Here is a 1,153,433-nt window from a genome sequence, read left to right as displayed (position 1 = left end):
GTCCCATGTATCGGGAACGCTACGCTCCCATGTTTCTCTGTCAGTTTGTGCCATTGCTTTAGCCAAAGACACGGAGCTACCCCCTTCTCTTCCATTACAATGTAAGCTGGTGTACCTTCGGGCGGCGTCTCCTCTCCTACGCTCGCTTTAATGTAAGACTCCCCCTTCATCGCACTCCTGAATGCTTTAAAAAATTTCATTTTCTCGTCTTTTATTTCACAAAGTTTGTAATCAATAGGTGACTTTAATTCCCGGAATACTCTTCGCTTGCCTTTCCCCTTCCAATCGAGCCCCACGGACTGCGTCCAATCCGTGCGCGACCCTTCCCTGCAACCAACCTATCCCAGCGCGGCTCCTAGTGACGTCACACTCACACACACTGCGGCTGACAAAGCCTCGCGGCTAGTCCTCCTTCATTCACCTCCTCTCGTAACAACTTCTTGCATGTATCGCGAGCTACCAAAAAATAAAACAGATCTGTCGGTTTACTACAGGAAGGGTAACACAGTCGCTTCAGGACCTTAGGGACTTTTCACTAGCCTCGGCAGTTATTCCATCTTTCTCGGTCCCCACGTTCGCAAGCAAATCTGACCCGCAGATCTACTCTCAACTTGTCAATGATCTGTTCTAGTGCACTTAGAATCTTGTCAAAGCCCGAAGTCGAAGTTTCTTTCACTCCCTTACACACGTACCGACTCGTTGACCACGCCCGATCAACCTACTAAACCGCCCAGACCACAACATAGATCAACATACTCCGGAGTCTCTTGACCTCGCAGGGCCCGTCTCAACAACAACAACCACGTGGACCTTTTTATGCACAAAGCGCCACACGCACATGAAGTTCGACGACTTCCCTACTCTCACACTCGGAGTCGCACCTCCGCTATTTCTATGAAGTTCGACGACTTCTCTACTTCTACACTCGGAGTCGCACCTCCGCTATCCTTTAAAAGAAAAATCCTCGCAACCTTTTCACACACCCTGCGGCAATAAGCTGTGCAAGCGCAAAACCCTAACTTCACTCATACCATCACTAGTACCGCCAACGCCGATTTCACACCTCCATTCTCTCCATTCGCAAGCTCCGAGATCCCGGGAAAGTCGCGGTGGACCTAGCCCATCATCATTCTGTCAATCTGTTTTACCCAAGAAAAATCTAATTCAACTTCTCGAGTGGGGTCTCAAAATGCGTAACCGTTAATTCAACACCATGTACTCTAAGAGTACAGGGTCCCAAAAGACGAAACCGTCCTCTGCTACCATCTACTGATAGAGCGGTCCGTACTAATAATTTTAGCTGTGTTTTGGACGCTCTTTAGGCCGATGAATCTTTTGACTAAGTGGAACTCTCTGTACTCTATATCGATCAATTTCCTTAAATCAATAATTAATAACGAACATAAGCAATACCTTGATCAACATAACACTTGACAATTAATCCAGAATACATTTCGGCGAACCCTGACCTTTCAGTCAGGAATAACCACATCAGTTTATTCAAAGTTAGTGAATTTTATTTCCCTATATTAACAAAGATAGCACAATATAAATGTGTCTCAACACCAAATGATAAACGTAAATGAACATTAATAGCTGTCCATAGCGGCGAAACAGGTGCAATCTATGTAGCATTTGAATCACAAGGCATTCGATAATAGCAATGCAAATCACTAATACGATAATCTGTAATGAACTAATCGCATACATTTAGTCAGCATAACAAGATCTCAAATTGCATCATGCGACATATGGAATCCTCGTCTAACCTCAAATTAGCATCGGCATGTGGGACTTCATGCAAAAACAATTTAGCAACATGAATTTAGAAAAACTCCTAACTAGGGATCTTGTCAAAAATCAGCAGTTGGTTACCTAAAGGAAACACAATGCAATTTTACAATTTCCTTTCATATTTACCAATTACGATCAGCAATCAAGGAAGTCTTCGTCTCACAGGTACCGTTTCTCGATCAGCATGGGACGGGGCAAAGGGGCAGGGGTGGACGGGGCAATCGCCTCACGGCGGCAAGGTAAAACTACTACTTCATGCAAGGGATCAAAGTTAAAGTCTCTAGGGCAAGAATCATTAAGGTCTCTTTCCCTCGATTAGAGAAGGCATCAAAGTCTCTTTCAAAATGGCGTCGCAGCAAAGTGGGCCATAATAGCTACGAAGTCTGCAAAAATGGCGGGATGTCCAATAATGGCCGATGATAGCGCAATGGCTGGTAATGGCTGATAATAGCTACTTTCCTCTCGTGCACCTGGGTTTTTATAGGCAACAGTTCAAATCCAGTAGGGTCTTCCATTGGAGGGTTCATAGGTTAGCTTCAAATTGTCCAATCAAAAACGACAGTTCTCAAGCTTTTACTTAAGCATACATTATCCTTGGAGATGGGTACGCAAGTTGCAACATTGTATATCAATTAGCTCACTTTCAGAGCCTCCATTGTCCGCACCTGCAAATCGACCTTGGAGTAAAGAGAAAATATGCCAGGCTGGCACGAAACTTTAAGATAAGCATGTGAACGATCTCAGTGGAAAAGTACAGCTTCAAGCAAAAATACACGTTTAATAGCACATTGGAAAAATACGAGCATCTAAACCGTGAGACCAGGCCACTAGGCCAAAGCCTCCGCTAAAGTAATGCTAAGCTAAAACATTTCAAGCAAGCAAATCATAGCACACGTTTACGATTATGTCGGATTAGTGCAATTCTAATACACCACGTTATATAAAGCACGCTTATAAATGTTGGCAAACTACTCTGAGGGCACATTTTGTCCCCGTACATTCTTTATTAGTTCGGTTAAAGTCACACATGATTATTTCACACTACGTTTACGTTAATAAATGTAAAACCTTCATTTTCTGCTTCATCACCACCACCCAGATTTTGCCTGCATGTCTGCAGACGAAGCGTATGTAACACTATTCTTTAGTGTGTCCATCTGTGTATGTGAGAGAGAAAAAGGGAAAGTGTTAGTGAGCAACAGGAGCCAATAAAGAGGGATAATATCAATAGAAGGCACAATGTACAGGTGATTAAATTTGGAAGAAGGAGAAATAATTGGGATTTGGGAGAGGAAAGGAGAAATTAAAGAGGCAATGTCAGGTGCGCTTGTGCATTTAAGCGAGAGTACATGTGAGTGAGAGGAGTGTGTGGGACTGAAAAGATCTTTGAGAAAGTGGTATGAGAAGGTGAGCCTAGAAGCTATGTGAAAGGAAGATATGTTAATTGAATGTGTGGATTATGATAGTGAGATTGTTGTGAGGACCCTTTAGTACCTGGGTTGACTGCCCCTATCGTAGCTTAGTTTCATGGCTTGTGCCTTTTACATTCACACACATTTTCGTTCTTGTTTTTATCAGCTGCTTCTTCCAGGAGGCAGGGTTCATGATGCACATTTAATCAGCCATTGTACAAAATGTTATCTGAAACTTTGTCCAAGGCTTCCATATACGGTACATGATATGCTAACTTGTATTGCCAGCCCTGGAGGCGATTTCTGTCTCCAAGATACAGTATTACATTAGAACTGTTCTCCAAGCAATGCATGGGTCATTATATAAACAACTCATAGGCCGAAGGAGGATAGAAGACATACTGGTCATGACCGCCCTGGAACACATACCACACAACAGACAGATTTGCTGATCCTGGTGCAGACTCTTCAGCTTCCTGAGAGCATTGCCATCCAGATACCAGGTAGACTCCTACTATTGTATTCAGATATGGGGCTTGGGCTAATCCCTTAGGTCAGGCCAGCAGTGGGTTACAACTACTATGCTCTCAGATCTAGACATAGGGTTTTGGTAGGAATCTCTAGACTTTCTAGAATCACACAAAATGGTGGGACTGTTTATCTTCTTAACTTTGGCTGTAATGTTGGTTACCATACTCTGCTTCATCTGCCTTAATATCACAGCGCATGCTTTTTACACTAGAATGCGATTGCTTCTATAAAATGCATTTAAATCCAGTTCGCATTTTGTGTCTTGCTTTGGCATGCGTGAGTAACTGAGTGAAAATGAATGATCTGTTTCCATGACTTCCCTGAGGAGTCAGTGTCAGGTTCAGGTTGTCACAAATAATCTTTCACCAACAGGTTTGGGTGTGGCAATGCGAGCTAGCCTGGAGTTAGGCTGACAGCTACGAAGCAATGTGGGCAGTCTCCCGTGATCAATGGTGCTGCAATCCTAAAAATGCAGTCCTATTACCAAAATAGGAAGTGCATTACATTTCTCTGAATTCTACCTTACCGATATGGCACAACTATTAGCAATTCTTGTAAATTGTAGACAAGTTTTACCCAACATTTACTTGCTAATGGGCTTCCTAATGGGATGGAGATGTTACATTTGCAGTAGAGGCCCACAATGCATAAAAAACAGAAATATTTTATCCATGGGTCAATTGTCTTGTAGTCAATGTCAATACAAACACTTTTCACACACACACTGTAGAAAAAGCACCTGCACAACAGAGAGCTTATAATTATTTAGAAATTCCTCTATCATATAAAAAACACTAAAATTGGTTTCAAGGCGCCCTTCCACATATTATTGAGAACGTTAGATTGGGACCCCTCTATAATGACTGTGCCTTCCTGGCCTGTTCTAGCTACCTAAACACCATTTTGAAATATACAAAATTTACAGGCAGCAGATCTGCGCCCAATATACAATAATCTAGTTGCATCAGTGGTTCCCAACCTGTGGTCCGGGACCCCTGGGGGTCCGCGAAGCCTTCTCAGGGGGTCCGCGACTGCTTAGAAAATAAAAAAATATGAACAGATTAGGTTCCCTTCTTTCAGTAATGACTCAGTGGGGGGTGGGGTCCCTGGATTCCAATAATGATTCTGTGGGGGTCCCCGGGTTCCAGCAGTGATAAAGTGGGGGTCCACAGAAGTCAAAAGGTTGGGAACCACTGAGTTAGATTATATAGACGCTTAATAGAATTTGTAATGCGAACATTAAATACTTCCTCAGCGAGGGCTGCTCCAGCTGTCCAGCAGTTGGCTATACCAAGGATTAATCTGGTAACTATCAACTCAAATATGGGTAACATTTCCACCAGATGTGAAGAAATTCCATTCTGGATTGCACTAAATACAAATCAGATTGAAGCAGAATTTTACCCATAGGGGCCCCCATAATGAATATAGAATTCGCAAAATATGTGTGCCATTTGTGATGGTTCGATTGGTCGATGACTGTGCTACTTGGGGCACAGTATTTGCTGCAGTATATATCATAATGCACTGAACACCATCTCTGTTTAATCCTGTGGAGGTGCTAAAACATATTAAAAAAACAGCATCCTCAATAATTTTAGGAAATATTAAAGGGGAGGCAGCAGCGTTGGCAGTACGCCAGAGGCTCAAAGATGTTCTTCAAATAGATCAGAAAAATCAGCTACCAAAAATTATCTCCAAGACTTATACTAGTATTGGTAGGGATAACTTGGGGCCCAGACCAAACAAGCCACAATTGAAAGGTAATTCCAAAAATGATAGTACCAGGCAAGCAAGATAAGGAGGGTCCTAAAAAACACAGGGACAAACAATAATAGAGAGAGTCTCTGCAGTCTGAGACCTTGGAGAAATGTTATGACCTAAGAAATTGGGATAATTTGAAAACACCTGACAGGTATCAGTACACTAACACACACCCTTCACGTTCCTTTCAGGACTCAGCGGGAAAATGGACCGACAGAGGTGGGCAGTCAGAATGTAGAAAAGATGAGTACGTGAAACCAAAGAAGGACTCACAACGCTCATCTGACATCACAATGAAAATGGAAGATAAACATCCACAACAAAAACCTGAATTTAATATGAAAAAGATTAAGGGGATTTTGGTTAGGTATGCCACATGTATTGAGGATATTACTGAGGAACAGAATGTGGGCAGTGACTCTGCTACAGAGCACGGCAGAGGTTACAATAGTTCGCCAGAGGTTTCCAAAGTTTCTGGATGTGAGAGAAACCAATTACTACATTGAAGTCAAAACACCAGACAGCGCGTCGCCCCTCCCGATCGAGTTTACAAATGAAACATTCAAATTGAGGTGGACATTGTGCGTACAATTAAAGTAACTTCCTGGGAAAGATTAACACTCAGCTATGACATTTTTCTGGCAGAAAAAGATTGGCCGCCAGAGTTTGTTAGAACACTCCCACAAGGGGAAGGTGTCATTTTGCCATCTTTATCAGTCCTAGTTCCAGATCTAGTAAAATACGCTTATGCTGCAGATTGGGCTCTAGCACAGGCACCAGTGCTGTACCAAAACCCCATAGGTTGGGATAGAGGTGCTCCTTATCACGTTATACCTATACAGTGCAGCCCACAAGTACAACCTCAATACCCAATAAAACATTATACAAAAGCCCCTGTGATGAAAATTCTCTCACAATTAGAGTACCAGGAGAAATCGAGCCCTGTGTATCACCAATGAACAACCCTTTGTTTCCTGTAGTTAAGCCAGATCATTCATTAAAAAAATGGTCTTAGATTACAGACATTTAAATAGTCACACACTCACATTTGACCTACAAAACTCACATAGCACAGCTTCTATGAACAACATTGCCTGTAAAAAATACAAAAAAACCCTAGACATTTCCAACAGATTTTCCTGCCAAAATCTAGAACCTGAAATCAGAGATTTAGGCAGATTTTCTACATTAGGCTCTCAGTCTCACTTTTTAAACCCCCACAATGGTATAAGAACAGTCCAGGTGTGTGCTCAGACCATGTGACATCAGTATTCCATGATATTAATCCTGAGGCGTTGTCCTATGTAGACGTAACTTATCTGGCAGGCGACAACCTCAACACACATGTGGCTAGGTTAGTTTGCATTGTATTGGGATTTGCCAATCAGGGTATAAATTCAATTTTAGGAAAGCAAAAATTACTTTCCTCATTGTCCTGTTTTTAGAATATGGTCTTTCAAATGAGGGGAAGAGTCTGGCACCACACGTCCCAGAGAAGTGTGCACAATTACAACCACCAAATATCATAACAAAACTGCAGTTCTTGTTAGGATTCTTTAAATTTGGCAAAACATATATACCAGATTATGCATAATGTATAAAAACACTTTATAATTTAATAGGTCCAGATTTCTCAGACAAACATTGAACTTTTCAACATACACAAACTCTCAGATCATTACAAACTGACATGCTTGAAGCAAAACATTTACACACATGTGAAAACAAAACAAATGTGGTCATCCGGATAATTCCTGGTGCCACCGGATTCACATATGTCAGATTGAATGAAGGTGACACAGTACCAATTGCATACCAATCACTCTCATATTCAAATGCAGAAATGCGTTTTGCACCAACTGAAAAAATACTGACTGCAGTTCAGGTGGTTGTCATCAAGGAGAGACCTCTGGCCCAGAGCAAGCGCAATATTGACATTTTCCCAGTCCCAGTCGTGTTGCTGTGGCTAAAGCCAGTGTTCCAAATGCAAAAGCATTACATCCATGATGGATGCAATGGGCTACCTCCTTGACTGCCGCTGTTGTTGACTATGTTTTTCATCCAAAACTACAGACCTAAAAATGTCTCCAATATGAACTTGAGTACCCCCATGCCCACGAATGTCATGCCTCTAGACCACTTTAAATACACCATCTATACTGATGGTTCAACTCAACCTGCTGTAGATACCCAACACCAGTACTTTGCAGCTTGCACAGCTGTTTACTGAGTCATAAGGGATGGTGAGTTCAACCCTCAACAAACCTACTCACAGTCCCTAGGGGGCTGCACAGCACAACTCACTGAGCTCAAAGCATTGTTCTTGACACTGGAGCACACGAATACAGAGTTCTCCACACTTATTGTGTGTGATTTGTTTTGTTGTGTTCAGTCCAGCAATGAAAATTTACAGTACTCGTGTCTTAATGGGTTCATAAATTCAAAAGGAAACACCATAAAACATTATTGTGGGGGTAAGTGGCAGAGTGTGAAGAGAAACTGCCATAGGCTCATGTAATACATACACTAGCCCACCAACTCATTGGAATACACGTTGTAGGGAATTCATTGGCTGAAAAAGCTGCCAAATCTGCAGTTGTTATGGCAACTGTTGCTGCAATAACTCGTGGTCATACGAGGGTGGATGATTAATTTTTGGCTGCTGTAAACGCTTCAACTGATGGCAAGCCCTTAACAAAAGCATACCAAACAAAAGATTCCTACCACGTGAGTGCCCAAAACATTCCCTGTTGGACCTGGAAGCCCTTTTGGCGTGTCTCCTCTGTCTTTTTGCCTTCTGATCTACTCTTTTTATGTGGCGTACTGGCCTCTGTTTTTGCTGGTTTATTGTCTCTGCGCACTTTAACACTGCTAATCAGTGCTAAAATGCAAGTGCTCTCTATATAAATGGTACTGTTGGTTGCTTTATCCATGATTGGCACATTTGATGTACTAGTAAGTCCCTAGTAGAGTGCACTGTAAATCATATGCTACAGGTAGGCCCGCAGCACTGATTATGCCACCTACATGAGTAGCCCTATAAACATGGCTCAGACTTGCCACTGCAGCATCTGTGTGTTCTGTTTTAAACTGCCAATTAGATCTGGCAAGTGTACCCACTTGCCAGGCCTAAACCTTCCCTTTTCCTACATGTAAGACACCCCTAAGGTAGCCCCTAGGTAGTTCCATGGGCAGCGTGCAGTGTATTTAGAAGGTAGGACATGTACTGGTGTGTTTTACATGTCCTAACAGTGAAATTCTGCCAAATTCATTTTTCATTTTTGCAAGGCCTATCTCTCTCGTAGGTTAACATGGGGCTGCCTTTAAATAAACCCTGAAGTTTAGTTTCCCTTTGAGAGCAGATAGGAATTTGGAGTTTGGGGTCTCTAAACTCACAATTTAAAAAGACATCTTTTAGTGATGTTGGTTTTTAGATTGTTAGTTTGAAAATGCCACTTTTAGAAAGTGGGCATTTTCTTGCTTAAACCATTCTGTGCTTCTGGCCGTTTGTGTATTCCACATCTGGGTCAGACTGACAGTTGGGCTGTTGTGAATTCCCTATAGACAGTAACACAAAGGGAGCTGGGGTGTAGCCTGCATATCCTGATGGGCCATCTGGGCTAGAGTGGAGGGAGGAGTGGTCACTTACTCCTGAAAGGGCAGTGCCTGCCTTCACACAATGCAGTCTCCGACCGCCCCTGGAGTGTGTCTGCGGCCAGGTCTGGGCATGGCAAGATCTTGTGAACAACAGAGACTTTCCTTTGAAGCATGCCTACTTCAAAGGCAGAAAGGGGTATGAGTAGTGGACCCAAAACCCCAGACTTTGAGAATCTTTCTGGAATCAAGAGGAACCTCCGCCAAGGAGAAGAGCTGGAGGAGTACTGCCCCTTTGCTGTGTTGCTCTGCTGGGTTGGCCTGCAGTTGCTGTTTCTTCCTTAAAAGAGAGCAAAGGGTGAACTTTGCTATGTATCCTGCTTGAGAAAGATTGCCAAGGACCTGGAGTAGAGCTTGCCTCCTGTTGAAAGTCTCAGGGATATCAAAGACTTCAGTTTCATCTGCCTACAGAACTGGGCACTGTGTGATTTGTGCTGTTCAGGGAGAAAAACCACTGCGACGCCGCCAACGACGCCCCAGGCCTGTACCGTGACCTGTTGACGCTGCACGGAGTCGCACTGCCCGGTTTGCACCGCAACCCTGGTCTCACGGACGCCACCATCTGACGCCACCACCAAGCTGCTGCTTGCACTGTGACCTGTGGGCCTGCACTCCAGCATCGCCTTCCTTACACCGCAGCCTGGACATCCCCGATACCGTTGCTCCTGCTGCCGCTGCCGCTACTGCCTGCACCGTGGTCTATGAACACACTTGTGAGGAACACGAAGCATCGTCCCATCCCGCACCGCAGCCCTGGTCCACCAACGCCAGTACCGTTGACTCCAGCGTCATCAACAGAAGTCCCTGCCTTCACCCTAACCTGTGGACGCTGTACGGAGCCCATCCTGCACCGCCAATTTGGGCCTACCGATGACAGTGACTCAGCAATGACAACAGTGCTACCTGCTCAATGACTTGGTGATACTGCACGTCGCACTGCCCGCTTCACACCGCAGCCCTGGTCTCACAGACGCCACTGGACGCTATCACCGAGCTGCTGCCTGCACCGTGACCTGTGGGCACCGCACGTCGCATAATCCCGCTTCGCACCGGAGCCCCAGCACCATCCACACCAGCGCTCCTGACTTCATCAGCCTGGAGTTCGATCCGCAACGTGTGTGACTTCAAGGGCCCGACGACCCCGGCACAGACTCTGGAGCCGATGTCACGATGCCAGCGACGCCGCTCTCCGGACCTCATTATGAGGATCAGGATGTTCTGCAATTCCAACTTACTGTTTGCAGGTCTTCCCGATACAATAGCTGGCCCGTGATGCAGCGGCTGGCCTTATCTGTTGGTTTTGTTGATCACGACGCCGTGATAGCCCCACGTCCAGCTATTGACTTTAAAGAACTGTATTTTTAAGTTAATTCTTGCAAAATTCATATCTTTATTACTGTATGTTGGATTTTTCTCATTATGGTCTTGTTTTACACAGACACATATTGACAATTTTTCTGAAACTGGTGTGGTGTCCTTTTGTAGTGTGTTCACTGTATTACAGTTTGTTATGTGCAAATGCATTACACATTGCTTCTGAGGTAAGCCTGACAGCTCATGCCAAGCTACCAAGGGGGTGAGCAGGGGTTATCTGAGCGGGTATCTCCCTTATTCTGACTAAAGAGAGGGTCTCTATTTGGACAGGGTGTAAACCGACTGCCAACTAAAGACCCCATTTCTAACATCTAAACCATTCCTTTTGTAACAATACCAGGGGTGGGTCATTGTGTGATCCGAAGCAAACATCGTAAGCTATAACTGATCAAAGCAGCTCATGAGGGTGTTGCTTCTGCCCATGATGGTGTGGTGGCTACTGTAGGAAGTTGGCTCTTTATATACTATCTCAAAGTGAGAGATAGTGTGCACAGAGATCAAGGGTTCCCCTTAGAGGTAAGATAGTGGCAAAATTTGATAATTCTAAATGCTCTATTTTGTGGTAGTGTGGTCGAGCAGTAGGCTTATCAGAGGGTAGTGTTAAGCATTTGTTGTACACACACAGGCAATAAATAAGGAACACACACTCAAAGACTTACTCCAGGCCAATAGTTTTTATATAGAAAAATATATTTTCTTAATTTATTTATAGAACCACAAGTTCAAGATTTGAAGTAAATACATAAAATGTAAGGTACTTCACACAGGTAAGTTAGGAACTTTGAATTAGACCAATAGCATACATAGTTTTAGTAAAAATGGCAATATGATATTTTAAAAGTGGACACACTGCAAAAATCAACATTTCCTGGGAGAGGTAAGTAATGGTTAGTTTTTCAGGTAAGTAAGGCACTTACAAGTCTAAGTTCCTGGGCATAGGCAGCCCACCGCTGGGGTTTCAAGGCAACCCCAAAGTTACCACACCAGCAGCTCAGGGCCGGTCAGGTGCAGAGGTCAAAGAGGTGCCCAAAACACATAGGTGCCTATGAAGAATAGGGGTGCTCCGGTTCCAGTCTGCCAGCAGGTAAGTACCCGCGTCCTCGGAGGGCAGACCAAGGGTTTTTTTTAGAGCACTATGGGGGGACACAAGTAGGCACACAAAACACACCCTGAGCGGCACAGGGGCGGCCTGGTGCAGTGTGCAAAGCAGGCGTCGGGTCACTCTAGCAGTGCAGGCAGGGCACAGGGGGGATTCTCGGGCCAGCCACCAACTGGGCTAGGCAGAGGGTCGCCTGAGGGTCACTCCTGGACTGAGGTTCGGTTCCTTCTGGTCCTGGGGGCTGCTGGTGCAGTGCTTGGTCCAGGTGTCAGGTTCCTTGTTACAGGCAGTTGCGGTCAGGGGGAGCCTCTGGATTCTCTCTGCATGCGTCACTGTGGGGGTCCAGTGGGTTCATCTCGGGCTACTAACAAGGTCGCAGTCGCCTGGGAGTCCTCCCTGTGGTGTTGGTTCTCTGGAGCTCGAGCCGGGGCGTCGGATGCAGAGGGTGAAGTCTCACGCTGCCGGCGGGAAGAGTAAAGTCTTTAGAACTTGCAAGAAAGTTGCAAAAGTTGTTTCTGTTGTTGAGCAGAGCCGTTACTCATGCGAGTTTCTTGGTCCTTTGGTTCAGGGCAGTCCTCTGAGGCTTCAAAGGTCGCTGGTCTCTGTAGGATGCGTCGCTGTTGCAGTTTTCTTCGAGTCAGAAGACAGGCCGGTAGGGCTGGGGCCAAAGCAGTTGTCGTCTCCGTCGTCTCTGCAGGACTTTCAGGTCAGCAGTCCTTCTTCTTGGTTCTTCTTGGTTCAGGTTGCAGGAGTCTGATTTCCTGGGTTCTGGGGTGCCCCTAAATACTAAATACAAAATGTAGGGGTGTATTTAGGTCTGGGAGGCAGTAGCCAATGGCTACTGTCCTGGAGGGTGGCTGGGCACATCCCTAATCCTATTGGGGGAAGCCTCCAATCTCAAGATGGAGGATTTCTAAAGGCAGGGGTCACCTCAGCTCAGGACACCTTTGGGGATGTCCTGACTGGTGGGTGACTCCTCCTTGTTTTTCTAATTATCTCCTTCAGCTTTGCCGCCAAAAGTGGGGGCAGTGGCCGGAGGGGTGGGAATCTCCACTAGCTGGGATGGCCTGGGGCGCTGTAACAAAAGGGGTGAGCCTTTGAGGCTCACCGCCAGGTATTACAGTTCCTGCAGAGGGAGGTGAGAAGCACCTCCACCCAGTACAGGCTTTGTTACTGGCCACAGAGTGACAAAGGCACTCTCCCCATGTGGCCAGCAACTCGTCTGGTTGTGGCAGGCTGGCAGAAACTGGTCAGCCTAACACTAAAAGTCGGACTGGTATTCAGGGGGCATCTCTAAGATGCCCTCTGGGTGCATTTTACAATAAATTCCACACTGGCATCAGTGTGCATTTATTGTGCTGAGAAGTTTGATACCAAACTTCCCAGATTTCAGTATAGCCATTATGGCACTGTGGAGTTCATGTTTGACAAACTCCCAGACAATATACTCCTTATGGCTACCCTGCACTTACAATATCTAAGGTTTTGCTTAGACACTGTAGGGGTATAGTGCTCATGCACATATGCCCTCACCTGTGGTATAGTGCACCCTGCCTTAGGGCTGTAAGGCCTGCTAGAGGGGTGACTTACCTATGCCACAGGCAGTGTGAGGTTGGCATGGCACTCTGAGGGGAAGCTGTGAGGCAGTGTGCATGTGCCGAGTGAGGGTTCCCCAGGGTGCCATAAGACATGCTGCAGCCCTTAGAGACCTTCCCTGGCATCAGGGCCCTTGGTACCAGGGGTACCATTTACAAAGGACTTATCGGAGTGCCATGGCTGTGCCAATTGTGGAAGCAAAGGTACAATTTAGGGAAAGAACACTGGTGCTGGGGCCTGGTTAGCAGGGTCCCAGCACACTTTCAATCATAACTGTCATCAGAAAAAGGCAAAAGGTCAGGGGGTAACCATGCCAAGGAGGCATTACCTTACACCCACCCCAAACGAAAGAGGATGAGACTAACCTTTCCCAAGAGAGTCTTCATTGTATAAGTGGAAGAACCTGGAAAGGCCTTCAGCATTGGCATGGGCAGTCCCAGGTCTGTGTTCCACTACAGCCTCCATTCCCTGTAGGGATATGGACCACTTCAACAGTTTAGGGTTTTCTCCTTTCATTTGCATTAGCCATCTGAGAGGTCTGTGGTCAGTTTGAACTATGAAGTGAGTACCAAAAAGGTATGGTCTCAACTTCTTCAGGGACCAGACCACAGCAAAGGCCTCCCTCTCAATGGCACTCCAACGCTGCTCCCTGGGGAGTAACCTCCTGCTAATAAAAGCAACAGGCTGGTCAAGGCCATCATCATTTGTTTGGGACAGGACTGCTCCTATCCCATGCTCAGAGGCATCTGTCTGCACAATGAACTGCTTAGAGAAATCCGGAGCTTTAAAAACTGGTGCTGTACACATAGCTTGCTTCAGGGTGTAAAAGGCCTTTTGACTGTCCATGTTCCAGTTCACTTTCTTGGGCATTTTCTTGGAGGTCAGTTCCGTGAGGGGTGTCACTATTGATCCATATCCCTTCAAAAACCTCCTATAGTACCCAATCAAGCCAAGGAATGCCCTGACGTGAGTCTGGGTTTTTGGAGCTACCCAGTCCAGAATAGTCTGGATCTTGGGTTGGAGTGGCTGAACTTGGCCTCCACCTACAAGGTGACCCAAGTAAACCACAGTACCCTGTCCTATCTGACATTTAGATGCCTTGATAAAGAGGCCTGCTGTTTGCAGGCCCTGCAAAACCTTATTCAGGTATACCAGGTGATCCTGCCAGTTGGAGCTAAAGACAGCAATATCATCAAGATAAGCTGCACTAAAGGACTCCAAACCAGCAAGGACTTGATTCACGAACCTTTGGAAGGTGGCAGGGACATTCTTTAAGCCAAAGGGCATCATAATAAACTGGTAGTGCCCACCTTTGGAAGGTGGCAAGGGCATTCTTTAAGCCAAAGGGCATCATAATAAACTGGTAGTGCCCATCAGGTGTAGAGAATGCTGTTTTCTCTTTTGCTTCAGGTGCCATTCTTATTCGCCAGTACCCTGCTGTTAAGTCAAAGGTACTTAAGTATTTGGCAGCACCTACTTTGTCTATAAGCTCATCTGCCCTTGGAATGGGATGAGCATCTGTCTTGGTGACAGAGTTGAGCCCTCTGTAGTCCACACAAAACCTCATCTCTCTCTTGACATCTTTTGTGTGAGGTTTGGGGACCTAGACCACTGGGCTAGCCCAGGGACTGCCAGAGTGCTAAATCACTCCCAACTCCAGCATCTTGTGGACTTCCACTTTGATGCTTTCCTTAACTTGGTAAGAATGTCTAAATATTTTGATTTTTGACAGGCATACTGTCTCCTGTGTCCACATCATGGGTACACAAGTGTGTCTGACCAGGGGTAAAAGAAAAGAGCTCAGCAAACTGCTGTAGGACTTGCCTGCAGTCAGCCTGCTGTTGACCAGAGAGGGTGTCTGAACAGATCACTCCATCTACTGAGCCATCTTTAGGGTCAGTGGAGAGGAGATCAGGAAGAGGCTCACTTTCAGCTTCCTGATCCTCATCTGTAACCATTAACATGTTTATATCTGCCCTATCATGAAAGAGTTTGAGGCGGTTCATATGGATCACCCTCTTGGGGGTCCCGCTAGTGGCTAGGTCCACCAGGTAGGTGACCTGACTCTTTTTCTCAAGAACTGGGTAAGGGCCACTCCATATGTCCTGAAGTGCCGTTGGAGACACAGGCTCCAGAACCCAGACTTTCTGCCCTGGCTGAAACTCAACCATAGCAGCCTTTTGGTCATACCACATCTTCTGGAGCTGTTGTCTGGCCTCAAGGTTTTTGCTTGCCTTTTCCATGTACTCTGCTATCCCTGAACGTAGGCCTAGTACATAGTCCACAACATCTTGTTTAGGCTCATGAAGAGGTCTCTCCCAGCCTTCCTTTACAAGTGCTAGTGGTCCCCTAACAGGATGGCCAAACAGAAGTTCAAAGGGGGAAACCCTACTCCATTCTGAGGCACCTCTCTGTAGGCGAAAAGCAGGCATGGTAAGAGGACATCCCATCTCCTTTTGAGTTTTTCAGGGAGCCCCATGATCTTGCCCTTCAATGTCTTGTTGAATCTCTCAACAAGGCCATTGGTTTGTGGATGGTATGGTGTGGTGAATTTGTAAGTCACCCCACACTCATTCCACATATGTTTCAGGTAAGCTGACATGAAGTTGGTACCTCTGCCAGAAACCACCTCCTTAGGAAATCCCACTGTGGTAAAAATACCTATGAGTGCTTTGGCTACTGCAGGGGGAGTAGTGGACCTAAGGGGAATTGCTTTAGGGTACCTAGTAGCATGATCCACTACTACTAGGATATACTGGTTCCCTGATGCTGTGGGAGGTTCCAGTGGACCCACTATGGGCCTCATTCTCACCCTGGCGGTAATTACCGCCAGGGCGGAGGTCGGCGGTAGCACCGCCAACAGGCTGGCGGTGCTCCGCCGGGCATTCTGACCGCGGCGGTACAGCCGCGGCCAGAAGCGGAAAGCCGGCGGGCTACCGCCGACTTTCCGCTGCCCGTCTGAATCCTCCATGGCGGCGGAGCGCGCTCCGCCGCCATGGGGATTCAGACACCCCCTACCGCCATCCTGTTCATGGCGGCTCTCCCTCGTGCCAATGGCATGGGCACGGCAGGGGCCCCCGTAAGAGGGCCCCAAAAAGTATTTCAGTGTCTGCCCAGCAGACACTGAAATACGCGACGGGTGCAACTGCACCCGTCGCACCTTCCCACTCCGCCGGCTCAATTCTGAGCCGGCATCCTAGTGGAAAGGTTGATTTGCCCTGGGCTGGCGGGCGGCCTTTTGGCGGCCGCCCGCCAGCCCAGGGCAAATGTCAGAATCACCGCCGCGGTCTTTCGACCGCGGTGCGGTGTTCCGACGGCGGTACCTTGGCGGACGGCGGAGACCGCCTATGTCTACTCCCAATCTCTCAAAGGGGACCCCACCACTGGAAGTGGAATGAGGGGGGCCTTTGGATGGCCACTCGTCTTACCACTGGCTTGACAGGTGGCACAGGAGGCACAAAACTCCTTGACTTTTTGGGACATGTTGGGCCAATAGAAATGGTTGACTAACCTCTCCCATGTCTTGGTTTGTCCCAAATGTCCAGCAAGGGGAATGTCATGGGATAAGGTGAGAATGAACTCCCTAAACTCCTGAGGCACTACCACTCTCCTAGTGGCCCCAGGTTTGGTATCGCTTGCCTCAGTGTAAAGGAGTCCATCTTCCCAATAGACCCTGTGAGTTCCACTGAAATTTCCTTTTTCTTGCTTAGCTGCTTGCTGTTTTAGGCCTTCAAGAGAGGGACAAGTAGCTTGCCCCTTCCACAGCTGGTCCCTTGAGGGTCCCCCTGGGCCCCAAGGCTCAACCTCGTAAGGTCCCAGCTCCATGGGCTCAGTTCCCTCAGGGAATAGAACTTCTTCCTGGAAAGAGAGGTTCTGCTTCTTTTGCTGTGTTGAAGCTGGTTCCCAAGTCTTCTTTCCTTTTCTCTTGGAAGGTTGGGCCATTATTCCAGACTCCAACACTTCTTTTTCACCCTGAGCCCTGCACTGTGCCCTTGTCTTGACACACACCAGTTCAGGAATACCCAGCATGACTGCATGGGTTTTGAGGTCTACCTCAGCCCATGCTGAGGACTCCAGATCATTTCCAAGCAAACACTCTACTGGGATTGCAAAAGAGACTACCACCTGTTTCAGGCAAGTGACCCCTCCCCATTCTAAAGTTACCATTGGACTTTAGTCTGATTGTCAGCGTTTGTGACTGGATATGTCTGTCCAGCCAGGTATTGTCATGGGGAAACCAGTTTGTCTGTCACCATTGTGACACTGGCACCTGTATCCCTCAGGGCTTCTACTCTAGTCCCATTGATTAAGAGCTGCTGCCTGTATTTTTGCATGTTCGGTGGCCAGGCATCAAGTGTGGCTGGACCCACCCTTCTGAGCAGGTTTTTGGGGCCCTATAGAAGAGACTTTACTTTTTCCCTTGGATGTCTCAACACTCCTCCCCTGGGGAGGCTTTATGACCCCTTTCTTTTGGTCACCCCCTGTGAAAGTCTTGGTCACCCTAGTCTTGACCCAACGGTCTGCCTTCTTTCCCAATTCTTGGGGGGAAGTTGGACCTAGGTCTACCAGATGCTGATGCAGTTTGTCATTGAAATAATTACTTAATAGATGTTCTTTAATAAACAAGTTATACAGCCCATCATAATCATTTACACCACTGTGTATGGTAGTTTACTTATTATGTGTGGGGGTAGTTGTGGGCGTCATGGTGGGTAGGGTGTTTGGATACTTTTTTAGGTTAAGAGAGGTGGTTGTATGACACAACCACGCATGCCGTTTCCACTTATGCCTTTGCTAAGCCTGCTTTTACAGCAAAATTCGCTATTAAGGCATGCATGGAAAGACATGGTTGGAACCACGTAGGTCCGGCATGTGTGGTTGTGTCATACAACCCACAAAACCACTCACCCAGCAGCTGAAACATAGCACTAAACACACACATGCAAAGTGAATGAAAAGTGAGTAACAGGCGTAATCGGAGAACCCACACAGCAATGGCATCCAAACGGAGGTGAGTGACAGAGCAACCAGGGGCATTATACTATGCTGCTTGCAGGTCTACACACCACACACACATTTTACAACATCTGCTGTGTGCAGCTTGTTTCCCGTTGCTTATGGTGCCCTTTCAAGAATGTAATGGAAGCATGTCTTGTTCTGCAACAAGTATTTTCTATGGACATGAATCTAATGGTGTTCCTGATGAGGGTTCATTCCCAGAGTTGTCCTGCAAGATTGTGGTTGCTCTGTGATGCCGTCTATGAGTCATCCTTCATGGACCAGGTAGCTTTGGCTCCCAGTGCCCTAGCATCAGGCACAGCATGAAATGGTGCTCACCTCGGCTATGGCTGAGGCTACGGATTATGTGTGCTCCTTTGACCTTCTGGATGAGGTTCTGGTGGTTATATCCTCTGCCACAGTGGTTTCTCTCTTGAATTCCATCTCCATTGATGTGTTTGATGACCTCATGCAGGATTCCAATGCAATGGCTCTTTTTTTACCAAAACAAACTATTTTTTTATTTGGCAATGTCCTTTTGAATTGCTCTGCTTGTTGACTTGGACATTTTTAATTGTTTCTTTTGTATTTTTATATGGTTTTCTATTTTTTAGGGGATACTAGAATCTGCACTCCAAAACTGGCACGGGAAGGGTGTTATGAGGACCCTTTAGTACCCAGGTTGGGATCCCTTATCTTAGCTTAGTTTCATGGTTTGTGCCTTTTACATTCATACGTGTTTTTGGTATTGTTTTTAGTATTCTCTTTCAGGAATTGTTTTATATATTTTAACAGCTGCTTCTTCTATGAAGGCAGGTTTCACGCTGCACTTTTAATCAGCTGTTGCACAACATGTAATCAGTTACTTTGTCCAAGGTTACCATGTACGGTACATAATATGCTAACTTGTATTGCCAGCCTAGGAGCCAGTTTTTATCTCTGAGACACCATAATACATCAGAACTGTTCCCTGAACAATGCATGGGTCATTACATTACATAGGCCCAAGGAGGGTTGAAGGCATTCCGGTCATGACTGTTCTGGGATGCATACCACACGACAGACCCTGCTATTCTATTCAGGTGTGGGGCTGGGGCTAACACCTTAGTTCGGGCCGGAGAGAGGGTTACAACCACTATGCTCTCTGATCTAGACATAGGGTTTTGGTAGGAATCTCTAGACTCTCTATGATAACACAAAATGGTGGGACTGTTTATCTTCTTCACTTTGGCTGTAATGTTGTTTATCGCGCTCTGTTTCATCTGCCTTATTATTGCAGAAAATGCTTTTTACACTAGAATGCAATTGTTTCAATAAAATTCATTGAAATCCAGTTTGCATTTTGTGCCTTGGCTTGCATGAGTAACCAAGTGAAGGGGATATGATCTATTTCCATGACTTTCTTGAGGAGTAGAGTGTCAGGTTCAGGTTGTCACAAATCACTTTTCACCCCAACAGGTTTGGAGGTTTGTGTGAGGTACTGTGAGATAGCCAGAAGTTGTGATGCCGCGCTTACCCGCGGCGTCCCTGATCACTACCGCGGTCGAATAGCGCCTCCGATTATCGAAGCGCCATCCTCCGTGTTTTCGTCCTGCTTTTGCGATGCGTGGCAGGAAGCATTTTTTATGTCCCCGGTCGCGTCGTTCTTACCTGTCCTTGTAATATTTTTCTTTCCTGTCGGTGGTAGACTCCCTCCTTTGTTCTTTTTCTTCTTTTCTTCTCTCTTCTCTGTGCTCTTGTCTTTTTCTTCTTTTTGGTCTCCATGCTTTCTTCTTGCAGGGATCCATGTTGTCTTGATCTGTTCCTTTTTCCCAGCATGCCTTTTTCTCTTATACTTTTTTCCCCATTCTTTTCTATGGGCCTTTTCCCAATCCAAGATGGTGTTGTTTCCTTTTCCGGTGTTGTCACTTCCTGTCTTCCTGTATATAATCCACTTAGTCCTGATCTGCTTTGCGTTGCAAACACTTCCTCTTGGTGGTGATCTTAGTTCCTGTTCGTCGTTTGTTTTACAGTTCCTGCTCCCCTGATTGCGAATTTTTCCTGCAGTCCTTCCTGCTTTTTCCTTTGTTTCAGGAGTTCCTGTTTTAGAGGTTTTTCCCATTTTTGGGGTTCTCATCCTCTGGGACTCCTTCTGGAGGGTACGGTCTGCCTTGGCGTTTCTCTGTCAAGCAACATCGTGGCTACTAGAAAGGGTCGCCCCTATCTTGGTCTATCCAGAACCAGCAGAAGACCGGGTGCTCTTTCAAACCCTTCCATCAAAGGTGAGAAGCATCGTGCAGAGCGTGACAGATTGCAACACCCAAAGAATCCACTTTGCATGACCATAGAAGGACCACAGGGAGACATAGTGGAAAATGCACAAGCCATGCTGCAGACCGTCCAACAACAAACTCAAGAGTTACAATTACGGGCGGAAAACACTGCACTAAGACAAGTTCTGTTCTCCCAGTCAATGGATGTGCCACCCGTATCTGCTGCTACACTTCAATATACCGGGGATCCTGAGAAGATAAATGAGTTTCTGGATGCCCTAATGGTTTTCTTTGCCTTCCGTCTGTTACAATTTTCTTCCGATAAGGCTAAGGTGGGTTGTCTGATTAGTGCCTTGTCTGGCTCTGCATTAGCCTGTGCAACTCCCTTGGTTTCTGCGGAAGATCCCGTCCTGAATAATTATCCTGCTTTCTTGAAACTCTTCAAGCAGATGTTTGAAAGGCCTGGGTTGTAAGCTGCGGCAGAGGAGGCTTTATGTGATATACAGCAGGGCAACCAGGCCGTTTTGCAGTATACAGCCCGCCTTAAACAGTTGGCAGCCAAAACCACCTGGTTGGAACGCACCTTTGTAACTTTGTTCCGCCGAGGACTGCGTGAAGAAATCAAGGATGAGTTAGTACATTCTACTCCAACCCGTTCCTTGAAGGAATTAATGGACCAAGGCATGAACATTAAATATAGATTACGATAGCGTAAGATGGAAAGAAGAAGAATGCGAGTACCATATCAGCCTGGAGTGAACTGTACCATCAGTCGGCGAACTGATGAAGTCCATTCTGAAGCTTCTCCATCCTCAACCGAAAAACCCATGCAGATTGATCTAGTTCGTGGTCCGTTATCCGAGGCAGAAAAGGAGGATAGAAGATGAGAGGGTCTTTGCCTTTACTTTGGCAAGGCTGGCCATCAGATTCGATGTTGCCCTGTTCATCCTTCCAGACCTTTGGGAAACGCCAACTCCTGTCCCCTGTAAGGAGGAAAGAGACGGGAGGAGCTGAGTTACCATCAATATGTTCCTCCAGAGAAACTATGTCTACCTTGTTCATCCTTTCAGTCACATTACAATGTTCACAAGGTCAGGAAGAACAACTCTTTGCTCTTGTAGACTGTGAAGCTAGCAGTATCTATTTAGACAAGACCTGGGAAAGAATTCCACGTGTTCCTAAGGAAACCCCGGAGCAAGTACACACGGTATATGGTTCTCCTTTAACCTCTGGGCCTGTGGTTGCGTCTACTCCTACACTGTTTGAATTTTAGAAGGCACCAAGAACATGTTGCTTTTGATCTTTTATCCTCGCCTAATCACATGATGATTTTAGGAATATCTTGGTTAACCCGGCACAACCCCTATATCAATTGGGAAACAAGAACAATATCTTTAACATCTCAATTTTGTCAGCAAAATTGCTATTCTACCAACTCATATTGGTCTCCCAAAAGAAACTATCAGTCCTCTCAGAATTCTAATAACGCTATAAATATGATTTAAGAGGTACCAGATTGTTACCAGGAATATTTCAACATCTTTCAGAAACCTAGTCATCCCATCTTACCTCCTCATCGAATCTATGATTGTACTATTCCTCTGATTCCAAATGAGATAGTTCCATTTGGTCAAATGTACTCTCTGACAGATCAAGAAAAGAAGGTACTCAAAGAATACCTGGATGACAACTTAAAGAATGGGCTAATTACTTCTTCTTCATCTCCTGCTGGGGCTCCTCTTTTCTTCGTTCTCAAGAAGACAAAAGATCCAAGTCCATGTGTTGACTTTCATGTACTCAATTAAATAACAATCAAGGACTGTTACCCTTTACCTTTAATTCAGGATATACTGGACTCCATACAAGGAGCCAAGATATTCACTAAATTGTATTTAAGAGGTGCCTATCATCTTGTGCGTATTAAGGAAGGAGATGAATGGAAAACAGCCTTCCGTACTCCATTTGGACACTATGAATATTGTGTTATGCCTTTTGGGTTAACCAATGCACCTTCTGTTTTCCAACGATTCATGGATTCTGTATTTTCTGACTTGTTAAACCATAATGTAGTAATCTATCTTGATGACATATTGATATATTCCTGTAATCCTGAGCAACATACTTAACATGTACTACAGGTTTTGGAAAGACTAAAAAAGAACCAATTATATTGCAAACCAGAGAAGTGTAAATTCCACAAGACCGAAGTCAAGTATTTGGGGTTCAGTGTTAATCAAACAGGAATATCTATGGACCCAGACAAAGTAAGAGTCATCCTTGACTGGCCTTCTCCCTCTTCTATAAAGGAAACTCAATGTTTTCTTGGGCTTTTGAACTTCTACCATCAGTGTATTCAGGATTTTGCCCATGAACAAAGCTTCATAACCCAGACTATTAAAAGAGAAAATCTGAAGAAGGGGTTTGTCTGGACCGAAGATGCTGAGAGGGCCTTTCAAGAGCTAAAGAAGTCCTTCACTCAAGGACCTATTTTGCGCCATCCTGATACTACAAAAAATTTTATAGTAGAGACTGATGCATCTGAAGGAGCCATAGGAGCGGTCCTACTTCAAAAACAAGTTGATGGATTAGAACACCATGGGGGTGATTCTCACCCTGGCGGGCGGCGGAGGCCGCCCGCCAGAGTTCCCCCCTCCAAAATACCGCTCCGCGGTCGAAAGACCGCTGAGGGTATTTTGGCTTTTGCACTGGGCTGGCGGGCGACCGCCAAAAGGCTGCCCGCCAGCCCAGTGCAAAAGACCCTTCCCACGAGGACGCCGGCTCAGAATTGAGCCGGCGGAGTGGGAAGGTGCGATGGGTGCAGTGGCACCCGTCGCGTATTTCAGTGTCTGCAAAGCAGACACTGAAATACAAAGTGGGGCCCTCTTACGGGGGCCCCTGCAGTGCCCATGCCATTGGCCCCACGACAACCCATACCGCCAGGAGCCGGGAGAACCGCCAGGAACAGGATGGCGGTATGGGCTGTCAGAATCCCCATGGCGGTGCAGCGAGCTGCGCCGCCATGGAGGATTCTAATGGGCAGCGGAAAACCGGCGGGAGACCGCCGGTTTTCCGCATCTGACCGCGGCCAAACCGCCGCGGTCAGAATGCCCTGCGGGGCACCGCCAGCCTGTTCGCGGTGCTCCCGCCAACCCTGGCCCCGGCGGTCCATGACCGCCGGGGTCAGAATGACCCCCCATATCTTCTAACTCTCTCACATTTTGTCAGAAGCTGAACACAATTACTCAGTACTGGAATTTCTTGCTCTCAAAGTAGCATGTAAAAAATGGAGACATTTTTTGATGGGCGCTAGAGAGCCTTTAGAAGCCAGGACTGACCGCCGCAATTTACAATGTCTTCGAAGCTTCCAGTGCCGTAATAGTCGGTAAACAAGATTGGCTTTCTTTTTTAGCCAATATGATTTTGTGATAACTTATATACCTGGACCCTAGAATCTCTTGGCAGATGCATTATCCCATCGATACCCTGACATCGCAAATGCCTCCTCTTCACACATCATTGCAGTAGAATCATTGGGGTTACTCAATCTTTTCTGGATCATGTTAAATCGGAGTACCAGCTCCTTCCACTTGAAGAGTGGAATAAAATGACACCTCTTTTAAAAAAGGAAAAGGACTATTTTTATCATCAACAAAACCTTTTCTTACCTACTAAAAAGGTACAAACCGAGGCATTGCAAATGTGTCATGAGTCTCCCGTGGCTGGGCATCTAGGAATCAAGAAGACCCAGGAACTGCTTCAATGATCTTTTTGGTGTCCTTCCCTTAAGAACGAAACCGAAACCTATGTCTCAGCATGCCCTGTATGCGCCCAGAACTAAACCAACAGGTTTATTGATGCCTCTACCCGTTCCCTCAGCTCCTTGGGTTACCCTTTCCACAGATTTCATTTGTTGCCTACCGACTTCTTCAGGTAACCATGTCATCATGGTAACTGTTCATTCTTTCACCAAGATGGCGCATTTTACAGCACTAGAGTAAATACCAACGGCCCTTGAAATGAGTCGCATATTCATGCAAAACATTTTTTATCTCATTGGTCTTCCGCAAGAAGTCATTTCTGATAGAGAGCCACAGTATGTGACCCGATTTTGGACAGCCTTTTGTGCCTTTTTAAACATTGACGTATCCTTGTCCTCTGGTTTTCATCCACAAACCAATGGTCAGACTGAAAGTGTGAATCAAGAACTCCAGAAATACCTGAGATGTTACTGTAATGCCTCTCCGAGCAATTGGTAAGATTTTCTTGCCCTTGCGGAATTCTCCTATAACAATACAGTTCATAGTGCAACCGTAGCAACACCTTTTTATTGCACCTATGGATTCCATCCTGGGGCCATGTCCGCTATTCCTAGTAAGACTTCACTGGTGCCTGCAGTCACTTCTTTTGCACGGCGAATCTGCCAAATCCAAGGCCTGATCACACCACTCTTTTGGCCTCTAAACAAGCAATGAAACGAAAGGCGGATTGCCAACGTCAGAGGGAACCCTCTTATCAAGTAGGACACAAGGTGTGACTTTCCTCCAGATTTTTGACCTCTCGGTTTTCCCTAAACAAATTCAAACCTCGTTTTTATGGACCCTTTCAGATCCTGCAAGTGTTGAATCCTGTTGCTGTCCGACTAAAGCTACCTCATACCTGGAGAGTTCATCCTGTTTTTCATGTGTCCCAGTTGAAACCCTTAATTCCTGATCCATACGACCAACATTTTCAACGACCTCCTCCTCTTTCTGTGGACAGCAATCCTGAATATGAAGTACAGGAAATCTGTGAATTCTCGATATTCTCGGAACAAACTGCAGTTTTTGATCCACTGGAAGGGTTATCTCCTCAGTGTCTGCTCTTGGGAGGATACCTCCTCCGTTTATGCCTCCCGATTGGTTCGCCTTTTTTATTCCTGTCAACCTGACAAGCCCGGGGCCTCGGGGACCTACTGTGATGCCGCAGTTAACCGCAGCATCCCTGTTCACTACCGCAGTCAGACAGCACCTCCGATTATCGGCACGTCGTCCTCCACGTTTTTGTCCTGCTTTTGCGATGCATGCCAGGAAGCATTTTTTATGCCCCGGGTCGCGTCGTTCTTATCTGTTCTTGTAATATTTTTCTCTCCTGTCGGTGTTGGACTCCTTCCTTTGTTCTTTTTCTTCTGTCTTTTCTGTGCTCTTGTCTTTTTATTCTTTTTGGTCTCTATGCTGTCTTCTTGCAGGGATCCATGTTGTCTTGTTCTGTTCCTTTTTCCCAGCATGCCTTTTTCTCTTATACTGCTACTTTTTCCCATTTTTTTCAATGGGCCTTTCCCCAATCCAAGATTATCTTGTTTCCTTTTCCTGTGTTGTCACTTCCTGTCTTCCTGTATATAAGCCACTCAGTCCTGATCTGCTTTGCGTTGCAAACACTTCCTCTTGGTGGTGATCTTTGCTCCTGTTTGTCGTTTGTTTTCCAGTTCCTGCTCCTCTGATTGTGAATTTTTCCTGCATTAATTTCTGCTTTTTCCTCTGTTTCAGGAGTTCCTGTATTAGAGGTTTTTCCCATTTTGGGTTTTTTTATCCTCTGGGACTCCTTCTGGAGGGTACGATCTGCCTTGGCGTTTCTCTGTCAAGCACCATCATGGATACTAGAAAGGGTCGCCCCTATCTTGGTCTGTCCAGAACCAGCAGAAGACCGGGTGCTCTTTCAAACCCTTCCATCAGAGGTGAGAAGCATCATGCAGAGTGTGACAGAAGTTAGGCCAACAGCTACCAAGTGACATGGGTTGTATCCAGTCTGCCCCGCCCGGTGGTGCTGCCGTCCTAAACACCCAGTCTTATTATCAAAATAGGAACTGCATAACAAGATGACTCAGGAAGCGTAGAGTCTGGGAGAGTGTAAGGGAAGTGAGAGGAATAGAAAGAGCTGGGCATCAGAAGACAGACAGAAATTATGTGTAAGGAAATGGCTCCCTGTTGCAGTTACCCCCCACTTTTTGCCTGATACTGATGCTGACTTGATTGAGAAGTGTGCTGGGACCCTGCTAACCAGGCCCCAGCACCAGTGTTCTTTCACCTAAAATGTACCATTGTTTCCACAATTGGCACACCCCTGGCACACAGATAAGTCCCTTGTAAAAGGTACCAGTGGTACCAAGGGCCTTGTGACCAGGGAAGGTCCCTAAGGGCTGCAGCATATGTTGTGCCACCCTAAGGGACCCCTCAACTAACACATGCACGCTGTCATTGCAGATTGTGTGTGTTGGTGGGGAGAAAAAGGCAAAGTCGACATGGCATCCCCCTCAGGATGCCATGCACACAAAATGCTGCCTGTGGCATAGGTAAGTCACCCCTCTAGCAGGCCTTACAGCCCTAAGGCAGGGTGCACTATACCACAGGTGAGGGCATAGCTGCATGAGCGATATGCCCCTACAGTGTCTAAGTCTATTCTTAGACATTGTAAGTATAGTTGTGGCCATATTAAGTATATGGTCTGGGAGGTTGTCAAAAACAAACTCCACAGCTCCATAATGGCTACACTGAATACTGGGAAGTTTGGTATCAAACTTCTCAGAATAATAAACCCACACTGATGCCAGTGATGGATTTATTAAAAAATGCACACAGAGGGCATCTTAGAGATGCCCCCTGGATTTTACCCAATTGTTCAGTGCAGGACTGACTGGTCTGTGCCAGCCTGCTGCTGAGAGACGAGTTTCTGATCCCATGTGGCGAGGGCCTTTGTGCTCTCTGAGGACAGAAACAAAAGCCTGCTCTGGGTGGAGGTGCTTCACACCTCCCCCCTGCAGGAACTGTAACACCTAGCAGTGAGCCTCAAAGGCTCAGGCTTCGTGTTACAATACCCCAGGGCACTCCAGCTAGTGGAGATGCCCGCCCCCTGGACAAAGCCCCCACTTTTGGCGGCAAGTCCAGGGGAGATAATGAGAAAAACAAGGAGGAGTCACCCACCAGTCAGGACAGCCCCTAAGGTGTCCTGAGCTGAGGTGACCCCTGTCTTTAGAAATCCTCCATCTTGATTTTGGAGGATTCCCCCAATAGGAATAGGGATGTGCCCCCTCCCCTCAGGAAGGAGGCACAAAGAGGGTGTAGCCACCCTCAAGGACAGTAGCCATTGGCTACTTCCCTCCCAGACCTAAACACACCCCTAAATTCAGTATTTAGGGGCTCCCCAGAACCTAGGAAACTAGATTCCTGCAACCTGAAGACGAAGAAGGACTGCTGACTTGAAGCCCTGCAGAGAAGACGGAGACACCAACTGCTTTGGCCCCAGCCCTACCGGCCTGTCTCCCCACTTCAAGAAAAACTGCAACAGCGACTCGTCCCCCAGGGTCCAGCGACTTCTGAATCCTCAGAGGACTACCCTGCATCTAAAAGGACCAAGAAACTCCAGAGGACAGCGTCCCTGTTCCACAAAGACTGCAACTTTGCAACAAAGAAGAAACTTTTAAAGACCACACGTTTCCCGCCGGAAGCGTGAGACTTTCCACTCTGCACCTGACGCCCCCGGCTCGACCTGCGGAAAACCAACACTACAAGGAGGACTCCCCGGCGGCTGCGAGCCCGTGAGTAGCCAGAGTTGACCCCCCTGATCCCCCACAGCGACGCCTGCAAAGGGAATCCAGAGGCTCCCCCTGACCGCGACTGCCTGCTTCAAAGAACCAGACGCCTGGGAAACCCACTGCACCCGCAGCCCCCCAGGACCTGAAGGATCCGAACACCAGTGCAGGAGCGACCCCCAGGCGGCCCTCTTCCTAGCCCAGGTGGAAGCTACCCCGAGGAGCCCCCCCCTTGCCTGCCTGCATCGCTGAAGAGACCCCTGGGTCTCCCATTGAATCCTATTGCAAACACGACACCTGTTTGCACTCTGCATCCGGCTGCCCCTGTGCCTCTGAGGGTGCACTTTCTATGCCTGCTTGTGTCCCCCCCCCAGTGCCCTACAAAACCCCCCTGGTCTGCCCTCCGAAGTCGCGGGTACTTACCTGCTGGGAGACTGGAACCGGGGCACCCCTATTTCCATTGAAGCCTGTGTGTTTTGGGCACCACTTTGACCTCTGCTCCTGACTGGCCCTGAGCTGCTGGTGTGGTAGCTTTGGGGTTGCCTTGAACCCCCAATGGTGGGCTACCTTGGACCCAACTTTGAAACCTGTAAGTGCTTTACTTACCTGTGAACCTAACAAATACTTACCTTCCCAGGAACTGTTGATTTTTGCACTGTGTCCATTTTTAAAATAGCTTATTGCCATTTTTACCAAAACTGTACATGCTATTGTGATGATTCAAAGTTCCTAAGATGCCTGAGTGAAATACCTTTCATTTAAAGTATTGTTTGTAAATCTTGAACCTGTGGTTCTTAAAATAAAATAAGAAAATATATTTTTCTATATAAAAACCTATTGGCCTGGAATTGTCTCTGAGTGTGTGTTCCTCATTTATTGCCTGTGTGTGTACAACAAATGCTTAACACTACCCTCTGATAAGCCTACTGCTCGACCACACTACCACAAAATAGAGCATTAGAATCATCTCTTTTTGCCACTATCTTACCTCTAAGGGGAACCCTTGGACTCTGTGCACACTATTTCTTACTTTGAAATAGTATATACAGAGCCAACTTCCTACATTATGTGTGAATAAAAAGTGTGGGGATTGATAGGACTCTATGTGAGACAAAGGGTGGAGGAGGGATGGGAAGAGAATGGGTAAACCTCATGCTTTTAAGAAAAGTAAGCAGGATGAATTATAAAAATAAGTTCAAAACAGTAGCTGAAGGAAGAGATGGCAGTGTGAGACACAGAAGAGAGCAGATGAATATTTTTGGAGAGGAGAACACGAGGTGAATGCCTAGGCTGAAATCAGGGTGTCATATTACCAGTACAAGCAGCAGAGGTCATAACATTGCTAGAAAGTGTGATATAGAAAATCGTACCTTGAACTAGGATGGCAAAAATGCTTGTGCTGGGCCTGGGTCGTGCAGTGGGAGATAGAAGCAGAGGAGAGGAGGAAGTAAGAGAGGTGATATGTGACTGAGGTGGTGAGAGTCAAAAAAGGCATATGAATGTGACAGAACATATTTATAGTAGATTATGTGGGCTAGAAGACAGCAAGAGCATGGTTAGAAGACAGTGAGAGAGAACAAGGTGTGAATAAAGAGTGTGAGCGAGTAGAGAGTAAGAGAAAACAGTGAAAATACACATGAATGTGAAACAAGAGTGTCACCCCGAACACCATATTGGAGAGGGAAGGGAAAATAAAGACTTACCTTAAGTCCAATTTGGCTCTCCGGCGGCTGCTGCAACTGTAACTGAAACAAAAGAAAGACTGTTAATCTTACGGGAAATGAAGAGGAACAAGAACAAAAGAAGGATTGGAGAAACTACAAAAGATGACAGAGAAGACAGACTAAAGAAAAACAGAGCGTGAGGAGGCTGACGGAAAAAGAGACAGAGAAGACATTCAAATGCCTTTAAGTAATTATTCAGCACAGGTGTAGCTCCAGAGGACAAAAGTCCCAGTACCCGAGACACTGATAATCGAAGCGTTGCAGAGTGTGGAATATCCCACCAGTTTCACTCTTTTACCTGCCATGCTCCGTTTGGAAGAGAAAGGGGAGGAAGGCTAGGGAGTCGGGAGAACATTACAGAGAAAACTAAGTAGGTAGTATTTTAAAGCCTTGCAAATGTGAGTATTAAAAGAGCCCATAAAGAAGCTTAGAAATAGTATTTAAAAAAAAAAAAACGTTTTATTGACTTTTCTTCGTCAAATACATCAGGGCTTTGCAGCCTTCCACTGGTATAGTAAGCAACAATATATATAGCAGCACAGGCAATCAACTTCAGTACATAGCTTATCTTAAAGACACACAGTAATACAAGCAGCACCTGCAGGGCCAAGGTCTTCTCCCATCCTCCCACTGAGTAGGAAGTACCCCTCGTCTCAGACACCATCCAGGGGAGGCCTACCAAAGGCATTAGTCATCCAAGGTCTATCTGGAATTGGCTCCAGGAGAATCCCCTGCGCCTCCGCCCATCCATTCCATATTTTTTTATACTTTTTGGGACATCCCCTCATTACATATATGGGCCCTTCCAGCCCCATGCAAAAATCCATACCTCGACCGAGGGAGCCTGTACATACTTACAGGCCTTTGTGATGTCCCTTTTGGCAAGTGCCAGGCCCAAAACACAAAAGCGTTTTTTGATATCTTGTACCCTCTAGTCCCTTGTGGATATGTAAAAGGATCACTTTGAGGTCCCTTGGAATACCCCTTCCCAAAACCTTCCCCAGCCTCCCCAGAACTCCCTCCCAGAAACCGGAGAGAACAGGGCAGTACCAAAACGTATGCGTCAGATTTCCTTCCATTCATCATCATCCAGGGCTCCCAAGTCTGCCTCCTAGGCCCTACGCACCTTCTCCAAAGGGTCAAGCACATTCCGGAGGTGCATTTTATATGTCAGTGATAGCTTATGTTCTGTCATGTTTGTCAACAGTAGCTTGGCCTCCAGAGGTGAAAACTCTGGTATCTCTGCAAGTGCAAGCGTGGGTGTCAATGCGTGGCGAAGCTGTAGGTACCTAAAGAACTGTGTGCAGTGAAGTGCAAATTCTGTTTGTAAGTCCTGGAAGGATTTCAGTATTCCGTTCTTAAGTACGCCCCTTAAGTTTGAGATCCCCACGAGATCCCAAGCATCAAAACCCGTACGGAGGTAAGTCCCTTGCCATATTAATGTTTCTAAGGTCAGTCTGTTTTTCCATCCTATAGCCTTTTTGCCTCCTCCCACGTTGCCAGCACAACCTTGGTCGCTGGCAGCAGTTCCTCCCTGGAGAATCCCCCATAAAGCATGTGCAAAATCCCTTTTCGGTCCTATAATCGATCCCTCAATAGCATATGCCGGGTCAGTACACCCCCCCAAACCACCAATCATTGATGATAAGAAGGTGAGCCGCCCAATAATACAATCTAATATCTGGTGTGGCCATACCTCCCTCAAACACCAATCTACAACAGTTATTCATAGAGATGCTTGGAACGTCGCTTCCCCAGAGCAGCACACGCATCTGGGTGTTCTCCCTCTGGAAGAAGGATTTAGCAGCAAGAAATGGGTAATTCTGTAAGTGATACAAAAGACGCAGTAGTGAAACCATTTTGAATATGGCCGAGCGCCCCAGTACGGACAACGGGAGAGCCCTCCAGAACGATGCATCCTTGAACAGCCTCTCTGATTAGGGAGCCAAATTTCTCTCAAAGGAGCATTTGCGCTTCCTGTAACATACACCCTCTAGATACTTAAATCCTTCAGGTTGAATTGATAGGCCCGATGCCCAAGGCATATCTGGCAGGCACAGATTTATCGGGTAAATCACTGATTTTCGCTGGTTAATACAGAGTCCTGAGTATTCACCAAAGATCTCCAGGATTTGCAATGCCCTTGGTCCAGACCTCTCGGAGTCTCCTAAATATAGAAGCACGTCATGGGCATAAAGCAATATTCTGTTGCTCAAAGTGTCCTCCCACTGGAATTCCCTATATAGTAGGTCCTCTCGCACCCAAGTGGCCAGCGGCTCTATTACGACTGCAAACATCAGAGGAGACAGGGGGCACCCCTGATGTTTGCCCCTTTCCACCGAGAACCAGTCTGAGATCTGACCCCCAGGTGCACTCCGGCATCATAGATCGATATACAGGAGTCTTACATAGTTAATGAACCAGGGGCCGCAGCCCATCTTCTTCGGAAGGGCGAACACGAACGCCCAGTCAACCGAATCAAAGGCCTTCTGAAAAATCAATAGATAATAGGGCCTTATGCTCATCCACCAATGCACTCAGGGGAATAGCATTATGCACATGCCTCAAGTTGTGTCTTGTAGCCCATGTTGGCATAAACCTGGACTAGTCTGGGTGGACCAGATGGCCAATAATTTTCCCCAGATGATCTGTGTTCAACAATAAAATAGGTTGAAAGTCCTCACAGCAATGGCCAGCAGTGCTCGGTTTGGGTAATACTACAATATCTGCCGTCCGGAGGTCCGAAGACAGCGTGCCCTTTAATAAGGCCTCTTGGAACACTTCCAGCATAGGCCAACCTGCATGCTGCCATACCAGTCGTGGGAAACCATTTGGCCCAGGTGCCTTCCCAGGTTTTAGCTGTCCTCTCACTTCTTCCACCGAAATGTCCAACTCTAAGGAGGCTATATCTGCTGCTGAGAGGCTTGGGACTGGAAGATCTTGTATAAACTGGAGGAGGACTGGACGTGGATCGTTTGGGTCTCCCTGATACAGATGCTGATAATAGATGACAAAAGCCTGAGCCATCAGCCCATGACCCATCGCCCTTAACAAATCCCCCATCTGTAAGTATAGGATGACGGCCGGCGCCGTCCTGGGAGTGCATAGCCAATGCAAGGTTTTACTGGCCTTGTCTTCCCATTGGTAGATTCTGCTACGAGTTCGCTTTCCAGGCTGCCCATGCCTCTTGTGTAAGTTCCTGCCACAACAGAGTCTGCGTATATATTAAGGCCCTCATTATGAACACGGCGGTCTGTTCCGCGGCGGTGGCGGTAAAAACCGCCAACAGAGGAGCGGGCCGGACCGCCAAATAATGAACCAAACAGGACAGGCATCCCGAAAACCACCCACCGCCAGCAGAGGAGTGCCGATAAGTACCGCAATCTACGAAACAAGGGAGGAAAGGGTACAGTCACATACCCACCTACTCCACCTACCGTGCAACACCCCCCCAACCCTTCACAGCAGTGCGTCATAATCCCCACAGCAAGAGGTATATACCCGACACAAGGCTAATCCAACTTGACTATAGTACATACAAATGCCCCACACCCATAAACAATGAAACGAAAGACCAGGGTTCAACAGTGTGCTGCAAAAACACAGGCCACACAGAAATCTTTAAAGAAAGCTCACAGAGCCAAATAGTCCAGACAGGGCCAATGGCCAGTCCGTATGGTTACAATTGCCATGGGCCACAATGGACCCAACGTGACTCCCACAAGCGCACGGTACTCCACCTAATGGGGCAACAAAGGGGCATTGAGGCACCTCACGGAATGGGGGCAGGAGGTGGTGGGGGTGGGGATTTGCGACAGGGGTGGGCCTTGGACTTTCGTTTGGAAGGTGGAGGGGGGTGGGCTTGTCCTTTGAAGGGGGGGTGTTTAGAGTGGGTGGAGCCAGATAGACTCAGCTCAGTCCGGGCCTTTTTTTTCTCTGGGGGAGGGGCACGGGAATGTGAAGGGCGGACAGGGGTGGGCTGTGAAGTGGAAGGAGTGGAAAGGGCAAGGAGGTTAGCACGCTTGGGGACAAGATGGGGTGGGCCAGTGGGTTGGAAGGGGTCAGCATGGGAGAGGAAAAGTTTTTTCGGAGCAATTGGGGTGGTCCTGGATGAGGGCATGGGAGTGGAGGCAGAGGCAGTGGATGTATGTGGTGTAGGGATGCGTGTAGTGGGTGCAGGTGACGGGACAGTATGCTGTGGTGTGGTGGATGTGTGATAGGTGGGTGTCTTGGTGCGTTTGTGTGTTTTTGGAGGTGGGGTGGACACAGTGGGAGAAGACTAGTGTAGATGTATGTTGTGTGGGTGTCTGCAAGTCTGGTGAGTGTGCTGCATGTGTCAACTACAGTAGTTGTGGTGAGTGCAGGTGTGGTGCATGGGGTGCATGTATGGATGTCTGCTATTGTGGTGAGTGCTGTAAGAGGAGCAGCAACACTGACTGAAGGAGCAGTGCATGAGGGTGTGGATGTAGATGGGACAGACAGGGAGGCGAAGAGGAGGGCACACTGTGGGAAGTGGATGTTGTTGTGTGTGCATGTGTCTGTTGGCTGTGTAAATGCTTGTGGTGGGAGGTGTGGTGCTTGTGTTTAGAAGTGTGCTTCTTGTGTGTTGATGTGCTTGACTACGTGTCCGAATGTGTGACTTGGACGGGTGAAGGGAGTGGGGTGCTGGAAGGGGTAGAGGAGGTTGGAGGGGGGACGGAATGGCCAGGGAAACTGGCTGCCATCCAAGAGGAGGCCAGAGCCTGAAAAGATCTCTGTAGGGCAGACACGGCACCGTGAATGCCATCCAGATAGGCATTTGTCTGCTGCACCTCTGATCCTAGCCCCTGAATGGCATTGACAGTGATTGTCTGCCCTACAGAGATGGTTCTCAGGAGGTCAATAGCCTCCTCTGTGAGGGCAGCAGGGCTGACTGGGGCAGGGGAGGAGGTGCCTGGGGCGAAGAAGACGCCCACCTTTCTGGGTGAGCTGGCACAGGCAACTCGGTGGGGAGCAGAAGGGAGGGCGGTGATGGAATGGGAGGTGGCGGAAGATGTCACTGTAGTGGTGTGGCCACTAGGTTCCACCACCGCTGGGGAGCCCCCATCGGGGGAGGTCTTGGAGTCACTAACTCCTGTGGTAGTTGCCTCCCCCGTGGAACTCACCTCACCCTCCCACCTACTGGTCCCCTGGGCGTCGGATGTCTCTGCCTCCGAGGATCCGTAGGGCCACTGCTTCCCCACTTGCCTGTGCCTCAGCTCCCTCGCCAGATATTGCTGCTGTACCAAACCAACACAAGAGAACAGGGATGGGGAGACAAAACAGGAGAGACAATTGTAAATAGCTGAATGGAGGTACATAATGGCCAGTCATACACCCACCCAGAAGACACACCCAACAGGCAGCACCGTTCACTATGCCCATGGCCATGCCCCTGACTACTGACCAGAATACTGCTCTACACCCATCCCATGGACTATCTAAGGAGGCGATGTGTGGGAGACCTGACAAAGGCACCCCTACACCCTTTGGGGACCATAAAGTAGATGGACACCAGTCGGAGTCCCTGCCTCTAAGCTGCATGAACCCTAATGCACACACAGACATCCTTCAAGACTGAAGTTTGTGAAATGAGTACTCACCCCCTTGTGACTGTTGTGCAGCCTTCAAGCGCCCATCCAGGTCTGGGTACGCCACTGCCAGGATACGTTGCATAGGGGAGGTTAGTGCCCGACGGGCACCCCTTCCACGTTGGGAGGACTTCCCCAGCAGGGCTTCACAGATCTTACGTGCCCAGCACCGCAGGTCCTCCCACCTCTTTCTGCAGTGGGTGCTCTGCCGGTTGTAGACCCCCACGGTCCGCACCTTCTTGGAAATGGCATGCCAAAGTGCCCTCTTCTGGTGGGCGCTGACCTAAAAGGGTGACACAGATATGGAACACAGAGGTCAGGCACTTGCAAGGTAGGTAGAGCTGGCTTATTGTTTACTATGGGACGGACAGTACTCTCAGACTCACAGGCCATACGCATGCAGCATGCCATGCACCACGGCCCATGCACGCTCAGAGGTGCACACATATGTCCATTCAACACCATCCATTACATCCAAACAGTGCCCTCCAAACCCAGACTCACCTGTACCTCTGGCTGTCCCTACAGTTTGGCGTCCAGGGGCAGGACCCCGTCCACTAGCCTTTCCAGTTCCTCCTGGGTGAAGGCTGGGGCCCTTTCCCCTGCAACGCGAGCCACATCCATTGCCAGAGGCAGGCCACAGCAGTACACACAGTGGAGTACCTATCCGCACGAGATCAGGGAGTCAAGTGAATAATCGATGACGAACTTGCGTACGTTCCGCGGCGGTGTGCACAGTCACCGCCGGCGCCAATCATGATACGCCAGGATTCCCCATTGCCATCCATGTTAACCAATGACGGTGCGAACGGCGGTAAACACGGCCTTACGCTGTGACGTCAACCGCTAGCGGTATGAGGTCACTTCCACAACGAAAGGCCTGGATTACAGTGGGCAGACATTTTGGCAGTAACTACACATCTATAAATAAAACTTTGCACAATGCAGGCCCTGCTAGCCACATGAAGCACCTAAGCATGTGTCCATTCCGGAATATACCACACATGAAATACTCTGTTTCCTCATTGTGATGTAGATGTAGATCTGTCAGGAAGCAGTTAATGTAGAGTCACTACAATGAACTATGCAGTGCACAAATGATGACATGTGTGCCTATGAATGTGTCTTCATCACACCTTTTTGAAACCCCTCATAGGTACTGATCCTTGTGGCGAGGAAGGGCACCATCGGTGTACAGACCACTTGTGGATATGAGGAACGTGCAACAATTCAGGAACTTTGTGCTTTACTGGATCCTGCACTAACTCTGGGAAATCGTAACAGCATGCCATCCCTACTGAAGTGCAGGTGCTCTCCACACTCCATTTCCTGGCCACAGGCTCATTTCAAGTGACAGTGGGCATGGGTGCTGGATTTTCACAGCCAATGTTGAGCATGGTACTGACAAGATTTCTGAATGCAGTTGTACGACACCTGCAGTCCTATGTGAGGTTTCCCCAAAGTACTGATCTCCTTGCCAGCAAGTCGGAATTCTATGCCTTTGCCAACATACCACATGTCATAGGTGCCATTGATGGCACCCACATACCGATTATCTCCCCAAGAGTGAGGGAACAGGTGTACAGGAACAGAAAGAACTTTCACTCCATGAACATCCAATAGGTATGTACTGCAGACCAGTACATCTCACATGTGAATGCCATGTTCCCAGGTTCAGTCCATGATTCCTTTGTGTTGAGGAACAGTAGTGTGCCACAGAGGATGGAACAACTCCAAGAGGACAGAGGGTGGATCATAGGTAAGTGTGCCTGTCAGGCTGTCTGACTAAGGGGCATAACAATGACGACTCTGTATTGCACCTTTTTCTAGGTGATTCTGGCTATCCAAACTTGCGTTGGCTCCTCACACCAGTGAGGAATTCCAGGACGGATGCAGAGAGGAATTACAGTGAGGCCCATGGACGTACTAGGAGGGTGATAGAGCAAACTATGGGTCTCCTGAAGGCTAGATTTTGTTGTCTACATATCTCTGGGGGTTCCCTGGCCTATGGGCCTGAAAAGGTGTGTAGAATAGTAGTGGCCTGCAGCATGCTGCACAACGTGGCAGTAAGAAATTCTATCCCCCTCTTGGAGGTGGAGGGTGCTGTATGTCCTGACCAGCTACCTCAGAGAGGTGAGGAGAGTGATGGTGATGATGAGGAAGGGGAAGATGTCAGTTCCAGGTCCCAACTGATACATCTCTACTTCCAGTAACTGCGTGGGACTTGGGCCTGACATTGGGTTTTGTGACACATACTGTCAGTGTGCTCAGTCATATAGGGAGGGTTAGTAATGATAGCTAAAACATGGTCCACTTCTGCATGGTACAGATTGAAATTTTCTGCATTTACTTATTGCCAACATTTAGGCACACAGGACTCCCTTCATGCACAGATTTGACAATAAAGTAGTTATCAGCCAGTTGCATCCATACTTCACTTTGTTCACAATTTAACACAGGGGACAGTGTTACAGGTGTGATATGTGTTTTATGGGTTGAGGTGAGGGAATAGTGCTATTTACAGTGATGGCAAGTCGTAAGGGGTGGGTGTCCTCAAGACCAACATGGTAGCAGCCTTGTTGGTACTAATGATGGGTCAATCTTTTCTTACATTAGTTCATATTGCCTCTTAGCAATGTGTGGGGGCTGATTGAGTGGGATGGTTGCTGTACAGATTGTTGCTGAGTTACGTCTTGAGGGGGGCCTTGTTCTTTGCTGGGGTTCCAGTGCCATATCTTGGCCCGAGGGTCCGTTTGGGCGCCTGCTGTTGATCTTTAGGGGATGACATGGTAGGCCCTTGAGTTTCATGCGAGGGTAGTTCCTGGGATGTTTCTGCTGATGGTGTAATCTCATGGTGGGTGTCCGGTGCTGTTGTGGGGGCCTCTTGTCCTGTGTGGGTGTCAGACTGGTTTTGGACCAGCTGCAGCAGTGCTCCTGCTATGGTGGCCATTGTGGTGTTGTGCTCTTTCCACTGCTCCATGGCCTGTTGGTGGTGTTCCTGCTGCATCCTCTGACTGTGCTCCAGGGTGGACACAATCTGTGCCAACCTGTCATGGGTATGCTGGTAGGGCCCCAATACCTCTGATATCACGCCCTGGGCTGCTGCATCCATCCTGTGGCCTCCCCCCTGGCCCACTGCCACCCTTGCACTTGCCCTAGCCCCCTGTGCCTGTGTCCCCTGCACAGGTCTGGCAGTACCACTTGTACTGGGGCCCTTGCCTTCCTGCATGTTGGGAGTGGGAGACTGTGGCCTCTGTACCTGTGTTCCATCAGTCTGTGGCCTGGATACACTGGTGTGGGGATGCTTGCCCTAGGCTGCTGGTCTTGACTGGGTGGTAGGGGTGACAGTGGTTTCCTGGGTGGGACTGCTGCATGGTGAGAGTCCAGGACTGTGTGAGGGACCTGCCTGCTCATCAGTGTCCAGGGATCCTTCACCAGTGTCCTGTGAGGTGCCTCTGTCTCCCTGGAGGGCTGTGGCACTCCTTTTCCCATCCGTTAGGGGTGCATGGGTGGTGGTGCCTGCTGGGGGACATAGACATGTCTGTTACAGCTGCATGAATGTTTGGGGTGAACAGGACTGGTCTATTTTGTGCTGGGGTTACTTTCCGTGGTCTTGCAGGGTCCCTTTGTGTGGTTGACACTGCATTTAGCGTTGAGGGTGGGGTTGCATTGTGGTGGGGGTGTTGTTCCATTGTAGGTACTTGCAGGGGTAGGTGACTGTGCACAAGGGGAGGGATGTGGGCCTGTTAGTGGGTTTGTGGTCATGCGGGGGTGGATTAAGTGGCTGATGCCTGGGTGGGGTGTTGGTCCTGGTGGGTGTGGGTGTGGGTGGGGAGGGGTGGTGCATCCATTACAGGTATGGTGTATATGGGGTATATGTTGATGACTTACCCAAGTCCATTCCTCCAGTGAGTCCAGTGAGTCCCTCAGGGTGTAGGAAGGTGTAAGGAAATGCCTCCTTGGCATGGTTACTCCCTGACTTTTTGCCTTTGCTGATGCTAAGTTATGATTTGAAAGTGTGCTGAGGCCTGCTAACCAGACCCCAGCACCAGTGTTCTTTCCCTAACCTGTACCTTTGTCTCCACAAGTGGCACACCCTGGCATCCAGGCAAGTCCCCTGTAACTGGTAACCCTGGTACCAAGGGCCCTGATGCCAGGGAAGGTCTCTAAGTGCTGCAGCATGTCTTATGCCACCCTGGGGACCCCTCACTCAGCACAGACACACTGCTTGCCAGCTTGTGTGTGCTGATGGGGAGAAAATGACTAAGTCGACATGGCACTACCCTCAGGGTGCCATGACAACCTCACACTGCCTATGGCATAGATAAGTCACCCATCTAGCAGGCCTTACAGCCCTAAGGCAGGGTGCACTGTACCATAGGTGAGGGCATAGGTGCATGAGCACTATGCCCCTACAGTGTCTAAGCAAAACCTTAGACATTGTAAGTGCAGGGTAGCCATAAGAGCTTATGGTCTGGGAGTCTGTCAAACACAAACTCCACAGCACCATAATGGCTACACTGAAAACTGGGAAGTTTGGTATCAAACTTCTCAGCACAATAAATGCACACTGATGCCAGTGTACATTTTATTGTGAAATACACCCAGAGGGCATCTTAGAGATGCCCCCTGAAAACATACCAGACTCCAGTGTGGGCTGACTAGTTTTACCAGCCTGCCACACACCAGACATGTTGCTGGCCACATGGGGAGAGTGCCTTTGCCACTCTGTGGCCAGGAACAAAGCCTGTACTGGGTGGAGATGCTTCTCACCTCCCCCTGCAGGAACTGTAACACCTGGTGGTGAGCCTCAAAGGCTCACCCCCTTTGTTACAGCGCCACAGGGCATCCCAGCTAGTGGAGATGCCCGCCCCTCTAGCCACAGCCCCCACTTTTGGCTGCAAGGCCGGAGGAGATAATGAGAAAAACAAGGAGGAGTCACTGGCCAGTCAGGACAACCCCTAAGGTGTCCTGAGCTGAGGTGACTCTGACTTTTAGAAATCCTCCATCTTGCAGATGGAGGATTCCCCCAATAGGATTAGGGATGTGACCCCCTCCCCACCGGGAGAAGGCGCAAAGAGGGTGTAGCCACCCTCAGGGCTAGTAGCCATTGGATACTAACCTCCCAGACCTAAACACACACCTAAATTTAGTATTTAGGGCCCCCCAGAACCTTGGAAGATAGATTCCTGCAACCTGAAGACGAAGAAGGACTGCTGACCTGAAGCCCTGCAGAGAAGACGGAGATACCAACTGCTTTGGCCCCAGCCCTACCAGCCTGTCTCCCCACTTCAAGAAAAACTGCAACAGCGACGTGTCCCCCAGGGTTCAGCGACCTCTGAAGCCTCAGAGGACTACCCTGCATCTAAAAGGACCAAGAACTCCCGAGGACAGCGGCCCTGTTCCAAAGAAACTGCAACTTTGCAACAAAGAAGCAACTTTTAAAGACCACACGTTTCCCACCGGAAGCGTGAGACTTTCCACTCTGCACCCAACGCCCCCGGCTCGACCTGCGGAAAACGAACTCTACAGGGAGGACTCCCCAGCGACTATGAGCCAGTGAGTAGCCCGAGTTGACCCCCACTGAGCCCCCACAGCGATGCCTGCAGAGGGAATCCAGAGGCTCCCCCTGACAGCGACTGCCTGCTTCAAAGAACCCGACGCCTGGTAAACACACTGCACCCGCAGCCCTCACTACCCCGAGGAGCCCCCCCCTTGCTTGCCTGCATCGCTGAAGAGACCCCTGGGTCTCCCATTGAAACCTATTGCAAACCCGACGCCTCTTTGCACTCTGTACCCGGCCGCCCCTGTGCCGTTGAGGGTGTACTTTCTGTGCCTGCCTGTGTCTCCCCCGGTGCCCTACAAAACCCCCCTGGTCTGCCCTCCGAAGTCCCGGGTACTTACCTGCTGGCACACTGGAACCGGGGTACCCCTATTTCCATTGAAGCCTATGTGTTTTGGGCACCACTTTGACCTCTGCACCTGACCGGCCCTGAGCTGCTGGTGTGGTAACTTTGGGGTTGCCATGAACCCCCAACGGTGGGCTACCTTGGACCCAACTTTGAACCCTGTAAGTGCTTTACTTACCTGTGAAACTAACAAATACTTACCTCCCCCAGGAACTGTTGAATTTTGCAGTGTCCAATTTTAAAATAGCTTATTGACATTTTTGTCAAAACTGTACATGCTATTGTGATGATTCAAAGATCCTAAGGGCCAGATGTAGGAAACTAAAATTTTGCGACTTGCAAATTGCGAGTCTGACCGACTCGCAATTTGCAACTCGCAAAACCATATGCAGAAAGGTGTCTCAGACACCTTCTGCGACTCGCTATGGGGTCGCAAAGACCCACCTCATTAATATTAATGAGGTGGGTCGCAGTTTGCGACCCCATAGAGAGTCCCTGCACTCACAGGGATGGTGGCCTGCTGTAGTCAGCAGACCTCCATGTCTGTGACTGCTTTTTCAATAAAGCAGTTTTTTTTTCATTTTGCAGCCTGTTTTCCTTAAAGGAAAACGAGCTGCAAAATGAAAACTAAACCGAAATCATTTGGTTTAATTTTTTTCATAGGACCACTGCCTGCTCTGAAAAAATATTTTTGTCGGCATTCACAAAGGGGAAGGGGTCCCATGGGACCCCTTCTCTTTTGCGAATGAGTTACCACCAGTGTGACACTGGTGGTAACTGCGAGTTGGTTTGCGACCGCATTCGCGGTCACAAAGCAACTCAGCATGGCGATGCGGTCGCAAATAGGAAGGGAACACCCCTTCCTATTTGCGAGTTGCATCCTCAAATTGCGAGTCGGTACTGACTCGCAATTTGAGGATGAGCATCGCGTTCGCCCTTTTGCATGCCGCAAACTGCGTTTTTCGCAGTTTGCGACATGCAAAATGCTTCCTACATCAGGCCCCAAGATACCTGAGTGAAATACCTTTCATTTGAAGTATTGTTTGTAAATCTTGAACCTGTGGTTCTTAAAATAAACTAAGAAAATATATTTTTCTATATAAAAACCTATTGTCCTGGAATTGTCTTTGAGTGTGTGTTCCTCATTTATTGCCTATCTGTGTACAACAAATGCTTAACACTACCCTCTGATAAGCTTACTGCTCGACCACACTACCACAAAATAGAGCATTAGAATTATCTCTTTTTGCCACTATCTTACCTCTAAGGGAAACCCTTGGACTCTGTGCATGCTGTTTCTTACTTTGAAATAGTACATACAGAGCCAACTTACTACAGATGGCCAGTACCTTTTCCCCCCAGTCTGTGTATTCTGGTGGTGTTGATGGCGGTCCTCCCTCAGTCTTCTGCACTGCGATGTGGTGCCTTGATGCCATGCCCCTGACCTTCCCCCGCAGGTCGTTCCATCTCTTCTGGATGTCATCCTTGGTGCATGGATGGTGTCCCACTGCATTGACCCTGTTCACAGTGGCCATAGGTCCATCTTCCTTGCGATGGATGTGTGCTGCACCTCGGCCCCGAATATTTGTGGCTCCACCTTCAGGATCTCGTCCACCATGGTCCTTAACTCCCTTTCAGTGAAGCATGGATGTTTGGGGGGGTGACATGGTGAGTGTGGTGAATGGTGTCGGGGCTGGGAATGCGGTGAGGGTGCTCTTCTGTGGGTCGGTGTGCGTCTCCTGTATGCTAACGTTCGATGTCTGCCTCTGGTGCTCTAGGTCTTCTTGGCCTGGTTTCGTTCCAAAGGATTGTGGGGTATGTCTGGGGGTGTTTTATGGGGTTATGGATGTGTGTCAGGTGTGTGGGTTACACGCTTATCCAATGTGTGCACTTCTTGCTGTTAAGTCCACCTGCCGCCCATGGAGGTCAGAGCCGCCAATGGTCGTTTGGCCTCCACGGTCCACCAAGGTGATTTGTGCATCATTATTTGGAGGGCAGGATGTGGGTGTGCTTGGCGGTGGCGGAGTGGGGAGGTCCAGGATTCCCGCTGACAGGGTCATGGCGAGGAGTGGTGATCTGGTGATTTTTGGCGGGGTTGGGATTTTCATTAATTGTATGGCGGGTTTCCATTCACTGGCAGCGGTGGCATTCTGTTCACCCCCACCACGGCGTTCGACGGTGTTTCCCGCTGTGTTAATAATGACCGCCTAAATCTCGCAGGAGGGCTTCCTGGACCTCCAAATCTAAAATTCACCCCTCTAGTTCCCGAATATTCTGCCTACTTTTCTCTCTTTGACCTTTCACATAGCTGATGATCTCACCCCCTAAATAGGCCTTCTGCATCTCACAGACCACCTCCTGCGAGGCCACTGAGCCCTGATTTTCAGGGAAGTATTGCTCACTTCTTTGGAAGTGCATGTCTCAGGAGTCATCCCATTGAAGGTGCCATCTGTCCAGTCTCCATCCCGCCCTCGTCACTTCTTCCCCCAGGTCAAGGTTGTCTCTATCGGAGAGTGGTCAGATAGCCCCTTTGCCAAGTGCCATACTTCCATCACTATATGGCACTCCTCTGCGGGCAAGAAGAAATAGTCCAGTCTTGAAAAGGTACGATGCGCCCCAAAATATCTCCTTGCTGATTCGGGTGGTGCACTCTCCAAGCATCTGCTAAATTCAGGTTCTGCATAAATGTTGCTACTGGTGTTGACCCACTCTCACTTGCCCCAACTGAGGATCGATCGAACTGTAGAGTGCACACCCATTCATGTCACCCCCTATTATCCATTGGGCCTCAGGTAATTCCTTAAGAATTCCTCCCAGCTGAGCCAAGAACACCATTGTGAGTGGGGGAGGAGCAGAGACTCTCAAGATTGATATGGGCCTACCCTAAAGAGTCTCGATGACAGATACATACGGTCCCAGGTCATCTGTCCATGGGTGCATGATGACTAGTGGAGTGCATTTTCTGATTACTATTGTCACCCCCCTGGAGCCCCCAGTAAAATACTGTATGATAAGCCTGTGAGAATCCCCTACGGCCAAGAAGAACAAGTTACTTATATTCGGTAATGCCTTTTCTGGTGGATACACTAGCTACCTGTGGATTCCTCACCTAAAGAATTTTCCCCCATGCACCAGCATCCGATGGAAGTTTTTCTTCCAGCTCTGCACATCGACGATGATGTCACAATTGCCCACCTCCCACGTGACGCCGTATGACGTCATCCAGGCAATAAGAGGTCCTCGTCGGCATGCAGACGTCCGTTATCACAATTTTTTACGTGCCTTTCAGGCAAACAGGTGAACATTGATACTACGCATTTGACATGAACACATCAATCAAAACTTATATTCCATCATTTAATTCAACCAATAGAAAATATAACAAGTAGAAATAAACATCCTACTGCATACAGTTCTACAAAATCAATACATCTAAATATCCACATATAAATATATATTACATGTATATAATAAACAATTATATACACATATATAAATAATTGCATCAGTATATACATATCAACAACATACAGATGCTCACCCAAGGAAATCTTGGTAAGACCAACCAGGCAACGGGGAGGTGGGTGGGACTGTGAGGAATCCACAGGTAGCTAGTGGATCCACCAGAAAAGGCATTACTGAAGGTAAGTAACTTGTTCTTCTGATGGATACAACTACCTGTGGATTCCTCAACTAAAGAATAGAGTCCCAAAGCAGTACCGCACTCGGTGGTGGGTGCCTGAATTGTCAAACCAAGAAATCCTGCAGCACTGACCGTGCAAAATGGCCATCCCTCCGGACTTCAGAATTCAAACAATAATGTTTAGCAAACGTGTGGAGGGATGCCCAAGTTGCAGCCTTGCAGATGTCAACCACAGGAACACCTCTAGCTAAGGCCGAGGAGGCCGCCTTACCCCTGGTGGAATGGGCTCTCAACCCAAAAGGAGGTTCCTTCTTTGCTAAAGAATAACACAATTTGATGCAAAGAATGACCCACCTGGAAAGCGTTCTCTTGTGGACAGCCTTGCCTTTCCTCTTCCGCACGTAACCGACGAAGAGCTGATCGTCCTGTCTGAACTCTCTCATCCTTTCGACGAAGAAGCTCAATGCTCTTCTTAGATCTAGTCGGTGTAGCCTCTCTTCCTCCTTTGATGGATGTGGTGGAGGATAGAAGGAGGAAAGTGTGATGGACTGTCCTAAATGAAAAGGTGTAACAACCTTCGGTAAGAAAGCCGCCTTGGCCCTTAACACCACCTTGTCCCTATAAAAGGAAGTATATAGGGATTCCACACTAAGAGCCTGGAGCTCACTCACCCTCCTAGCTGACGTAATGGCCACCAGGAAGAGAGTTTTTAAAACTAAAAACCTTAAGGAACAAGAATGCATCGGTTCAAACGGTGAACCCATCAGAAAAGCTAACACTAAGTTCAAATCCCACTGCGGCATAACGAATGGAGTGGACGGAAACTTGTTAGTGAGACCTTTGATGAACTTCAAAACTATTGGGGACTTAAACAAGGAGGGTTGGTCTGGAAGGCACAGAAAGGCTGACAGCACCGACAAATAACCCTTAACAGTTGCAACTGCACAACCCCTCTGCGCTAAGGAGAACGCAAATGACAAAATGTCAGATAAGTGGGCATGTAAGGGATCAATTTTATTCTCTCCACACCAAGTCACAAATTTAGCCCACCTGCTCGCATAGATAGATTTGGTGGAGTGCCGCCTGGCCGATAATATAACGTCCACCACTTCAGGTGGGAGAGAAAAAGTACTCAGATGGCCCCGTTCAATCTCCAGGCATGTAGGTGCAGGCTCTGGAGGTGGGGGTGTAGAAACTTCCCCTGTGACTGCGAGAGGAGGTCTGCCCTGTGAGGGAGACGGAGCGGAGGGCATAGAGAGAGTTGGAGAAGGTCTGAACACCACACCCTTCTTGGCCAATCCAGAGCTATTAAGATGACTTGGGCCCGGTCTTGGCGAATCTTCCTCAGAACCCGAGGAATCAAGGGTATGGGGGGGAAACACGTAAAGCAACTGACCGTTCCAGGACATCTGAAACGCGTCCCCCAATGCTCCTTGCACCGGATACTGGAGGCTGCAGAACGACGGGCAGTGTGCGTTCTCCCGAGTGGCAAACAGATCTACCTGAGGAACCCCCCACACCCGGAAGATGCAAAGGGCCAGGTCTGGATGAAGATGCCACTCGTGATCGGTCGAGATGTGCCGACTGAGACTGTCCGCACGTACGTTCAAAACTCCGGCCAAATGGTTTGCTACCAAGCAAATCCGATGGTCCTGTGCCCAGGACCAGAGTCGCAGAGCTTCTCTGCAGAGAAGGTACGACCCCACTCCTCCCTGTTTGTTTATATACCACATCGCGGATGTGTTGTCTGTCAGGACTTGAACCGACCAACCGCGAAGGGAAGGGAAGGAAGGCCTTGAGAGCCATACGTATCGCCCGCAATTCCAACAGATTGATGTGAAACCTCTGTTCCAGTGGAGACATATGACCTTTGACCTCCACGTCCCCCAGATGAGCTCCCCACCCTAGAGTGGAGGCATCCGTTATCACTGTGGCCACTTGAGGTGGCAGGAGAACGGCTTTCCTTGAGAAAGGTTGCCTACCGCAGCCCACCATCGAAGATCCGCTGCAGGGTCTCTGGAGATCCTTATCGATTCCTCAAGACCCCCTTTGTGTTGAAAACACTGCCTGCGGAGACACCACTGAAGAGCCCTCATGTCAGCGTGCATGAGTGACCAACAGAATGCAAGAAGCGAACAGACCGAGCAGACGTAGAACCTTGAGGACTGGAACGACCGCTCCATTCTGGAACATTGGAATCAGCACCTGAATGTCCTGAATCCGCTGCGGCGGAGGAAAGGCTTGATTCAATGTTGTGTCTAGTACTGCCCCTATAAACAGGAGGCGTTGAGAGGGCTCCAAGTGAGATTTGGGCACGTTCACGAAAAGCCCAGATCGAACAACAACAGGGTTGTCGACTGCAGGTGACGCCGCAGGAGCTCTGGAGACTTGGCTTTGATCAACCAATCATCCAGATAAGGGAATACTGCTATGCCCCTCCTTCTGAGCTCTGCTGCAACCACCGCCATCACCTTCGTGAAGACTCGAGGTGCTGAAGTAAGACCAAACAGAAGGACGCAAACTGATAGTGTTGCAACCCCACCACAAACCGGAGATACTTCCTGTGCGACTTGAGGATCGGGATATGAAAGTAAGCATCCTGCAAGTCGACAGACACCATCCAATCCCCTTCGTTCAACTCCAAAAGAACCTGTGCTAGGGTCAGCATTTTTAACTTTTCCTGCTTGAGGAACCAATTCAAAATCCTCAGGTCCAGGATTGTCCACAACCGACCATCCTTTTTGGGATCAGGAAATATCTTGAATAACAGCCCTGACCCCTCTCTTGCTCTGGAACCAACTCTACTGCACCTTTCGACAAAAAGACTAGCACTTCCTGTTGTAATAAAAGAAGATGGTCTTCCGAACAGAAGGATGGGCGGGGGGGGATGGGAGGAAGAAACTCCCAAAAGGGAAGAGTATAACCTTTCCCACAATATCGGTGACCCAGGAGTCCGATGTTATTGACTCCCACATGTGGAGAAACTGAGACAATCTACCCCCCTACTGGAGATGCATGCAAAGGGAGTGAGGGAGGACTAAGGCTGCTTTCCCAGCAGCACCCCTCCGGAGGAAGAGGAGGATGAGGCAGAGTGCTGCTGGGAGGCCCCTCTGGTACGAACCCTACCCCTTCCCGTATATGATCTATAGGGGTGAGAATGAGTAGGTTGCTGTCCTGCTGACTGGAATCTCCCCCGAAAGGAAGAGCCATGCCCAAACCCCCTGAACCTCCTAAATGATCTCAAAGGAGTAGAGGTGGAAGCTTGCAAGCCCAAGGATTTTGCCGTGGCCCTACTCTCCTTGAACCGCTCCAAGGCAGAGTCAGCTTTTGTCCCAAAAAGTTTATCTCCATCAAAGGGTAAATCAAGTAGGGTTGACTGCACATCGGGAGAGAATCCTGAAGATCGTAGCCAGGCATGCCGTCTTGTTGCTATTGACGTGCCCATACATCTGGCCACGGAGTCCGATGTGTCAAGTCCAGATTGGATAACCTGGGTCGCAGCTGCCTGAGCGTCCGCCAAAAGGTTCAGAACCTCCTGAGGCAATCCAGAGTGTGTCTTGACCTCGTCCATCAGGGCATAGATGTACCTGCCCAAGATACAGGTAGCATTTTTTTTTATATTTTTTTTTTTATAAGAGTTTTCTATAGCGCTAGCAAGACCGAGAGGGTAACAGAGCGCTTTACAGCAGAACAGGAAATAAACATAAGAATAAACATAAGAGACACACAAGTCAAGAGTCATTTTGTACAATGGGGGTGCAAGTGGGTTCTCAAGAATAGAAGGGTGGCAGTTCGGGGAAGGGGGGGTGGAGAGGGAGAGACCCTTATTAATGAGAGGGGTGGTTTAGGAGGAATTCTTTCAGTAGTTTCTTAAAGGTCAGGTGGGAGGTGTTAGATCTGATGTGGATGGGTAAGGAGTTCCATATTCTCGGAGCGTTGTTAGAGAAGGAGCATGATCAAGTTTTTTGCTTGTTGGGTTTCGGAAGGAGGAGGAGGAGAGAGCTTGTGCTTCTCAGAGATCTAGTTTGACCAGCTTTCACTAGCTTGTTAGCGAGGTATTCAGGTTTCCCAGTGTGAAGGGCTTTGTGTGTCAGGCAGGCAGTGCGGAACAGGCAGCGGGCCTCAATCGAGAGCCATTTCAGGTTCTTCAGGGCTGGGGAGATGTGGTCAAATTTATTAGTTCCTGTCACTAGTCTAGCTGCTGCATGAAGAGTGGACCTCATAGGGGCGAGTCGGGATTTGGCCGTGCCAGTGAGGATAGAGATCCCATAGTCTAGTCTTGAGAGTGCCAGTGCTTGAGTGGCCTGTTTGAGGTCATCGTGGGGTATGAAGGATTTGATTTTGTGAAGAAGTTTAAGGCTGCGGAAGGCATTATTAGTGTTTGACTTAATATGGTCCTGCAAGGTCAGGTTGGAGTCCAGAGAGATTCCCCGGGATTTGACCGTGGTAGATGGGGAGAGAGTACATTTGAGGGCATCAATAGATTTTAGCCATTCTTGCAGTTGAGGAAGCTGGTTAGATTTCGAGAGGAGGAGTATTTCCGTCTTGTCATGAGTGAGTTTGAGGTGGTTATGTGAGAGCCAGCAAAGGGCTTCTTTAAGGGTATTGTTCAGGTGGTGGATGTCATCTAAGGAAGATAGTTCAATATAGAGTTGCGTGTCATCAGCATAGAGGTGGAAGGGGATATGAGCTCGGGTGAGGATGGTGGTAAGAGGGTCCATGTAGATGTTGAAGAGGGTTGGAGAGAGGACAGAACCCTGGGGGCCTCCTCTGGTGATGGGGGAGGTGGGCGAGGTCGTGTTTAGAAGTTTTACTAGTTTTGTACGGTTTTGTAGGAAGGAGGAAAACCAGCGGAGGACTGTGCCTTCAATGCCTACTCTCTTTTGGAGGGAGTCGAGAAGGAGTTTATGGTCGACAGTGTCAAAGGCTGCTGTAAGGTCAAGGAGAATGAGTAGGCAGGGTCTGTCAGAGTCAAGAGAGATGAGGAGGTCATCTACAATGTTGAGGATGGCGGATTCAGTGCTGCAGCCTTTCCTGAATCCAGATTGAAGAGGGTTTAGGAGGATGTTGGAATCAATATGTTGGGTTAATTGTTAGAGAGCACATTTTTCAAGAATTTTGGCCAGGAAGGGAAGGTTGGAGACAGGTCTGTAGTTGTGGAGGTTGTTCGGGTCTGCTCCTGGTTTCTTCAAAATTGGCGTGATTTGGCCTAGTTTTAGGCAGTCAGGGAACACGCCAGTCGGAAGGGAGCTATTGATGATCATTGTCCAAGTAGGGGAGAGGTACTGGTGGAGTTTTTTTGCCAAGGAGGAAGGGAGGGGGTCAGCTAGGTGGGAGGAGGTTTTGGAGGAGGACATGAGTTTGGAGATGTCCGATACCAGGAGGGGTTGGAAAGAACTCCAGTTGGCAGGGGCCGGCCGAAGCATCTGGGTGGGGAGAGTGATTTCGGTTAGGGGGGAAGAGTTGACGGAGAGGTATAGAGTCGGGGTAAGATTGACAGTGGATGGGAGGGGGGGCACAATGTTGGGGGGAGAGTCCCTTGCTAAAGAACGTTCAATCTCAGTGATTTTATCGTTGAAGAAGTTGGCAAAGTTAACGCAGGTGGCCTCAGTGGTGGGTAAGGGGTTGGGAGTAGGTTTGGTCGTTTGTTGTTTAATGATGTTAAAGAGCTCTTTCGGGTGTTTTTTGGCTCTGTCAAGGGTATTCTGGAAGAAGGATCTTTTTTCATTATATATGTGTTTTTTGTACCTTCTCCGTGCACTTCTGAGCTGATCTAAGTGGGTGGAGGAGGGGTCAGATCTCCAAAGTCTTTCCATGGCTCTGAGTTGTCTTCTCTCAGAGTTGAGGTCATTGTTGAACCAAGCTCTAGATGGGATGTTTCGCAGTTTTTTCAGTTTTAAAGGGGCAAGCTGATCCAATATGGTAGTTATAGTTGAGTTGTAGTGGGTGGTTAAGTCCGTCGTGGAGAGGATGGTCGAGGGGGGGGGAAGAAGAGAGGTGATTTTTTCTTCAAAGGTAGATAAGGGGATTTGGCTGACATTTCTTTTCCAACTAAAGGATTTTTGGGGATGGGGAGTGGATTGGGGGATAAAGTTGAGATGGAAAAGGATGATATGATGATCTGACCAGTCGACAGGAAGGATGTCAACGACCTTGAGGAAATCTTTATGTGCTATGATCGCATCTAGTATAGCACCTTTGCTGTGGGTTTGGCCCTTGCAGTGTTGAGAAAGGTTGTTGCTGTGAAGGAGGTCATGAAGGGATTGAATGAGTGCATTGTTCCCATCATTCCAGCGAAGGTTGAGATCGCCCAAGATGATAAAGTTGGGGTCAGAGAGGGAGCAGTGAGTTATTAGGTCAGCTAGGTGATCCGCAAAAGGTTGGGTATTACCCGGGGGGTGGTAGAGAAGGTGGAAGGACACCTTAGAGTTGGTGCTGGTCTTCAAGGAGGCGTTCAAGTGTTCACAGGAATTGAAAATGAGAGCTTCTTTGAAATCAATTTCTATGGTATTTTTGTGGATGATGGCAATACCTCCCCCGTCGGTTCTTTCTCTCTTTGTTGTAGATAGAGTAGCCGGGAGGGACAAGGGTGTCCAAGATTGGTTGAGAGAGTTCGGTTAGCCAGGTCTCTGTGATGAAGGCAATGTCAATGTTATGACTGAGGATAGCGTCAGCGAGATCCGTAGCGTGTTTGACTGCTGATCTACAGTTTATGAGCATGCAGTTGGTGCGAGGATGGATCTTAGGCTCAGGATTGGAAGGGAGAGGGGGGATATTAACAAGTTGGGCAGGGGGTCTGGGAGAGGGAGGTTGTATACGTTGTCTCCTGAAACCGGTGATGACTGGTATGTTAGAGGGGGGGGGGGCAGGGTGGGGAGGGACGGGTTATAGGAGAGAGCAAGGATAGTGGCTTCCTTATGGGATAAAGGAGGGCTGGTTCTTCTAGGTCTCGGGGTGTTACGAGGAAGGGGTATAGAGGGCCAGTGGATGCTCTGGGAAGAGTTGTTGGCCGACAGAAGCGTGAGTGTCTGGGTCGGCACTGGGGGAAACAGTGAGTCGAGGCTTCTCGCTAGTTTGTTAATGCCTTGAATGATGAGTTTTAGTTGGGATTCAAGGTTGGAGAGCCATGAATTAATATTAGTGGAGGGAGAGAAATTAGGGGTGAAGGAGTGGGAGGAAAAATTCTTCTTAGGAAGGGGCTGGGGGGATTGATTGCGATGGGATATAGGATCATTGGGCAGAAGGTTAAGGGAGGCTGTCGAGGGGTGGGAGGGGTTAGAGTCAGAGTACGGGTTAGGGGAGAAAGGGGGGGCAGGCTTGGTAAGAAAGTCACTACAGGTCAACAAGTTGGGTCTAGAGGAGATCCGGGGGAGAGGGGGGGAATGAGGGGCGATGGAGGGGGGGGAGTCGAAGGGGGGTTCGGGGAGAGGAGAGGTGATGTGGGAGAGGATCAGGGGAGTAGAGGAGGAGGAGACAGAGAGGGCGTAGTGACTGGGAGTATTGAGGTTGCAGGAGTAAGAGGCATGATTAAGGTGAGAGGGGAAAATGGGGATGGATGGGACAGACAGGATGGGGTTGTCGGCACTGGGGGCAGGGGGGGATGGTAGGGGGAATAATGGGGGTGGGGAGGGGTGTCACTGGGCTGGGGGTGGATTGTGGGGGAGGGAGTGTGGACTTAAGGGCGGGGAATAAGGATTCAAAGGCACGGAGGTTGGAGTCATTAGCTTGAATCATGATGGTTCCATTTCTGAAGATGGAGATGATGACATTTCCCTGGAAAGCTGTAGAGCTGGAGATAGAGAGTTTGCAACCGTAAGGGATATTAGTAGTCTTAAAGGGGTGAAGGTGAGTAGTGAGGAGGGTGTTCCATTTAGCCGGGCGTCTAGTGAAGAAGATGAGATCAGTCTTTTTCGGGCCATTATGAGCAGTGAAATAGGTGTCCACAAGAAGAAGCTCCGGATGTTGCCTGGAAAGTTTGCGTTTGAAGTTTTTCAGCGCAGAGGGGGAGGGGTGATTAGGGGGAGAAATGGAGAAGGAGTTGGGGCCATGGGGTTTGAGGAAGGGGGAAAAGGGAGAGGAGGTGTATCCTGTGGGGGGCGACATCAGGAGGACGAGGACAACAGGAGGACTACCCCTGGTTAGGGGTCTTCAGCGTCTGCAAAGATGGTTGACGGGCAGCTCCTTATAGGTGAAAGCCGGAGATGGGGGCACCTCCAAGGCTGGGCCAGAGAAGGGGCTCTAGTAGACCAACCCAGGTTGGGGGCCTCAAGGGACGGTGTAGTCAGGCGGCTCCTCGCGGGTCAGAGTCAGGGGAGGAGATTCCTTAACCGTTGGAGCCAGAGATGAGACTCCGGGAGGAGGGAGTCCGGTCCTGTCTTAGACCCGGACTGATCAGGGCGGGCAGAACGCCTGTGGCCCGGCAGCGGGATCAGGGACGCAGGGCGAAAACAACTCCTCAGAGGTCGGGGCAAGAGCGGAGACTTAGACCAGTCTGACTCACCCGGCGGGACCAAAGACACTGAAGAAGATGCCCTCAGCTGCCTCAGTGCAAAGACAGCCCGACTGCGGGGGCAGGCAAGGCTCTGGGAGAGCGGAGACCAGGTCCAGCGTCAGTCTCATCCGGTGGGACCAAAGATGCTGAAAAATGCTCATGGCTGCATCAGTGCAAAGGCAGCCCAACTGCGGGGACGGGCGAGGCCCAGGGGGACCTGGACGTCAATCAATACTCAGTTCTCACGTGCAGGGCTCAAAGGTGTCAACAACCCCCAAAAGACCCTGACTGAGTCAGGAGGTTCAAGGGCGGTCAGTAGTAGGGGGGGGGCACCAAGAGGGAAGGAGGAGAATCAGGACTTACATAAAAAAATGATCCCAACCCTCAGGAGCTTCTCGCGGTGTATCCGTCACGGCGGCCATCTTGTTAAAGCTGCCAGGATCAGCGGTAAAAACCATACATCCAGGGGGGGCACCCCAGTGGGCAAGGGGCTGACAGAGGGCCGGAAGGAGAGGCAGCTCATAGTTGAAAGGAAGCAGCGCCAGGGCGGTATCGAGATCTCAAGCCCGAAGGAGCAGCCTTCCTCTATGGCTGCCAGGAGAAGATGCAGAGCAGTCCTCAAACCTTCCCCTGATCGGCGGCTCACGGAGACCCGCAGCGGGTCCTCCACTCCACCAGGACTCGGGGCCAGCAACAGCTCTAGTGCCCTGCTGGAACCAGGGACCTACGGCCCCAAGCAAAGGGGAGAAATCCCGGGCAGCCCTTGCTGCCACCCCAGGACTGAAAGGACTGGAGATCCGGAGAGGCTATCCCTGAAACCCAGCCCTCCCTCTGGCCGTATCAGGGACAAAGGACTGTACTTGATCGCTCTCCGATGCTCAGCTGCGTCTGGTGCCTTCCTTGGCCAGATGCATGGAGGCTGCGTGCGAATGTCGGATCCCGGCAGAATCCCGGATGTCCAACTGCTCCAGGAGAGGACGCTTCCGCACGCTTCCTCTGAAGCAATCCGAAGCTGCGGAATGGCGCACGAGGACCGGGCTCACCGTCGGGAGCGCTGCTCCCCTCGCTGCAGGAGACCGGGCTCTCTGTCGGGAGCGCTGCTCCCCTCGCCGTGGGGACCGGGCTCACCGTCGGGAGCGCTGTTCCCCTCGTCGCGGGAGACCGGGCTCTCTGTCGGGAGCGCTGCTCCACTCGCCGCGAGGGACTGGGCTCTACCGTCAGGAGCGCTAATTCCCTCGTCGCGGGAGACCAGGCTCACCTTCGGGAGCGCTGCTGGACTGGGCTCTACCGTCGGGAGCGCTGATTCCCTCGTCGCGGGAGACCAGGCTCCCCTTCGGGAGCGTTGCTGGACTGGGCTCTACCGTCGGGAGCGCTGATTCCCTCGTCGCGGGAGACCAGGCTCACCTTCGGGAGCGCTGCTCTCCTCGTGGTATGGGACCGGGATCTCCGTCGGGAGCACTGAGGTTGAGAACGGACGCCGGTCAAGGGGAAGATCGGGATTTACACAAAAGAGTGATCCTGTCCCTCAGGAGCTCCTCGAGGAGCGTCCGTCGCGGCGGCCATCTTGGAACACTCATTTGTTGACTTAAGGGCCATGCTGCATGAAGAGAACGCCTTTTTTGCAGATTGGTCCATTCTCTTGGATTCCCTATCTGAAGGAACCCCTGGAAAAGACCCTGGAGCAGTGCGGGACGAGCATGAGACCTGCACCACCAAGCTCTCTGGAGTCAGATGTCTTGACTAGAAAGCTGGATCTCCAGGAGCCACCCGATACCTCCTTGCAACAGACCTATTTACTGCTTTCGAAGACACAGGCTTCTTCCACACCTCCATTATCAGGTCTACGAGTGCCTCATTAAATGAAAGAAGCAGCTCCGCCACTGCCGAAGAAGAGTGCAACACTTCAGTAAGAATGTTAGTCTTTATGTCAGCAGCTTGAAGAGGAAGGTCAAGAAAATCCACCGCCTTCCTCGCCACCGAATGGAAAGAAGCAGCCTCTTCGGTGTAGTCCCCTGGGGATGCTAAGTCCCACTCCGGGGAAGTGTCCAACCCACTGGCATTGTCCAAGCCCTGCCGGTCTCCCAGGGGCTCTACAATCTCACCCTCTTCCAAGAGCTGTTTCTCATATTCCTGCACCTCAAGCAGCCTCAGAGCCAATCTCCTGGAGCGGAGCCTGGCCTCTATTCTCGGCATCGATAAGGCATCTGCCGACGCCGAAGACCTCGGACGGCGTCGACCCTCGGATTCATCCGATGCCGGATCCATCGGCACCGTAGGCTTCTTCAGCGTCGATGGAGGTTGTGGCGAACTCATCGGCGCCGGGGCAGCAGATGTCGTCGGTGTCACAGGCCTAGGTGACGCCATTGGTACCGGCGCTGAACCAGCACCTCCCGTAGGAAGGAAAGGCATGAAGGGCGTCGGCCTGTACGGAGCCGGAACACCCATGTCATACACCAAAGGACCTGAAGGTCCAGACTGGCCACCTCCCGGAGCCATGGTTGCGAAGATGTTAAACATCGCATTAAGAAATGCAGCAGGTTCTGTGCCTGGTGCTGGGAACACCGGATATCCCTGCGGAGTCGGCGCCTGAGGCGACGCTGGCGTCGGTTCGGGCATCTCCATCTGCGCCGGTGAAACCGACGGATCCTGATGAGGATTGACCTCAAAGACAGACAGCGGAGACGTCGGAGAAGTAGGAGTCGTCCGAGGAGGAGGTGTTACCGTCAGACTAACCTCCCATGTCTTTCGGCATCAAGCTGATGGCGACCTCGAGCAGGATTGGTCCTTACTCGAATGATGTTGTGATCCATGCCGGCACCGGGAGTCTCGGTGACGCCTGTGCGATTTAGAAGATTTAGAAGAAGACCTACGATGGTGATGTCTCTCCTTTTTCTTCGATTTCACCAAGAATAACTTGGCCTCCCGCTCCTTGAGTGCTTTCGGATTCATGCGCTGGCATGAACCGCACGCCTCGACTTCATGGTCAGATCTCAGACACCACAAACAATTTTCGTGTGGGTCTGTCACCGACATTCGGCCATCACACTCCCTACAAGGTTTAAAACCCGATTTTCGTGACTGAGACATTGTAACACTCAAAGTGAAACAGTAGCTCCCTGGTAGCCTTGAGGAAAAACACATTACTCAAAGGCACGGAAAAAAGGGAACTGATATCTGCATGCCGACAAGGACCTCTTATTGCCTGGATGCCGTCATATGGCGTCGTGTGGGAGTCGGGCAATTGTGACGTCATCGTCAATGTGCAGAGCTGGAAGAAAGATTTCCTTCGGATGCTGGCGCATGGAGGAAAATTCATTAGGTGAGGAATCCACAGGTAGTTGTATCCATCAGAAAGGGAACTTATTTCCCAGTAGATGTTGAAGAAGCACAATGTCCACCTCTATTCTCAATGCAGCTCTGATAATTGCCCCACGTTTGATTTTGTCTAGAATCCCATTCACATTCCACAACAACAGTTTGAGCATTCCTGCTCCAGAGGGTGCCAGGTCTCTACCTCCCATCCTGGTAAGGTGCAACTGGGCCCTGTGTTCGCCGTCCCTTGATAAATACTAAGTTGACGTACTGCTGTGATCCCAATAACCTGCAAGAATTTAACAAAACCCCCTGCTCCCTTCCACCCCACCTTCTCAACTCCCACCCCATACTTCCCAAACCAGAAGTACCTGTCGTGTTGTGTCGTCTAGGGACCTAGCCAAACTGGCAACTGTGACCTATAGCACTCCCTGCACCAACACCCCCCCTAACATAACACACCCGCTGGAAAAACATTAACCATTTGTTTATAGATCCCCGCTCATCCCTCCACTCTCCCTTGTTCATACATACTGAACATACAGGGAGTGCAGAATTATTAGGCAAATTAGTATTTTGACCACATCATCCTCTTTATGCATGTTGTCTTACTCCAAGCTGTATAGGCTCGAAAGCCTACTACCAATTAAGCATATTAGGTGATGTGCATCTCTGTAATGAGAAGGGATGTGGTCTAATGACATCAACACCCTATATCAGGTGTGCATAATTATTAGTCAACTTCCTTTCCTTTGGCAAAATGGGTCAAAAGAAGGACTTGACAGGCTCCGAAAAGTCAAAAATAGTGAGATATCTTGCAGAGGGATGCAGCACTCTTAAAATTGCAAAGCTTCTGAAGCGTGATCATCGAACAATCAAGCGTTTCATTCAAAATAGTCAACAGGGTCGCAAGAAGCGTGTGGAAAAACCAAGGCGCAAAATAACTGCCCATGAACTGAGAAAAGTCAAGCGTGCAGCTGCCACGATGCCACTTGCCACCAGTTTGGCCATATTTCAGAGCTGCAACATCACTGGAGTGCCCAAAAGCACAAGGTGTGCAATACTCAGAGACATGGCCAAGGTAAGAAAGGCTGAAAGACGACCACCACTGAACAAGACACACAAGCTGAAACGTCAAGACTGGGCCAATAAATATCTCAAGACTGATTTTTCTAAGGTTTTATGGACTGATGAAATGAGAGTGAGTCTTGATGGGCCAGATGGATGAGCCCGTGGCTGGATTGGTAAAGGGCAGAGAGCTCCAGTCCGACTCAGACGCCAGCAAGGTGGAGGTGGAGTACTGGTTTGGGCTGGTATCATCAAAGATGAGCTTGTGGGGCCTTTTCGGGTTGAGGATGGAGTCAAGCTCAACTCCCAGTCCTACTGCCAGTTCCTGGAAGACACCTTCTTCAAGCAGTGGTACAGGAAGAAGTCTGCATTCTTCAAGAAAAACATGATTTTCATGCAGGACAATGCTCCATCACACGCGTCCAAGTACTCCACAGCGTGGCTGGCAAGAAAGGGTATAAAAGAAGGAAATCTAATGACATGGCCTCCTTGTTCACCTGATCTGAACCCCATTGAGAACCTGTGGTCCATCATCAAATGTGAGATTTACAAGGAGGGAAAACAGTACACCTCTCTGAACAGTGTCTGGGAGGCTGTGGTTGCTGCTGCACGCAATGTTGATGGTGAACAGATCAAAACACTGACAGAATCCATGGATGGCAGGCTTTTGAGTGTCCTTGCAAAGAAAGGTGGCTATATTGGTCACTGATTTGTTTTTGTTTTGTTTTTGAATGTCAGAAATGTATATTTGTGAATGTTGAGATGTTATATTGGTTTCACTGGTAATAATAAATAATTGAAATGGGTATATATTTTTTTTTTGTTAAGTTGCCTAATAATTATGCACAGTAATAGTCACCTGCACACACAGATATCCCCCTAACATAGCTAAAACTAAAAACAAAATAAAAACTACTTCCAAAAATATTCAGCTTTGCTATTAATGAGTTTTTTGGGTTCATTGAGAACATGGTTGTTGTTCAATAATAAAATTAATCCTCAAAAATACAACTTGCCTAATAATTCTGCACTCCCTGTATACGACCATTCACTATAAATCAGTCTGTCTGTCACGCAGTAGACAGGGACCTCTGCGTCAACTCCCCATCGTCCGCCGATGTCCCGGGACTCACCGGCGAACTGGCTATGTCCTTTGTTTCTCGCGCTGCCCCATGCTCATGGGAGCGGGTCTACGTCCCCTCCTAAAAACCCTCTGCCGCAGCTCTGTATGCCACTCCTGTCCTGCCATCTTAACACCTGCACTCTGCAGACTGGGCTGGGAATTTAATGTCATAAGTGGTCGTTCCTCAATCTAGTTCCAGGCTGTCTCTGGTGTGTCGAAGAATAGAGATCTCCCTTGATACATCACCTTTAGGAGGGCTGGGAATAAGAGCATATACGTGAGCCCCATCGCTCTCAGTTTAGACTTGGCTTCCAGGAACGACTGCTTTTGCTGCTGCACCTTTAAGGTATAATCTGGAAAGATCATTACTGTAGCACATTGATATGTCAGGGGCTACACTCGTCTTGCTGCCCTGAGGACGGCATCTCTGTCTATACTGTTAAGTAGCCGCACTATAAATGGCTGCGGCGGGCCCCCTAGAAATAGTATTTATAATAAGTAAAGTTATTCTCTGCAGCAGGCAAAGAATAGTTATTGAGCCAACTGAGACTTAAGTCTCTCTTATTTAAGTCATTGTAATTTCTATTGTATTTTTTATAAACCTTTATTTTCTTCTAAGAGTGCATAAATATTCAAGTAGTGTGTCTCAAAAAGGGGGCAGGGATACTAAATGCTCAGGTCAAGGGAGGAAGCCTAAAAGGGAGAAAGTCTGTGAAAAAGACAGAAGAGACTTGTAAGGAAATGCCTCCTTGGCATGGTTACCCCCTGACTTTTTGCCTTTGCTGATGCCAAGTTATGATTTGAAAGTGTGCTGAGGTCTGCTAACCAGGCCCCAGTACCAGTGTTCTTTCCCTAACCTGTACCTTTGTTTCCACAATTGGCACACCCTGGCATTCAGGTAAGTCCCTTGTAACTGGTACCTCTGGTACCAAGGGCCCTGATGCAAGGGAAGGTCTCTAAGGGCTGCAGCATGTCTTATGCCACCCTAGGGACCCCTCACTCAGCACAGACACCCTGCTTGCCAGCTTGTGTGTGCTAGTGGGGATAAAACGACTAAGTCGACATGGCACTCCCCTCAGGGTGCCATGCCAACCTCACACTGCCTATAGGTATAGATAAGTCACCCCTCTAGCAGGCCTTACAGCCCTAAGGCAGGGTGCACTATACCATAGGTGAGGGCATAAGTGCATGAGCACTATGCCCCTACAGTGTCTAAGCAAAACCTTAGACATTGTAAGTGCAGGGTAGCCATAAGAGTATATGGTCTGGGAGTCTGTCATGCACGAACTCCACAGCACCATAATGGCTACACTGAAAACTGTGAAGTTTGGTATCAAACTTCTCAGCACAATAAATGCACACTGATGCCAGTGTACATTTTATTGTAACATACACCCCAGAGGGCACCTTAGAGTTGCCCCCTGAAATCTTAACCAACTATCCGTGTAGGCTGACTAGTTTTAGCAGTCTGCCACACACGAGACATGTTGCTGGCCACATGGGGAGAGTGCCTTTGTCACTCTGTGGCTAGTAACAAAGCCTGTACTGGGTGGAGGTGCCTCTCACCTCCCCCTGCAGGAACTGTAACACCTGGCGGTGAGCCTCAAAGGCTCACCCCCTTTGTTACAGCACCCCAGGGCACTCCAGCTAGTGGAGTTGCCCGCCCCCTCCGGCCACGGTCCCACTTTTGGCGGCAAGGCCGGAGGAGATAATGAGAAAAACAAGGAGGAGTCACTGGCCAGTCAGGACAGCCCCTAAGGTGTCCTGAGCTGAGGTGACTCTAACTTTTAGAAATCCTCCATCTTGCAGATGGAGGATTCCCCCAATAGGGATAGGGATGTGCCCCCCCCCCCTCAGGGAGGAGGCACAAAAGGGGTGTAGCCACCCTCAGGGCTAGTAGCCATTGGCTACTAACCCCCCAGACCTAAACACACCCCTAAATCGAGTATTTAGGGGTTCCCAGAATGCAGCAAGATAGATTCCTTCAACTTAAGAAGAAGAGGACTGCTGAACTGAAAAACCTGCAGAGAAGACAGAGACACCAACTGCTTTGGCCCCAGCTCTACCGGCCTGTCTCCCCACTTCTAAAGACACTGCTCCAGCGACGCGTTCCCAGGGTCCAGCAACCTCTGAAGCCTCAGAGGACTACCCTGCATCTAGAAGGACCAAGAACTCCCGAGGACAGTGGCTCTGTTCCCCAAAGACTGCAACTTTGCAATCGTAAAACGCCGGAAGCGTGAGACTTTGCACTCTGCACCCGACGCCACCGGCTCGACTTGTGGAAAACAAACACCACAGGGAGGACTCCCCGGCGACTACGAGACCGTGAGTAGCCAGAGTTGACCCCCCTGAGCCCCCACAGCGACGCCTGCAGAGGGAATCCCGCGGCTCCCCCTGACCGCGACTGCCTGCTTCAAAGACCCGACGCCTGGTAAAGACACTGCACCCGCATCCCCCAGGACCTGAAGGATCCGACCTCCAGTGAAGGAGCGACCCCCAGGTGGCCCTCTCCCTTTCCCAGGTGGTGGCTACCCCGAGGAGCCCCCCCCCCCCCTTGCCTGCCTGCATCGCTGAAGAAACCCCTTGGTCTCCCATTGAAACCTATTGCGAACCCGACGCCTGTTTGCACACTGCACCCGGCCGCCCCCGTGCTGCTGAGGGTGTACTTTTTGTGTGGACTTGTGTCCCCCCCATGTGCCCTACAAAACCCCCTGGTCTGCCCCCGAAGACGCGGGTACTTACCTGCTGTCAGACTGGAACCGGGGCACCCCCTTCTCCATTGAAGCCTATGTGTTTTGGGCACCACTTTGACCTCTGCACCTGACCGGCCCTGAGCTGCTGGTGTGGTAACTTTGGGGTTGCTCTGAACCCCCAACGGTGGGCTACTTTGGACCCAAACTTGAACCCCGTAGGTGGTTTACTTACCTGCAAAAACTAACAAACACTTACCTCCCCCAGGAACTGTTGAAAACTGCACTGTGTCTAGTTTTAAAATAGCTATATGTCATTTATGTGAAAACTGTATATGCTATTTTGCTAATTCAAAGTTCCTAAAGTTCCTACATGAAATACCTTTCATTTGAAGTATTACTTGTAAATCTTGAACCTGTGGTTCTTAAAATAGACTAAGAAAATATATTTTTCTATACAAAAACCTATTGGCCTGGAATTGTCTCTGAGTGTGTGTTCCTCATTTATTGCCTGTGTGTGTACAACAAATGCTTAACATTTCTCCTCTGATAAGCCTACTGCTCGACCACACTACCACAAAATAGAGCATTAGAATTATCTCTATTTGCCACTATCTTACCTCTAAGGGGAACCCTTGGACTCTGTACATGCTATTTCTTACTTTGAAATAGTACATACAGAGCCAACTTCCTACATTGGTGGATCAGCTGTGGGGTACAAGACTTTGCATTTGCTGGACTACTCAGCCAATACCTGATTACACAACTAAATTCCAAAAATTGTCATTAGAAACTGATTTTTGAAATTTGAGGTATTTTTCTAAATTTTTAAAAGTCCTGATAGGGCCTTGTGTTAGTCCCTGTTAGCATTTCTTTTAGAGTTTAAAAGTTTGTAAAAGTTTGAATTAAGTTCTAGAGATAGTTTTAGATTCTTAAAAAGTATTCCAACTTTTAGAAACATAGGGGGTCATTACAACCCTGGCGGACGGTGTTAAAGCAGCGGAAATACCGCAAACAGGCCAGCGGACAAAAAAAGGGAATTATGACCCTGGCGGAAACTGCCAACAAAGACAGCCACTTTAACACTTCGCCTGCCACAGCTGTACATAAAAGCAGCGCGGCAGTCACCGCCAACAGACAGGCGGAAGACAATGTACTGCCCACACTATTACAACCCGCCAATCCGCCACCTTTTCCGGGGCGGATTCACCGTGGATAAAAACACGGCGGAAACAGCTATTGCTATGGGAAAACGCTCACCTGAACATATCCCACGAGGAACGAGGAATCCATGGAGCCGGAACTACAAATACTCCCTGCCCTTGTGTTTCTGCTCTTCTACGACCAACAGCTACCTAGGCGCCGCAGACAACGGTGAGTACTGCACCTACGACATGGGGGAGGGGGGAGGCAAAAGTTAGGTTGGACACCCACCAAACCCCCCCACCCCCACCCTCGCATATAACAACATACACACCAATGCATTCACATAAATCACAGTAACAACCCACAATCCCCCCGGAAGAATGAATACACAAAGCGACAATCGGTCAAACAATGTAATGTGCCAATATACATGTCATACAAAAATATACAGATATATATTTGAAAATCAGTCATAATTATATACAATACGAGAAGTAGTGCAGATATGTACATAACAATGTCCATGCACCATCAGTCCAAAAATACATGGGCGAGGCCCACATACGATACCTGACCACAATCGGAGAGAACACTGCCGGAGCATCAGACAGAAATACTAAAGGTACCTCAGGGGGAAGGGAAGGGGGGGCACCTCAGCCGGATGACTGCAAAGCCAGATCCACGACGGGGCTCCATGCCCATTGATGTATCCTGGGGAGTGCAAAGCCACAGTCTCTCAAGTCTCTACAGTGGGTGGGTTGCCCACTGTTCCATCCTGGGGAGTGCAAAGCCACAGTCTCTCAAGTCTATACAGTGGGTGGCTTGCCCACTGTGCCATCCTGGGGAGTGCAAAGCCACAGTCTCTCAAGTTGATGCAGGTCTCTACTGGTACTGGGGCGGATTGGTGCCCAGACTGGATGAGTCTCCCCATGAAAGGTAGTGTCCTGTCACTGTCCCATCCTGGGGAGTGCAAAGCCACAGTCTCTCAAGTTGATGCAGGTCTCTACTGGTACTGGGGGGGACTGGTGCCCAGACTGGATGAGTCTCCCCATGAAAGGTAGTGTCCTGTCACTGTCCCAGCTGCACATGGGATAAGGATGCCTGATGTGGCGGGCCATTCATTCCTACCCGGTGCATTGCCCTGTTCAGCGGTGCTTTGCCATGGCGGTCTCTGGACTGTTCAGCGGTGCTTTGCCATGGCTGTCTCTGGACTGTTCAGCGGTGCTTTTACATGGCGGTCTTTGCCCTGTTCAGCAGTGCTTTGCCGTGGCAGTCTCTGGACTGTTCAGTGGTGCTTTGCCATGGCGGTTCAGGACTGTTCAGCGGTGCTTTGCCATGGCGGTTCAGGACTGTTCAGCGGTGCTTTGCCATGGCGGTCTTTGCCCTGTTCAGCGGTGCTTTGCCATGGCGGTCTTTGCCCTGTTCAGCGGTGCTTTGCCATGGTGGTTCAGGACTGTTCAGCGGTGCTTTGCCATGGCGGTCTTTGCCCTGTTCAGCGGTGCTTTGCCATGGCGGTCTCTGGACTGTTCAGCGGTGCTTTGCCATGGCGGTCTCTGGACTGTTCAGCGGTGCTTTGCCATGGCGGTTCAGGACTGTTCAGCGGTGCTTTGCCATGGCGTTCTTTGCCCTGTTCAGCGGTGCTTTGCCATGGCGGTCTTTGCCCTGTTCAGCGGTGCTTTGCCATGGCGGTTCAGGACTGTTCAGCGGTGCTTTGCCATGGCGGTCTTTGCCCTGTTCAGCGGTGCTTTGCCATGGCGGTCTCTGGACTGTTCAGCGGTGCTTTGCCATGGCGGTCTCTGGACTGTTCAGCGGTGCTTTGCCATGGCGGTCTCTGGACTGTTCAGCGGTGCTTTGACATGGCGGTCTTTGCCCTGTTCAGCGGTGCTTTGCCATGGCGGTCTCTGGACTGTTCAGTGGTGCTATGCCATGGCGGTTCAGGACTGTTCAGCGGTGCTTTGCCATTGCGGTCTTTGCCCTGTTCAGCGGTGCTTTGCCATGGCGGTCTTTGCCCTGTTCAGCGGTGCTTTGCCATGGCGGTTCAGGACTGTTCAGCTGTGCTTTGCCATGGCGGTCTTTGCCCTGTTCAGCGGTGCTTTGCCATGGCGGTCTCTGGACTGTTCAGCGGTGCTTTGCCATGGCGGTTCAGGACTGTTCAGCGGTGCTTTGCAATGGCGGTCTTTGCCCTGTTCAGCGGTGCTTTGCCATGGCGGTCGCTGGACTGTTCAGCAGTGCTTTGCCATGGCGGTTCAGGACTGTTCAGCGGTGCTTTGCCATGGCGGTCTTTGCCCTGTTCAGCGGTGCTTTGCCATGGCGGTCTTTGCCCTGTTCAGCGGTGCTTTGCCATGGCGGTCTCTGGTCTGTTCAGCGGTGCTTTGCCATGGCGGTCTCTGGACTGTTCAACGGTGCTTTGCCAATGCGGTCTCTGGACTGTTCAGCGGTGCTTTGCCATGGCGGTCTTTGCCCTGTTCAGCGGTGCTTTGCCATGGCGGTTCAGGACTGTTCAGCGGTGCTTTGCCATGGCGGTCTTTGCACTGTTCAGCGGTGCTTTGCCATGGCGGTCTCTGGACTGTTCAGAGGTGCTTTGCCATGGCGGTCTCTGGACTGTTCAGCGGTGCTTTGCCATGGCGGTCTTTGCCCTGTTCAGCGGTGCTTTGACATGGCGGTCTTTGCCCTGTCCAGCGGTGCTTTGCCATGGCGGTCTCTGCCCTGTTCAGCGGTGCTTTGCCATGGCGGTCTCTGGACTGTTCAGCGGTGCTTTGCCATGGCGGTCTCTGGACTGTTCAGCGGTGCTTTGCCATGGCGGTCTCTGGACTGTTCAGCGGTGCTTTGCCATGGCGGTCCCTGGACTGTTCAGCGGTGCTTTTACATGGCAGTTCTGATAAGGACATTGGTGTGTGGCATGACGTTCTATACACTGGACATTGGTGTGTGGCATGACGTCTTCTACACTGGACATTGGTGTGTGGCATGACGTTTCATCATTGCCCAGCGGGGCTGTGGCAGCCGGGGCCCTCCAGGGCACTGACTCCGGCGGTGGTCTCCTGACCAGTGACGATAGCGGGGCCCTCCTGGGCTGTGACTCTGGCGGTGGTCTCCTGACCAGTGACGATAGTGGGGCCCTCCTGGGCTGTGACTCTGGCGGTGGTTTCCTGACCAGTGACGATAGTGGGGCCCTCCTGGGCACTGACTCCGGCGGTGGTCTCCTGACCAGTGACGATACTCGGGCCCTCCTGGGCACTGACTCCGGCGGTGGTCTCCTGACCAGTGACGATACTTGGGCCCTCCTGGGCAATGACTCCGGCGGTGGTCTCCTGACCAGTGACGATAGTGGGGCCCTCCCAGGCTGTGACTATGGCGGTGGTCTCTGGACCAGTAACGACGGTGCTGGAGGTTGTGTCTCGACCGCCGGAAATGATGGCGCACTTCTCCGCCGTGACACTCATAACAGCCTGGGCAGACTTCCTCTGGCCCTTCCCCACCTTTGGTGGAGTCACAGCTGACTCTCCAATCCCCTTGGAACCCATGTCAGTTGTTTTCCCACCAGGAGTCTTCACACAGTCCCGTCGTCCACTCTCCAATTTTGGAGCCTTTACAGGGGATGGGCTGCCAGTGCCTTGGCTCCGGGTCCTACTGCCTGCCCTGGTGGCCGGTGCACTCTAAAAACCTTGAACAGGCACCACTGGTATTGGAGGCTTTTTGGCTGAGGCGCTACGACGGGACTGATGAATTGGATGGGGGGGTGGGGGCAAAAAGGTCAACTTTACAGAGGGACAGTGTAGACGGGTCTCATCGACCTCGTCTCCAGACTCTATGGACTGGCGCCTTCCGCGCGCCTCGTGCGAAACCCTTGTGCGTTGCCATGGGGACGCATGGACGCCACCCGGGACGTCGAGACCGGATTTCCGCGTATCAGCACAACAACAAAAGACGGACTTCAAAGGGAGAGAGGAGGAGCTCGCTGGAGGAGAGAAGCGTCGGACGAACGCAGAGAGAGACCTGTGAGAGGAAGACGCCGAATCCAAATCCGCAGAGAGGACAACACGCCAGAACAATGACGAAGCAAGAAACCAGGATATCGAAGGAAGCGAGCCCCGCCACCACACAGGAGGGTCGTGGCTTCACAAGGTACGGTCCTTGTTGCGGGGACGGTGGTATTCTGTATATAATAATAAGGATAACGAGGGGTTGGAACAAAAGGGGGTCACCGGGAACGGAGTCATAAAGAGTGACAGGTTGGGCTGAGCACTTAAAGCCATGTGAGACCACTACCCCTGAGAACTCCCCACCACGTCCTCACAAAGGTATATCCCTATACCTGTACACCCTAACACACACCCCCTCTTATTTTCTCCACCCCCCTTGCACGTTCCCTTACTAAACTAAACCCAAAAACCCCCACAACGCCACTTACCATTTGTCTGTTCCTGTCTTCTTGTTTTTCCGGGACCTCGAGAGGAAGAGACGTGACCCAGTAATCCACAAGGACCTAGGAGAGAAGGAATAAAAATAGAACAGAGACATTAAAGACAAGAAGACCCTACGGGAAGCTATTCCTAAAAGACATTTGTGTTATTGCACTATACGAACAGTTACCACAACCAATAAAAACCTTTTAATTTCCCCCCTATATACGGGCCCGAGTCCTTTGTGCCGCCAAGCCTTCCACAGTGGTGTCAGAAGTGGGATAAAGTTCCCTGGTGGTACAAAGGGACCGATACAATGGGGGCGAAACCCACATTAGCGGACATGATCAAACAATTGGCTGAGGGCCAGTGCCACCTCCAATTGGTATGGGAGGCACAGCAAAGAGAGGCAAAGGAAGATCGTGAGGCCCTTCAAACAGCTCTGAAAAGTCAAGCCACCATTATGGCTAGTAACCAGCTGGTACACGAGACTGCGCTTCAGAAACTGACGGACACCATTGCGCCCAGTAAAGTCCACCCTAACGTTCCCAGTTCGGTACTACGAAAGTTCCAAGAAGGAGAAGACCCTGACTCCTTCTTCACAAACTTTGAACGTGTGGCCTCTTCGGCTCAATGGCCTGAAGAACGGTGGGGTCAATATATCGCCCCCCTCCTGACAGCTATTCTACAAACAGCATACTAGGCTGCGAATCCCGGTGGCACTACCCCATATAAGGACATTAAGAAAAGTATACTAGAAAGAGTGGGTCATGATACCGAATATTATAGAATGAAGTTTCGAAAAGTGAAATGGGGACAGAACGAGGATCCCCGTACTTTCTATTTTAGGGTTAAGGATTTGGGTCTGAAATGGCTGGGGGCGTTAGGGACAGACCGCGAAGACATCATTAAAGCAATTATTCTGGAAAAATACCTAGACTCTCTTCCTGGTAGTACCAGAAATTGGATACGACAGCACCCTAAGATAGATACCGAACTGGCAGTCGATCTGGCCTGCGCTTACCACCGGTCTGTGGATGTTAGAACTCTAGGCCCCAGGAACCTAAGCAAACCACCCATAGGACCCCTCAAATATCCTCCTTGATGAACTTTCGAGGAACCTGGGAATTCTAGAAGCGGAGAATCCAGCCCCATGCAACAACCGCAATGCTTCAGTTGTGGCGAATGGGGCCACATTGCAAGGGGATGTCCCCAAAAAAATGAAGGGGTTGAACCCATGGAAATAGGAGTCACCCAGGGTAGGGTCTTGTGTATTGGAAAAGGGAATAATACTTTCAAACAAATCATAAGGATAAATGGAACCCCAATAGAGGCCTTGATTGATTGAGGTTGTAGCCAGTCCGTGATCCGCAGAGATTTAGTAAGGACCGTAAGCCTGGCCCCGAGTCAGTGGGTTACTATATGTTGTATTCATGGGGACAAGGCCAACTACCCCCTAGAACTGGTCAAAATAGAATGGGGGACATATCACGATTTCCTTCCCATAGGGATTATGTACCACTTAATAGAAGATTGCGTCATCGGCACAGATTATTCTCGATTCAGTGACCTCTTAGACAAAATCAGAAAACCCGAACCATCCCCTGATTGGTGGGTTGATGCCCCGTTTGCTACCTGTCACATTGAGGGTTCCTCAGATCGGAAGAAACTAACACGAAAGGAAAAAAGAGAAGAGAAACGAAAATATTCCACAGACAGACCCGAGAATTCCCCAGAGAGGCTGGTAGCCAGTGTTGATAATGTCTCAGTCTCTTTTAGAACTAGCCAGCGAGAGGACCCCACCCTCGTCCATGCATGGAAGAATGCCAAAACAGATTCTACCGGGGAGGTAGGTCCCTACTTCCTAGTGCATAAAAACCTGCTATATAGAGTCACTATGACCCCAAACGGAGAAAAGAAACAACTAGTGGTACCAGAGGTCTACCGGACTCAGGTCCTGTTCCTAGCCCATAACCAACCAGGGGGTGGACATTACGGCCGAGAAAAAACTGAAGAATACTTATTGAGACGCTTCTATTGGCCCGGAGTTTATGCCCACATCCGAAAATACTGCACACAATGTCCTAGGTGTCAGTTAGTAGAACCAGGATCCTTAAGGAAAGCCCCTTTGCAACCTCTACCCATTATAGACACTCCATTTAGACGCGTGGGTATGGATCTGGTCGGCCCTCTTCTACCGTCATCCAAAGGGCACACCTATATACTCGTCTTGGTGGACTACGCTACCAGATATCCTGAGGCGGTCCCTCTTACCAGCACAACCACGAAATCAGTCGCCCAAGCCATGATAACATTTTTTTCCCGTGTAGGTTTTCCTCAAGAGATCCTAACTGATCAGGGGACTCCTTTTGTATCAGCTCTTACAAAACAGATATGTAAAACATTAGGGATCTCTCAGATAAAAACCGCAGTATACCATCCTCAAACGGATGGTTTAGTGGAACGATATAACCACACCATTAAAACATTACTACGGAAAACAGTAGATGACTCCGGAAAAGACTGGGACCAGAAACTACCTCTGGTTCTTTATGCTATCTGGACTCATGAACAATCATCCACTGGACATAGTCCTTTCGAACTGGTATTTGGGAGACAACCCCGTAACTTACTTGACATGGCAGCCGAAATGTGGGAGGAAAAGGATAACGAAGAAAAACCTCTACTCGAATATATCCACAAGTTAAAATCACACTTGCAAACTGTTTGGGAGGATGTACGAAAGCATTTAGAAAAAGCACAAGAAAACCAAAAAACGTATTACGATCAGGGCACCAAACTCGGGGGTTTTCCAACCTAACGACCAGGTTCTAATAATGCGACCCACATCCGAACATAAACTACTGGCCAAATGGCAGGGACCCTACCTCGTAGTAAAAGCAGTTTCTCCCGTCACCTATCTTATTGAAATTAATAACCATCCAAAACGGACCCAAATCTATCATATTAATCTTCTAAAGAAATGGGAAACACCTGAAAACACTCCTAACCTCCCGGCTACTGGGTTCCTAATCACTCCAACCACTGGGTTAGGTCTGGACCTTTATCCCACCTCAAACGTAGAACAATGGATAAGTCCCTGTGTAAACAACTCTCTGTCCAAAATAGAAAAAAGCCAGTTATCCACATTGATACAACAATACTCCGATTTTTTTTCAGAGACTCCCGGACGGACTTCTCTGATTCAACACCATATTAGAACACCGGAGGGCCAAACCATTCGCCTACGGCCCTACCGGATTCCCGAAGCAAGGAAGCATATCATTGCAGAAGAAATAACAAAAATGTTATCCCTAAAGGTTATTGAACCCTCCACCAGGCCTTGGTGCTCCCCTGTTGTTCTTGTTCCAAAACCGGATGGGTCAATCCGGTTTCGCATTGACTTCCGGAGGTTGAACGACATATCTCTGTTTGACACATATCCTATCCCTCGGGTGGACGAGGTACTGGAAAGAATAGGAAAAGCCCGCTATATGTCTACTATAGACCTAACGAAAGGCTATTGGCAGATCCCACTGGCCCCTTCCGACAAAGAGAAGACAGCCTTTGCAACCCAATCTGGTCTTTACCATTTCACTGTCCTTCCCTTTGGTCTACATGGAGCACCTGCTACATTTCAGCGCTTGATGGACCGGCTCTTACGACTGTTCCAGGCGTTCACGGCAGCATACCTCGACGATATCGTCATTTTTTGCGATTCATGGTCAGAACACCTACATCACCTAGAAAAAGTATTCCACACGTTAGCGGGGCCGGCCTTAAGGCCAATCCAAAGAAATGCGTTCTAGGTCAAACTCAAATTGCTTATCTCGGTTACCTTATTGGTAACGGGGTCCTATGCCCTCAAAAAGATAAAGTTGAGGCCATTTTACAGGTACCTGTCCCCAAAACCAAGAAAGAACTTCGTTCTTTTTTAGGATTGGTAGGATACTACCGCAGATTCATTCCTCAATATTCCACAATTGCAGCCCCCCTCACCGACCTTCTGAAGAAACATTTCCCCACCAAACTTCCCCCTTTTACTGCCTCTCAAATTCAGGGGTTTCATGTGCTCAAAGACTCCCTTACGACAGAACCGGTCTTACAGTGTCTGGATTTTTCCAAGCCCTTCCACCTCTACACCAACGCTTCCAACGTCGGTCTCAGAGCCGTCTTATCCCAGCCCGACGAGATGGGTCATGACCAACCTATTGTGTACATTAGCCGTAAGCTACTTCCCAGGGAGTGTCACTATCCTGCTATCGAGAAGGAATGCCTAGCGATAAAGAGGGCCATAGAGTGTTTGCAGTATTATCTCTTGGGAAGGCCTTTTGTCCTCTACACCGATCATGCCGCGTTGACGTGGTTGGCCTCCCATAAGGACACTAATTCGAGAGTTTTGTGCTGGTTTCTTGAGCTCCAGCCTTTTACCTTTCAGGTCCGCCACATCTCCGGCTCCCGTCAAGGCCCTGACGATTTTCTGTCCCGACTCTGCGGTCCTCTACCAGTCCCGATCATGGGATGGGGAGTGTAGACGGGTCTCATCGACCTCGTCTCCAGACTCTACGGACTGGCTCCTTCCGCGCGCCTCATCCGAAACCCTTACGCGTTGCCATGGGGACGCATGGACGCCACCCGGGACGTCGAGACCGGATTTCTGCGTATCAGCACAACAAAAGACGGACTTCAAAGGGAGAGAGGAGGAGCTCGCTGGAGGAGAGAAGCGTCGGACGAACGAAGAGAGAGACCTGCGAGAGGAAGACGCGAATCCGCGGAGAGGACGACACGCCAGAACAACGACGAAGCAAGAAACCAGGATATCGAAGGGAGCAAGCCCCGCCACGACCCTGGAGGGTCGTGGCTTCACAAGGTACGGTCCTTGTTGGGGGACGGCGGTATTCTGTATATAATACTAAGGAAAAGGGGGGGTTGGAACAAAAGGGGGTCACTGGGAACGGAGTCATAAAGGGTGACAGGCTGGGCTGAGCACTTAAAGCTGTGTGAGACCACTGCCCCTGAGAACTCCCCACCACGTCCCCACAAAGGTATATCCCTATACCTGGACACCTTAACACACACACCCTCTTATTTTCTCCACCCCCCCTGCACGTTCCCTTACTAAACTAAACCCAAAAACCCCCACAACGCCACTTACCATTTGTCTGTTCCTGTCTTCTTGTTTTTCCGGGACCTTGAGAGGAAGAGACGTGACCCAGTAATCCGCAAGGACCTAGGAGAGAAGGAATGAAAATAGAACTGAGACATTAAAGACAAGAAGACCCAACGGGAAGCTATTCCTAAAAGACATTTGTGTTATTGCACTATACGAACAGTTACCACAACCAATAAAAACCTTTTAATTTCCCCCCCTATATACGGGCCCGAGTCCTTTGTGCTGCCAAGCCTTCCACAGTGGTGTCAGAAGTGGGATAAAGTTCCCTGGCGGTACAAAGGGACCGGTACAATGGGGGAGAAACCCACATTAGAGGACATGATCAAACAGTTGGCTGAGGGCCAGCGCCACCTCCAATTGGTATGGGAGGCACAGCAAAGAGAGGCAAAGGAAGATCGTGAGGCCCTTCAAACAGCTCTGAAAAGTCAAGCCACCATTATGGCTAGTAACCAGCTGGTACACGAGACTGCGCTTCAGAAACTGACGGACACCATTGCGGCCAGTAAAGTCCACCCTAATGTTCCCAGTTCGGTACTACAAAAGTTCCAAGAAGGAGAAGATCCTGACTCCTTCTTCACAAACTTTGAACGTGTGGCCTCTTCGGCTCAATGGCCTGAAGAACGGTGGGGCCAATATATCGCCCCCCTCCTGACATCTATTCTACAAACAGCATACCAGGCTGCGAATCCCGGTAGCACTACCCAATATAAGGACATTAAGAAAAGTATTCTAGAAAGAGTGGGTCATGATACTGAATATTATAGAATGAAGTTTCGAAAAGTGAAATGGGGACAGAACGAGGATCCCCGTACTTTCTATTTTAGGGTTAAGGATTTGGGTCTGAAATGGCTGGGGGCGTTAGGGACAGACCGCGAAGACGTCATTAAAGCAATTATTCTGGAACAATACCTAGACTCTCTTCCTGATAGTACCAGAAATTGGATACAACAGCACCCTAAGATAGATACCGAACTGGCAGTCGATCTGGCCTGCGCTTACCACCGGTCTGTGGATGTTAGAACTCTAGGCCCCAGGAACCTAAGCAAACCACCCTTAGGACCCCTCAAATATCCTCCTCGACGAACTTTCGAGGAACCTGGGCATTCTAGAAGCGGAAAATCCAGCCCCATGCAACAACCGCAATGCTTCAGTTGTGGCGAATGGGGCCACATTGCAAGGGGATGTCCCCCAAAAAATGAAGGGGTTGAACCCATGGAAATAGGAGTCACCCGGGGTAGGGTCTTGTGTATTGGAAAAGGGAATAATACTTTCAAACAAATCATAAGGATAAATGGAACCCCAATAGAGGCCTTGATTGATTCAGGTTGTAGCCAGTCCGTGATCCACAGAGATTTAGTAAGGACCGTAAGCCTGGCCCCGAGTCAGTGGGTTACTATATGTTGTATTCATGGGGACAAGGCCAACTACCCCCTAGAGCTGGTCAAAATAGAATGGGGGACATATCACGATTTCCTTCCCATAGGGATTATGGACCACTTAATAGAAGATTGCGTCATCGGCACAGATTATTCTCAATTCACTGACCTCTTAGACAAAACCAGAAAACCGGAACCATCCCCTGATTGGTGGGTTGATGCCCCATTTGCTAACTGTCACATTGAGGGTTCCTCAGATCGGAAGAAACTAACACGAAAGGAAAAAAGAGAAGAGAAACGAAAATATTCCACAGACAGACCCGAGAATTCCCCAGAGAGGCTGGTAGCCAGTGTTGATAATGTCTCAGCCTCTTTTAGAACTAGCCAGCGAGAGGACCCCACCCTCGTCCATGCATGGAAGAATGCCAAAACAGATTCTACCGGGGAGGTAGGTCCCTACTTCCTAGTGCATAAAAACCTGCTATATAGAGTCACTATGACCCCAAACGGAGAAAAGAAACAATTAGTGGTACCAGAGGTCTACTGGACTCAGGTCCTGTTCCTAGCCCATAACCAACCAGGGGGTGGACATTACGGCTGAGAAAAAAATGAAGAATACTTATTGAGACGCTTCTATTGGCCCGGAGTTTATGCCCACATCCGAAAATACTGCACACAATGTCCTAGGTGTCAGTTAGTAGAACCAGGAGCCTTGAGGAAAGCCCCTTTGCAACCTCTACCCATTATAGACACTCCATTTAGACGCGTGGATATGGATCTGGTCGTGCCTCTTCTACCGTCATCCAAAGGGCACACCTATATACTCATCTTGGTGGACTACGCTACCAGATATCCTGAGGCGGTCCCTCTTACCAGCACAACCACAAAATCAGTCCTCCAAGCCATGATAACATTTTTTTCCCGCGTAGGTTTTCCTCAAGAGATCCTAACTGATCAGGGGACTCCTTTTGTATCAGCTCTTATGAAACAGATATGTAAAACATTAGGGATCTCTCAGATTAAAAACCGCAGTATACCATCCTCAAACGGATGGTTTAGTGGAACAATATAACCACACCATTAAAACATTACTACGGAAAACAGTAGATGACTCCGGAAAAGACTGGGACCAGAAACTACCTCTGGTTCTTTATGCTATCCGGACTCATGAACAATCATCCACTGGACATAGTCCTTTTGAACTGGTATTTGGGAGACAACCCCGTAACTTACTTGACATGGCAGCTGAAATGTGGGAGCAAGAGGATAATGAAGAAAAACCTCTACTCGAATATATCCACAAGTTAAAATCACACTTGCAAACTGTTTGGGAGGATGTACGAAAGCATTTAGAAAAAGCACAAGAAAACCAAAAAACGTATTACGATCAGGGCACCAAACTCCGGGTTTTCCAACCTAACGACCAGGTTCTAATAATGCGACCCACATCCGAACATAAACTACTGGCCAAATGGCAGGGACTCTACCGCGTAGTAAAAGCAGTTTCTCCCGTCACCTATCTTATTGAAATGAATAACCATCCAAAACGGACCCAAATCTATCATATTAATCTTCTAAAGAAATGGGAAACACCTGAAAACACTCCTAACCTCCCGGCTACTGGGTTCCTAATCACTCCAACCACTGGGTTAGGTCTGGACCTTTATCCCACTTCAAACGTAGAACAATGGATAAGTCCCTGTGTAAACGACTCTCGGTCCAAAATAGAAAAAAGCCAGTTATCCACATTGATACAACAATACTCAGATTTTTTTTCAGAGACTCCCGGACGGACTTCTCTGATTCAACACCATATTAGAACACCGGAGGGCCAAACCATTTGCCTACGGCCCTACCGGATTCCCGAAGCAAGGAAGCATATCATTGAAGAAGAAATAACTAAAATGTTATCCCTAAAGGTTATTGAACCCTCCACCAGCCCTTGGTGCTCCCCGGTTGTTCTTGTTCCAAAACCGGATGGGTCTATCCGGTTTTGCATTGACTTCCGGAGGTTGAACGACATATCTCTGTTTGACACATATCCTATCCCTCGGGTGGACGAGGTACTGGAAAGAATAGGAAAAGCCTGCTATATGTCTACTATAGACCTAACGAAAGGCTATTGGCAGATCCCACTGGCCCCTTCCGACAAAGAGAAGACAGCCTTTGCAACCCAATCTGGTCTTTCCATTTCACTGTCCTTCCCTTTGGTCTACATGGAGCACCTTCTACATTTCAGCGCTTGATGGACCGGCTCTTACGACTGTTCCAGGCGTTCACGGCAGCATACCTCGACGATATCGTCATTTTTAGCGATTCATGGTCAGAACACCTACATCACCTAGAAAAAGTATTCCACACGTTAGCGGGGGCCCGCCTTAAGGCCAATCCAAAGAAATGCATTCTAGGTCAAACTCAAATTGCTTATCTCGGTTACCTTATTGGTAACGGGGTCCTACGCCCTCAAAAAGATAAAGTTGAGGCCATTTTACAGGTACCTGTCCCCAAAACCAAGAAAGAACTTCGTTCTTTTTTAGGATTGGTAGGATACTACCGCAGATTCATTCCTCAATATTCCACAATTGCAGCCCCCCTCACCGACCTTCTGAAGAAACATTTCCCCACCAAACTTCCCCCTTTTACTGCCTCTCAAATTCAGGGGTTTCATGTGCTCAAAGACTCCCTTACGACGGAACCGGTCTTACAGTGTCCGGATTTTTCCAAGCCCTTCTACCTCTACACCGACGCTTCCAACGTCGGTCTCGGAGCCGTCTTATCCCAGCCCGACGAGATGGGTCATGACCACCCTATTGTGTACATTAGCCGTAAGCTACTTCCCAGGGAGTGTCACTATCTTGCTATCGAGAAGGAATGCCTAGCGATAAAGTGGGCCATAGAGTGTTTGCAGTATTATCTCTTGGGCAGGCCTTTTGTCCTCCACACCGATCATGCCCCGTTGATGTGGTTGGCCTCCCATAAGGACACTAAATCGAGAGTTTTGCGTTGGTTTCTTGAGCTCCAGCCTTTTACCTTTCAGGTCCGCCACATCTCCGGCTCCCGTCAATGCCCTGCCGATTTTCTGTCCTGATGTCCCGACTCTGCGGTCCTCTTCCAGTCCCAATCATGGGATGGGGAGTGTAGACGGGTCTCATCGACCTCGTCTCCAGACTCTATGGACTGGCGCCTTCCGTGCGCCTCGTCCGAAACCCTTACGCGTTGCCATGGGGACGCATGGACGCCACCCGGGACGTCGAGACCGGATTTCCGCGTATCAGCACAACAACAAAAGACGAACTTCAAAGGGAGAGAGGAGGAGCTCGCTGGAGGAGAGAAGCGTCGGACGAACGAAGAGAGAGACCTGCAAGAGGAAGACGCCGAATCCGAATCCGCGGAGAGGACGACACGCCAGAACAACAACGAAGCAAGAAACCAGGATATCGAAGGAAGCAAGCCCCGCCACGACCCAGGAGGGTCGTGGCTTCACAAGGTACGGTCCTTGTTTCGGGGACGGCGGTATTCTGTATATAATAATAAGGATAAGGGGGGGTTGGAACAAAAGGGGGTCACCGGAAACGGAGTCATAAAGGGTGACAGGCTGGGCTGAGCACTTAAAGCCGTGTGAGACCACTACCCCTGAGAACTCCCCACCACGTCCTCACAAAGGTATATCCCTATACCTGTACACCCTAACACACAAACCCTCTTATTTTCTCCACCCCCCTTGCACGTTCCCTTACTAAACTAAACCCAAAAAACCCCACAACGCCACTTACCATTTGTCTGTTCCTGTCTTCTTGTTTTTCCGGGACCTCGAGAGGAAGAGACGTGACCCAGTAATCCGCAAGGACCTAGGAGAGAAGGAATAAAAACAGAACAGAGACATTAAAGACAAGAAGATCCTACGGGAAGCTATTCCTAAAAGACATTTGTGTTATTGCACTATACGAACAGTTACCACAACCAATAAAAACCTTTTAATTTCCCCCCCTATATACGGGCCTGAGTCCTTTGTGCCGCCAAGCCTTCCACAGACGGTTTCTGACGAACACTGGGATGGGTAGCTGGAGGGGGTCTGGGAGTGGAGGAAGAGGAGGTGGTTGTCGGAGGTGTAACTTTAGGTGTTTTGGGTGCAGGTGCAGGTACTGGAGGCTGTCGTGAGGTGGATGGATGTTGGGTGAGTGATTGCCGGCGTTTGTGTACTTTGGGAGGGGGCGTCACAGACACACTGGGAGAGGACACAGGGGACGTGTAAATGGCAGTGGAGGTGGTGAGTGCAGGTGAGCGGCTTGTGGTGCTGGGTGTCCTGGTGCGATTCATGGTGCCTGTAGATGTGGTGCATACAGGTGTGTGTGTGGACGAGACTGGGAGGGAGGAGGGAGAAGAGGAGGAGGGGGACACAGTGGAGGCAGTGGATGTTGTTGTGTCTGTATGTGGCTGAGGCTTGCGTGAGTGCTTGTGGTGTGTGTGGTGCCTATGTTTGCTTGAGCTACTTGTGTGTGTTGACTTGTGTGCATGCTGGTCTGTAGGTGTGCTTGGGATGGGCTGGGGTACAGGAGACTGGGTCTGGGTGGAGGAAGTTGGAGGGGGGAGGCTAGACACAGGGACAATGGCTGCCATCAGTGCTGAGGCCAGAGATTGCAGGGTTCGCTGAAGGACAGCCTGACCAGAATGAATGCCCTCCAGGAATGCATTACTGTGTTGCAACTCTAGTTCTACAGCCTGGATGGCATTCACAATGGTAGACTGCCCAACAGTGAGTGACCTGAGGAGGTCAATGGCCTCCTCACTGAGGGCAGCAGGGGTGACTGGGGCAGGGCCTGAGGTGCCTGGGGCGAAGGTGATGCCCACCCTCCTGGGTGAGCGGGCACAGGGCGAACGCTGAGGGGCTGCTGGGAGGGCGGTGCTGGTAGGGGAGGTGGCGGCTGTACCTGTAGAGGTGGGGGGCACAGATGGTGCCGCCACCACAAGGGAGCCCACATTGTCGAACGAGTCCGTGTCGCTGCTTGGTGATCCGGTGGCCGACGTGAAGCTCCCCTCGCCCTCCGTCCCACTGGTGCATTCAGAGTCCGTGGTGTGGCCCTCCATGGCCATGTGGGATGCAGCTCTCTCGTGCTACGGTGCCACTCTACCTCCGCCTGTTGATGCTGATGCACAAAAGGACAGGGAGAGCAGACAAAGGGGGGGAGACAGAAGAAAGAGGGTTTTAGTGCATGGCATACCGCTACCGTTGGCGGACAAGACAAACGCAGATGCCCCCTGCATTACGCCGTGCTCCTGCCCTCTGCACATGCAATTTCTGGGATATGGCCTATATGGCAATGGTGGACATCGGCGCACATGGATGCCACAGGGGCAACTATACCTCGACTTGGCACTCTGCTGAGGTGGGGTAGAGTGCCACATGGCCTACATTACGGAGGGGCCTTGCCTACCGAACTCGCCCTGGCCTAGGGACACCCACAGCCCACCTCCACCACCCAGACACCTCCACTGCACGCAAAGTCCACAGAATGAGGTTGTACTCACCCCCTTGTGTCTGCTGTGATGCCCTCAAGCGCCCATCCAACTCCGGGTAGGCCACCACCAGGATCCGGAACATCAGGGGGGTCATGGTGCGACGGGCACCCCTCCCACGTTGGGAGGCCATCACCAGCTGAGCCTCCGCCATCTTCTTGCTGCAGCAGCGAATGTCCTCCCATCTCTTACGGCAGTGGGTGCCCCGTCTCTGGTGGGCCCCCAGGGTCCGGACCTCCTTGGCGATGGCACACCAAATGTCCCTCTTCTGGTGGGCGCTGACCTACATGACATGCACAAGGAAAGAGGAACAGTCATTACCAACTGCACCGTCGTTGTGAGTGGCCCCCTCCCTACTCTGGCTATGTGGCCCATACATTCCCATGCATTAATGTTCTATGGACTCTGCCCCCTTCCCTCTTCCAACCAGCCCTCTCCACCCAGGCCTAGCCCATCCAACGTGCTCCCTGTGTACTAACCTGTTGGTCTGGAGGACCTTAGAGTAGCGTCTACTGGGGGAGGACCCCGTCTACCAGTTTCTCCAACTCCTGTGCAGTGAAGGCAGGGTCCCTTTCCCCAGACGCAGCAGCCATCGTCGCTTCCAGACCGAGGTCACATCAGCACTTGCAGTGTAGGTCCTCTCCTGTCGAAGGTCAGGTATCTAGTGATTGAACAGATATAAAATGGCGGTGACGTCCGCGGCGGTGCGCATCATCACCGCCAGTGCACCTGTTCATTGGCTCCTGGGACCCATAGGGTCCAATGTTAACCAATGCAGCATTGTGCCGTGGTCTACGACCGCCTACCGCGACGGTGTGTGACGCCAGCGCTGTTACCCCACAATTTAGAGGTCAGGCAGCCGCCATTTCAGGGGCCCACATGGGTCCATTTACTTCTGCGTCACACATAGCTAGGCCTACACTCAACACACATACAGGAAGGGTTTTGTGAGTGGTGTAGTCTTGTGTGTGACTGTGGGTACATACCTGGATGAATAATGACTGGTTCTTCGCTGTTGTCCTTCGTAGGCACCGTCTGCTGGGACATATGAGAAGATGGCGGAATCCTCCGGTGTACCGACCGCTGGTGGACCTGTTGACAATGGAAGAGCGACATGTCATCGTAACCTACCAGTTTGACCGTGCCACAATCCAGGAACTATGTACCCAGTTGGAGCCAGACCTGATGTCACCAATCCGCCATCCGACTGGAATCCCCCCTGACGTGCAGGTGCTGTCAGTGCTCCATTTCCTTGCAAGTGGGTCTTTTCAGACAACTGTGGCCATGGCATCAGGGTTTTCCAACGTGTTGTCCAGAGTGTTGTCTGCCCTGCTGAAACACGTAAGGAGATACATCATTTTCCCTGAGGTGGAGGATTTGCCTACAGTGAAAGGTGACTTCTATGCCCTTGGACATATCCCCAATGTCATAGGTGCTATTGATGGTACCCATGCAGCTCTGGTCCCCCCCCACAGGAGTGAACAGGTGTACAGGAACAGGAAGAGTTATCATTCCATGAATGTCCAGATGGTCTGTTTGGCAGACCAGTACATCTCGCAGGTAAATGCTATGTTCCCTGGCTCAGTGCATGACGCCTACATCCTGCGGAATAGCAGCATCCCTGATATGATGGGTCAACTCCAGAGGCACCGTGTATGGCTATTGGGGGACTCTGGTTACCCCAACCTTTCGTGGCTATTGACCCCAGTGAGGAATCCCAGGACCAGGGAAGAGGAACGGTACAATGAGGCCCATGGGCGGACTAGGAGGGTGATCGAACGCACCTTCGGCCTCCTGAAGGCCAGGTTCAGGTGCCTCCATATGACAGGTGGATCCCTATTCTACTCACCGAAGAAGGTGTGCGACTTCATCATCGCCTGCTCCATGCTCCATAATTTGGCTTTGCGACGCCAGGTGCCTTTTCTGCAGGAGGATGATCCAGATGCCGGTGTTGTAGCAGCCGTGGAGCCTGTGGACAGTGATGACGATGAAGCTGATGAAGAAGACAACGACAACAGGGAGTCAGTCATACAGCAATATTTCCAATGAGACATAGGTGAGAACATTTTCATTTTTAGCATTACATTAACTTTCACACGTCTACCTCTATCCTGTTTTTCGATTTGAGTGAACATTTGGTAACTGAGTTGTACCCTTCCATTACGGTTTCACAGGTGTGGTTACCTACGTGTCAACTGCTTGCATCCTTCAAGGGCTGGTGATGTGTGACATAGGTATGTTAGCTTTAGAATGGTACACCCATTATGACACTGTCATTGATAATACATTTTTACTGAATCACAGACTGACTCCAGATTGTTTTGTGTTTCAAGGGTGTTTATTGAAGTGCTCAGAAATGGGAGGGGGTTGGAAAATGAGGATGCGTGATGGTGGAGGAATGTCCATGGCAGAGTCCAGTCTATTAGTCTCACAGGTGCACTGCCCATCTGGGCATAGGAAGTGGAGCTGGGGCAGTTAAAGTATGGACAGGGTAACAAAGTGGGACGGTGGGGGGACAATCAGGGTGGTCTCATTTCCTGGCGGGGGTCTTGCCATCTTGCTCTGTCCTGTTCCTGGATCTCAGGGACCGCTTGCGTGGTGGTTGTCCGTCTGCAGGGGGTGGGGTGCTGGTGTGGTGGTCCTGTGGCGGGGCGTCCTGTCCATTAGCGCCAGCGGAGGTGGTGGGCATTTCATCGTCCGGGCTAGTGTCAGGGGCCCCTTGGAGTGCCACGGTGTCCCTCAAGGTCGTCTGTATGTCCTTCAGCACCCCTACGATGGTGCCCAGGGCGGAGCTGATGGTCCTGAGCTCCTCCCTGAACCCCAAATACAGTTCGGCCTGCAGGCGCAGGGTCTCCTGCAACTTGTCCAGAACCGTTGCCATCGTCTCCTGGGAGTAGTGGTATGCTCCCATGATGGAGGAGAGGGCCTCGTGGAGAGTGGGTTCCCTTGGCCTGATCGCCCCCTGTCGCACAGCAGCCCTCCCAGTTCCCCTGTGTTCCTGTGCCTCCGTCCCCTGGACCGTGTGCCCACTACCACTGCCCCCAGGTCCCTGTTGTTGTTGGGGTGGTGGGTTACCCTGGGTGCCCTGTAGTGGTGGACACACCGCTGATTGACCTGTCCTGGGTAGGGAGGTTTGGGCCCGCTGGGTGGGTGCTGTGCTGGTGTTACCAGAGGGTGGAAGGTCGGTGTTGGGCTGTGCCTGTGCAAGGGGAACCGACTGTCCCGAGGCCCACGATGGTCCGGGCTGGTCATCAGGATCCAGAAGGGCAGAGCTGCTCTCGTCACTGTGGGCCTCTTCTGGGGGTGGAATGGTGTTGTCTGGACCCTCTGGTGTGGTGACGGTCCTTCGGGTTCCTGCAGGGGCATAAGAGCATGATTATTGCATGTGTGTGTGTAATGGTGTGCAATGGGTGGGTGTTTGTGTACCCCAGTGCAAGCATTCCGGTGTGTGGGTTTGTGTGGTGATGGTTGGAGGGGTGTACTGGGGATGTGCAGTGGGCATGCTTTAGTGAGGGGTGTCCATGCTTAGTTGTGTCATGCAGGGCTTGGTGTTGGGATGGGTGGTTTGTGTCATGGGTGCATTAGTGAGGAGTTGTAGTGATAGGAGAGAGGGTGAGGGAGGGGGTGTGTGATAGCATGCAGGTAGGGTGGGGGATATGATAGTTACGAATTGACTTACCAGTGTCCCATTCTCCACCGACTCCTGCGAGGCCCTCAGGATGCAAGATGGTCAAGACTTGCTCCTCCCATGTTGTTAGTTGTGGGGGAGGAGGTGGGGGTCCGCCGCCAGTCCGCTGTACCGCGATGTTGTGCCTGGAGACCGTTGAACGCACCTTCCCCCGTAGGTCGTTCCACCTCTTCCTGATGTCCTCCCTATTTCTCGGGTGCTGTCCCACGGCGTTCACCCTGTCCACTATTCTTTGCCATAACTCCATCTTCCTGGCTATTGATGTGTGCTGTACCTGTGAGCCAAATAGCTGTGGCTCTACCCGGACGATTTCCTCCACCATGACCCTGAGCTCCTCCTCGGAGAAGCGGGGGTGTCTTTGGCGTGACATGGGGTGGTGTGTGTGATGTGTGGGGTGGTGTATGTGGTGATGGTTGTGGTGAGTGTAGTGGTGTGTGGTGTTTTGTGCGTGTATGTTGTGTGGGTGATGGTGTTGTGTGCCTCTGTGTAGTGGGGTTGTCTATTCTGTGCTCTCTCTCTCTGTTGTCTTCGTGTCTAATTTTTGGTCATAGGGGTTTGTGGGTGATGTGGGTGTGTGTTTTATATTGTATTGGGTGTGTGGGAGTGTTGTTTGTATGTGTATCAGGTGTGTGTATTTGTAATTGTCCAATGTGGCGGTGTTTTGTAGAAGTGTGTGTATTTTGAGCGCGGCGGTGTGTACCGCCAATGGAATACTGTGGATGAAAGACCGCCGCTAGGATTCGTGGGTCGTAATAGCATGGGCGTGTTTCTGTTGGCGTGGAGGTGGAGGTTTTGTTTCCGCCAGTTTATCACTGTCCTTTGGTGTGGCGGTGTTGTGTGGGTGTCTGAATTTCGGCGGATTCCAAGATGTGGGTCATAATAGCTGTGGCGGAATGCCACCGCCGTGGCGGTGTATTGGCGGTCTTCTGCACGGTGGTAAGCGCCTTTTACCGCCAATGTTGTAATGACCCCCATAATGTCTAATGCAGAAGAGAATGTGATGGAACTCGACGTTACCCCTTACCTGAGTCTTAGGATGTCAGTGTTAAGGTCTCTCTGCAAAACAAAAAAGATTAGAACTGGTTCCAACCCTACCAAAATACAGCTCCAGGAGCTTTTGGCAGAGTTTGCCAAGAACAACCCCTCTGAGGATGATCTCCCAGAGGGGGGAAGCTGGTGAATTGGAGGAATTCCCACCTCCAGTCCTAGTTAGGGAGTCCAGGGCTCCTCAAACCCTGACTCCAACTGTGATAGTCAGAGATGCTGCTTCTCTCACAGGAGAGTCCAGCACCTCTGGAATCACTGAGGACAGCCTCAGTGAAGATGACCTACTGTTAGCCAGGATGGTCAAAAGATTGGCTTTAGAGAGACAGCTCCTATCCATAGAAAGGGAACGACAATAGATAGGTTTTGGTCCTATCAATGGTGGCAGCAACATAAATAGGGTCAGAGATTCTCCTGACATGTTGAAAATCCCAAAAGGGATTGTAACTAAATATGAAGATGCTGATGACATCACCAAATGGTTCACAGCTTTTGAGAGGGCTTGTGCAACCAGAAAAGTAAACAGATCTCACTGGGGTGCTCTCCTTTGGGAAATGTTCACTGGAAAGTGTAGGGATAGACTCCTCACACTCTCTGGAAAAGATGAAGAATCCTATGACCTCATGAAGGCTACCCTGATTGAGGGCTTTGGATTCTCCACTGAGGAGTATAGAATTAGGTTCAGGGTGGCTCAAAAATCCTCGAGCCAGACCTGGGTTGATTTTGTTGACTACTCAGTGAAAACACTGGATGGTTGGATTCAAGGCAGTGGTGTAAATGATTATGATGGGCTGTACAATTTATTTGTGAAAGAACACCTGTTAAGTAATTGTTTCAATGATAAACTGCATCAGCATCTGGTAGACCTAGGACCAATTTCTCCCCAAGAATTGAGAAAGAAGGCGGACCATTGGGTCAAGACTAGGGTGACCAAGACTTCCACAGGGGGTGACCAAAAGAAAGGGGTCACAAAGACTCCCCAGGGGAAGAGTGTTGAGACATCCAAAGGGAAAAATAGTAAAGAGTCTTCTATAGGGCCCCAAAAACCTGCTCAGGAGGGAGGGCCCAGAGCCTCTTCACAATCCAATTTTGGGTACAAGGGTAAAAACTTTGATTCCAAAAAGGCCTGGTGTCGTAGCTGTAATCAGCCAGGACACCAAACTGGAGACAAGGCCTGTCCCAAGAAAGGTTCCACTTCTAACTCTACTCCAGCTAACACTGGAATGGCCAGTCTCCAAGTGGGATCAACAGTGTGCCCAGAGCAAATCAGGGTTCACACTGAAGCTACATTAGTCTCTGAGGGTGGGGTGGATTTAGCCACACTGGCTGCCTAGCCTCCTAGTATGCAAAAATACAGGCAGCAACTCCTAATTAATGGGACAAGTGTAGAAGGCCTGATGGATACAGGTGCCAGTGTCACCATGGTGACAGAGAAACTGGTTTCCCCTGGTCAATACCTGACTGGACAAACTTATCCAGTCACCAACGCTGGCAATCAGACTAAAGTACATCCCATGGCTATGGTAACTTTAGAGTGAGGAGGGGTCAATGGCCTGAAACAGGTGGTGGTCTCCTCAAATATCCCTGTAGACTGTTTGCTTGGATATGACCTGGAGTCTGCAGCATGGGCTGAGGTAGAACTCAAAACCCATGCAGCCATGCTGGGTATCCCTGAACTGGTGTGTGTCAAGACAAGGGCACAGTGCAAGGCTCGGGGTGAAAAAGAGGTGTTGGAGCCTGGAAAAGGGGCCCAACCCTCCAAGAGAAAAGGAAAGAAGACTGGGGAACCAGCTTCAACACAACAAGAAAAAGAGAGCCTCTCTTCCCAGGAAGAAGTTCTGCCCTCTGAGGGAACTGAGCCCATGGAGTTAGGACCTTATCAGGTTGAGCTCCTAGGCCCAGGGGGACCCTCAAGGGAACAGTTGTGTAAGGGGCAAGAAACCTGTCCCTCTCTTGAAGGCCTTAGGCAGCAAGCTGCTGAAGAGTCCAAAGGCAAAATAACAGGAACACATAGAGTCTATTGGGAAGATGGACTCATCTACACTGAGGCAAGAGATCCCAAACCTGGGGCCACTAGGAGAGTGGTAGTGCCTCAGGAGTTTAGGAAGTTCATTCTGACCTTAGCTCATGATATTCCTCTTGCTGGGCATTTGGGACAGACCAAGACGTGGGAGAGATTAGTCAACCACTTCTACTGGCCCAACATGTCCCAGAAGGTCAAGGAGTTTTTTGTCTCCTGTGCCACCTGTCAAGCCAGTGGTAAGACAGGTGGACACCCAAAGGCCCCCCTCATTCCACTTCCAGTGGTGGGGGTCCCCTTTGAAAGAGTGGGTGTGGACATAGTGGGTCCACTTGAACCTCCCACAGCCTCAGGGAACCAATACATACTAGTAGTAGTGGATCATGCTACTAGGTACCCTAAAGCAATTCCCCTTAGGTCGACTACTGCCCCTCCAGTAGCCAAAGCACTCATTGGTATTTTTACCAGAGTGGGATTCCCTAAGGAGGTGGTGTCTGACAGAGGTACCAACTTTATGTCAGCATGCCTGAAACATATGTGGAATGAGTGTGGGGTGACTTACAAATTCACCACACCATACCATCCACAAACCAATGGTCTTGTTGAAAGATTTAACAAGACATTGAAAGGCATGATCATGGGGCTCCCTGAAAAGCCAAAAGGAGATGGGATGTCCTCTTGCCATGTCTGCTTTTCGCCTACAGAGAGGTGCCTCAGAAGGGAGTAGGGTTTTCCCCCTTTGAACTTCTGTTTGGCCATCCTGCAAGAGGACCACTAGCTCTTGTAAAAGAAGGCTGGGAGAGACCTCTTCATGAGCCTAAACAAGATATAGTGGACAATGTACTAGGCCTACGTTCAAGGATGGCAGAGTATGTGGAAAAGGCAAGTAAAAACCTTGAGGCCAGCCAACAACTCCAGAAGTTTCAGTATGACCAAAAGGCTGCTATGGTCGAGTTTCAGCCACGGCAGAAAGTCTGGGTTCTGGAGCCTGTGGCTCCCATGACACTTCAGGACAGATGGAGTGGACCTTACCCAGTGCTAGAAAAGAAGAGTCAGGTCACCTACCTGGTAGACCTAGGCACTAGCAGGACCCCCAAAAGGGTGATCCATGTGAACCGTCTCAAACTCTTCCATGACAGGGCAGATGTGAATCTGTTGATGGTAACAGATGAGGACCAGGAAGCTGAGAGGGAACCTCTCCATGATCTCCTCTACACAGACCCTAAAGATGGCTCAGTAGATGGAGTGATCTACTCAGACACCCTCTCTGGCCAACAGCAATCTGACTGTAGGAAGGTCCTGCAACAGTTTGCTGAGCTCTTTTCCCTAACCCCTGGTCAGACACACCTGTGTACCAATGATATGGACACAGGAGACAGCATGCCTGTCAAAAACAAAATTTTCAGACAGTCTGACCAAGTTAAGGAAAGCATCAAAGTGGAAGTCCACAAGCTGCTGGAATTGGGAGTCATTGAGCACTCTGACAGCCCCTGTGCTAGCCCAGTGGTCTTAGTCCCCAAACCTCACACCAAAGATGGAAAGAGAGAGATGAGGTTTTGTGTGGACTACAGAGGACTTAATTCTGTCACCAAGACAGATGCCCATCCCATTCCAAGGGCAGATGAATTAATTGACAAACTAGGTGCTGCCAGATACTTAAGTACCTTTGACTTGACAGCAGGGTACTGGCAAATCAAAATGGCACCAGGAGCAAAAGAAAAGACAGCATTCTCCACACCTGATGGGCATTATCAGTTTACTGTTATGCCCTTTGGTTTAAAGAATGCCCCTGCCACCTTCCAAAGGTTGGTGAATCAAGTCCTTGCTGGCTTGGAGTCCTTTAGTGCAGCTTATCTTGACAATATTGCTGTCTTTAGCTCCAGCTGGCAGGATCACCTGGTCCACCTGAAGAAGGTTTTGAAGACCCTGCAAGCAGCAGGCCTCTCTATCCTCTATCAAGGCATCCAAATGTCAGATAGGGCAGGGAACTGTGGTTTACTTGGGACACCTTGTAGGCGGAGGCCAAGTTCAGCCACTCCAGCCCAAGATCCAGACTATTCTGGACTGGGTAGCTCCAAAACCCCAGACTCATGTCAGGGCATTCCTTGGCTTGACTGGGTACTACAGGAGGTTTGTGAAGGGACATGGATCTATAGTGACACCCTTCACAGAACGTACCTCCAAGAAAATGCTCAAGAAGGTAAACTGGACTGTAGAATGCCAACAGACCTTTGACACCCTGAAACAAGCAATGTGCACAGCACCAGTTCTCAAAGCTCCAGATTACTCCAAGCAGTTCATGTTGCTTTCATTAGCAGGAGGTTACTCCCCAGGGAGCAGCATTGGAGTGCCATTGAGAGGGAGGCCTTTGCTGTGGTTTGGTCCCTGAAGAAGCTGAGACCATACCTCTTTGGTACTCACTTTGTAGTTCAAACTGACCACAGACCTCTCAGATGGCTAATGCAAATGAAAGGTGAAAATCCAAAACTGTTGAGGTGGTCCATCTCCCTACAGGGAATGGACTTTATAGTGGAACACAGACTTGGGACTGCTCATGCCAATGCAGATGGCCTTTCCAGGTTCTTCCACTTAGAAAATGAAGACTCTCTTGGGAAAGGTTAGGCTCATCCTCTTTCGTTTGGGGGTGGGGGTTGTGTAAGGAAATGCCTCTGTGGCATGGTTACCCCCTGACTTTTTGCCTTTGCTGATGCCAAGTTATGATTTGAAAGTGTGCTGAGGTCTGCTAACCAGGCCCCAGCACCAGTGTTCTTTCCCTAACCTGTACCTTTGTTTCCACAATTGGCACACCCTGGCATCCAGGTAAGTCCCTTGTAACTGGTACCTCTGGTACCAAGGGCCCTGATGCCAGGGAAGGTCTCTAAGGGCTGCAGCATGTCTTATGCCACCCTAGGGACCCCTCACTCAGCACAGACACACTGCTTGCCAGCTTGTGTGTGCTAGTGGGGATAAAAATGACTAAGTCGACATGGTACTCCCCTCAGGGTGCCATGCCAACCTCACACTGCCCAGAGGTATAGATAAGTCACCCCTCTAGCAGGCCTTACAGCCCTAAGGCAGGGTGCACTATACCATAGGTGAGGGCATACGTGCATGAGCACTATGCCCCTACAGTGTCTAAGCAAAACCTTAGACATTGTAAGTGCAGGGTAGCCATAAGAGTATATGGTCTGGGAGTCTGTCATGCACGAACTCCACAGCACCATAATGGCTACACTGAAAACTGTAAAGTTTGGTATCAAACTTCTCAGCACAATAAATGCACACTGATGCCAGTGTACATTTTATTGTAACATACACCCCAGAGGGCACCTTAGAGGTGCCCCCTGAAACCTTAACCGACTATCCGTGTAGGCTGACTAGTTTTAGCAGCCTGCCACACACCAGACATGTTGCTGGCCACATGGGGAGAGTGCCTTTGTCAATCTGTGGCTAGTAACAAAGCCTGTACTGGGTGGAGGTGCCTCTCACCTCCCCCTGCAGGAACTGTAACACCTCGCGGTGAGCCTCAAAGGCTCACCCCCTTTGTTACAGCACCCCAGGGCACTCCAGCTAGTAGAAACAAGGAGGAGTCACTGGCCATTCAGGATAGCCCCTAAGGTGTCCTGAGCTGAGGTAACTCTAACTTTTAGAAATCCTCCATCTTGCAGATGGAGGATTCCCCCAATAGGGATAGGGATGTGCCCCCCTCCCCTCAGGGAGGAGGCACAAAGAGGGTGTAGCCACCCTCAGGGCTAGTATCCATTGGCTACTAACCCCCCAGACCTAAACACACCCCTAAATCGAGTATTTAGGGGTTCCCAGAACGCAGCAAGATAGATTCCTGCAACCTAAGAAGAAGAGGACTGCTGAACTGAAAAACCTGCAGAGAAGAAAGAGACACCAACTGCTTTGGCCCCAGCTCTACCGGCCTGTCTCCCCACTTCTAAAGACACTTCTCCAGCGATGCGTTCCCAGGATCCAGCAACATCTGAAGCCTCAGAGGACTACCCTGCATCTAGAAGGACCAAGAACTCCAGAGGACAGCGCCTCTGTTCCCCAAAGACTGCAACTTTGCAACAAAGAAGCAACTTTGAAAGAACACACGTTTCCCGCCGGAAGCGTAAGACTTTGCACTCTGCACCCGACGCCCCCGGCTCGACTTGTGGAGAACAAACACCACAGGGAGGACTCCCCGGCGACTACGAGACCGTAAGTAGCCAGAGTTGACCCCCCTGAACCCTCCCAGCGACGCCTGCAGAGGGAATCCAGAGGCTCTCCCTGACCGCGACTGCCTGCTTCTAAGAACCCGACGCCTGGTAAAGACACTGCACCCGCAGCCCCCAGGACCTGAAGGATCCGACCTCCAGTGCAGAAGCGACCCCCAGGTGGCCCTCTCCCTTGCCCAGGTGGTGGCTACCCCGAGGAGCCCCCCCCCTTGCCTGCCTGCTTCGCTGAAGAGACCCCTGTGTCTCCCATTGAACTCCATTGCAAACCCGACACCTGTTTGCACTCTGCACCCGGCCGCCCCTGTGCCGCTGAGGGTGTATTTTTTGTGTGGACTTGTGTCCCCCCCGGTGCCCTACAAAACCCCCCTGGTCTGCCCTCCGAAGACGCGGGTACTTACCTGCTGGCAGACTGGAACCCGAGCACCCCCCTCTCCATTGAAGCCTATGTGTTTTGGGCACCACTTTGACCTCTGCACCTGACCGGCCCTGAGCTGCTGGTGTGGTAACTTTGGGGTTGCCCTGAACACCCAACGGTGGGCTACCTTGGACCCAACTTTGAACCCTGTAGGTGGTTTACTTACCTGCAAAACTAACAAACACTTACCTCCCCCAGGAACTGTTGAAATTTGCACTGTCTAGTTTTAAAATCGCTTATTGCCATTTTTGCCAAAACTGTACATGCTATTTTGCTGATTCAAAGTTCCTATGATACCTAAGTGAAGTACCTTTCATTTGAAGTATTGATTGTAAATCTTGAACCTGTGGTTCTTAAAATAAACTAAGAAAATATATTTTTCTACATAAAAACCTATTGGCCTGGAATTGTCTTTGAGTGTGTGTTCCTCATTTATTGCCTGTGTGTGTACAACAAATGCTTAACACTACCCTCTCATAAGCCTACTGCTTGACCACACTACCACAAAATAGAGCATTAGAATTATCTCTTTTTGCCACTATCTTACCTCTAAGTGGAACCCTTGGACTCTGTGCATGCTATTTCTTACTTTGAAATAGTACATACAGAGCCAACTTCCTACACTGTACAATCAGTGAATAGTAGTACTCGTTCATGCTTGCCAGTGTTAGATGGGGAACCCATTGATGGAGAATACCACACAAGGTAAGTCAGGGGTATGTTAGGTGAGTAGTTGAATATATTGTAATTACATAAGAGCCTAGGCTCTATCTTCCAGCAGTGTGGCACATTAATGTTTTTGTATGGAGAGGATACAATGGTCCTTTATCTCTCATACCTCCCTAGAGTCACTCTTAAGTATATTAGCTACCTTTGTTATACCTGTTCTGTATATGTGAAAGAACTGTGTGATGTTCCTGCAACTGCTAAATGCCTGTTAAACATTGTTTGTGTTGGAGTGGACTGCACTGCAGCTGCCCCAGTTGTGCCTTTGTTCTGTTGTGAAGTCCGGTATAAAACTTTAAACTACACAAAAGAAAAAATTATTTATATTGCCTAAGCTTGTTTTAATGCATAGTGCAAACAAAAGAGTGATCCCTCAAAAAAAAATGTAGGCAGTTTACTTTTGGTTTTTATGCAGTAACCAAGCAGTTTTTGAAATGGACTAGACTACATTTTAAAATCTTAAACATATTTGACAAGGGACTCCATGTCATGTATAACATATTCAGCCAATTTCCAGGTACGGCTCCTCTGCTATGCCGGAGGGGCATCGCCTCCCTTGCCAGCAGCAGCTGCTGCAGAACTTTTACAAAATAACTAAAATAAACTACGTCTATTATAGTTTTATTGTAAAAGGGGCGGGCCACGGGCTATGATGAGCACAGAGGGGGAGTGCACAGCACTCCCCTCAGTGTGCATGCATGCTTGGCCGGACGTCTCGGGCCGGCCAAACACACATGCACACTGTGCTCTCTCCAACCCGGCACTGTGTTGCCGAGTTGGAGACAGCAGGCAGAGACTCCCACTCTGCTTCGGAGTGCCCTGGCTTGGCGCTCTGGCCAAGCCGAATGCTGCTGTCATGACAGCAGCATTTGGTTGGCACCAGGGCAGGCTAGGAGCCTGTGGATGCAGCGCGGTGGTGGCAGTAGGGAATCAGTTAAGTGTTTTTTTTTCATTCATTTTCTCCCCCCGCCACGTACCGCCCCGCCCCTTCAGCACGCCGCCCCTGTCAATTTCAGCATTTTAGTCAACAGCACTTCGCATGCTGAGTGGTTCTGCACATAATCACAGGGTTGAAAGCCCCACAGTGCAACTTGCTGTCAGCTGCAGAGCCAGGAATGGTTGATGGTCTCGTACGCCATAGTGCCACTTGTTCGACTTGTGAAATACAAAATAACATTTATTTCCTGACGTTGGACTTTTTTTCTTCTAGCAATCAAGGATTAAACAGCCAAGTGAGTGCTTCATGGTGCCACTTGACCAACTTGTGAAATGTAATAAATAATTTAGTTTTTGACTTTCTGCCTTTTTTCTTGTAGGAATTTAAGGATTAAACTGCCCAGTGGGGTGGAGGGCAGGGCAGCCTTTCAAATGCAGGTGTGGGCACATCGCTGCTAAAAATAATGCTCCTTGGAAAACCAAACCTGCATGCCAAAAAGATTACTTACCAGAACAATCCGAACAGCAACAACGGAACATGCCTACAGAGACAATGAAAACGAAAAACACAATATACTGGTGTGATTTAGGATGGGGCATGTTCAAATCCTCTGTGACCAGCGTTCCACGAACACCACTGTGAAGTTCTCTGCTTTGATCAGGTGCTGCACGGGCTGCAGGTGCTCCCACACAAGGGCCACCAGTGGTCGGTCTACACTACTGAATATATGAAGTTGTTTTGATGGTATACAAGGATTGGTGTTTTACAAGTCATTGTGTGTACTTCAATGCTTTCTTTACCCAGTATTTCGTACACCTCCACTTCCTGCTGCTGTCTTATAATGCCCGATATTGCTTTAATATCCTATAACTGCCAGGGCTAACACTGGCTTAAATGTGAATTAAAATTTTAGATAAAAGGCTCAATATTAAGGACAAAATATCGCACAAGGTGCCAGTTTTATAGAGGCAAGTCATAAATACAATGGACTATGTAAACCCAAGTAAAAAGCAGCTGGCACAAGTTGATGTTCATTTCATTACTCGTATTTTTTTAAACATGTAAAGGCATATTTTGTAACTTTAATGTTAGAGAACTCGCTCACTAAATTAGTGGTACAGTGAAGCCAGAGCATTCTTCAATGTCTTCAATCCATCTCCTACACTAAAAAAAAAATGCAACCTTGGGCAGGCAGCCAGGGGTTAGTTTCTAAAGGATTTAAGGCAGGTCTGTAATTGAAATGATAAATGTCTAACAAAGCTGATTTGTATCTTTGAAGGTTTTCGCTCTGATTTAATTTGCCTATCCCATTCTGGTAAGACATTGTGTAATAACAGTATGTCTGCCAACAAAACCAAATTACAAACTAGCATTGTCTGCCTGACCTTCGGCCTTTCCAATGCCTGTTTTACTTTGTCGTGTGTTTTTTACAATTTTAATATTGGGGTAGCTTCTGAGCCCACACCAACAAAAAAATGGCTGAAAGCGAAAATATATTTTTTATCTCAAAAAGCACATATTACCATAGTAGCCCATGGCATTGAAAGGAAATACTTTGTGTGCAGATTTGCTCTTGTGAAAGAGCAGACTTTTGTTGTTTACAATGAAGATAGCCAAAGGTTGCCACACGCTGTAGAGTGCGGAAGAGAAATGTGCATAACATAACAGCAAACCAATGAAAGTAGAGGGATGACTGAAATCACCCGTGGGTAAGGTATAGTAAAATCAAAGGTTCTGGGTGACCTCCAACCCCAAAAATTACTTTATACTATGAATGCGTGTGTGTCTATCAAAATCAAAATATTCTGTTTCACAATATTTTTGTAGTTTACACACAAATTATGTAAAATTAATATATTGGGCGCAATATATTTAATACAATGTTTCTTTAATCCAGTATAGTTGTTCTGTCATACAACCGTTTTGGAAGTGCTGCTAGAGTTAGCCAGCTCCAGAACGGACAACAATAATGCGTCAAACAGTTCAGTGGACAGATGCAGCTAACAAATATATTTTTTACCAACCTGAATTCTTCCATTACACTGAATATACTATTTATTAAAAAAATATCTAGAGCTGTGTTCAGACTGAATGGCCTTCCAGCAGTTCCAAATTCTAAGATGTGATACCCTGCAGTTTTACTTGTGCAAGTCGTCTTATGATGTAATTTGCAGTGATGTCATCATGAAGCTGATTGGTGGTTTGGTTACCTAAACAAAATCTAGTTTGTTATGGTCATAGAATATTTGCAAGTATGAAATTCTTACCGGTTGAAACCTGAGCACTACTCAAAGAAAGCAGAGCTCCCCAGTTGCATGGCTAATTTCATTTCAAGACCTGAGGCTACCATTATACATTAATCTTTTAATTGCCACTCCTGCAGGACCTTTAACGAATCTTCAAACAGAACAATTCCAATCTAGAATAAGACACAGAAAGTTCTTAAATAAGCCCTTCACAGAACATCCCTCCTCTTTTAAATGCTTTTAAATAACATTGTTATTTATTAATTTAAAGTTTTAAACTAGTGTATAGTTTAAGGATTATTACTGTGCTTTGGTATTGTTTTAGAGGCTTCTAATTTATAGAAGCATGGGTTTCTAGGTGAAGGATTTATTAACAGAGTTTATATATATATATATATATATATATATATATATATATATATATATATATATATATATATATGTTTTGACAGGTTTATTTGTAACAATGAGTTTGAGGGTTTATGTGTTGCCTTTGTGGTCGACATCGGGCCGTGCGAGCGCAAGTAGTTTTAATAGCGCGTGTAGCCTCCCTCCGATCGGCGTAGCATGTGTAGGCTCCTGTGCTGGCAGCAGAGGCCGGCATAAGTACTGGGTGTGCCTCAGCCTGTGTCCGCGAGCCCCAATGCTGCCAGTGGCTCAGTGGCCGCACGCACACTGGCCGGCCTGAGACAAACAGGGATTGGCTCCCTGTGATCTGGCTAGATTGCGGCGCTCACCTTGGAGTGGGTGAAATACAGTGAAATCCTATGTGCATGTGTAACCGAACTATAAAAATACCGTTGGAAGTAATGGTGGCTACTCTCCCATCCAGCTGAGATGAAGAGAGGAGCGTTTATTACAGAGAAGAAGGCGATAGTGTGTTTGATTAGGTTTATAAGAGGAGAGTTGTTGGTTTAGTATTTTAAAATTAGTATTTTGAAAGGTGTTCTAGAGTAAGTAAGTTTTGGGCATTAGGTTTATTGTTAAAGTGGTTATTATGGATGCTGAACAGGGAAGTAGTGTTGAGTTGTCTGGGACTAAAGTGAATAAGGAAATTATTAAAAAGCTCATTCAGCAAGAAATGAGGGCACAGGTGAAGGAGACGTTAGATGGTATTCTAAAAGAGAAGAAGAAAAAGGAGATGGAATTGTGCGAGGAATTTTTCTCCTTACTCGAGGACGAGGAAATGAGACAGAAATGTGGAAACAGGTTGAGGCAAACAAAGCATATGGATGAGAGTAGAGTCACTAAAAATAGGAAGAATGGATTTAACTCTATGAGAAAGAAAGGTGTCTTAAGCAACACTCAAGGGAAAGGTGTACATTGTGACACACAGAGAGTAAGGCCCTAATTATAACAAGGGCATTAAAAAACGCCTACCGCTGCGGTGACGGCCGCCAACATAACGTCACCGCAGCTACCGTCCGTCCGCCATCTTATGATCACTGCAGGACTTGCGCCACAAGATGGGCAGAGATCCGGCAGTGATCATACTTTCGGATGGTGGTAAGCCAGAGCTGCTACCACCAGCACCGCCACACCAGTTGAACCCCACCAGCCGTATCATGACCTGTGGTACGGCCTGGTTGTGTTCTGCTGGCGGGGCTCTGCTGGTGGTAGCAGTGCCCCTTCCCGTTCCCTGCCGGAAGACCTCCTCGACAAAGGTACGTCGGGCTTTCGACAGGGGAGGGGGCGGGGTGTGTTGTGTGTGTCTGGTTGTGTGCATGAATGTGTGAATGCGTCTGTGTGTTGTGTTGTTTGCATGGTTGTATACGCATGAGTGAATGCGTGTAAGAATGGCGAAGTGAGTGCGTGTCTGCATGTCAGTGTGATTGCGTGTAAGAATTTTTGCAAGCATGTCTGGAAGTATACGTGTATGCCATTGTGAGTGACTGGGTGTATGCGTGGTGTGTGTCTGCGGGTGTGTGCGTGTAAGGGGGGCGGGAGGGTGTGTGAGAATCGGAGGTGCTGGGGGGAATTTTGGATGGAGGGGGGCATCTGGTGAGTGTTGGGAGGGGTGGGGGAGCCGCCTACCGGTGACAGGATATTTCCGGTCACTGGTAGGGTCTACCCCCATGGTTTTTGTGGCGATGCTAATGCCACGAAAACCATGGTGGTAGGCAGGTACTATGCTGGCCGCCAGGCTGGAGATTGACATCTCCTGCCCGGTAGCTGATATTGCCATGGCGGTATGAGTGGAGATATGTACCGCCAGCCTGTTGGCGGTAGTACCGCCACATTTCCACTCACCGCCGGGGTCATAATGACCCCCTTAGAGTCCTTAGTGGCACACAGGATGATGAGTTCAATGACTTGTATATGGTGTCATTGTCAGATGACAATAAAGATTTGGATGGATATGTCTTGGACATAATCCAGGATGAAGAATTTGACATGGAGTATCAATTCCCAAGCATCGATCAGGCAAACTTTCTAGCTCAGCTCATGTCCAAAATGAATGGAAAACCAAAATAAGTCAGGACAAGCACTGTAAGCACCCTCCCTAATGCAGTTCTGTTTAAAAACTTTCAAAGAATGCCATCCAGTGCAGTATGTATATTTGAAGTCTACACGTTAAATAAACCTTTCTCTATTCTTAAAGATCCTTTATCGTTTTAACATGATGACTGGTGCAGTATTTGTATGGCAAACATATTAATTGCTCCCGTGTGCTTTTGCTCTTAGGACCAAGCTAGACTCCTGACTCGGTCACATCTAAGAATTTGCTGGTTTGCCTACATCTTTTACTTAGGACATACAGCTTACGGTTAGAAATTGTCTAAGTTACTAAATGCTCACCCTCTGACTAGCCAAATCTTAGTATAGTCAGTTCCGATGAGACACCAAGAAAAAGAGGAGAATAAAAAAGAGTGAATAAGAGAGAAAACTTGTTGAGATGACACACATGCAAGGATAATGCTTGAATCTGTTTATTTATATTACAATATCGGCAGCACTGTAAAACAGGTATCTCTATTTAGTTCCCTTGCAATTGCAGGCAGAAGAAGGAGTTCTGCTAGCGTTACAAGGTGTGCATTTGAACAGCTCTCCTGTTTGTTTTTCTTTAAACATAAAACTTGCTGAAAATATGAGTGAGGAAAAGTCTCAGGATAGGTGAAAAATATGGAAATGAGCATACAAACACAAATTATTGCTCTTTCTTCCATTATGCAGGGCAACACTTGTAATCGCTTGTGGATGTCACCTGGCAGAAATACCTATCCCAATGCTACCTGCACGAATTTACACCCACAAGAGCTGATTCCAGAGAATGCATCACTTGATGAGCGTATAATGACCAATCAGGTCAAAAGCAGCAATAAAGCTCTTGAACTAGATGGCTATAATTTTTTCATGGCAGTATTAGCTCCCTCCTCACCAAGTTCACCCAAATGAGTCGCGTATTTCATTATGTATATTTAAGGCATTATTCTTATTTATAAATTCGGAAGAGTGCTTTGCTCTCTTACCCTTTGGCCAAGATCAGTTAATATCAACTCCATTAAAATATGTGTTATAGTCGGATGTCTTTTGCAGATCATCGGAGTCAGTATCTGAGTCCAAACATTGTGTCACATTTATTCACCTCTTGAGGCTGGTCTTGAGGCAGAGAGAGTCTGACAGAAGGCAGAGACCATACATCTGCGTGCAGCATTCATCTGCTTGTCGAATGTATTGGAATGCCCTGCAGAAGGATTTGTGTAATCAAGAATCAGATTTTTCCTCTTATGGGAGTCTTTTTTGATTATATCAATGGTTTGTAGTTTTTTTTTAGCACAGCAGAATCCTCTATAGAAGAAACCGGGAACCTATTACCGCCCACAGCCAAGCTCTGTGATATCAAACCATTCCTAAAAGACTTTCCAATATCTTTTACAATAGGTGTCATAAAAGAGGTCCCACCTGTTTACACGGAGGCATTGACAAACGTACCACAGAAAGTATGCACCTCATGCTAGAAAAGCACCTTCTCTCACGCTGCTTGTGTACATTAATGTGCTATCCCAATATCTTCTGCCATAGCAGTGTTATAAATTCGCTATGCTGTAAGCACAATGGTGCAGGAGTGAAGACCTACAGTCTGTCTGGGGTTCTGTCAGAGCCTGTGCTTTGGAAATCCAGATGGCACTCAAGACTGGAGGTGGGATGTCAGAACGCTGCAGTGGGTGCAGTAGAGAGGCATAGGTAAGCAGTTAGAGGCATGGGTCAGCAGTAAGAGGAGGGGTGTAGTACAGCCCCGGGAACACCCAACAGTGTGACACACACACACGGATGCATGCACTAACCCCATGTTAGGGATCAAGGGCACGTTAGTCAAGAGGGGGAGAGCCCCTGGCACACACAGTTAGTGCGGCTCATGTTTCTGCAAGCCCATTCTGCCTCCTTCGTCACTTGTTATTGCTGCAGTTTGGCATAACCGCCGCACTTCACCCACTCCAGAATTGACGTATTTGTAAACAATATGTGCTCATTGCGGCATACACACAGAATAAATAACTTGGCACTGTTTTTTGCAGTGGATACAACATGGTCGCTTTATTGATTTTACAACTGGGCAACCGCCTGTGAAAATACTACGTTTTTCAATTTCTTTGATCCGGGGAGCATTCCATTTACTGCACTTTTAATTCGCACTTCAGACAATGCTATCATTGCGCTTAGTCATATATCGAGATCAATACATCTAAAGTGAGCTCAGTAATCAATCACAATTGCACAAATAGCATTGACGGATTGACCTTCTAGTCCTGGCCTCTGTTTGTCATGTCTTTTCTCGCCCTTTGGTTTGTAGGCAGTCCCACATATTGTTTCTTGGAGGGGGCTCCCTCCAAAGTGTTTGTTTTACCATGTTTCTTGAAGGGGGTAGGTTCAAGTTCTTTGGATTAGGCGCAACTCACTGCCTTTTGTGTTCCTGTGCCCTGTCAGTCGACCTGGAGGGTCTGGGCTGCGAGTGCCGTGTTCCGCTTACTCCCCTTGGTCGGCCTCCCTTCATCCTGCCGTAAGGCATCCCCAGGTAAGTGCCTGTTATTTGCACATACTGCCTGAGAGGCTTACGTCTCCGGGCATCTCCCCCCAAAACAATTATTTTTTTTCTTTATTCCATTACTGCAACCAGGTTGGACCAGAAGATGCCCAACCCGTCCTCTGATAAATGTACTTTGTCCGGTGCGTATAACTCTGGTCGCCTGGGGTGGATCAACCCGTGGCGTATGCTCTCCAGCCCGTTAACCTTGCAGTACTTAGCGACTGCGATATTCAGTTTTCATCTGGAGTTGTCGATTGCTTTGTTTAATGTGGCCCCCGCCACTGGATTCTGGGGATAATTTCCGACCAGATGATAGTGGTGCTCCCACACTGTCTTGTAATTAATAGTAAGGATTGCCTGATTTCGCTCAGGAGGACCTTACGCCCCACCGTGGTTAGGTCGTTACTGCCGAGATGTATAATTATCATTTCGGGTGGTCTTAGCGCCGCTTCTAAAAAGCTATGTATTGTCTGTTCGAGCTGTGCCCACTTCATACCCAGGAAACCCCACCATCTGATTGTTTTGGTTGGTCTTTGACTCTCACTGGTGTGGATGTTCTGCTTCCACCATGCTTGAAGCCTGGATACGAAAGAGTGCCCAATCACCCATATAGTCCAGTGTGGCACGCCTGTCAATATAATCACAAACAAATCTCTCTACATCAAATGCGGGCGTATATATCTTTTATAAGCGTTTGATCGCCACCTTCCTTCTGCTTTGATGGTGCCTACATTTAAGCCTGAAGCAGCCACCGTAATAGCTGCCCCTATGCGGAAGAGTGGGAAACAAAATCTCCTGGTGCTAGGCCCCTTTCTTCAATGTTTTGCTCATGACTGCCTTGCACTGGTATTTGCTCAGGTAGTCTCCATTGTTGTGTCTGAACAGGGGGCCCGGCGAACCGGGGCGTACGGCTAAATAATCCTTGAGAATGCAGACTGGGCAGTACTTTGCTTGGCTTATGCAATTGATTTCTATTCATGAGCCCTTGCCCTGCTGATCTGTTTTTGATCGCCTTAGTAAGAGGTGTGCTCTGTCGGGCTCTAACCTGCAGTCCTCTACCTGGAGGCAGTTGCCACCCCCTAGCGTTTTTGCTGAGGCAACCAACTAGCTTAGGCGAAAAGCCACAAAGAATGCTGTGGAAAAAGCTGCTTTGAGTAAAACCAGCTCATAGGGGTTGTCTGTCACCGCCTCCAAGGCGTCTACTAGCCGGGTCAACTTGCTGAAATCTATGGGGTGCCTGTTGTCTAGTTTGGGACCTTTGAACCGTTTCCAACCTTTCATTGCGGTTCTGATGTAGTGTGATGTTGTGGGGTCTGTGCCTGTCTGTAATTTGGAGTAGTGTACTACCGCTGCGAGGTGCGCCTGTGCCCAGGATTTTGTTTTGCCCTGCAGGTAGGCCCACATGATTAAATGTTCTACTGCTGCTCTGGTTGCGACTGGATCACCAAGGGATTCCAGACCCCCTATTCCCATGAGGGCTCTGGCATATTTGGTGTACCTTCTGTGTGTCTCTGGTTTGAGTGCGTTCTGCACTAGTACTGACAAGTCGGCTCCGCCAGCTCCCACAGGCTTTCTGGAAAGGGTGTCATCACTTGGCTGGCTTCTGGGGCTTGCTTCCTGAATCTGTCCATCTGGGAACAAGAGAGAGCGTCTGCTCGTGAGTTTTTTATCCTTTGGACGTGCCTTGCCCTAATGTACAGGTTACCTCTGAGCTGAAGGCTCACTAAACGTCTCAACAGTCTTAGCGTATCTGGGCAGGATGCAGACCCCTTGTTAATGGCCATGACAACGCCTAGGTTATCTGACCACAAAGTTATCTTTATGTTCTGCAGTTGTCCCTTCCAAACTGTCAAAGCTACCACTATGGGGAAGAGCTCTAGAAATGTGATGTTTTTGGTGATTTCCAAGTCGTACCACCTGTCAGGCCATTTACCGTTGCACCATTTGCTGCCTAGTATGGCCCCAAAACCACAAGCCCCGCGGCTTCAGTGTACAGTGCAATCTCCTTGGCTGATATGCAGCCCTCTTCGCCAGATGAGTCGGCTGTTGAATTCTTTCAGAAAGGCGTCCCACATGGTGAGGTCTCTTTTGACCGCTGACCCGAGTCTAACACGGTGGTGTTTCTTACGCAAACCTGATGTAAGTTTGCTTAATCGCCTGGCAAAAAACGCCCTGCTGGGATCACCCTAGTCGCAAAGTTGAGCTTACCAATCATGCTCTGTATATCCCTGAGGGTAGCTTTCTGCTTGCCCTGCAGGGCTTTGATCTCTTCCCTTAGTTCCCTTACTTTAGCCTCTGGTATCCTAGAAGTTCCAGTGGCTGAATCTAGCTCAATGCCCAGGAAAACTAGGGACGTTGTTGGGCCAACCGTCTTGTCAGCCGCTAGGGTGACCCCCATGTCTTTTGCCAGATCCTGGAAGGAGTTCAATAAGCTGGTGCATTCGCCTATGCCAGCTTTTCCCACAAATAAAAAGTCATCCAAATAATGCACCTTCCCTCCTGTTGTTTTCTTTTTATGTAGCGCCCATTCTAGGAACGCGCTAAATTGTTCAAAATATGCGCATGCGATGGAACATCCCATGGGCATGGCTTTATCGATATACACTTGTCCATTGTGCTGGAAACCCAGTAGGTAAAAACTGTTGGGTGTACCGGCAGTAGCCAAAAAGCTGACTCTATGTCTGCTTTTGCTAGCAATGCCCCTCTGCCTGCTGCCTTGATTATGTCAATGGCATCATCCACTGTGGCGTAACCTACTGAACAGGCCTCTTCTGGGATATTGTCGTTTACTGATGTCCCCTCTGGGAATGACAAGTGATGTAATAATCGGAACTGGCCAGCTTCCTTCTTGGGCACCACGCCCAGTGGGGAAATGATCAGGTCCTCCACAGGGATGGGGGCAGCTAGGGTCCCTTCAATGCGCCTGAGCCTCAATTCTTTATTGATTTTTTGGCTAATCACCTGGGGGTGTTCCGTGGCTGATTTCAGATTCCTTACAGTGCCCCCCACTATCTTTCCTTTCACAGGGATTTTGAAACCTTCCTCAAAACCCTTAACTAATGATCTGCGTCCCTTTTGTTGTAGTACTCATTGGCAAGTTTCCTCAAAAATTTGGTGTTGACTGGTGAACTGGCTAGGTTCCATGTCCTTAGTTTAGCCACTTGGGATGTTGTCGGTCTAGTACCATTGTTTCTTTCGCTTGTCTTTTTTATCTCCCCTGTGTCTGCCTTTCTTACATGCTGCTGCTGGGTGTTCACCCCCACATGATGAGCAGCTGTGTCTGAACTTGCAATTTTGCCCCCATGTGCACTCATCTGTGTCAAACTTCCAGAAGATTGCTTGTGCCCCTTTATCGCTTTGCCCTTTGCCGCTGTGCCAGTGTTTGTACTTATAGTATGTTTTGTGTCTCTCATGTTTCCCCTTGGGTTGTGTGTTCCGAAAGGGCTGGTCCCCCCCTCCCAGCCCAAGAGTTGACTTCCCTGGCCACCATCATCTTATGAATATAACTGGATACATCCTCCTCGTTCCATTCCATTTCTGGGTGCACCTGCATTTTCAGTCTAAAACTCTTGTCATACTCCAGCCAGGCATCCCCTGGGAATTGGCGGTGTGCCTCGTGTATCTTGGATTCATACAACCATAGGTCCACTGTGCAGCGCGGGAATTTCTCGACTATAACGCAAGCCATTATCATGAAAGCGCTCAGCCAGTTCTCAAAATTCCTCTCTTTCCTGGCCCTCTTTCTCTCTCTCTCCTGTCCTCCTCTTTCTTGGCGCATATGGTAAGGTCTAACCCTTCCACTTGGATTTCTAGCAGGAAGAAAATGTCTATGAATTATTTTCTCCATATTCTTTCTTTTACTGCTAGTGGGATGGCTGTTGCCAAGCCAGCCTCCCTTTTTGCCATAGCCGGGGGACCCAAGGATGGCCTTACTTATGACTCTGGGGGATTCCCTGCTGCTAGGGGGGGCTCTATTGCCCTGCCTGCTGCCCTCACCGTTGTGTCCCATGCTGCCGTGGGGTCCCCATTGGGAGTCTGATCTTTCGCGCTTGACTGAATGCCTGGCTGGCCACTTTTCCCTGCGTGCCCTGGGCTCTCCCCTTGCTCTGTGCTATCTACATTTAGCCTTGTGCCGCTCCCTTTCAGTATCAGTGGTGCAAATGATTCTAAACATTTTTTAATTATTGCGCTGATATGCTCACCCTCTGCTGGTGTGTGCGGCGCGCTGGACTCAGCTGGTTCCCCGGTGGATGGTGCCCAGGAGGGCCGGCCTGTCCCCCTCGCTTTCTTGGGAGTCTTTTTTGCCGCTTTGCCCTCTGTTCTTTGGCGATTGCTTGCCTTTTGAAGAGGCGGGGGTGACCCCCTGTTGTTCGTATCGGTCACCCGGGGGGGTCGCTTGGGTTGGGAATGTCTATATTTTGCCTCTCTTTCTCCATTGTCTTCCATTTTAGCGCGCAGCCATTCTTTCCCCAGCTTCAGAGCTTCTGCCCTCATATTGCATTCATCCTCTCAAGGTCGTCTTGTTGCTCCACCACTTGGTCTTCTTCCATACTGGAGCCTAGTACTTAGATTGGCCCTGGCTGGTGAAGTGTCTATTTTTCCTTTGTTTTTGTTTTTTAAAACGTGCCACTTGTTTACAAGTACTGTGTCTTTGTCTTTGGGGTGGTCGTGTTGCCCTAAACAGGCGGTCCCACGCCCAAAGTTTTCTTATTTGGTGCCTGAGCTCCTCGTTGCCCCGCAAGTCCAATCCTTGATGCTGCAGCCAGCTCGGCTTTGTGTGTGTCGGCCGCGCATGTCTACCGCGCCTGAGGGGTCGCGTCGCCGGTGTCAGGCGGTCCCCCTTTAAAATGCAGGCCCTTCACGCGTCTGCGTCCATTGTCATTAGCAACAGTGGCCTGTAGGCACGCTCGAAACTGTAAGCGTGCCGCTTGGGCTGGCTCCGACCCACACGGTGAGTCATTTGTTTTCTTGCAGCCTGTGGGATCGCATCACCCGAGTCGGATGGTCCCCGTACAGGTAAGAGCTCTGTGATACCTTTATTTACTGCAGCCTGTGGGGTCGCGTCACCTGTGTCGGGTGGTCCCCCGTGCAGGCGAGAGCTGAAATTAGACGCAGGGAGCTTTGGGATGTTGGTGGGTGGGGTCCGCCTGGCAGCATGGGAACAACATGGCTGATCCAAAGCAGCCATACCCCGCTGTTGCTCCGCAAATGTCCGCTTGCAGACGCATCTGCTGGATAGGAGCTTGGGGGTGGAGGGGTTGCCCCGCCTGGAGAATGCCCCTCGGATTGTGTTGACTGGGCGATCCCCGCTACGGCGGAGGTCGAAAAAAGCGCTCAGTCCGTGAACAACTTGGCTGGTTGCCGCCGGACAATTGTCCGCCCTGTCAGGGGTCGGACCTACAATGCGATGAGCAGATCTGTAATCCTGCGCGTCAAGGCTGCTGCCCAGCAGCAGGGTTGCGTCGCCCCGACGGGCGGTCCCCAGTTCCAGGCGACAAGGCAATAGGTGGATGAAAATTGCCCACAAGGAGTCTGCAGTGCTTGAGAAGGGCCGTGTCGCCCGGGCGGGCGGTCCCCTGTGCCGATGGTGGGTAAATGCCGCTACGCAACGATGGGATGCTTAGTGTTCGGGACTGACAAGGTCACGGCTGCTCCTGTCGTCGAGGTCATCGGGTGGTGTTGTTTCCTTTGTCCGTGGTAGCGCGTCGCCGTGGGTCATCTGCACTGCATGCCCACTTGGCTGACCTTGCGCCCTTTAAATGTCTCCCCTTTGCCCCTGCCACCTTGGGGGGGCCCTTTCTGGCAAGCTATTGGGGGGTTTGAAAGATTCAAACTCCCCCCATTAGCCTATTTTTCACGCCCTCTCCCCTGACTGCTTAGGTCCTGGAGGGGCAGAGGGGAAGTCAAAACCAGCTTAACCAGTTCGGGTCTTAGGTGGCCGTTATGGCGCCGGCCCTTCGAGCCCCTTGTGGGGGTGGCCTTTGCTCATAAGGGAGGCCAGGCACCTGCTGCACTACAGGGGCAATGAGGGAAGGCTGACCTCACGCCATCATCACACTTTCCTGCCTGCAGTCTCCTGCGCTTGTGCACGATCCATTTAACAAACTGCCAGGATACTTCCAAGGGCGAGTTCACGTCCTCTGATGCCTACAGCCCTGGGCATTAGTCTGCCTCAGAGCAGGCACCTGCGACTCCTCACCAGCAGCAGCAACCATGGCCCTGCCTCCTAGCCTGATCCAGACCAGTACCTGAAATGGAAAAATAGAAGCGCGGGTAGTCTGTACCAGAGTACCTGCTTGTTTCAGAGAAGTGCAGGTACTCTCTAATTAAAAGTATTACGTTTTTAATGAGAAGTAAAGGTACTCTCCCTCTCAAAATAAAAAAGTGCCGGAACTCAGTACTGGACAGTACCGGACCATTTAATGCACTGATCCAGACCCTCCACCATTCTGTCACTGGTGCCTACCCAGCAGTGTCTAGCAGCTGTGTGTACCGGGCAATCTGGGTTTTTCTACATCTGCCTGAACGCTGGCCCTGCCACGAGCTGCCAGTACCTTATCACCCTGCGCATGTCTTTCCCAGCCTGGTGCGCACCCCATCCTAGAATCCTGGCATCTCCAGCAAATCCAGCTGTGAACACGAATCAGCAGGCACACAACAGGCTGCTCCTGCGCTACGGCTCCTCATGCCAGCCTACGCCATTGGGAGTGTATCCAGTCTGCTGACCCCCTTCGGCGAGCACATTAATGCTGTGACAGCCGCTCCCAACCACGTGGGTGGTGCCACTGATCAATTACTTTAAGGCCACTAAACAGGCTGATGGCGAGGCCAAACTCTTGCTACTGCTCAATTATGCTTGGGAAGACATTTTCAATCTCTGGCGCACCTATCTGGTGACAGGTGTGGTCGATGATTACGATGGGGCCATCACAGCACTCAGCACGTACTTTGGCTTCCAGATGAACCATGGTTTTGAAAGATTCAAACTACAGCAAGCCTGTTAGTGAGAGAGTGAATCCAATGATGTATTTTATGCCGACTGTGAGTACTTGCCAGTACCTGTATGGAAGATGATCCACACAAGGAAGTGCGTACTCAGATCATACCTGACTGCTGCCTTGCTGTGCTTCGACTTGACAGCCTCCACAAGCCCAACGTGTTCGTCAGTGAGATTTGGACGATTGTCCGCTCCCAAGAACTGTCCAATGATCGAATGGATCAGATATATCTGGCCCTCCAGAAGCTCTCTGATACCCTGGAGCCAGCCTCACAACTGATAAAAACAGAGCTGAAGGTGACAGTCCCACCATACTGAACTCCGGCCCTGCAGGTACAACTGCAACTGACTCCTCTGGATACTGTGTATGCTCTCCACATCCCCTTTCTGAGTGCCCAGCTAGAGACAAAACCTGCTCCGTGTATCTCCCCCCAATCACTTTCCCAAGGTGTGTTGGACACCCTCATTCAGAAGCCGCAATGCACCTAAGTGCCAAGGAGTCAAAGAAATTGGACATGACCACACTCCGGACCCAGATGGTGCATCAGCCTGGCCCAGGGCCAAGTTCTCGGAGGAAGAGGAGGATTAAATCTTCTTGATCTCCTGTACCCTACATCCAGAACATACAGGGGGTTATTCCAACTTTGGAGGAAGTGGTAATCCGTCCCAAAAGTGACGGTAAAGTGACGGATATACCACCAGCCGTATTACGAGTCCATTATATCCTATGGAACTCGTAATACGGCTGGTGGTAAATCCGTCACATTTGGGACGGATTACCACCTCCTCCAAAGTTGGAATAACCCCCACAATGTGACATGCCTGCTCTACCTGTCATGTCAAAATCGACCACACTCTGGTCACCACACTTATTGACATTGGGACATGAGTTAACATCAGCAGCCTGGCACAGTTCAACACCCTTTTTCTGAGATTCCCACCGCAGCCAACAAAATCCTGCCTTTTTGCCTACAGAAGTTCCACGCCTATCCCTCTTGCCGGAGTCATGACCTGCTCAGTATCCTAGGACACGTAGTCCTCTCCAGCAAGGTTCTTTGTCATCTCTTCAAACTCTGAAACACTCCTCAGTTGTGACATAGTGGCGTAACACAAAATGATGGGGCTCCCCTGCAGGTTGCACAGATATTCATTAGTCATTGGCTCAATGGGGGCCATCTGAATGGTTGCCCTCCTCCCCCACTGCAGAGGCCCCTTAAGCAGAGTGGCTTTCCTGAGAGTTAAACTATTTCTTAGTCCATACCCTTCCACACATTTTGCAAGACATGCAATGGCATGGCTTAGAGGGTGAGGGGACCCCATCCAAACAAGGATCCCTGGTTGCCCCCCCACACCGCAGGGACTATAGGGCCTCTGTTACACCCCTGTTTTGGCACCTCTGAGTGTCTACACCTCATTCACTTTGCTGCAACAGTTGAAGACCCCATGAGTGAGGTTGGCCTTATCCTCTGAGAGATGCCTCACTTCTTCCCTGGCCTAGACTGCTTAAAAGGGCCTCTTATCTCCCTTGGCATTGACCCGATGGTCCACCCTGTCACCCTGAGGCACGGCAGAGTTCTGTTTCACCTCAATTCTACAGTGAAGCAGAACTTCAAAAGTTGGAGGATGCAGAAGTCATCAAGAAAGTCTCCGGCCCAACCCTGTGGGTGTCTCCCGTGGTGTTCATGAAGAAGCCCAAGCAGTCTGCGTGCATTTGAATCTGCATTGATATGCACCTTCCCAACCAAGCCATAAAAAAGAGAGCATCACATATCCCTCACCATTGATGACCTGATTGCTGACATCAATGGCTCTGCAGAGTTGACCTGAACTCCAGGTACCACCAGCTAAAATGCCACATAGGCAGCAGGTACTTCACAACATATTCCACACGTCAGACTCTGCTGCTTAAAAAGATTCAGTTTTTGTATGCCATTTGTGGCTGAGGTGTTCCAAAATGCAATATAGAAAGTTCTTGAAGGCCTAAAGGGTGTCATCAATGTCAGTGACCTCCTTATCCATGCCCCTACTTTTGACAGCCATTGCCGCCACCTGCAAGCAGCCCTTACTAAAATTTATACAGCCAGCCTCATGCTCAACTGAGCCAAATGCTAATTCTTTCCCCAGGCTATGGATGTCTTCGACACCTTTTTCTAATGCAGAAGTCAATGATCCCTCAAAATAAACAGACATAGTAGAGTCGTCCATGCCAGTCTCACAGCAGTGGTCAGGAGTTTCCTTTCCTTTTCAACATACTGCGGGAGGTTCATCCCCAAACTGGCAACACTGTCAGGCCAGTTGAAACACCACATAAAAGCCTTGACTCCCTGGGTGTGGGGGACGTCAGAGGAAGATGCCTTCCAAACCGTCAAAAATGCTTTCTTTAGCAACATTGTGATGGCCTACTTTGATTTGGTAAAGGATTCTGAGCTCATTGTTGATGACAGCCCTATCGGCCTCGGAGCCGTCCTCTTTCAGCACACAGGGAATGGAGGCTGGGCACAGTGGCATTTGCATGTAGAGCCCTAACAGACACCGAAAAACTCTATGCACACATCAAGAAGGCTCTTGCTATCAAATGAGGAGGCCACCACTTTCTATGGATGCCCCTTCTGAGTCATTACAGATCACAAACCATTGATGTCACTCTTTGCAGGCAGTGCTCCTCACCTGCCACTTCGCATTGAAAACAGGGCCCTGCAACTGCAAATGTATTGATGACAGTGGGGTACAAACAACGCTGTGACAATTGGGGCAACTATCTCTCCAGGCACCCCGCCCTCTGGTGGATGCCCTCTCTAGTCCCTCATCCAGTGGTGATGACTACATTCATTGGGTCATGGAACTCAGCTGCTCCAAGACCATCACTCTGGAAGACATTGCCAATGCCACCGCCTCAGACACCTGTGTCCAGAAGGCCGGGAAGGCTGTGTATTAGGTAAGTGGAAGGATTTTCTCTGTGACCTAGCAAAATATATTGACATCACCAAGTGAGACCTGTCTGTCCTCTGGAACATCCGTCAGGAACTTAGCACCATGTCTCCCGGCTTCCTCCTGTGCAGCCACCAGACTGTCATTCCTCGCTCGTTGAGGACACCCATATCGACCCTGGTACACACGGGTCACCAGGATGCCATCAACACAAAAGTCTGTGTGAGACTCTGGTGATCATTACAACCCTGGCGGTCGGTGTTAAAGCGGCGGTAAGACCGCCAACAGGCCGGCGGTAAAAAAAATGGAATTACGACCGTGGCAGAAACCACCAACATAGACAGCCACTTTAACACTCCGACCGCCACGGCAGTACAAACAAACACAGCGGCGGTCACCGCCAACAGACAGGCGGAGGACAATGTACCACCCACAGAATTACAACCCACCAATCTGCCATCTTTTCCGGGGCGGATTCACCGCGAACAAAAACACTGTGGAAACAGGACTTCGAAGGGAAAACGCTCACTTCTGCACACCCCACGAGGAACCAGGGCACCATGGAACCAGAGCTCCAGATTTTTCCATCCTTTGTCTTCCTGCTCCTCTACCAGGAGCACGAACGCCGGCGGCGAAGACAATGGTGGGTACTGCATCTACGATACAGGGGAGGGGAAAAACAGTGACACACACATGCAACACCCTCACCCCCAACCTCACCCACTACAACACGCAACCTAATACATCATGATACATCACAGTTACACCCCCCAACCCCCACCTGGCAAGGACAAAAGGAAATGAGTCAAAAAATTATGATATATTCAATTACATACATCCACAATATTTACAAATATATACATTTATACCATATACAATTAAATACACCAAGAACACAAGTCCAAGGGAGTCCACCATCATAGTCCGTGGATCACTGGGCCCAAAAGGCATGGGCGAGGCCCACACAAGATACCCGAACAAGACAGAGAGAACACTGCAGGGGCATCACATAGAAATAAAACAGGCACCTCAGGGGGAAGGGAAAGGGTGGGCATATATCCTGGGGAGTGCAAAGCCGCAGCCTCTCAAGTCTCTACAGTGGGTGGTTTGCCCACTGCTTTATCCTGGGGAGTGCAAAGCCACAGTCTCTCAAGTGGATGTCAATCTCCACTGGTTCTGGAGGGGGCCGTGTGCCCAGAGTGCTTCATCCTGCCAAGGACAGAGGTAATGGATAACAGTCTCCACTGGTTCTGGAGGGGGCTTTGTGCCCAGAGTGCTTCATCCTGCCAAGGACTGAGGTAGTGGATGTCAATCTCCATTGGTTCTGGAGGGGGCTTTGTGCCCAGAGTGCTTCATCCTGCCAAGCACTGAGGTAGTGGATGTCAATCTCCACTAGTTCTGGAGGGGGCTTTGTGCCCAGAGTGCTTCATCCTGCCAAGGACAGAGGTAGTGGATAACAGTCTCCACTGGTTCTGGAGGGGGCTTTGTGCCCAGAGTGCTTTATCCTGCTCGTGGCGGCCTCAGTAGCGTCAGAGCTTTTGGCGCTCATGGGCCTGCTGTGCTTGTGGCGGCGGTGTCCTTGGCAGCGGTGCTTGTGGCGGCGGTGTCTTTGGCAGCGGTGCTTGTGGCGGCGGTGCTTGTGGTGGCGGTGCTTGTGGTGGTGGTGGTGTCCTTGGCAGCGGTTTAGCTGCTGGCGGTCCTGTCTGTGGCAGTGGGGCTGCTGGCGGTCGCCTCCTGGGCAACTGGGCTGCTGCTGGCGGTCCTGTCTGGGGCAGTGTGGCTGCTGGCGGTCGCCTCCTGGGCAGCGGGGCTGATGGCGGTCTTCTCCGCCGTGCTGATCTTCCCAGACTTGCCGGTTTTCTTGTTCCCCTTCCCCACCTTGGAAGGTGTCGCAGCTGACTCCACAATCCCAACTGTATCCCTGGGAGCGGCTTTGGTGCCTGGTGTCTTCCCCCTCTCCTGCTGGGCACTGGCCAACTTTTGATGCTTGACAGGTGGGGGACTGTCCGTGCTGTGGCTCCTTGCCACACTGCCTGCCCTGCTGCCTGATTCACTCCATAATCCGGTGACTACTGGCACCACTGGTCCCGCCGATGTTGTGGCTGAGGTGCTAGGTTGGGACCTGGAGAGTCGGGCCCTAGGAGACTGACGGGGGGGGAGGTGAGGGAAAGAGGTCAAGGGTGGCCAGGAAAAGTTTCTTAGGAACACTGGGACGGGTAGATGGAGGGGGTTTGGGAGTGGAGGAAGAGGTAGTGGTCGTAGGAGGTGTACGTTTGCTGACTTTGGGTGAAGGTGCATAGGCTGGAGGCTGTCGTGAGGTGGATGGCTGTTGGGTGGGTGTGTGGCTGCGTTTGTGTACCTTGGGAGGTGGCCTCATAGACACACTGGGAGAGGACACAGGGGATCTGTGAATGTGAGTGGGGGTGGTGACTGCACATGAGCGGGGTGTGGTGGTGCGTGTGCTGGTGATGGATGTAGTGGCTGAAGATGTAGTGCATGCAGGTGTGAGTGGAGACGAAACAGGGAGGGATGAGGGTTTGTTTCAACTGCCTCTCTACACCCTGGATGGCATTCAAAATGGTAGACTGCCCAACAGTGAGGGACCTGAGGAGGTCAATGGCCTCCTCACTGAGGGCAGCAGGGGTGACAGGGGCAGGGGATGAGGTGCTTGGAGCGAAGGTGATGCCCACCCTCCTGGGTGAGCGGGCACGGGGCAAAGGCTGATGGGCTACTGGGAGGACAGTGCTGGAAAGGGTGTGGTGGCTGTACCTGTAGATGCGGGGGCACAGATGGGCCCGCCACAGCAAGGGAGCTCCCATCAGAGGAGGAGTCCGTATCGCTGGTGTCAGCTCCTGTCCCCGCCGTGGAGCTCCCCTCGCCCTCCGTCCCACTGGTGAATTCTGAGTCCGTAGTCTCGCCCTCCAGGGCCATATGGGATGCAGCTCCCTTCTGCTCCGGAGCCACTGCTCCTCCGCCTGATGATGCTAATGCACACAAGTACAGGGAGACCACAAAAAGGGGGTGGGGGGGGAGACAGAAGAAAGACATGTTGAGTGCATGCAATACCGCTACCGTTGGCGGACACAACAGACACAGAAGCCCCCTGCACTACGCTGCGCACTTGGGGTCCACTATTCAATCCCTGGGACATTGCTTACAAGGCTATGGCCGATTTCTGCACACATGGATGTCACAGGAGACTGGCTAGGTGTAGTTGGCACTGTACCCAGGTGGGGTGGGGTGCCACAGGGTCTGCCTGAAAAAGGGGACTTAACTAGCAAACTCGCCTTGGCCTAGGGGAACCCACAGCCCACCTCCCCCACCCAGACACCTTAAATGCTCGCTAAATCAGCTGAATGAGAGTGTACTCACCCCCTTGTTGCTGCTGTGATGCCCTAAGCGCCCATCCAACTCCGGGTACGCCACCGCCAGGATCCTGAATTTCAGAGGGGTCATCGTGCGACGGGCACCCCTCCCGCATTGGGAGGCCACCCCCAGCTGGGCCTCCGCCGTCTTCTTGCTCCAGCGGTGAATGTCCTCCCATCTTTTCCTGCTGTGGGTGCTCCGTCTGTGGTAGACCCCTAGGGTCCGGACGTCCTTGGCGATGGCACGCCAAATATCCTTCTTCTGGTGGGCACTGACCTACAGGAATTGTACAGGGGAAAAAGAGAAGTTATTACCAACTGCACCGTCACAGTCATTGGCCCGCATCCCTACACTTGTCATGTGGCACATGCACTCACCGTTGTTTCATGCACGCCTCATTCCCCCCCCCCCATCTTTCATCCACACCACTTCACACAGGCATTGCCCATACAGCATGCTCCCAGTGTACTTACCTGTTTGTCTGGAGGACCGTAGAGTAGCGTGTACTGGGGGAGGACCCCATCCACGAGTTTCTCCAACTCCTCCGTGCTGAAGGCAGGGGCCCTTTCCCCAGACGCACAAGCCATTGTCTTTTCCAGACTGAGGTCACAGCAGCACTTGCAGTGTAGGTCCTCTCCTGTCGAAGATCAGGTATCGAGTGATTGAACAGATAGAAAAGGGTGGTCACGTCCGCGGCGGTGCGTACCGTCACCGCCGGCGTACATAGTCATTGGCTCCTGGGACCCATAGAGTCCAATGTTAACCAATGAAGAATTGCGTCGCGGTCTTCGACCGCCTACCGCGACGGTGTACAATGCCAGCGCAGTTACCTCATATCCCATTGTCCCACTTTACAGGTCAGGCAGCCGCCATTTCAGGGGCCCACATGGCTTTATTTTTAACTGCGTCACACATACCTAGGCCTTGGCTCAAAACTCATACAGGCAAATTTCGGTTTATGAATAGTTTTCTGAGTAAGCTGTGTTTACGTACCTCAGAGTTGGTTGACTCTGTGCTCGCTATTCTCCTCCATAGGCACCGTCCGCTGGGGCATGTGAGGAGATGGTGGCATCCTCCGGTGTACAGACCGCTGGTGGACCTGTCGACAATGGAGGAAAGACATGTGATCATCACCTACAGGCTTGATCGTGCCACAATCCTGGAACTGTGTGCCCAGTTGGAGCCAGACCTTCTGTCAGCTATCCGCCATCCCACAGGAATCCCCCCTCAAGTGCAGGTGCTGTCAGTACTCCATTTCCTTGCAAGTGGGTCATTTCAAACAACAGTGGCCATAGCATCAGGGATGTCCCAGCCTATGTTTTCCAACGTGTTGTCCAGAGTGTTGTCTGCCCTGCTGAACACATGTGTAGCTACATCGTTTTCCCTCAGGTGGAGGATTTGCCTACAGTGAAAGGTGACTTCTATGCCCTGGGACATATCCCCAACATCATAGGTGCCATTGATGGGACACATGTGGCCTTGGTCCCCCCGCAGGAGTGAACAGGTGTACAGAAACCGGAAGAGTTACCATTCGATGAAGGTGCAGATGGTGTGTTTGGCAGACCAGTACATCTCCCATGTTAATGCCAAATTCCATGGCTCAGTGCATGACGCTTACATCCTGTGGAATAGCAGCATCCCTTATGTGATGGGGCAACTCCAGAGGCACCGTGTGTGGCTATTAGGTGAGCACCTGGAACCAAATCAGTGGGAATAGTTGTCTGGGTCTGGGGATATCCCTAAGAGTTAGTGTGTATCTAACAGTTGTCCCTCGCCATTCGCAGGTGACTCTGGTTACCCCAACCTGTCATGGCTATTGACCCCTGTGAGGAATCCCAGGACAAGGGCAGAGGAACACTACAATAAGGCCCATGGGCGAACTAGGAGGATTATAGAGCGGACCTTCGGCTTTCTGAAGGCCAGGTTCCGGTGCCTACATATGACAGGTGGTTCCCTATTCTACTCACCAAAGAAGGTGTGCCAGATCATCGTGGCCTGCTGTATGCTTCACAAGTTGGCTTTGCGACGACAGGTGCCTTTTCTGCAGGAGGATGGTCCAGATGGAGGTGTTGTGGCAGCTGTGGAGCCTGTTGACAGTGAAGACGAGGAAGCGTACATCGACAACAGGAACTTGGTGATCCTGCAATACTTCCAGTGAGACACAGGTAAGAAGACAAACCTGCCTGCTACATGTACTTTAACACTACTACCTCTCTACTGTCTGTCCTTTTCACCCAGTGTATGGTCATTGAGTTTTCACTTTCCCTTACGATTTCACAGATGTGGGTCCCACTGGGTGACATCTGCTTTGTTTCCTCATGGACTAGAGCTGTGTGACATAGGTATGTTGACATTACATTTGAAAGAGCATTTTGTCACTGTAATTGCTCATACACTAATTCGAAATCACAGACAGACTCCAGATTGTTTTGTGCTTTGAGGGTGTTTATTTAAGTGCTCAATATTGGAGGGGGTTGTAAAATGGTGAGGGGTGATGGTGGAGGAATGTCCATGGCAGAGTCCAAGCTATTAGTCTCACAGGTGCATTGTCCAAAGGGGCATAGGAAGTGGAGCCGGGGCAGTTTGTGGATGGACAGGGTTACAAGGTAGGACAAAAAGATGACAATCAGGGTGGTCTCATTTCTTGGCTGGGGTCTTGGCATCATTCTCTGTCTTTGTCCTGGATCTCAGGGACCGTTTGCGACGTGGTTCTCCATCTGCAGGGGGTGGGGTGCTGGTGTGGTGGTCCTGTAGCGGTGCCTCCTGTCCACTAGCGCTGGCGGAGGTGGTGGGCAGTTCATCGTCCAGGCTAGTGTCAGGGGCCCCTTGTTGTGCCACAGTGTCCCTCCTGGTGTTGAGGACTTCATTCAGCACCCCTACAATGGTGCCCAGGGTGGAATTGATGGATTTGAGTTCCTCCCTGAAGCCCAAATACAGTTCCTCCTGTAGCTGCTAGATCTCCTGAAACTTGGCCAGTACCGTTGCCAACGTCTCCTGGGAATGATGGTAGGCTCGCATGATGTTGGAGAGGGCCTCATGGAGAGTGGGTTCCCTGGGCCTGTCCTCCCCCTGTCGCACAGCAGCCCTCCCAGTTCCCCTGTTTCCCTGGGCTTCTGTCCCCTGAACCGTGTGCCCACTGCCCCCAGGTCCCTGTTGTTGTTGGGGTGGTGGGTTAGCCTGGGTTCCCTGTAGTGGGGGACACACTGCTGATTGACGTGTCCTGGGGACAGAGGTATGGGCCCGCTGGGTGGGTGCTATGCTGGTGTTTCCAGAGGGGGGAACCTCTGTGGTGGCCTAGACTGTGTCAGGGGAACCGACTGTCCAGAGGTCCCAGATGGGCCGGGCTGGTCATCTAGGTCCAGTTGGACAGAGCTCCTGTCATCACTGTGGGCCTCTTCTGTTGGTGGTGTGGAGATGTCTGGACCCTCCTGTCCGGTGACGTTGGGTAGGGATCCTGCAGGGGTGTAAAAGCATGATTATTTCACCTGTGTGTACCATGCTGTGCAATGGGTGGGTGACCGTGTACCCCAGTGCTTGCATTCCTGCGTGGGACCTTGTGTGATGATGGTTTAGGGGGTGTATGGGTATGTGCAGTGGCCATGCTTTGGTGATGGGTGTCCATGCTTTGTTGTTGCATGCAGGGCTTGGTGTTGGGATGGGTGGTTTGTGATATTGGGCCATTTGTGAGGAGTTGGAGTGATGGGAGTGAGGGCGAGGGTGGGGGTATGTGATGGCATGCAGGTAGGGTGGGGATATAGTATTAACCCCTTCGCTGCCAGGCCTTTTCCCCCTCCTGTGCCAGGCCTTTTTTTGCCTATTTGGGGCAGTTTGCGCTTAGGCCCTCATAACTTTTTGTCCACATAAGCTAACCAAGCCTAATTTGCGTCCTTTTTTTCCAACATCCTAGGGATTCTAGAGGTACCGAGACTTTGTGGGTTCCCCTGAAGGAGGCCAAGAAATTAGCCAAAATACAGTGAACATTTTTTATTTTTTTTTTAAAATGGAAAAAATGGCTGCAGAAGAAGGCTTGTGGTTTTTCCCCTGAAAATGGCATCAACAAAGGGCTTGTGGTGCTAAACTCAGCAGCTTCCCAGCTTTCAGGAACAGGCAGACTTGAATCAGAAAACCCAATTTTTCAACACAATTTTGGCATTTTACTGGGACATACCCCATTTTTGCAATTTTTTGTGCTTTCAGCCTCCTTCCAGTCAGTGACAGAAATGGGCATGAAACCAATGCTGGATCCCAGAAACCTAAACATTTCTGAAAAGTAGACAAAATTCTGAATTCAACAAGGGGTCATTTGTGTAGATCCTACAAGGGTTTCCTACAGAAAATAACAACTGAAAAAGAAAAATATTAAAATTGAGGTGAAAAAAACATCAATTTTTCTCTACGTTTTACTCTGTAACTTTTCCCTGCAATGTCAACTTATCAAAAGCAATACACCGTTACGTCTGCTGGACTCCTCTGGTTGCGGGGATATATAGGGCTTGTAGGTTCATCAAGAACCCGAGGAACCCAGAGCCAATAAATGAGCTGCACCCTGCAGTGCGTTTTCATTCTATACCGGGTATACAGCAATTCATTTGCTGAAATATAAAGAGTAAAAAATTGCTATCAAGAAAACCTTTGTATTTCCAAAAAGGGCACAAGATAAGGTGTTGAGGAGCAGTGGTTATTTGCACATCTCTGAATTCCGGGGTGACCATACTAGCATGTGAATTACAGGGCATTTCTCAAATAGATGTCTTTTTTACACACTCTCCTATATTTGGAAGGAAACAATGTAGAGAAAGACAAGGGGCAATAACACTTGTTTTGCTAATCTATGTTCCCCTAAGTCTCCCGATAAAAATGATACCTCACTTGTGTGGGTAGGCCTAGCGCCCGCAACAGGAAACGCCCTAAAGCGCAACGTGGACACATCCAATTTTTTTAAAGAAAACAGAGGTGATTTTTGCAAAGTGCCTACCTGTAGATTTTGGCCTCTAGCTCAGCCGGCACCTAGGGAAACCTACCAAACCTGTGCATTTCTGAAAACTAGAGACCTAGGGGAATCCAAGATGGGGTGACTTGTGGGGCTCGGACCAGGTTCTGTTACCCAGAATCCTTTGCAAACCTCAAAATGTGGCTAAAAAAACACATGTTCCTCACATTTCTGTGGCAGAAAGTTCTAGAATCTGAGAGGAGCCACAAATTTCCTTCCACCCAGCGTTCCCCCAAGTCTCCCGATAAAAATGATACCTCACTTGTGTGGGTAGGCCTAGCGCCCGTGACAGGAAATGCCCCAAAGCGCAAGGTGGACACATCCCATTTTTTGAAAGAAAACAGTGCCTACCTGTGGATTTTGGCCTGTAGCTCAGCCGGCACCTAGGGAAACCTACCAACCCTGTGCATTTTTGAAAACTAGAGACCTAGGGGAATCCAAGATGGGGTGACTTGTGGGGCTCGGACCAGGTTCTGTTACCCAGAATCCTTTGCAAACCTCAAAATTTGGCTGAAAAAACACCCTTTCCTCTCATTTCGGTGACAGAAAGTTCTGGAATCTGAAAGGAGCCACAAATTTCCTTCCACCAAGCGTTCCCCCAAGTCTCCCGATAAAAATGATACCTCACTTGTGTGGGTGGGCCAGGTGCCTGCAACACAATAAGGCCCAAAACTTGAAGAGATAGAAGGGATAGCACAGCGAGTTTATAAGGGCATATTCTTTTATATATCTTTAGACGGACTCTGCTTTGGGGACCCACATAAGTGAGGTGTCATTTTACTTGGGAGACTGAGGGGAAAACTGGGGAGTAGGAATTTTGTGCTATTTTATGCAAATTTTGAGGTTTACAGAGGAGTCTGGGTAAGAAAATGTTGGGGGAGCCACGCAAGCCACACCTCCCTGGACTCCTTGGGGTGTCTAGTTTTAAAAAATGTCTGGGTTTTGTAGGTTTCCCTAGATGAAGGCCGCACCCAGGACCGAAAACATAGGTGGGCCCTCCCCCCCAAACACAGGTATTTTTGTAATATATCATTTTGATGTGTGCACATACGTCCGTGATGTGCCAAACACTAAAATTGTGAAAAGAAACACAGGTTATGTGAAGAAGACCCCTCACCCACCAACCAAGTTGGTGGCATGCTTCATCATCGGGGTCCCACCCGAGGCACCTAGCGTGTCACAGGTGTGCTGCGACACCTGATTACAGCGGAGCAGGTTTTGTCATTTTTACCACACATACTGGTTGGATTTGGCACGAGGGTGAGTGATGGTTCAGTGGATCAAATTTTATTAACAAGAGATTTCACAAAAATGAAATGCACTGCTAATAACTGAAAGGCAAAAAACTGAACCAATGACTCACAGCTCGTGAGCTGTAAAGCCGCAACAAGGCACCAACCACTTTACAGTCCATTCACACACCTTTCATACATGACACGCACAAGACCATTCACACTGCCAGCCACGGGCCCAGCACATTACAACACACACATCGACAGACCGTGCCACTCAAGGGCCCATCACTTACATACGCCCACATGCCTGATACAAGAATCACACCAGCTGATGGGAGTGTGGACTGCCGTTTGGCACCGCCAGCCAAGCGCCACCCCACGCACACCGCCAGCCAAGCACCACCCCACGCACACCGCCATCCCTTTTTTTGTTTATAAACAACAAAGAAACCACTAATTATAAAATAAGCACAAAACTACAAACACAAAAGCTCTAACTAAATACATGACAGAGATGCAAACCGTGAAACATATGAAAATATAAAACAGACAGCTTACGCTCACGGTATTTCCCAGAATTATTTTTTGGTATGGTAACTTCTATAACAGCCGGGCACACACAGCCCAGGCTTTGAAGGGCATTCGGGGCAGTACATCCGGCTCTCCCTCCGGATGAATCTCTGGCACATACTCTACATTTCTTTGTGGGCAAGTCTTTTTTGGGAGTGGGAGGAATGTGATCTGGAAAGTGCTGATCTTTCAATCTAGCCACATCCTCCACCACTTCTACTCTAGGAACTCTTGCCGGTTCCACCACAATAAGGCTTTCTATCACCGACTCCTGAAATTTAACAAATGTCATCCTTGACTCAGGTGAAAAATCCTTGTATACAATAAAGGCATTAAAAGTTGCCAAATGAAATAAATGTAGGGCCAACTTTTTATACCACACATAAGACTTACGAAGAGCAGTGTAAGGTTCCAACCTCTGATCTACTCTATCAACACCACCCATGTGCCTATTGTAGTCCAAAATGCACGCAGGTTTGCGCACTTCCGCAACCTGACCCCAAACAGCCACAGGGGAAGTACTCTCATCATAGATGGTCGATAGCATGTACACATCCCTCCTGTCTGAAAATTTCAGAGCTAGCAGCTCATTATTCCGCAAGGCACTGCACTGTCCCCTCTCAAGTTTTTTATAGACAAGCTCCCTTGGATAGCCTTTTCGGTTAGAACGGATTGTGCCACAAGCAACAGTGTCCTCCCTAAACAACTCCTTGAACAACTGCACTCCAGTGTAGAAATTATCTACGTACAAATGGTGACCTTTGTTAAACAGCCGTCTAGCAAGTTCCCACACAATTTTTTCGCTAACTCCAAAAGTGGCCGGACAACCAGGAGGGTCAATACTGGAATCCCTACCAGTGTAGACCCGGAAATTATACACATATCCTGTACTGCTTTCTGACAGCAGATACAATTTAATCCCATACCGTGCCCTCTTACTAGGAATGTACTGCTTAAAAACTAAACGCCCCTTGAAAAGGACCAAAGACTCGTCCACACTTATCTCTTTGCCTGGAACATAGACCTCTGAAAACCGATCCACAAAATGATCAAGGACAGGCCTAATCTTAAAAAGACGGTCACAATCAGGGTGATCTCGTGGCAAGGCTAAACATTGTCTACAAAATGCAGCATACGAAGAAGAAGCAAATACCGATTACGTGTCATAGTTGCAGGAAATATAGCAGTTGCCATCAAGGGACTAGTAGACCAATAAGAAGCCAGTGATGGCTTCCTGATCAACCCCATCAAAAAAGACAAACCTAAAAACATTTTCATCTCTTCCAGATATGTGGGAACCCACTGAGTAGCTCTAGACTGAGGCTTAAGTCTGGCAGCGTTGTCCCGCAAATATTGCTCTGCAGACACATTTGTCTGCTCCACAATCTCTTCCAAAAATACATCGTCCATAAACAAGTGAAATAAATGGACAGGCAAAAAGTTTTCCGTATTAACTCTACACCCTGGGAGACCAGTAAATGCAGGTAACTGTGGCTGCTCCATGTTTGGGGCAATCCAGGTGTCAGGTCTTCTAATGGGAAACCCTTCAGCCCCAGGCTGCTGCACTCTTGGCACATCAATGTCCTCCTCTAACACAGGCCCCTCATCTGCACTGAGAGTAGCTTCCTCATCAGAAGAATACTCTCGGACAGAAAACTCACTTCCAGAATCTCCTGCTTCCTCCTCTGCCTCAGATGCAGAGCCAGTGTCGTAATCATGGTCTGAAGACGACTCAAAGAGCATGCGAACAACCTGCTGAGAGGTCACTTTGCGGCTAGCCATGATCCTCACTAACAACAAATGGATTGCCAACAACAACTAGCACTAAAATAAGTAATAAACAAAGTGTAGCTTTATCACAAAGAGTTATGTACTACAAAAAACTATACCACTCACTTGCCTGAAAAAGCTACTCACCAAGCAACTACTCTGCACAGACACAGCAATCACCAATGATATCCCACTAAAAAGAAAAAAGAAAAAAGCAAATTAGACATATGACAACACAAACATCACTGTGCTCACATCTAAGGACAATGTCAAACACACAATACTGCATTTAGTACACCACCTACAAACATGTCATTCATGCATGTCAACAATACTCCTTTGGAGTAAATTGCTTTCACTTACCTAAAACATGCAACTATGCAAACCGCAGGACAACTACTGCCAAAACCGCAAAGATCCACAGCAAAGGAAGCAAAAGCGTTGAACTAGAAGAAAAAGAAGAAATAAATTGTTATAATCACAAATACAAATACTTTGCCAGTTGACAAACACCCCACCACTAAGAACTTAGAAGTTGTCCCTGGTACCTAAGTGGATCCTGCCCCCCTCGGGGGTAGATGGGCGTAAAAAAATTGGGCAATCTGCCCCCAAGGGGGGCAGAAATGGGCAACACCTCTGCGCCCCCTTTAGGGGGCGACCCTTCCCAAAGGGGGCACCCCCAGCACAACACAAAACAAAAAAGAAAAATCCCTGCCTTATTGGTGGTTTCTGCCCTCCTTGGGGGCAGATGGGCCTACAAAAATAGGGGCAGAGATGGCCAATACGAACTTTCCCCACTTTAGGGGGGTGACCGTTGCCCAAGGGGTGCCCCCAAACACACACCACACACACACACCACACAATCCCTGGCGCCTAGTGTGCTTCCACCCCCCCGGGGGCCTGATCGTCCAAAAAATGGCTGGTCTGCCATCGGGGGTGCCGAAACAGAAAAAAAAAATAGCCCCCCAGGGGAGAGACCCTTGCCCAAGGGGTTGCCCCCAAAATAAACAATAAAAACAAAATCCCTGGTGTCTAGTGGATTTCGCCCCCCCCCCCCTTGGGGGCAGATCAGCCCAAAAATTGGAAATCTGCACCCAGGGGGGGCGAAATACTAAAAAAAATAGCCCCCCAGTGGGGGGCCCAGTGCCAAGGGGTCGCCCCCAAAAGAAACTTTACAATAAAAATAAATCCCTGGTGTCTAGTGGATTTCGCCCCCGGGGGCAGATCGGCCGAAAAAAAGGCGATCTGCATCGGGGTGGGAGGGGAGGGGCGAAACACTAAAAAAATTGACCCGGGGGGGGGCGACCCTTGCCCAAGGGGTCACCACCAAAAAACACAATAAAAACAAATTCCCTGGTGTCTAGTGGATTTCGCCCCCCCCGGGGGCAGATCCGCCGAAAAAAAGGCGATCTGCACCCAGGGGGGGGGGGGGGGGGGGCGAAACACTAAAAAAATTGACCCGGGGGGGGGGCGACCCTTGCCCAAGGGGTCACCACCAAAAAACACAATAAAAACAAATTCCCTGGTGTCTAGTGGATTTCGCCCCCCCCGGGGGCAGATCCGCCGAAAAAAAGGCGATCTGCCCCCAGGGGGGGAAGGGGGGGGGCGAAATACTAAAACAAATTGCCCCCTCGGGGGGGGGTGACCCTTGCCCAAGGGGTCGGCCCCAAAATACACACACAAAACAAAATCCCTGGTGTCTAGTGGTTTTCGCCCTCCCCCCGGGGGCAGATCCGCCGAAAAATCTGTGGATCTGCCCCCCGGGGGGGGGGGCGAAATACTAAAAAAAATTGCCCCCCAAGGGGTCGCCCCCAAAAGAAACCTAATAAAAAAAATCCCTGGTGTCTAGTGGAGATTCCTGCTCCACGATGAGCAGGAATCTTGTGAAAACAGGCACAGGGGGAAAGGAAAAACCCTTTGACGTCATCGGATTGCCGGGGGGAGTCGGGGGTGGAAGGGGAAGGTCTTGCCTTGGGGGAGAGGGGTTGCACGGGGGCGCGCTGGCGCTCCCCTAAGTTCCCCTGTGCCTTGGGGGAACTGCACAGGGGAACTGTAGCCTTGGACGAGGTCACCTCGTCCAAGGCACAGAAGCGGTTAAAGATTTGACTTACCAGAGTCCATTCCTCCGGCTACTCCTGCGAGGCCCTCAGGATGCAGAATAGCCAAGACTTGCTCCTCCCATGTTGTTAGTTGAGCGACCCTTGACCCTAGAGCGACCCTTGACCCTAGGGTAGGTCGCTTCCCCCGCCGCTGCAGCGCCATCTGCCCAGGCTCCTGATACCTCCCAGCAAGACCAGCAAAACCGTAAGTACTCCCCCCGCCCAGCCCCACGTTACTCACCTCTGTTTTTCTGAACTTCTGTCTTCTGTCTTCTGCTCTCTCCTCCAACCTTTCTTCGCACCTCTGCTGTCCTCTCTCTGTCCATTTCCCTTCGCTTTCTGCTTCTCCCTCTGGTAGCCATCTTACTCCGCTCTCTGCTCCTCTTCTGCAGCCCACTTGCTGCGTGTTCTGCTCTTCTCCGGTGTCCTTCACTTCCTCCTCACCGCACCTTCCTCATGTTCTGCTCTTCCTCTGTGTCCCGCTCCTCTTCCTCACCGCATTTTCTTCCTGCTCTGCTCTTCCTCTGTGTTCTTCTCTTCTTTTCTCTTCTTCCTCACCGCATTTTCTTCCTGCTCTGCTCTGTGTTCTTCTCCTCCTCTGCACCCCATCCTGCGTGTTCCTTTCTTCTTCTGTATTCTTCTCCTCCTCTGCACCCCGTCCTGCGTGTTCTTTCCTTCTTCTGTGTTCTTCTGTGCTCTTCTCCTCCTCTTCTTCTGTGGTCTTCTCCTCTTCCTCTGTACTCTTCTCTCCTCTTCTTCTGTGCTCTTCTCCTCCTCTGCACCCCGTCCTGCGTGTTCTTTTCTTCTTCTGTGTTCTTCTGTGCTCTTCTCTCCTCTTCTTCTGTGGTCTTCTCCTCTTCCTCTGTACTCTTCTCTCCTCTTCTTCTGTGCTCTTCTCTGAGTGTTCTTTTCTTCTTCTGTGTTCTTCTGTGCTCTTCTCTCCTCTTCTTCTGTGGTCTTCTCCTCTTCCTCTGTACTCTTCTCTCCTCTTCTTCTGTGCTCTTCTCCTCCTCTGCACCCCGTCCTGCGTGTTCTTTTCTTCTTCTGTACTCTTCTCTGCGTGTTCTTTTCTTCTTCTGTGCTCTTCTCCTCCTCTGCACCCCGTCCTGCGTGTTCTTTTCTTCTTCTGTGTTCTTCTGTGCTCTTCTCCTCCTCTGCACCCCATCCTGCGTGTCCTTTTCTTCTTCTGTGTTCTTCTGTGCTCTTCTCCTCCTCTGCACCCCGTCCTGCATGTTCTTTTCTTCTTCTGTGTTCTTCTGTGCTCTTCTCTCCTCTGCACCCCGTCCTGCGTGTTCTTTTCTTCTTCTGTACTCTTCTCTGCGTGTTCTTTTCTTCTTCTGTGTTCTTCTGTGCTCTTCTCTCCTCTTCTTCTGTGGTCTTCTCCTCTTCCTCTGTACTCTTCTCTCCTCTTCTTCTGTGCTCTTCTCCTCCTCTGCACCCCGCCCTGTGTGTTCTTTTCTTCTTCTGTACTCTTCTCTGCGGGTTCTTTTCTTCTTCTGTGCTCTTCTCCTCCTCTGCACCCCGTCCTGCGTGTTCTTTTCTTCTTCTGTGTTCTTCTGTGCTCTTCTCCTCCTCTGCACCCCGTCCTGCGTGTTCTTTTCTTCTTCTGTGTTCTTCTGTGCTCTTCTCCTCCTCTGCACCCCGTCCTGCGTGTTCTTTTCTTCTTCTGGGTTCTTCTGTGCTCTTCTCTCCTCTGCACCCCGTACTGCGTGTTCTTTTCTTCTTCTGTACTCTTCTCTGCGTGTTTTCTTCTTCTGTGCTCTTCTCCTCCTCTGCACCCCGTCCTGCGTGTTCTTTTCTTCTTCTGTGTTCTTCTGTGCTCTTCTCCTCCTCTGCACCCCGTCCTGCGTGTTCTTTTCTTCTTCTGTGTTCTTCTGTGCTCTTCTCCTCCTCTGCACCCCATCCTGCGTGTCCTTTTCTTCTTCTGTGTTCTTCTGTGCTCTTCTCCTCCTCTGCACCCCGTCCTGCATGTTCTTTTCTTCTTCTGTGTTCTTCTGTGCTCTTCTCTCCTCTGCACCCCGTCCTGCGTGTTCTTTTCTTCTTCTGTACTCTTCTCTGCGTGTTCTTTTCTTCTTCTGTGTTCTTCTGTGCTCTTCTCTCCTCTTCTTCTGTGGTCTTCTCCTCTTCCTCTGTACTCTTCTCTCCTCTTCTTCTGTGCTCTTCTCCTCCTCTGCACCCCACCCTGTGTGTTCTTTTCTTCTTCTGTACTCTTCTCTGCGGGTTCTTTTCTTCTTCTGTGCTCTTCTCCTCCTCTGCACCCCGTCCTGCGTGTTCTTTTCTTCTTCTGTGTTCTTCTGTGCTCTTCTCCTCCTCTGCACCCCGTCCTGCGTGTTCTTTTCTTCTTCTGTGTTCTTCTGTGCTCTTCTCCTCCTCTGCACCCCGTCCTGCGTGTTCTTTTCTTCTTCTGTGTTCTTCTGTGCTCTTCTCCTCCTCTGCACCCCGTCCTGCGTGTTCTTTTCTTCTTCTGTGTTCTTCTGTGCTCTTCTCCTCCTCTGCACCCCATCCTGCGTGTTCTTTCCTTCTTCTGTGTTCTTCTGTGCTCTTCTCCTCCTCTGCACCCCGTCCTGCGTGTTCTTTTCTTCTACTGTGTTCATCTCCTCCTCTGCACCCCGCCCTGCGTGTTCTTTTCTTCTTCTGTGCTCTTCTCTCCTCTGCACCCCGTCCTGCGTGTTCTTTTCTTCTTCTGTACTCTTCTCTGCGTGTTCTTTTCTTCTTCTGTGTTCTTCTGTGCTCTTCTCTCCTCTTCTTCTGTGGTCTTCTCCTCTTCCTCTGTACTCTTCTCTCCTCTTCTTCTGTGGTCTTCTCCTCTTCTTCTGTGGTCTTCTCTTCATCTTCTGTGGTCTTCTCTTCCTCTTCTGTGGGCTTCTCTTCTTCCTCTCTTCGTTTCTTCTGACTCCTCTCCTCCTCTGTAATCCTCCCTTCCCTATCTTCTTTCCCTTCCCCTCTATCTGACCCCCCCGCCCTCTGCTTTCCCGCCGCCACCTCCCGCTCGGCCCCGCCCCCGCTCCCATTCGTCTCCCGCCTCCCGCCCCCAGCTGACCCCTCCCCCCTCTTATGGCGGCCGCGCCGCTCGGCGCGCCAAAGGCAAGCCCGTCCGCGCCTGGACCGCGCCCAGCGCCACGACCCCTGCCCCCCCAGCACTCCCAAACCCCGCAGCACCGCTACGACCCCACCTCCCTCCAGGCACTCAACCCGGGACGCTCCAGAACCTGCTTCCAAGCCAACCCGAAACGCACTCATGGACCCTTCGCATGCCTTACCTGCAAACACACCTTCCACCGCGACTGTACCCCGCCCGCCAGCCCACGCGCAATTATCATCTCAAATGCATCCTCATCAACGCACGCTCCGTCCACAAGCACGCCATTGAACTATGGGACCTCCTGGACTCCACCGCACAGGACGTCACCTTCATCACTGAGACCTGGATGAACGCCTCCTCGGCCCCCGACATCGCCATAGCCATCCCCGACAGCTACAAGATCACCAGGAGAGACCGCACCAACCAAGTCGGAGGAGGAATCGCCATTGTATTCAAGGACTCAATCAACGTCACCACCTCCAGCGAAGACACCCCCCTCGCTGCCGAACACATGCACTTCCAGATCCACACCGACCCCGGGACCACCCTCAGAGGAACTCTCATCTACAGACCCCCTGGACCACGCGCCCTCTTCAGCGAATCCATCGCTGACTTCATCTCCCCGCACGCCCTAGCCTCGCCGGACTACATCCTCCTCGGAAACCTCAACTTCCACCTGGAGCAGAACAACGACACCAACACCACCACCCTGCTCAACAACCTCACCAACCTCAGTCTCAAGCAACTGGTGAACACCCCCACCCACATCGCCAGACACACGCTCAACCCCATCTTCTCCGCCAGCAACCACGTATCCTTCAGCCACTCCTCCGTAATACACTGGACCAACCACAGATGTGTCCACTTCACCTTCAGACGCAAGACTCTCCACCTCCGCACACAACCCATCCCACGCAGACATTGGAACAAAATCCCCACGGAACAGCTACTCTCCACTCTCAGCGACAACCAACCCACCTTCTCCACCGACCCCAACAACGCAGCCCTCAGCCTCCCTCATTGGATCACCAACTGCGCGGACAACCTCGCACCCCTCAGACGCCTCCCAAGACAGACCAGCACCAGGAAACCTCAATGGTTCACAAACACCCTCAAGGAATCCAAAAAAACCTGCTGTACCCTCGAGAAAGCCTGGCGCAAAGACCACACCGTAGACAACATGTCTGCCCTCAAAAACGCCACCCGCAAACACCATCAGCTGATCCGCGCCACCAAAAGAACTTCCTTCACAGACAGACTGGACAAGAACACTCACAACAGCAAAGAACTCTTCAACATCGTCAAAGAGCTCTCCCATCCTAACACCAACTCCAACTCCATCACGCCCTCGCAAGACCTTTGCAACTCCCTCGCTACCTTCTTCCTTCGTAAGATCACCGACCTACACGACAGCTTCGGACACCAGACCCAGCCAACCACCACAGAACCTACAACCCCAGCCATCACCCTCAACGCCTGGACACACATCAGCGCAGAGGAGACCAAAGCTACCATGAACACCGTCCACTCCGGTGCCCCCTCGGACCCCTGCCCCCACTTCATCTTCAACAAAGCCGACGACATCATCGCCCCTCATCTCCAGACCATCTTCAACAGCTCGTTTGCTTCTGCCACCTTCCCCGAGAGCTGGAAACACGCAGAAGTCAACGCCCTCCTGAAGAAACCTACGGCGGACCCCAGCGACCTGAAGAACTTCCACCCCATCTCGCTCCTCCCCTTCCCTGCCAAAGTCATCAAGAAGACCGTCAACAAGCAACTGACCAATTTCCTTGAAGACAACAACCTACTCGACTCCTCCCAGTTCGGATTCCGAGCCAACCACAGCACAGAAACCGCCCTCATCGCAGTCACAGACGACATCAGAACTCTGATGGACAACGGAGAAACAGTCGCCTTCATCCTCCTCGACCTCTCGGCTGCCTTCGACACCGTCTGCCACCGAACCCTAATATCCCACCTCCGCTCCACCGGTATCCAAGGACAGGCCCTGGACTGGATCACTTCTTTCCTCTCTTACCGCTCCCAAAGAGTCTACCTCCCTCCGTTCCGCTCAGACCCCACCGAGATCATCTGCGGCGTCCCACAAGGCTCCTCGCTCAGCCCGACTCTCTTCAACGTCTACATGAGCCCCCTCGCCGACATCGTACGCAAACACAACATCAACATCACCTCCTACGCCGACGACACCCAGCTGATACTTTCCCACACCAAGGACCCCATCAGCGGCAAGACCAACCTGCAAGATGGAATAAGAGGCGTCGCAGAATGGATGAAACTCAGCTGTCTGAAACTGAACTCAGACAAAACGGAAGTCCTCATCCTCGGTAACACCCCGTCTGCCTGGGACAGCTCTTGGTGGCCCACGGCCCTTGGCACCGCACCAACCCCCTCAGACCACGCACGCAACCTCGGATTCATCCTGGACCCACTTCTCACCATGACCAAACAAGTCAATGCCGTATCTTCTTACTGCTTCCTCACTCTCCGCATGCTCCGAAGGATCTTCCGCTGGATCCCCGCCGACACCAGAAAAACTGTGACCCACGCCCTCGTCACAAGCCACCTGAACTACGGAAACACCCTATACGCAGGAGCCACCGCAAAACTCCAGAAGCGTCTTCAGTGAATACAAAACGCCTCCGCCCGCCTCATCCTCGACATACCCCGCAACAGCCACATCTCCGCCCACCTGAGACACCTGCACTGGCTTCCCGTCAACAAAAGGATCACCTTCCGGCTCCTCACCCACGCACACAAAGCCCTCCACAACAAGGGACCCGAATATCCCAACCGTCGCCTCAGTTTCTACACACCCACTCGTCCACTTCGCTCCGCCAACCTCGCACTCGCCGCCGTCCCTCGCATCCACTGCACCACGGCAGGTGGGAAATCCTTCTCCTACCTGGCGGTCAAGACATGGAACTCCTCCCCGCCAACCTCAGGACCACCCAGGACCACCCTGCATTCTGGAGGCAGCTCAAAACCTGGCTCTTCGAGCAGCAGTAACCCTCCTCCCCTAGCGCCTTGAGACCCTCAGGGGTGAGTAGCGCACTTTATAAATGTTTTTTTATTTGATTTGATTAGTTGTGGGGGAGGAGGTGGGGGGCCGCAGCCAGTCCTCTGAACCGCAAGGTGGTGTCTTGAGACCATGGAAAGCACCTTCCCCCGTAGGTCGTTCCACCTCTTCCTGATGTCATCCCTATTTCTTGGGTGCTGTCCCACTGCTTTGACCCTGTCCACTATTCTTCGCCATAGCTCCATCTTCCTAGCTATGGAGGTGTGCTGCACCTGTGCTCCGAATAGCTGTGGCTGTACCCGGATGATTTCCTCCACCATGACCCTGAGCCCCTCCTCAGAAAACCTGGGGTGTCTTTGCCGTGCCATGGGGTGGTGTGGGTGATGTGTGGGTTGGTGTGTGTTGTGATGTGTGGGGTGATATTTAGTGGTGTGTTGTGTGAGGTGCGTGGATGTTATGTGGGTGATGGTGTTGAGTGCCTGTGGATGCTTGTTTGTAGATTGTGGTGTCTCTCTCTGGCCTTTCTGAATTTTTGGTAGTAGGGGTTTGTGGGTGTGTGTTTTATATTGTATTGGGTGTGTGGGAGTGGTGTGTGTATGTGTATCAGGTGTGTGTATTTTGAATTGTCCAATGTGGTAGTGTTTTGTAAATGTGTGTGTATTTTGAGCGCCGCGGTGTGTACTGCCAATGGAACACCGCGGTTGAAAGACCGCTGCGTGGATTCGTGGGTCGTGATAGTGTGGGCATAGTCCTGTTGGATTGACGGTGGAGGTTTTGTTTTTGCCAGTTTATCACTGACCTTTGGTGTAGCGGACTTGTGTGGGTGTCTAAATTTTGGCGGATTCTGACCTGTGGGTCATAATGACCGTGGCGGAATTCCGCAGCCACAGTGGTGCATTGGCGGTCTTCTGCATGGCGGTAAGCGGCTTTTACCGCCAATGTTGTAATGACCCCCTCAATGTCTGGTTACCCACACTTTTTTTTTCAAATATGTTTATTTATTTCTTATTTAGAAAAAAGGTGATTCAGAGGTACAATCATGGCATCATCAGGTTACATAAGTATTCAGCAGTCATATTTAGTAAGTAGTACCAAGAAACATGCTACAATCACAATCACTTGTGTGAAGTTGAAATGGACTCTGTTGGAGCCATAGCCATTGTACCTCCAAGTACCACTGATCACATAATGAACAGAGCAAGTAAAATATATCAAGAGCAAACTATGGCCCTCATTACAACTTTGGCGGGCGGCACAAGTTGTAACAGCCGCGCAGCCGCCAATGGCCTAAGGTATGGGCAGTGCAGGGGCCCCCGCAACTCCCCTTTCCGCCAGCCTTTATATGGCGGTCCCTACCACCATGAAAAGGCTGGCAGGAGGGGGACTCGTAATCCCCTCGGCAGCAGCGCTGCCCAGGAGGATTGAATCTGCCGGGACCAACATGGCGGAAAACCGCCGGTCCCGGCGGTGCGGCGAGTTTGCACCACCAGCCAATTGGCGGGGCAACCTCCAGAACAGCCAGGGTTGTAATGAGGCCCTATGTCCTGTCTCTCACGTTTCCCTACCCTGTATCGTACCCTCCTTTAAAAAAAAAAAAGATACATAAAGACACTGGTAATATTCAGGTTTTGGTCTAGAAACTCCTTACAGGTTAGCCAACTATTGCGTGGGGGACCGTAATTTCTCCAGAGTCGTCAAATACTCCAACCGTTGTGGCATAAGGTTACATCGACCATCTCTCTTTTGTCTGCTCAGACTGACAATACCACTGTGGTCCATCGGAATATATATCCATTTTCCACACAATGATCGAGAGAGCATGTGCCGCTTTCCAAAACATAGCAATACAGCTTTTCTCAAAAACTAATGCCAAGTCCTGAAACCCCCTAAGTTGTTTCGTGGATTTTGCCACCACCCCCGAATTAAGTAGACATATCATGGGATCACGGGGCATAATAGATGTTGTTATGGTAGAGATACAGGAGGTGACATCTTGCCAAAAAGCTGCTATAATAGAACAAGAGCATATCATATGAAAAAACTGTGCCTTTTCCTGGTGAGATGTGAGGCGAGTGGGATTAGTCTCTGGGTACATCTTGGCAATCCTATCTGGTGAGAGATATGTATAATGCACAGAATTAAACTGTACAAATCAAAATCGAGCATTCCGGAACACTGTGTTAATTGATCTCAAACATCTCTGCCATGTGTATTCTTTTATGGCCACCTCTAATTTGTTTAGCCACCATTCCTTGAGGACTAAGGGTATTGCTCCTGCCCTGTCTGTGTTGAGAGTGCCATATATGAGGGAGATTACGTGTGAATGCCCAGTCAGGGATAACATCATGTCCAATGGGATGAACGTAAGGTCCTTGTAGGAAGTTGGCTTTGTATATACTATTTCAAAGTAAGAAATAGTGTGCACAGAGTCCAAGGGTTCCCCTTAGAAGTAAGATAGTGGCAAAAAGAGATAGTTCTAATGCTCTATTTTGTGGTAGTGTGGTCGAGCAGTAGGCTTATCAGAGGGTAGTGTTAAGCATTTGTTGTACACACACAGGCAATAAATGAGGAACACACACTCAAAGACTTACTCCAGGCCAATAGGTTTTTATATAGAAAAATATATTTTCTTTGTTTATTTTAAGAACCACAGGTTCAAGATTTACAAGTAATACTTCAAATGAAAGGTATTTCACTGAGGTATTCTAGGAACTTTGAATAATCGCAATAGCATCTACAGTTTTGACAAAAATTTCAATAAGCTATTTTAAAAGTGGACACTGCAAAAATCAACAGTTCCTGGGGGTGGCAAGTATTTGTTAAGTTCATAGGTAAGTAAAACACTTACAGGGTTCAAAGTTGGGTCCAAGGTAGCCCACTGTTGGGTGTTCAAGGCAACCCCAAAGTTACCACACCAGCAGCTCAGGGCCGGTAAGGTGCACAGGTCAAAGTGGTGCCCAAAACACATAGGGGGTCATTACAACATTGGAGGTAAAAGGCGCTACCGCCGTGCAGAAGACCGCCAATACACCGCCGCGGTGGCGGTATTCCGCCACAGCTATTATGACACACATCTTGGAATCCGCCGAAATTCAGACACCCACACAACACCGCCACACCAAAGGTCAGTGATACACTGCCGGAAACAAATCCTCCACCTCCACGCCAACAGAAACACGCCCATGCTATTACGACCCACAAATCTATGCGGCGGTCTTTCAACCACGGTATTCCATTGGCGGTACACACCGCCACGCTCAAAATACACACATATATACAAACCACCGCCACATTGGACAATTCCAAATATACACACACCTGATACACATACAAACAACACTCCCACACACCCAATACAATATAAAACACACACCCACATCACCCACAAACCCCTACGACCAAAAAAACACGAACGAAGGACAGAGAGAGAGCACAGAATAGACAACCCCACTACACAGAGGCACACAACACCATCACCCACACAACATCCACGCACAAAACACCACACACCACTACACTCACCACAACCATCACAACATACACCACCCCACACATCACCACAGCACCCCATGTCACGCCAAAGACACCCCTGCTTCTCCGAGGAGGAGCTCAAGGTCAAGGGGGGGGGGCGAAATAGTAAAACAAATTGCCCCCTCGGGGGGGGTGACCCTTGCCCAAGGGGTCGGCCCCAAAATACACACACAAAACAAAATCCCTGGTGTCTAGTGGTTTTCGCCCTCCCCCCGGGGGCAGATCCGCCGAAAAATCTGTGGATCTGCCCCCCGGGGGGGGGGCGAAATACTAAAAAAAATTGCCCCCCAAGGGGTCGCCCCCAAAAGAAACCTAATAAAAAAAATCCCTGGTGTCTAGTGGAGATTCCTGCTCCACGATGAGCAGGAATCTTGTGAAAACAGGCACAGGGGGAAAGGAAAAACCCTTTGACGTCATCGGATTGCCGGGGGGAGTCGGGGGTGGAAGGGGAAGGTCTTGCCTTGGGGGAGAGGGGTTGCACGGGGGCGCGCTGGCGCTCCCCTAAGTTCCCCTGTGCCTTGGGGGAACTGCACAGGGGAACTGTAGCCTTGGACGAGGTCACCTCGTCCAAGGCACAGAAGCGGTTAAAGATTTGACTTACCAGAGTCCATTCCTCCGGCTACTCCTGCGAGGCCCTCAGGATGCAGAATAGCCAAGACTTGCTCCTCCCATGTTGTTAGTTGAGCGACCCTTGACCCTAGAGCGACCCTTGACCCTAGGGTAGGTCGCTTCCCCCGCCGCTGCAGCGCCATCTGCCCAGGCTCCTGATACCTCCCAGCAAGACCAGCAAAACCGTAAGTACTCCCCCCGCCCAGCCCCACGTTACTCACCTCTGTTTTTCTGAACTTCTGTCTTCTGTCTTCTGCTCTCTCCTCCAACCTTTCTTCGCACCTCTGCTGTCCTCTCTCTGTCCATTTCCCTTCGCTTTCTGCTTCTCCCTCTGGTAGCCATCTTACTCCGCTCTCTGCTCCTCTTCTGCAGCCCACTTGCTGCGTGTTCTGCTCTTCTCCGGTGTCCTTCACTTCCTCCTCACCGCACCTTCCTCATGTTCTGCTCTTCCTCTGTGTCCCGCTCCTCTTCCTCACCGCATTTTCTTCCTGCTCTGCTCTTCCTCTGTGTTCTTCTCTTCTTTTCTCTTCTTCCTCACCGCATTTTCTTCCTGCTCTGCTCTGTGTTCTTCTCCTCCTCTGCACCCCATCCTGCGTGTTCCTTTCTTCTTCTGTATTCTTCTCCTCCTCTGCACCCCGTCCTGCGTGTTCTTTCCTTCTTCTGTGTTCTTCTGTGCTCTTCTCCTCCTCTTCTTCTGTGGTCTTCTCCTCTTCCTCTGTACTCTTCTCTCCTCTTCTTCTGTGCTCTTCTCCTCCTCTGCACCCCGTCCTGCGTGTTCTTTTCTTCTTCTGTGTTCTTCTGTGCTCTTCTCTCCTCTTCTTCTGTGGTCTTCTCCTCTTCCTCTGTACTCTTCTCTCCTCTTCTTCTGTGCTCTTCTCTGAGTGTTCTTTTCTTCTTCTGTGTTCTTCTGTGCTCTTCTCTCCTCTTCTTCTGTGGTCTTCTCCTCTTCCTCTGTACTCTTCTCTCCTCTTCTTCTGTGCTCTTCTCCTCCTCTGCACCCCGTCCTGCGTGTTCTTTTCTTCTTCTGTACTCTTCTCTGCGTGTTCTTTTCTTCTTCTGTGCTCTTCTCCTCCTCTGCACCCCGTCCTGCGTGTTCTTTTCTTCTTCTGTGTTCTTCTGTGCTCTTCTCCTCCTCTGCACCCCATCCTGCGTGTCCTTTTCTTCTTCTGTGTTCTTCTGTGCTCTTCTCCTCCTCTGCACCCCGTCCTGCATGTTCTTTTCTTCTTCTGTGTTCTTCTGTGCTCTTCTCTCCTCTGCACCCCGTCCTGCGTGTTCTTTTCTTCTTCTGTACTCTTCTCTGCGTGTTCTTTTCTTCTTCTGTACTCTTCTCTGCGTGTTCTTTTCTTCTTCTGTGTTCTTCTGTGCTCTTCTCTCCTCTTCTTCTGTGGTCTTCTCCTCTTCCTCTGTACTCTTCTCTCCTCTTCTTCTGTGCTCTTCTCCTCCTCTGCACCCCGTCCTGCGTGTTCTTTTCTTCTTCTGTACTCTTCTCTGCGTGTTCTTTTCTTCTTCTGTGCTCTTCTCCTCCTCTGCACCCCGTCCTGCGTGTTCTTTTCTTCTTCTGTGTTCTTCTGTGCTCTTCTCCTCCTCTGCACCCCATCCTGCGTGTCCTTTTCTTCTTCTGTGTTCTTCTGTGCTCTTCTCCTCCTCTGCACCCCGTCCTGCATGTTCTTTTCTTCTTCTGTGTTCTTCTGTGCTCTTCTCTCCTCTGCACCCCGTCCTGCGTGTTCTTTTCTTCTTCTGTACTCTTCTCTGCGTGTTCTTTTCTTCTTCTGTGTTCTTCTGTGCTCTTCTCTCCTCTTCTTCTGTGGTCTTCTCCTCTTCCTCTGTACTCTTCTCTCCTCTTCTTCTGTGCTCTTCTCCTCCTCTGCACCCCGTCCTGCGTGTTCTTTTCTTCTTCTGTGTTCTTCTGTGCTCTTCTCCTCCTCTGCACCCCGTCCTGCGTGTTCTTTTCTTCTTCTGTGTTCTTCTGTGCTCTTCTCCTCCTCTGCACCCCGTCCTGCGTGTTCTTTTCTTCTTCTGGGTTCTTCTGTGCTCTTCTCTCCTCTGCACCCCGTACTGCATGTTCTTTTCTTCTTCTGTACTCTTCTCTGCGTGTTCTTTTCTTCTTCTGTGCTCTTCTCCTCCTCTGCACCCCGTCCTGCGTGTTCTTTTCTTCTTCTGTGTTCTTCTGTGCTCTTCTCCTCCTCTGCACCCCGTCCTGCGTGTTCTTTTCTTCTTCTGTGTTCTTCTGTGCTCTTCTCCTCCTCTGCACCCCATCCTGCGTGTCCTTTTCTTCTTCTGTGTTCTTCTGTGCTCTTCTCCTCCTCTGCACCCCGTCCTGCATGTTCTTTTCTTCTTCTGTGTTCTTCTGTGCTCTTCTCTCCTCTGCACCCCGTCCTGCGTGTTCTTTTCTTCTTCTGTACTCTTCTCTGCGTGTTCTTTTCTTCTTCTGTGTTCTTCTGTGCTCTTCTCTCCTCTTCTTCTGTGGTCTTCTCCTCTTCCTCTGTACTCTTCTCTCCTCTTCTTCTGTGCTCTTCTCCTCCTCTGCACCCCACCCTGTGTGTTCTTTTCTTCTTCTGTACTCTTCTCTGCGGGTTCTTTTCTTCTTCTGTGCTCTTCTCCTCCTCTGCACCCCGTCCTGCGTGTTCTTTTCTTCTTCTGTGTTCTTCTGTGCTCTTCTCCTCCTCTGCACCCCGTCCTGCGTGTTCTTTTCTTCTTCTGTGTTCTTCTGTGCTCTTCTCCTCCTCTGCACCCCGTCCTGCGTGTTCTTTTCTTCTTCTGTGTTCTTCTGTGCTCTTCTCCTCCTCTGCACCCCGTCCTGCGTGTTCTTTTCTTCTTCTGTGTTCTTCTGTGCTCTTCTCCTCCTCTGCACCCCATCCTGCGTGTTCTTTCCTTCTTCTGTGTTCTTCTGTGCTCTTCTCCTCCTCTGCACCCCGTCCTGCGTGTTCTTTTCTTCTACTGTGTTCATCTCCTCCTCTGCACCCCGCCCTGCGTGTTCTTTTCTTCTTCTGTGCTCTTCTCTCCTCTGCACCCCGTCCTGCGTGTTCTTTTCTTCTTCTGTACTCTTCTCTGCGTGTTCTTTTCTTCTTCTGTGTTCTTCTGTGCTCTTCTCTCCTCTTCTTCTGTGGTCTTCTCCTCTTCCTCTGTACTCTTCTCTCCTCTTCTTCTGTGGTCTTCTCCTCTTCTTCTGTGGTCTTCTCTTCATCTTCTGTGGTCTTCTCTTCCTCTTCTGTGGGCTTCTCTTCTTCCTCTCTTCGTTTCTTCTGACTCCTCTCCTCCTCTGTAATCCTCCCTTCCCTATCTTCTTTCCCTTCCCCTCTATCTGACCCCCCCGCCCTCTGCTTTCCCGCCGCCACCTCCCGCTCGGCCCCGCCCCCGCTCCCATTCGTCTCCCGCCTCCCGCCCCCAGCTGACCCCTCCCCCCTCTTATGGCGGCCGCGCCGCTCGGCGCGCCAAAGGCAAGCCCGTCCGCGCCTGGACCGCGCCCAGCGCCACGACCCCTGCCCCCCCAGCACTCCCAAACCCCGCAGCACCGCTACGACCCCACCTCCCTCCAGGCACTCAACCCGGGACGCTCCAGAACCTGCTTCCAAGCCAACCCGAAACGCACTCATGGACCCTTCGCATGCCTTACCTGCAAACACACCTTCCACCGCGACTGTACCCCGCCCGCCAGCCCACGCGCAATTATCATCTCAAATGCATCCTCATCAACGCACGCTCCGTCCACAAGCACGCCATTGAACTATGGGACCTCCTGGACTCCACCGCACAGGACGTCACCTTCATCACTGAGACCTGGATGAACGCCTCCTCGGCCCCCGACATCGCCATAGCCATCCCCGACAGCTACAAGATCACCAGGAGAGACCGCACCAACCAAGTCGGAGGAGGAATCGCCATTGTATTCAAGGACTCAATCAACGTCACCACCTCCAGCGAAGACACCCCCCTCGCTGCCGAACACATGCACTTCCAGATCCACACCGACCCCGGGACCACCCTCAGAGGAACTCTCATCTACAGACCCCCTGGACCACGCGCCCTCTTCAGCGAATCCATCGCTGACTTCATCTCCCCGCACGCCCTAGCCTCGCCGGACTACATCCTCCTCGGAAACCTCAACTTCCACCTGGAGCAGAACAACGACACCAACACCACCACCCTGCTCAACAACCTCACCAACCTCAGTCTCAAGCAACTGGTGAACACCCCCACCCACATCGCCAGACACACGCTCAACCCCATCTTCTCCGCCAGCAACCACGTATCCTTCAGCCACTCCTCCGTAATACACTGGACCAACCACAGATGTGTCCACTTCACCTTCAGACGCAAGACTCTCCACCTCCGCACACAACCCATCCCACGCAGACATTGGAACAAAATCCCCACGGAACAGCTACTCTCCACTCTCAGCGACAACCAACCCACCTTCTCCACCGACCCCAACAACGCAGCCCTCAGCCTCCCTCATTGGATCACCAACTGCGTGGACAACCTCGCACCCCTCAGACGCCTCCCAAGACAGACCAGCACCAGGAAACCTCAATGGTTCACAAACACCCTCAAGGAATCCAAAAAAACCTGCTGTACCCTCGAGAAAGCCTGGCGCAAAGACCACACCGTAGACAACATGTCTGCCCTCAAAAACGCCACCCGCAAACACCATCAGCTGATCCGCGCCACCAAAAGAACTTCCTTCACAGACAGACTGGACAAGAACACTCACAACAGCAAAGAACTCTTCAACATCGTCAAAGAGCTCTCCCATCCTAACACCAACTCCAACTCCATCACGCCCTCGCAAGACCTTTGCAACTCCCTCGCTACCTTCTTCCTTCGTAAGATCACCGACCTACACGACAGCTTCGGACACCAGACCCAGCCAACCACCACAGAACCTACAACCCCAGCCATCACCCTCAACGCCTGGACACACATCAGCGCAGAGGAGACCAAAGCTACCATGAACACCGTCCACTCCGGTGCCCCCTCGGACCCCTGCCCCCACTTCATCTTCAACAAAGCCGACGACATCATCGCCCCTCATCTCCAGACCATCTTCAACAGCTCGTTTGCTTCTGCCACCTTCCCCGAGAGCTGGAAACACGCAGAAGTCAACGCCCTCCTGAAGAAACCTACGGCGGACCCCAGCGACCTGAAGAACTTCCACCCCATCTCGCTCCTCCCCTTCCCTGCCAAAGTCATCAAGAAGACCGTCAACAAGCAACTGACCAATTTCCTTGAAGACAACAACCTACTCGACTCCTCCCAGTTCGGATTCCGAGCCAACCACAGCACAGAAACCGCCCTCATCGCAGTCACAGACGACATCAGAACTCTGATGGACAACGGAGAAACAGTCGCCTTCATCCTCCTCGACCTCTCGGCTGCCTTCGACACCGTCTGCCACCGAACCCTAATATCCCACCTCCGCTCCACCGGTATCCAAGGACAGGCCCTGGACTGGATCACTTCTTTCCTCTCTTACCGCTCCCAAAGAGTCTACCTCCCTCCGTTCCGCTCAGACCCCACCGAGATCATCTGCGGCGTCCCACAAGGCTCCTCGCTCAGCCCGACTCTCTTCAACGTCTACATGAGCCCCCTCGCCGACATCGTACGCAAACACAACATCAACATCACCTCCTACGCCGACGACACCCAGCTGATACTTTCCCTCACCAAGGACCCCATCAGCGGCAAGACCAACCTGCAAGATGGAATAAGAGGCGTCGCAGAATGGATGAAACTCAGCTGTCTGAAACTGAACTCAGACAAAACGGAAGTCCTCATCCTCGGTAACACCCCGTCTGCCTGGGACAACTCTTGGTGGCCCACGGCCCTTGGCACCGCACCAACCCCCTCAGACCACGCACGCAACCTCGGATTCATCCTGGACCCACTTCTCACCATGACCAAACAAGTCAATGCCGTATCTTCTTACTGCTTCCTCACTCTCCGCATGCTCCGAAGGATCTTCCGCTGGATCCCCGCCGACACCAGAAAAACTGTGACCCACGCCCTCGTCACAAGCCACCTGAACTACGGAAACACCCTATACGCAGGAGCCACCGCAAAACTCCAGAAGCGTCTTCAGTGAATACAAAACGCCTCCGCCCGCCTCATCCTCGACATACCCCGCAACAGCCACATCTCCGCCCACCTGAGACACCTGCACTGGCTTCCCGTCAACAAAAGGATCACCTTCCGGCTCCTCACCCACGCACACAAAGCCCTCCACAACAAGGGACCCGAATATCCCAACCGTCGCCTCAGTTTCTACACACCCACTCGTCCACTTCGCTCCGCCAACCTCGCACTCGCCGCCGTCCCTCGCATCCACTGCACCACGGCAGGTGGGAAATCCTTCTCCTACCTGGCGGTCAAGACATGGAACTCCTCCCCGCCAACCTCAGGACCACCCAGGACCACCCTGCATTCTGGAGGCAGCTCAAAACCTGGCTCTTCGAGCAGCAGTAACCCTCCTCCCCTAGCGCCTTGAGACCCTCAGGGGTGAGTAGCGCACTTTATAAATGTTTTTTTATTTGATTTGATTAGTTGTGGGGGAGGAGGTGGGGGGCCGCAGCCAGTCCTCTGAACCGCAAGGTGGTGTCTTGAGACCATGGAAAGCACCTTCCCCCGTAGGTCGTTCCACCTCTTCCTGATGTCATCCCTATTTCTTGGGTGCTGTCCCACTGCTTTGACCCTGTCCACTATTCTTCGCCATAGCTCCATCTTCCTAGCTATGGAGGTGTGCTGCACCTGTGCTCCGAATAGCTGTGGCTCTACCCGGATGATTTCCTCCACCATGACCCTGAGCCCCTCCTCAGAAAACCTGGGGTGTCTTTGCCGTGCCATGGGGTGGTGTGGGTGATGTGTGGGTTGGTGTGTGTTGTGATGTGTGGGGTGATATTTAGTGGTGTGTTGTGTGAGGTGCGTGGATGTTATGTGGGTGATGGTGTTGAGTGCCTGTGGATGCTTGTTTGTAGATTGTGGTGTCTCTCTCTGGCCTTTCTGAATTTTTGGTAGTAGGGGTTTGTGGGTGTGTGTTTTATATTGTATTGGGTGTGTGGGAGTGGTGTGTGTATGTGTATCAGGTGTGTGTATTTTGAATTGTCCAATGTGGTAGTGTTTTGTAAATGTGTGTGTATTTTGAGCGCCGCGGTGTGTACTGCCAATGGAACACCGCGGTTGAAAGACCGCTGCGTGGATTCGTGGGTCGTGATAGTGTGGGCATAGTCCTGTTGGATTGACGGTGGAGGTTTTGTTTTTGCCAGTTTATCACTGACCTTTGGTGTAGCGGACTTGTGTGGGTGTCTAAATTTTGGCGGATTCTGACCTGTGGGTCATAATGACCGTGGCGGAATTCCGCAGCCACAGTGGTGCATTGGCGGTCTTCTGCATGGCGGTAAGCGGCTTTTACCGCCAATGTTGTAATGACCCCCTCAATGTCTGGTTACCCACACTTTTTTTTTCAAATATGTTTATTTATTTCTTATTTAGAAAAAAGGTGATTCAGAGGTACAATCATGGCATCATCAGGTTACATAAGTATTCAGCAGTCATATTTAGTAAGTAGTACCAAGAAACATGCTACAATCACAATCACTTGTGTGAAGTTGAAATGGACTCTGTTGGAGCCATAGCCATTGTACCTCCAAGTACCACTGATCACATAATGAACAGAGCAAGTAAAATATATCAAGAGCAAACTATGGCCCTCATTACAACTTTGGCGGGCGGCACAAGTTGTAACAGCCGCGCAGCCGCCAATGGCCTAAGGTATGGGCAGTGCAGGGGCCCCCGCAACTCCCCTTTCCGCCAGCCTTTATATGGCGGTCCCTACCACCATGAAAAGGCTGGCAGGAGGGGGACTCGTAATCCCCTCGGCAGCAGCGCTGCCCAGGAGGATTGAATCTGCCGGGACCAACATGGCGGAAAACCGCCGGTCCCGGCGGTGCGGCGAGTTTGCACCACCAGCCAATTGGCGGGGCAACCTCCAGAACAGCCAGGGTTGTAATGAGGCCCTATGTCCTGTCTCTCACGTTTCCCTACCCTGTATCGTACCCTCCTTTAAAAAAAAAAAAGATACATAAAGACACTGGTAATATTCAGGTTTTGGTCTAGAAACTCCTTACAGGTTAGCCAACTATTGCGTGGGGGACCGTAATTTCTCCAGAGTCGTCAAATACTCCAACCGTTGTGGCATAAGGTTACATCGACCATCTCTCTTTTGTCTGCTCAGACTGACAATACCACTGTGGTCCATCGGAATATATATCCATTTTCCACACAATGATCGAGAGAGCATGTGCCGCTTTCCAAAACATAGCAATACAGCTTTTCTCAAAAACTAATGCCAAGTCCTGAAACCCCCTAAGTTGTTTCGTGGATTTTGCCACCACCCCCGAATTAAGTAGACATATCATGGGATCACGGGGCATAATAGATGTTGTTATGGTAGAGATACAGGAGGTGACATCTTGCCAAAAAGCTGCTATAATAGAACAAGAGCATATCATATGAAAAAACTGTGCCTTTTCCTGGTGAGATGTGAGGCGAGTGGGATTAGTCTCTGGGTACATCTTGGCAATCCTATCTGGTGAGAGATATGTATAATGCACAGAATTAAACTGTACAAATCAAAATCGAGCATTCCGGAACACTGTGTTAATTGATCTCAAACATCTCTGCCATGTGTATTCTTTTATGGCCACCTCTAATTTGTTTAGCCACCATTCCTTGAGGACTAAGGGTATTGCTCCTGCCCTGTCTGTGTTGAGAGTGCCATATATGAGGGAGATTACGTGTGAATGCCCAGTCAGGGATAACATCATGTCCAATGGGATGAACGTAAGGTCCTTGTAGGAAGTTGGCTTTGTATATACTATTTCAAAGTAAGAAATAGTGTGCACAGAGTCCAAGGGTTCCCCTTAGAAGTAAGATAGTGGCAAAAAGAGATAGTTCTAATGCTCTATTTTGTGGTAGTGTGGTCGAGCAGTAGGCTTATCAGAGGGTAGTGTTAAGCATTTGTTGTACACACACAGGCAATAAATGAGGAACACACACTCAAAGACTTACTCCAGGCCAATAGGTTTTTATATAGAAAAATATATTTTCTTTGTTTATTTTAAGAACCACAGGTTCAAGATTTACAAGTAATACTTCAAATGAAAGGTATTTCACTGAGGTATTCTAGGAACTTTGAATAATCGCAATAGCATCTACAGTTTTGACAAAAATTTCAATAAGCTATTTTAAAAGTGGACACTGCAAAAATCAACAGTTCCTGGGGGTGGCAAGTATTTGTTAAGTTCATAGGTAAGTAAAACACTTACAGGGTTCAAAGTTGGGTCCAAGGTAGCCCACTGTTGGGTGTTCAAGGCAACCCCAAAGTTACCACACCAGCAGCTCAGGGCCGGTAAGGTGCACAGGTCAAAGTGGTGCCCAAAACACATAGGGGGTCATTACAACATTGGAGGTAAAAGGCGCTACCGCCGTGCAGAAGACCGCCAATACACCGCCGCGGTGGCGGTATTCCGCCACAGCTATTATGACACACATCTTGGAATCCGCCGAAATTCAGACACCCACACAACACCGCCACACCAAAGGTCAGTGATACACTGCCGGAAACAAATCCTCCACCTCCACGCCAACAGAAACACGCCCATGCTATTACGACCCACAAATCTATGCGGCGGTCTTTCAACCACGGTATTCCATTGGCGGTACACACCGCCACGCTCAAAATACACACATATATACAAACCACCGCCACATTGGACAATTCCAAATATACACACACCTGATACACATACAAACAACACTCCCACACACCCAATACAATATAAAACACACACCCACATCACCCACAAACCCCTACGACCAAAAAAACACGAACGAAGGACAGAGAGAGAGCACAGAATAGACAACCCCACTACACAGAGGCACACAACACCATCACCCACACAACATCCACGCACAAAACACCACACACCACTACACTCACCACAACCATCACAACATACACCACCCCACACATCACCCACAGCACCCCATGTCACGCCAAAGACACCCCTGCTTCTCCGAGGAGGAGCTCAAGGTCATGGTGGAGGAAATCGTCCGGGTAGAGCCACAGCTATTTGGCTCACAGGTGCAGCACACATCAATAGCCAGGAAGATGGAGTTATGGCGCAGAATAGTGGACAGGGTGAATGCCGTGGGACAGCACCCAAGAAATAGGGAGGACATCAGGAAGATGGTGGAACGACCTACGGGGGAAGGTGCGTTCAACGGTCTCCAGGCACAACATCGCGGTACAGCGGACTGGCGGCGGACCCCCACCTCCTCCCCCACAGCTAACAACATGGGAGGAGCAAGTCTTGACCATCTTGCATCCTGAGGGCCTCGCAGGAGTCGGTGGAGGATGGGACACTGGTAAGTCAATTCTTAACTATCATATCCCCCACCCTACCTGCATGCTATCACACACCCCCTCCCTCATCCTCTCCCCTATCACTACAACTCCTCACTAATGTACCCATGACACAAACCACCCATCCCAACACCAAGCCCTGCATGACACAACTAAGCATGGACACCCCTCACTAAAGCATGCCCACTGCACATACCCAGTACACTCCCCCAACCATCACCACACAAACCCACACACAGGAATGCTTGCCCTGGGGTACACAAACACCCACCCATTGCACACCATTACACACACACATGCAATAATCTAGCTCTTATGCCCCTGCAGGAACCCGAAGGACCGTCACCACACCAGAGGGTCCAGACAAGACCACTCCACCCCCAGAAGAGGCCCACAGTGACAAGAGCAGCTCTGCCCTACTGGATCCTGATGACCAGCCCGGACCATCATCGGCCTCGGGACAGTCGGTTCCCCTTGCACAGGCACAGCCCAACACCGACCTTCCACCCTCTGGTAACACCAGTACAGCACCCACCCAGCAGGCCCAAACCTCCGTACCCAGGACAGGTCAATCAGCGGTGTGTCCACCACTACAGGGCACCCAAGGTAACCCACCACCCCAACAACAGGGACCTGGGGGCAGTGGTAGTGGGCACACGGTCCAGGGGACGGAGGCACAGGAACACAGGGGAACTGGGAGGGCTGCTGTGCGACAGGGGGCGGACAGGCCAAGGGAACCCACTCTCCACGAGGCCCTCTCCTCCATCATGGGAGCATACCACCACTCCCAGGAGACGATGGCGACGGTCCTGGACAAGTTGCAGGAGACCCTGCGTCTGCAGGACGAACTGTATTTGGGGTTCAGGGAGGAGCTCAGGACCATCAGCTCCGCCATGGGCACCATCGTAGGGGTGCAGAAGGACATACAGCAGACCTTGAGGGACACCGTAGCACTCCAAGGGGCCCCTGACACTAGCCAGGATGATGAACTGCCCTCCACCTCCGCCGGCGCTAGTGGACAGGACGCCCTGCCACAGGACCAACACACCAGCACCCCACCCCCTGCAGACGGACAACCACCATGCAAGTGGTCCCTGAGATCCAGGAACAGGACAGAGCAAGATGGCAAGACCCCCGCCAGGCAATGAGACCACCCTGATTGTCCTCCCACTGTTCCACTTTGTTACCCTGTCCATACTTAAACTGCACCAGCTCCACTTCCGATGCCCAGATGGGCAGTGCACCTGTGAGACTAATAGACTGGACTCTGCCAAGGACATTCCTCCACCATCACCCATCCTCATTTTACAACCCCCTCCCATTTCTGAGCACTTCAATAAACACCCTTGAAACACAAAACAATCTGGAGTCAGTCTGTGATTTAGTAAATATGTATTATCAATGACAGTGTCATAATGGGTTTACCATTGTAAGGCTAACATACCTATGTCACACATCACAAGCCCTTGAAGGATGCAAGCAGTTGACACATAGGTAACCACACCAGTGAAACCGTAATGGAAGGGTACAACTCAGTTACCAAATAGTGATTTAAATCGAGAAACAGGATAGAGGTAGACATGTGAAAGTTAATGTAATGCTAAAAATGAAAATGTTCTCGCCTGTGTCTCACTGGAAATATTGCTGTATGACTGACTCCCTGTTGTCGTTGTCTTCTTCCTCAGCTTCATCCTCATCACTGTCCACAGGCTCCACAGACTCCACAGCTGCTACAACACCGTCATCTGGATCATCCTCCTCCAGAAAAGGCACCTGGCGTCGCAAAGCCAAATTATGGAGCATGGAGCAGGCGATGATGATGTCGCACACCTTCTTCGGTGAGTAGAATAGGGATCCACCTGTCATATGGAGGCACCTGAACCTGGCCTTCAGGAGGCCGAAGGTGCGTTTGATCACCCTCCTAGTCCGCCCATGGACCTCATTGTACCGTTCCTCTGCCCTGGTCCTGGAATTCCTCACTGGGGTCAATAGCCAGGACAGGTTGGGGTAACCAGAGACCCCCAATAGCCATACACGGTGCCTCTGGAGTTGACCCATCGTATCAGGGATGCTGCTATTCCGCAGGATGTAGGCGTCATGCACTTAGCCAGGGAACATAGCATTTACCTGCGAGATGTACTGGTCTGCCAAACAAACCATCTGGACATTCATTGAATGATAACTCTTCCTGTTCCTGTACACCTGTTCACTCCTGTGGGGGGGGACCAGTGCTACATGGGTCCCATCAATAGCACCTATGATGTTGGGGATATGTCCAAGGGCATAGAAGTCACCTTTCACTGTAGGCAAATCCTCCACCTCAGGGAAAATTATGTATCTCCTTACGTGTTTCAGCAGGGCAGACAACACTCTGGACAACACGTTGGAAAACATAGGCTGGGACATCCCTGATGCCATGGCCACTGTTGTTTGAAAAGAGCCACTTGCAAGGAAATGGAGCACTGACAGCACCTGCACGTCAGGGGGGATTCCAGTCGGATGGCGGATTGGTGACATCAGGTCTGGCTCCAACTGGGTACATAGTTCCTGGATTGTGGCACGGTCAAACCGGTAGGTTACGATGACATGTTTCTCTTCCATTGTCAACAGGTCCACCAGCGGTCGGTACACCGGAGGATTCCGCCATCTTCTCATATGTCCCAGCTGACGGTGCCTACGAAGGACAACAGCGAAGAACCAGTCATTATTCCTCCAGGTATGTACCCACAGTTACACACAAGACTACACCACTCACAAAACCCTTCCTGTATGTGTGTTGAGCGTAGGCCTAGCTATGTGTGACGCAGTAGTAAATGAAGCCATCTGGGCCCCTGAAATGGTGGCTGGCTGACCTCTAAACTGGGACAATGGGATTGTGGGGTAACTGCGCTGGTGTTGCACACCGTCGCGGTAGGCGTCGTAGACTGCGGCGCAATGCTGCATTGGTTAACATTGGACCCTATGGGTCCCAGGAGCCAATGAACAGGTGCGCTGGCGGTGATGATGCGCACCACCACGGACGTCACCGCCGCGGACGTCACCGACATTTTCTATCTGTTCAATCACTAGATACCTGACCTTTGACAGGAGAGGACCTAGACTGCAAGTGCTGCTGTGACCTCGGTCTGGAAGCGACGATGGCTGCTGCGTCTGGGGAAAGGGCCCCTGCCTTCACTGCACAGGAGTTGGAGAAAGTGGTAGACGGGGTCCTCCCCCAGTACATGCTTCTCTACGGTCCTCCAGACCAACAGGTTAGTACACAGGGAGCACATTGTATGGGCTAGGCCTGGGTGGAGAGGGCTGGTTGGAAGAGGGAAGGGGACAGAGTTCATAGAACATTAATGCATGTAAATGAATGGGCCAACTGGCCAGAGTAGGGAGGGGGCCACTCACAACGACGGTGCAGTTCGTAATGACTGTTCCTCTTCCCTTGTGCATGTCATGTAGGTCAGCGCCCACCAGAAGAGGGACATCAGGCGTGCCATCGCCAAGGAGGTCCGGACCCTGGGGGCCCACCAGAGACGGGGCACCCACTGCCGGAAGAGATGGGATGACATTCGCCGCTGCAGCAAGAAGACGGCGGAGGCTCAGCTGGGGATGGCCTCCCAACGTGGGAGGGGTGCCCGTCGCACCATGACCCCCCTGATGTTCCGGATCCTGGCGGTGGCCTACCCGGAGTTGGATGGGCGCTTGAGGGCATCACAGCAGACACAAGGGGGTGAGTACAACCTCATTCTGTGGACTTTGCATGCAGTGGAGGTGTCTGGGTGGGGGAGGTGGGCTGTGGGTGTCCCTAGGCCAGGGCGAGTTAGGTAGGAAAGGCCCCTCCGTAATGTAGGCCATGTGGCACTCTACCCCACCTCAGCAGAGTGCCAAGTCGAGGTATAGTTGCACCTGTGGCATCCATGTGCGCAGATGTCCACCATTGCCATATAGGCCATATCCCAGAAATTGCATGTGCAGAGGGCAGGAGCACGGCATAATGCAGGGGGCTGCTGCGTTTGTCTTGTCCGCCAACGGTAGCGGTCATCCATGCACTAAAACTCTCTTTCTTCTGTCTCCCCCCCTTTTTCTGCTCTCCCTGTCCTTTTGTACATCAGCATCTACAGTGGCACTGGAGCACGAGGGAGCTGCATCCTACATGGCCATGGAGGGCCACACCACGGACTCTGAATGCACCAGTGGGACGGAGGGCGAGGGGAGCTTCACATCGGCCACTGGATCACCAAGCCTTGTGGTGGCGGCACCATCTGTGCCCCCCACCTCTACAGGCACAGCCGCCACCTCCCCTACCAGCCCCGCCCTCCCAGCAGCCCCTCAGCATTCGCCCCGTGCCCGCGCGCCCAGGAGGGTGGGCATCACCTTTGCCCCAGGCACCTCAGTCCCTGCCCCAGTCACCCCTGCTGCCCTCAGTGAGGAGCCCATTGACCTCCTCAGGTCACTCACTGTTGGGCAGTCTACCATTGTGAATGCCATCCAGGGTGTAGAACGAGAGTTGCAACACGGTAATGCATTCCTGGAGGGCATTCATTCTGGTCAGGCTGTCCTTCAGCGAACCCTGCAATCTCTGGCCTCAGCACTGACGGCAGCCATTGTCCCTGTGTCTAGCCTCCCCCCTCCAACTTCCTCCACCCAGACCCAATCTCCTGTACCCCAGCCCATCCCAAGCACACCTACAGACCAGCATGCACACAAGTCAACACACACAAGTAGCTCAAGCAAACATAGGCACCACACACACCACAGGCACTCACGCAAGCCTCACCCACATACAGACACAGCAACATCCACTGCCTCCACTGTGTCCCCCTCCTCCTCTTCTCCCTCCTCCCTCCCAGTCTCGTCCACACACACACCTGTATGCACCACATCTACAGGCACCATGAATCGCACCAGGACACCCAGCACCACAAGCCGCTCACCTGCACTCACCACCTCCACTGCCATTTACACGTCCCCGGTGTCCTCTCCCAGTGTGTCTGGGACGCCCCCTCCGAAAGTACACAAACGCCGGCAATCACTCTCCCAACATCCATCCACCTCACGACAGCCTCCAGTACCTGCACCTGCACCCAAAACACCTAAAGTGACACCTCCGACAACCACCTCCTCGTCCTCCACTCCCAGACCCCCTCCAGCTACCCATCCCAGTGTTCATCAGAAACTGTCCCTTTGTAAAGTTGACCTTTTTGCCCCCACACCCCCCCTCCAATTCATCAGTCCCGTCGTAGCACCTCAGCCAAAAAGCCTCCAATACCAGTGGTGCCTGTTCAAGGTTTGTGGAGTGTATCGGCCACCAGGGCAGGTAGTAGGACCCGGAGCCAAGGCACTGGCAGCCCACACCCTGTAAAGGCTCTAAAATTGGAGAGTGTACGACGGGACCGTGTTAAGACTCCTGGTGGGAAAACAACTGACATGGGTTCCAAGGGGATTGGAGAGTCAGCTGTGACTCCACGAAAGGTGGGGAAGGGCCAGAGGAAGTCTGCCCAGCCTGTTGTGAGTGTCACGGCAGAGAAGTGCCCCATCGTTTCCGGCAGTCGAGACACAACCGCCAGCACCGTCATCACTGGTCCAGAGACCACCGCCAGAGTCACAGCCCAGGAGGGCCCAAGTATTGTCACTGGTCAGGAGACCACCGCCACCGCCGGAGTCAGTGCCCAGGAGGGCACAAGTATCGTCACTGGTCAGGAGACCACTGCCACCGCCAGAGTCACAGCCCAGGAGGGCCCAAGTATCGTCACTGGTCAGGAGACCACAGCCAGAGTCACAGCCCAGGAGGGCCCAAGTATCGTCACTGGTCAGGAGACCACCGCCAGAGTCACAGCCCAGGAGGGCCCAAGTATCGTCACTGGTCCAGAGACCACCGCCAGAGTCACAGCCCAGGAGGGCCCAAGTATCGTCACTGGTCAGGAGACCACCGCCACCGCCGGAGTCAGTGCCCAGGAGGGCACAAGTATTGTCACTGGTCCAGAGACCACCGCCAGAGTCACAGCCCAGGACGGCACAAGTATTGTCACTGGTCCAGAGACCACGGCCAGAGTCACAGCCCAGGAGGGCCCAAGTATCGTCACTGATCAGGAGACCACCGCCAGAGTCACAGCCCAGGAGGGCACAAGTATTGTCACTGGTCCAGAGACCACCGCCAGAGTCACAGCCCAGGAGGGCCCAAGCATCGTCACTGGTCAGGAGACCACCGCCAGAGTCACAGCCCAGGAGGGCACAAGTATTGTCACTGGTCCAGAGACCACCGCCAGAGTCACAGCCCAGGAGGGCCCAAGTATCGTCACTGGTCAGGAGACCACCGCCAGAGTCACAGCCCAGGAGGGCACAAGTATCGTCACTGGTCCAGAGGCCACCGCCAGAGTCACAGCCCAGGAGGGCCCAAGTATCGTCACTGGTCAGGAGACCACCGCCACCGCCGAAGTCAGTGCCCTGGAGGGCCCCGGCTGCCACAGCCCCGCTGGGCAATGATGGAACGTCATGCCACACACCAATGTCCAGTGTAGAGAACGTCATGCCACACACCAATGTCCAGTGTAGAGAACGTCATGCCACACACCAATGTCCGTATCAGAACCGCCATGTCAAAGCACCGCTGAACAGGGCAAAGACCGCCATGGCAAAGCACCGCTTAACACTCCTGAACCGCCATGTCAAAGCACCGCTGAACAGGGTAAAGACCGCCATGGCAAAGCACTGCTGAACAGTCCTGAACCGCCATGTCAAAGCACCGCTGAACAGGGCAAAGACCGCCATGGCAAAGCACCGCTGAACAGTCCTGAACCGCCATGTCAAAGCACCGCTGAACAGGGCAAAGACCGCCATGGCAAAGCACCGCTGAACAGTCCTGAACCGCCATGTCGAAGCACCGCTGAACAGGGCAAGCACCGGGTAGGAATGAATGGACCGCCACATCAGGCAACCTTATCCCATGTGCAGCTGGGACAGTGACAGGACACGACCTTTCACGGGGAGACTCATCCAGTCTGGGCACCAGTCCCCCCCAGTACCAGTAGAGACCTGCATCAACTTGAGAGACTGTGGCTTTGCATTCCCCAGGATGGCACAGTGGGCAAACCACCAACTGTAGAGACTTGAGAGACTGTGGCTTTGCACTCCCCAGGATCGCACAGTGGGCAAACCACCCACTGTAGAGACTTGAGAGACTGTGGCTTTGCACTCCCCAGGATGGCACAGTGGGAAACCCACCCACTGTAGAGACTTGAGAGACTGTGGCTTTGCACTCGCCAGGATGGCACAGTGGGAAACCCACCCACTGTAGAGACTTGAGAGACTGTGGCTTTGCACTCCCCAGGAGGGCACAGTGGGAAACCCACCCACTGTAGAGACTTGAGAGACTGTGGCTTTGCACTCCCCAGGATGGCACAGTGGGCAAACCACCCACTGTAGAGACTTAAGAGACTGTGGATTTGCACTCCCCAGGATGGCATAAATGGCCATGGAGCCCCGTTGTGGATCTGGCTTTGCAGTCATCCGGCTGAGGTGCCCCCTCTTCCCTTCCCCCTGAGTCTTCGGAGGGCAGACCAGGGGGGTTTTGTAGGGCACCGGGGGGGAACACAATCAGGCACAGAAAGTACACCCTCAGCGGCACAGCGGCGGCCGGGTGCAGAGTGCAAACAGGTGTCGGGTTTCAGATAGGAATCAATGGGGAGACCCGGGGGTCTCTTCAACGATGCAGGCAGGCACAGGGGGGCTCCTCGGGATAGCCACCACCTGGGCTAGTCAGAGGGTTGCCTGGGGTCGCTCCGGCACTGGAGTTCGGTTCCTTCAGGTCCTGGGGGCTGCGGGTGCAGTGCTGGTTCCAGGCGTTGGGTTCCTTGTTACAGGCAGTCGCAGTCAGGGGGAGCCTCTGGATTTCCTCTGCAGGCGTTGCTGTGGGGGTACGGGGGGTCAACTCTGGCTACTCACAGGCTCGCAGTCGCCGGGGAGTCCTCCCTTTAGTGTTAGTTTTCCGCAGGTCGAGCCGGGGATGTCGGGTGCAGAGTGGAAATTCTCACGCTTCCGTCAGGAAACGTGTGGTCTTTAAATGTTGCTTCTTTGTTGCAGAAAGTTGCAATTTCTTGAACAGGGCCGCTGTTCAGAGGGTAGTCCTCTGAGGCTTCAGAGGTCGCTGGACCCTGTTGGATGCGTCGCTGTTGCAGTTTTCTTCGAAGTAGGGAGACAGGTCGGTGGGGCTGGGGCCAAATCAGTTGTCGTCTCCGTCTTCACTGCAGGGCTTCAGGTCAGCAGTCCTTCTTCTTTAGGTTGCAGGAATCTATCTTCCTCGGTTCTGGGGGGCCCTAAATACTGAATTTAGGGGTGTGTTTAGGTCTGGGAGGGCAGTAGTCAATGGCTACTGGCCCTGAGGGTGGCTACACCCTCATTGTGCCTCCTCCTTGTGGGGAGGGGTGCACATCTCTAATCCTATTGGGAGAATACTCCTTCTACAAAATGGAGGATTTCTAAAAGAGTCACCTCAGCTCAGGACACCTTAGGGGCTGTCCTGACTAGGGGGGTGACTCCTCCTTGTTTTCCTCATTATCTCCTCCAGCCTTGCCGCCAAAAGTGGGGGCAGTGGCCGGAGGGGCGGGCATCTCCACTAGCTGGGATGTCCTTTGGCGCTGTAACAAAGGGGGTGAGCCTTTGAGGCTCACCACCAGGTGTTACAGTTCCTGCAGGGGGAGGTGAGAAGCACCCCCACCTGGTACAGGCTTTGTTCCTGGCCACAGAGTGACAAAGGCACTCTCCCCATGTGGCCAGCAACATGTCTGGTGTGTGGCAGGCTGGCAGAAACTAGTGAGCCCACACTGGAAGTCGGGTATGTTTTCAGGGGGCATCTCTAAGATACCCTCTGGGTGTATTTTACAATAAAGTGCACACTGGCATCAGTGTGCATTTATTGTGCTGAGAGGTTTGATACCAAACTTCCCAGTTTTCAGTGTAGCCATTATGGTGCTGTGGAGTTCGTGTTTGACAGACTCCCAGACCATATACTCTCATGGCTACCCTGCACTTACAATGTCTAAGGTTTTGCTTAGACACTGTAGGGGCATAGTGCTCATGCACATATGCCCTCACCTGTGGTATAGTGCACCCTGCCTTAGGGCTGTAGGGCCTGCTAGATGGTTGACTTACCTATGCCACAGGCAGTGTGAGGTTGGCATGGCGCTCTGAGGGGAGTGCCATGTCGACTTAGTTATTTTCTCCCCACCAGCACACACAAGCTGTGAAGCAGTGTGTATGTGCTGAGTGAGGGGTCCCTAGGGTGGCATAAGACATGCTGCAGCCCTTAGAGACCTTCCCTGGCATCAGGGCCCTTGGTACCAGGGGTACCAGTTACAAGGGACTTACTTGAGTGCCAGGGTTGTGCCAATTGTGGAGATAAAGGTACAGTTTAGGGAAAGAACACTGGTGCTGGGGCCTGGTTAGCAGGGTCCCAGCACACTTTCAAATCATAACTTGGTATCAGCAAAGGCAAAAAGTCAGGGGCTTACCATGCCACGCCAAGGAGGCATTTCCTTACAGTCCTGTTCCCTATCTATATTCCAGAGTGTTCCAGCATCTCTCCTAATAGCTGAGTAAGTAAGGAACTGACCCGGATCTAGCAGTCCCCTTCTGTGAGATCTTCACAAGTACATAATGCACCACCCTTAACTATGTCACCACAGGTGGTGTAGCCTGCTGTACACCATACACCCTCTGTAAATGTGGTTGTTAACTGCTTACACTGGGAAGGAGCCCATAATAGAATAGACAGAGCATAGGGTATCCTACCCCTACCCTGCAAAACATATGTCTGCCAGCACCATGCAGCCACTCACAACAGGGCACTATGGATCGAGCTAATCTGAGGGAGGTCTAAAAACCATTTAACCAATGGGGTGTTATGGAAGTCCACTTCCAATAGCAGAATCTTGGGACTCCACGGGTTTTGAATCAACTGAAGTGGGCATTGCAACTGAGCAGCTGCGTACTAATATTCTAAGTTTGGTGCTCCCGACCCACCTCTTTCTAACATGTTGTAGATGGTGCTCATCTTCATTCTATGCCTCTTGTCTGCCCAGACTAGTACCACCAATAGGCTCTGTAATTGGGTGAAAATGGATTTCCTCAATATTACTGGTAGAGCAGCAAAATAATATAGAAGTCTAGGCAATACCAATATTTTAGCTATAGCTACCCATCCCATCGGGGACAATAGGAGTTGTGTCCAAAAGGGCAAGGCCTGCCAGATCCTGAGCAATGCTTTGCCCAGGTTAACATCTATGAGGTCCTGCTCTGAATGGTAGATCTGTATCTCCACATATTTAAATGTATCAGTGTTCCATTGTAGGGGCGTGTTCTCAGGTGGCAGTGGTGGTTCATCCGGTGTCTTCAGCCAAGGGAAATGACACAACTTTCCTCAATTGATTCGGAGCCCAGAGATATGGCCAAAGAAATCGAGCACAGCCATCCCTTCACATAAGATCACAGGGCTCGCTTATGGTTAAATCAACATGTCATCTGCGTACATCAATTCTATATTCGGGTGATCTCCAATAATGTATCCCTAGGTTTCAGCCTCCCCCTGCAACATGCTAGCCAATGGCTCCATGGCCAGAGCAAACAACAGGGGTGACAATGGGCATCCCTCTTTAGTGACCCGACCTATAGGAAAGGCTTCTTATATGACAGGGCCTGTACATACTTTAGCCATCGGACTTTCGTATAATACCTTGATCCATGTATGGAAATCAGAACCAACATCCAGTTTCACCATCTCCACTTGTAGATAGCTCCACCTCAATGTATCAAAAGCTTTTTCGTTATCTAACAATGCCACGAGCCCTGCTGTGATGTGTGCTGTGCCCATTCGAGAACATAGAATAAGCGACAAAAATGTATTCCTCCCAGGAATAAAGCCATTCTGATCAGAATAAACTGTAGTATGTGTTGCCGACTGGCAAGCACCTTACTCAATACCTTGCAGTCAAGCTTAAGAAGTGACAGAGCCCGATATGAAGTCACGCGTCAGAGGTCTCTGCCGGGCTTGGGGAGTACTGTTATCAAAGTCTCATCCATGCTTCCTGATAGATAACCTTTGGTCTTATACCACTAATAGTTGTGGGGTTAGGGTTGCCAGATACATAGCATAGGGAGTATGTCCATGCCCAGACTTTTACTTTAAGCAATTTGTTTAATAGCAGCCTTCACCTCACCCAGAGTCAGAATTTCATCTAGTTAATGTCTCAATACTGGGCTCAGAGTTGGTAACTGTAGTGGGGCCAAATATGTGCTAATTACATATTTACTCTCTGTCCCAGATTCTCCATAAAGACTTCTGTAATATTTCTCGAATTCCCCGTTAATAGCCGATTGGGAGCTGACATTGGTCCCTGTCTGTATTTGGATCGCTCCTATGATAACAGGTGGTTGGTCCGACCTCATGAACCAAGCCAGCAACTCCCCTGCCTTATCACCCAAATCATGCCGTCTCTTAGTGTATTCCTTGTAGTCTAATGTGGCTAGGTGATGAGACTTTTCCCTGTATTGAGCCCGGAGCTCCCGCAGCGTTTGGAGGCGAGAATGATCCTGCGCCAACTCCCACTCAGTGTCACATAGAGTATTCTCTTTGTCAGTAACCTCCTTTTACAGGGTCTATTTTATACCATAATGTGTGGACCTGCATAGCCCTCTAGCACCACCTTAAATGCATCCCATTCAATCCCCTCATGTGTGGCAGTGCCAGTATTATCTGTAAAATAATTGTCAATATGTTCCCCCACCACCTTACTGTAAGCAACGTCTGTAAGCGCTACTGGTTGTAGATGCCAACTCAGGATCAACGGGACTGGTCTGCCCCAATGAAAGGTCACTAATAATGGGCAATGATCAGAGAAATCCGAGTTAGATATTCCGCCTTCTTACAGGTGGATATTAACGATTCACTACCAAGTATCAGATCAATCCTGGTGTGAATCTCATGAATATGAGAGAGACGAGAGTATTCCTGTTTTACTAGGTGTAGTGTGCACCATATCACAGTGAGTTGAAGATTAAGGCCCTCATTAGGCGATAATACCGCCAACAGGCTGGCGGTAACAACAATGGAATCATGACCACGGTGGAAACCGCCAACACAGACAGCCACTTTAACACTCCGACTGCCACGGCGGTAGCAACAAACACCGCGGCAATAACCGCCAACAGACAGGTGGAAGACAATGTACCGCCCACCCCATCACAACCCGCCAATCCGCCAGCTTTTCCGGGGCGGTACCAATGCCATCAAAAGCACGGCGAAAACAGAACACAGAAGGGAAACCACTCACCTCTCGACATTCAACAAAGAACCAAGACACCATGGAGGCCGAGTTTACAGGTCCTGCCCATGCTGGTCTACCTCCTCATCTACCAGGAATTCCAAAGGCGGCAGCGACGACCACGGTGAGTACTGCACCTAGTACACAGGGGAGGGGGAGAGGAAAAAGAGAGTGACACACACACGCAACATGCCACACCCCCACCCTCACCCACACCACCATACAAACAAACACATGCAACAACATTACATTTACACCCCGTAACCCACTGGAAGAACGCAAGGACAAAATGAAGGTCAAATCAGTGATATATTAGAAATAGGCAGATATACGTAACAAATAGAAAAACAGTATTTACAAAAATATACAATAAGTACATAAGGCGGTACATTGTCCTTTCTGTGGGCCACTGGGCCAAAAATCATGGGCCAAGCCCACACTTAACTCCTGCCTTAATACGGAGAGAACACTGCAGGGGCATCACGTCAAAAACACACAGGCACCTCAGGGGACGGGGAAGTGGGGGCACATCAGCTGGGAGATCGGACATCGCCACTGCTCCTGGAGGGGGGTCCATGCCCACAGTGTTGTCCTGGGGAGTGCAAGGCCACAGTCTCCCAAGTGGGTGGTTTGCCCACAGCGGTGTCCTGGGGAGTGCAAAGCCACAGTCATTCTAGTGGGTGGTTTGCCCACTGCTTGGTCCTAGGGGGTGCAAAGCCACAGTCTCTCAAGTCTCTCAAGTGCAGTGGTTTGCCCACTGCTTGGTCCTGGGGAGTGCAAAGCCAATGTCTCTCAAGTGTGTGGTTTGCCTGCTGCTTGCTCTTGGTGAGTGCAAAGCCACAGTCTCTCAAGTCTCTCAATTGGGTGGTTTGCCCACTGCTTGCTCTTGGTGAGTGCAAAGCCACAGTCTCTCAAGTGGGTGGTTTGCCCACTGCTTGGTCCTGGAGAGTGCAAAGCCTCAGTCTCTCTATTCTCTCAAGTGGGTGGTTTGCCTACTGCTTGGTCCTGGGGAGTGCAAAGCCACAGTCTCTCAAGTGGGTGGTTTGCCCACTGCTTGGTCCTGGAAAGTGCAAAGCCACAGTCTCTCTAGTGGATGGCTTCTCCACTGGTTCTGGAGGGGGCCTTGTGCCCAGTGTGCTTCATCCTGCCAAGGAGGGTGTGATGCATATCTCCACTGGTTCTGGAGGGGGCCTTGTGCCCAGTGATGCAGCAGTTGGGGTGTGGCAGTTCACATTCCCTCACCTGGGTGTCTGAGGCACGAGATTTGCAGGAATCAGGTTGCATGATAGTTCATGGAGGCAGGGCTAGACTACATCCTGCGGCGGCTAAGGCTGCAAACTGGTGGTAGTGCTGGTGCTGGTGAGGGTGCTGCCAGTGGTGGTGGGAGGCTCCAGGCCGTCTCCTGCAGCCTCGAACGGCTGCCCACTGGGGCTGCTGCTGCTGGTAGTGGTCCTACTGTCAGCTGTGCAGGTGGCGGTGCTTGCAGCGGGGCTGCTGGCAGTGCTGGCCATGGTGCAGGTGCCGGTGCTGCCAGTGCTTCTCCTGGAGCCTCGGACGGCTGCCCACTGGGGATGCTGCTGCTGACAGTAGTGGTGCTAGCGGCGGTGCACGTGGCGGTGCTTGCAGCGGGGCTGCTGGCGGTGCTGCCCGCAGTGCAGGTCTCGGGGCTGGCAGTTGTGCTGGTAGGCACCAGGCCTTCACCTGCAGGCTCCGACGGCTCAAGTGCCTTGCCTTTGGTTTTCTGCCCCTTCCTCACCCTGGCAGATGCTGTTGTGACCTTGGAGTTTTGGAGGAGGCCTTGCTGGTTGGGAGGTGCTCCTTGTCCTTGCTGCATGCTGTCCCCTTCTTCACCTTGGCAGGTGGCAGAATGGTTTTGTCCTTTGCAGGGGTTGGTGGTACACTTCCAATAGCAGAATCTTGGGACTCCACGGGTTTTGAATCAACTGAAGTGGGCATTGCAACTGAGCAGGTGCGTACTAATATTCTAAGTTTGGTGCTCCCGACCCACCTCTTTCTAACATGTTGTAGATGGTGCTTATCTTCATTCTATGCCTCTTGTCTGCCCAGACTAGTACCACCAATAGGCTCTGTAATTGGGTGAAAATGGATTTCCTCAATATTACTGGTAGAGCAGCAAAATAATATAGAAGTCTAGGCAATACCAATATTTTAGCTATAGCTACCCATCCCATCGGGGACAACAGGAGTTGTGTCCAAAAGGGCAAGGCCTGCCAGATCCTGAGCAATGCTTTGCCCAGGTTAACATCTATGAGGTCCTGCTCTGAATGGTAGATCTGTATCTCCACATATTTAAATGTATCAGTGTTCCATTGTAGGGGCGTGTTCTCAGGTGGCAGTGGTGGTTCATCCGGTGTCTTCAGCCAAGGGAAATGACACAACTTTCCTCAATTGATTCGGAGCCCAGAGATATGGCCAAAGAAATCGAGCACAGCCATCCCTTCACATAAGATCACAGGGCTCGCTTATGGTTAAATCAACATGTCATCTGCGTACATCAATTCTATATTCGGGTAATCTCCAATAATGTATCCCTAGGTTTCAGCCTCCCCCTGCAACATGCTAGCCAATGGCTCCATGGCCACAGCAAACAACAGGGGTGACAATGGGCATCCCTCTTTAGTGACCCGACCTATAGGAAAGGCTTCTTATATGACAGGGCCTGTACATACTTTAGCCATCGGACTTTCGTATAATACCTTGATCCATGTATGGAAATCAGAACCAACACCCAGTTTCACCATCTCCACTTGTAGATAGCTCCACCTCAATGTATCAAAAGCTTTTTCGTTATCTAACAATGCCACGAGCCCTGCTGTGATGTGTGCTGTGCCCATTCGAGAACATAGAATAAGCGACAAAAATGTATTCCTCCCAGGAATAAAGCCATTCTGATCAGAATAAACTGTAGTATGTGTTGCCGACTGGCAAGCACCTTACTCAATACCTTGCAGTCAAGCTTAAGAAGTGACAGAGCCCGATATGAAGTCACGCGTCAGAGGTCTCTTCCGGGCTTGGGGAGTACTGTTATCAAAGTCTCATCCATGCTTCCCGATAGATAACCTTTGGTCTTATACCACTAATAGTTGTGGGGTTAGGGTTGCCGGATACATAGCATAGGGAGTATGTCCATGCCCAGACTTTTACTTTAAGCAATTTGTTTAATAGCAGCCTTCACCTCACCCAGAGTCAGAATTTCATCTAGTTAATGTCTCAATACTGGGCTCAGAGTTGGTAACTGTAGTGGGGCCAAATATGTGCTAATTCCATATTTACTCTCTGTCCCAGTTTCTCCATAAAGACTTCTGTAATATTTCTCGAATTCCTCGTTAATAGCCGATTGGGAGCTGACATTGGTCCCTGTCTGTATTTGGATCGCTCCTATGATAACAGGTGGTTGGTCCGACCTCATGAACCAAGCCAGCAACTCCCCTGCCTTATCACCCAAATCATGGCGTCTCTTAGTGTATTCCTTGTCGTCTAATGTGGCTAAGTGATGAGACTTTTCCCTGTATTGAGCCCGGAGCTCCCGCAGCGTTTGGAGGCGAGAATGATCCTGCGCCAACTCCCACTCAGTGTCACATAGAGTATTCTCTTTGTCAGTAACCTCCTTTTACAGGGTCTATTTTATACCATAATGTGTGGACCTGCATAGCCCTCTAGCACCACCTTAAATGCATCCCATTCAATCCCCTCATGTGTGGCAGTGCCAGTATTATCTGTAAAATAATTGTCAATATGTTCCCCCACCACCTTACTATAAGCAACGTCTGTAAGCGCTACTGGTTGTAGATGCCAACTCAGCATCAACGGGACTGGTCTGCCCCAATGAAAGGTCACTAATAATGGGCAATGATCAGAGAAATCTGAGTTAGATATTCCGCCTTCTTACAGGTGGATATTAACGATTCACTACCAAGTATCAGATCAATCCTGGTGTGAATCTCATGAATATGAGAGAGACGAGAGTATTCCTGTTTTACTAGGTGTAGTGTGCACCATATCACAGTGAGTTGAAGATTAAGGCCCTCATTAGGCGATAATACCGCCAACAGGCTGGCGGTAACAACAATGGAATCATGACCACGGTGGAAAACGCCAACACAGACAGCCACTTTAACACTTCGACTGCCACGGCGGTAGCAACAAACACCGCGGCAATAACCGCCAACAGACAGGTGGAAGACAATGTACCGCCCACCCCATCACAACCCGCCAATCCGCCAGCTTTTCCGGGGCGGTACCAACGCCATCAAAAGCACGGCGAAAACAGAACACAGAAGGGAAACCACTCACCTCTCGACATTCAACAAAGAACCAAGACATCATGGAGGCCGAGTTTACAGGTCCTGCCCATGCTGGTCTACCTCCTCATCTACCAGGAATTCCAAAGGCGGCAGCGACGACCACGTGAGTACTGCACCTAGTACACAGGGGAGGGGGAGAGGAAAAAGAGAGTGACACACACACGCAACATGCCACACCCCCACCCTCACCCACACCACCATACAAACAAACACATGCAACAACATTACATTTACACCCCGTAATCCGCTGGAAGAACGCAAGGACAAAATGAAGGTCAAATCAGTGATATATTAGAAATAGGCAGATATACGTAACGAATAGAAAAACAGTATTTACAAAAATATACAATAAGTACATAAGGCCGTACATTGTCCTTTCTGTGGGCCACTGGGCCAAAAATCATGGGCCAAGCCCACACTTGACTCCTGCCTTAATACGGAGAGAACACTGCAGGGGCATCACGTCAAAAACACACAGGCACCTCAGGGGACGGGGAAGTGGGGGCACATCAGCTGGGAGATCGGACATCGCCACTGCTCCTGGAGGGGGGTCCATGCCCACAGTGTTGTCCTGGGGAGTGCAAGGCCACAGTCTCCCAAGTGGGTGGTTTGCCCACAGCGGTGTCCTGGGGAGTGCAAAGCCACAGTCACTCTAGTGGGTGGTTTGCCCACTGCTTGGTCCTAGGGGGTGCAAAGCCACAGTCTCTCAAGTCTCTCAAGTGCAGTGGTTTGCCCACTGCTTGGTCCTGGGGAGTGCAAAGCCACAGTATCTCTAATGGGTGGTTTGCCCACTGCTTGGTCCTGGGGAGTGCAAAGCCACTGTCTCTCAAGTGTGTGGTTTGCCTGCTGCTTGCTCTTGGTGAGTGCAAAGCCACAGTCTCTCAAGTATCTCAAGTGGGTGGTTTGCCCACTGCTTGGTCCTGGAGAGTGCAAAGCCACAGTCTCTCTATTCTCTCAAGTGGGTGGTTTGCCTACTGCTTGGTCCTGGGGAGTGCAAAGCCACAGTCTCTCAAGTGGGTGGTTTGCCCACTGCTTGGTCCTGGAAAGTGAAAAGCCACAGTCTCTCTAGTGGATGGCTTCTCCACTGGTTCTGGAGGGGGCCTTGTGCCCAGTGTGCTTCATCTTTCCAAGGAGGGGGTGAGTGGATGCATATCTCCACTGGTTCTGGAGGAGGCCTTGTGCCCAGTGTGCTTCATCCTGCCAAGGAGGGTGTGAGTGGATGCATATCTCCACTGGTTCTGGAGGGGACCTTGTGCCCAGTGATGCACCAGTTGGGGTGTGGCAGTTCACATTCCCTCACCTGGGTGTCTGAGGCACGAGATTTGCAGGAATCAGGTTGCATGATAGTTCATAGAGGCAGGGCTAGACTACATCCTGCGGCGGCTAAGGCTGCAAACTGGTGGTAGTGCTGGTGCTAGTGAGGGTGCTGCCAGTGGTGGTGGGAGGCTCCAGGCCGTCTCCTGCAGCCTCGAACGGCTGCCCACTGGGGCTGCTGCTGCTGGTAGTGGTCCTACTGTCAGCGGTGCAGGTGGCGGTGCTTGCAGCGGGGCTGCTGGCAGTGCTTGCCATGGTGCAGGTGCCGGTGCTGCCAGTGCTTCTCCTGGAGCCTCGGACGGCTGCCCACTGGGGATGCTGCTGCTGACAGTAGTGGTGCTAGCGGCGGTGCAGGTGGCGGTGCTTGCGGCGGGGCTGCTGGCGGTGCTGCCCGCAGTGCAGGTGGCGGGGCTGGCAGTTGTGCTGGTAGGCACCAGGCCTTCACCTGCAGGCTCCGACGGCTCAAGTGCCTTGCCTTTGGTTTTCTGCCCCTTCCTCACCCTGGCAGATGCTGTTGAGACCTTGGAGTTTTGGAGGAGGCCTTGCTGGTTGGGTAGTGCTCCTTGCTGCATGCTGTCCCCTTCTTCACCTTGGCAGGTGGCAGAATGGTTTTGTCCTTTGCAGGGGTTGGTGGTACACTTCCAATAGCAGAATCTTGGGACTCCACAGGTTTTGAATCAACTGAAGTGGGCATTGCAACTGAGCAGCTGCGTACTAATATTCTAAGTTTGCTGCTCCCGACCCACCTCTTTCTAACATGTTGTAGATGGTGCTCATCTTCATTCTATGCCTCTTGTCTGCCCAGAGTAGTACCACCAATAGGCTCTGTAATTGGGTGAAAATGGATTTCCTCAATATTACTGGTAGAGCAGCAAAATAATATAGAAGTCTAGGCAATACCAATATTTTAGCTATAGCTACCCATCCCATCGGGGACAACAGGAGTTGTGTCCAAAAGGGCAAGGCCTGCCAGATCCTGAGCAATGCTTTGCCCAGGTTAACATCTATGAGGTCCTGCTCTGAATGGTAGATTTGGATCTCCACATATTTAAATGTATCAGTGTTCCATTGTAGGGGTGTGTTCTCAGGTGGCAGTGGTGGTTCATCCGGTGTCTTCAGCCAAGGGAAATGACACAACTTTCCTCAATTGATTCGGAGCCCAGAGATATGGCCAAAGAAATGGAGCACAGCCATCCCTTCACATAAGATCACAGGGCTCGCTTATGGTTAAATCAACATGTCATCTGCGTACATCAATTCTATATTCGGGTGATCTCCAATAATGTATCCCTAGGTTTCAGCCTCCCCCTGCAACATGCTAGCCAATGGCTCCATGGCCAGAGCAAACAACAGGGGTGACAATGGGCATCCCTCTTTAGTGACCCGACCTATAGGAAAGGCTTCTTATATGACAGGGCCTGTACATACTTTAGCCATCGGACTTTCGTATAATACCTTGATCCATGTATGGAAATCAGAACCAACACCCAGTTTCACCATCTCCACTTGTAGATAGCTCCACCTCAATGTATCAAAAGCTTTTTCGTTATCTAACAATGCCACGAGCCCTGCTGTGATGTGTGCTGTGCCCATTCGAGAACATAGAATAAGCGACAAAAATGTATTCCTCCCAGGAATAAAGCCATTCTGATCAGAATAAACTGTAGTATGTGTTGCCGACTGGCAAGCACCTTACTCAATACCTTGCAGTCAAGCTTAAGAAGTGACAGAGCCCGATATGAAGTCACACGTCAGAGGTCTCTGCCGGGCTTGGGGAGTACTGTTATCAAAGTCTCATCCATGCTTCCTGATAGATAACCTTTGGTCTTATACCACTAATAGTTGTGGGGTTAGGGTTGCCGGATACATAGCATAGGGAGTATGTCCATGCCCAGACTTTTACTTTAAGCAATTTGTTTAATAGCAGCCTTCACCTCACCCAGAGTCAGAATTTCATCTAGTTAATGTCTCAATACTGGGCTCAGAGTTGGTAACTGTAGTGGGGCCAAATATGTGCTAATTACATATTTACTCTCTGTCCCAGATTCTCCATAAAGACTTCTGTAATATTTCTCGAATTCCCCGTTAATAGCCGATTGGGAGCTGACATTGGTCCCTGTCTGTATTTGGATCGCTCCTATGATAACAGGTGGTTGGTCCGACCTCATGAACCAAGCCAGCAACTCCCCTGCCTTATCACCCAAATCATGGCGTCTTAGTGCATTCCTTGTAGTCTAATGTGGCTAAGTGATGAGACTTTTCCCTGTATTGAGCCCGGAGCCCCAGCTTGGCCTCCGCCGTCTTCTTTGCCCAGTGGCGCAGGTCCTCCCACCTCTTGCGGCAGTGGATGTTCCGCCTGTCAAAGACCCTCAGGGTCCGCACCTCCTTGGAGATGGCACACCAAATACCCTTTTACTGGTGGGCACTGACCTGCATGGAAAAGACAGCAGAAAAGGGAATTAGTCAACCGTCCGGACCGTCACACTCATGGCCCACCATATCCCTCCCATCCCCTGACGCACATACATTGACCACCTTACATGCAGCACTCTGGCCAGGATGCCTCTGCCCCCCCTACATGTGGCTTACATACACAGCACTCCATACATTTATGGCCCACGCATCATGCTCACAGTGTACTCACCTTTTTGTCTGGAGGACCGTAGAGTAACGTATAGTGGGGTAGGACCCCATCCACCAGTTTCTCCAACTCCTACGCAGTGAAGGTAGAGGCCATTTCCCCAGACACATGAGCCATTATAGCTTCCAGACACAGGTCACAGCAGCAATTGCAGTGTAGGTCCTCTCCTGTTGAAGGTCAGGTAGCAAGTGAGTGAAAAGCTAGAAAATGGCGGTCACGTCCGTGGCGGTGCGTACCGTCACCACCGGAGTACATCGCCACTGGCTCCTGGAACCCATTGGGCCCAACGATAACCAATGCGAAGTTGCGCAGCGGTCTTCGACTGACTACAGCGACGGTGCACAACGCCAGCGCAATTACCTCATTTCCACTTGTCCCTCCTCACAGGTCAGCCGCCATTTCACGGGGGCACAGGGCATGGCACCTAACTGCGTCACAGCAGACATTGGCACAGCAACTGATTGTCGTATTCACATCTTGTTTCTGTAAAGTAAACAAATCATCATTAGTGCAATAGATGTGGGAATATGACCCTCTGCTCACGTTTTCTTCCATAGGCTTCAACCGCTGAGGCTGAATACGAGATGGCGGCATCCTCCTGTGTACAGACCCTGGTGGACCTTGCGACAATAGAGGACAGACACATTATCATAACCTACAGACTTGATTGTGCCACAATCATAAAACTGTATGCCCAATTGGAGCCAGACCTGATGTCAGTTATCCACCAGCCCACATGGTTCCCCACTCTAGTGCAGGCCCTGTCAGTGCTCCATTTCCTGGCTAGTGGTTCCTTCCAAACAACAGTGGCCATGGCATCAGGGATGTCCCAGCCAATGTTCTCCAACGTGTTGACCAGAGTGTTGTCAACCCTTGCTGAAACACATGCGCAGCTACATAATGTTCCCCTAGGTGGACGATTTGGCCACAGTGAAAGCAGACTTTTATGTCCTGGGACATATCCCCAACATCATTGGTGCCACTGATGGTCCACATGTGGCATTTGTCCCCCACCCCTGGAGAAATGAACAAGTTTTCAGGAATATAAAAATCTATCACTCTATGAATGTGCAGATGGTGTGTTTGTCGGACCAGTACATCTCCCATGTGAATGCCAAATATCCTGGCTCTGTGCATGGCACCTCTATCTTGAGGAATCACAGCATCCCATATGTAATGGGCCAACTCCAGAGGCACCGGGTGTGGCTAATAGGTCAGCCCAAGGTCCCCACACAGTATGAGTAGGTGTCTGGGTATGGGGTTGTCCCTAAGGGTTAGTGTGTGTCTAACAGTTGTCCCTCAGAATTTGCAGGTGACTCTGATTACCCCAACCTCTCATGGCTACTGACCCCTGTGACGAATGCCAGGACAAGGGCAGAGGAACGTTACAATGAGGCACATGGGTGACAAGGAGGATTATTGAAAGGACCTTCGGCCTCCTGAAGGCCAGGTTCCGGTGCCTCCATATGACAGGTGGCTCCCTGTACTACTCACCCAAGAAGGTGTGCCAGATCATCGTTGCATATTGCACAACCTGGCCTTGAGACGCCAGGTGCCTTTTCTGCAGGAGGATGTGCCTAGAGATGGTCTTGTGGTCTTGTGGCAGTGGTGGAACCTGTGGACAGTGAGGAAGAGGAGGCAGAGGAAGAAGATGTTGACAACAGAAGCAATATAATTCAGCAGTACTTCCAGTGACACACAGGTAAGACACTGTAAGTTCACTTTACATTTCAGTTTTCTGTTGGACATTGTACATGGCAGCCTGTTTCCCTATGTCCAAGGTCACTGACTGTACCCTTTGGCATCTCTATTTTCAGATCTCTGTGCCCCACTCTGGCTCCTGCTATGTGTACTGCTGCCCACCAAAGGTCATTCCAAAGTATATTTCACTGTACATTTGAGCTGCAATGCTTTGATAATGTTGTACTAATACATATGTGAATCATTTGAAAGACTCCAGATTAGTATTTGTTCCAAGGGTGTTTAAGTGCCCATAAGTAGAGGGGGATGTACAATGGGCTGGGCTGATGGTGGAGGAAAGTCAATGGTAGAGTCCAGTCTCGTGGTATCACAGGTGCATTGTCCAATGGGGCTTAGGAAGGGGAGTAATGGCAGTTCAAGGTGGACAGGGTGACAGAGTGGGACAGAAAGGTGACAATCAGGAGAGTCTTATTTCCTGGTGGGGGTCTTGGCAATGTTCTCTGGCTTCTGCCTGGATCGCAGGGACCGTTTCCGGGGTGGTTCTCCTTCTGCAGGGGGTGGGGTGCTGGTGGCCTGTTGTTCCTGTAGCGGGGCCTCCTGTCCACTACCGCCGGCGGGGGTGGAAGGCTGTTCATCGGTTTGGCTAGTGTCAGGCGCCCGTTGTTGTGCCACCGCCTCCCTCATGGTCTTGCCCATGTCAGCCAGCACCCCTGCAATGGTGACCAGGATGGTGAAGGTGTTTTTTAGGTCCTCCCCCTGTTGCACAGCAGTCCTACCAGCTTCCCTGTTGTCCTGTGCCTCTGTCCCCTGAACCGTGTGCCCACTGCCACTGATCTCAGTTCCCTGATCGCCCTGGGTTTGTGGGGTTGCCTGGGGTCCCTGTAGTGGTGGACACATTGCTGATTGGCGTGTCCTGGGGACAGTGGCATGGGCCCGCTGGGTGGGTGCTGTGCTGGTGTTTCCTGAGGGGGGAGGCTCTGTGGTGGGTTGGGACTGTGGCAGGGGAACCGACTGTCCAGAGGTCCCGGATGGGCCAGGTTGGTCATCCTGAACCAGGCGTGCAGAGCTGCTGTCGTCACTGTGGGCCTCTTGGGGGGGGGGAACTGGATGTAGCTGGCACCTCCTCTCCGGTGACGTTCTGTGGGGATGCAAATGCAGTGTTATTTTATCTGCGTGTGCCATCTTGTGCATGGGTGTGTTGCCCTCTATGATTGTGATTTCCCTGTCAGCTTGGCCTTGTGTGAGTGGTGATTTTGTGGGCTGGGTGAGTCTCTCTATTGGGCATGCTGTGGTGATGGGTGAACATGCAGGTCTGTGTTGGGGGGTCCATGCATTGGTGTTACATGCAGGGCTTGGTATTGGGATGGGTGGGTTGTGAAAGTGGGGTATATGTGAGGTGGTGGAGTGATGGTGGAGTGATGGGGGTAGGAGTTTGTGATGGCATGCAGATAGGGTGGGGGGAGTAAAGTAGTAAAGATTTGACGTACAAGAGTCCAGTCCTCCTGCTACTCCTGCCAGGCCTTCAAGATGCATTATGGCCAATACTTGCTCCTCCCATGTTGTTAGTTGTAGGGGAGGAGGTTGTAGTCCACCACCAGTCCTCTGTACTGCTACCTGTGTCTTGCAACCACGGAAATGCACCTTCCCCCGTAGGTTGTTCCACCTCTTCCTGATGTTATCTCTTGTTCTGGGGTGCTGTCCCATGGCGTTGACCCTGTCCACGATCCTCCGCCGTAGCTCCATCTTCCTAGCAATGGACGTCTGCTGCACCTGTGATCCGAATAGCTGTGGCTCTACCCAGATGATTTCCTCCACCATGACCGTTAGCTCCTCCTCTGAAAACCTGGGCTGTCTTTGGGGTGCCATGGATGTGGTGTGAGTGATATGTGAAACCACTCCCGCAATTGGGGGAGGGAGGAGTGGATCCATCCAGCTCCAAATTTGGTACACAATTAAAGTCACCACACGAGTTTTCAGCTGAAAGTCGATGACAGGACCATTACCGCAAACATCTAAATCGGGCCCTGTGACTGAAGGGGAGCATCACTCCCATGGCTGCTTGCTATGCCGAGCATGCCTGATGAACAGTACTCATATTAATTCCAGTTTGTTTTGTTTTCAGTTGAAAGTTTGGAAGAAATGTGGTATGGCACCGGGGACGACCGATGCCATGATACACATATGCATGCACACCCTTACACCACATTAGGGGTCGAGGGCGAATTAATAAAGAGGGGGAGAGCTCGGTGCACACGGTTATTGCAGCACATATTTCTGCAAGCACACTCTGCCTCCAGCATAATTTGTTATTCCCGCGTTTAGCCTCTAAGGGAGGCCCTGTTGAACTGCAGACGGGATCATTAGGGCAGGATCTCCAGATATTATTTTGGGGTGGGAAAAGGTAGTGAGTGATGGTTAGTGGACACTAAGGTGGAAAGAAAGTCAAGGACAGCCATTTCCACGCTGAGCGAAAAGACTGGGAAGAAAATTAAGGAGGGGTTGCTGTCTTGAATGTGGCTTCCAGTAAGACTCTGGTCTGAAAGCTACTTTTGCACTGAAGAACATGCGAACCTCAAGGCAGATACTCTTCATGGCCATGATAATATCAGCAAAGTAAACAAGAAAAATATCAAATTAAGAAAAGCCTATTGTTAAGAACTACATTACATTATTAAGAAGAATGAATGACAAATAATTTAACTGTTTGAATAGCAAAAACAACGACTTGTACTCTCCAACCTGGAATACATAAGGGGAGGATGGATCTATGACAGACTAGCTTGCTTCTGTAGTTCATTTACCATGGCTGCTGGAGAATGTAGTTTAAGTTTCTGGTTAGCCATTATTAGTAATAAAGAAAGAAAGCGAGCATAATAGGAGCCTCTGGTCAAGACTTTCAATTTAGATCTAAAATCAAGGTTCTAATGGTAAACTTGATGGCCTTCATTGAGGGTTGTGCATGAAGCTCAACTTCAAGGAACCGAGGAGTAGCCCAAAGCATCAAGGGGCTTATTAGTAATCTTAATGCTTCTTTGATTGCTAATTATACTGTTAATAGTGCTCCACAGCTCACATGCATTTACAAAAAAAGTGCTCAAATATCCTTTGGGCCCTGAACACACTGAGCCCCAGGGCTGAAAGGCAATGTGTCACTTTTTCCATTCAAAGCATGGCTTGTACTAAAGAAAACACTTCTGAAACAAAGACTTAAAAACAAATGCATTACCTGTACTGTAACACGAAATAGAGGTGCAATGTGAGAGGAAACCTAAGCACACAGTGAATAGAAACACAGTAGAAACAGGTATATGGTTGTCAGGAACAGGGACAGCTCCTCCATTAGGGTGGAGGTGCGTCACCCCATCCTCCAGCAGCAGAAGCTGCAAAACCTTCAACAAATGAAATGATAATAAACCATGTTTATTTTTGTTTAATTTGTCAAAAGGCGGGCGACTGGGTGATGAGCAGTGAGGGGAGTGCACTGTGCACTCCCTTCAGTGCGCATGTATGTTTGTCCAGACGTCTCGGGCCGGCCAAACACACATGTGCAGTAGGCTCTCTCCAGCCTAGCAATACAGTTGCCAGGCTAGAGAGAGCCTGCATAGGCTCCCTGTCTGCCTGGGGGAGCTCTGGATGGGTGCTCCCAGCCAATCCTGATGCCATTCTTAGCAGCGTCAGATTTGGCCGCAGAGCAGGCTGGGAGCCTGTGCCAGCCAGCAGCAACGGGGGGAGCGGCGCAGGAGCAGAGCAGGCACATTTAATTTATTTTTTTAAATATGTTTTATGCATTTTACCCACTCCCACCCCCTCACCCATACGCAGCGCATCTGCCCTGCCCCTTGTGCGAAGCGAGCCGCTACTGCTCAGGAAGCAATAGGATGAATTAATTTCATCCACAACAGTGACACTTTTCAATAAGCAACAGAATGAATGATTGAATACAAGTCATCACATCAACCCATGTAGCTTCAAAAGCATATGACAATAATCATAAAATTAATCCCCTGTGTATAAGCGCCAATCAGAGATGACATGATGACTGTAACAGAAAGCGGAAACGCCCTGAACAACAAATATGAAATGCCGGTTAGCATGACTGATACCGCCAGCAAAGGTGGATCCTTCGAACAAGCAGTAAGGCCAATCTATTGCCTGTATGATGGTAGTGACTGCACCCATAGGTCCAAAGAGCTGCAGGTCAGATTTGTGACACTTTGAACGTCATTCTTTCGCTGTTCCTAAACCCATAAGAATCTAGTACGAGTCAACTGGAAGTGTTAGTGCTGGTTCAGCACCTGTGGCGTATCTGAAAGATTTGAGCATGCTATTTGTCTGCATTTCTCTGGGCATCCGTTTAGTGGTCTTTGGGAAATGAATGCTGATATTTTAGTGAAGTTTATATAAGAAGCCAATTTTGTTCGAAGCAGAAATCATAAGGGCATCTCTGAAGCCTGGTTGGCTGAAGTCTTATTCCTTGTTGCCTGTTTGCCTTTCCTCTGAGGCGCCAATGTACGTTGTGCATTGATTATGGGCTCACTCACTTAGAATTGAGCAACTTTCTACCATAGCTTCTTAGTACCCAACAGTGGCTGGGCTGAGTCACCAGTGCAATATGTTGTGTGGTATGACCCTATATGGATAATGTTGGGGCTTTCAGGAATTATCTGTTCGTATGATGAGAACTCCTGAATTCAAAGTGTGGGGTTATATCTAAAGTGCAGATCCGCTTGAGTTGAAGTCTACTGAATCTACCTTGAGTGCAGTGCTTTAGAATTAAGTACAATGGTTTTAGTAATTGCTTCAAAACAGAGAACTGGAGTTACCAAGATCAGTTTTCTAAAACACATTTCTGTAGCCAATTCCTGGTCTGTCACTTACCACTCATTTCTATCTGCCACTTTGTAGTTATAAATTCAAAAATGACTCATTATTATCATCCTCTTTCCCTGTCTCGAAAGCATGTCTCTACCAAACATGCAAAACCTGAACAGTCTGATCACCAGCATCCAAAGTCAAACATACCACCTGGATCAACCCATCATTCCTCATGTGCATGCTACATAAAATAAGAGCACCTTATGGTCATCACAGCAATACCACCAACCCTATTTGCTCTCGCAAATTTGACATATTATATATCACCTAATACTTAACAAGCATTTCCAAGTAACCACAGACTCGATGGTCTCTGGGGGATTCACTGTAATACAAAAAGACAGACATTCACAGCAAGGAGGAGGCGTCACCATCTTTTTTAAGGACTATCTGAACTGCAAAATGTACCCTCTACCTTTTATTCTGTAAACATCTCATTTTCCGGGGGGGGGCGTGGCCTGCAAGATGGCCGATTGGACGAGCTGAAACAGTGCTCCAGGCCTGGCCTCACAATCCTAACAAATCCGGACGTCCTGGCGCACCTTTTTCACCGAAATCTGATTGCGTGCAACAATAGCAGTGGAATGCAGTAAGAAAAGGCTACATCAGTCACCGTTGTTGCACCTGACAGTGATGAAGTGCCCCTAGGATCCTTTTAGGCCTGTCTTTTAAAATGGCGATCGAGAGAGGAACCCATATGAGACGCGGTTGGGCCCGTGTAACTGCTGAAAACCTCAAACAAACCAGAGGTTAGTTCAACACTACAAAGGGGGCGAGATCGCACACCAGCTGAACGCTCTGCAGCACCCACCCCGAACAAAAATTAACCCTGACTGCCCATTGCTGCAGAGGCCCGGAGGCACATTGGTGACAGCACAGAGAGGGTGGTGAAGAGAGATCGCAGATCAGCTGAGTGGCATATCCCCCCACCCACCGTGAACAAAAACAAATCTGACTGCCAGCAGCTAAGGAGGCCCGGTGGGCATTGAGTGCGACCTTGTTCCCCTGTGTCAGTGCCGGTGCAGGGGTGGTGAGGTGGTTGTGGCCTCAGGGGATGGCCTCCCGGGCGCTTCCCTGTGCCACGAGCACCAGACATTTCCGGCAGCTTATGGAATCGGAGGGAGAACAACCCGGTTGCCACGGTGCTGCAAGTGGGTGAGCCCAACCTTTATATTACAACTAGGCTACCTGCAAGGACCTGTTGCTAAATGGAGTGCTGGACATATTTAAAGCAAAAAAAAAACGAACACTTTTTTTTTTTTAAACAACAGGATCAACTGAATAGCTCGAGCTGCATGATGGCGACTGGGGGGAATATCCCTGGACCGATGGAGAAGTAACAACTGCTCAGCAAAATGCACTCATTGTGATTGTATACCTCATAGTGGGATAGGGTCGAGGGAGGGGGGAGCCACACACACAACGTGCATAGTGCTGGTTTGACTAAGCCAACAAACCTCAGCTTCCCACCACCAGGGTCCGTCGGTTGGAGTGCTCGCCCATGCTCTCATAGCAGTCCACTCTTTAGTTCAAGGGGGAATATAACAAAAAGGACAGAGTCAGTGGACCTTGAGATCTGTAGGGCAAAGCTATATGAGACTATTGCCTCACTCTGTAAGCCAGTCGACTGATTCACTGGCAACCTTCGCAAACAGAGGCTCAAGCACTGAGACTGCACCCTCCTAATACTAACACCACGTGCTCTGAAAACATCTAGTGGAGACGTAACTGTCAACCGAGGCACAGCAGTAGTCACCATTTGAGAGCTACAGATAGAACCCCACAAGATGGGCAAGGTTAACTCCCAAAGAACCACGCAGCAGACAAAGATGGATCAATATACTACGAATGGTGCCTCTAACATGCCCACAGCCACAACTGAAGGATTACAGAAAGTGGGATCTGAGCCCTCAGGGTCTCAGATACTCGTGATGATTGAGGCATCCAGTACTGTAGTCCAATCTAAGAAAGAAGCAATGGCCATTGATCTCGTAACAGACTTACGTAATGTGGCAGAAAGGTCACAGGAAACAGAGAACCAGGTCAATACACTGATTGAGATGGCCTCCCTGAAGTCAGTGGTTACTAAATTAGAGACTTAAACACACCAATTCGAGAACAGAACTGAGGACGCTGAAGGGAGAGCAAGGAGGTGTAATCTTAGATATGTAGGGTTCCCTGAGGGAGTGGAAGGAATGGAGCTGGAAAACTTCTTGGAGGAATGGATCAGGACTACCTTTCCGGAGGCCACATAGTCCCCACTATTTGCAGTGGAGCGCACTCATAGGGCTCTGGCACCGTCACCAACACCTAGCACCCACCCAAAAACTATCATAGCAAACATCCTTGGTTACAGGGATCGAGACAATATCCTAGGGAAGGCAGAACAAACGGGGGTCCCAAAATATCAGAATCATACGATCTGTATATTCCCAGTCTATACGCATACCATACAACAACTGAGAAGAACATTTATCAGAGTGAAACAGAAGCTCTGAGCAATAGGACTCACCTATATGTTAATATAAAGGCAAAACTAAAGGTTATACATTAGGGCCGTGCACACTTCTTCACAACGCCAGAGGATGTCTGGGACTGTCTCGAGATCCATGGAGGTGACCATATGGGGACATTGGGTAAAGGCACTGTGAACACCACGTTCTGTAGAAACTCGAGGTCCACATCAGCCCGAAAGGTAAAGAATTATCAAGACAAAAGATACAGGTCTACACATGTGTGGTGGTTCACTCAGATGGCATCCTCGAACTGGAAAAGTACATCACAGGGATGGAAGAGACTAGAGCACTGGTGGAGTCAGTAACTTCAGCCACGTCTTCCCGCGCTAGCTCACTGGCAGCAGATGTTACCAAAAACCCAGACAGATATGCAGAGCTAACATGAATACACTGTGAATACTGCTGAGGGCGAAACAGGATCATTGCTCGGTAAAGTGCCTGTAAAGTTGCACACAGTGAAGGCGTATCTAAACTGGCACACACGTGCGCAAGGGTGCATTATGACAATACTTGAGGACCCCGCCGGATGAATATCTAATGACTGGTCTATAGAGGCACTTGGTGACTGGTCAACCGCCCTCACTCCCTCTCTCTCTCTTATCCTCCCCCGCCCCACCTTAACTCCCTTATCTACTCCCACCCTGCTCCTGAACCTGTTTTCTGCTGCTCTGACCTGATATTTTGAACGATCTTTATTGGTTTTTTTTAAATATTCAGCCACTTTTACCCTCTATTTAGACTATCCATTATTACACCTGTAGCGAACAGAGCAGCGGGGTGGATATTGAATAACTTGACACGATACAGGTTATCAGCTGGATAGCTGGATTAAGACTATAATTACACATAATTTATTTTGCATAGCGTTCACAGACAGAGGAAGTTGTTAACAGTCCACATGTTACGTTAGTAAAAACATTCTAAGAACTGTGTTATGGGGGGGACTAGTATGGGTTGGAAGACACAAGTTCAGTTTTGCAGTATTTTTCAGGAGAGGCAGGGGTTAATGGTTATGAGTGATTGTTACATGCAGCAATGGGAACCCAGGGTCTACAGGTGGGGGCTGGAAAGGGGGGATGCGGGAGAGAGGGGACGATGTTTGAACGTCTTGTAGTGCAATAGGTGAAACGTACGTATACTCAGCAAAAATGTGAGAAGTTTAAATAACTTTATGAAACGATACAGAACCCACTCCTATCTAACACGATTAGGAGTTCATATTGCTATGTTGCAGGAAATGCACTTATTAGATGAATTCATTACAATGAAAATGGAGGGGACAATTTTATTCAGCTACCTACTCCTCCAATGCACAGGGGAGTGTCCAATGGATAGCGCCAGGGGTCCCATTTAGAATGCGAAGTGTCATTTCAAATGTTAATAGTCGATATGTCCTTGTACATGAGAACTTGATGGGAAAGAAATATGTCTACTGAACACATATGCACCCAGTACTGATGATGGCACTTTTTTACATAGGTAGAGATGAAACTTGCTCCCTATGGTGTGGGTGGGAGATTTTAATTGTGCCATGGATGGACAGCTTGGTCGATTACCCCCCTAAACAGGTCAGAAAACCTTATATGGTGGTTACATTGGGTGATGTGATGTCCAATCTCCACGTTAGGGATATATGGCGAGTAACACATCCCACATACAGGACATATTCCTGGTATTCCTCCACATATGCCACGTACAGCTGTCTAGATAGAATATTAATAACAGACGAAGCAGGGATTAATGCTAACACTGCCACATATCAGTGCGCTTTCTAACTGATCACGGTCCCCTGTTGTTGATTCTAGATGTCAGGAAAAAGTCACATCAAGACTCCTATGAGACCCTGAATACACAATAGATATTCAATTGTCGATACATAATTATTTAAACACCAATTGGAACACTGCAGGCACATAGGGTGTGGAATGGGAAGCATTAAAGGTAGTGCTCCAGGGGGAAAGCATGAGTAAGACATGTGGTACTAGAAAAAAGTGGAAAGTGCATTGAAGGAGGCAGAGGGTTCCGTCCTTCAATTGCAGACAGGGCCCTCCGCACAAGATGCTGATGAAGGCCGGCTGACAAAGGTAAAGAGACAGACAGAGCAACTATGAGATAGGATGGACTGTCACACCAAGGAAGATTACCAACAGAGATTATATAGAGAAGGGGATAAAACAAGCCGACTGCTGGTTGTTGAAGCACGAAAAACTAACAACACTTATTCTTTCTCTGCGCCAAGCAGATGGGCACTTAAATAAAAGCCAAATAGCCTTAACAAACAATTACACGCACACCTGCCTGTGGTGTATGTAGCCCCTATGGAGGAGACCCCCAGGCATTGACAACCTTCCTGTATGGGCTGGAACTTCCAATGCTAACCCAGGAACGGATTGAAGAACTAGAGGGAAACATACAATTGGCAGAATTAAAAGAGGCAGTACAGAACATGGCTACGGGTAGGTGTCTGGGACCAGATCGATTCCTGGCGGAATTTTATAAAGCATTTCCTCCGACATTGCTCCCCACACTGCCAAAGACACTCCCCGAAGCTCTGGACAGAGACAGCCTGCCTGCCCAGATGTGTGAAGCACTTGTTATTATGTTTCTAATACTGGAAAAAGACCTTATAGGCCCGTGCTTTTAGCGCTCGTTGTTAATGTTAAATGTAGACATCATGCTCCTTGCCAGGTGGCTCTGTGGTGTGATGTTGATTCCAAATGGGAAAAAAACATTGTTATCTGGCAGGGTGGAGGTAGAAGAACTATCTAATTTACTCATGAGAGGTTGAGGACTTCCAGACAGTACCCGTATGATAGTTTAGCTGGTGGCCAGGGCTTGGGACTATGCGGTCAAGAGGATCCTGAAGCGTGTTCCCTATGCTAAACTCTTACCGATCTGGTGGCTACAAGATGGATAGATGGAGGATGCCACACGACTGGTGATTCATACTCGAGCAACACTTTTCTCATGGCCACAGAGTCCAGCAATCAGTTTGGGGTACCCCGGGACATTTTCTACAACACAGAGCAATTTCCCAAATTGTCTGTGATATCTAGCCCTCATTTCCAGATGAACCACCAGAATCGAAAACACTGCAAGTGATCCTAGATCCTGGTTTGCAAAATAATATTATTTCCAGACTACAGTCGGCCCTCAAGGAGGATAGATTAGTTGACCTGGAACCCTGGAAAGCAAAATGGGATGAAGTACTTGATTCCCCAATCACAGAGGGAGAATGAAAGGGGCTACAGCACTAGTGCAGGACATATTAATTAATCCCAGATTTAAGCAGATACAGTTGTATTACTTACAAGGGGCATGTTTAACACCACAGAGACTACATGGGATATACTCCTCAAGGGAAGCAAGCAAGTCGATGTCATAGACAACCTGCTGATTTTACACACATTGCCTGGACATGCAGGATAATTGGGCCATTCTGGGAGGCCCTACGGGCAGAGATATGTAAGATTACTAGAGTAAAGGTGACACTTACTAGACAGCAAGGTTAATGCCGCTTACCGCTGTGCTGACGGCAACCAATTACCGCCACGGTGGTGAATATCTGCTCACCATATTATGACACACACACACCAATCCGACAGAATACAGCCACATACACAAATCTGCCAGACCAAAGGTCAGTGATAAACTGGTGGTCCCAAAACCCACACTGTTAAGCCAACAGAACAACGCCCATCACATTTTGACCCACGAATCACCACAGCGGACATTTAACGGTGGTAAACCATTGGCGGTACATACCGCCACGCTCACAATGGACACCCACATACAAAACAACACTACATTGGCCAATTCAAACAATACACACCTGACACCCATACACACACCACACCCACACCACTATAAAACACACACCCACATTACCCACAACCCTTTACCAACAACTATTGCCACCACAAGACTGAGAAGAAGAGCACAGAGACAACTAGACACACACACCACTCACACCCATTCACTACTCACTACTCATGCACTCCACATCACACACCCCACCACATTACCCAACACACCCTCCCCAACACACACCACACAACCCCTACGGCACCACCAAGGCACCCCCGTTTCACTGAGGAGGAGTTAAGGGTCATGGTGGAGGAAATCGTCCGGGTAGAGCCACAGATCTTTGGAGCACAGGTGCAGCAGATATCAATAGCAAGAAAGATGGAGCTATGGCGGAGAATCGTAGACAGGGTAAACGCCGTGGGACAGCATCAAAGAACAAGGGACTACATCAGCAAGAGGTGGAACGACCTACCGGCAAAGGTACGTTACATTGCAGCAAGACACCAGCTCGCCATTCAGAGGACTGGCGGTGGACCCCTACCTCCTCCCCCACAACTCACAGCATGGGAGGAGCAAGTCTTGGCATTACTGCATCCTGAGGGACTCAGCGGAGTTGGAGGAGGACTGGACACTGGTAAGTCTACTTTTAACAATTATCACCTCCCATGCCTGCATGCCATCACATGCCCTCACCCTCACTCCCATCACTCCACCGCATCCCACACACTCCACCATCACATCTCACTAATCTCAATGCCAAGCCCTGCATGCTGTACCAATGCATGGACACCCCCCCAGCCCTCCATGGACACTCATCACCAAAGCATGAACAGCATAGGGAAACTATCATAACCACAATACACCAACATACACAAGCAAAAGCTGGCAGGGGAACAACAACCATAGAAGGGAAGCTACAGAAGTACAAATGTCAGACACCTGAAGCATAATACATCATTTACATCCCCACAGGTACCCAAGTCAATGTCACTTGAGAGGAGGTGCCACCACTATCCAGTCCACCAACAGAAGAGGCCCACAGTGATGACAGTAACTCTGGACTTCAGGATCTGGACGACCTACCTGGCCCATCAGGGACCACTGGGCAGCTGGTCACCCAAACCCACTCACAGCCCCTCACAGAGCCTCCCCCATCAGGAACTAACACCACAGCACCCACCCAGCGTACCCACACCTCTGTCCCCAGGACACGTCAATCAGCAGTGTGCCCACCTGTACAGGGACCCCAGACCTCGCCTCGCACACAAGACAGTCAGGGACCTGGGGTCAGTGGGCACACCGTTCAGGGGACAGACGCACAGGCCAACCGGGACACTGGGAGGACTGCTGGGCATCATGGGGGAGGACAGGAACAGGGAACCGACTCTCCAGGAGGCACTTGCAGAGATCCTGGGAGCCTACCAACATTCCCAGGACACGATGGGCCAGATCCTAGACAATGTGCAGTAGAACAGCCGGCTGCAGGAGGGACAGTATCAGGGGGATCAGGGAGGACTTGCAGGCCATTAACCACACCCTGATCTCCATAGCAGGGGTGCTGGCAGACATGCCCAACATCATGAAGGAGGCAACACCACACCAGCAGGCCCCTGCCATTAGCCAGTCATCTGAACAGCCCTCCACTTCTGCTGCCGCTAGTTGCCAGGAGGCCCCGCCACAGGACCAACAGGCCACCAGCAGCCCTCCCCTGCAGAAGGTGAACCACCCCGCAAACGTTCCCTGTAAACCAGACAAAAGCCAGAGACACTTGCCAAGACCACCGCCAGGGAATGACTCTCCTGATTGTCCCCCTTGTGTCCCACCCAGTCACCTTGTACACCTTGAACTGCCATTGCTCCCCTTCCTATGTCCCCATGGACAATGCACCTGTACTACAAACTGGAACAATACCCTGGACTTTCCTCCATCATCACCCCATTCCATTGCACTTTCCCCTCTATATATAAGCACAACAATAAACACCCTTGGATAAAACTCGACTACTAGTATTTCATATTTTGCAATTTTGTATTGATTGAAACAGCTACAACCATTGCTAAGGAACTGTAAGTAGTATGAGCATAGAATTAATGACCTGTAGCTGGCTGTTGTGATCACACCAGGATAATGTTGTCACATCACCAACATCTGCTAAATGAATATCAATAGGTAACAGTAAGTAGGGCAAAGAAGTGGGTAATGACAGCATGCCAATGCCACACAGAATACACCAATACTCATAGAAATGTGAAGTTGCACCGTCTCACCTGTGTGTCATTGGAAGTACTGACGTATCACTGATGTTCTGTTGTCCACATCCTTATCATCAGCCTCCTCATTCTCTCTGACCTCAGGGTCCACTGCTGCCACAGGGGCATCTCCAGTCTCCTCCTCCTGCAGAAAAGGGACATGCCGTCTGAGGGTCAGGTTGTGCAACATGCAGCATGCCACTACTATCTGGCAGACCTTCTTGGGTGAGTAGCACAGGGATCCACCTGTCAGATGGAGGCACCTGAAGATGGCTACTAAACAGAAGAGAAGATATGCAGTAAGCTCCTTAAAAACGCACCATCCCTATATATATCCCCTAAGTGTAAGCAGCATAGGTAAAAAACATGAAAAAAAACAACAATAAAGATTACACCGAGCGTGCAACTACACCATAGTTCCTACTGCAATAAAGAACTAAGCAGAGCTAAAGGAAAGCTCCACTGAAAATGCTACCAAAAGGTGGTGCACTGCAAATTATACAAAGAACAGTATAACAAAAAGGCCAGGGCCAGTATAACGATGTAGAGAACAAAGATTATTACAAATTTATTATGACACAAATAGTCCAAGAAAGTAAGTCATTGATTGCCACCCAAATAGGCAAAGTAGAAAATAACAAAAAAATATAATGTACAATCAAGGAAGCCATCGGTATGTATATTAAAGATATAACATATACCAATACAATTGTGTCCAATCGGTAAAAAATAAATGAATAATTAGTATATCACACAGAATAAATAAATGGAAAGAGAGAAGGAAAAATTAATGAATATTAAAAATGTTAATGGAAATAGTGAAAGAAAGAGTAATGGAGAGAGAGAGATTACAACCATAGAAAGAACCCCAATGAATATGATTTGTCATATTGTAACTCAAGTGCAAATACATATTCGTAGAAAGGGGACCAGTAAAACATATTATATATAATGTATAATGTACACAAAGTGAATGCGATATAACCCCAAATGTCCACATTAATGTAACATAATATACAGAAGAAATAAAAAACAAGGTAACAAGTAACAGAGAATAATAACAAATTACATAATAGTTGAAACATGACGGAAACAAGGAATATATGCCAATGTATAGCCATAAAAATAATAAAAATAGAATTCACAAAAATAACAGATTACAGAAAATAATGAAATTCATGATCAGTATTATGGCCTAGGTCTACCGCTTGTAAGCGGCAGATCCAGGCCGCCTCTTTCTGGCGCAGAGTCAATTCTCTGTTGCCCCCTCTCGGATTGGCAGGAACATGTTCAATACCGTGAAACCACATTGTAGAATCATTGGAATGAGCTGGTAACATATGTGTAGCAAATGGATTTGTAGAATCATGGGTTTTATGGCTCGCAGGTGTTCCTGTATTCTTAGTTTCAAGGGGCGTATAGTACTCCCCACATACACTTTATTACATGAACAACCCAAAATAGAAACAACATATTTCGTATTACAATTAATAAATTGCTGAATAGTGAAATTTCTTGAGTTGTGGTAACAGAAATCCCTAATTTTATCACAGCCAAAAATACAAACATTGCAACCATGACAAATGTAAAACCCTTTAGGTTTTGATGGAAGCCAAGTGGCAGAGTAAGTAGAAGCAATGTAACTCGGGCACAGATGATCTCTTAGGGTTAACCCTCTGTGATAAGTAATCTTAGGTTTGCAAGATATTATACCCTTCAATCCCGGAACCTCAGTTAAGAGATGCCAATGGCGTCTGAGAATTTTAAAAATGCCCGGGCTGTGGGCCGTATATCGAGTCACAAATGCTAAAAAGTTTCTGCCAGTCTGTCTAGTGCTCTGCGTCTTGATTGCCAATGTGTTTTTCCTGGGAGTCTTTGTAATACGACGAATTGCCTGTGTTAAATTATGGGCATCATAGCCCCTGTTGATAAAACGATCACGCGTATGCTGAATATGTGTCAAAAAGGTGTCATTGGTGCTGCAATTTCGTCTGACACGTACCATTTCCCCATAAGGAATATTTTGAATAACCGAAATTGGGTGGGCACTGGTGGCATGAAGTAGACTGTTATATGCAGTGGATTTTCTAAAAAGTGCACTCTGTATGCTGTTGTTTTGTATAAAGAAAGTAATGTCCAGAAAATCGATAGTATTCTTATGATATTGTAAGCTAAGTTGTACATTATAGGGATTGTTGTTGAGAAAGGCATGATATTCATTGAGCTGATCAATAGTCCCTTTCCAAATGATAATAATATCGTCAATATATCGCCCCCAGAAGACGATCAAGTCAGTCCAGGGCGATGCTGTTTTCCCCCAGGCATGTGTTTTTTCGTACCAGCCCATAAATAAACAGGCATATGATGGGGCAAATTTCGAACCCATCGCCGTCCCTTGGGTTTGTTGCTACCATTGATTATCATGCATAAAATAATTCCTAGACAAAATAATGTCAATCATCTCAAGAAGCATGTGATTGTGTGCAAGACAATCGGCAGTCCTGGTGTTGAGAAACGTAGTAACTGCTTGAATCCCAAAGGGTTTACGTATACACGTATAAAGACTGTTTACATCCATGGTAACGAAAAAGAGGTCTTCGGACCAAGGAAAGTCATCAAATTTGTTCATAATATCTTTACTGTCCTGTATATAGGAAGGCAAATTGATCACAAATTTATGTAAAAAGAAATCTACATATGCAGATATTTTTTCTGTGGGCGAGTCTATTCCGGAAATAATAGGTCTTCCGGGGGGAAAAGTACCACCCTTGTGTACCTTGGGAAGTATATGGATGCACAAAAATTTGGGGCTCGAGACACGTAAATATTTAAATTCATTATTAGAGAGTAGCCCTAGTTCGTACCAACCCCAAAGCATGTTGTTAATAAAATCAGTTACATCACCAATAGGATTATATGTAAGATGTTTATAACACAAGGTGTCAGCCATTTGTCTATCAATTACATTCATATAGTCCCTGTGGTTCATGACCACCACATTTCCTCCCTTATCAGCCTCCCGTATGACAATAGATTGATCATTCTTAAGATTCCGAAGTGCTGCCCTTTCAGTGGCTAGTAAATTGTTCACCTGACGCCAATTGTAGATACGAGTGTTTAATGTATGATTTAAGTCTGACGAGACTCTTTTAACAAATAGATCAATGTTACCATGAGTATGGGCTGGTGTGAATTTGGAATGGGGTTTGAAAAAGGTTGTTCTTTCAATTTTCTCGGAAATCCCTAAGTCTGCCCGAATATCTTCTATCGTCCTCTTATAGTCATCTAAGGACATAAGAAGCTGTACATCATGAAGATCAGAGACTAGTTGGATGGAAGAATCGGAATCAGAAATAGGAGTCGCTACATCTACGGTCTCAGGTCGATGTTCACCTCTACCTGTAACGGATGCAGATGAAAAGTAATTTCTAAGTTTAAGAATGTGTGTAAATTTGAAAAGATCGACAAAGACTTCAACAGGATCATTGGTCTGAGTAGGGCAAAATCCGAGGCCCTTGCTCAGAAGCTTACATTCAGCAGTGCTCAGAATTCGATCAGATAAGTTAATAATTGTCAGATCGCCCTCAGTGGCGGTAGCACCAGGTAGAGTGTGTGTTAATCTTTCTTGGATCTAGTTCTGACCCCTGAAATACCAGTGTCTCTGTTTCCATTGTTTCCCACCCCTTCTGGTCTTATGTCTTTGCGAGTTGTTTTGGTTCCTTGGCGTAGTCGTTCCATTTCGACTAAAAAATTACTTTTAGAAGTATCATGAGTAGACTGTGCCACTGTGGAAGTACGGCTGTCAATAGAAGAGGTGGAACTACCACTGGATATGTCAGTGTCACCAATATTACGTCCCCTGCTTGTTAATGGTTCAGTAGTTTTCACATTATCATATTTGCGGTCAAAGGTGTATATTCTGCCCAGTTTATAGTCCAGGTTGTCACGTTTGACCTTCCGTAATTTCTTATCCCTTAAATACATTTGGTAGTCATCAATTATTTTTTCAAGAATTTCATAATTCTTGTTAACCAAGTCTTTTTGAGTAATATCATTGATTTCTCTTTCTAATGTTTCGATGTCACTCTGAAGTTTAGCCACTTTCTTATCGGTGTGACGGATTAATATACGCATCATATTAAAAGATGCGTTCTGTAGATTCGCTTCCCATTCTTTCAGTGAGTCTTCATCCAGATCCTCGTATGTGGGAAAGATCAAAATTCTAAGACCCCTAGGTATTTTTTGATTATCCAAGTATTTTTGTAGTGTAATCCCGTCCCACCATCTTGCTAGCTCTTGTTTCTTAAGCCTCTCAAACCTCTGAAATTTAGTTTTTAAACTGTCTGTGGTGTTGATGTATCAGACGGACTCAAATTAGGTGAAGAACTAAACAGGTCCTTGGCTAATTCCTCGCGTTTATCCTTGAAACGTGACATAATTTTAAGGAGTAGGGAGTGCGTGTGAGCCTTAACCTACTAAACAGAAGAGAAGATATGCAGTAAGCTCCTTAAAAACGCACCATCCCTATATATATCCCCTAAGTGTAAGCAGCATAGGTAAAAAACATGAAAAAAAACAACAATAAAGATTACACTGAGCGTTCAACTACACCAAAGTTCCTACTGCAATAAAGTTTGGCTGGTTTACTCTTGTGATTACTTTTTTCTTTCTTTTGACACGAACTACTAATTTGTTTTATACACATTATTAGAACTATTATATGTATTTTTTCTCTCACATTGTCACAAGCTGTTTAATCATGCATGATTTTGATCTTATCATGCATGGGTTGGCTAATCTTCATCATCTGTTGACACACTCTTCACAATTTTTTTCGGTACTTTCACTGGTTTACCTGTACTCATTCATGTTGCACCATATCACAGAATACACATGTTTCTCTTGGTTATGTTTTCAGCCCTGAAGAAGACCCATGTTGGGCGAAACGCGTTGGCCATTCATCATGAACTCATTACCTATTTATGAACCCGCTACGACCACAAGGACATAAGGATCTTTTGTCTTCTTGGCTTCCTTGATTGTACATTATATTATTTTGTTATTTTCTACTTTGCCTATTTGGGTGGCAATCAATGACTTACTTTCTTGGACTATTTGTGACATAATACATTTGTAATAATCTTTGTTCTCTACATCGTTATACTGGCCCTGGCCTTTTTGTTATACTGTTCTTTGTATAATTTGCAGTGCACCAACTTTTGGTAGCACCTGAACATGGCCTTCAGGAGGCCAAAGGTCCTTTCAATGATCCTTCTGGTTCGCCCAGGTGCCTCATTATAATGTTCTTCAGCCATTGTCCTGGCATTCCTCACAGGGGTCAGCAGTCATGATAGGTTTGGGTAACCAGAGTCACCTGCAAATATTGAGGGACAATATTTAGCCACACACTATACTATATGGCCAACACGATAGGCATGCACCAACATATACTGGGTGGGAACCATGGCTCACCTATTAGCCACACCTTACGATTCCTGAACACCTATTCATTCTGGCGGGGGGTACAAATGCAAAGTGTGTTCAGTCAGTCACCCCAATTATATTGGGGATATGTCCCATTCCATAAAACCTGGCCTTCACTGTGGCCAAATCCTCAACCTGGGGGAAAGCAATGTAGCTGCACATATGTTTTATCAGGGCAGACAAGACTCTTGCTAGCACGATTAAGAACATTGGCTGTGACATTCCTGCTGCCAAGCCCACTGTCACTTGGAAAGAACCAGTTGCCAGGAAATGGAGCACTGATAGAACCTGCACAAGAGGGGTGTTACCAGTGGGATGACGGATAGCTGAGATCAGGTCAGGTTCCAATTGGGCACACAGCTCTGTGATTGTGGCCCTGTCCAGTCTGTAGGTGAGTATTATGTGCCTGTCCTCCAGTGTAGCCGAGTCCACCAGGAGTCTGTACACGGGGTATGTTTCCATCTCCTATTCATCAGCAGCTGTAGGTATCTAAGGGGCACAAGAGTGAGTAGACTGTCACAAACTGAGCAATGGAGCCACAACAGCAGTCCACATCGTGCAAACATGTTATGGGACAGTGTAATTTATAAAGTATGTGCCTATTGACCCTGTAACGCAGCAATTATCGATAGGCCTATTCACCCCCCTTGAAATGGCGAACGCATGTCCTGTGTGGAGTGAGGTAATGCCGCCGATGTTGTGCACCGTGGCGGTAGGCGGTCGTGAACCGCTGTGCAATTCCTCATTGTTTAATATTGGGCCCTATGGGGTACAGTGGCCAATGGGGATCTACGCCGGCGGTGACAGTATGCACCGCCGTGGACGTGAGCACCATTTTCCATCTAATTCCTCACTTGTTTCCTGACCTTCCATAGGAGAGGACCTACACTGCATGTGCTGCTGTGACCTGTATCTGGAACCTACCTTAGCATGTCTGACCGGGGAAAGGGTCCCAGTCTTCACTTCTGAGGAGTTGGAGCGACTGGTGGGTGGGGTCATACCCCAGTACGGACTGCTGTATGGGGCTCTAGACCAACAGGTGAGTACACTGTGGGCACGATGCATGTGGCATGAATGCATGGAGTTGTGTGTGAAGGCCTCATGTAAGGGGGGTGGGTGTCCTCTTGGCGGTGTACATGTTGGGGGCTGGGCTATGTGTGTGCCAATAGTGATGCAAACGGGTCTGGTGGGCCATTTGTGTGACAGGTTGGACTGTTTGTCTAATGGTGTTCTCCTGTCTGTATTGCCTCAGCAGGTCAGCGCCCATCAAAAGAAGGGAATATGGCGTGCCATCGCCAAGGAGGTGCGGGCCCTGGGGGTCTATAGCAGGCGGAGCACCCACTGTCGGAAACGGTGGAAGGACCTGAGACACTGGGCACGGAAGACCGCGGATGCCCAGCTGGGGATGGCCTCCCAACGAGTAAGGGGTGCCCGTCGGACCCTGACCCCCCTGATGGCCCGCATACTGGTGGGCCCACCCTGAACTGGATGGGTGCTTGAGGGCATCACAGAAGCCACAAGGGGTTGAGTTCAGTGGCTATCAGTACAACTTACGGCTGGTGGGGTGGTATCCATGTGGTGGTTGTGTGTCCTTGGGTGCCCCTAGGCCAAGCCAGACATAGCAGTGTAGGTCCTCTGGTGGCTAAGGGTTTGAATGTAAAATACTGCTTGCCTAGCTTGTTAGTATTCACTTCTGGGCAGGGCTGTGTGGGGTCCCAGGTGTGCTGCAGTTGGCGGTGTGTGCCCCTCCTCACTCCTTGGTGAGTAGCCATTTCACTGGTAGTGCCATTCATAGTGCATAGGCCTGTTCCCTGTGTGTGAGGTTGCTGTGTACGTCCACGGTGGTGTTGGTACAGTCATTGACCCTGTGTATCCTTTGTCTCTCTCCCCCCCTTTCTTGTTTTGTCATCCTGTCCTTATGTGCATTAGTATCATCTGGCAGAGGAGCAGAGGCACCAGCGACAGAGGAAGCTGCATCCCACAGGACCCTGGAGGCAGAGTCCACCGACGCTGAGGGCACTATTGGGACGAAGTGCAAGGGGAGCACCACAGCAGAGACTGGAAGGGACAACACAAACTGATACCTCCTCCGATAGGAGCTCTCTGGTGGTGGTGAACACCCCTGTGACCACCCCAGCTGCAGGTACAGCCGCCACCCCGTACCATCACCGCCCTCCCAGTAGCCCCTCAGTGAGTTGCCCGCTCGACCAGAAGGGTGGGCATCTCCTTCACCCCAGGCACCTCAGGCGCTGCCCTGAGTGAGGAGGCTATTGACCTCCTGAGACCCATGTCTGTAGGGCAATCATCCAGGGGTTGGCATCCCAGATGCAGCAATGCGATGCATTCCTGGAGGGCATTCACAGTGGATTGGTGACCCTAAAGAGATCGATTCAGGCTCTGGCCTCCTCTCTGATGGCAGCCATTGTCCCTGTTTCAGCCATTCCCCCTCCAACTTCCCCTTCCCAGTCCCATTCTCCTCAACCCCAACCCATCCCAAGTACACAGACAGACATGCATGCACACAAGACAACACCCAAGAGTGGCACAGGCAAACACAAGCACCACACTTCATCCCACAGACACTCACACAAACACCATTCAGTTGCAGACAACACAACAACATTCACTATCTCTACTGTCTCCCCCTGCTCCTCCTCCTCCACCTCCCACCCAGTTACGACTAAACTCACACCTGCATACACTACATCGAAATCCACTACCAGCATCATCACCGCACCAAGCAGAACACACAGCTCACTGGCAGACACCTCCACAACATTCATGCACGCATCCCCTGTGTCCTGTCCCACCGTGTCTGTCCCCCCTTAAAGGACACAAACGCAAGCACTCAGACACCCAACAGCCATCCACCTAACAACAGCATATAGCCCATGCACCTGCACCCAAATCCAGCAGACATATACCTCTGACGACCACTTCCTCATCCTCCACTCCCATTACTCCTCCCTCTTCATGACAAAATGTACCTAAAAAGCTTTTCCTTTGCACGATTGACCTCTTCCCTGCCCATACCCCTGTCCTGCACGTATGGGCAGGGTAGCAAGGACCCATCCCAGCACCTCAGCCAAACAGTCCATGGGGACAGTGGTAGCACCACCTACTCATGGTAGTAGGGATATCAGACCAACAATACTGAAGGGGAATGCGGCAGCACAACCTGGGATGAAAGGGAAGAGTCTGGCACCAGCTGTGAAGAAGGGAAAGGACCCTGCACCAGCTGTGAAGAAGGGGGAGGAGCCTGCACCAGCTGCGAAGAAGGGGAAGGAGGCTGCGCCAGCTGTGAAGAAGGGGAAGGAGCCTGCACCAGCTGTGGAGAAGGGGAAGGAGCCTGCACCAGCTGGAAAGGGGAAGGAGCCTGCACCACGAGGCAGAGGGGGAAGAGCCCATCCACTCCTGCCAGGAAGGGTAAGGGATCCCCAACCCATGACCAGGAGGAGGGGAGGCAATCTATGCCAGCGGAAGCTGTCAGCCAAACACCGCCAGCACCAGCAGCAGTCACAGGGCCCCCACCGGTTGTGCAGCCATCTGAGAGTGTAGGGGCTGACCAGGAGTCTCCCCAACCACCACCACAGTGCAGCCATCAGACAGTGTAGGGGCTGACCAGGAGTCTTCCCCAACCACCACCACAGTGCAGCCATCAGAGAGTGCAGGAGCTGACCAGGAGTCTCCCTCAACCACCACCACAGTGCAGCCATCAGAGAGTTTAGGGGCTGACCAGGAGCCTCCCCAACCACCACCACAGTGCAGCCATCAGAGAGTGCAGGGGCTGACCAGGAGCCTTCCCCAACCACCACCACAGTGCAGGCATCAGGGAGTGCAGGGGCTGACCAGGAGCAACCCCAACCACCATCACAGTGCAGCCATCAGAGAGTGCAGGGGCTGACCAGGAGCCTCGCCCAACCACCACCACAGTGCAGCCATCACCGCCGGCAGACGCCATGTAGTCCACCCTCCAGGGGCTACTGTGCGGGCTGCCCCCTCCAGAACAAGTGGGGGAGACACCCACTCGAGAGACTGTGACCTTGCACTCCCCAGGACAAAGCACAGGGCGTATTACCCCCTCCAGAACCAGTGGACAAGACACCCACATGAGAGACTGTGGCCTTGCACTCCACAGGATAATGCACAGGGAATGTTGCCCCCTCCAGAACCAGTGGTCAAGACACCCACTTGAGAGACTGTGGCCTCGCACTCCCCAGGACAATGGATAGGGCATGTTGCTCCCTCCAGAACCAGTGGGCAAGACACCCACTTGAGAGACTGTGGCCTTGCACTCCCCAGGACAAAGCACAGGGCATGTCGATCCCTCCAAAACCAGTGGACAAGACACCCACATGAGAGACTGTGGTCTTGCACTCCACAGGACAATGCCTGGGCATGTTGCCCCCTTCAGAACCAGTGGGGAAGACACCCACTCGAAAGACTGTGGCCTTGCACTCTCCAGGACAATGCACAGGGGATGTTCCCCTTCCAGAACCAGTGGGGAAGACACCCACTCGAGAGACTGTGGCCTTGCACTCCCCAGGACAAAGCCCAGGGCGTGTTACCCCCTCCAGAACCAGTGGTCAAGACACCCACTTGAGAGACTGTGGCCTTGCACTCCCCAGGACAATGCACAGGGCATGTTGCCCCCTCCAGAACTAGTGGGCAAGACACTCACTTGAGAGACTGTCGCCTTGCACTCCCCAGGACAAAGCAATGGGCATGTTGCCCCCTCCAGAACCAGTGGGCTTGTTCCTGCATCCGACTGAGGTGCCCCTCCCCATCCCCCTGAGGTGTCTGCCTATTTGACAACTGATGCCCCTGCAGTGTTCTATCCGGATTGGTGCAGGATTCGAGTTGGGCCTTGGACTGTGCCCTGTGGCCATGTGGGCCCTCTGAACTATGGACTTGGCAGTGTCCCTTTTTTATGCAGGTGTACATATCTGTTTCATGGCCAAATTGGATTGTTGATTTTATTGTTGAACTGATTACTATCACTTTTGTCAATTCCGGTTGTCCTTGCATTATTCTGGAGATTTTCGGGGTCTAATTGTTTTTGTAATGCAGCTGGTTGTGTGTATGGCGTGTGTGTGTCGGGTGTGTGTTGTGCGTGTGTCACTCTCGTTTTCCTCCCACCCTCCCTTGTGTGCTGGCGGCTGTACTCACCGTCGTCATCTTTGCCGGCGTTGGTGTTCCAGGTGGAGCATAACGTAGAAGATCATCGGGAAGACTTGCAGTTCGGGTCCCATGGCGGCATGGTTCTTCCCTGTGTCTCCAATGGTGAGACCTTTGACTTTTGTGCTCTGTTTCTGCCAGGCTCTTCCGGGGCGTTGGTACTGCCCCAGAAAAGGTAGCGGTTTCCTGTGTGAAAATATGGTGGGCGATACTTTGTCTTCTGCCTGGCTGTAGGCGGCTACTGCCGTGGTGACTGTTGTTTCCGCCCTGGCAGTCAGTGTGATACATTGGCTCTCTATGGGAGATATCACCGCCATGGTCATAATTTGGCGGAATCACTGCCAGCCTGTTGGCGGTATTACCGCCACTTTATCACCCACAATGAGGGTCAAAGTGTTTGAAACTGAACTGAAACTGAAGTTGCATTATAATATTCTCATTGTTTATCCCAGGATCTTAGACTACATGTGTCTGATAACCAAAACTTCAACCTTGATGCAAGCATCTTTTGCTTCCTAAGCACAAGAGATATGCACACAAAAGCATCTCAAATCTCACTGCAATGCTGAGCTCTTCTGGACTCAAATGAACATCACAACGCAAAACAAACTAACTCATCAAAACTTATAAAAATGCAACACTCGAAAACACTCAGTCAAAGACGCATCACCATGTTATGCTTACACTACAAGGGCACTGCAACTCTTTTAGGAACACCGAAATACCTCTAATTCTCAAAACCAGACCATGGATCATGGGAATGTGGGCTGGGCTGGAGCAGATTCTAACCACCTCGGGGGCAAATTATAACTTTCTAAGCTTCAATGAGAACTCTCCTGTGCTACCGTCTGCTGGAGCACAAGGATGTGGTTTCAACTGTGCAAAGCATGGTGCAAATTTAAAATCCCAACTGTTCTCGAGTGGATGGATCTTTGCCTCAAACCCAGACTTAATATCAACAGTTCAGTAACATATCAATAACAGTGAAGCACATTTTGCCCCACAGGAACGATAGAGAATAGTAGATTTGCAAACCATAAAAGTTCATTAGCAAGCAAAGTTACAAATTCAAACCAGTTCCGTTAGTTATAAAGTGATAATCACCTGGTTACAGAATGAATTGAAATAATTCAAAGCTGACTAGAATAGCTAATACAAAGCCAAGTTATTTAATGAATATAGTAGGCAAATTATGAAAGATTAGCTTACCCTGAATGGAAACTCCTTAATACTAAATTTAGGTTTCAAGTGATATTGGGGAAATTTAAGCCATAGGTTTCAGCAAATGAAGCTTCTAAGGCAGAACCAAATGAAGATTCCAGTCAGACAAAGGAGAATATATTTGATCAAGAAATTAACTCTGTCAGCTGTAATAGAAAAAGCATAGGGTTTTAAGAGAGGCATAGAGCGGGACATCTGCCTTCGAAGGTGGACAGTAGCAAGTCTGACTGTCTAACTTAGAGATGCACAATCAAAACATAACATGCAACAATCTGGATACTCCATACAGTTCCATCAAAAAAGAAAACAATCAAAATTAAGTATTTAAACAGTCCCAGTATCAGTTGTTTTCCCATAAATCGTACAATGGAAACTATCAGCTTTGTGGTGATCATAGGTATCTTGCAAGGGAGGATAAATCTCAGTATGTCCGTCTCATGTAAAGGTGTTATAAATCACTGTTCAGCTCATTAAAAGATACATTCAAGAGGCCTTCACATAGAATTTAACATTAAAAGCAAAGTTCTATGGAACATGGGCCTTTCAAATCGAGACCTACAATGACTATGGCTACCTTAACGTGTACACACTCTAATGATAACAGAGGGCCACATCTACGAATGTTTGGAATTGCAATTTCCTAATTGCTATTCCATGCAAATCACAATTAGGAAATCACAATTCCAAATGTAAGAAACTCCATAGAGTTTCTTTTACGATTCCTGGTGAGTCCCAAATACACCCACCTCATTAATATTAATGAGGTAGGTCTCAATTTGTGACCCACTGGGAATCACAAAAATCACAAGGGTGGTGGCCTGCTGCGGTCAGCAGACCACCATATCTGTGACTACTTTTAAATAAAGCAATGTTTTTTTTGTAATGCAGCCATTTTCCTTAAAGGAAAACGACGGGATGCGTTTAAAAAGAAAAAGAGAACGTTTCAGTTTCATTTTTTTAAGAGTAGGTATTGGTCTGTGGGACACAAAACAATCATACATACCGTTCAGATTTGGTATTAGGAAGGGACGCCCTGAACACGCCCCTTCCTAATACCGAATAGCAAAACCCAAATTGTGATTCGGTAACAAGTTACTGAATCGCAATTTGGGCTTTGTACATCCCAAAAAGCATTTTTCTATTTGCAAACGGGACGATTCACAGAATCGGCCCTTTGCGACTAGAAAAATGCTTTGTACCTGTGGTCCTAACTATTAATGTAAAAATCACTAATAATGGTCAATCTAAATATAAAGTCACACTTGAATATAAGTAAGCAATGATTATACGTGACGTGCATAAGCATCTTATCAAAGAAAAATGAAAAATAGTCACAACTAGTCAAAATACCAGCACTCGGCAGAGTGCTTGAAAAAGAAGATTTATTGTTTTTCTGATGAAGCGTAGCACATGTCACAGAATAGAGGACCGCAAGATTAGTGCCAGAATCCACAGGTTCATACTGCTTCCTCGAAGAGAATAACTGCCAGGCAGCAGAAGAACAGACTACATCATGAATCTGAAAATTGTAAAATACAGTAAGGCTTGAAACACAAGAAATAAGAATGGAAGATATACAAAATCATATAATATGACATCTCCTTTTTCCACAAAACAAATAAAGTAAGGAAATAAAACACTTAAACACTGTTGTTTATAATGAAATAATTACGAAAAGTAAAAGTTTGGTAATTCAACTAGACAGGTAATCATACAAAGCATATGAAAAGTGCTATTGATTATTGAATCAACATGAAATCAATGCAAACCCTAATAATTTAATGGGTAATCATAGAGGTCTCCTGTTTATCCTCCTGCTGCATGTATTAGCAGCGTTAAATTTAGAATTTGAAACTATGTCAATGGAGTATCTCTCCTCTACTGCAGGTTTTACATAAAGACATCTATTGATGGAGCAAACTTGAAATATCTTGGCTAGGGAGGTGGATATCAGTAACAATTAACTTTCTGCCATGTCTCCCTTATGTGAAACAGACTCTGCCATTGTTATTCTTGAAACTCATAGTTGAGCAAATTCAGAGAAAACTTCTTTCTTTCATTTGGTTGGTAGATTTTCCACAGCAACTTTACATAAGGGGCAGTGCAGAGGCTTCCCCGAACATGGAATCCTACATTCAATCAGCTCAGCTCCGCCTGGCAATTGAGTGGAATGATAATCCCAATAATAGGGTTTGGATTTATGTTGAGGAATACCTCTCCCAGATACCAATATCTATTGCTTCTGACTCCCTCGGCAAGCACACTTAGGGAGACACAACGCAGATCCTATTGAAGTTTTGGCAAATTATCACATGCAAGAAGGGATCTTCTACATTCCCTTTGCCACTAACTCCAATCATTTATATCCCACATTTTCACACCAGGGTTAATGACCATCATTTTAGGGGCTGGAACAATGGCAATCCTCCCACTTTATGTTGTCTCTACTTTAACGGCGAGATGCTCTCTCTGGAAAAAATTCAGGAGAAGGTGATTCCTTTGTTTTAACAGAACCTTTTTTGCATTTTACTTTTTTTCAGGTACAGTAGTATATTGAGTTTGTAACAAAACATATGTGATATACGAGACCTGTAATTCGTCATGTTCTTGACAATGCCCTGTACAAAAGAGTTATATTGCATTATCCCAAAGAAAAAAACGAAAAAGTACTTCTATACAATCATAACAGCCAACCCATTATCTCCCACACCCTCCCCCATTGGCTGACAAACAGTTGTGTTAGTTTCGGGTAACTGAGCATGTAGAATACTAAGGAGTTGTGTTGAACCACACTGTCACGTTAAATTATCTATTAATGTATGATTTGGTAATTACAAAGTAGCCAAGGACCGCTCCCTGGGGTCCTGCTCTGGGCAAAAGCACGACAACTATGAGTACAGACATCACAGATTTTAAGGGAGAATGGTAGTAAAAGTATAATCTGTGAAATGGCCTTATGATGCCATAGTGAGTGATATTGTCATTGTTGCCCTGTAAGTTACGTTTTTCTAACAAAATGTCCCATAGTAAAGCTATTGGTCTTTTATCGTGTCCCCTATATTCTTCATAGCAGATTGCAGGACTCTCCGACAATCCCCATTGTTTTACTTCCTCCCTCCACTGGTGTATTGATGGGAGACTAGAGGATTTCCAGTTGCACGTTAGTAACATCTTGGCCAACAAGAGTCCATGTCTGCGAAACGGGAGGCCATAGTCGCTGTTTTAGGTCTGGGATACAAGCCAATATGCATTGTGCCAAAGTATGTCAGTTATTCCCTCCTGTTAGGCTTGCTAATGTTACTCCGATTTTGGTCCAATAAGACGATAGGAGTGGGCATGACCATAGCATATGGACTAAATCGGCATTCATCGAGTGCCACCATGGGCAGGAGGCTGAGGTTGATGGGAAGATAAGATTCAGCCTCTGTGTTGTGAGGTAGGTGAAAATTGAATACTTTTAAAGGGTGTATTTCGGGAGATATGTTTTGGATATCTTAAGAGGAAGGTCCGATCTTCGTTTGTGTATGCCCTGTGTGCATCAAGCTCCCATCTGTTCCTTAGGGAGTCCAGTAAAGTCCCCACTTGTGACCTAAGTCCTCTGTATAACCATTTAATCAGGTGTCTTTCATGCCCCACAGTCTGTAGTGTCTGTAGGAGCTCATGTGTTTCAGGCATATTTCCATCTGGGGCCCAGTAGTGGCGTACATGGCCAATTATACTAGCATGTGTTAAAAGAATATTTGGCAGCCCATGCATTTGTGTAAACTCAAGGTGTGGTATTACCATTCCTTCGGTGAATAGGGAACCTACAGCCAATTATGTCTGTTGGCTCCAGGGACGTAGCATTTTGTTGGTGAGGATGTCTAGAGAGTGTATTTTGTGGCAAGCTTCCAATAGGAGAGTGCAACTTTCAGAAATAAAGGGCCATCTGAGAAAGGAGCCGAACCTGGACAGAGTAGAGTGTGTAATCTTCCATTTTACAGCATGTAGAGGGTATTTCCAATTTATTCTAAGTTATGACCCACTAACCAGTATTCTAGCCATTATAGTTGACTGGCCATACAATATGATTTCATATCTGGGGCTCCCATCCCTCCTTTATCAGATGGTAATTGTAATTTAGCTAGGCTGATCCTATGCCAGCTCCTACTCCATATGAGGTCTATTAATAGCGTGTTAAGCATAGCAAATGTGCGTGAGGGTATCAAGATTGGTAAATTTACAAAATAGTATAATAGCCGAGGTATGAGGACCATTTTGGCCAGCGCCAGTCGGCCAGCTACAGCGTCTTCCAGAAATTTACCTGTGAACATAGCGCCGCTATCATATGGCCCAGATTGCCATCCAGGAGATCCTCCAGACCACGGTACACCTGCACTCCTAGGTACCAAAACGATTGTGGGGCCAGTTGTATCTGAAATGGTTTGAATGTAATCTGAGGGACGTCAAACAGACCACTAAAGGAAAAAGCATTGGATTTTTTGGCGTTTATCCACAGACCTGACAGGTCACCAAATATGGTCATAAGCTGTGCTGCCTCCTCGACGGGACACCGCATGTCTCTAAAGTAAAGGATCATGTCATCTGCATATAAAGATATTCTGTGGAGTGATCTGTCCATGTGTATACCCATATTACATTTATATATATATATATATATATATATATATATATATATATATATATATATATATATATGGGGTATGCCATAGGCCGTAAGGGCTGCCAGCATGAAGTCTCAGCTGAGGGAATCAAAGGCTTCTTTAATGTCTAAGGAAAGGCAGCCAGCATATGGGTTGAGGTTATGGAAAGCATCCATGACATGAAATAATCTCCGTATAATTAGGGAGGTGTTCCTCGGGGCACAAAGCCACACTGGTCAGAGTGTAGCAAGCGTGGATGCAAGGGAAGTAACCGGCCAGCCAATACTTTATTAAGGATTTTATATTCGGTGTTCAAAAGTGAAAGAGGTCTATAGGAGGACATCTCTGCGGTGTCCCAACCCAATTTCAGGAGGGAGGTCACTAATGCTTTGTGGGTGGAGTGCGGAAGCATACCTTTTTCTAGCGAGTCATTATATAATGTGAGGAGGTGAGGGGCCAGAAGCGAGGATTATGTGGAATAAAATTCACCTGGTAAACCGTCTGTGCCGGGCGTTTTATTGCAGGCTAAGTCCTTTATAGCATCTCTTATCTCATTTGTAGTTACGGGAGCTTCTAGGAGTTTATGTTCCGGGGGTGTGACCTGTGGTAGTGTGAGTTGGGCAAGATAGGATGTTACCACTATGGGGTCGTTCGCAGAGTGTGCCGTATATAGTTGTGTCTAGTATTCTTGGAATGGTTGATTGATTTCTGACTGGGTATACACTGGGCCAAGGGTCGGGGTATTTATGTGGAGAACCGGGGTAGGTGACTGTACAGGTTTAATTAGTCGGGCTAGGAGAGTACTGGCCTGGGCCACCTCTGTATGCAGTTTATTGAGATACTCTCTATGGTCAATAATACGTAGCCGTTCTAGTAGTTCGATGTATGTTATACATGCATCTTGGAGGTGAGTGGCATCATCTGGATGGTGTACAGCTTTGTGTTCTTAGGGGCCCTGTCTGCTCTCTGCCTGTACGAGGCTGCATAGAATTTCACCTACGACTCCTACCAGCATCTCAATAGAGACTTTGCGTATTACCGCCTTAAAGGCTTCCCATTCTATCAGTGTAGAGGAAGCAGTATTAGTGTTTTCTGCAAAGTATGTGGTGATTGCTGTTGTCAGTGTATACGGGAAGCGGGAATACAACACATGTGGATGGGAGTAAAAGGAGTATTCTCTCATGCCTGCATTGCAGCCATGCCAGACGTCAACAAGGTCCCATCCACCTGCCCAACAACATGGAGCTTTTGCCTGCTTGATCGGGTTCACGGTTGGTAACTGGGGTGAGAGCGGTCTAAGTCAGTATCCATCACTGTGTTGCATTTGCCCCCAGTACACAGGGAAGGTGTGCCCAGTCTGCTAGTACTTTAGATAGGCAGGAAAAGAACACATCTTGTTCCGAGTTGGGTGCATTGACACATCCTAACAGTATTGGCATGCCATCAAGGTGGCCTCTTAAGCGTACGTATCAGCCTTGTGTATCTATTCTGGATTCCTGATGTAGACAAGGGACTCCTGCTCTCACCCATCTCGCTGTTCCCCTTGCGTAGGCGGACTATGAAGTATGGAACAATTGACCCCTCCATTTGTCACGCAGCTTTTGTGCTTCATGTAGTGTGAGATGAGTTTCATGAAGGTAAGTGATAGGCATTTTCCTTCTGTGTAACTGTGCCAATACTTAATGACGTTTGTGTGTTGAAACCAGGCCATGAACATTCCAGGTAAGTATACTATAAGCATTAGGAGTTGTGATCGTCATCGTAAGGGGGATGATATGCGTGGTGTGTCCATTGCCAGGAACATTGTCCCCAGTCAGCTAAAGTGGGTATGTCAGACTTATATTGCAACAGTAACTTCCCTAATACTTGGTCCAGCGAGCAATGACCGTTCGACCAAACTGTTCAAGTGCACATAATAAAATGTACAAGGCACAATGTAGGCATTCGCCTTTGGGGGTGCAACCAGTGAGTAATGTTCTGTGGGATGCTTACCATGTAGTCCACAAAGAGTGCTAAATAGGTGTCTGGGCCTGGATAACCTTGAATGTAGCAACTGAAACACATAGCAATTAGAATCAAGTGTTATGTCTAGTTTTCTTATCTGGTCCAAAGAGGTAATGGCCATCAGGGAAGCTAGGTACATGATTGTAATGAAAACATTTATGTTTCGGTTTCAACTGTGTGCTTGCAGTCTTACGTTTGGTATTACAGGTCATTTGCTGTCTGTGGTGTTATTGATGGGAACAGTGCCAGGCTGCCATCAGTGTCTGAATCCAGAGCGCTGCCTTCAGGTGAACTGTTACTAGGGCAGTGCAACTGCGATCGAAGGGCTGCCGCTGAGAGTAGGGCCTCACTTTGACTTGCTCTGGCCTGGCGTGGGGGCGGCGTAGCTCACAACAAAGATTCAGGAGCTCCCCCGCCACGATGGCGGCAACAATGTCGGCGCCCCCCCTCCGGGAGGGGGGTCTCATGAGTGTCCAGTTTCTGTGAGTCTGGTAAATTATGGTTCATCCATGCTCGTGCAGCCTCCGGTGAGTCAAAAAACTGGGAACATTGGTTATAGAGTATTTTGAGTTTTGCAGGGAAGATCAGGGCATAAGTGAGACCAGAAGCTGTTTCTTCACATCTGTAAGCATGGAGTGCTGCCGTTGTAAAGCCACAGTATAGTCGGAAAACAGGGAGATCCTTGTGCTGTCAGCGAGGAGTGGCATCTTTTCACTAGCCGCCCTGAGCAGTTGGTCTTGGTCTCTATAGTTCAAATGTTTTGCCACAATGGGTCGCAGTGGCACATCCGGCACCGGCTTCCTTGTGGGCACCTTTATGTGCCCTTTCAACTGTGAAAAAGGATAAGAGCCCTGTTGTGGACACCACAGTGCGGAGCTATTCCTCTATAAACTGCGTTGCGGGGGCTCCTTCCATTCCTTCTGGCATGCCAATAATGTGGACATTAGTGTGGCAAGCCCTTCCTTCAGGGTCTTCCACACGTTCCTGTAGATGCTTAACTTGCTTGCGTAACTGTGTTGTTAATGAGGTTTGTTCTGCAAGGGTCGCTAATGTCTTTTCTGTTGTTTGGACTCTGTCTGTCAATTTCCAGTGTTCATCTCTGATGATACTTATATCTGCGGTGAGGGTGCCAAGTTGTATTTCCATTGTGGCTGTTGATTCTCGGATATCCTGTAGGATGAGATCCAGCTTATCCACAGGTGTTGTCTTTGAGGGCTGTGCCATTGAGGAACCATCTGAAGGAGGAGTGTAGGAGTGAGATAGCTTATCTTGGCCTGGTAGTTTGTTTTTTTGTACGTACCATTGTGGCATCCCCGCATCAACTTGACATTTGAGGAGTGGTGATTTGAAGCAGCAGTCTTGCAGTCTAATTGGATGGTATCATCAGGCTCTGTGACAGCGGGCGTGGTGCATATACTCAGGTATCTGAAGTGTGAGGTAATTTATTATTTAGTTCAATGCTTGTGACACAAATTTCAAATATACGTTGTCGGGGCAACCCCAGCGGAGACTTTAGGGAGCTGGCGGTAAGTGGTTGGTGGCGGGGGACCACTACATGTGTCTGTTCTGGGTAATAGGCAGTGTCATGTTTTTTTCATCTGGTTCCGGCTTTTGAAATGGCTCCGCAGTCGCTTGGATGGCAGCCACAACCCTCTGGTATCAACTGCCCTTTGGCAGGAATATGCAATCTTTAAGTAAATTACAGTCAATCTGGGGTGTAATACAAAGTACGTAGAATAATAAGTATCTGAGACAATTGTGGGCCAGTCCTTGAATGTGCGTTATCAGCTCCCATCTCTGCTGCCGCTCCACAGAGCGACGGGCGCACAGCACCAGGGCCCTCCCCTGGCACCATGCAGCCCAGTACCTGGCAACTAGACCCAACTGTCCTGGAAAGACAAGCTCACCCCATGTCACATGTCTGTATGATTAGTCCGGGTGCGGCGTCTCTAGGGTTTGCTCCGTTACCCTAGCAGTCGATAGGGCCCAGCAGGTCTTGAGTTCAGGATGTATGGAGCACCACGGTCTACAGTCTGTCGCAGCATGGCCCTGTGGATGTGAGTCCGGCTCTGGGCAGGGTGCCCCAATGCGTTTTCTGGTGTTCTCCACTACTGTATGAAGGGCTGTGGACACAGAACTATGGAGAGTCTGCCAGATTTATGGCATATTTGGAGGTACAGGCCCGGAGTTATCGAATCAAGCGTCTACCATCTTGGGCTGGTAGTCACGCCCCCTCAAGAAGGTGACTCCTTAGCAGAGTGAATGATTTGCGACTTGCATAACTGCTACATTGGGCTGGCTCTAGAGAACTTAAAGATGGGGAAACCTGTAAAAAAAAAACACAGTAGAGGGCATATTCACAAAGTACTCAAGAAGAGAATCTCTTGGTTGCAATGCACAATACCCTGTAACTACACCACATCGGATGGTTATCACTCATCTGTTGGTCGTCGTGCTTCTGATGCTTACACAATTAAATATTTAATGGGGAGACGCTATCTGTGGTTGATCAATGCACTTGAGAGACTAACTGCGCTGCTCTATGGCAGGATGGACAAATTTGAGGCCTCATGGCTTCCTTTGACAATTATGAAGCAGGGCAGGCTATTGAAAAACAGCCCCCAGCCAAATCCAAAAACTTATCACAATAGCTGAACTTCATAAAATAGAGTCCAATTCAAGTACTGCCTCCGATGCAGACACCCCCTCCTAAATATTGTACCAATTTAAATCTCTTGTGACTTAGGGGGTCATTCTGACCCTGGCGGCCGGTGACCGCCAGGGTCACTGACCACGGGAGCACCGCCAACAGGCTGGCGGTGCTCCCGAGGGCATTCTGACCGCGGCGGTTCAGCCGTGGTCAGAAAGGGTAAACCGGCGGTCTCCCGCCGGTTTACCACTGCCCTACAGAATCCTCCATGGCTGCGGAGCACGCTCCGCAGCCATGGGGATTCTGACACCCCCTACCGCCATCCTGTTCCTGGCGGGTCTCCCGCCAGGAACAGGATGGCGGTAGGGGGTGCTGCGGGGCCCCTGGGGGCCCCTGCAGTGCCCATGCCCATGGCATGGGCACTGCAGGGGCCCCCGTAAGAGGGCCCCGCAAAGTATTTCAGTGTCTGCTAAGCAGACACTGAAATACGCGACGGGTGCAACTGCACCCGTCGCACCCCTGCAACTACACCGGCTCAATTCTGAGCCGGCGTCCTCGTTGCAGGGGCATTTCCTCTGGGCCGGCGGGCGCTCTTTTGGAGAGCGCCCGCCGGCCCAGAGGAAATGTCTAAATGGCCGCCACGGTCTTTTGACCGCGGTGCGGTCATTCAGCGGCGGAACCTTGGCGGACGGCCTCCGCCGTCCGCCAGGGTCAAAATCAGGCCCTGAGTGTGTTGCATACATATTGTATTTGTGGCAATTCTAATGTGTCAATATGTGAATGTCAAAGTTCTGCTGTGATAGTATAGTTTTTCAGAAAATAACAATAAAGTGGTTAAAAAAATAATTCAGAATTTGAACGGATTGCCTCTGTGAACCAATGGAAGAGAGAAGAGTTTACTTCTGTGAACTGAAAGAAGAGTCAGCAGTATTTTCTTTTAAAACGATTCCCTCTGTGAACCAGAAGAAGAGTCATCACTAGCTATAGTTAATATAAAAGGAATCATAAGAGTTCAGCTACTCTCTCATATACTGTCATCACACTTGCTGGAAATCTAATCCATCACAATGACTAGTTGTACCCTGTTTTAGCATTAAAAAATATGTTTTTCCTGACTAGGTTTTAATTTAACAACAGAACTTTTGTTTACTGGAGCAGCTGTATCGAAGCATGTTCAGTCTGCACAAGTACACCAAAAGAGAATTCTCTCTTAAGTACTTTCTGTGGTTTCTGAATTATTACCCAACCTCCAACACTCAAATCCTTGCTCTTTGCATCTTTTGCCACACCTAGGTGTAATTAGTAACATTTTCTTTATTAGCAACACTTCTTTCAAAAGGATATGTGATAGTAGCTTTATTGGTAGACTCCTGCGGAGTTAACCTTGTAACAGCTTCTGTACTGCTGAGCAAAAACAAAGGGAAAACTCCAGTTACAAAATGGGGTGTATACAAATAACTCCAAACTTTCTCACACAAATACCTTTTAATATCCACATATACATCTATTGCAGTTTGCACCCGTTCTTTAAAGAATCAATTTTCTCTTTCCACCTTTCAAGTATTTGAAGGACAATACCAAGGATTGTTTTCTTATTTTATAGCATAGTATTTAAGACAATTTAACCATTTGCCAGAAACAGACTGTGTGATGTTGTCCAACACCAAAATTTAAAAAAGGGAACTAAGCAAAATACATCAGGAGAGTACCCTTACATCTGTGTTCATTAACACATGCCTCTGTATGACATAGATGGATGCCTGTTAGCGGCCACAGACATGGAGTACTCACCTGATGTATTTTGTTTAGTTCAGCTTTTTAATACACACCTGGAGGGTGAGTGAACTTTGAAGAATACATAGTTACGATTGTGATTGAGTTTATTGGTTTTCTGCACTTGTATGAAGAGTTGGTACTTGAATTTTAAATATAGGAACAGCCCTGAGGAAGTTGATGGGAAATTTATCCAACAACCAAATAGGTGTTGGCGGCTAGAGCTGTGATGAATTTCTGGTCTGCGTACATGATCTTAAGAGTTCTGTGAACAAAACATAAAAAGATCTAACAAGACTTTGGACTTTTTACACATCCTGAGTGCTTATCTGTCATGTTTAGACTGTGCTCCAGTTGGGGTGTTTGTGGTGGCATCCACTCCCCATTTGACCACTGGCTAATTTGAATATTTTTTTTTATATTGTTGTACAGTTTTGATTAATTTACTAGTACCATGTTTTGTGCATGGTTTATAATCTGGCCACCCATATAGCCTGATAAAAAAAGCACTGTTTACGCTCATTCAAAAATGTGTCAACATTTTTACCCATAGATTGCTACCAGTAATTCTGTTTCATTTTTTTTTCTTAGTTTCTATTTCACCAGGATGACCAACATGTGCAAACCCAGGTGGCACACATATGTTTTCTATAGTTATGACATTTTTTCCTAGGACAATTCTGGGGCAGCATGTGGAAAAGAGGCTAAGGTCCTATCCATGTGGCCATTCTCTAAGAATGTACTCTGAATAATCTCTTCAAGACAGTATGCTCTTCACAATCTTTGGACTGATCTTTGTCAGAAATGTGCCTATCACATACGTGTAATATATCTATACCTACAACAACACATTTGCAATTATTATGTTCCACAGCATCCCTACCATTTTTACAGGTATTTGAGGGAGACAATGTCAAGATTTCACCCATACTTGGAAGATCAGCAGTTCACTTATATATGCTGCAACCATTGGCACTTCGTTTCCATTGATGTTCTACATCATGTTGTGGCAGCTTTGTGGAACTCCTGCACAAGAAAAAGGTTTGAGCATGTTAAGAGGAAGAGACTCTTTATGCACTTCAACCAATAGAATTGTGCCACCCTTAAGGATTGAACTGTTAGAAGTAACAAGGTGTGAATATAGTTGTGGTAGCATTAAAACACAATTAACGTTTTTTTTTTTTTGGAAGAGGTATAACATATTACCTGTTGATGATGTTTAACTAAACTTTACAGGGTCTCAGCTCTGCAGCAAACTTAAACTTGCGTATACGCTCCCACTGTAAATAGAGAGAAAACATCTGCCTATTACTTTTAATATACATATGGGCTACTGTAAATAGTAACATTAAAAAAAACAGAAAGTGTACCCAGGCCTCCCCACTGCAGGATATATTCTCTGGTGTCCCTTTCCTAGTGTCCCCACGCACCCCTTGATCTTGTTGAGGTTGCCATTAAACCCAGGTTGTGGCTACTGGCCAAGGTAAGGGTGGTGAAAGATACTATTCTGCTTCCGCATAAGTATACTGGTCTTTACAATCAAAAATAAATTCCTGTAATTTAGAAATAAGCATGGATGAATATTTTCAATAACTGTTATGACTCATTAAGTAAATGGTTTGTGATCGGTATATAAGTCAGAAGGATTTCCTCACAAATAAGTCTTACATTATTCAACAGCCCAGACGCAGGTCATTGCTTCTTTTTTGATGGTGCTGTTATAATTTTTCAACATATGAGAAAATAATGCAAGGGTGTGCTCCTTGTTATTATCCCACTGAGTCAGCACAGCACCCTAATATATAGAACTTGCATCAACCCCAACCATGCATGTGGCATTACTCTCAAAAGGCTTTAAAGAAGGAGCCTTGGTGATTAACTGTTTAACATTTTCAAATCCATGCCATGTTTAGTGTCCCACTCATACCTTGTTTTCTTGCTCAAAAGTTTCCATAAAGGCCCAACAGCTGAGGCATAACCCTCTACCTATTAAGCCTTAAATATATCTTAATGTATCTTTATTAACAGGTTTTGGAGCATTTTGAATTGCATTCAACAAAGATGCTTTAGATGCAATGCCTTTATGAGATATGGCTTCATGAGCTATGGTGTGGCCCAAGTAATTTATATTACGTGATGAGCGTGACATCATTGAAACATAGTTATGATGTGGCAAGCTGAGGGTTGTACATATGGATATAACTGTGCTGGTAACGCATGCTTCCCCACAGCGTTCGACAAGAATGTCATGTAGCAGTGAAACCCCACCATATTGTGATTCTAAAAATTCTAAAATACAGCGAGGCTTGAAACAAAAGAAAGAAAAATGGAAGGTGTACAATCACATATAACATTGAGTTATACCTTAAATAAAAGGGAAAAAACAAGACAACTCTAGAGCAAAAAGATCTGTGTTCAATCTTAGCGACAATACCCAAAAAGTAAGGTTGAAACTCTGAGCCTGATTCCCAGGGTAGCCAGGCACCTAGTAGAGAGACTATGCAAGCATTTAATTAGGTAATAAACCTCAACTTATCAAACATTTATGTGGGCAGTGGCGTAACAAAGCTTCAGAGCACCCCCTGCAAAGTACCTGGAGGGGGCCCATCCCCCCCTGGACCCAGTCAGAGGCCTAACGCCCATGCACAGTGTACTGTGCTGGGGAAGAGGGGGGGTTGGAGCTCGGCAGGCCCCCTGCACCACAGGGGCTGAGGGGGCCTTTGTTGTTCCACTGATGAGGGGGTTTGTAATGTGATGGACACACCGGCTGAACATACCATGCACAGCAAAATCTGCAAAATATTAAAAGAGAATCAATCGTTCACCGAAGTCTTTTCAAGTAAAACGCCTTGACATAAAAGGGTTTCGTTATACCTGACAGCCTTAAGGTGGTCATCTCCCAACTTTTTGCCTGCCTCTCTCCATTTTTCTTACCCTCTTTATGCTGACCAGTGCTAAAGAACATGTACTCTCACCCCTAAACATAATAACACTGGCTCCTACCTAATTTGCATATTTAATTTACCTGTAAGTCCCAAGTAAAGTGCACTAGAGGGGCCCAGGGCCTGTAAATTAAATGTTACGAGTGGGCCTGCAGCACAGATTGTGCCACCCACACAATTTGCCCCTTAACCATGTCTCAGGCCTGCCATTGCAACACCTGTGTGTGCAGTTTCACTGCCACTTCGACTTGGCATTTAAAACTAATTGCCAAGCCTTAAACTCCCCTGTTTCTACATATAGGTCACCCTTAAGGTAGGCCCTAGGTAACCCATAAGGAACCGTGCTATGTAAGTAAAACCCTACTTACTGATGAAGTTGGATTTAATAATACTATTTTAGAAATGCCACTTTTAGAAAGTGGGCATTTCTCTGCACTTACTGCCATCTGTGCCTTACAGCCTGTCTCCAATCCACGTTTGAGCTGTGCTGGTTGACAGCTGTCCTTGTGCACACTACCCAGAGAGCCATAAAGACAGGACACTCAGTCACCTCTGCATTCGTCTGCATACTGAATGGGTCTCCTGGGCAGGAGCCCAAAGGACTCATCTGGACTGCTTTGCTGAGAATGACTGATGCTGTACTTGTTGCCCTGTTATTTGCTGGCTCCTGACTCTGCCTTCCCCACAAGTGCTCTCCAAGGGCTTGGATTGAGCTTGCCTTCTATTCTGATATCTCAGGGCCACAAAGACTTCACGAAAGAGAAGAAAATCCCAGTGCGTTGGAAAATCGATGCAATGCCTGCAGAAATCGACACAGCGCCTGCCTTGCAGCTGACAAATCACTGCATCACCTACTGGATCGACGCAGCACCTGTTCCTTCTTACCAGTGCATCAAGGATTTTCAACCCATCATCTCTGGGCATCACAATATCCTAGAATCGTAGTGAGGAACCAATGCTGCACTCACGGAAATCGACGCATCCCCTTGCAACGTGGAAAGAAACAACTTATTGTCTGTGCCGCGCCAGTAAATCTGACGCAACACCTTTTTTTTGGACACATCTCCTCCTCTGCGACCCTGTGTGTTGTTATTTTTGACGCATCCCGGGTACTGTGTGTTATAAGGATATACCCACTGATTCTTAAGGATTGAGATGCATTTAAACCTTTAAAAAGTGATACCTTGACTTGTGCATTTTGGATTTCTGTCATTTTTATCTTATTTTATTCCGATAAATATTATCTATTTTCCTACACTGGTGTGAAGTACTTTTTGTGCTGTTTCCACTGAGTTACTGAATGAGTTATTGCACAAATACTTTACACACTGCCTTCTAAGTTAAGGCTGCCTGCTCTGTGCCAGGCTACCAGAGGGTGAGCACAGGATAATCTGGATTGTGTGTGATTTACCCTGGCTAGGATTGTAGTGGTCCCTACTTGGACAGGGTGCATACCTCTGTCAACTAGAGACCCAATTTCTAAGAGGCCTCAAACAAAAATCACTGCAATGGTGAAAACAGTTAAGGTATCTGGCAGTTAATTGTTTTCGATATCTTGATAGAACGGACACAAACAGCACCATGTCTGTTGAACAATACTAACTGTCCTATCTCAGCAGCACACCAGAAATCAGTTTTAATGAAAGTAGATGCCAAACTAGCTAACTTTGTGTCCTTGGAGGCTGGCTATGTAGTTCAACAAGGGCTCCTAACACTACTTAATGCAGCAGGATTTTCTCCCTCCCATTACTACACTAATGTCCCTCACCCTTTCTTTACTACAGCAAGATCTCCCTCGCACTAGTAGTTTCCCTTTCCCTTCTATAAATGCAGCAGGGACTCAGCCCTCCCACCATCAGGATGTAGCCTCTCACACCTCTAATAATGCAGCAGTGCCTTCCTGTACTAGTTGTAGATGCAGTTTAATTAATGTAAAAAAGCTTATACAATGTGCCATGGGAACATGAAGTAAAAACAAATCCAACAGCTTTACAAGACTGAATGCAACCGTTTCAAGAGCAGTTATTAAAAATCTTAAATTAGGTTTTATCAGTGCTGAAATAGAGTGGTAACTGCCTGGATTCTGGATTCATTAGTTACTCATGAACTGGCTTCTTTGCTGACTCCCATGAATTGTCCCAACCGTGTCCTCGTTGAATGTGCAAATATCAAGATGCATCCAGTAGCACCCACACACTTTCAGTGTGTTTATTTGTGCAGAAGCCTGAAGGGGAGGGGTAGGGCAGTTTCCCAACTGGACAATAAGTAATTCCTTTTGTCCAAATTGTGCCCTAGCTGAGAGCAGCTGCTGGTCAACAGAACACCGCTGGACACTGACACTTTGCTACTGGATTCATCAGTACTAAGAAGAAAGCAAATTTATAGTCAGCAAGTACATGCCTTAAGACCCAGCGTAGGCGGGGGAATCCTGATTGTAAAAGAGAAAATGACTTTAATTTAGCTTTCCTCTTGCTCCCCACCTCCTGCCCGGCTGAAATTTACTCCATTTCTATACAAGAAGTCAATGTGGAAAGCAAATCCCTACCGAATATTTTTTGAAATCCTCCTTCTTTCTGCTTTCCAAATGTTGGCATGTATGTGAACATGACATTCCACAACATGCCAAGAGATAAACCCAGTCTGAAAGTATTTTAGACTTTCATCAGCTCTGTTTCTATGTAAGATATATAAGCCTATGTGTGATATGTTGTTACCAGGTGTGTGTGTAATTACACTATTTGTATACATTTATGTAACGAATATTACAAACTGGATAGTTTTTGCAATTATTATTTGTTTATTACTACACAATATAATACATTTTATCCGAATATAATAATAAAAGCATCAATTCAAACCTTCAATGATTCAAAGTTATACTTTGTGGGTCAGAGGCAAGTGTTTGCAGCTGCCGAATAACACACTTACCTACTTTACCATTATTGTAACTTGTGACCTACGGGCTACTCTTTTATAAATGTTATTTACAAGTGTGACAAAGGTCATAAAGTCGTAGGAAAGCTATACAGACAATCTGCATATTTTGAAGCTTGCTTTCAAATTACTGTTACAGATTGTACTACACTATACAGAAAACTATATATTCCAATGCTCATCATCTAATTTTGCTGTTAGAGAAATTGTGCATGGACCTCTGCAGTAGACTCATTAACACACCTTAACAGACAGTCGTAGAGCATTTTAAATAGTATGGGAACTGTGATGCTGTGCACAAAGAGGGGAGGAGTGAGTGGGCTTAGGGGTGGAGTTAGAGGAGTGGCTAAAAAAAATATTCTGTGACTTTTGTCAGTCTTGCACCTTCAGGTGACTAAATATAAAATAAGGCACAGCTTAAATAAAAAATAAATGTGAAGTAAGCTAATCGGAGAAATACACTATTGTAAATTGTGAAACTGCTATTAGTTAATGCACTGCAGGGGTTTGTGTCTGTACCCAGGGAGCCACAAAACTGAATCCTGGTTGGTGCAGTGGAGAGTAGTCACTTGGGTATGTTTAGTGCTACGAGCTCCCAGTTTGTGACAGAAAGCTCTATGAATATGTAAATTATTATTTTAAACTTGCATTATGCACAGTATAAGGTAGGCAGTGAAAAAAGCACTAAATAGTTTGATAAAAAAAGTGCTTGCAAAATATAGATTATTGTATAACACAAACTGTACACAGTGCATTTTTTAGAACTGACCTTTAAAGCACGCAGTTTACTTGTCAGCTGATAACAACCTTGCTATACCACTCAAAAAGAATACATCTGTGCCGTCAATCAGATTCAAGTGGGATTTCATCAATTACATCCAATTCTGGCTTCCAATCACTCTAAACAATTGCAGATTAACTAGTTGTGCACGTAGTGGGTCTTATTTACTTTTATTGGGAATCAAAAGTTTGCTTAGCCTTCTAGCATGCAGACCTGTGCCCCCGTCACCTAGTGACTTTTAACCTACTTAGCTTGCTCTGTTTTAGCACATTTAATTAATTATTTCTTCCAAAATGGCTGCTATGTTTATAGCTAGGAAGATTTTTGATTTCACATTATGAGTGCAAATCTGTGAAGGCATGACTATTAGAGTCAAAGACAAGTTATATACTTAGGTATTCACATCATGCCCTTTCCCACTTATGTGTGACAGGAACATAATGTACTTTTGGAGGGAATTGTTTATATAATTGCCACCCCAAGCTAAGAAGGCATTTATTGTTTGAGAACATACCTGCATCAGGGGTCCTACTAGATCTGTATAAATACATCTCACACAGACAAGGAAATCAGAGGGAATCCTACCAGATGCCATCAACGCTATCTATGCTACACGTCGCCTTGATGCAGACCCAGCCTTCGTGTCCCCATGTAGTCTGATCTGGAAACCTCATTCCAAGGTAACGAGGGTTGGAGGGCTCTTCTCATGGACATGGTACTGGCAGATTAGGTTTATCACATCTAGCTCTCTTTAGGTTAGAGATTAGGTTCATCATGCTAGGGTTTTAGAGATATTTTACATCTCATGTTTATTTTAAGATGGTGGGGGTCTTTGTATTCAGGACTCTCATCTTTACTATTCTGTTTGTTTCATTGTTCATTATCCTAATCATTGCAGCTCATGCATTTTAAAGTAGATTGAAGTCTTGTTAATAAAACCTGTTGAAAACTTTACTGCATCTCCTCTATTGCCTGTGTGCGACTGAGACTTATTGTTCATGTGAGAAAAGGGTATTCTCCGTTTAACCACGAATTCCCTGAGATGTCGCACACTAGAGGCAATGCATTAAGGCTGCCAGACGATCACCTTTTACTGTTTGGGTTTTTGGTGAGGTACTGCTTGTGAGCCAGGAGGGTTGGGCCAAAAGTTGTGACTTGTTGTAGAGTTGACCTAGTCGCCTACACACAAAAGTGCTATCATAACTAAACCCGCAGTCTTGCTTAGATCAAGGGGGTCATTCTGACTCCCGCCGGCCGCGGTAACCGCGGTGCCGGCGGGAGCCGCCAGAATACCGCTGTGCGGTCAGAAGACCGCCGCGGTTATTCTGTGTTTCCCGCTGGGCTGGCGGGCGACCGCCAGAAGGCCGCCAGCCAGCCCAGCGGGAAACCCCTTCCCACGAGGAAGCCGGCTCCGAATGGAGCCGGCGGAGTGGGAAGGGTGCGACGGGTGCAGTAGCACCCGTCGCGATTTTCAGTGTCTGCATGGCAGACACTGAAAATCTTTGTGGGGCCCTCTTACGGGGGCCCCTGCAGTGCCCATGCCATTGGCATGGGCACTGCAGGGGCCCCCAGGGGCCCCACGACACCCCTCACCGCCATCCTGTTCCTGGCGGTCAAAACCGCCACGAACAGGATGGCGGTGAGGGGGTCGGAATCCCCATGGCGGCGCAGCAAGCTGCGCCGCCATGGAGGATTCCACAGGGCAGCGGAAAACCGGCGGGAGACCGCCGGTTTTCCGTCTCTGACCGCGGCCATACCGCCGCGGTCAGAATGCCCTTGGGAGCACCGCCAGCCTGTTGGCGGTGCTCCCGCGGTCCCCGGCCCTGGCGGTCCATGACCGCCAGGGTCAGAATGACCGCCCAAGAGTCTAACTATGACATGCACATTTTCATTTCTTTCAGGCAAGCAGGAAAGAAGGCTTGTTTAGCTGTCTGACCCACCCTCGGTTTCACAGCACAGGAGACTCCCTTGTGGATAAGTGCCCCTTTTGGCATGGTTACCCCCACCACCACACTTTTTGCATGATATCTAATGCTAACTTGACTGTGTGCTGGGATCCTGATAACCAGGCCCCAGCACCTGTGTTCTTTCCCTAAACTGTACTATTGCTCCCACAACTGGAACACCCCTGGCACACAGCTAAGTCACTTGTAAAAGGTATCAGTGGTACCAAGGGCCCTGTGGCCAGGAAGGGTATCTAAGGGCTGCAGCATATATTGTGCCACCCTAAGGGACCCCTCACCAAACACATGCACACTGCCATTGCAGATTGTGCGTGTTGTGCTTGTGGCATAGGTAAGTTACCCCTCTAGCAGGCCTTACAGCCCTAAGGCAGGGTGCACTATACCACAAGGTGAGGGCATAGCTGCAAGAGCAATATGCCCATGCAGTGTCTAAGTCCAATCTTAGACATCTTAAGTGCAGTGTGGCCATATAGAGTGTATGGGCATGGTGTTTGTAATTACAAACTCTACAGCTCCATGATGGCTTCATTGAAGACTATAAAGTATGGTATCAAACTTCTCAGAATAATAAGCCCAAACTAATGCCAGTGTTGGATTTATTGAAACATGCACACAGAGGGCATCTAAGAGATGACCCCTGTATTTCACCCAATCAGCTACTGTAAGGCTGACAGGTCTGTGCCAGTGTACCACTAAAAGGCAAGTTTCTGACCCTATGGGGTGGGAGCGTTTGTGCTCCCTGGGGTCATGGACAAAGCCTGCTCTGGGTGAGAGATGCTTCACACTGGCCCCTGCAGGAACTGCAACACTTGGCAGTGAGCCTCAAAGGCTAGTGGAGATGCCTACCCCCCCAGACCAGGCCCCACTTTTGGTGGCAGGTCCGGTGGGAAAATTAGAAAATACCAGGAGGAGTGTCCACCCCAGCTGGGACCAACCCTAGGGTGCCTAGAGCTGAGGTGAACCCCTTCTGGCAGAATCCTCCATCTTGCTTTGGAGGGTGATAGCCAATAGGGTTAGGAATGTGTCCCCCTCCCTAAAGGGAGTGGGCACAAGAAGGGTGTAGCCACCCTCGGGGACAGTAGTCATTGGCTACCACCCATTGAGACCTGTAATGCCCCTAAATCTAGTATATAGGGGCACCCACAAACCTTGCTCTTTAGATTCCTGGTGACCTGAAAAGATGAAGAAGGACTGAAGAGCCGCACCAGCAGAGAAGACTCCAGACGACAAATGACTTGGCCTTAGCCCTACCGGCCTGTCTTCAGCTTCAAGACTCATGTTACAAGAGAACGATGCATCCTGCAGGACCAGTGATCTATACAAACCCCCAAAGGACTGGCTGCCTACCCAAAGACCAAGATCTCCCGAGGACAGTTGCCATGTCCACAAAGAAACCTCCAAGAAGAACTCCAGAACTGCTCCAGATCTGCAAGCCCTGCCCCTTCTGCACCTGACGCCCACGGCCCATGTCCAGGTGACCCACTGGTCCACAAAGGTTCTCCAGGCGATTCTGACCTCGAGTCTACCCTGAGTTGACCCCTTCTGACCAACACGACAGCGCCTGCAGCCTAAATCCAGAGGACCCCCATGACCGCGACTGCATCCAGTGAAGATTTCTGACACCTAAAGGTACCCCTGCACCCACAGCCCCCATGTTCTTGGGGAACAAAACCGATGGTCCAGCAAGTCCAGTGGGCTCTCTAATTACCTGTCCAGCCATTGGTCGTCTTCTGCCGACTACCTGGACCAAGCTTGCAGCATCTATGTGACCCCCAGGTTTCCCCAACTGAAAAACATTTTCCCACCGCACCCAGCCGTCCTCCTGCCGGTGTGTGTTTGGTGCTGATCTATGCCCCCCACCCCCAGTGCTGAACTAAATCCCCCCAGGTCTGTGCCTTGAAGTCATGGGTACTTACCTGGAAGCCGTTTCTTTCTAAGCACCCCTGACTCCATAGGATTCCATTGGGTGCCCGACACCAACTTTGACCTCTGCACCCAGCTGGCCCTGTGTTGCTGGTGGTGGACACTCAGTGTTTTCCTAAACTTTGCCCTGTGGACACCTTAATCCCCAAAGACTGGGATTGTAAATTGAGTACATACCTGTGAACTGGGTTGTTACTTTTCCTCCCCTAGGGCTGCATTGCTTTCTATGAGAAATTGAACTGTCTACTTTTGAAACTGAAAAGTATTACTTACCTGTAAACTGTTTTACCTGTGAATTCTAAACAAAGTGCATTTGATACTGGGAAGTGATTCATTCTTGAGACTGTACTTACCTGCAACAAAGATCCTTTTGGTTCTAGAAATAAAGTGGCAAAGTATTTTTTATACATAAAACATTGGCCTGGAGTTAGTCATTGAGCGTGTGCCTCAATTCTTGACTGTGTGTGTGTACAACAAATGCTTAGCACCACCCTCTGATAAGCCTAACTGCTCGCCCACCCTTCTACAAACGAGAGCATTTGATTATTATCTACTTCAGTTTCTGTAGATACTCTGGAGATCCACTGTACTCTATACACACTATAGTATACAGAGCCTACATCCCTGTCTTACATTTCAGCTAAAGCCTTTCAGCTCTAGGAATTAACAGTCCCCGTTCGGTTTTCTTTGCATAAAAAGTGCTTTACTTAAATTTTAAAAAGTATGAGTACGTCATGTCTCTCTGATCTCTCCCTCTTCAATCACTGACCTTAACTATTTTACACAGATTACAAATCTGTGACCTGCATTTTACATGCAATATTCGAGGAAGGCACATTAACTAGGCTTTTTTTATGATGATTCAGTCATGTGTACTGAAACTACACGCAGATATCCATATAAAATGAATATGCATCCCTAAACCATCTTAAATCTATTGTCTGTGACGAAGTCAACAAATTTTATAACTTGTCAAATTTCTCACGTACCTTTTGTCAATAAAAGTCTTCCTTTTTCTTGAACTCAAAATACGTCAAATAAGTGCTTTGAAAGTGCTTCAGAGGATCCCCCATCACCAGTCTAACTTGACAAATAACTTGCTTCACTCTTAAGATACACAGCCTCCTGTGGGGTGATGGGCGGTCCGAACTCTGCTCACGTGATGAGAGGGGCGTGGCGAAGCAGGCTCTCGTGCCCATGGCAACGGACGCGGTGGCTGAGTGATTGGAAGTCGGTGGTGGTGGAAACCCAGCAAGGCCGCGAACTCAGTGTGGACGCAGTGATTGTGCTGCTCGGTCCCTTCCTGCTTTAAGAGTACTGGGACGCGCCGGTCCGCGTTTGACCGAGGTAAGAGAAGAGCTGTGGCAGAGCTCACCTGAGTCCGCACCCAGTGTAGCACATCCTGCTTTCTGCCTTAGACTTTATTTTGACGCGGGTTTCCGCTAACTGCAAGTCGTGCGCGCGCGGTATATCCCACGCACAGCTGGGTCTCGCGCGCAGTCCCGGGTGGGTGAGGGATACGCGACCAGGATATCAGGGGATTCGGGTAACGCTGTGTCTTGATGTCTCCTTTGTGGTACCAACAACTTTATGGCATAGTAGTTATGCTGGAACTGTTTTCAGAGGGCGGAGAAACTGTTAGTGGGACTGAAAGACTTTAAACAGGCAAACTTTAAATGTTAATAAATCCCTACATTCTTGAAGTTGGAAACTCCCAACGTTTCGAGCGCCATAGTTTTATTGCTAATACCCTATTGAGGCGTATAAGTGTAATCAGAGTTCTGTTCTTACTCGTAGGTAAATAACGGGTGCAAAAATAATACAATATTATGGATTTTGAGGTTCGAGCAAGTAATGTTGTGGTCTCGTAACGGCGATTATTACTGAACTGTGGGTTAAAATTCCAGAAACGGCCTCTAAAAAGCTCCTGAAATCTCAAGTGGCCCAGAGTACAAAAGCCTACTAGTAACAAATCAAAGTCTGAACAAACATTGATAAAGTTACTTCTTTATCTTGTGCTTGTGTCCTGATTATTTTTGTCTTGCAGCATTTTTTGTGGAAGCCTGTTATTCCCATTGCACGAAATACACGATAAAAGTGAAAGATGTTAAGTGGTCTAGTGAATAAAGAAATATAACGAACGCATATAGCATTTGAAATTTAGTTTTAATTAATTGCAGTTTATTCGTAATCACAAATTCGCGTGCTCTGCTGAATTTTCTCTCTAATTATGAAAGTCATAACACTGCACCACGTTTCAAAATCCTAGTACTGCTTGGATGATACTCTCCTTAATTCTCTTCCTCTACTGTGTCCTATCCTCTCCTTTTTCTACACGTATATTTCTCTGACTAGACTGAGACTTTCGAAAGTAAAAGAAATGCGAGTGTTTGGGCTACAGAGGGAGGACATAGCAGCAAAGAGAATGAAATAGAAAGAGGGGTGAAGTATAGGGAGAGGGGAAGTAGAAATGGAGATGAAGTGAGGTAGGGAGACTGTAGCAGGCTCTCTTCATGAGAAGTGTCATTTAGAAATTAACAAATTAATATCTTCCTTTAGTATTTGCAGCAGAAAGTAAACCTAGAACAAACATAAGACTGTAGCACCCCTTTTGAACAAGATAGCGTGGAGACCTAACTGAGGACTAGTTATCATAAGCCAAGAAGACACACTTTAATAATTCATAACAAATGTGTTTCAACTGCATTAGCTTTATGTCATTGTACACATGAATTCAAATGTAGATCAATTGCTCTGCCAAACAAAATATCAAACATTTTGAATAAGACTGATAAATGTGTCAACCTTCCCCGATGGTTTTATCATCACTAAAAACGCCAAACTATTTACAATACAGTCTGAATTTCTTTCTGTCTCTTGCGTCTTGATTTTTTTTTCAAACATCTGAAACCAATTGTATTTATTTGGTGCTTACTACCGCTGATGAGACGTCAAAGCACTTTTCGGCGAGTAGCATGCTACTCGGGAACCTAAAAAGTATTAGTGGTGGATTAGTATAGAGATATATATGTTAATTTGAGCAGTGTCTGTTAGTTGGTTTGAATAGGCCAATGGAGAGATAGCAGAGGGAAGAGTCTAGAAAGTCTTACTTAGGAAATCATAGTTGTAAGATGAGGTTCGGGATGAGTAAAAGGAGAGATGGAGGAGGGAAGACTCCCTAGTAATGGATTAGTGAGATGATAGTAGTAAAATGAGGTTTGTGATGAGTCAAAAGAGGGATACATGAGGGAAGAATTTAAAAAGGGTTGTTTGGGAGATCTTAGTAGTAAAGTGAGGTTTGGGGTGATCCAAGGAGGGAAGAGTGTAGAAAAGGTCTTAGGGGAGATTATAGTAGGAGATTGAGGTTTGATATGGGTCAGAGAGTGAAGGCAGAGCGCATATTGAGAGAGTTATAGGGTGAGACATAGGGTAGTGCACTGTAAAGAGTCAACTTGTTTTCCTTCTACAATATGTGTGAAGTAATAAATATACAGGCACATGGAGAGGATAAACATGTATAAGGAAGAGAATATATTGAGATTTAAAGTAGTATTTTGTGAACCCGAACTTTCAAGTGTTGCTGTACTTAAAGCTACATTTTTTGGTGAATTTTTACAACTAACTTTTTAATTTATTTTTTTATTTAAAATTTTCCTCAATATTTCAATAGTGAAGCACTTGCAGATAAATTAGTTATACTATTTATTTACATATTGTTATAGATAAATAAAACAGAGCCCTCAAGCATTTATTCAAATAATTTGTTTGAAAACTATGCAGTGACCTATATACATGTTAATCTTACAATAATATTTATAGACACATCTATCTGTATGTATTTATATAGATAGGATATATACATATAGCCCTAAGTAAAATATCCACTTGTTAAATATATGATGCAATCATTGGGTTTAAAAAGGTTAGTCATGTGATAAGTGTGCAACATTTCTCAATACCGGTCGCTATTCAAACTTCAGAAAGCACAAAAAAATCCCAAACCCCGATCATTAAGTGTAAGTGCTGCAAATGAAACCTAAAAAACGAAATAAGTGGTGCACGGAGGTGCCATGATTTTTTACATTTTTTTTCTTTTAACCAAAAGGGTAGACCTCCTTGCACATGTTGTCGAGTGAGCATGTTAACCTCTAACACAACCATAACCTCCATCAAAATCATTATTGACTGCTATGTCAATGTTACTTTGTAGCTGAGTTTTTAACTGAAGCAGAAGTTCTTGATGTTTCCCAACATGGTTTCAGGAAAGTGCACAGCACTGAAACAGCCTTGATCTCTTCCTCCGATGCTATTCGGAGGATGGTTGATGAAGGCCAGGGGGCTATTCTGGTTTTTCTCGATTTATCTGCTGCGTTTGACACTATCTCTCCTATCTTGTTGACGTTTCGTCTTCATCAAATGGGGATAAGGGACCAGGCGCTTAAGCTCTTGGAGTCCTTTCTTACGAATGGATGGACCACAGTTAGCTGTGGCGATTTTAATTCCCCACCTTATCTTCTGCCTTGCGGGATTCCTCGGGGATCTTCCCTCAGCCCCACGCTGTTTAATGTGTATGTAGCTCCGTTGGCTAGTTTAATTCGAACTTTTGGTTTATTTCCATCTTCTTACGCAGATGACTCTCAGCTTATTATCCCTATTAATCAGCCATGGGAGGAAGTGGTGGATCGGTTTAGCAATTGTATGCTGGCAGTGAGTAAATGGATGACTGACAACTGGCTCAAAATGAACGCCACCAAAACTGAAATGTTATGTTTTGGACTTGGGAAGGAGCTATGGAATTCATGGTTGTGGCCCTTTGAATGTGGCAATTGTCCTGTGCCTTCTACTGTTATTAGGAACCTGGGCATTTTGTCTGATGAACAGTTATCTTTTAAAAAGCAGGGTAATCATATGTTAAATATCAGTTTATGGTCCATCAAAATGGCCAGACATTTTTTTCCCTATTTGTCATACGAATGGAGAGTATCCGCCATCTTAGCACGGGTGATGTCTAAGGTAGACTATTGCAATGCCTTATTTCTTAATCTGGACAAGGTGCTGATTAACAGGCTTCAGTTGGTTCAGAATTCCGCCGCCAGAGCGGTTCTCAATCTCCCTTGGCGGATATCAGTTAGAGAGAGCGTTAAGCAATTACACTGGCTGCCGGTGGCTCAGCGTATACAGTTTAAATCGCTCTGTCTAACATTTAAGGCAGCTCATGGGATTGGACCACGGTATTTGACTTCCAGACTTCATTGGTATGTACCTAAGAGAAATCTGAGGTCTTCTCAAGCTTATCGGATACAGGTCCCTTGAACCTATAAAGCTAAATGGGGGGATAAAGCCTTTACTGTGGATGCTGCCAGAAGGTGGAACTTGCTCCCTTTGAACATCAGGCAAGAATCCTGTTATTTGAAATTTAGGAAATTGGTAAAAACTGGTATTTTTCCTCGTTAAAATCTTTCCCTGGTGGTTTATGACCTGTGTTCGGTTTTTCTCTTTCTTTGTCTCCGTTCTTCTGTTTATTTTGTGTTTTATAATTCTTTTCTCTGGCTAGTGCCCTTCATTGTGTCCCCTTCTTCTCACGCTCTCTCCTCCTAGCGCTACAATGCTCTTTTGAGTAGGAATGCGCTTTATAAATCACGGCATACATACATAGTATAAGGATAAATCTGTTTAACAACTAACATAAAAAATGAATATACAAATGATATGAACTTATGGTTCAATTTTCCTTGTAATCAAGAGTTTGGCAAAACTATAAAAATGTTACATAAATTATCTCTTTACTATTGGTATACTCCCTCCTTTATGGGACTGGGCGTCCGGGTTTCTTAATGTACATGCAAACAATAAAAAAAAAAAAAACAGCAGCCATGTTGAGAAACCCATATGGACATATAGGTGCTGTAGTGACATGCTCTGTAAGTGTGTTTGTATCTGTTTTTTCTGAATAAATAAATACATTTATCTTTCACTTCTACACGTTATTTATCATCCAAAATTAATTAGTTATTTATCATCCGATTTTTGCTATATTTTACTACTAGCATGCAGTCAGAAGTGCTTTTTTGGTTCTTTTGTAACCATTGCACCCAAAGTAACACAGCCTAAAGAATCACTGTAGCAAAAGCTGTAACCTATTGGACTTGTTACATTCAGCGCTTTTTATATAGCACATTTTCACAGTTTTTGTATGGTCCTAAAGTGCTTTTGAATCTGGACACACTAACACCTTGACAAGGGCATTCTATAACATTAGCATTTCAGCCGTTGTAAACACTACTTAAATACCTATAACTTACCATATGGCATTCCATACCAAGCATTGGCAAAGCCAATAGTTCTCGCCTATGCAAGGTCTATTGGCTTTGTCAGTGTTTTATTAGCCATTTAATACAGTAGAGATAGCTTCACTGCAGCATAACTGATTTTTTTGAAAATGCTATAACGTTGACAATGATTGCTGTGTCATACAGCTTTTTTACATTACTTTCAGCCATTTGCAACACAGCTAAAAAAACATTAGCAAAACCAATAAGTCTCACATAGGCAAGACCTGTTGGCTTTGACAATGCATTTTTGAGCTTTTTGCTTAAATTGAACAACTGCTCACCAAACTACAACTTACAACAGAAAAACAGCTTATTATTAATCACATAGGTTAAACCTATTGCATTTACTAATGCTTGTTTTTGTTTTGTCTGTCCCTTTCTGAATCCTCATTATTCTTTGTATCTGGCCTGGTAACTAACGAAGGATAAACTTTCACCCCTTTTTACCATCTCCTCTCTCCATGCCCCTTTCTGATTGGCCCACTTTGATTCTATCCATTGACTCATTGCACCTTTTTAAAAAGCTGCTTTATTTTTTTTCTAGCTTTCTCTATAGCCATTCAATCCCATTCATTCAATGCTTCAAATTGCGTAGATCTTGGTTATTGCTTTCTCTCACACAATGTGTGTCTCAGGAAATCAAGCTTTCTAGTACTAAAGAGACCCCCTAATGGAAATTGCAGGTCCTTATCACCAGAAGTATATTCATGCCAGTACTTAAACCACTGATATGGGTAAAACTCAACATCCATCATCATTTCGAATGCAGGCAAACCTTCCGGAGAAATCGCCAGTCTCTCCATAACAGATATACTAGGAGCTTTATGCTTTTTTAAGCATGACTCTCAAATGGCTAATCCATTGCAACACAACTTTTACATGAGTAGGAAAACAATGCAAAGCCTTTTTCATCACCACACTCACAAGCAATCACAAATAAAATCTTGTCTTATCAACCTAAATAGGAGAAAATTACAATATTAGATTAAAAGAATTTTGCAATCAATAGGAACAAGGCTAATATTTGCACAACACTTGTCCATCACAAATTTGCATGCAAGCAGACTCCCTCCAGCGGTAATCTTCCTGTCATTTATTAAAGTACTGTTGTTCACCGAAGACCATGTGGTACTAACCCAAATTAGGCATGCAAAACCTGTAAGAAAGCTGGAAAATTCTGTAAAGTCCCTTCTTCTCTGAATGTGAAAACTCACAAATCACACTACCACTCCAGACAGTGGTGAGAGCAACGATATACATTTTTCAACAAGTCAAATTACAGATTTTTAAAACATCACATAACCCTACCACCTTAGCACTAACCCAGTACATGAATACCGATTCAACTGCTCTGACCTAATGTCATCCAAAGATGTTAGAACAAACTTTTTACATAAAGAACAGTGAACAATTGTGAATTTAATACTGCGTGCAAGCAGGATGTCTTTGAATAACTAGGCCCTCTAGCAGGCTTTCTTCCAAGACAGTATCATTCAGAAATAAACATAGTCAAGCAGGATGTGGATATGTGAAGTAGACAGTAAACATAAAATAAACATGATGCTATGACTTCCTTTTTAAACAAGATGGCATTGATACCCAACGGCGGCCTAGGCATCATGATCAAGGAAAACACAACTTTAACAAGTCCTAGCAAATTTGTTTTGAATGCATTATGTTTATGTCAGTGTACATATGCCAAAGTGTTCAATAATTGTTCTGCATTCTTTTAATACTGAATATTTTCAATAAGATGCATGCATGCTTCATCAGGCATACTGAGAGGTGTGGTTGATAAATAGGTAAGCCTTAAAGAGGTGATTTAGGAAGATGTAGAGGTGACGAAGGCTTCCATTCCTGTGTGGAAGTTCCTCTTGGCCTCGTCTGGGTTTTCAGTGAGGGATATGATGAGTTGTGTGTCTTCGGTGTATGGCACGATGTTCATTCCGTGGCCTCTGGTGATGGCTGCGAGTGGGGCCATGTATATTTTGACTTTGAATATAGAAGACTGTTTTCACAGTACACTTTATGGGTGCCACTGACATTCCCTGCCTCTTGTGCTGTAGCTTGCTGCCTTACGCTCTCCAGTTTGGGACAACCCTGTTGTTCCCTACTGAGTTCCTCCCTGGTGGGCCCCCCTGCACCCAAGAGCTCAGATGTGTAGAGGTGGATTCAGAGTCAAGGGATCCCAGAGCTGATGCCACCAGGAGATTGGTGATCCTTCTGAAGTTTAGGAAGTTCCTTTTGACCTTGGCACATGACATTCCCCTGGCAGGTCCCTTGGGGCAAAGCAAGACTTGGGATAGACTTGTCCCACACTTTCACTGGTCCCACATGTCTGAAGACACAAAGGAGTTTTGTCGCTCCTGTGTCACCTGTTAAACCAGTGGCAAAACAGGTGGTGGCCCAAAGCCCCCCTTAATTCCACTTCCTGTGGTTGCGGTTCCCTTTGAGAGGGTTGGGGTGGACATTGTTGGCCCCACGGGCCCTCAAACAGATTCATACTAGTGGTAGTGGACCATGCCACCAGGTACCTTGAGTCCATTCCTCTTAGGACCACTACAGCCCCTGCAGTGGCAAAAGCCCTCCTTGTTATCTTCTCAAAGGTGGGGTTCCTAAAGAGGTGGTATCAGACAGAGGTGCACACTTCATATCTGCTTACCTGAAAGCCATGTGGAAGGAATGTGTTGTTAGTTAAAAGTTCTCCCCTCCTTACCACCCATAAACAAATGGCTTAATAGAGAGGTTTAACACAACTCTCAGGGGTATGATAATAGGACTCTGAAAAAACTCAGAAGGAGATGGGATGTCCTGTTACCACCCCTCCTCTTTGCCTATCAGGAGGTCCCTCAGAAAGGAGTGGGCTACAGCCCATTTCAACTTCTGTTAGGGGCCCCCTTGCTCTTGTTAGAGAAGGCTGAGAGCAACCTGTCAAGCCCCCTAAACAAGACAATGTGAATTATGTTTTGGCCTCAGATCAAGGATGACTGAGTACATGAAGAGGGCTACTGAAAACCTAAAGACCAGCCAAGAGTTACAGAAACAATGGCATGACCAGAAGGCTGTCCTAACTGTCTACCAGCTAGGGCAGAAAGTGTGGGTCCTGGAGCCTGTGGCTCCCAGGGCACTCCAGGACAAGTGAAGTGGTCCCCACACCATTGTGGAGAAAAAGGGGGAGGTTACCTACTTGGTAGACCTTGGCACTCCCAGAAGCCCTCACAGTGTGCTTCGTGCAAATTGCCTTTAACCCTACTATGACAGGTCTGGTATGATTCTGCTCAAGGCAACTGATGAGGGACAGGAAGAGGAGAATGACCCTCTCCCTGACCTCTTCTCCCACAGTGCAACTGATGGCTCAGTTGATTGAGTAGTGCTTGTTGACTGCCTTTCTGAGTCCCAAAAAGATGACTGCAGGAACCTCCTAGGACTATTCTCAGAACTGTTCTCCCTGACACCTGTTTAAACCACATGGTTTGAACACACCATTGACACAGGGGACAGTTTGTTAAAAGCAAAATTTACAGGCAAACTGCTCATGTAAGGGAATGCATCAAATCTGAAGATCAGAAGATGTTGGACTTAGGAGTTATTGAGCCAAGAGATAGCCATTGGGCTAGCCATGTAGTGCTTGTCCCAAAACCTCACTTCCAAGATGGCAAAAAAGAAATGAGGTTTTGTGTAGACTACAGAGGTCTTAACAATGTTTCAAAAGCAGATGCTCATCCTATCCCTAGGGCAGATGTGCTTATAGATACACTGGCATAGCTGTCTTTAACTCCACCGGGGAGAATCATCTGGTCCTGTCACGACTCACGTGCTGCTTGCGCCTGGAATTTGCAGATCTAGTGGCGTGGATCTTCGATGTTCGGCTTTGGCCCAAAAAGGGGCGACTCTTTCTGGTAGCCACGGTGCTGTAGGTGATGGAGACGCCAAGAACAGACCGTGGCCTTCAGAAAATAGCGCCAGAGGGAAAAAACCCCTTAGAACAAAAGGGGAAAAAACCTCTAAACAGGAGGACTCCTGAAAAACAAGAACAAAAAGCAGGAATCAAAAAGAACAAAATTCAGGAAACACAGAGCGATGAAATCCAGAACCAAAAAGGCGAGGAAATCAGGAGCGAAGACACTATCTGAGCAGAAAGTGTTGCAGCGCAAGGAAATGAAGAAAACACAGCCCTTATATACCAAAAGACAGGAAGTGACCCACAGGAAGTGAAAGGACACCATATTAGACAGGGAGAGGTACATAGAACAAAACAGAATAGAAACCATAGAGAATAGGGAACAATGAATGCTGGGAAGAGAAAGGTAACCTGGGAAGGGAAGAAGACATAAAAAAAGTACAACAAAAAGACCCCAGAAAGAAGAAAAGAAAGAGAAGAAGAAAGAAGAACAGGTATGAGGGGTCAGGAGACCCCAGCAAGGCGGTGGAAAACGACAGAGCGAGGCCCCATGCAATGCCTGGGGCCTCAAAAAGTGCATGAAAGGCTGGGGGCGCGCCGCGTTTTAGAAAAGCGCTGTGCGGCCCCAGCCGAACGCCCGGCTTGTGCCGAACATTCGGCTCGCGCCTCACCACGCGGCGCGACAGTAGGTCCCCCTCCCGAAGGCCCAGGTTTGAGAGGAAATAAACGGTGAAAGCGTTGAATCAGGAGAGGAGCGTGAACAGAAGATGCATCTTCCCAAGAGCATTCACTGAGAGGATAACCCTTCCAATGAATCAGATATTGAAGCCGTCTGTGAAATAGACGAGAGTCACAGATTTCCTGTACCTCATATTCAGGAACATCGTTCACCAACACAGGAGGAGGACAAGGAAACTGACGAGAGAAAGGGTCAGGTACGTAAGGTTTGAGCTGGGAAACATGAAAGACGGGATGAATCTTCCAAGTATGAGGTAAGCGAAGACGGACAGTGACAGGATTGATCAGCTGAAGAATACGGAAAGGTCCGTAGTAACGAGGTGTGAACTTGTTCAGAGAAAGACGTGAGGGTAGGAATTTGGATGAGAGCCAGACTTTATCTTGCGGGTGATAGTCTGGAGTGGTTCCACGTTTCTTGTCTGCAGCCTTCTTCATATATCTTTTGGTTTGTAACAGATTGGATCGAATTAGTCTATGGATCTGTAAAAGTCGTTTGGAGAGGTGAGTAATAGCGGGCAAAGGAGAGGTGGATTGAGGAGAAGTAGGAAAGGAGGTAGGATGAAAACCATAAGAGCAGAAAAAAGGAGTGACCTTGGAAGCACTGTGGACAGTATTATTGTAGGAAAATTCAGCAATAGGGAGATAAGTGTTCCAGTTGCTTTGGGTTGAATTGCAAAAACAGCAAAGGTATTGCTCTAGTCCTTGGTTCAGACGTTCGGTCTGTCCATTGGTCTGTGGATGGAACCCCGATGACAGGGCTCTGTTGATATTGAGTGTCTTACAGAAATACCTCCAAAACCGGGAAATGTACTGGGGTCCTCTATCAGATATAATGGTATGTGGAAGTCCATGAAGGCGGAAGATATGATCAATAAATATCTGGCTTAGTTCTTGAGATGTAGGCAGCCTTTTTAGGGCAGTGAAATGAGCCATCTTAGTAAAGGAATCCACAGTGACCATGATAACCCGGTTTCCTGCTGAAGGTGGGAGCGAACACATGAAATCGGTAGAGATGGTGTGCCATGGAGCTGGCGGAACAGGCAAGGGCTGTAGCAATCCTGCAGGTCTGGTACGGGGAATCTTGACTTGAGCACAAATAGGACAAGCCTGAACATATCTTTCAACATCCTGCTTCCAGGTAGGCCACCAGAAAAACCGTGAGAGAAGTTCTTGTGTGGCCTTGATGCCTCTATGACCAGCCACCGGTGAATCATGGCACATTTGTAATGCTTTTTCTTTCACTCTGTCAGTAGGGAGGAATATCAAGTTCTGATAATAATGGAATCCTTGTCTCTTATTCAACAAAGGTCTTAGGTTCTCTACTTCGTGGTCCGATAGTTTGGTGTATTCCAGTTGTACTTCCTCCAGAAAAGATTGAGCCACTCCAATGATCTTACTAGGTTCCAGTAGATACTGAGATGGGGAAGGAGTACAATCTGGATAACGACGAGACAGAGCATCAGCCAGAATGTTTTGAGATCCAGGAATATAGGTGACGTAAAAATCATACTGACTGAAGAAAAAGGCCCAACGAGCCTGGCGACTATTCTGGCACACAAAATTTCGTAAACATTGTAGGTTACGGTGGTCTGTTCTAACCTCAAAAGGCTCTTTGGAACCCATCAGAAACTGTCTCCACTCTAGGCAGGCTGTTTTCAAAGCCAATAATTCCCTTTCAAGTACAGAGTAATGTTGTTCTGCTGTAGAGAGGATATGAGACAAATAGAAAACAGGATGTTCAAGACCATCATCCTCTTGTTGTTGGAGTAAGACAGCTCCGATGGCTCTTTCAGAAGCGTCGGTGACAACAATAAATTGTTTGTTGGTATCTGGATGCCGTAAGATGGGAGCTTGTGTGAAAGCTTTCTTTAAACCTTGAAAGGCTGTTTCAGCCGCCTCAGTCCAGATAAACCCTTTCGTTAAATTCTCCTTCTTTAAGGTATGTGTTATGTGGCTAGTTTGTTTTGCAAAGTCCAATATAAACTGCCGATAAAAGTTTGTTAATCCTAAAAAACATTGTGTTTCTTTAATAGAAGAAGGAGAAGGCCAGTCTAGAATCGCTTGTACTTTTTCTTGGTCCATAGCTATGCCGGTGGAACTTAAATGATAACCCAGGTATTTAACCTCCGTCTTGTCGAACTCACATTTTTCTGGTTTGCAAAATAGTTGATGTGCCCGGAGTCTTTGAAGGACTTGTTTCACATGGGACGAATGGAGTTCAGGATCTCTGGAATAAATCAGAATATCATCTAGGTAAATGACCACTGTCTGGTTCAGAAGGTCAGAAAACACCGAATCCATAAATCTCTGGAAGATTGCGGGGGCATTAGTGAGACCAAACGGCATAACTCTGTATTCAAAGTGACCAAATGGGGTCCTGAAAGCTGTCTTCCACTCATCTCCTTCTTTTATGCGTAAAAGGTGATAGGCTCCTCGCAGATCAAGTTTAGTAAAACGTTGAGCCCCTATAACTGCTTCTAGAATGTCCCTGATGAGAGGCAAAGGATAACGGTCTTTAATGGTTATCTTATTCAGACCTCGAAAGTCCAGGCAAGGACGAAGATCCTTTGTCTTCTTGGGTCCAAAAAAGAGAGGAGCCCCGGCCGGAGAAGATGAGGGAACTATAAGACCACTCTGGACATTGTCATCCAGATATTCTTTTAGAACTTCTTTTTCAGGTTCCGTGAGGGAATACATCCTCCCAAAAGGAACGATTGTGCCAGGTTCTAAGGGAATAGCACAATCGTAGTCTCGATGTGGAGGTAACACAGGTTTGGATGGTTTTTGGAACACATCTTGAAACTCCAAATAGTGTTCAGGGACTCCTTGGACTGTATTAATGGAAGAACCAGTAATACTTTCAGTGACTATAGATCTTTTCGGTGACCAATACTTGTCGGAAGCAAAACAGTTTTCATGACAAAATTGCGAAGACAAGGAAACTGTCCGGGTTACCCAGTTCACATATGGATTATGTCTGATGAACCACGGAATTCCAAGAATAATGGTATGGTTGGGGGACGTGATAAGATCAAAAGAGATGTGTTCTTGATGGTTTCCGATCTGTAAACTTAACATCAGGGTAGTGGTGTCCACTGGACCAGAGGATAATAAGGATCCATCCACGGTGTGCACCTGTTCGGGAACTTCTTTAGATTGTGTAGGAACTTGGTGAGTAGCAGCCCACGTCTGGTCCATGTATATTCCACTAGCACCACAATCTAGTAATGCCATAGTCTCTTCTTGACGACCGTCAGGAAGTTGCAACAAGACAGGAAAAATGAACAAGGAGGTTGTATTGTCATTAAAGGAGCTGATGGAAGGTATAGCTGTAGATCCCGTCCCCTCCCTTCTTACAGAGGACGGGAAGTGGCGTTTCCCGATGGCCTGGGCGGACGTACAGGACAGTTTCGAATTATGTGACCAGCAGAACCACAGTACAGGCACAACCCTTTCTTGCGTCTGTCTTCTCGCTCGCTGGCGGAGAGCGGACCTCGGGTAGTATCTACCTGCATGGGTTCCCCTTCGACGTCTCTAGCAGGAGGGCGAGGTTCCTCAGAACGCTGCAGACCAGCTCGTGAGGTACTTGGCTGGGAGAACCCTCTACTCCTTCTCTTCTCCGATCTCCGTTCCTGAAGACGATATTCGATGGACAGTGCTTGATCCATCAGGCCACGAAGATCTTCCACTCTGGTAGAATGTACTAGTTCATCCTTTATTTCTTCTTTGAGTCCTCTGCGAAATAACGTTACCAGAGTACGTTCCACCCAAGTGGTCTCTGCTGCTAGCTGACGAAAACGGGTTATATATTGCAGAACATCTTGTGAGCCTTGGTGAATGTCGCATAAGGCTTCTTCTGCAGAGGCTTCCAATCCAGGTCGACTGAACATTTGTTTTGAAGCGACTCACAAAGGTGGAATAGTCCGACAAAACTGGGTCATTGGATGACACCATCGGGGTTGCCCAGGCCAAGGCTGGACCGGATAAGGCACTGATGAGATAACCCACCTTGGTCCTGTCGTGGGAGAATTGGGTTGGTCGGAAGGCGAAGTACACCGTTAATGCATCCAGGAACTCACGAAGCTTGGTTGGTTCGCCGGAGAAACGAGGGGTAGAAGCGGAGATAGTCGGAACATCACTAGTGCGGAGAGCCAAAGCCTGTCGTAACGCAGCATTTTCATTGCGTAGTTGTTGCAATTCCTGAGCTTGTTGCTGAATCGTGGTCAAAAGAGATTGATCAGAATCTGCAGCAGCCGCCACTGTATTATCCATGGTGTTTGAGGACGTCGGAATGGTTGGGCGCTGCAATCTGTCACGACTCACGTGCTGCTTGCGCCTGGAATTTGCAGATCTAGTGGCGTGGATCTTCGATGTTCGGCTTTGGCCCAAAAAGGGGCGACTCTTTCTGGTAGCCACGGTGCTGTAGGTGATGGAGACGCCAAGAACAGACCGTGGCCTTCAGAAAATAGCGCCAGAGGGAAAAAAACCCTTAGAACAAAAGGGGAAAAAACCTCTAAACAGGAGGACTCCTGAAAAACAAGAACAAAAAGCAGGAATCAAAAAGAACAAAATTCAGGAAACACAGAGCGATGAAATCCAGAACCAAAAAGGTGAGGAAATCAGGAGCGAAGACACTATCTGAGCAGAAAGTGTTGCAGCGCAAGGAAATGAAGAAAACACAGCCCTTATATACCAAAAGACAGGAAGTGACCCACAGGAAGTGAAAGGACACCATATTAGACAGGGAGAGGTACATAGAACAAAACAGAATAGAAACCATAGAGAATAGGGAACAATGAATGCTGGGAAGAGAAAGGTAACCTGGGAAGGGAAGAAGACATAAAAAAAGTACAACAAAAAGACCCCAGAAAGAAGAAAAGAAAGAGGACAAGAAAGAAGAAAGAAGAAAGAAGAACAGGTAAGAGGGGTCAGGAGACCCCAGCAAGGCGGTGGAAAACGACAGAGCGAGGCCCCATGCAATGCCTGGGGCCTCGAAAAGTGCATGAAAGGCTGGGGGCGCGCCGCGTTTTAGAAACACGCTGTGCGGCCCCAGCCGAACGCCCGGCTTGTGCCGAACATTCGGCTCGCGCCGCACCACGCGGCGCGACAGGTCCACCTAGGGAATGTTTGTTTTAGAGGCTCTGTAAAGGGCAGGCCTCACTATCAAGGTGTTGAAGTGCCAGATAGGGCAGGAGAAGGTGGTATATCTGGGCCACCTGGTAGGTGGAGGCCAGATAAAGCCACTACAGGGGGGAAAATCCAGACTATTCTGGATTGGACTGCACCTACTAGATAGACCCAGGTGAGAGCCTTTCTCGGCCTCAATGGGTAATACATGAGGTTCATTAGGAATTATGGCTCCATTGCAGCCCCTCTAAATGACCTCACTTCTAAGAGAATGCCTAAGAATGTTTTGTGGACAGCTAGCTGTCGGAGAGCTTTTGATGACCTTAAACAGGCCAATTTTAACAAGCCCTGACTACTCCAAGCAATTCATAGTACAGAGATATGCTTCTGAGGTAGTGACTGGGGCAGTACTGTCACAACTGAATACAGAGGGCCAGGATCAACTTGTAGCTTTAATAAGCAGAAGGTTAACCCACAGAGAAAAGCGTTGGTCAGCAATAGAAAGGCAGGTCATTGCTGTGGTGTGGGCTTTGAAGAAGCTGAGGCCATACTTGTTTGGCACTCACTTACTTGTTCAAACCAACAACAAGCCCCTTCTATGGTTAAAACAAATGAAAGATGAAAATCCCAACCTTTGGATGTGGCCTATATCCCTGCAGGGAATGGACTGAACAGTGGTACATAGACCTGGGAGTAACCACTCCAATGCAGATGGACTCACCAGATATTTCCACTTAGACAATGAAGACTCATATGGACAAGGTTATCCTCATTGTTCTTAGTTTAGAGGGGGTGGGGAGTATGTAGGAAAGTACCCTCTTTTTGGCATGGTTACCTCCACTTTTTGCCTGCTGTCAGTATGTTTTTGACTGTTTTCACTGGGATCCTGCTAATCAGGACCCCACTTATTGTGCTTTCTCCCTCTAAATTTGGTTGTTCCTGGCTTTGTGCACCCCACAGTTGGCATACTGGTGCCCTCGTGTAAGTCCCTAGTATGCCCAGGGCATAGGGGCACCAGGTGTCCCCCATGGGCTGTAGCATGTATTATGCCACTCATGGGAGCCCATACAAAATATGTCTGCAGGCCTGCTATTGGAGCCTGCGTGAAAAGGTGAATGCACCTTTTCACCACAGGTCACTGTAACTCACCCCCTATGGCAGGCCCTCCTAGCCCAGAGGGCAGAGTGCAAGTACCTGTGTGTGAGGGCACCCCTGCATGAGCATAGGTGCCCCATGAACTCCAGTTCCATTTTCCTGGACTTCGTGAGTGCGGGGAAGCCAATTTACCAGTGTACTGGACATAGGGCGTGACCTATGTCAAGCTACACAATGGTAACTCCGAACCTGGTCATGTTTAGTATCAAACATGACATAATCATACCCCAATACTGTTTCCAATATTGATTGCATCATTCCATGCACTCTGGGAGGGGGGGGAGGGGCTCCTTATAGGATCTCCAGCTTTGCTCCTACCAGTTTGCAGGTTTTCCCAGGGAGCCTGTGCTGCTGCCATCCTGCAGACAGGTTTCTACCCTCCTGCTACTTGAACAGCTCAAGCCCGGGAAGGCAGAACAAAGGATTTCCTTTGGGAGAGGGAGGCAACACCCTCTACCTTAGGAAATAGGTGTTACATGGCTTAGGAGGGGTAGCCTCCCCAAGCCACTGGTTTGCTTTGAAAGGCACATTTGGTGCCCTCCTAGCATAAACCGGTTTGCCCCAGTCCAGGGACCTCTGGTCCCTGCTCTGGCGTGAAACTGGACAATAGAAATGGGAGTTACCACTCCCTTGTACATCACCACCCCAGGGGTGGTTGCCAGAGCTCCTCCAGGTGGCCACTTGATTCTGCAATCTTGAATCTAAAGTGGGCAGAGGCCTCTGGGAGCATCTGAGTGGCCAGGCAAGTTTTCAGTCTGCACCAAGAAGGAATCACCATTTGAGTGAAGGAGTCACTCCCCTGCATCCGCAGGCACCAACTGCATCGACGACTGGCCGTGTGGATCCTCTCTCCTGCAATTCTATGTGGATCCTGCAACACAGGTGGTGATCTGGAGTGGTCCCCTTGGTCTCCCCTACCAGCTGTCCGACTTGGGAGGTGGTGAGTCTTTGCCTTTCCTTGCAGGACCGTACCCCTGGGCCCTGCTACTCTTGCAGCTACCAAAGCTTGTTGGCTCTTCTTCTAAGGGATCTTCAGGCTCCGTGTAGCCCTGGCCTTTAGCATTCTTCCCTGCAAAGCACAGTCTCCTGCCTGCTGCTCCAGCGACGTGGGACTCCTCTCCAGGTGTGCTGAGTGGGCCTCACTGCGACTCCTGTGCCTGCTGCCTGTGAGTTGCCTGTGGGGGCTGAATCCTTGACTTCTGGCTCGCCTCACTGCTGAGGGTCACCTGGGACTCCCCTCTTTGGGTTGAGTCCCCTCGGACCTTCCTGGTCCCCAGCAGCTCTGCAACTCTTGCCTTTGCCAAGGCATGTTGGTGGTTTTCCACTGCACTTCTTCTGACGTGGAACATCAGCTGTATCACTTCTAGAACTCCTCTTCTGCTCCTGTGCTGCATATCCGACTTCTGTTCTTCGCCGTTGACCTAGTCCGGCATCTCCATAAGAGTGGGTAGTGGCTCCTTCCCCAACCGGGCACTCCAACTGGAACTGGACTTGGTCCCCTTCATTTGCAGGTCCTCTTCTGTCAGGATCCATCTTCTGTTTCTTCCAGTCTTGCTTGGGTTTTGCTGTCCTTTCACAAAGTTTACCTGTGGGTTTGGGGGAAAAACAGGTACTTTTCCTCTCCTCTCCTGGTAGCTGGGGGCCCTCTGGTACTCTTTGGGGTTCCTAGTTCCTTCAGCTTCTGTCTACAGATTCCACTTCCTTGGGTGGGGTCCTGCTTTTTGCATTCAGCACTTCTTCTAGGAATCTGAAAGAAGGCAACTAAGACTATGGGCTGGTCAGTTAAATTACAATTAGAAATGCTATTATTGAAATCTGTCTACTGGCCAACATAAAGGGCCTGCTGTGCCAGAGACCATGAGATCCGATTAAAATCTCCAAACTAGGAAATATTTGGGAAACAAGTAAAGTATTACCGTTTGCAGAACTCCAAAGCGGCTACAAATTGCCAAAAGGGAAGTTCTTAAGACACTTCCAAGTCAGACCAGTCCTGCGTGGTTAGAGTTATTCAGTGGAATAGATTGCGAGACGCTGCTGGGTTATAAGGTATTATCGACCCCACTGCACAGTTGTGCAGTTTCCCAGAACATTGTCAACATCCGCTAAAGGCATTGAAAGCCCACTGGCAGCGGTACCTGGGGAAATTAGAGGAGGAAGACTGGGAGAAGGGATGTGGATATCCCTCAAATGTTGCCATCAGAGCGGGGTTTTGCCTTGTACAGCTTAAGATCTTGCAATGCCCCCACTACATGCAAATTAGGCTGTATAAGATCAACAAATTCGACAGTGATTAATGCCTGACAGTTTGGGATGATGTGGGGACGCTACCACACGTACAATGGGAATGCCCCCTTCTTCAGGGATTTTGGAAACCAAGAGAACAAAGTGTATCGTTGGAGAACATATTTGGTCTAACACCATTTTTTGGACGTGTTGAGGATCTGGGGAGATGTGATGTGCCTAAATATGGCCTACGTTTCAGTGATGTGGTATTCATGGAGGCCAAACTCGATGTAATACGACTGTAGTAAGTGGTGACGCCACTGAGTAAGGTGCAATGGTTAAGGAACATGGATTGATACATTCAAGTCGAGTACACTGTCTAATATTCCTGGGGATACCCTTGTTAGTTTGATAAGATTTAGAATAAGTGGCAGGATTTGAGAGAAGAGGGTGAATGAGATATGTAATGGAAGCTTCAGATACAGTTATGTCAGTACTGATGGACAGTTTCTATAATGGCCATCTAGAATGGAACAGCATGAAACAAATGGACCCTCACAAGAGGGACTGAGAGGGTCAGCTGTCAATATATGAATTGTGTGTGCATTTAGGGATGGTACCTGCTAGTATTTTTCTGACAAGAATTTGTTACCTAAATATGCTTTGTATGTTTGAAAATATGCTTGCTGGAAATGTAATGAAAAGATTTACAAAAAAAGAATGACAACAAATTCTGAAACAATGGCTTTATATAACAAAGGGAATATTAAACAAGCATTAGCATTGCCAACAGGTCTCGGCAATCTGATCGCTGTTGGCATTGCCAATGTCCGTGTCTTTTAGCCATGTGTTGTGGATTTATGTTGGTTTGATTGAAATTGTTTGTTGTGGAACTGTGTGGTGTAGAATTGAATGTTATGTGTAGTGGAATTATGTGGCATGGTGTGCAGTAAAACTATGTGGATAGTAATTATGTGGTATTGAGTGTATTGAAATTATGTGGAGTAGGATTGTGCCGTGAAGTGGCATGTAGTGGAGTGGAATTATGTGCTGTTCAATTTTGTGGCATGATGTGGAATTATGTTTTGTGAACTGGATATATGTGGTGTGTAGTGGAATTGTGTAGTGGAGTTGAATTATATGGTTTGTTGTGGAACTATGTGGTTTGGAATGGAATTGTGTGGAGTTGAATTGTGTGGCATGGAACTGTGGCATTGAGGGAAATGTTGAATGGTATTGTGTGGAGTGTATTTATGTGGATTGTTATTTTGCATAGAGTGGGTTTATGCAGTACTGAGTAGCGTGTTACTAGGTGGGGTTGAATTATGTGGTGCTAAGTGATATTTTGTGGAATGTAAATATGTTGCTTGTGTGGCGATGAATGGTGTGGAATTATGTGGCGTTGTGTGGAGTTGAATGCTTATTGTCTATCTACTGCAATGGTGAGGGGGCAGCCTTCATAGGAGGTGAAATGATATTTCTCTTTTCTCTTCTCCCCGCCGTGACCCCCCATTTTCCCTGAACTGACTAAAACTGTTTGAATCGCATCCAGCATCTGTTTCTGCTTCCTCTGCAAGAGTATTGGAGCTGGAGCCTTGAGATGACTCTGTCTTCAGGCAGTTAGATTTGTCCGCTTCTAAGTTTTATTGTGCCAGTCATTATTTTAAACTTTCATTACACACAGTGGAAGATAGACTGCTACTCCATGCGCAAAAGGATAAAATGTTGCTCCCAAACAGGGACGGCCTTTAGCGTGGGCAAGCTGGGCCCATGCCCAGGGCGCTGATTGTCGGGGGAGGGGGGCGCATTGTCCTGTCTGTCTACAGGCCACACAGCAGTCGCTCTTTGATCTGATTTGGGTAAACTGCCCTTTAATAATTTTTCCAGCTGCTCGCGTCCTTCTTGTAAAGCAATCTCCTCACTCCTCTTTTCTTATCCTGCTCCCCAACCAGGCCCCTCTCCTTCCATTTGGCACTGGTTTCAAAGAGGTTCATGGAAGGTGAGCAAGAGGTGAAGATATGTGTGCAGAACAAGCCTGTCACTGAGTGAAACAGCCAGTGACTGACCTGTGAGTACAAAAGAGTCACCTAGGAAGCCCACCAGTGCAGGGGTCAGACAGGAGAGAGCAGCATTCTGCCAGGGAGGTAGAGTGGGTCTTGGGTAGCAGAGAAGTCTCCATCCCTCCTCAACAACTTACTTTGCTTGTCTTTTTACTTCTAGGTAAAAGGCACAAACTGGGTCAGTGGGGGGTGGGGCTTAGGGTCAGGTCATAGCTCAAAAATTACTCTATGCTCACTGTGGGCGTGTATTACGTTCTGTATTTTGTTTTTGCGGTGTGGTTCTTGCAGTTTTGTTTCCACTGCTAAGTACAGGATACTAAGTTGCGGGATGCAAATTAAAATACATGTTTACTAAGCTAACAGAAGCTACGGAAATATTTAATTCTAAAGATCTAGGAGGTGCCAAAATTGGTTTCGCCCGGGGTGCTAACTGTGCAAAGGCTGCCCCTGCTTCCAAAATGTAGTTTTTAGTAATACCCAGACTGCACAGGATGCATTTTATTTTTTTTATATATATAGGTATAAACTATAGATTTAGGTAACTCCCTTGCTCTCTTCCATTTCTGGCAAAACCCACATAAAGAGTATGGCTTCTTAAAAGCTTTTTACAGCTCATACTTTTTGGCAGTCTAAGTTTGTCACTGCATTTTTCAGCGGTTGGGGATTTGCAGCTTAACCACCTTCTGTTACTGTAACTTGGAAAGCCCACTGCTACTTTGTGAAGAGTGGTGCCTGTAGTTCTGCGCAAAGCAAAGTACTCCCTCCAAAGGTAAAGCAATTTTGGCAAACACAGCATGTTCCTTTAAACATACATGCCAATCTAAACATACACCCATTGCAGTACAAGCTCATTGTTTGGTATACACACACCTGCCGGATTCTGTAAGAAGCGCTGACCTACTTCCGGCTGCAGACGAAATAGTCGTGTTGATAAATGTTAATCTTCTAGTCACTTTTCATGTAAGTGCTTCCAGCACCATTGTACACACATAAACCTAAAAAGCATGCTTACATCATGAGCTTTGAACCATACCGACTCAAACCAACCCTAAAATAGGCAGGCAATTACATGTAAAGTGATTAGAAGATTAACATCTGTCAACACAGCCATTTGTCTATATTTGATTAAAAAGGGGATTTGCTCTGCGCTCCCACGGGCTGCTGTTTGTATTTCAAACTCCTCAGGTTATGCCAGGCCTTTTACCCGGGAGTACAAGCACAGGGCACAATACGGCACCCACAGGGCGAATGCATATTGTAATCGTATTTAATTGGCGCTTACTACCCCTGACGAGGCGTCGAAGGACGAATAAAAATATGTTTCAAAGGAGGGGGAGGAGTTCAGCAAGTGACTCTTTCCACTAAAAGAGGGGGAGTAGCTGCAGCGTACAAGCCTCCATTCTTCTGCTTGTGGTGCTTAAAGAGCAAGTGACAACACAAGCCCTGTTTATGGCGCTTGGAGCAAGTAAGAGCACTATAACAGATTTTTGTGTGTCTTCGGTAGTAGCTGCAGTGCGACGGCTCCATTCTTCCGCTCCCGTTTAAAGAGCAAGTGAAAACACAAGCGCTCTTCACAACGGTTTCCGTAGCAAGTGAAAACGCAGCACTACTGAGGTGGGCTTATAAACCAAAAAAAAATAAGTTTCTAAAATGGAGTTAAAATGATAGCAGTAGATGGATAGCGTTCTTAGTCTCTGCTCTCGGTGAGTGGTACCCAAGGGAAGAGGCATGACAAATGCATGCCATGTGCAAATGGAGAGAGAAAACAGCAGAGTGTCGACAGAGCCAGCATATGGGAAGCCAATGGGTGGGATGAAGCCCACAAATTAGATACAGCAGTTTTCGGTTCAAGACCGTGCATGCACGCCATCTAGAGCCGAGACCTCAAAAATAAAAAGATCGAGCAAACACTGAAATACTGCCTTGTGATGCATTGAGAATAAATCACCCTCTGGTGCATCATGACGAGTTTTGTAGCATTATTATAGATTTTATTGGAACTGTGGAGTGGGAACCAAATGGAATTAAAAAATAGAGCAAAACAAAAGTTGTGAAAACAATAAGGAGAACATTCTTGGAAGCAGAGGCAAGACCACTCATGATTATCTACAGGACTTTTACACAAAATCTATATGAACAGGGTTGTGATGAAGAAGAATATCAGTAGGCAATAAAAATTGGGGAGTACAAATTCGGAACCATAGCTTAACTGCAAAAGATAAGAAATGTGTTGCGCTGCTGTTTTTTTCAGCCATAAATGCTGTCACGTGATTAGATCGTCCCACCATCCTTCTTTCAGTTAAGGCGCTGTAACCGTTGTTGACTTCTGGACACCCCCACTTAAATCATTGTTGGAATCCAGGAAGCCCCACTGAAACATTATTAGAATCTGGGGACCTCCACTGAGTCATTATTGGGTAGCTGAGGCCCCGGCTAAGCATTTTCGATGGTTTTAATGTAACACAATACAGAAAAAAATACAGAAACAAGCATTCAGCATACAAACGCACAAATGACGAAATGTTGTATTGAATTAACAAACAACTGTAAAAAAAAGTATTTTATATTTTTGCTTCGTTTTTTAATATATACTTTGCTAATCTGCTAGTGGTCCCTGGACCACAGTGTAAGAACCACTGATGTAGAAGATTGTTTTATCAAGTTGCATCTGTAAAGCGCCCACAATCCTCTGATCCTTTCAATAAACTAGGAGATAAAAGGCGAGATATCCATGCACTAGATATGGTAAACTCAAACTGAGTCAAATTTACAACGGAAGTCGCAAAGCACTTGCACACATTTTTGTTAAAGAGAATTTGACACAAGAATTTCAGAATTCCATTTACCAGGCAATCAAGAGCAATATTAAAATGAGTTACAGAAACCCAAGTTCTATAGAACATGTAAAACCAAGCCCTGCTTCAAAGGATCTCGTCTGTAAGTAAAACCGTAATCACTTTACCATCAAACTACTGTTAGAAAAGAAGCAAAGTGATTTTGGTGGTTGGTGGCAAGTGCACAAGAAAACATTAAAAAATATAACTGGAAACATCTCAGCAGAGGAAAGATCTCCACAATATATTCTTGATGTAAATGAAAATAATGTACACATGAACTCCAGACATGATGAAATGTGAGACCAGTGTGGTGAGCTAAAAGAAGCTGTAAAGGTGAAGACAAAGGGTCCAATCAAGCAATCGCCTCCAAAGGCAGCAAGTATGACTCGCTATTTTTAGAAACAGTAGTGAAAGCAAGGTTTTCACTTAAAATAGCAATCGTGTTACCCCAGAATGTTTTAAATACAGCATGCATGGTGGTCAAAAATCCTTGGTCAGGCCTTTAATGTTTTTGTAGAATTAGCCTGTTTGCCTGAATCGTAGAAGAACAGTCTTATGAATCTCACGTAACAAGCATCGACAAAGCCAATAGGTCTGGCGTTGGCTGCCAACCTTCTGGCAATTCTTGTTTTGTTATGGTTTTTTAAAAAACATTATTGTTTGGGAATACACTAGGACTTCATCAATCTGAAAACAAAATCATTTGCTACTGGCTAAAACGTTTTTTTTGCCTCTAAAACACACATATTAACATACTACTCCCTGACACTGAAAGAGCTACTTTTTCTGTGGATGTGTAACTATTCGTGAAGTCAGCCAGTGGATGAAGTGGGCTGATGCATTGCACCTTAATGCATGCTGGAGTGGATAGAAGGCCCATTATCAGAGTCACTTCAAAAACATTCGTTGGGGGTTGAAATGCCTGCCAAAGGCTTTTTATATTTTGCCTCTTAACGAGGAAACTCATTCCACCTTGCCTGAATCTCAAAGTTTGGAGGGGCAATAAGATTTTGGGCCCAGGCATGAATACTAAAGATCCACAAAGAAAGCCCTGATAATTCCTTTACTAAAACCTGGTAAACCGCCTGACGATAGCAGAACATACATGCCTCTATCTATGCTGAATTCGGACTATAAGATCCTAAGCCGAATACTGACCAAGCAGGTTTCATTCCCACCAGGAATACTGCCCAGAATATCCGACGAGCTATCCACATTATTGATACAGTTGCCCCACAAGTAGTTATGGCAACTATTCTGGCAGTAGCCATAGAAAAAGCGTTCGACAGCTTATAGTGGTATTTCCTATACACAGTTCTTCCTCGCGTGGACCTAGGAGAGGGCTTTATCAAATGGACAAAACTATTATAGACAGAGCCAAAGGTGCGGGTTAGAACAGAGGTCACAATATCTGAGCAATACTCAGTAGGAAGGGGCACCAGGCAGGGATTCCCACTCTCGCCATTATTATTTGCCTTGGCAATTGAACCTTTGACTCCCCAGGCTAGAGCAACCAATTGGTATCAGGGACTGATGCAGGGTGGCCGGTGTCACAAGATAGCATTATATACAGACGACCTCCTCCTATTTTTACAAGACACTGAGCTGGGCCTCAAGAGAGCCCAAGCACTCCTGGCACATTTGCCCCCTTGTCAGGCCTACAGGTAAACTGGCAGAAATCATACTTGTTCCCAATATTGGCGGACCGTGGCCGACCTGAAGGGCTAGGGAATGTAGCGTGGGAACCCCGATGCATGTCTTATCTGGGAGTCAGGATTTATCACACTAGGGCGGGCATCCTGGAGGAAAATGTAGGGGGCACCATGAGGGCACTGAAAACCAGCATGTGCTTCTGGGGGTCACTCCCACTCTCTGTAGCTGGACGAATAGTGCTCATTAACCTCTTTGCTGCCAGGGCTTTTCCCCTCATGTGCCGATCCTTTTTTTGGCTATTTGGGGCAGTTCACGCTTAGGCCCTCATAACTTTTTCTCCACATAAGCTACCAATGCCAAATTTGTGTCCTTTTTTTCCAACATCCTAGGGATTCTAGAGGTACCCAGACTTTGTGTGTTCCCCTGAAGGAGACCAAGAATTTAGCCAAAATACAGCAAATATTTTGTTTTAAAAAATAAAAATAAAAAATAAATGGGGGAAAAAATGGCTGCAGAAGAAGGCTCATTTGTTTTTTTTCCCAGAAAATGGCATCAACAAAGGGTTTGTGGTGGCAAAATCACCATCTTCCCAGCTTTCAGGAACAGGCAGATTTGAATTAGAAAACCCAATTTTTCAACAAAATTTGGACTTTTTACTGGGACATACCCCATTTTTTTTTGTGTGCTTTCAGCCTCCTAGTTAGTGACCGAAATGGGTGAGAAACCAATGCTAGATCCCAGAAAACTAAACATTTCTGAAACGTAGATAAAATCCTAAATTCAGCAAGGGGTCATTTGTGTAGACCCTACAAGTGTTTCCTAAAGAAAATAACAGCTGAAATAAAAGAATATTGAAATTGAGGTGAAAAAACAGCCATTTTTATTTGCACATCTCTGAATTCCAGAGTGCCTATACTAGCATGTGAATTACAGGGCATTTCTCAGATAGATGTCTTTTTTACACACTGTCTTACATTTGGAAGGAAAAAATGTAGAGAAAGATAAGGGGCAATAACAATTGTTTTGCTATTCTGTGTTCCCCGAAGTCTCCTGACCAGGTTCGGTTACCCAGAATCCTATGCAAACCTCAAAATTTGGCCCAAAAACACTTTTTCCTCACATTTCGGTGACAGAAAGTTCTGGAATCTGAGAGGAGCCACAAATTTCCTTCCACCCAGCGCTCCCCAAGTCTCCTGATAAAAATGGTACCTCACTTGTGTGGGTAGGCCTAGTGCCCGCGACAGGAAATGCCCCAAAACACAACATGGACACATCACATTTTCACAAAGAAAACAGAGCTGTTTTTTTACCGAGTGCCTAGCTGTGGATTTTGGCCTGTAGCTCAGCCGGCACCTGGGGAAACCTAGCAAACTTGCGCATTTTTGAAAACTAGACACCTAGCGGAATCCAAGATGGGGTGACTTGTGGGGCTCTGACCGGGTTCTGTTATCCAGAATCCTAAGCGAGTTGATAAGCACATATTTTTCTTTTATACATCTTTTAGTCTGACTCTGCTTTGGGGACCCACGCAAGTGAGGTATCATTTTACTTGGAAGACTGAGGGGAATGCTGGGTGGTAGGAAATTTGTGCCGCAGTGGTGATCCTACAAAGAAAAGTGAGGAAAATATTATTTTAAAGCACATTTTGAGGTTTGCTGAGGAGTCTGGGTAAGAACTGAACCAATGACTCACAGCCCGTGAGCTGTAAAGCCACGGCAAGGCACCAACCGCTTTACAGTCCATTCACACACCTTTCATACATGACATGCACAAGACCATTCACGCCGCCAGCCACGGGCCCAGCACATTACAACACTTGCGTCGACAGACAGCGCCACTCAAGGGCCCATCATTTACATACGCCCACGTGCCTGATACAGCAATCATACCAGCTGATGGGAGTGTGTGGACTGGCATTTGGCTGGCAGTGTGTTGCAGTAGCCAACAGCAAGTCAATATGTACACCATCAGCAAAGCGCCACTCCACACAATGGCAGCACTTTTTTTGTTTGTTTTAAAAACAAAGAAACCACTAACTAATTAGAAATACTGATCTACAGAATGTTGGACAGGTCTAATCTTAGAAAGACGGTCAGAATCAGGGTGATCTTGTGGCAAGGCTAATGCATTGTCAACAAAATGCAGCATCCTAAGAAGAAGCAAATACCGATTACGACTCATGGTTGCAGGAAATATAGCTGTTGCCATCAAGGGACTAGTAGACCAATAAGAAGCCAGTGACCGCTTCCTTATCAACCCCATCAAAAGAGTCAAACACCAAAACCTTTTATCTCCTCCAAATTTGTGGGAATCCACTGGGTAGCTCTAGAGTGTGGCCTAAGTCTAGCAGCGTTGTCTATCAAATACTGCTCCGCATACAAAATAGTCTGCTCAATAATCTCTTCCAAAAACAGTTCATCCACAAATAACTCAAAGAAATTGACAGACAAAACGTTCTCTGTATTGCCTGTACACCCCGGGAGACCAGTAAAGGCAGGCTACTCTGGCTGCTCCATGTTTGGAGTAACCCAGAGTTCAGGTCTTCTAACGGGAAACCTTTCAGCCCAGGTTGCTGCACTAATGGCACATCAGTGTCCTCCTCTAAAACAGGCCCTTCATCTGCACTGAGAGTGGCTTCCTCATCAGAAGATTACTCTCCGACAAACTTCACTGCCGGAATCTCTCACTTCCTCCTCTGCGTCAGATGCAGAGTCCGTCTCATAATCGTGATTAGACAATGACTCAAAAAGCATACCAACCAGCTGCTGAGCGGTCATCCTGCGGCTAGCCATGATCTTTACTACAAAAAGTAACTGGACAAATGCACCACCAACAACCAGCACTGTGTAAGATAAGTAATAAAGTGTAGCTTTATCAGTAAGAGTTATAAACTCAAAAACTATACCGGTCACTCGCCTGAAAAAGCTTGACTCACCAGCAACTACTCTGCATAGACAGAGCAATCACCAATGATATCCCACTAAAAAGAAAGAATGAAAAGCAAATGAGAAATAAGACAACACAAATATCATTGTGCCCAAATCCAAGGACAATTTCACACTCAATCCTGCATTTAGTACACCACCTACAAACATGTCATTCTTGCATGGCAACAATACTCCTTTGGAGTAAATTGTTTTTACTTACCTAAAACATGCAACTATGCAAACCGCAGGTCAACCACTGCCAAAACCGCAAGGAGCCACAACAAAGAAAGCAGAAAAACAAATTATCACAAATGCAAATACTTTGCCAGTTGACAAACACCCCACCGTCAAGCATTTAGAAATTGGTGTCTAAGTGGATTCTGGCCCCCACAGGGGGAGATGGGCCTACTAAAAAAAATAGGCCTATCTGCCCCAAGGGGGGGCAGAAAATACCTTTAGTAGTGTGTCCCCACGGGGAGCAACCCTTGCCCAAGGGGCCACCCCCCCAAACAAAACAAAAACCACACACACACACATACACACACTACCCCTTGTGCCTAAGTGGCTTCTGCCCCCTAAAAAAGAATAGGTCCATCTGCCCCCAGGGGGGGCACAAATGGCGAACAGTTCAATGCCCCCCTTGGGGGGGGTACCCCTTGCCCAAGGGGACACCCCCCCCCACATAAATAAACATATAAAAACAAATCCCTGGTGTTCTAGGGGTTTCTGCCCCCCTTGGGGGCAGATCAGCCTAAAAATAATAGGCCGATCTGCCCCCAAGGGGGGCAGAAATGGCCTTGGTACACGTGCTCCAAAGGGGGGCGACCCTTGCCATTGGACCGCCCCCCATCCACTAACAAACACTCTATCCCTGGTGTCTAAGAGGCTTCTGCCCCCCAAAGGGCCTAAAAAAAATAGGCCCATCTGCCCCCAGGGGTGGGGGGGGCAGAAATGGCCAACAGTTCAATGCCCCCCCCCCCCATATACATAAATATTTTAACAAAAATCCCTGGTGTTCTAATGGTTTCTGCCCCCCCCGGGGGCAGATCAGCCTAAAAATATTTAGAAATGGCCACAGCAAACATGCCCCCCAAATGGGAGCGGCTCTTGCCCAATGGGCCGCTCCCCGACACAAAAAACATTTGAAATAAACAACAACAAAAATTCCCTGCCGTCTAGTGGGGAGATGGGAGATGCAGAGTGGTCCTAACCACTTTGGAGCAACCTCGAACGGAGGGGGGATTAGCGGTCCCAGACTTTGAGGCTTACTACCTAGCAGCCCAGCTGCAGTGGCTGACCCGGTGGATGGCGGAGGGCAGGACCAGAGCGGTAGATGGGGAAACATCACGGCACCCCCCCCCCCGTTTCAGTACTGGCGGGCCTGCTCTTTAATCTGACTGGGTCGGTGCAGGCACTCGCTCCGGAGAATCTGGTCCTCCGCCAGTGTTGGAGAAGATGCCCCTTGTGAGAGAACAGGGCTGTTTGCAGAGGCCCCCTAACTTTTTGCCCCCATTGTCCTCTTTTTGCTGGTGTTTTCCTGACTCTGATGGTGCCCTGGGTACTGCTAACCAGTCCTAGGGCCTGTGCTCTGTGTAAACTCAGTATGCAAATTAGGCTAATTATAATTGGCTAAGTCAACCTACCTATAAGTCCCTAGTATATGGTAGGGCATGGAGGTTTAGGGACCCCAGCATATGTAGTGCCCCCATAGGTGCACTGCTGAGGTACCCAGTGTCATTTTAAAGGCAGGCCTTCCTTGCTGGCTGCTTTTTAAATTAAAGTTATATGCAAATTCGACTTCGGAATTAATAGTAGTTCCAAAGTCTTAAACTACCTTATTTTTACATATGTCACCCCTAAGGTGTGCCCTATGTGCCCCTAGGGCTGGGTGTCATGTAACTATAAGCAGGTACCTTATGAAAATAGTTTTATAAGCCCTGGTGAGGTAAAACAGCCACATTCGTTTTCCCCTCATTGTAGTGAATGGCCTCCATAAGCTAGAATTGGGAGACTTTATTTTAATTTTAAAAGTCCCCTTAAGTGACAGATACCAGAAGTTTGGTATCAAATTAATTGTTATAATAAATCCCACAACTTCCAGTTTTAGATTTTTCCTGAAAAGTTGCCAACCTCAGCCCTGCAGTTTTTTTGCTGCTGTGCTCTGATCAGCCAGCCTCTGGCAGCCTGGCCAAGCAGCCTTTATGAGGTGTGAAGTGGCCTGGCTTCACACAAAGAGATGTGCCTGTGGGAGGAGATCTCCCCTCAGCAGATGGTGAGACAGGAAGGGGGAGGGCTGCCAAACTGGTCTTCAAAGGCAGAGAAGGACATTTGGAGCAACCCAGCAACACCCCCACATCCTGCAAACCCAGACAATTAGGTACCCCCTTTATTAGATTAGGAGAGGGCAGGAGAGGGGTGTGTTTGGATTCTTAGCCAAACCAGTGGGTGGGCTCAGCCTGATGTAACCTCCAAAAATCACTTTCAGCCATGATGGATTTTTGAGGAATGTTGCTCCCTGGGATTGATTTTTGCCACACTTCCCCGGGAAGTGGTCATCACAGGGAGAGGACCCTGCCCCTGATTGGAGAACCAGGACCCCCTTGTTTTTCACCCAGGAGCAGGGATAAAACTGGCAGACCTGCACCCACACCTCAGATCCCTATCAGATTCCAACAAGGAAGAATAACAGGAGAAGGACTTCCCTGCTGGACCCCTGACCTGCACCTGGACACTGCACTCTGGAGGACTGCACTAGCTGCACACTTGGGCTTCACCACTAAAAGGACTTTACCTGTCTTCTACTGCCTCAAGAAGGGACTCCCTGTTTGCTACATGTACAAAGGAGCTGCCCAGAGTCCCCCTGCATCAAGTCCTGCAAGCAGAGCCCAGCTGACCAGCGTCCAGTGGCCATTTGAGGATTCTGACCAGGTGCATTCTGGGAATTGTAGTCCCAACTCCCAAGGAGCAACTCAGCGCTTCTGGAACCTTGGATCAAGTTGTGGACACTTCAGGGACACAAAAGGACCCCTGGAAGAAGATCCAGAAGTTTAGAGCAACTCCATAAGTTGAAGAGGTGCATTGTGGGAGTTGTATTCCCAAACCCCAAGAGGCACACCAGAGCCTCTGAACTCTTGGCTGGTGGTGTGGACCACTTTCCTGAATCAAACACTTCTGAAAGTAAGTGTGACAATGTTACCTCATGGGTGGCCTGAACTTTGTTCCTTTCCAGTGTGACCTTTTTTAACCCTTTGAGCGCTAGTTGCTGCTATGCGCTACAAAGCATTAATTCTTTAAAAATTCATATCTCTGGTTCCCCTTATCCGATTTTATTCCTTTTGGTGTCATTTTAAAGATAAGAATATAATCCTATTTTTATAAATTGATTTTGGATTTTTAAACTGTTTCCTGTGTTTTATTCAATTACTGTTTTGTGATATTTGAATGCTTTACGCTTTGTCTCCTAAGTTAAGCCTTGTCGCTCGTTGCCAAGCTACCAAGGGCTGAGCTAGGTTTAATTTACTGAGACGTAACTGGACCTAAGTGGAGGTTAGTGGCCTATTGCCAAGTGTAGGTACTTACCTGCCCTTACCAATAACACATTTTTGGAGAGCAGTGGTGGGATCCTATACTTGTGTTCAGTATCACATTACGGTTTTAAGTAAAACAAATTAAAAATCCTTTAAATTGTCCTAGTGCAAAAAATGTTTTTAATTTGGATTAATTTCAATTATTATTTTCTAAATTCTTGTTTCCAATTTTTGCAAAAAGTTTTTGTTGGCACAAAACTAGGGAACCATGGAGCTTGATCTAACTATCCTACCCACACTGATAGTAGTACATCTTAGGGGGTTGTGTACTGCAAGGGGTTGCCTGCAACCACTGACCTCCAGAAGCATGTCCTGATTAAATCCCTGACAGCATGGGCTGAGGCCCAAGAAGTAGGCCCAGAGGAAGCTCCAGAGGAGGAAGATGCTGGGGAGGATGCTAGCTCCAACCATGCAGGGGAGGGAGGGCATCTGAGCCTAGGTGAGGAGGAGGAAGACCGGTCCTCACTGCACACAGTCACTAGGATCATACCCAAAGCTAGTTGGGGGAAGGGGGTCCTTTCAGGAGGAGAGAACCTGTCCCTCAGGGAAAGAGAGCTGGAGGCCCAGCTAGCATTCATAGCTTTGGAGGCAGAGAAGTTGACCTTGAAGAAGTGGGCAAGAATTGAACAGAGAGATGGTGGCAGCAACAGAGAAGCTGAGGTGTCTTATGGGTGTTTTTTTTTTTTTTTTTTGCCCCAGATTACCCAAGGTGGTGGTTCCTGCCTATGTAGAGGGGGATGACGTAGACAAGTGGTTGGAGGCCTTTGAGAGGGCACTCCAAATGAGAAGGGTTAGGCCTCAAAACTGGGGTTCACTTTTATGGGAGTTGGTCCCCAACTCAGGGAGGGATAGGCTTCTGACCTTAAGTGGGGAGGAGGCAGATTCATACCCTAGTATGAAGAGGTGCTTAACCAAGAAGTTTGGTCTGACCCCAGAGCAGTATAGGATGAAGTTCAGGGACACCCAGAAGGTAAATACCCAGTCTTGGGTTGACTTTGTAGACACCTCACTTAAGGCACTAGAGGGCTGGATTCATGGTAACAAAGTAAATACTTATGAGGGGTTATACTATCTGATCATGAGAGAGCACATCTTGACCAATTGTATCCAAGAAAGGTTACGCCAGCATCTAGTGGACTCTAAGCTGACCAACCCTAGAGAGCTGGGGGAGGCAGCTGATGGGTGGTTGAGAACCATGGTGGTTGTCAAGTCCCAGGGGGGAGACTCCAAGAAGGGGGGGACAGGTCCCCAAAAACCGAAGGAGGGAGGTGGTAAACCCACCACAGAGACTCCCTCTGTACCCCAGAACCCTAAGAAGGAGGAGAGTAAATCCCACTCCCACTCTGACAAATAGAGATAGGGAGACCCAGGGTTAAAAAAGCTCTTGGACAGTAAGGCTTGCTTTGACTGTCAGCAGACAGGTCACTTCAGAGGAGATGCAGCCTGTCCAAAGAAGGTGGTTAGCAGTGGGCTGTCCAGTGTAGCCATGGAGGAGGGTTCCTCAGATGATGAAGTCCTCCTAGCATTGGGCTGGGAGACAGGACCAGATGGTAAGCTGGTGATCCCTGAGGGTGGGAGTAGGCACTTCCACCCCATTTAGGTGAATGGGATCCCTACCAGTGGCCTGAGGGACACCTGTGCCAGTCACACTATACTGAGTGACCGGTTAGTGACCCCAGACATGTATGTCCCAGGAGAGACCAGGAAAGTCAGGATAGCCACAGGGGAGGCCACCTCCAAACCTGAAGCCATAGTGCCCCTAGAGAAGGATGGTATCCTTGACTGGTTTAGGGTGGTAGTCAATGCTGACCTCCCCCTAGATTGTATCCTGGGCAATGACCTCCCAGAGGTGAGTCTGGTCCCAGATGGGGTGGTCGCCCAGGGTGCCCCCCCAACCCAAAGTCCTGGGGAGTCAGTCCCTACAGGTAGGAGACAGGGGTCCCCAAGAAAAGGAAATAAGAAAAGGAAGGGTGGGCCACTCTTGAAGAGAGTTCCAGGGAGCCAAAGGCCTTCTGCCCTAGTAGGGGGGGGGGGGGGGCCAGAGTTGGCACTGGTGAGGCCTCACCTGACCCCAAGAAAGTCCTGAGTAGTCAGGCAGCTGTGCAGATGTAGGGTGTTGCCCCTGCATTGACAGACGGGAGAGTGAAAGGAGGGTGTTTGCCACAGGAGGTGGTAGCCCCCCACTCTAGACAGCAAGAGGCATGCCAGGACCCCACAGTTGCCCCTAAAGCAGCTCAGCCACCTGTCAGTAGAGAGCTTAGGGTGTGGTTCTGGGTACTGACAGCTGTCAGTAGCCTCTGCTGTGTGCTAGCCTTCCTGGCAGCACTGCACTTGGCCTGGGAGGCGGACCCCAGGGCCAAAAGCAAAGTAGGCCCCCTGACCCGGTCGGTCACGGTGGGGTTGCTCAAGTGTTGGGTGACCTCTTTGGGTAAGCTAGGCGTTGCCCTAGCAAAGTTAGGGGTAGGGAAGGTGGGCACCTCACTACCAAAGTTGGCGGCGAGAGAGGAGGAAGACCCCCCCTCCCCAGAGGGAAGCTTCAGTTTGAGATAGGTCCTTTCACTGTTGGGATGGATTCACTACCCAGAGGGAGTGACCATGGCAGGAGGATGTAAGGCAGAGTAGGCCCTGCAAAGGGATAGCCAGTTCTCTTCACTGTCTTCCTCGCCTGACAAGCCAGGAAGACTCTCCCAGGGTTGGGCTGAGTCTCCTGGGTGTGTGGGCTGTGGGGGGCTTGTGTGAGAGAGCTGATTGCAGAGGCCCCCTAACTTTGTCCCCCCATTTTCCACTTTTTGCTGGTGTTTTCCGGACTCTGATGGTGCCCTGGGTACTGCTAACCAGTCCTAGGGCCTGTGCTCTGTGTAAACTCAGTATGCAAATTAGGCTAATTATAATTGGCTAAGTCAACCTACCTATAAGTCCCTAGTATATGGTAGGACATGGAGGTTTAGGGACCCCAGCATAGGTAGTGCCCCCATAGGTGCACTGCTGAGGTGCCCAGTGTCATTTTAAAAGAAGGACTGCCTTGCTGGCTGCTTTTAAATTACAGTTATATGCAAATTCGACTTTGGAATTAAAAGTAGTTCCAGAGTCTTAATCTACCTTATTTTTACATATAAGTCACCCTTAAGGGGTGCCCTGTGTGCCCCTAGGGCTGGGTGCCAGGTAACTATAAGCAGGGACCTTATAAAATAGTTTTATAAGCCCTGGTGAGGTAAAACAGCAAATTCGTTTTTCCCTCATTGTAGTGAATGTCCTCCATAGGCTAGAATGGGGAGACTTTATTTTAATTTTAAAAGTCCCCTTAAGTAACAGAAACCAGAAGTTTGGTATCAAATTAATTGTTATAATAAATCGCACAACTTCCAGTTGTTGGATTTAATATAACTTGTTCAGGTAAAGAGTTTTAGACTTTACCTGAAAAGTTGCCAACTTCACCCCTGCAGTGTTTTTGCTGCTGTGCTCTGATTGGCCAGCCTCTGGCAGCCTGGCCAGGCTGCCTTGATGAGGTGTGAAGTGGCCTGGCTTCACACAAAGAGATGTGCCTGTGGGAGGAGATCTCCCTTCAGCAGATGGTGAGGCAGGAAGGGGGAGGGCTGCCAAACTGGTCTTCAAAGGCAGAGAAGGACATTTGGAGCAACCCAGCAACACCCCCACATCCTGCAAACCCAGACAATTAGGTGCCCCCTTGATTAGATTAGTAGAGGGCAGGAGAGGGGTGTGTTAAGGATTTTTAGCCACACCAGTGGGTGGGCTCAGCCAGATTTAACCTCCAAAAATCACTTTCAGCCATGATGGATTTTTGAGGAATGTTGCTCCCTGGGATTGATTTTTGCCACACTTCCCAGGAAGTGGTCATCACAGGGGGGAAGGACCCTGCCCCTGATTGGAGAACCAGGACCCCGCTTGTTTTTCACCCAGGAGCAGGGATAAAACTGGCAGACCTGCACCCACACCTCAGATCCCTATCAGATTCCAACAAGGAAGAACTACAGGAGATGAACTGACCTGCACCTGGACACTGCACTCTGGAGGACTGCACCAGCTGCACACTTGGACTTCACCACTAAAAGGACTTTACCTGTCTTCTACTGCTTCAAGAAGGGACTCCTTGTTTGCTACAGGTACAAAGGAGCTGCCCAGAGTCCCCTGCATCAAGTCCTGCAAGCAGAGCCCAGCTGACCAGTGGCCATTTGAGGATTCTGACCAGGTGCATTCTGGGAATTGTAGTCCCAACTCCCAAGGAGCAACACAGAGCTTCTGGAACCTTGGATCAAGTTGTGGACACAAAAAGGACCTCTGGAAGAAGATCCAGAAGTTTGGAGACGTTTGGAGCAACTCCATAAGTTGAAGAGGTGCATTGTGGGAGTTGTATTCCCAGACCCCAAGAGGCATACCAGAGCCTCTGAACCCTTGGCTCTTGCTGTCGACCACTTTCCTGAATCGAACACTTCTGAAAGTAAGTGTGACAGTGTTACCTCGTGGGTGGCCTGAACTCTGGACTTTGTACCTTTCCAGTGTGACCTTTTTTAACCCTTTGAGCGCTAGTTGCTTCTATGCGCTAGAAAGCATTAATTCTTTAAAAATTCATATCTCTGGTTCCCCTTATCCGATTGTATTCGTTTTGGTGTCATTTTAAAGATGAGAACATAATCTTTTTTTATAAATTGATTTTGGATTTTTAAACTGTTTCCTGTGTTTTATTCAATTACTGTTTTGTGATATTTGAATGCTTTACACTCTGTCTCCTAAGCTAAGCGTTGTCGCTCGTTGCCAAGCTACCAAGGGTTGAGCTAGGTTTAATTTACTGAGACCTAACTGGACTTAAGTGGAGTTTAGTGGCCTATTGCTAAGTGGCGGTACTTTCCTGCCCTTACCAATAACGCATTTTCCAACACTCCTATTGAACAGGTACGACTACGTCTTAAACACCTGAGATACCAATGACATGGCTTCAGTGGCTACCTCGAGCAGGAGACTGGAGGGGACTGGCGACCTTGGAGGAGGTGGGGGCCTTACAGATGGGGGACCTTAATCGTGAGGGTAACCTATTACCGTTTTTTATACAGGACCATGATCTGTCACAGGGCCACTTCCTGATGCATTGAGCGCTACTATGCACTATTGGTGCCTACTGGCACATGTGAAATGACGAGCCCCGCCCTCACGAGTCCAGCACCTAACTAATGACCTCTGATGGCATGCAAAAAGCTATTTCCGGCCCTTATAGAGTGATCTGCACAGGAACGATGCACCCCCCTAGATGACTTACGACATAAATGGGAGATAGACCTAGGGAGCCTGGGACCAGATCCTAGAGACAGCACTGAAGGTCTCCAGAAACGCTAGGTTTCAACTTGTACATTATTATGTCAGACATAGGGCATTTCTTACCCCGAAAAGACTCCGTGAGCATTTACATGTGATGGATGCAAAGTGCCCCAGATGTGGCGAAGAGGCGACGGAGTTTATACACATGCCTGTGGTCCTGCCCCCACTTGACCACTCACTGGAACACAGTGACCGCATACGTAGCAGAAATCATCGAGCGAGAAGCTGTGTGCACACCAGCCCAATGTTTGCTGCACTGGTTTCCCCCACACTCCCAAGAATAGGGCAACTAGCAAATTCCAGGATCTTGCATACATACTAGCCAAACGAGAATCGTCAAAAAAACTGGAAGAGTTCGGCGGGCCCCAACTTCCAAAGCTGGAAGAGAGAACTAAGGCGATAGGCAGAATATGAAAGCTTAGTGCTGAAAAGGGAGCTTGATCGAGGAGGGGGATCCCCAGAATTAACAAATGCTTGCGAGCAGATTGTCACAACACTGCAGGAAGAAATTAGGACTTCCCTCATAGAATAGACTACATACAACACCATCCACAACATAAAGCGACACTCTCCTCAAAGTAGAAAATAAGCAGTATAGAGACCAGAACTTGTACGGGACCTATAAATTTGAGCAATCTGAGAGACAGCATGATGCAACACCAGCTTAGGCGCATTAAGAAATCATGGTACAGGGTGGAGGGAAGGTGGGTGGCGAGGGCATGGGGTGGTTTAGAGTTGAATGGCACTGAGTATTATTGCATCCTAGTCCATTGATAAGAGAAATATACACATTAATGTTTCCCTCATGCATATGTATACTGAGACTAAACATACTAAGAGGGGCATGAGAGAGAATGTTATATGCTTCTTCCGACATGATTCACATGCTTTGTGACTGTATAATGACAGCGCATGCTGCGAAGAACTTATCAAAAAATGTTCAGTGACTTAAGATGTATGTATACAGACACTGGGCCATTCTTGATAGTTGGACGTTGTTGAATTGAAAAACCAATAAAATCTGTTTAAAAAAAATAAAAAAAATGCATGAATACTAAAGAGATTAGAACCATGTAATGTAGACTCTGGGGGGGAAAAAGCTAATAGATCATAGATCTCTCACAGCTGCAAGCTGACCTAGCATATGAGTATATCTAAGACAGAGCCAGAAGTCCCACCATTATTTTATGGGGTATAAAGAAAATTCAGTAATTCTAGCACACTAATTGCTAGGACATTGCACAAATCCTAAAATCTCTATTTTCCAAACAATTAACAATAGAACATACCAGCCTCAAATGAGCAGCTGTTCTAAACTGTATTACAACTAAAGGTTTAGGGAAAAAAATCCCTTGCACTGCTCTGATTCCCATTACCCCTCCCCATGGATCCTCCTTGTTGCAGTCATAAAACAGTGAGGGCACACTGCCTCCAGAAAGGCCATCCACATGCTAGCCCGTTTTCTATTGCTATAGAGTCCTCCACCATTCTTGTTGTGTTCCTGTCCGAAACAACTAAGACATGCGCTAGAGTTGTTTTTCCTATTTAGTGTTTGATGTTTGTTTTAAATTCATTATGTATGTGCTTGGTTGGCTCTGTTTGTATATTTTGCATGCTTGACACTTACCACTGTTTGCAGTAGGTTTTGTGGTGCACCGTTTGCAGCCCCGCTTGTGTGCATGGCTGGGAGTTTTTATATGTGGACTGTGCATGAGCAGTTCAGATGTTGGATGTCCATGCAACATTCTGACCCCGCAGTGGCTTCTGTTTTTTGTTTAGTTGGCCACAGGGAAGGCAGCACACCGTATCTTAAGCATTCAAGTCTCACGAGAGTTGAGATTTCTTTGCTTGGCTACGGATATAAGTAGGGAGTGACTTCTAGCACTTTTTACTTCCCGGTTGCTTGTCAAAACGGCCATGTTATGGACCTCAACTCACAAGAGGGGTTTCCTGGTCCTGCTGGGGAAAAAGTGGCATAGAATAAACAGCATGTGCTTTCTTTGGAGGAGGAGGAGGATGTGTTACAATTCTCTAAATCTGACTTGTAGGCAGTTGAGGAGCCTTTATATGATCCCCCTTGCAAAGAAACAAAAAGGCAAAAAGGAGACAATGATGATGACCAGGATGTGTCCTTTAATGGAATATATGTTCAGGAAAGATTTTTGTGGACATGTTGACACACAGTAGAGATGTCCTTGACTATGTTCCAAAAACTCTTACTGAGGATGGGTTTATGCACAATAAAGTACTCCTGCTATTGACAATCCCCTCTCCATGAGGTTATAAAGGAGTTAATTACAAATGAGTGGAAGGATGTTAAGCAGAATGTGCCCCATGCTAGAACATTTTGATGAACAGTTTCCAGGAATTCCCAAGGTTAATACGGTCTTGATTTCAATGACTTCGGCATCCTTTTTGGCATCTGAAGATTCTACCTTAGCTGATCCAATGGACAGAAAAGTTGTCGCTCTTTTAAGTGTACTCCTACACAGCTTGTTATTTTGGTTTATGTGCTAGCACATAATCAGCTTATGCTTCACAGGTGCTGTTCAAGGACTTTGCGAAATTGTTTGACTGCTTGCATATAAAGGGGTACCCCACTTCAATTTTTGTGCAGATAGAGATTCTAGGCGTTCTTTTTTTCTGATGTGACATTTGATAAATTGTGGGCATTTGCTTCTGCTTCTAGAGCTTCGGTTGCTGGGTGCTGCACTTTCCGGATGAAATCTTGGAAGGTTCTACTAGAGCAGTTTCCTCCTCCTCCTGGGAAGAGGTTGGGGAGTTTCTATCCTTGAAACCTGTAGAGCAGCAACATGGAAGTTCCCTCTTACCTTTGTTAAGCATTATTGCTTGGAACTTCAACCTTATTCTGTGGATAATTTTGCAGTTGGTGTTCTCACTGCAGCAATGAAGTAATTGTTGTCTTTCGTAAATAAAATCAAAACTGCACTTCAAACATGGTGTGAAATGTTCATTAGTTTTTTTTTCATTTTTTTTTTTTTTTTTTTTTTTTGCTTGTGATTTCCTCACTGTGTTACGATTGGGACAAGGAGGATTTATGATTGGGTAGGGGTAGTACATTTCGCTACCCTGATTAGGATCCTCCTAATCCCAGTCATTGGACCTCCCTCCCTTATGATTTTACACCTCTATTTTTGGCTTGTTTTACAAGAATGGTGGAGAGTGGGTGAGCCTTAAAACGTCTATTGCAATAGAAAATGGACTAGCATGTTAATAGCTCATCTGGGGTCATGGTGCCCTCTCCGTTTAACCAGTGGGACGAGGAGGGCCCTAATCAGGGTAATGAAGTTTACCAGTAAGTAATGTATTAATTATCTGTTTCATTGTGGTTTATAGAAATGTGACTGTTGATGTCTAAAATAAGTTTTAAAAACAGAGGCTCATCCCCAAGGAAATTGCCCGAAGTTTAGTGCAGAATGGTTGGTTATAAAGCATGCCGTGCCTACAACACTGGTGGAAATCTGATTGGGTTTTATTTATGACATGCAAAATGGTATAGGTCTTATATAACCAATTCAAGTGGTTCAAATTGACCCACTTTTCACAAACTCCCCCTCGGCTGAATGATTTATGCCGGCTTGCCAACCTAGGGTTAATTTTCAGAGCTCTGCAGGGAAGCATCATTGGGCAAAATGTACTCAGCTGAAATATGATCAGATAGCAACATTAAAGGAGACGTTTCCGTGCCTCTCGGGAAAAAAGTGACTGGAAATTTTAGGTAATCAGATTTTTGGGGTGGGTGAGGTGGGACGGGTGATCATATGTGGGGAGAAGGACAGGTAATGAAAAGCTGCCAGGTGTGAACGAGCCATGCTAATGGCAAGAAGTATAAATAACAAGTGTTCAAGAATTCAAACAATAGAAGGAGCAGCCATCCTTCTAGTCTGTGTGTTTGAAGGACCATAAGCCTGCTGGTTTACATTGGGTGCAAGGCTGTGGTAGGTCAACACAGTATGAAATGTCTCTTTTCAGAAATTGCGGGGTATTCCAAAAAAATCATCATTTGTATTATGCAGTGGATCTGAGGCTGTATTCTGCAACATACTAGAAGCCAGTGATGCAAGTTTATTAAGGGGGAAACCTTATCAAACCTGTAGGTGCTTAAGATAATATGAGACACTCCATGTTTGGTCACGTTTCGGAAAAGATTCGGCTTGCTGAAATAAGATGAATTATAATCGAGCATTCTACTGGGTCTGTAATGGTGAACCGCAACACTTGTGTGGAACAGGAAGAGTTTCATAAAAGCGAGAACCAGATGTAGCCAACCTCTTTACATGCAGGGCTAAAGACAGATTGTTGTAGAAGTTAGACCTGAAGCATCCTGGCAACCCGAATTGAAAAAAAAAATGTCAATATATTGTGAATGTTTAAGTGTGCTGTGTATTAATCTTCACCAAAGGGTTAGTTCTTATGTACACAATGTCTTTGTTTTTAACTGACTACATTTGCACTGAGTCTCTGTCTTTTAGACTCCAATAACTGGGTTCATTTACACATGAGTATTTCATATATTTGATCCTTTTACTATGTTCTTTCACAAAATTACATACCAGTATTTAAATCCACATTCTTGAGTTTGCAAGACATATGCACTTAAATACACTTTGGAATTACCTATCCCTGAATCAGAAAGATATGCCTTTATTATCGATAAATCGGTGATCTCAAAGGGCAAATTCGATGACACTTTACAGAAACTATACTATTGCTACCAATTGAAAGTTAACACTGAAAAATAAAACATTACATTTGTGACCAAATTCTCACCACCCCCGGAGATGTTAAAAAATCATCAATAAATATTAGCAACGCCTCAACACTGATTCAATTTTGGAGTAAGTGGTCAAACGGAATTAGTATTTGTGAATAAAAATGTAAATGTTAAAAACCTCATAATCAAAGTAAGAGAGGCCTTGCCATTTTTATATCAGTATTGGTAAAGGGGTTGGATGTGTGTGTTATGGACACAACCACACATTATCTTGTCCTCTCTCTTAAATTAAATGACCAGTATGATGTACTGTTGAATAATTATTATTAAAATGTGTTTGATCCATCAGATCCTAGTGTAATCGATAATCTTGAGGATTTGGTACATAAGGCACTGAAAATGAGGAAGAAGGATCTTAGAATAATTTGGGCCGGGGAATTTAATGCTCACCTTTGTGAATCAGAGCTTATAGACTGCTGTGGGCTCCTTGATGAATATAATCGCCCTATGCAGCACTTTACACATTCCCCATATGGAAATGCACTTAACCGTATGATGGCTGCAAATTCTTTGCTCTTTCCAACACCAGTGGTCGAGGGGATTCCTATGTTTATAAGGGGAGATGCTCATACTACAATTGACTTTATTGTTTATTCTAGAGGTCTTATCCCTCTTGTAGGGAAGTTTAGGGCGATGTTAATTTGTATTAGTGATCATAATCCCTTAATTCTAGAAACAAGATTGGGTTTGGAAAAGGACTCAAGGGTAGCAGAACGATTGCCTGCTATGAAGCTCTCTGCACAGAAAGGTATGACTATTAGATGGGAAAAGTTGATAAGCCTAGTTTTTTCAGAGACCAACTGTTGAAAAAAAGGGAAGCGGTCATGATTGCTCTGGTGGAAGATATGCCCCCATATAAAATTGTTGAGGCATTTTCTGCCTTGACAAGGTATATGGCTGATGAATTGCAATCCCCTAGTACCAGTAAAGACAGAGGACCTCGTTGGTTCAATCATGCATGTACCTCATCCCTTAAAGACCTAAAGAAAATAACCAACATTTTCCCCTGAAATCGACATGCTATTAAGGCGGCAAGAAAAACATATAGGGACGCACTTGCTGCCAGGAAGACCGAACTAAGGGAGAATGCGTGAGATGAGTTAATGGAAGCAAGCAAAAAAAGAGATGCAAAGGCCTTTTGGCAAGTAGTTAATTCTTCCCCATTATATGATAAGGATAGAATTACAATTAATGCTGTTATACCAGCCCAAATATGGGAGGATCATTTCTCAAAAAATGTTATTACAGAGAATAGTGTCTCCCAGGATGAAATTAATTGTTTTATGGCGATAAGAAACGCCTCAGTAGGTGCAGCTTTTTGTAACATGATAGATGTAGCCGACGTAATACAGGCAATCCAAGACTGGCCCCCTGAAAAAGCCCCAGGCCCTGATAGAATCCCAGCTGATCTATATAAAGCAATCCCAGAATTCTGGGGACCATTGCTTACTAAGGTTTTAAGAGCTGGAGAGAGGCAATTATTTTACCCATCTTTAAGAAGGGGGATAGGGCTGACCTACAATGTTATCGCCCAATCTCCCTCTTTGATAGCTCAGTGAAGATATTAGGCCGAGTGATTCTAAATAAGTTAGAAAATTGGGTAACGGAGACTAACTGTTTGTCAAAGGTTCAGTATGGGTTCCGTTCAGGGTTGGACAGTTGAATAAACTTTTAACCTGACCCTGATAGTCCAGAAATGCACGCAGGCTAAAAAGGGATGTGTGCATTTAGCATTCATGGATCTGTCCTGTGCCTTTGACACAGCTGACAGAGTGAAATTGTGGACTGTTATGCTAAATATGGGGGAGGACAAAGATATAATCGTCTCACTTAGTAGGCATCATGCTTCCACCTCGGCGCAAGTTCGATTCTCCCAGGAGGGTGATTTAACGGATAGTTTTGCCTCCTTGAAAGGGGTAAGACAGGGATGTGTGTTGGCCCCCTTCCTTTTCCTCCATTACATAAATGGGCTGGAAAATTATTTATGTGTGACGGGGAAGGATTTACCACTCATTAACAATTCCCCTATTCCAGTTCTCCTTTACGCGGATGATGCTGTACTTATTTCAAGGACAGCAAACGGTCTCCAAATCTTATTAAATGCTTTTAGCACGTTTATGGGAAACCTCTGTCTTAAAACTAACAGAACAAAGTCATTGGTATGAAAAGTGGCCCAAAAGTAGCTAAAAGCAAAAACTTTGTTCTGGAAGGTGTAGAAATACTCAAGGTTTTAAATTTTACCTATTTGGGGATTCCCACTGACGTAGATTTTAATTGGAAATTTTTAGTAAGTGTTCGTGTAATACAATTTCAAAGAGCCGTTGATGCTCTTTTTAGATTTTCTAAAAAGCTGGGGCACAAACCAGTTAGAGATGCTGACTATTTTTAAGAGTAAGTGCTCTTCTATTGCAACATTTGGAGCAGGAGTTTGGGGCTATGCGGACTGTCTAAGTCTTCAGGTAGTTGAGAATACGTTTTTAAGAAGGTTACTAGCAGTCCCACAATCTACCTCTGTAACGTTTTTTCATAATGAAGTAGGTTTGAGGGACATATCTGATTATATAAAACTCCAACCAGTATTGTATTGCTATGGTTAAAAATTTGGACAAACCCTGAAGCTCATCTCTCCAGATTAGTGATCCAGGACTGTCTCTCATTATCACGATCGATGGCCACACCGTGGTTCAGATATGTCCACTTTACTTTATCTCATCTTGGGGCAGGGGAATTTTTTTCTTGCCCCGGACTTTTTAGTGGGACAGGACATTAAAAGGTTTAAGGAGACATACTGGCAATCAATCTATGATTTAAAACAAAAGACGGCCATAGTTAAGGATCAAGAGAGGATGTCGCCACAGCAACTACACCCTATGTTATATTTGGAAATGTATTACCTCTGAACGTCATAAATTTTTACTCACCAGGCTGCACCTGAATACCATACATCATTTAGTAGCATTTCCAACCAGTGGTACCTGGTTTAAGAAACTTCCGCTGTGATGGCAAAACACCCCAAAGCACTTTGCACTTTGTTCTTTTTTGCACTTTTTATATGGTACCTAGAAGAAGGTTTTTATGTCCATTTTTTTTTTTTTTTTTATCCAAGGGCATTAGGTCGAGTTATCTTGCTTTTTCCTATTTATGCAATTTGGTAAATGAAGAAATAATACATGCTCTGCTAAAATATATACATGTGCTGCCTTTGGTATACGAAATTCTTTTTAATATTGTTATTTATTGTACATTTGAGAATTTTTGTATGTATATATTTGATGTCTTTTATGGTTTATTGTAAACCGACTAAAGTATTTGATGATGATGATGATGATTAACACTGAAAAAGAAAACTTTACATCTGTGACAAAAATTCTCACCACCCCCGAGATGTTACAAAATCATCAATAAATATTGGCAACGCCTCAACTCTGATTACATTTTGGAGTAAGTGGTCAAACGGAATTAGTATTTGTGAATTAAAAATATAAATGTTAGAAACCTCACAATCAAAGCAAATATGGGCCTAAGGAAAGATGCACATTTTGCCTTAAAATGAAATCCTCTATACTAAAACATGCCAACCATTGCATTCGACCATGTTGTGAAGTAGGTCATCCTCCCTCCGATTTGTATCTAAGGCAATAATCAGACATTGTAGGGTAAATTTTTTATAACACAACAGGGTTGAGATATATTCTGGGGAGATACTTTACATGGATGAGATGGAATTGTGAAGTGATAGAAACCACATGCGTATATGCTAGTGTTTTATTCAACTTGCTCCCTGCCAGTGGGATACTGCTGTAAATCTTGGCATGGGTGCTCCATGCATATTGCCCTGTATAGTGTAGAGAATGGATTCTCTGGGTTAAGGTCAGCCTGCCCACAAAGATTCAGATTCGGTTAGTCTATCTGGAAATCTCTCCACTGGCTCCTATGCAGCGTGTGCACCCTAATCATCTAACGTAAGTGAGAAAATGCCTTGCCCGCAGCTCAAACTGCATACTGACCTCAAATTTGCTCAATACTTCACCCTCATACAGCTCACCAATCTTTGTTTAGCTTTTATCTATCCAGCCTGTTGCTCTAACTTCCCGGAATAGTATCCTCAAATCATTGAACCCATACAATGGAGAGAGCTCTGCTTAAGCTGACTTTTTTTACCACCTCCCGAGACTAGAAAACTAATTTCACAAGCCTGCTTAAGAGTAACTATGTAAAATATCCCATTGGCTTGCACCAGTAAGGAAATAAATGGCTACTTAAGATCAGTATCACCATAGCATCCAACTACAAGGCCCCATTCACTTCCATGTATTTCAGCCAGCCAATCAGGTAGGGATTGCAGTTGGGATGCCAAGCAATAGTCCTTCATATCCGGTGGTTTCAGCATGTTCCGTTTAAGTGAAGTATGTTTTTGTGACCAAAACTGGTATGTTATTTTACAATCTAACTCCTGAAAAGTCTTCCTTGGTAAAACGGAAAATACCTTTGAGACGATGTATACACATCTAGGCAGTTCTACCAACTTTGTCAGGGCCTCAAGGGGGCAGTCTCAACCAGAACTCTTGATTGGGTTCACGGCACATACCGGGCTGCAGGGCCCAAGCATCGGAAAAGTATTTACCAGTTCGGACTCCTGCAAGTGGTATAAAATAAAGAAGACATACATATTTTACGATCTGAGGTCGAAATTACGTTTTTTCAAGCACCTGGAATATTAACTCGCACCCCACTTTATCATATTCTCGATGTCCAAGGAAGCCACTGCATACTGATCAGATAATTCTAGAAAGTGTTATATATGTATGTAAGTGTTACATATTCATAGTGTTATATTTTGAAATAAATCTGGACTGATCAAAGTGGCCCAGATTCAATTTCCGTTTTTGCAATGACTCCATTCAGTATTTGATAATGGCCTATGCACTCTTGTGGTTCCTTCTTGGATTTGTGAGACTGCTACAATCGAGGCTTCTCTGACAATATAAGGGAGACAGCCTCTCAGAAGAGATTCATCACAGATTTCTAAGAGTTTGAGTATCACTCCGTTATGCCTCCTTATCTTCTGTCACATTGACAGTGTGTCCAAGTCAGGGTCCTCACGCGCTACATATTGTCTAACGTGGCCACAAATTCCTCTTTACCAAGCTATGGGATGTCCCTACCTAATTTCCACACGTCTTCATATATTTGTTATGGAACATCCTGAGCTATTATTTAGTGGTGTACATTGATAGCATCTTGGTCTTTTCACCATCCTTTCAGTCATTTTGTTCAAGAAGTAAGGCTTTATGTCAAGTTCTCTTTTGATTTCCATTATCAACTATATCACTTCTCTCAAGAGAAAGCCATTCATCTACTGACGGTTTTAGCTGTTCAAGACTAGCTTACTCAGAATAACATCAACAAACTATATATCTTTCTCCAATACTCCTAGTTTCAGAGGGAGTTTGTAATTACAAAACTAAAGAAGACCAAATGTATTAATAGAACCTAGAAAGTAAGACTCATTCAGAAGACTCAGCATCTGTATCATGATTCCCTTTACATCTTAACCCTGATCTGTCGTGTATTAGAGGAGAGAGTCCCCATTAGGCTTTTGTGGTGATATTCCCCAGATCCAGCACACTCTCAGGGAACCACATCTAGTGACATACTAATTTGAAGTTCTCTCCTGATTCAACCAACTAAATGCTAGTTGATATAGAATCAGTTGGCTAATAAAGAAGAATGTTTGCTGGCAGTTTCAGTTGTGGTCAGTTTCATTCACCTTGTTTATTCACCAAATAAATATTTTCATAATTGATATGTTCATTCATTCATAGAGACATCTTTAAAGAGGCACATGGTGAATTTATTGATACAGAACTTGTGATACCTAAAATGCACAAGTACCATTATCAGCTCCAATCCTTTTGTTTTTTTTACTGTTCACAGTTTTAGTTTTATTGTTGAATTCAACCCCCCCCCAACAAAATGTCCCTCAATATAATTGCCTCCCTCCTCGACCATTGTATCAAAGAAGAAGGCATTGATCTACAAACAAGACCCCAGATGTCGATGTCTACAACAAATACATAACTTGAATGTCTAGAGTTGTGTCACATTATGCATTGTCCTAGACATTACTGTCAAAGGAAAGCACACAATCTGGTATTGCAAGCAAATATTCCTCATGACAAGGGGTGAGCTAGCATTTAATAGAATTTGTATGAAGAACAGAGGTGGCATTCTATGTCTATGGGTTATGTTGCAAACGTCCATCATAACCAAGGATAGAATACAATCTGGGTAGTAGTAGATGATCATATAAAATGGCATATTTCACTCTACTGACTTCAGTAACCATTACAGTAGTACTAGCAAAAAGGTTCATAATGTCTGTATCCTGTTTACCTTTGTTGACAATCACTATCTTGTTTGATACGAAAACCCTTTTTATTCCCCTGATCTGGAAGAACCTTGGTTGATTAATGGTGTTCTAATTGCACCATTCATTTGAGTATTCCTGACAAAGGGAGTAACAAATGAGGCACATCATTTATTAATTTGGAGACATTATGGACTGAAATAGTCCCCCGTTGAAGTCACTTAAATTAATTCAATGTATTCAGCAACACATTCATCTGTTCTTATATATGTCACCCTAGAAAATGTACAGTACTGTGGCCAAATAGTTCTGCTATCCCTTAAGTGAAGTATGTGTCCCAAAAGATCCAAGGAAGTTACACCGTAATTACAAGACACTTGGAACACGTTAAGAAACGTCAAAGGTATATGTAAATGAGCATTTCAGACAAACCTCTATGGCCCCAGTAGGGTATATAATATGATGGTCTGTCTATCAAACATAAGATTTAAGCCATGCTTTATTGTTCCTTATTTCATTAGGCAAGTAGTTAGTTTGGAAGTCGTAGGTCTTTAATTCCCTGATCATTTGCGAATCCATCCAATTTTCTGTGTATCCCTTCTTCAAGTACATTACAGAACAAAAGGGAGGAGATGAAGAAAACATCCAATACTGAGGTATGTGTTAAAAAAGATAAAATATGCAAGATTGCCTATGTAATGGACTCTCCCTATTGGTTATTGGACACTCCTGTACCTAGTGGAATGGTTGGGTTATGGGCCCGAAGCACTTGAAAGTCAAATAGACAATTTATCCAGGGCTTGACAAGTCTGTGTCCCAGTGCTAAATGTGCACACCATGTGGCTTTAGTGCATGCACATTTTAAACTCGCTCCCATTTAAAAACAAACAAAGAAAGAAAGCACACACTTACCTTCCAGTGCCGTTTCCTGCTGCCTCGCTCCTCTTGTGGTGTCTCAGCATTCGCTGGGACACCACCACAGGCTCCCCAGCATTCCTGGTGCTGCTTACATGCTAAACATCGCACTTAAGCAGAGTCATGATTGGTCTGAGCATCAGTGACTGTCGCTCAGACACAAGCCTGGGGTCTGTGCTGTTTCTCCAGCCTGGCTGTTCAACACAGCTGGACTGGAAAAACCTAAGTGCACGTGTGTTTTGCCAGACTGAAATGGCTGGCCAAACACACATGTGCACTTAGTGCACGCTCCCTCTCCTCCGCCCGTCCACCTCCCCATGGCCCAGCCCTACACCTCACTGCACCTGTTGGCTGGGCCAGCAGATGAAAAATGAAAAATAAAATGATAGCAAGCTATCGTTTTATTTTTCATCTGTTGGCTCATCCAGGGGGGGGGGGAGTGATGCCCCTACGCCACTGCGGAGGAGCCACCCCTGTTTACAGTGTCGAGCACCATGCTGAAGAGTCTACTGGTGAAGTGCAAGAACAATGTAAGATAGGAAGGAAGTTAAACATAATGTTCTTTTTACGTTTGCCGCTTCAAGAAAACTCCATTTTACTGCCTATGTAGCCACTCCTAGCATTAAATACATTTCTGTCCTAGATGGTCACCGCTCCAGAGTTGTCCAGTTCAAAATGGTACCAACCTTTTATTCTTTTAATGTAATTTTCTGCCTTGGTTAGAGATAGAAATTTTACAGTCCTTATTTTCGTCCCCCGATAACATGTTTTTGTCCATGATTTTCACTCCCTTTATTCTGCAGTAGTATTCCTTTGGATTGTCTCGCCAAATGAATATACACCAGGCTTTTTCTCTACTATGTATCTAGATAGTGTTGGTGTCTTGCTAATCAACTCCTGCATCATTCATCATCTGCAGTCCAGACATACCAACATCATCAAGGAGCTTTCTTCCCTTTTAATGTTTTTTCCTCCTAACTGGGAATATCTTTAGAGACCCTTGTAACCATACAGATGTATATAAAATGCTAGGTGGCACCCTGGCCACTGGGGGTGGGGGAGTGGGAGACGCCGTTTCCATGGGCACTCAAGAAGGCAAGCTTCACAGCACCCAGTCCTTGACTACTACAAGGCCCTTAAGGGAGCAAGTGAGGCTGGATAAGGAGATTCACTTGTGGCACAAGTCACCAGGTCTGCCCCTGGGGCATCAGCAGTAAAATAAAATACATTATCACCACGTCACTCCCGTTCCAAAGAAACTTAAAAGAAATGAATACCAAACTGCACCACAGTTTAAAGTTCAACACAGATAATGAAAGCAAACTTAAAATACTGCCACATTATAGTGAAAAGCAAATCATTCGCTGATAATTACAAATTTATACCTGGGCCATCTTTAACATTTATAGATTTGTCTGAGAAATGTATGTGAAAAATGTGTGTATTAAATGCATTTAGTTCAAAATCCTCTGTAGCTTTATATGATCAATATTGCCATTCAAAAATGGTTACTTTCCTTAAGTCAGCAGCTGCCATTGAGAATAATGAAATATTTTTTAGACTTCTGCACTTAACTAAGACATTCAAGGTGAAGTTGTTTCTTGTTGGTACTTGCACGTATTTTAATACCTTTCAGTTCTTTTCTTTAGCACAAATGTAGCAAGAAATGTTAAAGGTGGTACTGAGAGGTGTTGGGGCGAGTTGGGACTAATGGGTATTTTTTTATAATTATGCTAATAGTTCCTTAAAGTGGTATTGTTAGCATTTTGCATTCAACAGAGTGGTGTTAGATGAAGCGGTGTCTCCGTAAAAATCCTAAATTAAACAGTTTTCCCACTAATAAGTCGTTTTCTTATAATTCACATTCATGACTTTCAATTATATTATTCAAAATGATAAATTACTTTGAAATGTTACCAACATCACTCATTGTAAATATCGAATAGATTCAGAAATTGGATAAAAACTCAGGTTACCCTAATCAAAACTTTGTTCCAAAATGTTCGGCTGAATGGCTTCAGGGAGGCAAATCAGCAGTAACATAATTTCAAAATCGTCATTCTGCATGCCCTCACATTGCCCCATATTGACTCTGCTCAGAATCATGTTGAAAATACTGAAATTAATTTCCATCCCAACAAAGTATTTCCGGCTTCGGATTGCTGTTTTTTACCATAAAACTCTGTGACTTTACATGCTTACCAACGCTCAGTACCTCAGAGTGTTGGAAAATGGGTTATTGGTAAGGGCAGGTAGGTACGTACACTTAGCAATATGCCACTAACCTCCACTAAGGTCCAGTTTGGTCTCAATAAATTAAACCCAGCTCAACCCTTGGTAGCTTGGCAACGAGCGACAAGGCATAACTTAGGAGACAGAGTGTAAAGCATTCAAATATCACAAAACAGTAATTAAAACACAGGAAACAGGCCTGCCAGTCCAATCCGACCTGGAACTCTTCTCCGGATATGTGTCGTGGGAGCCCTCGGTGGAGATTTTTACCTTCGGACTTAGTCGTTTTTTCGAGGTGAAAATCCTTCGACCAGGGCAAACCTGGATCTTGATCCGACGTCCTTGGAGCCCTCCTTGGATACGCTGGCTGGGAGGTCCCGGTCAACTTTCTACGTTCGGACTTAGTCTCTTTTTTGGAGATTTTCTTCACTGGGATGAACCTGCAAGTCAGGCCGGGTCGCGGTTGAGGCAAGCCGGCTAGAGTTACCGCAGCGGGTCTGTCCCTCTATGGAGCATTTTTTCAAAAGTACTCCGAACTTCTCCAAACTTCTGGATCTTTTCCCAGATGTTCCTTTAAGGTTCTTTTTGGGTCCACAGCTCACCCCAAGGTTCCAGAAGCTCTGAGGTGCTTCTTGATGGTGTGGACTACAACTCCCAGAATGCACCTGGCGCAAACTCCTTTTTGGCCACTGGACAGTGGTCAGCTGGTTGGTTTCCTCAGGAGTTGGTGCAGGGGACTCTGGTTAGCAATTTTTCACCTGTAGCAAACAGGGAGTCCCTCCTTGAACCAGTTGAAGCCAGGCAAAGTCCTTCTTGTGGTGAAGCCGAAGTGCGAAGCTGGTGCAGTCCTTCAGAGTACAGTGTCCAGGTGCAGGCCAGGGGTCCAGCAGGGCAGTCCTTCTTCTTCTGTATTTCTTCCTGGTAGGGATGTGGTAGGGAACTGAGGTGTGGGTGCAGGTCTGCAGTTTTATCCTTGCTCCTATGTGAAAAACAGGGGGTCCTGGTTCTCCAATCAGGGGCAGGGTCCTTCCCCCTGGGATGACCACTTCCTGGCAAGTGTGGCAAATATCAATACCAGGAGGCAACATTCCTCAAAAATCCATCATGGCTGAAAGTGATTTTTGGAGGTTACATCTGGCTGAGCCCACCCACTGGTGTGGCTAAAAGTCATAAACACACCCTTCTCCTGCCCTCTCCTGATCTAATCAAGGGGGAACCTAGTTGTCTGGAGTTGCATGATGTGAGGGTGTTGCTGGGTTGCTCCAGATGTCCTTCTCTGCCTTTGAAGACCAGTTTGGCAGCCCTCCCCCTTCCTGCCTCACCATCTGTTGAGGGGAGATCCCCTCCCACAGGCACATCTCTTTGTGTGAAGCCAGGCCACTTCACACCTCATCAAGGCAGCCTGGCCAGGCTGCCAGAGGCTGGCCAACCAGAGCACAGCAGCAAAAACAATGCAGGGTGAAGTTGGCAACTTTTCAGGTAAAGTTTAAACCTGAACAAGTTATATTGAATCCAACAACTGGAAGTTGTGGTATTTATTGTAACAATTAATTTGATACCAAACTCTTTGTCTCTGTCACTTAAGGGGACTTTTAAAATTAAAGCCTTCCCATTCTAGCCTATGTAGGCCGTTCACTAAAATGAGGGGAAAACGAATTTGGCTGTTTTACCTCACCAGGGCTTTTAAAACTATTTTTATAAGGTCCCTGCTTATAGTTACATGGCACCCAGCCCTAGGGGCACATAGGGCACACCTTAGGGGTGACTTATATGTAAACATAAGGTAGTTTAAGACTTTGGAACTACTTTTAATTCCAAAGTCGGATTTGCATGTAACTTTAATTTAAAAGCAGCCAGCAAGGCAGGCCTGCCTTTAAAATGACACTGGGCACCTCAGCAGTGCACCTATGGGGGCACTACCTATGCTGGGGTCCCTGAACCTCCATGCCCTACCATATACTAGGGACTTATAGGTAGGTTGACTTAGCCAATTATAATTAGCCTAATTTGCATACTGATTTTACACAGAGCACAGGCCCTGGGACTGGTTAGCAGTACCCAGGGCACCATCAGAGTCCGGAAAACACCAGCAAAAAGTGGAAAATGGGGGCAAAAAGTTAGGGGGGCCCTGCAATCAGCCCTGTTCTCTCACACAGAGGAAAACGGACTCCAAAGAATTTGGCAACAATATTGATGCCACAGGGTCTTGAAGCTTGGAGTATAAAGGCTTTCAGGAGTTTCCTGCTCGCTGTGTTTATGGGGCAGTGACTGGACTGAACAACTGCGGGATAGTCAGCCTGAATCAAGGGCAAAGATGGCAATAAGTTACCTGGGTGATTATTGTATAGTTGTCATGTGATTTTGCTTATCTATGGGGTGAATGGTTGTGGTAAGGACTTCTGTGGTTGAAGTAGCTGGTTAAGGACCCAGTTTGATAACTGCAGTAGAAGGAATCGATCCAATCCTGTCAATACACTAAACATTTTGAACACTATGCCTATTGCATTGTAAACCATGAAATACTCTTGACGTCAGATCATATCGCCTTCTCTCTTTGCTTAACTCAGACTGCAAGGTGCTGGGGAAAATTTTAGCCAACAGACTCCTCCCATTGCTACCACAGCTGATCCACGAGGATCAGTCGGGGTTTATACCAGGTAGAAACACCTTCCTAAACATTAGGAGACTACTTTGTATAATACACAATAATAACCCTGGGTCTTCTCCTCGTGCGGTGGCCTTGTCTTTAGATATCGAGAAGGCGTTCGATACGCTGAGCTGGGACTTCCTTATTAGAATGCTTGGCGCAATGAGATTTGGCGAGGGATACATAAAATGGATTACGACATTACCGGGTTGCCCGTTATATCCTCTACTGTTTGCCATAGCTATGGAACAATTGGCCATCAAGCTACGCACGCAGGCGAACTTCTGGGGCATCCAGGTACTCAGCACGCACCATATTATTTCTTTGTACGCAGACAATGCCCTGATATATTTACGAGATCATATTGCTTCCATGACAGGGTTGTTGGACATACTGGACTCCTTCGCAGCCATCTCTGGCTTGCTTGTCAACTGGTCCAAATCTTGTATTTCCCCCTGTCCCCTGTACCATCGGAGCTCCATTCGGTCCTACCAAACTACCACCTACCGTGGTGCCACTCCACCTTTAAGTATTTGGGCATACAGGTATATCATTCCACAGACATAAGAGAGGGCAATATAGACAGTCTTTCGTTCAGTCCATGGTTCCCTACCCTTCTGGGTGGCTCTTCCCTTGTCACCTATGGGCAGAGTGGCTATTGCAAAAATGCTCATCCTCCCGAGGTTCCTATAGTATTTCACGGCACTCCCGATAGTCCTGCGTTGCTCATTCTTCAAATCCCTGCTGTCATTAATGACTGACTTGCTATAGGGTAGAGACAGATGAAGAGTGGCGCTATACACAACACAATATCCACAGAAGGGGGGGGGGGGTTTGGGCATGCCCAATTTTGAACTGTACTACGCCGCTGCCCAGCTGCAGTGGCCGGCTGCGTGGCTCGGGGACACCCACACAGCTGAACGTACAGTGATCTTGGAAACGCTAGCACCACTCCCGGTGCTAACCTGGCTGTTGGATGGGTCCTGCCACACCCCACGCGGTTCCGTTTTGTTGGAAGTCGCTAAGTCATGTTGGCTGCGATATGTGCACGGCAGAGGATCTCCAACACCATATTCTCCTCTGATTCCTCTGGCACAGTCGCCTAGGGCCCAAGCTCTGACACTACACCACGATATGGCCCCATGGCGCGAGTCAGACCTAGTTAACATTGGGGAGTTCTACTCCGGCTCCACACTGAGGACTTTTGATGAGCTTATGGAGAACACAGGGATACATGCCGGCGCCTTCTTATCATATTGCACAATAAAGCACTCACTGCATGCCACATGGGGGGTGTGGGATGCTGAACCGCAGACATCTCAGTTACTCACATTGATCCTGTCAGGAGGCACACTGGGTGCAATATCAAGACTATACTCAACGCTACTAGCTGGGGTCTGCCCAGAACTAACACGCGCAAAAACCCAATGGGATGAGGTGCTCCCTTCCATCTTGTCTCTGGCGGCCTGGACAGCGGCACTGTCAAGAATGTCTCTCGTAACCCCAGACTCCGCCACACCCAATTCAATTATGTGCATCACTCCTATTTGTCCCCTTCCCGCATAAAACGGATGAACCCTGACTCGGACCCGGTGTGCCCTAGGTGCGCACAGCCACTACCAGATTTTTCCCACATGGTGTGGAAGTGCCCCCGCTAGCCACAGCTTAGCAACGTGTCACAAACACATTAGCTGACATTACTGATCATGCCTTACAAACGGATCCCAAGTCCTGCTTGCTGGGGCTGCGCCGCCGCACCAAAGGGGACAAGCAGGTACACAGATTGGTTGACCTGGCCTTCATAGTGTTTAAGTACCATTGGAAGGCCCCGCATGCCCCAGGATATACCAGTTGGCTGCGCGACCCGCTACAGTGATCTCATGCGGAGACACATAGTCATCTACTGTTCTTGGATCGCTCACAACCTGCTGGGATAGTTTTCTTGACTCCCCTGACCCACACCACTTCGCCACTGAGGTTCCAGCCCACAGTAGATACTAGCTGGGTGTGACCCTGCCCACAATCAGCCGGTTACGCTGTAAACAAACGCTGCCACCTCCTAATACCGCCACCCAACATATCCAGGCATACACTACTGGCAGTTCCGCACGCTCCGTAACCACATCATTACACCCCTCGACTTGGACACAGGCGCCCCCCCCCCACACATACAATACAACATCCCTCATTATTATTATTAAGTGGCATAGTTAATTGTTGCGGTTTTAAAACAAAATCTCTACATGTTTATTATATGTATGAATCTCCTAATAGGTAATTGGTTTACTAAATCATGCGTGCACCTGCTTTGTAAATCTTTGCTGTGATCAATAAAGAGAACTGAAAAAAAAACATGAAATACTAACAAAAACATCTTTCTTCCCTGTATGTGGGGGAAAGAACAGTTAAAACCAACAAGCAAAAAAATAATGGGTGCATTTTATCTTCTAAATTTCCAAGAAGGATTGATGGCATTTTTACAATTTTTAAGTCCGCAGGTGTGATTGACTTCACTAATTTGGTAACACGTTTTGCAACTTTTTCATTGCTTCCTCATGGCAACTTAATTCAATTTCTCAGGAGCAATTCCCCTTTTCAAGATCTGCTTCTTGTCAATATTGAATTGACATTTGGAATGCTTCAAATATGGTTGTCACTTTAGAGGCTATTAAGCCCAAACCTACTGGAGTGTTGTGTGGTACCCACCTGGAGACGTCAATTTCTATTTTTGTGATTCATATACATATGTGACAATATTTGAATTCAAATTTGAATTAAGATGATGGTGCTTCCATTTTCATGTATTTATAGCCTACGTCTGTTTACAGAAATCCTTAACACAAACAGTATTTTCTTAACAGCAAATTGTGCAAGACGACCAGAATGGACAATGGCAGTTCCCAGTCCAGTGACTCGGAGGAGGGGGAGTTTGAGGAGAAGCCTCTGTACCCAGTTGCTCCAACATTTAATATTGAAGCAGAGGGGGTCAAAGATGTCTCTGCAAGCCCTGCCTTTAAATGTCTGGATGAGGTAAGTCATTTGTCAATATTGAAGGAGCTTACTAAGTTGTACACAAAAGTGATCTAATGCTGTATATTTAGCTGGCTTAAACTTACAGAAAATGCTGTTTCATCATGTCAATAGTCATTTATCTAATTTTCTCAAACGCAAGTAGGTACTAAGTGTGTCCAATGAGTGGTTGTAGTGAGGCCCCCCTATAGAAATCAGCGACCCTCCAAAAATCAGCAATCACAGTAGGTTATTTATCAGTAGCCTCTTTGTGGTTTTCCACACCATTCATGTGCATGCCTGTTTTTTGGACAGTGCACATGTATGTCCACAATGCACAGTAATTAGTCAGGAGTTGCAACAGTAAATGTGACCCGTAGGACTTGAACTGGCTATGAGTCTTGATGCAAAGTCCTGTAAACCTTTTCAGGCTAGAACTTCGGTCTCATGGCCGGCTAATTATGAACAAGTTAAAGTGCTTCATTTTTGTTTCTTGCGTAGCCTGAATAAGCTAACACTTAGGGCAGTGATTTGGTATAATACATTTGGTTTGATGTAATATGTGAAACTAGTGTCAGGGTAGTTTCATGGGCGCAGTTAGACATATATGGCTCTTGAGTAGCCCGATTACAATCACTGATGCTTTGGTAAGCTATACATGTGGTTTAATGTATGTGACAGTAACGTATGAGTGCCATCATGGGTGAATATGTACATATACGGTTGTCTTTATAATGTTTTGTCCTTTCTATGAAGTTCAGCATTCAAATACTGGACCCCAGTAATGGGCCAAACAGAGGACAAAGAGTTTTAAGTGTCTTTTGGTAAACCAGTCCCAACTCTTTGCACAGTGGTTAATTACATAGTTTAGCTTAGCTTAGCTTGGCTTGGCAATAAAACGAGGAGTTCTATGACAACATTATAGCTTGGCATTGTGTCACATCCATCTGCTCTTGAAAAATATGCAAAATAAATTGTGTGTTCCAGTTCGAATGCCCCCCTCGCTGTGCACTTTGTTGTTCAGTGTGATTGTGTTGTGACCTATGAATTTGAATCCGGGAGAACTCAAAGATAGAATTAAACATGTTTTTTAACGGTGCATCGAGTACTACTACTGTAATGCTCTATTAAGTCAACACAAGTGCTGCCTGACTGAATTGTACCTTGGATGCTTACTTATATGTTTTGTGCGTGTTTGTCATAGGTCATGTAGAAACAGGCTAGGTAGGAGGATTAGAAGGGAAAAGGGAGCCGGTATTTATAGAGTACCCATGGCTTCCATCCTAATTATTTTAGGAAGACACTTGGGGGTGCAGGAACACATCATACACATCAACTTGATGTCCTACTTCCCTTTTCCCTTCATACTGCTGAGAAAGCCTAATGGTGGTTTGGCAGTCGGCCAACCAGTTAATAAAAGTGATATGAAATAACTTGTAAAGGTTCGAAATTAGTTCTAGTTTTACTAACGGAGTCTTATCTCCCCGAGCCTTAGTAAAGGATCACGTGTACCTTTGTCTTATTCAAGGAACCGCTATTAACTTTGGTCCGTGGGTGATAAGGCGGTGCCAGTGTAGGATTTTCTTTTTCATCTTAACATAGGGATTGTTCGAAAAGTTACAGCAAGTGTACACTCAGTACAATACGTTCAGTGTTTCTTAGCTCATGTTTCTTTGGTGAGACACTTGAACTCAAAAGAGAATCCAGGTTAAGCCACTGGTCATGTCGACTGAGGTAACCAAACCTTTCCCTGACCACTTCAACGATTACCGTCTTGAAGTCTATGCTCGTAAATTTAGGAGCTCCATCTCTCCTGAATGTCAATAAAATTATGTTTTACAGTGTTCTTTTGTCTCCATTGCAACAGAAATTTATTTAATAGGAGCCCATTTTTGGAGAAATAGGAATCAAAGATGAAGACTATTATCAATGAAAACTGTACTCCTGATGCAGATCTGATACAAAGCATTAACTCTCTCCACTGAGCATACATACACAGTGAAAGAATGAATGCATGAAAACTTGTATTGCATAATTACTTAAAACCACTGCAAGTACACACATATTCAAATACATGATGTTGAAATGTTCTATGATTAAAAATACAGGAGAATGTGAGAAAGCACGCCAGTGCGTCTGTGTTTCCTATCTTACCTCTCTGTCCTATCAAATAGAGTTTTTAAAAAAACATAAAAAAGGAAGAAAAAAAACTAATGGTCCCAACGTGTAAAATGCTGGTACTTTGCGATTTGGCATAGCTGTGGGTAATCCATCCCCCCACTTTTGATGCAGTCACAGTATTAAAATCCACCCCATGCCTTATCACTGTAGCCGGACACGGCATAAAAGGTGCGTGAGCGTTATGAATTGGCTTAACTATCTCTGCTCCCTCCCACCTCTTCAATGGAGATAGTAATGTACAAACTCTTCCTTACATGCTATGTGGAGGTGTTAAAAAAAACAAATATCAGTCTGTCAGTATACCCAGTTTTGCCTGCGAGTGTTCATATGAGTGATAACTTGCTTGGTTCCTAGATGTTCAACATATCCAGTTATGGCCTGTTGCATCGTAACACAAAGTTCAAAGTTTAGGCAACTCGTCTGTACTTCCTGACTGTGGACAAGTGCTCTATATTCGCTGTCACACCCACTGCGGAGGTGGAAGCTGGGCACTCAGACCATAGGAACAGTAACAACTTACAACTACCGAGGGGCACGCTAAGCGATACAGGGAAGGCAATGGTAGACCAATCTACAATGAAGGTCAAGACACAAGCAACTATATACACCTTATGTAAATTACAGGAGAGATGATGTAGCCCAACCACAGTACTGATCAGGAGAGTTATAACATTGAAATAGCTAGCAGTCACAGGGTATGCCCCGCAAGCTTTCCCAGGGCAAATGAAGATGGCACTGAAAAAAGCTACAAAAGCGTCTCCAGATTACCAAAATACACATGCAATCGATGGATCCGGCTTGAGTTTGGACTGGTCCAGAAAAAGTATAAATGCATGAGTACTCAGGCGAAATACTACTATCAGATGCTTAAATCTCATACAGGATAATTAAAGGAAGTGTTTAAAGCAATATTTGAAGCTGGCCCGAGCCCCTGGAACAGCTATATACAAGCAGCAGCTTTACAATTGAATCTATCAACGGCTAATTGGGCACTTAAAGAAGTAGATTATGGGGCAATAAAGAAAGATCTAAATAAGCACATTTCTCAGCTATCGAGGGAAGAGGATATGGCCAGATATAAGAAAAATGGGCTTAATCTTCTTCTATGAGGCAAATATCATCCAGCCATATTTGAATAACGCACTGGCTAAGAAATGCCTGAAAGAGATCCAATGGGCCCGGATAGTGCAACTTCTAATTAAGGAGCTGAACCAAGATTGAAATTGCTTAATGCAAGTAGTTGAATGTTCACTGTGCAGTTATAAAATGGAGTCCCTGCTACACCTTGTGTGCTGCTGCCCCGCCTTGCTGCAACAAGGTCAGATGCATTTAAGGCCAGTACTCTTATTAGGATTATGGGATTAGGACATGTACAGAGGCAGTTTCATGGCTCCTGGCCTGCACAGTGCCCTCCGAGCCAGCCTGATTCGGAAGATGCACGAAGTGGTTTGAATTGAGTTGATTAAGGCAAAAGGCTACGATAGGTAAAAGTAAACATTAATAAAGTGAAAATGGCAGAAGCATCTTGGAAGAGGCCACCAGGTTGTTTTGCTTTCAATGACGGAGCTGACAAAAATCTCTGAAATGCATTTCTCAGTTCAAAGAAGACATTTATTATTATTTCAACATGAGGTTCCTAAAAAGGAGATTGGCAGGTTGAAAGCACACGTTTAAAAATAGTCACAGCAATGAAAGGAAAATATATCCAAATGATTATCAACTGCAATGTACACAGCGAATATATATATATTTATTATATTATTCGAACCAAAAAATTAAGTAAAAATTAATCACCGTAGGGCCTGCCAAGCTCTTCATCTTTCTCATGCCAGCAAGACGATGACCCCTTTCGACTGCAAAAGAGACAGAGATAACCACCCTCGCGGGACAGATACCAGGCATCAGACGTCAAGAATCCCGATTGAGGACACTCTACTTTCTCGCTGTTACACTGGGTCTTTTATAACTTTAAAAAAAAAAAACAGAAGGATTTTTCTGGAGGAAAACCCTCATTTAGCAATTCAAACATGCTGGCTAATTTAGGTCAGAGTTGAAAGAAATAGTTTGGAACTGGCCAGTTTGACAAATTGTCTCTCCCAAGCCTAAGACGTTCCCTGCTGTCCTTATTATGCTGACTGCCTAACTCCTCAATATTACGTACTAGCTGCTCGGTGATAATATATCCTAGCTCTTCGGTGAGAAAGAGCACGAAAACAAGCACAGTTTACAATGTGGAAAAATACGGTCAGCCTTTAACATGGCAGTGTCTAATGCTACAATAAAGTCAATAGGCAGCTAAACTGACTACAAAATGTAGTTTGCAACTGGTGAACACTAGACAACTAATTCAGGTGCAAAGTGGTGCAACACAAAGTTGTGGTCAAAAACACATATTTCACTACATTCCACCCTTTGATCAATGACTTTGTGTACTTCTCTCTTATTTTTGTTTTCTTTAAAAACAAAAAAAAACATTATAAACAAATCAGGTTTGCATTGTATACAGCAGCATAATGAAATGATAAAAACAATCACTATAAAGCAATGGAAGTGGATTAACGTATTGATATTATAAACATTTAAACCAGACACACCTACAATGAACAGACTGAAGCTTATATATTCTGATTGGGATAATAACTGATTGAATAGTGTCTCTAGGATAACAAGTTGTTATAGAATTAGATGAAAAGTTCATGAGTTCTAATCATGTAAAGGTACACAGTCCACCTGAGAAGTTTGATGGAATATAAGTGTTCCCATATGAGAATAGTCAGCCAACTGTCAATTTAAACATGCTTAATGAGACTGTTAGCAGTCATCAGATGATAACAAGCCATGGGTTGGTTCGAGTGAAACATTTTTATCAAACAGGTTGACAGAACATCCGTGGTACTCTGTGTTGTTCCCATGCAGAACTTGAATCTGTGAAGCACAATTAGCGCTAAATGGATCCATAGGTTTTGTACTTTAAAAGCAGCAGGAGCGTTGCACAAAGGTTATCAATCGGGTTCAAGTTGGGGGTGCGGTCCCTCCCCGACCCCACAAACAAATGCCTTAATTTTTTCTTGCAAATAACATTTGTCATCTGAATTCTGCTCTCCTTTTTCCTTTCCTTGTTTTATAATCAGTGGGACGTTATGGGGGCCCTTTGCTATGATTTCTGCATGTTCTGGAGGGCCATTTGGGGATTCAACCCTCACCTTAGCACTGAGGTTTTTATCTGTTGAATCACAGCTTCCCTTTCCTTGCACTGTCAGAAGGGCTGGGGCAGTCCCCTCCTCACCAGTCTTCCATACACTGAACTTATGACAAGTTGGAAAATTCTGTCCCCAATCTGTATGAATAAATCAGCTTCTCCACTACATAACAGAATAGCTTTGATTTTTATCAGCCCTGGTAACTTTCCTCTCCTCAATTGATATTTAACTGTTTCTGGGACAGATCTCTGTTGTGTGTGCTGACAAACAGGACTTGGCAAAATCACAGTTTTTATCAGATCTAGGGGAATGTGCATCCCTCTAATCTCTGCCCACCTGTAAGTGCCTTTTTCTCCCAGTTGTCCACCTTTCTGGTGCACCCACGTAGACATCCCACCAAGTCAGAATTCTGGGTTGACACTTCTGCCTCTGAACTTGTGTCTTTGTCGTTGAAAAGGGAATTGAACCAGCCTTCTAGTGAGTCAACGGGACAATGAACATCTATGACTTTACTCAGTTCTAACATTTCCCAAATTTCCTGCCACAACTCTTTGCTACACACCTGCTTTGAGTGAATGAACCAGTTATGTGCATGCCATGCGGGAAGCCAAATGGCCAATCCATTGGCAGTGGACCGAATCAGTGTGAATATGACAAGTCCCAAGCAGCTCTTGTTTTAGAGCCTGACACACAGTGTACAACTCTGCACACTGGCTACTTTTTCCTTCTCCTGTGGTAGACAACAACTCTTTGGTAACTGGATTGTATGACACTGCTTTCCGTTGTCTTTTGGTACCCACGTATTTGAATGAATCATTAGTAAACCAAACATGCTCTCTATCCTCAGGGAACAAGTATTCAAATGGTGCCCTCCATTTCACTGGTGACACTTTCACCTATGGTACTTTCTGCACTTTCTCCTCATCCTGTACAGGGGCTTGTGACACCTGTTCATGTAGGGCTGCAGTGCCTGCTGGTCCTACTCGAGCCCTGTCTTGTAAGTACCATTTCCAGTGTATGGTGCTAGCCTCTTGTGCATGTCCTATACGGTAAGATTTAGGTGAACTCATCACCCACTTCATAATTGGTATCTCAGGTCTCAGTATTACATTATGACCTAGTGTTATTTGCTCAGTATCCACTAGAGCCCAATAACAAGCCAAAAGCCGTTTTTCAAAAGGAGTATAGCACTCCCCAGAGTCGGGTAGTTTTCTAGTCCAAAACCCCAGGGCCACCCTTGTCCTGCCCTGTTTATGCCACATACTCCTATTCGCATATTGTCCCTGAACAGTTACATGTAACGCAATGTCTCCCTTTTGCACTGTACACAAGTCTAAAGTCTGTTTATTTCATTTGCCACATCAAAAGCACACAGCTGCTCTTCACTCTTCACTTGGCCTGCCAAGCTCTTCAGCTTTCTCATGCCAGCAAGATGATGACCCCTTTCGACTGCGAAAGAGAAAGATGACCGTCCTCGTGGGACAGATATCAGGCATCTGACGTCAAGAATCCTGATTGAGGCCACTCTGCTCTCTCGCTGCCGCACTGGGTCTTTTATACCTTAAAAAAAAAACAGAAGGAGCTTTCTGGAAAAAAAAAACCCTTATTTAGCAATTCAAACATGCTGGCTAATTTAGGTCAGAGTTGAAAGAAACAGGTTGGAACTGGCCAGTTTCCCAAATTGTCTCTCCCAAGCCTAGGCCATTCCCTGCTGTCCTTATCATGCTGACTGCCTAACTCACCCATATTTAGTACTAGCTGTTCAGTGATCGTATGTCCTAGCTCTTCAGTGAGAAAGAGCACGAAAACAAGCACACCAGGGATTTTACTTGGTGAGGGGGGGGTCCAACCCCCTCGGCAATCAGACATGAGTGGATTAGTAAAGTCAGCCATTACCTGCGCTATAATACAAATGAAATATAGGCTATGGAGAGACAAAGGGTACTTTTGCTGGGTGGTAGTGAGGGAATCCGAGGAGGTGGTTATGGGAGCACCAATAAGGATTGTGGGGCTGGATGCCAGAGGTGCTAAAGACTGTGATGATTGGCCTGTGCAAGGTGAAGAAATAGTGTGTCTTTTTTTGAGTGTCTTGAAAGAACGTGCTGATTGAGGGAAGAAGCGAAGGTAAGATGACTTCTACTGTTGCACATTTCAAACACACACACACTCCCCCACCAGCAATTTTATGACTGTCTACATAGGCTAGTATTTTAAAGCGACAGTTTAGCCAGTAGCAGAGATGGCATCTCGTTGGATGACTGCTGCTCAAGCCCTCACTTGAGTTATAGAGGACAGCTCTGACGTAGGATCAGAGATCGAGACAGCATCTGAGGGATGGGACAATGGCGCAGAATCTGCGAGTGATTTTTCAGTCGGATGAGTCCCATCCGATAACTCCTCTTCCATTGATTATGAGAGAGGTGATGAGGACAGTCCTGCTGTCCCTTCACAAGCACAGTCTGCGCAGCGGGACAATAGCGGGTTAGCCCAACCCAGGGAACCAGTACATGCAGCAGGCAACACAGAGTGCTTTCTTGGGAGCTCCTCAATTTAGTTCAGCCCCAAATTCAACCGCCCAAATAGTATTGTGGAGACATCAAAATTATCTATCGCAAAACAACATGGTTTTGCAAAGCAGGCACCTGCGTTTTTGGTCCTGGGCTCGGCGGCCATACAGGGAAACCTAATAAACCCAGACATTTCTGGAAACAAGACATCTTGGGGATTCCACGGAGGTGTGACTTGTGTGGATTCCCCAAAGTGTTCTTACCCAGAATACCCTGCAAAAGTGAAATGTTGAATAAAAACTCAATTTTTCTTGCATTTCTGTCACACAAACTACCTGAATATGCTGCCATCCACAACATTCCTACCACCCAGTTGAGGTTTGCAAAGGATTCTGGGTAACAGAACCCGGTGAGACCCCCACAAGTCGCCCCATTCTGAAGTCCCCTAGATGTCTAGTTTCCAGAAATATATGTTGGCTAGGTTTCTTTAGGTGCCGGCTGAGTTAGAGGCCAAAATCCACAGCTAGGCACTCTGCAAAAAACATGTCTGTTTTAATTGGAAACATCTGATGTGTCCACGTTGTGTTTTAGGGGCAATTCCTGTCGGGGGCACTAGGCTTACCCACACAAGTGAGGTACCATTTTTATCAGGAGATTTGTGGGAATGCTGAGTGTAAAGAAGTTTGCGGCTTCTCTCAGATTCTAGAACTTTACAGCACCGAAATCTGAGGGGAAAGTGTTTTTTTTCCAAGTTTTGAGGTTTGCAAAGGGATTCTAGGTAGCAGAACCTGGTGAGAGCCCCACAAGTCACTCAATCCTGGAATTCCATAGGTGTCTGGTTTTCAAACATGCACAAGTTTGGTAGGTTTCCCTAGGTGCCGGCTGAGTTAGAGGACAAAATCCACAGCTAGGCACTTTCCAAAAAACTCGTCAGATTTCAATGTAAAAATGTGATATATCCATGTTGCATTTCCTGTCGCGGGCATTAGGCCCACCCTTGCAAGTGAGGTACCATTTTTATCCGGAGACTTGGAGGAACACAGAATAGAAGAACAAGTGTTACTGCCCCTTGTCCTTCTCTACATTTTATCCTTCCAAATGTAAGACGGTGTGTAAAAAAGACATCTATTTGAGAAACGTCCTGTAATTCACATGCTAGTATGGGCACCCCAGAATTCAGAGAGGTGCAAATAACCACTGCTTCTCAATACCTTATCTTGTGCCCATTTTGGAAATACAAAGGTTTTCTTGATATCTATTTTTCACTCTTTATATTTCACCGACTGAATTTCTGTACACCTGGTTTACAATGAAAACCTGTTGCAAGGTGCAGCTCCTTTATTGGCTATGGGTACCTAGGGTTCTTGATGAACCTACAAGCCATAAATATGAAATCCCGTAAAAAATTCCAGAGTAAAACGTGGAGAAAAATGGATGTTTTATTTTTTTTTAACCTCAATTTCAATATTTTTTTGTTTCAGTTGTTATTTTCTGTAGGAAAACCCTCTAGGATCTGCACAAATGACCCCTTCTTGAATTCAGAATTCTGTCTACTTTTCAGAAATGTTTAGCTGTCCGGGATCAAGCATTGGTTTCACACCCATTTCTGTCACTAACTGGAAGGAGGTTAAAAGCATAAAAAATAGTAAAAATGGGGTATGTTCCAGTAAAATGCCAAAATTCTGTTGAAAAATGTGGTTTTCTGATTCAAGTCTGCCTGTTCCTGAAAGCTGGGAAGATGGTGATTTTAGCACCGCAAACCCTTTGTTGATGCCATTTTCAGGGAAAAAAACATATGCTTTCTTCTGCAGACCATTTTCCCATTTTTCTGAAGAAAAAAAACAAAAAACCCACAAACTCTGGGTACCTTTAGAATTCCTAGGATGTTGGGGAAAAAAGGATATAAATTTGTCGTGGATAGCTCATGTGAACAAAACGTTATGAAGGCCTAAGCGCAAACTACCCCAAATAGCCAAAAAAGGGCTCAGCATTGGGGGTGGGGGGTGTTGGGGAAAAAAAGGCCCAGCAGCTAAGGGGGTTAAATACAACAAAAGTTAATTGATGCACTTATCCAATCACTTGTATTCTTTGGCCACACTGATGCTGTAGGCTAGCATTATGCATTAATCTCTGTAATGCTGAATCCTCAGCAGCAACATTTAGTGATGCCCACCACAAATTTAAAAAAGAGAACTATAATATGTCTTTAGGTTTCAATACATTTGTATTGCTATACATTGACAGAGGTAAGGGGGGGGGGAAGCTAACTCCGGTTGTACCACATGTGCTCCCCTTACTCCTTCCAGATTCCCTGTGCCTACAATTTGTAGGGCGGTGAGTGTTCTTGAACAAGTAAGCTGATTACAGTCTGAGGCAAAGTAATCAGAGGGCTCGCCATAGGGATGTGAATGATTTTAACCCCTTGCATGAATAATGAAAACTAGTGCATTCCAAGGATTAAACAAAGTTTGCTGTATCGTCCTTACTTCAGTGGGATGAGAGTGGAACCCCCAACTGGCCAGAAGAGTCTGTTTAGCAAACAGCAAGAGGCATGATGATCAGTGAGGGGCATAGTTATTGTTTGTTGTTCACCCACTTGAATTGTGACATCCAGATGAACATTATGCCCCTTATTCCTCTATCTCAGGAAGTCACTTTGGTGTCTTGTGCCCTCTTAACTGTTTTCCCTGCTGTCTCAGATCCTTGTGCATAGGCAACCCCCTTTATATGTGTTTTGTTAGATCATTACCCATTGAATGTCCATGAAGGATAGCCACAAATCCTTTTCCAATCTGACCTAAAACATACCGTTATGCTGGATTGCTCCTTATATGACTACTGTGTAGATTATTGGGACCAGTTGTGGTTCATGTCCTCCCTTCAATCAATCAAATAATTTCTTAAGCACACTACTCACCTGGTAGGGTCTCAAGGCACTGGGGGGGGATGGGGGAGGGGGTAGTGGCCGGTTACTACTCGAAAAGCTATGTTTTTAGGTGCTTTCTGACTGTTAGTATGTCTTGGGTCTTGCGTAGGTTGGTGGGGAGGGAGTTCCAGGTCTTGGCGGCGAGGTGGGAGAAGGATCTGCCGATGGTGGTGGTGCGTTGGATGCAGGGGACTGTGGCGAGGTCGGCGGAGCGGAGCTGGCGAATAGGTATGTGAAAGTTTACTTGTTCGTTGAGGTAGGCCGGTCCAGTGTCGGAGGGCCTTGTGAGCGGGGCGGAGGACCTTGAAAATGATCCTTTTGTTGATGGGCAACCAGTGTAGGGATCTGAGGTGGGTGGGTATGTGTTCGTGGTGAGGGAGGTTGAGGATGAGTCGTGCGGCTGCGTTCTGGATTTGCTGGAGTTTTCTTTGAAGTTTGGCTGTGGTCCCAGCGTAGAGGGCGTTGCCGTAGTCCAGTCTGCTGCCGATGAGGGCGTGGGTGACTGTTCTTCTTGTTTCTAGGGGCATCCATTTGAAAGTCTTGTTTAGCATGCGAAGGATGTTGAAGCAGGAGGATGATATGGCGTTGATTTTGCTGGGTCATGGAGAAGGATGAGTCCAGTATGATGCCAAGGTTGCGTGTGTGGGTGGTGGGTGCTGGGGGTGGTCCGAGGGTGGTGGGCCACCAGGAGTCATTCCATGCTGTCTTGTTTGGGTCGAAGATGATGATCTCTGTTTTGTTTGAGTTCAATTTGAGGTGGCTTGTTGTCATCCATTTGGCCATGTCGAGGAGTCCAGCGTGCAGGTTAATCTTAGCGGTGGCTGAGTTCTTGGTGAGGGAGATGATGAGCTGGGTGTCGTCAGCGTAAGAAATGATGGTGATGCCGTGGGGCGGAGGATGTTGGCGAGAGGAGCCATGTAGATGTTGAAGAGGGTGGGGCTGAGGGAGGATCCGTGGGGAACCCCACAGATGATCTTGGTGGCTGTATACCTGAAAGGAGGGAGGCAAACTCTTTGGGTTCTTTTGGAGAGGAAAGAAGGTGATCCAGTCCAGGTCCTTGCAGAAGGAGATTTTCAATCTAGGTTAGATGGCAAGTTGCTGCTTCCATGAGTTGTCCAGATTTAGCATGGTGTCATACCTGAGTACGTCTAAATCTCTTGGCATCTGGAAGCCTATAGTGTGTTTTGAGGTGACCGAAGGACTTTATTTCCCCTGCAATGAGCATGACTCCTAGTTGTGTAGATATGGCATCTTGCAACACCCCAAACACCTTCCTTTTTTGCACCTTAGTGAATGCAGGGATATCGAGGAGAAAAAGGTGATAGAAATCTAGTAAGTCCATAAGACCTCAAAGCTAGTAAGTCCACATTGTCAAAGTTGCTTGTGTTTTTCACGTTAGCGTGGTTCTCCGTCTGGGTCAGTCGCATTACCTTTTATAAGAGTCTCCTGGCTAAGGTGTGGTACAAAAACCTCAGTGGTTCTCGGTCTCTGCATTTGACTACTCCAGGAGATAGTGGAGATGAGGTGCATTGTAGTAGAGCTGGATATTTGGACTGCTCAGTAACCCCTTGTTAACTGGCTCCATTCCAATCACAGCTGAAGTTCAAGCACTTTTCTCACCTAGAATAATGTTGGTGCAGATCTATTGTAGTGATGTTTAACTCCTTTGTTCTATTTGTATGGTGGTAAAGTTTGAAACAAAAGGAAAATTTTGGAATTCCTGCTATCTTTAATATAGCAATGCGCCCCAGACAGAGCAGAGATTGTTTGTACCACCTTGGTACACCTGTTCTTATTTTCAGTATAAAGGGAAGGGAATTGGTTTAGTACAAGCTCCAGAACTAAATTGTCTCTTTAAACTGGACATAATGCCACAACATTTCAAAGCCATCCTCATATGAATGCTCCTCCGCAGACAGCTAAACGTTCGGTTTATTATCGTGATCCACGGGGAGTGAGATTACATTTTAGTGAGTTTCCTGTTTGCAAGGATTTTTTCGTAACTTTATTTGGATCTTTCTATGCACCTCTATTGAAAAGGTATTTATATTTGAATGATTTTAGATAGTTAGCTATTTTTATTTCTGCTTTTAATGATATGTATTTCCATATATTTTAACCATTCGAAAATGAACATTGTGTTTATATGTTTATGGGCCTGCAATGCTCAAACTTTTCATTTTCTTTAATATAACAGTAATAAAATTAGACTGTCTGAAAAGGCATACAGACTCACTAACAATAACAGCTGTGTTGCTTCTTTAAGGTAGCCTGCCTTATACTCCCATGAAGAGACCCTCGACTCAGAATTAATCGTCGAGTGGTTTCTGTCTTTTCAGAAAACATTCATAAGCATAGGACTTTGCTTTTAAGCTCTTCTTCAATGCAATTCTTTAAAAAAATCTTTTGTAATGTTATTCTAACGGATATACCTGCATGTGCATTTCAATTTGATTATTATCAGATGATGCTTAAACTGATTTTCACCATTTTTGTTTCTAAGTCACGGGACACTCGATTCCTAACAGAAATTCACCTGGTGTGTAAGCCAGTTAAGGGTATGTTCTTCACTATGTGTCCACTGACTTTTCATTCTGTGGTGTATTATGTGTGAAGGCAGGGCATTTACTTTGTAGATGGCACTAGGAAGGGGAAAGATGAAGATTGCCATTCCCAGGCTAGCACGCTTCAGGCCCTACTAGTTTTGCCCATTTCACAATAAATAACTGTAGCAAAGTGTCAAGGGGCGAAATTGTCTCCTTGTGTAAGACCCTCCTGGCCGTTACTGTGCTACCTGCAGAGGTCCTTGACATCAAACATTCCTCTGTAACTGGGAAGAATGCTTTGTCTCTCGTTGTGCTTTTCATTTTCTGCATTTGGCCTTCTGCTTTCTTGTTACAGAATAACCAAGACTGACTATTGTCCCTTACAAAGCACCACCCAAATCCACTCTAATATATAAACGCAAAATCACCGATCAAATCTAAAACTAATACACATCCATATTCAGTGCATTATAGAGAGAACTCTTATCTAACGGAGCCAACAAATCCTCTGAAGCATATTTTGCCTTTCATCAGACATCTAGGAGCACTCTGTATCCTATAGTAACCTCACACTCCATCATTTCATCTGCATCTACAAAGGGCACACACTAGAGAGAACCTCCCCCTCACCATCCTGCACACAACACAAAACCAAAGCCATAGAGGTCTCCAAAGATAGCCAAATCAAACACACTGTCATACACCACACAACAAATTCCCTAGACACATGAAGATAATATTAATGTTGACATACACACCCTTACATTCTAAATATTGGCTCATAAGACACTGATCTGGCTTGTGATGCGTGTGTAAAAAACACTGTGTTCTGCCTTTGATCCCAATCAATGGTTATTGATTCCTAGCTCCCAGACCTAAAAAAACTGAAAACCCTTTAACACACCCATCCATACATATAAAGCAGCACAAACATCTTGAGGTATAAAACGTTTTTTACTTTTACTTTCACTTTTACTACGTAAAATACTTCAAATGCAAACGCTGTTCAAACTGCTAACTACACACAAACAAAACAACAATCCACTATCAAATGATGCTTTCTTCAGCTGATTTGAAGGCTTTTCCTAATCTGCACAAAAGGGAACTCAAAAAGAGAATATACTACTGTTGAAGAAAACTGTCTCATCTGCGGGTTTTGTTTTAAGTCTTTATTACAAAAAATAAGAAACTGAGTCAGAGAGCGAATAAGTAAGAATACCACATCGTCTGCAACAGACACCAGCTTCGACTGAAAAGGAAAGATCGAAATATATGCTCTATCACAAACTATTTCTAGCAATGATCACCTGTCTAAATTGTCACAAGAACACAAGACAGAGCATGAATGAGCTCATCAGAGAGCTGGTACTTGACCTTCCTGGATGACAGCAATTTTAATAGTTTTGGCTGAGCAAGCTCATTTGCATAATTCATGTCTTGGGTGCCAGTGCTCATTTCCCTTCACCTGGAAGATGGGCACATCAGGTGAGTAGCGCCGGCATGAGCAGAAAACTTGGGGATTAGTAGTTACCTTAGTCAAACACCAGCATAGTTAATTTCACGATCCCTCTCTGTTGCACCGTTGTAGTGCATAACATAAATCTTCACACAACTCAATATTCATTACACAAAACACTTCATGATCTTCTCCATCCTCTATTCTGTGAAAAACACCTTTTATTAAATTCATCACCAACATTATTTTGACCTTTGTATAGAATCTAAACAAACATTGATGACAATGTAAATTATCCACAAAACTGTGTAAATGACCGTGACTGCCTCAATCTTTTCATCCCTCAGTCTGCACGTACACCTTGCAATTCAGAGCAGAGACCCCTCCACTGAAATTTCTCATGAACATTTAACATTTAAACACTCACATATGTTTCTAATGTGTAAAGCGTCACAGAGATATCAGGAACATAAACACAGCAGTTGAGACCTATAAAGACACACATACAACACTGTGCCACTAGAATTAATTCATAGGCTTATTTTCTACAAACATAGCAAGTCCGGGTTCAGTCAGAGACACCAATTTAGGTAAACACACTAGTGGAAGGAAGAATGGCTACTGGAAAATGGGGAAAAAACTGTGCGTATGTGCTTTTGTGTAGTCAAGTTACAATCAGTTCCCCATGAACATGTTGCCCTTTCCTTCTTCACAAACCAGTTCTTAGGCAGATGAGACTGTCACGTAGGCTCTCATTATTCTAATGAGACTACTGGATTTCGAGTGGCAGAATCACCTGCGGTGTGGGAGACAGAGTCTAACCCACTACAGGTGACACCTGTCGCTCCAATCCGGGTTCTGCTCCGGTTAACTAGCAGTGCCTCATCTCTACCCAAGGGCAGGGATGATTGGGCAGCCGAGCGCATGACATAACTGGTTTCTCGAGGAAGCCGTAGTCACTCAGGTCTCATCAGTTTCTCTGTTAATTAGTCTCACATACACAATGACAAACAGAGGCAGTATATATTTCAATAATGCTTTAATAAAGCGACTGCATCTTAGATAGCAAAGCGTGGACTGCAATAACCAGAACGATACAGCATGACGAGATAAAAATTGTGACAAGGAGAGTAAAACATAAAAATAATGCTACCATATTGTCACTGGAGTCAACAGACTAATTCCTACCTAGGCTACGATAGAGCACAGCGTGTTAAGCTCTAATTCTGCCCTTCAGGTTCCCCTGGGAAGACCTCATCCCCCATACCTGAGCAAAGGCCTGAAGTCTGCAAAACAGCCGTAGCGAAGCATTCGGCAATCAGCAATCTGTCGTGGTTCTCTGGCTGGAATGTCCCTCTAAGGTGTAAGGGACAAGAAAATGTTTTTATAATAAAACAGCTGGTGTTCTAAGAAAATGTCCCTACGTAAGGATGTGTATTTTCTATGAATGTCAGAGACTAAACTTCTGCCACGTTCACCGGCAACCTGTGCTGCCGTAACCTTGAAAGAAGCACAGAGTGAGTAAGAATGTCTTGTTTGATAACAGAGTGCCAGCCTAGGCAAAAACAGTCAAATAGAGAGAAAATAAAACAAGACTGTAAAAGTGACTAATGTAACAATAATAAAGCAAAGCCGAATAAAATACATCTAGGTTAAAGTGCACAGCAGCAGGCCTGGTATGTTAAAATAACATGCATGGAGCTATAACTAAAATGCCTACACAACAAGACTAGATGAATAGCAGGGGAAAAAAGCCTCTTGATTCGTTAAGGGCACAGTGAGGTCCTCAAGCTTGTAGTTATCACATTCAGGAATAAAAGTGCCTATGTGGGTGTAAGTCAGTGCATTGTTCTTTCCATTCGTAAAAGATTGGTATCATGGCTACACTCCCACTTGAACAAGTAGGTCCATGGGAACACTCTGACTATGAAGAAAGGTTGAGGTAATTCTTATACTGAACTTCCAGAAAAGTTACCTCTAAGTAGATAGATTTTTTTTCTGGATGGAACAGCAGGTTTTGTGCAGTTGACCGCTTCTAGCCAACCCCCATCCCTCTTCTGACACATTTACACGATGAACCAACCAAATAGGCTCACTCTGAAGAGCGGCAGCTAGACTTGACGAGTGCTTGGGTAGTTGGAAGGCCTTCCACTACCAGAGGTGCAGGCCGTCACCTTGAGAAGGAGTCGGGGTTTGTCCCTTCATTGTGTCTCTGTGGTGCGCCTGCAGGACAAGGAGCTCCTCTGTCTGCAGGTCTGATATCTCTCTGCTCTGTAGTCCACTTGCAATGCTATGCATGGATCGAGGCAGGCAGACCTCAACACTTGACAATGGTGTTGGTGAGGAGCAGAATCTGCAAATGCACCAATTCACCTGGGTTGAAGCAGTGCCTTTCACTTATGGTCCTTCACATCATTTGAACCCAATACCCTGGCTGCTGGTTGAGGCAGGCTTTGGGGAGACTGAAAGGCCAGGCAGCTTTTACCTGAGAACATAAACAGTTGAGAGAGCAGGCGATTGTTTACAATATAATAAAGTCATATGCTCAGACCGAGGAAAAGAAAAGCAGAAGGTGACTGCATACCGCTGTGGAAGCAGTCCACATCATTTGAGACATGCTGAGTGAGAATGTGAAAGTAAACCTGCCCTGTGTGTAAGAATGGAGAATAATGAATAACATATGTATTTTTACAGTGCTTTTTGATGAGTGGAATAGGAGCATTACAGATACAAATAGTGGGGATCATAGCAATAACACGGTGAATTCTATCCTCGATCTCAGGGTGAAGCAGCTAATTTGGTGAACAGGGAGCTTCTTCAGTGGGTTCAGTTGAGTGTTAACAGTGTTTGTGGCCAACATTCACCCTACATTGTAAATAGGCTAGGTCCATAAAGATGAAGGGACTTGCATTAAAACATCAGATATTTCTTGAGAAGACACATCCAAAACAATTGTTTTGTTTTCGTTTAACACAAAAGGTCTCTCTCTCAATTAGTTTAGCCCGAAAGGTGGGACTCAGAAGGAAGGCATATCGACCTGTAATTGGCCCCAAGGAAATAGACGCAGTACTCGTAAAAAAGTGAAAAATATCGATTGTTTTACCCGAGAGAGTAAGAAACTCGTTGGCTTTCAGGGCAGATCGACTAGCATTAGTACCGGCAATATTTAATTTCATTCAGTGATTCCATAACCATGGCGGTTGGTGCAGTACAAATAAGAATAGCATTATCAATAGGTCTATTGACTCTAGGTCTTCAGTCCAAAGTGCTTCTGACATACACTTGCCAGAGAAAAAAAAACTTTATTTTTAGGATTTGCCGACGAGGAGGGTATAGGGAAATCACCACTGATGCAACATTCAAGCAAAAACTAAACTAGAAGCAAACCAAGATCTGCACATCAAGCTATTGAATCTTTTGCTATGGAGACAAATCGATCGCTCCATGTAACGAAATCAGCCCTAAGACCAACTTTATCTAAGGAGAGCCAGCCATTTGTTATAAAGTGCCCCTAAATACTGAACAGATGTTTAGTAGGTTTAATATTTCTCACAGTAGAAGCACTTGGCAAAATTATATACAGACTGGATAGTATGAAGAAAATGAGGAAATTATAGACAGATTTTGAATCGATCTTTTAAAACTACACCAAGAACCATATTTAAGAAGAAATAATTTCAACTAAAACATGGGTGCACTGCAAAACCTACACCATAAGGAGTCAACAGGACCATGCCCTTCCCCATACTGCCACAGGTGCACTTTATGGCAGCGGCAGCTATGATGTCACTGGTAAGCTGGTTCACATTCTGTGAGATGGGGTTAGGAGTAGCTTGTGATAACTGCGTAGTGAGATAACAGCAATATGTGGCATACTGATTGTGGATGTGAAAGGTAATGAAAGGGACACAGAAAGCAACATATGAGGTGATTAAGAAATAGGTGGGATTGTGTCCTGTGGCACCTCCTGTGGCGTCATCAGTCAACTCATTTCACCTCATCTGGCCACGACAAGCAAACTTGGTGGTCACTGGAGGTGGATCATAGAGTCTTCGTGCAAGTCCCAAAGAACCCACCAGCATCAGGACAAGGTGGTGGTGGTGGTGGTGGTGGGGGGGGGGGGGGGGGGGGGTAGCTGCACAGCACCACCTATCGGCAAACAAAAGCACTGCCAAGGAAAATCTCTGGGTTCAAGCTAGTATTTGGGGAATATTCTAGAGGTGAGATGTCTGTGGTTAGAATGTCAATCAGAATTGTTTTATATATACGCTAAAGAATTAGTGGGAACTGAACCTTGTAAAGTGGTCAACAGGAAAGGAGATTCATAATACAACACAAAACTCACTATTGAAAGCCAAGGATCTCCGTTTAAGCAATTTCTGTAATTTGAACCTAAACAAATAAACAAATACAGAAACGAGTATATATCAATCAATGCTGTGAATGTGTAGTCGCACCACATCTTGTCTTGTTACCGCCAGTGAGGAGTGGACCAACCATTACCACAGGGGTTTCAACTCCCACAGTCAGGGTCTTGGGCAGAGCAAAGCAGCCTCAGGATGGCCTCAGTCTGTTGGTGTCCAGAATGCAGAGTGCTCACACAAGTGTAGTGGGAGTTGTGGATGCCGAGGAAGGCACATTACTTTCAGTACTTGGACTTTTTGTGCGTTCGTGTGAAGAGATATTATGGGTTTGCGCTGTTTATGGAACCTTTTCTCATACATTTTGCATGGCTCTGGTGACATCTGGTGGTTGTTGCTACTCTTATACTGCTCACACAATGACAGTAATGGGCAGACAACCAAATAAAGGTTTCATACTTTTTCAATACCAGTGCAGAATTATTTTCATCATATAGCACAATTCCATGGCATCTACATGGCACCTCATTAATGTAGCTCTCCCTATATTCTAAAATGTGTTTCTTTGTGGGGATTACACAATCTATTTATAGCACTAGTGAATATGATATGAAGGGGTGGTAGGCAGAATCCACCGCTCTGCGCCATAAAAATTGGTATGTTCAGTAGAAGTGAGCACATCGCCTCCGCTGCTTGCACTCCTGGGCCTCACAATACAGTCCTGAGATGCTGAGGCATTGTCCATATTTTTTTTTTATTTTTTTTTTTGCGCTCCCCATCCTACCACCATCAATCAAGCAGGGTCGGACTGGCCTATAGGGCAGTCTGGCAGTCCTAGAATAATTGGTCTGACAGGCCAGTGTGTGGGCCAGTTTTTGGCTGTTTGTAGGCCCGTTTTATGGTCTGGTGGGCCGTGTTCTATTGTTGATTTTCCTAATATTACTGCAAACATTGTCTGCAACAAGCCCAAATGGATGCAATGTTCGATAATTTGCAATATCTCTACAGTGTCTTTACAAGTTCAAAACTGACCCGATTTGCACATGTAGGACTTTTTTTATTTTATTATTATTTTTTTAGGTAGCTGATCTGGTAATGGGGACCACTTTTATTTTTATACCCAAGCCTATTTTCTATTATAGTCCGACCCTCCAGTGGTAAGTAGTGCCATGCCTTTTCCCACACGCTGTGCCTCAGTTGTAGGCCAGCTGGGACACCGTGCCTTTGGTACCCTATGCTTAGTGGCCAAAGAGGTCGGAAGGGTATCATGCTTCAGTTTGAAGTGAGGGGTGTCATTTTGAGGTGGCAGCTACTATGAAGGTGCCCCCCCCACCCCCCTCGAATCTATCTTAAATGTTTCTTTAGGGGGATTCTAATGGCACCAAAGTCGCCCATGCATAGCAGAGGGGGTACAAGGTGCAGGGCGCTGGTTTTAAACCTTAATAGAGTGGAGGGGAGTTCCCATCCCATCAGGGGAGACATGGTTACGGAGCTTCACAATGGGGATCCAGCTAAGTGGTGATCTTGGCCTGAAGTCTCGGGCCTAGTTCTTTCAATACTTGCAATTTAACATGGTATCATCTAGATAGATGAACGTTAGAGGAAAAGTCAATATGCTGTACAAAACCCTCAATTATTAATGCTTTCTAGAAAAGTTGTATTGTCTCCAGAAAAAACCTCACAAATCCGCATTTGAGAAAAGGTTTTAGTCTAGTTTGTCAGCATAGACTTAGCCAGATCTTATGTTGTCAACAGATAAACAGAGAGCGCTACTGAGAGAGGGTACTTGGCTCCAATGTTCTTCCTTCCTGGATTTGATTGAGCCACAGTGGAGTGCTGTGTTGTGTGCTTCTCGTGGAAAAAAAAGAGAGCTTGTATTGCTCAGATTATGCTCAATTTGGTAAAACTGTGTTGGTTATGGTGACATCTCAATTATTAAGACTGTGGGCCTTATTACAACCTTGGTGGAGGGGATTACTCCGTTCCAAATGTGACAGGTATCCTGCCCGCAGTATTACAAGTTCCATTATATCTTATGGAACTTGTAACACAGCGGATGGAATATCCGTCACATTTGGGACGGAGTAATCGGTTCTGCCAAGGTCGTAATCAGGCCCTGTATGTCTGATTGGTTCATTGCGAAAAGTTACGTTCTGATGGATACAACTACCTGTGGATTCCTCACCTCATGAATACTCCCATGGCGCCAGCCTTCGACGGAAATCTTCTTACTAGTCTCTGCACGTCGACGAGGACGTCACTGTCTCGCACGCGACGCCGTCTGACGTCATACAGGCAATAAGAGGTCCTCGACGACGTGCGGACGTCAGTTCCCTTTTTTCCGTGCATTCGAAACGGTTATCTTCGAGGGAGCAACTGTTACTCTTGCGGTTACAGTGTATATCTTGCTGCGTACTCTTTCTCTGTGGAAATAATGTCGCAGAGAAAGTCTGGATTTAAGCCTTGTCGTGAGTGTGGAGGCAAGATGTCGGTGACGGATCCTCATTCCGATTGCCTTTGGTGTTTGAGCTCCGACCACGACGTCTCGACTTGTGATTCGTGTCAGCACATGAATCCGAAGGCCATTAAAGAACGCGAGGCGAAGCTGTTTATGGCCAAGTCAAAGGAGAAGCATCACAAGAAAAAGTCTTCTCCAAGACATCGGCGTCATCGAGACTCCCGGCGCCGTAGAGAATCTCGGCGTCATTCAAGGGAGGCTCGTTCCAGGTCTCCGGATCGGCGCCGGAGGACATGGGAGGTCAGCCCCACGGTGACGCCGCATCCTTCGACGCCGTTGCTCTCTCCGACGTCTCCAACTTCGCCTGGACAGGCGTCGGTGATTGAGGTATTGGAGCCTCAGGTGTTTTCTCCGGCGCAGACGCCGAGGCCGGCGTCGGGGTCGCCTCCGAGTCAGGCACCCCAGTATCCGGCTTTTCCCACCCCTGGAGCCGATAGTTCCGCATTCTTGAATGCGATGTATGCCATCTTCCAACAGATGGCTCCAGGGGGTGCTCCGGCTGGGCCTTTGGCCTTTTCTTTGGGTGATCCTGCGCCTCTTCGGCCGGCACCCTTTATGCCCTTTCTCCCGTTTGGGAACGTGGGCTCGGCGCCAGTGTCGGCGCCGGTGGCCGCTCCGATGGCTTCGGAGGGATTGGCCCCAGGGATTTCCATCCCGTCGACGTCGAGATTTCGGCCTGTGACTCCGGTGGGTCCATCCGTTTCATCTGCTCTTCAGTCGGCGCCGAAGTTACCTGTGGCGCCGGATGCGGCGTCGGTGGCTTCGGAAGATCGGCGCCGATCTCCGACTTCGGCGGAGGTGTTGTCGACTCCGCGGATTGAGCAACGACTGCATTCAAGGAGGCGTGCTCTCCGGGTACTAGAGGAGCAGGAGTACCAACGAGCCCTAGAGGAAGGAGAGCTAGAGGACTCGGGTGATGGGCTGCGTGGACTGGAGTCGGCCAGTGGGCTGGACACTTCCCCTGAGTGGGACCTTTCGTCCCCGGGGGAATATACCGAGGAAGCTGCTTCCTTTCATACAGTGGTACGGAAGGCAGCTAGTTTTTTGGACCTGCCTTTGCCGGTGGTGGAGGCGAAACAAAACCTTTTGACAGAGGTGTTGCATCCGGCCTCAGCCGCGGCGGAGCCTCTATTACCTTTTAATGACGCTCTGCTGGATCCGGTTTTAGAGGTGTGGAAGAAGCCGGCATCTTCCCCAGCAGTTCACAGAGCCGTGGCCAGGAGGTATCGGACGGCTCCAACTGATCCTGGTTTCCTATCTAGGCACCCTACGCCGGAGAGCTTGGTTGTGCAGGCCTCCTGTTCGTCCAAATCAGCGCCTGGTTCTTTCCCGACGGTGCCTGGGGACAGAGACTCAAAAAAGCTAGAGGCGCAGTCGAAGAAGATTTTTTCGTCCTGCAGTCTGGCGTTAAAAGCCACTAATGCGACCTGTATCCTGGGGAGGTATATTCATGCTCTGATGGATGACATCTCCTCTTCGTTTACAGAGCTTCCCCAGGGTCTTTTGGATCTTGTCTCTGATACCCAGGCTGCTGCGACCCAAATTATCCAGACGGGACTGGATACCACCGACTCGGTAGCCAGAGCAATGGGCACAACTGTGGTGGAAAGGAGACAGGCCTGGCTACGTAACTCGGGCTTTTCGGCAGATGTACAGTCCACATTGTTGGATCTCCCGTTTGATGGGGACAAACTGTTTGGGGCTAAGGCTGATTCGGCCTTGGAACGTTTTAAGGAGAGCAGGGCCACGGCTAAGTCGTTGGGACTCCAAGCTCCTTCTTCCACGGCCTCTTCCAGATTCTTCAGGAGGTTTCGTGGATTTGGGCGTGGCTCTTCCTCCTCTTCCTTTCGGGGAAGATATCCGCAACCTGCCTCTTCCCATCCCTATAGATCTTTTAGGGGGAGGGGTAGGGTCCGCACCAGGGGAGCCTCTCAGCAGCACTCTGCCTCTTCCTCATCCTCTGGCGGGGTGCAGCAGGGGAAGCAGCCTTAGGCTTCCACCATTTCCCACTCACTCCTCTCCTGTAGGGGGAAGATTACAGCATTTTCTCACCAAATGGGAGACTGTTACGTCGGACACTTGGGTTCTCAGTGTTGTGGGAAAAGGCTACACCCTTCCCTTTCGGGAGTTTCCGCCCCTCATCCCGCCCCGCCCTTCGTATTGTTCACAAGAACACCTCCTGTTGCTAGAACAGGAGGTAGAAGTCCTCCTTTTAAAGGGCGCGGTGGAGTTGGTCCCGGAGCAGGAAAGGGGTCAAGGAGTTTACTCAAGGTATTTCCTGATTCCCAAGAAGGATGGTCGTTTGAGACCAATTCTGGACCTGAGGATCTTGAATTGGTTCCTCAAGCAGGAAAAGTTCAAGATGCTGACCCTAGCACAGGTGCTTTTGGCGTTGAACATGGAAGACTGGATGGTGTCTGTCGACTTGCAGGATGCTTACTTTCATATCCCGATACTCAAGTCACACAGGAAGTATCTCCGGTTTGTGGTGGGATCGCAACACTACCAGTTTGCGGTCCTTCCGTTTGGTCTTACTTCAGCACCTCGAGTCTTCACGAAGGTGATGTCGGTGGTTGCGGCAGAGCTCAGAAGGAAGGGGATAGCAGTATTCCCTTACTTGGACGATTGGTTGATCAAAGCCAAGTCCCCGGAGCTTGTGTTGCGTCATCTGCAGTCAACAACCCAGTTGTTGTTCGACCTGGGCTTTTCGGTGAACGAGCCCAAATCTCACCTGGAGCCCTCTCAGCGCCTCCTGTTCATAGGGGCAGTACTGGATACGACATTGGGTCGGGCCTTTCCTCCGCCTCAGCGGATTCAAGATATTCAGGATTTGGTTCCAATGTTTCGAAATGGAGCGGTAGTTCCAGTCCTCAAGGTCCTTCGTCTGCTCGGTCTTTTTGCCTCCTGCATTCTGTTGGTCACGCATGCTCGCTGGCACATGAGGGCTCTTCAGTGGTGCCTCCGAAGGCAGTGGTCTCAACACAGAGGGGATCTAGAGGGTACTGTCAAGATCTCCAGAGATGCTGCTGTGGATTTGAAGTGGTGGATTGCAAGCAACAATCTTTCACAAGGAAAACCGTTCCAGCAGTCGCCACCAGTGGCCACAGTCATAACGGATGCTTCCACTCTAGGGTGGGGAGCTCATCTGGGGGATCTGGAGATCAAAGGTCTTTGGTCTCCAGAGGAACAGATTTTTCACATCAATCTGTTAGAGTTACGGGCTGTACGTCTGGCTCTCAAGGCCTTCCTCCCTTCCCTTCGTGGTCAGTCGGTACAGGTCCTAACGGACAATACTACCACGATGTGGTACATAAACAAGCAGGGAGGAGTGGGGTCGTACCTTCTCTGCAGAGAAGCTCTTCGACTATGGTCCTGGGCAAAGGACCATCGGATTTGCTTGATAGCAAACCATCTGGCCGGAGTCTTGAACGTGCGTGCGGACAGTCTCAGTCGCCACTTCTCGGCAGACCACGAGTGGCGTCTCCATCCAGATCAAGTCCGTTTAATCTTCCAGAAGTGGGGGTTTCCTCGGGTAGATCTGTTTGCCACTCGAGAGAACGCGCATTGTCCGTTGTTCTGCAGCCTTCAGTATCCGATGCAGGAAGCGTTGGGGGACGCGTTTCAAATGACCTGGTGCGGCCAGTTGCTTTACGCGTTTCCTCCCATACCCTTGATTCCTCGAGTATTGAGGAAGATTCACCAAGACCGGGCTCTAGTAATCGTAATAGCTCCGGATTGGCCAAGGAGGGTGTGGTACTCCGACCTTCTCCAACTCTCAACGTGCCCGCCGCTCCGTCTCCCTTTCAGGGCAGACCTCCTCTCGCAGTCGCAGGGGCAGGTTCTACACCCCAACCTCCAGAGTCTGCACCTACATGCCTGGAGATTGAACGGGGCAACCTGAGTTCCTTCTCTCTCCCGCCTGAGGTAGTGGATGTTATATTAGCGGCCAGGCGACACTCCACTAAATCTATCTACGCTAATAGGTGGTCTAAATTTGTTGCGTGGTGTGGAGAGAGGCAGATTGATCCTTTACAAGCTCATCTATCGGACGTTTTGTCTTTTGCTCTATCTCTGGCGCAGAAAGGTTGTGCAGTGGCTACCATTAAAGGTTATTTATCGGCCTTGTCAGCCTTCATATGTCTTCCAGACCAACCATCTTTATTTAAATCCCCTATTGTTATCAGATTCTTGAAAGGTCTTCTAAATCAATATCCTCCAAAGCCATTCGTTATGCCGCAATGGGATTTGTCCTTAGTCCTGACTTTCCTTATGGGGTCCCCTTTTGAACCTATGCATTCTTGCCCCTTGAGGTATTTGTTTTTAAAAACAGTCTTCCTGATAGCTATAACATCAGCAAGGAGAGTGAGTGAGTTGCAGGCCTTATCAGTAAAACCCCCTTATACAACTTTTTATGGGGATAAGGTGGTGTTGAGGACCAAGGCTGCTTTCCTCCCGAAGGTTGTTTCACCCTTCCATTTGGCTCAGGCAATTACTTTGTCCACGTTCTATCCTCCGCCTCATCCTTCCAAAGAGGAAGAAAGACTGCACCGTCTGGATCCAAAGAGAGCGTTGAGCTTCTTTATCGATAGAACAAAGGATTTCAGGCTGGAGGATCAGCTGTTTATTGGATACGTGGGCAAGAGGAGAGGAAAGGCAGTCCACAAGAGAACACTATCCAGGTGGGTTGTTCTTTGCATTAAAATATGTTACTCTTTGGCAAAGAAGGATCCTCCTGAGGGCATTAGAGCTCATTCCACCAGAGCTAAGTCGGCCACTTCGGCCTTAGCCAGAGGTGTTCCTGTGGTCGACATCTGCAAGGCCGCAACTTGGTCGTCCCTTCACACTTTTGCAAAACATTACTGTTTAGATTCTGAGGTTAGAAGGGACGGCCATTTTGCACGGTCAGTGCTGCAGGATTTCTTGGTTTGACCATTTAGGCACCCACCGCCGGGCGTGGTACTGCTTTGGGACTCTATTCATGAGGTGAGGAATCCACAGGTAGTTGTATCCATCAGAAGAACGAGTTACTTACCTTCGGTAACGACTTTTCTGGTGGATACATTAGCTACCTGTGGATTCCTCACGGTCCCACCCGCCTCCCCGTTGCCTTTATGGTCTTGCCAAGTAATCCTTGAGTGCGCTCCTCTTGATCTTTGAGGGTGCAATAGATGTATATATATAATATATTTATATATATATAGGTATAGGTGTATATATCTTTATGTATATACTTGGTGTGTGTATATATTTTAAAAGAAAGAGTTTTATATATATATATATATATATGTACATAAAAAAAGATTTACAGTTATTCATACAATGTGGTGTATTTTTACAATATAATGGATGTTGCTTTGTTCTTTCATTGCATTGCCTGGTTGTTCTCATGCACGTAAAAAATGATTGGTACTGACGTCCGCACGTCGTCGAGGACCTCTTATTGCCTGTATGACGTCAGACGGCGTCGCGTGCGAGACAGTGACGTCCTCGTCGACGTGCAGAGACTAGTAAGAAGATTTCCGTCGAAGGCTGGCGCCATGGGAGTATTCATGAGGTGAGGAATCCACAGGTAGCTAATGTATCCACCAGAAAAGTCGTTACCGAAGGTAAGTAACTCGTTCTTATATGCCACAGGTCTGTTCAATTCGGTATGAAAAATACAGCAGGCCTATAATTTACTGTAAAAGGTATATGTTAAATCCACAGAGCCTCTATGGGCGGACTGTTATTACATTGTATATAGCCTGTACACTAGTATCATTTAAAATTGATTGTCACAGATTATCATCGTAGGCAACGGCAACCACCAGATTCATTGACTCAGGCCTGCTCCTGGCTAAACGCCTCATCCTGAGAGGTTGGAAACTTCCACTACTACCTTCAGTAACTGCCTGGGAGATGTTTATGCATGCATGGGCCCCTGCTGAGGGCATGATATTACGTAGGGAATACACTGGTGACCTTCGTAATTATCCACTATCTGATAGCAGGGACACCATACTTAAAGCTTTTCAATGTTTGACACATGGGAGCGACCCATCCTATGTTTGATGAGGTGGTCCAGTTTCCTTTTGTTATTCGCTAAAGATGTCAACAAACCATTGTTAGCGAGGTGGTAAGACAACATTTTTCTTGGCTGCCATAGCAACGGTGTGGTCTTTTCATAAGGTCATCGAAACAGTAAGATAATTGTTTTTCACAGTATGAAGAAAGGAATTGAAATGTTCTTTCAGCCCAATCCATGCGGAGATTGTGTTTGATTAACCATATCATCCCCAAAATAAACCTATATTGTGGGGGACTAATAACATTGAAGCAGAGTTTTTCACTATGTTTTTGGGTCTGACTTTCAAATTCTATCCTTAATTCAGATATTTGCATAATTATTGGTCTTTAGATCAAAAAGCACCCATCAACAGCCTGAACACTCTCAGGATCTTTTTGGTGAGGCAACAAATTGGGATTAATTTTGCCATTACAGTCTATGAAATTTTTGGTTGCTCCAAAGACAATTAGGAGTGCCATGGATATTTCCCCATTTTCCTGGCTTAATTCCATCTTCATCATAAAGTGTATGGATTCTTTCCTAACTGTCAGACTGAGTGAAGGGATTCTTCAGGAGCTCAAGAAGTCCCCTTCTTTCCAACTTGAGATTTCTTGTTTTCCGTACTGGTATCTACTGCACTAGCCACTTTCTTTGCTGATGCCCTAGGTGGGAAAGGTTTGTTTTTTGGCTTAGTTAGGCATTCCTTGACAAAATGTATTTTTTGCCACAGTACAGGCATTGGCAACTTTGACGTCTAATTTCTCTTTCTTTTGTAGTAGGCGTTGATCTTACTGACCCAATATCCATTGGTTCTCCTTGAGAGTCTAATGCTGTTGGTATGTTCCTAATTTTCTTGAATCGAGGTCCTTGGCGATTGATACGTCTTTGATCACTTTTCCATTCAGTTAATTGATGATCCCATCATATGGTTAAATTATCAGTTCTGAACAGGTCTTGTGTTTGGGTTCAGTATGAGCTAACACTTCCTTGAGGTGGTCTCTCAGACCCTGATAAAAGATGGCACACCTCTTTTTCCCTGGCCAGGCTATTTCAGCAACCATCGATTGAATTGAGGTAAATAGGTAACCTAATCTTTATTTCCTTACCTCAATCCTAGCAACTTGCACAGAAACCAAAGCAGGAGAAATTAACTCATCAAATGTTTCTAAACATAAGAAGCAACCTAGGAAGCAATAAGGGAAATTAAAGGAAGGAAACAAAAAGGAAATAACCTTAAACACCACTCGTTATTACCAAGATCATTGCTTTTCCTCCAAGCATCAGGCTAATGAGTACATTTTCATCTTGCTGTATCCCTGCGACTTCTAGCATTACATATTTCTAGAGAGTATTGTTCAATAGCCACAATGCAGCATTTTTTAAAGGATGCTTATGCTTTTTAGATGCAAGGTTGTGACAGTATAGGTGTAGCAATGAAAATGAAACTAATCATTTTAGTAGACTGAGCAAGACGCATGCCAAAGATAGTCAGGAAAGCTAATTTGAGAAAATCCTATTCTATGGGGACTAATCTTGGTAAAAGAAGAGTATAACGTTTATTTAAGATTTTGTTCACTATCTTACCGCCAACTCTTAATTAAGAAATGAGTCAATCTGAAAAACTGAAAATCTTTTCCACATGTTTTTTTTTTTTTTTTGGCGATTATGCTAACATTGATGTTACAGAATGTTTTAGAAACAATATTTTCCTCCTCGGCACATTCCTTTTTGAAGGAAAAGAGTACGTTAATGCTTCAAAACCTACAGGACAGGAGCTTCAGAAGGTTGACTATCCAAACCTGACATCTTATTACGGGAAATCAGCTGTGGCTTGACATAGTTAAGCAACAGTTAAACCAGAAGAAATACAGGCTGAAAAGTTTTAAAATACTGAAAATCAGATTCTTTCTTATAAAGTGCTTTAAAAATGTAATAAAAGCCACCAGAATTCACAAACTAACATTTTTTTTTTAGCAAGACACTGGAGCTGTATCTGATATCGTCCACAGTTTTAGGCTCTCTGGCAAGCTAAGCCATCACCTTACCTAAATACTGATTCACGTCATAGTATTCAGCAAGAATCACCTTTAAATTATTTAAAATATTCCCTCTTTCTCTCTAGCGGCCAAAACCCAGCTCGGAATGTGTTGGCGGCAGGAGATTACACTATGAGAGCTTTTTTTTGTGGAAACCTTCCAAACTCTGTACTCTGTACTGTACTTCTGTGCTCCTCAAAATGGATAGCTTAGCTGAAAAATATAGTTTGTGCATGCTCACCAAATACCCTTTTTCGTCGCATGCCATAAAACTGAGATTTGGGCAGTATTGATGTTAGTCTGAATATAGTGTGCTGTCTTTCTTGCATATATTTTACCAATCTGGGATCATGAAACAGTGTCCATTTAAAAGTCCATAGAGGCTATGTCTCAAGAGAAATGGCAACATGGGCAGTAAAAATAATAGCTTCAGTATCTGATTTTGGTCCTTATAATGCATTTCTAAACTGCCTTTGGCATACATTGTCACAGTTTCACAGGCAAATCCTCCTAGTCCTTTTGCTTCTATTGCTGGTGTTAGGAGCATAACAAACTGGAGCCAAAGCAAAAAGTTGTAGGGATAGGCTTATTCAGGGTTGAACATATGACGAAAAAATGTAAGACTAGGCACAAATTGCTGAGTTACTTGCACAAATGTTGACCACTGAAGATATGTACGTAGCCATCAAAGATGGTGTCATACTGAAGTTGTCTTCACCAATATGTGACTGTATGGACAGTTGCCTGTCAGTGTGTCTAGGATCTCACCAATTAACAGATAGTGCCTCAGTAAGCTTGTACATCTCTTCTGAAAGGACTTCAGAAATGGCTCTCAAGAGGAAACCTGCTATACAGGGAGTGCAGAATTATTAGGCAAATGAGTATTTTGACCACATCATCCTCTTTATGCATGTTGTCTTACTCCAAGCTGTATAGGCTCGAAAGCCTACTACCAATTAAGCATATTAGGTGATGTGCATCTCTGTAATGAGAAGGGGTGTGGTCTAATGACATCAACACCCTATATCAGGTGTGCATAATTATTAGGCAACTTCCTTTCCTTTGGCAAAATGGGTCAAAAGAAGGACTTGACAGGCTCAGAAAAGTAAAAAATAGTGAGATATCTTGCAGAGGGATGCAGCACTCTTAAAATTGCAAAGCTTCTGAAGCGTGATCATCGAACAATCAAGCGTTTCATTCAAAATAGTCAACAGGGTCGCAAGAAGCGTGTGGAAAAACCAAGGCGCAAAATAACTGCCCATGAACTGAGAAAAGTCAAGCGTGCAGCTGCCACGATGCCACTTGCCACCAGTTTGGCCATATTTCAGAGCTGCAACATCACTGGAGTGCCCAAAAGCACAAGGTGTGCAATACTCAGAGACATGGCCAAGGTAAGAAAGGCTGAAAGACGACCACCACTGAACAAGACACACAAGCTGAAGCGTCAAGACTGGGCCAAGAAATATCTCAAGACTGATTTTTCTAAGATTTTATGGACTGATGAAATGAGAGTGAGTCTTGATGGGCCAGATGGATGGGCCCGTGGCTGGATTGGTAAAGGGCAGAGAGCTCCAGTCCGACTCAGATGCCAGCAAGGTGGAGGTGGAGTACTGGTTTGGGCTGGTATCATCAAAGATGAGCTTGTGGGGCCTTTTCGGGTTGAGGATGGAGTCAAGCTCAACTCCCAGTCCTACTGCCAGTTCCTGGAAGACACCTTCTTCAAGCAGTGGTACAGGAAGAAGTCTGCATCCTTCAAGAAAAACATGATTTTCATGCAGGACAATGCTCCATCACACGCGTCCAAGTACTCCACAGCGTGGCTGGCAAGAAAGGGTATAAAAGAAGGAAATCTAATGACATGGCCTCCTTGTTCACCTGATCTGAACCCCATTGAGAACCTGTGGTCCATCATCAAATGTGAGATTTACAAGGAGGGAAAACAGTACACCTCTCTGAACAGTGTCTGGGAGGCTGTGGTTGCTGCTGCATGCAATGTTGATGGTGAACAGATCAAAACACTGACAGAATCCATGGATGGCAGGCTTTTGAGTGTCCTTGCAAAGAAAGGTGGCTATATTGGTCACTGATTTGTTTTTGTTTTGTTTTTGAATGTCAGAAATGTATATTTGTGAATGTTGAGATGTTATATTGGTTTCACTGGTAATAATAAATAATTGAAATGGGTATATATTTTTTTTTGTTAAGTTGCCTAATAATTATGCACAGTAATAGTCACCTGCACACACAGATATCCCCCTAACATAGCTAAAACTAAAAACAAACTAAAAACTACTTCCAAAAATATTCAGCTTTGATATTAATGAGTTTTTTGGGTTCATTGAGAACATGGTTGTTGTTCAATAATAAAATTAATCCTCAAAAATACAACTTGCCTAATAATTCTGCACTCCCTGTAGATCATTAGAGCTACAACTAAAAGTAAAGTCTGCAGCAAGCAGCATGCTCAGGACTTCGAAATGGACAACACCAGGCACATAAACGAAATCAGTTATCTACAGCCTGATAATTGGGTACCCTCAGTAAACTGCTTATTCCAAGCGAATACAAATTTGTCAATAAAATTACCAAAGCAAAAAAAAAAGAATGTCACCTGTATTCTCTAGTTTATCGCTAGCTGCAGTAGTCAAGTTCTGTGTGAGCCTGTTCTGGCACCACTCTCCGATCTAGAACTGGAGGATCTTGTAGCTATGGCAGGTGCACTCAATGTCTCACATACTGTATACAGTTAAGGTGAGCAACGGACTGTAGCACTTGAATGCTATAAAAATATTTTCACACTTTGGCCCATTGAGCCCAATATGTTCCCTGTGTCTCCTGTTAGAAGTGACTCGATAACAGCTTGCAATAATCATCCAGAAATCACTGCTGCAGGAGCCCCTGGTTGTGGAAACACACTGTGACACTGGGCAGCCACAGAGTCGAATGTTGTCCAGAGCTTGAGAACTTGGCCTCAAAATCCGTTTTTCCCCCCAAGAGACCCATTTCAGCTTTTGGTGTGGGCCTCCAAGAAGTAAGGCTGAATTACAGCTCCAGTGTACAGTTACTAGTCAAGTGATGGTGCTGCTGTTGAATGCTGGCGCAGTGGTGATGCTCCATGTGAGGATGCAACACTTTTTGTCACGCCACCTTGTCCAAGTCACTACATATGTCCTGTTTGTAAGTGGTACAGTATCGGTGCAGGACACAAGAAGCCAGCATAAACCACAGAATTAGAATGAAATTCCAATACTGCTGACAAGTGCCAATCGGTCAGCCCAAGCACGCAGAAGTAGAGATGCTGGTGTGCACACTGGGATTCCAAGTCAGCCAAAGCAGTGTGGTTAACCTGTGTAAAAGTTTTCAGACGAAGGTGAATTCCCCACCTAAGCCACTTGTACGCTCAATGACAGGAGAAATGTTTCTCAGTCAGGAACTGCAGCTACCACTAAGTTCATTCATCAGGCATCATATTTATTGTAAGTAAATATATGCCCTGCATTTGGTTACACAGGATACTAAGCTTCCCATGAGGATTGAGATTTCTGGGCAGTCTGCCTAAGCTTGCAACATTTCTGCACCTGGCACAAAGCAGCAGGTTTTAAAGGCTAGTCTGTAGAGCACAACTTGAAAAGAACCTTCTGTGTAAAGTAATATGTTAAGAATGTTCTGAGTCTCACTGGAAGTGGTACCCACCCTGAAACAAAAATCAGACAAGGTAAATTGGAAAAGACTAGCACGCCTGGTTAAAGATGTAAGTATCGTAGACATAGGGCAGCCAAAATAGTCCTCTGCTATTTGTAGCAATTGGTTAATTGTCCTTTTATAAAAATAAATTGATTTAGGTTATATTTGTTTCTTCTTACTGCTGATGCAATAATTGTACTTATATACCACAGAGGGTAACCCAAAAACCCGACCGGGCTGGGTAGAAAGTAATCATTACATACAACAAAGCCCAGACGGGGAAGGAAACAAGTTATTTATACCTCCACAAGACAACATAGGTGAAGACAAAAACACTATTTATTCATTCATATAAATATAAATATATTCATTCATTTAATTTTTATAAATATCAATTTTAATATATTATACTGACAACCCATCTATAAAAACACAACACGCCATTGGTTTCTGCATAGAACCCTTGGAGGATTGAAGGAATTGATTCAGACTCTTCTAGGATCTGTAATGGAGTCAATGCAGCAAAATAGAACCAACCGACTATTTATAATGTTTGTTGTATAGGTGTTTTGATCTATTTGAATATGTATTATTCTTCTTTCTATTTATCACGAGCACTTTTTCTCACACTATCCTTTCCTCGGTGTGTTGTGTTTTTATACATGTGTTGTCCGTATAATATATTAAATTGATATGTATAAAAATTAAAGGAATGAATACATTTATATTTATATGAATAAATAGTGTTTTTGTCTTCACCTTTGTTGTCTTATGAGGTATAAATAACTTGTTGTTCCTTCCCCGTCTGGGCTTTGTTGTATGTAAGGATGCAATAATTGTAGCCCAAAAGCACTTTCCAGTTGAAAATTCTATTGTTACGTTGATACCGCACCATATTTGGCATTAACATATATCACAAATAATTATTTATATGCCAGCAACGATTTCGGTTTTTCCCATGTATCCGGTGTTAAACCTTCAAACTCTCTCTGTCATCTATCAAGGCTTCTCTCTTCCTGATTGTACTTCTTCTTGACAGGTTTGAGTAATAAAATAATTCTTCAGTCATCTGCTACAGTTTCTAAACACGGAACTCTTAAAAAATGTAAATGTGCAACATTTTAATGGAATGATTATGATGTATCCGGTTAGAAAGATATAGTTCTAACAACATTTGCTAGAGGGGTGGATTGACTTCTTGACTCTTTTTGAAAATAAGTATTTGTCCTTTGATAACGGGCTCACTTGAATCCTTCTGCGCTATGTGAGACAGGTAGAAACTGTTGTGCAGGAGTCACTGGGATGCAGAATATAGGACTTTCATGAATGCAAGATCGAACTGTGTGCCCAGAAGTGCATCTCAAGACTTATCGAGAGACCAATATGTAACCACCTGCTTCTCTAGAAGGAAGATGAATCTGCATATCTGTAGAACATCCTGTTCCAGGACTGAATCGTTTATTGCCTACCCTTATTAATATAATTAGCATAGGATTAAAAAAAAAAAACCTGCATGTGATACAGGGTGAGCATTGGCTTAACACGTTTAGGAGAATTGGAGCCATATGTACTATTTACTGCACACAAAATAGTGGTTGCAATTTTTTAGTGATTTTTAAGGACTGACCTACGTACTAATAAGTCAGTTCTTTAAAATCTGAATTGTAGTGGGTCAGAATCTGACCTACCTCATGCATATTAATGAGGTAGGTTGTAAATTGTGACTCACTGCGATTCTTTGTCATCACAGTAATGGTGGCCTGCTGGGGTCCGTGGGCCACCATGTTTTTGGTTGTTTTTAAATGAAGCAATCCTTTTTTTTTTTAAGAATACTTGTTTTCCCTAAAGGAAAACTGGCTGCATAAATATATATATAAAAGTATTGAAACCGTTTATAAGAGTAGGAAGTGGTCCCAGGAACCACTGCCTACTTCTAAGAATTTTTGTTTTTTGACCATTGACAAAGGGAAAGGGGTCTCTTGAAAACCCCTTCCCATTTATGGTTGGGTTACTAGCACCTTTCAGTAGTCAATAAAATATTGTTTTGGGACTGGATTTCAGTCCCAAAACATTAACTCGTACCATAAAGAATCTGTATTTGGACGGCACTCTCTAAACACACCCCTTTCATATACCGTTATGGTATGGGTTCCTAAACCCATTTAACAATTCAATAAACTGTTACTGAATCACTAAATGACTTTAGTACATTCCCCAAAAACATTTACTAGTTGTAGGGGATGCGTTTGTACATCTATCCCATAATATAGTGATTTACTTAATGCTCGGCATGGGGAATGAGAAATCCTATCTGCCCGGCAACCCTTTAAGGGACTTGAGGTGCTCCATCTGCTGCACCCCACAGTCTATTACTGCTCCACCTTTTTAGGGTCGAGCCTGCAAGTGCATTCTCTTGTGCATGCGTCTCTCTTGTGCATGCGTCCCGCTTGCAAGACTGTGTTGTGTACAGTAAGGGGCTTGGAGCCTGCCTGCAGCTCGCCATTTGTTAGCTTGCGTGGCACTCTTTATTTACAGCCTCGTAATTTGTCCACTTCTGGCCTGGCATAATTTCCGTTCCTCTCTGTTGTGCAGGGACCAAGCACTGATTGATTCAACGTAATCAGTGCCTGACTGCTGCCCCCGGTATGATCAAGTTTCTATTTTTTTCTTTTTTACTTCTAGTTCCCTGCAAACAGAATGCTTATAACTGGCAAAAAACTTGACCAGAAGGACAAACAAAATTGTAACCTTTTATTTTGCCAAGTCTTTTCTCACTTTACACTCGTGCTTTATTTTGTTTTCGCTCATGCTCCCTCTTCTCAAAATGACAATTATCTTATTCGAAATATCGCAATGCAATGTTGTTTCTTTATTATGTGTAATTTATGAAATGATGCTTTAACACATTCATGCAGTACACCCCAAACCACCTCACTCCAATCGGCCCTACTACAGTGCACCCCAATCCACCCCACTTTACCCCACACCAATCCACCCACTCTAAACCAAGCCACTCACCCTAATCCAGTCCATCCTACCCCACTCCAATTCACCCAATTCACTCCAGTCTAATCTGCCCCTCTCCAATTTGCCCCAGTCTAATCCAAAACAATCAGCACCACTAGAAAATAATCTGCCCCACACCAATTCAAAACAATATGCCCACTCCAATCCAAAATATGTCCCACTCCCAACTACCCCTCTCCTGTCTGCCCCACTCTAATGCAAAACTATCTGCCCCACTCCAGTCTGTCCCAATCCAAAACCGTTTCCCCACTGCACTGTCCTGCACTCTAATTCAAAACAATCTGCCCCACTGAAATCTAAAAACAATGTGTCCCACTCGAGTCCACCCCACTCCGATCTGCCCCACTTTAACCCAAAACAATTTGACCCACTCCAGTCAGCCCCACCTCAATCCAAACCAATCTGTCCCACTCAATTCTGCCCCACTCCAATTTGCCCCAATCCTGTCCAAAACAATCTGTCCCACTCCAATCCATCCCAATCCAATCTGCCCCACTCAACTCCAAAACAATATGCCCCACTTCAGTCCAGCTCACCCTGATCCAATCCACCCCGCTGCATCCAAATTCACCCCATCCCATGCAGTCTACCCACACCAACTAAATCCACCCCTCTCCAATCCAACTAAATCTGCCCCACTCCAGTCTGCCCACTCCAATCCAAAGCAAATCTGTCCCTCTCCATTTCGCCCACTCCTGTCTGCCTGATCCCAATCCAAAACAATATGCCTACTCCAATCCAAAACAATCTGCCCCACTTTAAATCAAAACAACCTGCACCATTCCACCCTGCCCCATTCCAATCCCAAACAACCCACTCCAGTCCAAAACAATCTGTCCCACTCCAATCCACCTCCCCTCACCTCAACTCACTCCAATCCAATCCAATCCACCACACTCAGTCCCAATTCACCCCACTCCAATCCATCCCCACTTCAATCCAACCCACCCCACCCCACACCACTCCAGTCCACCCTCGCCAATCAAATCCAGCCCAGTCTAATCTACCCCACTCCAATTCAGTACAGCTCACCCCAGTCCAATCCACCCCACTACAATCCAATCTGCCCCACTCCACTACAGTCCAGTCCAATCCAACCCACTCCAGTCTACCCCACTCCAGTCTACCCCACTCCAGTCTACTCCACCCCAATCCACTCCACTCCACTTCAATCTACCCCAACCCTATCCAATCCACCCCAATCCAATCCACCACACTTAAACATTCAATCCAAGCCATACTCACCCTTAGCCACCTCGCCTTAATTTACCCCACTCAATCCAATCCACTCCACTCAATTCATTCCACTCCACTCCATACCACCCCAATCAGATACACCCCACCCCACTCCAATCCACCTCACTTCAATGCAGTACACCCCAGTCCAATCTACCCCACCCAATCCAGTCCACCCCTCTACTGCCCTACCCATTTCATTCCGATCCTTCCCACTCCAATCTACCCCATTCTACCCTAATCCACCCCACCCCAACTCAGTCCTCCGAAATCCAATCCAGCCATCCTTCCCCACTCCAATCCAATCCACCCCACCCCAACCCATCCCAGTTCAGTCCATCCCACTCCATCCGCCCGACGGCACTCCAATCCCCACCGCACCTCACTGCAATCCACCTGACTCCAAACAATCCCAATCCAGTCCAACACACCCCAATCTACCCCACCCCATTCCAATCTATCCCACCCCATTCCAATCTACCCCACTCACTCCAATCCACTATACTCTACTTCAACACACACAATGTATCCCAATCCATTCCACCCACTCCAATCCATCCAGCCCACCCCTTCCTGCTCCAGTTCAATCCACCCCACTCCAATCCATCCACCCCACTCCAATCCATCCACCCCACTCTAAGCCGATCTACCCCAGTCCAGTCCATTCTGCCCCACTCCAATCCAGTAAATCCAATCAACACCACTCCAGTCCACCCCACCCCACTCCACTCCAGTCCACCCCACCCCACTCCAATCCAGACCGCCCTACCCCAATCCAATCTACCCCACCTCAGCCATATCACTACAATCCAAACTACCCACTCCAATCCAATCTAATCCACCTCACTCGAAGACACCCAGGCCCATCCACCTCATCCCCATTCAGTCTACTCCACTCAATCCACACCACTCAATCCCAGTGCAATCCAATCCACTCCACCACCTCAATCCACTCCAACCCACTCCACCTTATTCAACCTCACTCCACTCTGACACTCTCTGCCACTGAACCACTGAACTATCCTCCCCTCTGGCACTCTACTTCTCCGACCCCACTTTAGGGCATTTCAACAAATCCACTCTGTAACACTGTACTCCACACTCCATTCTGGTTCTATGCTTCACTAACTTTTAGCCATGCCTAACAGCAGCCACACTGGTGTACAACATGGCAAAACACATTGCCAAAGCTAATAGCTTTAGTGTAGGTGAGAACGATTAGCTTTGCCAGTCCTTGTTTTGGTATCGTTTCCGAAACCCATTTAGCAAATTGATAAACTGTTAGCGAATTACTAGTTGCAGTGGTTGCAACCAGTAAATGTGTTTGTACATATGTCCCTTAATATAGTGATTTACGTAATGCTAGGCATGGGGAATTGGAAATCCAATCTGCCCTGCAGCCCTTCAAGGGCCTTGCAGTGCTCATTCTGCTGCAACCACAGTCTATTACTGCTTCACTTTTTTTCCCTCTGCCACTTTCAGCAATGGTGGAGTGACTACAGAGAATGGACCCAAGACGTGCAATTTATTGCTACCTATACTGTTCGTGTTTGGAAATAGTGGATGATTGGCTCTTTGTCGACGTTGTCCGAGTTACGGAGAAGGTGCTGATCAGGGGGTGCCATTTCAAAATGCTACTGCAGAGTTAATATTCTGGCCCTCCTAACCTGCGCATTGCAGCTCATTAGTCATGGGAAGAATACCCAGTAGTACACGATGTCACCAACATCCTACAGTTGCTCGCATTCCGGAGGGAAGTTCACGGTTTGACATTTTTTTTTAGCCGATCCTTCTTTCTAAAATTTGCCATGACCACATTATTATAATGTGCGTTTTGAACTGAATATTCATAATAAGGGCATTGTATCAAAAACGAGCTCACTCAATTGGATAAAACTGTTCCAGCATATAGAGAGGCTGCTGTTTCTGTTTTCATTATGCCAGACCCCGTTCTATTGATGGAAGCGCTCCGTTAATACAAAAAAAAACTCCGTGCTAGAGAGCAGCTCTAAACCTGAAGATTCCGTTTGACATTTGGCAAGTGGAACACACTTTTGCATGGTGGGAGTAGCAGAAGGCCATCGCAAGTTTTAAAATGTGGGATAAAAAGCAGAGGTTGTCATGTCTTTTTAGGCTGTTTCCCAGAGTATTTTTGTTTCAGTGTTATATTCTATTTTAATGTCTCATTCACTAAATATTCCTGGTATGCGTATCCAAAAGCCAGTTCATCAAAGTCCTAAACCAGTCAGTTTTAACAAACACGAATCAGCAGTGTTTTGGTCTCAAATTTATCTTCCACCTTGACTGGCATCCGAAACAGCTGTCTAATTCTTTCGGGGTGGATATCTAAAGCAAAGAATGTTGGAAGAGAAAAGCAATCGCCCTTACCCTAAAATTCTGCAAGCTATATAGTTTCCATATAATATAGTTTCCACATGTAGTAATATAAATTCTGTTATATTACTGCATAATTATTTCCAAAGTAGGAATGGATTTCGAAAGGCTCCATGCTGCACTCTCAAGCAAGAACATTCATGTGTGGTGGGTTACAGAAGCTTTTGTTCATGGTTCTTGTAGACACAGGACTCATTTATGAACTGTTTAAGTAGTTTGTAATAAGAAGATAAACATGATATGACTGTTGTTCTGATTTAGATTTAGTGCCAGATAGGATGGGAGTTTCAGGAAGAAGGGTGTGTAAGTTTAAATCATTTTTATCTGAGTAGAATGACAGAGCACCTTTTGAGGTCCAGTACGAAGCAAATCACTGCCCATCAATCAGTAATAAAACTCTCTCAAACGTTTATGAAAAGTCCTAATCGATCTCAATACAATGTAAAAAGCTTCTTTCTGCTTCTTCCTTCATTGTGACTCTTCAGCTCCAAGAGAGCACCTGAGAGAGTGGGAAATCAAAGGGAAAAATTAACATTAGAACTACCAACACCCTAACTCATCCCACGCCCTCTATGGGGAAGATTTCCAAAAACTCAAGAATACAGGACCAACATAAGCACTTGACTCCATAAAAGAAACATTCCACAGACAATCCTACCCTATTAAGCCAATAGGTTAGTCTAGTCTGCCCTTGGAAGGTTCTTGCATAGTCCGGTTGAGAGAACAAGTACTTCTTTCATTGGCAAACGATTCTCATTCGAACAGGTTAGCCCACCAAGGCTTGTATGTTTCAATTGTTCATGTCACATTTAACAACATTAATGCTCTCTTCCTCTTCATCTTCTGTGGACATAAATACTAAAATCAGCAAATAATAAAAAGTCTGCTCTACTTCCATTTCACCATCATCTTTTGTATGGCAGCCCTCCAGATTCTATCTTTGATCTTGGGTGAATTGATGGCCCTGAAGATCGTGGCCGTGGTCCCCATGCCAGGTTTGTTGTCGGAGGGCTGGGACACCTAAAGATCTGCCAAAATCAGAGAGCACTGTCTTATATGCTTCAACCTGAGTCTATCCAAGCCCAGGAAAGGCCACGTGAGCAAAAGAACAGCAGCTCAGATGAGAGCCTGGTAAAATGTTGCCAGTTTGGGACTGGGACCACCCTGTCCCCTGATGCACTGCATTTAAAAGATGATACGCATTTCAAGTCAGACCCAATGTAAAACTTTAAGGACTGTTAAGATTAATAGTCTGAAATCAGCCTGGTTGCTATCGTTTGGTTTCACTTTTGGGGAAGGAAGCATCTTTAGAGTGGACTGTTGGACCTGGCCCTTTTTGCAGGGTCATCCGCAAACTTTTTGCCTCCTTCCTCCTATTTTTCCTGACCTGTTTTTGTTGGCTTTTGAACTCTGAGCCCTTTACCACTGCTAAACCAGTGCTAAAGTGCATATGCTCTCTGCATAAAATGTACTATTGATTGGTTTATCCATGATTGGCATATTTAATTTACTAGTAAGTCCCTAGTAAAGTGCACTAGAGGTGCCCAGGGCCGGTAAATCAAATGCTACTAGTGGGCCTGCAGCACTGGTTGTGCCACCCACATAAGAAGCCCTGTAATCATGTCTCAGAACTGCCACTGCAGTGTCTGTGTGTGCAGTTTTAAACTGTAAATTCGACTTGGCAAGTGTACCCACTTGCCAGGCCTAACCCTTCCCTTTTCCTACATATGACACCCCTAAGGTAGGCTCTAGGTACCCCCGTGGGCAGGGTGCAGTGTATGGTTAAGTAGGACATATACTAATGTGTTTTATATGTCCTGACAGTGAAATACTGCCAAATTCGTTTTTCACTGTTGCAAGGCCTAGCTCCCTCTTAGGTTAACCTGGGGGCTGCCTTTAAACATGATTAATGCGTAACTTCCCTTTTGGAGCAGACCGACATGTGGAGTTTGGGACCTCTGAACTTACAATTTAAAAATACATCTTTTAGTAAAGTTGATTTTGAGATTGTGTGTTTTGAAAATGCCACTTTTAGAAAGTGGGCATTTTCTTGCTTGAACCATTTTTGTGACTCTGCCTGTTTGTGGATTCCCTGTCTGGGTTAGTTTGACAGTTGGGCTGTTTGCACCTCTCTCCAGACAGTGACACAAAGGGGGGCTGAGGTGTAGCCTGCATATTCTGTTGAGCCATCTGTGCTAGGAGGGAGGGGAGAGTAGTCCCTTGCACCTGAAAGGACTGTGCCTGCCCTCACACAATGCAGTCTCCAACCCCCTGGTGTGTGTCCGAGGCCTTGCCTGGGCAAAGCAGGATTTCACAAACAAGTGAGTCCTTTCCTTTGAAGTAAGCCTACTATAAAGGCCAAAATGGGTATAAGAAGAGGACCGAAAACCACAGACTTCCGAAACTTATTGGTGTAGACACTCTACCTCACAGACACTTCCTGGAGAAGAAACTTGTATCCAGAACCTGCATCCTGCGAAGAAGAACTGCCTGGCTGCCCAAAGAACTCACCCGACTGCTTTCTTTGCAGGACTGCTGCCTTGCTGCTTTCTGGCTGAGGTGAAGAAGTGCTCTCCAAGGGTTTGGATAGAGCTTGCCTCCTGTTCCCTGAAGTCTCAGGACCAAAAAGACTTAATCTCTTCAAGAAGGACTCCTTGTGTGGCGACATTCGACGCACAGCCTGCCAGAAACAACGCACAGTCTGCTCTGCGGTGAACATTTCACTGCACGCCAGACCAGAACGACGCAGCCTGACTTCACAATGAGAAGATCGACGCAGCGCCAGCGTAGCGACCGGAAATTCAACGCACGGCCCACTGGATCGGCGCATGGCCGACTGGAACGATGCAGCCCGACTTCCAGAGAGGAATTGACACAGTGCCTGCCGTGCTGTAGAAAATTAAATGCAACGCCCACCGGATCGACGCAGCTCCTGTGACTTCGTCCGGACTGTGCAGGAAATCCACGCCCCGTCCCCGGGGTGTCTGAAAACCCCAAAGAGGATCCATGACTGAGTGCTGGAAATCGATGCACAGCCATCCCTGCGTGAAAACTAAACAACGCATCACCGCGTGCAGCCTGAGAAATCAACGCACACCCCTTTGTTTCCATGCTTATCCTCCTCTGTTGTTCTTTTCAGAGATTTTTCACGCAAACCAGGTACTTTGTGCTTGAAAGAGACTTTGTTTTCTTTTAAAAGACACTTTGGGGGTCATTCTAATTCTGGCGGGCGGCGGAGGCCGCCCGCCAGAATTCCGCCCCCATAATACCGCTCCGCGGTCAGAAGACCGCGGAGGGTATTATGAGTTTTTCCCTGGGCTGGCGGGCGGTCTCCAAAAGACCGCCCGCCAGCCCAGGGAAAAACTCCCTTCCCACGAGGATGCCGGCTCGTAATCGAGCCGGCGGAGTGGGAAGGTGCGACGGGTGCAGTAGCACCCGTCGCGTATTTCAGTGTCTGCAAGGCAGACACTGAAATACCTTGCGGGGCCCTCTTACGGGGGCCCCTGCCGTGCCCATGCCATTGGCATGGGCACGGCAGGGGCCCCCAGGGGCCCCGCGACCCCCCCTACCGCCATCCTGTTCATGGCGGCTTTCCCGCCATGAACAGGATGGCGGTAGGGGGGGTCAGAATCCCCCATGGCGGCGCAGCAAGCTGCGCCGCCATGGGGGATTCTGAGGGCAGCGGTAAACCGGCGGGAGACCGCCGGTTTACCCTTTCTGACCGCGGCCAAAGCGCCGCGGTCAGAATGCCCTGCGGGGCACCGCCGGTCTGTCGGCGGTGCTCCCGCCGACCCTCGCCCCGGCGGTCGAAGACCGCCGGGGTTAGAATCAGGGCCTTTATGTCACTTTTGAGTGATATCTCAACATATACTTATTGCATTTTTATCGTTTTGTCCTACATTTAACCAGATAAGTATTAGATATTTTTCTAAACACTGTGTGGTGTATTTTTGTGGTGCTTTATGGTGTTATTGTATGACTTATTGCACAAATACTTTACACATTGCCTTCTAAGTTAAGCCTGACTGCTCAGTGCCAAGCTACCAGAGGGTGAGCACAGGATAATTTGGATTGTGTGTGACCCACCCTTACTAGAGTGAGGGTCCTTGCATGGACAGGGGGTAACCTGACTACAAACCAAAGACCTCGTTTCTAACATTGACATTTAGTAAGGTGCCTCCAAAACAACGTTGGATATAGCTAGGTGTTGTGATTCTTGCTTGCAGCCACTTCCTTGAAAGATGTTTTTGTTGTTAGCAGGCAATAGTTTTCTTTAAGGAGCTAGCTGTACTAATGGAAGGACTTGAAAGAGTCATTCTGCCCACTGCAAGTGGCCCATTTATGATCTGGGTGATGAAATGGCTATGATTTCACTGTCGGGAATCAAGCACAATTCTGTGAAATTGTCCAATGCAGTCGTTCGTTTTTAATAATTAGTACCCAAAAGTGAACAGTGCATTTTAAATGTGGCCTGACTAGGGCCTTATGCAATAGTTTAAAATTCCTTCTATAACTCCACTTTCTGTGACCCTATTAGTTCAGAATTCGCTGCGGACGCCAAGGGCATAGCCGAAGGGTTAATTGATCAAAAAAACCTGCTTTGTGTGCTGTTGCATGATATTATATACACAACTTTTGTTTCTGTCGATGAGCACCCCTGAACCTTTTCTTGGCTTGTAAACCTGAGACTTTGCATGTTGACTTTGTAGAAGCCCTTCTACATTGGAAAAGTTAGGGAATATGGGACCTGCCCGTCGGGCTGACTCCAGTTTCTGCAATGACATCCGCCTTGTTAGGGTAGTGAAGAGGTGGCTCACTGTGCCTCATGTCACTCACACTGGCACCATCGTCCGTGCCACCGCTCGCACTCAATGTGACCTCACTGGTGGGCTAGAGTGCAACAACAGCATGATCTCTTTTAAGCTAAGCCAGTCATTTGTTTATTTTCCGGTAATTACATTAATAGTAACATTGATTTTGCCCTCCCTGCTCTGTTAGGGTCAGAACAGCGCATTTCACTGGAACTTGTGTGTGTGGTTGGTGGGGATGCAATGGCACTGCGCTGTTCGCATGGATGGTCCTAATTGTTGCTGTGTGGTTTTACAGGGTTTATCATCGGCTTCCTGGGCAGCTGCTATTAATGGAAGCGCCCTAGTCTGCTGTTCCTGCCTCGTGTTTGCACTATATTTGAGACGTCTTCCCCTGCACGCGCCCAGTTTGGACTTCCATGTTGAGATATCTGTAGGGTGACCAGAATTTTAAAGCCAAAAACCGGGACATTTCACAAAAAATAGGACTATAATTTTACTTAAACCGAGCGCACAGAGTGATAGCACTCATTAGCATAGAATTACAGAAGAGGCATTAAGAACATAAATACAATGCAATTTCTAAGGCCAGTATAATGTACAGCATCCATTTTAGGACATCCTCATTCCTCACCCCTCATCCCTACTTCTCATCGCTGCTCATCATCCCTACTTCTCATCCATCATACATCATCCCTACTTCTCATCCATCATACATCATCCCTGCTTCTCTTCCATCATCCCTGCTTCTCTTCCATCATCCCTGCTTCTCTTCCATCATCCCTGCTTCTCTTCCATCATCCCTGCTTCTCTTCCATCATCCCTGCTTCTCTTCCATCAGCCCTGCTTCTCTTCCATCAGCCCTGCTTCTCTTCCATCAGCCCTACTTCTCTTCCATCAGCCCTACTTCTCTTCCATCAGCCCTACTTCTCTTCCATCAGCCCTACATCTCATCCATCATACATCATTCCTGCTTCTCTTCCATCATCCCTGCTTCTCATCCCTACGTCGCTTCCATCATCCCCACTTCTCATCCCTGCTTCTCATCCCTACTTCTCATCTATCCTACTTCGCATGCCTCATCCATCATCCCTACTCCTCATTCCTCATCCCTCAGTCATACCAAACATTTTCAGTTTTGTGAAACGCACCTTCACACTGATTGGTTGGGAACAGCCAATCAGAGTTATGAGAGAGAGCTGCATTCTATTTCACAGAAAAACAGCCTTCTCATTGCACATGGTGGGCAAAGAGGGAGGAGAGGAAATTTAACTATGTGTTTGTTTCCAGTGAATTCAAGGCTGCACAATATTTCATTTTATTTAACTAAGTGTTTTTCAGTTTACACAGGCCTCTGCAGAAACCCCTGTTGCTTTGGGAAATACAAGGAGCCCACAGTTTGGGTACAGCATCCATTTTAGGACATCCTCATTCTCACTCTTCATCCATCCTTCTCATCCCTGCTTCTCATCCATCATCCCTGCTTCTCATCCATCATCCCTGCTTCTCTTCCACCATCCCTACTTATCATACATCATCCCTACTTCTCATCCATCATACATCATCCCCACTTCTCATCCATCAACCCTACTTCTCATCCATCATCCCTACTTCTCATCCATCATACGTCATCCCTACTTCTTATCCATAATCTCTGCTTCTCGTCCATCATCCCTACTTCTTATCCACCATCCCTAATCCTCATACATCATCCCCACTCCTTATCCATCATCCTTACTTCTCATCCACTCCTTATCCATCATCCCTATTTCTCATCCACTCCTTATCCATCATCCCTACTTCTCATCCATCATCCCTACTTCTCATCCATCATCCCAACTTCCCATCCATCATCCCTGCTTCTCATTCATCAGACATCATCCCAACTTCCCATCCATCATCCCAACTTCCCATCCATCATCCCTACTTCTCTTCCATCATCCCTACTTCTGATGGATACAACTACCTGTGGATTCCTCACCTAATGAATACTCCCATGGCGCCAGCATTCGACGGAAATCTTCTTACTAGTCTCTGCACGTCGACGAGGACGTCACTCTAGCCCACGCGACGCCGTCTGACGTCATACAGGCAATAAGAGGTCCTCGACGACGTGCCGACGTCAGTTCCCTTTTTTCCGTGCATTCGAAACGGTTATCTTCGAGGGAGCAACTGTTACTTTTGTGGTTACAGTGTATTTTTGCTGCGTAGTCTTTCGCTGTGGTAATAATGTCGCAGAGAAAGTCTGGATTCAAGCCTTGTCGTGAGTGTGGAGGCAAGATGTCGGTGACGGATCCTCATTCCGATTGCCTTTGGTGTTTGAGCTCCGACCACGACGTCTCGACTTGTGATTCATGCCAGTACATGAATCCAAAGGCCCTCAAGGAACGTGAGGCGAAGCTGTTTATGGCGAAATCGAAGGAGAAGCATCACAAGAAGTCTTCTTCACCAAGACATCGGCGTCATCGTGACTCCCGGCGCCGTAGAGAATCTCGGCGTCATTCGAAGGAGACTCGTTCCAGGTCTTCGGATCGGCGCCGAAGGACATGGGAGATCAGTCCCACGGTTACGCCGCATCCTTCGACGCCGTTGCCCTCTCCGGCGTCTCCAACTTCACCTGGACAGGCGTCGGTGATTGAGGTATTGGAGCCTCAGGTGTTTTCTCCGGCGTTGCAGACGTCGAGGCCGGCGTCGGGGTCGCCTCCAAGACAGGCACCCCAGTATCCGGCTTTTCCCACCCCTGGAGCCGATAGTTCCGCATTCTTGAATGCGATGTATGCCATCTTCCAACAGATGGCTCCAGGGGGTGCTCCGGCTGGGCCTTTGGCCTTTTCATTGGGTGATCCTGCGCCTCTTCGGCCGGCACCCTTTATGCCCTTTCTCCCTTTTGGGAACGTGGGCTCGGCGCCAGTGTCGGCGCCGGTGGCCGCTCCGATGGCTTCAGAGGGATTGGCCCCGGGGATTTCCATCCTGTCGACGTCGGGATTTCGGCCTGTGACTCCGGTGGGTCCATCTGCTTCGACTGCTCTTTCGTCGGCGCCGAAGTTACCTGTGGTGCCGGATGCGGCGTCGGTGGCTTCTGAAGATCGGCGCCGATCTTCGACTTCGGCGGAGGCATTGTCGACTCCGCGTATTGAACAACGGCTTCATTCGAGGAGACGTTACTCAAGGTATTTCCTGATTCCCAAGAAGGATGGTCGTTTGAGACCAATCCTGGACCTGAGGATCTTGAATTGGTTCCTCAAGCAGGAAAAGTTCAAGATGCTGACCCTAGCACAGGTGCTTTTGGCGTTGAACAAGGAAGACTGGATGGTGTCTGTCGACTTGCAGGATGCTTACTTTCATATCCCGATACTCAAGTCACACAGGAAGTATCTCCGGTTTGTGGTGGGATCGCAGCACTATCAGTTTGCGGTCCTTCCGTTTGGTCTTACTTCAGCACCTCGAGTCTTCACGAAGGTGATGTCGGTGGTTGCGGCAGAACTCAGAAGGAAGGGGATAGCAGTATTCCCTTACTTGGACGACTGGTTGATCAAAGCCAAGTCCCCGGAGCTTGTGTTGCATCATCTGCAGTCAACAACCCGGTTGTTGTTCGACCTGGGTTTTTCGGTGAACGAGCCCAAATCTCACCTAGAGCCCTCTCAGCGCCTCCTGTTCATAGGGGCAGTACTGGATACAACATTGGGTCGGGCCTTTCCTCCGCCTCAGCGGATTCAAGATATTCAGGATTTGGTTCCAATGTTTCGAAATGGAGCGGTAGTTCCAGTCCTCAAGGTCCTTCGTCTGCTCGGTCTGTTTGCCTCCTGCATTCTGTTGGTCACGCATGCTCGCTGGCACATGAGGGCTCTTCAGTGGTGCCTCCGAAGGCAGTGGTCTCAACACAAAGGGGATCTAGAGAGTACTGTCAAGATCTCCAGAGATGCTGCTGTGGATTTGAAGTGGTGGATTGCAAGCAACAATCTTTCACAAGGAAAGCCGTTCCAGCAGTCGCCACCAGTGGCCACAGTCATAACGGATGCTTCCACTCTAGGGTGGGGAGCTCATCTGGGGGATCTGGAGATCAAAGGTCTTTGGTCTCCAGAGGAACAGATGTTTCACATCAATCTGTTAGAGTTACGGGCTGTACTTCTGGCTCTCAAGGCCTTCCTCCCTTCCCTTCGTGGTCAGTCGGTACAGGTCCTAACGGACAATACTACCACGATGTGGTACATAAACAAGCAGGGAGGAGTGGGGTCGTACCTTCTCTGCAGAGAAGCTCTTCGACTATGGTCCTGGGCAAAGGACCATCAGATTTGCTTGATAGCAAACCATCTGGCCGGAGTCTTGAACGTGCGTGCGGACAGTCTTAGTTGCCAATTCTCGGCAGACCACGAGTGGCGTCTCCATCCAGATCAAGTCCGTTTAATCTTCCAGAGGTGGGGGTTTCCTCAGGTAGATCTGTTTGCTACTCGAGAGAACGCGCATTGTCCGTTATTCTGCAGCCTCCAGTATCCGATGCAGGGAGCGTTGGGGGACGCGTTTCAAATAACCTGGTGCGGCCAGTTGCTTTACGCGTTTCCTCCCATACCCTTGATTCCTCGAGTATTGAGGAAGATTCGCCAGGACCGGGCTCTAGTCATCCTAATAGCTCCGGATTGGCCAAGGAGGGTATGGTACTCCGACCTTCTCCAACTCTCAATGTGCCCTCCGCTCCGTCTCCCTTTCAGGGCAGACCTCCTCTTGCAGTCGCAGGGGCAGGTTCTACACCCCAACCTCCAGAGTCTGCACCTACATGCCTGGAGATTGAACGGGGAAACCTGAGTTCCTTCTCTCTCCCGCCTGAGGTAGTGGATGTTATATTAGCGGCCAGGCGACACTCCACTAAATCTATCTACGCTAATAGATGGTCTAAATTTGTTGCGTGGTGTGGAGAGAGGCAGATTGATCCTTTGCATGCTCATCTATCGGACGTTTTGTCTTTTGCTCTGTCTCTAGCGCAGAAAGGTTGTGCAGTGGCTACCATTAAGGGTTATTTATCGGCCTTGTCAGCCTTCATATGTCTTCCAGACCAACCATCTTTATTTAAATCCCCTATTGTTATCAGATTCTTGAAAGGTCTTCTAAATAAATATCCTCCAAAGCCATTCGTTATGCCGCAATGGGATTTGTCCTTGGTCCTGACTTTCCTTATGGGGTCCCCTTTTGAACCTATGCATTCTTGCCCCTTAAGGTATTTGGTTTTAAAAACAGTCTTCCTGATAGCTATAACATCAGCAAGGAGAGTGAGTGAGTTGCAGGCCTTATCAGTAAAGCCCCCTTATACAACTTTTTATGGGGATAAGGTGGTGTTGAGGACCAAGGCTGCTTTCCTCCCGAAGGTTGTTTCACCTTTCCATTTGGCTCAGGCAATTACTTTGTCCACGTTCTATCCTCCGCCTCATCCTTCCAAAGAGGAAGAAAGACTGCACCGTCTGGACCCAAAGAGGGCGTTGAGCTTCTTTATTGATAGAACAAAGGATTTCAGGCTGGAGGATCAGCTGTTTATTGGATACGTGGGCAAGAGGAGAGGAAAGGCAGTCCACAAGAGAACACTATCCAGGTGGGTTGTTCTTTGCATTAAAATCTGTTACTCTTTGGCAAAGAAGGATCCTCCTGAGGGCATTAGAGCTCATTCCACCAGAGCTAAGTCGGCCACTTCGGCCTTGGCCAGAGGTGTTCCTGTGGTCGACATCTGCAAGGCCGCAACTTGGTCGTCCCTTCACACTTTTGCAAAACATTACTGTTTGGATTCTGAGGTTAGAAGGGACGGCCATTTTGCACGGTCAGTGCTGCAGGATTTCTTGGTTTGACCATTTAGGCACCCACCGCCGGGCGTGGTACTGCTTTGGGACTCTATTCATTAGGTGAGGAATCCACAGGTAGTTGTATCCATCAGAAGAACGAGTTACTTACCTTCGGTAACGACTTTTCTGGTGGATACATTAGCTACCTGTGGATTCCTCACGGTCCCACCCGCCTCCCCGTTGCCTTTCTGGTCTTACCAAGTAATCCTTGAGTACGCTCCTCTTGGTCTTTGAGGGTGCAATAGATGTTGCATATATTATATTTATATATATGTATATATGTATATATCTTTGTGTATATACTTGATGTGTATATATATATTTTAAAAAGAGAGAGTTATATATATATATATATATAAAAGATTTACAGTTATTCATGCAATGTTGTGTATTTTTACAATGTAATGGGACGTTGCCTTGCTCTTTCATTGCATTGCCTGGTTGTTCTCATGCACGTAAAAAATGATTGGTACTGACGTTGGCACGTCGTCGAGGACCTCTTATTGCCTGTATGACGTCAGACGGCGTCGCGTGGGCTAGAGTGACGTCCTCGTCGACGTGCAGAGACTAGTAAGAAGATTTCCGTCGAATGCTGGCGCCATGGGAGTATTCATTAGGTGAGGAATCCACAGGTAGCTAATGTATCCACCAGAAAAGTCGTTACCGAAGGTAAGTAACTCGTTCTTCTCTTCCATCATCCCTACTTCTCTTCCATCATCCCTACTTCTCATTCCTCATCCCTGCTTAGTATCGGTTCTTCTTTTTCATCATCCTTACTTCTCTTCCATTATTTCTTCTTCTCATCCCTGCTTCTCATCCATACTTCTCATCCATCTTTCATCATTCCTACTTCTCATGCCTCAGGCATCATCCTACTCCTCATCCCTCAGTCATACCAGCACATTTTCAGTTTTGTGAAACACACCTTCACACTGATTGGCTGGCAAACAGCCAATTATTGTTATGAGAGAGGCCTGCATTCAATTTCACTGAAAAGCAGCCTTCTCATTGCATGTGCTGCGTAAAGACCAAGGAGAGGAAATTCGACTGTGTGTTTGTTTCCAGTGAATTAAAGGTTGTACAACATTTCCTTTTTTTCCACTAAGTGTTTTTCTGTTTACACAGGCCTCTGCAGAAAGCTCTGCTGGTTTGGAAACTACAAGGAGCCCACAACTTGGGCCATACATCACCTGGTGGAAAAAGGGTTATACAGTTCATCTACAGTTCAATGTAAACCTTTCTGGTTTGTTTCAGAAGATAAAAGCAGCCTCAGATTTAAACATTTTATGTTTTACAAATAAAAATGAAACCAGAAAACCTTTGGATGAATTGGATTGCACTGTTACCAGAGTTGATTTTAAACATTTTCTTTCTACATATGGAAAGGTTTTGATTTAACTGTAGATGAACTCTATAACCATTTCTCAAAGAGCTGATTTATGGCCCAAGTACAGCATCTATTTTAGGACATTCTCACATGTTTAAATCTGAGGCTGCTTTAATCTCTGAGAGCTGTTTATTTCTGAACCCTGAAAGATTTTCAATGACCTGTAGATCAACTGTATAACCCTTTCTCCAATAGCTGATTTATGCTGTGGGCTCCTTGTTGAATAATAATTTATTGTACAGATAATACAATCCAATACAAATAAAATTAAAAAATGAAAAAAGCAATCGAGAATAAATACCCTTGTGTCTGAATTCGTGCTAAAAACACACCATAAATTAAACACACATGACATAATAAAAGAAGACATTCCTGCCTAAAAGTGTAAGACAATCCTGAGATATGAAAATAAAACAAACCACCCAGTCTGGAACCCCACATAATACACAAAGACAAAATACATAGGCACAGCCCTAAAGTGCATGGTACATTAAATAGTAATTGCACTAAACATCAACATATGCCGATAAAACTCCTCGACTTAACCAATAACAGGCAATATGGTAAGAGCGTGGAAGACATTCCGATTCTACCTGTTCATTGCTCGCTGTGCCATTGAATTTAGATTGTGCAATTTTAATAAATTTAGTCAAGAACACATTTAGCGTTGGGTTGCCTGGGTCCAAAGACTGGATGATAGCCTGTCTACAGGAGCAGATTCCCAGTTCTTTCCATTTGCTCCGAAGCAAAAAATCTGCGCTCCTTTAGTAAAGCTGGGCACAGGCAAACCACATGATCAATGGTTTTGTCTGCATTACTACAGCCTCTACATGTCACACCGTCCCCGGGGGATAACTGCCATTGGGGCAGATGTTTTTTTTAAAAAACAATCGCCCATCCTTAAAGCTATGAAGGCCTTTTTCAACCAAAACTCATAAGGGCAAGAGAAAAAACTAGAAGACGTACCTGGCTTAAAGGATTCAATTACTGCCCAGGCATGCTTCCGTTGAACGAGGAGAGAACAGTCTGAGTGAGGATTACTTGCCCAAAGACCACCAGCATCTAGTCGCTATTTACATTCAACCAAGAAATGAGAATAAGTACACTTCGATTTCGGCTCACTAATTTCTTGCCACAAGACTGCCTCCTGGCTTCAGAAAAGCACCAGCACCAACTGCCACCAAATCCGGAAGCCCAAATTCCAACCGTACCTGCGTGGGTGAAGCCAGGCGCGGAACATGAGACACACTCGTAGATTTTATTGACCAGCCTATTTAATAGGCAAGAGCTGTTGCCCAACAAACTTTCTTGACCATAGGCCAGCAAAGGAATAATCTTTGCTCTCATAACTTCCATTCGGGGAAGATGGGTTGGCCCCTTTAAAACTTTAGATAATTTAGAGAAAGCCACCTGCAATGCCACAGCTTTGAGTTCAATTTCCTTCTTATGTTTAACAAAACTGCCCCTGGAATCGAAGTGTACCCCTAAATATTTGTAAGACTGGTCAGAAACAAGTTTACAGCTTTTATAATACCAACTAAAGCCCGAGTGTTTTTTCCTCCCAAAGGAAACCACTTTTGTTTTAAGAAAATTAACGTATTGATTTGCGGAAGTATAAGCAGCCGCTGGAGGCCAATCTTAGTGCAACTAAATAGTGCAAGATCATCGGCATAAAGAAGAAGACTAAGCCTAAAGCCACCAATGAGATGAGGGGATGAGAGTTAATGGCGTCAAGAGACGTTAACATGTCTGCAATGAACAGGTTAAAAAGAAGGGAAGCAAGTAGACAACCCCGTTTCATACCACGGGTAGTGGGAATTTTCCTAGAGAGGGAGCACCCATCTTCAAGCTTAATACGGACCCAGGTGTTTGCATGGAGTTATGACAGCAATTCAGCATCAGACCTGACGAAATCGCCCTGTCGATCAGAATAGAAAGTGCTAATAAATTAGTTGAAGTGCCTGAGCCAGCAGAAAGCCCTGTTTGGACATGGGAATTATAGCCTTTGATTCATCCCAAGCATGGACATCTTGCAAAAAAAGACTAGCATAGAACTTAGCCTCATTGTCCAGCGGGGCTATCATCCTAAAATTGGCAGGGTCTGAACTTGATCCTCTTTTATATAGAGGATGAAGGATGGCACCATGCCAGGACTCTGGTATTGTTGAAGTCAAGAGGTAGTGCTCGAACAAATGTTCAAAATGGTTAACCCAAAAGAGGGGGATCCTATTTGAATAGTGCCTGTTGAAGGTTGTTGAGACCAGGGGCTCCAAATTGCTTAGCCCTCAAGATGATATGGGGGAGATATAATTGAAAGAACTTCCTCACTCCCTGCGCAGGAATCAAAAACCCTGTAAACAAGGCCACGTTTTGAACAAAGCAAGAGTAGATAAATGGGCCCCCTCACCCAGCAGTTTCCCATCCTGCTTGCCAGCGGATAAGTGGGTAGTCAAGTAAGGCGTCCAAGCTCCTTCTGAAATATCAACAACGCCAGTGCCCCTTTGGTTGCTATTTAGAATGTTAATAAGGGACCACAATTTAATGGAATTTGGATCTTTGCTTGCGCCTAAAAGTTTAACCCAAAACGGACTAAGATAGATCTGATAGTCATCATAAACAGCATTTCTATAATCTTTCCTCAGTTGTTTGTTTTCAATGAATAAACACACAGAATCAGGGCTTTTTCTAATTGCCTTTGCTAGCCTGTTACGCGCTTTCTTTAGATTCCTGGTTCCCCTAGAGATGACAAAGGACCAGGATGGAGCACAGTTACATGCAGATTGATGGGACTTTGACCATAAAAGGCAAGAAAGTTTAACCCATACCGTAATTGGGGACACACAGCCCAATCCCTCAGAGTCAAAAAAAATGTTCAGTCAATACTATGCCGCCAATAGAAGCATTCCATTTTATACTCTTTAGTGACTCGAAACAAACACCACCACCCACCCATGTACAGGAAATCTAGATTTGATAGATACAATTTGTGGACAATGATCGCTCTCCCTCCGGGAGAAAATCAGAAACCTTTTGCTAATATTACAAATGGTATAGTCTAAATAGGAGTGAGATCGACCATCTGTTCTTGTCCACCGGGGGGGTGGGGGGTGGCGGGGCATCGTCACATAAACAGCCATTCAAAACTTTAAAGCCTATGCTGTTAAGGTGCATTACTAAGTACTCTCCCAACGGGCAATGCAGACAACCCTGAGGCCTTAATTGTTCGGGAATTAACTGGCGGTTACCAAAATTAGGACCTTCAAGAGACTCCATTGTATCCTGAAACAGGTTTGTATTAAAATCACCAGTTATAAGATAATTAGCACATGGGTATTTCCCAACTAAGTTGCCCACAATCTGAATCAGTCGAGACAGCCTGCTTCTTTTTTCCTTTGTTCCGGGAGCAATGTAAATATGAATTACTATGAGGGTCTGCTGCACAGTCCCGTTGCTTCTAACAATCCCCTGGATCCAGTTATCACCCCAAACCAGTGGCAGTATACTCCCATTTAAATTAACAGTTACATAGATGGCCAAAGCTCCCTTGGCACGGCCATTCTTGCTTGTTCTATGGGCAGATTTCCATAATTCTAAATACCCTGGCAACAGACAGCTGTGGTCAGCCCAGATATCCTGAAGGGTGATTACATCGTAACTGTTAAAAAATGTTAAAAGGTCAGCCGAGGCAAACTTGTGCGCAACCCCATTGATGTTCCATGAACATAAGGACAGATATCCAGGTGTTTGAACAGAACCACCCACCTGTGGGGATCAATAGGGATGTCCATGCAAGAGCCAATCCCAACTAGAGGACCCCTGGGAACCAGAGCCGGTACGAGGAGTGCCATTAAAAGTAGAAGTGGCACCTAAGGCACTTTTCAAGATTGAAAAGGGCTTCAATACTATGGGAGCCGTTGAACATTTGGATTCTGATAGGGACACAGGACCAGACTCCATATAAAGAGTTATTGGGGTGCCCCACGAGAAAAATTAATCTCTCTTAGAGAGAAAAGACTGAGCTATTGTGGCAGACATTAACGAAACCAAGGTGGAGTCCCTTGGGTAAGGACCCCTAGTGTCCAAGAATTCAATGAACGCAATGTCCTTAGAACCAATATAGTTAAGATCCGGGATGGCATTAAAGAGTCTTAAAATATTCCCCCTATTTAGTATGTCATGAGGGCCTCTGGAGCGATATTCTGGGGTAAACACAAGTTTAAGACTTGAGCGTTCCAATGGAATTGTGGAGAGACACAAGTGGAATGAAGGCTGTAACTGTTCCTCTACATTGAATAGGCCTACAGGGCCCTCCAAGGCCGGAATATCGGCAGAGACGGACCGGGGGCTTGGTGGCAAAATTACAGGAAGGCTGCTTCTGTTATCAGACGGTTATTTAAAGAAATTGGAAGAACCAAAGTCCAAAACATCACCATCAGTATTCCCATGAACAGTTTGGGATACAAACAGTGTGGCGGCAGAGCTAGCAAGCACTCCACTACCACAATGTGGAGCTACTGAAAACAGCACACTGCATCAGTTGCCTTTCTCAGCCAAGATGAAATGGTCCTTGAAGAGGGGTTCAGTTTCTTGCAAAATAGTGCCAACCAAAGGGTCCTTAACAGGCCCAATCTGAAGGGGAAGGCCAACGGGTGAGGTCAACAAGGGATTGGGTGGTGAAGTCGCCCTAGAGCCACCCTGCAGCTGCAAAAGCTGCAGCGCCTCAGGACGAGCAGATAGTTTAACATTTTGTTAAAAATCCTTGAGGGGGTTGGCGCCGCCTATGGTTCCGTTGTTTACGGAATCTTTTTTTTTTTTCCCTCTTGCTCAACGGAAGTTGAGCCACGGGATCAGCTCCTGAGGGCGTTGGTTGAACTAAATCAGGTTGTACAGGAATGCAGGGAAAATGGGAAGAAGCGGGCACCGTGGACTCAAGTTCAGGTAAAGGAGAAGTTGTGGAAGCACTGTTGGCAGCAATGACATGCACCGGGATGCCAGTAGCAACTGGCCGAGGAAGATTGATGGAGGTTACCCTCTTGGCTGAAAGAAAATAATCGTCCAATGTTTTTGGTTGAGTGGGCTCTCGAGCCAAATCAGAGAGGGAGCTTAGATTCGGCGGGGGCATCCGGGACACGGGAGCTGAAGATAGCCTCTTGATTTCACATACAACCGAACTTAAAAAGGTGGGTAAAGATGAAAGGCTTTCAATGATTGGAGAACAGCAACATGTTGGTTGCACAAAATTGGAGCTTGTCTGTGCTCTAGTAATTAGCTGGTTGAGGTTTTACATTTTTTGATCAACACCAGCTACATAAGAGGCCAGTGTGTTCAGCACATCAACTTGGATGTCCAGTTTGTTGGAGTGATAGTTCAAAGCCAGCACAGTGGATTGGAGAGTTTGCAGATGCTGAGGCCAGGCAGAGCCAGTTACTGTGATCATAAGGGAGGGCACAGGGTTCAAAGAATCAGATTGAAGACAGGAAAGGTCAAGGAGCAATTGATCATTGAGCTCGCCTTTAATGAACTCAGTTTGCGGGCTGAAAACAGCCCGGCTAGAAGGCCTTATTGGTAACATTGAATGAATGCTGCCAGTTAAACTCCGGGTCCATTGCGCTGCCGGAGGGCTAGATGGCAGGGGGATGCTGTGATCCAGCGGGGGGTTGCGGCAGCCTACATTCAGCCCATCCTGCCCAGCCAACTGATGGGGAAACTGCTGGAGAGGCCACTAAAGAAGGCACCCACTCCCCTGCATTTAAAGAATGGTCACTGGAGATAATAATTGGTGAAAGTTCGTGTTTTGGCAGAAATGCGGCCAGCTGGTCCTGATGAGGTGGTGAGTGGCTCACTTCACTCTGAGATGCTAACTGGGAAGAGACGGGTGAAACTGGACAGTGAACTTGTGCCGCCGTTGTGAAATAACCACAAGCAATGGGTAAAGGATTGGTGACTGCAGGCTCCATGGGAACACTCCGGCCTGACTCCGGCTTAATCCCCCCCACCATTTACCAAAAGTTCCAACTTAGGTTTTTTCTTAAAGTAAGTCCGAAGAGAAGACTTGTATGGACAACAGAAAGTTGAGACTTCAAATTGCTGAACTAGGCGGATCAGCAGCCGGTGGAAAAAGTGCAGCTGTAATTGCAGTGGGTGAAGGGGGATAAGACCAATTTTCAGAGGCTGATGGTCCATGCGAGGTAGCATTAGCCACATCAACGCCGCAGCGGCATTTCTGGTGCTTTTGAGGATTTGGGTGCTCCTTCCTTACTTTACCAGACCTCATAGTGCGACAAGATCCAAGGCCCTTCCTTCAAATCTGGGGAAGCTCGGAGGAGGAAGTATGTCGCTCAGCGTTGGGAAGTAAATCCTTAAAGAAGAGCTTTGCAGCGTGAGATATCTGTGCTCCAACTGAGGACTTGCAGACTTGAAATAAAGAAGGAATGAAGGAGACCCATTTAGGTTAAAAGGGCCAAAGGAGGCAGGACGTCAAGAGGAGCAAGGCAACACGGTCAAGACAAGCCGCACGGTCAAGACAGGCCTAACGCAGCCGCCTCCGTCAGAAACTGGTTAACTACAGCCTAAGCTACAGTTTTGTGCACTCCCGACACCTTCACTTAGCCCAACCTGCAGGATGTCAAGCACTTGCCTGAAGCCACGTCTCCGATGTAGCTCCAGTCCAGGCAGTACTGAGAAGCCCTAAGGAGGTCAGTATTGGCCCAGGCCAAAGAATCCTCTCACGTGGCCACCAGGGGGCTGTCCGTCGTAAAGTGGAGTGGCTGACCCAGCGAGGCCCTTGTGCGGCCCAGGAGTTCCTGCACGAGCAGGTCCAGGAGCCGGGAACCAGCAACAACTGCTCAAGGGAACCAGAGGCAAGCCAGGCAGGCAGGAGATCCTACAAGGAATTGCCACTGGCTGGCAAACAACACCTCTGCTCTGCACTCTCCAGACGCGGTTGCGGTTGCTCCCGCGAAAAATGGGGCTGGGGGGCCGATGTAGCTGAGAGCATGGAAACCCCTCTCATGCGGGGTCGTGCGGGGTTTTACCGCCTCGCAGCCTTTTCGCTCCCACTGGGCACCGGCTTCAGCGTCTTCAGTGTCTCCGGCGTCTCCAGCAGCAGCGTGCGGCAAACTCCAAAGCTCCTTGTATTTCCCAAAGCAGCAGAGCTTTCTGCAGGGACCTGTGTAAACATAAAAACACTTAGTTCAATAAAATGAAATGTTGTACAGCCTTGAATTCACTGGAAACAAATACATTGCATTTCCTCTCCTCTGTCTTCACCCAGCACATGCAATGAGAAGGCGTTTTTTCAGTTAAATAGAATGCAGTCCTCTCTCATAACTCTGATTAGCTGTTGCCAGCCAATCAGTGTGAAGGTGTGTTTCACAAAACTGAAAATGTATTGGTGTGACTGAGGGATGAGGAATGAGGAGTAGGGATGATGGACGAGGCATGAGAAGTAGGAATGATGGAAGATGGATGAGAAGAAGAGATGAGAAGTAGGGATGATGGAAGACAAGTAGGGATGATGGAAGACAAGTGGGGATGATGGAAGACAAGTGGGGATGATGGAAGACAAGTGGGGATGATGGAAGACAAGTGGGGATGATGGAAGACAAGTGGGGAAGAGAAGCAGGGATGATGGAAGAGAAGCAGGGATGATGGAAGAGAAGCAGGGATGATGCATGATAGATGAGAAGTAGGGATGATGGATGAGAAGTAGGGATGATGTATGATGGATGAGAAGTAGGGATGATGTATGATGGATGAGAAGTAGGGATGATGTATGATGGATGAGAAGTAGGGATGATGTATGATGGATGAGAAGTAGGGATGATGTATGAGAAGTAGGGATGAGGCGTGAGGAATAAGGATGTCCTAAAATGGATGCTGTAATAATGCTTGTTTATTGAATTGCTTTCTGGGAACACCTGCTAACTATCTCTGCTTTGGAAAACTAAAAGAAAAATCAACTCCCACCGTTTTCTGTCGACCCTCTCTAAAAACCGGGTGAGCTTCCATCTCACAGGCTGGTGACCTAATCGGAGCTCTTCCTCCAGCGTTCCTGATTCTCAGACACCGAGTGTCACTAGGCTAAATTATTTTTGATTTTCACTGGATCGCAACCTGCTGCACAGGTCAGCATGATGTCATGCCCTATATTTCAGTTCTTGTTCTTTGCCTCTGACTTCTTGCGCTTAGTTTCCGTTGTGCGCTGTTAGATCTCGACCCTGCACACTGATTTTAGGAGGGCACACATTGGGCCACAGATACACCTGGTGGGGCCATCTATAAAGGTTTTTTCTGTGTTTCCTCGTGGCACATTGAGCAGCTGTGGCCCTGGGGCACAAGGGATTGGGTCAGGACATATCTAGAGATCCTAGTGTGCTTTATTGGCTGAGGTCCCCTGAAGTATGGCTTTTAAATAACTCACTGGTAGGAAGATTTTCAGCTAAAGTAGATATATTGTAATAGATGACTCCAGAAGATGTGAGGCGTGACAATCCGAGGAGTTCACTTCTGATGAATTGGAAATTCTGCAGAATGATTCCACAACCAGCTGATTGAACCTCACATGCTGGGAGCAAATGCTGTTAACCATTTTTAACCGAAATGGTTTTTTTTATCTACCAATTCAAATTGTTAGATCAAAAGTGAAAGGAATTTAGCCATAACGTAGTCTGCTTCGTTGAGTAGGTGTTTCATCCTGTCAGGGGCTAGATGGCTATACATAGAGATAAATCACTGCTATAGAGGCTGGTACCAGCTTCACAGCACTCTTGCTGACTGCTGTCTGCTGTAGTTGATCACCAGTGTCAAACTAAGGAGCTGGAGGGCCTAATCCATGCCAAAAAGATATCCACACGAAATATATTTACACACAATGAATCTAAAGCCAAATAGTTTGTGGTAATGCTGAAAATATGTAATGGATTCTTTTGGCCCTCCTGGCCCTGGCCTTGACACTCCTGTTAAATACATGTATTCAACACCTCTTTGGTAGAAAAGGAAACCATTTTGAGTACTGGAGATGTAGAATTTGTGTAGTGCTTCATATCCATAACTATCCTAAAGCTATTCTAGGTGGATGAGTAAGAGTCTACTCTGTTCATTGTCTTTGAATGGTAGAGTGTGGGTTTCTAGAGTGGCCTATGGGTGAAGATTTGGGTATTGTGAGTGAGACAGAGAGGAGTGCTTTAAACACTTTCAGGCCAACTTGTAGCTCACCTTAGAAATGGAGTAATGCGAAGGGAGTACAAGACGGATGCGTTTTGATTATATACACTATCTTTGAGTAAAAGACTACTGCAATCATGGTGCCCTGTTGGCAGAACGGATCTATAGAGTCAGTAATGTGAGAATAATTTTAGTGCCATGCATGAGTTCCTGGGAAGTGCTCAGTGCCTACAGAAGCTCTATCGAGGGTTGCGAAAAAAATAATTCTGATGGATACAACTACCTGTGGATTCCTCACCTAATGAATACTCCCATGGCGCCAGCATTCGACGGAAATCTTCTTCCTAGCTTCTGCACGTCGATGAGGACGTCACTCTAGCCCACGCGACGCCGTCTGACGTCATACAGGCAATAAGAGGTCCTCGCTGACGTCAGTTCCCTTTTTTCCGTGCATTCGAAACGGTTATCTTCGAGGGAGCTACTGTTACTTTCGAAGTTACAGTGTATTTTCTGCTGCGGAGTTCTTCTCTGCGGTAATAATGTCTCAGAGAAAGTCGAGTTTCAAGCCCTGTCGAGAGTGTGGGGGCAAGATGTCCGTTACAGATCCTCACTCCGACTGTCTATGGTGTTTGAGCTCCGACCACGACGTCGCGACTTGCGATTCATGTCAGCACATGAATCCGTAGGCCCTCAAAGAACGCGAGGCTAAACTATTCATGGCGAAGTCGAAGAGAAAGGAAAAACATCACAAAAAGTCTTCTTCGCCAAGGTCTCATTGGCGTCATCGAGACTCCCGGCGCGTAGAGATTCACGGCGTCATTCCAGCAAGGAGACTCGTTCAAGGTCGCCTTCGGCTCGGCGTCAGAGGACTTGGGAAGTCAGTCCCACGGTCACGCCGCATCCATCGACGCCGTTGCCCTCTCCGGCGTCACCGACTTCGCCTGGACGGCCGGCACCCTTTATGCCCTTTCTCCCTTTTGGGAATGTGGGCTCGGCGCCGGTGTCGGCGCCGGTGGCCGCTCCGGTGGCTTCAGAGGGATTGCCCCCGGAGGTTTCCATCCCGTCGACGTCAGGATTTCGTCCTGTGACTCCGGTGGGTCCATCGGCTCCAAGATCTCTTCGTCCTGCTCCTTCATCGGCGCCGAAGCTGCCTGTAGCGCCGGACGCGGCGTCGGATACTTCTGGAGATCGGCGCCGATCTTCGACTTCGGCGGAGGCCATGTCGACTCCGCGTATCGAGCAGAGACTACATTCGAGGAGGTGTGCTCTCCGTCTTTTGGAAGAACAGGAGTACCAACGAGTCCTGGAGGAAGGAGTGGTTGAGGACTCTGGTGATGGACTGCATGGTCTGGATACGGCCAGTGGGCTGGATACTTCCCCTGAGTGGGACCTTTCATCTCCAGGGGAGTATACGGAGGAGGCTGCTACCTTTCATGCTGTGGTAAGGAAGGCAGCTAACTTTCTGGACCTGCCTTTGCCGGTGGGAGAGGCGAAGCAGAATTTATTGACGGAGGTACTGCATCCGGCCTCTGCTGCAGCGGAGCCTCTCTTGCCGTTTAATGAGGCTTTACTTGATCTGGTGTTAGAGGTGTGGAAGAAGCCAGTATCTTCCTCGGTGGTTCATAGGGCTGTGGCCAGGAGATATCGAGTTCACCATCTGACCCTGGCTTTCTTTCTAGACACCCTACGCCAGAGAGCTTGGTGGTGCAAGCTTCCTGTTCATCGAAGTCAGCGCCTGGATCTTTCCCGACGGTACCTGGAGACAGGGACTCCAAAAAGCTGGATGCACAATCCAAGAAAATATTTTCATCTTGCAGTTTGGCGTTGAAGGCCACCAACGCAACTTGCATTCTGGGGAGATACATCCATGCTCTTATGGATGATATTTCATCTTCATTTACGGAGCTTCCCCAGGGACTCTTGGATGTTGTATCGGACGCCCAGGCTGCTGCAACCCAGATTATCCAGACTGGGCTGTACACGACCGACTCGGTGGCTAGGGCGATGGGCACGGCTGTGGTGGCAAGGAGACAGGCCTGGCTCCGTAATTCAGGGTTTTCTGCGGACGTGCAGTCGACCCTATTGGACCTCCCGTTTGATGGGGACAAACTGTTTGGAGCCAAGGCAGATTCGGCCTTGGAGCGATTTAAAGAGAGCAGGGCCACAGCCAAATCGTTAGGGCTGCAAGCTCCTTCTTCCTTTGCCTCTTCCAGGTTTTTCAGGAGGTTTTGTGGATTTGGGCGTGGCTCTTCCTCCTCTTCCTTTCGGGGGAGATTCCAGCAACCCGCCTCTTCCCACCCCTATAGATCATTTAGAGGGAGAGGTAGGGCCCGCACCAGAGGAGCCTCTCAACAGCACTCTGCCTTCACCTCGTCCTCTGGAGGGGTGCAGCAGGGAAAGCAGCCTTAGGCTTCCACCATTTCCCACTCACTCCTCTCCTGTAGGGGGAAGGTTACGGCATTTTCTCCACAAGTGGGAGGCTATTACAACGGACACTTGGGTTATCAGTATTGTGGGAAAAGGCTACACCCTTCCCTTTCGGGAGTTTCCGCCCCCCATCCCGCCCCGCCCATCTTATTGTTCAGAAGAACACCTCCTGTTGCTAGAACAGGAGGTTCAAGTCCTCCTTTCAAAGGGCGCGGTGGAGTTGGTCCCAGAGCAGGAAAGGGGTTGAGGTTGTTACTCAAGGTACTTCCTGATTCCCAAGAAGGATTGTCGGTTGAGACCGATCCTGGATCTGAGGATCTTGAATTGGTTCCTCAAACAGGAAAAGTTCAAGATGCTGACCCTAGCACAGGTGCTTTTGGCGTTGAACAAAAAAGATTGGATGGTGTCTGTCGACTTGCAGGACGCTTATTTTCATATCCCGATACTCAAGTCACACAGGAAGTATCTCCGGTTTGTGGTAGGGTCGCAGCACTATCAGTTTGCGGTCCTCCCGTTTGGTCTTACTTCAGCACCTCGAGTTTTCACGAAGGTGATGTCGGTGGTTGCGGCAGAGCTCAGAAGGAAGGGGATAGCAGTATTCCCTTACTTGGACGACTGGTTGATCAAAGCCAAGTCTCCGGAGCTTGTGTCGCATCATCTGCAGTCAACAACCCAGTTGTTGTTCGACCTGGGTGTTTCGGTGAACGTGCCCAAATCTCACCTGGAGCCCTCTCAGCGCCTCCTGTTCATAGGGGCAGTACTGGATACAACATTGAATCGAGCCTTTCCTCCGCCTCAGCGGATTCAAGATATTCAGGAATTGGTTCCAATGTTTCGAAATGGAGCGATAGTTCCAGTCCTCAAGGTCCTTTGTCTGCTCGGTCTGTTTGCCTCCTGCATACTGTTGGTCACGCATGCTCGCTGGCACATGAGGGCTCTTCAGTGGTGCCTCCGAAGGCAGTGGTCTCAACACAAAGGAGATCTAGAAGGTGCGGTCAAGATCTCCAGAGATGCTGCTGTGGACTTGAAGTGGTGGATTGCGAGCAACAATCTTTCGCAAGGAAAGCCGTTCGCGCAGTCGCCACGGTCATAACGGATGCTTCCACTCTAGGGTGGGGAGCTCATCTGGGGGATCTGGAGATCAAAGGACTTTGGTCTCCAGAGGAACAGATGTTTCATATCAATCTGAGTTACGGGCTGTACGTCTGGCTCTCAAGGCCTTCCTCCCTTCCCTTCGTGGTCAGTCGGTACAGGTCCTGACGGACAGTACTACCACGATATGGTACATAAACAAACAGGGAGGAGTAGGGTCGTACCTTCTCTGCAGAGAAGCTCTTCGACTATGGTCCTGGGCAAAGGACCATCAGATTTGCTTGGTAGCAAATCATCTGGCCGGGGTCTTGAATGTACGTGCGGACAGTCTCAGTCGCCAATTCTCGGCCGACCGCGAGTGGCGTCTCCATCCAGATCAAGTCCGTTTAATCTTCCAGATGTGGGGGTTTCCTCGGATAGATCTGTTTGCCACTCTGGAGAACGCGCATTGTCCGTTATTCTGCAGCCTCCAGTATCCGGTGCGGGGAGCATTGGGGGACGCGTTTCAGATAACCTGGTGCGACCAGTTGCTTTACGCGTTTTCCCCCCCATACCCTTGATTCCTCGAGTGTTGAGGAAGATTCGCCAAGACCGGGCCCAAGTCATCTTAATAGCTCCGGATTGGCCAAGGAGGGTGTGGTACTCCGACCTTCTCCAACTCTCGCTGTGCCCTCCGCTCTGTCTCCCTCTCAGGGCAGACCTCCTCTCGCGTCGCAGGGGCAGGTTTTACACCCCAACCTCCAGAGTCTACACCTACATGCCTGGAGATTGAACGGGGCAAATTGAGTTCCTTCTCCCTCCCGCCTGATGTAGTGGATGTTATATTAGCGGCCAGGCGACACTCCACTAAATCTATCTACGCTAATAGGTGGTCTAAATTTGTTATGTGGTGTGGAGAGAGACAGATTGATCCCTTACATGCTCATCTGTCAGACGTTTTGTCTTTTGCTCTGTCTCTAGCGCAGAAAGGTTGTGCAGTGGCTAACATTAAGGGTTATTTGTCGGCTTTGTCAGCCTTCATTTGTCTTCCAGACCAACCATCGTTATTTAAATCCCCTATTGTTCTCAGATTCTTGAAAGGTCTTCTAAATAAATATCCTCCAAAACCATTCGTTATGCCTCAATGGGATTTGTCCTTGGTCCTCACTTTCCTTATGGGGTCCCCTTTTGAGCCTATGCATTCTTGCCCCTTAAGGTATTTAGTTATTAAAACAGTCTTCCTGGTGGCTATAACATCTGCAAGGAGAGTGAGTGAGTTGCAAGCCTTATCGGTAAAACCCCCTTATACAACTTTTTATGGGGATAAGGTGGTGTTGAGGACCAAGGCTGCTTTCCTCCCGAAGGTTGTTTCACCTTTCGATTTGGCCCAGACAATTACTTTGTCCACGTTCTATCCTCCGCCTCATCCTTCTAAGGAGGAAGAGAGACTACATCGCTTGGACCCAAAGAGGGCGTTAATCTTCTTCATTGATAGAACGAAGGATTTCAGGCTGGAGGATCAGCTGTTCATCGAATACGTGGGCAAGAGGAGAGGAAAGGCAGTCCACAAGAGAACACTCTCCAGGTGGGTTGTTCTTTGCATTAAAATCTGTTACTCTTTGGCAAAGAAGGATACTCCTGATGGCATTAGAGCTCATTCCACCAGAGCTAAGTCGGCCACTTCGGCTTTGGCTAGAGGTGTTCCTGTGGTCGACATCTGCAAGGCCGCAACTTGGTCGTCCCTTCACACTTTGGCGAAACATTACTGTTTGGACTCTGAGGTCAGAAGGGACGGCCATTTTGCACGGTCAGTGCTGCAGGATTTCTTGGTTTGACCATTTCGGCACCCACCACCGGGCGTGGTACTGCTTTGGGACTCTATTCATTAGGTGAGGAATCCACAGGTAGTTGTATCCATCAGAAGAACGAGTTACTTACCTTCGGTAACGACTTTTCTGGTGGATACATTAGCTACCTGTGGATTCCTCACAGTCCCACCCACCTCCCCGTTACCTTTCTGGTCTTACCAAGTAATCCTTGAGTGCGCTCCTCTTGGTCTTCAAGGTTGCAATAGATTTTGTATATATGGATACTTGTATGTATGTGTGTGTATATATATATATATATATATCTTTGTGTATATACATGATTTGCATATATTTGTTTGTTTGATTTTATAAAAAAAAAAAAAAGTTATATTAAATCTACAGCCATTTTATTGCAATGTTGTGTGATTTACAATGTTATGGAATGTTGCCTTGCTCTTTCATTGCATTGGGTTATTATTCTCATGCACGTAAAAAATGTTGGTACTGACGTCGGCACGTCGGCAAGGACCTCTTATTGCCTGTATGACGTCAGACGGCGTTGCGTGGGCTTGAGTGACGTCCTCGTCGACGTGCAGAAGCTAGGAAGAAGATTTCCGTCGAATGCTGGCGCCATGGGAGTATTCATTAGGTGAGGAATCCACAGGTAGCTAATGTATCCACCAGAAAAGTCGTTACCGAAAGTAAGTAACTCGTTCGTTTGCTGCATTCCCACATTGCTAACTGTCCCCAACAATAAGCGTTCTAGAGTGTTTCTTTCTTTGAGGAGAGGATGTGGCTTAACGGCCTGAGCTGCCGATTTCAGAGCTGTGGCACAAGCTGAGGGAACTAGGCTCGAGCCTTGTCTCAACATCCTGTGATTCTGGGCAAATCACTTCATCTCCCCAGTGCCTACAATTCAGTGCTTTGAGACCCTCATGGGTGATTGGCTACATTTCACAAATCATGGATTACTCTTTGAAGACATTTGCTTGAGTTTTGAAATGTATAAGTGCAAGTGCCTGGAATTTTTTTTTTATAATAGGCAATGCCCACTTCCCCCATTGGCACTCCCCACTTCCCTCATTGATACTTCCCACTTCCCCCATTGGCACTCCCTACACCCCCCATCAGCACTGCACGTTGCCTTGGTAAAAATTGGCTTTGAGTAGTGTCCACAAAGTGAGCAAAGCCATGAGTCAGCCGTCCTCAAATGGGAATTCGGAGGGAAGGTTGATCCCCCACTCCCCAAGAAAATTCTCAAAAATTGGATCACACAGTGCATGCGGCTGCACAATTTTCACTTGTATTTGCTATAAAGCCATTGGCTCTAAAAGGGTACTCGGAAAGCAAACTTAACGAATATTCTAGTAATTAATGGTCTGCCTTTGATGAAGGACAAGGGCAGAGGTTTATGAAGAGATCCGTCTGAACCAAATAGCCCTTTACAATTGCCAGTGTTAGCACTCTTGAGTTTGGCTGCTGCTCTCATATCACTTGTCTGGTTCTAGGGACTGACAGCAAGGGAGTGTAGTCAGTAGGTTTGATATAGTTATATTTGTGCTGTATTGTGTTGTAGTTGCATTTATATAGCACACCATACCCAGGACGGGTGCCAAAGTACATTTATGGATGGGTAATGCTAGCATTACACCTTGATAGTGCTTTGGATGGAAGTTTGTCATGTGAGCATACAATGTATGTTGTCCTAAGCCTTTGGCTGCACATATGCAAGTGTTTAAAAAGATGCAGCTCATGCAAGCTTGTAGATACTGGCCATCTTTAGAGTGGCCCATATTATACAGTTGAATTAAACACAGGAACAGACAGCGGTTGAATGTACTATCCTAGGTAGTGCATGTGTGCACTGTCCACAGTATAGACCCTGAAAGCTACACACACTGTAACGAAGTAGTCGACCGGTGTAGTAATACTATTCCATTGCCTGTGTAGTGGCTGTCTTGCAGTTGTTTTCATACATAAAAATTATACTTAAGATATAGTGGGGTGACGTGGTGGATGAAGAAATGTTTATCCAGTTGAGAGACGTAAGAAGAGATGGCCAGTGTGTTCTGAGAAATAGTGTTCACTTGACCACCTAAACTGTGAGAACTAAAGATAGCCCTACCACAACAGATAATAAAAAAACAGGGCTTGAATATAAAACGTATCAAACTGTTATTTAAGAAAACCTAAAGCACCATCCAGAGTCTTTTTCTCCAAATGTCTACCTAGCAATTCACTCTGTGCTGCACAGTGCATTGTACTTCAAGCACACATTTTGATTTGAAGTGAACATATAAAAGCATGTTAGAAGCACCATACTATCTGCAATAAAATCATACAATAATCAAACTCTTAACAGTCTCAACATAAGTTGGTTGAATACATTGGACAACAAGCATTGGCAATGTCAATAGGTCTGGTTTATGAATGCACAGTCAAGCCAGACCAAAAAATCCATGTACGCTAATGACTACTGCCTCCCATCTGTGTTGCTGCCAGGAAAAACGTTATAAATTATCTAGTTATCTAAGACACTTAATAGCATTATAATGGCATCTGTGTGTTCCTGAAAGTTCATGCGTAGGGAGCTGGAAAAATAAACAAACGATCACAGCTGCTGTAGGCCATGCACTTTTTTTTGTGGAAGCACCCAACTTGTGCCGAATAAAAACATATACTCCTAGCTCCCAATCTGTAGGCAGAGCCAAAACCATGCACCTAGTAGTAGTCCCATAAGTATCAGGCAACAGCTGTGCTGACAAGTCAGGCCATAAAAACATTCTGTTGGAATTAAGCTGAGTAATGTGGTGGTGATTTGGAGGGGGTGCTCTTTGGGGGTCCAGTTAGTCCAGTAACCCTGGATGGGCCTTAAGACAAGTACAGTTATGCCTGGGAGAAGAAGTCTCTTAGCCGGGTAGGCCAGTGCAGGTTTTCCTTCATCTTGGTGAAGAACATGTTCCTGCACTTGTATGCTAAGTGAGCGCTGAGTTTGGCTATCTTGGTTGTAGAAGAGATTAAATGGCAAAGAGCAGTTTTTGAAGCTAGCATGAGATGTAGCTGGAAGCAGCAATAAGTCAGGCAGTAATAAATGTTGGGATGCTGAGCTTGGTTGCTGTTCTGCTCTGCTCCTGTCCTTTGACAGGGCAGATAATCCATGGCACTGTTGAAGGAGTCATACTGCAGAGGGCCTTATTGTCCTATTTATTATTGCAATGATATGACTGATAAGTGCAGTAGCGTGAAGAATGTGCCATGATTAAATGCCTGGCTTCAGCGGACATTGAGGGAGAGGTAGATTACCCAGGAATTTTTTCAGTGGACCTGTGGATTGACACCTACAAGAAGGACTACTCCTCTTAAGTTCTGTTGGGGCCCATCAGCACCCACTATAACAAATTAGCTACTCATGGCGCTCCAAATATGTTGCTGTGGACTTGTGACTGCCAGAAGGCAAGAAGCCATGGATAGAGACATAAGCAACAGAGTAGCATTTGCGTATGCCTCCTGATTTCTGGTGGGTGTATTGTTAGCTTTTCTCAATGTAGGCAACTTGTTGGTGGACTGAACTGTAGTGTAGAAGAGATGGATGTCTTGCACAAGGACTGAGGAACTCTGATCTAGACAGTCTTATGTCAACACCTACATGTTGTGTGTATCAGGGGAATACTGGAAAACATATATAGGCATGAGATACCATACTATACTTTTCTGAATTGAAACTGCACTATATACAGTGGAATTACCCACTAGGTATAGCAAAGAGACTTAATTGAGTTGTGTCTAGCCATGGGTAGTCAGTGGAGAGATTTTAGGGTTGGAGAGATGTGCTTGCATAAGTATACAGGGAACTGTTGTCTGGAGGCTCCAATATCCAGTTTTCACAGCTGGAAGATGTTGACATTGTTTAGGCTGATTTCCATTGTGTGGAAGTCAATATTGTGCTTGCATAAGTATACAGGTAACTGTTGTCTAGAGGCTCCATTCGCAGCTGGAAGACTGTTGGCATTGTCTAGGCTGATTTCCATTATGTGGAAGTCAATATTGGTTACCTGATTTACCTGTGGCACGTTGGAGTGCACGATCAATTGAAGATTCCCCTTCTTGGTGAAGGTCCACGTTCCAGAGGCTAATTGGTGGTAGGGTCCAATTTTCACAGGTGAGTTTTTTTTTTTTCTTCTTTTTTTCAATGTGGTCAACTTCAGGTAATTGAGTAGAGTGCATTCTACGCACTGCCTGGATGCATTGGTCTAGGGCAGCGGTTGGCAACCTTTTGACTTCTGTGGCCCCCCTGCTTTATCATTACTGGAAACCGGGGACCCCCACTGAATCATTATTGGAATCTGAGGACCCCACCTACTGAGTCATTACTGAAAGCTAGGGACCTAATCTGTTAATATTACTTAATTTTGTAAGCAGTTGCGGACTCCCCGGACCACAGGTTTTGAACCACTGGTGTCGGGAGAGTACAGCTAATTAAGAATGACCTGTAAGTCACCACATTTAGTTGTAGTAGGTGAACCTAAATGAGTTGATGAGGTCTGGCAGAGTACGGAGGCATGATGCTTGACCTTCTGAAGAAGTAGTAACCAGAATGCAGAGATCCCTTTTGTAGCGTGAAGTGGTGGACTCCCAAAATCTGATGTGATGTCCAGTAACATGAATGGGCAGTTCCCTTTCTCTTAACTGTGGTCTTCACATAGTCGCAGAAGGACAGAGTTTGTGCTTCTGCAAACATATGTTTGATAATCTAGGAGCAAGTTATTCTCTTTGGAAAAATAGGAAAGCTGAGTTCAAAAGCTGCTCTTTCAGTCAGTATGATTGATCGAAAACTGAAAAGGCATTATGATTGTACAAGTTTCTTTAGAATTGGTGAGACATAGGAGGTCTTAAGGTTATTGAAGTATCTGCAGGACGCTAAAGAGTCATTGATGATCGTCTTAGCTGCTCGAGATCAACATTATAAATACTTATGAAGGGCATGGGTCACCTGGAGAGTTGGTTGTGCTACTGGTTGTGAGGGAGTTTCCTGAACTCAGTGGCTTTGAGTTTTTTGAATGCAGCATGCTTAGATTGCCCAAAATGCAGAGGTTGTTGTGGCTGAAAGTGATATTGTGCTGGCAGTAGGAAGAGTTAGTTTGTTTTGTCCTGCCCCATAAATCTGTGCAAATTAGCACAAGTAGGTTGAGGAAGGTGAGCACTGGATGATAATGATTCCCTTTTTCTAGTGCCAAAGTTCTGGGAGTTAGTGATTGGTAAGGGATTAATTAATATGTTTGATAGTCCCCCACATGTCTTCTTGTGGCAGTTTCTTGCGTAGGATGGGCATGTAGGTGGGCTGTCCTTGTTCAGCCAGTGTCTGCTTTATCTCCCAGTCATGTTTCAGTGACGGTAAGGTCTCACCTGTAGCTTGAATGCAGAACTGTCTACTGTTCTTTGCTTGGAGGTGCCGTTAGCCCTTTGCATGTCAATATTTGGTATTTGGGAGAGTTTCACACTGCCCAGGTATTTGACCTATTTGTTTATAGTTTGTTTGTTATAATTGAAAAACAATAACGTTCTGTTTTAAAAAGAAAACGTAATGGTCCAGTCTGGGGTTGGAGATTAAGTTGTGGGTGTTAAGGCGATTTTTGTTCATTCACCTTGTGTTGCTAAGGATGCAAGGTGGTTAGCGGGCAGGGCTGGGTTGAGTAGGACTGGGTGAGGGGAGGTTAATGACAGTGAAAAGGGAGGACAACGGAAAACAGAATTTGTAGTATCATTCTGATGGTTCATGAAATTAGCTGATTTTTATTGTGGTTAGGCCGAGGTGGTGGGAGAGAATAGAAACTGGGTAGGGTAAGCCAGCGAAGGCTGACAGAGGTAGAAGAGGAAAACACAGACTGATTTTGGAGATGGGGCAATTAAGAGGAGAGGATACTAAAAGGACACGTTTGAGAGCGGAGGAGGCAGGGTTAGAGGCAGGAGGAGAGGGTGCTTTTGCCTCCTAGGTGATGGGTGTTGGCTGGTCAGAAAGGTTTAGGAGAGGGGAACGCTGAGTTGGCCTGGGCCAATCTGATGAAGCTGATCTCTCTCCTTGTGCACATGTTGTACATCTCCGATGGTGGAGATATAGAATATATGCAAAAGGTGTGAGAGAAGAGATGTTGACTGGCTGAAGCAGGTGAGGAAGAACATGATTAGGGAAGGAGTAGTGTATTATCTGGAGTGAAACAACATATCAAATGGAGCACAGGGGTCAACAGAAATTTAAGGAGGAAGAGTGATAGATGGGAAAGCTAAGAAAAGGGAGAGGAAGAGGGAGTTGGACTACTGGTTAGTGAGGTTGGAGTGAGACTTTTGACAGGAGGCAAGAAGCATGGTGGAGGATGGCGTGAGAGCGTTAGGTGAGGCATAGAGGGAAAGACAAGGGGAATTCTATCTCTGGAAAGCCATGGGAATATCTTCAAGTTGTTTAATGTTTTGGTGATAACAGTTGCATTGGTGGCGTCAGACAATCCAGGGCGACCCGCTGGAAGAATCTGCTTACCAAGCCACTAATTATTAGTCTATAAAGTCCATGCAGCAAATCTGCAACTCACTGAAGGTACAGTTTTCTATCCTTCCCCCGTTTTTTTCCATTTTCTTAACCAACTTTATGGGGACTTCCAAACACCAACTTAAGTATGAGTCTGTGTGGTCCACCCAGGATGGTAGAGGTGTACACTGCTTCCCAAGCTGGTTAGTCTGTTGGGTCTAGCCTGTGAGACTGAGCAACAGACATACACAACTTCTGAAAAAACACACACATTTCGTTAAGAATCATCGGACTTAATGCCCAATTATATCAAGGGGCCCCATTGAACTGCGGAGGAGCACCTGACTGTCCGGGAGACGTGAGCTGCTAACAGAACAGCAGTAAGTGTAGTGTTGGGTGGAGGCGTCTTACAAGTATTGGACCCGCCGTCGAGTAAGGATACCGCAGCAGCCACACCTATAGATCTAAAACAACTTCTTTCAGCAAACATGTTTTCAAATAATGAACATTTTGCCGAGAAGGACGCTAACCACCACTTTCTCAGAACATGAGAACCGAAATTGTCATGCGTCTATGTTCAAGAAAAGCTTTCCTTTCTCTCCCCGCCCTTCCGTAGTATTTTTGAAGACACATTGGATGCTGCATATCTATTGTTGTAACGGTAGTAACGCAGTATAATAAAGAAACAAATGTGGAAGCGTAGGCAGCGCAGCGCAGCGCCGCGGTTGGTGGTTATCACTCTACCGGAAGTACAGGAAGTAGCGGGTGCCGTTTTATTAAATTAAATGTTGTTTGGACTCTTCTGCTGAAAGGCAAGCATTAACTGCTCCCATCTGTCAATAGATCAAGCTGGTGTACGTTTTTATTTTTTAAGGCCTAGCGTCTTTTTCATCGACTTTACTGTGCCGGCTTTCTCAGAAGGAATTATTGCATTAATTATTCTATATAAAAAGAGACGAACGGATTGTGTTACATTTGAACCTACCTAATAGATTTGTAATTCAGATATTCATCTTAAAGAACAAACATTGACAAAGCCAATCAGTCTAGCCAAAGCAAGACCTTTGGTTTTTCCAAACTATTTTAGCCACGTCAGCGAGGCTGCTGTTTAGCATGGCTAAAGGTTAGTGTCGTACAGGAGAGTGACATAGATAGTTGTGGAGAGGCACAGAGTGTTGTGTATTGGGAGGCAAAGAGTGTTCTATATTTGAGTGGCGTAAAGTGTTGTGTATTGAAGTGGCACATACTGGAGTGGCATAGAGGGGTCTTGTGTGGAGTACATTGGTGTAGAGTTTTGCAGAGTATAGCGGCATAGACTGCAGCGGGATAGAATTCAGCGTACAATGTAGCATTGTATAATGTATTGGCGTAGATAATAGTATTGTATAGTAGATAGCAGTGTGTAGACTCCAGTGGTACAAGGTGTAGTAGCGTGGTGTAGAGTGGCAGAGTAGAGTATAGTGCCATAGAGTGCAGAGGCATAGAGTAGAGTGTTGCAGAGTGCAGTGGTGTAGAGTGGAGTAATGCAGAGCAGAGCGCATTGGCACAGAATGCAGTAGTGCAGAGCAGAGTGGTGTTGAGCAGAGCGACATAGAGTGCAGTGGTAGAGAGTAGAGTGTGGTGACGGAGAGTGCAGTGGCATACAGTGTCATGGGGTGGCGTAGAGTGTATTGGGCGTAGAGTTTGGCAGGGTATAGTGGCAAAGAGTGCAGAAGCATAAAATTCAGCAGCCTAGAATGCAGTTGCATAGATTAGAGTGGTGCATAGTGGAGTGCGGTGGTGTAGAGTTCAGTTGTATAGAGTGCAGTGGTGTGAAGTGCAGTAGCATGGAGAGCACTGGCATAGAATTCAACAACAAACAATGTAGTGTCGTATAATACAGTGGCATAGATTTGAGTGGTGCATAGTGGAGAGTGCAGTGGTGTAAAGTTGAGCAGTGCAGTGTTAAGTGGCGTAGAGTGCAGTAGCGTGGAGCAATGCAGAGTGCAATGGCGTAGAGCCCAGTAATGTGGAATGCCGAGTAGAGTTCAATGGCAGAGGTTGCAGAGTAGAGTGTCATAGAATGCAGTGGTATAGAGGGGGCTTAGAGTGCAGTAACTTAAAGTAGTGTGGCATAGAGAGCAGGGGTGTAGAGTACAGTGATGCAGAGTAGAGTGCAGTGACGTAGAGTGCAGCAGTTTGGAGTGGCGCACAGTGGAGTGCAGTGGTGTAGTGTGATGTAGCTTAGAGTGCAGTGGTGCTGGGGAGGGTGTAGTGGCATAGAGTGTAATGGCATAGAGTTAAGTGGTGTAGGGTGCAAAGCAGATTAGAGTGGTGTAAAGTGGATTGGCTTTGGAGTGCAGGGTGCGTAGAGGTGATTGGTATAGAATAGAGTGCAGTGTTGCAGACTGGCGTAGAGTGGAGTAACGTAGAGTGAAGTTGAGCAGAGTGGAGTGGCCTAGACTGGAGTGGTGTAGAGTGGCGGAGAGTGCCTTAGCATAGCATAGAGAGGTGCAGAGTGGAGTACAAAGGTGTAAAGTGCAGTGGAGTAGAGCGCAGTGGCATAGAGTGGAGTATGCATGGTGTGGTCGGATACTGCCATTACAGACAGCACATTTTCAACTGAAATAACCAGTACATATACACAGACATACAGGTTTACTAATAAAAGTATATAGCACACAAACAATAATGTGTGGAAGAGGCATCACCTAGTGAATTGTTTTGTGTTGATCATATTAAAGTACTTGTTTCCAACACACATTATAATTCCAAAAAAGTGCTTTATTTGTGCTTTCCTGTTTCTGATATATTCTGAAATACTTGAACAGTTCATGTAAATGTTGTGTGCTAGAAAAAACCCTTTCCGATCCCCAGTATCTAGCAAGATTGTCACATAAATCCTCTCACTTTGAATTCATAGAAAGAGAAGTAAACACCAAGCTCCCTCAGAAGACAGAGCTTGACATTTGATCCCTGTCTTTGAATGCACAGCAAATGTGACAAGACAAGAACAAGATTTACAGGCCTATTTACAGAAAGGAGCACTTGTGGAAGAATACAATGAGAGGTGGTGTGAAAATACTCTGCTCCTCTGGGAAGGACAAACTCAAGCTGACCAGCCTAAAACAAAGCCAGCAAATAGAAATCCAGAAAATGAATTACAAACCGCAAAACCAATGGTAAGTAAGAGGCGGAGTGCATTCCCAGGCAGCAGCGGTTCCTCCGAGGGAGTGGAGGAGCTTCCGCCCCCCACCCCGCACTGCTGTGCAGAAAGCGTCAAAAATAAAATGGTGATAAAATAATTGTATTACCATTTTATTTATGACACCTTCTGCCAGCAAACAGAGTGCGAGGGCAGGGCGGGGCCAGTGCGTCACCTCTGCCAATGATTGGCAGCAGTGAGGGGTGGCCACTTCAGTTTGAAGTGCGCATGTAGGCTTGGCCGGCTACCTTGCTACAGCAAAACCGACATGCCAATTTAAACCTCTTCAACCCAGCTATCTTGGACAGCTGGGTTAGAGAGCAGTCACAGGCATACAGTACCTTTTGGAGTATGGAGCAGGCCCGTTCCAGCCAATCAAGACGCATTTTTCATGCCGCTTAACAGCATGAAAACAGAGCCTTGATTGGATGAGGGAGTTGGCTGTGGTCTTTGCGTTCTGAGGATGTGCTGCAGAAGAACGGGGACGTGCTGCAGGACATCGAGTAATTAGTAATTTTTGTAATATTTACTGCTGCTGTTCCAAGGGATGCCTTCTGAATGTCCCCAAGATGTCTTTAGCAAATCAGTCAGCTGCACTGTCTCATAGGCTTCAACCTAAGCATGGATACACTCTGATATGTTGGTGGCTTATGAGCACAAATGTTTTGACTACGAAGTACTCAAGTAATTGTGAACTATTTATTTATTGCCTCCTTGCTGAGTGTCAGTTTTCTGGTCTTAGGCTTTTATATTAAAAGCATTAAATGTGTTCCTTTAGTGGGAGCAAACCAAAATTACAACTCCCAGGAACCATTAGGTTATCAGTTGAACACATGGGTCAGGAAGCTAAGGGCCTTATTTAGGCCTTGATGAGCATCCTAGCAGGTGGGTGAAGGTTATGACACCCTTCTTTCCATCTACCCCCGGGGCGCGGCCTACTGCATTGGAAGACCACAACATGTTCAAAGCACCCCCTCAATAACCATAGTTTCAAGAAATAAACTCCCATAGGAGGAGTTTGTGTCTTGGAAATAAATTTTAAAAAACACACACACTAGGGGCTTTTTCCTGCACATGGGTGCCATAAATAATTTCCTCTGCCTGTGTCTGTCATGCATCACATAGCTGACACGGACAGGGAAAAGGAATGACAGTCTACCCTCTTTCAATAGGCTGTGACGATTATCACTGTGACCCAGCAATTCCTCAACGCTAACTAGAACAGGGAAACTGGCCTATTTCACATTGTGCCTCCCACGTCCCCAAACCCTAAATAAGCCCCACTGAGTCCTGCTACAAAGAGCGATGGGGTAACTGCTATGAACAGCGAAGTGGCAACCCTGCTGTGTTATCTAGGTTGGAGTTATTTGCTGTGTGAATGAAGCTTGCGTGGGTTTTCTGTCTGGGAGCTGGAGAGTGTGCTAGGTGTTTTGAAAGTGTGAAAATCCTGCCTGTAGTCATAAGAGGTGCATCTATGCTTCTGGTGCGGTATTATGTTTGGATCTTAAATATGTATCCAGTATTGTAAATTATTACAAATCATACTGAACTTTGAATCATCCTATGGGTGGAAAGTGAATACTACACCTACCTGTACATAAGAAGCTATATTTTACCATTTAACCAGTGGCCTTCCTCGCATTGCCATTAGAGAGGTGTTGTGAATATTTAAATATTGCTGCAGGAGCTTTTCGACTTCCTGCTAGTTAAGTAAGACAACTTGGCCAGAGAAGGGAAAAATGAATGGGTGGGGGGCAGTCACCATACAAGCAGACCCAGCGTTGTAGATTAACAGAAAACAGCTATCTAGGAAAAAAATTACCACCACCATTTAATAATAAGATTGGGTTTACGTTTAAGAAGCCGAAACCACTGATCAAGGCAAGAAGGGAGCATATTCATGCACTAGTAGCCATTATTAGCATTGTTTTAGTTAGCAGACTATAGCCACAATGTTATTTTGACACCCAAGAAAAGGAACTTTAATGTGCAAAGGAGAGAATGAAGCCAGCAACCCTCTCTTCCAGGCATCAAGAAAAAATGTGCTACATTTGGGAATACCAACTATTTTACAGAATCAAGAAAATATTGGGCATGATTCTCTAAGTCTCCAGGCTTACCTCTGGGAAGGTGTTGTGACCTTTCCAGCTGTTTAACTATATCAGATTCTTCACAGCAGGGAACTCCGGACAGAGAGAATATGAAGCCCTGTGCAAATTCACTGTTTTTATTCAGACGGGTTTTATTTATTATTATGGAAGTAGTTCAAAGCATAACAGGAGCTACAAGACTGGAAGCGTGTATGAGAACATACATTTAGTTGCATATGATCAGTCAGTAAAACAGTTCGATGAGAAGGTGGTATATATTTGAAAGTGGATGTAGAGCCCCTTGTGCGATGAGTTGTAGCTGGTGGTAATGATAAGGACATGTTGCCTCCTGCTGAAGTTATTATTGTTACTTGATATCCAAATGAGAGGCGAGGGTGTTAGGTAAGTAAGTACGATATTACTACCGTTCCAAATATCGTATGAGTTATGAGGTTGGCATCATGCATGCTCGATTCTGTTGAGAGTAGTATACAAAGAACACTTGTACTAAAAGATTGGTGTTAAAAAGAAACACTAGGAGAAGAGAGAGGTAAGGGAAGGTAGTGTAGAACTGTAACATGATTGAGTGTCTGCTGGACTAATAGGTTATGGTATGTCCTATATGGTATCCATATCTAATTTGGAAATTTAAGATTTGCAGCAGTCTGTCATCATCTGAGGGTGAGCCAAGGTGCTACTATCGTATTTAATATGAACTATGCTGAATACCTGTCTGCATTTGTATCTATTAGAATTAAGGGGGTTTTGCTTGTTTGCAAGTATTTATCAAAGCTGTCCCAGAGTTTTCTAGATCTGTGCAGAAATTGTGACTTAGAATGCAATACATTGTCTACACTGCTGGTGGTACATAACAATGCGTATCCGTGACCTGAGATGACCCTGCTTTGGCTGTACCAAAAGACCTTGCTGTAGTGCCACGTAATGGAGGGAAAGGATTCCCAAGTGTGAGACCTGGAAATACTTGTACGAAGTACCTTTGCTGAGCTGCTGAACTCTTCATCGCCCCAACGTTGAGAGAAGGTGGCGAGCCCATCGAAATGAACTCCAGTGACTGCAAACTTGACTACTCGCACTGTGCAGGCAATAGGTCACACTTGGGTGTGGATGTTCTGTGTCGCAATCGGGTAAAACACCTGAGAGACAATGGCGTTCAGTTGGCTTAACAAATGTTGTTGGGACTTTTGAGAGGTAACTGTAGCCCACATACAAGACATGCCAAGTCAAGGATTACCGACTGACCCACAAGTCACAAATTATAAGAAAGCTGCTTCCCTTTGCCACATTGGGCCTGTGATTAAGCCTGAGACCTTTAGTTCTTTGGGAGTAAACTATGTAGACTCCGTAATGTGATCCTAGTATTGTTTTTCCTTTTTTATGCTCCATATTGTAGCATTTTAGCCTGCTGGGAGGGACTTTAACAACGGGTGTAGCACAATGCTATTAAAACATTTTATCCGCTGAGGGTAGAATGTTATAAATAACAAGCATTTGCAATGCAATAGGTCTCACATTTGCTTGAGTTAGAAGTATTGGTGTTGTAAATGCGTAACTGGACTTTTCTTGCCACATAATTTGGTCCTCTCTGCTGCATAATTCCAGTGGCCCTGCATATATCTAAAGCACTTCCATTTACCATTTTCCTCTATCTGCATCAAAAAATGAATATATTGCCATTATTTATTATATTCTTTGATATTATTACTTTGGGGTCCTGCCAACAACCTAGTGTGGGGACCCAGAGATGACCTAAACAGAAGGAGCACAGCATTTGTAAGAAACATGGTCATGTAACCATACAGTCAGCCCCTAGAGAGCATAACCTCATGAAAACAGATTGGCAGAACGTAATGCAGTGTAACCATATATTGAACCGCTAGAGGATGTAGTGCATTACACATTTTCAAGCCATGCAGGCTTACTAGAATAATATTACAAAACAAGGTCCTCAAAACACAAGCCACTTTCAGCTGTAAAACAAAAGTTCCAGCCATGACAGAACTTAAAAAGACACGGAATAGTGGGAGAGGTTATTATTTTGGAGTCCCCTTCCCCCCGACCTAGTGTGGTGACCCAGAGATGATATAGACAGAGCGCATCAGGTTGTACATTTTGATGATGGTCCCACTGTCCTAAGACCACTACACACCTAGTTATGGGCCAAAATGATTTGATAAGGAATGCCCTGCAGAGCATTATGGGGCGAGTTTCTGAGTGCAGCAAATATTGTAGTATCTTGACTCTAATGCTCAGAACAGCCCCCTGAGGGCACCACAATAAAAATAGCATCTGTAAGAAACTTGGTCATGTAACCATATAGTCTGCCCCTAGCGAGCATAACTACCTGTAGGAAGTTGGCTCTGTATGTACTATTTCAAAGTAAGAAATAGCATGCACAGAGTCCAAGGGTTCCCCTTAGAGGTAAGATAGTGGCAAAAGTAGATAATTCTAATGCTCTATTTTGTAGTAGTGTGGTCGAGCAGTAGGCTTATCAGAGGGTAGTGTTAAGCATTTGTTCTACACACAGGCAATAAATGAGGAACACACACTCAATGACAATTCCAGGCCAATAGGTTTTTGTATAGAAAAATAACTTTTCTTAGTTTATTTTAAGAACCACAGGTTCAAGATTTACAAATAATACTTCAAAAGAAAGGTATTTCACTTAGGAACTTTAAGAACTTTGAATTAGCAAAATAGCATATAGTTTTCACACAAATGGCAATAAGTTATTTTAAAACTAGACAGTGCAATTTTCAACAGTTCCTGGGGGAGGTAAGTGTTTGTTAGTTTTGCAGGTAAGTAAACCACCTACAGGGTTCAAAGTTGGTTCCAAGGTAGCCCACTGTGTTAGGGGTTCAGAGCGACCCCAAAGTTACCACACCAGCAGCTCAGGGCCAGTCAGGTGCAGAGGTCAAAGTGGTGCCCAAAACACATAGGCTTCAATGGAGAAGGGGGTGCCCCGGTTCCAGTCTGCCAGCAGGTAAGTACCCGTGTCTTCGGAGGGCAGACCAGGGGGGTTTTGTAGGGCACCGGGGGGGACACAAGTCAGCACAAAATGTACACCCTCAGCTGCACGGGGGCGGCCGGGTGCAGAGTGCAAACAGGCATCTGGTTTGCAATAGGATTCAATGGGAGACACAGGGGTCTCTTAAGCGAAGCAGGCAGGCAAGGGGGGGGGGGCTCCTCGGGGAAGCCACCACCTGGGCAAAGGAGAGGGTCACCTTGGGGTCGATTCTGCACTGGAGGTCGGATCCTTCAGGTCCTGGGGGCTGCGGGTGCAGTGTCTTTAGCAGCCGTTGGGTTCTTTGAAGCAGGCAGTCTCGGTCAGGGGGAGCCTCCGGATTCTCTCTGCAGGTGTCGCTGGGAGGGTACAGAGGGGTCAACTCTCGCTACTCACAGGGTCGTAGTCGCCGGGGAGTCCTCCCTGTAGTGTTGGTTCTCTGCAGGTCGAGCCGGGGGCGTCGGGTGCAGAGTGCAAAGTCTCATGCTTCCGGCGGGAAACGTGTGTTCTTTAAAAGTTGCTTCTTTGTTGCAAAGATATTTCTTCTTTGGAGCAGAGCCGCTGCCCTCGGGAGTTCTTGGTCCTTTTAGATGCAGGGTAGTCCTCTGAGGCTTCAGAGGTCGCTGGACCCTTTGGAACGCGTCGCTGTTGCAGTTTTTCTTGAAGTGGGGAGACAGGCCGGTAGGGCTGGGGCCAAAGCAGTTGGTGTCTCCGTCTTCTCTGCAGGGCTTTCAGGTCAGCAGTCCTTCTTCGTCTTAGGTTGCAGGAATCTATCTTGCTAGGTTCTGGGAGCCCCTAAATACTCAATTTAGGGGTGTGTTTAGGTCTGGGGGTTAGTAGCCAATGGCTCCTAGCCCTGAGGGTGGCTACACCCTCTTTGTGCCTCCTCCCTGATCCCTAATCCTATTGGGAGAATCCTCCATCTGCAAGATGGAGGATTTCTAAAAGTCAGAGTCACCTCAGCTCAGGACACCTTAGGGGCTGTCCTGACTGGCCAGTGACTCCTCCTTGTTATTCTCATTATCTCCTCCGGCCTTGCCGCCAAAAGTGGGGCCGTGGCCGGAGGGGGCGGGCAGCTTCACTAGCTGGAGTGCCCTGGGGTGCTGTAACAAAGAGGGTGAGCCTTTGAGGCTCACCGCCAGGCGTTACAGTTCCTGCAGGGGGAGGTGAGAAGCACCTCCACCAAGTACAGGCTTTGTTACTAGCCACAGAGTGACAAAGGCACTCTCCCCATGTGGCCAGCAACATGTCTGGTGTGTGGCAGGCTGCTAAAACTAGTCAGCCTACACTGGAAGTCGGGTATGGTTTCAGGGGGCATCTCTAAGATGCCCTCTGGGGTGTATTTCACAATAAAATGTTCACTGGCATCAGTGTGCATTTATTGTGCTGAGAAGTTTGATACCAAACTTCCCAGTTTTCAGTGTAGCCATTATGGTGCTGTGGAGTTTGTGTATGACAGACTCCCAGACCATATACTCTTATGGCTACTCTGCACTTACAATGTCTCAGGTTTTGCTTAGACACTGTAGGGGCATAGTGCTCATGCACCTATGCCCTCACCTATGGTATAGTGCACCCTGCCTTAGGGCTGTAAGGCCTGCTAGAGGGGTGACTTATCTATGCCATAGGCAGTGTGAGGTTGGCATGGCACCCTGAGGGGAGAACCATGTCGACTTAGTCATTTTCTCCCCACCAGCACACACAAGCTGGCAAGCAGTGTGTCTGTGCTGAGTGAGGGGTCTTCAGGGTGGCATAAGACATGCTGCAGCTCTTAGAGACCTTCCCTGGCATCAGGGCCCTTGGTACCAGGGGTACCAGTTACAAGGGACTTACCTGGATGCCAGGGTGTGCCAATTGTGGAAACAAAGGTACAGGTTAGGGAAAGAATACTGGTGCTGGGGCCTGGTTAGCAGGCCTCAGCACACTGTCAAATCATAACTTGGCATCAGCAAAGGCAAACAGTCAGGGGGTAACCATGCCAAGGAGGCATTTCCTTACACTACCTGAAAAGAAAATGGCAGAAAATAAGGCAATGTAACCATATATTTAGCCCCTAGAAGGCTTAACGCATTACACATTTTCAGGCCTATTTGCATAGTATTACAAACAAGGCCATTAAAATACAATCTACTCCCAGCTGTAAATCAGAAGTTCCTGCCATGAAAGAGCTTTAAAAGACATTGAATAGTTGGGGGGGTTATTGTTTTGGGGTCCTCCCCAATCTAGTGTGGGGACCCAGAGATGACATAGACGGAAAGAGTGTATCAAGCTGAACATTTTGATGGTGGTCCCATTGTCCTAGGACCACCACACAGAGAGTTATAGGGAAAAACATTTGTGAAAGAAATGCCCCACAAAGCATTATTGGGCGAGTTTCTCAGTGAAGAGACTATTGTAGTATCTTGACTGTAATGCTCAGAACAGCCCCTGGTGGACCCTTCAATAAAAATATCATTTGTAAGAAACATGGTCATGTAACCATATAGTAAGCGCCTAGAAGGCATAACCCCATGAAAAGAGAATGGCAGAATGTAATGCAGTGTAGCCATATATTTAGCCCCAAGGGGGCATAGTGCCTTACCCACTTTCAGGCCTAGGAGGCCTACTGCAATAATATTTTTTTTAAAAGGACCTTGAACATAAACTACTCCCAGCCATAAAACAAAGGTTCCAGCCATCGGAGCTTAAAAAGGCACTGAATGGTGGGAGAGTCTACAATTTGGGGTCCCCCCCAACCTAGTGTGGGGACCTAGAGATGACCTAGACAGAATGTGTCATGCTGAATGGTTTAGCAGTGGTTCCATTGGCATAGGACCGCCACAGACTGAGTTATGGGCCAAAATATTTTGAAAAAGAAGTGCCCTGCAAAACATTATGGGGCAAGTTTCCCGAGTGCAGTGAATATTGTAATCTCAGCTCTCCTTCTGTGCTGGGAGAGCCACGTGAGGATTTCTCTGTTTTTTTTTTTTTTTTTTGTTTTAAATGCACCAGTTTTTTTTATATTTTTTAACTGCTAACGTTGTATGTAAGTGGTACTCTTGTATGTAAGTTGTACTCTTGTAAAGCACTCCTCCAGTCGAGTTTTTCCACCGCCCTCCCCAGCTTGCAGCCTTTGGGCGAAGACACCACAAAAAAACCAGTGGCATGCCCAAAAACAATGAAGAGGAAGAAACAACATACGGTCACGGAGCATGAAGCAGAGAGGCAAAAGAAGAAAGCAGAGCGCCACACTAACGTATGTGGCCGATCATGCAATAATCCATGTAACATGGTCCGGCTTCAAGGTGGTAACAAATCATCCTCAAGGCAGGACAAACGTAAAGCAAGGACATTTTGAAAGGCAGGCCAAGGAATGAATGAAAGTGATGGGCATGAGATGGTTATGGGGAAAGCCCACAGAAGTAGATTACAAAATGTCGTAAAGCAAAAAACATTGAAATGTTGGAAACAGCCTAGACCAGCCATTTTTGGTACAGAAACACTCCATTGTTTTTTCAATAGGACTCCCAATATTCCAGTGTTTTAATATAGCATTAGAGCCCACCGTAGCAGGATATACCGGCCTTTAAAGGCCCGCTCCAGTGTTAAAGTCCTGAGCCGATGGCGAGGGCCTTTAAAAAGGGAGCAGGACTTTAATGGCCGGTATAGCTCAGCTACGAAGGGCTATAAGGCTATTAGAACGTCTGCCACTAGAGGGCAGAATGTTCTAATAAAACAGTCCTTTCGGAGCCAGAGGGGATTACAATCCCCTCAGGCTCTGTGAGGTTTTGTTCACAGCTGTTGCTGTGAACAAAGAACATTGGAATGTTGATGCTCAGGGCTTTTACCAGCCAGTAAAAGCTCAGAGCATTCCATTGTCTCAAGTGGAGCTCCCAACATTCCAATGGTGTGAATAAAGTATCTCTCATTCCTTAAGAAAAGCACTGGGCTGGACATTCACTTATTGAGCCTTTTCTTCTATTGCATGAGTCCTCAGTCTATTCTCTTCATACTACCTCACTGTGACAACCTTGGGTACTCGTCTTCACTATTCTAAGAATAAAGTGTGGTAAGGTAATTTTTGCCCAGTTAGCAGCTCCGTGGTAGGACCAACGCTTGGTCACCAGTGGTAAACAATCTCCACCATCACGACTGCGGCACAATGACCCCCTGCTTGTCTGTCTTGAGGCTGCCAAATGGGTATTTTTAACCCCTATTCTACAATATGTTGATGTTACAGAAAAAGACCAGGGTTCTGTAAGCACCTAATGAAACTTGTTTGCTGGGAAGCCCGGTCTCGGGTAGCCAAGTGCTTTACAAATCTGGTGTATTGTATAATGTTGCAAAGACTTTACTACTTTGAGCCAAAGCATGCTGATACGTAAATTGTATCTTCACGCTCCAATCAATTCTGCAAGACATTACATGAAGAAAAGACAGATGACCATCTTAGTTTATTATTTTATTACATAAGTTTAGCTTTGTAAGACATGTTTGGCCAAGCTAGCTTTCATAACCAAAAATATTCCAAATGCATAAATGTGTGTTTAGATGCCATGTTCATGAAAGTTCAATGAAAAATATATTTTTTTAAATTCAAAACAACCTGTTTGGACGGCCATTTTGCTAATTTGAGCCCATGTAAGATACTGCAATTAAAAAAGATGCAGTCATACTGTTACTGCTAGTGGCTGATCTGTGCAAATATTATGTTTCAAACTGATTTTTAGGTGTGATTTTAGGCAAGACCATTTATTTTACAATAACGTATGTGCTTTCACACGGGCCTCTTCACCCACTGGTATATTGTGTCATTCACAGGGGACCTTGGATCAGCCCATTTTAGTCGTAGTCTAACTTCTTTTTGAATTGCAGCACTCTGCTCTTCACAGCAAAGGGGCACGTCCTTACGCAAAGTAGTTTCCTTCAGTGCCAAGGACTACCATGACAGTGTGTGCTTGTTGAAACCAAAAAAAGTGTGTTTTTAGCCATTTGTTTAATATTGGCGAGGGCTCAGCAGCTCTCTCAGCAATAAAGTTTTACAAAAACAGTGCCAAATAAAACAAGCATAGACAAAGCCGCAGCCAAAGACAGACATTTTCACTTTGCCAGCGCGTGTTTTCTTTTAGTTTGCTTGTACGGTGCTTTCATTAGTCCAGAGAATCCCATCCGATGAGCTTAATTTTTAACAGTCTTCTGAATTTCAGTTAATAAATAAAACACTGTATTGTGAAAATGCCCAAATAATTTGCAAAGACCCGTCCCTCCTGGTGGGACAGTTACCTTGTAGTAGATTCCCTTTCAAAAAACAAGGATAAAGGATGCGAACCCCTGCCTTCAGGCACACAAGCCATAACTGGCCTGATCTCAAGCCCCACCGGCTGTTTCCACTACTTAAATAGAACGAATAATGTACATGTTAGGAACTAAGTTACAGAACGTTTTTGAAGCAGATTGGACATGATTTTCTTCGTTGCTATTTGTCCTTTTCAATGAGGTGATTAAAGAGGGTCATTTCGGGTAAGTAACATTTTTAGTTGGATACATTTCCAATGTTTTTTGACAGTGAGAGAGAAAGGAGATTACATAAACGTTCTCTGCATTAGCGGCAGAATCCTCTATTGAATAGCATTTACTAAGTCCGCTGTTCTTCATACTTTTGCACACACTGCCTTTAAACATGGCATAAATATATTGCAGCACTATGGCTTTGCATATCGAGGTTTTTTTTCAAATATTAAACATTGCCAGTCTTCTTAAAAAAATAATCTATATCCTACAATGACGTTTTTAGTTATGTACTCTTTATAACATTATTCATTGATTTTATACAAATATATTAAAAGTCTCATGTTATGGGTACTTTTACTAAACCCCTTTGCATGCGTACAGCATACATCAAAGTAGTTCGACTATTCCATTACTGTGTAAGGAACAATTAAAGTAGATGGTTTCAGTTGGGAGTTAAGTATTGCTCCCATGCTCCATATAATCAGATGATGGGTGAACCAACATCTGAAAGCTGTATATTTTGTATTGGTTCTACTAAACAGCCTACGCAGACTTAAACTTTACGCCAAGACAGGCCTCGCTTGTTAGCTGTAACTGGGAAGTTGCTGCTTATTTTACAAAATGAACACCCTGCGCACTTCCATGTTGTTATCTGACGAGAACAGTGCAAGCTGAGCTGTAAATAATGTTTTCTTGTTTGTTTTGTGACAAAATGCACGAAATGTTTGCAGCAGATAGTTTAAGATATTGAAGTTGTAACAAAGAAAATTGGTGTGCTGTCTAAAGCTGAACAAAAAGTTGTTTTATGGAGTAATAGACACTGTCAAAGCAGTGCATACTCAAGAGCTAGCTAAACTGGGTGGTTCAGTTGATGTGATGTGCTTTTTGGGTCCAGAAGAACCTGGTTGAAGAAGCCAAAATAATATATGAAACCAACAGATGCTGCTAGACGCCTGTAATCAGTTCCAGAATGCCACTGGAATCCCCTATAATTTTGTCCATAGCAATTCCTTTGTATACAAAACTCTAATACTGCAAACTCTTTCAAGTAGAAACCATTTGAAACTGTTCTACTGGAATTTCCACCTGGTCCTTGTTGCAATTAATCGATTGACAAGCACAAGGGCAGTGGGATCTCCCACACTACTGAAAGTGCTGTAGTGGAGTAGACTTCCCAAATGGCAACAGGTCAGGCGTAGGTAGTCAATTCACCCAGATTTTTCTTTCAGTCTGGTACTTGTAATTTTGTTTTTCATATAATGTACACATCCAGGAGACCAGTATCAAAACTGAGAGGACCCCCTAGGACTCGATGGGCTACATGCACGTCAGACGTGCCATCAAACTACCATGCTGTTTATAGCCGGCAGTCAAAAGCATCACCAGCAAGGACTTTATTGTCCCTTAAAGCAAAAAATGTGGCGCTTTTTCCAGGGAGAAACTTTGACTAAGGTGACAAAAATCCTTACTCCGGCCCTGCTCCGTGATCACTCTTGAACACCGTGCATTTTTAAATCGGGTGCGCAACCAAAATGCCTTTCTAAAATGTAAACACAAGGCCGGATGAGGACATTGGATGTGTCTTGCACTTTATTAATATTATGCACTCAGTAAACAAAATAGACTCTCAGCCTGAACCCATCTGAAACTGATCAGGTGTTAATATATATATATATACGGTCAATGAACCAGTAGGAAGAAGTGGATTTAAGGTTATACTCTCGTTGAAAGAATATTAGGAATTTGATAAACTATAAAAGAGGACAAATATGAGAAAAGGGGATTTTAATACTAGTCCTCATTCAGAAACAGATCCTACAAACCGAATTGCCCATTGGCACTGGTAACAAGCAGTGCGGTTAACAACGCGACGGTACTCAATTATCTATCGATCCTGGAAGTTTGAAAGGCTGGCAGGTGCAGTTTGTCTCGGAGATACTCATCCAGCATAAAGAGACAAACGGGTGAATGTTAGGTTCAGAAAGGGACAGATGTATTTTTTGGGATCGCTCAGTAGTGAGTGGTGTGGTGGTTTCAATTCTGCCTCTGAAGAAGCTAGATCATCATTGTCTTAATGTTGTTTGCAGTAGTAGCAAGTGCTGGTAGATTTTTTTCAGCACAACAGAACTTTACAAGTTATGAAAAACTTATCCAGTGCAAAAAAAAACTACTTTAAGGCTAGAGATGTCAAAATTACGACGGAACAAATGATTTATGGCGGGCAAAATATTACGGCACAAAGCCTTTGGGCCTAATCATCATCTTGACAAATTTGAATGCTTGTCTGTAACTGTTAGGCATCTCATCATTAACACCGTGCCAAGTGCCCCAGAAAATCCCATTGCGAACACCCTTGTAGTTTTCACGGTAGTATTTGCCATTGAGGTTGGCAGACATGCAAGCGTCGAACCACCAGCCCGAGCTGTAGTAGGTCCCGCAGTTTCCTGAATAATATCGGTCATTGTCCCTGTCTGGTGTTGTGAAAAACCTTTGATCGTGGTTGAATTTTTTGCTAAAATGCAGGGCATCCCCAGCTGTACCAGAGTACCCGCTAACAGAAAGGCGGTATTTCAGATATTCATTAGCAACATAAAACTGTTCGTATTTCGCATATTCTCTGGTGCTGTTGAAATCTTCCAGCTCAATTCTTAGCATCATGTCCGCACTCTTGCTCAAGAGGTGAATTTTATCATTGCCCAACCAAAACTCATTGCTGAGGTTTCCAAAGCCAGCTTTGTACTCGTTCCAGGTTCTGTTGAAATGGATGCTTCCGTCCTGGCGCGTCTGTATCACCGTCCAGCCTCCACCCATAGATTCCATGTCGCAGTAGACCGCAAATGTTTTGTTTTTCGGATCAGGGGTCACCCTGTAGATTCCATTCACCCTTCTTCCTGCCTTGAAGTAATCGGAGCAGTCTCTATTCAGAAGTTGAAAACCTGAATAAAAAATGCAAATAGGACAAGAATATTAGTATTGCCTAGCTGGAAAAACTTAACAATAACTCATTTGATTCTTACTGTAGAGCGAGAAACTTATCGAGTATTTGATTATTTTAATAATATTGTTAATATTTGAGTCCTTCTACATGACGTTTTTCCATAGGTAAGTATCGATAATGTGCTTGTCTTCCTCGGGCCTTCTATTCCAGAAACTCTTGCAGATGCACGGCACCCTCCCTCCCTAACATGGATACCAACCTCATACTGGTATTTACTTTCACATCTCTCGTCTTTAAACAATTTTAATTGGCACTTTAACATTTTTATCAACAATCGCAACAATACTATAAAACGTACTACAAAGTGCAGCTTGAGACTCAGGCCTGAGTTGTTGTTATTATTCTGCTGGAATACTGAGTGCAGAATATCAATTACCATAGTATTGTTAAGTAAATACAGATGCATAAAGACTTATTTTTAACTCCGCACCTATGATAAAAATATCTTGTAGGTACATCAGTGTGAATCACTAATAGAAAATCTACACCTACCCATAAAAACTTGCTTTGACAATACAGCGGTAGTTGCTATTTTCATTCGGTATTTCTGCAGGGCATTTTTTTGCCACTTGTTAATGTGATATACCTGGCTCACACACCTAGGTAAGCCGGTCTAGGTTCTCAATAGAGTGAAATGTGGCAATTGCCAGTGGGTTCGATTTAGCACGCCTTCCACCCATAGCTTATTTTGGCTTCTAGGCTCACCCTTAGGATGGATTTTAAATCGGATTACGGAGCTGTTTCAATTTCCTATTGACCTTTCAGTTGTACTGATATCGCAGTTTTCGTCGTTGTGAGTCATCCCTATATTGAGTTTTACTGATAGCAGTTTGTCCTAGCATTGGCGGAGGTTTGCAGTAATTTCCAGCTTTCTTGGAAATCTGAAGTTGGATCTTCTCATTTCCAGCCCACGTTTTGGAGACCTCATAGGCAGGAGACCACAATACAGCTGCGCAGCTCTTGACTGGGACATTTTTAGTGGTTAGAACATGATATTTCTTGTTACCATGACCACTGTCATAGAACAGAATGATCCCAGGATTGTGGTGAACTACACTCACTAGAGTACCCCACATTTTTTTTTCACAGACCACTCAGAATATGAGACTAACTCCGAATATTGAGGTTGCTCGCTTCATATTACTCTCTCACCTGTATGTAGGAGCCTCTTTCTTCCTCCTTAACTTGGTTCTATTAAGGGTTAGTGAGTTGGCATTTATCATAATTCAGCATGTGATGTATTTTTATTTTAGTGTTATTTGAACAGAGATTTGACACTGAGTGTCATTCTCCCTATGGGAGGAGGGCACAGGGCAGTCAGAGGTTACTAGGCCCCAAATCTTTTGGTTGAGGTAATTTGCCTTGGTGTCCTCGTGTTGGTCCTACTATGCCTCTGTGGCCAACCTTATCTCTTTCTTCACTTGGGAGTTAGGGTAGCGAGGGTGAGCAGGCACAGACTTCTGAGGGAGGGAGTTTGAAGGGCAAGAGCTCCGATCTCGACCAACAGAACAACAACCTAAAGTCCAGCTCAGTGCTTGTCTTCTAATAAAAAAAGAAGGTACTTTAATCACAAAACATACCTGAATACTACTCCGCATGATGAGAACATAAACGTAACTGATTACAACTTTGTATTAACAGTGAAGTGCTAAACCCCCTTTTCTCTAGTACCCCTTCCAACCCTGCTCATGTTGATCTTCTGGCTTTACAGTTACCAGAGCTTTACAGAGTAGACAAGGATGAGGTCAGATAACTCAAAGCATTCTCTTGTTAGCGGAGCAACTTTGTTCAATGTGGTTTTTAACCCTTGATTTAAAAAGTCCTGAGTGGCACTGCAGTCTTACCTCGTTCCGTCAGTTTCTGTTATTTATGCATAATAAGCCCTGCATTTACCTGCTTTTGGATGTGTTCAGAAGGTACAGTGGGTGCAGGATGTGCTGTCACCTTTTACATGGGGCTGCAGTTTTGTCTGGATCAAGTTTCACGGAGCAGACTCGCTGGGCAGGACTGCGCTGTCAAACCAATATTCGGCAGCAGCGATCCTCCTGGCTGCCTACATACAGGTGATAAGACGTAACCTTTGGGACCCCTTGGTGGATTTCCTATTCACCAGTGTCCCTGCGCAGTGACAGCCTCCAGGCTGATCCTGTTGTGCCACTTCTGCAGTGAGGCAGCTTCCCTTTTCTCTGGCAGCAGCAGTATCAATATTTTAAGCCCATGGCAGACAGGACAGGAATCTTTGTGCTGGTATGTTACTGATTCAGTTCACTCAGGAAGTTTGCAAGAAGACTGAGGGGGCTTTGCAGGATAGATAACTCCTCGATTGCTGTTTTTGTTTCTCACCAATCTCTTGGTGTTCCACATACCAAGAAAGGCATACCAGGGACACGCCGAGTTTCTCCTCTTGGAAAGTGTGTCCTCTTGCAGAGCCAGGCACATTCCTACCCTCAGCAGGCAGGCAGGCTTCCAGCAGACTTCACCTCTGTGACATTGTCTAAGAGGCAGACACCAGCCCTGGTCACTCAGAAGCTTCTACACTACTCTGCAGAGCAATGCCTTCCTTGGTCAAAAAGAACTTAGGACTGGAACAAAGTGCAGTGGTGTGGATCCATTTTTTATTCACATTGTCCACCCACAGAATGTGGATCCACTATCTAAGGTTTTAGGAGTGGTTCAAACTGGTTCTCTTTCAGATGTTGTTTCCAGGCTGCTTTCCAGAGACAGCCTTTTTGCAAGTGATGGCTCTTATAGCTAGTAGAAACAGGGCTTGCTTCAAGCAGCAGTGGCCAAAACAGGTACACAAAGAAGGTTGAGTTCTCTGCATATGGCCATAATCAACCTCACTGAAGCAGTAACCGGAGAAAGACCATAGGCAGGCCCTACATAGAAAATTTCCCATATGGACCAACAGAATATACAACCGCATCACACATCCCTAGACTCCACCAGTGCTCAAGAACAACTAATCAGTAGTTGTTTGCATACGGGGTTGTGGTTGAATTTCCAAAGGGAGCCCTGTCTGTTCTCCTCAGTTCAGTGTTTGGGTCTCCACACTCCAGCCACAGGAATGCAAACAATACTGTTCCACTGCCTGAGGAAGTTATCCTTATCCTCCATCTTGTGTGGGATTCACATATCAGCAAACCTTTACATTAGAGGGAGTCAGTAAACTGGGCTTCACTGACACAAAGAGAAAGGTCTTGTTGCACTATAAGTTCACAAAACCTGGTATGCTGTCACCACTGCTTTATGTAATTTATCTAGGGCAGGGGCAGTGCTCCACTGCCTGGTATATGTGCATGCTTAGGGTGTCCCTCTAGGTCACAGGACAGCTTCGGGACATCACTTTGTCAGGGACAAGCCTAGGCCTCTGTGGATATGCCAGATTAATGTGATGTGAGGGCCCAAATAGAGTTCAGGGTACCAGTTTCACGTGCAGTTGGGACTCGCGTCAGAGCAATATTCCCCTTTACCACCATGAGAAATTCCCATCGCAGCACTGATCAGAAAGTTTTTCTTTCTTTCTTTTTTTAAAAAAAAGTTTTTTTTACTGGAAAATCTGACTACAGATGAAACCGAAATTATCCAGTATGTTCCATTTAGGATCTGAATGTGGGTTGTATTGTGTATGGTTTCATGAAAATGCAACTCTTTGTTAAATTACAATTGAACTCAGATTATATCTTGGTGTCCATTATACACCTATTATGTTGAGTGCTTTTGCCGTCTGCTGAAAGCATTAAGCGTTGGTCATTGCCCACCCCACAATTATGGGTGGAGCTGGAAGCAATAGCAAGGACCCATACTGAGGGAAAATGACAATGAATGGCATGTTAGCACAATGGCGATTAGCATCTTCCTCCCTCTATATCATTCTCCTGCAGTCACACAAACCAGGCCAGTGTTCCTGTCTGTTATATATTGCTGCTTCAGACTTTTACAGAATTTAGAAAAATACAAGTCAATGGGGGTATTCTAAGCCTTCCAATTGGCAGAGCGAATGTGAGCATTCAACAGAGTGCCTACGTGGATTACAAAAGACACACATGTCCACAGTCTTTTGAATGTGCCCTGCTCATAATGTAAAAAAAAAACCTCTATTACTATACAGCTTTTTGTTGCTTCTTAGCTTGCTAAACGTTTTTATAAATACAATGCAATAAAATACAGATCCGGTTCCAGGATGTTGGCAGCATAAGGCAAAATTACATTTTTCTGTTTTGGCGCTCCCTTTCCTTCAGTACTTCATATAACTTTCAGGTCATGTGTTCCAATCTGCCCCCCTCCTTGACCTCGTGTGGTGTCATACTAAAGCAGCTGCCTAAGGTCACCTCAAAGTAGCACCAGCCCGGACGAAAAGATGAAACGTTAGGGCATCGCATTTTCTTTTGTCTTTTCTAAGAGCCTTGGGTTCACGTCGGAATTTTCTGGTTTTGTAGCACACCTGCTTTGTCATCGTGACTTGTACTCTTGTTAAAGTTTGAAATTCTTATGTCCTCGTGATCGTTCGTACATTTATTTGGAATGTGCACAATTTATGTTTGGGCAGGAAACATAAGTGACCACTGTACTCGAACTGGACTTCTGGACAGATGCTGCAGGAAAGGGATGTAGTTCTTTTGTATGTGCATTGACGAAACTTGGCCGTATGACGGGGAAGGAACGCACAATACAACACATCAGAATTTCCTCCTTCGAAAACCAGGCCACTGGAAATTATGTCATTTACTTACGGGTGTTCCCTGAAAATGACAGCCGAAAGTATCGCGTGCTTAAACAAAACAGATCGCCCTCTGTGATGGAGTTCCCACGGGAAATATTATCAATTACACCGATTGTTAGAGGACTGTGCAGTATTTTTAACGGTGCTCATATCGAATGTAGGAAATACCTGAAGTACGTGTGAAATTACTACTTTCATGACCATGGGCGGCCTAGCCTTCCTTCGCGAGCTAGATGACCGCGTTAACGCCAGGCCATCGTTTTAAACGAACAACAAGCTCCAGCAGCTTTAGGCCCTCCAAATGCGAGCGACAAGCGCGGAGTGATGTGTGAAATACTTCCGAGATGCCTTATACCAGGGGCAGCCCCCGCCAGCAGCCACCGCTGCGAATTCTTTCGCAAGCAAGGGATAATAAACTACGTTCATTATCCCTTCCTTGTGTAAGGGCGGGGCCACAGGGGTGATGAGCAGAGGGGAGTGCACTGTGCACTCTCCTCACTGCGCATGTATGTTTGGCCGGCCGGCCCAACATACATGGGCAGTAGGCTGTCTCCGAGCCTGCACAGGCTCCCAGTCTGCCTGGGAGCGCCTAGCCAGGGCGCTTCCAGACAATCCTGAGGCTGCTTTAAGCAGCCTCAGGATTGGCCGCAGGGCAGGCTGGGGAGCCTGTGCCTGCAGCCTTCATAGGAGCGAGAAGCAGTGCGCGCGGGAGCCGAGGTTATTTATTTATTTATTTTTAATGTCATTTTTAATTATTATGCGACGTCACCCCACCCACAGGAATAGCCGGCCGCAACTGTGTTATACAGCATTTCAGACCTCTCAGGGGACAGACAGCCGGCCTACCCCGCAGCTGCTGCACTCTTCAGCAAGCCTGGAATGTGAACACCGCATCTCTGGAGTCACCTAGGATGGTGGCCTCGTTTTAAGGCACGTGGAGTGGTGATCAGTGGCACAGCCAGTGTGTCAAGGCCTAGGGCCCTCCCTGGTCGTGTTGGATCGGTCAAATACAATCAACAAATAGAGGGTTGCCAAAATAACCCTCGAAGCCTTGGGTCATCAAATAGTACAAAATGCTGGCTGGCGCAGTGTGCCTAAACATTAGGGTATAGACAATTATTTCCCCATTCATGAGCCAAGAGATGGTCGTGTTGTGATTGCAGGGAGGAGGTGAACCGTCACAGGACTAGAGGCGTGCCCAGAGCACAAGTCCCCAAAAAATAAGTGGGGGACTAACCCAGTTAGGCAGTATGCAAGCGACATAGCGTGTGACATCACGGTGCTTGGCATCGCATGTGGCATCATATGAAGTGACATCACATGAAGTGCCACATGGTTAGCAGGTCTACCATGGTTATGTTTGAGCTTATTACAATATTTAACAAATGAGAATTTGCCTCGGGCTTATGCCAAAAAAGTGACACAACCTGATGCAAAATCTGGGCCTCAAAGTACACTTTTTTTTTTTTTTTTTTTTAACTTTGCCTCAAAGACATTGGAAACATGGCAGTACATCTGTTCTGCTTAATTGGTTGCAAAGTCTACATTTAAAAAAATCTTGTGGGGTTCAGGCACCTGCTGCAGAGATCTTTGTGTGCCCAGTAAATCTCAGGGAATAAAAATAGTGATAAGATAACTTTTGGGGGTAATGCATTTACTGGAGAAACCTGTTTTTTTCTCTAGTCCCGGTTTTGAATCAAAGTAGCATAGAGGGCTAACGTGCCTGCTTCAAAGCACATAATCTAACTGCAAATTACAGATTTTTATTATGTTGCATGGAAAGTGAGTTACTGTTTTTAACACAGAGATCCTTTTGTTGCTCGCAGTTCATAAATGGTAATTTTAATATATAAAGCTATAAATGATGTGACTCGTACATCTTCTAACCCTTGGTGTCTTATATAACGCATTTTTTACATTGATTTACACATTTATAGGATTTATTGCCAATGTATAATGTGTATGTGTGATGTGAAGTGCTTTGACACCTTGCAGTAGAATGAGTAGCGTTGTAAAAGAAATAAAACAAAATAGTGGTAATTAAATTATTTGTACAAATACTGTAACAGGCCAATAAATCTGACATTCTAGCAGTGCATGAAAATCTCTTATGCACAGGGATTGAACAACGTAAATAACATGCCTCTCAAGTATTTGAGAAGTGATAACAACAAGCTATGTGCCTTTGTTTCCCCTCCCCTGCATTTGCATATAGGTGTGAGGCTCAGATAGCTCCCAGTCACAATAAGACAAACAAAAGAAGGCCTGATGGCTCCTTTAATTCGGCCTTTGTTATGGGCTCAATTGGAGTCTGAAACATGAAAGCCCCCTCACCACCTGCATATTGCTGCTGAAAAACTATGGCATACAAGGTGCAGGCACTGCTGATTGTGTCCCTTTGTCTGAAAATGACAACAGGACATATTTCAGTGGGGCCCACTTCTTGCAGGGTGGACAGCGCCCACCCTGTGAAAATAGTGGGTGGACGTCGTGAACCCGTGTGTACTCCTGACTTGTGCCCTGGGCTCCCTTCCTCCGAGGGATCTACTAAGCTAAGGGAGCTAGCTTTGGCACGCTACAACCTTTTTGTCTTTGCCGTCGGCCGGGTTTTCTGCATAAGATTGTACCACGCAGCAGAGGAAGGTACATTATCCTCATTCTTGTCCTGTGGAGGCCATAAATGTAGGGCTGAAATGCATCGATAGTAGATCATCAAGGAGCCCAAAAAAAGAACAAGCGTTTGCCATGCAATAGGTCTCGCATTTTCTTGAGTTAAAACTATTGGCATTGCAAATTCATAACTGGACTTTTCTTGCCACATAAATTGGTCAACCTTGTCTCATAATTAAGTCTTTTCCTGCCATGTTCTGATGGTCACTGGTGGCTTCTGACATCAGAAATCACAAGCCCTTGAGGAGAGACGATGTAAAATAAGGCTGGAAAAGTATTTTATTTTTTTCTTTAACAGAATGAAGTCTTGCAAACGTTCTTGCCTCTCATTTCAACAAAGCTCTAATGAAGTTAACAAAAGCAGAGTAGACTGATAAGATTTATGGCCCCATTAAAGGAGATGAGCAATGTCCTGTGTGTGCTGTCCTGAGTGCTGGTAGGGAGGAGCCATTGAGGATAGACTCCAGATGTGAGAATAAGCAAGTTTCAGATCATTGCTTCTAGGTTTAGCTACTTTATACCAGAAAGGGCATATTGTTGCTTTTGTGAGCACTGAGCTAAACAACTGGGTGTTTCTTTTGTAAAATAGGCTTATTTTGTGAGCTAGGGCTGAGGACAGCACTGGAATAAAGTCAAAACAAATGTCAGTTACATGGGAGGAGGTGGAAGGAACGGAATGCTGCAATAAAACCCAGGCAATTACCAGCCTATGACAACCACAGTGAAAAGAGAGCACCAAAGAATTGCCAAAGTAGTCTGTCACAGCAAAAGATAAAGAAACCAAAGTGGACTAATACAGTAATTGGTCACTGCTCTGAAACAGAAAAACGAGGGAGAAAAAGACACAAGTGACCACTAGTGTGCAAGAAGTTTTAAAGAAAACTGCAACCAACAAATGAAATCACTTTGAGCCATAGGAAGTATATTAAAAGTAAACACCAGGTCGAACGCTTACGCTTGACCTAAAAAAAGAGAAACGGATAAAGCAGTGGATATACCATTGACTTTACATCTAGTATTCTTTTTTTAACTACCGTGGGTGGATATAGATACCAAAAGATAGACTAGACCACCCAAATCATAAAAAAGACTTTGTGGAGGTTGCGCCTAATTTTTCGTTTTTAAATTTGACAAAAGTGTGTCTGAATTTGTCTTCTAATGTAGTTGTGTGTGTGTGTGTATATATATATATATATATATATATATGTGTATGTGTATGTGTGTGTGTGTGTGTGTGTGTGTGTATATACATATAATAAGGACATACAATGTGTTATAAACTGTGATGATGTATACACCTGCTCCCACTATCTGTAAGAGAGAGCTAGAGTTCAATTGATCATAAATAACATAAGATACAAAATATAATCTATTGTCCAAAAATAATTCAGATATTGTTGTTGATGGATTGATTCTACATATTAATCCCTGGCAGGCCACGCATCTGTCAAATACAGCAATAATTAAGGTTCAGTGGACCTCTCAGGCCTCTGCACCCAGTGTCACTGATGTGCTGCACCAATGGAAGCCACATCCCTACTCGTGCTGGCAGAGAGCAACCTTTTGAGCAAAAGACAGAGTCTTAAAACAGCACCACCATCAATGGACAAAGCAACATTTTGTGCGGCAACACTGTATACATTGTGGGCAGGCTGCTACACCGATATCCAGGAACTTTGTATTAGTGGCAGCCAGTAGTGCCGAGTGAAACATTGGGTCTCTTTTGCACAATGTGCAGTGAGGTCCTAAATGCTAAGCTTGAATGGTTGTCTTACACGTGTTTAGGCCGTTGGCTGATGGAACGCCATCTCCCTGATGGGCAGGGACCACCTACATCACATGGGACATTTGTTATACCTCTGACTACATTGCAGCACCTCTCAACTTGTCAGAGCTAATGGGGGTCCTTTGACAAGAAACCACTAGACTTGCTTGAACTTTGTTTAGGAAAAGGTACAATTTGAGTTATAGCAGGGGATGGACTGGCCTGTAGGGCAATTTGACAGTGTTTGAAGGGCTAATCTGAATAATCAGTATGTGGGCTAGACGTGGGTGAGCCAAGAATTCATAGGAAGAGGCGAACCTGGGTCCTGGCTTGGTTCTAACAGTGTAACTACAAACCGAGCCTGAAAAAAAAAAAAAAAAAGATTGGGAATGTGTTGTACACTTTTGCTTCTGTAAACAGGTTGTTTAGCTTGTTTAGCGCTTAGATAAAATGCCTCTTATATACTTACTGAGTTCAGAGCAAAGCTCGAGCAAGGCACTCAAGTTGAGAGGTGCACCCCTCCTTGACTGCTGTTTTAACACTCCAGTTTATTTTTGCTCATAAGAAAGTCTTGTATATTGTGCTGGGTTACCAACAGTGTGCATGCAAGGTACATTAATCCTGCCGCACTCCCGTATGTGTGCTCATGACCCTCTGTCACTCCACCTGCCTCGCCATATGCCGTGGTATCCTGTCCTGCTCTCAGAGCCGGATTGGAAACCCAAAGCAACCCTGGCAAGTTTTGTCAGCCCAGCCCCCATAATGTGCATAGTGAGCGAGCCCGACTACTTCAATGGGCCTAGGTAGATTTCCTGCTTTCTCAAGACAATTTGGGAAAAATGGCAAAAACTGTGTTTTCTACAACACATTTTTCAGTATGTATTCAGTTGTATTAGTGTCTAGAACTTAGTAATGATGGCCTTACCCCTGGGCCACTGGAATTATTCAGCAGGGAAGGGCCACATTATGCAGCAGTGCTGAGTAAATTATGCAAAAAGAAAAGGAAAATTATGCGGCATTATGAGGCACATTTTGTGATAGTATTATTTTATTTTGTACGTTTTAAATTTGTTAAAACTGTCGGCGCATTATTTGCACCTTATTAGTACTAGCTTAAAACCCAAATATAGCAATAATCTACAGAAATGTGACCAGTCAACATTTGCTAAGGCCCTTCCACTGAGCGGGAATACGTGTTGCTGCATTTCTAGTAACTTTTAAACTGTTCGAGCAAGAAACAACTTTTTTTTTAGTCAAGATCTGCGGATTATGTGGCAGATGATGGATTACACAGCAAATGTGGCAAATCGACAAAAATGCAGAAATCTCCACACAATCACATAATTCCAGTGGCCCTGTCTTACACTGCAACAGGGTATGGCAATCTTTATTGAGGTTCTTCAATGAGTCCCTCTTTATTACCCTCTAACAGTGCTTCTCATCACTTCATAGCCCCTCTCACATGTATTTCATTTGTCTTTTTGCACCTCTCTTAACAGCGTGGGGTATTGGAGCACATTACATCACACACACATACAGAGAAAATGAATCATACGTGTGTAAATCTTTGTATAGAGAATGTTGACAAAGTGGACTGCAACAGGTAGTATTCACATGTCATCCATACTGGTAGACATTTTTAAGAGTGCTTGGTCTTGGGAAGCATGAACTCATGATTCAGAAGGTAACACAGTGGTGGACATTACTAATAATTTAGTTCTACCCCAACAAACCATTTTTAGCTAAAGTAGGATAAGAAAACTGAGGAAAAAACACAACTTTCTAGCTTGTACCCTGCAGTCTGCATGCTGTTCTTTGATGGCAGTTCACAGCTCACTGTGATAGATTATGATTGTAATTTATGAACTGCACAGTAACAAAAGGAGCTCTGTGACAAAAGCATTATTCCACTGAACTTCTTTTCTGTGATCTGCATAGTACATGTTCTTTGCATATTAACCCTCTGGGCTGCCCTAGATAAGTCAAACCTGCCACTAGACAAAACCCTGATTGCCCTCCAGCAGGTACATTAATCACCAAAGGTATCTTGGCATTTTTATTGATGCCTAAACACTGTTTGATATACAAGGAACTCTGTAATTCTTTTAAAACTGCTGCCCTGCTATAAAACAGGCTCTCCAGTAACAAAAGCGCCCCACCCTTGCAGACTCCTAGGGAAATGCCGATGCCCGGTACAGCCAGTCCGGCCCAGCCTGCTCCACGCTTCACGTGCAGATGTGGAAATGGGACTTGAACTATATGGCACCCTTTTACCAAGAATAACGTGTCACTGTGACTACTGTACTGTTAACTTTGGGCTTAAGCATCCCTTACAAAATAATGCCAGGTCTCAAGGGCAGTTCAGTCGGGGCAGACAACATGGACATCAATTCACTTAAATGCCAGGATTAGTGGTAATGGCATCATGCCCTTTGACCTCCACTTTCACTCACACAGGCGTACTCAAACATACATACAATGTCACACTTACCCACACTCTCATATAAACACACTCTCACCCACAAGCACACACACAACATACATTTAAACGCATGTTTTACTTACGTCTGCTGCCATTGAAGGGCATATTCACATTTTTATTACACGAATAGTAAATAATATGTTATTATTCACCTCTAGTGTAAAAAACAGTGACCGAAAACCGAGTTGAGCCCCAACCAATTTGTTAAGAATGAACTGCCATGTTTTCCTGGCACGAAGTTTGCCACCTCGGGGGTCTGGGGTCGCAAAGGGCAAGCCCTCAATGAGTCCATTGCAGAGCACCTCGAGCGTGCAGTTTCACGCTCCATCGTGTATCCGCCGGCGTGACATAGATGCTGTCATGGTGCCCTGATTCTGTGGAGCCTTTGCCTGTATCCGAAGTGCTAATGATATGTGAACGGCTGTGTTCCCGCTCTCGTGAGTACATGGAAGTCCAAAACGGTTCCGGTTTACAAATGTGGACCACGTTTCACCTATCTGAATGACAGCAGGTTAATTGAAACCCAGATGCCATTCTTTTTATGTCTTGGATGGCCTTGCTCGGCCCCGTACTCCCAAAAAAAGAACCCTAAATATGTTCCAAGTGCCATCTATCGTACATTTTGTTGATGTCCCCAAGCGGACTGCCCCGCTTCCCCCGCGCCTGTCAACTTTCACATAGTCTCAGCGAAGTATGCTGCAGTATTAGGTGGTGGTGACAGTAATGACTGTAAGTTAATACACACTGCTAGGAGTTGAGAACACCAGACGTGCGTCCCCTCTCGCTTGTTCGATCTCCGTCCTCTCTCCCTGTCACTCTTTCTCTCCAAGCCTCGCTGTCTACATCTCTTCATCACACTCGTATGGCCCCGGTCCTCTTGCATTTGTTTTTGTTTTCGTCTCATCGGCTTACTTTTCTTCCTCGTCTTTTGTTACTCTTTCTTTATTACTTTCTCGGTCTTCCCTTCCTTTGCTTGTTCTGTTCCTCTTTCTCCCACCTCTTCTACTTCACTTCCTCTTCCCCCACTTGTATTCTTGATTTCGCTTTCCCTCGCTACCTTTCTCTTTCCATTTGTGTCTCTTGATTTCTCTCGCCTCTCTGCTTTCCTTTTCCGTCGTTTTGCGCCCCGCCCCCCCCTCCCCCCCCATACCCCTAACAGAGAACTGCAGAAAGAGGTTCCGTTTTATACCCTGCCTAATTCATGTAAGAGTTACACGAAAGGGCACACAACAATGGTAGATCTTGGTCACTTCACTTTCAGACCCAAGCTTCTTTCTCTGCGCCCACCCATGGTTTCCATTCAAAGTGCTTCACTATAGTGAAATATTACTTACGAATGTGAATTACGTTATTGTTTTTGTGAGCTCCGAGCTGACAGCGCTGTTCGTGTGTGACTAGGCAACCACCCTCACACTTCTGAACATTTTGACTCATATTCGGCTTCACGCATTGCACAAGAAACACTCTCCTTACAAAGGTGCAGTAGCTCAAGACACACGATTGCTAATCGTATAGTCTGCTTTGTAAGTATTTGTTAAATAAACACCTTGGTCTCCAGCTTGTAAAATAATTGACACAGCAAAGGGTGCCATCAGCCAAAACCCAACCAGTGAAATTAATTCCCCTTGCACGGGCGTAGCTTGGTCTGTAAGACTGGGATGTGTGTGCTTCAGATTTCCCAACAGCCACGCTGGCCCATAATGTAGAAATACCTTAAACAACAAGCAAAGCGCACAATAGGGATTTTGGGGCGGTGGAAGGGGAGAGGAATGCAGATTGGTAGGTGCACTAAGTAGGAGAAAGCACATTATTTTGTGAAATAACCAACAATTTTTAAGTATTCCCAAACCGCTTGAGGGAGAGAGTGTGTGTGCGTTTTTGTTTGTGTGTGTGTGTAAAAAAAAATTGCTGGTGAAATTCGACATGACACCTCACCATCCCAGACTAAAAGCCCCTGTACCCAACTATTTATCACAAGATACATTTGTTAGGGGGGGGTGTAACACCCTTCCCCTGAAGCTACGCTCCTGTCCCCTTGCTCCTGGGTGTGTACCCAAAGATAGCCATAATGGGGTTTGCAGAGTGGGTGAGAGGGTGCATTTCACACCACTGATGCAAATCACCATTGTAGCTGCTACACTAACGATGCCTACACCCGCGATATAAATTATATTTCAGTACTCAGGCCATCTTGGTTTTATGTGACTTAAGTTATATGTATTATTATGAAGTATCTGTCCCATTCAAACTCTGCTTTCCTTGCAGATAAGCATCAAATGTTATCACGCAGTGGCTGTCACAATTCTCAGTGGAAGTGATATTTAGCGCAGCTTGATTGGCAACATAATAGAGGTTGATCAATCACCTTTTGTATTGCCAAGTGTGGTAGCCAGAACTTGATTTGAGGAATCTCCCTCAGTCCCTTCGTGGCATTCCCAACTGCATGACAGCTGCTGTAGTACGAATTGTAAAGTCTGTAAACAGTTGTGTGTCAATTTCTAGCCCCTAAAATAGCATGTGTGGCCTTTTTCGCTGCCTTGACCCGCCATTACCTCGTCTGAGCAAATCAACTATCCTAACTTCAGTCAAGCAATTTGACCCTTAAGTGTTGCCACTGAAGTTGTAGTGGGATGGATTTGGTGGCCAGCTGATATAATGGTGTTGAGGTAATGGCAGTGTTTCCCGGCAATGGGTGTATATCCCTCAATAATCTCCAATTTTCCGGATTGGTATTGCCGTTCCGCTTTGCATAATGATTACTTGCCATTTTATTATTTAAAAGCTACCATTGCAAGAAGTTATTAACAGGTAGGAGATGCCAGTTGGCCGAGGAAAGCCTACTTACTTGGGTTGGCTTCCAGCGCAGGGCAGCTGGAGGAGCACTTGGTGTCCAAGCTCGTCAGCACGTAGGTCAGGTTTTCTACCTTGCTGTCCACGTAATCCTCCAGACTGTTCATGCTGACGGGGCCCAGCCCCTCCAGGCGCTCCTGGAGCACGGTGATCTGGCTGCGCGCGTTCCTCAGGCTGATTGACATCTTGTTCAGCTTGGACTGCATCTCCTGGATCTTGTTGTCTGTGACCCGGCCGCTCTCCGTGGGGCTCTCTCCCTCGGGCACCTGCCGCTCGTTGCTCCCTTTGCCTTGGGTTTCATCTGCCTGAAGCTTGCAGTCTTGGCACGACTTCTTCATCTTGTTTACGGTTTCCTTGAGGCTCTGCACTTCTTTGAGCGTCTTCTCCAGCAGGTGGAACTGCTTGGGAAGCTGCAGTGTCATGGGAGGCAGGTTTACCTGGTAGGGACATTCTTCTCCTTCGCATTTGCCACTGCTCCTGAGCTTCAAGGGACAGGCAGTCATGGCATTGTCCTCTTTGCTCCCGCCTTCTTCTTGTGCTTCAGCAGCCCCAGCTGAAAACACGACCGAAAGAATAGTAAACAAAATCGCGCGAGTTAAAGTCTTCATCTTGTAGATAAAAGAACTCGACAGGGAAACGAGAAAAGCTGTGCGAGTCTTTATAGAAGCCGGGTCAGAGAGCCGTCTCTGTTCTCGAGCATGGGCGGGAGTTTTTATATCACAGCAGCTTTCGGAGGAAATAGTTCCGAGCGATTGCCAGCCGTGTGACGCAGTATCTGTACTGTCGACGGGAAAAAGGAAAGACGACTAAGTGCGTGTTAGCTAATTGAGTTCTAATTTCCAGAAATCATTCATTCATGGCACTGGCGTTTTTTTATTTCGAAATACCTACAGTTTTGTTTTTGACGTTTAATTAAGTCAGAAACTTTTTGAGCCATGGGTCAAATAGTCAATTATGCAGTTCCAAACGGGCCCTCGAAATGTGAACTTTTACTCAGTCTTCTATTTCCCCATGTAACTATTAACATGCAGGTCAATATTGTTTGGAAGCATGGGCTTGAATTAGTAGAAAACTGGTAATAAAATTCGAAGTTATTACAAATGAGGTGCAATTTTTTTTTTTACATGGGGCTCCCAGAAACTTTACTATGACAGGATTTGGGAACTAGCCAGAGAGCAAAATAACTGCATGGGCATTACTGCTATCTATCTATCTATCTATCTATCTATCTATCTATCTATCTATCTATCTATCTATCTTCACTGAAAACAAAAAAGTTTAGAGGGACGTATAGTTAGGTTGAGGTTTTACCCATACAAAACCATAGAAATTCAGCAGCTATAGTTAAACGTACAGTTATTGTATTGTATTGTAATCGTACTTATTTAGCGCTTACTACCCCTGACGAGGTGTCGAATCGCTTTTCAGTGAGTAGCACGCTACTCTGGAACCCAACAAGAATAAGGGATTGATTAGTATTGGGAAATAATGAGTACAGTTTTAGTATTATTATGAGTTAATTTGAGCTGCGGATATGAGAGTTTGTTAGTTAGATTGACTGGAGTAATGGAGGGGTGGAGGAGGAAAGAAATCCAGAAGTGTTAATTGGGAGTATATCCTTAATTTACTCAACCCAAAGGCTTGGGATGAGTAAGGGGGGGGGGATGGAGGAGGGAAGAGTATGTGGAAGGTTTAGGGAGAGCATAGTAGCAGGGTGAGATAAATGCAGGAGAATTTAGTAGGGTTGTGTGGGAGGTCACGGTAGTAGAGTGAGGTTTGGTGAGTTAGATGTGGAAGCGGAGGGAAGAGCTTAGGCAGAGTTATTTAGGAGATGAAAGTAGTAGAAAGGATTTGGGATGAGTCAGAGTGAGAATGGAGGATAGTTTGATAGAGACATGACATATGATGATGGGTAGATAAGTGTGATAAGATGATAGCAGGAATTCATAGATATCTAGTATAACAGCCCACCCAGGAGCCATGCAATGACCCACGAACATGCCAAGCACAGAAACAACATATACATATATATATACATACATACATACATACATGCAATACATAATTATAACCATGGGTAAAATATACTTAGTCAAACAGGTTTGAAGAGTGTGTGTGTGTATTTTATTGTTATGACATAGTAGCAATACATATTTTCTAAAGAAACTATACATAACTAGAAATAGACACATAATGTGAAAAAAATATTTATCAACATAGGCAAATGCAGTTCATAGTTGTTTGAATATGGTGGTTATGAAGGAAAGAGCCAATTCTTGAGTAGTTTTCTGAAGACAAGTAAGTTATCTGTGGCTCTTATAGTTGGGGGTAATGAATTCCATAGCTTGGCTGCTTGAACGGAGAAGGATGTACCACCTATAGTCTTTTTCTTGTATGGTGGATTTCTAAGGCGGGGTGCCAATCTTGAGCAGAGGTTTCTTTGTTGGATGTATTTGGTTATTTTGTTTCTGATAAAAAGCGGTCCTTTTCCATGTATAGCTTTGTGGGTGATACAAAGCAGCTTGAAAGTGCATCTTCTGGCAACAGGTAACCAGTGTAGTGCTCTCAAGGCAGGGGAGATGTGGGCTTGCGGCTTTACATGTAATAGTAGCCTGGCTGCGGAATTCTGGATACGTTGTAGTTTTTTCATAACAGATAGAGATGATCCATGGTAGAGGCCATTGACATAATCCAGTTTGGATAGTACAAGCGAGATAGTAGCTTGCACCTTGTGTGGAAATCCGAGGTGGGGGAAGATGCGTTGTAAAGTCTTCAAGGTGATGAAGCTTGTTCGTGCTAATTTGTCCACTTTGGGCATTCATAGTTAACTTGGAATCCATGGTGATTCCTAGGTTTTTAACTTCCTTGGATAATTGAAGAGGTGGTCCGAGATCGTCAGGCCAGACGCACAGAGGGTCATAATTTTTCCAGTCACCACATATGAGTATTTCTGTTTCGGAGGTATTTAGTTTGAGATGGCTCTAGGTCATCCACTGATCAACGGCTCTGAGGCAATTAAAGATTTTAGAGTTTTCAATGTTTTTGGGGCATTCTAATTTAAGTAGTATTTGTGTGTCATCTGCATAGTTGTAGCATGTGAGATGGAAATCATTGATCAGTTCTGGTAAAGATATCATGTAGATGTTGAAAAGCAAAGGTGAGATGATTGACCCTTGGGGGACCCCTGCTTTTGTGAGGTAGGGTTCGGACGAGAATGAGGGCGAGTGGATGATATTCGATCTTTTTTGAAGATAGGAAGTAATCCAGTTGAGAGCAATCCCTTGTATGCCAGCTTCGTGGAGTCTTTGAATTAGGGTGTCATGGTCAACCGTATCAAAAGCAGCCGAGAGGTCCAAGAGAAGTAGTGCAGCAACTCCATTTCGGTCGACTGTGTTTTTAAGATCATCCCAGATTGCTATGAGTGCCGATTCAGTGCTTCTTCCTGGGCGGAATCCAGTTTGGAAGTCTGAAAGTATAGAATTGTCTTCAATGAATAGTGAAATCTGGGCGAATGCTGCTCTTTCTATCAATTTGCCCAGAAAAGGTCCATTTGTGATTGGTCTGGAGTTGTTGGGGTCTTGCATGTCTAGGTTTGTTTTCTTTAATAAAGGTTGTATGTATGCCTTTTTCAGGTCTACAGGAAAAGTTCCTGAAGTTAGAGTTGTTGATGATTCTTCTTACAGGTGTGGCAGCAGAAGTAGATAGAAGAATGTTCTTGAAGATTTGTGGTGGACAAGGGTCAGAAGGGCTACCTGAAGGTCTGCTTGCTTTGACCAAATTCATAAATTCATCCTGGGATATTTGTTTGAAGGACTGTAGAGGTTGGGTTGGTTTATTCTTAGAGGGTATTTTAGGAAAGGGGTTGGTGCTAATGTTTTTCTTCTGTTTTAAATAAGAGTCCAATGTGTCTGCCTTGGTTGTGTAGTGAGTTGCCAATTTGTTTGTGAAATCTTGAGTAGTGGAATGACTTCCTTCCATGCATGTAGGTTTTCGAAATTCATTGAGAATTTTATAAAATTCCTTGGTTGTAGATTGAGCATTTTGAATTCTATCTGAGTAGTACCTTTTTTTTTAGCTTTTTTGATTGATGATTTGTATATTCTGTTAAGTTTGTGTAGCTGCAGTTTGTCTTGACTATTGTTTGTTTTGAGCCAGGTCCGCTGCAACTTTCTGATTTGTTGCTTTATCTTTTTAAGTTCTGTGTTTCTCCAAGGTGTTGGTTTTCTTTTGTCATGTTTAGCTTTTCTGAGTGATATTAGGATATCAAAAGCTTCCTGTAGCCACTCATAAAGTTTTGGCACATAATTAATTGTATCTGTACGTCTGTGTTGGCTGTTAGTTGTGTTTCTAAGTCATCCAAATTGAGTTTGCGCCATGGTCGATAGGTGTATGTATGTAAGTAGTTGTGGGGTGTGTTGATTTGTGGAGTTGTATGTCGGAAAGTTATCAAATGGTGGTGACCCAGTGATTGGCGTGATGCTATGAATAGTAACTAGTTCAGGCTTAGCAAAAATGACATCTAGGATGTGACCAGCGATGTGTGTGGGATTTTGTACAATCTGATGTAGGTTCAATGCGACTAGGCCAGTGGTGATAGCTTTTGGATGGGGCATTTTGGGTTTGTCAAACCAAATGTTTAGATTCCCAAGAATTCATAGGTTGGAGTATAGTGTAATAAGGTTTGAGACTGTTTCTAGAAAAGCATCTGGGAATGTGGAGTTACTTATAACATATACTTATGTTAAGAAACTATAACTCATGGCCTATAGTTACTTAGCAGCAGCCCTCCTCCAAGGGCCTCCTTTGGCCTCGAGAACTCCATCCCACATGGGCTCTCTTGTCTTTTGAAGGGGAGGAGGCATGCAGCCCCTCTCCCTCGGCTGCTTTTGGACCCAGAGACCTCATCCTTCTGGGCCTGGCATATTTCTTAAGGGGAACGAGGCCGCATGGCCCCCTCCTTGAGCCATTGAAGTCCACAGGGAACCCATCCCCAGGCCTTGGCTCCTAAGCTATGTCCCAGGGAGCCCACCCCGGGAAATAGTGGTTTCCCTGCCTGCGCTGCTGTATTTTAAAAACTCCCGCTAAGCGGGAGCAAGCACAAAATCTGCTCCCTTTGGGCAGGAGCTTTAAAAATGCTCCTGCTGGCTGGGAGCAGACTTTTGATCTGTTTGCCTGCCCACACTCAAGTGGGCAGAGAAACAGATTAAAATATTGCTCCCGCCTAGGGGAAGCTGAATTAGAAGCTTTTCCTTGCAGGTGGGAGCAATGCGGAGTTCTGCTGCATGACTGGAGCTGGCTGGGGCTGCAGTTGCCGGGGTGGGGGTGCCTCCTCTGCGTCCCACAATCGAACTGTAGTGGGTGCCCTGGGTGGCCACCTTTCAATGTAAGGGCCCTTGAGATGGGGTGCATCTGACCCCCTCCTCCTGTAAGTCATGCTGGTCCCTGAGGCCAAAATTGGTCTGGAGAGGGGGGCTTTGTGAACCCCTTCCCCTTTATTTTTAAAAAAAGTCCTTGGGGGATGGGGTCCCCAGGGCCTTACAAGGCTTGGAGAGGGGGGCCCAGTGCCACCAATCCCCTTTAATTTTAACAGTGGACCTGGGGCACTGGGGTCCCCAAGGCCTATCGAGGCTTGGGGAGGGGACGTCACCTGGCCCCACTCCCCATTAATTTTATGTGGAACTAAAGGATGGGGTCCCCAGGGCCTAACAAGGCTTAGGGAGTTTGGGCCACGTGACAAGGCTAAAGTAACGTTATAGTTAGGTGAAATGTTTAATTTAGATATTGGCAGATAACTGTCTCAACGGTGACGGATATCCTGCCCCTGAAATCTAAATCTCATCTGAAATAATGTGATTTAGAATTCGGCAGAAGGGACATCTGTTACCGTTGTGACGGAGTAACCCATCCACCAATATCTAAATCAGGCTCTTAATGTTTTAAACTCTAAAAATCACTGAAATTAACTAGTTATAGTTATAGTGCTCTCAAGTAAATGTAACTCATGCCCTAAGGTAACTATAACTCATGCCCTGACCATGCACCTCTAATTACCCCACAAAATACATCACTCTTGACAACTTCTATAACATAATTGATAATATTTCTCTGCGCATGGCAGGGGCACAAGTTATAGTTACCTTGAAGGACAAGTTATAGTTACTTGAGATAACTATAATTATGACTGGTAAATTTCAGTGTTTTTTAGTGTTTAAAACTTTATGTTGGTACTGAACATTTCACCTAACTATAGCGTTACTTTAACCTTTTGGTTTTTTCAGTGAAAAAAAAAATATATATATAATATTCAATAAAAAGAAAACCAAGGTTAAAACCCAGTTATATTTAGGAAAACGTATTTTCCCTATCCAAGCCAAGTTTAAAGTACACAAACTTTAAAAAGTGTAACTTTATAGTTATAAATTTCATTTACAATTTATCCACCACCTTCAACTTATTTTAAGTAGTGGACCTCATTATTCACTCTTTTCAGCTCGCTAACCAGACAATAGGAACTATAACTCGCCTCTCTAACATGCACTGTAGTCTCACAAATAATGATGCTCCACTGTACAAACTACACTGTATGAGTCTCTCCGCCACTCTACTGCACAACACTACAGTTGACAACACTGAACTATACAACACTCTTCTCCACTGAATTTTACTCTATGCCACTACACTCTCTACAACACTCTGCACCACTCTGCACACTCTGTGCCTTGCCACTCTACAAAATGTTACTCAATGACACTCCACCACACTCCATTTCATGACACTCTAGTCAACGACACTCCAGTGTACAACACTCAGCTCCACTGTTCGAAACAAACACCACTATACTGTACAACATGCCATTACTTACCATTATGCCACTCCAGTGTATAAAACTTTGCTCTAATGTATGCTACGTCACTCCACTCTAATTGACACCACTCTGTTCCACTCTAAAATACTCCACTCTGCAACAGTAGACTCTGACACTCTTCTTCACTGTACTATATACTACATTCTACTTGATGACACTCCACACTGTGATCTGAAAATACATTTTAATAAAAAAATAAAAAACATTAACAAGCAATGAAAACAAAAAAAAGTTAACGATAATTTATAGTTAGAAATATGTTTATGTATTCTTTCTATACAAACCCAACTTAAAATACACCAGCATTAAAAATTGTAAAGTTAGAATTATAACTTCAATTTATAATAATATACACTGTACCTTCAAATTATTATAGGTTGTGCACCTCTAAATAGCCTTGTCACCTCACTCGCCACACTACATTAATTGTAACGCATGCCTTTTCCATGTATTGTGAATGCCCTTGCTATTAGTGTTTTCATTGAATGCCAATGTTTTTCTTTTTTTTGAATTTTTAGTAAAAATATGTTTCACATCATATAATACAGTGTTGCAAGTAGAGAGTTGTTTTGTGGAGTGTTGTACAGTACAGTGGAGGAGAGTGTTGTAAAGTCTAATGTCATAGACTGGAGTATTGGAGATTGAAAATGAGTAGAGTATAGTAGTGTATCATACAGTGTAGTAAAATGTTATATAGTGTAGTGCCATGGTGTCTTATACAGTGGAGTCAAGTATCGTAAACTGGAGCGGGGAATTGTACAGTGCAATGGCGCGTTGAACAGTAGAGTAGAGTGTTGCTGACTGTCAAATAGTGAAGTAGAGTCTTTGAGGGGAGTAGGTTGAAGTTGAGTGTTATAGAGGGGGTATTATCAAGTGGAGTGTCGTAGAGTACAGTGGAGTAGAATGTCATAGAGTAGAGCGCCATGTGATAGTGGAGTGGCATATCGTAGAGAGTTCTTGAGTGGCATGTCGTTGAGTGTCATACAGTGTAGAACAGTTGCGTAGAGTGAATAGGCATAGAGTTGAGTAGAAGGCCATAGAGTGCAGTACAGTGTTGTAGAGTGTTGGACAGTGGAGTATCTTAGAGCAGAGTATACTATAGTGGCACAATGTGGGATAAAGTGAAGTACACTGGAGTGAGGTAGTGTAGAGTGGAATAAAGTGTCAGAGTGAGTGGTGTGTTGTAGACTGTAGTGGTGTGGAGTGGCGCAGCATACAGTTGAGTAAAGTGTTATACATTGGAGTACTTTGTTGTACAGTAGAGCATAGTAGGGTGTCATACAGTTTTGGAAAGTGATGTAGTATAGTAGAGTGGCATATGGTCTAGTTGATTTTTGTGCAGTGTGTACAGTACAGTGTTGTAAAGTGTGGTACAGTGGATTGGCATACATTGTTATAGAATACAATGGCATTGAGTGGTATAGAGTGGAGTGGTGTAGAGTGGAGTACTGTGTCACAGTAAAGTGGGATGCAGAGACATACAAAACATTTCTTACGGTGTCATATGATGGACTAGAGTATAATAGAGTGGATTAGGGTGTTGTACAGTGGCATGCAGTATAGTACAATGTTGTACTATGGAGTGAAGGGGTATAGACAAAAGTAAAGCGTTGAAGATTGTCATACAGTGTAGTAGAGTGTTGCAGAGTGGAGCTGCCTAGAGTACAGTAGTGTGTAAAATACTGGCACTGTATAGAGTGGATTGTTGTATAGTAGCATGGAGTTAGGTAAAGTCTCGTACAGTGGAGCAAAGTCAAGGGGAGTGGTGTAACGTAGTGTGGAGTAAAGTAAAATAAGGTGTATTACTGTGTCGTAGAGTAGAGTGGCATGGAATGGAGTGTATTGTAAGTAGTAAGCTGTTATAAATTGAAGTGGGATCTGCAACAGTAGAGTGGAGTGCTTTGTCATAGAAATGTGTCGTACAGTGGATTAGAGTGTTGTACATTGGAGTGCATGCACATAGAGTGGAGTATAAAATTGGACAGTGGAGTGTACGGGATAGAATTGAGTAGAATGTCGTAGAGTGTCACTAAGTGTGGTAGACTTTTATAGAGTGTAGTTATATAGAGTGGAGGAGAGTGTCATACAATGAAGCGCCATAGTGGAGTGACATACATTGTAGTAGCGTAGAGTGGATTACCGTAAAGTGGAGTTGCATACAGTGGAAATACCATACAGTTGAGTGTAGAAGAGTGGAGTGGCATAGATGGAATAGCTTAGAGTGGAGTAGGGTACAGTGGATTAGCACAGAGTGGTGTGGCATACATTGAAATGGTATAGCGCGTCATACAGTGTTAGAAACTGTCATAGAGTGGAGTAGAGTGTTGTACAATAGGGTTTACAGGCACAAGGTAGAGTACACATTTGGACAGTGGCTTGTACGAGGATGGAGTAGAAAACAGTAGAGTGACATAGTCTACAGTGTTTTTTTATGGTCGAGTTATATAGCGTGGAGGAGAGTATACTGGGGAGACGAAGAGTGGAGTAGCATACAGTGGAGTGGCATAAGGTAGAATAATGTAGAGTGTAAGCTGGAGTGGTGTACAGTGTAGAGTGTAATAGTATATAGTGTAGTATCGTACAGTAGAGTGGTGTAAAGAGTAATAGCCTATAGTGTAGCATACAGTGGAGTGGTGTACAATGAAGTATTTTAGATTGTGGTGTATTGTGGGGAGGGGTAGGGCGTAATAGCATACAGTGGGGCAGAATGGAATAAGACTGAGGAGAGGTGCAAAGATCAAATTTGAGTACAGTGTAGTAACGTAGAATGGAGTGGTTTCAGTGGAATAGAGTGGAGTACAGTTGAGTAGCATAGAATGGAAATGCATAATGTGGAATATCAGAGTGGAGTAGAGTGAAATAGCATATAATGTAGTGGAGTCCAATGGACTTACGTAGACTACACTGGAGTGGCATAGAGTGGAGTAGCATAGAGTGGAGTGGCATACAATGGAATCATGTAGAGTGTAGTGTAATACAGTAGAGTGGCATACACTGGTATAGCATATAGTGGAGTAGTGTACAGTGCAGTGATGTACACTGAAGTGTTGTAGATTGGAATGGCATACACAGGATTGAGGTAGTGTGTAATGGCATACAGTGGATTGGCGTCCAATGAAATGGCATAGAGTAGGGTGGAGTGGAGTAGCATGCAGTCCGAGGCATACAGTGAAATAGCACGGAGTGGCATACAGTCATATGACGTAAAGTGGAATAGCATATACTGGAGTAGCGTATAGCGGAGTGGAATATAGTGAAGTGGCATTCACTGCAGAGGTATAGAATGGAGTTGCGTACAGTATAATAGTGTGGAGTGGTGTACAGTGGAGGGTTGTACAGTGGAGTGGTGTACAGTGAAGTGGTTTATAGAGTAATAGTATATAGTGGAGTAGTGTACTGTGGAGTGGCATACAATGGAGTAGTGTTGACTGGAGCTGTGTACAGTGGTATGGTGTAGAGTGTAATAGCATACAGTGGAGTGCCGTACATTTGAGTGAGGTCCAATCAAATAGCATAGAATTAAGTGGCATAGAGTGGAGTACGAGTGGCGTAAAATGGAGTGGAGTAGAGTGGAGTGGCATACAGTGGAATAACGTACAGTGGAGTGTGAAGTGTTGTGTTATGGCATGGCATACAGTGTAGTGAAGTATAGTGGAGTGGCGTAGAGTAGAATGGCATACCAGGGAGTATTAGAGTAGCATCAAGAGAAGTGGCATACAGTGGAATTCCTTAGGCTGGAGTGTTGTAAAGTGGCATTGCGTAGAGTGGAGTCTTGTACAATGGAGAGGTGTGGAGTGGCGTGGAGCGGAGCGGAATAACATAGTGAAGTGGCAACAGTGGCGTGACATACTGATGTATGTGAAATTGAACCTCAATGTACATTATCGTGTGCAGAGTAATGCAAAACAGTGAATTTTGTTGCCTTACGTTTCTCCAGATTTATCAGTCCATGCAGGGCCATGTATGGTGGCTTGTGTTCCTTTGTAAATCTGACTTAAGTATTGCATTGCCCATGCAATGCCATGAGTGACGCAGAGGTACTGCAATCCAGTTCTACACCTAGGCCTTAGTTATGTTTTGGGCCATGGTATACTGTAATAAATTTACAGTATATTGTGGTACAGGGAAATGACAAGCCAGTATATAATTTGATAATGGCCATTATGTTTTTTACTACACTTTCGCTGTGTTCAGAATTTGAGACTGAAATATAGATAGGTAGTAGGTCTATACCTATCACCAGTTTATGAAAGTGGTAACAGTTACAGAAATGTATTGATATTTTTTCATTTATTTTTAAATAAGTTAGTCCATGTACCGCTGTAGTGTCACAAAATTTCGTGAGATTCTGCAAAAGTACAGCGGTGACAGATGTTACTAAGTTTAAATGTCTTATAACTTAAAAATTACTTAATTTACTTAACTGCAGTACCCCAAAAAGCATAATCTCTGCACCATAATGTATAATCCTGCCAAATTTCATGTAAATCTGTTCAGCTGTTTTCGTGCTACGTCAAACACAATAGATATTGGAAAATGCATTAGTGGAAAAATGGGTTTTGGGAACACTTTTATCTTTGCACTTCCTTAACGATTCACCACAAAAAACTACATAATTTCAAAATGTAGAAAATACTATAGGTCTGGAAAGTTTTTTGTGCTGATTTGTTAAATGGGTGGAAAATTAATAGGGAGGTAATATCTTAGGAATTCCTGTCTTTGGGACTACTAACTGTAACTACAGAGTGGCAATCGGATTTAAAATGATTTATTCTTTCTCTTTTGTATTTGTCATGTATTTTTTTTATTGGTTTACATAATTATGTGACCATAAGTGTGTCTTTTAGTTGTTCATGTAGTAACTCAGAAACATTACTTATGCAGTCTAGTTTATTTCTTGGGCTCACTTGCTAATTTTATTAGGATTGTGCTACATATGAAGTCGAAAGTGAATGAAAGCCTATCATTATTGTTATGAAAATGAAGATTATTCTTTTTTAGTGCTAGTGGCAAATAGACATGTACTCCATATAGCAGTTAATGTGGCTCACTGCTACGTCAAGTTTTTAGGAAAACTTTACTTATTTTTTTGTATACAAACCCAAGTTCAACTACACAAACATTAGAAATTCTAAACTTCCTACTTAAGTTTACCATTTATGCACCACCTTCAAATTACTATGTCGCATACCTTCATACACAGTTTTGCTAGCTACTCACCACACTATGTTAACTATAACTCGGCCCTTCTCTATGCACTAGTTGTTCCCTTGCATATTACATAATGTATAGCATTTGAATTCATGGCATTCGTAACAACACTTATGACATCTGAAATGACATGATTTGTGAGAAGACAGTGAATGGAAGAGTGGCGAGTTATATGGTGTAGAATGTAGTGTTGTACAGTGTAATAGCATACACTGGATTGTGGTGGAGTAGAGTTTAGTTTTGTACACTGAAGTGGCGCGGAGTGAACGGAATAGTGTAGAGTGTAGTGTCATAGAGGGGAGTTGCGAATCCTGGAATAGCGTAGTCTGGAGTAACGTACAGCGGAAGGGTGTATAGCGAAGTGGCGTAGACTAAAGTGTAACAGAATAGAGTTGCTTACAGTATAATAGCATAGAGTAGAGTGATGTACAATAGAGTGGAGTGGCGTACTGTGAATACGTTTACGGTGTAGTGGTGTTGAGTGGCGTTCAGTGGAATAGAGTGGAGTGTGTTAATTGAAACTGATGTAGCATGAAAGAGTGTGAACGGATGTAAATGTTATGTGACAGGAATTTACATTATGAGGTGTAAATGTTATTTTTTAGTAGTATGTGTAAGTAGTGTTATTAATTTGAAAAAAAATTGTATTGTGCCATTGTATACCGTGGTAATTTTGGGGTATGCCATAGTACAGGGGGATGAGAAGCTAGTATGTGATTGGCAAATGGCTGTGTTTACCAAAGGAAAAATGCAGCTACATAGCTTTTGTAGCAGTTTTGCTGCTTTCTGTGGTCTCCCTTTCGCTGTGTTCTGGGCTAGGATCTTAGATATAGGTAAGTATTAGCTTTTATTGTTGTTCACTACCTATTAGTACTTTATTTAAGTGGTTATACTTAGAGAATTACATTTATAATTTTCCATATATTTTTATAGGCGTCTAGAACTGCACTTTAAAAAAAAAAAAATTTTTTTATGTTGAGCGTTATTTTTTTCTTTTTAGTTATTAATGTGGTAGTGCGTAGGCATTTTTATGCATATTTAAATATGTTAAAATATAGAAAATAGGCTTTAATACACTATATCAGAAAACTATAATGTATTACAATGTAATTTTTGATAATTTATTTTTTGGGTACAGCGGTACTCCCGAGGTACTCGAATTTTTTCTTCAATATATCGAAACTTCTAAATATTTTTCCCTACCTAGTACCACTTAATTAAAGTGATCATAGGTATGGGGAAAATACCAATCCTAACACTTACCTACATCTGAAGGCATAACACAGAACACAGGCAAACTGTACCTAAAAACCTCATGACTGCCTTGAACTTTTGTAAAGGCAGTCACTATCCAATCACTTAATTACTTGTCATTGATAAATACCTCAGTATGGTCATGTAATACCATGACAACAGAAATCACTATGTTAAAATACCTTATGACTTAAAAAAATACTTACTCCACTTACCTGAGCCACTGAAAAGGATTTTCTGTGCACCATAATGTCCATTCGTGTCAAATATCATGTAAATCTGTTTAGCAATTTTCGTGTTACATCCAATTAAAAGAATCTGTGAAAAATGCATTGGTCTGAAATTCTGTTTTGGGACCCCACTTCTTTCTTTGCCCCACCTTGACCAAACACTGCAAAACTTTCAATGCTCCACTGTAAAGGGTGCATTAGAACTCCAAAGTTTTGCAGAGATTCGTCAAACAGGTGCAAAGTTATTAAGGGACAAACATCAGAGGAACTCCTATATCTGTTAACCCTACCACCACTTATTCTATTGCACTTTGTTAATGAATGGGCATAATGTTAGCTTGGTAATGTAGAACTACATGTCTTGAGACATGCTTATGTTTACTTTGATGGGTCTCTGAAACTAGTAGATACATTTCTGGAAGGTTTAGCAAGAAAAGGTATGAATTGTAGTAAAGGAGTTATGGACATATGTAAAAATGAGTGTGGGTGAATAGATGTAGTAGAGGTCAGGTATGTAATTCCTGGATACTTTGGAATGGCTCACACATGGTGTAATACAATGAGTAAAAGTATTAGGGAACTATAGGTCAGAGGAGATATGCACAAACTGTAGTTCATTAATTCAGCGTAGAAACATACCTGTTATGTAATTCAGGCATGTTTTGAAAATGGTTCACATGCAAAGTGTCCAAGAAATATATTTTTTGTGGTATTTAGTTTTAGCTAAGGGAGTTGTACTCTGATTTTATTAGTTTACTTAGAGTTGTTGGAGACTCCATGGTACTTTTTACAGAATCCTAATTTGGGAGCAAGTAGACAAAGGTTTCCTTCATCCTGTTTGTTTTCAGATGGGAATTCCATCCTTGTCAATGGTGTGTACGATATGCTACTTTGGGACACTGTGGTTCTGGCTGAGGGTATGCCCCATTTTTAGATTTTTTTTTTTTAATTAGTCCATATTTTTGTTAGAAGTAAATAAATCAGTTTGGCAGATTGGATTGACAAAGATATACCACAAAGAGTGTTCTTATTATATGTAGGAACAGTTTGTATAGTGCCAGTCTGGCGTATAGTAGCCCATTCTGTATTTCTTGAGTTTAACCTGTAAGAATAATGGTTCAGATCCATTCATTGCCCTGTGTGTGATGCACTTTATTTTGAAGGTAGATCTTCTGGCAACTCAACAAGATGATGGATGGAGTGCTGAAACTTTTCAGATACTCACCTCCCAGTCCCAGATCTGGGTTAAATCTATCATTCTTTTGCTCACCATGCCTCCCCAGTTTGGACCCAGCCATATGTAAATCACTCTTGACACTGTTCCCCATGGGAACAGTCCAGACCGAACTGCCTGGTCAGGACCTCCCTGGACCAGAAACAAGCATCCTGGGACCGGTATTAGGGTATAACCCCTCATCACCAGGCTAACTTAAATCCAGTGGCACAGTGAGCAAGGGACCCACAACCCACTTTGGGCAAACATAGCAACACAACAAGATGGTGGACAGAGATCTTCTGGAAACATGTAGCCAAAGCATGGCCTTCAGAGTTGGTGAGATGTTGCAAATCATAAGCTGTGGACGTTGTCTTGCTGTTGCATTTTGTATTCTTTGGCGTCATTTCAGAATAGTTATTGATACTCTGTGGTACAGTCCATTGAAACAGCCTAGATGTGATAGAATAAGTAAGGTGTTTTCCTGCATCTTCTATGGGAAACCCGGGAAAGGAAAGACGCATCAGATTGTCCTCATGGTGGGTATTTAATCAGTTGGTTAACTTGAGGGATCATGAAAAGGGAGGAATCCATGATCATTTCACCGTTCCATACTTTTGGCAGTTATCAGTAGTCATAGAGCTTTATTAGCAGATAGGAGCTTTCCTTTCTTTGCTTGTTAGTATTTCTGTTTTTGACCATTTATCAGTGGCTTTGAGGCAGTAATCTTTTGAGAGCGGAGGATCGTTTGGCTTATCCATATTGACTGTTATCTGGGTATCCTCAACATAGTTTTAACAAGTGAGGTTGAAGGAATTGATGACTTCCAGGAGTTGTTTAATGTAGATATTGAACAGAAACACTGAGATAATTGAACTTGCTATACTATGTCAATGCTGTATTGTATGGGCTTGAAGTGGACAGGGGAATATAGATAAAGATAGATCTCAATCTAGTCTAGTTTGTTTCCTTTTTTATCAATATAATTTAGTCTTCTCAGTAAGATTTAATGATAACATTTGTTGGATGCTGCTCATAAGTCCAAGAGCAGGATTGCAGACACTGTATCTTTATCAGCTCAAGTTTTCAAATCTTCCCCAATCGAGACCATTGCAGATTTTGTGCCTCTTCTGGAGTGAACACAAGTCTGCAGGTCAGTAATGGATTTTCTTCCAGGTTCATTTAAATCTGGGAGAAGGCAGCCATTTCAAACAGTTTTCAGAGAAATGGGCCATCAGCACTATGTCTGTAGCTGTTGTGATCTCTTGGATACAAGTTATTCTTAATTATTGTGCTCTTGAATGATGTTTTGAGTTCCTAAGGAAACATCCCTCTGGTTAGCACCTATTATCTGAAGTGAGTAAAGATCTGAGTGTGCACTGGCTGGTCTACTTAACCTCAAATGTTCATGAAATTCTGTAAGAGTCAGTTGTTAAAAGGATGACCGGATGAGTTCATGTTATTTCCATTAGCTCCATTTGTAGGGTTGTTGTTTCTGCATGCTTTTCAGTATATTTGATAGGTATAGCTCTAGTGCTTTGGATTTGGCGGGAAAACAATCTGTTGTTTGTTGCACAATTTGCTGAACTTGAGGTGCTAATACTGTTGTACAGTCTGTATTGAAAAATCATGCTAGAATCCTTTGTAGTCCTTTCAAGGGCCATGGAAATCCGGTGTGAGTAGTAGGTTTTCTTTGCTTTGTTGATATATCATATCTAAGTCCTGGTGAATCTTTGTAAATGTGTTTTGTTCTGTAGGTTATTAGATTTGTTCCATGCTAGTTGAATACTGTATATTTGTACACCTCACCCATGAGAAAAGAGCACAAACATGCATTGCTCGGATTTAACCCCACATCCAAAAGATCTTTCAATACATCCACCTTTGTGGTCTTGCCAAACAAGGGAAATAGCACACAACTGCCCCTAAATGACACATACAATCCTCAAGGAGGCTTGCCCACTCCGGATGCCAAATACAAGTGTGCTCCCATAAGAGCAAAATACACTCACCAAACCTAAATTAACACCTCCCAGTCCACCAACCAAATGGCAAGCTATCAACCCTGACTGAGTTTGGAACTTTGGGCAAATGTCTTATCGAGACCTTGTCCCATTCACTATGGGCAGGACCCCTCTTTGCAGAACTCCCAAAATCAGGCACACAGTATCTCAAACAACAATCACACAAACCCTCATAAGAGCTCACCCGTTCCCAGTACCACAAACAATCCTACTCCTCCCTGGTAAGCATGGGTTAGCAGTCTGAGGTTGAAAATAGACAAGATAAGACTAGATTTACGGCACATCATGGCTAATCTTAAGATGGTAGGAAATATAACATTAGCTGAGGAAACCAGAAGCTTGCATAGATCACCCTCTACCACAATAAAATGCACAGTTTCAACCATAACTAGGTGGACCTCTATTCCTTTACCAAACAATGCAGTAGTGTTGTACCACAACACACCAGATGTTGGAGATGTACAGTGATGACCTACTCCAATCTTACATAAGGTAATACCCTCACTAAACTGAACCAACTTAAATCTAGGCTATTACCATAAACTCTCCCTACGGAGCAACAAACCATAGCTTCCACTATACACCACTCAAACTTAAGATAGATTATTCTTCATTGCAGGCAATCAAGACCAGAGGAGAGCCTAAAAAACAACTGAAATGCTTGCTGCATAACAGCAGGTCAGTCTCTAAACATGTCACTGACATAGTGGACCATATCTTGCCATGTGATCAAGACATAATAATTCAAACAGAGACCTGGCTAAATTATGGTTCTACACCACTATTAGATATCTTGGTTCCACTGAACTACATCATAAGAGTGGACAGTGCACTAAGACTAGGTGGTGGGACTGTGTGCATTCACTGATTGACCTTACAAATCAAAACTTTCCAAACTGAGAAGTTATCCTTCTGCGATTATATGGGAGTTGTATTCCTCATGGGGCAGATCCTTTGACCAAACTACACATTTATTCACCACTCTCCTGGAAACAAACAGGTGGTTAACGAGCAACTAATGGAAACAATCATGGTACAAACCTTCTGGCACCCGAAAACTACTTTTCTTGGTGACTTCAACCTACATTGGAAAGAAATCAAGGACCCACAGATGAACATGCTAAACTCTTCCCTCAGACGCCCTAATTTGGTGCAATTGTGCTTCGGACCAACACACAACAAAGGAGCTACACCAGACCTAACCATCTCCAAGGCAGAAGCGCTATGCATAGACTCCATAATCACATGTGATTGGTCAGATCATCACCACATCTCACTCCACATCACAGTGTCCAAAGCAAAAAAACAAGAGGTAAAACGCAGAGAGTGGGTCAGGGACACTAGAAATATGAATAGAGATGATCTACATGTTCTGATGGATACAACTACCTGTGGATTCCTCACCTAATGAATTCTCCCCAATGCGTAGCATTTGACGGAAACTTCTTTCCAGCTCTGCACGTTGGCGAGGACGTCACAATCGGCCGACTCCACGCGGCTCCGTCTGACGTCATTGTGGCAATAAGAGGTCCCCGCCGGCATGCTGACGTCAGTTCCCCTTTTTCCGTGCCTTCGATAACTGTTATTTCTTCAGCTCTTGTGTCAATTGCTGTTGAAAGGGATACTTTGTATTTTAGGAAATGTTTGCTCCGAAGAAGTCAGGGTTCAAGCCTTGCAGAGAATTCAGAGGTCGTATGTCAGTTACTGACCCGCATAATGACTGCCTCTGGTGTCTGCGCTCGGACCACGACATTCAGGAGTGTGGTTCGTGCCAGAAAATGAATCCCAAGGCTCTTAAGGAGCGTGAAGCCAAGTTGTTTTTAGCGAAGGCTAAAAAGGAGAAGAGGAGTCACCATAGATCTTCGTCGGGGAAGTCGTCGAAGAGTCATAGGAAGCGGCGCCATCACGATTCCCGGCGTCTTTCCAGAGGAAGCCGTTCGAAGGTCGAGGTCTCCATCTGCTCTGCGCCATAAGTCATGGGAGGTCCGCTCGACGGTGACTCCTCAGCCTTCGACTCCACAGACTTCTCCGGCGCCGTCGGTCTTTGAGGTGGTGGAACCTCGGAGTCCTAGCTTTTCTCTGGCGCATCCGGTTGGCCAGGATCCGGCTCGGACTCCACAGGAGTATCCTGTCTTCCCTACTCCGGGATCAGATCCAGCAGCATTCCTTAATGCCTTGTTTACCATGTTTCAGAGCATGGCGTCCGGAGTTGGTGCGCCGGCTGGCACCACTGGTCCCTTGGCATTTAATTTAGGTGCTCCGGCTCCTTATAGACCGGCACCGTTTATGCCATTCTGTCCGGCAGGGGACGCTAGTCCGGCGCCGACGTCGGTGGTAAGGCCTTCGACGCCGGTGTCTAGCCAGATGGAGTCGTCCCGAAGCCGGATGGCGTCGGCTGGTAGAGATCGGATGTCCACGGTGCCGATGGATCCATCTCCGGTGTCGGATGGGTCCAGAGATCGAGTGGTGACACCTTCTCGACCCCGTTCCTCGACGTCGGTCAACTCTGTCTACGCCTGGGCTGGAGGCAAAGTTGCGTTCCCGAAGAAAGGCCCTGAGATTGTTGGAGGAAGGAGAGTATCAGAGACAGCTCCTTGAAGAAGGGGAGATTGTGGAGCCCCTAGGTGACTTTCAGGGGTTAGACACTGCCAGTGGGCTGGATACTTCCCTGGAATGGGATTTATCCTCCCCAGGGGAGTTTACTGAGGAGGCAGCCTTGTTTCATTCTGTGATAAGAAAGGCTGCTGATTTCTTAGTTCTACCACTTTCTGTTGCCCAGGTCAAGACAAATATCCTGACGGAGGTGCTACATCCTGCCAGTGCTGTTGCGGATCCATTGCTGCCTTTTAATGAAGCTCTCATGGATCCCATTGTCGAGGTATGGAGAAAGCCTGTTTCTTCATCAACGGTGAACAGGTCAGTGGCCAAAAGAAATAAATCAGCTCCAGGGGACCCTGGGTTCCTTTCGAAACATCCGTCTCTGGAGAGTCTGGTGGTACAGGCGTCTTGTTCATCGCAGTCTGCTCCTGGCTCCTTCCCTGGTGTGCCATCCGACAGGGAGTCCAAAAGGATGGAACAGTCTGCAAAGAAGGTTTTCTCGTCCTGCAGTATGGAGCTTAAGTCAGCAAATGCCATGTGTATCCTGGGTGGATACATTCATGCTGTTATGGAAGCGGCTAAAACTGTGTTGCCTGATATGCCCCAGAACTTGCAAGGACTCCTTACGGATGCCCAGGCTGCAGCGACACAAGTCATACAATCAGGACTGGACACCACGGACTCAGTTGCTAGAGCCATGGGAACATCCATCGCTACCAGATATCATGCTTGGTTATGCACGTCTGGGTTCTCTTCAGATGTCCAAGCTACTCTGTTAGACTTGCCCTTTGATGGCGATAAGTTATTTGGCACTAAGGCTGACTCTGCATTGGAGCGCTTCAAAGAGTGTAGAGCAACAGCGAAGTCCTTGGGCCTGCAAGCTGCTTCGACCCCTTTTAGGTCGTTTGGATGTTTGGCCAAGGGGCATCCTTTCGTGGAAGATCGCAGCAGACAGGCCAGCAGCCCTCAAGTCTCCCTTACAGATCTTTTAGGGGGCGGGTAGAGTCCGCACTAGAGGGGCCACCCAACAGCAGCACCCTGCCTCTTCCTCTTCCTCGGGGGGAGGCAACAGGGGAAGCAACCCTAGTCCTCTAACCATTGCGTCACATGTATCTCCTGTAGGGGGAAGGTTGTCTCTTTTTCTTCCCATGTGGGAGTCAATCTCATCAGACTCCTGGGTCATCAGTGTGGTGAGGAAAGGCTATGCCCTTCCCTTTCGGGAAATTCCTCCTCCCTTCCCTCCCCGTCTTTCCTTTTGTTCTGAAGACCATCTCCTGTTGTTAGAACAGGAGGTTCTATCCCTATTGTCAAAAGGTGCAGTGGAGTTGGTTCCCGAGCAGGAGAGGGGTCAGGGATGTTATTCAAGGTATTTTCTGATTCCCCAAGAAGGATGGGCGTTTGAGACCTATCCTGGACCTGAAGATTTTGAATTGGTTCCTCAAACAGGAGAAATTCAAAATGTTGACTCTAGCACAGGTGTTTATGGCATTGAACAAGGAGGATTGGATGGTGTCTGTCAACTTGCAGGATGCTTATTTCCATATTCCCATTCTCAAGTCACACAGGAAGTATCTCCGATTTGTGGTGGGGTCGCAACATTACCAGTTTGTGGTCCTTCCTGTGGTCTTACTTCCGCGCCTCGAGTCTTCACGAAGGTGATGGCGGGGGTTGCAGCAAATCTCAGGAGGAAGGGAATAGCAGTATTCCCTTACCTGCATGATTGGTTGATCAAAACCAAGTCTCCGGAGCTTGTGCTGCATCACCTGCAGATGACAACCCAGTTGTTGTTCAGTCTGGGCTTTTCGATAATCGTGCCCAAGTCTCACCTGGAGCCCTCTCAACGCCTCCTGTTCATAGGGGCAGTATTGGACACAATACTCCGCCACAGCGGATTCAGGACATTCAGGCGTTGATTCCAATGTTTCGAGAGGGAGCGGTTGTTCCAGTCCTCAAGGTCCTTCGTCTGCTCGGTCTGTTCGCTTCATGCATTCTGTTGGTCACTCATGCACGCTGGCACATGAGGGCTCTTCAGTGGTGCCTCCACAGGCAGTGGTTTCAGCACAAAGGGGATCTCGCTGAGTCGATAAAGATCTCCAGAGACACTGCAGCGGATCTACGATGGTGGTCTGTGGACGGCAACCTTTCTCAAGGAAGGCCTTTTTCACTACCACCTTCAGTGGCCACAGTGATAACGGATGCTTCCACCCTGGGGTGGGGAGCTCATCTGGGGGACCTGGAGGTCAAAGGTCATTAGTCTCCAGTGGAGCAGATGTTTCATATCAATCTGCTGGAATTGCGGGCAATATGTTTGGCTCTCAAGGCCTTCCTTCCCTTCGCGGTCAGTCGGTTCAAGTTCTGACGGACAACACGACCGCCATGTGGTACATCAACAAGCAGGGAGGAGTAGGGTCGTACCTTCTCTGCAGAGACGCTCTGACTTCAAACTGCAGTGCAATTCCTAGTCATCCTCAGACCAGAATACTTATGTGCAACATTTAGAGGGCTGCCCAAAGCAATGGCTGCTCCACTCAAGGCTGTTAACTCTGCAGCGAGGCTGATTAGAGGATCAAATCTCTAGGTCCACCCCTACGCACAAATCACTACACAGGCTCCCTTCCAAAGCCACGATTCAACTGAAGATACCTTGTAACAACACAAAGCCTTACATCACAAGAAACCTTTATACTTTGCTCAGAAGCTCTCAATCTCTGAAGGCAGCGTTACTCTACGGAGTACGGACTCTATGCTGATAAAAACCCGGAAGTTTAGAAAAAAAGACTTTTGACTGCTCATTCTTGGGTGCGGCACCAAGAATCTGGAACCTCTCCTACTTGAAACGCGGGCTAACCCTTCTTCATTAGCCTTCAGGAATGAAGTCAAGGTGATCTTAACGAGTAGATTCCTAACTTGAATGACCGGACATGGTTTGGGCGGAATGGCATGAACTGATCACTACTGTTAAACAGCACAGATACTGGCCAGCTGCCACTCTAACCTGAGCTGATTGGCTGCGCACTAGTGACACCTACTCCTCTTCTAACCGATGTTTCTAGCTATCTGATTATGAACCTGTTTAGCTTTATATGTATGTAAAGCGCTCTGATATCCAGGGAACTATGTAAAAATACTTGTAAATAAATAAAAATGTATTTGTTTTACTTTTGTATCTTATTATTTAGCCAAGGTTATTTTGTTTCCTTTTCTGTTGATTTGATATTCTCAAGGCGATCATTTGGTTAATGACACATAGAAATTGTGTATTGCATTTATCCTGTCCATATTTGTGCTTATTTTGTGAGATTGGTTTCAGCGTTTACCATGGAGAGTTTGTTTCGTTGTGTCTGTGCTGTCACCTTAGACACAGAGGTGATTGACAGTTTCTTTGTATTATGTTTAGTCGCAATGAAATAAGGCTCACCCCGCAGCGGACACATACATATAAGTAATCCGGTGATCTCAAGCATGGTCCCCCGTTTTCGTAACTCGGAGCTCTGCTTTTGCCAATGCTCAGCCCTTGTGACCTACCCCCTGTTATATTTCAAAGCAAAATAAGCAAAATACTTTTTCATAATTGAAGAGTGGAACTCTGTACAATACACGTAACCTATTTATTTTGTTCTTTAGTGCCTCCATAGATGTTACATAATGAAATAGAAGTATGTTAGTTTATACTACTCCAACTGCCGCCCCTTACTTAAGGGAAGACGTTAACCTCTTTAAGCGTGCATTCCATTTTTTGTTAAATAAAAATCTCCCAATACATAAAGGGCCTTATTCTGGCACATTATGTATACATTTACCAAAACAGTTGGTGTGAATCTGTTCAGTGGTTTTTTAAGCAAATTGTTTATTATGTCTTGATTATTTGCTTCCATTTCAGGAGTGGCAGGAGGCTCTTATGTGTTCCATGGCCTGCTCCTCACCGCTCGATTAAGGAATGGCATGACCCCATCAAACAGCATACTGGAAGGAATAAGACATAGTACAGACTTATTTTTATCTGACGTTTACCACTGGCCCCTTGTGGTCTCCCTGGCTTGGGTGAACAGAGCAGGAGTAGTAGTAGTAGAAGAAAGGGTTAGTGGTGAGGTTTCATGCTAGTTGCTCTCAGACTGAATGTGATACAGTTGTTTGTACATTTTGTTTTCCTTCTTTCTTCCTTCTTGCTTCTTTTGGTTCAGTTCTAGACATATCCCTGTGGTCTTGTACCTTCCGTGGCTGCCCCAGTGGTTCACTACTGTGTCTGTTGTGCTGCAATCTAGCCTTTTCTGCCTGCCTTAAAAAAAAAAAAAATCAGTTGATGGGGCGTACAGCCACAACTCTTGCTGGCTGCCTTGCCCAGATGTTGAGCAATGTTTCACATTCTGCTCCTCTTCCTTCCTTCCTTCCCCTGGCAGAAATTGAGTGCTGTGGCTGGAAACCCCCACCACTCGTCACTTGCCTTCTGGGCACGTAGGCAAATGAGCCAACACCTGGCATAAGACAGCAGAACCAGGCAAGTCAGACTATATTTGGGCATGTTATCCTGCATCTGAGCATGTCTACTTCCTCCAGGCATGTTTGTAGTGCCAAGGCTCATCGTGGCTGCACCTCACAAATAATGGCTGGTACTTGAGCATATAAGGTACTACTTGGACATATAGCTATTTCCAAGAGTATGGGGATGGTGTTATGGGTAATATTATGTACTGACTTACCCACAAATCTTGGAGCTTGATAAATTCATATTTCACATTTTTCCAAGCTAATATTTAAAACTACCAGCTGACCATTCCGGGGACTTATCACTGTATGAACATCACATTGCAAGTGTGTATTTTGTAGCAATCCGCTTTGGCACTTGATGGCTGTTTCTGGGCATCTGAATATTTATCTGACCAAATGAGGGCGCGCTTTGATTTGTAACGGCAGTACTTGGGCATATGATGTCTGCCCCAGCGTATGGTGCTTGTGCCCATTGTGGCTGTACCAGGTATATAAATGATGCAATAACTACCATGTTACAGGTGGAGCTGAGTGGAAGGGAATTTACTTGGGTATATTACGCGTTCTCTTTATGTACAAGCAGGATTGGTTCGGGGCCAACTTGGAGAACTTACCACATTATCTAGAATGACATTTCTGGTCTTAATCGATGATTTCATATAATATTTGCAGCTGCTGCTTTGGGTGCTTCATCATTATTTTTACAGAACATCAGAATGGAGCTAAGTGATGTTCTTGGGCATGTGCAGATATACCTGCACATATGATGGTTGTGGTTCCATGAGAGGATCTGGACATTTGAGACAGTACTAAACATACGGCTATGCGTAGCACCTTCATTTGCACCTCTGGGCCTGGGCATTTGAGGCTGCGCCTTGGGCACGATGGCTTTACGTCACCTTACAAGACTACACCTGGCATATGATGGTTGTAACTGGCAGTGTAAGACTGACTTACAGTGCAAATGTGTTTCAGTAGTCAGCACCCTCTGATGTCATAGGATGGTCGCACCTTGGGATATGGGGCTCTATTTGTTTTTCAGAGTTTGAACTGGACGTTTGTGTCCTTGGGTGAAATGGAACGTTGCACTACACGTATATAGTTTTCAGCAATTCAGATATGTAATTTTCTGACATAGGGAATATAATGTGATATTATATGTCAAGTGAGCATTACAAGGCCACCTTATCTCCTGCTGAATTATGTACTGATGGTGTTATTTCTTATGGTATAGGATGTTTTTATTTGGAACATAACACTGATCCTCCTTTTCCTGTGGATTAGACTTTTCTTATTTGCATCTCGTGTTTCTACCTGGCACACAAAAGCTTGTGCATGCATCTATAACGAAAGAATCTCGCCCTGTACAAAAACTGGATGCACAGAAGAAAAATATTTATGCAGGAGGAGAACGAGTGCCTACATCACGCACTGTCCCCCAGTGGAAAATCCTGCTTGAAAACATTATGCCCGGAAATATGATAATACGCGTAAATGATGTGCCAGAACAAAAGGCCAGTCGCTGTTCCTGTGCCAGTTGTTATTAAATTATCCTTATTGGCGCTGGCCAGGCTGCTTCACAAACGGTACTTTTCCAAGCGCAGTATGTATGAATGCACTACTACGTTTGTGCATTCCCAGTATGAGGTTTAAGGAAAATAGTAAACGTATATATTCGAGGCTAACTAGATGAACCAGTTGACTCGTCAAATTGAGGCCGACAAGCCCTCTTTGCATATTGGTAGTGTAACCACAAATTCTGGTGATTTACAGCTATAATGACTAGTACAGGGCCAGTCATCAAGTGCCTACATTTCATCTCATCGTGTGACATTGCGGTTGCGATGTTGAAGTAGCGTTTGTACGGGCCGAACCGAGTTGCACCCCACAGTTCTTTAGGCAGTGTACTGTGCCCTTGTGCGAGGTGTGTTTGACACATGCGATCGCTGGTGTCTCATCTTCTAATGGGGCACCTTTACCATTGCCTGGGGGGGACCTGTTGTCATTGCAAGCCTGATCTTTCCTGCTAGTGTTAGTTCCTCCCATGGATGTGCTATTGGGAATTTGCAAAGCCTTGGGGCGTAATCATCATCACACTCTTAAATAGTGTAAAAGGCTATTTATGAGGACAGGATTGCTATTTGAAACATAACATTTGCATAACTTTGAAATTTCAACTTCCATCAACTTTCCCTTTTGAACACGTCCCCCAGCTTTGTTTCCACTTCATTCCCCCACTTTTGCATCCGTTCACCCAGCCTCCACTTTCATTCACCCACTATCCACTATCTCCTTTCATCCCCTGCCTCATTGGGCACCCCCCACGCTGTCATCCTTTACCTGCTTCTTCCCTCCCCTGGAAGGGTGGCCAGGCCAACATAGGACTCTCCACCCTCCCCTTTCTACTGCCCACTCACAGCAACCAGCCCTAAACTGGCATACACACCTCCCACCTTAATCACCCCCCAAAAAAATGCTTACTCCTTGAAACAAAGGTACCCCAGTTACTTTTACCTATGTAGGGCAGGTGGGTGGCCAACTTCCAGGCAGCGTGATCAGCTATCGAGGAAGAGGCCGATCCTTTCCCCTACCTGACTATATAACACTCCCCTAAAACCCTCCCATGCTTGTCCCCCTGCCAATCCCTGTCCTCTGTGTCTTCTTCCTAGCCTGAAAGATCCCGTAAAGAGACTAGACTGCGTCTCTGCTCTCCACAGGGCCCTTCAGTCCACAGCGTGCAGTGCAACGTTCTCAGCTTCAAACCGATGAAGTGTTGAGATCACCCAGAACTGTATGGTCGGAGGGGTATGAGGCTTCCACTTCTCGGCAATACTTTTTTTGCTGAAATTAAAGCCATATTGAGAAACTGCATTAGATCCCTGCATCTTTTGGAACTGGTGAACAGAATAAGTATGCGGCTCTCCAAAGACAACAGCACTGTCCTGCCTGCCACAGTAGTTAGTATGCCTGGCACTCCTTATCAATAACCGTTTATTTGAGGGCCATTCTACAGCATGTTAGCGGCAGATTGCATCTGTGGTGTTCTGGAGTATAGGCAGGGACAAATCTGTTCTGTTCATTCTGCTAGGCATGATGTGGAATCTTTATAAGATGTTGAATTTAATATATTTGAATCTTCCGTTGCATATGGCGTAGGGATAAGCCAAAATCTTTTTCCAATCCAAGTCACTAAGCTATTTGCCTATGTCCTCTCTTTTTTTAATTTTTTTTACAGTTTTAATATAGTGTGAAGTTGGTCCAAAGGCATTCAAGCACTTTTCCGCGAGAACCAGTTACATTACACAAGGACAGATTCCAAAATGCCAAATGAATTGCTATTGGTCATGTCTTATATTTGTACATACATTCAGCCCACTAGCTGCAAACAGTGCTTCAAAAAGGATAAAAGAACACAGTTGCACCTTAATATGTGTCTAAAAATAAAACCGTCTTTTATAATTGTAGGAGGCTGGACTGGCTTGTAGTGAGTACCAAGGGGTACTTGCACCTTGCACCAGGCCCAGTTATCCCTTATTAGTGTATAGGGTGTCTAGCAGCATAGGCTGATAGATAATGGTAGCTTAGCAGAGCAGCTTAGGCTGAACTAGGAGACGAGTGAAGCTCCTACAGTACCACTAGTGTCACTTGCACAATATCATAAGAAAACACAATACACAGATATACTAAAAATAAAGGTATTTTATTTTTATGACAATATGCCAAAGTATCTCAGAGTGTACCCTCAGTATGAGGATAGCAAATATACACAAGATATATGTACACAATACCAAAAATATGCAGTATAGTCTTAGAAAACAGTGCAAACAATGTATAGTTACAATAGGATGCAATGGGGACACATAGGGATGGGGCAACACAAACCATATACTCCAAAAGTGGAATGCGAACCACGAATGGACCCCAAACCTATATGACCTTGTAGAGGGTCGCTGGGACTATTAGAAAATAGTAAGGGTTAGAAAAATAGCCCACCCCAAGACCCTGAAAAGTGAGTGCAAAGTGCACTAAAGTTCCCCAAAGGACAAATAAGTCGTGATAGGGGAATTCTGCAGGAAAGACACAAACCAGCAATGCAACAACGATGGATTTCCAGTCGAGGGTACCTGTGGAACAAGGGGACCAAGTCCAAAAGTCACAAGCAAGTCGGAGATGGGCAGATGCCCAGGAAATGCCAGCTGTGGGTGCAAAGAAGCTGCTACTGGACAGTAGAAGCTGAGGATTCTGCAGGAACAACAAGGGCTAGAGACTTCCCCTTTGGAGGATGGATTCCCCACGCCGTGGAGAGTCGTGCAGAAGTGTTTTCCCGCCGAAAGACCGCCAACAAGCCTTGCTAGCTGCAAGTCGTGTGGTTAGCGTTTTTGGATGCTGCTGTGGCCCAGGAGGGACCAGGATGTCGCCAAATGCGTCTGGGGACAGAGGGGGCGTCGAGCAAGACAAGGAGCCCTCTCAGAAGCAGGCAGCACCCGCAGAAGTGCCGGAACAGGCACTTCGAAGAAGAGTGAAACGGTGCTCACCCGAAGTTGCACAAAGGAGTCCCACGTCGCCAGAGACCAACTTAGAAAGTCGTGCAATGCAGGTTAGAGTGCCGTGGATCCAGGCTTGGCTGTGCACAAAGGATTTCCGCCGGAAGTGCACAGAGGCCGGAGTAGCTGCAAAAGTCGCGGTTCCCAGCAATGCAGTCTGGCGTGGGGAGGCAAGGACTTACCTCAACCAAACTTGGACTGAAGAGTCACTGGACTGTGGGAGTCACTTGGACACAGTTGCTGGATTCAAGGGACCTCGCTCGTCGTGCTGAGAGGAGACCCAGGGGACCGGTGATGCAGTTCTTTGGTGCCTGCGGTAGCAGGGGGAAGATTCCGTCGACCCACGGGAGATTTCTTCGGAGCTTCTAGTGCAGGGAGGAGGCAGACTACCCCCACAGCATGCACCACCAGGAAAACAGTCGAGAAGGCGGCAGGATCAGCGTTACAGAGTTGTATTAGTCGTCTTAGCTACTTTGTTGCAGTTTTGCAGGCTTCCAGCGCAGTCAGCAGTCGATTCCTTGGCAGAAGGTGAAGAGAGAGATGCAGAGGAACTCTGATGAGCTCTTGCATTCGTTATCTAAGGAAATCCCCAAAGCAGAGACCCTAAATAGCCAGAAAAGAGGGTTTGGCTACTTAGGAGAGAGGATAGGCTAGCAAAACCTGAAGGAACCTATCAGAAGGAGTCTCTGACGTCACCTGGTGGCACTGGCCACTCAGAGCAGTCCAGTGTGCCAGCAGCACCTCTGTTTCCAAGATGGCAGAGGTCTGGAGCACACTGGAGGAGCTCTGGACACCTCCCAGGGGAGGTGCAAGTCAGGGGAGTGGTCACTCCCCTTTCCTTTGTCCAGTTTCGCGCCAGAGCAGGGCTAAGGGGTCCCTGAACCGGTGTAGACTGGCTTATGCAGAAATGGGCACCAAATGTGCCCATGAAAGCATTTCCAGAGGCTGGGGGAGGCTACTCCTCCCCTGCCTTCACACCATTTTCCAAGGGGAGAGGGTGTAACACCCTCTCTCAGAGGAAGTCCTTTGTTCTGCCATCCTGGGACAAGCCTGGCTGGACCCCAGGAGGGCAGAAACCTGTCTGAGGGGTTGGCAGCAGCAGCAGCTGCAGTGAAACCCCTGAAAAGGCAGTTTGGCAGTACCAGGGTCTGTACTACAGACCACTGGGATAATGGGATTGTGCCAGCTATGCCAGGATGGCATAGAGGGGGCAATTCCATGATCATAGACATGTTACATGGCCATATTCGGAGTTACCATTGTGAAGCTACATATAGGTAGTGACCTATATGTAGTGCACGCGTGTAATGGTGTCCCCGCACTCACAAAGTCTGGGGAATTTGCCCTGAACAATGTGGGGGCACCTTGGCTAGTGCCAGGGTGCCCTCACACTAAGTAACTTTGCACCTAACCTTTACCAGGTAAAGGTTAGACATATAGGTGACTTATAAGTTACTTAAGTGCAGTGGTAAATGGCTGTGAAATAACGTGGACGTTATTTCACTCAGGCTGCAGTGGCAGGCCTGTGTAAGAATTGTCAGAGCTCCCTATGGGTGGCAAAAGAAATGCTGCAGCCCATAGGGATCTCCTGGAACCCCAATACCCCGGGTACCTCAGTACCATGTACTAGGGAATTATAAGGGTGTTCCAGTAAGCCAATGTAAATTGGTAAAATTGGTCACTAGCCTGTTAGTGACAATTTTAAAGAAATGAGAGAGCATAACCACTGAGGTTCTGGATAGCAGAGCCTCAGTGAGACAGTTAGTCACTACACAGGTAACACATTCAGGCACACTTATGAGCACTGGGGCCCTGGCTGGCAGGGTCCCGATGACACATACAACTAAAACAACATATATACAGTGAAAAATGGGGGTAACATGCCAGGCAAGATGGTACTTTCCTACAACAATGCGTTGTCACTGAGACTAAAACAGTGCCATATTGTGATTTGTGGATTGAATCCAAACACTCATTGGCAAAGCCCATAGGTTTCGCCTATGCGAGATCTGTATGCTTTTTCAAAGTTTTTTTAGACTTGCTGCATAGAAGCGCGGGATGCTGCTCATATTGGCTCAAAGTAAAGAAAAAAAAATGCTATGGCATGGCAAGCATTGACCTCGACATAGCACTCTATTTCTAGCATAGTAATTATGCGATCATTAATGTTCCCTTGTACAAATGCTCTGAGCTTTTAAATGGAGTAATTTGCTTTTCTTAGGGTGACAATTGGAGTAGTGTCCATGTTGTTGCTCTGCAGAGGCGACGTAAGAGATGGTTCATTCAAGCCTGCCGATTCAGAGTCTCTACCCGTTGAGAAGTTATTCTGTTCTCACAGTTGCTGCCAAGGCTCTTTACCTGTCTTAACGTGTCTGTGATGGTGTTGGAGTGTTATGTGTCTTGATACTTGTATGTCAGGATGGCTTTTGCCTCCTTCTCCGGAATCTACAGGAGAGGAGATGATTTCCCCTGAGCTCTAGGCGTTGCTCCTGAAGTTTCATATTGTTCGTCCCAGGCTTCTTCAGGTTTAAAAAAAAACAGTATTTCCTTTAGTTATGTATTATCTCACTATCCCAGTCCCAGTCTTCTTTAGGTTTTTTTTTTTTTTTTTTTAAGTATGTCCTTTAGGTATGTATTATCTTGAGCTTAGCCAGGACAAGTAAAGAATATTTTAGACCTACATTTCAAAGTCTGTTTTACCCCCAAGATGGAGGCTATATGATGTTGTATAGTATGGGCTATAATCAGAAAAAAACATGAATTTACTAACCTCTTCCTTGAAACGGCTGGTTCTTCTGGAGAATTGCAGGATTATGCTGTGGTTTTGGTAATTCAGTACAGGGGAGGATCCTCGAGGTGGGTGCTTGAATGGTACTCTCTGTATCCTCTTTATTGTGTACAGGGGAGACAAGACCTGTGGTGCTACTGCTGTCTTCAACTATTTTTGGAGAAATTCACTTGCGCTCAAACCCTTCAGGCTATCTGCATGTTGTTGCTCTATGCCAGCCCTTCCTGAACCGCAGCTCTTTTTTTTTTTTTTCCATGAACCTGACGCTCTCTGTCAGATCGTACACCTCATTCTGTAAACCCGTAGCGTTGGGGCTTTGGGACTTTGGGATTCAGGCCTTGAATCAGTGTTTCATTATGACTGATTATTTTTGAAAGCTTGTGTTGATCATCTCTCTGAAGGCCTAAGTCAATTGCTACAGCATTGATTTTCCCTTTCAGTGCGTTCCTGGTGTGTGATATGGCCTCAAATATCCTGTTGAACTTGTCAGCGTGGAGTACTGTTGTCGAAGGTGTGTTCTGATCTTCATTAGGAGGGCTTACTTTTGTTAGCCCAGCTGAATGCGGATCCACCTCGTCCAATTTAGGTGATTTTGTTTTTAATGTGTTTATTCCTCACCATTGGAATATGGCTGGGCGAAAGCTGATGGCTATTGTTGAGCCTGGCCTTATTCAGTGCAGCATCATTGACTCACAGTTGATGTCTAGCACCTCTGTATTCAGGGTAAATATCTTCATCTGGGTCGGTTCACCTTCCTTAAATTTTTCGCTAGTACTGTGAATGATCTGAAAGTGGCGCAAGCAGCGGAATCGAGAATAGTTTATAGCTAGCAAAGGGGGTTAAGATAACCATCTTTCTAGGTGGGGCAACTACTCTGAGATCCATGTCCCTAATTGTGAAACTGTGGTATGGCAATGGTAACTTCTGTGGTCCATTAGAGTAGGTGTTGGACTGTGATAAAGTCCCCAGTTGTCAATTTTGTGTTAGGCGGAGAAGACAAGCCAGTGATCAATGCAAGTAGCAGCTGGTCGTTTGTGTTCTTGTTTAGTAGTTCAACATAAGTCTCTTACCATGGTAAGGTTTTCTTGCAGTGATTCCTGTATAGGTTGAATCTAATGTCCCTGTGTGTGAAGATCTCTCCCAGGCACAGATTATTTCCTCGTTCCCTTGTGTATTGTATTGTAGTGGGGGGGGGGTCGTTTTTTTCTATTCTCCCTCTCCACCACTCTTCTGGTCTTCCTTTGAGCGAAGGACACCATTAGTTAGCAGAGACGTACAAGTGGGATGCTCAATGGCACTCTCATGCTTTTATGGCTGTGGAGTGGTCCTCCCTCTTGCATTGTGTCCATATAATCAGCATTACAGGAGGGGGGCTAACGCTGTAGGGAGAGGCAGGTGCCCCAAGGAGTAATCACAATTATATTTGCTTTGGGTTAGTTGGAGTCTAAAAGCTCATTAGTGCTTAGCTCTTGCAGGGCGATGCAGAATCTGCAAGGGAGCTTCGAGCCCCTTCAAACTTAGTCTGCTGAAAAGCACCAGTTCCGGCCACTGGATGTGTCTTTCTTCTAGTGTGCAAGTCAGCTCCATATTTCCAAGGGGACCCTCATTTGCTATCTGCTGGTTCTCTGCATGGGTTCAGGCAGCTTCTTCGCATTTGGGCAAAGAGGGCACACCGCTGCAGATGCTGAAGCCACTTAATTCATTGATTCCTACAGGTCACAGAGGCCAACCACAGCTGAGATACTAGCAAGCTTCTCAAATGGAGTCTGCATTGTCCTGGGAAGGAGACGCTCTGTACAGGTGGGAGTCTCTGGGATACTTAGGGTACATAGCTCTGCTTCCTTTATAGCAATCTGCACCGCAACACCTCTTTACCACCAGGCCAGATCCATGCCTACCTTGCAGCGCTAGAGTTCTGTTGTCAAAACGCATGCAGAACTGATCCCTCAGGCACCCGGGGCTTCCACACAATGTACGCACCGCTTGTGGAGTGCATCCGATCAAGTATTGGGTCAGTTGCACAACAGATGTGAGCCTATTGTGGGGCTTGGAACTGGGAGTGGCGGACGAGTTAAAACCAATGCAAAAAGAAGAGATGATGGACAGAATGCTGAACATTGTCAAACATTCACCCCTAGTCACAGATCTGGGCCTAAATCCATCATTTTTGCTCGGCATGTCATTCCAGTTTGGACTCAGCTGTATGCAACTCAGTCTTGACCCTGCTCCCCATGGAAACAGTCCAGCCCGAACTGCCAGGCAGGTCCTCCCTGAACCAGAAACAAGGATCCTAGGACCAGTTTCTGGGTATCACCCCTCAACAGCCAAACTAGCTTGAATCTGGTGGCATAGGGCACAGGGAACCCACATCTGGTCATACCCTTCCAACTTAGGGCAACAAATGCAAAAAGAATAAATGATGGACGGAATGCTGAACAGTGACAAACGTGCACCCTCCGTCACAAATCTGGGTCTAAATCCATTGTTTTTGTGCTCACCACTCCATTCCAGTTTGGACCCAGCCATATGCAAATCAGTCTTGACCCTGCTCCCGATGCTAACAGTCAAGCCCAAAGTGCCAGGCCAGGTCAGGTCCTCCATGGACCAGAAACAAGCATCCTGGGACCAGTTTTGGGGTGTCATCCCACATCAGCCTAGCTATTTTGAATCCAGTTACATAGCCAACTTTTTTTTTTTTTTTCTCAAAGGCAATTGATTGGGAGCCAGTGGTACCTGATTGGCTTTTTTAGGTCTGTGTTAGCCAAGCCCTTTTGAACTTACTAATGATGTGTATGACATAGTTACTTATAGGAGTTTTTAGACATACTTCATCCATTTGCCTGTGGTTGTGTCGTTCACATTTTTCTCCAACTCACTTGAGCATGGACAAAGGGGAAGCACGTCACCATACTTCAGCCACTAGCTGACTTCACTGTGAGTTACAGTATTTGTCCCTCTCACAAGGAGCACATCCACATTGAAAATAGTTTCCTTCAGTACCAGAGAGTATTATGATGATGAGTGTTTTTTCGAGTCCAAAAATCATGTTTGCCTCTAGTCATTTATTTTTTTGTTTGAGAAACAACCAGCAGCTTCCAAAACAATAAAGTTTTGCAAAAGCCATGACAAAAGAATGGCCAAAAAGCTTGCGGACGACGGCATACCTGTTGGCTTTTCCAGTGCTTGTTTTTTTTTGTGACGAGATGCTGTGTTTTTGTTAGTTTATTAAATGTTCAAAAATTGGCACATTTGAATGATAAATTAAACTTGAAAACAGAATGGCCTCTGGCTTGTCAGGACATTTGCAAACGTGTTATCACGTATAAGTCTGCAGTCAAATCTAAATTACATTTAAAGAATTTTTGTAATTTCAGGTATTTTACTTTACACACATTTATGCAGCTTCTCATAAATATGCACAATTTGCAGTAAAAAGTGACTATGGAACATTAGAAGCTGTTGGTGTTCATGATGCTTTTGTTTAAATGCATCCTTGCACTAAAATGGATGCAAGGACACATTCTCACTAAAAGATAGTGCGAAATGAAGGATTTGCATTATGCTTAATTTTACCATAATTTTGCGTTATTGTACAAAAGTAAATGTCACAAACCTGAGGTATGCTGCACACAGATGGGCAGCCATCATGAATTACTTTTTATTTTTTATTTTTAGAAAAACCATTCCAAGATTGCAGCGGGTGCGCCACAACACACGTGCGTATGCCATTACACACCAATGGCCATTTTGGGTTTTCTTAAACAAAAAGTGTTTCCCAAGTGACCTCCTATGTCATGTGTCATAATGCACCAGTTGGCACTTTGATTCTTTTAAGCATCTGTTGAGCCATGCTGAACCAAAAGCACCAATAAAGCTGGTAGCTTGGCACTTTCGTTATAAAGGCAGCATCTGTTGGATTTGCCACTGCTTGTTGTACTGAAGTACAATATGGTTTTGAAAAGAAGTCCTTAAACATGACCGTACCGATAAGTAGCCTAATCTTTCATGAAGCCTTACAAATTAATGTGTTCAGTCCACAGGCACTGCGACCAGTTGTCTAAGTACTGAAAATAAGATTTTAGCCACACTTTAGTGTACTGTTTCATACCAGTCTTCTAATGCACCTTTAAAGTATTTAAAGTATTTCCACTGGCTGGACAAATGAATTATTCTTTACCAATTTCTCTTCTCTGAGCTTCATGTTCTGGGCGATTTCAGTTTACTGAGCTCTACATAGAAAACCTCTTCTCTCTCCAAAACTCTTGACAAGGTTGATGCCTGAGGTCCCTTACAATTGGTTAAAAAAAACACACATAAAGCAGGTTATACCCTTCACCTTATTTTAACTAATTCAGAAAGAATTAAAGTAACGCATACCCATGAACTCCTATGAACTGTCAATTTTCTCATTATATTTTAATTGAGGAGATAAAAAAGATAAGCCAGGCAAGAATTAAATCACCTGCCCTAATGAGAAATGGGTGATACCCGCTGCTTTTGGAAACCATTTTGAAGATCTCAGTCATAATTTTAAAACATTTACCCCTTCAAAGATGCAAGAATATATTTCAACTGATCATTTACTACTTCCCTAGACAATATTGCTTCAGTTGAAAGAAAAGTAACTAAAAGTAAGTTGTGTTGCTGTCCCTAGAATACACCCACCCTTAATATTGAAAAACTGTGACGTCTGAAAAACGTGTGTAAGTCAGAGCATTGCCCTTGCAAATATTTGTCATTAATAACCTGCTTGTTTCTGGCGAGGTTCCATTTGGGAGGAAAAAAAAACTCTTCCTTGATCTCAAGGACCTTGATAACTATTGACCTATCTTCCCTCTTCCTAATCTATCTAAAATCCTTGAGAAAGTGGTCACTTCACAGCTCTAATCCTTTGTACAGGAGATGAACATCGTTGACAATTCACGGGCAGGTTTTAGACCTAGTCTAGAAACAGAACTTGTCATTACCTCTGCCTTGAATGTCCTTAGATCATTGCCAACTAAGGAAACTCAAAATGAGTAATACCCTTAGACATCTCAGCATTCTGCACAATTGACCATACAGTATTGCTCAACAATTTTCAAATCTTAATGTCAAGTATATATCAATTCAGTACATAAAACCTTTCCTACCAGAAAGGTAATAGCTAGTCCATCCGTCAAGAGTCAGCCCTTCCCCCTCTTCGTTTTAACCATTATGTTCAGCATTTAACAATTTTACACAGACAAATCAAGGTAATAACATAATTATGCATGGACTACACTGAACTCGTTCTCAACCTTAATGACAGCCCTCACAGTCCTGCCACAAACCATTTGGCAATCTTAGTTGTCATCTTCACTTGGATGAACAAAAATGGTCTCAAATTAAATCCGATCAAGACTGAAATTCTGCCTATTTTCAACAAAGTATATCAATGGGAATCATATTTGTGGCCATTTTAGGTGAGTGTCCCTTCCATTTTTTTATGTCTAAGCTTACCACACAGCACAGCTATCTGGTTTAAGGACACCTTAGGGACATTCAGAAAGCTGAATTAGGAATGTATTCCAACCATTGATTACCATAGTCTTTGTGATTTGTAACTGACATTTTCTGGCTTTCTATTTGCTGGCTTTATTATCTTTAGACTGTCCAGCTTGACTTTGTCCCTTCTACTGCCCAAACCTTGTATACTGTATTCTTCAACAAACTTGGTTTCTGTAAATAGACCTTTAGATTTTGTTCTTATCTTGTCACATTTGATGAGCATTCAAAGACAGAGGTCAAATGTTAGGGTCTCTCTTCCAAGGAGCTTGGTGTTTATTTTTCTTTCTCCGACTTCAAAGTGAGAGAATTTATGTGACAATCCTGCTCGGTACCCATGTAAGAGGAAAGGGTGTAGAGTTTGTTTTCTAGCACACAACAGAATATTTACCCCACTCCACTCCAGTCGACCCCAATCCACTCCAGTCTAGCCCACTTCAGTCGACCCCATTCCACTCAATCTAGCACAATCAACCCAACTCCACTCCATTCTACCCCACTCCACCAAAATCTAAGGCACTTCACTCAGATCTAGCCCACTCTGCCCCTGCCAGCCCGACTCCTCTCCAGTCTACCTCACTCCTCTCTGCTCCACTCAACTCCACTCCAATCTACCCCAGTCTAATAAACTCACTGCAATCTATCAAACTCCTCTCCACTCTATACACTCTAATCTACCCCACTCCAGTCTATCCATGCCACCACAACCTACCCCCCTCCAATCTACCAATGTCTGCTCTACTCCAATCTGCCCCTCTTCACTCCAATCTAACACAATATAATACACTCAGTCTACCCCACTCCGCCCTAACCTACCTCACTCAATTCTACCCCACTCCTCTTCAGTCTAACCCACTCCACCCCAATCTAACCCTCTCCTCCCCACTCCAATCTACCCTACCCTATTTGTAGGAAAGTACCATCTTGCCTGGCATGTTACCCCCATTTTTCACTGTATATATGTTGTTTTAGTTGTATGTGTCACTGGGACCCTGGTAACCCAGGGCCCCAGTGCTCATAAGTGTGCCTGAATGTGTTACCTGTGTAGTGACTAACTGTCTCACTGAGGCTCTGCTAATCAGAACCTCAGTGGTTATGCTCTCTCATTTCTTTCAAATTGTCACTAACAGGCTAGTGACCATTTTTACCAATTTACATTGGCTTACTGGAACACCCTTATAATTCCCTAGTATATGGTACTGAGGTACCCAGGGTATTGGGGTTCCAGGAGATCCCTATGGGCTGCAGCATTTCTTTTGCCACCCATAGGGAGCTCTGACAATTCTTACACAGGCCTGCCACTGCAGCCTGAGTGAAATAACGTCCACGTTATTTCACAGCCATTTTACACTGCACTTAAGTAACTTATAAGTCACCTATATGTCTAACCTTTACTTGGTAAAGGTTAGGTGCAAAGTTACTTAGTGTGTGGGCACCCTGGCACTAGCCAAGGTGCCCCCACATTGTTCAGAGCCAATTCCCTGAACTTTGTGAGTGCGGGGACACCATTACACGCGTGCACTACATATAGGTCACTACCTATATGTAGCTTCACAATGGTAACTCCGAATATGGCCATGTAACATGTCTATGATCATGGAATTGCCCCCTCTATGCCATCCTGGCATAGTTGGCACAATCCCATTATCCCAGTGGTCTGTAGCACAGACCCTGGTACTGCCAAACTGCCCTTCCTGGGGTTTCACTGCAGCTGCTGCTGCTGCCAACCCCTCAGACAGGCATCTGCCCTCCTGGGGTCCAGCCAGGCCTGGCCCAGGATGGCAGAACAAAGAACTTCCTCTGAGAGAGGGGGTGACACCCTCTCCCTTTGGCAAATGGTGTGAAGGCAGGGGAGGAGTAGCCTCCCCCAGCCTCTGGAAATGCTTTGTTGGGCACAGATGTGCCCAATTCTGCATAAGCCAGTCTACACCGGTTCAGGGGACCCCTTAGCCCTGCTCTGGCGCGAAACTGGACAAAGGAAAGGGGAGTGACCACTCCCCTGACCTGCACCTCCCCTGGGAGGTGTCCAGAGCTCCTCCAGTGTGCTCCAGACCTCTGCCATCTTGGAAACAGAGGTGCTGCTGGCACACTGGACTGCTCTGAGTGGCCAGTGCCACCAGGTGACGTCAGAGACTCCTTCTGATAGGCTCCTTCAGGTGTTAGTAGCCTATCCTCTCTCCTAGGCAGCCAAACCCTCTTTTCTGGCTATTTAGGGTCTCTGTCTCTGGGGAAACTTTAGATAACGAATGCAAGAGCTCATCCGAGTTCCTCTGCATCTCTCTCTTCACCTTCTGATAAGGAATTGACTGCTGACCGCGCTGGAAGCCTGCAAACCTGCAACATAGTAGCAAAGACGACTACTGCAACTCTGTAACGCTGATCCTGCCGCCTTCTCGACTGTTTTCCTGCTTGTGCATGCTGTGGGGGTAGTCTGCCTCCTCTCTGCACCAGAAGCTCCGAAGAAATCTCCCGTGGGTCGACGGAATCTTCCCCCTGCCACCGCAGGCACCAAAAAGCTGCATTACCGGTCCCTTGGGTCTCCTCTCAGCACGACGAGCGAGGTCCCTCGAATCCAGCGACTCTGTCCAAGTGACCCCCACAGTCCAGTGACTCTTCAGTCCAAGTTTGGTGGAGGTAAGTCCTTGCCTCACCTCGCTGGGCTGCATTGCTGGGAACCGCGACTTTTGCAGCTACTCCGGCCCCTGTGCACTTCCGGCGGAAATCCTGTGTGCACAGCCAAGCCTGGGTCCACGGCACTCTAACCTGCATTGCACGACTTTCTAAGTTGGTCTCCGGCGACGTGGGACTCCTTTGTGCAACTTCGGCGAGCACCGTTTCACGCATCCTCGTAGTGCCTGTTTCTGGCACTTCTCTGGGTGCTACCTGCTTCAGAGAGGGCTCCTTGTCTTGCTCGACGTCCCCTCTCTCTGCTGGTCCAATTTGCGACCTTCTGGTCCCTCCTGGGCCTCAGCAGCGTCCAAAAACGCTAACCGCACGATTTGCAGCTAGCAAGGCTTGTTGGCGTTCTTTCGGCGGGAAAACACTTCTGCACGACTCTCCACGGCGAGAGGGATCCGTCCACCAAAGGGGAAGTCTCTTGCCCTTTTCGTTCCTGCAGAAACCTCAGCTTCTTCTGTCCAGTAGAAGCTTCTTTGCACCCGCAGCTGGCATTTCCTGGGCATCTGCCCATCTCCGACTTGCTTGTGACTTTTGGACTTGGTCCCCTTGTTCCACAGGTACCCTAGATTGGAAATCCACAGTTGTTGCATTGCTGGTTTGTGTCTTTCCTGCATTATTCCTCTAACACGACTTCTTTGTCCTTAGGGGAACTTTAGTGCACTTTGCACTCACTTTTCAGGGTCTTGGGGAGGGTTATTTTTCTAACTCTCACTATTTTCTAATAGTCCCAGCGACTCTCTACAAGGTCACATAGGTTTGGGGTCCATTCGTGGTTCGCATTTCACTTTTGGAGTATATGGTTTGTGTTGCCCCTATCCCTATGTTTCCCCATTGCATCCTATTGTAACTATACATTGTTTGCACTGTTTTCTAAGACTATACTGCATATTTTTGCTATTGTGTATATATATCTTGTGTATATTTGCTATCCTCTCACTGAGGGTACACTCTAAGATACTTTGGCATATTGTCATAAAAATAAAGTACCTTTATTTTTAGTATAACTGTGTATTGTGTTTTCTTATGATATTGTGCATATGACACTAGGTGGTACTGTAGTAGCTTCACACGTCTCCTAGTTCAGCCTAAGCTGCTCTGCTAAGCTACCATTATCTATCAGCCTAAGCTGCTAGACACCCTATACACTAATAAGGGATAACTGGGCCTGGTGCAAGGTGCAAGTACCCCTTGGTACTCACTACAAGCCAGTCCAGCCTCCTACACTATTCCACCCCAAACTACCCCACTCCAATCCACCCTTATCTTCTCCACTACAGTCTACTCGAATAGTCTACCCTAATCTACTCCACCCCACTCTACCCCACTCCAGTCCAACCCAATTCAATGTACTCCACTCCACTCCAATCTACCGCATTCCAATCTACCCCACTCCATTCCAATCTACCCTACTCAAATCCACCTAATCTAACTCTCTAAACCCCACCACTTAACTCCACCCTAATCTCCCCCACCACACTCCAATCTGCCCCGCCCCACTCTACCCCAATCTCTCTCTCTCTCTCCACTCTAGTCTCGCCTCCACTCTAGTCCATCCAACTCCACCCTATTCCACTGTACCCCAGTGCACTCTAACCCAATCTACCCCACTCCAGTCTCATAACTCTAAATCCATTCTACCCCAATCTACCACACCCCAGTTCACTCTACCCAAACTACCCCACTCAAGTGTACCACATGCCACCCAAATCTACCCTACTCAATCCACCCCATCCTCTCCTTTCCAATCTACTCCATATAAACTCCACTCCAATCTAGCCCACCCAAAGCCAATCTGCCCTACTCCAATCTACCTTACCCCATGTCCATCTACCAAACACCACTCTATCCAACTCCACTCCAATTTGGATAGAGTTGTGTGGGGGTAAAGGCTGCATGGTAATGCTAATGCGTGGTAACGACTGCATGGTAAACGTTGTTTCCTATATATTCGAATCCACCCACTCTGTTCCATTCTACCCCACTACAAACTACCCCTCTCCTATTTATCTCACCCCAGTCTACCCCTCCTTCACTCCAATCTACCCTACCATAATTCACCCAATCGTTTCCACTCCATTCTACCCCACTCCACTCTATCCCCACTCCACTCAAATCTACCCCACTCCAACTCCTCTCCACTCATGTGTACCTCGCACCACTCTAATCTACCCCAATCCACTGCACTCCATTCTACCCCAATCTACTTCACCCCATTCTACCTCATTCCATCCCAATCTACCCTACTCCACCTCTGCCTACCCCGGGTCAATCTACCCCACTCCAATCTACCATGCTAATCTACCCAGTTCCCCCACTCCAGTCTACCCCTCTCCATTTAATCCATTCCAATCTACTACAATCGTCCCAATCCACCCCGCTCCATTCTACCCCACTCTATCCCATTCCACTCTACACCTAGCGACCTCATTGAAATCTACCTCAGTCTACCCCACTCTAGTTTACCCCATCCCACCCCACTCCACTAACGTTTACCCATGCTGAACAGCAGTCACACTGGTGTACATAATGGCTAAAACACTTTGCCAAAGCCAGTAGCTCTCGCATAGGCAAAGACCTATTGGCTTTACCAATGCTTGTCTTCTGTAAAAGACATTTTCCTAACTCTAGACGCCGACCTGAATTAGTGAAAGCAAACAGTGAATGTTACCCAGTCGCAGTTTTACTAAATCTGTGCCGGGAGGGGGAGGGGGGGGGGAGGTTCCCTTCCTATCCTTCAGCCACAAGATTATATGAGCCAATGTCTTTGTATAATTGTGCTTTGACTGTGGTAACTTGGCCTTTCTTTGTCTCGAATAAATGCCATCTTTTGCTTTCAGTATGCACAAAACTCATAGTGCTGTCTGCAGCACCAAAGATTGTGTGCTTATTGAAGCGAAAGTTTGTCTCGATTTCTGAGCACCTTCCTCATTTGCACTGGCTCTCTGTCGAGAAGCGCATTAACTTCAAAGCGGCGGATATGCTGAATAAAATCTATAAAGAAATAGGCCCTTAATTTCTCATTAGAATATCGTTGGCTAGCCTGAGTCCAAGGCAGCCAGTGCAGTGCATGGAGGGACGGCTCAACAGATCACTTCACATTTGTAATGGTTGCATTGCGTCCGATTCTACAATATTTACCCTGTGGGTGAACAAGATCACTCTGCTTGCGTCCACCTGTCTGTCATGGCACTGCTCATGCACTAGGTGTGAATATCTGCTGCACCAGGGGAAGCGGAAGAGTATGTGTGTAGCTGCCAAGTAGCCTTGTGTCACATACCTCATCTAGCCGGTAGTATTATTTAGCCAGCGGTGCGTTTCGCTCTGGGACTTGTAGTTTACCTTTTGGCACTTTAAGTATAGGTTAAAAAACGCGGTAATGTTGCTGGTAAAAGCCCTGATAGCCGAAGGTGTCACACAATGTGCGTGAAAACTTGCTCCTTAGACGTGCAAAGCCAGCAGGTTTATTTTTGCAATCGCTTTGCCTAAAATGTGTATCTGACCTCCTGGAGCTCTGGTTAGACAACGGTTTGAACCATCCTCGTTAGTGAAGTTTTTGCTTCAGAAAAGCGACTCATTCCGAAGGTAATAACCCAACATCTCTAACTCCGTATCCACTTAAGTTTACCTAGGCTCTGCTGAAAGACCTATGGGAACCCTTAACTCACATTCTACCATTTTAACTCTTATTGGTTTCTATAGGCGGACACGTGAATAGTTGCTTTCATTGTCATTTATTAGGTTTGTTTAAAGCAATCTTCTTTATCCTCAAATATTTCGTGACTCTTGGTTGATAAATCTTTATTTTTATTATAATTTTAGGAACCGTGAATTCTGTAGTCTTTATCTGTATTATATCTTTCATCTCCTTAGCAGTCTTGGGGGTAAGCATCATCCTTGTTCCATGATATATAAATAAATGTCAGACTACCGTATTTCAAAGAAATCTTTGCTTTATCTCTGCAGAGTCTCCCAGAAAACGTAACTCATGAAGTTTATCTTTGGTCGAGGTACACTGCTTCAGCCTGTCGTAATGATCTCTAACAGGGCAACATATATTTTAGTTAAACTGCATTTCAGGAGTTGTCAATTAAGTTTTGTTTCTCCTATTTGGTGAAAATTAGCAGTTGCAGTCGGTTCACCTTTTAGTCAGACACATTAAGGATATTTTTCCAAGCATTCTACAGACTACGAAATAGTCGAGAAGGAAAAAAAATACACTTAATTCAGAGGAAGCGCATAGGAGGTGATTTCTTTGAAGTGAATGCTATCATAAATGCTTTCACGTACAGATCGCTTCACTTATGCGCTGCTGGTATTGTTGTCCTTAGTGAGAGTTAGCGTCAGTGTCTTCATAATGAAAGAATCCTCTTTAAGGTCTGCTGGCATACAGGAGAAGCCAGACATTGCCATTCACAGCCCTTTAATGTGATGAAAAGTCTTAACTACTAAGGCTATTTCTTCTGTATCGCCGAAGTAGCATTCCATCACTTTTAACTAGAACATGTAATTGCAGAGTAGGACCAACTGTATGCAAATTGTTGGAAGTCTGGAAAGAACACTTCCCCTCGACACGCATGCGCCTTATTATGCTTCATCAGTGAGATGTATAGAGATATAGCCAGGGCTTTATGTGGGCTGGGTCCTAAAAGCAGTTGCTGCGACAGGACACTATCTGGCTCTCTATTTTTGCCCTCACCATCAGGGGGAAACAAATTCTTAACTCGGAAGCAGTTCTTTCGCAGTCACATAATTTCAGAACTGAAGCATTATACATATTTTATTGAAAGATGCCATTGTTGTTGCTTATTTATCTTATGCAACTTCCAACCATTGACAAAGTCGATAGTACTGGCTATTGTACGTGTAATGTTACTTGCTATATTATATAACTGGATGCAACGACAGAAAGAAGCAGCAAAATACCAGTCAGGCGGCATACTATATAGAGAGATTTTTAATTTGCAATTTTAAGCCACACCCTTAATTAGATCTCTCTTTGAGAGACCCTCCAGATTTTCCATCCCACTTAAAGCCCTGCATATTTCAATATATGACCCATTACTGCAGCTGCTAAATCTGTACACATGCTGGGCATTACAGAAAGTGCTCTTTTAAGTCCATCCTGGTTTAAAACTTATACGCATCATGACAAACAAACCACGTTCCCTTTATTTCCTCCTTTAAACGAGAGAGGGTGGCTCTTTTTCAGTGATGGGCACATAGTTTCTTTGCCCACCACAACCCTGGGGAACAGGGTCAAGACTGATTCGCATATGGCTGGGTCCAAACTAGGGTGGTGTGGTGGGCAAAAAAACAATGGATTAAAAAGAGATCTTTGTGACTGGGGGTGAATGTTTGCATTGTTCAGCATTCCATTCATCATCTGTTATTTTTGCTTTTGTCGCCTTAAGTGGGAAGGGTATGCCCAGACGTGGGTCTCATGCTCACTGCGAAACTGGATTCAAGCTAGCCTGGCTGATGAGGGGTGATAGCCCGAAACCGGTCCCAGGATGCTTGTTTCGTGTCCAGTAAGGACCTGGCCTGGCAGTTGGTGCTGGACTGTTCCCATGGGGGGCTGGCTCAAGACTGGTTTGCATTTGGCCGGGTCCAAACTGAGGTGGCATGGTGGGCACAAAAAGTTAGATTAAACCCAGATCTTTGTGACTGGGGGTGAATGTTTGTATTGTTCAGCATTCCATCCACCATCTGTTCTTTTTGCAGAAAGTAAAGTAGTGTATCATCATTGTTTTATAAATAAGGCATCCCATCTGAGCAACCGCCACAAGAAGACAAGGCTACGTATTTGGTACTCATTCAGATGACAGCAGCAGAATACATCCGGTCTTATATTAAAAAAGTAATCAAGTAAGTGCTCCAACTCCGCAACCGGAGACACCAACAACTTCTTTTGCATCTGAGGTTGCAATGCTACAAATTATATTTGATACCAAATATCCGTCAGAGCAGTCCCAATAAGGGATGATGTACAATGGAATGGCACCCAACAACACCCAACATACAAGAGGACCAAGATAGGCTGACATTTGCCATATAAGGGCTCAGCTTTGTTTGAGTAACATGCTGATAAGATAGTGCAATATCTAATATAAGACCGGCTCAGGCAAAGCCTTGGGTATTTTGGTGAGGCACTGTACATTCTGTGACTAAGATTAGCTCGGCCAAAACAATGAATGTTGATGAGGCACTGCAACATTTTAGCTTGAAATTTGGGCTATACAGCAGAGGAAAATGTTTTACAAGCCACGATAACAGCATACGCAAAGATCTTCACGGACTCCAAAGCCACCATATGAGGCGTATTTTGCCTCACACTGAACATGAAACTGGCAGACTCAGCAGTAATGACATGGTAGGCAATGTACAATCAAATCACGAACCCGAGAGTCGATGATTACCAAGTGACTGCCACCTTAATTCAATTCCCTTCTTGTTGTGCTTTCCTCTTCAGAACGTGCAGACTGTAAGAGGGGAGACAGCAACAGATGTGTGCTGGATACAACAACAATAGAATACATTACCCAGTACTATGCAACCATCCAGATCACCTGTTTGCCAGCTGGGTGCAATTTGTACTTTCAAGGGGTTCAGAGTAGAATATTGTAGCCTTCAAACCTATCCCGGCAGTGCAACCTAACCTGAGAGTGTTTGTTATTCTAATGAAGGTTGGATTACCCCTCCCACCTTGTACGCGATTTATGCATGTATGCGCTCCAAATGCCTTATGCGATAAGGTTGGGTCCACAGCTTTACACCAACTGCCTCCCGATGTTAGCAAAATATTTCATAATGTATCGTCATTATGATGAATGTCGTGTAAGAAGACAAACAGCAGAGACATGCCTTCAGTCAAACAGATGCCAGTCAAATTGTGAGCCATGGGTGTTGTATGCAGGACGCAGTAACAAGGTATATTTTCCAAAATTTACTGAGAGTAACAAAGCGCATCCTAGCTCTTCAATTCCTAATGTGCAATGGCCCCCTGTTCCACCCTCCCATTCCACCTTCCCCACGTATATCCATTCTAAACTTCCACATTCTTTAAAGAGACCCCTGATAATTGTAAACAAAAGAATACAACACATTTCCCCCTTAACAAAATAAACAAACGGAGTAACAACCTAAAGTGAAACAAAATAATTATAATGGTATAGACCAAGAACAAGGTGTATTATAGCATACATATTTACACATAATCAGCTAACCATGAAGATTTCTGTCTAATACGCCCATCGAACTTCACTCTTGATGTGATAGAATCATCTTCCACACTTTCATCCATACCACTCCTTTCGTTGCTCTCATTACTCTCCCTATCTCTATTGTACTCAGAACTTCCAGTCCCAACAAAATCTCCAACTTCATCAACCACACCTCTGGCACCACTACCACTCACATCCACACAAATGAGTCCTACAGACCTCTCACTCACTATAGACCCCGAACCCATAAGATCCAATTCACCACCTTGTTCAGGATGACACTTTGCCAGTCCGTCAACAATCCAAACTCTGCCATCCTGTGTAACCACACCTTCTTATTGAACACCTTTACAACCTTCATGACTTTTCCAATCTTAGGCATGCCTTTTCTTATCAATCCTGGCTTTCTTACCCTAACCCAATCACCTACAATTAATGTTGGTTCTCTCACCTTCCACTTCCTATCATATGCTTCCTTGCTTTTTCCCGGTTTTAACATCACAAAATCTTTAACTTTCTCAATATCAAGCTCACCAACACCTTTGCCACACATCTTTTTGAACCACCAAGGACAAAGCTTAGACACAGGATCTCTACCCCTTAACAATCTAACTGGACTAACACCTGTGGTGCTATGCGGGGTAATACCGTAATACCATAGCTTCTCCCTCACTTTCTCCTTCCAAGCTCCTCCAAAACTCCGTGCCCAACCAATACATTCCTTAAGTACGCAATTAAATCTCTCCACCTGACCATTCTCTTGTGGTTCATATAAAGAAGTGGTTACATGTTTGATGTTGCAGTACTTAAGGAAACCCTGCATCTCTTTCAAGACAAATTGAACCCCATTATCGGATACAAGAGTCTCAGGATACCCTTCCTTAGCAAATGCCTCCTTAAGGAATTCAATAACCACAGTCGAGGTTACCTGCGGTACCAACTTTACCTCTGGCCACTTGGAATGGTAATCAACAAGCACCAAGGCAAACCTTGCTTCATGAGGTAGAAATGGAAATGGAAATGGACCAGAAATGTCCAACCCCAACTTTTTTCATGGGGAATCTGGCCATGGAACAGGATGCAAAGGCGCAGGCACAGTCTTCAGCATTTTTTCAGTATTAATACATACACTACACTCCCTAACCGTCCTCTCTGCCATCTTATGCATACCAGGCCACCAAAAAGAGGTACGTATCAATTTTTTTCATGGACGACATTCCTGGGTGACCAAGATGGGCCAAACTAAAAATCAACGATTGCATGCCCATGGGTGGAATACACTTCCCTCTCTTAAACAAAAGATCGTTCTCAATTTCCAACTCCTCTCATCTTAAAGAAAGGGACCACCTCTTCTAAAATTCTTTCCTTCCTTGGCCAACCCAATCTCACATAACCTTTGACTTGCTGTCACACAGTCCTCTTGATCTTTTTCAAACCATTCCTTCTCCTCCACAGCTTTAAACTCTTTGGCAATTAATTCAAATACCACAGAAGCAATGTCCAAATCACCAGATTTGCCTCTTTCTGTCTTATCAGGGGCTTCTTGAGGTAGTTGTGACAAACAATCAGCCACTGAATTGCTTTTCCCAGGTACATACTCAACGTCGAAGGAATACTCCTGTAGTCCCGATACCAACCTTGCAATCCAGGCAGTCGCTTTCCAACCACACCCTAGGATAAAATGCCTACCAGGGGTTTGTGATCAGCACGAAGTACAAACCGTGAGCCCCATATGTAGTTGTGAAAATGTTCAATAGCCCAAACACATGCGACCAACTCCTTCTCGATAACTGCATACTTCCTCTCTGCATCGTTCAAAGTGCGAGAAGCAAACGTAACATTCCATTCATCCTTTCCAACTCTTTGTGACAATACACCCCCAACACCATAAATACTGGCATCCACAGTCACAATACACAGAGCTTTGATATTGAAAGGTGTGATGGTAGGTGCACACGCAATTTCCTTTTTTATAGTCTCAAATGAACGTTCATGTCTATCCGACCACACAAACTCTACATTTTTACGGGTTAACTCTCTTAAAGGTTCCATTTTAGTCGCAAAATTCTCAATAAATTTGCTGTAGTATTCACATAACCCAGCAAAGGACAAGAGTTTCTCCCGATTGTCAGGCATAGGTGCATCACCTATAGCTTTAACCAGAGAACTTTTGGGTACAACCCAGTTCCCTGAGATGGTATGCCCCAAATACTCAACTGACTCTGAAAAAAAAATGACATTTCTTAAACTTCAGGGTTAGCCCATTCCTATTGAATACATTGCACACTTTTTCAAGATGGTCTCTGTGTTCCTCTTTGTCTTTAGAATATATCAAAACATCATCTTGGAAACACTTAACATACTTGTCCATATCCTTGAACATTATAAACATTGCTCTCTGAAACACAGATGCCGTCGATGCCAACCCAAAGGCATACGTTTAAATTGGTATAAACCTTGTGGCGTGATAAATGCAGTGAAATGGCGAGAGTCTTCCGTGAGTTCAATCTGATGATAGGCCGGCCTCAAATCCAACATAGAGAATATTTTTGCTCCCTCAAGCATGCTAACAACTTCATTAATATTTGGTAGGGGATGGCAATTAACTATGATATTAGCATTCAAGGCTCTCAGGTCAACACACAGCCTCAATGAGTTATCTGGTTTACGAGCCAAAACAATGGGTGAAACCCACTCAGATGACTCCACTTCTTCAATGACACCCTCTTTCACCATTTCATCCAAGCTATTTTTCAACTCCTCACGTATACCAATGGGAACATTTCTCAATTTCTGCACAACAGGTTTAGCATTCTCTTTAAGCCTAATCCTATGGCTGTAATCTTTCAACTTGCCCAGTGTTTCAGAAAACACTTTAGGAAATGTGGATGTAATCCAACTAGACTTTTCCCCAACCCCCACCAACATCACTGGTTCAATTGCCCTGGGGTTCAGAATTATTCCCAACTCAGCTTGGTCCCTCCATCCCAGGACGTTAACACCTTTCTCAGCAACATACATCTTGATTACAGCAGTGCGCCCTTTAAAACACACAGAAGTCTCCACATATCCGAGAGCATTGATTGCTGTACCGTCAAACCCCTCAGCCACTATGTCTGAAGAAGCCAAATCAGATACATCCCAAAGCGACTTGAACTTTTCCGCAAAATAACCACAAGTGATGATTGTCCATGGAGAACCAGAATCCGCCATGAGTTCCAGTTCTTGACCTTCAACCACTATTGTACACTTAGGCTGTTTCACTACCTTCCCAGTTTTGTCGATGGCATCATTTTTAACAGAAAGCACTACCCCTTTTTCCCTCCCATCCTGCACATAAGAGATTTTCCTTCTATCATTGCCATCACCACCTTTAATATCCCTACACACTCTGGCAAAGTGTCCAAACTTTCGACAGTTGTTTTGCATTCTTTACCAATTGCAGGGCATTGAGAAGAATTTGCAGTGTGACTCAAACTCCCGCACCTATAACATGACATTCTATCTATTTTCTTATTTCTATCATCCTTCTTGTTTCCTGTAGTGCCCTTCATTGTGAATTTATTATAGCCAGTATTGTTGCCAACAGCTCCGACTACATCCCAGTTTGATGAATTACTTTTCTAAGTGTTTTGTACTGTCCTCATCCATTTTTCCGATTGATCTAGTACTTTCGCCGTATTTATTATATCCTGTAACTTTGGATCCCCCATCACCCATAATTGCTCCTGAATCCTTTTGCTCCTCACATGCACGATGATCTGATCCTGATCATCTCATCGGTGATGGGTCCAAAATTACAGTGCATAGATAGACTGCGTAAACTCGTCAAAAATTAATCAAATGCTTCACCTTCCTGTTGAGTTCTAGTATAACATTTTAATCTGTTCAATGCAATACTTGCGGTTGGTTTAAATCTATTTTCAAGTTTGCATAAGGCATCATTGAACACATCAATTTCTTCATCATGAACCATTACTTGTGGTAACGTCCAAAAAGTGAGCTGCCCTTCTGAGCCTAAACAATGTAATAAAATGTTCTTCTTCCTCTCCTGAAACATTCCATCTTCATCAATTGCTTTTAGGTAAATTAAAAATTCTTCCTTGCACCTAGACCAAGGAATAGGTGGATCCCCTTTTAGTTGTAAAAACTTTGCAGGAGGCTCAAATTGCATTTTGGTTTAGTTATGTTTTTTTAGTTGTTTTAGGGAAAATAGTTTCACAGTAGTTTATATGACTTGCCACTTTACAGTACTTTGTAAAAGGAAATAGCCCATAAATAAATAGCCAGCGTTTTCAATATCAAATGAAAACTAGCTTCTCAGTTGTTTATAATGCTTGCTACTTTACAGTACTTTGTAAAAACGAACAGTTCGTAAATAAAAATAGCCTGTGTTTTTTTATTAGAGTCCGCGATAAGCGTCTGCAGTTGCTAAGCAACCATAACAGTCCTGGAACCAAGATCGCAATGAGAGAGAGGAATGAAACGCAGTGAGCATTTTACAAAACGTGCTCGCGCAGAGAAGCGTCTCTGGTTGCTAAGCAACCCCAACTGCAACTGTTTCTGCTTCCCGTGAAGTTGTCGAAAACAGAAAAACAGACGAGGGCAGTATACTTGCCCGTCGGAATTGCCAGAGGCGTAGACACGTCTCTTAATCAGCGTCGTTTTCTGATTTGACGTCTTTCTCCTTCCGACGTCTTTCTTCGGATGCCCAATCAGCAGCAGGATCTATCGAACTCTGGCAGCAATAAGACACAGGAAGCGGCATAAAAGAGTTCTCCAGACCTTCGTCGCCAAATTCTGTTGTATGCAGGACGCAGTAACAAGGTATATTTTCCAAAATTTATTGAGAGTAACAAAGCGCATCCGATATCTTCAATTCCTAACGCACAATGGCCCCCCGTTCCACCCTCACATTCCATTCCATCTTTCACATTCTTTAAAGAGACCCCGATAATTGTAAACAAAAGAATACAACAGTGGGGTATGATAGAGGCACCAATTTAGTATTGATAGAACAAATTTTGTGAAAGTGAGGATGCTCACAGTCCTGCTGGAGTTGGTAACTTTATATATTAATCGAGTGCCTATTGCCATACTGACAATGTGTCCTCTGCACAACTGTCTGAACTCTCACACAGTCACCAAGTGAATGGCATGGCCAAGAGGCCAGCAGACTCTCTCCTTATGGTGAAGCATCTTCATCAAAAAAAGAAAACATCCTTGATGAAAACTGCACACAGGTGACAAGAGTGGCTGATTTATTTATCGTGGGTTGGAAGTACTTTTGAGCAGATTGCATATCCGAAGAAGATGAAAAGTAATTGGGACAATCAACTGGCTCCTAGGGCAATGGGTTTAGTTCTAGGATCATTGGAAACAGAGTAAAGAATCTCGAGGGCCTTATTCTGAAAAAACAGCATCACAGTTCATTATTGAACAGAGATGCGTATGTTCCAATCGGCTGTTTAGTGGCGTTGACAATTTGGTAGTGGTACATTGGGACGTTTAAAGAGGTGTGCTTCTCGGTAAGCATTCCTGTAATTTAAGAAAAGAAAATCTTAAATGAACTAAGTTGCAGCCTGAAGTAATTTCAACAGGCAGCAGGTGGTCCTTAATGGTGGACTAATCAGCAATTAACACCAATAAAGCAATAAAGGTCATACCACCTCCCCATTAAATTAAGTCGGCTATAAACTTCGGAATTCAATAGTCAAAAAGACGGGAAGCACTGAAATCGCTATGTTCCCGGAGCCACTTGAATTATGAGACTCTTAAGGAACTTTTTGTGCATAGTTATAGGTTTGCTGCATTTGCCCCATACTACTTTCAAGATTCCAATAGGCAAATTGATTCTAGGTCGAACTGATCAAATTGTACTCTTTAAAATAAAATGAGTGAAACGCGGTGCCAAATCATGGATGTCAGAATTTATCAGGTGCACGAATATGTAATATTTCTCTGGGCCACTCCTAATCAAGGTCTATGTCAATCAGGGCCAAGGTTCAGCAAGAGGAAAAACATCTATATGTGTCTGGCAGGCTTTATCTGATATCGGTTTTTTATTTTCCATTTTGGATGGAAACCGCTAGGAAAGTGATAGTTGGGTACTCTGACCAAACCTGAGTAATCCTTGAGTTAGGGTGCACAGGCCTACCAATACCAAATACACTGGAATAATTGAACATCTTATACATTTAGATTAGAACACCCCCCTGCCTTAGACAGTAGAAAAATGGGAGCTGCTTCATGGTCTCAAACATGGTTACATTCCTTATCCCCAATGAAAACGTTTGGTAGACGTATTACTTTGACCCTCGTGACCTTAAGGGCATCGCCAAAGAGATTTTCTCCATGTCATCGTCATTGGAGGCCAGTATGAAAAGTACATTTTCAATTTGCAGGAGCACCAGCTTTCACACTTCCATAGCCTCAGTACGGTCTGAGAGCCTTGTGCTAGACCACCTTTGTTGCAGTGGGATTTTGCTTAGTTAGTGAGATGCTTCTGCAGCTATGTCCAAGAAGCCACTGCGATAAAAGAGAGATGCACCTAAAAAGATTATACCGTGTTTGGAATCGCCCTTCTTAGTGGGTAAAATAAGGAGAATTCATCAGTCAAATGTAGAACAGTTGTTGCACATTGCCACACATTCCAGAATTATTTCACCCCTTCTGGCGTGTAATAAAAATGATGCAGTTTTCATGAAACTCGCGTTAATCGTGTAGCAAAATGTTCTCTTATGTTCGAATAAAAACTAGCGTACGATTTTTTATTTGTATCTTCCCATTGTGGTCTACCACTTGCTGACATTTTTTTTTAAGCAAAAAATCGTCTTGTGCTGTTCAACATGTGTCGCGATTTTTAGATAAATCGGCGTGCTCTTTGTTTTGGCAACATAAAGTTATGTTACATTGGGATTATTTTATTTCCTTATGTCATTTTAAAGTTTTTTTTGGCGTCTTTGTTGCCCGAACAATTGCTCATTGTTTTTGGGGCTCCTGGTGTGGCATGTTTGAAATTAGAAGATTTATGCAGTTGTCAAATGGAGCTCGGTATAACATGCTGCTTCAAGATATTCCAGCGTGGACAGTGCCGCTCTGCGTACAGCGTTAGTCAGTGGCTAGGAATTCTGGACAACAGAGTAGTGTGTTAAATGGCATGGAAATAGCATAACTGTTCAGATGTTTTCCGTATTGTGGGCCAGATGTTAGATCACGATCTCGGTTAGAAGTCGACTGTGGCTTATCTTTACCTTTGCTACCACACCAGGGTCTCGTATTACGAACAAGCGATAGAAAGATTTCGGTAATTGTGGCCAGAATGGGGGTAGATGCTTCCCGTCATGGAAAGAGTAAATGTTGTTCTACAGTTAAATGTTTCCCACTGCATTAGAGCAGCAAATAAAACTCCCACCAGCTCCTTTTCAGCAACCAATTATCGGGAACATTATGGAATTATGGTGCCCCCAAATAATATTACCTCTGAGCTGGTCTTTGTTGGGATGGAAAAGTCCCCTGCGTGGTGATGAATGTGTACCTCTGCTGTGAGAGCCCCAGGTGTATGGATATCTGGATCCCTGGTACTGATTTCTGGTCATGGGTGAACAAGGGATCGTGAATGTGCTCCATGACCTAGGCCTGTTTCATGTAATGTGGTCTTGTTACTAACTCACTCTTGGCTTGTATGGTGACTGTGTTGCTCCTGGCTGGGTGATACTTGTGCGTGCTTGGCTGTATGTGTGCCATATTCATGGTACATAATGTGGAAGCCTGTGACTTCCATTTTGGAAGCCCATGCCCTGCAAAGACTTGTGATGGAAGGACTGCATTTTTTCAGACTGGAGATGTGGATTACTGTCATTTCTGAGAGGTAGAGCGGGAACTCATACACTGGAGGGGGGGGGGGGCAGAGCGTCCTCTGTGGAAGTCAAAGGTCTGTTTGATTCCAGAAAGTATTTTGGGTCCGTGAAACCTGGGCTCATTATCAGGGAGATCGTGGGTCTGATAAGGAATGCCTTGTAGAACCAGGGATCATTTAAGAAGGGAAGGTTTAGAGATTTGAACCTATATATCAGGCATATTTAAGTGGAGTCTGACAGCTGGAGCTGGGGTGATCCTCAGATACTTCCTTGGCCTGTGTTGTGGGTCATTCAAAATTTAAATTGCTCCTGCTGTGGCAGACTGTCCCTTTGACAAAGGGCAGGATAGAGGAGAGGTCCCTTTGGAAAAAGTCAACACCTACAACATGATTATAAAAGGACCAGACACTAAATCACATCCACGTCTGGATTTGGACTATAAAGGAGTGGAGCAGGAGTCCCACAAGTTATTCAACAACACTGCTTAACAGCCGGGTTCAATCTGAGAGATTTCTGGAATCAATTCTTGGGACTAAGCTCTGGCTAGTCTCCTTGCGGGGTGAAAGACCATCACCCAAGACCACTTAAACTGAGCGTGGAGCACCTGCCTTCTGTGTGCCTGCCAAGACCAGCGGACCCTGTGAGGAGGGGGTGAGTGCCTGGAGGAAGAGAAGCCCAGCAGGGATCCTGTCAACTGGATCCTGGTGAGCAAAGTGTGAAACATCCGGACCGGTTCAGACTGTTGCAGGAGAGCTGGCTGTCCACCTATTCTTGCAGAAGTTGACATCACCCTTGTGAGAGCTGAGGTTGGCAACCTCCATGTGGAGGAGAGGGCCATTGTGAAGGTAAGACCTGTATGTCAGCTGAAGTCTGTGACCTCCGTGTGCAAGAGGGGGCACAGTGAAGCCATGACTGTCACCCATATGTGAGCTGAAGACAGGGCCCCTGTTTGCAGGAGTGGTCCACCCTGATGACAGTGGTGTAACAAAGGCCATCACGGTGCAGGAGGCCCTTGAGCTCCAGGGCTCAACACATCCCGCCCCCCCCCCAGCACAACATCTGGACTGAGTGAGTCTGGAGGGGAGGGGCCCTCCTTGTTCTGTGAAGGGGGGGCCCTCCAGTTTTGTTATGCCACTACCTGACACTAGGGCCATCGCTCATGAGTGAACTGAAGTTGTCAATCCCGTGTGCGAGGAGAGATGCCACTGAGAAACCAGCGCCTTTGCCAATGTGCAAGATGAAGTTGGGGACCTCCGTGTGCCAGGAGGGGGCCACTATGAAGTTAAAGCTTTTGCCCTAGGCTTCTGTGAAGAACACTTTCTGATTGCCAAAGGAGCTACAGAGTATGTTTTGACACTGATCCTGGCTGACTGAAGAATGAGGAGGCCTGATTTGTCATATGGAAAATGTGGATGTTTGCAGGTCCTCAGCATCAGTAGACTGGAGCCCCCATAACTGTGCCCTGGTCCTCCTGTATTTGCTGGCCACTATCGGGTTGGATAAGACTACTCTAGGCCGTTGGGCCTGCTGGGAACATGTAAGAACTAAGCATGTACTGCAGCTAATTTTAAATCTTAAGGCCATACTTTAACTTGTTTACATGGGGGGGGCTAGCATGAACCACATCTGCCTCCATTATTAAATGGGTAATAACAAGCCCCAATAGAATGGGGAGAGGGACTCGGGGATACCAACTAGGATGTCGCTAGCACACTACCTTAGGAGACCGCTGATGCCATTTAGTGTGTTGTTTCTGTGCTTTGTGTATTTACATTAAAATATAACTTTTTTGCATGAAAGCAAGTATTTGACTGGATAATAAACCAATTGCAGTAACTGTTTTGTGTTTTGAGTCTTACATCTGTGTATGCTTCACACCTACCTTCTCTTAGGAAAATCTGGGACTGCTCGATCTATGCTGCTACTGAGAGTCCAGTATGAAAGGGGTAGTACTTGGCCCAGTTACTCTAGATACATAGTAGGTCAGGTCCTGGAACAGCAGGTGTAAAAAACCATAACCTTACGATTGGGGCCAGTTAAATGGGTAAACATAGAACCAGCTTCTGCAGCATCAAGCCCTTGTTGTGATTTCACTAATTGATAAGGTAATGATGCATGGGGCTTTAGTCGTGCAATGACCTAGTCTTTTCTCTGGAAAAGAAATATATATATATATATATATGTGTGTGTGTGTGTGTATATATATATATATATATATATATATATATATATATATATATATATAATTTTTTTTGTCCTGTAGCATGTGAACTATTGCACTCATCCACCATTATTTGTATAGCTGCCCAATGCATGGACGCCTGTATCTCACTGGCTGCATTTTATATGTATGCGTTAGTGGTAATTACACTGGCAGTATTTGCCTCTAGCATCAACTCTCTACCTCTAGCGGTAATGCATATTGAAGGGCTTCCACGCACCAGTCCCAGCAGGTCTTCCGTTCTGCCTGAGCTGTAATTTCCCTCCTGCATTGCCATAATTCGAAAGGGTGGTGGTAATACACTACCATCGGGTAGCATTACTAGAAAAATATCATTTTCAGGGAACCCGCAGTAATTCTTACATAATTAATGCCAAGAAGGTCATGGTCCACCCAGTGAGCATCCCATCAAACGGCCCAAGAAGTCTGCGCATTGTTTTCTTTCTTGCCACAAATCCATGTTCAGTTTCCACGATTTGCTAGACACCCACGTTGTTGTGAGATCAAACCGGACCCTGGCAGAGAGACAAAAATGTTTACTGATTATAGCAGCTGTGCCACACGAAAAAGACCCTTAAAACTATACCGGAATCGATGGTATAAATATTTTTCTTTTATACGAAGCTCATCTTTAGGAATCCACGGGCAGCACTTTCCCTTATGGTTTTTATTTTTCATCTATTTCTTCAAAAACAGGAAGAAAGCGTAAAGGCAGCAATTACTGTTAACCAACAGGGACCTACGCGCAATACAGATTTCAAGAATCTCTGGGGTAGTTCAATTTACAAGCAGTGATAGTGCCAATAGGGTTGAAACTCTGAAACGAACTTCCATTAAATAGAATCTCAACCAATCCAAAACCTGGCTAAAGATCCACCTAGACTGAAAAGCATAGTTGACGCACAGTACTTGCCTCCCTGTTTTTTGTACTATATAAATACCCATTGCATTTATGGTTTGGGTTTATTTGGCGTGGACCAAGGACCGTTGATGCATATAAAATACTATTGTGTGCAATTGTATTAAATTGCCTAAGTGCATACTTTATTTTTTTAATTTGGCATGTATAGCGCTAACGTCTCCTGATTGTCACTTCCTGGGTGTTCTTCCCTGCCAAGCGAACCAAAAGCAGGTTACTGAAGTGAGGGCCTACAGAGATAGGTAAAAGCCCTTCTCAAAATTTGGTGTCAAATTCCGAAATCCATGTAAGCAGAACTTTTCACAGAGATTAGAATTGTGAGTTCCATGATAATTATCACATCCTCACTGTTTACCTCTGTCAGATTTTAGCAGCTCAGAGCTGCTGGAATTTATTAGACTCGGATAAATTGAAAAATATGCTGAATCCAGTGTGTCAAATTGTGATTCCGCATGTTAGACCTCATTTCATTTGAAAACTCTGAATGGGAGGTATCTGCCACACATAGTAAACTCTTCATCCTGGTGTTATGGGGTTTACCGTGAGTGGCAAACACTTCACCCTGTTCCTCACTGTTTGTAATGGGAGCCATAGTTGTTCAAACTACAGACAGTATTTTAAACTGTGGCTGAGTTTATGGAAGAAATGGAGTAGAGTCTGTCCCTGTGTCCTTTGCTTCCTGCTTCTACTATTGCCTGATGTTGTTAGTTTATCAGACAGCCTATCGAAGGTAGGCTGATTTACTTATGTCTCATCTTTCGTCAGGATTGAGTGTGGTCTCACACTTCTTTCAGCGTGTCTTTTCAATGTGTATTCAGTACCTTCATTTGGAAAGAGAGCGATGTTTTTTTCTTTTCAATGAAAGCATAGATCGAGCCTACAGCCAAATACCTTTAGTTAGATAGTTAGTTTAATACTAGATTTTCAAAGTTGAAGTATACCTTTTTTAGCCATTTAAGCCCTAATTAAAAAGTTTCTCCTACACTTAAAAAAAGATTGTGTCAACGTGGAGGATCAGACAAATGCGTCTTAAAGTCCAGCCATTAGTTGTTCTCATTTTTTTTCTTTAAATACTCGGGCAAAAATTCATGAAAATGATGGGAACACATTACAGTATATATAATAAATGCTAACATTGATAACCAACTGTTATATTACATCTTCAATCCAAATATCTGATCCCTATTGGTTTGTTACTTAGTAAACTTTCCTCTTATAGGTAATAATTTATTCATCCACTCTGTCTTGTATAAATTCATTACTTTGTATAGTATTCATCCTCAGTTGTGTACCACAGGAGTGCTCATTTGCCTTCCAGATTTCAGCATCCAAGGTTTTTCTCAGTATTGAGCAAAAACATAACATTGATACCCTGAGCATCTTTCAGCTCAGATCCCAACAAGCTCAAAAAGTTACCTTCAGAATCTCTTCTGGTTTGACTTGATCCCCAGAAATCTTTGAATAAGAATTCAAAATTCTGCTCTATTAATCATTAAGCTTGGGACAACGCAGAAACCAATACCCCAGGATCCCAACCCAGGCTGCACACCATTTTCACTTATCAGGTGTTCCATTTCCAGGCCTATGCATCCCAATAGGGATGAAGTTCAACTGGTACAATGCACAACATTGCATTATCTGGAACTGATGCATCACAACTAGGGCTCCTGATTTGAGTGTATTTTTTTTTTTTTACATTTCCATCAGTATTTATCCATATTTATTTTTTGCTCGTTTGATAAGTATTTGTCTATAATTAGTTTGTGTTTGGTGTAATAATCAAGCTGCAATGGGTATAATTCCGCATTTATTTAAACAACAAATGTTTACTCGTGTTTTAATGTCCAATGGGTTTTAGCCATTTCCAGTACAATCCAATAATTAAAATCATTTGCATTGTAAAACAGCTTAAACAGCTGTACTGCTGCAGTTATTTAATCTTCAGCAGGAAATCTGTTTCTCTTTATTTACCTCCCTTACCTGTCAGCCTTCAAAGCTACTGACTTAACATGCACGTCAGGAAGTAGTGAGAATCGTGCAGAAGAAAACCTATTTCTGTTTTTTACCATATTTAGAAATAAACACTGACAAGAACATCGAAAGTTTTCTGATTATATTTATCTGAAAAATTAAGAGTCTTAAGCATAAAACATATGTTTTTCAGTCTGACAGTGGCACATTTTCAAGAGGACAACTCCTGATTGCAAAATTAAAACCAGTGCGTTAAAGATTTCTGTTGTGCAAATCCAGACATTTGAATACCTTGGCGTACATGCATTATCCTGAAACAATTTTTACAATGTATGCCTGTTTTTAAATTCAAAAGGAAACATGCCTATGAAGACCACAGTTTCAATATTTTTTTTGTTAAAAAAAAACAAAAAAAATCAAGCAGCCATTGCCAAATTGAAGTGTAAAATACAATTGACTGAAAACACCATCGGTTCACCATTTGTAAACCTTAAAAAGGTGATACTATAGTTTTTTTAAAATAAATTCCTGAGCTGCATCTGCCTATCCTACTCTACAGGTCACACAGATAGTTTACATTTTTTTGGCTCACTGACGATTCCCGTAGCAGATTTTTCTCAAAGTCATTTAGGACTAAAAACTCTATTTTCCATGCGGGTTGTGGTTTCATTAGGAGTTTTGTTTGCCTCATTTAAATACCAATAGTTTTCAGGTGGGTGCCTTTGATCATGCAGTCACCTAGGTCTCTTTGATCTATTTGCGCCTTGTGCAGGACCATATTCTGGAAGAATGAGCCTAACATTTGAACCATCTGCATTCAAGTTTTTAACTCCATAAAGAAGCCTAAATTTGTTCCAAGATGCAATGCAAGAATGTTAGAAATGGGGTATCTGGTTTGCAAAGGGATACACCCTTGTCCAAGTAGGGACCACGATCCTAGTTAGGGTAAGTCACAACACAGTCCAAATTATCCTGTGCCCACCCTCCGGTAGTTTGGTACTGAGCAGTCAGGCTTAACTTAGAAGGCAATGTGTAAAGTGTTTGTGCAGAACTTATACCATAACACAGTGAAAACACCATAAAAAGACACCAGACAGGTTTAGAAAAAATAGAGAATATTTATCTGAATAAAATACTGTTAAAACGAGGAAAATCCAATGTACACAAACAAAGTTATTAATTTTTAAAGGTTAAATCCAACTAAAGCGCCTAGAAACACAACAGCTCTGACTGGGGCTATCACGGCATTGTTGAGTCATTGCCAACAATCCGCACCACCGGTGCCGGTCACAAAGTCGCACGGACCCCAAGGTACAGTACCTATTGAAAACAAAAAACAAGGATGTTGCATGGAGTCGGAAAGAGGCTTCACTGGAGTCGGAGCGCCGTCAGTACGTTTCAGCTTCCGAGGAAAGAGGTGTTGGTTCTGCGCTGCGAAGCAGGTGGAGGTGAGACTTCGGTTCCATCCAGATGCAGGGGAAGATGATGTGGCAGCGTCCGCGATGCGTCAATTCCTTGTGACCCGGCGGGGTTGCAGGTTCCGGTCCGTCAGAACTTGATGTATCCACTTTGCAGTTGTGTGATGACTCTGAGTGATGTCAGTAGAGTTGCGACAATGTCGGACTTGCGTTGCAGGCCGCAGTTGTTGCATGCAGCGAGCTCCACAGAGCGGGAGCAGGTTGCGGCATCGCTGGTGTCACTGAAGTCTTTCCGTAATCGCTGGAGTCCGGTACTAGTAAAAAGCTAGTAGTTGAAGTCTTTGCTGTCCCTGAGATTTCAGAACAGGAGGCAAGCTCAATCAAAGCCCTTGGACAGCACTTGTGGGGGAAGGCGGAGTCCTTCCTGCACAGTCAGAGGCCGGCAGACCAGCAGGGCAACCGCGGAGCAGCAGTCTTTATCAGCAAAGCAATCCAGAGAGTCCCCTGGGCAGCCAGGCAGGTCTTCTGACAGAGTTCAGGTGCAGGTCCTGAAGTGTCCTGAGTTGGTGGGGTCAGAGACACAGCTTATAAATCCAAAAATGCCTTTGAAGTGGGGGAGACTTCAAAGAGTGGTTGTGAAGTGCAAAAGTTCCCCTTTCAGCCCAGTCCTGTCTGCCAGGGTCCTGGCGAGGGTTGGGGGTTATCAGTCCTTTGTGTGAGGGCAGGCCACTGGCCTTTGAAATTTAAGTGTCAGGCCCACCACCTTTACAGCCAAGGAAGACGCATTCAGTATGCAGATGAATGTAGATGTGACGGAGTGTCCTGTGTTTGTGGCTGTCTGGGTGAAATGCGCAAGGGAGCTGTCAACCAGCACAGACCAGACGTTGATTGGAGACAGGCTGTAAGGCACAGATGGTTTTAAGTGCAGAAAAAATGCTCACTTTCTAAAAGTGGCATTTCTAAAATAGTCTAATGCTAGTCTGTGAAAGGAGAAGGCCTCACAATAGTGGAAAACAAACTTAGGAGTTTTTCACTACAAGGACATATAAAAAAACATATGTACATGTCCTGCCTTTTATTTACATAGCACCCTTGCCTATGGGTTACCTAGGGCATATCTTAGGGGGACTTATATGTAGAAAAGGGGGAGTTTAAGGCTTGGCAAGTACTTTTAAATGCCAAGTCGAAGTGGCAGTGAAACTGCACACATAGGCTTTGCAATGGCAGGTCTGAGACATGGTTAAGGGGCTACTTATGTGGGTGGCACAATCAATGCTTCAGGCCCACTAGCAGCATTTAGTTTACAGGCCCTGGGCACATATAGTGCATTTTACCAGGGACATATAAGTAAGTCAAACATGCCAATTGGGGATGAACTAATGTTAGCATGTTTAAGGGAGAGAGCATATGTACTTTGGCACAGGTTAGCAGAGGTAAAGTGCACGGATTCCTAAAACCAGCAAAAACAGTGTCAGAAAAGTGGGGGGAGGTAGGCAAAAAGTTGGGGGATGACCACCTTAAGGCTGCCAGGTCTAACAAAGAGGCTGAGAAACTAGAAGGGAGTTTGCTTTAGAGGAGTGTGGGCGAAAATAAGGTGAGAGCTTTTAGAGTCAACAAGCCCCAGTCCGCAAAGAAGCCATCAGTCTCCTCATCTGCACTTAATGTGCACGTCTGACACCTTCTGCCCCCCTTGGAGTTGAAGCATGCAACATCTAGGTTGTCAGAGGCTACATAGTGAATGCGGAGGTATTTTTGCCATCAATCTGGCAAGACCTTTGGCTTCCCATTGACATTGAGGGATCATATCCTGACATCTGGTGCCCATTCCTGAGACAACATCAAGGCTATCTCTTCTTGAGGTTCCAGAAACTCTGCTGAGGAACATCCATCCTCTGCAGCTACAGATGATGATCTCATGGGCAACATCCATAGGGTTCTTGCTTTCAGGAAGCAGCACAGCCTTCAGACGATTCTCCTTGTCCTCTTTGATTACTCTCCATCTCTCCTCCCCCCCCCCTCCTCCCCCCAAGGCAGGGTAGATCATAAGTAAACAAGTCATGGAAGCACTATTAGCAATCCTCCCAGGAAGAAACAAAAGAACATCATATTTTTTATCATTCAAAGGGCCGTGAATCTTATAAGAAGCTTAAGAGGGAGTCATTTTCCAGAAAACCAGGTAGTTGCCTTCGCAAGCTGTAGGGTCGGAGCATTCAGAGGATGACATTTCCCCCTCGTCAACCTCTCAGAAAAGTTTCTCCACCGTCTATCAGTGACTTTGTGGATAATGATACTGATGGGAGCCCAAATGCGGTTAGAACACCAGACTCATGGACAAGGTAGCACAAAAGAATTGAGGAAGTATAAGGTACCTGTGCCAGTTCTTTTCTTCCTCCACAGACCATCTCCCCTGGACTCCTTAGCAGGCGCAGCTCAGAAAAAGTGCTATAATGCACTGGTCTGTACTTTCTGTACACCATCTGAAAAACATTGAGCAGAAGAATAGATTCCATAGGGAAAGATATATGCCCTATGCACCAATATTATTGATCACTCTTGGGCTCAGTACAGACTCTAAGGTTCTGTGGAAGGTTTTTTTAAACTCCTTCATAAGAGAAACAGAAAATGTTTGATTGTGGGGAAAGGTGGGATAATCATCCCTGATAAGTCCATCTGTTCTGCCAAAGATTTAGCTGAGTTTGCAGTTTGAGGGTATGGCTGTTGTATATATGACATATGAAGATCCTGTCTGCTCCTACTGACGTATTTGACCTCTCAGGCTCAACAGATATCAACAAATTTTCCTTTCCATCTTCAACGTGTACACATGCAAACTCTTAATCATTATGAATATCAGGTGAGAGTGATGAAATAACTAATCAAACGTCAGACCCATTAATCACTGGTATGGTGTTATAAGAAAAAAACATACTATAGGGTGTACCCTTTAAACACTTTAATGGTTGTGAGAGACTCTTATATGGAAGGACAGGAAGCCCACACATGTAACCTTTCATCTCAAGGTACGTTGCTCCCATGAGAAGAATTGATATTTATAGTGTCCATTCCAATCAAACAAACAATTTCACGAAGACAGTCCTAAAATGTAAGGAGGTACCAGATCCAAGGTTCCTTTGAGAAAAGCACAGGCAATCTGGCAAGAAGCATTGCACCAACCGCAGTGGATCTCCTGGGAAAGTTAGAGGGCAAACAAAATTTTGATGCATTTTCATGGAAGACCATAAGGAGTTGCTGAACGACCACATTCCGTCAAATCTTTGAACCCTGGGGAGCTCTACTTGTCTACTTATTTGTTACCGCAGGAAATACAAAATGCCGAGAATTCACACCCTAGGTCAAGGGACTCAGTTTATTGGGAATCTGCTTTTGATAGAGTGGTCAAAGACATTCATCTCTGCTTTTACCGATACCCACGATTTCTGAGGTCACTGCTAAGCCGAGGCAATCCACAATGACAATCGTTTTAATTAATGAATTGTTGTACCCTGTTAGTATTTCTGTTATTTGCATATTTTTGATGTGATTCAGTATTTTTGAATTTCGTTGGTGCTTCAGCTTTGTGCATTTGCACAAAGCTCTTCAATAATTTTATGTGGCAATCTGGAAAGTGCTGACAAGAATTCACTGCACACTCACTTGGGCAGTTTGCCCAAATAACGTCCAATTGTGAAGCCTACTGATATTTGAGACAGATTTTGGCCTTCACCCATTTGAGTGGTCATGACTTATATGTTGTGAGGTATGCTGTTTTTTACTTTTCTGGATTCATATCAGGATTGTTTTGGCACATTCAGAACAACAGTAATGCAGTGTGGATGTTTACTTGCACAGAACACACGTCTGTGAGGATTAACATGTTTCCGAAATGCTCCTATTTCTTAGTAGTTCATTTTAAGTTTAGGTACCCGGGTAATGTTGTGGTGATACACAATAACACAAGAATGACAGAACTCAGCCTTTGACTAATTAGGTTAAATAAAATAAGCGATAGGTGGTTGGAATATGTAGCAAAATATGAGTTGACTGTACATAGAGGCATCGCCCAAAAGTTAAATGCACACTCTTTAACAACTGGAAGAATCAACATTTACAAGTTTATAACAACATACGTGCAATGGCAATGGAAGGTGTAATTCAAAAGAGAACAGCGTTTGTTACTTAGGCTGATAACTTTGATATAGCATTTATTGTAGCGGTCAACTGTTGTCATTTTGACTGAGAAGCACCTTTCTTTGTCCTTCTTACAAATATGAATTTTACATTTATTAAGGAGTTCTGTTTTTCTTCAATTATTCCTAAAGAAGTGTGGAGTAGAGCAAAATACATCCTGTCCGTAAAACGTAGACATAGGCAGTGATCACAACTTGATTGATGGAAATAAAGGAGATTTCCATAAATCATGTGTGAACTTTACAGTAGAGGAACATTATTCATATACTTGTAAATTTCGCAATGAAGTATTACCTTCCGTTTTCAGGAATATACCTTTTGTCACAGATGTTTAGTGCCCAGTAGAATACTTTTAATTGCCTCAGACTAACAGCTGCACCTCCTTCCCCTATCACTAAGACCATTCAGTAGACTTCTGTGCATGGCGGACCTACTCACCAGAATGACAGGCAAGATACTCCAACCACTCCTGCCATCACTTAGTTTGATCAGTTGTCTCCTGAGTACCTGCCACTTTACCAATTGAATCTACCAGATGACTGCATGAAGATCTCGAGGTTGTTTGAAGGCTTTCAAGAAGATAATCATAAGACTTCAAGTGCAAGAGTTATGGCCAAATCAGGCCATTATTTTTCTTATTTTGAAGTGCATTAGGCTGCCAACGTTGCTTACAGGAAAGACCCATCTCAGACACCTACACTGCTGCTGTGATTAAAGATTTTCTTGGGAGCTTTAGTAACGCTTACCTTCCACTTTGAAACTCTCCAAATTAGTGCAACCACCATCTAGTCCTAAGCATGTACCAGATCTCCGTGTCATTGAAAGTAGCTTTCCTTCTGGCAATCCCTTCAACCAGAAGGGTAGGCTAACGTCAGGCTTTCTTCACTCCCAAACCTTCCCTGAAGAACAGATTCTTCAAACACTCAATGTTAGGAGGCCACTGAGGTCCTACTTGGAAAATACAAAATGTAGAACGTGGAATATTATGCAATGATGAGGATTAGGGTTCACTGTGTAATACTCTCACAATACCCCAAAGATGGTCCTCGGATTCACTACAATAAATCCCTTTGTTATGCATTTTCTTACCATGCTGATTCTCTGATAATTCCATTCATAATTTTCAAGCCTAAAACATGTTTAAATCCACCCTATCTTTTGTTCACACTCCTTTGTTCTGTGTAACTATACCATATAGCATTTTCTGTCAACATGATGCCTCTTTTACTGACATAGGGCTGTTACCTTGGGGTATTCACTGACTTCCATTAGGCAGACTTTAATATGGGAGCTTATTTGCAGTGCGTTGCATTCTATCCCACATGTTATGGTGTCCAGTATTCTGATTTCATCATATGTACAAAATGTATTTCTTTCCTATAGACAATCCCTATGACATATTCAGATCATCAGGAGCATAATATTGTGGACCATGGTGGTATTATGAATTGCCAACATCATTGTGAGGTAGAGAAGATCAGAAATGAGAAGAGAGGTCTGCAGTAAAGCTGTCCAAGCTATTGCACTGGCCACAGGCTCGGTCACTTTGAAGTCATTGTGCCTCATAAACCTGACATCACTGTTACATCATTACATATTTATCCACTCATGTCATTACCACCATCCCGTCATTATTCGCTCCATGGGCACAGATACTTAGGGACCTGCCCTACTGACAGCAAGGCCAGTCTGTCTCCTGCAGCCATAGACGTTTGAAAAACATAACTTAATCACTGGAAAAGAGTTGTGCCACAAACCTTACGAGTGCCAGCTATGGATGATCACCATCATGTCATGATGGGTCAACCTATAGCGTCTTCTTTAGCTGCTCCTTATTAAAGTTACAATACAGTTGCTGCTTCATTTTCTGATCCAGCATTCAGTTCTTTTTTAGAACTGTGTGTATCTAACACAATTGTGACCAATATCATGGGAGGTGGGCTTCCCCTCTGGTTAAAATTGCACAGCACATTGTCTATGTAATATCATGCTCCTTCTTTCAAATCATTTCGACCCTCTCAGTATGTTTTCCGGTTCTGAAAACGTGTGCCACTAGTCCCTTGAAGGGTGCTCAACATGATTTTTTTTTTTTTTTTGCCACCTGACAGACTGCTAGACTACGTTGTATGATAGGAGTCCACACAAAGTAGTACTCCCATTAACGTGTGATTATCATCCCCTTGTCTAGGCCATACCAAGGCAATTGTTTGATAGTCATGGAGTGCATGCCTTGTTACCTGCACTCCAGTGGATTGACTACCTTCCTGCTCTACATGTAAAAATCATGAGTGTGTTCTGACCCAGTCCTCTGCCTCTTATTGATTGGAAGTGATGCGCATGAGTCCATCTTTGTACATCTGGTGGGATAACCCATCTCCGGATCTTCACTGCATGTAGGTAGATCCTAAGGTTGTAAGGTGCTCTATAGGGTTTAGTTGTCATTATCATTGCTGATATTTCCCATCCTTCTCTGCCCCGTGCATTTCTCTCTCCTTTTTCTCCTCCTTGCAGGGACCATTGTAGATCCACGAGAAAATGCCTGGGTTTGAAATCACATCCACTGAATGGATATTTTGTGTTTACTTGACCTGGAACAAGCCAGTTCCAGTGATTGAGTGTGTGGTCTGAGTGGCAACAGACTACACACCTACAGACACGTATGACAGAGATGGACTTCATGCCAATCCCCTGCATCCTTGATCGCACTCTTCTGGAGAATCCTTAACCTGTACTTCATTGGGCAAGAGATCATCCTCCATCTATGCCCTGGATCTATTGTCCACCTGAAGGAAATTGACTTTGACAGGATTTCCTCCCTCCAAAAGTTGGGTGGCTGCCGTGTATTCAGTGGCCAGCTGGTTGGAACTGAATGTGAATGTGCTGGATATAAGCTAAATTGTCAGTTGGCCCGGTTTTCTTGTAAGAGCTCTACACATCTATTCGGAAGAAGGCTGGGACCAGAGAGAGGAATGTTTGCTGCCTCCCTTGGAGCGGCTAGTAGTGTACCTCATGACTCGGGAAGAGACTGTGCCCCTGTCAATCAAAGAAAATAAGTAGGTGACTGTCTTGCTTGCAGAGAATGTGCCTTTCCCTGAACCAGAAAAGAGTCCTTCAGTAAGCTCATTCCTGTTAGGAATTCAAAACTGCTGAGACAAAAAGGCCCATGACTGTTGCCCTGCTTGAGTTTCCAGAACATCGGTCCCCTACCACATTCTCCAAGAGGGCCTTTGTGCCTGTATATTGTGCAGTTCCCTTGAGAGTCTCTGCAAGCACTGGCAACATTGTATGAGGTTCTGTGTTCCTCCACATCCATCTTCACACCCATGGGAGAGTCCACAAGTAACTAAGTGCAAGCATAACGCTAAAACTGACCACCGGTCTGCCTGTATGTTTACCCACAAAACCCTTGAGATTGGCTTTGAGTAACCCGATCTCTACTTTAAGGCCCTAGTACTTTTGTACCTCATTGTTCACCCGTGGACTAGCCACAAATGGCGCAGTCCTTCCCTGTAACTTCTATGATGCAGCATAAGTGATTGTCAGTCACACAACCTGATGGCTCATATACTTACACCTTTGCTCTTAAACATCCTTTCTTCATATTGTTCAATATTAGGACAGCTGATTCTTGCTGAACAGCTGTAACTCGTGCCAGAGGCTGTTTACAGCGTGTCTCCTCAAGACCCCATCAAAGTGTGAGTGAACTCTAGACAAAACTTGAGTAAGCTATCGGTCTGCTTCTGAGACTGGTTGATTCAATCCAGCACTTCGGTGGTACCCTCACGGTCTAAGGCCTATGAATGTAGAATTAGTTTGAGAGTAACAGTGATAGTTACCAGATTAATGCACTTGTACCTTTAGACTTCCTGGTGTTACTGGACTTATTTCCAAATAATGTTATTTATCTTTAGTGAAATATTAACACTGCTCAGATATTATGTATACTGTTGGTGATGTTTGTACTAGTTGAACTAAGCCACACTACCATCCAAGAGTATGCCATGGCGGTTCAACCTCATGTCCATCTTAGAAATCAAACCTCAAAGAGGATGTTCGTGGCAGTTCTGTGGATATGGAGTAGTACCTGGCTCCTGCGGTTCAAAACTCCAGAAATATCTGAACAATCACACGTGTCTATTCATGTTGATTGGAAGTATTTGAAACTGTCCCAGACAGCGTTAGGCTACAGTTGTAGAAAACACGGTGGCTGCTAAAACACTACCTACTATCTGTTCTATTTTCAGCGTTCTGCTCTTGCGGTTGATTACCAGGCCTCTATATCTGTTACACTTTTCACAGTGTTTTTAAGACCACTTTGTGCTGAATATGTATCTTATTGAAAACAAAAGTCGTTCCAATAGAAATGGAAGGTTGACTGATCTATATTCTGTTATTCCTTTATTTTACTAGTTATACGCCTCTGGAACTATCCCCGGAACCAGGGTAGCCGAACTAAAGGCAAAGTATACGCTGCTGCACGGGACACTGAAAAGGTATTGGTTTTACTCTTGTTTAAGGTCACTTCCTTCCGTCTAATAAGTTGATGTACTTAGTAAAATGAATGAAAGCACTTGCAGCAAAAGGACAACACCAAACCATATTGTTGTGTCCCCAGACCCCTTCACAAGGCTCCAGTCTTGGGGATGTCGGGAGTACAGCAGGAATTTGTAGAGCCGCACTGCTCGGTGTGACGCGAAAAGGAATTCAGACCATTTGGATATTTTTAGGAACCTTTGGGAACTTTTAACACGTTTATTCACGCCCTGCTTTGCGTGCGATGTCGCTGTACTAAGAAATTTGTTAAGATTATTCTTTTATTAAGTTAGATTTAAGTGTTAGCCCAGACAGGAATCTTTAAACAATGGCGCCCACTTGAGCTATACAGAGCTGTGCAGCCAACTTTCCACCGTTAGCCATGGGATGACATAAATCAAGAGGGCAGCAGCGGCAGAGGTCATTCTAGTGTACGTCCCACCTCCTGTCCTCGACCGACAACTTCAGAGATGACGTGGTCACAATTCCTTCCCGATGGATCACCCATTAAATACAATCTCTGATTCAGATAACCTCGGATGCAGCACTTTAAATGAGCAAGTCCCTGCATGTATTTCATTTGAAAGGAAAAGAACCAGCATTTCTTAGCTGGGAAGCAGCCCTTGTAATAGGCAAGTAACTGTTTCTGTTAGTAGCAAACAATGACGCCCACTTCAATAAGAACACCTACACTTTTATGCTTGCATTCCAAGCACTGCTGGGATGCTCACGGTATTTAACAGGATGTAACTGTGAAGAGATTCAGCCCCCCAAAAACTCCCCTCCTCCCCAAATACGTCAGCTGGAGTAGCCGGGGCTGGCTGAGTTGAGGGGCGAGTGCTGTCCAGTAGATCAGCCTCAGTCAAAGCATCCTGCTCGTGTATCTCAGCCTATTTGCAGCCGGGACTTTTTTTTACCTCTATTGCTTCCCCTTCTCAAACGAGACCCCAGCCTCCAAGCCCTGCCTGCCTAATGTGTTCACGGATTATCAGCCCTCATTTTATTGAATGTGGCCCCCTGGTGTCCTGGAACTATGTGAACGACCAGGATAAAAGCATGGCATTTTGCCCTAAAATATAGCCCCTAATCCTTATTTTGCATTTTGCGTAATTTTACTTTATGTTCCAAATTTAAAAATTACACAAAAACAAATTACCAAATTTCTCACACCCTTACTTTTTACTTACCTCGGACTATAAATCATTTACCCAGCTGGTGCCCTAATTACTATAGTTTGGGAATAAGATTTGTATTCATCATATACTACTATCGGAGTATTACCATTAAGTAATTGTGCACATGGGCTCACAATTAACCTGCCAAAGACCTTTTTAAAATAGGTTCATCCTATATGCATGGGGCAGATTCCCAAATATATTACACAACACAGACCATAAGCAAAGGTGCTGGTCTTTGCTGCACAGGAGAAAGAAAACAGAGAAAAACCAAATTTAGTAAATATGGCCTACAGCTGCTGTCTTACCTTGCGCTGGTGGTCTTTAAGGTCCCGTAGCACAGGCACAAATCTTGGCACCATAATGCAAACATATGTGCATGCTGTCTAGGATAGTTTTTTTAAAATTATTAATTGGAAGTAGACTATGCCAGTACAAAATAGTATACCTGAGCTGACTTTAAAACATTTCCCACATAGGATGTGTGTTATACAGTTTAGCACACACGCAATGTGTGAAAGGTTAGGAGAAATAAAAACAGTTTTCCTTCCTCGCTCCTGCCTCCAGAACAGTTTATTTTTTTCATGCGAAGCCTTTACAAGTTTAGTAGCGAGGGGTTTGTATCAAAAAACGCGGCACGTAGTGCTGGAACACCCAAGTACCACCCATGTAACACTGTCTTGACACAAGTGAGTGCAAAGCACTATTTGCACTACAAAAGCCAATTTTGAGGTTAAAAAGTTTTGCACTGGAAAGGAAATACCATATCAAAACTTTGTGCCACGCTGTGTCATTGTGCATCACTTTATAGCTGTGCAAATTATTGATAAATCAGCCCGTAGCTTTTACGTGTAGCATTTACATATAAGAAAAGCAGTGATTGTATTGATCTTTTGTCAACAACAGGGGATTGCAAGAATTCCTTGTAGCAGTCTTCCTTAAAAACACTGCTTTCGTTATAGAAAGCTGAGGCTCAGATATGTCCACGGTGGTACTCCCAATCCTTCCCTGTCAAGAAAAAACCCAAGAGCCTTCTGTACTTGGAATACCTGCTTTTCACCTTTGGAACAGAGATACCAAATGGCACAGGACAAATGGAATATTCAGTTGCATATGAATCCATATATTATTTTTGAGCCAATGAAAATAAAGTGGAGTGCAATAAGTGGCTCATTTTATTGAGTATATTACAATCCACCTTAATGTTGGCTGCAATATTCCCAGCTGGAAAAGGTTTTTGATTCTCTCATCTCTCTGCAGTCTCTTGCATCTTGTCAAAGCTTGGAGTTTCAGTTAAAGAGAAGACATTTTAAACGCAATAGTTAAAATGACATAAGATGTGTTAGTCTTGTATACTGTGGGGGGGGGGGAACTATTTCTATAGAGTTCTGTTTTTAATTAAGAATTTAAATGTAGTTCGGTTTTTCTGAGTGTTCCGGAGCCTCCAAAAGTTTCATGTATATATTCACCAAGGGGAAAATGAACTTTAGCATTTTTTTTTTAAAATGTTGCTTATACTATAGGTCTGGGATTTAGGAGTAGAGATTTCATAATACTTTAATATTTCATAAATTTGCTTTCTAAATCCAAAGATGGCTTCATGAATTAAAGTATGAGTGGGTTATGGAGCTATAGCTTGATCATTTTAATTTTGGGGGAGTTAGTAAATGTTTAAATATTATTAGTTAAGTGGGGTAATTTCAGCATGCAGTGGGTTGATTGGTGCAGCAGATAAGCTTAACCACTGCGTTGAGGGTGGCTTTTAAATGGGCTACGTGGATTCATGAATTCTGGTCAGTAGGGCGTTGCCGTAGTCAAGCTTAGAAAGAACTAGGTTTACAGTCATTGTTGGTATGAAGGCCTTCGTTTCCCAGTGCAGTCTGATTTGGTACGGTCTCTTTTGCAACAGTTTTCTGGGGGTTTTATTTAAAGATGCTGGGTTATCCTTGACTGTAAGTGTTGTAGGGTCTTCAGAGGTCTTGGTTTGGCCGCTGGCATGTAGATTTTCAAATAAAGCGGAGAGCCGTCAGCTTATAGATGAAATGCTTGATTTTCTCAGGAAAGAACAAGTGAGCATTTTATAAAGGTTGAAGAGCTTGGCTAGAGGGGGAATGGAACCCTGATTAACTTCTTGTTGAAAATGTGGGTGGCTGGATAAAAAGTTACAGTTTCACTTATCAGTGATTTCAAGTTAGGACTCAACCCAGCTTATCCATTGGTCAGTGATTTTCATGAGGGAGGCATGGCTGATGATATTGAATGCTGCCCTAACTTCAAAACATTATCTAGAGCCCTCTATAGTGGATAAGTGTAAGGAAATGCCTCCTTGGCATGGTTACCCTCTGACTTTTTGCCTTTGCTGTTGCTAAGTTATGAATTGAAAGTGTGCTGGGACCCTGCTAACCAGGCCCCAGCACCAGTGTTCTTTCCCTAAACTGTACCTTTGTCTCCACAATTGGCACAACCCCGGCACCCAGCTAAGTCCCTTGTAACTGGTACCCCTGGTACCAAGGGCACTGATGCCAGGGAAGGTCTCTAAGGGCTGCAGCATGTTTTATGACACCCTAGGGACCCCTCCCTCAGCACATACACACTGCTTCACAGCTTGTGTGTGCTGGTGGGGAGAAAAAGGCAAATTCGACATGGCACTCCCCTCAGAGTGCCATGCCAACCTCACACTGCCTGTGGCATAGGTAAGTCACCCCTCTAGCAGCCCTTACAGTCCTAAGAAAGGGTGCACTATACCACAGGTGAGGGCATATGTGCATGAGCACTATGCCCCTACAGTGTCTAAGCAAAACCTTAGACATTGTAAGTGCAGGGTAGTCATAAGACTATATGGTCTGGGAGTCTGTCATACACGAACTCCACAGCCCCATAATGGCTACACTGAAAACTGGGAAGTTTGGTATCAAACTTCTCAGCACAAAAAATGCACACTGATGCCAGAGTGCACTTTATTGTAAAATACACCCAGAGGGCATCTTAGAGATGCCCCCTGAAAACATACCCGACTTCCAGTGTGGGCTGACTAGTTTTTGCCAGCCTGCCACACACCAGACATGTTGCTGGCCACATGGGGAGAGTGCCTTTGTCACTCTGTGGCCCGGAACAAAGCCTGTACTGGGTGGAGGTGCTTCACACCTCCCCCTGCAGGAACTGTAACACCTGGCGGTGAGCCTCAAAGGCTCACCCCCTTTGTTACAGCGCCACAGGGCATCCCAGCTAGTGGCGATGCCTGCCCCTCCGGTCCCTGCCCCCACTTTTGGCAGCAAGGCTGGAGGAGATAATGAGAAAAACAAGGAGGAGTCACCCCTCTGTCAGGACAGCCCTAAGGTGTCCTGAGCTGAGATGACTCTTACTTTTAGAAAAATCCTCCATCTTGTAGAAGGAGGATTCCACCAATAGGATTAGGGATGTGCCCCCCTCCCCACAGGGAGGAGGCACAAAAAGGGTGTAGCCACCCTCAAGGACAGTAGCCATTGGCTACTGCCCTCCCAGACCTAAACACACCCCTAAATCAGTATTTAGGGGCCCCCAGAACCGAGGAAAATAGATTCCTGCAACCTGAAGAAGAAGGACTGCTGACCTGAAGCCCTGCAGTGAAGACGGAGACGACAACTGATTTGGCCCTAGCCCCACAGGCCTATCTCCCTACTTCAAAGAAAACTGCAACAGCGACGCATCCAACAGGGACCAGTGACCTTGAAGCCTGAGGACTGCCGTGCATCCAAAGGACCAAGAAGCTCCCGAGAACAGCGGCCCTGTTCAACAAACTGCAACTTTCTGCAACAAAGAAACAACTTTATAGACCCCACGTTTCCTGCCGGAAGTGTGAGACTTTCCACTCTGCACCCGACGCCCCCGGCTCGACCTGCGGAAAACAAACACCTCAGGGAGGACTCCCCGGCAACTGCGAGCCCGTGAGGAACCAGAGACGACCCCCCTCAGCCCCCCCAGTGACGCCTGCAGAGGAAATCCAGAGGCTCCCCCTGACCGCGACTGCCTGTAAGAAGGGATCCGACGCCTGGAACCAACACTGCACCCACAGCCCCCAGGACCTGAAGGATCCGAACTCCAGTGCAGGAGCGACCCCCAGGCGACCCTCTGCCTAAACCAGGAGGTGGCTACTCCGAGGAGCCCCCGTGCCTGCCTGCATCGTTGAAGAGACCCCAAAGAGAACTTTGAATAATCACAATAGCATGTACAGTCTTTGTAAAAATGTCTATAAGCTATTTTAAAAGTGGACACTGCAAAAATCAACAGTTCCTGGGTGAGGTAAGTAAAGGTTAAGTTCACAGGTAAGTAAACCACCTACAGGGTTCAAAGTTGGGTACAAGGTAGCCCACCGTTGGGGGTTCAAGGCAACCCCAAAGATACCACACCAGCAGCTCAGGGCCGTTCAGGTGCAGAGGTCAAAGAGGTGCCCAAAACACATAGGCTTCAATGGAAACAGGGGTGCCCTGGTTCCAGTCTGCCAGCAGGTAAGTACCCGCGTCCTCTGAGGGCAGACCAGGGGGGTTGTGTAGGGCACTGGTGGGGCGGAGGGGGTACACAAGCAGGCACAGAAGGTACACCCTCAGTGGGACAGGGGCGGCCGGGTGCAGAGTGCAAACAGGCTTCGGGTTTTAGATAGGAAGTAATGGGGAGTCCCAAGGGACTCTTTAACAATGCAGGCAGGCACGGGGGGCTCCTCAGGGTGGCCACCACCTGGGCTAGGCAGAGGGTCGCCTGGGGGTCACTCCTACACTGGAGTTCGGTTCCTTCAGGTCCTGGGGGCTGCGGGTGCCGTGTTGGTTCCAGGCATTGGGTCCCTTGTTACAGGCAGTCGTGGTCAGGGGGAGGCTCTGGATTTCCTCTGCAGGCGTTGCTGTGGAGGCTCAGGGGGGTCGTCTCTGGCTACTCACGGGCTAGCAGTCGTCGGGGAGTCCTCCCTAAAGTGTTGGGTTTCTGCAGGTCGAGCCGGGGGCGTCTGGTGCAGACTGGAAAGTCTCACGCTTCCGGCGGGAAACGTGAAGTCTTTAAAGTTGTTTCTTTGTTGCAAGAAAGTTGCAGGTTGTTGAACAGGGCCGCTGTTCACTGGAGTTTCTTGTTCCTTGGTTGCAGGGCAGTCCTCTGAGGCTTCAGAGGTCGCTGGTCCCTGTTGGATGCGTCGCTGTTGCAGTTTTCTTCGAAGTTGGGAGACAGGCCGGTAGGGCTGGGGCCAAAGCAGTTGTCATCTCCGTCTTCACTGCAGGGCTTCAGGTCAACAGTCCTTCTTCTTGTTAAGGTTGCAGGAATCTAAATTCCTAGGTTCTGGAGTACCCCTAAATACTGAATTTAGGGGTCTGTTTAGGTCTGGGAGGGTAGTAGCCAATGGCTACTGTCCTTGAGGGTGACTACACCCTCTTTGTGCCTCCTCCCTGTGGGGGGAGGGCACATCCCTAATCCTATTAGGGGAATCCTCCAAAATCAAGATGGAAGATTTCTAAAAGCAGGGGTCACCTCAGCTCAGGACACCTTGGCGGCTGCCCTGACTGGTGGGTGACTCCTCCTTGTTTTTCTCATTATCTCACCTGAACTTGCCGCCAAAAGTGGGGCTGTGTCCAGGGGGCGGGCACCTCCACTAGCTGGAGTGCCCTGGGGCATTTTAACATGAAGCTTGAGCCTTTGAGGCTCACTGCTAGGTGTTACAGTTCCTGCAGGGGGGAGGTGTTAAAGATCTCCACCCAGGGCAGGCTTTGTTTCTGGCCTCAGAGAGCACAAAGGCCTTCAACCCAGAGGGTCAGAAACTCATCTCTCAGCAGCAGGCTGGCACAGACCAGTCAGTCCTGCACTGAACAATTGGGTAAAATACAGGGGGCATCTCTAAGATGCCCTCTGTGTGCATTTTATTAATAAATCCAACACTGGCATCAGTGTGGGTTTATTATTCTGCGAAGTTTGATACCAAACTTCCCAGTATTCAGTGTAGCCATTATAGAGCAGTGGAGTTAGTTTTTGACAAACTCCCAGACCATATACTTAATATGGCCACAGCTGTACTTACAATGTCTAAGAATAGACTTAGACACTGTAGGGGCATATTGCTCATGCAGCTATGCCCTCACCTGTGGTATAGTGCACAATGCCTTAGGGCTGTAAGGCCTGCTAGAGGTGTGACTTACCTATGCCACAGGCAGTATTTTGTGTGCATGGCATCCTGAGGGGGATGCCATGTCGAATTTGCCTTTTTCTCCCCACCAACACACACATTCTGCAATGGCAGTGTGGATGTGTTAGGTGAGGGGTCCCTTAGGGTGGCACAACATATGCTGCAGCCCTTAGGGACCTTCCCTGGTCACAGGGCCCTTCGTACCACTGGTACCTTTTACAAGGGACTTATCTGTGTGCCAGGGGTGTGCCAATTGTGGAAACAATGGTACATTTTAGGTGAAAGAACACTGGTTCTGGGGCCTGGTTAGCAGGGTCCCAGCACACTTCTCAGTCAAGTCAGCATCAGTATCAGGCAAAAAGTGGGGGGTAATTGCAACAGGGAGCCATTTCCTTACACCAGTGTAATCCACATGATTGCTACGGAGATTCTGGCTAAACTGGGAATTGTCCAATCCACTACTATTTACCCCACCATGCACTGCAATTTGTTTCTGAGCTGATCCACATTAGTAAGCCCAGTAAAACCCAGACCCCAGACAACAGGTTGCATTATCTGGACCAGTCACCGTGGGCAGAAGCTTTTTCAAATGCTACTTGAAGTATTGCAGCACCCTCATGTGGGTCATGCCATTCAGCTAGAGCACCAAATGACGCTACCATTGCCAGACCACTGAAGAGAATGAGTCTAAGCAGCTGACAACCCTATAAAAGGATCTTTCACACCACCACTGCAAGAGATAATGTTGCACAGTCAATAGCAAAACCTGCCAGAGTGACCGTTGAGTGCAATCAAAAATCTAATGCTACAGAATGAGGATCATCCTCAAGCTATGAAGCACATAGGAGAAAGGACACCTACAGATTACCAATATAAAGCAGACAAGACTAGATCCGTGCAGGAGCAGGTCAGTCAGAGACAATCTTCTTAATATTAGCCATATCATTTGTTATATGAAGAGTATTTACTGTTCTGTCATTTGGATGAGACTCAGTCAGAAATGCCACAAGGACTTTGACCTTATTTCTCTTCCTGTGTCATCACTTACAGCAGGTCAGATTCAGGAGGACTCTTGCCCAAGTTTACAAAGGAGAATATGAGACCGCTTCCTGATATATTTGTGGTATCTACATGAAGCCTTTTGAAGTCATTTTTATTCCTCGTTGTAATGATCAGTTTGGCCAAGAAACCCATGTGAGCATGTTTGCCTATAACGGTGCTCCCTAATGTTGTCTTACTTTCTCATTCATATTTCTTCTTGTGAATCTGTCCTATTAAGGGGTAAAAGGGAAGCATGTATTGTGGAAGTATTCTATAGGTGCTTCAAGTGTGGCCCCTGTCACTCTTAGTCCTAGGATTTTATATCGAGAATGCCAGCCTCTGTATTTAGTCATGCTGCTCTCCTGAAGGACACTGCGGTTGACATGTAGCTATGCGTAGAAGGCAGCACAGCTGCAAATGTACAAATGATACCCCTGTTTGGAATGGGCTACCCTAAGCTGTAACTGCGTAAAATTGTGACATTCCTATTGGTTGCTAAAGAGCCTAGAACTAAGAGTGAAGACATCACCTTGAAATGTTACATTTCCTTTCTCAAGGGTGGGTATTTTCCATATTCTCACACTCAGTCGTTCTCGATATACCCCTTTACTGCATAGAATCTAAAACAGTAAAGTTATTGCTTAGTGTAACTTTCCTGACTCAGTAAAGGGGCGTGGTCACCTATATAGAACTCAACACGGAGGCAACCTGCTCATGGTGGCACCATTTTGAGTATTCAGGCAAGGCTTGATGCTTATGGGGTACAAACCTGATCCTTTGCCTGAAAGACCTTGTGTTTCTCTGTGGCTTAGAGAGAGAACGGCCACCATTCAGCGCTTGAAACCCCACATTTAGAACTAGGGGCCCTCCAACTGGAGTTCTATGTAGGTAGTTATAATTTTGGGAGATGTAACTTTGGTGTCTATTTTATTAGGAACAAGTATATAAACCATCTGATGATCTTACACAAGTATGTTTTAAATCTTGGCTATTTATGTAATAGCCATGAATGTATTTGGCTTAGGAGCCTCCTTAGCCTGAGCCTTTTCTCAGGCAGTTCCATGAAGCCTGATAAGTGCGCTCTGTCAAATAAATAAAGGATGAAACAAGACCTTTGTAAGGAAATGACTCCTTGTCATGGTTACCATTACCAGTTATGATTTGAAAGTGTGCTGAGGCCTGCTAACCAGGCCCCAGCACCAGTGATCTTTCACTAACCTGTACCTTTCTTTCCACAATTGGCACACCCTGGCATCCAGGTAAGTCCCTTGTAACTGGTACCAAGTGCCCTGATGCCAGGGAAGGTCTCTAAGGGCTGCAGCATGTCTTATGCCACCCTGGGGACCCCTCACGCAGCACAGACACACTGCTTGCCAGCTTGTGTGTGCTGGTGGGGAGAAAAATGACTAAGTCGACATGGCACTCCCCTCGGTGCCATGCCAACCTCACACTGCCTATGACATAGATAAGTCACCCCTCTAGCAGGCCTTACAGCCCTAAGGCAGGGTGCACTATACCATAGGTGAGGGCATAGGTGCATGAGCACTATGCCCCTACAGTGTCTAAGCAAAACCTTAGACATTGTAAGTGCAGGGTAGCCATAACAGTATATGGTCTGGGAGTCTGTCAGACACGAACTCCACAGCACCATAATGGCTACACTGAAAACTGGGAAGTTTGGTATCAAACTTCTCAGCACAATAAATGCACACTGATGCCAGTGTACATTATATTGTGAAATACACCCCAGAGGGCATCTTAGAGATGCCCCCTGAAAACATACCCGACTTTCAGTGTGGGCTGACTAGTTTTACCAGCCTGCCACACACCAGACATGTTGCTGGCCACATGGGGGAGTGCCTTTGTCACTCTGTCACAAAGCCTGTACTGGGTGGAGGTGCTTCTCACCTCCCCCTGCTGTAACTGTAACAGCTGGCGGTGAGCCTCAAAGGCTCACCCCTTTGTTACAGCGCCCCAGGGCACCACAGCTAGTGGAGATGCCCGCCCCCTCCGCCCATTGCCCCACTTTTGGCGGCAGGGCCGGAGGAGATAATGAGAAAAACAAGGAGGAGTCACTGGCCAGTCAGGACAACCCCTAAGGTGTCCTGAGCTGAGGTGACTCTGACTTTTAGAAATCCTCCATCTTGCAGATGGAGGATTCCCCCAATAGGATTAGGGATGTGCCCCCCTCCCCTCAGGGAGGAGGCACAAAGAGGGTGTAGCCACCCTCAGGGCTAGTAGCCATTAGCTTCTAACCCCCAAGACCTAAACACACCCCTGAATTGAGTATTTAAAGGCTCCCAGAACCTAGCAAGATAGATTCCTGCAACCTGAAGACGAAGAAGGACTGCTGACCTGAAGCCCTGCAGAGAAGACGGAGACACCAACTGCTTTGGCCCCAGCCCTACCGGCCTGTCTCCCCACTTTGAGAAAAACTGCAGCACTGACGCGTTCCACAGGGTCCAGTGACCTATGAAGCCTCAGAGGACTACCCTGCATCTAAAAGTACCAAGAACTCCTGAGGACAGCGGCTCTGCTCCAAAGAAGAAACATCTTTGCAACAAAGAAGCAAAACTCAGAGTGGAATACGATAACAGAACCCATTTTTTTCTCACACCTCAGCTGGTGATGGAATGGCTTGAATCGCTGAACATCCACTGCAGAGCAACCTGCGACAGGACATTCCGAAACCCCAGGAAGAAACGTAGCAGATCACGGAAGAAGACCACAGAAGCGGCTCCATCGAAACGTCAGTCACAACAGGAGATGCGTGATGCGGTGGAAACAGCAGCAGCGTTAAGCAGGGGAGACTTCCATACACACTGGACCCCAGATGATGCATCAGACGCTGACTCATACTGCGAACATTCCTCAATATCCTCACAAGATACTCTTGTCGGCTTGCCTTTGATCACCCCAGGAACGGCGGACGAGATTATTTGACCTCACTAAAAGAACGAGTTGGCAAGTGAGCGGACAATTGTGGGGGAACCTCAATCTGTTTAGGGATATTGATAGAGCCCAACCGTGAATATAGAGCAATAGGAACCTAGAAGTCATTTCTTAACCGGCACATTACACATGATCGGGCCTGGGGAGGGGTCCGGAGCGCTGCCTCTTGGTCTCTGGCCCGCCTCCCTCCAATAGGTTGATAATTAAGATTACAATAGTTGTAATGGTTTGGACGGGGAGAGTTGTAGGTACCGGTCCTGGGGAGAGAGACTTACAAAGGGGTTTTGATTTTGGTTGTATTGTTTTCAGGGATTATCAGGCATATCTATCTCGCAGTCCAAATGGTTCACACCTTAGATTCTGAAACTCAATAGGTATGTCCAGTAGTAGTAATAGAGCGGTGTTAGCGGACTGCCTCTACGCCCCTCCTTAAACTATGACCAAAGAATACAAGACAATCACATGGAATGTCAGGGGACTAAATAACATGTCCAAGAGGTACAAAGTTCACAGCTATCTTAAACGAAGGGGAGTGCACATAGCTATCTTACAAGAAACTCACTTGTTGGAGCAGGAGATCAAGGCCCTGAAAAAGCGTTGGAGGGGACAAATATTTGCCACTACCCACTCAGCGTTTGCAAGGGGAGTGTTGATATGGATCAGACCAGGCGTCCCATTACAGGTTCTCCATACCTTGATCGACACTGAGGGGAGATACGTAGTGATTTCTGGTAGATTGGACGGGAGAGAGGTAACTCTTGTGGGACTATACGCCCCAAATCACGAACAGGGACTGAAGATCACTGATCATGAGCACGTTTCTCACTAATACTACGTTAATAGGAGGAGACTTTAATTGTGTAATGGATACCGCAATGGATAGATCGCACCCACCATTGTCACAATGCCATAAAACGGCACTGCACTTCCAGCAGTGGCAAAAACACTGGCAATTAACGGATTGTTGGCGCAAACTTAATCCCCCCAATAGAGAATACTCTTTCTATTCAACAGTTCACGACCTGCATGTACGACTGGACACCTTTTTGGCGTCTCCAGAGGTGCAGTCTGTGGTGGCGAAGGCCGAGTATCTTTACCGCACCATCTCAGATCATAATCCCTTATTGATTTCTTTGGCCTGGTGCGGCAAGAGACCTTTGATTCCCACTTCGCGTCTGAGAGCAGAGTCACTTGAAGACGAGGCTTTTTTCGCCCAACTGGGCACGCAAATTACGGAATTCTTCGAGAACAATGCTGGGACTGCTTCGTCCAGGTCTGTCGATTGGGATTCATTTAAAACAGTGATCAGGGGATATTGTATTAGCACAACTGTGGGAGTACGGAAGGTGCTAGAGATAGAACTAACAGATCTCGAGAACTCCCTCCGGGATCTCGAACGTAAGCACCCAACACAACCCGACCTCTCAATACAACTAGAAGAGACAAGGGCTAGAATAATAGAAACTAACACTAGGTTGTCTTGCTTCGATTACAAACAATTCTTGCGGAAGCAACATACAGAGGGCGACAGAGCAGGTGCCTTACTGGCCTGGCTGGCCAAACCGCCCCAACATCAAACCATAGTGGTGGAGTTAGAGACCACCCCGGGTATTAAAGTATATGGACAGAAGGAGATCAATGCCACCTTTCTTAAATATTACTCAGAGCTATATGCCCCCCCCCCCCCCCCCCACCGAAGTACTCAGCGATGCTCAATTACAAGATCTGGGGCACCTCAACCTCCCGGCATTACAAGGGGAAGATAGAATAGCCCTGGCGACCCCCATATCGCTTACAGAAATAAAGACTGCAATTCAGAGTATGGCAAGGGGCAAGGTACCGGGAACAGATGGTCTTCCTTTGGAGTTCTATCTTACGTATCAGGACTCATTAACCTCCCAGCTCAGCATCTTATATGCAGAGGCATGGAATAACAACAGCTTGCCTCCTTCCACTACAGAGGCCATAATGATTCCCCTTCTGAAACACACCAAACCCCCTACAGAAGTTCGATCGTACCGCCCACTATCAATGTTGAACTTAGATTATAAAATACTAAGCAGGGTACTAGCTAACAGACTTCTACCATACATGTCCTCATTAATTCATTAGGACCAATCGTGATTCATCCCAAAGCGAAGCACCGCTCAAAATATCCGTCGATTGATCTCACTCCTTCATGCCCTGCCCTCTGACGCAAATAGAGCAGTAATCGTCTCGATAGATGTCGAGAAAGCTTTTGATAGCCTACGATGGGACTATTTAGAACGAGTGATGCTGCAGTTAGGACTAGGCGAAGGGTTTGTCAAATGGACAAAGCTTCTCTACACAAACCCCACAGCGAGAGTGCACACTGGCCGTACAATATCCCCTTCCTTTGCCATAGGTAGGGGTACAAGACAGGGCTGCCCGCTATCACCGTTGCTTTTTGCGTTGGCAATCAGCTAGGTCCCAGAGGTTCTATGAAGGCATTACAATCAACGCATGGACGCATCATATTGCTCTCTATGCAGACAACGTGTTACTCTTCCTCCGGAACGCAGAGACCAATCTACCAGGGGCAATGACAATGTTAGACAATTTTGGGGCTGCATCTGTGCTCCGGATAAACTGGGGGAAGTCGTCCATTTTTCCAGCTACTAGGGGTATTGAAAAACCAATGGACAATAGGGGTCTCCCGTGGTCCCCATCCACATTTAAATATTTAGCGGTCAATATATATCACTCCGCTGAGGATTTACTAGAAGGGAACATACAGAGCACGATTAGGAGTATTAAAAACAGCATGATATTCTGGCAAACTCTTCCATTAGCGGTCACTGGGAGAGTTGCACTGATTAAGATGATAGCATTATCTAGAATGTTATATTACTTCGCAACCATCCCACTCATTATACCGAGGGTGGTGTTTAAAACAATTTCGTCCTTGATAACAGGATTTATTTGGGGAACCAACAGACAAAGGATAGCATTGCGCACCCTCCAGAGAACAACAGCAGAAGGTGGTTTGGCTGTTCCGGACTTTGAATTATACTACTGGGCGAGCCTACTCCAATGGCTGGCACGATTCATCAGAGCACCCCCAGTGGGGGAAGCACTGAGAGCCCCTCTCCACTGCTCTCATGATAGAATTCTGGGCATTCTATTAAACCCCAAGAAACAGAATAAACCACTTCCGATAGAATGGGAAGCATCGCGTCACTGCTGGGAACAATACCTAAAATGAACACATACCAGAACACCGTACTCACCAGAGGCCCCCCTGATCTGTATAGGAACCGTCACAGGAAATCATGTGATAAGGGGTATCACCCAATTCATGGCACTTCAGATCGACACCATAGGGGCTCTATATAATTATGGGAAAATGTGCACTTATGCAGAACTGCAGGAAAGGTTCCAGATACCATCAGGGCTGTTCCTAACCTTTAACGCAATTGCTAGGACTCTTCGTAAACAATGGGGCACAGGACTAGAAGAACCCCCCAGACATAATACCTGTGACCAAATATGCACTATAGGAGACCAAGGGAAATTGATATCGGGGATATATTCATCTCTACTAGCGAGAAAATGTCTTCCCTTAAATAAACTTAAGACCAAATGGCAGGGGGAACTAGATATTACAATAGATGACATACAGTGGACCAGAATAACCACACACATATATACAGTTTCCAGAAATGCCAGGTTTAAATGAATAAACATATATGTTTATCACAGAGCTTACTTAACCCCATATATGATATCAAAGATTTATGGTGTAGAAGACGCCAGCTGCCCTTGGTGTACAGAATTAGCAGCAGGGTTGCTACAGATGCTCTGGAGTTGCCCATTAATCGGGGACTACTGGACGGGGATATTTGAGGCACTCTCCACTTGCACGGGCAGAACATTATCCCGATCAGCCATAGTGGCTGTTTTGGGAGATTTCCCCCGCCCCAACAAGCATAAAATCACAAACCTATTCATAGACCTGGCTCTGATACTAGCAAGGAGAGAAATAACTTCACACTGGAAAGATTCGAAGGGTCCACAGATAAATCGTTGGAGAAATGCATTAATCAAGTGGGCAGAAACTGAAGGGACAGTATTACTAAGGGAAACACTCAGGGGCCTAGGAACTAGAGACAATGCTCAGCATTGGAACACGATACTGGACAATTTTAGAACACCTGACACTTCTAACTCTGATGAAGAGGCAAATGTATCAGAGTCAGATCAGGTATAGTTGACCAAGTTATCTCAGTTGAAGATCGTACAAGAGACCAAATATGTGACTCATTTGTGAACCGAACAAATATCTCTGTATAATTGATGGGAAGTGCGGAAGGGGAGAGGGAGGGGGAGGGGGGTTATAAAAAGATGGGAAGTTAATTTGTTATGTATGCGTTTTCATGCAATTATAAAACAATAAAAGAGATCGATAAAAAAAAAAAAATCTTTGCAACAAAGAAACAACTTTTAAAGGACTGCACGTTTCCCGCCGGAAGCGTGAGACTTTCCACTCTGCGCCCGAAGCCCCCGTGCTGCTGAGGGTGTACTTTTTGTGCTGACTTGTGTCCCATCCGGTGCCCGACAAACCCTCCCCCCCCCCCCCCCCCCTGGTCTGCCCTCCGAAGACGTGGGTACTTACCTGCTGGCAGACTGGAACCGGGTCACCCCTTCTCCATTGAAGCCTATGTGTTTTGGGCACCACTTTGACCTCTGCACCTGACCGGCCCTGAGCTGCTGGTGTGGTAACTTTGGGGTTGCCCTGAACCCCCAACGGTGGGCTACCTTGGACCTGACTTTGAACCCTGTAGGTGGTTTCCTTACCTGCAAAACTAACAAACACTTACCTCCCCCAGGGACAGTTGAAAATTGCACTGTCTAGTTTTAAAATAGCTTATTGCCATTTTTGTGAAAACTGTATATGCTATTTTGCTGATACAAAGTTCCTAAGTTACCTAAGTGAAATACCTTTCATTTGAAGTATTACTTGTAAATCTTGAACCTGTGGTTCTTAAAATAAACTAAGAAAATATATTTTTCTATACAAAAACCTATTGGCCTGGAATTGTCTTTGAGTGTGTGTTCCTCATTTATTGCCTATGTGTGTACAACAAATGCTTAACACTACCCTCTGATAAGCCTACTGCTTGACCACACTACCACAAAATAGAGCATTAGAATTATCTCTTTTTGCCACTATCTTACCTCTAAGGGGAACCCTTGGACTCTATGCATGCTATTTCTTACTTTGAAATAGTACATACAGAGCCAACTTACTACAACTTTCTTTTGGTTGCGTATGAGGACAGATAGTTGATTAGAATCGTCATCCATAGCAACAATGAAAGAGAGAAAGAGCTATTGAAGCAAGAAATGCAACAGCGTTTTTTTCCTTAAGATTAATATAATGCGATTAGCAGCTGCACCATGCCCCCCTCCCCTTTGATTTGGCATTGTTTTAATGATATTATAGTGCTGGAATAGCTTCGCAAAGTGTAGGGATATGAACGTTTATCAGAAATAAAATTGAGTACCTATGTGCAATGTGAGATAACGTTTTATGTCAACACATCATTTAGAAAAATAAGAACCTTTTTTTTATTATTGCCATTCAGTCCAAAAGTAACAGCCCTTAATAGCATGTTATTCGTCTTACTTTGCTTAAAAAGTGTTCTGGGAGTGTGCTTTAATTTGGAACGAAAGCTGTTGTGATGTCAATTTCTATAATTGCAAATATACAACAAAATCTTAAATTCCAGTTACCAAAAGTGATTCCGGCTGTATGCGTACCTCATTAGCCTCCCAGAAGTTCCTAAAAAAATTCCTGGATGGTGTAAATTATTTACTCCCAAACCTTTCTTTGCTCTCCCCAGTAGTAAATCCGACACAGGGGGTGGGAAATTGGCATTACAAGGCGTGCTTCATCTTCTAACTTTGTGAACTTCTAGAAAGTACGTTTTATGGGCAGTCATAAACAGAAACCCTACCCTTTCCCACCCTGGAAATGCCCAGAAAGTTACTGCAGCCAAGGACTGGAATAACTTCACCTAAAGGATGGGAAGGTGAGGGGAAAGTCTACATTTGCTGTGAGTGTAGGGGAATGGTTTCCTCCCCAGGAAAAATGGTTTTCACAAAATGAGAAAAAATATTTTTTTGCATATTACCCTCCCCTTTCAGTGTGCAGAATTGTAGGCTATAAATAATTCTACACAGGGCTAGTAGACCGCCTTACCTAATGTTTAGTAGTATGCTTTGAAATCTGCTCCTGGTGTGGCTTTCAAGGCGTACTGCTCCACCTGTTTTGTGAATGGCCAAAACGTGTGAAAGTAATTTCAGGCAGTGCCTTAGTCCCGAACTTTTACACTTTTCTACATGAATTGAGCCCTTGGACTTCATGGTAAGGACTGATCATATTTAAGTATGTTAAAATAGTATTTATTTTTGTCGTGTTCTTGCAGCGTACAGGAGTCAGAGATTCAACTGCTGCAAGATGCTAAACGGTACACTGCTGAACTGGAGCAGCAACAAAGAGTACTGGAAAAGGCCGATCAGTTCCCGGAAGTTGTGGATACTGAAGTCTCACAGATGAGAGTGCAGCTCCTGAAGTACCGGAACGATATCAATGCGATCGAAGAGCGAGAATACCAATTGATGTACCGGATTGACTAGTAGGTGGCAAGCTCTTGACACCTCACACTGTAGGAAATCCAGTTTTGCATCCTTAATAACATTGCCACCCCTTTTCACCAATCTCCACCCAAACTGAAATTAATGTATAGAACATGGGTACTCACAAACATTTTCCCAGGGGCCAAAAAGTTTGGTCTGGGATGTGCCCGAGGGCCGCATCAATGCCAGCGGAATGGAGGTTGGGCGAGGGGGTTGGGAGTATTGGCAGTTAAGTATCTGTAGGCGAAGCGAATGATATACATCTAGTGGCTAAATTGAGCAATATGAAACTAGAAAACCTGGGATTAATGTTGGCTTCCCCAATTTTCCACCAAATTGTGTGATCCTAGGCAATTGCTTGATTTCACTTTCCCTCCTTTTTTTCTTCATTATCACAGGAGTTCTACGAAATCGGGGTCTGCACCGTACAAATTTGCTCCTGTGCTTAATTTAATAAACTATAATGTTGTTCATGTATAATAGGAACCCAGGCCACTCAAAAAGTGCACATAACACCTGACTTGCTTGTTTAATTCCCTATTGGCGATTTGTCAGGGTAGGGGTAAAAATGAATGTTTCTAAATTCATGTTTGAAAACTATCACATTTAAATGAATACTTCTCATAGCGCTGATACAATAAATTATACTTGGGTGAAATGGACTGCATGTTAACACACTTTTTGAATTTTGAAGTGACTGTTAAATTTTTACACTTTTGCTGCAAGATGTCTTTAAAAATGAAGGTGCTTCTAAAGTGAAGCTCAGGACTCCCTGGTTACTTCCTTTCCTTAACATCAGTTAACCTTGAAATAAATGATTGCCTCTCTACGATCTTTATATTGTTAGAGCTGAATCGAGTGAACAATCCTGTACTCTTGTTGCACAAGGGGCCGCATGAAAAGGGCAAGGGGGCTGCATGCGGCCCCGGGCCGTACTTTGAGTATCCATGGTATAGAAGGATCTTTAAACATGTGGCATATTTCGTGCAAATCGGTAAAATGGTTCAAATGTTATAAGATAACGGGTGTCTCAAAAACATGTTTTACTCGCATTTATAATGAGATTCCACTTTGCAATTTCTTTTGCACATTTGACTCTGAAATCACTGAATGAAAAGTCACCAAATGGTTAGTGTACAGTAGTCATTTGGTCATTCAGTGCCTTTTCTTAGTTTGATTATAATCCTTTAACCCATTTTCTTTTTTTTAGATATAAGGCAACATGAGTGTCCAGTGCATGTGGTATGTGTATTTTTCAAATTGTTCTCAAACTCATTGATCTCAGACATAAAGAACTCATCACACATACAGAACAAGCTGTGCAAGTGCACTGAACACTCATTTCCTTCTATTGTTCACAATTCTTGGGATGAAAACAAGGGAAAAGCGTAAAAAACAGCATGATAGGAAAGTTGATGCAGCTGTATTAATAAATGAATGAATAAAACCACATAGGTGTCTCGGATTTTACATGGTAATGACTGAACTACCATGTGTCTACATTGTAATGTTCAAAGCAGTACATACAATTGGTCAGACCTCCAGTCAGTAGTCTTATGAATGCAGGAAATGGTTCTCTCACAGATCACATCCCAGTGTAGTTGGAACCAGTGAAACTCTTTCTTAGTATGAAATCATCTATTTAATTGCTTCAAAATGAGATGATAGAGGAACTGAGAACATTCACTCCAAATAAGCGATTTGAAGACTCATTTTATAGTCTGAAGAGGGCACATAATGGGCTCCAAATTCGGTTAGGAGTGAATATTATTTGTGAAACATGTTGGCATTAAGCACCAAATGGTGATGGGGCTCTCCTGTACTTTATTGTGCTGCACATGACTAAAGTACCTCAACAAATCACTTATCTAGCTAACGATTTCTTTAGAAATTGTGCTTTCAGAATACATAGTAAACAATTCTTTAGAGCTTGAGGCAACGTGCCAGCAACTTCAACGGCACAGCACTTGTCACACTTCACTGCTGTCTCAAGTTGTTAAAGCTATGTAAAATAATATCTGGGCAACTAACAACTTCATGTACCTTCCTCCTCTTGCCTTGGCAGGTATGTGAGGGGAAATCTCTAAACTCCTACCAGGCCCAAGGGAAGGAGGGCAATGTAAGAGTATACCAGTGAAATCTATTGCTTTGAGTGTGTGCACTCATATTTCCTCCCACACTGGCAAACAGCACAGGGCTAGGGGGGACAAAGCCTCACATTGCCAAAGTGTGAGGCCTTCACACAATACCCATTCCCTTGACCAAAGTGTATAAGGCCATACAAGAATGTAGGGGCAGATGAGCTGGCAGCTCACCCACTTCTCCGTGGGCTGCAGCATTAGGCGGGCCATGTAGTAGTTGGCAGTCATCTGCCTCTGCCCCCTCTTGGCAATTAGGAATGGCGTGCAGTAGCAGGTACCAGCTGACTCGTTCCTCCTTAACCCTCACACTGCTATACATCACAGAGGAGCAAAACAGCTGTCATCTGCTTCTGACCCTGTTCCAGATTGGAAATTGGCACATAAGTGGGGTCAGCCGACATTCTCCTCCATGACCTGCACAGTTCTGCAGGCCATGGTGGAGCAAAGTGGCTGACACCTGCTTATTTTTTTTCTTAAAGTCTGATCGCCCCTGGGCAAGCTGAAGGGGTCCATAGGAGAATTACTAGCCCCACTCTAGTGCAAGGCAGAGGTAGTTACAGTTACAAATCTACCCGCCCTTTGGCAGATTGGGTGGGGGGTGGCAGGGAATAAGTCAGACACTGTCTCCACTCTTTGGAAAGGTTGGGGTAGTATTTAAAAAAAAAAGGAAGGAGGTAACAAAGATTTGCATATTACCCCCTTTCCTTTTTTAAAAACCTTTCTTGATGCACACAAACATTTGCAGATGTTTTTAAATAATCTGATCAGAGGACGGGGTGTTTTTGAACATTAGGAGCAATTTAAAAAATACTGTACAATAGTCAATGCATCTGGCTTGTATTTGTGGTTATTGTTGGCATTGCCAATGTTGGGAACACTTGTTGGGCACTGGAGAGCTGTAGGCGTTGAGGGGCTGTAGGGGATTAGGGGCTCATAAGAAAGGTTTGGAGACAGGACAAGGCAGCACACAAAGGCTACAGTAAAGTCAGAAACAAAAAGAGGGGCTGGAGGGTACTGGACGCACATACAGAGGAATCTTGGGCACCTAGAGAATTCTGTGGGAGGGCCAGGGGCATATAGGCTTCAGGGCTGGGGCATGGCAACCCAGGGGGGTTGTACTGATGAGGCAAGACGGTACACATAAGGTGCTGCAGTGGGTCAGAGGGGCAGCAAAGGCTGGAGATATTAGCACATGGGATACGGGGGCAACTGGAGTGGTGTGAAGTGGCAAATGTCTGTCAGGACAGAGTTGCATGTAGGGGCTGCAAAAGGGTGGACCTATACAAAGAGAATGAAGACAGGCAGCATATTGGAAACTGCTTGGGCGAAGCACAGCACCTCTCACAGTGGCTGCAAACGGGGTTATGGAAGGTAGATAGCACAAAGAAGGGCAACGGACATGCCAGGGGTGTGCAGGTGGGCACAAAGGTACCTTTGGTTTGGCCACACAAGTGGTTTGCCCTCACAGAGGGTCAGGAAACAGAAGCAAATTCAGGCAAAGCCATACGGGGCCCACAGTGGGGTTGCAGGGACGACGTGACAAAGGAGCAATCGCAGGAGGAGCAACAGGGAGTTTGGAGCAGGCAAACAAGAGAAGAACTCGAGGATGGGAACGCAAAAACGTTTTTATTTTTATTTTTTAAAGTGGGGAACACAAAGGATATGGTAGAAAGGAGGTAGCAACATGCAGTGCACATGGGGAAATCCCGTATTGAGGAGAACCAGCTCACCAGTAAGCGGGCAAGAAAACATATATTCCAGTAGAGTGCTGAAACAGAAAGAAAAATGTAATTAGCGGAATGTGTGTAGTGGAAGGATGCAGGTTATCCAAATCAAAAGGATGGTAAAGGAGCTACGTTCCTGGGCAGAGACCAACACAAGATGAGGAAGTTAAGCCAGTGAATAAGAAGAAAGCAAATGAGATAGTCAGCAAAGCCAGCCAATGGCAAACAAAGAGAGAAAGCCCACTTTGACAATTGTAATTGTCCTCATTACGTCTTTGAGAAGAGACAGCGGATACAAAATGTAGGCAGTCCCCAGAGCCTCAGGAGTTGGATTTTTAGCTCTCTGATGCAAGGACAAAGTTCAATGCACCAACATTGAATTAGAAAGTCACTTGGACTGCAGCCATAACACAAACCTGCTGAGGAATTCTGTGCAGGTAGTGTTTTCTGGTTACTATCCGTCCCGTTAGATGAGTTCAGGGACACAGTGGCAATCCAGTCTTTTGTTTATGAATAACACACTCAAAAATAGCACTGAGAAATGGGGACATGTTCTTCAAAACGTTTCTTTAAAAATATCAGTCTAGTGCATACTATAGGTACAGTAACCACAATGGATGCAAAAATTGCAGCATTTAAGCATGCAGCTGTCCGTGAAAACAAGATACATGTTCTTAACATTGTTAGCGAGTTTCTGGTATCTTAACACCTTAAAGTCACTTCTAAGTACTATGCTAAAGCTTAGCTAAAGCATTGAATAGCAAAGCCTGCCATACACGTTTCATTGGATGGATTGCACAGCATACATTTGAATAGCTGGCTGCAGTTATTCTCTATCAGAGATCTACTTCTATGTGCTTTTGGGGAAGGAATCAACTCTCAGGATGAGAGTGGCTCAGCAATCTGCATGACCTCTGGTGATAATTCCAGCTCGAAGATCACTTCTCATCAGTGGTCAAATCCCAGGGTTTATAAACTGTTTGACCACTGATTTTATCTCAGATTTACAAAATAAATCCCGGTTTTGGCGACAGTAAGCTCCTCTAAGACTAAACAAACACGGCACAAAATGTGTCTGCGCCATCCACATGTTTGCATTAAGCCTTCATCTTTGGAGCCTACTCTCAAAGGGGCCATATTGTAATGGCTGAGTCTATTAACATAAACAAAAAATATGGCAGCCACAGGCTTGTCAGTCATGATGATATCAGCATTTCTATGTGTGTCTAACGGACTTCAGTCTTTCTATAAGAGATAAAGAAAAGGCTAACTGTAGCCAAGGATGAAAACACTGCCTAATTGAGAGCTGTGAAGGTGTTCGCAAAACAGATATAAACTGTATGCAGGACCTAAAAAAGGCTTTTCAATGTGAACTCAGACATAACCGTAATGCGTAGTCACTGACTGTTTTAAGGTGGGTGTGTATTATATGTTTGTTTCCAAACTACAGCAAGACTTAATGCAGCCCTCCTCCGCCTTTACTCTCTGGGTCCATGCCAGGGTTGCCAACCCGTTCAATTATTGACAACCTTCCACATAGAGAGTCGCTATGAAGCATATTGCTAATTATGATTTATTTAAAAAAGGTTGGAATAGATTAAAAAACGATAACTCGTTCCAGCTGAAGACCGTCTTTCTCACTGTTCACTATGAGAAAGACGGACTTCAGTCGAAAATTGGTCTGCATTTCTTTTATCTTTTTCACCTATTTTTTTCAAATACATTTTAATTAGCATTCTCACACACACCTTGTGTAGTCATGCTTAGGTCAGACATTCATTGATATGGTGTTTTTGTTTTGATAGTAACTGTCTGCTAATCAGTTTCATGCAGACCCATTAAGCTCTAGACAAAAACCACAGAGTGTGCCACATGTGGCATTTCCCATTTTACCTCCTGTGAGATCCTTTTGAACCCCAATACAGAAAAACACAGCTGAACAGAAGTGCACCAAACTTGGCACAAACGTAGAACTTTTCACTACGAAGTGCCTTTGCTTCTTTGGGGTAGAAGCATTGCAGAGTTTTTGAGAAATTAGCATCTAAAACTTGTCCAGGGCTGGGCATGACAAGGCACATTTTTGGCGATATCTGGACCTTTAATTTTCAGATTTCTGTTAACTCTGTTTCGCAGCTGTTCACAAATCCTAAAATTCAAAATATGATTTGATCTTTTTACACAATGAAGCTTTGCACAGTTGCTGGCCGCAATGCCAATAAAGTTACTGACAGACACCATTATAGGTTGCGTGGGACCTGGTCCATGCATCATGAAAACACTATAAAAAGGGCACATGAGGGGCAGGTGATTACACCCTGATCCCTAAGCTGACTTGGTGGGGCCCAAACGGACCATCCTGTGTTTGAATTGTAAAGAAAACAACTTTGCTGCGGAGTTCACAGCACACGTCGTGCTTAAATTGAGGTCCGTAGCGGGACCCACAAGATCCACAAATCCTGGTTTAGAAACCACAAACCGACGGCAAGCTTCAAGAAACCCAGGATGGCCGACTGGCTTTTCCCATGGATTCGAAACCTGATCCATGTATGGTGTAACATGGGTGCACAGAACCACAAAATCTATGATAGGATCTGGGAATCTGGAAGAAGGTGGCCTGGCAGTGCAGGCATCTCCTTGTGCAGTGGGGCTTGGGAGACTGGAGAGTTTGGGACATACAACAGGGATGGGGGCACCTGCAGCATGATTGGACCCAGACCCAACCCCCATTTGGCACAGTTGAAGGGCATGCACAGTTGAGTTGACCATCCATGGAGGGATGGTCACAGTGTCTAGCTGAAGGCAGGGTGCCGTGGGGATGGCCATCACTGGCGGGTTGGGATGAGGGCCAGACTGTGTGGCCAGACTCCCATAGAGTGTTGGGTGCAGGACTTAGCTGGAGCACACCCGCAGCTTGTCAGTATCGGCTGCACACACACTCCCACTCAGTCTCGTATTTCCTCACTCACCCAATGTCTCACTCAACCTACTTGCTCATTTCCTTTTTCTATTTCATTCACTTTCTCACTCACTCACATTCACCCATTCACTTCCTATCCCTCGCTTCCAAACTCACTTACTCAATCATTTCTCGTCCTGTTCAACACTTTCACTCCCTCACATACTAAACAAACAACATGTATCTGGATGATAGATTATTTAAAACTACAAAGGTTCTTTTTAGGATCAGCTTTATTATGTTTTTACTTTTTGGTGGAAAGGAAAACAAAGAAAACAAATGCATCGTGAAAAATGGAGAAAACTAATTTTAAAAAAGGTAATAGATTTTTTGCACATTTTCTGATGGAGAAGCACTTTAGTTTTATTGTGCTCTTTCACTTTACTCTCTGAACGAAATGACCTTGCCACACACTAAGAAATAAGTGCTACAATTTTGAGGCACTTTTGGAAAACAAGAGTTACACTTCAACCCAAGGAGAACCGGGTAATCTGACAGAGACTTCTAGCTGCAGATTCCTTACCTTATAGTTCCCTGGCGTCAGCTTCGAATCAGAAATGTTTCTGATGAGCAGTACGTTAATATCCTGGACTCGCTGCTCAGGAGGATAGGCCCGATACTGCACTGTGTCCAGAACAGTTCCGATAAAAGTGAGCTTCTGAGAGGGAGTCAGGTGTAACTTCGGCACACTGATAGTGAATCCTAGCGAGTGCAGGAGGTTCAACGTCATCTGGAGATGGGTGACGAGAGCCTGGGAGCCTTCAACAGCCAATCATTGAGGTAGGGGAAGACTGAAATCCCTGACCTGCGAAATGTGCTGCCACCACCGCCATCACCTTCATGAACACCCGAGGGGCACTGGTGAGACCGAAAGGTAAACTTAATGTGCTTGTGGCCCATCTTGAACTGCAGGTAACGGCTGGCGGGATGGGGATATGAAAATACATGTCCTGCAAGTCCAATGCTACCATCCAGTTTCCTTGATCTAGGGCAGACAAGACCTGAGCAAGAGTGAGCATCTTGAATTTATACTTCTTGAGGAAGAGATTGACGTCCCTTAAATCCAGGATAGGGCGAAGGCCCTTGTTCTTTTTGGGAATCAGAAAGTAGCGGGAATAACAACCACTGCCTACTTCTGACATCGGGACCCTTTCTATGGCTCCCTTGGCCAAACGATCCTCCATCAGCCGTTCTTTTGTCAGAGGGATAGAGGGAGGGAAAGACTGGAAGAGGAGGGAATAGCCCTTCTGGATGGTCTGCAGAACCCACTTGTCCGTTGTGATGGAAAGCCAGTGAGGGAGATGAAATTGAATCCTCCCTCCAACTGGACGGACGTGGTCCTGCAGAACCACACTAGGAGGGCTTGTGCGCAATGGAGGGGGGCTGTGTGGTGGCCGACCCCTGGCCAGACCCTCTGGGTCTGATGGTACCACGACCACGTCCTCTTCCGGGATGTTGTGAAGCCTGAGGACGGTGGCTAAAATGCAGCTGGCATGGTACCACGCCCCTTCCGAAGCCTCAAAAGGGACGAAAGACAGACTGCTGTTGTGCTGGCACTGAAAGGCCCAAGGATCTGGCCGTAGCTTGAGAATCCTTGAACCGCTCAAGCGTGGGGTCTGCCTTCTCACCAAAAAGGCGAGAGCTATCAAAAGGCATGTCCATCAAACTTAACTGGACATCCCCCGAAAAGCCAGTTGAATGTAGCCAGGCATGGCAACGTAGGGCCACTGACGATGCAATCGCTCTTCCCAGCGCGTCGGTTATGTCCAATCCACAACTGATCATAAACTTGGCTGCATCTCTCCCATCCTTGACACCCTGGGTGAGTGTCTCGTATGCCCTCTGGGACCTGGGGCAGCATGTGTGCCACTGTATCCCATAAAGTATGGGAAAAACGGCCCTATAGGCAAGAGGTGTTTACTGACCTCAATGCCAGGCTGGAGGAAGAAAACATTTTCTTTCCAAGCTGATCCGGCCTCTTGGATTCCGTATGCGGGGGGTGGAAGGGAAGACAGCACGGGAAGTAGAGGCTTGGACCACCAAGCTCTCCGGGGTGGGGTGTTGGGTAAGGAAACTAGGGTCGCTCGGAGCGAGGCTATGGCGACGTCCAACTGTCCTATTCACAGGAGCCCCTGTGCTGGGTTTGGACCATGTTAACAGAAGGACGTCTGTTAGGGCCTCATTGAAGGGCAACATCGGTTCTGTTGTTGTCACCCACGGTTGAAGCACCTCTGTCAAGAGATTCATCCTGACTGGCACCGTAGGCAAGTCTTGGTCCAAGACCTCAGCTGCCCTACGCACCACCAGAGCATAAGAAACTCCCTCCTCCGTAGCCACATTAGGAGGAGAGAGCATATCAGTATCTGGAGATGTGTCCAGTCCACTGGCCTCCCCTAGATCCTTGTACCAGTCCTGTTCTAGGTCATATTCTAAAGGGTCCCCAGACCCCTCTCATTCCTCTCCTGTGCCTTGCTGTTCTGAATAATGCTCAGACAATGATCTGGGCCGAATCGGCACCATCGGAGTCTGAGTCGGTGTCGTACAACATCGCTCTGGCTCCGGATCATCCGGAATGAGAATGGGGGTACCACCGGTGGGTGCCGGTGGTGGAGGAAGCATCGATGTCAGACCCGGTGCCGGAGGAGGTCGACTGTGAGGTGAGGGATCGGCGCCGGTCCGGATCTGGTATCGGATCCTGGGGTCCCCAACGACGCCAAGATCGAAGCCCCCGACGTCGAACCCGAAGGGACACCACTCAAAAACGAGCTGCATGTCCTTGTAAAATTATTTTATTTGAGTGGGGGTCGCTCCGGTCCCCAGAAAAGGGGAAGACGTGGAGTCGACCCTGGTGACGGTTCTGTGGAACCGCGCTCGGAACTTCGATGTTCCCTTGACGCCTCGCTGGCCGACGGGCGTGCTGAAGTCGAAGTCTGCTTGGACTTCTTCTTGTGCCTCTTACCTGAATGATAAGATGACCTAGAATGCGAGGAAGAGAATTTGGGGCTCTGGGAGCGGTGCAGCGACCTCCCCCTACTGCGGGACCGTGATCTCCTCAAAGTCGCGCCAACTGAAGACGGCTGTCGGGCAGCGAGAAGCTTGAGGGATCCCTCCCTCAAGGCCTTCGGAGCCATTGCCCGACAGTCGGAGCACGAGGTGGAGTCGAGATCCTTCTCAAGGTGCCAAAGGCAAACTCTGTGCGTGTCCGTCACCGACATGGTACGATGACATGCACCACACAGCTTGAACCCAGTCTTTCTCGAAGACGTGACATCAAACAATCAAAAAGGTGAAAAAGCCTCGATATTCGTCGAAGAAAGGGTAGCTCTTATCAGGATCTGCGTCTAACCGGTGTGGAAGGAAAAGAACTGATGTACACGCGCCAAGGTGGCGTCTATATAGGCAACAGTAACATCATAGATGGCTTCAAGGACGCTGACGACTCCACGCGGAGCCGGACGATGGACTCTGATCCGAACGACGCCACCCAACGACATGCACAGGGTACTGCTCAGCAGAAAAATTCTGGATTCGAAGCTGACGCCAGGGAATTCTAAGGTAAGGAATCTGCAGCTAGATAGTCTCTACCAGATAATTTGTTACCAAAGCTAAGTAACTTGTTCATTACTTTCTGGTAGTTACTGTCAGTAACGGCACAACGTCATGCTGCCACACATACTTTGTACTTTTTAGCTGATTTGGGTTCTCTTTGGACCTGGGGCCAACTTTGAGGCATGGACGGGCTATTTCCTCACTACCTCAGTATATCTTAGACCTCGTGGGCATTCTCCAACTGGCTGTTTACTTGACTGTACTTCACTAGGGATAGATGGATACCTCTGTGTGACCACTAATCAATTTCTTGCACTGGTGGGCACTTATGATTGTGGAACCTCTGCGTCCTCGCCCATTGTTGCAGTGAGGTCAAGACAGATACCCCGTAACTCTCCTGTCCTGATGAGACCCACATAGCCATACGCAGGTCAAAACATCGTTGACAGCAACGCAACAAACAAACTACACAGCAAATGAAAATCAGAGATTGTTGTTTTTTTGGAGCTAACACACAAAAAATATAATTTTACTGTCCCGTCCTATGCACATATTTGGGATATGGTTTTCTTTGTGCACTGCACTCTGGTCACTTATCACCAGAAAAATGAGATAATTTTGTTTTTGTACGTTCCATATTTAAGTTTTCAATATATTTTCTTATTAAATCAAATGATGTTGGCTTTGTGTTGCTTCTCTTATGAATTGCATTGAGTATTTGTAGCGATTGGGCTATCTCTTCGAAAACCTATGCACTAAATTATACTTATGAGAACCATTGTTTTCAGCAATCACAGTTTAAGGCAGTGCTGGTTCATGCTGTGCATTAAGACCCTTCTGCATCGACGTGGTTCTTCACTTGCCGCAGCTCCTCATCTTGTTGCACAAAGTGCTCTTAAAGTATTTGGATGATAATTTATTTATCCAGTGAAATGGGGAACAATTTCCAGACAATGGATTGGGGTGGCTACCTGGAATCTTCAACTCGAACAATTTCCAGTTCTTCATTTCCTTCTTAACTCTGTTATTCTGGATTTATTCTCTCCTGTTTTTCCTGTTTAGAAGCGTAGGAAAGTCAACTTTTAGAAAAGTTTGCAGAGTTCACAGTACTTTTATTTGGATTCGCTGTACTCATAATGGAAGTCGCACCACTGCGATCATGCAAGAGTTGTTATGCTGAAAAAAGACTTATTGTCCTTGATCGGCAAGGGCCCCAAAAAAGTAAAGAAAGTAGAGGTCTCATTCATTATACATGAAACTGATTTCATATCACAAGTTTCTTTCCTTACAGAATGAGGCTCTACCCTAGCACATACTCTATTTTGTACCCAACTCTGAACAGATATTTATATTCAGAGCAGCGCAGCTCAATTATCTTTACAAGAACTGTGTCACAAAAAATAGAGCTTGTAGAGCCAAGAAACAGCAGGCTATATTTGAAAGGCTCTGTCAACTGAGATTGAATATGAAGAAGTAGTTGAAATATCAACCACATTAGGAGGAAGTGAGCGTTCATTCAGGGAGTCGCTGGCGTGGAAATGTTTTAAATGAACATATGGTGGGAATGCAACGGACTGAAACACCACAGAGCAAAGCCTCCTTACCATGTTAAGAAACAAATTGAGTGCTTGTAGTCAGTGACTAGAGATCATGTTAACTGACCACGAGCACTCAATTTGTTTATTGATATGGAAATATAGTCCATCCAATGTGCGAAAAAGGTGATTGTAAGAAAAATCAACTGCACCTCGTGCAACCAGTGGCGGCCTGCAGCTTTAGGCGTGAGGGGGTTGGCGGGAAGCTTGCGCGCGCGCACACAAACACACACACACACACACACACACACACACACACACACCTACTCTTTCACACACACACGCACTCCCGCACATCCATTAACAACACTCATAACATTCAAACATGCACGCACCAAACATTCATTTTAAAAGTTCACACACACATTCTTTCACACACACACACACGCACGCACGCACATCAATTAACACTCATAACATTCAAACACGCACATACACACCAAACATTCATTTCAAAAGATCACACACTCATTCTTTCACACACGCATGCACGCACATCCATTAACAACACTCATAACATTCAAACATGCATGCACGCACCAAACATTCATTTGAAAACTTCACACACTTAACTTCAGCCTCGAAGGTCCCAGGAGGGTTGGGACTGCTGCCTTCCCTCATTGGCTGACTTTAGGTCAGCCAATGAGGGAAGGCAGCAGGCCCAGCCTCGTCACAGAGTGGGATGGGGTCAGTGAGACTGCTGACCCCACCCCACTCTGTGACGAAGTGTCACTGATTGACACTTTCCCTGGGCACCTCAGGGCTTAAACCTGATGCGCCCAGGGCGAAGGCAATGGGTGACGCTTTCCTCGCCACCCAGGGGAGGGCCTTGAGGCACCTTTGTTGAGCTGAGGAGGTCACGCCCATAGGAGCTGTGACTTCCTCAGCCTAGCAAAGTTCAGCTCAGACAGTCAGGAGTCTGCGCAAATCGCGCATGTCTGCTCCTGGCTGGCTGACCTGAACATAAAGTGTCTGTCAGGCTGACCTTTGTTCAGCCTGACGGACACTCTTCATGAGGGGCAAAAGGCGGGGGGGTGTGGCCCCTCCGCCCTAAAGGACGGGTCACGCCTGCGTGCAACCAAGTTAAGCAATGATCTTTACTCATTTGGCACCTTAGGGATGATGACGTTTCTAAAAGCATGTCATCCTAGTGAGCTCTCCCAAGATGAAGTACATTGAAAGAGACGAGAGTGAGGAGGAAGAAACTTCTCACTGAAGTCCTGCAAACACAGAGGAGGAGACTGATCCTTGGCTGAAGACGTTTGCAAACTAATGCACTAAAAATGATATACTCTGGTGAAGAAGACTGGAAAGTAATCTCTTAACTTTTGGACTGTCACTTCAGCCAATTTCATTAGAAAATCTTTGGCATCCTTACACAGTTATTTTGTTACAAAAACTGACTAAACATTTTCTCAAGAAAGTTCAAATCATCTCTTAATCGAAAAAACATTAAAAAACAAAGTCTGTAATAATGTATGCAGAAAGTAAACCCAAAAATATATAAGCACCATTTTAAGAACATAAAAACATTTTATTGAAACCTGTTTGAATCCTGAGTTGACCTCACATGGAGGATTGGGCACGGGGCCTTGCTGGAAGCCAGGTCCTGTAGCAAACTCCTGCTCTGCCCAGCCGACCGCTGTATGGTTTAGTCTTCATGGCAAAATAAATGGAAAGAGCAGTTGGATGTGGCATAGGATAAATACATACATTCACTAAAAATATCAAAGAGTAAAGAGACGTTTTGGTCAGCTTTGGTTATAAGAACTAGCATACATTAAAAAAACACTGAAATGCACCGAAAAACACAAGTAAACGATTTGCAGTTCTAGTCATAAATCAAAACGTAAAAAGACACTGAAACTCGCCAGTTGTGGTTAGGTAAGCTAATAATAACTCGGCCCAGTCACGAACTGCTTACCACCTTGTAAATTACATCACTCGTGACTTTCCTTACTCATGACCTGGTAAATCATATAATTGATTAAATACAATTTTATTTTTTATTTTTACTTTCTTGTCTGAGTCCCACTGGGGGGCCTTTCCTCAAGGGCCTGGGGTCAGAGTGTACACACACACTGCCCCCTTATGCCCTTTTTATTTTCTTATATTTTTCCTAAGATGGTTCTTGATGCATTGTGTAGGGGTAATGGCCCCTGCAAAATAAATTTTACTGTGAAGACAACGCGACCAGAAAGTGCCAGATTTTTTTATCTAAAATGGATAATAAGAGAAAAAACGTCTTTGTCTAATCATGTGCCTTTAATTTTTTACATTCGAGCACAAATTGCTCTGTCCCTGCTGTAATCTCTCTATGGGCTTGTAACCACACCCACCGCATGCCCATGAGTTTGGTTGGTTTGTGGGCTTGCCTTTTAAAATTCGCTTGCTTTCATTAGTGGTAGGCATGCATGCGTCATGACTTTTCCGGTGTTTAGCCCACGTTGAGCGCACTGGCCAAATACTGAAAACATACAAGGCTCCGTGTTTTCCGTATGGTTTCTGGAATACTTTTTTCTATTTATTTCCTACGCAGCGTGATCTCGCTGGGCAGTAGTGCAGCAATTTCCATCACATCCACCAAGTTACATGGATAATTGCAATTTTGCCTATAATACTTTTGACTACGAGTAAACCTATGTTTTACTTTTTATTTTAAATTTATGTGCAAGAAATGTCCAGTTCAGAATTAACAACGCAAAATGCTCTTACTCGAGCAAACGCGAGACCCATTGCATTACAAATGCTTGTTTTTAATTGGATTCCCAAATCCTCAGTGAATTCTCCAATTTGCAGAGGGTCCAGGAATTAACAGTCCTGATAAGGTATTTCCTGGAGTAAATTCTACTTTCAGGCCAAATTTGGTGTGATTCTGTTCAACCCTTTACCTTCATTGGTGTGATTCTGTTCAACCCTTTTCCTTCATTGATGAGCAAGGAATACTATGGGAATTAAATGAGAAATGGCACTTTTGTGACCTCTCCTTTTTCTTGGTCCCCCACTTGATGGACCTGCACAAAACTTGCCATGGGGATCTCACAGTGGATATATTTAAAAAAAATGTTTTATGTGGATTTAAAAATAAGTGCCAGTTATTAACAAAACATATCCTCGTTCTCTGTCTGTGAACAGTGGGCAAATGGGTGCTTAATGGGGGCTGGGTGTCCACACGAAGTTGGTAGGAGGGCCTGGCCAGTGCCCAGGCCTTGCAGGGGTTAGGACATCTGTGGGGGCATGGGTGCAGTGCCTGACCGGACGCAAGGCCCTGCGGCCAACACCCTGCTGTGCACGGCAAAAGGTGATGCACAGCAGGGGTTTGGGTGCTCGATGAGAGTGGTTACAGGGCCTGCCTTGTGGCCAAACTCTCTCCCTCCGTGCAACTGCTGTACAGGAGTTTGGTCATCTGTGGGGGGTGAGGGACACGACAGACAACAATTTATTTCTGTCCTTTAACCAGGAAAGGTGATTCTAACATGGAACTTTTTTATTTTTAGAACTTTTTTGTTTTAATTTTTATTTGTTTAGGGGTTCAAATAAAAATAACTAGAAAACAAGGCATCTAAACTTGGATCAAAAAAGTAAAAAGAGAAAAGATTTTTTGCAACTTGCTTTGTGAGCTGCCAACAGCTGGTCTTGAGTTGCTGTACTTTGTTCTCCAACTATTATAGCACATTTCATGCAATGCAAACCAATATCTGCATATAATGGGTTGGTGTCTTGGGTGAGGGTGCAAGCAATTTCCTCCAAAGGACTAACACCACCCTGGAGAGTATGGAGCAGAGCAGATGATGTTGAGGCTTCACCGCCTCCGTTACCCCTTCTTTTGGCAGCATGGTGCTGAGTGATGTGTGATGCATTCAAGTGTTTTCTCATTCCAGAAGTCCTGAGTGAGTACTTCTATCCAGTACTCCTGGAGAACTCAATTTGGCATCGGTTGCATGTCACCACCTTTATTGGCACTTTCTTTTCTCCTGTAGGAATTGAAAAGGAGTCCCAAACAGTGGACTAGGAAGAACTCCTAAGCCGCTTCCAGCTCCTGAATACAGTTTGCCTCCAATATCTGACACAAGTATGTGCAAAATATTGGAATAAAAACCCGTCATGGCATCTACAGAAACTGGGGAGAACCAGCCGTCAACCAGTGCATACACTGGTCCAAACATCACATCACCATCGCAGGATGAGGATATAATTGTGTTACCTACAAAATCCTCAGCACCACCATTGTATAGACTTGAAAAAGAATTGGTTGTGTGGAATTATATCATCCTTCCACTACAGCAAAAAAAATGAACATCTGTTCTGGTTACTTGCACCTTGTGCAGTCATGTGCTGCATCAAGGAATGTTTGGGCAGTACTCCTGGGAATGTGTTGAATGGGAAAGCACCTTCAGTCTCATCACTGAAACACATTGCCCAGGCTGAGATGGAGAGACAGTGTGGGGAAGGGTTACAAAGAGGAGGAAAATGCACCACCTGTAGTTGTACAGCAAGCAGCAGAATAGGTTGTTATTTGTATGCAGTACTATGCTACATACATCACTATGTGTAGCAAAAAAAAAAAAGTAGTCCGCGGAGAAAAACTGAGTGCTTTCTCCAAAGCTCTACAACAAATGAAGGCGAAACAAGGACATTTACAAAACTGTTAAAAAATAAAACAGTTAAAACAAGTTAATATTATAAATACGTTAAAATATAAGGTTATGGTGAAAAATAAAAAGTTACAGAAAAAATGTATAAAAGACATAAAGGTTCACTAGGATGAAACAAAAATGGCTAGGCTATTGAGGGTGCCTAATATCAAATTCCTAATGAGAATACAATTATAAAAGGGTTAAAAGAACAAATAGAACGGTATGGGGCTACACATCAGCCAAAATGGCCACACTGTGAGGGAGCTCTGTAGCAGCTAAACAAAATCCCCCTAAAATCTGCTCAATCATCTGGCAATTTTGCCAAGACTGAAGGAGCCCGCTTCGCCAAATGCGAGTGGAGGCTGGAGACACAATCCCCACCCGCAGGCAACCACCCACATTCTAATAACACGTAAGGCGGCCGTGAAGGGTCACGCAGTGGGCTAAGGTGGACCCCGGGTGGCAGAGGTGTGGAGCCACGTGGGGAGCTTCTCGCTGCCATTCCAGTTGAGAGCAGGCTGCGTGGAGCTCCGAAGGAGCATTGGCCCTGTGGAGCTGGCATAAAAACACCTGGCACTCTCAGAGGTCCTGGACTGTGTGGGACTGACAGAGGAGTGAGGCGGAGGCCGCTTTCTCTCCTTGCTATGGACACCACGTGCAGTGCCCCACCCGGGAGCAGATATAGAGGCCTCACATGGCAGCAGAGGTGGCTTGCTTATAGAATAGGTGCAACTTGTGTAACAGCAATGCAGGCTTCCCTCTCTTACTGAACATGTATGTCTTGGACAGTAACTTTGCAAGTTTCACTACATATCGGCCCCTACAGTGGCAGCTTTATTTCCTCACATAACAGGTACTTCTTGACAGCACCATTATGCTTCCCTTGTTCACAGCAGGTAGCTGCAGTGCCATCTCATCATCCATTCAGAACAGACACAGCATGACAGATGCAAACTTTTGTCTCTGACAGAACAGTTCTTTGGAGCAGGTGCAAAATCCTTTGAAATTAGTATATTGGTGTAAGTGCTACTGCCCCTCTCACTGTGGTGGCATTCTGCCAGTAGTTGTGTAGATAAACTCATTTACTTAAGATGCTGCTAGAGATGCTTTTGAAATATCCTGAATCTTCTGAAGCAGTCACATTGAGCTGGGCTGTCGCCACAACTGTAGAAAGCTCGCTCTTTATATCATATATCAAAATGGGATATATCTTGCAAAGAGTCCAGGGGTTCCCTTACTAGTGGACAAGGGGTGTGGTCTAGCAATCCCAAGGTGCTGTCTTAGGGGGGGTAGTGTGGTCAAGCAGCCTTAGGTTTATCAGAGAGGAGTTTCTGATGGATACCACTACCTGTGAATTCCTCACCTAAAGAATTTTCCCCACGCGCCAGCTTCCAACTGATATTTTCTTCTAGCTCTGCACGTCGACTATGACGTCCCAATTGCCCGACTCCCACGGGACGCTGTATGACGTCATCCAGGCAATAAGAGGTCCTCGTCGATGTGCAGATGTCAGTTCCCTTTTTTCCGTGCCTTAGAGTAACTGTTTTTTCTTCCAGGCTACCAGGGAGCTACAGTTTTACTTCGGTGTAACAATGTCACAGCCAAGGAAGTCTGGTTTTAAACCCTCTTAGCAGTGCGGAGGTCGGATGTCGGTCATGGATCTACATGACAATTACTTGTGGTGTCTTAGTTCTGACCACGAAGTCGAGGCGTGTGGTTCATGACAACGCATGAATCCAAAGGCCCTGAAGGAACGGGAGGCCAAGTTGTTTCTGGCTCGGTCCAAGAAGAAGAAGGAGAAGCATCATCACAGAGAATCTTCTTCTAAATCTTCAAGGTTTCATCAGTGTCATCGGGACTTCCGCCGCCGGCATGGATCACGGCGCCGGTCGAGCAGGGACCGCTCCCGTTCGAGATCACCATTGGCTCGACGTCGACCGACGTGGGAGGTCAGCCCAACTGTTACGCCTCCGATGACTCCAGCTTCACCGGCGTCTCCACTGTCGGTGTATGAAGTTAATCCACATCAGGAGCCGAGGGCTTCTCTGGAGCAGGTGGAGATGCCTGAGCCGATGCCTGCTTCGCCTCAAACACCAGCGCCTCAAAGTTATCGAGGTTTCGCTGCGCCGGGCATGGATCCGGCAGCATTCCTTAATGCGATGTTTAATATCTTTGCCACCATGGCACCTGGAGGTGTGCATGTGGGGCCGTCTGGTCCTTTGGCCTTCGACATGGGTGTTCTGGCATCTTACAGGCCGACACCCTTCATGCCCTTTCTTCCTTCGGGAAGTACCGCTTCGGTGCCGATGCTTATGGGGTCGCCCAGAAGACCGGTGACTCCAACGACATCCACTGTCCCGGCGCCGATGGATTCACCACGGATCCAATCGACCTTAAAGAGGCCTGTGGCGCCAAGGGATCTGGCGTCAGATGACTCAGAGTATCAACGCTGTCCGAGGTCTTAGGCGTCAGCTGATGCCTTATCGACACCGGGGCTCGAGTCCAGGCTCCGCTCCAGAAGGTTGGCTCTGTGGCTGCTGGAGGAGCAGGAATATGAGAAGCAGCACTTGGAGGAAAAGGAGATCATGGAGCCGTCATGGGACCTGCAAGGTTTGGACACGGCAAGTGGTCTAGACACCTCCCCGGAGTGGGACTTGGCTTCGCCGGGGGAGTATACAGAGGAGGCTGCCTCATTTCATGCTGTGGTGAGGAAGGCAGCAGACTTTTTGGACCTTCTTGTTCCAGCTGTGGATGTTAAGACCAACATCCTTACTGATGTGTTGCATCCAGCATCAGCTGTGGCGGAGCCACTTCTTCCATTCAATGAGGCTCTTGTGGACCCTATTAAGGAAGTTTGGAAGAAGCCGGTGACTTCGACTGCCGTGAATAGGTCGGTGGCGAGACGATATCGAGTGGCCCCGGGTGATCCGGCGTTTTTGTCCAAGCACCTGACTCCGGAGAGTTTGGTTGTGCAAGCTTTGTGTTCCTCTCGTTCTGCTCTGGGATCGTTTCCAGGAGTTCCCGCAGACAGGGAGTCTAAGAGAATGGACCAGTCAGCTAAAAAGGCCTTCTCGTCATGTAGCATGGCTTTGAAATCCACAAACGCTACTTGCATTTTAGAACGATACATTTATGCCCTTATGGACGAGGCTAAGGGGCACCCTGGATTGTCTAATGAGGTGCAGAACCTTTTGTCGGATGCTCAGGCAGCGGCGACCCAGGTGATTCAATCTGGGTTGGACACCTCGGACTCGGTGGTCAGGGCTATGTGCACGTCCATAGCGACGAGGCAGCATGCCTGGCTGCGATCGTCAAGGTTTATGTTCAGACCACACTGCTTGACCTGCCATTTGATGGAGACAAACTTTTTGGATCGAAGGCCGACTCTGCCTTGGAGCGGTTTAAGGAGGGTAGAGCCACGGCAAGATCCTTGGGACTGCAAGCAGCCACCTCCTCTTCTTTAAGGTTTAGACGATTTGGTCGTGGCGCTTCCTTTCATGGCAGGCTCCATGCGGCAGGACAGCAATCTTCAGGAGCTCTCCCTTATAGATCCTTCAGGGGCAGGGGTAGAGTACGCACTAGAGGGGCCGCCCAGCAGCACTCTGCCTCTTCCTCCGGAGGGGTGCAGCACGGAAAGCAACCTTAGTTCTCCATCACTCCCTGTTCACACATCTCCTGTAGGGGGGAGACTATCTCACTTTCTTTGCATGCGGGAGTCCATAACATCAGACTCCTGGGTCACCGATATTGTGGGAAAAGGTTATGGTCTTCCCTTGCGGGAGTTTACTCCTCCCATCCCTCCCTGCCCATCCTTCTGTTCGGAAGGCCATCTTCTGTTACTGCAACAGGAGGTGATATCCCTTTTGTCGAAAGGCGCAGTGGAGTTGGTCCCAGAGCAGGAGAGGGGTCAGGGCTGCTATTCAAGATACGTCCTGATCCCCCAAAAGGATGATCGGTTGATGCCAATCCTCGACATGAAAATTTTGAATTGGTTCCTCAAGCAGGAAAAGTTCAGATGCGGACCCTGTCACAGGTTCTTTTGGCATTGAACGAAGGAGATTGGATGGTGTCCGTCGACTTGCAGGATGCTTACTTCCATATTCCGATCATCAAGTCGCACAGGAAGTATCTTCGGTTTGTGGTGGGGTCGCAACACTATCAGTTTGCGGTCCTTCCGTTTGGTCTTACTTCAGCACCTCGAGTCTTCCCAAAGGTGATGGCGGTGGTTGCAGCGGAGCTCAGAAGAAAGGGGATAGCAGTATTTCCTTATCTGGACGATTGGTTGATCAAAGCCAAGTCTCCGGAGCTCTTGTGGCATCAACTGCAGTCGACATCTCAGTTGTTGTTCGATCTGGGCTTTTCGGTGAACGTGCCCAAATCTCACCTAGAGCCCTCTCACCACCTCCTGTTCATAGGTTCAGTACTGGACACAGCATTGAATCGGGCCTTTCCTCCTCCGCAGCGGATTCAGGCGTTGATTCCAATGTTTCAGAATGGAGCGGTCATTCCAGTCCTCATCGTCCTTCATCTCCTCGGTCTGTTCGCTTCTTGCATTCTGCTGGTCACTCATTCACGCTGGCACATGAGGGCCCTTCAGTGGTGCGTACGCAGGCAGTGGTTTCAACACAAAGGAGATCTCGAGGATTCCATAAAGATCTCCAGAGACGCTGCAGCGGATCTTCAATCGTGGGCTGCGGTCGGCAACCTTTCGCAAGGAAGGCCGTACTCGCTACCTCCGCCGGTGGCCACAGTTGTAACGGATGCTTCCACTCTAGGGTGGGAGCTCATCTGGGGTACCTGGAGATCAAAGGTTGTTAGTCTCCAGTGAAACAGAGGTTTCACATCAATCTGTTGGAACTGGGGGCGATACGTCTGGCTCTCAAGGCCTTCCTCCCTTCCCTTCGCGGTCAGTCGGTTCAGGTCATGAAGGACAATACTACTGCGATGTTGTATATAAACAAGCAGGGAGGAGTGGGGTCGTATCTTCTCTGCAGAGAAGCTCTTCGGCTCTGGTCCTGGCTTTAGGACCATAGGATTTGCTTGGTAGCAAATCACTTGGCCGGAGTTCTGATCGTGCGTGCGGACAGTCTGTTGGCTCATCTCGACCGATCACGAGTGGCGACTTCATCCTGATCTGGTCCTTTACATCTTCCAGAGGTGGGGATATCCACAGATAGATCTGTTTGCCACTCGGGAGAATGCGCACTGCCCGGCTTTTTGCAGCCTCCAGTATCCGATGCAAGGAGCTTTGGGGACGCTTCTCAGATGTCCTGGAAGGGTCAGTTGCTTTACGCGTTCCCTCTCATACCCTTGATTCCTCAGGTTTTGAGGAAGATCCGCCAAGATCGGGCCCAAGTCATCTTAATAGCCCCGGATTGGCCAAGAAGGGTGTGGTACTCAGATCTTCTCCAACTCTCTCTGTGCCCTCCGCTCCGTCTCCTATACAGGGCAGACCTCCTCTTGCAGTCGCAGGGGCAGGTTCTACACTCCCACCTCCACAGCCTGCACCTTCATGCCTAGAGATTGAACGGGGCAATCTGAGTTCCTTTTCTCTCCCGCCCGAGGTGGTGGAAGTTATTTTATCGGCCAGGCAACACTCCACCAAATTGATCTATGCAAGCAGGTGGACCAGATTTGTGTGTTGGTGTGGAGAGAACCAAATTGATCCCGTGAGGGCCCATTTGTCTGACATATTGTTATTTGCTCTATCCTTGGCACAGAAGGGTTGTGCAGTCGCCACAGTTAAGGGTTACTTATCAGCGCTGTCTGCTTTTCTGTGCCTTCCAGATCAGCCATCCTTGTTTAAATCGCCCATTGTATTAGGGTTCCTAAAGGGTCTCACTAATAAGTTTTCACCCACTCCGTTTGTTATGCCACAGTGGGATCTTAACTTGGTATTGGCCTTTCTTATGGGATCGCCATTTGAGCCAATGCACTCTTGTCCATTGAGGCTTCTAGTTTTGAAGACTGTTTTTCTGGTGGCCATAACATCGGCTGGAAGAGTGAGTGAGCTCCAGGCTCTTAGCGTAGAGCCCCCATATATTTCATTTTACAGGGACAAAGTGGTGTTAAGGACCAAGGCGGCTTTCCTTCCGAAGGTTGTTACACCCTTTCATTTGGGAGTGTCCATAACTCTCTCTTCTTTCTATCCTCCACCTCATCCATCTAAGGAAGACGAGAGGCTTCAACGGATGGATCCACGAAGAACGTTGAGCTTCTTCATCGACAGGACGAGGGAGTTCAGGCAAGACGATCAGCTCTTCGTTGGTTACGTGGGGAAGAGGAGAGGCAAAGCTGTCCACAAGAGAATGCTGTCCAGGTGGGTCATTCTTTGCATCAACTTATCTTATTTTTTAGCAAAGAAAGAACCTCCTGTAGGGCTCCGAGCCCATTCCACCAGGGCTAAGGCTGCTTCGTCGGCCTTGGCTAGAGGTGTTGCTGTGGTTGACATCTGCAAAGCGGCAACTTGTGCATCCGTCCACACTTTTGCCGAGCATTAGGTTAGGAGGGATGGCCGTTTTGCACGCTCAGTGCTGCAGGATTTCTTGGTTTGACCATTCAGGCATCCACCTCTGGAGGCGGTACTGCTTTGGGACTCTATTTTTAAGGTGAGGAATCCACAGGTAGTTCTATCCATCAGAAGAACTAGTTACTTACCTTCTGTAATGCCTTTTGTGGTGGATACACTAGCTACCTGTGGATTACTCACGGTCCCACCGCCTCCCCATTGCCTGACTGGTCTTACCATGAATTCCTTGGGTGAGTGCCCGTATATTGTACATATGTATATGATGATGCAATGTTTGTGTGTGTGTGTGTGTATATGTATGTATATATATATATATATATATATATATTTTGTGTTTATTCCTATTGGTTACATTTCATATTATTGAAATAAAAGTTGGTATATAAGTTTGACTAATGTTTTCATATCACATCTGTAATGTCAATGTTCTCCTGTTCGCCTCAAAGGCACGTAAAAAATGGTGATAACTGACATCTGCACGTCGACGAGGACCTCTCATTGCCTGGATGACGTCTTATGCATTGCGCGGGAGTCGGGCAATTGCGACGTCATCGTCGACGTGCAGAGCTAGAAGAAAATGTCCGTCGAAAGCTGGCACGTGGGGAAAATTCTTTAGGTGAGGAATCCACAGGTAGCTAGTGTATCCACCAGAAAAGGTGTTACCGAAGGCAAGTAACTTGTTCGTTAGACATTTACCTTGGGCACACAGTCAATAAATGGGACACATCACTCAAGAAGGCAATCCACAAAAATAACAAGAATCTTTATAAATGCTTAGGCACTAGAATCAATACAATCAGATAAGCACGTTTTACAAGAAAAATGTTTGTAAATTTCAAAAGTCGACACAGTGAAATTTTCAAATGCAGCAATGTTATCCTATGAGAGAAGAACAAATACTGCATTCAAGTATAATACAGTGACTTACGAGGCCAATCTCATGGACTTTAGGTTAGTATTGGGCAAGGTTCAGGAACACACCAACAGGTCACACTGGGCAGTACTGGAGAGGCCAGGTGTACAGGTGTAGCATGGCGTTGGGTGCCCAATGTTACTCAATGGGGATCTGTCCAGTCCAGAAGATGATGTAGGTGAGGACTGGGGATTCAGTCCAGAGGAACCAACAAGTGGGTTTCAATCTTGACATATCTGGGTCCTGAGTCGGGGCGATGGGTGCAGAGGTTTCTTGAGGCAATGGGTTTTCTCCACCGGAGAACTCGCAGTACAGGGGTCCTGCCTGCAGAGGTTGCAGCCGACGTCGGAGGTTCCACAGTGAGCAAGTCCAAGGTGAGCTTTGTCTCTGGAGGGCTTGGGAACCATGCTGGCACTATTTGTCCACTTCAACTCAAGCTGTGCGGCATGAGTGTAGTGGTGCTTTCAGGTGTTGGGTTTTTGGCGGACTGGTGTCCTCACAAGTTTGTCTTGGGGTGCCTGCAAGATGCAGGGAAGCAGCTCAGCTACTCCACAGGAGTCTTTGTTGAAGGCAGGCAGTCCTTCCAAGCTTTGGAGGCATAACAGGTGCAGAACGTTATGAATTTGGCGCAATTCAGCTGGAGCAGCAGACAGGCCGTCAGGACTGGGTTTAGGTCAGGTGCTTCTTCCTTTTGATTTTGTGGCTGTTCAGTGTCCTTCTTTGCAGGTCAGCAGGAATCTGATTTCCTGGTGTCAGGGGCTCCCCTAAATACTGCATTTAGTGGTGTTTTGGGGATTGTAGGGTAGTACCCAATAGACTACTGCGCCCTGGGGGTCACTACGCCCCCATAAAACTACAGGGCATAACCCTGTCCCAGAGTTCCTAAATCTGCCAATATCAAGTTGGCATATTTCTAAATGCTGTGTCGACACAGGCAACAAACCTTAGGGGCGGGACTGACCTAGGAGGTGGACACACCTCTCTGAATACTAAACTTCCCACCTGCCCAGGAGCCAGAGGGCCCTGGGGTAGGAGGTTGGCAACTCTCCTTTGAGTGAAGCCAGGTCTGCATACCAAGGCTGATAGGCTTCTTTGAAGCACCCGGGCTTGGGATGCAGATTTGCAGGTCATCCTGTTGGGTGGGGTGTGCGTGTACCTCTCCCAGAGCAGGCTTTGTTTCTGACCGCCCGAGAGCAAAGTCTTTCACCCTTGGAGATCAGAATTGTGTCTGGTGGTGGCAGACTGGCTAAAACGAGTTAGTCTGCACGCTGGTAGTTGGTAGGTTTTCAGGGGACACTTCTAAGGTGCACTCTGGTGCATGTATTAAAAAATCAATCACTGGCATCAGTTAGGGTTTATTAATATGAGATGTTTGATTCCAAATATCCTTATTTTCAGTGAAGCCATCATGTACCTCTGGAACCCGTATTGACCAGTGTGCAGCACATGTACTTACAATGACTTCCCTGTTCACTAACTATGTCTAAGAATCGACAAAGACATAGCAGGGGCATACGTGCTCATGCAGATATGCCCTCACATGTAATATAATGCATCTTGCCTTAGGGCTGTAAGGACTTCTGTAGGGATGACTTGCATATACTGCACGCAGTGTTAGATTACATGGAACAGAGGCTATATGCCGTATCGTGATTTCACTTTTAGTTGCATAAAGAAATGCAGCCTGCAATAACAGTCTGCATGTGCTAGGAGGTGTATCCCTGAGGGTGGCACAGTACATGCTGCAGCCCTTGGGGACCCTTCTTGGTGCTCATGACCTAGGTACCAGGGGTGCCATTTACTTGGGACTTACGGGGGGCAAAGGTATTACCAATTGAAGAACAACTGCACAGTCTTGGGAAAAGAGATCTGGCACTGGGGACCTGGCTATCAGGAACCCAGTGCACTTTCATTCAGCATTGCACCAAATACTAGGTAATTGGACCATGTCAAAAAGGGACACTTTCCTACAACAACTCTTGCTTTTTCATATCCTGGAGCCCAGCTGCTGTCAGTTAGTCTTACTTTCAGTTCCTGCATGTCTTAACACTGCTATGTCCTGTAGCTCATGCTCTTGTCAGTGCAAGCAGGTGCTCCTGCTATAGTTTACTGTCAGCTCCTGCTGCTGCTGTCACTCTAAATACTGTTGTTAATGGATATAACTCATACTAGTGCCCTGCTTCTTCAGGACATTACAAACAATTATATCATCCACTAGTGATTCAGCTGTCAGTCCTTCTGCTATCCCCTCTCTGGGCTTGATTGCAGCAAGCAATCCCTAAATTGTGTGCATAGATGTGTGAAGAATAAAGCCTGTGAGTGCAGGTCAACTTCAAGGGTTTCCTTCAGCAGCCCAGTCTTCAATCATGGTTCTCTCAGCAGACAAAAGATTTAAGCGTTCTCCTAGACTGCTAGCTATATATTTGAAATTCATGTGACATCAATGGGTATCTGTTCAGGTGGAGGACCAGGAGCTCATCACTGGCTGGTGTGTGCAGGTCATGTGGGGGGTTTAGGCTGGAGTAACAGGATCCCAGTGTGAGGGGGCAGCAGGTTCATGGGTATTCCCACACTGTTCCACATTCAAGCACTATTCCCAGGTCTCCCTTTGGTTATCCTCAAAACCCTTAATCAAATCCTGCATCAGTTTCTTGTGCTGTGGATAATCACCATAACGAGAGGTAATGTAATTTTTACACAGCTTCAGCTCTTTCATAAATATGACTGGCAAGATTATTTACAATAATGAATTTCTGGTGCAGCATGTGTATATTTCAATCTTGGCATCTTTAGCCATCCCTCTTTTATTCAGACAAAAAGATAACAAGACCAAGTACAAGTTTGCCGTAGGCATGTATCTGTCTTTTGTTTAAAGATATTTAACTTGGAGCACACAAACCGAAACTGGCTTTACTAGTTGTAATTTGCAACATTTCACACTTTCTTGTCAGAGCAGTGCATAGACATGTCAAGTAAGCAGTGCAGGGCCACAGACTGAAAAAAAGATTAATCATCCTTTTGCATACTATTTTATAATAATAGCATAGTAAAAAAAGAGATGTACTTACCGCCTCAACCACAATCTCTGTTCCACTCTGATTGGCGCACTGGAAATACATCAGTGTTAAAAAATCATTACATCATTGAGAAATAAGTACATATTTATGTTAAATTCCATGGTACACTTCAACCCATAGTGAATATGAACATACAAAAACCTGAACCTTAAACGACAGACAATGTAATTAAGGTGCAACTCCTGTATAATACCTGCATACCACAAGAATTTGCATGGGTCCTACTCACTAAACAGCATAGGAAACACGGGATAATGCCTATGGAAAAATATCAAAAGAATATAAGTATTCAGAAGGATTTGTAAAGGTGAACTTTTGGATCATTTTCAACTCTACCTTTATTGAATGCCTTATTACACCAACTGAACAAGAAGATGTGGTGTAGTGATGAAGTCAAACTGGGAACCTGGCTTGGAATCCAGCTTAGATCTTGACTGAAATGTGAGCGTGTCTGAGCAAATCATTTAATCTGTGATGATGTAATTGTATGTTATTCAAACACTTAGACCCCACTTGATGTATGCAGCTTTGCTTTGTTTCCATCACTGCTCATGCTCACAACACTCTTCTCTCCAGCTAAATTTGTGCTATAACAATATAAACTGAGTAATATTTTTACATTGTGAAGCTATTCTTCTCTGTGAATGCCCCTTCCTTTTGGACTCTTTGTGAACAGCCCTTATTTTGTGACATTCACATACAAGCCCTTTACAGTTTTCTTTATCTGAGTAGGTGCCACACCTTTAATAGGCCTCATATAAGTCTCTTTCTCAATGTCTGAGGTAGTGCTTTCTTGTGTTTTTCAGAGAACCTCTCATACACATCTTTTTGTTCCCTGAAGCATTTTTATTGTGTGTTGCTTTTAGCAAGAAAAGACAATTTTAAAGTAAGGTTTATTTTCTGTGTGTCAGACATGCAGATAGGTAAAAGATTCATTGGTACGAAACGTCTTGCAGACATCTGATACTCGCAGGGCTGGTGAATACTCTGGAAGCTCCAGCAGTGCTTAGTGTCTGAATAGAAATTATCGGCAAAGTGAGTAGATCTGGCTATAATGTGTTGATGCGTGAAAATACAGGCATACAGAAATGCTGTTTGCATGTGTTAGCACATTAAAGGCATACTTTTTGGCAATGTGTGTTCTTATGCTGGCTCAGAGAATGCCTCTTCCCACATTATGTGAAGTGGTAGCCCCACCACTGCAGCTTGACGTACTAGCCCCCTGGAAGTTCGGGTCTCGTCGCACTCCTGCATTTCCACCTAGCTATGTGCTAAGGTTAATGCTTAGCTTCTGTTTGCGCACTCTTCGAGATTTCTTAAATATTCAGAATGAATACCTTGATTTAGCTCTCACAGTATTGGTGTTTTCCCAACCCACCTGCACCACTGATAGTGCTCAATAGTAGTGCATTTTGTGTTTGATGTAACTTCTGTCTTCCACCTGGTGGTGAAAGGATGGGCTGGAACAAGGCTTATACTTTTGGCAAATGCCAGTTATAACTTGGATTGTTTCTGTTATTCGGGCATGGCTATATTGATAATGTAGCAGGTGGAGCCACACATTAACTTAGAATGGGGGAAGGGACTGCAGCCCTTTCCCAAAGTGGTTGTACTGGGTAGATTTTCCAGCTAGGAAAAGTGGGTCTAGAGTGCCACCACCCAGAAAATCCAGGTGTGGAAACACATGACCCCTTGTAATTGTACAAAGAGGAATTTTACACAGGAAACCCAAAACTCACAGGTTGTAATCCGGGCCTAGGTGTGAAGTGTGGTTAATTCTTTTATGCACATAATGTTCAAGTTGTAAATCCCCTGTTTTCTTTGACTCCTGTCATCTTCTCTAAAGTAAGAGGTCAGGATGCTTAGAATCTGTTTGATGCTTGTGCAGAATAGTGCACAATTTCCTTCTTCTTATATAGATTGGGAAGTTGGGATATGGCTTATTTTATGAGCGTTAGTGATTAGCTATATTTTTGGAGTAGCATTTATTTAAACACTGCCCCAGATTAACTGTGCAGTTGGTGTGGTTTTTATTTAAAAAAGGGCTAGCTATAACACCCTTTCTTCCCTCTCAACACACTTCTGTGGAGGACCTGGGGTTGAGGAAATGTTATGCTCCATGCTGGGATGCAGGCCATTGGGCTAATGGACAGGTTTTACTCTTCTGTTTTCTTAAATAAAGCCAAAGTGACAGTGAGGACCTATTTAATCATGTCCTCGCCAAGCTTCATGTTTTGGTGGCTTGTCCTGGATGGCTGAATAGATGAAACTGTGGTATGAGGCCGCACAAAGTCGTATGAGGTTGTGTAGGAGGCACATTATCCACATATAGCAGTTCAGATGATCAAGATGGTGCTTGTGGTGTCGTGGTACCGGCCAGGTTGGACCAATTTAAAAAAAGGAGGGTGTACTGGCCACCCCCAGCCTTTATAGCCCCCTGGGGCCCCTATCCTCTGGAGCCATACCTTTTTAAAAAGGGGAGTGGGGCCGCATGTCCTCCCTCCCTGAGCCTATTTTGGCCCCAGGGAACCCACCAACCAACATGCTGGAGGCCACAGGACTGAGCCCCAAAGCCCCCGTAGCCCCAGCTGGCTCCCCACATGATGCGGGAGCTGGCAGTGCTCCCTCTTGGAGGAAGCAGCTGCTTTTGCATATTCTCTCCAGGCAGAAGCAATATGTGTTTTTGTTTCCCTGCGGTATCAGTGCAGGCAGGGAAACCGAACACAAGTCTGCTCCCAGGAAGCAGGATCACTTTTAAATCTCCCGTTGATTGGAGCAGACTTAGGGCCTGATTTAGATCTTGGTGGTAACAGTCCCACCATCGCTTTTCCATCTGAAAACCCGTCCGCCAACATAAGGTTCCACCCGCCCAATTTAGATGTTAGCGGGAGCATAGGTGAAAGACTGCTGATACTCTGCAGTCACCGCCAATGATCCCCACCCGAGTCAACAGCACCACAGGCTAAAGCGGCTGGCGGTGGGACGCCAGCCCTTTTTCCTGCCAAGCCAATCACGATGTGCATTCTCGCTGCGTGGGCGGATTTGGAAAGATAAAAGGACTAAACTAAACTTTTTTACACTTTCCACATTTCCTGCTGCCATGAACCCAGTCATACCAAAATAAACATGTCTATCACAAATATATAGCCCTAATAACTGCCAATGTTCATTATGTAAGGCCAGGACTAAGGTTTTCTCAAAATAAAGATGTTTTATAAACATGAGATAGTTCTCTCCTAAACAATTTAAATTGTGCATAAGGGAAAAAAAAGACACTGGGCCTGTAGTCAACAGTGTGGGTGAATGCCCACAACTCGCCTCCCAATGTCTCTGCCAAAATAAACTTCCTCTGGAAGGGGCATCTATGGGGCAATAAGCAGGCACCTCAGTGATGTCACGGGGTGGTCCTTGGGTTTGGGAAGGGTATGTTTGGGTTTGATAGGGGTGGGTTGGGATGTGGAAGGGGGGGTTGGGATGTGGAAGGGGTGGTTTGGTATGTGGGAAGGGTGGAAAGACATTTGGGAGGTGTGGTTTGGAATTTGGAATGGGTCAGGGCCAGGGCAAAAAGTAGGTCCTCTATTGGAAAATGGTTATGGTGATTGGCAGTGAGTTTGGATTGGGAGGTAGAGGGAGTGTCTGTGTCTTCTGTGCATGCGTCTGTTGAAGCTGTGGGTGCCTGAGGGTCTGGTGTATGTGCTGTATGATTTGATTTGTGTTTTTTACTGATTGTTGGGTCAGTGAATGTAGGGAGCTGGCCTGGTGTGTGGTGGGTACCTAAGGTACTTACACCTTATACCAGGTCAAAGTATCCACTTGTAGTGAAGTGTAGGCAGTGTCTAGAAGCCAGGCTCTCTAGAGGTAGCTGTGGATGAGCAGTCAAGGCGTATTTAGGAGACATGCAAAGCTCATGCGATACCACTGTAGTCACACATCACTAATACACATAAAAGGAACCACACAGTGTTACAAAAATAAAGGTACTTTTATTTTAGTGACACAATACCAAAATTACTAACAAGGCAATACTCCCTTAGGAGGTAAGTAAACACACTAAATATGTATACTAATAATCAGAAATAGGCATAGAAAAGATTACATAACAGTGCACATAGCAATAACCAATAGTGAGCCTAGAGGGAGCCCAAACCATGTACTAAAAAAAATGGAATGTGAACACAGGACCCCCACCTAGCTAAGTGGAATTTGTAGAGGGGAGCTGGAGGTACTAGAAAATCAGAGGTAAGTAACACAATACCCCTCAGCTACCAGGAAAGCAGAAGAAACCACTGGAATTTCCCTAAACCAACCAAAAGGAAGAAAAAGAAGAAAAGAAGACACCCAGACAAGACTGCAAGAAACCAGCAGTGGATTCCTGGGAAAGAAGACCTGCGCAGAGAGAGGACCAAGTCCAAAGGTCACAGTGGAGCCCAGGGAGGAGTAAGAGCTGCTACCCACCCTGCTGTACTTGCAGGAGTTGGTCGACTGTGATGAAGATCAGGTCAGCACTGCAGCCCTGGAGCCGGAGAAGAGTTCCTGAAGGATGCAGAAGATGTCCCATGCTGGGATGAAGATTGCACATGGGTGTCGGTGCAGCAATTCCAGCAATAAGCCTTGGCAAAAGCAAACTTGCGGGTAGTGGAAAAGTGGTGCTGCTGGGGACCAGCAAGGCCTAGGAGGACTCACCCCAGGAGGGGAAGTCACAGGGCACCCTTAGCATTGCAGAGAGAACACAGGAGCTGGGGCAGCACCCACAGGAGTCCCACAGGACAGGGACAGAGGTGTTGCTGAAGGAGCCCATGCAGCACTACAGAAAGAGATCCAACTCCGCAGGAGAATCACGCAGAGGGCTGAGTGTCGCAGGAAAGTGTGCTGGGGACTGAAGCTACACGTCACCTGGAGATCCCTTCAAGGAGATGCAAAGAAGCCTTGGCAGCAGCAAGAGCATGGGGTTACTGTCCTGCGTGGGAAGGCAAAGGCTTACCTTCACCAAAGTTGGACAGCTGGCAGAGAGGACCAGGAGGACTTCTCTGGACCACCACCTGTGATGCAGGATCCAGGCAGCTCAAGATGAAGGGAGATCCACGCAGCTTGTCATCGTTGCAGTAGGTGCCTGCAGATGCAAGGGAGTGACTCCTTCACTCCAAGGGAGATTTCTTCCTCTTCTTGTGCAGGCTGAAGAGTTGCTGTCTTCTGAGGTTGCACAGCCAGGAAAATGTTGCAAAGCTGGCAGGAGCCATGGAAACAAAGTTGCAGAAAAGTCTTCTTTGTGGTTTGCAGCGTTGTCAGTTCCTGGAGGGTCCAGTCGCAGTTCCAGTGGCCAGAACTGGAAGTGAAGGTTGCAGATGAGTCCTGCTGGAGTCTTCCAAGGGGTATCTAAGGACCTACCTAAGAGAGAGATCCTAAATAGCCCTGAAAGGGGGATTGGTCACCTAGCCAGGCAAGCACCTATCAGGAGGGGGCTTTGACGTCACCTGCCTTGCCTGTCCACTCAGATGCTCCCAGATTTCCCTGCCAACCTTGGAAACAAGATGGCAGAACCCAGGGACCCTCTATAAGAGCTCTGAGCACCACCCCTGGGGTGGTGATGGGCAGAGGAGTGGTCACTCCACTTTCCATTGTCTAGTTTTGGGCCAGAGCAGGGACTGGGGGTCCATGAAACGGTGTGGACTGGTTTATGCATGGAAGGCACCAAATGTGCCCTTCAACGCATACCACTGGTTTGGGGAGGCTACCCTTCCCATGCCAGTCACACCTATTTCCAAAGGTAGAGGGTATTACCTCCATCTCCCAAAGGAAATCCTTTGTTCTGCCTTTCTGGGTTTGATCAGATCAAGCAGCGGGAGGGCAGAAACCTGTCTGAGGGGTGGCAGCAGGTTGGGCTGCCCGGAAAACCATGTAAGACTGGTGGTAGCAGTGCTGGGGTTCTTCTAAGGGCCCCCCAGAGTGCATGGGATCATACTTCCTATACTTGCAACAGTATTGTGGTATGAGTCCGACATGTCTGATACCAAACATGCCCAGGTTCAGAGTTACCATGTAGCTGGACATAGGTAGTGACCTATGTCCAGTCCACGCTTAAAATGGCGTCCCCACACTCACAAAGTCCAGGAAAATGGATCTGCTACTGCAGGGGTGCCCTCACACACAGGGACCTCCACCCTGCCCTCTGGGCTAGAGGGCCTACTTTCAGTGACCTGGTGCAGTGACTTACAGTGACCTGGTGCAGTGACCTATAGTGAAAACAGGTGCATGCTCCCATTTCACGCAGACTGAAATGGCAGGCCTGCAGAACCCTTTGCATGGGCTCCTTATGGGTGACAGAACAACTGCTGCAGCCCATAGGGATCCCCTGATACCCCAGTGCCCTGGATACCTACATATTATATACTAGGGACTTACATGGGGTACCAGTATGCTAATTGTGGGAAGAAAAAGGTACAGTTACCAAATTGGAAGGGAGAGAGCATAACCACTACGGTCCTGGTTAGCAGGAGCCCAGTGGACATAGTCAAACCCACTGACAACAGGCAGAAAATAGGGGTAACCAGGCCAAGAAAGAGGGCAATTTTGCAGGTGTTTGTGTTCAGTATGAATGTGTGTGGATGTGTCTTTTGTGGAGGTGGTGTGTGTTGTGTTGTTGTGTCTGTGGGTCTGTTGCTGGTATATGTGGATGTTGGTGCAGTGGTGGTTGTGCTGGTGGTGTGTATGGGTGTTGGTATAGTGGTGGAGGTGCTGGCTGTAGTTGTGCTGGTGAGGAGAGTAGATGTCTGTCATGGTGGGCGTGGTATCTTCAGGTGTGCGTTTGTTGTGGAAGGTGTTCTGTCTGGGTATGTTTGTGATGGTGGGGTGTCTGCATGGGTGGGTCTGTGACTGTTTGTTTTTTGCTATGTCGGTGTGAAGATGTGCTGCTTGTGGTCATTTATGGTCATTGTAGTGGGTTCAAATGTCTGAGTGTACTTGGGATAGGTCTGGGTGGAGGGATTTGGGATTAGGAAGGGGTGGGAGCCTGGGAAGAAAGTTGAGGTGGATGGGAGGCGGCGCTCATAGAGGAGGTCAGACCCTTGACTAACTACTGTAGACCAGACAAAGCACTGGGAATGCCATCCAGGTAATCCAGCATCTGGGTATTTTGGCCAGCTAGCCCCCGAATGGCATTCAGTAATGCTGTCTGGCCTGCAACGATCGTTCTTCAAAGATCAACATCCTCCTGATTGAGCGCAGCCTGGGACACCGGGGCAAGGCAGGAGGAGTTACCCGCAGCAAAGGTGAAGCCAACTCTTTTAGGGGGGCAGCTAAGGCCAACTGGGGGGGAACAACATGAAGGGTGGAGATAGAAATGTAGGTGGCGGCCGATAATGAAGGTGTAACAGGTGTTCCAGGGTGGACCTTCGAAGAAGATTAGTCACTGGTGGCTCCCGTGCCTGTCCCCTCACTCGCCATGCCACTGGTTCCCTCAGTGTCTGTGGTGTCCCCACTGGACCCACATTGGCCAGCTTCCTCCCCGCTGATGTGGCCACTGTCACTGTCACCTTGCCCAGACGATGCTGAAAAGACACATACAACCATTTGAGGGTATCTATGCAAATACAATTGGACATGAACTTTGATCAGACATTTGCTCAAAGTCTAGAAATTCCCCATGTAGTTCCTGTATCATGTATGCCTTTGTCTCTTACAAAATACACGAAGAGTATGGAGTGTTTAAGTGGGTACCGAGTACAGGAAAGTTGCCCTGGACCCTCTGTGTATCCCGAACTTCGGGACATGTTCGTGTGCTAAATTTGGCTGTCTGGAGGGGAATTTCTCCTTGCGGACTAGGTGGTTCCATACACTATATAGTGTAATTCTTCATCATTTGACCACCTAGCCCCATCCAGGTAGGATAGCACCACCTGGACGGACTCAACCTCGTCATTAAAAGAACTCAGAGGGAGTGCAGAGATAAAGATTATCTGGATAGAAGTGGGATCCAGTTGTACCCCAGAAGTTATAAAATCACCTAATCAGTCACCTGCGTTATATTGCACCTTTATTCACGGTGCCTGTTGGTGAGATTAAAAACAAATGGTGGGACGCCTATGGAGGGTAATGACTCAAAGGGTCACTGGCCAACATGTTTTTGCCCACTAACTATAGCCAAAGAAGGTCTGGGGGCATTCGTCAGGGACTAGGATCCCTAGACTCCTGCACTAACGAGTCGTCTGCAGAAGGAAGGAAAAAAGGGGGAAGGGTGCTACCTCAGTAGGAGGTGGCCAGATAAAGGTAATGGAAAAAGGGTCTACCTTTGGATCACTTAACCACGAGGCCCTACATACAGAAGAGAAGGATGTTCAATTAAAACATGTCGACTACATTTGCTACACAGCAAACCACAGCACACAGAAAAGTGAAAGAGCATGCACAAGCAAGCAAATAATCATGCAACATCATTACAAATAGTCACACTGGATGTGGGATATGGTGCCACGGATTGCGGGAGGGAGAAGAAAAGGTTGTCTCTTACCCTATCACTACAGGGAAAGTCGCCCCTGGTCTAGGAGAGGGGGAGTGTCCCCTTCTAGTCACACACTGTGTGTGGGAGAAAGTCAACAACGAGGGTGAGCCCAGTACTAGGAGGCACACAGAAATATTATATAACGCCAAAGAGGGGAGCGCGGCAGACAACACAATGAGTGGAGTTAGGTAAATGCTAGAGTGCCCACAAGGAGGCAAAATGAGGGGAGCGCGGCAGGCGAGCCAGGAGTGGAGTTAAGTAAATGCCAGAACGCCCGCAAGGTCATATGAAATTTGGTGGCACCCCTTCTTGATGAAGGCCTCAAGGTGCCCAGTGTAACACGTAAAAAGGTAAGTGCCAAGTGGATCCAGGTTGTACAGACATGAAACATAGAACACAGAAAATAGCCAATATGAAGTGCGAAACAAGATCGTTATCTGTGGTGGCTGCCATTCAGATACGAACTATGCAGACAGTATATAATAAAGAAATAAGATCATTATCTGTTGTGGCTGCCATTCAAATACGAACTATGCAGACAGTACATAAATAGAACTAAAGAGAAAAATTGCAAGCAGTAAGGTCTTATCTGTCCAAGGGAGCTGCCCCCGGTCGCCGTGGAGAGTATGGCGCAGGTCGCGGTGAAAGACCAGTGTGGACTCACTGCTTCAAAGGGTGACCCTCTTATGTGCACCTAGTCCGACTCCCTCCCCAGCCATGAGTGAGTTTCGGCCGGGGAGGCTCGGATAATAAGTAACCTGCCGTTCGGCAGTTGTGCCGATGCAGGAGAGTATGGGTTGTGGCAGCGCCCAGACTGAGGGAGCATGGGAACTGTGGTCCCATGTCTCCCAGTGTTCTCAACCTAGGGAAGAGCGCCGGGCGTGGCGGCGCCCACCCCCACGGAAAACATGGGAACAGTAGTCCCATGAGAAGGTTGTGCTAGAGGGCTCTGAGGGGGAAGGAAACATTTAAAATAAGAAAAATAAATTGATAAATGGAAAAGGGGGAGAGAAAACAGGGGTGGGGGAAAGGAAGAGGAAGAAAAAAAAAACATCACTCTCAAAATCACCTGTTGTGATAAGTTTCATGAAGGGGGTGATCCATGTTTCTTCCTGTTTCACTTGTATGCCACAATGTTATTTGAATTTGGTCTTTACCTACCTGATGTGCTTGCCCTTTAAGCCTATGCACAGTTGTTCATTGTGGTTGATGACTCTGAGAACAGTGTTCCTGATCCCCATTACATCTGCCAGATGAGTGAGAGAACTCTGGCTTTGTCTTCGGTGCCTCTATATGTCTCCTTCTTTCCTGACCAATTGGTCCTTCAAACTAGGGTAGAGTTCTTTCCTAAGGTAGTCATGCCCTTTTATGTAGGATGGTCCATTAATTTGTCTTCTTTCTGATGGATACAACTACCTGTGGATTCCTCACCTTATGAATTTGATCCCTGCGCCAGCATCCGACGGAAAGTCTTCTTCCTAGCTGTGTACGTCGACGAGGACGTCATAATGGCACGGCTCCACGTGACTCCGTCTGACGTCAGCGTGCCAATAAGATGTCCCCGTCGGCGTACAAACGTCAGGTTTTTCCTTTTTCCGTGCATTCGACTTCAACGGTTTTTCTTCCTGGCCCGTTGGTTACTGTAGCGACCTCTTGAGGTTACAATTTCGCCTCCGAAGAAGTCCGGGTTTAAGCCGTGTAGGGAATGCGGGGGTCGGATGTCAGTGACCGACCCCCATTCGGATTGTATTTGGTGTTTGAGCTCTGAGCATGATGTGGAAGGTTGTTCTTCATGCCAGAGCATGAATCCAAAAGCTCTGAAAGAACGAGAAGCAAAGCTCTTCTTGGCCAAGGCAAAGAAGAAGGAACACAAGAAGGTTTCTTCCCATGCTTCTCCCAAAAAACATAAGAAGCGGCGTCATCATGACTCCAGGCGTCGTCATGACTCTCGGCGCCGGTCGGAGCGGAGCCGATCAAGGAGTCGTTCGAGGTCAAGGTCTCGTTCATCACGGTGCCAGAAGACGTGGGAAATTAGTCCTACGGTCACGCCTCAGCCGGAGAGTCCGGGGTTGTCACCGGTGCCTTCAGTCTACGAGGTCATTCAAGGTAGTCCTCGTTTCTCACCGGCGCCGAGGGATCCTGATGTTCCCCAGACTTCTACACAGCAGTATCCAGCGTTCCCGACTCCAGGGACGGATCCGGCCGCATTTTTGAATGCGATGTATGCTGTGTTTCAAGCCATGGCCCCTGCTGGTGCACCGGCGGGTCCCACGGGGCCATTGGCATTCAATTTGGGCTCGCCGGCTTCATACAGGGCTGCTCCATTCATGCCCTTCTGCCCTTCAGAGCCTGGTGGTCCGGTGCCGGGGGTTTCCCCTCGCAGGAGTCCTTCGCCTGCGACCGTGGATCCGTCGGCTTCTCGTCCGACTCCTTCTCCGCACCATCCAGCGTCATTGGTGGCCTCATCCAGACCGGCTCCATCTCCTTCTGCACATTCGGCGTTGAGGAAGTCATCGGCCGACTTCGGGCCGGCTCCGGTTGAATCCGGGGGTCTTCCGGAACCAACTCAAGGTCTGAGATCATCTGCTTCGATGGAGGCCTTGTCGACGCCGGCTCTGGAAACCCATTTAAGATCTCGGAGGAAGGTGTTGAGGCTTCTGGAGGAAGAGGAATACAGAAGGCTTGAGGAAGGTGTATAGAGCCTTCTGATGATTTTCAGGGACTTGCCACTGCAAGTGGCTTGGATACTTCCCCGGAGTGGGACATTGCTTCTCCGATGGAGTTTACTGAGGAGGCCTCCTCTTTTCATGCTGTGGTGAGGAAGGCGGCTGACTATCTAGATTTGCCTTTGTCCTCGGCAGAAGTCAAGACTAACTTGCTCACGGAGGTTCTTCATCCTTATTCCTCCAGTGCTGACCCCTTGTTGCCTTTTAATGAGGCGTTGACTGAGCCTATTATGGACCTGTGGAAAAACCCGGTGACATCTCCTGCGGTGAACAGGGCAGTGGCGAGAAGGCATAGGAGTGCCCCAGGAGATCCATCATTTCTATCTCGTCACCCGACTCCTGAGAGTTTGGTGGTTCAGGCATCATGTGCTGCGAAATCTGCCCCTGGTACATTCCCTGGTGTTCCAACAGATAGAGAATCCAAGAGGATGGAGCAATCCTCGAAGAAAATGTTCTCTTCTTGCAGCATGGCCCTGAAAGCTACCAATTCCACTTGTGTGCTAGGCAGATACATTCATGCCCTGATGGACTCTGCGAAGGAGATGGCAAAAGATCTGCCACAGGAAGTGCGAAAATCTTTTGGGGCCCATTTCTTGGATGCCCAAGCGGCTGCACAGCAGATTATTCAATCTGGCCTGGATACTACAGATTCTATAGCCAGGGCCATGGGAACATCGGTGGCTACGAGAAGGCATGCCTGGCTACGGTCTTTGGGTTTCTCGTCGGATGTACAATCCACGTTAATGGACCGTCCATTTGATGGGGAAAAGCTGTTTGGGGACAACGCAGATTCTGCCCTTGAACGCTTTAAGGACTGTCGGGCTACAGCTAAGTCCCTGGGTTTGCAGACCCCTTCTGCTACATTGTACAGGCCTTTTCGTAGGTTTTGAGGGTTTGCTAGAGGTTCTGCCTTTCGGAGGTCTCAATCTAATGCCCAACAACTTGCCAACCCGCCCTATCGTGCCTTCAGAGGGCGAGGTAGGGGCAGGGCTAGAGGTCCAGCCCAGCAGCTCTCTTCTTCTTCATCATCCTCCTCTGGTGGACAGCAGCAGAAGCAGCCCTAGTTTTCCCCACTTCATCAGTCACACTTCTCCTGTAGGAGGAAGATTGAGCCTTTTTCTGCAGCAATGGAGGTCAATTACAACAGACTCGTGGGTGCTAGGAATTGTGGAAAAGGGCTATGCTCGCCCCTTTCAGGAGTTTCCTCCTCCCTTCCCTCCCCGTCCCTCCTTTTGTTCAGAAGAACATCTTCTGTTGTTGCAACAGGAGGTTGTAGTCATGTTGGCAAAGGGCGCTATAGAGTTGGTACCGTTGCAGGAAAGGGGTCAGGGGTGTTATTCAAGGTATTTCCTGATTCCCAAAGTGGACGGTCGTCTAAGGCCGATCCTAGACTTGAGGATTTTGAATTTGTTCCTCAAGCAGGAAAAATTCAAAATGCTGACCCTAGCGCAGGTGCTGTTGGCGTTGAACGAAGGAGACTGGATGGTGTCTGTCGATTTGCAGGACGCGTACTTTCATGTTCCCATAGTCAAGTCGCACAGGAAGTATCTCTGTTTTGTGGTCGGATCGCAGCATTACCAGTTTGCGGTACTCCCGTTTGGTCTTACTTCAGGACCCCAGGTCTTCACAAAGGTGATGGCAGTTGTTGCAGCACATCTCAGAAAGAGGGAGGTAGCAGTTTTTCCCTACCTGGACGATTGGTTGATCAAAGCCAAGTCTCCAGGGATTGTGTTGTCTCATCTGCGAATGACAACGCAGTTGTTGTTCGATCTGGGTTTTTCGGTGAACATACCCAAATCTCACCTGGAGCCCTCTCACTGCCTCCTGTTCATAGGGGCAGTATTGGACACGACAAGGTTTCGGGCCTACCTCCCGCCTCAGCGGGTGCGGGACATTCAGGCACTGATTCCTTTGTTTCGAAGAGGAGCGGCAGTTCCAGTCCTCAAAGTCTTACGCCTGCTAGGTCTGTTTGCTTCTTGCATTCTATTGGTCACTCATGCTCGCTGGCATATGAGGGCTCTTCAGTGGTGTCTCCGCAGACAGTGGTTCCAGCACAAAGGGGATCTCAGGGATTCTATAAAGATCTCCAGGGACGCTGTAGCGGATCTTCCTTGGTGGTCAGTGGACGGCAACCTTTCCCAAGGGAAACCGTTTTCACTACCACCTCCGGTGGCCACAGTGATATCGGATGCTTCCACTCTAGGGTGGGGATGCTCATCTGGGGGACCTGGAGATCAAAGGTCGTTGGTCTCCAGTGGAACAGATGTTGCATATCAATCTGTTGGAATTGCGGGCTGTACGTTTGGCGCTCAAGGCCTTCCTCCCTTCCCTTCGCGGTCAGTCAGTTCAGATCCTGACGGACAACACTACCGCAATATGGTATATAAACAAGCAAGGAGGAGTGGGGTCGTATCTTCTTTGCCGAGAAGCTCTACGACTCTGGTCCTGGGCTCAGGACCATCGGATTTGCTTAATAGCAAATCATTTGGCCGGAGTGTTGAATGTACGTGCGGACGTTCTCAGTCGTCACTTCTCATTAGATCATGAGTGGCGTCTCCATCCGGATGTTGTCCTCCACATCTTCGAGATGTGGGGTACTCCTCAGGTGGATTTATTTGCCACTCAGGAGAACGCGCATTGCAGTTGCTTTACACGTTTCCCCCCCATACCCTTGATTCCTCGGTTTTTGAGGAAGGTTCGTCAAGACCGGGCCCAAGTCATATTGGTAGCACCGGACTGGCCGAGAAGGGTATGGTATACAGACCTGCTTCAACTCTCTCAGTGCCCTCCGCTCCGTCTCCCGCTCAGGGCAGATCTCCTCTCTAAATCGCAGGGGCAGGTTTTACACCCCCACCTCCAGAGCCTGAACCTTCATGCCTGGAGATTGAACGGGGCAACCTGAGTTCCTTTTCTCTCCCGCCGGATGTAGTGGATGTTATACTATCGTCCAGGCGACACTCCACTAAATCTATTTATGCCCGAAGGTGGACAAAATTTGTGTTGTGGTGTGGAGGGAACCAAAAAGATCCTTTAAAGGTCCATCTTTCAGATGTACTCTTGTTTGTTCTCAGTTTGGCGAAGAAAGGCTGTGCTATAACTACAGTTAAGGGTTATTTGGCAGCTCTGTCGGCGTTTCTTTGCCTTCCGGATCAGCCATCTTTATTCAAGTCTCCCATTGTACATGGGTTCCTTAAGGGTTTGGTGAATAGCTTTCCTCCTACTCCTTTTCACATGCCTCAGTGGGACTTAAATCTTGTTTTAACATTTTTAATGGGTTCGCCTTTCGAGCCCATGCATTCATCTCCATTGAGATATTTAGCCTTCAAGACTGTTTTCTTGATTGCGATTACTTCTGCTAGAAGGATTGGTGAGCTTCAGGCGCTCTCCGTTAAGCCTCCTTTCACTGTTTTTCCCTGATAAAGTGGTTCTAAAAACCAGGGCTGCTTTTCTGACGAAAGTTGTCACCCCTTTTCATTTAGGGCAGAATATCACTCTTCCTGCTTTTTACCCTCCTCTCCACCCGTCTAAAGAAGAAGAGAGACTCCATAGGTTGGATCCTAGGAGGGCCCTGTGTTTTTATCTCGAAAGAACTAAAGACTTTCGTTTGGATGACCAGCTGTTTGTTGGGTATGCTGGTCAACAAAAAGGCAGAGCTGTACAGAAAAGGACACTCTCCAGGTGGGCCATCTTGTGTATCAAGATCTGTTACTCTTTGGCAAAAAAGGTCCCTCCTGAAGGTATCAGGGCCCACTCTACTAGAGCTAAATCTGCATCCTCTGCTCTGGCGAGGGGAGTTCCATTGGTAGACATATGTAAAGCGGCAACTTGGGCGTCCCTCCATACTTTCGTGAAACATTACTGTTTAGACTCTGAGATGAGGAGGGACGGTCACTTTGCTCGCTCGGTATTGCAAGATTTCTTAGTGTAATCAGGTGGGCACCCACCACCAAGTGCGGTACTGCTTGGGACTCTATTCATAAGGTGAGGAATCCACAGGTAGTTGTATCCATCAGAAGAACAAGTTACTTACCTTCGGTAACGCTTTTTCTGGTGGATACACTGACTACCTGTGGATTCCTCACGGTCCCTCCCGCCTCCCCGTTGCCTGCCTGGTTACACTTTTATCTTGCAGTATTTAGCTTTATATTTATATAAATGAAAGCGTGTATATCTATATATATATATATATATATCTATCTATCTATATCTATCTATATATATATATAGATATATATAGATATATATATATAGATATAGATATACATGCTTTCATTTATATAAATATAAAGCTAAATACTGCAAGATTTATATATATATATATATATATATATATATATATATATATATATATATATATAGTGATATTTCTCTATTTGTTTTGTATATTTATGTATCCCAGCTTTCAATAAGAATGGATTATTTAAATGATCAAGGTTTTTGTGTGTGTATATCTTTCTATATTATTTATAAATTTTCATGGTCGGTTTACTCCTATTTGCTTTAAAGGCACGAAAAAAGTGAGGTGAAACTGACGTTAGTACGCCGATGGGGACCTCTTATTGGCACGCTGACGTCAGACGGAGTCACGTGGATACGTGCCATTATGACGTCCTCGTCGACGTAGACAGCTAGGAATAAGACTTTCCGTCGGATGCTGGCGCAGGGATCAAATTCACAATGTGAGGAATCCACAGGTAGTCAGTGTATCCACCAGAAAAAGCGTTACCGAAGGTAAGTAACTTGTTCTTTAATGCTCCACTCATTCTTTCAAGGAGGAAGAATGGTTACATTGCCTCAGTTCCAATGGGACCCTTAGTTTTTATATTGAGAGGGCAAGAGCATTTCAACAAGATGACCAGCTTTTCATCAGGCTCTCTGGAGTTAAAAAAAAAAAAGGGAAAGCTGTGGAAAATGATCATCCCCACATGGATTGACTTATGTATCATGATATTTTATAGGGTGGCCAAAAGACAGCCTGCCCCCAGAAGGATTGTGTGCTCCGTCTATCAGAGCTAAGGCTGCAACTACACGGCTAGCGCTCCATGTCCCAGTCTTAGACATCTGTCAGGCTGCTACATGGGCGTCTCTCCACATGTTCACGAATTTCTACTGCCCGGATAGCCAGGTCCTGTGGGACGGGCCATTTGCTTATTTGGTCCTGTAGGATTACCTGTTCTGAGCCATTCCTCAGACCCATCACCTGGCAGGTACTGCTTTGGTATCTCTTCAAAAGGTGACAAATCCGTGGTTAGAAGTCTCTATCAGAAGAACAAGTAACTGTCCTTTAGTAATGCCTTTTCTAGTAGAGACTTTATCTAACTGCGGATTCCTCACCTGCTTTCCCACCTCCCCATTCTGTGGCGTGGTTTCATAACAATCTATAAGTAACAAGATTCCAATAATGATAGTCTGCACACTGCTTCAATTATGGTTTCTTAAGGCTCCATGTCTGTTGGCAAGGACTGGGTACAGAAAGACATTGACATCAGCACGAACAAGTGACGTATATCTACTGATCCCAATGTCATCTCTGCTTGAGAAGGAGCAGCACTAGGTGACATGATGTTGCAGGAAGACACCTGCTAGCTTTGGGGGGGTATTCAGAAGGTGAGGAATCTGTGGTTAGATAAAATCTCTACCAGAAAAGGCATTACAAAAGGTAAGTCACTTGTTCTTTTTGAGTATCACTAGCAATAAGTTGGGAAACCGGTAATTTAGGCTTTGAATGTTTTTTTTATTTTATTTAATGGTTTGAAATGTTTATTTGTGTTCAAATATGTTACGCTTTTACTTAAACTAAGTGAAATATTGTTAGGTTAATAAACAAACAGATGAGGAGAATATACCATTAGACGGACAAAGGATGGAGGAAGGGTCTTAAACATTTAGTATTGACTTCCTAGCCAAACCACATCATATGGGATCAAAAGCAAGCACAATTCATGTTTTGTTGGTGAGAAGGCATCTTTATGATATTTCACACAACAAGGCATGACTGTGGCTCATAGTCCCAAAGTTTTGACACTGTGTGGTGCCTAAAACCTCTATTAAAAGAAAAGCCTTACTGAAATGGCTAGAAAAGAAAGAATTAGAAGTAATGTGTCTCCAAGAGACATATCTGCTTGATACTGATATCTCTAGACTGAGATCTAGGCTGTACTTTTTGCAGTATCAATCTAAATCACAGTCCAAAACTAGATGGATGGCAATCCTGTAAAGAGATTCATATAGGAATCAACACATAAGGATAATGACTGCAGGAGTGCAGGCTGCTTGCAAAATATGGTGTGCTATATTTTCTCAATTTCTGGCCCCAACAATATTGAAGAAGATTTCTATGTGCATATCTATCCCTCAATTGCAAGGTTTCCAGATGAAGCAGTCATATTTGAAGGTGATTTCACATCCTATACTCTGCTCTCACTCTTAAATAGTTTAACTGCCCTGAACCTCATAAACATAAGGCATACAACCCACCCTAAAGAGAGGGGAGTGTACCTTCTAATCAAATGTACACAGATCTCACACTTTTATTGATTACTTAATAATACCTTCAACACTGGCTACCTGTATTGTGGTTGTAGACATAGGCACTCACATTCTTTCTGACCAAGCTTCAATCATGTTGGAATTGGCTTTGGAATGGTGAACTCTGCAGCTGCCATGAATTTGGAAAATTAATGAAGTGGCCTTCCATGATCCACTGCTAATATGTAGTATATGAAAAGGTGTTGAAACTATAGCCACAAATGTGACACAATGGATGTCCTAGGCCATGACACATGACACTCATGACTCAGCCAAGGTGGTGTTGAGATGAGATTCTTATTTCACACAGCTGCTTTGGTAAAACTGGTGAAAAGGAAATGGGCCAAATTGGAGGTAGAAATTTTCAGATTCTAAACAGAACACAAAAGCACATGCCCCAGACAGGTATACTGTGGTATCTGAAAGGCTACGGGAGAACTGGACCCTCTTCGCATTAAAAAGGCAGCCTATAAACTGTTAAACACAAAACAGAAACGTTATGAAAATGGAGGCCAGGTGGACAGGTTGCTGACCTACAAAATCAGGTTAGCCAAAACCCACAACTCTATGAAATCAACCCAGGATGCTGATGGATGCGTCCATACCCCTAACAAGGGTGTCATGGATAACTTTTTGCAGATTTACTCATGTTTTTATTTGCCCATAACCTATCATCTGGTCCTCCAAGACACATATTGTATTGTATTGTATTGTAATCGTATTTATTTAGTGTACTTTAGCTTAATCAAAATCTCATTAGAGAGGTCAGAAGACCAGGTCCGCAGAGGCATTAAATCCCTTTTGAATAATACAGCCCCTGCTCCCAATGAGTTTTACTTATTTTTGTGAGGCGTTTTGCCTAATATTGACCCCCAAAACGGCTAAAAGTGTTTAATTCCTTCTATGACGTGGAGACAGTTAACACCAAGCAGAATTGAGTCAACTCTGACTTTGCTTCCTTATTAGGGAGGAACACCCAGAGAGCCAGGTTCATTTAGCCCACTAATTATTAAACTGCAATTTTTAAAACTGTCATTAAAAACTTACAGTATTCTTGTTGACTTTGTCCATATCAAACAGGATTCATAACAATACCAACAAACTAGGGACAGTACACAACCGACTTTCAATGTGACTGATGAATCTACTAAAGATAATACTCCTATAACTTGATGCAGAAAAGGTAGATTGATAGAGTACATTGTAGTTTTCTGTGCAAGCCTCTGGAAAAATGGCCCTGGGGTCAAGAATGTCCTGTTCATAATGGCCAACTTTAAGCATCCCTCTATCAAGCTGAAAATGTAATCCCGCTCAGCTGAGCCCATTATCTTCTCTAGATGTGTGAGAGAGGTTTGTCCCCTATCACTGATTCCTCATTGGAACCTTCAATAGGTAGGTTTATTGAATACATTTTGTGCTTCATGACTAAACATAATGTCAGTTCCCACTTTGTCAGAACTACAAAAGTTAACTGATGTATCTTGCCTAAAGGCCAACCATCAAAGTCTAAGGGTAAGAGAATTCCCGCAAACCAAAAGAGAAGCACTGAGATATTGCAAAGCCACAGATTTGGTGAGGCCCAGTAAAGCACTGAAACCTGATGTGCTGGTCTCCGAGCCCTTTCTCTAGTCTACGATAGTAAAATTCCACCAATGCTAGCTATTCAGTTCAAGGATCTCTATAGATGGAGGGGGGGACTGCAGTTCTCTTGAATCTGTAGCTTTAACTGCACAAAAATGAATATCATACTTCAACTATTTTACGTGGGTAAGGCCATTTTCCAAGAGAGGTACAATGCTGTCCAAAATAAGCTATGCTATTTATTTGGAACAAAAACACTAGTAGCTGTAGCAGTACTCCTCAAGATTACCCAATAAATTGGTTGCGGTGTCCCAGAGGTTAGCAGATTTATTTCAACGGCTCAGCTTGCATCTGCCTATCTTGGTCTTTCTCTGCTTATGACAGACCTTGGTACAAGCTGAAGCAAGGAGCATGTCTTTGAAAGCTCTTCTATGGATGTTTCCTAAAATGCATAAATATATCAAAGATTGTATACTAAAATCACTTTAGAATACTGGAACGAGAAGTGAGAACTTGTCACATAAATCAGAAACCCCTCATCTTTGACATCAATTGTACATAACACAGATGTCTTACCAGGTGTGCCAGACTTTGGTTACCTGCTGTGGGCAAAAGGTAACCCACCCCACCTCAGGTTAGGTGGATTATATAATAATAACACCATTAAGGTGAGAGAACAATGTGCATTATATTTTCAGTTGGAACTGTGTGATGTGTATAAATTGACCAAGCTACTCCATTGGGCATGACCAGCCAGAGTACAGCAATGTGGAATTAGAGACACTACGAAATGGAGCGCCCGATCTCAGAGGGACACTTGTAACCGTCTGCACTGAATTCTTGAGGTGGATCACCCATGTCAGTCACTCACATATGTTAAACAGTAAGACGAGCTACAGTTCGAGATGGAACTGAGTTCTTGGGTGGCTATTTGTCAGGGAGCTGCCAAATCTTCTATGTACATGCAACATAAAGAAAGTGCATGCTAAGTAATGCTAAGATGGTGTCTCGCACTCATAAGATTGAAAGTGCAATGTTTGGTAGAGCTCAGGCCTGAGCTGGAGGGATTGCAACAAGGTGGGAACATACTGCCCCATGTGGTGGACGTGCGAATGCGTCAGAAGATTTTGGAAGAGTTCTTATCCCTTATCAAAGACATCACCAATATTCGTATGCCGTTGGGCCCGTTAATAGTTTTACTTAGGAATGTAGATGAAGGGAGTTTCTGTGCACTGTCTTTAATGGCTACTATGTCTTGCATCTCTTATTGCCTACCAGGTTATCCATAAATCATACATGGAGAGCCCCTAGCCTTACAAATGCGAGTTTGTGGTGGATTAAAGTCTGGCATGTCTGTGCTGTGGAAAAACGGTTGCAACAGTAAAGGACATAGTAGCCCGGTTCGAGAAAGTGTGTAATTTCAGTTCCACACATATATAAAAAGACAGGCTCTTAAATGATGCTTTTGCACCTCTCATACTGCTACTTCTCATAGCTGGGGTGGGTCCTCCTCTCCCCTTCCGCCATGAAAAATTGTGATTTTTAGTAGGATACGGATCACTAATTGTAGCTGATATGACTACCTATTGCGTGTGTGTTGAGATATTTCCCCTTCTATTACTTGATGTCCTCTCAATGGAAACAAGAGACTAGAACACGTAGATGCATAGGTTCTTAAAAACTGTTCCTGAACACCTGGCTGTAACATTGCTTCATGCAACGTGTCGTTCCCTATATGCTACGGAGATGAAACTTGAAATAAAGTTGTTTAAAAAAAACTTAAGTTCCTGTAGGTGGTCTATTGAACTAGTTTCTGCCAAGCTGAATGCAGTGCAGAAGCTGCAGAAGCAACCAGGAAAGGAAATGATGCAAGGGCAAGCTCTGTGGAAATGGGGGCCAGAACAAGGCCACAAATCCACTGCATATTTGTGCATGGCACACTAGTACTTCTCTTTTATTCATATTTTGTTGAAGGGAAAATGTATTTCATGTTTGTACAAGAGTTCAAGAAAAGAGAGGGGCCTGTGGTCACCCATTTGCCAGGTTCAGTTGACTGACATATTTTTTCTCTTTGCTGTTTTCGCTTGTTGAAATAACTACCTTCTTTATGACACATGCTTTTTTTCCGAAATAACATTCAATGATCCTCTTTTTGTAAATGTTATTGTCTGACAAAGATATGCAAATCTATTTCTGTCCCTTCAGACGAAATAAATATTTAAGTTAAAAGATACTTATTTTTTCAGGAATTTTTCCACTCAATTCCAATCCCACCTCTACCTGCATGTAGGCCTCTTATTGAGTTTAGGGAAATGTGTCTGATCTATTTCCTCCTAAGGTTTATTCTGCAAGCAGCAGGGCTTTGTTTTTTAAACACCGCCTGCTTAGTTAATCTGTAAAATTCTCACGTCGCCCTAGGATACATACTTTTGAAATCAACCCTGTTTATATTCTGGTTCCAGAAATGGCATTAGTTACAGCTGGATTGGCCTTGCCCCCTTAAATATGATTTGTAAGTGAAAGCATTATGGGAGACTGATGTAATGTAATATGGTATGTTTTAACAATTGATCCCAAGTACCACCACACCAAAGGAAGCACTCCATGCTATCAAAGTTTGGGAATTTCAGCTGCTGGTCTCTGGTCTTTTCTATAGTTTTATAGCTGAGGAAGTAAATAATATAACCACTGGTGAGACTGTACCAATCAAGCAAATAGAGGTACCCACCTAAATTGTTACACAGGTTTCCAAGACAGTTATGCCATGTTAAGATGAGAGGTGAGAAAATTGTTCATGATTCCATATATACTAACTGTTAAATTAAACCAAGTGTTTGACCTTCCTCGTCCTTGTTTCTGTGTGTCATAGTCCTATTAATTTCCTTGCAGTTTAAGGGAAGAGAAGAAGCTGTTGGAGCGTGAATTGGAGAGAATCCCCAAAACTGTGGTGAGTTTGGAATTTATTTTACTTTCTAACAGTAGCGTTTCAGCAGAATGATTGTATTTAAAGGCAAATCTCGTTCATGTAGAATTACTTGATGCTTACGTTTTATAGGAAGTTACTAAAGTAAAGCCTCTCAGTCTCAAATACTTTTACAGCTCAGTTCACGCAGAAATGAATCTATCACTTTGTATCAATTGATGAATCATGAAAAATATCTTTCATATGTTAAAGCGAAATATATATTTTCAGACAATTCAAAAATAGAGGGCATTTCTGATGGATACAACTACCTGTGGATTCCTCACCTAATGAATTCTCCCATGGCGCCAGCATTCGACGGAAATCTTCTTCCTAGTCTCTGCACGTCGACGAGGACGTCACTCTAGCCCACGCGACGCCGTCTGACGTCATACAGGCAATAAGAGGTCCTCGACGACGTGCCGACGTCGGTTCCCTTTTTTCCGTGCATTCGAAACGGTTATCTTCGAGGGAGCAACTGTTACTTTTGTGGTTACAGTGTATTTTTGCTGCGTAGTCTTTCGCTGTGGTAATAATGTCGCAGAGAAAGTCTGGATTCAAGCCTTGTCGTGAGTGTGGAGGCAAGATGTCAGTGATGGATCCTCATTCCGACTGCCTTTGGTGTTTGAGCTCCGACCACGACGTCTCGACTTGTGATTCATGCCAGCACATGAATCCAAAGGCCCTCAAGGAACGTGAGGCGAAGCTGTTTATGGCGAAATCGAAAAAAGAAAAGCATCACAAGAAGTCTTCTTCGCCAAGACATCGGCGTCATCGAGATTCCCGGCGCCGTAGAGAATCTCGGCGTCATTCAAGCAAGGAGACTCGTTCCAGGTCTTCGGATCGGCGCCGAAGGACATGGGAGATCAGTCCCACGGTTACGCCGCATCCTTCGACGCCGTTGCCCTCCCCGGCGTCTCCGACTTCACCTGGACAGGCGTCGGTGATTGAGGTATTGGAGCCTCAGGTGTTGCCTCCGGCATCGGGGTCGCCTCCGAGACAGGCACCCCAGTATCCGGCTTTTCCCACCCCTGGAGCCGATAGTTCCGCATTCTTGAATGCGATGTATGCCATCTTCCAACAGATGGCTCCAGGGGGTGCTCCGGCTGGGCCTTTGGCCTTTTCATTGGGTGATCCTGCGCCTCTTCGGCCGGCACCCTTTATGCCCTTTCTCCCTTTTGGGAACGTGGGCTCGGCGCCGGTGTCGGCGCCGGTGGCCGCTCCGGTGGCTTCAGAGGGATTGGCCCCGGGGATTTCCATCCCGTCGACGTCGGGATTTCGGCCTGTGACTCCGGTGGGTCCATCTGCTTCGACTGCTCTTTCGTCGGCGCCGAAGTTACCTGTGGCGCCGGACGCGGCGTCGGTGGCTTCTGAAGATCGGCGCCGATCTTCGACTTCGGCGGAGGCATTGTCGACTCCGCGTATTGAGCAACGGCTTCATTCGAGGAGACGTGCTCTACGTGTATTAGAGGAGCAGGAGTACCAACGAGCCCTGGAGGAAGGAGAGCTAGAGGACTCGGGTGATGGGCTGCGTGGTCTGGAGTCGGCCAGTGGGCTGGACACTTCCCCTGAGTGGGATCTTTCGTCCCCGGGAGAATATACTGAGGAGGCTGCTTCCTTTCACGCAGTGGTACGGAAGGCAGCTAGTTTTTTGGACCTGCCTTTGCCGGTGGTGGAGGCAAAACAAAACCTTCTAACAGAGGTGCTACATCCGGCCTCAGCTGCGGCGGAGCCTCTTTTGCCATTTAATGACGCTCTGCTGGATCCAGTGTTAGAGGTGTGGAAGAGGCCGGCATCTTCCCCAGCAGTTCACAGAGCCGTGGCCAGGAGGTATCGGGCGGCTCCAACTGACCCTGGTTTTCTGTCTAGGCACCCTACGCCGGAGAGCTTGGTGGTGCAGGCCTCCTGTTCATCCAAGTCAGCGCCTGGTTCTTTCCCGACGGTGCCTGGGGACAGAGATTCAAAGAAACTGGAGGCGCAGTCCAAGAAGATTTTTTCATCCTGCAGTCTGGCGTTGAAGGCCACCAACGCAACCTGTATCCTGGGGAGGTATATTCATGCTCTGATGGATGACATTTCCTCATCATTTACAGAGCTTCCCCAGGGTCTTTTGGATGTTGTTTCAAATGCCCAGGCTGCTGCGACCCAGATTATCCAGACTGGACTGGATACGACCGACTCGGTGGCCAGAGCAATGGGCACAACTGTGGTGGCAAGGAGGCAGGCCTGGCTCCGTAACTCGGGCTTTTCTGCGGATGTACAGTCCACATTGTTGGATCTCCCGTTTGATGGGGACAAACTGTTTGGAGCCAAGGCTGATTCGGCCTTGGAACGTTTTAAGGAGAGCAGGGCCACGGCTAAGTCGTTACGGCTCCAAGCTCCTTCTTCCACGGCCTCTTCCAGATTTTTCAGGAGGTTTCGTGGATTTGGGCGTGGCTCTTCCTCCTCTTCCTTTCGGGGAAGATATCAGCAACCTGCCTCTTCCCATCCCTATAGATCTTTTAGAGGGAGAGGTAGGGTCCGCACCAGAGGAGCCTCTCAGCAGCACTCTGCCTCTTCCTCATCCTCTGGCGGGGTGCAGCAGGGGAAGCAGCCTTAGGCTTCCACCATTTCCCACTCACTCCTCTCCTCTAGGGGGAAGATTACAGCATTTTCTCAACAAATGGAAGACTGTTACAACGGACACTTGGGTTCTCAGTATTGTGGGAAAAGGCTACACCCTTCCCTTTCGGGAGTTCCCGCCCCTCATCCCGCCCCGCCCTTCTTATTGTTCAGAAGAACACCTCCTGTTGCTAGAACAGGAGGTACAAGCCCTCCTTTCAAAGGGCGCGGTGGAGTTGGTCCCAGAGCAGGAAAGGGGTTGAGGATGTTACTCAAGGTATTTCCTGATTCCCAAGAAGGATGGTCGTTTGAGACCAATCCTGGACCTGAGGATCTTGAATTGGTTCCTCAAGCAGGAAAAGTTCAAGATGCTGACCCTAGCACAGGTGCTTTTGGCGTTGAACAAGGAAGACTGGATGGTTTCTGTCGACTTGCAGGATGCTTACTTTCATATCCCGATACTCAAGTCACACAGGAAGTATCTCCGGTTTGTGGTGGGATCGCAGCACTATCAGTTTGCGGTCCTTCCGTTCGGTCTTACTTCAGCACCTCGAGTCTTCACGAAGGTGATGTCGGTGGTTGCGGCAGAACTCAGAAGGAAGGGGATAGCAGTATTCCCTTACTTGGACGACTGGTTGATCAAAGCCAAGTCCCCGGAGCTTGTGTCGCATCATCTGCAGTCAACAACCCAGTTGTTGTTCGACCTGGGTTTTTCGGTGAACGAGCCCAAATCTCACCTAGAGCCCTCTCAGCGCCTCCTGTTCATATGGGCAGTACTGGATACAACATTGGGTCGGGCCTTTCCTCCGCCTCAGCGGATTCAAGATATTCAGGATTTGGTTCCAATGTTTCGAAATGGAGCGGTAGTTCCAGTCCTCAAGGTCCTTCGTCTGCTCGGTCTGTTTGCCTCCTGCATTCTGTTGGTCACGCATGCTCGCTGGCACATGAGGGCTCTTCAGTGGTGCCTCCGAAGGCAGTGGTCTCAACACAAAGGGGATCTAGAGAGTACTGTCAAGATCTCCAGAGATGCTGCTGTGGATTTGAAGTGGTGGATTGCAAGCAACAATCTTTCACAAGGAAAGCCGTTCGAGCAGTCGCCACCAGTGGCCACAGTCATAACGGATGCTTCCACTCTAGGGTGGGGAGCTCATCTGGGGGATCTGGAGATCAAAGGCCTTTGGTCTCCAGAGGAACAGATGTTTCACATCAATCTGTTAGAGTTACGGGCTGTACGTCTGGCTCTCAAGGCCTTCCTCCCTTCCCTTCGTGGTCAGTCGGTACAGGTCCTAACGGACAATACTACCACGATGTGGTACATAAACAAGCAGGGAGGTGTGGGGTCGTACCTTCTCTGCAGAGAAGCTCTTCGACTATGGTCCTGGGCAAAGGACCATCAGATTTGCTTGATAGCAAACCATCTGGCCGGAGTCTTAAACGTGCGTGCAGACAGTCTCAGTCGCCAATTCTCGGCAGACCACGAGTGGCGTCTCCATCCAGATCAAGTCCGTTTAATCTTCCAGAGGTGGGGGTTTCCTCGGGTAGATCTGTTTGCCACTCGAGAGAACGCGCATTGTCCGTTATTCTGCAGCCTCCAGTATCCGATGCAGGGAGCGTTGGGGGACACGTTTCAAATAACCTGGTGCGGCCAGTTGCTTTACGCGTTTCCTCCCATACCCTTGATTCCTCGAGTATTGAGGAAGATTCGCCAGGACCGGGCTCTAGTCATCCTAATAGCTCCGGATTGGCCAAGGAGGGTATGGTACTCCGACCTTCTCCAACTCTCAATGTGCCCTCCGCTCTGTCTCCCTCTCAGGGCAGACCTCCTCTCGCTGTTGCAGGGGCAGGTTTTACACCCCAACCTCCAGAGTCTGCACCTACATGCCTGGAGATTGAACGGGCAACCTGAGTTCTTTCTCTCTCCCGCCTGAGGTGGTGGATGTTATATTAGCGGCCAGGCGACACTCCACTAAATCTATCTACGCTAATAGATGGTCTAAATTTGTTGCGTGGTGTGGAGAGAGGCAGATTGATCCCTTACATGCTCATCTATCGGACGTTTTGTCTTTTGCTCTGTCTCTAGCGCAGAAAGGTTGTGCAGTGGCTACCATTAAGGGTTATTTATCGGCCTTGTCAGCCTTCATATGTCTTCCAGACCAACCATCTTTATTTAAATCCCCTATTGTTATCAGATTCTTGAAAGGTCTTCTATATAAATATCCTCCAAAACCATTCGTTATGCCGCAATGGGATTTGTCCTTGGTCCTGACTTTCCTTATGGGGTCCCCTTTTGAACCTATGCATTCTTGCCCCTTAAGGTATTTGTTTTTAAAAACAGTCTTCCTGATAGCTATAACATCAGCAAGGAGAGTGAGTGAGTTGCAGGCCTTATCAGTAAAGCCCCCTTATACAACTTTTTATGGGGATAAGGTGGTGTTGAGGACCAAGGCTGCTTTCCTCCCGAAGGTTGTTTCACCTTTCCATTTGGCTCAGGCAATTACTTTGTCCACGTTCTATCCTCCGCCTCATCCTTCCAAAGAGGAAGAAAGACTGCACCGTCTGGACCCAAAGAGGGCGTTGAGCTTCTTTATTGATAGAACAAAGGATTTCAGGCTGGAGGATCAGCTGTTTATTGGATACGTGGGCAAGAGGAGAGGAAAGGCAGTCCACAAGAGAACACTATCCAGGTGGGTTGTTCTTTGCATTAAAATCTGTTACTCTTTGGCAAAGAAGAATCCTCCTGAGGGCATTAGAGCTCATTCCACCAGAGCTAAGTCGGCCACTTCGGCCTTGGCCAGAGGTGTTCCTGTGGTCGACATCTGCAAGGCCGCAACTTGGTCGTCCCTTCACACTTTTGCAAAACATTACTGTTTGGATTCTGAGGTTAGAAGGGACGGCCATTTTGCACGGTCAGTGCTGCAGGATTTCTTGGTTTGACCATTTAGGCACCCACCGCCAGGCGTGGTACTGCTTTGGGACTCTATTCATTAGGTGAGGAATCCACAGGTAGTTGTATCCATCAGAAGAACGAGTTACTTACCTTCAGTAACTACTTTTCTGGTGGATACATTAGCTACCTGTGGATTCCTCACGGTCCCACCCGCCTCCCCGTTGCCTTTCTGGTCTTACCAAGTAATCCTTGAGTGCGCTCCTCTTGGTCTTCGAGGGTGCAATAGATGTTGTGTATAATATATTTATATATGTATATATGTATATATCTTTGTGTATATACTTGATGTGTATATATATTTTTTTTTAAAAGAGAGAGTTATATATATATAAAAGATTTACAGATATTCATGCAATGTTGTGTATTTTACAATGTTATGGGATGTTGCCTTGCTCTTTCATTGCATTGCCTGGTTGTTCTCATGCACGTAAAAAATGATTGGTACTGACTTCGGCACGTCGTCAAGGACCTCTTATTGCCTGTATGACGTCAGACGGTGTCGTGTGGGCTAGAGTGACGTCCTCGTCGACGTGCAGAGACTAGGAAGAAGATTTCCGTCGAATGCTGGCGCCATGGGAGAATTCATTAGGTGAGGAATCCACAGGTAGCTAATGTATCCACCAGAAAAGTCGTTACCGAAGGTAAGTAACTCGTTCTTTTCGCTAAGTAAATCATTTGGAAAACATTTCATAATCAAATCTGTTGAATTCATCAAGTCCATATTTTTTTTTATAAGCAGCACAGGAGAAACGGTCACCTGGGCAAAGGAGCCTGCGCACACCAAACACATTTGTTCCATTCATTTTAAAATACATTGAAAGATTATAAACACCAGACACTAGTGTCACTTACTTTGGGGTGTTCATGTATACTCCAGTATCTTCTAGAAGTAGGTGTGAGAACATACCTTGTTAATTAAATCATTAACATCCTCACAACTCACTTATTGAGACTATTAGCTAAATATTGCACATCACAAAATATTTTGTTTGTCCAGCCTTGTCTCTGTCTGTGCAGCAGATGTTTCTTTGTTGTTCTGCACTGAAGGCCTACGACCAAAATCTGTCCTTCTCACAAAGCTGATCTTATTCCTATCTCGTTTAAAATTGGCGCCTGTTTGCTACTGAAATGCGTGTTTTTTCTTTAGGAGAATGTTTTCAGAACACTTCGCCTTTACTGCTTTCGGATCTCTCCAACTTGATGTTGATACTGCAATACTTGCGATCGGTCTCCAGATTGTGATTTTTTCCTAGCATAGAGGTCTCTCTGTGTAGAAGAGGGCGAAGAAGAATTGTAATTTGACTATCCATTGCTCAATGTAAGTTTGGATGTTGTGGTCTGTAGGGTGAGGATTTTCTCTATGCTGATGTTGCGCAGAAGTCATGCAATCCCCCAACTTATTAGTGCAAGTGTGAGCTATGCTTTGGGTATCCCTTAAAGAGGCTGTATTGGGACTTTTGTGATTTTAGGGCCCTTCATCAAATGTGTGTCACAACGGTTGTGTTATTTCCAGTTACTGGAACCGCGAGGGGTACTATGCTGAAGGCATGGCATCTGGTCTTCTGAATGATATAGGAGGGTGTGTTAGTCCATTCGAAGAGCAGTTCTTGTAACTCATCCATTTCCCCTCTCCTGCTTCCGATATTACTGACGACACTCTATTCATACTTCATTTTCACCTCTTTGCCCTCTGTCTTTCCAGTGTATGTCTTATTAATGTCCGTGTCTCCTTGGAGTTTGTCTTCTGCCCTGTGTGCAGCTACAAGGAGGTGAAGGTACGTGTGAACATAGGTGTTTGGCCTGTGACAGGTTCCAGTGTGTCCAGTTATGATGCAAAAGCAATGTAGCCCACATACAGTGCAGGCGTGGTGTAGGTGGCAGAGCTGTACTGCAGGTGACTGTGTTCCTGAGTGTAGTTTCTGTAGTACTTGGGTGATGCAGAGGAGTTGTAGAAGAAGTGGATGAGTGGGAGAACACAGGAGAGAAAGGAGTGATAGGAGGGAAAGGGGTGCCTTGGCACTGGGTGGGATAGGCAAGAGTAGTTGAAGGAAAAGGGAGAGACTGAGAGTGGAGGTGGGGTAAAGGTAAGGAAGGAACTATGAACGGAAATGGTAGAGGAAAGAGTAAGGTGCTATCTGTAATGCAAATATACAGACATTCAGAGAGAGCAACTGTGCAGCAACTTGCTGCAAGCTCATCACAGACCAAGACCCACATGAAACAGTGCATGCAGACCAACAAAATTATAAACTTGTAGGCCCCCCTGTTCACCGACCCTACTGTTTATTCAAAATCTTAAAGCTAATGACAGCCAGTAAGCCATTTAAGGTTAGCAAAGGATTTATTCAAAAGGCGATTTCACGTTCTATTGACCAACTATAAATAGGTAGTGCGGCCATAGAACACATCACCTCCCTGTCCTGGGCCTCAAACATGGTTCTCTACATATTACACCAGTGGTTCCCAAACTTTTTCGACCAGCGGCTCCCTTCACCTACATTGGCCATTGCCCGCAGCTCCCCATTATGTTACTTTTTTTTTTCGGGTGGGCGATGTAAGCCCAGCCTCAGGAGTACTTCAAATTTTCTCCCTGCAAATAATTGGAATGTAGGCGATGAAGGTATTATCATATTGGTAACAAAATAAAAATACAAGTTGTTTACTTTTTTAATTTATTCAGTTAAGTCAGAAACAATACAATATCAAGAGCCAAAAATGTTTCCAGGAATTAGCAACCTTTTTTGAACACATGTAAGATTAACCACACCACAAAGTTCTGTAGTAAATGTTTTTTAATTAACAAGAAAAACCAGGGAGTCTGAATGTGAACAAAATAGAAAGGCCTATGTTTGGAAAATCCTAGTGAGATGGATGTGCTTGTTTTTCTTTACAAAGCTCCTCAAATCTTGGTGTTATTTTTGGGATCGCAACACGCATTTCTTTTTCAAGGTGAATTTTTGCCCTATATTTTGACTTTATCACTGCAACTGCTGAGAAACCAGCTTCACAAAGGTAGGAAGTAGCAAACGGGAACAAAACACGCAGGGCAATCTTGCTAATCACTGGGTATTCATCTTGAGTTTGGCACCAAAACTCAAGCAGTGACAGAGACTGGAATTGTACTTTCAATGTTGAGTCACTTGAAATGTCAATGAGCTGTTCTGCTTCCTCGTTATTGAAATGCTGAGGTATCTCAGCATTGAGGTGATCTCTCACCCATTTTATTGGCTCCACTTCATCCTCTGGGAAATATTTCTGAAGGTAAAAATGCAGTTGTGACAAATACAGAACAAAAACTGCCCTCAGTTCCTCCTTTAATGCCATCTCATTGTCTTGCAGAAACTTGTCCAATGAAGGAAAACATTTATAGTCACCTTTGCTTACACTGCCTTTCCAAAGGATGACTTTTTTCTTAAACCCTGAAACTTTGTCTGAGAGCTGCAAGATGTTAGTATTATTACCTTGCCAGGACTTGTTCAGTGTGTTCAGTTTTTCAAAAAGATCCGAAAGAAAAGCCATTTGTATTAGAAAGTCTGCATCAATAAATTTGTCAGCAAAACAATGTTCATCATCGTGTAGATAGGAGTATATTTAATTCCTAAGCTCATACACCCTATGCAGGGAGTTACCGAGAGACAGCCATCGAGAACTGCTGTAGAACAAGAGGCATGAGTGTTCGGCACCCATGTCTTCACACAGCTTAGCAAAAAATCTTGCTTTCATTGGTCTTGTTTTAATAAAATGTATCACTTTGGTGACTATTTTCAGAATATTATGCAGTTCTTCACTGAGGTTTCCTGCTGCTAGTGCTTCTCTGTGTATTATACAGTGTGTCCAAATAGCATTAGGTGCTTTAGACCGTATGTGAGCTTGAAGTCCTTGGTAGCATCCAGCCATTGAACGACCCCCGTCTGTACAAACTCCAACACATCTCTCCCAGTCAATCTGATTCTGTACCATAAAATCATCCACAACCGCAAACAAATCTTGACCGGTAGTTCCACCTTTCATTTCCTTACAGAACAACAAACCCTCAACTATTTTTTTTTCATTAACAAACCTGACATAGCAAATAAGATGGGTGTCTTTTTGGTTGTCTGTTGCCTCGTCCAGTTGGAGTGCAAAGTCTTTGCCTTTTAAGTTACAGATGAGCTGATCGTTAATATCGTCAGCCATATCGTTTATCCTCCGGCTGATAGTATTATTAGAAAGAGGCACTTTGAGCAGCTGTTTACCAGCATCTTCGCCAAGCATGATGGTTACCATATCAACAGCAGCAGGCAAAATCAGCTCTTCTGCAATTGTGTGTGGTTTTTTACACTGTGCAACACGATAGGCCACTTTATAAGAAGACAAGAGGGCGTTACTGTTAACTTTGGCTTGTTTTGAGAAAGTGGTCTTTTGTAACTTGGCTTCTGTTAGTTTTCTTTGGAAAAATCCCCTTGGCTTTCCAACCACATTTGGGTGAAGACTTTCAAGATGACGCTTTAGTTTACTTGGAAGCATGGATTCTAAAGCCAAAACTTTTAAACAGATTACACATTGAGGACGCTCCTCATTATTAACCTGTACACATGTGAAACCATAATCTAGATACCTGTCATCATACTTTCTGTACTTGGTTTTTCGCTTCCCATCCTCTTTTTTCTCTGAAGAACCTGAGACTTCACTTTGCTCAGACGAACTTGAACTCGGTATTAAAAATCTCTTCATTGTCAATCATAAAGATGCCAATCAGTTCACACGTAGAAGAGAAGAGAAGAAAGGGAAAGACTGAGGAAGAGAAAAACGAAATAGTGTCACAATGGTAGAAAACAGAAAGCTGCAAGAGTGAGCTGAAGGGGAAGGAAGTGGTTTTAAAATCATTGAAGAGGCCTGAGATGGATTTAGTATTACACTGCCTCAGTATTCCGTTTTCCCACATTTCATTTCAGCAGCCCATGTTTAAGAGGAGGACTTTGGGTACTGGCACATTTTTATTTACAAATTAAGCAATGTCGTTCACACTCCCACTCTGCAGTTTCTTGAGAAAAGGGTTGGTTTCTGCAGGGTGAAATTCTTAGCATCAAGAAGATGATAGGGGCAATATGTGAAGGCATTAACAACTATAGTGCAAGCCAATGTGCTTGAAAACGTTTTTATTATTTTTAAATTGCCAATATATTCTACTTTTTTAAAACGTTCTTTAGGAACTACTCCTTGAACATCCCTGGGGAGAGCTGCTGCAGTAGGAAATTGGCAAGTTCTCAGGACCCCATTCCAGTCCATCATTATTTTGCACACTGTGCCACTTCAGTCTTTAGTCCCAGCCATATGCAAATCAGTCTTGACCCTGCTCTGCTCCAATGTGAAGAGTGTGAACAGTGCAGCCCAAACTGCCTGACCAGTTCTTCCCTTAACCAGAGCACAACACAACTCATGACTGGTTTTGCCATTATTAGGCATCACTAGCCAAATATTGCTTGACTTCAGTGCCACAATGTGCCACAATGTGCCACAATGGGCTAGGGGCCCACACCTGGGCCTACCCGCACACTGAAGTATACAGAAAAAAAATGCTTGATTTAATCTCAACCACTAGCAGTTTCTCAGGACCCCATCCCTCCAGTCCATCTTTATTTTGCACACTGTGCCACCTCTATTTGTATTCAGCCATAAGCGAATCAGTCTTGACCCTGCTCCAATGGGCATAGTCCAGCCCGACTTTAACGGTCGTATAGCCATGTTGCTTACCTGGGGAAATTTGTATGGGAAATCTCCTAAGAAGTGTATAATGATGAGCACGAGCGCCTTTGGAATGTGTGGCCTAACTAGTCTTGTGTTTTGGAAAGAAAAAAATTCTGTCATTTGAAAGCGTTTGTTTTCCGGGAGAATTAACAGTTATGTTAGTCTGCAGGTTCTAATCAAAACATTGGACCCCGGCACTTATTCCTTTACAAATTAAGCAGGGAATGCGTGTGTTGTATTACAAACACGAACAAACACCCTTCCACACTCAGTGCTGGGAGTGCCCTCCCTGGCAGAGACTCTTCCCGCCCTACCAGCTGAGCACGAGGACACAGAATCTGGGCCAGTGACAACCAGCAAGGAACACACATGTGCTCTGGCATTATGACCGGCACGAGAGCGGAAATCGAAAATAAATGGGGTGAAGCGTGGGGGGGAGGCGTTAAAAGTTTGTGTAAACCTGGGCTGTGTTGTGGATGACTTTGCAGCGACCTTTGTTGCAAATGGCCTATGCATGCGGAATAATAGGCTCCTTGCAGGGAAGGGAAATGGCTTACTGCTATCCCCGTTTCCATGCCAGCCATCAGAGTCCCCATCTAGCAGAGAGAAATGAGTTATGAAAAGGCTTGAGAGGAGAAGGGATACTCTGCGAGTTTCATTTATGCATCGTAATCGTTCCCCCCCCCTATTCTGTGTGAAGTCGAAGATAATGCACACTTACCCTTTGAACCTAGCAGAACATTTGCATATGTGCACGCTGTTATATTCTCCAAGGTCTACAGTCTACAATGTAGATTCCAAATTCTAAAAATGATAATAATTACCGTAATTACCTGACAATGAGCTGAAATTCGACTTGGAATGCTGAGGGGGCTCTCGGAGTCTCTGAATTGCTGCGTGCCTGTAAATGCCGAAGAACGTAATCACGCTGGGTGAAACCATAATGCAAGACGTTGACAGGTGGGGCTCATGTAATCCCCCCGACATGAAATGCTAATGTCTACTGCTCAAGTGGAAAATAATTACCTCCCTGCGTAAGTTACGCTGGTATAAACAGCGTGCATAAATCGTTTCTGAAGTGTGGCATTTCATGTTTTCAAAAATGTGCACGGCGCTCCAGGCAACTTGTCACGGCGCACCGGGGTGCCGCGGCGCACAGTTTGAGAACCACTGTATTACACTAATGCTGCTTTACTGATTGCCCATATACAACTCTTTTTGGGCTTATATGTGCATAGCCACCACATCCCCTCCCTCAGAGGAAGAAACATAGTGGTCAATTGGCAGACCATTCAGGTCAATGTCATGTATAATTACCACACTCCTCTTCTTTAGGGACATGACAGAGAGGAGGAGATCAGACCATACCCAGCCCTCTGCTATGCTCACTATATTACCTTTCCAGTGATATTGCTTTCTGATATATTTTTTGTAAATAATAAATATGAAAAACACTGTTTCTCTAAAGATTCTATACTAACCTAACGGCAGAATGCACCCACTTTGAAGAGCCAGACATGCATAATAATCTTGCCGTACACAATTCCTTAGCTGAAAGGATGGAGTAAAAGAATAACAAAGAATTACAGCAAATAAATGCCCTAACACCTGATGTAAAGACAACAAGGTGATGGATGGAATGCTTGAATTAATCTCAGCCACTGGTTCTTTTTGGGGGCCGCACCACAATCCGTTATTTTTGCCCACCATGCCACCTCAGTTAGAACCCAGCCATATGCAAATCAGTCTTGACCCTGCTGCCCATGGGGACAGTCCATCCGGAAATGCCAGGACACGTCCGTCCTGAACCGTAACACAAGCAAAATAGGAACGGTTTTGCCCTAGTTGGGGCTCTTCAGACAGGTATAGCTTGGTTCCAGTGGCACAGTGAACCCGGAACTCACGTCTGGACATTTCTGGTGCACTTATGGTGGCAAATGCAAAAACAACACAGTGATGCATGGAATGCTTGAATTAATCTCAGTCACTGACAATCACTTGGGCTGCTCCCAAATCTGTTATCTTTGCCCACTGTGCCACCTCAGTTTGGACCCAGCGACATGCAAATCAGTCTTGACCATGCTCCTCTGGAACTCCATGGGAACAGTCCATCTGGAACTCCCAACCAGGTCCTCCCTGAACCGGAGGGACAAGCAGCCTAGTATCTCAAGGCTGTACCATGAACATAAATCTGCACAAAGCTCGCTATCACTCATAGAAAAAAAAGAAAACCATTTTTCACGGGCTCGCCTCTAAAGCCATGGTACAAATCCTAATCTGCTTTCAGAAGAGTACCCCATATGTTATGTTCCGGAGTGTGCTCAAGATCATACTCTTCTTCATCTTAAACTAATAAAAGTGGAAAAATTGCTGGTATGCAGCTCTTCGTCATATAAAATGGTTTGGTACCATCACAGAAGGGACCCCTTCCCTCTGTGGCAGGGAACATGGCTGTCTGAGACAATGGGTTTGGCAGGTTTCAACAACTGGGACTTCATAGATATCTCCATACTAGGGGACGTATGGGGGAAGGGTCAAAAGAATTAGTTCCAGGAATAAGAAACCATATTCCATCTTCACTCCTCCCAGTTTTACCAGTATTTACAACTGTGACATGCCCTCAAAGATTATAAGGAAGAATTGCAACCACTCACGAGTACAACCCTATAGAGTTTAAACTGATAACTGAGGATTTAGGGAAGGGTGGAAGCTCCCAACTATATAAATCGCTAGTGACCTGAAGACAATGTGGGAGTTGGATGGGGAGCCTTTGAGGGCGAAGTGTGGGTGGAGGTGAAAATGGAACCTACATTTCTGGCTATTTCCATGCTGTTTTGCCTCGTACAAATTTAAATATCTAAGCCAAATGTACTACTCCCCAGCACGACTATGCCAGATGGGCCATGCCAGGGGACTAGGTTGCCTCGGGTGTCATTTCTCCCCAGGCTCTTTTTACCATGTGGGAGTGCCTGAGGTGCGAATCTACTGGAAAGGGGTCAACTAAATAGTTGGGCGAGTGATAGGCCACCAGACCTGGACCCTAAGATTACTCTGTTGGGCATCATGGATACACTGAGGGGGTGGGGTCTCGCTCACTAAATGCAATGGCCCACCTAGTGACAAAGAGAGACTTAGCTCGGCACTGGAGAGGGACTGTGGCGGCCCGTCCTTTAGGGCAGAGGGGCCACCCCCCACTTTTTGCCCCCCATGAAGAGTGTCTGTCAGGCTGAACAAAGGTCAGCCTGACAGACACTCTTCATGTTCAGGTAAGGCAGCCAGGAGCAGACAGGCACGATTTGCGCAGACTCCTGGCTGCCTGAGCTGAACTTTGCTGGGCTGAGGAGATCACAGCTCCTATAGGCGTGACCTCCTCGGCCCAGCAAAGGTACCTCGAGGCCCTCCCCTGGGTGACGAGGAAAGCGTCACCAATTGACACTCTCCCTGGGCGCTTCAGCTTAAGCCCTGAAGTGCCCAGGGCGAGTGTCAATCAGTGACACTTCGTCACAGAGTGGGGTGGGGGTCAGCAGTCTTACTGACCCCATCACACTCTGTGACGAGGCTGGGTCTGCTGCCTTCCCTCATTGGCTGGAGGGAAGGCAGCAGTCCATCCCTCCTGGGACCTGGAGGCCTAAGGTAAGTGTGTGTGTGTGTGTGTGTGTGTATGTGTGTGATGTTTCAAATTGAATGTTTGGTGCATGTGTGCATGTTTGAATGGTATGAATGTTGTTAATGGATGTGCGTGCGTGTGTGAAAGAATGAGTGCGTGTGATGTTTTAAAATGAATGTTTGGTGAATGCGTGCATGTTTGAATGGTATGAGTGTTGTTAATGGATGTGCGTGTCTGTGTGTGAAAGAATGAGTGTGTTTGTGTGTGTGTGTGTGCCCCACCTGCCCCCCCCCTCCCTCCTAAAGCTGCCGGCCGCCACTTGAGAGAGATGTGGGCATCACCACTGGACGACTGGACGAATGGATTATGGAAACAAGCATTTGCAATGCAACGGGTCTCGCATTTGCTCATATTAGAGCTGATAGCGTTGTAAACTCCTAACCCGACTTTTCACTGGTAATGAAACCTATCGGCAAAAGTGCATTTATGTACGTAACCCGAAAAAGTGCAATTAACTGTGTAACAGGGCCGATATTATGTAAAGTGCTTGACTTCTGCCAAGCGAGATCGCGCTGAGAAAATAGAGAAAAAGTAGTCCATGAGCCGGACAGAAAACAGCGAGCCTCGCATGTTTTCTGTACTTGGTTGATGCGCCCGAGGAGGGCTATCCACCGGAAAAGGCATAACATGTGCATGCCTTCCACTAATGAAATCAAGCACATTCTAACAGGCAAGCCCACAAGCCAATAACAGACACTGATGTGACTTGGACAGGGCTCCGAGCCCTTTTTAATTACCTAAGCGTCTCAGTTATCGAAGCGCATGCGCAAGCGCATGCGACGCAAGCTCGACCCTAAAAAGTTGTATACAAAATCTGTGGAGTTCTGAAAAACAAGAGAGGATTTGGCCCCCCTCGACTTGATACGCTGGAGGCCCACACTGACAGCGAACCTAACGTGAGAAGAGGGACACATATGAATTAACTTGAGATATGGGAACTAGAAGGTTATGAAGTTCCAACTGAGGCAGAACGCTCTGTACTCACAACCTGCAAGGTGAATGTGTGACCCCTTCGGTCAATACTGTAATGGTATAGTTTAAATGTGCATACAAAAATTATTAAAATGTGTTTTTTTTTTTTTATTGAAAAAATTACGTAGTGCAGCCTGAGCAAAATGAAATGTTTCTTCTTAGTGTACTGTAGTTATTATTGTACTCCAATGTGATCATCTATATAACAGGCATACATTTCTGACACCACATAGTGTTTTTGGTTTGGTAATGCAGGTATAGCCCCGGTCCCCTTTATGAGTAAATGGATTTATACAGTGCTTCAGTGTTTGAGGATTAGGATTTCCAGTTCAATCAAAACATGCGTTAGGTCAAAGATTGTGGTGCTACAAGGTCTCTGTCTTGTCTTACAAGTGCTCTTTGTGAAGTTAAAACATCATTAGATCTGTTCTGTTTTGTATAATCTACATTGTCCACTCATCTTAAAAGGAAGTGGAAAAGAAAACCAAGGTCTTGACACAAAACTGCGAAGAATTGACTAAAGAGAATACTCAGAGGAAAATGGAAATTAAGGCACTAAAAGAAGATGTGACGATAAAGCAGAAGCACATTCAGAAAGAGGAGAAGGATATTGAGAAGCAGCTGGAACAACAAGAAGTTTTCAAAGTAAGACGAAAACAAGCATATATATTTTAAAAAAATGTAACTTTGAGGATTTCTTTGTAGAATCTTTGAGAGTCTTAAAAGTTCTTGAATTACGTGTGTAACATGAGATGCTAAGTGAAATGTTCCTATAGTTTAAATCCTGAATTGGTATTATAAACAGTTTCATTTGCATTTAACTGTATCTAAATGTCACACCCTTAGTGGGGTGATGGAGCTGAGTCCATCACTCCATTTATAGTTCACAAGCATCTGCAGGTCCTCACGTGGAGGTTTGGTAGCAACTGTTTTCCCATTTTTCAAAGTATTTGCAGGGGGATTTAAGGGTTTTTCGAAACACCTTTTGGGTTGCCTTTTCAGACTGAATTACTTGGTGCTGCTCACTAGTTGTTGATTCATTCACTTGGTTCCCACAAGCAGTTTATCATTTCAGTACTTGAAAGGCAAATTAGAATTATTCTGTTACGGATGTATTGCTGCATGTCTCATTTTGGGGGCTTCATAGTACTGAAAGTCGGGTTAGGCCATTTGTGATGGGCATTAGAGACTGATTAGTTAGTTGATAGATAGTCTGATGTTCCTCAGTTCGTCCCTTTTACTGCATAAAAAATCACTTTGCAACAACTTTGAGCTGTGTGCTTTCAGCATGGCATGTGATTTGATTTGCGTCTAGGGTTTGGGTTCATGGTGTTCCCTATCCTAGTGCTTGGTAAATCCCAGGATCTGCCTCATTGTTTAAGCCATTAGATGGAGTGTTGGGTGGTAACATGTGCAGTTGATGAGTAAAGTTTCCTGGTTAGTGAGTAATGGGGAACTCTCTTGAGTGGCCCTCCTTATTCTGTTTGCATTCAGAAATGTCCGGTCTAAATTCAACCAAACTTTGCATGACTTTGACATCATCCTCTGACTTGAGAAAGGCCACTAACATTTTGGAGTATGAGTTTTGGGCCCGCCGTAATCCCTCCAACACTGTCCACATGTGTATTCTGAGAGGCTAAGCTGAAGTTTAGCCACACTTGTAGGAAAGTGCCCTTGTTGGCATGGTTGCAGCCCGACGTTTTGCCTGATATTGATGCCAACATTGACTGAGAGAGTGCTGGGATCCTGCTAACCAGGCCTCAGCACCAGTGTTCTTTCCCAAAACATGTACCATTGTTTCCACAATTGGCACACCCTGGCACACAGTAAAAGGTACCTATGGTACCAAGGGCCATGTGGCCAGGGAAGGTCCCCAAGGGCTGCAGCATGTGTTATGCCATCATGGGGGACCCCTCACTTAGCACATGCACACTGCCCCACTGCAGCTTGTGTATTCTGGTGGGGAGAAAGACAGTCGACGTGCCACCCCTCTCAGGGTGCCATGGCCACAAACCACTGTCTGTGGCATAGGTAAGTCACCCCTCTAGCAGGCCTTACAGCCTTAAGGCAGGGTGCACTATACCCCAGGTGAGGGCATAACTGCTTGATCAATATGGCCCTACAGTGTCTGAGTCCATTCTTACATCTTGTAAGTGCAGTGTGGCCATATTGAGTATATGGTCTGGGAGTTTTGTCATTACGAACTCCACAGCTCCATAACGCTGCACTGAATACTGAGAAGTTTGGTATCAAACTCCTCAACACAATAAACCCACATGGGAAACATCACTAGCCACGCGGTCACTGCAGCGATAAGCATTGATCACGCTGCCATTACCACACATATGTGTTTACTACACATTCATTTAGAACGCATGCCCTTACCACGCATATGCGTAGTAATGGCAGAGAGCAGTCTGGGCAGAACAGGAAGGAGCAACGATCAGAGGAGAGAGCGGTAAGTGGGGCAGAGTGAGGATGGGTGTTAAAATGGGGTTTCTGGTTGGTTAAGGTATGCACCTAAGCCAGGCAGAATCCATCTACTCTAGTCAGGGCAAGGGAGTTACACGTTCGAGATAACCACTGCTCACCCCCTTGGTAGCTTGGCACGAGCAGTCAGGCCTAACCCTGGAGGCAATGTATAAAGAGTTTGTACAATACATACAACACACGTGATGCAAGATGTACACCACAAAGTAAACACAACACTGAGCTATGTAAAAATAAACTGTATTGCACAAAACATAATTAGACCAACATTACACGTCAGTAATACCCTGCAAACTTAGCAGTTGTCAGAACGTTACACAGGTTACTAATACTCTGCAAAGAATAAGCAGTTGTCACATTAGAACACGTAAGTAGTCAGGATTCTGCAACATAAGCAGTAGTCAGGAATCACAGTAAATAAATGTATGCACTATATCAGGAACATTACAAAATTATATGGCAAGTCATGAGAGAGTAAACATACATCAGCCTAACATTCCCATAATAGGAACATTTAGTCAATATATATTAGTGGAAAAATAACCCTGGAACACCCCACCCTCCCAGTGTCCCCTAGAGTATCTTATGTAGTAGAGTAAGGCACGCCTAGTGCCTGGAAGGTCGTGGTGGGGGACCCTGGTGCTTCCATGCGCTTAACGGGGCCACACGCGGTTGGTTACTCAGGGAGAGGGACGGTCGGCACCCTCTTGTTTTCCTACAGAGGACCCTCCTGCTGGGGCCCGTGATCTCTGTGGGCTCCCCCCCACCCCCCCCCCCCCCCCCCCGGGCGGCCACTGGCACTACCACCTAAATGGGGGGGGGAGGGCGGGGCAAGCAGCTCAACAAAAGCAATGGATGGTGAGAGGAAGGGGCCTTCGTCGAGGCCTTCGTTCCCTGTTCCTCAAAATAATGGCTGGTTGAAAATAGGAGCATCCCGCTCCTATGGCAGTGACCGGGGGTTGGGGGGACGTTCCCCTCACCTCCCCAGAGTCTCCCTCCTGGGGCTGCTACTGCACACTCACCCGCACCCGGTGTGGTGCGCAAGTGTTTACTGCAGCTCCCTGGCCGCAGCATTGATCTGGGTAACAATGGAGGACGGCTGATGCCCCGGCGGCAATCTAAGGAGCGAGCCATGCCCTGGGGTTACCGATAGGAGCACGCTTGATCTGGTTATCTTTTTCACTGGAGAGCGTGCAAAACTCGTGCTGCTTCAAAATAGGATGTCCGGGCTGCGGTGGTGATTATTATCGGCACAGGAGCACTTTCCAAAGCGCGAAGGCACTTTGATTCGGGCCAGGCCGCGGTGGTGATTTTGCAGACAGGAACCACTTTTCAAAGCGCTATGGGGACATACAGGAGCCCGGGTTGCGGTGGTGATTTCCTCACAGCGTCAGCATTTTTTCACAGCACAGAGGGGCACAGCCAGCACTCTCCAGGCACTCAGTCACGGAAGCAGCACTCCTCGTGCTGGAGTAGTTTCACAGGGGGTTGTGGCCCCGGCCCTGGAGCCAAAAATTGAAGAAGGAGCACAGGGTTGGTGAACCCAGCTACAGGCCAGCACAAAAGTGAATGCAAGCAGTGGCAGTTCTTCCTAGTGACTAGGCAGGTCACAGGTTAGCACAGCAGCAGCAGTCCAAGGTGGTCCTGGTGAGTCCTCTCAACCGCGCCCTGTGTCCAGTTCCAGGTAAGTTTTCTGGAGTCCCAAGAATGTCTAAGTTGTGGGGAAAATTCCCCTGTACTTATACTCAGATAGCAGTGTCTCTTACAATGAGGGGGGGAGGGGGTTCCAACCAGTTACAACTGGTTCTGGGAGTGCCCCTTCTCTCCTCCAGCACAGGCTCCAAACATCAGTGGGGGGGTAAACGACCCTATTGTGCGAGGCCAGGGCACAGCCTTTACAAATGCAGGTGTGCCCCGCCTCTCCCTTCTCTCAGCCCAGGAAGACTATACCATATGTAGATGCACCTCTGTGACACCGCCACTCTCCCTGTGTACAGGCTGTCTGAAAAGTATGCACAAAGCCCCAACTGTCAGTCTGCTCAGACATGGATGGGAGTCAAGCTGCAAAAACACCAGTCATAAGCACAGATAAATGTGCACTTTCTAGAAGTGGCATTTCTGTAATAGTAATAAAAAATACACCTACACCAGTAAGCAGCATTTCTCATCACTATCACAACCATACCAAACATGCCTACGCTACCTCTCATAAATCAGACAGTACCCCTTACACATAAGGCAAGGCATTTCTAATGTAATCCTATGAGAAGGCAGCACTCACAGCAGTGAGACACCAAGTTAGGCTGTTTGTCACTACCAGGACAGGCCATGCAACCTGGCATATGTCCTCCCTTCTACATACATGGCACCCTGCCTAGAGGGCTAGCTACGGCGTACCTCAGGAGTGACTTAGATGTAGTAAAAGGGGAGTTCTGGACCTGACAAGTAAATTTAGATGCCAGGTCCCTGTGGCAGAAAACTGCACACACAGGCCCTGCGCTAGCAGGCCTGAAATAGGTTTGAAAGGCTACTTCAGTGGGTGGCGCAAGCAGCGCCGAGGCCCACTAGTAGCATTTCATTTACAGGCCCTGGGTATAGGGATACCACTTTACAAGGGACTTATAGGTAAATTTAATATGCCAATTAGGTATAAGTCAATCATACCAATTGCACAAGGGAGAGCACACGCACTTTAGCAGTGGAAAAGTGCTCAGAGTCATAAGGTCAGCCAACAAAGGTCAGAAAAATAAAGAGGCAAAAAGTCTGGGGAATGATCCTGTAAAAGGGCCAGGCCCAACGGGGGTTAGTTCTTAGGGCATGGCCTTGGGGGATAGGGAGGTTGTGGTTGTTTTTAGGACAGGGTGGGTAGATTTTAGGGTTCAGGGTTGGGGGGGGTCAGCTTAGTTTTTAGGACAGGGTAGGCTTTAGAGTTTAGTGGTGGGTTGGAGTAGTTTTTAGGATAGGGCGGGGTAGGTTTTAGGATAGGGCAGGGTAGGGTTTAGGGCAGGTTAGTTTTTAGGATAGGGCGGGGTAGTTTTTAGGGTAGGTTTTAGGGTTTGGGGCGGTAGGTCTGGATAATTTTTAGGACAGGGCTGGGTTTTAGGACAGGGTAGGTTTTAGGGCGAGGGTCGGTGTAGTTTTTAGGAGAGGGCAGGGTGGGTTTTAGGCAGGGCAGGTTAGCTTTTAGGGTTTAGGGCAAATGCAGGGGGGTCGGGTCGTTTTTACAACAGGGTGGGGTAGGTTTTAGGACAGTGTAGGTTTTAGGGTTTAGGTCAGGGGTCTGGGTAGTTTTTTAGGGCAGGGTAGGTTTTAGGGCAGGGCAGTGTAGTTATTAGGGTTTAGGTTAGGGGTGGAGTAGTTTTTAGGGCAGGGTAGGTTTTAGGACAGGGCAGTGTAGTTATTAGGGTTTAGGTTAGGGGTGGAATAGTTTTTAGGGCAGGGTATGTTATAGGGTTTAGGTTGGGGTGGGGTAGTTTTTAGGACAGGGCAGGGTATGTTTTAGGGCGGGTGGTTTGGGTAGTTTTTAGGACAGGGTGGGGTAGGTTTTAGAACAGGGTAGGTTTTAGGAGAAGGCAGCTTTTAGGGTTTAGGGTGAAGGGGGATTCAGGGTAATTGTTAGGATAGGGGCGATAGGTTTTAGTGTTCAGGGTGGAGTTGGAGGGGTCGGGGTAGTTTTTAGGACAGGGTAGGTTTTAGGGTTTAGGGCAGGGGTCAGGGTAAGTTTTTAGGGCAGAGTAGATTTTAGGACAGGGCAGAGTAGCTTATAGGGTTAACGGTGAGGGTGGGGGGCCAGGGTAGTTGTTAGGAAAGGGCAGGGTATGTTTGTGGGTGGGACGGGGGTGCACTCGTTTTTAGGACAGGGTAGGCTTTAGGGATTAGGGCGGGGTGGGGGGTTGGGATCATTTTTAGGGCGGGGTAGGTTTTGGACAGGGCAGGGAAGATTTTAGGGTTTAGGGCGGGGGAGGAGTAGTTTTTAGGACAGGGTAGGTTTTAGGGTTTGAGGCAGGGGGTCTGGTTAGTTTTTAGGACAGGGCGGGGTAGTGTTCAAGGTGGAGGTGGGGGTTAGGGTAGTTTTCAGGACTAGGTGGTGTAGTTTTTAGGACAGGGTAGGTTTTAGGGCAGGGGTCAGGGTAGATTTTAGGACAGGGCAGGTAGCGTTTAGGGTGGAGGTGGGGGGAATCAGGGTAGATTTTTTTAACAGTACAGAGTAGGTTTTAGGGTGGGGCGGGAGGTCAGAATAGTTTTTAGGAGAGCCTTTTTGCTCTCGATGGTCAGAAACAAAGCCTGCACTGAATGGAGGTGCTTCAGACCTCCTCACTGCAGGAACTGTAACACCTGGCGGTGAGCCGCAACGACTCGGGCCTCTTATTAAAGTGCCCCAGGGCACTCCAGCAAGTGGAGATGCCCGCAGCTTGGACAAAGCCCACTTTTGGCTGCAAGTCCGGTGGGAAAATTAGGGAAAACAAGGAGGAGTGACCATCTCAGTCCGGAACCACCCCTAAGGTGTCCAGAGCTGAGGTGACTTCTTCCTTGCAAAATCCTCCATCTTAGTTTAGAGGACAGGGACCAATAGGATTAGGTTTGTGTCCCCCGCTCCAAAGGGAGTGGACACAGGAAGGGTGTAGCTACCCTCAGGGAGAGTAGCCATTGGTTACTGCCGTCTGACCCCTGTAACACCCCTAAATCCAGGATTTAAGGGCTCCCCTGAACTTAGCTTATCAGATTCCTGGCGACCTCAGAAGAAGGAAAAAGGACTGCTTAGCTGAAACCCCAGCAGAGAATACAGAAGATGAAAACTGACTTGTCCCCAGCCCTACAGGCCTGTCTCCAGCTTCAAAAGCCCTGCAAAAAGAAAGTGCATCATGCGGGTCCAGTGACCTTTGCCAAGCCTCCAGAGGACTGCCTGCATCACAGTGGACCAAGAATTCCCATGGAAAGCGGCCCTTTCCAAGAAGAAACTACACCTAAGGACTCCAGAGCCTCCCCGGATCCTGACCACTCTGCACCCGATGCCTGGGGCCAGGTTGCCCAACCAACTAGAGAGGATCCCCAGGCAATTCCGAGGAAGTGCCCACCCTGTGTTGACCTCTCCTGTCCTCCATGATGACGCCTGCAGTGTGAATCGAGAGGGATGCCCCCTGACCACAACAGCACCACACAAAGATACCAGTCACCAAAAGGTACACCGCAGACCATGGCCTTTGGGAACCCGTCCTCCAGTGCAGCAACATTCAGTAGGTGGCCCTCCTACTTGCCCAGCCTGTGGCTTTCTGGAACCGACCCCCTGTACCCAGCCTGCACCATGTAAGTGACCCCTGGGGGTCCCCTCATAGCAAAGCACTGGGAGCCCAACGCTGTGTTTGCACCATGCACCCCACCGCCCCTGCGCCTCTGAGGGTGTGTGTTTGGTGCTAACGTGTGCCCCCCCCCCCCCCCTTGGTGCTCCTCTACACCCCCCATGTCTGCCCTCCAAAGACACAGGTACCTACCTGCAAGCAGGCCTGATTCAGAGGAGCCCATGTTAAGGTTAAATTTGCCTCATCTTTGATCTCTGCACCCGGTGAACCCATGTTGCTGGCGGTGGGTGTTTGGAGTTAACTTGAACCCCACCCTGTTGACTTCCTAACCCCTCAAGACTGAAACTGTAAGTGTTGTACTTACCTACAAATCGTACTAACTTTTCTCCCCCCCAGGAACTGTTCTGAAAATTGCACTGTCAACTTATGAAAACAGATTATTGCCATCTATTCAAAAACTGTACAACTTGCCAATTCTAATCAAAGTGGTATTAATACATATGCGGAATGCTTATTTATTGATGTACTTACCTGCAACTTGAATCTTGTGGTTCTAGAAATAAATTAACAAAATATATATCTACTATATAAATGGTTCACTGCGCCCCAGATCTCACTGGAAATCTTGCCCTGCCGAAGAGTTCTTGGTCAACCAAGGACCAGCCAGCAGAGAGTCAGATGGCTATCTCTTGAACTTCAGCCCTTCTCCGTAAGCAGGAGTAGAATGGACATGGGACTGGAGAAGGAAGTAAAACCAGCGTCGAAGGTAAAGGCAAAGGCTTTATGAGTGCCAATGCCTAGTGTCGAGCAAACTAATGTCCATAATGGTGCTGGCGAATTTTCTTGTGGACATCAGCCCTCCATTACTGAGTTGTTTTCTGCAGCGCCACATGTGTTGTCAGCCTCTGTTCTATCAGTTCACACACCAGCTCAAACCCTGGGTCAAAGCAAAGCGTCTGGTAGTTAGACTGTATTAGGCTCTAGGTCTCTCACGGTCCCCCTTGTACCTGATCTGAAGCCAGTAACCAATACTGGACTCCTGCTTTTGGAGGAATGGACATGTTGTCAATGGCAAGATGAGGCTTTCTCACAGACTGACAGCCTCAAGGCACAAGTTGCTCCTCAGTTGCCCCTCCAAGGTAGCGCTTTCATTGTGGACTCACTAACGTTGGGGGGTGCTCCCCCTGGGAACAATGTTGATGTGGGTGCACGTTCTGACCTGCCTGTCTCCCAGTCTCAGTTTGGTCTTTCAAGTGGCATGGTGACTGAGGGGGTGACTCCCCTACTGAAGAGGACACTGGTTCAGGGCCAGCGACCGGCCCAGCAGAGATGTGTCCAAACAGGGCTGATCTTTTGCTAGAACCTCAACAAGGACTTCGAAAATAGAGAGCATTGTAATATTGTATGGTTCCTCTACCTTCAAGAAGGGTTGAAGGCAGTAAATCCAGAGTATTTATGGTAAACTTGCTCAAAGGAGCTAACAAACTGGAACTGGGATCTTGAAATACAGAGAGCACACCTATTCCCTTTAATGCGGAAGAAGGAGAGTTCTTCCAAAGTTGACATCACAAGCCAGCTAACAGCAATTAGCATTTACTTTGGGAGCTTTTGCTCCGACAGGCTGTTTTTGAAAAGGCTCGGCCAGATGCTAAACAACATTTTGATGGGCATTCCTTCTTTGGTTGACCTGATGGAAGAAGCTGGCCTGGTGTGTGGTGGGTGCCCAAGGTACTTACACCTCATACCAGGTCCAGGTATCCCCTGTTAGTGTAGTGTAGGCAGTATTTAGAAGCCAGGCTCTATAGAGGTGGATGAGCAGCCAAGGCTTATCTAGGAGACATGCAAAGCTCATGCAATACTATGGTAGTCACGCAACAGTTATAAACATGAAAGAAAACACTCAGTTTTACAAAAATAAAGGTACTTTATTTTAGTGACACAATTACCAAAAAATACTAAAGAGGCAACCCTCCAATAGGAGGTAAGTATTGCACTAGATATGTACATTAGCAATCAGCAATAGGCATATAAAGTGATAGAAAACAGTGCAAATGCAGATAGACAAAGGTGACCCTAAGGGGGGAGCCTAAACCATATGCTAAAAAAATGGAATGCAAACACAGGACCCCCACCTAGGCAAGTGGAATGTGTAGAGGGAAACTGAGGGTACTAGAAAACCCCAAAGGTAAGTACCCCAGTGCTCTCTAGCGACCAGGAAGAAAGGAGTAAGTTACTGGATTTCCCCCAAACCACCCACAAGGAAGAAAATGAAGAAAATGCATCCCCAGACAAGACTGGAAGAAACCAGCAGTGGATTCCTGCGGAAGAAGGGGACCAAGCCCAGAAGGAGTAGAAGCTTCTACCCACCCAGCTGTGGATGCAGGAGTTGGTCGACCGTAGAATGAAGATGGTCAGGAATGCAGCCCTGGAGAAGGTGAAGTTTCTGGAGGATGCAGTCGATGTCCCATGCCGGATGGATGATTCCAGTCATTTAGTGGTGTGGGAAAAGCCACCAACAAGCCTTGGCAAAGGCAGAAGTCGAGATGAAGCAAAATTGGAGCTGCCGGGGACCACCAAGGTCCAGGAGGACTCAACCCACGGGGGGAGTCCTAGGGGGACCTCCAACAAGGCAGAGAGTCCACAGAAGAAGAGGCAGCCCTCACAGAAGACCCACTGGATGAGGAACCAGGAGTCACAGAGGACCCCACTCAGCACAACTGGAGAAGGGCCCCATGCTGGAGGAGAAGCATGCGGAGGACTGTGCTTCGTAGGAAGGAGTGCTAGGGCTACATGGAGCCTGAAGATCCCTTACAGGAGATGCCAACAAGCCTTGGTAGCTGCAAGAGACACAGTGCATGGGGGTACTGTCCTGTGTGGGAAGGCAGAAGCTTACCTCCACCATAGTTAGACAGCAGGCAGAGAGGACCAAGAAGACTACTTCGGACCAGCACCTGTGATGCAGGATCCACTCAGCCAGCTGTCATTTCAGTTGGTGCCTGCGGATGCAGTGGAGTGACTCCTTCACTCTCAGAGCAATTCCTTTTTCCTTCTCGTGCAGACAGAAGACTTGCTACCCTCAGAGGATGCACAGCCGGGGAAATGTTGTAGAAGCTGGAAGGAGCCGTGGAAACAATGTTGCAAGCAGAGTCTTCGTTGTGGATGCAGATTGTCGGTTTCTCGAGGGTCCAGTTGAGGTTCCAGTGGCTAGAAATAAAAGTAGAGGTTGCCGAGGAGTCCTGCTGGAATCTTGCAAGCCGAATCTGAGGACCCACCCGAGAGAGTCCCTAAATAGCCCTGAAAGGGGGGTTGGTCATCTAGCCAGGAGGGGGCTTTGACGTCACCTGCCTGACCTGGCCACTCAGATGCTCCTAGAGGTCCCTGCCAACCTTGGATTCAAGAAGGCAGAACCCAGGGACCCTCTGGAGGAGCTCTGGGCACCACCCCTGTGGTGGTGATGGACAGGGGAGTGGTCACTCCCCTTTCCATTGTCCAGTTTTGCGCCAGAGCAGGGACTGGAGGTCCCTGAACCGATGTAGACTGGTTTGTGCATGAAGGGCACCAACTGTGCCCTTCAAAGCACACCAGTGGCTTGGGGAAGCTACCCCTCCTAAGCCATGTAACACCTATTTCCAAAGGGAGAGGGTGTTACCCCCCTCTCTCAAAATAAATCCTTTGTTCTGCCTTTCTGGGCTTGAGCTGTTCAAACAGCAGGAGGGCAGAAACCTGCCTGAGGGGTGGCAACAGCCTGGGCTACCTGGAAAGCCCCAGAAGGCTGGTAGGAGCAATGCTGGGGGTCTTCTAAGGAGCCCCCGGAGTGCATGGAATCATACTTCAAATACTGGGGTACGATTCAGACATGTTAGATACAAACATGCCTAGTTTAGGAGTTACCATTATGTAGCTGGACTTAGGTAGTAAACTATGTCCAATGCACACATTAAATGGCGTCCCTGCACTCACTAAGTCCAGGACAAATGGTACTGGAGTTAGTGGGGGCACCTCAGCTAGTGCAGGGGCGCCCTCACATATAGTTACTTGCACCCTGCCCTCTGGGCTAGGAGGGCCTGCCATAGAGGTGACTTTAGTGACCTGTAGTGAGTGCATGCACCCTTTCACGCATGCTATAATGGCAGGCGTGCAGATACTCTTTGCATGGGCTCCCCATGGGTGGCATAATACATGCTGCAGCCCATGGGGGATCCCCTGATACCCCCATGCCCTGGCTACCTGGGTACCCTACACTAGGAACTTACATGGGGGCACCAGTATGACAAATGTGGGGTGCAAGGGAGAGAGCATAGTTACTGATGTCCTGGTTAGCAGGATCCCAGTGAACAGTCAAACACACTGACAAACAGGCAACAAATGTGCTTAACCATGCTTCATGCTTGGCAGGTGGGTGATTGTCGAATGTCAAGTTGCAGGGCACACAGTGACACTGCTCAATGTATGGACCGAATTTGGACAACCCCACCTTGTATAATTGGTTAAATACTAAATAAGCTCTGTGGCCACTCCAATTATACTGTATGGGGATTTTAATATTAACCTGCCAGGGGGCTTTTTGAAACTGAAGCCACAGGTCTTCAGAGCACTGCAACACCATTTAGATAATCACTGTTAAGTGATATCAAAACAAAATATTTGACTCAGGATATACTTTCTTCTCTGCCCCTCATAAAAAGCATGCCTGCCTGGATTACTTTTTTGCACCCCATAGCCTAGTGCAAGGGATATGCATTGAGAAATATGAGGATCGTTTCCAGTCGTAATCCTCTGGTCACTGAGATCACGAGCATAGATGGAGCAGGACCTAGGTTGACCTGGTCCTTTGAAAGAGGATTACTCTTTGACCAGATGTATATTGATCATATGACTCCTTGGCTCTCAGGATTTCTACTTTGCAAACAGGGTAGCGCCTCCCACCACTCCCCCAAGAGTTAGTCTAGGATGCCTTTACAGTCGGAATTCAGGGCGACAATTAGCTTCAGTCTTAGTTGCTAGAAGAAGTAGAAACAACTCTGGAAAAGCTTTGTGGGGAATTAGCAGAAGCCGAGGCCCAGCTCATTGACATTGTCGTTAGTGGGGTGAAAGGGATGGTACAACACAAGCTTGATGTAGCCAAATCAGCCATCAACCGCTTGGCTGCAAATAGGGCTTTAGAAAAGGTTTTGTCCTGTAAAAAAGAGGGCTGTGGATTTGCGAGAGGGTTAGCCATTTATTTGCCCTCTGCGACAGACAGAAAAGAACGCAGTGAAAAATAAATGAGATTGTGGACAGTGAAGGGCATTTGGTGACAGATCCCCAGGGTATCTGCGAGGTGCTTTGGAACTTTTATGAGGTATTATATTGTGCTAAAGGCACAAAAATGACATGGAGATAGAAAGATATCTGGATTTAATCAACAGTGGCAAAGTCAGTCCAGAGATTTTCTTGATGCCCCTTTTAGTTGTAAAGAAGTGTATGCCCCACTTATGGTGCTACCCTCGGGTAAGGCTACTGGGATGGACAAAATCCCACTATAGTTTTATAAAGTCTTTTTTGTGGCTGTGATTGAAGTGATGATAGGCTTATTTCTTCAGGTTCAAAAACAGAAACAGATACCGAATCTTGGACCTTATGAATATTATTGTATTTCTCAAAAAGGGTAAGCCCCTGCAAATTCCTGGGTCTCATTGCCCTATTAGTCTAATTAACAGTGACACTAAGTTGTATGTCATGGTTCTTGCAGCCAGGTTGGGTTGCATAATTGATAAATTCGGCTCCCTGTGGCCGCACAAGTTTATTCCAGCAAGGGGAACTACCAACCAGACCGGTTGGATAATCACGCTGTTTGAAGCTGCAGGAGTCTTAGAGGAACCCATGGACCTGGCCCGGATAGACGCAGAAAAATTGTTTGACAGGGCAACCTGGAATTATCTATGGGCCGTTATGAATTGGAGCTGGATTTATTACAGCGATCCAGTTGGTATATCAAAGCCCCACAGCTCGATTTCAAATAATGGCGGGGGGGCGGTTATCCAACCTCATTAGGATCTAGAGAGGGACCAGGCAGGGGTGTCCCTGCTCCCCACCCATTGTTTGCCCTCTACATTGACCCATTGATCAGGCAGTTGGAGTCTAATCCTCTGATTAAACCTATACGGTTTCATGGTATGAGTACCAAAATGTTGGTGTACGCTGATGATGTAGCAATTGTTACACATGATCCAACTTTGGTAAAGCAGGAGGTGGTAAAAGAGGCATCAGACTTCAGGAAAGTGTCTGGATACTCCCTGAATCTTGGTAAGACCCAGATAGTTTCTAATCAGTATGTCCAAACTGGTAATGCCCACACTGTAAGAGAGGCAAATTATCTCAGCATTATTACAGCAAATCTGAATGATTTAGTTGAGACTAACCTTATGCCAGTTCTGTCTAAAGACAAAGGAGACCTGTGGAGGACAGACAATCTACATTTGTCTATCATCAGGCAATGTAACGTCATTAAGATGTTGTTTTGCCCAAGTGGCTCCATTTATTTTGGGCAATCCCGTTGGAGTTTGGGAGCTAGTGGTTTAAATTGATGGAGGATAGAGCCAGTAGCTTTATCTGGTCGTATGCAAGGGCCAGGAGGTCTCTGAAATGTCTGACTTTCTGTAGAGAGAGAGAGGTGTCTGGGCTCTTCCTAACTTCAGACTCATCAATGGGCCGCTGCTCCACATTATATGAGGTCTCATCTGTGGGTCTGAAGAACATATTGCTGAGGGAGATATCATCTCCTTCATTTATGAATTACTTATTGGAGAGGATGCTAGGAATGGCTTTCTGAAAATCTTTGGGCCAAGCTATTTTAAAAAGGTTAAATTCAAGGTCCCTAGTGCGGCTTTCAAGGTCTGGCGGGCTTCAAGGAAGAAAACAGGGTTGGAGAAAATTAGTTACTATACCTCAGTATGGGGAAGGAATGCCCTCCCCCTTCTGGGTAGGGATCCTTGTTGCCATGGCTGGGAAGCCCGGGGTCTGTGGAAGCATGGGGATTTCTATGATGGGGCAATTATAATCGCATTTGAAGAACTCAAGCAGGATTTTTGGCTGAACAAGCACAATTTCTAATGATATCTGTAGATCCTTGATTTTCTGCTAAAGACAAAAAAGGGGTCTAGCGGAATGGCTAAATTACCTTTGATGAAGAATGTGGTGAAGAAATCTAGCTATGAGCATTTGCTCAGTACTACGCCGGATTATCTGGATAAGCAAGATGCTTGATGGCAGACGAAACTGGATGCTACTGATTGCTACTTTTTTTTACCTCACTGGAACTCGTCTGTACCCTATTGCTCTCGGCAGTTCTCCAGGCACAGCATTTTAAAACCCTTTTTGAAATGATACTACATGCGGACCAAGAAAGCCAAATTGATGGCACACTTTGTCCCCGCTGTCAAAGTCAAGACACAGACCTGCCACATATGTTTAGCATTTGTCCAACATTAGTCATTGAAGCACAGGATCACTGGGTTAATGGAAACCGCTCTTTCCTTGGATATTATTTAGACCCTTCAGTTAATGTTACTGGGGGTCGACAATAATGTGGCAGTTGTTCGTATATGTATAGCCTCAGTCTTGCTGGACTCATGCCCGCCAACTTTCAATCAATGGTTAGGCCGTCTTTTGGCAATATAACATTTAGAGTACAGTCTACATGCTCGATAAATCAAGAAGGCCAGGATGAGGGGTGAACAGATTTGGGATCCTGTACAAAACTGGGTGGCCTCACGTTTGTAGATCCCTGGGAAAGTATCAGGGGTGTTGTTTGTTTTTCTTCATCCTCTTTTTAGTTTTGATTAGATTCCTCCCCGATTTCTGTAACTTTGTGGTGTAAAGATATGGTAATTGGTGAGCAACTACGTATGATGGAGGGAGAGAGCAGCCCCTAACTGGTTTCTTTTGTTCCTGAGTCTCCAAGGGTCTAATCTGTCTGGGACCATATGAATTTAAATTGTAGGCTAAGTGTCTACGAACTTTGCTTTATGTTTCTTTGATTGTTTGTAATGAATTGTCTGAGAAACCGAAACCTCCTGATGTACTTTATCCATCTCTGTATTCTCCTCTTGTGTAATTAATGGTAAAAACATTTTTATGGCGGATGTGCTAAGTAAATAACCAAGTATCTGATAGAGACTTCTAGTTGCAGATTCCTTTCCTTAGAATTTCACCCAGGCATCAGAATGGATTTAGATATTCTTCTTTGAGCAGTACCCCTGTGCGCCATTATGTGGAGTCGGTCGACTCCACGGGCACCGTTGGCGACGAGATTGCTGTGATGTGGCAGTCATATATAGGCACCACTCCGGCGCACTGACGTCAGTTCTTTTCTTTCCACGCCAGCCTACGCCCAGATCTGGAGAAGATCTGCCCCAGTCATTTTGTGACTAACTGCAACACTTTTGTCAATTTGTTTTTGACAAGTTTTGGATGCTTCGAGGGATGTCCCGTAAGACCGGATTCAAGCCCTGTGACTCCTGTCACCAAATAATGTCGGTGATGGATCCGCACCATCGTGTGCCTCTGGTGTCTGGAGCGAAACCATGACCCGAAGTTGTGCTTCAAGTGTCATGCCATGAACCCGAAGGCTTTGAGGGAGCAGTCCCTAAAGCTCCTGGCGGCCCGGCACTCGACTACGTGTTGTTCCTGGTCTCGTTCGAGAGGATGGTCAGAAGACCGGTTGCAGAGTCATCACCACTCTTAATCGCTTAATTCATCTGGACATTCAGGTCACAAGAAGAAGAAATCGAAGAAGGCCAAATGTAATTCGACTTCGCCCCATCACTTGGATGACGTGAGGGGGAAGAGCGTTGATGGTCTAGACCTCCATCTTCAGAGCCTCCCTCTGGGTCAGCTACGTGCCTTCTCGACTTTCCGGGACCCGGTACCACCCCTGCCCAACTTAAGGAATTTTATGAGGCCATGCACCTCATATTTGGGCAGACTGACCAACCCTTGGTGCCTCTGGGTCCACAGGAGTTGGTGAGGGCACTCTCGGGTTCCAAGTCGTCAGCTTTGGCCCCAACCCCGAAGGACAGCTCCAGATCCATCCCGGATTGCTATTGGTATGGATATGGAGATAGTGTAGAGGGGTCACTGGACCCTTTAGAATACCAGCTTGACCCTAACATCGACTGGGTTCATGATTTGGGTGAGGCCAGTGGGCTGGACACCTCCCCTGATGCTGGCATGCTTTCTCCGCTTACCGGTGCTACGGAGGAGGGAGCGTCATACTCAATGGTGGTGAGAAGGGCTGCTGAGGTTTTGGACCTCGAGCTTCCTTCTGTGGAGGTCAGGACTAACCTCCTGACCAAGGTGTTTCAGCCTGGGGCCTGCAACTTAGAACCCCTCCTTCCCCTCAATTAAGCCCTTTTCAACGTCCTTCTGGGTCCCTGGTACAGACCCAGCACAGGGGCTCCTGTGAATAGGATGGTTGCCCACCACCATCAGCCTGTGCCGACTGACCCTAAATTCCTAACCAACACCCCCAGAACAGGGAATCAAAAAGACTGGACAACTTAGGGGGAAGAAGATATTTTCTTCCGGAAGTCTAGTGCTGCAGTCTGTGAACACTGCATGCCTTTTGGGCTGCTTTTCCCATACTCTCTGGGTGGGTGTTGCAAATTGTCAAAAGGGCCTACTCCCTCCCCTTTGAGACTTCTCCTCCAGCCATGCCCCCATCATACGATCATCTATTGGAGGACCATATAGTACTCCTCTGCGAGGAGGTAAAGGCTCTCCTTGCCAAGGGAGCCATAGAGAGGGTCCCTGCACCAGAAGTAGGTCATGGTTGATTTCCCACTACATTCTGGTGCCCAAAAAGGACAAGGGCCTTCGCTCTATCCTATAGCTGGTACCTCAGTCTCCTCCTTGAGAAGGAGAATTTCAAGATGCTAACCCTAGGGCATGTCCTTTCTGCTCTGGAGACTGGATGGTAACATTGGGCTGGCAGGACGCCTATTTTTACATTCCCATCCTGCGGGGCCACAGACGTTACTTGCAATTTGTGGTAGGTCACGGGCACTTTCAGCTCACCGTGCTCCCCTTTGGACATACCAGCGCCCCTTGAATGTTCACAAAAGTAATGGTAGTGGTTGCAGCTCATCCGCGCAGGTTACAGGGTCTAGTCTTCCCCTACCTCAACGACTGGCTGTTGAAGACAGACATGCCCCAGAAAGTCATCTCCCACCTCCAGACTATGACAAATCTCCTGCACTCGCTGGGGTTCACTATAAATGTGCCGAAGTCACACCTGACTCCCTCTCAGCCACTCCCTTTCATCTGAGCTGTTCTGGACACAGTGCAGTTTCTGGATTATTCTCCCAAAAAACAAATCCAGGATATTCGGGCTATGGTACTGATGTTTCAGCCTCAATCCTGGATTTCGGTGAGAATGACTCTGAGGCTTCTGAACCTCATGGCCTCCTGCATCCTGCTGGTCCAAAATGCCAGATGGCATATGTGGGTTCTGCAGTGGGACCTGAAGTTCCAGTGGAGGCAGCATCAGGGGAATCTCTCTGGCCTGGTTCAGATCTTGGAGGGAACTGCGAAAGACCTCCAGTGGTGTTTGTCGAATCCAGATTGGGTCAACGGCAGATCCCTCTTCCTTCCCCAACCAGATCTCACAGTAGTGACAGATGTGTCACTCCTAGGATGGGGCGACCACATGGGAGAGGCGGAGATCAGAGGCCTCTGGTCTCTGGCAGATCCCAGGCCCCACATCAACCTTTTTGGAGATCCAGGCAATCTGACTTGCATTGAAAGCATTCCTTCCCCCTCTCAAAGGGAAAGTGGTGCAGCTGTTCACCGATAACACCACCGCTATGTGGTACTACAATAAGAAGGGTGGAGTGGTGTTGTGGAACTTTTGTCAGGCGGCTCTTCGCCTCTGGACATGGCTGGAACGCCATTGCATGTCACTGTTGGTTCAACATCTGGCAAGCTCTCTGAATGTCCAAGCAGACAAACTCAGCCATCGATGCATAGTCGATCACGAATGGCATCTCCATCCGGAGGTGGCGCAAGGTCTCTTTCAGCAATGGGGAGAGCCTTGGTTAGATCTGTTTGCCTTCACAGAGAAAGTGCAATGTCAGCTGTTTTGTGTGCTGGAGTTTCCAAGTCGGCACTCGCTCAACGATGCTTTTTGTCACAAGTGGAGCTCAAGCCTCTCATCCATGCCTTCCGTTGCAGCAGCAGGGGACGGTCATTCACCCGAGCCTGTCCAGTCCCCGCCTCCATACATGGAGATTGAGCGGCAGCAGTTTACAGATTTTGATCTTCCACCTGAAGTCTGTAATGTCATCTTGGCAGCCAGGCGTGCCTCCACCAAAATGGTATACGCCTGTCATTGGAAGAAATTTGTGGCATGGTGTATCAACAAGTCTGTTGATCCCCTATCTGCTCCTCTCTGAGGTTCTCCTCTTTATTCTCTCTCTTGCCCAGCAGGGCTCTGCTCTGAGTACCCTGAAGGGATATTTGTATGCTATCTCTGCCTTTGGTCGTGTGCAGACCCTTGTGAGATTAGCAACGTCCGATCCATCTTTCTGCTCCCATACCCAGCCAAAGTGATAGAGAAGGCCATCAACAAACAACTCACCAAACACCTCAAACGCCATGACCTACTGGACTACACCCAATTAGGTTTCTTGACCTGAGCAACCACAGCACAGAAACAGCACTCAAAATGGCCACAGATGACATCCGCACAATACTGGACTGTGGGAAACAACAGCCCTCGTCCTACTCCACCTCTCTGCCGCCTTCGATGTAGTGCCCCACCACACACTCATCAGAGGACTGCACGATGGAGGCATCCAAGGACAAACCCTCAACTAGATAAGCTCCTTCCTCACAGAAAGAGCAGAGCGACTCAGACTACCACACTACACATTGGAACCCAGGAATCTGATCTGCGGAGTCCCCCAGGATTTATCGCTCATTCAAACCCTGTTCAACATCTGTAGAAAAGTACCCTCTTTCTGGCATGGTTACCCCCGTTGTTTTCCTGTTGTCAGTATGTTTTGACTGTGTTCACTGGGGATCCTGTTAACCAGGACCCCAGTGACTATGCTCGCTCCCTTTAAACTTGCTTGGACCACACACATTCCCACGTCTGGCATACTGGCACCCTCGTATAAGTCCCTAGTATATGGTATCCAGGGCATTGGGGTACCATGGGTCCCCCACGGGCTACAACTTGTATTATGCCACCCATGGGGAGCCTATACAACGTGTATCTGCAGGCCTGCCATTGCAGCCTGTGTGAAAGGGAGCATGCACCCCTTTCACTCCGGGTCACTGCACCAGATCACTGTAAGTCACCCCTGTGGTAGGCCCTCCTATGCCAGAGGGCAGGGTCCAAGTACCGGTGTGTGGCATCCCTACATGAGCAGAGGTGCCCCCACAAACTCCAGCTCCATTCTCATGTACTTCGTGAGTGCGGGTGCCATTTTATTTGTGACCTGGACATAGATCACTACCTACATCCAGCTACATAATGGTAATACTGAACCTAGGGATGCTTGGTTTAAAAAATGTTGGAATCATACCCAAACACTGTTGCCAGTATTGGAGGTATGATTCGATGCACTCTTGGGGCTCCTTAGAGGACCCCCACCATTGCTCCTACCAGCTTTATGGGGTTTCCCAGGCAGTGCAAGCTACTGCCACCCCTCAGGCAGTTTTCTGCCCTCCTGATGCTTGAACAGCTCAAGCCCAGGAAGGCAGAACAAAGGATTTCCTTTGGGAGAGGGGGGTAACACTTTTTCCCTTTGGGAATAGGTGTTGCATGGTTTGGAAGGGGTAGCCTCCCCAAGCCACTGGTATGGTTTGAAGGGGACATTTGGTGCCCTCCTTGCATAAACCAGTCTGCACCGGTTCAGAGACCTCCAGTCCCTGCTCTGACACACTGGACAAGAGAAAGGGGAGTGACCACTCCCCTGTCCATCACCACCCCAGTGGTTCTGCCCAGAGCTCCTCCTGAGGGTCCCTTGATTATGCCATCTTGAATCCAAGATAGGCAGAGGCCTCTGGGGGCATCGGAGTAGCCAGGTCAGGCAGGTGATGTCAGCACCTCCTCCTGATAGGTGGTCACCTGGCTAGGTGACCAGTCTCCCTTCCAGGACTATTTGGGGTCTCCCTCTTGGGTGGGTCCTCAGATTCGCCCAGCAGGACTCCTCTGCAACCTCTGCTTCAACTTCTGGCCACTGGAACTGCATCCTCCAGGAACCGACAATCTGCATCCTCCAGGAACCGACAATCTGCTTCTACGACGAAGACTGGGCTTACAACATTGTTTCTACGGCTCCTTCCAGCTTCTGCAACATTTCACTGGCTGTGCATCATCTGAGGGTGACAAGTCTTCAGTCTGCATGAGAAGGAAGAAGGAATCTCCCTTGGAGTGAAGGAGTCACTCCCCTTCATCCGCAGGCACCAACTGCAACAATGACTGGCTGCGTGGATCACCGCTTATCCTAAGGTGCATGGATCCTGCCATCATGGGTGGTGGTCTGGAGTAGTCCCCTTGGTTCTCTCTGCTAGCAGTTTGACTTTGGTGAAGATAAGCCCTTGCCTTCCCACGCAGGGCAGTACCCCTGTGAACCATGTCTCTTGAAGCTACCAAGGTTTGTTGGCATCTCCTCCAAGGGATCTTCAGGCTCTGTGTAGCCCTAACCCCCAGCACTTTTCCCTGTGATGTACAGCCCTCTGCATGCTTCTCCTGCGGCATGGGACCCTTCTTCAGTTGTTCTGCGTGGGCTCCTCTGCGACTCCTGGGTCCTCTTTCAGTGGGTCTCCATTGGGCCTGCCTTTCTTCCGTTGACTCTCTGCATCACTGAGTGTCCTCTGAGATCCTCCATCCTCCCCCCACCCAATATCCCATCCCATCCTATCCCCCCATCCGGGTTGTGTCCTCCCTCAGCTTGCTGGTCCCTGGCAGCTCCACTTTTCCTCTACTGCGACTCTTGCCTTTACCAAGATTTGTTAGTGGCTTTTCCACACCACAGACAGACTACAATCTTCCATCTGGTATGGGACGTCAACTTCATCCTCCAGGAACTCTTCAATGACTCCAGGGCTACATTGTTGACCGTCTTCGTCGTACTGTCAACCAACTCCTGCAACCACAGATGGGTGGGTAGTGGCTCCTACCTCCACCGGACACTCCTGCTACTTCTGGACCTGGTCCCCTTCTTTTTCAGGTCTTCCTCTTCAGGAATCCACCACTGGTTTCTTGCAGTCTTGTCAGGGTGTTGCATTATTCTTCTTTTTAGTCCTTTTGTGGTTTGGGAAAAATCCAGTAACTTACTCCTTTCTTCCTGGTTGCTGGTGGGGCACTGTGGTACTTATCTTTTAGGGTTCCTAGTTCCTCCAGCTCACGTCTACAGATTCCACTTACCTGGGTGGGAGTCTTGCATTCGCATTCCATTTTTTTAGTATATGGTTTGGGCTCACCCTAGGGTCACTATTGTCTATTGCTATTGCACTGCTTTCTATTGCTATTGATGCCTATATCTGATTACTAGTGTACATATCTAGTGTGTTACTTACCAACCATTGGAGGGTTGCCTCTCTAGTACTTTTTAATTAATTGTGTCACTAAAATAAAGTACCTTCATTTTTGTAAAACTGAGTGTTTTCGTTCATGTGTGTAAGTGCTGTGTGACTACAGTGGTATTGCATGAGCTTTGCATGTCTCCTAGATAAGCCTTGGCTGCTCATCCACCACTACCTCGAGAGAGCCTGGCTTCTAGACACTGCCTACACTACACTAATAGGGGATACCTGGACCTGGTATAAGGTGTAAGTACCTTCGGTATCCACCACACACCAGGCCATCTTCCTACAACATCTGTATAGCACAGCTCGCTAACATGAGCAGATCACAAGAGATCTCCTTTGTATCATATACCAGTGACACCCAGCTCATCCTTTCTCTGATTGAGTAGTCTACCACCACCAGAACCAACTTCTCCAACCGCATGATCAACGTAGCGGACTGGATGCAATCTAACTGCCTGAAACTAAGCTGTGAAAACCCGCAACTGCTGATCTTTGGGAACAAGAAGTTTCCTAGAGGCTCCACTTAGTGGCCATCAGAGCTCTGACAAACACCTATGCCAGCCAATGAAGCCAGAAACCTGGGAATCATTCTGGGTGATAAACTCAACATGACAGCACAAGTCAACGCAGTCAGCTTTTTTTGCTTCCACACTGTACGCATGCACCCCAATATCTTCAAATGGCTACCCTGAAACAATAGGCGCACCGACACGCAAGTCCTCATCACAAGCAGAAAAGACTACGACAATAATCTATACGCCAGGATCTCCAACCATCTACTCCACTGATTCCTGACCTTCCACAACGCCACAGAAAGACTCATCCTTGACCTCCCATGACGTACCTACATCTCACCACACCTCAGAGAGCTCCACTTGCTCCCATATAGAAACAATGCCACTTCAGACTCCTAATGTATGCATACAAAACACTGCACAACATTGGTCCAAAATGCTTGAACACCCCCCTTCACTTCCACCAACTCACCAGACGCCTTCTCTAAGCCTCTCTCTCTCACTAGATCCCATATCCGCAAAAGAAGAAGGGGAGGTCTAACATTGTCCTACATCGCACCCAAGACATGGCACATTGTCCTACATTGCACCCAAGACCTGGAACAATCACCCTCAACAGGGACGCCTCCTCAAGGATCTTAAGCTGAGTGTATTACCATGGACACTGTAACCTAATAGCTAGCGTCTCCTAATATGGTGTTACACTTACGACACTCCTAAGGGAAGGGTGGGAGGAGTTATGGGGTTTGAATGTTGCGAAGTTGTGAAGGGCATGGCGCAAAATACTGGCTGGTATTGGTTAAGGAGAACTAGAATACTTGTACGAAACTAAGAACTGATGGACAATTGTGCCATGTTAACATGCGCTAGTTATCAGACCTGGATTCTAAAAGAAAACGCGAATGGCTCCTTACTAATGGATTAAGATGTATCATGAATGTGGTTATAAAAAAGCAATAAAAAGGTGTTTAAAAAAAAAAAAAAGGGCCTCCTCCTTACCTCTTGAATACAACAAGATGCTGCACCTCTGGCACTTTGACTAACTCGCCAGGGTTGATGCCCAACACCTTCATTCTTAAGCCTACATTCTTCAATCTTACCTGGTGTCTCTTCCCTCAGTCTGTGGTTAGTCCTCCTTGGTTTTAGCTGCATGAAACCATCTTGTGTATGTACACTTAAGGAATTCTGATTTAACAGCACACTTGATGCAGTGCCTGGATACCTCGGTAAGTGATTAGTTATGATCGACAAATGCACAAAATACAACATAGCAGGGACCACGATGCATGAGGAATGTAGTGCAGAAGCCTAGACTGGGAATTTAATATGTAGATGTACAAAAAATCCTATTTAGGAATAAAGCAGAACCCGGAGGGCCTTCGTGAGCACAACCTAGTGGCTGAATAAAAACATCCTAACAGGCCAAGTGTTTAACCCAGAGCTAAGAACACTTGGCTTAGCATTATGACTCCTGAAGATATAGAAGATTTTGAATTCTACCACTGACAACTTCCAGAAGGAACAATGGAAGCCCTGAAATAAGCTAGAAGACCGCCAACAAGAAAATTTCACAAAGTGGAACACATTTGGACAGTGACACCGCAAAGACATGGATCCGAAGGCATGGAACCAAGTACACCACAGCCCTAAAATATCTAACACACCTACTGGAGTACGGGCTCTCCTATGCAACACTAAAGGTACTTCTGGCATTGTGGATACACAAGAGGAGTCAGTCAGTCAAAGAACTTTATTCAGCAATTGCCATAAAAGTACAAATTTAGATCACATTTCCGAAAAACAAACAGACGTAAAAAAAATGAAAACACATCTTACGTATATTGTCAAAGAAAATGATGACAGAATAATCTTATCCAAATTCCTCTTTCATAAGTATTCCAATATTCTTATCAACGCGTTTACTAGTTTCATGCAATATAATAATAAAAAACTGTTTAAATACCCTAAAATATAATAAAAACCTTTTTTCCACTAGAATAAAAGCTATACTAAACCACACATATAGGGTATATAATTCTGAAATTTAGAATAAGATTTAAAAATCACCATAGAATAAAATTAATAAATTACAGAATGTTAATACCGGTTCCTAATAGCTATAGATGATCTAATAAAGTTTAAAACTTGATAGCAAATTTTATCATTTGGTAATTTCTGAAAATATTTCAAAGCTTCCTTATAATGGATTGGTCTTAAAGTACGTAAAATAGGTAAGATGAAAGAAGGGGAGGCGTAAAGAGAGCAAAAGAAGAAAAAATGAGAAGGGCTTTGTTTTGAGCTGGCATCACAAGGGCAGGGTGGTAAATCTTTTTGCCAGATACACTGCTCGGGAAAGGCCACCTTAAAATGAATCAAATTTAGTCTAAAAGATGTTAGAAGAGAATATATTTTTGGGCATGAAAACCAAGTCAAATAAGGTTCAATATATAAAATTTAGACCGCTATGAAGTCTTTTGTGCAAAGTATGCTCAGAATGCCGTTCTTTCAACAGGGAGTCAAAGGAAGGAGTCTTTCTTTAACATCTTGTAAAAAGCTTCTTAGAAGGGGCAAAGAAGTAGGCACCGGCCAGAACAGCACCAACACCCATGTGTAACTTGAAATATTAATTCAACTCATGGAACTATTCTTTGAACCCATGCACCCTACTGTGCTATACATTCTTACATTGAAGATAGCCTTCTTGGTGGAGATCACATCCTTATGTAGAATGAACAAGTTACAACCCCTCACAGCCGAGGAACCATATTTTAAAATCCATAAAGACGGTGGTAAGAAGAACCACCTAACTACCTACCCAAGGTAGTCTCATGCCTCCACATAAAGCAGACTACAAAATTGTCACCTTTATTCCAGCAACTAAAATCGCTGGCAAAACAAGCCTCTCACACTATATGTACAAAGGGCAGTGATGTACTACATACCGATAGCCAAACCAATTGAGAAAGCCAATCAATATTTTGTTTCCATTGCTCTAACAGCCAGCAGGGTACCTGTTTCAAAAGGAACTATTGCAACATGAATTGTCCATACAATTCAAAGATGCCACACAGCAGTCAGCATAACCAAGAGCGCATTTCATGAGGAAATATTTCCTCCATAATGTGTTGCCTTCATCCAACCTAATTTGCACTTTTGTGTCGGAATATAATTGTTGTATTGCACATAATAGGTTTGGTGGAATGCCCCAGTATTTCAGTTTTGACCATAAAAACAATGATACTCTGTCAAAGGTAAATTTTAAGTCTACAAAATAAGCAAATAACAGAGTTGTTGAGTTTAAATTCATCAATTAAAATTGACAGAAATGTTGTGAGAAGTATTACCTCCAGGGAGAAAGGCTGTCTAACTTAACAGAATTATATATTTTTTCCTCTGTCCAAATCTTGAAGTAATAAGCTTGCAGGTAATTTGGCTAAGACATCTAGGAGGGCAACCTGTAATTTGCCTGATTGTCTAAAGAGCTGTTTTTTTAAAGTGGGTGGAGTATAGAACGCCTTCCCCAAATTTAGGGGCTCGTTCTTTCCCAAGTAGTAACTGTACAGGGGGGCAGAATCTTGGACCAGTAATCTATATCTGACTTAAATAGTTTGGTAGAAATACCACATGTCTAGAGCTGATTGGCTGTAATTGCTAAATATTGTAGATAAGAGTAACTGAAACATCCAGATGGTTGGGGTGCTTTGCTCAGATGAAACTGCTTGCTCGGATGTGATGCAGTAGGGACTTTATATATGAGTTCTCTATTTCTTCTCGCTAATGGTTCGCATTGTTTGCCCTATTATGTTCATATGATAGGGTGTTAATAAAGTTCCAAAAGCCCTTTTGATCATTATCAATGACTTGGGCTTTAGAGACTTCTTTCGCTGCTATAGTTATTAATTCAGTGATCCCTTTTCTGTTCTTAAAGATTTTAAAAACTCTGTGTTTTGGTTCCCAAGTTGTGTGCTCTTGAGCCTGTTTGTAGCTGAAACATTAGTTGGTACTTAGGGCTGGTTCTTAGGAAATCGTCTGTTCAATACTGTCTTCCCTGTGGAGTGCAGGGTAGATGGAAATAATTCTCCCTATGATCTTTAATTTGATTAGTTATGTTTCATAAGTGGTCTAGTAAATTTACATAGTCACTCCTAAATATATAATTTGTTAAATTGATACCAAAGTCACAAGTTAGAAATCACAGAGCAACCAGGACAGTTACTTTGAGACTTGCAGTAATTTTTTCAGATTTTTCTACAATTATATTTTTCTGATTTCCTTGCGGATTAATATAAATATTTACCACAAGAGAGGATGATTTGAGTGACTCTCCTACCAATTATTAATTATAATTCTCATTATCCGTGGGGCAGATAGGTTTAATGCATGCAAGGCCTCCTTTTGTCATATTGCCTAATGGTTTACTTTTGATATTAAATGTATGCGATAATGTGAAAGATGTCTTGCACAATATTTCCTGAAAAAAACAGGATGTAAGAGGAAAGCCAGAGTTCAGTTGCATTATCATCTGTAGCTATGCATGCCAAACACCACCTATTCCTTGAAGAGATTGAGTTACGAACAGCGATTGTATTTAAGGCGTAGTTTCAAATTTTCTTGGCATTTATCCTAGCTGAAGTTAGCCAGCCCAAGTAATTTTTGGGCTGTTCTTTGTTTTGTCAAAAGTTCATTGTCGTCCAGATGTCAATATAAAGTGAATTTTCAGTTTTGTCTTTCTTTTGTTTTTTTATAAAGATTTTTGTTTATTTTCAGTATAACGATAGGTCAGCAAAACTACAGCAGGACCTACATTTTCCCCCCATCAGCCAAGGTGAATATGAGAAACATAGAATATCAGGATGGCCATCACCTTGATTACCACATGGACAGGGCATCATCGCTACCATTCTGGCTTCTTTTCCTGTCTATACATTAACCACTAAATCACCATCTACTCTCCATCCACTGTCCAACTTCCCTAGATGTACCGAGCAGCCCCTTCCTGCATAAATTTCCTTTTTCGTTACCGTGCATATCTCCATCCCCAGTTCTCAATTCTACATTTTAGAAACAATCTCGCTGCCCCGCCTTTGGGCAATATTTCTCTTTGCTATAATAAATCATTGATTTATCAGTATTCATTTATAGGTTTTTGTTTCATAATCTTCCCAGATCCCTTATATATTACAAGAGGTGCCTCTGCCTTAATGGGAGTGTCTGCAGAGTCATCCAGCTTCTGTACCACTGCCTTCCAATTAGTCCAAAGTTTGAGGCATTCCCTCAGTATGTCCACAATTTTTTAGGCATCTTTTTTTTGGTAACCATGTTTTTACTATTTTATTGTAAATCACAAATGACAATACCTCCAAAACAATCGTCTCACAGATAGAGCCACAATGCATGTATGTAGGTTGATTAGTCATGCAGACCCATGCCTTGAAATTCCCACCACTAGCCCCAAATTCTCCCATGCTTTTGTGAACAACCCCTGGCAATACAGATAGGCTTTTCTTGTTGAGCACACCAGTCCACCTGCCAGGCAGCTAGTGAAGGAGTGTTCTTTGAATCCAACCATTCCACCAATTCCTGGCGACCAACGTGGCAACCCCAGTGAATGCACGCTTCAGTATTTGGACCCCCAAGTCCTCCAACAAGCCCAGAAGGGCAACTCTAGGGAAAAGGTCCAAGGGCCTGCCCAGGACCAATGAGAATTCTCGCTCTATCCCCCACCAGATTGGAGTCTGCACAAGGCACGACCAGACCATGTGGAAAAATCTGCGTCCTGCAACAAACAGCAGATGCAATTGGCTTGAGGAATCCTACCCACCCGCTGAAGCCACTGAGGGGTCATGTAGCTTAGATGGAGATAGTTGATTTAGATCAGCCTGAAGCATGTGGAGATGGTGAGTTCCTGGTGGGGGTCTTCTTAGCTGCCTTCTGGTCTATATCGTGCATTTCACCCACCCATGTCTCCCACCTCTGCTTCAGCCTTGCAAACCGGTCAGGGGAGTGAATGACCAGGGGATGTTAAACTTGTAAGATTGTAAGATAGGTAGTAGCCCGTGGAGGCTAAGCTATGGTCAGGAATGTTGCCATCTTAATGGGATGTGGATTGCAACCTTGTACTGCAATTGTAGGTACTTGTGAAATTGGGTACTACAGAGTTGGTACTCCTCCTGGAGGTGCTGGATCCCTGACCAGACATCCCCAAGTTGAGTGATTTCTATCCTGTCCCATTTTGTAAGCCTATCCAGGCCCACTGCATGGTGCAGCCACTTTCCCTGCCAGAAAGTTGTTATACACATTAGTCTATGGTTCCAGCCTTTTGGAGTGTCGCCCTCCAGTTCAGGAAGACCACTTATGTAAAGTCCTGGAGGAATTGAGGGATCGGGGCACTATACAGGATACCCATAAATCCATCAAAAACAAGTAGGGCCAACTCAGCCTTGTAGGTCAGGTCACCCCAGGCCCCACTAAGCCAGTCATTTACCACAATCGCCTGGGAGGCTAGATAGTAATGATGTAAATCTGCCACTCCCATTCATTCCAACATCGTATGGGGACTATTGTCAACTATCAAAGGCGATACAGGATGGCTACCAGCCCAGGGGAAAGGACGAATGTTGGCGTTTAGGGTGGTAAACCATGGGGTGTGAATATTAAAGGGGAAATTTTGGAAGATATAAGGGAAACAAGGGAGCAGCATCATCTTGAAGAGGGCCACGTGGTCATGAACGTGGAGGTGTAAATGCTTCCATCTCCAAAGATCTCTCTTCATTCTAGTTGCCAGGGGTGTCAGGTTAAGGCACTACACCAGAGCAGAGAAATGTTGATTCCTGGGTGGTGAAAGGTTAGACGACACACAGTGATTGTAGAGTGCCACAGGCAGATACTTGAATTGCCCACTATCAGGACCAGTAGCGATTTCGCTGTGTTGACACCTCCTCATATATGCTCAATAATTCCAGGCAGCGGGGCCCGAGTACTGCAGATTGGTTAGGAAAAACCGAACATAATTGGTGCGAAGCCCAGTACTTTCCTCAGGGCCCACATCCCATGACCACCCCTGCACCTGAGCATCACCGCGCAGGAGCCACGCCAGGGGTTCAAAGGCCAGTGCAAAGAGGATGAAAGAACAGCACTGACGGGTTCCTCTACAAACAAGGAAGGAGGAGGAGAGTTACCTGTTTATTTGGACCTGTGCCATCGGTTGAGAGTATAGAAGCTTGATAGGCCTACTAAGCAGGCCCTGTGATGTTGGGGGTCCCTCAGCACAGCACCTGGCCTGAGTGACTCCGGAGAGGTGGGCCCTCCATGTTCTGTGCAAGGGGGCCCACTTGGGATCATACTCAAGAAAGACTAGTTGAGTGTATTGAAGGCCTTCTCGAAGTCTATTAGAAGTAGAGCCGCAAGGTGGTGGAGGCGATGCCCCTGAGAAAGGGCCAAATAGACTCTACGGATGCAACGTCTGGTGCTGTGTGCTGGCATGAAGCCACACTGATCCGGGTGGATCATGTAGGGCAGGGTCAATTGGAGCCGGTTGGCCAAGACCTTTGCAAACACCAAGATCTCCAAATTAATGAGAGATATGTCCCATAAAAGGTGCAGAGGTCTGAGTTTTGGCCCATTTTGGGAATAACCATGATTGTGGCCATATCTAGCTCCAGGGGGAATGCACCCCCTGTCGCAGCCTTGGTGTACATGATCCACTGGTGTGGTACCAGCATGGTATGAAATCGTCCTCATAAGAGTGCTGTGTCAATCTTGTGGACTGTGATAGGCAAGTCCAGGTGTTGGGCCAGCAACTGGGGGATCAATTGAAGAGGGATCTCAGCCAACAGAGAGTGTGCCACCTTCTTCACAGTTCTGGACCTATGGGCGTACAACTTCAATTAGAAGTCAGAAAAGGCGGAGGTGCTGAATGTGAGGCAGCCTTCAGCCGCCATAATGCAAGGGACCACTATGGAGGCAATCTCTTTAGTGGCAACCAGTAGAGGAGCTTCTGAGGCTTGTGTTCATAAACCTGCCTGGTTGTAGCCCTCCCAACTTTGCCATGCCTTTTCTAGGGAGATTTGTCTCATCTCGGCTTGTGCCACCGCAACTTAGCGTCCCTGCAAGAGCTCAGCGCTCCAAGGCAAGTATTTGGGTCCATAGTTTTGTAATATGTGGAAGCTTTTCTTTCTCCTTACTCCAGATATATCCTTTCACTGGACCCCTGATTGTGGGTTTGCTAGCTGCCCAGAGGGTGCTAGAAGATGGCAAAGACACTTGGATAGTCGTGAAGTAGGCCTGAAGCCCGGCCTCCACATAGGCAGCGCAGTTTCTATCGGTAAGATACCATGCATTGAGGCACCACATGGGCTGCGGGAATCCCCAATGCAAAATAAAGGGTGGATGATCAGAGATCGCTCTTTGAATGATGTCATCCTTGGACATCTGCAAAACATGTTTAGGCTGACGAAGCAGAAGATCAATGCATGATGACGTCAGCCAGCACGCTAAGAATTGCCAGTGAAATATATATACCTGGGCAGTGCAATCATTAGAATAGAAACTGTTACTGCACTCCAAATTATATTGTTACTCTCCAGTTTATTCGTTGATGGGCCAAATTATATTTGAATTGTGCTTTTACATCTCTAGAGATGCAGAGGGCAAGGCATATAAAGTGCCTGGTTTTCATCCTCAATGACAATAGCAGTGCGTAGTTAAAAAAATAAAATAAAAATAAAAAAAACATAGTGCCGGTGCCCGAAACTCTGCTCAGAAGCCCTCAGCTGATGTAATTAAACTTGGGTGTGCCGAATACCATGGCTGATAGTCTTAAATCTACCTTTAATTTGCTACGAGACACTCCTCTGCATTTAACTAACTCGCAGATTCAAGCTTTCTCCCTTTCTGACAGGTTTTCCGTCTTTCTTTTCCTCGATCTTCCGATTTATGTATTTTTTCCCCTCTTACTCTCGGGGAATGTCTGAAGTGGAAAACTAAGTGCTGGTCCCCAGCAATTAGTGTCTTTGGGCTCCACTGGCAATGATCGGCTCAAGTTAAGCACTGGGTAGTGGCACTTCTTTCTTTATTTCCCATTCACTCAGCAGGTATATCAGGGACTTCACTCAATATATTCTCAATCCCAAATATCTCCCATAGATGCTGAAGATCTCCTTAAACCTAACTAAAATGGATGCATGATCAGTCAGGCACAGTAGAACATCACTGAAGTAGAGAGATATTATTCCACCTAGTCATTTTCTTATTTCCATCCACACACCTGGGCATCTTCCCGGATCCACTATGCAAGGGTCTCTATTGCCAAAGTGAATAACATCCTGTAGTATACAAAATGTGATGGATGGAGTGCTTGCAATAATCTCAGTCATTGATATTAGCTCAGATTGCATCCCAGCCCATTGTTATTTTGCACACCATGCCACCTCAGTTTGGACCCAGCTATATGCACTTCGGTCTTGACCCTGCTCCAATGGGAACAGTCCAGCCTGAACTGCAAAGCCAGATCCTCCCTGAACCGGAACACAAGCATCCCAGTACCAGTTTCACCCTTTTTATGGGCTCGTCAGCCAGGTAGAGCTTGGATCTAGTGACAGTGTGTGCAGGGGACCCATTTCTGGGCATACCCATTCCACTTAGGACGACATACTAAAGTATTAAAAAAGTAATGGATGGTATGCTTGAATTAATCTCAGTCACTGATAATTACTCAGGACCACATACCAGTCCTTTGTTATTTTGCACACCATGCCACCTCAGTTTGGACCCAGCTATATTCAGATCAGCCCTAACCCTGCCTCAATGGGAACAGTCCAGGCTGGGATGCCTTCTGCTGCCGATGCTCTACTATTAAGCGCATAACATTGGTAGAAGGGGGCATCCCTACCTCATATCTCTCACGATAGGAAACATACTAGACAAGATACCATTTAATCTCACCCTCGATATAGAGACATTGTAAAGAAGCTTAACCCAACTTAGAAATTTGGATCCCAATCCCATTTTCACCAAAATAGCAAACAGGAAAGGCAATTCCTCGTAATCAAAAGCTTTGCTTGTGTTTAATGGTGCCAATGCTAGTGATACAGAAGTCTGCGATCCTGTGGCACTGGAAGGCCACTATTCCTAGAGCCATAGTCAAACTTCATCGGCTGTCATGAAAAAAATTTGCTTTATCCTTGTAAATCATGTGTAGCTTTGCAGGATAAAACAGTGCATACTTGATATGGAGTTGATGAAGGATTCTTGTGACGGGGATAAACGTCCCCCACAGTCCCTGCATCACATCATTATAATCCGGAAAAATATTCTCATTGCTACCCTCTATTTGCCAGGGGCCATGCGAGCAGGAGATTTGCAATTTGTCCCTTCCCCTAAAGTTGATTACGAGTGCTACAATGGGTCTTGGAAGAGCTCCCTGAAACAGCGGCGTCCCAGGGATACTGAGGGTGCAGAGATAAGCAAGGAATTGCCCTGCAGGACAGTTTGTGGCAGCCTGTCCTCCACAAAGAGCTCAGCACTTTGCCCTTTGGCCATTTCCGGCACTTCAACCAGTTGTACATTTTTGTGCTGAGAACAGCCTCACCATGTTCTAGCCATCAGAGTGAGCAAGTCTTTGGACATATCACTGGTATTTCAATTGAAGTTCTGTTATAGTAGGCTAAACAATCACTAAGAATGATTCATTCTCGGAGACTGGGTCTGCTAGTTTTTTGTGCTGTTCCCTCAGGACACCTATGTCAAGGACCATTGTGGCAATTTTCACACACATCCAACGGGTCGCATGCTGGCTGTCTGCTCGCACCCTGCATGAAATGGGTTTATCCGTAAAGACTATAAGGAGGGCTTACTGCACTACTCATTATTTCCTACTGACAATTCTACAGAACACCTTCTGGGTTTATCCTTCACAGCTTTCTCTTGCCTAGCTAGAACCTGTAAACGCACTGACACGAAGAAACCCTGTGCTCCTGCACTACCATTGCTAGGCCTTCCCTCTCGCACAGGACAGGTGTGCTCAGGGCAACTCAGTCAGTGGCATGCTGCAGGCACCTTAAAATTTAGGGATTTGTTTCTGGACCACAAGCTACTAGATTTCCAAACCCTTGAGGCAAACTACCATCTTCACCTGGGTGAACTCCTTACTTACAAACACCTTAAACAATCATTAAATGCCCTATTTCATGTCTGCCACCTAGCACTAAGCCTACATGAGGTGTGCCAGAAGCTGTACACCATAGGAACTAGTGGTAAACTGATAAGATGGGTGTACAAACCTTTCCTACAACATGGAGACCACTCCAGGGCTTCTTGTCGTACTACCTGGGGGACTGATGTTGTCAAACGTCTGCATGATACGAACTGGGCTAAAATACTGGACTTTCCCCACAAAGTATCCCACGGCTGCCACTTTTAAGTACATTCATGGAGCTGCCCTGGGAGTGCATTGCGCCCGTTGCGTGCCATTGGCTTTGTGGTTTGTAACTTGCATTTTGTTGCTTTCAGTTTGCTGGCTTTTTTTTGTAGGCAGTCCAATTTGAGTTTGTTCCCTCCCTTGCCCAAACTTTATTTACAGTGTCCTTCTGAGTGCTCCCTTTCTGTAAACAGGCTTGTAAATCATGTTCTCACCTCATTACATTAGCTGTGCATTCAAAGAACAAGGTCAAATGTCATTCTCTGTCTTCGTGGGAGCTTGGTGTTTGCTTTACTTTCTCTGACTTCAACGTGAGGATTTATGTGACAATCTTTCTGGATACTGGTAGTAGGAAAGAGTTTTTTTCTATCACATGTCAACATTTAAATGAACTGTGCAAGGCTTTCAGAATATATTGGAATTAGGAACTCAAATGAAGCACATTTTTGTTAATTCTGAACTGTGCTGGAAACATACCTTAATATGATTAAAACAAATCATTACACTAGGTGATGCCATTTCCACACATCGACTGTGCAACCTATAGTTTTTTAGAAAAACTGTATGTCTTTGCAAATGTAATGGTAATTTCATTCAAAAACCTGTTGTCTGTAATGAAAGTGTGCTACCACACCATGCATACTCCACCCCACTCTGCACAGGTCCACACTATCGCACCCTACTCTGCTTCACTCTACTCTACTCTACTCTACTCTGTACCACTCTACTCTATGCCAATGCACTTTATGCCTCTCTACACCACTGTGTTCTATGCCTCTGCATGCTACACCACTCCAGTCTAGGCCACATCAATCTGCTCCGCACACCACCACTCTATGCCAGTCTGCAACACAGCACTGTATGCCACTGCACTCTATGCCAATACACTGAATGCAAATACACTTTACTCTGTAATACTCAACTCAATGCCCCTGCGTTCGACACCAATACACTGTACGTCACTCTAATCTACTCTGCACCATTACACTCTATGCCACAGCACTCTATACCACTTTACTCTGCCATTACATTCTATTCGACTCTACACAACTGCACTCTGCCCTGCATCTCTCCACTTCACTCTACAGTGAAACAATCTCCTTCAAGCCACTGCATTCTGTGCCACTGCTTTCTACCCTGCACCTCTCCACACTGCCATTGCACTCTACCATGCACCTCTCCACTTCACTCTACTGTGAAACTATGTCACTGCACTCTGCCACTGCACACCATGCTACTCCGCACCACTGTACTCTGCGCCATCGCTCTCTATGCCACTCTACACAACTATACACCACTGCACTCTGAAACGCTACTCTGCAACACTGCACTCTCTACCACTGTTCTCTGCACCACTCTACTCTGTACTACTGCGTTCTGCATAACTCCACTCTACGCCAGTGCACTCTGCAGCACAATACTATACTCTACTCTGCACTACTCTGCACTGCACCACTTTATACTATTCTACACTGCACTCTATGCCACTAAAATCTACTCTGAACTCTACACCACTCCACAGTATTGCGTACACTGCCACTTTATTGTATGCCACTCTACTCTATGCCACTCTACTCTGCACCACCCTAGTCCATGCTTCTGCATTCTAGGACACTGCATTGTTCGCCGCTGAATTATATGCCGCTCCATTCAATGCCACTTCACTGTACACCACTATATTCTGCAACACTCTACACCAGTGCCCTCTACATCAGTCAGCTCTACTACATACCACCCCACTTTGTGCCACTCTACGCGAGTCCACAGTATGGCTCTCCTAAACACAACACTCTGCCACTCCACTCTACAGCACTCTACTCCACTTTTTACCATTCCACTATGCGCCACTCTGAGCCACTCTCTTCTATGCCACTAACTTTTAGCCATGCTGAACAGCAGCCACACTGGTGCATAACATGGGTAAAACACATTGGCAAAACCAATGACTCTTGCGTACACAAGACCTATTGGCTTTGCCAATGTTTCTTACTTCTATGAGGTGCCGCGGTCCCTGAAAGCACTGTGAATGTGTAAGTTCTTATTTTAAACATGCATTACACGGCAAAAAATAGGCTGCCACAAAATGCACAAATACATTTAGGTTAAATAAAAAAAAGACCTTCTAAAATACAGATTTCAATAATATACAGATTATACCCAGTGTGAACATTTTTATTTTATTTTATTACTGTCCACTAAAACTACACATTCCACAGCTCAGCTTGGAACACCCTTACAGTACCTCTCTAAAAGAAAATAGCTTTACAATCAGAAAGCTTCATGTGACTCATTTGGTTACAGCCAATACAGGTCTCCAAGCCCTTTTACATTTGCAGATTTACCATTTGAGCACATTTGTATTTCTTTTGGGAAGGAGACACCCTGGCAAGAAGGCCTGTTTATTATCTGTCTGCCCCTCCCTTGGATCAGAGCACAGGAAACTTTCTGCCTTTTAGTCCAGCTGGGCAAACTGAATTGTCCTAATTACATTTGTCCTGTAGCTGAAAGGCTAAAAATAGGGACCTTTAAGCCCTTCTTCTGATGGATACAACTACCTGTGGATTCCTCACCTTAGGAATTCTCCCAATGCGCGATCATTCAACGGAAAATTACTTCCCAGCTCTTCACATCGAGGACGTCACAATTGCACGGCTCCGCACGCAACTCCGTCTGACGTCATTGTGGCAATAAGAGGTTCTCGCCGGCGTGCTGACGTCAGTTCCCTTTTTTCTGTGCCTTCGACGCAACTGTTTTTTTCCTGGCTCTCGAACAGCTACTGTTTTGAAGGTGTCTTGTTGTAACAATGTCTCTGCCAAAGAAATTATTTGTTAAGCCTTGTCGTAAGTGCAGGTGTCATATGTCAGTCACGGCCCCTCATGAAGACTGTTTGTGGTGTCAGAGTTCGGACCATGACATGGAAGGGTGCGTGTCTTGCCAGAGGATGAATCCAAATTCTTTAAAAGAAAGAGAGGCTAAACTCTTCTTAGCAGAAGCTAACTGAGGACACAAGTCATCGGGGATCTAAGACAAGGGACTCTTCTTCTCATAAGTCATCGAGATCGCACAAGAAGCGGCGCCGGCACGATTCTCAACACTGTTCTTCAAGAGATCGGTCTCGATCTCGATCTCGGTCCCCTTTGAGACAACATTGTACGGCATGGAAGGTCAGTCCGATTGTTACTTCCCAGCCTCAAAGTCCTCAGGCTTCTCCGGCGCCATCACTGATCGAGGTTGTCGAGTCCCCTGACTCATTTTTCAACTGTGTTGGTTCAGGAGCCGGTGGTGCAGGTTTTGGATTCGACCCAAGTGTCACAAGCCCAGCAGAGGTTTCCTGCCTTCCCGACTACGGGAGCAGCTCCGGCAGCTTTTCTAAATGCTATGTTAAGCATTTTTAACAAAGCTATTGCCCCTGCTGGTCCCACGGGTCCATTAGCATTCTCCTTGGGTTTGCCGGTGCCATCCAAGTCGGCTCCGTTTGTGCCCTTTTATCAGGCCGAGGGTGCTGGTTCAGCGCCGATGATGTCGTCACCTCAAATGTTCCCAATGGAGTCAATACCGGCACTGGATTGGTACCGGTCGGGACGCAGTGTATCTCCACCATCTCCTATGCCACGTCCATCTGTCTTGAAGCCGGTGTCGTCGATGTCGACGCAGAGATTGGAAGCCAGACTGAGATCGAGGAGGAGAGCATTGAGGCTCTTGGACGAGCAGAAATACCAGTGACAGTTATTAGAGGAAGGAGAGATTTCTGAGCCTTTGGAAGAGTTTCAGGGTTTGGACTCTGCTAGTGGCCTGGATACTCCCCCGACTGGGATCTTTCATCCCTGGGTGAATTTACAAAGGAGGCAGCATCCTATCACACTGTCATAAGTAAGGCTGCAGACTTTTTGGAGCTTCCATTCCCATCTTCGGAAGTAAAGACAAATATTTTGACAGAGGTATTGCATCCTTCCTCCACTTCTGCGGAGCACCTGCTCCCTTTCAATGATGCTCTATCTGAGCCTATTTTGGACATTTGGAGAAAGCCTGTTATGTCTCCAGCGGTGTCCAGGATTGTAACAAGGAGGTACAGGGTTGCTCCTGGGGATCCTGGATATTTATCCCAACATCCGACTCCTGAGAGCTTGGTGGTCCAAGCTTCTTGTTTTGCTTGATCTTCATCTGGTTCGTTTCCTGCTACTCCATCTGCCACAGGGAGTCCAAGAGAATGGAGCAAGCCGCCAAGAAGAGTTTCTCTTCTTGTAGTATAGCCCTAAAATCAGTCAGTGCTACCTCTGTGCTGGGGAGGTATGTTCATGCCCTGATGGACACGGCTAGAGCTGTGGTGTCTAACTTGCCTCAGGGTGTGCAGGGGCAGTTTGATAAGCTCCTTTTGGACACTCAAGCGGCGGATAAGCAGATTATCCAATCTGGTCTGGATACAGCGGACTCAGTAGCCAGGGCAATGGATACTTCGGTGGCTATCAGGAGGCATGCGTGACTTTAGGTCTTCTGGATTTTCAACGGAGATTCAAGCAACTTTATTGGACCTCGGGTTTGACGGCGAAAAGTTGTTTGAGTCCAAGGCAGACTCTGCTTTAGAACGTTTCAAAGACAGCAGGGCTACTGCAAGATCTTTGGGGCTACAGGTGTCTGCATCTACTCCTTTCAGATCATTTCGGAGACTTAGGGGGTTTGGCCGTTGTAAGGAAATACTTCCTTGGCATGGTTACCCCCTGACTTTTTGCCTTTGCTGATGCCAAGTTATGATTTGAAAGTGTGCTGGGACCTGCTAACCAGGTCCCAGCACCAGTGTTATTTCCCTAAACTGTACCTTCCTTTGTCTCCACATTTGGCACAACCCTGGCACCCAGGTAAGTCCCTTGTAACTGGTACCCCTGGTACCAAGGGCCCTGATGCCAGGGGAGGTCTATAAGGGCTGCTGCATGTCTTATGCCACCCTGGGGACCCCTCACTCAGCACAGGCACACTGCTTGCCAGCTTGTGTGTGCTGGTGGAGAGAAAATTACTAAGTCGACATGGCAGTCCCCTCAGAGTGCCATGACAACCTCACACTGCCTATGGCATAGATAAGTCACCCCTCTAGCAGGCCTTACAGCCCTAAGGCAGGGTGCACTATGCCCCTACAATGTCTAAGCAAAACCTTAGACATTGTAAGTGCAGGGTAGCCATAAGAGTATATGGTCTGGGAGTCTGTCAAATACGAACTCCACAGCACCATATTGGCTGCACTGAAAACTGGGAAGTTTGGTATCAAACTTCTCAGCACAATAAATGCACACTGATACCAGTGTACATTTTATTGTGAGATACACCCAGAGGGCATCTTAAAGATGCCCCCTGAAAACATACCCGACTTCCAATGTGGACTGACTGGTTTTGGCCAGCCTGCCACACACCAGACATTGTGCTGGCCACATGGGGAGAGTGCCTTTGTCACTCTGTGGCCAGCAACAAAGCCTGTACTGGGTGGAGGTGCTTCTCACCTCCCCCTGCAGGAGCTGTAACACCTGGCGGTGAGCCTCAAAGTCTCACCCCTTTTGTTACAGCGCCACAGGGCATCCCAGCTAGTGGAGATGCCCGCCCCTCCGACCACTGTCCCCACTTTTGGCGGCAAGGCTGGAGGAGATAATGAGAAAAACAAGGAGGAGTCACTCCCCAGTCAGGACAGCCCCTAAGGTGTCCTGAGCTGAGGTGACTCTTACTTTTAGAAATCCTCCATCTTGCAGATGGAGGATTCCCCCAATAGGATTAGGGATGTGCCCCCCTCCCCACAGGGAGGAGGCACAAAGGGAGTTTAGCCACCCTCAGGGCCAGTATCCATTGGCTACTGCCCTCCCAGACCTAACCACACCCCTAAATTGAGTGTTTAGGGGCTCCTAGTACCGAGGAAGATAGATTCCTGCAACCTAAAGAAGGACTGCTGACCTGAAGCCCTGCAGTGAAGACTGAGACGACAACTGATTTGGCCCCAGCCCCACGGCCTGTCTCCCTACTTCGAAGAAAACTGCAACAGCGACGCATCCAACAGGGTCCAGCAACCTCTGAAGCCTCAGAGGACTACCCTGCACCTAAAGGACCAAGAAGCTCCCGAGAACAGAAGTGCTGTTCAAGTACTTGCAACTTTTTGAAACAAAGAAGCAACTTTTAAAGACCACACGTTTCCCGCCGGAAGCGTGAGACTTTCCACTCTGCACCAGACGCCCCCGGCTCGACCTGCGGAAAACCAACACTACAGGGAGGACTCCCCAGCGACTGCGAGCCCGTGAGTAGCCAGAGTTGACCCCCCCCAAAGCCCCCAAAGCGACGCCTGCAGAGGAAATCCAGAGGCTCCCCCTGACGGCGACTGCCTGCTTCAAGGAACCCTACACCTGGAAACCACACTGCACCCGCAGCCACCAGGACCTGAAAGAACCGAACTCCAGTGCAGGAGCGACTCCCAGGCTACCCTCTGCTTAGCCCAGGTGGTGGCTACCCTGAGGAGCCCCCCCATGCCTGCCTGCATCGTTGAAGAGACCCCCGGGTATCCCCATTGATTTCTATTGAGAACCTGATGCCTGTTTGCACTCTGCACCTGGCCGTGCCCTACAAAACCCCCCTGGTCTGCCCTCTGAAGTCGCGGGTACTTACCTGCTGGCAGACTGGAACCGGGGCACCCCTGTTTCCATTGAAGCCTATGTGTTTTGGGCACCTCTTTGACCTCTGTACCTCACCGGCCCTGAGCTGCTGGTGTGGTAACTTTGGGGTTGCCGTGAACCCCCAACGGTGGGCTACCTTGGACCCAACTTTGAACCCTGTAAGTGTTTTACTTTCCTGTGAACTTAATATTTACTTACCTCCCCCAGGAACTGTTGATTTTTGCACTGTGTCCACTTTTAAAATAGCTTATTTCCATTTTTACCAAAACTGTACATGCTATTGTGATTATTCAAAGTTCCTAGAATACCCGAGTGAAATACCTTTCATTTAAAGTATTGTTTGTAAATCTTGAACCTGTGGTTCTTAAAATAAACTAAGAAAATATATTTTTCTTTATAAAAACCTATTGGCCTAGAATTTGTCTTTGAGTGTGTGTTCCTCATTTATTGCCTGTGTGTGTACAACAAATGCTTAACACTACCCTCTGATAAGCCTACTGCTCGACCACACTACCACAAAATAGAGCATTAGAATGATCTCTTTTTTGCAACTATCTTACTTCTAAGGGGAACCCTTGGACTCTGTGCACACTGTTTCTTACTTTGAAATAGTATATACAGAGCCAACTTCCTACATTGGTAGATCAGCGGTGGGGTACAAGACTTTGTATTTTCTGGACTACTCAGCCAATACCTGATCACATGACTAAATTCAAAAAATTGTCACTAGAAACTGATTTTTGAAATTTTAGCTATTTTTCTAAAATTTTAAAAGTCCTGCTAGGGCCTTGTGTTAGTCCCTGTTAGCATTTCTTTTAGAGTTTAAAAGTTTTGTAAAAGTTTGGATTAAGTTCTAGAAATAGTTTTACTTAAAAAAGTATCCTAACTTTTAGATAAATAATGTCTGCTGCAGAAGAGACAGTGGTGGAGCTCAACCTCACACCTTACCTGCATCTTAGGATGTCAGAGTTAAGGACTCTCTGCAGAATCAAGAAACTAAAAACTGGATCACACGCTACCAAAGTACTGCTCCAGGAGCTCTTGGCAGAGTTTGCTAGAGACAACCCCTCTGAAGATATCCTTACAGAGGATGATGCTAGTGAAGTGGAGGACAATTTCCCCCCTCCACTCCTGGTTAGGGAGAACAGGGTTCCTCCAACCCTGACTCCACAAGTGATAGTCAGAGATGCTGCTTCTCCCACATGGGAGTCCAGCAACTCTGGAAGCAGTGAGGGCAGCCTCAATCAAGATAACCTCCTGTTAGCCAGGATGGCCAAAATATTGGCTTTGGAGAGACAGCTCCTAGCCATAGAAAGGGAAAGACAAGAGATGGGCTTAGCTCCCATCAATGGTGGCAGCAACTTAAATAGGGTCAGAGAAACTACTGACATGCTAAAAATCCCCAAAGGGATTGTAACCAAATATGAAGATCGTGATGACATCACCAAATGGTTCACAGCTTTTGAGAGGGCTTGTAACAAAATATGAAGATGGTGATGACATCACCAAATGGTTCACAGCTTTAGAGAGGGCTTGTGCAACCAGAAAAGTAAACAAACCTCACTGGGGTGCTCTCCTTAGGGAAATGTTCACTGGAAAGTGTAGGGATAGACTCCTCACACTCTCTGGAAAAATGCAGAAACCTATGACCTCATGAAGGCTACCCTGATTGAGGGCTTTGGATTCTCAACTGAGGAGTACAGGATTAGGTTCAGGGGGGGCTAAAAAATCCTCAAGCCAGGCCTGGGTTGATTTTGTTGACTTCTCAGTCAAAACACTGGATGGCTGGATTAATGGCAGTGGTTTAAATGATTATGATGGGCTGTACAATCTGTTTATGAAAGAACACCTTTTAAGTAATTGTTTCAATGATAAACTGCATCAGCATCAGTTAGACCTAGGTCCAATTTCTCCCCAAGAATTGGGAAAGAAGGCAGACCATTGTGTCAAGACTAGGGTCACCAAGACTTACACAGGGGGCGACCAAAAGAAAGGGGTCACAAAGACTCCCCAGGGGAAGAGTGTTGAGACATCCAAGGGTAAAAGTAAAGAGTCTTCTACAGGGCCCCAAAAACCTGCTCAGGAGGGAGGGTCCAAAGCCTCTTCACAATCCAATTTTGGGTACAAGGGTAAAAACTTTGATCCCAAAAAGGCCTGGTGTTGTACCTGTAATCAGCAGGGACACCAAACTGGAGACGAGGCCTGTCCCAAGAAAGGTTCCACTTCTACTACTACTCCAGTTAGCACTGGAACAGCCAGTCTCCAGGTGGGATCAACAGTGTAGCCAGAGCAAATCAGGGTTCACACTGAAGCTACATTAGTTTCTGAGGGTGGGGTGGACTTAGCCACACTGGCTGCCTGGCCCCCTAATATGCAAAAATACAGGCAGCAACTCTTAATTAATGGGACTAGTGTAGAAGCACTGAGGGATACCAGTGCCAGTGTCACTATGGTGACAGAGAAACTGGTTTCCCCAGGACAATACCTGACTGGACAAACGTATCCAGTCACCAACGCTGACAATCAGACTAAAGTACATCCCATGGCTATGGTAACTTTAGAATGGGGAGGGGTCACTGGCCTGAAACAGGTGGTAGTCTCCTCTGCTATCCCAGTAGACTGTTTGCTTGGAAACGACCTGGAGTCCTCAGCATGGGCTGAGGTAGAACTCAAGACCCATGCAACCATGCTGGGTATCCCTGAACTTGTGTGTCAAGACAAGGGCACAGTGCAAGGCTCAGGGTGAAAAAGAGGTGTTGGAGCCTGGAATAATGGCCCAACCCTCCAAGAGAAAAGGAAAGAAGACTGGGGAACCAGCTTCAACACAACAAAAGAAAAAGAACCTCTCTTCCCATGAAGAAGTTCTGCCCTCTGAGGGAACTGAGCCCATGGAGTTGGAACCTTATCAGGTTGAACTCTTAGGCCCAGGGGAACCCACAAGGAAACAGCTGTGTAAGGGGCAAGAAACCTGTCCCTCTCTTGAAGGCCTTAGGCAGCAAGCTGGAAAAGGAAAAATCAGTGGAACACACAGGGTCTTTTGGGAAGATGGACTCCTTTATACTGAGGCAAGAGATCCCAAACCTAGTGCCACTTGGAGAGTGGTAGTGCCTCAGGAGTTTGGAGAGTTCATCCTGACCTTAGCCCATGATATTCCACTTGCTGGGCATTTGGGAAAAAACAAGACTTGGGAGAGGTTAGTCAACCATTTCTATTGGCCCAACATGTTCCAGAAAGTAAAGGAGTTTTGTGCCTCCTGTGCCACCTGTCAAGTCAGTGGTATGACAGGTGGCCATCCAAAGGCCCCCCTCATTCCACTTCCAGTGGTAGGGGGTCCCCTTTGAAAGAGTGGGATTGGACATAGTGGGTCCACTTGAACCTCCCACAGCCTCAGGGAATCAGTATATCCTAGTAGTAGTGGATCATGCTACTAGGTACCCTGAAGCAATTCCCCTTAGGTCCACTACTGCCCCTGCATTAGCCAAAGCACTCATTGGTATCTTTACCAGAGTGGGATTTCCTAAGGAGGTGGTTTCTGACAGAGGTACCAACTTCATGTCAGCATACCTTAAACATATGTGGAATGAGTGTGGGGTGACGTACAAATTCACCACATCATACCATCCACAAAGCAATGGTCTTTTGGAAATATTCAACAACACATTGAAGGGCATGATCATGGGGCTCCCTGAAAAGCTCAAAAGGAGATGGGATGTCCTCTTGCCATGTCTGCTTTTTTCCTTCAGAGAGGTGCCTCAGAAGGGAGTAGGGTTTTCCCCCTTTGAACTTCTGTTTGGCCATCCTGTAAGGGGACCACTAGCTCTTGTGAAAGAAGGCTGGGAGAGACCTCTTCATGAGCCTAAGCAAGATATAGTGGACTATGTACTAGGCCTATGTTCCAGGATGGCAGTGTACATGGAAAAGGCAAGCAAAAACCTTGAGGCCAGCCAACAACTCCAGAAGATGTGGTATGACCAAAAGGCTGCTATGGTTGAATTTCAGCCAGAGCTGAAAGTCTGGGTTCTGGAGCCTGTGGCTCCCAGGGCACTTCAGGACAGATGGAGTGGCCCTTACCCAGTGCTAGAGAGAAAGAGTCAGGTCACCTACCTTGTAGACCTAGGCACTAGCAGGACCCCTAAAAGGGTGATCCATGTGAACCGCCTCAAACTCTTTCATGACAGGGCAGATGTAAACATGTTAATGGTTACAGATGAGGACCAGGAAGCTGAGACAGAACCTCTCCCTGATCTCCTCTCCACTGACCCTAAAGATGGCTCAGTAGATGGAGTGATCTATTCAGACACCCTCTCTAGTCAACAGCAAGCTGACTGTAGGAAAGTCCTACAACAGTTTGCTGAGCTGTTTTCCCTAACCCCTGGTCAGACACACCTGTGTACCCATGATGTGGACACAGGAGACAGCAAGCCTGTAGAAAACACACTTTTTAGACAGTTTGACCAAGTTAAGGAAAGCATCAAAGTGTAAGTCCACAAGATGCTGGAATTGGGAGTCATTGAGCACTCTGACAGCCCCTGGGCTAGCCCAGTGGTCTTAGTCCCCAAACCTCACACAAAAGATGGCAAAAGAGAGAGATGAGGTTTTGTGTGGACTACAGAGGACTTCATTCTGTCACCAAGACAGATGCCCATCCCGTTCCAAGGGCAGATGAGTTAATTGATTAATTTGGTGCTGCCAAATACTTGAGTACCTTTGACTTGACAGCAGGGTACTGGAAATAAAAATGGCACCAGGAGCAACGGAAAAGACAGCATTCTCCACACTTCATGGGCACTATCACTTTAATTTGATGCCCTTTGGTTTAAAGGATGCCCCTGCCACCTTCCAAAGGTTGGTGAATCAAGTCCTTGCTGGCTTGGAGTCCTTTAGTGCAGCTTATCTTGATGATATTGCTGTCTTTAGCTCCAGTTGGCAGGATCACCTGATCCAACTGAAAAAGGTTTTGCAGGCCCTGCAAGCAGCAGGCCTCTCTATCAAGGCATCCAAATGTCAGATAGGGCAGGGTACCGTGTTTTACTTGGGACACCTTGTAGGTGGTGGCCAAGTTCAGCCACTCCAACCCAATTTCCAGACTATTCTGGACTGAGTAGCTCCAACAGCCCAGACTCAAGTCAGGGTATTCCTTGGCTTGACTGGTTACTATAGGAGGTTTGTGACCAGATATGGTTCCATAGTGACACCTCTCACAGAACTTACCTCTAAGAATATGCCGAAGAAGGTAAACTGGACTATAGAATGCCAACAGGCCTTTGACACCCTGAAACAAGCTAAGTGCACAGCACCAGTTCTCAAAGCTCCAGATTACTCCAAGCAGTTCACTGTGCAGACTGATGCCTCTGAACATGGGATAGGGGCAGTTTTGTCCCGAACAAATGATGATGGCTTTGACCAGCCTGTTGCTTTCATTAGCAGGAGGTTACTCCCCAAGGAGCAGCGTTGTAGTGCCACTGAGAGGGAGGCCTTTGCTGTAGTTTGGTCACTAAAGAAGCTGAGACCATACCTCTTTGGTACTCACTTTGTAGTTCAAACTGACCACAGACCTCTGAGATGGCTAATGCAAGTGAAAGGTGAAAATCCAAAACTGTTGAGGTGGTCCATCTCCCTACAGGGAATGGACTTTATAGTGGAACACAGACCTGGGACTGCCCATGCCAATGCAGATGGCCTTTCCAGGTTCTTCCGCTTAGAAAATGAAGACTCTCTTGGGGAAAGGTTAGTCTCATCCTCTTTCGTTTGGGGGGGGGGGGGGTTGTTGTAAGGAAATGCCTCCTTGGCATAGTTACCCCCTGACTTTTTGCCTTTGCTGCTGCCAAGTTATGATTTGAAAGTGTGCTGGGACCTGCTAACCAGGTCCCAGCACCAGTGTTTTTTCCCTAAACTGTACCTTTGTCTCCACAATTGGCACAACCCTGGCACTCGGGTAAGTCCCTTGTAATTGGTACCCCTGGTACCAAGGGCCCTGATGCCAGGGAAGGTCTCTAAGGGCTGCAGCGTGTCTTATGCCACCCTGGGGACCCCTCACTCAGCACATGCACACTGCTTGGCAGCTTGTGTGTGCTGGTGGGGAGAAAATGACTAAGTCGACATGGCACTCCCCTCAGAGTGCCATGCCAACCTCACACTGCCTATAGCATAGATAAGTCCCCCTCTAGCAGGCCTTACAGCCCTAAGGCAGGGTGCACTGTACCACAGGTGAGGGCATAGGTGCACGAGCACGACGCCCCTACAGTGTCTAAGCAAAACCTTAGACATTGTAAGTGCAGGGTAGCCATAAGAGTATATGGTCTGGGAGTCTGTCATACACAAACTCCACAGCCCCATAATGGCTACACTGAAAACTGGGAAGTTTGGTATCAAACTTCTCAGCACAATAAACGCACACTGATGCAAGTGTACATTTTATTGTGAAACACACCCAGAGGGCATCTTAGAGATGCCCCCTGAAAACATACCCGACTTCCAGTGTGGGCTGACTAGTTTTTGGCAGCCTGCCACACACCAGACATGTTGCTGGCCACATGGGGAGAGTGCCTTTGTCACTCTGTGGCCTGTAACAAAGCCTGTACTGGGTGGAGGTGCTTCTCACCTCCTTCTGCAGGAACTGTAACACCTGGCGGTGAGCCTCAAAGGCTCACCCCTTTTGTTACAGCGCCAAAGGGCATCCCAGCTAGTAGAGATGCCCGCCCCTCCGGCCACTGCCCCCACTTTTGGCGGCTAGACTGGAAGAGATAATGAGAAAAACAAGGAGGAGTCACTCCCCAGTCAGGACAGCCTCTAAGGTGTCCTGAGCGGAGGTGACTCTTACTTTTAGAAATCCTCCATCTTGCAGATGGAGGATTCCCCCAATAGGATTAGGGATGTGCCCCCCTCCCCACAGGGAGGAGGCACAAAGAGGGTGTAGCCACCCTCAGAGCCAGTAGCCATTGGCTACTGTTCTCCCAGACCTAACCACACCCCTAAATTGAGTATTTAGGGGCTCCCAGACCCGAGGAAGATAGATTCCTGCAACCTAAAGAAGAAGAAGGACTGCTGACCTGAAGCCCTGCAGTAAAGACTGAGACAACAAATGATTTGGCCCCAGCCCTACCGGCCCGTCTCCCTACTTCGAAAAAAACTGCAACAGCGACGCATCCAACAGGGTCCAGCAACCTCTGAAGCCTCAGAGGACTACCCTGCAAATAAAGGACCAAGAAGCTCCCGAGAACAGCAGCTCTGTTCAAGATTTTGCAACTTTTTGAAACAAAGAAGCAACTTTTAAAGACCACACGTTTCCCGCCAGAAGTGTGAGGCCTTCCACTCTGCACCCGACGCCCCTGGCTTGACCTGCAGAAAACTAACACTACAGGGAGGACTCCCCGGCGACTGCGAGCCCATGAGTAGCCAGAGTTGACTCCCCGGAGCCCCCACAGCGACGCCAGCAGAGGAAATCCAGAGGCTCCCCGCGACTGCCTGCTTCAAGGAACCTGACGCCTAGAAACCATACTGCACCCGCAGCCCCCAGGACCTGAAGGAACCGAACTCCAGTGCAGGAGCGACCCCCAGACGACCCTCTGCCTGGCCCAGGTGGTGGCTACCCCGAGGAGCCCCCCGTGCCTCCTGCATCGTTGAAGAGACCCCCGGGTCTCCCCATTGATTCCTATTGAAAACCCGACGCCTGTTTGCACTCTGCACCCGGCCGCCCTTGTGCCGCTGAGGGCGTACTTTCTGTGCCTGCTTGTGTCATAACCGCCCCCCCACCCCTCAAGTGCCTACAAAACCCCCTTGGTCTGTCCTCCGAAGTCGAGGGTACTTACCTACTGGCAGACTGGAACCGGGGCACCCCTATTTCCATTGAAGCCTATGTGTTTTGGGCACCACTTTGACCTCTGCACCTGACCGGCCCTGAGCTGCTGGTGTGGTAAATTTGGGGTTGCCTTGAACCCCCAACAGTGGGCTACCTTGGACCCAACTTTGAACCCTGTAAGTGTTTTACTTACCTGTGAACTTAACATTTACTTACCTCCCCCAGGAACTGTTGATTTTTGCAGTGTCCACTTTTAAAATAGCTTATTGCCATTTTTGCCAAGACTGTACGTGCTATTGTGATAATTGAAAGTTCTCAAGATACCTGAGTGATATACCTTTCATTTAAAGTATTGTTTGTAAATCTTGAACCTGTGGTTCTTAAAATTAACTAAGAAAATATATTTTTCTATATAAAAACCTATTGGCCTGGAATTGTCTTTTGAGTGTGTATTCCTCATTTATTGTCTGTGTGTGTATAACAAATGCTTAACACTACCCTCTGATAAGCCTACTGCCCGACCACACTACCACAAAATAGAGCATTAGAATTATCTCTTTTGTTGCCACTATCTTACCTCTAAGGGGAACCCTTGGACTCTGTGCACACTATTTCTTACTTTGAAATAGTATATACAGAGCCAACTTCCTACAGCCGTGGATCCTCTTATCGTGGAAGGCCAAAGTCCAGCACTCAACAGCCTGCCAACCCTCTCTATAGATCTTTTAGAGGACGGGGAAGGGTTAGGACACGAGGAGCCACCCAGAAGCACCCTGCCTCATCCTCTTCCTCTGGGGTAACACAACAGGGAAAGCAGCCTTAGTTTTCCATCCATCTCAATCCCTTAGGGGGCAGGATATTTCATCTTCTCCATGAGTGGGAGTTAGTCACATCAGACTCTTGGGTACTAAGTATTGTGGGGAAAGGTTATGCCCTTCCTTTTTGGGAGTTTCCCCCTCCTATCCCTCCCCGTCATTCGTTTTGTTCAGAAGATCATCTCCTGTTGCTGCAACAGGAGGTTCAAGTCCTTTTATCAAAAAGTGCAGTGGAGTTGGTTCCACAGCAGGAAAAGGGTCAGGGATGTTATTCAAGATATTTCCTGATTCCCAAGAAGGTTGGTCGAGGCCTATCCTGGACCTTAGGATTTTGAATTGGTTCCTCAAACAGGGGAAATTCAAAATGCTGACTCTAGCACAGGTGCTTCTGGCGTTGACCAAGGAAGACTGGATGGTGCATGTCGACTTGCAGGATGCTTATTTTCATATCCCCATTCTGAAGTTGCACAGGAAGTATCTTCGGTTCATGGTGGGGTCGCAACACTACCAGTTTGCGGTCCTTCCTTTTGGTCTTACTTCCGCACCTCAGGCCTTCACTAAGGTGATGGCGGTGGTTGCAGCGGACCTTAGAAGGAAGGGAATATCTGTATTCCCTTACCTGGACGATTGGCTGATAAAAGCCAAGTCCCAAGAGCTTGTGCTGCATCACTTGCAAGTGATAACAAGGTTGTTGTTCAACCTGGATTTTTCGGTGAACATGCCCAAGTCTCATCTGAAGCCCTCTCAACACCTCCCGCGCATAGGGGTAGCACTGGATACCACGTTGAATTGGGCCTATCCTCCGCCTCAGCGGACTCAGGATTCAGGCGTTGAGTCCAATGTTTCAAAATGGAGCTGTTGTTCCAGTCCTCAAGGTCCTATGTCTGCTCGGTCTGTTCCCTTCATGCATTCTACTGGTCACTCATGCACGTTGGCTCTCCAATGGTGCCTCCGCAAGCAGTGGTTTGAACACAAAGGTGATCTCGAAGAGTCGATAACGATCTCCAGAGACGCTGCAACAGATCTACGATGGTGGGCTGTGGACGTTAAACTTGCCAAGGAAGGCCATTTTGTTTACCACTTCCAGTGGCCACGGTCATAACAGACACTTCCACTCTAGGCTAGGGAGCTCATCTGGGGGACCTGGAGATCAAAGGTCATTGGTCTCCAGTGGAACAGATGTTTCACATCAATCTGTTAGAATTGTGGGCGATACGTCTGGCTCTCAAGGCCTTCCTCCCGTCCCTCCGCGGTCAGTCAGTTCAGGTCTTGACGGACAACACTACCGCAATGCGGTACATCAAAAAGCAGGGGGAAGTAGGGTCATACCTTCTCTGCAGAGAGGCTCTGCTGCTCTGGTCCTGGGCTCAGGACCATTGGATTTGCTTAATAACAAAGCATTTGGACAGGGTTCTCAACGTACATGCGGACAGTCTCGGTTGGAATTTCTAGCCCGATCACGAGTGGGGTCTCCATCCAGACCTGGTCCTTCACATCTTCCGAATGTGGGGCTTTCCACAGATAGACCTGTTTGCCACTCTGGAGAATGCGCACTGCCCATCGTTCTGCAGCCTCCAGTACCTGGTGCGAGGAGCATTGGGGGATGCATTTCAGATGTCTTGGTGCGGCCAGTTGCTTTACGCATTTCCCCCCATACCCTTGATTCCTCAGGTTCTGAGAAAGATTCGCCACGTCCGGGCTCAGGTCATTTTAATAGCTCCGGATTGACCAAGAAGAGTGTGGTACTCGGACCTTCTCCAACTCTGATGGTGCCATCCACTCCGTCTCCCTCATAGGGCAGACCTCCTCTCGCAGTCGCAGGGGCAGGTTCTACACCCCCACCTCCTGAGCCTGCACCTACATGCCTGGAGATTGAACAGGGTAGTCTGAGTTCTTTCTCTCTCCCTCTAGAAGTGGTGGATGTTATTTTATCAGCCAGGCGACTCCACCAAAACGGTCTATGCCAACAGATGGGCAAAATGTGGTACTTGGTGTGGAGAGGCAAATTGATCCCTTAAAAGCTTATTTATTTGATGTTTTGCTTTTTGCCCTTTCCTTAGCACAGAAGGGTTGTGTAGTTGCGACTGTAAAGGGTTACTTATCGGTGCTGTCGGCTCTTCTGTGCCTTCCTGATCAACCTTCCTTGTTTAAATATCCTATAGTTATCAGATTCTTGAGAGGCCTGACTAACAAGTTACCTCCCACTCCGTTTCTCATGCCTCAGTGGGATTTGAACTTGGTTCTTACTTTTTTAATGGGTTCACCGTTTAAGCCTATGCATTCTTGATCATTGAGGCGGTTAGTCTTGTAAACTGTCTTCCTCATAGCTATCACGTCTGCTAGGCGTGTGAGTGAGCTCCAGGCTCTTGGTGTGAAACTTCCCTTTACATCCTTTGATGCTGGGAAGGTGGTGTTGAAAACCAGGGCTGCTTTCCTTCCTAAGGTTGTCACTCCCTTCCATATGGGGCAATCTATAACTCTTTCATCCTTCTACCCTCCTCCCCATCCTTCAGAGGAGGAAGAAAGACTTAATTGCCTAGATCCGAGAGGAGCTCGGAATTTTTATATTGAAAGGACTAACGACTTTTGTATTGATGATCAACTCTTCGTTGGAGATGTAGGCAAGATGAAGGGCAAGGCCGTCCACAAGAGAACCCTTTCCAGGTGGGTCATTCTTTGCATAAAGATTTGTTATTCACTGGCAAAGAAGGTTCCTCCTGAAGGTATTGGGGCCTGTAAGGAAATGCCTCCTTGGCATGGTTACCCCCTAACTTTTTGGCTTTGCTGATGCTAAGTTTTGATTGAAAGTGTGCTGGGACCCTGCTAACCAGGCCCCAGTACCAGTGTTCTTTCCCTAAACTGTACCTTTGTCTCCACAATTGGCACAACCCTGGCACTCGGGTAAGTCCCTTGTAATTGGTACCCCTGGTACCAAGGGCCCTGATGCCAGGGAGGGTCTCTAAGGGCTGCAGCATGTCTTATGCCACCATGGGGACCCCTCACTCAGCACATGTACACTGCCTCTCACCTTGTGTGTGCTGGTGGGGAGAAAAAGACTACGTTGACATGGCACTCCCCTCAGAGTGCCATGCCAACCTCACACTGCCTGTGGCATAAGTAAGTCACCCCTCTAGCAGGCCTCACAGCCCTAAGGTAGGGTGCACTATACCACAGGTGAGGGCACATGTGCATGAGCACTATGCCCCTAGAGTGTTTAAGCAAAACCTTAGACATTGTAAGTGCAGGGTAGCCATAAGAGTATATGGTCTGGGAGTTTGTCAAACACGAACTCCACAGTTCCATAATGGCTACACTGAAATCTGGGAAGTTTGGTATCAAACTTCTCAGCATAATAAATGCACACTGAGGCCAGTGTGCAATTTATTGTAACATAAACCCAGAGGGCATCTTAGAGATGCCCCCTGAATACCAATCCGACTTCTCGTGTAGTCTGACCAGTTTCTGCCAGCCTGCCACACACCAGACGTTGCTGCCCACATGGGGAGAGTGCCTTTGTCACTCTGTGGTCAGGAACAAAGCCTGTACTGGGTGGAGGTGCTTCTCACCTCCCCCTGCAGGAACTGTAACACCTGGCGGTGAGCCTCAAAGGCTCACCCCTTTTGTTACAGTGCCCCAGGGCATCCCAGCTAGTGGAGATACCCGCCCCTCCGGCCACTGCCCCCACTTTCGTCAGCAAGGCTGGAGGAGATAATTAGAAAAACAAGGAGGAGTCACCCACCAGTCAGGACAGCCCCTAAGGTGTCCTGAGCAGAGGTGACCCCTGCCTTGAGAAATCCTCCATCTTGTAGAAGGAGGATTCCCCCAATAGGATTAGAGATGTCCTCCCTCCCCACAGGGAGGAGGCACAAAGAGGGTGTAGCCACCCTCAAGGACAGTAGCCATTGGCTACTGCTGTCCCAGACCTAAACACCCCCCTAAATTCAGTATTTAAGGTCTCCCCAGATTCCTGCAACCTGAAGAAAGAAGGACTGCTGACCTACAAGCCTGCAGAGAAGGAGGAAGACGACAACTGCTTTGGCCCCAGCCCTACCGGCCTGTCTCCAACTTTGAAAACCTGCAACCAGCGACGCATCTGACAGGGACCAGTGACCTCTGAAGCCTCAGAAGACTGCCCTGGACTACAGGACCAAGAAACTCCTGTGAACAGCTGCCCTGTTCAAAACCAGCTACTTCTTTGCAACAAAGAACCAACTTTCCAAGACTGCACGTTTCCTGCCGGAAGTGTGAGACTTTTCACTATGCACCTGCCGCCCCCAGCTTGTGATTCAGGGAACCAGCACCTCAGGGAGGACTCCCCAGCGAATGCAAGCCCGTGAGTAACCAAAGACGAAACCCCCCCAAGCCCTCACAGCAACGCCTGCAGAGAGAATCCAGAGGCTCCCCCTGACCGCGACTGCCTGTAACAAGGGACCCGACGCCTCGAGCCAGCACTGCACCCGCAGCCCCCAGGACCTGAAGGAACCGAACCTCAGCGCAGGAGTGACCCCCAGGCAACCCTCTGCCTAGCCCAGGTGGTGGCTGTACCGAGAAGCCCCCCCCTTGTGCCTGCCTGCACCGCTAGAGTGACCCCCGGGTCCCTCCATTGTTTCCTATCTAAATCAGATGCCTGCTTTGCACACTGCACCCGGCCGCCCCTGTGCCGCTGTGGGTGTGTTGTGTGCCTACTTGTGTTCGAGAACTGATGAGATGGTGGTGGAACTCAACCTCACCCCTTACCTGCATCTAGGGATGTCAGAGTTAAGGACTCTCTGTAAACTAAAAAATATAAAGACTGGGTCAAACCCTACCAAAGTTCAGCTCCAGGAGCTTTTGGCAGAGTTTGCAAGAGACCACCCCTCTGAGGATAACCCTGCAGTGGGGGAAGCTAGTGAGCAGGAGGATGATTGCCTCCCTCCTGTCCTAGTTAGGGAGCCCAGGGTCCCTCAAACCCTGACTCGAGATACTGGTTCTTCGACAGGGGAGTCCAGTAACTCTGGAAGCATTGAGGGCAACCTCAATGAAGATGACCTCCTGTTAGCTAGGATGGCCAAAAGATTGTCTTTGGAGAGACAGTTCCTAGCCATAGAGAGGGAAAGACAAGAGATGGGTTTAGCTCCCAATAATGGTGGCAGCAACATAAATAGAGTTAGAAAAAGTACTGACATGCTAAAAATCCCCAAAGGGATTGCAACAAAATATGAAGATGGTGATGACATCACCAAATGGCTCACAGCTTTTGAGAGGGCTTGTGCAACCAGAAAAGTAAATTAATCTCACTGGGGTGCTCTCCTTTGGGAAATGTTCACTGGAAAGTGTAGGGATAGACTCCTCACACTCTCTGGTAAAGATGCAGAATCCTATGACACGCCTGCTTCATGGCCTCCCCTAAGCACACCCAGGGACCCTTCACCTGCCGGAACTGCAGCCTCACCAGCCTCCAAATCACCCTACCTCCTGCCGAGCCTGACCGCAACTACCTCCAATGCATCCTACTTAACACCTGCTCCGCACGCAAACACACCGTCGAACTCTGGGACCAGCTCAACACCTCCACCCCAGATGTCGCCTTCCTGACGGAGACCTGGATGAACGCCTACTCGGCCCCAGACATCGCCATGGCCATTCCGGACACCTGCACTTCCAGATCCACACCAACCCCAACACCACCTTCAGAGGAACCCTCATCTACAGACCTCCCGGACCTTGGCCTCAGTTCTGCGACGCCATCGCCGACCTTGTCAGCAGGCATGCCCTAGCCTCTGCCGACTACGTCCTCCTCGGCGACCTGAACTTTCATCTGGAGAATGACAGCGATCCCAACACCACCACTCTAATCGACAACCTCGCCACCCTCACACTCAGACAACTCGTCACTACCCCAACACACTCTGCTGGCCACACGCTGGACCCTGTCTTCTCCGCTAGCCCCCACGTCACCCTCCGCCACACCACCGAACTCCCATGGACCGGCCACCCAGCATCCATTTCACCTTCCTGAAACCCACCACGCACCACCGCAACCAACAGATCCCCCGCCGCAACTGGAGCAAAATCAGCCAAGACAAGCTGAACACCATCCTCGCCTGAAAACCACCCACCAATCCTGACCTCGCAGCCTGCAACCTCAGGTCCTGGATCGACGACTCTGCCAACACCTTTCGCCCGCTCCAAATACCTTCCAACAGAGGTCCCAACAAGAGAACCAGCTGGTTCACCTCAGGCCTTCAAGTCTCCAAGCAAACCTGTCGGAAACTGGAGAGAAAGTGGCTCCTCTAACAGACTCCAGACAACCATGCCGCCTTCAAGAATGCCATCCGCAATCACCACCATATCATCAGATCTGCCAAGAAAACCTCCTTCAAAGACTGCCTGAACAACAACGCACACAACAGCAGGGAGCTCTTCAATATTGTGAATGAACTCTCCAACCCCGGCTCCAGCACAAACGACATCCCACCTTCACAAGACCTGTGCAACCTTCTTCCACCACAAGATCACAGACATCCATGACAGCTTCAGCAGCCAGACCACCACGCCAATCACCGACTCCTCAGACTCTCCTCCCACCTTCAACTATGACCCCCTGCTTGTCTGGGCCAACGTGAACGAAGACGACACAATCAAAACCATGGGCTCCATCCACTCTGTATCTCCGTAAGACCCATGCCCGCACCACCTCTTTAACAAAGCAAGCGCCACCGTCGCACCCCACCTCCGCAAAGTCATCAACATCTCCTTTGAGACCGCGATCTACCCCGAGATCTGGAAGCATGCTGAGATCAAACCCTTACTCGAGAAACCCAAGGCGGACCTGAGAGACCTCAAGAACTTCAACCCCATCTCCCTGCTCCCATTCCCGGCCAAGGTCATCGAGAAGATCGTCAGCAGACAACTGACCCACTACCTCGAAGAAAACATCCTGGACCCATCCCAGTCAGGGTTCCGCAGCAACCACAGTACGGAACCCGCCCTCATCTCCACCACCGACGTCATCAGGGCCCTGCTTGACAAAAGCGAAACCGTGGCCCTCATCCTCCTGGACCTCTCAGCCGCCTTCGACACTGTCTGTCACCGCATCCTACGCACACGCCTTCACAACGCAGGGATCCGGGACAAGGCTCTGGAGTGGACAACCTCCTTCCTCTCAGGCAGAACCCAGAACATCCGCCTCCCCACTTTCCGCTCCGAAGCCTCCAAGATCATCTGCGGCGTTCCCCAAGGTTCGTCCCTCAGCCCTACACTTTTCAATATCTACATGGCCCCGCTCGCCCGCGTCATGGCTGCACAACCTCAACATCATCTCCTACACCGACGACACCCAACTGATCCTCTCCCTCACCAAAGATCCCCTCACTGCCAAGTCCACCCTCCACGAAGAAATGAAGGCAGTCACCGAATGGATGAGGAACAGCAAACTGAAATTGAACTCGGATAAGACGGAGGTCCTCATCTTCGGTGCCAACCCCTCAGACTGGGATGACTCCTGGTGGCCGACCGCTAGGGGAGCAGCCCCAACACCCACCAACCACACATCGAAACCTGGCCATCATCCTCAACTCAACACTCTCCTTGACCAAGCAAGTCAGCCCTGTCTCCTTAACCTGCTTCAACACTCTCCTCATGCTCCGCAAGATCTACAGATGGGTCCCCACAGATACAAGAAGAACAGTCACCCTAGTCCTCGTCAGCAGTAAACTTGAGTACGGAAACACCCTCTACGCAGGAGCCCCGGCCAAACTCCTCAAACAACTGCAACGCATACAAAATGCATCCGCACGCCTGATCCTCGATGCCCACAGCCACATCACCCCACTTCTGAGAAACCTACACTGGCTCCCTGTCAACAAAAGGATAACCTTCAAGCTCCTCACCCACGCACACAAGGCGCTCCACAACACTGGTCCAGCCTACCTCAACAGACGTGACTCACCTTCTACATCCCGTCCCGCCAACTCTGCTCAGCTGACCTCGCCCTCACCACCGTCCCCCGCATCTGGAGAGCAACTACTGGAGGCAGATCCTTCTCCCACCTCGCCACCAAGACCTAGAACACCCTTCCCTTGCCCCTACGATAGACCGAAGAACTGCTGACCTTCAGGAAGCGGCTCAAAACCTGGCTATTTGAGCAGTAGCAGCACCCGCACCCCCCCTCCTTGAGACCCTCGCGGATGGTAGTGCGCTCTACAAATACTCTGATTGATTGATTGAAGGCTACCCTGATTGAGGGCTTTGGATCCTCAACTGAGGAGTACAGGATTAGGTTCAGGGGGGCTCAAAAATCCTCGAGCCAGACCTGGGTTGATTTTGTTGACGTGTCAGTCAAAACACTAGATGGCTGGATTAATGGCAGTGGTGTAAATGATTATGATGGGCTGTATAACTTGTTTATGAAGGAACTCCTTTTAAGTAATTGTTTCATTGATCAACTGCATCAGCATCTGGTAGACCTAGGTCCAATTTCTCCCCAAGAAGTGGGAAAGAAGGTGGACCACTGGGTCCAGACAAGGGTGACCAAGACTTCCACAGGGGGTGACCAAAAGAAAGTGGTCACCAAACCTCCCCAGGGAAATAGTGTTGGGACATCCAAGGGAAAAAGTAAAGAGTCTTCTACAGGGACCCAAAAACCTGCACAGGAGGGTGGGTCCAAACCCTCTTCACAATCCTCATTTGGTTACAAGGGTTAAAACTTTGGTCCCAAAAAGGCCTGGTGTCGCAGCTGTAGCCAGCGTGGACACCAAACTGGAGACAAGGCCTGTCCCAAAAAAGGTTATACTTCAACTACTACTCCAGTTAGCACTGGAATAGCCAGTCTCCAGGTGGGATCAACAGTGTGCCCAGAGCTAATCAGGGTCCACACTGACGCTTCATTAGTCTCTGAGGGTGGGGTAGACCTAGCCACACTAGCTACTTGGCCTCCTAACATGCAACAATACAGGCAGCAGCTCTTTATTAATGGGACTAGAGTAGAAGCCCTGAGGGATACAGGTGCCAGTGTCACTATGGTGCCAGACAAACTGGTTTCCCGGGACAATACCTGACTGGACAAACTTATCCAGTCACCAATGCTGGCAATCAGACTAAAGTACATCCCATGGCTAATCTAACTTTAGAGTGGGGAGGAGGTCACTGGCCTGACACAGGTGGTAGTCTCTTCTACCATACCAGTAGAATGTCTGCTTGGAAATGATCTGGAGTCCTCAGCATGGGCTGAGGTAGAAATCAAAACCCATGAAGCCATGCTGGGTATCCCTGAACTGGTGTGTGTCAAAACAAGGGCAGAGTGCAGGGCTCAGGGTGAAAAAGAGGTGTTGGAGCCTGGAATAATGGCCCAACCTTCCAAGAGAAAAGGAAAGAAGACTGGGGAACCAGTTTCAGCGCAGAAAAGAAAACAGAACCTCCCTTCCCAAGATGAAGTTCTATCCCCTGAGGGAACTGAGTTCATGGAGTTAGAACCTTATCAGGTTGAGTTCTTGGGCCCAGGGGGACCCTCCAGGGAACAGCTGCGCAAGGGGCAAGAAACATGTCCCTCTCTTGAAGGCCTAAGACAGCAAGCAGCTGAACAAGAGAAAGGAAATGTCAGTGGAACACACAGGGCCTATTGGGAAGATTGACTCCTTTACACTGAGGCAAGAGATCCCAAACCTGGTGCCACTAGGAGAGTGGTAGTGCCCCAGGAGTTAAGGGAGTTCATTCTGACGTTAGCCCATGACATTCCCTTTGCTGGGTGTTTGGGGCAAACCAAGACGTGGGAGAGGTTAGTCAACCACTTCTATTGGCCCAATATGTCCCAGAAGGTAAAGGAGTTTTGTGCCTCCAAACCATTGGTAAGACAGGTGGCCATCAAAATGCCCCCCCTCACTTCACTTCCAGTGGTGGGGGTCCCCTTTGAAAGAGTGGGAGTGGATATAGTGGGTCCACTTGAACCTCCCACAGCATCAGGGAATCAGTAAATCCTAGTAGTAGTGGATCATGCTACTTCTTACCCTGAGGCAATTCCCTTTAGGTCCACTATTGCCCTTGCAGTAGCCAAAGCATTCATTGGTATTTTTACCAGAGTGGGATTTCCTAAGGAGGTGGTTTCTGACAGAGGTACCAACTTCATGTCAGCTTACCTAAAACACATGTGGAAGGAGTGTGGGGTGACTTACAAATTCACCACACCATACCATCCACAAACCAAAGGTCTTGTTGAGAGATTTAACAAGACATTGAAGGACATGATCATGGGGCTCCCTGAAAAACTCAAAAGGAGATGGGATGTCCTCTTGCCATGCCTGCTTTTCGCCTACAGAGAGGTTCCCTCAGAAGGGAGTAGGGTTTTTCCCCTTTGAACTTCTGGTTGGCCATCCTGTTAAGGGACCACTAGCTCTTGTAAAAGAAGGCTGGGAGAGACCTCTTCATGAGCCTAAACAAGATGAGGACTATGTACTAGGCCTACGTTCAAAGATGGCAGAGTACATGGAAAAGGCAAGTTAAAAACCTTGAGGCCAGCCAACTACTCCAGAAGATGTGGTATGACCAAAAGGCTGCTATGGTTGAGTTTCAGCCAGGGCAGAAAGTGTGGGTTCTGACGCCTGTGGCTCCCAGGGCACTTCAGGATAATTGGAGTGGCCCTTACCCAGTGCTAGAGAAGAGGAGTCAGGTCACCTACCTGGTGGACCAAGGCACTAGCAGGACCCCCAAGAGGGTGATCCATGTTAATCGCCTAAAAGTCTTCCATGATAGGGCAGATGTAAACATGTTGATGGTTACAGATGAGGACCATGAAGCAAAGAGTGAACCTCTCCCTGATCTCCTCTCCACTGACCCTAAAGATGGCACAGTAGATGGAGTGATCTATTCACAAACCCTCTCTGGCCAACAGCAGGCTGACTGCAGGCAAGTCCTCCAGCAGTTTGCTGAGCTCTTTTCCCTAACCCCTAGTCATCCACACCTGTGTAACCATGATGTGGACACAGAGGACAGCATGCTTGTCACAATCAAAATATTCAGACAGTCTGATCAGGTTAAGGAAAGAATCAAAGTGGAAGTCCACAAGATGCTGGAGTTGGGAGTGACTGAGCACTCTGGCAGTTCCTGGACTAGCCCAGTGGTCTTTGTCCCCAAACTTCACACCAAAGATGGCAAGAGAGAGATGAGGTCCTGTGTGGACTACAGAGGGCTTAATTCTGTAAACAAGACAGATGCTCACCCCATTCCAAGGGCAGATGAGCTGATCGACAAATTGGGTACTGCCAAATACTTGAGGTCCTTTGACTTGACAGCAGGGTTCTGGCAAATAAGAATGGCACCAGGAGCAAAAGCAAAAACAGCATTCTCTACACGTGATGGGCACTACCAGTTTACTGTGATGCCCTTTGGCTTCAAAAATGCCCCTGCCACCTTCCAAAGGTTAGTGAGTCAATTCCTTGCTGGCTTGGAGTCCTTTAGCGCAGCTTATCTTGATGATATTGCTGTCTTTAGCTCCAGCTGGCAGGATCACCTGAAGAAGGTTTTGCAGGCCCTGCAAACAGCAGGCCTGTAACGGGAGTGCCGCCGAACGCAGCTCCCAAACACCTGTCGGGGGAGGAACACAATGGCCCGGGGGCACGAGAGGAAACCTCCCTGCCATGACGTATGACGCTGAGGGCGTCATAAACATCAGAAGAGAAGACGGACGAGAGAGATCGGGAGAAAAGAAGGAGGAGCCGAGAACGCGGGGAAGCCGGAGTGAGGAGATCGCCATCGGAGCATCGGAAGAAGAGAAAGAGACCGCCGTGACCGGAGAGCCGACAACGGAAAGGGAAACCGCCATCACCAGGGGGCCGGAGGAAGAGAAGGACACCGTCGAGGTCGGAGAGTCGGTTGCAGCGAGGGGAAGCACCGCCATCCGAGTGCCCAGGACGGAGGAAGAGACCCAGAAGTCAGGACGCCTCGAAGGAAGGAGGAACCACTGGGCAACTCCCGGCCCAGACGAAGAGAAATCGGGAGATCACCCACGTGCCGGCCGCGCCCCGGGAGGGACGTGGCCCTCCCAGGTACGTCTATACCCTGCCTGGCAGACTCTGTCAGGCTGGCTGACAGGGAAAAGAGGGAAAGGGGGGGGGAAAAAGGGAGGACGGGAAGACCTCGTGAAAGAAGGGGACTTACCAGAAAAGGAGAGGGGGACCTAAACTGCTTTAACCCACGGACAGGGACACCACCCGAGAAACCCTAAGAAAAGGAAGAGAAAGGTTTTTTTTTTTTTGGAGTAAAAAGGAAATAAGGGCACAATACCACAGAGTGATACCCACCACCAGCACCAGCCCTACCTAGTCCACACCACCCTACTAACCCTGTTTGAACCCTTGTCTTACCCCTACTTTATTCACTTACCTGATTACTTTTATTTTTCTTTTTCTTTTGGGAATACGGGAGATCGGAGGACGGAAAAACCAGACCGCCTCAAGACGGAACCAAGACACCACCAGGGACTGTAAAACCCAAGCAGGGTTTTGGGGAAATAGAAAATAGGGCTAATCTTGTGGAAAGAAACAAGAGAGAATTGGCCAACTTTAAATAAAACAGTTATTATTCCCTCAAATAGTGGTGCCAGTCGCATTCTTCCAATATCTTACATCATTCCGATAACGAACCCATTTACAGTGGTGTCAGAAGTGGGATATTGGAACAGGCGACAGGAGAACCCTAGAAAATGGAGGGGGTGCCCACAATGGCGGATATGATGCAGCAACTAGCTGAGGGGCAACGCCATCTGCAAATTGTATGGGAGGAGCAACAGAAGGCAGCCAAGGTGGAAAGGGAGGCTCTGCAAAACGCGCTTAAAAGTCAGGCTACTATCATGGCCAACAATCAGTTGGTACATGACAACGCGATAAAGACTTTGACGGATACCATTGCAGCAACTCGGGTACATCCAAATGTACCTAGTTCCGTTTTGCAGAGATATCAGGAAGGCGAAGACCCCGACGCCTTCTTTACTAACTTTGAACGCGTCGCCATTTCAGCCACCTGGCCGCAGGACAGATGGGGTCAATATATCGCTCCCTTATTAACCGGGACCCTCCAAGCAGCATATCAAGCGGTTAACCCGGGTGGGACAACACCCTATCCGGACATCAAGAAGAGCATCCTAGAAAGGGTCGGCTTTGATACAGAACACTATCGGGTTCGCTTCAGGAAGGCCAGGTGGGGCCCCTCTGAGAACCCTCGAGCTTTATATTTTAGGGTCAAAGATTTAGGTCTCAAGTGGCTTGGACCCATAGGGACGAATAGGGAAGATGTTATTGAGGCCGTTCTCCTAGAACAATATCTAGACGCCCTACCCGCCAATACTCGCCATTGGATCAAGCAACACCCGAACCCCGACACGAATACTACCATTGAGCTGGCCTGTGCTTTCCACCGCTCCCTCGAATTTAAAACACCCCTTCCGCGGTTGTTACCTCAACCAGTTAGGCAAAACACGGGACAATCCGCAGCCTCGGGGAAAAGGCCGATAGAGGAACCAGGAAGGTTACGAGGGATAGAGAAGCCCTCTGGACAGCAGCCCCAGTGTTTTAGTTGTGGGGAATGGGGACACATTGCCCGATTTTGCCCGCTGAAGTCCGGCAAACCCGAACCCATGGAAATAGGGGTTACGAGAGGCCGGGTTTTCTACACGGGGGGGAAAGATACCCAATACAAAAAGATACTGTCCATTAATGGGAGGGACACACTAGCGCTCATCGACTCCGGATGTAGTCAGTCCGTAATCAGAGCGGATCTGATTGCCGAGCATACACTTGACCCAGGTTTCACAGTATCCATATGTTGTATTCACGGGGAAACAAGAGAATATCCCCTAATATGGACTACCCTTTTTTGGGAAGGAACAAATACCCCCATACGGCTGGGGGTAGTTGAACGGTTGGTGGAAGAGGCCATCATAGGAACAGACTTTAAAGACTTTCCGATCCTTTTGGACAGCACACAGAGCAAGAAAGACCTGGATGCCTGGTTGGGAAGCGCCCCTTTTTCTGAATTACCCATAACAGCCCCGGTGACCCGCTATAAACCCACTAAAAGAGAAAAACGAGAAGCCAGGAAGTCCTATAGAAGAGAGGATACAAACCACGACAGAGATAACGCACAGGTATTCGCCCTCGTTGGTCTTCCGCCCTTCCGATGTAGTCAAAGGGACGATCCCAGTTTGATCCACGCCTGGAGAAGTGCCAAACCTCGAACCATAGATGATAAGGGTCCCTCCTTTGTGATCAATAAAAATCTGTTATATCGAATCACCAGTAACGAGAGAGGGGAAAAGAAACAGTTACTGATTCCCGAACCCTATAGGCAGCAGGTGTTGCATCTAGCCCATAATCAGCCGGGGGGGGGGTCATTACGGGAGAGAAAAAACAGAGGAATACCTATTAAGGAAATTCTACTGGCCTGGGGTTTTTTCCCATATCAGAAAGTTCTGTCAGCAATGTCCTAGATGTCAGTTGATAGATCCCGGACCCAGGAAAAAAGCACCCCTACATCCTCTTCCCATTATTGACGTACCGTTCTCTAGAGTAGGAATGGATCTAGTCGGGCCCCTCCTACCGTCTTCCAAGGGATACCGTTACATTCTAGTATTGGTCGATTACGCCTCTAGGTATCCGGAAGCTATCCCCCTAACTAGTATTAGCACTAAAAGTGTCGCCAACGCCATGATAGGTTTCTTCTCACGAATAGGGTTTCCCCGAGAAATATTGACGGACCAAGGGACCCAGTTTATGTCCAACTTGATGGCTCAGATTTGTCAATTATTAGGGATACGACAGATAAGGACAGCGGTTTATCATCCCCAGACAGACGGACTAGTAGAAAGGTATAATCGCACCCTGAAAACCCTTCTGAGGAAAGCGATCTCCGAGTCAGGTAAAGATTGGGACAAGAAACTTCCCCTAGTGTTATATGCCGTCAGAACCCATGAACAAGCATCTACAGGACATAGTCCATTCGAACTGCTGTTTGGGCGACAGCCTAGGACCCTATTAGACATGGCAGCCGAGTTATGGGAGGAAGACGAAAGCGGGGAAAAACCTCTCCTAGAGTACACCAGTGAGTTAAAGTCCCGACTACAAACGATATGGGAAGATTTGAGAGGGCACATGGAAAAAGCTCAGGAGAAACAAAAGCGTTATTACGATAGGAACACTCAAATGAGATCTTTTGTAGAGGGAGACCAAGTATTAGTGCTTTTACCCAGTTCAGACAATAAACTTTTGGCAAAATGGCAAGGCCCATATAAAATAATAAAAGCAGTAACTCCGGTTACCTATAAACTACAACTCGCGACTAATCCCAACCGATTTCAAATCTTTCATGTTAACTTACTAAAAAGATGGGAGGAATCTCAAATAGACCAAAATATAAACTGTTTAGTTAACACAGTAAAAGAGCTAGAAATAGGGTGGTGCCCCACAGACCCCCCCTCAAAGGGCGATATACCCCTCCGAAATGCGGAGTTAACAGTGCAACAGAACCAACAACTAAACCAACTCCTTAATGCGCACCCCCACGTGTTTTCCCCTGTTCCAGGTAAAACAGAGCTAATCCACCACCAGATTATAACCCAACCGGGTAAAATAATCCGGTTACGTCCCTATCGCATTCCCGAAGCGAGGAAGGTCATAGTTGAAGAGGAGGTAAAAAGGATGTTAGATTTGGATATTATAGAGCCGTCCCAAAGCCCCTGGTGCTCCCCGGTGGTGTTAGTGCCAAAACCGGACGGATCCATACGCTTTTGTATCGACTTTAGACAAATCAATGCCGTGTCCCAATTTGATACGTATCCTCTTCCCAGGGTAGACGAACTTATAGAACGGCTCGGTAAAGCCAAATACATGTCTACCCTAGACCTAACAAAAGGATACTGGCAGATTCCTTTAGCTAAAGCCGATAAAGAAAAAACGGCGTTCTCCACCTCTTCCGGTCTATATCACTTTAAGGTACTCCCTTTTGGACTGCATGGAGCCCCCGCCACTTTTCAGAGACTCATCGATACTATATTACGACCACATACCAGATACGCGGCCGCCTATCTGGATGACATCGTTATTCATAGCGAAACCTGGGAAGACCATTTAAACCATGTAGGACAGATCTTTAAAGCACTGTCGGCGGCCGGATTGACCGCCAATCCTTCCAAGAGCCGACTGGCTTTCAATGAAATTCCCTATCTGGGTTATCATATTGGGAAGGGGAATATCAGGCCCCAAATGAGTAAAATAGAAGCCATTTTACGTATAAGCGCACCCACCACAAAGAAAGAGATCCGATCCTTCCTCGGACTAGTGGGGTATTATCGAAGATTCATACCCCACTACTCTACAGTGGCCGCCCCCCTCACTGACCTCTTGAGGAAGGGGCAACCCAAGAACATCACAAGTCTAACCATTCCACAATCACATAGCTACCGTACCTTGCAACGGTGCCTAACCACGCAACCCGTATTAAAATGCCCTGAATTCAGTCGTCCCTTACATCTCCAAACGGATGCCTCGGACGTAGGCCTGGGTGCAGTACTGTTCCAAAAAGATGAAAATGAGATAAGCCATCCGGTGGTCTTCATTAGTCGTAAGCTATTTCCACGGGAACAGAACTATCCCATAATAGAGCGTGAGTGCCTGGCCATTAAATGGGCTGTTGAAAGCCTTCAATATTATCTCCTAGGGAGGTCCTTCCTTTTATATACCGACCACGCCCCTCTTACCTGGCTCTCGAGGTATAAGGACACCAACGTTCGCATTTTAAGATGGTTTATGGAGCTACAACCTTTCTCCTTCCAGGTTTGCCATCTCCCTGGAGACCTTATGGGACAAGCAGACTATTTGTCTCGATTTCCGGGACCTGGGGGGCTCGAACAGCCCCATCCAAGGGAGGGGATGTGTAACGGGAGTGCCGCCGAACGCAGCTCCCAAACACCTGTCGGGGGAGGAACACAATGGCCCGGGGGCACGAGAGGAAACCTCCCTGCCATGACGTATGACGCTGAGGGCGTCATAAACATCAGAAGAGAAGACGGACGAGAGAGATCGGGAGAAAAGAAGGAGGAGCCGAGAACGCGGGGAAGCCGGAGTGAGGAGATCGCCATCGGAGCATCGGAAGAAGAGAAAGAGACCGCCGTGACCGGAGAGCCGACAACGGAAAGGGAAACCGCCATCACCAGGGGGCCGGAGGAAGAGAAGGACACCGTCGAGGTCGGAGAGTCGGTTGCAGCGAGGGGAAGCACCGCCATCCGAGTGCCCAGGACGGAGGAAGAGACCCAGAAGTCAGGACGCCTCGAAGGAAGGAGGAACCACTGGGCAACTCCCGGCCCAGACGAAGAGAAATCGGGAGATCACCCACGTGCCGGCCGCGCCCCGGGAGGGACGTGGCCCTCCCAGGTACGTCTATACCCTGCCTGGCAGACTCTGTCAGGCTGGCTGACAGGGAAAAGAGGGAAAGGGGGGGGAAGAAAGGGAGGACGGGAAGACCTCGTGAAAGAAGGGGACTTACCAGAAAAGGAGAGGGGGACCTAAACTGCTTTAACCCACGGACAGGGACACCACCCGAGAAACCCTAAGAAAAGGAAGAGAAAGGGGTTTTTTTTTTTTGGAGTAAAAAGGAAATAAGGGCACAATACCACAGAGTGATACCCACCACCAGCACCAGCCCTACCTAGTCCACACCACCCTACTAACCCTGTTTGAACCCTTGTCTTACCCCTACTTTATTCACTTACCTGATTACTTTTATTTTTCTTTTTCTTTTGGGAATACGGGAGATCGGAGGACGGAAAAACCAGACCGCCTCAAGACGGAACCAAGACACCACCAGAGACTGTAAAACCCAAGCAGGGTTTTGGGGAAATAGAAAATAGGGCTAATCTTGTGGAAAGAAACAAGAGAGAATTGGCCAACTTTAAATAAAACAGTTATTATTCCCTCAAATAGTGGTGCCAGTCGCATTCTTCCAATATCTTACATCATTCCGATAACGAACCCATTTACAAGGCCTCTATCAAGGCATCTAAATGTCAGATAGGGCAGGGTACTGTGGTTTACTTGGGACACCTTGTAGGTGGAGGTCAAGTTCAGCCACTCCAACCCAAGAGCCGAACTATTCTGGACTGGGTAGCTCCAAAAAACCCAGACTCAAGTCAGGGCATTCCTTGGCTTGACTGGGTAGTATAGGAGGTTTGTGAAGGGATATGGATCAGTAGTGACACCCCTCACAGAACTTACCTCCAAGAAAGTAAACTGGACCGTGGACTGTCAAAAGGCCTTTGACACCCTGAAGCAAGCAAGATGCACAGCACCAGTTTTGAAAGCTCCAGATTACTCTAAGCAGTTCATTGTGCAGACAGATGCCTCTGAACATGGGATAGGAGCAGTCCTGTCCCAGACAAATGATAATGGCCTTGACCAGCCTGTTGCTTTTATTAGCAGGAGGTTACTCCCCAGGGAGCAGCGTTGGAGTGCCATTGAGAGGGAGGCCTTGCTGTGGTCTGGTCCCTGAAGAAGTTGAGACCATACCTTTTTGGTATTCACTTCATAGTTCAAACTGACCACAGACCTCTCAGATGGCAAATGCAAATGAAAGGAGAAAACCCGAAACGGTGGTCCATATCCCTACAAGGAATGGACTTTATAGTGGAACACAGACCTGGGACTGCCCATGCCAATGCTGATGGCCTTTCCAGGTTCTTCCACTTAGAAATGAAGACTCTCTTGGGAAAGGTTAGTCTCATCCTCTTTCATTTGGGGGGGGGGGGGGGGGAGGTAGGGGGGGGGTTGTGTAAGGAAATGCCTCCCTGGCATGGTTACCCCCTAACCTTTTGCCTTTGCTGATGCTAAGTTATGATTTGAAAGTGTGCTGGGACCCTGCTAACCTGGCCCCAGCACCAGTATTCTTTCCCTAAACTGTACCTTTGTCTCCACAATTGGCACAACCCTGGTACTCAGGTAAGTCTCTTGTAACTGGTACCCCTGGTACCAAGGGCCCTAATGCCAGGGAAGTTCTCTAAGGACTGCAGCTTGTCTTATGCCACCCTGGGGACCCCTCAGGCAGCACATGCACACTGCCTCTCAGCTTGTGTGTGCTGGTGGGGCGAAAGACTGTCGACATGGCACTCCCCTCAGAGTGCCATGCCAACCTCACACTGCCTGTGGCATAGGTAAGTCACCCCTCTAGCAGGCCTCACAGCCCTAAGGAAGGGTGCACTATACCACAGTTGAGGGCATAGGTGCAGGAGCACTATGCCCCTACAGTGTTTAAGTAAAACCTTAGACATTGTAAGTGCAGGGTAGCTATAAGAGTATATGGTCTGGGAGTTTTCCAAACACGAACTCCACAGTTCCATAATGGCTACACTGAAATCTGGGAAGTTTGGTATCAAACTTCTCAGCACAATAAATGCACACTGAGGCCAGTGTGCAATTTATTGTAACATACACCCAGAGGGCATCTTAGAGATGCCGCCTGAATACCAATCCGACTTCTAGTGTGGGCTGACCAGTTTCTGCCAGCCTTCCACACACCAGACATGTTGCTGGCCACATGGGGAGAGTGCCTTTGTCACTCTGTGGTCAGGAACAAAGCCTGTACTGGGTGGAGGTGCTTCCCCCCCTCCCCTGCAGAAACTGTAACACCTGGCGATGAGCCTCAAAGGCTCACCCCTTTTGTTACAGCGCCCCAGGGCATCCCAGCTAGTGGAGATGCCTGCCCCTCCGGCCACTGCCCCCACTTTTGGCGGCAAGGCTGGAGGAGATAATGAGAAAAACAAGGAGGAGTCACCCACCAGTCAGGTCAGCCCCTAAGGTGTCCTGAGCTGAGGTGACCCCTGCCTTGAGAAATCCTCCATCTTGAGTTTGGAGGATTCCCCCAATAGGAATAGGGATGTGCCCCCCTTCCCTCCCCATAGGGATGAGGCACAAAGAGGGTGTAGCCACCCTCAAGGACAGTAGCCATTGGCCACTGCCCTCCCAGACATACACACACCCCTAAATTCAGTATTTAGGGGCTCCTCAGATCCCAGGAAATCAGATTCCTGCAGCCTGAAGAAACAAGAAGGAATGCTGACCTACAAGCCTGCAGAGAAGGAGGAAGACGACAACTGCTTTGGCCTCAGCCCTACCGGCCCGTCTCCAACTTCGAAAATCTGCAACCAGCGACGCATCCGACAGGGGCTAGCGACCTCTGAAGCCTCAGAGGACTGCCCTGGATTAAAGGACCAAGAAACTCCTGTGAACAGCGGCCCTGTTCAAAACCAGCTACTTCTTTGCAACAAAGAAGCAACTTTCCAAGACTGCAATTTTCCCGCCGGAAGTGTGAGACTTATCACTCTGCACCTGACGCCCGAGGCTCGAGATTCAGAGAACCAACACCTCAGGGAGGACTCCCCAGTGACTGCTAGCCCGTGAGCAACCAGAGACGACTCCCCTGAGCCCCCACAGCGACGCCTGCAGAGAGAATCCAGAGGCTCCCCCTGACCGCAACTGCCTGTAACAAGGGACCCGACGCCTGGAACCAGCACTGCACCCGCAGCCCTCAGGACCTGAAGGAACCAAACCTCAACGCAGGAGTGACCCCCAGGCGACCCTCTGCCTAGCCCAGGTGGTGGCTGTCCCGAGAAGCCCCCCCGTGCCTGCCTGAACCGCTAGTGATCCCCGGGTCCCTCCATTGTTTCCTATCTAAAACCCGAAACCTGCTTTGCACACTGCACCCGGCCGCCCCTGTTCCCTGAAGGTGTGTTTTGTGTGCCTACTTGTGTCCCCCCCAGTGCTTACCTGCTGGCAGACTGGAACCGGAGCACCCCTGTTCTCCCTAGGCACCTGTGTGTTTTGGGCACCTCTTTGACCTCTGCACCCGACTGGCCCTGAGGTGCTGGTGTGGTAACTTCGGGGTTGCCTTGAACCCCCAACAGTGGGCTGCCTGTGGTATGGTAACTATAGGGTTGCCTTGAACCCCCAACGGTGGGCTGCCTGTGCCCCAGAACTGAGACTTGTAAGTTTTTCACTTACATCCTAATCTAACCTTTACTTACCTCCCCCAGGAACTGTTGATTTTTTGCACTGTGTCCACTTTGAAAATAGCTTATTGCCATTTTTACAAAGACTGTATATGATATTGCTTTTATTAAAAGTTCCTAAAGTATCTAAGTGAAATACCTTGCATTTAATGTGTTTACTGCAAATCTTGAACCTGTGGTTCTTAAAATAAACTAAGAAAATATATTTTTCTATATAAAAACCTATTGGCCTGGAATAAGTCTTTGAGTGTGTGTTCCTCATTATTGCCTGTGTGTGTACAACAAATGCTTAACACTACCCTCTGATAAGTCTACTGCTCGACCACACTACCACAAAATAGAGCATTAGAATTATCTACTTTTGCCACTATCTTACCTTTGGACTCTGTGCACACTATTTCTTACTTTGAAATAGTATATACAGAGCCAACTTCCTAGAGGGCCCATTCCACCACGGCTAAGTCTGCCACTTCGACCTGGGCTAGAGGTGTCCCAGTTGCTGAAATTTGTAAGGCTGCAACTTGGGCTTCTCTCCATACTTTTGTGAAACATTATTGCTTGGACTCGGAAGTTAGGAGGGACGGCCATTTTGCACGTTCTGTGTTGCAGGATTTCTTGGTGTGACCGGTCAGGCACCCACCTCCAAGTGCGGGACTGCTTTAGAATTCTATTCATAAGGTACGGAATCCACAAGTAGTTGTACCTATCAGAAGAACAAGTTACCTACCTTCAGTAACGCTTTTTCTGGTGGATACAGTAGCTACCTCTGGATTCTTCATAGTCCCACCCGCCGTCTCGTTGCCTGTCTGGTCATACTTCAAGTGAAGACTTCTTTTGCTAGATATGTACATACGTTTTTGGTGTTTTTTTATATAAATAAATATTGTGTTTATATTTGTATTGAGATTGGTATATATATATATATATATATGTTCTTGTGAAGTCGGTATTCACCTGTTTGCCTCAAAGGTACGTACAAAATGGTGAAATTGATGCCAGCGAAGACCTCTTATCTCTACTGAGACGTCAGACGGAGTTGTGTGCGGAGCTGTGCAATTGTGACGTCCTCGTCGACGTGCAGAGCTGGGAAGAAAGTTTCCGTCAAATGCTGGTGCATTGGGAGAATTCGTAAGTTGAGGAATCCACAGGTAGCTACTGTATCCACCAGAAAAAAACGTTACTGAAGGTAAGTAACTTGTTCATCAGGATCAAAGAATGGTTGTTCATTGTCCCTGAACCTTTGCCTGTATTTCTCAGGGGTCATCACAAATTTAGAAAGAGGAATGGTTTAATGGGGTCATACTTGGTCTGGTCCTCTACCTCTAGTGTCAGGAGTGTGTCCCTCCCCACCGTGGGCATATACCTCCATAATCTCCTCCCCCAAGTACTCCTCTTGAATCCTTTGTACCCTTAGGGCTACCTAATAGGCTTAACAGCATTTATCTATACCCCACTACATAATTGGGCACCACGTCATTGGGTGTGCAGACTCTCACATCTCCAGTAGACACTGCTGATTCGCTGCCACCATTACTGCTGGACTCAACTTGCTTGGCTTTTAGGTCCAGCTCGTTCAGACTCCAAGGCCCTCTCAGCCTCAGCTTTTTTCTTCTCCAACCTCAGTTTGGCCAGCTCCAGCTTGAGCTTCCTTTGCTCCCTCTAGTCCTCCAACTCCGCTTGTGACAGTCCTCTAGAAGGCACACAGCTCCCTGCTCCATCCAGGTCATCTGGAACCTCCTGGTCATCCGCTGGGGTTGAGTAGGGTAGCTCAAAGTTCTGGGCTGGGTCCTATCCCTCCTCCTCATAGTCATCTACCTCATCTTCCTCTGAGGTGGCCCACCTCCTTAGTTCCTCCTCAAAGGCCCTGAGAGCTGTCTGGTGATCCAGCTTGGTAGCCCCCTCGCCTGCTTTCATTCCCTTCTGTTTGCAGAGTTACAGCAGCTCAGCCTTGCTCAGGGTGTCAAAGTTGTAGGCATCCACCTCCATGGTAATAGGGAAGGTAGCGTTACTTACATTTAGAAAAAATATAAATGGCAAAAGGAAACTAAGGAGAATTTAAAATTTTATGTCAAAATATTTATCTGGGGTTTTTGTGTAACACAGATCACTGTATGGTATTAAACAAACACAAGTCCTGATCCCACCGCTGCCAACAATGTGGGAAATTGGGTTGTTGGTTGACTGGGGTGTGAGCCCTGGTCAAGCAACAACCACAATCTCTGGCAGGGTGAACCACAAAAGGCACTAAATTAACCTGTGCTTAACCCTGGGTAGCTTAGCACGAAAAGCAGTCTAGCTTAACTTAGCGGCAATGTGTAAAGTATTTATGCAGCACACAAACCGTAATTAAGTAAAAACCTACCACAAGAAAAATCCTAAACCAATTTAGAAAAAATAGAGAAAATTACAATACATTTCTTGACACGAAAACCATCAAAACACAATTAGTAGAACTGGTGGTATAAATTTTTAAAGTTAAAGGTTCCAAAGTGAAAGTCCTCAATTTTGGAAAATGGCCACCTGGGCACCTTTAGCACCACAACTAAGGGCCTAGGAGTGGATGGAGACCTCTTGGGGGTTCAAGACTCATTCAGGCTGGGTTGAGGTGTGGGTTCAAGATGAAGCCTGCCCTGTCCCTGTGTCTCTGGACAGGAGGCCAGCCAAACTAGCCCTCGGAGCCACTTCTGAAGTCCTGGGTGCTGGTGAAGATGCAGGGCTGGCCCCTAAAGGTTCAAGGCAGGCTCTAGGTAGCAATGCAGTCCTTCCAGGTACAGCAGTAGTCTGGTAGAATGCAAGTAGCTCACAACAGCAGGCAGTCCTCTGGGAGTCATTCCGCAGGTCCAGTAGTGAACTGAACAGTTGTTCCGAGAGTCCTATTTTTATACCCTGGTGCCCTGCTCCTAAAAGTTGGGAGAAGTTTCCAAAAGAGTTCTCTGAAGTTCCAGGAGTTTTCTGACTCCCCTGGTTCCTAGCTGACTGCACTGACAATACATGGGCATTAAGCACATTGTGTGGTAGTAGCAGAACTCAACCAGCTTAGCTCTGCCCCCCATCAAGTCAGTTAATGGCCCATTTAAGTTCTGCTAATCCCACTATTGCATGACTGTCTGGGGTGAATTTGAAAAAGTCTTGACTGTCAGTTACACCCATCCATGTGACCTAAGGCAGGCTACCGGCACAGAGGGCTAAGGGCAAGAAAATGCCAACTTTCTAACAGTAGTGTAATAGAAAAGGGGTATGGCCTCTAAAACAGCGAGGCTAGCCCAGTCAAAATACACAAAAGAAAAGAAAGCCAACACTGTAAAGTAATTGAAAAGAATGATTATTCACAGTGAGAAGGCAAACCCAATCACCTCTCACTTACTCCCTACCCCATTTATTGAGTAAAACGTTTTAAATACTATTTGAAAGTATTTGTTGCACACAGAAAGACAAAAACAGAAATGAGTAATTACTTCATGTAAAAAATTGGCACTACACAAACATTGCTTACATGAAAAACACATGACAATAATACAAATTAAAAAACAAACAATAACACATCTACTTGAAGGATAACCCCTTCGTTGCCAGGCCTTTTCCCCCTCCTGTGCCGAGCCTTTTTTTGGCTATTTGGGGCAGTTCGCGCTTAGGACCTCATAACTTTTTGTTCACATAAGCTACCAGCGCCAAATTTGCGTCCTTTTTTTCCAACATCCTAGGGATTCTAGAGGTACCCAGACTTTGTGGGTTACCCTGAAGGAGACCAAGAACTTAGCCAATATATAGTGAAAATGTTTTTTTTTTTTTTTTTTTTAAATGGGAAAAGAGGGTTGCAGAAGGCAGCTCGTGGTTTTTTTCCCCTGAAAATGGCATCAACAAAAGGTTTGCGGTGGTAAGATCACCATCTTCCCAGCTTTCAGGAACAGGCAGACTTGATTTGGAAAACCCCATTTTTCAATACAATTTTGACATTTTACTGGGACATACCCCATTTTTACTATTTTTTGTGCTTTCAGCCTCCTTCCAGTTAGTGACCAAAACGGGTGAGAAACCAATGCTGGATCCGAGAAAGCTAAACATTTCTGACAAGTGTTTCCTACAGAAAATAACAGCTGAAATAAAAAAAATATTGAGGTAAAAAAAACAGCCATTTTGCTCCACGTTTTACTCTGTAACTTTTTCCTGCCATGTCAGATTTTTGAAAGCAATATACTGTTACGTCAGCTCGACTCTTCTGGTTGCGGGTATATATATGGGCTTGTAGGTTCATCAAGAACTCTAGGTACCCAGAGCCAATAAATGAGCTGCACCTTGCAATGGGTTTTTATTCTATACCGGGTATACAGCAATTCATTTGCTGAAATACAAAAAGTAAAAAATAAGTATCAAGAAAACCTTTGTATTTCTAAAATGGCCACAAGATAAGGTGTTGCGGAGCAGTGGTTATTTGCACATCTCTGAATTCCGGGTTGCCCATACTAGCATGTGAATTACAGGGCATTTCTCAAATAGAAGTCTTTCTTACTCACTGCCTTACATTTGGAAGGAAAAAATGTAGAGAAAGACAAGGGGCAATAACACTTGTTTTGCTATTCTGTGTTCCCCCAAGTCCCCTTATACAAATGGTACCTCACTTGTGTGGGTAGGCTTAGCGCCCACGAAAGGAAATGGCCCAAAACACAACACGGACACATCACATGTTTTTCACAGAAAATAGAGGTGTTTTTTTTACAAAGTGCCTACCTGTGGATTTTGGCATCTAGCACAGCCGGCACCTAGGGAAACCTAGCAAACCAGCACATTTTTGAAAACTACACACCTTGGGAATCCAAGATGGGGTGACTTGTGGGGCTCTGACCTGGTTCTGTTACCCAGAATCCTTTGCAAACCTCAAAATTTGACCAAACAAACACTTTTTCCTCATTTCAGTGACAGAAAGTACTGGAATCTGAGAGGAGCCACAAATTTCCTTCCACCCAGCGTTCCCCCAAGTCTCCTGATAAAAATGGTACCTCACTTTTGTGGGTAGGCCTAGCGCCCGCAAAAGGAAATGTCCCAAAACACTATCTGGACACATCAAAAGGATCAAATACAAAACTACCTGTTTTTGCAGGGGGGCACCTGCGTTTTTGGTCCTGGGCTCAGCAGCCTTCTAGGGAAACCTACCAAACCCAGACATTTCTGAAAACTAGACACCCGACGGAGTCCAGTGAGGTGTGACTTGCGTGGATCCCCCAATGTTTTCTTACCCATAATCCTTTACAAACCTCAAATTTAGCTAACAAATCACATTTTCCCCACATTTCTGTGTGGGATCACCGCACTGAGACACATTTCATACCATCCAATGTTCCCCTCACTCTCCTGGTAATAATGATACCTCATTTGTTTAGGTGGGCCAAGTGCTTGTGAAAGGGAAGAGCCAAAAACATGTCGATAGTGAGGGGGAACAAAGGGAGTCCAAAAGGGCAGTTTGCAAAAAAACATTTTTAGGCTGACAAGTGCAGCAGAATTTTTTATCGGTATAGATGAGACCATGCTGGGTGGTAGGAATTTTGTGGATTCCTGCAGATTCCGGAAGGTTCCATCACAAAAACATGGGAAAAATGTGTGATTTCCAGCAAAGTTGGACGTTTGCAGGAGATTGTGGGTACAAAAATGGTGCGGGTGCATGTGAAACACACCACCCTGGAATCACCCACATGTTTAGTTTTCAGATGTGTCTAGGTCTTGTGGATTTTTCTACATGGCAGCGTCCCAAAGTCCATAAAGTGCAGCCCTCACCATTCCAAGTGGGACGATTTTGAGAGTAAGCCAAGTTCTCATGGCCCAAATGTAAAACTAAAACCCAAAATAATCAAATGTCTTCTTGCTTGCTGTGGGATAAGATGTTTTAGAGTGCGGGGGAGAGCTGAAAGACTGTTACCCCCTTCAGTTGAGGTGGGGGCGTAACCAGGCCCATACTGGTTGGTAGCCACCACCCCAATATATATATATTTTTTTTATTCCCTGGCATCTAGTAGACTTTCTCACCCCCTTGGGTGTGGATCAGGGGTAATTTCCCCATCTGCCCACTGGTGGGCATTACAACTTTGGCCCCATTTTTTGGGGTGAGGGTATGGCATACCCCCACCCTGTTATTTTTGAGAAAAAAACTTCCCTGGCCTTTGGTGGGCTTTCTGCCCCCCCTTGGGGCAGATAGGCCTTTCAAAAATAGGCCCATCTACCCCCAGTGGGGGGAAGATATGGCCAACGGTAATGTGCCCCCATGGGGAGCGACCCTTACCCCAGGGGCTGCCCCCCTAAAGAAAAAACATGCATACATACATACAAACCCTGGTGCCTAAGTGGTTTCTGCCCCCATGGGGGCAGATTGGCCTAACAAAAAGGGGGGCAGAAATGGTCTAAATACAATGTGCCCACCATGGGGAGCGACCCTTGCCTAATGGGTCGCTCCCCATCTCTAAAAAAACAAAAAAACAAAAAAAAAAGAATTTTGCCCTGGCGCCTAGAGGTTTCTGGCTAAAATAACAGGACACAGAACACATAGACACAAATGATCAGTAGGAACTGCCATCCTGTTAAGTAGCTAACCACCAAAGTGGGGGTCTGTCTGTTTTTTTTTTTTTTTTTTTTTTACTATACTGAATAGAGAGAAGAAACGCTCCTCGAAATCACTTTAATTGGTTGCTCACGATGAATTTAGACAAAGTTTATCAAGTTTAACAAAATGTGTGCAACAAATATTTCTCAAATAATATTAAAATTGTTTTTCTCAATAAATGATAGGAATTGATGTAAGTGAGCGGTAATTGGTTTTGCCTTCTCATTGTGAAAAATAACTCTTTTCAAGTACTTTACAGTGTCAGCTTTTGTTTCTTTTGTGTTTTATGTAACTTTCTAAAAATTCCATTTTCAAACTTGTAGTGATAAATCTGATTTTACCATTAAGGAGGGTTTATCAAAACAAGGTCATAGATATACCAAACATGAAATATCTGCCACCTTTGATTTAGGAATTACAGCTTATTAAATATTATAAGGAATCTCCAATGTTATCCTATGGGAGAGGTAGGCCTCACAGTACTGAAAAAATGAATTTGGGAGTGTTTCACTACTAGGACGTAGAAAACTAAATTGTACATGTCCTACCTTTTAATTACACAGGACCCTGCCCTGTGGGCTACCCCGGGCCTACCTTAGGGGTGACTTATATGTGATTAAAGGGGAGTTTAAGGCTTGGCAAGGAGTTTTAAATGCCAAGTCGACATGAAAGTTGGACACTGCCTTCAGACTGCAGTGAAAAGCATGGACAAGTTTTTAAGGTGCTGCTTTAGTGGGTGGCACAATAAGTTCTGGTGGCCCACTAGTAGCATTTAATTTACAGGTCCTGGGTATATGGTATACCACTCTACAAGGGACTTACATGTAAATTAAATATGCCAATCACAATAAGGTATATGCCAATCACAATCAGGTATATGCCAATCAAATCATGTTTTAGGGATGGAGCACAGCACTTTAGTGCTGGTTTACATTGGTAACTTGCACAGAGTCCTAAGGCCAGCAAGCAAAAATCCAGCAAAAATAAAATTTAGGAGGAAGAAGGCAGAAAGTTTGAGGGTCACCCTGCAGAGAGGGCCATTTCCAACAGTACACAAATGTTATACTATAGTATGAGATACCTCTTGGTGTTCCTTTGATGTTTTCTGGTGGTGCATAAAAGCAGCTGTTCTGTTATGTACCTTAAAAATACATAAGCATGTTAAAGTATGTTACCATTCTACTGGTAGATCCTACTGTGGTATAACAGATTTGATCCCCAGACTTTCAAAATATGTCTGATCGTTCTAATGCAGTATCAGCTTTTCAAGATCTCCCAACCCTGTTAGAGAGAGAGAGAGAACGGGAGAGATTGTTTCACGAGCTGCCTCTATGTATCCGTAGTCCTTGAAATGCCACAATTTAAATACTGGTAAACGTTTAAAGGATGCCTTTGAAGTGACCCCTTTGCCCCCTCTGCATATGCTCATGGTTTAAAATTGAAGGGATTTCCTGTGTTTCCTCTTCCTTGTCTGCAAAATTAAGTTCAATTTTCTTTACCCATTTTAAGCATTCGATGTAAGGATGTTTATTTTTAAGATAGGTTTCTTTTAGTGGTTTACTGATGTCAAAATGTTCCATGAAATTCAAGCACTTTCAGCCATTTTCACAAGATTATGTTTGGTTTGAGAACCTTTCGCCATGTATCCTAAAGTGAAAGGTTCCTTCTTGAAACTTGACTCCCTTGGTTCCTTTCTTTTGTTGGTGAAGTAATGTTGTGTGCATTATGTAGGAAAAACAGAACAGCAGCACTTCTCAGACTTGGCTGTTCAAACAGTAGCAGCCCCCCCCCCCAGTGCCTTGAGACCTTCGCGGGTAAGTAGTGTGCTTTACAAATTCCCTGATTGTTAGATTGAACCAAGGTCCAGGTGAAGGAATGGCAAACCTCGAACACAGATTTTTCGTACAAAGGCAGTAGTTTGCCTTTGACCTTGTAAATGTGTCTTGAATCTCGGTGGTAAACATTTCACCAGTTTATTCAGACCAAAAAACAATGTGATAGATGATCAATCTATAGATGCATCCTTTCCTACATAGCATTGTAAAAATTCCCAGTGTTTTACATGTTTTGTTACTGTGTTTAAGTTTAAAGGTCTTCTGACACATAATGCACATAACAAACTAAGGTAAATTCTGCCAAAAGTCCTCTCAGGTTTATGGAGCACTCACTGGCACGCTGGTGCTTCAACCAGAGCTCATCAGCTCGTTGGCTCAAGGGAGCCTTTTTAAACAGGAAAAACAGAAAAGGAGCAGAGGACTTTTGGCAGCATTTACAGCAACCCCTCAGACAAAGCTGCTCTCTGCCGATGAAGGGTTAAACCCAGAAACACGAGTCCCGAGATATCAGCAAATGCTGCACCAACTAAGGTGAAAAACTACAGATCACTTTATGGATATGAAACAAATTTGTACTGCATTTATCATGATACATTGGGGCTGACTGCATGCTTGAGTGTGAGGCAGAGTGCTCCCTTTCTGTTTTTCCTGTTTAAGAAGACTCCCATTAGCCAACGAGTTGAAAAGCTCTTGTTGAAGCACCTGCGTGCCAATGGGTGGTACATAAACCTTAGAGGACTTTTGGCAGCATTTCCAGCAACCCCACAGACAAAACTGTTCTCTCCTGATGAAGGGCTAAACCAGAAACACGTATCCACAGACATATAGCACTTGCTGCACCTACTAAGGTGAAAAACTATAGATCACTTTATAGATTTAAAATGAACTTGTACTGCATTTCCCAGGATGCAGTGGGGCTGACTGCATGCTGGAGTGTGAGGCAGAGTGCTCCCTTTCTGTTTTTCCTGTTTAAGAATGCTCCCCAGTGCCCCACGAGCTGACGAGCTCTGGTTGAAGCACCTGCATGCCAGTCAGTGGTACATAAACCTAAGAGGACTTTTGGCAGTATTTCCAGCAACCCCACAGACAAAACTGTTCTCTCCTGATGAAGGGCTAAACCAGAAACATGTATCCACAGACATACAGCACTTGCTTCACCTACTAAGGTGAAAAACTATAGATCACTTTATAGATTTAAAATGAACTTGTACTGCATTTCCCAGGATGCAGTGGGGCTGACTGCATGCTGGAGTGTGAGGCAGAGTGCTCCCTTTCTGTTTTTCCTGTTTAAGAAGGCTCCCCAGTGCCCCACGAGCTGACGAGATCTGGTTGAAGCACCTGCATGCCAGTCAGTGGTACATAAACCTAAGAGGACTTTTGGCAGTATTTCCAGCAACTCCACAGACAAAGCTGCTCTCTGCCGATATAGGGCTAAACCCAGAAACATGTGTCCAAAGATATACAGCACTTGCTGCACCTACTAAGGTGAAAACTACAGATTACTTTATGGATATAAAACAAACTTGTACTGCATTTACCATGATGCATAATGGCTGACTGCATGCTGGATTGTGAGGCAGAGTGTTCCCTTTGTTTTTTATGTGCATTATGTGTCAGAAGACCTTTAAACTTAAACACAGTAACAAAACATGTAAAACACTGGGAGTTTTTACAATGCTATGTAAGAAAGGATGCATCTATAGTTCGATTATCTATCACATTGTTTTTGGCTTTGAATAAACTGGTGAAATGTTTACCACCGAGATCAGGACACATTTACACGGTCAAAGGCAAACTACTGCCTTTGTACGAAAGATCTGTGTTCGAGGTCTGCCATTCTTTCACCTGGACCTTGGTTCAATCAATCAGGGAATTTGTAAAGCACACTACTCACCTGCGAGGGTCTCAAGGTGCTGAGGGAGTGTGGAGGGGCTGCTACTGTTTGAACAGCCAAGTCTTGAGAAATCTCCTGAAGGTAAGGTTCATATCTTCACAAACCGCTTTTAACACAAAGAGCAATGCCACAGTTATCAGGGCAATCATTTAAACTTCATCTGTTAACATGCCTCACTTCAGCTCAGGTAAGGGAAGGTTTCAAAGAGTAAGACCCCATACATTATTGGAGGGGATCAAAAATGACCCGGAACAGTGGATCCTTGAAGGAGCTATACACCATTTAGTCATGGCCAATCCCAGTGGCGGCTGGTAAAGTTTGAAAATGGTGGGTGTAAAAAGAAACCATCAACTTTCCATTAGTTATCGAGCATGGATAGGCATAGGCTAAAGATGCATGTCGGCTGTAACATTTGCGGAAAGAGAGGCTAGGCCTTGCAGGGAGGCATGTTTTTTTTGTTGACTGGACAGAACTAGTCTGGTACCAATGGTGCAGACTAAAATCAACAGTTTAATTTAAAAAAAAAAAAGAAATCAAAGAAGCTTTGTGCTGGGTACTTCTCTGGCATTTTATGGGTCTGCAGTACATCACTCTTGAAACATGTCAAAAAAATGTATTATAGTTAGCCCTTTTAAAATTATTCCAAAATGAAACATAATTTTGCATGGTGTGTGTATAACGTGTGTAACCCAGTTCCTCTTGGGCTCTGCAGAGTGATGTGGTGAAAGAATTACAAATCATGTAATTAGAAAACACACACAGACATTGAACATTTCAGCTAGGGCTATGCCGTTAATCATTTCATCTGCAAAAGGAAAGCTCGTCTGTGCCAGGCCGCAGCCCATTCTACAGCCACTTGGGTTATTCCAACCCTTATCTCATAGGTAGATGTTCAGATATTGCACCCCTGGCTCTTCTAATGCACCTCCTCGGATGATTAACAGAACCAGCAGACTGCGTGCACCAGGCGGTGACACTTCAATGGTGGGTGCATCTGTTGTTATTTTTCTACATTGAGCATTGCAGCGTTAATAGATCAGTGGCACGCAGATATCATGTGGCTGCTGCGGATCCAGGCTTTTTGTCTAGGCACCCGACTCCAGAGAGCCTGGTTGTACAGGCTTCATGTTCATCTCGCACTGCCCCAGGCTCTTTTCCGGGGGTGCCTTCTGACAGGGACTCAAAAAAGATGGACCAGTCTTCCAAGAAAGCGTTTTCATCTTGCAGTATGGCTCTCAAGTCCACTAATGCCACATGCATTTTGGGCAGGTACATCTACGCCCTTATGGAAGAGATAAAGTTGTCCCATTCGGAGGTGTCTCAGGAGGTGTTGAGCCTGGTTTCGGATGCTCAGGCGGCGGCAACCCAAGTAATCCAGTCGGGGCTGGACACGACTGATTCTGTGGCCAGAGCTATGGGCACTGCTGTTGCTACAAGGAGACAGGCCTGGCTTCGTTCTTCTGGATTTTCATCTGATGTCCAGTAAGCCCTGCTGAATCTTCCCTTTGATGGGGATAAACCTTTTGGATCCAAGGCCGACTCAGCCCTTGAAAGATTTAAGGAGAGTAGGGCCACATCAAAATCGTTAGGCTTGCAAGCCTCCTCTTCTGCTTCTTCTAGACTGTTCAAAAGATTTAGGGGGGTTTGGTCGTGGCTCATCCCATCCTCCTCCTTTCGGGGCAGATTTCAGCAGCAGGCCGCCACTGCCCTCCCCTATAGGTCATACAGGGGGAGGGGTAGGGTCCGAACCAGAGGTACCGCCCAGCAGCACTCTGCCTCTTCCTCTTCCTCTGGAGGGATGCTGCATGGGAAGCAGCCTTAGTCATCCACCAATTCCTTTACATACCACTCCATCGGACTCCTGGGTCACCAGTATTGTGGGGAAAGGTTATGCCCTTCCCTTTCGGGAGTTTCCACCCCCCATCCCGTCCCGCCCAACCTACTGTTCAGAAGAGCACCTCCTGTTACTAGAACAGGAGGTACTAGTCCTCCTTTCAAAGGGTGCAGTGGAGTTGGTTCCAGAGCAGGAGAGGGGTCAGGATTGTTACTCAAGATACTTCCTGATCCCCAAGAAGGATGGTCGGTTGAGACCAATCCTGGTCCTGAGGATTTTGAATTGGTACGTCAAACAGGAAAAGTTCAAGATGCTGACCCTAGCTCAGGTGCTTTTGGCGTTGAACGAAGGAGATTGGATGGTGTCTGTCGACTTGCAGGATGCTTACTTTCATATCCCGATACTCAAGTCGCACAGGAAGTATGTCCGGTTTGTGGGATCGCAGCACTATCAGTTTGCGGTCCTTCTGTTTGGTCTTACTTCAGCACCTCTAGTCTTCACAAAGGTGATGGCGGTGCTTGCGGCAGAGCTCCGAAGGAAGGGAATAGCAGTATTTCCTTATCTAGACGATTGGTTGAAAAAAAAAAACAAGTCCCCGGAGCTTGTGCTGCGTCACCTGCAGTCGACAACCCAGTTGTTGTTCGATCTGGGTTTTTCGGTGAATGTGCCCAAATCTCACCTGGAGCCCTCTCACTGCCTCCTGTTCATAGGGGCAGTACTGGACACAACATTGAAACGTGCCTTTCCTCCGCCTCAGCGTATTCAGGACATTCAGGCGTTGGTTCTAATGTTTCAAAGTGGAGCGGTCATTCCAGTCCTCAAGGTCCTTTGTCTGCTCGATCTGTTCGCTTCTTGCATCCTGTTGGTCACGCATGCTCTCTGGCACATGAGGGCTCTTCAGTGGTGCCTCCGAAAGCAGTGGTCTCCGCACAAAGATCTCCAGGGATCGGTAAAGATCTCCAGAGATGCTGCAGTGGATCTAAGATGGTGGGTTGCGAATGGCAATCTTTCCCAAGGAAGGCCGTCCTCGCTGCCTCCCCCAGTGACCACAGTGATAATGGATGCTTCCACTCTAGGGTGGGGAGCTCATCTGGGGGAACTAGAGGTCAAAGGTCATTGGTCTCCAATAGAACAGATGTTTCACATAAATCTGTTGGAATTGCGGGCAATACGTCTGGCTCTCAAGGCCTTCCTCCCTTCCCTTCGCAGTCAGTCGGTTCAGGTCCTGACGGACAACACTACCGCGATGTGGTATATAAACAAGCAGGGAGGAGTAGGGTCGTACCTTCTCTGCAGAGAAGCTCTGCGGCTATGGTCCTGGGCAAGGGTCCATCGGATTTGCTTGGTAGCGAACAATCTGGCCGGAGTCTTGTGCGTGCGGACGGTCTCAGTCAGCACTTCTCGTCCGATCACGAGTGGCATCTTCATCCGGATCTAGTCCGGCAAATCTTCCAGATGTGGGGATTCCCATGGGTAGATCTTTTTGCTACTCGGGAGAATCTGCACTGCCCGTTGTTCTGCAGCCTCCAGTATCCGGTGCAAGGAGCGTTGGGGGACGCGTTTCAGATATCCTGGTGCGACTAGTTGCTTTACACATTTCCCCCCATACCTTTGATTCCTCGGGTTCTGAGGAAAGTTCGCCAAGACCGGGCTCAAGTCATCTTAATAGCTCCGGATTGGCCAAGGAGGGTATGGTATCCGGATCTTTTCCAGCTCTCTCTGTGCCCTCCGCTCCGTCTCCCTCACAGGGCAGACCTCCTCTCGCAGTCGCAGGGGCAGGTTTTACACCCCCACCTCCAGAGCCTGCACCTTCATGCCTGGAGATTGAACGGGGCAACCTGAGTTCCTTTTCTCTCCCACCCGAGGTAGTGGATGTTATTTTATCGGCCAGGCGACACTCCACTAAATCTATCTATGCTAGCAGGTGGGCTAAATTTGTGAATTGGTGTGGAGAGAAGCAAATTGATCTCTTATGTGCTCACTTATCAGATATCTTGTCTTTTGCGTTGTCCCTGCACAGAGGGGTTGTGCAGTTGCTACAGTTAAGGGCTATTTGTCGGCTCTGTCAGCCTTTCTGTGTCTTCCAGACCAGCCTTCTTTATTTAAATCTCCTTTAGTTTTGAGGTTTTTAAAAGGCCTCATTAATAAATTTCCTCCCACTCCTTTCATTATGCCTCAGTGGGATTTGAACCTAGTCTTAACGTTTCTTATGGGCTCACCGTTTGAGCGGATGCATTCTTGCCCCATAAGGTTATTGGTGTTAAAGACTGTTTTCCTTCTTGCGATTACTTCTGCTAGAAGAGTGAGTGAACTGCAGGCTCTTTCTGTTAAGCCCCTGTATACATACTTCTATGTGGATAAGGTGTTGTTGAGGACCAAGGCTGCTTTCTTGCCGAAGGTTGTTTCACCCTTCCATATGAGTCAGACTATTACTCTCTCCTCTTTTTATCCTCCACCTCATCCTTCGAAAGAGGAAGAAAGGCTACATCGTTTGGACCCGAGAAGAGTGCTGAGCTTCTTCGTAGACAGAACGAAGGAGTTTAGATTGGAGGATCAACTCTTCATTAGGTACGTGGGAAAGAGGAGAGGAAGGGCAGTCCACAAGAAAACGCTCTCCAGGTGGGTCATTCTTTGCATTAAGCTATGTTATTCTCTGGCAAAGAAAGAACCCCCTGATGGAATAAGAGCTAATTCCACCAGAGCTAAGTCGGCCTCTTCGGCTTTGGCTAGGGGTGTTCCTGTGGTTGACATCTGCAAGGCCGTAACTTGGTCATCCCTCCACACTTTTGCAAAACATTATTGCTTAGATTCGGAGGTTAGGAGAGATGGCCATTTTGCACGGTCAGTGCTGCAGGATTTCTTGGTTTAACCATTCAGGCACCCTCCACCTAGTGCGGTACTGCTTTGGGACTCTATTCAATGAGTGAGGAAACCACAGGTAGTTGTATCCATCAGAAGAACGAGTTACTTACCTTCGGTAGCGCCTTTTTTGGTGGATACACTAGCTACCTGTGGATTCCTCACGGTCCCACCTGCCTCCCCGTTGCTTGTCTGGTCTTTACCAAGTTATCCTTGGGTGAGCTCCTGTTGGAATTTTATTTTATTATTTTCATATGTATTAAAAAAAAAAAAAAAGAATTTGTGAAGATGCTATACATAGTCTAAATGTATATATATTTTTGCGTATTTCCATATTTGAGCTGATGTTTTATCTATTTGATATAATTAATTAAATATTGTTGTATAAGTATTTGTTTCAGAGAGATATATATATATATATATATATATATATATATATATATATATATATATATTTCGCTGGTATTTGTCGGTTCTTCTCAGAGGCACGTAAAAAATGTTGGTACTGACGTTGGCACGTCGGCGAGGACCTCTTATTGTCTGTATGACGTCAGACGGCGTCCCGTGGGCAATTGTGACGTCCTCGTCGACGTGCAGAAGCTAGGAAGAAAATTTCCGTCGGAAGCTGGCACAGGGGGAAAATTCAATGAGTGAGGAATCCACAGGTAGCTAGTGTATCCACCAGAAAAGGCGCTACCGAAGGTAACTCGTTCTTTAAGTTATTAGGATGTTAAAAACATGCTAACCATGTTAGAACATTTCTTGCTGTTGTCAACGACTATGACATGCATCGCTGCATTTCTTTTTACATTCTGTGTGGTTACTGTTCACATTTTATGCACTTTACTAGGATTTAAAAATTAAATTTTTTAAAGTACCTCTCATTTCTTAGTGCTATTTTGAGTGTGTTTTCAACAACGAAAGAGGGTTTAGTGTTCCACTGTGTCCCTAAATCCTGTGGGATTGATTGTTACCAGAAACATTTCCTGTGCAGGATTGCTCAGTAGGTTGTGTATGGGTGCAGTTCAATTGGATTTCTAATTTGTATTGTTGCATTGGTGCATTGACCAGGTCCTTGTGCCATGGGGTTAGAAAGCCTACTCCTGCAGCTCTTTTGTGGGGGAGGGGTCATAAAGAACATATCTGTAAATAATTCAAGAAATTACCTGTATCTGTCAAGGGCATGCAGTAAAACTAATTGCACTTTCAGGTCTAAATAGCTGAACTCCTGCAGCCAACTAAAGTACGTTACTGTCCCTAAATAATAACATTTATAACTTGTTTAAATAAAGCTTGCAACCACAGTTTGTACAGTTTAGTATTTTTCAACTGAATATTTTTTTTTTTTACTGACCTTGGAAGTATGAAGTGTTGATAGTATTTCAGCCTGTGAGTTGCTTCTCATAAAAAAGTGGTTACCTGTGAGTATACAACTGTTAAGGCTATATGGCCATCATTTATGGTTCAGTGTTAAGCTTCTTGTCTGTGCCCACTCTTCAAGGCCAGCACCATCTGCTAGAACAGCAGCAACTTATGGTTCAACATCCAGAGAGACCTTCCCTGGTGAGCTTTCCCAGGTACTAGTGGTGAAGCAGGCTCACAGGTCGCTCAGCCCGGGGCCGTCGCCGGGGACACCAGCACGCCCAGTCATTGTGCGCTTATTAAACTATGGGGACAGGGACACAATACTTCGACTAGCTATAGAGTGTCGCCCTGTGGTATATACCAACTCCGAGCTCAGTATCTTTCCAGACTACACTCCTGGGGTGCAGGCTGCTTGCAGGGTGTTCCTTCCTGTCAAGTGCACTTTGAGACAGACGGATGCTAATTATTCCCTCATTTACCCGGCCAAATTGCGAGTGCTGCACAAGGGCAAGTGAAATTTTTTACAGACCTGAAACAGGCACCCAAATGTGCTAAAACTATTCCCAAAAAGGCGCTGCTGGACTTCTCGCAGGTTGGCTGGGAGGGGAAGGTAGCAATACCCCCGTGGACATTGACAATGATTAAAATCATTTTGGTGCTGGAGGCCACCGGAGATCTTGAACTGCGTTCTGGGGCTGGTTGGGATTTGATCTATGCTTAACGTTTGGTGCAGCCTGTCTTGTAGTATGACTGACACTACGATGCTCCTGCCTACCCACCCTAACCGGTTAACGGATGGCCTCGCCGAAGCCCTGCTGGATGAGTCCAATCAACTTTATTGCTATGTTGTGGTGTATGAGTTTGGGTGTGAGTGGGTTTGCTGGGCTGGCACAATTAGGGGGGGGGGTCAGTGTAGGTGGGGCCTGTAATGTTCATTATTGGGGTTGTTGGTTTTGTCTCTGTTCCCCCTCCCTCTCTTCACCTCCATCCCGCAGCTGATACTTCATGTGTGGTAGATGGGGGAGCTATGCGATTTGATAGACTATTGGGATGTCACATAAAAATGTGACTCCTGTTCGATGCCTCACTTGGAATGTCAGGGGGCTGAATGATGGACACAAGATGAGAATGCTGTTGGCTTATATGCGGCGCCATGTGATTGACATCTGTATACTGCAGGAGACTCACCTGGTCGAGGCCACGAGATCTAGGGTGCAGGCTGGCTGGATTGGTGAAAGTCATGTAGTGGTATACTTGAGCTATGCTCTGGCAGTGGCAATCCTGATTAGGGAGGAACTGCAATGGCGTACAGAATGTGTCTGCAGACCCGCATGGTTGTTATGTCATGTTGCAGGGAACATTGCAAGATAGGCCATTTTGTCTGGTGTCGGTCTATGGCCCCAATGTTGATGACCCTGAATTCTTTGGGGAATTATGGCGACTGATTGGCTTTTTGGGCTCTGGGTCTTTACTATGGGGTGGTGATTTCAATGTGGTATTGGACTCTGAGACAGACCGCGAGAGCTGGGCCAGGCCGCAGCATGCGGCGGCTGCGAGGGCCTTGCCCATATCATGGCTGAGGGTGCTCTGGTAGACCTATGGAGGGCGAAACATGGAGCAGAAAGGGAGGGTACGTGTCCACTACATGCATGGCAGCTGGTCCAGAATAGACAGGTGGCTTGGTGCCAGGGATGTGGAGCTCTGGACGAAGTCAATTGAGCAGAAGCCCCATACCCTGTCGGATCATTCGCCGGTCATGCTGGAACTGCTCATGCCTGGGGGCTCCAGCTGCGAAATCTCATGGAGGTTGCCCTATGGAGTGTTGACAGATCAGACCTTTAGGGAAGAGATACGTGCGCTATAGTGGACTACTTTGCTGTCAATCAGGGATCTGTATCCTCGGCGGGCACTTTATGGGAAGCTTTCAACGTCTTAATTTGAAGGATTTGCCTCGCTAAACAACACATGGTGCTTAAGGCGGGGGAGCTGGTGAGACTGGAGGCACAGCTTGCTGGCCTGGAGAAACGATTGGCTTCTGGCTGGTCTGGTGGCCACCTGGCTGAACTCAGGGAAGAGCTGACTCTGTATGAGAAGGTGGCACTTCGTGAGGTCTGCTTTCTGGCCATGGAAGCTAAGGTGAGGAGATATGGAGAGGGGCTGGTGGAACGCTGGCTGCTATGCTCCGCAGGCCAGGGGCCTGAAACTATATTATGGAGTTGACTGACTCGGTGGGAGTACTCCTCACCGGTACTGAGGAGGTCGAGCGTGTCTTGACTGACTTTTACTCGGACCTGTATGCTGAGCAGGCGGGAACGAACTCTGAAGCAACTACTGATTACTTTGAGGCTATTAGCCTGCGTTGGCTTGAGAACTCGCACAGACAATATCTAGATGCCCCCTTCTCGGTAGATGATGTGGTTCAGGCTATACGTAGTTTACCGGGTTACAAAGCCCCGGGACTGGACGGTCTGACGCTGGCCTTCTATAGGGAATATGCAGATAAATTGGTGCTGCACCTCCTAGCGGTGTATGCAGAGGCGATTGAGAAAGGTGCTCTTCAGGCCTCGTTGCGGGAGGCTCTCATCGTGACAATCTTGAAGCCCGGAAAGGACCCTTGTAGTTGCGATTCATATCGGGCACTTTCGCTAATTAACATAGACAATAAGATTCTGGCGAAACTCATTGTGGCCCAATTACAGCCCCTGCTCCCTTCTTTGGTGCTGCCCGACCAGTCTGTCTTTGTGCTGGGATGTTCGACATTATATCATCTCCGCACCGTCTTCGCGATATCCCGTATGATCGGCCCTGAGGATCACATGGTGGCGGTCTTTCTAGATGCCACTAAGGCATTTGATTCTCTTGCGTGGCCATACATGTTTGATTTGTTGGCTAGGGTGGAGCTGAGTCCTAGGTTCATCCATTTGATCCGCCTGTTGTACTTGAAACCAACTAGCAGACTGAGAATAAATGGGATGATGTTGGATCCCTTCCTGATTGCCAGGGGCACTCGCCAGGAATGTCCACTCTCGCCACTGCTATCTGCGGTGGGGATGGAGCCGCTTGCGACAACATCATAATCATAGGGGACTGGGGTTCAGACAGCGTCCAATACTGGTTTCTATGTATGCGGATGATGTTGCATTGTATGTTTGCGACCCGCAGCTACACCTCGACATATTGATGGGTGAAACAGTTCAATTCAGCCGGATCTCCGGGATCACAATTAATTGGTCAAAGTCTGTGGTGTTGCCCTTCTCTGATGCTATGCCGCAGTGCCACTCTGGATACCCCCTCAGTTGGGCAGATGGGCCAGTGCGGTATTTAGGTATTTGGGTGAGCTGGAAGGCGGAAGAGTTGTGGTCAGCCAGTTACAGCAAGGCCATTTCGTGGCTGGAAGATAAGGTGGCGGCTTGGCGTTAGCTGCCGCTCTCGCTGACTGGACACATCGCGATAGCGAAGATGGTGATTCTGCCCAAGTTCTTGTATCTCTTTGTTAATCTACCTCTTGTCCTCAAAACTAGCTACCTGAAAAGACTCAAATCCTTGCTTGTGGCTCTTGCATGGGCAGACGGGCAGTCCAGAATTTAATGGGAAACTGACTCTTCCATTCAAACAAGGGGGCCTGGCGGCCCTGGATCTTGAACTTTATTACAACTGTCCGCAGGCCCATTTTGTGCACTTCTGGCTGCACCCCATACAATATTTACTACACCTGGCTCCTGAACATGACTCTCTGTGGCCCGATAGGTTATCTGTGGTTGTCTCAACGTGGAGTGGATACTGTGTTATGTTAGACGCGGGCCTGGGCGATGCTGTTGAAATGCACCAAGGTAAGCAAGCCATGTGTGCCTTTGATTCCGGTGCGGTATGTTGCGGGCCTGTCTCTGGAGGATGGCCAACTGTATGAGTGCCTCCGTGAGTTAAATATGACTACTCTGGGGTCTTGGTTTCCGGAGGGGATGTTTATCACCTTGGAGAATGCACTTGGTGCCTCACATGACACTGCGCTGTACTGATTACTTTTCTTTAAAATCAGAGTCATGCTGCAAGCACGGTACTCCTGCACGGTGTGTTGAGCATTGGAAATAGTACATTCAGCACCGTCCCCGCATAGACTAATCACAAATCTATATGTTAGTATGCAGAATACAGAGACTCCTGTTGAGTCTAAAGCTAAGCCTCATTGGGAGGCGGATCTGGGTGAGACCATCCCAGACAAGGTGTGGCGGTGTTGTTGCACGCAGATGCGGGAAGTCTCCCCCCAACTATAGATTGCGCCTTATTCATTTGAACTTTTTAAGCTGCTTGTATTATACGCTGAGTAGACAAAAGAGAATGGACATTAGGGCGGACGCTAGATGCGAGCGGTGTTTTGCCCCTGAAGTGGACTTCCTACATTTGGCGTGGGGCGCTGCAAGACTACTGGACAGAGGTGCTGCGGGTGCTTGAAGAGATGACTGAGCTCCTGCTGCCGCGCACCCCTAGGATCGCCCTCTTGGGATATGTTGAGGAGATACCCTCTGCGTACAGGAAGTTAGTGGGAATGCTGCTGCTGTTGGCTAAGTGTAGGGTAGTGCTGTGCTGGTGGAGGAAACGGACTTGCGGTGTAATGAATGGCTGAAGGATGCCATGTACTGCCAGGAACAACTAATGATATACTGGGAGCTGATGCCTGAGGGTTCCCGCCTGCGAGCTATATGGGCCCCCTTGAGATCCTTTCTTGGGACCTGAACATAAGGCGGTAAATAGCCGTTTTTCGCATCCCCCTGGTTATTGTATAGTAGAAGGCCCCCATTTGGGTAACAAGCTATAGCTCCCCATAAGTGGGAGACATGATGGCTGCGCTGACCGCCCCCATCCCATTTCTCCCATCTCCCCTCTCCCCATCCTCTGTTCCGTTTTTTGCATTCAAATGTGACCCGTATTGACGGTACTCATATAATGAGCCAACTTCTTCTATTGATTGCTTTAAAGCTTGATTGCCTGTTTATTATCACTATGGGGCTTATTAACTGATTGTTTACTGCGTTGTATGAGACGTAAGGAGCCATACTCTGCTTGGTTGTGTTAGCTAACAAATGCAATAAAATAAATAAATAAATAAAAAAATCCAGAGAGACTGCAGCACTTGACCACAGCCATGCATACCTAGGAACACACACCATATGGTGCTCTGTAGTAATTTATACAATAATTATTCTCTTCAGAAGCCATACGCTACCTCTGTTCTGTGGGCAGATTTGTCCTGCTAGGTCTTGAATACCTTATCATCCATTCCTCCTCAAATTGCTTTAATCAATTCATCTTGTTCTAGAAACTTTGATTTGAACCTTCACTCCTGGCTGGGGGTGTCCTTTTAGCAGGCCACAAAGGAGAGGGAGAGGATCAACTGCTTACCATCACTCAATGAGTCCTTTTCCGGAGTAAGGAGAATTTATAGGATGACAATCCCTATTAATCTTCATCTTCAGTGATTCACAGTTAACATTCGTCATAATAGGATTCCCCCTCTGGGGGGGGGGGGGGCGTGGCCTTAGGGGCCAACATGGCGGGCACACTCTAAACAGGCTCCAGCATGAGACACAGTTTATCCTGTGGTTTCCCCACACACAGGCGCCGCACAGAGAAGTATTTGGCGGTCTGTAACTGTTGGGGCACACAAGACCAGAGAATTGATTTGGCGGCTGATAACGCAGCCTGGGACTCGCTGGTTTACTGTGCGCGGCCCTCCGCCATGAGGAGGAGTCAGGGCTGCCCTGCCAGCGAGCGGAGGAGGTTGACGATGGGGGGGGGAACGAAGTTGAGGATCCTGAGGGGGCGGTTGCTGGCCCATGAAGGTGCCCCTGCTGATGGTGTGGGGGGGGGGGGCGGGGGGGGGTACTCTAGGGGCCCATGACGCTAAAGTGGTGCCCGCCCCTGGTGAACAAATAAGCGTGAGAAATTGGAGGCGTGTGAGCTCGGGCTGTGTGGTGGAGGCTCAGATGCTGCGCGCCTCCTGGGGATGCGTCTCCGACGTGGCGGTGTCTGCAGGAATGCTGGGGGCCCGGAAGAGTTCGGGCCCTGAGGTGAGCCGGCCATGGTTGGATTGCTGCTGTGTGGATGGAGGAGAGGAGCAAGGACAACGAACAGTGCACAGAGAGCGGGAGTGGACGGGCTCCCGCATTGAGAGGTGCTGTTGAGGGGAGAGGCGTTCTTCGGAGGGAGCCTCAGGCACTATTTCTCCCTCCCCACCATGAGATTACCACACGGATGGCCCCCGAGGGGAAAGGAGAGAGAGCGGGCAGTTATTGCCATACTTCCCTGTCTGGAGCAGTGTTTGTGGACTGACATTGCTGTGCTGCTCAAGGAACGGCTGGTGGGAACACACACACACACTATATGACCCTGCTACACTGTGATCGTGGACTGTGCCCTGGCCCTCATTGTAGATGTCACCTGAATTGCACCATCTTGGAGGTGCCAGCAGCGGTGTGAGCTGATTGTGACCGCTACATTGCGCACTGCAAACTATTGTGACCGCTACATTGCGCAATGTATTCTGTCCCACCGAGGAGATAGGTGAGACCTGTTCCCAGACGCCTGCAGTATGGGAAAGTTGTGCTTCAGGACAGGTAGTGGCTCCTCAGCTCAGAGCACTGGTTCTCCATCTTCGATGGATGCAAACTAAATGTGATGCTGGAGGCGGTGGAACTCCTTGGCACGTCGCTAGATCCAACAAGATCGTCCCTGGAGCAGACGTTCAACACTGTGGCGACTGACCTCAATCTGCTCCATGCGGCCCACCGTTAATTGGCTGATAAAACACACACCATGGAACACACCTTGCACGAACTTACCCCCAAAACCCAACGAGTAGAAGCTTCAGTGCAATCGTTGTTTGATAGGATGGCTGCTCTGGGGCGTAGAGTGGAGGACTCAGAGGGGCGCTCCTTGAAGAATAACATTGGAGTGGTGGGTTTGCCAGAGGGGGTTGAGAGAAGTGCCCCTGTGTCTTACATGGAAAAATGTACAAAAGAACTGGTCCCTGCTGGGGCACTTACGCCATAATTTGTTGTTTTTTTACTGTTGAGCGAGCGCACCAGGTGTCGGCACGGCTTCTGTCGCCAGAGTCAGGCCTGCGCTCTTTTTTGTTTTGCTTATTACAGTATGCTGACAAAGACTCCATACTCTGTGAAGCAATGGCATTACAAAACATACAGGTTGACGACGCTAAGGCCATGCTGTTCCCCGATTACACTATTGCTATACAAAAGCAAAGGAGCTCCTTCCTGGCCGTGAAACGACAAGTCTGCACCCTCAATTTGAAGTATTCTCTTCTTTACCCGGCAGGACTCCGGGTGGTGGCTCAGGGACAGTCAAAAGTTTTTTGCTACACCTGAGGCGGCCTGGGAGTGGCTGGAGGAAACAAACCAGGCCCAAAGGCCTACATCACCGGAGGCATGAGGCAGAGAACGGAGGAAACGATCCGGCTGCTGTCGAGCCAAGTCTTCAAGGCGTTTGTCACATGCTCCTGATCTTGAACCGATTATACGGGACCGGTGAAGTGCATTACAGTTAGCAGCAGCCATTGGAGAGCCGGCTCATTTTTCGGATCTGGAGGAGGGAACTGACACGGTAGTAGCGAAGATGAGTCATTGAGTGGTAGCCGCTCAGAGCCAGAGACTGTAACCCCCCGGATGTGATACCGCAAACGGCAGATGACATTGTATGAGTTCTAAACCCTTTTGATATTGCTGCAACCTCCTGTTGCAAATACACACTGTTTTTTAACATGGACGCTATGCGCGAACATATACCTGACGGCCATCTGAGTGCCCGGGTGCCTGGAGGAGAGCCTTGTGAACTCCATTTTTACCCTTGCTTCTTTCTGACTAGCATTTCACCTGCGGGAAGCCCGTTCCCTCCCCTCCCCTCCCTTCCCACTGCCCCCACCCCGCCGCACGGCTTCTCTCCTTCTGTCTATGCTTGCTTCGCCACACTTGCGGAGCTGGGACGCACTCCCTTCTGGGAGATACTGTACGCGGCTCAATGTGCTATTTCCCTGCAGCGTGTGCCGGACAGCAATAGGTGACTGGGTTCTTTGTGTTGGCACACTGTAAGGAAATGCCTCCTTGGCATGGTTACCCCCTGACTTTTTGCCTTTGCTGATGCTAAGTTATGATTTGAAAGTGTGCTGAGGCCTGCTAACCAGGCCCCAGCACCAGTGTTCTTTCCCTAACGTGTACTTTTGTTTGAAACAATTGGCACACCCTGGCATCCAGGTAAGTCCCTTGTAACTGGTACCTCTGGTACCAAGGGCCCTGATGCCAGGGAAGGTCTCTAAGGGCTGCAGCATGTCTTATGCCACCCTGGGGACCCCTCACTCAGCACAGACACACTGCTTGCCAGATTGTGTGTGCTGGTGGGGATAAAATGACTAAGTCGACATGGCACTTCCCTCAGGGTGCCATGCCAACCTCACACTGCCTATAGGTATAGATAAGTCACCCCTCTAGCAGGCCTTACAGCCCTAAGGCAGGGTGCATTATACCATAGGTGAGGGCATAAGTGCATGAGCACTATGCCCCTACCGTGTCTAAGCAAAACCTTAGACATTGTAAGTGCAGGGTAGCCATAAGAGTATATGGTCTGGGAGTCTGTCATGCACGAACTCTACAGCACCATAATGGCTACACTGAAAACTGGGATGTTTGGCATCAAACTTCTCAGCACAATAAATGCACACTGATGCCAGTGTGCATTTTATTGTAACATACACCCCAGAGGGCATCTTAGAGATGCCCCCTGAAACCTTAACCGACTACCAGTGTAGGCTGACTAGTTTTAGCAGCCTGCCATACACCAGACATGTTGCTGGCAACATGGGGAGAGTGCCTTTGTCACTCTGTGGCTAGTAACAAAGCCTGTACTGGGTGGAGGTGCTTCTCACCTCCCCCTGCAGGCACTGTAACACCTGGCGGTGAGCCTCAAAGGCTCACCCCCTTTGTTACAGCACCCCAGGGCACTCCAGCTAGTGGAGTTGCCCGCCCCCTCCAGCCATGGCCCCACTTTTGGCAGCAAGACCGGAGGAGATAATGAGAAAAACAAGGAGTCGTCACTGGCCAGTCAGGACAGCCCCTAAGGTGTCCTGAGCTGAGGTGACTCTGACTTTTAGAAATCCTCCATCTTGCAGATGGAGGATTCCCCCAATAGGATTAGGGATGTGCCCCCCTCCCCTTGGGGAGGAGGCACAAAGAGGGTGTAGCCACCCTCAGGGCTGGTAGCCATTGGCCACTAACCCCCCAGACCTAAACACACCCCTAAATCGAGTATTTAGGGGCTCCCAGAACACAGCAAGATAGATTCCTGCAACCTAAGACGCTGAAAAACCTGCAGAGAAGACGGAGACACCAACTGCTTTGGCCCCAGCTCTACCGGCCTGTCTCCCCACTTCTAAAGACACTGCTCCAGCGACGCGTACCACAGGGTCCAGCGACCTCTGAAGCCTCAGAGGACCACCCTGCATCTAAAAGGACCAAGAACTCCTGAGGAGAGCGGCTCTGCTCCACAACGACTGCAACTTTGCAACAAAGAAGCAACTTTGAAGAACACACGTTTCCCGCCGGAAGCGTGAGACTTTGCACTCTGCACCCGACTCCCCCGGCTCGACTTGTGGAGAACAAACACTACAGGGAGGACTCCCCAGCGACTGTGAGCCCGTTAGTAGCCAGAGTTGACCCCCCTGGGCCCCCACAGCGACGCCTGCAGAGGGAATCCCGAGGCTCAACCTGACTGCGACTGCCTGCTTTAAAGACCCGACGTCTGGTAAGGACACTGCACCCGCAGACCCCAGGACCTGAAGGATCTGACCTCCAGTGCAGGAGCGACCCCCAGGTGGCCCTCTCCCTTGCCCAGGTGGTGGCTACCCCGAGGAGCCCCCCCCTTGCCTGCCTGCATCGCTGAAGAGACCCCTTGGTCTCCCATTGAACTCCATTGCAAACCTGATGCATGTTTGCACACTGCACCCGGCCGCCCCCGTGCCGCTGAGGGTGTACTTTTTGTGCTGACTTGTTCCCCCCCCCCCCCCCGGTGCCCTACAAAACCCCCCTGGTCTGCCCTCCGAAGACGCGGGTACTTACCTGCTGGCAGACTGGAACCGGGGCACCCCCTTCTCCATTGAAGCCTATGCGTTTTGGGCACCACTTTGGCCTCTGCACCTGACCGGCCTTGAGCTGCTGGTGTGGTAACTTTGGGGTTGCCCTGAACCCCCAATGGTGGGCTACCTTGGACCCAACTTTGAACCCTGTAGGTGGTTTACTTACCTGCAAAACTAACAAATACTTACCTCCCCCAGGAACTGTTGAAATTTGCACTGTCTAGTTTTAAAATAGCTGATTGCCATTTGTGCCAAAACTGTACATGCTATTTTGCTGATTCAAAGTTCCTATGATACCTGAGTGAAGTACCTTTCATTTAAAGTATTGATTGTAAATCTTGAACCTGTGGTTCTTAAAATGAACTAAGAAAATATATTTTTCTACACAAAAACCTATTGGGCTGGAATCGTCTTTGAGTGTGTGTTTCTCATTTATTGCCTGTGTGTATGTACAACAAATGCTTAACACTACCCTCTGATAAGCCTACTGCTCGACCACACTACCACAAAATAGAGCATTAGAATTATCTCTTTTTGCCACTTTCTTACCTCTAAGGGGAACCCGGACTCTGTGCATGCTATTTCTTACTTTGAAATAGCACATACAGAGCCAACTTCCTACACACACCTCACGCAGACCCCCCTGTAGGCAGTTTCTTAACTCCCCATTAGTTGAACTGTGTCAATAGGTTTGGAAGTTTGGGCGGGAGCAGTTTGTCTTTCTGCCCTTATGATATTTGTGCTAGCCGTTTTGGTGCTATCTGTTTGCACCTTGTTGCATTGATTTGTTGTTGAATGGAGCCTCTATCATCACCTTCACCCTGCGGCTTACCCACCATCCATGATGTAACCTGATGACTGCCCCCTCCCTGATTCTGCAGCAGGTACGCTATTTATTCATACCTCAAAAGACACTCTGTACTCATTGGCTTTTTACAGGAATCGCACCTTATGATGTTAGAGGCCACTAGGCTGCTGAGACGCTTCCGCGGACAGCTATTTGCAACACATTTCTCCTCTTTTGCTAGAGGAGCTCTCATATGGATTAAACCAGGTACTTCCTTTCTGGCTGCAGAGCAAGTAATAGACGCTGATGACCATTATATATTTGTACGCGGCCCTTTAAATGGCTGAGCCCTAATTTTAGGATCAATATATGCACCAAATACAGAACAAGCGTCCTTTTTGCACAAACTGTCTGGTGTCCTGTCCCACTAGAGTGATATCCCGTGGCTTCTGGGAGGAGACTTTAATAGTGTCATTGACCCTGGCTTGGACTGCTCCTTCCCACGGTGCCTGCAGAATATGCTGCGCCATCGCTGCATAACTGGCTTCAGCATTGGAACTTAGCAGATGTTTGGCGCCACTGTCACAGTCAGGATTGTGTATACTCCTACTATTCCGCCCCACACAACCTTTATGTGCGTCTAGACAGAACCATCTGCACTGAAAACCTAATGCCCACCATATCGCACATGGACTACTTCGGCCGTACACACTCTAGCTACAATCCACAATACTTGCAGATGGTAGAGGATAATCTAGTTCCGACTATACCCACTTGGCATTTACAGCCAGAGGCGCGCTGGTGGACCCTCTCTTTCGTGAGTCTCTTGGAAGAGCCGTCGCTGCATACTTAGACAACAATGCCCAGACGGCCTCATCGAGGCACCTGGAACGGGATGTGCTTAAGGTGACCCTGCGGGGCCACTGTTTGGGTGTGCAGTGGAACATGCGCAAGACGATTGAGGCCAGTCTGGCGTGAATAGAGGAAACTCTTTTGGGTCAAGAAACACATGCGCTGCACGACCTGGAGGGGCGACCCACCCTAGCGGATAGTGACAGGAACGTATATCCCTGTTGGAGCGCCTCTCGATGCCTTAATTACGTTGCACACTCAGCCCGTATTCATACTGCGGTGGAACAATCCGTGTTATTACTAGTGTGGCTGATACAGCAGGAGGGCGCAGCCACCCCAATAGTGGCGTTATGCTCTGTGGTGGGTAACTTGCTGCATACCCAACGAGAAATACATGGTGAGCTTACACATTACTATACACACCTGTATCAGTCTACAGTATCGGTGAGCCTTGTGGAATATGATGCATTTCTTAATTCACATCGTTTGCCTCGCCTCATGGATGATCAGCGAATGGAATTAGAGGAACCCTTAACACTGACTGAATTGCAGGAGAGTCAATGTGCCCTAGCCACTGGTAAGACCCCGGGCCCAGATGGACTCCTAACTGAATTTTACAAAACCTTCGCTCACTTGATTTCCCCAAACTCCTGAAGGTTTATGAGAAGGCACACTGTGGCTGCGCGCTCTGCTTCTCAGCGTGAGGTGCTGCTAATTTCACTTCCAAAACCTGGCCCAGATCCAACTCTGTTGGGCTCTTATAGACCGCTGGCCATGCTCAACACGGATCATAAGATACTGGCTAAGGTGCTCACCGCGCACTTAGTACCTTTGGTCCCCACATTGGTCCACCCAGACCAGAATGGGTTTGTACCCTCCCGCAACACATCATTGAATATCTGTTGCTTTTTCTGTGTAATGAAGTATTCCACGCAGGCCTGGCTTGTTGCTGGATGTCTGGTATTGGGCCTTGAAATGGCCTTCGATTCTCTGGAATGGCCATTTTTATTTCAACTCCTGATTCGTTACGGTTTTGGCCCTGGTTTATTTAGACTAGTGCGACTATTATACACACACCCTCTGTTCAGAGTAGGAACTGGTTCTGTTATCTCCGATCCGATCTCAATGGGCAGGGCACTCAACAGGGCTATCCCCTTTCCCCATTACTCTTTTTGTTAGCTATAGAGCCTCTGGGAGCAGAACTCCACAGCCGCGGGGCAGGCTGGGGCAACCCACTGGGGGACGCCTACATGTCGTGTCCCTATATGCGGATGATCTACTTCTTTATTTTAGAACCATCTCAGATGTCCCTACCGAGGTTGCGGAAGTGTTGCAACACTTTGCCTCCCTGTCAGGCCTGCTTGTTAAATGGGGCAAATTGTGTTTGTTCCCATTTCATCCAGAGTTAAGGGACCCGGCCTTGCTGCTTTCTGGGGTTCCAGTTCTCTGGCAACCCAGCACATTCAGATATCTTGGGATCAGAATATACCACTCGGCCTCTGATTTGCATGACAGAAACCTTAAGAGTGCAGTTACCTCCATCCGCACGCAAATAGCCTTCTGGTAGATGCTGCCGTTATCTGTGATGCAGTGAGTGGCCCTGCTGAAGATGGTAGTACTTCCCGCTCTTTTATACTACTTCTCCAACCTGCCCATTTATATACTGGCAAAGTTTTTTTTAGAGTTAGAGCCCAGGATGAGAAGGTTCATAGGGAATACTGCCCGCTGTCGTGTAGCATTGGCAAAATTATATGTGCCGCTTGATAGAGGCGGTTTGGCAACCTAACATAACCTAACCTAGAACACTATTACCTGGCCACCCAGCTACAGTGGGTGACCAGCTGGCTTTCAGGTCAACAGTTACCGGACACAGCCACAACAAGGCTGCAGTGGACCTTGGCCAGTATATTTCATTTATTCCACCCAAATACACCCACTAGGACACCGGATTCCCTGTTTTAGGGGTGGCGCACCGGTGCTATCGTAGGAATCTTATACATTCACTGACTCCTTATGCACCAGCACTGGCCCTATTGGGTACCCCAGGAACACTACTCCTACGTCGGCAGCAGAGCTGGAACCCTGGCATATAGCCGGATTACACTCATTAGGTGACCTACACATGGAGGGCACACTGGTTTCCTTTGACACTGTGGCAGCGGAGACCGGTCTACTGCTGGGACAGTTTGTGCTTTATAATTCATTGAAGGCATCCTTGTCGCATCACTGGGGAGACATCTTGACGGAACTGCCAACTCACCTAACTATCCAATGTATTCAGGTTATGGGTCGAGGCGCACACCTGGTACATTGGCTAGTTAGCGCGCTACAAATACATACCGCACCTACACATGCCTGTCTGCGTGCCCAGTGGGAAGGCGACCTCACCCGGCTCATCATAGATAGGGAATAGGAGATGGCACAGAAATGCATGTTCCGCAGAATGCACGCTTCCGCCTGATCCAATTTTACATATTAAATAGGGCATATCTCACTCCTGAGAAGGTTAACAGGTATTTTCACCAGACTGATGCGTCCTGTCCCTGATGTACGTTGGTTGCAGCCGATTTCTTGCACATGATGTGGTTGTGTCCCTCATTGTGCGCCTACTGGTGAGGTGTGACCTCCCACCTTTCTACCTGTATGACACGCCCAGCATTAAATAACTGGTAAGCATGCCTATTGGTATTATTCCCCAGGTCTAGGAAATACAAGGCAACCTCCTGTTTCTTGTACCTGGGACTTTTGACAGCAAAGCGTCTCATTACAAAGAGATGGAAGGCGTCTGAACCTCCACCTCTGGTGGCGTAGCTACGCTTTTTCTCAGTGTGGGTGCGAGCTGAGGGGGCAGTATTACGCAGGGAGGATACCCAGGGGCGGCACAAGTGTCCATTGTCCGCTAGTTGGGAAACCATGCTCACTGAACTTGAGATGATACAGGAGAACCTGAGTGAAATCTGGAGGCGTAGAGGCGCAGTATGCATTGTTTACCGAATGGGGGGGCAGTCTGCGAGCCTGCTGCGGGGAATTGTACAGCATTAGAAGTCTGAATTGCTGCATAGCCTTGCCCCTAGGAAGCGGGAAGGACTGAGTGGATGCGTTGGGTGGGTGGAGGGGAGTTGAAATGTGGGTGAGATTCTGTTAATAGGCACTGGTTATGTTTGTTAAACGCACTGCTGTTATCACTTGCTATCCTAAGTTATGCAGAAGTGCACATCAGAAAACAGACCCATCCTTTAGATATACTGCAATTGCCCTGACAGGCATGATTACTCTAGACAAGAATGTATAATGAATATATATATATGTATTTCTGTACCTAATTGAGATGTGTCTCATTGTTCCTGATTATACTTAAACGTTATAATGTGTAAACCATGAAGATCAGAAATATGGGCTAATTCCTTACAAAGTAAAAGTGGCCATTTTTCAGAACCTTGTGAAATTTTCTAAGTGTAACTTCCATTATTTCCTACTTGGGAAATTATTTTCTAATAATGTGCACTGAATTCATTATTTTACTTCATTTGTGTTTATCATCAGAATGAGTTGGTGCAGCTTCAAAATATTCCCCCTCAGCTTGCGAAGGAGATGGAGAAGATCAACCGCAAAATGACGTATGGTTCAAATTTTGTCTACTAAAATACTACATATTGTTTTTGTAACTATACCTAAATAAAATGTTGGTTGAGTATCCAATCAAGTAAAAGCACCCCCAGTCAGTTAAATCAAATGGATATAATAGGTTTACTTTGAATCAAATTTCATGAATTGATTACTACCAGAACTTTGCATGGTTTTGGATTCAGTGTGTCAAACCACTTTGGGTTCCTATTATACTTTAGGTGTGCAACTCACCACAATTTAAAGACAAAATCGTAAATTGGAGTTGTTGTTTCTTTGAGTTCTCCTTTAATAGCTATTAAAAGAATGGATAACTCCCAGAATGTTAATGATTTAATCTAGTGTGAGCTGTTTCCAAGTGATGTATTAGAATTAACTCCATTTTGTCAAGTTACATGTTTACATCTGTTCTATTCTTCTCTTTTTGTAAATTACCAAGTTAGTTTTGAAAATTGAACCCTAATTAGAATCATTCCTTACAATAGATATGTTTTATTTCTAACACTACTAAATAAAAACTGCATGTTTTTGTTTAAAAAAAAAAAAAACTAGGCTTTTCAAAGTATAAATTCATACCCACATCCTACTATTCAGGACCTTGATTTTCATAAACAGTAGAAATGTCAGTCTTTACTAAGGCATATATCAAATGCTCGTATAAAGAATGTGTGAGCTGGAAATGCTAGGAGAACGGTGATAGCAGTTCTGTCAAAAACATCTCCGCTATGGTGCAATGGCGTCCCTTTCCTTCTTGGGGGAATTTGATTTCCTTGAAAGTACGAGGTTTGAGAAACAAGTACTTGTGTCGTCTTGATCAAAGAAACGGAAGAAATTAAAGGTTTTAAGAGTCTTATCCCCAAGTTATCACCACAGTGTGCACAAAGTTTGTCTTGTTAGCAGGCATCAGGGCTGTTAATAACTGATTTCCGTCATCATCATCATCTTCTTTATTTTGGCAACTTGCCATAAAATCACAAATACATACAAAGTTAAATAGAGATTACCTTTAAACAAAATCTATTAAAATCCATATAATAGGAGAAAATCGAACCACTAGCAGCAAGAATGAAAAATGTCCTAGCTATTGTAACAGAATGTGCGGGGATTAGACTTTTTTATTTTGCACCAGCAGCCATCAGTCAACATTTCAATAATTTGCATAAATTAGATTTCCCATGAAACACTGGGAATGAAAAACAGAAACAGTCCATCCAATCCGAGGCCAGCATGTCCCTGAAGACCTCCTGCAGAAATTCTCTCCCCCTCTTTCTTCCTGGGAACACAGCTCAGAAAACTGGACATTAATCCTGTTAAGAAGATTCTGACCCTGAAAGAAAATAACACCTATATAATACCTGTTTTCTGATTCGGTCTCACTACAGAGTTATCAGAATCATGAGAAAACTTTCAGCCATAACATGCAGACAGTATGCACAAGATAAGAATAGACAAGCATTGTTGCCTGCAACATTTAATCCTGACTGTAAGGTCCTTTTAAGGATGTACTTGAAGGAGGGAGAAGCAAGTTGAAATTCCATTTAAAGGGTGGGCTAATCCTTGCCTCCGTTTCCTTAATAGAATTAAAACTTTCTGTTACGATAGCTAGGACAATTTTTCATTCTATGTCAGGCGAGGACTAGGTTGGCTTAAAGCTTTTTCCACTACCAAGGATGCCAGGTTAGGTACATGTGTAAAATAAAACCTCTTGAAAGTCGAATCTGAGGACCAATCTGCAGCATTGAGAACATCCTCCAAGCTGGCTCCTAATGAAAAGTCCTTGGGTGCCATTTCTCCCCTAACCAAGTGAGCACCAAACTTGGAATTATCAATACCTGCTTCTTGCACAGTCCGTCTGACCCACCTGGCAATGGTAGGGGAAGAAGCTGCTTTGTGGGGTTTGGTAAGAGCAATAAGCAATTGTCATTCGCCTTGTGGACGGATGTCTATTGTCATGAACTCATAAGCATTAATTGAACGTAGCATACACAATTTTGGAAACTCTGGAAAAGGACATGAACCACTTTTGAATTAGATTTTGTTCTCTTGGAAATGTAAAAGGTTACTCCTTCTGGAGTGTACTCTCTACCTGTTAAGTCCAGAGCACGTACATCCAAGACATAACACCAAACACAGTAGCATAGCCGGTTTTGCTGACATCTGCTTCCTTGACAAAAATATATTTGAAGGCCATAATTTAAAAAAATGTAGGACTTGATTAATTTCCCATAAGGCAGAAGACTTAGATTGGGGGGGAGGTGGACAGATAACCTGATTCCTTGGAGAAGTTTGCAAACCAGCGGGTGACTATCCAAAGGGAAATGATCTGCTGAGATGGCTGACCGAAAGGTATCGATAAACCTGTAAGACAGACCTTCTGAGGCTAAAGGTGCAAGAAAAATCAAGATATGGACATCATTCGACCCGACTGGATCCACCTGCCTTTGGTGACAAAAACCCAACCATCTAGACCAGGTCAAGTGGTATCTTTTATGTGTGCTGTCTGCCCAAGATTTGGCCAGTAACAAGGCATCTTCTCGAGAAATACCTGGAACTTCCCAGTGTTCCCTGTAATCCTCCATGCCATGAGACCGAGGGAACCGAAGAGAACAAGCAGATGCTGATTCCCCTGGGGATCCCGGATGACATGCAGAAACATGTGGAGAGGGATTGGAAAAACCCAAGAAAGTTCCATCAGAACTGGAAACCAAACTTGAGATCTCCAAACTGGGGTGATCACCACCAGATCCATCAACTGCATTCAAACCTGCGTGAACATCCTCATTATCATGGAGAATGGGGGAAATGTAACCTTTCTCCTTGCTCCAATGCTGGAGAAAAGCATCTGTTTCTATTGCATCCGGACACCAACTGCAATACCCATCCAGTTGGCAGTCCAGCCGAGAGGCGAATAGATTGATTGTGAAGGTGCCCCATCTGGACTGGATCATGTGAAACACTTGTGGATGTAGTTGCAAAAGGCTGGTACCCTACCAATGTCGGGATTGCCAGTCTGCAGCCTGATTGAATTTGCCAGGAAGGTGACCGCCGAGATCGAAATCCAGTTGGCAAGGCAATAAGTCCAAAACGTCCATGCCAAGTCCGAGAGACTCATCACTTGATCTCATCCCTTCCAAATGGTTGATGTAGCGAACCGCTGCTACATTGCCCATTTTGAGAAGGGCACATCATTAGACCCTGTGATTGGTGTAACATTTCACTGTGAAATATCCCGCCATCCGTTCCAGATAGTTGATTTGGAGGGATTTTTCTGGGTATGACTATTTTCCTCCTGTATAGAATTCTCCACAGCATTGTCGCAAACCAGAATTGTTGGCGTCCGTCTCTATTATGATGTTGGGTTGAGAGCCGAAAATGGGGTGACCATTTCAGGCCTCCATGTGAGACACCACCATTGTAGTTCTTCGCTCGCCTTTTCCAAGAGGGGGACTGACTGAGAATATGTGAGGCCTCAATTTAGATGGAAAGTCTTGAGGTGCTGTAGAGCCCGGTAATGTAGAGGACCTGGGGAAATGGCTTGAATAGAAGAGGACAGAAGGCGCACTATGCGGGCCAGATGTTGGAGACAGATCGAAGTTTTGGCTAGGACTTTACACAGTTTGTGCTTTATCTTGCATAACTTCCAAGAAGGAAGACTCAAAGTGGCCTTGACCGATTCCACCACAAAGCCCAGAAATTGCATTGAAGTGGACAAGATCGGAGAAGTCTTCGGTTTCAAGACTTTGGTAAAACACCATGGAGCAGAGGATAGTCCGAAAGGAAGGGAGGTGAACTTGAAGATCTGGGACTTCCACTGAAATTGCAGGAATTGCCTGTGAGGTGGGAAGATGGGAACGGTGAGATAGGCGTCCCTTAAGTCCAGGTGCATCATCCAGTCTTTCCCTAGCTACACATGTCGAAGAAGGTGAATACCTTCTATCTTGAAGTGGCAGAAAACCAGCCACTCAAACTCTCTCAGGTTGATAACCGGATGTTGACCCCCACCCCTCTTGTCTACCAGGAACAAGTTGCTGAAAAAACTATGAGGATGTAAGGATGTTGACACAATAGCCTCTTTCAGTAAGAGTTAGCCAATCTCTGCTTCTACAAGGTCTATTTGGCTTGGGGTGAAAGCGAAAGGCTGGGGTTTGTGAGGTTGGAATGGAGAACCGTAAAAGTCAATATGAAATCCCTTTACGGTTTGAAGAACCCATGCATCTGATGTGAGAACCTCCCAGGTGTGATCAAATTCTCCCAATCTGCCACCAAGTCTGATGCCCTCAGAGGGTTGTATACTCACCTTGGGAATTGTTGAGGGAACTGCTGACCCTGGAATATCCTCTGGACCCTCGACGACAGGGATAACTTGTGGTTTGGTAAAAGTTGCTGAATAGGTTGGAATCGACTGTGTGCACCTCTGGCAGGGGCTTGTTGGAGGGATCACCTGGTTGAGCGCTCCCCTAGCACAACCAGCACTGGCAAAAACCCCAGGGTGTAATGGTTTGTTTTATGGAAGACTGATCTTTGCCTAGAGTGTTGAAAGTACATTCCCAGGTTTGCAGATAAATGGGACTCAGAAGAGATTTCCTTCTGTGATGGGGCCCACTTCAGAAGTTGCCAATTTGGCAATTTTTTATCTATCTTAATCAAAAGAGATCTGCGTCTCACAGTACAGAGTGCACATTTGGCACTCTCTAGAAAGATGCTCACCCTTTGTGCCCAATTAGACAAAGTGTCTGGGGAGATGAGGGTGCTGGATGCTTACATGTCCTCTGCAATGTCCAAGGTTTTGGAAAAAGGTCCTACTACATCATGCAGTTTATCCTGGCATGCTCACCAGAAGCAATCTATTTCTTTTTTGGGATCCTTAACAAATTTCCCTATAAATGTAGCCATTTTGGCATCAATGTCTGGGGTAAGGGTGACCTTACCCCCGGAAGGACAGGGACATACCGCCCTGAGACAGCTATGTACTTCCTTATCTAGAGGTTCACGTAGCCGGGAGGCAACATAGGCTGCCACCTTCGGTGCACGGATGCAAAAGGTCATCAGGATCCAACAACCCAAGACAGTAGTTTGGGAGGAAATACTTAAAGTCCGATCAACCTCCTGGTTATTAGAAGGGTGCCAGGGCCTGCTGCAATCACCTTCCCCTTTCAGAGTTGCTAGGGGAGTCGTTCCTGTCCAAGGGATCAGGGAAAGGAGGAGAAAAGGCAGAGTCTTCTGAGGTGCCGGGGTCTGAGGCCTGCGGGTTAGCAAGGGAACGTTGGGATACCATGAACGCCTTCTTGAGGTGCTCGAAAGCGATGAGATCGACACCTGGGTCATCTATGTGCTTGAGTTTAGGGTCTGAGGGTTGTGCCAAGGCCTGCCCTGGAGGTAGAAGGTCATGAGGCCCAGTAGGATCTTCCCTCGGAGCAAGGGTTTTTTGGCACTGAGCGTCCATGTGGAGAATGTTCTGCTTCAAGGGCACCACTACCTGAGAGAGAGCTTTAAATAAGGAAGCGTCCATGATTTTGCAGAAGTGTTCATCTATAGGGAGATAGGTAATCTCCTCTTCCTCCCTGTACTCTTTAGAGTCCTGCATAGTGAAGTGGAAAGACTTATGGTATCAGTGAGAGGGTATTTATGCCTGGGCACAGCCTTGGTAATATGTGAATTCCCTGATGGAACTGTAAACATATGGGCACTTTAGAGGCCCCGGGACCAAACACCCATGGTTCCAATGGGTAATGCAGCTAATAGCTGAAGGACGTGGGCAGCCTGGGACGTGTCCCAAATTAAAAGGCCAGTCTTACCAGTGGCAGCTGCTGCCAGTAAGGCTTGGTGGGGCAGCCCTTGGAGCTGGTGGGGGAGAGAAACAAAATTAAATGGACTTACCTGCTGGTGCTTCTTTGCATGTACCCCTCCCCACCCAATCTAGACGCTTCTTTCATGCTGTTACCCAGGATGAGAGAAGCACCATAATTTGCCTGAGCAGGCTGAAATGCTACTTAGTTAGGGACTGGGTGCCTGCACTGGTTCTCTTCCTGGCTGTGCAACACAGCTCGGCTACAACAATGCATCGCCTACTCCTCCTCCCCCTACTGACACCGAGAATGGCCCCGCCCTGCCCTAGACTCAGCGGACTTGCTAAGTGGAAAAATAAAATGATAATAACATTCTTTTATTATCATTTTATTTTTGTGCTTTCTGCGCCTTGCAGCAGTGGAATGATGCTCCTCTGCCATAACGGAGGGGCCTCCCTGAGTCTTACCCGGAAAACAGGTGTTCAATCTCCAGGCGGTGGCTCTATAATAAAGGCAGTGAAATATTGGCAAATGTGGGTGACGGGAAAGAGATAATAGCTTTCAAAGCCCTTGAACAGTCCCTGTATTGTAGAGCGGCCAGTCACTCTTCACCTCTTTGACCAGATCGGGTGTAATTAACGTCAGTGTTGCCAGATTTTGAGACCATCCCAAGCCCAAAGCTGTCCACGTTCAAGCCCAAACTCAGCCCAGCGTATAGTTGTATCAGCCCAAAAACCAGCCCAAAGTTGCAATTTTCAAAGTATGCAAAAAAAGCGTTCAGGAAACATTCTGACCATAAATCTAACTTCTGTTCAATAAGCGTATGATGGGAGGAGTTTCAATGGGCACCCATGCACATCTGCAATTATGTCCAAATTCTATAAATTACTAATTTGTAAGATAGGTCTCCTGGAGGACCTTCTATTTGGAACTTCTATCACCACAAGTCCGATCCTGGCACTGATGAATGAACTTCACAAGAACAGACTATAACTCATCTTTAATGTTGGACAAGTGCAGAAATGTTGAAACTCTTTAAGTAACATACCTCGTAAAACAGTATATTTAACCAGTATGTTTAATGAATCTTGCAGGATTAACACCACACAATGATACACACATAAAGAAACCACCCTGGGGTTAAAGCAATTCCAGCACAACTGGTTTGGCAAGCTGGTAGGGTCATCGCAGTACGACAGGAGTCCTATTTCTTCTAGTTAAAATATAAGAAGGCCAGAAAGGCTATAGTCACTTACTCTAAGTCCCCTGTACTTCACTCCAAAGTCCTTCAACATGAGCACAAAATCTGGCAATTAATGATATATAGGACCTGTGTCGTTGCCTTCATTTTGCAGCAAAAACTATACTAAAGCTTCAAGGCTTGGCAAGACGCAGATAGGCTTGTTTTTGTTCTAAATGAAGTAACAGCTATTGGAACAGAAAGGAAAAAGATACATTTTCCCAGACCTAATTGCAAAACCTTATCCCCAACATTTCAACTGTGATGCTGCCTCGACTCTGCTGACGCTGTCATCACTCTTCTGGTCCCCTCCAACTTCATCATTACTGCTGGGCAATCTCATGAGGCTTTGCAACTCCTTAATGGACTTTAAGGGTGACAGGTCCGACAACTGCTTTCAAAATGGATCCCTATATTCTTGTTGTTAACTTTAAAGGGAAAAACATTGATTGACTTCTCAACGAAGACTGGAAAACCCCTAAGATAATCAATGTAAGCAAAGCAGTCCCTATTTATATTTCACATGCTTTACTTTTAGTTATATTTTTTTTCCAATATGTTTTTTCTGTATTTCTTCTTTTCATATGACTTGTACAGTACATATTGCGAACTGAGTCACCTCTGGGTGTCTGGGTGAGTTCAGATTATGACTGGGCATTTGTGTGTGGCATGATTTAAGAGCCCTAACGCTGAAAGCAGTACATGTTTCTCACTGTGCCTGCCAGTGGGTCTTTAAGGTGTTCAGATTAAATGCACATGTAATCCTGGGTCTCTGTACAAATGAAAGTACTGCACTTGTACAGCAGGAAGCTGGGTCATGGCCATGTGGGCAACATGAGGCCAGGGCTGTGGGCCCCTTTCACCCCTATATCTTTTCGAAATCCTCCATTTGCATACCTCACGTCACCCCTTTTCTTTTCAGCACCATTTGCGTCTCTCTTCTTCAGTACATATTTCCTTTATTCTGTGTAGGAAATGAGGATCAGGCAGCCATTATTGAGCTAGATCAGGGCCAGCATTAGTGCAATACGTTGAATGTGTCCCTGAATAATGTGTCTGCTTTACTTTCACAATCTGTCGAGGGTGAGGAGCGTTGTATGTCTGTATGAGTAATTACACAAATACCACTTACTAATTTACTTTTTTTAATTGAATTCCTTGTATAGCTCTATTTTTCCTACTATAGGGTGTCAAGGCACTTTATATTACATAAACTTACTCTACAGAGACAATCATACAAGTGTGTAAATCAATGTATATGGGGTTTTTATGTAAGGCAATGAGGGTAGGAGGTATAGGAGCCACATATAATTTGTAACTGATAGCCATTATATGCACCTCGGGTGCATGCTATACCGGACTGGACTAATCTGACTGTACTGAAAACAGCTGGGACCTTGGCACGGCTGCCTCAGAGGCGGTACCACTGTCACAAGGCCTGTAGTTCCTTCCATCCTGTTGTTCGACTGTCAAACACCCCGGTCAGAAGACTCCTCTGTCGCGTTGGACCGAACTTAATTAAGGAACAGAAGCCCCTGGTGTGAGGTGAGAGAGGCTGCCTCCCAGCATGTCCCCAGCAACAGCATGATGATTGCAGTGATTTAGCACAGCAGTTGCACAGTAATGTACTGCGAGGCCTTTGGCAGCTGTGGCAGCTGCAGCATTTTCCCCACTTTGGTAATGTTTGTTCCTAGAGGATTGGTTGCAACTACATCTATGTGTATATCTGCATTTGTAATTACAGCATAGGCCCTGGCACCTCCAAAATAATCATATTGGAGATCAGAAGGTGTAATAGAATAAAGATGCCTTTAAATTTTGTTTATATCTAGTCACATTTGATGCTTGTTCAAAGACATAGGTCACATGTATGGCTATCGCTTATGACAAGCCGCTGCTTATTTTATTACAAGATAGTTTGGTGTATTTTTTTTTTTCTCACACTGAGAATTTTCTTAGGTGAATTCTGCAATAATCTTACTTGATACAATGGGTAGGTAAGCAAATGCTACAAAATGCCATGTTTTTCCAAACACACACCAAAATTTAAATATATGTAAATAAACATCATTTTTATCAACAAATCGAGGATCGCGCAGGGATAAAGAGAGATGCGCCCCTTTCACAATTCCCCTCAAAAACAGCTCTCCCTGGAGGTCTGGATCGTTGTACACTCACCATAACTGATCTCTAGGAACCTGCCCACATCAAACACTGCCAACAGCGCCCTCCATGCTGCACATTCCATGCCTGCGGCATCGCCTAACCTGAGCACTCAAGGCAGCACCAGTCCGCTCATCCTTCCTCTCGATTCCGAGTGTGGATGAGAGGGAGTTGCGGCCCTGCCTCCAAACCACGGCTGGACTATCATAACAAAAAAAAAAATAGCTGGCCTGTCCCTCGTGATCACATTGGTCCAATGTCAGACACTCTGGGAGGGCAGGCCAGCAACATGAAGCTGTGTAGTTAGGTAGCGCTTTTGCACTATTAATGATTGACGGTGCGTTTTTAGTGGCGGCGCCGCCGCCGCATTCACAACTTTTGCGCACAAATGGGCAAATAAAGTCCAAATTTGTGCAACCTGCCGGGAGAGTTATTTCCCCCACAAATAGAAAAAATGTTGCCCATTTGTGCGGGAGTTAGCCCAATCTGGCAACACTGATTAACGTGTCAGCGGCCGGGGTAGGAACATAAAGAGTGCGTGGTTCCCGCGGTCGCCCTGCCAAGAGAAAGTAATGAACACACAGTTTTCAAGAAATAATAAATGCAATACGCAGAAAACACTGCCAATCACAATTTAGTAAAAACATTAAAGCATAAACGGAGCAAAGAAAAACACTTAACTGAAGCTGCTGGAGCAGCGAAGAAAGCGGGGATAGAACTTCTGCAGGAGGTCTTTAGGGACATGCTGGCCTCGGATTGGATGGACTGTTTCTGTTTCCCTTTCCCAGTGTTTCATGGGGAATGTGGTTTATGCAAATTATTGAAATGTTGACTGATGGCTGTTGGTGCAAAATAAAGGAGAAAGAGTAACCTAATCCTTGCCTCCGGAATAAATCGCATACCTAGTCAATAATAAAATCAAGCTGATTTATGATTAATTCAGTAGAAGACGAATTGTTCAAACCTACTTACAGCACTAAAAGAGACAAGGCGGCCAAGATGCCAACCATGAATGTAGATTGCCTTGCCAAATCTGCCACGTATTTAATAGAAACCAGTAGACGGCAAAGACAACTGATTGCGATGTGTCAGTTTTTAATAGCCTAAAAGCAGTCTTGTAATCTCTGGCCCCAAAATTACGACATAAAAGCAAAAGCCATCTCCTCTTGTATGATGCTTTTCATTACCAAAATTGTGTTCTCATTCAATTGTTGATGAACCTGGCAAAAGCAACACTGACAAGTAAGGTCTTGTATATTGACTCCTGGCCTTTGTTTACTACCACTACATTATGCCTTAACCAAAGTTCAGATTTCAAGTTTTTCTTGAATATTTTTCAGATGCTTAGCCTTGAGATCCCCAGAATAAAAAATGACATTGCTAATGTGTTAGTGTTAAATCACATAAAAGGAGGATTTCCTAAAATAACAGACAGAATAATTGTTGTAGTGTATCATTCCTCAATTTTAAAATTTTTAAATTTCACTTTTTGGGGCTACTGAACAATGCAGTGAAGCCGCATGTCAGTCTCCCAGCATGTTAGTTAAAGTGGCCCTTTGCCCATTGTCAATAGCTCATTCATTTACTGTTTTCTGTGCAGATGGTGCACAGGGTGTATCTTTCACAGCTGGTACTCTATCATGTTGCCAGTGCACAGGGCTTCTTGGACTTTTGAGATACGTTAGATGGTTCTCCACCCTGCACAGACCCTCACTGGTGAGTAGAGCGCTTCATAAAAAAACTTTTAGGGATTGATTTATCCTTGAATTCAGTAGAAGGAAGTCCAGTTAAAGATGCAAGTTACAGAGCTTGAAGTGAAAATGAGCCATCCAGAGGGCACAGCAAAATTGTTGGTAAAACTCAGATAGGAAGCTCTCAGAATCCTAAAAAATATTAGAAATTAATCCTATTAAAAATTCAGGTTGGAGAGAGACGAGGGCAATGAACGAATCTTTTTTTTATTTTTTTTATTACATCCTATTGCTTTATTAATTCTAACTGAGTTTCAAGGAGGCTCGTCTCCATATGGACAAATGTAACCGGTCAAAAAAGATGTAGCACAAAACTCAGAAAGTGTCTTTAGAGCATTCCCTCATCTTTAAGTTGATGGCTATGAAGGATAGTGGTCTTCGTATTGGCATAACAAAGGTTCTTGCAGCCCCCGCGGTGCTGGGGGCCCCAGAGCTCCAGGGGGGCCCCCCTCAACACGGCGACCTGGCTTGAGAGCTCGCAAATGAGTGCGGAGTGGGGGCCCCTCCATGTTCTTTGCAGGGGTTTGCCCTCCAGTTTCGTTACAACTCTTCATTGGTATATGCTAATGAAGCACTGCAGTGCAGCGGTCAGAGGATTCTCCTTTTCCTGACGTGACTCCTAAAATTTAGGGCAGGGCAGTTAATAAAGAAGCAAAGAATACATTTATTCTGTGTGCATTCGGATTTTATGGAGCAGACTATGCAATGAGTTGCTTGACAAACGTATGGATAATAATTCTGTGAACCTGAGAGCAGAGAAGCTTCAGAAATCCATACAGCATTTGTGGGATTGAGGGAAAGGGATAAGATATCCAGGAAAGTGTTAAAGAAAAATATATTTCACTGGACACAGCTGGAGCTTTGCAAAGTGGTTGTTAACTATGTATGTCTTGGTCATATAGTACAGTTATGAGAGGACTGCCTCAAACAAGTTTGCACCTGCAGAGAAGGTGCTAATCTAAATGTGTAATCATTTGACTGCATTTACACAATATATGAATTACATTTTACCAATTAAATTTTTGCTTATAATGCACCTCCTCTATCCAGACTTAAAAAAAGGCATTCGTGGGCCAATATTTAATTGTTTCCATCTGTGTCCTGCACCAAGATATACTCACCAGCGACAGTGGTATTTCTATACTATTTAGTAGGTGCCAAGATAGTGACATCAGGATGGCAGAAAACCTAATGTTGTGCACATAGGGCATGTGGTGGAACATGTTTTGCATTAATTAACTGGATCATAAATTCTCTTCTGGCAAGTATCTTCAAACCCCGAGCTAGGCTAATTTGTTTCATGTTTATTTATTGATTTTTTTTTAGTGTTAATTAAGACATTACAGTAGATTGGTTCACTGGTCGAATTACCATCATTACAGACAGTATCTATTTACATATAATTGGGCATTGTCTAGTTGGAGTTCTACCAAAGAGCGTATCTTGACATGAGCCTGTAAACATTTTTCTAATCATCAAACATAACCATCATGTGAATAAAATGACATTACATTTGTTGGACTATATATGTTGCATTGGGAAGAAATCTCAATTAGTAAGAATTTAGTAGAAATTAGTAGTGCAGGAGGAAGTGTCTAGGAGCAAGGGTTCTTGGGGGAAATGTTGAGTGTAGTCGTTTTTGGTACATAAGGGGAGTGTAGCAATACATGTTTCTGTATGCAACTTACTTCTCAGGGGGGATGTAAATCATTTTTGGCCTCCACGTTGAGTACCAGAGGGTTCCATCATTCCCCACCTTTACAAGTAATTCCACAAGCTTGGAGCCAACTAATATGATGTGATTCTGCTTTGGCCCAAGTTTACAGGTATTTTAACCATTGGGATATGGTCGGAGGGGCTGGGGATTTCCATGCCATAGCTATCCTACGCTTAAATGGTACGAAAGCTAAATCAATAAATCTGTGTAGGTATTTTTCACCTTTCTTTCAGGGCAAAAGGCTCAAGAGACAAGAGGTAGGTGTTACGGAGAGGGGATGTGTGGTCAGGTCTGATACCATTGCAATAACTGTGCTCTAGGTCGCTTGTAAAACCAGACAGTCCCACACCATGTGATAAAATCCTTCCAAGGGTAGGGTATAGCATGGGAAACCCGGGTAGTGTGCGGGATACATGCGTTGGATGCAATGGGGGTCTAGATAAGCGTGATATCTATAATTAAATTGTGTAAATCTGAATCTAACATTTTGTGACATCCCCTTTACAGTCTGCAAGGCCCCATTCCATTCCACATCAGTTAGTGATTGTGGCAACACTATGTTCCTCTTCTCGCAGGCACTCTGCATAAGGTTGGCTTCAGGTGTATGTAGCACGGTATATAAAGTGGTAATGGCGTGGTGTGTGCCTTTGGTCAGCAAGATAGTGTGTAGTCCATGGGATATGGGCGGCTCTGTGTCCACCATTCCTCAGAGGCCACGCATGATTTGCAATGTAACATAGTAAGTGAAGAATTGTCCAGGGACAATACCGTATCCAGTGATGATGTCCTGAAACAACATAAGTGTGCCTTCCAAGAATAAATTTCCCAGTTGGGTAATCCCTTTTTCAGTCCATTGGTCACGGTCAGTAGCTCGTGTTTTATGTGTTATCCTGGGTATATCCCAAATGGAAATCTCCGGTGAATCTGTGATGTGTGGGCCTTTAAGGTGTACGAAGCGGTGGCAGCATGTGTGTGCTACCTTCATTAGCTACGTCATTGATCTACTAGGGCGACTAGAATCTGTTAACCGAGTGTACACCACAACAGTCCCCAGTCTGGCTTGTATAATGAGCAACTCCGGGCATGTTGGCGAGAATAACTAGGTCATCGGCAATTGCAGTTGCGCAGCTGCATAATATAGATCGGAATCTGGGCCACTGTGCCCACCCTCTGTCATTGGTCTCTAGAGTTTGCATAGGGCTACCCTATGGCATCCATCTCCCAGATCAAGTCAAGGAGCAAGCAATCAATCGTCTTAAAAAAGACTCATGACACCACTACGGGTAATGCTGAAAATAAATAAAGCAATCTGGGTACGATTAACATCTTGGATATCGCCACATGGGTGATCGGCAACAGTGGCAAAGAACGCCAGAAAGTGAGGGAATTTCAGAAATTGCAACTGCTTTGGGTAAATTACCATCAAGAAGATCACACATCGTATGATAAACATTGACTTCTAAGTACTTGAAGGAGTCATAATTCCACTGCAAGTGTGAGTCTGCTGTGATCCCTCTGTTGGCTGGAGAGCATGGGGCCAACGGAAACACACATGACTTGGGCCAATTAACCTGGAGACCGAGGCCTCTCTGAAGGTCTACAGGAGCTGTTCAAGCTCCTGAAGTGTGGTTCTTTCATCCTTGAGATAAATGAGTGTCATCTGTGTAGAGAAACACAACGTTTTACCAACTCAAGTCCGGTATACATCAGAGCTCAGCGCAGCCACGCAGATAACAGTCAAGGGGTTCCACAGCCAAGGCAAAGAGAAGCGGTGAGAGTGGGCAACCCTGACACGTCCCCCTCTGTATAACAGAACAATTAGAAATCACCTGACCCGTCTTTACCTTGGCTAGCGGTTCCGTATACAACGTGTTGATCCATCTCAGAAGTCGTGGTCCGAATCCCATGGCTTCAAGACTCTCAAAGAGGAAATCCCATCCCAGGGTGTCAAAGGCTTTTTCTATGTCTAAGGAGACTGCCACCCGGTGGAGGTCATCAGCTGAGGTGTTATGAATGATATGTAATAAGCGCTGTATGTTGATAAAAGTACTTCAGCACTGATTGAAGCCTGATTGGTCATGATGGACTAATGTCTGCATTACAGGAAGTAATCGGTTTGCCAGGATCTTCCCCAATATCTAGCAGTCCAAATTTAGTAAAGATAGGGAATAGTATGACATGACATCTAATGGATCTCGCCCTGGTTTAGGCAGCATCACTATTAAGGCTTCGTGTGGGGATTCTGGGTGGAAATACCTCCAAGAGTCGCGGTGTAATAGCAATGGAGTAAGTGGCGTAATATTTGATTGGTAGGCCATCTGCGCCCAGTGATTTGTTACGAGCAATTTGCAAAATGGCTTCCTTGATCTCATCGAGCTGAATGGGTTCCTCAATAATATCCTGTTGAGTATTGGAGAGCCTGGGAAGGGATACCCCGCATATAAATTCCTGCACACAACTAAAATTTGGGGCAGCAGGTTTCTCATAATGCTTTTGATAGTAATCCCGGAATACATCATTAATGGTCATCTGCGAAGTAACTATAGTGCCATCAGCTAGTCCAATCTCCATAGCCGGGGCACTACGGTGTTCTCCTCGGAGGAGCCAGGCAAGCAATCTGCCTGAGCGATCTCCATGAGCATGTTGTAGAGCCATCAGTGCCCGAAAGTCATGATAACCCAAGGTGGATTCCGCTTCGCTACGGCAGAGACAATACTGACGAAGTCGTGAGGGCGATACAATTCGCCCCCCAACCTGTACTTCTGTTTGCAGATCCCGTTCTACCTCAGCGAGGTCACGCAGCAGCTGTCGCCGAACCCCCCAGGTGGTCGCCATTCATTGATCCTGGATCACCACCTTATGGGCCTCCCACTCCATGGCACAAAAGGAAGATGAACCAGCATTTGTTTCAAAGACGTGTCGGATGCGTTGCGATAGTGCGTCTTGGACTAGGGGTCAAAAAGAGCCTCCAATTGGAGGCGCCTGTTGGGGATGAAGGGTCGTAGTGTGCCCCGAAATAGTTGCCACCAGCGGATTATGGTCTGAGTGCATTTGTGCTAGATACTCCGTCCGATTCAAAAGAGGGCCAGTGTGGGTGGTGCCAAAAAGGATGTCAATCCTGGTATGCAGGTCGTGGACGGGTGAGTAGAATGAATACTCACGGTCTTGCGGATGGCCTAGGCGCCATACATCACAAAGGCCCATATGGGTGCACCATCTTCGGAAGTGGTGGGAGATGCGCCTGCTTGTGGCAGAAGACAGCAGGGGATGGGAGCGATCTAAATGCAGATCCAGGGCGCAATTGAAGTCTCCCCCCCATATCGCTGGAATTAGAGGGCCTCCGAAGAGCACATGTGGTAGAGAGTCTAGAAAGTGTTTTTGAGCAGCATTAGGTGCATATATTGCCGCTAGATAGGGAGGGGTCCCATCCAGTCGACCCTCCAGAATAACATAACAGCCTTCCGTGTCTATCTTTTGAGTAGTTTGTGCGAAGGGGACTCGTGGAGCCACCCAGATGAGAACCCCTCTGGTGTAGGCGAATGTAGTGCCATACGTTTGTTCTCGCCACCTACACCGTAATCGATCTAGCTCCATGGCCGTAAGGTGTGTCTCCTGGAGCACTGCAATGTGATCCTGCCAGCATTTAAGTTATGACTACACCCTATGGCGTTTAATAAGGGATGCCATGCCCCACACATTCCATGTCAAAATTCTATATTGCGGGGTATTCTCCGATGATAGTGTGTTAGGTATCATGACCAATGCAGTAATTGAAAGAGTTACTTATTGGGCTACCGGTTGCACCCCGACCCTTGTGGCCCCCCCTTCCCGCACAAGAGATCCCTCTCATAGTCATCCATTATGTTAGTGTTCCACGTGTAAGGTAACAACTCTGTATACAAGAATACAGTGCAGAACAGTGTAGAACAAGTATAAAAATTAAAAAGCACCCCAACTGTATTAACAATCCCCCCAGGGCCGAAACCGCGTAATAGGCCACCCAGGAAAGATAACTATTTGCAAAATAATGTTTGCAATGATAACTTAGTGAATAACGTGCCAAATAGGCAAAGCGTGGAGGTGTGACTTGCAAGTGCATTCCAGGGCACTGTGCTTGGGCCCGGATTCTAGTATGGAGAGGTCCCGAAAATCAATATTAACTGATAAGCCCTGTCTGCAGCAAAAAGGTACACAGGGGAAGCAGTAGCAGTGGATGAGCATTTTATGACATATGGGAAGCGCAAAATCAGATCATATCATCTACAGAGCTGGGTGCGACTTGGGGGGACCCCAGTGCTGCAGACCGAAGAGGCCTCTGATTCACAAGTCTTGGATCCGAATGTTCTTAAAATGTCCAAGCAAAGACCAGAGAAAAATTGGTTTGAAGCTGTGCCACTGCCTCAACAGCTCGGGCCTGCTCCACAGCTGCTTGATCACGATCAGGACGGGACCCTGGGGTCTTTCTGCGAGGTTTAGGTGTCACCCACATATCTGCTTCCTCCTTTGTCCCAAGTGTCGCAGCGAGGCCCTTGGTGTACAGCCAGGTCCACACATCCTCTGATGTTTGAAAAACGTGTGTCTTTTCTTTGTCAATTACTTTAAGCTTTGCTGGAAAGAGGAGAGCATATTTGATCTGCAATTTCCGGGGGGCTTTATATGGTGCTGAACTTTGGGGCCATTGTAACCTGGTGGATTTGGAAAGGGCGGAAAATAAATTTTTAAAATCCTCGTTAAAAGTTCCTTCTAGCACTCCATCTCTGCCCATCCGTATGGGTTTAAATCTTTTTTCTATTTCGCAGAGTGCTGCTTTAAGGCCCTTGCTATATTGGATCCGGCTCTGGATAACAGATGCCCTTTCTCCATTTCGTTGTGGGCTTCTCAAATTGGTGGGCAGCAACACTGTTAGTAAAACGAAATGGTGTACCTATGTCAAAGAATCCTTATTCCATCTAGGTTTTGGGTCCTATTGGGTGGACCCTATTTCCATTCCTAAAAATGCTGTGCAGCTATTGAAGGATGCTTTCTGGCACAACGCTCAGATTGTGCAATTCACTAAGATCGTTCCGCTGTCCATGTCTGATAATTATTTATTACTCAAATGCCACTATGAATTTGAGCCTTATATGGATATAGCATTATCTCCATTCGCGCGAGCTCTTTTTGTTAGATTCAGAATAGGGTCCCTCCCTCTGTGTTCTCTAACGTACAATTGGCACTGTTCCACTAATAGTTCCAAGCTCTGCCCGATGGGCTGCCAACGTGAAGAGTCCTATCTCACATGTTCTCTTTTATTGTCATGCATATCACAGACAAAGAGCTTGTTGGATTATCCCGCTCTGCAAATCTATAGGCGCCAGGTCTCATTTGTACGCTGAGAGAATTTTTAAATCTGATCCATCTGCCGAGGTAGTTTTACCAGTGGCAAAATTCCTCGAATCAATCTGGCGCCTTAGACTAGCAATTTTAAAGTATATGACTGGGTAGCTAATTTTTAGATCTATGTATGCACTTTAATTGACTTTTTGATGTCTGATTTTAGTATTTAATTTTTAATTTTAAGACACCGTTTTATTGCATTATTGAACACCTACGGGCATAGGGAATAGGGTCCTTGTTGTGTGGTACACTCTAAATTTAGGAGACATATATTGTGATCATTTTGCTCGAATTTTAACTCCCTATTATCTCTTCTATATTTTTACTGCGTTTATATTTTTAGTGTTCTACCAATTTAAAAAAATTAGCAATTTATGATGCTTGTATTGTACTTTTATGGTATGTTTTTACTTACCGAAATAAAGTTGATGATGATGATGATGATCTGCAATTCACACAACCGTTGTTTAACTTTCGTATAAGAGCTACGTCTGCACTGCACTTCCATGGTAGTCTGGGTAGGCAGAGATCTTGGCGTTGTCGCAGTGCCAGGGACCCTTAGTGTGGAACAATTGAAGGATTAGATCACAGTCGTGGAAATTCAATGGGTGGGCGATGAGAGGGCGTGGTGGTGCTCCTGCTTTGGGATGGTGTCCCGGGATGCAGTGGGCTCTTTCCACTGAAAACAAGGGAGGTGTCTTATCTTTCAGCACAGTATGCAGGAGCCACTTCTCCAGGAAAGGTTCGCCACAGGGAAGCTCTGAATGGTCGGGGAAGCCAATAAACTGAATGTAGCGAGCGTCCCTCCACATCTTCCGCACTGTGGTGTAAAGCAGATATTTCTTCTTGCATGGTCGTTATTTTTGTTTGCATGGCATGAAGAGTCAGTGGCAGAGTTTGTGTGACACTATCCGACAAATTTTGATGGTCTGCTCTTAATGAGTTCACCTCTAGGTATACTGAGTCAGTTTGGTATTGGTGTCCAGTATAGCATGTAGGATGTTCTCAAATTTCTCGAAGTGGCTATTAAGTGTGGATTCAAGGTGTCAAAAGTGATCCACTTGTGGCGGAGGGTCCGATGTGGGACCGTTGTCAACATCAGGACAGTGTGCGCTCTACGGGCAACGTCAATGCAAAAACCCCGTCCTTATGCAGTGGCATATTGTAAGGAAATGCCTCCTTGGCATGGTTACCCCCTGACTTTTTGCCTTTGCTAATGCCAAGTTATGATTTGAAAGTGTGCTGCTAACAAGGCCCCAGCACCAGTGTTCTTTCCCTAACCCGTACCTTTGTCTCCACAATTGGCACACCCTGGCATCCAAGTAAGTCCCTTGTAACTGGTACCCCTGGTACCAAGGGCCCTGATGACAGGGAAGGTCTCTAAGGGCTGCAGCATGTCTTATGCCACCCTGGGGACCCCTTACTCAGCACAGACACACTGCTTGCCAGCTTGTGTGTGCTGGTGGGGAGAAAATGACTGTCGACCTGGCACTCTCCTCAGGGTGCCATGCCAACCTCACACTGCCTGTGGCATAGGTAAGTCGCCCCTCTAGCAGGCCTTACAGCCCTAAGGCAGGGTGCACTATACCACAGGTGAGGGCATCGTTGCATGAGCACTATGCCCCTACAGTGTCTAAGCAAAACCTTAGACATTGTAAGTGCAGGATAGCCATAAGAGTATATGGTCTGGGAGTCTGTCAAACACGAACTCCACAGCACCATAATGGCTACACTGAAAACTGGGAAGTTTGGTATCAAACTGCTCAGCACAATAAATGTACACTGATGCCAGTGTACATTTTATTGTGAAATACACCCAGAGGGCATCTTGGAGATGCCCCCTGAAAACATAACCGACTTCCAGTGTGGGCTGACTAGTTTTACCAGCCTGCCACACACTAGACATGTTGCTGGCCACATGGGGAGAGTGCCTTTGTCACTCTGTGGCCAGGAACAAAGCCTGTACTGGGTGGAGGTGCTTCTCACCTCCCCCTGCAGGAACTGTAACACCTGGTGGTGAGCCTCAAAGGCTCACCCCCTTTGTTACAGCGCCACAGGGCATCCCAGCTAGTGGAGATGCCCGCCCCTCTAGCCACAGCCCCCACTTTTGGCTGCCTGCATGTGGAGGAGTAGTGCCGCGGGCCCGACTGCCGGCAGATTCGAGGCGGACCGTCAGAGGCGCTGCAGGCAGTGTTGCCTGGTGTGCACGGGCTGCGCCCCTCGGAAGGTTAGTGCGCACCCATCGGCACCCCCTTTGAGAACTACAGATCCAGAGTGCGACGCGCCTCGCCGCTTTCAGCAGCAGTGATTCATAGAAGCCACATACACAACGTGAGGCCTGAGAGGCGACTAGTGCCCTTGTTGAAGAATATGGTGAGAGACAGCAGTGAGACGCTGTAGCAGAGGTGAGTACATTGAGAGTGTCTGGTATACTGAGAGAGGTTGTATGACCATTCAAAGTGAGATGTTGGTGCCCGTAGGTGAGAGTGTTGCCTCACCCAGAGATCCCTCATAATGAGTGGGACACTGTAGTGACTGAGGCAATACGGAGGATATGCGAACTTAAACACTCGCAGTCATTTGTTTGCCGCTCTGCCTTGCTGAAATGGTCCTGATGCATATTAACTAACACTCCCGTGTGGGTTTCCAACTCACACACTTCAAGAACCCGGGGAGCTCCCTTCAATACCTCAGAGGAACTGTGGGGCAGAGCTATTCCTTCAACATACCCATGGTAGAGGAGTGAGCCACTTTGACGACGACCTGGTGGTCACGGCATATCGACGATCGCCCCTCCCCCCGAAACACCATGGGGAAAAACACGTCCCACCAAAACAGCAGGGGACATGTTGAAAACAGGGGACGGCTGTCAAGGAGAACAGATCCTCGGGCTTGCGCATGTTCCCAACATGTCCACCTCTTGGCAGCTCCAAACTCCACTAGTTATATAGCACAGAGTTAAAGAATGGCCAAGTGGGGGAATGGGTTTTGGGTTGGGAACAGCAGGGAAGGAGACCTGTGGAAGGAAGAGTTAAACGCCACATTTGCAAGATTAATCACAGTGACTTTCAATAAGATTTGTTCCAAATAAAACACTTATGCTGAAAACATGAATGGCCTAAGGCTTCACTATAACTAGGCCTCAAGAATCTAGGTACCTGGAAATCAAGAAAAGGTTATGCAGGGTTTTCACATGAACATTCTAGAATTAGCATGTTCTGTTTTGAACAATAAACTCTATCCAAAATACTGCTTAGAACACTCTCTGCATTGTAGCAAGAATCAAAGAGCACATGGTTTTTTTCTCTACATGAATGAACTGTACAAATACCATGAACAACACTTCTACGTCACTTTCTGATTAAGAGTTTCAAGACTTAAATGTTCAGGGAATATTATGCTCTTTAATCAAACCGCTCATCTAAGATTCAATGTCTAGAAATGATTGCGCATTCTGCCGATCTGTATTTCAAAAGTTAATCAGGAAAGAATCACGCACTCTGTTGCCGATTGGAACATTTAGATTATCATGCAATGAAATGATCGCGCACAACGCCGATATATGATTCAAGATTTAAATGCAGGGCAAAGAATCGCGCACTCTGATGCTGATTCAGAATTCATGATACAAATGTCATGAAATGATCGCGCACACTGCCGATCTGAATGCCACGAAGTAAATGCCTGGAAGGAATCGCGCACACTGTTGCCGATTTGGAAATTATAATGTAAATGCCATGAAATGATTGCGTGCACTGCCGCTCTGAATGCCAAGAAACAAATGTCTAGAAGGAATCGCGCACCCTGTTGCCGATTCGGAATTCACAATGCCAATGCCATGAAATGATCGCTCACACTGCCGATCTGAATGGCAAGAAGTAAATGCCTGAAAGGAATCGCGCACACAGTCGCCGATTCAGAATTCACAATGCCAATGCCATGAAATGACCGCGAACACGCGATTTCAAGTTTAGGCCCAAAACTCTAATGTTACTGGAAAACAGAGTCGGGGAAGTAACCCGACCTCCACCTTACTGCCCTGCCTGAAGATCACCAAATTAGCAAGAGCTGGCCTGGAAATGACTGGTTAGGCCTCTGGGACAGGAGCTCTGGAAAATGCTGTTGCTCTGCACCGGATCCTCTTAATAGTGATCACGTGGAGCTGGGCTGGCTCCTTTATATAGAGCTAAGCCCCGTCCACAAGCCATACCCATCCGTGCTGCAAGAAAGGCTTCTAGAAAGTCTTAGAATAAAGGACCACCTCCTGTAATCCTGCAAACAAGCCTTGCAAATGAACAATGAATTACAAACAGCATTAATGACTTTTCAAGGTGAAAGTTCTGCAATGCAAAAGGTTAACATACTGCATAGAAACACAATGCATGAAATATGTGTAGGAAGTTGGCTCTGTATGTACTATTTCAAAGTAAGAAATAGAATGCACAGTCCAAGGATTCCCCTTAGAGGTAAGATAGTGGCAAAAAGAGATAATTCGAATGCTCTATTTTGTGGTAGTGTGGTCCAGCAGTAAGCTTATCAGAGGGTAGTGTTAAGCATTTGTTGTACACATACAGGCAATAAATGAGGAACACACACTCAAAGACAATTCCAGGCCAATAGGTTTTTGAATAGAAAAATGTATTTTCTTAGTTTATTTTAAGAACCACAGGAACCACAGGTTCAAGATTTACAAGTAATACTTCAAATGAAAGGTATTTCACTTAGGTAACTTAGGAACGTTGAATCAGCAAAATAGCATGTACGTTTTTCACAAAAATGGCAATAAGCTATTTTAAAACTAGACAGTGCAATTTTCAACAGTTCCTGGGGGAGGTAAGTGTTTTAGTTTTGCAGGTAAGTAAACCACCTACAGGGTTCAAAGTTGGGTCCAAGGTAGCCCACCGTTGGGGGTTCAGGGCAACCCCAAAGTTACCTCACCAGCAGCTCAGGCCAGTCAGGTGCAGAGGTCAAAGTGGTGCCCAAAACGCATAGGCTTCAATGGAGAAGGGGGTGCCCCGGTTCCAGTCTGCCAGCAGGTAGGTACCCGCGTCTTCGGAGGGCAGACCAGGGGGGTTTTGTAGGGCACCGGGGAGGACACAAGTCAGCACAAAAAGTACACCCTCAGCGGCACGGGGCGGCCGGGTGCTGAGTGCAAACAGGCGTTGGGTTTGCAATGGAGTTCAATGGGAGACCCAGGGGTCTCTTCAATGAAACAGGCAGGCGGGGGGGGGGGCTCCTTGGGGTAGCCACCACCTGGGTAAGGGAGAGGGCCCCCTGGGGGTCGCTTCTGCACTGGAGGTCGGATTCTTCAGGTCCTGGGGGCTGCGGGTGCAGTGTCTTTACCAGGCGTCGGGTTCTTAGAAGCAGGCAGTCACGGTCAGGGGGAGCCTCTGGATTCCCTCTGCGGGCGTCACTGAGGGGGCTCAAGAGGGGTCAACTCTAGCTACTCACAGGGTCGCAGTCGCCGGGGAGTTCTTCCTGTAGTGTTGTTTCTCCGCAGGTCGAGCCGGGTGCGTCGGGTGCAGAGTGCAAAGTCCCACGCTTCCGGCGGGAAACGTGGAGTCCTTTTAAAGTTGTTTCTTTGTTGCAAAGTTGTTTCTTCTTTGGAACAGAGCCGCTGTCCTCAGGAGTTCTTGGTCCTTTTAGATGCAGGGTAGTCCTCTGAGGCTTCAGAGGTCGCTGGACCCTGGGGGACGCGTCGCTGGTGCAGTTTTTCTTGAAGTGGGGCGACAGGCTGGTAGAGTTGGGGCCAAAGCAGTTGATATCTCCGTCTTCTCTGCAGGGCTTCCAGGTCAGCAGTCCTTCGTCTTCAGGTTGCAGGACTCTATCTTGCTAGGTTCTGGGAGCCCCTAAATACTAAATTTAGGGGTGTGTTTAGGTCTGGGGGGTTAGTAGCCAATGGCTGCTAGCCCTGAGGGTGCCTACATCCTCTTTGTGCCTCCTCCCTGAGGGGAAGGGGGCACATCCCTAATCCTATTGGGGGAATCCTCCATCTGCAAGTCACCTTAGGGGTTGTCCTGACTGGCCAGTGACTCCTCCTTGTTTTTCTCATTATCTCCTCCGGCCTTGGTGGCGGGCATCTCCACTAGTTGGAGTGCCCTGGGGCGCTGTAACAAAGGGGGTGAGCCTTTGAGGCTCACCGCCAGGTGTTACAGTTCCTGCAGGGGAGGTGAGAAGCACCTCCACCCAGTACAGGCTTTGTTACTAGCCACAGAGTGACAAAGGCACTCTCCCCATGTGGCCAGCAACATGTCTGGTGTGTGGCAGGCTGGTTAAACTAGTCAGCCCACACTGGAAGTCGGGTATGTTTTCAGGAGGCATCTCTAAGATGCCCTCAGGGGTTTATTTCACAATAAAATGTATACTGGCATCAGTGTGCATTTATTGTGCTGAGAAGTTTGATACCAAACTTCCCAGTTTTCAGTGTAGCCATTATGGTGCTGTGGAGTTTGTGTATGACAGACTCCCAGACCATATACTCTTATGGCTACCCTGCACTTACAATGTCTAAGGTTTTGCTTAGACACTGTAGGGGCATAGTGCTCATGCACCCATGCCCTCACCTATGGTATAGTGCACCCTGCCTTAGGGCTGTAAGGCCTGCTAGAGGGGTGACTTATCTATGCCATAGGCTGTTTGAGGTTGGCATGGCACCCTGAGGGGAGTGCCATGTCGACTTAGTCATTTTCTCCCCACCAGCACACACAAACTGGCATGCAGTGTGTCTGTGCTGAGTGAGGGGTCCCCAGGGTGGCATAAGACATGCTGCAGTCCTTAGAGACCTTCCCTGGCATCAGGGCCCTTGCTACCAGGGGTACCAGTTACAAGGGACTTACCTGGATGCCAGGGTGTGCCAATTGTGGAAACAAAGGTACGGGTTAGGGAAAGAACACTGGTGCTGGGGCCTGGTTAGCAGGCCTCAGCACACTTTCAAATCATAACCTGGGATCAGCAAAGGCAGAAAGTCAGTGGGTAACCATGCCAAGGAGGCATTTCCTTACACTCACTGTATGTAGGTTCTTTCTGTTCAATAATAGATTAAACAATTGTATAAAAAGATCCAACAGGGGAGAACAAAAAGTCCCTAGTCTGAATCAAAATCGTTCTTTCATTTCGTCCCATCGTACCTGTATAATTTTAATCCATTGCAACACCATTGTCTTCCTACTCCAATACAAACAAATCAAAAATGGCACTGGCCTAAGGAAGGGGGTATGTTTTATAGGCCCTGTGAAATTGCACAGGAGAATTGTCAAACCAGTACTTAATGGTATTTAAAGCATACTAAATATTACTTCTAAATAAAGTCAAAATGCTAACCTGGTGTTTATTTGTACAGACAAGACCTTAAATCCCAATAAAATACCCAACATTTGAGATTCACTTTTTTTTTTTTTTCTCCTACAGAATGATTTCAATACTTTTATTCTAGTCCTGTGGTCAATTTAGGTTAGAATTGTTCTTTGTATCCTCCTGGAAGCATTGGGGAATGGACACATGTCAAACACTTAAAAGATTAATATCTCTGCATGCTTATGCTTTATTATCTATTGTTCACAGTTTGAAAAGCTTGTGATATTTTATTTTTACCTCATAGGGACACAGAGAAGAAAAAATTGGCTTTGGAGGAGCAGTGCCAAGAGTTGATTAACGGCATCAGACAGACCGAGATCAAAACTAAAAAGACACTGGAGGAGAAGGAAGAAGTAATGAAGGAGCTAGAGGAAAAGAGAGCTTTGCTTGAAAGCAAAGAGCAAGAATTCAACCAGCTAACCAAATTATCCGAAATAGCCAAAGAAAATGAAGCAGTGGCCTTGGGGGACAGGTTAGTTTTCGAGTGAATCTCTACACCCGGTGTAATATACTGTTAGTTTGATATTTTGGTATTCAATTGCACTATTGAATGAGGTGTTTGTGCTATGTAATGTATACATGCAGTGCTAAAGTGCAAGTGCTCCCTGTGCAAATTGTACTGGTGATTGGTTTATCCATAATTGACATTTGATTTATGATTAAGTCCCTAGGAAAGTGCACTTTGTGTACCTAGGTCCTATAAATGCTACCAATGGGCCTGCAGCACTGCTTTTGCCACCTACTCAGCAGCCATTTAAACATGGCTCGGGTCTCCTATTGCAGCATCTGTGAGTGCAGTTTTAAAGCTGCCATTTCAACCTGGCAAGTGCACCCACTTGCCAGGCCCAAACTTTCCCTTTTATTACCTGTAGGTTAAACCTAAGGTAGGCTCAAGATAGCACCAAGGGCAGGGTATTTAAAAGGCAAGACATGTAATGGTGTATTTTACATGTCCTGATAGTGAAGCAGTGCTAATTTCGATTTTCACTATTGCAAGGCCTATCTCTCCCATAGGGTAATATATTTCAAGTGTAATTTCCCATTGGGTGCAGGTAGAGATGTGGAATTTGGGATCTCTGAACTCACAATTTAAAAATACATCTTTTGGTGAAGTTGGTTTTTGAATTGTAAGTTTGAAAATGCCACTTTTAGGAAGTGGGCATTTTCTTGCTTAACCATTCTGTGCCTTTGCCTGTCTGCTGAATAAATGTCTGGGTTGGGATGACAGTTGGTCTGTTTGTGCATTCACTCTAGACAGTGACACAAAGGGAGCTGAGGTCTCCTGTGTCTATCCTGATGGCCAATCACCAGGCTGGTGGGTCTTCCTGCGCTAGAGTGGTGGGAGGAGCTGACACTTGCACCTGAATAAGGCTGTGCCTGTCCTCACACAAAGCAGTCTTCAACCACCCTGGAGTGTGTCTGAGGCTAGTGTAGGGAAAGGCAGGGTCTTGTGCACTACAAAGACTTCTCTTTGAAGTTTGCCTACTTCAAAGACAGAAATGGGTATAAGTACTGGACCTCTGACACCACCTATTTAGAACACTTCTGGACTGAAGGTATTCTGCCAGGAAGAAGAGCTGAATGCTGTAGGATGGACTGACACTCTGCCTGTTGCTTTGTTGTGTGGGCCTGCTGCTTGCTGCTTCTGTCTCAGGAGTGAAAGCACTCTTCATCCTGCTTTACAAGGTTCTCCAAGGCTTGAACTGAGCTTGCCTCTTGTTAAATAAGTCTCAGGGCCATCAAATACTTCCCCTACCAGTGCCTGGGCTCTCTTGCTGAGGGTCCTGACTCACCAAGTGGTGCCAAATCCAGTTCCTGTGCCTTTGGAAGTGAGCTCTGTTGCAAGTCAGAAGAATATAAGCACATCAATTCCGGAGCAACTTTGGAACCGGCCCGCTCTCTGACTCTGAGCTGCCACCTGCACCGGAACTGTGGTCCCCGCTGAGTGCAACAACTGTGACCTGCAACACTGGCCTGATGCCGCTGCAGCGCCTCTGAAGTCCTGCTGCAGTGTAAGTCCCGAATGCTGTGTCACTGGCGTCCATGATGCCTGACTCCACCGCAACACCTGTGCCCCCATGGTGTGATCATGACACCGCATTGTCGACACCTTGCATCATGACCTGCTGGATTCATTGACCCCACTGGGTTGAAAGGGACCATCGCCTTGCCACTGATGTCGCATCACCTTCCCTGCAACTGTAAGCAACCAATGGTTGACCTCCCCTGCCTGGCAGTAAGGAACCAATGCCTCACCTACCCGGTAGCAGTAAGGAACCGACGCCGCACTGGCTCCAGCGACACCTAACCTCCCTGACTCCGTGCAACATCTTTGTTTCCTCATTGTTTTCCAAGGTACTGTGCCTGGGGTCCCTGCTACTCCACGAACTGCCCGCACTCCCTCACGAGTGGCATCAGACTAATGGATATGACTCCGTCAAGACGCTGTGATAGCCCCAGTTGGAAATAATGTGTTTCTAAGCGCTTTACTAAGACTTAATCTCTGCAAATTAAATTTGTACCTTTACTTGTGTATTTTTGTTGTTTTTTATCTTGTTTTACTCAGATAAATTTGGGCTATTTTTCTAAGCTGGTGTGGAGTACTTTTGTGGTGTTTTCATTGTGTTACTATGTGTGTACAAATACTTTACAAATTGGGTCTGAGATGAGCCTAACTACTTGAGCCAAGCGACCAAGAGGGTGAGCAGGGTATATCTTAGCTGTGTGACTCCCTTACCCTGACTAGAGTGAGGGTCCCTACTTTGACAGGGTACAAAATACTGGCAACTAGAGACCCAGTTTCTAACAGTGCCAAAGGGGTCCCTAGTCCCCTGCTTAAATTCAGTGGAGGAAACTGGCTGTCTATACGGTGCACTATTATGAAGTACAGAGAGTCCAGTGGATCCCCAATTGGTGTGCAGAGGCAAAAGTAGATAGGTGTAATGCTCTGTGGTAGTGTGGGCGAGCAGTTAGGCTTATCAAGGAGTTGTGTTAAGCATTTGTTGTGCTCACAGAGGAAATAAATGAGACACACACTCAAACAATAAATCCGAGATCAGTTTAGGAAAATAATTATTTTTAGATATATTTCAAAACCAAGAACTTCGTAATCAGGTAAGTAAACTTTTAAGAATAAATACTTTGCAGTTTCAGAAATCAGCACAGTGTAATTTCCAGTGTTATCCTATGAAGGTGAACAATGTTCAGCAAACAGTTGGCGACTTACGAGGTCAAGCTCAAAGGATCAAAGGTAAGTACTGGGCACTGATCAGACCACACCAACCAGTCACACCGGGCGGCACTGGGGCGGCCAGCTGCAGTAAGACGTTGGGTGCCCAGTGGTTCTCTATGGGAGTTAGGCCTCCTGACAAACAGGCTACAGGCTCTGGCTGGAAAGAAAGACAGGGACAACAAGTAGAGAGGTAGTAGACTTGGGGTGCTTGGGGACGTAGGTGTACCTTTGGTCCTCTTCTCCTGTGCCCAGGAGCGACAAATGCAGGCGTGTCCTTAGGCATCAGGTTTTCTCATCCGGGAGCACTTGTGGTCAGGGGCTCCTATCAGTTGAGGCTGCAGGCGTCGTCGAGGAGTACACCAGGCGTGGACCCAGGGTATACTTGTGCTCTTAGAAGCCGGTGGACTTCATTGACAACAGTGACCCGCCCTGGATCGTGTCAGAGGCAACGTGTGCAGTGGTTGCTGGAGGTGTTGGGTTTTCTCACTACCATTCTGAGGGAGAAGGGGCCTGCATGCAGAGGCTACAGGCATCTCAGTGGAGTCCAAAATAGGTGAGACTACACTGGACTCTGTCTTTGGACAGCTGGGAAACCACATTGGCACCGTTTGTTGGCTTCACCTCGGGTCCTGGACGTCAGGTTCAGCGGTCACTTCAGGTGCAGGTTTCTGAGGTTCCACCAGCTGCAGAGTTTTTTCCACAGAGATACTTGTTGCAGAGCAGGTCCGCTGCCCCCGAGAGACTTGAGTCTTTATTGAAGGTGGACGAGTTGGCGTTTTGTGCACAGTCCTTTGAGGTCAGCAGGCAGTCCTGGATGGTCAGCTGATTCTTCTTTTTTCCTCTTCCTTGGTGCAACTCTTTTTTGTCCAGGTCTTCTTAGGTTGTCGAAATCTGAGTTCTAGGTTTCCAAATTCTCAATTTAGGGGTGTTACAGGGAGTGCTAGGTGGTAGCAAATGGGCTGACCACGTTTAGGGTGACTACACCCTCTTTATGACCACATCATTTGGGAAGTGGGCATAACCCTGACCCTAGTGGCCTAATTCCTTCCCAACAAGATCGAGGAATTTAAAAGGTAGTGACTACTTTAGCTCGTCCACCTTATGAGTGGGACTGACATGAAGTGGGCACACTTCCTAATCTGCTTAATCTTCCCACCTGTGCTGCTGCCAAAATTGGGGTCAAGAAAGGGGGGGGGGTCGGTCATCTCTGCCATCTAGAGAGACCTGGGTTGCATTTCAAAGGCGGCAAGGCCTTTGAAGCTCCTCCCCCTGGTATGTCCATCCTACTCTGGATGAGGTGTTATCACCTCTGCCCAGAGCAGGCCTTTGTTCTGGGCCTTCAAGAGTGTTGGCTTTCACCTTACGGGGCAGAAATCTCTCTATGGTGGCTGCACTGGTTTTACCAGTCAGCGAACACACCAATAACTGGGTAAGTTTTCATGGGGCCCCGCTAAGGTGCCCTCCGGGTGCAGGTAATAGTAAATCCAACAGTGGCTTGAGTGTGAGCCCACCAATATGAGGTATTTGATACCAAGCATCCCTATATTCAGAGAAGCCATCATGCTGGGGAACTTGTAGTGACCAGTGTCCAGCTCATGTATTAAAATGGCTTCCCTGTTCACTTACTATGTCTGAGAATCAACAGACATAGCAAGAGCATATCTGCTCATGCAGGTATGCCCTCACATGTAATATAATTCACCCTGCCTTTAGTGCAGGAAGGCCTGCTAGAGGGGTGACTTACATGTATTCCATTCAGTGTTAAGGGGACATGGCACAAGGCTGTGTGCCATGTCATGTTTTCATTTTAGTTCTGCCCCAATACACGCAGACTGCAAAAGCAGCACTGGGTCCACTAGGTGAGAGGGTCACTGAGGGTGGCACAATTCGCGCTGCAGCCCTCAGGGGCCTTTCTTTAGTACCCCATTCCCTAGGTACCAGGGGTACCATTTACTAGGAACTTAAAGTGAGCTCTAAATATTTTGCCAATTGGGAAAAACTACTCTACAGTTTTGGGGGAAAAAGATCTGGCACTGAGGACCTGGTTAGCAGGAACTCAGTGCACTTTCAGTCGAAATTACACCAGAAACGAGGCAAAAAGTAGGTTGGGGTGGTGACTGTCAAAAGAGGCACTTTCCTACAGGCAGGCTATGCAGCGACCCCTCCTTGATGATGATCTTTCTGACTATCTCATCTGAGAACTTTTTGTACCAGTAACTGTAAAGGAAATGTGCTTCTGACAAAATGGAAATCTTTTGTTCTAATAGGTAACTCCCCTCCAGAAAGAGAGCGCCTCTCGGAAATTCATGAATGTTGAAACAGCTCCAGGAAGTTCTGCGCCACACTAGGCTTCTTGTGGTTCCTTTTTAAAAACAATATAGTGTTAGTCTTGCTAAAAATGAAGGAGTTTGCCCATAGAACCTAATTTATAAAATGTGCATAGTCTAAGATGCCCCAAGGAGTGAACATGCACTTAACGAATACACATATTATATATCACATGCTGTCTGAGTTTTGCAACTGTTGATGATAATTGTCTGCATCATGGTTTTCTGCTTAATAAAGTTGGAGAGGAAATTACGTTGCTTCTAGAATTTCACTTCACGTGTAGTGAAAGAGAGATGTCGAAGGTTGTGTTAACTAAACATTTATCCTAGAAAAACACTTGTCCACATAAAACAAAATCTCCGTTTTTGCATTAAGCCTTTCCTGGGAAATATTTGTTAGTAGAATCATAAGGTGTAGTTCTGAGAAAGACCTGCAGTGGTACAGGCCATTTCAGTACATCTCTGAAAAAGCCACTGTGTATTGTGACATCTTCGGAAAATGCCAAAACGTCTCTTTTTAGGGGTCTCCTATGGACTCCAAACCTCTGGGTGCTCTCGGTGGCTTCATTAGGAGAGCACCAATTCAATAAAAAGGCAGATTCATACCCTTGCATACAATCACTTACTCGACTTCTGCCAAGTGCTTGCCTCCCATCATGCCTTTTCGTTGTGAGCAAATTGTACGATGGAGGCTTCTTGTTGTGCACTCGCAGTTCCTCTTCACCAAAAGAAAGACACAGCCTCCAGTTGTGGGAATCTCATGCACTACTCTTCCATCAGGTAGGTTGATCCAACCCATTTATAGGTGTTCGGGGTATTAAATTTGTGAATACGTTTTGTAACAGCACCAGCCTGAAGGGTGAAACAGAAAGGAATGCCAGTTTGATAAAAGGGCCTCCAGGCATGTGTGGAACTGTGGCATTTCTGTTGGTCATGTTGAACTCCTTTGTCAAGTTTTCCTTGGGTATGTTTCACCCTAGTCATTGCCCTTTGATGATCTCTGCTGACTAGTACCTGTTAATCTACTTTGTCCAGTTTTTCCTCTCAGTGGCCTGGCTCTTGCTATCATCTGGGAGCTCCTTCTTCAGCATGGCAGGAAGGTCATGAAGAACATCTGGCTCTTTCCTCCTATAATCCACAGTGCTCTAAGCTAAATATCAGCCGTGTCCATTATTCCTCGCTTCCCAAGAATTTGGGTACATAAAGTTCTGGATATTCTTAGTGCCTTGTTATTAAAGGATTCTCAGGAACTCGTGCAACACTAGGTTCATTGCCAATAGTAACCAAACCCCTCTTTTCTCTTCTTGAGCCCTGGATGCACCGTGTATTTTTTGTGTTCCCTTCTCTATACTTTTATACTATCCTATTCTAAAGTGCCCAAGTTGCTATCCTGCCCATTGATTTACTTTATTCCCATTGCATTCCATGACCAGGTTAGACCCTTTAGAGTAATTTTCTGTCACTTTGCACTTTACTTAAGATGTGGACATAGAGCATAGCCATAGCTTCCCAGTAAATTGCTAAGTGGCATTTACTTTGTCACTACAGCGCCCTGTGTTGTAGTGGTGTTATCTTTGACAAAGGGTAGGGGTGACATATGTAGAGCAAAAGAGAAGATGCACATTAATAGCTGTGCCGAAGCTATTGTGTCAGGTTGGAACAGAGTGCAATGGAATAAAGCTGAGGGACAGAAGTGGGGAAGAAGACAACTACATGAACGCTGGAAAATCATGGGTAAAGCAATAAAACTGTTGAGCATGAGTTTCCAGCAGAGGTCCAACGATGTCCTTTCAAAGCCAGGTTTTTAGGCTATCCATGTAAGTTACTTTTGTATAAAAATTAATTTAAATGGAACTCATTTGCATAGTCAGTGGTTATCTTGAAAATCTGGTTCCCATGCAGTACATTTGAATGGATCTAATTTGCATAATATGTGGTTCTCCTTATCATTTGGCTCGGATCCGTCCCACTTGGACCTTCATTCTACATCCCTTCTTCAGTTGGCAGAACAGATTTTGCAAGATTCTTGAAATGTGTATAACAACGTATTACTGTAAATCATGCTCTTATTTGAAACAATTCCCAAAACAACCATATTGAATGTTTTTTTGTTGTTTCCATGCAATTTACAGGGCATCTATAGATCTTAACCTTCGTCACTGTCTTATGGAGAAACATATGCAACATGAGTCCCTCACTCGTAGACAACGCGAGAAGGAAAGGGAATTGCGAAGTGTGAAGAAGGCAGAATTCCAGTTGAAGTTTGCCCAGGAAGCCCTGTCGCATACACAGGCTTTCCATCAGAAATTGAAACTTGAGGTATGTCATGCCCAAAAATCTGTATTGCATCCAGACTGGTACGGAGGGGTCCAACCCCTCTCTGTAACTGCTGTCCTGTGTATTGTAAAGCTGTAATTACCAGGCACAAAATGCATCAAGAGCAGAGAAAGGTTGCCGCGAGGTGCTCAGTTTTTTTATTTCCATTTCCAGTGCAAGGTGTCAAATAGAAGGCACACGTAACTTTAAACGAACTAAATACAGGGATAACCTAATGCAAATTATGTCCTTTAAAATGCAAATATGGTCATACTGAAACATATTAATATTGCTAAGAGAAAGAAAACCCTCGTGTTTGAGAGTGTTTAAATTTTGTCAAACCAACAGTCACATAAAACCAGATGGGATGCTCTTATGGGGAGGGAACTTATGGACACCCATGTGTGGGGATCGCTGAGCATTGCCACTCACCGCATACTTGGCAGAGAGGCACATTACAAACTTCTCTGTGACTGGTACATGTACCCCTACATAAATATTACTCAACGGTGAGCCCTAGATGCAGGGGGGAATGTGGAGGAGGGAGACCTCGCCCACATATGGTGGAGCTATTCTAAAGTTCAGTCTTCCTGGATGCAGATGTAGTCCATACTATGTGCCATTCTGGAATGCCTACTACAGGAAGATTTCTAATATGTACTACCTGGAGAGGATGCATGCTACCAAACCAAAGGTGATGAAATACTAATATGGAATTGCCTGCGGGCAGCTAAAATTACGACTGCAGCTGTTTGGAACAAGAAAGACTATTGTGCTATTACACAATTATATTTATGCCTATGGAATTTTATGACAATGGAAAGAGTAACCTATGCGGCAGCAGATGACATTAAAGCAATTCATGACACTTGGGTGTGATAATTATGGGAGGGGATACCATACCACCCCAAGATATCATCCTTGATTATAAGCCTTGAAACTGTTCTAGAACCGTTTACAAAAGGAAGAGGACAGGGCCCTCAAGCTAACTAGAAATAAATGAATAATATTTATTTATTGATTGTAAGTGAAGCGGAGTCAATGAAGTATCTAATGACGAAGAGCAATGCCACACTTACAATGTTTTTGTTTTCTCTTACTTATTTCTCAGAAGGGGAGCAGGGCGAAGGGAGTTCAGAGGGTTTATAAACATTACAACTGCAGACACGGATATACAATCCGTTGCCAGAAGGGTGAAACTTATGTAGACTTTTTTGACCTAAGAGCTGAATCTGCAAAGAATTTGAATGTGCTAATTCTCACTACTGCTCAATAAATATGTTTTGTATGAAAATTGAAAGTAGCATTTCCCATTATTGTAAACCAAGCCTAGATTCTATATTCAAGGACTTTTCAAACCTTACAGTAGCTATGGGGAACCACATGCAACACCTCAAAATGTCATTTCTGTGCAAGTGATACCTGAAAAAGGCTGAAAAACAAAGCCTGTGCCATTCCTTTCAGTGTTCTGAGAACAGCGTAAACACTTTAGCAGGGAGACCTACACAACCATATGACTGTTACTAGTAAAAGTCCTCCTTTTAGAAGCACACATGATTGATTTTAATTAAAAAATCCCAGAGGTTGGTGTGAAAATGATACATTGCAATTAAAGCTCAAATTATGGGGGCTTTCTGGAATACTTGTCCAGAGGTCACCCATACTTGTACTAGGGAAGTTAATGACTTCCTGTTTTACAGGTTTATATCTGCATGACAATAGGGTGCTCAAGGGGTATGAGGTTATGAAAAACACATGCCATCTCCTTGTGGGAACAATCACTGTGGCAGACACCAGATAGGAAAATTGGCATGAGCCCCAAGTTGAAAAACAAAAGTGAAGCAGAGGAGCGGCTGTCATGTTATGGGACGCATTGCTTAGCAGTGTAGATGAACTGTGAGAGACAGACACCCAGTTTTATAGTATTCAGAATGCTGGTAGCTTTGAACAGCTCTCTGCAGTTAGTATTTCCTCTAACTTGGTCTGCTTATCTGGTTGCTGCACTGGGTTGTCCAGTCTGAGATTCTGTGTATAATTATGGTCCTCAACTGAAATGGTTGGAGGGAGAGCGCTGTTGGGATGGACATTTTTATTAACATCCCATATCTGAGTGCCTTAATGAAATGTAAAGAAGCCATCAGATTGTATGGATTTGTGGGACTAGCAATGATGTGCTTTATTAGTCATCTGATGTGTTTAGAAATGTGTGACAGATCTCTTCAGTTATTTTGGTGATGGCTGTTGTTTTTGCTGTACGGTGCTGGTGATGGACAGCCCTCAATAGCAGATGTGTCTTAGGTGTCTTAGATGTCTTAGATTAAATTAAGAGGTATAAGTTCCAGTTTGGTGTTCACCCCTGTGTATTATGATTTTAGTATTATTGTGGGCCATAACTGTTATATATCGAAGTACATAACTATATAATGCCATAGTGGACCACAAGTCAGCCCTTCTTAGATTAACTGCATATCGAAAGCAGTTTGCTGGGTGAGTTGTTTGCAATTCGTTGGTTGTAAGCAGAGTATTGCGCTTAAGAGTGTGACTGTTTTTCTGGGCTCTGTTGCCGGAAGTGCAGTTATGTAGGAAATAGCCATGTTTTCAACTGTCTTCGGAAGTGTTTGTGTGCTCCTGGATGCTTCTAATGCTAGGGGAAAAGGAGCCACTCTGCTGGTTGCCCCACCTCCATTTCCTCTACCTGACTTCACAGCTCTTCTGCATAACTGGCAAATTAAAGCTGATGAAAGTGTTCCTCAGAAGGAAGAGTTTGGTGGGACTGGGGAAAGGTATAAGAAAGGCACACATATGGTGATTATGTCCCATGCAAAAAATGCCAACAGGCTGGGATTTTACCACTAGCAAGTCACACACCTGGGGCCATATTAAGAGTTTAGCAGGAGACTGAGGCCACACGGCAACTCTTTGCAATTCAGGCAGTGAAAAGCACAACAAGGCTGTCCATGGGGGCACCTGCACTGCCCATGCCAAGTGTATGGGCAGTGCAGGGGTCCCCAAACGGCCCCCAGCACCCAGTCTCTGCCAGCCTTTGCATGGTGATGGAACTGCCATGCAAAAGCCGGCAAAGAGGGGACTCGTAATGGCTAGGGCAGCGCTGGTTACAGGGCTTCCCTGGCATATTGAGACTGCCAGCACGGCCAGGCTGTCGACCGGCAGCAGCCTGGCAGTGCCGGCTGTCCAACTATGGCAGCTCTGCCACAGTTGTAATATGGCAGTCGGACTGCTGCTTTGGCAGTGGTGTGACCGCCACCACGAGTGTGGCGGTCTGAAGACCGCCACACACGTAATAAGGGCCCTACAGTGTGCAACAGTGAAATCACATAGAATATACGTAAGGAATTATACATTTCCACCCACCCTGAGAGAAAGGCTCAATCTCTTCTTTGGATATCTCTTGACTTGCATGTCAGTATTTTATACTAATGTTGCAGAAATGGGCAGGCTCCCACCTCTAAAGAGTTTCTAAATACAACCTAAGTGCACAGTCCAAAGATTTAAGTAGTTTATAAAGGGGTAGGAAGTGTCTTCTTAGAAGAATTAGAACCAAAATTATTAGGATACAATCAGACATACATTGGCCTTATATAGAAAATATACTGAGGTGTAACAGGTGTGTGTTCCTGCCTTTTCCTCCGTTTCCACTCTAGGCCACTTTGCTATTGCATAAGTGGCCCCTGAGGCTTGCATAGCGCCTTCTGTAATACAGAAGGCATCAATGCTAAATGTTCTCTGGTGTGATCCCAACATGCAGTGCCCTTTATTTGCATGTTAACATGGACCCATGCAAATGAGGGAATCAATTGCCTTTGCACTCTTATTGTATTACTGATGCAGGCAAAGAGGCCATTTCAAATGATGAAGTGCAGTGATTGTCCCAAGGGCAACCCCACGCATCATCTGCAGGTGGGTGCAGTCACACTCTGAAGTCACACACTGCACTCGCCTGCAGGGGGATCTCTGCCCACCTTTCACACTCAAGCTGGGTTGCTGCCTGCGAAGTGAAAAGCAGACCAGCAGCTTTAAACAGATGTTTGCCTTTCATTAGTGTGCGTTTCCCAGTGCAGGCATGGGGCCACACTTGCACTGGGAACAGTGCACTGTCTCGGTCTGTGTCCAGTGCATCTTTTAGAAGTGCCCCATGGCACAAACAGGAGCAGTGTTTTCTATATGGAATACTGATTCCTGCGTCAACCTGGTAGTATTCTTGCTAACAACTTGAAAAGGGTTTTGCTTCTAACCAATTAACACCCCAAAGAGGAAATGTTATTCATTAATCACGTGGGAGTCAAAGCTTCAAGCATAGATGGATTGATCGAAAAGTGTCCAGACAAGGTTTCTGAAAGGGATATTGTGGATAACCAGCACTTCTGATTATGGCTTTCAGGGGAGTATTTCTCCCCAATGTCAACACGTTTTTCACAACACATTTGTCTATAAATAGCTATTAACACATGGGGCCAAGTACATTGACGTAAGGATATTTTTTTTTAGAACATAGTTGTTGAGTTCTGCTGTTTCCAGCTTACGACATCTATAGCAGTAGGACACTTGCAAGACCCACCACCCCTGCAAAACATTTGGCGAACAATGAACCATTTCACATTTTCCACCATTCTTTTTAGGTTTGACTCAAAGGGCCTTAAAATCTTCTTGTTAATTGACATAATTTTACCAGATAAGTGGGAAGCATATCCAAGTACAAAATAAAAGGCCACAATTTGATGTACATTTTTGTGGAAAAATAGCCTGTTCCTGTTGGCTGGCCAGAGACCGAATACAGGTCTTTATCTAATTTAATTTTACTTGTATCACACTTTCACCAAATCACTTTGCAGCCTACGTGTGAACCGTAGATAAAGTTGTTATGATTCACAGATATGTATAAATTTGGCAATTGACAATCCCAAAGTGAAGCAGTAGTCACATTTTTCGTCAGCAACATTTTTATTGTCTTTACAAGAAACATGCGTGCAACACAGAAACACAAAAAGAAAAGGCCTGGAGTGAACTGGTGTCCCTTTTCTACCGTAACGTACTTAACCTGTTAGCTCCTGATGCTTTTTCATCTGTATTGCTTATACCACTTTTGTGCTTAGGCCTTCATAACGTTTTTCTTACAAAAAAGTATTCCGACCAAATGTGTGTCCTTTTTCCCAAAAGTCTTTGAGGTTCTAAAGGCACCCATGATTTATGGAGTACCTGGAGGAGGCTAAAATGTAGCAATTATTTTGGTTTTTTTTTTTCTAAGTGGTAATCCATTTGCTTATTGTTTAGGGTTTCAACATTTTTGCAGTTTGTGGTTGTAACAGGTATTAAACCCATGGATGAACCTGGAAAGGTATCCATTTCTGAAAACTATGCAAAATTGCAAATTTGCCAGGGGGTAATTTGTGCAGATTTCTCATGGTTGTCCAAAACAATCTAATCACTGAAATAAAAAAATAAAAAAATCAGGCAGGGAAAATTAGCAATTGGTGACATTTTCATCTGTGATTACCATATAAACTCTCGAAAATGATAAAGGGGAGCAGTTAAATGCGCAAAATGTGGTCTACAGAGTGCAACGAAATCCACATGTTTATGGAGTGCCCAGCGATTAACTCATTTTCGGAAGAAGTGGGTAAGAATGTTTTGATAATACTGGGGGTAGATATTAAGGTAAACCTCTCTCTGATTATTTGTGGAATAATGGGTCTAAGGAGTGGAGCAGAAATACAAGGAAACTGCTTTTTTATTCTTTACTTTTAGCCAGAAGGGAAATTTTCCGAAAATGGGTAGAAGAGACATCGCCTATGCATGCAGATTGGCTTGATGCACTCTTTTGCACTTTGCAAATTTTTAAGACTGGTGGTGTTTCTAAAAGGAAGACATTTTGGCTGCCTTTGGTGGAGTGGGTGGGGAGTCAACAGTGTACACAGGGCAGTATAGGCAATTAGGCTCAACGTCTGTATACTGTCCAATGAGTACACCTTACTTCTGCTCTTTAGCTGTGGTAGTAATGTAGCTCCTCTAACGGGGCTAAGGGAGAGAGGTGCTGCCTCCCTGGTCATGGTCAGCTCTGTAAGCGAGAGGGTGTTAAATGATATGGCTCAGAGAAGGCCTGGAGTCTGAGGTGAATGAAGACAAAAAAAAAAAAAAACATTTTCATCTGTACTTTTTTTTCTCCAATGCTGAATTCACAAAAGTAACATGCCGTCAGACCGTTCTGGTTGTAGGGATATGTCATGTTGATTGTCCAAAAACACCAATACCCAGAGCTAACAACTGAGCTGCAGCTAGGAATCATTTGTCATTGTGTACCAATCATTCTGATGAATACAACTACCTGTGGATTCCTCACATAATGAATTTTCCCTATGCGCCAGCATCCGAAGGAAATTTTCTTCTATCTTTGCACGTCAACAAGGACGTCACAATTGCCCGACTCCCCCGCAACGCCGTCTGACGTCATCCAGGCAATAAGAGGTCCTGGCAGGCGTGCTGACGTCAGTTTCCTTTTTTTCCGTGCCTTCGAGTGACGGTTATTTCTTGGAGGGTCCAGGGTGCAACTGTAGCTCTGTGATACTTAGTTAATAATGTGTCAGCCACAAAAATCTGGGTTTAAACCCTGCAGGGAGTGTGGAGGCCGTATGTCGGTTACGCATCCACATAACGATTGCTTGTGGTGTCTCAGTTCCGATCATGATGTCGGAGTGCGGTTCATGTCAGCGGATGAACCCCAAAGCACTCAGAGCAGGAAGCTAAGTTGTTCTTGGTGAAGTCGAAGAAGAAGGAGAAACATCATCATCGAAGATCTTCTTCTAAGTCTTCGAAGTCTCATAAGAGGCATCGTCATGACTCCCGGCGCCAGCATGGTTCACGACGTCGTCAAGTAAGGACCGGTCCCTCTCAAAGTCGCCGTCAGCTCGGCGCTTAGGGTTGGGAAGTTAGCCTGACTTTGACACCTCAGCCGTCAACACCTCCTGCTTCTCTGGCGCCATCTGTTTATGAGGTCAAACCTCATCAGAGTCCGGATGTCTCACCGGCGTATTCGGAGGTACCCAAGCCTATGCCTGTTCCACCTCAAGCACCGGTGCCGCAGGAGTACCCGGCGTTCCCGGCGCCAGGTACGGATCCAGACGCATTTTTAAATGCAATGTTTAATATCTTCACCCACATGTCCCCGGGCGGTGGATCTGCTGGACCTTCAGGTCCCATGGCATTTGACTTGGGTGTTCCTGGTCCGTGCAGACCGACGACCTTCATGCCTTTGTGGCCTGTGGGAGGTGCTGGTTCGGCACCAGTACAGGTGGCGTTGCCTAGAAAGCCTGTGACGCCGACAACTTCTGCTGCCCCAGCGCCGATGTTTTCACCTCAGCTTCAATCGACGTCGGAGAGGATGGTCCATCAACCCACGGCGCCGATGGATCCCCCGTCGGATGGATCCGATGATCGACGCCAACCAAGGTCTTCGGCGTCGATAAACACCTTGTCGACTCCAAGAATTGAGGCCAGACTGCGCTCCAGGAGAAAAGCTCTTCGACTGCTTGAAGAGCATGATTATAGGAGACAGCTTCTGGAAGAGGGTGAGATCGGAGAGCCCCTGGGGGACTTACAGGGCTTGGAATTCGCCAGTGGTCTGGACACTTCAGCGGAATGGGACTTGGCTTCGCCAGGGGAGTACACAGAAGAGGCAGCATCGTTTCACTCAGTGGTGAGGAAGGCGGCGGATTTTCTTGACCTTCCACTTCCCGCTGCTGAAGTTAAGACTAACATCCTCACTGAGGTATTGCACCCTGCTTCAGCTGTGGCGGAACCGCTCCTCTCCTTTTAATGAGGCACTCATGGATCCAATCTTGGAGGTGTGGAAAAAGCCTGTGTCTTCGGCAGCAGTGAATAGATCTGTAGCGAGAAGGTACTGAGTGGTTCCTGGGGACCCAGGATTTCTTTCAAAACACCCGACTCTGGAGAGTTTGGTGGTGCAAGCCTCATGTTCTTCGCCTACAGCTCCCGGGTCCTTTCCTGGGGCCCTTCAGACAGAGAATCTAAGAAAATGGAACAGTCCCCGAAGAGAACTTTCTCTTCATGTAGTATGGCTCTAATGTCGACAAATAGAACCTGTGTCTTGGGCAGATACATCTATGCCCTCATGGAGGAGGCCAAGACTGCTCAGACTGGATTGTCAAAGGAGGTTCTCAGCCTTTTGGCTGATGCACAGGCGGCGGCAACTCAGGTCATCCAGTCAGGGCTAGACACATCTGATTCAGTGGCCAGGGCAATGGGCACATCCATAGCGACCAGAAGACAGGCCTGGTTAAGGTCGTCGGGATTCTCTTCCGATGTACAATCTACCCTCTTAGACTTACCTTTTGATGGAGACAAACTCTTCGGAACAAAAGCTGACTCTGCCTTGGAACGGTTCAAGGAGAGTAGGGCTACCGAAAGATCCTTGGGCTTGCAAGCTTCCGACTCTACTCCTTTTAAGATCATTTAGGAGGTTCAGGGGGTTTGGACGTGGCTCTTCCTTTTGGGGGAGATTCCAGTCAGCAGGACAGCAACCTAATGCTGCTCACCCCTATAGATCATATAGGGTGCGGGTAGGGTTCGTACGAGAGGGTCCACCCACAGCACGCTGCCTCTTCCTCCAGGGGGGTGCAGCACGGAAAGCAGCCTTAGTCCTCCATCAATCCCTTCACATGCATCTCCTGTGGGGGGAGGTTATTGCGTTTTCTCCATATGTGGGAGTCAATAACATCGGACTCCTGGGTCATCGATGTTGTGGGGAAAGGCTATGCCCTTCCTGTAGGAAGTTGGCTCTGTATGTACTATTTCAAAGTAAGAAATATAATGCACAGAGCCAAGGGTTCCCCATAGAGGTAAGATAGTGGCAAAAAGAGATAATTCTTATGTCTATTTTGTGGTAGTGTGGTCCAGCAGTAGGCTTATCAGAGGTTAGTGTTAAGCATTTGTTGTACACACACAGGCAATAAATGAGGAATACACACTCAAAAGACAATTCCAGGCCAATAGGTTTTTATATAGAAAAATATATTTTCTTAGTTTATTTTAAGAACCACAGGTTCAAGATTTACAAACAATACTTTAAATGAAAGGTATTTCACTCAGGTATCTTAGGAACTTTGAATTATCACAATAGCATGTACAGTTTTGGCAAAAATGGCAATAAGCTATTTTAAAAATGGACACAGTGCAAAAATCAACAGTTCCGGGGGGGGGAGGGGGTAAGTATTTGTTAGGTTCACAGGTCAGTAAAGCACTTACAGGGTTCAAAGTTGGGTCCAAGGTAGCCCACCGTTGTGGGTTCAAGGCAATCCCAAAGGTACCACACCAGCATCACCAGGGCCGGTCAGGTGCAGAGGTCAAAGTGGTGCCCAAAACACACAGGCTTCAATGGAAATTGGGGTACCCCGGTTCCAGTCTGCCAGCAGGTAAGTACCTGCGACTTCAGATGGCACACCAGGGGGGTTTTGTAGGGCACCGTGGGGGACACAAGCAGGCACAGAAAGTACACCCTCAGTGGCACAGGGGCTGCTGGGTGCAGAGTGCAAACAGACGTCGGGTTTGCAATAGGATTCAATGGGGAGACCCGGGGGTCTCTTCAACGATGCAGGCAGGCAAGGGGGCGCTCCTCTGGGTAGCCACCACCTGGGCTAGGAAGAGGGCCGCCTGGGGGTCGCTCCTGCACTGGAGTTCGGTTCCTTCAGGTCCTGGGGGCTGCGGGTGCAGTGTGTTTTCCAGGCGTCGGGTTCCTTGAAGCAGGCATTCGCGGTCAGGGGGAGCCTCTGGATTCCCTCTGCAGGCGTCGCTGTGGAGGGTCAGGGGGGTCAACTCTGGCTACTCACGGGCTCGCAGTCGCAGGGGAGTCCTCCCTGTAGAGTTAGTTTTCCGCAGGTCGAGCTGGGGGCGTCGGGTGCAGAGTGGATAGTCTCACGCTTCCGGCGGGAAACGTGTGGTCTTTAAAAGTTGTTTCTTAGTTGCAAGTTGGTTGAACAGGGCCGCTGTCCTCAGGAGTTTCTAGGTCCTTCTAGATGCAGGGTAGTCCTCTGAGGCTTCAGAGGTTCCTGGACCCTGGGGGCCGCGTCGCTGTTGCAGTTTTTCTCGAAGTGGGGAGACAGGCCCGTATGGCTGGGGCCAAAGCAGTTGGTGTCTCCGTCTTCTCTGCAGGGCTTCAGGTCAGCAGTCCTTCTTCGTCTTCAGGTTGCAGGAATCTCTCTTCCTCGGTTCTGGGAGCCCCTAACTACTCAATTTAGGGGTGTGTTTAGGTCTGGGAGGATAGTAGCCAATGGCTACTAGCCCTGAGGGTGGCTACACCCTCTTTGTGCCTCCTCCCGGTGGGGAGGGGGTCACATCCCTAATCCTATTGGGGGAATCCTCCATCTGCAAGACGGAGGATTTCTAAAAGTCAGTCACCTCAGGGGTTGTCCTGACTGGCCAGTGACTCCTCCTTGTTTTGCTCATTATCTCCTCCGGCCTTGCCGCCAAAAGTGGGGGCAGTGGCCGGAGGGGCGGGCATCTCCACTAGCTGGGATGCCCTGTGGCGCTGTAACAAAAAGGGTGAGCCTTTGAGGCTCACCGCCAGGTGTTACAGTTTCTGCAGGGGGAGGTGAGAAGCACCTCCACCCAGTATAGGCTTTGTTCCTGGCCACAGAGTGACAAAGGCACTCTCCCCATGTGGCCAGCAACATGTCTGGTGTGTGGCAGGCTGGCAAAAAACTAGTCAGCCCACACTGGAAGTCGGGTATGTTTTCAGGGGGCATCTCTAAGATGCCCTCTGGGGTGTATTTCACAATAAAATGTACACTGGCATCAGTGTGCATTTATTTTGCTGAGAAGTTTGATACCAAACTTCCCAGTTTTCAGTGTAGCCATTATGGTGCTGTGGAGTTCGTGTATGACAGACTCCCAGAGCATATACTCTTATGGCTACCCTGCACTTACAATGTCTAAGGTTTTGCTTAGACACTGTAGTGGCATAGTGCTCATGCACCTATGCCCTCACCTGTGGTATAGTGCACCCTGCCTTAGGGCTGTAAGGCCTCTAGAGGGGTGACTTATCTATGCCGTAGGCAGTGTGAGGTCGGCATGGCACTCTGAGGGGAGTGCCATGTCAACTTAGTCATTTTCTCCCCACCAGCACACACAAGCTGGCAAGCAGTGTGTCTGTGCTGAGTGAGGGGTCCCCAGGGTGGCATAAGACATGCTGCAGCCCTTAGAGACCTTCCCTGGCATCAGGGCCCTTGGTACCAGGGGTACCAGTTACAAGGGACTTATCTGGGTGCCAGGGTGTGCCAATTGTGGAGACAAAGGTACAGTTTAGGGGAAGAACACTGGTGCTGGGGCCTGGTTAGCAGGCCTCAGCACACTTTCAAATCACAACGTGGCATCAGTAAAGGCAAAATGTCAGGGGGTGACCATGCCAAGGAGGCATTTCCTTACACTTCCCTTTCGGGAGATTCCCCCTCCCATCCCTCCCCGCCCATCCTTCTGTACAGAAGACCATCTCCTGTTGCTACAACAGGAGGTTCTAGTCCTTAAGTGAAAAGGTGCAGTGGAGTTGGTCCCAGAGCAGGAGAGGGGTCAGGGTTGTTATTCCAGATATTTCCTGATTCCCCCAAGAAGGATGGTCGTTTGAGACCAATACTGAACCTGAGGATTTTGAATTGGCTCCTCAAACACGAGAAATTCGAAGTGCTGACCCTGGCACAGGTACTTTTGGCATTGAACGAAGGAGATTGTATGGTGTCTGTCGACTTGCAGGATGCTTACTTTCATATCTCTATACTCAAGTCGCACAGGAAGTATCTCCGGTTTATGGTGGGATCGCAACACTATCAGTTCCATTTGGTCTTAGTTCAGCACCTCGAGTCTTCACAAAGGTGATGGCAGTGGTTGCAGCAGAGCTCAGGGGGAGGGGGGGGATAGCAGTATTCCCTTACCTGGACGATTGGTTGCTCAAAGCCAAGTCTCCCGAGATCATGCTGCACCATCTGCAGATCACAACCCAGTTGTTGTTCGATCGGGCTTTTCTGTGAACGTGCCCAAATCTCACCTAGAGCCCTCTCAACGCCTCCTGTTCATAGGGGCAGTACTGGACACAACATTGAGTCAGGCCTTTCCTCCGCCTCAGCGGATTCAAGGCATTCCAATGTTTCAGAATGGAGCGGTCGTTCAAGTCCTCAAGGTCCTTCGGCTGCTCGGTCTGTTCTCTTCTTGTATTCTGTTGGTCACTCATGCACGATGGCACATGAGGGCTCTTCAGTGGTGCCTCTGCAGGCAGTGGTTTCAACACAGAGGGGATCTTGAGGAGTCGATAAAGGTCTCCTTGGACGATGCAGCGGATCTACAATGGTGGGCTGCGAACGGCAACCTTTCCCAAGGTCAGACGTTTTCGCTACCTCCTCCAGTGGCCACAGTTATAACGGATGCCTCCACTCTAGGGTGGGGAGCTCATCTGGGGGACCTGGAGATCAAAGGTCATTGGTCTCCAGTGGAACAGATGTTTCACATCAATCTGTTGGAATTGCTGGTGATAAATCTGGCTCTCAAGGCCTTCCTCCCTTCCCTTCGCGGTCGGTCTGTCCAGGTCCTGACGGACAACACTACTGTGATGTGGTATATAAACAAACAGAGAGGAGTGGGGTCGTACCTTCTCTGCAGAGAAGCTCTGGTCCTGGACACAGGACCATCGGATTTGCTTAGTGGCAAACCATTTGGCCGGGATTTTGAACGTACGTGCGGACAGTCTCTGTCGGCTCATCTCAACCGATCAAGAGTGGCGTCTTCATCCAGACCTGGTCCTTTACATCTTCCGGGTGTGGGATATCCACAGATAGACCTGTTTGCCCCTCGAGAGAACGTGCACTGCCCCTCGTTCTGCAGCCTCCAGTATCCGGTGCAAGGAGCGCTGGGAGATGCGTTTCAGAGGTCCTGGTCCCGCCAGTTGCTTTATGCATTTCCCCCATACCCTTGATCCCTCGGGTACTGAGGAAGATTCGCCAAGACCGGGCCCAAGTTATCTTGATAGCTCTGGATTGGCCAAGAAGGGTATGGTACTCAGATCTCCTCCAACTCTCTCTGTGCCCTCCGCTCCGTCTCCCTTAAAGGGCAGACCTCCTCTCGCAGTCGCAGGGGCAGGTTCTACACCCCCACCTCCAGAGCCTGCATCTTCATGCCTGGAGATTGAACGGGGCAATCCGAGTCCCTTTTCTCTCCCGCCAGAAGTGGTGGACGTTATTTTATCGGCCAGGCGACACTCCACCAAATCTATCTATGCTAGCAGGTGGGCTAAATTTGTGACTTGGTGTGGAGAGAAGCAAATTGATCCCTTACGTGCCAACTTATCGGACATTTTGTCATTTGCGTTATCCTTGGCGCAGAGGGGTTGTGCAGTCGCGACGGTTAAGGAATACTTGTTGGCGCTGTCAGCCTTTTTGTGTCTACCTGACCAACCTTCCTTGTTTAAGTCCCCATTAGTTTTGAGATTCATTAAGGGCCTAACTAACAGGTTCCCTCCCACTCCATTTATTATGCCTCAGTGGGACTTAAACTTAGTACTGACATTTCTGATGGGTTCAGCGTTCGAACCAATGCATTCATGTCCCTTAAGGTTATTAGTTTTAAAAACTGTTTTTCTAGTTGCCATTACATCTGCTAGGAGGGTGAGTGAGCTCTAGGCACTTAGCGTAAAGCCCCTGCACACTTCCTTTTATGAGGGCAAGGTGGTGTTGAGGACCAAGGCGGCTTTCTTACCGAAGGTTGTTACACCCTTTCATGTAGGACAGTCCGTTACACTTTCCTCCTTCTATCCTCCACCTCATCCGTCAAAGGAGGAGGAGAGACTACACCGACTAGATCCGAGAAGAGCATTGGGCTTCTTCGTCGACAGGATGAGAGAGTTCAGATCGGAAGATCAACTCTTCAGTTATGTGGGGAAGAGGGAAAGGCAAGGCGGTCCACAAGAGAGCAATACCCAGGTGGGTCATTCTTTGCATCAAATTGTGGTATTCTCTGGCGAAGAAGAAACCTCCTGTTCGGATAAGAGCCCATTCCACCAGGGCTAAGTCGGCTTCTTCAGCCTTGGCTAGAGGTGTTCCTGTGGTTGACATCTGTAAGGCCGCAACTTGGGCATCCCTCCACACTTTTGCTAAGCATTATTCTTTGGATTCTGAAGTCAGGAGGGATGGCCATTTTGCACGGTCCGTGCTGCAGGATTTCTTGGTTTGACCATTCAGGCGCCCACCTCCGAGTGCAATACTGCTTTGGGACTCTATTCATTATGTGAGGAATCCACAGGTAGTTGTATCCATCAGAAGAACAAGTTACTTATCTTTGGTAACGCCTTTTCTGGTGGATACACTAGCTACCTGTGGATTCCTCATGGTCCCACCCGCCTCCCCGTTGCCTGAATGTTCTTAGCAAGTTTTCCTTGGGTGTGTATCTGTATATTATTGATATGTATATACTGTTGCCATTGTTTATATATATGTGTGTGTGTGTGTGTGTATATATATATATATATATATATCAATCAGCACTTGAGTTCGGCAATTCCCTCGCCACTCCTGACTGCCAATGGTGCCTGGATAGGACGCGCGCCACCGCGTCTAACATGAAAACAAAACCTTATTCCTCAATAAGGCAACCGGCACTCCGTGAATGTGCAAAATCAGGTTTAATGTGACCACATTAAACCTGACTTTGCACATTCACGGAGTGCCGGTTGCCTTATTGAGGAATAAGGTTTTGTGTATATATATATATATATATATATGTATGTATATATATATGTATGTATATATATATATATATATAGTTTTGTAGTTATGTATATGGTATTAGGGAGTTATTTTCAATTATGTATTGTTGGTAGTCACCGGTTCGCCTCAAAGGCATGTAAAAAATGGTGAAAACTGACGTCAGCACGCTGGCAAGGACCTCTTATTTTCTGGATGACGTCAGATGGCATCGCGTGGGAGTCGGGCAATTGTGACGTCCTCGTCGACGTGCAGAGCTAGAAGAAAATTTCCATCAGATGCTGGCGCATGGGGAGAATTCATTATGTGAGGAATCCACAGGTAGCTAGTGTATCCACCAGAAAAGGCATTACCGAAGGTAAGTAACTTGTTCTTCAGCAATATATATGGTAAAATGTAATGAATGAAAAATGGCTTCAAAGGAGTCCTTTGTGCTTTTGAAATGTGCACAAGATACTGAGTTTAGGGATAGTGGGTATTCGTACACCTCTGAATTTGGGCTTCCCATACTATCATGTGATTCAGAGGACAATTTGCGAAGTGTGAACTTTCTTGCTCACCGCCTTACATTTGAAAGGCAATAAAAGAGAGAAATTCAATCTATAACACAAAATGTTCTATTCTTCTATGTTCCTACACTTCTCATAATAAAAATACTACCCGCATGTGTGGCTGGGCCTAACCTGTGACATGCAACATCCCAAAACGCAGTGTGGAAAAATCAGCATTTCCTGTCAAAAAACATTTTTTTGGGCAACAGGATAGCTGTGGTATTTGGGCCTGGGCTTTACTGCCACCCAGGGAAATGTGCCAAGCTTAGATATTTTGAAAACCAAAATCCAAGGGAGTGCAGGTTGGTGTGTTGTACCTGGACCCCAGTAGGTTTCCGTATCCTCAGTGCCCTGCAAATATTGAACTTTGACTAATATAACTGGGTTTTGCTCACATTTCTGTGATGGGTTCCAGAATCTGCAGGAAGTAAACATAATCCTTATCACCATGGGTTCCCCCACTTCTCTCCTTAAAAATGCTACCCCACTTGTGTGGCTCGACCTAGTGCCTATGACACAAAAGGCACCAAACGGTAATATGGAGATTTAAGCATTTCCTGTCAAAATAAATGCTTTGGTGACTAGAGCAGCTGCAATATTTGGGCCCAGGCTCAGCCACCACCCTGGGTGTTTAGATTTAAAACACCACTGCTGAAGTTAGTGTGCGCTGATTTATTTAATCCGCACTGCGGTACAGATGCAGGAAGTCCAACATTTTACAACGAGTCAAACAGGTTCTTAACAGGGTAAATTTTTTGTGTGAGGGCACACCACGTGGCCCTTTGACGGTATCTGAAGTTTAGAAGATTTAAGGGTGAAGAAGTGACGCACAGCATGTGAAGGCATTGGACAGCCTCCAAGAAATTGACCTGATGGTGTCAATGGGGACATGGTTTATTTCAAGTTTTAGATCATAGAAGGTCGAGTACATGAATATATTTAAATACAAAACGGTAATCATGAAACTATTGATGTTGTGTGGAAGAGGAACCTGGATAGAGTTATGAAGCACTCCGAGACGAATAGAAAGTCACTCGACAGAATCGCAAATATAGACTAGAGGTACGGAAGTTCATTCAGCATTAGGGGCAGTACTAAAGAAGACAAGGGCTAGATTTGGGGTTTGTGGTAAAGAGGTGGTTTTAGCACACTTTTTCTGGACATTCTACACTGGTAGCAATGTTTACATTCAGGGGGTTAGCTGGAAATTACTGAAGTACTTAATGAGATCACTGATAAACGAAGATGGAAAGATGCGTGGACAAAAGGGAGAAACAGTTAAAGGATTTAGTGGAGGCGGAAGCCAAAGGCAAGAATGTAGCCGTAAATGTAATTTTGGTGTTGAGTAAAGAAGGAAAAGGAAATAAATAGTTGAGAATCACCAGCATAGAAGTGATCGTAAGACCAAATTGAAATGATGATGGTGCATTAATGTAACAGAATTTATCACAGTTTAAGAGAAAATAAAAAAGGAGACAGGGCAGAATGTTGATGAAACCCACAATGAGGAAGATAGATGTAGTCAAGAGACAGTATCAACTGCTGAAAATAAAAACCATGGAACAGGAGGTGCTGAATTTGGCTACTGGAGAGAGTGCATAGGGAAATAGTTCAATTTTATGGCAAGAAGGGAAGTTAACTTTTATTCACCACTTACAAGCAATAAACACTTCAAATCTAAACCTCTAATTTATTCAGTCATATATTTTCTCATAATATGCTCAACTGTCAAATTCTAGTTAGTGCACATCCACATCTCCAGAAATGCGCGATGCAATTCTAAAGAAATGCTCTCATGCCTGTAGAAATGGCATATGCATTATACGCTCAAGCACCTTTAAAATACACATGCCCTGTCCCTTTGAAGACTAGGCATGAATGTCATGAATGGCCAAAACAAAGATAGCCTCCTGTTTGAGGTCTACATTAAAGCCTCAAGCTTATTTCATGCAGTCATGATTTCAAACCACTCATTGCGACTCTCAAACAGAGCTCGTACACAACAGTTGGCAGCTTTATCATGGTAATTAATTTAGAATTTAAAAAGCTCTGTAAATATGTTGCTATAAATCCCAGAAGATCTTACTGACTATCTAATATATTTTGTATCTTTACACATAAGGTTCTGCCTACAATAAAAAATATTATTTTTAGATTGTACACACTGCACATCTACAGACCTAGAAAAACTCTAAAATGCACATTCATACCGTTGGAAATTGGGTTTCTGGTTGGCCGAGGTATGCACCCTGCTCAAGCAGTAAGCACAATTTTAGTTGGGGTAAGTCACAGACCACAACCTAAATTTGCCTATGCTCACATCCTGGTAGCTTGGCAGAGAGCAGTCAGACTTAAGAGACCATGGCCCTCATTCCGACCCTGGCGGTCATAGACCGCCAGGGTGGCGAATGACGGAAGGACCGCCAACAGGCTGGCGGTGCTTCATTCGTCATTCTGACCGCGGCGGTACAGCAGCGGTCGCCCAGCCGGGTCTGGCGGTTTCCTGCCGGATTAACCCCGGCTGGGAGAATCCTCCATGGCGGCGCATGGGGATTCTGACCCCCTTCCCGCCAGCCTGTTTCTGGCGGTTTTCACCACCAGGAACAGGATGGCGGGATCGGGTGGCCTGGGGCCCCTGGGGGCCCCTGCACTGCCCATGCACTGCCCATGCCACTGGCATGGGCAGTGCAGGGGCCCCCTAACAGGGCCCCATGAAGCTTTTCACTGTCTGCTTAGCAGACAGTGAAAAGCGCGACGGGTGGTACTGCACCCGTCGCACACCTGCAACACCGCCGGCTCCATTCGGAGCCGGCTTCTGTGTTGCAGGCAGCCTTCCCGCTGGGCCGACGGGCGCTAACAATGTTAGCGCCTGCCGGCCCAGCGGGAAGGTTGGAATGGCCCCAGCGGTCTTTCGACCGCGGAGCGGCCATATGGCGGTTCCCGCCAGGCGGGCGGTGACCGCCGCCCGCCTCGGTTGGAATGAGGCCCAATATATTTAGTATTTATGCAACACTGCAAACAATAAAACAGTGAAAACGCCACACAAAAAGATACCACACCGTGTTAATGAAATGGAATTTAGTTTGTTAAATTAAACAAGACCCAAATGACAAAAATGCAACAAGTAGAACTTGAGATATGAATTTTTAAAGAATAAAATTTTAAATAGCACTTAGAAACAAGAAGTGCCAAAAAGGGATATCTGGTTGCTCCTGACCAGGAAAAGTCAAAAGTTCAGGCCAGCCACGATGGAGCGCAGGCCAGCTACCGGAACCAAACACTCTGAACAAGAGTACATTAATCCTGGTACCGTTGAGGATGCAAGGAGCAGGCTGAAACGATACCTCGGTGTCATTCCCTGCAGTGTAGGCAATGCATTGATCCTTTCCAGACAGTGGCAAGGGTGCATCGATTTGCTCCATGCAGCAGTGGCGATGCGTCGGGTACAAGATGTGGTGTTTCTGGAAGGCGATGCACAGAGGCCGATCCGCACTGGAGAGGTGATGCATCGACTCCCATCCATGCATTGGTGCTGATGCATCAGTCGCAATTCACAAAACAGGGCTAGTGCACTGGTTCTGATTTGTGCAGCAGCGCCAGTGTGTCAGTTCTGACTGGAGCGGCACTTTATACCCACTTCCAAGGGCCCAGGACTGGATTGGCACCACTTGGCAGGGCAAGACTCACAGTTGACAGTGCCCAGATGCTGTAGCAGGTGAATTAGAAGTCTTTTGTGTCCCTGAGACTTTAGAAGACAGGCGACAAGCCAGTATACCTTGGAGTCACTTTGGTTCTAGGTTGGAGAGATGCAGATCCAGTCCTTCTCACTACCAGGTGTTGGGGGAGAAGGCAGCAGGTTGTCACAGCGGAGCAGGAGTCCAGCAGAGTAGCAGTCCAGCAGCATGGCAGTCCTTTGAGGACATCCTGAAAGGCTTTCCACAGGTGCAGAGGTGTACTGAGTTTGTGGTGTCTGAGGTCCAGTACTGATACCCAGTTGTGCCTTTGAAGTGGGGGAGACCTCAAAGAGATGTCTTTGAAGTGCACAGAGTCCCTGCCTTGGCTCCAGACTCGCTGCACGGGGGCATACAGCCTTTTCTGTGGAGACAGGACACAGGCTATTCTGGTGTAAGTGTCAGCTCACCCCTTCCAACCGGCCCGGGATTGCTATTCAGGATGTGAATGGTCCATCAGTCACACCTAAGCTCCCTTTGTGTGTGTCGATGTCTAGAGGGAATGCACAAAGCCCAGCTGTCACGCACCCCAGACGTGCATTCAGGGCCAGACAGAAGGCACCAAATGGCTAAAGTAAGAAAATGCCAACTTTCTAAAAGTGGCATTTTCAGAATTAAAATTTAAAATCTGACTTCTCTATAAGTTCTGATTTTAAATTGTGATTCCAGAGACAAAAAACGTGGAGGTCCCATCTCTTCCCAATTGGGAATTATACTTGTAATTAAAATGTAATAAGGTAATCCCAATGTTATCCTATGGGAGAGCTATGCCTTGTAGTAGTGAAAAACAAATTTAAGAGTTTTTCATTACTAGAACATGTAAAACATAAAAGTACATGTCCTACTTTTTAAATACACTGCACTCTGCCCTTGGGATGTCCAGGGCTTAGCTTAGGGGTGGCTTATATGTATTAAAAAGGAAGGTTTGGGCCTGGCAAGAAAGTTACCGTTCCAGGTCAACATATCAGTTTAAAACTGCACACACAGGCTCTGCACAGGCAGGCCTGAGACATGTTTGAAGTGCTACTGAAGTGCGTAGAACAATCAGTGCTGCAGGCCCACTGATAGCATTTAATTTATAGGCCCTGGGAAAAGGTAGGGCACTTCACTAGGGACTAAAAGGTAAATTAAATGTGCCAGTTGTTGATAATCAATGTTATCATGCTTTAAGCTGAGAGCACATGCACTTTAGCACTGGTTAGCAGTGGTAAAGTGCCCGGAGTCCTAAAGCCAGCAAAAAAGAGGTCAGCAAAACCGGAGGTCTGAAGGCAAAAAGTCAGGGGAAACTACACCAAGGATTCCAGGTCTAACACATACTCCATTATATCAACTCATAGATTGAGTTTTGTTCTATATCCCCCACTAGTTATATTAAAACATTCATTCAGCAGGTGAAAACAGAAGAGGGAGAAGATTGAGTGTAGAGACCTTTTATAAACTGATTGTTCAATTTCACTTCAAGTAGTGTTCTTTTTCTTGAACAATGAAGTGTTTGCTGCTTGGAAGTGGAGAGTAAAAGTTAATGCATAATGCTAGTTTCTTTGCCTTTAATAAAATCATGATTCTGTATACACCACGTTTTGATAAATTACATCCTCACGGTGGAAAGAGGTAGATATGGACTAGGCAAAGGTGAAATGTTGAACTAATAAGTGGCGTCAAGATGGTTTGTTAAAGGAGTGAAACTGCTGCCGAGGAATGGGGTGATTGGAGGCCATGTCTTAGAGAGGAGAGGTGGGAGCGGTAGCCCAGGGAGACTAAAGGATGAAGTGAAGCGTAAGTAACCATACCCCTTGTGCTGCACTGCGCTTTACTTAAGAATGGTAAGCACTGTGTGTGGCTGTGTGTACTCCTTCTGCCATTCGCTTGTTTTCAGGTGGTAACTGCTATTTGAAAGTTCCAGTGTGCGAGGAAATGTTGAAGTAAATCAAGCCTTGTGGGGGTTATTATAAAGACTCCCTTAGTTTTTCGCTTTGAGAAGCTTGATTAATAATTTCCATCCATTTAAAATGTAATGTTTACGTCAGTGGATGCCAGACTCGTGGTTAGCTTGCCTGGCACGAGGACAGCATTGTTGAGAAGTGGCCATAAGTAAACACGCAGGTGTTGTATAAAGCACCCAAAAAAGTAAATAACAGGCCAAGAGTGTTGCAATGGCCTATTTGCAAATAAAACATGTCAATTCTAAAATGTACAAGCGACTTGAAAGTGCTATCTCTAGCTAGCTGTAGGCTAGAACCTAGCATGTTTTCTCGAAATACAACCTGTAAAGGGAACATAGAAAGTGATTTTCAGAATAGAGGGAACTGGGTGAAGTGACTCCGACGAACTATTCTCAGGACCACTGGAATGGCGGGCCAGGTTACGCGGCAGGGTGGACAACATTATGCTCCTTAATGCAGCACAATCTGTGACCGTATTTTTTTTTTTTGGCGGGGTTATTAACGCAAGTATTATATTTTGTCTGAGCAAAGCTAAACCTCACCCGCAGGTTTACACTAAATATAGCAATCTGCAACTGACAGGGTATCGGGACACCTTTGCAGCAGTGTTGCCGTTGTGTGGAGCCACTTTTTACTGCTTTTTAAAAAGCTATTTATTTGTTTGAACAAGAAACCGTTTTTATGATAATTTTTAAATTGGCTGTGGGTGGAGGATTATGTGGGGAAATGAGGCAAACGCATAATTATGCGGGAAAATTCGCGGGTACAGAATTACACAAGTTTAGCGCCTTGTCTATTTCATGCTATTGCATTGGAAAATGATTGGCATGAAATGTTTCCTAAAAGCATCCTGTCCTTGTGTGCTAAATACAAAAAAACTCCTGCTTGTAACGAAATGTGTTCCTTTGATCGTTCATGCTGGTTCGGAATGTGTACAGTTCGGAGAACTGTGAACGCAGCTATTAAAATAATTGGAATTAAAGTAGAGAAAAAAACATGACCTCTTCCAAATACGACTGAACGTGCATGCAGAATCGTTTATCTCTGCTGCTGACGTGCTGAAGGGAAACCTCTGATAAACAAGAGTCGGGTTATCATTCTTGATCACAGTAGCTCACGTTTGCCTCTGTGCGTGGGTGTGCGCCAACACGCAAGGCAGCATTTCCATTAACCAGTCCAGATAATTCAACGCATCCCAACATCACCGACGACCCACAGTAGAGCACCAGGACACTTACAAACCCAGCACAGCTACACTGCACGCAGGGCGCACTGCTCGTTTAAATCACATCTTGTATCCCCACCCAGATGCACAACATCGCTTCCTCGGAAAGCTCTTTTTCAAAACAAAAAAGAGTAGCTAGTCACATTTCTCAGAGAAGCGATTTATGAGTACATTAGAATCACTAACATTCGCCGAGCAGGCCTTTTAACAAATTTGGGACATTTTATACCTACACAGCCCTGACACGAATTCAGTTACAAACTGTACACATAATAGATCCCATGTCTAACCTACGAAATCGTTTTCATATAAAAAATGCCAAACCTCCTGCCATTGTTAATGTCCTTTTAATACGTCCGAGTGAAAAAATACTGTGTGGGGTATCTTGTTAGTGATCTCAGTAAACTATTGGCATGTACAGTGTATTATCTCCTTTCTCTCGACTCACTAAATCCGTTTTATTTTACAGCTGGACGCCTTCCCTAAAGATGATGGAGCAATAGCAGAGCGGAAGAAGGAACTGCGGAAAGAGGTGGAACGGGTTAAGCGTGAAGTGTCGCATCAGGTAAGCACATGGGCACTAAAGAGCCGAGGCTCTGCTTCTGCCTTCAAGTAGTGCCACTTTCCACAACGCCGATTACTTCTGGTAGAACTTTTCTAAAGACCCATTTCTATGATTTGTTTAACCTCATAAGTTGGTGCCTTTTTCGTGAGTCCCCTCTCTGCTGCCAGCGATCCCCTTTGGGACATAGTTGTTAATGGGGAATCCACGTTTTTATAGCTTAATTTTATTTTAACGTCATTTTTACTTATTTTTTTTTGTGCTAATTTACTGGTGTTTTGAAAAGTATAGATTATGAAAAATACACGTGTTATGAAAAATCTGCATTATTAAAAAAAAAACTTGAGCATCAACAAGAGTATTTTGACCAATGCTGTGCAATTCGGATACTAGAACGAGTGTCCTGTTTAACCATGTCAGGTGTGAGTAGTTCACCCGTGCACCCTATGCAGTTTTTCTTGTGCCCTCTGGTACTGAGTTTAGTTTCTCCTTCAGAAATACTGGCTACTAGTACCGTATGTGAAGACATACAAACATGACTGGATCCGCGACGCGCACCTGACATGGGAACATATTATGGCCTTAATGTAGATGCGTTTTGTAAGGATTAAACTGTGCTTGGTGAATACAGAGTGGGACAGGTGTACAAGAAAAGTTCACACCAAGTGCTTGGGTGGCAGGTGTCCTTATATAGTTGGGGGAGGTGGTAATTGTCACCCTGTCTTAAGCACAGTTTGACGAAAATCGACGACTGTGTTCAGAGTCTGCAGTCATTTTTGATATTCATGTTGTATGTCTGTGAAGCATTTGGTCAGTACATTTGCTGTTTGTTTGTAAAACAGCATACCCTCACCGAGGTGGAGATCCATATGGTGGAACAGTGTATCGCAGAAGAAGAAAAGCTTGTCAAGGAGCAAGACGAATGTCGAGAGGAGGTGGTGAATCTGACACGCCTCGCTCAGATCAAGGCTGTTGAGAGGGAACAGAAGTCACGAGATAACAAGAAAGCGCAGGTAACGGGACCATGAAGATGAAATGTGCTCTGAATTTGTTATTGACAAAATGGTGGCAGCCTTGATTCATCTGTGCGACTTTCAATAGCATATTGGTCAATTGCATACTACAGCTGCTGCATATATTCTTACGATCTATTCCATCTTTCCCAGCTGGTTAGGATATTGTATGTGGCCAGCACAGGCCAGAGTGTTCTTTCTAAAAAATAATGCTGTTTAAAAATGTAACCACTTCCTTTATAAGCCACCAACAAACGTGGCTGTTTGTCTCTCCTGCACATACTCAGGTATTGCTCTTCAAATAAGGCTGTTGCATGGGCAACCGGTAATAGTTGCCTCCTTTCAACATACTTACACCCAGTGTTGTTAGACCACGGTACTGTCATTTGATTCCCTGGCATCTAATAGGCACAGGAGTAGTAGGAAGGGATACCTTTAATCACCATATTAAAAATGACAGTTATCCCGCCCCGGATATGACGTAATTTCCGGTGGCTGGGACTTCCGTTGTCCCTGAAAGCCCTCCCTGGAAGTGACGTGTGTGCATGGGGGTGTCAATTGCGATGGGCCCTCATGGTGTCACGTGTTAGCCCCCCCTTTTTTTGAAATGTTGCATATAAGGAGCTGGTTAGAACCGGCTGTCAAACCGCGAACCAGGGTTGAAACAGTTTGGCAAGGTGCCATGAAGAGATACAATCCGATCGCAAGAAAAGCCGCCTCCTCAGGGGCCCTGAACACTATTGGTAGATATTACCAGACCCTAGCCCCTCTTACGATGGATGAGAATGCACAACAGGGTGTCCCTGCCACCCAAGATACCGATGTTACCGGTTTTGAAGAGGAACTTTGCTACCGGCTTGAAAAGCTCAACCTCAAGGAAGTGTCGTCCCAGATATCCCCTATTAAGGGGGCCGACAGCGACAGCAATGCCTCGAAAGATGAATTAAGTGCTGCATCTAACTTCATAGACATTGAAGATGTTGAAGAATGTGTAGCACCACCGAATTCGCCCATCTATGAAGACATGGGCGTCCAGGAGGACCCCGAGTCAGAGGCCGTTATTGTACAGCCATCAGGTGTAAGCTCCGGCGCTGTTTCTACCCCAATGGACCTCTGCGACTCCCAGGATTTCAGAGGAGCCTCTGAGTGTGATGCGAATATGGAGGTTGGTAATGACAGTTTTTTATTTTTTTTATTTTTATTTTTTATGCCTGTATACTCTAATGTCATACATTTAACTAATAATGTGCCTTGTGCTTTCTGTTTGAACCCTAGAACGTAGCTGAAGAAAGAGAGCCTCTAGAAGGGTCAACTCCAAAGGTTAACGCCGTAAATTTTTACTGCTTATGCTGTTCCAGACAGTCTGGAAGTATTACAAGCCAGAACAAAGAGCCTTGTAAGAAATATGTCTGCACCTACACTAGCAGCGATTTTGAAAAGGAAGCTCCGGGCGTACCCTGGGCCACCATATGGCCAGTTAAAGGTTTTGCAGTGGCCGCTGTGAACGCTTGTGTTAAACGGGATTATTATGATCTTTGTTACGGGCATAAAATTAATGAGCCTCAACAGGAGGCTCATGAATGTTTATACGATGCATACACAGCAAGAATAATTCGCCACATTTGTAGTCGGATAGACCCTTACCGGGTATATAAGTTGTTAAGGGTTGTGTATGGGCTGTCTGCTGTGAAGAAAGGTGTCCACAGTGATATGATTAAGGTCTTGGCTGCGGCTGTCAATGAGATCCGATACGCTGCTGAGCCCTGCTCAAAACTCGACCGCATGCATGGGATGTGTCCCCACTTTGACATAAGTATGTTAGAACGGGTTATAAAAAGACGAATGTGTGACATTTATTATAAAAACAGAAGAATGATGTCTTTAGCCCCACGAAAGCTGTTTTAAAAAAAAATAAATAAATAAAAAAAAAAGTACACCATAAATGTGTTACTTAACGCTCCATACTTACTCACTTTTAGGCGGGGAATCCGGGTATCGAGATGCAAGATGTCTATGAGTTACAACCGGGCTACATCTGTATCGGGAGATTTGATTTTTGTGCTGGTTAAAGAAAGAATAGCTGAAATACATCCTATGACTCTGCGGTATCTGAACATTTCGGAACCTTCGGCCTTGTTGCAATGTAGCAGTCATATGTCTATCGCCAAGTGGTGTATCAATGGGCGGCTAAACGCATCTGTTAAGTGCCAGACCTCGGACAAAGACCACAATCGGGAGTTAAGACTTTCACCTGAGACGGGGATACACGAGGCTTTGGAGAACATGACTGAAGATTATCTCACAAATAAAGGTTCTGAATGGTCCTGGTTAGAACTGTATGAACTGTTGAATTCTGTCAGTATCCTGAGTGTTCAGAGTTATAGGCGTGGGGAGCGGGAAGTCATGTCTAGAGCTATTGAGAGTATAGCTATAAAAATATCAAAGTCTGTGGTGTTTAGGGTTTTGTAAAAGAACATGGTCTGAGTAACATGTGTAGTGGGTGTTGTACTATGTATACGATTGTAAAAAGACCACAACGGTCCCGCGTTATGACATCTATAAGCTATGTAGCACAAAATGTCAAATACACGTCGGTTGTGTAGCCCAGCCGCACTTTTATGTTTTTCATGTTTAATAAAATGACCTTACACAAAACAGGCGTCTTTCATTTCGTGGTGTTGGTGGGAGACAACATGACGGATGCAGATTTAAGGAAGCTTTATTACGATAAACATGGGGTTGGAAGTTTCGGAGGCTCCGAAGCTCTATTTAGAAGGGCTCGAGCTGAAAATGAATCTGTAAAACGTGCCAGTGTGAAGACTTGGTTAGCTGGGAAAGAGGCTTATTCGCTGCACAAACCTGCCAGGAGACGCTTTAAGAGGAGGGCCACAGTTGTAAACGCACAGCTCGATTATCAGTGGCAGGCCGACATAATCAGTCTTCAAGATCTAGCAAAACATAACGATGGCGCCATGTATATATTAACCGTCATAGATGTCTTGTCCAAGTACGCCTATGCAGAGGCATTAAACGATAAAAGTGGTACCAGCGTTACAGCTGCTTTTAAAGACATCTTCGCTAGCGGGCGTGTGCCCCAGAAACTACAAACAGACGGCGGAAAGGAATTTTTAAACAAACATTTCCAAAAATTATTAGACCTGCACGCTGTTCAACATTTTGTAACGCACACAGAGGTAAAGGCTGCTGTTGTAGAGCGTTTTAACCGTACTTTAAAGTCGAAGATGTGGCGATATTTCACCGCCAACAACACCTACAGATACGTGGATGTTCTAAAGGCTTTTATAGATGTTTATCACGCCACCTACCACAGGACAATCAAAATGGCCCCTGTTAAGGTAACAAGGGATAATTCGTTAACGGTGTGGAGAACGGTGTACGATGGGCGTCTCACGCCGAAGGTCAAGAAACCGAATTTAAAAGAAGGGGATCATGTCAGGGTTTCAAAGTTGAAGGGGGTCTTCACCAAAGGCTACCAGCAAACATTCAGCGATGAAATATTCATAGTGGAAAGTGTGCAGCTTAAAGAAGGGATATATATTTACAGGTTAAAAGACTACGCTGGGGAAGAGGTATCGGGTGTCTTTTACACCGAAGAGTTGCAAAAGGTGCCCTACGATCCGAACAGGGTGTACAGGGTTGAAAAGGTTCTGAAAAGGAAAGGGAGCGGTGCCCGGAGACAGGCGTTGGTCAAATGGCGTGGGTGGCCCGAGAAATTTAACAGTTGGGTCCTGGCCAGCTCATTGCACGGTGTGTGAGGTCAAGCTGTAAGCGCCATGATGGAGAACTCCCCTTTTTATATCACGCTGCCATCCAATGCTTCGAAGGACATGTTCCCAGACAATCAGATTTCGAGTTATACGGTGAAACTTGCAAAACCAGTGGATTTGAAAGGCCCGTGGGAGGTGGCACTAACGGAAATACAGTACCCTAGAACTTGGAATACCTTTACAAAGGCCGATGTTAAATTTCATGTAAAGCGCCCTCAGGATACCCTGACCTATCACCTGTCTTTCCCACACGGCTATTACCCCACCGTAGCGACGGTAGTCGAGGCCATCAACAAAACTATAGGCAGCATCGAGACGTATGCAAATATATATCTGGTATTGGATTACGTTAGAAGAAAAGTGTTTCTTAAAGCCCCAGAGCTCAGTACTGTGTTTAAATGTAGTGGTAAATTACAGCGGGTTTTAGGGACCGTACAACATCAACAAAGGCAGGTGGATCCAGACCCTACATGTCCCGATATTAACGGAGGATTTTATACACTCTACGTTTATAGCGATATTGTAGAGCCGCAGAGGGTCGGGGACAGTTATTCACCTTTGTTGAGGTGGGTCCCTGTGCAGGGCGAAAATAACACTATCTTGCAATTTCTAAAAACCATTTTGACACTATAACCATCATGGTGTACAATGATCAGTCGGAGCCGGTTGCCTTTAAATACGGGAAAGTTATTGTCAAGCTTCATTTAAGGCCACGGCGCGAAGGTGACTATTAGACAGCTGCAATGGTCATCATGAAAACCTACGGGGATCCCTCTATGTACAGGGACTATTATAGAGTTCAGGCGGGGTATGGAGGCCCCCAGCCCTACTTTCAAGGGGCTCCGGTTATGTATGGGGCGGGATTGGGTGGTTTCTTCCGGAGCATGTTTAGGAGAGCCATGCCCTTTTTGAGAAGAGGGTTCGAAATTGCAAAACCTCATGTTAAAGCGGCTGCTACAAACATCGCCCAGGATGTCGTGGGTAGTGTAACGTCTGCGGTAGCCGAACGCATGAACAGACAGCCCCAAGAAGGAGCGGGGTTGCTGTATAAAGCGCATGGTGGTGTTAAAAGGAAGCGCAGGGCTTCGAGGCGTAGGGGTCCACCAAGGCCCTATAAGAAGCGCCGGACTACTTCAAAAGGCCCTCACAAAAGAAGAGCCGTAAGACGGAAGAGATCGACCAGGAAGAAGAGAACTCGTTCTAGTGTGAATATTTTTTAAAACATCGATCATGGCCTTCGTACACTGCATCGGGTGAATGCGCCAAATCTGAGTTAGATCTGTTTTCTCTCAAACCCACACAGTCTAGCATTGAAAACAGTTTTTTCATGGAAGTGTCGCCGATGGCCGCTCTGACACCCCTTGCACCGATAGAGTTTTATGTGTCGGGGTCCACGGATATGTACCTTGATCTCAACAACACTCTCCTGCACCTCGTCTGTAAAATAACCAAAGCGAATGGTGACAACATCGAGGATGATGCTAGAGTGGCCCCGATAGCCTATCCCATCGCAACAATGTTTAATCAAGTGGACATTAACCTAGGCGATCGCCTTGTCACACAGAGTGATAACATGTATGCCTACAGGGCATACATAGAGAGTATTCTAAATTATAGTCGCGATGCGCTGGACACACATCTTTCAGCGGGGCTCTTCTACCGAGATACCGAAGCGCATTTGGAGAACACGGCTTTGGACGGGGACAATGAGGGATTTAAAAAAAGAGCCAGCTTCGTCGCCGGCAGTAGGCATTTTGACCTCCTGGGACGCGTACATTCAGACCTTTTCTTCCAAGACAAACTGTTAGTCAACGGTATCGATCTTAAGATCAAACTCAATCGTAACAAAGACTTTCTGTCTCATCAGCGGTGATGCAGAGCAGTATAAACTGGTTATATTGTCAGCGAGCCTGTTTGTAAAGAGAGTGAAAGTGTCCCCAAGTGTCAGACTGGCCCATGCTGAAGCTTTACAATTATCGAACGCCAAGTATGCCATTGGAAGAGTTGCTCTGAAGATATTCAGCATCCCCGCCGGAACCCGATTAACGCAGCAGCAGAATCTATTTCTGGGGCAATTACCGAAACTCATCATCATAGGGTTTGTGGACAATACCGCTTTTAGTGGCGCCTACAACTCAAACCCTTTCAACTTCAAACACTATGATATCAACTATGCTGCTCTGGTTCACGAGGGCGGCGTGATCCCCGCAAAACCTTTCACGCCGAATTTTGGAACATCAAATTTTGTCCGGGAATATCTAGGACTGGTCTCGATAACGGGGAAACAGCTGAGGGACTCTGGAGTAGTTGTTTCAAGAGAAGGGTATGCTGCCGGCTACACTCTGTTTGCGTTCGACCTGACGCCGGACATGGAAGACGGCGACCATTACAACCTGATCAAAAACGGAAATCTAAAAGCGGAAATACGTTTTACACAGGCGCTGGCGGCCAATGTGAACATGGTTGTGTTCTCGGTATTCGACAGCGTTATCCAGGTCAACCACGCACGTCAGCTTATGTTTGACTACCATTGAAAGAGTGTAAAATAAAAATAATTTTTAAATTTTTTTTTTTTTAAATATATAAAATGGACACTACGGAGATACGGGACTTCTTAAGTAGACATAAACATGCTAAGAAATACTTTCTAGGGGTATACCCTAGCGATGGACTACCTGAAAAGATAGGTCCAGAAAGGCCCCGCACCCTCGTCTTTAACACCGATCCCCATTACAGGGGTGGTGCACATTGGGCGGCTCTGTTTCTGGATGTGGACAAGGTTATAGTGTTTGATAGTTTAGCCGAATTCCCTGAGCATAGTATTTATACAAAGCCGATATTCAAATATGTAAAAAAAGCATCACCCACTGTTGTGTATAATAAACTTCGGGTACAGGATCCTATGGCCATCACATGTGGGGAACATTGTATATACTTTATTAGTAAAATGTCTGAAGGTATAACGTTTAGAAATTTTTTAAATCTGTACTCAGACGATCTAGTAAACAACGATGATGTTGTTATGAAATATGTGAATGAAAACTCCAGGACAATGTCACACGTTGTTAAAGCAGAATATGGTCTTTGTCAAAAGTGTAAGGTACTGTAAAGCTGTTATTTGTACTTATGTGTGTCTAAAATAAAAAAAACATCTTAAACATGCTTTCATCCTTGGCATTTTTTTTTTTTTTTTTAAGTCACACTGCGCACATTTTCAAAGCATTTATAAACAAAAAGATGGCAGACTACTGATGAAAATTTAAAAGTGTTTATTACAAGCATGTTTCAACACTAACATTTACAATGTTAAACATATAAAATGAAGCACAATTTTTCTAACCGTAAAAACTTTTAACAAAAACTGTACAAGTGTGCAAAATTAGAGCGGTAGCCAGGTGTTCATTTTGAATAGTCTCTTTTTAGGCTCCATAGGAAGAGCAGCACTGTTCCGAACGGGTGTTAGTTGTGGAAAGAAAGGTGATGTCGATATAGCGGGGCTCCTTGTAAAAACAGCTGGGGCCGGATCTTTTAATCTTTCAAGCTTACGGCGATTCTCTGCATTACCGATAATCGTGGAGGGAATGTTGAGTTCCGCAGCTGCACTTAGGAACTGCTCCCAGCCTCTAGGAGCGTCTTGTGTCGATAGGGTTTTACCGTGTGTGAGACCCCGGACCAGATCATACATATGGGAACCAGCAATCGGCTGCCCTTTGTAAACAAATTCACCCCGGTCGTTCCAGGTGGTCAAATCTTTAGTAGTAGTCATTTTACTGAGCAACATTTGAGCAGCCCCTCTATATTTCTGACTGATATTTTTTAAAAGGTCTAAGACAAAGGCATCCGTTGTGGTTGTGGGGCCTATGTCTTGAGACGCCGTAGAGGGTCCTGGCTGCTGTTCAGCATTTGGGGTATACAGCGTCAGTTTTTTTTTTTCAGAGGTTAGCTGCTTGTAGTATTGTAGAAAGTTTTGAAGGGCTCCTGAGTAAAGCCCTGCTTTGTCGTGGGGTTTTAAATCAGTTCGGTTCAAAATGGCTTTGATTTCAGCATCGAGACGCTGCGTTTCGTTTTTGCGTATGTCCCAGACATCCGTGTTAGAAGGGCCAAGATGTTCCAGTTGTTGCCGTGGTACGAGGTACATTTTGTGGGCGTGCTCCATCAGGACCTCGACAGTAACCCTGTGGTTAGGGGTATATCTATACCTAACAGCGACCCTATAAAGCCTCCTGACTGTTTGAACAGTTTTCTTTTGGAAAGGAGCGATGCCCTCTTATTGCTGAGCTTCTTAATAATGTGGCGCTTCTTCTTCAGAACGCGGAACTGGCTCGTTGATATCGGGACATTACCTTTTAGGGTGTTTAGGGCTATTTCTGAAATGGCGGCCACTAAGTCTTCCGAGGCAGCGCAAAGGATTGCTTTTCTTTTAGAGGGGCTGGCTGTGATCAACATTTTTAGAAGGCCTAAATTACGCCGCAACCTCGCAGACATTGTGGGGTCCTTATATTACAAGGTTTAGAGTGTAAATGTTATAAACATCTTTTTACTTGTTCTTTTTATAGGTTTTGGGCATTGTTTTAGGCGTGTAGGCGACTGGGAAGTCAGGTGGTAGTATGCCGGCTCGTAGTCTGTAGTCTTCAAGAGTGTTGGGTTTCAAATCCACCAGTAAGTAACCATGGGGTTTTGCTGTAGCATCGTTAAAGGCCTCCATGAAAAACGGGGTGTTTCCGGGGTACATTTGTTTAGCTATAATTGAGATCTGAAGTTTGTCTCTGGGGTTTTTAAATAAGACCAGGTATGAGGCGTTGAGAGTTATGGATCGGCTGCTCTTGCCCTTGTAAAACAGGTTCTGCACTATATAGCATATGCTCAGATTACGGTGGTGTGAATATTGCGTAAAAGCCCGCTCAATCTCGGGGTGGTCCCCGCCTTCACGCATGAGGTCATCCACCACAACCATGTTTACAAGTTGTTTTGGTAGCAAATCATCGTCGTTGAGATTATCGGGGATACCCTCTATAAACCGAATGTGGGGGAACTTTAGGGTGAGCTCCGTGTAAAGATCCTGCCAGCATGAATAAAGCCACACAATGTTGTTTGGGGTCTGAGATAAAACACCGGGAGCATTTTCTAGCAGTTTCTTTATAAAAAAACTTTTACCGCTGTTGGAGGGACCTGCTAAAACGCAGGAGAATGGGTGTTGTAGTCTAGTGTCCATGTCTGGGTGGAGTTCGCGCCTCTAATGTCATTTAGTAACCGTAAGGCAGTGTTTTGTAGTCAGATGTGAGGACCCGTTTGTCAAACACTACTCTTAAGGTTTTATACATAGGTTGGGTTGTAATTTCCCATTTTTTCTTGGACCTGACAATGCTAGGGTGGTTTACAACAATGGCTTTGCTATTTTGTGATCGCTCGAGGCGGAGTATTCGTGCACCAGACCCTTCAGACTGTCAAAGTTTATTTTAATCGTATTGTTGACGTTTAAAGTGATACCTTTGACTTTCATGCAAACCTTGTTGTTTGAGGTCTTATAACTTTACGTCTTAGGGCCTGATGAGGTAAATTCCTGTATATACTCCCCCTTTTCGAGCTCGCTGGTCAAATCCCCTAGATAATCACCCAGCGGAGAATCTTCATCACCCTCTTTACTCACAAAGATAACCGAGTCAGTGTCATGGTACAAACACCGTTCCTGAAGCTTGTCCAGCAACCTGTAAAGCTCTAGCCTGGCGTGAGCGGTTGTGAATCAGGCTATAAATATGTTTATATTGTTACACGTTGTGGGGTACTCTTTGGCGTATTTCCAGCATAGAATGGCCGTCTCGTCGTCAATAAATTCACAACTGGATATGTCATAAACAGGTGTGAATATGTACTTAAAAAGCTCATCTGGATCTGTGACGATGGATGTGTTTGACAAATTGGTACGTTGTGCGAACTTTCCCCACAAGGAATTGAGACAGAGCTTAGCTAGCTGACGGTGGGCGGGGTTAACCTTAATGAACGCCGGTCTCAGTTTAATACCCTTGCGAGCTTTGTAATCAGCGATATACTTTTTCTTTGAGGGCTCATCGACACACCATTCTGGATACCCCGAGGCCTCCTGCTTGTCTCTGAGAAACAAGTTGATGTACTCAGAAAAGAGCTGGGTTGTTGTGTTTGGAAAGTGCCAGACTTCCAGGATTTTACCTAGGCGATACCCTTTCTCTAGGGCCGCCTGCACCTCGATGGTACACCATGTCCCTTCCAGCACCCTCTGCTCATCACTATGCAGACATTCGCTAAGCTGTTTACTTTCAGCGCAGGTACGGCATAGGGGGAACATTAGCTTACCCTCGACTCTATAAGGGAGCACTGGAAAGTAAAGTTTCTGCGGTGGGTGAATCTGACACTTAATGATTCCAAAGTACTCTTTGAGAGGTTTAAAGTTCTGGTATATGATGGTAGGATGGCCCATAGGGTACAACTTCACCTTGTTCACAAACGGATACAGACTTGTGAAGTCGTAGTAATGTATTTTCTCACCAGGGCCAGCTACACAGTACAATTGAATGGCGTTTGTACGACCACCGAATAAGGCGTCACGGGGTTCCAGCGGTGAAGGTAACTGCTGGCTCTTAATAAAAGTGCTCAGTTCACCATCTTTCGATAGCTCAGTTACCCAATCATGTTCCCATAGAGTTCTCAAAACAAACCCACAACTCTCAATATACTGCGCCTTCGCCATAGTCCTGCGGTGCAGATGTTCAAACGTGGTTCCCTGCAGTCTATTAAACTCATGGGGCTTGTAACACTGAGGGCAGCCATGGTAAAAACACCCGTTGAACTCACAGGCCGTTGGTACACCGTTAATTAATGCATACCCGTCTAGATAGTAGCGACCCAGCCGGTATTCGCCGCCCTGTAGAGCGTGCTGAATGAAGATGCTCTCACTCGCAGAGACGTACATGAGCCACTGAATAGAGGGGGTGGAGTAACGTTTCTGCTTGCCGTTATAGAGGTCAGGTGGTACTAAGGCGATAGTTTCAGGCAATAAAAACATGTGTTTATAAATAGACATGCACATTGAAGCCAGAGTAATGTTTTGAAATGGGTCCAGGTATACAGTTATTTTTTTTTTACTCTTGAGTGACTCGGTTTCAACAAACAGGACCCGCTTTGTCATCGCCACCACAATATCTCTGAAAAGGTTGCATGCTTTTCGCAATATCATAACATCCGCCTGACAGTATGCTTTCAATTCAGTTTGAAAATGAAACCATTTTTCACGGTTTTCATCGTACCACTGTAGAAAACTCTCTTTTTCAGAGGGCATCATGTAGTCGCAACCATAACTGTCGGGCGGAGGCATAGGGCCGCTGTAATTCTGATTAGCCCAGGTGTTAAAAAAGTGAGGAAAATAACCTTTACAGCCTTCAAACCCAAAGGCTTTTGGCAGTTTGCTCAACTTCATGGGCAGAAAATTCAAGGTGTCTATGAACCTAATGTCAAAAGGTACAACCTTAAGCAGCATTAGTTTGGAACCTTGGTTATGAGACTAATGGGCAGCTTTTCATGTATCAGGTCACGGATAATGAAGAATGAGTCATATGCTTTGGAGTTGTGAGCCAGAAATGTATAATCCTGGTATCGAGGTTGCATGAACGTGATAAGGAAATCATTCACGCATGACCGTCCTTCAAACTCCCAGCTCTCATCACCTGTTAGATGGTGGGCGTAAATATAGTTTGGCTGGTGCACCCCCGTCTCTTGCGTACACTCTATATCAAATACGATATAGTCTTCTGTTTTTTTCGGGTAGTGACTTCTGAGCATGTAACACTCATGTGTTGTTCCGGCTATAAAAGCAGCGGTACACCTAGGGCATTCCATGCCTTTACATTCATGGTCGACAGGTTTATAGCGACCGCATGCCCCACAGTCGGCTTTAAGAACACATTGGGCCAGGCCGATGTGCGTGATTAAGCAGTCTTGCGACCGACAAAACAGCTTACACTTTGTACAGTTCACTTTCTGAGCATTGTCATTGACACAACCGTCCCTTTGACACATTTTACAGTGAAATTCACACTGGTGTTTGGTCCGATTGTTGTATATATGATCGCAATGCTCGCACACATACTTGGCCCCTAGAAAACCCTTCAGGTTCAAGATACCGTAAAAGTGGTTTTCATGATGCAACACATACACAGTCTTGTTTTTCACACCTTCATTGGTAGTGAAGTATTTCCAAGAACCGGCATGGTATAGAACTTTAACCGTCACGGCAAAGTGATTCTCAAAAAGGCCCAGATCCCCAAAACCGATCATTTTGTCAGTCGGTATCTTAAGTGCCTCATGTGCCGCTACAGCCATCGACATAATGACGGCGTCTGGGGTAGAGCGGTCCATCAATAAGCCCGCAATGCTTGCGGCCAGACACATGTTGGTAGCTCCGGTATTAAAATCGAGCAACCACCGAGATTTCTTGCCAATGATTTTACTGTACATAACGCTCTTTAAGGCTCTGGAAGCACCACCCTCGCGACCCCTAACAACGAGGGCGATGATTCTAAAGGACCCGTACGCCAACAATTCAGCCTTGCTCTGTAAAAGTTTAGATAGGTTTTCTAAAAACGTTACAGCGTCAAACACATCCCGAGATGACCGTCTGGTGAACAGGGGACTATTGAGACCCTGTCCCTGAAAACGCATCTGAAAGAAATCATTAGGACCCACATCGTGTAACAATCGTTCGATTAGCGCTTGCACAGCCTGATGTATAGCTATAATGCCATGATCTGAGGAGTGTAGGCGATCTAGGTTAACAAACCTAAACTCCTCATAGTGCTCTGTAGCGTTAAACCGCTCTACAACTCGACTATACCGTCTCACACTTTCCATAAATACTGGTTCTGAAGCCTCAGTTTGAGAATTACTGGTTGTTGGAGAGCTCACAGGGGTATGGTTAGATGTAGATGTGTTTTTAGACCTTCTGGTAACGCAGAGTCTGGCTTTCTTTAACTTTTTTATTACAACCTTGCGTTTTCTAGAGCTACCAAGCCACTTTGGCTTCTTATGGGCCCATCTGGTTTTTGGTAACTGTCCCCCGCCGATCTGAACAATATTTGTGTTGTTTACAAATGGTGACACTGACCCTACACCTTCTTCGGATGGGGCTCCTTCAGACTGCTTAAGGCTGAGACGGCTCTGTCCGTCACCCCCAGAGGACCTGTAAAGACCATCAGCACCTCCTAACTCTATATTTTGAGGTCTTATGGGTGTTGGTTTTGGGGGTTGACATGACCTCTGACTATTGAACGCGCGTAAAACTCTTAGAGCTCTACTAAGTAGGTGCTGTGGCTTCTTTTCATATTTAGACCTATGGCCCATTGTACTGGTAAAGGTACCTCTAACATTCCCCGTGTATGTACGCGCGCCTAGTCATGATGGTATGTTACCCATGGCTATAACTGTTGAAGCGCAAGTTTGGGCCATTGTGTTTCTACACCGAGCCATCAGCTGTCTTAAAGCCTTTATGCTAGCTCTGGATGCCGCTATATTACCGCCGTTCTTACACAGTTTTAAAGTTTTTAGACGGAGCTGGCATTTTAATTGTCTGAACGACTGATGGATTTCTTTAATGTAGCTGTCTAGAACTCTAGCACGGTTTGAAAGGTTGGTTTCAAGGCCCGTACTTATGACATAAGAGGTATGATTGCCAACTCCCTGAGCCACCCCGGTTATAGGACAATGGCTGGCGTTATCACCACCACTCACTGTTGCTGGACCAGAGCGGGACGTAAAAACAGGGTTCCAGTGTGAACACCCAGGAGTTTGAGAGTCCTGATCATCGCTCGAGGGTGTTCCAAAACTCTGATTTTGCGTTCCGCTACACCCTATACTGCTGTCGGGGTATATTGATGAGGATGGTGAAGACCACTGCGCACGGGCACTTGGCGAAGGACTGGTGGGGTCGTATGCCCCCGGGGGTGTATCGGGGGACATCAGACATGGGGAGGTTAAATGTTTATCGCAATAATGGATGGCCACTGATGTAGAGGCAGTGTTGTGGCTGGGTGCTACTGATTGAGACCCTACTGATTGTATCCCTGAGGGGGTCATCTTAGAAGTATCACATGGGGATGCCGGGGCTTCAGAACTTTGGGTAGTACCAGCTAGAGCCTTAAGAAGTTCCATACAGTGGGAGTAGGGATCCTCTGCAGGGTGATCATTTTCTAAGGAGGGGTCATATAACACAGAGGGGATAGTTGTACACCCTGTAGGGGTTAGGGTGTGGCCAGACACCCCGGTATTAGAACTCTGGGCCCTAGGGGGAACCGGTTGTACCTTAACAACATTTTTAAAAGACAGGTCTAAAGGTCCAGATTGCAGCTCCGGGGTCTGGAACTTCTTCCTACGACTCTTTAAGGACAACCGATTTATTTTAGGACTGCTGCACTGTTTTGGGGACCCTCCAGAGACCTCACACGGTACAAACAGTTGGGCGTTTGGTGTTGTACGAGCGATAATGTCCGTTTGTCCATGCCCCATCCCCGGGATAGTTGTTGCAGAAGTGTTCGCTGTACTAGGCATTCCCTTTATGACGGTTGGTGTGGTGCCGTTAAGAGTTGTACCTGGACCATGATCGGTGGCTGTAGAGAGGTTGCAGGGTGGGTCTTGATGTTCGGGTTGGTTCACGTGTACCGATGACGCGGTGGGGTTTTGAGCAGTCCCACTGCAGACCTTTAAAGACGACATCCGCTGCTTAGGCTGAGGGCCGGCGTCTCCGGAGCTCTGGGGTGATGATTCTAGGATGTAAAGATAGCAAAATACATATTAGGGTTAGTTATAGCTGCTATACCGGTGGGTGTGAAAGACGTTTAGACACACTAAGGACAGTATACATCAGACTCTACATTTTCTAAAAAATCATCTTTGGTTTTTCGGCTTGAGGGGCCCTTCTTAATGGGCGGGCCGTCCTTAGAACCAGGTGACTTCCTTTTGCGGGGCTGGCTTTTAAGCTTTGCATCCAAATTCCGGATCTCTTCATCCATAGGGACCCCTCGGGATAAAAAACATAAAAAATAATGTTACACATACAAGATAATACATAGACTATACGAACTCACTAAGATGACCAAATATAGGTCTGATTGTAGGGCTTGTTAGGTTTTCAGAGGGGGTTACAAAAAGAACCCTAATATTTACCTGCAGAAACGTTATCCTGTGACAAGGTGTTTGACCCATCTTGAACATGAAGAATTTGTTGGAGAGAGGCAAGCGCACACCTGAGTTCGGCATCATAACCTATGCAAACACATGGGTTCCCATTAGCAGTAAAATAAAAATAACATTCCTGACAACGTCGTTCAGAACGACCTAGGGCCTGTAACTCACCTTGCTGCACGGTCTCCATTTCCACATGGGGTTCCCCAGACTCTTGACAGTCCTGTGTACAAGAGAGACAGATTTACCTTTAAGCACCCCACAATTCATCTTCTAGGGCAGAACCCTTCATAAAAGCACACCGAGTGTTGAATTATTATTTTTTTTTTATTAATTTGAGAAACAAAAAAAATATATATATATATATTAAAAAAATATATATATATATATATCCATATATATATCAAGATTCAAATTGTTGAATCCCTAGGTTCTGTAAGTATAAATACATATTGACAACTGTAAAACTTTTCTCAAAAACTATACACGGTTTAATAAACAAATTCCACATGGTGGCGCTCTTGCATAATACGAGCTCTAAGATTGTCTCTATAAGACATAGCCAGGAAACTGGATCCTAGGAGCCATGCCTGGTTTTCACCTTAGCTGAACAAGGTTGTGAAGCAAGTGTGGGGGCGGAGCTCAGTCTAAACTCCTAGCTGAGCCAATTCCAACACCACACAGTCTATGTTTAAAAAAAAAAAAAAGAAAATGGCCGGATGTGGATGCAACATGTGTGAGGTCCTGGGTTTTTTCAGGGCAACAAAATCAGATCCAATGCCATCCTGAACTACGGTGAGTGGTGTGGGGTACTTGAGGGGTCTGAGGCTCCCTACCAGGGATAGTTATTTTTTAATCATTCTTATTTTTTATTTCAACAGCTTTTTTTTTTTTTTTAATTTATGTGATTTTCTATTTTTAAAATGTTCTAGACTTCAGGGTCTCCTAAACCCTTGTTACACTTGCAACATTTAAAAAAAAAAAAAAAAAAAAAAAAAAAAGCAGGCCCCAAGGAGACCTGTGGTCTCTGAACCCTGTGCTCAGGGCCCTCATATTTGTATTTTTATTTTTTTATTTTTTTAAAATGCTGCCCTAAGGGACCCTGGGAGCCCCAATCCCCAAGGCCCCCAAAACGCTATTCATTTATTTTTTTTATTTATATATATATATATATATATATGTGTGTGGGCCCCTAGGGCCCTAGCGCGCGTGGTCAGGGCCCCACAGACCATGGCCACGCGCCATTAATCCTCCTCCTCTTTTTTAAAAAACAAAAAAAAAAAAACAAATGCCGCACCATGGCAGCAAGCGATCGGATCACCGAGGCCTCGGTGAGCCGATCGGATGGTTTAATTACAGAGAATGCCGCGTTGAAACAAACACGGCATTCTCTGTATTTAAATCATCCAGGCGGCTCTCAGAAGCCGCTAGGGAACCCCCAGGGGCTTCTGAGAGCCGCCTTACCCCAGTGTAGGGCCACGTGGTCCCCACCCAGAGACCGGTGTAATTATCTACTAAAGCTGTAATGCTCGCAGGGACCGCGTGGTCCCTGCGAGCATTTTAGCATTAATGTATAATTACATCGGCTTCCCTAGCGGCCGCGGCCGCCCGGGAGACCCGCTGTAATTATCTACTAATGCTGAAATGCTCGCAGGAACCACGCGGTCCCTGCGAGCATTTTAACACTAGTGAATAATTACAGCCGGGTTCCCGAGCGGCCGCCCGGGAGACCCGCTGTAATTATCTACTAATGCTGAAATGCTCGCAGGAACCCTGCGAGCATTTTAACACTAGTGAATAATTACAGAGGGGTTCCCGAGCGGCCGCCCGGGAGACCCGCTGTGATTATCTACTAATGTTAAAATGCTCTCAGAGACCACGCGATCCCTGAGAGCATTTTAACATTAGTGAATAATTACTGAGGGTTCCCGGGCGGCCGCGGGAGCCCGGGAGACCCGGCTGTAATTATTTACTAATGCTGAAACGCTCTCAGGGACTGCGTGGTTCCTGAGACCGTTTCAACATTAGTGAATAATTACAACGGGCCCCTGGGAGGCCGCGGGAGCCCGGCTGTAATTATTTAGTAATGTTAAAATGCTCTCAGGGTCCGCATGGTCTCTGAGAGCATTTTAACATTAGTGAATGGTCTCTGAAAGCAGCTTTGTTGAGTTAATCACGCTGGTCCCCAGAGCGCAGTACGGCTCAGGGGCCCTAGTGATTAACTTAACAAAGCTGCTTTCAGAGACCTAGTGGCCTCTGAGAGCAGTTTTGCTAAGTTAATCACAAGGGCCCCAGAGCTCAGGCCTGCTCTGGGGGACCCTTGCTATGAACATTTTGGCGCGGCTCTCAAGAGGCCTCGCGGTCTCTTGAGAGCCGCGCCAAAAAGTTCATAGCATGGGCACCCCAGAGCTATGGTTGACCCCTTGGAGCGTAGTTATTAATTTTAGAGCTCTACACCCCGGAACTCATTGCGCTGAGCTCTAAAATTAACAACTATGCCACCCCCAAAAGCTCACCACTTAAACACACTATTGCGGCCATTAGTTGTGGGAGCATATAATACTGGCCCATACCATAAAATACACATAAAAAAATACCTAAAGAGCCCCATAACATTTCCTGTACAAATTAAATACAGCCCCACCACTAATACCATTAGCTACACAACCCCTGAACCATGACGTACACAATAAGCCCACCATACAGCCATCAAAACAAGTGCAACCCCACAAAAATACCGGCCCTGACATAACACAAGACCCCATATGTACTAATTAAGCATGGCCCGCCGCCCCCCAAAATAAGTGCAGACCCCCAAAAATACACGCCCATACACAACCCCTGAAACATCAAGTACAATTTAAACCATGGCACCACTCCACAAAACAAGTGCAGCCCTTCAAAACTACATACAAAGGCATAACCCCAGAACCCATAAGTACAAATTAAGCATGGCCATCAACCCCCAAAATAAGTGCATACCCTCAAAAATACATGTCCATACATAGCCCCAGAACCACCATGTACATATTAAACAGTCCCAATACACCCCACACCTCAAGTGCGCTCGCGCTGAAATACATGCCTATGCATAGCCCATAACCATTGCAAGTACCAATTAAACAACCCCGACCCATAAAACAAGTGCAGACTTTAAAAAATACCTACAGATACACAACCCCAGAACCAGCATGTACAAATCAAGCAGTACCAACACAATCCCCAAAATAAGTGCGCCCCCGCAAAAATACCTACAAATACATAGCACAAGCCCCTACAAGTACCAATTAAACAAAACCAACCCATAAAGTAATTACAGTATCTCAAAAATACACTAATAGCTTTTAAATTTGTATTTTTTTTTTTTTTTTTTTTTTTTTTTTTAAAGCAGGCATTTTACATATCTATGTATAGTTAAACAGGTTGGGGCTAATGTCATTGTTAAACTTTAGTAAAACACATACACACACCACACTGTTACAGACCTTAAGTAGAAGATGTTCAGCATCACCAGTCTGAGCTCTGCCCTTCATGTTTCCAGCCATAATGTCCTGATACAGCCCTGCTTGCCACAACTGTCAGTATGTAGTTCAGAAAAAAGAGGTCTGTGAAGGTGGGGGGTTCTTATACCATGCTCACTGTGGTAATTATGTCTGTGCTCTATGATTGGTGGGACCTGGAAATAGACATCTGTTATAGGTTAGCAATAGTTGGCCTTTGTTGTGTTTCAACTTTTAATTACTGGGTCTGTTTTCTAATTTAACCCCCCTCTGTCACCCCTGGAAAGAATGTAGGCCCATCTCTGTTTTAGATTAGCCATGCCACAACAACCTCTGTTGTGTTTCAAACTTTTAATTACCGGGTCAGTTTCTAATTTAGCCCCCACTGTGTCCCAGGGAAAGAATGTAGGCCCATTTCTGTATTAGATTAGCCATGCCACATCAGCCTCTGTTGTGTTTCAAACTTTTAATTACCGGGTCAGTTTCTAATTTAGCCCCCACTGTGTCCCAGGGAAAGAATGTAGACCCATCTCTGTTTTAGATTAGCCATGCCACTCAACCTCTGTTGTGTTTCAAACTTTTAATTACCGGGTCAGTTTCTAATTTAGCCCCCACTGTGTCCCAGGGAAAGAATGTAGACCCATCTCTGTTTTAGATTTGCCATGCCCCTCAACCTCTGTTGTGTTTCAAACTTTTAATTACCGGGTCAGTTTCTAATTTAGCCCCCACTGTGTCCCAGGGAAAGAATGTAGCCCCATCTCTGTTTTAGATTTGCCATGCCCCTCATCCTCTGTTGTGTTTCAAACTTTTAATTACTGGGCCAGTTTCTAATTTAGCCCTCACTGTGTCCCAGGGAAAGGCTGTAGGCACACATCTGTTTTAGATTTACCTCTCTAAATTGATAGGCTGGCTCTAACAAAAGCAGCATTTGACCATTCCCACTTTTTTGGATTAGCCAACAGTGTGGAGGTTTGACCAGACCGCCCACTTTGCAGCCCTATGCAGAGGCACCCTAACAGCCACTTGGGCATGAATGTCTGACATGTCCAGACCTGTCCCTCTCAAGCTCTGAAACCACGTGCACATCACTAAGTCATACTTTTTACACATCTCATAGGCCAAAACCCAGGGGCTAGGACCCAGACACAGGGCTAACACGTGACACCATGAGGGCCCATCCCAATTGACACCCCCAGGCACACATGTCACTTCCGGGGAGGGCTTTCAGGGACAACGGAAGTCCCAGCCACCGGAAATGACGTCATATCCGGGGCGGGATAACTGTCATTTTTAATATGGTGATTAAAGGTATCCCTTCCTACTACTCACAGGTATAGTGTTAAATTTTAAGCAGAAGCAAGCAAGCGCGTGTGTCTGGTGGGTATGTTAGGCATTCTGTAACATATCAGCTTCACAGGTGGTAGCAGCATGAATACAGGATAATGTGCTAATTTGATTGCAGTTCTGCACTGCCATAACTTTTGATGCTGAGAGTGCTGCCACTATTACTTTACAAGCCATATATTTATTTGCACATTAACAAAGCAAGGAAATGTTGTTGCCGCAAAAAAAAATTTGATGAAGTAAATTGAACTTGCCCAATTGAGATACACATATCATGAAAATAAATGTTTAATAAGACATGGAGCCTGATTTGGGGTCTGACGGATGGCCCATTTCTCCTCCAGGGCGACAAAGTAAATTATTCCGTCTCCCTGATTAAGGTGCTGTTGGCCAGATTGATCAGTGACGGCCAAGCTGGTGGTCATTTATAAAGCATTGACAGGAACCGCCGTCACAATGGTTCTCGTCAATGGTTTTCGCTGTTTGGTGCGGGACTCCCTCAACATGACGGAGCATTCCAACAATTTTCTTTTTTTATTTTCAAAAAGAAAATCCTGCTTCAAGATTTTCTTTTTGAAAATAAAAAACAATAGTGCCCCTTCGCCATGGGACTCGTCTCCCAGGGTGAGGGGGGGGTGACAGACAGTAAAAACAAGGGCATTAGCATAGCCACTAGGTCATGCAACGCATATGTGATGTCTTACCACCAATGTTCTTACCTTTAAAGTAAGCAGTGAATTGTTGCTGCATTGGGCCACTAAAATAAATCGGGTGGATATGGATCACGGAGCTCTGAACCAGCGGGAGGGCGAGGGTGAGGCAGAGTCATGGCCGGCCCAGGTGCCTTAAGTCACGGCCTTGCAGCCCCAAGGACCCTGCCGCCCGACGGAAGTGGAGGTGGGGCAGACAGCACGGGAGAAAAGAAGACAGAGAATAAGAATCCAAAGGGCAGCGGAGGAGAGTGGCTGCCCGCGTTTAGTCTTTGATTCAAATAAAAAAGTTTTAAAGGCTCAGGCACTTCTACGAAGTGTTGGATGTAAATAAAAACAAGCTGCATCACATTACACGCGGGCCTCCTCGTGGGGGAGTAGGCATGCAGAGGATGGTAGGAGAAAAATGACATACTAAGGAAAGATTGGAAGCAGGAAGAGAGGATGCTATTGGCACAGGAAGCGGTCCTAGTGCTGAAGCCCCTGCCCCCATAGCAATGGACAGTATTTACAATTTTAGTCACGTAGATATAAAGTCACTTGACCCAAATTACTTGATTTTTTTTTTTTTGGACAAATCACGAAAACCATGTCGCGTTATTTATGCAGTGCAGAAATGGCAGCCTTGCTCTTATGCAAATGCTTTAGATATGCAAAGGAAGGTCAGACGGGGCAGTGTCCTGCCGTAAAGGCCTTGTGATGTGAAGTGAGCTGACGAAGGGCGGGGCAGAGTGATCTGAGGTCACACGCGGCTGTTTGTAAAAGTATTGTTTATAAACATGAGAAAGGAGGGCAGGCTGAGAGCTTAGGTCTGGGCAGGGGAGGGATCTCTGAGGTCCACAACAGACTCCACACAGCACTGTGATGGCTTCACTGAGGGTCTGCAGGAACGAGGTATAATTAACTGTAATGCAGGAGCATGCTACTACAGTGCACTGTAAAGAAATACAAATCGTACAATTCTGTACGCAATAAAATAACAAGCATTTGCAATGCAACGGGTCTCGCGTTTGCTCATGTTAGAGCTGTTAGCGTTGTAAACTCCTAACCCGACTTTTCACCTATCGGCAAAAGTGCATTTATGTACGTAACCCGAAAAAGTGCAGTTATGCACTATGTAAAGCGCTCGACTTCTGCCAAGCGAAATCGCACTAGTAAATTAGAGAAAAAAGTAGTCCACGAGCAGCACAGAAAACAGCGAGCCTCGCATGTTTTCAGTACTTGGTCGCTGCGCTCGAGGAGGGCTTGCCACCGGAAAAGGCATGACGTATGCATGCCTTTGACTAATGAAAGCAAGCAGATTTTATTAGGCAAGCCCACGAACCAATGAAAGACACTGACGTGACGTCGACAGGGCTCCGAGCCCTTTTCTAAACACTAAAGCGCCTCGCTGCGATATGCATGCATGGGCGCATGCAACGCAGGCTCGACCCTAAAAATGGCCTGCCATGAACAAAACAAAAAGCAGTGGCATTCTTCTGAGTCAACAAATGGTTGCCTCGCACACACAGTGGAGGATAGGAACGCTGTTGAAAGGGAACGCTGTCGATTAGACACGCATCAGTTACATGCAGCCTAGTAGTAAGTTCACTAGCTGCAAGGGTACACCAAGGTTAAAACCCAGCTGTGTGCATTACAGTTCAACATATTCTACTACATTTGAATACATGCTTTGAATATTTACTTTACAGCTCCTGTCGAGTGCACTTTTGAAGCAACCCTATAGCAGACAATGACATCACCAAATATTCATTGCAAAATTTGACATCTTGTGTATATTTGCATGTGGTGTGTTTCTCTGTGTAATTGTGTGTGTTGTTTGTGTAATATGTAAGTGTCAACGAGGCTTTGTGTACCGAATAAAGGCCTTAACAATCATGGCTATTTTTTACCATGAGCTTTGGGATTCACAGATGGTTTAATTACCACTGAATTGACGTTACTCTGGATCCGTCATTCCTTCTAGCCAGTAAGGGGCGGTGGGTTTCTGAAATGTACACACCATGTTTTACTGTGGCTTGATTATGAGGTGAAAACTTTTCAGAAAAGGATTCAAGGGAAGGTGGTGTGCATGCTGTATAGAAGCATCGAGTACGTATCAGCTGTATTTACTGATTAGTTAACCCTTTCCCACCATTTTTTTCCATTTCATGCATTTTTTGCGGAAAACCTTCCTGAAGAATGAAAAAAAGACAAACCCACATTGCAGAATTTCATTTCTATTGGCTGTGAAATAAAGTAATTTCTCTGCTCTGTAGCAGCGGCTTCCTGCATGTGGAGAGAATACAGGTGATTCACACTGCCATTTTAAATGCACGTTGATGAAATCGTGAGGTAGACTACTGTTGGGTTTATCCACTGAAGAGACCTGCAAAATAAAGTGAAACTCTGCGAAATAGCAATGGGCTGCACTGCCTATCAGAACATGTTTTTAAGTCAAATTTGATTCGCCATAATAAGAACAAGTTGTGGAAAATCAGCCTTTCACCGTAGAAAAGGGTGACATCACAGCACATCTGAACCATTGAAACGTGGTCTCATTGTGATAGATGTTCGATGTAAAATAGAAAGCATGTTACAGAACCTTCGAATCCTGCGCTGCCCGGGATAACAGATCGTGTGATTAAAAAAAACAACCAAAAAAGCCATCTGTAGAAGGAGAAGACAATCTTTGAAAGTGAAAACAAATGGAGCTAAAATGCTAAAAGAGAAGGCGCTGCGAATGAAGAGGCCACTCTCCTTTGTTTTATCAGCACAGTGCCTGCTTCACAGCCACTGCGCTTCATGAAACCTGAACTGCGGCACTTTGCTGATAAAGGAAGTGCTTACAGATCGTGCTATTAAAAAAGCTGTCTGTAGAAAGAGAAGGCAATATTTCAAAGTGAAACCAGATACCACAATAATACTAAAAGAGGAGGCATGACAAACTAAGTGGTCACGCACCTTTCTTTTATCAGCACAGCGCTTGCTTCATGCCCGCTGCGCTTCGTGAAATATGAAGCGGGGCGCCCAGCACTGTGCTGATAAAAGTAGCGCTGTGTTGAAATGAAGACCAAAGAAACTACAATCCCGAAACACAGGCAGAGGCAAAACAAAAAAAAATAGGACAACAAAGTAACATAAATAACAAAAAGAAAACATGCAACATAAGCAGTCTCCATGGGAGGTTCCAAAACACCAGAAGGGAGGGACTAATAATCTTTTTCACCAAACAAAAGCAGGCAGTTACTAAGGACAGTAATAGGAGCCAATGAAAAAGATGGGAGGTGCTTGAAGCCCACATTGTAGATACAACATGTCTCGAAGAGACATTGCATGCGCTGCTTAGGTAAGGCCTAAAAACTGCTATATTTCTGCCCATCCTAATTGAGGGGATGGACATATAGCCATTTTCCAATAGCCCTTACCCTGTCAGGCCTTCTGAGAAGTTTGGGCACACAGAGACAATATAGTCTATGCTGTTGCCAAACCTATGGCCTGCCTGCATAGAAATTTGGCGGGCGGACTACTGTGTCAGCGGAGGGGGAACTCCGTCGCCATTGCAACGTTGTTCCCTCTCCTGCCACAACATAAATTGAACACATACTCTCCATTCTGTTCTGCCATCTCGCCAAGTATTGTCTCTCAGCTTTCAGAAAAGTTAGAACGCAATCCTTGTTAACTTGCATTCTTAGCCCCCTGCCCTCAAGCTACCGAACATCACATCTTTAGCCATGGGTCTCCTTGATTGTACTTTACTTGAGTACTTTAACACTTCAATTTTTTGGTTTTGCCAGAGATAGTGCTCATAGACTGTCGTCAAAGTCAATTGTTTTCTTTTTTTAACAGATTTTATTAGGTTTTCAGCTTGCAGGTAACAGAACATTCAGGGCCTAGCCCTTTGGCCATCAGGAAGAAAGTTTGCACAGCCAGTATGATACATCTAAATGCCTGATATCATCTTAAAGCATGTAAGAATGGCTCAAGGATATCTAAAAACAACAGCAGGTTAATCCTCCCACTTGCAGGGCAGACAAGTCACTCATCCCTTTCAATGAAACAGAACAACATTAGTAACATAGTCTCCCATCTGTCACTACCCGTCACCCATCCCTGGGCTTTGAGCAATCTGACCATCATAGGTAAGGTCTCCAATAGTATGGAAGGGTTGTCCCGGGCAAGTATGCATGTCTGTGGTATCTGTTAGTGGTTCTTTCCCTCAACAACATGTAGAGGTGTGGGAAAGGCAGTCTGTCTACCAGGGGTTGGGGGGTCCACGTTCTTTAGTGTGTTCACTAGCACCTTCCAGGCCCTTGCTCCATCAAGGAAGCCCTGTCCACATTTGGTTTATCTAAGTTTGACCTCGCTCTCATAGCTCGCCCATCACAATACCTCCTGCCTCCACCCTGCGAGTCGGGGCCTGCTCAGATCGTTTCAGTTTTTTTAGCAATTTCTCTTTTGGCTACCATAAACTACACATCTTGGAGCTGGCTTGTGATTTTTGTTTTGGCAGTGTGTGGGAACCAGCATAAATGACAGTGCCCAGTAGTGCATGGTGTGTCTTGCTCAGTAACCTTGGTCAATGTCCTCGTAATGTCTTCCCAATAGTCTATTAAGTACCCACAGCTTAAAAACAAATGAAGAAATTCAGCACATACTTCCTTACATCTTGGGCATCTGGCAATCTCCACTCAGAAATGGTGGTTAGGTATGCTCTATGTAGTTTTGTAAAAATGATTGAGTTTGAGTCAGGCATTTCCTGACACCTTGGGTACATGCTCTGATGTGCTTCCAGTCCGCTTCCAAAATGGGGGTCCTAAAGTCCTCTTCCCAGCAGTCTGGACTGGGGTAGTTCTACTGGGCCCTGTCTCCAGTGCCTAAGAACCACCATCGTTGTCGTTGTTGCCACTATCCAGTCTGACACTCCCCGACAATCATGTCCACGAGGAAGCTGTGCCAAAATTTGCATCGGAATGTCTGAGGAATAGGGTGTTTTCATTTTGGTCTTACTTAGACTTCTAAGCCAGCAACTCTGCAGCACTTTAAATTCAGTAGTGTCTTCAGCACTGGGTCAGTGCAGACAGAGAAGTACTTTAGCCAGATGATGTATGTCTTGGAAAAAGGGTCCCACTTCTTTACCAGACGACAACTGACCTGCTATCCACTGGGTCAATCATTGGAGCTGGTCCGCCAAATAATAGGATTCAAAATCAGGAATGTCCGAGCCACCTTCCAACACCGGCCTCTGGAATGTGGACAGTGCCACTCTCCCACTGCCCGAACCCCATAAGAATCCCGTAATGAGCATGTCTAGTTCCTTAAAGAACGCCTGTGGGCCCACACTGGCAGCACTATGAAAAGGTATAGTAGGCAGTGAAGGGCCACCATTTTCAGTAGGGCTTCACAACCCACCACTGACTGGGAGCATTTTCCAAAAGTTCATACTGGTCTGAAGCCCTTGCAAGGCCTTTCCGATGTTCCCTTCTAGTAAATCTGCTGGGTCATGGTAGACCTACACCCCTAGGTATGGTCGGCAACGAGATTTCCAGTGCAAGCTCCCTAGATATTTGGTAATAACTCTTGAAGCCATCTTAGGGAAGACACAAGACTTCCACCAATTAACCTAAAGGCCCTAGAGTGAGACAAACCAGCAGGCTGCGTGACCCTGTCAAAGCTTCTCCTGTGTCTCTTAGAAAAAGCAAGCGGTCTTCTGCGTCGAGCACGATAGGTTGCCCTTGTACTCCTACCTTTATTCTATCATATGCATCGCCCTTCTGAGTGTGGCATGCTACGGTCTCCATGGAGCGTGCAAAAAGGAGGAGTGAAAGCGAGCAACCCTGCCTTGTGCCTCGTTTCACTCTATACCCCTTCAGAAATATGTTGACCTGTTTGGACTGTCGCCTGTGGGTCCGCATACACTAACTTGATCCAGACCACAAAGTTTTCCCCTAGTCCAAAATGCCTCACGACGCCATAGAAGTATGCCCATTCTAAACTATTAAATGCCTTTTAAATGTCCACGGTGAATATTGCTGCTCTCTCTGTCATAAGAATTTTCCTCTAATATCATTAAGAGTCTTACTTTATTAAGTGTGGTGTTGTGACCTGATATGAATACCACCTGATAATGATGGATAAGGGTAGGCACGTGGTACAGCAGTTGAGTGGCTAGCACCCTACTCAGTATTTTATAGTCTGTTACGCATCAATAGCGGATGATAAGCCATTACGTCATTAGCTGGTTTCCCTGATTGGAGCTTTCCGGGTTGGTGATGGTAGTGAGCCCCCTTTTCCTAGCTGTTCTATTGCGTTCAACCAGTCTGGGAGAGAGAGGCCCTCCATGAAGGTCGAGTAGAACTCAGCTAGGAGGCCATCAGTGCCCAGTGTCTTATTTCAGGCCGTATTCTTTATAGCGACTCAGACCTCTGGGAGCGTAATGTATTTTCCCAGATCTTCTGCCTTCTGATGTGTGATGACTGGGAGTGCTATTAGTGTCAAAATGTTTCAGTATCCCTAGATATGGTAGTCTGGCGATAGAGGTCTGAGTAAAATTCGGAATTGATGTTTTCCTGTTAGTATGATCTAGTGCTCTGGCTGTATTCAAGTTCTACGATTACCGACCCCCATTTTGCTGTGTTTGCAGACCATGCCAACTGGGATACAGTACAGGTTCTTTCTGCGTGGGCCCAGACCATATTATTTTTATACTCAAAGCATCTGAGTCACTCCACTCCTTCAGCCAATCTCTCCTTGGCCTCCAAGAGTTCAGTCTGTAGCTTTGGATGGTTTGGTCTTCGTCGCTGAAGAGCCCTTAGCCCCCTCTCTTTCTGCAGTCGAAATTTCTTTTAATAATGTTTGCTGAACTCCGGCGATCATAGAAATGCAATGGCCGTTACTTACTGCCTTAAACGCCTCCCTCTCTACCAGTGGGGATGATGAGGATCCCCCATTATCTTTGAAATAAGTTTTTATGGCCGTTTCAATCATGTCCTGAAAAACTGGGTCCGCTAAGGATTCAGGTCGCAGTTGCCATGTGCGGATGGCAGGCCTAGGTGTACCCCAGTGGAATCCTACTCAAAGCGGATTGCGGTCCTAGATTGTCCTAGCCAGGTACTCAATCAAGTGTACTAACCAATGGTCATCTGTCGAACATAGGATTGCATCTAGGCACACATAGAGGTCTCAGAGGAGAGAAAAGAATGAGTAATCCCGTTCTCCCTGATGGTGGGATCACCAAGAGTCAATTAGGCCCCATTCTTTCTGCAAGGCAGAAACCCTCGGGCTCCACGGAGCACCGGAGAGTCTCACAAGGGGGCTGGGATCTATCAAGATTAGCGTCTGCAATGGAATTATAGTCACCCCCTAAGATGATCAGACCTACTAGGTGAGGGGCCAATACTCTTGATAAGGCAGAGAAAAAGACTGTCTGGTCAGTATTGGGGCCATAGATACTCCCTATAGTGAAGTCACGCCCATCTAACAATCCTGTAACCACCACATACCTGCCTATAGGGTCTATTAAGTGCCCAGTATGTTGAAAAAGAACCCCAGATCTAACCCATACTAGGATTCCTCTCGTGTAAGATGAATATGGAGTGTAAAACACATGCCCTCTCCACATGCGCAGTAGCACAGAAACCCTCTTTGGCACTAAAGTGTGTTTCCTGGAGCCTCCACACCGCCCTCCCACCCAGCCACGACCCCCCATATAGGTGTGAAATTACCTTGTGTCTTTTAGCCATAGAATGCATTGCCCTAATGTTCCATGAAAGGATTTTGTAATTCACAGGGGTCCCATCATGGGTAGTGACAGTAGTACTCATGATGTTGCCGGGGGTCTAACATCCAGGTACCCAAGAACATCTCCCTCCATGTAAACAAAGATCCCATGGTCAAAGCACACTGTAATCATTTTCCCACTTGAACTAAACAACAAACTTCCTAACTCCCATTCCCCAGGACAAGCAGTTCAACTCCACTCATCCAAACATCCGTCCAAGCAACAACAGTTTTTGAGTGTACCCACAGAAACTCAAAGAAAATAGATGGGGGTTAAGGCTATGGTTGGATATAGCTCCACTCCGGTTCTCCCCCTACCCAGCCAATGTAACGCAAATAAGATATGGCATGAGGGGTCCACGTGGCTATATTGATCAGTGACCCCCCCCCCCATCCCAACCGCAGCTGAAAGCTTACAGTGCGCCATCTTCCATAGATAAGTTTGTCAGTCGTCCCTGGTGTGACAATGGGTAGAGGAACATGGTAGTCCTCCGAGCTGGTATTGTGTGTGGCATCTGATTCCTCATCTGCTCCTGCACTCAGAGGGGGACTGGGACTCAGTTCCACCCTGCTCATTGCAGTTATGATCTACAGCGCTCTTTGCTGTTCTCTCTGAACTTCCTCATCAGACTGGGCTCTGGGTCCGGTTCCTCTATCATGTTATCATTTTCGTGTTTAGGTGCCTATTCATGCAGGCACCGGCTAGGTCTGGCATGTGGATGTGCCTCCAACTAGTCCCACACCTTTCGAGGGGTGTGGAAAAACTGCACTTCTTTTGGGGGTCACCACTTGCAGCCTGGTAGGGAACAGCATTGTATATTGTAGACCTTGCACTCAGAGTTGTTTAGCTTCAAGGAACGAAGACTGTTGCCTCTGGACCTCTTTCGTAAAGTCTGGAAATATCATACTTGTGCTGTTTGCAACTTTGAGGTCATCTTTATTTCTGGCTTGGGCCAAAATGTGGTCATGGCCCCTGTAGTACAAGAGGGAGGTGACCACCAGTCACGGTGGGGCTCCCGGCAAAGGCGGTCAGGATAGAACTCTATCTGCTTGTTCAAGGATGTAGAAGGAAGACCGGCTGACTGGAGCCACTTCTTCACTTAGCCATCTCTTGAGGAGTTGTACCATACTGTTGCCTTCGGTGCACTCCGGGAGCCCTATTATATGGATATTGTTTATGCAAGACCTATTTTTGCTGTCTTCCTCTCTGGTTTCTAATATCCGAATCTTCACTTCCAGCCCTGTAAGGCATTTGCGCAGTGCCGTCATATCTGAGGGGGCGTCCACTACCAACCTCTCTGTTGTCGTGACCCTCTCTGCGAGAGGCTGCTGGTCATCCTCCAGGATACTCAGGTCAGCTCCAGGGTGTCTATTTTGGATTCCAACACCTTTTGAGATGCAGTAATGCCCTGCAGGATGTCCTGGAGCATGGGGCCCGCCAGGGACACAAGAAGCGGTTCCATCCGAGCACTCCCTAGTTAGTCTGTAACCAGCATATTTGGGATCCGACCATCAGAATCCAGGTCTTTTTTCTTAGTAGCCTTCCCCCTGATTGCAGACCTATGTCTCACAGAAGACCTTTAGGATGTAGTGCAAAATCTGCGATGCCTGTAGTGTCACATCGGAGTCAGACTCCACTCTCCACTTAACCCTCTAGGTACGCCCAGTGAGCAGCAAGGGGACCATCACACAACACCACTGCCTATTTCAGTAGGATAGGGGGTCGTCAGCACATCTGATCCCCAAATAGAAGTCCTTTCCTTCTTTCCAGTAGACATCTGGGGGCTAAGCAAGGTCCAGATTCTCACTTAGTGTTACTACTGCCAACCAAGTTCATAAACCAGCCATTTGGGTTGATGAGCACTTCTTCCCCCAACGTGGTTAGGCAGTTGTCCTTTGCATATTACTGATTGCGTGCTGGCGGATGCAACAGGGTTGGATAATGCCCGTAATGAGTATGTGGGCCAGCAGAGTCCACTGTTGAAGGAACTAGACCTGCACTAATAATCTCCGGGAGGGCTGTATGGGCTCTATGTGTCCTCACCTCCAGGGCCTGATATGCCCAGTCACTCCCCACGCATGAGGAATGGTCCACAACATGCAGAGTTCCTGCTTATGTGGTTTTCCCCGGTCAGTGGTCCTTCCAACTCACTCTGTTGTGGTGGTGGGCCCTGGCTTCCAGCCGTAGGAGAAGTCCAAACACCGGAATGGGCCCGAGCACTGTGAGTTCAGTGCAGCTCTGGCCCATTTCATGCCTGTGGGGCCCAGCGTACAGTTCAGAAAAGGTGGTAGCAGCTTACTGAGCCCTCCGTCGTGGCTCAGAGTAGATGCGTGTGGCAGCAGGTAGGTCTGGCTGTCTCAGGTCTTCAGCCCTTCCCTGGGGACGGAGCTGCGCTTCAGGCATGGCTCATGCAAGCACTCATCTGGCACATTCCTCCAGCCATGCGCTGCTCTGGCTGCCAATCTTCGGGGCTGAAACAGGTTCTCTTGGGGTGGTTGCACCATTTCCTCTGCTTGAGTGCACCTCGGGCCAGTGCTCGCCTCTTGGGACACCAGCAGATTCAGGGTCATGCCACAGCACAGCTCGCACAGGGCTCTTCTCGCCTGGCTCAGCCGCACCCGGCAGGCATCATGGCTGCTCCAGCATGCACAGCTAGGTATTCCACCAAAGGTCTCCGGCTCCCTGTAGCAGTATTGGGGCCCACTATAGCACACCACCTGCACCAGTCTTGGGAGTGGCCTCTATTCGTTAGCAAGGCCCCCCAGGCTGCGTATATCTAGAGGATGGTGGCGGATGGGAGAATCACCAGAGCTCAGGAATCCACAACTTGCCACTGCAGCGTTCGGCCACACCCTGCACTCCTGTCAGCAAAATCTATTATTAACAAAAAAGCTTAAAAATGGGCTTAAAGCCTGCCCATTACTTACCATTATATACCATTGGTTTGCTTCGGCGTCACTTTCCTTGCTTCTGATTGGTCTGCACCTCCTGCTCCCTACGTCGTCTTCCAGTTGCTTCCAGTCTCGGTTCCTGCAATGAAACTTGGACCTAGCACCGCTTCCTGTCGGTGGCTAGTGTATTTCCACTGGCCATAGGCTCCTGCAGGTATTTTTGTTTTACTTTTGGATATGAGCTCTTGAAGAGTGCATACCTGCAGTCTCCCAACCAACTCTTGTGTTGCTTCCCCCTGTTTCCCACTTCCTGCTGTCTCTTCTGTTGCTGCGCCCTCCCTCTTCCCTCGCACTTTCTTTATGTTGCTTGCCTCTCCCTACCCTCTTCCTACTGTCTGTGGTTGGTGCTCTTCCCATGCTCATCTCATGTGTTGCTTCCGCCCCCCATTGTTGTTGCTCCGTCCCCTCTCACTTTTTTAAACATTTTTTAACAATGATGCGGTCAACTCTGCCCATGTCTTAGTGCTTTCTTTTTTTACTTTAAGCCATGTTGAGCCCATGTGTAGGAATTTGGCTCTGTATATACTATCTCAAAGTGAGAGATAGTGTGCACAGAGTCCAAGGGTTCCCCTTAGAGGTTGATAGTGGCAAAATTAGATAATGCTAATGCTCTATTTTGTGGTAGTGTGGTCGAGCAGTAGGCTTAACAGAGGGTAGTGTTAAGCATTTGTTGTACAGACACAGGCAATAAATGAGGAACACACACTCAAAGATTTAACTCCAGGCCAATAGTTTTTGTATAGAAAAATATCCTTTCTTAATTTATTTTAGAACCACAAGATTCAAGATTTGAGGTAAGTACATAAAATGCAAGGTACTTCACACAGCTAAGTATAGAACTTTGATTTAAAACAGTAGTACCCACAGTTTAGGTTAAAATGGCAAATAGCTATTTTAAAAGTGGACACAGTGCAAAAATCAACAGTTCCTGGGGGAGGTAAGTTTGATTAGTTTCTGCAGGTAAGTAAAGCACTTACACCGCCAGTCTCCGGGGCATAGGCAGCCCACTGTTGGGGGTTCAAGGCAACCCCAAAGTTACCACACCAGCAGCTCAGGGCCGGTCAGGTGCAGAGGTCAGAGGAGGGCCCAAAACAAATAGGCACCTATGAAGAACAGGGGTGCTCCTGTCCTAGTCTGCTTACAGGTAAGTACCTGCGTCCTCGGGGAGCAGACCAGGGGGGCTTTGTAGAGCACTGGGGGACACACACACAAGCCCACAAAACACACCTTCAGCGACGCAGAGGCTGGCGGGTGCAATAGGCAAAGTAGGCGTCGAGTTTGCTATAAAAGCAATAGATGGACCCGGAGGTCACTCTGGTGATGCAGGCAAGGCACAGGGGGGCTTCTAGGGTCAGCCACTGACTGGGCTAGGATGAAGGACGCGTGCTGGTCACTCCTGCACTGGTAGGTGGTTCCTCTCAGTCCTGGGGGCTGTGGGTGCAGTGCTGCTTGGTCCAGGCGTCGGCTTCCTTTGTTACCAGGCAGTCGCGGTCAGGGGGAGCCTCTGGATCCTCTATGCAGGCGTCGCAGTGGGGGTGCAGGGAGGTCGACTCAGGGTCTCCACGTCGTTGGAGTCACCTGGGAGTCCTCTATGCGGTGTTGGTTGTCCTGGACTCGAGCCGGGGGCGTCGGGTGCAGAGTGTGAAGACTCCCGCTTCTGGCAGGAAGTGAGAGTCTCTTTAAAAGTTGCTTCAAAGTTGTTGCAGTTTCTGAACAGTGCTGCTGTTCACGGGAGTTTCTTGGTCCTTTAGGTGCAGGGCAGTCCTCTGAGTCCTCAGAGGTTGCTGGTCCCGCTGGATGCATCGCTGTGCAGGTTCTTTAAGTCTGGAGATAGGCCGGTAGGGCTGGGGCCAAAGCAGTTGGTGTCTCCGTCTTCTCTGCAGGACTTTTAGGTCAGCAGTCCTTCTTCGTCTTCAGGTTGCAGGAATCTATCTTGCTTGGTTCTGGGGGCCCCTAAATACTCAATTTACGGGTGTGTTTAGGTCTGGGGGGTTAGTAGCCAATGGCTACTAGCCCTGAGGGTGGCTACACCCTCTTTGTACCTCCTTCCTGAGGGGAGGGAGGCGCATTCCTAATCCTATTGGGGGAATCCTCCATCTGCAAGATGGAGGATTTCTAAAAGTCAGAGTCACCTCAGCTCAGGGCACCTTAGGGGTTCTCCTGACTGGCCAGTGACGACTCCTTGTTTTTCTCATTATCTCCTCCGGCCTTGCTGCCAAAAGTGGGGCCGTGGCCGGAGGGGGTGGGCATCTCCAGTAGCTGGAATGCCCTGTGGCACTGTAACAAAGGGGGTGAGTACAGGCTTTGTTACTAGCCACAGAGTGACAAAGGCACTCTCCCCATGTGGCCAGCAACATGTCTGGTGTGTGGCAGGCTGGTTAAACTAGTCAGCCCACACTGGAAGTCGGGTATGTTTTCAGGGGGCATCTCTAAGTGGCCCTCTGGGGTGTATTTCACAATAAAATGTACACTGGCATCAGTGTGCATTTATTGTGCTGAGAAGTTTGATACCAAATTTCCCAGTTTTCAGTGTAGCCATTATGGTGCTGTGGAGTTCGTGTATGACAGACTCCAAGACCATATACTCTTATGGCTACCCTGCACTTACAATGTCTAAGGTTTTGCTTAGACACTGTAAAGGCATAGTGCTCATGCACCTATGCCCTCACCTATGGTATAGTGCACCCTGCCTTAGGCCTGTAAGGCCTGCTAGAGGGGTGACTTATCTATACCATGGGCAGTGTGAGGTTGGCATGGCACCCTGAGGGGAGTGCCATGTCAACTTAGTCATTTTCTCCCCACCATCACACACAAGCTGGCAAGCAGTGTGTCTGTGCTGAGTGAGGGGTCCCCAGGGTGGCATAAGACATGCTGCAGCCCTTAGAGCCCTACCCTGGCATCAGGGCCCTTTGTACCAGGGGTACCAGTTACAAGGGACTTACCTGGGTGCCAGGGTGTGCCAACTGTGAAAACAAAGGTACAGTTTTAGGGAAAGAACACTGGTGCTGGGGCCTGGTTAGCAGGCCTCCGCACACTTTCAAATCGTAACTTGGCATCAGCAAAGGCAAAAAGTCATGGGGTAACCATGCCAAGGAGGCATTTCCTTTTTCCTTACACAACCCCCCCCCCCCCCCCCAAACGAAAGAGGATGAGACTAACCTTTCTCAAGAGAGTCTTCATTTTCTAAGTGGAAGAACCTGGAAAGGCCATCTGCATTGGCATGGGCAGTCCCAGGTCTGTGTTCCACTATAACGTCCATTCCCTGTAGGGAGATGGACCACTTCAACAGCTTTGGATTTTCACCTTTCATTTGCATTAGCCATCTGAGAGGTCTGTGGTCAGTTTGAACTACAAAGTGAGTACCAAAGAGGTATGGTCTCAGCTTCTTCAGGGACCAAACCACAGCAAAGGCCTCCCTCTCAATGGCACTCCAACGCTGCTCCCTGGGGAGTAACCTCCTGCTAATGAAAGCAACAGGCTGGTCATGGCCATCATCATTTGTTTGGGACAAAACTGCCCCTATCCCATGTTCAGAGGCATCAGTCTGCACAATTAACTGCTTGGAGTAATCTGGAGCTTTTAGAACTGGTGCTGTGCACATAGCTTGTTTCAGGGTGTCAAAGGCCTGTTGGCATTCTACAGTCCAGTTTACCTTCTTGGGCATTTTCTTGGAGGTAAGTTCTGTGAGGGGTGTCACTATTGATCCATATCCCTTCACCAACCTCCTGTAGTACCCAGTCAAGCCAAGGAATGCCCTGACTTGAGTCTGGGTTTTTGGAGCTACCCAGTCCAGAATAGTCTGGATCTTGGGTTGGAGTGGCTGAACTTGGCCTCCACCTACAAGGTGTCCCAAGTAAACCACAGTTCCCTGCCCTTTCTGGCATTTAGATGCCTTGATAGAGAGGCCTGCTGCTTGCAGGGCCTTCAAAACCTTCTTCAGGTGGACCAGGTGATCCTGCCAGCTGGAGTTAAAGACAACAATATTGTCAAGATAAGCTGCACTAAAGGACTCCAAGGCAGCAAGGACTTGATTCACCAACCTTTGGAAGGTGGCAGGGGCATTCTTTAAACCAAAGGGCATAACTGTGAACTGATAGTGCCCATCAGGTGTGGAGAATGCTGTCTATTCTTTTGCTCCTGGTGCCATTTTGATTTGCCAGTACCCTGCTGTCAAGTCAAAGTTTATCAATCAATTAATCTGCCCTTGGAATGGGATGGGCATCTGTCTTGGTGACAGAATTAAGTCCTCTGTAGTCCACACAAAACCTCATCTCTGTCTTTCCATCCTTGGTGTGAGGTTTGGGGACTAAGACCACTGGGATAGCCCAGGGGCTGTCAGAGTGCTCAATGACTCCCAATTCCAGCATCTTGTGGACTTCCACTTTGATGCTTTCCTTAACTTGGTCAGACTGTCTGACAATTTTGTTTTTGACAGGCATGCTGTCTCTTGTGTCCACATCATGGGTACACAGGTGTGTCTGACCAGGGGTTAGGGAAAAGAGCTCAGCAAACTGTTATAAGACCTTCTTACAGTCATATTGCTGTTGGCCAGAGAGGGTGTCTGAGTAGATCACTCCATCTACTGAGCCATCTTTAGGGTCTGTGGAGAGGAGATCAGGGAGAGGTTCACTCTCAGCTTCCTGGTCCTCATCTGTTACCATCAACAGATTCACATCTGCCCTGTCATGAAAGAGTTTGAGGCGGTTTACATGGAACACCCTTTTGGGGGTCCTGCTAGTGCCTAGGTCTACCAGGTAGGTGACCTGACTCTTTCTCTCTAGCACTGGGTAAGGGCCACTCCATCTGTCCTGAAGTGCCCTGGGAGCCACAGGCTCCAGAACCTAGACTTTCTGCCCTGGCTGAAATTCAACCATAGCAGCCTTTTGGTCATACCACATCTTCTGGAGTTGGTGGCTGGCCTTAAGGTTTTTACTTGTCTTTTCCTTGTACTCTGCAATCCTTGAATGTAGGCCTAGTACATAGTCCACTATATCTTGTTTAGGCTCATGAAGAGGTCTCTCCCAGCCTTCTTTTACAAGAGCTAGTGGTCCCCTGACAGGATGGCCAAACAGAAGTTCAAAGGGGGAAAACCCTACTCCCTTCTGAGGCACCTCTCTGTAGGTGAAAAACAGACATGGCAAGAGGACATCCCATCTCCTTTTGAGCTTTTCAGGGAGCCCCATGATCATGCCTTTCAATGTCTTGTTAAATCTGTCTACAAGACTATTGGTTTGTGGATGGTATGGTGTGGTGAATTTGTAAGTCACCCCACACTCATTCCACATATGCTTCAGGTATGCTGACATGAAGTTGGTACCCCTGTCAGACACCACCTCCGTAGGAAATCCCACTCTGGTAAAGATACCAATGAGTGCTTTTGCTACTGCAGGGGCAGTAGTGGACCTAAGGGGAATTGCTTCAGGGTATCTAGTGGCATGATCCACTACCACTGGGATATACTGGTTTCCTGAGGCTGTGGGAGGTTCAAGTGGACCCACTATGTCAACACCCACTCTTTCAAAGGGGACCCCCACCACTGGAAGTGGAATGAGGGGGGCCTTTGGGTGTCCACCTGTCTTACCACTAGCTTGACAGGTGGCACAGGAGACACAAAACTCCTTTACTTTCTGGGACATGTTGGGCCAATAGAAATTATTAACTAATCTTTCGCAAGTCTTGGTTTGTCCCAAATGCCCAGCAAGTGGAATATCATGAGCTAAAATCAGAATGAAATTCCTAAACTCCTGAGGCACTACCACTCTCCTAGTAGCACCAGGTTTGGGATCTCTTGCCTCAGTGTAGAGGAGTCCATCTTCCCAATAGACTCTGTGTTCCAGTGATTTTTCCTTTGGTCTCTTCAGCAGCTTGCTGCCTAAGGCCTTCAAGAGAGGGACATGTTTCGTGCCCCTTATACACCTGTTCTCTTGTGGGTACCCCTGGGCCTAGGAGCTCAACCTGATAAGGTTCCAACTTCATGGGCTCAGTTCCCTCAGAGGGCAGAACTTCTTCCTGAGAAGAGAGGTTCTCTTTCTTTTGTTGTGTTGAAGCTGGTTCCCCAGTCTTCTTTCCTTTTCTCTTGGAGGGTTGGGCCATTATTCCAGGCTCCAACACCACTTTTTTACCCTGAGCCTTGCACTGTGCCCTTGTCTTTACACACACCAGTTCAGGGATACCCTGCATGGGTTTTGAGTTCTACCGCAGCCCATGCTGAGGACTCCAGGTCATTTCTAAGCAAACAGTCTACAGGGATATTTGAGGAGACCACCACCTGTTTCAGGCCATTGACCCCTCCCCACTCTAAAGTTGCCATGGGATGTACTTTAGTCTGATTGTCAGCGTTGGTGACTGGATAAGTTTGTCCAGCCAGGTATTGACCAGTGGAAACCAGTTTCTCTGTCACCATGGTGACACTGGCACCTGTATCCCTCAGCCCTTCTACACTAATCCCATTAATCAAGAGTTGCTGCCTATATTTGTGCATATTAGGGGGCCAGGCAGCCAGTGTGGCTAAATCCACCCCACCCTCAGAGACTAATGTAGCTTCAGTGTGAACCCTGATTTGCTCTGGGCACACTGTTGATCCCACCTGGAGACTGGCTATTCCAGTGTTAGCTGGAGTAGAGTTTGAAGTGGAACCTTTCTTGGGACAGGCCTTGTCTCCAGTTTGGTGTCCCTGCTGATTACAGCTACAACACCAGGCCTTTTTGGGATCAAAGTTTTTACCCTTGTACCCAAAATTGGATTGTGAAGAGGCTTTGGACCCTCCCTCCTGAGCAGGTTTTTGGGGCCCTGTAGAAGACGCTTTACTTTTTCCCTTGGATGTCTCAACACTCTTCCTCTGCGGAGTCTTTGTGACCCCTTTCTTTTGGTCACCCCCTGTGGATGTCTTGGTCACCCTAGTCTTGAACCAATGGTCCGCCTTCTTTCCCAATTCTTGGGGAGAAATTGGTCCTAGGTCTACCAGATGCTGATGCAGTTTATCATTGAAACAATTACTTAACAGGTGTTTTTTCACAAATAAAGTGTACAGCCCATCATAATCATTTACACCACTGCCATGAATCCAACCATCCAGTGTTTTGACTGAGAAGTCAAGAAAATCAACCCAGGTCTGGCTCGAGGATTTCTGACCCCCCCTGAACCTAAGCCTGTACTCCTCAGTTGAGAATCCAAAGCCCTGAATCAGGGTAGCCTTCATGAGGTCATAGGATTCTGCATCTTTTCCAGAGAGTGTGAGGAGTCTATCCCTACACTTTCCAGTGAAAAGTTCCCAAAGGAGAGCACCCCAGTGAGCTTTGTTTTCTTTTCTGGTTGCACAAGCCATCTCAAAAGCTGTGAACCATTTGGTGATGTCATCACCATCTTCATATTTAGTTACAATCCCTTTGGGGATTTTTAGCATGTCAAGCGAATCTCTGACCCTATTTATGTTGCTGCCACCATTGATGGGTCCTAAGCCCATCTCTTGTCTTTCCCTTTCTATGGCTAGTATCTGTCTTTCCAAAGCCAATCTGTTGGCCAAACTGGCTAGCAGGAGGTCATCTTCATTGAGGCTTTCCTTAATGCTTCCAGAGTTGCTGGACTCTCCTGTGAGAGAAGCAGCATCTCTGACTATCACATTTGGAGTCAGGGTTGGAGAAACCCTGGTCTCCCTATTTAGGACTGGAGGTAGGAGTTCCTCCAACTCACTAGTGTCCCTCTCTGTGAGGGCATCATCAGAAGGATTGTTTTTAGCAAACTCTGCCAAGAGCTCCTGGAGCTGTCCTTTGGTAGGGTTTGAACCAGTCTTTATCTTTTTGATTTTATAGAGAGACCTTAACTCAGACATCCTAAGATGCAGGTAAGGGGTGAGGCTGAGTTCCATCACAATCTCTTCTGTAGTAGACATTTTGTTTCTAAAAGTTGGAATACTTTTTAAGAATCTAAAACTATCTCTAGAACTTAATTCAAACTTTTACAAAACTTTTAAACTCTAAAAGAAATGCTAACAGGGACTAACACAAGGCCCTAGCAAGACTTTTAAAAATTTAGAAAAATAGCTCAAGTTTCAAAAATCCGTTTCTAATGACAATTTTTAGAATTTAGTTGTGTGATCAGGTATTGGCTGAGTAGTCCAGCAAATGCAAAGTCTTGTACCTCACCGCTGATCCACCACTGTAGGGTGTTGGCTCTGTATGTAATATTTCAAAGTAAGAAATAGCATGCACAGAGTCCAAGGGTTCCCTTTAGAGGTAAGATAGTGGCAAAAAGAGATAATTCTAATGCTCTATTTGTAGTAGTGTGGTCGAGCAGTAGGCTTATCAGAGGGTAGTGTTAAGCATTTGTTGTACACACACAGGTAATAAATGAGGAACACACACTCAAAGATAATTCCAGGCCAATTGGTTTTTATATAGAACAATATATTTTCTTAGTTTATTTTAAGAACCACAGGTTCAAGATTTACAATCAATACTTTAAATGAAAGGTATTTCACTCGGGTATCATAGGAACTTTGAATCAGCAAAATAGCATGTACAGTTTTGGCAAAAATGGCAATAAGCTATTTTAAAACTAGACACTGTGCAAATTTCAACAGTTCCTGGGGGAGGTACGTATTTGTTAGTTTTGCAGGTAAGTAAACCACCTACAGGGTTCAAAGTTGGGTCCAAGGTAGCCCACCGTTGGGGGTTCAGGGCAACCCCAAAGTTACCACACCAGCAGCTCAGGGCCGGTCAGGTGCAGAGGTCAAAGTGGTGCCCAAAATGCATAGGCTTCAATGGAGAGTGGGGTGCCCCGGTTCCCGTCTGCCAGCAGGTAAGTACCCGCGACTTCGGAGGCCAGACCAGGAGGGTTTTGTCGGGCACAAGTCAGCACAAAAAGTACACCCTCAGCGGCACTGGGGCGGCCGGGTGCAGAGTGCAAACAGGTGTCGGGTTTGCAATAGAGTTCAATGGGTGACACAGCAGTCTCTTCAGCGAAGCAGGCAGGCAAGGGGGAGCTCCTCGGGGTAGCCACCACATGGGCAAGGGAGAGGGCCACCTGGGGGTCGCTTCTGTACTGGAGGTAGGATCCTTCAGGTCCTGGGGGCTGCGGGTGCAGTGTCTTTACCAGGCGTCGGGTTCTTAGAAGCAGGCAGTCGCGGTCAGGGGAGCCTCTGGATTCCCTCTGCAGGCGTCGCTGGGGGGACTCAGAGGGGTCAACTCTGGCTACTCACAGGGTCGCAGTCCCCGGGGAGTCCGCCCTGTAGTGTTGGTTCTCCCCAGGTCGAGCCAGGGGTGTCGGGTGCAGAGTGGAACGTCTCACGCTTCCGGCAGGAAACGTGCAGTCCTTTAAAAGTTGTTTCTTTGTTGCAAAGTTGTATCTTCTTTGGTGCAGAGCCGCTGTCCTTGGGAGTTCTTGGTCCTTTAAGATGCAGGGTAGTCCTCTGAGGCTTCAGAGGTCGCTGGACCCTGGGGGATGCGTCGCTGTTGCAGTTTTTCTTGAAGTGGGGAGACAGGCTGGTAGGGCTGGGGCCTAAGCAGTTGGTGTCTCCAACTTCTCTGCAGGGCTTTCAGGTCAGCAGTCCTTCTTTGTCTTCAGGTTGCAGGAATCTATCTTGCTTGGTTCTGGGGGCCCCTAAATACTCAATTTAGGGGTGTGTTTAGGTCTGGGGGGTTAGTAGCCAATGGCTACTAGCCCTGAGGGTGGCTACACTTTCTGTGTGCCTCCTCCCTGAGGGGGGGGGCACATCCCTAATCCTATTGTGGGAATCTTCCATCTGCAAGATGGAGGATTTCTAAAAGTCAGAGTGACCTCAGCTCAGGACACCTTAGTGGTTGTCCTGACTGGCCAGTGACTCCTCCTTGTTTTTCTCATTATCTCCTCCGGCCTTGCCGCCAAAAGTGGGGCCGTGGCCGGAGGGGGCGGGCATCTCCACTAGCTGGAATGCCCTGTGGCGCTGTGACAAAGGGGGTGAGCCTTTGAGGGTCACCGCCAGGTGTTACAGCTCTTTCAGGGGGAGGTGAGAGGCACCTCAACCCAGTACAGGCTTTGTTACTAGCCACAGAATGACAAAGGCACTCTCCCCATGTGGCCAGCAACATGTCTGGTGTGTGGCAGGCTGGTAAAACTAGTCCGCCCACACTGGAAGTCGGGTATGTTTTCAGGAGGCATCTCTAAGATGCCCTCTGGGGTGTATTTCACAATAAAATGTACACTGGCATCAGTGTGCATTTATTGTGCTGAGAGATTTGATACCAAACTTCCCAATTGTCAGTGTAGCCATTATGGTGCTGTGGAGTTAGTGTATGACAGACTCCCAGACCATAAACTCTTATGGCTACCCTGCACTTACAATGTCTAAGGTTTTGCTTAGACACTGTAGGGGCATAGTGCTCATGCACCTATTCCCTCACCTGTGGTATAGTGCACCCTCCCTTAGGGCTGTAAGGCCTGCTAGAGGGGTGACTTATCTATGCCATAGGCAGTGTGAGGTTGGCATGGCACCCTGAGGGGAGTGCCAGGTCGACAGTCATTTTCTCCCCACCAGCACACACAAACTGGCAAGCAGTGTGTCTGTGCTGAGTGCGGGGTCCCCAGGGTGGCATAAGACATGCTGCAGCCCTTAGAGACCTTCCCTGGCATCAGGGCCCTTGGTGCCAGGGTGTGCCAATTGTGAAAACAAAGGTACAGTTTTAGGGAAAGAATACTGGTGCTGGGGCCTGGTTAGCAGGCCTCTGCACACTTTCAAATCATAACTTGGCATCAGCAAAGGCAAAAAGTCAGGAGGTAACCATGCCAAGGAGGCATTTCCTTACACATGGGCTACCACCTGTACACCCACCTGGCGCCTTAAGCCCGATACCCTTGGAGACCTGGCATACTGAGACCAAATAAGGGAATGCATTACGCAGTACTTCGAGGACAATTTGGCTACGGCTCCTTCTCCTCAAACATCATGGGAAGGGTTCAAGGTGGTGATACGGGGTCGCTGTATCGCTGCATCAATGGGGGTAGGAGAACCTTACTATGAGAGATTGATTTAGCTGAGACAGAGCTCTGATCTGTGGAGAAGATGAGGCTGGAGTGCCCTGAGCTGCAGGGGAAGTGCCAGAGAGAGGGTCACTGAGCACACAGAAAGGCTCCACTGCTTTGATCACAAACAATACATGGCAAGGGTGCACGCGGAAAGGGATAAAGCGGGAGCGCTATTGGCATGGTTGGCCAACCCTGCCAAGTGGGGTTCCCTCATCACAGAGATTAGCACACCCTCAGGTACTAGGCTCTACAGACAGACTGAAATCAGCCATCACTTCCTCAAATATTACACCACCCTTTATACTAGTGCACCGCATGGGGAGGGGGAGGATGTACGGGCATTCCTGGATTCACTGCCACAACCACACATTAGCAAAGAGGAGAGGGAAGCACTTGGGGGGCGATATTGAGGATTCAGAAATTAATGATGCCATTAAAGGACTGGCCAGGGGGAAAACACCTGGGACAGATGGCCTGCCCATTGAGTTATACGCCACATAGGCACAGGAACTGATCCCTACACTCTCATCCTTACAATGAGTCACGTGTAATGAAACGACTCCCACACTCCACAGGTGAAGCCCTGATAATCCCCTTGCTGAAACCAGGCAAGCCGCTCGATGACAGCAGATCTTATAGCCCCCTCTCCATGCTGAATTCGGATTACAAGATCCTATGCCGGATACTGGCAACTAGATTGCTCCCACACATGACCCGACTGGTACACTCTGATCTGGCGGGCTTTATCCCTACTAGGAACACTGCCCAGAACATACAGCGTGTTATCCATACTGCGGACACCATTGCCCCACTTGTGGGCACGGCAGCAGTATTGTCCATAGACATCAAAAAAGCATTTGACTGCCTAGAATGGGATTATTTATACGCGGTGCTGGCCCGCATGGGCCTAGGCGAGGGTTTTATCAATTGGACGAAGCTGATATACACGAGTCCCAAAGCAAGAGTTAGAACTGGCACCGTCATATCCGAACAGTACCCAGTGGAGAGGGGCACCAGGCAGGGTTGCCCTCTGTCGCCGTTATTTTTTGCTCTAGCAATGGAGCCGCTGGCTGCCCAGGCCCGAGCGGCCCGCCGGAAGAGTGAGACTCCACACTCTGCACCCAACATCCCCGGCTCGAGATCCAGAGAACAAACACCACAGGGAGGACTCCCCGGAAACCGGGAGCCCGTGAGTAGCCAGAGACGCCCCCCTGAACCCTCCCAGCGACACCTGCAGAGAGAATCCAGAGGCTCCCCCTGACTGCGATAGCCTGTAACAAGGGACCCGACACCTGGAACCAGCACTGCACCTGCAGCCCCCAGGACCTGAAGGAACCGAACCTCAGTGGAGGAGTGACCCCCAGACGACCCTCTGCCTAGCCCAGTTGGTGGGTGTCCTGAGAAGCCCCCCTGTGCCTGCCTGCAGTGCTAGTGACCCCCGGGTCCCTCCATTGTTTCCTATCTAAAACCTGACGCATGCTTTGCACACTGTACCCGGCCACCCCTGTGCCGCTGAGGGTGTATTTTTTGTGTCTACTTATGGCCCCTCCTCCCACCTCCCTCCCCCCACAGTGCTCTACAAAACCCCCCTGGTTTTTCCCCCCAAGGATGCAGGTACTTAACTGCTGGCAGACTGGAACCAGAGCACACCTGTTCTCCATAGGCGCCTATGTGTTTTGGGCACCTCTTTGGCCTCTGCACCTGACAGTCCCTGAGCTGCTGGTGTGGTAACTTTGGGGTTGCCTTGAACCCCCAACGGTGGGCTGTCTATGCCCAGGAACTGAGACTTCTAAATGTCTTACTTACCTCACAATCTAACCTTTACTTACCTCCCCCAGGACCTGTTGATTTTTGCAATGTGTCCACTTTTAAAATAGCTTATTGCATTTTTTAACAAAGACTGTATACGTTCCTAACTTACCTGTGTGACTTCAAATCTTGACCCTGTGGTTCTTAAAATAAACTAAGAAGATATTTTTCTATATAAAAACCTATTGGCCTGGAGTAAGTCTTTGAGTGTGTGTTCCTCATTTATTGCCTGTGTGTGTACAACAAATGCTTAACGCTAACCTCTGATAAGCCTACTGCACGACCACAATACCACAAAATAGAGCATTAGAATTATCTAATTTTGCCACTATCTTACCTCTAAGGGGAACCCTTGGACTCTGTGCACACTATTTCTTACTTTGAAATAGTATATACAGAGCCAACTTCCTACATTGGCGGATCAGCGGTGGGATTTCAGACTTTGCATTTGCTGGACTACTCAGCCAATACCTGATCACACGACTAAATTCCAAAAATTGTCATTAGAAACTGATTTTTTAAATTTGAGCTATTCTTCAACATTTTTAAAAGTCCTGCTAGGGCCTTGCGTAAGTCCCTATTAGCATTTCTTTTAGAGTTTAAAAGTTTGTAAAAGTTTGGATTTAAGTTGTAGAAGTAGCTTTTAGATTCTTAAAAAGTTATCCCAACTTTTAGAGAAATAATGTCTAGCACAGAAGAGATGGTGGTGGAACTCAACCTCATCCCTTACCTGCATCTAGGGATGTCAGAGCTAAGGACCCTCTGTAAGCTAAAAAATATAAAAAATGGGTCCAGCCCTACCAAAGTTAAGCTCCAGGAGCTTTTGGCAGAGTTTGCAAAGGACCACCCCTCTGAGGATAACCCTACAGAGGGGGAAGCTAATGACCAGGAGGATGATTCCCTCACTCCTCTCCTAGTTAGGTAGGCCAGGGTCCCTCAAACCCTGACTCCACAAGTGATAGTCAGAGATACTGGTTCTTCCACATGTGAGACCAGTAACTCTGGAAGCATTGAGGGCAGCCTCAGTGAAGATGACCTGTTAGCCAGAATGGCCAAAAGATTGGCTTTGGAGAGTTAGCTCCTAGCCATAGAGAGGGAAAGACAAGAGATGGGTTTAGCTCCCATCAATGGTCGCAGCAACATAAATAGGGTCAGAGAAATTACTGACATGCTAAAAATCCCCAAAGGGATTGTAACAAAATATGAAGATGGTGATGACATCACCAAATGGTTCACAGCTTTTGAGAGGGCTTGTGCAACCAGAAAAGTAAACAAATCTCACTGGGGTGCACTCCTTTGGGAAATGTTCACTGGAAAGTGTAGAGATAGACTCTTCACACTCTCTGGTAAGGATGCAGAATCCTATGACCTCATGAAGGCTACCCTGATTGACGGCTTTGGATTCTCAACTGAGGAGGACAGGATTAGGTTCAGGGGGGGCTCAAAAATCCTCAAGCCAGACCTGGGTTGATTTTGTTGACTTCTCAGTCAAAACACCAGATGGTTTGATTAATGGCAGTGGTTTAAATGATTATGATGGGCTGTATAACTTCTTTATGAAAGAACATCTTTTAAGTAATTGTTTCAATGATAAACCGCATCAGCATCTGGTAGACCTAGGTCCAATTTCTCCACAAGAATTGGGGAAGAAGGCAGACCACTGGGTCAAGACAAGGGTGACCAAGACTTCCACAGGGGGTGACCAAAAGAAAGGGGTCACAAAGCCTCCCCAGGGGAAGAGTGTTGAGACATCCAAGGGAAAAAGGAATGAGTCTTTTACAGGGCCCCAAAAACCTGCACAGGTGGGTGGGTCCAAAGCCTTTTCGCAATCCTCATTTGGGTACAAGGGTAAAAACTTTGATGGACACCAAACTGGAGACAAGGTCTGTCCCAAGAAAGGTTCCACAACAACTACTAAAGTTAGCACTGGAATAGCTAGTCTCCAGGTGGGATCAACAGTGTGCCCAGAGCAAATCAGGGTTCACACTGAAGCTACATTAGTCTCTGAGGGTGGGGTGGACCTAGCCACACTTGCTGCCTGGCCGCCTAACATTCAAAAATACAGACAGCAGCTCTTAATTAATGGGACTAGAGTAGAGGCCCTGAGGGATACAGGTGACAGACAAACTGGTTTCCCCAGGACAACACCTGACTGGACAAACATATCCAGTCCCCAATGCTGACAATCAGACTAAAGTCCATCCCATGGCAATGGTAACTTTAGAATGGGGAGGGGTCACTGGCCTGAAACAGGTGGTAGTCTCTTCTGCTATACCAGTAGAATGTCTGCTTGGAAATAATCTGGAGTCCTCAGCATGGGCTGAGGTAGAGCTCAAAACCCATGCAACCATGCTGGGTAGCCCTGAACTGGTGTGTGTCAGGACAAGGGCACAGTGCAGGGCTCATGGTGAAAAAGAAGTGTTGGAGTCTGGAATAATGGCCCAACCTTCCCAGAGAAAAGGAAAGAAGACTGGGGAACCAGCTTCAGCACAGAAAAAGAAACAGAACCTCTCTTTTCAGGAAGAAGTTCTATCCCCTGAGGAAACTGATTCCATGGAGCTAGAACCTTACCAGGTTGAGCTCTTAGGCCCAGGGGGACCCTCAAGGGAAACAGCTGTGGAAGGGGCAAGAAACGTGTCCCTCTCTTGAAGGCCTAAGACTGCAAGCAGCTGAACAAGACAAAGGAATTGTCAGTGGAACACGCACAGTCTATTGGGAAGATGGACTCCTTTACACTGAGGCAAGAGATCCCAATCCTGGTGCCACTAGAAGAGTGGTAGTGCCTCAGGAGTTTAGGGAGTTCGTTCTGACCTTTGCCCATGACATTCCGCTTGCTGGGCATTTGGGACAAACCAAGACATGGGAGAGATTAGTCAACCATTTCTATTGGCCCAATATGTCCCAGAAGGTAAAGTTTTGTACCTCCTGTGTCACCCGTCAAGCCAATGATAAGAGAGGTGGCCATCCAAACGCACCCCTCATTCCACTTCCAGTGGTGGGGGTTCCCTTTGAAAGACTGGGAGTGGATATAGTGGGTCAACTTGAACCTCCCACAACATCAGGGAATCAGTCTATCCTAGTAGTAGCGGATCATGCTACTAGGTACCTGAGGCAATTCCCCTCAGGTCCACTACTGCCCCTGCAGTAGCCAAAGCACTCATTGGTATTTTTACCAGAGTGGGATTTCCTAAGGGGGTGGTTTCTGACAGAGGTACCAACTTCATACCAGCTTACCTGAAACATATGTGGAATGAGTGTGGGGTGACTTACAAATTCACCACACCATACCATTCTACCATGCACAAACCAATGGTCTTGTTGAGAGACTGAACAGGACTTTGAAGGGCATGATCATGGGGCTCCCTGAAAAATGCAAAAGGAGGTGGGATGTCCTCTTACCATGCCTGCCTTTCACCTAAAGAGAGGTGCCTCAGAAGGGAGTAGGGTTTTCCCCCTTTGAACGTCTGTTTGGCCATCCTGTTAGGGGACCACTAGCTCTTGTAAAAGAAGGCTGGGAGAGACCTCTTCATGAGCCTGAACAAGATGTGGTGGACTATGTACTAGGCCTACGTTCAAGGATGGCAGAGTACATGGAAAAGGCAAGCAAAAACCTTGAGGCCAGCCAACAGCACCAGAAGATGTGGTATGACCAAAAGACTGCTATGGTTGAGTTTCAGCCGGGGCATAAAGTCTGGGTTCTGGAGCCTGTGGCTCCCAGGGCACTTGCAGGACAAATGGAGTGGCCCTTACCCAGTGCTAGAAAAGAAGAGTCAGGTCACCTACCTTGTGGACCTAGGCATTAGCAGGACCCCAAAGAGGGTGATCCATGTTAACCGCCTCAAACTCTTCCATGATTGAGCAGATGTAAACATCTTAATGGTTACAGATGAGGACCAGGAAGCAGAGAGTGAACCTCTCCCTGATCTCCTCTCCACTGACCCTAAGGATGGCATAGTAGATGGAGTGATCTATTCCTACACCCTCTCTAGCCAACAGCAGGCTTGACTGCAGGCAAGTCCTCCAGCAGTTTGCTGCGCTCTTTTCCCTAACCCCTGGTCAGATACACCTGTGTACCCATGATGTGGACACAGGAGACAGCATGCCTGTCAAAAACAAAATATTCAGACAGTCTGATCAAGTTAAGGAAAGCATCAAAGTGGAAGTTCACAAGATGCTGGAGTTGGGAGTGATTGAGCACTCTGACAGCTCCCGGGCTAGCCGTGTCTTCTTGGTCCCCAAACCTCACACAAAAGATGGCAAGAGAGGTTTGAGGTTTTGTGTGGACTATAGAGGGCTTAATTCTGTCACCAAGACAGATGCTCACCTCATTCAAAGGGCAGAGGAATTAACTGATAAATTGGGTGCTGGCAAATACTTAAGTACCTTTGACTTAACAGCAGGGTACTGGCAAATAAGAATGGCACCAGTAGCAAAAGAGAAAACCGCATTCTCTACACCTGATGGGCACTACCAGTTTTACTGTGATGCCCTTTGGCTTAAAGAATGCCCCTGCCACCTTCCAAAGGTTGGTGAATCAAGTCCTTGCTGGCTTGGAGTCCTTTAGTGCAGCTTATCTTGATGATATTGCTGTCTTTAGCTCCAGCTGGCAGGATCACCTGGTCCTCCTGGAGAAGGTTTCACGGGCCTCTCTAGCAAGGCATTTAAATGTCAGATAGTTCAGGGTACTGTGGTTTACTTGGGACACCTTGTAGGTGGAGGCCAAGTTCAGCCACTCCAACCCAAGATCCAGACTATTCTGGACTGGGTAGCTCCAAAAACCCAGACTCAAGTCAGGGCATTCCTTGGCTTGACTGGGTACTATAGGAGATTTGTGAAGGGATATAGATCAATAGTGACACCCCTCACAGAACCTACCTCCAAGAAAATGCCCAAGAAAGTTAACTGGAGTGTGGACTGTCAAAAGGCCTTTGACACCCTGAAGCAAGCAATGGGCACAGCACCGGTTTTGAAAGCTCCGGATTACTCTAAGCAGTTCATTGTGCAGACAGATGCCTCTTAACATGGGATAGGAGCAGTCCTGTCCCAAAAAAATGATGATGGCCTTGACCAGCCTGTTGCTTTTATTAGCAGGAGGTTACTCCCCAGGGAGCAGCGTTGGAGTGCCATTGAAAGGGAGGCCTTTGCTGTGGTCTGGTCCACGAAGAAGTTGATACCATACCTTTTTGGTACTCACTTTGTAGTTCAAACGGACCACAGACCTCTCAGATGGCTAATGCAAATGAAAGGAGAAAACCCTAAACTGTTGAGGTGCTCCATATCCCTACAGGGAATGGACTTTGTAGTGGAACACAGACCTGGGACTGCCCATGCCAATGCTGATGGCCTTTCCAGGTTCTTCCACATAAAAAATGAAGACTCTCTTGGGAAAGGTTAGTCTCATCCTCTTTCGTTTGTGGGGGGGGGGGGGGCTTGTGTAAGAAAATGCCTCCTTGGCATGGTTACCCACTAACTTTTTGCCTTTCCTGATGCTAAGTTTTGATTGAAAGTGTGCTGGGACCCTGCTAACCAGGCCCCAGCACCAGTGTTCTTTCCCTAAAACTGTACCTTTGCTTCCACAATTGGCACAGCCTTGACACTCAGATAAGTCCATTGTAACTGATACCCCTGGTACCAAGTGCCCTGATGCCAGGCACAGTCTCTAAGGGCTGCAGCATGTCTTATGCCACCCTGGGGACCCCTCACTCAGCACATGCACACTGCCTCACAGCTTGTGTGTGCTGGTGGGGAGAAAATGACTAAGTCGACATGGCACTCCCCTCAGAGTGCCATGCCAACCTCACACTGCCTGTGGCATAGGTAAGTCACCCCTCTAGCAGGCCTTACAGCCCTAAGGCAGGGTGCACTATACCACAGGTGAGGGCATATGTGCATGATCACTATGCCCCTACAGTGTCTAAGCCAAACCTTAGACATTGTAAGTGCAGGGTAGCCATAAGAGTATATGGTCTGGGAGTTTGTCAAATACGAACTCCACAGTTCCATAAAGGCTACACTGAAATCTGGGAAGTTTGGTATCAAACTTCTCAGCACAATAAATGCACACTGATGCCAGTGTGCAATTTATTGTAACATGCACCCAGAGGGCATCTTAGAGATGCCCCCTGGATACCGATCTGACTTCTAGTGTAGGTGGACCAGTTTCTGCCAGCCTGCCACACACCAGACATGTTGCTGGCCACATGGGGAGAGTTCCTTTTGCCGCTCTGTGGCCAGGAACAAAGCCTGTACTGGGTGGAGGTGCTTCTCACCTCCCCCTACAGGAACTGTAACACCTGGCGGTGAGCCTCAAAGGTTACAGTGCCCCAGGGCATCCCAGCTAGTGGAGATGCCCGCCCCTCCGGCCACTGCCCCCGCTTTTGGCAGCAAGGCTGGCCGGGATAATGAGAAAAACAAGGGGGAGTCACCCACCAGTCAGGACAGCCCCTAAGGTGTCCTGAGCTGAGGTGACCCCTGCCTTGTGAAAACCTCCATCTTGAGTTTGGAAGATTCCCCCAATAGGATTAGGGATATGCCCCCCTCCCCACATGGAGGAGCCACAAAGAGGGTGTAGCCACCCTCAAGGACAGTAGCCATTGGCTACTGCCCTCCCATAAGTAAACACACCCCTAAATCTAGTATTTAGGGGCATCCCAGAACCTAGGAAATCAGATTCCCGCAACCTGAAGAAACAAGGACTGCTGACCTACAAGCCTGCAGAGAAGACAGACGACGACAACTGCTTTGGCCCCAGCCCTACTGGCCTGTCTCCGACTTTGAAAACCTGCAACCAGCGATACATCCGTTGCCCCCAGTTCCCCCACCTCTTTTGTAATCTCTTTGATGTCCATGGTGACGTTGTTCTAAAGTGCAGTTATGTCCTTCTAAAGTTTGTGAAAAAGGGCTTCTTTAAATGGCCTGGGGAGAGGGGCAAGGGTGTCCTCTGAGCCTGTAGCGACATCTTACGTGACTGAGGCTAGGAGCTCCACGACAGCTCAGTTTTTAGAGGGCTCAAGCATTTTGGTGGCTGCTTCCATGAGCAGGTACTTCAACGTGGGATCCTTCTTTGCTCCGTGTCACTATGTTGTTTCAGGGAAGTGTATTCTGCTCCAGGGCCGCTTGAAGCAGTGGCTAGTCTCACCTGGATGGTTTGCATGCTGATCAGGGGCAGCAGAAGTTCATGAGTTCGATGTGGCGCGCCACTGCCCCTGGCATCTTGGTGCTGCAGGTCCCACGGGTGCCTAGCCTCCGATCCCCTGCATTGGAAGCTGGCACGCACCTCCGGACACAATGGGGACCTTCGTCGTCTGCAGCAAAGCAGTTGAACAGGGACAGAAATCCGTCCAAATAATATCCTCTCTCCCACAGTGGCGCCACTGGGGGTCTCTGGGGCAGTGTGTCTCCCCAGCCGTGAGCATCCACTGAGTCTGTTGGCAGGCCTCGATCGTTGCGAGGGGTATTTGGGCCCACAGCCATCACTGCCCCCCACCACCCCACTGTCCGACACCCCCCCCCCACCCCACTTGACTTGCCTCTGTGAGTGCCCCAGAAGCCCCTGACCATGCCTTAGGACAGCCTTTTCTCATTCTGGGGCCACCTTTGATGGTGGATCGCTGAGAAACACAACGATGCCGGCCGTTGGCATGTCTGGGTGGGGTAGCTTAGATGTGCTCCTAGCAGACTGCCATCTTGGCCACACCCTCTATTTAGGTGATATATTAATTGGTTTTATATGAAAAAGAGAGAGGCTCAATAGTTCAAGAAGGTCTTATCAATTTCTGAGCAGTAATCCACACAGTATATTGAATAAGGCCTCCTAAATCATAGGTTAGTAGAGTTGAAATCCTAGAGCAACTACAGCAGTGTAGGGGTTAAACTGTATTAATTGGTTAACAATACTGGTGCCATTTGTTTTCCATCTGTGCAGTTATCTTTTCAGTGCATTAGTGGGCATATCTAAATCATAATAAAGTTGCATCCCCATTCAAAATTATTGCAAGGGAGACCGGAATATGCAACATCAAGTGTTGGAAACTATCAGTATTAAGAACATAGCAAATAATTCTGTCTTAGACTTTATGCAGTGCAGATGGCAAGGCACCTGGACACCTTTTCTGCGGTGCCCCTCAGGTCCACCATATTGGTACAACAAAGTTCTATGCCAAGTTACAGACATAAGAATATAAGACATAAGAATTCACCATTTTTATTTTGCTCTTTGAGCTGGTTATTAGGATGTGAAACATTCAGTCCTTTTAAATGAAAAGCACTAAACTTCATTCAAAAAGTAAGTCAGTTGGTGAAGTCTCAGATTTCTACAAAGAAGAATTCCTTCTTGGGCCAAAAATCCTACAAAGTCATGGCTCATGCTAGTGTAGGCAATGATCAAACCAACTACTTAGGCATTATTAAATCAAAATAACGCTCACATAATAAACCTAATCAGTGTCAGGGTGAACCCGAAAAGTCACAAAATAAACCTATGCTAAATCATCTAGTAGCTTGAAACAGAAGTAGTCAGATTTAACCTAGAGCCGATGTGTAAAGTATCTGTGCAGCACTCAAACTAATAAAGGAAAAAACAACAAAGGAAAGATCCAAAAACCAACTTAGAAAAATAAAATTAATTGGAATAAATAAATTGACACCAAAACAACAAGTAAAACAGGAGATATGAAACTAGTAGGGTTTAAAATAAAAATCATGCAGAAAAGCACAAAGCGCCAATTGCAGTTATCTGGTTGAGATGGGTCAAAGTCAAAAGTTCGGTCCAATTGCGATGCTCACATTGACCCAAATTGTCACTGTCTTTGGATAATATCTTTGTACCCTGCAGGACTTGTATTTTCATATACTTGTCCTACAGTCCGACAGGTGTGCCAATTGGCATAGGATTGTTAGCAAAGGATTGCCAATTGGCACAGAATTGTTTGCCATATAACAAAAGTACATGGATCTTACATGGAACACAGTAGACTATAGCTAATGACGAGCCTTAACAGACAGCAAGACTCAAAAAGACGAGTTGATTACTGAAGAATAATGTGATCCCTGTGATTACTTAAAGGACAGAATTACAGTTATTTCAAATTGTATTTTGATGAAACTAGCAAATGATGAAGAAATGTTACAATCAATATATGCTGTGTCGCTCAATATAAAAACATATAAGGAAGAACTAATTCAAAAATACTGGCGCAAATTCTGAATTCTATTTTCTGAGTGAAAATTTTGATATGAATTATTTCAGTGTGTCATAATGTAGTTTATGTGATTGTTTTTCTTTGGACCTTCAATAGTTAGTGTTAGAATTTTATTAGTCTTCTTACTTTTTTCAGTATCTTGTAAATAAGGAGATTGTTTTCTGATATATGTGCAATAAATTTATATATCATAATATACATTTTAATGCTTTAAGTGTTATATGTGGTTCCCAGAATATGTTATATGAATGACATGAACCTAGACATGAGATATATGTACCTATATTAAGTAAATTTGGAGAGACTCACTATTTACTCTAGATAGATTTTTCCTGTTTGTGCTGTCCTCATCTGTTCAGGGGCCCTTTACGTACTTCTTGATGTGGTCCAAGGTAAGCCAGGAGCATTTTAAGCTTGCCGTGCTCCATTTCAGCCCTCCCAGCACCACCTGGATGTTCACAAAAGTGAAGGCGGTGGTCTCTACTCATCTTCAGGAATTGCTGTATTCCCATACCTTGACAACTGCCTGTTGAAGGCAGACTCACCACAGTCTGTCATGGCCCACCGTTGAGCGATGGTGGACCTTATAACATCATTGAATTTCACCATAAACAAACTGAAGTCCCACCTGATGCCCTCTCGGAGACTTCTATTCATTAGGGCAATCCTTTATATGGTGAGTTCAGGGCTTTCCCTTCTCAGCAACGAGTCTAGACATTTGAACCATTATCCTGATGTTTGAGGCTTGATCCTGGATCCTGGTGCATATGGTTCTGCGGTTTCTTGACCTCGTAGCCTTGTCAATCAGTCCAGGTGCCACATGAAAGCCCTGTAGTGGGACTTGAAACCCCATTGGGAACCATCAAGGTTGCCTTTCCAAAGGCATTCAGGTCTCATAGAAGACAGCTCAAAATCTGCGGTGGTTATTAAGCGATCACAGTTGTCCTACAGCATGCCACTCTCCTTTTCAAATCCAGAGCTAACAGAGGATTCTGGTCTCCAGTGGAGGGTCAATTCCCCATCAGTCAATTAAAACTACAGGCCATTCATCCGGCACTGGTGGCATTCCTAAGATTCATCAAGGAGAGGCTGGTGCAGGTTTTGATCGATATTACCCCCACCATGTGCTACTGCCACAGGCTGTGCAGAGCAGGGGCTTGGATCCTGTGTCAGGAGGCTTTTCGTATAAGGGTTACTGGAGCTCCAAGGCTTCTGCCTGGTCACAAAACGACACTGTGTTCCGGTATGTCAGAGCTGGTGAACTCCGCCGTTGTCCTCTGGCAGATCATGAATGGTGCCTACATCTTGAGACAGAGCAGGGTGTTTTCCACCTAGCTAGATCTTTTCACTGTCATGAACTCACTAAGTAAACAATGTTGCACATTGGAGTTTGTGCAAGAACATTTGTTGTGATGAGTTTTGGCTATAATAAAAGAAGAGACTCCTGTACACCATTGCGTCCCTTCCTTCCATGTGCAGAGTTCTGAAGACTGAGAATGACAGGGCCCTAATAATCCTGGTGGCTCTGGATTTGGCTAGAAGAGTATTGTACTCAGAACGTCTGAGCACAAGATTTTCTGACCTCTGATCAGGCTACCACTTTGTTAGGACCTCATGTGTCAGTAACAGGGCAGGGTCCTCCACCTACAGCTATGCAATTTAGACCTCCTTACGTGGAGATTAAGTGGCAGCAATCAACTGCATTCTGAAGTGGTGTATGTTATCCTCGCCATTAGGCACCACTACACGAAATCCATTTATGCCATGCCCTGGGAAAAATATGTGACCTGGTTGGTGCCCACCAGGACACCGACCTCCTAAAGACAAAGCTATCAGGCATCTTTGTGTTTATTTTTTCTTTAATCCAGCAGGGTCTTGCAATGAGCACTGTAAATGTTTTGTTGGCACTTTTGGCCTTTCTACATTTGAAGATCAACCGTTCTTGTTCAATTCACTTGTTGTGATGACATTTATAAAAGGTTTGATTCATATGCTTCCTCCCAAGCCATTTCTGATGCCACATTAGGTCCTTAGCTTTGTCTTGACATTCCTAATGTGTGTGCCCTTATAGTCTATGCATAGCTGGTCGCTGCATCTCCTCACTTTAAAGATTGCCTTCCTTTTTCCGATTATGTCAGCTCATAGCATGTATGAACTGCAGGCCCTATTGGTGCAACTGCCCTACAACATGTTTTTCCAAACAAATTGCTGCTTAGGGCGTGAGTAGACTTCCCTCCAAAAGTTGTGACTCCCTTGCACAATCTATCTCTTTGTTAGTGTTTTTCGCTCCCCCGCCTCTCGACAGAGAAGGAAGGACTCCTTCAACTGGACCCCAAAAAGACTTGAAGCTTTTAGAGAGATCACATCAAGGACCATTTAGTGGTTGAATAACTTTTTTGGGAGTTCTCAGGAGTGAGAAAGAGTTGGCTGTGTGTGACCCTCTTGAGGTGGATAGTCTGCTGTATCAAAATCTGTTGTACACTGGCCTGAAGGCAGTCCCCAGAATATCTGGTAACCCATTTGAATAGGACCAAGGCTGCTTCAATTGCTTTGGCCAAAATAGTGCCAAACTGTAAAATGTGTCTCAGTGCATATGTTCATGAAGCACTGTTCCACGAACACTTCGTACACTCAGTAATGCAAAATGTTTTGATTTGAGTCCACTTCACACACCGTCCACCTTCGGGTGGTATTGCTTTAGTATCTACGCTGAGGTGATGAATCATGAGAAATCTGCGGCTAGAAATATCCTTCAGAACAACAAGTTACTTTCAGGCTTCTGGTTACTCTGTTTATTCAGAGATTGATGGTCAGTAGAATCTGCAAGTTATTACCCCAGATATGTAGTGACACCTGCATGAATAACTTGAGCCATTATTAGTGCATTTTGCTAAAGGTTGACATTTAGACAGTGATGGCCAGAAAGCATTAAGCACTAATCACGGTTATTGGGTTGTGCTAGACTGGATTAAATTTAAAAGTTCTGGCTGACCGCGATGGAGTGTGCGTTGAATTCAGGAGCCAGATTTGCCCTGGTGGAAAGTTTACCTTCTAACTTAGTTCAGCCTTCATGCATTTGTTGACAGTCGGGCTGCAAGCTGGATCCAGTGAAAAGCTCTTTGATGTCAAGTTACTGAAGTCTCAGTCCTCAGATAGAACTTTGCTTTGGCTCAATGAACCGGTTGATGAAAAGTACTTCTTCTTGGTAGAAAACATGGGTCAGTTGCTGAAGTGAGCAGCACTGGGTGTCCAGGAGCTGTTTCTGGGAAAGTCTTGATGGCAGGTGGATGCAGGTTCCACATCAGCCACAGTGGAGTCCATTCATAAGGAAAATAGGGATAGTTCTTTTTGATGCAAAGAGCCCAGATGGTTTTTTACCTAGAGACCAGTTCTTGCAGTTTTAGGATTGGAGAGTTTGCTCAAACACCAGCCAAGGACCCAGGACCTGTTGAAGGCCAGCAGCAGGGTTCAGACAGGTCTAGTAGGAACTGGGCAGCTGGGCAGTTGCAGGGAAGGCCACTGAAAGCTTCTTGCATCTCTGTAGCTCAAACAAGAGGTCAACCAAGTGACCATAGGGGTTACTTCTGGAATCCTGGTTTCAAGGCAAGCAGGTCCCCTCTTCCTTCAAGCAGTAAGGCAGCCTTCTCCTGAATCTCCAAACGTCCAGTGGTATTCTGATGAGAGGGTCCGATGGTGCCACTTTTGTTTACCTAGTGCCAGACTGCTGTGGTTTTCAACTGTTTACCTAGAATGGCAGCGGGGAAAGATGAAATTCAGATATAGCTGAATCATCATTATAAAACCCTCTGATAACACTTAAATCTCTGCTGCTGATGAGAAATGCACAAAAGGTTTATTGCGGTAGTAGTCTGTATACGAAGATAGCAGATGTTGCCACTGCTCTTGGCATTTCAAATGATACACTACATTGTTAGAGGTGAAGTTAGTGAATCTAATTTGACTCCATGTGTAGTAAGATGTAGATGTAGGGCAGCCATGCGAGTGGTGGCTTTACAAACGTCCGTGTCTACATAGGTATACGAATGTCATTGGTTACGGCCAGAGAGTGGTCTATGAGTGGTGAGGATGTTTGCTCATCAAAAAAGGTTTGTACCTGTTATGTTGGAGCCCCTCTTAAAGGGTGAACTTTGAAGGGTGTCATGAGGACCTCTTGGTCTCGAGTTGGTTACCCAGTTTTAGCTTCATTTTATATTTTACACTTTATAGCTGTGTTGCTTTTAGCATTGACATTTTACACACTTTCCTTTCATGATATTCTTCTAGGAATATGCTTTACAAATTGCTTGTTTGGTTAGCCATTTCTCAACATGTAATCAGTATATTTTGTTCAAGGCTAAGTACACTGTACATGATATACTAGTTCTTAAGTTGCCTGTTCAGGAGACAGCTTCTAACATCCAGATATAGCATTACATCAGAACTGTGCTTCCAGCACTTTGTGGGTTTATCATATAAGTGATGCACTGACATAGAAGGGACAGAGGGGAATTCCAGTCATGACCATCCTGGGGTAAATGATGTATCTGACATGCAGCTTTGCTGGCGCTAATCTTCCAGCTTCCAGAGAGGGTTGCCATCCACACTGCAGGCCGCTTCTGACACTATCTCCTTGTATGGAGCTAAGGCTAAACCCTTAAATTGGGACCAGGCAGAAGTGTACACATGCTATGCTTTCAATGTAGTCATAGGGTTAGGTAGGTACCTCTAGACCTCATGTACAATGGTGGATTATTCATTGTCTTTACTGTTTTCATAATGCTGTCACTTTGCTTTGTTCCATCTGCCTAATTATCACAGCTCATTCTGTATATGCAAGATTACAATTGTTTCTATAAATATATTGAAAACTTCTCTCGTATCTATCTTGTGTTTTTCCCTGGGCATGCATGAGTAATCTGACGAAAGGGTGAGATCTGTTTCCACGACTTCCCTGGGGAGTCAGTGTCAAGTTGCGGTTGCTATAATCACCTTCCACCTTAGTCAGGGTGAGAGTTCAGGTGAGGCACTATGAGCTACCCAGGAATTGGGCCAACAGCTCCTGATGGTGTGGATGGACTTTGTCACCCACATTTTGTAGTTCTGTAGTCCTAAAACACAGTCCGATTATCATAGAAGGAACCATATAACAAGAGCAAATGATTTTCCTATATTGAGGATCAGTTTCAGCATTATCTGAGATGAAGGGGAGGGACCTGTATTGTACTTGATACAATCCTTCCTTTCAAAGCTAAGCCAATTAGTTTGTATTAGGTCCACAGAAACATTGTGTGTTGTGTAAATAATGGGTCCTCCTAACTTACGTGCTTTTTATTGTTCACGCATGCCCTTTAATATAACATAGATGAACCTCCAAATATATGCTAATTTATTTCCAGCTGAAGTACGAGACACTAAACCTGGCCACCATCATTGTCAGGATTTGTGCAAAAACAAGGAGAACAGTTACACAGACAACAGTTGAGTGGAAGGCATGGAGCACCAGTCTATGGCCACTGGGTTGTTGAGGCTAAGGGTGGAACTTCCAAGCCAGAGGTCCGGAGGGTGAAACACTTCTTGGACAATGTTAGTAGAGGAAACAAGAACAAACAGATGTCGCACAACTATTGTTTCTATTGTTCCCTCTGCACCTAGTAAATGTTCACTGATTGGTCTCTTTCATTTTATTGGTTTCTCCCCATTTGAATTGTCCCTGCATTTCTATGAGGGTATCTGTCCTTCTTCTTTTCTTCTTCCACAGAGGGTATTGCTTTTCTTTGCAGTGAGGTGCGTTGTGCTACTTCGATGTAACTCAATCCCAGACTGGAATTCTTGGTAAGTTCTGAGACTCAACAGCCACTACAGCTGTGGAGTATTGGTGAGATTGTTGGTTAAAAAAGATTTACTCTTTTGAAATTCCTTATAGCTTCTGTTGTTTGTTTATAACAGTATACATCCTGCAGACTACTCGCATACTGATACTGCTCATACCTCTGACAAGCTTTCTAAAAGCCAGTACATTGACGACCAGAGGTTTGTTAACAGCACATCCTTGCCAAGACCCGGGTTTGTTCCCAGGAAGAAGCCATTACTGTGAAACTGAGAGCAGAGTTGATTCCAGTGTTTGTCTCTCTGTATGGCCTACTCTTTACCCCCGATTTGCCTCTAGGGGAATTGTGCAGGCCAGTGGCTTCTTTCCAGATTTGTGTTACTCCCACAGCACTCAAGAGTGGTGAATTAGGTCCTGGGGTTCTGCTTCAAATGCCACATATTTTGAGTCCTAACAATTGCCACTGGTCTGAACTTTGCTTTCCATCAAGTTCCCTTACCTGGAGCAAAAAACAAAGTTTTGATCTTTGGCAAAACTGAATCTACCTCAGTTTGAATGTTGCTTTTTGCACCACACTGAGAATCTGGGAATCAAATCATATTTTATGCAGATATGTATTTCATTCCCTAGGTAAACTCGGTGGTCAAGGGCATCAAGTGCATCAAGTGTCTCTGAAAAGTCCTTGGATTACTCAGTACCAGCCATTCAGTAGGGTTAATAAGAGCCCTGGGGACTGCATGCCTGAACTATTGCAACTTTGTTTAAACAGGGCTCCCAAAGTAGCTCATTGACAGACTGCAAAGGTTTTATCACCATCTGGTGAGCAGATTGTTTCTGAACGTGCGAACACATGAACCCCTCAAACAACCCTTGAAAGGGCTACATTAGGTCTCTGTAGAACAATATATACCATCAAAACCTCTCACTACAGTATGCTGTCAATAGAGATTTGCACTTGTCAACAGCAAAACCCATTAATCAGTGATCGTACAAATGGATGAAACATAGACAGAGAGTCTGAACTCTGGAACATTCTAAACCAAGCTTGGAAGCAAAGCCAAGTCGCATGCAATTCACAAAAACACCAACAAATTGAACTGTTCTGGTCTGCTTTTATGTGAACTACTTACAAAAGAGTGAAGCAACTCAAGAATGTTGGACTAGGGTTTGCAGGAGCTGACCCAACAAGGCACTTGCTCACCTGCAGTTCTCTGAGGAATTTGAAAGGTGTCACACAGCACTTAATAATCTCCAGAATATATATGATTTTATAAGGTATTATATGGAGTAACATTGGTGATTGTTCAGTACACTTTTGATGGTGCTGAAGCAGGACATCTTGACTGTTGGTCAGTCCCTTTTGTATACTGTACTGAGCCTATTGCAGGGATTGCTTTGTGCTAAGAGATGTGCTGTAAGGTTGCATGTCTGAGGGCCATGTTAATGCCCTGTTAGGGTAATTACTACATGTAAGGAAATGCCTTCCTTGGCATGGTTACCCCCTGACGTTTTGCTTTTTGTTGACACCAGTTATGATTGAAAGTGTGCTGTGACCCTGCTAACCAGGCCCCAGCACCAGTGTTCTTTCCCTAAACTGTACCTTTGTTCCCACAATTGGCACAGCCCGGGCACACAGATAAGTCCCTTGTAAATGGTACCCCTGGTACCAAGGGCCCTATTGCCAGGGGAGATCTCTAAGGGCTGCAGCATGTCTTATGCCACCCTGTGGACCCCTCACACAGCACATGCACACTGCCTCACAGCTTGTGTGTGCTTGTGGGGAGAAAATGACTAAGTCGACATGGCACTCCCCTCAGAGTGCCATGCCCACCTCTCACTGCCTGTGGCATGGGTAAGTCACCCCTCTAGCACCATACCACAGGTGAGGGCATAAGTGCATGAGCACTAAGCCCCTACAGTGTCTAAGCAAAACCTTAGACATTGTAAGTGCAGGGTAGCCATAAAAAGTATATGGTCTGGGAGTCTGTCACACACAAACTCCGCAGTTCCATAATGGCTACACTGAAATCTGGGAAGTTTGGTATCAAACTTCTCAGCACAATAAATGCACAGTGATACCAGTGTGGGTTTTATTGTAAAATACACCCAGAGGTCTTCTTAGAGATGCCTCCTGAATACCAGTCCAACTCCTAGTGCTAGGCTGACCAGTTTCTGCCAGCCTGCCACAACCAGATGAGTTTCTGGCCACATGGGGTGAGTGACTTTGGCACTCTGTGGCCAGGAACAAAGCTTTTACTGGGTGGGGGTGCTTCTCACCTCCCACTGCAGGAACTGTAACACCTGGCGGTGAGCCTCAAAGGCTCATGCCTTTTGTTACAGCATCCCAGATAGTGGAGATGTCCTCTGGCCACTCTCCCCACTTTTGGCTGCAAGGCTGGAGGAGATAATGAGAAAAACAAGGAGGAGTCACCCACCAGTCAGGACAGCCCCTAAGGTGCCCTGAGCTGAGGTGACCCCTGCCTTTAGAAATCCTCCATCTTGAGATTGGAGGATTCCCCCAATAGGAATAGGGATGTGCCCCCCTCCACTCTGGGAAGAGGCACAAAGAGGGTGTAGCCACCCTCCAGGACAGTAACCATTGGCTACTGCCCCCTGACCTAAACACACCCCTATATTATGTATTTAGGGGCGACCCTGAACACAGGAAATCAGATTCCTGCACCCTACAACACTAAGGACTGCAGACCGGGAAGACTTGCAGAGACAACGGAGATGGCAACTGACTTGGCCCCAGCCCTACCGGCCTGTCTCCAAACTCAAAGAGCCTGCACAGCGACGCATCCGACAGGGACCAGGGACTTCTCACTCTCGGCTCGAGCTCCAGAGAACAAACACCGCAAAGAGGACTCCCATGCAACTACAATGATGTGAGTACCCTGAGTCGACCCCCCCGCAACCCAACAGCGACGCCTGCAGAGAGGATCCAGAGGCTCCCCCTGACCGTGACTGCCTGGTAACATGGAACCCTACTCCTGGACCAAGCACTGCACCCGCAGCCCCCAGGACCGAGAGGAACCACCCACCAGTGCAGGAGTAACCTGCAGGCGGCCCTCATCCTAGCCCAGTCGGTGGCTGGCCTGAGAAGCCCCTCCTGTGCCCTGCCTGCATCGCCTAAGTGACCCACGGGTCCCTCCATTGCTTCCTATATCAAACCCAACGCCTACTTTGCACACTGCACCCGGCCGCCCCTTTGCAGCTGGGGGTGTGTTTTGCGTGCCTGCTTGTCCCCCCCCCACCAGTGCTCTACAAAACCCCCCTGGTCTGCTCCCCGAGGACGCAGGTACTTACTTGCTAGCAGACTGGAACTGGAGCACCTCTGTTCTCCATAGGCGCAATGTGTTTTGGGCCCTCCTTTGACCTCTGCACCTGACCGGCCCTGTGTTGCTGGTGCGGTGACTTTGAGATTGGCTTGAACCCCCAACGGTGGGCTGTCTATGCCCAGGAGACTGAACTTGTAAGTGCTTTACTTACGTGAGAAACCTAACCAAACTTACCTCCACCAGGAACTGTTGATTTTTGCACTGTGTCCACTTTTAAAATAGCTTATTGCCATTTTAACCTAAACTATGTGTACTACTGTTTTAAATCAAAGTTCCTTACTTTCCATTGTGAAGTACCTTGCATTGTATGTACTTAACTCAAATCTTGAATCTTGTGGTTCTAAAATAAATTAAGAAAATATATTTTTCTATATAAAAACTATTGGCCTGGAGTTAAATCTTTGAGTGTTTGTTCCTCATTTATTGCCTATGTGTGTACAACAAATGCTTAACACTACCATCTGATCAGCCTACTGCTCGACTACACTACCACACATTAGAGCATTAGTCTTATCTAATTTTGCCACTATCAACCTCTAAGGTGAACCCTTGGACTCTGTGCACACTATCTCTCATTTTGAGATAGTATATACAGAGCCAACTTCCTACACATATTCTGTGGGCCACTTAGTGGAAGCTCAAATAGTACAGTAACAAGTTCTGGTCTTTAGGAGCTTTTGTGGATACGTGTACAGCATTGTCATGGCAAACATAACAAGGCCTAGAAAAGTGAGTTCACCTTTACCAAAACTGATGTATGAACTTGCAATGTGTATGGTAAGCATTCAACCTAACTGTAAATCCAGGTACATTTTTTTATCATCCTGCAAGATGTTAATATAATGCTTTCAGTAAGTATATGTGTTTGAAAATATTAGTGAGGGCTATAGTGTAGATATTCACTACACTTGGAGCAAAACTGATCCACACAAAGGTTTGCCATTCAAAATTATGATGTTCTCAACAACTGCTCTCAAGGTAGCTTGCTAGGGTATACTGGTACAAAGGTTTTCTGCTCAGACTTACCAGACGTTGTGTGTTCAACTCAAATGGCCTGTCACTCAAAAGGTTCAGCAAATATGTAGTGTCACATGACATTGTTGGGAACTTACTCTAAAAAAGAAACGGAAAACTGATGATCAGACTACCAGGAAGAACTACTTTATATTTGAAGATTTCCAATAAAGGTGTTGACAAGAACGGTGCTGGGATTGCCTTAAACCAGGAAATCTACCTCACAGACAGAATTCCAGTCCTGTTATACTTTCCCAACCAAAATCTTGATGAGAAAGAGTACAGAATCACTTTGGTTACCAGGCGCTGGAGGGGTGTGGGTAATTGTTTGGTCACTTAACAATCTCTTTTTTTATCCCGCTATATTTGGATGTTTATGGGGACGAAAGTGCTGCCTTCTTGTGAGCAGGCTTGAAGCTGATGTGTTTATTATTCACAATTTCTATTGCAACGTGTAAATCTGTAACTATACCTTTTTCGTAGGTTAAGGATTTAGGTGGTGCAGCATGTAAAGATGAGTGGAAATTGAAGGGCTTTTGAAGTCTGTCTTGCATTATTGTGGTTTCCTTTAAAGCTGGCAAAATATCAATTGCATCTAATTTCGTGCGTACTTTTAGAGACTTCAATGCAACATCTAAGTGAGTCCTATCTGTCATGTGGACAAAACACATCCCTTTGTTAAGGGCCCTCATTTCTGGTTCATTTAGGTTGTATTCAAACAAATACACAACAAGTGTTTGTTCTGAAACCATGCCTGACCTTTGCTTTTGGAGTTTTCTGAGCAGTCTGGACTGTTGAGTATTCCTGCTTCCTTCTCTGGTGAACCTTTTTTCTTTTTCAAATATTTTATTAAAAGTGTAGTGTCATTTTGGTTTATAGGTTGGATAACTTTTAGGCTGGATTAAAATTACTTGTTCAGACTGTTTGTGAATCTTGGTACTTTTTTAGAGTTTCTGTGAATAGATGCTCTTATGACGTCAGGCATCGGTTTGCAATCCAAGGTAACCCCAGTGAATATTGTATGATTTTGTTGAATATGTTGGTAAGCAAACAAGTCAAGAAGAGGGTATTATGATGCTTGCACTGCAGTGATTTCCAAGAAAGTCTTTCTTTCAAGTAGCAGCAAAAGTGTTTGGGCCTATTACTGAAGCTTTTTAATGAAACTTCACTCTGAGTTCCCGAGAAAAGAGCTGTTCACCTGCCATATTATTGTCTGTCGATGCAGGATTTCTGCCGAACACAGGAGGCTTCATCCCTCAAGGCCGATGTGGTAAAGGTGCGCTTTCCTTGCCTCTATTGTGGTAAAAAGATGAGAGGGATCTTAAGGTAATGCAAAAACAATACTGCTGCTAGTTTTATTAGTTTCTAGCCTCTAAGTCAACATAAAAAGAAACCAAATGCAATTCTTAGGAGATGGCAGTAGCATCAATCAAGAACACTAAGTGAGATGTCTTTTGATGTATGAAATAATACCGTGTGTTCTCATTATTCTTTTTAGAATTGAAACAAGAAAGGTGTCCACTTCAGGCATCGTGGGCATGAACTCAGTGCTGCCAGAAATTATTCTAGGTAGCCTCTTTGTCTCATACCATTTTTATTGCAAGAGAACATTGGCTGTGTGCCTCAGCGTGTCTGATGTACCTATTTCACGTTCCTTTAACACCTACTTAGACATGTAACATGGTGTTGTATTCTTAGAATTCTGTGTGTTGTTATGTGGATTGGGGGATTTGGGAACCCGAATGCGGCTCGGACAGTTGTTTATGCCCGCTCCGTGTGCCGGCCGTAGGTCTCCTCTCGGGAATAAATCTTTTCTCTTGAGACAACCTCCGCTCTTCTGGTCATCATTACGAACTTTTATTACCACACATGGGCTTGTAGTTGTAAAGTGAATGTTTAAGATGCTGTCCTTTGGAATCATTTTAGGAGAGTTCGGCAAGTTTGCAGTGTTCACACTCTAAGAAATCTGCCTTTTCTGTGTGGTCACTCCAGATTTTTTATCTTTTGCTGGACCCTGTATTTTTTCTGGTTTCCATTCTTTGCGCACCTTAACCCCGGTATCAAGTAGTAAAGTGCCTGTGCTCATCCTTTAAACATGGTTGAATTGTCATATTAATAATCGGTTTATTTAATTTACCTATAACTACATAGTTCATGGTACAAGGTGGTCCCATACGTGCATGTTAAATGTCTTCAGTGAACTACAGCACCTATTGTGCCATCCACTTGAGTGTGGGAGCGGAGCCCCAATATTGTAAACACCACAGCTTTGATTTGACTTTAAAATATCCAACATATCTAGCAGTTAGAGACTACACTCCTCATGGATAAACATGATATTTTTGCAAAGTATAACAAAATAAATGAGGAAACACTAATAACTGAGTTCTAGATCAAAATGTGAGAAAACGATTTATTTACAGACATTTTAGAAAAAGCAGAACAGAGAAAAATACATGAGAATGTCGTGAAGGATTAATTACAGAAATATAGAATCATAAAGCGTAGCCCTAATTAGACATATCTAGACAGCCCCTGAGAATCAAACTCAAAAGAATACTGACATCACTGGCATCAGCTTCGATCTGGAAATTTTCAATGAGTATGCCTGCCCTCTGTTAGGTGATATGGTGCGTCTCTACACAGAAGTCGCTCTGAGACTCCTGTAAGTGCCACCCATGCATGTTTTCTGTTTGTATCCTGCACCACTGGATGAGTATCTGGAGCTACCCCTTCTCCCTTCACAAGACCATTATCTTCTTATTAATACCAGAAAAATAAGTGTGCTAGGGGTATGTCACCCCCTCAAACTATTAGGTTCAAATCTTGTAGGGACTGTTGCAAGCAAACGTCAGTGACAGATCCCTCTCAGGTGTGCCTCTGGTGCTTTGGGTCTATAGTGAATGCACCCACATGAATCCAACGGCCATCCAGAACAGTGAGGGAAAGTTATACGCTACCAAGCACCAGAGGAGCCCACTCTATGAACAGTCGAGATCAAAAGAAGGTGACGTTCCTGCTCCTGAAGTCTTTCCCATGGCAGATATTTGTTGCTGTTGAAGTTCTCTGGTGCTTCTTTTTTTACATACCTGAAGTCCGAGTGGGACCTGGTCCCTTCCTGCCACTTGAGAACTTCAGAGAAGTCTAAGTGCCTTTGGGGCTCGCTCTCAATCTCCTTCAGAGCTGATTACAAATCTTTTCCCAAAGTACCCTGTATTTCTGGGTCTATCAGCGACGCTGCAGTAAATCCAAAATTCTGAGAGGCCATGCTGCAATTCTTGATACTATATGGCCTCCCTCTGGGGCACATCTAGGCCCTCCGAGATGGCAAGATACTCCACCTGGAACCCTGCCGGTGGGACCCCTCTCTCCATCAGCTGGAACCCATTATGAACCCTGCACCAGCTTCATCGCCAACTTCTGTCCAGTGCAATGACCATCAAGCATCAACTCTGCTCTTCTCAGCAGGTATGACAGAGCACTATGGGAATCCTTACTCACTTTCACATACGATCTATCAAAGGATAGAAGACAAGATTTCCTTGAGGTTTTAAATGAAAGTCAGATTGTCTCTAATCAAGTCATAAGCACAGCTATTGACGCAGGAGGCATAGCAGTGACCACCTTCTGCCATGGCATTGTATTACGACAAACATTGTGCCTTCTTCTAACATCACTGAAGCCAAATGCACAATTTACAAGAATTAACTGACCATTTACAGGCCCTGTACTCCTCAGGCAGATGAAATGCAGAGAATGAAACTGAGATTCTCAAAGCAGTGGGCCTATAGAAGAGGTGATTTTGCCTTTTGTAGTTCTGCTATAGAGATACCAGACAACATCAGACACAGAGGGTTATATCCCCTCAATTGCCTTATTAACCCCAATTTGAGGGCAACAAACACAATGTAATAAGCCCCAATATCCTTGTAGACTTAGCCATGACAGAGGACAGTACAACAGTTTTATAGAGACTCAAGTCCAGGGAAATAATGCTTGAAAAATACCAAATCATGAGCAGCACACTCCAACCACTCTGTTTGCCACTCCGGTGGAAGGAAGGGTAACAAAATACCTGGAACTGTGGAAAAGAATTACAACTCCCAAATGGGTCTTTTCAGTCATTCAGAGAGGCTACAACACTCACTCAAAGACTCCATTATTCCACCAAAACAAGCACCACAATTCCAGCTGCTTCATCTTAGGGTAGAAATAACAATGATACTTCGACACGAAACAATAAAACTGGTTACTCCATCACAAAGAGAGAAAAATATCTATTCAAGATATGTTTTTGGTCCCCAAGAAAGGCTCCAAGTAAGAATTCAGACCCATACGTGTCATAAGGCAAGTCAATAAATACATTGAAAAGTAAAAACTTAGGATGTTAGCCGACACTATAGATCTATCCACAGCTCATAAAAGGAGACTGGATGTGGTCTGTGGATTTTCTGGATATATATTTCTACATAATAACAGCTGAAAAGTGCAATAAATTACTCTGGTTTCTTGTTGGCAAAACTCACTACCAGTAAAGGGTGCTACTGTTCAGCTTCAAATTATCACCAAGGTCATCTTTTAAATGCCTAGCTTCCCATACCTAGACGATTCTCTGATAAAGGGGCACCATGCATATCAGTAACAAGAGGATTTCAATTTCATGGTCACAATATTAGACCAACTAGGTCTTTTTGTGAGTGTAGAGAAATTACCCATGTCTCTGGTTCAAGTTCTGGATTACTTAGCATCATCTCTCAGCACCATCACAGGAGAAGTGTTTCCTTTGGAGGCCAGAGTGTAAACCGTTTCTTAGAAATTAAACCAGTTATTACACATCACAAAACAAACACTGATACAAGTTTCCTCTTCCCTAGGATCCATGGCCTCTTGCATTTTCCTAGTAGCCAGTGTTCGTCTCTACATGAGACCACTACAGCAATGCTTGGAAGGCCAATGGTTGCAATATTACAGCAACTGGGAAGACAGAATCTCTTTGACCTAACAAGCTCAACAGTCCCTTCAGTGGTCGTTCAACATACAAAATAAACTCAAAGGAATCCCATTCCACCTCGATCTCCCTATACCGAACCATTGTGACCAACACTTGCTAGATGGGTAGCACATGTCAACGATCTTACAATTCAGGTTCAGTGGTCTCCCAAACAAAAACTTATACTACAGAAATATTGTCTAGCTCAAGGCAGTTCACCTCTTTCTCAGGGGCTTCCTAACAGCACTATGCATAGATGGATTTTAGTACGGATGGACAAGACGAGTACTTGTTAGAAAGCCAAACAACTTGACATTGGTTAGTTGCAAGAAACCTACCTCTTCAAGCTGTTCACCTGCCATGTCTACAGAAATATCAAACAGACCTTCTGAGACAAATATTCAAAAATCACTAGTGGGAGCTCAATGTGTCACGGTTTTAAATGGGCTTACCGTCGAAGTTGATAAGAGTTGGGGAACGGCTCCGGTTCCGGCAGGTTCTGCTCTGGCCGAGGTAGGGGCGACCCCTTCTGGTAGCCACGGTGCTGTTTGACAATAGCAAGCCACTACAGTCCGTGCCCTCCAGAAGGAGTCCCAGAGGAAAAACCCCAATAGGGTAAAAAACCTCCAACAGGAACTCCCTGAAATAGAAGGAGGACACCAAGGCGTTAGAGCTGAAGATTCGGAGTACAGGAAGACTGGAAACGAAGACAGGTCAGGAGATACTGGATTCACAGGAAGAAACCAGTCAGAGCGTGACTACCACCAAGGAGTGTTGCAACGCAATGAACAAGCAGCTGAATTCCCCTTATATACCTCTAGACAGGAAGTATGAAACAGGAAGTAGAAACACCACCATCTTGAATTTGGGAAAAGAGTATAATAGTGAATCAGGTACATGCGTCCAAACAAAGAAAAATAAAGCATGCTGGGAAGAAAGGAAGTGGGTAGCATGCTGGGAAAGGGAAAAGGTCTGCATAAAAGCACCATCATGTGCAAGTATCCGGCTTTTGCCTGTGCATGCTGGTAAGTGCCCAAAGTACATACTGTCACAATGTAAAGCGCACTAATGCGCTGTGCGCGGCAGGATCTAGACCCAACTCGATGTCTTTCTCCTGCCGCGTTTGTCTTTACTGAAAAGACAAAAGAAGGGGGCGCGGCGAGTGCCGCGAGCCCTGGACGGACTCACAGCTTTCCCCACGATCCGCATGCAAGCCGCTGCTTCCCTCGCGGCTTGCATGCAGGCCGCGGCTTCCCCGAGGTCCCCATGCCGGCCACGGCTTTCCCCGCAGCCGGCACGCAGACCGCAGTAGAATGCCGCGGCGCGGCCGCCTGAGCCTGCGGCCGCAGCCGCCGCGCCGCGACAGTAGGTCCCCCGAGGCCCCCGGTTTGTGAAGGAAGAGGCGGAAAAAGCGACGGACTAAAAGAGGGGCATGGACTGAAGGGGCATCCTGCCAAGAGCACTCACTCATAGGGTAGCCTTTCCAATGAATAAGATATTGAAGACGCCCATGGAAAAACCGAGAGTCACAGATTTCCTGGACCTCGTACTCGGGCACATGATCAACCAACAGAGGGGGAGGACAGGAGAATTTTCTGTGAAAAGGATCAGGCAGGTAAGGTTTAAGTTGAGAGACATGGAACACAGGGTGTACTTTCCACGTCCGGGGCAGGCGGAGACGCACAGATACTGGGTTAATCTTTTGGAGAATCAGAAAGGGACCATAATAACGGGGTCTGAATTTGTTCTGAGTGAGTCGGAGAGGTAGGAATCTAGAGGAGAGCCAAACTTTATCATGGACCTGATAGTGAGGAGCCTCACAACGTCTCTTATCAGCTATTCTTTTCATGCGAGACTTAGTTTCCACAAGGTTGGAATGGAGAACACGTTGGACACCCCGTAGTTGTCGGATATAGGAGGAGATGGCAGGAAGATTGGAAGTATCTTTCAGGGGAGTCGGAAAGGCCTTTGGATGGAAACCGTAGGAGCCATAAAAAGGGGAAACCTTTGAGGCACTGTGTATGGAGTTGTTATAGGAGAATTCTGCAAGCGGTAAATAGGTAGCCCAATTACTCTGAGTAGCATTGCAGAAGCTACGTAAATATTGTCCGAGGCCTTGATTGAGTAGTTCCGTCTGTCCATTCGTTTGAGGATGGAACCCTGATGATAAGGCTACTTCGATTCCTAGGGTCTTACAGAATTGTTTCCAGAATCGGGAGATATACTGAGGACCCCTATCTGATATAATGACCTGAGGTAATCCATGAAGTCGAAAGATTTCTTGTGTAAAGATTTGACCTAAGTCTCTTGCCGTTGGCAACTTTCTTAAGGCCGTGAAGTGCGCCATTTTAGTGAAGGAATCCACAGTTACCATTATTACGTGATTTCCATTTGAAGAGGGTAAGGAGCACATGAAATCTGTGGAGATGGTGTGCCATGGTCCTGGAGGAACTGGTAGTGGGCGAAGTAAACCTACTGGTTTAGTACGGGGTGTCTTAGATTGAGCACAGATAGGACAGGATGATACATATTCTTCCGTATCTGTCTTGAGAGTTGGCCACCAGAATGAGCGAAGCAGAAGTTCTTGAGTAGCCTTTATTCCTCGATGACCTGCGATGGGGGAGTCATGGCACATACGTAAGGCTTCGGTCTGTACTTCTTTAGTGGGTAAAAACAGGGCCTTATCATGATAGTAATATTCTTGATCTCTATGAAGTTGCGGCCGCAACTTATTTAGCTCTGTCTCTTCTAGACGGGCATATTCGGACTTGACTTGGTCTAGAAAAGTCTGTACTACTCCAATGATCTTATTATTGTCAAATAGGTTCTGTACAGTAGAATCGCTGCACTCAGGGTAACGTCTGGACAAGGCATCCGCCAGGATGTTCTGAGAACCAGGGATGTAAGTGATATAGAAGTCGTATTGGCTGAAAAAGAAAGCCCATCGAGCCTGCCGGCTATTTTGACACTGAAAGTTTCTTAAACACTGTAGATTTCTGTGGTCTGTCCGGGCTTCAAAAGGTTCCTTTGAGCCCATCAGAAAGTGTCTCCATTCTGTGCAAGCGGTTTTTAAGGCGAGTAATTCACGCTCTAACACGGAATAGTTCTGCTCAGAATCGGATAAAATGTGTGACAGGTAGAATACAGGGTGTTCTAAATCATCATCGTCTTGTCTTTGCAATAAGGCAGCACCAATGGCTCTTTCTGAGGCGTCTGCGATAACAATGAATTGTTTGCTGGTATCTGGGTGTCGTAGAATAGGGGCTTGAATAAAGGCTTTCTTTAAATCCTGAAAGGCTAACTCTGCGTCTTGTGTCCAACAAAAGCCCTTCTTTAGATGTTCTTTTTTAAGGGTTTGAGTAATGTAGCTGGTTCTCTGGGCAAAGTCTGCTATGAATTGTCGATAGAAGTTGGCTAACCCCAAAAAACACTGAGTCTCCTTGATAGAAGAAGGAGATGGCCAATTCAATGTAGCTTGCACCTTGTCTGAATCCATGGCGACTCCAGTTTGGTTTATGCAATATCCCAAGTATTTTACTTCCGACTGATCAAACTCGCACTTTTCAGGTTTGCAGAATAAATGGTGTTGTCGGAGTCTCTTTAAAACTTGACGAACATGCTTAGAGTGTTCCTCTGGATGAACAGAAAAGATTAAAATGTCATCGAGATACACCACTACTGTTTGTTGCAAAAGATCAGAAAAGATGGAATCCATGAACTTTTGAAAAATGGAAGGGGCATTGGTGAGTCCGAATGGCATTACTCTATATTCATAGTGACCAAAGGGTGTTCTAAAAGCGGTCTTCCACTCATCACCCTTTTTAATTCTTAGAAGATGGTAGGCTCCTCGGAGATCCAGCTTGGTGAATCTCTTTGCCCCTCTGACTGCTTCTAGGATGTCCTTTATGAGGGGTAGCGGGTACGGATCTTTAATAGTGATCTTGTTTAATCCTCTGAAATCAATACAGGGACGCAAATCTTTAGTTTTCCTAGGCACAAAGAAGAGAGGAGCCCCAGCAGGTGAAGAAGAGGGAGCAATCAACCCGCTTTGTAAGTTCTCATCAAGGTATTCTTTAAGAATCTGCTTCTCCGGTTCTGTGAGAGAGTACATTCGCCCGAAAGGAACCACTGTATCTGGTTCTAAAGGGATGGCGCAATCGTATTCTCTATGGGGTGGCAATTCAGGTTTTTCTGGCTTCTGGAATACATCGGCATATTCCTGATAATGCCTGGGAACTCCCTGCAGGACGTTAATAGAGCATCCCACCTTAGGGGGTGATGCTAAAAGACCTTTTGGGGACCAATAATCCCCTGCGAGATAGCAGTGGTGTTGGCAAAAGTGAGAGGATAAGGAAATAGTTCTTGTTTCCCAGTTGATGTAAGGGTTGTGCCGTGTGAGCCATGGAATTCCCAGGATCATGACGTGGTGTGGTGATGAAATTAAATCAAACGAAAGATTTTCTTGGTGTTTCCCGAACTGTAGGCAGAAAGTAGGGGTGGTATATTGTACGGGTCCTGAGGCCAAGAGTGATCCACCCACCGTCTGTACTTGTTCTGGTACTTCCTTAGGTATTTGTGCTATCTGTCATTCTTTCAACCGATATTCTATCGTCAGAGTCTGATCCATCGATCCTTTAAGGTTCTCTATTCTAGCAGAGTGCACCAGTTCGTCCTTAATGTCCTCTCTGAGACCTCTACGGAACAGTGTCACCAAAGTACGTTCCACCCAGGATGTTTCTGCTGCTAATTGTCTGAATCGGGTGATGTATTGTAATACATCCTGATTCCCTTGTTGGATTTCGCAAAGAGCTTCTTCTGCTGACGCCTCGAGTCCAGGGCGTTCAAACATCTGTTTAAAAGTAGTGATAAAGGTGGAATAATTAGACAGGCAAGGATCATTTCTTGTCACTAAAGGAGTGGCCCAAGCCAATGCTGGCCCCGATAAGGCGCTAATCAAATACCCCACCTTGATTTTGTCTTGTACAAATTGTGAGGGGCGAAATGCAAAATAAACTGTCAAGGCATCCAGGAATTCCTTTAATTTGTTGGGATCTCCGGAGAAACGAGGTGTAGTGGCAGCTACTGAGGTTACATCTGTGGTCCTGGATGCAAAGGCTTGTCGATAGACTGTATTTTCAGTACGTAGTTGTTGGAGTTCTTGAGCCTGCTGTTGTATCGTCATAAGCAGGGTCTGGTTCGTAGGTTCCGTATTTGCCACTGGATTATCCATGGTTCCGGACTGCAACTGGATTTTTTGGCGTTGCAATCTGTCGCGGTTTTCAATGGGCTTACCGTCGAAGTTGAGAAGAGTTGGGGAACGGCCCCGGTTCCGGCAGGTTCTGCTCTGGCCGTGGTAGGGGCGACCCCTTCCGGTAGCCACGGTGCTGTTTGACAATAGCAAGCCACTACAGTCCGTGCCCTCCAGAAGGAGTCCCAGAGGAAAAACCCCAATAGGGTAAAAAACCTCCATCAGGAACTCCCTGAAATAGAAGGAGGACACCAAGGCGTTAGAGCTGAAGATCCGGAGTACAGGAAGACTGGAAACGAAGACAGGTCAGGAGATACTGGATTCACAGGAAGAAACCAGTCAGAGCGTGACTACCACCAAGGAGTGTTGCAACGCAATGAACAAGCAGCTGAATTCCCCTTATATACCTCTAGACAGGAAGTATGAAACAGGAAGTAGAAACACCACCATCTTGAATTTGGGAAAAGAGTATAATAGTGAATCAGGTACATGCGTCCAAACAAAGAAAAATAAAGCATGCTGGGAAGAAAGGAAGTGGGTAGCATGCTGGGAAAGGGAAAAGGTCTGCATAAAAGCACCATCATGTGCAAGTATCCGGCTTTTGCCTGTGCATGCTGGTAAGTGCCCAAAGTACATACTGTCACAATGTAAAGCGCACGAATGCGCTGTGCGCGGCAGGATCTAGACCCAACTCGAGGTCTTTCTCCTGCTGCTTTTGTCTTTACTGAAGAGACAAAAGAAGGGGGCGCGGCGAGTGCCGCGAGCCCTGGACGGACTCACAGCTTTCCCAACGATCCGCATGCAAGCCGCTGCTTCCCTCGCAGCTTGCATGCAGGCCGCGGCTTCCCCCGCGGTCCCCATGCCGGCCATGGCTTTCCCCGTGGCCCGCACGCAGACCGCGGTAGAATGCTGCGGCGCGGCCGCAGCTGCCGCACCGCGACACAATGACAGTCTTGCATTCTGTCTTTCGAGATTGGGATGTCCCAGAAGTTGACTTATTTGCCACTGGATAAAACACAAAATGCCCAAAATATGGATCTAGAATGTGGGACCCACAATTAATGGGCAATGCTATTTTGATGACTTCATCAAACAGATTTCTATAGTGTTTTCCCCCCCAGTACCACTGATTCCACCAGTAATCATGAAGTTCAAAAAACCTCCTTGATCAAGATCCTTATAGATCCTTTTAGGTCTGGAATGGCTGATGTGGTTGTGGTGGTGCATTGGTGGTTTCCAGAATTACTTCAGCTGTCACTCAGACCTCACAAGAAACTACCATGCATCCACAGTATACTGCTCAGGATGGGAGGGAAGATTATCCACCTCTGTGTACTATCCTTGAATTTGGTAGCTAGTCTCCTGAGGTCATACAGTATGGAAATTTACATTTACCACCAGACTATATGAACATTTTTTGGAAGCAATGTTTCAATCTACCAGGGCCAACTGTGCGTTCAAGTGGAAACAATGGGGGATTTGGTGCCTCAGCAACATGCATGATCCTCTTTCATTCGAGGAAAAAGTTATCTTCCCTTACTTATTTAGCACATTCCAATCAGAGTGTACCTTCCCGCCATAATGGCTTATCACAGAGGCACAAACCATAGGTCACTCTTCACAGTCCCAGTGATCAAAAACTTCTTGGCAAGATGAACAAATAATGTACTCTCCAGTTAAAAGGCCTTCTCCCTCGGGAATTACATTTGGTTCTCTCTAAACTCATGGCTCCTCCCTTCAAGCCCTGTTCATAAAAGGTAACTTGCAGCATTTTTCATGGAAGGTTGCTTCCTTAGTGAGTTACACGCTTTATCAGCTATTGAGCCTTACTTAATTTTCCATAACATAAGGGTAGTTCTAAGAACACAGCCTTCCTTTCTACCTAAAGTCATATCAGATTTGCATATTATTCAAATTGTTTCTCGCCCAGTGTTTTTCTCCAATCAATCATCTCCAGCAGAGAGTTCTCTTCATGCTTACTAATCTATTCTATGTTTATGAATATCAATGAGATTCTTACGATGCGGAAAGAAATGCTACTTGTAATCCTGGTTCTGAATTGTAGGTATTCTCAATAAAGTTATAAACATTTCTCCCTCCTGCCAGGTAATCAATGTAAACCATTCTTTCTACACATCATCTGGTATGGGACATCATGTTTCCCTTTGAAAAACAACTGAGGCAAACTGCCAGTACAGTGCTTGTAGGGTAATGAAAGCTTCTGGTTTGCCTAAAACTACAGTGTATTTGGTGCACTTTCAACCTGAGAGGTACATTTTGCTTATTTTTTCTTCACACTATGAAGTCCTGCACGTAAGTTGTAGTATTCCGCATTTATGACTTCAGGAAGAATTTCTATGATGCAGAAGAACAAAGTACTTACCTTCGGTAATGCTTTTTCTGGTGGATACATTAGCTACCTGTGGATTCCTCACCTTATGAATTCTCCCAATGCGCCAGCACTCAACGTAAAATCTTCTTCCCAGCTCTCCACGTCGACCAGGCTTCACAATTGCACGGCTCTACGCGACTCCGTCTGATGTCACCGTGCCAATAAGAGGTCCTCGCTGACGTCAGTTTCACACATTTTTTACGTGCCTTTGAGGTGCACAGGTGAAAACCGACCTCACAATAGCTCAAACAAATACACACATAAAACCATAATGATGTAATACAATTATAACCATCATTTATTTATACATACAATTATCAAAACCTATATACACTGTAAAACAAAAGCCTTGTTATAACCAGACAGGCAACGGGGAGGCGGGTGGGACTGTGAGGAATCCACAGGTAGCTAATGTATGCACCAGAAAAAGCATTACCAAAGGTAAGTAACTTGTTCTTCTGATGGATACAACTACCTCTGGATTCCTCACCTTGTGAATAGAGTCCCAGAGCAGTACCACACTCTGAGGTGGGTGCCTGACTGGTCACACCAAGAAATCCTGCAATACAGAACGTGCAAAATGGCCATCCCTCCTAACCTCCGAGTCCAAGCAATAATGTTTTGCGAAGGCGTGTAGGGATGCCGAAGTTGCTGCCTTGCAAATATCCACCACCGAAACCCCTCTAGCCAGGGCTGAAGTGACAGACTTGGCTCTGGTCGAATGGGCTCTAATACCCTCAGGGGGAACCTTCTTTGCCAACGAGTAACAGACCTTGATACAAAGAATGACCCACCTGGATATAGTTCTTTTATGGACTGCTCTGCCCTTCCTCTTTCCTACATATCCCACGAATAGCTGGTCTTCCAACCAAAAGTCCATTGTCCTCTCAATATAAAAACTGAGAGCCCTTCTGGGGACCAAACAATGGAGTCTCTCTTCCTCCTTTGAGGGATGAGGAGGGTAGAAAGATGGAAGGGTAATGATCTGCCCCATATGGAAAGGAATGACAACTTTATGTAGAAAAGCCGCCCTGGTTTTCAGCACCACTTTGTCAGGAAAGAATAAAGTAAAGGGAGGTTTAACACTAAGGGCCTGAAGCTCACTGACACGCCTAGCCTTTGTAATAGCTATTGGGAAAACCGTCTTAAGAACAAAATCTTAACGGACAAGAATGCATGGGTTCAAACAGTGAACCTGTTAAAGTTAAAACCAGATTCAAATTCCACTGAGGCATAAGCAAGGGAGTGGGAGGAAATTTATTTGTTAAACCCTTTAAGAACCTAATAACAATAGGCAATTCAAACAAGGAGGGTTTATCCGGAAGGCAAAGAAAGGCTGACAATGCCGCCAAATAACCTTTAACAGTATCAACTGCACATCCCTTCTGTGCTAAAGCTAATGCAAACAACAGAACATCAGACAGATGAGCCCTCAAGGGATCAATTTGTTTCTCTCCACACCAAGCAACGGATTTTGCCCACCTGCCGGCATAAACTGTCTTAGTGGAGTGTTGCCTGGCCGATAAAATAACATTCACTACCTCTGGTGGGAGAGAGAAAGCACTCAGATTGCCCTGTTCAATCTCCAGGCATGTAGGTGCAGGCTCTGGAGGTGGAGTGTAGAACCTGCCCCTGCGACTGCAAGAGGAGATCTGCCCGAGAGGGAGACTGAGCAGAGGACACGGTGAGAGTTGGAGAACGTCTGTGTACCACACCCTTCTCGGCCAATCCGGAGCTATTAAAATGACCTGAGCCCGATCTTGGCGAATCTTCCTCAGAACCCGAGGAATTAAGGGTATGGGTGGAAACAAGTAAAGCAACTGGTCGCACCAAGACATCTGAAACGCGCCCCCCAAAGCTCCCTGCACCGGCTACTAGAGGCTGCAGAACGATGGGCAGTGCGCGTTCTCCCGAGTGGAAAACAGATCTATCCGCGGAGAACCCCACATCTGAAAGATGTAACCGACCAGATCCGGATGAAGACGCCACTCGTGATCGAACGAGAAATGTCGACTGAGAGTGTCCGCATGTACGTTGAGCACTCCGGCCAGATAATTCGCTACCAAGCAAATCTGATGGTCCTGAACCCAGGACCAGAGCCGCAGAGCCTCTCTGCAGAGACAGTACGACCCTACTCCTCCCTGCTTGTTGATGTACCACATCGCAGTAGTGTTTTCCGTCAAGACTTGAACTGACTGACCACGAAGGGATGGGAGGAAGGCCTTGAGAGCCAGACATATCGCCCGCAATTCTAGCAGGTTGATATGAAAAGTCTGTTCCACTGGAGACCAAAGACCTCTGATCTCCAGGTCCCCTAGATGAGCTGCCCACCCTAGAGTGTCACTGTGGCCACCACAGGAGGCAGTGAAAACGTCCTTCATAGAGAGAGGTTGCCGTCCACAGTCCACCATCGTAAATCCGCTGCAGCGTCTCTGGAGATTGATATTGACTCCTTGAGATCCCCTTTGTGTTGAAACCACTGCCTGCGGAGGCACCATTAGAGAGTCCTCATGTGCCAACAGGAGGCGGTGCGAGGGCTCCAGGTGAGACTTGGGCACGTTTATCAAAAAACCCAGAATCAACAACAACTGAGTTGTCCTTTGCAAGTGATACAGCACAAGCTCCGGAGGCTTGGCTTTGATCAACCAATCGTCCAGGTAAGGGAATACCAATATTCCCTACCTTCTGAGACTTGCTGCAACCACCACCATCACCTTTGTGAAGACTCGAGGTGCTGAAGTAAGACCAAACGGAAGGACCAAAAACTGGTAGTTTTGCAACCCCACCACAAACCAGAGATACCTCCTGTGCGACTTGAGAATAGGTATATGAAAGTAAGCATCCTGCAAGTCGACAGACACCATCCAATCCTCTTTGTTCAATGCCAGAAGTACCTGCGCTAGAGTCAGCATCTTGAATTTTTCCTGTTTGAGAAACCAATTCAAAATCCTCAGGTCCAGGATTGGTCTCAATCGACCATCCTTCTTGGGAATCAGGAAATATCTCGAATAACAACCCTGGCCCCTTTCCTGCTCTGGAACCAACTCCACTGCACCTTTTGATAAATGAATTTGAACCTCCTGCTGCAACAACAGGAGATGGTCTTCGGAACAAAACGAGGGACAGGGAGGGATGGGAGGGGGGAACTCCTGAAAAGGAAGAGCATATCCTTTCCTCACAATATTTAGAACCCAGGAGTCTGATGTGATTAACTCCCACTCGTGGAGAAAAATAAGTAATCTTCCCCCTACAGGAGACGTATGGCTGAAAATGGGCTGCTTCCCTTGTTGTTGTCGTCCTCTAGAGGAAGAGGATGATGCAGGGTGCTGCTGCTGGGTGGCCCCTCTTGTCTGAACCCTCCCCCACCCTCTAAAGGACCTATATGGGAGGCTGCTAGGCTGTTGGACTGTGGACTGGGGTCTCCCACGGTAAACTGCTCCACGCCCAAACACCCTGAACCTCTGAAAGGACCTGAAAGGGGTAGTAGTGGAAGCCTGCAGACCCAAGACATTGGGTCCTACTGTCCTTAAAGTGCTCCAAGGCAGTCTCAGCTTCAGCACCAAAAAGTTTTCCCCATCAAAAGGCGAGTCCAAGAGAGTAGTCTGGACATCAGGGGAAAAGTCAGAGGACCTCAACCACGCGTGCCTCCTGGTAGCGATAGAGGTACCCATTGTCCTGGCCACCAAATCTGTAGAATCCAGGCCAGACTGGATAATCTGTTTAGGCGCCGCCTGAGCATCTGACAGGGGTTCACCAAATTGTCCTTGCATCTCCTGCGGCAGGTCTGGAACCATAGCCTTAGCTGTGTCCATCAGGGCGTGCACATATGTACCTAATACACAGGTAGCGTTTGCTGCTTTGAGGGCCATACTACAGGAAGAAAATGTCTTCTTCGCTGACTGCTCATTCTCTTGGACTCCCTGTCGGAAGGAATCACAGGGAAGGAGCCTGGTGCAGACCGTGTGGGACATGAGGCTTGAACAACTAGACTCTCCGGGGTAGGATGTTTTGACAAAAATCCTGGATCTCCAGGAGCCACCCTATACCTTCTTGCCACAGATCTGTTGACAGCTTCCTCCATACCTCTAAAATAGACTCCCTTAGAGCATCATTAAATGGGAGCAAAGGCTCTGCTGCAGCCGAAGAAGGATGCAGGATCTCAGTTAGAATATTAGTTTTCACCTCCGCAGCAGGCAACGGAAGATCCCAAAAAAGTTGCCGCCTTCCTGACCATAGTATGGAAAGAGGCCGCTTCATCCGTAAACTCCCCTGGACAAGAAAGGTCCCACTCCAGGGAAGTGTCTAGCCAACTCGCTGAGTCAAGTCCTTGATATTCCCCCAAGGGCTCCGCAATCTCTCCGTCCTCCAGCAGCTGCCTTTGGTACTCCTGCTCCTCCAAAAGCCTTAAAGCTTTTCTGCGCGACCTCAGCCTGGCCTCGAACCTTGACGTCGACATAGAATTAGCCGACGTCGATGACACCGGCTTCACGACTGAAAGACGCGGACCAGGAGAAGAAGGCTGACTGCGGTCTAATCCGGAACCATCCGGCACCGGAGCGGATCCCATTGGCGCGGTGGTCACCTGAGGCTCCGTGATCACGTCGACTAATAAGGTGATGTCATCGGCGCTGCAGGTCTTTGAGACTATGTCATCAGTGCCGAACCAGCACCCTCAGCCGGATAAAAGGGCATAAACGGTGCTGCCTTATAAGGAGCTGGGGAGCCCAACGTAAATGCCAAAGGAACCCTGGGACCAGCCGGTGCACCAGCAGGGGCCATAGCATTAAACATACTAAACATAGCATTTAAAAATGCCCCCGGATCCGCTCACAACGCCAGGAAGGCAGGATACCGCTGGTCTCCATGCGGCACTTGGCGCCGGCTGAGCATCTGAATCCTGCGCCGCAGGTGAAAAGCGAGGACACTCTGGAGGCTCAACCACCTTGAAGACAGTCGGCGCTGGAGAAGCCTGAGGGCTTTGAAGCTGTGGAGTCACAGTAGGACTAACCTCCCATGTCGCACGGTGCCGTCTAGATGAGACCGGGACCTTGAACGGCTTCGAGCCGAACGACGCAGAGTCTTGACGACGTCGCTTCTTATGTTTTTTCAATGAAGTGTGAGAAGATGATCTATGATGGCTTTTATGTCCTTTCTTCGCCTTAGCCAAAAAGAGTTTAGCTTCTCTCCTTCAGCACCTTTGGATTCATGCTCTGGCAGGATACACACTCCTCGACGCCATGCTCATAACTTAAACACCAAAGGCAATCATCATGAGGATCAGTAGCTGACATGCCATCCCTGCACTCCCTACAAGGCTTAAACCCCAACTTCCTAGGATGAGACATTGTAACCAGAAACAAGTTTGTAACCAGAAACAAGTTGGAACACCTTCAACAGTAGCAAGAGCTAGGAGAAAACCGTCAGTGTCGAAGGCACGGAAAAAAGGGAACTGACAGCACGCCGGCGAGGACCTCTTATTGGCACTGTGACGCCGGACGGAGCTGCATGGAGCCGTGCAATTGTGACATCCTCGTCAACGTGGAGAGCTGAGAAGAGTTTCCATTGAATGCTGGCGCATTGGGAGAATTCATAAGGTGAGGAATCCAGAGGTAGTTGTATCCATCAGAACCAAGATTACAAGTAAATATCATAGTCTTCCCCCATGGTCCAGCATACCTACACACCATGACATGTACCTTAAAACATCGTGAGGTCTGAAGACAGAATGGATCCTCTCCTCACCCCAACTCTTAATCGACATCCTCCCTACAGCATTACCTGCATACATAAATTTGAATAACCATCATCATGACCACGCATTCAGCACATATAGGGGTCGTAGGTTTAGTGACATGCTCTTGCACTGCATATATCTTCCTGTACTACCTTGAAACAGCAACAGTATCAAGTGAGGGGACTCTGGGAAATGTAGACCTCTGCGTTTGAGGCTTTTTTGCCTTTCACCAAGTTATCTGCGCATCATTGCAGAGCCAGACCCTGGATGCAGGCCTGGATCAAAGAGGTCCATGTGACTCTGGTAGCCAGTGTAATCATAGTGAATGACGGTAATGCATTAACAAAAGGAACCCCAACAGCCTATTTTGTTTCTTGTTGTAAGGAAATGCCTCCTTGGCATGGTTACCCTCTAACTTTTTGCCTTTGCTGCTGCTAAGTTATGATTTGAAAGTGTGCTGGGACCCTGCTAACCAGGCCCTAGCACCAGTGTTCTTTCCCTAAACTGTACATTTGTCTCCAAAATTGGCACAACCCTGGCACTCAGGTAAGTCCCTTGTGTAGGATGTTGGCTCTGTATGTACTATTTCAAAGTAAGAAATAACATGCACAGAGTCCAAGGGATCCCCTTAGAGGTAAGATAGTGGCAAAAAGAGATAATTCTAATGCTCTATTTTGTGGTAGTGTGGTCGAGCAGTAGGCTTATCAGAGGGTAGTGTTAAGCATTTGTTGTACACACACAGGCAATAAATTAGGAACACACACTCAAAGACAATTCCAAGCCAATAGGTTTTTATATAGAAAAATATCTGTTCTTAGTTTAGTTTAAGAACCACAGGTTCAAGATTTACAATCAATACTTTAAATGAAAGGTATTTCACTCAGATATCATAGGAACTTTGAATCAGCAAAATAGCATGTACAGTTTTGGCAAAAATGGGAATAAGCTATTTTAAAACTAGACACAGTGCGAATTTCAACAGTGCCTGGGGGAGGTAAGTATTTGTTCGTTTTTCAGGTAAGTAAACCACCTACAAGGTTCAAAGTTGGGTCCAAGGTAGCCCACCGTTGGGGGTTCAGGGCAACCCCAAGGTTACCACACCAGCAGCTCAGGGCCGGTCAGGTGCAGAGGTCAAAGTGGTGCCCAAAACACATAGGCTTCAATGGAGAAGGGGGTGCCCCGGTTCCAGTCTGCCAGTAGGTAAGTACCCGCGACTTCGGAGGGCAGACCAGGGGGGTTTTGAAGGGCACCGGGGGGGGGGGCACAAGTCAGCACAAAAAGTACACCCTCCGCGGCACAGGGGCGGCCGGGTGCAGAGTGCAAACAGGCGTCGGGTTTGCAATTGGTGTCAATGGGAGACCCAGGGGTCTCTTCAGCGAAGCAGGCAGGCGGGGGGGGGCGTCGGATCCCTTGTTACAGGCAGTCGCGGTCAGGGGGAGCCTCTGGATTCTCTCCGCAGGCATTGCTGTGGGGGCCTAGGGGGGTCGTCTCTGGTTACTCACGGTCTCGCAGTCGCCGGGGAATCCTCCCTGTGGTGTTTGCACCCGACACCCCCTGCTCGAGAACCAGAGAACAGAGTTTAAAGTCTCACGCTTCCGGCAGGAAATGTGCAGTCTTTGAAAGTTGCTTCTTTGTTGCAAAGAAGTAGCAGGTTTTGAACAGGGCCGCTGTTCACTGGAGTTTCTTGGTACTTTAGTCCAGGGCAGTCCTCTAAGGCTTCAGAGGTCGCTGGAACCTGTCAGATGCATTGCTGTTTGCAGATTTTCGAAGTTGGAGACAGGCCGGTAGGGCTGGGGCCAAAGCAGCAGTTGTCGACTTTCTCCTTCTCTGCAGGCTTGTAGGTCAGCAGTCCTCCTTGTTTTTCCAGGTTGCAGGAATCTGATTTCCTGGGATCTGGGGAGCCCCTAAATACTAGATTTAGGGGTGTGTTTATGACTGGGAGGGCAGTAACCAATCGCTACTGTCCTTGAGGGTGGCCACACCCTCCTTGTGCCTCCTCCCTTTGGGGAGGGTGGCACATCACTAATCCTATTGGGGGAATCCTCCAAACTCAAGATGGAGGATTTCTCAAGGCAGGGGTCACCTCGGCTCAGGACACCTTAGGGGCTGTCCTGACTGGTCGGTGACTCCTCCTTGTTTTTCTCATTATCTCCTCCAGCCTTGCCGCCAAAAGTGGGGGCAGTGGCCAGAGGGGCGGACATCCCCACTAGCTGGGATGTCCTGGGGCACTGTAACAAAAGTGGTGAGCATTTGAGGCTCACCGCCAGGTGTTACAGTTCCTGCAGGGGGAGGTGAGAAGCACCTCCAACCAGTACATTTTTTGTTCCTGGCCACAGAGTGACAAAGGCACTCTCCCCACGTGGCCAGCAACATGTCTGGTGTGTGGCAGGCTGGCAGAAACTGGTCAGCGTACACGAAGTCAGGTTGGTATTCAGGGGGCATCTCTAAGATGCCCTCTGGGTGTATGTTAAAATAAATTGCACACTGGCATCAGTGTGCATTTATTGTGCTGAGAAGTTTGATACCAAACTTCCCAGTTTTCAGTGTAGCCATTATGGAACTGTGGAGTTTGTGTTTGACAAACTTTCAGACTATATACTCTTATGGCTACTCTGCACTTATAATGTCTAAGGTTTTGCTTAGACACTGTAGGGGCATAGTGTTCATGCACATATGCCCTCACCTGTGGTATAATGCACCCTGCGTTAGGGCTGTAAGGTCTGCTAGAGGGGTGACTTACCTATGCCACAGGCAGTGTGAGGTTGGCATGGCACTCTGAGGGGAGTGCCATGTCAACTTAGTCTTTTTCTCCCCACCAGCACAGACAAGCTGTGAGGCAGTGTGCATGTGCTGTGTGAGGGGTCCCCAGGGTGGCATAAGACATGCTGCAGCCCTTAGAGACCTTCCCTGGCATCAGGGCCCTTGGTACTAGGGGTACCAGTTACAAGGGACTTACCTGAGTGCCAATTGTGGAGACAATTTAGGGAATGAACACTGGTGCTGGGACCTGGTTAGCAGGGTCCCAGCACACTTTCAAAACATAAATTAGCATCAGCAAAGCCAAAAAGTTAGGGGGTAACCATGCCAAGGAGGCATTGCCTTACAGGAGTTATCAGACATGATCCAGACCCATAATCTTGACATCCTGATCCTCACAGAAAAATGTCTCATCTAACCTTCTTCCTCCCAACTACTCCTTTTTGTGCTGCAAATGGGAAGATCAACACAGTGGACATCTCGCACTCATTCACTGAAACTCTGAGATGTCGAACCCTCCCAACGACTCAGTTTCAGACTTTCGAAAGCTTGTTGATGGGACTGTCCACATCCACTACCTGCAACCTCATGATGAAATGTGATTTAACACCTACTGGGTCAAAACAACACTTTCATTGATGAATGCATGGATTTCTTCACTTCTCAACTTACCAGGTCTGACAACAATATCTTTCTTGGTGACTTCAACATCCACTGGGGAGACGTGGGTATTCGTTATTTGGACTCTTTTACCTCCTTTCTCAATGCCAACAATCTCCAACAATCCTGCCAAACACCTACATACCACAAAGGTGACATTCTGTATCTGATAACCTTCAGTTCCCCTTACCTAAAGACATATGACCCCATCCCAGTCAACTGGTCCGATCACATGTAGATGCTGTTCTCTCTAACCAGCTCTCACACCAAAACATATGGGCAGCCCAAGAAAGAGAAATTATAATTTAGAGACACAGCCAACCTTGACACAGAAGCCATGTCCATCAGGGCCCTTCCCACCCTAATTGCGATTACACCTCAGCTTGACATCAACAAGGCCACCGACAAGTTCAACTCTCGCATGGAATCCCTTATTGACAAATGTGCACCCCTAAAGTGCAAATTATCCAGACCAAAACCCTCTAGGCCCTGGTTCGCTAAAGAGCTTTATGAAGAACAAAAGCTTATCAGAAAATTTAAGAAAGAATGGAGAAAAGCGCCATCTTTCCTCAGTATGTCTAAGCTTCGCAAAGCGAGAAAATAATACAAATACCAAATCCTCAGAGCCAAATCCTCCCATATCAGAGCCCTCATGAATTCTACAAAGAATTGACTGAAGCACCTGTTAGACGTTATTGCACAGTCTTCTAACCCCTCTATTGCTTCGGTTCCTAAGCCATCTGTGGCCTGTTGAAACAACTGTATAGATTTCTTTGCGAAGAAAAGTTAGAGACATCCATATTTCGCTTCCCATCAATGACTCCCTTGAAACAGTTGAATCTCTAATACAATCATGGTCATCTTTCTTTCCAGTCTCTGAGCAGGACCTACAATGAACTATCTCTAAAGTAAAACCCTCAAACCATCATCAGGACTCTATTCCAGGCTCTGACAGCAAATCTCTTGCCACACACCTACTCCCAATATGGACCACTGTGGTCAATTCCTCTCTCAAACAGGGCATCTACCCTGAATGACTAAAAATGCATCAATTCACTCTGCTCTTAAAAAAACAACCTCTTGATCCAGAGAACCTGAATAACTGCCGCCCAGTCTCCAGACTCCCATTTTTAGGCAAAGTCATCGAAAGTTGTGTAGCGTCCCAACTAGCCTCAGACATCCAAACAAACAACCTCCAAGACACTGTCCAATCTGAGTTTCGCTAGTGTCACAGTACAGAAGCAGCGATCCTCCAAATAGTTGAGGACTGTCTTAGAATCTTCTGCTCCAGCAACTCTTGCCTATTGGTTGTCCTGGATTTATCTGCCACATTCAACACTATGAAACATCATGACCTCCTTTTTATTCGAAGGCACTGTGGAGGCACTGTTCTCAACTGGTTCACCTCCTTCCTATCCAATTGTTCCCAAATTGTGAAAATGACCAACTCATTCTCAAGACCAATCAGCGTTCACCAAGATGTCCCTCAAGGTTCAATCCTCTCCCCAAACCTCTTCAACCACTACCTAGAACCACTATGTTTCATTCTCAGAAACTCTGGGATTCTCTTCCACATCTACGCCGATGATACCTAAATATACTTGAAAATCTCATCCCCAGAGGATGTTGTTCTGCTTTTAAATACACTCTTAAATATTTAAAACTAGATGTCCAACCACCACTTAAAACAACACAACTAAAACAGAATTTCTTTTGATCTCACTGCCAAAGGCAAAAACGCCAGTACAAGAATGGATGGCCAACTTTCCCACGTTCGAAAGCTGCTGTGCCATTGTCATGAGTGGCAGATCACTCTACATCACCCGTGATAATCATCTCAGTCTTCACAGCAACATAGCATTCATGGCCAAAAGTGCACAACACCAATTTATGCAGCTTTGGTGCATCAGAGAAATGATTCTGGAGCAAGACATCAAAACAGTGGTGCAGTCTCTCGTTCTCTCTAGACTAGATTATGGAATTACCCTTCTCTCAGGCATTCACCTAGGCATATTAAGATCAACACTACATGCTGCAGCATACTTCATCTTAGGTTTCAAATTTCACCCCATTTCCCCTGCCCTGCTAACCTCGCTTGCATTACCCACAGAGCGCTGCACTCCTCTTCACCCTCCTATCTAAACGAGAAACTGAAAATCTCCAGAGAAAATAGGGGTCCCAGAAATTCACTGTGTTCCTTACATGCCATGGTAGACATCGCGTTGGTTACAGAGGCGCGTACACAGCCCTTTCTTTATTACCACAGTTGAGACGATAAATTAACTACGGGACGCGTTTTGGTTGCGTACTCGCGAAAATAACGAATGTCAGTTTAACGATAGCTCGCTATCTTCTCACAGGTGGGTTTGATTGGTTGGCTTTATCATCAGCCATTCTGTTAATAACGCTATGTTTTTGGCCTCAGTTTTGAAATGCTAATTAACTATTCAAAGAGCCATATGATTGGAAGAATTACTAAGTACTTAATATATGTCTCATTCAGCAGATTGGGGCAGTGACTTTGGAGAGGAGTGCCATTATAGCTCTTAGATAGGATGACTCATCTTTATACTTTCTTAAGCATTGTGACTCGCGGCTGATTTGCTTTACAGGTAAATGCCTTACAGGTTACTTTGGACTTTACAATAGTATTATATTTGCATGTTATCCAGCAGGGACTATAGCCATCTGGAATAAGAATAATTTTCTAGTATTTATTTCTATTAATTAACAAACTTTTAGTCTTGTCACATCATAATTTTCGGAGACACGTTTAGACTTACATTAATTGGTTTCTGTTGGGAATTTCGCAGTTTGAGCCCATTTTAGTGATATTATCACATGCATGTACACCATAGCATGCGTCTTACTTTTTAACACCTGCCTCACTACTAACTCACATTTATCCATCCCACGTCTTTGGTATGGTGACAGGTCCATACAAAAATATATTTTTTGGTACTTGATGATCAATCAAATATGCTTACATGGTATATTTTGGTAACATTTTCAGCCCTGATGAAGTCGATGGGGTTTCCCCTGGACAAAACACGTGTTGGCTTTGGGGTTTGATTGGAACAAGAAATGTCAAGACTATGGTTCATGGCAGTGTTGCTGATTAACTGAAAGGATTGCATTTGGACACTAACATTAAAGGTCAAGAGTTTTGGAATTGCATTGGAGACTGCTTTGCCTCTTCAGTTATTTTGTTCATATTAAACACCATCCTAGAGACACATAGCATGGTGTTCTTTTTCAAAGGACAGTTGTAGTGACTCCAGCAGATACGAATTTCTGTACTCATTGTTATATAAGTGTTTACTCAACGAGTGCCTCTTATCTGTCTACTAACTATCATCTGTTTAGCTTGCCACACAGTTGGCGATCAGGGGTGTGGTCCTCCAAGAGTGCACCGTGTGATAATTCAAGTCAAGAACCTATATTTACCTTGTTGCCTTGAGCGCCATTCTTTCCCTCAAACAACACCCGTTCTAATTGTGATTTTCAGTCTTTCTCTGGTAGCGCCACTAGAATCTGGAACTTTCTGCCTCCCTCACTCCATCTAACCACCTGCCTAGCAACCTTCAAAAAGGGCCTCACGCTCCTCGTATTTGACAGACATCTTGGTTAATTCTCGCTCGACCAGACTTCTTTACTCTCGCCACTGCGCCCTAACTACCTTCGTTAACTGTTCATGTCCTCTGCCCTATTGTTGTAACTATCTCTTGTGGTAACTCCTGTATACATACGCTGATGTAAACATCCGAGTTCAACTACTATAAATGTAACCCTCCCCCCGTAACTCTGTATCCAAGGTGTTGTAATGCCTTTGGGACATGTCCACGCTATGTCAAATTGCAACTTAATAAATAAAAATGTTGGTTTAAAAATAAAAAATAAAAAATCCAATACTGAAATGTAATATAAGGCGATCTACTGTGCCCAGATAGGCTGTGAAAGCCTTTCTTCTATTAGTCACCAGCCCAACATGTTAACTGTACTAGGCAATATTGATTTCCGTAACGTTGTTTCACGCAGAATGTATTTTGCATACTGTGCTTTTTTAAAACGAACATCATCAGCCCATGCACAGTACTGTTCAGTTTGCTGTTTACAAGTTTTTTGTTATGGAGGGACGCATGACCCTCTGGCCATTTCAGTGGAAGTCTAATTGTACATGTGTTGAGTAAATTGGGTGGCAAGTGTGTTTGTGTTCAAAATGTCGTATTGTTGCTTTCTTTAAACTGAACAGACATGCAAGCATCTGTAACTATCAAACACCAGCGTTAGAAAGCTTTACTCATCGCACCAAAGGAATCTGGATAAAACACACAGCCCAAGAATAAATAATAATAAGCAATAAATAATATAATTACTTACTTAAGATTACAAAATAGTGAAAGATACAAAAACCCAGCCTGAAAGAGCACACGAATTAAAACAGCACATGACACTACAGTACATGACAGGAATTTACTGAAAAACAAGAAATTGCCAATGCTTTGTTATCAGGAGCACGAAACGTGTATACCCTTCAACTTGCTGTTGATTGTTTTCCTTACCTTCTGGCTCTTATGTTATAGTTTTTTTCTAGAAAAAAAAAAACTTCACAGGGTCCACAAACAATGAGACTTAACATTGACTTTCTTCTAGTTAATTATCATTAGGTTGAGCATAGCCGCGCGCAAGCGCTGCTTTTCCGACGTGTTGGTATGTATCTGGGCTTTTAACCACGTCCACTGCCCCCACATCACTCGTTCATGGGCTTGCCTTACAAAAATCCTTTGTTTTTGTTGTTAAATGCTTTACGATGGTCTCTCCTTAGGGCGGTTTTGTTACTGCCTTGGCCATCAACCCTGTTACATGGATTATTGCACTTTCGTTGATAACTTTGGCTGCGTGCAAACTTCTTTTTCCTTTTGTCTCTCTCTTCGCACTCAGGGTGGCGCTTTGAATCAGCTCACTCATGTCAACTGTTTTATGTATTATTTTCAGTTTGTGTGGCAAGAAAAGTCCAGTTAGGAATTTACAACACTAATAGCTCTAACGCGAGCAAACTCAAGACCCATTGCATTGTAAATGCTTGTTTTTTAAGAGTGACTGAAATGGAAGTATGTAATAATCACACAGCATAGCAGCCTAACAACTGACCACACATTGCTATACAGGTAAAGACACTGGCGTGTGAATTTGTAAAATAAATTGTCTTCAAAGCTTTGAGTAAGCTGATATTTGCCTTCCATTCATATGCTAATAGAATATATGTGGATTCTTGAAATCTCTTTAGGTAGGTAGCTCTATCACTTGGGCCTGATATAGATTTTGGCAGACAGGTTACTCTGTCACAACAGTGACCGATTTGCTGTCCACCAAAATAACAATCCCATAGGATTCAGAAAAGGTAAACATTCAAGCATTCAAGACTGCACCTTGTTTAATGATTTATAACATTATGTTATGGGTAACACTTCCTTTCCCAGGGACTCTAGGGAGACAGGTTCTTTTCAAGTGGAGCTCTGATTGCAACTTTCCTTTTTCCAAACACAGACCGCCCTCATATGCACATCCTGTCCATGCCCAGTGCTGGCCTCTGTGTGCACATTAAAGAGAAAGAGAAACAAGGGTCTTACCTGGGTCTTGGACTCCAGGGTCCCATTTGCTAGTGGCCTGGCTCTCTGCCTCCCTCTGTCCCCTGCTCCTGGGCTGCCTTGGAATGTCTTCACTATGAAGACGTTGCACATAGAAAAGCACAGGAAGTATGTCCAGTGGGGGAAAGGTGGCATGGAAATGGCATGGTGTTTGCTTGCGCTTCTCCCCAACCTGAGCTTCTGACAGTGCAGCAAGTGTTTTGTGCTGAAGAGGCTGGCAGATCAGTCTTTGGTGCAAGCGAGGAAGTATGCAAAAACATTGACCTGAAGAAAAGTCAGTGTTGCAGGTGGTGCTTGCAAGAGGCTGGTGAGTCACAGGAAGTCATTGTGCAGGGCATCTTCACCCAACATGGCAGTTTCCTGACTTCTCTTTGTCTATTGAGAGTATAGTAGCAGTACCTGTGGAGAAGGAGGAAAAGAGGTGCCTTTTGCAACATATTGTTCTGACTTAGGAACTCGGGCTGGTAAGAGGCTGGTGTGTTCCAATGGAAAACTGGTGTCTATTAAGCCATATACACCTCACAATTATCACAGTCCTTTACGCTTGCCCACCTCCTTATTTGATCCTTTATCCAGGGAAACACTGAGCAGTAAGGCATGAACAATGTGCACCTTAAAGGTCATGAGAAGTGGGGCCAAAATGCACTTCAAGAACCAAGTATACAGGTGGAAGGGCTTCTTTGAATTGAGATGGGTTGTAATTAACTCAGCCCTTGGTTTGGGTAGTTTTCCACTGTACTCCCCTTCGCTAGCCCCACATTCTCTTGGATGGTAAGGTCCCTAGGTGGCAGGATATCGTTACCCTTGTCTTACTCTTTGCACCCCTGCTGGTGGCACCATGGGTATACCTGGTTGGAACTAACTCTGGTAAAGGTGCCACGTTTAATTTCAAGAAGGGGTATTGATAGGAAGGCATATAAAGCATTTTAGAATCAAGCCCACTTTACTCCTTTATGATAGTACGACTCTAGTTGCCTAACCCAGGTACATTGTTTGCATATAGGTGTACAATAAGAGGTTGCTCGCCTGCTGCATGATAAGGAGTTGCGATTTTTCTTAGAGAATCCCACCCTTATGCACTTTAACACACATTTTAAGTTCATTCAATTCACGATCTTTCATAGAGCATACCTGACACCCTCAAGGGTGAAGGCACTCTTCCTCTAGGCAGCATCCACTTGTCCACGGTGCCACATCGAGGAAGCAGATTTGATACCCATAATATGGGCATGTCGCCACCTGTTTCCCTACTGAGAAGGAGTCTGTGATTCATTTAGGTCACTAAAGGAACACTCATATTGGGATACAATGGAACATTGCATACTGGGGCTCTACCCAAGATGAAAAAGTGCCCACACTGAGGCTCATTTCGTAGAGCTGGCATTACTACTGGCTAAGCGGCAGATAATATGGTGTTGGAAATTGCTAGTCCCACACTTGGTGTTACAGTGGAGGGAGGAGGTGTGCTGGTGGGGGGCTGCAGAAAGTACGGCACTGCGCAGGGAAGAGTATAGGGAGTTATGTAAAGGACAAATTTCTATGGTGTGGGACATGATGTTGAAAAAGTTCTGACTGCAAGGAATGCATGGTAACTGATAAGTGCAGACCTCCCTGAGTAGCGGGAGGAGTCCATAGAGGACATTTTGTAGTCCCCTCCCTTCGGATGTTCCATAAATGAATTCGAACATTAAATACACTCTGCCATGGGCATGACTTATTTTCTATTGAGTAATACACATATATGGAGCCTGACTTATCTTGGTGTTTGAGTTGGAAATGGGGTAGTGGGAGTTATTCATTTACGACAGGAGCAGTTGAAATATGCTGAGTGGGAAATGTGAATATGTAGATTACAGAAATTATCTGCCTTTATGTCTTCCAGATCCTGTATGTGTGAACAACGACATTGCTGTTCGAGCTCACCTTGCCATCGATTTGTACCAAATGTCATTTACATAGATGTCTGTTACTGCTGACTATCTTAAGTCTTGTTTGCAATAAAAGTAATAAAATACGTTTAAAAAATAGTTTCCACAGGCATGCAGAGGCTACGCCAAAGGAAAAAACAGAACAAAGGCTCTTTCTCCTTCCCAGATCCCCAGCTGGTTCTGGTACTAGTCCCATGACCAACTGGATTCTGTGAGCCTTGCCTCATTGACTTCCATTGTTCTCTCTTTCCTTATTGGACAATCCTGGCCTTTTTTTTGTGCTTCTGGCACCCACTGATTTCTGCTCATTTTCATTGGTTGACCCCTTACCCTGATGTTTTTATTTAATATGCTAGGGCTGTCACTCCTTGCTTTTTCATTTTTTCACAACGCATATGTTGGTATAAGAAGTCTTGTTTCTTGAATATATCCCATTGTCAAGTGACTATCTTTGCTGTATTGTCGGTTCACACGTCTTTTGGATGTCTTAGCAATTTTCATTGTCTCCTTCCCAAAGACAGACATCTCAATTGCCTGAACTCCTGCCCATCTAAATCTCACCAAAATTCCCATTTGACTGAGTGTGTATGAATTTCACCGTTTCCAAATTATTATTGTAATGCAGCCCTTTGAGCTGCAGTGTCTGCACATCCTCTTGATTCTGGATTGGAACTGCACATTTCACCCTTCCTCTTTGTTGTAAAGGTGCTGACTTTCCTATTGTCTAAGGTCCATACTGTTGAAGATTTCTCCCTCTGTTTTCTAATGGAATCTGTCCCATGGAGTCACAAATTTTGAATTTATTTGTGTCGAAATGTTGAGCAGAAAAAGGGTTGAATCGTGTTGCTTACGTTTCTGCTATTACTTGTAGGAAATGTTCTCTTTCCAATTTCGTTGCAGTGTTTGAGGATGCCCCCTTACCTAGTGAACTTATTGTGTCCTGAGCTGATATGCTGGCCCATTCCTCTGAATTCTTTGCCAATCCCCCGATTAGAATGTTTTCTCCTCTTTATGTACATGAAATGCTCTGGAGACCAAGCATGTCATTACCATTGAAAACTGTTATAAAGGAGATGAAGTAACTACATGCCCTTTTGTAACAGCAGACTTAGAAGTACTGAAACTATTGAATTGAACAATTAATTTCGCTCATCTCGTTGCTATTTTTATGGTGCCTGAGTACAGTTCCTATTTCTTTTTATTAGAAATATTTCCATTGGTGCTGTTGGCCCTGCTAGATTGGGTAGGATTAAAAATGGGGTGTGTGCTTCATCCGTTTAAAGAGTCCTGGATACTATATTTAAGTGCCTAATCTACAGCAAGGGGTTCAAGATGGGATGTGTTTTATGAACTATAAACATTTAAGTTCCGATATTACTAAGGACATCTACCTATTACGTAGGAAGGAGCTTGTCCTGTTTTTGAAAGCCAATTATACGAACGAGCGGTACATAGTTTTGGACATGCGGTAACTATTTACAGGGTTTAGATTAAATACCAGACTGTTATCGGTACACTGATTTGACTTTGTGCCTTTTTTTGTTTAAAGTTAAAGGTTGTAATTTCTGCCAAGTTTAGTTCCTTTTCTTCTGTTAACTAATGATAAGTTGATTTCAAAGGTAGTGCCTCATTTTGATTTACGTTATCCCGAACTACGACAATTTCAGAGATAGTGCTAGATTTTGGCCGTCCCACCAATATAATTTTTTTTTAAACAGCTAAGGATTGTCGAAGTGATGCAAACGATAAAAGGAAAAGATGTTATCCTAGCAGAACATCAAAGGAAAAACCAGGAGCTTCAGAAAAGGTAAACATTCATGCATTCACGACTGCACTTTGTTTAATGATTTATAGCACTGCTCAATATTTTGCAAAATAAAATGCTTATGTTTTTCAGGTTGAAAGAATTTGCCGAAATGTATAATATTATTCGCAGTGAACGAAATAAATATGTTGCCCTTATTCAAACTGCTGGTCAAAGAGCAGCTGAAATGCAAGAGAAAATTAAAATTCTTGGGAATGAGATAGAAATCTTGAGAACCAATGCTTTGAACAAAGAGAGGTAAGTTTTAACCCGGTACTTCTTCCCTGTTACCATCTTGTAAGTTAATGTTAATCATTAACTATATCTACAGTCGTATACTAATAATATGTAATGGTCTTGTTATTTGGTATGCTCATGGCTAATTATATTCCTTTTGAGTAGTTACCACAAATAAGTTTGCAGAATTTGAACCTGGTACTGCTCATTCTGGACACACTCGATTGAATACCCAGGGGCATCCGGTTACTCATTAAAATATACTGCCTGATTTATTATTTTTTGAATGATTATTTTAATTGGGAAAACAGAATAGGAACCACGAAAATTGGAGGTGATTCCGCGTAAAAATGAAATCATGTACATTACTTTCTTCCACATCATATCCACCTAGTATTGAGACAGGACTCACGAGGGTGTCTTGTTCTGTACAATAGCTGTATCAGGAGAAAGAGTATCAGAAGTACGTTCCAAATATCCATCCAGCATAATGGAGCTTGCCAATAGTTCTTGACGACATTAACAAATCTAGATTAACAATGTAGTACGACAGTTGATGTTTGTAATTGTCTTTATTATATGGTAAATAAAAAGAGCTGTAAAAAATAGTGTAGTACAACAGTGCTATTCACTGTTGCCTTAGAGAGGCGGGAGTAAGGTTTCGGATCTCTCACTGGCCCTTTTATTTTTGTTGACATTGTTTTGTGTACTGCAGACTAGTCACCTTGGGTTTCAGTGCTGTGCATAAATTGACATTTCAAATTACTGTTACAGGTAGTAGCTTGCTTCATAGAGCAAGAAGGCTTTATCCCATAATATTTAAAGGTAATATGCATGAGGCATTTGAAATGAAGACGTTTGACATGTATATTTAAGGTTTACCCCTTAGCCAGGATGTTTTTCTTTTACTTACCTAGCTCTCTAGGTTGAATAATCTGAGAGTAAGAGCTTTCCTAATGGAAAAGGGCAAGGATTTCCAGAGAAAGTCTTTTTCCGAGTTGTGTAATGTGGAGCATTCTTGAATGGCATACTGACTGTTCTCACTTAGCATATATGCACTAGGCCAAACAATTAGACCTTAATCTCAATGTGAGTTTTCTCACTTTATTTTGCTGAAGATGATAAAATGTTTTGATTGTGCAAATTTGTCACAATATCTATTTTGTATTGCTTCAGCTAAAGGTATGTTGCCATTTGGTTGTTCACTGATTCTGTTGCTGGTAGGTGGTTCGTAACCTAACCTTGTAACAGCCTCCATTATCCAAGTTCCAAAAGTTAAGAGTAATAAGAACTGATACTACTTCCTTTATGAATGCTTCAGAAGTAACAAGCACTAATACTTCTTCTCATATGAATACTTCAAATGTGAACATTGTTTCGACCTTAATGTATAAACTGCTTCCTATCAGGGATGGATAGAGTGGAAACTAATTGTTGGGAGGCATGCCGGTTTCTCTGCACACTTAACTGAGGACCGTTTGATCCACAGGTATACAAGGGTATTACTTGACCACACATTGAATGATATTATGATGCCGTACAACAAACAGTTTTAGACTAACTGGTTAAAGATGTGTTTGGTGGGGGGGTCTATACTTTATTCACTCTAATATTATTTGTACTCACATGGTTGTTTCAATGATGATTCTTATTCAAATAGTTTACATATGATTAACACACAATAAGTGCTAGTAAGCATAACATGTCAAGGTTTGTGTATGTATGTTATATTTGGAGTTCAGAGGGTGGTCCCCTATATCTACCCTGTAAGAGCAAGGGGATCTCGGATATGTTAGACGGATTCTAAACAACACTTTCCTTTTGTAAGCACAGCATAGGGAAGTGGGTTGGAACTACCAATGCAAAAGGGATGTATATCAGAAAATCAACCACAAAAATATTGCTACAAAACTACTGTAGCAAGGTAAACAACAACAAACATTTAATAAAGATAAGTATTTATAGGTAAGTATAGATTTACAAATCTTAATTTCACATCCCTCAGCTTACCTCTGTGAGATTTTTTTATTTTCAATATTTTTGCTGTAAAACTTTTGTAGCGCAATATTAAGGACTCAATATTATGGTTGTATACCCTTTTCAAGAAAGAAGGTTCCACTTTGGGTGTAGGGAAACCAACAGGGTGTGAGCCCTAAAAGTGGGTGTTTCATGACAGTCTTGTGTTTCATAGCTGTCAGGACTTTGAGTCATAACCCCCTTTTGTTTCTGGATGAGTGGGAACATTCTTATGTCTTCAGTTCATTGCAATGTACTTTGGAGTGTTTGAGAGGGTCCCTTGTATGTTATAAACACATTTTTGAAGGACCATCTTGCTTCTAGAGGCTGCCGTCTTAATCAACCATCTCAGTGCCAACCACAAGTCTCACCAAACTTCAAGTTGAGACACCTATGCTTTGTAAATGTTAAACTGTCCCTTAGTGCTATGAGAAAGGCATCCTTCATTTGGGATATGTCTTCTGTAGATATTAGCACTATTATACACAGATAGAACTCTTGAAGACGCACAGCCTGATTTAGATCTCGGCGGATGCAATACTCTGTCACAACCATGACGGATATCCAGTCTGCCCTATTATGATCTCTATAGAATATAATGGGATTGTACTATGACGCATGGGATATCCGTCAAAAATGTGCCAAAGTATTCCCCTCTGTCAAGATCTAAATCAGGCCCAAACTTATTTTCAAGAATGGGCTAAAACTTAGTGTAAGATGGATAGCAATTCCAGGAGACTCACACATCTGCAACAATCTAGAGAGCTCATCTGTAGCCATCTAGAGAGTTTGTTGAAAGATTGTGCAAAGCAGCACAGTTGGAAGACCATCTGCACACAGGAACATCTTGATATGCTCCTCTCTCAAGTTATTTCAAAAGTGCTTGCTCGTTGATTCTGGCATCTGTACTTTAAATACCACAGTAATGTAATCTTAACATGTATCATGTGGGGCGTGAGGCATCAGGAAAATAATATTCTTTTGTAGGACTACAAGTTGTGCCAGTCTAGATTCCGGGGTGACACCGTGGAACTGTGGTGTTATTGTTTAATTATTATACCACTTGACAATCTCATGCTAAGAAAAATCATAACACATCCTTAGACCGGTTTTGAAACTTCCTTGTAAATTATGTTTTGTTTTCATACATTTGTATCTATGTATTTTTGTAACAGGCAGCTTCAAAAAAGTAAGTTGAAAGAAGTGAACAATAATGTGATACGTGACAGCCTTCAAAGGGATCTTGCTAAAGTTGTCCTGGCTCTGCATGAAATGAAGCAAAAGAAGGAGCAACAGAAATTGGAGATTGGCAGACTCACCAATATGGTCAACCAGACTGAAGACATCATGATGCAACTCCGCAAGAAATATGAAAATGCTGTGCAGGAGCGAAATGAGAGGTATTGTAGTACAGAATATGACAGATTAGCCAATGTTTTTTGTACAAGTGACTGTGCTTTCTATATGGCGGCTGCCAGTAGGTAGTTACAGTTAGGAACATTGGGCCAGATGTAGGTAGCTGTTTGCATGTCGCAAACTGCGAAAAACGCAGTTTGCGCCATGCAAACAGTCTAACGCGATGCACATCCCCAAATTGCGAGTCGGTACCGACTCGCAATTTGGGGATGCGACTCGCAAATAGGAAGGGGTGTCCCCTTCCTATTTGCGACCGCATCTCCATGCTGAGTTGCTTTGTGACCGCGAATGCGGTCGCAAACCAACTCGCAGTTACCACCCACTTGAAGTGGGTGGTAACTCATTCGCAAAAGAGAAGGGGTCTCCATGGGACCCCTTCCCCTTTGTGAATGCCGAAGTCCTATGGACCACTGCCTACTCTGAAAAAACCCGAAACCAAATGGTTTCGGAAGTTTTTCTTTTTGCAACTTGTTTTCCTTTAAGGAAAACGGGCTGCAAAAAGAAAAAAAAAAAAACTGCTTTATTAAAAAAGCAGTCACATACATGGAGGTCTGCTGTCTCCAGCAGGCCACCATCCCTGTGAGTGCATGGGGTCGCTATGGGGTCGCAAAATGCGACCCACCTCATTAATATTCATGAGGTGGGTCTTTGCGACCCAATAGTGAGTCGGAAGGTGTCTGAGACACCTTTCTGCATAAAAGTTTGCGAGTTGCAAATTGCGAGTCGGTATGACTCGCAATTTGCAACTCGCAAAATTTTACTTTGCTACATCTGGCCCTAGTTTTCATTGAAACATTGAAAAAGTGTTTTTTGACTTGGCTTAATCTTTTGCACAGTTTGACAAATCTTCACGAAATTCTAAAAAAAAAAAAAAAAAAGTGTCTGAGAAACTTGTTGTGCATAGGAAATTTTGGGGTGATCAATTAGGCGGGGTCTGAGAAGGGGGGGCAAAAAAGTGCATTTAGCATTTTAATTCTCATTGGGATTTTGAACACGATGACAGCCCGAACTGCTGACCGGAATTACACCAAATTTGGCAGAAAGCTAGCTTTTGGTTCAGAAAAAAGCCTTTTTGTTATTTAGCGTAAATCAATTCAGTAGTTTCTGAATTATTAAAAGAAAACCAAATTTGTATAGATGGAGGTGGGAAGGTTTCACAAATTATCCTGATCTCACGCAGAGATCTGATTGGCTGCCAACACTTTAACCAGGAGAAAAAATGAAACACTTCAACCAGGGTAGAAAAAATGGAAAAAAAAAACAAAAAATGAAAACTGTTGCCCTTCCCCCCCCTAGACTCGGCATAGCATGTCACGTCAGATCGAAAATAGCTGCAAAACTGCACATTCTGCTGTGATAAAAAAAAAAGCAAGGGCATCTCCTGCACTTGCTTTTAATAATGCCCCAGATAGGCCAGGTCTCTGGGGCATTGCCAAAATATAGGAGGGGTGTGCAGGGGCCCCCTCCTAGGGCTTATCAAAGCCCGGGGAGAGCCACCTTCCCCGGGACACTGTATATTATGTATGCCGGGGCCCCGCATGGCACTTCCCCATAGGCAATAATTTTGTATGTATGCAGCAGGCCCCGGAGACCGCCACCTCTGAGGGGCAAATGCTGTTAAATATATGCAGGGGGCCACCTGGGCCATCTGTGCCATCTGTGCCCCAGGTACTGCCACCTCCCTGGGGCAATCAATACAGTGTATGGGGACTGCCACTTTTCCGGGGCTCAAATAACTTAATGTAGGGGATCCATCGGAGTCCTGGCCCCACAGACCTTCACCCCCTGGGGCAAATGTATTTAAATTGATGCGGGGGCTCCGGGCAGCCCTCGACGCAGTCCTGGGGACCACCACCTCCCAGAGGTTAATGTAATAAAATGAATGGAGGGCCCACAACCCCCTCTTCCCTGCAGCCCAGGGGGCCACCACCTCAATAGGGCTCTAATACATTAATATAGAGGGTCTGTCGCAGACCCTGGGCCCCGGGGACCATGCCCTCCCCAGGGCAAATGTATTTACATTAATGCGTGGAGGGCTGTGTGACCCCACTGGAACCCCAGGGATCGCCACCTCCCATGGACAAATGTTATAAAATGAATATGTGGTCCTGCGCTGCCCCCTGCAGCTCCAGGGTTCACTACCTCCCCTGGGCTCCAATACATTAATATAGGGGGTCCATTGTGGACCCCGAGGACCACCCTGTGGCAAATGTATTTAAATTAATGCATGTGGGCCCTTGCAGCCCCACCGGAGCCCCGGGACCACCACCTTCCCAGGGAAAAGTTTATAAAATGAATATGGGGGCAGGCGCTGGCGCTGCCCCCGGAGGACCACCCCCTCCCCGGGACTCCAGTACATTAATATAGGGGGGCCACAGGCCAGGCCCTGTGGGCTAATTCTCGACACGCATGGGCAAAGACCATGCGTGGCGCGGTGTTGGGTGGTTATACACGGTTGGCCGCAAGCCAGTATCTGTGGCCAACCTCCACCATGCACGATCATCGACCATGAGCAGTGGTGGTTGGATTAACAAATAATAATTAAAATTACATAACGTAAAAAAAAAATAGAAATTCACTGAAAAAAAACAAAGGTTACAAGAATGTTGTAGTTAGGAAATAGAATTTGTTTAAAAAACATTTTAAACGTACAAAACCATAGAAACTCAATAGTTATAGTCAGAGTTCTTTCAAGTAACTGTAACTCATGCCCTGAGGTAACTATAACTCGCGCCCTCGCCATGTACTGCTAATTGCCCCACATATTGAAACACTCATGACACCTTTGATAACATTGTTAATAATTTCACTGTAATATTTGCAGTAAAATGTTTGAGGTGAAAACTATGCATGGCAGAGGTGGGAATTATAGTTGCCTCATTGCATGGGTTAGAGTTACATGAAATAACTCTAACTGCTGAATTTCTATGGTTTTGTATGTTTAAAATTTGAACCCAACTAGATGGCCTAAAGTTAGTTAACAGCACAAGTTATAGTTTCTTCACATAAGTAGAACTATAACTACTGAATTACTATGTTTTTTTTAAACACACTTTATAACTATTTGAACATATATTAGCATTGTGATACAGCCTTTTTTCCCAGTTGGAAAGACAATTATTATAATATGTTGGTGATATCAGTGCAGTGCTAACGAGAATGTCAGGTCACAGCTTCAAAAGGGGAAATAATTAGGCTATACAATTCCATTTTGCCGCTACCACAAGACATTTTGTCTGTCATATTTTACAGTGAACATGTGGAATGCCCACCCACCCCACAAAAAGTGGACATCTTCCCTACGAACACATTCTCAGTGAAACATGCAGCTATGTAACCCGGTAATATGCAACATAATCATCAATGTCCCGGAATGTTGTGGAATATTAGAAACCTTTCAATATCCTGTGGCCCAGAGATCTGCACACTGTTGGGGGTCTGTGTCAGTCCACTCATGCTGGTGTGGTAGTGGCCGCAACAGGGAGACACCAAGACAAAATTGAGCCCAGGGTCTTCTGCCCCACAAAAGATTCAATATTATCATTGTCAGTATTGTGTAGGACTTTGAAGGACTCCGATATTGCATCCCACTCCATTGCAATTAGTTTCTTTCACAGACCCCTGTACTCTTCTGTGTGTAGAGCCGTGCTCTCCGCCAGTCCCCACCCCTCCACCTCCTCCCGCCATTGCATTATAGTAGGTACTGTTGCGGACTTGCACTGCATAGTAAATAGGCATTTAGCCAGCAACAAAGACAAGTCAGCAAATCACATCATCACTTTTGTTCCATTAGGTCGGGGAAACTGCCCTAATATACAGGATTCAACTGTATGCCAGGAATTCCTCTCAGTCAGATATACCAGTATGTCTTGGATCTGAGTTCAATAGGAGGATAAAGCAGGACAGTTCCAGAGCATACGTAATAATGTTGCTTTTGCAGCATTGCACCTGGGATACGCCGAGGTGGCCGCGGGATACATTATGTGTAGCCTATTAATTTAAATCTAGAATTACGAGACATTGTTTTGGGGTATGCCAACAGGAAAACCCATTCCTTGTCCCGGATCTCTCTTCCTAAATCTTCTTCCCATTTAGTTTTCGAGGGTGTTAAGGATACCAGTAAATGCTCCCAGAGGCCTCTATGTAGTCAACGTATCAGGTGTCTGCTGTGTACCAGGGTGTACATTGCTTGTATAAACTCGTGTGTTTGAGGTTCTGTGCCATCTGGGGCCCAGTACCACTTAATGTAATGAGTTCTATTAGCATGTGTCAAAAACAAGGAATTTGGTATATTCTGCTCGTTTATGAAATTGGTGTGGTTCAATAGTACGCGGTCCCCAAAGAATGCTCCTACTGTCCTCACCCTACCCTACCCCAAGTAGCATAGCTTAGGATGCAAGAGAACTCTGGCAGCCTTGTGTAGTCCCACCAAAGGTTTATTTGGAGCATATGTTAACATTGAGGCTGTATAGCAAATAGTCAGCTTCCAATATGTGAGAGCAATGCATAACAATAGAAGAACTGTACAAGGGGGAGGGTACCCGCGGCAAATCAAGCAATGGAGCCTGCCTTTATCTAATAAATTCTACAAGTAGCCTATCTCCTGTAGGTTCAGTCCGGCTAGCCAGTAGGAAAGCCTTTGTCCTGCAATATAGTAGGCCTTAAAATCTTGGGCTCCCATTCCTAGCCACTCTGAGGGCAGCTGCAGTTTGGCTAGGCTCACCCGTCGTCTACACACTAGATCTATGAGTAGTGTGAACAATGTCATAAAAATGGGCTGAGACCACTACCAACAAGTTCACAAAATAATAAAGAATATTTGGCAACATCACCATTTTGGTGAGCGCTAAGTGACTCGCCACAGATAATGGTAGCATGATCCAGAAGCGAATTTGGAATCTGAGGAAATGTATTGCTTTCTGCAGATTCCCATCTAATAGAACTAATCGTGTTCTATAAATTTGTATTCCTAAAGAACAGAAGGTGTTAAGTACTACAGGTATTACCACTTATCCAAAGTGTAACGTCTCTAGTAGTGATCCCCTCAAAAATGCAGGCATAGGATTTTTTACTGAAAGACCTGACTGGTCAGTGCAATCCAGCTGCCTCAGTTAAATTCCAAAAGAGATCTTACGTATGTAGTATTTATTACTTTAGTCCTACTGTACAAGAGGAAGAAAAATGTACTCCCTTGTAAGCTTTACTCTGTCTCCCTATCCTCCTATACTTCTATCAATCTGTCCTCAGTCCCACTCTCTGACTCATCCCAAACCCATTCTCCTACTATGATCTCCAAAATAACCCTGCCTAGGATTTTCTCTCCTCTACCACTACTGGCTCACCCCAAACCTTAGTTTACTACTATGATCTCCCAAACAACCAAACTAAATTCTCCCTCACTTATCTCACTGTTGTCTCATCCAAAACCCCTTCTACTATAATGATCTCCCTAACCCCTTTCTACAAACGCTTCTCTCTTCCATCTCTCCTTTACTTATCCCAAGCCTCATTCTATTACTATAAACTCCCAATTAACACTTCTAGATTATATAGATATATATATACACACACACACAACTATATAGATATCATGTTCCAATGTTGTTAAATGAAGCAGCGCACGCTCCAGTTCGTGCCAGCGTTTGTCCAACCGATACTCCAATTTCCAATGTAATCCAAAAGTATGCAGCACTCCAGGAACTTGAATATTTATCTTTATCTTCAATAATTAGTCTTTATTACTCCGGGCAGTCACACTTACATATTATGAAGCATTATGGGATATGTAGTTCACAACAATCATAAAACATAGTCACGTAAAATAAAACTTATTTGACAACATATGATTTGTGTGCTTCAGAATCCTATATATAATCCATTTAATCCAAATCATTTCAAAAAGTGATACAAGTAATAGCATATATTGCTTCATTGTGGGCAACATGGGTGTATACTGATGAAGGACTCATCCATTGTGACAAAAACCAGTTGGGTCGAAACAGATTTATGCAATTGTCTGGAGTAATAAAGACTATTTAAATACCGAAGTTCCTTGAGTGCCGCACACTTTTGGAGCTGCTAGATTTGCCACCTTGCAACTCGCAGTGATAATTATCACGTGACCAAGGCTGCTGTGTCAGTCGAAACGCGTTGTTTGTGATTAAAGGAATTCTGCTTTTCCTGGAGACCTGAGTGTGCGAGAAGTATTTCCTCTTTATATATATATATATATATATATGTGTGTGTGTGTGTATATATATATATATATGTGTGTGTGTGTGTATATATATATATATATGTGTGTGTGTGTATATATATATATATGTGTGTGTGTGTATATATATATATGTGTGTGTGTATATATATATATATATATGTGTGTATATATATATATATATATAAAATACAAAATGCAGCCTCATTTATACTATTAATTTATATACATTTACATTTTTGTGATGCAGAAAAAAAGAAGAGAAAGAAAGGTGGAATTATAGAACTGCAATGGAATGAATGCAATGGTAGCCAATAGGCTGCATTTAAAAGCATAACCGGGAAAACTGGCACTGTGACTTTAACACCTCAGAGGATCCTATGTATCCCATCATGCCCTACAGGTGACAGTTAGATCAGTTCTTTTTTTGAGCTCCTAGTGTTCACGGAAGCCTGAGATCTCCTATTTTTTGGCTTTTTGTTAAAAAATTATCTTCAAAAACTCCTTTTTTTATTTCTACTAAGAACCTTCGAGACTTACAATACAGAAGTGTCCTTTTTTGACAGAAAAATCCATCTTTTTCTGTGACACCATGACTTCCTTCATTGTGATGTGCCCTTCTTGTGGCAAAAAGAAGGCACTTCCTGAGACTCATCTGCCTGAAAAATGTCATAATTGCCAGAAGATGTCCAGGTGCACAACAGAGAGAAAATCCATCTCATTGGACTGCAGGAGAGAGGAAGAACAGCTTCAAGTAGCCTTGATGGTCCCAACCTGCCTCCAAGAAGCCCTCCACTCTCCCCAAGAAGACACCCAGTGGATTGCCTTCAGAACAACATGAAAAATGGTGTTCACGATCGAAGTTGAGCGGTATGGCATTGATGTCAGGGCAGATTCCTGTTTGTTCGCCGTCAGCACCAAGCGTTCATTCTCACCAATGCCACTTGATGTTGAGACAGTCTTCACTGGTAAGACCTCCGTCAATGTCAACCCAGCGTCACCTGATGCTGTTCAGGTCACCATCGACACCAGGATATCATTGGTCGACATCGAAACGTGCAACACTGGCCAAGTCTCCATCAATGTCAAGGCATCACTGTTTGATGTCGAGGCATGCAACACCGGCTAGGCCTCCGTCAATGTTGAAACATCACTCATCGATGTCGAGGCGTGCATCCATGTCAAGGGCATAGCATCACTCAACGTTGAGGCACATTTCTCCATCGCGGCAGCCTTCAACGTCGGAACAGGCTGCCTAGTCATTCAACATCCACATCAAGACCTAACCACCACTGTTGAGTTTGAGACCCTGGGCTAGACGGTGAACGCCTCTCATCTCTCTGTGGTCTCTATCAATAATGCCCTGAACCCTAGGAGGGCGTTCTGTGTCGACAGATGTTCAGATTGTGGCAGTGCAATCACTAAAGTTTTCATCTTGTGCACTCTCTGCACCCCCTGAGATACCCCCAAAAACTTTTTTCATGGTGGTTGGACAGTCTCCGCAAATGGAGGGTACAGAAAGGTCAAGGACCAGACTCTTCATGTACATACACTCTGTCCAGAGCTGCTTGACGCTCACCATCACTAAAGCAAACAACACCACCTGCTTCTCCTCGGGCTTCCACTTCACCTCACAGAGGAATGCTCCTGTAATTGAATCACCAAGGAGATCCAGAACACTGCTAAGATATAGGTCGAGGTCCAGAACAATAAGGACCAGATCCATTTCTGGGGTCCAGCGATCTTGCAGATCCAGGTCACCACATTGTTGACATAGGTCTCACATCTGGTCTACATCCTTCCTCTAGGTCGTCAGTGAGGGACTATTCACCTACACTGACACACGTCACCAGAAAGGGTCTCTGCAATGGATGATCTGTCAACGTTCAATGAAGTGTTTAGAGGTGCAGCCAACTTAAACATTTCTGCCCCCCAACATCTTCATCGATCATCTTTGAAACCTTGCATCATCAACCAGTGTCGAGACAACTGCTTTCTGTGGTCCCAGGCCTTCTTCAACCTGCGATGGACCTTTTTCGCACTCCGGCGTCTCTGCGAGCTGCTCCATGGTGCATGCTCAAAAAGTACAAAGAGCCTGATCAGGATCCGGTGTTTTTAAGGTCCCATCCACTACCAGACTCTGTGATTATAGCTGCGGCAAAGAAAACGCATGCTGTGACTGCTTCATCGTCTGTGCTTCCAGATAAAGACATCAAGCACATGGATGCTCTGGGTAAGAAAATGTGCGATTCTTTTGCATCCTTAATGAAGGTGGCTAGTGCACCTGCCTTGTTAGGGAGATACATTAGATCTCTCTGGGACTCCCTCTCTCGCTTTACAGAACGACTACGAAAGGAAGACAGGCAAGACTCCCAGGAGATGAGTGCAGGTAGGGGGGTCTGGTATCCAACCAGATTATCTGCTTGGCAGCAGATGCCTATGATTTGGCTGCACATGGATACTCACACAGCATACGCGCCAGAAGGCCCTCCTGGCTTTGCCTTATGGGCCTCAAACCAGAAGCACAACAAAACATTTTAAACCTGCGGTTCATTGGAAGCTCACTCTTTAAAATCCTGGCAGATGATGGAATGGCCAAAATTAATGCAGAACTTGATACGCTAAAAGCTGTCGGCCTAGAAAAGGGAAAAGATTTCTGCCAAAGATACAGGCCATACGATCGACCCTTTCAGCAAAGCGTTCCAACTCCTCATTGGCTCCTGTAACAACACCAACAATCCCGGTCTCCTTTCCACCCTCGCAGATTGGCTAAAGAAAGGGGAGTTAACCACCAGCAATCAGCTTCCTCCAAGACCCCAGCCAAGCAATGAGTCCTTGCTTCACCTTTCTCTGTTATCTAATGCGGTGGATGGAAGTATCACCAAACACCGGGACGAGTGGCGCTTCATCACAAATGACAATTGGGTCTTGAACATTACACAAAATGGATACTTTCTGAGTCAAGTCTCCTCCTCCACCTGCAAAAATATCATTGTTAGAAATAGGGTCTCTAGTTGGCAGTCAGTTTACACCCTGTTCAAGTAGGGATTCTCACTCTAGTCAGGGTAAAGGAGATACACAGTTTAGATAACCCCTTCCCACCCCGTTGGTAGCTTGGCACAAGCAGTCAGGCTTATCTCAGAGGCAGTGTGTTAAGTATTTGAACAAACATACACAGTAACACAGTCAGAACACCACAGAAGGACTCCACATCAGTTTAGAAAAATAGCCAATATGTATCTAAATCAAACAAGACCAAAACAACAAAATATACACAAGCAAAGATATGAATTTTTAAAGTAAAAAGAGTCTTAATCCATAGAAATCATTGGATGCGTTGTTTTAGCACAAAGTGCAAAAATAAAGCCGCACCGGTGAGCATGGATCTGGAAGAGCAAGCACCGGCTTGTGAGGCCGTGTGTTGATTCTTTCTCTGCCCGGTAAGCGATGCATCGATTTCTGGACAAGCAGCTTCAAGGCCTTACCGCGATGTTGAAGATTCTGGTGCACAGGTACGATGCGTGAAAAATCCAGATGAACATCAGTGATGACTCCGCTCTGAATTGGCGATGCATCGATTTCACCAGTGCAGCGTCAATTTTTCAGCCACGGGTCAGGTGCTGTGTCGATTTGTCTGCCGCTTGGCTCCAGTGCATGGATGTTAACTCTGGTTCTGCCAGCTTCTCCTTCCAGGGACCTGGGGAAAGGATATGGCACCACTTGGCAAGTCATGGGATCTCAGCAAGAGAGCCGAGGTGCTGGCAGATGAAGTCTTTGATGTCCCCAAGACTTCTTAACAGGAGGCAAGCTCGGTCCAAGCAGGTGGAAAATCTTTATAAACAGGATACACAGCAACACCCAGTCTTTGTCCTCTCTAAGGCAGAAGCAGCAACTGCCGGCCAAACATGCAAAGTACACACAGCGAAGGGACAGTCCTCCTCCTCACAGCTCTTCTCCTTGGCAGAGGTTCCTCTTGATCCAGAAGTGTTCTGAAGTTGTGTGGTCAGCAGTCCAATACTTATAATCATTTCTGCCTTTGAAGTAGGCAAACTTCAAAGGAAAGTCTTTGTAGTGCACAAGACCATGCCTCTTCCTTGCCCTGCCCTAGACACACTCTAGGGGGTTGGAGTCTGTATTGTGTGAGGGCAGGCACAGTCCTTTCAAGTGAAGGTGAGAGCTCCCCCCCTCCCCATCTAGCCCAGAAAGACTCATCAGGAAATTCAGGGCACACCTCAGCTCCCTTTGTGTCACTGTCTAGAGTGAATTTATAAACAGCCCGTCTGTCAGTCTGACCCTGACGTGTATTCGGCAGCCAGGCAGAGGCACAGAATGGTTAAGTAAATGCCCACTTTCAGACAGACAATCTAAAAACCAACTTTACCAAAACATTTATTTTCGAATTGTGAGTTCAGTAACCCCAAACTCCAAATCTCTATCTGCTCCCAATGGGAAACTGCACTTAAAAGTTATTTAACGTCAATCCTGATGTTAACCTATAGGAGATACAGGCCTTGCAGTAGTGAAAACTGAATTTGGCAGGATTTCACTATCAGGACATGTAGAACACACCATTATATGTCCTGCCTTTTAAATACACTGCACCATGTCCATGAGGCTACATAGGGGCCTACCTTAGAGGTAACTTGCAAGTAGTAAAAGGGAAGGTTTGGGCCTGGCAAGTGGGTATACTTGCCAGGTCACATGCAAGGCTCCATCTCACTTTGCCCTTGAGATGATACGAGGGAGGCGTGATTGAAAAGAAGTCTTCTGTCCATGAGGGGGAAATGCCCAGCGGACAGGGATCAAGACTTGACCAGAGCAGCGGTGGTGCAATAAAAGCACCCCTCATTCAATAATTTCCCATTCTGTTCACTTGTAGAGAAATGACTAATCAAATAGGACATCCAAACTCCTTCAGAAATATTAACAGTGCCAATACCCCTTTGATTACTTTGTAGGTTATAAATAAGGGACCAAAATATTTTAGAATTTGTATCCTTACTTGCACTTAAAAGATTAGCCCCAAACTGATTGAGATGAGTCTAATGGTCATCATAAATAACCTTCCTATAGTCTTTCCTATGTTCCTTATATCTATCTAATTAATTAATAGACACTCAGAGTCAGGCCTCTTCCTAATTGCCCTTGCTAATCTGTTACGCGCTTTCTTTAAACTCCTAGTTTCCTGAGAGATAGCAAAGGGCCGGAATGAGGTGCAATTACGAGCAGGTTGATGAAGCCTTGACCATAGGAAGGAAGAAAATTTATCCCGTAACTTAATTGGGGACATACAACCAGATCCTTCAGATTTGAAAAAATTAACACATTCAACCAATACTGTGCCGCTAGTAGAAGAGTTCCATTTTATACGCTTTAGTGACTCGGAACACACGCCGCCACCCACAACCCGCATGACATCATGAAAATGAAAACTTGATTTTATAGTTACAATTTCGGGACGGTGATCACTCTCACTCTGGGAGGAAATCAAAAACTTTTCAATAAGGGGAAACAATTTAATGTTGCACATAGTATAGTCCAAGTAGGAGTGGGATCGTCCGTCCGATGTTGTCCATCAGGGAAGGGGCATCATCATGTGAAAGGCCATGCTGTTCAGATGCATTACTACCTACTCTCCCAACGGACAGAGCGGGCAACCCTGGGGCCTCTTGTTCAGGGACTAACTGGCAATTACAAAGATCAGGAGCTTCAAGAGCTTCTACAGTGTCCTGAAACAGGTTTGTATTAAAATCACTAGTTATAAGGTAATCAGCACAGGGATATTCCTCAGCTAGATCACCCAGAATCTGCATCAGTCAAGACAGCCTCCCCCTTTTTTCCTTTGTTCCAGGAGATAGGGATTCAGATAATAGCACGGGATAGCCCGACTCCTTGTAAAGAATAATTATAGTATTCCAAGAGTGGAACATGTCTTTCTTGGCAAGAATGGACTGAGCTATTGAGGCGGATATTAATGAGACCAGGGTAGATTCCCCAGCTTGAGACCCCCTTGAATCAAGAAATTAAATAGAGGCAATGTCCGTAGAACCAATATTGCTCAGTTCTGAGATGGCCTTGAAGAGTCGTAAGATGTTCCCCCGTTCAAAATATCATGAGGGCCCCTTGAACGATATTCTGGTATAAACACAAGTTTAGTGGTTGTTTACTGTTCCACTGTGTTGAACGGGCCCAGAGGGACCCCCAGCCCCAGGTCCAGGGTGTCAATAGGAGAAGTTTGGTGGGTTGATGGCAGGATTAAAACTAGCTACAGTTAGTATCAGGAGGCAACTTATGAGAAATAGAGGGACCGATGCCCGAAACCTCGCCATCGGTAATTCCATGGACTGCTTTGGGGTTTAACAGAGTAACTGCAGTATGGACGCAAACTTCCAACCTGCTCCGCCGCCCCCATTCTCCGCCGTGAGCCAGTATGATCAGACACCCTGCTAAATTTGCCTTCCTCAGCTTGAATCGAAGGCTCCTTGTGGGGAAATTCAGTCTCCTGCAAAATAGTACTGGCCAAAGCGCCCTGCATGCGCTCACTGGATGGTAAAGAACTGCCCTGTATGGCCATCAGAGGGTTATTCAGCGGGCGAAGTCGCATTAGGGACCTCCTGCGGCTGCAGCAGCTGCTGTGCCTCAGGTCGAACCGACAGTTGAGCATTTTTTGGGGACCCTCCGGGAGGTAGGCTCCACCTTTTATTCAGTTGTTTCTGGAGCCTTTTTTCCCCTTTTACTCAATGGTTGCTGAACTACACAATCAGCTCCTGGAGATGATGGATGTGTTAAATCAGGTTGTGGCGCAATGCAAGAATAATGTGAGAGAACAGGCTCCAAAGGATCGATTCTAGCAGAAACACAGTTGGCTGAAATGTCATGCTCCCAGATTCCATTGACAACTGGCTTGGGGGTGGGGGTTTGGTGACTGTTACACTCTTTGCTTGAAAAAAATGGTCGTCCAATGTTTAGTTTAGTTGGTTTCCAAGCCGAATCAGAATGGAACCTTGGATTCAGCAGGGGCACTGGAGGCACAGGAGCTGCAGAGAACCTCTAAATTTCAGATAGAGCCGAACTCAGAAAGGTAGGCAGAGAGGATAAACTTTCAATAATTGGGGAACAACAGCATGTTGCTTGAACAAAATTGGAGCTTGTTTGGGCTGTAGTAATAAGCGGTTTAAATGTTCTATTTTGTGGTCAATCCCACCTACATACGTGGCCAATGTATTCAACACATCAACTTGGACATCCAGCTTATCAGAGTGATAGTTCAGTCAGCACAGTGGATGGGAGGGTTTGCAAAAGCAGAGCCACTTACAGCGGTCTTGGAGATAAGCATAGAATTGGGTTCCACCTCGGTGCCACCCATAATTTCATTTTGAAGGCAGGAAAGATCAAGAAGCGATTGATCATTGAGCTCGTGGTTGATAAACTCAACTTGAGAGCTACTGTCACCAGCCCCACTGGATGACCCCGTAGGTAGCATCGGACGAATGCTGCCAGTTGGACTATGGGTCCATTGTGCTACCGGGGGACTGGTTTAGGGGGCGTTACTGCAATCCTGTAATCGATCTTGACAACTGGTGACCTGCCCATCCTGCCAATAACAAGCTGCTGGGGAAGCAGCTAAAGAAGTCACCCACTCTCTGGCATCAAAGGAATGGTCACTTGGGATAATGATTGGAGAGAGCTCATGCTTCTACGGAATTGCAGTCGGCTGGCCCTCCTGTGACACTAAAGGTCTCACTTCGTCTTGAGAAGCTGACTGAGGAAAAGCAAAGACCCCAGCCTCAGGGGAGATTGATGAGCACTGAAATTTCACAAAGATACCTAGTGAAGCAGGACGATTAATTAATGCAGCTGTTATCAGAGATCCAAACACTGCAGATGAGGCATCCGTAACTACAGTCTACGAGGTTTCACCCAGACCTGACGCAGGCTTGATATCTCCACCATTCGCTTTAGATTCCAGCTTAGGTTTCTTCTTAAAGTAGGCCAGTAGATTTCAAAGAGCATAAGTGTGATGGATTAGCGGCAGGGAGTTGAGAGTTAAAAACTGCCAAGTTGAACAGATCAACAACCAATAAAGAATCCTCATCCCCAAGATGCCAACTTCACAAACTGTTCCTGATCCAAGTTCCTTTAACCAATTCCTCATGAAGGAAAGATTCAACTTACCAACTATTCTTCCAGGCCCTTCAAGCCTTTCAGATGCAGGGCTGATTGACCTCTTTTCACATCCAAGATGACTGCTTCTGTTTTCCATGAAATATGTCAGTTTTGTTGGGGGAACGACATGCCAGTTTTCAGTTGGGTTGTGCCAAATAGAGACCCCCATTTCTAACATCCTCTGTTCCCCAGAATGTTCACTGAAATGGTGGCAGTGGTTGCTGCTGATTTCCATTATCAAGGCTACCTAATATACCCCATCTTTATGATGGTGATCTGTTGAGGCTATTCAGGACAGTTGCATCACAGTCGATCTGTTACAGCCATACTTTTCCACAGGTTACGCTTCTCCTTGAAAATGTGTATAATTAAATGCCAACAGACACAGTATATAGGCCCAGTTTTCATTCTCAGGCATAGGTACCCACCTCCAGAGAGGCTGGATTGCAAAAGATCATGTGGTAATTGCGTTCACCTCCTCAATAAATGGCAAGGTAAGTCCTTTGGCTCTTAGGTCGGGTGGCATTGTTTATTTGTCTGTCTTGCCAAGCTTGATATGGGACCCCCCCCTGTAATGGTGTCTTCCACAGGTGAAGTGTTTTATGGGCTTCTTACCTCAATAAAATCCTAGTCACTTAGATGATCAACCCAATCAGACTACCGAAGCATCAGGTGACTATAGTTATGGATGCAGAGTTGGGAAGCTCACCTAGACTGCCTATCAGTGCACAGGGACTCATCAGGAATCACTTCTCCACACCAGTATTCTAGAGTTTTTAGCCATAAGGCTGGCACTCAGAATTTTCCTTGCATACATACAGAACACTTTTTAAAACACAAATACATTTTATTGGTTTTCATAGACAAAGAGACAAAAAAAGAAACAAAAAAAACAACATCAATCCCAACAAGTGGGATGCCAGGTTAAGAGTCAGTTCCTCATTGTAACATTTGTCATGACTTCAGCATTTATTTAGTCCATTTAAGCTATTTAGCATATTCTCATCCTGCTTCCCTAAACCACCCCTCCCTTTCCTCTGAGTCAGCATAGTTCTATCATTCATCAGCAGTTCAGGACTGCAACAGTGAAGACTAGTGGGTGCTCTTAGTGGCTAGTGGTATGCTCGTGTGCCAATAGCGCTTGGGCGATGTCATGTAAAATGAGCAATTAAAAATGTAAAATTGTGGTGTCAGTCACCAGTGGTGGGGGGGTCTCTGGGCCAGGAACAGTCAGGGGGCTAAGGCTACAGCCTCGTGGGTAGGGGAGACTGCTGGGGTGCCGGTGTGAGGATGCGGTCTGTGTGCATTAGGCTATTCACCCTCCATGCCCATACACCATCCAGTTTACCAGTGCCTCGTTGGGCTTCCTGAAGTAATAACACTTCTTCAGTACTTGCCCATCTCTCCAGTTCTCTACACCACACCTGTAAGCATGGGCCCATCAGGTCCTTCCAGTGGTGGGTGAGTTCACATTTGGCCAGGAGCATTGCTAGGTCTTGAAATTTGCTTGTGACCTTTTTTTTTAACAGTGTGGTGAAACCAGTGAATAAGACAATGGCCTGGGGCAGTAGGAACAGCCCTTTCTAAAATTGGTGTCTACCTCTCCACACCTCAGGCAGGAGGCGTCAATGATTCTGAAATATTTATTGATTTTCTCTGGGGTGAGGTAGGCCCTGTGAAGTAAGTAAAACCCAATTAGCCTAAATCTGGCATGTCTTGAGATCTTGGGTATGCGCTCAAGTATAATTTCCCAGGCCCTTCCTGTGTGGGGGCCCGAGGTCTTCTTTCCATCGAGCCCGAAGGTTATCAAGTGCACCAAGTGTATCAGTTTGTAATGACCTGTATAAGCATGTAATTGCTTTGACTGTGCCAGTTGATAGTGTTAGAAATCAGCGACAGATTTGAGCTGGGGGTTCCTGGTTACCGCCTTTCCAATGGTGACTGATGGCTGCGACCACTGACCTGTGCAACAGAAAGCCCCTGGGGGACGATCATAGTCTGTTCGAAGATCATCAAAGGTAAGGATGTTCGAGTCCCGGCACAGTTGCCCAACCCTAGTGACCCTGGCAGTGGTCTCTGCCCAAAGGCTCCTCCAGGCCTCCTTCTTGTGGGTGAGACGGTAACATTTTGAGTGGCAGGTCTGGGGAGTAGGAGGACTGCGTGTGGGATTTTCTCGAGGCCCTGGTCCAACATTTCTAGATGACTAGGAATTCCTTTTTCTGGTATGGTGCGGGACCAGTTCTTAGAAGTGTTTTAATGAGGTTGTCCAGGGTGGGAACCAAGAGGGCCTACCTGCTTATCAGGGGTTTGCCTTCCCGCTAGCCATTGGGTGTACCATTGGAGTTGGGCCACCAGGTAACAAGACTCAAAGACTGGGAGTGCCAATCTCCCCTGGTGGGTCGGCCGTTGCAGGGTAGCAAGGACCACCCACCTAAAGCTCTGTCCCCATATGAATGTCCCAATTATGGTATTAACTGCTGTGAAGAAAGATCGAGGAATCCACAGGGGCAGCATTCCAAACAGATATAAAAAAAACAGGGGAGCACTACCATTTTCAGCAATGCTATACGCCCTGCCACAGCCAGTTGCAGTGTCTTCCAAAAGTCTGTGTGGGTCTTTAACCTTCGAACCACAAGCCCCCAAGTTCCCTCTGAATCTGTCAGATGAGTCATGATAGACCTCAACTCCTAAATAGGAAATGCAGTTGGGTTCCCATATGAGTTCATCCAGCTGTGCTGGAAGTTGTGTGCCGTTTCTTGCGGGGAATAAGCAACATCTTTGCCAATTAATTCCAAGACTGGGGATTTCACCGAAGTCCCTCAGCATCGCCTTCACCCCAGCCAGGGCATTATGGGTGTTGTCTAGGAACTACAATAGGTCATCTGCGTAGAGGGCTATCCTTTGTAATACTGCACCCACTTAGACTCCCTCATACTAGGGTCCCTCTAGGGTTAGGCACGCTAATGGCTCCATGGCAATTGCAAAAAGGAATGGAGAGAGGGAGCAGCCCTGTCGAGTGCCCCTCACCACTGCGTAACCTTTGAATATTGTTTCTCCTGTGCGGACGTGGGCCGTTGGATTTGTGTATAATAATTGCGTCCAGGAGATAAAATCATCGCCTAATCCCATGTGTAGCACGACCTCATATAGGGAGTCCCACTCAAGGCTATAAAAGGCTGTCTCTGTCCACAGCTTGGATGACCACTCTTCCCTTGTCGTATGTAGTGGCTTCCAGTAGTGTCAGCAGCTGCTGCAGGTTTTGGGCAGTATTGCTACCAGGGATAAAACCCGTCTGGTCAGGGTGAATGATTTGTGCCATAAGTATGAGAAATCTATTAGCTAATACTTTGCTCAGTATTTTGTAGTCTACATTGACCATGGATACCGGCCTGTATGACTTGATGTCGTCGCTTGCCTCCTAGGTTTCAGGAGCAGGATGTCCAGCGCTTCCCTGGTGGTCTGTGGGAGGCCACTGGGGTGTCTGGCGGCCTTATAAAGTGCTGCCAGTTCTGTGGAATAAGTCACATAGAATTCCACAGGGAACCCATCCAAGCCCAGGTTTGTCTTTTGTGAGTCTTTTAATTGCTCCAAGGATTTCTTGTGCTGTGATGTCCACCCCTGAGTGAGGGCTTCGTCTGCAGTGATTTGTGGGAGGGCAATAGGCGCAAGAAAATTTGGTATAGTCGTGCCAGTATGGGGGGATTTGCTCTTATAGAGCATCTAATAGTATTGCAGAAATCTCTCATTAATGGCTAATTGTGAATAGAGAGGGTCTACAACAGGTTAAAGTAATTCTTCTATGGGTGGTGTGCCCCTCTAGTATGGTTTGCCAATCAGGCCAGCAGTCTACTCGGGCGGTCCCCCATTGCATGGCTTTTCTCCATATAGTCTTTATGGTTCAAATGAACGTAGTCACTCCACGTGTCGCCACAAGTTCTTTGGCTTCTAAGAGCTCTGTCTGCAATCTCAGGTATTCAGGGTGCCGAAGCTCTGTCTCACAATTTTTCCTCTGTATTACATAGTTCCCGGATCAACGTGGTCCGGATCCCCTTTGACTCGGCCAAGCAATATCCCCAGAGTACCACCCTAAAGGCGTCCCACTCCAGCTGGGTCAGAGCCATCTTCTTCGATTTGTTGGGATGGTGTGGGTGGGCCCTCACTGGCGCCATTCAGCGAGGCCACTGCATTCATCACTTTCTGCCTTTCTATCTGCGTTTCTGCTAACTTTGGCACCAGTGAGCTCCTCAGGGGCCTTCACTGACGTGAGTGGGGGTGACATCAAGGCAGTCCCGACCGTGGCGTGGTGCTAGGTCCAGCTCGCGGCTGGCGGTCAATCCATGACAAGACCTCATGGAGGATCTGGAAGAAGCGGACACGCTCAGGGGTGACAACTCTCAATCGCGGCAGACACTGCATGGAGTATGATACACCAAGCTCCAGGAGCCACTTTTTTGCCTCTACGAATGCCGTCCTCTGATGCTGAACCTTGCATGAAAAATCAGGAAAAATCATAATTTTGTTGTTTTCAATGGTGATGTTACCTAGTTGCCTGGCTTGCTTCAGTATGTGGTCGCGATCTTTATAATACAACAAGTGCGCCTCCACCAGCCTTCGCAGCGTCACTGGTGGCAAAGGCCACACCGGCACCTGATGTGCCTGTTCCAGGGCAAAGAATGCAGAGAATGTAGTTGGAGCCACCTTCGTGCGTAGTCAGTTTTCAAAGAAGGTGACCGTCTTTGCCCTCAATGCATTCAGGGAGGCCCACAGTGCAAATATTATTCCACCTAGCTCTGTTTTCGGCATCATCAAACTTCGCCTCCCGCGTTTTCGGGTGCGGCTCCATTGTGGATAGTTTTGCATTGGTCAGCTCCTAGAGTCACATCTGCCAGCTCTCTCTCTCAGTAGCTGTGACCTGTTAGGCAAGGCCTCTGTGGCTGTCATGTAGGAGGCCCAAGTCTGAGCCCAGAGTGTCTATTTTGGCTTCAAGATCCTCCTGTGAGGCCGTGATGGCCTGCAATATGTCCTGTAAAGTTGGGTACAGTGTAGAATTTTTCACATCTGATGGGGCTATGTCTTGCTGCAACCCAGTGCTCGATCCTCCATGTGGCATATCTCCAAGGCTGATGGGCTGTTTGCGGAGTGCTTGACCATGATTTGGTATCAGGGTGGATCCAGAGGCTGTGAGGAAGCCCAGTTGTGTGCAAGGTATTTGGTGAGGGTCAACTCTGCGTACCACTGGAGGCAGAGGCTCCGGGTGCCTCTGTGTTGCATAACCATCCCGGCTTTCCTGCGTCTCTGCCATGCCCACCCCTCTATGTGGAAGCAGTAAATAGGGCATCCTGGGCTGTCCCAGACACTCTCCTCATGATTGTGCCCAGGCTACGGATGTCGGGTGTTGGCGAACGCCTATTGGCCCGCCTGTCCCTTGCCGATTTTCAGGCAGTCCTTGGTACCCCCTCTGGGTGTAATCTTAGTGCCGGGCTCCTCCCTGATACAGCACCTGGGGACTGACCAGTCAACAACTGGGTGTAATTCATCCTCCGCGCGATGATCGACTCAGGTCTTTGCTAGTGCAGTCCGGTGTTGGCAGTGACCAGTCAATACATTCTCTATAGGTCTCCCATGCACCCCCTCCTCCAGGGGCAGTCAGCGTCCCGCTTCAAGGAGACCAGCCCATTCCCCAAACTCCAGGTGCTCCGGGCAATACCCTGGCCACAGAGGCCTCTCCACTCCACCTCAGTACTGTCAGTTCTAACTCCAGTCGAGTTGTGCCCCTGCCCCCAGGAACAGGCTCCAGTCTCCTCCACCGGTCACCCCGGCACCCTGCCACTACTTCTCTCCATCGCGCTCCAGCTCCCGGCCAGTGATCAGGACCCCCGCTGTGTCAGTACAACTCAGAGCTCCAGTCGGGCAGCTCTCCAACTGGCTATGGGGCATCCCCGGTCGCCCAGCTCTCTTCTCCCCCGCTGTCCACCTCCGTGCATGCCTCACCAGGGTTTTCAGGGATTGCTCAGGCTGAATTGTCGATGCCTGCACTGTCTCTCTTATGCAGGAGGTGGGAAAAGATTCTCAGTCCATGCTTTGCCATGTTCTGTAGGCTTTGCCAGCAGAGCCGGTCCTGGCACTGAGTCGGCCGGCCGGCAACCAACCTAGGGGAACCACTGCCAATCGTGCCATAATTTTCTTTCCCCCGCTGAGCAACAAAGCCTCCTCCACTTGCCATGGGGTGCCTGCTTCAAGGAACCGTGATCGTCATGGTGTTCTTCCGGCAGGAGCACCAGTCTCTTCTCTGCCAGTAGCACCATTGCAGCCAGGTCCCCAATCGGACCTCCAGCTCTTCTTTTTTTGTGGGCAACTGCTTTCATAGGCCTTGCCAGGCTCCCATTGCGCGCAGTCCTCTGTAGACAGATTTGATTGCAGCCAAAGCAGAGTTTTTCCCTGGTATGCAGTCTGTCAACACTCTCAGACTGACTTTATCAGCTCCTGCCCCCTCGGATTGCAGTGTGGGGGGTCCAGTTATGTGCAGAATGGGGTCGAATGGGGCCTATTCCGCCAGAGCTCCCGCACGTTCATGGTAGGCCACGCCCCCCTAACAAGAAAACTTTGGTACAAATACTAATGGGCAGTACCGCTCCTATTTTGAAAGGAGATGGCTGAACTGCAAAACTGGGCATTCAAGTGAGATATTGGGCTGTTTGCACTGCATGTTGCAGAGAAGGGGAATTTGAGTTTGGACTTTCTGATCAGGATGTTGTCAACAAATAACAAAGGGAAATTAAACCAGGTGGTGGAGGATCAGTTAGTCCTTCTTTGGGTTAAAGCACAGATCACTCTGTTTGCCCCAAGCCGTCACAGGAAGTGCAAAATCTTCTGGTCCCTAGAAATTTTATGACCACTCTCCTTATCAGGTGATTTATCTCATCCATGGTATCCAGAATGAATCAACCTCAGTTACAAGCCCATTCACCTTTTAGCAGCAGTGAAGAATCTATTTCCCCAGTGTGGCAGCAGGGTGTTCTAGCCCAGCCTTCAATCCCTGAGCTGGAATGCCTAGAATTATAATGTTATTCTTTCATCTTGTGAACTTCCTGTTGAGTAAATGAGGAATTGTTGCTGCTAGAAAACCTTCTACTCTAGCAGACCACTATAGTAGAGGGTCATTTTTGCTTCTTGATGTTGTTATTTATCCTTATATCTGCCATCGGCTGGCACATTTCAGATCCTATTATTTGCCTTGCATGAAGCTGAAGAAGGTCTAGAAATTTGTTGAGCCAGAGGATACTTAGGAGGGATGTTAATTTTTCCTCCTGGCTAAAGTTCTTTGTTTGAACATCCAGTTGTTGGCAAAGTTGGTTGTGAAACAAGCCTCCTCCAGTGCTCTGCCACATCCATTGTTGTCTGGATTTAGTTCACCCGTTTTGATGGAATTTCCATTTGAACCATTGTATTCTTGTCATCTGAAGTTCCCGTCATGGCAGTTAACACTTCTACTCACAATTACATTAGCTCGGTGGGCTAGAGCACTGCAGACATTTTCAACCTCTGTTTTCTTCTCACTAGTTTTTCAAAAGGCAAGGAAACTCTTATAGTAAACCAACTTCTCTTCCCACAGTGTATTCAGAATATATTAATCAGCTGATTTCTCGCCTAACCAAACCATTATAAAGAAGAATCCACAGTTTAAAAAACTTTTTCAGACATTCAGCACAATTAAGTGGGGAAAACCACCCATATGCACAATTGAATCAGATCATCTCAAATATCCACCAAGTCTTTCTCTGTGCCAGGTGTGCACAGACAGAGGCCTAAAATGTGGTATTCATCTAGAAAGGTCTGTAATTGAAAGCTGGCAATATCTCTTGCACCTTCCTTTGCCAAGAAAAGCCTGCAGTTTCATCAAATTCTTAAGAATTACAAGATCTTATTATGTATTTTCAGAACCAGTGCTATTATTGGTTTTGTAAGTCTGGTAAGAACTGTTCCTTAAGTTTGAGTGGTTATTAAGCTTCACAACTTAGAGGACAAGTACCTTGGTATAAATCTTAAAAGCTAACAAAGGGTATTCTAGGTTACATGTGAATTTGAGGAACTGACTTGTTCCAAGGCATTCCACGCAGAAAAGTCCTGACACAGTGGAGTGACGCACAGTGGAGTAGAGTGACATAGCGTATATTGTTTCAGAGTAGAGTGAGGTGGCGTAGAGAGGAGTGGTGCAGGGTAGAGTGCAGTTACGCAGAATGCTATGGAGTGTAATGGCTTAGAATAAAGTGGTGTAGAGTGCAGTGGCATAGAATGCAGTGGTGCTGAGTAGATTAGAGTGGCGTACAATGGATTGGCATAGAGTGCATGCACATAGATTTGAGTGTCACAGAGTAAAGTGTATTGGCATAGACTGCAATGGCGGAGAGTGGTCTGTTTCAGAATGCAGTGGCATAGAGCGGTGTTGTGCAGAGAAGATTGGTGTGGTCTAGACTGCAGTGGTGTAGAGTGCACTGGAGAAGAATGTAGTGTGTAGAGTAGAGAGGTGAAGAGTGCATTGGCATAGATTAGAGTGGTACAGGGTATAGTACAGAGGCATAGTATGAAGTGGCTTAGAGTGCAGTGGTGTACAGTGGAGTGGTGCAGAGTGCAGTGGCATTGTGTGAAGTGGCATAAAGTGGAGTGATCCAGAGTAGAGAGCAGTGGTGTGGAGCGGTGCAGAGTAGAGTAAAGTGGAGTATTCAGGGTGTGGTAGCTCACTGCGATTACCGATAACACATTTTCAGTTGAAATGGCCATTACATTTGCACAGACATATAGTTTTACTAATAAAACTATAGAGTGCACAGACCAAAATGTGTGGAAATTGTATCGCCTAGTGCAGTGGTTCCCAACCTTTTGACTTCTGTGGACCCCCACTTTATCATTAGTGTAGACCGGGGACCCCCACTGACTCTTTATTGGATCCGGGGACCCCCCACTTAGCCATTAATGAAAGCTGGGGACCTAATCAATTAATATTATTTAATTGTTTAAGCAGCCACGGACCCCCTGAGGAGGCTTCGCAGACCCCCAGGGGTCCCTGGACCACAGGTTGGGAACCACTGGCCTAGTGTAATGATTGGTTTTGATCATAATAAAGTATTTGTTTCCAATACACTTCAGAAATAATGAAAAAGGAACTTCATTTGTTTTCCTGATTCTGACATATTCTGAAATACTTACACAGTTCATGTAAATGCTGTGTGCTAGAAGAAAAATCTTTCCTACCCCCTGTATCCAGCGAGATTGTCATATACATCCTTTCACTTGGAAGTCAGAAGAAGAAAAGTAAACGCAGCCTCGGAAGACAGCACTTGACATTTGACCTCCATCTTTGAATGCACAGCAAATGTGTTGAGAGACGATTTACAAGCCTGCTTACAGAAAGGGAGCACTCAAAGGATACTGTAAGTAAGGTTTAAGCAAGGGAACATACAAACTCAAGCTGTAAAGCCAGCAAATGAAAAGCAAGAAAATGTGAGTTACAAACCACAAAGCCAATGGTAAGCAAAGAACAGAATGCATTCCTAGTTCTGCTTTCTGAAAGTCCCCTTGATGTCTTTAGCAAACCAGACAGCTGTGTTGTCTAGTAGGCTGCAATCTGAAAATGGTAGCTTTTAAACTTCAATTGCAAAACATTGCTGCCACCCTCCCAGATGGCAGTGCCATTAATGAAAAGAGGCAAGTCACTAGTCACATGTGCCCTGAATTATTATATGTGAGGCACTATTAAAGCCTATTTAAATCAAACACAATATGTTTTTATACAGTAGACACCCTAAACTCAAATATTTAAAGGTATTTATTCTTATATGGTGCAGTGAGTCTTTGCAGCACACAACCAGAGCTTGCGTATTTGAAAGTGTTCTCATAAGTGTTAATAATGAAAACACTGCACAGCTAAATACAATCTTTTTGTAGGAGAACACAATTTGGTCAGACAAGGAAGATGGAACTGATCCCATGTTTGTAGTTTCACATTGTGCAGTATAGCCACTAAATGGGAATCTCTTAACTGTAGTTTAATTTTGAGCTCAAGAGTCAGAGAGGAACTTAAGCTTTGTAAGAGCAGGCATGTGGCTCAAACTTTCAGTGACTTGCCCACATTTACTTTCTCACCACTAGTAGCAACAGGTACTGTCACCAAGTTGATTAACCAAGTTCATTCTTACAATGGCTTACTGTAGGATGTTGGGTAGTGACCAGAGCTGCCGACTTTGATGCTGGGGAACCATTTTCGAGTCTCGGTGTCGTCATCACATCCTGTGATTTGTTATGCAAATCACGTAATCTCCCAGTGCCTGGAAAAAAATGAACATGTCCTTGTGTAATGTGACTGGTGCTCACATAAAGCATTCATATACCTTCGAGTCGAGTTTGCACTATATAAAAGTGAAAGAAAGTGTTCAGAAGCTATATTATGTGGTGTGTAGAGCTATACAAATGTAGCATCATAAATTCTGTGATATTAGCTGGACACACCTGTGCACTAGGTGAGGGAGAACTTGTATGGGGAAGCCACCTGTGGTAATCATTATAGACTCGCTCAATTTGTCGAAGTAAGCCTCAGCAAGGCCTACTAGTGCAAGGGGTTCGCCCTTCTCTGCACAAAGTCCTCAGACCATATAGGAAGAAGTTGGCACAGAAACTGAAATAAAAGACAAAGGCCCTCATTCTGACCTTGGCGGGCGGCGGAGGCCGCCCGCCAAAGTCCCGCCATCAGGTTACCGTTCCGAGGTCGAAAGACCACGGCGGTAATTCTGACTTTCCCGCTGGGCTGGCGGGCGGTCGCCTTCAGGCCGCCCGCCAGCCCAGCGGGAAAGAGGCTTCCACGATGAAGCCGGCTTGGAATCGAGCCGGCGGAGTGGAAGCTGTGCGACGGGTGCAGTTGCACCCGTCGCGTATTTCACTGTCTGCGCAGCAGACAGTGAAATACATTTAGGGGCCCTCTTACGGGGGCCCCTGCAATGCCCATGCCCCGCGACCCCCCCTACCGCCATCCGGATCCCGGCGGTCGGACCGCCGGGATCTGGATGGCGGTAAGGGGGGTCGGAATCCCCTCGGCGGTGCAGCAAGCTGCGCCGCCTTGGAGGATTCAATGGGGCGGCGGTACACTGGCGGGAGCCCGCCAGTGTTGCCGGTCCGACCGCGGCTTTACCGCCGCGGTCGGAATCCCCATTGGAGCACCGCCGGCCTGTCGGCGGTGCTCCCGCGGTCCTCCGCCCTGGCGGTCTTTGACCACCAGGGTCAGAATGACCGCCAAAGTCTATTAAATCTCATGAGGTGGTACTAAAGTTCAAACAGCACCCTTCGGTAATGTTTGAAGTAGCACACTGAACTAAGAGAGCATGGTCCTTTTATACCCACGCAGGGGCTAAAAGAAGGTGGTACAATTATAGAAGCAAGACTTACATACATATAAGGTCATATGGAAATGCACAGTCGACAAGTAGGAGGGGCTAACAGTTTTCAAGGACTAGTTGACACATTACTGTCTGTTACTGATTACTAACAGCTGCAGATCTTACTGGGCATGTGCGAAAGTGGGAGATGCTAAATATAACTTGTCACTAGACAGATTTTCAAGAGTAGTTAACAGAAAGGTAAGACAGAGCACATGGTGAGCACATGGCAGAGAAAATGGCGCCATGAATACAAAATGGATACCGCGAAATGTTCACAATAGTTGCTAAATACAAGATGTCTTCTGCTAATGCTTAATCTAATCGCCATTAAATTACAACAACTGGGACTTAGACACAATGTATTTCTGATCATTGAGTGGGGCCATGTTTTGTAAACCAAAAGCCAGGACATGTCTTAAGTGCAGGAGCGGCTCGGGGGCTTCATTGGGTTGGGGGATGGGGGGAGAAGGGTCGGAGGGACAAAGGAGAAAATTAATTTAATTTTTTTTAAATCACTTACCAGCTTTGCGCCCATGTCGCTCATCTCCTGTCGCTGCTGCAGGCACAGGCTCTCAGCCTGCCCTGCGCCAATCCTGATGCTGCTCCAAGCAGCATCAGGATTTTCTGGGAGTGCCCAGCCAGGGCACTCCCAGGCAGGCTGTGAGCCTACGCAGGCTCTCCAACTCAGCAACCATGTTACTGGCTGGAGAGAGCCCTGTGCGCATGTGTGTTTGGACAGCCTGAGGCGGCCTGCCAAACATGTGTGCACTCTGCGGGGAGTGCACGTGCACTCCCCTCTGCTAGTCTACCACAGTGCCCTGCCCCTTTTACATGGAAAGGATAATAAACAGAGTTTATTATTCTTTCCTTGCGAAAGGATGTGCAGTGCTTGCTGCTGGCGGGGGATGACGCTCCTCCGCCCAAACGGAGGAGCCGCACCTGCTTAAGTGTTAGCATAGCAAGACAAAGACGAGTCACTGACATAGCACTGTGTTATCTATCGCTCCAGAGAAATTGCTATATACACTTGATTTTGTGGTAATCAAACAGTAAAAACTAAATCGAAATGTTGTGATCCACTTTAAGATTGGTAATTTCCTGTCTTCCTACCGTGCTGAATATGTGATAGGCCCGGATAAATGTGTGAAATGTCATGCTTGTGCTCCTCCAACCTCACAAAACCACATGTATTGAATCTAGTGAAAAATGTCAGGATGCCAGGACAGATGTAAGAAAAAAAAAAGGATTATCCATGTTATGTCTGATCACCCTAAATGGCATCGCCTTTGGCCAAAGTATACAGTGAAGTCTGCTTTAAACAGCCCTCTAGTCTCTCATAGGCAGAAACATTTATTTTATTATTAGTTGTTTTACATAGCTCTGACATGTCACCTTCCAGTCGCCTAAGAGTACTAGGAGATATAGTAGGCAAATAAAAATGCCAAAGACAAAGTGGCATCCATACACAATACCATTGAGAAGAGGGAGCCTCTTACATCCAGGAGTATGCGTAGGCCCAGAAATACACACTGAGAGGCAATGTTATTTCAGTGCAGACCATTTTTCATGCCAGGTAAGCTGTCCGCAATCCATCCAGTTACTAAACCAGTTAAACATCCATTCATTTAACTTTCATTCACCAAACACAATGAATTCCCAGCCATTTATGTTCACCAGCTGTTCATTCATCACTTCATGCTCAATATCAGGCCCTTGAAACAATGCTTTAGCTGATTCTCGGACAAATCACGAGAGATGTGACCACCAAAAAGGGCCTGAAATTGCAAATTTGTTCCTCATAGCTTGAAACAGCACTCCAGATGAGTAATGCGAAAAACTAAAGGCAGTTTGGTCTCCATAATAAAACACAATACAGTAAAAGTGTCCTGTAACACTAGTTACTCTCCTAAATCGGCTGTAAGCACTTGATGCTGAATCCAGACTGCAGTGCACACATTGGATGAGTCTAGAAAGAGATTATTTCAAACCTAGAGGAAAGCCCCTTCTCACGGTTTCTTTTCTCCCTAGCCATATCGGTAGACAAAGATTGCTCTTGCCGCAGGTGTGGGCTTGGATGGATAAAAACTCTTTTAGTCAAAGTTCATATAACAGCAGTCACTGATTGGAATTAAAATGTTTAGGGTTTATAGTTAATGAATAAAGTGGTAGTACGCCAGTGGAAAGGGCTATTGGATTTCAGGGATTTTTTGTCTACAGCATTCACCACTTAATTATAGATTTTCCCTGTTCGCCACATAATGTGCTGCATAATTTAACATGATTTAAAGGTTTCACACACATTATTTCTAGCACAAAAGACACAAAAAATACAACAAAAAATGTGCATAGTTTGTCTTTTTTTGCTTCCTAATGTAGATAGCCGTGACTCATAGTTCTAGCCACCCTGACGATCGTAGTAGTCTGGAGAGTTGTTTGGGGGGGCTTTCATTATGACTATGAAACTTGTATTTCTCAAAGAACCTTGAAATACTTCCCATATTTTTTTAGTCCCTGTTTAACATATGTGTTTTATACCACTTCATTTTCTGCAGTAAATTAATTCAAGCATATGGTATGTGTATGTTTATATATATATATATATATATATATATATATATATATATATGTTAATCGATAGGTAGAATGGACAGGTTGATTTACAGAGATAGTCAGCTAGATATAAATACAGGCACCAAAACAGATGTAAAGTTAACCAGAGATAGATATATAGACAGGTATATAGATTATAGGTAGTTTTATAAGATAAAAATAGAGACAGATACAGATGTATTTCTGTTTCTCCCTGGTCTCTCCCTCTTGTTGGCCTTACTTGACCTTCTTTGTCTATAGCTTTCTGTCTCTCCATCTTTCACATTATGTCTCTCCCTCTCTCACATTCTCTCTTTTCAACTGTGCCTCTCCCTTCTGTCTCTTCTTGTTTTTCCCTACCTCTCCTTGTTTTCTCTTCTTCTCCTTTGTTTATATCCATATTCCTTTGTCTGTCTTTCTTTCATTTGCCATCTGTCTAATCTTGCCTCTCCCCGTCTTTTTATATGTCTCCCTGTCTTTCTGACCTTAAGGTCTCCCTAATTTCTCCCCAACCCCTTATTTTTCTCTTTCTTCACCTTTCTCTGTCTCTCCCTATCTTTATCTTTGTATACTTTTTTCACTCTATCGCTATAATTCTCTTTCTCAGTTTCTCTTTTTACTTTTTTTTTGGTCTGTCATTCCATGTCTTTTCTTGTGCATCTGTCCAGCTCCTTGTCTTTATATCCTTGTTTTTCTCTTGCGCTCTGTATCTTTATTTTCTAATCTCTCCCTGTCTTTATCAGACTTCTCTGTATATTTCTCTTCTCTTGGTTTTTTGTCCCTGTCCCCCTCTTTCTTCTTATCTTTCCTAGTCCCTTTCTGTCTCCTTTTCGTAGGCCAGTGGTTCTTAATCTTTTGACTTCTGGGGATCTTTACTAAATCATTACTGAAGTCAGGGGACCCCTGTCAAAACAATGTCTACCATTAGAACCTCAAACCAATACACAAGAACACAGAAACACATGTAGATCACACAAAGTATGAACTATTGTTATTGAATTCACAAAACAAACAAGAAAATACAAAAATCAAAAATTTAATTTTAAATGGAATGTTGGAGCTTTGTCCAAAATGTGGTTTTATCTCTAAAAGACAAAGCAATATGGTAGATGCTTGTATATCACTTTGTCTTTTTTGCTTCTAATGCGTGCTTTCCTTTTATCGACGCATGCCATTGCTTCAGTCAAGGCCACCAATAGTTCACATTAGATTATTTTTTCTGTACTTATGCTGCCCCCCCCCCCCCCCCCCCCCCCCCCACAAACCAAGCTGGGGATGCAAACTTAATTTTTAGCTTTCAATTTCAAATTCCTTAAATTTTACAGAGCATTTAAATATTTCATTTTCCTTTTTTATACATATATATTTCATAAATCCTTTAATATTACAAAATTTATTTACACCGTCAAAGTCCTCCTGAGTATGCTCTGCAGACCTCCCAAGGGTCTGTGTACTATTGGATAAGAACCACTGTCCTTGGCCATTCTTAACGTCATGGTATGGGTATCTTTTGGGCCATTATAACTATTTGGACCACAGGAAAAGGCCATGTGTATTAGGGCCCTAGTAGTTGTAATTTCTTGGCCACTTTCAGGCCTAACAAATCAATGATGTGCATGACAGCTATACAAGATTTCTTGATGTACAACATTGTCAAGGTTTTGTTTGTTTACAACTTTTCTTTGGAATTTGTGAATTATTATATCTTATTGAAGAAAGAAAGTAAAAATAAAAAGACAACTCTGGGTACATGATTGCCCTCTCTTCTGTAAATGCCTCATGGTTTGAGCAAATTCATACTGCCCTCCATAACTCTAGACTTATGAATGCCTTTTATTTTTAGGCAATGCTTGGTATTCAGCAGTTTTTTGGCCATATCATTCAGACTTAACTAAATCTGTTCTTTCAGTTTCAGGACACCTAAATGCCTCAATTCGGTTAATGTATTTGGTCAACCATTTTTTAAGTTGTTTCTATTAATTAAATCACATCTTTTAGAGTTGGATTGTCCATTAGGCCTCCACTCAGTATTACTCATATTGAAGTTTGTGAGCCATAGATCTAAAGCCTCAGTTGCATGAGAGGCGCCTGAGGGTGCAGGGCTAAAGTTTGAACATGAATAGGTTCCATGAGTCAAGATATTCAGCAGCGTGGGAATATATCTACATTACCCTTATTTCCTTGATGCAATTATAGGAGTGCATTCTAAGTGTTCATCTCTGTTGTACTGTCCGGGTTCACCATCAGCCTTGAGGACATAAGTAATATTAGAACATTGGAATGCTGGGGGCTCCATTGAAAACAATGGAGTGCTGCGGGCTTTTACTGGCTGGTAAAAGCCCGCAGCGCCAACATTCCAATGTTCGCTTTGTTCACAGCAACAGCTGTGAACAAAGCCTCACGGAGCCCGAGGGGATTTTAATCCCCTCGGGCTCCGTGAATTCTTTTTTTTTTAAATAGAACATTCTGCCCTGTGTGGCAGAATGTTCTAATAGCCTTAGAACCCGCCGGAGCGGGCTCTACTGGCTATTAAAGTCCCTCTCCCTTGTTAAATGCCCTCGCCTTCGGCTCGGCATTTAACGCGGGGAGCGGGCCTTTAAAAGCCGGTAAAGCCCACTAGGGCGGGTTCTAAGGCTATATTAGATCATTGGAATGTTAAGAGCTCCATTAAAGACAATTGAGTGCTCCGGGCTTCTAATGGCTGATGAAAGCCAGGAACATCAACATTCCAATGTTTGCCTGTTGCTCTGAACAAAGGCCTCACAGAGCCTGAGGGATTTTGACCCCCTCGAGCTCTGTGAAGCCCTTGGGCCTGATTATGAGTCTCCCTCACATTGGAGGTCAGGACCGCCGCTGCTGTGGCAGTCCAAACACCACATTACGACCCTGGCGGTCAGATGCCCAGGGTACTGCTGTCTCCGCTGGGATCGATGCTGATGAGCTGACAGTGGCGGAGGTCAGAATCAGCCAGGGCTGCACTGCATGCATGGAGTATAGGTGCAGGGGGGTCTCAGGCATGGGTCCCCCTGTCCAGCACCCTGCAGCAACAGCATTGTCGCCGGTTTGATTACAAGCTGGCGACAGTGATGCCAGCACTTTCTTGCTGGACTGATGGGCGGAAACCTTGGTTTCTCGTAATTGGCCCAGCGGGGAGGTAGCCAGCATGGCGGCAGCCTCCCCTTCGGAAATTTGGCGGACGAGTTATCCCATCTGCCGAACTCGTAATGAGACCCTTTGTTTTAGTAATTAGAACATTCTGCCCTCTAGGGCTGGAATGTTCTAATAGTTGTAGGGGGCTATACCGACCATGAAAGGCCCGCTCCTTTGTTAAAGGCCCTCACCTTTGGCCTTTAACGCTGGATATAGTAAACAGTTCGCAGCTAGACTTTTTAAGCAAGAATATTACGGGCCTTATTATGTCTTTGGCGTTCTTTTGGAAAGACCGTCGCGGTGGCAGCTGCCAAAAGACCGCCATGTTGGCGTTATTCCGACCGCAGTATTAAGTCACACACAGAAGACCGACAAAAAGCAGCCACAAATCTGACACCGCCAAGACACTAGAGGGTGGGAAAGAGGCGTTTCCACTACCAGCACTGCCAGCCCGATACCTTTCCACCCACCAGATTACAAGCCACAAATCAGAACAGCGGTTCTTCCATAGCAGAAAACAGTTGGCAGTCCGAACTGCAACTCTCAATAACACACCTGGGACAGACCAAAACAACACATTGGACAGTTCGAATACCCCACACCAGACACACATGCACACACCAGACACACCTACTCACTGCACTATATAACACCCCCCCACACAACCTACAGTCCTTTGTGGAAAAAAAACACATACAGAGACAGTGAGGACCCACACACTTATTACTTAGCACTTATACACTATCAACACATATACACTTCACATCTCACAACTGCACGATCAACACTATATGCACAGCAGTACTGCACACAAACACCACACGCAACCAGCACAGACAACCAAACTCCCCTACCCCACTAAGCAGCCTACACACACACAACACACACCCACAACCACCATGTCCCGTCAAAAGCACCCACGTTTCACAGACAATGAGTTGAGTGTCATGGTCGATGAAATCGCCAGGGTAGAGCCACAACTGATTTGAGCACAGGTACAGCAAACCTCCATTGCCATGAAAATGAAGCTATGGTGTTGTGTAGCCATTGTAGTTATAGCTTCATACACTTTATTTTAGAGAACTGGGCCTGCCGCTGTGCAATTTAACTTAGACATATTTTATTCAACTTCGTTTTATTACTTATAGCCACCTTTGCGGTCTTGTTTTATTTTCTCTATCTAGCTGTTCCTTGCCTAGGCGAGCACTGCATTCTTAAACAAGCCATTTCTTTCAGTCTGTGCTTTTCTCAAGGCTACAGTAAGATATGTTGCCAGCGAACGTGGTACGCTTTGTCTCTAGTGTTCATAGAAACATGTACACTGTTATGTGGGGATCCTTACTTGGAACATCAGTTGTTTTATTATAAAAACACTACTTTGACCCATGTACGTTAGAGGGAGATTCCAGCCAGATGACCACGACTGTACGCTGAGTGCTTTGCTGCAGCTGCTTATGTAGACTACAGGCCTCTTGCTCAGGTATGAGGGATGATGGCTTCCCAACGGAACCTGAAGGGCAGAACTAGAGCTTAACATGCTGTGCTCTAACATATAGCCTAGGTAGGAGATATTTATTAATGATTCTAGTGACAATATGGTAGCGTTACTTTTATGCTTCACTCTCCTTGTCACAATTTTAATCCTGTCATGCTTCAACATCCTAGGTATTGCAGGACACGCTTTATTATCTAAGATACAGTTACTTCAATAAAATCTTATTAAACTCTATTCTGGCTCTTATTGTCCTTGTATATGTGATACTTATGTAACTGAGAGAAACGGACGAGATCTGCGTGACCATGATTTCCCTGAGGAGTCAATTGTGCCATGCACTCAGTTGCCCAGTCATCCCTACTCTCGAGCGAAGATGAGGCACTGCTAGTTAGCCGGAACAAAACCCGGATTAGGCCGACAGGTGTCAGCTGCAGAGGATTCAGACTCAGTCCCACACAGTGCAAGTGATTCTGCCGCCCAGATCCAGTAGCCTCATTAGGATGATGAGAGCCTACGTGACATGGTGCCACCAACTTTTGGTCAGGCTCTAATTTTCGGGTTCTCCTGAGTATGTCTGTCTCACTACAAACAAAGACTCCTCAGTACTATATACGGAGATGTCCGTGGTATTGAGGATTTTCCTCCTCAGCTAAGTAGGGAGTACCTAACTAACGCTGTAGGTTGTTCAAGCTTGAACTTTAAAAGGATAATCCCCATTTGGTGTGCTTATCTCTGAACAAAACTCACCATTCATTATGGCAAACCCGCAACAGGTAGCAATTGCAGTCAATATGCAACCACCCCTTACTACACATTTATCAGCACATGGCCTAACGGCCCAGGGGGGGTCTAGTTACATTTGTTGTTGAGGTTCATCCAGCCTATAGAACAGAAATTCTCTATTCTTGGGTCACATTTCCAGCAACTGATAGGAACACAAATACATTTCATCACTGTACACCTGCAAACATACCTGCACAATACAGAGCATATGCATGTCTAGAAATACCTTTATCTTATCAAGAGCATAATAATTGGCTTTATGGTGCCCTACCCCATACAATTTTACATGTTAGGTTAGGTCCTCTAAATAATGCTGATCCTACCTGGCCTTTATTGGCCACATATAAACCTCACCCTGTTGCAGCGAATTTAACGGTAGATATACAGGCGGTTAGTACAGTTTGTAATGCAAAAATTAAATACAAACCCAGCACATGCTGCTCCGGTTCAACCACATGCAGTAACGCCAGGCCTTAATCCTGCTACTGTACATTCGATCATAGGTAAAGTACCCTCCAAAACGAAAAAAAATTCACTTTTGGCTAGCTCAAAGAATAAATGCACTAGAAGCAGAATTTCCCCAAATGGGACCTCAAGATAAGCATAGAATATTAACTATGTGCTTGCCATTTGGGATGGTTCCCACAGTAGACAACTACAATACTTGGGGCACGGTATTTGCGACGCTCTATACTACCGCACACGGTGCACAGACACTTGCCAATTTACCGGAAGTGTTAAAACAAATTTGAGATGAATACTGGGCTGCTCAGGCCCTGGACTTGGGGATGCAACTAATGGGCAATTTTGCCACAGTATCCTCAATTATCTTAAGTAACCTTAAAGGGGAAGCAGTTGCACTAGCAGTGTGCATGCGGCTCCGGGATGTTCCTCCATAGGATCAAGAATGTGAGCTGCCAAAGATTATTGTGGAGACCTACTCTAGTATTGGTCGAGATAGTCTGTGGGCCAGACCTACAAAACCATAGTTTCAGGGAAAATCTTAAAAAGATTCTACCAAGCAAGCTCCTGAGTGTTCTAAAAAACAAACCACTGGAATAAAAAACAACAAACACGTAAAAAAGAATGGGGTGAATCTCCGCATACGGAGACCCCACAGAATATATATAATCTCAGAAATGGAGATAATATTAAAACGCCTGACAGATATCACTATACTGATACACGCCAATCTCATTCCTTTCAGGACTCACCGGAAAAACGCAGTGAGAGAGGTGGGCATTCAGTGCGAAGAACTGAGTACGTGAAGTCGAGACAAGAATCACAACATTCTACAGAAGTTTCTGTTAAAAAGAAGGAACTTCCCCAACAAAATCCCCAATTCAAGAAGAAAACAGTGGCAGCAGTTGCAGTTCGACATGCCACTCAAGAAGAGGGCTCTATTGAAGAACAAGAATTGGACATTAGCACTATTGGACAGCACAGCAGAGGTCACAATAGTTCGCTAGAATCTTCAAGAGCATCTGGAGGTGAAAGCAACTGATGACTTGTTACAAGTTGAAACTGTGGACATGCGTGTCTCCACGCCTGATAGGGTGTACAAAGTAATGTTACAGTTAGAAGGAGACATTGAACACACAATTGACACAATCTTTTGGGACCGCATCATAAACATATACAATATTCTACTGGCCGAAAGGGATTGGCCACTAGAATTTGTTTGTACTTGCCCATATGGGGAAGATGTTATCAATCCTTCTTTCTCGCCCCTTATTCCCGATGAGCTGGCAGAATCCTACTCCATCGATTGGGCATTGGCACAGGCACCCGCATTACATCTCAACCCCGTAGGGTGGTTAAAGATTCCCCCTTTCATGTAATTCCAATAAAAAAACAACCCCAACCTGAACCACAGTATCCAATAAAACATGATGCTAAAGCACCTGTGAGGGAAATCCTCACACAACTGGAGTACCAGGGCGTAATTGTGCCTCACCGATGAATAACCCCTTATTCCCAGTAGCTAAACCGGACCATTGATACAGAATAGTCTTAGACTACAGACATTTAAACAGTCAGACACGCACAAATGCTATACAAAACTCTCACAGCACTCATGAACATAGTGCGCAAAAAATATAAATCACTGGATATTTCCAGTGGTTTCTTCTGCCAAAGGATAGCACCTGAGAGTAGAGACCCAACATGTTTCAGTGCACTAAGCACCCAGAAAAAATTCTGTTGTATATCCCAGGACTACAAGAACAGTCCAGGACTGTTCGCGGCTCGTGTGACTTCAGTATTGCACAACATTGACCCTGAAGCATTGCCCCATGTAGATGATATATATCTCACAGATGATGAAGTATTGCAACATCTAAGATGGGTAGCCCACATTGTTGTAGGATTTGCCGACTTCGGATATAAAGTTCAATTTAAAAAAACAAAAATAGCATTCCGTAGTGCCCTGTTTCTGGGATACAAATTATCAAGTGAAGGAAAGAGCCTAGCGCAACAATTCTTAGAAAAATGCACAGTTACAACCTCCAAATACCATTTAAAAAAACTCCAATCACTATTGGGTTTCCAAAATGTTGGCAGAACTTACATTCCAGATTACGCATCATGCATAAAACCCTTATATGAATTAATACATCCTGACTTTTCTAGTAGATTCTGGACAGTCGAACACATGCATTCTCAGAGCTTTGCAAACAGACATGCTTGCAGCACAACACTTACACACAAGGGACAATAAAAAACATCTGGTCATCAGAGTAATTGCTGGTGCCATTGGTTTCACCTATGTAACTTTCGACGATGGTGAGACAGTCCCGATTGCATACAAATCACATTTGTATTCAGCAGCAGAACAACGCTTTGCTCCCACTGAGAAAATTCTCATTGCTGTTCAGATGGCTGTCATTAAAGAAAGACCATTGGCCCAGGGGAAACACATTATTGTCGTAACTCCAATTCCAGCCCTTGAGGCTGTTACCAAAGCCAGCGTTCCAAACGCTAAAGCATTACATCCACGTTGGATTCAATGGGAAATGTCTTTGACAGCCACTGATGTTGACTATATCTTTGACCAAAAATTACAAACTCAAGAAGTTTTGCAATATGAACTAGAATATCCAGTTCCGACAAATCCACTGCCTATTGATCAATATCAAAGAGTCATGTACACTGATGGCTCAGCACAACCTGCAATAGGTACAAAGCATCAATACTCCGCTTCTTGTGCAGTCGTAAGTGGCTATATGGAGGATAATACATTTTGTCCACAACAAACATTCACACAAACCCTAGGAGATTGCCCAGCACAACTAACAAAGCTAAAAGGTCTGGTGATGGCACTGGAACATACGGATCCTACACAGCTAGCACTGATTGTCTGTGATTCGTACTATTGTGTCCAGTCCTTTAATGAATGCCTGCATTATTGGTGCCAGAATGGGTTCAGAGATTCTAAAGGTAACACCATCAAACACAGGCTTCTGTGGGGGAAAGTAGCGGATCTGAAGGAAACGCTACCAAACGTCCATGTTGTACGTACACTTGGACACCAGTGCGTTGGAATACACGTTGCTGTAAATACACTGGCTGATGAAGCAGCCAAATCAGCAGTAGCCACGGCTACTGGAAGAAATCCCAACGATGACATATGGACTGGCGTGAAATCCACCGCTGCCTATCCAAAAGCATTTCCAGCTAAATATTCCTACTGAATGGGAGGCTTCCTTGATGCAGAAGTAAAAATACTAAGCGTGGGAGTTTGAGTAATTCCCAATAAAGATATAAGACCTGAGTTGCTTAAAGCAGCGCATGAGGGGGTTGCATCTGCCCATGCTGGTGTGGTGGCTACAATATCATTATTGCAAGCACGTTATTGGTGGCCAGGTCTATACAAACAGACCAAGCAGTATGTCCTTTGTTGTGACATCTGCCAACCAATTAATGGTTCCACTGTCAAACACCCACCGCAGACACCACTCGTAATTTCCAACAAACCTTTACAATGTGTGTACTTGGACCACTGTGTTCTCCTAACACCGGACAGTGCATACAAATACATTTTAGTCGCTGTTGACTCTTGCTCCAGATTTCTATGGGTGTGACCACAACGTTCGGCTGACGCTCGGACTGTTATTAAAGATTTGCAAGTCTTTATCGGCACATATGCAGTTGCGACTTTCCGCTCGGACCAGGGCCCTGCTTTTGCCTCAAGGACATTCAGGGACGCCATGGCTTCGTTAGGGGTCCAACTACATTACACATCTCCATTTTATCCTGAGGGAAATATTGTCGTGGAGCGATGAAACCATGATTTAAAGCAGTCTTTAACAGCCAGAGTATTAGGTATGGGTCATAGTTGGCTTAATCACCGGTATAGAGTCCAGAGACCACTTAACAATCTGCCTAGAAGGTCCCTGGGGTGTCATACTTCATACGAGTGCCTGTTTGGAGCTCAAATGTATGTTCCAGATCTTGATGGTCCTGGCATGGAGGTGGCAGAAATACCTTTTGACATAAATGAATGTGTCACTGTCTTGCAGGAATTACAACAGTTCTGTGACAACAACGCTTCTACCAGTGCTGCCTCCGCAGAAATTAAGTGTTGAGACTGGGCCACTCACCTGAAAAGCAGGATGTCTGCAGGGGGCGATGGTATGCCCCCGACCTCCTGGAACACCTCTCGGCACTTCCTGGTGGAAACAGAAACCCCAGCAGTTGTCCCAAAAGGAAAGGAGGAGTGGAAGGGAAAACACTGCCACATCTTGCCGGTCCAACCAGGCACCCTGTATCTTTGGTGGGCAGGTCGTTGTTGACAGAGTGATAGTAGAGTTAGTGCACTCAACTTCCTTGAAACTGAATGTCTCTTTCTGATATGGGCACGGGAGCGGTAGAAGAACAGCGGGATGCTCCAGCACTTTTCTTGGATAATAACAACTGTTGGCACAATTACTAACACTACATTACCAAAAACCCAAACTGAGTACCATGACAATAAGTACTGCGACACTAGGGCTGGCTTCACAGAGATTCACTGTTGCACACTACAATTAGAACTGTGGTTGCACTTATCATGCACAAGAAAGACAAACAAGGGCATTAATTATATCACGTATAACGTTCCTGCATGCATAGGGTTAAACTAAAAGGAACAAAAACAATCCAGAAATACAAATGTTCACTCTGGGTTTAAACAGTTAGGGTGGCACAGTTTGGTTTGGTTTCACTGTGTATGTGTGTGTGAAAAACCCTTCAAAAGCAAATTCCTCAAACCTGAAACACAGGCATGAATGACACAATTTAAATCCAAGAGTTATGCTATTAGAGAAAGAAAAGTCATGTAAATGCTCTTTTAGAATTGCACTGTCACTTTTTGTAGTACTTGAGCTCAAGCAGATTTCCTTAAGCACATTTAGGCAAGTAACTGCAATAATAATGTAGAATGTTCAGAAATGCATTTGTCTCTTCAAGATAAGCACTCTGCAGGGGCCGGACTGCCAAATCAGATGCCGAGATCAGGAAGGAAAACAAAGCCAAGCAGGGAGGCATGCTTCACTCTGCTATTTATAGCCAATCAGGAAAGCAGTTGGGTTTCCACATATGGATGAGTCACCACACCCAATTATAAGCACATGTCTACACCACACCCAATTATAAGCACATGTCTACACCTGCTCACATTAGCAAACAAGCATTGATAAAAACCAATTGTGTAACACAGCACATTATGTTTACTTAGAAACATGAAGGTTTAACCAAGAAGAGAGATATGATTTAACCCTAATCCCTGGGGATGCTGACAGATAACGCAGGAGGCACCTTGGGGAATCTTGACATTAAAGATGTACCAATAACATCTACCTGCTGGATCCCAAAGGTTGGGAATCTAGTACGTGAAAAAGTTGCTACGAAAAAGGAGTTTGATCCTTCTTATTGTGCACCAGTCCCAGTCTTGGGAATACACAGTACCAGAACTGTCATTCTACCACCATTGCCTGACGCTAAAGAAAACCGCTTTGTTTCTATCGACAATGTCAAGTTACACCATGTGACCGATCCTGCACAGCAGACCAAGAGAAGCAGCTAGTACTTTCCGAATCCCTCTCAGTACTGGCCGAGATGTCCATCTACAAGTTTTGATCAGCAACGCTGACACTTCTCCGAGCTTGGGGAGGGTGGAAAATGATCTTGCATTAATTCCTCTAACATCTGTTAGAACAAACGATATAGAAATTACTGATCGATTTGACACGACTTCTACACAGACGGATGGCGTCATTTACTGTGAACCACCTCAGGAGAACCATACTAATTCTCCTCCTTTAAATACGGCTCCAGCTTTTGAACAAACTGCTTCTGGATGCTTTGCCGACATCTACGACACTTTCTCGGACTCACTTGCCTCTTTTACATCTAAACTGCCAGAAACACGTAAACTGATAAACTGTCTTAAAACAATTTACTTTATTTTCCCATGGAACTATCTGTGGCTTTCCTTGACTATATTAGCTTCCCTCCTTTGGATTGGCTTTCTCATAACATTTGTTTTATCATTACATGGTCATTACCTTCCTGAAAGATCGATAGTTGAATTGGTGGATAAGGTCCTAAAACCCAATTTTTCTTCTTACAAGGTCTGCAGAGACTTGTCTTTCATGAACATTTCCGCTATACCAATTCCTGATGGGATTTTTTGGGATAAAGTCACATTTGATATATACGGCCTAAGGAGGTCATTCAAATACTATGGCGGCCCTCATTATGAACACAGCGGTAAACACTGTTGACCGCCGTGGCAACGGCGAACAGAACACCGCCATTGGCAGTGAACAGAAACCCGCCATATAATGATGCAAAAATCAGAAACCAACAAAAATCTCCCTGCCACCAGTCACCACCAGGACCTTGTCGGCAGAAATGCTGGACCTGCCACCGCCGAGCGCACACATTCCTCGCCCTCCAAATAATGATGCATAAATCACTGTGGCGGTCAGTGGAAGCCAAACTACCATTGGCGGTACAGTCCGCCACGGCCGGCAAGTGGACTCAACAGTAAGAAATGCACACATTGGCAAGTTCGAAACCCACACACCTGACACACATCCACAACACTATAAAATACTCACAGACACACCCCACAATCCTTTGCAATGAAATTAGGACAACTGATACAGAGAACCCTAGAAGCAGACACCGAACACCACAATACACAGTACATACACCCAACCACACAAGAGCACCCTCACCTAGATCCACACAAGACACCGTGGCACCCCCCAAACACCCACGCTTCACAGAAAGGGAGCTAAGGACCATGGTGGATGAGATACTGAAGGTCGAGCCACAATTATTCGGGCACAGGTCCAGCACACACCCATCGCCAGGAAGATGGAGCTATGGCAGACAATAGTGAAGAAGGTCAATGCAGTGGGACACCATCCATGCACGAGGGACGACATCCGCAAGAGATGGAACGACCTCCGTTGGAAGGTGAGGTCCATGGCATCCCTGCACAACATTGCAGTCCAGAAGACTAGGGGAGGACCTCCACCAACAATACCCAACTACACTGCTTGGGAGGAAAAGGTATTGGCCATCCTGCACCCTGAGGGACTCACTGGTGGAATGGAGTCTGGTAGGTCATCTACGGTTACCCCATATCCATCACACCTGTAATGCATGCGCCACCCCACCCCTCCAACAGCCACCAGGACCACTACCTCACCCAGACCACATTCACAACACCCAGTCACCCTGCATGCCCACAAACCCACTAACAGGCCCACATCCTTCCCCCTGTGCACGGCCACCTACCCCTGCAAGGAATCACAAAGGAATAACACCACCCACAATGCACCTCCACATCCTAAGCAAAATGCAATGCAAACCTCACAAAGGCACCCTGCATGTCCCCAAAGTGTAAAATCCGGCACAAAACAGCCCAGACCTGTGCACCCCATCCGATCATGCAATTGTAACAGACATGTCCGTTCCCCCCAACAGGCACCACCATCCATGCCACCCTGACGGACAGGACAAGGAGTGGCAGTACCCCACAGGGACACAGAGGCACCACCCAGGAAACTGGAGATGAAACCCTAGACATTGACGAACACCCTGGCCCCTCACACAGTCCTGGACTGTCACCATTCAGCAGCCCCACCCAGGACACCACTTACACCCCTACCACCCCTACCACCCAGCCAACATCAGCCCAGGGCAACCGTCCCCACACCTGTGTATCCAGGCCACAGACTGGTGGAACACATGGACAGAGGCCACAGTCACGCCCTATCAACAGGCAGGAAGACGATGGCCCCAGTACAAATGGTACCACCAGACTAGTGCAGGGGACACAGGCACAGGGGGCTAGGCCTAATGGGAGGGCATCAGTGGTCCAGAGGGGAGGCCACAGGATGGATGCTGCAGCCCAGGTCCTGGGAGCATACCACCATACCCAGGACAGATTGGCCCAGATAGTGTCCACCCTGGAGCGAAGACAAAGGATGCAGGTAGCACACCACCTAGAGGCCATGGTGCAGTGGAAACTGCACAATCCCACCATGGCCACCATAGCAGGTGCGCTGCTAAACCTTGTCCCAACACAGCCTGAGGCCCCCACAGACCAGGAAGCCCCTACTACAGGCCAAGATACAGACCGGGCAACAACAACATCAGCAGCAGCAACAGCAACTGGACTTGTGCCACTATCTCAGGACACACAGGAGACCTGCATCTCAACACGTACAGGCCAACACCAGGCACCCAAACGGGCCCTCAGGCCAAGATATGGGACAGAAACACCTGCCAAGACCAAGGCCCCTTCAAAGAAGTGACTCTGTCAAGAACTGCCCTCCAACTGTCCCACTGAACCAACGACCAAACCGTGTAAAAACAACACCAAACACTGGAAATGATAGATGGACATACCACTACTGCCAACAGATGCTGCAACCATGTTGCCATAATGTACAACCACCAGTAGCCCACTCCATCACTGTAAACTGCACAATGTAATCCCTGCACCAAATAAAACACCAGTTCACCAATTACAACGTCCCCTGTCATTATATGGAAACAAATTGAAGTATGGATGCAATTGTCTTATAAATCATTTATTCTTATCTGAGTGGCAGGAATTGCACCCTACGCATAACATGTGGTTGTGCCAACAAAATTGTCAAACAATTTTACCATAATGTTACATGTCCTATACAGACCTGGTCACAGTGGCAATGTCCATTGACCCAACACCCCCTAAATAAAAAAAAAAGCACACTGACAGTATGCTACACAGACAGCAATCTCATTGATTAGTCCCACATATTTACTGGAAGTAGAGTTGTATCAGTTGGTTCCTGGAATGTACATCTCCCCCCTCCTCATCATCACCATCACTCTCATCCCCTCTCTGAGGAAGCAGGTCTGGATATACAGCACCCTCCTCCTCCAAGAGGGGGATAGAATTCCTCACAGCCACATTGTGCAGCATGCAGCAGGCCACCACTATTCTACACACCTTTTCAGGCTCATAGGCGAGGGTTCCGTCAGAGATATGTAGGCAACGAAATCTAGCCTTCAGGAGACCTATTGTGCGCTCTATCCCCCTCCTAGTACGTCCATGGGCCTCATTGTAATTCCTCTCTGCCTCTGTCCTAGGATTCCTCACTGGTGTCAGGAGCCAATGTATGTTGGGGTAGCCAGAATCACCTAAAAAAGGGGGCAAAACAGGACTGTCAATGACAACCCTCAGTGGCAGATAGCCTGGCTGTCTGCATTGGGGCAATAAGTGTCAGACCCACCAACCTATGATCCATCCTCTGGCCCCTTGCAGGTGTTCCATCTTGTGTGGCACACTACTGTGCCTTAGCACAAAGGAATCATGGACTGATCTAGGGAACATGGCATTCACACGTGAGATGTACTGGTCTGCAGTACACACCAATTGAATGTTCATGGAATTAAAGTTCTTCCTGTTTCTGTATACCTGTTCACTGACTCTTGGGAGGGATGAGAGCGATGTTGGTTCCATCGATGACACCTATTACATGGGGTGTAATGGCAAAGACCTTGAAGTCCGGCTTGATGGCACGGAGGTCAGCACTTTGGGGAAACCTCACATAGGACTGCAGGTGTCGTACAATTGCATTCAGGAATCTGGACAGTATAATGCTAAACATTGGCTGTGAAAAACCTGCACCCATGCCCACTGTCACTTGAAATGAGCCCGTGGCCAGGAAATGGAGTGCAGAGAGCACCTTCACTTCAGGTGGGATGGCATGCTGATTAGGATTAGCCGGTCTCGGTGCTGGATCCAGTAATGCACAAAGTTCATGAATAGTAGCACAAGTGAGTCTGTAATTGATAATTATGTGACGCTCCACCATGGTCTGCAAATCAACAAGTGGTCTGTACACTGATGGGGCCCTACCTCGCCACAAGGGTCTGTACCTAAGAGGAGTATAGAACACATGTGAGGAACACACATACATCTGCCCACAATGTTTCCTGTTCAGCACTGCTGGCATGATTGTCGACGACACATATGCATAGTTTGTGTGACTCCGTAGCAACATGCCCACAATGATACATCAGGACTGTTCAGTTGAACAAATGTATATTGGTTCATGCCTATGGGCATTTGGGGGCAAAAGGGCCTGCCTAGGGCAGATGAGGATTTAACAACTGCGTAGTTAAGGCCAAAATGACTTCCCCCTGTAATCCAGAAGTGTTGTGGTGGAAGTGACCGCATACCGCTAGCGGTTGACGTAATAGCTTAAGGCGGTGTTTACCGCCGTGCGCAAATTGATTGGTTAGCATGGTTGTCAAAGTGTATTCTTAGCGTATCATAATCGCCGCCAGCAGTGATGGCGCACACCGCCACATTGTATACACTAACTCGTCACCCCAACTTCACTTGACTCCCGGATCTCGTGCATGCAGGTACTCCACTGAGTGTGCTGCTGTGTCCTGCCTCTCGTCATGGAAATGGCACGTGTGGCAGGGGAAAGGGCCCTGGCCTTCACCAGCGAGGAATTGGAGAAGATCGTGGACGGGGTCCTGCCCCTGTACGCCAAGCTCCATGGTCGGCCAGAGGTACAGGTGAGTAGGAGGATTGAGTGGGGCACGGATGTGTGTAATGGTGGTAGATGGCTGTAAATGTGTGCACGTGTGACACTGTGTAGTCCAGGGTTCCTGACATGCTGCATGTGTGTGTGCTGTTATATATGTCTGTCCCATAGTGGACGTATAGCCAGCTGTATGTAATGGCCATTGTCTGACCTCTGTGTTCCTTTTTCTGTGTTTCCCACATAGGTTGATGCCCATCAGAAGAGGGGACTTTGGCAGGCCATCCCCAGGGAGGTGCGGACCCTGGGGGTCTACAACCGGCTTAGCACCCATTGCAGGAAGTGTGGGAGGACCTGCGGCGCTGGGTGAGGAAGACCTGCAAGGCCCAGCTGGGGAAGTCCTCCCAAAGAGTAAGGGCTGCCCGTTGGGCACTGACCCCCCTCCTCCCCCCCCTTATGCAACGCATTCTGGCGGTGGTGTACCCGGACCTGGATGGGCACTTGAAGGCTGCACCGCAGTCATAAGGGGGTGAGTACAAAAACCATACTTTGGCTCCTTGATGGATGTGTGTGTGTGTGTGTGCGGCCGTATGTATGCTGTCTAGTGGCAGGGACTCTGACTGATGCCCATCTACATAATGGCCCCGTGGTGAGTAGGGTTATACGGGTCAGGTCTGCAGGACTTCAAGCCCTTCAGTGCTGTTGGGGATGGCTGTAGAGCAGGATTATGGCCACTAGTCAGGGGCATAGCCATGTGTGTAGTGGCAGGTGCTGCATGATCTGAAAGTTGCAGGGTGGGTGTATGTGTGAACCACTTATGTACCTCCATTCAGCTATTTACAATTGTCTCTCCTGTTTTGTCTCCCCATCCCTGTTCTCTTGTGTTGTCTGTGTACATCCGCATCATCTGGCGAGGGAGCTGAGGCACCGGCGGGTAGGGATGCAGCGACCCACGGTTCCACGGTGACAGAGTCATCCGACGCCAAGGGGACCAGTGGGTTGGTGGGCGAGGGGAGTACCACGGGAGAGGCAACTATCACTGGAGGTAGTGACTCTGATACCTTCTCCGATGGGAGCTGCCTGGCGGTGGTGGGCCCTTATGAGCCCCCCCATTCTGTCTCATCTTCTGACACCCCCCCAATACCATCACCGCCCTCCCATTTGCTCCCCACCGAGTTGCCTGTGCCCACTCTCCCAGAAGGGTGGGTGTCTCCTTCGCCCTAGGCACCTCATCCCCTGCCCCAGTCAGCCCTGATGGAGGAGGCTATTGACCTCCTGAGAACCATCTCTGTAGGGCAGACAACCATTGTCACTGCCATCCAGGGGCTAGCATCAGAGGTGCAGCAGACCAATGCATATCTGGATGGCATTCACGGTGCCGTGTCTGGCCTACAGAGATCTTTTCAGGCTCTGGCCTCCTCTTTGACGGCAGCCAGTGTCCCTGGTCATTCCGTCCCCCCTCCTACAACCTCTACCCCTTCCAGCACCCCACTCCCTTCACTCGTCTAAAGCATGCATTCTGACATGCAGGCACACACCTCAACACACAAGAAGCACACTTCAAAACACAAGCACCACACCTCCCATCACAGGCATACACACAACCAACATAAACAGGCACACACACCAACATCCACTTCCCCCAGTGTGTCCGCATCTTCCGCCTCCTTGTCTGTCCACTCTACATGCACACCCACAGGCACTGCACCCTCATTCAATGTTGCTGACCCTATTCTTGCAGTCACCACAGTATCAGACATCCATTCATGCACCCCAGACACCACACCTGCACTCACCACGACTTTAGTTGACACATGCAACACACTCACCAGACTTGCAGTCACCCAGACAACATACATTTACACTGCCAGACTGTCTTATCCCACTGTCCACCCCACCTCCCAAGACACTCAAACCCACCAAAACACCCACCCATCACACATCCACCACACCATACTGTCCAGTCACCTGCACCCACGTCACTCACACCTACACCTGTCACGACCACCTCCTCTACCTCCACTTCCACGACTTCCTCTTGGTCTACCCCAGTTGCCCCTAAGAAACTTTTCCTAGCCCGAATAGACTTATTCGAACCCATGGGCCCACCCAGTCTCGTCCCTAAACGTGCCCACCTCCTTGCCCTGTCCACTCCTCCCACATCACAGCCCGCCCCTGTCTGCCCTTCCTATACCCGTGCTACCTCCCCTGTGAGCAAGAGACCCCATGCTGGCCCTGGAACATCTGCCGCACCCCAGGCCAAGTCTGCTCCACCTACCTCAAGGTCCAGATCCAAGCCCCTCCACCATCCAAACGTAAGGACAAGCCCCCCCCTCCCAGTCGTAAGTCCCCATCCCCTGCCCCTGTTCCCTGAGTTGCCTGGATGCCCCATTGTTGCCCCTACGAGGTGGAGTACCTTTGCACTTGTGGGAGTCAAGTTGGGGCCAATTTGACCCATCGGACTACGTACTCTGGAATGGCCATTGGCCTTATGTTGCACTTATATTTCTCATTGAGCTGAATAAAAATTCATGTGTGGCCAGTGTTGTTTATGGCACACTCAGGATCCGTGGTTCATTGTTTCTTTGGTTGGGGGTGTTAGGTACATGTGTGTACTTTGGGCAGGTTGGATTTGCCTTGTCGGGTAAGTACCTCTTGCTGTGGGGTGTATGGCTTGTGTTGTTGTGAAGGTTTGTGGGTGCGTTGCGGGGTGGGTGGAGTGGGTGGATATGTAACATGCCCTTTCTTCCCTTGTTTATTAGGTTGCGGTACTTACCGTCGTCATCTTCGTCTGCGGTCTCGGTCGTGGAGGTATATGGCAAGGAGCAGGGCTGGCATGATCTGCAACTCTATCCATTTCTGCTTCAGTGTGTTGTGTGCGCCTCCGGTGAGTGTTTCCTTTTATTTGGTTTGTTTCTGCCTGGCTCTGCTTTGCAGTTGTTCCCGCCCCGGAACTGACAGTGCTTCATTATTTGATGGGTGAGTAGGGCCTTTCCGTCTGACTGTGGGCGGGCTCTTCTGTCGTTTTCAGCACTCTAAAGAGAATTTTGGTCACATGTTTTGCTATAGTTATTATGGACACCATTTCATTCACAGAGCGAGTAGCCCAAATACTATTTTTAATTACACACACTGTCCAACTCCACCACAAGGGAGTTTTAAAACGTATTCTGAAAAATTTGCATATTTCCCTGGGCACAATGTTAAAAATGCAGAGTCATATTATTTAAAATTGCCACTGATGGAAAATGTACACATATTATTGACAGATATGAAATTCATTTATTTGGATTCCTTTGTTTCCTGGTTGACTATAGAAGGCTATGAATATTGGCTGAAGTCGATTGACATGTGTGAGGAACAAAAAATTGGCAAATAAGGAGAAAGGAAGCTTTATTTAGAGCATGCCTCATGCCTGTTCAAATTATGTTTTTAAATGGAACAGTACAAAATACAAGTTGTTTAGGCTTAGCAAAGATTAAGGAATTGAATGCGCCCAGTATTCCTGCCCCTACAAAATTTTACTAGTGGCAAAAGTCTATAAATGCAACTGAAGATCAGCTTGATGAATGGATCCAGAATGGCACGTTTAATGCTTCACTTTCACTTCCTGGCAGGTGGTTATTGTGGCCAATAGATACCAAGGGGTGTCATAAATGTTTTATAAACTCCACGGGGGTTAGAACAAGTAGGCCAGACCCTCGCTATGTGTCATCTGAACATGCCGGTATAGTAAACGACATACAGTGTAGGGAAACTATGCCAGCAACGGTTGAAGAGTTGCTTACTAGATGCTGTTGGAGATCACCTCAGTCTCCTGTCTAATAACACTGACTTACAGGATTTCCTGTTAGCCCCCAGGAAACAACACGGAAAGCGCTTCTTATACGCAGTTTAAAATTAAATTTGGAAGCTTTCTCCACAAGAAGCTGCTACCCAGTTAAGGCAAATAGATCAGGAAAACTTACAGAAGGCATTAGCTGTTGTAGATAATGGTATTAATACCCTGTCCGACCGGATATACACCTTAAACAGCATTGTTCCTTCTGCAATAGACATAATACAAAGAAATATGTCCTCTTTACATCATGGTCAGAGTCAACTAAAGTCCATTATGCAGTTAGGTTGGACATTTCAAACACTGAAGGCAAGTCTCGTTCCTTGGCAACACGTTAGTGCAAGGGACATATTTTCCACATTTAATTTGACGCAACAACAACAACAACTAATGGCTAAAAAAGAAGCGACTTATGTCATGTTCAATATTGAAGAATTAGAAAAGTTGCCTTTTACTGTGGCTGAAATATCATCTGCTGAATGGTTAATACACGGGGTCATTAATCTGCCTATTTCAACACTTCAGTTCACGTCCTGCTTAAAATACATTCCAGTGGGCAGATATGAAAGGCTAGGAGATAGTTACATCCATGAGATGTGGGAGCTACCCTTCTCGTACAAATGTCTCTGTGGCAGGAAAGAGGTCTTTCTTAGCGGTAGTGAATGCAAGACTTCTGGCAGACATTCGATGGCTTGTAAACAGCTGTCCTTGCCCGGGGCGTATAACGCTTCAGCAGAGAACTTGACTTGTTATCTGAAGGGAGACCGAGTCCCCTTGATTAGACCTGCGTTCCAGGTACTCTCGATTGGCAGCTATGTCCTTCACAATAGTGAGAATTGTTGTGGAATGCGAGCCGGAATAGTTTGTCGTTTCGGTCTCTAAGATTGTTACATGCTACGGGAATGTACTTTTTCCTCCTACACAACAGAGGGAAGTAGCTGAGATTTGGCCCTGTATCGCTACTTCAAATGTGAATTTTGACAAGTTGAGCAGACTCTAAGCTTTATTGTTTCAAAAACATGTGGCACTCACATCTGCATGCAAGACCTATGCACTTCAGGTTGCAAGGTCATCAGCAAAGATACAGTCCCTTTTAAGTACTAATTTTTCTGAGCCACTTTGGTGAGCTTGTGGGACGAATAATGCATCCAGTACTACTGGAATCGCAAATTTCTTTAAGGCTGTTGATTCTGGCTTTCTTCACACTTTCTCCTTTAGCCATCCACTCAATATTCTCTCGTATTTTCAGGGGATTTCCGATAACTTTGGCTATTATAGGTGGCATTCTGCTATTGCTACTTTTTCTGCGCAATGGCTGTCCCGCCGCAACAAGGACTGAAAGCACCTCCACCAGCGCAGCTGTGTCGTGAATGCATGATGCAGTACTTTGGAGCATCACTCTCAGGCAATTGGAGTGTGACTGGTCTCTGTGATTCATACCGTTTTTTCATTGTGTGCAGCCCATGTTTCGGTGCCCTTCGTGCTCGTTCGAACATGCACTGAATATCTGTCTTTCTACGCAGTGCTTGCTTTCATTGGATGCTGATCTTTTGTTCTCACTGAGGGCTCATTACCAGACATGCACATTGATGGTGCGTTTGCTACAGGAAGCTACTTATGAGTTGCCCTTTATGGATGATGCAGCTCTAAACTTATTGTTGGGCACACCACGGAATGCTGCTACCTTGGCTTGAGCTCAGGCTTTGGAACCCAAATGCTCCTTGATTTCCCTTGGCGATGAACTTCCTACTTTGCCACCTGCCGAAATGGAAGATTTCCTGTCTTCAATTGTCCCGGATTCGATTAGCAACTTTCAAAATGACTCTGACTCTTGAAATTCGGCATTTTTAATGCCACAGTTATAATTTTTAAATTGCCCTTTTTACACATGCTCAAGTGTATTTTAACTTGTCATTATTGACATTCTTATTTACGCCTCAGGTTGAATTTTAGTATTTTTTATGTATAATTAGGCTTTGAACCACCTTTGAACTGGCAAGGGGAGGGTGTTGTGTATCCATTTTAGTTATAGCTTCATACATGTTATTTTAGCGAACTAGGCCTGCCGCTGTGCACTTTAACCTAGACATATTTTATTTGGCTTTGTTTTATTATTTCAACAATAGCCACATTTGAGGTCTTGTTTTATTTTCTCTATTTAGCTGTTTTTTGCCTAGGCCAGCACTGCGTTCTTAAACTAGACATTTCTTTCACTTTGTGCTTTTCTCAAGGCTGCAGTAAGGTAGGTTGCTGGCAAACGCAGTACGCTTTGTCTCTAATGGTCACAGAAACATACACACTCTTACGTGGGGATCCTTTCTTGGAATATCAGTTGTTTTGTCATAAAAATGCTACTTTGACCTATGAGTGTTAGAAGGAGATTCTAGCCAGATGACCACTACTGTATGCTGATTGCTGAGTGCTTCGCTGCAGCTGCTTATGTAGACTACAGGCCTCTTGCTCAGGGATGATATCTTCCCAGGGGAACTTGAAGGGCAGAACTAGAGCTTAACATGCTGTGCTCTAACATAGCCTAGGTAGGAACTATTTTAATGATTCTAGTGACAATATGGTAGCGTTATTTTTATGCTTCACTCTCCTTGGCACAATTTGAATCCTGTCATGCTTCATCGTCCTAGTTATTGCAGTGTACGCTTTATCTAAGATGCAGTTACTTCAATAAAATCTTATTGAACTCTATTCTGCCTCTGTTTGTCCTTGTATATGTGAGACTAATGTAACTGAGAGAAACGGACAAGATCTGAGTGACCACGATTTCCCTGAGGAGTCAAATGTGTCATGCGCTCAGTTGCCCAGTGTAAGGAAATGCCTCCTTGGCATGGTTATCCCCTGACGTTTTGCCTTTGCTTATCCTAAGTTATGACTTGAGTGTGATTGGACCCTGCTAACCAGGCCCCAGCACCAGTGTTCTTTCCCTAAACTGTACCTTTGTCTCCACAATTGGCACAACCCTGGCACTCAGGTAAGTCCCTTGTAACTGGTACCCCTGGTACCAAGGGCCCTGATGCCAGGGAAGGTCTCTAAGGGATGCAGCATGTCTTATGCCACCCTGGGGACCCCTCACTCAGCACATGCACACTGCCTCACAATTTGTGTGTGCTGATGAGGAGAAAATGACTACGTCGACATGGCTGTCACCTCAGAGAGCCATGCCAACCTCACACTGCCTGTGGCATAGGTAAGTCACCCCTCTAGCAGGCCTTACAGCCCCAAGGCAGGGTGCACTATACCATAGGTGAGGGCATAGGTGCATGAGCACTATGCCCCTACAGTGTCTAAGCAAAACCTTAGACATTGTAAGTGCAGGGTAGCCATAAGAGTATATGGTCTGGGAGTTTGTCAAACACAAACTCCACAGTACCATAATGGCTACACTGAAAACTGGGAAGTTTGGTATCAAACTTCTCAGCACAATAAATGTACACTGATGCCAGTGTGCAATTTTTTGTAAAATACACCCAGAGGGCATCTTAGAGATGCCCCCTGAAAACATACCCGACTTCCAGTGTGGGCTGACTAGTTTCTGCCAGGCTGCCACACACCAGACATGTTGTTGGCCACATGGGGAGAGTGCCTTTGTAACTCTGTGACCAGGAACAAAGCCTGTACTGGATGGAGGTGCTTCTCACCTCCCCCTGCAGGAACTGTAACACCTGGCGGTGAGCCTCAAAGGCTCACTGCTTTTGTTACAGCGCCACAGGGCATCCCAGCTAGTGGAGAGGCCCGCCCCTCCGGCCACTGCCCCCACTTTTGTCGGCAAGGCCGGAGGAGATAATTAGAAAAACAAGGAGTCGCCACCCACCAGTCAGGACAGCCCCTAACGTGTCCTGAGCTGAGGTGACCCTTACTTTTAGAAATCCTCCATCTTGTGGATGGAGGATTCCCCCAATAGGATTAGGGATGTGCCCTCCTCCCCACAGGGTGGAGGCACAAAGAGGGTGTAGCCACCCTCCAGGACAGTAGCTATTGGCTACTCCCCTCCCAGACCTAAACACACCCCTAAATTCAGTATTTAGTGGCTCCCCAGAACCTAGGAAACTAGATTCCTGCAACCTTAACAAGAAGAAGGACTGCTGACCTGAAGCCCTGCAGTGAAGACAGAGACAACAACTGCTTTGGCCCCAGTTCTACCAGCCTGTCTCCCAACTTCGAAGAAAACTGCAACAGCGACATATCCAACAGGGACCAGTGACCTCTGAAGCCTCAGAGGACTGCCCTGAAACCAAGGACCAAGAAACTCCCGTGAACAACGGCCCTGTTCAACAACCTGCAACTTTCTTGCCACAAAGAAACAACTTTAAAGACTTCACGTTTCCTGCCAAAAGCGTGAGACTTTTCACTCTGCACCCGACAACCCCGGCTCGACCTGTGGAAAACCAACACTTCAGGGAGGACTCCCCGGCGACTGCGAGCCCCTGAGTAGCCAGAGACGACCCCCCCTGAGTCCCCACAGCGACGCCTACAGAGGAAATCCAGAGGCTCCCCCTGACCGCGACTGCCTGTAACAAGGGACCCGACGCCTGGAAACAACACTGCACCCGCAGCCCCCAGGACCTGAAGGAACCGAACTCCAGTGCAGGAGCGACCCCCAGGTGACCCTCTGCCTAGCCCAGGTGGTGGCTACCCTGAGGAGCCCCCCCTGTGGCTGCCTACATCGTTGAAGAGACCCCCGGGTCTCCCCATTACTTCCTATCTAAAACCTGACGCCTGTTTGCACTCTGCACCCGGCTGCCCATGTGCACTGATGGTGTACTTTCTGTGCCTGCTTATGTCTCCCCCAGTGCCCTACAAAACCCCCCCTGGTCTGCCCCCCGAGGACGCAGGTACTTACCTGCTGGCAGACTGGAACCGGGGCACCCCTGTTCTCCATTGAAGCCTAAGTGTTTTGGACACCACTTTGACCTCTGCACCTGACCGGCCCTGAGCTGCTGGTGTGGTAACTTTGGGGTTGCCTTAAAACCCCCAATGTTGGGCTACCTTTGACCCAACTTTGAGACTTGTAAGTGTTTTACTTACCTGCAAACTTAACCTTTACTTATCTCCCCCATTTTTGTCAAAACTGTACATGCTATTGTGATTATTCAAAGTTCCTAGAATACCTGAGTGAAATACCTTTCATTTGAAGTATTATTTATTAATCTTGAACCTGTGGTTCTTAAAATAAACTAAGAAAAGATATTTTTTTATATAAAAACCTAGTGGCCTGGAGTAAGTCTTTGAGTGTGTGTTCCTCATTTATTGCTTGTTTGTGTACAACAAATGCTTAACTCTACCCTCTGATAAGCCTACTGCTCGACCACACTACCACAAAATAAAGCATTAGAATTATCTCTTTTTGCCACTATCTTACCTCTAAGTGGAACCCTTGGACTCTGTGCACATTTTTTTCTTACTTTAAAATAGTATATACAGAGCCAACTTCTTACACCCAGTTATCCCTACTCTTGAGTGGAGATGAGGCACTGCTAGTTAGCTGGAACAAAACCCGGATTAGGTCGACAGGTGTATCCTTCAGTGGGTTCAGAATCAGTCCCCCACAGTGCACGTGATTCTGATGCCCAGATCCAGTAGTCGCATTAGGATAATGAGAGCCTACGCGACAATGGCACAGAATTGTCAACAGGGTCAACTCGGTGGGCAGCCATCCACGCATAAGGGAAGACATCAGGAAGAGGTGGAACAACCTTAGGTTAAAGGTGTCTTCCATGACATTGAGACACCAACTTGTTGTACAGGAGACTGGCGGTGGGCCCCCACCTCCTTTCCCAGAGTTCACATTGTTGGAGGAAAAGGTCTCGGACATCCTGCATTCAGAGGGCCTTACTGGAATATCTGGAGGACTGGACTCTGGTAAGTAACTAATACTCTTCTGGGACAAATCGTCCAGTCCAGCATGCTTCCTCACTACCTAGTCAATCCCTAATTCACCCCATCTTCCACTACACCTCCCAACTAATCACCTAATGCCCCTCTCCTGCATGCCACACCATCACCCAGCCCCAGCGTCCACACAGTTCCTGCCAAGTGCACGGATAGCACTGCCAGTCACAATCACTACAAGTTCCACAGTGCACCTGACCATTTCCATCAAGCCCTGCAATGTAGACATCCCATCTCTTGCACGTATGACTATTACACCAGCTACATCAACTGGATGCTTTGACTGAGGACCACTACATGCCAATGACACCAATGCTATGGCACAACAGCAAATGCCAAACAATGCCAGACACAGACACAGCACTGTCACCAAACCTAATGGCTACATATCCAGATCCACAACCCTGAAATGGACTGATCGTGGGCTTGAAAGTAAGAAAGTATACTCCATGCACAGACAGGACAAGTAATCCTGCATACACATATACCCTCCTCCCACTTGGACACCAAGCTGCAATGCACAGCCATACCTACTCACAGCTAGCAAGCCTGAATTGCCACCTGTGAACAGGGCACACCAGTCATGTGAACCATAACACAGTAACAGAACCTACCCACTGAGCTAAAGTTACCAAGCCTGATCGACAACAACCCCTATGGAGCATGGTACATACGTCACAATCCACTATCCACAAACTGTGTTAGCAGTGCTGTACCTGTCAATGCCGTTGCTGGGAATCCAGTCAAGCCACTGTATGCATCAGACAAGAGACAACCATTCACACCTCCACTATTTAACCCTCTCTCATTCCATCCACAGGTACCCCTGCCAGGGCCACCATGGAGAGGTTACCAGACACTGCCAGCACAACTCAGGATGAAGGCCCCAGTGAGGACAACGCAGCTGGTGTCTGGACAGTGACTACCTACCTGGCCCATCTGGAACCCCTGCCCACTCTACCACACCCTACCTCACCCTGCCCACATTAAACCCCCCCCTAACCCCCACCCTGTGGCACCAGCATCTCAGCCAACTCTTCGTCCCCAAACCTGTGTCCCAAGGACTAGTCAATAAATTGTGTGCCCCACAGTACAGGGACCCGAGTCGGCACAAGAAAATGAAAGTCCTGCTGACGCTGGGAGCCGGCACACCGTGCCAGGGGCACAGGCACATGGAGCAGGGGGTGTGGAAGAGACCCTGTGGGCCAGAGGATGGAGCAGCCAAGGGAGTCACTTGATCAGAAAGCAATCTCCCATGTCCTGGGAGCATATTAACCATCTCCGGACAGGATGGGGGGAAAACCAAAGGCTTCAGAAGGTATATCACCAGGTCGTCATGCAGCAGTGGCAGGCCGACGGTACCACCTCCATTGTAGGGGTGCTCAGGGACACTAACACCACTTTGCATGCTTCCTCCACCCACCAGCAGGCCCCTTCCACTAGCCAAATCACACCTGAGCCTTCCACATCTGCAGCAACTAGTGGAATGGAGGCCCTGCCAGGGCAACCACAGGCCTCTGGCACCCCTCCCTTTGTAGCTCAAGAACCCCCCTGCAAATGTGTACGTCCGTGCAGACATCCAGCAGGATCAGATGCCAAGACCAAACCCACTGCCAGGAAGTGACTCTCTCCTTATTTCTCTCCCTTGTGTGCCACTGAGTCACCCTGTTGACTGTTCAATGCCATTTCTCCATTTTCTCATAGCCCTTGGACACTGGACCTGTACTACCTACATTTGTGCCACCTACTCCCATGATTTAATCCACCATGGCCCCACTCATCACCTGTTTGTCACTGTATGCACAATAAACACTGTAGATCATACTAACTGCATATGTGTCTTTATTTGTACATATACAGAAATTTGGCCAGCAAAATATTCTGGGGGTATGGACGCCTAATCCAACTGGCACTGTAATGGACAACAGAGGGAGGCATCCTCTGCAGGGGACACAGTACAACAGACATGTCCCAGGGCAGATGTAAGGGAGTCACAGCCACACACCAGAGTATATCCACTTATGCAAGCCTTAAAAAAAGTCCATGACAGAGACTTCCAATAGGATTGTAGGCATGGTGGCACACATAGCACATATGCAGTTCATAGCTGTCGTGCCCAGTGTAGATTACCAACTAAACAGGGCACAACAGATGTCACTTCTACATCACCAGTCTCAGGATATACATAAAAAAACACTGTAGGTGGCCTCTGTCATGGACAAACCTCTACTCTGTAAACAGTTATCAAAGTCTAATGAACATAAATGCCTCCAGCAATAGGTAGGAGAGGCAAACATTCACAGTACACAGTTACTCGCTGGAATGACATGAGAATAGGAGAATGCAGGACACTGAGCACAAAACAGGTCTGTCCATAGGAGATGTGATCCTTGCAACCTGCATAGAGTACACGTTAGAGATGAGATATTTTAACTCTGCACCTTATATGCAATCAGTCACCTCCCACCACACGCACATAGGGATAGGAACACATCACATCACCACTTATGATCTAAATCAGGAGGACCATTGACACCAATCAGTGTGGAAATACAACACTTGAAAATGCACACACAACCTACCTGTATGTTACTGGAAGTACTGATTGATGAGCTCACTCCTAGAGTCAGCTGCGCCTTCCTCATCTACCTCATCACTTTCCATGTCTGCATCACCAGCCACTAGTCCAACTGCTTCCTCATCATCATCATCAGCTAGTAACGGTATCTTACATCTCAGGGCTAGATTGTGGAGCATGCAGCAGGCAACTATGATCTGGCATACCTTTTGGGGAGTGTAGAGGAGGGCACCTCCAGAGATTTCTAGGCACCTGAACCTGGCCTTCAGTAGGCCAACTGTCCTTTCAATTACACACTTCGTCCTGGCCTCATTGAAACAGAGTTCCCCTTCCGTAGCAGGGTACCTCGCTGGTGTAAACAGCCAGGAAAGGTTAGGATAGCCAGAATCACCTGTATGCACAGATGTAGGACCTGTGATGACAGGCGCCATAACAGAAACACACATCCAAATTCATACATACTAGGGAGCCAATCTTTCTCTCTGTATAGTCGTGCCATCATGTAGGGGACATTGCTGTTCCTCAGAATGTAGGAGTCATGCACAGAACCTGGAAACTTGGCTGTTACTTGGGAGATGCACCTGTCTGCCACACACACCACCTGAACATTGATGGAGTGGTAGTTTTTCTTGCTCCTATGCTCCTGTTGTTTAGCACTGGGAGGGACCAAAGCAATATGGGTGCCATCAATGGCCCCTATCACATGAGGGATGTGTCCCATATCATGGAAGTCTGCCTTCACATAGGCCAAATCCTCACTTTGGGGGAACCTGATGTTGCTGTCCAGGTGTTTCAAGAAAGCATGCAGTACATTCTTCAGCACAAGATGGAACATGGGCTGTGACATCCCTGCTGCCAAGCCCACTGCATTCTGAAAGGAGCCTGTGGCAAGAAATTGTAGCACTGACAGGACCTGTACTATGGGAGGATGGCATAGGGATTATGTATGGCAGGCAATAGATCTGGATCCAACTGGGTACATAGATCCATGATGGTCTGACAATTCAGACAATAGGTCAGGATGATATGCCTGTCCTCTAGGGTTGCAAGGTCGACTATCAGACAGTACACTGGTGCATGTCTCAATCTCCTCATGACAGGGTATCTAGGATGGAGAGGAGAGAATGTACAATTTGATAAGAACTCCACACGTTAGCTGTACATATCTTTCATTGCACACACCTAACACTGTAGATATGCCTCGCACTGCTGACACATACTACATTGGGCATGCTGAAGCTGCATGGACACCATCTTTGCTGCACATTGCTGCTCCTGAGCAATAGTTTGTGACACACATCACATGTGTAATGTTTGATATGTGGTACACTGACCTGCACGGACTATGTATGTAGTCATGCTATATACCTATATGGTTACACCGCCTATGAGGCTTCAAGTATCTGGACATGCACTTCATCTGACAACCAGCCATATAACTTCACTGTGTCATGCATGTCACATGTAGAAGCCTAACCATGATGGCACAACATAGGCCTGCTGCACATTCTAGTAAAAACTGTGTATGTTGCACTTATTTTGCTGCAGTAAGGCATGTAAAATGGCAGCCGCCTGTCCTACAGCACTGGACAGATGGAAGTGACCTAAGTCCGCCGGCGTGTCTTCATGGAGGTAGCTGGTCGCAACCGCCGTGCAGCTTCTCATTAGTTTACATTACTGCCTATGTGGGACTGGGGCCAGTGGTGATCACAGTCGGTGGTGACGGTCCTGTATGCGGCGCCCGTTACTGCCATTTTCTGCAGCCTTGCTCACTTGACTCCTGCCACTCTTGCCTGCAGGACCTCCACGATGTGAGTTGCTGTGTACTGTCTCGGAGCCTTCATGCCACGTCCTGCAGGCAATAGGGCCCCAGCCTTCACTCAAGAATATCTGGAGAAGCTGGTGGAAGGGGTCCTACCCCTGTATGATCAGCTGTATGGGGCACTAGAGGATCAGGTGAGCCCAATGCCATTGTCAAGTGTGATAGGGGTGTGTGTGAGGGTGAATGGCATAAGTGTACCAGTCAGGGAGTACATGCATGCAGGGGGCATGGAGTTAAGGTGTGTGAACCGTGACAACGGGTATGTGTGGTCATTTGGTGAGTCTGTTGTTTATAGCCCACTGCTGTTGGTACGATGTCAGTCTACATGACTTTCTTCTTCTGTCTGTGTCACCCATGCAGGTAAATGCCAATTTGAAGAAGGGGATATGGCATGCCATCGCCAAGCAAGTGCAGACCCTGTGGGTCCTTAGCCAGCAGAGCACCCATTGTCGCAAGTGGTGGGAGGCCCTGAGATGTTGGGCCGGGAAGACCACAGAGGCCCAGCTGGGGATGTCCCCCACCCCAACGAGGGAGGGGTGCCCTTTGGACCCTGGCCCCCCTAATGGCCCTCATTTTGGCAGTGGCCTACACTGAGGTGGATGGGCATTTGAGGGAAGCACATCAGCAACAAGAGGGTGAGTACTGACTGGATCCTGGAACTTGGCTGGCCTTAAATGAAATTGAGTGCCTCACTGCAGGTAAATTGACATTATCGTTTATGCTACATGTTTATCGACAATTGCAAATGGGTATTAGGCACCCTGGGAGAGTATCTTTTGTAGATGTGTTTCCATGCTTTACTGTGGATGTACATCTCCAATTTCCATACCTCTCCATGTCTGAAATGTGGATATGCACTAATGACATATGCACATGCATGATTCCATCCTGGCCACACAATGGATGTGAGTGTTTGGATCACCCTAGGCATTGTGTATGACCAACTCTATCCATTTGCATTAGTGGCTCTGAGATGTCCGTCCACTCCCATCTGTATAGCCTACCTGTATATGCTACTGTGTGGCTCTCCTTTTATCACTGGGACTATATATATAATGTACTGACATCATGGCACTGTATCTGGTATTGACAGATTATGGGGCTGGCATTACAGTTACACCACATAAATGTCCTTCATGGGACAGGAGTATTGGCCTGATAGCAGAAAAAGGCATATATAGGTGATCTGCTGACTGTAGGGTATGTGTAGGTAGCCACCCTGGAACACTGAAACATATAGAATTGATGAGGCCTGATTGCACAGATAATGCATTCCTAAGACCCGTAGTTGTGGGGATGTGGCCTTTAAACCTACGGGATCATACTAGAGATGGTAAGTGACCTGGGAGATCCCTAATTGTCACCATGGTGTGTATATGGCATGTATGACAAAGCCCTAGCAATTCCTATGCTGCAATGCCTAGTAACTGCCTACATCGTGTCATCATGGAAATGTGGGGGCACATCCGATGGCCTGTGACTATTACAGCTTGACTTGGGTAATAGTGGCAGATTAGGAGTGGTTTGGGTATTGCATGACACATGGCATGTTGATGTGGTTCACATTTTGTATTCAGTCTCCTCAGGCTGCCTTATGTGGTAGTGGGATGCTTAATTGATGTACAGCTAGTGGTGTTTGTCCATGTGTGCCTAATTAATTCAAATATTTCCCTTCTGAGATCTGTGTTGTCTTGGCTCAGTGACAGGTCTTGCCGTTTGTGGAATGGTGTGTGTGAAGCTGGAGTTGTCATGGTGCGTAGTTCAACTGGTGTACCTGCATGTGTGGTGGCATTGGAAGTGGGCCATGATGTGATATGTATGTCCCAGAGGTACATCTGTTGTGACACTGCACTCAGCGGATTTGTGATATGTGGTACATGTTCCATTGTAGATTCAATTAGCAGTATGGTTAGTAGTGATGTGTGTTGGGTGTCAGCTTCTTTGGCTATGTGATAGGGTCTGACTGATCATGTGGCTATACCACAGATCAGATGTGAACTGTTTGGGTGTCTGACTTGTATTGGCTAAATCAGAGTTGTTCTCCATGATGGCATCACTGTACTAAGTGGCCAGCCATGAGATATTTCAGGTAGGTGCTGTGTGGTCTGTGAGTGGAGTTGTCTTCACTGTAATTGACATATTACAGAGGGCATGGACTAATCAGGTGTTGTTACTTTAGAGTCAAATGACCTAAATGTTGCATGATTCCAAGGGATCTTAAAAAATACCAGTTTACTCCTGTCTTATTCCCCTTTCTGTAAACTGATATTTATTAAGATCCCATGAAATGCTGCAACATTTAGGTCATTTGTTTGAATTTCTGGCAAAGCCAACTCAGTCTTTCCTCCTGCTGTGGATGATAACGGAACGGGAGTATGTTTAAAATGGATATACCAGATATTTATAACATTTTGAATGTGAATTTGGAACTTTAATATGGATGACATTTTCACCAAAAATCCTCAGGGAAGTGTACACTAAAATAAAAAATTGTGAATAAAAATGTAATCTGCTTTGTAATCACATTAATATAGCTGATTTTTTTTTCCCCAAACTTGAAGGCAATACAACCTGGATGGAACTTTCTCTTTGCCATTACAGGGCCATGCCCCTCCAAACCAAATATTCCTGTCTATGGGCCTGCTCTGCCATCTGTAGGTTGCTCACCTACCACCTCAGTCACTATGTTCTGTACACATACATGTTTTGTTGGGTCTGCCATTTTGTCTGGCGGAGAGAAGGTCCTCGTGTGCATGTTTGGTGCTCTCTGTCCATCTGCAGCTTAGGTCTTCGCCCTCTCAACTTTCCTCACATATTCCTCTAGAGCCCCCTCTGTCATACACTCTCCTATTTGTGATTCAAACAACCAACCTACTTTTTGTCATCTGACAGGTATTAGTTTTATCTGGCTCCCCCTTGCACAACACATGCCTAATAACAAGCTCTTCCAGCAGTATCACAACATGGTCATTGTGACTGGATCCTTATCCATGCTATGTTTGTTCTCAGGCCTTAATTGTCTCCAAGGTTAAGAAATTGATTTTGTTGGGCTGGGAGTGTGGCATTCTGGAGCCCATCCTTTGCTTTCTGTCTCCTTCCACCACACCCTTTGAGGATTCCTCTTCCTAACATCTTTGTATAGAACCAAGGCCACTGGAATTATGAGAATATGCGGCTGCAGCGTTTTCCGCATAGTTATAGACTTACCGCATTTGCCACTTAATCCATCATCTGCTGCATAATCTGCAGATTTAAAAAAATTATATATTTCTAACTCATATGGTTCAAAAGTTACTAAAAGTGCAGCGACACGTTTTGCTGCGCAGTGGAAGGCCCTTTGCAAAGATTGACTGGTCACCTTTTTGTTGCATATTTCTATATTTGAGTGCTATATTTGATCAAATGAGATGCAACCAGTTCCCAGACAGTGTTAGCAAGTGTAACAATGACAAAATGATTACCTCATACTATCATAAAATGTGCGACATTAAGCTGTATAATTTGCCTTTTCTTGTTGCATACTTTGTTTAACCCTGCCGCATAATTTGGCCCTGCCCTGACATATGATTCCAGAGGCCCTGAAGAAAACAGAGCATTTATAGAGACTTCCTTCCTTGGAGGAGGTCAAAGTTGCATCCGTTTTCATTTTTAGTGAAATGTCTTAACAATTGAAAATTAGAGAGCAAAATGTAGTGCCAGCCTAACACTTTTTCTGATGTACATTTTAGCGCTTGTGACAGAAGAAGGGATCTATACATGTAATACACCATATCCCTTTCCCATTAGGAAAGAAGCAGAAATAAACGGCTGCCTCTTTTAGAAATTAAACACAAATCATTTCTGTATTCCACATACCCTTCCTGAGATAAGCCCTGTTTAGCAGCAACTCCAGATATCTGTTGAAGCACAAGACTGGCCGCAAGTATGCAACCTTTTTCAGATTCCTCCTCGCTGCTGTTTCACTACCACAAAGCAGCGATTTCCCTGAAGCATTTGAACGTGTCTCCTGGTGAGAAGCGCAAAAGTGGATCATCATGCAGCGGCCCTCAGGGTGAATTTCTAACTTATCTCTACATATATAATAGGTAGCGTGCTGTGTGCTTTACTGCATGAGACACACCAAACCAGTTGCTCAGGATGAACTTCTTGTTGTATTGGCTTTTAACTGTGAGCCACAATATAGATTTGAATATACACTAAAGGCCCAGTCATGAATGTGATTGTAGAATTAAAATTGTATTTCATTTGTTTGATGGCAAAATCCAGGCAACACATGTTCAATTGGCTAGTTGGTGGTTGGGGCGGGTCAATGGGGAAAAACATAAGAAAAAAACCCATTTCAATAATAAAAACTAAAGCCCTCATTACTTCGGCGGTCTTACTAAAAGACGGGCGAAGCCACGGGCGCCACTATACCGCCAGCATGTGGCTCCCTATTATGACTTTTCCGCTGGGCCAGTCGACGGAAACAGTGTTTCCGGCCCCTGGCCCAGCAGAAAAGTCACATCAACATTGCAGCTGGCTCATAATAGAGCTGGTGGCAATGTTGATGTGCAGCAGCACCCGTCGCGCTTTTCGGGCAGTGAAATGCGCAATGGGGCTGTGCCTGGGGGCACCTGCACTGCCCATGCTGGGTGCGTGGGCAGTGCAGGGACCCCCAGGGGCACCTCGAGTCCCCCTTACCGCCAGTCTTTCCATGGCTGTGTTTACCGCCATGGACAGGCTGGCGGTTGGCGATTATGATCGCCTGACTGTCAGGTGGAGCGGCCGGCGGTATGGCCTTGGCTAATGCACCACGGTCATAATACACTGCCGGTACACCGCCAGCCTGTTGGCGGTGTTACCGTCGGTGTACCGCTGGCTGCCAGGGCCGTAATGAGGCCGTAATTTGAACAGATGACTGACTGGCCGGTCACTTTGCATTACGCAAAAATGCAATTCACACATGTACAGTGGGCATTGTCCAGACTGAATTTTTCATTTTATTAACAATAAGACCAAAAACACTGTAATGTAGAGAACCGAATTCAAATATACATCATAGTTGTGACATATGATTCTTTAAAAGCAACACTTAAGGAGTTAAAAACTGCATACGTACAATACAGTTTGGATAATAATTATCAGTAGTATAGCTGTCAGTTTTATATGTAACCTTATTATAAAGTATATCATGAGTAGATTGTTATATTCACATGTTTTTTGACCAGTTTAATATTTGGCATTAGACATTGTGAGGATGTAGATGATAGATAAAGATCTTTATTCAGTGTAAAGCCATAAAAGCACACACTATAATGCATTATACACAGTATAATGACGTTCAATAAAATCACGACATAAAAATCATATCTGCGTGTTAAGTCTGTTGGCCGGTATCCATTTTCAGGTTTCACATACATTGCAATCACTTGTATAGCCTGGCATAGCACATTCTGTTGTAAAACAATATTAGGACCTGGCATGGCAGAATAATAGCAACACAAGTGTAAAGTGCCTTATTTGCAAACAATTGATTTAGGCCACTTTGCACAGCTTTTACAGTAGATTTTATAGTATCTAGATATGGCATACAGTTTCCGTTTGTGCCAATTGCAGATGTAGCAAGGCTAGTCTGCCAGATCTAGGTGACACGAGCTAAGAAAGGTATCTGCACGTTAAGAATCAATTCATCAGCCCATGTTCAAAATCCACAATATTTACAATCACGTATAAAGCCGGGCATATGCACTTTCGTTGGTCTAGCACAACAGAAATGACAGAGTGATAGCCGACAAATGTCCAGCCCATAATAAAGGGAATCGTAAAACATATCTGCACATGAAAATCAAGTTGTCGGTCCATGTTCGAATTCTACAGCATTTGCAATCACTTAAATGGCAAAATAGCAGCAAAAGAAATAAAGTGCAGTACAGTTATTTTCCAACCACTTTGCTCAGCCTTACAGAGGCTGCGATGAACCTGATTATTGTGCAGCATACTAGTTCTGTTTGTAATAGCTGCAAATGCAGCAGAGCTGGTCTGCAAGATCTAATATTAAGATTTCTAAGCAATGGAACTAGAATTGTTTTTCTAGGGGCCCTATATAGGTCACGAAAGAAAAGTGCAACAGTGATTGAGTAGATGTTGAGTCACATGGTCAAACCACAAGATCTTTGTTGCAGTACCCTGCGAAGGGTATGAAACCCACAGATGGACCATATCTGATAAAGACCTCTAGCTGCAGATTCCTTACCTTAGAATTCCCCGGCGTCAGCTTGGAATCTGGGACTTTTGCTGAGCATACCCTTGCGTGCGCTGCTGGGGGCATCATTTGGATCAGCGTGGCATAGTTGGAGCCGTTTGTGATGTCACGGTCACCTATAAAGGCACCATCCAGGCACGTGCACATTAGTTCTTTTCCTTCTGCACCGGTTAGCGCAAATCTGGAATCGAGCTACCCTCTGTCTTGTTTAACAGGCCTTTTTCAACCTTTTTGTTGAAGATCTTTTGCTCAGTCTGTGTAGGATGTCATCTAGGAAGACTGGGTTCAAGTCATGCGGCGTCTGCCACTGCCCCATGTTGTTGACTGTCCCCCATAAGGAATAAGGATTGTCTCTATCTGGACCAAGACCACAACTCGAAATCGTGTTCTGACTGCTGGCCGTGGCTCCGAAAACTTTGAGGGAGCGGTCCTTGAAGCTCATTGCAGCCCGCCAGTCTACGTTGATTGGTGTGACTCCTCGGTGGTCCCGGTCGAGGAAGAGGTCACGGGACCACTCCAGGAGCCCCAAGTCCTTTTATTCTCAATCGAGATCCTCCGGGCACTCGGGGAAGAGGCACAAGAAGGAGTCCAAGCGGATTTCGACTTCACCTCGCCCATCGGCTGCTGAGGCGCATCAGGAACATCGACGTTCTGAGCATGGTTCCACGGAGCCAATGCCAGGGCCGACTTCGAGCCGCCCCATCTTTCCAGGAGCCAGAGCGACCCCCGCTCAACTCAAGGGGTGTTACGAGGCCATGCGTCTCGTATTCGAGCGAGCTCTCCCCGCTAGTGCACCTTTGGGCCCCACGGGGGTTGCAGGGGCCCCATCAGGTTTCATGCTGGTAGCTTCGGTGCCGATGGGGTCTTTTGGATCCGATATCGGATCCAGAACGACGCTGAGTCCACACAGTCGGCCTCCTCCAGCAGTGTTCCTGATGTTGATGCTTCCCGCGCCACCAGTGGTGCAAGCCCCATCCTCATACTTGATGATCTGGAGCCGGAACAGCGTCGTACAGTGCCAATACCAACGCTGACAGCTCGATCAGGGGCCAGATCATTGACTGAGTCTTATTATGATCAACCTGGCAATGGTTAGGAATGGGAGGGGTCTTAGGACCATCTTGAGTATGGATTGGAGCAAATGGACTGGTATGAGGAGTTAGGAAAAAGCCAGTGGACTGGACATCTCTCCAGATGCTGGCATGCTCTTACCTCCTACCGTGGCTATGGAGGAGGGAGCATCTTATGCTATAGTGATGCGTAAGGCAGCTGAGATTTTTGACCTAGATCTGCCTACGGTACCAGTTTGGACTAGTATACTGACAGAGGTGCTTCGGCTGGGGGTTACCACATCGGAACCGCTGATACCCTTTAATGAAGCTCTCACTGATATCCTGCTGAGGACGTGGTCCAGACCCAGTACAGGGGCTCCTGTAAATAGGACAGTTGGCCGCCGCCATCACCTTGCTCCAAATGATCACCCAACATCCCACCCTGGACAGCTTGGTGGTCCTAGCCTCCGCTTCCCATGGTGCCTTCCTTTCTGCTTCCTCGGATAGGGAAGCCCAGAGGCTGACCAATTTGGGAAGAAAATGTTTTCTTCCTCCAGCCTGGCATTGATGTCTGTAAATACCTCATGCCTATTGGGCCATATTTCCCTTACTTTATGGGATATGGTGGCACAGGTACTGCCTCAGGTCCTAGAGGGCATACAGGACACTCACAAGCAGTCAAAGATGGGAGAGATGCAGCCAAGTTTACGATTAGGTGTGGTTTGGACACAACCGACTCGCTGGGTAGAGTGATTTTATCGATGGTGGCCCTTCATCGCAACGCCTGGCTTCATACATCTGGCTTTCGGGGGATGTCCAGTAATTTTTGGTGAGAAGGCAGATTCAGGTCCTTGGGCCGCTCAGCGACCTCTTGCCAATAGTCTGCTTTTTGCCCCTTTTGAGGCTTCAGAAGGGGTGGGGTACCACACCCCCCACAGACTAGCCACCGTCTGCCTCCAGGCCAGCATCCTGTGCGGGGACGAGGCTGTGGTACTTTCAGTCCCAGAGTGTCTGGTCAGAGGTCGTACACCACCCACCACCCGCCCTCCTCCACAGCGCTCAAGTCGTCCTAGTGTCATTCTGCAAGACCACACGCATCCAGTTGGAGGGAGGATTTAATTTCATCTCCCTCACTGGCGGTTCATAACATCAGAGAAACGGGTCTTGCAGAACATATAGGAGGGCTATTCCCTCCCCTTCCAGTCTTTCCCTCCCTCAATGCCTCCATTAAAGGAACGGCTGATGGAGGATCGTTTAGTCTTGCTCCGCGAGGAAGGTACAGCTCTCTTGGCCAATGGAGCCATAGAAAGTGTCCCAATGTCAGAAGTAGGCAGTGGTTGTTATTCCCACTACTTCCTGATTCCCAAAAAGAACAAGGGTCATTGCCCTATTCTGGATTTGTGAGACGTCAATCTCTTCCTCAAAAAGGAGAAATTCAAGATGCTCACTCTGGATCAGGTCTTGTCTGCTCTAGACCAAGGAGACTGGATGGTAGCGTTGGACTTAAAGGATGCTTATTTTCACTTCCCCATCCTGCCTGCCCACAGGCGCTACTTGCGGTTCAAGGTAGGTCACAAGCCTTTTCAGTTTACTGCGCTTCCTTTCAGCCTCACCAGTGCCCTTTGGGTGTTCACCAAAGTGATGGTTGTAGCAGCTCATCTGCACAGAATACGGGTTTCAGTCTTCCCCTACCTCGATGACTGTGTGTTGAAGGCTCCTTCGCTCCAGGCTGTCGTCACTCATCTTCCAACTACGGCGAACCTCCTGCATTCGCTGAGTTTCACTGTAAATGTGCCAAAGTCACACCTGACTCCCTTTCAGAAGTTCCCTTTCATCGGAGTTGTTCTGGACAGTGCAGGTTCTGGCTTATCCTCCCGAACAGCGAGCCCAGGATAGTCAGGTTATGATACTGATGTCTTGGCCTTTATTCTGGATTTAGGTCAGACAGACTCTGAGGCTGTTGGGCCTCATGGCCTCCTGCATCCTGTTTGTCAAATATGCCAGATGACATATGAGGGCTCTGCAGTGGGACCTAAAGTTCCAATGGGCACAGCATCAGGGGAATCTCACCGACACAGTTCAGATCTTGGAGGGAACTGCAAAAGATCTGCAGTGGTGGTTAGTTAGCTGCGATTGGGTCTCCCTTCCCCCAACCAGATCTCCCAGCAGTGACAGAGGCGTCACTTCTGGGAAGGGGTGGCCATCTGAGAAAGGTGGAAACCAGAGGCCTCTGGTCTCCGGCAGAATCCAGACTCCATATAAACTTTTTGGAGCTCTGGGCGATCCGACTGGCATTAAAAGCATTTCTTTGTGTTGTCAAAGGGAAGATGGTGCAGGTGTTCAGACAACACCACTGCAATGCAGTACTGCAACAAGCAGTGTAGTGTGGGGTTGTAGACCCTTTGTCAAGAGGTCCTACATCTCTGGAACAGCAGGGCATAACCCTGGTGGTTCAACACCTGGCAGGTTCTCTAAACACCAGGGCAGATGAACTCAGCCGTCGATGCCTAGCAGATCACGATTGGTGTCTCCATCCTGAGGTGGCATAAGGCAGCAGTGGGGAGAGCCTTGGTTAGATCTGTTCACCTCCGCACAGAACGAGCAATGTCACCAGTATTGCGCATTGGAATTTCCAAGGCGGCAATCGATCGTGATGCTTTTTGTTGCAAGTGGATTTCAGGCCTCCTGTAAGCCTTTCCGCCCGTGCCACTTCTGGTCAGAGTTCTCAGGAAGATCAAGAGCCACTGAGCCCAAGTAATCCTTGTGGCTCCGGACTGGACATGGAGAGTCTGGTATCCCGAGCTTCTGAAAATAAGCTTCGATCCTCCAATCAGGCTACCTCTTCAGGAAGACCTTCTGTTGCAGCAGCAGGTGAAAGCTCTCCACCCGAACCGGTCAACTGTGCGCCTTCATGCATGGAGATTGAGCAGCAACAGTTGACAAGTCTGTAAAGTTATTCTGGCAGAGAGACTTCCCTCCATTAAGACAGTATATGCCTGCCGTTGGAAGCGCTTTGTATATTATTGTACAGAAAGTTCTATTGATCTACTTTTTGCTTCTATTTCTGAGATCCTTCTCTTTATCTTATCCCTTGCCCAACAAGGTTCTGCCTTGGGCACTCTCAAAGCTATCTTTCCACCTTATCGGCGTTCCTTCGGCTGCCTGATCAGCCTTCTTTATTCAAATCCCCAATTGTAAATAGATTTCTTAAAGGGCTTGTACATATGTTTCCCCCTCCGCCCTTTGTCATGCCTCAATGGGACTTGAATCTGGTCCTTACTTTTCTTATGTGTGCTCCCTTTGAGCCACTGCACAACTGTCCCCTCTGGCTGTTCACTATCAAAACAGCCTTTTTAGTGGCAATCACATCTGCCAGGAGAGTGAGTGAGATGCAGGGTCTTTCATCCTAGCCGTCGTATCTCACTATGTTTCCAGACAAGGTGGTACTCAGAACTCGTGCCTCTTTCTTTCCCAAAGTGGTGACTACATTTCACCTGAGTCCGTACATCACCCTGCCCACCTTCTTTGGTCCACTGCATCCCTCCAAGCAAGAGGAGAGACTCCACCAACTGGACCCAAAAAGAGCGTTGTCGTCTACCTTGACAGCACAAAAGAGTTTTCGGGTGGATGACCAACTCTTTGCGGTGTAGATGGGAGCAAAGAAGGGTTGGGCAGTGCAGAAACGAACCGTTTCGCACTGGGTCGTTCTCTGCATTAGGATCTGCTACGCCCTGGCCAAGAAGCAGCCTCCCGAGGGCTTGAGGGCTCTTTCTACCAGGGGCAAGGCTGCTACCACTGCGCTAGCACAAGGTGTTCCAGCCCTGTATATCTGTCAAGCAGCAACGTGGGCCTCATTGCACACATTTGCAAGACATTACTGCCTGGACAATCGGGTCCGTAGAGACGAACACTTTGCCCATTCGGTCCAACAGGACTTTCTAGTGTAAAAAAAGATCTGTCCGCAGCCCACCACCAGGAGTTCATGGCTTGGGTATCTATTCTGTGGTAAGGAATCTGCAGCTAGAAGTCTGTCAGATGAACAGTTACTTACCTTCGGTAACACATTATTGGATACAGACTGTCTAGCTGCATGTTCCTTACACCCACCCACGCCTCCCCGTTCTGCTGACAAGTCTGATAGGGTCAGGGATTGTCCCCTTCTGGGCCCTAGTTTATGCACAGACAAATTGTTGTTTTTTTCCGTGGCTCTGTGCTTCTAGCTTGTAAGTTTGTGGAAAAAGAACTGACGTACGTACGCCTGGGGGGGTGCCTTAATAGGCAACTATGACATCACAAACAGCTCCAATGACGCAGGCAACGCCATGCGGATCCGAACGACGCCACCTGATGGCGCCACAAGGGTATTGCTCAGCGAAAGTTCCGGATTCCAAGCTGACGCTGGGGAATTCTAAGGTAAGGAATCTGCAGCTTTATAGAGTCTCTACCAGATAATGCGTTACCGAAGGTAAGTAACTTGCTTATTAACACAAAAGTGAGTATCTGTGTGTGCTGGGAATCATATAAATATGGTTCCATACAGTTGATCATAATTAATGGTGCGTATGCCCCATCCTTTTGTCGCACTCCAACTTCTCTTTTACTTGCCATAAGGACCAACAGTTCATTTTTGGCAGGTACTTTTGAGCACATTTCTAGGTTCTGTGGGTTGACGTCCAGTTGAATACACTAAGGTCTTCACGTACTGTAGACACTGGATGTTACACACTTTATCTAAGTTCAAGCAATCAATAATCGCCACTTGATTGAGTGTTGCTTCAGGGCGACTCCAAATTGATATCCATAACAGTGTTGGGCTGTCTTGGTAGTGTTCTCCAATTGTTTTAGGCCTAGCTAAGCATATGTTGTGGCAGCTACATTCCCAGGTAGTCGGAGCAGTTTACGTAGGCAACTATTTTCACCAGCCTGTAACTGCACAAGTTTGTGCAGTCCCCAAATACCAGCTCCATAAGAGGCAGCCAAGAACCATCTGGCTTTGTATACATTGATTATTGCCTCAAGGGAAGTGGATCCCAGTTTCTTAGCGAACTTGAATATGGATGCCCTGTTCTTCTCAAATTGTGTGCATCTCACTTTTATCAGACGTTTCCAGGTGCACTTGTTGTCAAAAGGTATCCCTAAATATGTAAAAGTCGTTACAGACTGCAATTTTGTGCCATTTATCTGGAATTGGCTCACTTTGCTCTTGGGTAGTCCGCATATCATTGTAAAAGATTTTGACTTGTTTGTAGCCCTAGGCTATCCATATAATCCACAAATCTGTCGAACAATCGCTGTAAACCAACCCCTGTTCCGGACATGAAAACACAGTCATCAGCATAGATGAGGAATGGCAAACATCTTTTTTTGTCCCTCAGGTGCTCAGTCTCTACGTCTAACAAGAATGTCTCCAGGTTGTTTATATAAAGGCTTAACAAAAAGGGGGCGAGTACACAGCCTTGTCTTACACCCCTCCATATCTTAATAGGGATGTACAGTCCCCTTTGGGCTCATATCTAACACTGCCCTCTATATCCTCATATAATTTAGAAAGTATATATTCAATTCTTGGATCAGAGCCCTTGGCCAGCATCTTTATCCATAATCTACTTCTATTGACGTTATCGAATGCTGAACTAGGGTCCATGTAGACAAGATATAAGCACCCACCCTTGATGTGAACATACTGGCTCTAAGGAAATGCCTCCTTGGCATGGTTACCCCCTGCCTTTTTGCCTTTTGCTGATGCCAGTTATGATTGAAAGTGTGCTGGGACCCTGCTGCCCAGGCCCCAGCACCAGTGTTCTTTCCCTAAACTGTACGTTTGTTCCCACAATTGGTACAGCCCTGGCACCCCGATAAGTCCCTTGTAAATGGTACCTCTGGTACCAAGGGCCCTGATGCCAGGGAGGAGGCCCAAAAAGTGTGTAGCCACCCTCCAGGACAGTAGCCATTGGCTACTGCCCTCCTGACCTAAATACACCCCCTAAATCTAGTATTTAGGGGTACCCCAGAACCCAGGAAATAAGATTCCTGCAACCTGAAACAAGGACTGCTGACCTGAAAGCCCTAAAGAGACGACGGAGACGACTGCTTTGGCCCCAGTCCTACTGGCCGTCTCCTGACTCAAAGAAAACTGCACAATGATGCATCTGACAGGGACCATCGACCTCAGAAGCCTCAGAGGACTGCCCTGACACCCGAATGACCAAGAAACTCCTGAGAACAGCGGCACTGTTCACCCACAGCAACATTTTTGCAACAAAGAAGCAACTTTTAAAGAACTTACTCCTGCCGCCGGAAGCATGAGACTTCACACTCTGCACCCGATGCCCCCGGCTCGAGCTCCAGAGAACCAACACTACAGGGAGGACTCCCAGGTGACTGCGACCTCGTGAGTAACCAGAGACAACCTCCCCTGGACCCCCACAGTGATGCATGCAGAGAGAATCCAGAGGCTCCCCCTGACCGCGACAGCCTATGACAAGGAACCCGACGCCTGGACCAAGCACTGCACCCACAGCCCCCAGGACCAGAAGGAACCGAACTCCAGTGCAGGAGTGACCCTCAGATGACCCTCTGCCTAGCCCAGTCGGTGGCTGGCCCGAGAAGCCCCCCTGTGCCCTGCCTGCACCGCTAGAGTGACCCCCGGGTCCCTCCATTAATTTCTATTACAAACCCGATGCCTGCTTTGCACACTGCACCCGGCCGCTCGTGTGCCGCTGAGGGTGTGTTTTGTGTGCCTACTTGTGTCCCCCTCCCAGTGCTCTACAAAACCCCCCTTGTCTGCCCTCCGAAGACGCAGGTACTTACCTGCTGCAGACTGGAACCGGAGCACCCCTGTTCTTCATAGGCACCTATGTGTTTTGGTCTCCTCTTTGACCTCTGCACCTGACCGGCCCTGTACTACTGGTGTGGTAACTTTGGGGTTGCCTTAAACCCCCAACGGTGGGCTGCCTATGCCCAGGAACTTGAACTTGTAAGTGCCTTACTTACCTGAGAAAATAACCATTACTTGCCTTCCCCAGGAACTGTTGATTTTTGTACTGTGTCCACTCTTAAAATAGCTTATTGCCATTTTAACTAAAACTGTGTATGTTACTGCTCCAATTCAAAGTTCCTAACTTACCTGTGTGGAGTACCTTGCATCTTATGTATTTACTTTAAATCTTGAACTTGTGGTTCTGAAAATAAATTAAGAAAATATATTTTTCTATATAAAAACAATTGGCCTGGAGTTAAGTCTTTGTGTGTTCCTCATTTATTGCCTGTGTGTGTACAACAAGTGCTTAACACTATCCTCTGATAAGCCTACTGCTCGACCACACTACCACAAAATAGAGCATTAGAATTATCTAATTTTGCCACTATCTTACCTCTAAGGGGAACCCTTGGACTCTGTGCACACTATCTCTTACTTTGAGATAGTATATACAGAGCCCGCTTTCTACACTGGCTAACCATGAGGTGGAGGTTCAGAGACTGGTTCCCAGCCATCTCCTGATCCCATATTGTGCTGATCATAGAAATCCCTTCTTTGCTGCCCCGGTCTCTAAATTATTTAATAATATCCTGTGCATCACTTTTGCCGTAGAGTCAGTAAATGATATTGGGCGATAACAACATGCATCCCCTCCGTCCCCTTTTTTAAAAATCGGGACAATGACTGCATTTGACAGACTTAGGTGGGCCACAGGTGATTGCACTATTCAATACATTAACTAGAGGTGGGACACAGAGATCAATGTTATTTTTTAAGAGGTCAACAGGAACCCCAACCGGACCTGGGGCTTTCTTACTAGGGCACTGTCTCTTCTAATGACTGTCAGTTGTTCGCCTTCACCTGGGTTGGGCATGGTGTCCACTGCATGATCATTCACACTCCCTGGATGTTTGGGTTCAAAAGACTTGGTAGAGCGTATCACGCATGTGGAAGACTTTATATTCAATACTAGCATTATGTCCACTTACAAAATAAGATGAATTCTCAACTTTTCAAACCAGTGGCACATTAGTAACACTTGCCGTCTCTAGCTGTTCCCATACCTCCCTTTTAATTGTTTCATTTCTTGCCCTGGTCACAGCCTTGAAGTGGTGTCTGCAGTGTTGCACTTTGCCAGGGTCCCTGGGTGTCTTTTTCAGGGCACTATTTAGGAGACCATGTGCTTTTGACCAGGACCTATCGAACCACTTCTTTGTCCTTGCTGCGGCAAGCGTTGCAGGGCATTAGCAGCTCCAAGGCATGCTTGCATATATCAGTGTATACCTTCATTATAGATAGTGGTTTAGCTTTGCAAGCAAGGCGTACCATAATCTGTTTTATACTATCGTTAACCAAGGTTCTTACCATTTCCCCTGTCACTGCCTGCCCACCTATGCAAATATCCCTATTTTTTATATATTCGATTGAGGGGGTAGAGTGTGTTTGTTGTGTTGGAAACTAACCCATGGGTACGTTTTAGCTAAAGGGTTATGATCACTCACATCACAGTGGAGAAAGATAAAATAGAGTGCTTTCTCCACCAACTCTTTTGATAAAGCAGTGAAGTCAGTGAGGCTGTCACCGCCCTTCCCATTGAAAGTCACTTGGCTGGTAACTGCCTCCTCTACTAGGTCTACAGTGAGAACAAGTTTCTGTCTCACCATCTTTCGGTTTAATGACTCACCACATGGGTTATGTACGAAGTGCGAGTGGTCAGTGGCATCTTTGTCCCATAATCTAAACACAGTGTTACTAGAGATGGGGCAGAGTTGACGATTAAAATCCCCTACCCATATTATGACAAAACCCCCCTTTATCCTATCTATTACTTCTCTTAGCACAGAATCAAAATAATCCTCTATTGCTATATCCCTGCAGTTAAAGTGGTTGTGTTGAAAATTAATAAGGATTATAAGTGGTTATGATGCAAAATATAAACATAATATCTGACAATGAGGAAATTCTAAGAAAGTTTTGGCTATTTAACAAGGTAATGCAACATTAACTAAGGTCATAAGGCCACCTCTATTGTGGCCATGCGTGTGGTGTCATCACTGAATAGAAACCATTAATGTGCTGATTTGTACATGACCATGTCTCCTGTAAACAAATAATCTGATGTTCATTTATTATATTAACCTAATTAGCTTCTATCAGTTTGTTTGCAATTCCAGCAATATTCCAAAATAGAACGTTTGTGTGCTGCGCCTTTGTTGCAGTATATGTACCATGGCTTGTGGTAATAGCTAGTGCCTGCTGTTGAATAGAAATTTGCACTTTGTTGCATATGAAAGTGTTAGAATATCGTATCAGAGTTTAGGTTGCCCGGGTTGGGGTATCCTTTGGTAACTCATTATTGTTGAGCACATTAAGATTAGATCTAGGCCAGTATTGATCGCCAGAGTCCATATCGCTCTGCTTGACTCCATGCGCAGCTGGGTCAAGAAGATTTTTGTGCCTTTGTCCATGATCGCTCTTGTACATATAATTGTGCTTGCCCAGTCAGTCTACATCAGGTAGGATGGAAAAGTGATGGTACAATGGAATGGCAAATGGCTGGACATAAGGCCTTATCACTTGTGGTCTAGACAGAGCGAGCAGTATTGGCAATGCAGTAAAGTGAGGCCTGTAGAAATAACCCATGGGTACTGCCTGTATGTTGTATTTGGTGCAGGCCAGTCTGAACAGACTTTCATTACAAAGCCAGTCAAATGTGCATCAGGAACGTTTGACTAAACAATCTCCTTGTTTCATCTTTGTACTGTTACATAGCCATGATACTCTGCACCATGATAATGCCTTTGAATATGGTATTACTGCTGTGGTTCCAGAGCGACAAGCACAGCCAGTAAATGACCTTATTTTTTAGCTGTGACTCATATTCAGTCTGATTTGGCTGCCACACTGGTACATTTTTTAATATGATCACAAAGGGGGTGGCTTCTGGGGGTAGTTGCAGGATCACAAGAGGTGTTGTTACAAGGTGTTCATGGGCTTTCCTGCTGGCTGTGTGGGTAAATGTCAGCAGTGTAGCTTCCAGTTGCAGAAGTGGTACAGAAAAATCAGTCGTACTACGATATGATGGCTGTTAACGTACAGCCATGTTTGCTTATCCTTGAGAACCATTTCTCCAATTGGGTTGTGTTTGAGGTATAATGTGTATTCCCCGGGCACACATTTCTATCTTGCTCTGTTAGTTTTGGGAGTTGCACTAAAGTCTCTTTCAATGCCAATATAATAACCTTCAGCATGGAGAAAACTGTGCTGAGCAAATTCATAAATGTGTCCTCCATGTGTTTTATGTAGAGCATGGTAGGGTTGCCCTTATCTTCATCTTGTCTTGATGTTTGATGCAGAGGTAACCCTTCAACAGGCCCTGAGAGCAAAGGGTCCTTCTCAGAAAGTGCCCTAACTTCTGTTTTGTTAGGGAACCTGATGGACACTGGTGGTTTCCGAAGTTCGGCTTTTGCCTGCCGCGTATTACTTTTTTGCTTTTTGGTCGATGTGACCCACTGGCGTACCTCACTCTCCAAGACCATTTCCAAGCCCCTGTGAATATGCAATAATATTCCGCTACCAGACTACCACTCTCTAGTGAGGACCCCTGGGAATTTACCAAACCTACATTAGTAAGCGTGTTTTCTTCGATGGAGCATCTGATTATAGCTGAGGTTAGCACTTTCTTAGTGGCTCCAAGTCTCTTTTCAATGCACTAAATTTCACTGTTAATAGCACCCATAACAGTGGTCAAAAAGTTAGTGATGGTACCAGTCGTTGAGCAATCCTTACTTGGTGCATTAGGCACACCTAAAACTGTTGATTTCCTCTTACCCATGGCGTGATGGGATCTTTAATAATGTAGGTAGTACAGCATCTTCACAGTAAGGGGCTAGGAGGGGTGGCCAGGCCCAGCCTTGTTCGGCCATGGACAGGCGCAGATGGACCTTCCCTTGGCCTGGCCTTCACTCGGGCACGGTCCGTGCACGTACTGCACTGTGGGAGCGCGCGTCCTGCGATGTAGCAGTAGGAACGGGGTGGCTGGCTCCTCCCTGACATGATGTGTTGGCGCCTGCTGTGGCTTTGGTAACTGGGACTCAAAGTCCCTTTACCCTCCCAGTGTCTTATGCTCCAAGAGAGCATGCTGTGCTATGTAGTGACAAGAACAGGAGGGTGTGGCCACCTACTCCTGCACATGATGTATTGCCCCCTCCTGGATCTTTGGTAACTTTGGTAACTGGGACTCATGTATTGTATTTCTCATGCATGCATAAGTGAAATCGGGAGAGGCTGCCACTACCTAGTATGCAATATTTAGTGCTTTTAAGTCATTTAGTGATTTTAAGTGGCTCAATTTTGGAGAAAGTGACACTTCTGTAAGAGAAAGGTTTCTGGTCAAGCTAATCATGCAGGACAAATGATATCCGCAGTGAGAGCGGAACAAGAACTTGCGGTTTTCAGTTGGTAAAGGAGCAGTCTTTTTGTCTTGTGTGGTCCAGTGAAGATGCTGGTCATAGTAGAGCACCAGTGGGTCCAACCTATGTAGCTTTATTCTATTTTATTTTATTCTTATTCATCATTCTATTGTGTTGTACTAAAAAGAGCAGCACCAGATTGCCCAACTGATGCTGATCAGGGATGTTTTAATAAATTCTTCGGGTGACTTTAATGGTAGCAGTTGGATCCCGATGGTGGTCTGAGTGGTACTCAGCCAGGGCGGCGCTGAGTTCAGCGGCGCCTGGCTGATTACAACTCTGCTTTCTGCCAGCCTTCTCATGGTGGGGTCCCCGCCATGAAAGGGTTGGCAGAAAGCCAGAGCCGGGGGCCTCAGGCCACATGGCATGGGCAGTGCAGACGCCCCCATGGCCAGCATCGTCATAATGCGCACTGTCTGCTTTGGAGACAGTGCAAAAATTCAGAGGGTGCTGTGTGCTACGGTATTGGTCTCTGAGGGAGCCGAGACCCACACCGTAGCACTCTTCCCGACGGGATGACCGGCAGGAACCAAGTACTACAATGTTCCCGCCGGTAAGCCTGGCGGGAACATTGTAATATGCTCGGGGTGCCACCGCCATGGCGGTGATGTCCTCTCTGTGAGTTTGACCACCAAACTCATAATAAGGCCCTGTGTCTGAACATACAAATCATAACATACAAATCAGCCAGTGGCTCCCCGATGACGTTGCCTCCTCATTGGACACTGCTTGCAGCCTTGCCCTGCTGAACTTTACCTTCTCAAAAAAAGCACCAACCGGCCCCAATCCACTTTTTGTATCCGAATCGCACTCCGTTGTGGTCGGCCAGGTTTTGTGACTTTGACCTGGCCTCATGCAACTAGATATTCACGGTTGGAGTTTGGCTGTTTTAGGCACTAGCTTTTACCTTATACTTAAAAAAGTCATAACTCTGGTTCTACTAATTGAATTTTTGTTGTCAAATAATTTCTTTAAATGTACTACATTTTTCTAACGTGGTTTGGGATTTTTCTTGTGCTGCGTTTTTACTTTATTACTCTTTGTGTGCTACATAAATAATTTACAAATTGGCTGACTACTTTTGTGACAAGCTACCACAGAGTTAAGCTCAGGTTAATTTAGTGACTTTTGTGGTTCACCCTGACAAGGAAAGTGGCTGATGATTTAACAGGGTTAACACCCTATTCAAGAAACAACCCATTTTCTCACACTTAGCAATTTGGCAAATCTTTGGGTAATGCCTTTTAATTTTTATGTAAAATACCCAAAGGACCGGATTTTAGATGGTCTTCTAAGCATTGCTGGTGGAATCCTTGTTATGTTGATTTGTATAGTGCACTAATCACCCAAGAGGGTATCCTACAACAGGTGTGTAGGTTTGTGGCCCAAAGTGCCTATATCATGTGCCAGGTCTTCATCTTCTTGCAGAACCCCAGAAGTGAGGAGTAGGGTCTGATAAGTTGAGGGAGGTCATTCCATGTCTTGGGTTCAAGGTAGGATTTAAAAGGTGAAAAATCCAAAAGGAAATATTATCCATTAAAACAAGGATTCATTTTAAGTTTCTCTCTATTGGGAGAAAGATCCAAAATTTTCACATTTAACACACCATTTACCCTCCGGAACCTTCTCTCCAAGACTTCACATATCATCCCCTAATTATCTTTCAAAGGACTTTAACATGGAGATAAGGAGTCCAGGGCCTTAGGCTAAGAAACAGTGAACCCAAATCTGAGAGTCTGCACGTAGATCAGACAACAGTAACTGTTCTAACTTGCATACAGATAAATGTGTGATGTAGAAGAGGGTTTGTGGTAGAAGAGAATCTGATAATTTTCTACCGCACCAATCAGACTGGTACAGTTATCACAAGCAAAGTATGTCTGACTTTTCCTTTTCAAGACCTTTAGCACTGGAAAGTAAGTGATAGGAAACATGAGTGACTTATTCTTCTATTTTTTCTGTTAGGGATATTAAATTTTGCAGGTCAATTCACAGCGTGATATGCATTCAGAAGAAAACCACCACTTAGCATCACATACTGAATAGCTTTAATATTTCCAGACTAATTTATGCACTATGGTCTTTCTGCAGACCGGAATTGCAACATTTCTGTTGATTAATATTGTTTTAAGCATTGGTAATTCGACTGGGAAACCAAGTGTATGTGCCAGGTACTTAGAAATTGTATTTTTAACAATAATGGTATTGCTTTAAATAATTTTCGATTTTGATGGTTTGGAGTAGCTCAGGATAGATTCTGGACAATATTTTGAATTTAACACTAGTGTTGTTTGAAATTTGCCTCAAGTGGTTGAGGAAGACTTATCTGGAGACTCATCGAGGTTGATGAACTCCAATTGTTTGCTAACCGAATAATTTAGTTGAAATCCTTGCAATGAAGGCAATGCATCATCCTCGAGCCTCACAGCCGACGATGTGAAGATGATGCGCCGGGGCTGATGGTGATGCGTTGATCCTGTGCCACATAATCAATAATGCAAAGTCCTCATTCTGAGTGGCAGTGTTGATGCGTCAGTAGTCCAGGAGAGATGCAGTGGTTCGGATCTGAGCAGTGACAGTGATGCATGGATTTTCTCAGGACACAGCTGCAGAACCCACTTCCAAGGGCCCAGGGCTGGATTTGCACCACTTGGCAGGGTAGGACTCACAGTTGGCAGAGTCCAGAAGCTGTAGCAGAAGTAAGTGAACTGTTTGCTGTCCCCGAGACTTCAGAACAGGAGGCAAGCCGTTGGAGTCACTTTGGTTCTGTGGATGTAGAGATCCAGGTCCAGTCCTTTACCCTCCCTGGCAAGGAGGGTAGTAGGCAGCAGGGCAGGCATACCAAAGCAGGAGTCCAAAAAAAAAGTCCCAGCAAAGTGACAGTCCCTTCTGAAGTACAGCAGTCCTTCTTTTTGGCAGAATGTCCTCGGTCCAGAAGTGTACTGATTTGGGGAGGTTTGAGGTCCAATACTTATACCCAGTTGTGCCTTTGAAGTCGGGGAAGCTTTTGAAGTGCACAAAGACCTTGCCCTTCCTTCCCTGGCTCAATACACACTACAGGGGGTTAGGGTCAGGACACAGCCTATTCTGGAGTGTCATCTCCTCCCTCCCATCAAGCCCAGGATGACCCATCAAGATGTTAATGGCCCATAAGAATGTGTATGGCCCATCAGGCACACTTGTGCTCCCTGCGTGTGTGGCTGTCTATAGGGAATGCACAGTATCCCAGCTATCACCCACGCAGACGTGTATTAAGAGACAGGAAGAGGCACAGGATGGTTAAAGTTAGAAAATTATAACTTTCTAAAAGTGGCTTTTTCAGACTTGCAACTTAAAATCTAACTTTACCATAAGTTGTGATTTTAAATTGTGAATCCAGAGCCCCCAAACTCATAATATCTATGTGGTCCCAATTGGAAATTACACTTATAAAATATAATAATAAGGCAATCCCAATGCTAACCTATGGGAGAGATAGGCCTTGCAGTAGTGAAAAACAAACGTTTTTCACTACTTGGACATGTAAAGCTTAAAGGTACATGTCCAACCTTTTAAATACACTGCACTCTGCTCTTGGGGGCTGCCCAGGGGCTACTCTAGGGGTGACTTATATGTATGTATATATGCAGGTCGACATGGCATTTTAAAACTGCACACAGGCTCTGTCATGGCAGGCCTGAGGCATGTCTAAAAGGCTACTGAATTAGGTGGCACAATCAGTGCTGCAGGACCACTAGTAGCATTTAATTTACAGTCCCTGGGCACAGGTTGTGCACTTGCGGGGGACATATAAATAAATTAAATATGCCAATGTTACCAAGTTTTAGGGAAAGAGCACATGCACTTTAGCACTGGGCAGCAGTGCTAAAGTGCCCAGAATCCTAAAGCCATCAAACATGAAGTCAGCAAAAAAGTGGAGGGAAAAGGCAAAAAAGTTTGAGGATGACCCTGCAGAGAGGGCCAGGGCCAACAGTGCCATTAACTAATTTGTTAATAGGTTACAGTGCAATAATTCCATCTCCTCGAGCATTCCACATGGGGCCTGAATCAATGTTTTCTGCAGTTTTCCAAACCCTCGGCAAAGAAGCAGTAAGCAACAAAATTCACATCATTTCCTAAAATGTTAATTATCACACCTAATAAATCTGAAGCCTGGAGTGTTTGATTTTATTGGGTGCGATAAGTAGTACCTTCAGTGTGACAAACTCTAAATGAGGTGCAGTGTGTTTTTGTTTTACATGGATTATCTCTGACTCCAAGATTGCGGACCACCTCTTACAAAGAGTTTTTTAGTATACTTTCTCTTTTACCTATGGGGACCTATATATAGCCTGCTTTTTAATTCCTGGGCTGATCTGCACCTTCGGAGGCAATTGTCATTTTGGAAATCTGTGAGTATTTTTATTTCATATGTACGTTTCCTAATTTAATTGAACATGCTTCTCTCCTTTAGAGTGAGGTACGAGCATCCTCACCCTTGGAGTAGTGGATCCTTGAGGGTACCTGCAGGCTAGCTAAAAAGGAGGAAGCTCGACAGTTTGTATGTAATGTGTTGATTACTGTTCTCAGCAGCATTTGCTTCCTGTTTGTGTTGAGCATCCTGGGTTTAATTGTGCAAATAGTGGCAGTACAGATGCAGGCTGTTCCTTTAATTAGAGATGTTTACATCTGAATCTCCTCCTTGTTACCATGTTAACCCATTTTTGGAGGCTTGAGTTAGTTTTGATTGAATCTCTGTAGTCAAAGAATCCAAAACTTTTTAAATTGTGGGGAAAGGTTAGAGATAGCAGCTATCATTTGTGATCCCTCTTTTCCGCCCTCTCCACCCTTCATGTCTACAGTTCCTTCATCCAGGATGATGCGAATTCCTGATTGTTTCCATAAAAGAATAAGGAGTTTTGCCAATCTGAGCTTTCAATTCATGTATTCTGCCATAGACAGTACACACGAGACAACTGTTCTAAATGTTCCTTAAAAACATTGTCACAGCTGCTGAAAAACTGCAGGCGGTATAAAGACTTTCCTGTAATTAACTCCATTGACTTATTCAGAGACGCCCAGCAGCTTCCATAAATCAAAGGATGTGACTGTCTGTTATAAGAACTACTCTGCTTAACCAGAAAAGGATTGCAGCTTTGTAAGCCTGTGAAGTGAGGGGAGAGGTTTTTTGCCCCTGCCACAATAGTGTGACATATTCTCTCCCCCCTCTCTACCTGGAGGATTTACACAACAAACTCTCAGTCACATTTTGCTTGAATCCAATTGAATTATCCCTCCTCTTGTGACAAGTGAAAATCTTTAACCTAATCTTCTAAAAGTGGTGACGTTCCCAATGACAGTGCTACCCTCCTATGTAGCTTGCACAGTAGTTCAGCTTGAGGAACTGTTTTGTAGTCTGTTTTCTGTGCCAAACACTTAAGAGCTATCATAGTGGATCAAAGGAACAAGTTACTATGCAATATATGAGTATGTTGTAAGTAGATTCCTTTGCAGAGCCACACTACTTGGAGCTGCCCCAATATGTTACTGGGTCCAGTTTCAAATTGTTTGTTCACTAGGTAATCATCAGTGTGCCAGCTGTAGAACATTGTGAGTAGAACTCCATCCAAAGACTGGACTACTTGGTTCTTTTTGTATTTCAAGACTAAGGGCCTTATTCAGAGCTTGACTTATGAGGGACTTTGCCAAACCTCGGTAGATGCCTCGCCTGTCCACCCTGTGTAGAGTGCATATAGGCTCTCTGCACTCTGAATAGGTTCTGTAAATGGGACATGAGCCACTTTTTAAAAGATGTCATGCATCTCCCAAGCCCTAAATAGTGCCTTAAAACTAATTTAGCCAACTCAAAGTGGAATCTGTATGTGTGTGTCAACAACAGAACACCATCAGCAGGGTCCATTTATTTGATGTACCACTTCTTGTTTGACTAATCGACCAATATTCTAGGAAATAACTTGTAGATTTTGGTGCTCCCACACCAGAATCTGCATGTCCCAGACAAATCCTGGCTCTTTACCATTGTTAAATTCTGGCAGGTGTGGGAGCCAACCCCCAATAATCACCTTATGAAGCCATGAAGGCTGAAACACAGAAATGCAGAGTTATAAATCTTAGCACAATCCCTAATTAGTCAAATCTAGGTAAAACCTGAAAGCTAAACTCACAAAGAGTACTTACAGCATCCCAGTAGAAATCTAGGAACAAACGGATAGACTTTCAGCAAAATGCCCAACAGCATGTACCCATGGAAATAAAGGAAGGAGTCCCAAATCCCAAGACCCAGATGGTTTAATACAAAACTCACACAAACTATTAACAGAATCTGCAAATTCAGCATGGTATGCTCATGGTTAGGGTCACATTATCAAATCAGAAACAGCAATGTAAAATTCTAAATCTCTAATACTGACCAATTTCTTAAGGTAAGAGAAATCTTCCACCTGCTTCCTCAGCAACTACACACCAGAGATGCACCACGTAAAAATGAGACCGTTCTTAAACAGCGGCTCATAGAATTAGCATGCCTACAACGGAACTTCCCACGGAAGTCCTTGAAAATGAAACTTTGGGTACAGGATGGAAGTTTCATTCATAATACACGTTTTCTAATACAGTTGTAGGTCTTTGAATCTTTCACATTATTCATTTGAATCTCGGCAGAAAGAACAGAAACGGTTTGCAGCAGAACACTGATTGGGAGGGGGAATAAGCAGTAGCTACATGAGCAGTGTACCAAAAACTGCATCCATTTTGAAATAAAAGGTGCTACACAAAAATGTGGCATAACTACTTCACAGTAATGTTACTCTTTCACGTTATGTAACAAATTAGTTTCAAGTGCAACATCACTAAATCATCTGTTACCACCCTATGCATCATTAAAAACCAATTCCAAAAATAATTTTCCCACAATATTTTCACATTTTCGAAAAAGTTGCTAGACAGATTTGACCTGCTGAAATATAAGGAACTATGTGATTTTTATTGCGCGTAGTAATTACTGGGTGTAATCAACATTGTACTACTTGTAATCGTGAACCATAAGCAAACAACCATTAATGAATAGTTCACTTTTTAACAGGCTACTTGTAATGATGGCCATTGTGTGGTATTTATCAAACCTGATAAATTAGATCACTGGAGACGGATTTTATCAGGTGCAAAATATATTGCAAACAGAAAAAAATCATAAGGGAATGGCCTAGTCTACAACAAAATTCTAAGGGGAGTCGATTGCCAACAAAAAACCTAATCAGACTTGGAATCCCTTAAGGTTTTTGAAGTGACCCTCACTCAAAGATGTCCTACGATGGCATGCTTCATCATCGAGTTGGCACTCAGGCACCTAATGCGACTGAGTGGGCTCAATCTCTTCATGGTGGGAGCACTTCTAAACAGAATTATTAGTGGGATCTTTCAGATGTATGTTAAAATTACCTCCGCTATCCCAATCTAATTTTTTAGTGTATGTGGGAATCGGGGGTAAGGTTAAACGAACTAAGAGATGTGATTGGGGTGAAAGTGATTCCTGACATCGTCTATGTGATTGTGATCTACTTGCTTCAGCCACCTGGACACAGACCGGGTATTGTGGCTTTCCTCTGGACCTTACTGTGACAGATCCCTATGTATATCAGTACACCTGCAGAAACTAGCCTGTATCACTGACTTAACTATTCCTTGGTTTACTGGCCTAGTACCAATAGGATGAAGAAAACACATACAAGACACCATAATAAATTGATACCTCAACAAGTTATTCTGCTATGTGTTCCATACGTCCCTGAAAAATAGATACGTCCTATTGCGTCCTTGAACCTACTTTTAGTAAAGAAGAGCTTTGAAAAACAGTGACATGGGATGTGTTGACTCTTTTCCTTTGCAAATGTTTTGATTCCACACAGGGGAGTCCAATTGATAGAGCGGGAGGAAGAAGTGTGTATTTTTTATGAGAAAATAAACATTCAAGAAATGTTGACAAGAAATGGTGACATCGAGGTCCAAGCGATGGATGAAAAGATTCGGTTTCTGAAGATGAAGCTTGCAGAAGAAAAACGACAAATTGAACAGGCTCGGAAAACACTACCAAACAAAAGAGCATTGGAAGCAGAGCTGGTCTCGCTACTGATTCAGGTGAGTAGTATTTGACAGCTTTAATGATTCACATGTCATTCTCACAGAATAATATTTTTTCTGAGCATTTGTGAAACTTCGAAATGAACTCTACTAATCTTCCAGTTTTATTCACAGTGTAATTGGAATCAAAATGTTAGTAATTTTACATTTTTTTTTCCATGAATCCCTTTTTTTTAACCCAATGAACACAATTCATGTCACGGAAAAGCAGGAAGGAAAATCAAATGTAGACTATTGTCCATTAATGAGGTAAACCTTTGAAAAATTAAATGTAAACAGAAAGATAAAAAAAAACTCACTTACTAATCTGTTTTTCATCATAAGTGCATGAGCTCCACCCCTTTCCCCCACTTTGGTGCCTTCAAATAAGCTGCACCACTAAAGAGAGGCTTTTTCATCAACATAGGTTGTCACCCCTTCCACAGGAACTGTATAGACTGTCTAGATTGAGCGTCAATGTCAGCTTAATGACTTGGAACATTTGATATACACAAATTACAAAAAATGTACTTAATATTCTAAAGCATAGGACAACTGAACTTTACCAGCAGATCCACCCTCTCCTTCATACTTAATTCCTGGTCCGCCCTTCTTTTAATTGTAATAACAAATTAGCACAAGTTTGCACAGAGACAGATTTTCTTCACATAAAACACAACTTGCAGAATAAATTGTAGATGTCTCCTCTCCAAGATTCAGCAATGTTTTCCTGAGCTCAGAAATTTAATTTCTTTTGGTGTAAAATAATTCTGCCACCTTCGTGCCTCACTTGCTTCTTTATGACCTCCCACAAACCGGGTATCGATCTACAAAGGGAATGGTATCTTTCTAGGCTCTTCTCTTTTGTCACTATTTGTTTAAACCAGTTTGCTTTCTTCAAGGAGGTTTGAAACTTTCTTAGTGAGAAATAAAGACTAATAGAAAATTTTGGGTTTCATATTGTTCCTGTGACCACCCTATGTTCTAAAGCTGTCCACTCTTCCAGCCCTTGTTATGGACTGCACCATCACCTCAGCTGTACACTGTTCAAATTCCTTGTAATTAGCCTGAATCGCTTATTCACAACATCTTCATACATCTTCATTTTTTACTAATTGTGAGTGACTCTTTAGCCTGACTGATTCTGGTTCTTTTTTGAAGATTGCAATTCTAGTTTCCACACTGTCCATTTTTATGCATTTCATTTGATTGAGGCTTTGGGTGCTGTTTCCCTTTTAAGAGATCTTTTGTCTTCTTCATGTAGGCTGCTGTTCTCCGCCAGAAACCCTCAGGAAATTGTGAAAGGACAAAAAAACTCCAGATTCCTGGATTCTTGACTACCTGACTAGGGGCCACATTCCTAGATGGATTGGCCAGCTAAAATGCAAGCGGTTTCCTGAACAGCTCCTTTGTCCAGTAGCAGATGTGATTTAGGCATATAGAGATACATTTTTCTGATCTTCTGGTTTGCCCAGCTGAATAAAGACTGTATATGGTTAAGGAGTTGGATAGAATTTTGTTTTTCTGAGGAAGAGGAGGAGCAGTTCTAATTTGTTGGCTTATGTTTACAGACAATGATTGGAAAGTATGGAAGGCCTTATCTGTGGTTCCAGCCCAGTTTTCCATCCAGTTTCGAAGTGTCTTTTGTCTTACTCATCCTATACTACAGATCCATCATGAAAGATCAGCATTTAAAGTGACCTTCATCATGGCATGTGATCAAACCTTTCTGATATCAGCAGTTAGTATCCTTGTTCCTCTTCCCAGTCTAAACCCAGATTATCACTTGGGGAGAATATTGTCGATTACGCTGTAATCCAGCATTTGGCACTTAGCCTCCCCTTTAAGATTTAGTTAATAACGGAGAGGTTTGATATAGGGCTGTATTTTACTTCACCTTATGGCTCAGCCACCGGATAAGGAGGTGATGACTGCATGTTTTAGGGCAATTGGTACTCCTTCCTGAAATGCTATATTCCTAATTCTCCAGTATTGATATTGTTCCTAGGTTCACATGCTTAAATCTCCCCCGGCGTCAGGGTGGGTGTCCCACTGCAGTTATGACAAGCAGTATAATGAAAAACATTGTACAGCATAGTTTTAAAGTGACATTGTTAATCAATCCCATCATTGTAATAAGAGCCAAACTTTACCCAGCCAGAAAGCAGCTCCAAATGCACTCTTCCCCTCAAGGGCCACCATACCTCAGGTTTTTAAGCGCCTGTCTTGGTTAGGGAGCTTCCTTGAGGGCTGCTGATTTTTGATCAGTTTGATCCAACCCTAGATTACCATGTATTGGAAGAAAATTCTGACAGAAAAACTGTCACAGTGTTGTGGTAAACTCAAATTACATTTACTGCCTTCATCCTCATCATATAACAAAGGATTGTAAGATCTGTTGTACCTTCTCAGCAAAGACTCTTAAGGCTAGAGAAACAAGGCTCCTACTTTGGTTACAAAAGAAAATGTCAAAGGAAAATATCCGTTCTCTGGAGGTGAAGATGAGAGAACTTCTTTGCCTCATAAGAAAGCCCATAACAGAAAATATTCAAGGTAAGCCTCCCAGGAACCCTCTAAAAAGATTCATAAGGGCCATGGAAATAGACCTGCAGAAATATCTTCTGCATCAGGCAAGAAAAAGGTAGACAGGAAAATACATCCTTATACCTCAGAAAAATTGGAAAACAGTCCCTTAGTAAAGATGCTTTCTTCTTAGGTTAAAAAAGGCAGGAACAGACCTCTCGCTGATGAAGCTTGTGTTTTTGGAAAAAAAACACCAACAGCAGTCGACAATTATTTTGATGGCGACATCATCAACAACAGCCATGATGATGAAAGCGCTATTGTTGTCAATGGCATTGACCTCTACTTTGAAGTTGACAACACGTTGATGGCCATCTTTTCGACAAAGAGGATACTGTCTCCAAAGATGAAAATTATGTCGACTGTACCAGCGCAGTTGCTTCCTCAGTGGTGCCAGCTACATTCTTTACACTAAGTAAACATCCTTCAACACTATCGGTGACTGCCCTGTTGACTGAGAAGAAAGTAATGCTCATTACAAAAGAAGGGATACCGATTTTGATCATGCCAGAGCACACTTCTCTCAATTGGATCTTGCCTTTGCCTCCACCACTCGTATTAGACATTGAAGAATTGTAGCATGATGGAGCTTTTGGCCCCCCATACAGTCCCACGCAACTTCATGCAAGTGCCTGGACCTTGATGAGGATGACAGTATATATGTGGAATGGTACTTCTCTTTTCGAGACCGCCCTGCGAAGCCCAGAACTGTTGAGGCTTTTAAAGAATAATACATCTATGACACATACAGGGAACAAGAACAGATGATGCATGTACCCACAGCTCTTGTCGCAGATCTATTACATTTGCTGGTGCACTATTGCAGGAGATTTCCAGAGTCGGTACCCCGATAATACCACTACAAGTGACTCCTGGCCCTAAACACACTGTCTCTCCACACTTGCCTCAATTGGTCCACATCTTACATACTCTTTGCTCATGTCCAAAGCAATTACTACCAAAAAAGCTGCTTCCACCAATCGCCATACGTGAGGACTATACAGATGATGAGGAACCCGAGGAGGGTGAGATACCTCAGGACCTTCCTGCAGATGTTGGTACAGAATTGGAAGACAATGTGGCATCACTGTCAACCCCTCCAGCTCCACCAGCCGCTAGTTGACCTTCAGACGGCATAGGAGGATTTCATGCCCTCTTGGAGAGGGTTGCAAAGAGGTTTGATCTGCTTGTTGCAGTGAAACAAGTAGACTGTTTTGTTTCTAATTTTAAAAAAACAGCTTGCAAGTCTGTGAGATCTATAACAATTATTGAACACATTTAGTCAGATGATTTGAAGCAAATGAAGACAGTGGCAGATATAGTGCCTCATCTGGACAAGAAAAATAACATGCCGGAAGGCTCTCTGTCTTGCCTTATACGACACCAGATTTGGTAGTGATTCAACCAGCTCAGAGGCATTCTAGGAAATTGTCCAGGCCTTGTACAGCTCCGCCAGATGAAGAGGAAGACGCGTAGACAATATGGGCAAATTCTTTTCAGCAATGGCTGTATTTGAGTGTCCAGTGGCCCAGGGGAGATATAATAGGCAAATATGGTCAGATCTGAAATTTTATCACTTGACAAGAAAAATAAGACAAGAGCATTTTCCAGGAGGGTGAGAGAACATCCCCTGAGAGAAATGAAACAGTTATGGATGTGGCTACAGTGCTTAATTTGTGCTTGTTGTAACCGGTGCTAAGCACCAACACTCATTTTTGAGGGATGGCGCTTAGTCTTCTGCCTCAAGCATTTAAAGCGAGCTAAAGACACATTTGGTAAAGACTGAGGAAGAGAAACGTGAAAAAGCTTCACAATGGGAGAAAGCAGAAAGCTTTCAAAAGTGAGCTGAAGGGACAGGGAGGGGCTTTAAATGGATTGAAGAGGCCCAAGATGATTTCAGGATCAAGCTGCCTCAGTACTCCCTGTTCGCACATTTAATTGCAGCAGCCGTGTGTTTAAGAGGAAAGCTTTGAGCACTGGCACGTTTTTATTTACAAATTAAGCGCTGTGTAGCTACAACAGGTTTTTGCCAACTAGAAATGGGCTGCAGTCTCAAGGAGATGAGGATGGCTCAGAGCAACCTCCTTTAGGCTGGAGGTCCATGTAGAGATCTTGGATATGCCATACGATGGTGAGGCCTTGTTTGGCAAGCATGTGGACGATTCTCTTCAGTACATCAAGTCTGATACCAGGACTGCAAGATCTTTTAGTATACTGCAGCAGTGACGCTTTCAACCCTTTTGAGGCGTTTGAGGACAAGGGCTATTTTTATCTTGAGAATATTACCAGCCATATAAGTATCAAATATGCTCTCCACTGCAAACAATATTCACAGCATTACAGACAACCACCATCTGCAGCTTACTCCAGACAACCACCACAGTAAAAAGACTATGTAGTCGGGAAAAGGACAGGACTCCTCCAGGCACCAATGACACCTTTCCTGCACTGGTCAAAAACTATTCGCTGCAGCTTGTTGGTGGACGACTTTATAACTACTTAAACAGCTGGAGATCTATCACAACAGATCTGTGGGTGCCTAATATTATTCAGCATAGCTACACTTTAGAATTTGTTCAAAAATCTTGAAATCCACTTCCGAGGAGGTTGCATCATCATCTTCGTCTGTTAAAATTGGAGATTCTTTAACTCTTCAGAATAGAAGATCTAGAGTAGTTTCTACACAATCAAAGAAGCAAGTTTTATTTTGAAGATCATTTTAAGCAAATCAAGATTGGGCCACCAGAGAAAAACACTGGATCTTTGGCAGCTAAACAAATTCCTGAAAACATACAAGCATTTATGGTGGTCCCATTAAGATTTCATGGCATTACTTGATCTCTAGGATGCTTATTTTCATATTCCAGTCCATTAAAAGCATCAAAATATTTAATGTTTGATATGGCCTGTTGTCATAACCAGTTAAAGATTCTCCCCTTTGGCCTCAACTCCACTCCTTGGATTTTTACAAAATCCCTGGACCACATCACAGCTTATCTAAGGAGAAACAGTTAGCAGGTTTTACCATACTTAGATGACTATCATCTGAAAGGACCCTTTTGTACCGTGAAAAACTCTGTGAAGGCATGCCACATATGTTCCAAAATCTAGACGTAACATTAAACAAAACAAAATTTATTTTCTTCAACCCAGCAAGAAGGCAATCTTTCTAGTAGTGATTCTAAACACTATACTGTGTAAGGCTTACCCTGCAGGAGAGAGGATCCAAAGGATAATGACCTTAGCGGCCTCTCTATTGGGAAAAAAAGTTTGCTTCAGTCCTCTTGCATTTCTCTCATTCTCAACTGCCAACTAGGTATGAGGCCGTTTCAAGAGGAAATTTACAGGCAGTGGGCTCAAAGTGTCAGATCTCTTGAAGGCATCATTCAGATCACCCTCCGGATGCGACACACTATGCCATGGTTGACAAACAGAATTTATGGTCAGGTCTAACTTTTTCTAAATCCATCTTCCCAGTTTGTGATGAACACAGACACATATCTTGAAGGATAGGGAGCACATTTACAGGAACTACCAGTCCATGGAAAATAGTCACCCCAGGAAGCACAATTGCATCCCAACCTGTAGTAGCTATGATCAGTGGCCCTAGTGCTTCACTCCTCTCTTCCAAGAAGAAAATGGTTCATCAGTACTCTTTTGTACAGACAATACAACAATAATGTTTTATTTGAATAAGCAAGGCGGAGCAGAGTCACGTCTGTTACGAGAGGCCCAGAAAATACGGTAATGGGTTTTGTATCACCATGTAATGTTGAAGGTGGAACATGTTCCTGGAATGAGCAATCGGAGGGCAGAATGAACAATCAGAGGGTAGAATCTTTAAGCAGACAAACTAAGGACTGCCACGAATGGGAATACGGTCAGTAGCAACTTGGTGTCCTTTTTCAAACCTTGGGGAGTCCACACTTGGATTTGTTTGTGACAAATGTCAATCGCAAGTTTCAATTTGTTTGCCGGCAGATACCCTCGGAGAGGGTCGTGGGGGAGTGCTTTCCAGAAAGCCTGGACAGGGATATCTGGTATCCCCTTCCCCTAATGCCCAAATTGTTGAAAAGAATGGAAGGAAAATCTTGTTACATCATTCTTGAAACTCGGTTGTGGCAAAAACAAGAAAGTATTGGTACACAGAGCTACTTTTCCTTTCAGAACAAAGACACATTCTGTTCAGACCAGTACCAAATCTATTGACAACGAACAAGGGCCAGGTTGTTCACCTGAAGCTGGCTTCTCCCAATTTAGCAGCCTTGCTCTTGAATACAGTGAATTCAGCCATCTAAATATTTCTGAAGATTGCAAAAATATTTTATATGAGGACAGAGCTGCAACGGCAAACATAACTTATAAAGCCTAATTAACTTGATTCTGCATGTGCTGCACTTGAAATGTTATGCATCCATTTTCATCTCTACCTGAACACATTTGCCATACTTATTGCATCTGGCACGTTCAGGGCTCTCTCATAGCTCACTCAAGGTCCACCTAGTGGCAATTCACACATCATATGAGCCACAGCCAAACTGTTGCTATGGTCCTATAGAATACTGACGTAGTTCCTTAAAGGTGTATTAGGACCTAGCCTTTGATTAGGAAACCACCTACATCTTGGCAGCTCAATACAGCCCTCTCCCAGCTGATGAGACCCATTTGAACCTAAACATATATCGGATCTCAAACATCTATCCTTGAAAATTGCTCTATTACTAGCCTTGACCTCTGCAAGGAGGATTAGTGACATTCAAGCTTTTATAATAAGACAACCATACCCACAATTTAAAGAAGACAGAGTTATTTTGAGAACGAACCCTTGTTTGATTTCCAAGGTTCCATCAGACTTTCAGACCTTAACATGACTATTGTTCATAAAAACCTTTTCTGGAATTCTTCTAATGCAACGGGAAAAGCACTTTATACCTTGGATGTGAAGTAGTGCCTCAAATTCTTTCTAGATAGAACTAAAACTTTCAAAATGACCAATCAGCTTCTCATAGCCTACTGACCTAAAAAAAAAGAACATGCACTATCAAAGAATGTCACTGGGGAATCTCAATATATTTCCTTGCAGCCTGGGACGCCATAATTGCTGCTTGCACTGGCTGAGTGGACCCGGACTACATGATGCACGCTGGATTTCTGCTAGGAGGTAGCCTAAATACTGCCACACTTCCCCGCAGTGCAGGACACCATACGTGCTACCTGTGCCAGCTGAGGGGCCCTAGACATCCCTGAAACGTTCCAAGAAGGATTTTAAGGAGTTTACATGAGTGATAGTCCGTGAAGAACTTGTGGAGTTGTAGAAATTTGTCACCAACAAACAGAATTCAAGAAAGTAATCAATACAGCTGGGAAAAACAAGGGAATTGTTGCTACTAAAAGTCCATGGAATGGCGTGAGTGGAAAAAGAGCAAAACCCTCTAAGTGAAAGCCCAGGTTTACAGGTTTCTAGCTCAAATCCTCCTTCTTGGGCTTGATATCTGCAATGTTTCGGGTAAGGATATTAAGCTTCTCTGTGAATATATTCTCTAGAAGATCATGAGCCTTCACAAAGCGCACCAGACTGCTGTTATTGAAAACTTCAAAGTATGGGACTGATTAATCCATACAAGACAGTCAGTCAGCATTCTCCAAATTGCATAGGGGCTCAAATCGATTTCGAGTTGGGAAGCAATGAGAACCCGGAGACCCTATGTCACCTCTTGGAAAACTTGGATGTGGGATTTCAATCATGGGTAAAAAAGGACCTATAAAAGAAGCCCCGAGGAATCACCTGGATCATGGTGCAATGGTATTTTATCTACTATATGTGATCTGTTGAAGTTTACAACTGTACAATAACCCTAAAATATCATAGGCCTGCACCAACCCAGGCTAACCTTCTGAGCATGTTTATATATTGGAACAAGGAGAATCTCCTGTTGGTTCTGAAATCTGAAATCAAGCCAATGTACAACTTTATTTTTCAACTGGCAATAGTTTTCTAGTGAACTAGATCTAAGCTGAGGAACATTAGCCTATACTAAGCCAAACAGCATAGCCTCAGGTGGTAAATCCAGTGCTCTAGAAAGAGGAAGGTTAACAGATAGCGGCTGCAACCCACCTCCGGTCACATGGGCAACGTGATTAATATCTAAATCAGGCCCTCAGTTGTCTTAAGAAACCCATTCAACGTAGAATCTAGATGATTTATCAATACTAATCAGAAAATAGGTTTTGCATCACCTCCCAAACACTTGGCCGACCTTGATTTAATTGCAGATTTAGTTGTAAGCTCAGTTCACTTTTTTATTTTCTTTATAAATGAAGGGTTAATGGGCCTATAAAGACTGTCTGATGGACAGCCGCTTCAATAGTCAGCAAATTCCCACCAGTCTGCAAAGGATCAGGACAACATGACATAGGCTCTGATGGACGGTCAGGGATAGCTGTTTGTTTGTTTATGCTCACATGCATATCATCATGGGTATTAAACCCTAACTCCACTTCAGCTGTTGAGATTTCATCATCAGTGGCTCCGATAGCAGAGGTAAGAAGTGTCAGGATGTAAAGTATATTATAGGCTTGCTTAGAACCACTGCTAATAGAGGCATTACTCAGTGGAGAAATTTTCCTCTTGGTTTTCTTGCTGGAAGAAAATGGCCCACGTAGTGGTGGCTCAGCCCAACCTTTTAATGGTGCTGACTGGCAAAGACGGGCCCGTCTCCTCCCATATAGGAGCATACCTAATTTTTACTTAAACAAATAGCCTTTTCACTCGTACTGATAAATCTGAGGTATGGTGGCCTTTGAGGGGAGGAGTTCTTCTGAAGCTGGTTTCTGACGGGCTAAAGTTTGGTTCTTATTTAAGTACATGGGAATTGGTTAACAGTGTCACTCATTTAAACTATGCTGTACAATGCTTTTCATTCTACTGCTTGTTAAAATTGCTGTGGGACTCCCACGTCAACAATGGGAAGATTCAAGCGTGTGAATATAGGAAAGTAATCAATACCGGAAGATTCTGTAGACATATTTGTGGCTTTTACCTACTAACTATTTTAAACATAATTTCAAGGCGTATTGCAGAGGATGAGGACAAGGTAGTTTGTATGATTCGATTTATACAATCTAATGATTGTTGGGTGATTTTATGTTTAATACATAGCAACAAAGTGAAATGTGTGTGTTATTTGTCATATGAGGTTAGATTTATCTAATGTTAGAACTTGGTGGTGACTGGATCAGTGTCATTTATAGTAATATGTAAAACTGCATAATCATGAGAAGGTACACTTTATTCTTTGCGTCAATGCAGGTTGTGTTCTCTTCTGTCCAGTTGCTTGCTATACAATCATGTATGAAAATACAACCCTCACAAAGGTAAAAACAAATGCTTCATTTATCCCTTTCAGGAACGACAGAAGGATTTCTGACAGGCGTAAATGGTTTTGCTACTTAGCTATTCCCTGCCATCAGTGCATAGAATGACTCGGCAGTTAACCCAACACTCGAGGTGGGGAATGGGCAGAAGGCGTGGGTTGGTGAGTTTTTGTCAGTTCACAAACTCTGATCTAACTGGCTCCTTCTACCGAAGAGCTGGAGGAAATCCTCGCAGGGGTGAGAAGGGGAATAAGTTTCTTCAAATGAAAATGTTTTCTTGTGAAGAAACACAAAAGAAAATGATGAAAACGTGCATTTCAACTCCTGGCTGCATTCTCTCAATGTACGATTACTCATCGAGGACGATTGATACCCAGGGTATATATATGTCACATGATATTTCCTATATATCATGCCTGGAAATATGTGCCTGGTGCAGCATAAGTAGCATACTACTCGGTCTGTATGTGAATTGCAAACATCATTGTAAAAGTGCCTTCAGACAGAGGTGGAAATATACACATATACTTTTACTCTTTTTTTTTTTGTGAACTGGGCCTATAATCTAGTGCATTGTCTGAGTGTGTGTGGGTTCACTTTATATTCTTTGTCATGTGCGTGTGAGCGGATCGGTGTGGATGTCACTGTGGAATGTGCTAGTGATTGGGTCAATACAGAGGATGCAGAGATAGAGGAAATTGGCTTTCCTGTTCGGGCATCATGAACATCAGAAGTGGGGCGGCAAAGGAGGCGTTATTCCCTACGCTCAGCAACTTTCAGGGCCCTGGGTTTGTGCTGCAAAACGTATGTACTGATTTTTAAGCAAGCCTATCTTTTTTTATTAATGATGAGGTAGCTGACGTGGCTGTACAGGTAGATAGCCCTAGATGCTGATCCTGCTGTATTTTGTCTTTACTTGGAGGATATTTTTAACTTAGAAACAAATGTTTCTTAGCTGTTTGGTCCCGCGTGAAATTTTTAACCTGAGCCCTGCAAACACCTGACATGCCTGTTGAGTATTATTACAACTATCGCTGTATCTTGTATTTGAGTACATAAATATTTTGAACCTCCGCTCAAGGTCTATCCTCAAAACACAACATTGACAGTGTGATTTAAGTGAATTAGGTGCTGCATCAATTGACTTAAAAAGCAAAATTGTATTCCATCGCTGACCCGTTTGTACAGAATCTGTTCTGTGCTTGCAGTGCAGACAGGGGATGTTTTACAAGCCCTCTGTCTACACTAGTTGAGCAGTCATTCACCTGTGTAAGTTCGGTTCTGACGGGCCACTTGCAGTTGACAAATGCACTCTTCTAATGACTCTGCGTGGCTGGAACAAGTGACTACTGACGTGATACTAGCAACGGTATCAGGTCTAGAGGCCAGATGTAGCAAAGGGTTTTACCCATTTACCCATTCTGTGTCTATGGGAAAATGTGTTCGTACATATGGCCCTAGGTTTCTTGACAGGTTTTTGAGAAAAGTGAGTTGGAGATGAGACGGTATTTTATTTAACTTTACTTCAACTCAGATTGGAATTTCAGAGACAAGTCAGTCATCTATTATTGTTGTTCAGCACTAATATAGTGTTGTGAGACTCTTGACAAAATAACAAGATTGCTGGGTTTTGGGCAGCAGCACCACCCATAATGGGGGCCTGAGCCCGATCCCAAATCGTGTGGCAGCTCTCAGCCTAACCCTTCCGGCCAGCTAGCAGCACCTCACAGGTGCAGTAGATAAAAGTGATTTCTGGCAGCTCATCGCATGACACTCTTGGACTCCTCTGGAAAGTCGTGGTGGAAACAGATCGTGCCCTGTTCTCTCAGTTACACAAGTCTCATACATGTAATGACAAGCAGAGGCATTTCTTGGTTCAATAGGATTTATTCAAACATATGCATCTTACCTAAAAAGGCATGAAGTGCGATTATAAGCAGGATGAAACCAGACACTATTAAAATGGTGACCAAGAAAGTGAAACAGAGAAACAGTCCCACCATATTTGTCACAATAGCATTACCAATATTCCTACACACTCTACTAAGATTCCGACATGAGAGCAAATAGTAGTGATAGCCCTAATCTGCCCATCTAGTTCCCGGAGTGTAGCAGGAGCCCCATACCTGTGTGGAAGGTAGAACGGTTGGTGAGTCTACTGGAAATAATCCTCTGATGACAGAAGAGGAAGCGCCAAGTTTCTGCTGAAACTGCAAAGGCGACATGCAGCATAAGATGGCGATTTGACTGGAATGTTTCCCCTAAGAATACTAAGGTAGTCTGATGTTTTATAATAAACATGGTGTTATTCTAGGAACTGCCCTGGCGTGACAACACATCCCTTTCAGTGTAAGTTAGACAGTGTACTTTCTGGACCGGCAATACCTGGGAACCTGTCCTATATAGCCTTGATGCGATCACAGAATGAAATGTCGTGCAAAGCAATGAATTACAAAGTTCTACATAGAAGGACAAAAGATAAGAATATTAAAACATCACCACTAAAATGGTGCCTCAATAAAATAATAAAAAAATAAAATGCCATGTGACTCGGCAAAGGGTCACAGGCCTCAGCCCTAAATTAAAATAGGCAAAAATAAGTGTACATGCCTAACGACTAACCTCACAACAATAGTACTCAGTTGGCTCCTTTCTGTTGTTCTGAAGTACTTTCCTGTGTGCTACACTGTTTGAAAGAGGGTAGTCTGCAAGCTGCCTGGAGAGAACCTACATTTCTTAGTGGTCAGTTTGTGGTTGGGAGTGTGGTTTTACACCAACTTCTGTAGTGAGTTAGTTAAGAGTCTTCATTCTCACTGAGGCGGGCTGTTCTCTGTATGGGCACATCATAGTGTTTATATATTGTCAATTTATGTCCTTTGGGCCGTCTGCAGGTGCTCATGAACTTTAGTTCTGTATTGCATGGTCTTCCGAGGTGAGCGAGATGAGGTGTCAAGATGGCTAAAGGAAGGACTAGTCCTTCCAGCTTTTTATATAGAAGTGTATTATGTTTTGAAGCTGCCCGTCTGAGCACATCTGACTGGGTGCACGCATTTGGTTTGGGGTTGTGAAAGTCACATTTCCTTGAGCGTAGACATGGTGTTATTACCACTGTAACAATGATAACTAAGGAGGGGAAATATTGGCAGATGCTGCAGATACTAGTGCAAGCCTTTTTTAATGTTTTGATAAAAATAAAGACTAAAACCTGTGAGTCTGGTCAAAATAAAGGAAGGACTTAAACCTATGAATCTGGTCAAGGTTTCCTTCCTTCCAATCTTTACATGTGTGGAAATAAAAGTAGGATTGTATCTTGTGCTGGGCGTTTTGTCCATGCATGTGTCACTGTAGGTTCTTTTTTGCTAGAGGTTGTTGCCAAGGATTGCGTCTAGCCAGAAGCAATTGCATTGTAGTAACTCTTCGGTCCAAAGAAGAATGGATGCTATGAACTAGTCATGTCATTTATCATATAAAAGTATATGGTTCATACATTGTCATCCGTCAGTGACCATGGTCTAACTGTTAAGTCATTTGACCGGTTGTTGAGGGGAAGGGGATCTCTCACTCTCCTTGGTCTCAGTTGTGTTCCATTCTCTGACCTTGATCCTCTCACCTGCTCTGGTTTTCGGATCCATGTCCATGCTCCTCTTGGGAATACGTGTTATTACTCGAATCTAAATCAAAACCTCCTGCTTCCATGGAAGTGAAATAATATTCAAGAATTAGAAGTCTTTTATGTGACAGCGATGCCCGAATTCTGACCGAATATTAACATTTAGCAGGTATTATTTGAATTTGTCACTATGGAAACAAAGTAGCGGAGTACATAGAACATCTAATCTGGAAGGCCTGCCTACGGGGCATGCACATATGGTCCCTGGATGTGTATGTGTAAGGAATGGGATTCCCCACAGGACTCTCTTTGTAATGAGCCTAAACACAAACTTGTGGACCGGGAAGCCAGCTGCATTTTCCATCCTATGTGTAACCTGTTGTGTCCCTGCCAAGTTCCTTTTGCCAGAAATGTTCCGGTAAAATAGAGATAAACCACAAATATGATATATGGGATAAAGTACCCCTGACTTACATCCTAAGGGTCTAGCAAATCAGTGTTTTATGCCAGGATGACATGAAAATGTCAATGCAGTGTTATACGCCTCTGTAACATGTACCCGGGGCAACTGGAAAAACATGACTGTTTGGTCGCAGCATTTTCCATAATAAATGAATTTGTAGCAGTCACCACCTTCGTAATTACCCAGCTTTTATTAAACAAATGTATTCCTAGTCGAAAAGGATCAAACATTATTACTTTATTAGTTACTTCAGCAGTGCACTCAAACGTCAGAAGAATTACAGATATGTTGCATCTCTTTTAAGGTCCCATATTTTGAATGAAACGGTTTTCTTAGTGAGACATGTTGATAATAAATATGAAATATTCTGCAGAGCTTCTTTTATAATGGAAAGAGGTACCAAATAATTTCTATAGCATTTACCTTTCTTTGTCGCATAAGTTACCCACCCTGCTTCACAATTTGGTTTTGCACTGACTGTAATCCTGCATATAACAGGACACTATGAAAGCTAATTAGCACAACTCAGATTGTACAAAGGTCAGTCGTTTTTTACATTACCTAGACAAGACAAGACAGATTGCTCCTCTGGTACTAGGCCTTCTAGAGCCGATTTTCAGTAAGTTTAGGATACCATTCTCTATTAGACACCTAAGGTGATCCTGAAACAGAAGCTTAAAGCAAAAAAAAAAAAAATCCAACTCAAGGATTTTTTTGTTGCATCAATGGCTAAAAAGAGATTTAATACTAATAGTTCCTCCTTTTGAGTCCCCTTGAGAAGTGTAGCAGGATGTCAAAATTCTGCTAACATAATTTGGGTGTCCGGCGACGGGATGATGTTTCCTTATGTAAGTCTATGGCTCAGATTTGAAGTTTTTGCTTAAGAAAACACTCAAAGTATCACAAAACTGTAGAAGAGGGTATGGTTACACCAGATAGTAGCACTGTCGCAGTCGTGGACTTGTCCACTGCTGATGTTTGCCGTGACCTTTCTCCGACATGCACTTTAGGGCTTAGGCTTAGGCTTACTTCTTAGTCACAAAAAGCATAGGAGAGAGATATTAAATCTTCCATTTAATGGCTGTATTTTGCTGGGCTCTGAGGCTAGCAAGGAAATTCAGAAGAGGAAGTCAGAATTTTAGACCTTAAATGTTACGGATGGAGAAAAAAAGGTGTATCTTAAGATCTACATTAAAGATTATGAAAAGGACAAGCAATACATATACATGTCATGTTGCTAAACCCAACTTCAAAATCAATGGCAGCTGCTTTTGCAAAGTGGGAAGCAGAGGAGCAGCTTTAGGGGGCATGTGTGGGGTGTTACACCCCCCCACCCCCAAAAAATACTATGTATAGTAGTTGGACACCATTGTGTTCCATCTGGTATAATAAAGTGTCTGCCAGATTTCACCTGGGAATTTTACATGGCTACCCTCTCAAAAACATGTACTTTTTAATATGTAGTGTTTTAAGTGCCCCTAACAATTCGCCTCCTCTATCTTTTCACTGCCCTCCTCATGTCTTGCTTCTCATATAATGTGTTTTAAAAAGATACCCCTGCGTGACTGCTGGGGATCTCAAGCTCAAACCCTCCATCCATCTCCCCAATATAAATTACCAAGCTACGCCTCTGGTGGGAAGCTTTCTCAAGACAGAAGCAAAAACGAGCAGCCATCAGTTTCTACAGAAAGAGCTCCTGAAAAATTATACTCCTGTCCCCCTGCCTCCCCCAAACAGCCTTCCTGTTATGGCAGTAAATTACAAAGTGCACCCTCAATACAGAATTCACTCACTGTGATCGGATGTCATCCCTGAGAATTTTCTTTAAATGTGCTTTCTTGGTAGCAGTTTTCTTTGATGGTGTAAGAAATTGGGTTGTTGGTTGGCTGGGGGGTGTGAGCCTCTGTCAAGCAGCAACCACAATCCTTGTCAGGATGAGACACAAGCCAATGCTAAATTAATCTTTGCTCAACCCTCTGGTAGCTTGGCACAGGCAGTCAGGCTTAACTTGGAGGCAATGAATGCTTAAAGTACTTGTGCACCACTTCAAACAGTAATAAAGTGAAAAACACCAAACAAAGAGGATCCCACACCATATTTGACAAATAGAGCTAATAAATAAAACAAAACCCAAATGACACAAATTCATCAGTAGAACTGGAGATATGCATTTTTTAAGATTTTAGTGAAAATAGTGCTAAAAGCACAACGTGCCAACTGTGGAAATCTGGTCGCACTGGGCTGGAAAAGAGTTAGATGTTCAGGTCAACCGCCATATAGTGGAGGCCAGCTACAGGGACACAGTTAGGCCCGCTGAACAAAGGACCTTAAATCCTGGTTTGCAGAGCGTTGTGAGGATCTGCATCGAAGATGCGTTGGGCAGCCAAAGCAATATGTGGGTTCCGAGGTACAGGGAAGCTATGAATTGAGGTCCTGCGTCATCGTCGAAGATTCTGGGCCTGATTCTAACTTTGGAGGACGGTGTTAAACCGTCCCAAAAGTGGCGGATATACCACCTACCGTATTACGAGTCCATTATATCCTATGGAACTCATAATACGGTAGGTGGTATATCCGCCACTTTTGGGACGGTTTAACACCGTCCTCCAAAGTTAGAATCAGGCCCTCTGTTCAGCAGGGCTTGCGATGTGCAGTCTGGCGTTGAGGATGCTCCGTGCAGTTAGGTCTATGTGTTGGTTCTGAGTAGCGGCTATGCTGTGATCGTCATTGAGGCTCCCATTGATGAGGAATGCGAGGGTGAAAGGAATTTTCATTTACAAGTACCTAGATGATAGGCTTGTTAAAGCGTCTTCGCAACAGAGACTGTTACATGATCTACAGATTTCTCTTGGGACAGGTCTTCATCATAATGCCAAGCTGTAATCTTTGAATCCAGAGCAGTGTATTCATATTTGGGTGTGGACCTAGATATGAGAAAAGGAAGGGTGTCTCCTTCACAGGAGAGGTTTCTTGATATTCAACAGAAATGACTATTTCAATGGCTCAGTCTCCATCAGTCAGAGAATTCCCTTCTTCTCTGGGCTACAAGGCACAATGCATTACTGTTAATGAATGCCTGGTTACACATTTTTATGAGTTTCTAGAGGATCAGTGGTATCAGAGGTCTGGAAATTCAAACAGCATTCTCCAAATGTTTGCAAAGGTCTTCATTCTTTTCAATTGTGGATGGTCCTGTGATCAAAGAGGTTTGATCAGTGAAGCAAAAACCTATCACATCAGTATCTTGAATTTGGGGCAGGCCCACCTGTCTTAGTCTTTCCATCTGATCGTATCCTCCAGCTCCATTCTTCTGCAGGCAGATATAAATCTTTACCTATATAAGGCAACTAGGTATCAAGAAGGGAATGCTCTGATCCTTCTGCTTCCCAAAGTGATAGCTATAACTCTGCAATTTTAGGATGATCCTTATATCTACAGACTACCCATGTCAGTTATAGTATTTGGGCCATATTTAGACATTCATTAGTCCCCCACACATGCCTGATCTTCTGTTCAGGATATTGGGAATGATATCCCATTGCAGCCTGCCATCTCTGAATATCTCCTGGCTTCAGACTGGATTCATAATGATCCCTCCCAAAGGTGGAGAGGGTGCATTGTTCACAAGCCCTCTGCTGATGGTGCAAAACCTAAGAATTTTAGGGACTGTGACTCTGCATTGAGAATGGCTATAGAGCTATGAGGCCTGCACTTCGGGGATCCACAATCTCCTTTACCCAGATTTCATGGCCACTGTCTAAGAGGCACATGAGACCTTTATCCAAGTTAAAAAGAAATTTCTTTTGAATGGGATTGATTATGCAGTGATATATGCAACAACACTCAAGATCCACTTTAAGTGGAAAATCCCCTTTTCCTTGACTTCAAATAGCAATGACTTTTATAAACAAGGAAACTGGCCAGGGTTTTCTGAGGTCCAAGAAAACTTTGTGGAACATAGTTGACATGAAATAAAGGAGAATCTAAACATACCTTGGGTTGATAGCACAAGAATGATTCTGAATTGGGATCACTTTTGAGGGCAGGCTTGCTTGCTGTGCTCTGACTCTGTACTACACAGAATTCTGTATTGGTTGGATTTGGGGGAAGAAAATTAGATTATTGGAAAGAACTATGTAGCAGCAATTTTGCTATAAAATGTCTTATTCTTTTCAGAACGCCATGTGAACCAAACTTTGAGGGTACATGGGTGTGGGGGATTGGTGAGGCTTTTCATTCTGGTTGGCTACTGGGCACCTTTGAGCAAAATTTCCTCCAGGACTGCACACGGTTCCTTTTTTTCTTATCTCCTTTTGTTGTGTTTTTCTAAGGCATGTTTTCTGGGACTCCAATGCTGGCTGCCTTATTCCTTTTCCCTCTCAATTGTGTTGGTGTCTCAGAAGTCTCTGGGACACCAGCACAGGCTCCCCTTGCAATCCTGGCACTGCTCTCCTGCTAAACCTAGCATGAGAGCAGTGCCAGGATTGATCTGAGGAGCTTGGTCTGCCGCTTAGACACTACATGGGAGTCTGTGCAGTTTCTCCAGCCCAGCTGTGTAACACAGTTGTGCTGGAGAAACCTAAGGGTGCATGTGTATTTGGCCGGCCTAAGATGGCCGGCCAAACGCACATGCGCACTTAAGTGCACTCCGCTCCCCTTCCCCTCTCCCCCCCCTCCCATGGCCCAGCCTGCGCCTCCTTGTATATGCTGCTGGCTGAGCCAGCAGCTGAAAAATAAAACAATATTAAAGTATTGTTTTATTTTTCAAATGCTGGCTTAGCCAGGGGGGCAGTGCTCCTTCATTGCAAAGGAGCCGTGCTTGCTCACCACTAGGGATCTCAATGATGGGGTTTCACTGTGGGTTTGCAATGGTATTGTAGGAGTTTTCACTTATGGTATTCTTGGTGCATGGACTCCCGAATACTAACTGGAACCACACATTGCAGGGAAACAAATACTAGTGCAGCAGATAATTCATGTTGCAGCATGTGTATCTATCCCACATTCTCCTGGTCACCCGCAACTATTCACGCCTACATCTGATAGACCAGGGTCCACAGGCCGTCTCTGAACCAGTTTTTATCACATGGAATGTTAAGAGCCTAAATGGCCAGAAAAAAAGATAGACTAGTGCTTGCATATTTGAAGCTTCATCATGTGGATTTTGCATATTTACAGGAAATGCATATCTGATAGGGGATTTTCAAGAGCTTTGGCCACAGATAGATATTTCTCCTCTTATAACTCCTTAACCAGTGGTGTGGCCATACTTATTAGAAAAAGGAACAAGGGTTTTAATGCCTTAGACAACTCACTGATCTGGATGGCTGATACTTGATTCTGCAATGGGATATAGGTGACACGAAAAGGCTCCTTGTCAAAACTTATGGCCCCAATGTTGGTAGCCCAAACCTCTTTCATCAAGTTGCGTCACTGATTATACTCTTGATGATAGGTAGTTTAATTTGGGGTAGAGATTTTATCAAGATTCTAGATAGACAATTGGACAGATCCACTGTAGGGAAGAGCAGTTGGACTCAATCCTCTATGACTTCCAGGGATATTTTGCACCTATATGAAATGATGGATGAGTGGTGGCACTTATTACCCTCATCAAGAGACTACACATTGCTCATTGATTCATGAAGGCTCATCCGGCATTGATTATTGGTTAGTGTTGTAGAACGTCTGCACTTACACTGTGGGTGTAGAATGCCATTTGTTCACTCTTTCAGGCCACTTGCCTGTGGTCCTCAGTCTTGAGTGCCCCAAGCGGAAAGGGCATGTAGACCCTGAAGGTTTCTGTCTTATGCACTCCTGGACAGGGTGTATAGAGAAGAAATATGCAAGAATATTGAAGAATACTTTAAGCACAATGTGGGTTCAGTGTCAACATATACTTGTTTTTTTTAGAAGCCTTCAAGAGGTGTGTCAATCTCCAAACAAATGGGTTTTTAATCAATTAGAATTGCACTTCAAATATTGGAAGGGAAATACAGCTCCTTGATACACAATACTCCAAAAACCAGGACACCACAATAGCTCACAATATCCACACACCATTGCTTGAATTTAGGGAGGAGGCTGGGAGAGAGGTCAACTATCTCAGGAAACATGCTATTGTGAGACAATATGGAGAGGGTGATCTACCTAACAGAATTTTGACCCAGTTGCTAAATCGCAGGAAGGCTACAGGGATGTTGTAGAAATAACGGATGGGGCAGGCACATGGTTCACTTGTTTACCTGATCAACAGACATTTTGATTCAGTTCACTGAATAATATGCTACCATCTACATGGCAGATCAGGGAGAGGAGCATTTACAACAATATCTCAATAGTGTTGTTGGGGGCACGCAAGAGAGAACCATTGAACAAACCTCAAGCTGTTAAAGAAGGAAAAGGGGCAATTAAGTAATTGCCACGGATAAGGTCACTGGGTTGGATGATTTATCCAGCACACTTAATAAGCAGTATTTAGATCTATTGGCCCCATATCTACTAGAGTACTGTTTACGAGGCATGCTTGTCTAGAGTGCTACCTCCATCACTTTGCGAAGCTACACTATCTCTCCTCTTGAAGCTAGATAAGAACCTCCCCCCAGTGTGCCTCTTACAGGCCTATTTCATTAATTAATTTACATACTAGAATTATAGCTGAGACGCTTTCCGAGCGACTTACTCCACTCGTGAAATGGCTGGTGTCCACTGAACATTTCCAATCATTCCTTTTAGGTCCGCATCGAATAACTGACTCGTTTTCTTCTTCCTGGTCCATCAGATAAGACTCCCACCTTCCAGCACTGGCAATACTTTCAGATTCCCAAAGGGCACTTGACTCCCAACTGGGAATACTTATTTGCGGCTTTATGTGAGATGGGCCTGGAGAAGGCCTTGGAGAATGGGTAGCTCTATTATACAATCTACTCACTTTGAGGAATAGAATAAATATCCACCTTATTCCCGAATATAAAAACCGTAGGGGGAAAAGGCAGGGTTATCCAGTATCCCCTTTTTTAAATTTGGTCTTGCAATGGAACCCTTTCTAAGTATCATTAAAGAAAGATTTTCCCCAAGTGGGATTGATTTAGCAGGTGGGAGTTTCATTATTTCTATGTATGCATACAAAATTGTTGTATACATTAAAAATCCATAACTAGCTCATCCCCTCATGAGAGAATTAATCAGAGTTGAAGAGGCTTTGGGCCTCCAAATTACTGAAACAAATCTGTTATGATTTGTTTGACTGATGCTATTTTCAGGCGGCCCTCACTTAATTTTACTTTACTGTGGAGGGAGGAGGACGTCAGATATTTAGGAATAACAATCTACAGATATCCCTTGCTAGTACTTAAAAAAAAAAAAAAATGTGGTCCGTGGCTGGTGAAATCGTAGTAGAGGACCGCTAGGTGGCAGAGTTTGCCATTAGCCAGGGCAGGTAGAATGCCAGTCCTGAAGATGGTGTCCCTGCCACAACTGTTAAATCTGTTCTTTCACATTGCCATCCTTTTGAAAAGAGACATTTTTAAGAAAATAAGGAAGACTCTATTGACATTTATTTGGGTTGGTAAATAGCTGGATATTAAATGGGAAATTCTAATGCAACCATATTCGAGGTGGGCATGTTATTACAAATCTAGAACCATAATATTTAACTTGAAAATATTTTTTTATATTTCGATTGAGACATGACATAAAATCACTTTACTCCGTCTTTTCTTGGAAGCCATACTCTCTTAAAACATTGGGTTGCATTATTCCTATGAATGCCTCACGTGGGTTAGTAATACAAATGTGCACAGTGATTGAGCTGAAACCAATAGACCTGAAAGCCAGGGACCGGTAGGTAGTGGCTCTTGGAGAGAAAGTCACAGAAAATGTATGGTCTTATTGTTGTCAGCAGACAAACCAAATATCTTTTAACAGTAGGTACCGGCTGATACACTATAAAGTTTTACATCAAATTTACTACGCACCAGCCAGACCTACAGCTATAGGCCTGGAAGTAGATTTCCCTTGCAGTAGAAGTGAGCATAACTCAGAAGATTTTATGCAGATGGCTTGGCTGTGTTATCAAATAGCTGAATATCGGTTCAAAGTATTTCTAGTTAAACAAAATGGTTACAGAATAAGTGGGACCTTCTCAGACACTTATTCGAATGGGATATGTGAAGCTGATTTTGAAAGCGAAAAGGAGATTTGTGGTCATGGCTAGCCCACTAGCTATATTTTGAATGACCATTAGATGGGTAGGGGGGCTTCTGCTGTCTGAATGGATAATGGATCTGATATACTGCCAACACTGTCAAGGGCATTGATGCTGAGACACTAACAACAACAACTCGCCCAAAGTACATTTGGGGTCCTTTGAAGCACTGGTTAAGTCATGAGACTGGGGATGGGAGTGCTTTTGGAGTCATCACATGCAGTTTACAGTTATGTGCTGCTGCATGTCTCAAATACGGATTGTTTGAGTGAGGGAGCTGTGTTCTTTCAAGATATGCCTGTGACATCTGTGGAGAGTTGGGCAAAGTAATAGACTATGGAGAAGGCATGGAGTGATTTGAACTCCCCAACACTATGTATTATATTCTGTTGGGAATTGAGCTCATGCTGCTGAAATACTATGAATGTTTATTGTGGAAACAATATGGTAATAACCTGAGTTCTGTCTATTTTGCTACAGTTCTCATGTACTGTTTGTTGGTTTGGTGTTCAAACGTGCCCAAAAAAGCATTAGTACTTAATGAATGGTGCACCAACACCTATTTTGCACCCTGTCAAATGTCCACCAGATATTACACCTCCATTGCCAATGGTGGCGTAGCAGCCTTGGCACTAGTGGAAAGAGCCCAGGGTTATTCACAGAGTTACTGCCTGGCCACAACATGGCTAATTTTGATGCAGAGAACTATCTATCTAAATAGGGTCCTTTTCTGCACCACCTTCCATTTTTTCACTCCAGAGAATCCTGCAAAGAGCTGATCATCCACACAATGGTCTTTTGTACAGTCAGTGTAAAGCTCAATGCCTTTTGGGGTTGAGCCAATGGTCTCTCTCATCCTTCTTCAAAGGGAGAGGAGTGGAAAACAATGTTGGCAGAGTAATAGAATAGCCAACATGGAAAGCTGTTAATACTTGTGGTAAGAAGGCCACTTGTGTGCTCAGCACTAACCCCAGACAGAAGGTGGAATGAGGAAGACTGTTTTGAGCTTCAGCAGTCTCAGTCAGCAACTCTGTATTGGCTCAAAAGGTGAGCACATAATATATGCCAACACTAACCTCCCATTCTAGCATGACACATGGCGTTGGGAGAAACAAGTGAGTAGCTTGCATTGGGTCAAACTATGTGCACATGAGAAACGTCAACACTAAGTTGAAGTCCCATTGCGGCATGACAAATGACTTTGGGCGAAACAAGTGATACAGACATTTAATAAAACATATTGCAGCAGGTGGTTTAAATAGAAATGGATGATTAGATAAATACAGAAAGGCCAAAAGGGGCGAAAGATAAACCTTAACTGTGCCCACTGAAAGGCCTTGCTGTGCAACGATAACACAAACAACAAAAACACAGTTCTGGCCTGCAGTGGGTCTTTATGACGAGCACTACACCAGGTAACAAATTTATCACAACTTAGATGGACTTTATTGAAGGGCATCAGGTTGCAAGTATAACATTCAATACGGGTACTGGCAAGTCGAATAAATTCAATTGTCACTGATGAAGCTCTGTGCCTGGAGGTGTAGGTTGCGGGACTAGAGTGCAGGACCATCCACTGTAGCTAAAACAGAAGGTCATCCTAAAGTCATAGCCAGATCAGAGTGCAAATGCACATGCTCAAGAGTTTCCGGTATCACCCTCTCCTGGGCCAGTCTGGAGCTGTCAAGATGAGATGCACCCAGTCTGTCCTGACTTTCCTCAGAGGTGGAAGAGACCGTGACAAGAAGGCATACAAGAGACCAGTGTCCTAACGCAGCTGGAATGCATCTCACAGTGACTTTCCTGTAAGAAACTCCAGCGTGCAGTATAGATGACACTTCACGTCCTCACCGGTCACAAGCAGATCTGTCCTTGGCATAACCCATGGATCTGCCCCTTGCCACCTTGAATGGAGATGCCACTCCTGATCCATCAGCTGATGTCTGCTCAGGTCATCTGCTCTGACCTTCAGAGGTTCCACTTGATGGTTGTCTACCAGAAAGACATTCTTCTTGTCCAGCCATTTCTCTAGATGTAGGGCCTCCTGGCACAAGATTCATGACCCTTCTTTGCCTTACTGTTTGCAATATGATATGGTTGTCATGTTGTCCATGAGGACCTGCACCAGTTGTTCCTTGATGGATTGCAGGAAAACTTTCAAGAGGGCCAGACAGATCTACCAAAGCTCCAAAAGGCTGATGTGGAGCTGCCTTTCAGATCAGAGGCCTCTGCTCTCCAGCTCCTCCAGATGACCCTCCTCCACAACTGTGACACATCTGTCCCAACTGTGAATCTGGGTGGGAAAGGAAGAGTGGCTTGCCACAGGTTAGGCTGGTTCTAATCTACCTCCGCGGATGATACTGAGCCATCTCCTATGATATCTGGATTGAGTTGAAGTAGCAGCCCTGTTGCTGGGCCTACTGAAACTTGAAGGTTCTACTGCACGGCTGCACATTACATCTGGTTTTTGAGAGGAGGATAATGCACAAAACTAGGATTCTAAAAAGCACTAGTGGGATTTTGTCTCATTGATGGAGAACCCCAAAGATTTCAGGAGTGCAGCTTTCATATGGAGATGTTGCACAAGTGACTGTGGGAAGCTGACCGTGAGCAGTCAGTTGTCAAGGTACAGGCACATTTTTACCCACCCTCTAAAAATGTGGGGAGCAAACACCTCTATCCCTTTTGTGAATGTGAGAGGGGCTTTGTTAATTCTGAAGGAGAGCACAGCAAATTGAAGGTGTCCAGGTTTGCCCATGAACTGCAGATAAAAGCCAGAGGGGCTACAATATGGGTATTTGGAAATACATGTCCTGCAAGTTTTGGGACACCATCCAGCCTCCTAGGTCAAGAGCAGAAAGAGTCTGAGACAGGTTGAGATCTGCTGAAAGGCCTTCTGTGGCTAGCGATCCAGAATTGTCCTGAGGCCTCCATCCTTCTCAAGATGAGGCTGACAGCCCCCTTGATGGTACTGTTGCCCAACAGAAGGTTAATTTCTTGCAGCAATAGAGTGGAATGGTCCACTGACAATCCCTTTTATCTGGGGGTGTAAAATGGGATGGTGAGGAAAGAAAAGAAAGGCCAAGACTCATCTGTCCAGTGTGTTAGAGCTCCGGCTGGGGAAATGCTGTATCCTGCCTCCTGCTGCCTTAAAATATGTCTGTGAGGGCAGGTTAAAGTGATGAAAGAAGAGTTACAGCAGAGCTTTCGCTGCCGCCTTTAATGGCCTTGGCCACCACCATGACTTCTGCCCTGAAAGGTCTGGGCTTGCTTCTGCTGCACAGGTTGGGAGAGCTGGTTCTGTCTGTAGGATGTCCCATGGTATCCCTAAACTCACTGTACTTTTGATGCAACTATTTGACCGGAGACAAGAGTCCCAAGGATCATGCTGTTGCCTGACTGTCCTTGAATCATTTGAGAGCTGATTTAGCCTTATCCCCTAAGAAACGCACGCCATCAAACAGCATGTTTATAAGGTATGCATGGAAACTTACTGAAAACCTAGTTCAGTGCATCCATGTGTGCCTCCTAATTACAACCCTGGTGGCAATAGCTTTGCATACACAGTCCTTGGTGTCTAGGCCAGCACGCAGGCATACCTTGTTGCAACCTGGTGTAGGATGCTGGTCTGGAGTGTAGTGGGTGCCCACTGTACTTACACCAGGTCCAGGTATGATCTGTTAGTGAAGTGTAGGCAGTGTCTAGAAGCCAGGCTCTCTAGAGGTAGCTGTGGATGAGTAGCCAAGGCTTATGTAGGAGACATGCAAAGTTCATGCAAAACCCCTGTAGTCACACAGCGCTAACACCCATGAAAGAAATCCCTCAGTTGTACAAAAATAAAGGTACTTTATTTTTGGAACACAAAATACTAGAAGGATAACCCACCAATAGGAGGTAAATAAACACTAAATATATACACTCGCAATCGAAAATATTAGAAAACGGCGCAAATAGCAATAACCAATAGTGACACTAGGGGAGCACAAACCATATACTAAAAAAATGGAATGCGAACACAGGAGCCCCACCTAGGTAAGTGGAATGTGTAGAGGGGAGCTAAGAGTAATAGAAAACCACAGAGGTAAGTAACACAGTACCCACCAGCCACCTTGAATAAATCACTGGAATTTCCCTAAACCACCCAAAGGGAGGAAAACAAGAAAAAGAAGACACCCAGACAAGACTGCAGGAAAACCAACGGTGGATTCCTGAAGAATGAAGACATGTGGAGAGAGGGGACCAAGTCCAGGAGTCCCAGTGGAGTCCAGGAGGTGTAGGAGCTACTACCCACCCAGTTGTACTTGCAGGAGTTGGTCAATGGTGACGAAGAGCAGGTCAGCATTGCAGCCCTGGAGCTGGAGAAGAGTTCCGGATGGATGCAGATGATGTCCCGTGTTGGAGTGAAGATTGCAGATGGGTGTTGGTGCAGGAAACCCATCATCAAGCCTTGGCAAAGGCAAACTCGTGGTTAGTGGAAAAGTGGTGCTGCCGGGGACCGGTAAGACCCAGGAGGACTCCAACCAGGAGGGGGGAGTCACAGGAGACCCTCAGCGTCGCAGAGAGTCCACAGGAGCAGAGGCAGCACCCTCAGGAGTCCACAGGACGGGGACACAAGATTCACAGAAAGAGCCCATGCAACTCTACAAAAGAGGAACCCACGTCACTGGAGAACCATGCAGGAGGCTGTGCTTTCCAGGAAGGAGTGCTGGGGGCTGGATCTACACATCACCTGAGGACCCTTGCAGGAGATGCAAACAAGCCTTGGAAGCTGCAAGAGGCGCGATGCACAGGGGTACTGTCCTGCGTGGGAAGGCGAAGGCTTACCTCCCCCAAAGCTGGACAACTGGCAGAGGACCAAGAGGATTACTCCAGACCACCACCCGTGATGCAGGATCCATGCAGCTTAAGATGAGGGGAGATCCACGCAGCCAGTTGTCACTTGCTCTGGGTGTCTTTAGTTGCAGGTGACTAACTCCTTCACTCAAAGGGAGATTCCTTCTTCTGCAGTCTGAAGAGTTGCTGTCTTCTGAGGATGCACAGCTGGGGAAATGTTGCCAAGCTGGCAGGAGACATGGAAACAAAGTGGCAGAAGAGTCTTCTTCGTCGTTTGCAGCGTTGTCAGTTCCTGGAGGGTCCAGTCGAGTTCCAGTGGCCAGAAGTCGAAGTGGAGGTTGCAGAGGTATCCTGCTGGAGTTTTGCAAGCTGAATCTGAGGACCCACCCAAGAGAGAGAACCTAAATAGCCCTGACAGGGGAATTGGCCACCTAACCAGGTAAGCATCTATCAGGAGGGGGCTCTGACATTACCTGCCTGGCCTGACCACTCAAATGCTCCCAGAGTTCCCTGCCAACCTTGGATACAAAATGGCAGAACCCAGGGGCCCTCTGGAGGAGCTCTGGGCACCACCCCTGGGGTGGTGATGGAAAGGGGAGTGGTCACTCCTCTATCGATTGTCCAGTTTCACGCCAGAGCAGGGACTGGGGGTCCCTGAACCGTTGTGGACTGGTTTATGTACTGAGAGCACCAAATGTGCCCTTCAAAGCAAACCAGTGGCTTGGGGAGGCTACCCCTCCCTGGCCAGTCGCACCTATTTCCGAAGGGAGAGGGTGTTACCTCCCTCTCCCAACTGAAATCCTTTGTTCTGCCTTCCTGGGTTTGATCAGTTCAAGCAGCAGGAGGGCAGAAACCTGTCTGAGGGATGGCAGTAGCTGGGCTGCCTGGAAAACCCTGTAAGACTGGTGGTAGCAATGTTGGGGGTCCTCTCAGGAGCCCCCAGTGTGCATGGAATCATACTTCCAATACTTGCAACATATTCCTGTTTGATACCAATCATGTCTAGGTTCGGAGTTACCATTATGTAGCTGGACCTATGTCCAATACATGTGTAAAATGGCATCCCCACACTCAAAGACCATGAAAATGGCTCAGGAGTATGTGGGAGCGCCTCTGCTAGTGCAGTGGTGCCCTCATGCACAGTTACCTGCACCCTGCCTGAGAGGGCCTACCATAAGGGTGACTTAGTGACATGGTGCAGTGACCTGTAGTGAAAACAGGTGCATGCACCCGTTTCACGCAGGCTTCAAAGACAGTCCTGCAGAACACTTTGCATGTGCTCCCTATGGGTGGCAGAATAACTGCTGCAGCCCATAGGGATCCCCTGGAGCCCCAATTCCCAGAGTACCTCGGTACCAGTAAACTAGGGACTTACTTGGGGGGGAGGGTGGCAAGTATACCAATTGTGGGAAGAAAAAGGTACAGTTGCAGAGAGCAAAACTACTGGGGTCCTGGTTAGCAGGATCCCAGTAGACGCAGTCAAGTTTTGAAGTTTGTAAAAGTGGCTCAAAAGTTGTCTGTAGGATCTCAGTAAGTTTGCAAATTTAAATCAAGTAACTCCGTTGATATTTGCACAGCAGGCAGTTCTGAGTGCAGCTCAGTCTCTGGGGACGTATGCAGCTCACTGGCATTTTGTAAATCCAAATATAGTCCATAAGCAATATAGTGAGGGAGAGAATCCTCACCATTGTCAGAGTCAAGTGGAACATTTTGTTTACCCTGAACCAAAAGGTTCTTTGGACCTGCAGCTGTATCTGGACCTATGCCAATACCTTCCCTGCCACTTTAAAATCCAGCATCACTCAGTGAGCCGACCATCAATATTCCTGACTCTGACCCACCACTGTTCGACATTTCTGCCAGCACCGTCAAGCTTTTACCATCCCATGGATGTCCCCTTATCACCTTTAGAAGCTCCCTTCTTTCCAGAAGAGGATTTGAAGAGGAAGGGGTGGGGTCCTCTGGAAGAGGAGTCTGGAGATTATAATTGGTATGAGTAGCTGGTTGACAACAGTGATCTGGACACCTCCCCAGTCACTGGCATAGTTTCTCCTCCAGTCTAAATATCAGAGGAAGGCACTTCAGTTGCCACTGTGATGTGCAGGGCAGCCAAAGTCCTGAACCTACAACTGCCTGCTATCAAGGTCAAGACGAACATCTTAACAGAGGTGTTTCATCCGGGAATGAGCTCGGCTCAGTCACATCCACCATTCATTGAAGCCCTGACATTCTCCTAGAGGCATGGGCTAAGCTTTGCACAGAGACACCTGTGCACTGGATAATTGCCCACTGACATTGGCTGGCTCCAGGAGACAGAGCTCTTCTCTCCCAGCACCCTTCTCCAGAGAGCTTGGTCGTCCAGGCCTCCATGGCTAAAGTCAACTTCCACATCTTCCTGTCCACTCCAACAGACAGGGAATCCAGCATGGTGGACTTGTTTGGCAAACTCATTTTCTTGCCCACCAGCCTGGATCTGTGGTCAGCTAATGTCACATGCCTCTTGGGCCATTATTCCTCTGCCTTAAGGGATTTAGTGGTGCAACTGCTCCCCATGCTCCCAAAGGAGGGCCGAGCCATCCTTTATCAAGCCCTAACTGATGACTGGATGCGGCCAAATTTACTATGGTGTTGGTTGGACACCACAGACTCTTAGGTAGGGCTCTAGTTTCCACAGTGGCAGTGCTCCGCCATGTCTGGTTGCAGTCAACAGGAGTTTTGACTGACATTCAACTGTCACTCAAGAACATGCTCTGTGACCATTCCTGGTTGTTCTGCGCCAAAGCTGACATGGCACTCAAACAGTTTTGGGAAAGCCGAGTTACTGCCAGGTCACTAGGCCTTTCTATGACTGGCTGTACCCAACAGTAGTCCTTTAGCCCATACCTTGGATGCTGGTGGGGCACTTTTTTGGGCACATGCAATTCCAACCTTACCCTGCTAGACAGAAGGCCGCTCATTCCTTTCAAGGATGAGGTTGTGAATCCCACAAATGAAGCGGGAGCCATCACCAGCATGTTGTCCACTCCCTCAACCCTGTGGCTGCAGTAGCCTCAATACCCCTTTAGTGATCCCTGCGTTCCACACAGTCATCCAGTTAGTGGCAGGATTTGGCACTTGTGCAGAAAGTGTATGCCCTACCATCTAATAGACTTCTAGCTGCAGATTCCTTACCTTAGTATTTCCTGGTGTCAGCTTGGAACACAGATTTTTTTGCTGAGCAGTACCCTGTGCAGGCCATCGGGTGGCATCATTCGTATCTGTGTGCATCATTCGGATCCACGTGGCATCGTTGGAGCAGTCGGACACGTCACGGCCGCCTATAAAGGCACCACCCAGGTAACTGTACATCAGTTCTTTTCCTTCCATGCCAGTTAAGCGCAGGTCTGGAGTCGAGCTACCCTCTGCCTTTTATGGCAGGCCGTTTTCAACCTTTTTGTTGAGACTTTTGAAGTCTGTGCAGAATGACATCGAGGCTCTGTAGCATTCTGCCATGTCAGTGACGGACCCCCATCAGGTATTTCTCTGTTGCCTTAACAGAGAGAACATGACTCAGTCATGTTCCGACTGCTGCACGATGGCCCCGTAAGCTTTAAGAGGTCGGTCTCTGAAGCTCATAGTGGCCCGGCAGTCGACTTCGGTTGGCGCGACTTCTAGGAGGTTTGCGGTCCCGATCGAGGTCAAAGAGCTTTACGTCATGCACCTCGTATTAGAGTGGGCTGCCCCTGCTGGTGCACCTTCGTGCTCCGTGGAGTCAGCAGGGGCCCTATCAAATTCGATGCCGGCAGCTTCAGCCTCAATGCCGTTGGGGACTCCAGAATCCGATACCGGATGAGGGGTGACACCAAGTACACACAGTCGGCCTCCTCCAGCTTCTCCTGACGTCGGCGCTCCACCGGCACCCACCAGTGGAGCGAGCCCCATTCTTATCCCAGATGATCCAGAGCCGATTCCGACTTCGACTGCACCAACAGGGGCCAGATAAGTGCCTGATCAGCCAGGTACAGGGGAGGAATGGGAGGGGTCCTATGATACAGATTGGAGCATATGGACTGGTATGAGAAATTAGGGAAAGCCTAAGCACCTGATACCCCTCCAGGTACTGGCATGCTCTCACCTTCTTCTGTGGCTACGGAGGAGGGAGCTTCATATGCTATGGTAGTTTATAGGGCATATAAAGGCATATGAAGCTTCATATGCTATAGAGGTTCGTAGGGCATATGAAGTCCTGCCAAAAAAGGCAGAGGGTAGCTCAGATCCAGACCTGTGCTTAACCAGCGTGGAAGGAAAAGAACTGACGTATGCGTGCCTGGGTGGTGCCTTTATAGGCGACCATGATATCACAGACGGCTCCAATGACGCTGACGATGCCACGCGGATCCGAACAACGCAGGCAGATCTGAATGACGCCACCCGATGGGGCGCACTGGGTACTGCTCAGCAAAAAATTCCAGATTCCAAGCTGACGGCAGGAAATTCTAAGGTAAGGAATCTGCAGCTAGATAGTCTCTACCAGATAATGTGTTACCGAAGGTAAGTTACTTGTTCCTTAGTGGAAACACCTCAGAAATTGCCACTGTGTAACAAACAGCTAATGGAGGGCCATCTCTCCTTACTCCATCAGGAAGTGCAGGCTCTTTTGGTCAAAAGAGCCATCAAGAGGGCGTGTGCACCATAAGAAGGGTGTGGTTGCTATTCCAGCTACTTTCTGTTACCAAAGAAGGATGGAGACCTCCTCCCGATCCTAGATCTGCGTCTTCCCAGTGGTTTTCTACAGAAAGAGAAGTTCAAGATGATCACAGTGGTTCAGGTCTTGTTTGCCCTGGAGACTAGATGGTAGCGTTGTGCCTGCAGGATGCATTTTTTTCACATTCCTGTCCTCCTGGCCCACAGGCATTACCTGCAGTTCGTGGTGGGCCGTGAGCATTTTCAGATTGCTGTGCTCCCTTTCAGTCTTACCAGTGCCCCTCAGGTGTTCGCAAAAATGATGGTGGTGGATGCAGCACTCCTATGAAGGTCAGGATCCTCTTTCTTCCCCTACCTTGTTGTCTGGCTGCTGAAGGGGAGCTTGCTCCAGGCAGTCATCACCCACCTCCAGACAACAGCAAACCTCCTGCATTCACTGGGGTTCATTATCAACCTGCTGAAGTCACACCTGACTCCCTCTCAGACACTCCCTTTCATCAGAGTTGTTCTGGACACAGTGCACTGCTGTGCCTACCCTCTGAGGGGCCAGTCCGGGATATTCAGGCTATGATTCCGATGTTTCAGCCTCTATCGTGGATTTTGGTAAGACCTACTCTAAGGCTGCTGAGCCTCATAGCCTCCTGCGTCCTGCCCAATGCATATGTAGGCTCTGCAGTAGGGTCTAAAGTTCCAGTGGGCACACCATCAGGGAAATATTTCTGACCTGGTCCCGATACCAGAGGGAACTGCAAAAGACCTGCATTGGTAGCTGATGAACCACAATTGGGTCAGCGGCAGACCCATGTTCCTTCCCCACCCAGAGCTTACAATAGCGACAGAGACATAACTTTTGAGTTGGGGATGGCCATCTGGGATAGTTGGAGATCAGATGACTTTGGTCTCTGGCAGTGTCTCAGCTCCACATCAGTTTGTTGGAGCTGAGAGTGATCCACTTGGTACTAAAAGCTTTCCTTCCATGCATCAAGTGAGTAGTCAAAGTTGACCCCCCCCCTGAGCCCCCACAGCGACGCCTGCAGAGGAAATCCAGAGGCTCCCCCTGACCGCGACTGCCTGCTTCAAGGAGCCCGACGCCTGGAAACCACACTGCACCTGCAGCCCCCAGGACCTGAAGGAACCGAACTCCAGTGCAGGAGTGACCCTCTGCCTAGCCCCGGTGGTGGCTACCCTGAGGAGCCCCCCCTGTGCCTGCCTGCATCGTTGAAGAGACCCCCGGGTCTCCCCATTGATTCCTATTGAAAACCCAACGCCTGTTTGCACTCTGCTCCCGGCCGCCCCTGTGCCGCTGAGGGTGTACTTTCTGTGCCTGCTTGTGTCCCCCCCCAGTGCCCTACAAAACCCCCCTTGTCTACCCTCCGAAGTCGCGGGTACTTACCTGCTGGCAGACTGGAACCGGGGCACCCCTTTTTCCTTTGAAGCCTGTGTGTTTTGGGCACCACTTTGACCTCTGCACCTGACCGGCCCTGAGCTGCTGGTGTGGTAACTTTGGGGTTTCCTTGAACCCCCAACGGTGGGCTACCTTGGACCCAACTTTGAACCCTGTAAGTGTTGTACTTACCTGTGAACTTAACATTTACTTACCTCCCCCAGGAACTGTTGATTTTTGCACTGTGTCCACTTTTAAAATAGCTTATTGCAATTTTTATCAAAACTATACATGCTATTGTGATTATTCTCCTGAGTGAAATACCTTTCATTTAAAGTATTGTTTGTAAATCTTGAACCTGTGGTTCTTAAAATAAACTAAGAAAAGATATGTTTCTACACAGAAACCTATTGGCCTGGAATTGTCTTTGAGTGTGTTTTCCTCATTTATTGCCTGTGTGTGTACAACAAATGCTTAACACTACCCTCTGATAAGCCTACTGCTCGACCACACTACCACAAAATAGAGCATTAGGATTATCTCTTTTTGCCACTATCTTACCTCTAAGGGGAACCCTTGGACTGTGCATGCTATTTCTTACTTTGAAATAGTACATACAGTGCCAACTTCCTACAGTTATGCTTTAGCTGTTAGCAGAAAAGCTCCTCAGGGGATCATTCATCCACATGCATTAGGGCCATAGCTTCAAATCTCGCTAGTGGTGTTCAAGTAGTTGACATGGTTGTATGATGGCACCACGCATGCCTTAACAATGCGGTCGGAACAACGACTGTGTTGTTTCATTGCATGCCTTTACTACGCATGCCTTTACAACAAATTTTCATTGGAAAAGCATGCAGAGTAAAGGCATGTGTGGAAACGGTATGCAAAATGTTATGCGTGGTTTGATCATACCACCCCCCACCCGCCCTGAGGCCCAAAACTACCCCCACCCCTAAAACCTAAATCACTCTGACCTCCCGACCCACCCTGATAAAAAAAACTATACCAACACCCTCACCCCATAACATAAAGTACCCCAACCGCCCCACCCGCCCCAAACCTAAAAAAAAAAAAAAAAAACACACCGACCCCTCCACCCCATAAAAGTAAACTACCCCAACACCCCTCACCTGCCCTAAAAAAAACTATCCCAACTCCTTCACCCCTAAAAATAAACTACCCGACCCCACCCTGAGCCCTAAAAAAAAAACTACTCCGTCCCCACCACTAAAAACTAAACTACCACGACATCACCCACCTGCCCTGAGCCCTAAAATCTTGTCCCCTAATAAGTAAACTACCCCGAGCCCCCCACCCACCCTAAGCCCTAAAAAAATAAACTACAAAATACCCCGACCCACCCATAAAAAATAAAGCTAAAGTACCCCTACACCCCTCAGCCCCACCCACCCTAAGCCCTAAATCCACCCCACCGCTAAAAACTACCCACCAACCGTGCCCCAACCCTACTTACCTCACTGCGTCCTCTCCCGATCCTTCCTCCCTTTATCTCCTCTCTCTCTTCCTTAAACCTTTCCCCACCTCTTTAAAAATATACTACCTTGCCCCCACCCTAACTAAACAAAAATATACCCAACTCCCCAACTCCCACACCTAAAAAATAAAATAAACCATCCCCCCACCCTAAGCCCTTAAAAAAATAACCAAACACCCCACCCCTTAGTTAAACAGCACTATTTAATCCCACCACCCAGGGAAGTATTCCTTTGAGACTTATTCATAGTGTGATGATTCTGCAGGAAGTTGTATCCATCAGAATTAAAAAGTCTCTTCCAATTGATAAGGGTATTTTTGGAGGAGACATTATCTTTAATCAGATTCCTTATGACCCTCGCTGTTCACCTAATCACTAGTAATCACTAATAAAAAGATAAGATGGTATGCAAACATACCATGTGCTCTGTTGCTCTCATTACTGCTGTCCGTTCTCCTCCTCATGCTTAATTGGAGCACGGAAAAAAGTAGCCGGAACTGACCCAGGATTACTGGTTGGAGCCTAATATATTCGGATGCTTTCACATTCGCAAGCCAAGTTTCTGCTGAGGCTGCAAGGCGTCAGCTTGTAGCAATAGAGAGCTTTAGTAGGGAAAGAATTGAAGCCCATCTGATAACAGGAGGGATATTAATAGGATGAACAATCAGCAAGAAGATTATCTATCCACCAAAAATACTATTGTATTAACTTTTTTGTTATAGTACTTTTTTCATTTATTGAGACCTTCAGATTCCTTGTTGGCCTTAGCAACCCATCATTAAGGTGGGCGCTCAGTATGGCACAGCCACCAACGAGGTTGGTGTCTAGTTCCTACTTGTTTAGTGTGGTGCTGGGGTTAGGATACATATACTGTTTATTCATAATCTGGTGAGAGTGTTTGCAGAATGGTGAGAAGGTAATTCTGGGGTTTAATGAGCGTGTATGGGATATGATGAGAGTGATGGGTACACATTAGAGGGCATGGGCTACAAGTGTATTATTTAAAGAGGAATTATGGACTATAATGAGAGTGTGTAGCCTTTCATAAGAGTGTAAGGTGTGGAATGAGTGGGTGTTTCTGTGGCTCCCTTAGTCTGCGTTATGCAAGGTGTATGGGGATTGCTGAGTGGATGGAATGGGGCAAAGATGTGTAATGTAAGAGGTGATGTGAATGTCAGGTGTGATTTAAAAAAAAAAAAAAAAGTATCCAGCATGAGAGGTATTGCTTTTGATGCAAGGGTTGGGGTGAATATGGGGTTTTATATGGGTTGTAATCAGATTGTGAGGTCTAATCAAGAGTATAAGGAGTGTTGAGAGTTCTGGGGTGAAGAAAGTATGGATGTGGTAGTCATCCATAAAGTGTGAAGAATGGGAAAAACGTGTAACAAGATTGTAGAATTCGATGATGAATTCTGTAAGTATATAGAGGTTCTGTAGCTGAATGGGGGTGCCTTACCCAGGCAAATGATGCTTTGTTTGTAGTTGCAAATGCAATGTAACGGAACAAAGATATATCCTTAATTAAATCAGATTATGTTAAAGCATTTTATTATGTATGGCTCACAGGACACCACTAGAAAATATTTGTGGTCTATTTTCTACATCTCACTTTGTCATCGAAATGCACTGTATGAGAATATTTATGTTAAAGTGCAAAGCTTGACATCTGTATTCTAGAGGCCACAGTCTACTGATCCTCACTCAGGTTGTAACTAAAGACCCAACATTCAGCTTTGTCCACATGTTCTAGGCTTCTACTGCCTAGTTTTACCCATGATGCCTTTAAGATCTTCAGTTCGCCCCTTAAACGTTTCCCCTGTGTGCCGTCGGGTTTACCATATGGTCATTGTCTAAGGTAATTTTGAGGTTTGATTCCGGCTCGTGTTCTGAGAGGGCCTTGCACCTTAATAAAAGGTCTGCTCTCACCTTTGCTTTACTTGATGATTTCTTTGAGGCTGTTACTGGGCCACATCCGCAGTGATCACAATGACCATCTATGTGTAGCCACACACAGTGCCTTTCATTTCTCAAAGTTCTTACCACAAGCTCTCTCTGACCATTGCAGGTTCGTTTTAAATGTATTGTTATTCTTATTGGTAATTAAAACTTAAATGTTCTGTTAGGGCACTACGGCCGCCATTTAGGGCATACTTGAGGTGTGTTGGGAGTATGTGCTATGTTCTGTTCTAAGGGTACTATCAATTCTCAAGGATAATATTGGCCTCAGTAGTCTCCACATGAACCTTGTACTCATTGACCTCGCAAGACACAGTACAAAGCTATGACGTGGGTCTGTGCCCTGCCTCCCTTAGTGGCCAGTGGTGGCCTGTTAGTACTTTCCCTTAGCCTTCCATTGAGGCCTTTTTTTTTAAGTCTTCCTCTCGTTCACACATGGGCCATCTCTGATAGTCACTAGTCATGAATCTACCCTTTCGATGCTTTGGCATCCAGATGGGATTTCCATAGTGGATGAAGTGTTTTAAACTGAAGGTGAGAGACCGAGCAAAGATAGCCTCTTGACTTTGGGCTTTAATACAGCTCTATACATTGGGCTGATCTCTGGTGAGGAGAGTTATTCACAAGCCTGTTCTCAAGGGAGGCGGGCATGAGGGCTGCTGGTCATGGCTGTACCCCAGTAGGGATGATCAGCAGCTTTACTGTTCTTTTGAGACTCTTCTCAGGGAGGTGTGGCTGCCTAAGCGCGGAAAATGGCAGCTCCTGGCTGGGGTGGGTGGAGTCTTCTCACCTTAGATTTAACAGGACAAAGATTTACAAAGACTAGGACAGAGTACGGGGCAGGTGAATACAAACTCTCCAGGTGAAACAGTCACATGGAGGACTTCTGTATGCCAAGTCATCTGTAATGGCCTGACAGGGTGAGACCCTACACTCGAATACTGTGGAGGAGTGCAGCGAGGACAGACGCAGCTGTCTGCCCCTCACTGTGTGACTTTCAAATCAGTTGTCTTGAGGTGTCAGTGTGGTGATGGATGCCCTGTCTGAAGAATCATGCTGTCAAAAGAAGCCACTGATAAAGCTAACAATAGGAAAGAAAATGTTTTCTCCACAGCTCACTGCCATTCAGAGTCTCAAACAGGCCAGATCCAGAGATGCCTGGCAATTGGCCTCTCATTTACACAGGGTGCACCTTATTGAAAAGAGGGTGGCCTTGTTTTAAGGTGGTTAGAATCAGTGATTGACTGCCAACAGAGCAAGCAGGATGTCACTGACCAAAAACGTATTGAACTGGAGAAGAAACTGGGAGAACAGAAAGAGGTCTGAGCAATCTCAGAAGTCTTAAGTCTATCCCAACCCTTAAAAATAGAGAGGAACTTCTTTAAAATGTTAAAAATCTGCAAACCTCAATCTAGGGGCCACACCACCACCTGGTCACTATAGAACTACGAGATGTGGGGTAGCGCTTCTTGCCTTCAGCGATTCTGGATGATGGTGAGAAGAAGGAAATTCCTGTGCTGAGAACCACCCCGTGGTTCTGTACCAGCTAGAGTTCCTTAAAAATTCCGAAGTAAGCAGGTTACTGGACAGAACATTGTGATGCCTTTCAGTAAGAGTGTGTAACAATGATGGTGGCAAAAAGGGAAATTCTAAGTTGGGGCGAGGAGGAAAGCTCTAGAATACATATATTACCACTCCTGTGTCAGACATTAGCCAGGAGACAAGAACTCCAGCTAATTAAGATACTGGGTGGTGACTGTTCCAAGTAGTTCCAGGTAGGATTCTGGATCTATGAGTTATGTGGTTGCTCTTGTGCCTGAAGAGAGGACAGGAGGGTGAGGAAGGGAAGAGCAAGATGTTACAAGGAGGTGGGAAGCATTACATATTATGCCTTACCAGTGCTTAATTTGTAAATAAATGAGTACTGGTGCCTTGCCCTGAAACATGCGGACAGAGCAAATAAATGTGTATGCGCGCATTTCCAAGGCTGCGTAATCTTCAGTCAGACACTTCTAGCCCCTTTATCTCACTCTGACAGGCTTCTGCGTTTTCCCTTTGTGATTGTTTTCCGTATTTTACACTCCCCATCTTTCCACTTTATTTTTCCATCTCTTGCTCTATGTAAATGTCCAATGTGGAAAAATAAGTGCCGGTGGCCCCCACTGGCACTCATCAGCTCAAATTAACCATTTCATGTACCTTGTCTGACAGTGGGGTTGAGGTTGCTGAAAGGGTCTGGACAGCAAAGCAGCCCATTAACAAAGCAGTCTTACTACCTGGATTTTCTGGATCGTAAAATTGGAACACTGTGCTCCTGAATTTGGTATGTCCTGGTGCAGGAACACTGAGCCAGACAGGATCAGCTGTAGCAGTATTCTGCATAGGGATACCCTTCATGCTTGGGGTTCTTATGTCCTTTGGGGCAGCTGTACTTCTTACATCCCCTCCTTTGAGTTTGAGTGGTCTGTCTGCACCCCACTTCCCACGAGATGTTATGGATTTCTTGTACCCAGCTGTTCAAGTGACATTTTCCTTTTGAATGTTGTTGACCCTCTCCCATAGGATCAACAGAATAAGAGGCATCATCTTTTCAGAGGGCTGCTCCTGTAGAGACCCTTGTTGACCCCTTCAAACCATTCCATTTGTTTTGGGGTGACTAATATCATGCATTTTTCACATTCACCCACGTCCTTCTACTAGAGCTCAAAGATTAACTGGGATTGGATCCTTGAGAGCAGCACTAGACAGTTTGCTTAAGGAAGCCTTTGCAAACTCTATGCCTCTCCTTGCTGTCTAAATCGTTGATGATCAGATAGATTCCAAGTTTAGCTAGAAAAGGTCCACATTTTCCAGTCATTTGGTCCAAAGTCTTACATTTGAAACTTGGGAGAGTAATGAGGATATCCTGGGATACTTTCACCTTAAATGGGTGCTTTGCTTTGTGAATGATTTGGAATGGGTGACCAACCAGAATTCTAACAAGTTACTATGGGGTGTCTTTGAGCGGCAGCGGCCCTAGCAGGTCTTCAAATGTATTTTACAGACCATTTGAGGGCCCGTCAGTGCATGTTGAGCACCCCTTTATTAAGGAGGTGTATGATTCTGCAGTTGTAGAAATGTTTCTACTTGCACACCCTTAAATTATACTGACACAACTTTGATGCTGCCTTCGGGATATCCACTGATGCAATCGGTATTTTATGTTCTCTCTTGGAAGGTCTAGTGTCAGATCTTCAAACTTATCTTGGACTGCAATTTTTTTTTTTTTTAGAACTCTTTTTATTGAGTATTAAGTATATGTGACATATTTCCAATAAACAGTGAAACATCTCTGCATGAGAGCCGCCCACTTTGGTGAGTAATTTAATCATAAAGTTGCGCCAGATTCATCTTTTTTGTACACTAGAGCTTTCAGAATAAACTATCCAATCACCCCAGATCTTACAATGTTTCTCCGGACAGCCACGTGATTTATATACAAATTGTTCTGAGGGGCGCAGTTGTCCATCCTATGAGTCCATTCCACGAGTCCTGACCTCCAGGACCATGCTATGTGTCTTTTAGCAATAAGAAAACCCATTGCAGCAGGAGTCTTGTGTGTCATCTACCTCTCCATTCCTCCATCAACCTTAGCTAGACCAGTTTTGGCTCAGGTACCACCATTCTACCCACCACTTGTGTAAGTATATTGCAGATGGTACACCAGTATTGTTGTATGATGGGGCACTCCCATATTGTGTGGAAGAAAGGTTCCCAGGGTCAGTTTGCATCTTAAGCACTGCAGATCTAGACCTTTCTTCATAATGCTTAGTTACACACAACTATAATATGTCCTATGCAGGTACCTGAGCTGGATTAGCCGCAGTCGCTTGGAGACCGCCAATACAAAGGTGTCCATTTCGGCCTCCACCCAATCCTCCTCTCCTAGGGTTCCCACTTCACATTACCACTGTTCTTTCAGTCTCATGGGATCTGGGGTGTTGTTCACCAGGGTGCGGCATACAGTGGAAATTCTTTTTAGAGCTCTGTAATGTGTGCCTCTGGTGGGTTGTACTGATGAAAGATCTGTAGAAAGTTAAGAGATGCTTCTAGCGCATGGCACAGTTGCAGGTAGGTGTAAAACGGTGTCCTATTCATCGTGAATGTGTCCATGAGATGTTGAAATGTGCATATGGAGGTATCCCACCAGACATCCTCTTTTTGGAGAGGCTAATGTTGTCCCAGCTGCGGAATCCCTCTAATTATACTGTGTACAAGCCAGTTCCCGGCCCAAAGTAGTGTTTCTGCCTTCAGCATGCCATGCCAATTGATTCACTTTAATGCCTGGTGCCAGCTTGATTGCGATATCTGAGTTGCGGGTGGGAGGGGGATGTGAGTGTATGGGCCGTAAAGTAGGTCAAGTGCACTGTGTCGTTCAAGAGTCCGAAGCACTACAGCTGTTGCAGGCTCTTCCTGATCTGCAAAGAGCCAATTGTTAATTAGCACCATATGACTAGCCCAGTAGTACATCTATATATCTATAATGTCTAGACCCCAGTCGGAGGGACCGAGTACGCACTTTAAATAAGAGATAAGCGGCTGGCTTCTTGCTTAGAGGAACTTCACTATTGCTGATTGCAGGGTGTGGAAAAAGATAGGTGGTGTGTCCTGTGGAAATTTTGCAACATGTACAGGAGTCGTGTAGGGGATATCATTTTAAATGATGGCCCCCTTGCCCGTGGGAGACTTTCCTATAGATCCATATTTCTTCATACCTGGGCTGCCAAGGGTGTGATGTTGAGATCCGATGCCTATTGCTTGTTAGGTGCTATGTGCATCCCCAGGTATTCTGCATTGCTATGTTTGATCCTGCTACCTCACCAGCTTCTGTGCATTGCCAGTTAGTAGATGCGCTGAAATACATCTCTGATGATAAATGCCCACATGTCACAGCCCTTGATGACCTTTCCGACACTTTGATTGAGTTGTCGCATAGAAAGCAAAACTGAAACCCATGGTAGGTGCATATTCCACTAATGCACCTTGTTCTGTTTGGAATTGGAAGGTGTAGCATGGTAGGACTATTCTGCTTGTTGCTGCTATCCTACTGTATGGTGTTGCTTGTACTTGCATAGCTCTATTTATTGGCAGTGGTCTTTCTTACTAGTCTGTATCGTACGTTTCTTTAGTCCATTCTTAGTGGGTTCCCCCTATTCTCAGAGCGGTCTCAAGTTTGCCTGTCAAGGCTTTGACCTGTGTTTCCTATACAAATGCTACATTGCAGCCATTATTGGGTGAAGGTGTCCTCTTCCCCTCTTTAAGAAGTTGGCTCTGTATATACTATCTCAAAGTAAGAGATAGTGTGCACAGAGTCCAAGGGTTCCCCTTAGAGGTAAGATAGTGGCAAAATTAGATAATTCTAATGCTCTATTTTGTGGTAGTGTAGTCGAGCAGTAGGCTTATCCGAGGGTAGTGTTAAGCATTTGTTGTAAACACACAGGCAATAAATGAGGAACACACACCCAAAGTCTTTACTCCGGGCCAATAGGTTTTTATATAGAAAAATATATTTTCTTAGTTTATTTTAAGAACCACAGGTTCAAGATTTGCAGTAAACACTTTAAATGCAAGATACTTCACTTAGATACTTTAGGAACTTTGAATAAAAGCAATATCATATACAGTCTTTGTAAAAATGGCAATAAGCTATTTTCATAGTGGACACTGTGCAAAAATCAACAGTTCCTGGGGGAGGTAAGTAAAGGTTAGATTTGGAGGTAAGTAAAACACTTACAAGTCTCAGTTCTGGGGCATAGGCAGGCCATCGTTGGGTGTTCAAGGCAACCCCAAAGTTACCACACCAGCAGCTCAGGGCCGGTCAGGTGCAGAGGTCAAAGAGGTGCCCAAAACACATAGGCACCCATGGAGAACAGGGGGGCTCCGGTTCCAGTCTGCCAGCAGGTAAGTACCCGCGTCCTCTGGGGCAGACCAGGGGGGTTTTGTAGAGCACTGGGGGGTGGGGGACAAGTAGGCACACAAAACACACCCTTAGCGGCACAGGGGCGGGCTGGTGCAGTGTGCAAAGCAGGCATCGAGTTTCAGGTAGAAAATATTGGAGGGACCCGGGGGAATCACTCTAGCGGTGCAGGCAGGCACCGGGGGAGGCTTCTTGGGACAGCCACCACCTGGGCAAGGCAGAGGGTCACCTGGGGGTCACTCCTGTGCTAAGGTTCGGTTCCTTCAGGTCCTGGGGGCTGCGGGTGCAGTGCTGGTTCCAGATGTTGGGTCCCTTGTTACAGGCAGTCGCGGTCAGGGGGAGCCTCTGGATTCTCTCTGCAGGCGTCGCTGTGGGGTCTCAGGGGGGTCGTATCTGGTTACTCACGGGCACGCAGTCGCTGGGGAGTCCTCCCTGAGGTGTTGGTTCTCTGAATCTCAGTCTTGGGTGTCTGGTGTGGAGAGAGAAATCTCATGCTTCCAGCAGGAAACGTGCAGTCTTTGGAAGTTGCCTCTTTGTTGCAAAGAAGTAGCTGTTTTGAGCAGGGCCGCTGCTCCAGGGAGTTTCTTGGTCCTTTAGTCCAGGGCAGTCCTTCGAGGCTTCAGAGGTCACAGGTCCCTGTCAGATGCGTCGCTGGTTGCAGGTTTTCGAAGTTGGAGACAGGCCAGTAGGGCTGGGGCCAAAGCAGTTGCCGTCTTCCTCCTTCTCTGCAGGCTTGTAGGTCAGCAGTCCTTCTTGTTTCTTCAGGTTGCAGGAATCTGATTTCCTGGGATCTGGGGAGCCCCTAAATACTGAATTTAGGGGTGTGTTTGGGTCTGGAAGAGCAGTAGCCAATGGCTACTGTCCTTGAGGGTGGCTACACCCTCATTGTGCCTCCTCCCTGTGGGGAGGGGGGCACATCCCTAATCCTATTGGGGGAATCCTCCAAAGTCAAGATGGAGGATTTCTAAAGGCAGGGGTCACCTCAGCTCAGGACACCTTAGGGGCTGTCCTGACTGGTGGGTGACTCCTTCTTGTTTTTCTCATTATCTCCTCCAGCTTTGCCACCAAAAGTGGGGGCAGTGGCCGGAGGGGCGGGCATCTCCACTAGCTGGGATGTCCTGGGGCGCTGTAACAAAAGGTGTGAGCCTTTGAGGCTCACCGCCAGGTGTTACAGTTCCTGCAGGGGGAGTTCCTGTTTGACAAACTCCCAGACCATATACTCTTATGGCTACCCTGCACTTACATGTCTAAGGTTTTGCTTAGACACTGTAGGGGCATACTGCTCATCCACATATGCCATCACCAGTGATATAGTGCACCCTGCCTTAGGCTGTAAGGCCTGCTAGAGGGGTGACTTACCTATGCCACAGGCAGTGTGAGGTTGGCATAGCACTCTGAGGGGAGTGCCATGTCGACTTAGTCTTTTTCTCCCCAGCAGCACACACAAGTTGTGAGGCAGTGTGCATGTGGTGAGTGAGAGGTGCTCACGGAGGCATAAGACATGCTGCAGCCCTTGGAGACCTTCCCTGGCATCAGGTCCCTTGGTACCAGGGGTACCAGTTACAAGGGACTTATCTGAGTGCCAGGGTTGTGCCAATTGTGGAGACAAAGGTACAGTTTAGGGAAAGAACACTAGTGCTGGGGCCTGGTTAGCAGGTTCCCAGCACACTTTCAATCAAAACATAGCATCAGCAAAGGCAAAAAGTTAAGGGGTAACCATGCCAAGGAGGCCTTTCCTTACACCCTCCTATATTAAAAGTGTTCCTTCTCTTATACTCTTTGTGTCCCCGGACCTGAGGTCCCTCTTTTTGAGATCCTGCGGGACTATCCATCCTTTGGGTTTTGCCTCTTGGCAGCTTCGATTTTCTTCTTGCCTCAGTGGTGAAGTTCTACAGAATCTTTGAACAGCCTGCCTTGATCGAATCTGTAGTTAAGACAAAGATCACTCTCATTCCAGGGTTCTTCTACCTTGAAATCCAATGACTCAGGCATATGCTTGATAATAGTGGTATCTGGGCCTGCCCCACCCTTTGTTGGAGATGTTTTAGATTCTTCTTTCTGTGGTGAATGCAGGACTGTCTAGAGCAGAGGTCTTCAAACTGGGGGGCTGGCCCCTCTAGTGGGGCCTCAAGTGATCCCATGGGGGCGCCAGGCTCTGGCTAAAAGAAGCATTATACAGATAACAGCTTTGTTTTAAGCAGAAGCATGTTATTGCACTTTTAAAAAGGTAACAGTACTTAACTGCAATGTTTAAATAGGTCTAGACATAATCAAACATTGCCATCTTTATAAAATAATTATGAAAAATTCTGAGGGGGGGCCCAATGATTTGTATTTTTCATCTGGGGGGGTGGGGGTTGCACGGCATTCAAGAGTTTGGAGACCACTGCTCTAGACGGTCCACCTACTTCTCCCTCTTGGGTACAAGTGATAATTTGCCTTCTTCGTATATGAGATAGGGGACATGGGATCTGGAAGCGAATGGACATGAGGAAAAGGCAGTGATTACGCTTCACTGAGCTGTGCTTTGCAAGGGCTTCATTTATTTAAGTTGAACAGTAAAAATCTCTGCTGCTGCCTGCCTTGGAAATCATACGAGCCTGAAGGGATATTTGGGTCAAGTAGTATAACGGCCACTGCAGTGAGTAACATGTACCGAACAAAACATTATCTACTGTACGCAAAAGTATCGGTGCACTTCTAAAGCTGCCCGTCCTCCGACCACATAACTTTATGACTCCTGTGTGGTGTTTGTTGAGACAGACCTACAACGTATAGAAAGATGAATTGCTTTACAGTGATTGTCTTTTTTAGGCTAATTTGCTAACTGTGTTCCTGTTAGAACTACTACTGCACAACTGTACTAAAGGGCGAAAAAAATCTTCATCACATATAGACCCTTTTACAAATTTAAGTCTACCCCTCTTCAGTATAACAGTACAAATTCAGAGTGTTTCCCAGAAATGTTCAGTCTAAGTTGGATTTTTAAACAAATCTTCGTAGTGCTACTGTTTTTGACACACGAATAATCGGTGAATTGATTCCGAATGCAAAATAATAGAACGCTGCTATGGAATACGTTGGTGAGACATGAACTGCAGACAAAAGGGTTCTTTCAAAATCTGTAAGACTGCATGTGGTGTGCTGGAAAAAAACACCAGCTCATTACAGAGCGACCTCTGAACGGTGCACTGTGAGCGGGTCTTCCCATCGCTACGTAACCTATATGTGCAGCTTTCCAGAAATGTAATCGCGTAAAAATGTGCAGCATAAGTCTCTGCACAGTTGGCAACTTGTGCGTTCGCATATTGATTGGAAAATGATTGTATTGTGTTGTAGAGTCAGTGGTATTTACAGCTGACATTAGCTTCTATCTGTCAACTTTCCACCAAGTCTTTGACTTTTGTGCAGGCTAAATCGTCAGCTTGTAGTCATCAGAGGGAAAGTATGAGGTACACTAAGTAAGTCATGTCCCCTTGTGAAGTAGTTTCACATCCATTTACATTCCGTAGGCGTGAGAATAGCTTTTCCGACCAGGCATTTACATTGATTATGTCCTTTTCAAAACCAAAGTACTGCATAAATGCTGTAGGCATAGTAAGCTTTCCATTGATCAAAGATGATCCAAGCCTGCAAAGACGTGATAAGCCAATTTTTCCCACACGTGGGAGGGTGGAGGAATCTGGTCCTTCAGCTCCCACCTTAGCACAGCCAGGGTGCAACGGCATCGTCTGTAGCCATCGGTAATCAGTCAGGGGCATTTATCTTGCTGTGCGGGGTCAATCCACTGAATGCAGCCTCAGTCTTACTTTAGGCAATGGCCCAAACTTCTTGGCAACGTTGGCTCCTATCATATATGTTTACTGAGGCACTTTACAATTAAGCACAGACTCCTCCACTGGAATCATCCCCTCCATGGCGGTTACAAGTCCCAACTCTCTTGCAGCAGAAACTTTAACGTGACCCTCTCTGGCACACGTTGCCACCACAATGAGGCGGTACAGGCTTGGGAAGCCTGGGTGCTTAGGACCCGCTCAGTCCACAGTGGCCCTCTCCTGGAATACAGGGGGGGGGGGGGTCGCAGAGCCAACATTGCACATGGGCAACGACCTGATAGATGCACAGCCATTGCCTCACACCGGGAATCCTCTGAAAAGGGCTCCTCACTGGATCTCACTCACTCAAATGCTGTCCTCTTCCTCACAGCGCACAATGGTCTTTGCAAGCACGCGGTTACCAGAGTGCCAGGCTCCAGGGCAGGTGGTCTTGGTTCCCCTGGGTGATATTCCCTCACCTAACAGGAAGACTAACAGGGCTTGGCATCCAGTCATTATCACATGCAGCTTCCACTTCTCATACAGCTCGTCTGGCTGCTTGGCAAATGATGCATTTTGGGGTCTCAACCTCACCTTCTTATAATCCTTTTTGAGACACAAAATGTGATTTAGGGTCTTAGTCCTTGACATTTTATTTTGGGGTTCTGCTTCCTTTGATGTGTACATTTTTCCTTCTCTTCTTCCTTCTTGAAAGGCTGTCTGTCACAGCAGGATAGATCCAAAGCTGATTGCCCCACACCACAGGTCATGTGAGTGACTAGAGTTCACACCTGGATGTCAGCCATAGTAATTTGTATACCAAAAGGTTAATCCTTGGCTTCCAGCCCTACTCTTTATGATTGCCTTATAAGCCCCATCTCCTCCTTAGATGTGTCCGGGCCCCTTCCTTGCGATCTATCTCTGAATCAAAGAGCAGCCTTTTCAAGTGTAAAGGGCAAATCTGTTCCTCCCTTCCTCTAATGTGCCTCCCACCCAACTCACAGGAATGCAGCAATACACAAATCTGTATGGGGAGATTCCTGTACTCTTCATGTCTTCACCGGGGAGACCTGGGCTTTCCAAAATGGAACCCAGGGTCCTCCATGTAATGTACCATTGCAGGCACACTTACAGTCATTGTGCATTAACAGCACACATACTGTCCAGCACTGTTACCTCCATGCACTGTGCTACTACAAACATACATACATTCAGCACACACATTAGGATGTTCACACTGTTCAGTACTGTAGCCTGTCCGTATTGTACGTTACTCTGAAATACTGTTTTCCTCCTTGTTTTTACATTAGTTACATTTATAAATTCTCCAGAAAGAGGCCTGACTCAGATTCATACTTTAGAATCATTTCCTGCTGCCATACTGGATCCAGGAAAATAGACAATCTGTTACAATCTGAAAATAAATTTTTCTACCTTCTCTTTTTTACCAGAAATGTAGAAAATAAGAAATTTACAGGGAGGAAAGAACACACATCAGAGCATACTTAGTAGTTCACTCAATTTACCGCTTGCACTAGGTTTTAATTAGTTCGTAGTGTTTGAGAGGCAGGGCCGTGTTGCTGACCCATCATCTGACCTGCCTCTTTTCTGTAGGCAGGTGACAAAAGTTTGTCACTACTCAGGAACTGCTCACAGTTCCTTGAGTGGTTGCTTGCTGCAGGTAATGTCCTGGCACCTCAACGAGTAGTATGTGTCATTTTCAAGCACTAAAGACCACATTTTGATTAAATTAAAACTATGTGCATGTGGCCTTATTGATTTATGCAGAAGGTGGAGGGCCTTAGTCACCCCTTCATTGTTGCTGCTCCCTCCTTTGTTTTTCTTGCATAAAAACTGTTACCAGGGGGATCGGTGCTTGCGGGACATCAAGATTACCATAGACATGTGAGGCTCCAGCGCAGCTTTGGCTTCAGTACCGTGCTTTGTTGACAAGCTCGAGGAGTGTGACTCGATAACTTAGGGGATAGTTTGCATAGGTGACAGTCCCTCTTGTCAGATCCATAGTCACTTATGTGTCCTACTATATACACCCAAGAAACTGTGACACTGACGCATGCAAGATGAAAGTGACCTAGGCAGGTGAGCCAGGACTTCCAGGCCGCCCGGCAAGGATCACACTCAGTTACCTATGTTTGGCCCCAGTGATTTTGCCAGCTGAAGCTGTGGTGGCATAGAGATATGGCAGCAGAGAGAGGAGCTGTAAAAGTAGAAGTGGGGTTGTGTTATCTATTCCTTCCCACACTTGCCACAAGAAGAGGAGCCTTCTCTGGATACTCGGGTACTTTAATATTGACTCAGTCAGTAACTTTATTCGATTTTGGTTAAAATCATAAAACCATACAGTAAAATACAGTAACAGTGCATTAATAAAAGTACAGCCTTTGGCGCAACTCCTCCGCTAGGGCAGAGGAGCATCACACATCCTTACCCGCCAGCAGCTGCAAACCTTTTACTACAAAACAATAAAAAACTATGTTTATTATCGTTTTTTAGTAAAAGGGGCAGGGTCACTGTAAGGAAATGGCTCCCTATTGCAGTTACCCCCCACTTTTTGCCTGATACTGAATTGACTAAGAAGTGTGCTGGGACCCTGTTAACCAGGCCCCAGCACCAGTGTTCTTTCACCTAAAATCTACAATTTTTTCCACAATCGGCACACCCCTGGCACACAGATAAGTCCCTTGTAAAAGGTACCAGTGGTACCAAGGGCCCTGTGACCAGGGAAGGTCCCTAAGGGCTGCAGCATATGTTGTGCCACCCTAAGGGACCCCTCACCTAATACATGCACACTGCCATTGCAGATTGTGTGTGTGTTGGTGGGGAGAAAAAGGCAAAGTCGACATGACATCCCCCTCAGGATGCCATGCACACAAAATACTGCCTGTGGCATAGGTAAGTCGCTCCTCTAGCAGGCCTTACAGCCCTAAGGCAGGGTGCACTACACCACAGGTGAGGGCAGAGCTGCATGAGCAATATGCCCCTACAGTGTTTAAGTCTATTCTTAGACATTGTAAGTACAGTTGTGGCCATATTAAGTATATGGTCTGGGAGTTTGTCAAAAACGAACTCCACAGCTCCATAATGGCAACACTGAATACTGGGAAGTTTGGTATCCAACTTCTCAGAATAATAAACCCACACTGATGCCAGTGTTGGATTTATTTAAAAAATGCACACAGAGGGCATCTTAGAGATACCCCCTGTATTTTACCCAATTTTTCAGTGCAGGACTGACTGGTCTGTGCCAGCCTGCTGCTGAGAGATGAGTTTCTGACCCCATGTGGTGAGGGCCTTTGTGCTCTCTGAGGACAGAAACAAAAGCCTGCTCTGGGTGGAGGTGCTTCACACCTCCCCCCTGCAGGAACTGTAACACCTACCAGTGAGCCTCAAAGGCTCAGGCTTCGTGTTACAATGCCCCAGGGCACTCCAGCTAGTGGAGATGCCCGCCCCTGGACACAGCCCCCACTTTTGGCGGCAAGTCCAGGGGAGATAATGAGAAAAACAAGGAGGAGTCACCCACCAGTCAGGACAGCCCCTAAGGTGTCCTGAGCTGAGGTGACCCCTGCCTTTAGAAATCCTCCATCTTGGTTTTGGAGGATTCCCCCAATAGGAATAGGGATGTGCCCCCCTCCCCTCAGGGAGGAGGCACAAGGAGGGTGTAGCCACCCTCAAGGACAGTAGCCATTGGCTACTGCCCTCCCAGACATAAACACACCCCTAAATTCAGTATTTAGGGGCTCCCCAGAACCTAGGAAACTAGATTCCTGCAACCTGAAGATGAAGAAGGACTGCTGACCTGAAGCCCTGCAGAGAAGACGGAGACACCAACTGCTTTGGCCCCAGCCCTACCGGCCTGTCTCCCCACTTCAAGAAAAACTGCAACAGCGACGCGTCCCCCAGGGTCCAGCGACCTCTGAAGCCTCAGAGGACTACCCTGCATCTAAAAGGACCAAGAACTCCCGAGGACAGCGTCCCTGTTCCACAAAGACTGAAACTTGCAACAAAGAAACAACTTTTAAAGACCACACGTTTCCCGCCCGAAGGGTGAGACTTTCCACTCTGCACCCGACGCCCCCCGTTCGACCTGCGGAAAACCAACACTACAGGGAGGACTCCCTGGTGACTGCGAGCCCGTGAGTATCCAGAGTTGACCCCCCTGACCCACCCACAGCGACGCCTGCAGCGGGAATCCAGAGGCTCCCCCAGACCGTGACTGCCTGCTTCAAATAACCCGACACCTGGTAAACACACTGCACCCGCAGCCCCCAGGACCTGAAGGATCCGACCTCCAGTGCAGGAGTGACCCACAGGTGGCCCTCTCCCTAGCCCAAGTGGTGGCTACCCCGAGGAGCCCCCCCTTGCCTGCCTACATCGCTGAAGAGACCCCTGGGTCTCCCATTGAAACCTATTGCGAACCCGATGCCTGTTTGCACTCTGCACCAGAGACCGCCCCTGTGCCGCTGAGGGTGTACTTTCTGTGCTGACTTGTGTCCCCCCGGTGCCCTACAAAACCCCCCTGGTCTGCCCTCCAAAGTCACGGGCACCTACCTGCTGGCAGGCTAGAACCGGGGTACCCCTAACTCCATTGGAGCCTATGCATTTTGGGCACCACTTTGACCTCTGCACCTGACCGGCCCTGAGCTGCTGGTGTGGTAACTTTGGGGTTGTCCTGAACCCCCAACGGTGGGCTACTTTGGACCCAACTTTCAACCCTATAAGTGCTTTACTTACCTGCAAAACTAACCAAAACGTACCTCCCCCAAGAAGTGTTGAATTTTGCACTAAGGGTCCAATTTTAAAATAGCTTATTGCCATTTTTGCCAAAACTGTGCATGCTATTGTGATGATTCAAAATTCCTAAGATACCTGAATGAAATACCGTTCATTTAAAGTATTGATTGTAAATCTTGAACCTGTGGTTCTTAAAATAAACTAAGAAAATATATTTTTCTATATAAAAACATATTGGCCTGGAATTGTCTTTGAGTGTGTGTGTTCCTCATTTATTGCCTGTGTGTGTGCAACAAATGCTTAACACTACCCTCTGATAAGCCTACTGCTCGACCACACTACCACAAAATAGAGCATTAGAATGATCTCTTTTTGCCACTATCTTACCTCTAAGGGGAACCCTTGGACTCTGTGCATGCTATTTCTTACTTTGAAATAGTACATACAGAACCAATTTCCTACAGACACTGGCTGTGATGAGCACTGAGGGGGAATGCACAGCTCTCCCCCTCACTGCATATGTATGTTTGTCTTGCCGTCTTGGGACAGCCAAACATTCATGCACATTAGGGTCTCTCCAGCCCGGCAACACTGTGATGCCGGGGTGGAGAGCAGGCACAGGCTCCCAGTCTGCCTGGGAGTGCCCTGGCTGGGCACTCACAGCTCCCAGGCAATCCTAATACTGCTCTGAACACCGTCAGGATTGGCCGTAGGGCGGGCTGGGAGCTTCTGCCTGCAGCAGAGAAGCAGTGCGGTGGTAGCAGCGATACAGGTACGTTTTTTAAAATTTATTTGTTTATTTTTAATTTATTCCCCCGCACGCTCCTCTCCACCCCTATTAAGCACAGCAAGCCGCTCCTGTACAGTCCTGCACAAAATGGGTTAAAAAATGCAGTGCCACAAGCTATAGCCTAATTAACTTGTAATCCAAATTATTTCTTATATAAATGACAGATCACAGATAGCCCGATACATCACAACAAATTAGTAAGGATGTCAGTTGTTGCAAAAATAATAAAGCAGGACGGCACTGCACACATTTATAATCTATAAATAATAATGACTAGACTAGTGCACCCTGAGCAGCAATTCCACTAGACTACAATACAAGGCACTCCCTAAACAGTAAGAGTTTTTTCTTGTGTAGTCTGTGATACTAATCTCCTTGCCTGCCACTTACTCTTTTCGCTCCCATGTGCCTACCCGAATGATAATTCAGAGTGTCTGAGGTATTTCACATGATTAATACAAGGGGGAGAGGTTGAAAAACACGGAAGTAGGTTAATGTTGATACTATAGACTGCATTGTGTTAAATGCGCTTCAGGAAGCAAAACATAAATGAGTTGAATACTTCAGATAAGGTTTTATTTACTACACACCAAAATGCATGTTTTAATTACTGCAGCAGGCTCACACTACGATGTTCAGTAAGCAAAATATAAACAAGCTGAATACTTCAGATTATAAACACAGTGCAAGCATAATAATCAATCATAATAATAGAGCAGAGAACCAAAGGCCTTTCATCCCTGTGTGGAACTTAACTTAGTCCACGAAAGGCCGGGAAGCCCTCTACTGCCCGCTTGGACCTTTCCCCCTCTCAAGCATCACGGTCTCTGAACAGCAAACAGGGAGGCAGCATTAGGTCTGGAGATGGCAGCTTTCACAACCCCATCTGCGAGCTTCAAATCCCTCACCCGCACTTCAGTGCTTAAATAACTCGAAGCTTGGATTCTATCTCTTTCTGGCATTTTCTAGCTATGTTATCAGCACTTGTCTCTTGGCTGCTCTGCCCTTCCCCAGCCTTTGTTTTCATTCCATCTTCTCCCTGCACTCTCATTCTCAAGGTTGAGACAGAGTTTCCTACACAAGCAAGCTTGAAAACAACATCATGAACTTTTCCACGTTGTTCGGGGGTTTCAGCAGGCATCACGCTCATCTACACTGCTCAAACTAATTAACCCTTCGCGTCACAATGTCTTCCGCACCTTTCCCTATACTGATCACCATCTGTTTCACGCACTCAACAAAACACAATTTTTCAGCCATGTTCAGCCAGAGAAGGAATTCCTTAAACCTTATGTACGTCGTTAACCCGTGTAGGCTAACTATTCTGATGGATACAGCTACCTGTGGATTCCTCACCTAATGAATTCCCCCAATGCGGCAGCATTCAGCGGAAATTTTCTTCCTAGCTCTGCACGTCGATGAGGACGTCACAATTGCCTGACTCCCATGCGACGCCGTCTGACGTCATGGAGTCAATAAGAGGTCCTCGCCGGTGTGCTGACGTCCGTTCCCTTTTTTCTGTGCCTTCGAAGTAAAGTTTTTTTATCCTGGCTCTTGGGGAGCTACTGTTTCTCGGAGGAAATACTGTGTAGTAAGAATTTCTCCACCTCATAAGTCCTGCTTCAAGCCTTGTAGGGAGTGCGCGGGCCGTATGTCGGTGACGGACCTGCATAATGACTGTTTATGGTGTTTGAGCTCCGAGCACGATGTGGAGGAGTGTGATTCGTGTCAACAGATGAACCCAAAGTCGCTGAAAGAGCGGGACGCCAAACAGTTTTTGGCTAAATCGAAAAAGAAGGAAAATCACAGACATCGGAGGTCATCCTCAAAATCTTCAAGGTCATCATGACTCGGTGTCGGCATGATTCCCAACGTCATTCGGAGAAAGACCGATCCTGTTCGAGATCTTCATCTGCTCTGCATCGTCCGACGTGGGAAGTCATCCCCACAGTGACGCCACAGCCACAAAGCCCTCAGGCTTCTCCGGCGGCATTGGTTTTTTAAGTGGACGAGCCTCGCCAGAGTCCTGCCTTCTCGCCTGCACAGTCAGAGGTGCCGGATCTAGTGTCGACGTCGCAGGAATATTCAGCGCCGGCGCCGCAGGGTTATCCTGCGTTTCCAGCTCCAGGTGCGGATCTGGCGGCATTCTTAAATGCGATGTACAGCATCTTCAGCTCGTTGGCTCCTGGCGGTGCACCGGCTGGTCCCTCAGGTCCATTGGCTTTTGGTTTGGGTGTTCCGGCTCCATACAAGCCGACGCCTTTCATGCCTTCTGTCCAGTAGTTGCCGAGAAGACTTTCGACGCTGGTGGTTTCTGCTGATCCGGTGGCGCCGTTGACTTCGCCACGACTCCAGTCGACGCCGGCGAAGAAGGCTCACCTTTCCATGGCGCCGATGGGTCCGGCGTCGGAAGATCACCATCAGCCGAGGCCGTCGGCGTCGGCTAATTCCTTATTGACGCCGAGTATAGAGGCCAGGTTGCGCTCAAGGAGGAAGGCTCTGAGGCTATTGGAGGAGCAGGAGTATCAGAGGCAGCTCCTGGAGGAAGGCGAGATTGCAGAGCCCCTGGGGGACTTTCAGGGTTTGGACTCTGCCAGCAGTCGCAATACTTCCCCAGAGTGGGACTTAGCTTATCCAGGCGAGTTTACTGAAGAGGCTGCTTCATTCCACTCAGTGGTGAGGAAGGCAGCAGACTTCTCAGATCTCCCGCTACCTGCAGCTGAGGTGAAAACCAATATCCTCATGAAGGTGTTACATCTGACTTCGGCTGCTGCAGAGCCAATCCTTCCTTTTAATGAGGCTCTCACTGAACCGAGTCTTGAGGTTTAGAGAAAACCAGTGTCTTCAACTGCAGTTAGCAGATTAGTGGCGAGGAGATACCGAGTGGCTCCTGGGGGCTTCCTCTCTAGGCATCCGACTCCAGGGAGTCTGGTAGTTCAGGCCTCATGCTCCTCACACTCAGCTCCTGGATCATTCCCTGGGGCTCCATCAGACAGGGAGTTGAAAAGGATGGAGCAGTCGGCCAAAAAAGATCTTTACTCCATGCAGTATGGCCCTGAAGTCTGCTAACGCCACTTGTGTTTTAGGAAGGTATATCCATACCTTGATGGATGCGGCTAAGGCTGAAATGCGGGATTTGCCCCAGGATATACAGGGTCTTTTGGCTGATGCACAAGTGGCAGTTACTCAGGTCATTCAGTCAGGGTTAGATACTGCAGATTTGGTGGCCAGAGCGATGGGAACGTCCATTGCAACTAGGAGACATGCTTGGCTGAGATCGTCTGTTTTTTCATCTGATGTGCAAACAACTCTTTTAGACTTGCCATTTGATGGGGACAAGCTATTTGGTTCTAAAGCTGACTCTGCCTTAGAGCGCTTCAAGGAGAGCAGGGCTACGGCTAAGTCCCTAGGTGTAGGAAGTTGGCTCTGTATGTATTATTTCAAAGTAAGAAATAGCATGCACAGAGTCCAAGGGTTCCCCTTAGAGGTAAGATAGTGGCAAAAAGAGATAATTCTAATGCTCTATTTTGTGGTAGTGTGGTCGAGCAGTAGGTTTATCAGAGGGTAGTGTTAAGCATTTGTTGGACACACACAGGCAATAAATGAGGAACACACGCTCAAAGACAATTCCAGACCAATAGGTTTTTGTATAGAAAAATATATTTTCTTAGTTTATTTTAAGAACCACAGGTTCAAGATTTACAAGTAATACTTCAAATGAAAGGTATTTCACTTAGGTACTTTAGTAACTTTGAATTGGCAAAATAGCATGTACAGTTTTCACAAAAATGGCAATAAGCTATTTTAAAACTAGACACTGCAATTTTCAACAGTTCCTGGGGGAGGTAAGTGTTTGTTAGTTTTGCAGGTAAGTAAACCACCTACCGGGTTCAAAGTTGGGTCCAAGGTAGCCCACCGTTGGGGGTTCAGGGTAACCCCAAAGTTATCACACCAGCAGCTCAGGGCCGGTCAGGTGCAGAGGTCAAAGTGGTGCCCAAAACACATAGGCTTCAGTGGAGAAGGGGGTGTCCTGGTTCCAGTCTGCCAGCAGGTAAGTACCTGCGTCTTCAGAGGGCAGACCAGGGGGGTTTTGTAGGGCACCGGGGGGGACACAAGTCAGCACAAAAAGTACACCCTCAGCGGCACGGGGGTGGCCGGGTGCAGAGTGCAAACAGGCGTCGGGTTTGCAATAGGTTTCAATGGGAGACCCAGGGGTCTCTTCAGCGAAGCAGGCAGGCAAGGGGGGAGCTCCTCGGGGTAGCCACCACCTGGGCAAAGGAGAGGGCCACCTGGGGGTCGCTCCTGCACTGGAGGTCGGATCCTTCAGGTCCTGGGGGCTGCGGGTGCATTGTCTTTACCAGGCGTCAGGTTCTTTGAAACAGGCAGTCGCGGTCAGGGGGAGCCTCTGGATTATTTCTGCAGGCATCGCTGGGGAGGTTCAGGGGGGTCAACTCTGGCTACTCACAGGGTCGCAGTCGCCAGGGAGTCCTCCCTGTTGTGTTGTTTCTCCGCAGATCAAGCCGGGGGTATCGGGTGCGGAGTGCAAAGTCTCACACTTCCGGCGGGAAACGTGTTGTCTTTAAAAGTTGCTTCTTTGTTGCAAAGATGTTTCTTCTTTGGAGCAGAGCCGCTGTCCTCTGGAGTTCTTGGTCCTTTTAGATGCAGGGTAGTTCTCTGAGGCTTCAGAGGTCGCTGGACCCTCTGGAACGCGTCGCTATTGCAGTTTTTCTTGAAGTGAGGAGACAGGCCGGTAGGGCTGGGGCCAAAGCAGTTGGTGTCTGTCTTCTCTGCAGGGCTTCAGGTCAGCAGTCCTTCTTTGTCTTCAGGTTGCAGGAATCTATCTTGCTAGGTTCTGGGAGCCCCTAAATACTCAATTTAGGGGTGTGTTTAGGTCTGGGGGGTTAGTAGCCAATGGCTACTAGCCCTGAGGGTGGCTACACCCTCTTTGTGCCTCCTCCTTGAGTGGAGGGGGGCACATCCCTAATCCTATTGGGGGAATCCTCCATCTGCAAGATGGAAGATTCCTAAAAGTCAGAGTCACCTAAGCTCAGGACACCCTAGGGGCTGTCCTGACTGGTGGGTGACTCCTCCTTGTTTTTCTCATTATCTCCTCCGGCCTTGCCACCAAAAGTGGGGCCGTGGCCGGAGGGGGCGGGCATCTCCACTAGCTGGAGTGCCCTGGGGCGCTGTAACAAAGGGAGTGAGCCTTTGAGGCTCACCGCCAGGTGTTACAGTTCCTGCAGGGGAGGTGAGAAGCACCTCCACCCAGTACAGGCTTTGTTACTAGCAACAGAGTGACAAAGGCACTCTCCCCATGTGGCCAGCAACATATCTGGTGTGTGGCAGGCTGGTAAAACTAGTCAACCCACACTGGAAGTCGGGTATGTTTTCTGGGGGCATCTCTAAGATGCCCTCTGGGTGTATTTCACAATAAAATGTACACTGGCATCAGTGTGCATTTATTGTGCTGAGAAGTTTGATACCAAACTTCCCAGTTTTCAGTGTAGCCATTATGGTGCTGTGGAGTTCGTGTTTGACAGACTCCCAGACCATATACTCTTATGGCTACCCTGCACTTACAAGGTCTAAGGTTTTGCTTAGACACTGTAGGGGCATAGTGCTCATGCACCTATGCCCTCACCTATGGTATAGTGCACCCTGCCTTAGGGCTGTAAGGCCTGCTAGAGGGGTGACTTATCTATACCTGTAGGCAGTGTGAGGTTGGCATGGCACCCTGAGGGGAGTGCCATGTCGACTTAGTCATTTTCTCCCCACCAGCACACACAAGCTGGCAAGCAGTGTGTCTGTGCTGAGTGAGGGGTCCCCAGGGTGGCATAAGACATGCTGCAGCCCTTAGAGACCTTCCCTGGCATCAGGGCCCTTGGTACCAGGTGTACCAGTTACAAGGGACTTACCTGGATGCCAGGGTGTGCCAATTGTGGAAACAAAGGTACAGGTTAGGGAAAGAAAACTGGTGCTGGGGCCTGGTTAGCAGGCCTCAGCACACTTTGAAATCATAACTTGGCATCAGCAAAGGCAAAAAGTCAGGGGGTAACCATGCCAAGGAGGCATTTCCTTACACTAGGTTTGCAGGTTACAACCACCACCTGTTAGATCATTCAGAAGGTTCAGGGGGTTTGGACGAGGCTCTTCCTTTCGGGGGAGACTCCAACCTGCAGGCCAACAACCACCTTCCCTATCGGTCATTTAGAGGGAGGGGTAGAGTTCGAACCAGAGGAGCCACCAGCAGCACCCTTCCTCTTCCTCTTCCTCCGGGGGGTGCAACAGGGAAAGCAGCCTTAGTCCTCCGTCCATTCCATTCCATCCCATACTTCTCCTGTAGGGGGAAGGTTGTTTCATTTTCTCCGCATGTGGAAACTGATAACATCGGATTCCTGGGTCATCAATATTGTGGAGAAAGGTTATGCACTTCCCTTTCGGGAGTTTTCCCCTTCCATCCCTCCCCGTCTCTCCTTTTGCACAGAAGACATCTCCTGTTGTTGCAACAGGCAGTTCAGACCCTGTTGTCAAAAGGGGCAGAGGAGTTGGTTCCAGAGCAGGAAAGGGGTCGGGGTTGTTATTCGAGATATTTCCTTATCCCCAAGAAGGATGGTCGGTTAAGGCCTAACTTGGACCTGAGGGTTTTGAACTGGTTCCTCAAGCAGGATAAGTTCAAAATGCTGACCATAGCGCAGGTGCTTTTGGCGTTGAAGGAAGAAGATTGGATGGTGTCTGTCAACTTGCAGGATGCTTACTTCCACATCCCTATTCTCAAGTCGCAGAGAAAGTATCTCCGGTTTGTGTTGGGGTCGCAACACTATCAGTTTGCGGTCATTTCTTTTGGTCTTACTTCCGTGCCTCGAGTCTTCACGAAGGTGATGGCGGTGGTTGCAGCACATCTCAGGAGGAAGGGGATATCGGTATTCCCTTACCTGGACGATTGGTTGATCAAAGCCAAGTCTCCAGAGCAGCTTCACCTGCAGATGACAACCCAGTTGTTGTTCGCCCAGGGCTTTTCGGTAAACGTGCCCAAATCTCACCTGGAGTCCCATCAACGCCTCCTGTTCAAAGGGGCAGTACTGGACACAACATTGAATCAGGCCTTTCCTCCGCCTCAGCGGTTTCAGGACATTCAGGCATTGATTCCAATGTTTCAAAATGGAGCGGTCGTTCCAGTCCTCAAGGTCCTTCGTCTGCTCGGTCTGTTCGCCTCATGCATTCTGTTGGTCACTCATGCACGTTGGCACATGAGGGCTCTTCAGTGGTGCCTCTGCAGGCAGTGGGTTCAACACAAAGGGGATCTCGAGGAGTCGATAAAGATCTCCAGGGACACTTCAGCAGATCTACGATGGTGGGCTGTGAACAGCAATCTTTCCAAAGGAATGCCATTTTCACTGCCGCCTCCGGTGACCACGGCGAAAACGGATGCTTCCACTCTAGGGTGGGGAGATCATCTGGGGACCTGGAGATCAAAGGTTGTTGGTCCCCAGTGGAACAGATGTTTCATATCAATCTGTTGGAATTGAGGGCGATACGTTTAGCTCTCAAGGCCTTCCTCCCCTCCCTTTGCGGTCAGTCAGTCCAGGTTCTGACAGAAAACGCTACCGCAATGTGGTACATCAACAAGCAGGGGAGAGTAGGGTTGTACCTTCTCTGCAGAGAGGCTCTACTGCTTTGGTCCTGGGCACAGGACCATCAGATTTGCGTAGTAGCAAACCATCTGGCCGGAGTTCAAAACGTACGTGCGGACGGTCTCAGTTGGCACTTCTCAGTCGATCACGAGTGGCGTCTCCATCCGGAGGTAAACCTCTTTGCCACTCAGGAGACCACGCACTGCCTGTCGTTCTGCAGCCTCCAGTATCTGGTGCAAGGGGCGTTGGGGGATGCGTTTCAGATGTCCTGGCACTGCCAATTGCTTTACGCGTTTCCCCCCCATACCCTTGCTTCCTCGGGTTCTGATAAAAATTCGCCAAGACCGGGCCCAAGTCATTTTAATAGCTCCGGATTGGCCAAGAAGGGTGAGATACTCACACCTACTCCAACTCTCACTGTGCCCTCCACTCCGTCTCCCTCACAGGGCAGACCTCCTCTCGCAGTCGCAGGGGCAGGTTCTACACCACCACCTACAGAGTCTGCACCTGCATGCCCGGAGATTGAACAGGGCAATCTGAGTTCCTTTTCTCTCCCGCCGAAAGTGGTGGACATTATTTTATTGGCCAGGCGACACTCCACCAAATCAATCTATGCTGGTAGATGGGCAAAATTTGTAGCCTGGTGTGGAGAGAAGCAGATTGATCCTTTATGGGCCCATTTGCCAGACATTTTATTATTTGCATTGTCCTTGGCGCAGAGAGGTTGTGCAGTTGCGACTGTCAGCCTTTCTGTGCCTTCCTTATCAACCCTCTTTGTTTAAATCCCCTATAGTTATAAGGTTCTTAAAAGGTCTTACTAATAAGTTCCCTCCCTCTCCTTTTATTATGCCTCAATGGGATCTGAGTATAGTGCTCACGTTCTTGATGGGTTCACTGTTTGAACCTTTACATTCATGCCCATTAAGGTTTTTAGTGTTAAAAACTGTTTTTCTTATAGCCATCACATCAGCTAGGCGAGTGAGTGAACTTCAAGCACTTTCACTTCTTTCCATGTGGAAAAAGAGGTGCTGAGGACCAGGGCGGCTTTCCTACCGAAGGTTGTTACACCCTTCCATTTAGGGCAGTCTAGAACGCTCTCATCCTTTACCCTCCTCACCATCCATCCATCGAAAGTGGAGGAGAGACTCCATCGGCTTGACCCTAAAAAAGCTTTAAGCTTCTACGTTGAGAGAACAAAAGAGTTCCGAGTGGAAGATCAGCTCTTCATCAGCTACTTGGGGAAGAGGAAGGGCAAGGCGGTCCACAAAAGAACACTATACAGGTGGGTCATTCTTTGCATAAAATTTGTTATTCCTTGGCAAAGAAGGCTCCTCCTGTTGGAATTAGAGCCCATTCCACCGGGGATAATTCGGCCTCTTCGGATTTGGCTAGAGGTGTTCTTGTGGCTGATATTTGTAAGGCCGAAACTTGGGCTTCCCTCCATACTTTTGCGAAGCATTATTGCTTGGATTCAGATGTTAGGAGGGATGGCCATTTTGAACGGTCCGTGCTGCAGGATTTCTTGGTGTGACTATTCAGGCACTCGCCACCAAGTGCGGTACAGCTTTGGGACTCTATTCATTAGGTGAGGAATCCACAGGTAGTTGTATCCATCAGAAGAACAAGTTACTTACCTTCGGTAACGTCTTTTCTGGTGGATACACTAGCTACCTGTGGATTTCTCATGGTCCCACCCGCCTCCCCGTTGCCTGGCCGGTCTTACCAAGATATCCTAGGGTGTATATGTATATAAGAAGGTGTATATATGTTTGTGGTGTATATATAGATACATGTACATATGTGTTTTTTTTATATATATATATATATACATATATATATATATATATATATATATATATATATATATATATATATATATATATATATATTTTGCTGTTTATATCTGATTAAAGGTTGTGTGTTATATTTGTCTGATGTATTCATGTTGATTATGTATTGTCGGTAGTCACCTGTTCGCCTTGAAGGCATGTAAAAACTGGTGAAAACGGACGTCAGCATGCCGGCGAGGACCTCTTATTGCCTCGATGACGTCAGACGGCATCGCATGGGAGTCAGGCAATTGTTACATCCTCGTCGACGTGCAGAGCTAGGAAGAAAATTTCCACCTGCCTCTCAGCTTGTGTGTTCTGGTGGGGAGAAAATGACTAAGTCGACATGGCACTCCCCTCAGAGTGCCATGCCAACCTCACACTGCCTGTGGCATATGTAAGTCACCCCTCTAGCAGGCCTTACACCCCTAAGGCAGGGTGCACTATACCACAGGTGAGGGCATATGTGCATGAGCACTGTGCCCCTACAGTGTCTAAGCAAAACCTTAGACATTGTAAGTGCAGGGTAGCCATAAGAGTATATGGTCTTAGAGTTTGTCAAACACGAACTCCACAGTTCCATAATGGCTACACTGAAAACTGGGAAGTTTGGTATCAAACTTTCTCAGCACAATAAATGCATACTGATGCCAGTGTGCAATTTATTGTAACATACACCCAGAGGGCATCTTAGAGATGCCCCCTGAATACCTACCCGACTTCTAGTGTAGGCTGACCAGTTTCTGCCAGCCTGCCACACACCAGACATGTTGCTGGCCACATGGGGAGAGTACCTTTGCCACTCTGTGGCCAGGAACAACGCCTGTACTGGGTGGAGGTGCTTCTCACCTCCCCCTGCAGGAACTGTAACACCTGGCGGTGAGCCTCAAAGGCTCACCCCCTTTGTTACAGCGCCACAGGGCATCCCAGCTAGTGGAGATGCCCACCCCTCCGCCACTGCCCCCACTTTTGGCATCAAGGCTGGAGGAGATAATGAGAAAAACAAGGAGGAGTCATCCACCAGTCAGGACAGCCCCTAAGGTGTCCTGAGCTGAGGTGGCCCCTGCCTTTTGAAATCCTCCATCTTGAGTTTGGACGATTCCCCAAAACGATTAGGGATGTGCCCCCCTCCCCTCATGGAGGAGGCACAACGAGGGTGTAGCCACCCTCCAGGACAGTAGCCATTGGCTACTGCCCTCCTGACCTAAACACACTGCTGGTCTGCTGACGTGAAAGCCCTGCAGAGACGACGGAGACGACAACTGACTTGGCCCCAGCCCTACCGGCATGTCTCCAGACTCAAAGAACCTGCACAGTGACGCATCCGACAGGGACCAGCGACCTCTGAGGACTCAGAGGACTGCCCTGAACCCAAAGGACCAAGAAACGTCAGAGAACAGCGGCACTGTTCAAAATCTGCAACAACTTTGCAACAAAGAAGCAACTTCTAAAGAGCTCACTCTTCCAGCCGGAAGCGTGAGACTTCACACTCTGCACCCGACGTCCCCAGCTCGAGCTCCAGACAACCAACACTGCAGAGAGGACTCCCAGGTGACTGCGACCTCGTGAGTAACCTGAGACGACCCCCCTGCACCCTCACTGCGACACCTGCAGTGAGGATCCTGAGGCTCCCCCTAACTGCGTCTGCCTGGAACAAAGAACCCAATGCCTTGACCAAGCACTGCACCTGCAGCCCCCAGGCCTGAAAGGAGCCGACCTCCTGTGCAGGAGTGACCCTCAGGCGGCCCTCTGCCTAGCCCAGTCGGTGACTGGCCCGAGAAGCCCCCCTGTGCCCTGCCTGCATCGCTAGAGTGACCCCCCGGGTCCCTCCATTGATTTCTACAGAAAACCCGATGCCTACTAAGCACACTGCACCCAGCTGCCCCTGTGTAGCTGAGGGTGTGTTTTGTGTGCCTGTTTGTGTCCCCCCCGTGTGCTCTACAAAACCCCCCTAGTCTGCCCTCCGAAGACGCAGGTACACCTGTTGGCAGACTGGCAACAGAGCACCCCTGTTCTCCATAGGTGCCTATTTGTTTTGGGCCCTCCTTTGACCTCTGCACCTGCCCGGCCCTGTGTTGCTAATGCAGTGACTTTGGGGTTGCCTTGAACCCCCATCGGGGGGCTGTGTATGCCCAGGAAACTGAACTTCTAAGTGCTTTACTTACCTCAGAAACATAGCCTTACTTACCTCCCCCGGAACTGTTGATTTTTGCACTGTGTTCACTTTTAAAATAGCTTATTGCCAATTTTACCTATACTGTTTGTACTACTGCTTTAATTCAAAGTTCCTTACTTACCTGTGTGGAGTACCTTGCATTTCTGATGGATACAAACTACCTGTGGATTCCTTACCTTATCAATTCACCCTTGCGCCAGCATCCAACAGAAAATCTTCTTCCCAGCTCTCCACGTCGACGAGGATGTCACATTTGCTTGGCTCCACGGGACTTCGTCTGACGTCCCCTTGCCAATAAGAGGTCCTCGTCAGCGTGCTGACGTCAGTTCCCTTTTTTCCGTGCCTTCTTTCTCTTCTGTTGGAGGTTTCATCTTGTTGCTCTTTGTAGTTACAATGTCTCCACCGAGGAAGTCGAATGTGTGGGGGTCGCATGTCGGTCACTGACCCTCATGACGATTGTCTTTGGTGCCTTAGCTCTGAGCATGATGTCAAGGAGTGTGCGTCTTGCCAGAGCATGAATCCTAAGGCTTTAAAGGAAAGGGAGGCCAAACTCTTTTTGGCCAAGGTGAAGACGGGTCATAGGAGCCATAGGAGATCCTCTTCCCACGCTTCTTCGAAGAAGCTTAAGAAAGGCCGCCGTCATGACTCTCTGAGATGATCAAGATTGAGGTCTCCATCTCGTCGGCACCGTGCAATGTGGGAGGTGAGTCTGACGGTGACTCCGCAACCCCAGAGTCCTGAGGCTTCTCTGCCACCGTCCGTCTTTGAGGTTGTGGCACCTCAGGACAGTCCTCGATTTTCACCCGCTGCTCAGGAGTCAGATGGTCAGCAAGCACAGGTGCAACAGGGGGACAAGCGGTATCCTGCATTCCCGGCTCCGGGAGCAGATCCGGCAGCATTTTTGAATGCCATGTTTACTATGTTCAATGCTATGGCCCCTGCTGGTCCCACGGTCCATTGACATTTTCATTGGGCTCCCCTGCTCCGTACAAGGTGGCGCCATTTATGCCATTCTATCCGTCTGAGGGTACTGGACTGCCGCCGATGACAACGCCTCGAGGTCCTGTGAATCTCATGACGTCACCCTCTAGATCTATGGCGCCGATATCATCACCTCGTCATCCGGCGCAGATGGCGGAGTCACATGCATCTCCTGCGCCATTAGGATCCGTGCCGGCGCCGGACCCGGGTGATGGATTCCAGCGGAATCAGCCCTCCTCTCCGGTGCCTCGTCAGGTGTTGAAGCCGGTGTCTTCGACGTCGGCAAATTCCATGCAACGCCGAGGTTGGAGGCTCGATTAAGGTCACGCAGGAATGCCTTGCGTCTCTTGGAAGAGGAAGAATATCAAATGCAGTTGGAGGAAGGAGAGATTGTCGAGCCCTTGGGAGAGTATCAGGGCTTGGAGTCGGCCAGTGGGCTGGATACTTCCCGGGAATGGAACTTGTCTTCACCGGGGAAATTAACGGAGGAGGCAGCTTCGTTTCACACGGTAATCAGGAAGGCAGCTGACTTTTTAGAACTCCCATTGCCTGCTGCGGAAGTTAAAACTAACATATTAACGGAAGTGCTGCATCCTTCTTTGGCTTCTGCAAACCCTTTGCTCCCTTTCAATAAGGCTCTTACGGAACCCATTTTAGAACTTTGGAAGAAGCCGGTTTCGTCCCCTGCGGTGAATAGAGCTGTGGCAAATAGATATAGAGTGGTGCCTGGTGATCCGGGTTTTTATCGCGACATCCTACCCCAGAGAGTTTGGTGGTCCAGGCCTCTTGCTCTACAAGGTCTGCTCCTGGATCTTTCCCTGCGATTCCATCTGACAGGGAATCCAAGCGGATGGAGCATTCCGCGAAGAAGACTTTTTCTTCTTGCAGCATGGCTCTCAAGGCTGCAAACGCTACCTGTGTGCTGGGTAGATATGTCCACACCCTCATGGCGAAAGCCATGGTTCCTGATCTGCCGCACGATATACAGAGACCATTTGGGGAACTCCTGTCTGATGCACATGCTGCGGCGAAACACATAATTCAGTCTGGCCTGGACTCTACGGATTCGGTGGCCAGGGCAATGGGTACATCTGTTGCTACCAGGAGGCACGCTTGGTTGAGGTCCTCTGGGTTTTCTTCAGATGTACAGACCACCTTGTTGGATTTGCCATTTGATGGGGAAAAACTGTTTGGAAAATTAAGATGGACTCTGCCCTAGAGCTCTTTAAAGACAGCCGTACCATGGTGAAGTCTTTAGGATTGCAAGCCTCCTCTGCTACCCCTTTTAGGTCCTTTCATAGGTTCAGGGGGTTTGGACGTGGGGCAGATTATCGAGGGAGACCCCAGTCTAGCAGCCTACCAGCCTCCCATATAGGTCCTTTAGAGGGCGGGGAGGGTTACAACGAGAGGGGCCACCCAGCAGCACTCTACGTTATCCTCTTCCTCTGGGGGACAACAGCAAGGGAAGCAGCCCTAGTTTTCTCCCCTTGGTCGACCATACTTCTCCTGTAGGGGGAAGATTATGGGGGTGATTCCAACATAGGCGGGCGGCGGTCGCCGCCCGCCAAGCGGGAACCGCCAGAAGACCGTACTGTGGTCAAAAGACCGCGGCGGTCATTCTGACTTTCCCGCTGGGCTGGCGGGCGACCGCCAAAAGGCCGCCCGCCCGCCCAGCGGCAAAGCACCAGCAACGAGGAAGCTGGCTCCGAATGGAGCCGGCAGAGTTGCTGGTGGTCGACGGGTGCAGTTGCACCCGTCGCGATTTTCAGTGTCTGCCAAGCAGACACTGAAAATCTCAATAGGGCCCTGTTAGGGGGCCCCTGCAGTGCCCATGCATGGGCACTGCAGGGCCCCCAGGGGCCCCACGACACCCGTTCCCGCTATCCTGTTTCTGGCGGTGAAAACCGCCAGAAACAGGATGGCGGGAAGGGGGTCGGAATCCCCACGGCGGTGCTGCTTGCAGCGCCGCCGTGGAGGATTCCCTGGGGCAGCTGACCGCGGTTGGAATCACCCCCTATGTCTTTTTCTCCACGAGTGGGAGTTATTTACATCAGACTCATGGGTGCTAAAAATTGTGGGGAAAGGATATGCTCTCCCTTTTCAGGAGTTTTCTCCTCCCATCCCTCTCCGTCCCTCGTTTTGTTCAGAAGACCATCTCCTGTTGTTGCAACAGGAAGTTCAGACCCTATTGTCAAAAGCTGCGGTGGAGTTGGTTCCAGAGCAGGAAAGGGGTCCGGCTGTTATTCAAGATTCTTCCTGATCCCCAAGAAGGACGGTTGTTTGACCAATCCTAGACCTGAGGATTTTGAATTGGTTCCTCAAACAGGAGAAATTCAAGATGCTGACTCGAGCACAGGTTCTGCTGGCGTTGAACAAAGAGGATTGGATGGTGTCTGTCGCCTTGCAGGATGCGTACTTTCATATCCCTATACTCAAGTTGCACAGGAAGTATCTCCGGTTTGTGGTGGGGTAGCAACACTTCCAGTTTCGGTCCTCCCATTTGGTCTTACTTCAGCACCTCGAGTCTTCACAAAGGTGATGGCAGTGGTGGCAGCAAGTCTCAGAAGGGAAGGGATATCGGTATTCGCTTACCTGGATGATTGGTTGATCAAAGCCAAGTCTCCAGAGCTTGTGTTGCGTCACTTGCGGATGAAAACTCAGTTGTTGTTCAGGCTGGGTTTTTCAATCAATGTACCCAAATTTCACATGGACCCCTCTCAACGCCTCCTGTTCATAGGGGCAGTGCTGGACACGACATTGAATTGGGCCTATCCTCCGCCTCAGCTGCTCCAGGATATTCAGGCGTTGATTCCAATGTTTCAAAATGGAGCGGTTGTTCCAGTCTTCAAGGTCTTATGCCTGCTTGGTCTGTTCGCTTCTTGCATTCTGTTGGTCACTCATGCACGTTGGCACATGATGGCTCTCCAATGGTGCCTCCGCAGGCAGTGGTTTCAACACAAAGGGGATCTCGAGGAGTTGATAACTATCTCTAGAAACGCTGCAGTGGATTTGCAATAGTGGGCTGTGGATGGCAAACTTTCGCAAAGAAGGCCGTTTGCACTGCTGCCGCCGGTGGCCACGGTCATGACGGATGCTTCCACTCTAGGGTGGGGAGCTCATCTGGGGGACGTGGAGATCAAAGGTCGTTGGTCTCCAGTGGAACAGACTTTTCATATCTATCTGTTGGAATTGCGGGCGATACGCTTGGCTCTCAAGGCCTTCCTCCCATCCCTTCACAGTCAGTCAGTTCAGGTCCTGATGGACAACACTACCGCGATGTGGTGTATAAACAAGCAGGGAGGAGTAGGGTCGTATCTTCTCTGCAGAGAAGCTTTGCGTCTCTGGTCCTGGCTTCAGGATCATTGGATTTGCTTAATAGCAAATCATCTGGCCGGGGTGCTCAATGTGCGTGCGGACTCTCTGTCGGCTCCTTTCGGTCAATCACAAGTGGCGCCTCCATCCGGATCTGGTCCTGTACATCTTTCAGATGTGGGGGCCTAATGCTCTAATTTTTATGGTAGCTTGGTCGAGCAGTTAGGCCAATCATGGAGAAGTGCTAAACATTTGTTGTATTCACAGTATCAGTAAATGTGGACACACACTCAAAAGAATAACACAATGTAGGAAGTTGGTTCTGTATATACTATCTCAAAGTGAGAAATAGTGTGCACAGAGTCCAAGGGTTCCTCTTAGAGGTAGGATAGTGGCAAATGTAGATCATTCTAATGCTCTATTTTGTGGTAGTGTGGTCGAGCAGTAGGCTTATCAAAGGGTAGTGTTAAGCATTTGTTGTACACACACAGGCAATAAATGAGGAACACACAATCAAAGACAATTCCAGGCCAATAGGTTTTTATATTGAAAAATATATTTTCTTAGTTTATTTTAAGAACCACAGGTTCAAGATTTACATCAAACACTTTAAATGTAAGGTACTTCACTTAGATTCTTTAGGAACTTTGAATGAAAACAATATCATGTACAGTCTTTGTAAAAATGGCAATAAGCTATTTTCAAAGTGGACACAGTGCAAAAATCAACAGTTCCTGGGGGAGGTAAGTAAAGGTTAGATTAGAGGGAATTAAAACACTTACAAGACTCAGTTCTGGGGCATAGGCAGCCCACCGTTGGGGGGGGGTTCAAGGCAACCCCAAAGTTACCACACCAGCAGCTCAGAGCTGGTCAGGTGCAGAGGTTGAACTTGTGCTCAGAGTGCCGGCCATGCATCCGAAGGCTTTGAGGGAGTGGTCCCTAAAGCTGATGGCGGCCCGCCACTCGACTCTGCATAGGTCCCGGTCTCTCTCGTCCTTGGTCTCGAGCTTCCCACTGTTGAGATCGGGTCTAATCTCCTGATGGAGGTGTTCAGCCTGGGGCTTCTACTTCAGAACCCCTTTTGCTGTTTAATGAGGCCCTCACCGATGTCCTTTTGGGTACATGGTCACAACCCAACCCAACACAGGGGCTCCTGTGAATAGGACTGTCGCACGCCGAGAGTCTTGTTATCCAGGCTTCCTCTTCTTCCGGCGCATTCCCTTCCGCACCCCCAATAGGGAATCCAAATGGCTTGAACAGTTTGGCAAGAAGTTGTTTTCTTCCTCCAGCCTTGCGCTGCAGTCGGTGAACAGTGCATGCCTTTGGGCTGCTATACCCACTCTTTGTGGGATACGGTTGCGCAAGTCCTGCTGCAGATACCGGAGGAGGCCCGTGCTATCGTCTCCCAAGCTGTGACCGATGGGAGAGATGCAACAAAGTTCACAATCCGTTGTGGGCTGGACACAACTGACTCTCTGGGCAGATCGGTTGCTACAACAGTGGCCTTACGACGCCACGCCTGGTTACGCACTTCTGGTTTTTCAGGGGATGTCCAGCAGTCACTCATGGACATGCCCCTTGATGGCTCCCGTCCCAAGTTTGTGAACGTTTTGGTGGTGGTCCCAGGACCCACGCAGGCTGAGTTATGAGCAAAAATGTTTTCTAAAAGTAATGGCCTGCAAAGCATGACGGGAGAGTTTCCCGAGTGCAGCGAATAATGTAGTATCGGCTTTCCCCCACAACCGCCAAGAACAACCCCCACACGGACTTCTCGCCATTGCTAACTGGATGACAGCAAGCCACCTCAAGCTGAACTGAGAAAAAAACGAAATCATCATCTTTGGACCCAACAAGTCAGCATGGGATGACTCCTGGTGGCCGGCCACCCTGGGCCTACCCCTGACACCTACCCCCCACGCTCGCAATCTCGGCTTCATTCTCGACTCCTCTCTCTCCATGACCCAGCAAGTCAACGCCATATCATCCTCATGCTTTAACACCCTTCGTATGCTCTGCAAGACTTTCAGGTGGATTCCCGTAGAAACCAAAAGAACGGTCACCCATGCCCTCGTCACCAGCAGACTGGACTACGGCAATGCCGTCTACGCGGGAACTACGGCCAAGCTCCAGAGAAAACTCTAGCGCATCCAGAGTGCCTCAGCACGTCTTATCCTCAACGTCCTTCGCCACAAAAACATCTCAGGCCGCCTCGGAGACCTCCACTGGCTCCCCATCAACAAAAGGATCATCTTCAAAATGCTTATCCACGTTCACAAAGCCCTCCAGGACACCGGACCAGCCTACCTCAACGATCGACTTAACTTCCACATCTCAAATTGCCAGCTCCGCTCCGCCGACCCCGCCCTCGCAACAGTCCCTCGCATTTGCCGCACCACATCCGGCGGCAGGTCCTTCTCCCACCTCGCTGACAAAACCTGGAACTCCCTCACCACCAACCTATGCAAGACCCAGGACCTCCTGTCCAGAAAGCACCTCAAGACCTGGCTCCTCGAGCAGTAGCACTCTCCCCCCCTCCCCCCCACCACCCTCCCTCCCAGTGCCTTGAGACCCTACCGGGTAGCGCTCTCAACAAATTGATGGATTGATTGATTCCTGCTGTATCAGGTGAGTCACTGTGAGGGATTCTGTGTTTTTTACGTAAAGCATTTATCAATTAAAGGTATTTTTGTGAAAGCTATGGAGCATGAAGGGGCGAGCCAAAAGAAATGACTCCGAAGTATTTTAATGCAGTCTTACCTAGCTCTCTTATGCCGCTTCCTGCAATTTAATGGAGGTGCTCTATATAACTGAGCAACTACAAATGTATAACTTGACAATTGTAGTGGCAACTAAATCATCAATAACTCATGACCCACAAATCAGTAAGCTGGCCTTAAATGCTAGCCATGAAGCTTAAATATGACTGTTAGCGAGTGACTAGATACCGGTCACTGAATTAAAGCAGTGGCCAACCACTGGTAACGTTGTTGACAACATACAAGGCCAACAGTCTACATTGACTAAGCCACACCAAGTAGAACTAGCCGCATGGTTGTATGTCAGAATACTGACTACAAACATGTTGTGCAACAAAACGTTGCTGGCAACATACAAGGCCAACATTCTACACTGACAAAGCTACACTAGGCAGAACTGGCCACATAGCTGTATGAAAAAATAGTGACTACAAAAATATTGTGCAACAAAAATATCAAAGCAAAAATATTGAACAGCGAAGATATTGTGAAGTAAGTGTAGGAAGTTGGCTCTGTATATACTATCTCAAAGTAAGAGATAGTGTGCACAGAGTCCAAGGGTTCCCCTTAGAGGTAAGATAGTGACAAAATTAGATAATTCTAATGCTCTACTTTGTGGTAGTGTAGTCGAGCAGTAGGCTTATCAGAGGGCAGTGTTAAGCATTTGTTGTACACACACAGGCAATAAATGAGGAACAAACACCCATAGACTTTACTCCAGGCCAATAGCTTTTTATATAGAAAAATATATTTTCTTGATTTATTGTTAGAGCCACATGTTCAAGATTTGAAGTAAATACATAAAATGTAAGGTACTCCACACAGGTAAGTTAGGAACTTTGAATTAGAGCAATAGCATATACAGTTTTAGTAAAAATGGCAATAAGCTATTTTAAAAGAGGACACAGTGCAAAAATCAACAGTTCCTTGAGGAGGTAAGTAATGGTTAGTTTGTCAGGTAAAAAAGACACTTACAAGTCTAAGTTCCTGGGCATAGGCAGCCTACCGTTGGGGGTTCAAGGCAACCCCAAAGTTACCACACCAGCAGTTCAGGGCAGTTCAGGTGCAGAAGTCAAAGAGGGGCCCAAAACACATAGGCACCTATGAAGAACAGGGGTTTTCCGGTTCCAGTCTGCCTACAGGTAAGTACCTGCGTCTTCGGAGGGCAGAGCAGGGTTTTTTTGTAGAGCACTGGGGTGGTGGGGGGTTCAAGTAGGCACACAAAACACACCCTCCGCGGCACAGCGGCTGCCAGGTGCAGTGTGCAAAGGAGGGGTCAGGTTTTCAATAGGATTCAATGGAGGGACCCGGGGGTCACTCTAGCGGTGCAAGCAGGGCACAGGGGGGCTTCTCGGGCCAGCCACCAACTGGGCTAGGCAGAGGGTCGTCTGGAGGTCACTCCTGCACTGAGATTCGGTTCCTTCTGGTCCTGGGGGCTGCGGGTGCAGTGCTTGGTCCAGGTGTCAGGTTCCTTGTTACAGGCAGTCGCGGTCAGAGGGTGCCTCTGGATTCTCTCTGCATGCATCACTGTAGGGACCAGGGGGGTCGTCTCGGGCTACTCACGAGGTCGCAGTCGCCTGGGAGTCCTCCCTGATGTGTTGGTTCTCTGGAGCTCGAGCCGGGGGCGTCGGGTGCAGAGGGTGAAGTCTCACTCTTCCGGGGGGTAGAGTGAAGCCTTTAGAAGTTGCAAAAACGTTGCAAAGTTGTTGCTTGTTGTAGAGCAGAGCCGCTGCTCACTGGAGTTTCTTGGTCATTTGGTTCAGGGCAGTCCTCTGAGGCTTCAGAGGTCGCTGGACCCTGTCGCATGCGTCGCTGTTGCAGTTTTCTTCAAGTCAGGAGACAGGTCGGTAGGGCTGGGGCCAAAGCACTTGTCGTCTTTGCAGGGCTTTCAGGTCAGCAGTCCTTCTTTTTTTTCAGGTTGCAGGAATCTGATTTCCTGTGTTCTTGGGTGCCCCTAAATACTAAATTTAGGGGGATGTTTAGGTCTGGGAGGCAGTAGCCAATGGCTACTGTCCTGGAGGGTGGCCACACCTTCTTAGTGCCTCCTCCCTGAAGGGAGAGGGGCACATCCAAATCCTACTGGGGGAATCCTCCAATCTCAAGATGAAGGCTTTCTAAAGGCAGGGGTCACCTCAGCTCAGGACACCTCAGGGGGCAGTGGTGGACGGGCATCTCCACTAGCTGGGATGCCCGGGGGTGCTGTAACTAAAGGGGTGAGCCTTTGAGGCTCACCGCCAGGTGTGACAGTTCCTGCAGGGGGAAGTGAGAAGCACCTCTACCCAGTGCAGGCTTTGTTCCTGGCCACAGAGTGACAAAGGCACTCCCCCCATTTGGCCAGCAACTCATCTGGTTGTGGCAAGCTGGCAGAAACTGGTCAGCCTAGCACTAGGGGTCGGACTGGTATTTAAGGGGGCATCTCTAAGATGCCCTCTCTGGGTGTATTTTACAATAAATTCCACAGTGGCATCAGTGTGCATTTATTGTGCTGAGAAGTTTGATACCAAACTTCCCAGATTTCATTGTAGCCATTATGGAACTGTGGAGTTTGTGTTTGACAAACTCCCAGACCACATACTCTTTATGGCTACCCTGCACTTACAATGTCTAAGGTTTTGCTTAGACACTGTAGGGGCATAGTGCTCCTGCACATAGGCCCTCACCTGTGGTATAGTGCACCCTTCCTTAGGGCTGTAAGGCTTGCTAGAGCGGTGACTTACCAATGCCACAGGCAGTGTGAGGTTGGCATGGCACTCTGAGGGGAGTGCCATGTCGACTTAGTCTTTTTCTCCCCACCAGCACACAAGCTGTGAAGCAGTGTGTATGTGCTGAGTGAGGGGTCCCTAGGGTGGCATAAAACATGCTTCAGCCCTTAGAGACCTTCCCTGGCATCAGGGCCCTTGGTAGCAGGGGTACCATTTACAAGGGACTTACCTGAGTGCCAGGGCTGTGCCAATTGTGGAAGCAAAGGTACAGTTTTGGGAAAGAACACTGGTGCTGGGGCCTGGTTAGCAGAGTCCCAGCATACTTTCAATCATAACTGGCATCAGCAAAAGGCAAAAAGTCAGGGGGTAACCATGCCAAGGAGGCATTTCCTTACAGTAAGTATACATAGGTAAGTATGAATTTACTATTCTTAACTGCACTTCTAAGTGCCTTCACAATCTAAATATATTGACAATATCTGGTAGCAAAATATCGACAATAAAAATATCATGACAGTAAGTACAGCTAGGTAAGTATACATTTACAATTCTTAAGTCCACATCCATGTACCTTGACAATACATTTTGGACTCGAGGTTTTGGTAGTGTACCATATGACAAAAAAGAATAGAAGAACCATGAATAGGCGAGCCTGTGTGTCACTGGCCCTTGTGTAAGGAAAGAAATGGGCCCTCTGACTGCTGTTTGGACCATAAAATACAGCAATAATCAGGACTCAGTGGGCCCAGCCGTTGCTGCACCAAAGGAAGCCATGCCTCAGATTGTAGATCCAGCATAAAGAGCTCAATCAGCATCGTTTGATGTGGAAGATAAATTGCAGTGCAGCAACAGCTTTATTCATTTAATAAAAATAGACAGATTTACATCATTTAAGGTAACAATAACTAGGCCCAACCTGGAATTGCTGCCAGGACGATGGATTTATCAAATGATTGTGGTTGCTTGTACAAATTGCATTCAGTGTGCAAGATAAATTGTGTTTCCCACTCGCTAGGAGAACTAAATTTTAGTGAGCACAAGTCTCCTCACGTTAATTATCACATTAAATCTGCACCCTGAAACTCACATTTTGTCCCCAAATGCTTTTGCAGTTCCTAAATATCCCCTAACACAGGGTCACAGCCTCCTGGTTATCTCTGCTGTAATTCTGAGAGAGGGATAAGTTGGCTTAATTGACAAATTCAGATACTGGCAGCATGCAAACTTTAAATGTGTAACATTCTCTCAGATAACATGATGAGAGCTTTAGTCGAATGTGCTTTCACCAATAGGTCTATCCCGTATTCTAAGCACAATGGGACATTAGATCCAGTTCTGCCCACTGACACCCCCATGTAAAACAGCAAATTACCCCATCATGCACGTCTAAGACATCACAATGAAATGCTTGTTTGAACGTGAAGAGTACGACAAGGGAATAGCAGAACTGTTGGCTGCCATTTCTTTTTCTTTAAAAACAGATTCCTTGACTCCAGCAGAGTTGATAATGCGAGTAATCTGCCCCCAACATTTGGACACCATAAAAATAAATCAACCCTGTACAGTATTTCAACGATGCTCGGTCCTGACAGCAGTAAAAGCAAGCATTTTTGCCTTGCATTTCAACAATGCTCTAATGAAGTTAGCAGAGTAGCCTCAGAAGATTTATGGCCCTATAATAGAGATAAGCAATGCCCTGTGTTTGCTGTTATGATTGCTGGCAGGGAGGGGACCTGGAGAGAGAGAGAGAGCGAGAGAGACTCTGTGCAATGTGAGGGCATTTGGTGTTTGTTTAGTAAAATAAGCTGATTTTAAAAGCTCTTTGTTTAGTAAATCAAGCTTACTTTAGGAACCAGGTATGAGGACAGCACTGGAATAAAGCAAAAAAAATGCCAGCAACATGGGAGGAACGGAATGCTGCAATAAAATGCAGGCAGCTACCAGCCTAAAACACCCACAGTGAAAGAAGAGCACCAAAGAAATGTCAAAAACAGTCCGTCACAGCAACAGATAAAGAAACCAAAGTGGAACAATAGAGTAGTAGGTCACTGCTTTGAGACAGAAAAAGGGAGTAAAGTGTAGAACTGACCACTAGAGAGCAAGAATCTTTAAAGGACACTACAACCAACAAATTAAATCACTTCCTTCCACAGTATAAGTATACTTAAGTCTACACCAGGTCGAACACTAACAATCGACCTAAAAATGTACAATCTTGTCATCCTTTGCTCCAGACTGCCCACATCTTGGTGACCCCCAGTTTGCCTTTGCATCTTTTATGTTGTAGTCATTCAACTACCTTGCAGCATTCTATAAGAATGCTTTACACTGGACCAAATGGCCGTATATTGTTGTCTCTATTCCAAGATAGGCTAGAAAATCACTGGCTTCAAAGCAAATTGCCCAGGATCTAAGCCTTGTGCCAAATTAAATAAAATCTTTCTTCCGTAGGTGACAAGAAATCCTGTCATTTTATGTGTGTTTTAAACACTTCTTCACTCCACACATGGGCCACTCCACTTATCACCATGCCCCATCCACCATCACTCTTCCCTTCTTCCATGATCTGTCTTTTTCTTTTTATCACTTTACTTCACCACTGTACCACATTTATGTTCACCAAACACAGGGCTACTGGAACTATGTGATTCTGTGGCCGCAGCCTTTTCTGCATAATTATGGATCTGCTGAATTTGCCACATAATCCACCACCTCCTGCATAATCTGTAGATTCAAGTTTAAATGGATCAAAAGTTACTGAAAACAGCGTCCGAATTTACAAAACTACCTAAAGTTTGCAAATGTTTAATGATTACCTTTCAGTTGCTGATTGCTGTATATTGCTGTAGTATGGGTCATCTTTGCCTAGACAGCATCAATAGCTGTTGAAATGACAGAGATCCAATAATTCCAGTACAGATTATCCCACGTTATGCTATCCATTTTCCTGAAATTTGCTGCATAATTGTGTATAACCTGACGTATAACTTGGCCCTTGCTAAGGATGAATTCCATTGTTCAGGACATAACTTGAACCTTTTTGCACTAGAGTGGTTTTAATTCATCATTAACAATGTGTGGTCAGTGAATTAAACTTTCATTAGTCATATTCATTCAGTTGTTATTTTTATTTGGAAGTTCATTGGGACATGCGTTTGTGTTTAATAAGTTTCTTAATCTTAAATCGTATTCCTCTGTTTTTGGACACTGTGCCTTACTGAAATGTTTTTGCTTAACAACACTTCTTGTTTTTTTCTATTTAATCTTTTCAGTTTTCCCAGTGTCATGACAAAGTGAACGAATTGGAGAAAAAAATGGAGAGCCCAGAGACGGAGAACAGAGTACGCCTGCTTGATGGAACGGATCCCTCCCTCAGTGAAATGATGAAAAAAATAGAGGAGGTAATGTTCTTCTTTTTTACCCAACCAACTAGAAATTATATTCTTGGATACCTTTTGGGCTAGCAAATCATTTTGACACATTTCGACCCCAGCTAGAATTTTTATTCCTAGATACATATGGTGATTTTGGGATATCAAATCACTTTGACACATTCCAAACCTATATTTTTTAAAGAAGAGTATTTGTTTATAATTCAATATTTTCTCGCTGAACAGGTACCAGACCCCGTGATTGGGTCATTTTCCGTATTCAGTTAGGGACACTCTGGCTGCTTGTGGCAACGTTTTCCTTTTACATTACATAGGAATTAATGCGTGTCTCATCAGATATTTAAATTAGCTGTTTTAAATTGTTTTGCCACAGTAGTTGTTTTCTATTATAGTAACATACAACGGACATGATTCAGATAAATCTTGCTGTGGCTTATTGTTGTAGCACCGCTGAATAATTCCAGGAGTAAGCCATGGGTAGTCTTCCTTGCTTCTAAAATTCACAGCACATAAACCACGCCAAAATGTTTCAGTCGGGCCCAAGTCCTTTTACAATTGCCAGTGCCTGCTGAAGTATGCCAAAATTAACTCACCAGGTCCCCATTTTTTTCTCATTGCGGCTGCCGGCCATGGACATAAACAAAAGAAAGCTCTAATCTCCTGATGGGTATTGTGGCCTCAACCATGGATTACGTGCATTGCAGCAAAAGTACCCCTTATTAAGGGGCTTAGGGAAGCACGTCAACTGGGACTGTAGCCCATCATCAGTACCAGATGATACCTCTGTAGAAATCGCAGGTCTTTGGAATGCACTGAGAAAGATGACCTAGCCCTCCAGCATGCCTTTTAAAGTTTCCCATCCTTCCTCCTCCACACAACTGCTGGTGTCACTTCTCATCCTGCGTGTGACCAAGAGCAGTACTTAGACAGTGCTACCCCTGAGCTGTATTAATTTTACTGTCAAAGTAATGTTACTGTCATTACAGAAGTCAGAGTGAAGCGTTGTGAGAAAGTAGCCTCTTTCTAGCATGGTTACCCCTATTTTTGGCCTGTTTGTCAGTGTGTTTTTACTGTCTCACTGGGATCCTGCTAGGCAGGACCCCAGTGCTGATAGTTGGAGACCTATTTGTCAGTGTGTTTTTACTGTCTCACTGGGATCCTGCTAGCCGGACCCCAGTGCTCATAGTTTGTGGCCTATATGTGTTGTCAGTATGCTTGACTGTGTCACTGGAGTTCTGCTAACCAGAAGTCCAGTTCTTATGCTCACTCTTTTTACCAAATTAGTCACTATAGTTTAGTGACTCCATATACCAATTCTAATTGGCACACTGGTCCTCCCTTCTAAGTCCCTGGTATATGGTACCTAGATACCCAGGGCATTGGGGCTCCAGGAGATCCTTATGGGCCACAGCATGTCTTTTGACACCCATAAGGAGCTCATTCAAACACTCCTTCAGGACTGCCACTGCAGTCTGAGTGAAATAGTGCACACACTATTTCACAGCCATTTTTACTGCACCAGGTAATTTATAAGTCACCTTTATGTCTAACCTTCAGTTACTGAAGGTGAGGAGCAAAGTTACTGTGTGTGAAGGCACCCTTGCACTAGCAAAGGTGCTCCCACATTGTCCAGGCCCAATTTCCCAGACCTCGTGAGTGCAGGGATACCATTATAAGTATGCACTAGATATAGGTCAATACATATATGTGGCTTCACAATGGTAACTCCGAATATTTCCATGTGAGTTGTCTAACATTGTGAAATTTAACCCCCAATCCAAATCTGGTATTGAGAGGCCAATTCCATACACCCTGGGGGCTTCATCATAGGCCCCCAGTACTGGCAAACTAGTTCTCTGAGGTTTCCACTGCAGCCCCAGCTGCTGCCACCTCACAGACAGGTTTCTGCCCTCCTGGGTATTGGGCAGCTCAATCCCAGGAAGGCAGAACAATGCATTTCCTTTAGGCGAGGGGTGTTACACCCTCTCCCATTGGCAATAGATGTTCCAGGAATGGGAGGGGTATCCTCCCAGAGCCTATGGAAATGCTTTGAAGGGCACAAATGGTGCCCTCCTTGCATAACCCAGTCTATACCAGTTCAGGCACCCTCAGTCCCTGCTCTGGCATGAAACTGGACAAAGGAAAGGAGAGTGACCACTCCCATCTCCTTCACCACCCCAGGTGGTGGTGCACAGAGCTCCTCCAGAGTGTCCCTGGCGTTAGCCATCTTGGATTCCAAGGTGTGGGGACCCTCTGGGGGCTTCTGAGTGGCCAGTGCCAGCATGTGACGTCAGAGACCCCTCCGGATAGGTGCATACCTGGATAGGGAGCCAATCCCCCTCTCAGGGCTATTTATGGTCTCTCCTCTGGGTGTTTCTTCAGATTTGGTTTGCAAGACTCCTCCAGGAATCCTCTGTTTCAGCTTCTGACCGTCGGATCAACTGCAGGCTGCTCCAGGAACCGCTGTAACTGCAACAAAGTATCCAGGAACAGTGACCTGCAACTTCAGCTCCAGCCAGCAACTGCAACAGTTTCCAAGGTGTGCACGGTCTGAGGACTGCCTGTCTGCACCCTGCACCAGAAGAACGGAAGGCATCTCCCATGGAGTGACAGTGTCACTTCCCTGCTTCAGCAGGCACCTCCCTGTGACGACAACTGGTACTCTGGGACTCCTCTCATGTCGGCGAGCGCGATCCCTGGAACACAGGTGGTGGACCAAAGTGACTCTGACTGTCCAAAGGTTCAGGTGTCCAAACTTGGTGGAGGTAAGGGCTTGCCTCCCAATGCCAGACATTACCCCTGTGCATCATGCCCTCTGCAGCTCCTTGGGCTTCTGTGCACTTCTTCCAAAAGTCCTTCGCGCACAGCGTAGCCTAAGTCCCCAGCACTCTATCCTGCAATTTTCAGCTCCCTGAGTTGTTCTCCAGTGGCGTGGGACCCTTCTGTGTAGTGCTGTGATGACAGCACTTTGCAACTCCTTTGTCCCAATGTCCTGGGTCTCCTATGGGTGCTGCCCACTCTGTCTCCCCAGTCCAAATTGAGACCCCCAGGTTCGTCCTGGGTCCAGGCAGCTCCTCTTTGACGCAAAACGCATTCTTGCGTGAACCAAGGCTTGTTGGCGGAATCCAGTGATGCAAACTGCCTGCATCCAAAGACTCGACGTGGGACATCTCCTGCACCAAGCAGGAACCCGCAGTTATCTTCTTTGGTGCATTCCTGTACTTTTCTTCCAACCAGGGAATCCACTTTTGTACTTTCTTCCAGGTGGGCAGGGGCTCCTGTTCTTCCTGGACTCTTCATTGACTTCTGCACTTGGTCTCCTCTCTCCACATGTCTTCAGGTCCAAGAATCCATTGTTGGTTCCTTGCAGTCTTGCTTGGTTCTTGCATAATCCTTCATCACAAATTGTAGTGGGTTCTGAGCAAACTTGTTGTACTTTACTATTGTTGTCCTGGGCTCTGGGGTGGGGTACTTTACTTACCTTTGGTGTTTTCTCACACTCCCAGCGCCCCCACCCCCCCCTACACACTACACTTGCCTAGGGGGGAATCAGAATTTTGCATTCCACTATTTTAGTATATGGTTTGTGTTGCCTCTAGGCCCATTGCAGTCTATTGTGTTTTTCACTGTTCGCACTACTCTGACTGGTTACTTACCTGATTTTGGTTTCTAGTGTATATATGTGTATAATACTTACCTCCAAAAGGAGCATTGCCTCTAAGATATTTTTGGCCTTGTGTCACTAAAATAAAGTACCTTTATTTTTGTGGTAACGCTGAGTATTGTCTTTTATTGTGTATAAGTACTGTGTGACTATAGTGGTGTTGCAAGAGCTTTGCATGTCTCATAGTTTAGCCTTGCCTGCTCTGCTACAGCTACCCCTAGACAGCCTAAGCTGCTAGACACTGCCTACATTTCACTAATAAGGGATAACTGGACCTGGTATAAGGTGTAAGTACCTTAGGTACCCACTACAAACCAGGCCAGCCTCTTACATTGGTGGTGCACCTGTGGGATAAGTACTTGCAATTGCCTTATCACTTTGTCACTGGTGCTTTTCCCAAGAAAAGTGTACTCTAATACTTAGAGCTATATACAATTATACCTAGCAGTCACATTTTCACTTCCAAAAAGTTTTTCTAAACTTTTTAAACGTTTTACAAAGTTCTGAAAAGTTTTTTTGTGCCCTGATCCCATTTCTTGCAACGGTTTCCTGGCAAATGGATATCCTTGTGATTGTTCAGGAAATGAAAAATTGGAAGAGTTCCCTTTCTTGGAAAAGATTTTGATTAGAAACGTGATTTTCTGAGATACAAACCAATCTGTAGCTGATTGTGCTTTGTGGTAGACAGAAGTAAGGAACCCCATGTAAAATGCATCATTTTAGATTTATGCAAAACAGCCTGTAATCAGCAGAGGCCATTGTTGTTCTAGCAATTCCTGCCACATATCTTCACACTTAGAGCGCACTACGGCACTAGCGAGTGCCCCTAGAACTTTGGCTGAAGATACAGAGCCTGACACAAATACTCAGTAAGAAAGGTTTTCTTCTCCTGTGTTAAGGCAAGTAGATGCCAGCCTTTCCCAGAGTTGTAACTTTTAGCCTGTTTCTAGCACTAGAGAAGCTCTGTATGCTCTCTCATATCGTAAGTTACAGATTTAGTATTGTGAACATTTAAAGTGTCAAAGCCAATCCCTCTCTCTCCTGCTAGAGGTTAACTCTCCCCTTGTATTAGGTCAAAGATAGTAACGAAGACCCAGAGAAGACCCAGGGGTAAAACCCAAAGGCCAGATTAGGCTTATAACGCAGTGCTCAGACATAGTGTGGGTAGGAGAAATGTATGCATCACTCCTAGTGACAGTATGGTAGGATTATGCTTGTGTTTTACTCTGTTAGTTACCTGTTTGCTTTTATTGTGTTTCATCATCCTAGTTATTGCAATACACACCTTTTTTTTAATCTAAGATGCAGTTACTTCTATAAATTCTTATTGAACTATACTCTGCCTGTGTCGTATGTGCCTGCATGAGACTTTTGGTAACTAAGAGAAAGGGTTGGGATCTGATCAACCACGATCACCCTGAGGAGTCCTCTTGTCATGCTCCCCCTTGCCCCAATCATCTCGGTTTGAGATGAGGTGCTTCTAGTTAGCCTGAGAATCTGGATTCGGATGACAGGCGTCATGTGGTGTGGAATTCTACTTAGTAGCCACAATCCATGTGATCCTTTTTCCCAAATCCAGTAGCCTCATTAGCATAATGAGAACCTACGCGACATCAGGCCTGTAGTCTAGAGAGACACCTTCCCCATGTGGGTCTGAGGTCCGGTGGTCTAGGCAAGTAGCTGCAGAGAAGCAATAAGCATACAGTCGTGGTCATCTGGCTGGCATCTCCCTCTACCATCTCTGGGACCAGGGGTGTTTTTATAATAAAACAACTAACATTCTAAGAAAAGGTCCCCACATATGAGTGTGCGTTTTCTGTGAATGTTGGAGACACAGCATACCACGTTTGCCGACAACCCTATCTGACTGTAGCCTTGGAGAAAGCACAATGTCCTACAAAGAACGTAATGCTTTCCTAGACGAAAGTACAATGACATAGAGAAAATAAAACAACATTGCAAAGAATGCTATTGCTAGAAAAATAAAGCAATGCTGAATAAAATGTAACAGGGTTAAAGTGCACAGTGGCAGGCCCAGTTAGCTTAAAACCACTGTATCTAAAACATGGCTAAAATAGCTATACAACACCCTCTACTTGCCGGTCAAAGGTGGTTTAAAAGCTAAAGAAAAAGAAAAAATCTAACAACTCTTACGCTAAAAAAACTAATATGTCAATATTGACAAGTTAAGAGAGACAGAGGCAGAAAAAGGGGAAATTTGAACAAGCCAAATTCAGTACTCAGTGTCACTTTGGAAATCACCAATAACATCCGGAACAGTTGAAGCCAGGAGACGTTCTATTTCAGAAGGTGGTAAACTATCTAAATCATATTCAGGAAGAGTCACAGAGCATTCGTGTTGAAAGCCTGAACTCCAGCTAAGGCAGCAGAATTAAGTGTCATGCCCTCCATAGAGTTGAGAGTCGCAGAATCCATAAAAGGCAACTCTTAAGTGGCTTCCCATATCAAACGCACTCTCAACGCGCATGTCTGATAATGAGCCCTCATCGAGAACATCAACAGATCAGCGTCCAATGAAATTAAGCGCTGCTTAGAAAGACAGACTTTCAGTACACATTCAAAGAGGCACCAGAGGCATCGAAACAAGGGCTGCACACAATCCAAAACTGGTCGGAATGTCGAAGACCAGTCACACTCCTGTTGTTCCAGGAGTGGTGCTCCAAAATACTGCATCATGCGTTCACAACACAGTTGTGCTGGCTGTAGTGTTTTTCAGTCATTGCGCAGAAAAAGTAGCAACAGCAAAATGCCACCTAATATAGCCAAAGTAATTGGAAATCCCCTGAAAATACTCAAATATAGAACTTATGGCTGATGGTATTAAACCGAAAATAAAAGAGAAGGTGTGAAAAAACCCAGAACCAACAGCCTTAAAGTGGGCGATTCCAGTAGTACTGGACAAATTAAATATTCGTCCTACGAGTTCACCAAAGTTTCTCAGAAAAGAACATTCCTACAGCACGTAACAATTTGCTGAGACCGAAACGTCGTAAGCTATTCCGGCTCGCATCCCACAACAACTCTCACTGTTAAGGAGCACATAGCTGCCATTGGAGAGCACCTGGAACGCAGGTCAAATCAAGGGGTCTGGGACTTCCTTCAGATAACAAGCCAAGTTTGCCGTGGATGCATTACACGCTCCGTGCAAGGACAGCTGTTTACAAACCATCAAATGACTTGCAGAAGTCTCGGATTCACTACCGCTAAGAGAGACCTCTTTCATGTCATTGAAACATTTTTACGAGAAAGGAAGCTCCCACACTTCGTGTATGTAACTATCTCCCAGCCTTTCATATCTGCCCACTGGAATGTGTTTCAAACAGGATGTAAATTGAAGTGTTGAAATGGGCAGATTTATAACCCCATGTATTAGCTATTCAGCAGATGGTGTTTCAGCCACAGTAAAATGCAACTTTTCTAACTTTTCAATATTCAACATGACTGTGTTGCCTCTTTCTTAGCCATTATTTGTTGTTGTCGCATTAAATTAAATGTGGAAAAAATCTCCCTTGCGCTTACATGTTGCCAGGGAACGCGACCTGCTTTCAGTGCTTGTAGTGTTCAACCTAACCGCTTAACGGAGCTTAGCTGACTTTGTCCATGTTGCAAAAAAATGATATATCACTCTGTACTGTATCTATTGTTGAGGATACAATACTATTTAAGGTGTAAATTCGGTCGACAAGGTGTTAATCCCATTATCTAAAACGGCTAATGCTTTCTGAAAGTTTTTCTGATCTAGTTACCTTAACCAGTCAGCAGTCTCTTGTTGGGAAAGCTGCCATATTTCATTATATGCATTATATATGAAGCGTTTTCTGCGTTGTCTTCTGGGGCTTAACCAGAAATCCTGTAAATCTGTGTTATTGGACAGGAGACTTGGATGATCTTTGACAGCATCTAGTGAGGAGACCTTGAGCCATTGCTGGCATAGTTTCCCTACAGTATATGTTAGCACTATTCCAGAGTGTTCTGAGGACACTTAGCGAGGGTCCGGCCTGTTCATTCTAAACCCCCAGAGGAGTTAACAAAACGAGCGTGGCACCCATTGGTGTCTACAGGCCATAATAACCACCCACCAGGACAGGAAAATGATGCAGACTAAGAGGAAAGAGGAAAAGTGAGGTGAGGGAACAGAGAAACAGTGCCACCTCTGCAGGTTGGTAGTTGGAAGATTCAAGCTGGATTCCTAGGCATGGTATTTTGAGTCAAACTTATCAAGGTTAGGTATCCACCTACAATTGAGAAAACACAAATTATGAGGAGGTCTACACACAGGAGGAAAGTAAGAGATAAAACACCACATATTGGGGCTTACCTGTCACAAGCTATGTATGCTATAATTAGTCCCCCCCAGTGTAACACAAAACTAGCACAAAATCCAAAGAGGAAGACTACTGCAGCACACCTCAATAAAAGGGGCAGATGAAGTGGGGTGTGGCTTCGAAAGACAATATGGCAGCAGCCTGAAATCGGAGCTCTGGCTCCAGGCTGCACAATCGGACCTCTTCTGCAGACCCACGCCACAAATAAAAACAAATGAAGGGATCCCTCTGACCTGCTCCAGGCACTAACATGTCAGTCCCGAAATAGACCTTTGGCCACCGAGCTCTCTGCTTTAACACCATCTTCAGCATGGGCCGCACTGTGGCTGACGATAGTCCCGCTCAGACTCCAAGGATGGATCCACAGCACATGGGGCCTTCCTGAAGCTCAGCTGCACCCAAGTGGCAGTGTGGCAGCCCGCAGAGCTGCTGGGCCCTTAGGGTGCAACAACCTGGTCCGGTACCGTGCCCTTCCTTGTAGCAGCGCCGGAGCCACAGAGAGTCACAAGTCTGGGCCAGCTGAGGAGGTGGCATTGAGAGCCTTCCCTAACCATATGGGACACGGCCTGACCCACTGAACCTGGGGCACAAGGTGGTGACAGTGACCCAGTTCTATTAGTATTAGTCCCTGTTCATCACTGACACTCCATCAGGGTGTGTGGCCCTCTGTGACACCAAAGCGGCCCACGGTATCTCTGCCGCTGCAGACCGTCCTGGATGACTCCATTGACAAGCTACTGCTAGGACTGCTCGTACTGCCCTACTCACCTGGAAGGGCAAGCATTCCTGGCTCATCGAGGGATGCTCTAACTAGCCAGACCAACCTCGTGAGACCATCATTGGTCGAATGAAGCTCTCTTGACCAGGAACCCTACTGCCCCCACCGGACTGGTTCAGTACTTCCCAAGAGCCTCACAGACAAACTGGATGCCATACTACAGGCAACTGAAGCCTCCAGAATCCACCTAGTGGGGGAAGGTGGACGCCGTCCTTGAGTATATCAACCTCCTGTGAGATGACCAATACAAGCTTGCCGAATGGATCACTCAGTCTGAAAAAAACGCTTGCGGACCTACAACTCCACACACATGACCTTCAGCAGCAACTCTTAAGATGTCAAGGAGCGGATCCAATTACTCAAGAGTGCACAGAAGATGCTGAGGGATAAGCTCAGTGTAGTAATATCAAAGTGGTGAATTTGACTGAGAGAGTAGCTGGCCCCAACATAGTGAACTTCCTAGAAAGACCTGGTGGCCTCCTAACTGTCAGTTCCCCTGCCAGATAGTGGTGACATCCCGGCTGCCAGAGGAGGACTAGTGCTGGATGGAGTCTGGGATGAGACCCAGGGACTTCTTCAGAATGCAAATGCCCCACACATAGCCCCTTGCAATAACCGAACCACCATCCCCCCAACTGGGCCAGTCACTTCTGCATCATTCCGTACCACAATCCTTCATTGTGGACACTAGCCCACCTTCAACTGGTGGTTCTACCAGACCGCCAACCCAGTCTGTGTGAATAATAATGGTTGGGCTGTTTGAGTAGCGGGCCTGGTGCCTTTCTGCTCTGGGTATTCATTATGTTAGTGTCTTCACTGTATGCTTGGATTGTTTTCCCTTTCCAATGCCCCCCCTCGCGGCTCTCCCCTGACACTTTTGTGGCTTTGACCTTTCATCCTCCCCTGGGAAAGCCAAAAAGGCACATACATCATGAGATGACCAACAGTCAATCCTGCTCGTTAATCTCCTAAAACATCTGGGGAATGCATTACTCTTCCTAACAATACAAAATACACACTTGTCTCAAGCTGGGGGAGTAAAAGTAGCCTTTTTTTTTAATAAACATTCTTATTGAGTTTATATAACAGTGACATAAAGCCCAACAGGTCTTAGCGGAGCCGCGCAAACCAAGCGCTTCATCAGTCAATAGCATATAATAGAGCAAAGACTCATGGTTAGGAAACGACTTTGAGGATTCAAGACAGTGCACCATAGAAAGGTATATTACCCCATATCGGCTGCCCCATCCCCCCAGGTCTCCATCCATTTCCCCCACACCTTATCATGCTTATTGGGACAGCCCCTTGCCTTGTACATGAGTTTTTCTTGCTGGGCGCACCAGTCAACTCCCCTACGCCACTTCGCTACTGCTGGAGCTGTCTCCGACTTCCAGTTCGCTGCGATATCCCTCTTGGCCACTAAACAGGCCGTTCTGACAAAGGCCCAATCTGCTCTGGTGGAACCCACCCCCTCAAGGACCCCCAAGAGGATGTGGACCGGGGCAGCTTCCATCTCCACCCGCAAGACCCCGGTGACCTCAGTCACCACTGCCCACCAGTAAGATACAATATGTGGGCAGGTCCACACCATATGGAAGAAATCTGCATCCGGGCCTGCGCATCGCGGACAGTCAGATTGGGGTCGGAGGCCCATTCTATGGAGCCTCGCAGGGGAAAGATAGGCCGCATGGAGATAATAAGTCAGCACAACCCAGAGTAGGAAAGTCATGGTTAACGTCCTTGGGCCATCAGGGCGTCCCTCCAGTCGTCGTCATCTACTGGAACCACCCATTGCCCACGAAGCTCGTCAAGGGTCTGTGCTGTGTGTTTTGTCAATGTACGATATATGCACGATACTCCCCCTTTACCCAAGTGCCCCATCAGCGTCTTGGCCTCAACGGGGCTGAACTCAGGGAGGACTGTCCCAGTCTGAACATGCACATGCAGTGTGTGACGGAGTTGCAGGTATTTGTGGAATTGGGAGTGAGTAAGGGAGAAGTGCTGCTGAAGCTCCTGGAAGGACGGCATGGGTGATCCTGCCTATACATCTCCAAGCAGTGATATGCCAATAAGGTCCCACCTATGAAACCCCTCAAGTGCTGAGATATCTTTTAGCTATGCTCCCTGCCACAGCAGGTGTGTTGCGTGAGACAGCCCCCCACCCTGTCTCTCTCTGTGCCGCCCTCCACCCCATCATTACCACCCTTGTCACCTCTGGGAGTCTGCATGGCAAGGAATCGCCATATAGCATCCCCATCAAACTAGGAAAGCCGAGTGTCAAGAGTTCTAGTTGGCAGGTGGGGTCCGACCAGCCTCCCCCAGCCAATCATTAATCACCAGCAGCTGCATTGCAAGGTAATAAAGATAGAGGTTGGACATCCCCAAGTCCCCCTCATACACATCTCCCTGGCAAAAGCAGAATACTAAGCGAGGGCGGGAATCGCACCATAGGAACAGTCGTGCTACAGTCTCCATTTCTTTGAACCATCTCCTGGGGATGTGGTAGGGGTAGTTCTGGAGTAGATAGAGGTATTGAGGGAGTACCATCATTTTGTAGAGCGCTATCTGGCCCAAGACATTGAGGGGCAGAGACCGCCATCTCTGGAGGTCCTCCTTGATTCTCCGGGTTAGTGGTTCAACATTAAGGGACCACGCCAATTCGGGCAACAATGGTATTTGCACGCCCAGGTATCAGAAGCTGTTGAATCGGATAGGAATGTACTCTGCCAGAAATAGCAGTCCCTGGCCGGGTAAAGTGGAATCAAGAGAGACTTACTCGGGTTAAGCATCAAGCCAGAAGCCTCGGCAAACAGGTCCATCAGTTGCATCACTCTAGGACCGCTGCTAGCTGGGTTGGCTAGAAACAAAAGCACATCATCCACATATAATGCGATGCAGTCTTCTCTCCCAGTAGGCCGACCAGCCCTCACTCAGCAGCTCCATCGCCAGGGCGAAAAGGAGCGGGTATAGGGGACACCCCTGACATGTACCCCGGCGGATAGGGAACTGGTCGGACACCACCCCGTTCACCTGCTCCCGGGCTGTTGGATTGGAGTATAGGAGTCCTACTAGGGCTCGAAACCGTGGCCCAAGCCCAATTTTCAACAGCACTTGCTGAAGGTAGGACCAGTCCACTGTATCAAAGGCCTTCTCAAAGTCTAGAAGGAGAAGTGCCAGTGGAGAGGTCAACAGGTTCTGGCTGGCCAGGGCCACATGTAGTCGTCGAATACAATGTCTGGTGCTCCTGGCCGGCATAAAGCCACATTGGTCCGGATAGATCGATGAGGGCAACACCCTTTTCAATCTAGTAGAGAGGACTGTGGATAGTATTTTAAGTTCGGTGTTAAGCAGCGAGATGGGGCGGTAAGCCGCACAACATCGTGAGGGGGGGCTAGTCTTTAGGATCACCACTATGGTGGCCAGGTCCAGACCGGGGGGGGGGGGGGGGGAGGAGATTCCCCTTTCTTTCAGCCTCTTTGAACATGGTGAGCAGGTGGGGGGGTAAGGATATTGCAAAACTTTGTGTAAAGCTCTGCGGGAAGCCGTTGGGCCAAGTGTCTTCCCCGCACCTAGCTCCGATATGGCCTCTTCAACCTCATGAAGGCCTAGAGGCTCGTCAAGATCCTGTTTGTTCATCATCGAAATCACCGTAAAGGACACCTCCTCCAACAAGGGGGCCTGGGCCACTCTTCATAGAGCTTTCTGTAATAGGTGGCGAAACTCTGTGCTATTTCGTATGGCGTCCGGGAGATGGCGTCGTCGTCGACGACCTCTGGCACGACTCTATTTGCCATTGGTCCAGTGGCGAGCCAGTGGAGGAGCTTGCCATTCTTGTCCCCCCACCCATATACGCGGGCTACGGACGCACGCCACATGTGCTTCGCTGCCTCAAGAATAGTGTGCCGAATCTCCTCCCTAACTAGGGCTAACTGTCGCGCCACGGATGAAGGTGTGGGATCGGTAAGCTGGCCCTCTAGATGCACAGCTCTGGCCCCGAAGGCCAACAATTTTTGAAGACGTGTACGCTCCAGCACCCGAAGGAGATGCCTAGCATGTCCCCTAAGAGTGGCCTTACAGGCAGCCCAGATCGTACCTGGGGGATGATACGGACCAGAGATTAAAGGTAAAGTAGTCTGAGAGGTGCTCTCTTAGAGCCTGGGTGTAATCACTGTCTTGCAGATACCAGGCATTGAGTCGCCACATCGGGCGTCTGGTTGCGTCGATGTCGTCTAAATGAAGAAGTAGTGGCGCATGATCTGAGACCCCCTGAGGGAGTATCTCCACTCCCGTAACTCGGGGAACATCAAGGGCCGGCACAAAAAAGAGATCTATCCTGGCGTGGATGTGATGCGCCGCCGATGTGTGGGTGTATTGCTGCCGATGGGGATGCCAAGTCCGCCACGCGTCACAGAGACCAAGGCTTTCTACTCATTTACGCAGCCCAGTCGCCACGAAGACTCAGCCTGAAGACGAGGGTCCGGCCGTGTCCATCTCCGGGTGAAGAACAGAGTTAAAATCCCCCCCAATATGGTGAGACCCGGGGGGAGTCCCACAACCACGTCTCTAAGCAGCGTGAGGAGCTGCCCTTGTGCACCTGAGGGGGCATAAATACTGAGTATATTGATTGGGTGCCCACGAGAAGTCCAGTGACTCCCATGTATCGGCCCTGTGGATCAGACCGGGTGACAGTCACCACCATGGACAGGTAGCGGTGCAGCAAAACAGCGGTGCCTCTCCTATTGGGGGGAATCCACCAAAACTAAGATGTGACTGTGACCCCGTGAGTAGCCCAAGACAACCCCCCTGGACCCCACAGCAACACCTGCAGAGAGAATCCAGAGGCTCCCCCTGACCGCGACTGCCTGTAACAAGGGACCCGACGCCTGGACCAAGCACTGCACCCGCAGCCCCCAGGACCTGAAGGAACTGAATCTCAGTGCAAGAGTGACCCCAGGTGACCCTCTGCCTTGCCCAGGTGGTGGCTGTCCTGAGAAGCCCCCCCTGTGCCTGCCTGCACCGCTAGAGTGACCCCCGGGTCCCGCCATTGTTTCCTACCTGAAACCTGACGCCTGCTTTGCACACTGCACCCGGCCGCCCCTGTGCCGCTGAGGGTGTGTTTTGTGTGCCTACTTGTGTCCCACCCAGTGCTCTACAAAACCCCTCTGATCTGCCCCCCGAGGACTCGAGTACTTATCTGCTGGCAGACTGGAACCGGAGCACCCCTGTTCTCCATAGGCACCTGTGTGTTTTGGGCACCTCTTTGACCTCTGCACCTGACCAGCCCTGAGCTGCTGGTGTGGTAACTTTGGGGTTGCCTTGAACCCCCAAAGGTGGGCTGCTTATGCCCAGGAACTGAGACTTGTAAGTGTCTTACTTACCTCACAATCTAACCTTTACTTACCTCCCCGGGAAACTGTTGATTTTTGCACTGTGTCCACTTTTAAAATAGCTCATTGCCATTTTTACAAAGTCTGTATATGATATTGTTTTTATTAAAAGTTTCTAAAGTATCTAAGTGAAGTACCTTAGATTTAAAGTGTTTAATGTAAATCTTGAATCTGTGGTTCTTAAAATAAACTAAGAAAATATATTTTTCAATATAAAAACCTATTGGCCTGGAGTAAGTCTGAGTGTGTGTTCCTCATTTATTGCCTGTGTGTGTACAATAAATGCTTAACACTACCCTCTGATAAGCCTACTGCTCGACCACACTACCACAAAATAGAGCATTAGAATGATCTACTTTTGCCACTATCTTACCTCTAAGGGGAACCCTTGGACTCTGTGCACACTATTTCTTATTTTGAAATAGTATATACAGAGCCAACTTCCTACATTGGTGGATCAGCGGTGGGGTCTAAGACTTTGCATTTGATGGACTACTCAGCTAATACCTGATCACACGACTAAATTCCAAAAATTGTCGTTAGAAACTGATTTTTGCAATTTGAGCTATTTTTCTACATTTTTAAAAGTCCTGCTAGGGCCTTGTGTAAGTCCCTGTCAGCATTTTTTTTTTAAAGTTTAAAAGTTTTACAAAACTTTGGATTAAGTTCTAGAAATAGTTTTAGATTCTTAAAAAGTACCCCAACTTTTAGAAAAATAATGTCTAGCACAGAAGAGATGGTGGTGGAACTCAACTTCACCCCTTACCTGCATGTAGGGATGTCCGAGTTAAGGACTCTCTGTAAGCTAAAAAATATAAAGACTGGATCAAACCCTACCAAAGTCAAGCTCCCGGAGCTTTGGCAGAGTTTGCAAGATACCACCCCTCTGAGGATAACCCTACAGTGGGGGAAACTCGTGACCCAGAAAATAATTCCCTCCCTCCTGTCCTAGTTAGGGAGGCCAGGGTCCCTCAAACCCTGACTCCACAAGTGATAGTCAGAGATACTGGTTCTTCTACAGGGGAGTCCAGTAACTCTGGAAGCATTGAGCGCAGCCTCAATGAGGATGACCTCCTGTTAGCCAGGATGGCCAAAAGACTGGCTTTTGAGAGACAGCTCCTAGCCATAGAAAGGGAAAGACAAGAGATGGATTTAGCTCCCATCAATGGTGGTAGCAACATAAATAGGGTCAGAGAAAGTACTGACATGCTAAAAATCCCCAAAGGGATTGTAACCAAATATGAAGATGGTGATGACATCACCAAATGGTTCACAGCTTTTGAGTGGGGTTGTGCAACCAGAAACGTAAACAGATCTCACTGGGGTGCTCTCCTTTGGGAAATGTTCACTGGAAAGTGTAGGGATAGAGTCCTCACACTCTCTGGTAAAGATGCAGAATCCTATGACCTCATGAAGGTTACCCTGATTCAGGGGTTTGGATTCTCAGCTGAGTACAGGATTAGGTTCAGGGGGGCTCAAAAATCCTCGAGCCAGACCTGGGTTGATTTTGTTGACTTCTCAGTCAAAACACTAGATGGTTGGATTAATGGCAGTGGTGTAAATGATTATGAAGAGCTGTATAATTTGTTTATGAAAGAACACCTTTTAAGTAATTGTTTCAATGATAAACTGCACCAGCATCTGGTGGACCTAGGTCCAATTTCTCCCCAAAAATTGGGAAAGAAGGCAGACCACTGGGTCAAGACAAGGGTGACCAAGACTTCCACAGGGGGTGACCAAAAAAAAGGGGTCACAAAGCCTCCCCAAGGGAAGAGTGTTGAGACATCCAAGGGAAAAAGTAAAGAGTCTTCTACAGGGCCCCAAAAACCTGCACAGGAGGGTGGGTCCAAAGCCTCTTCACAATCCTCATTTGGGTACAAGGGTAAAAACTTTGATCCCAAAAAGGCCTGGTGTCGCAGCTGTAGCCTGCGTGGACACCAAACTGGAGACCAGGCCTGTCCCAAGAAAGATTCCACTTCAACTACTACTCCAGTTAGCACTGGAATAGCCAGTCTCCAGGTGGGATCAACAGTGTGCCCAGAGCTAATCTGGGTCCACACTGACGCTTCATTAGTCTCTGATGCTGGGGACTCCAGATCATTTCCAAGCAGACATTCTACTGGTATAGCAGAAGAGACTATCACCTGTTTCAGGCCAGTGACCCCTCCCCCTTCTAAGGTTACCATTGACATGGGATGGACTTTAGTCTGATTGTCAGCATTGGGGACTGGATATGTCTGTCCAGCCAGGTATTGTCCGGGGGAAACCAGTTTGTCTGTCACCATAGTGACACTGGCACCTGTATCCCTCAGAGCTTCTGTCGCGTGGGCTCTCATTATCCTAAATGAGACTACTGGATTTCTAGGCAGCAGGATCGATAACGGTATGGGGGACTGAGTCTGACCCACGTGTAAGGAACTCTGTCACCCTAAATCCGGTTTTTGCTCCGGCTAACTAGCAGTGCCTCATTTTTCCCACGGGGAAGAGATGATTGGGCAGCCGAGCGCATGACATCTTTGGAACTTCTCAGGGAAGTCGTGGTCACTCAGATCCAAACCAACTCTCTCATTTACAATATGATCTCATATACAAATGACAAAGACAGTATAAGTTTTATATAATGATTTAATAAAACGACTGTATTTTAGATAATAAGGCATGAGCCGCAATAACCAGAACCATACAACACAGTAGGATTGAAATAGTTACCAGGAGAGTAAAACATAAGAATAAAGCAATCATTGTGTATAATAGTTTCTACTCTCCCTCTGCTTATTCTATTTCGAGCACAGAATGTTAAGCTTCTAGCTTGCCTGTCTGTATCATTTGTGGTTCCCTGGTCGGAATCTCCCTCTTGCGTGTATTGGGACAAGGAAGTTATTTTATAACCTACATGTCAGCGTGATCACAAAATGTCCCTACGCAAAAATGCCAAGTCTAAACTCCTACCACGTCTATCAGCAATGTACCAGACTGTATCCTTGACTGAAGCACAGAGTGAATATGTTATGGAGAACTCCAGTGCTGAAGTAGGCAAAACAGTGTGATATGAATAGAAAAACAACACCGTAGAACTGGCTATCTAAAAAATAACAGTACGAAGCCTAATAAAAAGCATTTAGAGCAAAGTGCACAGAGGCTCTAAGCTACTAGCAAATGAATAAAATACATCCAGGGCAAAGTGCAGAAAGGCCTACAGCTAACGCGCAAAGGATATATAAAACCAACCACACTACACCCTCCCCTTGTCGGTAGGAAGTGGTTCCAATAATATAATAATATGCCCCAGAGATAATCAATACTTAGAATTAGATATATTTCGACAAGGTCAGAAGACAACAAAGTCATAAATTTGGAAAACATGTGACAATAAAGCCAAATTCAATATATTGTCAATTATGCAGGAGAGAAAAAAAAAATCCAATTTTTTAAACGGAAGCAATAGAAAGAAGGAGCTCCTCCACTTCGATGTATGTCAATATCGTAAGATCCACGCCACAAAGTACCATGGAGCAGGTGTGTTCCAAAGCCCCAAAACCATTCAGGGCGGCCCCCCGTGCAGGGCCCATGAACGAGACAAAACCATCTTCCTCCAGGAAGGGAATCTCATAAACTGCCTCACGAAGCAAACGCAACCGCAGTGCACAAGTCTGGGAATGAACCCTAATCGGGAACAGCAACAGATCAGGATCGACCACTGGAGGGCGCCGCAGTGAGAGACAGAGAGCCAGTGCATGTTCAAACGAGCACCAAAGGCACCGAAACACGGGTTGCACACAATCCAAAACCGGTCTGAATGACAGAGACCAGTCACACTCCAAATGGCCCAGGAGTGTTGCTCCAAAATGCTGCATCATGCGTTCACGACACAGCTGCGCTGATGGGAGCAGAAATATAGGATCTCGTCGTGGCGGGACAGCCATTGCGAAAAAATAGCAACAACAGCAAGACTCCAGCCAATAAAGCCAAAGTAATTGGGAAACCCCCAAAAATGCTTCCGAAAATAGAATGTATAGCCGAAGGTATCAAACCGAATATGGAAGAGAAGGTGTGAGCAAAACCAACACCAATGGCTTTGAAAAAATGTGCAATACCAGCAGTGCTGGATGCATTAAATATACGTCCCACAAGTTCACCAAAGTGACTCGGAAAGTTAGTATTCAAAAGGGACTGTATCTCCGCCGATGACCTTGCCACCTGAAGTGCGTAGGTCTCGCTAGCAGATGTAAGGGCCACATGCTTTTGAAACAATAAAGCTTTTAGCCGACTCAACTTGTCGAAATTAACCTTGGAAATAGTAATATGAGGCCAGATGTCCGCTACCTCCCTAATTTGAGTGGGGGGAAACAGCACATTTCCACAGCACGTAACGGCCCTGCTGACAATGACAACGTAAACTATTCCGGCACGCATGCCACAGCAGCGTTCGCTGTTAAGAACAATGTAACTGCCGTTAGAAAGCACCTGGAAAGTGTTTTTAATAACCGGGACTGGAACTCCCTTCAGATAACAAGCTAAGTTAGCAATCGAAGCGTTACACGCTCCGTGCAAGGACAGCTGTTTACAAACCATGGAATGGCTGACAGAAGCTTCGCATTCGCTACCGCTAAGAAAAACCTCCTTCAAACCATTAACACATCTGTATTGAAAGGGAAGCTTCCACACCTCATGTATGTAACTGTCTCCCAATAGTTCATATCTACCCACCGTAATGTGCTTCAAACAAGAAGCAAATTGTAGAGTGGAGATAGGCATATTAATAACTCCATGAATCAACCACTCAGCTGACGGAATCTCAGCTACCGTGAAAGGCAGTTTCTCCAATTTCTCAATATTCAACATAACATACGTCGCTTCCTTTTTAGCCATCAGCTGTTGTTGACGAGTCAAATTAAAGGAGACAAAGATCTCTCTGGCGCGAATGTGCTGCCATGGAACGCGACCTGCCTTCAAGGTCTGAAGAGTCCAACCCAGCTGCATGATGGACCGCGTCTGACTCTGCCCATGATATAAAGAAGACGTGTCCGATTTAATAATGTCAATAGCAGAGGAAACAATGCTATCAATCGTGTAAACACGGTCAGAAAGGGTATGCATGCCATTATCAACAACAGACAAAGTCTGCATCAGATTTTCCTGATCAATCTGCCGCAACCGGGCTGCAGCCTCCTGTTTTGAAAGCTTCCAAATCTCATTATAAACTTCGTATATGAACCTTTTCTTCCGTGGTACCTTGGGACCTGACCAAAAATCTTGTAAATCAGTATCATTAGACAGTAACGTGAGATGTGACTTAACTGCATCCAGCGTGGATGACTTCAACCATTGCTGACAATGCTTCCCCACGCTGTATGTAGTTATAATATCAGCATGCTCTGGTGATACGTAACGAGGGTCTGCCCTACTAGTCCTGAACCCCCTTGAAGAGGTGACAAAACGTTGATGACACTCATTAGTGTCTACAGGCCATAATAACCACCCGCCGGGATGTAACAATGAAGTGTTAAGCATACCATTCTGGACTCAATGTGTAAATTCACTAAAAGTAGCATTCACATAGTGCTCCCAGTTGTTTAATTTGGAAGGGACAGGTATACTAGGCAAGTTCAACTCTCTAATCGTCGCCAAGCCCAAACAGCTAGTCTGTTGTACTGTGTCATTGAGGAAAATCATTTGCGCAGGGATAATACACGCCCTAAATAATGTGTCCCTGCCTTGCATCTGCCAATTTTTCGTACCCCAAACACTTTTCAAGTCAACAGTCTTAAACCAGTATTCATATCCCTCGACCGAAAGTTTAGATACAAACAAACTGGAATACAGTAATTTAGTATCGGTCAATAACATTTGCTTATTAGAATACGGAGTAACTTTGAAATAGTAAGACTTAGCATTTCGTTGATTATGCCCAGAAAAATATGCAAATTTATCATAAGTTTTCAAACTTCCTTGTGGAGGAGTCGAACAATGTTCCCATTGCACATAATTAAAAATGGACTTAGGGCTACTAGCTTTATGAATAAAGTGGTGTCCATAATAGTTGTAGCAAAACATGTCACCATGATTATCTCTAAACTGGTAAGCATCTTCATCGTCATAAACAGTATAATATTGCAAATCTGTTCGCATAGAATCTACTGTCTTCACATCCCAATCATCAGAAACAATGCCTGGTATAACAATATCATTCATTGATAACTTGAGGACATACGGTATTTGAATCAATTCAGTGGGACCATATATATCAAACATTACTTTATCCCACACAATCCCATCCGGAATCGGTATTGCAGAAATGTTTACATTGGACAAGTCTCTCCGAACCATATGAGACAAAAAATGCGGTTTTAACACAGTCTCCACGTGCTCAATGTCAGATCGATCAGGAAGAAAATGACCATGTATTACTAGAAAAAAAGTAACCACAAATCCCAACCATAAAAAAACAGTCAGTACAGCCATAAAAAGCCACAAATAGTTCCAAGGAAAAACAAAATATGTGCGTTTAAGCCAACACAACAGCTTACATGGACCGCGGACTGTAGACATCGCGGACGAGGAGCCGGACACTGCATCATCAGTGTCGTTGAAGCAGCCAGAGGCAGTTTTGGAAAAGATGCAACTTTGAACAAAGAAGCAGATTGAGGCTCTCGCCGAGGCACGCTATAAACCACGTGTTCAGAAACATCAGTAGAACGTACAGCAATTTGATCAAAAGATTCCATATTAATCGTCATCTGTGGAACAATCGCAAGATCATCTTCCACCCTCCCCAAGCACGGAGAGGAAACAGCGTCGGTGTAAATCACCTGCAGCGGGACTTCTTCCCCACTAGTGAGAGGGATTCCGGAACTACTGGGTGTCCCTTTTGGTCTCCTGTGCAGAATCGGCCACATGTTGTAACTTGACATTATCAATGGAAACAAAGCGATTTCCTTTGGCCCCTTGCAGCAGCGGTAAAATCACAGTTCTCGTGCCGCTTACCCCTAACACAGGGACTGGTGCCCGATAAGAGGGACCAAATTCTTTCTTTACTGCGACCTTTTCACGCACTAGATCCCCAATCCTGGGTATCCAACCAGTAGGTGTTACTGGCTCATCCTTAATTCCTGAGGAGGCAGCACTCGCAGAAGAGTTATCTCCACGGAATTGTTGTAAATCCTGCAAAACAGTGACACAATCATTTATGTCAAAGGGCGTATCTGCCTCCTCCACACCAGGACCATCCAGACCAGGAACATACATTTGTGTCCCAAACAGGCACTCATATGAAGTACGACCCCCCAGTGACCGTCTAGGCAAGTTATTAAGTGCTCTCTGTACTCCATACAGGTGGGCTAGCCAACTACGACCCGTACCTATAACCCTGGCCGTTAAGGACTGCTTTAAACACGATTTAATCGCTCCACGACAGAATTTCCCTCGGGATGAAATGGAGACGAGAATTGGAGTTGGACCCCCAACGAAGCCATGGTGTCCCTGAATGCCTTAGAGGCAAAAGCAGGGCCCTGGTCCGAATGAAAAGCCGCAACTGCAAATGTATCGACAAAGATGCGCAAATCTTTAATAACAGTTCGAGCGTCAGCCGAGCGCTGTGGCCAGACCCACACAAATCTAGAGCACGAATCTACAGCTACCAAAATATACTTGTATGCACTATCTGGTGTCAGCGGACCACAATGATCCAAGTACACACACTGTAAAGGTTTGTTTGAAATCAGAAGGGGCGTCTGCTGTAGGCGTCTAGCCGACGAAGCTTTAATTTGTTGACAAACGTCACAACAAAGGACATATTGCTTTGTCTCTTTATAGAGACCAGGCCACCAGTAACGAGCCTGTAAAAGCGAAATAGTGGCAGCCACACCAGCATGTGCAGATGCCACCCCCTCATGTTCTGCAGAAATTAGTCGAGATCTCTCAATTTTATTTGGTAGTTCACGTACACCAATGCCTGGAATAGTAACACAGCATTTAGCACACTACTTAAGCAGTAACTATATTTAGAAGGAAATCCTTTAGGAAAGGGCGTGCCATCAGCCGTGGGCTTTATAGCAGCCGAACTGTCTGTGTCTGGTTTGGAACTCGAACGAGTCACTGCGGCCACAGTGGCGACAGCCACTGCCGACTTCGCGGCTTCATCAGCCAAAGTATTCCCAGCAACGTGTATTCCAACGCGCTGGTGTCCAAGTGTATGTACAACATGGACCTTAGGAAGCGTCCCCTTCAGATCCGCAACCTTACCCCATACCAATTTATGTTTAATGGTGTTGCCTTTAGAATCCCTGAACCCATTCATCTTCCAATAGTGTAGATATTCATTGAAAGACTGTACACAGTAGGAGTCACAGACCAACAAGGTCAACATCGCCGGATCCGCGTGTTCCAATGCCAACAATAGAGCTTTGAGCTCAGCCAGCTGTGCTGTGCAATCTCCCAAGGTTTTAATATAAGTATGTCGGGGGCAGAACACTTCTCCCTCCATCGCGCCACTCACCACCGCACATGCAGCAGAATACTGCTGTTTAGTCCCAACCGCTGGTTGCGCAGAGCCATCAGTATACATTACCACCTGGTACTGGTCAATAGGCAATGTGCCAGCAGGGACTGGGTATTCTATTTCATATTGAAGAAATTCTTGAGTCTGCAGTTTAGGGTCAAATATGTAATCTACATCAGTAGCAGTCAAAGACGCAGCCCATTGAATCCATCGCGGGTGTAAAGCTTTCGAATTAGGAACACTCGCTTTTGTAACAGCCTCTAAGGCCGGAATCGGGGAAACAACAACGATACGTTGTCCCTGGGCTAGCGGTCTTTCTTTAATCACAGCCATCTGTACTGCAGTGAGTATTTTTTCAGTCTGTGCAAATCGTTGTTCTACAGCAGAATACAAGGGGGACTTGTATGCAATCGGGACTGTCTCACCCTCATTAAAGGTGACATATGTAAACCCAACAGCCCCAGGTATCACCCTGATGACTAAATGTGTATTATTATCCCGTGTGTGTAAATGTTTAACTGCTAAGAGATCTGTTTGTAAATCTCGTAGGATATGTGTATGCTCAATCGTCCAAAACCTACTAGAAAAATTCGGACGAATCAACTCGTATAATGGTTTTATACGCGTAGCATAATCAGGAATGTAAGTTCTGCCAAAATTCAGAAACCCCAACAATGACTGGAGCTTCCTAACCGTATTAGGAGGTTGCAATAAAGCACATTTCTCAAACAAATGTGGCGCTAAGCTCTTGCCCTCACTCGATAACTCATATCCCAGGAAAATGACGCTGAGGTAGGCAATCCTCGATTTCTTAAAATTAAACTTATAGCCAATATCAGCAAACCCTACAACAAGGCGCAATACACGCCTTAGATGCTGCAGAATCTCATCGTCTGTCAGATATATGTCATCAAAGTATGATAACGCTTCAGGGTCCAACTCGTGCAGCATTTCAGTCACACGAGCCGAAAACAGTCCTGGGCTATTCTTATACCCCTGAGGCAAACGACAAAACTTTTTCTGCGAGCCAAACGCACTGAAACTGGTATAGTCCCGACTTTCGGGCGCTATATTTTGGCAGAAAAATCCATTCGAGATATCTAACGTTGTTTTGTACTTCTTACGCATTATATTATTCATAAGCGCTGCGCTATGTGAATTCTATATCGCATATGTGCGTGTATGACAATTCAAATGTCTGTAAGCCACCAGTATCCTATATGAATGGTCCGGTTTAGCAACTGGAAATAAGGGATTATTCATCGGCGAGACACAGGGCTCAATTACACCCTGGTACTCTAATTGTGTAAGAATTTGCCTAACCGATGCCCTAGCCTCAAATTTGATAGGATACTGCGGCTGTGGCTGAGGTTCGCCCTTTATTGGAATTACATGATAAGGTGATTGTCTATCCCACCCCACGTTATTTCTATATAGGGCGGGAGCCTGTGCTAGAGCCCATTGTTTACTGTAGGACTCCGCTAGTTCTTTCGGAACAAGTGGTGAGAAGGAAGGTGCAATAACATCCTCCCCAACCGGACAGTCGCGAACAAAGTCAGGTGGCCAATCCTGTTCGGCCAGTAGAACATCATATGATTTTACCACATGGTCCCAAAAGATGGCGTGTACAATGCGGTCAATGTCCCCTTCTAATCGCAGAGTCACTAGATATACTCTATCAGGATCAGAGACTCGCATATCCGCCGTTTCGACTTGTATGAAGTCATCAGTTGCTTTCACCTCCAGATGCTCTAGAGGACTCCGGCGAACTATTGTGACCTCTGCCGCGCTGTCTAACAGTGCTAACGCCCATGTCTTGTTCGTCAAGAGAACTCTCTTCTTGAGCGGTATGTCTAACAGAGACTGCTGCCACTTTCTTTTTTTTAAACTGCTGTTTTTGTTGCAGCGGTTTCTCTTCTTGTTTAACAGAAACCTCCGCTGAGCGTTGTGAATCCTGTCGTGGTTTCACGTACTCCGTCCTCCGCTCTGACCGCCCACCTCTCTCACTTCTCTTCTCTGAGGAGTCCTGAAAGGAACGAGATTGGCGTGTATCAGTATATTGATATCTATCAGGCGTTTTCAAATTATCCCTATTCCTGAGATTATACCTATTCTGCGGGGTCTCCGGTTGCGGAGACTGTCCCTCATTCTTTTTAGGTGTTTGCTGCTTCTTTTCCCAGCGCTTTTTAGTACCCTCAGATTGCTGTTGTTTAGCATTATCTTTATTATTTTTACCCTGCAATTGGGGTTTTTGCGGTCTAGCCCCTAGGCTATCGCGACTGATACTAGAATAGGTTTCTGCTATTATTCTCGGAAGTTCCCGCTCTTGATCAATCTGCGGAACGTCCCGAAGACGCATTCGCACTGCTAGTGCTACAGCCTCTCCCTTGAGATTACTCAAAATAATAGAAGAAACCGTGGCAAAATTGCCCATTAACTGCATGCCCAAATCTAAGGCAGGGGCAGCTCCATATTCATCCTGAATTTGTTTAAGCACTTCCGGTAAATTAGCCAATGTCGGTGTACCGTGTGCCATTGTGTAGAGCGCGGCAAACACCGTGCCCCAGGTATTACAAAGGTCCACCGGAGGAACCATCCCATACGGCAAACACATCGTCAATATTCTATGTTTATCCTGAGGTCCCGTATGGGGAAACACTGCTTCCAGCGTATTAATTTTTTGCGCCAGCCAAAATGGAGTCTCCTCACGTTTAGCCGGTACTTTACCCATAACTGAGTGTACAGTGGCCGGATTAATACCCGGAACCACTGCTTGTGGGTGTGCCGGAGCAGCTCGCGCTGCATTAGTATTCAATGCTTGCATTACAAACTGAACCAATCTTCTGTATGTAGTTGCTAATTCTATGTATAAACGACGCACATCAGCCACTGCCAAATTAGCAACCGCAGGATATGGTGTGTAAGTAGCCAATAAAGGCCAGGTCGGACCATCATTACTCAACGGACCTAACCTTACTTGTGCCACTGTATGTGGGAGGGGGCCATCAAGCCAATTATGGTGTTCTTGATAAGAGAGAGGTATCTCTAAGTATGTATAAGCCCTGTACTGTCCAGGAACATTCGCAACTGTGTATTCGTGAAAAGTATTTGTACCCCCATCAACTGCTGGAAACACGACCCAAGAATAAAAAAGTTCTGTTCTATAGGCTGCATGGGCGTCCACCACAAAAGTGACTGTACCCCCTTGGACCGTTAGTCCATGTGCTGTCAGGTGTCCTGTGAGCGGGTGACGCATATTGATAGCTATATTCACTATATTAGGATTCGCCATTTGTAAAAAATAGCTCTAGGTCAGAGAAGGCACACCAATATCGGGGTTTTTCCTTTCAAAGTTCAAGCTTGAACAACCAACCACTAAGTAACAGGATGTTCCTATACCTTGGAGGCGGAAACCCTCAGCCCCACGGACGTCTCCGTTAACGGAACCGAGGAGTCAAAATATATATGAGATCGAGAGAGTCAGTCGGACCCAGATATTAGAGCCAAACCAAACGTTGGGCGCCATGTCGCGTGGGCTCTCATTATCCTAAATGAAACTACTGGATTTCTAGGCAGCAGGATCGATAACGGTGTGGGGGACTGAGTCTGACCCACGTGTAAGGAACTCTGTCACCCTAAATCCGGTTTTTGCTCCGGCTAACTAGCAGTGCCTCATTTCTCCCACGGGGAAGAGATGATTGGGCAGCTGAGCGCATGACATCTTTGGAACTTCTCAGGGAAGTCGTGGTCACTCAGATCCAAACCAACTCTCTCATTTACAATATGATCTCATATACAAATGGCAAAGACAGTATAAGTTTTATATAATGATTTAATAAAACGACTGTATTTTAGATAATAAGGCATGAGCCGCAATAACCAGAACCATACAACACAGTAGGATTGAAATAGTTACCAGGAGAGTAAAACATAAGAATAAAGCAATCATTGTGTATAATAGTTTCTACTCTCCCTCTGCTTGTTCTATTTCGAGCACAGCATGTTAAGCTTCTAGCTTGCCTGTCTGTATCACTGCGGAGACATCAGCCCTCATACCTGAGCAAAGGCCTGTGATCTTGGTTCAGCATCTGCAACGAGGCAGTCAGCATCTAGTTGTGGTTCCCTGGTCGGAATCTCCCTCTTGCGTGTATTGGGACAAGGAAGTTATTTTATAACCTACATGTCAGCGTGATCACAAAATGTCCCTATGCAAAAATGCCAAGTCTAAACTCCTACCACGTCTATCGGCAATGTACCAGACTGTATCCTTGACTGAAGCACAGAGTGAATATGTTATGGAGAACTCCAGTGCTGAAGTAGGCAAAACAGTGTGATATGAATAGAAAAACAACACCGTAGAACTGGCTATCTGAAAAATAACAGTACGAAGCCTAATAAAAAGCCTTTAGAGCAAAGTGCACAGAGGCTCTAAGCTACTAGCAAATGAATAAAATACATCCAGGGCAAAGTGCACAAAGGCCTAAAGCTAACGCGCAAAGGATATATAAAACCAACCACACTACACTTCTACTCTAGTCCCATTAATTAAGAGCTGCTGCCTGTATTTTTGCATGTTAGGCGGCCAGGCAGCACGTGTGGCTAGGTCCACCCCACCCTCTGAGACTAATGTAGCTTCAGTGGGAACCCTGATTAGTTCTGGGCACACTGTTGATCCCACCTGGAGACTGGCTATTCCAGTGCTAACTGGAGTAGTAGTTGCTGTGGAACCTTTCTTGGGACAGGCCTTTACTCCAGTTTGGTGTCCACGCTGAGTACAGATGCAACACCAGGCCTTTTTGAGATCAAAGTTTTAATTTTACCCTTATACCCAAATGAGGATTGTGAAGAGGCTTTGGACCCACCCTCCTGAGCAGGTTTTTGGGGCCCTGTAGAAGACTCTTTCCCTTGGATGTCTCAACACCTTTTCCCTTGGGAGGCTTTGTGACCCTTTTCTTTTGGTCACCCTCTGTGGAAGTCTTGAACCAGTGGTCTGCCTTCTTTCCCAATTCTTGGGGAGAAATTGGATCTAGGTCTACTGGATGCTGATGCAGTTTATCATTGAAACAATTACTTTAATGGTGTTCTTTCATAAACAAGTTATACAGTCCATCATAATCATTTACACCACCGCCATTAACCCAACCATCTAGTGTTTTGACTGAGAAGTCAACAAAACCAACCCAGGCCTGGCTTTTGAGGATTTTTGAGCCCCCCTGAACCTAATCCTGTACTCCTCGGTTGAGAATCCAAAGCCCTCAATCAGGGTAGCCTTCATGGGGTCATAGGATTCTGCATCCTTACCAGAGAGTGTGAGGAGTCTATCCCTACACTTTCCAGTGAACATTTCCCAAAGGAGAGCACCCCAGTGAGAGTTGTTTACTTTTCTGGTTGCACAAGCCCTCTCAAAAGCTGTGAACCACTTGGTGATAGCATCACCATCTTCATATTTTGTTACAATCCCTTTGGTTATTTTTTGCATGTCAGTACTTTCTCTGACCTTATTTATGTTGCTGCCACCATTAATGGGAGCTAAACCCATCTCTTGTCTTTCCCTCTCTATGGCTAGAAGCTGTCTCTCCAAAGCCAATCTTTTGGCCATCCTGGCTAACAGGAGGTCATCTTCATTGAAGCTGCCCTCAATGCTTCCAGAGTTACTGGTCTCCCCGTGGAAGAACCAGTATCTCTGACTATCACTTGTGGAGTCAGGGTTTGAGGGACCCTGGTCTGCCTAACTAGGACAGGAGGTATGAAATCATCCTCCTGGTCACTAGCTTCCCCCTCTGTAGGATTATCCTCAGAGGGGTGGTCCTTTGCAAACTCTACCAAAAGCTCCGGGAGCTTCACTTTGGTAGGGTTGGACCCAGTTTTTATATTTTTTAGCTTACAGAGAGTCCTTAGCTCTGACATCCCTAGATGCAGGTAAGGGGTGAGGTTGAGCTCCACCACCATCTCTTCTATGCTAGACATTATGGGCCTCATTTCAACCTCAGTGGACTTTTTTTTAAGACCGCCGTGCTGAAGACCGCCAGTGCAGGCGGTTTTACGCACAGCGTAACTTGACTGCTTGCAGCCCTCCGCCCTTTTCTGGACAGAGAGCCGCCAGCAACTATACTGGCGGTCGACGGTGAAGTGGAGGCTGCTTGACCTCCACCGTCACGTCATCAGAACACCGCCCACCGAATCACAACCCATGATTCAGTGTGGCAGTGTTCTGGTGACGGGGAGCTGGCGGCGGAGCAGCCCCCATGGATCCCGTAAGGTAAGGTGATCATCCGTTAGGGGAGGGGCGTGGTGGGATGTTGTATGCGTGCATGGAGGTGTGTGTGTGTGTAGAGGGGGTGTGTGACTGCGTGTATGTATGCGGGGGTGTTTTGTGTGTATGGAAGATGTCTGTGTGTGTATGCGTGCGTGTATGTGGAGTTGGTGTGTGAGTGTAGGTGGTGTGTGTGTCAATGTTGGGGGGGTGGGGAGGGGGGTCCTACCACCTTTGAGGGGTGTCAGGGGGGTCTTGGGTTTGGGGGGAGGACTCTGGGGAACAGAACCCCATGAAATCCATGGCGGTATGCGGGGTCGTGATACCGCCGCCGGCGGTGTAATGACGGCCGCCAGGCTGTAGACCGAAGTCTCCAGCCCAGCGGTCTTTACCACCCTGGCAGTCGGAGTGGAGAAGTGGCCGTTTTGCATGGTGGTCACCGCCATGCTTGTAATTCCAATTTTCTTACCGCCGGCCTGTTAGCGGTATTACCGCCACTTCTCCACCGACCGCCAGGGTTGTAATGAGAGCCTATCTCTCTAAAGGTTGGGATAACTTTTTACGAATCTAAAACCTACTTCTAGAACCTAAATCCAAACTTTTACAAACGTTTAAACTCTAAAAGAAATGCAAACAGCGACTTACACAAGGCCCTAACAGGACTTTTAAAAATTTAGAAAAATAGCTCAAATTTCAAAAATCAGTTTCTAATGACAATTTTTGGAATTTAGTCGTTGTGATCAGGTATTGGCTGAGTAGTCCAGCAAATGCAAAGTCTTAGTCGCTGATCCCCCAATGCAGGAAGTTGGCTCTGTATATACTATTTCAAAGTAAGAAATAGTGTGCACCGAGTCCAAGGGTTTCCCTTAGAGGTAAGAAAGTGGCCAAATTAGATCATTCTAATGCTCTATTTTGTGGTAGTGTGGTCGAGCAGTAGGTTTATCAGACGATAGTGTTAAGCATTTGTTGTACACACACAGACAATAAATGAGGAACGCACACTCAAATACTTACTCCAGGCCAATAGGTTTTTATATAGAAAAATATATTTTCTTGGTTTATTTTAAGAACCACAGGTTCAAGATTTGAAGTATATACATAAAATACAAGGTACTCCACACAGGTAAGTTACGAACTTTGAATTAGAGCAATAACATATACAGTCTTTGTTAACTTTGTTAAAATGGCAATAAGCTATTTTAAAAATGCACACTGCAAAAATCAACAGTTCCTGGGGGAGGTAAATAAAGGTTAGATTGTGAGGTAAGTAAGACACTTACAAGTCTCAGTTCCTGGGCATAGGCAGCCCACCGTTGGGGGTTCAAGGCAACCCCAAAGTTACCACACCAGCAGCTCAGGGCCAGTCAGGTGCAGCGGTCAAAGAAGTGCCCAAAATACATAGGCGCCTATGGAGAACACGGGGTGCTCCGGTTCCAGTCTGCCAGCAGATAAGTACCAGAGTCCTCGGGGGGCAGACCAGGGTGGTGTTGTAGAGCACTGGGGGGGGGGACACAAGTAGGCACACAAAACACACCCTCAGCTTCACAGGGATGGGCGGGTGCAGTGTGCAAAGCAGGCGTCGGGTTTTAGATAGGAAACAATGGAGGGACCCGGGGGTCTCTCTAGCGGTGCAGGCAGGCACAGTGGGGGCTTCTCTGGACAGCCACCACCTGGGCTAGGCAGAGGGTCGCCTGGGGGGTCACTCTTGCACTGAGGTTTGGTTCCTTCAGGTCCTGGGGGCTGCAGGTGCAGTGCTTGGTCCAGGCGTCGGGTCACTTGTTAGAGGCAGTCGTGGTCATGGGGAGCTTCTGGATTCTCCCTGCAGGTGTCATTAAGGGAGCCCAGGGGGGTCGTCTTGGGCTACTCACGGGGTCGCAGTCGCCGGGGAGTCCTCCCTGTAGTGTTGGTTCTCTGGATTTCGAGCCGGGGGCATCGGGTGCAGAGTGTGAAGTCTCACACTTCTGGCGGGAAGAGTGAGTTTTTTAGAAGTTGCTTCTTTGTTGCAAAGATGTTGCTGTTTTTGAGCAGAGCTGCTGCTCACGGGAGATTCTTGGTCCTGGAGGTCAGGGCAGTCCTCTGAGGCTTCAGAGGTCGCTGGTCCCTGTTGGATGCGTCGCTGGTTGCAGGTTTTCGACTCTGGAGACAGGCTGGTAGGGCTGGTGCCAAAGCAGTTGTCGTCCGTCGTCTCTGCAGGCTTGTTGGTCAGCAGTCCTTCATTGTAGTTCAGGTTGCAGGAATCTGATTTCCTGGGTTCTGGGGTGCCCCTAAATACTAGATTTAGGAGTGCGTTTAGGTCTGGGAGGGCAGTAGCCAATGGCTACTGTCTTGGAGGGTGGTTACATCCTCTTTGTGCTTCCTGCCTATGGGGAGGGGAGCACATCCCTAATCCTATTGGGGGAATCCTCCAAAACTAAGATGGAGGAGGGGGTCACCTCATCTCAGGGCACCTTAGGGGCTGTACTGACTGGTGGGTGACTCCTCCTTGTTTGTCTAATTATCTCTTTCAGCCTTGCCGCCAAAAGTGGGGGCAGTAGCCGAAGGGGTGGGCATCTCCACTAGCTGGGATGCCCTGGGGTGCTGTAACAAAGCGGGTGAGCCTTTGAGGCTTACCGTCAGGTGTTACAGTTCCTGCAGGGGGAGGTGTGAAGCACCTCCACCCAGGGCAGGCTTTGTTCCTGACCACAGAGTGACAAAGGCTCTCTCCCATGTGGCCAGCAACTCGTCTGGTTGTGGCAGGCTGGCAGAAACTGGTCAGCCCCACACTAGAAGTCGGATTGGTATTCAGGGGGCATCTCTAAGATGCCCTCTGGGTGCATGTTAGAATAAATTGCACACTGGCATCAGTGTGCATTTATTGTGCTGAGAAGTTTGATACCAAACTTCCCAGATTTCAGTGTAGCCATTATGGAACTGTGAAGTTCGTGTTTGACAAACTCCCAGACCATATACTCTTTATGGCTACCCTGCACTTACAATGTCTAAGGTTTTGTTGAGACACTGTAGGGGCATAGTGCTCATGCACATATGCCCTCACCTGTGGTATAGTGCACACTGCCTTAGGGCTGTAAGGCCTGCTAGAGGGGTGACTTACCTATGCCACAGGCAGTGTGAGGTTGGCATGGCACTCTGAGGGGAGTGCCATGTTGACTTTGTCATTTTCTCCCCACCAGCACACACACGCTGTGAGGCAGTGTGCATGTGCTGAGTGAGGGGTCCCCAGGGTGGCATAAGACGTGCTGCAGCCCTTGGAGAATTTCCCTGGCATCAGGGCCCTTGGTACTAGGTGTACCAGTTACAAGGGACTTATCTGAGTGCCAGGGCTGTGCCAATTGTGGAAGCAAAGGTACAGGTTAGGGAAAGAACACTAGTGCTGGAGCCTGGTTGGCAGGGTCCCAGCACACTTTCAATCACAACTTTGCATCAGCAAAGGCAAAATGTTAGGGGGTAACCATGCCAAGGAGGCATTTCCATACACACCGTCAGAATCTCGACGAGCATCGAAGACGCCCTCGACACCGTCGAACACTTATAATTCCAGATTCACATCAATGCCAACACCACCCTCAGGAACTCTCGTCTACAGACACCCCGGTCCCCGGCCACAGCTCAGTGACTCCATTGCTGACATGATCAGCACTCACGCCCTTGCTTCTACAGACAACATTCTTCTTGGCGACCTGAACTTTCACCTTGAGAATGCCAACGACAGCAACTCTACCGCCCTGCTCGACAACCTCGGTCTGAAAGAACTCGTCACAACACCCACCCACTCCGCTGGCCCCACTCTTGACCCCGTCTTCTCTGCCAGCAGCCACGTTACCTTCAGCCACACCACCGAACTCCACTGGACCGACCACTGTTGCGTCCACTTCACCTTCAAGAAACCTACCACCACCCTCAACCGATCCCCTGCCGCAGGTGGAACAAGGTTACTAAAGACCAACTGATTTCCACCCTCGCCCGAGCTCCACCACCCACCATAGCCGCCCTCAAACTCAGACAATGAATAGACGACTGTGCCAACACCCTCTCCCCGATCAAGAAACCCTCCAACAACCACACCAGCACTAAGGCCATCTGGTTCACCACAGACCTACAGGCCTCAAACCAGGAGTAGCAGAAGCTCGAGAAGAAGTGGCACCATGAACAAACAGAGAGCAACCACACCGCCTTCAAGAACGCCATCCGCAAGCACCACAAGCTCATCCGGACCACCAAGAGATCATTCTACAAGGAACACATCGACAACAATGCTCACAACAGCAGAGAGCTCTTCAAAATCGTTTAGGAACTCGTCAACTGCAGGTCCTGCTCCGACACCTCACCTTCGCAAGACCTCTGGGACTCCCTCTCCTCCTTCTTTCACCACAAGATCACAGACATCCATGACAGCTTCAACACCTCAACCCCCCGGCAACCGCTGTGACCACAAACCCTGACTCACCGGACCCCAGTTACACCAACCTTCTGCTCTCCTGGACCCACATTACCGACGAGGATACCATCAAAACCATGAGCTCCATCCACTCCGGTTCACCCTCCGACCCCTGCCCCACCATGTCTTCAACAGAGCAAGCTCCATCATCGCCCCCCAACTCCGAATGATCGTCAACAGCTCCTTCGAGACTGCCACCTTCCTGGAATGCTGGAAGTGCGCTGAAATCAATGCCCTGCTAAAAAACAAAAAAAAACAAAGCAGACCCGAGAGATCTCAAGAACTACCAGCCCATCTCCGTCCTTCCTTCCCAGCGAAGGTCATCAAGAAGATCGTCAACGGCCAACTGACCCGCTTCCTTGAAGACAACAACACGCTAGACAGTTCTCAATCTGGCTTCTGTAGCAAACACAGCACGGAGACCGCCCTCATCGCTGCAAATGACATCAGGACCATGCTCGACGGAGGCGAAACCGTGGCCCTCATCCTCCTAGAGCTCTCTGCTGCCTTTGACACCGTCTGCCACCATACCCTTCGCACACGCCTCCACGACGCAGGGATCTGCCACAAAGCCCTGGCCTGGATCACCTCCTTCCTCTCCGGCAGAACCCAGAGAGTCCGCCTCCCTCCCTTCCTCTCTGGAGCCACCGAGACCATCTGCGGTGTTCCCCAAGGATCTTCACTCAGCGTGACCCTTTTCAACATCTATATGGCACCACTCGCCAACATCATCATCTGATCACACAACCTCAACATCATCTCCTACGCTGACGACACCCAGCTGATCCTCTCACTCACCAAGGACCCCGCCACCGCCAAAATCAACTTCCAAGACGGAATAAAGGCCATCGCCAGCTGAATGGAGAACAGCCGCCTGAAACTGAACGCAGACAAGACGGAGATCCTCATCCTTGGCTCCAACTCCAACCAACTCCTGGTGGCTGGCCACCCTAGGAACCACACCGACACCCACCAACCATGCACGCAACCTAGGTTTCATCCTGGACCCAAGTCAACACCGTCTCATCTTCCTGCTTCAACATCCTCTGCATGCTCCACAAGATCTTCAGGTGGATCCCCACTGAAACCAGAAGGACAGTCACCCAGGCCCTCAGCAGCAGACTGGACTACAACAGACTGGACTAGGGCAACGCTCTTTACGCAGGATCCACGGCCAAGCTCCTGAAAAAACGATAACATATACAGAACGCCTCTGCACGCCTCACCCTTGACATCCCAGGCTATAACCACATCTCAGCCCACCTGAGAGATCTACACTGGCTCCTCATCAACAAGTGGATCACCTTCAAGATCCTCACCTACACTCACAAAGCGCTCCACAGCGCCGACCCTGCTTAACTCAACGAGCGTCTCACCTTCTACGCTCCCAACTCCGCTCCACCAACTTCACCCTCGCCACCGTTCCTCGCATCCGCAGAGCTTCCACCGGCAGCAGATCATTCTCTCACCTCGCCGCCAAGACCTGGAACTCCCTCCCCGTCCACCTGCGACAGACCCAGGACCTGCTGACATTCAGGAAATGCCTCAAGACCTGGTTATTCAAGCAGTAGCCCCACCAACCCTCCTCTCAGTGCCTTGAGACCCTAGCGGGTGAGTAGCACACTCTACAAATATCTGATTGATTGATTGACTGCAAGGGGCTTGCATTGTTTTTCAGTGTGCAGTCTTGGTTCCTCACTGCAATGCAGGGATCTTTTTGACACCCAGGGATGATACAGGGAAATCCTGGGCGCGCTGGAAGAAATCACAGGCGTTGCGTCGATCCGGGAGGGTGATGTACCAAATTGTCTGTCACATGGTGGGCACAGAGTCGATTTTCCACTCGGGGAATCGGCTGTGTCGTTCGGTTCGGCTGTTCGTTGATCCCTTAGGGCGTGACATAGAGTTTTCTGTTGCAAGACAGGTGCTGCATCGCATATCCACTCAGGAAATCAGGCTGCGTTGTTACGGTTTGGCTAGGTGGCGATTTCTTGATCGCAAGGCAGGCTGTGTGTTGATTTTCAGAAAACAGGAGTCAAGCTCAATACATGCCCCTGGAGAGCACTTCTCAGCAAAGTCAGAGGTCAGCAGGACAACAGCAGGGCAGCCGTCCTTCTAAGCAAAGCAGCCCAGATGAGGACTTTGGGCAGTCAGCCATTTCCTCTTGACAGATTGCAGGTTCAGGTCCAGAAGTGTCTAATTTGGTGGGGGCCCAGTTTATATACCCCAAAATGCCTTTGAAGTGGGGGAGACTTCAGAGAGTGGTTTTGAAGTGCACAAGTTCCCCTTTCAGTACAGGTCTGTTTGCCAGGGTCCCAGTAGGGGGTTTGGCAGCCCATTGTGTGTGGGTAGGCCACTGGCCTTTGAAATGTATGTGTCAGGCCCTCCACCCTTCCAGCCCTGAAAGACCCATTCAGTATGCAGATGAGTGCAGGTGTGACTGAGTGTCCTGTGTTTGTGGTTGTCTGGGTGAAATGCACAAGGAAGCTGTAAACCAGCCCAGCCCGGACATTGATTGGAGATAGGCTGTAAGGCACATAGGGATTTTAAGTATAGAGAAATGCTCACTTTCTAATAGTCGCATTTCTAAAATAGTAATATAAAATTCAACCTCACCAATAAGAAGAATTTTCTATTACCATTCTGGCCATACTAAATATGACCTGGTTACCCCTTTCTGCTCAGAATCTGCCACTCAGACTGTATATGAGGGTAGTCCTAATGTTGTACTATGAAAGGAGCTGGCCTTACAGTATCGGAAAACAAATTTAGGAGTTTTCCACTACCAGGACATATAAAACACACATGTACGCGCCCTGTCTTTTACCTCCATAGCACCTTGCCCTATGGATTACCTAGGGCCTACCTTAGGGGTGACTTATATGTAGAAAAAGGGGCGGTTAAGGCTTGGCAATTACTTTTAAATGCCAAGTCGAAATGTGTGAAACTGCACACACAGGCCTTACAATGGAAGGCCTGAGACATGGTTAAAGGGCTTCCTATGTGGGTGGCCCAACCAGTGCTGCAGGCCCACTAGTAGCAATAAATTTACTGGCCCTGAGCACATGTAATGCACTTTACTAGGGACTTACAAGTAAATCAAATAGGTAAATTGGGAATGAACCAATGTTACCATGTTTAAGGGAGAGAGCATATGCACTTTAGCACTGGTTAGCAGTGGTAAAGTGCGCAGAGTCCTAAAACCAGCATCAATAGTGTCAGAAAAGTGGAGAGGCAGGCAAAAAGTTGGGAGATGACCACCCTAGGGCTGTCAGGTCTAACAATCCCGCACACCTTTTGCAGGTCACCTTCACATGTTACAGGAGAGGATTACAAGCCACTAGCCCAAGGAATCCATATGCACCCGCTATACCACTGCTGGGCCTGCAAACCCGTGGCAGATACACTACAACTCGACAATTACAATCCTGGACAGAGGTTGGCCTTAACACACTTGGAGTCCTGTTCTAGAATGGTCAGCTCATGCTCTTCGTGGTACTGGGGGGCCAGTTTGGGCTTCTTGAGGGCCAATTCTTGGTACATGCAGCCCTGACAGTAGAGCTCCAGGATGTCTGTGGCATTCAGACGAGGATCCCCATACCCATTTTCCACATTTTATATACCATGTAAGGGGCTGTCGATTGATTAGCTGGATAGCTAGAGTCTTCACAAGCAGGCAAGATAAATTCTGTAGGGCTCTGCATGAGAGGAAATGGGCCCGGGCCTACCCGAGCAAAGTCTCAAGTAACACTTGACACCAGCTAATTCAATTCTATTTATTCACCGAGATTGCTTCTCTCCCCAACTCATCTCTCAAATCTTTCTTGGGGCCTTGGATACATGGGTCTGATGCATGCCCTGGCAGCAGGGCTGAAACATATCCTCTGGGATTGCCCCCAAATCCACCCATTCTATGATAGTATCTTTCACCACCTTGAGGGATCACAGGCTTACAGTGGATCAACTTGTGGGAGGTCTGCACACTGGGAGCCCTAAGGCAACCCAAGCGCCACAAGACAGCATCCAGTTTTCTAGACCTGGTCCTAATAATAGCAACCACTATTTTGACTAACAGACCACGACTTCTACCAAGCCATGTTGGATGTTGACTCTGAGCCACCCCCAGCCCCAGGTTCCACAGGACACCTCCAATAGGGGGCAGTAGAGGGTGCAGGAGTACTCTTTCGTAGGATGACCTCCTGCCCACTTTCCTCCCACCCATTGATGTCCACATAACCTCACCCACACCCCTGCTACTCTCCCACCCACGGGTCCCACCTCCCCAGCAACCATCTGAACCCCATCTGGCTCCCTTTATTCCCTGCCACACTGCCTGTCCCCAGTTAAGGAGCGCCTCTTTAGAAAAACTAGGGACGTCCCTACCCTGTGACTGGCTGGCCCACCCTCAAGCCACATCTAGACTGTGACCAAAAAACAAAACACCATATCACTCTCCATGCACCCACCTGTTCTCTTGAACTTTTATTATGTGCTCTGTTGAGTAATAGGGATTACTGAGAACTGTCATGTTGGGGTAAGACTGGGCATGTTTCTATGCCTGTTTAAACTCTCATTGAAATGCAAAAAAACGGGTAAAAAAGACAAAAGGGTCAGATGGAGGATCACAAGGCACAACAGGAGAGGGGAAAAGGAAAGTGAACAACAAAGGTGAATGAACAGGTCAAGCTGAGTGCGAACTAATGCAAGTAGCGAGAGACACATCAACCTCTGCTATACAAAGGAGTTCAGTGTGAATCAGGCTCAAGTACTCTCTCTGCCCCAACTAACCTGGAAGTGTTACTGTGTGTGCTGGTCCTGTTGTAGGGGATGCTACAGCTCTGACTGAGAAAATAAGTTTTACATATCAAGCTGTGTAACTTCTCTGGTCTTGTGTGCCATCCATTCCATGTTACCATTCTCGTATGCATCACTGTGTCTCCTTACCTGACTTTCAGGCTCTTTTGTCTTTGCAGCAGGGACATTAGCGTTCATTGACAGACATCTGTAGGGCTTACTTTCACATAACTTCGTCGCCAATTTCTCATTTGCAGGTGGGAGGCGGTAAAAACGTACAGTACATACTTTTCTCCTTGATTTGGTCTTAGCCCTTAAGTTTGCCATAGTCATGGTGCCGGTTTTGACCTATCTTTCCCATCTAGAATGTGCACATCTACTACGAGTGGGACACATCTACCCCTACCTTCCGAAAGATTATAAATTCAGTTCTGTTCTACAAGTGGCCCTCAGGTGTGGGGCTTAGAAACGAATGATCTCTGGCAGTAACTCTTATTCCCCCACACCAGTGGTCTCCTTTGCAACTTTCTGTGCAAGAGTTCAAGTGAAGAGATTCACTACTGCAAGTTCGCTATCAATTGTGATTACTAAACAGTGAGGCGCTGCTTACCTGCATTAAAAAACAAATTCATCTGTGTGATTCTGAAACTCTTACTTCTACTACGGGAGGCACTGATGCAGTGCTATTTTCAATAGCCTTGTTACAAAGTCAACTTGGTAGATGCCTGTTACAATATTTGTTTTGGTTTGAAGAGAACAGTTACATTGCACATGAATGCCTTGTCAAATATAATTATGTGTGAGTGTGTGTGTTTATCAGTACGTTCGTAACTGATGCCACTAACAAGGAGTGCATCGTTGTTCCCAATCCTGTACTTCCATTATTAAAACAATCAGAGATCTTGTCAAAAACTTACCATCCAGAAATTCCCAGTTTTTATCAGAAAAAAATAAATATAAATGTTGCAAAATCTTAGATGCACAGCATTGTAATATGATGTTCAAAAACATATTAGCTCCTTCCCACTTCATCAGGTGTTGTAGTTATGTATTTATGGCCTGGATGACGTTTTCAACTACTATAACGCTAGGAAGCACTGCCTTCCTTTTTTGATCAGTCAGTAGGATTTCATATAAATCAATGAGCTTTGTGTACTTGAAATTTGGTGTATTGATTTTTAACCCCCCACTTCCAAAGTTAGTCTGTCATAATTTCATGTTTTTGGACAGCATAGTTAGCAGGATGCCCCAGTTCTGTTTATCCTTGTCTACAAAGTATTGTTTAGCTGTAATAATGTAATTGTCCTGTTTTACATATCTTCCAATTTCAGTACTTGTGCCATTTTCACCTCAAGCCAGAAGCTCTGCTGGACATCCAGTGTATTTGTCAGCATTTTGCTAGTTGTAGTGCAAAGTCTAGGAATTTATGACACAATTTTCTTTTATTTCTGGGCAGGTCCAGATCATATGATAAAAATCGGATTCTAATTTACTTCATCTGGGGCAAGAATTTCAGGCTGGTTGGCACATTTTTCCTAAACTTCTAAAAGTGAAGTTTGTCCTACAAACTTGGTTCAATTGGAACAATCTAAATCAAGCATTTATCAATATTTTAGTTATACTGTATACTCTAATACCTGCTTCTAGTCACTATTGGCTATTTCACGTCCCATACCCATCACGTATTTAGCTTTGTTTGTCCATGTCACTCATACTCTGTACATGTATACATCTGTATAGCTGTCCCTTGACATCTCCCATTTTCTAATGTGAGTCGCTTTTGTTTGGTTCCATGAGTTTGTGGTTCTTTATCACCAGGCATCCATTCAGAACATATCAATCAAACAAGCAGCCATTAATGGAAAAGGTGTCCTTTGGGTGGCCCCAAAGTCTGTCACAATGTTGCTTTTAAACCATAAGTTCAATTGAAGGTTGTGTGTCGTCGTACTTTGGAAAGCTATTCAGTGGTACCTCGAGGGAATATGGCAATATCGTGCCTGTCCATTAAAGGCATCTCCTCCAATAGTATTTTTCTATTGTCAGCAATATAATGATGTTTTTTTCAGGCCTATGAAGTTTTTACCACCCAAGTCTAGTTATGGTTCAGAATCTGACTTTCAGCAGTCTGAGTTATGACCCCTTCTTGCCACCCGTCAAATCCTACAAGTAGTGTTCAAAATTCAGCACCCTGGGCTCACTTTATTAATGAAGATCTCCAATGTTTAGAAGCCCACTATGCAACAACTGGGCTTCGTTGTGGTATGTTCTGCTTTCCTACATATCTCCTATCGGAACTTACAGAACCTCTCTGGAATGCACTTCTGCGTTCAAAGAAGACCTTTATTGTTGTTAATTCTCCCCCACCCACAAGTTCTTGAGAGGCAAAATTAGTAGATTTAAAGCACACGTTTAAAAGAGTAGTCGCAGCAATGAAAGCAAAATATATCACAGTACTTCTCAGTTACAATGTACACAGCAAATATATATCATAACTGCAAAGCATAAAAGTCAAATTTATCACCGTATGTGCAAGGCGACAGGGCCTAAAGCTTCATCTTTCTGGGGTCTGCAAGTTGATGACTCCAGTCGACTGCGAGAAAGAGATTATCTACCCAAACAGGAGACTGGCAACTGACGTCTAGCTCCAGCCTGAAGTCAAGCAGATTCGAATCTCACTCACTGTAGCCCAGAGTCATCCTTAAAAGCAAACTCAGTGTGAGATTTGAACGACCTTGGAGAATGGCCAGTTCTCCTGAGCCATTCCGCTCTCAGACTGGATTGCGAGGTAAACACAAAATCTACGTGCTCTTATCAGCTAAGGTCTGATGTGAAGAAAACAGCTTGGTCCATCTTGTGGAAAAACACAGCTTGGAAAAAACACAGACATCTCTGCAATGTCTCAACTGCAATGTCTAACTCCACGTTAAAGCCAATAGGCAGCTAACCTAAATATCAAATGTAATGTCTAATGTCATGTCAAAGCCAAAAGGCAGCTAAGCTGAATACAAAATGTAATGGCTAATGCCATGTCAAAACCAGTAGGCAGCTGAGCTGAATACAAAATGTAATGTCTAATATCATGTCAAAGCCAATAGGCAGCTGAACTGAATACAAAATGTAATGGCTAATGCCTTGTCAAAGCCAATAGGCAGCTGAACTGAATACAAAATGTAATGGCTAATGCCATGTCAAAGCTAATAGGCAGCTAAACTGAATACAGAATATAATGGCTAACTCCATGTTAAAGCCAATAGGCAGCTAAACTGAACAAAACATACAATGTGCTACTGGTGAACATTGAAAAACTAATATGCGCAGTGGTGAAACACAAAGTCATTGGTCAAACACAATTAATAGCATCACATTCCACCCTATGACCAATGAATTTTTGTTTCACATACCTCTTATTTCAAACAAAAACAAAAAACATCAACACAAAAAAAACATTATCAGCAAATCAGATTTGAATGATCAAAGCAATGAGTGTAAAGCAATGGAAGTGGATTAACATATTGATCTCATAACCTTTCACATCAGATACATCTACACAGAAAAGACTGAAACCCATATACTCTGATTGGGATAATAGTGTCTCTAAAACAGCAATTTGATGTAGCATGAGTTCTACTCTTGTAAAGGTGCACGGTCCACCTGAAAGGTTTGCTGGAAGGTAAGTGAAAGTCAGAGTTCCACACGAAAAAACACAGACAGTTAACTGTTAAGGTTGCTTAGTTCCAGTGGAAGAATGTAATCAAACAAGTTGAACTTGAACTGAAGGCGCCAGTTGCGCAAAATGGATCCATGGTGCTTGCACTTTACTCAATCAGGTTCAGGTTGGGGGTTCAGTCCCTTCCCCAACCCCACACGCACACACCCGAAGTGGGACCACACAGCACACTCGGGGACAGTGGCGAAACATGGTAGGATCTGCAAAAGAAAAAAGTATGACTTTTCTTGCAAATAACATTTGTAAATGTGCCCTTCCTCTTCCTTTCCCTGTTTCAGAATCAGCAGGACGTTTTTGGGGCCCTTTGTTATAAGTTTTGCAGGTTCTGGAGGGTCATCTGGGGCTTCAACCCACACCTCAGCACTGAGGTTTTTATCTGCTGCACCACAGCTTCCCTTTTCTTGCACTGTCAGAACGGCTGGGGCAGACTCCTTCTTTACCAAACCTCCATTCACTGCATTTTTGACAAGTTGGGCCATTCTGTCTCCAATTTGTATGAATGAATCAGATTATTTTCTAGGTATCAGGATAATTTTGATTTCTCCTTGGTAATCTGCAGCATTCGCTCCCCCTAAATCCTGATCAATTTGCCATATCTGTGCTGGTAACTTTCCCCTCCCCAACTGCTCTGTGACTGTTTGTGGGACAGATTGCTCTTGTGCGTGCTGCACAGTTTTTATCAAATCTAGGGGAATGTGCATCTCACTCATCTCTGCCCACCTGTAAGTGGCTTTTTCTCCCAGCTGTTCACATTTCTGGTGCACCCACTTAGCCATCCCCACTAAGTCAGAATTCTGGTTGTACACTTCTCTCTCTGAATTTTTCTCTTTAACATCTGCAAGGGAATTGAACAAGTTAGGTACAAGCCATGTGGAAAAACAAACGGCTAAACCATTGGCAGTGAACCAAGAATCAGTGTAAAAATGACACATCTCAAACAGCTCTTGCTTTAAAATCTGACACACATTGTACAATGCTGTTCCTTCTCCTGTGCTAGAAAACAGCTCTTCAGTCAATGAATTATTAGTCAAACACACACGCTTTTTATCCTCAGGGGACACGAATTCAAATGGTGCTCTAAATTTCACTGGTGACTCTTTTACCTGTGGTACTCTCTGCACCCTCTCCACATCCTGAAAAGGGGCTTGTGGCACCTGTTCATGTAGGGCTGCAGTGACTCTAGCCCTGTCTTGCAGGGGCTCTCTTTTCTTCCCCTGTTCCTGATTTACATGTAAATCAGTGTTTCCCTCTTGCACTGCGCAGAAACCTAAAGTCTGAATTATTTCATTTGCCAAATCACAAGCGCGCAACTGCTTATATTTGTTCCTAGTGACTTTGTACCAAAGTGTTAAGATTTCACTCAGATGAGGGCTATACTGTTTCCAAAAATCAAACAAGCTAATGAAACTCAGTGTCTCTTGCTTAGTGCAAACAGTAAGAAACTCTAAAATCTTTTGTTTTACTTGTGCCATTAACTGCAAATTTTGCGACGGTACCTCGTAAATCACATTCTGACCTCTGTTCTCCGTGTTATCAGTTAAGGAATGCACTTCAACTTCCAAAAACTGAGAGGTGTTTTGTTTTATGCCTGGTACACACACAGAGGCTCAGACTGGCTCACAGCTGTCTTAACCCCCTCATTACTGGAATGAAAAAAGCCAGATTCTTCTAAAACAGCAGTTTTATAGATTTCAGCATTATCTTGCATTAATGTGTTCTGGCTAACTTGCTCACGTAAATTCTTATTTTCATGTTCTAACTGCCTACATCACTCCTGCATTTTTCTGTAAGCAGATAAAAGTATCCAAACCCTTCTGTCAAGAACAAAAGGAACATCATTGCTTTGAAAAGGCACATTTTCTAAATATGCTTTATCACAGCAAGAAAACATGTTTCTCACAACACCATCAGACAGTTTAACTTCACATGCATTTTCAAACATGGTCTGCCGTGCTTCTGTAATTCTCTAAACAACAAAAAACAATTACACTTTTAAATTGTGCATGAAGAAATCTCCAATTCGACTCTCAAAAGTGACCACTACGGCATAATGTTCTGCTTTCCTACATATCTCCTATCGGAGCTTACAGAACCTCTCTGGAATGCACTTCTGAGTTCAAAGAAGACCTTTATTGTTGTTAATTCTCCCCCACCCACAAGTTCTTGAGAGACAAAATTAGTAGATTTCAAGCACACGTTTAAAAGAGTAGTCGCAGCAATGAAATCAAAATATATCACAGTACTTCTCAGTTGCAATGTACACAGCAAATATATATCATAACCACAAAGCAAAGCATAAAAGTCAAATTCATCACCGTATAGGCAAGGCAGCAGGGCCTAAAGCTTCATCTTTCTGGGGTCTGCAAGTTGATGACTCTGGTCAACTGTGAGAAAGAGATTATCTACCCAAACGGGAGACTGGCAACTGACGTCTAGCTCCAGCCTGAAGCTAAGCAGATTCGAATCTCACTCGCTGTAGCCCAGAGTCATCCTTAAAAGCAAACTCAGTGTGAGATTTGAACGACCTTGGAGAATGGCCAGTTCTCCTGAGCCATTCCGCTCTCAGACTGGATTGCGAGGTAAACACAAAATCTACGTGCTCTTATCAGCTAAGGTCTGATGTGAAGAAAACAGCTTGGTCCATCTTGTGGAAAAACACAGCTTGGAAAAAACACAGACATCTCTGCAATGTCTCAACTGCAATGTCTAACTCCATGTGAAAGCCAATAGGCAGCTAACCTAAATATCAAATGTAATGTCTAATGTCATGTCAAAGCCAATAGGCAGCTAAGCTTTATACAAAATGTAATGGCTAATGCCATGTCAAAGCCAATAGGCAGCTGAGCTGAATATAAAATGTAATGTCTAATATCATGTCAAAGCCAATAGGCAGCTGAACTGAATACAAAATGTAATGGCTAATGCCATGTCAAAGCCAATAGGCAGCTGAACTGAATACAAAATGTAATGGCTAATGCCATGTCAAAGCTAATAGGCAGCTAAACTGAATACAGAATATAATGGCTAACTCCATGTTAAAGCCAATAGGCAGCTAAACTGAACAAAACATACAATGTGCTACTGGTGAACATTGAGCAACTAATATGCGCAGTGGTGAAACAGTCATTGGTCAAACACAATTAATAGCATCACATGGTATCAATATTCAGTTGAGGCTCATAAACAGTTAGACTGGTAAGACCACTGGGAGAGTCCCAAAGTAATATAGAAGGCATTGTACAGCTTTGATTTGCCCATTGTCGTCAACGGGAACTTCTTCCAAAATAAAAAAATACCTTTCAGGGCTATAATTGCTGCTCTCATATTTCCCGCCTTTGTTTCTGCCTCCTTCTGGGGAACATGAACCCCAATATATGAAAAAACATTGATCTCCCATGTCATGTTTGCAAAAGACAATTTTTCCCTCAGTGTGCTTTCAATAGGCTTATTCTGAAAAACTCACAACTTACAATCCAAATGTTCTGCATAACAGTTGCAGAGCTTATTCTCTGGTCCCTATCCTGTTCAGCCTATCTCTCTGACATACCAGGATATTGCGTATAAAGATATGACATGGGTTGTGTCCATTAGCAGAATCCCAGTCTAACTACCCACAGATCAAGCTCACCAGCGGTTCCAGTGCCAGCGCAAATTGGGTCCCCTTCTGCATTATAAATGTATTCAATGTCACCTGACCACTGCAAACCCTGAGTCTGGAGTTAATGTTTAGCAAAGCAATCCAGGTTGTCATACCAGGTTACAAGCCTAATCATTTCATTAGTGAGTAAATATTGCCAACAAACAGTTTCTCTAGATTTATGGTGACTACAACAAGTAGCAGGAAAATATCATCATTTGACAAAGGTTTTGAAGTGTTATAGAGGAAATCTAAATGACGTGCTACAACAATTTACCTGTAGAATGGATATTTCTTAGGTGTTGTATCGCTATAGATAACGATAACCATAGTGTTGTATGTCAAGAACAAACAAGGACATATGGATGAACAGAACGGCTGAACATCAAATTAAATTACAAATTAGGGCATTCTATCCACACAATATAATTTTATTCGATAATTTTACAAAATACTAAAACACATAAAACCTGATACAAAGAAAATAATCAACAATATACCTAACTCAGACATACCGCAATCATACCAGACTAAGAACAACCTAGAGGAAGAATAAAACAAACAAGATTACAAAAAGAAGGACTCAAATGGCCCTGATATAAAATGGAACAACTTTATATCAGCCCTATCATCAGGCTGATATAACAGATATCACGTCTATACTTTCCACATATATCCAGAATTGATTGTCGTCTTTGGTTCATTATTGTTATTGTATCATTCATTTTATAGGTTTTATGTGTTTTAGTATTTTGTAAAATTATCAAATACAATTATATTGTGTGGATAGAATGCCCTAATTTGTCATTTAATTTGATGTTCAGCCGTTCTGTTCATCCATATGTCCTTGTTTGTTCTTGACATACAACACTATGGTTATCCTTATTTATAGTGACAGAATACCTGAGAAATATCCATTCTACAGGTAAATTGTTGTAGCTCGTCATTTAGATTTACTCTATAGTAGTTTTCCCTGCACGAGCTACGCTCATCCAATCAGGGAACCCCCTTTGGTTTTCCTCCAAAGGTTTTGAAGTGGTCTATGAATGTTTGAGGGTGTACTCTGCTGGGGTATGTATGTATCGATGATGGTCCGGATGGACAGTTTCAGGAATAATCTTTGCATCGTAATTGGCTGCCCCTTTCCTTATTTTACTATGCATTTATCACAGAAGGGGTCTGTAAGACTTTTTTTTACATTCACATCTGGGCTTAGGTAGGGAAACGTGAAGTGCTCTGTGTGTGGTAACGTTTCTCGAGACCTGGCCATAACAAACATTGTGGCTCAGAGTAATGACAGAATGCCAGAGTGGGTAAAGGCAACTACTCATTAGTTCCCAGTATTTTCTTGTTTGCTAAGCAATGGCCCCTTTAATCTCCATCAGATTAAAAGTCACCTTACTTAGTGGTCTATGTCCTATAAAATGTATTCTGCAGGTAGTTGGTCACTGTAACCAGTCAATCTTGTCTTTTTGTTCATACAAGCTAGAATATTAATTCATAAAGACTTAGTTTATTTCCAACCGGGATTACGCCACCTATCCTTCTTCATTCAGAATAGCTATGATCACTACTCCTTCAATGTCAGCCCTTATTAACCATTACACAAGACCCAACCTGTCCCCTTTTACGTGTTGTCTAATAATATAAAATTTATAACGCAAATCTCTGCTAGAGACCCTCAACAAAGATTCCATACCTTTTGAATACCTTGTAAGGAAATGACTCCGTGGCATGGTTACCCCCTGACTTTTTGCCTTTTGCTGATGCCAAGTTACATTTGAAAATTTGCTGGGACCCTGCTAACCAGGCCCCAGCACCAATGACCTTTCCCTAAAGTGTACCTTTACTTCCACAATTAGCACAGCCCTGGCACCCAGATATGTCCCTTGTAAATGGTACCCCTGGTACCAAGGGCCCTGATGCCAGGGAAGGTCTCTAAAGGCTGCATCATGTCTTATGCCACCCTGGGGACCCCTCACTCAGCACATGCACACTGCCTCACAGCTTGTGTGTGCTGGTGGGGAGAAAATGACTAAGTCGACATGGCATTCCCCTCGGAGTGTCATGCCAACCTCACACTGCCTGTGGCATAGGTACAGCCCTAAGGCTGGGTGCACTATACCACAGGTGAGGACATATGTGCATGAGCACTATGGGCAAGATGTATCAAGGTTTTTTGCATTCGCAAATGGTGCGAATGTCCGTTTGTGAATGCAAAAAGCCAGTTCAAAATGTATGAAAGACATTCTGAATGCAATTTTAAGGAATCGCTAAAATAGCGATTCCTTAAAATTGCAACCCGTTTAGAGAGTCGCAAATTGCGACTCTCTAAATAAGAAATCGCAAATAAGGATTCCTTATTTGCGATTTCTTAGCACATGTATGAATCCATTCCTAAATGGGATTTGGGCATTTAGGAATAGCTATTTATCACCAGGTTGAACCTGGTGGTAACCATCTGCAAATTTAAAAAATGCATTTTAAATGCATTTTTAAAATGTACATGTAAAGCACACATGGCCTTTTGTCATGTGTGCACCTTACATGTCCCAAAAAATAATTTTGGGGTGCAGCAGACGGGGCCTTAGGCCCCCAGCACCCTGGGGTTTTGCATTTCCAAAATTGCAATTTCTGGTTAAGAAATCACAGTTTTGGAAATGCAAAAAATTTGCAGATATGGGCCAACAGGCCCATAGGTGCGAATGGGGCCGGTTTTGCAATTTGCAATTTCGTAATAGCATTTGCGATTTTTAAGAAATCGCTATTACCGATTCGCAAATGTGATACATGGCATTTTGCGAGTCGGAAATAGCGATTTCTAAAAAATCGCTATTTCAGAGTCGCACAAGGCCTCCATGATACATCTGGCCCATAGTCACTACAGTGTCTAAGCAAACCCGTAGACATTGTAAGTGTAGGGTAGCCATAAGAGTATATGTTCTGGGAGTTTGTCAAACACAAATTCCACAGTTCCATAGTGGCTACACTGAAATCTGGGAAGTTTGGTATCAAACTTCTCAGCACAATAAATGCACACTGATGCCAGTGTGCAATGTATTGTAAAATGCATCCAGAGGGCATCTTAAAGATGCCCCCTGAATACCAATTCGACTTCTAGTGTTAGGCTGACCAGTTTCTGCCAGCCTGCCACAACCAGACGAGTTGTTGGCCACCTGGGGATAGTGCCTTTGTCACTCTGTGACCAGGAACAAAGCCTGTACTGGGTGGAGGTGCTTCTCACCTCCCCCTGCAGGAACTGTAACACCTGGCGGTGAGACTCAAAAGCTCACCCCATTTGTTACAGCGCCACAGGGCATCCCTGCTAGTGGAGATGCCCACCCCTCCGGCCACAGCCCTCACTTTTGGTGACAAGGCTGGAGGAGATAATTAGAAAAACAAGGAGTCACCCACCCATCAGTCAGGACAGCCCCTAAGGTGTCCTGAGCTGAGGTGATCCCTGCCTTTATAAATCCTTCATCTTAAGTTTGGAGGATTCCCCCAATAGGATTAAGGATGTGCTCCCCTCCCCTCAGGGAGGAGGCACAAAGAGGGTATAGCCACCCTCCAGGACAGTAGCTATTGGCTACTGCCCCCCCAGACCTAAACACACCTCTAAATCTAGTATTTAGGGGCACCCCAGAACCCAGGAAATCAGATTCCTGCAACCTGAACTAAGAAGGACTGCTGACCTGCAAGACCTCCAGAGATGATGGAAGACGACAACTGCTTTGGCCCCAACCCTACCGGCCTGTCTCTTGACTCGAAAAACTGCAACAGCGACGCATCAAACAGGGACCAGTGACCTCTGAAGCCTCAGAGGTCTGCCCTGAACCTACGGACCAAGAAACTCCAGTGCGCAGCGGCTCTGGTCAACAACAAGCAACTACTTTGCAACTTTCTTGCAACTTCTAAAGCCTTCACTCTTCCCGCCGGAAGTGTGAGACTTTACCCTCTGCACCCGACGACCCCGGCTCGAGCTCCAGAGAACCAACACCACAGGGAGGACTCCCAGGCGACTGCGACCTTGTGAGTATCCCGAGATGACCCCCCCTGGGCCCCCACAGCGACGCATGCAGAGAGAATCCAGAGGCTCCCCCTGACCGCGACTGCCTGCAACAAGGAACCCGACGCCTGGACCAAGCACTGCACCCGCAGCCCCCAGGACCAGAAGGAACCGAACCTCAGTGGAGGAGTGACCCCCAGACGACCCTCTGCCTAGCCCAGTTGGTGGCTGGCCCGAGAAGCCCCCCTGTGCCCTGCCTGCACCACTAGAGTGACCCTTGGGTCCCTCCATTGAATCCAATACAAAACCCGATGCCTGCTTTGCACACTGCACCTGGCCGCCCTGGTGCTGCAGAGGGTGTGTTTTGTGTGCCTACTTGTGTCCCCCACAGTGCTTTACAAAACTCCCCAGGTCTGCCCCCTGAGGACGCGGGTACTTATCTGCTGGCAGTCTGGAACCGAAGCACCCCTGTTCTCCATAGATGCCTATGTGTTTTGGGCACCTCTTTGACCTCTACACCTGACCGGCCCTGAGCTGCTGATGTGGTAACTTTGGGGTTGCCTTGAACCCCCAACGGTGGGCTGCCTATGCCCAGGAACTGAGACTTGTAAGAGTCTTACTTACCTCACAATCTAACCAATAATTATCTCCCCCAGGAACTGTTGATTTTTGCACTGTGTCTACTTTTAAAATAGCTTATTACCATTTTAACATAAACTGTATATGTTGCTGCCCTAATTCAAAGTTCCTAACTTACCTGTGTGGAGTACCTTGCATTTTATGTATTTACTTCAAATCTTGAACATGTGGTTCTATAAATAAATTAAGAAAATATATTTTTCTACATAAAAACTATTGGCCTGGAGTTAAGTCTTAGAGTGTGTGTCCCTCATTTATTGCCTGTTGGTGTACAACAAATGCTTAACACTACCCTCTGATAAGTGTACTGCTCGACCACACTACCACAAAATAGAGCATTAGAGTTATCTAATTTTGCCACTATCTTACCTCTAAGTGGGACCCCTGGACTCTGTACACACTATCTCTTTGAGATAGGATATACAGAGTCAACTTCCTACATACCTTAAATATTGCCAAGGCGTCAGACTAGATCCAGACATTTTTTCAGCAGTACCTCAATGTGGGTGATGCAGTGTGGCTCTGCAGTAATCGTGTTCTGCTCCAGAAATGATATGTGGAGCGTATATAGGTACCACTCCTACTCACTGATGTTGATTCCTTTCTTGCCAGGCCACCCAATGTAGATCCAGAGCTACTTGTCTCTTTCAGACACTTTATCTCAGATTAATTTTTTCTTTGTGCAAGGGAAATGTCACCTCCCAAAACAAAAGGTTTTAAGCCTTGTAAGGACTGTCACAGACAAATGTCTGTAACAGATCATCATCAGGCTTGCCTGTGATGCCTGGGGTCAGGCAACAACTCTACGGCTTGCAGTGCCTGCTTGTAGATAACCCAGAAGGCCATAGAGCACCGCAAGTTGAAACTCTATCACCAAGCACCAAAAGACTCTGTGGCGATACCTGTCCAAGTTGAAAGGTCGTTCCTGATTCTTTTCCCAGTGTTGCAGGAGTCATTTCTGAGGTCGAGTATTATCACGCCCAGAGTCTTCTGGAAAGTTGAAGAAGAAACACAAAAAATGTACGCTAGACTCTTCCCCTTCTTGCCACTCCCATACTCCTGTAAAGGCGCAAGACCACCACTATGCCTCTTGATCTCGCTTCCAAAGCCAGTTGACATCAGAGCCTATCCTGCCACTTGTCCCGGCACAACCTGAGTTTCTGGGGCTGTCTACAACACTGGGGCACATTGAAGAGTTATACAAGGCAATGCCTTGGACTCTTTGGATTCCTACCTGCCCCCTCTGGCATGCCTTCAGCCCGAGGTGTTAAGAGGCCCTCCATCTGGAATGGAACCTCTGTTTGGTTCGCCCTTGGCAGTAATTGGACCCTCCTAACCCACCACTGGGTCTCCCTGAGCTCCTGTACTGACTCTGCCTCTGGTGTGATGCTTCACGCAAGTCCTTGGAGTCTCAATATCAATGTGACATTTCTGTGGTTTCAGTGTATGTATGAGTGACATTCTACTTCTAATGCTCCCGGCCTGCTCTCCTCTTGAATTCACCTTAGCCTTCCCGCAGCCAAAGCAGTTGGGCAGCGGCCGAGTAGCGGTAGAGCAGAGCCGAGGTCCAGCGGTGCAGGTCCAGGTCGCTTTGAGGATGTTGGGAGACAGCCACGAAGCAGGGGGATGTGCTGGACTGCAGACGGTTGGGAAGCTGCAGGGGCGAGTGTGGTGAGCCGTGAGATCACTGAGGAAACCATCAGAGCCGGAGGGCTACATCAGGCTACAGGAACCCGACAAAGAGTCTGAGTGCAGAGGCTAGGAGCGAATCAGTCAGTAGAGAATCGAGGCTGGAGGAAGGTGTGGCAGCTCAGACAAGGCCAGCAGAAAGACGAATAGAGAAGTCAAGTGCCAACAGCACAACACTGGGCACACAGACAAGCACTCGGACAAGCATACAACCTGAGGAAAGGATCAGGCAGGGTCCACAGAGGTCCAGAGCATGGAGAGGTACTACCTGGGCAAATCATATCTGAACATACCGGCCCAAAAAAACTGACAATAGTAAAATGTGAACAGCAAAGCGTTATTTGATTTGATTTATCCTAGGAAAAGCATAAGGTCAGGAAGGTTGCAACAGCAACCAACCAGCAAGGCTTAAAGGAAACAGTAGCCAAAGGCAATGGATACACTCAAAGGAAAAATCAGCATAAGACAGAATGAGGGTTTTGTCACAGTACCCCTGGCAGAAGCTACGGTTTCTCACTTTGGGAAGATAAACCCCAAACAAAAATTTACTTCCTTTAAGATCCTATGGAAGTTATATATTCCACACAAGAAGAGGCACACTCAGTTATCCCTCAGAGAGTTGAAAAAGAAAAGAATGAGTAAGAGCAGGGGCTTCAGAACGAGATAACCCTCATCGAAGCCGAAGAAACAATGAAGGGTGAACAGCAAATGGGTGAAATATTGGAAAATTTAGGTTGGCACAATGCTCTATGGACGATTTTGAACAGCAAAACAGGACAAGTAGTAGCCAATGTTTACGCCTGCTTGATATCAAATACAATGAATAATGCTGAGGGCAACAAAGGAACAAAGCAAGCACCCAACAAGAAAAATAAGAGTAGTGAAACTGAAAAAAAGACAAGAATGAAGAAGAAATGACTTGTCCAGTCACAAGGTTCAGGTCCAAGGTTTTCAAAAAGAGGATTCCTGAACACAATCGCTGTCAATATCAAATAACTCTGATTTGCTACAAGCCCTCGAATACAAATCAATATTCACTTTGTCCTTGGGAAATAACCATTGTCCAGAAGTGACAGGTAATTGTCCAGTACATGCCTAAAATGGCGTCCCTGCACTTACGAAGTCCAGGAAAATGAAGCTGGAGCTTGTAGGGGCACCTCTGCTCCTGAAGAGATGCCCTCACACACAGGTACCTGCACCCTGCCCTCTGGGCTAGGTGGGCCTGCCATGGGGTGTCTTACAGTGACCCGGTGCAGTGACCGGAAGCGAAAGGCTGAAGGCACCTTTTCACGCAGGCTGCAAAGACAGGCCTGCAGACACATTTTACATGGGCCCCCAGGGGTGGCATAATACATGCTTCAGCCCATGGGGATCCCCTGGTGCCCCAATAGCCTGGGTATTTAGGTACCATATACTAGGGATGTATATGGGGCACCAGAATGCCAATTGTGGGGTGTACAAAGTCAGTAACAACCAAATTTAGAGGGAGAGAGCACAGTCACTGGCATCCTGGTTAGCATGATCCCAGTGAACCCAGTCAAAACACACTGACAGCAGGCAAAAAGGTGTGTACCCATGCCAATAAAAGGGTACTTTCCTACATACCCCTCCCACCCCCAGAACGAAGGACAAAAAGACTAACCTTGGCCAGATGAGTCCTTATTCTCTAAGTGGAAATATCTGGAGAGTAACTCTGCATTGGAGTGGTTACTCCCAGTATTAGGTTCCAATGTATGGTCCCTTCCCTGTGGGGAAGTGGACCACCCTATCAGTCTGGATTTCTGACCTGTGATATGCCTAAACTGTGGGCCCTCTAGTTCCCTAGTTGAAGATTGTGGAAAAAAGATGAGGACAGGATGGCTGTCCCTGGGGTTCTATAGTAACCAGGTTTGCTGCCCTAAGTGGGGTAGAGCAGGACAGGATGTCTGTCCTAAAGGCTCTATAGGACAGGGGTGCTGTCCTAGGTTGTCAGGGATGGTGTGGAGGTGCTGCCCCAAAGTTTCCATAGAAGGACAGGAGGGCTGTTTTAAGTTTTCTAAGATAGGGCAGCGTTGCTGTTCAACCTTAGGTTCCTTCTGGAGGGATTCTTTTATCCCTAGGAGCTCAGCTGCTATAGTTTTTGGCTCCTGTGGTACAGGATCCACCCTGGGGATGGTTTCCTCTCTTAGAGGAGTGGAATCCTCTGTGGGAGTGTGGACAGGAGGTAACTCTCTATCCTGCCTGTCTGCGTTTTAGGAGTATCCTAGGCCATTATTCTAGGCTTCAGGGCTCCTTTCCCTCTGTGCTCTTTAGCCTGTGTTGAGGTTAAATAGATGAGGTGTTTAGGGATGCACAGCATGGCTGCATGGGCTAGGCACTGTACTTCATCCCAAGCTGAGGTCTCAATGTCCTTACCTAGGAGATACTCTACAGGTAGGGTAGGGGAGACTACCACCTGTTTAGGGCCAGTAACTCCACCCCAGCTAAAGTCTACCATAGCTATGGGGATGCACTGAGTGGAGTTATTCACATCAGTGAGTTGGTACTTGTGACCAGGTAGGTGTTGTTCAGGTGACACTAGTTTTTCAGTAACTATGGTGACACTGGCACATGTGTCTCGGAAGGCCTCAGCCTCAACACCATTTAACAAGAGAAGCTGCTTGTATTTATCCATGTTAAGGGGACAAGGACAAGCGGCTAGGGTGGCAAGGCCAGTGCCACTCTTCGAGACAAATGTTGTCTCAGGAGTTTCTATACCTACCCCAGGTCCCACTACAGACCCAAAGGTGAACCTAGCTACACTTTTGGGCAGACTACCGCTACCACTGTTGTTGCTACTACTAGGGTTACTAGGGTTACTAGGGGGTACAAGTGGTAGTGGTGGTAGTAGTAGTGGTAGCAGGCTTGCTGCTATTGTTAGGGCAAATGCTCTCACCTGCCCTGTGGCCTGGTTGCCTACATATGTAGCATCAAGTTTCTTGATGAAAGAGGAGGAGGACTTAGACCCACTCCAAGAATAGTTATTTGGGCCTGAAGAGTAATCTTTTTGTTTGTCTTTGTCCCCACCCTTGTCCTGACACTTACCTGCTTCTTACCTGCTTCCTTCATTTTTGTGATCACCCCCTGTGTGAGCCTTCCTACGCACCCTGGTGCAGACCCACTTGTCTGCCATAATTCCCAGTTCTTGGGGAGAGGTCAGATCGGAGTCCACCAGGTACTGATGCAGCTGATCAGATACACAGTTATTTAAAATGTGCTTTTTTAGAATTGGGTTATACAAGCCCTGGTAGTCACTAACTTTCTCCCATGCAACCAGCCTTCCAAAGCTTTCATAGAGCAGTCCACAAAATCTACCCAATCTTCGGAGGACTCTTTCCTGGTCCCTCTGAACTTGATCCTATACTGTTTAGTAGTCAGACCAAACCCATCTAATAGTGCTGGTTTCAAAACTGTGTAATTGTCTGCATCCTCTTCTCTGACAGTGAGTAGTCTGGCTCTACCTTTGTCAGAGAAGGAGAGCCACAATATTGCTGTACACTGTCTTTGATGGGCCCTCTGTACCTTACAGGCCCTCCCCAAAGCAGCGAACCACTTAAAGATATCATCTCCCACCTTCTAAGGTGGGACTCCCTTAATCAGGTTCCTAGAATCAAGAGTCTTCCCTGACCCTTGTATCCCTGAAACTGTTGCCACCATGGTGTACTAACCCCAAACCCTGCTTCTCTCTCTACACTACCAGAGCCTCCCTATCCAGGGCAGGCTGTTGCCACTGCACCCTCAGCTTAGCTTCCTCCAATCTCAGTTGTCCATCTAGGGAATCCTCTCTTGAATTGGAACATCTCATCAAATACTGAGTTTAAGTGAGAGTTAGCAGAGGAGGATCTATTTCTCCTACTGGGGACCCTCTGAACCTGGCCTCTAGGAGTAAAGGTGGCACTACTAGTATGACTCCCCTTGTCACCAACTACTAGGCTTTTGGCAGGGCTGTGGTGATCCCCAGTGTGTGCCTTATTCATCCTATCTAGGATTGGTGAATGAGACTCTGCTTCCCCTTCCTCCTCCTGACTATCAGCAGTGTTCTGATGAGCCTGGAGGAGCAAGCCCAGAAGCAGACTCTTCTCCCTGTCTTCAGTTTTCACTTAGCACCCTTAACTCTTGGAAAAGTTAAACCCTCATATTGAGAGTTAATTGCCTGAGTGGTGAGCTCTACTGAGGACATGATGTCTAGCTAGAGTAGTGTTGGAGTCCCTAACCACTCTAACACTAGGCTCCTAGCAAGGTTTGGAGCAAGGCTATGCCAGACCCTAGCTTACCCAAATGTGGGAGACTAGATCCCTAACACTAAGTGTATAGTGTACCTACAGTTAGTAAATGGTCTATCCTGTGGAATGTACCCAGTGACAGAGAGGTAAGGCAATTGCATATCCCATCGCTGCACCACCAATTTAGGAAGCTGGCCTGGTGTGTGGTGAGCACCTGTGGTATTATCACCTTATACCAGGTGTAGTCAGTGTGTAGGAAGCCAGGCTCGCTAGAGGTAGCTGTGGATGAGCAGCCAAGACTTATCTAGGAGACATGCAAAGCTTATGCAATACCATTATAGTCAGATAGAAAGTATACACATGAAAGAACCACCCAGTGTTACAAAAATATAGGCACTTTATTATGGTAACACAAATACTAAAACACTGCATAGGCAATACTCTACTAGCAAGTGAGTAAACACTCTATAATTTACACATTAGTAATTAGGAATGTGCATAGAAAGCAATAGAAAACAGTGAAATAACAGTAATTAAAAGAGGCCTTAGCGGGAGAGGAAACCATATACGAAGTAAATGGATGGAAAAGCAGGCCCTTACCCAAGGAAGTGGAATATGTAGAGAGGAGCTGGAGGAACTAGGAACCCCAAATGGTAAGTGCCAGTGTGCCCCCCTCGCATCCAGTAGAGAAGAGGCAAGTACTTGGTTTTTCCCAATCCCACAGGTAAACTTTGTAAAAGGACTGACTGTGCATGTCCCAAGCAAGACTGGGAGAAACAGAAGAGGGATCCTGACAGAAGAGGACCTGCAAATGAAGGGGACCAAGTCCAGTTCGAGCTGGAGTGTCCGGTTGGGGCAGGAGCCACTACCCACCCTTCTGGAGATGCAGGACCAGGTCAACGGTGAAGACCTGGAGTTGGCTATGCAGCACAGGAGCAGAAGGGGAGTTCCAGAAGTGATGCAGTCAATGTCCCACGTCAGTAGAAAAGTTGCAGTCTGTTAGTGGTGTGGAAAACCCACCAACAAGCCTTGGCAAAGGCAAGAGTTGCAGAGCTGTTGAGGACCAGGAAGGTCTGAGGGGACTCAACCCAAGGAGGAGAGTCCGAGGTGACCCTCAGCAGTGAGGAGAGGCAGAAGTCGAGGATGCAGCCCCCACAGTCAAATCACAGGCAGCAGGCACAGGAGTCACAGTGGGGCCCACTCAGCACACATGAAGAGGAGTCCCACGTCGCTGGAGCTGCAGGCTTGGCAAGGAAGAGTGCTGGAGGCCGGGGCTACATGGAGCCTAAAGATCCCTTGTAAGAAAAGCCAACAAGTCTTGGTAGCTGCAAGAGTCACGGTGCACAGGGGTACTGTCCTGCAAGGAGAGGCAAAGACTCACCTCCTCCAAAATTGGATAGATGGTAGAGGGGACCGAGGGGACCACTCTAGACCAATGCCTGTGTTTCAGGAGCCATGCAGAGTTGCACAAGAGAGGATCCATGTGGCCGGTTGTCGATGTGGTTGGTGCCTGCGGATGTAGGGGAGTGACTACGTCACTCCAATGGAGATTCCTTCCTGCTTCTTGGTGCAGACTGAAGACTTGCTGCCCTCAAAGGTTGCAAAGCCAGGGAAATGTTGCAGTTGCTAGAAGGAGCCATGGGCCGTGGAAACACTGTTGCAGAGCGAAGTCTTCACTGGAGCTGCAGATTGTAATTTCCTGTGAAGTCCAATTGCGGTTCTAGTGGCATGAAGCCAAAGTAAACATTACAGAGGAGTCCTGCTGGAATCTTGCACGTTGAATCTGAGGTCCCACCCACGAGGGAGACCCTAAATAGCCCTAAAAGGGGAGATTCGTCACCTAGCAGTGTAACCACCTGTCAGGAGGGGGGCTGTGACGTCACCTGCCTGACCTGGCCACTCATATGCTCCCAGGGGCCTCTACCCACCTTGGATTCAAGATGGCAGAATCAAGTGGCCACCTGGAGTAGCTCTGGGCACCACCTCGGGGTGGTGATGGACAAGGGAATGGTTACTCCTGTTTCCATTGTCCAGTTTCGTGCCAGAGGAGGGATTAGGGGTCCCTCGACTAGTGCAGAACGGTTTATGCAAGGAAGGCTCCAAATGTGCCCTTCAAAGAATACTAGTGGCTTGGGGAGGCTACCCCTCCCAAGCCATGTAACTCCTATTTCCAAAGGGGAGGGTGTGGCCTCCCCCTCCCAAAGGAAATCCTTTGTTCTGCCTTCCTGGGCTTGAGCTGGTCAAGCAGCAGAAGGGCAGAAACCTGTCTGTAGGATGGCAGCAGCACGGGCTGCCTAGGGAAACCCTGGAAACTGGTAGGAGCAAAGCTCGATGTCCTCTAAGGAGCCCCCTGAGTGCATGGAATCATACAACCAATACTGGCAACCATATTGGGGTATGATTCTAACATGTTTTATACCAAACATGCCCAGGTTCGGAGTTACCATTATGTAGCTGCACACAGGTAGTGTGACCTGTGTCCAGTACACACGTAAAGGGGCGTCCCCGCACTTACAAAGTCCAGGAAAATGGAGCTGGAGTTCGTAGGGGTAGCTCTGCTCCTGCAGGGGTGCCCTCACACACGGGTACCTGGACCCTGCCCTCTGGGCTACGAGGGCCTGTCATGGGGTGACTTACAGTGACCTGTAGTGAAAGGGTGCATGCACCTTTTTACGCAGGCTTCAAAGGCAGGCCTGCATACACATTTTACATGGGCACCCAGGGGTGGCATAATACATGCTGCAGTCCATGGGGATTCCCTGGTGCCCCAATGCCATGGGTAACTAGGTATGATATACTAGGAACTTATATGGGGGCAGCAGTATGCCAATTGTGGGGTGTACAAAGTCAGTAACAACCAAATCTAGAGGGAGAGAGCACAGTCACTGAGGTCCTGGTTAGCAGGATCCCAGTGAACACAGTCAAAACGCACAGACAGCAGGCAAAAAGTGGGGGTAACCATGCCAAAAATAGGGTACTTTCTTACAGAATGGTCAGACAGTGTTTGCAGAGTATTGAACTGAAGAAGTTTTCCCCACTTTGGATTGACAACACAAACTTGTCTAAGTAGATGTGGAGGTTGTGGAGAGATAAAACATATGAGTAGTCCCTAGCATTCTGATGTGCCTCCCTCAAGAATATCCTTTTCTGGCAGTTGAGGCCATAGGTCCAGAACTCCATTGTGAGTTTGGGCCATATTCCATGCACAAATTCTGTAGTACAGTGGTGGAGGCATACTCTCTGACTAGATCTAGTTTCTCCCTATGTAATGGGATTAATAATATGGTCTTCACACAGGTCTGCATTGTAAAAGTACCCCCATCACATGGCAACTATGTAATGTGTTTTTGTTGACCCCACCATTGTTTCCTGAGTTTATTTCCTACTTACGTTATATGGGTTATAATGGTCTCCGGTAATCTGGCTATTTATGTGGTGGTAATTGGGGCCAAAATACTGCTACCCTACGTACCCCAACCTGTAAACATTCTATCAGGGTTAACTGAATGTAATTTTGCTGTGGGACTCACACTTTCAATATCTTTATTCCCATTTCACCATTCTGGCTGTTTCCTCCTATTCTCTCCACGCCTGCATTGGCATAAGATTCAGGCAGTTGTAACATGCAGTCATAGCCCCTTCAAATAATAGTGAAGATCAAACAAGAGGCGGGCCACCTTGATTTCTCCAGCCTGCCAGTACAGTGGGCGCAATTCTGTTGTGGCAATCTAATAGAAACTTCTAGTTGCAGATTCCTTACCTTAATATTTCCCCCAGGCGTTAATCTGGATCCGGAGAGTTTTCCTCGAGCAGTACCGCTGCACTCCATTAGGTGGCATCGGTTGACTCTGTGTCCGTTGTTGGCGTTGTGGTCACTTGATATGATTTCACAGGTCGTATATAGACGCCACCTCAGGGAGTGGTCCCTAAAGCTTCTTAAAGCCCAATGCTCGGCTCCGCGTCACTACCGGTCTAGGTCGAGAAGAAGGTCCCAAGACTGCTCGCAGAGCCCACAATCGTCATCATCCCATTCAAAAGAGCAAACCTTCTTCGACTTCACCCCGTCGGTTGCATGGCACGATGCGGGAAAAAGGAGTGTTGTTGCTCTACACCTCTGTCTTCAGAGCTTACTTCTGAAACGGCTCCGTGTTTTTTTGAGTTTCCAGGAGCTGGACCAATCCCTGCCGATGAGACTATGCACCTCATTTTTTGGCATTCTGACCCTGCTGGGATGCCTTCGTGCCCTGCGGGGTCGGCAGGGGCCCCTTCAGAATCCGCGTTGGCGGCTTCGGGTCCAGAGGATGCCCAAGGATCTGTTTCCGGATCTGCACCTGCTTTGGTCGTGCCACTGCAACATTCTCCGATGATGGTTCAGGCATCAATGTGCCTGATGCTGCCTGGGCCCATGGTCGGCGTCAATTCCATGCCGACTCCAACACAGAGGCAAACTGGCGTTGCTCGACGCCAATTCGGACTTCGATGGGGACCTTGCTCCTTATGTCAGATCCTGACCCCTTTTCTTATGGGTACAGATATGGTGAGAGTATGGAGGGGTCGCTGGACCCTTTAGAATACCAGCATGATGACCCTATTGTAGGAAGCTGGCCTGGTGTGTGGTGGGTACCTATGGTACTTACACCTAATACTAGGTCCAGGGTTCCCCTATTAGTGAAGTGTAGGCAGTGTCTAGAAGCCAGGCTCTTTAGAGGTAGATGTGGATGAGCAGTCATGGTGTATCTAGGAGACATGCAAAGCTCATTCAATACCACTGTAGTCACACAGCACTCACACACATGGAAGAACCACACAGTGTTACAAAAATAAAGGTATTTTATTTTAGTGACAGTTACCAAAAGCAATTCTCCAATAGGAGGTAAATAAACACTCTAAATATGTACACTAGTAATCAGAAATAGGCATAAAAAGCATTAGAAAACAGGGCAATAGACAATAGTGACCCTGGAGGGAGCACAAACCATATACCAAAAAAAAATGGAGTGCGAATGCAGGACCCCCCCCCCCCCCAGGTGAGTGGCACCTGTAGACTGGAGCTGGAGGAAGTAGGCACCCCTGAAGGTAAGTACCACAGTGCTCCCCAATGATTAGGAACAAAGGAGTAAGATACTGTTTTTTCCCCCTAACTACCAAACAGATTGAAAAGAAGAATAATGCACCACGCAGACAAGACTGCATGAAGCCAGTTGTGGATCCTGAAGAAGAAAGACATGAAAAGGAAGGGGACCAAGTCCAGAAAAGTAGAAGTGTCCGGTGGAGCCACTACCCCCCTGTCTGTGGTTGCAGGTGTTGGTCGATGGTAGGACGAAGACAGTCAGCACTGGAGCCCTGGAGTCGGTGAAGAGTTCCTGGAGGATGCAGATGACCACCCACGCCAGATGGAAGATTGCAGTCTGTCTCTGGCATGGAAAAGCCAACAACAAGCCTTGATAAAGGAAAGAGTCGCAGTAGACAAAAAGTGGAGCTGCCGGGTACCAGCAAGGTCCAGGGGGACTCAACCCACGGAGGGTAGTCCCAGGAGATCCTCAGCAATGCAGAGAGTCCACAGAAGAAGAGGCAGCCCCCACAGAAGGCCCCTGGACGAGGACCCAGTAGTCGCAGAGGAGCCCACGCAGCATAACTGAAGAAGGGTCCCACGCCGCAGGAGAAGCAAGCAGAGGGCTGTGCATCGCAGGGAAGAGTGCTGGGGACTGGGGCTACAGGGAGCCTGAAGATTCCTTGGAGAAGATGCCAACAAGCCTTGGTAGCTGCAAGAGACGCGGTGTACGGAGGTACTGTCCCGTGTGGGAAGGCAAGGGCTTACTTTCACCAAAGTTGGACAGCTGGCAGAGAGGACCAAGGCGACCACTCCAGACCACCACCTGTGATGCAGGATCCACACAACTCAGGATGAGAGAAGCTCCATGCAGCCGGTCGTTGCTGCAGGTCGTGGCTGTGGATTCAGGGGAGTGACCCCTTCACTCCAAGGGAGAATCCTTCTTCCTTCTCATGCAGACTAAAGACTTGCAACCCTCAGAGGATGCACAGCTGGGGAAATGTAGCAGAAGCTAGATAATTCTGGAGAAACAATGTTTCAGGGCAAAGTCGTCTCTGGAGCTGCAGATTGTAGATTCCTGTGGAGTCCAGTTGCGGTTCCAGTGGCCAGAAGTTGAAGTAGACAGGAGTCCTGCTGGAATCTTGCAAGTCGAATCTGAGGACCCACCCAAGAGGAGAGATTTAAACATCCCTGGAAGGGGGATTGGTCATCTAGCAAATTGACCACCTATCAGGAGGGGGCTGTGAGATCACCTGCCTGACCTGGCCACTCAGATGCTCTCAGAGGCCTCTGCCCACCTTGGATTCAAGATGGCAGAATCAAGGAACCCTCTGGAGGAGCTCTGGGCACCAGCCCTAGGGTGGTTATGGACAGGGGAGTGGTCACTCTCCTTTCCATTGTCCAGTTTCTTGCCAGAGGAGGGACTAGGGGTCCTTGAACTAGTGCAGACTGGTTTATGCAAGGAGGGCATCAAATGTGCCCTTCAAATATGCCAGTGGCTTAGGGAGGCTACCCCTCCCAAGCCATGTAACACCTATTTGCAAAGGAAGAGGGTGTTACCCCATCTCTTAAAGGAAATCCTTTGTTCTGACATCCTGGGTTTGAGCTGTTCAATCTGCCATCATAGGCCTGCACCTAATGACCCAGTGTTCCTGACCCACCACCACATCCCTGAGAGCTTGGTTATCCAGGTCTCTGCATCCCTTGGTGCATTCCCTTCCACACCTCCAGATAGGGAATCTAAAAGACTGGACCAGCTTGGGAAGAAAATGTTCTCTTCCTCCAGTGTGGCATTGTCGTCCGTGAACACTGCATGCCTCTTGGGCTGTTACTCTCATACCTTATGTGTAGGCTAGCATTGAAAGCATTTCTTCCCTCTCTCAAAGGGAAAGTGATGCCGGTGTTCACTGACAACACCACTGTCATGGGGTACTGCAACAAGTAGGGCTGGGTGGGGTCATGGTCCCTTTGTCAGGAGGCTCTGTGCCTCTGGACATGGCTGGAACATCAGGCCATATAACTAGTGGTTCAACATCTGTTGGGCTCTTTGAACGTCAAGGTGGACGAACTCAGGCATCAATGTCTAGTCGATCACAAATGGCGTCTCCATCCAGAGGTGGCGCAAGCCCTCTTTCAACAGTGGGCAGAGCCTTGGTCAGATCTGTTTGCCTCTGCAGAAAATGCAGTGTCAGCTGTTTTGTGCATTGGAGTTTCCAAGGCAGCACTCGCTCGGTGACGCTTTTCGTCCACCAATACCATTTCTGCCCAGAGTTCTCGGGAAGATTAAGAATGACCGGGCCCAAGTCATTCTTGTGGCTCTGAACTGGGCACTAAGAGTCTGGTATCCCAGGCTCTTGAGCATGGCGATCGATTCTCCAATCAGACTGCCCCTTCGGGAGGCTCTTGTGTCACAGGGAACTATTCTCCACTCGAACCTGTCCAGACTCTGACTTATTGCATGGAGATTGAGGGGTGGGAGTTAACAGCTTTTGACCTTCCACCCAAAGTCTGTAACATTATCTTGGCAGCCAGGTGTCCCTCCACCAAAACGGTAAACGCCTGCTGTTGGAACAAATTTGTGGCATGGTGTACAGACAAGTCTGTTGAACCTAGCCTCCCCCACCCAATCCTCACCCCCCTCTTCCCCGCTTTCTGAGGTCCTTTTGTTAGTTCTTTCTCTAGCCCAGGAGGGCTCTGCTCTGGTCACCCTCCAGGGTTATTTGTCTCTCATCTTGGCCTTGCTGAGATTACCTGACCCACCCTCCTTGTTTAAATCTCCTATTGTGGATAGATTCCTGAAGGGTCTTACCCATATGTTTCCTCCTTCTCCATTCAAATTGCCCCAATGGGATTTGAACTTTGTTCTTACTCTTTTGATGTGTGCTTTGTTCGAGCCATGTCATAACTGTCCACTTTGGCTTCTTACCCTAAGACAACCTTCCTGGTCGCCATCACTTCTGGTTGCAGGGTGAGTGAGCTGCATGCCCTTTCCTCGAAGCCACCTTTAAGTTCCATCCATACTGACAAGGTGGTGCTTTGTATCAGGACTTCCTTTTTACCTAAAGTGGTCACGCCCTTTCATGTAGGTCAATACATCACCTTACTTACTTTTTACACCACCCCCCCCCCCATATCCTTCTAAGGAAGATGAGACTCTAATACCTGGACCAAAAAGGAGTGTTGGCATTCTATCTTGATTGTACCAAAGTGTTCAGGGTGGATGATCAACTCTTTGTGGGTTATGTGGGTGGGAAGAAAGGTCAGGCAGTGAACAGAACCATCTCTAGATGGGTTGTTCTCTGCATTAAAATATGCCATGCATTGGTTAAGAAGCAAGCCCTGGAGAGTTTGCATGCTCACTCCACCAGAACAACAGCTATAACCACTGTGTTAGCACACAGAGTTCCAGTCCTGGACATCTGCCAGGCAGCAACGTGGGCATCTTTGCACACATTCACTAAACACTACTGCCTGGAAAGTCAGGTCCGTAGGGATGGGTACTTTGCCCGTTCAGTCCTGCAGGACTTCCTAGTCTGATCTTTTTTCGCAGACTCACCTCCCGGGATGGTATTGCTTGAGTATCTATTCTAAAGTAAGGAATCTGCAACTAGAAGTCTCTATCAGATGAACAAGTTACTTACCTTCGGTAAGTACAACAAATTATCTGGTAGATAATAGGTTGGAATGGGTTTTGTGCCCTCCATTCTCCTGCATTGCCCCTTTCTCAAGTGCAGGAAGGGCGCTCTTGGATTCATTGCTTCAGCGCAAGGGATGCGCTGTTGTCATCGGATCTGGAGCGTGGAGAGTGCTCCCTTCTTTCATCGTAGTGCGTGTGGAGCGATTCGTTCTGTTCCTTCTTGGATTTTTTTCTTTCTTCTTTCCTTTTTGAGCATCTGTGCTGGGCGTGGGAAAGCACTCCCATGCCTTGTGACTGCGAGCTCCCCTCCCCACCCCACCATGGACACCTGAGAGACACAGAGGAGCCACCAACCTCTGAACCCAGCGTGCAGTCCTAAGTACCCTTGGAGCACTGGTAAGCCTCGTCCTCAGTGGGATCACCGCCACAACCTGAGTAGTGCCGAGAACATGAGCTGCCCCCTGCTTAGGTGCGGAGAAGAGGGAGCCCCTTGAACTGCCTGGGGTCAGAATTCCCCCCACCCCCTTGATGAGGGGAGACACAGGTGAGTCAGGCCCAAGAAGAGTGTTGAGGCTGCTGGGCTATCTTCTTTTTTTTTTTTCCACAGCTGGCCCTGCCCCCCATAAAGGAAGACCATCCATCTTTGCTGGAGCCACTGTGCCGCCTGTTTGAGGCCAGCGGCCTAGTGGAGACTAAGGTAGCAGTCTGGAAGGCCTGGGGCTGGTCCTGGAAACGCTACTGGGGTATGGGCGACTTGGGAGGAAGCCACAGTGACTAGCAGCTACACCACGCAGACATGGATGGCTGCCTATAGATTTGCCCTATGCAGTTACCTAAAGAGGTCTTTTCTGCCATGGTGTGAGCAGTGTGCACCCACTTCTTCTGTGGGGAGCATCCCTGTTGGTTAGGAGTGCTGAACTGCTGGAACCTCGGGCAGGACAGGGAGGATTCCTCATCGGAGGCCCTGAACCTGCCATTTCTTTTGGGCCAAAAGCATTATCGTGCATTCTGTAGTAGCGGTGTAGGCATAAGACACACAGGCCCTCATTTGGACATCGGAGGTCTTTTGGCAAGACCGCCGAGGTTACTCCGGGATGAAGACCGCCAGTGCAGACGGTCTCCCGCCAACCGTATTATGACTGCTAGCAGCCCTCCGCCCTTTTTCGGGCGGAGAGCCCCCAGCAGCTATACTGTCGGTCAGTGGTGAAGTGGAGGCTGCTCCACCGCCACATCATCAGAACACTGCCCACCGAATCACAACCCAGGTTTCGGCGTGGCGGTGTTCTGGTGACGGGGTGTTGGCGGCGAAGCAGCCCCCATGGATCCCGTTCCCTCCCGGAGGATCACCGGAACAGGTAAGGTGATCGTCCGTTAGGGGAAGGGGGTGTTGTGTGCGTGCATGGGGGTGTGCGTGTGAGTATGTAGAGGGGTTGTGAGAGTGCGTGTATGCATGCGGTGGGTGTATTGTGTGTATGGGAAATGTGACGAATGTCTGTGTGCATGTATGTGTGCGTGTATGTGTATGAGTGGTGTGAGCGTGCGTGTTGGGGTATGTGGGGGGGGTGTGTGTATCTGGTGGGGGGGTGGGTCCTACCACTTTAGAGAGGTTGTAGGGGGGTCGTGGGTGTTGGGGGAGGACTCGGGGGAGGGAGGGGGAGACCCCAATCAGTGCCAGGGAACTTATTCCCTGGCACTGATAGTGCCTAGCGCCATTGATTTTGTGGTGGTACAAAACCCACTAAATCCATGACGGTATGCGGGGTCCTGATACCGCTGGCGGTCTAGTGACATCCGCCAGGCTGGAGACCGAAGTCTCCAGCCCAGAAGTCATTACCACCCTGGCGGTCGGAATGCAAAAGTGGCGGTTTGGCACGGCGGTAACCACCATGGCAGTAATTAAATTTTTTCTTAACCGCCAGCCTGTTGGCAGTATTACTGCCACTTTTACTCCAACCGCCAGGGTTGTAATGCGGGCCATAGTGGCTTATGTGTATTTCCTGCCCTGATAATGTTGTCTCCTTGTTGGAGCAACAGCTATATATGTTAGTGATTTCGTTGTAGGCATTGGGAGGGTGTGTTTTGGGGAGGTCCTGTGTCGGGGAGAGTAATGCTTTCTGACATATGCTATAGGGAGATGTTTCCCTTTTATGAGCTCTCCTGGGAAGGTTTCATTTTATGTGCAGTCATGATGATGTCTTGGCATTTCTGATAATATGTTTATTCTGACATGTGCCTGTTTGGTGATAATGACAACCTGACTACTGCTAGTTTTGCAGAATACCAGTAACTTATATGTTTACCTGACTACTGCTTATTTCCCCAGAGTACTAGTCACCTGTGTAATGTTCTGACAACTGCTTGAGTTGCAAGGTATTACTGATACTGCAACCTACTAATGGAGCGTTCATAAACACACTCCTGGTCACCTATACAAAACTAGGATCTTGCATTCAGGCAAGTTGCTAGGAGACATAGGAGAGCCATCTTTGTTCCTGCAGTACCCAATACCTTGAAAGGCTAGTTCAGGCTTCAACCAGCAGGCTGAACCACAGTGGGTTTCCAACCACCATGCCAGACAGAGTCAAAGCACATTTGGCAAACAGATGCTGTCGTCTAACAACCTTGCCTTCAGTTCTGTCAATTCCAATTGTCTCATGGGATGTCATCTGCATGTGTTGTTGGACATGGTGGCAGACATCAGCATCTTGCTAACACTCCTTGATGATCTTCGGGCCAACCTGCAGCAAATAATTCAGGATGGTTAGTGTTAGACCTGACAGCCTTAGGGTGGTCATCCCCCAACATTTTGCCTGCCTCCCATTTTTCTTCTGACCCTGTTTTTGCTGGTTTTAGGACTCTGTGCACTTTACCGCTGCTGACCAGTGCTAAAGTGCATGTGCTCTCTCCCCTAAACATGGCAAACTTGGTCCCTACCCAATGAGCATATTGAATTTACCTATAATTCCCAAGTAAAGTGCACTACATGTGCCCACGGCCTGTAAATTAAATGCTGCAAGTGGGCCTGCCGAACTGATTGTGCCACCCATATTAGTAGCCCCTTAACCAAGGTTCAGGCCTGCCATTGTAAGGCCTGTGTGTGCAGTTCCACTGCCACTTTGACCTGCCATTTAAAACTTCTTGCCATGCCTTCAACTCCCCCTTTTCTACACGTCACCCCTAAAGTAGGCCCCGGGTAAAGCATAGGGCAGGGTGCTATGTAGGTAAAAGGCAGGACATGTAGTTATGTGTTTTACTTGTGCTGGTAGTGAAAAACTCCCCAATTTGTTTTCCACTAGTGTGAGGCCCGCTCTGCATAGACTGGCATTAGAACTGCCCACATATACCTTTAAGTGGTAAATTCTAATCTGAAAGGAGTAGCCATGTCATGTTAAGTATGGACAGAATGGTAATAGAAAATCCTGCTTAATGGTGAATTTGGATTTAATTTTAGAAATGCCACTTCTGCACTTACTGCCATCTGTGCCTTACAGCCTGTGTCCAATCTACATCTGGTCTGTGGTGGTTGACAGCTCCCCTTGTGCATTCCACCCGGACAGCCATAAACACAGGACATTCAGTCACATCTGCATACTTCATCTGCACACTGAATGGGTCTCCCTGGGTATGAAGGGTGGAGGGTCTACACACACACACACCACACACCACACACACACCCCACCCGGGGATGAAAGGGGAACTTGCGCACTTCAAAACCTCTCTTTGAAGTTTCCCCCACTTCTAATGCATTTTTAGGTATATATCCTGGGTCTCTGACCCCACCACATTAGACAGTTCTAGAACTACACCCAAACTTTGTCAGAGGAACTGCCTGGATGCCCAAAGGACTCATCTGGACTGCTTTGTTGAGAACGACTGCTGCCCTGCGTGTTGCCCTGTTGCCTTCTGGCCTCAGACTTTGCTGGAAGGACTTTGCTTTCGCCAAAAGTACTCTCCAAGGGCTTGGATTGAACTTGCCTCCTGTTCTGAAGTCTTGGACCAACAAAGACTTCACCTTCTAGCTAGTTCACCGACTTTAGCGACTCCAGTACCGACTTCAGTGACACCAGCACCACTGCCTGACGCCACACCGATGCTGGGTCCTGGCTGCATGCAATGACCGCAGCCTGCAACGCAAGTCTCCCATTGCCACGGTGCTGCTGATGTCCCGCAGTGTGATTGCGACACTGTGAAGTCAACACATCACATCTTGACCGACTGGATCCATCAACCCTGCCGGATCACAAGGAACCGATGCCTCGCCACCGAACCTGCGCCAGCTCCCCCTGCAGCCCTATGGAACCGATGGCTTGCCTCTCCTTCCTCACAGTGCAAAACAGACGCCTCACCTCCCCGGACGGCGTAAGAGTCTGACGCCGCACCAGCTCCAGCGACGCATCACCTCCACAACTCCATCCGACATCTTTTTTTCTTCATTTTCAAAGGTACTGTGCCTAGGGATCTGTATCACGCTGTAACCAGCACCTGTGCTGTCGGATTATTGGGAATGACTCCATCAACGATGCCGTGGTAGCCCCAGTTGGAGTTATTGTGTTTCTAAGCTCTTTAGTGGGATTTAATCTTAAGAAATTCATAACTTTGCTGTGTGCATTGGATTTGTTGTTTTTACCCTATTTTATGCATATAAATATTATCTAATTTTCTAAACCTGTGTTGTGTATTTTTGTCATGTTTTTACTGTGTACTGTATGAGTTATTATACAAATACTGTACGCATTGCCTTCTAAGTTAAGCCTGCCTGGTCTTTGCCAAGCTACCAGAGGGTGAGCACAGGATAATTTGTGTTGTGTTGTGACTTACCCTGACTAGGATTGTGGTCCCTACTTGGACAAGGGTGTATACCTCTGCCAACTAGAGACCCCATTTCTAACAGCTAGGATGCAGCAAAATATAAGATCTGACATGGACATCACCAACTGTTTGGGTAGGGCTGTTGGTACAGTGTGGTGCTTCAGTGTCATGGTTGGATTTACTCCACTGGAATTTCCAGCAATGTCCAACAATCACTGAATGATACGCCCTTCAATGGCACCCATCTCTTTAGACAGAATGTGGGCCCAGCCTTAGAGCTTCAAAGACAGTAAAGCAACAGCACTCTCCTATGGCCCAGCTCGTGGCATTTTGCCTCTTCCAAGGCTTCAGAGGCCACAACCAACTTTTACTCAGCAACAACAGACCTTTCAGGATTTCCAAAGCAGTGGTTGCAGAGTCCCTTGGCAACAACCTATCCTATACCCCACCCCTCCACCATTCTGCTGCAAAACTCCTTTAATTTGTCCTCCATGACACACTGTTATTGAATAGGAAGTCCTATCTGTATTACCTCCAAGGATGGTGAAGCATCACATTGGACAGATGGGTGCTTCAAATTGTCCACAACTATTATGCAGTACCCTTCCTCTCCATCCCTTCGAACATGACTTCTACACCACAACAGCCTTAGAAGGACCACTTGTCCATTCTGCAGGAGGAGGTCCAAGCTCTTTCGGACAAGGGAGCTATAGAGAGGGTGCCTTCATCAGATGGTGGGTTTTATTGGTATTCCTGTTACTTTCCGGTGCTAAAGAAAGGCAGAGGACTTCATCCTATTATAGATCTATGCCATCTCAACTTCTTCTTCTAGAAGGACAACTTCAAAATGCTTACCCTGGTCCAAGACACTGGATGGTTGCACTGGACCGGGTACCAGGCTCAGCTCCCCCTGTGCTGCTGCCTTGCTGTTGCTCTCCTGTCTTGCTTTTCCATCATTTTTGAGTGCCTTCTCCTTACTGTTTTCTCATTGTCACTGCTTTCTTCTTACTTTTCCCCCCATTTTTTGTGTGCATTCTCTTTGCTTTCCCTTTGTTTTCACTGTTTTCTCCTTGCTTCCTCCCTCCCCACCGTTTATTTTTTGTGCAGCCTCCCCATGCAACTCCAGACCATCCCTTCACTTCCAGGATTCTGAAGAGCCCTCAATACTTTGCTGTTCGAATGTGCCTGCAGGACCTGCCAACGCCCGGATACCCTGTTGGATGATTAGCCGCCCTTTACTGATCCGGATTGATTGACTGGATCAGTAGGATGCCCATTTCCACATCCCTACTGTGCAGTCCTGCAGGCTCACCCTGTGGTTTCAGGTAGGCCTTAAGCACTTTTAATTCGCGGTGCTTCCCTCACCAGTGCACCTTAGGTATTCACAAAAGTGATGGTCGCTTCTCATCTTCAGAGGTTGTAAATACCAGTCTTCCCATACATTGACGACTGGCTGCTTAAGGCAGACTCAAATCAAACAGTCTTGAACCACTTCCAGATGACAGCCAACCTGTTGATATCATTGGTATTTTATATCAATGTACCAAACTCACTCCTGACTCCTTAAAAGAGGGTCATCTTCATTTGAGCCATCCTGGACACAGTGCTGTTTCATTCCTTCCCTCCACCTCAATGAGTCCAGGACATTCGGGTATGATCCTGATGTCTGAAACTTTGACCTGGGTCTCAGTAAGAACAGCTCTGAGGCCTCTGGCCTTCTGTATTCAGCTTGTGGACCACACCAAGTGGCTCATCCAGACTCTGCAGTGGGATCTAAAGTCTCAGTAGGCTCTGCGCCATGGATTTGGATTCCATCCAGATGTTGGAGGAGACTGCAAAAGATCTGCAGTGGTGGCTGTTGGACTGGTGGCAGACCCTTCTTCCTACTTCACCCAGAGCTAATTGTTATGATGGATACATAGTTGCTGGGTTGGGGAGGCCATCAAGCAGAGGTGGTGATCAGAGGACTTTGGTCTCTCCGACAGAAATCAATCTTCACATCAACCTATTGGAGTTACGGAGTGTTTTGCTTGGCATTAAAAGCCTTCCTTTCATTGATCAAGGAGGAACAGTTGCAGGTACTGACAGACAACAGCACCGCCACAAGCAGGGCGGAGTGAGGTCGTAGGTCCTGTGCCAGAAGGACTTGTGCCAATGGAACTGATAGTCATTATGGCATCTTCTTGGTCGCACACCACCTGGCGGGATCTTTAAATGCCGAAATGGATGAACCCAGCCAGCCTTGCATAGCAGATAACGCATGGCGACTTCACTCAGAGGTGGCACATAGCATCTTCCAGCAATGGGGGAGAAACCTGGCTCAGTCTTTTTACCACTGCCATGAACATAGAGTGTCCAAACATTTGCGTGCTGGAATTCCCAAAACAGTTCTCGCTCGGAGACACCTTTCACCCGGATTGGATATTGGAACTCCTGTACACCTTCCCATCTCTACCTTTTCTGCCCAAAACTCTGAAGAAGATCAGGAATGACCTAGTCCAATTCATCTTAGTGGCTCCAGATTGGGTGAGGAAAGTGTGGTACCCAGAGCTTTTGGCCATGAGCATCTGTTCTCTGATTCGGCTGCCTATTCGGGAGAACCTCCTGTTGCAACAACAGGGCAAGGTCCTGCAGCAGAGTCTACACAACTTACACCTGCATGCTTTGAAAGTACATGTTGAAACCAAGATTCAAACTCCTTAATTGTTTACAGCAAATAAATTATTTCATAATAACATTCCTCATGTTATAAAATGAGAACCCTATCATACATACAATTCATTCATAAATGTACACTAGTTGCTCACGTTTTCTAACTGCTACATTGTATAGTTTCAGGCACAAGTCCCAGTATTGAGTAGTATACAAAACAGTAATGCTCAACAACAAAAAAACTTCGGTTTTGTGCAATTCATAAACAAAAATATTTCAAGCTGTGAGTAGTGCATGCTAACTGCATGTTTTTGTCTGTAACCTCTATATAGTGTTTTAAGTAGTCTGAGATATAGGAATTGGTTGTACCCTGCAGGTGTAGACAGGAGGCAACTATAGAGCACACCTATTTGAATACTATTGAAGCTCAGATGAGCCAAAATTAGATTAACACAAACATTTTTAGCAGCTATGGTAAAATAACATTGCATCAGCAACAAGGATGGTATTCTACTAATGTGGTGCTTAACCCTCTATGGGGCAGCCGTCAAAGAACCCAACTTTTACATTTCGAGACAAGTTGGGTAATAGGGAGAAGCACTTTAAAAATGACAACAAATATCAGTCCATCAAAATCATGCAGGAGAGATTTGTATCTAGAGGTGATGGTGACAGTTCGCGGATCATCAATTCTACCCTTCTGTTCCCCAGTTAAAGTAAGCAGCAAAAGGATACACAAACCGGGAAGACAGGACAGCAAATGAACATTGTAACGTGGACCCCTTGAGAGGGTGGACAATGACCGGCCTCATAGGGGATGGGTACAGTTCCTCTACAAGAGTACACAGCTGAATTGGAGTGGACTACTGAGTAAATAGAATGTAGAGATAAATGCTGAAGCTGTTGCAGGGGGGTTTTATTGTTTGATGACTCCTGCAGGCTTCCCTGAAGGACAGCACAAGTCCTGCTCTGGAAAATACTAGGGGACTGATGAGAAATACATAGATTCCTAAATAGCTGTACCTTAAAATCGACAAAAACAACAAACATACAACCAATAGACCTGTAGGAGTGAAACACCAGTAAATATTGCCAACCCTGAGAGGGCAAAAGAGTGTAATCCTCTAATGCACAGAAAACAAAAAGAACTGACACACTTGCAGATCTGTTTATGTTTTTGTAACACAATAAAAAATGGCTGGTGAATGAAATGGTTTCCCAAGTGCTATCCACCTCTTCAGATAATAGTAGACTGCAGCAAATAAATTAATATAAAAATAGACAATATAGAGAATAATATCAACCTCCAAACAGCAGTGGCTGAACAGCGAATCTCAGACCTGGAAGACACGTCAAGCGCTCACAAGAAGCATCTAGAGGAAATGAAGTGACTTACAGGAATGAAAGAAGACAAGCTGGTAGACCTAAAAGCATAATGTGAGACTAGGATAGGACATATGTCTCGGGTTGTCTCGAAGTATGCAAACGATGTACCTTTTAATGCTAAGCACTCACAAGTAACCATTTTCTAAATGTGCAGTATGGTAGCGAAAGTGGGAATACTCTGATGGGCTCTATGCTATGAACACTTAAAGAAACCAGTTGAGATGTGTTAAATATGGTGGGAATGTTTTGTAAATATCTTGGGTTATACATTTGCGAACACCCTGAACTGATTATGAAGCGAACGCACCATCTATGCTGTGCAAACTAGAAGAATCAATTACATGCTTGCTCTGCTACCCGATATTTCTGGTAGGCTGCAAAGTCCCCTCAAAGATGATAATGCAACCATGTGTTTTATATATGCTACGAAATACACCCATGCTTACCCTGGAGGGATCCTTTAAGAAATTAATTTCTCTGTTACTGCTTTTGGGAGGCAGAGAGCAGAGGTGGGAACGAAAACCTTGAGGTTGCAATGGAAACAGGGTGGACTGTTGGTTCCAGACTTCTGAAAGTACCAGTATTCTACACAATGGAGGTATGTTGTTCCTTGGCTAGTGTGCTTGATGGTTGACCTAATCACTGTGATCAAAAATCTATTTGCCCAAATGACTCTAGGATCACTGCTGTTGCTGTTTAAGCCCAAAACCAAATATCTGCCTTATCATTTTTGTACACTCTCTGAGTTACATAAAAAAAGACTACGATTACTGAAGACTACAAATAATTGTAAATACTGCAGTTGCATATTTGGAATACTGTACTTTACCCTACCATGCCTAAATGTATATTGCAGATAAATTTAGTTGGGCATCAACATGCTAGAAAATGTGTACAGAGTGATGGACTCTCATAAGAGATACATGTTTCAGACTGTATGCAGGTTCCAGTTTGAGGCCAATATGGGTGGACTTCCTTAATGAACTCAAACCACACAATGAATCAATAGCACCTAGAGATGGGAATAGAGGCCGACTGATCACTAAAAATGTGTGTAGCAGGAGAGTTTCCACTTCCAATAGCTCTGGGTGCTCAATGGAAATTAGATTTGAGTGAGACTGTGGTGGCAACTAAATATATAACCGACTGAAAGTTTTAGTTAGGTCTGCTTTTCCATAGACTGAGCTTTTTTTTTTTTTGCTGATAACTTTGGCCCTGTCTGATGAACCTACTCAAAACTTTCCCAAAAAATCTTTCAACCCAACCACCTCAGCTCTTTCATGAAAGATTTTGGACTGATCTGTCAAACGGGGGCTAATAAAAAAGGGGGGGCACAAAAACGGAAAATCCCCATACATGTTTCACAGACATCTATAGACGTGGCTACAGCCAAAACTGCTGAAAGAAATTACACCAAATTTGTCAGGAAGTAGATCTTGGGTCGCAGATTGGTGTATATCCTTTCAGTAGTTTTTGAGAAATTAATGGTGAAAAATAATTGTAAATTTGGATGGTTGGGCTTGCGAGAGTGCCGTGGGAGTCCCTTGAGAGCATGGATTAAAAATGGAGCCCTGTGATTGGTCAAGAGGCCTATTTTTCCTGTGAGCCTTGACGTCTTGTGAGAGCTCTGAGGAATATTAGAAATTAAATGGCCACCATACTGTTTACTGTCAAGAAAAAAATAATTTAAAGTGGAAAATTGTGGAAATGAAATAAAAAAGCAGAAAGGCACGCATCCTCCTAAATTGAGAGAGGAGGTGCCTAAGAGATAATTACTGTGAAGAAAATAAATGTATAATGTTTTAAACTAATTTTTATGATCTTGCTGGACTGCGAATTGTAAAAAGGGGTAGATGAGTTCTCAATACATTCCAATAGTAGGAATTAATATGGTGGTCCTGATTTTTGAGAGGAAGTGTGTAAGAGATCAGTACAGCTATGACTAGATCATTAATTCTTATTTTTTTTAAAGTTACATTTGTTCAAGACTCTCATGGAATCGTAGAAAGGAGTAGGTGATCTTTGAATACACTAGTATGCACAGTTGCTAAATAATGTGGGAAGGAGTGTTACTGGTGATGGTGTTTATCAGAGTCTACTATTTATGCCCATTGACTTGATAAGAGTTGTGAGTAGAATACAGTCATTTCCCACACTCTACTATGTACACCCATTATCAGAGAGAGGGGTGGTAGCAGGGAGGACATTCTCTGGACCGAGCATACTATGCGCGCCTGTGAGCCAAGAGAGAGGTCTCAGCAGAGAGGCCAGCCTCTCTCCACACAACCTACTACGCACACCAGTCATCTGAGAAACTGGTCTGACAGGAGAGGCCAGTCCATGTACACACCCTAATACGTACACTTGTCATCTAAGAGAGTGGTCTGACAGGAGAGGCCAGTCTCTCTCCATACACCACGTGTTTTTTTTATTTTTCATAAATCTAAGTGATTTTTTGCAACAATTATATTATGAAAAGCATTTCATTAAGCTAACCAAAATGTTACTATTCTGGTATATATAAATGATAAATACTACATCTGGATATATTCAGTGTAAACGTAAATTTGGTTATAAAAAGTACGGTTTTGCAAGAGTAAACCAGGAAGCAATGCCCGCCTCAGATAGCACACAAGGGATTGCCTCGCTTGCTCCCGTGAACTCTTTCCCATATGTCTGTAGATGACTGATAATATGAACCATAATTTGTGTAAAGTGTATGGTGTATATATAGGTTTAATTTTGCACATAATACATGTTTTCAACACTTAATGGAATTCTTTCTGTGTTGGTAGAAATTATGCCCGATCTTCACCTTAGCTATTTTGTGCTTACTGTCAGAACTCTAATGCTTTAGTAATTTATACTTCTGTATGCAGGAAACCAAAGATTGGATGATGTCATCTGTAATGTTATTAATGATGTCAGTTGAGATGTCATCAGTGATGTAATCACTCATGTCATCAGTGATTTGAGATGTCATACATTATGTCACAGAACATGTCATATTATGCGAGTCATAAGCAGTGCATGGCGGGGGTGCAAGTTATAGTTAGTGCTGCTAATTATAACTGGTAAATTTCTTTGTTTTTTTACATTTTAGAACATTAATGATGTCATTGAGAAATTAACCTAACTATGAAGTTACTGTAACCATTGTGTTTACCAGTGTGTGTGTGTGTGTGTTTGTGTATATATATATATGTGTGTGTGTGTGTGTATATATATATATATATATATTTGTGTTTTTTTAAATTTCAAAACATTAATTTTGTTACTGAGAAATTCACCTAACTAGAACGTAACCATTATTTTTATCAATATTTATGTGCATATATATATATATATATATTCAAAATTCACTGAAAACAACAAAGGTTAAAGGGATGTTATAGTTAAGTTCTGAATTTACTCATACAAAACCATAGAAATTCAGCAGTTATAGAGTTCTTTCAAGTAACTATAACTCGCACCCTTGCCATGCACGGTTCTCTTATCAATAACTGTATTGCAATTGTTGCAGTGATAATAACAAGGATGCCATACAAGATCTCATCAATGATATAATATGTGGAGTAATTGGCTGTGCATGGCAAAGGCACGAGTTGTAGGTTTATATGGGTAAATTCAGAACCAGACTATAAGGTCCCTGTAACCTTTGTGTTTTTTCGGGGAATTTCTCTGTTTTTTTTAATGTAAAGTAATTTTAATTACTATACATATTCCAACCCCCGCCGCGCATGGCCTTCCTCATGCACTGTGGGGGTTGGCCGCAAGGCGTGGTCTGCAGCCAGGCCTTACAGCCAAGCCCTTATAACCAGGCAGACCTGCGCCACGCATGGCCTTTGGCCGTATGTAGAATAGGTAGGCCACAGGGGCTTTCTCTCTCATTGGATCTGTGAGTGGGTGCATGAGTGTCTGAGTGGGTCTGAAAGTGGGTCTGTGTCTGACCGGGTGCATGAGTGTCTGAATGGGTGTGTGGGTGGTTGGTGCATGAGTCTGAGTGCATGTATGAGTAAATTAATTAGTGTATGAAAGAGTCTGTGTTTTTTCTTTCAATTTTGTTTTTCACATTTGCAAATATTTTGCACATTTTCGCGAATATCGCGCATGGTGATACAAAATAATTTTAAGCCCCTAATTTGCCCCTAAAACACATCTATATAATACCCCTGGGGTCAGGGTACCTTCACCCTGACCCCTGCTGCCACTTTCAGTTAGGATTTTCACCCCTGCAGACAGTGTCCCGTGAAATTAAACAGCGGTTGCAACTTTCTAGTCAGGTTGAAGTCAGCAAATTACAGCACTTCTTTTTGCACCCACACTTGTGAAAATTCATGAATTTATGCTAAATATTCACAAAATAATCACGAAGTACCTGCGGCCAAAGATATACAAATTTAGATTTCCCTACATTTCTCAAAAACTACTTAACAGATTTACACCAAATAAGGGAAAGCACAATTTGCGTACCAAAAGCTAGCTTTCTGCCAAATTTGGTGTAATTGCGTCCAGTGGTTTGGGCTGTTGTCGTGTCTAAAGGTACTATGGGAATTAACATGAGAAACACAACTTTATTGACACCTCCCTTTCTCAGCCCTGCTTGACGGATCACCTCAAAACACCTCAAAACATTTGGTGCACAACAAGAATCACTTTTAGACTTCTTTTAGAAATGTATGTGAAGATTCGTCAAACGGCGCCAAGGATGTAGGCAAGTCAAAAAAATGCCTTTTCTAATGAAACATGGTCCTAACTAGAACTACTAGTGGTGGCTGCCTCTAGGTAATATGTGTGCTTTTCATAGAACAATTACACATAAATGTCAGAATCAAGTTAGTGCATTATAAGCGTGCACATGGAATATACATAACCTCATAAGTAGTGTATAAAATAAGCCCTGACAAAAGTTGTAGGAAAGTAGCAACCTTCTGGCATAGTTACTCCCACTTTTTGCCTGTGTCAAAGTAAGCCTCAGCAAGGCCTACTAGTGCAAGGGGTTCGCCCTTCCTTGCACAAAGTCCTGAGACCATATAGGAAGAAGTTGGCACAGAAACTGAAATAAAAGACAAACTTTATTAAACCTCAAGAGGTGGTACTACAGTTCAAACAGCACCCTTCGGTAATGTTTGAAGTAGCACACTGAACTAAGAGAGTATGGTCCTTTTATAACCACGCAGGGGCTAAAGAAGACGGTGGTACAATTATAGAAGCAAGACTTACATACATATAAGGTCATATGGAAATGCACAGTCAACAGGTAGGAGGGGCTAATAGTTTTCAAGGACTAGTAGACACATTACTGTCTGTTACTAATTACTAACAGCTGCAGATCTTACTGGGCATGTGCGAAGGTGGGAGATGCTAAATATACCTTGTCACTAGACAGATTTTCAAGAGTAGTTAACAGGAAGGTAGGACAGAGCACATGGCGAGCACATGGCATCATGTGGCAGACATAATGGCTGCCATGAATACAAATGGATTCCGCGAAATGTTCACAATAGTTGCTAAATACAAGATGTCTTCTGCTAATGCTTAATCTAATCACTACTAAATTACAACAGATGACCCTTTTAGCATTAGCTGAAGACATTTGTCTTTCTGGGATAATCTAAATATTCATCTTGTATATTTATGCTCATCATTTCAGCTATTTCCTTATCTAACATGTGTTGTGCTTTCATTTCTGTAATATTTCTTTTGGTAGGCATACAAGCAGTAATACACATGGAGCAGAACATTGGACCACACTGAATAGAAAAATATTGCAATCATTACACACAGGATAGTCAGTAGTTTCCAGCCCCAAGCAGAAACAAGAGCCCAAAACCATCCAGAAAAAGTCTAAGTACCAGTCTCTGTGTGAATTTCTGCAGCAATTTTATACAAATTAGATATTGCATCATATACTGAAGGTAAGTGATCTGGAATGAAAACGTAGCAACTACTACCGATGATGCGACATACACCACCTCAATCAGCTAATAGCACATCTAGTACCATATTATTTTGGAGCGCTACAATCCTCGCAATTTGGAGATCCTCAGTAATATTCCCAAGTGCCAGAGCTGCCTGATTGGTAACAGCTTCCACAACCCTAGTCAATCGTCTCACTTTCCTACTGTTTAACGCAGCATCCACAAAGAAGAACAATCCTAAATTAAAATCAACATATTGTTGCAGGCTAGTATCCGTCTGGTCTACCTCATTTGTACTTATTGTCCTTTTATATCTATTTTTAATGATGTCATTGAACAGTTTAAAACCTCGGTGATGTGATGCAGGTGCCAAAAACACAGGGAGTAATAGAAAAGATACTTAACACACACCTGACCACCCAACAAGTAGTTGGTAATATCCATAGTTACCACAAACAAAATATGTATTATGTGAAGCTTTAAAACTACTATTATTTACCCCCTCAATAGTTAAAATCAAGGTACAATCGCTTATCCCCTCCTGGAATTCGCCCAATGCTACGTATACATAAATCTGCTTTAGTTTTTGTAACAGAAATCACAAATTGTTCTTTCTTGTCAGCGTCTCTTATATTTGTGAAGACATATGGTATTGAAACATTGTCCGGTTGATATTCTTCCCATTCCCATTTAGTTCCTTTGGCTTGGGGATAGCCATCTTTGTCTTGGTATCATACTTTATTAAGGCAAAAAAGAAGTCCGCCCTCTGTACGTTTTCCAGATGCAAACAAAAGCATATACCAAGCTTGACAAGAACCATTGTGTGAAAAAGAAAGAGGAATGAAAGGTGTTCCTCCTTTCTTTTGATGCGCAGGTATCATTCCACATACCCAACAGTTAGTAGTATTTGTAGCATTACGAGTATGAAGTATTATTGAGGTACGATTGACGTTGCTTCTGCTCACAATAGGGAAGCGTAAAGTAATAGTGATCTTATATTGCGACACTCCAGAAATCGTATGGTCCGGGAAGTACTCCCCAGATTCGTCAGGTGATATAGCACGGCCTTTCTCCTTAGTCAAAATCTCTCGATGATCGGTCAGCACAGCAGATTCCACCAAGGTAGGTAGCACTCTCTTGCAGTGAGTACTATGGACCCAATTCTTTCGGTTCATCACTCGAACTGCTGTCCTTGTCGCAAGGAGCACCTGCTCTGGGCCTCGCCACCTTGGTTCCAAGCTGCTTGATCTTTCAAAGTACTTAATCGTCACCTGGTCACCAGGTCGGAATTCATGGCCTTCACCTGTAGATCTGTCAGGAAGTGCTTCTTAAACCTGTTGATGAATAGAAACCAAATTGTCGGTTAACTGTGTCAAATAATCATTCATCAGGACACAAGGTACATCATGTACAGAATTTGGCTTAGGAACTCCCCAAATGTTCATTCGCCTTCCAAATACTATTTCATAGGGGGTAAGGCCTGTTCGAGAGTGTGGCACTGACCTAATAGGCAATAATGCCAACGGTAATGCATCCGGCCAAGTTAAAGATGTGGAAGCCTGTATCTTCGCTAACTTTAGCTTCAGAGTAGCATTATACCTTTCCACCAACCCTGCTGATTGTGGATGGAAAACCGCATAGAACTTCTGTTTGATCCCTAATCCTTCCAGGACATACTTAATAACTTCCCCAACAAAATGAGGTCTGTTATCATTCCATAAAAGTCTGCAAACACCAAACCTAGGGAAAAATTCTTTCAAAAGCACCTTCGCGGTGGTAATGGCAGTATTATCCTTTGTGGGGTACGCCTCTATCCATTTACTGAAGGCACACACATACCATCACCAAGACATTCTTTAAATTGTTGCAGCGTTCAAGCTGAATATAATCCATTTGTAGAACTTCGAAAGGTGCAGTTGGTGTAGCAAACCCTCCCGCAGGAGTTTGTGTCCCTTTTCCAGGATTGTATTGTAAACAGATCAAACAAAACTGTAATACACTCTTAGCTGTACTGGAAATTTCTGGATGCTCCCAAACTTAAGTAAGCAACTTCGTTATTGTTGAAGCTCCAACATGTGCCAGCCCATGTGGCATCTGAACCATAGGTTGTACAAAAGCTATAGGCAATTTCCATTTATCCATCTGGTTATTCCGCCAACAGCCCTCCTCATCCAATTCTCCTTCTTCTGACCATTGCTCACGTTCTTCCACAGAAGCAGATTTCTGTATATCTAATACGTCTTATCTAGCATTATGCCAACGTTCAGCTTGTGACTTCACTACATACATAGAAGTAGTACTTCGCTGCATCGCAGTCTCACGTGCTACGCGGTCCGCAAGGGCATTACCTTGCCCTATCTTATTGGTCACTTTCTTGTGCGCACTACATTTCACAATGGCTATTTTCTTTGGATATGTCAATGCAGTCAAGAGGTTATGCACTAATTCTCCGTGCATTATCTGCATCCCGTGGAATATACAATCATGTGTTTCTTGTGACTGAGGCTGAGTCACAGGATATGGCAACAAAGTGGCTGGGTTTAGTGTTGCACATCTCTTCAGTGTAATGTGAGGAGCCAGCAATGTCAATTCATATCCTGTCAGGCGAGCGCTAGTTAAATGTTGCGTCTTTGTTTGATTTAAAAGAGCATCAACTGCATGGGGTACTAACACCAACAGCTTATGTGACAAAACTATCCTTTCACTCTGACGTATTGACACAGCTGTTGCCGCAACGGAACGAAAACACCCAGGCAACACTCGAGCGACAGGATCAAGTACTGCTGAAAAATATGCACAGGGACGCTGCTTATCACCATGTGTCTGTACTAAAACGGACAATGCACATCCATCTTTCTCATATACGTAAAGTGCAGAAGGCTTCGTGTAATCTGGAGTACCTAACACTGGTGCTAAACAAAGGGCTTGTCGTAGCTGCCGGAAAGCAGTCTCACATTCATCTGTCCATGGGAGGGGCATTGGAGTATTTTTACTCAAAAGTGCTAGCAAAGGTTTGACAATGTGTGAAAACCCTAATATCCATTGCCTACAAAAAGAAGTAAGACCAAGAAATGCACAAACATCTTTCTGAGTAGAGGGTACTGGTGTGTCTAAAATTGCTTGAATACGATCTGATGTAAGTGCACGGCCCTCCTTAGACAAAAGGTGACCTAAATAGGTTACGTTTGGTCTACAATATTGCAATTTCTTTCGTGACACTTTATGATGGTGTGAAGCAAGAAAAGAAAGTAAGGACAAAGTGCACTTTTCACATTGCTCAGGGGTATCAGCTGCCAACAAAATATCATCGACATATTGTATGAGAGCCACACCTTCAGGCAAAACAAAAGAATCAAGTTGTCGTTTTAACGCTTGACTATACTAGGACTCTCAGTATAGCCTTGAGGAACTCTGCAAAATCTATATGATTGTTTATTCAAAGTAAAACCAAACAAATATCGGCTGTCAGGATGAATAGGGATCGAAAAGAAAGCATTCTTCAAGTCTATCACAGAGAACGTAGTTGCTGTCGGGGGAACCAAAGTAAGAAGAGTTGTGATGTCAGATACCACAGGATATTGTGGTACAACAAACTTATTCACTGCTCGTAAATCAATAGTGAATCAGTAAATCCTAGTATCAGTATGCTTTTTCAGAATAGGAAGAATCGGGCTGTTACAAACATTATACGGAACTTCCTCAACAACTCCAACTGCAATAAGATCATGCTCAATTCGTGTGAGTGCTTCTTTGCCCTCCTGTGAAATTTTGTATTGAGGCAAACGTGGCAATACAGCTCCCTCCTTGACACTAATATGTACCGGTGGAATAATCATTTGTCCCACATCAGTATCTGAAGTAGCCCACAAAGTACTAGGGAGTGAAGCTAATGCAATATCCTCTTTAACAAGACAAACTCTTTGCATCACTGGATGATTATCATTCAAAATAACACGCACCCCTTCAGGAGAGCATCGTATTGTAGCCCTGAAATACTTGAGCATATCAAGACCCACAATATTGTCTGGTGTATTTGGAAAAAGCAAAAACGGACACGGAGCAGTAAATTTATCAACATGGAATGCAAGTGGTTGTGACAATGGGCTAGGGGAAGGTGTTCCATCGAAACCTATTGATGCAATGGTTAAGCCAGACAGGGGAGCCCTTGGAACCAATTGTTTAGACAAGGCGCTACGAGTAGCTCCTGTAACAACCAGAAACTGATCAGTAGAACCCAAAACATGTGCTGTAACATAGGGATCCCTCTGATCTACTGGAACTTGAACTGATTCCTTAACCCATCCTAGGCAATCCTATACATAAACTGAATCTTGGAAATCAGGCTGAACATAGTTAGAAATCTGGTATTGGTTCCGTCTATCAAAAGAGTTAAACCCATCCTGCCTTCTTACATTAGCATCAAACCTAGCATGATCATTTGTGCTTCTTCTAGGCCCTGAATATCCTGAGCGATTTCTCATTTGTCCCCGACCACGTGAACACTGCTGAACACGTAGCGCTGGACAATCGGCAGCCCAATGCCCAAATATCTTACAATAGGCACACTGATTAACAGGCAAATTCGAACGAGTGTAAGAAGAACCATAAGATCCACATCCACCTCTATCACTACCTCTAAAAGGCGGACCATAAGCTTGAGCCAAAATAACCTTCGTCTTTAATTCTTTAATCTTTTTATCCTCGCTACCTTTTGCTTCTAATTCCTGACATTCATAATACTGAGCCATAGTGAAAAGAGAAACCGGAGTAGAGGTAGTCCATGAACTTTCACTAGCTTTTAGACGACTAGCTATTCCTGGTAACAGATTTGCGACATATTTACCGACAAACAAATGTCTGCCCATATCATCTGACAATAACTGGCCGCTAAAATCATGAAATGCTTCTTCAAAGCGTGTAAAGAAATCAGAGACCGATTCACCTGACTTTTGCTTACAAGACGCTAAAACAGTCCAATCTATCTTTTTAGGGGGAATAATCGTTTTTAACTTAACTAATATGGCTGCGGGAAGATCTAGAATCAACTGATATGGCTTTTTCGCAGGTTCCCTATCCCTGTCCATCTGTTCTAAATCTTTCCATGACGCCCCAAAAACTACACAAGCATCAACTTTACGAACAGTTCTCCACATATCTGGTGGTAATATCAATCCGAAAAATAGATCAATATCAGCCAAAGTCATAGTACAAGAACTAATTGCTCCCTCAACTTCCTCATAAAAGGCGGCTGGATTTTTCTGCAGGTCAGGTAATGCTGTTTTAAGTGCCATTACATCTGCCCTATTCCAAGGAGTATACACCCAATTATAAATAAAATAACCCTTAGCATCAACAGAAGTTTTATCATCACTTGTACTCGATCCTTTAGGAGGAACATACAAAGCCACGGCCTCCCGCATTGGTTTTGCGTGAACTATCATAGTCTTATCTGTTCCGAAGATGGAAGCTTGCACCCCGCTGGTCTGAAATGTCCGTGCAACTATGTCCACGGCCCTTTTCTCCTCTCGCAAACGGTCTGCCACAACACATAATTTCACCAAACGCCTGATTGCATCAGCCACCTGGGAGAAAACAAAAAGACCATCACGCATTTGCTTACGATCAGCTGCTACATCATCGGGCTCTAACTCATCAGAATATTTCCGAAATAGTTCAATAACTTCTGTGACAAAATGCCTCAGTAAAATATAGCTGCTCCTTTTCCGTCCACCCTTTCATGTTGTCTAAAAGTTCAGAAGCAGAGACAACGCTACAAATGGTTTTACGAGCAATAGATCTAAGCTGAGACGCACGGTCAGGCGGCAACAAAGAGCGACTGTCTCGTATCTTCTGTTGCTCCGAACCGGAGACCTAAGCTAACTCATGAGGGGCAGAAGGAACGACATACGGAGGTTGAGGGCGATCTAGTAACAAAAAAATAATCGTGTGGTTTATTACGGATAGGATAGAGAGGTTGCTGAACAGTGTATTGGCCAGTTACCTGTAATTTACGTTCTTTCTCTTCTATCTCCTTTAAGTAATTAATTTTTTTCTTTCTCATTTCCAATGCTTTCACATATACAGTCTTCCGCTGCTCTTTCTCAAGCAAGGCTTGCTCACGCTTCACTCGTCCATGCAGTTCTTTCTCCCACATTCGTACACAGTCAAACATATCTTGCCTAGACCTTTGCTTACACATACACTGTTCCACATACTCAATCTTTCGCAAATCAAATGACCCATGCATAGGCCAACGTAACTCAGGACCCGCACAAGTGTATTTATTCCATAATGTGCTGTACATTATAGAAGAAAGACCATGTTTAACATATATATCTCTATTGGGCGTCCCCTCTGGGGGTGCCGGTTGCGATTCTTCCAGTCTCAAATTGATACCATTACAAAAGCAACACATCCTCGGAAGTGCGCTAAAAACAGGCATGCCAAAAATAGTGCAAAATATGCAGTATTATAATCAAAGTAGCACTTAAGGTACCTCTAGTACGATGTGCTGTTCAAATCAAAATTAAATTGGAGAACATTCTCCTCATTACCTCCCTATATAAATTGCAATTTATATATCAATTCAAAGGACACAAATTGACTAGTCACCCAAAACATGAGAGCCACAGTAAGTGGTGAAACAAAGGCATCAAAACCCTCAGCAAGTGCCGTAAAACGGCTCTTACTAATCACAAGGCGTCCAGGTTCCAACTGCCAATTTCTAAAATAGACCAAATGGTCACTGCATGACAAATGACCAAAAAGGATCTCAGTCGAGGACCGGCGCCACCTGGATGGTCAAATCAGAAAGAAGGGAAAAACGCTGTGGTTACCAAGACTTGGGTCTCCTCAGGCATTGATTGTCCGCAGCGAGATCCCAATCCTTTATCGCAACCAATCCGTTGGGCGTCCGAGTCGCCGATGAGTCCCTGTTCGGGCGCCAATTTGTCAGTTAGCCTCAGCAAGGCCTACTAGTGCAAGGGGTTCGCCCTTCTCTGCACAAAGTCCTCAGACCATATAGGAAGAAGTTGGCACAGAAACTGAAATAAAAGACAAAGTTTATTAAACCTCAAGAGGTGGTTCTACAGTTCAAACAGCACCCTTCGGTAATGTTTGAAGTAGCACACTGAATAAGAGAGCATGGTTCTTTTATACCCACGCAGGGGCTAAAAAAAGAAGGTGGTACAATTATAGAAGCAAGACTTATATACATATAAGGTCATATGGAAATGCACAGTCAACAGGTAGGAGGGGCTAACAGTTTTCAAGGTCTACTAGACACATTACTGTCTGTTACTAATTACTAACAGCTGCAGATCTTACTGGGCATGTGCGAAGGTGGGAGATGCTAAATATACCTTGTCACTAGACAGATTTTCAAGAGTAGGTAACAGGAAGGTAGGACCGAGCACATGGCAGCATGTGGCAGAGATAATGGCTGCCATGAATACAAATGGATTCCGCGAAATGTTCACAATAGCGGCTAAATACAAGATGTCTTCTGCTAATGCTTAATCTAATCGCTACTAAATTACAACACCTGGTGTCAGCTTGTTTAGAATGTAGCACACTGTAGCTAACCAGGAGACCCCATTGTCATTGCTGTCTTCCCTAAATTGAGTTGTAAGGTAACATTTACATCCCACAATTGGCATACTGGCGCACCCATGTAAGACTCTAGTATATGAGTCTTAGGTACCCATGCCATTGGTACACCAGGGGTCCCCCCATGGGGTGCAGCATGTATTGTGCCACCCATGAGGGCCCATGCAAACTGTGACTGCCGGCCTGCCATTGCATCCTCTGTGAAATGGTGCATGCACCTTTCACCCCAAATATAACGTTTGCCCTTATGGTCACTACACACTGACCATGGAAGTCACCCCTAAGGTAGACCCTCTAGCCCAAGAGCAGGGTACATGGTTCTAAGTGTGAGGGCACCCCTGCATGAGTAGATGTAACCCTACAAACCTCAGACTCCGGAATCCGTTCCCTGGGCTTTGTAGTTATGAGGAAGCCATCTTAAGGTTTGTAGTTGTCGCTGGTCAACACGAGTGGTCCAACAACAAAATGGCTTCACTGAACCTAGACGTATGGTATCAAACATGTTGGAATCATGCAACTACACTGATTCCAGTGTTAGTTGCATGATATCATGTACTCTGAGGGCTCCATAGGGGATCCCCCATGTCTTCCTCAACAGCCTTGCAGGGTTCGCATGTCAGTCCGTGCTGCTGCCGAACTCAGTCACTGGTCTGCCTCCCCCTGCTGCTAAGCTCAACTAAGAATAGAGGTATGACCACCTCTTCCTTAGAAATAGGTGTCTCTGAACTGGGATTGGGGTTCCTCAGAGCACCACCAGACTGCTTTGAAGGACACATTTGGTGCCCTCCTTCCATAAACCGGTTTGCACCAGTACAAGAACCCCCGGTTGACTCTCTGGTGCAAAACTACACAAAGGACAGGGGAGTGACCACCCCCCTGTCCAGCTCCTCCCCTAGGGAGGTGCACAGAGCTCTTCCAGGTGGCCACTTGATTCTGCCATTTTGGAAATAAGATGAGCAGAGGCCCCTGGGAGCATCTGACTGTTTAGTCCAGCTTAGTGATCTCCCTGAGCCCCTCTGATAGGTGGGTCATTGCAGTTAGTTTCCAGCCCCTTCCTGGGTTACTTAAGGGCTCTCCTAAGGGTGGGACCCTAGAATTCAGCAACCATCTGCAAGTCTACTCAGCAAGACACTTCTGTAACCTGGACACCAGAACCACTGCTGTTCTTCGCTGGAACTAGAAGAAAGACTGTAACCAGTAGGAGAGCTCTTGCTGCAACTTTGTTTCTACTTACTGCAAAGACTTCTGCAACCCCGTGGCTGTGCATCCTCAAGAGTAACTGGGACTTTACCTGCACTTAGGAAAGCAAAAATGAATCTCCCTTGGAGTGACGAGTCACTCCCCTGCATCTACTGGCACCTCACCGGCTTGTGGATCCTGCTGTCCCACAGACTCTCCAAGGCTCTGCAACACAGGTGGTGGTTCTGTGGCTCTCCGGAGGTCTGACCTATCTTCCTTGCAACTAGAAAGCTTGTGGTCCCTCACTGGAGCTGCTTGGCTAGAACCCCTGTGCACTGGGTCTGCTTGTCGTTGCTAAGGCTTGTTTGCTCGCCAGCCCAAGGACCCCCTATCTCCAAGAAGTCCTGACCTCTAGCACTCTCCAGCTCCAAGAACAATGTACTCTCTGCCACTCCTGTGACGTGGGCATCCCTCTTTGCTGTGCTGCTGAGGCCTCCCTGTGACTCTCTGTGCCTCGTGCCAGAGAGTCCTGCTGGGGGGGCCCCAACGATTATTGCTGGTTTTTGTGCTTGCTGCGGGCTGGCCCTGACCTACCTGCCAAGATTGGATAACCTGGACCTTGCTGATCCCCAAAATTCCTGCAACCTCTGCTCAATGCTTCTTTGTATTTGCCAAGGCTTGTTGATGGTCCTGCTGAACATTGACCCTTCTACATTACGACGAACACTGTGGGACAGCTCATAGATGACTCCTGGGAACCTCCTGCGTAGTCTGATCTCCACAGCTGCTTTTCTTCACCCATGGTCCCTCAAGAAACATCACCGAGAAGGTTGAGCATTGCCCTGCTGCATCCCCAGGGCACCTCTGGGTGGACTGGACTCTGTCCCCTCTCTCCTTAGGTCCTCTTCTTTTGGAATCCACACCTGGGTTCCACCTACCTGGTCCACTGTTGCGACAGCAGCTGGACAGGCGGGATCCCTATTGACTTCAGTGGGAGGTTCCATCACGACTTCACCCCTGCACACCTGGGCTCCCTGGTGTAGGTACTCCACTCTTCTGGGTATCCATGGGTGGGGCCACTATGCAACCACCCTTGTCCCAAGGGGTGTTCTTGGAGACCTCTGGGAAGGGTCCCAAAACTTGAAAACTCCAACCCAAACTTCTCCATGTTATCCTATGGACAGTGACCTGAGATTTCTACTCTGCACACGGGTGCCTGGGGAATTCTACCTACTGACCTTTGCGCTTTTAGTACTTCCCCAGTCCTAAAGGTCTCTGGGTAGTAGTGTGGGTTGGGAGTGATTCTCGCATTTCATTTTTTTAGTATATGGCTTGGTCCCCCTATAGGGGTCCATGTTATTTTATGCCTTTACTTACCTGTTGCTAAGTATATTTTTGTGTGACCATATCTCCGCTTAGGAGATATACCAAAGTTAGTCCTAGAGCGTGTTATAATAAATATTTTTCTAACACTGTTATGGTTCTTTTCTGTGTGTACTTCACTCACCAACATGTGTGGTATTTGAAAGCACCTCACACCCTCTTGGACAAGCCTTAGCTGTTTTCCACAGCTACCCTGAGAGCTCTTTTTATGTAGAGCTACCTACACTATCACTAAGGGGTGCCTCGCCTATAGGTGTACACCATATACTGACCCAGTCTCCTACAAAAGTGATCACTGCCCAAGGTGCAAAGATAAGCCTGGGGTCCGTGTGGCGCTTCAGAGCTAGTGGAGTGAAGTTGTAGGGAAGCCAAGGGAATTATTGTGTTCAGACATAGCGGCTACTCCCATATTGTGCTTGCTTAAAAGGAGGGTGCACCGGTAAGAAAATGTATAGATTTTAGTTTAGCACTGGTTACAAGGCAGCTAGACATTTACTGGAATAAGCCATGGAGTCCGACTTTTGCTAAATGGATGGCAGACATTTCTAAGTGGATCCAAGCGGTGTGTTTAGGTAGGAGAACACAACCACAGACAGATGATGCACAAGCTAAACTGAATGAGGACCCTGAATTGAGAACTCTTATGTACCCGTGTCATGGCAAACTACCATAAGCACAACGAGAAACAAAAACATGAATCTGTAGTTTAGAAAGAGGTCTATAATAAAGCAGTTGGTACTGCGGTTCGAGTCACCTAAGGCCAAAGATGCCAATGACTTAGTTTATGGAGCTAATAGACCTCGGCCTAGAATAAGATATCCCTAAGGTAAGAGATGGCATGCTCAGCAAATTTTTATTAAAATCACATGTGATGTCTACAAGTTCCATGTATAGTTTGGGGGTTTGTTACTTGAAGTGTATAATGTTCTAAAATGAAATTCATTTTGCAACAGGGCTAAGCACAGACCAGTGCAAAATGTCAGTTCTGCAAGTCATTCAGGGCAACGGTTGCTCGTACACTGGTCTTACATTTTTAATTACGGTTGATCTGTGCAACTTGTATGTACTGTGTCTAAACCATAGCATTTACAACTTGATTTTTGAAGCAAAAACATATGTGAAACACCCAACAATGTAAACATTTCCTTTTCTGCAGTTGGAACTAAGTCTTGCAGAAAAAGAGGAGCAGTTGTTGGAGAAAGACTTCATCTCTGAACAGGTTTCACGACTTTCAGACCGAGTGCGCGTCAAAGCAGAGAACGGAAAGCAGGACACACTGACGCTAGCCAAAAAGGTGGGTCTCTCCAGTTACACTTATCTCTTACATCTGAAAAGCTTTCAGTTGGCATTTCAAAGAATATTGGCGGTTAAAGTGGAGAAAAAAAAACAACAGTAAATATTTGACAGAAGTCGGATTTACTATGTTCCATAGCTCTGCAGTACATAAAAATACTGGGGAGGATAATTGACAACTCTTAAGATTGCCACTACAAACTGTGGTAAACTTGAAATCTGAAAGTACCCAAGGATTACACCAACTCTTTAATGAAAAAAATACACATTTGTATTAATTCAAATATGAACAGAGTGTAAATAGAACTCTATTACTTTGGCTTCCCTCAAAATATGGTTTAATGCCATAAAGTAAATGGCGAGTTAATTACCACTCTAATAATGGAAACACATTTTTGAATACCAGTTTTTCATTTCAGGTGAATGAGCTGCAAAAGAAAATTAAGGATGCCACCCGGAAGATGATGTCCCATATTGCAGAGTTATCTATGCAGCAAGCAAATACCATGAAACTCCAACAAGACATAAGGGACAAAGAGCAATTTCTTGAGCTCTGCTGTTCTCGCATCGAGCAAGGCCTTCCACCAAGCGAAGAGAGTGAGAATGAATGGCTTAGAACTCTACGGGACGAAAAGAGACACAAAATGGAATCCGTAGCAAAAGCCAAGGTAAGTTTAGCTTGTATTTATACCACAGTATTATCAGACTCCGGTATGATATTTTGTAGTTCTGTTTTACATGATGTTTTGTCCTATTTGCGATGGATAGGGAACCCTGGCCACCAGGCGTCAAGGCTGGAAACTGCTTCTCGTAGGTCCATAACGAATGATTAGCAGAGATGGGTTCGTAAGTGTGTCCCTTCAAATGGCAGACCCCGCCATTATTCCAAATTTAATCTAAGCGCAAAACATTTTGTTTATAGTCGCAATCTGAGCCCATTCCTAGATGTTGTGGAGAAAATGGCGATTAAACTGACAGCCCACTTTAGTGAAAATTCATGAGTAGAACTTGCCGAATATATATGGAGCCAGCTGTCTAGCATCTTTGGACATTTGTAAATGAATGCAAATTATTTCAGGAGCATATGCCTGTAATCGGTAGAGCAGAGATAGTACTGCGGCTTCCACCACAATGAATCATACTTTTAAAGCAGATAGTATGGTGGCTTCTTAGTCACTAAACGGAAGGGTGACATTGGCCATACGCTTGGAACTTTAAGCAGCTTTCCGGTCACTTACAGATATATCACCATATAGTTTTGCTGTAGCTAGAGAACAATGAGGCCATTCCTGACGACTTGCCTTTGAGCAAAATATAAGAGTTACAAAAGTTGCCGAAGACTTACTCAGAAATACCTGTTCACTCCTCAAGAGACGGACTGGCACAACACTTGGGGCATAAATCAGAAACAGAAACATAAATCAAAACATTCTCGTTCCAGAATTTAGTGTCCAGACTCCTTCACTGCGATTAGCATTTTCAGGATAGAAAATCCACCTAATACATACTGCCTTTTCGGAGATGGTACTGAAGCTGCAGAAGAACAGCGCTACTGTGAAAGCTGATGTGGGTAATTGAGGGCAGAATATATTCTGTGGGTTTTATGGTCTTTCACCTGTTAGATTACAGAACATCTCTCTCCTACAGTCTAGGTCAATTCAGTCAAAATGTCCCAAATCCTAATGTAGTTGTTTCTGAAACTAAAAGTGTATCTTAGTGTGAAGGTGAAATGATTCTCTGGATCTGTGAATTGCTCGTAAATGTCACTCTGGGGTCTGCCACCATGCCAACGCATCAAAGCAGTACAAACAAGTCACAGGTCACCGTCTAGCTCTGCTGCCTGTGCCAGCAACCTTGTCTGAGTTACACCCCTTTTGGCAAGCCCCATTTTTTGAGTTCCAGATTTTTACGTGTGAATGTACCTGTTATGAAAGGTGTAGAACCCTCTTAATCACTTTCTTCACTAATCATTTAAAAAGAATACAAATAACATTTTTTATATTTCATAGAGACTTTTAGCTGCAGATTCCTTACCTTTGAAATTCCCCAGGTATCAGACTGGATCCGGAAACTTTTGCTCAAACAGTACCCCAGCGCACACAGTCTATGGCTCTATTTGGCGCTCCATGTCGTTGGCACCTGAAGTGACGTCGCGGTCACCTATATAGGCTTCAGCCAGGTGCACGGGCATCAGTTCTTTTATTTCTGCACGAGTTAGCTCAGATATGGAGAGAGCGACCCCTCTGTTGCTTTTTGACAGGCGTTTTTTTACGTTTTGTTGCTGATTCTGGCACAGACTGAGCCCACGGGTGCCAGATCATTGCCTGAGCCTTATTTTTCACAGCCAGGCATTGGAGAAGATTGGGAGGAGTCACTGGACCCTTTAGAACACCAGTTGGATCTTTTGACTGGTATGAGGAACTAGGAGAGGCCAGTGGTCTGGACACCTCTACAAACACTGGCTTGCTGTCTCCCCCCACTGTCGCTACAGAGGAAGGAGCTTCTTATACAATGGTGGTGCGCCGGGCAGGAGAGGTCCTTGACCTCAAACTGCTCTCAGTGGCTGTAAAGACAAACATCTTGATGGAAGTGCTTCAGCCCGGGGCTTCTGAGTCTGATCGCCTTCTGCCCTTAAACAAAGCACTTACAGATGTCCTGTTGGGAACTTGGTCCAAGCCCAGCACAGTGGCTCCTGTAAACAGGACGACCACCCAGCCATTGCCCTGCACCGGGCGACCCTAGCTTCCTCAGCCAACAACCTACCCCTGAGAGCTTGGTAGTTCAAGCTTCAACTTCCCAGAGGAAATCTAAGAGGCTGGCCCATCTTGGTAAGAAGATGTTTTCTTCCACAAGCCTGGAAATGAGGTATGTGAACACCTTGTGCCTATTGGGCCATTTCTCACACACCATTTGGGATATGGTTGCACAAGTGCTGCCTCAGGTCTCTAAGGAGGCCCGAGCCATACTCTCGCATGCAGTAAAAGACAGGAGGGATGCAGCGAAGTTCACCATTCAGTGTGGCCTAGATACGACTGACTCGCTAGGTAGAGCGGTTGCATTGACAGTGGCCTTAATGCACCATGCCTGGCTGAGAACAACTGTTTTGGGGGATGTCCAGGCAAAGCTGATGGACATGCCCTTTTATGGGGCCCGCTTGTTTGGCGAGAAGGCAGACTTGGTGTTGGAGCCCTTTACAGACTCTCTGGCTATGGCCAAGTCCTTGGACCCCTTGTCCACTGTCTGCTTTGCCCCCTTTCATGGCTAGGGAAGTGGCAGCGCACCAGCCTTATGCCAGCCACCACCCTAGGCAACCACCTCAGTCTATGCGAGGACTGAGCACAGTGCCTTTAGGCCTAGAGGGTCTGGAGGCCAGAAGTCGTCTGCCACCCAGTGTCTGGCAGCTGCAGCCTCAGAGCTTTCCTAGATTGTTCTGCAGGACCATGCTTGCCCAGTTGGACGGAGAATACACTATCATCTCCTTCACTGGAAGTCCATAACATTGGTCGCAGGGGTACTGCAGATCATCAGAAAGGGCTTTGCTCTGCCTTTCCAATCCTTTCTTCCCCCAATACTGCCAACATTCGAAGAGCTGGTAGAGGATCATTTGTCTCTACTCCAAGAGGAAGTTATAGGTCTCTTGACCAAGGGAGCCATATATCAGAAGTAGGCAGTGGTTGTTATTCCTGCTACTTTCTGATACCCAAAAAGAACAAGACTCTTTGCCCTGTTCTACACCTACAGACTGTAAATCTCTTTTTCAAGAAGAAGTTCAAAATGCTTATGTTGGCTCAGGCCTTGTCTGCCCTAGACCTAGAAGACTGCTGGGTAGCGCTGGACTTACAGGATGCTTATTTTTATATTCCGATCCTGCCGGCTCTCAGGCGTAACCAGTGGTTCAGGGTAGGCCACGAACACTTTCAGTTCACCTTGCTGCCATTTGGCCTTACCAGTGCCCCTTGGGTGTTCACCAAGGTGATGGCAGTGGTCGCAGCTCATCAGTGCAGGTTAGGGGTTTCAGTCTTCCCCTACCTCGGCGATAGTTGTTGAAGGCAAGCTTGCCCCAGGCAGTGGTCTACCACCTCCAGACTACGGCAAACCTTCTGCATTCGCAGGGTTTCTCTATACATGTGCTGAAGTCACACCTGACTTCCTCTCAGACACTCTCTTTCTTAGGAGCTGTTCTGAACACAGTGCAGTTTAGGGATTATCCTCCAGAGCAGCGAGTCCAGGATATTCAGGCTATGATTCCGATGTTTCGGCCACTCTCCTTGATTTTGGGGAGACTGACTCTGAGGCTGCTGTACCTCATGGCCTCCTGCATCCCTCTGGTGAATCATGCCAGATGACGTATGCGGGCTCTGCAGTGGGACATGAAGTTCCAGTGGGTGCAGCGTCAGGGAAATCTCTTCGACATGGTCCAGATCTCAGAGGGAACTGTGAAAGACCTGCAGTGGTGGATTTTGAATTGCAATTGGGTCAGAGGCAGACTCTTCCCCTTTCCCCAGCCAGACCTCACAGTAGTTCTGGGATTGGGAGGCTATCTGGGAGAGGTGGAGATCAGGGGCCTCTGGTCTTTGGCGGAATCAGGACTCCATATCAACCCATTGGAGCTCCGGGCAATCCAACTGGCATTGAAAGCATTTCTTCCTATTGTGAAAGGGAAGACATTGCAGGTATTCACGGACAACACCACTGCAATGTGGTACTGCTTCAAGCAGTGTGGTGTGGGGTCGTGGACCCTTTGTCAAGAGGCCATGTGTCTCTGGACAGTGCTGGAACAGCAGGGCATAATCCTGGTGGTTCAACACCTGGCAGGTTCTCTGAATGCCAGGGCAGATGAACTCAGCCGTCGGTGCTTAGCGGATCACAAATCATATCTCCACCCAGAGGTGGCACAAGGACTCTTTCAGCAGTGGTTAGATAGGTTCGCCTTCACAGAGAACGAGCAAGTCAGCAGTATTGCATGTTGGAATTCCCAAGGCGGCAGTCACTCAGCGACGCTTTTTGTCAAGAGTGAAATTCAGGCCTACTGTATGCCTTTCTGCCCATACTACTTCTGTCCAGTGTTCTCAAGAAGATCAAGAATGACCAGGCCCCAGTAATCTTAGTGGCTACGGATTGGGCAAGGAAAGTTTGGTATCCTGAGCTGCTGAAAATGAGCATCAATCCTCCAATCAGGTTGCCCCTTCGAGAGGATCCACTGTTGCAGCAGCAGGGGAAGGTTCTCCATGCGTAGAGATTGAGCAGCAACATTTGGTGGCTTTTGACCTTCCTCCCGAAGTCTGTAAAGTTATTTTTGCAGCCAGGGGTCCCTCCACTAAAACGCTATACGCCTCCCATTGGAAACGCTTTGTATGTTGTTGTACAGAAAGGTCTATTGATCCTATTTCTGCTTCTCTTTCTGATATCCTTCTCTTTATTCTATCCCTTGCCCAACAAGGTTCTGCCTTGGGTACTCTCAAGGGCTATCTTTCTGCCTTATCAGCATTTCTTCGCCAACCTGATCAGCCTTCTTTTTTCAAATCTCCCATTGTACATAGGTTCCTCAAAGGGCTTGTACATATGTTTCCTCCTGTGCCCTTTGTTATGCCCCAATGGGATTTAAATCTAGCCCTCACATTTCTAATGTGTGCTCCATTTGAGCCCTTAAACAACTGTCCCCTCTGGCTGCTCACCATCAAAACAGCCTTCTTAGTGGCGATAACATCTGCCAGGAGGGTGAGTGAGATGCAATCTCTTTCACCAAGGCACCTTAACTCACCATGTTCCCTGACAAGGTGGTTCTTAGAAAATGTGCCTTTTTCCTCCCTAAGGTGGTGACCCCATTCCATCTGGGTCGGAAAATCACCCTGCCCACCTTCTTTGCTCTACCCCATCCCTCTAAGGAAAAGGAGTGACTCCACCAGCTGGACCCAAAAAGAGCACTGTTGTTCTACCTTGACCGCACAAAACAGTTCCAGGTCGATGACCAACTCTTTGTGGGGTATGTGGAAGCAAAGAAGGGTTGGGCAGTGCAGAAGTGAACCATTTTGTGCTGGGTCGTTCTCTGCATCAAGATCTGCTGCACATTGGCCAAGAATCATTCTTCTGAGGGGTTGAGTGTTCATTCTACCAGGGGAAAAGCTGCTAACACTGCCCTAGCTTGGGGCGTTCCAGTCCTGGATATTTGTCAGGCAGCAACATGGGCATCCTTGCATACGTTTGCAAAACAATACTGCTTGGACAATTAGGTACGGAGAGACAGACACTTTGCCTGTTCCGTCCTACAGGACTTTGTAGTGTAAGTAGAGTATCCTCAGCCCACCGTCAGGAGGTTATGGATTGGGTATCTATTCTAAGGTAATGAATCTGCAGCTAGAAGTCTCTATGAGATGAACAAGTTACTTACATTTGGTAATGCATAAGAGTCTCTACCAGATAATGTGTTACCGAAGGTAAGTAACTTGTTCATCTAAGCGCCCTCAGTCTCCATTGGGCGCCCAACACCAACTGTGACCTCTGCACCTGGCCTGCCCTGTGTTGCTGGTGGTGCACCCTTAATGTCCTTGGTTGCCCAATAGACAACTTAACCCTCGAAGATTGGGACCGTAAGTCGAGTACTTACCGGTAAACTATGTTGGTACTTTTCCTCCTCTGGGCCTGCATTGCCTTCTGTGATTTTTTGCATTGTCTCATTTTGATATTGAAAAGTATTGCTTACTTGAAACCTGTGTTAACTGTGAATTAGAAACAAAGTGCGCCTGATACTTGAAAGTGATACATTCTTGAAACAGTACTTTCCTGCAACAAAGATCCTTTTGGTTCTAGAAATAAAGTAACAAAGTATACTTTTGATACATAAAGATTGGACTGGAGTTAGTCATTGAGTGTGTGCCTCATTTCTTGACTGTATGTGTAGAACAAATGCTTCGCACTACCCTCTGATAAGTCAACTGCTCACCCACACTACAACAAAAGAGAGGATTAGTATTATCTACTTTGGCCTCTGTAAAGCTTCTGGGGATTCACAGGACTATGCAAACACTATACCATACTTTGGTACAGTATATACAGAGCCTGCTTGTAAGGAAATGCCTCCTTGGCATGGTTACCTCCTGACATTTTACCTTTGCTGATGCTAAGTTATGATTTGAAAGTGTGCTGGGATCCTGCTAACCAGGCCCCAGCACCAGTGTTCTTTCCCTAAACTGTACATTTGTCTCCACAATTGGCACAACCCTGGCACTCAGGTAAGTCCCTTGTAACTGTAACCCCCTGGTACCAAGGGCCCTGATGCCAGGGAAGGTCTCTAAGAGCTGCAGCATGTCTTATGCCACCATAGGGACCCCTCACTCAGCACATACACACTGCTTCACAGCTTGTGTGTGCTGGTGGGGAGAAAATAACTAAGTCGACATGGCACTCCCCTCAGAGTGCCATGCCAACCTCACACTGTCTGTGGCATAGGTAACCCCATCTAGCAGGCCTTACAGCCCTAAGGCAGGGTGCACTATACCACAGGTGAGGGCATATGTGCATGAGCACTATGCCCCTACAGAGTCTAAGCAAAACCTTAGACATTGTAAGAGCAGGGTAGCCATAAGTGTATATGGTCTGGGAGTCTGTCAAACATGAACTCCACAGCACCATAATGGCTGCACTGAAAACTGGGGAGGGGGGCACATCCCTAATCCTATTGGGGGAATCCTCCATCTGCAAGATGGAGGATTTCTAAAAGTCATTCACCACAGCTCAGGACACCTTAGGGGTTGTCCTGACTGTCCAGTGACTCCTCCTTGTTTTTCTCATTATCTCCTCTGGCCTTGCCGCCAAAAGTGGGGCCGTGGCCGGAGGGGACGGGCATCTCCACTAGCTGGGATGCCCTGTGGCGCTGTAACAAAGGGGATGAGCCTTTGAGGCTCACTGCCAGGTGTTACAGTTCCTGCAGAGGGAGGTGAGAGGCACCTCCACCCAGTACAGGCTTTGTTCCTGGCCACAGAGTGACAAAGGCACTCTCCCCATGTGGCCAGCAACATGTCTGGTGTGTGGCAGGCTGGCAAAACTAGTCAGCCCACACTGGAAGTCGGGTATGTTTTCAGGGGGCATCTCTAAGATGCTCTCTGGGGTGTATTTCACAATAAAATGTACACTGGCATCAGTGTGCATTTATTGTGCTGAGAAGTTTGATACCAAACTTCCCAGTTTTCAGTGTAGCCATTATGGTGCTGTGGAGTTCGTGTATGCCAGACTCCCAGACCATATACTCTTATGGCTACCCTGTACTTACAATGTCTAAGGTTTTGTTTAGACACTGTAGGGGCATAGTGCTCATGCACCTATGCTCTCACCTATGGTATAGTGCACCCTGCCTTAGGGCTGTAAGGCCTGCTAGAGGGGTGACTTATCTATGCCATGGGCAGTGTGAGGTTGGCATGGCACCCTGAGGGGAGTGCCATGTCGACTTAGTCATTTTCTCCCCACCAGCACACACAAGCTGCCAAGCAGTGTGTCTGTGCTGAGTGAGGGGTCCCCAGGGTGGCATAAGACATGCTGCAGCCCTTAGAGACCTTCCCTGGCATCAGGGCCCTTGGTACCAGGGTTGCCAGTTACAAGGGACTTACCTGGATGCCAGGGTGTGCCAATTGTGGAGACAAAGGTACAGTTTTAGGGAAAGAACACTGGTGCTGGGGCCTGGTTAGCAGGCCTCAGCACACTTTCAAATCATAACTTTGCTTCAGCAAAGGCAAAAAGTCAGGGGGTAACCATGCCCAGGAGGCATTTCCTTACACATCCTCTATCCCAAAGTGGTTCATTGTGGTTGTGAGGTGCTCCCAGTATACTCTGTCAAATGCCTTGGCGAATTAAGGGTTAAGATAGCAAAATAAGTTTATGAAGCTGTTGCTAAATCTATGACTCTATCAATGAGTGCATCAACACCTTTAAGTGCCTACCAGGGAGGAATTCCTTTTGATCTTGATGTATAAGGTAGGTGCTTGCTTGACAACCAGCTTACTAGTTTCTCAGTATTGCAAGTTGATTCTTCTGCATATAACTCCCTCCTGAACGAACTTATGGAATTCCTGCTTAATCCCTTCATCATCTAGTATGGTACATCTGATAGAGACTTCTAGCTGCATTTTCCTTACCTTAGAATTCCCTGGCGTCAGCTTCGAATCCGGAGTTTTTTCTGAGCAGTACCCTATGCTCGCTGTCGTCGTTCGGATCCGGGTGCGTCGACCAGCTCTGTGTGCGTCGTCAGCATCGTTGGAGCTGTCTATGATGTCACGGTTGTCTATATAGACGCCATCTCGGCGCCTGTACATCAGTTCTTTTCCTTCCGCACCGGTTAAGCGCAGTTCCGGAAAGAGCTACCCTTCTTCAACGATTTGTCAAGGCTTTTTTCACTGTCTTCGAGAAAGACGGGGTTCAAGCTGTGTGGTGTCGGTGACAGACCCGCACCGTGTTTGTCTTTGGTGCCTGGAGAAGGACCACGATTCCACCTCGTGCTCCGACTGTCTGGCCATGGCGGTGAAGGCCTTGAGGGAGAGATCCCGTAAGCTTCTTGCGGCCCGACATTCGTCTTCGGTCGGCGCAACTCTGTGGAGGTCACGGTCCCGCAGCAGGAGGCGGTCGCGGCACTGCTCCCAGAGCCCCAAGTCCTCTTCCTCGCATTTGAGGTCACCCGAAGGTTAGAGGCACAAGAAGATGAAGTCCAAGCGGACTTTGTCTTCGCCACGCCCATTGGCCAACGAGGCGTCTAGGGAACGTTGACGTTCCGAGCGCGGTTCCGTAGAGCCACCGCCAGGGTCTACTCCGCGTCTTCCCCCCTTTCCGGGGTCTGGATCGACCCCCACTCAATTAAGAGTTTTAAGAGGCCATGCGTCTGAGGACCCTTTAGAATGTGGATTACAACACGACTGGTATGAGGATCTAGGGGAGGCCAGTGGACTGGGCACGTCTCCAGATACTGGTATGCTGTCTCCTCCTGATGTGGCTAAGGAGGAGGGTGCTTCTTTTTCTATGGTGGTGCGTAGGGCAGCTGAGGTCTTGGACCTAGATTTGCCTACGGAGCCAGTCAGGACGAATATCCTGACAGAAGTGCTACAGCCGGGGGTGACAAAATCAGAGCCGATGTCGCCCTTCAATGAGGCTCTTACAGATGTCCTTCTGGGTACGTGGTCCAAGCCCAGCACAGGGGCTCCTGTGAATAGGACAGTTGGCTGCCGCCATAGGCCCGCTCCGAGCGACCCTAGTTTCCTGACACAACACCCCACTCCTGAGAGCTTGGTTGTCCAAGCCTCTACTTCACGTAGTGCCTTCCCTTCCGCTCCCCCGGACAGGGAATCCAAGAGGCTGGATCAGCTTGGGAAGAAGATGTTTTCTTCCACCAGCCTGGCATTGAGGTCCGTAAACACCTCTTGCCTATGGGGCCGTTATTCCCATACTTTATGGGATACGGTGGCACAGGTGCTGCCCCAGGTCCCAGAGGGTGTACGGGACACTCTCACCCAGGCTGTCAAGAATGGGAGAGATGCAGCCAAGTTTACGATCCGGTGTGGTTTGGACACAACCCACTCGCTGGGCAGAGCGATTTCATCATCAGTGGCCCTAAGTCGCCACGCCAGGCTACGTTCTACTGGTTTCTCAGGGGATGTCCAGTCCAGCTTGATGGACATGACCTTTGATGGCTCTCGCCTTTTTTGGCAAAAAGGCAGACTCTGAGCTTGAGAGGTTCAAGGACTCTCAAGCCACGGCCAGATCCTTGGGCCTTTCAGCGCCAGCATGACAGCAGTCTGTCTTTCGCCCCTTTCGAGGCTTCGGAAGGGGCATGGTACCACGCCAGCCACAGTTCAGCCACTATCCTCCGGCTTCACAGCATCCTGGAAGAGGGCGTGGTCGTGGTACCATCAGACCCAGAGGGTCTGGCCAGAGATCGGCCGCCACACAGCCCCCCTCCACTGCGCCCAAGCCCTCCTAGTATGGTTCTACGGGATCACGTCCGTCCAGTTGGAGGGAGGATTAGTTTTCATCTCCCTCACTGACTTTCCATCACCACGGACAAGTGGGTCCTGCAGATCATACGGAAGGGCTACTCCATTCCAGTCTTTGCCTCCTTCTAGCCCTCCGACAAAGGAATGGCTGATGGAGGACCATCTAGCTTTGCTCCGCGAGGAAGTTACGGCTCTCTTGGCCAAGGGAGCCATATGAAGAGTCCCGATATCAGAAGTAGGGAGTGGTTGTTATTCCCGCTGCTTTCTGATTCCCAAAAAGAACAAATGCCTTCGCCCTATCTTGGATTTAAGGGACGTCAATCTCTTCCTCAAGAAGGAGAAATTCAAGATGCTCACTCTTGCTCAGGTTTTGTCTGTCCTAGACCAGGGAAACTGGATGGTAGCGTTGGATTTGCAGGATGCGTATTTCCACATTCCTATTCTGCCAGCCCACAGGTGTTACCTGCGGTTCAAGGTGGGCCACGAGCACTTTCAGTTTACCGTGCTTTCTTTTGGTCTCACCAGTGCCCCTCGAGTGTTCACAAAGGTGATGGCTGTGGTGGCAGCTCATCTGCGCAGGTCAGGGATTTCAGTCTTCCCCTACCTGGACGATTGGCTGTTGAAGGCTTCTATGCCCCAGGCTCTCGTCACTCACATCCAGACGACAGCGGACCTCCTACTTTTGCTGGGGTTCACTATAAATGTGCTGAAGTCACACTTGACTCCCTCTCAGAAGCTCACTTTCATTGGAGCTGTTCTGGACACAGTGCAGTATCGGGCTTATCCTCCCGAACAGCAGGTCCAGGATATTCAGGTTATGATACCCATGATTCAGCCTCTATCCTGGATTTCGGTGAGACAGACTCAGGAGGAGATCAGAGGTCACTGGTCTCCGGTGGAATCAGGGCTCCACATCAACTTGCCGGAGCTTCGGGCGATCCGGCTAGCATTAAAAGCATTTCTTCCTGTTGTGAAAGAGAAGGTGGTGCAGGTGTTCACGGACAACACTACCGCAATGTGGTACTGCAACAAGCAGGGCGGTGTGGGGTCGTGGACCCTTTGTCAAGAGGCTTTACGTCTCTGGACATGCCTGGAACAGCAGGGCATGACCCTGGTGGTTCAACACCTGGCATGTTCTCTGAATGCCAGGGAAGAGGAGCTCAGACGAAAATGCTTAGAGGATCACAAATGGTGTCTCCATCCGGAGGTGGTGCAAGGACTCTTTCAGCAGTGGGGAGAGCCTTGGTTAGATCTGTTCGCCTCCATAGAGAACGCGCAATGTCAGCAGTTTTGCGCGTTGGAGTTTCCAAGGGGGCTATCGCTAGGCAACGCTTTTTGTCATGAGTGGAGTTCAGGCCTCCTGTACGCCTTTCCGCCTATACCACTTCTGCCCAGAGTTATCAAGAACGACCGGGCCCAAGTAATCCTAGTGGTTCCGGATTGGGCACAGAGAGTTTGGTATCCAGAGCTTCTCAAAATGAGCATCGGTCCTCCAATCAGGCTGCCTCTTCGGGAGGATCTTCTGTCGCAGCAGCAGGGGAAGGTTCTCCACCTGAACCTGTCAACTCTGCGCATTCATGCGTGGAGATTGAGCGGCGAGAGTTGATGGTTTATGACCTCCCTCCCAAGGTCTGTGATGTCATTCTGGCAGCCAGGCGTCCCTCTACTAAGTCGATCTACGCCTGCCGTTGGAAACGTTTTGTTTCATATTGTACAGAGAGGTCTATTGATCCTCTTTCTTCTTCTGTCTAACATCCTTTTGTGTATATTGTCTCTCGCCCAGCAGGGTTCCTCCTTGGGGACTCTCAAGGGCTATCTTACAGCCTTATCGGCTTTTCTTCAGTTGCCCGATCAACCATCTCAGTTTAAATCACCTATAGTACAGAGGTTTTTGAAAGGGCTTGTGCATCTGTTCCCGCCTGTGCCTTTCGTTATGCCCCAGTGGGATCTTAATTTGGTTCTTACCTTCCTTATGTGTACTCCCTTCGAGCCCTTGCATAACTGTCCTCTATGGCTGCTCACTATTAAAACAGCCTTTTTGGTGGCAATTACATCTGCCAGGAGAGTGAGTGAGCTGCAGGCTTTATCTTCAAAGCCACCTTATCTCATGATATATCTTGACGAGGTAGTGTAAAGAACTCGTGCCTCTTTCCTCCCCAAGGTGGTGACCCCTTTTCACCTGGGTCAAAATATCACCCTGCCCACCTTCTTTGCACCACTGCATCCCTCTAAGGAAGAGGAGCGTCTCCATCGGCTGGACCCAAAAAGAGCGTTATCGTTCTACCTTTGACCGCACTAAAGAGTTCCGGGTGGATGACCAACTCTTTGTGGGGTACGTTGGTGCAAAGAAGGGTCGGGCAGTGCAGAAACAATCGATTTCGCACTTGGTCGTTCTCTGTATAAAGATCTGCTACGCTTTGGCAAAGAGGCAGCCTCCAGAGGGCTTGAGAGCTCATTCTACTAGGGGGAAAGCTGCTACCACTGCGTTAGCACGTAGCGTACTGGTGGTGGACATTTGTCAGGCTGCAAAGTGGGCTCCTTTGCACACGTTTGCAAAACACTACTGCCTGGATAGCCAGGTGAGAAGGGAGGGGCATTTTGCCCGGTTTGTTTTGCAGGACTTCCTAGTGTAAAAATCTCCTTCAGACCCACCGCCAGAGATTATAGCTTGGGTATCTATTCTAAGGTAAGGAAGCTGCAGCTAGAAGTCTCTATCAGATGAACAAGTTACTTACCTTCTGTAACAAGGTATCTGGTAGAGACTCTATGTAGCTGCAGATTCCTTACACCCACCCAAGCCTCCCCGCTCTGCGGATATTTTTTTTATACAGATATATATATATATATATATATATGTATGTATGTATGTATGTATATGATTTTGGCATTTTTGCCTTTCTTAAAGGCATGAAAGAATTTTTACTTCAAACAGTCAAAGAGGTAAAATCCATAACTGTTGGTTTTTCCATGACTCTGCGCTTCTGGCGTGAGAAGTTGTGGAAAAGAACTGGCGTACGTGTGCCGAGATGGCATCTATATAGACAACTGTGACGTCATAGATGGCTCCAAGGACGCTGACGACGCACACGGAGCTGGTTGACGCACGCAGATCCGAACGATGACGCCCGACGGCGCATGCAGGATATGCTCAGAAAAAACTCTGGATTCGCAGCTGATGCCAGGGAATTCTAAGGTAAGGAATCTGAAGCTAGATAGTCTCTATGAGATACCTCGTTACCAAAGGTAAGTAACTTGTTCATCTTGATGCCTTGCCCTGCACTACCTATATGTAGTTGCTATTTTTGTCTGTTTTTGCCTTCCAGGCCAACAGTTTCCTGTGCTTTTCCACATATTCATGGTTCCCCAACCTGTCTCCCACTGCTGCTGTGCCCGCTCCTCCATCATTAGTCTGAACTCTCGCTGATGTGATGTTAAAGCTTGCCCTAACTCCGCTCTTAAATCCTCCTCCAGAGTGTCTTCTTTCAAAGCTGCTACCAATCTAGTGATTTCTACCTCAAACTGTTCCTTCTTCTGTCTCTCCTTCCTGTTCCAAGCAGCAGAAAGACCCACTAGGGTTCCCCTCAACCATGCCTTGTATTCACCTCAAGTTATGTGGATCAGGGCTGTAGTCGGATTCCAACAAAAAAAAAAAACTATATATCCTCTTTGTAGAGCCTCAACTATTTTGGGAGGGAGGAGAAGTTTCCTAATCGACTGTCCATCTTCTGCATCCCTTCTGGTTTGAGACCTTAATCTTCAGCAGTCGAGCAGCGTGATCCAATAAATGTATTGGGAGATGATCGATGATCTATTGTGTGGATCTTATTTGCTTCCTTACGATCTATCAAAAAGTAATCTAACACAGAAAATCAGCTATGTTTCTTGCTGATAAAGTTATAGTCGCTACAGTCCTGTCTCATTTTCTGACATGCATCACACAAGTCCAGACTCTCCATTACAAAAGATAGATAGTCCCTCATCTTTGGAGATGTTACTTGGAGATGTGGAGATGACCTATCCAAGAAGTTTTCTAGCAGAATGTTAAACTCACCTCCAAGTATCACTGAAGCCTCAAATTCCTTCAGTGTAGAGAAAAAATGGGTTAACAGATTGATATTGATACTGGGGCCGTAGTAAATAGGCAGAGTAAATGTTTGTTTTACCCTGACTTATACCACTAGCCACCTACCACTTCCATTTGATTTATATCTTACTAGTTCTACTCCAGAGTTGGATCGGATTACCAGTGCTTCCCCCTTCATGTAGTGCTGCTGTTCCATTCCTATTACTTTCCCCACCTATTTCTGTCTCATCTTGAGATCCCTATATTCATGTCTCAATAGATGGGTTTCCTGTAACATTATAAATTTGTGCCCTGGAGTCCTTCAGGTATTATATTATCATCCACTGTTTCCTAGTAACCCTCAGCCTGTTGATGTTCCAACATAAAATAGAAGGAGCCTGAACCCCCTGCTGGTCACCAATTCTTTCAGTATACATCCATGCCTATGTCACTGAACTGACTTCTATTAGTTAGCCATGATATGAGGACAAAACATTTGTCTTTTTCTCCCACATGCTTCCCACACCGTGTACCCATACCCATGGGAATCGTTCCATAACCTATAACTGGCATTTCTAAAATGCCTATGTGAGCTCCTCCTCCAGGGATCGATCTTGCTATTTTTCTGGATTTCACCCTGTCCTGCCCCCTCTTCCCTTACATAATTAAGGAAATCATCCACTACTTCTGCCTCAGAAATGTTATTCATTTTATTCCTCCACATGACTTTTAGTATTGCAGGAAATGTGAGCATTAGCCCCAATCTTCTTTAGTTCCTCCAAACGTTTACCTAGCTCCCATTGTCTGTCCTCAGTAGCTCGGGAAATGTCTGCTCGAATAGAGAAGGAGATGCCTTGAGCTTTTGAGGTTTTCTCTTTAAGGCCCATACTTAAGATTTTTTCTTTTAATAGGTATGTCAAGATGTTAACCAGAATTCTGTGAGGTTTTATGTGCCCTAACTTCAAATGGCTTCAACTTGAAAGCGTCTCTGTGCACCCTTTGTATTTCTTGCATGAGTTCAGTTGAGGAAGTAATTTGAGGAAAGGCTTCTTTCAAAAGATTTACTACAAAGAGCTTCACATCACTTCCCCTCAGCTCCCTCTGCCACATTCAGTATTTTGATGTTATTCCACCTAGCTTTATTCCCTGACCTCTCCACTTTATCAGCCAGCACATTACCTTGCTCCTTTAGCCCAAAAAACCTCTTGTGTATTTGTGCTAACCTCTGTGCTAAGCTCCACAACTCTGCCTTCTAGGGCCCCCGTACGATGAGCCAGGCTTACTATTTGTTTTCTCTAGTCTCAGGCAGGTTTTCTGAATCTCCTTTTGATTTGCCTCAGAGATTGAGAACCTACCCTTCACCTCTTGCATCAGGGCCCCAACCATCTCCTGGATCTTCAACCACCCCAATGCATCAGAGGGTACTGCCTGGTACTGGGTCACCTTTTAGCACTGTCATTTGAATAAACTCTGTGTGCGCCTCTGCATGGACCAACTTCCTTGCATCCTCTGACCTCATGGAGGCAGCACCATCTAATTGCCCTGTTGCCAGGGGATCAAACCTGTTCTCCATGGGAAAGTCCAGGAGAACACCGGTTGAGCTTGATCTTGAGCTCCCTTCTCCCCCAGTCACCTCTGAGCTGCTCCCCAGCTTAGATGTCCAAGCTGTACCTATAGTATTGTCAGCATCACCCTGCCCAACAAGACTCATGTGGGTTCCCGACTCCACCCTGGCCTTGAAATAGGAATACAGGGATGGAGTGATTTTAATTTTTGTGTTTCCAGTCGCTAGTGCTACTGAGGCTCCGACAGAGGGGTTACTTCCTTTGAGGACAAAGGGTTTGGGCTAGGTTTCCCTGAAAGTCTGGAGTTTCGGCTTTCTGCCGCAGTCTCTACAGTCCCCGAGAGTAGAATTTAGTGTGGCATTGACATCAGGATGATTAATAGATCATAATGGGTATTTCCTCCTTACACATCCTCCTGTGCTCCTGAGGCCTGGTGCGCCTGCGTGACTACCTTATACAGCTTCTCGTCAGTCTGACGTAGACTCATTCTGTGCCATACCCAGAGGAGACATGCTCGAACTAGTTTAGCAACATCTGCTGCATTAGAGACCTGCGGAGAAGGGGTGGAGTTGGGTTGGGGGAATAACTTGATTTACAAATGAGTGGAACTCCAATATACAGTGCTAAAAGGTACCTTCAGCAATTGATCTCATCACCTTCCCCACCTTAGACACCATATTTTTTTAGTAAGCTAGCCGCCAAAGTGCACTTTCACACCACTTTTACAAACCCCACTCTGCTCCTGGGGCATGTATCTGCCTGGGTTGATTACAACTTTTGTATGGCCACAGGTTTAAGGTACATTCTATGAAGGAAGTTGAGTGGTAAGTCAGAGATAAATGTCACCAAGAACTGTGAAGTCAAGTGCCAGACCTCCCTCCTATGCATCACCTGGCTTTCTTCACAATGAACTGGGTATGTGCAGATTCATCATTTGTGACTCTAGGGAGACCAAAAATGACACCTCCTGAACCTTCACCCTCTTGCAGGGCAGACCAGAGCACATTAGAGTTACTCAAGTCCTCAAAGACATGACCTATATTTATGTCTACATATGTTGGTGCAAGGGGACACCGAGATACCAAATTTTTGAGCTCTCCTGGACTGCCATATCTTTCGCAGCTCAAGAAACAGCGTTTCTGCACAGCATACCACTGCACCTGTAGAAAAAGGTGGGGTTCTGCTAGTTTGGGTGTAAGCTGAACATTTTGGCATGCATCTTCAACTTTCTGTGTTCACAAGGCATTGCCATCTAAGGATCACAGAGGAAGAACATTTGGTTCGTTTTCCCTGCATGCTCTCCCCAATCATCATAGGTTTGTCGTAGGACTCCTTTCGTAATAACGAGACTGCTGGACCACTGGTCATGGGGGACCGAGTCTGGTCCCACACTGTGTGACAGCTGTTGGCCTAACCCTTCCGGCTGGCAAGCAGCACCTCACCAGTACCAGAGGTAAAAGTGGTTTGTGGCAGCCTATCGCATGACACTCGGACTCTTCAGGGAAGTCGTGGTAAAACACTTTGTACCCCTTTCTCTGTTAGACTAGTCTCATACATGCAATGACAAAACTGAAGCAGAATCTTGGTTCAGTAGGTTTTATTAAAGCAACTGCGTTCAATGTAAATAAAAAAAAGCTGTGCATTGCAATTATGAGGATAAAAAACACAACACTATTACAGCAGTGACCAGGAAAGTGAAACACAGGTAGAATCCCACCCTATTGTCACAATAGCGTTTCTAGCATCCCTACTTAAGTTTGTACATGAGAGCAACTAACAGTGGTAGCCCTAATCCACCCTATCGATCCGAGGAAGAAAGCCCAATCCCTGTACCTGTGTTTAGAAGTGAAGAAGAGGTCTGTTAGTCTGCTGAGAGTCCTTCCACATAGACAAAGAGAAAGCGCAGTTTCAGCAGAAACTGCAATGACGTGCACATGATATGGCAGGCTGGATTGAATGTCCCCTCTAAGTTGGTGGGGGCAGCATGTTGTTTTATAATAAAGCATCTTGTTCTGAGAACTGCCCTGATGTGACAACACATATTTTTTTGTGTAGGGTAGACATTGAACTCTCTGGACCAGCAATACCCGATAAACTATCGTGCACAGACTTGGAGTGAGGACAGGATGAAAACGTGCAAAGACATAAAAAACAAATTCTGCAAGGAAGGGCAAATGATAAAAATAAGAAAACATTGCCTCTAAAATGAAGCCTTGCTAAAATAATAAGAGTAATAAAATGACAAGAGGGCACAGGCCTCAGACCAAAGCTAAAAATAAATGTGCCTATATAGACACTGAAAGAACCACTCAACAGGTTTTCTCCATGCGGGAATAAGGGGCTTGGAGACAAAGGGTAACCCTGACAGGTACACCTTCCCAAGGTGCATCCTTGCGTTATAATTTTGAACGCCTCAATCCTGCCTCTCAGACTGACATACAGCAGCCTAGTCTACCCAAAGAAACATGGGCCACAGCCAAACTAATCAGATGAAAAGGAATTCCCGGCTAACAGTATTGAAGACTTTATCTGTATCAAGAAGCTACAGCACAGTCCTACCAAACAAAACATAAGTCCACCTAGAACACATTGTTTTAAGCCCAATTCGAACAAACTTCATGCCAGCAGTCACTGCATAGTGCTTTGACGCTACACAATGAAGAGCAGTGGTAGTGTTAATGTGGATCATCCTCACTCAGAATTTCACAACTAGACAAACTTGCCTAAAATACATAAGGCTTTCATCTCCAGCATGCTTTTGTGAAGAAACTAATCTGTCTTGTCCCACAGTGCACCAATAGAGATGTTCCTGTAGTGTCCCTTTATGTTTTCCTCAGGATTGACAGTCACGGTAAGCTCTGGAAGGGATATACAACAAAGAGGTACACCCACCCTTCCAATGTCGAAACCAGGATTGATTGGGACCAGACTGCTTCTTCAGCAATTGGTCCTAGTGTGTATCCTTATGTAGCTGCAGACCATGCATTGGGGCTTGACATGGGGCACTACCCCTTTGGTCAGCACATGAAGTTCTAGGGTATACATGTCTGTAAAGGGGCTCAAGTGCAAGTTTTGTCTCAAAGTTCTCCTTTAGTGCTACTTGGGCAGTGTTGGTAAAGAATTGTTGGACAATGGCCAGAATATCAGGTGGATACTTCTCACCCTGGATTCCTTGTCCAATCTCCAGTCAGACTAGATTTTGATACTCTGAATTCGTTTTTGCAAACAGGCAGGTAGTGCCATTGGCCCGCTGTCTGACTCGTTCATGCCTCCAGACAGGACAAAAGAGAGCCCACATGTAGGTATTAACCTTGTGCACTGATGCCAGTGCCTCTTACAAGTGCCCTTCAACACTTATTTGAAGGTCAGCTTTTACCAATTTCTTGGTGCTTTCGACTGACATATTTTCAAAACGTGATACGCAGGAAAGGTAAACCCTCCTGACTGCCTCATACACTTGTCACAGGTAGATGTCAGTCACAGACCCACACAATGTCTACTTTTGGTGTCTCCATAGAAAACATGATTCCAAGTCCTGTGCCAAATTCTTCCAGATGCATCTGAATGTCATCAGGGACTAGATAGCCAAACTGCACAGAGCTAAACATAAGAAGCTATGCTGATCCCACTCCCAGTCGCAAGACCATTCCCGTTCACAATCCTCTGTTAAGTCCAGGAAGATGTTGAAAAATAGGTCCTAAAGAAAGCTCAAGAAGACCAAGTGAGCCTCTTGTTCAAAAGGGATACTTCCAGCTGTAACATCCCACTCAGATTTGATTCACCTTCTGGAGCCAATGTGTCCAGAACCATCACTGAATTCACAGTAGATTGCGGTCTTCAATGACGCAGATCTTCAGGATGATTGAGGTCCTATCTGGCATGCCTTTGGGTCCCACAGATTTGTTGGGGACTCCTGTTGGACATCCATTGGCAGGTCCTTTCCCAGGCTGACGAACAACACGCAGCTGTCCTTCTTCCAGCACTGGACCTTGCCTGGACCCCCTTAGCGCAGGCTTCACTGGTTATTCCCATATCAGCGCCGGTTATGAATTCCTCTTTGTAAGGAAATGCCTCCTTGCCATGGTTACCCCCTGACTTTTTGCCTTTACTGATGCTAAGTTTTGATTGGAAGTGTGCTGGGACCCTGCTAAACAGGCCCCAGCACCAGTGTTCTTTTCCTAAACGGTACCTTTGTTTCCACAATTGGCACAGCCCTGGCACTCAGATAAGTCCCTTGTAACTGGTACCCCGGTACCAAGGGCCCTGATGCCAGGGAAGGTCTCTAAGGGCTGCAGCATGTCTTACGCCACCCTCTGGACCTCTCACTCAGCACATGCACACTGCCTTACAGCTTGTGTGTGCTGGTGGGGAGAAAAAGACTAAGTCGACATGGCACTCCCCTCAGGGTGCCATGCCAACCTCACTCTGCCTGTGGCATAGGTAAGTCACCCCCCTTGCAGGCTTTACAGCCCTAAGGCAGGGTGCACTATACCACAGATGCCCATACAATGTCTAAGCAAAACCTTAGACATTGTAAGTGCAGGGTAGCCATAAGAGTATATGGTCTGGTAGTCTGTCAAAAACAAGCTCCACAGCTCCATAATGGCTACACTGAATACTGGGAAGTTTGGTGTCAAACATCTCAGCACACTAAATGCACACTGATGCCAGTGTGCAATTTATTGTAACATACACCCAGAGGGCATCTTAGAGATGCCCCCTGAATACCAATCCGACTTCTATTGTAGGCTGACCCGTTTCTGCCAGCCTGCCACACACCAGACATGTTGCTGGCCACATGGGGAGAGTGCCTTTGTCACTCTGTGGCCAGGAACAAAGCCTGCACTGGGTGGAGGTGCTTCACACCTCCCCCTGCAGGAATTGTAATACCTGGCGGTGAGCCTCAAAGGCTCACCCCTTTTGCTACAGCCCCCAGGGAATACCAGCTAGTGGAGATGCCCGCTCCTCCGGCCACTGCCCCCACTTTTGGCGGCAAGGCTGGAGGAGATAAAGAGAAAAACAAGGAGGAGTCACCCACCAGTCAGGACAGCCTCTAAGGTCTCCTGAGCTGAGGTGACCCCTGCCTTTAGAAATCCTCCATCTTGAGTTTGAAGGATTCCCCCAATAGGATTAGGGATGTGCCCCCCTCCCCACAGGGAGGAGGCACACAGAGGGTGTAGTCACCCTCCAGAACAGTAGCCATTGGCTACTTCCCTCCCAGACCTAAACACGCCCCTAAATTTAGTATTTAGTGGCACCCCAGATCCCAGGAAATAATTTTCCTGCAGCCTGAAGAAACCAGAAGGACTGCTGACCTACAAGCCTCCAGAGAAGAAGGAAGACGACAACTGCTTTAGCCCCAGCCCTACCGGCCTGTCTCCTGACTCTAAAACCTGCAGCCAGCGACGCATCTGACTGCGACCAGCGACCTCTGAAGCCTCAGAGGACTGCCTTTGACTAAAGGACCAAGCAACTCCCGTGAGCAGCGGCCCTGCTCAAAACCAGCAACTTCTTTGCAACAAAGAAGTAATATTCAAAGACTTCAAGTTTCCCACCGGAAGCGTGAGACTTCACACTCTGCACCCAACGCCCCCGGCTCTGGATCCAGAGAACAAACACCACAGGGAGGACTCCCCGGCGACTTCGAGCCCGTGCGTAGCCTGAGATGACCCCCCCCCCCAATCCCCCACAGCGACGCCTGCAGAGAGAATCCAGAGGCTCCCCCTGACTGCGACTGCCTGTAACAAGGGACCTGACACCTGGAACCAGCACTGCACCCTAAGCCCCCAGGACCTGAAGGAACAGATCCTCAGTGCAGGAGTGACCCCCAGGCGACCCTCTGCCTAGCCCAGGTGGTAGCTGTCCCGAGAAGCCCCCCCCCCTCCCTGCCTGCACCGCCATTGATTCCTATCTGAAACACTACGCCTGCTTTGCACACTGCAGCCGGCCTCCCCAGTGCCGCTTAGGGTGTTTTTTGTGTGCCTACTTGTGTCCCCCCCCCAGTGCTCTACAGAACCCCTCTGGTCTGCCCCCTGAGGACGCGGGTACTTACCTGCTGGCAGACTGGAACCGGAGCACCCTTGTTCTCCATAGGCGCCTATGTGTTTTGGGCACCTCTTTGACCTCTGCACCTGACCGGCCCTGAGCTGCTGGTGTGGTAACTTTGGGGTTGCCTTGAACCCCCAACGGGGCTGCCTATGCCCAGGAACTGAGACTTGTAAGTGTCTTACTTTCCTCACATCCTAACCTGTACTTACCTTTCCCGGGACCTGTTAATTTTTGCAGTGTCCACTTTCAAAACAGCTTATTGCCATTTTAACAAAGACTGTATATGATATTGCTTTTATTCAAAGTTCCTAACTTACCTGTGTGAAGTACCTTGCATTGTATGTGTTTACTTCAAATCTTGAACCTGTGGTTCTTAAAATCAACTAAGAAAATATATTTTTCTATATAAAAACCTATTGGCCTGGAGTAAGTCTTTGACTGTGTGTTCCTCTAAGTGGAACCCTTGGACTCTTACTTTGAAATAGTATATACAGTGCCAACTTCCTACACTCTTCAAGTTAGGCTGCATGAGTGGAGCTGGCTTTGGCTAGGGCATGTCCCATGTTGTGCAATTACCCAGCCAAAGCTTTAGGTTGAGAATACATTTCCCTTCTATTCTCCTGTCATATAGGCAGTATTTCAGTAGAATGGAGGTCCTCCTGGGATCTGATCCTGATACTCTTCAAGCCCATGAGCATGTTCCTCACAAAGAACACAATAATGAGGAGATAAGTCCCCCCCCTCATTACAATGATATCGTAGTTTATACCATGATGTACAAAACGCCAGTGGCATGAACACTTCACTAGAGCCCAAACTGAATTTGCCCATTGACTCCTTAGTAAAAATAGTGACTTGTGCAGCGGTGCTACACAGAGCAGCAGAGGTATTAGATTTAATGTTTCCATTAATGGAAATTAAGGCTAACATTTTGACTGTTATTTTGCTATGTGGGCCATTGACTCTAGAGCCCTCGCTGCCATTTAATGATAGCCTGACAGTCGCCCTAGTGTGCAAATATACAGGGCTGCACCAGATAATCAAACTTTTCAGTTGGAGCATGTTTTTCCAGGCAGCCTTATTTTTCAAGCCTCCATGAATAGTTTTCCCACATAAGCAACAAACTAAGAATCTAAGAAAATAAACACCCCAAGTATCAGAGTGTTCTTTTTAACTAGCCTTACACTTTGCCTATTGAATGAACCGTGCCTATTGGGTTTCTTCACTCATGCCCTATGGGACCTGGTGAGTGAGATTTTACCTGCACTGACCCAAGAGTTCTAGAACTTCTTTGCCTTGAGGGCACGGTATTGCCATAGCAGCAATGTATATTTGTGGTCAGGCTTCGACATTACAGATAGTGCCACTCTGGCTATGGGCACCGCTGTTGTTATCCGATTTCACACTTGGATTCCTGCCACGGTTTATCGGGACGTTCAAGCTTCACTAATGGACATACCCAACTGACTCTCTAGTAAGAAGGCAAACTTAACTCTTAAATGCTATGGCTGTTTTTTGGGCTACTTTCCTCTGCTTGCTTATTCCCTCAGCAGTAACAAAAATGACAAGGATACTCAAGGGGCCTTGATAATTGCCAGAGGCTATACTCACATCTTCCAGTAGATGGCAATAGACAATCTGATGGAGACTTCTAGCTGTAGATTCCTTACCTTAGAATTCCCTGGGTTCCGCTTCGAATCCAGACTTTTTCTGCTGAGCAGTACCCTGCATGCGACCACGGGTGGCGTCTTTCGGATCCGTGTGCGTCGTCCGGCTGCGCGTGGTGTCGTCGGAGCAGTCTGTGACGTCACGGTCTTCTATATAGGCACCACCCCGACGAGCGCACATCAGTTGTTTTCCTTCTGCGCCGGTTAAGCACATGTCTTGATAGAGCTACCCTTCTTTCAGCATTTTGTCAAATACTTTTTTGATTGTCTGAGTGAATGACTTTGAGGAAGACTTGATTCAGACTGGGTGGCGCATGGCATCGCACCATGTCGGTCACTGATCCGCACCAAGTTTGTCTCTGGTGCCTCAAAGGATCACAATGCGAAGTTGTGCTGCGACTGTCGGGCCATGGCGCCAAAGGTCTTGAGAGAGAGATCTCTCAAACTTGTAGCGGCCCAGCAGCTGTCTTCGGTCGATGTGAGTCCGAGGAGGTCACAGCACTGCTCCAGGACCCCAGGTCATCTTCCTCACATTCGAGGTCCTCGGGCATTGAGGTAAGAGACACAAAATGAAGTCCAAGCGGACTTCGATACGCCCGTCGGCCGACAAGGCATCTTGGGAACATCGGCGTGCCGAGTATGGCTCCGCGGAGCTGTCGCCAGGGCAGACTCACGTCTCTTCCCCCACCCCCTTTCCGGGAACTGGAGCGACCCGCGCTCAAATTAAAGAATTTTACGAGGCTATGCCCCTTGTTGTTGAGCGGGCTGCACCCTCGGGTGGGTCTTGGGGCCCCGCGGGATCAGTGTGGGACCCATCGGATTAGATGTCTGCAGCTTCGGCCTTGACGCTGTTGGGAACCCCAAGATCTGGTAGTAGATCCGGACCAGCGTCGGGTTCTTACAGTCTATTGCCTCCCGTGCCGGGCCCGACGTCGACGCTCCCTCCACCACCAGGGCCCACTTGGGGTGGTAGCCCCATCCTCCTTCCGGATGATCTGGAGCCAGAACGACATCGTACGATGCCGATTCAGACGGGCCGATTAGGCCCAGATCAGTCCCTGAGGCTTATTTAGAACAGCCTGGCACAGGTGAGGAGTGGGAGGGGTCTGAGGACCCTTAGGAATATGGATTGGTGCATGAACCGGACTGGTATGAGGATCTAGGGGAAGCCAGTGGACTGGATACTTCTCCAGATAGTGGCATGCTTTCTCCTCCTACTGTGGCTACGGAGGAGGGGGCATCTTATGCCATGGTGGTGCATAGGGTAGCTGAGATCTTGGACCTAGACTTGCTTACGGTGCCAGTCAGGACTAAACTCCTGGCGGGGTGCTTCAGCCAGGGCTTGCTACATCAGAGCCGATGTTACCCTTTAATGAAGCCCTCACAGATGTCCTTCTGGGAAAGTGGTCCAAACCCAGCACAGGGGCTCCTGTGAATGGGGCAATCGGCCGCCGCCGTAGACCAGCTCCAACTGGCCATAGTGTCCTCACTAAACACCCCACCCCAGAGAGCTTGGTGGTCCAAGCCTCACTTCCCGTGGTGCCTTCCCTTACGCTCCCCCAGATAGGGAATCCAAGAGGCTGGACCAACTCGGAAAGAAGTTGTTTTCTTCCTCCAGCCTGGCCTTGATGTCTGTTAAAACCTCTTGGGCTGTTTTTCCCATAGTTTATAGGGTACGGTGGCGCAAGTGCTGCCCCAGGTCCCAGAGGGCGTACGGGACACTCTCACCCAAGCTGTCAAGGTTGGGGAAGATGCAGCCAAGTTTACCATCAGGTATGGCTTGGAGACGACCGGCTCGCTGGGCAGGGCGATTTCTTCGACAGTGGCCCTCCGACGTCATGCCTGGCTACATACCACTGGCTTTTCGGGGGATGTCCAGTGAAACTTGATGGACATGCCTTTCGATGGCTCACGCCTTTTTGGTGAGAAGGCAGACTCTGCGCTTGAAAGGTTCAAGGATTCTCGAGCTATGGCAAGATCCTTGGGCCTGTTAGTGCTGGCTCATCAGCCATCTATCACCCCTTTCTAGGCTTCGGGAGGGGCGTGGTACCACACCAACCACAGGTTAGCCACTGTCCTCCAGCTTCACAGCATACCTTGCGAGGACGAGGTCGTGGTACCCTCAGACCCAGATGGACTAGCCAGAGGTCGGCCACCACCCAGCCCTACTCTTCCGCAACACCCAAGCCCTCCTAGTATGGTTCTGCAAGACCATGACTGCCCAGTTGGAGGGAGGATTCAATTTCATCTCCCTCACTGGTGGTCCATAAAATCGGACAACCTTCCTGGCTTTCCCTACTTCCATACCTCTGGTAAAAGAACGGCTGATGGAGGATCATTTGATCTTACTCCGTGATTAAGTTACGGCTCTCTGGCCAAGGGAGCCATAGAAAGGGTCCCAATGTCAGAAGTAGGCAGTGGTTGTTATTCCACCTACTTTCTGATTTCAGAAAAGAACAAGGGTCTTCGCCCTATCTTGGATTTAAGGGACCTCAGTCTCTTCCTCAAAAAGGAGAAGTTCAGTATGCTCACTCTTGCTCAGGTCTTATTTGCCCTAGACCAAGGAGACCAAGTGTTGTACTTGCAGGATGCGTATTTTAACATCCCCATCCTGCCCGCCCACAGGCGTTACTTGCGGCTCAAGGTGGGCCATGAGCAATTTCAGTTTACCGTGCTCCCCTTCGGTCTCACCAGTGCCCCTCGGGTGTTCACCAAAGTGATGGCGGAGGTCGAGCTAATCTGCGCAGGTTAGGGTTTTCAGTCTTTCCCTACCTAGACAACTGGCTGTCGAAGGCGGATTCGCCCCTGAAAGTCGTCTCCCACCTTCAGACTACGGCGAACTCCTGCACACGCTGGGGTTCACTATAAAGGTGCAGCAGTCACACCTGATTCCCTCTCAGAAGCTCCTTTTCATCTGAGCTGTTCTGGACACAGTGCAGTTTCGGGCCAGTCCTCCCGAAAAGCGAGTCCAGGATATTCAGGTTATGATACCGCAGTTTCAGCCTCCATCCTGGATTTCAGTGAGACAGACTCTGAGGCTGTTGGGACTCATGGCTTCCTGCATCCTATTAGTCAAACATGCCAGATGGCATATGAGGGCTCAGCAGTAGGACCTGAAGTTCCAATGGGCAGAGCATCAGGGAAATCCTACCGACATGGTTCAGATCTTGGAGGGAACTACAAGGGATCTGCAGTGGTGGTTGATGAACTGCGATTGGGTCAAAGGCAGACTCCTTTCCCTTCCCCAACCAGATCTCACAGTAATGACAGATGCATCACTCCTGGGATGGGGTGGCCATCTGGGAGAGGTGGAGATCAGAGGTCAATGGTCTCTGGCGGAATCCGGGCTCCATATCAACTTGTTGGAGCTTTGGGCGATCCGGCTAGCATTAAAGGCATTTCTTCCTGTTGTGAAAGGGAAGATAGTGCAGGTGTTCACGGACAAGACTACCGCAATGTGGTACTGCAGCAAGCAGGGCGGGTGGGGTCTTGGACCCTTTTTCAAGGGGCTCTACGTCTCCGGACATGGCTGGAACAGCAGGGCATAACCCTGGTGGCTCAACACCTGGTAGGTTCTCTGAACGCCAGAGCGGACAAACCCAGCCGGCAATGCTTAGTGGATCATGAATGGTGTCTCCATTTGGAGCTGGCACAATGTTCTGCTTTCCCTCTTATCTCATAACCGATCTTACAGAACCTCTCTGGAATGCACTTCTGAGTTTAAAGAAGACATTTATTGTTATTAATTCCCCACCACGAGGTTCCTGAGAGACGAAATTAGTAGATTGGAAGCACACGTTCAAAAGTAGTCGCAGCAATGAAAGCAAAATATATCAAAGTACTTCTCATTTGCAATGTACACAGCAAATAGATGTGATTATATTATAGCATAACTTCAAAGCAAAGCATAAAAGTCAAAATTCATCACTGTAGGGCCTATAGCTCAGCTTCATCTTTCAGGGGTCTGCAAGTTGATGACTCCGGTCAACTGCGAGAAAGAGATTCTCTCCCCAAACGGGAGACAGGCAACTGACGTCTAGCTCCTGTCTGAAGTCAAAGCAGATTCAATCTACCTCTCTGTAGCCCAGAGTCATCCTTAAAAGCAAACTCAGTGAGAGAACCGAAGGACCCTGGAGAGTGGCCAGTTCTCCCGAGCCCCCGAGCCCTCAGACTGCATTGCGAGGTAAACACAAAATCTACATGTTCATATCAGCTAAGGTCTGGTGTGAAGAAAACAGCTTAGTCCATCTTGTGGAAAAACACAGCTTGGAAAAACACAGCTCATCTGCAATGTCTCAACTGCAATGTCTAACCCCATGTCAAAGCCAATAGGCAGCTAAACTGAATACAGAATGTAATGTCTAATGCCATGTCAAAGCCAATAGGCAGCTAGACTGAATACAGAATGGAATGTGTAATGCCATGTCAAAGCCAATAGGCAGCTAAACTGAATACAGAATGTAATGGCTAACTCCATGTTAAAGCCAATAGGCAGCTAAACTGAGTACAACATGTAATGTGCTACTGGTGAACATTGAGCAACTAATCTGCGCAGTGGTGAAACGCAGTCATTGGTCAAACACAATTAATAGCATCACACACAAGGACTATTTCAGCAGTGGGGAGAGCCTTGGATAGATCTGTTCACCTCCGAAGAAAACGCCCAATATCAACAGTATTGCGCGATGGAGTTTCCAAGGCGGCTATCGCTAGGCGACTCTTTTTGTCGCAAGTGGAGTTCAGGCCTCTTGCACACCTTTCCCCCATACCACTTCTACCCAGAGTTCTCAAGAAAATCAAGAACAACCGGGCCCAAGTAATCCTACTGGCTTCGGATTGGGCACGGAGGGTCTGGTATCCAGAGCTTCTAAAAATGAGCATCATTCCTCCAATCAAGTTGCCTTTTCGGGAGGATCTTCTGTCGAAGCAGCAGGAGAAGGTTCTCCACCCGAGCCTGTCAACTCTGCGGCTTCATGTGTGAAGATTGAGCGGCGGCAGTTGGTTTATGACCTCCCTCCCAAAGTCTGTAATGTCATTCTGGCAGGCAGGCTTCCCTCTACAAAGATGGTTTACACCTGCAGTTGGAAGTGTTTTGTATTATATTGCACAGAGAGGTCTATTGATCTCTTCTTAATATCCTTCTTTTCATTCTGACACTTGCCCAACAGGGCTCCACCTTAGGGACTCTTAAGGGCTATCTTTCTGCCTTATTGGCTTTTCTTCGACTGCCTGATCAACAGTCTTTGTTTAAGTCTCCTATTGTAGAAAAATACTTAAAAGGGCTTGTACATATGTTTCCACCTATGCCTTTTGTTATGCCCCAGTGGGACCTTAATCTGGTGCTCGCTTTTCTTATCTGTGCTCCTTTTGAGCTTTTATAAAATTGTGCTCTCTGGCTGCTCATCATCAAAACAGCCTTCTTAGTGGCGATCACATCTGCCAGGAGAGTAAGTGAGATGCAGGCTTTATCATCAAAACCGCTGTATCGCACAGTATATCTTGATAAGGTGGTCCTCAGAACTCGTGCTTCTTTCCTACCCAAGGTGGTGACCCTTTTCTATCTGGGTCAGAACATCACCCTGCCCACCTTCTTTGCTCCACCACATCCCTCTAAAGAAGAGGAGCGTCTCCACTCATAAAGAGTGTTGTTTTACCTTGATCGCACAAATGAGTTCCGGGTAGATGAACAACTCTTATGGGGGTACGTTGGTACAAAGAAGGGTCGGGCAGTTCAGAAATTAACCATTTTGCACTGGATCGTTCTCTGTATTAAAATCTGCTACGCATTGGCTAAGAAGAAGCCTCCTAAGGGGTTTGAGAGCTCACACTACAAGGGGGAAAGCTTCTACCACGGCGTTAGCTCGAGGCGTACCGGTCCTAGACATCTGTCAGGCAGCAACGTGGGCTTCCTTGCACACGTTAGCATAGCACTACTGCCTGGATAGCTAGGTGAGGAGAGGTGGACATTTTGCTCACTTGGTCCTACAGGACTTTCTTGCATAAAGTATATGTCCGCAGCCCACCACCAGGAGCTTATGGCTTGGGTATCTATTCCAAGATAAGGAGTCCGCAGCTAGAAGTCTCTATCAGATGAACAAGTTACTTACCTTCGGGAACGAATTATCTGGTAGAAACTCTATCTAGCTGCAGATTCCTTACATCCACCCATGCCTCCCTCCTCTGCAGTTGTATCATGTATTTTCAGATTTTTACCCTTTTGGTCATTTCGCACAAACAGAGGAAGCTTGTTCTTCCATGACTGTGCTTCTGACGTGGGAAGCTGTGGAAAAGAACTGACGTACGCACTCTGTGGTCGTGCCTCTGTAGAAGACTGTGACGTCACAGACGGCTCCAGAGACACTGACAACACCACGCGGAGCTGGACGACACATGCTGATCTGAACTCCCCCCCCCCCCCCCCCCCCCCCCCAGACGGCACATGCAGGGTTCTGCTCAGCAGAAAAATTCCAGATTCGAAGCGGACGCCATGGAATTCTAAGTTAAGAAATCTGCAACTAGATAAAGTCTCTACCAGATAATTCATTACCAAAGGTAAGTAACTTGTTTGTCAAGCTTGGAATGGGAAATAAACAAGTTACTTACCTTCACTATCGCTCTTTCTGGTGGATACTCCAGAAAGATTCCTCCCCTTAGAATAATCTGCAGATGCCATACTGGATCCAGAAACTTATATTCAACATTGCTCCTGTGAGCCGCTAGGTTGCACCATGTAGCTGTGCTCTGGTTCCATACCACTCCAGACGTGACGGAGCAGAGTTGCATTTAAGTGTTACCCCTGCGCCTTGGTTTCAATTTCTTTTTTCCCTTACCTCACATTCAGATGTGGATTGTGAACAGATGTTAATGCTAGTGTGTTGAATGACAACTTAGGACATTTTCAGATGTCAAAAAGAGGCTGATCCGGAGAACAAGGAGGTCAGAGGGCAGTGAGGAATCTGCAGCTAGACTATTTACCAGAAAGAGAGTTACTGAATGTTCTACTGAGTGTTCTTTCTAGCTGCAGATTCCCCACCTTAGAATAGATACCAAAGTAGTTCCTTCTTAGATGGCGAGTGTAGGAAGCAGGCTCTGCATATACTATAAAAGAATGAGGTTTAGTTTGCAGAGTCCAGGGGTTCTCGTGAGGCTTAACAGAGGCTATAATAGATAATACTAATGCTGTCTTTTGTGGTACCGTGGTCGAGCAGTTAGGCTTATCAGAGGGTAGGATAAAGCATTTGTTGTAAACACACAGTCAAGAAATGAGGCACACACTCAGTGATTAACTCCAGGCCAACTGTTTTTATATTGCAAAAATATATTTTGTCACTTTATTACTAGAACCAGAAAATCTTTGTTGCACGTAAGTACAGTTGTAAAATGGTATCAAGCATACATATTGTAAGAAGTTGGCTCTGTATATACTATTTCAAAGTAAGAAATAGTGTGCACAGAGTCCAAGGGTTCCCCTTAGAGGTAAGATAGTGGCAAAAGTAGATAATTCTAATGCTCTATTTTGTGGTAGTGTGGTCGAGCAGTAGGCTTATCAGAGGGTAGTGTTAAGCATTTGTTGTACACACAAACTCCCAGACCATATACCCTTATGGCTACCCTGCACTTATAATGTCTAAGGTTTTGCTTAGACACTGTAGGGGCATATGCCCTCACCTGTGGTATAGTGCACCCTGCCTTAGGGCTGTAAGGCCTTCTAGAGGGGTGACTTACTGTAGGAAGTTGGCTCTGTATGCACTATTTCAAAGTAAGGAATAGTATGCACAGAGTCCAAGGGTTCCCCTTAAAGGTAAGATAGTGGCAAAAAGAGATAATTCTAATGCTCTATTTTGTGGTAGGGTGGTCGAGCAGTAGGCTTATCAGAGGGTAGTGTTAAGCATTTGTTGTACACACACAGGCAATAAATGAGGAACACACACTCAGACAATTCCAGGCCAATAGGTTTTTGTATAGAAAAATATATTTTCTTAGTTTATTTTAAGAACCACAGGTTCAAGATTTACAAACAATACTTTAAATGAAAGGTATTTCACTTAGGAACTTTAGGAACTTTGAATTAGCAAAATAGCATATACAGTTTTCACACAAATGACATATAGCTATTTTAAAACTAGACAGTGCAATTTTCAACAGTTCCTGGGGGAGGTAAGTGTTTGTTAGTTTTTGCAGGTAAATAAACCACCTACAGGGTCCAAGTTTGAGTCCAAGGTGGCCCACCGTTGGGGGTTCAGAGCAACCCCAAAGTTACCACACCAGCAGCTCAGGGCCGGTCAGGTGCAGAGGTCAAAGTGGTGCCCAAAACGCATAGGCTTCAATGGAGAAGGGGGTGCCCCGGTTCCAGTCTGCCAGCAGGTAAGTACCCGCGTCTTCGGAGGGCAGACCAGGGGGGTTTTGTAGGGCACTGGGGGGGACACAAGTCAGCACAGAAAGTACACCCTCAGCGGCACGGGGTCGGCCGGGTGCAGTGTGCAAACAAGCGTCTGGTTCGCAATAGGTTTCAATGGGAGACCAAGGGGTCTCTTCAGCGATGCAGGCAAGAGGGGGGCTCCTCAGGGTAGCCACCACCTGGGCAAGGGAGAGGGCCACCTGGGGGTCGCTCCCGCACTGGAGGTCGGATCCTTCAGGTCCTGGGGGCTGCGGGTGCAGTCTCTTTACCAGGTGTCGAGTCTTTGAAGCAGACGGTCGCGGTCAGGGGGAGCCTCGGGATTCCCTCTGCAGGCGTCTCTGTGGGGGCCCAGGGGGACCAACTCTGGCTACTCAAGGTCTCATAGTCGCCGGGGAGTCCTCCCTGTGGTGTTTGTTCCCCACAAGTTGAGCCGGGGCGTCGGGTGCAGAGTGCAAAGTCTCACGCTTCCGGCGGGAAACGTGTGTTGTTTCAAAGTTGCTTCTTTGTTGCAAAGTTGCAGTCTTTGTGGAACAGAGCCGCTATCCTCAGGAGTTCTTGGTCCTTCTAGATGCAGGGTAGTCCTCTGAGGCTTCAGAGGTCGCTGGACCCTGTGGAACGCGTCGCTGGAGCAGTGTCTTTAGAAGTGGGGAGACATGCCGGTAGAGCTGGGGCCAGAGCAGTTGGTCTCTCCGTCTTCTCTGCAGGGTTTTTCAGCTCAGCAGTCCTTCTTCATCTTAAGTTGCAGGTATCTATCTTGCTGTGTTCTGGGAGCCCCTAAATACTCGATTTAGGGGTGTGTTTAGGTCTGGGGGGTTAGTAGCCAATGGCTACTAGTCCCGAGGGTGGCTACACCCTCTTTGTGCCTCCTCCCTGAGGGGAGGTGGGCACATTCCTATCCCTATTGGGGAAATCCTCCATCTGCAAGATGGAGGATTTCTAAAGGTCAGTCACCTCAGCTCAGGACACCTTAGGGGCTGTTCTGACTGGCCAGTGACTCCTCCTTGTTTTTCTCATTATCTCCTCCGGCCTTGCTGCCAAAAGTGGGGCCGTGGCCGGAGGGGGCGGGCAACTCCACTAGCTGGAATGCCCTGGGGCGCTGTAACAAAGGGGGTGAGCCTTTGAGGCTCACCGCAAGGTGTTACAGTTCCTGCAGGGGGAGGTGAGAAGCACCTCCACCCAGTACAGGCTTTGTTACTAGCCACAGAGTGACAAAGGCACTCTCCCCATGTGGCCAGCAACATGTCTGGTGTGTGGCAGGCTGGCAAACTAGTCAGCCCACACTGGAAGTCGGGTATGTTTTCTGGGGGCATCTCTAAGGTGCCCTCTGGGGTGTATTTCACAATAAAATGTACACTGGCATCAGTGTGCATTTATTGTGCTGAGAAGTTTGATACCAAACTTCCCAGTATTCAGTGTAGCCATTATGGTGCTGTGGAGTTTGTGTATGACAGACTCCCAGACCATATACTCTTATGGCTACCCTGCACTTACAATGTCTAAGGTTTTGCTTAGACACTGTAGGGGCATAGTGCTCATGCACCTATGCCCTCACCTATGGTATAGTGCATCCTGCCTTAGGGCTGGAAGGCCTGCTAGGGCGGTGACTTATCTATGCCAGTGTGAGGTTGGCATGGCACTTTGAGGGGTGTGCCATGTCGACTTAGTCATTTTCTCCCCACTAGCACACACAAGCTGGCAAGCAGTGTGTCTGTGCTGAGTGAGGGGTCCCCAGGGTGGCATAAGACATGCTGCAGCCCTTAGAGACCTTCCCTGGCATCAGGGCCCTTGGTACCAGGGGTACCAGTTACAAGGGACTTACCTGAATGCCAGGATGTGCCAATTGTGGAGACAAAGGTACAGGTTAGGGAAAGAACACTGGTGCTGGGGCCTGGTTAGCAGGCCTTAGCACACTTTCAAATCATAACTTGGCATCAGCAAAGGCAAAAGGTCAGGGGGTAACCATGCCAAGGAGGCATTTCCTTACAGAGCCCTTTTAGGAATCTACTCACAATAGGAGATTTAAAGAGTGAGGGCTGATCAGGTAGCCTAAGAAAGGCCAAAATGGCAGATAAATACCTTTTAAGGGTGCCCAAAGCAGAGCCCTGGGAACAGAAGAACCTCGGGTAGAGGGACGAAAAGGGGATCAACAGATTTGTTGGTACACCATGCCACAAATTTATTCCAATGACAGGCGTATACAGTTTTAGTTGATGGACGCCTGGCTGCCAAGGTATCGTTGCAGACTTCGGGTGGAAGGGGAAAAGCCGTCAACTGTTGATGCTCAATCTCCATGCATGAAGGCGGAGATTGAACAGGTTCGGGTAAAGAACCGTCCCCTGTTGCTGCGACAGAAGATCCGCCCGAAGAGGCAGTCTGAGTGGAGGATCGATGGACATGCTCAATAGCTCTGGATACCATACTCTCTGTGCCCAGTCCGGAGCCACAAAGATGACTTGGACTCTGTCGTTCCTGATTTTCTTCAGAACTCAGGGCAGAAAAGGTATAGGCATAAAGGAGGCCGTAGTTCCACTTGAGACAAAAAGCGTCTCTAAGCACGTGCTGCCTTGGAAATTCCAACTTGCAAAACAGCTGACATTGCGCATTCTCTGCGTAGGCGAACAGATCTAACTAAGGCTCGCCCCACTGCTGAAAGAGACCTTGCATCACTTCCGGATGAAGATGCCATTCGTGATCAGCTGTGCATCGACAGCTGAGTTCATCCGCTCTTGCGTTGAGGGAACCCGCCAGATGTTGAACCATTAGCCTAATGCCCTGATGTTCCAGCCATGTCCAGAGGCGTAGTGCCTCCTGACAAAGGGTCCAGGACCCTACTCTACCGTGTTTGTTGCAATACCACATGGCGGTAGTAATGTCCGTGAACACCTGCACCACTTTCCCTTTGAGAGAGGGAAGGAATACTTTCAACACAAGCCTGATCGCTCTGAGCTCCAGCAGATTCATATCAAATCAAATCAAATCAAATCATTAACATTTATAAAGCGCGCTACTCACCCGTGCGGGTCTCAAGGCGCTAGGGGGAAGGGGGGGGTTACTGCTGCTCGAAAAGCCAGGTTTTGAGGAGTCCCCAGAATGCGGAGTGGTCCTGGGTGGTTCTGAGGCTGGTGGGGAGGGTGTTCCAGGTCTTGGCTGCCAGGAAGGAGAAGGACCTCCCACCTGCCGTGGAGCAGCGGATGCGAGGGACGGCAGCGAGCGCGAGGCCAGAGGAACGGAGGAGACGGGTGGGGGCGTAGAAGCTGAGGCATCGGTTGAGGTATTCCGGTCCCTTGTTGTGGAGGGCTTTGTGTGCGTGGGTGAGAAGTCGGAAGGTGATCCTTTTGCTGACTGGGAGCCAATGCAGGTGTCTCAGGTGTGCGGAGATGTGGATGTTGCGGGGTACGTCGAGGATGAGGCGGGCCGAGGCGTTTTGAATACTTTGCAGGCGTTTTTGGAGTTTAGCGGTGGTCCCAGCATAGAGGGTGTTGCCGTAGTACAGGCAGCTCGTGACGAGGGAGTGGGTCATGGTTTTTCTAGTGTCGGCGGGGATCCAGCGGAAGATCTTGTGGAGCATGCGGAGGGTGAGGAAGCAGGCGGAGGACACGGCGTTGACTTGCTTGGTCATGGTGAGAAGAGGGTCCAAGATGAAGCCGAGGTTGCGGGCGTGGTCTGAGGGGGTCGGTGCGGTGCCAAGGGCCGTGGGCCACCAGGAGTCGTCCCAAGCGGACGGGGTTTTGCCGAGGATGAGGACTTCTGTTTTGTCAGAGTTCAGCTTTAGGCGGCTGAGCCTCATCCAATCTGCGACGTCCTTCATGCCCTCTTGTAGGTTGGTCTTGGCGCTGGCGGGGTCCTTAGTGAGGGAGAGTATAAGTTGGGTGTCGTTGGCGTAGGAGGTGATGATGATGTCATGCTTGTGTACGATGTTGGCGAGGGGGCTCATGTAGACATTGAAGAGTGTTGGGCTGAGCGATGAGCCTTGAGGTACGCCGCAGATGATCTCGGTGGGGTCTGAGCGAAACGGTGGGAGGTAAACTCTTTGAGAGCGGTTTGAGAGGAAGGAGGCAGTCCAGGGCCTGGCCTTGGATCCCGGTGGAGCGGAGGCGGTTTATTAGGGTGCGGTGACAGACGGTGTCGAAGGCAGCCGAGAGGTCGAGGAGGATGAGGGCGACTGTTTCACCGTTGTCCATCAGGGTTCTGATGTCGCCTGTGACTGAGATGAGGGCGGTTTCAGTGCTGTGGTTGGTTCGGAATCCGGTTTGTGAAGGGTCGAGCAGGTTGTTGTCTTCCAGGAAGGTGGTAAGCTGTTTGTTGACGGTCTTCTCTATTACCTTGGCAGGGAAGGGGAGGAGCGAGATGGGGCGGAAGTTTTTCAGGTCGCTAGGGTCAGCCGTAGGTTTCTTTAGTAGGGCGTTGACTTCGGCGTGTTTCCAGCTTTCGGGGAAGGTAGCAGAAGAAAATGAAGAGTTGATGACGGTCTGGAGGTGCGGGGCGATGATGTCGTCAGCTTTATTGAAGATGAAGTGAGGGCAGGGGTCCGATAGGGCGCCGGAGTGGATCGAGTTCATGGTGGTTTTGGTTTCTTCAGTGTTGATGTGGGTCCAGGCGTTGAGGGTGATGGCCGGGGGTGTGGGTTCGGTGATGCTTGGTAGGGTCTGGTGTCCGAAGCTGTCGTGGAGGGCGCTGATCTTGCGATGGAAGAATGTGGCGAGGGAGGGCGTGACGGCGTTGGCGTTCGGGTTGGAGAACTCTTTGACGATGCTGAAAAGTTCTCTGCTGTTGTGGCTGTTTTTGTGCAGTCTGTCGGTGAAAAAGTTCCTTTTGGCTGCGCGGATCAGGTGGTGGTGTTCGCGGGTTGCGTTTTTGAGGGCGGTCATGTTGTCGGCGGTGTGGTCCTTGCGCCAGGCCTTCTCGAGGGCGCGACATGTTATATGGATATGATATGGAGCCCCGACTTTGCTAGAGACCAGAGTCCTCTGATCTCCACTTCTCCCATGTGGCCACCCCAGCCTAGAAGTGACTTATCTGTCACTATAGAGAGATCTTGTTGGGGAAGTGTAAGGAAATGGCTCCCTGGTACCGTTACCCCCCACTTTATTACTGATACTGACTTGACTGAGAAGCGTGCTGGGACCCTGCTAACCAGGCCCCAGCACCAGTGTTCTTTCACCTAAAAAGTACTATTATTTCCACAATTGGCACACCCTTGGCACACAGATAAGTCCCTTGTAGAAGGTACCAGTGGTGACCAGGGAAGGTCCCTAAGGGACCCCTCACCTAACACATGCACACTGTCATTGCAGATTGTGTGTGTTGGTGGGGAGAAAAAAGCAAAGTCAACATGGCATCCCCCTCAGGGTGCCATGCACACAAAATACTGCCTATAGCATAGGTAAGTCACCCCTCTAGCAGGCCTTACAGCCCTAAGGCAGGGTGCACTATACCACAGGTGAGAGCATAGCTGTATGAGCAATATGACCCTACAGTGTCTAAGTCTATTCTTAGACATTGTAAGTACAGTGTGGCCATATTAAGTATATGGTCTGGGAGTTTGTCAAAAACAAACTCCACAGCTCCATAATGGCTACACTGAATACTGGGAAGTTTGGTATCAAACTTCTCAGAATAATAAACCCACACTGATGCCAGTGTTGGATTTATTAAAAAGTGCACACAGAGGGCATCTTAGAGATGCCCCCTGTATTTTACCCAATTGTTCAGTGCAGGACTGACTGGTCTGTGCCAGCCTTCTGCTGAGAGACGAGTTTCTGACCCCATGTGGTGAGGGCCTTTGTGCTCTTTGAGGACAGAAACAAAAGCCTGCTCTGGGTGGAGGTGCTTCACACCTCCCCCCTGCAGGAACTGTAACACCTAGCAGTGAGCCTCAAAGGCTCAGGCTTCGTGTTACAATGCCCCAGGGCACTCCAGCTAGTGGAGATGCCCGCCCCCTGAACACAGCCCCCACTTTTGGCGGCAAGTCCAGGGGAGATAAAGAGGAGTCACCCACCAGTCAGGACAGCCCCTAAGGTGTCCTGAGCTGAGGTAACTCCTGCCTTTAGAAATCCTCCATCTTGATTTTGGAGGATTTCCCCAATAGGAATAGGGATATGCCCCCCTCCCCTCAGGGAGGAGGCACAAAAAGGGTGTAGCCACCCTCAAGGACAGCAGCCATTGGCTACTGCCCTCCCAGACCTAAACACACCCCTAAATTCAGTATTTAGGGGCTCCCCAGAACCTAGGAAACTAGATTCCTGCAACCTGAAGACGAAGGACTGCTGACCTGAAGCTCTGCAGAGAAGACGGAGACACCAACTGCTTTGGCCCCAGCCCTACCGGCCTGTCTCCCCACTTCGAGAACAACTGCAACAGTGACGCGTCCCCCAGGGTCCAGCGACCTCTGAAGCCTCAGAGGACTACCCTGCATCTAAAACGACCAAGAACTCCTGAGGACAGCGGCCATGTTCCACAAAGACTGAAACTTGCAACAAAGAAACAACTTTTAAAAGACCACACGTTTCCCGCCGGAAGCGTGAGACTTTCCACTCTGCACCCGACGCCCCCAGCTTGACCTGCGAAGAAATAACACTACAGGGAGGACTCCCCGGCGACTGCGAGTCCATGAGTAGCCAGAGTTGATCCCCCTGAGCCCCCACAGCGACGCCTGCAGTGAGACTCCAGAGGCTCCCCCTGACCGCTACTGCCTGCTTCAAAGAACCCGACGCCTGGTAAACCCGCAGGACCTGAAGGATCCGACCTCCAGTGCAGGAGCGACCCCCAGGTGGCCCTCTTCCTAGCCCAGGTGGTGGCTACCACGAGGAGCCCCCCCCCCCCCCTTGCCTGCCTGCATCGCTGAAGAGACCCCCGGGTCTCCCATTGAAACCTATTGCGATCCTGACACCTGTTTGCACCCTGCACCCGGCCACCCCTGTGCCGCTGAGGGTGTACTTTCTGTGCTGACTTGTCTCCCCCGGTGCCCTACAAAACGCCCCTGGTCTGCCCTCCGAAGTCGTGGGTACTTACCTGCTGGCAGACTAGAACCGGGGCACCCCTATCTCCATTGGAGCCTATGCGTTTTGGGCACCACTTTGACCTCTGTTCTTTGAGCTGCTGGTGTGGTAACTTTGGGGTTGCCCTGAACCCCCAATGGTGGGCTACTTTTGACCCAACTTTGAACCCTGTAAGTGCTTTACTTACCTGCAAAACTAACCAATACTTACCTCACCCAGGAACTGTTGAATTTTGCACTGTCTACATTTTTTCCAAAACTGTACATGCTATTGTGATGATTCAAAGTTCCTAAGATACCTGAGTGAAATACCTTTCATTTAAAGTATTGTTTGTAAATCTTGAACCTGTGGTTTTTAAAATAAACTAAGAAAATATATTTTTCTATACAAAAACCTATTGGCCTGGAATTGTCTTTGAGTGTGTGTTCCTCATTTATTGTCTGTGTGTATGTACAACAAATGCTTAACACTACCCTCTGATAAGCCTACTGCTCGACCACACTACCACAAAATATAGCATTAGAATTATCTCTTTTTGCCACTATCTTACCTCTAAGGGGAACCCTTGGACTCTGTGCATGCTATTTCTTACTTTGAAATAGTACATACAGAGTCAACTTCCTACAGCAAGGGACAGGGATGTGACGTAGACCCAATGCGGATTCGAAAGCCACCACTGCAGGTCTTTCGCAGTCCCCTCTGAGATCTAGACCAGGTCGGAGAGATTCCCCTGATGCTACGCCCACTGGAACTTCAGGTCCCACTGCAGAGCCCGCATATGCCATCAGGCATGCGTGACTAGCAGGATGCATGAGGCCATGAGGCCCAGCAGCCTCAGAGTCAGTCTCACCAAAACACAAGACCGCGGCCAAAAGATCGGAATCATAGCCTGAATGTCTTGGACTTGTTTTTCAGGAGGATAACCCCAAAACTGCACTATGTCCAGAACCGCTCCGATGAAAGGGAGCGACTGAGAGGGGGTCAGGTGTGACTTTGGCATTTTTTCAGTGAACCCCAGCGTGTGCAGGAGGTTCGCCGTAGTCTGAAGGTGGGAGATGACTTTCTGGGTGTGAGTCTGTCTTCAACAGCCAGTCGTTGAGGTAGGGGAAGACTGAAACCCCTAACCTGCGCTGATGAGCTGCAACCACTGCCATCACTTTCGTGAACACCCGAGGGGCACTGGTAAGGCCGAAGGGGAGCACAGTAAACTGAAAGCACTCGTGACCTCCCACAAATCGTAGGTAACGTCTGTGGGCATGCAGGATGGGGATGTGGAAATAAGTATCCTACAAGTTCAACGATACCATCCAGTCTTCTGGGTCCAAGGCAGACAGAAATGGAGCCAGGGTGAGCATTTTGAATTTCTCCTTCTTGAGGAAGTAGTTTAGGTCCCAAAGGTCTAGGATAGGACGTAAGCCCTTGTCCTTCTTTGGTATCAGAAAGTAGCGGGAATAACAACCACAACCTACTTCTGGCACAGGGACCTTTTCTATAGCTCCCTTGGCCAAGAGAGCTGCGACTTCCTGGCAGAGAAGCGCCAAATGATCCTTTGGAAGGTGATCGAAGGATGGTGGCATGGAGCAGATTCGAAAGGGAGGGAGTAGCCCTTTCAAACGATCTGCAAAACCCACCTGTCTTTGGTGATATGTTCCCAATGGGGCAGGTGATGGCGAATCCTGCCACCAACTGGTTGGGAGTGAGGGGATGGACTAGTAGGGTTTGTAGGCTGCAGCGGGGCAGAGTTGGACTGGACAGACCTCTGGTTCCCTGTCCCATGGCCATGTGGGATTCTGCGTCCTCGGCCACTCATAGGCTGACCAGCGTGCGAGGCATGGTGGCTGTGTGGAGGGCGCAACAGGGAGCCCCTTCCGTGGCCATGAAAGGGGTGAAAAGCGGACTGTGGTGGACGAGGGCCTGAGGAAAGGCCGAGCCGTAGCCCGGGAATCCTTGAATCTCTCCAAGGCCGAGTCCGCTTTGTCTCCGAAAAGACGGGAGTCATCAAAGGGCATGTCCATGAGTGACTGTTGGACATCCCCCGAAAAACCAGAAGTACGTAACCAGGCGTGGCGCCGTAAGGCCACCAACATAGCAACCGATCCACCCAGAGAGTCGGTTGTGTCCAGCCCACAACGGATTGTGAACTTTGCCGCATCTCTCCCATCGTTCACACCTTGCAAGACGATAGCACAGGCCTCCTCCGGTATCTGCGGCAGGACTTGCGCAACTGTATCCCACAAAGAGTCGGTATAGTGGCCCAAAAGGCATGCAGTGTTCAGACTGCAGCGCAAGATTGGAGGAAGAAAACAACTTCTTGCCAAACTGTTCCAGCCTTTTGGATTCCCTATCTCGGGGTGCGGAAGGAAATGTGCCTGAAGAAGAGGAAGCCTGGATAACAAGACTCTCAGGCCTGGGGTGTTGGGACAGGAATTTAGGGTCGTTCGGAGCTGGCCGATGGCAGCGTGCAATAGTCCTATTCACAGGAGCCCCTCTGTTGGATTTGGACCATGTACCCAAAAGGACATCGATGAGGGCTTCATTAAAAGGCAAAAGGGAGATTAGATCTGTCCTCAACAGTGGGAAGCTCGAGTCCAAGGACCTCAGCTGCCCTACTGACCACCATACCATAAGTTGCTCCCGCCATGGTAGGAGGATACAGCATGCGAGCGTCAGGAGAAGTATCCAGACCACTGGCTTTGCCCAATTCCTGAGCCAACTCCATAGCAGGGTCATCCTGGTATTAATAAGGGTACAGGGACCCCTCCAATTCCTCCCATATTCGTACCCACTAGAAAAAGGGTCTGAATCTGACCTGAGGCGAATGAGCCCCATCGAAGCCGAAGGCGGCGTCGGTAGACGCTGCTCCGACTCCGAGATGTCAGGGATAAGAATCAGGTCGACGTCGGGAGTGTCGATAATCGATCCGGTGCTAGGGAAGGTCTCAAGGGTGTGACTGGTGTGGATCCGCGCACGGATCCAGAGGTGACCTCGGTGACCGGAGCCGAAGCAGCTGGCACGAAACCCGAAGGCCCCCTCTGCCGAACCCCTTGGGCCCGGAGGTGGCGTATTGGATTCGGACTGCCCAAATATGAGGCGCATGGCCTCATAAAACTCTTTAAGCTGGGTGGGGGTCTCTCTGGGAAACTCGGGGAAGCGCGGAGCCAACCCAGACGTAGGCTCCAAGGAAAGAGGCCTAGTGCGGGGACGCTCTTCCTGCGTCGTGTCGGCCGAGCGACAGGGCAAAGTTGGAGAGCAGTGGGACTTCGTGGGCTTCTTCTTCTTACGTTGACCCTAAGATTTAGAAGAAGACGAGTGGTGATGACTCCGCGACCGATCTCGAGACCTTCCTCTCGAACGAGACCGGGACCTACGCGGAATCAAGTGCCAGGCCACCATTAGCCTTAGGGACTGCTCCCTCAAAGCCTTTGGGTGCATGGCCCGGCCCTCGGAGCTCGACTTCGGGTCTTGGTCGCGCTCGAGACACCACAGACAAATCGGATGAGGATCCGTCACCGACATCGTCCAATGACAGTCCTCGCATGGCTTGAACCCGGTCTTCGGGGACATCCTCGACACACCAAGAAAAAAACTCAACAAAATGGTCTAATTAGACCCAAAAATAGCCAGGGTAGCTCCTCTCCAGATCAGCACGTGGTGCAGAAAGAAAAGAACTGACATCACTGCGCGAGGGCTGCGTCTATATACTACTCCCGATGTCATCACGGCGACTACGACGCCCGCGGAGTTGACCGATGCCACCTACAGACGTGCAAGGGTATTCCTCAAAGAAAAATCTCCAGATCCAGTCTGACGCCTGGGGGAAAATTCTAAGGTAAGGAATCCGCAACTAGAAGTCTCTATCAGATTTATGCAGCAGTATAGACAAAAGAAACAGTTTTTGACATGTAGAAAAAGCCTACTTTTAACATGACCAGTCACCCCACTTGCGCCTTACAGACTTAGATCAGCATGTCACTATAGTGACCATCTATAAAGTGCTATCTAACTGTATATGCAACTTTGGCTTTTTTGTCTCAAGAGGACGTTTTATATATAATAGGCTAGGAAAATACTTCAACTATCATTTGAGCGCTGCTTAAATAATTATTAAAACTCAAGGTCTGTAGATGAAGGTAGATCTTTTGCTAACTTTAGGACAAAGGTGTAGGAAAGTGCCACTGTTGGCATGGTTATCCCCTCCCCCCCACATTTTGCTTGATATTTATGCCAACTTTGATTGAAAGTGTGCTGGGATCCGGCTAACCAGGCCCCAGCACCAGTGTTCTTTTCCAAAATCTGTACCTTTCTTTCCACAATTTGCACATCCATGGCACACAGATAAGTCCCTTGCAAGAGGTACCCATGGTACCAAGGGCCCTGTGGCCAAAGTAGGTCCCCAAGGGCTGCAGCATATATTATGCTACCCTGGGGGACCCCTCACCAAGCACATGCACACCGACAAAGTCAGCATGGAACCCCTCTCAGGGTGCCATGCCCACAACCGAGGTTGTGGGCATGGCACCCTGGTGCAAAGTTACTAAGTGTGAGGGCACCCTTGCACTAGCAAAGGTGCCCCCACATAGCTCGGGCCATTTCCCAGGACTTTGTGAGTGCAGGGACACCATTACGTGTATACCTATATGTAGCTTCACAATGGTAACTCCGAATATGGCCCTGTAACATGTCTAAGATCATAGATTTGTCCCCGACTCCAAATCTGGTATTGGGGAGCCAATTCCATACACCCCTGGGGCTCCACTATGGACCCCAGGTACTGCCAAACCAGCTCTCTGGGGTTTTCTCTGCAGCTACTGCTACTGCCACCCCACAGACAGGGTTCTGCCCTCCTGGAGTCTGGGCAGCCCAGTCCCAGAAAGGCAGAACAAAGAATTTCCTCTGAGAGAGGGTGTTACACCCTCTCCCTTTGGCAATAGGTGTTAAAGGCTGGGGAGGGGAGCCTCTCCCAGCCTCTGGAAATGCTTTGAAGGGCACAGATGGTGCCCTCCTTGCATAAGCCAGTCTACGCTGGTTTAGGGAACTCCCAGTCTCTGCTCTGGCACGAAACTGGACAAAGGAAAGGGAAGTGACCACTCCCCTGTCCATCACCACTCCAGGGGTGGTGCCTAGAGCTCCTCCAGTGTGTCTCAGACCTCTGCCATCTTATTTCCACAGGTGTGAGGGCACCCTGGAGGCCTCTGAGTGGCCAGTGTTAGCAGGTGACGTCGGAGACCCCTCCTCATAGGTGCTTACCTGACTATGTGGCCAATCCTCCTCTGAGGGCTGTTTAGTTTAGTTTAGTTTTATGGATTTATAAAGCGCGTAGTTACCCTAAGGCATCCCAGCGCTAACATAACATGACTCCTACCAGAAACAAGGAAGATCCAGAGAAATTAGCTACAAAAAAGAATAGTTTTTAGTTTCTTCCTAAAAAGCCACTCTGAGGGTTCATGGCGGAGCTCAGAGGGAAGAGCATTCCAAAGGCGGGCAGCCTTGATGGAAAAAGAGTTGGCTCCCCAGGCTCTCTTGAACCGAAAGATATTAACATGTCGGAAGGAAAAAGATCTCAGACTTCTGGAGGGGGCATAGATAAGGATCCGTTTTCTAAAGAACATTGGACCCTTATCATGGAGAGCCCTGTGAACTATGCACAGGGCTTTGAAATGAATCCGCTGCTTGATAGGGAGCCAGTGAAGTATCGAAAAAGCCGGCTTCGCAGACAAATGTCTGGGCAGATTAGTGAGAAGCCTGGCTGCTGCATTCTGCACTGTCTGCAACTTCTTTATCACATAGGCCGGGGAACTGAGAAACAAAGAGTTCCCGTAATCAAGGCGGGAAAGAATCAGGGTTTGAACATGGATTCTTCTGGCCGTGGAGGGTAGAAGATTAAAGATCTTCCTAAGGACTCTTAAGAGGCCAAAACATGTAGAAGAGACTTTGTTAGCTTGAAAGTCCATAGTCAAGCGAGAGTCCAACCAGAAGCCAAGGCTTTTTACCTGAGCTTTGGGAGGAGGAAGATTGTTAAAAGCTTCTGAGTGCGATGAGAAGGGGGAGGCTGGGGAACCATTACCTAAGACAATAACTTCAGATTTTCCATCATTAAATTTAAGTTTAGATTGAATCATCCAGTCTCCAATGTCCTTCATACAGCAAGAAAGATTGGCCACGGATGAGTCCCCAGAGCTAGAGAGCGATACCACAAGCTGGGTATCGTCAGCATAGGTAACCAGGGAAAAGTTATAAGGAGCAATCACTTTAGCCAGTGGGGATAGATAAACGTTAAGAAGAGTCGAACTCAGGGAGGAGCCCTGAGGGACTCCACAGGTCAATGGAAAAATTTCAGAAAAAAAGGCTCGATCCAAAACTTGAAAAGATCTTCCTTTAAGAAAGGCAGAGAGCCAAGACAGGGCTGAACCTCCTATCCCCAATTCAAAGAGCCTGCAGCAGAGAAGATTGTGGTCCACTGTATCAAAAGCTGCGCTAAGATCAAGTAGGATGATGGCCACATAAGCCCCTTGATCCAAAAGTTGAAGGGCTGACTCAGTCACCATAAGGAGAGCTGACTCAGTACTATGATGAGCTCTAAAGCCCATTTGAGTACGATGAGGGAGCTCATGGGTCTCCAGGTAACTCGTTAATTGATAGTTAACATGTTTCTCCAGGATTTTTGCTGAGATGGGGAGAAGAGCAATAGGTCTATAATTCTCCAATAAAGAAGAATCCAACTTGGGCTTTTTTAAAAGAGGCTTAATAATGGTGTGCTTGAAGGATGGAGGGAGAGAATCTGAGGATAAAGAGTGATTCGGTATTTTTGTGAGAGGAGGGACAATAATATCTGAAGCCCACGAAAGAATGGCTGGGGGAGCAGGGTCAAGGCGAGAGCACGATTTAATTTTGAAAAGGAAATTGGCTGTACGGCATCCGTAAGAGGTGCAAAAGCAGTCAATGAAATCCCAGAAAAAGCAGGGTCCTTAGCTTGATCTTCTAAGGACTCCTGGAGAAGGGAGGAAAGGAACCCAGAATATATCTTGATGACTTTATCATGGAAGTAAGATGCCAAACGGTTGCTATATTTAATGGAGGCCTCTGGGTGGGGCTGGCATGGGAATTATGGTGAGCTCATTAAAGATCTGTGAGCAGGAAGAATTTTCTATTTTAGTGCCATAATAGGTAGACTGGGCAGCTTTAATATTTTGGTGATAAAGTCTGATTGATTGCCTATAAACTTCTCTGGCAGAGGGGCTGTAGTTCTTTCTCCAGATCCGTTATAATTTTTTACATTTCTTTCTCAATTCTAGTAAGGAAGGAGTACAACCAGGGTTTAGCCTTATGGGATAGTTTATTTACTCTTGATTTAATAGGCAGAATACCATCCAAAGAGGAGGAAATCAACTCATCAAATGAATCTGCAGAGGCAGAGAAGTTATTGAACCTAAGGGAAGCTTGACGAGCAGCGCGCCACTCACTGGAGACCAGCTTTGACCAGATACGTCCAGAGGCTAAAGAGCTAGATTGCAGATCTCGCATGGCATTATAGGAAAAAGAGAATGATAAGAGGGAGTGATCTGTCCAGGTTAGAGGCAAAGGAGACAGAGCAGTGAGATCGGGGGTATTGCTGAATATAAGGTCCAAAGTATGGCCTTTAATGTGGGTGGATTCAATTACGTGTTGAGTCGAGTCGAGCGCAGTGAGAGAGGCTAATAGTGATTTAGCTTGAGGACAGTCTTCATTATCAAGATGAATATTGAAATCCCCAAAGATAGTAAAATTAGGGGATTTACAAATGAGACTGGCTGCAACCTCAGGTAAGGTATCTAGAAAGCGAGTGCCAGGTCCCGGAGGCCGATAGAGAAGCATTCCAGAAAAAGTAAAAGTGGGCGACAGATAAAGAGAGAAAGTTAAACTTTCACAGTCTGGAATGTCAAAGGATGATGTGACGCACCTAAAGGTATTTTTAAAAATAATGGCTATACCGCCACCTCTCGCAAGGGGTCTATCCAAGTGTGCCATAGAGTAGGTAGAGGGTAAAGAATTATAGACATCCACTGCAGAGTCTTCACCCAACCAAGTTTCAGTAAGAAACAGGGCATCCGGTGAAAGTCCTTCTAAAAGAGTATAAATATGTAAGGAATGAGCTGGCAGAGAACGACAGCTGAGCAACAGCATTCTGCCCATTTGGGGAAGAGGGGTGCCAGAGGGTAAGGAAACCATGGGAGGCCAGGAACAGCTAGAGCAAAAAGGAGAGACGTGGGGCCAAGGATTACTTAAAAGGGATGGACAAAGCCCTGTACTTCTCAGTGCCTGGAGCGGCGAGGAAGAATAAACCAACCTATTTGTAGTAAAAAGAGCAGCATCTCTGGGCACTTCGGGGCGCGGATGGGCACAGACGGGCTTGCCTTTGGTGCGCCTTCGGCGCGCCAGTGGCACGCCCGCTGCGCGCCTCCGCTGCGCAGCCGGCATCCGTCCGGCATTAAATGCACGAGGAGGCCAAGTGTGGCTCAAAGGACTGAGCAACTAGACCGCTAACCAAAATGGCGGTCTAGCAAGTCCCAACCAGGAAAAAGGAAAAACTGAGCTAACGGTGGCCCCTAACACAGGCTCCGATGCTCCAGTAAAAAAAAAAAGAATTATGCCCCCAACAACAAGGTTATGCCCCCAATAAAAAGTTATTTTCCTAAAAAATAAAAAGTATCCTTTCTAAAAAAAAATATCCCGACAAAAAAATAGAAGGTAAAAACATATAACCTTCTAAAACGGGGGAAAAACAGTAATATCGTTAAAATCACACAGTAGAAGATTACAAATTCAGCAGCTAAAATATAATATTAGCGATAAAAAGATAGATTTAGGGTCTCTCCAGTGGGCTTTTCCTCAGATAACGACTTGCAAGAATTCACCAGAGTTCCTCTGCACCTCTCTCTTCAACATCTGCTAAGGATCGACCGCTGACTGCTCCAGGACGCCTGCAAAACTGCAACAAAGTAGCATTAAGACTACCAGAGACATTGTAGCGCCTATTCCTGCCGGCTTTCTCAACTGTTTCCTGGTGGTGCATGCTTTGGGGGCTGTCTGCCTTTATCCTGCACTGGAAGCCATGAAGAAATCTCCTGTGGGTCGACAGAATCTTCCCCGTGCTTCAGCAGGCACCAAACTTCAGTTTCACCGGTACTCTAGATTCCCTCTCATCGTGATGAGCACGGCCCCTGGAACACAGGAGGTGGACCCAAGTGACCCAGACTGTCCAGTGGTCCAACTCTCCAAATTTGGAATAGTAAGTCCTTGCCTCCCCTTTCCAGACAGTACTCTGCATCCTTCAGCACTCTGTGGGACATCTTCTGCACGAAGGAGTAGTTTCTAGCGTCTTTCTTTGTCTTCAGCTTCAGCTTATTCCATCCGGAGGCAGCCATTTTGCACCTTCATTCGGGGTTTAGTGGGCTCCTGCGCCCCCTGGACACTTAAGTGACTCTTGGACTTGGTCCCCTTCCTTTGCAGGTCTTCAGGTCCAGGAATCCGTCTTCAGTGCTTTGCAGTCTGTTGTGGTCTTTGTAAAATCCTTTATCACGTCTTTAGTGTGTTTCTGGGGACGTAGTAGTACTTTACTCCTACTTTCCAGGGTCTTGGGGTGGGGTATCTTGGACACCCTTTCTGTTTTCTTACACTCCCAGCGACCCTCTACACACTACACTAGGCCAGGGGTCCATTCATGGTTCGCATTCCACTTTCTTAGTAAATGGTTTGTGTTCCCCTTAGGCCTATTGCATCCTATTGTATTTTACAGTGTTTGCACTACTTTCTGACTGTTTTACTTACCTGATTTTGGTTTGTATGTATATTTTGTGTACTTTACTTACCTCCTAAGGAAGTATATCCTTTGAGATATTTGTGTCACATTGTCACTAAAATAAAGTACCTTTATTTTTAGTAACTCTGAGTATTGTCTTTCTTATGATATAGTACCTATCTGATATAAGTGGTATAGTAGGAGCTTTGCATGTCTCCTAGTGCAGCCCAAGCTACTCTGCTATAGCTACCTCTATCAGCCTAAGCTGCTAGAACTCCACTAATAAGTGATAACTGGACCTGGCATAAGGTGTAAGTACCATTGGTACCCACTATAAGCCAGGCCAGCCTCCTACACAGTCACCGGCGACAAAGTCATCGTCAACGACGCCACTGTCGACGATACTATTGTCGCCACTGTCAACGAAGTTACCTCCAACAGCCACGTTGCCTTCAACAACCTTAATGCCTGTAACTGGCCTGTCCCCTGCAGACCAAGTATTATGTCTGGAGCACGCCTCCCAAGTAAAGTCACGCCATTTCCACTGCATCCTTTATTTGATGATGCGTCAGAGGATGAAGGACGTTTGTGAGTTGCGCACAGCCCATCCAAATTGCGGGTTAAGTGCCAGGATGATAAACAGGATGATGACCAGTACTATCATTCCAACATTTACCTCACTGAGAACATACAACAGACCTACCAGCCTGTCACACCAATACAGGATCAAACAGTCCAGATGCCACAGGATTTGATTTTTAACCTGCAAGCAATGCTGCAGGATTACTATAACGCTTTTCCAGACCTGCACAATCTGCACCTCCATTGCAGCTTCAGACACCGGCAAGATCACCTCTACAAATGGCGCCTTCTTCGCTGTCGTTTTCAGGGATTCTGCTGTCTACAATGCCAATAGCAGCTCCACCGTCAGACGATAAACATGCATCACAGTACGAACAGAAAGAAGAAGGGGAAATGAGGGATCAAGCCTCCGTGTCCTCAGAATAGGACAACTACATCATATAGTCACCATCACCACCACAGCTGCCTCCAGTTGACGCTCCACCGGACGACATTGGTGGTTTTTCATAGTATAATGGAGCGTGCAGATAAAAGGTTTCAGTTACATCTAACCTGTAATGTAAGGAAATGCCTCCTTGGCATGGTTACCCCCTAACTTTTTGCCTTACCTGATGCTAAGTTATGATTTGAAAGTGTGCTGGGACCCTGCTAACCAGGCCCCAGCACCAGTGTTCTTTCCCTAAACTGTACCCTTGTCTCCACAATTTCCACAACCCTGGCACTCCGGTAAGTCCCTTGTAACTGGTACCAGGGGCCCTGATGCCAGGTGAGGTCTCTAAGGGCTGCAGCATGTCTTATGCCACCCTGGGGACCCCTCACTCAGCACATGCACACTGCCTCACAGCTTGTGTGTGCTGGTGGGGAGAAAATGACTAAGTCGACAAGGCACTCCCCTCAGAGTGCCATGCCAACCTCACACTGCCTGTGGCATAGGTAACTCACCCCTGTAGCAGGCCTTACAACCCTAAGGCAGGATGCACTATACCACAGGTGAGGACTATGCCCCTAGTGAGCACTATGCCCCTACAGTGTCTAAGCAAAACCTTAGACATTGTAAGTGCAGGGTAGCCATAAGAGTATATGGTCTGGGAGTTTGTCAAACACAAACTCCACAGTTCCATAATGACTACACTGAAAACTGGGAAGTTTGGTATCAAACATCTCGGCACAATAAATGCACACTGATGCCAGTGTGCAATTTATTGTAACGTACACCCAGAGGGCATCTTAGAAGATGCCCCCTGAATACCAATTCAACTTCTAGTGTAGGCTGACCAGTTTCTGCCAGCCTGCCACACACCAGACATGTTGCTGGCCACATGGGGAGAGTGCCTTTGTCACTCTGTGGCCAGGAACAAAGCCTGTACTGGGTGGAGGTTCTTCTCATCTCCCCCTGCAGGAACTGTAACACCTGGCGGTGAGCCTCAAAGGCTCACCCCCTTTGTTACAGCGCCTCAGGGCATCCCAGCTAGTGGAGATGCCTGCCCCTCTGGCCACTGCCCCCACTTTTGGCAGCAAGGCTGGAGGAGATAATGAGGAAAACAAGGAGGAGTCACTCCCCAGTCAGGACAGCCCCTAAGGTGTCCTGAGCTGAGGTGACCCCTGCCTTGAGAAATCTTCCATCTTGAGTTTGGAGGATTCCCCCAATAGGATTAGGGATGTGCCCTCCCTCCCCACCGGGAGGAGGCACAAAGAGGGTGTAGTCACCCTCAAGGACAGTAGCCATTGGCTACTGCCCTGCCTGACCTAAACATTCCCCTAAATTCAGTATTTAGGGGCTCCCCAGATCCCAGGAAATCAGATTCCTACAACCTGAAGAAACAAGAAGGACTGCTGACCTACAAGCCTGCAGAGAAGGAGGAAGACGACTACTGCTTTTGCCCCAGCCCTACCGGCCTGTCTCCAACTTAGAAAACCTGCTCCAGCGACGCATCCGACCGGGACCAGTGACCTCTGAAGCCTCAGACTCAGAGGACTGCCCTGGACTAAATGACCAAGAAACTACTGTGAACAGCGGCCCTGTTCAAAACCAGCTACTTCTTTGCAACAAAGAAACAACTTTCCAAGACTGCACGTTTCCCGCCGGAGGTGTGAGACTTAACACTCTGCACCCGACGCACCCGGCTCGAGATCCAGAGAACAAACACCTCAGGGAGGACTCCCCGGCGACTGCGAGCCCGTGAGTAACCAGAGACGACCCCTCTGAGCCCCCAAAGCGACGTCTGCAGAGAGAATCCAGAGACTCCCCTGACCGCCACTGCCTGTAACAAGGGACCCGACGCCTGGAACCAACACTGCACCCGCAGCCCCCAGGACCTGAAGGAATTAAACCTCCGCGCAGGAGTTACCCCCAGGCAACCCTCTGCCTTGCCCAGGAGGTGGCTGTACCGAGAAGCCCCCACTGTGCCTGCCTGCACCGCTAGAGTGACCCCCGGGTCCCTCCATTGTTTCCTACCTAAAACACTGCACCCGGCCACCTCTGTGCCGCTGAGGGTGTGTTTTGTGTGCCTACTTGAACCCAGAGAGAAGTCAGTGAAAGCAAACCCATAATAGATTTCATCTGGCAAGAGGGTATTCATACTATGAAGAATCCAGCCACCAATGCAGCAGTCATGCCAAGACTGGATACGAAATATAAAGTTCCAGGCAAGGTACCAGCTTGTTTATCAGGACATCCGAAGCCAGACTGATAAGTTAAGCTGACCAGAGGTGTTTCAAAAACCCATCAGCACCCATTACAACACCAACTGATAGTGACGGGCGGCGGCTCGATTCTATTGGAAAATGATTTTCGAGGATGGCAGGGTTGACAGTTCGTGGAGGTAATTCTCTTGTGATTCTGGCAAGGTTCGACAGGCAAATGTGGTTGGATATGTCACACTACATAGCTCTCCTTCCGGAGGAGCCTAGAGAAGAAGCCAGAAAAATTCTTCTTGAGGGTCAGAAGGCATCTGCAGAAATCATAGACTGTGCGATTTACATTTCCGCAACAGGTTTTCAGCAGCTAGCAGGAGCAGCTGTGCTCAGAAGACAAGCCTGGCTAAAGGCCACATTCTTTAGGTCTGAACTACAGAGTAAAATTTTGGACAAGCCTTATGATGGCGAATCACTATTCGGAAAACACATAGACGACCCATAACAGGCTATTAAGATTGATACTGACACTGCCAGATCATTGGGTGCGTTGCAGGCAACCCTTTCAAGGAGCTAAAGGCAGGAATACTTTTACATTTTGTGGAGGTTTTCAACCTTATAGACAGCAATATCAACCCTACCAAGGACAGTACTGTTCTCAATACACTCAGCAGTATAGACAACCGCCTATGGCAGCCTACAAGCCCCACTAGAGGTAGAGACTCATCAAGGAAGCTATGATCGAACACCTGTACAGGCTACCCTACATTCCCAGTTAATACACAAATTAGGTCGCATCTCCCAATTTTTCCACCAATGGGCTACTATACCAGTGGACAAATGGGGCCTAGATGTCATATCTCGAGGACACACCCTCGAATTTATCAACAAACCGCCAAATCGCCCACCCAAGGGTCCACCTCCTCCACATCGAAAACAGCTACTAAAGGAGTATAGTACAGGAGTCTTACTTTTAGAAATCCTCCATCTTGTAGAAGGAGGATTCCCCCAATAGGGTTAGGGATGTGCCCCCCTCCCCACAGGGAGGAGGCACAAAGAGGGTGTAGCCACCCTCCGGGCCAGTGGCCATTGGCTACTGCCCTCCCAGACCTAAATACACCCCTAAATTAAGTATTTAGGGGCTCCCAGAGCCAAAGAAGACAGATTCCTGCAACCTAAAGAAGAAGAAGGACTGCTGACCTGAAGCCTGCAGTGAAGACGGAGACTACAACTGATTTGGCCCCAGCCCCACCGGCCTGTCTACCTACTTCGACGAAAAACTGGAACAGCGACGCATCCAGCAGGGACCAGCGACCTCTGAAGCCTCAGAGGACTGCCCTGCATCTAAAGGACCAAGAAGCTCCTGAGAACAGCTGCCCTGTTCAAGAAACTGCAACTTTCTGCAACACAGAAGCAACTTTAAAGACCCCACGTTTCCCACTGGAAGCTTGAGACTTTCCACTCTGCACCCGACGCCCCCGGCTCGACCTGCGGAAAACTAATACTACAGGGAGGACTCCCCGGCGACTGCGAGCCGGTGAGTAGCCAGAGTTGACCCCCCTGAGCCCCCACTGCGACGCCTGCAGAGGAAATCCAGAGGCTCCCCCTGACCGTGACTGCCTGTAACAAGGAACCCGATGCCTGGAACCAGCACTGCACTGCAACCCCCAGGACCTGAAGGAACCAAACTCCAGTGCAGGAGTGACCCCCAGGCGACCCTCTGCCTAGCCTAGGTGGTGTCTACCCCGAGGAGCCCCCGTGCCTGCCTGCATCGTTGAAGAGACCCCTGGGTCTCCCCATTGATTCCTATCTGAAACCCAACGCCTGTTTGTACTCTGCACCCGGCCGCCCCTGTGCCGCTGAGGGTGTACTTTCTGTGCCTGCTTGTGTACCCCTCCCCTCCCCCCCCTCCTCCCCCACCCCTGGTCTGCCCTTCGAGGATGTGGGTACTTACCTGCTGGCTGAGTGGAACCGGGGCAACCCTATTTCCATTGACGCCTATGTGTTTTGGGCACCACTTTGACCTCTGCACCTGACCGGCCCTGGGCTGCTGGTGTGGTAACTTTGGGGTTTCCTGAAACCCCCAACGGTGGGCTACCTTGGACCTAACTTTGAACCCTGTAAGTGTTTTACTTACCTGTGAACTTAACAATTACTTGCCTCCCCCAGGAATTGTTGATTTTTGCACTGTCTCCACTTTTAAAATAGCTTATTGCCATTTTTGTCACAACTGTACATGCTATTGTGTTTATTCAAAGTTCCTAGAATACCTGAGTGAAATACCTTTAATTTGAAGTATTACTTGTTAATCTTGAACCTATGGTTCTTAAAATCAACTAAGAAAATATATTTTTGAATATAAAAACCTATTGGCCTGGAGTAAGTCTTTGAGTGTGTGTTCCTCATTTATTGCCTGTGTGTACAACAAATGCTTAACACTACCCTCTGATAAGCCTACTGCTCGACCACACTCACTACCACAAAATAGAGCATTAGAATTATCTCTTTTTGCCACTATCTTACCTCTAAGGGGAACCCTTGGATTCTGTGTACACTATTTCTTACTTTGAAATAGTATATACAGAGCCAACTTCCTACATTTTGCAACTAGCAAAATCAGGACTCACACACACATTCCATAAGAGTTCACTTGGCAGCAAGATCTTGATTTAGATGAGGACAAAACACCTTCCCTGTTGTCATCGAGAGTTATCAAGCAATTTATGAAAGGCTTCTTCAGAGTTTATCCCCCAGTAAGAAAACCACCTCCTACATGGCATCTTAATATTGTCTTAAGCCAGCTAATGAGGGCCCCATTTGAGCCTATACGCAACGCAGATCTCAAATGTCTTACAGGGAAAACTTCATTGTTGTTAGCACTAACATCTGCTAGAAGACTGGGTGAGATACAAGCCTTTACCATTAAAGAGCCCTTCATGCAGTTCCAAAAGGACAGTATACTTCTTAAAACAAACCCTAAGAGTATACCTAAGATTCCATCGGATTTCCATCTAAATGGACCCATCATTCTAAAAACATTTTTTGCCAAATCCCAAGTCGACTGCTGAACAGACGTTTCACACTTTAGATGTTAGATGGTGCATTAGATTCAGTTTACATAGAACACAACAATTTCGCAAATCAAGCCAGTTATTTGTCTCTTGGAAAATTCAGGAAAGGATTTCCAGCAACCAAAGCCACAATCGGAAGATGGATTACTTAAACCATTTAGCTCTGCCATGCAAACGTAGGGAAACCATTGACTAGTAGGGTGAAACCTCACTCTACAAGAGCTATATCTACATCAGCAGCTCTATTTGCGGGTGTGTCTATCCAGCAGATCTGCAGAGCAGCGACATGGTCTAACAGACACACCTTCACGCAACATTATTGTTTGGAGGAGGCTGATAAATCGGATGCAGCACTGGGGAAAGCAGTTTTACGCCATCCATTACAATAAGGTGAGCCATTATATATTTATCTACCCACCATCTGCTCGATTTGTATATGCATATGAATTGAAATTATGGACTGATTATTCTGATTCAAGCATGTGAATCTATGAAAGATTCAATACTGGAGAAGAAACTGAGTTACTTACCTGTAACTGTAGTTCTCCAGTATTGTAATCTTTCATAGATTCACATGCAACTCACACTCCTCCCCTTAGAGGCCCACCTTTTATTATCAGGCATTCAGTACTAACTCACCTTTTGTGTGTAAAGATCTGAGTAACTGGAGCCTCGGTGGTCAGGATTCTGTAGGGTGCTGTTGCCTGATTGGTCAATGTATAACTTTGGTCCTTTTTCAAGAAAGGACATAGATAGGCTATTAAATTGAGCTTTGCTTTGCTTTCCTTGTAAAGCCTATTATTATAGTGTACACTGCTCTTTATGATACCAGGAACTCCCACTTCAACGACGGGGAATGATTCAAGCATGTGAATTGATAAAAGATTACAATACTGGAGAACTACAGTTACAGGTAAATAACTCATTTTCTTCCATGCCAAGCAGCACAAATCATGAGCTTTAACTGTCATTCGACAGATTTTGCTTTTGTCTCTAAATGGTGTGCAGACAGTGTCACCTAAACCTACTGGTTTTAAACCATGAAAGGACAGTACCTGGCAGATGTCAATTACAGATCTTCATGACGCCTGTCTTTGTTGCCTGCCTCAGATCATGGTTGGAAGTTGTGTGCCAACATGAACAAAAGGGGAACCTGTGCCTACAAAGCAAAGCTCACTGTCGCAAATATGAGTAAGATCGTTCCTGGTCGAAATCCAAGGCATGGCAATCAGGTGAGTCAAGGAGGAGCCATGAAAAGCATCAAAATTCTAAACATAGGTTACCTGCGTCTCGCCACTCCCACTGTTCAGATTCATGACGCACCTAGCAATGCTTCACCATAGAGCACTTCTCCCACAATGGAGTTGGCTTCAATGCTGATCCCGTTTCAGATTCTTTTCCGACTGGTGGATATGCTGGATCACCTTCACTAGCTTAAATTGGCTACCGATAAGATCTTTGGTGTCACGCTAGATCCCACCGAAGCGCCTTTTGGCCTCATTTAACCAAGAAGGCCTCTAGCTGATCTACTGTCTATAGATGTATTCATAACACCAGCTGTGCCTCTTGACTTCATCCTGGGGTTGATGCCGACACCATTGAATCCAGATCCAACAAATCTTCTGGCTCCACGACCGGCACTGCTGGCTCCAATACTGGTGCCTATCACTTGGCTATTTAAGAGAGGAGCTATTGTTTGATTAGAAACATCCACCCTTTCAACAAAGTAATATTTATTGCTATTTTCAGGGTGCCAGTGTGTCAGGACACTTCTCTATACACTGGTCTTGCTTCTCCTAGCCCTGCTGTTGCCACTGTGGAGACAGCATTTTTTTTGCCACAGTCATCAAGAGATTCTGCTGCTCTCCTGATCTTGTTCTGTCTACTCAGGAGGTTAAAGCAACACAGCCCACTCAGGAACTTTTGTTGCCATTCAGTGAAGTGCTGGTGGGCACCTGGACAAATCCAGATATTACCCTCTGGTTAAACAGGCAGGTCCCAACGCAGCACAGGCCTGTTCCCAGGGATCCAGATTTTTTATTTTTTTATTACAACAGCCTACTCAGGTGAGTCTGATTGTACAGGCTCCTTCGAGCTGTTTGAACCCACATGCCTTCTTGACCACCCCACCTGATAGAGAGTCAAAAAGATGCTCTCTGGTTGGTTAATACATCATGCCTGCTGGGAAAATACTCACATGCCTTATGGGACAAAGTGGCAGATGTCCTATTGGTGGTCCCTGCTGAAGTTTGTCAAATTTTGCAGCATTTGGTTTTTGACATGCAGTAAGCTGCAAAATTCTCAATTGAGTCAGGCTTGGACACTACTGTAATGTCTGTTTAGGTAGTAAGTAAGTAATCTGTATTTGCACGATCAGTGAAAACCATTGCAATTGCATTGACATTTTAAAAGTAAAAAAGAAAAAAGGCAGCCAGTAAGTTCACGTATCATGAAAACAGTAAAAGAAAAAAAGTTCAGTAAACAACAAAACCATCATTAATACCCTGGCACTACAATTTAAAAAAACTACTGCATACAAAGCTACTGACGTGCAGGACAAGACTATAAAGGGTGCATAAAGTGCCAACTGCTGTTAGTGTGTTCCCACCTGAATCTAAAATATGTTTAGATAGGGTATTTGGTACCAGCATGGTGCTCAGGTACCACTCCTAGATTTGTTTGATAGGTTTTTCAACTAATGTCTAACAACCACTTAAGAGCATGCCTTTCAATGGCTCAAGACTGATAGGGGTGAAAACAGACTCAGACCTTCGAGGTTCAAGAAAAGTAAGGCCACTGCTCACTCTCCAAGTTTAGCTCCACAATCTTGAGAGCTTCCCCAGCAACAGCATCCTTTTGAGGCTTTGAAAGGGGCTATACACCGAGACAGAGGCAGTACTAGCCACAACAAGAATAGACCTCCCAGTCCTTTAGGGATGAGGTCATGAAACAAGCCAGCAGCGTTCAGGCCCCAGTGACAAGTTCTACTCAAACCACAGACCCTCCTTTCACAGCTGCCGCAAACCCCTTTAACTTAACCATGTTGACTCACCATCACCTGGTTGGAGGCCAGATTACCTTTTATCTCCCAGAATGGAGAAACATCACGTCAGATCAATGGGTGTTCCAGATCGTGGAACAAAGATACTCCCTTCCCTTCTTGCCCTATCTTTCAGGCATGACACCCACAACACATCTCCCAGAGTACCACTTATATGTAATCCAAGGGGAAGGTGTAGCTCTATTGACCAAGGGAGCAATAGAAAGGGTGCCAGCATCAGACTGGTTGCTACTCCTGTTATTTTAATGTGCCAGAGAAGGATGGAGGCTTTCATCCCATTCTAAATCTTCGCCTTCTGAACCTCTAAGGAAAGACATATTGGAGATGCTCACCCTGGCCCAAGTTCTGTCTGCTCTCGATCCAGGAGATTGAACGTTAACATTGAATATATTGGATGCATATTTACTCATTCCAGTCCTGCAATCCCACAGTTGTTACCGGCGGTTTTAGGTAGGCCACGACCATTTTTCAGTTCACCGTTCTCCCCTTTGGCTTAAATCCTGCACCTCTGGTGTTAACAAAGATGATGGTAGTTACAGAACAGTCTTTCTGTAGCTTGATGACTGGGTAGTGAAGTCAGACTCACCTCAAACAGCCATAAGCCACTTGCAGATAATGGCCTCCCTGCTGACATCACTGGGTATTTTAAACAATGTGCTGAAATCCCATCTGACTCCTTCACTACTGCTCCCCTTCATAGATGTCATGGATACTGTGCTCTTTCTGGCCCTTTCTCTGCTTCCAGTCCTGGACTTTTGAGCTATAATCCTGATGTTTTAACCTGCAGCATGGGTCTTAGTGATAGAGACACTGAGGCTTCTGGGCTCATGCTTCCTGCTTGTGGACCAGGCCCGGTGACACATGCAGGCTTTGCAGTAGGATCTGAAGTCCCAGTGGATCAAGCACCATAGACATTTATCAGATTCTATCCAGTTGTTGGAGGAGAGTGCGAAAGTCCTGCAGTGGTGGCTGCTCTATCACAATTAGACTGACAGCAGATGCCTCCCCGCCCAGAAATAACGATTGTGATGGATGCATTGTTGCTGGGCTGTAGAGGTCATCTGGGGAGGTGGAGATCAGCTCATTCTCACATCATCCTGCTGGAGGAATGTGCGATTCACTGGGCACTGAAGGTGTTCCTTAAGACAATCAAGGGGCAATGGATACAGTTTCTCACAGACACACAATTGCCAAGTGGTACTGCAACAAACAGGGCGGAGTTGGCTCTTAAATCCTGTGCCAGGTGGCTCTATGCCTTTGGAAGTGGCTGAACACTCAGGGCATTTCCCCAATTACCTAGCACCCAGCAAGATCTTTAAACTCCAAAGTGGCCAAACATAGCCAACAGAACCCAGAGGATCATGAATGTTGGTTACACTGTGAGGTGGCACAGAGGATTTCCGATAATAGGGAGAACCTTGGCTTGATCGGTTCACCACCATTGAGAAAATGCAGTGTCATGATTTTTGCCTGTTGGTGTTTGTAGGAAGTTGGCTCTGTATGCACTATTTCAAAGTAAGGAATAGTATGCACAGAGTCCAAGGGTTCCCCTTAGAGGTAAGATAGTGGCAAAAAGAGATAATTCGAATGCTCTATTTTGTGGTATTTTGGTCGAGCAGTAGGCTTATCAGAGGGTAGTGTTAAGCATTTGTTGTACACACACAGGCAATAAATAAGGAACACACACTCAGAGACAATTCCAGGCCAATAGGTTTTTGTATAGAAAAATATATTTTCTTAGTTTACTTCAAGAACCACAGGTTCAAGATTTACAAGTAATACTTTGAATGTAAGGTACTTCACTTAGATACTTTAGGAACTTTGAATAAAAGCAATATCACATACAGTCTTTGTAAAAATGTCAATAAGCTATGTTCAAAGTTCACATAGTGCAAAAATCAACAGTTCCTGGGGGAGGTAAGTAAAGGTTAGTTTTGCAGGTAAGTAAACCACCTACGGGGTTCAAAGTTGGGTCCAAGGTAGCCCACCGTTGGGGGTTCAGAGCAACCCCAAAGTTACCACACCAGCAGCTCAGGGCCGGTCAGGTGCAGAGGTCAAAGTGGTGCCCAAAATGCATAGGCTTCAATGGAGAAGGGGGTGCCCCGGTTCCAGCATGCCAGCAGGTAAGTACCCGCGTCTTCGGAGGGCAGACCAGAGGGGTTTTGTAGGGCACCGGGGGGGACACAAGTCAGCACAAAAAGTACACCCTCAGCGGCACAGGGGCTGCCGGGTGCAGTGTGCAAACAGGCGTCGGGTTTGCAATAGGTTTCAGTGGGAGACCAAGGGATCTCTTCAGCGATGCAGGCAAGGGTGGGGCTCCTCTGGGTAGCCACCACCTGGGCAAGGGAGAGGGCCACCTGGGGGTCGCTCCTGCACTGGAGGTTGGATCCTTCAGGTCCGGAGTCTTTACCAGACGTAGGGTCTTTAAAGCAGGCAGTCGCGGTCAGGGGGAGCCTTGGGATTCCATCTGCAGGCGTCGCTGTGGGGGCTCAACTCTGGCTACTCACGGTCTCGTAGTCGCTGGGGAGTCCTCCCTGTGGTGTTTGTTCTCCACAAGTCGAGCCGGGGGCGTAGGGTGCAGAGTGCAAAATCTCACGCTTCCGGCGGGAAAAGTGTGTTGTTTCAAAGTTGCTTCTTTGATGCAAAGTTGCAGTCTTTGTGGAACAGAGCCGCTGTCCTCGGGAGTTCTTGGTCCTTCTAGATGCAGGGTAGTCCTCTGAGGCTTCAGGGGTTGCTGGACCCTGTGCAACGCGTCGCTGGAGCAGTGTCTTTAGAAGTGGGGAGACCGGCCGGTAGAGCTGGGGCCAAAGCAGTTGGTGTCTCCGTCTTCTCTGCAGGTTTTTCAGCTCAGCAGTCCTTCTTCTTCTTAGGTTGCAGGAATCTCTCTTGCTGTGTTCTGGGAGCCCCTAAATACTCAATTTAGGGGTGTGTTTAGGTCTGGGGGGTTAGTAGCCAATGGCTACTAGCCCTGAGGGTGGCTACACCCTCTTTGTGCCTCCTCCCTGAGGGGAGGGGGGCACATTCCTATCCCTATTGGGTGAATCCTCCATCTGCAAGATGGAGGATTTCTAAAAGTCAGAGTCATCTCACCTCAGGACACCTTAGGGGCTGTTGTGACTGGCCAGTGACTCCTCCTTGTTTTTCTCATTATCTCCTCCGGCCTTGCCGCCAAAAGTGGGTCCGTGGCCGGAGGGGGCGGACAACTCCACTAGCTGGAGTGCCCTGGGGTGCTGGAACAAAGGGGGTGAGCCTTTGAGGCTCACCGCCAGGTGTTACAGTTCCTACAGGGGGAGGTGAGAAGCACCTCCACCCAGTACAGGCTTTCTTACTAGCCACAGAGTGACAAAGGCACTCTCCCCATGTGGCCAGCAACATGTCTGGTGTGTGGCAGGCTGCTAAAACTAGTCAGCTTACCCGGGTAGTCGGTTAAGGTTTCAGGGGGCACCTCTAAGGTGCCCTCTGGGGTGTATGTTACAATAAAATGTACACTGGCATCAGTGTGCTTTTATTGTGCTGAGAAGTTTGATACCAAACTTCACAGTTTTCAGTGTAGCCATTATGGTGCTGTGGAGTTCGTGTTTGACAGACTCCCAGACCATATACTCTTATGGCTACCCTGCACTTACAATGTCTAAGGTTTTGCTTAGACACTGTAGGGGCATAGTGCTCATGCACCTATGCCCTCACCTATGGTATAGTGCACCCTGCTTTAGGGCTGTAAGACCTGCTATAGGGGTGACTTATCTATGCCATAGGCAGTGGTAGGTTGGCATGGCACCCTGAGGGGAGTGCCATGTCGGCTTAGTCATTTTATCCCCACCTGCACACACAAGCTGGCAAGCAGTGTGTCTGTGCTGAGTGAGGGGTCCCCAGGGTGGCATAAGATATGCTACAGCCCTTAGAGACCTTCCCTGGCATCAGGGCCCTTGGTACCAGTTACAAGGGACTTACCTGGATGCCAGGGTGTGCCAATTGTGGAAATAAAAGTACAGGTTAGGGAAAGAACACTGGTGCTGGGGCCTGGTTAGCAGGCCTCAGCACACTTTCAAATCATAACTTGGCATCAGCAAAGGCAAAAAGTCAGGGGGTAACCATGCCAAGGAGGCATTTCCTTACAGTGCTTCAAAGGCAGTCGTCTTTAAGTCACACCTTTCGACTACATAAGGGCTCAAGACTCCTGTACGCCTTAACGCCTGGATCTGTGCTCAAGAAAATCAAGAGCGATCAGGTTCAAGCCATCTTAGTGGCTGCGAATTGGGCTAGGAGAGTGTGGTGCCTGGCACTTCTAACCATGAATGCATGTCCTCTGATGCAGCTGCCTTTCTGGGAGGATCTCCTGTTGCAGCAGCAGGGCAGAGACATGCACCAGAGCCTCCTTGTGTGACAATTGATCAGTGACAGTTGATGATATTCAGCTTTCCTCCAGAGATGGTTGGTGTTATTGTGGCAGTCAGGCATCCTTCAACAAAGTCTGCCTATACAGGACGCTGGGAGAAGTTTTTATTTTTTTTGGATGTTCCTCTCCTCAAGTCCTACCCTTAACAAACTTCACTATCTGATATTTTGTTTATCATTAAGCAAGCAAGGCCTTGCTGTGGCCACAGGAAAGGTTACTTATCAGCACTTTTGGCTTTGTTAAATTTACCAGATCAACCATCTCTCTTCAGATCACCTGTTGTGATGCGTTTTTTGAAGGGGCTTCCCACCTACTCTTTTTATAATACTGCAAAGGACCTAAATCTTTTATTGACTTACTTGATGTCTTGCCTTTTGAGTCTGTGCACCAATGTCCTTAATGCCTTCCTGTGGTTAAAATGATGTTTCTGATCACCATAACGTTTGCCAGGCAAGTGAGTAAACTTCAGGCCTTATCTTCTGTTCCATCATTTGCATTCTATTTCCTAGACAAATTAGTACTTCTAATAAAAGCAGTGTTCAGGGCCAAAGTAGTTGCACCCTTTTATGCAGGACAGTCCATCACCTTGTCAACATGTTATTCAGTGCCTCATCCACAAAAGAAGAAGGAATGATTAAATCGCCTCGATCTTAAGAGGCCCCTTCAATTTTTAAACAGAGGACCAAGAAATTTTGGCAGGAGCATCAACTGTCAGTTTTTCTGGGGTAACGAAGATCAAAGTGGTACAGAAAAGAACCCACCTGTAGATGGATGGTCATATGTATTAAGATCTGCTATGGGCTAGCCAAAAAGCAACTCCCAGAAGGTTTTCATGCTCACTGCACCACAGCAAAGACTGCTACAATGGCACTACCACATGATGTGCCAGTCCTGGACATCTGCCAGGCCTACATGTGGGCATCCAGCCATATGTTCAAGCATTACTGTTTGGACAGACGGGTCCAGCAGGACGGGCATTTTGCCTGAACCGTCCTGCAGGATTTCCTGGTCTGAGGTATTCCACAGACACACCACCTGGGAAGTACTGGTTTGATATTTTTTCAATAGGTTAGGAATCTGTGGTTAGAAGTCTCTATCAGGAGAACAAGTTACTAACCTTGAGTAACTTTTTTTCTGGGAGAGACTCTATCTAACCCCGTAGTCCTCACGTGCCCTCCTTCTTCCCTGTTCTGTGGAATGGTGTCCTTCAGTGCAACCATAATAAAACTAGAGCTCAAAAAGTTCTGCACAGTGTTTCATATTGATTTCTATAGGCTCCATGCTTGTTGGCACTGAAGGAGAAACTGACACCAGCACAAGCACGTGGAGTATATACAGGTCCCGACTTCACTACCACAAAATCAAACAACACCACGTGTCATGCAAAAGTTCCTGGCTCCAGCATGACATCTGGGGATATTTATGAGGTGAGGAATTTGCGCAAGTCTGTACAGAAAAGTCATTACCAAAGTTAAGTATTTGTTCTTTAAATAAAATAAAAAATAAAATGAATATCGCAGCCTCAGAGTTTTATTCCAGGGTGCTGGGATCATTGTTTTTTCTGTTCAGTACAATCAGGATTTTCCAGGGGTGCACAACTGAAAAAAAAAAAAAAAGAGTACATCAGGACATCCACCTCACATAGCAGGGTCGGTCTGATGTAGTTACCCTCGGCGCAAGTTTACTGACATAACATTTCAGGTGGCAAACCTAGAGGGGGCATTGTTGAAAACAAACACACGATGGCCAGTCCGATTATAATTTTTTTGTGTGTTTCATCTAGCGTGCACCTGGTGCGAGAGCACACGGACCTTTAAATGAACACCTCAAATTGTTAACTTTTTCTTTTTCTAGGGTGCGGAGTACAGTATTTACTCCATCAGGGCATTGGAGTAAAATATTAAGGTGCCCTGAATGTATATCCGCACGTCACATTTAGAGAAGCCCTCTAGCCCGGCAGACATCTCTAGTCAGACAGGAACCGCATTCACAGTGGATCATGTCATTGTGTTAAAAGTTTGATGGGCAGTGATGTCAAACATTGCAGCCAACCGTCTACACCAAAGTGGGATTTTGTTTGTGGAAAAAAGGCAAAGACTAATGATTCCCATGCCATAAGAACTGTGGTGGTGAAGAACAGCAAAAAAAAGTATGACAATGTCCACTCTAAATTGGGCCAATGGTGTTAAATGTAAACATTTGATAAAGACTTCTAGCTGCAGATTCCTTACCTTTGCATTTTGTAGGCATCAGCTTGGAATCCAGAATTTTTGCTGAGCAGTACCCTGCGCACGCTGGCGGGTGGCGTAGTTCAGATCTGCGTGGTATTGTCGGCATCATTGGAGCCGTCTGTGACATCACGGTTGCCTACAAAGGCACCACCCTAGTGCGGGTACGTCAGTTCTTTTCCTTCCGCGCCGGTTAAGCGCAGATCCGGAATCGAGCTACCCTCTGTCTTTTTTGACAGGCCATTTTCAACCTTTTTGTCAACTCTTTTTGAAGTATGTGCAGGATGACATCAAGAAAGACAGTGTGGTGACTGCCATCGTGCCATGTCGGTGACAGACTACGTCTCGAAGTTGTGTTCCAACTGCCGGGACATGGCCCGAAAGCTTTGAGAAAGTGGTCTCTGAAGCTCACGGCGGACTGGCAGTTGACATCAGTTGGCGCGACTCCTAGAAGGGCACTTGCACATTCCTTACCTTAGAATTTTCCCCAGGAGTCAGATTTTTCATCAAGCAGTACTCTACCGCGCCATTAGCTGGTGTTGGGCGACTCTGCATCCGACGATGGTATTGTGGTTTCCGAATATGACGTTGCAGGTAATACATAGGCACCAAACCAGCGCTCTAACGTCATTTCTTTTCTTTCTGCGCCAGCCTTCACACAGATCCAGAGAGAGCTGGCCTTACAGTCACTTTTTGACTGGCCCTTTGACTTTTTGTCAAACTTTTTTTCGACTTCTGGTGCGCTGAGATGTCTCGTAAGTGGCAGCTCCTGCCACTGCATGATGTTGGTGACGGATCTCCACCTGGTGTGTTTGTGGTGCTTCTAGCAGTCCCTAAAGCTGCTCGCAGGCTGGAATCCAGCTCCACATAGCTCCAGGTCTCGGTCGAGAAGATGGTCCCGAGACCGCTCGCAGAGCCATCACCACTCCTCGTCCCCCTCCAAATTGTCAGGTCATGCAGGTAAGCACAAGAAGAAGTCAAAGAAGCACAAGAGTTCTTAGACCATAGCCTTTCGGTTGAACAATGCAATATGGGAGAAGGAGTGTCCTCGCTCTATGACTTCATCTTCTCAGCCTGTTTCTGGGTCAGCTCTGCGCCTCCCAGAGTTTCCAGGAGCCAAAGCCACCCCTGTCCAATTAAAGGAATTTTACAAGGCCATGCGCCTAATTTTTGGGGAGCCTTCTGGTTCCGCACTGGCAGTTTTGGCCTTGGCTCTGAGGGGCACCCAAGGATCCGCTTATGGATCTGGACCAGCATCGGTCGTACCCTTGCGACCTTCCCAGTCGACGGGTCTGCTGTTGATGCTCCTGACGTCACATGGGCCTGTGTTGATCCTATACTCATTGCCTACTTCAACACAGAGCCAAAGCTACGCCGCTAGACGCCAGTTCCGACTTTGACAGGGACCTTGGTCCCTAGATTGGATCCCAACACTTATTCTTATGGGGACAAATTCAGTGAGTGCATTAAGGGGTCTCTGGACCCTTTAGAATTCCAGCTGGAAGACCATATAAACTGGGCTCAGGAACTGGGTGAAGACAGCGGTCTGGATATCTCCCCCTGACGCTGGTATGCTTTCTCCCCCTACTGTGGCTATGGATGAGGGGGCGTCCTGCTCCCTGGTGGTGTGGAGAGAGGCCGAGATCTTGGGCCTTGAGTTGCCTTCAGTGGCTCTCAGGACCAGTCTCCTGAATGAGGTGCTTCAGCCTGGAGCTTCCACATCAGAACCCTTTTTGCCCTTTAATGATGCCCTCACAGATTCTTGCTGGGAACCTGGTCCAAACACAGCACAGGGGCACTGGTTAACAGGACAACAGCCTGCTGTCATAGGCCTTCTCCTAACGACCCGCTTTCCTGACCCAAAACCCCATACCCTGGTCATCCAATCCTCAATGTCTCATTGTGCGTTCCGTTCCGCTCCTCCAGATAAGGAATCAAAGAGCCTGGACCACCCATGGAAGAAGTTTTCTTCTTCCTCCAGCCTGGCATTGCGATCCTTGAACATCACGTGCCTTTTGGGCCATTACACCCATACATTATGGGACACGGTTGCATGGGTGCTGCCATAGATCTCCGAGGAGGCCCAGGCCAATCTCTTCCAGGCTGTTACTGATGGGAGAGACACAGCCAAGTACGTTCCCTTTCATCTGAGCTGTTCTGGACACAGTGCAGTTTTGGGCCAATCCTCCAGAACCGCGAGTCCAGGATATTCAGGCTATGATACTGAGGTTTCAGCCTCTATCCTGGATTTTGGTGAGATTGACTGAGGCTGCTAGGCCTCATGGCTTCCTGCATCCTGCTGGTCCCACATGCCAGATGCTATATGCAGGCTCTGCCGTGGGACCGGCAGTTCCAGTGGGGCACCATCAGGGGAATCTCTCCGACATGGTCCAGATCTCGGACAGAACTGCACAAGATCTGCTGTGGTGGCTTTTGAACCATGACTGAATCAGAGGCAGACTCCTCTCCCTTTCTCAACCAGATGCAACTGTAGTGACAGATGCATCACTCCTGGGAAAGGCTGGCCACATGGGAGAGGAAGAGGTCAGAGGCATTTGGTTTCTGGCGGAGTCCGGGCTCCATATAAACCTTTTGGAGCTCGGGGTAATCAGACTGGCATTGAACGTATTCCTTCCCTCTCTCAAAGGGAAAGTGGTCAGCTGTTCACGGACAACACCACTGCCATGTGGTACTGCAACAAGCAGGGCGGGGAGGGGTCGTGGACTCTTTGTCAGGAGGCTCTGGACATAGCTGGGACATCAGGGCATAGCCCTGATGGTTCAACAACTGGCAGGCTCTCTGAACGTCAGAGCTGACAAACTCAGCTGTCAATGCCTGCTTGATCACGAATGGCGTCTTTATCAGTGGAGTGCCTTGATTAGATCTGTTTGCCTCTGCAGAGAATGCGCAATGTCAGCTGTTTTGTGCATTGGAGTTTCCAAGGCAACACTTGCTCAGCGACGCTTTTCATCTCGAGTGGAACTCAGGCCTCCTTTCCGCCAATACCATTTCTGCCCAGAGCTCTGAAGATGATCAAGAACGACCGTCCCAAGTCATTCTTTTGGTTCTGGACTGGGCATGAAGAGTATGGTATCCCGAGCTACTGAACATGGCCATCGATCCTCCGATCAGACTGCTCCTTCAGAAGATCTTCTGTCGCAACAGCAGGGGACAGTTCTCCACCCAAACATGTCTGTCTCAGCCTTCTTGCGTGGAGATTAAGCGGTGGTAGTTAGAAGCTTTTAACCTTTCACCCAAAGTTTGTAATGTTATGTTGGCAGCCAGGTCCCTCCACCAAAACGGTATACGCCTGTACATGGAACAAATTTGTAGCATAGTGTACAGAAAAGTATGCTGACCCCCTGCTTTTTCTAAGGTACTTATGTTTGTCCTCTCTGAGGCCCAGCAGGGTTCAGCTTTGGGCACCCCAAGGGTTATTTGCTTGCCATCTCTGCTTTTCTCCGCTTGCCTGACCAACCCTTCCTTTTTAAATCTCCCATTGTTGGACGATTTCTTAAGGGCCTTACCCATCCCTTTCCTCCTTCCCTGTTCATAATGCCCCAATGGGATTTTAACTTAGTTCTTACCTATCTAACTGTGCTCCTTTTGAGCCACTTCCCAACTGCCCACTTCGCCTGCTTATTTTGAAAACAGTGTTCCTTGTAGCTATCACCTTTGCCACTGCAGAGTGAGTGAGCTGCAGGCTCTTTCTTCGAAGCCACCTTTCATCTCCATCCACCATGAGAAGGTGGTGCTTCATACTAGGGCTGCTTTTCTGCCTAAAGTGGTCATGTCCTCTCATGTAGGCCAATCCATCACCTTGCCTACTTTTTACACGCCTTCACTTCCTTCTAATGAAGAGGAGAGACTCCACTATCTGGACCCAAAAAGAGCATTTGTGTTCTACCTTGATCATACACAGAACTTCCGGGTGGACAATCAACTCTGTGGGTTATGTGGGTGCGAAGGAAGTTTGGGCAGAGCAGAAGAGAACCATCTCTAGGTGGGTAGTTCTCTGCATTAAATTGTGCTAGGGATTGGCTAAGAAGCAACCCCAGAGGGCTTGCACACTCATTCTACCAGAGCAGCAGCTGCAACCACTGCTTTAGCAAGCAGAGTTCCAGTCCTAGACATCTGCCATGCAGCAACATGGGCATCTTTGCGCAGGCTTTCAAAACACTAGTGCCTGTACAGTCAGGTCTGAAGGGACGAGTATTTTGCCCGTTTGGCTCTGCAGGACTTCCTAGTATAATCTTGGTTCTCAGACCTGCCTCCGGGAATGGTACTGCTTGGGTAACTATTCTATGGTAAGGAATCTGCAACTAGAAGTCTCTATCAGATGAACAAGTTACTTACATATTCTAGTTGCACATTCCTTACTGACCCACCTATCCTCCCCGCTCTGTGAACTGATTTCTTGGGACAGGAACTTTTCTTTCAGGGCCCTAGTTCTGGCGCACCAGTCAGTGTTCTTCATGGCTCTGTGCTTCTAGCGTGGAAAGTTGTGTAAAGAAACTGACGTCAGCGCACTGGGGTGGAGCGCCTATATGCGAACCGCAATGTCGTATCCAGAGACAATGCCAACGATGGACGCAGTGTCGACCAACGCCACCTAACTGTGCGCAAGGATACTGCTCGAAGAAAATCTTCAGATCCAGACGGACACCCGGGGAAAATTCTAAGGCAAGGTAAGGAATCTGCAACTAGAATTTGTCTCTACAAGATAATTCATTACCGAAGGTAATTAGCTTCTTAATTAATGCACAGTGTTTGACTCTACACAAATACATATTCATTTCTATGCCGTTTACTTGCAGTGTTTCATATTACCATATAACATTCTTTTACAGCCAGACCTGTAAGCATTGCCAATGCTTGTCAACAAATATGCAGGTTTGAATGAAACAGTCACATTAAAGTACTAAAGCATATACCTTAGTTCCAAACATTTATAATCAAGTTATTGTAAACAAGCCGACCATGCAACAAAAAATGAAAAGCGAAAAAAATCAGTTCTTGGACAAAACATTACAAATGCATTTTTTATTTAATTGTTATTAAAATAGTTAGGATATATTAGTAATTAACATTTACAAACCATATATAAATATATATTCAAATATACACTATACATTTGAAACATTGCCATATCTGCAACATAAACTTAGAATTTTCTATGCGGAAAACCGGTTTCCATCTATTGTACAATTTTGTAAACCTTTTGGGGAGGAGGAAGCCACTCTGGAGTAAAATATTCAGACTGAAGGTAATACCAACTTCTGAAAGAATGTAATTTGAAAGAGATTTTTGATCAACATGCTCACACCTTTCAGTTCTTGAGTTTTAAGACTGAACAATCTATATTGTACACAGACAAACTCTTAATTTATAATGCTACAAAGATGCATTTCTATACAGGGTCTTGTATAATATAAAGCATGGTCGGTTGAAAAAAGGGAGTTAAATTAAACGCCAAGTGAATTAGGAATCCATCAGGTTAAAAAATTATTCAAAATCTTTTCCTTATGGAAGTGTCTTTACTCCTGTAGCTCTCTAAGCCAGACAATGCCTTCCCAGACAGACCATGTCTTCAAACAGGTGTGCCCCGCAGCATAAATTATTCTTTCTTGGTTTAGCAGATATGACTAAGTTAGAGAATCTGATGATGGTAAAGTGAATGCATTGAATCAGATTTCGTATTGACTACCAACACAAAGATGAAGGTGGAAACTGAACCCTGGAGAGGGAAAGGAATGGGAGGTAAAGAGATGGAGTGCTTATGTCTGCCATGCAGTCCTAACAACGTTCCCAGTTTAGTTATAACGAACATTTGTTGTTTTGCAGATTAATTTAGAAGAGGAACAACATTTATTGCCAAATGGGGTATATACCACAGCTGATCAACGGCCAAATGCATACATCCCGGATGATGCCACCGGACTGCCTCTGCCACGCCCTTATGGAGGATTAGCCCCCTTCAAACCGAGCGAACGAGGCTCAAACATAAGACACATAAGGAAACCAATCGTAAAGCCAATTGAAATTTAATCAAGTTGTCTGATTTCCGCCCCCCCCCCCCAAATCGAACATGTGCTGTGTTACCAACTGGAACATTTATCAGTGTACATATTCTGAAACCTGCAATTAGTATTTAAAGTTATTTTCTTTCCCATTAACCTGTATGCTACTATCAAAAGCGTAACTGCATATATATGCTCTATAACTGATTTTGGGAATGATGTGAAACGCGTATCAACTGTGTAAAAGACAAATAAACTGTCGCTTGAAATGTAGATGGACTATGATAGTTTAATAAAAGGTACTTCTCAGCATTTTCGTGAACTAAGCTAGGAGAACAAAGTATTAATATTTTCTGTTTTATGCCTCTTGAAAATGTAAAAAAAATTTAAGAGACCGTGTCACTGCTTGAATCTCTACATGAAGTAAAATGAGTACGGTCGTTAAGCATTACAATGCATAGAAGAGGATTCCAAAATATTGTAGTGTGAACCCAGGCCAAAAGGGAAAAAACTAAAATTGCTTACTAGGTAACCAATTGCTTCCTTTGCAACAGAAACCCATGAAGTAAAATTATTTTAAGAGGCAACTGAGCGGGTTAATCCTTCGCCTGTATCGATCACTACTTACAGTAAGAAATTTTATAATATACTTTGAATGTTTTTGTTCCTTTTTCACCCGGTATGTAATTTAAACACCACCATTCATGCGTTTACTGAGACAGAAAAGTCTAAACTCTCTACTGTTGCGCTATTACTACCAATAGAAATAGAAAAACTATCTCCTGAAAGCCATTCCATTTAATACAGTAGTTTTTTAATTAAACTGGTGTTTGCATTAGAACTGCCTAAATTGCAATTACACAATTTTATTTTTGTGGAGTTACCAGGAACTGCTCGTGTCCTTGTTAACTAACACTTGAGGCCTCTCTGACACACCCTCACACTAGTTCCACAATTTCGAAGTATCATGAAACTTACTACACAATGCTTATGCCCATCAGTAAGGTGGGAAAAAATACAGTAGCAAGAAGCTCTGACAGGTAGGGGACAGAAATGAAAACATTTGATTTACCATATTCTGCTAATGTGAGTACCTAAAACCACGAATTATTCAGTGTTGAGAGAAAAAAACTGATTCCCAATTTATAATACAGATATGCCGCTTTTCCGAGAGCACAGTGCTCTTTAAAGTGAGCACCTAAAACAAGGAAGTATGTTTGTCAGATACTTGATTTCTGCTGAATAATGACACATTCTTCCTGCTGTGGTCACAATTCCAGGGATCACACATGTAAACAATCAGCACCATGATATGCAACGCTTTACAGTATCAATACGTTCTTCATAAACAGGACTATTTTTCTGTCAAAGTAGAAGTAGGAAACAATGGCTCTTGTACAATTTTGCTTTAACTTCACACTTTTTGAATAATGTCTCTTGATTCCAACTGAACCAATCTGAACTGATACCCAATTTTAAATAGCAATGGAGAGGTTTCATAGATTCAATGTCATTCTGGTTTGTTTTAGTCCCATTCCCTCCACAAACTTTGAATCCACAGTGTCCACTTCAAACAGGTTTACAGCTAGAAAAAATTTAAATAGATTAACAGAATTCTTCGATTACGATGCTAAATTTTCTGAGTTCAAGCAGTACTAATATACACTATCTGTATACATACAAATATAAATATCGATTGCCTCCGGGTTTGTTATTAACTTACGATTATTCTCCAGCATAGTTAATAGGGCTGTGCTAAGTTTTTTTTTTCTGTCCCTAAAGTTTTTCAGAATTCTGGATTTTCGCCCTTTGAAATGGTTGCAAAAATTTACGTTTTTATTTTGCATAGCAAGTTCTTTTCACCCTAACATAAGCCAAAAACGACCCACGAAAGTATGATCCACGTAGCTAGTTCATTTGTTCAATCTTCTGTTTTATGGTGGAAAACGTTTACATGTCTTTTCAAAAAAGTGTATTTCCCTATGAAATGCAATTTTGCAAAGGGCATTTATGGAGAGCCATTTTTAATACAAAACAAGGATATATTTAGCAAACATTATCAATAAAGACACAATTTTTACAAAGATGACCTACAGCAAAAGACTTTGCTAACGTTGCATCTTTTCTAAGGATCTCAGCAAAGCTTGCTGAAGTGAGCTTTATATCTTGTTATATTCCACAGATTCACAGACTGGGATATCATACACACTTCTGTCAGCGAAGACAAATTTACAACACTTCCCCTTCCCAGGTGCCAGACTTGACCTGAATATTTTTTCAATGCAGTCACTGGCAATGGGTTGTGTTCTCTGGTATCCTAGATTGTGCCAAGTATGCCAGTGATGTCAGATCCATCAGATTTTCTAACCTCGACAGAGGCTTAAAACTTGGAGAATAGACCCTAAAAGTAACAACAAGAATTTGCAATGCAATAGGTCTCACATTTGCTTGAGTTACAGCTATTGGCATTGTAAATTCATAACCTGACTTTCCTTGGCACATAAACTGGTCAACCCTGCTGTGAGGAAATGCCTTCTTGGCATGGTTACCCCCTGACCTTTTGCCTTTGCTGAATGCCAAGTTATGATTTGAAAGTGTGCTGGGGCCTGCTAACCAGACCCCAGCACCAGTGTTCTTTCCCTAAAACTGTATTGGCACAACCCTGGCACCCAGGTAAGTCCCTTGTAACTGGTACCCCTGGTACCAAGGGCCCTGATGCCGGGAAGGTCTCTAAGGGCTGCAGCATGTCTTATGCCACCCTGGGGACCCCTCAGTCAGTACATGCACACTGCTTGCCAGCTTGTGTGTGCTGGTGGGGAGAAAATGACTAAGTCGACATGGCACTCCCCTCAGAGTGCCATGCCAACCTCACACTGCCTATGGTATAGCTAGGTCACCCCTCTAGCAGGCCTTACAGCCCCAAGGCAGGGTGCACTATACCACAGGTGAGGGCATAGGTGCATGAGCACTATGCCCCTACAGTGTCTAAACAAAACCTTAGACATTGTAAGTGCAGGGTAGCCATAAGAGTATATGGTCTGGGAGTCTGTCATACACGTACTCCACAACACCATAATGGCTACACTGAAAACTGGGAAGTTTGGTATCAAACTTTTCAGCACAATAAATGCACACTGATGGCAGTGTACATTTTATTGTGAAATACACCCAGAGGGCATCTTAGAGATGCCCCCTGAAAACAAACCTGACTCCCAGTGTGGGCTGACTACTTTTTGCCAGCCTGCCACACACCAGACATGTTGCTGGCCACATGGGGAGAGTGCCTTTGTCACTCTGTGGCCAGGAAAAAAGCCTGTACTGGGTGGAGGTGCTTCTCATCTCCCCCTGCAGGAACTGTAACACCTGGCGGTGAGCCTCAAAGGCTCACCCCCTTTGTTACAGCGCCACAGGGCATCCCAGCTAGTGGAGATGCCCAGCCCTCTAGCCACTGCCCCCACTTTTGGCGGCAAGGATGGAGGAGATAATGAGAAAAACAAGGAGGAGTCACACCCCAGTCAGGACAGCCCCTACGGTGTCCTGAGCGGAGGTGACTCTTACTTTTAGAAATCCTCCATTTTGCAGATGGAGGATTCCCCCAATAGGATTAGGGATGTGCCCTCCTCCCCACAGGGAGGAGGCACAAAGAGGGTGTAGCCACCCTCAGGGCCAGTAGCCATTGGGTACTGCCCTCCCAGACCTAAACACTCCCCTAAATTGAGTATTTAGGGGCTCCCAGAACCAAGGAAGATAGATTCCTGCAACCTGAAGACGAAGAAGGACTGCTGACCTGAAGCCCTGCAGAGAAAACGGAGACAACGACTGCTTTGGGCCCAGCTCTACCGGCCTGTCTCCCCACTTCAAGAAAAACTGCAACAGCGATGCATCCAAAAGGGACCAGCGACCTCTGAAGCCTCAGAGAACTGCCCTGCATCTAAAAGGACCAAGAAGCTCCCGAGAACAGCGGCCCTGTTAAACAAAACTGCAACTTAGCAACAAAGAAGCAACTTTTAAAGACCACACGTTTCCCGCCGGAAGCATGAGACTTTCTACTCTGCACACGACGCCCCCGGCTCGACCTGCGGAAAACCAACACTGCAGGGAGGACTCCCTGGCGACTGCGAGCCCGTGAGTAGCCAGAGTTGACCCTCCTGATCCCCCACAGCGACGCATGCAGAGGAAATCCAGAGGCTCCCCTGACCGCGACTGCCTGCTTCAAGGAACCCGACGCCTGGAAACCACACTGCACCCGCAGCCCCCAGGACCTGAAGGAACCGAACTTCAGTGCAGGAGCGACCCCCAGGCGACCCTCTGCCTAGCCCAGGCGGTGGCTACCCCGAGGAGCACCCCGTGTGCCTGCCTGCATCGTTGAAGAGACCCCCAGGTCTCCCTATTGATTCCTATTGAAAACCCAACGCCTGTTGGCACTGTGCAACCGGCCACCCCTGTGCCGCTGAGGGTGTACTTTCTGTGCCTGCTTATGTCCCCCCCGGTGCCCTCCAAAACCCCCCTGGTCTGCCCTCCGAAGTCGCGGGTACTTACCTGCTGGCTGACTGGAATCGGGGCACCCCTATTTCCATTGAAGCCTATGTGTTTTTGGCACCACTTTGACCTCTGCACCTGACCGGCCCTGAGCTGCTGGTGTGGTAACTTTGGGGTTGCCTTGAACCCCCAACGGTGGGCTACCTTGGACCCAACTTTGAACCCTATAAGTATTTTACTTACCTGTGAACTTAAAATTTACTTACCTCCCCCAAGAACTGTTGATTTTTGCAGTGTCCACTTTTAAAATAGCTTATTGCCATTTTTGCCAAGACTGTACATGCTATTGTAATAATTAAAAGTTCCTAAGATACCTGAGTGAAATACCTTTCATTTAAAGTATTGTTTGTAAATCTAAAACCTGTGGTTCTTAAAATAAACTAAGAAAATATATTTTTCTATATAAAAACCTATTGGCCTGGAATGGTCTTTGAGGGTGTGTTCCTCATTTATTGCCTTGTGTGTACAACAAATGCTTAACACTGCCCTCTGAAAAGCCTACTGCTCGACCACACTACCACAAAATAGAGCATTAGAATTATCTCTTTTTGCCACTATCTTACCTCTAAGGGGAACCCTTGGACTCTGTGCATGCTATTTCTTACTTTGAAATAGTACATCCAGAGCCAACTTCCTGCACCTGCCCTCATAATTTCATGCCATATAACTCCAGTGGGCCTGCATATAACTAAGCACTTCCATTTACCTTCTTCCTTCAGCTAGAGCAAAAAATGAAAATGTTGCCATTTAGCATCCTAAATGAAAGCTGCCATGCTAATTGCAATAGAATAACACTTTTACCACCCCACCAACAGAGTTGCTGGCTGGCTAACACAGTTCCCCCCAAAAAGACACAAGACAGCCACAGAGAAGAAATAAACTAGAAGGGTCACCCAAACATATCAAGACTGTTCAGTCAGTGTAATAAGGATGTTAAGTTGTCCTGAATCATGGTCATAATTATAATAAGGAGAGATTATTGAAACATATGCAACTATCGTATAAACCGTTATCAGAAATAAACTTTTGGCATCAGACTAATGCTAAAAAAAGGCCCTAAAGGGCACCATAACTAAAATATCACTTGTAAGAAACATGGTTATGTATCCATTTTGTTACCCCCTAGAGGGCATAACCCCATGAAAAAACTGGAGAAAGTAAGGCTGTGTAACCATATATATAGCCCCTACAAAGATGTTTTAGGACTAGCAGGCCTACTGCCATATTACTACAAACAAGGCCATTAAAACAAAACTTCTCCCAACTGTAAAACGAAATTTGTAGCTATGACGAAGCTTAAAAGATACTGAATGGTGGGAATAGTTATTATTTTGAGGTCCCAACTAACCTAGTGTGGGACCCAGAGATGATGTAGACAGAGTGTTTTGAAGGCAATCCCATTGTTCCAGGATCACCACAGGCTGAGTTATGAGCAAACATGTTTTGTAACTGTAATGTCCTGCAAAGCATCATGGGGCATGTTTCCATGCCACGAATATTTTTAGTATGTTGATATGACTGCAGTGCTTAGAACAGCCCCTAAAGGACACCACAATGAAAATAGCATTTGTAAGAAACATGGTCATTTAACTATAAGGTTAGGCTTTAGACGGCATAACCACACAAAAAGAAAATGGCAGAAAGTAACGCACTGGAACCATATGTTTGGCCCTGAGAGGATGTAGTACATTACACATTTTCAGGGATAGCAGGCCTATAGCAATATTATTACAAACAAGGCCCTTAAAACACAAGCTATTTCCAGCTGTAAAACAAAGGTTCCAGCATGAGAGCTTAAAAAGACACTGACCTAGTGTGGGGACCCAGAGATGATGTAGACAGAAAGAGCGTTTTGAAGGCGGTCCCATTGTCCCAGGATCCCCACAGGCTGAGTTATGAGCAAACATGTTTTGTAACTGTAATGCCCTGCAAAGCATTATGGGGCATGTTTCCATGCCACGAATATTTTTAGTATGTTGATATGACTGCAGAGCTTAGAACAGCCCCTAAAGGACACCACAATGAAAATAGCATTTGTAAGAAACATGGTCATTTAACTATAAGGTTAGGCTTTAGACGGCATAACCACACAAAAAGAAAATGGCAGAAAGTAACGCACTGGAACCATATGTTTGGCGCACATTTTCAGGGATAGCAGGCCTATAGCAATATTATTACAAACAAGGCCCTTAAAACACAAGCTATTTCCAGCTGTAAAACAAAGGTTCCAGCATGAGAGCTTAAAAAGACACTGAATGGTGGGAAGGGTTATTATTTTGGGGTCCCTGCTAACCTAGTGTGGGAACCCACAGATGACCTAGACAGAAAAGGTGTGCCGCGTTGAACGTGTTGGTGGTGGTCCCATTGTCCTAGTACCACCACAGGCTGAGTTATGAACAAAAATGTTTTGGAAAGGTAATGTCCTGCAAAGCATTATGGGTGAGTTTTCAGACTGCAGTGACTATTGTATTATCTTGCTCTCCCTCTGTGCCGGGAGAGACACTTTTGCTTTGAGGATTTCTGTTTTACGTAAAGCATTTATCAATTTCAAGTGTTTTAAGGGGAGAGCCACAAGAAATAACTCTGATCTGGTAACTGAACAATGTGACCAGCATTCTAGTACTGCCGATTGAGTTCACACTGTTGTGCCTGTGTGCTCTGTGAGCACCATGGCCGCCATGCAGCTTGAAGGGGAGAGACAAAAGAAAAAATAGTTCACCCACGCTGAAGTATATTTGCAATTGTGCAATAACCCATGTAAAGGGCAGTCTGCAACGTGTGAAAAAAGTGCCTCAAGGCGGGACAAACAAAGCATTTACCAATTACATCAAATGATTTTTGAAAGTCAAGCCCCGAAATGAACGAAAGTGATGGGCATGGTTAAAATCCCACAATTCATACAACAGGTCAAAGCGCTTGCAATAAAATCTGATAGAGACTTCTAGCTGCAGCTTCCTTACCTTAGAATTCCCTGGCGTCCGCTTCGAATTAGGAGTTTTTTCTGAGCAGTACCCTGCGCGCGTGCCGTCGTCGTTCGGATCCGCGTGTGTCGACTAGCTCCGTGTGCGTCGTCAGCGTCGTTGGAGCCGTCTATGACATCACGGTTGTCTATATAGACGCCGTCTCGGCACGCGTACGTCAGTTCTTTTCCTTCCGTGCCGGTTAAGCACAGTTTTGGAAAGAGCTTCCCTGCTTCGACGGTTTGTCAATGCTTTTTTGACTGTTTGAAGTCATGTCTTCGAGAAAGACATGATTCAAGCCATGTGGTGTGTGTCATCGCACCATGTCGGTGACGGATCCGCACTGTGTTTGTCTTTGGTGCCTGCAGAAGGACCACAATTCCACCTCGTGCTCCGACTGTCGGGCCATGGCGCCGAAGGCCTTGAGGGAAAGATCCTTTAAGCCTCTTGCGGCCCGACATTCGTCTTCAGTCGGCGTGACTCAGCGGAGGTCACGGTCCCGCAGCAGGAGTTGGTCGCAGCACTGCTTCCGGAGCCCCAAGTCCTCTTCCTCGCATTCGAGGTCATCTGAAGGTAAGAGGCACGAGAAGAAGAATTAGTCCATGCGGACTTCGTCTTCGCCATGCCCGTCGGCCGACTAGGCGTTTTGGGAACGTTGATGTTCCGAGTGCGGTTCTGCGGAGCCGTCGCTAGTGTCGACTCCGCTTCTTCCCCCCTTTCCGGGGACTGGATCGACCCCCGCTCAAATAAGAGTTTTACGAGGCCATGCGTCTCGTTTTTGAGTGGGCTGCACCCTCGGGTGGGTCTTCAGGCCCTGCGCGGTCAGCAGGGGCCCCTTCAGATACGACGCCGGCGGCTTCGGCCTTAGCGCTGTTGGGGACCCCAGGATCTGATACCGGATCCGGAGCGGTGCCGGTCTCTCACAGTCCACCTCCTTCGGCGCCGGGTGCGCCGTCGACGATTCCGCCACTGACGGCCACTGGTGGCAGCCCCATCCTTATTCCGGATGATCCGGAGCGACGTCCTACGACTTCGACTCCGACTTCTACGGAGCCAATTCGGCCCAGATCATTGTCTGAGCATTATTTAGATCAGCCAGACGCAGGAGAGGAATGGGAGGGGTCTGAGGACCCTTTAGAATCTGGATTGCAACAGGACTGGTATGAGGATCTAGGGGAGGCCAGTGGACTGGACATGTCTCCAGATACTGGTATGCTCTCTCCTCCTAATGTGTCTACGGAGGAGGGTGCTTCGTTCGCTATGGTGGTGCGTAGGGCAGCTGAGGTCTTGGACCTAGATTTGCCTACAGTGCCAGTCAAGATGAATATCCTGACAGAAATGCTTCCGCCGGGCGTGACAACATCAGAGCCAATGTTGCCCTTCAATGAGGCTCTTACAGACGTCCTTCTGGGTACGTGGTCCAAACCCAGCACAGGGGCTCCTGTGAATAGGACGGTCAGCCGCCGCCATAGGCCCGCTCCTAGCGACCCTAGTTTCCTGACACACCACCCCACTTCTGAGAGCTTGGTTGTCCACGCCTCTACTTGCCGTGGTGCCTTCCCTTCCGCTCCCCCGGATAGGGAATCCAAGAGGCTGGATCAGCTTGGGAAGAAGATGTTTTCTTTCACCAGCCTGGCATTGAGGTCCGTCAACACCTCTTGCCTATTGGGCCGTTATTCCCATACTTTATGGGATACAGTGGCAGAGGTGCTGCCCCAGGTCCCGAAGGCATACGGACACTCTCACCCAGGCTGTCAAGGATGAGAGAGATGCAGCCAAGTTTACGATCCGGTGTGGTTTGGACACGACCTACTCGCTGGGCAGAGCGATTTCATCGTCAGTGGCTCTACGTCGCCACGCCTGGCTACGTTCCACTGGTTTCTCAGGGGATGTCCAGTCCAGCTTGATGGACATGCCCTTTGATAGCTCTCGCCTTTTTGGTGAAAAGGCAGACTCCGCGTTTGAGAGGTTCAAGGATCCTCAAGCCACGGCCAGATCCTTGGGCCTTTCAGCGCCCGCACGACAACAGTCTGTCTTTAGTCCCTTTCGAGGCTTCGGACGGGGCGTGGTACCACGCCAGCCACAGTTCAGCCACCGTCCTCAGGCTTCACAGCATCCCGGAAGAGGATGTGGTAGTGATACCATCAGACCCAGAGTGTCTGGCCAGAGGTCGGCCGCCACACAGCCCCCCTCCACTGCGCCTAAGCCCTCCCAGTATGGTTCTGCGGGATCATGTCCGTCCAGTTGGAGGGAGGATTCGTTTTCAACTCCCTCACTGGCTTTCCATCACCACGGCCAAGTGGGTCCTGCAGATCATACGGAAGTATTTCCCTCCTTCTATCCCTCCGACAAAGGAATGTCTGATGGAGGACCATCTAGCTTTGCTCCGCGAGGAAGTTCCAGCTCTCTTGGCCAAGGGAGCCATAGAAAGAGTCCCGATATCAGAAGTAGGCAGTGGTTGTTATTCCCGCTACTTTCTGATTCCCATAAAGAACAAAGGCCTACGCCCTATCTTGGATTTAAGGGACGTCAATCTCTTCCTCAAGAAGGAGAAATTCAAGATGCTCACTCTTGCTCAGGTTTTGTCCGCCCTAGACCAAGGAGACTGGATGGTAGCGTTGGATTTGCAGGATGCGTATTTCCACATTCCTATCCTGCCAGCTCACAGGCGTTACCTGCGGTTCAAGGTGGGCCACGAGCACTTTCAGTTTACCGTGCTTCCTTTCGGCCTCAGCAGTGCCCCTTGGGTGTTCACAAAGGTGATGGCGGTGGTGGCAGCTCATCTGTGCAGGTCAGGGATTTCAGTCTTCCCCTACCTGGACGATTGGCTGTTGAAAGCTTCTACGTCCCAGGCTCTCATCACCCACCTCCAGATGACGGCGGACCTCTTGCATTCGCTGAAGTTCACTACAAATGTGCCGAAGTCACACCTGACTCCCTCTCAGAAGCTCACTTTCATCGGAGCTGTTATGGCCACAGTGCAGTATCTGGCTTATCCTCCCGAACAGCGGGTCCAGGACATTCAGGTTATGATACCGATGATTCAGCCTCTATCCTGGATTTCAGAGAGACAGACTCTGAGGCTGCTGGGACTCATGGCTTCCTGCATCCTGTTAGTCAAGCATGCCAGATGGCGCATGAGGGCTCTGCAGTGGGACCTGAAGTTCCAATGGGCACAGCATCAGGGAAATCTTACCGACGTGGTTCAGATCTCGGAGGGGACTGCAAAAGATCTGCAGTGGTGGTTAGTGAACTGTGATTGGGTCAAAGGCAGACCCCTCTCCCTTCCCCAACCAGATCTAACAGTAGTGACAGATGCGTCACTTCTTGGATGGGGCGGCCATCTGGGGGAGGTGGAGATCAGTGGTCACTGGTCTGTGGCGGAATCCGGGCTCCACATCAACTTGCTGGAGCTTTGGGCGATCTGGCTAGCATTAAAAGCATTTCTTCCTGTTGTTAAAGGGAAGGTGGTGCAGGTGTTCACGGACAACACTACCGCAATGTGGTACTGCCACAAGCAGGGCGGGGTCGTGGACCCTTTGTCAAGAGGCTTTACGTCTCTGGACATGGCTGGAACAGCGGGGCATGACCCTGGTGGTTCAACACCTGGCAGGTTCTTTGAACGTCAGAGCAGACAAACTAAGATGAAAATGCTTAGAGGATCACGAATGGTGTCTCCATCCGGAGGTGGCGCAAGGACTCTTTCAGCAGTGGGGAGAGCCTTGGTTAGATCTGTTCGCCACCGCAGAGAACGCGCAATGTCAGCAGTTTTGCGCGTTGGAGTTTCCAAGGGGGCTATCGCTAGGCGATGCTTTTCAGCGCAAGTGGAGTTCAGGCCTCCTGTACGCCTTTCCACCTATACCACTTCTGCCCAGAGTTCTCAAGAAAATCAAGAATGACCAGGCCCAAGTAATCCTAGTGGCTCCGGGTTGGGCACGGAGAGTTTGGTATCCAGAGCTTTTCAAAATGAGCATCGGTCCTCCAATCAAGTTGCCTCTTCGGGTGGATCTTCTGTCGCAGCAGCAGGGGAAGGTTCTCCACCCGAACCTGTCAACTCTGCGCCTTAATGCGTGGAGAGTGAGAAGCGACAGTTGATGGTTTATGACCTCCCTCCCAAAGTCTGTGATGTCATTCTGGCAGCCAGGTGTCCCTCTACTAAGTCGATCTACGCCTGTCGTTGGAAACGTTTTGTTTCCTATTGTACAGAGAGATCTATTGATCCTCTTTCTTCTTCTCTGTCTAACATCCTTTTGTTTATATTGTCTCTCGCCCAACAGGGTTCCTCCTTAGGGACTCTCAAGGGCTATCTTGCAGCCTTATCGGCTTTTCTTCAGTTGCCTGATCAACCATCTCTGTTTAAATCACCTATAGTACAGAGGTTTTTGAAAGGGCTTGTGCATCTATTCCCGTCTGTGCCTTTCGTTATGCCCCAGTGGGATCTTAATGTGGTTCTTACCTTCCTTATGTGCGCTCCCTTCGAGCCCTTGCATAACTGTCCTCTCCGGCTGCTTACTATTAAGACAGCCGTTTGGTGGCAATTACATCTGCCAGGAGAGTGAGTGAGCTGCAGGCTTTATCTTCAAAGCCACCGTATCTCACGATATATCCTGACAAGGTAGTATTAAGAACTCGTGCCTCTTTCCACCCCAAGGTGGTGACCCTTTTCCATCTGGGTCAAAACATCACCCTGACCACCTTCTTTGCACCACTGCATCGCTCTAAGGAAGAGGAGCGTGTCCATCGGCTGGAACCAAAAAGAGCATTATCGTTCTACCTTGACAGCACTAAAGAGTTCCGGGTGGACGACCAACTCTTTGTGGGGTACGTTGATGCAAAGAAGGGTCAGGCAGTGCAGAAACAATCTGTTTCGCGCTTGGTCGTTCTCTGTATAAAAATCTGCTACGCTTTGCAAAGAAGCAGCCTCCTGAGGGCTTGAGAGCTCATTCTACTAGGGGGAAAGCTGCTACCACTGCGTTAGCACGTGGTGTACCGGTGGTGGACATATGTCAGGCCGCAACGTGGGCTTCTTTACATACGTTTGCGAAGCACTACTGCCTGGATAGCCAGGTGAGAAGAGAGGGGCATTGTGCCCGTTCTGTCTTGCAGGACTTCCTTATATCAAAAAAAAAAAAAAATCTCCTTCAGACCCACCTCCATGGGTTATAGCTTGGGTATCTATTCTAAGGTAAGGAAGCTGCAGCTAGAAGTCTTTATCAGATGAACAAGTTACTTACCTTCGGTAACGAGGTATCTGGTAGAGACTCTATCTAGCTGCAGATTCCTTACACCCGCCCAAGCCTCATCGCTCTGCAGATATTTTTCTTATGTAGATATACATATATGTATATATGTATTTATGAAAGAACTTTTTCTTCAAACAGTCAAAGAGGTAAAATCCATAATGATTGGTTTTTCCATGACTCTGCGCTTCTGGCGTGGGAAGTTGTGGAAAAGAACTGACGTTTGACCCTGTCACCAGGCAGGTCGCTCCCCCCATCTGCCACGCAGCCCCCTGTGGGTTGAACCTCCGTTGCCACTTTTGCCGCATGACTACTTGCTCCCTTTTTCCTATTCCCCTGAGCTTGTGATTCTGTGCCACTTGTTTTTTCCATTCTGTGCCCCTGTGTTTTGCTTTCTGTACCCCTGTGCTCTGTTGTCCGTCTCCCGCCGTCTTTTCCCCCCGTTTTTTCCCCTGGGTTTTCCCCTGGGTTTTTCCCTTGCTGCTGAGCCCCTGCTGCCCGCCCCCTTCACTCCCATTGGCCGCCCCGCTCCCACCTCCCAGCTGCTCCTCTCTCCCTCTGCCCTCAGATGGAGGCCACGAAGCGGTGGTAGAGAGCGACCTTTGACCCTGTCACCAGGCAAGTCGCTCCCCCCATCTGCCACGCAGCCCCCTGTGGGTTGAATCTCCGTTGCCACTTTTGCCGCCTGACTACTCGCTCCCTTTTTTCTATTCCCTTGAGCTTGTGCTTCTGTGCCACTTGTTTTCTCCATTCTGTGCCCCTGTGTTTTGCTTTCTGTACCCCTGTGCTCTGTTGTCCCTCTCCCGCCGTCTTTTCCCGCCGTTTTTTCCCCGGGTTTTCCCCTGGGTTTTTCCCCGGGTTTTTCCCTTGCTGCTGAGCCCCTGCTGCCCCGCCCCCTTCACTCCCATTGGCCGCCCCGCTCCCACCTCCCAGCTGCTCCTCCCTCCCTCTGCCCTCATATGGAGGCCGCGAAGCGGGCGCGCTGCTGGCGCGATGAAGGCGCGCCTAAGGCAAGCCCGTCTGCGCCTGTCCGCGCCTGGACCGCACCCAGCACCAGAACCCCTGGAACCCGCACCCCCCGCAACGCCAGACTGCACTACGACGCAAGCACCCTCCACGCACTCAACACCAGACAAGACCACCCCTGCTACCGGGCCACCCCGAAACGCACCCAGGGGCCTTTCACCTGCCGGAACTGCAGATTCACCAGCATCCAACCCTCCACACCACCAGCCAGAGAACCCAACCACCTCCGCTGCATCCTCCACAACACCCGCTCCGCTGGCAAGCACGCCATCGAACTTTGGGACCTCCTAGACTCCACTGCCCCTGACGTCGCCTTCCTGACGGAGACCTGGCTGAACGCCACCTCAGCACCAGACATTGCCATAGCCATCCCACAGGGCTACAAGATCTCCCGCAGAGACCGCACCAACGGAGTGGGAGGAGGAATCGCCATCATCCACAAAGCCTCCATCAAAATCTCAACGAACACCGATGACACCCTCACCACCGCCGAGCACATGCACTTCCAGATCCACACCGACCCCAACACCACCCTCAGAGGAACTCTCATCTACAGACCTCCCGGACCCCGCCCACAGTTGAGTGACACCATCGCTGACCTCATCAGCACCCAAGCCCTTGCTTCCACGGACTACATCCTCCTCGGGGACCTGAACTTCCACCTCGAGAACAACAACAACGCCAACTCCACCGCCCTGATCGACAACCTCGCCAACCTCGGACTCAAACAGCTAGTAACGACACCCACTCACGCCGCTGGACACACGCTTGACCCCATCTTCTCCGCAAGCCCCCACGTCTCCTTCAACCACACCACCGAACCACACTGGACCGACCACAGATGCGTCCTCTTCACCTTCAGAAAACCCACCGCACCCAACAGCTACCACGCCGCTGCTGGGGCAAGGTCACCGGGGACCAACTGACTACCGCCCTCACCCTGAGACACCCCACCGACCCAGACACTGCCGCGACCAACCTCACACAGTGGATCAACGACTGCGCCAACACCCTCGCCCCTCTCAAGACCTTTACAACCAACCACACCAACAAGAAAGCCGCCTGGTTCACCGAGGACCTCCGGATCTCCAAGCACACCTGTCGGAAGCTGGAGAAGAAATGGCTCCACGACCGAACACCAGACAACCACACAGCCCTCAAGAGCGCCACCCGCAGACATCACCAACTCATCAGGACCGCCAAGAAGACCGCCTTCAAGGACCGCCTAGACAACAACGCACACAACACCAAAGAGCTCTTCAGCATCGTGAAAGAACTCTCTAACCCCAGCTCCATCACCAACGACATCCCGCCATCTCAAGACCTGTGCGACTCCCTGGCCACCTTCTTCTACCGCAAGATCACCGACATCCACGACAGCTTCAACCCCGACCCCCCCGCACCCACCACCGAGTCCACCACCCCTGCGACTACCACTCGCACCAGTCGCCTGACCGTCTGGTCCAGCGTCAGCGACGAAGACACCATCAAAACCATGAACTCCATCCACTCCGGATCCCCATCGGACCCCTGCCCTCACCACGTCTTCAACAAAGCCAGCACAGCCATCGCGCCCCACCTCCGGAAAACAATCAACTGTTCCTTCGAGACAGCAACCTTCCCAGAAAGCTGGAAGCACGCCGAGATCAACGCCCTTCTGAAGAAGCCCAAGGCGGACCCCAAGGACCTCAAGAACTTCCGTCCCATCTCCCTGCTCCCTTTCCCGTCAAAAGTGACCGAGAAGATTGTCAACAAACAGCTGACCCGCTACCTCGAAGTCAACAACATCCTGGACCCGTCCCAATTTGGTTTTCGCAGTAACCACAGCACCGAGACCGCCCTCATCGCCGCCACTGACGACATCCAGACCTTGATGGACAAAGGAGAAACAGCCGCGCTCATCCTCCTGGACCTATCAGCAGCCTTTGACACGGTCTGCCACCGCACCCTATCAGCACGCCTCCATGACGCCGGTATCTAAGAGAAGGCCCTGGCCTGGCCCACATCCTTCCTCTTCGGCAGAACCCTGGAGCGTCCGCCTCCCACCCTTCCGCTCCAAAACCACTGAGATCATCTGCGGCATCCCACAGGGATCCTCCCTCAGCCCGACACTGTTCAATATCTACATGGCCCCCCTCGCCCACGTCGCACGACAACACAACCTCAACATCATCTCCTACGCCGACGACACCCAGCTGATCATATCCCTCACCGAAGATCCCCACACCGCCAAAGCTAACCTCCACCGAGGAATGAAGGCCATAGCCGACTGGATGAAGGACAGCAGACTGATGCTGAACTCAGACAAGACGGAGGTCCTCATTCTCGGACCCACCCCATCAGCCTGGGACGACTCTTGGTGGCACACGTCACTAGGCAGAGCCCCGGAACCCACGGACCACGCACGCAACCTGGGAGTCATCCTCGACTCCAGACTCTCTCCATGACCAGACAAGTAAACGCCGTCTCCGCGTCCTGCTTCAACACCCTCCATATGCTCTGCAGGATCTTCAAATGGATCCCCCTCGACACGAGAAAAAATGTTACCCAGGCCCTCATCACCAACAGACTCGACTACGGGAACGTCCTCTACTCAGGAACTACAAACAAGCTCCTGAGACGACTCCAACGCATCCAGAACGCCTCGGCCCGACTCATCCTCGATGTCCCCCGCCGCAGCCACATCACACTCCACCTGAGAGGCCTGCACTGGCTCCCCGTCAACAAAAGGATCACCTTCAAGCTCCTGATCCACACACACATAAAGCACTGCACAACACCGGACCCACCTACCTCAACAACAGACTCATCTTCCACACCCCCACCCGAAGCCTCCGCTCAGCCAACCTCGCCCTCGCCACAGTCCCCCGCATCCGAAAAACCACCGCCGGCGGCAGATCCTTCTCCTACCTCGCCGCCAAGACCTGAAACACTCTCCCCACCATCCTACGACAGACCCAGGACCTGCTGGCCTTCAGAAGACTCCTCAAGACCTGGCTCTTCGACCAGTAGCACCCCCCCCTCCCCAGCGCCTTGAGACGATTGCGGGTATGTAGCGCGCTTTACAAATGCATTGATTGATTGATTGATTGACGTACGCGCGATGAGACGGCGTCTATATAGACAACTGTGACGTCATAGACGGCTGACGACGCACGCGGATCCGAATGACGCCGCCAGACGGCGTGCGCGCAGGGTACTGCTCAGAAAATTCTCCGGATTCGAAGCTGACGCCAGGGAATTCTAAGGTAAGGAATCTGCAGCTAGATTAAGTCTCTACCAGATACCTCGTTACCAAAGGTAAGTAACTTGTTCATATAGCACATTCTCCAGCGGTGAAGCAGAATGGCAATAACGAATTTTAAGGAGCTGTTTCATCAATCAGATGGAATGTTATTGCTGGTAAGGTACTTGTGGTCCTTATGGCTGCTTGTCCCTGCAAATTCCTTATATGATCCAACCCCTACGCTCTTTAGAAGGAGGGGCGCTGAGGATTCAACTATTGTGAACTACAGAAATAAGAACTGGTAGACAACTACCAAATTGAGACTGGCCATATCATCAGCTTCAACTCAGTAATGCTTTGAAAAGCAATACAGAGATGACCAGATAGCGGCTATGCAAACTGTTTGAATTGGAACCCCCTGCAGGAGGGCTCAAGTAGCTTTCTTACCTCTCATTTAATGGGCAATACACACAAAACACTTTGGGTGGTGATCTCCCTCAGAGCAACGTTTCCCAGTCAACACAAGCCACCAGGAAATGCTATATTTTGCAGACCGCCTCATTCAACTGCCTGTCTTCAAGTTTTATAAATGGGTTGTTATCCATACTAAAAGCTTGAATTCTGTGAATGTGAAGACAGTTCTTCTGGGATCTAAACTGTTCAAACTCTCCTCATCTATGTGCAGCCTTACCTGCAAAGAATGAGGACGTTGTATAAAGAATGCTAACAACGTCACGTGAGCCATGTGAAACTAAGTAGCAAACTTCAGGAGGGAAGGTTTTACTCAAAGCACAACCTTGCATTCTGAAAGAAGCTGAGGCAGAAAGGCCTGCGTTTTGCTCTTTTGTCTGACAAAGGCTTTGGAAGAGGGAATTTATTTTGAAACCCATCTAACTACTCTAGAAACAATGTCAGTGTAAATATAGATCCTTTATCTGATGAACATTTAAATGCACCTTTAGCAGTAAGGTATCCTTTTGCTGTGCTAGAGTTATGCTTTTCACAGGTAGGGAGACCGAAGTGCAGAAGGTTATTATTTTGGCCCAATTAGTTACTGCACCATCAAGAGAGAAGTTAACTTGCCCATGAGGGATGCACAAATTATGACCCTTGTAAGACATTCAGTTATTAATTGAGAAGGATGCGAGCCCTTCACAAGTAATACATCTGCAAATGTCTTTTTACTGTGAACAAAGTACCCTATTGTAGCACTTGGTGCTCTCAGGATACTGAAGCAAAACAGTCCAAGGTAGGGCTGTAACAAAGGCCCCCGCAGACCCTGTAGTGTGGGTGGTTTGAGCTCCAGGGGGCCCGCACAGCACAGTAACCTGGCCTGAGAGCTCTGAAGTGAGTTCAGAAGGGGGACCCTTTATGTACTTTGCAGGGAGGCCCCCTCAAGTTTTGTTACGGCACTAGTCCACGGCCTTCTCAGGGGAGGTGGTGTGGGCTGGTATCTCTAGCTCTCTTGTGTTCAACAAGCGCTCTCAGGAAGTCAGTGGTTTTACCACACACACCCTCCCCCTAAATACTATGCAATAAATAACAAATGTATACAATCTGGTAGATGGAAATACCTGTGGTGACACCCTCATTTCGACTTACCCTCCACCCAAGTGGGTCCTGAACCCTTTAACCACAATAACGCCACCCCACCACCTTTACTAATTTCAACATCACAATATGATGGGTATTATTATTGGTAAGGCAAGCCTACTGCCTTTTGTCAGGGTGTCACCATCAGTAAATACAGCCATCACCATCACAACACCAAAGAAATAACTGGAGCTCTGACTAACATTAACTCCCTCTCTGCCAATGATGTAATGGTTAAGTCCGTGGCTGCGGCGCTAAGGTGCCACAGACATAACCATTACGTCCTGGAACTGGCCCTACGCCCCCCCAGGTCAGGGTTGGAAGGGGAATCGCTTCCCCTTCCACCCTGACCACGCCCCCGGTGATGTCTGATGACGTCAGGACATCAAGGCGCGCTGACCTCATCAGAGTTAAAATCCCGTCGCACTGGAAGCAATGCTTCCAGCGTGACCGAGGAGAAAATGAGTTTCTTCTCTGTACGGGGGGCAGGGGAGGCAGAGAGGCATGAAAAGGGAAGGAAAGGCTTTTCCTTCCCTTTTCATATCTCTCTATGCATTCTATGCTATCAGGTTGCAGGAAGCCACTAGACAACAGAGATTTTTTTTTTTAAATTGTCATAAGGGGAGCGGCCCCTTGGGCAAGGGCAGCTCCCCCAGGGGGGCATTTTATTTAAGGCCATTTCTGCCCCTCCGTGGGACAGTTTGGCCTATATTAATTAAGCCAATCTGCCCCGGGGGGGGCAGAAGCCATTAGGCACCAGGGATTTTTTTTTTTACATATATATTGATAAGGGGAGTGACCCCTTAGGCAAGGGTCACTCCCAGGGGGGCAATTATTTTATTAGGCCTTTTCTGCCCCCCTGGGGGCAGATCAGCTTATATTAATTAGACCGATTTGCCACCAGGGTTGGGGGCAGAAGCCACTAGACACCAGGGATTTAAAAAAAAAAAAAGTATTTATATTGATAAGGGGAGTGACCCATTAGGCAAGGGTCGCCCTCTGGGGGGCAATTATTTATTAGGCCTTTTCTCCCTCCCCCCCCCCCCGGGGTCAGATCAGCCTATATTAATTAAGGGGGGTGGAGGCGGGGATCCATATTGATTTTAGGCCATTTCTGCCCTCCCCCCCCCCATTTCTAGTAGGCCGATCTGACCCCAGGGGGGGGAGAAACCACTTAGGCACCTGGGAGGGATTGGTGTATGTGTGTGTTTTGTTTTGGGGGCAGCCTCTTGGGCAAGGGTCGCTCCCCAAGGGTGCACATTACTGTTGGCCATACCCCCACCCCAAATAAATGGGGCCAAAGATGCTCTGCCTGCCAGTGGGCAAATGGGGCAATTACCCCTGATCCACACCCCGGCGGGGCAGAAAGTCTACTAGATGCCAGGGAATTTTTTTTTTTAATAGTGGGGTGGTGGCTACCAACCATTAGGGGCATGGTTATACCCCATCCCCAACTGAAGATGGTAACAGTCCTTCAGCTCTCCCCCTGCACACTAAAACATCTTATCCCACGGCAAGCAAGAGGGTATTTGATTATTTTGGGTTTTGGTTTTACATTTGGGCCATTAGCGCTTGGCTAACTCTCAAAATCGTCCCACTGGGAACGGTGAGAGCTGCACTTTTTGGACTTTGGGACGCTGCCATGTAGAAAAATCCACAAGACCTAGACACATGCATCCCGCACCATTTTCTTACCCACAATGCCCTAGAAACCTCCCACATTTTTGTGATGGAACCTTCGGGAATTTGCAGGAATCCACAAAATGTCTCCCATCCAGCATTGTCTCATCTATACCGTTAATAATTCGGAGCACTTGTCAGCCTAAAAATGTTTTTTTTCTAAGTGCCCTTTTGGGCCCGCTTTGGTTCCCCCTCAATTTCGACATGTTTTTGGCTCTTCCCTGTCACAAGCACTTGGCCCACCTACACAAGTGAGGTATCATTTTTATCGGAAGACTGAAGGGAACGTTGGGTGGTAGGAAATTTGTCCTGTTGCGGTGATCCCACACAGAAATGTGGGAAAATGTGATTTTTTTTTTTCTTTTTAGCTACATTTGAGGTTTGCTGAGGATTCTGGGTAAGAAAACATTGGGGGATCCACGCAAGTCACACCTCCCTGGATTCTCTCAGGTGTCTAGTTTTCAGAAACTTTTGGGTTTAGTAGGTTTCCCGATATGGCTGCTGTGCGCAGGACCAAAAACACAGGTCCCCCGCAAAAACAGGTAGTTTAGTATTTGATCATTTTGGTGTGTCCACATAGTGTTTTGGGGCATTTCCTTTTGCGGGCACTATGCCTACCCACAAAAGTGAGGTACCATTTTTATCGGGAGACTTGGGGGCACTCTGGGTGGAAGGAAATTTGTGGCTCCTCTCAGATTCCAGAACTTTCTGTCACCGAAATGTGAGGGGAAAAGTGTTTTTTTTGGCTACATTTTGAGGTTTGCAAAGGATTCTGGGTAACAGAACCTGGTGAGAGCCCCACAAGTCACACCATCGTGGATTACCCTAGGTGTCTAGTTTTCAGAAATGTGCAGGTTTGCTAGGTTTCCCTAGGTGCCAGCAGAGCTAGATGCCAAAATTCCACAGCTAGGCACTTTGCAAAAAAACAGGTCTGTTTTCTTAGTTAAAATGTGATGTGTCCAAGTTGTGTTTTGGGGCATTTCCTGTCACAGGCGCTAGGCTTACCCACACAAGTGAGGTACAGTTTTTATCTGGAGACTTGGGGGAACGTTAGGTGGAAGGCAATTTGTGGCTCCTCTCAGATTCCAGAACTTTCTGTCACCAAAATGTGACGAAAAAGTGTTTTTTAGCCAAATCTTGAGGTTTGCAAAGGATTCTGGGTAACAGAACCTGGCAAGAGCCCCACAAATCACCACATCCTGGATTACCCTAGGTGTCTAGTTTAAAAAAATGCACAGGTTTGGTAGGTTTCCCTAGGTGCCGGCTGAACTAGAGGCCATAATCAACAGCTAGACACTTTGCAAAAAACATGTCAGATTTCAATGTAAAAATGTGATGTGTCCATGTTGCGTTTCCTATTGCGAGCATTAGGCCTACCCACGCACGTGAGGTACCATTTTTATCGGGAGACTTGGGGGAACACTTAATCGCAAAACAAGTGTTATTGCCCCTTGTCTTTCTCTACATTTTTTCCTTCCAAATGTAAGGCGGTGTCTAAAAAAGACGTCTATTTGAGAATTGCCCTGTAATTCACATGCTAGTATGGGCACCCTGGAATTCAGAGATGTGCAAATAACCACTGCTTCTCAACACCTTATCTTGTGCCCATTTTGGAAATACAAAGGTTTTCCTGATACCTATTTTTCACTCTTTATATTTCAGCAAATGAATTGCTGTATACCCGGCATAGAATGAAAACCCATTGCAAGGTGCAGCTCATTTATTGGCTCTGGGTACTTAGGGTTCTCGATGAACCTACAAGCCCTATATAGCCCCACAACCAGAAGAGTCCAGCAGACGTGACGTATTGTTTTAAAAAATCTGACAATGCAGGAAAAAGTTACTATTAAAACGTTGAGAAAAATGGCTGTTTTATTCACCTCAATTTCAATATTTGTTTTTATTTCAGCTGTCATTTTCAGTAGTAAAACCTTTTAGGAGCTACACAAATTACCCCTTGCTGAATTTAGAATTTTGTCTACTTTTCAGAAATGTTTAGCTTTTTGGGATCCAGCACTGGTTTCACACCCATTTCTGTCACTAACTGGAAGGAGACTAAGAGCACAAAAAATAGTAAAAATGGAGTATGTCCCAGTAAAATGCCAAAATTGTGTTGAAAAATTGGTTTTTTTGATTCAAGTTTACCTGTTCCTGAAAGCAGGGAAGCTGGGGATTTTAGCACCGCAAACCCTTTGTTGATGTCATTTTCAGGGAAACAAATACAAGCATTCTTCTGCAGCCCTTATTTCCCATAAAAAAAATAGAAAATAAATAATTGCTGTATTTTGGCTAATTTCTTGGTCTCCTTCAGGAGAACCCACAAACTCTGGGTACCTCTAGAATGTTGGGCAAAACGTTCTGAGGCCCCAAGTGCGAACTTCTCCAAATAGCGAAAAAAAGGCCTGCCACTTGAGGGAGAAAAGGCCTGGCAGCGAAGGGGTTAATATCATTCATAATGATATAGCACTTGGTTTAGTCTAGCATCATAATTGTCTAAAATGCATTTGTGTTTTGAAACATGTGTCTGAGTCTTTCCTTTACTTTTATTATGCCAAAAGCGCAGCCTTAGGACCAGCCATTAGAGGTTCATGCCCCTGTTCACTCCCCAAATCCATGTACAAAATCACAGGTTCAGAAAGAGCTTGGAAACTAGGATAGTCGCCCCTGGTCATGCACCCTATATCCTGGGAGATACAGGGTGGCATTTCTGAGGGGCTGCTGCCCTTCAGCAGGCCCCCGAGCACACGTTAGACATTTTATGTGTGATCCTGCCCTCCTTGGGAACCAAAGAGAAATTATGCTAATTTGATGGCACTTGAAGGGGATGATGGGGCGCTCCATGTCCTCCGGCAGAAATATTTTTTCCCCACAACATGGCTGCATGTCAGGTACATTTTTCTTTGTTTTGGAAGCATATAGTTTCATGTCGCAGCCTTTTCTCTGTGAATTCCGGTTGCCTCTGATCACTGGGTGCACACTTTTGGTTGGGGCAACACGGATGCGTTGCCGGCTCCCTACAACGCAGCATCAGCTTCAACCATAGCTGACATAGCTGCCTGACTGCTTCCCACCAAACCTTCAAAAGGTGTGCCCCTCTTGTGTTGGCTCCAAGCGTCTGGCCCTCCTACTTTGTTCCTGTGGGCCTCAGCTGTCTCAGCAAAGGTGCAGCATGACTTGCTAATTAAGTGATGCAAATTACGTCCCCATCACTTCCTTTCCCAAGAACTGGGCCATGCATTGTTAATTTCAATACTGGGAGAGGAGGCCCTTGACTGTCCTGCTGGGAAGCAGTCTAATTAATTTGGCCCGTTGGGGGCAAAGGGTTGTAATTTGATTATGAACTGAGCCAGGGAAATATGACCATTCTTGAAGTGTCATATGGAGTGTAGATCTGAAGTTAGGGACTGTAATTATACACTTGGACTGCATGTTTACTCCTAGATTGGTACGTCGCTGGACCCTGTAGACCTAAGGTGACATAAAACTGTATTTTAGTGCAGATTTCCCTGTATAATGTGTAATACAGTGTAAGCACAGCAGACCTTCAGTTCGCACTACAGACCTACACCACAAATGGCCACTCCAGTTATATGTCCTACCCAGGTAAGTACCAATTCCTCTTTTGCAGCAGGTTACCTGTCACAGATACCGTGTTGTGCAGGACTTTAGCCTGCCACATGCAGCCTGCACACGTTCACATGTAACTAGTACAAAGCCTATTACCCCAGCTGCGCAGCTTAAAAGGCAGATACTAGCGGATTGCACTTTTAGTCTAATTATCATGAATTTACAGTGAGTGAGATTCAGGTGGTGGGACTCTCTCACAGTAAAAGCCGAAAAATGGGTAGACAAATGCAAAAAAATCCTTTGGGGGTAAGGATGTGTGTACTGGTTCTAAAAAAAACATTCAGGCAGGAGATAAACAATTCAAAGAACCTTGAAACAGAGGGCCAGAGACTAATGTAGCTATAGGCAAAGGTTTCAAGATAAAACGGCAGAGCAGTATTAGCAACGCTAAAAAAGCTTCCAAGCTCTACAGGCCCCCCAGACTGCCAACATCAGTTGGATATTCATCCCAAGATTTAGGATTTTGATTTGTGTGAATGACTATCGCTTGTGCTTTTGAAGATCCATGTGTGAATGTCGCATTTCTTGCAGCCTGTGGCCCACAAGGATTTGACTTTTACTTTACTTGTGAGGACCTGCCATCCACACAAGGGACTAAGTGAATAGCCCTGGGGCGCTGTGCACTCGGCTTGCTTACTGCTGGGTGCTTGCTATAACAACGTGTTGTATCCAAACTTAAGTAAAATGAGCAAATCAGATGGAAAACAGCCCAAACTCACATTTGAAGTGAATAGAAAGAGCGCCAAGTCATAAGAGCGCAACCAGAATTAGGGCCCAGTAGCAAGGGAGTCTTCTGCAACAGAAACAGCTACATCACCATGGCGCCCAACGATGATGTAAAAGCACTTAGGGACAGCTATTGACACTAAAATGCACATGCTTATAAGATGCCTAGAAAGGCAGCAGAAGTATATTGACATGGCCGAATGCCAAATTTCAGACATTGAAAACGCTGCCAACCAACAGGGAAAATCCCTCAAAAATTTGAAGATAGACCTCGAAACAATGAAGGCTATAAATGAAGACCTGGGAGCTCAATCCCACAGGAGCAATCTGAGGATTATAGAGATTTCCGAGGCAGTGAATATGAGATTGTGCGTATGATTATGCAGAATCTATGCTCATCGGCATCTTCTGCCATGACAGTCTTTCCTCCATGTTTACGGTTGAGCGTGCTCAAGCCTTGCTGGCCCCAACATTTGTGCCAGGTGCTCCACCATGTCCAATAACGGTCAAGCTCCTACATTATAAAGATACACACTATCCTGAATATGGCAAGAGACAAAACACTACTCCAACATGAGAATGCTACTATCTCCTTTTTTTCCTAGACTTCACACATGCAGTCCAGAAGGCTACAAGGGAATTTTTCTCGACTAAAAGGAAACTGTGCAAACTTGATGCTCAATAGGTCATGTTTTACCTGGCTAGATTCTGACATCCACAACAGCAAACCACAGATGTTTTCATCAATGGAGGAAGCACACAACTATTTCATTAGTGAAAATAGTCCCATTGTCTCCTCCTAAAGCAACCTCGATGACATAGAATAATGCCATAAACACTCATGCAATATTGCTTTCTGACTGGCACTGCGTTGGGGCGGAATAAACTGTAATGTTCTATGAGTTGTTGCAACTAGTTTATATTATTTTTCTGTGACTCAGCAATGTCTCGGGAGGTACAGACCATGGGTAACTGGGTACCTAATCCTGTTGATCACAGACTGAGTGCACACTGCGAGACATGTAGCTTGCCCTGATTCACCATGATACATTGAGTTATAAGGTATACAAAAGGGAAATGTTACTTAACCAGTAAGCATCTGTTTGTGGCATACAGTGCTGTAGAAACACATGCTTTGCATACTTATGCCAACAAATGTTGGATCCAGAAAAGTTAAAAGTTGTTTTTCTTTAAAAAGTCTTTCGAGTCATGAGGTATAGTGACTGTAGGAAAATGGCTTCCTGTTGCAGTTACCCCCCACTTTTTGCCTGATATTGATGCTGACTTGACTGAGAAGTGTGCCAGGACCCTGCTTACCAGGCCCCAGCACCAGTGTTCTTTCTCAAAAAAAAAATTACAATTCTTTCCACAATTGGCACACAGTTAAGTCCCTTGTAAAAGGTACGAGTGGCACCAAGGGCCCTGTGACCAAGAAAGTTCTCAAAGGGCTACAGCATTTGTTGTGACACCCTAATGGACCTCTCACCTAACACATGCACACTGCCATTGCACATTTTGTGTGTTGGTGTGGAGAAGAAGGCAAAGTCGACATGGCATCCCCCTCAGGATGCCATGCCCACAAAATACTGCCTGTGGCATAGGTAAGTCACCCCTCTAGCCTGCCTAACAGCCCTAAGGCAGGGTGCATTACACCACAGGTGAGGGCATAGCTGCATGAGCAATATGCCCCTACAGTGTCTAAGTCTATTCTTAGACATTGTAAGTACAGTGTGGCCATATTAAGTATATGGTCTGGGAGTTTGTCAAAACGAACTCCACAGCTCCATAATGGCTACACTAAATACTGGGAAGTTTGGTATCAATAATAAACACACACTGATGCCAGTGTTGGATTTATTATAAAATGCACACAGAGGGCATCTTAAAAGATGCCCCCTGTATTTTACCCAATCCTTCATTGCAGGACTGACTGCTCTGCGCCAGCCTGCCTCTGAGACGAGTTTCTGACCCCCTGGGGTGAGAGCCTTTGTGCTCTGAGGCCAGAAACGAAGCCTGCACTTGGTGGAGGTGCTTAACACCTCCCCCCTGCATGAACTGTAACACCTAGCAGTGAACCTCAAAGGCTCAGGCTTCGTGTTACAGTGCCCCAGAGCACTCCTGCTAGTGGAGATGCCTGCCCCATGGGTCCAACCCCCACTTTTGGCGGCAAGTCCAGAGGAGATAATGAGAAAAACAAGGAGTCACCTACTAGTCAGGACATTCCCTAAGGTGCCCTGAGATGAGGTGACCCCTGCCTTTAGAAATCCTCCATCTTGGTTTTGGAGGATTCCTGCAATAGGAATAGGGATGTGCCCCCCTCCCCGAGGAGGCACAAAGAGGGTGTAGCCACCCCCCAGGACAGTAGCCATTGGCTACTGCCCCCAACCTAAACACCCCCCCTAAATTGAGTATTACACGCGACCCAGAACCCAGGAAATCAGATTCATGCAACTAATTCAAAGAAGGACTGCTGACCTCAAAGCCCTGCAGAGACGACGGAGACGACAACTGACTTGGCCCCAGCCCTACCGTCCTGTCTCCAGACTCAAAGAACCTGCACAGCGATGCATCCGAAAGGGACCAGCGTCCTCTGAAGCCTCAGAGGACTGCCCTGAACTGAAGGACCAAGAAACTCCCTGTTGGACTTTTTGCCTTAAGCAGGGTCATCCCCAGTCTTTTTGCCTCCTTCCCCCTGGTTTTTCTGACCTCTCGGTGTTGGCTCTAGGACTCTGAGCACTTTATCACTGCTGACCAGTGCTAAAGTGCAGGTGCTCTCCCATCTAAAGTTGGTATGACTGGCTTATACCTAATTGGCATATTTAATTTACTTATAAGTCCCTTGTACAGTGGTATCTCTATACCCAGGGCCTGTAGATTAAATACTACTAGTGGGCCTGCAGCGCTGCTTGCACCACCCACTGAAGTAGACTTTTTAACCTGTCTCAGGCCTGCTAGTGCAGGGCCTGTGTGTGCAGCTTTCTGCCACAGGGACCTGGCATCTAAATTTAATTGCCAAACCCAGAACTCCCCTTTTACTACATGTAAGTCAGCCCTAAGGTAGGCCCTAGCTAGCCCTATGGGCAGGGTGCCATGTATGTAGAAAGGCAGGACATGTGCCAGGTTGTGTGGCATGTCCTGGTAGACAAACAGCCAAACTTGGTGTCTCACTGCTGTGAGTGCTGCCTTCTCATAGGATTGCATTAGAAATGCCCTGCCTTATGTGTAATGGGTATTGTCTGATTTATGAGAGGTAGCGAAGGCGAGTTTGGTATGGTTGTGATGGTGATAATAAATGCTGCTTATTGGTGTGGGTGTATTTTTTATTACTATCACAGAAATGCCACTTCTAGAAAGTGCACATTTATCTGTGCTTATGACTGGTGTTTTGCAGCTTGACTCCAATCCATGTCTGGGCAGAGTGACAGTTGGGGCTTTGTGCATACTTTTCAGACAGCCTGAACACAGGGAGGGTGGAGGTGTCAGAGGTGCATCTTCATACTGAATAGTCTTCCTGGGCATACCTACATTTGTAAAGGCTGTGCCCTGGCCTCACACAATAGGGTTGTTAACCCCCCACTGATGTTTGGAGCCTGTGCTGAAAGGAGAGAGGGGGCACTCCCAGAACCAGTTGTAACTGGCTGGAATCTCCTCTCCCTACCAAAGGAAAAACATTGTAAGGACTGAGTATAAGTATAGGGGACTTTTCTTGAAACACCTTGGAACTGGACACAGAAATGCTGGAAGGACTCGCCAGGGACCACCATGGACTGCTGCTGCTCTGCTGACCTGTGACCTGCTTGGTTACTGTAAAGGCCTTTTTCTGGAACTTTACTCCCCAGGGGCAGAGTGCTGAAGCCCCTGACCCCTGCATCCATCGACAGTGCGAGAATTGCTCCTTATTTTACTTTATAGCGCCTGGAAGGCGCTTTGCTAAAATAGCACTGTGCACAGGAGAAGCGCTTCTTCTTGCATCCGTTCTGGCACTTGAAAGCGCTCTGCTGACAAAGAAATCACCGCCGCAGCCTGGGGGAAGTTGTACTGAGCGCGAGTGAGCGCACTGCTTTGTGCCCCCGGAGCACCAAAAGAATCCATTTCTTGCCAAACTTGGAGACCCAGCGCTCCTGTCATGCCCCTGGGGTGAAGCGTGCTCCGTAGAGCGCCCCCGGGGCACTGGCAGGCACCGACTTTGGCGCCTGCCTCCTTTCCAACAGCCGGACGTGCCGCAGAGTGGGCAGGGAAGGAAGCCTCATCGGAGCCTCCCTCACCCTCAGGCCCCCTGTGATTCTTTCCCACGAGGAAGGTGGAAGGGAAGCCTCACCGTAGGCTCTCCCTGCTCCTCCGACATTCCGGATGTGCTGAAGGAGACCGTGGGCGGGGTGGGAACCCCAATGGAGGTTCCCCCGCGCCGCCAGCTTCCTTGTGTGGCCCGTGCGGGCCAGTATTGATTTTTATTGTCTCCCCCGCTGTCAAGGGCCAGGACAGGCCTGGGGGAGACTCTAAGAGATCACGGGCCCCTAGAGGGGCCCGTTACAAAATCGGAGGGGGGTGCATGGTACCCCCCTCCTCCTCCCCTTGTCTCGTGGACATTGGCCCTCCCTTCCTGTGGGCCTGTTGAGGCCCGGGGGGCCCCCAGTGATCACGGGTCCCAGGAGGGGCCCATTAGGAATACTGAGAGGGTGCGTGCCACCCCTCTCGGTCCCAAGTGCTCACAGGAGGCCCCGTTTTGCGCACAGGAGCGCCGGGGACCCCATTTTTCACCGTCTTCGTTTCTAAGGCACTGGAGGTGCCTTTATCATCAAAACAGGTACTCCCTAAAAGGGGTCCATATATATAATCTAAATTTCTTTCTAAAGACTTGGTGAATTATTATGTGTTGCCTACCTGTTTTATGATGTTTTTGTGTACATATGCAAATGTTCCTTTTATGGACATGCTTGCTAATATGTTTTTTCTAACTTGCCATATGTTTTCTAATGTTCCTACTATGGGCATTTTATGATATTCTTATGACAAGTGCTTTGGTGTAATAACGTGTTTCCTGACTACTGCTTATGTTGCAGAATACTGAGTAACCTGTGTGTTGTGTGTGACTACTGCTAATTTGAAGAGTAACTAAAGTGTAACGTTCTGACAACTGCTAAGGTAGCAGGATAGTACTGATATGTGATGTTTGGTATAATAATTGTGTTGTGTACAATACAGTATATTTTCATATAATCTGGTGTTGTGTTTCCTTTGTGGTGGGGATATTGCGTCACGTCTGTTGTGCAAACGCTTTACACATTGCCTCTGGGATAAGCCTGACTGCTCGTGCCAAGCTACCAAGGGGGTGAGCCGGGGTTATCTTGAACGTGTAACTCCCTTGCCCTGACTAGAGTGGGTAAGTTCTGCCTGGCTGAGGTGCATACCCTAGCCAACCAGAAACCCAATTTCTAACACTCCCAAGAACAGCAGCACTGTTCACCTACAGCAAAAAATGTTGAACTTTGAAGCAACTTTTAAAGAACTCACTCTTCCCGCCGGAAGTGTGAGACTTCACCCTCTGCACCTGATGCCCCCGGCTCGAGCTCCAGAGAATCAACACTGCAGAGAGGACTCCCAGGTGACTGCGAACTCGTGAGATGACCCCCCCTGTATCCCCACAGCGACGCATGCAGAGAGGATCCAGAGGCTCCCCCAACCACAACTGCCTGGAACAAAGAACCCGACGCCTGGACCAAGCACTGCACCTGCAGCCCCCAGGACCAAAAGGAACCGAACTCCAGTGCAGGAGTGACCATCAGGCGACTCTCTGCCTAGCCCAGTCGGTGGCTGGCCCGAGAAGCCCCCCTGTGCCCTGCCTGCACCGCTAAGAGTGACTTCTGGGTCTCTCCATTGATTTCTATTGAAAACCCAACACCTGCTAAGCACATTGCGCCCAGCCGCCCCTGTGCCGCTGAGGGAGTGTTTTGTGTGCCTACTTGTCCCTCCCTCCCCCCCAGTGCTCTACAAACACCCCCCTGGTCTGCCCTCCGAAGACGCAGGTACTTACCTGTTGGCAGACTGGAACCGGAGCACCCCTGTTCTCCATACGTGCCTATGTATTTTGGGCTCTCCTTTGACCTCTGCAACTGACCGGCCCTGTGTTGCTGGTGCAGTGACTTTGGGGTTGCCTTCAACCCCCAACAGTGGGCTGCCTTTGACCAGGAAACTGAGCTTGTAAGTGCTTTACTTACCTCAGAAACTTAACCTTACTTACCTCCCCCAGGACCTGTTGATGTTTGCAGTGTCCACTTTTAAAATAACTTATTGCCATTAAAACATGTACTGTGTATGTTACTGCTCTAATTCAAAGTTCCTTACTTACCTGTGTGGAGTTTATGTATTTACTTCAAATATTGAATCTTGTGGTTCTAAAATAAATTAAGAAAATATATTTTTTTATATAAAAACTAATGGCCTGGAGTTAAGTCTTTGAGTGTGTGTGTTCCTCATTTATTGCCTGTGTGTGTACAACAAATGCTTAACACTACCCTCTGATACGTCTACTGCTCGACCACACTACCACAAAATAGAGCATTAGAATTATCTAGTTTTGCCACTATGAACCTCTAAGGGGAACCCTTGGACTCTGTGCACACTATCTCTCACTTTGAGATAGTATATGTAAGGAAATGCCTCCTTGGCATGGTTACCCCCTGACTTTTTGCTTTTGCTGATGCCAAGTTATGATTTGAAAGTGTGCTGAGGTCTGCTAACCAGGCCCCAGCACCAGTGTTCTTTACCTAATCTGTACCTTTGTCTCCACAATTGGCACACCCTGGCATCCAGGTAAGTCCCTTGCAACTGGTACCAAGGGCCCTGATGCCAGGGAAGGTCTCTAAGGGCTGCAGCATGTCTTATGCCACTCCGGAGACCCCTCACTCAGCACAGACACACTGCTTGCCAGCTTGTGTGTGCTGGTGGGGAGAAAATGACTAAGCTGACATGGCACTCCCCTCAGGGTGCCATGCCAACCTACCACTGCCTATGGCATAGATAAGTCACCCCTATAGCAGGTCTTACAGCCCTAAAGCAGGGTGCCCTATACCATAGGTGAGGGCATAGGTGCATGAGCCCTATGCCCCTACAGTGTCTAAGCAAATCCTTAGACATTGTAAGTGCAGAGTAGCCATAAGAATGTATGGTCTGGGAGTCTGTCATACACGAACTCCACAGCACCATAATGGCTACACTGAGAACTGGGAAGTTTGGTATCAAACTTCTCAGCACAATAAATACACACTGATGCCAGTGTACATTTTATTGTGAAATACACCCCAGAGGGCATCTTAGAGATGCCCCCTGAAAACATACCGACTTCCAGTGTGGGCTGACTAGTTTTGCCAGCCTGCCACACACCAGACATGTTGCTGGCCACATGGGGAGAGTGCCTTTGTCACTCTGTGGCTAGTAACAAAGCCTGTACTGGGTGGAGGTGCTTCTCACCTCCCCCTACAGGAACTGTAAACACCTTTGTTATAGCGCCACAGGGCACTCCAGCTAGTGGAGATGCCCGCCCCCTCCAGCCACGGCCCCACTTTTGGCGGTAAGGCCGTAGGAGATAATGAGAAAAACAAGGAGGAGTCACTGGCCAGTCAGGACAACCCCTAAGGTGTCCTGAGGTGAGGTGACTCTGACTTTTAGAAATCCTCCATCTTTCAGATGGAGGATTCTCCCGATAGGATTAGGGGTGTGCCCCCTCCCCTCAGGGAGGAGGCACAAAGAGGGTGTAGCCACCCTCAGGGCTAGTAGCCATTGGCTACTAAACCCCCAGACCTAAACACACCCCTAAATTGAGTATTTAGGGTCCCCCAGAACCTAGGAAGATAGATTCCTTCAACCTGAAGACGAAGAAGGACTGCTGACCTGAAGCCCTGCAGAGAAGACGGAGACACCAACTGCTTTGGCCCCAGCCCTACCGGCCTGTCTCCCCACTTCGAGAAAAACTGCAACAGCGACACGTCCCCCAGGGTCCAGCAACCTCTGAAGCCTCAGAGGACTACCCTGCATCTAAAAGGACCAAGAACTCCCGAGGACAGCGGCCCTGTTCCAAAGAAACTACAACTTTGCAACAAAGAAACAACTTTCAAAGGACTGCACGTTTCCCGCCAGAAGCGTGAGACTTTCCACTCTGCACCCAACACCCCCGGCTCGACCTGCGGAAAACAAACACTACAGGGAGGACTCCCCGGCGACTGCAACCCTGTGAGTAGCCAGAGTTGACCCCCCTGAACCCCCCCAGCGACGCCTGCAGAGGGAATCCAGAGGCTCCCCCTGACCGCGACAGCGTGCTTCTAAGAACCCGATGGCTGGTAAAGACACTGCACCGCAGCCCCCAGGACCTGAAGGATCCGACCTCCAGTGCAGGAGCGACCCCCAGGTGGCCCTCTCCCTTGCCCAGGTGGTGGCTACCCCGAGGAGCCCCCCCCTTGCCTGCCTGCTTTGCTGAAGAGACCCCTGGATCTCCCATTGAACTCTATTGCAAACACGACGCCTGTTTGCACTCTGCACCCGGCTGCCCCCGTGACGCTGAGGGTGTACTTTTTGTGCTGACTTGTGTCCCTCCCGGTGCCCTACAAAACCCCCCTGGTCTGCCCTCTGAGGTCGCGGGTACTTGCTGGCAGACTGGAACCAGAGCACCCCCTTCTCCATTGAATTCTATACATTTTGGGCACCACTTTGACCTCTGCACCTGACCGGCCCTAAGCTGCTGGTGTGGTAACTTTGGGGTTGCCCTGAACCCCCAATGGTGGGCTACCTTGGACCCAACTTTGAACCCTGTAGGTGGTTTACTTACCTGCAAAACTAACAAATACTTACCTCTCCCAAGAACTGTTGAAATTTGCAGTGTCTAGTTTTAAAATAGCTTATTGCCTTTTTTGCCAAAACTGTACTTGCTATTTTGCTGATTCAACATTCCTATTATACCTGAGTGAAATACCTTTTATTTGAAGTATTGTGTGTAAATCTTGAACCTGTGGTTCTTAAAATAAACTAAGAAAATATATTTTTCCATATAAAAACCTATTGGCCTGGAATTGTCTTTGAATGTGTGTTCCTCATTTCTTGCATGTGTGTGTACAACAAATGCTTAACACTACCCTCTGATAAGCCTACTGCTCGACCACACTACCACAAAATAGAGCATTAGAATGATCTATTTTTGCCACTATCTTACCTCTAAGGGGAACCCTTGGACTCTGTGCACACTAGTTCTTACTTTGAAATAGTACATACAGAGTCAACTTCCTACAGTGACTCCTACTCTTGTTGGTAATGCGTATAGGCGTCGACTAAATTATACCAGGTCCAGGTATCCCCTATTAGTGAAGTGTAGCCAGTGTCTAGAAAGCCAGGCTGTGGATGAGAAGCCAAAACTTACCCAGGAAACATTCAACGTTTATGCAATACCACTATATTCACACAGCACTTATCCACATGGAAGAACCAGTGTTATAAAAATAAACGCACTTTATTTTGGTTACACAAATACTAAAATACTGTATAGGCAATACTCTACTAGCAGGTGAGAAAACACACTATTATATGCACATTAGGGATCAGGAACGGGCACGGACAGCAATAGAAAACAGTGAAATAACTAAAATAATATAGACCATGGAGGAGACCAACCCATATACTAAGTAAATGGAATGCGAAAGGCAGGCCCCCACCCAAGGAAGTGGAATTTGTAGAGGGGAGCTGGAGGAACTAGGAACCCCAACCGTTAAGTACAAGAGTGCCCTCAGCGACCAGGAAAGAAGAGGTAAGTACCTGATTTTTCCCAAACCCACTGGTAAACTTTGTAAAAGGACTGTGCAAGACCCAAGCAAGACTGGAAGAAACAGAAGAGGGGCCCTGACAGAAGAGGACCTGCAAATGAAGGGGACCAAGTCCAGCTCCAGTTGGAGTGTCCGGTTGGGGCAGGAGCCACTACCCACCCTTCTGGAGGTGCAGGACCAGGTCGACGGTGAAGACCAGGAGTCTGCTATGCAGCACAGGACTAAGAGAAGAGTTCCAGAAGTGATGCAGTTAATGTCCCACGTCGGAAGAAGAGTTGAAGTCAGTCAGTGGTGTGGAAAAAACACCAACAAGCCTTGGCAAAGGCAAGAGTTGCAGAGCTGCTGCGGACCAGGAAGGTCCAAGGAGACCCAACCCAAGGAGGGGAGTCCCAGACCATCCTCAGCAGTGGGGAGAGCCAGAAATCGAGGATGCAGCCCCCAAAGGCAACTGACAGACAGCAGGCACAGGAGCCACAGTGAGACCTGAAGAGGAGTCCCACATCGCTGGAGCAGCAGGCAGGAGACAGTGCTTTGCAGGGGAGAGTGCTGGAGGCTGGGGGTACATGGGGCCTGAAGACCCCTTGGCAAAAGAGACAACCAGCCTTGGTAGCTGAAAGAGTTGCGGTGCACCCCCTGTGCTCCTTACTGTCTTGAAAGAAGAGGCAAGGACTCGCCACCTTCCAAGTTAGACAGCTGGTAGAGGGGACCACTCCAGACCACCACCTGTGTTGCAGAATCCATGCAGAGTTGCAGGGAAGAAAATCCATGCAGCCAGCCGTCGATGCAGTTGGTGCCTGCGGATGCAGGGGAATGACTCTTTCACTTCAAGGGAGATTTCTTCCTTCTTTCTTCAAGAGCAGACTGAAGGCTTGCTGCCCTCAGATGATGCACAGCCAGGGAAATGTTGCAGTTTCTGGAAGAAGCCAAGAAAACAATGTTGCAGAGCGAAGTTGTTGCTGGAGCTGCAGATTGTAGGTTCCTGTGAAGTCCAGTTGTGGTTCCAGTGGCCAGAAGTCTATGTAAATGATGCAGAGGAGTCCTGCTGGAATCTTACACATCGAATCGGAGTACCCACCCAAGAAGGAGACCCTAAATAGCTCTAAAAGGGGGACTGGTCACCTAGCAGGGTGACCAGCTAACAGGAAGGGGCTCTGATGTCACCTGCCTGACCTGGCCACTTAGATGCTGCCAGGGGCCTCTGCCCACCTTGGATTTAAGATGGCACAATCAAGTAGCCACCTGGAGGAGCTCTGGGCACTACCCCTGGGGTGGCGATGGACAGGGGAGTGGTTATTCCCCTTTCCATTGTCTAGTTTCAAGCCAGAGCAGGGACCAGGAGTCCCTGGACTGGTGCCAACCGGTTTATGCAAGAGGGCACCAAATGTGCTCTTCAAAGCATACCTGTGGCTTGGGGAGGCTACCCCTCCCAAGCCATGTAACACCTATTTCTAAAGGGAGAGGGTGTTGCCTCCCTCTCTGAAAGGAAATTCCTTGTTCTGCCTTCCTGGGCTTGCGCTGGTCAAGCAGCAGGAGGGCAGAAACCTGTCTGTAGGATGGCAGCAGTGCGGGCTGCCCAGGAAAACCCTGCAAACTGGTAGGAGCAAAGCTGGGGGTGCTCTAAGGAGCCTCCAGGGTGCATGGCATCATACAACCAATACTGGCAACAGTATTGGGGTATGATTCTGACATGTTTGATATGAAACATGCTCAGGTTCTGAGTTACCATTGTGTAGCTGGTAAAATGTAAAATGGTGTCCCCATTACGAAGTCCAAGAAAATGTAGCTGGAGTTCGTAGGGGAACCTCTGCTCATGCAGGGGTGCCCTCACACACAGGTATCTGCACCCTGCCCTCTGGGCTATGAGGGCCTGCCATAGAGGTGACCTAGAGTGACCTGGTGCAGTGACCTGTAGTGAAAGGATGGATGCACCTTTTCACGCAGGCTGCAAAGGCAGGCCTGCAGAGACATTTTACATGGGCTCCTATGGGTTGCATAATACATGCTGCAGCCCATGTGGATCCCCTGATGCCCCAATGCCCTGGGTGCCTAGGTACCATATGCTACGGACTTACTTGGGGGCACCAGTATGCCAATTGTGGGGTGCACAGGGAAAAAGTGGGGGTAACCATGCCAAAAAAGAGGGTACTTTCCTACAATGTCCATGCAGGTGAATATTGACATAAATAAGAAGAGACTGCAAAGGCCACGGATGTTCGGGGAAGAAGGCCGGTGCGTGTGAATTTACAGCACTACATGCCACAAACAGATGCTTACTGAGTAGTAGATACACCTGCTCTGCACAGACTCTAAAGCAGTGGCTCCCAAAAGCGGTGGCTAACCTGTGGGTGTTGCAGTGGTCTGGAAAAGTGTACTTACCACTGCCTGCCTTACATTAGCTTGCTGGCACGCTAGAACATACACACAATAATGTTTAGTGAAGGTGTGTGGTACAGACCCTGTAGCTGCCTGGGAATGTTTAAAAACAAAAAAAAAGCCACGGTTGCCCCTTTTTTAATGGGTGGAGGTTGCTCTTGGAGGAACAAGTAATGGTCTTTTTTCTTTAGCATAACAGGTCTGAATACGTTTAACAATCCACCTGGTGATGCCAGATTTAGATATGGGGTTGCCTTTGTGTGGTGGTGAGAAAGCAACAAAAAGTTATTTAGTCTTTTTAATTGTTTTTGTTTTATCAATGTAGAACGTAAGCTTCCTTTAGTGAGAAATTTGGGTTGGTGCGAAGAACTACTTTACCCTTGTGTATTTGGAAAAAGGGTTCTTGCACGGTAAATGCCTGGAGCTCGCTTATTGCACACCTGAGTGAAGTGATAGCACTTAGAAAAGCCACTTTCCAAGACATAAATTATAAAGGTCATGAATGTAAAGACTCAAATGGTGGTCCCTTAAGACTTGAGTACTGTATTTAGGTTCTATGAAGGTACTGGAAGTATCCTTGGCAGAATCACTCTTGTAAGTCCTTCCATAAAGGCTTTAATGACAGGGATCTTGAAGAGAGAAGAATGTTACCTGTTCTGAGGACAGGCAGGTATGGCCGCAAAATGGAATCCTATGGAAGTTTATGCTAAGTTTTCTTTTCACAAATGAAGGAGATAGGAAAGAATGCCTTGCACTGAAACTGTGAAAGGGTCCCATTGTTTGGATAGAAAGTAGCAAACAAACACATTTCCATTTTGCTGCATGGCATTTCCTGGTATTCGGTCGACATGCTTCCCTAAGAATGTCCATGCATTCTCGAGGCAGGTTAAGGTATCCAAATTCTGTGACTTCAAGGGCCATATTGTAAGATTTAATTCCTTGGGATTTGGGTGTCTGATTTGTCTGTGGTTCTGAGTGAGAAGGTCCGTGCTGAGGAAAAGTTTTGTGTAAGGAACTACAAATTGTTCTAGAAGAGTGGTGAACCACGGTTGTCGGGCCCATGTGGGGGCCTCTAGGATCAAGGAGAATGATGTTTGCCTGAGCTTTGTAACCAGAAACAGAAGGAAAGAGAGAGGCGGAAAAGCATAGGAAAATATCTCTGACCAGCTCATCCATAGAGCATTGCCCTTGGGCTGAGGGTGCAGGAACTTGGAGGCAAAGTGTGGGCATTTTGCATTTTCTTTTGTTGTGAATAGGTCTAGAGAACTCCACTTTCGAAGTAGGGCAGCAGGACTTGTTGCTACATCCTGCTGAGGAGTTCGGCAAAGTTGTTGTGGGCCCCTGGGAGATGTTCTGCTAGTAGGTGGACGTTGTGGCAAATGGCCCATTGCCAGGCTGTCTGGGATAGGGAAGACCGCTGTAGAGTGTGTCACCCGGCTATTTCTGTGCATAATACATGGTTGTTATATTGTTTGTGTGGATCAGGACAACTCTGTTGATCAGGTGAGGAGATGTTTTAAATAATTGATGGTCATACTGCGATGTCTGGGATCCCAGAGACCCTGCACTGTGAGATCCTGGAGGGGGGTACCCCAACTTGTCTCTGATGCATCCGTTGTCAAAATTATGTAAGGAACAGGGTTGAGGAAAGGCCGTCCCTTTATCAGGTTGTTTGTTCCACCACTGCAGAGAGCGATGGGTGTGGCTGTCTACCATCACTAGATCTTCCAGGTGTCCCTTTGATTGAGACCATTGACGTGCTAAACGTTCCTACAACTGATACATGGATTTGGGACAATGGCAATGCAAGAGGCCATAATGCCTAGAAGTCTCATGACGTGATTCAGACTGGAGGAGTGGCGAGAAAACAAGAAAGTTGTGTTTGAAAATTTTGTGTACTTGCTGCATTGGGTTAAGCTAAACCAAGCTGCTTGTTCAGAATAGCCCTTAGATAGGGTTAGATCTGAAGAGGCTGTAGATGAGATTTTTGGAAGTTGATAGTGAAGACTAGTTGAAGAAGTAAGTCTATGGTGACCTGAATGCGATACAAAGTGTGAGAGAGCTGGCTTTGATAAGCCAGGCATCTAGATATGGGAAAACATGAATGTTTTGTCTGCATAAGTGAGCTGCTACCAATGCTAAACATTTTCTGAACACCCGTGGTGCAGTTGTTACTCCGAACTGGAGTACTTTGAATTGGTACTGTTTGCCTGCAAATACAAATCTGAGGTATTTGCGATACACTGGATGTATAGGCATGTGAAAGCAGGCATCCTTTAGGTCAAATGCTGAGAGGAAATCGCCTTGCTAGAGGAGTTGGATCACGTCCTGAAGTGTTACAATGTGAAAATAGTCTGACAGGATATATTAATTTTAAAGCCTGAGATCTAGAATAGGCCATAATGACCATTCCATTTTGGGAATCTGAAAGCACAGAGAGTATACTCCTGTCTCTTGATGGTGTGAAGAAACTGGTTCTATGGCTCCTTTGTTTGAGAGCCCGAACTTCCTGTTTGAGCAGAACCAAATTCAGAACATATGGAATGGTGCACCCAGAGATATAACAGTCCACAAATCTTCAGTTTTGTTTAAAAATATTCTTCTTTTATTTGATTCCCATATAATACATAAAATCCAGCAATCAAACCATTGCGTTTCATTAAAAAATAATTGAACTTTATCAGAGCTTTGAAGATATGCAAAAGAATGTATAAGAAAAGAATTTCACAAACAATACAGCATGTACAAACATTTACAATAAAACAACACAAACAATTTACACACCAGTAACAATCAAAACACACAAACCCATGTGGGAGCATGTATGCAAGGAAACCCTACCTGTTTGAACAGAGTGATGTGTTCTGGAGAAAGTTTTAGAGTGCAAGGGGGAATGATAGGAGTGTGGAAATGAGTTCGAGGCAGTAACCATGTTGGATAATATCCAACACCCATTGATCTGATGTTATGCTTTGCCAGATGAGGAAGAACTGTTGTAGAAGTACCCTGACAGGTGTTGAATAGTCAGGGGAAGGAGAAGTGTCACTGCTGTGTGGCAGTGGAGGAGTCACATAAGGAGGGTGTTTTGCCTCTTTTATTGTTATTTCGCCTGTAGAAACTTCTACAGAAGTCTCTACTGGAGAATGTGTGCACCTTGCCTTTGTGGTAAGAGGATGACGTGTCCGTGGCCTTGCATGTGGGTTTATATAAAGGCCAGAGAAAAGAACCATGTGTAGCAGGGGTCTGCAAGGCACCCATAGACTTAGCCACCTCATTGTCTTTTTCATCTTTTCCAGCACCTGAATGACCTGTGGGGATCAAAACGATGCTCCTTAAAATTGGTACATTAAGAATAATTTTTTGTTCCTCAGACCTAATTGCTGAAATGCGTAGTCATACATGCTGTTGTAAAAGGATGCTGTTCTGTATTCCCCTGGTGGCTGTGTCTAGAGCACAGCAGATGGAAATATTTGAAATTAGCTGGCCCTCACTGACAATTTCTTGACCCCCTCTTCCTATGCTCCTTTTGGAGGTATTGGAGAAGCTCCTTCATCTTGTCCCAGTGGGCACAGACATATCTTGCTAGCAGGCCTTGTGTGTTAGCTGTACGCCAATTGTTGGTGGCTTGGGCTGCAAACCTGCTTTCTAGAGACATTGATGAACTTACTCTCCTTGTCAGGAGGTGGAGCATTGCTAGCAGCTTGGGAGTTAACACTTTTCCTAGCATTAGAAATCACAAGGGAATTGGGGGAATCTGACCTCTAATAAAAATGGGGTCTGAGGGTGAAGCTTTATATTATATTTTTCCTCTACATGCAGTGTGATGCATGCATGCCCTGGCATACAGAGGTACTGGGTGGCCCTGTGTGTGTGTGTGAGAGAGAGAGAGTTTCAAAAAGGAAATCATCCTTAATAGGCTCTACCTAATGGTAGGTAGCCACCCTCACAATGAGTTCCTGAAAAGAGGTAATGTAGTCTGGAGGGGTAGGGGGCAGATGGTCTGGCCAGATAGACATCTAGATCTGTGTCTGTGTAGGGATCTACATCATACTTCAACCATAAGTCTGTCTTGTGACAAAAGAAGAGTGTCACCCCCTGTTCCTTGATCACCATGAAAAGAGTGGGGATGGGGGGGAAACCCAGAGCAGGGATGTTAAGGGGGCCACCTTGTGAGGGTATAGATGGTGGTGGAGACGGGGGCACAGGAGGGTGTATAGCAGCAGAGTCTTTGTCCAGCCTCTTATGTCTGGCAGGAGACTCTGTAAGATCAATAGCCTCCACAAATGCAAGCTGTCTGTTGGACGTTGTCAAAATAACATCTTTGACCAAGGCATGGCCAGTTTGCAGCTGAATATGAAGCTGTGTCGGCTTGGTGTCTAGTTTCTGCTTCATTTTGTGGAGGATGGGCTCTATAAAAGTACTTGGCTCCAAAGTTGGGGACACTGTTTTTTCAGCACCGAAGCAGACTAGTGCTGGTTTTATCAGTGCTGGTGTGGTTGGTGCCAAGTGAGGTCCCAAAGCTTTCAGTGCCGAAGAGGAAGATGGTCGGCTTGGCACTGAACTTGAATGTTTAGGCATTATTTTCAGTGCTGAGCATGGTGGCGGGGCGCTGGATTGAGATTTTTGATGCCGACCATGGCATGACGACAGTGGTGGCCCAGTAGCCTTTGCTTCGGTGGAAGGTGCTGTTTTTTTGTGCAGGACAGGGGAGCCAGTACTCACAGTATGTTGCACCAGAGGGAGCTCTTACATTTCCAGGACCGTGTCCACATCCAACTCTGAGTCATCAACTGAAAAGGCCTCTTCCTCAGTTGCTGAGGCCTCTTGTAATTCTTGTTCTGGCTCACTCAACATGGTGGTGTTGGAAGATGCCTGGCATCCCTTCAATCTGGTACAGCTACTCCTCAGGACGGCGGGCCCTTCGATCTTCAAGTGTATTCTTCTATCAAAAAGACTTACAGGCTTCGCAGTCTTCCTATTCATGGTCCGGGAACAACCAGAGATTGCAGAACTTGTGTTGGTCAGTCTGTGGGAACTTCATGTGGCAGAAAAGGAAGGGAGTCTGTTCTATAAGGGGTTCATGCTCTTTTTTTTTTTAAATGTGTTTATTGTCATTTTCAACATCATTACATCTCATATTCAGCTATTACTGCAATTTGAAATTAGTTTCATATACATTGCCATTGTTACTAGCCCTCAACTGGCAGTGCGGTGTGTCTATGCCCTGTATTGCGGTTACATTTAGGGAGTAGTGGTCACATA

The 1,153,433-nt window shown here is 46.6% G+C and overlaps 2 protein-coding genes and 1 long non-coding RNA gene across 3 annotated transcripts; 1 reads left to right on the top strand and 2 right to left on the bottom strand.

Moving 5' to 3' along the window:
• Positions 1–193,192: 193,192 nt before the first annotated feature.
• LOC138288599 (uncharacterized) lies at positions 193,193–214,519 on the bottom strand. The gene is made up of 4 exons (XR_011202481.1): positions 214,395–214,519; positions 204,068–204,141; positions 203,745–203,887; positions 193,193–193,310 (listed from the first exon to the last, which is right to left on the bottom strand). It is a non-coding gene; the product is annotated as an uncharacterized lncRNA (long non-coding RNA).
• Positions 214,520–214,614: 95 nt separating this feature from the next.
• CCDC146 (coiled-coil domain containing 146) lies at positions 214,615–1,111,650 on the top strand. The gene is made up of 19 exons (XM_069229681.1): positions 214,615–214,752; positions 271,094–271,262; positions 445,262–445,344; positions 463,138–463,347; positions 512,688–512,745; positions 529,143–529,319; positions 630,933–631,006; positions 656,644–656,871; positions 664,091–664,277; positions 686,962–687,057; positions 687,897–688,067; positions 782,586–782,674; positions 782,765–782,929; positions 786,100–786,324; positions 871,999–872,227; positions 948,772–948,900; positions 1,039,766–1,039,903; positions 1,040,322–1,040,570; positions 1,111,203–1,111,650. Exons 2-19 carry the CDS (start codon positions 271,116–271,118, stop codon positions 1,111,404–1,111,406), a joined length of 2,859 nt encoding a protein of 952 aa, XP_069085782.1. The 5' UTR covers positions 214,615–214,752; positions 271,094–271,115; the 3' UTR covers positions 1,111,407–1,111,650.
• FGL2 (fibrinogen like 2) lies at positions 357,084–376,387 on the bottom strand. Its single transcript, XM_069229680.1, has 2 exons — positions 375,634–376,387; positions 357,084–361,086 (listed from the first exon to the last, which is right to left on the bottom strand). The coding sequence occupies exons 1-2, from the start codon at positions 376,244–376,246 to the stop codon at positions 360,380–360,382; spliced, it is 1,320 nt and encodes a 439-aa protein (XP_069085781.1). The 5' UTR covers positions 376,247–376,387; the 3' UTR covers positions 357,084–360,379.
• Positions 1,111,651–1,153,433: the final 41,783 nt, after the last annotated feature.

Source organism: Pleurodeles waltl, chromosome 4_1 (assembly GCF_031143425.1).
Source record: "Pleurodeles waltl isolate 20211129_DDA chromosome 4_1, aPleWal1.hap1.20221129, whole genome shotgun sequence".
NCBI lineage: Eukaryota > Metazoa > Chordata > Amphibia > Caudata > Salamandridae > Pleurodeles > Pleurodeles waltl.
The sequence above is the reverse complement of the archived record's forward strand: the minus strand, read 5'-3'. Positions and strand labels throughout refer to the sequence as shown.

Excerpts from the sequence above, each read along its gene's own strand:
- CCDC146 (XM_069229681.1), top strand. The coding sequence starts at position 271,116 with ATGGACAATGGCAGTTCCCAGTCCAGTGACTCGGAGGAGGGGGAGTTT. Across the intron at positions 463,348-512,687 it reads TTGATGTACCGGATTGACTA|TTTAAGGGAAGAGAAGAAGC; the intron begins GTAGGTGGCAAG and ends ATTTCCTTGCAG. Across the intron at positions 664,278-686,961 it reads ATCAGAAATTGAAACTTGAG|CTGGACGCCTTCCCTAAAGA; the intron begins GTATGTCATGCC and ends TTTATTTTACAG.
- FGL2 (XM_069229680.1), bottom strand. The coding sequence starts at position 376,246 with ATGAAGACTTTAACTCGCGCGATTTTGTTTACTATTCTTTCGGTCGTG. Across the intron at positions 361,087-375,633 it reads TGCGCTGGAAGCCAACCCAA|GTTTTCAACTTCTGAATAGA; the intron begins GTAAGTAGGCTT and ends TTTTTTATTCAG.